At 35.8% G+C, this 1,110,472-nt stretch overlaps 7 protein-coding genes and 2 long non-coding RNA genes across 19 annotated transcripts; 5 read left to right on the forward strand and 4 right to left on the reverse strand.

Annotated features, from left to right (window-relative positions):
- Nucleotides 1–350,718: 350,718 nt before the first annotated feature.
- On the forward strand, nucleotides 350,719–870,562 carry LOC148675837 (interleukin-1 receptor accessory protein-like 1). Of its 2 annotated transcripts, XM_088648704.1 has the most exons (12): nucleotides 350,719–351,502; nucleotides 391,413–391,515; nucleotides 564,686–564,965; nucleotides 599,004–599,190; nucleotides 604,938–605,091; nucleotides 696,799–696,873; nucleotides 817,870–818,002; nucleotides 827,046–827,191; nucleotides 846,551–846,694; nucleotides 861,714–861,884; nucleotides 864,846–864,887; nucleotides 866,646–870,562. In XM_088648704.1, the coding sequence occupies exons 2-12, from the start codon at nucleotides 391,434–391,436 to the stop codon at nucleotides 867,368–867,370; spliced, it is 2,139 nt and encodes a 712-aa protein (XP_088504830.1). In that variant the 5' UTR covers nucleotides 350,719–351,502; nucleotides 391,413–391,433; the 3' UTR covers nucleotides 867,371–870,562. The 2 variants fall into 2 exon arrangements, with proteins under 2 accessions (XP_088504830.1, XP_088504841.1); XM_088648715.1 differs by lacking the exon at nucleotides 864,846–864,887.
- Nucleotides 870,563–907,130: 36,568 nt separating this feature from the next.
- On the reverse strand, nucleotides 907,131–909,019 carry nr0b1 (nuclear receptor subfamily 0, group B, member 1). The gene is made up of 2 exons (XM_088648726.1): nucleotides 908,027–909,019; nucleotides 907,131–907,493 (listed from the first exon to the last, which is right to left on the reverse strand). The coding sequence occupies exons 1-2, from the start codon at nucleotides 908,565–908,567 to the stop codon at nucleotides 907,252–907,254; spliced, it is 783 nt and encodes a 260-aa protein (XP_088504852.1). The 5' UTR covers nucleotides 908,568–909,019; the 3' UTR covers nucleotides 907,131–907,251.
- Nucleotides 909,020–955,024: 46,005 nt separating this feature from the next.
- Nucleotides 955,025–960,062, reverse strand: LOC148675839 (TLR adapter interacting with SLC15A4 on the lysosome). Of its 6 annotated transcripts, none has more exons than XM_088648763.1 (4): nucleotides 959,985–960,062; nucleotides 958,248–958,339; nucleotides 957,079–957,225; nucleotides 955,025–956,066 (listed from the first exon to the last, which is right to left on the reverse strand). In XM_088648763.1, the coding sequence occupies exon 4, from the start codon at nucleotides 956,062–956,064 to the stop codon at nucleotides 955,171–955,173; it is 894 nt and encodes a 297-aa protein (XP_088504889.1). In that variant the 5' UTR covers nucleotides 956,065–956,066; nucleotides 957,079–957,225; nucleotides 958,248–958,339; nucleotides 959,985–960,062; the 3' UTR covers nucleotides 955,025–955,170. The 6 variants fall into 6 exon arrangements, with proteins under 6 accessions (XP_088504889.1, XP_088504864.1, XP_088504880.1 ...); XM_088648738.1 differs by having other exon boundaries at nucleotides 957,079–957,273; XM_088648754.1 differs by having other exon boundaries at nucleotides 957,079–957,295.
- Nucleotides 960,063–961,364: 1,302 nt separating this feature from the next.
- c9h13orf42 (chromosome 9 C13orf42 homolog) lies at nucleotides 961,365–966,598 on the forward strand. Its single transcript, XM_088648792.1, has 3 exons — nucleotides 961,365–962,264; nucleotides 962,580–962,724; nucleotides 965,051–966,598. The coding sequence occupies exons 1-3, from the start codon at nucleotides 961,854–961,856 to the stop codon at nucleotides 965,290–965,292; spliced, it is 798 nt and encodes a 265-aa protein (XP_088504918.1). The 5' UTR covers nucleotides 961,365–961,853; the 3' UTR covers nucleotides 965,293–966,598.
- Nucleotides 966,599–968,219: 1,621 nt separating this feature from the next.
- On the forward strand, nucleotides 968,220–984,986 carry gucy1b2 (guanylate cyclase 1, soluble, beta 2). Its single transcript, XM_088648838.1, has 15 exons — nucleotides 968,220–968,712; nucleotides 969,019–969,092; nucleotides 969,649–969,743; nucleotides 972,561–972,721; nucleotides 973,458–973,557; nucleotides 974,275–974,468; nucleotides 977,413–977,524; nucleotides 978,068–978,171; nucleotides 979,152–979,368; nucleotides 979,679–979,999; nucleotides 981,006–981,154; nucleotides 981,535–981,681; nucleotides 982,482–982,636; nucleotides 983,531–983,718; nucleotides 984,286–984,986. Exons 1-15 carry the CDS (start codon nucleotides 968,710–968,712, stop codon nucleotides 984,414–984,416), a joined length of 2,151 nt encoding a protein of 716 aa, XP_088504964.1. The 5' UTR covers nucleotides 968,220–968,709; the 3' UTR covers nucleotides 984,417–984,986.
- A 2,489-nt stretch (nucleotides 984,987–987,475) lies between these two features.
- Nucleotides 987,476–1,001,078, reverse strand: rnaseh2b (ribonuclease H2, subunit B). Of its 2 annotated transcripts, XM_088648805.1 has the most exons (11): nucleotides 1,000,747–1,001,077; nucleotides 999,670–999,741; nucleotides 998,918–999,025; nucleotides 998,376–998,452; nucleotides 997,651–997,765; nucleotides 997,305–997,369; nucleotides 996,586–996,691; nucleotides 995,857–995,938; nucleotides 995,362–995,407; nucleotides 991,945–992,022; nucleotides 991,366–991,520 (listed from the first exon to the last, which is right to left on the reverse strand). In XM_088648805.1, the coding sequence occupies exons 1-11, from the start codon at nucleotides 1,000,808–1,000,810 to the stop codon at nucleotides 991,410–991,412; spliced, it is 924 nt and encodes a 307-aa protein (XP_088504931.1). In that variant the 5' UTR covers nucleotides 1,000,811–1,001,077; the 3' UTR covers nucleotides 991,366–991,409. The 2 variants fall into 2 exon arrangements, with proteins under 2 accessions (XP_088504939.1, XP_088504931.1); XM_088648813.1 differs by lacking the exons at nucleotides 991,366–991,520; nucleotides 991,945–992,022 and adding an exon at nucleotides 987,476–987,648 and having other exon boundaries at nucleotides 1,000,747–1,001,078.
- A 607-nt stretch (nucleotides 1,001,079–1,001,685) lies between these two features.
- Nucleotides 1,001,686–1,006,464, forward strand: dleu7 (deleted in lymphocytic leukemia 7). The gene is made up of 2 exons (XM_088648826.1): nucleotides 1,001,686–1,003,324; nucleotides 1,004,417–1,006,464. Exons 1-2 carry the CDS (start codon nucleotides 1,002,959–1,002,961, stop codon nucleotides 1,004,621–1,004,623), a joined length of 573 nt encoding a protein of 190 aa, XP_088504952.1. The 5' UTR covers nucleotides 1,001,686–1,002,958; the 3' UTR covers nucleotides 1,004,624–1,006,464.
- Nucleotides 1,006,465–1,039,506: 33,042 nt separating this feature from the next.
- LOC148675844 (uncharacterized) lies at nucleotides 1,039,507–1,055,777 on the reverse strand. Of its 2 annotated transcripts, XR_015941720.1 has the most exons (4): nucleotides 1,055,564–1,055,777; nucleotides 1,053,818–1,053,891; nucleotides 1,041,959–1,042,014; nucleotides 1,039,507–1,039,950 (listed from the first exon to the last, which is right to left on the reverse strand). It is a non-coding gene; the product is annotated as an uncharacterized LOC148675844 (long non-coding RNA). The 2 variants fall into 2 exon arrangements; XR_015941719.1 differs by lacking the exon at nucleotides 1,041,959–1,042,014 and having other exon boundaries at nucleotides 1,055,564–1,055,747.
- Nucleotides 1,055,778–1,055,829: 52 nt separating this feature from the next.
- On the forward strand, nucleotides 1,055,830–1,082,393 carry LOC148675845 (uncharacterized). 3 transcript variants are annotated; one of them, XR_015941723.1, is made up of 5 exons: nucleotides 1,055,830–1,055,953; nucleotides 1,068,053–1,070,584; nucleotides 1,071,279–1,071,328; nucleotides 1,071,438–1,071,514; nucleotides 1,079,263–1,082,393. It is a non-coding gene; the product is annotated as an uncharacterized LOC148675845 (long non-coding RNA). The 3 variants fall into 3 exon arrangements; XR_015941721.1 differs by having other exon boundaries at nucleotides 1,071,254–1,071,328; nucleotides 1,071,438–1,082,393; XR_015941722.1 differs by having other exon boundaries at nucleotides 1,071,438–1,082,393.
- The last annotated feature ends 28,079 nt before the right edge of the window (nucleotides 1,082,394–1,110,472 follow it).

Raw genomic sequence — 1,110,472 nt, forward strand, 5'->3', positions numbered from 1 at the left:
TGAATCTATGGTAGGAATTCATCAATCACTATTTGATCACTGCATACTAAATTGGACTTAATCATACTTTTAGATTAGCCTCATCGTTGCTGATAAGCATCATATTTTCCCCTACGAAATCAGTCTCATCAGATATCAAATAAAACAAGGCAGTTTAGTCATTTCTACAGTCTAAAGTATATAATCAAATAAGACAGAAGCCTATGTAAATCCACCTTGATTTACTTGTATATCTAAACAATCCTTTTGAGGAGCTAATAAATGTCACATCTAGAGAAACTATTAGAGCTAGTTTCTAGTAGTAGTTCCTCCTTACGCTTAACAAATCTTTGTACAATCAGATCTCAGGTCTCTGTAATCCTGTTCCCTCTGTTTCTTCCTCTGCCTTAATAATAATAATAATAATAATATTCTTACACTTTTCTGGACACTCAACTCAAAGCGCTTTACAGGTAGTGGGGACTTCCCTCCACCACCACCAATGTGCAGCATCCACCTGGATGATGTGACGGCAGCCATAGTGCGCCAGAACGCTCACCACACATCAGCGATCAGTGGGGAGGAGAGCAGAGTGATGAAGCCAATTCAGAGATGGGGATTATTAGAGGGTGATGATTGATAAAGGCCAGGGGGAAATTTAGCCAGGACGCTGGGGTAACCCCTACTCTTTTCAAGAAATGCCCTGGGATTCTTAATGACCATGGAAAGTCAGAACCTCTGTTTTACATTTAATCAGAAGGAGGGCATCCTTTTACAGTATAGTGTCCCCTTTCACTGCACTGGGCCATTAGGACTCACACAAACCGCACGGCGAGCGCCCCCTGCTGGCCCCAGTAACACCTCTTCCAGCAGGCCTGCTGGCCAGGCTCACACCTGCTGAGCTCCAGTGGGCTGCCAGTTGTAGGTTGCAGGGTGATATAGCTGCTGCCAATGGAAATAAGCTGCCCCCCCCGACCCCCCCCCCCCCCAACAGTACATCTACAGATCAAATTCATATTTATTAGATTTGGTTTGAAAAAGATGTTATTTCTCACATAAAACATTGGTGAAATAACAAATATAGAAACTTTCACATATGATTGCCTAGGAAACATTTGGAATGAAGGTTAAAGAAATATGATCTACATAATGTAACTGTATTCCTTATGGTGAGCATCTTCCTGAGCTTGAAAAGGACATTTGAGAGTTTAAATTAACCTTTGACTGAACTTGGCTATTACCAAGGGAAACTGACACAAATTTCCAAGGGATTCATCACCCTACCCCCGTCTCTCTCCTCTGACATGGTTAGCACTGCTGTGCCAGAGCCGGGTTCTGGCTCAGCTTCTGGGCTGCAGTACCTTCTGTGAGGAGTTTCCATGTTGTCACAGACACCTTTATCTGTGCTGCCTTCCTCCAGCTACTCCGGTCTCTTCCCACAGTCTAAAGCTGTGCTCTCCAGGTTTGTCTGTGTCTCCAAATTGGTTCCTGTAATTGTGTGTGCTGAGCGTGTTTGTGAAGGCACCGTGCAGTGCACCAGTGTCTAACTTAGGTGAGGTCTAACTTTACATTGTGTGCCTGCCAAGCTAGGCCATGGCTCACTGTGACCATCTTTGAGCAAAGTGGTTTTGGAAATTGGATGACTGAGTACTTATTGTGAGATGTTCTACTAATATTGATAAGTAAAAACTTTCAATAAAAGTTTTGTGAATGCCAAGCAGCTTCTAGTATCTCATTTAAAGTTAAAATTGTTCTCTCACAGCAACAGATGGCAATGAACATTTTTTTTCACTTATAAAAGCAATCAGGATGCACAATATGTAGGGTGTTTTATACAAAATTATATGCCAACACATACTCGGAAACCCAATTAGACCATATTGCTTGTGGTTAGATTGGTTCACACTTTGTGTTACCACTGTCAGCTAGATGTCCAGCAGAATGTTATACAGATTCCCTTTTTTATTGTCCTGAAAAATAACAAAAACATATTCAATCAGACATTTTTTCATTAAGACATTTGCACAATACTGATGATAACTTTCACTTCAGCTTTTCCAAGGATCCTTACCCATTTTTGAAAACGCACAAACTCTGACATGTCCATGTTCCAAATACATTTTTCCAAAGTATTTTCCATTACGTTTAGACTCTGGAAGGGGCGTAAAATCGTAATATGTGGTTCTGGCCATTGTAAGGCTGTGTTATTATGAGGGTTATAATATTAAGTGCATACCAAACTGAAGCCCACGTGGGAATCTGAAAGGTAAACAAATTTATTTCAATCCATTGCGTCGTTTCCAGTTAGTAAAATAAACACGACGTTTATGAAAGTCTAAACATTCAACATTTAATCTCAACTTCAATCACCAAATTCCAGAATTTAACTGACTTTGTCAAAGTTTCCATCTGCAGAAACTCAGATGTCAAATAAAAACTCATTCTGAATATTAAAATCATAATTCATTTCACTGAAAGAAAAACTGGTTTTTGGTCCAATACTAATGTCATACAGGCAGCTAAGCTAAGGGTCCTTGGTCCATAATAAACCAGCACAGATGTATTCCAGTGATAACGGGAGTTACTGGCTTGATTAGGAATTGAATTTTTACAAAAACTCTATAAAAAAGTGTTAGGTTTATTGTAAAAGTTTGTTTTACTACTATTACAACTGTGATTTAACTGTTTTAAGTGAGATAGATGTATATCTTACATTGACCTCCAAACTTTGAGATAGAGTAGACGTGTTTGAGACTGTTTTTTTTTCTTAGTTTTGTTTCTGGTCTAACAAATAAGTTCAATCTGCTACTCTCAAAACAAAACTAAAAGAAAAGTTCATGCACAGAGCCCATGTTAAATGGAATTTAAGATGTAAGAGTATATTATGAGGTTTTCCTCATGAAGAATGTATATGGAATATGTTCCAGCAAAAACAACAACAAAAAAAACCAGAGTGAACTGCAGGTTGAAGCTAAAAGTAACTGCCTTCTTGTGATTTTTTTGTGGCTACTTTGTCATTCAGATACTTTATCTAAAGACTGTAAAGTACAGCACTTTTTCACAATACACTAGGTTTCTTCATGAAAGCTTGCCCATTTTAAAAAACAAACAAACATGTTGCTCACTTCCTAATTTACTGAAAGCTTTTTGAAAGTAGAAAGGATTAAAATTCTTCTTTGACATGGGTTAAAGCAATATGCAGGTGGCTTACAAGCTTTAGAAAATAATTTAATCTCAAGTGACAACCCTTATAATTTGATAAAACCATTTTAGAGAATAGTTTGTGTATCCTTTTTACCATTTGTCACTTCACAAACATAGAACTGTATAATTGGACTTTTGTTTAATACATGTATACATATTTTATTGTTGCCATGGCTAATATTTCCTTCTCTTTTTCTATGATATTTATCACACATCAGAATTATCCAAGTGAACAGCCGGTCTTTGAAAACAACAGAAGTCTTTTTGGCTAAGACAGATCAGGACAATTTGAAGAAAAGACCGGCTTGTGTCAAGAGGTCTACTTATCTGTTGAAAGCTGTAATACCATGAGAAATGAGTTAGCAGCAGAAAAACTCCACTATCTATATCTGTGCTACTCAGTGGGAAACAAGAGCCAAGCGGTCTGTAGTGAATTTATTCCTCTCACATCTTCTCCCTCTGTTCTTTCTGTACAAAGGCCATGATGGTAAATGGTGCTACTAAATGGAAGCCCAAAGGTCAGTATGAAGTAGTTTAGCAAAGTACTTTAACACTGCAGTGAAGATTTTGTTTCCCCCTAATAGAGAGGACTTAAAATGAATTAAAGATAACAGTTTCCTCTCAAATATTATCAGATTGCAGGAGTCTTGTTTTTCTTAAACACTTGACACTGGGGGCTCAAGCTACTGGTTGTGTGATGGCTGAGCCCTACAAGATGTCACCAGTTTTTGTAACCCGGTGTTTCTAAGCGGCTGACTGTGACCAAGACTCCATGAGTAGCAATGAACAAGAAGCCAAACGTTAAAAAGAGATGCAGCGCTATTCTAATCCGAGTTAACTCTGTTGCAGGCAATATGGGGTTGTTAATGTAAAAATTGGAAAACAGCTCCAAGAGTGCACGAGCCAGGGGGTGAGACAGACCATCAGATCACAGCAATAAAACCCGCACTAATAAACAAATGCATTTGGTGGTGGCAGTATATGATGAGCAGCATCCTTGCAAGTGCAGATTTGCTTGGTGAGAGTGTATTTACATAGAGAATTAATAAGAGAAACCTGGGAGATTAAAATCTTCACTGGTGCAGTGTGCAATCTTTCAGTGATTCATTGAAAGTTGAAAGACTAATCAATGGATATGCTGATAAATAGGCAGTCTATGTTTTTATTAATTTGCACTGAAGATGTATAATTAAAAAATATCAGTGATTGTATATATTCATGATTTAGAACATTTTTGTTTTTTAATAGCTGGGGTTAGCTGTTTAAAAATGTAGGTTTAGGTTAACTTGTGAGAGTATACAACACTATTTGTATAACTGGGAGTGTATGAGTTCAAGGTTTTAATGCAGGTTTCAGTGCGGTTTAAAAATGCTTTAACGATTGGCAACAATCAAGGCTTGTTGGGAAAAAAATGATAAAAAGAAAACCCATAGAAAAACAATGGGTTTTGTGTTTGAGGCTTTTAAAAAATCCAGCCATTCATACAAAAATTATAATATGTCCCCTTTATTTCATCTCACTTTTCAGTCTCTCAATATCTTTGTTTATCTCTCAACATCTATTTTTTCTTCTATCATATTGTGTTAATTAATAATACTACCACCTATTCCACTAAACCTTTTCAGAATTGTGGATTTAGAATTTACAAGGGCTGACACTGCAATGAAAGATTATGCCTACCCCTTGGGATTCTGCTTTGTATGTGTTACATTCAAATACAAAATGGAGAAATTCACATTTAAAAATTGAGAAAACACAAAGTACCCAGGCGATGAGGCAAAACGGACTGTGAATAAAGTTTGTTTTTCACAGGACTGTGGCTATATTTAACTTATTAAATATCGGAATGATATTATGAGTTCAGCAGACTCCCGGTGTGCAAAATGAATGACTCATGACTGCAGTTCAGGCTGCTGAAGCAGCATGGTTAAGTTATATTTCATTTTCAAGCGCAGCAGAAAAGAATGCAAATGCATAGTGTATATATTGCTGAAATGAAAACAGGCATCAGATTTGTTTGATCTGAGATCTGATAAACAATCACATGAGAACACATTACCCCATACTTATAAATAATACACAAAATATTTTTTTTTCTATTTTTCCATAAGGAAAGACAATCTCCCACCAGAACGTTTGCAGGATGGCTTTGGTAGAGTTCAATTTTGCTATAGTGTTCTAGACCTTATCATTAGTTTGCATTAAAAATCTATTTGCGTTGTGATCCACCTAACTCATTGCCGGAAAAGCTAATGATGAACCAGTTCTTAGAACTGTAGATAATTGTATACATGTGTTCTCAAGATAATACATTTCATTTTTCTGAGAAACTAGTTATTTTAATTAAAGTTTCATAGAGAAGAAATACAAAGGACTCGTTATTGTAGTAATTATAAAGGAGTACCAAAGTGCTGCCGTTCAATTATAGCTCACATAGACTGCAGTCAACTTTGAAACAATGGTTTCCAAATTGTACAGAATGTAATGAAGCACTGTCATCTTCAAAAGGTATTTAGCTTGTACCTTTTTTCCCACACTTGTCTTTTAATACCTTGCCAAAACAAAATGTTATGCTTTCAGTTACACAAAAAGCATATTTGTCTTCTACATTTCAAAAGCTAATTTTCAGAACATCTATCCCATAATTATTGCTATATTGTGATGTGACTGAGACAATTAGTATTGATTACTTAGGGAATAAATATTATTTTTGGATGCCATATAAATGATCGAGAGGAGGCCACTTGGCCTATTGTGTATTTCCAAATTCGAATTCAAATTCTTTCCTCAAAGACCCTATGTTTAATTAATTTGCATTAGAAATCAAATCTCCTGTTTTTTTAAATCTTAAATGCACAGTGTGGCTTCTGGTGCTAAAAGCCAGGCGTTGCTCACCCATAGTTTAAGCCAATATACAGTAATTTACCATGGAGAGAAGGACATTGGGGGGGGGGGGGGTTGTGCACAAAAAGTCACAGACAATGATATTTTTTATTAAAATTAATTTTAGAAAATGAAACATGGCTGACATTAAAAATACCATTCTACCTGAATGCAGTGTTTTGTTATTTTGCATTTGGAAAAAAAAGATTAGTCTTACATTTGTATATGGTACCTTTAATATTTAAATAAGGTTATTATTGTACACCATGTCTTTGCAAAACTGTGCAATTTGTTTTCTCTCTGTAATTAAACTTTATATTTTGCCCTGGCTACGTCAGTACTGTGGCTTAACAGAAGGACAATTATGGCTAAATTTATCCTGACTGATGCTCTGTTTCTCTTCCAGATAGTAACTCATGTAAATTACTGCAGAAAGTAGTGTAATGGTGGTGAGTTTTACTGCCAGCTGTAGGTGAAAGACATGCGTGGGATGTATACAAAAATAAGAAAAAAGACAAGAAAGTGTTTAAAATTAAAACTGGTTTGACATACATCTCTGATTGCAGAGTATGCAGCTCTGTTAATTTGTTGACTTTGTTTGAAGCAGATGTTCTTAGCTTCCTCACTAATGATCTAGAGAGAAGTTTTATTTTTGGAAGACATTCAAACATACTGTATATTCACAGTAAAAAGAACTAATTATATATATGAATGCAAGCTGTACTAACTAATTAACAAAATGTTCACAGAATTTCCTATCCATTCACAGTGTTGTACTACTGTTAGTTGAGTATTCCTTTTTGACTATTCCTTTACAAAATAAATAAGTAAAAAAATGTAAGCCCAAGATAGCTCTTTGCACATTTTTTTAGTATGTTTATGCTCCGTTATCAGTTTTGCCCCTGAAAGCTGCCTCTTTGCTGTGGTATGCCGTTACCAAAAGAGCAGTGTAGCACTTTTAATATAAGATAAATATATAAGTAAATACATTATTGTGGTTTATTTGTCAATCTGTTATTTTCTTGTATATATCAATAAACAATTTAGGAATGGTGGAAGTATAATGTAGGATCTTTCAGGCTACACTAATAAATGCAATGCACAGAAAAAATCATAATGGTGTACATAAATGTATTTTTTGTCCTGCAAATGCAATGAAATCTTATTAGCTTGTATGTATTTGCTGAATAACTGATAGCATTGCTGTCAGTGACATTCAAGTCTGCTGTTTCTATGACCACTTTCAAAAACTACTGAATATTATTTTCCAATTACCTCACTCTTTGATAGTGTGCTAGTTAACAAGCACTTGTGTTTGAGTGATTATTTCCTGTTTAATTCAGCAGGACTCTCTTGGAGACAAATGAAAAGGAACAGAAGCACATGCCAACATACAAAGCCAACACTGAAGTACTCTGATAGACTGATTTAATTATGAATCCAGGGCACATTTATTATATATCATTAAGGTAAAGGACAATGACATAATTATCAAGTGATTGAAATGGTGAATTGCTATGAAATGGAAAAATGGAACATTAATGGTAAAAGACATATGGTTTGTCATACAGAAAACTGTCTCCTTGCCCTTTGAAGAAGCACAAAATCTCCTTTTGTTTACGGGTTTACTCAACTGACACATATTCTAATTATCTGGAACAGGTGTGCAAATATTTGTTCCAGAATATTATGTTTTACCTTAAAACATCAAATACAGCAGGTCTGTTGGAGGCTTGATCTAAAAAATATCTGTAGTTAACTGACATTCGTTAATCATTTTTTCCCCTCAAGCTTCATTGTAACTTGCTGAAACTACATTACTGAATGTGTTGTTCTTTGTATCACCAATGTGTGGTGCCCTTATTCTGTGGACAATTATGAAAACCTTCCTTGGAGAAGAAACTATCTTGGTGGCAGAACTGCCTCAAGGGCAGATCTGGCTTGAAGAGGAGACTGAATTACAGCAACAGCTTCATTTTGTGCCTTTTCAGCTACGAGACAAGAAGATAAATTAAATAGCATCCTTTGTTCTTCAAGAAAAAAGAGAATTCTGTATACTATTGCTGCTACAGTGTATTTCATACTGTACCTTTGTACACTGTTTCTATTTGTTGTCTTAGAAAACTAAAATGCAGAGCTTTCTAAGCAGATCTAGATTAAATCTAAATATTCTTACTGTTTTTGTTTCTAGTCATCACTTACTGCTTTATTAAGGAAAGTAGCTTGCATGCAATTGAAGCTGTAATAAATGAACTATTAATGATATCTTTCTACTTCAGGTTTTGTTCATTGGATATACATTAAAGAATGTGAAATTGAAGATCTTACTTGTAGTGCTAATTTGTTACTTTTTTGCAAAATCATATTCAGATAAATTCTAAGTTTTCAATTTTTTTCTAGATAATTTAATGTGACTTTATCCTTTTGTCTTAAACCAACCTGGAGATCTGGTAGCCTGCACAAACCTTATTCAAGAGTAGAACTGTTCAGTATTTTTCTGTATAATAAATCAGCTAGTAACTGAACCAGCAACAGCATGTCACATCAGCTGTTCTTGCCAGAGCTGCCCTACGTGAAATGTTATCACTCAGTTTTACATTTTGTTTTTCTCATGAATAAAATTGTTTCCAGCTGAGACATTTAATTCATCATTGGAATTGGTTTCTTAATTTTATTTAAAATCTACTCCTACAGGATACATTTTGTTTATTAAAAAAGATCTCAATTGTATCCTCTTTGCATAAAATGTATATAAGTTAGCCTGAAAAGAATATCTTTTGAATAACATGAATTATGTCTGCACCTTTATTTCTATTTCAGCTATCAGAATGTTTGCTTTTAATGTTGATCATTAAGTTGAATCCAAACATTATTTTTTGCAGATAGTATATGTAATATCTGCCCTCCATTTGAAGTATATATGCTGAACAGAGAAACTGTGTAAGATCTGTGATCTGCAATGTATCATAGGCAATACAAATTTAGTAATGCAACAATCCAAGAGGTTATTTACCACCACAATATCTCAGTAAAATAAAGTAACAATATAATAATCAGTTGGAGCCAAATCAATGAAATAATGTAAAGATAATCCAAAATAATTTTCCAGAAGATTCAATATTATATATTGGAATATACATGATCTAAAATATATATGTACTGTATATTATTCAAAGTTAGTTACTGCTAATGATTCACATGATTAAAAACTGCACTTAAATCTAGAGGAGAAGAATTGTATTTGACCCAGAGTCATAACCCATACGCAAATTATTAGCCATCTTAACATGTACCCCAGCTGGAAAGGTTAAAACAGCTCATTAGATAAAAGGTATAACTGCAGCTACCTATTCAAGACCTTCTGAAAAAAGGTTAAATTTGAAATAGGACTGCTGTTATTAAGCATTTTATGGTCCAGACCAGGCTTTTTTAACACAGGTGTGATTACAGCAGACTTTCAACAAGATGTACAGGTACAAGACTAGATTTCAAAGATTCATTAATGAGTTTAGCAAAAATGTACAAGGAGCAGACAAATTGAACTTGAGGTGGGGTATAGGAATAGTTTCTAAAGCACAGGTAGTAACTCTCATTTTAGCTACTACCTCAGAGATAATGCTGTGTTTGTAAGAAAACTGTAGAACCTTTCCTGACTGGAGAAACTAGTACTCAGGGTGGTGGAATTTTGGATACAATCCTTAAAACAAAAGAAATAGGATAATTGAGAAGGAAATATTGTCTTCATGGACCACTTGTGTAAAATAAGAAAGGGAATTATTTTTCGCACAAGAATTTCCTATTGTGAGTAGATGAAGTTATAAAGCTGTACAGACTCACAAGTCACACAATAATTGGCATGCTTGATACTTGTGTTGAGCTGCTTTCAGTGGACAGCAGACAGCAGGCAGGCATCTCCCAGATCTCATTTTCTAGAGTGCTGCTAGTGGTGGAAGATCCCAACTGGTAAAAGGCAAGTGTGTACACATCCTCCTTAGACCCAAGTACAACTCACGAGAGAAAAACTTGATTTCAGACTAGCACATACTGTATGGTTGTATTGAACTGTAGATTTAATTTCATGCATCCCTCCATCCAGCCACTTATTTTCCAACCACTTTATCCAATACAGGCTTGCAAGGGAGTCTGGGTCTATCCCACCAAAAGGCAATGGACAAAATGCAGCCTACAGCCTGCACAGGATGCCTGTTCACTGCAGGGCACACACAGACATGCACACACCAGGGCCAGTTTTCCCAGAAGCCAACCTTCACGTTTGTCTTTGGACTTTGGGAGAATCCCCGGCAAAATCCCACTCAAATGCAGGGCGAACATACAAAACCCACAGTTAGCTCCCCAGGAATGGAAGCCCAAGTGCTTCAAGGCAGCAATGCTGACCACTGCACCTCTGTGTTACCCCAATTTAGTTTAATCCTGAACAAAACCTTAGGTGAAAATATAATACTCATAGTATTTCAGTTGTATATAAAGTGTTTTCTCCCCATAGTTAAGAAAAACTCAAAAATTGAGATGGGAGCCGGTGTTATCTGGGAAACAATTGAAGAAAAAGTCAGTAATTGAACTTTGGACAATTGATTTTAGTAATCAATTGCATCGCATTACCTTTATTTGCTCTTTTAATGACCACTTGTTTTACATGACCTGTACCCTCAACATATTGGCATTTCATTTTCAACAGCTGCAATTCAACTTCTTTTGAAAAGTCGATAATGAGCCAATTGGAAAGTCAATAATGAGGGTGTCAGACATGGTGTACAACTGTTTTGTGCTTGAGAACAAGGATATAAGAACTTAGAAACATATGAAAGGTTACAAATGAAAAGAGGTTACTTGGTCATTCAGAACCTCATTTTGGGTGCTAGTAGCCAACTGTGGTGACTGTCCAGGTTTTTACTGAAGGATGTACTTCTTACATGTACTTCCATTTATCTTCCACATCTGCTCCCTAGTTCAGGCTTTTAGAGTCAATAACACGAGTAATACTTATATTTATAATACTTATAGTATTAGTTAAACTATTACAAGTAATAATTAGAAACTTTAAACAACTAAGAACAGTGAAACAATACTGTATATAGACTAACTGCACGCAAAATCAGTGCGGAGTTGCTTTTAGAAGTTTATTTTTGTGCGCCTATCAGTCTTTTTGCACTCTTGGGTTTCCCATAAGAAAATGTGAAATGAAGGCTTCATTTCATTGGTAATTGACCAGGCATCCGCCCCCCAACAAAAATAAAATAATTATCATTACTTACGGTATGTCTCCATTTTGTCGATTTTTAAGATATCTCATTATGCTTGGAGGTGTGTTTTGAAGCATACACTTTAATGATTTCTTTCACTGACTCTTGTAACCTGCCTTATGAAGAATGGCAAATGAGGGCTATTAAGCTTCGATTATAGTCTCTGTCAGTGTATTATCCAGATGCAGAATGAAGCAAAAGTGACAAATAAAACCACAATTCTCTATGTCTGTATTGTCATGTACTGTATATAGCAGCATTCCAATCCCCTCTGGGATCTTGGACTGTGCCATTGCCCCTTGATCTTCTCTCGGCTAGCCTCCCTTCCCCCACCACACCCATATAAGGGAGCACCCCTAGCTATCTCCCTCTTTTAACGGCATGACAAGTTACTGGAGATTTTCTCTACCTCCAGCCTCTCTCCCTTCTTATCTCTCCCTGGTGAACAGCACACTCCTGTAATTTAAAGGACAACAAACCCCCTGCCTTGTGAAACTACATACCTACCTCTTGGCTAGTCTGTGTCACCATCTTCTGCCAAAAGGGGCTTGGAGCTTATTCACCACAATATCATATTATACCGTTATTGCTTTTTTTCGAGGAGCTATAGTACACTGTCTAATGAGACCTAGTTTCAGTCTGTTTTTTAAGACCTGGTATAATTACTGAGAGAACAGGACCCATAGACATGATCTTCCAAACACACCTACAGTACCTGCATAATTAAACACTGAAGGCTTTCCAACACCTGACTGAACCTGGAGGAGCATAATGCCTCTCATCAATGCCACAGCTAGGTTTAAGAGACCTAGTAAGTCGAAGGAGTAACTGTTTACCAGAAAGTCAAAAAAGCTGTAGCTGACTAACCCCATCCCAGGACTTAACTTTTAATACTGTACTGATTTGTCTGACAACCACACGCAGCTGCCGTACTCTAAGAATTCACTGCACCATCTGGCAGTTTTAATTAATAATAATAATTCCTTGGGTAATTTGGCCAGTACACTGGGGTAACACCCCTAGTCATTTCAAAAAACACCCTGGGATTTTTCATGACCACAGAGAGTCAGGACCTTGATATTACATCTCATCTAAAGGATGGCGCCTTTTTACAGTGTAGTGTCAACGTCACTATACTGGGGCATTAGGATCCACATAGAACACAGGCTGGGCGGCCCTTTCTGGCCTCACTAACACCTCTTCCAGCAGCAGCTGCTTTGCTTCAGTGGGTTGTCAGTTGTGAGCTGCAGGGTGATATGGCTGCTGGTTTTACAGAGTTCTGCAGTCCTGCATCAGATTATTTGAAAATAGCACCATAATGCGCCTCTGTCTGTGATACCATAGTACCTACTGCGGTATACTGTCTGACACCTTGCACATTCTAGATGGCTGCATCTACGGTATATAGAATTACAGCTACAACCGGCAGTCGGCTAGTGATACCTGCCAGGCTCATACTCACAGCACCTGTTTTATAGAGCTCAATGTGCCTGTATTGGCTGAGCTACTTGGTAGTCGCTGCTCTTCTATTAAAATTAAATTGTGTTTCATTGATTGCAATATTTTAGTCTGTAAAATTTTAAAATTGCCTAGAAGCGTTACTTTTATTTTAACTTCATATTTCAGATTTGTATTTCACGTATTTGATGGGATAGTATGGACATAGCATGATGGACCCAAATAATCAGTCATTTTTTCTTTCATTTATTTTTCACTTTAGGGTGGTTTTGTTTCATAAATGCTCTGCTCAATTCTGTGGTTCTGCTGAAACCACAGAATTGAGATAAAAATACAAATGGTCATTCACCAGGGGCAGAGTAATTTCTTTAGACCTGAGTCTCAGGATATTTTGTCATTAGAAAGTCTCATTTTGTCTGTGACTCCAAGGCAGATTACCAGTGGGAACACTGATTCTGTTTTCACGCTTGACTGGGGAGGCGTTGTGGCTAAAATCTGTACTTTATTTGCTTCTTTGTAAGAGAATTCTAATTATGTAATAAAGACCATAGTGGATTTCACTTTAGTGTTTTGCAAAGCCTTTTACACTTTTTGTTGAACTATGACAAAAGTAAAAAAGCCATTAAATTGATTTTAAACCTTCTGCACATTACATGTTGTACAACTTTAACTTGAAAACCAAAACAATGAATATTTGTTTTCACTCTGATATACAGGACAATCGTTGTTTAGACCATTATTCTTAGATTCTTGCACATGATTTTATTATGTTGCCTACTTCTAATGGAATCCCTAGAAAGAAGGGGACAAACAGAAAACTGCTAGGATTTTTCATTTGGGTTGCCGTTACAATTATTAAAATATGTCCAATTTTTGTCCTGGAATATTATTAATTGCATAGAATGCTCTGACTAAAATAAGGGTTTCCAATTCATTATCTGATGAGAGCTGCTTCTCAGTAACAACAAAGATCCTGGAACATTATTCAGAAATGAAAAGCAAATAACTTATTATAATTTAATTATTTTAATTATTAGGCTTGGAGGTGCAGTGGTAAGCAGTGCTCACTTGCAGGACTGGGGTTTCGGGTTCAATGCTGGACCTGTGGCGCTATCTGTTTGCTATTTGTGCAAGTGCAAGTGTTCACATTACTCCTATCCTGGAGTCCTTGCACTGGCTTCCGGTCAAATTCCGCGTAGACTTTAAAATCCTCATGCTCACCTACAAGGCTTTACATGGCTTGGCACCTCAATACCTGTCTGAACTTTTATCGCCCTACTCCCCACCTCGCAACCTCCGCTCTTCAAATTCTGCCCTCCTTACTGTCCCCCAAGCCTGTCTACATTGTATGGGCGACAGGGCCTTCTCCTGCTTGCCCCCAAGCTCTGGAACTCTTTGCCCAAGGATATTAGAGAGTCACCTTCTCTAAACTCCTTTAAATCCAGACTCAAAACCTTCTTCTTCAGAAAAGCCTTTACTTAACTGGTTCCATTCTTCACCCCTCTGCTCTTCTTAATACCATCTTCCACGGTCTCCTCTATTGTTATTGTTGTATTGTTGTAATTATAATTGTGTCCTGTCTTGTGAAATTTTCTTATTTATTGTTGTATTCTTCTTATTTATTGTTATTGTCATCCTGTAAAGCTCTTTGAGAAGCCACCTTTAAAGGGGCTATATAAAATAAAGTTTATTATTATTATTATTATTTGCCACAGCATGCTCTGGCTCCCCTGTGAGTCTGTGAATAGGATGAAGTGGTCAGAAAATGGATAGATGGACACACATTTAAAATAAAGGGGAACTGATCTCATTATTATTTTGATGCTATGATTCACACAGCATGATGGGTTTTTTATTTAACTTGCAAGGTGTGTGGAACTTAACAAGGACGCCACATGCATCGCTGCTGTGTACATATCACTATATGTTTTCCTATAGACAAAATCAATAAAGGGAGCCTTGAATTCAATTGGGCATCATTTTGCAGATTGGTAATTACACAGGTGATTAATTGAACCAGGTTGAAAACTAAAAGAATGCGTTAAAAAATTACACAGCCAATCCCATAAAGGGATTTGGCGTAAACATCACATACAGGTCGTGCTCCCGAAAATCATTAAACCTGTCATTGAATTCTAGGTCAGGGCTAATCAAGAGGTCACTGTGCTTCCTAATATCCATGAGGCCAGCAGTGGGTTTATTTTCTACAAGCAGTTGAATTTTCCTCTTCTGCACTTGCTGTACCCAAAGGTTAAGTTTCAATTTCCAAGCTTTCACTGCACCAATCATGACTGTAATTGTCTTTTGTTTCCCTTGCAATTCACAGCTCAGGCTGTTCAATTGTTCTGTCACATCTGTTAGAAATGCCAAGTCAAGCAGCCACACAATGTCTGATATTTGGGTGATAATTTTGTTTCTTGACTCCATGAAAGCTTTGATTTGTGACGCAAGTGGGAGAAATCAATGCAATGGTTTCCCTTTGCTAAGTCACCAGACAGCTCATCCAGAAGTAAACCTGAAGTTATTGCCATATTTCTGCAGGAATATCTTTTTCGAAAATAATAATGGGTGTGATTACATTATTAATACCCATTAATTTACACACAAATTCCCAGTTGACGAATGATACAGTAGTAGTTTAAGAAACAAGGCTCTGCTTTGCAATTTACAATGAAACCAGAATTATGCCCAGTCAGTGCTGGCACATAATTGTTATTGAGAATACTGTAGCTTCCTGATCAGCACCTTCTTTATAAGAAACCAATTATTAACCTCATTAAATATATCAATTCCTCTGGTGGAGGCTTTCAAAGGCAACAAAGCCAATAATTCCTCTTTAATGATGAAGTCTTCAAGCATCATTCTAATGAAAATAGCAAACTACACAGTGTCACGTGCGTCAACAGATTCATCATGCTGAAAGGAAAACCACTTGCGTGTACTTAATATTTATTCTCCCCCTATAACCGTTCCATCACATCAGTGGATATTGAGGATACCCTTTATGCCATTGTGTTCACCCGTAAAGGATCTGAAATTGGCAGACATAATTTCCAATATTTTAGAAATCCTTTTACATAGTGATTCAGCTCTGTCATCATTAACGCATAAAATAAATGAAATGGTTCATAAATAAACTTAAAATGATGCCAACAACCTCTGTCTCTATAATGCAGCTTTCTGTTTTTTTCATTGATTTTTTGGAGTGCAGGCTGCACCCTGCAGGGAAGTCCTTCAGGATTTCTTTTTCCTTATGCAGTGTATTGTTCTTTCTATAAGTTATAAGATAAGATCAGATCACTTAATGGGCTATATACAATTTCTTGTAGTAGGAATTTGTCTTTTCACATACCCCAGCTTACTCTCCATGAGACACACAGGCAAGGAGAGAGAAGCTTGGGGTCAGAGCACAGGGTCAGCCATGTATACTGCACCCCTGGAGCAGCTAGGGTTAAGGGGCCTTGCTCAGGGGCCCAACGGAGTAGGATTCCTCTGCCGACCGCAGGATACAAACCAGCAATCTTCCAGCCACAGGCGCAGATCCTTAGCCACAGAGCCACTGCTCTGCTACTTATTTCTATTTATGGTATTTTGATCTCCCTATGCAGTTTCAGTCTATCTGTGCAGGGTTTTAGTTTCCATGTTCAGCATTTAGTTGTCTCTACACAGCTGTTTGGCCTCTCTATATGGTGTTTTAATCAAATATTTATGAAGAGGTCAAAACTTTGGCAGGTAAGTCTTTGAGTGGATTGTTCTGATTGGTCACTGTAGACCATAAAAGGTCATTTGTAAATAAACACACTGGGAGATAGTTAATGAGATTATTGGTGCTGGTTTAATCCACATTCTCACATGAGATGTATTTAGAAGAATGCTTGGGATGTGCAGCAACTATTAAAACCCCGGTATCATGCACAGCCCCTTTAAGAAGGCGTAAACCTTGGCTTAATACGCGAACCACTCGGCTTACTCGGTACGCCTGGCACTGTCCTATTTCAGGAAGCCCTTGCGTTTCTCTCATTGCTTAGTATTGGGTTGTATCTGCTCTGAGCTATTCCTTGCTTTTTTGGGGGGGTTCTTGTCTTTTGTACTATTTGGTTTCTGACTCAGTATTTCTTTGACTATGATTTGTGGATTTCGGCTCTTGGACTTGACGTTTGTGTTATTGACCTGTTTCGTTCCCCAAACTCTTTCCGAACTCTTTTGGCTAGTACTTTGACTACGGTTTTGAATTCCGGATTTCGGCTTTTGCTTTGATGATCACATTAAAAAGTCTTTTCCTGAACTCCGCCCGGGATCCTCTTATCCTCTAACAACACGCCCACGCAGCTGAGCGTAACACATCCATGGCCTTAGTCATTGGTTGTGTAGTGACATCGATCTGGGAAGACTGTCAAACGGTGTTATTGTAAAACCTACAAGATTTCTGTAATAAAGCCTTCTTCACTGCCCATTATCATCCTTTGGAAGATAGTTTTTAGAAGCGTTCTGCAGGCACCAAGCACTAGTCATCTCCTTCAAAACAGCCTCTCCAGCCTGACCTAGTTCCCTGCTCCGCCACTGTAGAGTATCTGGTGATCCTCTCACACTTGCATCTGTGGTCTACCCTCCACCTACCCTTACCTCTCAGTCCACCACCAGTCGGGCTTTCTTTCACACCAGAACAGCCCTCCTCTTTCCCCAAATACAGGACAGCTTATATCAGAGAGTGGATGGCGTAGCAAAAGATCCTGAAAGACCAGCCTTTTTTTCACTCCAGTTCAAAGGAGCAACAGTTTGCTCTCTATTCATCTATTCCATTCTACAATCCAATGAAAACAACGCTTTGTATGAGTTGTCCTGATGTCTGCCCTTCTCCGTTTATCATGACATCAATCCTCCACAGAGAATCCTCTGGGACCACCCACTTCCTCCTCCTCTATGCCCATCCGTTCTTTCCCTCCTTCACTCCCTTTTGCCCTTTTGCCCAAGCAATGCTATCCGTGTTTTCGGCTGTTTTCCTTCTCCTATCCACCTCTTGCTTTTTCCCCATTGGGAACCCACTCAGCTGATGTGTGCTCTGTCTGGCTCATCGTCTCCAGACTCACGTTTCACAGACATAATCCATCCCCAATTTTCTGGGTGTGCTAGTGGTGAGGACGGGTCCACCTCCCCTTTCCTTTCTTCCATGTAGGTGAACTACCAAGCACGCAAGACCTGAACTACACTATATGCTGTGCCTTCAATGGCTCACCTTCATTTATAATCTTTACAGCCTTGTTTCTCCTCCTCTCTGCACCAGTAATATCAGCCTGGATGCCAAATGGAGGGTGGAACTTTGACTGTTGCACTTGTTCCTGGAGCAATGGAATACCATCTCTTTGTACTACAATGACAGCCTTCTGCCTCCTGAAGACCTCGAGCTTTTCACTGATGTTGCACTATCCGTGACCTTTAGTGTTTATTCCCAAGACAAAGCATTTGTGGCCCTGTGGCCTCATGAATTTTCCCAGATTTCTCTTTCAGATCCCACTGTAGTGTTTGGTGAACTGCACTCTGCCTCTTTTCTGTGATGTTCCACACAGCCCAGAATCTGTACTCGTCCACTCAGGCTATATCATATACTATATCTACAAGGCGATGTGGGGATGCAATTAAGCAGGGGGGGCTGATTAATATATTCAAAATATTCATTTTTTTTCAAAAGGCATTGAAAACCATGGGGAAGTGTGTTAAAAAATACCACTATACAGCCCTGTTTTTAACCGTGATGCCTTTGCATCTTCTAACAAAAGCTGTGCTCCGGCTCAACTGTGATGGTTGGTTAGAAGTCCTCAGGTTCAGTGTTGCAGCATGTTCATTAAATAAATAAATCCTTAAGATACATTTATTGCACAAGGTATTCAGCTCCTCATACTTAAGCAGAAGGAAAAAAATGAAGGTAATAATTTAATTTAAAATGGATGATTTCAATGAATGCTTGGAATTCTCTGTTTTATGTTATTTTACTGTTCAGGCTTCAAATTTGAAGACCTGGTTATTAGTGATTTTTTCTCTCTTCTCTGAAATTAGCTGATAAGCTTGTGGGGTAGATTGAAAGAAGTGTGTGGAATGGGGCTGTGGATCACTAGCCAATTGCTCTTGACACCCATAATATGTGAACTTAGTCGGGCAGTAAATGCTTTTATTTTAACGAAAAAAGGTGACTAAGCTAGGGACAGGTTTTGAAGTGAGGACAGCAAGCAAAGAAGATTTATTGAATCCCATAATGAAATCAGAATAATGGAAATTAAGCAAATATTGCATTAGAAGCCTGACAAGACTTGACACCAGGTTATTTGTAGTGTTTGTTGTGGAAAAATAGAAACCAGCTGCTACAGAGGCCCCTCTAGCACTGAATTGTCAGTCACAATTCCAGCACATGCTTTCGTTTTCTGAGTCACTGGCATTTCGCTTTGAGACTAAATTTGATATCGTTAGTTAACCTGACCTTGCAGTTCTTAAGCACATGTCACATAGCCCACTTGTCAAGAGAAGCAGCTACTGAGGACATACTAATTCTCACTTCCTGAACATATTAATTATAACCAATGGAAGTGTTTCTGATCAAAAGGATCTCAGCATTCTTTTTTTCCCTCTTTGGTTATTCTGAGAGTTGTTTCTTCATTAATCTTCAGCACATCATTAAACCCATGAAGCACAATTTGTTGCAAGAAACCTCTGATGATAAGCTGTAGAAATAATGAAACATAATTTAAGCAACGTCTTTCTGTGTGCTGAAAGGTTGCACACTCACACAATCAGTAGAAAGGAATTTCAGCAATTCCTGTTAAACAACAAAACTTCTTAGATTGAAATACAAACATGAAGCTTCTATATTTGATTTTCAAGCTGTTATTAAAATAAAGGCGCTTGCACAGTTGAAAAATTGTCTCTGTGTTATACAACTGACAAAAATGTTTTAAACATTTTGTTTTACTTTATATGGTATTATTCACTTTTATACATCACTTCCTTTTGAATTCTCAGGCATTTCTCCCTTATTTAGACATACATTTTGCAAAACTAGGGTAGCTTCTTTAAAGACACTGACCTTGGCAATGTCCAAAGAGTTTAAAAATATATACACAGAAAAAGAAGGACTGCACTGTTTACTACTGTATCTTTATCTTTGATCTGAGAGTTATTAGATTTGTGTAAAATAGGCAATTTCCCTATGGGTCTTTAGATAAGATCAATGTGGAGATTATCTTGTGATGCAAAATAATATTTGGCATTCAGAAAGTCCCTTTAGTTTGAAAAGAGGGATAATGTAAATAATTTCTCTTTCTCTGAGGGAAAGAGAAATTTAATAGGCATAGTGAAAATGAAACAACTGAAATCTTAATTTATTATAAAATCTAGAGCATACGAATGTTTATGTACCATAAAGAAGTGTAGATATAAAAATAAGCTAGCTGGATCAAGATCCTGGGCTAGCTAGCAATCACATAAAACTGTTCTTTCACCCACATTGCTCATCTCATGGGGTCTCAAGGTATTTTCAGAGGAGATGCAAAATTGTCTCATAAGCCAAGTTTTCATTGCTTAACTGATATCCCTAAGGTGAATACATAATTAGTGTGTGATTGCAGTTTCATAATTGATCAGTACTTTTAAACTATGAAAAACATATTTGTAAGCTATCTAGTCTCTAGCCAATTCTTGCAATGGGAACAACATGAAGACGTTAGAAAAATAACTAATACATTGTGCCAACATCAACCCCCTTAGTTTTCTTCAAATGTACGTGTAGCGGAGCTAGTTCAGACACGGTGACGTCATCGCCCTCCCTGCGCGTAGCAGGGACCTCAGCCGCCTGGACTGGGGGGGGTCTCCTTTAGCTCATGCTGCTGGTGCCCTGTTGCGTTACGCCGGAGACCCGGGTTCATGAACCATGACTGTCACATACACACTTGAAAGTTACCACACAATCAAAATGGATTTCCCTGCAAACTTATGTTTTATAATATCAAACAATTGTGACACCTGTTCTTACATTATCACCTTAAATTACAAATAGTTTTTTTTAGCAAAGTGAACACCTCTACATACTACTGCTTCAGCTGAGAATGGGAGAATCTCAATTGTTATAACCAAGTGGTTTAATCATCATTTTAGTGGTTACCATATATATATCATGCTTATCAAGGTAATTTAAACCTTAGAACTGGCACACCAGGAATATAAAAAAAAAAGATGAAAGATTTAAATGTATCTGATTTAAAGTAGGCTGCTTTGTGTGTGGGAAATCCCTTAATCAGTGTGCAAGGTATAGATATTGCTGTCAAGACTGGTTAGAAGCATTGTGGGAATGGGAATACAGATAAAACAGCAAAGATATTTAATGATATCTGTAAAATGGTACCAGGAAATGCACATGATGTAAAGTGGATTAAAAAAGGGAATTGGTTTTACTGCCCTAGTTGAGAAGTTGCAAATTATATCACTGCTGTAGTTGCATTAAATAAATGTTAATCTCCCGATACATGAGATGTGTAGACCTAAACTGTTAGAATCCACAAAGCAGAAGGGAATATTGGATAATGAAACACTAGCAAAGTCCCTGTAAGGTTAAATCGTGTACTTAACAATGGCAAGGCAAAGCCCAAGGTAAACAAAATGAGGAAAACAGGCAATAAATGAACCATAACAAGACAAATGAATTTGACAATGATAAATGCACTGCATGTCACATCACATAATGGCCTCACAACTCTACTTTGCAGTGAAATAGAGATGCAAGCTGAGTCTACATGACCTGTGGCCTCTGAGCACACGAGTACTGAGGCTGTCAACAGTCTTGTAATCAGTATTGTAATTAATTACCTCAAGCAAAGGGTTTTTGATACTAAATCCCTTTTGGACACAAAAAAAAAACAAATATGTGTTAAGTGGCAAAATTATAATCATGGTACGGGGCACTTACTGCAAAGGAGTTAATAGAGTTAACATAAGACAGCTGGTTCTTAGATTTATAAGAGCCAAACATTACTGAGCTGCCAACAAATTCTCTTTGTCTGCTTTCCAATTAAGTTGTATTGGTAGCACCTTTGGTATAGGGGTTGCAGATGACACTTCATGAACACATGACACACAAGCTAATAACACTCAGACAATGCATTAATTAAGGCAGTTGCACAGGATATGAGGATAATCTGACTGATGTGAAGAAATGTGTACATACTGTACAGTAATACATGTTATGAGAATACTTTTCCATCATCTCATCAACAGATGTTTGTTGGAGCGTGGGAAGTAAAGTTTGTGAGGAGTGCGATCTCCCAATGCACTTTCTCCACTAAGCAGAAAACTAAGAAAATGCCACCCATGTCCACATTCCACCATGATTATTTCTTGGCTTCCTTCATCCTGTGTCCAATCATAAACTTGCTAGTGTGCTGGATGTTCTGAAGCGGCATCCATACTACAAGTTACAATTCATACACTGTGCTCAACCCTGCTCTGTTTTACAGGTAAACATAATAAGATAGTAGTTCAGGTGGGTAGCTGCGTCAGCATGCGTAGGCTGCAAAGGAACAAGTAATAGGTTTATTCCATGCTGAAAAAAAAGAACACAACGTTGAGGCTCCACGGCCGAAACATTGTGTTCTCTTTCTTCTTTTTTTCAGCGTGGAATAAACCTATTACTTGTTCCTTTGCATAATAAGATAGTAGTTGTGTTTATGAGAAATATTCATTGTAAAATAATAGAAGCGTATGAAAACAGCTAGCCTCCGAACCCCCTAAAGTAATCACATTAAGAGAGCAGAGGAGAGTAGCACTTTGGAGAGATGTAGTGGAGACTAGCTGCTGCGTTCCCATGTTGTTATGCTGTGGGAACAGGGAGTAAATGTATGAATGAGGAATCAAATCCAGTGGTGGAGATGTTCATAAATATTCACCATGTAGTCTTGCTGTTATGATGAAGGCATTGTGCACATAGTAATTTTAAGAGGATGTGGTGACATTGTTTGAGATATAGCTGTTTGGCTGCTCCACTGCTCAAATGGTATGGAGACCTTATTATGTCACTGTCAGTAATGCTGTACTGTAACTGTGGTGTTGACTTTGTATCTTTTTAAATAATTTAAGTGCTCACCCAGGTGTCATTCAAACCAGTCATATTCCCATTCGGTTTTAATGTTACTTCTAATGGGGTATGTTGGGAAATAATGGAACCCCCTCTATTTGATTCCGATCTTGCTTTTCTTAATTGATCCCTGCATCTAGCAAATTCCCAGTTTGGTACTTTCATTGTTTCATTGCTCCAAACTAACATATCATAGTCAACAGGCCTGAGTTGGCAGCTGCATCAGCATGCAGTGCACATAGGAACAAATAGGACTGAATGCCATGCTGAATAGTAGAAACTAGATTCACTGTAGAGCCTTTTTTAAATAAAGGTAAAACAATATGGAAGATTGAGGGCTGGGTTAGCACTCTTACCTCGGTTTATAGTTGAATCTATATTGTTAGCCCTCACCCTTTATAATCAATTGTATAGTCCAAATTAGTTTGGCTTAATGCATGAACTCATAACTGAGCTAATGAATAATGAAGGCTAGTTATTAATTTCAACAAAATCAGCTGAAAAAAATGTAAGATCAGGTGTTCCAGTCCCATAGTTAAAAAGGCATTTTTTTTAAGATTGAATAAAATTTTGCAAGCATTCAAATACATTTCTCATGTCCAAATCGTTCAGTAACTGCAAACCTTCATAGCACTATTAAATTAACTGACTTATTCATCAAATGAATCTCTGCTGCATAAGCATTTGTCACATGACACTCCTTCAAAATTTCTCTGCTCACAAAATAATGTGAGCTGCTTTTCACTTAACCTCTCAGCTGCAGAGTGTTTTGCTTCATCGATCCCCCAGGCAGAATTTCCCAAAGTCTTTTTAACCAGCATTTCTGTCTTGCAGTTTAACCACTGATACATATGTACTATATATTATTTTGCATTGTCACTGCAAAACACTAAGTTTTGGCATCTGTTTCAAGAAACAATATTCTTTTCAACAGATTGGAGAAGTACATAGTGTACAATATTTCCAACTACTTCCAATTATTTGGAACTACGACTAATTCTAATTACGAAATCTAAATATACCATGCTATACCAAAAGGGTAATGTATACATTTTGCTAAACTGATATCTACTGAAGACACATTTTAACCTTTTTAAGGAAGGTATGTTGTTGTAAAATAATAACTGAAATTATCATGTATTGCTCCTGAAGATAACATAATTATGGAAGTTAAAGTCACAGTGGAGCAGTATAGAGCTCCTGCACCTTTCAACAAACCAACATTTAAAAACCTGCAAGTATGTTTCAGCAGCTGTGAAAGTTAGCAACTAATTGTTAAAAATGGTAAACACACATACAATATGAGCAAGATCACTTGAGCCTACGTGTACACATCTATGACATGATGCACTTTGTCTATGAGCCAAGAAATCTTTCTTATTTTAAAGGAGCTTGGCTATAAAATTAACCAATAAAATAAAGTTAACCAATCTTGAAAAAATATTCTGAAGATAATATGTTTATAGTTCGTCAACTGTGATTATAAAAAACAACACCTGTTTACAACACCTGTTAATTTAAAAGTAGACAATAGTCCCAGATTTCCAACTCTTGTTAAGTCCTAAAACATTTCCTGGAATAATACTGTATAATATAATGTCAGAATAATAATATCAGAAGTGAATAATGTATTTAATTATCTCATTCTTTCTACATTATGAGAGATGTCATAAAAGCAGGTTTAGCTTTTTAAAGCATGTAGCATCTTGGCAGCTAGGAACACTGAGATCTGAGAAAAAGACGATGATTTTACCATTAACAAGTGCAGAGCTAGCAGGGGGCTTTTTTCTGCCCACACTCAGAGGCTTTTAAGACAAATTTGTGAAAGGATCTTGGCAAATTGTTTTTCTCAGGCACATTACAGGAGAAACCTGCTGGAATTACAACTATTTTTAACAGAGTACGAGGCTAAGACAATGTCAGAACTGCTTGAATGAAATTCAGACTGGAATACTCTAAAACAAGACAAAATGAAGGAATCTTTCCTCCTCTGCCTCAAGTGCTGTTTAGCCAGATGGTTACATTTAAACACTAGGAAGAACAAAGGTTGCTTGTATCAAAAACACAAGCATCGTTGTGAATAATATTGTATTATTATCTTAATAAGCTATGTATTAAATACACATTAAATAACAGGTTTTGTGTACCCAGCTCCTCATCACAAGAGCAATTCCATTTCATCGGTGCTCCACCTTGATAGTAATGATACTTGAGCGTCAGAGATTTGAGGAATCTCAGACCTGAAGCTCCTGTCACAGCAGCCCTGTGTAGCCATGGGCAGAAGCTACAATAATGAAGTCTGATAGGGGCAGAGGAGCTGAATGAAATGAGAATGAGCCCAGAGGTAACTCAGGTGCTGTGGGTGCTTTGGGATCTTATCTTCCTTATTTTCTAAGCAAATGTACTTAGGGACGGGACCAATATGCCTTAATGTGGTCAGCTGTCAGTCCCAGATGATGGGGATTACCCTTGTGGAAACAGTAACCAGTCAGCCAGACTGACCTGATGCTTTGATTCAGGATGTGTCAGATAATACGATGCCAAGTCATGTTAGGGAGAGACCAGCATATCAGAAAATCTTTCAGAACTGCATTTCAGAAGGTTGTGAAATACACATGTGAAAAGTGACAGGACTATTTTCAATTCTGAGGTATTGGCTGTAAGACCTTTAAATTTAGCAGAGGAGTACACTTTGTGCAGTGAACGAAATGCAACTGTTAGAAATTAAGATTACTGAGAAATCAAGAAACCTGTGAATAAAATGGTGTATTTTCAGCCCATGTAAAGTACAATACATTAACCCCAATTGTTCTGGGTTTTACATTAATACATTGGACACAATAGAAATATATCATAACAAAAGAAAAACAGTTCCCAGAGTGTTTATGTATTGGTTATATTAACCTGAATATGTTTTAATTAACATAATAGCCAAGCCAGTGAGTCTTAAATTTCAGATCATTACCAGCTTGTTTCTTAATGTCCATAGTAAAAATATTTTGGCTATATAGCCATGTTAAAATTACACTTTAATTGAATTAATCTTTTTAAGGAGGAGAATACTATTTTCTGAATGAAAAGTAAATATTTACATAAATGAACGAATCAAATTGACCTCATACTCTGTTTTTTATTGATGGGAATTTTGAGTGTGTAAAATCCAAATAACTGCTAGAAAGCTTGGGCCTTTGGAGTTTGTGATCTAAATCAATGGTGTTTATTGGACTTTAAATGACCATACCATTGCTATGTACACATGAAAAGAACCTCAATTTCCTTTTTACCACTTAATGAACAGATTGCTGCTGACTCACAATGGTTATGTGAGTCGTATACAGAGAAAACCTTGAGTGCCACTTTAAAATAATAGTATAATGTAACACCCTAACAGCTCTGGGTATTACATAATACATAATACCATATGGTACATATTGTACATACACAATAATTATAATTATATTGGTTGAAGAAGTTCGAGTAGGTAGCTGCGTCAACATGCGTAGGCTGCAAAGGAACAGCTGAAGGTTTAATCCATGTTGGAAGGAAAAGAATAGAGACACAAAGTTTGGGCTGTGGATCCTTCTTCAGGTGTGTGAACAACTAAGAAACAAGAAAGCCCCCACACACCTGAATACCTGGATACAATATAAAAATACAAGTTAACTGGTTCAGCAAGCAAATCGGTAAGTAAAAATGAACAGAAACGTATAAAAATAGTTTGTAACGCTTGATTAAAGAAGAAGAAAACTTCCATCCCTATAAAAACTGATTAATATCAACATTTCTCACTAATGTGAAATGTTGGCTTTTAAAGTAGTGGGTTTTGTAAATATAGTGTTTTGTTTCCAAAAGTGACTTCATAGTCACAGTGAGATCTTCCTGAGGACAGCGTGGATATGTTTCTTAACAGCTGCTTTTTTTTCTCAACCATTATTACAGCCACGTCAAGCATCAAATTGTGATCAAATGAGGATCAGTAGCACATAATTATTGAAAAATATATTCAGTAATGTGTTACTTTATTTTTCAGCTTAATTAAGAGGAGAGAGAAATGAGACTTCTATTGCATAACTTCTAAAAAAAGCAAGAAGCAGCCTCCAGATTGAACGTGTTTCTGTTCCCTTTTGGTGCAAATTGGTGACATTACATGTGGTGTGAAAAGATCTATTCTGAAGACATGAGCCAGAGACTCCACCATTTTAATCCATTTTGTCATTTCAAAGACAACGATTTTAGCTCCTTACATTTCCAGGATTTTTAACACTGCACATCTATTTCCAATAGTATAAAGAAGTGGCTTTATACAGATACAGTATGGTGACTGGTTGGGATGCCACATCACTATTCCAGCACAGAGCCTCAGAAATGTTTCTTCTTAATTAGTTACTATTTAAACTTCCAACATGGGATGTTTTTTTAGTTTCTACTGAGGTCAGCAGAAATGAAACCCAGATTCCCCCTTAGAGCCCCTAACTTGCTTAGTCTTGTTTTTGGTCTCTAGTTTTCCTTCAGCAGCAGTGACTCAGATCTTCCTAGATAAATACAAAAGGCTTTGCTTGCATCAACCTTTTGTACCTTGAGAGGTAAACTTATCCCCATTAGCTGAGTTTCAACACACAGGAAGCCAGCTAATCAGTGTTCACCTTTCCTGCTTGCAAATGCAGTTTCTTTATTGGAACAGGGCAGAGGAAACTAGAAATGTGAGGTGACAAGGTTGTAGTGGGTAGGGGCTTCTCAAAACTCCAGGCCCGAAATACTTCCCCTCTATAACCCTGTTCTACATCCCGTCACAACATATAGAACCAAGGAACATGTCAGTCTGTTATTCCCACTAAGGAAGAAAGGTTTAGGCTAAGTTCAAAGCAGCCTGGGTAGTGAAAGAGTGAATAGCATACACTCAAAATGTAAAATTAAATACTTTAAAAGGCTATGGTTTAATGTGTGGATATGACAACTAAAAAAATAAGAAAAACCCCACATCGTCTCACTTTACCACACAGCAAATATCACATATTCCAGTAGTTGATATTCCAAAATACCTGTAGCTGTTGACTGTTAGAAATGGCATTTCTGCATGGTTTCTCCTGGTTCCCTTTGTTTGTTTAGAAAGGATTTCAGAAGTATTAAGAACCTACAGTAGGAGCAAATGGATCATTTTACCAAGTTTCTTATCATTGTTGTAGAGCACTGAGCTAAGAATGAAAAAAGGTATTTTTGACATTCTCTATGTCAAATAGAAATCTTCTAATTGATTAAACAAACTATCGAATATAAAGATTTAATTGGATTGATTCCAGTTCAGAATTCTTCATTTTGTAAGACTGAAAATGTCCTAATATTACAGAGATACTCACAATGGTGTATGCTCAAGCTGAAGCATGTTTCATCCCAGATGAGCAAATCAATGACTTACAATTTTTCAGAGATAGTACTGGTGTGGCTTGGGACAGGGAGTACATTATTTCCCTGAAGGAGATTTTTTATTTTGTTGTTTATCCCCTAATGCCTCTTAAAATCTGTGGGAGAGCAGTGTAGTAAGTTTGTAACTGATGGACATTGAAGAAGAAGAATTCTGGCAGGGTCGGGTTTCTAAATCAGAATTGTGATAACAGGCTCCCCACTGTCACTGTCAGTTAACACTGCAGGTGGAGGCAAGAGCCCAGGAGAAGAAAATAAATGCACAGAGAAGAATTCTTGCGGTGGAGAATCTCCATCTTCTTGAAAAAAAAAAGGCAGTGAGTCACAAGGGACATTGCAGATGCTCCTCCATCTGTCTCAGATCCATTAGGATAACAGGATCAATAAAAGGCACTGACCATTTGTAATGGCCATCATTTGCCATTTGTTCATTTATCACTTTTATAAATCCAGGGGAAGAGCAAGGTGATTTCCAGATTGCACCAATTAAAAGGTCACACAGTGCCTTGTAAAAGTATTCACCCCCTTGCAATGATGTCCCATTTTGTTGGAATTGCAAGTGATGCATACACTTTTTCTCTCACAGACTTTTTCAGCATTTTCACAGCAAACTTTATTAGAGAGTTAAACATCCTCCCCTTTCTAAACCTTGCAGGCAAGCAGTGGTATTGTTTCTCTGCTTCATGTAACAAATGGCATATATATATTCAGGGGAGTGCTGGAAATAACATTAGAGTTTTTAGGGATTTCAGCTGATACCAAAAAGAAACTTTTTTTTGACAGACCTACAGACCTTTTTTTATTGCCTGCAGGCACTGTTTTTGGTTATTGCCATTTCAGAGACCCATTACATTTTCTAGACCATTACATGACTAATATTCAATCAAGTATTTTTAGTCTTATTTTAAGACTCAGACGTACTCAATGATACCTCCAGAAATTATTTATTCAGGCATTGCACTAAGGTTTTTTTTTATTCTGGTCTTTACAATATGACAATATGACACAATCGAGCCAGACAAGTGTATATATTAGTCATGTTATGAGTAATGTTCCATATTTCTGTATTAAACTTTTTCTAAGGAGACCTAAGAAATTCTGGGCTAATGCTGGTTTCAGCCAGGGTACCAGGGCTTTTGCTAAACAGCCATAATGAAAAATTAGGGCTTTTGGTTTTCTAATCTTTTCTTTCTAAAATACTAGGGGCAAGGCAAGATTTTAAGATTATTTCAAATCATGAGGACTTTGGGCTCAGCATGGTGACGCAGTGATTAGCATTGCTGCCTCGCAGTGCTGGGGCCTTGGGTTCAATTCTAGACTGGGGCGCTGTCTGTGTGGAGTTTGTATGTTCTCCCCATGTTCATGTGGGATTCCTTTGGGTGCTCCAGTTTCCTCCCACAATCCAAAGACATACTGATAGGTTAACTGGCTTCTGATAAGAATTGGTCCTAGTGTGAGCGTGTGAGTTTCTGTCTGTGTGAGCCCTGCAATGGGCTTGTGTTCCCTGCCTTGTGCCTGTTACTTGCCAGGATAGGCTCTGGCTCCCCAGTGACTCTGTCATGGATACAGTGGTTAGAAAATTTATGGGTGAATGAGGTTTTGGAACCCTGCATGAGCAACAGTAAGACTGTTTGATTCGTCCAGTATTAAAAGCAAAACATACTGAGCCTTTCAAATCAATAACAAACTGCTATAACTGAGTGTGGTTGTAAAGTCGTGGAATGCCATGAAATACTGTAGTTAATGTAGTGAATAGTGAGAGAGAAAGATTCCAGTATAATATACACTGAGCTCCTAAAGAAAGAAAAATGATATATAAAAATGTAATTTGTGGCCCCCCCAAAAAAACAACAATTATGTGGAAAATAAAAAAAATCTTTATGATGTATTAACTACTATTTTTCTGTTTGGTTTTCAGCTGCTTATATTTCAACATTGTCATCTTTCTGATTCATAACATAATGTCCTAGGAGGCATTCACTTTCTGATCAGCTGTTCCTGCAAAAGGATTCCAAAGCACTTTGCGGAAAGGAAAGGAAGCCCCTTCCTCAACGGCAGCATCTACTGTACCTTCACCAAGACCTCCTCTGGGATAGAGTGGTGTGGCACAGCGGAGCATCATCCCCCCACTAAAAGCTCCGCTGAAAGCCAGCCGCCTGAGAATGGGGCGCCTGCATTAGCGGCTGCAGCCGAGACCGGTTTGGGCTCAGCTATCAGAACTCCTCAAGCGGCTGTGCGCTGTTCATAGTCAGGACCTCGCCAGTGCCATTGAGCTAAGGCGCCTGCTCCTCCGGTCCAACTACTCTCCTTACCGGAGTATACTATTTTTTTTCCCTTTTCTTCGCGCTCAGAGCGCCTCTAAACATAAACTCTCTTTGCGCGCACTTTTTTTCCTACTCGCTCTGCGACCAGTTTTTTTTTAATTTTTCCCCCCGCTTCATAGAGCGCATTCCACCCCCCATTTTATCTTTTTTTTTTGCACATTCAAACAGAAGCCCTTTCGCCTCCCACGCTGACCTCACGCCAGTGTCTCCGTCCTCCTCCTCACAAGGAAACCACATTGTTACAGTGGGCATTGAGGGAGCCTGGACTGGGGCTGTGGACACCAAGGTAACACCCCGACACTTTCAAACAGTCGACCTTTAATGACCTCGGTTTAACACGGAGAAAGGAAGAGCCTTGCAGTTCCAGACTGATTTTCATTCAAGATCTCCCATCCCATTACTAACAACGTCTAACCTCGTTACATGTGTTTGTTCCCATAGTCTTTTTATTCCATATTCTTAGAGGTAGCTTCCGCACTCAACATAACAAATTCGCGACTGACAGCCAGACCCCGTTTTCGCTTATTCAAGTAACTATTATGACACTCGAATCGCCATCACATGATCAACCCGTTACCTTGCGCACCTTGTGCATGTCCTGTGTAGTGTGAAGACCATGCTCATCACGCTTGCAGCCTTACACTGACAGTGCCGCTGGCTAATAATAACTAATAATAAAATAGTATGTTCCAGGTAGGGAAAAAGGAACAGCCAATGAACATGCAAAAAATAAGAATAGTTCAGCCGCGCCTACAACAATAATATGATCCACTGTATGCATCATTATTATAGGAGCAAGAAGTGAGCATTTAAATTCAAGAATGCAAGCAAGGATGGTCTGGGACCTTAGCATTTAGTTGCAGTAGCAATGTCAGGTAGTGGTTTTGGCTCTAGACTTGTATACTGTAGTTTCAAATGCCATGCAAGGCACTGCTGTTGTGCCTTTTGAAGAATTTGCAGTACTGTATCTCACTTAGATTACTCAGTACAATACCCCACTGTGTAAATAAATACCAATATAAGCAACTTTGATTAAAATAACCTAATCAATATATCTTTGTGCCAAACAGCTCTTGCAGTGGTAGAGGAGGAGGAATATACATTGCAATTGAAAAAAAAAAACATTAGTTAGGAAAATAGGATTAAACTGTAAGCATGGATCTTAGATTTAAGACTATCTAGTTTATTTTTCTAAATAAGACTACTTGTCATATCTGTGACTGTCTCTGCCTGTGCCTGTTGCCAGAATCAATTGAAAAGTGAAATTTGACTTGCTATCAGTCCAAGCATTAGAGCCCTGGCCACACCATCCTTTGGAAAAGAACAAATATTTAAACAAAGTGAAATGGAACTCAAAGGTCATGTGTGTTCTCAATATTGATATATTGTTGTACTGGAGTTAAAATGTACAGAAAAAGATGAATACAAGGAGATTGCTAGAACTTTCCAATTTATATTCCATGCATTTAATTTTCAGAAATTGTTCTCATCCCGATTTCAACTAACATTTATCCCTGTGCTACATTATATCCACCTTGATGAAATTTCAGGTTCCTAAAATGAAAAGACAATATTTAACCAACTTAATCTTCCATGTGATTGTGAAGCAACCAATTGTGAAACCTGGAAGAGTGAACATTGTATGGTACAAGTTCTTTATTTGCCCCTATTTTTAAAAATGTAATAACAGCATTGGGGTTGTTTTCTATTAAAGGAATTATTATCACATTATTTCCACACTTATTATGATCAGTATGAAATAAATATCTATAAATTGTATAGTGAAACAATGACAAAACCAATAATAATTGTTCAGAGAAACGTTTCTTAATAGTCATTGTAAAAAATAAGTTTTTAAACAAAAAAAATGTTTAAAATTTTTTTGAATATTTTTTATATTCAGTGAATATTTTATATTCGGTGAATATTTATATTAATATTCATTCTTAATGAAAGACAGAATCATTAATTAATGTTAATAAAAACGGTTATAATCTTCTTCCTGTGTGCTTAGCTGGATTTTAAATCCTAAAAGATCTGACAACATCGTTACCTACTTGTAGATCTCAGTAGCTAAGCATGGGACTGGACAGTACTGGGATAGTGCAGTATTTTAATTCAAATGGTGAAGCAATTTCTCAGATTTCTATCTGATCTGCAGTAGAGCTGCTGTTGCATTATGGCTTCTGGGCATCACTCAGCTGGATACTGCTTCTCTGAAATACTGTAGATCCCCTCCTGTACGTAAAAGAGTTTGGAATGAAAAGTGTTATATAAATTCAAGGAATTATTTAAAAATTCTCTTGACCCCTTATAACACGTACAGTAATTCATAACATACTTCCCTGTTACCTTTTGCTTTCCTTTACAAAATTCCTTAAAGTAGGAAACATTCTGGAGATAGTAGCTTACATGTATTCCTCTCAGCACATTCTGTATTGTTTTAGCTTGCTCCTAAGGGAAGAGGATAGCCAGGAAAACAAAGGGAAACGGTGATAGATTTGTCAAATTAAAAATATCCGTGAGTCCTCAAATACTTTCAGGAGACCAAACTGAATTCCGCTCAAGCTCCCTAGAATTCTTCAGGCCAGCACTTGACAAATGAAACAGTCAGAGGCCTGTGCAGCTTAGCTTCAGTAAAAAGGAGGTAAATCATTTTGATTGCACATTAAAATGGTAAATATGCCAGAGATATGAACTCTCGTAGCTCACACCTCAGAACCTGCATCCATTTAAAAATGCCGTTTATTTTTCTCTCAATGTTGGTCATAAGGTTTGCTTAATATTACTTTCATGTAACCCTCATTATGCAGTCTTTTTAGAGCCAATCTGTCTGTGTCACGAACGCGGCAGTAAGCCTGCCTCTCAGTATGAGGAAAATTGTTTTCTAGTAACTGATGACCTCTGGTTAGCAGTTTGCCTTTTCCCAGCACATCAAAGCTCTCAGCCAGAGTTGCCACAGCCAGTGCTCTGCGCAGTGACTGCATGAGACATAAAATCCACTTGGCATTCACACTGGCTCGCTTTGTTGCGTACAAGCTGGGCACTGTTTTTCTTTTGGGTGAAGAGACCCTTTCTCTTGGCGCGCTCTCTCGTATGCTAATTTCAAACGATTAATTTTCAGGAGGGCATCATGGATGTTATGTATATGTTTGCCCAGGGGTCGTTTGTAATATCGGAGCTTAGAGGCTTTTGTTTTGAATCATAATCCAGTGAACATCTACATTTTACACATACAGCAGGTTTGTTTTTTGGGTTGATTTCAGTTTTAACTTCGTACATTTGAGAATACACTAGAATCAAGTGGACTGAAAATCTCTTCTGGAACAGAAACAGTTTATCAGATTATTCTAGATAAAATCACAAACTTTAAGGAAGTTTATAACACTACTTGATGACATTAGGGAGCTGTAGGTACAGTAGAAAATTATATATTTAGGCAGGTGAGTAAGTATGACAAAATAACTTTTATATTTTTTATCTATTGAGGATGCATCCAATAAACAAATAAAATTCTGAGATACTGTATAGCCCATGTATTAGCTGCTAGCATACAGAATCTTGTATGAGCAGTAAAAGAAAGACAATGATGAGTGGTTGATATTTTACAGATTTATTTGAAGGAAATACTTCCCCATGGAATTTATTTAATTGCTCGTGTTTTTGAAAGCAATTAGAGTGATGGGAATCCTATTTACAGTAAATGATGGATTTAAAGTGTTCATTTGGTATTGCAGCAACAGTGGCACCATTATTTAGAAAAGCGAAGTGGAGAACTAATTTTGTTTGTGCCAGTTTATTTCAAATTTTGTTTGGGTGAAGGTTGTATGAGCTAGTCCTGTTAATATAATATAATGTACTTGATTTATGTTTTTATGCAACAGATCTTTGTTTTAGAAATGAAAATGAAAGTTACCCATTAAATAACATATTCATTGTCAGCAGAAGAATGACAGAAAAAAAAACTAATGGTGTACTTTATTTTGGTTATTTTCAGGGAAATCAAAAACAGTTATATTTTAGGTCATGCCTGAGGCATTATATTTCAAGTACACAATATTCTCTTTTCTGTTATATTTTAAAATGTCAAAGTGTTGTCATGGTAATTCTAATTAAAGAAACAAATACAGAGAATGGCAAAATTACTGTATATTATTTATGTTTGTAAAGAGAAATCACCATGATGTCTGATCTGTACAGTGTGTGAGAAGGGAAAGCAAGAGACAGAAGCAGTGGGAATGCTTACTGTAACTTTTCATTTTTAAGCTAAAGCTTTATTTAGCAGATTTAATACAATATTAAGGAGGACTGCTATGAATTATGTGTGGGAAGGACATTCCTACAGAAAGACAATGTTGTTCATTAGCCTTAGATGAACAGTCACCCCTTTCTTCTTTCAGAAATGCGAGTGTGCTGTTACCCTCATAGAATAAAGTTTATTTCAGTCCCAAGGATAAAAAGGCAGAATAAATGACACGTCGTTGGAGGAGCTAGACTATTAATAACTCATTTTGGGGTGTGAGTATTAGGAGCAACAAAATCTTCAAATTAAACAGATTGAGATACGTTTATCTGTGGAGGAGTTGTGATACCGTTCACCAGACTATTTTAATTCACTACATTTAGTCTGTAAAAACATCTAACCTCTTGGTTACTAATAGGAGGGGATTGCCCTTAGTAAGACAGTCTTGTGGTATGAAATACTTACATTTCTGTTGGGAAATTAAAGTTGGCTAAACTCCGCACTATTTATACTTGATTAAGCAAAGGTTTAATCCATGAATGGCAATTTTGTGTTATAGCCTGGAATTAAAATGAATTACAATATGTTTATGATTTGTCTACACATCCTACCCCATAACGTCAGCATGAATCAATATTCTAGAAATGTCTAGAAAATGAATACAAAATAAAACCTGAAAAAACCTTGGTTGGATAAGTGTCCACCCCCACTTGTAATAGCAATCCTAATTTAACTCGGGTGTAACCAATCACCTTCAAAATCACACACCTAGCGATTTTTCCCAATAGCAACAGCTTTCTTCTTAAGAATATTTTGGAGTATGATGCAGAGATGAGAGGAAAAAATAATCCTGATTTAAATGCAAGAAACTCTGGAGCACTGACACAATAATAAAAAGTGGTACAGACTTTCTACTATATAAGATTCAGAACATCATAGGGACATAACATAGATCAGATTTTGTTAAACAAAAGAAATATGATTTTAAAAAAATGAATTAAGGATGACTAAAGAAGTTTTTGTAGGGTGATTCTTTCATGTCTTTTGTTATTCTTTTGTGTATTTCTAAAAAGTAAAACGTGCCTCAGAAACATGAGATCACGTACACATAAAAATATGTAACTGTATGACTATCAACAATAGCTTCATTTAAAACTGTTATGTGGGCTTTTTGATTAAATTACTTTTCAGCAGTACACAGAAAAGATGTGCATGTTGTCAAAGAAAATAAGGAACTTGAGAAACTGTATAATATTTACAATGAACAGCATCGTATATCTTATTTGCACAGGTCTCAGAAAATTGCTATCTCTCACAATCAGTAAGTGGAGTTTGAGTATGTAGCACCCGGCAGTATTCAACAGCCCATTGCCATCAGTCTTCATTCAGGTTGCAGTTCAGTTAAACCATGCACAGGTGTTCCTTTTTCTCACTGAGCCTGTGTTGCTCCCAGTGCAAAACGTTACTTGCATTCTTCCAACGTCATGCTCTTTATAAGTATCTACCTATTCCCGAAGGCTCTCAGTGAAAACCTTCTGAATTATTAACATTTTTGCTTGTTTTGCCTTTGATGAGTTTACAGCCCGTGCTCCATTGAAATGTTACATTCTTTAAATTATGCTATTTTTTTTTCTTCAAAACCAGATAGTTCATGTGTTCTATATTGCACTCCTTGGCACTAGCTTCAATAAAAGCCAGTGATTTAGAAATAACTGCCTGCCAGATGTCAATTGTTTTTTGGAGCAACGAGTGTTGTTATTTTGTCTCTTGGAAACCCGGCACAGCTTCCTTCTTTAGATTTAAACTGAGCTAAAAAAAATGTTTTTACGTTGCTTGCCTCATATTTATGAAAATCACTGTACTCAGAAATTGGTGATGGAACAGTCACAAGAATGAATCCAGGATGAGTTTTTTTTTTCATAAAAGCACAGGATCTTTCAATGGTTGTATCTAAATATACCATTTTGGAGTCAGTTTGGTGAAATTACTTTCGCCGACAACTCATTTTATTTATACAAATATAGATTTATCTCATCCAACTTTTTGTATTACAATAAACCATGTAGCATGATACTACTTGAAGAAGTAGTCACTATCTGCTTATGAACAAATATCCTGGTTTGAATAAGAACTTCGACCCAAACTGTTTCACTGCAGTGCAATCGCTTTCTTGATTTAAATCTTCCTAAACATGCAGCCAGCAAGATATTTTTGTTGGATAAGGAAAGATGCTTGCTGTAAGATCCTAGTGAAGGATTATACATGCAGTTTCATGAAACGTTTGTAAAAGTGGCCTTATTGATCTTTATAGGGACATCTTTTTCAAGTTATCATTTATACTACCGATTTAAAATAGTTTTTAGTTGTATTACATCTGTGCTGCACAAGTGATCAGTGGTGAAACCTTGATATTTGCAGTTCCTAAAAAAAACCCTCTCTGGTCCTCTAAGGTGTCACAGCCTCAGTTCTTCAAAAGTCTTCAAAATGGAAAACGAAATGGAAGTAGAAGCAGCCAGAGCTCGGAAGCAGGAGGATGCTGTGGTTCAGTGGGAAGAGAGTGAGGCTACTGCTGCCCCTCCATCCATATCTTCCACCTCCACCTAGTAACAGGCAACAGACAAGCTTTCTTTTATGTCCAGTCCTTGAATGCAAGATGTCTCCACCTTTATGGTAAATGCACAGTTGTACATTTAAATTTACTTTCTTACCTGTTATGACTGTGCTGTTATAAACCTAAGTACAATACAGTAGTACTGCATTTATTACAGTAGTAAAAGCAAGGTGTAAAAAGTAAGGTCAATGCTCTCTTCTAAGTATGAAAAACTGTAAAAACAAAAGCTTACAAAGTCTGTAATACCATGAAATCTAAGATGATCTAATTTATTTGCTCAGCAAGAACTTGAATTACTGTATATGTGGAAAACAAAGCTTTGTTTTAAATGTACCCTATTCATCCATCCATGTTCTAATTGCTTCATTCAATGTTTGGTTGCAGGGGAGCTGGAGCATGTCTTGGCAAGAGGGGGTGCAACAGTACAGACACAAACAGAAACACGCACACACTCACAACAGGGCCATTTTTCTCGGAAGCCAATTAACTTACAGTACTAGTATGTCTTTGGACTGTAGGAGGAAACCGGAGCACTTGGAGGAATTCCATGTGAACATGGGGAGAATATACTGTACAAATCCCACGCAGACAGCACCATTGTCCAGAGAAGAACTGTAACGAACAGTTCTTTCCGGACCCTATGCGGACGACACAATCCGACGAAGTGGGGAAACACTGGGGAAACGTCATGCAGGAAAACGGGGCTGAAGACAGGGGGGGCGTGTCCAAGGTGCGCTAGTGCACGGGGGAGGTGTGGCCGAGGCGAACAATCCAAAAGAGAAGTCCTTAGGGAATATCCAAAACACAAGGGTAAGTCCAAAACCAGGAGATCCATCAGAACAAAGAATTAAAAACCACGAAGGCCGGGTCGGAACCGGCGGATGGGGAACAGGAACGGGAACAGAGGTTAAAACCTTAACGGGACCAGGCGCTTCCAGGTCCCGGACTCGCACGATATGGAAATCAGATGCAGAGCCCGGATGAGCGTCAGAGCCTGGCTTTTAAGGTGGGCTGGGAATGGGAAACAGGTGCACAGAATAAAGTCTTGAGTGAAAGGGCTGGAGCACCCTTAAGGAGGGGGGACTATAATCGTGACAAGAACCTAGGGCCCCAGTAGTAATGTTAACCAGTGTGCCACCATGCTGCCTGTTACATTATTCATTTTCATTAAAAATACTGCCAAAAATACAAAGGAAGTCACCATTGCAACCAATTAATTTCCTATACTGCTGGTTAGTTCTCGGCCTCTAAAGTCCTCAGTATACCCAGTAATGTATATCAGCCCTTTTGCTCCAAGTTGCAGTGCAGTATCACATGCAGTCAGACCACAGTTTTGAACCACCACTACAGGTACTGTACATCTCTATGCCCCCAAGCAGCATAGTCTAGACCAGAGCTAAACTTGTTGTTCTTCCGTTCTGCTCCATTCCAGAATCTTGCTACAATCAGCTACTTAATGAATTAACAATCAGGAGGGTCAATCCATATTCTGCATTCTTGAATATAATGCACCGGATGCCCCATCATGAAAGATCATGGAGAGAGGTGAGTAATTACTTCACCAAAGGAATTAAGGTTACATTTTAAATAGGTCAGATTGTACAAGCCCAGTGTGTGATTTAGAGTAGTTATGGCACTGGGGCTAACAACCCTACTCTTATTATCCATGCAATCAAATATCTTTAATGTCTTTAATGAAGAAATGTCACGTATTTTATTTCTGCAAGGTTGGAGTCAATTTTTGTCAAACATATTCCTAGAGCTGTTGAATTCAATTTGTGCAGATTTATTATTTTCTCTAAATTTAGTTAAGTGGCTTACTGCTGTGGCACAACAGTGTAACATTTTAAATCTGAGAACAGAGGCAGCAATATTTTATTTTTAGGAGAAATGAGCTGTCAATCAATTTCTACGATTTTTAGGCTTGTAAAATCAAACTTTAATGAAGCTCATTGAAACTGTTTTTAGACTATATATATTTTTTAATAATGTTGTGTCCCATTTTTCCCATTTGACTTTCATAAATAATGAACTTTGACTAATGTATGTTGACTGAGGAAAAATAATGTTTCATGAGGAATAAAGATTTTCAAGAATCAGATGCTTTGTGAATGTTGAATATTAAGTAAAATAGGTTTGAATTTAACCTGCTTGGCTAAGGGGTAGTTTCCTGGTTGTAGGATGAGGAGGCTCAAACCCCATTCAGAGAGAGGAGTTAACCATGAGCGAAGGTGGAGATGTGGTGGGGGTGGGATGAATGCAACACAAATGTGAGAAATGATGTGTACATGTTATACAATATATATAGCAAAAGTCAGTAATGACTGTGATTTTAAACAGATGGATGAGATTGGCTTTGTCTGTCGTTATCCCTTTGGAACTTCAGTTAAAAACATCCATTGTACAAGGAATAATGGCATTGGAGAAAGAGATGCTTTATGAATGCCTATCCGTTATTTACATAACATATGCGTTGACTTCACCTGCTAATGGGTAGGATGTTATCTGGCTGAAAGTGAGGAGGCTTGGATTGCCAAAAAAGAAACAAGGAAACCCCAAAAGCCACCAATGCAGAAGCAGAGAGAATGAATATAAACATAAAGGCATAGTATAGAAATTCAGGTGGGTAGCTGCGTCAGCATGCGTGGACTGCAAAGGAACAAGTAATACGTTTATTCCTTGCTGAAAAGAGAAGAAAGAAAACACAACGTTTCGGCCGTGGAGCCTTCTTCAAGTTCACAGGGAACACTGATGTCACTGTGAAGAAATCCCAGCAGTGCTTATAGAGTATGTCTTGAGAAAACTGACATCCTTTGGAATCCAAAAAAATAATTCTATCAACATTTTAGAACTTTCATTGAAAGTATTTGAACATTTTCTTTTATCTGTTAATTCACTCAGCCAAAAAGACAAAAGCTGCTTTCAAAATGTTGTGATCCTCAACTCTAAAACCAACAGTAAGATCCCTGGCAGAACTTGATGTCCATCAGATCCTGAGGTAGGCTTAAACTGTACCATCATTGAAGACTCATCCCATATTCTTCGTTAGTTTTTTAAACTTTTGCCTTCAAGAAGAAATTTTCACTGTCCACAGTGTGAGATAAAACAGAAAAAAATGTAGCTTTATTCCAGAGGCCTTCAGGCTAACAAAAATGTGTAAAGTAGTTTCATCAATATGATTTCTTTCAGCTAAAGCCCCTCTGCAAATGTGCATGGACTGCTCTTTAATACTTTCTTAAATATCTAATGGATTGATTATTTTATTTTGTAGTATAGGTCAGAGTCCTTACAATGCAGATGCACTTTGTTACTTGCGTAATCATTTTAATGACCTTTTGCTGTTTTTTTTTTCTTAGAAATGTTGTAATACCACTTTTTTATCAGTTCAATTTAGAATATATATTATATGTTGCTCTGCTTGCTGCTTACATTGTCCCCCTTTGGGGTGAATAAAGTATTTTGAATAGAATTTATAAAAAGTAAAACTATTAGTCTAAAACTAAGGATGCTTTTGTTATCGTTACCTGTTCCCTGCAATTCACTGTTCTCTCTGGTTAATATGTTCTGGAACTGGTAATTTGCAAGTAAGGTTGTAATATGAACCATGTTACTTATTTTAATCATGATCCATCTGTTTCTCTCATCTCATACCCATTCATGATGCAAGCCTAAAGTCAAATGAAATGTTGCAAATAAAATATTAATGGCATGCTCATTAGAACTACAGTATACTACATTTGGTGTGAATTAACAAAGCAGTGTTTAAAAAAGTATAGCTAATTGTATATGCACAATGAAGAGAAAAAAATAACCTGTGTTTCACATACAGTATATTTATTCTAATGGTTCTTGAATTATACTTGTGTAACTCAGAAGTTATTAGGCAGCATTTGAGTAGGAGGGGGTTCTTTGATGGACCATATTAAACAAAACAGTTTCTTTTGTTACAGGGATAGAAAAATCATCACATTTTTACATAATTCTGCAGAATTAAAAAAGGTTTGATTAAATCAAATTTAAATTTAATGGATTCACTGGCTAACAAGAAGGTTTTGAAATGGTTTTCAAATGTGCAGACCAGACCAGCATCTTGTTTATAGCATGACCATACCTTTTGCCCCACAAATCTAAACATACCAGTTTAAAAAAAACTCTTTATGAGTCTTTGTGCATGAGGAGTGTTAAACCCAGGAAGAAAAAAGGTCTTTGGAATCACTGTAGGCTGACACTACTTGTAATCACCTTAGACCTACTTCACTAAACTCTCTTTCCACTACAAGGCTTCTCATTTTTCGTACCATCCTGTAAATCTAAAATGACACCACAAGTAGCTGATCTGCTGTCATTGCTGCAGGTTTTATTTGACATTTCTGTATAAATGTTTAGAAAATGTATTTGAGAAAGGCTGCCATGTGCCTGCAGATCACATATGAACCCATTGATACTGATCTAGTGAAATGTAAAATCATAAGGAGCTCATTCTTTAATAGTTGTAGAGACAATAGTTTTATTCACAACATTATCTATTCACAATCACACACACACCATTGTTTAAAATATTTTTTCCACACTTCAAGGTCACAGTGAAAGCTATAAGTATATTTTAATGTAACAAATTGGATTTACTATAATGGTAAATGAAACTAGTGCTGTAACCATTCTCCTAATTATGTTATTTAAAGAATATTACAGGAGAAACAAAAAGGTACTAGCTAGAATATTTGAATATGAGAAATGCAATACCAGAAGAAAACAACTTGACTAAATAATTATTCTTTAATTACTGTACAGTTTTTTACTATGAGAAGAAAAACACAGGTATATGAATTTGAATTATGATAAATAACAGCTTAAGACTGAGTTGTTTACAACTGTTTAATACATTTTCTGTGTTGCGTTGAAATTTGAGTAAGATCAATATTACTCTTTGTATATCTTTGGAATAAAGCATAAAAAGCAGCATATTCAGTGGAAAGCAAAGATGAGAGGAGGAGAGAGGGAAAGAAAGAAACTGTAAAAAACACGCTTTAATTCAGTAGAAATTGCATCAGGTGAGACACCTGAATGAAGGCTGTTCTGAAACTCAGAAATTGGTACAATTTGATACCAATTAGAAATCCTATTTGATTTTTTAAACAGAAAACTATACTCAAATGGAGCAAAAACCAGCAAACGCAGACTTCCTCAGGTCTAGGGTTGGGAACCACTGATATAATTCTTTAGTTTAGTCCTAATCATCATTTCCATAACATTACATACAGTATAACAGATGTACAGTAAGACAGGTAATGGTTTATTCGAATGTTGGCTTCATAATCCTATCATAACTCATACACAATATATTACAATGACATGCACAAATGACATAATGTGTGCGTTACAGGTCATGACATTGATCCACTGCATCATTTATAGCACTTTGTACGATGTGATAATAAAGCAAATGTCATTACCTCTCATGTACACATGATGTCATTTGTGCATGTCCCTATCTCTATGTGCATGTCTGCTCTAATAGCCTACATTAACCACTTCCTCTTTTCTTATGTAATGAAATCAGGAATGTATGTGTACTACATTATAATTAATATCTGAATTTGGTAGTCTGCAGGGCACCCTAACCCTTTTAAAACTGTTTTTATAAGGCTGACATATGTGGTGTCTGAGACACTTGATTCGTCTGGGCTAACTTCTTTAGCATGAATGTATAATGCTATCCCTCCACCCCAATTTTCTTTCCTGTCTCTTTTGGAATCCTGTATTTTCAGTAATGTTGCCTTCATTGCCAGTGCACACTGTAGCCAACGCCATGATTCAGTGATTCCAATTATATTGTAATCCCCTGCTAATGGAACTCTCCATTTTTTGCTTTGACATCATTCACCCTTTTGCTTTGTTGCCTGCAAAGTAAGTCAAAGGTCAACCTTAATTGAGCTGAGACAGATATTGCAAAGTGTTTCTGAAGTATGTTTGCTTACACTGGGACTGTACCTGAGCCCTAAATCACAGTTGTGTGCAGTGTTTGTGCCTCCCTTGTGTTAAAACAGTTACGGTATTATTCAAGTCAAAGTCAAAGGTTTAATGCTACATTAAGAAATAGAAACAATACCCATACTAATGGAGTATCCATCATGTAGAAATGAAAAAATACCTCCTGAAAATTAGACAAGTCATGCATCCTCAAATATCCAAAATATTCTAAAATATGTCTCATTTTTCTAAAAAAAAAATCTCTCATTTTCTGCAAGAAAGAGTGCATTCTCTAATCTGTCATTTATTTTTTGACTAAATTCATTCAGGTGACATACATTGCTCTTTGCCATTTCAGAGATGTTGAATTTAAAGTGGTAAAACAAATTGTCTAAAATGGTGGGAGGTGGAAGGTGTATGTGGATTTAAAAAAAGGCAAAAAGGCAGACACTGACAGTGGCAAAAGTCTATTTTTAATGCATTATGCTGATATATCCTATTTTAAATTCAATGGGGGGCGGTTAGCTCTGCTGGCTTTGAACTCAAGAGATGCAGCTGGTAATTCAAGGGTATGGATTTTCATCCCCATCTGCTCCAATGAGGTTGGCAGTTGGACACGCCATCCTTAACTGCCTTAAATTAAAGTATTACACGCTGATCGGTAACACACGTCTTCCAATCTCGACTCCCTGTAAAACAACACATTAGGGCAACGAATACTGCCTTATCTTAATTTCCATTCAGCTTTCACGTACAGTTCTTCAAAGGAGCATAAACTGCTTTTACAATGACTTTAACTGTTTGTAGTACGGTCTACTGGAGTTGGCATAGGTTCATTAACTCATTTTAATTCATGATCCACTCCAAATCTAAACCCAGATCAAAGTTATTAAAAGACTATTAAGCTAATATTGGAAACCCTAGGAATCTTAAGGTGGCTGTTTCTTATGTGAAGCTCTGGAACTGTTGCTCTCAACAAATAATGTTATTACATGCTGTACACACATACATAAATCACACATAACGGAATACGTTTTGTGGGTTAATAAAACATTTTGGAATAAATGTAGAACATGTTTAATGCACCTGAAAACAAGCAGCCTTGATACATTGACTCTCAGACATTTCTCAGCTAGTATAGAGGAGATAGCAGCAGCTGAACAACATTTGTAGCAGTTCATCTGATTGTGAGGCAGAATGACAAAGCCTGAAGCTCACCGTCATTCCAGTTTTTATTTCTGACGATACAATATGTTCACTATTTCTCCTGTTTGTTGTCATGTTTTTAAAAAAGAAGCAATTTAATTTTTCGCAGCTGTGTGTATAGATAGCAGAAGGTAAAGTGAACTCCTTTGCTAGAGCAGCATTTTCTCTTGGCATTATTATGTGTCAAAAGATAGCATGGCTACAATTCTGGCTCCAGGAAATGAATCCAACAACATTTCTTTGTGACTTTTCCAGATAATCCTTCTGCTTTAAAAACCATCCTGCTCTAAAAATAAAAAAAAATCATACTTTTGAAAAGAAAGAATGCCTCTAAAGTATTTGCTTCCATTGCCCTGTTTAATGTAGCCCATGTGTTCTCTACATGCCTTTGTGCAGTGAGAGGTTGGGCTACAGGGTATGTGATCAAAAATAGTAGCATTTTACACATCTTTTCCCTTTTAAATAATCCACAAAGTTCCTAGGAGAAGCATTGCTTTTGAAAGTAGAATATATTCCTTGTAAAGAAAAAACATAAGAAACATAAAGAGAAGAATATCAGACTTACCAGCTCTGGGTGTTGTATAAATTCCTTGATTTCCTTCATTTTTTATGTAATGTGGGAAACAAAATGCCTGAGCTAGTTTACATTAACTGGGAACTATTAGCTCTGTGATATTTGTGATCACAAAATCTCCCAGAATGTTTGTGACAGGTATGAAACAAATTAGACATTTAAGCATCATTTTATCAGAAATGTCAACGTATTCCCCAAAATGTTTTACTGGATGTATAATAATGGAGAACATTATGTATGATTCCTTAAAATGTTTTGCAAATAGACCAGAAAGGTGAAAAGTGACTTAAGTACTAAAACAACACAAGAAAATAACACTCCTCACAGTAACTAACGCTTCTTTCCTGCACATTCCACCCCATATTTTCAACATGGTGAAAGTTTAGAAAACAAGTCGCCACTAGATGGGGATAACCACCACCCGAATACAGAGAATTCCAAGTAGCCTATTAAAATCTGGAAAAAAGGAGAAAAGCCACAAATCAGGAGACCAAAATGTTCTGTTGTCAGTGCTTGGCGGACACAGAAGTTCCTCAGGCCCATAGCCCTTGAGAACAGCCATACATTCCATTTTCCATATGCTTTATGCCTTACAGCCTTAAGTTCTAATTTATTAATTGTAGCCTATTTGAATAAAGCACCAATTTCTTTATTATACAAAACCCCGATTGCTAAATACATTCTGCCTCCAATCACATGTACAGAAGCGTGTTACAGAGGATTTTTCTTTTTCAGTCTGTACTTGAGTTTCACATTTCATACATCCCCTGAGTTTATAATTGATTAATTCCCTTGTGGCTTGAAGCGTGGATGCACTATTCTTTAGTGGGTAATGCCTGGAGTACAGGATCTCACAGGGGGCTGGCATGAAGAGGGTTTGTCAGAATTTCAAATCTTTCGAATGCTGATGGGAGTTTTCCATATAGTGCTATATGCTCACTTTCAGGACACAGGCACTGCATTCCAAGACATTTTGCTCATGTTAAACCTCTGCACATTTGGGTTGTTAAGTCAGTGAATCCATTAATAAATCGTTAATTTAATTTTGTACAGCATCTTTCGTTTCAACAATGATTCTTTTACGACAAAGTAAAAAATAAAAGTTCAACAGCAGCTATTTGCATGTGTAAACACAAACTCAAGCTCTAAACACTTTCGTATTGCTTAATAAAAACAATTCGATTTGTGAATAGAAATGCAAAGAACAAGGGTAAAGGCGTTTCTTTTTCCAAAGGGCAGGAATGCTAAATAAAGGTGTTTTATTCTGACTTAATAGAGTGCAGTATTGTGGAGCTCAGTATTTTAAAATCCATTTTAGTCCATTTTATTTTTCGTTCTTGTAGGCGTTACCATATTTAGAGAAAATGCTGTCATTAGCAATATTATAGAAATGATTCTATACATACTGTACATAAAACACTCCAGCACGTCTTTTTTTTAGATATGGTCATTAGGACATACAGCACATCAAGCAGCAAAGTACTGTACTGTATGTGTTGCCCAAATAACCTGGTATCTTTCCAAAAATGGATGTATGAGATCTCTGAATCAATTACTCTAGTTACTAAAAAAAGTGGAATTCTCTTGTTTCTAACTGTTGTTCTGTTCTTACTTAAAGGGACCTTAGGACTCAGAGTACTATTTCCACATAGCAACACAGATAGTTAAACTATAAATGAAGACCAAAAAGTGGGACAACTTTTAACTGATTTTTTGGGCATAACTGGAGTAGTAGAATGTGTTTTCTTTTAAAAACTTCATTTTCTTTCAATTGAAATGAAAACAAACTTTAGTTTTATTTATTTATTAGTGGTATAAAACAGTATCCTGGTTAACTATTTCATTTTAATGAAAACTTGAAGAACAAAAATGTATTTTATACACCACTGACTACCATTTTACAATGTCAACACTGTTTCCAGTTTCAATAGAACAAATACAAAAAAAGGCACTCTGGGGCAGGGAAATCAGAAGTAAAGCCAGACGTACATTTTCAAGCATGGACTGTTGAACTAAGGAAAAATATTAAACACAATCTCTGTTATGATGTAAATGTCAGAAAAATCTAAAACATTTGCACAGAAACAGGCCAAAGGAATTAAACGTTAAGGCAGAAGCTGCCAGGTTGAGAGATTACTGTTTGTTGTACTGCTTCTTTTAAGTTTATTATTGATATAAAGAAAAAGTTGAATTTATAAAGAAATCCTTATAAAGAAAAGGGTGAATTGCCTTAGCCAAATAGATAAACTTGCATGCCATTCCAGCAAAGAAGTACCAAAACAAGAATAAAATTAAGATGAAAGAAAAAAGGCTGGTTTTTGTAAGCCAAAATAAAGTAGGACCTTTGATCAGTTGATTATAAATAACACCTAAATTCAGTAACCTCATCTAGAAAATGACCTGTGTTGTTATTCCAGATTAAAAATGTATTCCAGGGATAAACTTACATATAAACGTTTTGTTTAAATGCTGTTGTGCTCCTTTGACTCTGCCTTCTTTTTCAATTTTCTTCCTAATTCAACAAAGGATTTTAATTCACTTTTCACCAAGAACAGGATAGTTAATAGACTGATCTGGACACAGGAGACCATTATGGTCTGTAATGCAGCTTCTGGCAAGAGAAGAAAAGTATTCATTATAGGAGTCTTTCCTTATTTAGGAGCAACTTCATCAGCAGCTTCTGTCATTTAAGGACAACACAAACACATTTTGAATGCAGTCTTAAAGTGGCAATATACCCGGAGGAATGTTGTTAGAACCAAAATAAAGGATTTGTATCGAGGCATTAAACACCTCCTTTGATCTGCACTGCATGCGCACTACAGTATATATCTAAGTGAATTTTGTATTTCTGATGTATTCATAATGCAGTGCCTGGGTTTTAGTATAACTTGTTTTCAAATACCACAGGTTATGTTCCCATTAATTGATGTTGGAAACTGACATAATGATAATGCAAGGTAGTGCAGCACATATAATCACCCTGTATTTCTTTGAACTACTACTGTGGATATACAAGATACTCTATAAGGAACTTGTAAAACATTATTTTTAGTTTTGCTCAGTTGTAAGTTAAATTTTTAAGTTAAAATTTAAGTTAAAAGGAGTTGAGTGGAGCTGTTGAGTATAATAGTTTGTGAATGTGTTAGTGGTCTATAGAAAGTTATTCTTTTGCAGAAAAGAAAGAAAGTTTAGAATCACCAAAGGTTAAAACTCTTTTAGAGAATGGTGAAGACAGAAAGCTAAAACAGCAGGACTCAAAGAAGAATCTAAGCTGTTGTATCTATTTAATGGGTGCAAGGCACACCAATTTGCGTTAAAGCTAAGTATTTGTTACTAAACTTCTGAGCTATAACAGGACATGGTTTTCATGAGGAGAGTATTGAAAAGTGGAAGAATATCTTGATCCCTTACATATAATCTGTTATAGCCTTTTCTGAGTCTTTCATTTTGTGTAAAATCATATTTTTGTTGTTTACTTGAAAGAACACTACCGTGATCATGCCATGAACACTTGGAAAGTAATCTGACATTTGAATTACTTCAAAATTTGAAAGAGATCAAATCTTACAGCTAACAATGAAACATTTGTTAATGGCACAGTTAACAATGACACCTAAATGCAAAAGCCAAGCAAATAAAGCTTACAGCATAGACAGTAACAAAAATATTTAGCCTATAAGCTTGGAAGACACACTGTAGGATTACAGCAGTTTGTTAAAATACTGTGTATGTGACAGACACAATATGTTTGTCAGTTCTGGTCTCAGTCTAAAACAGTGCACCACATTATGTACCCTGAAGTCAACCGAAAAGCCTTAAAGGACATACAAAAACTCAAAGCTGCATAGTTTGTGCTTCAAGCTAACAAGCATGAACTCTGTCTTAAATAAATTGATTTCTGAAAAACTGAGTTATGACTAATGTTTTTAGCCAGAAGAACAGTAGAGTGACTGGGTGTCTGTCCACATGCTTCAGTACAGTCAGCTGGTGATAGAAAGAAGAAAATCAGAGAGATAGGAGTAATTGGCCTGAGACCATAACACTCAGTTTTATGTGATATAGTAAGTGTAATGTTGCAGCATCATCTTTACAAGATTTTCCACTTATATTAAACTTCTGTCTCCTTATTTTATCATTAATAATCTTTTGCATCAGAGGATTTCATCTAATATAATATGACATAAGCAATTAGGTATCACTAGAGATCAATTGTCACAAAGACATTATCTGATTCATGAAGGTGTTTCCCACTAGTAACTTACATCCACTGGCAACGTGACATATTCATGTAACTCAAACTATGTCACTATGTAACTCGAACTACATGGAAGATAAGACATGTTTATCAGTCTGTTTTACTAGACTGTTTTATATCCTTGTGAGCACATCTTTAAGCATATAATAATACTGATAGTACTTTTAAAACAAATTCAGTTTAAAAAATATTATAATTGTTTCTGAATTTACTCTCTATTACAAAATGTCATTATAGTTTTTATAAGCCTCTCCTTTCTGTGTTTATTTTTAGAATACACCAGGCCACGATTTGCTTGTGGAAGATCATCAGGAGGAAAACAAATTGATGAAACAGGATACTCCCAGAAGAGTAAGAAATCCTCACAAATTTGAGCTGCGAACGGGAATAATATAAACTACATTATGAATGTAAAATGTGAATTTATGCACTGCGCAATTGTGTATATCAGACATACATAAATTTAATAACACTGCCGTAACTACATATTTAACATGGAAAACATCTTTTACCAAACGTGGGAATAGCTAGTGTCCTCTCTAATGCTAAAAGAAATAATGTTTTTATGTTGAGTGTGGTAAAACAATTCATTCATAGCTGAGTAACAGATGACAGAGGGTTAATTCAAACTGGGCAGATGTGAAGACCAACTGTCTTATTAACACATTAGGTCACTGGATAGCTGGGAGACATAAATGTCAAATCAGATAATATCACTGAACTGCTCCAAATAGCCAAAAGACATAAGACAGAATGCTGACAGACTGATATGTTTGCTTTGTTGTATTCCTAACAGCAAAATTAGCTTCATATTTCTTATTAATTATCTGCAGGGACTTTTGATCCTATCTTCAAATTTCAAGGTTACAGAAATATTGTTCTTCGCCTTTTTTTTTTTGGTTGTCACCATAAAAAACGAAACTACTTTTCACTGCATTTTAATAATGAAATGATTTTATTTGGGATGTATGCCATTGAAATGTTATTGTGGGATATGTATAGAAGGATATCTGTCATAAAAGTTTACGACACTTCCAATATGTCAGCAAAAATCACTTAATGAGTAGTGAGTGTACACTCATGCTGTATGCTGTATGCATATGTACTGCAAATATGGCATAGTCTATGACTGAATGTCCTTTTATCAGAAAAAATTGCCATACAATTGATTTCCAGAATTATTGAAATTAAAGTTCAATACATTTTGTTGTGACATAATCTTTTAAATAATAAACTAAATATGGAAGGTAAGTAATGGAAATGCTAGAATGTGTTTTTGTTTCACACAGCAGCATTGTGGTACCTTCACAAAACCATGAATTTACTGACAAAATCACAATCATCCAGAAAAAAGGAAACTTAGATCTGAAAGCAGTTTTGACAGCTACCTCATGGAGCGCTTTTGTAAAGCTGCATGGTATGAAGGTTATTGCAGTGTAGCATGTAGGAAAGAAAGAACATGTACGAAATATTAATTTTGATTTGTATTTTTAGATTTGAAAAACCACAAGGCACAAACAAACATTGTGTTATAAAAATACTTTAGTATATCCAATATGACAAGACATTTGCTGCAGAATGGATGTTAGTTATAAAGAAAATGTGTGTATCAGCCACTTTTATATATGGAGGAGAGGCAGACTATAATGTATCTTGGCAGTATAATTTAATGTCCTTCAGCTCTTGCTTCTTCTGCACAAAAGAAATGACATTCCATGTCCAGATAAACAGTATTTATCCAGAATATGTTCCTCTTGTTACCTCTAGCCTAGCTCTGGGTTGAGTCCTGGTTTCCCTGTTCTGAGCAAGGATCTTGTGGTCATCCTCTGAGCCATAACCAAGGTCTTGGACTGGATTCTTTTTTTGTTTAGGAATTTACCTCGTGCCTGTCTCTCAAGGCAGATTCTAGCAGGACCACCAGAAGACATACCTATGGAATTCATCTAAATAATTCCCTCCCTACTGCAACTTAATGGTCCCTGGAAGGGTTTTTACTAAATGGTGAAATTTAGTTCCTTTCATTATAATTTTATTGACCGAGACTAATCAACGATCTTGTAGTTTATTTAATTTGTAGATAATCAATGAGGTGAAAATATGCTCATGCTTATAATACAGCATACCAAGAATGCAGGACAGTTGAGTGTTGATTACCTCTAATAGAATTACATTCAATATAATTCTTTGACTTTCTTTGACTTTTTATCAAGACAAGCCGGCTTTCAAAAACAAAAAGAAAATTTCTAAATGGAAATACTGAGACTGTAACAGTGCTTTTTCTTTAAATTTAAGGTAAGTGTATGAGGGCAGCATGGTGGCGCAGTGGTTAGTCTTGTGCTTGTGTGGATCTCCTCCAGGTGCTCCAGTTTTCTCTCACAGTCCATAGACATGCTAGTAAGTTAATTGGCTTTTGGGAAAATTGGCTCTGGTGTCAGTGTATAGATGTTGTTGTCTGTGTGCACCCTGCAATGGACTGGCCTTCTTTCCATGGTGTATCCTGTCTTGAGACCATTGCTTGCCAAGATAGGCTTTATTTATTATTTTATCACTTTGCTACATCTGTTTTATTACAAAGACAATTGTAATGTGTCTTTGTAATAAATGATCTGTGATCTGTGTCCAGATCAGTCTATTAACTATCCTGTTCTTGGTGAAAAGTGAATTAAAATCCTTTGTTGAATTAGGAAGAAAATTGTCTTTGTAATAAAGACAAAACATTTGAGATAGAAAGAAAAATAATATCTTGGTGTTTAAATATTTAAAACATCTGCAGCACGTTCTCTAGATGTTGAAGAAGTGGCATCAAAGGAATTATAAGGACATTTTTATGCTTCATGCTTATTTATGCTATTGTATTTTCTGTTAAGATTTGAAGAATTTCGTCTTTCTAATGTTTGTTTCTTTGATTCTCCATTGCCTAAAGCTCCAAGTTGGTTTAAAATTCTGAAAAGTAAAAGTAGAAGATATGAGTGGTTTCCATGGAACACAACTTAAGAAACGAAGGAATCTTGCCTTTAGGTTAGTCCCTGGGTGTTGCTGACTCAAGCAAGCAGAGGAATAACATCCTTCTTTTTTACCTAAACATCTGAAGGATGCCCCTTATACAAGTACCGAGAAACCGCAGGGACTGGTGGGCAGAGGCGTAACAAATATTTTCTTAAAAAATAATAGGAATGCACATGAATTTAAAAAAAGTTATAATCCTCCCCAGGTCACTTTGTGTAGCCAAGTTTAACTGGTTCAAAATAAATCCAATATAATCAAGCATGTTAATGATATGGTGAAGTACCGTTGGATAACTGTGTCCATCTCATCCAAAAATATTCAGTGTAAAAAATTCCTCTGTAAAAACAATCATACAGACTGAACTTTATTTTTGTAACATACTGTAAGTTGATTTTAAAAAAGTTTTAAACTTTTGTATGCATTTTAATAGTCATTTGTTAAGCAGTTCCCCTTATCCAGGGCAACTTACAGTATAGAAAGTTTACTTTAAGGATAAGTGCAAGTAACAGTGATGTAGGTACTGTACATAAAGGTTAAAGTTAACTGAATTACTAAAATGGCAGTGAGGCTGAGAAGGAGCACATAAATACCATACAAATGAATTGAAACAGTCTGAATTAAAACAGTAAGCAGACAGTGTGGGTACAGAGCAGTAGAGTAAATGTCATACAGTTATATATACTTATTCCATATTAACAGCGAATATGGCAATTACCGAACTTGCAAGAATGCAGAAGTAGCACCATTGAGAACATAAGAACATAAGAAAGCTTACAAAGAAAGGGTGATGACTAGTTCATCACACAGATGAATAACAGGACCAGTGGGGTGTAGAAGAATAACGATAAGAAGTCAAGAAGGGAGATTTACTTCAAAAGTGAGAAAATCCAAGCTAGCAGAGAGAGATGAAAGTGGGGATGACACAGAGAGCAGACAAGAAGTAGGGTTTCGTCTCCAGAGCAAGCCAATAATGGGCTAGAAAGAAAGTGGCTCAAAATGTGTAATCAATCACTTAAGGAAATAAAAATATATGTAAAAGAAAGAACCCTATAAAATGATTAAAAAGAATAGTATCCAGTTAAAAGAAACAAGTATAAAAGAAGCAGACACTAGAAGAACTAAATAAATCTCTAGGGCCTGATGGTATTCTACCAATTATCTTTAAAGAAACAACCAGTTATTCATAGGTCAGAAGTAAACCTCTTCTAACGGTCATTCAAAATAAGAGTAATACCCATCAGCTGGAAAATATCACTGACATACAGTAGAACTTTTCCATTAAAAGTTGACAACACAGAAGCAATTAATTATAGATCGAGAATACGTTGGTTATGGCAATGGATTTTAGAAGTAAACTGGAGGCCCTTCTGTCAGGCGACAAGATTCTGGGGGATAGTCACTGTGGTTTTAGAAAAGGTAGGTCTCTATACACTAACATGGCAATAAGCTGATTTACCTGAACAAGCAACATCAATAGTGGATTGTGACAGGGGGGAAGCAACAGTACCAAAAGGATCTGTGATGGGACCACTGCTCTTCATAGTTTATGGGAAACTTCTGATTTGGTATAGTTTCTAAATTAATTATGGTTGCAGTTGTTATTAAAATTGGAGGGCTGTTAAACTTATACTGTAAGACGTAAAGGAAATTAAAAATGACTTATACTGGGCAAACATTTGGTAGATGGCATTAAATACAAACAAGTCCGAAATGTTAAAGAAGGAATAAGCTTGAAGAAGATATTTGTGATAAAGACTTGGTCCTCAAAAAAATTGGGACAGTTCACTATGACCTCTAAATAATGTCTCATGACACAAACCCATGGTGATAGGTACAATTTCTAAGTATTCTTAAATAAAATCAATTTATCCTCTTGTGTCAATTATTATTATAGTAATATTTATTAATTTATAGTTTATATTATGATTTATATAATATAGTAATTATAGTAATTTATAGTGAGAAAATGTTTTGGGACAATTGGTTGACAGGTGTGTTTTGTTGGTCAGGTGATTGATGTTGAGTAATTAGGCTCATAGTGCAGTGAACATCTTCCCACCATGAAAGATGTCTAAGGAACCTGTTCAGAAAGCATTTCTCATTCAGTCAACTGAATTTGCATTACCCAACCAAAAATTTACAGATAAACAAACACCTTTATTACAAAGGATGACTTTGACGCCATGGGTAAAAAACACTGATAGTGACAGAGCAAATGTGGCTCTATATATTATATACTATAGAATATATATACACTGAAATTATTTTCATTTTTTTTATCAGAATTGCACCCTTGAATGCTCTTAATTAAAATGTGCTAAAAGTAATGTGTGAAATACATTTCATCTATGCATAAACAAAATAAAAATGCTCCAGAATTAAAAAAAATTGATGAGACAAAATATGCAGGGAAAACAACAGGACAGTGTCATGGGATCAGCTGTTAAAATCTTACTTTGCTATCAAAGGTAACAAAGGAAGTTATGTAGTAGAATGGAATCCTCAATAATACAAGGGTTGTGTTTGTCTGATTGAAATATTCTGAAAACGAATAGATACTTTCTGAAATACTGTATATGTTTTCCAGCAGTCACCAGATGGCACACAGGGAATACTGGGTGTTGATAAATGTTACAACTCACAGTTCCATATTAGTCATATGCTTTCTATAAAAACAGATCATTGTCAGGAATCCTTTTTCATTTGCTCTGTCTACTGTAGCTTATGTTGCTTGAAAACCATTGAAAACCAAGAAGATGACTATTTCCCATCAGGCTCTTTGTCACATTTTTCATTCTAAAATGAGAATAGGAGGAAAGGTAATCATACTTGTGTTTCTGTTTTTTATAGCACTGCATTGTATTATGATAATGTAGCAATAAAAGGGTATGATTCTATATGATTGTGCCAGACATTGCTGTATAACTACTTCTTTTTCATTCCAAACATTAACATACTTTATTAAACTGATAAAATATTTACTTAATTTAAGCAGTGTGTTTTATTTCAGCCTCTTTTTAAAATATGTTTTAAGAAGTGAATTGAGAGTCATGCAGTAGCCTCTTAAAAGGGAGATAGAACTGGTTACAGCACACTATATATTTAGGTGTTCTTATTCAAATCTTCAGAGTACAGACTGTTTTGACATAACGGTGATATAGAATGTAAGAAAAACATAATGAAAACCAACATTTAGGCAGTTTTTATTTGTGTGTTTGTGTTAAAGTACATTGACTATACAAATAATGATAATACTGATTCTTCATGATATTTTGTTAACCTAAATGCAAATTCTTAATGCCTTTGCACTAAATGGCAGCGGTATGTTAAATTAATGACTACTGTCTGATGCTCGTCTTGTGTTATTGGGTCTCAGAAATACTGGTTCTGAATTGGAAATAAATGGTTCTGACTGAGGGTCACATATGTTATTTCGTTTGGATGGTGCATCTTACTACACCAACTGACCGTGTGTATTAACTACCTTCTTCCAGGTTCCACTTCATTACACCCAATTATATTGATTATCTTAATCAATCAGTATACAGCTAAGAAATTTGGGATATGAGAACACCTGCTGATTCTTCAAGACGCTTAGATAAGGATGGAAGTTGCTTGGTGAAAAAATAGAATTGGTTATTCAATGTGTGTATGATCTGCAATTAAAAAGAACTAATTTAGACAGTCATTATATTAAACAAAATTCCAAAGTAACCATAATTTTATGGCTCTGATAAGTGTAAATGAATTTCTCAATAACTAATTTTAATCATGCCCTTGCATGTTAATTTCATATTTAATAGTTTTCCCCCACACATCTTCATTATCTCCCACTGTTCTTTCTGAAAACACTTCAGTAAAGATGTCTGCAAGTTTCTTTCTTTTACTTCTGTTCAACAATGTGCAAATAATTCACTTTGCAGTATTACAACTAAATAAAAAACACAATTCTTTTTATGCACAGTGGTGTATTTGAAGTTGTGGAATTTTTTATTTTTCTTTGCTGGTGGACAGGTTGTCTGAATCATTTAACTTATATATACACAAGGCCCCATGATTATTTTCTTACTCTTGCTTTACCAAAGGCACCAACAACAGCACTGCTAGTGTAACACGCAAAACTAAGCATGAAAGCTGGAAAATTACCACATTTACTTATTCAACGTATTTATTTAAGACATAAAGAAAGGTTGCAAATCAAATGCCATTCAGCTCAAGTATTATTCAGTTACCCAACCTACCCTTTCAGCATCATTGTGCCTCTTGTTGGCCACAGACCTTGTGTTGTATCCTGTGCAGTACAAATTACTCATTCAACATGAGGTGAGCATATAGTTTTCACAAACATTGCATTTTACACCAGCAATAGTACATGATGCGAAATACACACATTAAAATAATGGTACAGAACGTGTCAATTGTTGGTAGAGCATGTCAACAGGGTCCTTTCTGAAAAGGAAAATACAAAATTCCCCTTCCCCTGTACCTCCCAAATCTTTCCTTCACCAAATGAGTAAAACTAAAGGAAAGAGAGACAGACACAAGACACAAGAGGAGAGCACAGCAAATGACTAATTACTAACTTTACTAAACAGTCTGCAGAAAGCAAAAACGAGGCCAGTGGAAAGTCAGTCCTGTCAGGTTTTATCTGAATAGACAATTGGTAACAGGGTGAGGTCTTGGGTGTAGAAGGGAGGCTCAATGTCTCAAAGTGATGTTGTTCAGAAAGTTTTAATGAACCGCATGGTGGACCCACTCACTGTGTGTCTAATTTTCTCCAATTTAAGAAACTGCGTCAGATCTCTGACCCTTTGAACAAATGTGGGTGGAGCCGCTTCTGTCCAATTAAAGGGAAGAAGGTGCCTTGCAAGGAGAGAGCAAATGCCAGGCTGTCAGACTGTGTTTTTGCTAGTGGCGATTATAAGGTGGCACACCAAAAATAGCAGATAAAAGAATGAAGTAAATTGTTGATGGATTGAGGAGATACCATTTATTGTGTCTTCCCTTACCGAGCAACAATGACGGAATTTTGCCATCTCTTAGTGAACGTGGCTCTTTGGCTTGTGATTCAGCAATTCAGCAATAAAAATGCAGAAAGAAGCAGACATATTGGATTGAATATAGCATTTTTCACTGAAGCATATACACCAAGGAAAACGCTATGACATTTTTTTATAAAAAAAGCAAACAAAACAGGTTTGATTTCTGGATGAAAAATTCTACAGTCACCAGTGCCTATGATAACTTTTTTTTATTTGAGGCATATTGCCTGTATAATGTTTTTCTGTCACACAATACCTTTTGAGTTTCAAGGATTTTTTTCATTTATTTTTTAAGATGTCAGTTTTCTGCCATAGCAACAGTATTCTAGAATAGAATCTTGTGCTAGCAGTTCCTGTTTCCTGATCATGCTGCAGCACTGACACCTCCTCCACTCTGAGAGAGCAGCTGTAACCTCGAAACAAAGATTCTGAATATAGTTCCACAGGTCCTGGGGTTTCAAAAGGTTGTAATTGCAACAGGTCAATGGACAGATGAATGAAAATGATGTGCACGGAAGATTCATTAGCCAGAAATGCTATTTCCAAGTAAAAACATTTACAAGATTTTTTCAATACCGAGAAAAAAAAGTTATATTTTTTGAGTCTTACGTAATTTTATTATTACAAAATAAATTGATTTACAAATGTCAGTACATTTAAGAACATTTTTATTGTTTCATCTGAAATAAATTCATCTTCAATATTCCTTTTTAGTACAGATTGTGCCAGTGCATATAGAAAACTGATTTTCCCTTCAGACAGCCTAGCCAAATATGGGATAGTGAACTATCCATCCAGCTTCCTAAAGTGCTGAGGTTAGACTTTTACGTCATGACTAATGTTCTTTAATTATAAATGTAATTTATAATTAAATATAAATGTAAGACTCTCAGGAACTTCAAGTGTATGTACTCACCAGTAAAAGAGATTATACAGTTAAAAATACATACATATTTACACAATGTTCTAACATATTCTTTCTCATCTCCATTTTTATACCTAATGATAATGGCAGAACCATTAGCTTCACTATAATCAAATATATTTTAACATACTAGTTCCTGGGTACTCCCTGTATTAACCAAAGCATAGACTGGCTTCTAATTCACCTGGACAGCACACAGCTTTTCTTTGATCTTCAGCATAAATTATGCCATAGCAATTATCTAAATTAACAGTAACAGTACAGTGCAGAAGTGACAGACCATCTGAGTCTGTAATAAAATGTATTAATTTATGCACTTGACCAAGAACACTGCTTCTTAAAATGGGTCTGATGAGAAGTGGAGGATGAGTAGGGTAATAACTTTCTCAATATATAACACATTTCATTACCAATATTATCTTATCGTACTTTAACCTGAGTTGCCACACACTGACGTGTCTTATGTCTTATCCTACAAAGGTTTCAGTCCAGCGTTACACTTCCACAGCAGTAGATAGGTGGTGCCCTTCAGCCCAGGCACACACTTTGGTGTTGAAGATGCCCAGGAACCGCTCCATAATGAACCGTTCTAGAATCACGGAGACTGACTGCTCCTATAATTTTAACAATAGGTAAGTCAAGACTTTAAGACTGTTATACATTTCCTTTAATGTCTCTCTTTTCATGATGGTAGCCTCCTAAAACGTGTACCGGTAAACCTCAGCATCCATCTCATATGTTGTGAACATGGCAACTTTCAGAGAATACCAAATATGCCTAACTAGCCTCAGCAACAACAAGGCTGTGATGTAAACTGCCCACTCTGCAAGTCTGTTCTACTCTCTCAAAAATGGATTAATGAAGGTCTATATCCTAATCTTCCTTCAGACAACCTATTTCAGTTCTAGCCAATGATGTAGTGTACAACAAGGCTGTAAAGCCTCTGTGCAATATCCTTCTATGCTGGTGCTTGAGAATCCAATACAAATACAACCTTTACACCTCAATACATAATAATAATAATAATAATAATAATAATAATAATAATAATAATAATAATAATAATAATAATAATAATAATACAAATATATTAATAATGGCTTACACTTATATAGCGCTTTTCTGGACACTCCACTCAAAGCGCTTTACAGGTAATGGGGACTCCCCTCCACCACCACCAATGTGCAGCACCCACCTGGATGTATATATATTATAGACAATATATATTATAGACAATATATATTATAGAGCTGAGTTCTCCAGCAACCCATTTTTCCCCACACGCTCTATGAAATTGTTTCCAGGCCACAGATGCTAGCCTGTGGTCTTACTAGAAGTGTGTACACTGGGTCCTTCAACTGGTTCCAGTAGGTCCTTTGTGCTGTTTACTTACATCATGACTGGCGTGGAGGTTGCCTGCTTTGCCTGCTGCTCTACCCTGGCCGTACTGTGGGTTTTTGGCCTAGTGCCGATTTCTACAGCAAAACTCTCTGCCAGCCTCCAGGGGTCTACACCATAGTCAATTCCCATCCCACTTCTCACACCACCTGTCACTGGGCTGTTCTTGGGTCTAGTGCATAAATAACCTCAAAGGACATACTGTAGGCCTTCCATTGAAAATCGGAAGCACTTTCATTGCTGAGCCAGATGGTTTATCACTCTTGAATTGCACATTTCCAACAAACCTAGAGTATAAACTCAGTTTGGAGTGGCTTTACCGCTCTCGTTATTCTAAGACTCCATTCAAGAGGTACTGGTGGGAATGCCGTCCATATAGTAAATAAAAACTGTCATTAAAAATTGATTTTCAACAGGAGAACTGTGTCTTTTGGGGACATTAATGCACGAGGCCCAGAATGGGGCCCGGTGACAGCATCTATTTTAATGTCACGTGTTATTGAAAGACTGGGATGACAGCCACCAATTTGAAGTTGGTTGTTTATGTAGTGACAATAAACAGTTGAATGTTCAGAATGCTATTGCTGTGGTGCTGCCTCTAGAAGCAGCCCTGCAATAAGTTGACAGGTCGAGCCCCAAGCAGTGAGCTCTGGGGGAACCTGGAGAAACGAGCTAAAGGGGATGTAGAGAGAGATAACGTAACAGGCAGGGAAACTGGATAAATAAAGGATTCTGATCGCAGTCTGTGCACTGTCTGTGGAGAAGAGGGGAGAGAAGATTTGCCTGGATAAACAGACAGTAAATAACCAGTTCAAAAATGTATCTGGCGTAGAAGTGGGGTCACAAAGTACTTATAAAGGGTACCTATATGACAGCGATTCTCGGTTGGATTATGCTTGAGGAATTAATTCAATAATTGAAGCAGAGCGTGGCTTGTCAGTAGAAGCTAAATGCAGTAACTCTAACGTCGGAGAGCCGATCTAACCAAGAGTCCTGTCTTAAAGATCCCATCAAATGGGATGATGGGTAGGCAATTGGCCTAATGGATAAGAGTGCCAATCTAGATCGCATGGGGCTGGTGGATAGGCTGTATGAACATGCGAATGTACAGTACTGATCGCCACTAGTGATGGCAGGACACAAGCTGCTCCCTGCCCAGGCATAACAGATACAGCATAAGTGGTAGTCAGGTGAAGCAACGGTCCCCAGAATGGTTTTGAGAGAGTTTTTAAATATGCAAGCCAGTCTGCTGTCTTGATTGATGCAGAAATTCAGTTTTTGTCATCTGTCCATCGCTTTCTCTCTCCCACTATTCCTGGCAAATTTGTTCTTGATTACAAATACAGTTACAAGTCTTTGAGCAAAAAATATGAAAAAGAAAGTTTTCACATCACTATTGGCTTCTATGCTTGGAGCTTAATTATGTAAGACTTAATGGTTTGAGAAAGCTTTCAGCACAGTAGGTAACCATGGAGGATATTTTTATCAACACCATAAGATGTTCTATAATCCTTATATTAAATATACAGAATACAAAATAAGGTCACATTAAATACATTAATAATGAATATCCTGATTAGTCTTTGACTGGATGACCATCTCCCCATTAAATATATGTTCTAAAAATTAATGATGAAGACTTAGACTAAATATTACAGCATCTAAAGCCACAACTCTGTTCAAGCTTAACACCATTCTCTTTTCTATTATCCATTATCTTTGAAAGCTGTATAACTAGGAGTATGTTTCCTTGTTTTTAATATAGGAAAGATTTTTCTTTTCAAGTCATGCTAGTTCTAAGAAACATTAAGAAAAAGGCTTCTGAGAATCACAGTGGTTGCCAGTGCCCTAGATTTTTATGTTTGCAGTACCACTTTGTGAAATGAATTATACTGTACTACTGTATTGTTGGGATATTTTAAAACATATTTTCTGCATGTGGAGAGCTGGACTTTAAGTAAATTAAATGCACAAGGTTTTGAAGAGTAAGGTTTTCTCACCTTTCAGTTATCTAAACTGAAATGTCCTTTTCTACAGAGATGGTCAGGTCTATGTTACACTATAGTTGTGCAGTTTTTCTAATTCCTTTGGTTAGGAACTTGGATAGGAGAACCATTTCTGAGAGTGTCAGGGTGCACATGAGTGTAAAATTGGAACTATTCTTTCTATCCTGTATGTTTCTTTAAATAACTATAAATAAAAATATCCTTCATCAAAAGCATAGAACATGCTATTCAGTATACATTTCCAAGACAGGTTTTGTGCTCTAGGACAGATCCAAGCTTTTATAAGTCACTGCAAAGCCTAAGGAGGTAACTCCGCTCACAAATTCCATGTGTCTGCAGCAATTACACCTTCCAGATCTGGTGGAAAGCAAAAAGACAATTCCTGCCCTCAGTGAAGGCTGCCACAACTTATCAGGAGGCCTGAGAAAGTTTATCAGGGCTGATAGCAGCTTGGTCTCTGCTCCGCTTCCTTAAGTCAAAATGTGCTCTCTCAAATAATCATCAGGTTGGTCACTATTAAATTAACAAATTGTTACCTGCAAGGTTAGAAGTAAGGTAGTTGCATAGAGGTACCCAAAAGTCCAAAACAGAGAACTCTGAGAGATATGTCTGTACTAATTTACGTGCTAAGCTTAAGTGCGACCAATTGCACATCAGCACATACAGTATATGGCCAATAAATGCCAAAATTATAAATGTATAATCAAGATATTTGAAAATATCTTTATTGTCCCAATTTCTATGGCAAAGAATGAACTTTTCCTAGTATATTCTCAGCTAACCAATTAACAGTGTGATTACACTGCACAAATGTTACACTTCTACTGTACATACATTTGTAGGCTCCAGGGGATGTTGTTGAGAAATTGGAAAACCACGTTGTAAAATGGCATTCATGCAGTCACATGGTCTTATTATTATGCACTGCTGTGGCAAAATTGTAACAATGTGGTATATCTGTTCGGACAAAAGTAGAATATGACGTTTGAACAACGCTAATTTGTCAAAAACCCGGTTTTATTGTCACACAGGTGTTTATTATCACATTAGAGTAAACATTTTTCCGGTCTTGGTCCTGTTTTTTTATCAGTCAAGCTTTCAGTTACTCCATTAAAGCCTAACCCGACATAATGATAGGGTGGAATGGGTAGCTCCGTCAGCAGGTGTAGGATGCAAATTGAACAGGTAAATGTTTACCCCTTGCTGAAAGGAAATGAGACACAACATTTCAACTCTGAAGCCTTCTTCAGGTGTGTCTGAAATTCAAAATTCAAAAAATTTTCCTTTGATTGACCACAAAGAGCACACAGAAACTTACTGACCCCCTGTGGTTTGCATACAGAAAAGGGAATGTAGTAGATGATGCACTGCTCACATTCTTAAATTTGATCTATCAGCATTTTGATCTAGCACAGGCATTGTCTGTTGATTTTTCCTCTGCTTTTAACACAGTACAAAAGCTGTTGATTGCAAAGAAACTCTCAATGAACTTCAATTTGATAAGATGGGTCCTAGACTTCTTAACAACCATTTCCCCACTTTGACACATTTATCTGTCACTGCTCCACTGGATCACTACAGGGCTGCATCTTGTCCCCCTACTGTACATTCTGTACACTAACAATGTAAGAGCAAACACACAGATAGACATTTCATTAAGGTTGCTGAAAACACAGCCCTTGTCAGTTTATTAAAGAACCCAGAAAATCATCATGGGCCCATTCTAAATGATAGTACTATAAGGTTTAGCGAGAACTCTTGGAGGTTTAATGTTTTGAAAACAAAGGAACTGGTCTCTGATTTTAGGAAAAATGCAACCCGCAACCAACTATAATTAACGGTAAGACTGTAAAAATTATCAATGACCACAAATAGTTGGGACTATTAGTCATAGACAAAAACCTGAGATGGGACTAATTTGACACCACTTATAAGAAGGACAACAGAAACAAACTCAGCAATTTTAAGGAAGATGGAACTATATTTGCACTTTTCTACAAATCATTTATTGAAATAACTGGCACATACTGTCTCTCTTGTTGATTTGGCAACATCAGTATTATAAATTGTAATGGGCTGGAAATATTCATACCAAATAATCGGGGAAAATCCATTGAATGTAAATATCCTCTTCAAATAAAGGTGGTAAAAAGGCCAAGACTGTTATGGAGTGTGTGTCTCACTCCTTGCATTGTGAATTTACACAACCCGGTCGTCTCAGAGGTGTAAAAGTAATAGATGCAAGAAATCTTTCACTCTCTCTAAAATAATGTTAAGTAACGTATTTCCTGTAACCCTATTATATTGCCTTTTCTATTGGTAATGTATGCATTCCTTGTTTAATTTGACTATTCCCTAAAACAAATATCTCTTACAGACTAATAAAGCTTGAATTTATATAGAGATTCCACTGGGGGTGTGATCATCATATGGGTCCTTCAGTAGGCGGGCCTTGAGACAAATGTTCCCCCAAAACAGTGATATGTTTAACAGCACTTTTATTTAAATACACAACTAAGTCAAAAGAGCAACAAATAAAATACAAAAGCCCTGCTTATGGATGGAGCTTCTAAATCACTTGATTTAACTAAATATCAGTGTTCGCTACAGTGCCTCCAACACGCAAATCAAGATATCTTGCCTTATTGTTTTGGAAGAAGGAAAAAATAACCTGTCATCAACCGACTTTGCATTTTCGTCTGGTTTCCCTTTTTATTTTTTGGCGTCTGTTTTCTTTCTGTACATGATCATTCACTTCCGTTTCTCTCTGTGTTCTTTTCCATCTCTTCCTCCGTTTCGTTGTCTCGATATTCTTTTCTTCTCATTCCTTCTCGGTCTCCGAGCTGTCCTTTTCATATAGCACATAGTTTAATTTGTTTTAAAGGTTATTCTCTCCCTATAGTAACGCCAGACTCCAGACAGCAGGTAATAGGTAAGCAGTTAGGATATCCCTTTTTGTATCAGCACCTCTTTGGAAGTATATAAGCTTCCTGTGATATTTATTTGTTTCATAAGTGGGTTATAATAAAATATTTTTTTCTACTCACACACCGCATTGATTCAAGCGTGTATTGTATTCTTCATGTTCGCTCTTGTTAATCTGTTCTGCTGCTGGTTTATAATGTCTCAAACAAGACATACACCTGGATCAAGTTCTAGACATGATGTTACACCACCATGTCACGTCTCGGTTTCTGTCAACAGCCATCTTAGTGCGGTCAAAAACACTGAAAAATTCCATGACCCGCCCTAGAAAGTATCATCCTTCTACTATCACACCCCTATGGGCATCACAGGCACATATCACAGTTTTACTGCTACTATCAACAAATACACAGAATTTGTAAAACAGATAAAAACATGGCAGACAAATAACCAACCAACAGCCAACAGTATAGACCACTTTATTGTACAACACTTTGTATTGTCATTAAATTTTGTACTCTGAACGAATCACAAACCTTCGTCTGTGAAATTCATCAAGGTTTCTTCAGTAGACACTTGATCAGTATCCCCGGTATCCATGCGTCTTTTCATGATGCAGACATCTGAAAGCTGTCACTTCTCCACTGCTGTCAGAGGGGTTCTCAATCTCTCTAAATGAACATAAAAATTCAATTATTAATTCAACAAGCTTTGCACAGGATAGGGAGAGGGGACTCCAAATTCATTGAAAAGTACATAAAACAAATACAAAAATGATTAATAATAAATTTAGTAAAATAGTGAAAATGTGAATATTTGCCAGCTGGAGGCTCATATTATACCTTTTTTCAAAACATTGTGTCACCTTTTGCTCATCATTGGTTTTGAAGCAGCATTTGTCTTTATATGATTTGTGATCTGTCCATAATTTTTCTATTGTATAATTTATTAATGAAGGCAAATATATCATGCAGTTTATCTTCAGTTACTATCCACACATGGAATTAAAGTATCTAGCCTTTACAATACATACACACAAAAGTTAGATTTCAACATTTTCAAAAATGATTAACATAAAGGCTTCCTAACTTCACTCCTTGTAGTGCAATGCTTTCTAGCTTGGTTTCAGCAGAGCTCTCACTGAGTTAAGTGATAACTTTAACCAGCAAATACATTTCTGAGATTGATCTTTATACTAGATATTAAGATAATATTGAAATGTAATACACAAGCCAACATTTTCACTTTTTAAGTGACCTTCATATCAGTTTAATAAATTATTATCTAATTCCAATCAATTAATCGAGGGCTCAGCTGGAAAGAGAACCAGACGACAAAGTGATAATGAGCATCAGAATATAAAATTCTGCTTTATGCAAATCTATATAATATCCATGTACTGCATAAGTCAGTTTGACTATTACTTTTATGTCAACTGGCATAATTATTGCTGCTTAACTATTACTGCAGGTTTAGATTATTCTGGTAATACAGAAAAAGTGAAGTGCAATGTTTTCGTAATATTCAGTCATTAATGTCATTGTGTGATAGTATACCATTTTAAAACATGACATAGTGTTGCATATATAAATGTTCTATGAATGTTAGAACATTATAAACAATTTTACATCTGACCTAACCATGTCAATCAAACATCTAGCAACACTGAAAATAATTGTAAAAGGTTTTCGACTAGCTCAGAGGCTATATTACAAAGGTGATAACAAAAACTAAGTAATCATTATCAGTCCAGTATGGCTTACATTGAAATATTTTAATTAAAGATATTTTCTTTACTTTTAAACAAGCAAGAAAAAAATGGTTCAAAAGGAATATTCTCTACTTAACTCCCTTCAACATTCCCTGACCTTACAACATGCCAAGACTTTGATGTACATGCCTGAACTCCCCAGGGAAAAAGGCTGTCCCCAAGCTCTCACTATATGTGCTATATGTGACAAACTGACAAAGGGACACAAAAGTATTTAAAGCAAAGCGAAAAAAAAAACCCCACAAAACTACACAGAATGGGTGAGATGTCCTTTTTCACTGTCTTCAGCTGCTTGTGGAAAGTGTGTTGATTTATCCAGAGAACAGAGGTTCAGATGCAGATATGTCATTCCAATGCAGTTTTAATTTAAATATAATTTACAGAAATGAATGACATAAAATAAAAGAAATAAAGAAAATATATTGTAGATTATATTTAATTTACATAACGGATTGTCATGTTTGGCTATATGGATAAGGAAGTTGGAACACCATTATATTGAATCAAGAGCAAGCTTAGAGCTCAGGTCCCTCTTGCTCATTTCCATGATGAAATCCACTAAATGTTGAAAGGTTGAAAAATGTGACTAAATTAATAAAACATTGAATCCTGGCGTGCCCTCATAGATACAGATGTACTAACACACATTTATAATTAAACTGCAGTACAATTATTGTAGTGAGGAATGATAAAGGCTTTTATAATTGCACACCTGGAGTCTATAAAAGGCCAGAAGGTGAAGAGCACTGTTGTGTCCCAGATGTGAAACTGTACATACTGTAAAATGAAAACCTCCATGACTGTGGTTCTGAAGCTACTTGCTAACTCCTTGCATTCATAGAGCAATACTGATGCACTGTTAAAATAATTAAAGAAAATGACCGCAAATGGAAGATATCATACCCATCATACCCATTTCAACTAAACCATTCCCCAAATGATCTGGGGGTCCCTTAGCATCCTCTAAAATGCACATACCAAGCAAACCTTCTCATTTCAATCCACAGTCTTGACCAGGAAGAATGAAGGGCAGACACTGCACTTCATGAAGTGCAGAACAATTCGCATATAGTACCACAGGAGCCAGATAAGCATTAGAAATATGTTTTACTGTAATATGAGGATCTCATAATGAGTGTGAGTCTCACAATTAGCTCTCTGCCTTTTGCTCGATTATCCGAGTTAGTGGAAAGTGGCCACAGCTGGTGAGTGAACAGCAATATCTAGGTCGCAGGGGATCATTCCCTCATGTGGAACATCTTACTGGATGAACCTCATGGGAGCACCATACTTGGCTTTTGCATGTTTTTCTTGTGCGATCCTCAAAAAATGTCCTTTAATGTGTTTCTTAAAAGATTTCCCTGAACTGCTAGGCTTAATGGAACAAACTCACAGCTCTCTGACTTGCTGGGTAAAGCTTGTAATGATTCTGTATCAATTTATGATTCAGGACATAATATAACCCTTAAAAAGTATAAAGAACTAATATACTACATTCATAAAGTCTGCAAAGATCATATACCTATACTGTATACTGTACCGCAATGGTGATATATAATTATGATTACTATTTGAAGTAATATTCTGTGTTGGAGTTATTTTAGTATTATTACACTACAAATTGTAGTTTACCTGTAGATGGAAAGATCAGGGGTGCCCTCATAACTGCTGGTGTTCGTTTCAGTTGGACTCGTTACTTTGTTGAATCATTAATTGAACTAAGAAGTTATGTTTGCAAGTTGTGTTTAGGAGCTGTGAACAATTAAACAGTTGGAATTGTTCCTTTTATTGGGTCAGTTAAGGATTCAATTAAGTAAATGAGAACTCAGCTCTTTCTGCACTTCTGTTACTTCACTCTAAACATGCAAATGTGATAACTGAAGAGCAACGTCTGATGTGCACTGCACTGGAGTGTTCATGATTTCTCTCTCCTTTGATAGATTTCTTCAGCTACAAACCAGTATAAATTGCACCTTTATTCTGTTTCACACCTTGAAGTTTGTTACACAGCTTTCTGGTACCAGTAGGCAGTAAAGTGAGCATCATGATTTGTAATTTTAGTCACATACTCATTCTGACTTGTCTGTAAACACCTCTGTATTCCCTGCAGAGTGACCTTTTAGGAATAGGTGGACAATTCCAAACCTTCTGACATGTGATAGTTTGTGAGTTCAGATAAGGAAATAATTATTTTTGAACTTTTAAAAGGATTTTTTTCAGGTTGGATGCCTGGCATTCACTCAATTGAACAGCTTGCTATCTTTTTTATCTATGCTGGCTAATAGAACAGTGGTCCTCTTACTGTATGTTCTATATTTGAGTGGTATTTAGATGGTAGATTGTATCATTGTTAAAGCAGCAAAAATAAGTGAACTCCTAAGATAACAATATCCCATTAAGGAGAATATCTGTGTGCATCCTGTTGGTATCTACATCTGTCTTACATCAAGACAAAGAGAACTTGGCAAACTCTTGTTGATTTCTTTTACTGAGAATAAAAAGAATGGAAACAGACAAAGGATTAAATAACAATAGTACAGCTTTACAAAGTGACATAATAGCCTCAAAATGACAGCAGAGAGTTACAGTATATAGGAAAAAACAATCTTTACTAAGAAAAGTAACTGAAACATTAAAAATTCCCTCACAGTTTTGTTTTTGTCATGAACCAAAACTATTTTGGAATGCAATAATATTTAAAATTATTTGTCAGCTGAATGTATAAATGGACCTTCAACTCATTATATATTTTTATCAGCTACATCTACAAAGTGTTATTAATCAGGTCTTATATATATTTTCCAAAACATTGGTAACGTCATTTTATAACAAATATAAGAACTGTAGATGGGCCTTCTTACTTCATACCTGCTTTTAGCCATGTTAGCCATGTTTAAATGTTTTCAGTCCATAAGAGAATTCAAAAGGTTATGGGACAAGGTTACTGTAAATCCATAGATGTGTTACCTGGAATACACAATATTAAATCTGTTGTTGAACGTACAGGTAATTCATCCTTTTAAATGTTTAAAATGAACCACAGACCTAGTTTACCTGTTCTGTTTTTTTTGTTTGGAAATAAAATTAATGTTAAGCCAAGACATTAACAAAATTATTTCTTTGATTTGACTTGTGTCTTTTGAAAAAGATCATCTTAGTGTACAGATCCCTACATAACCTTTTCTTGTCTTACTTGACTATACATCTGGTGTTTTGACATTTGCTAAAAGAAAAGCAAGAATATAAAATGGATTCAATCAGGAAAAAACTCAAGTATTGATCTTTTTTGCTGTTTAAATTCTGCAGTTTATTTCGTGGTTAATGTTATTCTACATTGGTAAATGTTTCCTATAGCCTTAGGGTTAAATAGTGCATAAATTTTAGTGCACAGGGAAAAAAATTCATTCAGTTAAGTAAACGGTATCACTTGTAATATAAGTTGATTCCAAATATTAAATGTAATGCATGGGGGGCTGTACTATAAATGATCCCACTGTAACTGCTGATGATTAATAATGATTTAGAACTAGACTTGCATAAGTCAAGATAACTTTGCAGACATTTTATGAAGGGAAGTCAAATTATATATAAGGGAACAAATACATATTGTATATACTGTATATACAAAGCATCAGAAAAATTGTCCTCCTAATTATGAATGTATCTTTGTAGACCAATGAAGTGTACAGGTACATATTTTGGTTTATAACTAAATGTTTTGATATTATTATGATTCATTGATTATTCATGACAGCCTTACTGTACATGTGAGTGTTGCATAAACCTAATTTGCTTCATTAGTAGAGCACAGTAAAAAGGTGATGTAACCCGTTGAATGTCAAACCTGGTGAAACTCATGAAAGAGAAACACAGAAAGAGTCAGTATGCTTTTCTTGCCAAGAGAATACTGAGTTCCACTAACCAGAAATCCTTTTTAGTAATAAATCAACACTTTGTGTTACCGACCCTGAAGGTGGACATCAGCACATGTGGCACAGTCATGCAAAACGACATGCTAATTGCTGTGAACAACAGACCAATTAAAGGGGAGGTTCTAGTGTGAAGGCCTGGGCAGGAGTTTTTCTAGTCACTGAAAAACTACACTTATAGTGATTAATGACAAGCTGACATTATACCACAATATTAAGTCCTGGGACCTAATTTCCTATGGATTCATCCAGGCGTGACAACATTCAAGCAGGACAATGCACATCCTCATGGTGCTCTTGTAACAATATTTTTCTTTTGAGATGAGACCGTGACACTGCTACTATGAGGCTTACTGAATATTTGTGATATTAGCTGGGGCATCTAGGATATAAGCGTACCGTACGTTTATCCAGTAGTTATGAGAGGAAAGGGACTGAATCCCAAAAGGCAGCATGTAAAGTGTACATCACAGATGTTCAGCTTGCATTGCTTCCACTGGTGGGCAGACCTGCTACTAGCCTGTGACTTTCACACCCCCTTTGGATGAGCTCTGTTGATAACAAATGTTTTTCAGCAGTATAAACTTTCTAATGTCATGTCTCTTCAATAATATTCCTTATCCTGATAATATCTTTGGGAATATATTCATGTTAGCAACTAGTAATTATAAATGGTAACATGTTCAAAAGATTAGATGAAGGTTAAGGTGTGTAAATATTTACAGGTACAGTATAAGTGATTAGTTCACACATTGCAAGGCTATTTTACAACATGCTTCGGGTTACCATGCTTGTTAATGCAATCCAGGATTTGTTTTTATAAATACATTAACTGTAAGTATCAATATGTGCTCACATCACTGGTCCACAAGCTGAAGCTCAGCTTTCTGAAATATTTATCCATAAATGCTGTAGAATAACAGTGCATACAGTTTGACCAAATTAAAACACTATGACACTTGCGGAAAACAGAAATACTGCTGGTTTCTGTATCACACTTTCACTTTAGACAATACCAAGCTGTTTTCCCCTTCACCTAACAGAGCAGAACCACATTATTTTGATTTGCAGCTAAGTGGGAAAGCATTAAATAAAATTATCATTGTCAAACCACAGCTACATAATAGGAGGATCCAGCAGAGTCTTCTAAAAGCGTATGCAAAATTGGGGTAAATGGAGATTTATTTTTTGCTTCAGTTATTAGGTTTTTCCTTAACCATCACAAAGATCAATTCACATTGCTTATTGTTTGCAGCATTTATTTTGCACTTTACTTCTATAATTAAGCTTGTAGGAATGCTAACATGATTATTCACTAACCAAGTCATTTAAAATGATATATTTGAAGTAAAATAGTGAGTTAAGCAGTGCTTTGCTATATATTTGTTAAAGACATCCAGTCATTTATGCCAGGCCTACATTTCTATGCTTGTTCTTTATGAATCACCTAACCTCCTGACCCCAGCTAACCTTTATCATGTCCTTGCTGCAAAATTAATTATTATGTTTATATTGTAGAGCCAATAGAGCAGCCCACACTCCTGGTGATCAAGAGGGCACATTACAGCCTACGCCAGCAACCAGCTGTGATCAGCTGGGCACAATGTGCCAGGACTAGATGAGAGATCTGGATCAATCCCTGGATATTGTAAATATTGTAGATAGCTGGACGATGTACAGATTTTGTTGTAGTGGGAATGTGCAATCATTCTGAGGAATCATTCTTGGATTTTCTGCACCATAGTGTGTATCACATATCTGCTATGCATGTGTGTTAAGCAGGTAGGGTGTGTCATGGTGTTTTATTGTAAGCAGAGATTTATTACAATGGGTTTGACAAAAAAAGTATTAATTCCATTCTGGATTCTGTTACTGGTAGAACCCTGTTAATCATGTATAAGTGCTATAATATGTTTATAACTAATATTATGTTTTATGAACATACAGTATCACTTGAGGTAAATACTGGAATTCACATCAACAATAGTTGACATTTTTTATACAGTACCTAATAGTTTGTATTTCCACTTCTGCTTTCTATGGAGCAACAATTTATACTAATGCAGAGAGACCCCCAAATATTTCTTGTTTCTGGTTCTATAGTGCATGTTAAGTTATGCCAGTGCTTTGTGAAAATGTACACAGCACATTAAACTACAACAAATACTATTGGTTCATACTGTATACCCCCCTTTCAGTGTAGATTATTTTTACATTACATAGTGTTACATTATATTTGTATTCCTTCATATTACATGGCAACACAATTTATTTCCTTAAAGAGCACTTTTCTAGTTACTCTAGTTAAAATAAAAGCAATTCTGAATTCTATATTATATTATATTGTTTGCATCTTACAATTTAGACAAATCTACCAATACTATAAGCCAATAAGTCAGTGTTGCTATTATCAGGTCCAGGCTCCATGTTCTGTTTATAAACAAAGGCTTGCACGGCAGTAAAGGATCATAGTACAATAGTTGTGAAAAAGATATAGAGCAGAGGGCTTCAATTTGAATTATATCAATTTGATATCAAATATTGCATTAACACTCAAATTACGATCTTGATTTGGTTATTTAATATTATGAGAGCAGATGTCTGGGGGTCTGGGCTATAATTCCCCAAAAAGGATGAACAATGAATACTTCCTCAAACATAGCACAAAGCATATTCCAAATTGTACTTAAGCTGTTAAAGTACTGAAGGCAGGCATTTGGCATGGTCGGATTCTAATTTTATTTTTTTACCTGGGGGTTACAGACTTATGCAGCTGGATCAAGAGGTTGAAATTTCATTTTTTATTTAGGTTAGAAAACTATTTTTTGATTAATTACTCATTATATTTCCTAAATATTTTATTTATGTGTGTATACAATATTAACAGTATGAAACCACTGTGAAATCACTGTGTAGCAGCAAGGCATATTACACTAAGGATAAGTGGTATGAAAGGTTTCTGAAAACCTTTGTCCTTGAATAGACACTAACCCCAGTGCAGTTTAGCCCTGCTGACTTCAGCTTTTAGAACACCATTTGAGATGAGCCTCTGAGCAGCATGTCCCGACTCTAAAACAAACGAGGAAAAAAATCAAAACTTTGTACATTTGCAGTGATGAAGACCCCAACAGGCATCTCTTTCCCTGCCACATGAAGGAGAGGCCTGTCTGAAACTCTTGCTGGAGGTCACCTGTACATCATTCTGAAATGACCAACCAATGAGGACCTAGGGGAGGAGAAGCAATGACTTTTCACTTGATGGTGTCATAACCAATAACAATCTGTGAATACTGGGTTCAAAAGGTACTGCACAACTCACTTTTTCTACTCCACTCTCTGATTCAAAACCTGGCAAAAGACTCGACCATGTGCAAAAAACCTTGTCCGACTGAGTTATAATTACAGAATTCAGATTTTGTAAAACAATTCTCCTGCATCACAATGACTACCTGACATTCTTTCCCCCCTTTAATTTCCAATCAAATTTCTGAAAAGTAATGAATACTATGTAAACACGAAACCTTAAATCCCTCTGATAATATAATTCAAGTTTGCAAAAATGTAAACAGTCATGCATGCTCAATCTTCTTTTTCTTCTCTATTGTCTGTGCAGCTCTGTTCAAATGGTTTAGGTGATTTGATCCTTGGTATGACTTAACCCAGATGAAGCACTTTTTGTACCAGGCAGACATTATAGCCCTGATTTTTAAATCATGTTACTTGTAAGAACAAGTGTGGTTGAGTCTCATAACCAGACGTCCTTGATTTTCACACCAATCCCAGGAGATATACAGGATGTTTTGCACTTTCTAGGATGGAACAAGCTAAGACTTAACAAAGGCTAAAATGCGTTAGCGTAGCCTATGTCCTTCATCTACCAGTGTTTTCATAGCAACATACAATGGTTAACTTCTCCAAATGTTAGTTGTGCAATACCTCATTATTCACACAAACAATATCCATTTGCTGAATTGTTATAGATAAGTTGAACATACCACAAACGTGCATAGCTAAAGCAGTGGAGTGAATACATTTTTCATTGATTGTTTTTCAGTTGACATAATGGGAAAAAATAGTGTATGAGTACAATAGTTTATTCTTCTTATATTGATCTTCTTAGCTTGAGGCATTTTTATAATAGTAGGTTAAAATTACAGTTAATCGCCTTAACGGGATGCAACTGAGAAGCTTTGCTACCACTAATTGGGTTTTAATTTAGGCTGAATCAAAGAATTCTTTTACACTATACACTGTGCTATTATACATTCTATCTTTCTCATTTGAAAATGGGAAACTGTTTTGAACTGGCTGAATATTGTGACAAACTATTGATTTTGCACAAATTAGTACCGTACTAGTATTAGCTATGAATCATACATTCAATCAGCATATCCTGACTAACCTACCAGTCCCATAAACCCTCCAGACATTTAGCTCATGGATAAAAGGGAGGAGGTTTATTTATGGGTCACTGGAAATAGTCCAGCTCCTTGGAAAAGATCCATAGGATCTTTTCTGGCACAATAAACCTTCTTGTGACATTGCCAATATGGATAATAATGCTTCCTTTCTCCCCTTTCTTGAAGGAGTTGTACATGTCTTCCCTCAAGCCAAAAACATTGGTAAGCTCTAATGTGAATAAAGAAGGAAGCCCAGCACATCATCACAGCTGCTGCCAGAACTACAGCTTTGAACTGGTACTCTTTTTTGAGGTTGTAATTCTTCCAAAATAAAAATATACCCCTAACCCATTTTAGCTTTGTATTTTGCAGGATTGACAACTTTAGAAAGGGGGTTCCCAATTTTGAAGCACAATGTGCAATAAGGTTTCTCTAATGGTGCCTTTTTCCACCAGCATGAGATCTTTCAAATGCTATGAACAACATTGCCTGGGCTACATCTTTGTTGACTATCGTCATCAGTTTTCCATCTTGACAATAGGAATGTAGGACATACTGACAGAAATTAATTTAAATATATCATGTGCCATTCAGGCCTTTGGATGGCAACTCTTCCTGCATTACTGGCAGATACTCCTGGCCATCTGGGCAGACTGGGCAGAAGCAATAATGGGCTGGAACACTTATAGTCAGATGCAGAGATAGCTTGTCTGCTCTCCAAGGATTCCTGTCAACCCAGGAAGTTGAAGAGAAAGGCGTAGCACTCTCCATTACTTTTGATAAGCCCTAAAAAAAGCAAATTTATTATTCTCTATTTTTCCACCTAAACAAATAATAAAACACTAGGTACAAGGAAACCTTGAGCATGTGAAAACAAGCGTTTAAAAACAAGATATTTTGCATTCCTGTCTTGGACTGTTGATTACTATATATTCAATTTGTTTACTAACAGTAAGATACTGCATATGTCTTAAGAATGCTAAGAAAATTAGAAGCAAATATTTGGCCTCAGTCTTTATTTAATAGTTTTCAAACACCATAAAACTGTAATGTTGGAGTAAGAAATGAAATGAGGCAGCAAAAACTGTTGGAAATGTGGTTTAAAAAGAAGCTGATGCTGTTCTACATTTTGGGGAAATCTAATTTATTTTTATACCAAATGTTTATTTATATGTTAGTTTTATAAATATTGAAGGCATAGAAGGATCAGCAGGAAAATGAAAGAATGTAGAAAAGGGAGAACAGTAAATCCATGCTTGCATTAAAAAAATGGTGAGGGTATGGCAGCTGAGGTCAAAGAAATATTCCTAAGGATACTGTGGGCTAGACCACAGGCCTATATCACAGTCCAGCTATGCCAGATGATTACTTAAAGATGTAGAATCAAGCCTTCTGCAGTATAGTATTACAATGATTGTCAAACTCCTTATTTGCTGCGGTAACATTTTTTCCTGTTTAAAGTGAAAGAGAAAGAGGAGTCATCGTTTGGAAAAAGCAAAGTTAGCACGACCGGCATGTTCATATCTATATTTGTGAAGATAGACCTTTTTCTCGTTATTGTTTTAAAAAAAGATTTCAACAAAAACCCATGCAAAAGTTTTAAAAAATACTATGAACATACCAAACCCCTTCTATCATCCCCTTCCTGTCTCATCTCAGTGGTGCAGTGCTCCTCTCCAGGTTTCAATAGTGCCAGGTAAGAGCAGATCATTTCCTGTTTAAACTGGAAAAACAAGAAAAAAAATGATGCCAATCTCTGGAATCACCCAACACATACTGTATGTAAAAAAATACCCACAGCAACCCTTGTATGTAGCATACAAATGGACTAAGAACCAGTTCATGGTTCAGGCTTAAATACATATGATAAAGCACATTTAAATGACTCATTAGATGGTTACAATTTGTGTCGCCAGAATTTACATAATTTTTATAATCCTAAATATTTTCCATGTAATGGCTTAATCTGCCAAGGCCTTGTTCAACATATTGCATTATCTTTTTTTTAAGGATTGTATTATGCCTGTAAGAAAGAGACATAAACAGGCAAAATCAATCTTCTGAGCTTAAACAGATTGTAAATTGGGCTATGCATATAGTAGATGGCTTTGTCCTGCAGGGAACTCCTTAGACAGATTATAGAAAGAAAACATAAATATAATAAGAAAGATAAATTTAGAACCTAGGATTGTGATTGCAAATCTTAGAACATGTGAACACCATCATCATTAAAAATATATCTCAGAAATGAAATCCCTTTGTCTCTCTATTGTGATGACGAGAATCCAGAATTGTCTGTAAGGAGTTCATAATTATAGAGAATTAGAGAATGGGCTTGTCATGCTTTCTGCAACTTTGTGCATATTTCTATTGAACGCAGAATTTTAATTAAATGTGTAATTATGGGTCCAAAAATGCAATCTACAATGTCAGAAAGCTACCTCGGTTTTAATCATACTGTACCTTGAAGACTGCATGGTGTGAATGACTGGACTCAAGAGGATGCCAAAATCAGGAATGTCAGGGTCAAACCAAACATTGGGCATAATGCAAAGGTGCAGGAATACATTTGGCTGTTCAATATACGCTGGCATCCCTTTTCACAGTCCAATTTTGAATTTCTAGGATGCAATTTACTCCTAACCTGTGGAGACAGAGGAAGTAGGAGTGGGAATAGATGCTCACGTTTGAGGCAGTCAGGATGGTATCCCAGTTATATGATCTCTCATTTACTCAATTTGTGAGTATTTCCAGAATGTTTTTAGATTTGTACCAGGTTTCTCAAGATAAAGACATGATTTTAATTCTCATTATGTCAAATGCTTAGAAGCTGCAAATGTGTTTGATCCGGTCAGACATGAACTTTAGCTTTTCTATGTCAACATCCCCAAATATCTCATATCTCAAAATAAACGTGTTCTACTTTTCTTTATAAAATAAATGAGATGAGGTTAAAATACAAGATAAGCAGTCTGTCAAAAGGAAACAGCTGGATCTATCACATTCTATGGATATCAATAGTGGACTTGGTCTTTGGTGATCATAATAAATATAAATACTGAATATACAGCAGATCCGAGACTGGAGAGTCTGGGATGTAAGGTCACATGCTATAGATAGATACTTCAGTTGGATTTTTGAAATAGGTAATACCTCCATAACTTTACAATTTGCCACAGTGGGGCTGGAGAGTAGAATGGACACCAAGCATTTATGGAGCAGACTAGATGCAGAGGCAGACAACCAGAAAAGAGCAAAAATGGTGAATGCGCTGTTCATATTGGACACTATTTGAGACTTCCTTTAATGAGTGTATGTATGATACTTGAAAAATGCTGAACATATTGAAAATAAAGGTGCATTTTAAAGGACTCTAAGGTGAAATTTACACAATACCCTTATTCAGGGGAAGGCACTCTGGTTGGATGAGGTGTTGAAGAAGGAGTTTGAAGAGCCTAATACAGTGAAAGAGAAAGCCCTCTGGGCTACCTGTAGATGGTTTCACTGATTCCAGGCAAGGTTTAGTTTAAAAACACGACAGTGCAGGGACAGTAAGCCATTGCTGACACAGAGGCTACAAATGTTTCCAAATACACTCAAGCCATTGATCAAAGAAGACAGCTATAATTTTAAACAGGTATTAATACAGACGAAACTGAGATATGTCAGAAGCATAAACCATCGACACTGTACATACAGTACATTTCCTTAAACAACAAAGTGCTGCTGGCTTTAAGGCCACAAAGGAGCGGCTAAGTCTATTGGTAAGAGACAATATTAATGGTGATAAGCAGCTAAAGCAATTGCACATTTAAAGAAGAGAAAGCCCTTGGGCACTGAGAAAAGTTTTTAAATTCTCAGCTTCCTTTCATATGGAAATCCCATCACAATGCCTGGATAATGAGGCAGTGAGTGGTTGGGTTGGAGGAAAAGATTCTTCTCCTCTTAGACAATGTTAGAGCCCATAAAGTGGAATTTGAACAGCTGTCTTCAAACATAAAAGTGGTTGTTATGTCACCAAGGATAACATAATTTATTCAGCCAATAGACCAGGGCATTATTGCTAGTCAGAAGGCCTATGATTTGTGACACACATGTTGATGAGAACACTCAGTCTAGGATTTATTGAAATGAATTACCATGTTAGACTATATATTGATGATTGGCACTTTCTTGGACAAAGAATGAAAACGGAAAAGAAAAATATCTAGGTGTGGTGCATAACTCTTAGGGTTTGGAAGACATGGAAATACACAGCAAACTAGTCAAACTAGCAAAATTGGCTGGATTAAAAAACATATGAGACCATGATATGGAAAAGTTATCATCCTAAACATAGACTCATATAGTTAATCACATTCATATTTTCAAAGACACGTAAATATGCTTTTGCTATTGTGAACTAAACGTTTTCAAATACATGTTTTAAATGATAGTTTAACTTTCGATATTTATTATGTGAATATACTGTAGAAGTTTTACACTCAAAGATCCTTTCGCCAAACAATCCAAGTCTTCTGGATTGACCAAACGTCTTTAAGAGTTTAAAACTACATGCTGAAAATGGAGCTGGGCTAGGTTCATGGCAGTGGTCCAATCCTTCAGCTGGCTGGCTTTGCACAGGGATGTCCCAGTGAGACAGAGAGTGGGAGAAGACTTTTTAGGTATTGCTGAAGAGTGAAGTTAAGTGTCTCTCAAACTTTGGTTTTCAAAACAGTCTATGCACAGTCTATGCTTGTCTGGCAGCAAGGGAGAACTCTTTCATTGTTCTTTTAGCTTTACTGAATCTGCTGTGATATTCAGAAGGTCATCAAAAAGCTCAAATGTCCTACTTTTGTAAATCAGGCAAAAATAACAATAATAACAAAATTATAATAACAATTGGTTTGTGAAATACAAGATTTCTTCTGTTGCAAAAAATACTGCCAGAATTCTTTTACATATGGTCTCACACTCTTGGTTTGTAATGTCAAATGACCAGGTAAGATGGCGAGACAAGAGGAATGAGGAAGCAAGATGAGCTGTGCTCATGTGCTAAGAAGTAATAGCAGTTACTAGTCAAACCAAGAGTGTGCACCCTTAGGAACTTATCTAGCAACCTTTAAACAGAGAATGTATGAATTGTGTATTTCCTGTGCTAACCGTACCTTGTGAAAAATCATCAGGTGAAGTCATCAGGTGTAGTCTTGGTTTGTCATCCTTTGCATGATTGACAGTGACCTTAGGTACCAGACTGAGGGGAGCAATGATGTGCAATCCATCCTTAGGGAGTTGAGAATGGATGCAATTCTTTTTACAATGTCCTTATTTGTGTTACAGACATGAAATTTGTTCCGTATTGGACAGGCCCTTTCAGCTGTATTCTTAGCTTTTTTAAAGGCAAAAGAAAGGGATTTTAAATAACACTTAAATCTTAGTTTAAGAATATGCACTTCCACTACAGCATATTGATGGTCACAATTCCTTTAAAGTTCACTTTCATGTGTAATATTTTATATTTTAATATATCAAGACATCCATCCATCTAATTTCTAACCACTTTTTCTAATATAGGATAGAAAGGGAGCTGGAGCCTCTCCCAGCAAGCAATGGGCCCATGGCAGGATATACCCTGGATGGGAAGCCAGTCCATCACAGGGCACACACAGACATAAAGCCGTGGGCACTTGCACCAGAGCCAGTTTTCCCAGAGTTCAATTAACCTACCAGCATGTCTTTGGACTGTAAGAGGAAACTGGAGCACCAGGTGAAAACTCCCAGCCCCCAGCACTGCAAGACAGCAATGCTAACCAATGTGCCGCCCTAATTTTAATATATCCATCAATAAAAGTGTATTCTGGTGCCAGAGCAAAATTGCATTGTGAAAGAATTAAGACTGTAAAATATTGCACTACTTTATAACACATGCTTATGTTTTTGTGTCTAACAGGAAATTTTAATTTTGCTAGGAAATTAACACAGTTTAAAATTATGCTGTTTTTATACTCTTGGCTTTTTCATACTGTGATATCCACGGGGGAGTGTTTATATCTGGAACCTTTCAATATGCGAGGTCATGGGTTAACAACACCCCAGATGACGAATCCTGTTGGTACTGGCAGTGGGGTGCCGCCTTAGAGGGAGTCAGCTCACAAAAACACTCACAAATAAGTGGAAAGGGAAAATAAATCTGTTACCCAGTGGCCAAACACCTCATTCCAAAAAGGCAACTCAACAGCCTTTTTTCAAAAATATCTGTTTCAAAAACAAATAGAACAAGCCCAGTCTCCAGAATGCAGGATGCTAAAGAAACAACTTACTCTTTCTGTTTGAAACCCTTATTTGGCCTTTCCTTGTAGTCCAGTAGTTCAATCAATGACATCATCATTGAGTTTCTGGGAAATGTAATATTTTGACCTTGGTGTTCTCTGCCAAGCCTCTACAAAATACATTGCACTTGTGTTGATGTGCTGTCAATGACCCTGCCTCTTACAGTATGGTGTTACACACCCAAGTACATTCTTGAGAAGCTATAATCATTTCTCTGCTTTTCTCCAGATCTGTTTTCAATCTCAACCTGGAAAGGCCTGGAAAGGCTAAAAGCCAGCACATCGCCCTAACATTCTTTTTCTGAGTCTGATGCATCACATGAGTTGGGCATGTCCCGTGACTAAAGGTGAAACTACATCCCAGGAGGCAGAACCTGAGAGATGCAAGTACTGACTTAACTGCCGATTCCTTCTTCATAACATTGTAATTATTTTCGCAGGGGAGCTATTTTCTGCTCACTAAATCAGAAAAAAATGCTTCCAATCCTGTCTTGGATGCATATGAGGGCATGGACTGAGCATGGGGCAGAGCAGTGGCTCTGTGGTTAAGGATCTGCACCTGTGGCTGGAAGGTTGCCGGTTCAAATCCCGCAGCCGGCAGAGGAATCCTACTCCGTTGGGCTCCTGAGCCAGGCCCTTCACCCCAACTGCTCCAGGGGCGCTGTACAATGGCAGACCCTGCGCTCTGACCCCAGGCTCTCTCCCTATCTGTGTGTCTCATGGAGAGCAAGCTGGATAATTCCTAATGCAAGAAATTGTAAAGGGTTAATAAAGTGATGTTGAAACCACACTATGCATCTGGTTCAGGCGTGGACAGGATCGTTCTGGAAGGTGCATTGAGAGGTTTATTGATAGGTTATTCAATTATCCTTAATTGAAATTGTAAAGGGTTAATAAATTGATGTTGAAACCACACTATGCATCTGGTTCAGGCGTGGACAGGATCGTTCTGGAAGGTGCATTGAGAGGTTTATGCCATGTTCTGGGAGAAGGATCTTTCCAGGTTTCAATGAAAACACTTCTCAGCCATTTTCAATCAATGCAATTAGTGTCTTTGTCCACAGGAAGAGCATTCCTGTCTTTAGTTAGGTATATGTTCACGTCCAATCTTTACCAAGTCCATTCAATTTGCCACTTCATTTTTTCACTTCTTCAATTCATGTTTCTCAGTTAAACTTCTCCAAGGATATTGATTAGGCATATTTGATCTGACATCCTTCTTCCCAGTTGTCAGACGTTATAGTTGACTCCTCCTGCAGATGGGGAAAAAATGTTCTTAGCTGTGAGTATCGAAGCCAATACTTGTCAGGACATAAACAGCAGTTTTTCTTAAATCCCCCAAACAAGTACAAAACACGTTAATCTAAGACAACTGATACAAAAATGCACTCTTCCATTGTTCTTAAGACAAAATCAGCAAAGGCAGCAATGGTTAGCTCTTCATCTGTCTTGTTAATATACTGAAAGTTTGCAACCTCTCAGTTCAGTTCTTTTTAACAGATGTGGATATGGTTACATTACCTCTAGAATGCAAAAGAAAGCAGAGCACACATGAAACATGCAGCAGATGGTGTTTCTTACTTAATGCAAATGTAATTAATAAGACGTACTGTGGCCTTCTAAGGATAACAGTTACTGAAAATGGATGGACAAAGAAATTTATGAAGTTTTGCATAATGGTTAAAGGGTTAAAGAATGAAACCGTTGCTTTCAATTCTGTATACTGTAGTAACATTTGGAAAATAGCCTGCCATTCTTTTAATGTCAAATTTCTATAGCTTTCATTAAGTTCCATTTTTAGGACAGCATACTTATAGGACGTGCTAGTTATGCATTGTCATATTAAACCATTAATTGAAAGAAACATTTTCTTGTTTATTTTTATTTGCAATAGTATGCATTAGTTAATTGTCACATGTATGTTTACTGCATGTGGGAAACTTAAAAACAGGTTAATATAAGAAAATTATGTATATAAATAATCAGAAGAATCACTATATCAAAATTATTAGAAGCATTTTAATTTATACACTATAATTTTCTTTCTACATGTACCATTTAAAGACTTCCTTAATATTATTTGGATATACTGTTTTGTGTTAGGAATATGCTAGTTATACCAATATACTGTAGGTTACATATAGAAATTGAGCTTTACATTCATCATTCAGTTCATTAAGAAATCAGTTTGTAACCGGGCCTTCGAAAAGCATATTTAGTACAGGTTGGATACATAAACTGAATGTCTTCCCTTTGGGTAGGGGTATGAATAGGAGACCTGTGTGTACGATGTTCACAAATTCCAAACTAAGAGGTGTGTGGCCAATCCAGCAGACATACTAAGTATATCACAGGAAGTTCATCATATCTGGTCCTCCAGAATCGCAAGAGCACTAGGGAGGTCCACCATCCTACAGGCCAGTTCCAGCAGTTTGAATGCTGAAATATGAATTTTACTTATATTAATTTTTGGTGCAAGATGTCAAGTTATGTCCTAAATTGTGTCATACAATATTTCATCTGAGCTTTTCACATTTGAGCATGTGTGTGATATGAATGTAGTGCGTAATATTCTCTAGGCAATTCTCTTCCATAAGAAAGAGTACTGCTACACACATCTATTGTATCTCTGAATTTGCATCATGGATATGAATTTAATTTCTGCTTGGCAGGTAGAGCACAGTCTTAATGTATGTTGTCTGTCAAAACAATCATGGGCATATATTACATTTTACATGACCGCAGGATTAGAATGGTTGCAATGAATGTGTACAACATCACAATCTGTATTTTGGCAGAATTACATGCTCACTTTGCTGTGACTCTAAATGCATAAATATGCTACTTCAAAATATAGAGAATTTAAAAAATTGTTTTCAGGAAAATTAATACAAAATGATTAGATTGCGCTCTTTATTTTCTTCATGACTTCTTCGAGTAAGATCATGACTTGCAGTATTACACTCGCAGTCCTCCACTACTGCTTTGACAGATACAGAAGCTGAAGATGATACCTGATTGGACTTATCTGTACTTCTTGACACAAAGAGTCAGTATTACACCTACAGTACAACATGGCTCACTAGTCAATCAACCATGCTTTCCTATTCTTTTGAGTGATTGCTTGTTTATGTTCCATTTTTCTACTGAATTTTAAATAATTATTAATGAGTAATTAAAAATAATTCTAATGTATATCACATAGCAATTATGGTCTATAACTAGATGATAATGTAATTATAGGGATACATTTTTATCCATTTTGTTCTAAACAAAATTTGCTTTCTCAAGGACTTTCAAAAAACAAATTCCAAAATTACTGTTCACCAAAAAACTAATGCAAATGTGGCAAAATTGTTCTGTATTCATAAGAGGATAGTAAGGTAATTATTAAAAAGGCCTAGATCTGTGAGACCAAGTAAAAAACAGGATGGAGAATTTTCAAAGAGTGTCACAAAAATGTGAGATTAGTAACTATCTTAAGAAGATTTGGCAGAATCAAAAAAAGTCTTAAAGGACCACCTGAAAGTGTAGAATATATGGTTCACTGCCAGTGATATGATTATGGGATCACTCATCAACCTATCAGGATTCTGGAAAGACTTGATAACTGCTGTCCATCAAAGATCCCCAAACAATAATATTGAGAGAACTTAATCAAATCTGCCAGTAAGAATGGCAAAAATTCGCAAAGCAGGGAGACTTATCCAAAATGACTGTACTGCAATTTCTGCCATAATTGTTTACACCAAATATTCACAGTTCTGAATATTTATGTAATCAACATTAGTTTTTTCTCTTTAGCTTTTGCTGACATTTAATATAGCTTATCCTACTGTAAAAAGTCTTCAATTGGGGCATTCAGATTTTGTTATATTACTACAACTAAGGTAGAGGTGTCTTGACTGGCTTTCACCAAGCTTTTCTAACACATTGGAGCTACCACAGCTTGAAAGGTACAGAATACAGCTTTTCTGCAGCTTATATATATTATTTATTACCTGAGTTATTGCTGAAGCTATATTTCTTAAGGTAGATAAGAAGATGAACCATATTTGGGATTCTGCTTTGAAAACCTCCCAGTTTCTCATACCTGACCTCTGACCTTATCTGACCAATATTTTCGCATCCAGGCATGCCTGCTTCTGCTCCCATCTAGTTCTCACAAAAGCCCTCTATTCTTTCTCTGGCAAGTCATTGATTTGTACCACATACTGTAGTTCAATGTAGCCCATCACCTCCTAAACTAGCTAGAGATGGAAAAGTGGACCAATGTTGTTTAACAAAATTGTCAGGTATCAATCCTTTTGCATCATAATCTGTTGTCTTAAAAATATGACTTGACATGTGGTGATCACACGACTGCATAGCTTGTCAAAGGTCATCGCAGGTCATTGGTCAATAACCTGAAACACAACTTTCTCAGCCTTCCTAGGAAGAATGTGTTTGCCACATTCTTTGTTCTTCTGTGAAGGCCTTGTTTTCCAAGGCCATAATGACTCTGAAAGCATGGCCAGACTAAACATCAAGGTCAGAAATTGATTTGCTAGCCTCATCTTTCCAAAGAACTGGACTGATACAAAAAACACGTCTGTAAAATGATATTGTTGACCAGTGAATTGTATTTTTTTAGTGACCTTGGACATAGGCATTCCTGCCCACAGCATCATAATACACCCTTTCCTTCTGCCTTGCAGCAGTCATAGCACTTTGGTTCGGCTATGATTATTGCATAACCACAAACAGTACGCAAACCTTTTATAGCATTTACAGGTACAGGGTGTTACAAGTTTCAATAACCAAGATTAGTTTTTCATTGATTGTTCAGAAAGGATATGACTTAAATTATTTTTACTGATATTTTGTGACTATACGCTTAAGGGGAAATATTGGAACCAATTCAATTTTTATTTGAAGTGTCTTTTAATATATATTGTACTCTCTTATAAATTAATAGTTCTGGCTGTTCTTCCTGTTTAGTTGTATTTCACCCATGTTTCCCCAGATTTGTGATCACCAATATACGTATATTGTAGATATCAAACAGATATGCTTACATGTCTTTAATTGAGGTGCAAACCTAGCAACCTCCAAGAATAATAATAATTGTAATATTCAGTAGTGTTCTATTTCAGTTTCCATGGAAACAAAGAACTATTACTCAAACTCTATTTCATGCAGATTTAAGATTGTGCTTTCTGAAAAAAACAACCATGCAGGGGAGAATCAATGCACAAATATCCTTCAGATTCCCTTAGAAAAATGGATCCTACATAGTGTATTCCTCTGTTGCTCCAATCAATCAGATTTGCCTGAGGTGAATATTATGAAGAGAGAACTGCAAAGGTTATAGCACCTTTTTGGATTGAAAAAATTGAAAATTATGTATGTTTTTATTTATAAATGCTACCCCATTTTCTCTTAGTGATGCATGCAGAATACAGTGCATTTTTTCTCGACCTTGTTGTCCTGTGATGTGGAAGGTCAACTGACAAAATAAAGCTTGAAATAATTTATTTTTTCAGGCAGCAACATGTTTCATTTGTTTGTTTTCTAGGAAAATCATCCTGTATATTTTAAAACCCGAATATTCCGTTAATGTCACTATTCCTTTTCCCAGGGAAATAGCAATGGAAATTTAATATATATACCTATTTAATCTAAAAAATCTAGGTTCACACAGACATTAATCACATTTGAGGGAAATTACAGATCCACTATTAAAATATTTCTCTTCATTCAAAATATTATTTTCTTCATACCCCCAAAAATAAGATCAAAGTTCTGATAGATACCTTTGTGAAAATGGAAGTACACTGTGGTCATGGAAAATCAGACCCGAACATTTCACACAGATCCAGAACTTTCCTGATCCCTTGACTTTTTCAGTCAATATTTAGAAGATCAGGTGGGTAGCTGCGTCAGCATGCGTAGGCTGCAAAGGACCAAGTAATAGGTTTATTCCATGCTGAAAAAAAGAAGAAAGAAAACACAACGTTTCGGCCGTGGAGCCTTCTTCAGGTGTGCAGCCTTCAGCCTGAAGAAGGCTCCATGGCTGAACTGTTGTGTTTTCTTTCTTCTTTTTTTCAGCATGGAATATTTAAAGAGTCTCCTCAGGAATTCACATGAGTTGCCAGTTAAAACATAGATATATCAAGATATGGAATCACTACAATGATGTGTTTTGCAGTCTGGATATTATTAATAATGTATGCCTGCTAATGTGGTATTAAGCTGGATGACCTACATATGGTGGATATTCCTATAAAAGGTAATGACACAAAGATTGGTATGAACTGAACTTAAATATGTTGACCAAAAAAGGAATCCTAATTTTTCTGGGAAATGAGACATTAGCACATAGTTAAATTTGTAGCCTTTACATAACTCATAAATAAAACAAATGACAGAATTGCTTCTTTACATACAGTAGTACAGTACTGGAGTGTGGAAGGTCTGTGTGGAATTATTTCATTTCCTATATAAAGCTGTGACATTCAAGGATAAGGGTGATCGTTGCTGCCAAGCTCTTTAGACTAATAGTCTGCCCCTTGTCAAAGTGTAAACAGAAAGAACTAAATACAACGTTCATGGGAAAGGGGTCTATGAGAAGTCATGTATGCTCTGGAGAAAATTCAGGGGAATCATTTAATGTTTAGGATTTTAAGAAGCCTAATGTACATTTTTATAAATGCCATCTCAGGAAATGTTTTCATCCATATTGTACTAGCTGGTAAGAGTAAGTAAAAGGAAGTCAGTCAGTCAGTCATTTTTCCCTTGAAATCTACCAGATTACACATTGGTTACACACAAGCAATCTTACACTCCAATCTTTGGTGATTGCAGAATCAATCACAAGCAATCTTGGGTGATTGCAGAATAGTGGATAATGGTGGATTGCAGAATGAAGACAAAAGTAACAAAAATAAAATGGTACCAGGTAGCTCATACTGAGCTTGCAGGTTCTGGAACAAACACAGCCACCAACCTAAAAATAGAAAATAGCTAAACATTAATTATTCCTTTAGTTGGATCCTGTTCTTTTTTGATACTTTTACTGTCTTCCTCTTTATATATTGCTTTCCTGACCAATACTTGCTCACCCGAGGAAGAAACTGGTTTTAAGTTGAACAAGCTTTAAAATGCTGCCACCCCTTTCGACCAATGCCACATTTTTATTATATCATTCTACTTCTCACAAAGTTCTAATTTTCTGAAATTTTCTGTTTCTGAAATATCAAGCCTTCACTTCTCATACATTCTAATGGAAAGATTTTTGAATTTCTGTTGAGTAGCACAGTGGTTAACATTGCTGCCTCACAGTATTGGGGTCCTGGGTTCAAGTGTGGACCTCTGGTGCTATCTGCGTGGAGTTTGTATGTTTCCCCATGTTCAGATGGGTTTTTTTTCCGGGTTCTCTGTCTTTCTTTCACAGTCCAAAAAGAAACTAGCATGCCATCCAGGGTGTATCCTACCTTGTGTCCATTGCTTTCTGGGATAGGCTCTGGCACTCCTGTAACCTTGGATTGGGTGAAGCAGCTAACATACAGTATGGATGAACTTCTATCTGGATCCTTGTGTCAGACTGACTAGTGTCCACCTCATTTAAATGTAATACTTCCCATCTGTAGAGATAGGCTTGACCATAGCCTTTGAAGATGATGAGCACTTGAATCAGCTCCCCTTGTATTTTTCTCTCTTTGAGACTAAATCCTTTATAGTATAACCACTATAGTTAGTGTAGGACATTCCTTTAAGTCTGGCCATGTACAGTATCTGGTTTCTATGTTCTGGACTGATTCCAAAGTCAAATTATCTTTTTTTTAGTGTGGTAACCAAAATTGTGCACAATATTCAAATTGAGGTCTTACAATTGTACTGTACGATTTCACAACATAATATAATATTTAATCTAATATTCCTAAATAAGATTTTACTATATTTCCTGACATGCATTTTGCCCTTTTCACTGGTTGTCCATATTTCCTAGAATATGTAAATAATGCCAGCATAAATATTTAAGTAATTTTTATATAAACAGCTTCTTCATGATCAGAGGTTCCAGTTCTGTATCTACAGTGAACATTTTTGCCTGCATCAAATGTCATCTGCCAGTTGTTTTCTTGTTGTGAATTTCCTTTTCTTTTTCCACAACATTTGCAAATGTTTCTATTGTGGTGTCATTTGTAAGCTGAATACTTCACACTCCGATGTTTATTAAGGAAGAAATCAGCGTGCCTCAGGTTGAGGACAAATTTCTCTTTTACACATTATTAGCAGAGAAGAGGCAGACATGCTTCAGCATACCCTGTCCTCTGTCATGTGCTGTGTTCTCAGATTAACATTTATGGCTGTTAATGTGCAGAATGAGTGAGCAAATGCTAATGTATTTATGGTTATACCTCTAAATAGCAGTGTCTGTCCCTGATAGCAGTTTCCATTCTACAGTCAAGTCAGAGTTATGGTCCTCCTATCAAACAGACTTCCTTCATGTTTTATTCATTAGAAATATTATATGAGTAAGTGCAAGACAAGATTTTTTTTAAAAAAATTGTGTAAAAGCTCAGTTAGCACATCTTCCATAAGAAACAAATTTGGAGACCGCAGACACAGTTTGAAGAGAAGGACCAAATCAGTGCAGGTGTGGCCTCTCTTGGCAGAAGTGTACTGTAAGTACTAAATTCTCACATGGAAACACCCTTTAATCATTTTCAGTTCACTCCCTCCAATTTGATACTGTATATACTGTACAGGGTGAGCTTCTGTCCAGGTTTTGTTGTAGAAGTCTGGAGTTGATACAATGAAGATCTATTCTTGTTCTTTTCATCAATGAGTGTTTAATTAATTTTCTTCTCTGTCCATCCTTAACTTTCTTTCCCGCCTTAAACATCTCTAAACTCGCTGAACGTTGAGTTCACAGATACGGTATGTAACTGCATGTACCACAGTGTGCACTGAAAGTGTTTTGAAAAGGAAGGGATAATCTTCCAGCATTATAAGTTCAATTACACGTTAACTGGTTGAATGTTACATAAATTTATATAAAGAAATCACAGTTCCTGGGGATGGAAAATTCCAAAATGTATCTCACATTGTACTTTTAATACTGTATAATGATGGGCCTAGCAAATGCAAGGGAAAGAGATGAAGACACAACACTGCATTACTACCTAGATTTTCTCCTCTTCTCTCACTCAGGAACACACACTTTTCACAATGACTGTTATAATGATACAGTATAATAATAACACATTTTTGACTTGTTGAACAATTTGTAAGTCATCTAAGCAAATGTCTAATGATATATTCAGGCTCAGCTTTCACTTTCACCTTTATCTGTTGTGAATCCACATCAGTCCTGTTACCCTGAGGAATTATGATAATATGCATTTGTACACGTGGTAATAAGTTTAATAAAAGGCTGTTAGAGACTGGCCTCAACCTGAATAAATTATTTGTTTTTAAGGTGTTTTATTATGTCTAAATGATGGCTGTCTCAGGTTTATGTACAGTAGAGCAAGAGTTAATATTTAATCTCTGTCAAAACAAATTAAACAGTATTTTTACTCTGTTTAATTTCTTAATTGTTAGGTAATTGGCAGACAAAAAAAACACATGCGCTCGACAGGGAAAAGTGCTAAACTGACTCAGCACTCAAAAAGCTTAAAAGATCATTTAATTCTTAGTCCAAAACTCTAGTCTATGGAGTAAGCTTGTAGCAGATTTTCTGATTTTAGAGCAAACCGGACTGTTTACTTTCTGAAATGGAAATGATATACTAAACCCCACATGGATAAAGACTTGTGTTTTGGGTGAGAGACCATCTGTTGATTTGTGCTTCCCAGCCATATGTCTTTTGAAGATGTATCCTCTGACTTCCCAATATTGTATTAATGGGTTTCATAGCAGGTTTTAAAGACAGCTGGTGGTTTTGTTAGGCTAAGTCGGAACTAACATCTTCTCTCTGAAGAGCTGCGGTTTGAAAAGTAACTGAACAACATTAACTTTTTGTAGAGTTAATCTACCAGAAGTACTGTATGAGTGTGTAACACAGCCTGACATAAGGGAGGGTTGATTTCATTTCGAGGGTGTTATAGTTCAACTACACTTTTACATTTTAAAAAGTAAAAGTCACATAAGATAGCCCATAAAGATATAGTGTGTCTTCTGTCAAGAGGGGGACCAACACAGCAAGTCAATATTAGGGATCTTTGTCATCAGTTGTTGGTCTAAGATGACTCTGGGTATCTGGCTAATTTTACTGAAACTAAGCACACAGAGCCAATTATCTGATTTCATCAAATGTGAAATTCCCCTTTTACCCAAGGCCTGTGATAAACAGTATCAAAACAACCTTAACTGTGTAAGACATAATTCAGAAATACAGTGGGAAACTCTGATAGTGTACATTTTTTGACACACCCCCATGCATTGTTTTTATATAGAAAAAAGGCTGTTTACCTCCACTATTTCTCACTTTTATGCACACTGTAATGCATATTAATAATTTAATATGAAGATCAGATGTTACTGAACTATTTAACAGTGCCTCTGGTAATGTAAATAGTAAATAAGACTCATGCATGTGATATTTATATATAATGCATTTGCTCTATTTATTGTACATGGTATTCTTACAACGCACTAGGGAAAGGGCAGTTTGCTCATGCTGCCTAAAGTCCTATCTCTTCTGGAGAGAATGCATGTTTATGCTAACCTAAATTGTAATAATATAATACAGCCCCCCAACTAAAAAAAGTAGACATCAGTTGCCAAAATGTTACAGCTGCATGTTACCGAGGTTTATACAGAAGAAAATTGACATACAGTTCTTTTAATCAGGCTATCATGAAATTCAAGCATCCATATACCTCTTACTGTAATTGCCCTTTAGAAATTATCACTATCCTTGTACTGTCTGCGCTATTTATTTAATGTTATTAGCTGAAGCTCACCCAACAATATATAGATTGTCTAAGATATCTTATGTTTTACTTTTCAAGAGATCATTCCCCTTCAATAATGCCAAATTACATACAGTATCTCCTTGAGAAGCTATAATCAAGGTCATTTAGCATAGTTTCATTATTCCCTACACTGCACTATTTTCAAGGGAGTCCAGTTCAAAGTATTCTGTGACTCAATGGATAGATAACAATTTTCCCATAAATTGAAGACAGCTGATATTATGCCTGCTTCATAATATGTGTATACAATATAAACATGAAAGAAAATAAAAATGTAATTGAAAATGAGATTCTTCATGGGTATACACCTGTGTGTAATTGATAGGAGATATGGAACATTTTTTTAATGTGCTGTCTGAATTTACTGGAAGACTTCACTTTATTTATTGGGGATTGAAAATTAGGTACTGTTAGAATGCTTTCCTAAAAACAGTAATTATTCACACAAAGAGCATTTATTTCAAACACTGTATCAGGTAGCAAAAGTCAGTTTTCCTCTGAAGCCTGATGGATCTTCACAGTCATTTAATATTTTTTGTAAAAATATGTTATGTAGGAACACTGAACAGTTGTCTGTTAGTAACATCTTTTTATGTAATATATTTGATGTCCTCTTTTGTACTATGATGTTCTACAGTTTCAAATGAAAAGACGTATTGAAAAATATACCTTTGCACATGGAACAATTTGCTAACCTAGAATTCATTATACTGTATACTGTCCTTCATGGAAAATATAGAAGAAATATCTTAACAAATATGCACTGTGCTGCAGTCATGTTCCTTGAATCTCAGCTCCTAGCAACCAGATGAGCTATATGGGTCAACTTCCATTTGTTTTTAACCTTTTCTTATGTTCTTATTAATTTAAGTTGAGTACAACACTTTTTTATACAAAAATGTGTCTTACAAATAAGCTTCTGCAGTTATAAATCACATTGAAGCCTTACATAAAAAGATTTGTTTACAAATACAGTACCTGTATACTGTATTTCACGAAACTTCTGTTTTGTTCTAATTAAAAATTTGGAATAATTTCACTCCGCCCAGATCCATGTTCTGAATATAATATATAAAATTATACTAAAACAGTACATTATTTATTATTAATGAAATGTGAATAAATGTTTAATGCATTAAATATTGCATGCATATTATATTTTATATTAGATTCAGAATATTATATATGTGACGGTGTTACAAAACATTTTTCTAAAAATATACCTTTATCATATAAAAAATACAAATTAAACTTAGAACACCAACCTGTTATTTTAATTGCTAGTGATTAAAAAAAAATATATATATATTTTGACAGCAGAATTTCTACCTTGTCTTCTAGTCTTACCTTGTCTCAGAGGTTAAATAAGGTTGAGTCTGGTCAGCACAATGGGACATTGTGTTGTAGGAGGTTACACTTACAGTAGGTTCTGACTGCATGGTAATTAAATACTCTGTAGCACTGTTAAGTACAGAGTAGAGGTGTTCTCTCTAAATTACACTTTTGCACAAGGTTCCCCCCCATTTCACCATTATTGTAATTGTGAAGTAATTAGGAAGTAATTTTTCACTTCTCCATGTGCTGTGTAGTAGGTGTGTTAGCACATAATGAATGTTATATATTGACAAAGTGGATTCTGTGTTTTAGTGATGGATGAACTGAACCCTCTCCTATATGAATATGGAAAGAAATTTGAGATTCTTTGGTATTACATTAATTTAATTAATTACAGTACATCAGTCGTATCTACTACATACTGAGGATGAACGTACTGTATAAAAGCTTATAAAAGGTCATTTTAGCTGATTACTGTTCTAAATGATGAAAAGACTTTAATGATTTTTATTGTGCTTTGTATCTACAGTATATTGAAGTAGGTTTTCTATTGTCTGTCACTATAACTAATTTAGTTCTGCTAAAAATACCTTCTAGGTGAAGAGTTCTGATTTTTTTTAAATGATATACTGTACTTTCAGCTTTTAATAATAACTTTAAAATAATTAGAACTTATTTTTAATTAGCCAAGTCTTTCAAAAAGACTGAACATAGATTAAGCTTTGTAACGCATATTTCATGAGGTTAATAAAATCTGTAAAAAATTAAACAGAAATGTGAGTCAAAAAAAGATGGTTCCAAGGCAAAGTAATACATATTTTGTCAAGGACAGTTGATGGCATTGGGTTAAAAAAGACTATTTATCTCAATTATACAGTAATATGAAGAAAGATTCAGTATAATATGTAGTATTTCCTTGGCCTAATAACAAAGGATGAAGGAATTAGCAGCATATTTACTGTAAATACACTGTGTCATACTGCGTTAATTTTAGGAACCTTGATGTACTGCAGATACTGCATTATGTAACAAAAGCTAGCCAAAGCAATGAAATACTCCATTTGCAAGGGGAATTTACTCCATATAAATCACAGTAATTGCTTCCGGATTTTGTTAAACAACTGGTATCTTCAGTCTCTAATTAGTGTGACATCTGGCAAAGTGCTGGGTGTGAATATTGATTTCAATGCCACTCATTAGTTAATTTTAGTGTTTTTAAATTATTCAACTGCTTATTGATTATATTTGGACTTCAATAATATTTTGTTTTTCATTCCCAATTATTGGAATTGTAAAAAATACTATGATATTGCGTGCCCCATGATAAAATTATTTTGAACCATGTAAATACATTTAATTTAAAGTGAGATTTTTCCATTGAAATACGTTTTTTTTTTAAATCTGAGGCCTTTATTTGTGTTGACTGTCTTCTAGCTCCACAATAAAACAAAGCAGAAATATGAAATAAACAGAATTCATAAACTTATAAAGTCTGCATCTGTGTCTAGTCCTGTGTGAATTTCTTCAAATAATAATATAGTTTGTGGATATGTGCTTGGCTGAAATGAAAGTTACCTTTTAATTCAACCAGGTTAAAAATATATACTGTGCTGGAGCTGGACTGGAGAGAGTCCGAGACTGCGTGTCACGAGAAGAAACAAGCATCACAGGAGCAGTATGGAGAAATCCAGAGTACACGTATCCGGCTCATGAGTTTGGCGGTTTGAGTTTGAATTTAATGGACAGCCCGACCTGGGGGAGGGAGATTTCCGCTAATGGGAGGGATGGAAGACAGGGGAGCGTGACTGGAAAACGTCCAGAGAGGTGTGGTTTACACCATGTTAAGTGGTTCAAAATAATTTAAAAAAAGCTCTAGATCTGCGGAGCTCAGAGAAGAGGGCAGCAAGTTTGCTGGTCGCCTGAGGTTGTGATAATGTATATCTGAGAACAGTGGACTCGGGACATATATTATTGTCACCAGGGTCTCTTGTTGTTGTTCCTGGGACATAAGGACTCTATTTCACTGATCTATTTAACTGTATTACCGCTGATGAGCTTGTTTTTTTTTTTTTAAACTGACTACAAAAGTAAAGTCAGACTCCTCGTTGTACAAAACTCCTGGTATCTTGGATAAAAAACAGTTTGTGATATGGTGAAATTTTGGAAATTAATTTCTCCCCCAACAACTGCGGGAATGATTTTTTTTAATTTCAATTTAATTAAAAATTAATTTAATTTAAAGAGACTTGAGTGCACTTCGTTTTACAGTCATGTTTTTTTTCCCTCTAAAGGTTATTAATGGATTTTGTTGTATTTGGAAAAATTGTGTAAGGTGGTTTATTTGTGTTTTTAAAATTTTAATTATAGCTAGTACAGTAGGTTTATTGTCCATTGCAATACATTGCAAAGCAAAGGGTAAAAACCTGGGTACAGAAACCTGACTTTTTGTGATACCGGCAGAGTCGTTATTGATTATTATTCATTATAGTCATTATTGATAACAAATCAAATCATGGTTGTTTCAGGTGGAGGCGTCGTGTATTTTAAAGGGTTAATTTATACAAACAAAATGTATCTGTCTGTGAGGACGGGGTTGTCAGACAGCACCGATGCAGAATTCTATGAAGTGATGAAGACTAAAAAATGAGGATAAAGATTTCAGATAAGAAAAAAAGGACAGAAAAAAGAATCTTGGAGGTTAATGTGAGACAGATCATGGAGCCAAGGGATTGCATAATGTTTATTCCACGAGCAGGTACAGTATTTGGTGTCCACAGGTGGATAAGACAAGACTGGCAGTCCGGTGCTGATATACTGGACCTTCTGACAGCAGGGTGCTCTGGCAATAGGTGGGTTAAAAGGGCACCCAATGAGGAAATATAAGGTGAAAGGAAAGGAAAAGAAGGAGGGGTTGGGAGTTGAGAAAGAGAAAGAGAGGATGGGTATGGAGGGCTGGATGGAGGGTTCCATTGCCAAGGGTGGCTGTATGACATCCTCAGGATAGGCTGAGGAAGAAGAGAGGGCAGCTGGGCAACTCAATTTCATTGAGACAGGAGGTCAGACTTGTAAGGCTTGATTAGAAAAAGAGGTGCTTGGAGAAGAGACGCACCACTGAAAAGGAGGTTCAGCAGCTGGAAGAGTTGTGAGAGGACTCAAGACACTGGTGAGGACACTCGAAGATGAAGAAGAAGAAAGGAAGATGGGGTGTTGAGCAGCGAACGAGGGAAAGTGAGAAAGAGCGATAGAAAGATGTCGGCACTGAGACTTTTGATAAAGAAGTGCTGGTGATTTCTATTTCAAATTGGCGGAGATCTGTGTGAGTCTGTGGTGGACTTGGTGATTGGTTTTGGTTAAGCAAGTGGAAGAAGAAGAGAGCAAGTAAGAGCTCTACAGTAAAGTCTGTTTCTGGCAAGAGTGAAAGCAGAATGGTATGGAAAATGAAATGAACCAGAAACCATGACCAACTGGGTAAGGTATAATTGTTATATTTCAATGTAGTTGAATTTAATTATATTGGATTAAAAATAAAAATAAAAAAAAATCCTTCATCAATAAGTAGTTTCTATGTTATTCAGAAATCAGTAATAAACTTTGTCTACTGCTAGAACATGTGACTACTAAGGAATAATTATAATTATTAGGTCATCCTTTTAATAACTCCCAAATGTTAGATTGTAGTTTTTATTTTTATTATTGTTTCACTTGACAACAGCTGGACCTCCTAGAGTGAAGAGATGACATCTAATATTTGTATGAAATACTGCCTGCTGTTCAAATTGAAAGATAACAGTAATGGTATTTAAATAGCTATGTTACTTTAACACATTTAATAAAACTCATTATTCTGTCTTAACTAAATATTAATAGAAATAGTATTTTTTTGTCACATAATAGCACTTTACAGTACATATGACATCAATAGTATTCCAATATTGTTCTGACAATGTCATCACAATTTTTTCTCTTGGAATATGCGCTGATAAGTAGCTGCAATATTGTAGAGAGAATTTGCTTTGTGTCATACCACCGTGTAGAATAATGATTAAAGTATTTTGAATTAAATATATTGAATTAAATTTGATTAAATCAAATTGAATAAAATTGAATTAACTGGCATCCCATCCAGGGTGTATCATCCAAGAATGAATCAGACTGCGTGGTTTGACTATGGTTAAAAAAGATGTGATTAATTTTATAGGTAATTTTTCAGGTTGGTATAATTGGAGAATTAGTGGAGAATCTAGCTTTAAAGGTACAAGTTTGATCTTGTCTCTGTCAATCAATAACAGCACAATTCCAATACACATGCCTTTGGCCTTCCCATGCATTAGTTATACACACAAAGACAACATGTAATTTGCACATGTATTAATATTGGTTGTCTTTAAAGATAATCTAAATTCATAGAAAGATTTTTAACTGTATAGTCAAACGTTAGCAAAAGAAAGGATTAACTAAACAAAGGTACATCGACAGTAATTATTAATCCCTGTAGGAATCCAATGAAAGCTTTCTTTTCGTAAAAGACTGTTCCTAAGAAAATATATTTCACAAAAAGATGGAAGTCTCCTGCTGAGCTTCAGAATGAATTATTGAGAATCAAGCATCAGTGCTACTGTCCCTGTTTCTTTCTTGCTCGTTACTAATTCTTATCAAGAACCTAGTTCAGTACATTGCAATAGACAACTTCCCTTAATGGAAAGCCTTTCCATTAAGGGCAGTAACACATATTCAGGCAATCTAAAACTGTTGCACTTTTGCACTTTTGTTTTTGCATAGATGGTTCATGAAACAAAATATTTTTATATTGATGATAACACCTTCTTTTTCAAACAATATTTTCTATGAACAAAAGCCACAAAGGTAGTATTTTTTCAGTCTTGAAAGAATGTCTAATGTTTGGCAACAGGTATTTTCCAGACATGTTATTTAATCCCTGTGGATTTAAATGTTATTCAAATGTGACAACATAATCTTGGTACTGGAAGCCTTGTGGTCATTTTCGTCATTTTTCTAGAGCTCAAAGTGGCTGCAGCAGAGCATTTTAACCCAAAACGAAAAGGGTCTGGAGAGCTCAATGGGTGACAGAATTCATGAAGTTATTACCTTAAAGGAATGTGCAACCAAATATGGACCCAACACTGAAATTTGCTGAAAATGAATGTACATATGGTCATTTGTTATCACTATTACTATCACTTTTGGAGGGCACTGTATACTGTCGTAGCCCATTCCCTTCATACAGTACTTACAGTACATCGTTCCCTCAAGTTTTGCTTTACTGTACATGTTGTTCCTGTGAGCCAAACTCCCTGTTTAATCTCAGCCCTTTAGCTTTATTCACTACTCACACAGAAGGATACCTTCAGGAAGTTGGACCTCATTCCACAGCACACTGTGTGTCCTACTTCTTGCAGTTTTTCCTTGAAAATGAATTAATTCATTTCTTTTGAGAATGAATTACTTTAAGATTACTAACACACAATCATATTTTTGTTTTTTTTGGTGATATATAGTTTAATCATGTATTAGAAGGCTGACCCTACGTTCATTGACAGGAACTGTTGGAGAATATTAACTTTTGTGTCATTAAGTAATTTCTAAAATTAATAATAAAGGAATATTTTTTTAATTAAATGTTTTTTTTTCTAACTAGATAACCTTTTATAAGCCCATCTATTTATTTTGTACCTATCTATTTATTTTGGACCTCCATTATAAATACAAAAAGAAACCAAAAATATCAACAGGTGACTCTAGATTTCACTATAAATTATTTCTTAATCTTAATAATGATAACAAAATGTGGACACTTATTTATCCTTTGCCACTTATAGAAGATAATTGAAGCCAATTGTTTTGAAAACTGTTGTTCTAACATCTTGCTGAATAAAATATTTCAGGCCATGTATGGAGAAACATTGTATGGAGAAAGAACACATTCACAACTGATCAATAAAAATAAATTTCCATTCTTTTTCATAAAATACAGATGAGTGAAATATAACAAAAACTGTCTCATGCATCATTGTGAGTGTTTTACACAAAAATATTTTACATTTTCCAAAAATATATTTTTAACAAAACTGACAAGGCAAGAGCATGTCTCAAGTTGCTAGCAGTACAGGGACCAGAAGTTAGTTTCTTTCATTAAGAAGCCCTGAAAAGTCATCAGCTGCTATTCTGAAAAAGAACACAGAGATGAGCAATGTGTCTGTGCGGCTAACAGTAATACAAAGGCAACAATACTGAAAAAGAAAATAAAAACTCTCCAGCAGGCCATTCATGGTGTTTCTCAGTCTTGAGATGATTGAACAGAGAAACAAAGTTCAGTTAAAGCTCTGAAGGGATAAAATATTACTTGATAAAGCTGTCACAGCACCTTTACCTGTCCTAATTTCTGACACACATTTCCAGGACACAGCTGGAATGATGGTAACATGGGCTCAGAAAATGAAGATATATAAAGTGTGAAATGAAAAATGTAAATTTAATAAAAAATTCCTTAGCACTGAGAAAGTGAATGCATAACCATATTGCAGTAAATTCAAACTAAAAGGTAAGTATTTACATACAGTATAAAAAGAAAAATGGCAACATTTTTGTTAACTTGTACAGTAAATTCTACAATGTTTGTAGAAACATTACTCTAGGTTTAAAAATAACAGGTTTCATCTGTTGCTTTTTACATGCAAGTATAATGAAAATTTCGATAAGGACATAAACATCTGCAGCTTGTAAATGAAGAAAGTACAGCAAATTCTTTCAAATTTGTGAATAGGATATATTTACTGTATATATACATTTAGTGTCCAGACACTAATCCTGGTTATTTTTTAATTATTTTTTAATAATTAAAAGATTAATTTTATTTGGTCAACAAATTGCTATAAATGAGTGAATTTCTAAGATTTTCTATCTTTTAATTTTCTATATTTAAGTGATCTGGAATTGTCCTGATGGACCTTGAATGAGTGTGGTGTTAGATGTGTACTTGCAGGTGATACAGCGAGCTCTGTTGCAAGGGAAAGTGCCTGGTGTGGATGGTTGCTGAGGGTCGTGAACAAGAAGGTTATGATGGTCAACGATATGAGATGATGGGACTGTCAGGAAAGAGGGCCCCAATGGAGGGGTCATCCTGTGGAATGGGAAAGTTGTCGTTAACGGTCCTGGGGATAGCGAGTGTGTTAGGGTGGTAGGGAAGCACAAAAGGAATGCAGTTGTTAGTCTGGAAGTTCCTGATTGAGTTGATAGTCCAAGGGCTATCAGGTGAGGGCCCTGTCAGTAACATGGGTGGGGTATCCTCTGTTGATGAAAAAAGAGTGCATTTTGAGTGCTTGGCTCTGAAAATTGGCCTCATCATGTCGTCGTAGCTGATGGAACTGTGAAAAGGGGAGGGAGTTTTTTAGCGTTTGGGGTGAAATGTGCTGTACAGAAGATAACTGTGTGAATTTGTGGGTTTGTAATAGACTGAAGCAGAAAGTCAGGGATGGTTAATGGAAAGGTTTATGTCTAGAAAAGGAAGAGTAGCAGAGGATATGTTCATGTATATTTGAGGGATGGGTGGAAGTTGAAGTGATGCAAAAAGTGCTCTAGCTGGTCATTAGAGGATGTGGTGGCACTGACACAGTCATCAATATATCGCTTGTAGAGGCCTGGGACAAAGCCAGTGTAGGAAACGAAGAAGCGTTTTTCTACCCAGCCGACAAAAAGCGGTCTCATTAGGCTGTCGAGAAAGGCCAAGATGTGAGTAGTTGGACAGTTGCATGCTGAGATGATAGGGCATCCAGGGGTGTCGGGTTTGTGGATTTTGGGGAGGAGGTAAAATTGGGATACCTGGGGATGTTCAACGGTGAGTCGGTTTGCTTCCTGGGGGAGTTCCTTGCTGCTGATAAGAAGGGAGATGTTGGATACCACTTCATTTTGGTAGTCAGTGGTAGGATGCTGTTGGAGAGGTAGGTAGGCGGAAGTGTTGGTTAGTTGTCTAGAGGCTTCATTAATATATAGGTCCTTTTGCCACACCACAACAGCGCCTCCTTTGTCAGCTGGTTTGATGACAATATCATATCATATCATCTATTGCGGAGAGATTGGAGAGCCTGAGTTTCTCCTTGGGTGAGGTTAGATCTGTGTTTACTGATTACTTAATTGATTTTAGTTTTCTATCCCAGATGTTGACTCATTTGACATGTGATAAATCATGTGCACCAAGTCCTAAATTTGGAATAAGTCCTTTTACATTCCTTTGTAACCAACTTTGACTGGTTTAATAACTATACCAGATCAAGATCTTAGCTATAAATTAGAAAGAGAAGTAGCCCTAATACAGATACCTGAGGTATTTCACTCCGGTCATCCCAGTGAGAGCATTGCATGCTATTTCATGTTCATTTACTAAGTCTTAATCCAAATACAGTACATTGCCTTTAAACCCATTTGCCTACAATTTTAAACAGATTTCTGAAAATCTTAATATACAGTATCATTTGCTTTTTTGTATCTATTACTGCTATTGCATATTCACTAAACTAGCAGGTAGACGAGTTTAGTAGCAGCAAGTAGACTTTATGTCTTTTTGAAACATATTAAAATCATACTATTTTACAAAATCATGTAATTTAATATATGATTACAGTAAAGAAACACCTGATTGTAATGCATATGGACATTTGTGATGATTAAGAGCAAAAAGATTTCATGCATGATATGAATAATAAGAACAGACATCTATCACTTTATGTACAATTTGTGGATCTAAAAAATGAGAGAATAGTCTGTTACAAAGGATTATGCTTATGAACTGTCTGTCTGTATTTAAAAAACAAAGGAACACTTTACTAATTGCTCTCAGTTTTACATGTACCCTAAAACTAAATTTTGTAGACAAAACTTACTGATACATTGCTTCATAACAAGCATTTGTTTAATGTAAAATTAACATCTGTGGCCCCAAGAGTGCATAGCTTTTCCATAATTAAACAATGGCATTAATGAAAAAAATATTTTAATTGACTCTCAAATCAATGCATCCATTCATTTTCAGTTTGCAGAACCCTGTTGAAGGTCGCAGAAGACTATATAATCAGAAGTGTTAATAGCTGCTTAGGTAGAGCACCAGACTTTATATTGTACATGCTGGTATACGATACAATATGTTATTGTCTGACTTTTCAGAAATATGTGTTTAACATTCAAGCAGTTATATTTTACACAGAGAAACTTACAAAAACATAAAAGTTACATTAAAAATAAATGTAAGATTACAGAAAAGACATGAACCTATGCATAATTACATACTACTTCTATAAGAATCCACATAGCTTATTAGAATCTGTAAGTTTATTTCCCCCACAATCACCCTAAACTCCTATGATTGCACATCACCCCTTCATCATGCACACGACCACAAACCAATATTCCTGTTTTGTCAACTCATTTATTGATTGAGTAGTTTGATTAAGCATTGGATAAAGGAATTCCTCATTTTGTTTAGTCTGCATTGAGGGATTTAAAAAAGGCTTCAGTTGGTATTCTTCATACAGAACATGTGAAAGATCAGAGGAGATACCAACAACTAGTCTCAACATACTCTTAAGCTCTGCTCAGGTGCTGCTCCACTAACTTAGAACACATCCATAAGAACTCATACATCTTTGAGTTTTGTTGCACTGAAAGACTATTACACCAGGTGCTTGTTCCATATTGTATGATACTTTGTACTAAAGCAAAAACATGCAGGGAGCCTAACTGCTAGCACCAGAAACCTGTAACCTATGAAGGAATTGAATTCTTTGTGGTACTTGATTGTTGTGTCTTGTTTTATATGAAGCATTACTATTTTTTACGTTTATGGAACTATAGCATACTTGCAACACACATTACTAAGTACAGTATAAAAAAGAAAATATATTTTTAATTTCTTATGGATATTAGCTATTTCTTGGAACTGATTGAAGTACTCATGCATTTTTTAAACAATCTCTTATGGGAAAACTACTTTTTAAATAGATTCAGATTCTTTACTACTGCACGTATACAATCATCTTTATAGGTCAGAAAACGAATGGGTTGGCATAGGCAACAGAATGACAGGATTCACCTGTATAAGTTCTATATTGCTTGCTGCGATGTGGATTGTGTTGAAAAGAAAGCTTCAAGAGCTTCCAAATGGGCAAGTCAGTAAAGGAAGTCTTGGAGTGAAGTTTGGGCACTATTGCACTGTGATTGCTGTCATGGATTTGGGCTATATAATTAGCTGTGGCTAGGATTTCCCAGGAGGTAGAGTACAGATGGTTGATGACTGCCCGTGCAGGGAAGAGTTGTATTCAAAAAAGGCATTATTAACTTGGCTTCTTGCATCTTGTGCTAATATGAGGCAGTGACATTTACCAAAATGAGAACACATGAATGGGAAAAAAAGCCCATAAAAATCTAAAAAATGTATATCTTTTTCTTTCATTCTTTTTCTTGCAAGCTCTCTGCAGCATTTGTAAATCTTCCTTTTGGGGTTAGTTCTTTTCGTTTTATGAAAGGTTTGTGGGTTTACAAGGGATTTCAGTTCAGTTGGTCATATGCACAAGGGCAACTAAATGCTTATTTACATGCACTGTATGCTCCAATACAAAGAAAACTGGTAAGCACTGTTAAACACAAACTCAGTTATAAACAACTTCTAATTAATTTTATTTCTCGTAATAAAATTGTATCTTTAACTATGATACCTTAAAGATGATTGCTTTTGGCTTAAGTGAATCTTAGTTGAAAACGGGATTTGTTTTCAATTAATAATGTGGAAACTAAACTACTCCCGTGTTTGATTTTAAGTATTGGTGGTTATAAGGAGCTGTTGCTTTATAACTCCTGGGCCTAGTTTTCAGTTCTGGACTGTAGTGCCTCTTGTTTGGTATCTGCATATTCTCTCCATGTCTGTGTTCTCACAATCCAAATACCTGCTCTCCCTGCATGAGTGTGTGTGACCCTCTTAGGTAGTGTTTCCCTAACTGTTTCATTTACGGAACACTTTTAATCTCCCTGACTTTTCGTGGCACACCAAGGGACTTAAAAAACTAGAAGTAGGATTTATTTTTCATAATATACAATTTAAATACATGTGTAATTTCCTGGATTCTATGAATGTTAAAGTTACTGGACATTTTCATATCTGCAGAATATTTTTCTTAACATACCTCTGTCCATCTGAAACTGAACTATATTGAGGTTTAGTACTGAAACACAGCTACTCCAGACAAGACTGATTGATGAGTGAAGAGCCCCAATAGCCCGTCAAACTAACAGCATTTCTGTAAGGAAACCAGAGTAAACGCACAAAAAATAGTAAGGACATACAAACTCACAAATGATGCCCCACACCAGAATCAAATTCAAGACAAAGGACAAATTCATACACTTACAGAGGTAGCCATTCAAAATGCTACCGTAGTACATGATTCGCTGGCCAAAATTTATCGACAGGTGGCACTTGCTTCATTTAATGTCTGTCCTGTGCATGTTTAAATCCGCTTTTTGGAATTTTACAACTAAAAAGACATTTTGGTAGCTGAGCATAAAAATAACAGGAGCATAATGTCTCTGGACGTCATAAACAATATTAATTTGGGAATATAAATATATTATACAAACTCTATATGGATGGTAGTGGTAGTTTAAATAAATACACAGGACTATTCCACTTCCTTCATAAACATTTTATGCATCAAAGTATTTAGATTGGTCACTTAGTGTGGGTATTTTGGAAACGTTTTGATGTGCTCATTCTGACAATATTAAGTGTATATATTTCATAAAAAGCTATAATGTTTTAACTTTTTGATGGATACTTTTACTCATTATCGCAGTGTACTTTTTTGAATCCGCTTAATAGGGAATATAAAATGGAATCGTGTATCTAAAGAAATTAATAACGATATTAATCTAAGGATTTAAATATAATATATTTATATAGCTCAAAGTATTACATTAGTCCTCTTTTTTTGTAACCATCAGCATCAATTTTGACTCATTCACTTGTGATTACTTTGAAAACATTTTGCCTTTCCTTTTCAGCTGTACCTGTAGCTTACGTTTACGAGCAGCGTGTTGGTACAATGGCTTCAGTGCCTCCTCACACTGTGGCCGATGACACCAAAACATTTATTGGGGTATTTCTAAATATCACAATGTGTTAAAAGTTAAATTATATCAACAACATGAATGGGTAAACCTGAGTACTGTCAACAGTGGAAGTAAAAACCAGTTCAACCGGTTTAATTCAAGTTAATTCAAAATACCTTATTCATTCAAGAAGGCAATTAAAGACAACCCTTCACAACAAGCCTTAAAATGAAATTGTATATATTATAATTATAATCGAGAACAACAAAACAGTATTAAAACGACCGCTGAAACTGACATATAATAACATATCTGATCATTATTAACAATATGAATTTATTCAAAACTAATAATTTCATACCGCCTGTATTTTGTTCGGGGTGATTTGTCACTGTTTTTACAATCTTCGCTTTCTTATTAAAATGCCTATTTTCGAGACAGGGTGTTCCAGACCTCTCTTTAATTTCTGAAACGCCCTCTGTATTTCTTGTTTTCACACAGAAAAGAATAAACTACATATGCAAATCTTTTCACGGGCGGAAAGAAGTTCTGTGCTCAATAGATCTTTTACCATAGTACGCATGTTACATTTTTAAACATCAGTCGAATTCTGTCAAAATCGTAAAAAAAGTAAACAAATTTTGTAGGCGAAACTGCTACCTGTCCTTGATAAAGTGGTTAGATAATAGATAGACTGGTGGATTTATGCTCATAAAAATGTTTCAATTTGAATGCGATATGGAAGATATTATTAATAATATTAATAATGAATGACTATCTGTAAACTTAAGAGTCAAAGAGTAGACGTGTTTTTATTTTGAACTTGGAATTAACTTAAGCGTATTCCATTTTGCTTTTATAAAATATACCTGCTTTGTAATTAGTGTTTAATTAATGCTTAACATGCTGTAATACACAGTTTAAAATTAATAAAAGTCTAAACAGTATACAACATAAATTCTGTCATTGGAAAGAGATTTTCCCTCACTATTGACCGGGATTCAAAACCAGGCGTTTTCTGGCAACAGCCCAAATGCTCCCCATGCCATGCGAAGCTTTCACTGCTCCACCTGGTGGTTTTACAAAGTAGTGCAAGCCTATTAAAAAAACTGCAATACCCCACAGCCCCTGATCTGCAAATTACTGCAGTATCCCCTGCACATTTTGAATGGCTGGACCTGTAAATATCTTAAATATCTGTGATTCTAGTCGTTATCTTTAAGTATAAGTAAATATCATGCATACCTTCACAAAGTTAAAATAAACAGTCTTAAAATATTGCTGGTATAAGCATTTCATATCACTTGTGCATATGACAAAGAAACTGAACTGGTATCTTTCTTTCCATACAGAGGTCTTTTGAGCAATTTGAAATACAAAATCACAAACCTTGTAGAATTATTATGGTAAAGTCTGCTATGGAAATTATGTGCAGTACTGAATAAAATATATGAATGTGAATAAGGTGAAAAGGAAAATGTCCATATTCACACCTCAAAATTGGTGGGACATGGATCAAAACCTGGGATCCCAGCAGATCCAGTTGGTCTTTTAAAATGACCAGCAGCTTAAAACAAGGTAGAAGGTGCAAACTGATTATCTTAAATTAATTGTTTGATTGTATAATTAAGTGCTCACATTGAACAAAACCTGCAATCTCTGTGGCCCCTGAAAGGTGAAGTTGTTCCCCACAGCTTTAAATGTTTGCACTACCAAGCAACAAGCTCTGATGGATAGAATAATTAATGAGGAGGGAAGATTACTTGGCAGAGCATAGTGAAGGGACAGGAATTGCTGAAACAGTCTTGCTAAACAACGAAGTAAGATACAGAAATACCATAACAAAAGTGAAAGGTTTCATTTCAGTTCAGATATGTAGATATGAAGAATGAAGGAATTGAAACTCCAATAAATTAATTAATACAGCTACAGTACTTTAGCTTCATGTGAAGCCATTATTTCATGGTTTAATTCATGTGATCATATCAAATAATAGCTACGAAATAATAGATACATAGATAAATGTAACAGAAAAACAGTATTTACATTTTTGCTGTCTGTAATTGTCTGGTTGGTTATGTCAATTACATGAAAATGTGAAACAAATGAATGAGTGATAAACTCAGCTTAAGAAATAATGAACTTTAAAAGCTGTTTCTTTTTACCTTAATGCATTTCAGGGCAGAGTTTAATACCTCCCAAAATTTAAAAGGTTTTGTAAATAAATGCATAAGATTTACTGTTTGGTGATATGCCAAGTTTTTATGAACAAACTTCACAAAGCCATTAACAGAGTTCAAGAATTCATGTCTGACTTCTTTCTGTCTGTCTCATTCAAAATTTAAACTACATCTACCATACTGTTATCTAGAGAACTGAAGCAAAACAGTCAATGACTTGTGATTTCTTATCAGAACTCAACAAATTGATGAATAAAACAAATGAGTAAATAATAAATCATTAGTTAAAGGCTTCAGTAAGAGAGCCAAGAGATAATGCATGGTACAGTAAGCAAGAATTTGCTTTGAGTGCAAAACCAACTGGAAAGGAAAAAGAAGGATGGTGAAGCATTTGAAAGATGACTGACTTTAAATGCCAGCATATGTCCTAGATTTGTCTATCTTCTAGAAATTCACACTCCTTTAAATATGATCACACTCTCCAATGAAGACACACAATGCTAATGTATGCATATGCTCTCATTTGCATGTCTTTGATTGTAATTCTCTCATACCCTGCAGTAGGGTGGCAATTATTTCACACCCACATAACAGGGAGCAATAATAAGAGTTTTGGTAACTTTCTTGTAATTATGTGACCCTCACTGCAGCACTACAGGATCTAAGGATAAACCTCCAGCTGGAGTTGTAAATAGTCTCTCATTTGCATTTGACACATAGCTATTAGCCTTCTCTTGCTGACAAGAAAATATAGCTGAGCAACTCTTGTTTTGAGGCTTACCTTTTAGACACACCTAAATAAAATAACTATTCACATTTTTTAAAGACCTCACAAACATTATGGAGTACACTATGCATGTAATAAATTTGGAGCTTGGGTCTTTCCACAATCTTACACCTTAGTCCAAATCTTTGAGATTTTGACAAAAGCCATTCAGATAATGCTGACTGAAAGAATCATGGTACAATCAACAATGAGCTACTGGCTAATTAAACTGTATGTTACCCCTTAATAACGATGACCATTCTACAGCAAGATAGCATTTAAAGCTTAAGCAAAATAGACATATACTTACCCTCACAAAATCACCATATGAAAAGCTGCAATTGTACTCTCATTAAAAAATAAAAAAAATAATGGAGATTTGAAACACCCATGCTGATTTTGAAAGAGGTATTACTGTAGCTTTCATATCTCAACTGGCCGAGGTGAAACCTAAACTGCACATTTCAAGTGTGTAGGATTAAAATTAAAACCTGTAAAAAGACAAAGGACACATTAGACTAGGATGATAGCTACTGAGGTGCAATATCTTTTGACTTAATGTATGCATCTGACAGCATGGAAGATGTGCAGAAGAAGACAGGAAGCCGTTTTACATTTTTCCATGCTTCACAGGACACTGCTATTGAAGCAGAGCCGTTTCATATGTTTCAACGCTGATTAAACACACAGATAAAGAAGGGATGATGGTTTTTCATTTTTATATGTTAATAGCATATGATACCCCGTCCACACAAATGTATGGTGTGTAGTAGTACAGTATATACAGAAATGTATAAATATTGTATTACATATAACAGTGAATAATGAAAAAACCTTTAGTCACAGATATGTGCAAAGTAGAAAAAGGATGAGCAGCCTTTAAAATCAATAAGTAATATCTCTTGCATTCACTAGCAAATACAATGCCCTCATAATTCTGGCAATAACAGAGGAGAATTTTAATCTTCATCCCTTTGTGCTCCCAAACAGCTGGGCTCTCCCTTTCATAAAGACAAACATTCCATTATGTGCTCATGAATATCATAATCTAATTCATCATTACTTTAATATAGAGGTGTGCTAACTAAAGATCTAAGAATGAATGCCACACTGTGATTAATGAATCTGTTTTTTTTCCATGCCTGAACCCTGTATAGCATAGAGTGATACAAGTATCGGATTTAGAAAAACAACGACTCAAACTGGGATATGAAAGTAAAGACAGGGATGGTAGTGGGATCACTCTAATGGCGAGGAGATTCCCGAGGGGCTGTTTCACCGCTAAGACAATGACAAAAACACAGATGCATGAGAGATCCTGAGCAGTGGAACAAAATGATATCCAACCAGGACCACTTCCAATTAGATTCACTTGAGTCATGCAGGATGTTTAAGTCCTTCATGGGTTTCATGGATAACAGCAGGAGACTTAAGTTGGCACACCACTTACTGTCTGCAAATACACATTCCATTAAACGTCATGCACACAGGAACATTTATTTTAATGCTATTGTACTATTGCTGTACACCAGTACATCTCTGTGAAGGGATGAGGTAATAGTATTTGATGTACAGTAGGTGGCAAACAATTTACAAGAGAGTGCAAAAGTGAGCTTATTTTATAGAATCTGAAAAGGTATTTAATTAACAAAATAAAATGAGCCAACAAAAAATACTTATTTACTGTCCTTATCTAAATCTTTCTAAGACCAATAACAAAACTGCAACCAACCACAGAAATCTTGTGTATCTCAGTCTGTTCCAAAGGAACACCCTTAAGACACTTATACTGTACATTGTCTTTTTTCTACTGTCAGTTGTGGACCAATAAAACGATCAACAAACAGCCTATTGTCTGTTTTGTCCTATCCATTGCTTATAATAACAGCAAATACATGCTTGTATGGGCTCTTTATTGTGAACATCAGCTCTTTAAAGACTGTTGCTCTGTAAAAGCCAGCAGTTTTCACAAATGGACATACTGTACCCCTTTACCTTTCAGTAAAAGGCAAGTCGATACAAAGTGACAGATTTCGGCTTCAGCACATTTAGTTATAAAATGAACATTTTAAACAGTGACGATTTAAATGTAGTGCTCTTAAGAAGTATGTTTGATAAGGTTGTTGACAGCATAACCAGGTTTAGCATATGATTCCTCTTGATGCAGTATCTTGGAATGATAAATTATTGATTAATATGGTTTTTAAAACAGATGAAACAAGACACAATAGAAACTACTAGATCTTTTCCCTTCAGTTATATTAATAATTGATATCTGAGTTTATTATCTGCAGAGAATTTCAGTTAAAAAAATATTTTCACAAACATGTGCTTGAACATTATTTATAATGTAATTTGGCAAAGTCCGATATGGTGTTCATTAGGTCTAACTGAGTATTCCTAGGGTGCCGTTAATTAGCTGCAAGACTTTTCACATGCAAAGAAAAGGAATTTAATTCTAAAAATATACAAAATTGCTGACAATGTTCACCAAACAATAATAAAATCAGAGGATTCTAAAAGCAACTTTATTTTGAAATTGCGTTAATGAAGTTACGCTACATGTTATATGCAATCTGTGCTATCAGAATACAATAGTTCTATTGCAATTTCTGCCATTTAATGATTAAACAGACTAGATTAATCAACAACACCCAAAATAAATTAAAGAATCTCTAAGAAATTATAGACATGCTGAAAATTTTATACCCTATGCAGTAAAATATATCATATATATTATTTACCTAAGTAATTACCTAAAGAACATTGTAAAATAATTTAAGCTGCGTAATTATGCAGTATGCCATGTTAAATTTTAACTGCATCCAGACATTTTTGTTCTGTCTTTTGAAGTAGGAAAAATTACTTCTCATGTATTAATGTTTAATCTGCTCCAAAAAGCCACTCAGCATTTGAAAATGTATTTAAAGCCTGTTTAAAGTGTCTTAGGTTCTGACTGGAACAATGGTACTTCTTTATGGTTTCAAGAGCAAATAAAGAGTGATATGCTCAAACATGGCAGGACAGCCTTAGAAGGCAAATGACAGCATTACCTAAGATTATTATTTAACAGGGATTTTACCATAATGATTTCCCATGATTTTAAAGCCTTAAAATTAAAGGGGCAGGAGGCCAATACAGAACTGTTCCAAGGAGATATTTATTCAAGGTTTTGTAGTTCCTTAGCATGGCCATGCAATGCTATTAAATTCACACACTCATTTTCTAAGAGCTTCATCCAATTCAGCATCACAGGGGAGCATGAGTCTTTCTCAGCAAACAGCACAGTTACAGTTTGAGGTCAATCTTGCCTGAATACTGCAGTTACCATGGCTCATCCACTAACTGATACCTCAGTATTTATACTCCGTATTGCTTTGTAGAGAATTTCTCCAGTTTCTCCTCCCACGTCCATATTAGGAAGGTTTCTAACTATGGCCACCAAAGACTTGCATGCAGTTAATTATTTTTCCTTTCCTGTTATGGAGCTTTCATACGGTATGTGGGTGGTGTAGAAATTTGTTTTCAAAAGTATAAATATCACCAAAATTGAGAAAGTTTTAATAATAAGTGCCTCAGCTATACTACTGTATATCAAAACAAATACTACTGTATATGCCTAAAATGTAATATATTTTAATATATGAATATCTGGGATTCCCATATTTAGAATAATGTTTATCAAGTATTCTGATAGTTGGTTATATCTATATATATGATCATTCACTTCACTGAACATAAACAGAATTCTTAACACTACATACAATACAGTAGATAGTGAACTACTGGAGGTAGTAACATTCCAATCTGGAGTAGTTTTCTCATCTTTCAGCAATGATGTGGTGAAACTTAAGATTAAAAAAACTATTCAAGCTAATTGCATTTGTTCTAAAAAATACTCATCACAATTCATTCATTTTACATTAAGGTTTTTGGAAAGAAAATAAAAGCTAACCTGAGAGTTCATTTTTGAGCGTAAGAAAATGTGTGTCACCTTAATGTTACACAAGCAGAGAGAAGATGGTCTATCAGACTGCTTCAGAACTCCTGCACCTAAAATACAGGCACCCACGGATATACAAATACTAAGACAAAAACGTGAAAATCTCTGATTGTTTCTTACTGTTTTTTTTATTTTATTTTGTGCTATGTATCTGAAAAGTGACCATTTTTTTAACCATTTCCAAAATATTGACTTATTTTCTTAGCTTCCAGGTCATGCTGTGACAACATGTATAGTACTGTATGTGAAGTAGCTTATAATGATCGCAGCAGGATCAATAAAAAGGCCATAGGCAAGAGGCTTGCTTTGTCTGTGTTTCTCTAAATCAGCAATGTTAGTGATGTAAGGCATGTATTTATTATATAAAGGAATTCTTAGTTGCATATAAAAGCTTGGAACCGTGTGATTTAAGATGAACTGATTCATGACTTACAGTACATACCTCCCACAAGTATACACAAATAAAACAATAGTCACTGTACTTATAGGTTTTGGAATACTCATCCAGCTCAAAATAAATGAAGAACACTTCTGTAGTTTAGTTTTAAATCTATACTTTTAGTCCCCATAGAACTGTCTTATCTTAATTTTCTTTTGATGTGCCCAGCATTGTGCTTCGATATGCTTTTAAATGAAGAGTACCATATAAACATCAGATCAAAAAACATTTCAAACTAACATTCATTCTCAAAATTATAGGCCTTATTCTTTCAATTGTTTGGATTTAAATGGACTGTTATTTGTTATGCAGTATGCAAGAAACAGATCATGAACATTTCAAGGGTAAACAATTATGTCCTTAGAAAAAGACCATAGAAGCATTATAATGGAACTCTCAGTGTATTGAGTGGTGTGACACATCATCATTTTTTGTCTGCTTTATTTTGGGAACTTGAATTATCTTAAATGTATTTAACAAGAGTGTTGTTGAATAACCACTATTCATTATTAAAGCAGATCTGAATGTTGTTGGACTACTGAGACAACAGTAATTAATTATCCACAGCCATACACTATTATAAAAGATTAATTCAAAATGTATGTGTGTAGCCATTTCATTATATCCCGGATTTAACACAATGAATAAGGGTTCACATATTTAAATGGGCCGAAGGAAAAAAGACAAATATCCAAATCCAAAATATGTTTTGGAAAAATTGATCATTTTCTCTCATTTACCCAAAGATAAATACATCACTATGGTATCAATGGGCTTTATTTAAGCTTGAATTTCGAGAAGAATAACCACCGCTAGACAAATATACTCTAAGTAAGAAGCAGACAAGTACAGTACATACTGTACAAGAATATACAGTAGGTACAGATACTATTAAAGGGTAGGGATAGTAAAGCTACAGTATGAAGACACAGAATGACAACAATCTGTCAAACCCACTTGTGTAGTTTTCCCTCTGAAACACTTTCACTGAAACAGATCTTTACTGCTCTCACGTCCTGAAGCAAATTGCTGCTTCAACAGGGCAGTGACAAGTATACTTCCTGAACACTTAAAAGAAACATTATGACACACACAGTCACACAAGGTTTGAATGGGACAGCAGTTATAATCACTCTGTTTTGACACTTAAATATCAGACCTGGTTGTAACCAGCTGCACAGATGAACCAAGAGGCAAACACAACAAAAAACAGATGAACATACATGTACACAAACAATGAACAAAACGTACACAGATATATGAAGTCTCCTTTTTTTAATTGATTTAAAATGTATTTATTTATGGGATGTTCCTCAGCTCATTAAGGGACAGAGTCAAGCAAGTTTTATATACAGTAAACCATTTTCTTTAAAAACACATTTTAAATCTGGGGAAAAAAAGAGTCCCAGCTTTCTAGGTAAGTGAATACTATAAATATGAGGGAATACAGCCATGTGACCATAGAGGACGATGACTGAGGATCTCCTGGTTAGCATTTGCTATCATCAAAGCCTATTTTCTTTTCTTAAATTGCTCATTACGTAATTATACCTTACTGTGTTCTGATGCAAAACAAATTATAAAAATAACTTTGAGATAACTAAGTGAAATAATGAAGTGATCTGAAGAAGATTTTTACCAGGAAATGTTGAGAAACAAAATAAAAGTTGATGACAAAAAATATTTCCCATGAATATTTAATACTTTTTTATGTGGACAGCTCCCTATCTTCCCACACACTGAGACATGCACAGAGACATTGCCTTTTCCAAAGATACAGAAGGAAGCTGGGAATAAAATTATTTAGTTCTTTAGTGCGGAGAGCCAGTCAACTTTTTTTTTTTAGCTAATGCCAAATTCAACACACATAATAATATTCCAGATTAATTAATACATGTTGACACGACATTAAAAGAAATAAGCCCATACTGTATAATAATAAACACAACAAAGAAAAAACATTTCACCAAATATAACTTTTCTTTGATATATATGTTTACAATATTGAGATATGACATGAACTATTTAAAAATTTGGAAATGTTTCTCATCTGGACAACAATATAACCCCATACGGTATTTGTTTGATCAATGCTTTAGTTTTAGTCAATGCAATATATATGTCAGTTACATTTACTTTTGAAAAGTTTCACATTACATGTTCTCATTATCTTGTGTACTCAGTTCCCTCAGACCATTTGTTCTGGGAATAAAGAGAATGTTTTCCAATAAAATTGAAGTCATACAATTATAATAAATTTGCTGACTTGTTCAGTTTTTCTGTTATTGGAAGCAAAGAACACTCACTTTTTCGTTCATGAAGTATGTATGATTTGCAGTATCAAATAAGATAAAGTGCAATAAAGTAATTTACATTTTAATTACATTACTACTGTGACTAATAATATTGTAATGCTGTGTACATACAGTACATGCATCATTACTAAATATTTGTTATGTAACAAACTGTAAAAGTATGCTTAATATAAAGTGATATTGGGTAGATTGAGTGTTTTTAGAAATTCATTCTTGCTTCATATTACCATGATCTTTAAACAAAGTGTGTTCACCTCTGTTTTTATTTTCATATCTGTATTTTCTGCAAAGTAGAAATATAAAAATCAGGTACTTTCAGGTCATTCTATCTGAATGAATAATTTTGAAATTAAATAAATCTATAGTGAAACAGTGTTCTCTAACACATAATTCCACTGCTGTATTAGAAAAACTTTGCAGTGCTAATAAATTAATCTTGTGTTCTTACCTACGTGATCAAGATTAATAAATATACAAATGCAGGAAGTACATCAACACTCACTATTACCTATAAACAATTATTTACACTACATATTGACTCTTTCTTTGTGTTCCAAAGATATGTGATAGATTATGTGAAAATGTAAATTGTTATATGCTTAATTTCCAAAATATAAATCTAAGCATAATAGAGAGAAGGACATAATTTTCTAATTATCTTTTTTTTAAATTGTAAATATCTTTTGCCATTTCTAACCAAATCTGGTTTAAATTTAAGTTTGGTTTAAAATAAAAACTAGATGAACAAAATGTGAAAGTATGGACTACACATTGTGGTATTTCTATAAAAAGTTGAAAACTAAAGTTTAATGTCAGTCTACCAAGAAGCAGCCTTGAGCATTGTGGTGTTTTAAGAGCAAACCATCTCTATGACTTATCACAATAGACTGTATGTGAAGTACAACATACACGCCAGGAGAAAATTAATAATCATACCCATAACGCTAATTAATATTCATACCCATTATTCATATATGTCTAGCAAGAAACACCCCATGGTATTTTTAAGAGCAAGCAGAATTCATAATGAATTATGGGATATCTGAATACTAAGTAGCTGTGATGGTTTCAGTGTTAGAAAGCAGAAATGTTTAAGAAGAATTATGGCTGCTTTGCATATTTATATTTTTTGTCTATTTGTAGTTGCTTTATCTAAATACAGTATATGCTGCTTATGCAAGACTCACCTTTAAGGAGCTAAGCCTACCTAAAAATGGTCTTGACTCTAAATTAACACACTATTAAATAGTTCTAAACCAAGACTGCCATTTCAATTTTTTAAATGAATAACCACATCTGGGCACAGTATGTACATTCTTATCACCTTCATCTCTCTAATCCCGCATCAGCAGGGTCCGCTTGTTGGCACACCAGTCTCCATTTGGTGGTTTGAACCAAATCTTTGAGCTGACATTGCCATTAACTGCGACCGGTGCGTCGCTCCGCCTGCCGTCAGAGGGGGGGGAGGAGAACAAAGTAATGTAGCCAATTCATAGAGGGGGATTATTATGAGGCATGGGAAATTTGGCCAGGGTTACACCCCTACTCTTTTCGAGAAACACCCTGGGATTTTTAATGACCACAGAGAGTCAGGTCCTCAGTTTTACGTCTCATCCGAAGGACGGCGCTTATTTACAGTATAGTGTCCCCGTCACTATACTGGGGCATTAGGACCCACCTGGACCACAGGGTGAGCAACACCTCTTCCAGCAGCAACCTTTTCCCAGGAGGTCTCCCATCCAAGTACCGACCAGGCTCACACCTGCTTAGCTTCAGGGGGTTGCCAGTTGAGAGTTGCAGGGTGATATGGCTGCTGGCATTCTTATCACCTTCCATCATTATTATTATGTTTAATTAGACATAATACTCAATTAGACAAAACAAAAAGTTAATTGACTGTAGAAAAACATCCTCTGTTTCTAACCTGCTCCGTGCTGGTTAGTTCAAGCTTATCCTGACTTTGCGGTTAAGAGCTCAACTCACGGACCAATCACTCCCCTGCAAAAATGACGTCAGGTTTCTTCTGGGGTCCAGGTGACATTAGAGAACTGTCAGGAGAGCTACCTGCATACAGAAAGAAAGAAACTTTGGAAACACAATTACAAATCTGCACCAGTCACAAGGAATCTCAGCTCAACGCATAACATTTGAGTTTGTTACTGCTAGGTTACGATGACTAGTATTAACAATATGGGTTTCAAAAATTGTGAATATAGATAATACCCTGAAACAGTATCTTTCAAATAAAAAAAAGAACTGTAAAGGGTTTTAGCAATCTCTAAACTAAACCTCTCTGCAAAGCTCTTCTGACAGTTGCTCTAATGTTAATTGGATCCTTTAAGAAAAGTGATGTCAGGATCTTTTGACTGGATACAATTGTATAAAATTATCTCAGCTTTTAAGTGTGTCACAGAAAGCAAACAGTTAAAGAAAGGACAGGCTTATGGGATGTTAAGTTTGAAACGGAAAAAAAGATCTGAGCCTGACCAGCAATGAATGTTAAAATATGTATGTACTGTATTGACGATATTATTTCAGTAATATGCTGCTGCTACATTCTGAACCTTCCCATGCAGTCCCTTGTTCTAAATTACTTCGTCTGCAATAAGAATTGCTCTTGGTCCCGTACTTTAATGTCCTCTAGAAGGCAGCTGCTGTTACTTCGGGTTAGTTGGAATGAGAAGAGCTGGAGACTGATTTAAACAGTCAGGTTCATTATAATTTACTGTACCTATAGTACTAATTTAGTATGGAGCTGCTTTTCAGTTTCAATTGAGGCACCATGACTGGATTGTGCAGCACACAAGCTGATATTTTCCAAGACAACCTCTCCCCTATCCCAGCAGCGAGTGTGCTGATCCCATTCTGGTCTGATTAGTCACCTTTGGGAACATGGAAGCAAGCCATCCTCAAGGACATGGGATTGCAAATGAAGAAATGACCAGATATCAGGGGATTAGTTTTGGAAACAGTGGAGCTTAAGCAGTAAACATGCTGAGCTGTTTATTCACATCTCAATGAAAACTGCACCTGAGGGACTGTGCTGCCTTCCTGTAAAAGATCATGTTCCTGCTGTGGATTATAGTCAACTGATGCTCCAAATAACACACTTCTTTTTTTTCACAGCAAATCTTCCTTGACGCTGGTCACAACGAAGCCTAAATCCTACCTCTGCTCTTTGTGTTACACATAGAGCATTCAGCGTTTTGCCTTTGAAATATTTTAGCTAATTAACCTAATTTTTACATTCCAGTTATGTCTATGGATTCAGAGGGTTGGAGCTTCCATTAAACCTTGAATTCCAGTAGTGTTACTAATACATTTTGCTGTGATTAATAATATGATTTACTGTAAGTGTAATATTAGTAGGGTTAGTATTGCTAAAAGCTGAAGGTTTAGAATTGTATTAGCATTTCCTCTGGGATTTCACCTTTGAAAATTAGTGAAAATGTGGTAAACTAGATAAAAAGGTAAGGTTTAGAACATTTAATTGTTAAGATGAAACTCACCCTGCATACTTAAATATAGGTAAAACATAACCCTAATAATAAAGAAAATCTCTGACAGTTGAAAGTCTCTTACTGAATGTAGCCCTACCCTAAATAAATTAGGATGACCAAAATACAATATTAATAATCAAAAAGCTAAATATTACTTTGTGTCATCCTGCTTTTAATTGCATTCCTCATTAAACAGCCATACACCGAGCCCAGCATAATGTCTAGTTTAAACCATTGACCTATCTACTGTAAATTCCCTTACACATCGTTAAAGGGTTAAGTTTGAGTAATCAATAGAGTTTATTTCATTTTAAACTCAGTCTAATGAGTTAGAATTAGACTGGGCTTTTTACAGTACGTATGGGGTCTTGACATAGACGTTATGCATTATAACCTTTGTACACTGGTGGGGTTCCTTTGAGCACTTAGATTGGTTAACTGAAAGAATAGAATGAATAGCGACAAATGTACATTGTACATTTTATTGTACATTGTACATTGTACATTTATTTGGATTAAAGTATCTGTCAATAATACTTAAGGGAATAGGTCTATGGGAGAGGGATACCTTTACTGAGTTTGCTCATGAGGCCAGAGCACATGGGAATAGCCATAGAGAGTGAAGTTATTTGTGCTATGAGAACTTATTCCGCCAAAAACTCTCTGTTCCACGAAGACGTACTCCAAACTATTCAACACAAGCAACTACTGTGAATCCCTTTATATATCAAGTTAGTCTAAATTACTCCATATTAAAATATGGCCCTTTTACCCTTCACCAATTAAGTAAACAATTAATGCACCACATGGTGAACCTACCTGTATGTACATACAATCGTGGCCCTGACAATGTCTAGTGGCAGATCAGAAGAAACTACTGTCCTCATTACTGCCAATCTGCCAAACTGTTTTAGCTGTTAGTTGTATTATAGTTGTGCTATATATTTTTAAAAAGTAGATTGTGCTGAGACAGCTTTTTTTAAAGTCTAGTTCTGTTGCTAATTTTATATATGACAGATATTAGTGCTCTGTTTCTCTGTGAAAGTCTACTGATTTTCTTTTTCGTTTTCAGTAAATGGCCAAAAATTTTAAAATGAAACATACAGTAATATAGATTTGCAATTACGTTGTAGAACCTTTATAGGCTAACATATACAGTCAGATGTGGAGTGAGCTACAATACATGGAACGTTTAAATTTAGAAATGGTGGCATATGAGAAAAGAGTCCACTGTCTGGATGTATCTATGTTTTACAGATACAATGTTATTGAAATTTGGTCCTATATAAACTTTATGTAAAACTCAATCTGAATGCAATCACTGAAATTATTTTTCATACAATTACACCAAAACATCCTTCCTACAGGACAGATCAGGGTATTATATATCACGTTGTTAAGTTGTGCTTTAAATTATTTTTCCTGGTTTTATTTTGTGTTATATACACAAGACATAAGAAGAATAAACTTACTTCTAATAACATTGATTATAATAGTGATAAAATACCATAAAGTCCATGGACAGGTATATTAATCTGACTGAAACTTGAACTAAGTAATTCAGTTATTAAAATTATAATCACTGCACAATGCAACATTCATTATATTACTGTGCCTCTTGTAAAATTTTTATAGTTCATGTCCTTGTACAGTAGATGCAAAGTTTTGGGCACTCTGTATTGCAGGTCTAAAATGTAAGTAATGTGCTAATTCAGCCTTTTATCCAGGTACCCTACAGCAGTATGAGACGGGCCAAGGAGTGACATTGAAAGTAAAAAAGAATTATTGTTTTAGATAATAAAGATTTGGGTTTCTTCCTTTAGTGTAAATGAATAATTAATCAGCCTGCTCACACTCTGCATAGATTGGTACCCTCAACTTCAACTTTAATAGTTTTTCACAGGCCAGAGCTACTTCATCTATCAATGCCAATAAAGGCAAGTTGGCAAGTTATTGCCATCTTAAATTTTCAGTCAAATCATATTATCGCCCATTCAGATCAGACACAGAGGGGCATACCGCGCCCTGTAAATGGATATGAAGGAAGACAGCCATGTGTGAGCTGCAAGATTTTCAAACTGGTTTAAATGTAAATGTCTTAAGAATAGGAGAATGATTAGTACATGAAATTAATACATGTACAATGAACTTTAATAACTATCCAAAACAGAAAATTAAACTCTTTATAGAATTTCTTAATTTTTTAAGTGTTGTAATTGTAATTTATCTGGGAAAAGCTCTTTATGCAATCTTATATATGAAAAAGATAAAAGTACTAAAAGTGCCCAGGTGCAGTAGATGTTCATATCAATGCACTGGTAATGTTATCTCTTCGGTTCTAGGGAGTAACATTTGAATAAAAGCAGCCTTTTGTCTGATACACATCACTTCAATGGCACATGCCATATTACCTTTAGTTTGACGGTATCTGAAAGCCTTCAGATGAGACATTCCAGCAAAAGTTTGACTCATTGAATATTAAACATCGTGTAGCTCCTTTGGGAAGAATAGAAGTATAAACTCCTGCATCCTGGTTCAATTCCACTTTGGGCTTGTTCAGTCAAGTCCACCTAAATTTCCCTTTTAATTTAATTGGTGAAGTAATTTTATGATTCTTTCTCTTGGCGTGATCTGCTGTGTGGCAGAGCTGGACACTGTACAGTATGTTCATGGTAGATGAAGCAGGCCTTCTCCTATGGGTACAGTGTGTTATGATACTTAAGAAAAGTTTAAAAATGAGACGTTTCCATTTGGCTCACCTACAGAGCTTGGGAGAAAGTACTTAATTTATCAAAATTAATTTTAAATTAATTTATCACATCTAGGCATTTGTTGAAAGAAGCCTGGGTACTGGATTTAACAATGTGGCTGTGCAGCCTATTCCTTGTTTCCACTAGCGTACATTTCTGGTTTTAAATGCACTTGCACTTCCATAATAATACTTAGGGATGAAACATGCTATATAAATATAAAGAATTATTATAACATTCCACAGTGTTATAGCGCTGAATGATTATTGCCATTACACTGTACATTGATTTTTATGTAATGCAGTTTTAGTGCAGACTCTGTGATGCATTTTTATAGAGTTTTCTGTGAGGGGGAAAGCATTTTGTGTTTCCACATTCTGCACAAAACTGACATATGCAACTCCCCTAAGACTGCACTTTCTCAACTTTTTCTTATAATATATAGTGAAAAGACATCTTGGCATTTTGTCTGTTTATTGACGGGAATATGTATCACTGGCAGTAGACTACACGGTAGAAAGACCACACGATGATACACCTACACAGATTGTGGCATTATGTCCAAGCTCCACAGGGTGAAGTCCTAAAATTAGACTAGAGAGTCCATTCCTACTGTTAATGGTTTTTCACAGACTGAATGCACTACTTCTTCAGCAACTGAACATAAGACGTACTAGTGTTGCATGCAGAGTACCAAAGCACACATTTTCATGTTCATACACCTGTAGTGCTGTAGGGCACATGTAACATGACATGACAGCCCTTAAGGAGTTTTATTAAATATACTGTAAGTTTAGGAGAAAGTCAGGTCCTAATCTCACCCACTTCCAGTGTCCTACTGTACATATAAATATCTCACTTCATGAATTCTTTGTGGATCTCTTAACACATCTTAGTTTGCTTGTTCATTCTGTCTCTATCACCCATCCACTGTCGGTCTATCACATCCACCCTGCAGGCCCCCTTCAGTGACTGCACAAGGAAGTGCAACAACAGAATCAGGCTAAATGCCTTAAGAGATACTTTGAAAGCAGTTTGTCTTATTAAAAAGTAACGCAAGTTCAGAAATCAGGGAGCTTCAAGAGAACCAAGAGGACAGTTGATCTATTTTTGATTATTGGGCAATTTTTACTAACATTTCAAGACATCTGAATCATTTTTTAAATAAATTTTTGAAATCTCTTAAAAATTCATTATTCATGGTGCTGTTTGTGTAGAGCTTGTATATTTTCCCCAGGGTCATGTGGGTTTTCTCAGAGTGCTCTGGTTTCTACATACTTGTAGGTTAATTGGCTTCTGGGAAAATATGCCTTGGTGTGAGTGTGCGTGTTTGGTTTCTGTGTGCCTTGTGATGGACTGAAGTCCCATTCAGGGTGTATCTTGCCTTGTGCTGGTTGCTTGCAGGGATAGGCAACAGCTACGCTGTGACCCAATACTGAATAAAGCAATTAGAAAACGAATGGATTGATGGATTCGGATCTCACCCACAGCTTGTGCTAAAATGGTATTGGAATTGATGGAGTGTCTGTCAGAATTCAACTATACTACTAACATTGGAATCCTACTCATTAAGTTAAATACATTTTTTAAAGATTTACAAAGTTTTACAACCCCACCTGATGCTGTTTGAATAGCAATGATTGGGTCGCTAGCCTTCTGAAATGGTCATCTACTTCTGAACCATTGGACCTGTGGAACTACAGCCTGACTCATTTCTTCTTGGAGAAAAGATAAACAATGCATTCCAGAGCCCCATGTCTCAAATCTAAAAGAGAAACCCCTGAAATGGGTTCTATGTCTTGGAAAGTGTACATTTATAAAAAGTAACTTCTTCACACCGAAGAATCTGAATTCAAAGGAAAGAAACTGATAGGCAGATGAAACATTCTTTCATCTCCTGCAGGCTTCATCCACAGATGTGCAGTCTTTATTGTGCTAACAGCATCATCTGCAAGTTTCACACTGACTTAAGAGTAAAGGCAATAAGCGGATTTCAAAAAGTTTTTCTTCTTATTACTATTATTTAAATTAACCTCCTGTTCTACCACAAAAATATACGTTTTTCATTTAAATGTTGTATTTGAAGTATTTTATATTAGACATAAAATCTAAACAGAGTACTGGACTTGTGATAAACTCAAAATGTGCACATCCACAGGGGTTTAGTGATTTTTTGTCTTCTTGATATATTACAATTCCCTATCATTGTTCCAAAACAATTCTGTGATGAAATACCTCCAAAAAATAGATTGTTTCATTATATCCTCTTGAGCCAGAAAACATGACTTTCAAAAACATCCAAGAAGTAGTCGCTTGATATGTTCTGATGCTTCATGCCCATTTCAGCATCCATGAACACATTGAAAACCCATTGGGAGCCAACCAAAGCTCTTATTTGCACAATACAGTAGGCCAAGGATTTGAATCCTTTTTTACAAGTTTTAGATTTGTTCCATAATATCAGCTCAAGTACCCCTCTTATGTATTTTTCTGAGCCAATTCACTATTTAGTAAATTTTAATGCAGTTAAATTTCATCACAGAACATACAATCTTTGTTTTTTTTTTTAATAGAGCTATTTATCTTGTATGCTATTAGTGGCATTGCAGGGTTGTCCCCAAATACCAATCAATAATGTATCTTCAAAATTGTTCCTTAAATTGAATGTCAACTGTCACACACAGTATAGGTTCATCTTCTAATATCTTGGGGATAAACAGTTTGTTTTATTGTCGATTTTAAGGGTAACAAATGTTTAACAACTTGACATACTGTAAGGCAGGCAGACCTCATTTGCCCCAGTCTTTTTGTTTGCTACAATCCACAGTCTGACACGCACCAGGTACGGACTGCAGGAAAGCACTACTATACTTACATTCTGTTGCTTTATTTTTTCTCAGCTCTTTTGTTTTCCTCCCTTTTTTTTGCAACAATAATGAAATTGATGCTATTTTTAAAATATATAATTCCATGATATTACCTAAATCTATCATCTAGGATGAATAGAATCAGGTGGGTAGCTGCGTCAGCAAGCGTAGGCTGCAAAGGAACAAGTAAGAGGTTTATTCCATGCTGAAAAAAAGAAGAAAGAAAACACAACGTTTCGGCCGTGGAGCCTTCTTCAGGTGTGAGTAGAATCAGATTGGTTGAATTTAAAATCACTCTTTTTTAGAAGTAGGCCTACACAGGAAGAGCTTAAAGTGAGTGGAGATGTAGAGATAGTACAAAATACAATTACAATTATATTGGATTTCCTCCCCTGGTGAGATTGCTTTACTCACTGTTTTCCTCTAAATCCTTCTTTTGTGACTTATTTTTTTCTTTCCCCAACCTACAGTATTCTATGCAACTTTCATATATCATTACAAACAACACTGCCCTACTACTTTAGTTATGGTTTATGATCTAGTATAAAAAACAATAGTTCAGTTGCTCACCATATCTAGAAATATTAATACTGAGATACTTCAAATTCCAAACAAAACCACATTAAGTCTTTTCATGTTGGTGGATTTTTTCAGCAAACAGAGTTGGCATGTGAGGATAATTTGCTCATTATTTTGAGTCATTTCTGAATCAGTGTCTCTCAAGCTATCAGACATAATACTTTAGTACATTTCTGGATAGACTTTCTATAACTACAGCCACAGAAAACATCTCTGTCTAGCAGATACAATATGTTTAGTGTGGTTGGGGTTGGCTCTTAGATCTAATTTATATTTCACCTGATGGGATTTGTTTTGTTAAACAATTCCGACAAGAAAAAGAAAAGTGTCAGTGTGAAATAATGAAATTGTATTTTAAACTGTATTGCTGGAATTAAAAATGACAAAGAACAGCAAAGCTGCAGTTATTTCATGTCAGTCATACAGATAGAACAGCTGGAAGTGAAGACTGAAAAAGTGCTCTCACTGTAGCCAATGAGAACAGCATGGAGAAATGGGTCAGATTGTAAAGTCAGTTCTACTTGCCAAAACTGTCACCATATTTTTTCAGTATAACTAAATAAGCTCCCAAACCTTTTAAAACATTTACTGTTTTATACTCTCCTCTATGTTAAAAACTCACTAAATCTAGAAAAAATTCATTAAAAATGGTCAACACCAGGTCCCATCTAGCCTATATACATTCTGAATTCAGATACTATTTTGGTGAACCTGCAGATTAAATTGTTAAATGCTGTTTTTACTCTGTGTTTTTACAGCCAAAAGCTCTGTTTTCCCAGGTGTGCTTTTGTGTGAAGATGGATAATGAAATACAGTGACCTCTAAATTTATTCATAACAATGAAGACTTAGGAACACTAAAAATTAGACTGGATAATGTTTCTTGATTTACAAAAGTCTAAGGCTATTAGAAAGTAATCTTAATATCATCGCACAGTTATATCTGTCATGAATAATTAAAGTCCAGAAACCACTAGGGTCATCTTAATTCACAACCCTGTAGTTAGTATTTTGTAAACTCTCCTTTGGCATGGATTGCACTAACTAGAGTCTTCCTTATTTGTGCTATGAAGTTCTGGTATTTCAGAAGGGAAATTTAGGAATCTTACTCCATTTAGAATTGCTCTAAGATCCTTAAGACCCTATGGTTCCTATTAGTGAGCTGACATCTTGAATAACAAATGTCCAATTAGATTGAGGTCTGGAGATTGAGATCATCAGTCAAGAACATTTATTGTGTGTGCAGTTAACCATTCCTTTGTCGATTTTAATGTATGCTTTGGTCATGCTAGAATGTCCATTAGAAGTGAGATGTTAACATTGGATGACCTCAGCTCTTTTTCCAATAAATAAGTTGATATTCATTGACATTTTAAAATGTTTTAATGTTTAAATATTGTAGTAGTTAAGGTGGGTAGCTGTGTCAGTATGCATAGGCTGCAAAGGAACAAGTAATAGGTTTATTCCATGCTGAAAAAGACGAAAGAAAACACAATGTTTGGCCGTGGAGCCTTCTTCGGGTGTGAGAAAGACAGGGCAGTATGCAAAGGTAATGTAGAGGGAGAACAAAAGCTGGGAGAGAGGAGGAGTGAGGGGCGGGAGCAGGGGACAGAAAGAGAGCCCAATAAAGAGGTGTGAAGTCAGGATAGGTGTAGAGAGGTGTGAAATGAAATCTACAATGATTAGAGAGAAATTAGAAGAAAAGTAGTCTGTCGTTAAGAGAAGGGAGAAGGTGATATCCTAGCTGCCGGATAATTTTGGTTTCTGTAGTCTTTCTGATGTATGAGTTCGGAAAACAGTCTTTGAGAACACAGATGGAGAGATTAGAGTAGTCATGGGCGTCAGAGGTGAAATGAGAAACAATGGGCTTGGAGAGATCTTTAATCTTCAGAGCCCTAACATGTTCTCTGAATTGGTCTCCAAGTCTTCTTCCTGTTTCTCCAATGTAGATGGCTGGGCATTTTACTGCAAGAGATACAGTAAATAAGGTTGCTGGAGGGACAAGATGCCATCTGGGTGATCCGGAATTGTCCTGAAGGGCCTTGAATGAGTGTGGTGTTAGATGTGTACTTGCAGGTGATAGGGAAAGTGTCTGGTGTCCATGGCAACTCCACTCATCTGTTGGTAAAAAAGGTTATTGAATGAGAATATTGAATGAGAACCACAAATATTGTATATTTGTGGTTCAAACCATATAAAGTATGTGTATTGATACAAGATAATTTAATAGTGATTCTCTTGCGTGAATACCACTAAGAAGCTTTACTTTGGACTTGACTTCAGAGACTTGTGTCAGAGAAGATAAAAATTTAGCAAATGTATTTTCTTGTAGCATTGTCAAAGCATTGTTGTAGTATAGTGGGGCATTGTGAAATACAGGGACAGGATTAGTACTGACTTACCAGCCAGGCGACGTTTTCACCTTTGTTCAGACTGTTTTACTAAAAAGTAAGACGCCGTGTTACTGTATATTGGAATTTGCAACCACAATTTTTCTTATTTATTGTCTATGAAGAGTGGTAAATGCCTAATAACAGCAGGATGATCAGAAAATAGAAAAGATGACTGTCACACGGCAGGGTCTCTTGAGATGTACGGATGAAGAGATGACTGTCACAGTGGGAAATGGTATGAGACCAGGAAACAAACAGTGGTGCTGACAGCAGGAGAGCTTGTAAAAAAAGATGAAAAGGTGACACTTAGCAAAGACACTGCCAGCTCAGAGGTGCAAAGGTAGTGAATCACTAAAGGATAAGCTGGACAGAAATCTGTTATGCCTCAAACCACTTTTGTGGGCACATCCCATATTTATTAATCATCTACTTTTGCCCAAAATGTACAAACCATTTAGTAGTAATAAATGTAAGACACTTGTTTACATGTTCACCCTCTACTGTCACTTAAATATGTAATGGACATTGTTTTCCATTAAAAATTGGCTTGTCTTCCCTGAAAATCAATATGTCAGAGTGTCATAAATCACTCAGATTTTTACCCAAGGGAATTTTCTGCATGTAACATAGAGGGGTGTGATGTATGTCCTACAGTACGTGAATAGACTGTGATTAAATAATGCTTTCCACCATGAGAGTGCTAAACATTCAGATATTATACTTTCTGGCATTTAATATAACTTAATAACTTGGATAAAATACTTCAACCGTGTTACCAAGTAAGACTGCGTTATTTGCAACTGTCTTTAATTACTTACAGTATATACTGATGGAAAAAAGAAATGAAACATTTTCTGGAATGAGAATACTATAGTTATAGCTTATGTTCTTTTACAAAAAGTTGTCAATTTGTTTAAAGCCCTATGACCAGCAATACAGCTTGTGCAGTGGGGCATTGCAACTTGCCAATCACACGAAAGCTCGTTAGGTGCACTTTTACCCAACGAGGTCCAGGTGGAACAATGCCTGATCAGGTCACCTTTAAAAAGGCCTTAATTCAAAGTTTACTCTAGGTCACTGCAAGAAAAAGGCCACACTTAGTCAGTTTTCTGTGCATCCCATAATGTCTCGAATGTCACCAGAAGGAAGGGAGAGAGCCATTGGCATGCTGCAGGCATGTCATGTGCCAGTGTTGCCAGACACTATGGAGTAAGCCGCTCCACTGTGTCCCGACTGCAGAGAAGGTTTCAGCAGACCGGCAGGACAGATGACTGTCCAAATCCAGTTGCCTTTTAGTGACCACACCATAGCAGGACCGACACATCAGTTTGGCCCATCTGAGAGATCGCTTCAGATCTACCCCCGTACTACTGCTGAAACTGCTAGCATCAGTGTCAGGACCGTGAGGCTCCATGCTGTTGGCCTCAGAGCAAGTCAACCTGATAGAGGCCCTCTGCTCACACCTCCTAGACGCCACACCCGACTGGCTTGGGCCAGCAGTGGCACCAGGTCCTCTTCACGAATGAGTCACTCTTCAGCCTGTTCCACGCAGACGGGAGGGCCAGTGTGTGGAGGAGGGGGTGTTGCTTTTTTTCCATCAGTATATATAGATTGTTTCCAGTAGAATTAATATAGAACTTTCATGTTTGTTTAATCTGTCTACTGAGGTAGGCAGAGCAGTAAGATGCATATAGTATAGGTGGTAAAAGTAAATACACATACTAATTTCCTGTACTGTATTTTTTTAAGTCAGGTGGTAATCCACATAATAACTAGAACACTAGAATGGCTAGGTAAGTTCAGATCAAAGTCACAGCCAGATATCGAAATTTTAGGTCAAATAGAAACTATAAGAATGTGTAAATTAAATTATTTCACATATTAAAACAAGCAAACATCCATCCATTCTCTAAATGCTTCTTCTAGCTCATGTTACAGTCCCAGCATCCTGCCACCAGAGGGCACCTGTAAGCGTAGTTCAGGACCCTATGTAGACAGTATAATCCGGAAGTAAGTGGAGAAGGACATCGGGGGAAAGTACAGCAAGATTAGGGCGAGTGGACAGACAGGGGGCGATAATCTGGTGCTTGGGGAGCGTGGCGAAAGCAAACAAGTCCAGGGAAGTCCAAAACAGGAAATACGGGGTGCAGCCCAAAAAAAACCCTAAAAACAGGTGATCCATCCAAGACAAAGCAGGGTTAAAATTCAGAATGGGATCCGAAACTGGAACAGGAAACCAGGAAGATAAAAACAGGATAACGAGGCCAGGCGCTCTGAGCCCCAGACTCAGATGGTCAGGACGCCATGATGAAACCTATGCCATCGGGTCTCTCCTGGATCCGCTGGTAGGCAGGCTTCCGGGCGTCCATTTACCAAACCTTAGCCAGGAATAGCGAGAGCGCCAGGCTTAAATATTGAGAGACAGACAGAGGGCAGGTGCACATAATCAACTAGATTACGAAAGGGTCGGAGCACCCTTAAGAGGAGAGATGACAATCGTGACATCATCTAAACCCTTGGTGCCTACCTCATCCACTGAGAGGAGGCGTAGACATAATTAACCAATCCCACTCTGCCTAGTAGATTTACATCACTACGCCTCCCCTCCCCAAGCCTACTGTAACCCAGCTCTCAGTCCTAACTTTGCTCAGTATTGGTTACAACCTTGTGAGCTCCACATCTCATCCTCCGCTATATTCACCCTGGACGTCCTGTTGGAAATTTGGATATTGGCCTGTCTTTTGACCTCCATTTCTGGATCCTGTCTTTGGAGTTTTATGGTTAGTCTCTCTCTCATGGTTTTTGGACCTTTTGCTAGTTTATAGACCATGACCCCGGATTTCCCTAATTTTCGGCTTTCTGATTTATCTTGTTACCCGCATAGGGTCCATTACTTGCCAACTGAGCTGGACCCCAGCCTAACAGCTCAGGGCTCTGGGTGAGCAGGAGCCTATCCCAGGAAGCAACAGGTGCAGGGCAGGGTATACAGTTACACCCTGGTCAGGACTCCAATCGATCACAGGGCAGACAGACACAGACACACACACTAATACCAGGGCCATTTTTCATGGAAGCAAGTTAACCTACAAGTACTGTATATTTTTAGAGGAAACCCAAGTGAACAAGGGGAGAACATAGAACCTCCACGCAGACAACACCTCAAGTCCACAATCGAACCCTGAGCCGCAGAGCTGCAAGGCAGCAATTCTTACCACTGTACCACCACATGAAAACATTATTTCTTATTAAATATAATTTGCAGAACTTTAAAACTTTCAAAATTTAAATTATGTTGCAGTGGTGCTAAACTGGTCTTTCTGTATTTACAAAACAAATAGGACATGCATAGACTAATGAATTAAATAGTACTAGACCAGTATATCTCACTGTTTGGAAGTCATTATCATGGAAAAAATATCCTTTTAATCAATTAAAAAAATATATTCAATTTAAAAGGATCTTCTTTATACTGATTATATCCACAACTCCCTGTCCCAAAATTTGTAGGTAAGTACGAAAAGCTTATGACTTATCCGGTATACAGTAGTAATCATTCAGGTGGGTAGCTGCGTCAGCATGCTTAGGCTGCAAAGGAACAAGTAATAGGTTTATTCCATGCTGAAAAAAAGAAGAAAGAAAACACAACGTTTCAGCCATGGAGCCTTCTTCAGGTGAATCATGCTTAATCTATGTCCAGGAAAAGTTTGCTCTGCCAAAACAAGACTTAGTAGTGTTCACAGAAGGGTTGTCACTAGTTATGTAATAACACAATACATCATCACAGATCTCATTTTGAAAAACAAAACTAAACTGCACGTTTGTTTTGTTCAGTCAACAATGAATTACCAGTAATTGAAAATAAGTTCTCAAGACTCCCAATGATCACACATTTCTCATAAAATATTTTATTATATACCCCATCATACAACAATCATTTTTAAAATCATAATAATTTCATAATGTATTTTTTTGGCTCAGAGAACTCTTTTTTTTTACTTTGTGCTAACCGGGTCCTGTTTTATTTAAGTTTTAAGGTGGTGTGATGTACAGTAACAAAGCAGAAAAAAATTGTTCGACAAATGTTATAGCTGATAAAAGACACTACATTGCAAGACTTACAGCCAAGCCTAGGGTTATTTTACATGACCTCCAAAAATCTGAAAAAGGTGGCTAGAGAAAACCAGAGCAGATTCAAGAAAAGGATGAATTCCCAAAAATGTTAACATAAGGGCCGATAGTAGCCAAGGAAAAATAATGGGAAGGATTTAGGTCAGAAAGTGCCAGCAGCAGATGCTTAAGGGAAAGTAGTCATTTAAAAAAAATGGTCCTGGAAGAAAGTAACAGTATTCAAAACCCAAACTAAATTGGAGAAATGCACTTTTATAAACACTCAACAAATGCCTCATTTTATAGCACACATGACTGAAAGAGAAAAAACAGTTTTCTCTCAAAGATTAACACAAGGTGTGAAAAAGAAACATAAAACAGGTTTGACAGCAGGGACTGTTAAGGTGAGGTATAGCTGCACAGCAAGAAGAACAGCTTTAATGATCAACACAGTTGTGCCCAATGATTTAACTAGGATTGAGGTCTTTTATGCCATCTATAAGGTAGTTAGAAGGTGGATGTTTTGAGAAATCAATGAGACACACTTGTTTTGATTGAGTAATTAGCATTCCAAGAGAATGACATTCCATGTGAGGGAAAGGAGCTGTTATGATATCCTCTGCTGGGAATCATCCATTCCTCTGGGCTAATTAAGAGCCTTTTAAGAAAAGCTAAGTGGAAAAGGGTTTTAGTCTGTGTCTAGGCTCTAGTCTGAAAGGAAGGATTATGAGAGCTCTAGAAAGGATGTTCTCATTAGCAATGGATGGGATTGACTTACAGGCCCGTGGGACTTGGTGATCTATGGATGCTTGAGAAAAAAGCACTTATGTGGAAATGAGGAGCATCACAGGTGTTGACCAGGCAGGTGGCATGATCATTCCTTTGCCAAGCTCAAAGGAGTGGAAGAATGCTGCCAGAACAGGGTTTTCCAGCTGAACCAGAGGTAACTGGAGGTTATGTTAACCTGGAATAGGTTATGTACAGAGTACTCCCTCTGCATTACCATCAGATCTCAGTATGTGGGAAGTAAGAAAGACAACAACAGATTGGCAGCTGCCTTGTCAGAGAAGCAAGGGTTAGTAACAGGAGTCCCGGGCCAAACAGGATCAGTCAGGTTAGTTAGTGATGAGAAATGTATAATGAAGGATATTATGAAGAGCCAGGGGTCATGAATGAAAATGAAATTGCTGAAGATGAAGAGTGAGCATGAGAATGTCTCTTTTACACTAAACTCAAGAGATTGAAGAAAGAAGACCACGTAGTCTTCTCTTAGAGGAGAACTATGCGAGAAGGCTAGGCTTGTAGAGAAAGTCTGAAAGATAAATACTGACCACTTAAAACATGGAAAACTGAACTGGCAATATCAGTCTGCGGATGCCAAGTGTGCTGGCATTGTCAAGCCATCTTTTATACCTTCATGAACCATTGCCAATGCTGAATTGAAAAGGTTTCACTTCGGAGCTCTGAGCATTTGTTCATATGCTTACTCTTAAAGAAAAAGCAAATTATATGTATTAAGGAAATCTTTTATCTTATTTATTCCTTAGAGTTTAGTAGTATTTGTTAAAACCATAGAATTGTTAATGCAACATGTTGTTTTGGAAATAAACAGGGTACAGGATTCAGTGAATGTACAGTATAAAGAATATTTTTCATTGTTAATATTTTTAATATTTACATATTGATGAACACGTTTTTTCAACACTTTACAAAGAGCAACCGAAATACTAGCAAATTATATACTGCGTAGGACTGATACATCTCCTCAGAAGTAATGACCCAGCAGGTAGTGCTGTATGTTGCAAGATTCTTGAGGTCTGTAAAGTAGTAGCAGAATGGATCAATTCCTTAGTGTTCTATGGCAAAGAAAACTTATGTAAATGAGCCCACAATAGACATGATACAGTAGCAGCAACAGACCAACTTAATGTGTCAAAGGTTAACTTTACTCCCAACACCACTGGACACAGGTGGGATGTTATGGAGAATTTCACGTCATTGTTGCCCACATGTCATACCAAGTTGTGTCACCTTGCTAGTGTTTATGTGGTGCTTTATTCCTACACATGCTGGAAATACATACAATACTGGAATCAATGCCAGACCATGTTATACTGTAGCTATTACTGCCACTGAAAATGTACTGACTCATTATTGCACCCATATTATGTCATTCTGGCAAGGTAAGATGGTGTAGTGTTTACACCCATGGATCACTGATCTTTGGGTTGATGGGAATCATGTGTTCTGTACATGATAGTGCGCAAAGCACAAGTGGTACTTTTTTGAGGAACTAAAGGCTATCTGTCTGGTGGCAGGAAAATTGGTATCAAGAATCTGCCAGAAGACACTGCTCATGTCATCTTTTGTTGCTTCCTTAGAATAAAGCATTTTGAGAACTCACTGAAAAAATTTAATTACAGTAGAATACATGCATACATCTCCAGACTTTATGCAAAAGGATAGAGTACAGAAATGCTAATAATGCCATAGGGCACAAGCTTTGTAGTACCTAATTCATTTCAGTGAAAGGTTTCCTGGCTTTTGTACAGCAGACAGAAATATCATTGATCAAAGTTAGATCCTGAAACATTGTGAACTTTCAGATTTTTCTATAGCAGTGAGAGTGCACTGACTACTGGCCTGCTGTCAACTCTGTACTGATAGCACTAGAACTACTTAAGAGTATGATTCCAACTCTGTCATTTTCAGACACAAGGTTTAACTGCTGTTTTTTTGTTGATAATGATTAATTAATGAACACTCCCAAGCCGAAAACACACAAGAGAGACGTGTAGATTTAGCTTCACACATGCTTTCAGAAGTGAATGGTTTTCCTTGTTGGAAGGAGTTTTTTTTTAAGAGTGTTTAAATTCAATTAAAATATTCTTACACTAAAATGAATAGAAATGATTTGTTGGCAGCCTTGACAAATCCTAAAAGGGTTAGTTCAAGGAGATGCTAGAAATACCTGTGCAAAACATTAATTGATTGTCATAAACATACTGTACATATACCCTGTCACCAATATATAACCTTTTTTTCAAACAAACCTTTTCTTCCATAAATTAATATGTATTTGTTTGTTTTACTAATTATTGACTTCAAATCTTATCTGCAGAGTTTTTTTTTTAATTATAGTAACAAGAACTTCAAAGTAAAAAATAAATGAAAAGAAATGTTATGGAGAACTCCCTTTCAACATATGTGACATTCATCTTTCACATACCTAAGCATAAGAAATTCCCTCTTACCTCTATATGTAATTTACATAATTACGTTAGTCTATGTGTTATAACATATAGAGGTTATATGTAAATACATATACAGATAAGAGAAAATTACATAAACTACATGTAATTTATCTTGTATATTAGATATACCAGTAATAATTGCTCAGAGACAGCTTTTGGGTCAGGACCTGACAAATGAAGAAAAAGAAAAATCTCAGTAACAGAGATGCCTTTGGGACATCAGAGTATTTTTCTGGTCTTCTGTTCGTAAACCTAATTGAGTTCAAAACATACTGTACCAACATTCACATAATTTGAGTAGTATTTAATTCATTGAAAGAAGAGAAATAGGAATAGCTCCAAGTAACTTACAAATTGGAGGTTCTGCTGTAGGTAACTGGGGCCTTTAATACTTTGAAGCTGTAATATGATAGTCAAACTCTTGTTTATTTTAGAGGACAATTAAACTGTCAAATACACTCCTTTTGAGAAAAGGTGCTCTTAGGGCAAAGATATTATGAGAATGAACAGACAGGCCCTCTAAAAATGTTATCAACGTTTGCTAGTGATAAACTGGTAATATTGTTACCCACAGCAAGCCCAGTGAAAAAGAAAGAATGTGCTAATGACTGCTTAGAATGTGTTATTATGTAATTTCAGTTTACTAATTCTTTTTTACATCTGTAAGACTATTAGATTTAATAGCTCAAGCACTTAGCTTTAACCAGATAACAAGCACCACATAATATGCTGTAAAACAGTTTTTGATACTTTTTAAAACTTTGCAGTCCGACTTTCAGATTACGAAGTGAATGTACATCCACAATTTGTATTAAAAGGCAAAGTAAAACATAGTGATTGATTGTGAGAATTCAAAAAGCCTTGTGAATTTAAAATAATGTAACCGTATTCAACAAGATCTCTGAAGATGAATTCAACAAGATCTCTTGTTGAATATACAGTAGGTTTTTTACCCTATTTTCCTGTATAAATTGTATAGTACTACTCCAGGTACAGTTCTCCTGGTGCTGGGAATCAGTCACACTTTTGTCACTTAGGACACTGGAACACTACCTTCCGGGCATGATGGGCTCTAGTGTTACAACCTTAAGCCTTTATAATTCAAAGCTGCATTGATACTGTGTTGTTTTGTATTTGTACTTACTTTTTGTATGTTTCTATACCTGTGTATTTGTCACCTCTGTTGCTGTCTTGCTCTCTTTTTTTACCTAAATGTCTATGTACAGTATATTGTGTGAAAGCATATCAGCACCAGAAGTATGACACTGCAGGCATGTGACCTTTTTCAGATTTTATGGTTTCTGTCCTTGTCTTCTGGACTCCCTCCAGGATCCTAAATCTAATGTGTTAGTTTTCTCCTGGGGGAAGACTGCACACTCATCTTCTTTCCAAGTTGCTTTTTAACTCTGTTCCACTGACAGACTACCAACACTAGTATGTTGTCTATTGTATTTGTATACTGTATATGTGCTTGTGTTTTTATTTTTCTCTATTATACCCAGTTTCTTAAGCTGAAGAGTAACTAACTTTTTTCTTAACATGCAGGCACTGGATAATTGAACAAAAATAATATTTTTAGCTAAAAAAGATTAATGATTAATCAATTAACCCCTAAACCCCATTTTTTCTATCTTCAGATTAATAAACATTGTCACACAACTCACTTACTCTTCATTAAGCAATGCATTTTCTCTCACTAATGTTTCATGCTGATCCTGTTAGGCCAGGGATTCTTCTCTATAATTATAACTGACACAGCAGCATCCAGTTTGTTGTTTTCTCTCTTATCACACACTCTAAGACTCCTTGTCTAACTGTTGATGCTAAGATGTGGAGACCATTCAGGATTCAACCTGTTTCATCTAGACTCCAATCTCTCTCACCTATAAGGGGTGACTATTTTACTGCACTAACAAGCAATGCTAAACTTCATTAAGGGTTTTATGGCTCCACCACACACTACAGTATATCCTCTAAGAGCCTGGCAAACAATCTACCATATTTCCACCTGACCAGCACCTGTGACATACAGTGTATACAGTACCTAAGCTGCAATTTCTCAAGTGTCCCTAACTCACTGAGTCTCACAGACTTGTAAGCCAGGTCAACCTCTTATTAATGAAAACTTCCACGGTACAGCTCTAATTCACACTCCTCTTATGGCCTGGGGTCTAAACACAGACTGAAACCCTTTTCCTAATAGCAGGTCTTAAAAACCTCTTCATTAGCCCAGAGTGTAACTAATTCCTTTTAGAACCCGTTACACCAGCTCATTTTCCTCACATGGAATTTCACTTCCTCTGAATACTAATTACTTATCCAGAACAGCTGTGTCTCATTTTTCAGGTTCTCTCAATTTACAGCCAGCCATCCTGACATACTGCAAGTCAGATTGCCTGTTAGTCTGTAAATTCTGTATGTCACTGTTGCCTGCGGCCCATTCTGGAGTCTGCCACTCTCTACCTTATGCAAAGAGTGTACCCAATATTAAATAAAATCCATTCCCCAGTACCTGGCATGCGCTGTTCCATACCTTTCCAGCTTGCAACACACTTTTAATGTCCCAAACGTCTTGTAGCTCATACAATTATTTTAAAACAGTCACATATAATGCACTAACATTGCAAGAAAAGGAAACTTATTAAAATTAAATTATTTTTTTAATAGAATTTGAAAGTGAAATGTTAGTTTGTTGTAGTGATCTTACTGCCACTAGAGCTTTAGTACATGAAACTCCCAATCCACAATTTATTGAAAAGTATCTCTTCTGATTCCATGGCATACCGGATACTTTTCCAGGGCACATTGGGAAAGCAATGCCTTAACCCATGAATTTTAATAGTTCCATCTTTCAGCCAGAAAGACAGGTTCTGCCACACCCACAAATGCCCGATTAATTGAGTTAGCTTGCAACAGCAAGACAGATCTTTAGCATGTTCAGCACCTAGGTCATCTATATGTTTTAAGCAATACAAAATACATTATGTAGCAACATTTTCCCCAGCCTTTGAGTATCAAGCAAATAGCAGAGTACGGCCTTGTCAAAAAAGACAAGGTTAATCTTTTTGGACGATATGTCCTGGTTATGTGTGTGCCATTAGCAGAGAAGTGAAGTTGGAAATACATTTTGTTTGAATGCTAAAGACATATTTGCTGAATTCAGAGAATCCCAAGAGACAAACTAATTTGTATACACAGAGCAAGTTGCTTCAATGTCCTTATTATTTTGATGTAGTATACCAGTTAAATGCTTTTGTCTTAAAAATTGATGTCCTGAAAACTGCAGAGCCTGTCTCATTCTAAACTAATGCCCAAAGTAAATGACTTCATGGAATATATTATTAAGATAAAGATGTAGTTCATCCAGAGCAGGAACTGTAGAGTTCTTGCACTCATATACTGTATGCTCAGAATCTAGAAAACAAAAATGCTAAAACTGTGGCAGGACATGATAAGCACTGACTTCTTAGCATCAAGCTACTCCTTTTCCACTGTTACAGATAATGACTTAGTTTTTTAATTACATACAACTTTTTAGGTGTCATAAGGTGTAGTTTATTAACTAGAGTGCTCATGCTGAGCACTGATGAAAGATGAAAATGCATTCCAGACAATGTCTTTTTGTGATTGTGTTATATGTGGGACTGCTGGGGACATTGAACTCTTGGTTCTTTTTCACTTCAACATGTTTTACAGCAAATTGTTAATCTCTGACATGATTCTTATATTAAACTTATAACTGATAACAAAAAAGGATCCAACCTCACTGTTGGCCCATGGTATCAACCACTCACTTCAGAGGGGTTTGAATGACATCTTGAGATATAACTGGGTAACTAGTGGTATTTGGGCCAAACAGCACCACTGTAACAATCACATAATGTTCTGGGGGGGTTAGTAGGTCATTAGGAAACGATAATGGGATGGTGTGATAAAAAAGTAAAATATTTCCAGTGCTTTATATAGCTGATTTATTTGTTTTTTAGCTCCTCTAACCTTATGTTGAAACATTAAAATGGACTTGGAGCATAGAAAATGGCACAAGCTGACAGTGTAGACTGCATCATTGACTGCAATGGGAGGTGCATCAGATGCAGATGAAACATTGTCAAAGATATGGCTCGTGGAGAATAGCACTTAGTTTTACTTTGCATAATTCCTGAAATGCTTATTCAGCTACAGAGCCCCACGGTTTCACTCAGCCGCAAAATATAAACTGAAGTGTTATAATTTGAAGAATTCATTACTACTATGCCTGAAAAATATAGGGGCAAAATCCAGATTAGAGAATAAGCAAATGAGCTTCCTCCGAAACAGAATGTAGTCTGTTGCCACACTTGAAAAACAAAATAATTTTGTCTACCAGTGCTCACCCTGTACTGGTATACTTTTATGGTTAGAAAGAGTTGACAGAATAGAGCACAAGAAATGGGTCAGAGCTATTATGTGAATCATTTATCAACCTGACCATTTCATACCCTGCTCCATTTCACAGGCCTTGTCTGTATGTATTGAAAAGGGTTGACCCTTAAAGTATGAACAGTTCCCAGGATACTCATCAACATGTTCACATAAATTCAGGTTCGAAAAGGAAAGGCAATTTTACAAAGCAACAGATCAATAAAGCAGTTTTCTTAGACAAACAACAGCCACAGTGATACTAGTTGTTTTATACTTGAGTAGATGCAGTCAGGCAATTTCTTTTGTCAGTCTATTTCACAGAATTATGCAACTTTTTAGCAATATCCTTGATCTGAATTATTTCCTTGAAATAACTTGGTATTGTTTATTTAACTTGACGGAACTTGGTACCATTTATTTAATCCCGATGTCTTGTATTCACAATGTTCTGTTATTATCAAATTTCCTAAATATTCTAACACTCAGACATACTAACACATTTATAAAAAAAATACCTTTGTGTATTCAAATAAAACGTAGAATAAAATTTAGAAAAGGAATTCTTCATTACTGCTATGGTTTACAATATATTGATTAATTCATTTCCCCCACTACTTGTTAGTTTTTATGTATTGCGATAGCAAATGTCCAGCAATAATGGCAAAGAACAGTATCTGATTTCCACTGATGACAGCGTGGAAGGACTCAGCATTTCTTTTCAGTATGCTGTACATATGCAAGCCTTAACTTTCTTCCGCCCATAAGGTACAATAGCAACAAAACAAAAAAGTAATTATTTGTAATATACAGATGACATTGACGCCCACTCAGATATAAAAAATCTTTAATTCCTACAGTATATACACGTGACCTATTCCACATATGTTACATGTGAGTCATGTAACAGCATTATTATGTTATCAACAGATGCCAGAATTGAGTGTGAATATTTTGCCCTGAAGGGGTACTCCTACAATTGTGCTGTAGGAACAAGGTATGCTGGAGGGAAATCCTACTTTACATACCCTAACTGAAATTAAATCCATTGTAGTGGAAAAGTGGGTTGGACTGGATCAAAACTGTAACCAAAACCTCGAAAAGGTCCTGATTCAAAACCTTGAACTGAGGTTTCAAACCACCATGAGATTCCTTATTTATCACTGAAATCCACATGACTGCCATTTCATTTACATGTAGAATCACAAATTGCCTTCCATTTTTAAGCTTACGGGTTTGGAATAGACAACTATTAGACAGCTCAGCTCACTACCTCAGCCACTGCACCAGTCTAGAAGATATTGAATACTTAAGTTGGGTCCTTCCATGTGTTTCTGAGTGTGTGGGTTTTGCACAGAGACCCCAGCTACAGTCTAAGGACTTGACATGTACCCAGTCAACCAATAGGACAACCTCAGAATCAACAGTGCATCATAAAACAAAGAACTTACAGTATGTGGAATCTATATAGAATTACATTTAGACCTTAGATGAAGAGACTTTTTTTACACAATGAGTTGTGATAGTCTTGACCAAGCTACCCAGCCATGTTTTCAGGCAGACACCTTGGCTTCCTTTGGAAAAGGAAAAATGTCACTGCTTTGAAATACATTATGTTAAGGTGTCTGCGATTAAAAAAGAAATGAAAGTATAGTATACATTTTCACACAATATATGTTCTAAACATTTACAGTATAGCTAAAGTTGAGCAATGCACTTTGTTAAACTTAATGCACTTAATTCTTTGTTAAACATCAGCAAAACATTTATATTAATGCTTAATATGTTTCTTCATATACATTATTTTTACAACTTGTAATATACTGTTTTCTTTTTTTCCAGTATTTTCATAATAATGGAATGAATCAAAAATGTAATATTTTCAATTTCTAATTAGTTCACACTGTGAACCTAATTGCATTCTTTTTTCATGGCAGTGATGACAAAAGGCAAATGGAATTAGACTTTTCTGGAAAATGACAACAAAAAAGACAATTTTTAAACCAACATTTAAGAAGATAATTTATTTTGGAACTTACAGGCTCTCTCAGGCTGTGTTGTAAACATGGACGAAGGGGTGACTCTGGTCACATGGTACCAGAGCTCTTCTAATTTCTTCCGCCAGAACCGCAAGCAAGTAAAGATCTATGGTGTGAATACAGTACCAAAAAATAAGCACTGCAGTTTTGTAGCTCAGGGCCCCTGCTGATCAACTAGAATAGATTCTGGAATCGGATACCTGTGTGCAAAGAGCTAATTTGTGCATATACTAAAATATTTAAATATAACAATTAGTTTAATTTCCATTTTAATGGGCTTTTAAGGATGTTTTAGGCAAAAATAAGGTTAGCAGTAACTGACCAACTCTTAACACAATTAAGGAATTAGAGAGAAAACAAGGATTCAGAGCACTGACAGATGAGCATCAGTGTCGAGATCGCCCTGAAAAGAAGAGTCCATTTCAAAGAGTGATCGATGTGCCTACATCTACATCTACATCTTCCTGGGAGAAGTGATAAACAATGACAGTAGGTGTGTCTTCTGGACAGACCCAGAGGCAATGTCACCCAGTGCTAGAGGAGGTAGTGCCTTTATTTGTCTATAGAAGCATCCTTCAGACCATCTTGTACAGATAATGTACGAGTTTTCCCAGAAAAAAAACCTGTTACAATATGTACATGCTGAAAATCTAGTGGTCAGCCTTGAATGAAGTCGAGGAAGGATTAAGACACAAACATCTTGCACTGTCAGACCATCTATTTCTTTTCAGTGTGAACCTTGAATGCTAAAAACACAGTCACAGCATGATGTGTTAGGGGAGTTTAGTCACAACCCTTAATTCTGTAACTAAAACAAAAGCATCTAATCATTACTGGTGACAAATCAAGAACCCTCAAGTCTGCTCAACCATATTCACTGAAACCCAGCCACTTTCTGGTTGTACAACAGTCAATGGCAGCATTTTGACCACTCAGGGAAAATTCCAGGCTGCTAGGACTATTCTGAATGGTTAGCTTTTATGCACTAAACCTGTTCAAGATGTGAGTTTTTAAAGTTATCACAAAAGCCATGGTAAAAGACAATGATGCAAAATCTTTGAATAGTTTACATCAAAAAGATACACTCTGTTCATTTTATTTCAGCTACTGTTATACACACTGTGTACAGTATACAGTATGTTATCTGCATCTCCTAGTTTGAGAAAACTGGTTTATTTTAAATGTAGTTTTAATGTAATATATCCTAGTATGCATTATACTTCTTTCCTGCTGCACAGAAAACATTTGTTCTCTCTCACATAAATTGTGACTGTTGCTAAAACGTACAATATGTTGCCTTATAGTCTAAGAACACCCACAACTGTTTCTGTCTTTGCCCTTTGACCATAAAGACTCACACTTTTAGGTTGATCTTATATCTTTAAATTAATTCTGCTTTTCCTGTTCTGTGTTACAATCATTATACAGGACTTTCTGTCTCTGTACAACTGATGTCTCAATATTCCTGTATCAGTATGATGGATGTCTCCAGGTCGACATGTCTTTATGTACAGTACAAGCCATTCTTTCAAGCCTCTTTACCTATGCATTCTTCAGCCCTCCTTTTATGCCTGGGCTCTGCCTGGGACCACTGCTCTTGGCTATGTTGTCAAGGGCACCCCAGACTGCTGACCAGAGGTCAGGACCTGCTTCAGACCCGAACCTTCGCTCGATCTTTGGCCTGTCACTGTAACCTCCCCGATAGCGTGCACTGGCGTGGTATCTGAAGGAGACCCCTGAAAGAGTGCACTCAGTAATTTATCGGGCACGCCTTCTGGAAGACCGTCCCAATTAAGATTATCCTGTTCATCCCAAGGATCAGACCCTTCAGCCCTGCACGGCTCCCTGAAACTAAGCACAAATCGAGACCCTGGTGGATCCAGGTGGAAGTCCTGCACCTGCTTTCCCTGCACTCCTCTCTTGCACTCCAGTCCCAGCCCCAGCTCGCTTGCCGGCATCCTGGGCGGTCCAGGTGGCCTGTTCGATGTCTGTCCTGTTCCCTTGTTCCTGGAGCCGCCTCAGGCTGGCCCTGCTCTGAGCCGTAACACCTCCACATCTTGGGTTCCCTGGGGGCGTGTGGGTTGTAACACAACAATGTATACACAATGCCGTGGCCTGAAGCAAGAGACGAGAGAAAAAAAAAACAGCTGACAACGTCTAAACCGTTAACTTAGATTCCAATAAACCCTCCTCATTGCTTCAACAGAGACACTGTGGTAATAGAAGTCTCTTAGAACATACTCTCTAGAATGAACAGGAATTACATAAACTCAGTGGGTTTTGCCTCGGTTTGATTTTTCTTTTCTTTCTAAAGGCAACAGCATCTTCAAAGAACTTTGTGAATATTCTATTAATAAATGAAAGATACCAGAGATATATGACCTGCTTCATGTCTGGTGTATAGATTCTGATTCTAAGCTGCTTAAAGGCTTTCTGAAATACCCTAAAGTGAGCTCTTAGAAATAAAAGGTTAAAAAGATAACCTAATTTCTGCTTTAATTACTTTTGATGAAATTGTTTATCATACCATCTTAATAATTCTACACATACTGTATATTGATATTTTGAGAAATTTTTAATTTTGATTGCTTGGTCATTAAAGATTCTATGGCATCATTCATTGATGTTCAACCTAACTACTGTATGTCCTAGCTTAATTCCACCTTGGTGTGCAAAATCAGGCCTACCCAAATTCACATCCTAATTTACATCTAAATTACATGGTAATCTAAATTTCCATTGGTGAAGCAATGTCTCACTTCTCCATCTGATCTGAATAATGGTAACAGCTTAAAAAACATCCCTTCAACCACTAAGCCAAAGAAATATGGTGTATTTAATGGAGAAATTAAGAAAAAAGTCGAAAGTAGAAAATAGAAAAGTGCACTCTACATCCAACATAGAGGAATCTTTTAGTTCCAGAGGTAGACACTGATTATACTATGCTAAGGCACAGTTACAAAATATGTTTTAAATGAAATAGTAAATGGTCTAATTTAAGTGTCCCACAGGTTTTTACAGTACAAAGTGGCTATAACATGTTCAATAAGTCAATCGTTAATATTGATTAATTTTAGCTTAACTGGCACCAAGGTTCTACAGGGGCTTGATGGTGTTTTTCAGGCATCCTTATGGAAAGGGATGAGAGATGTGATTCATTGACCACAAGCAGGCACATTTTAATTTTCACCTAAAATGAGAACTGCAGCAATGGACTGGAGACTTCCTAAAAACAATTATAGACCAAACAGTTTAATTTCTGTTTATAGTTAGGTTATGAAAGCAATCTGTAGAGCTAAACTAGAATACTTTTATATAGTTCGAATAGTAAAGATAGTGAACATGGATTTAGAAAGGTACCATATTTTATAACCAACATACTGGAATTCTTCAAACAGCCAAACAGGATAGCATAAAAAGCAACATACAGTAGCTAGATTTACAGCTATCATTTCTCAGATTAGAAGGTATAGGAAGCTAGGATAATGTATGCACATGAATTAAAAACTACATATCGAATCGGAAATGCATATACTGTAATCTGAGGGTGAATAACACTTAATTGGGAAAATGCAAGCAGAGTAATACTGCAGAAATAAAAAAAAAGTTTTAGGCTTGTTCCTCCTCTTCATTTATATGAATGTTTTAGATTCTGGTTTAGCTAGAAAGCTAGTTAAATCTGTAGATTATATAAAAAGGGAGAGTGAAAGATGCAGCAAAGAATATTCAGGAAAGGAAAAAGAATGGATTAATCAGGTATTTGGCAAATTTTACATTAAATGTGCTTATAAAATGCTGGGATATATACCGTAGCAAGAAGCTTTGCAATGCTTTAGTGTGTGAATGTTGTGTTTTGTAGATTAGTTTTGGTCCCCATACCTCAAAATGATATTGTATTCTCAAAAGGATTTCAAAGAGTAACAAGAGTAATTCCTGGTTTTAGGGACATGACATATACAGGCAAGTTAAAGAAGTCAAAAACAGCTGAGATTACATCTAAGTGTATACAATCGAATGTAATAGAAAGTTCTACCAATGAGACTACTGGCAATTCAGATGTGAAAAAGAACATGAAATCTAATTGGAAAGAAAAAGGGAATTAATTTGGGATGGATAACAAGAACCACTTTTTACACAAATAGCTGTAGGTATTTGGAAAAAGCTTCTCAGTCAGGTGGCTGAAGCCCAAACTCTTGGTTCATTCAATAAATGGCTAGATGATAATTTGGATTCATTTAGCTATTAAACTGCTTAAAAGGCAAGATGGGCCTACTGGCCTCCTGTGTTTGCAGGCCTTTAATCAATCAACTTAAAGCCAAAGTTTGTTTTTCACCTAAAATGCCATCTTCTACTCAGTATGTTGAAACCTGTAGTTCCGTTCACCAGCTGGCTTCTTTTAATCAATCCAGTCAAAGTTGAAACCTTAGTTTACTTACATTTTTGCCAAAGTCTTAGACATGCCTTGAGCCCTGCAAGGTATACTTCCTCTCAGGAAAATGAAAACACTATCAGCTTTCTCTGTCCGTTTTATAAGTGACCATACATCTAGGACAGGACAATGTAACTGGGGAAACTGAATAAGAAAAGGGTGGAGGGTGGATTGTAAAAGAAAAATTGAATAGTAACTAAATAATTCAATAAAAAGAAAAAAAAATACAAACTGTTATCCAGCATGAAAATAATAAGTATTTGGGTTTTTTTGGGGGACATTTTTATTTTTGTAGAACAGAGAAATTTCTTGTAATCGTTTTAACATCTTTCATAACTATCTCCTTCTCAAACATATTTTAAGTATCTCTTAAGATCTTATATAAAAAACTATCTCCTTCTCAAACATATTTTAAGTATCTCTTATGATCTTATATAAAAAAAACTTATATAAATTTTTTTTATCAATGCTGGATTTTTTTTTTCTTTTTTGAGGTTTACCAGAATATCCATAAAGGGTAGCCAACAAATTTGGATTCCAGAGAGATTGACTTAATTACTTACAGTATTTGACTGCAGGTTTGTGTAACTTAAAGTTCAATTTTGCTAATGGAAAATACAGTACATGCTATATAATACTGTAGTAAGTGATAAGTTCATTACACTGTTTGTTTAAAGACTAGCAGCTCGAAACAAAGAATGACAAAAATGATGAACGCTCTTAAGCTCCAGTCGATCATCTTTTAATGCCACCTTAGAACTTTAGCCCAGGTATAAAGTAATTATACTATATTTCATCAGCTAATTACAATCATCCCAAACTCCCAGAACGACACTTGGGTATGTTCCAAATAGTATTAATTCATTAAGCTTATTACTTAAAGGAAAGGGAGTTTTTCTTAATGAAGAGCTGTGTCATGGTAAAAGAGCAACTGCCAGTACACCATGGTTTGAATCTGTAGGTTCCATTTCCTGAGATTAAAACATTTTTTATATATATTTAAAGTATTCACATTATCATTTTAAGTTCCATTGGTTTCTTATGTGTTTTTCTGTAGCAATTATACAATGGGTTTTAGTTTAAAGAACACACTTTTAAAGGTAAACACAAACATTTTTAACTTTTGGGATGTTGTGTGTAATGCTGTACATTGTAGCTTGACAATTGTTTTTGCTATTTAAATGTCATGATCAATGGTTTTCATAAGAGGTAAGTCACAATGCCTTTTATACAATGCCTGTCCTTCGGATGAGACGTAAAACTGAGGTCCTGGCTCTCTGTGATCATTAAAAATCATAGGGCGTTTCTTGAAAAGAGTAGGGGTGTAACCCCGGCGTCCTGGCCAAATTTCCCATTGGCCCTTACCAATCATGGCCTCCTAATAATCCCCCTCTATGAATTGGCTTCATTACTCTGCTCTCCTCCCCACTGAGAGCTGATGTGTGGTGAGCGTTCTGGCGCACTATGGCTGCCGTCGCATCATCCAGGTGGGGCTGCACATTGGTGGTGGTGGAGGGGAGTCCCCATGACCTGTAAAGCGCTTTGAGGGAAGTGTCCAGAAAAGCGTTATATAAGTGTAAGCAATTATTATTATTATTATTATTATTATTATTATTATTATTATTATTATTATACCTGGTTATCTTTTGAAACAGAATAATAAACCTCCCTATGGCCAACTGATATATTAGTTACGTACTTTAAAGAATTAGAAATCTGAATTGCTTGTGAATGTGAAAGGCAAAGTTAAGTCCAGAATTAAAAAAAAAAACAAATCTGCTAAACTGACAAGGGATATGAAGAACAGCTTGCTTGAAACATACAAAACTGCATTCAGTATTTTATTCTTGGTGACACTAAGATATTTGATGTTTAGGAAATGTATTTGTAGTGTCGCAGCTCTAAGACTATGCTTTTTGCAGATGCATGATGATTTTTCTTTTAAATTAGCTAAAATCTGCTTTCTTTAATCATAGTAATTTAGATCAACTTGTGTTAGGTAGACTGACAGCATGATTGCCCCCCTCACCGAGCGTCTCCTCCTTCAACAGTTTCGAACAAAGAAATTCAAACTTAGAAATGTACTGTCAATCAAGCAATTATATCACACCAATTATAAAATCACTGAATTATTTGTTCATCTTGTTATGCCTGAAAAATGAACTCACCAGCGCATGACAGTTTGGTTTATTGAGACAGGATTCCAAGTAAGGTCAGTTTAAAGCAATTTAATCCATCTTCATTTTATTTTACAGATTAAGTAATTTAATAATTTTGTCTTCACTTTTACACTGTGAAAGAAGCTAAAACACCTAGACCTTTAGTCCCCTCGGAATGATGCAGAATAATACTGTCCATTACACCAATTAAAAGAGAGAGAGAGAATGATAGGAGGACTCTTTCTTCAATTTGCAATGAAGAAATGATAGCAGTCCAGGTGCTTCAATTGAATGCTGCTTGTAAAACCCTCATTTATAAGTTGGCAAAAAAGAGGTGGTCACAAAGTAGAAGGCATCTTGTGCTTAGAGGTATACTGACAGCAGACACAAAAGCAAGTGCGTTCCTGCAGATGCTCTCAGCAGCCTGATATTCCAAAAACACAGGGAGATACACGTTGGTATAGAGATTTAAGTGTAAAGGGAATTTGGAGAAGTCCTCATCTGAAAATGCCAAATAAGAGTTTGCTTGTGCTCAACATATGCATTTAAAATATACTATACGAACTAATGTGTTCATTTGTTTTTAGAAAATGAAAAAAAAAATATTATATACCACATCAAATTCCAGTTACTATTACTATGGATTTTACTACAATTGTTGTCCTGTATACTAGTAACAGGAGAGAAAGAATAATTAAAGTTATGCAAATGTTTATGCAAAGAAGAGGCTAAATCCTGGTGGCTGTTGTGTACACAAAATAAACTGTACTAATTGTATACTATGATATACCATACAGGAAAGACTGAGCAGAATCTAAAATAGAAGAAAACCAGGAAGAAACATAATTTTCCTTCAAAGCTTTGAATGTACACAAGGCTTTTTTATTAGGAGGAGTCTGATAAGGTATGGGTATGTCTTGCAGACCATGGAATGTCAGACAATAAGAAACAGATATGACAAACAGGGCAGAGAGTGTGAAATTTAGAAGAGGTGGGAAGGAATTGACCAGACATCTTCCTTTCATCTATAGAACTTATAATTATCACATAATTATACATACTTGAGACTATTTGATTACTGTCTTCTCACAGTATGTACAGAAAATTACATGAGAGTGGTTTGTTTAAGAGCAGTAATAGAAAGTACTTCAACAGTTATCTTTAAATCTTTAATTGATTATTTTCAATAAAGTTGTTCCCCTTCGTCTATGAAAGCTTGAGATTGCAGTACAAGGAAATCTGTTTGTTACCATATACTCAATATTTTACGGCGTAGAAGGAGCCATATCCAAGAGAAAAAAGTGAATAAGTGATGGAATTATCTTTAAATTGTCTAAATTGCTTTTCTACCAGACGGCTTTGTCCTGTCTGCTAAAGTTTTGAAAAGAAGGAACGTGAATCCAGTGCCAGATTACTAAACTGGGCAATTAGTCACGCTTAATTTGAGTTTGTTACTGTGAATTGAATCTGTGGTGCTTGTTTTATATTCGCTGTCATCCTATGAGATTTGCGGTCTAAACTGGATCTCCTAGGTTTGGTACTGTTCAACAGAGGGGACGCTCCACCACCTACTGTAGATAAACTCACAACTACCTTGTCCCTACAGATACACTGCAGTGCATATTGTTAGCACTTGGTGGTTTAAGGGGTGGTGGTAGAGAGAGGTACAGTACCTACTTAAACATCAAGGTTAAGGACATGATATTTATTTCTAATATTCTATCTCCCTGCCTTGTACAGTAGATGTCTGTGGCATCCCTTGTCAGGGGATAAGGAGGATTTCTGTTTGGTTCTCTTTAACCTCAGGTGTACTGATCCATGATGTCAGGGTGGGATGATCTGGGAAAATGCTGCTTGTTGTAGTCGGATTCTTGTTTGGGGCGCTGTAGTTGGAAAAGCAGGGGGAATGGTGAAAAAATGGTGAGGGTGGGGTGGGTATGGGGGTACATTTGTATTATATGGTTTTGCTTTTCTTTTGTTCTTTTTTGGGGAATTTAAATCTGATTAAAAGCATTTCAGGAAAAAAAGGTGTAAGCAGGAAACAAAAGAAACATGTCTATCTTCAGGAGAGAGAGTTTTTTTTTACTATCCCAGAGGGGATAATAAAGTATCCTATATTCCCCATATAGTGTCATTTTGTTGTTTGTGGTTTAGTATAATTGCAACAATGATATTACTAAAACTGTAAGCGTAGAGTATAAAGCATAATTTAATCACTACTTTCAACTGAGATGATACCTGTATTACATTTTATTGGCTTCTGAGTCCTGTAATTACTGAGCAAATTCTTACACTATTTAAAATCTGACCTACATCTCAAATTATTAAACTGTTTCATCTTTCTTTTAGTTTCTAGAACAAAGAGCTTTTGCCTGCAGATATTTACTTTGATTCAGCAAATTAGCATATTTCCATGATTTTCTGTTCCTTTTGTACAGTGCTTTCTGAGCTAGTTTTTTTTATAGAACTCCCAGATATTGAGAAAAAATAATTTTCCCTTTTCAAAACTGTATTAATTACTGATATTAACTGTAGGTGATGATAGGTTAGATTCTATTAATATTTGGAGATGTGTCTTTATGAATTTTGTGTGCATTTTGATATATGGAAAATGTCCCACCAATGCTGTTTAACATTATTTTGATATTAATATGAGAAGCCTCTAATGGAGTCTTTGGATTCTTCATGCAAAAAGTACACAAGAAGAACATGTTTGTTAGCTTTCCTCGTGGGAGGTCATTTGAGACAGTAATGACAATGGTCAGGGCATGTTTTCTTCTATACTGTGAGCAAAATGTGATATATGAAATTAGGAAAGATTACAGTACATTTGTTTTGCCACATGATTTCTTGTAATCACCACACTAGAGACATTTGCATGGATTTTGTTCTTCCATGTTACTATGACATGTTTCAAAAGACCCTTTCTTTGTTGTTTTCTCATTTTCAGACCTAGAAAGGGAAGTGCATTCTCATTTTTTTAGCCTCCTGGCTTATACAACAGTGCTACAAAAGTTTAAGCTTTGCTGATCTGAAGAGAGAGGATAGTAGAATACTGCCCGCAATGAGTTTTAAGAGTGTTACAAACTGCATTGGTTGCTCCTTTATCTAAGGCTGTTGTGGGCCTTGAGGATAAAAAACATTATACTATAATTATTAAATAATAAGTATTAGGCCCTGGGAAATCTGAGGGTAAATATTCTCATCATTCTGCCAGTCCAACATATCACCAGTTATGTTAATATATTTCAATTAAAGTGATCTAAGGAACAAATTGATAATAACTACTAGCTAAGTAGGTAACATTCCCCAATATTGACGGATACAAGTTAGCAAACAGTAGCACTCTACAAGTAATCTGTTACATTTAATAGAAATACATTTTTAACTACAACTAAAGTAACAATTGTGAAAAACAGACTGGCTATTTTTTCTTTGCAAATACAATACTTTTAATCATTATTACAAAACAGTAGAGCACCACTCCACGAGTGGAGTCATTGGTCACCTCTCACTGGAGTGGCTGGATCACCTCATCCACATGACCAATTTAACATTATGCCAGCCAAGCTGGTTAAAGCCAAAGTTAATGCATCATTGAGAACTCCATGGAGCTTGCCTGTATCTCCTGAAAAATATGATTTCATTTGTAAAGTATTTCAAAACACTTTTGAGGTCAAAAGGAATCCCAAATAGTGATAGATGGGTTTCCATTAATACTGATTATATGTGAAGAAGAAAAATGCCAATTCACTGGAAAAAAGTAATGAATTAGAAGATAATTGTGTGTATCGAGCCAGGGAGAGTTTATCCAGTGTTCAGAAAAGCAGTGTAACCTTTTTGCATAGTTCTGAAACTAACCTTTTTTTCAAGTCACTGATTACGGCTGAATGCTAACTTCATCTCAATAGATTCTTCCTGTTATACCGTTAATTAAATCAGCCCAAACTCAATTAATTCATTAATTTGCTTTTTAATTATACAGTTCTGGAATATACTGGGTTAATTATTTAGTCACTGATTAATTTAGTAATTAAGGTAATAGCTTCATAATTTGTTTCATAATTGAGCAGATTTATGTCAGGGTTGTGGATTGTTAAACAGCATGGCTGGTCTGCTTTTCAGTAATTGTGACATCTACTATGGGCTGATGACATAGATGTTTTAACCATTCTCACTTTCACAGCACCTCACTGACTATTGACAAAGCTTCTGTGATCAACTTCAAATGGTACTAAGTTAATATGTCATTCCATAACCCATTATATTTCTTATGTTTGTTATATGAAAAATATTCTGAATTTAAGTTATTTCATGGTGCTAGATAGCTAGACCACACTACCACAGCACACTGCTGTTGAAAAAAAAAACGTTAAAACATTTTTCTTCTTCTCTCCATGGCTGAAAGTTATTACTTTACTCCCTATCTTGTCTTCAGAGACCCTCATAGATATATAAAAAAATATGGCAGTCTAGGTGGCATTTGTTCAAAATGAAAGTATCTGAAAACTACTGTCAAGGCTATGGGCCCAAATTCTAGCAAAATGTCTTAAATTTAACTTAAGCATGTTAATGTTTGCGGTGTTTCTAATCTTAAGTCACTTTTGAGATGTTTTAAAAAATAACCTGTTCATTGGTGGCAACAACATGAAATTGAAATTGAACCAATTTAAGTCTTTTATGGCATTGAAATAATTGAAATAAATTATCTTGTCTAGAAATTGTCTAGGAAGATATAAACACAACAAAGGTATTCTTTCAATCTTTGTCTTTGTATTTGTTAAACAATTTTCTTTTTTGATTTGACCTATTATTCCACAGTGATAGTAAAGATTACTTTGCTGCCATGCCTCAATGTAATTGTCAATGCTATTGTTGAAAATATTGTATATTTCCAAAATATCATTACAAACTTTGTAAAATCCAGGTATTTCTATAGTTACAGGTATTTCTATAGTTATATGGTGGATTATTGTCATTAAAATAATCTTGTTTATTTTAGTCCTGTAGTCTCTATTAGCACATTTACTTAATTGTGAACAAAGGCTTTATTAATGTCCATTAATTGTTTATTGCAATATGATTTTGAATTAATTAGCGTGAATAGGTTCACACTTTAGACTGGGTGTCACAAAGAATCTACAGTATAAAAAATTTATAAAGGCTTTACAAATGCATGTTACTAATCTATAAAAACAGTTTATTATTAGCAAACAAGAAGGTTCTTCAAAAGCCTTAATCTGAATTTGGTTGATAATTAGTGGCAAAATACTGTAGCTGCACATTCCAAAAAGAACATATTGCAACTGTCCATTGTCCTGGATGTAAGGAGTAAACAGCCCTGAACTGTAGACACACACTCTTCAAGACAGTGAAAATTAACACAAGTGCTTTTTATCCAATGTAGTTAAGGTTATTATTATCATGACTGTAGCTGTTGAGGACAAGGCTTTACCAAAAATATGAACTATGAAAACTAACATATGCATTAAAGCTCTATTTCTGTAGAGTATTTAATCTCCATAGTATGTGTGTACTTCTTTTGCATAAATTAGTTTTTAACCTTAAGACATGTGGTAGTCTTTGGTAAACCTAAATTAATATAACATTTTAAATGATGATCGAAGAAAAAATTCATGTTTCATTAATGTTTTTATTACTGCTTGAGAAATCCACTTCATATGGCATTTCATAATCAGATTGTGCCATAGCTGAACATTTCTTAAAGTTCATTTATCTGTTTGAGCTGAATCTGGCACTTATTGATTACATTGTTTGCCTGGCTGCGTTCCAGAAGATAATCTATTTTCTGTGACAACTTTATGCTGTTTATTTAACAAAGTTCGGAAGGAGGTCAAATTCTAATGTCACACTTGTACTACACTACATATAAATGCTCTCTGGTTGCACATAGTGGTGAACATCTTTACTTACTACTCTGCATTTCTTTTTTTTTCCGTAGATGGACGTGTTTTTCACTTGGTATTGCTGGGGCCTTAGTTTCATTGTATTTGTCTCCAACCCTGCATCAAATGTGCTTCATGCTGGAGCTGAATCGACCACTGATCTTCATCCACCCCTGTCTCCAGCCAGGCCAGTTAAAGCCAATGCATATTGCATTTTGTATGCTGTCTCTTTATATTAATTGGCCTATTTAATCATTATTAGAAAACTCTGATCAAACTCCTGACGAATTATTTAATGACTTTCAGATACTCTTGGTTACACAAGTACAAAAGAACGCCCAATATTGTAGCACTCTCAGGTTCACGTGGGTATGCACCCTTGCCACTGACGCCTCAGGTCAGCCTCCCACCACTGGGGACTCGAACCTGGGCCTCCGGCATCACTCAACAGGGACCCAGCCAGTTGAGCTAAAGGGAAATCTCCTGAGAGCCCAATGGCTGAGGTCCCTGCTATTCACAGGGAAGGGCGGTGACGTCACCGCGCTGGTAAGCCGTCTCGCACCACCTGTAATGTCGGCCGTTTGCATTACAATGTTAGCAAAGGGTGGCAGAGCAGGAACCTTGGGTTCAATTCCAGAGGTGGTATCTGCGCAGAGTTCATATGTTCTCCCTGTATTTGTATTTCCTATGGGTGCTCTGGTTTCCTCTCACTGTCCAAAAACATATTGGTAGGTTAAGTGGCTTCTGGGAAAACTGGCTCTAGGCACGGGTGTGTGCATGTCTGTGTGTCTGCACTCTGATGTACTTGCTGGGATTGTCTATGGCTCCCCTGCAACCCTGAATGGGAATAAGCAGGTAGAAAATGGATGAATCGATGGATGTTAGCAAAGGAAAAAGAAGCACATGCCATTAAAAACAAGAAATGTACTCTGTATTTACTGTATGATTGTTAATAGAATATATAATGTTAGATCCCAGGGTCCACATCAAAGAAAATGAAGAAGGAACAATTATAAATGAAAGGGAGAAGGATCTCTGCTAAGTAAATTGCAATGGCATCATTTCAACTTTCTACCAGATAATGTGGTTGGAGATTATCAAAAAAATAATTTTCAGTAATGTCACATCCAACCTCACTCAATAGGGGTGAGCCAGGGAGAAGATACTGCAGTGGTGATGTTGGGGTGGACCTCTGGCTGCTAGGAAATACATGCGCAGTGCGGAGCTCAGGCAAGATGAGTTCATGCACTGGGAAGAGGATGTGCAATATTAGAATTTGCCCAGGTGTTCATTATCACCATCTTTTCTCGACCCCAATAACATATTTTAAATCTTATTAGGTTCAAATTTCTGTCATTAGATACTGCCTGCAATGTGAATTAAAAATAGGCAGCAGTGCACAAAATGTGTGGAATTTGCATTCAGTTCTTTACACTTTGACTAGAAAATGTAGAGAATTATAATACCATATCGATAAAAGTGGGTTTAATGTTTAATTTTGATATTAGTTAATTGTGATTTAATGATATCTCATTTTATTACCATAACAGATTATATCAAAGCCATGTTTAATAATAATTCATCTACAGATAAAAGAGACAGGTGTTTGAGTTATTTGCTTCCAATGTGGTTGGATGTTTTCAGCCAATCGATTTATGGGTTAGATGAGTTCCTCACTCCTTTTCCATGCCATCTTTGATTTTTGTGTCATGTGCCAAGCTTTATTTCGTTTGTAATATACAGTAAAACCAAATGGCTTTGTCCCCTTATTAATCATTACATTACTAACCATTACTAGCTTACAACCATTTTAAATGTTAGTAACATGAAACCACAGCAACTCCAACTGTGTTTTAAAGGGTACTGCTTAAAAGTCCAGTCACTTTCCATAGTGGTCATTATTTTCTCATTGTGTTTTTATTACACTCAATAGTTTGTGGGTTTATACACTGCATTATCTCTTGTGCAACTAAGGTGCTAAACTTTAATGCATCTCTAGACAGTTGATTTCACAACACAAAATATTATGTGACATTATTAGCACTCTACTGTTCTGCTTCAGATATTATTAGGCTTGACATGTGGAATGGTGATGTTTCCTTGGAGACTTTATTTTCAGTATGCAACAATTAGTAGTAAATGATTCTCCCAGCTGTTGCCTGAGCACCCTGCCTTTTCTGTTTTTATTTTATTTATTTTTAATTATGTTATGCAATGAACATCTTTTTCACAGTCTTTAATTCATGCCTACCACTAAAAATCCAGTATTTGTATGATTTCCGTTAGTCTCGTTAAGAAACATATAGATATTAAAGTAAAAGACATACCACCTTTTCCAAAATAATAATGTGGATCCACAACCTCCCTTCCGAATGTGGTTCTCAATAAATTTAGCCCATTGTAATGTCTTTCATACACAGCACAGCACAGGTGGCCAAGCAGTTTACCAAAAAAAAAACATCTTGAAAGCTCAAAGAAAGATGTCTTAAGCTGGTGCTTAAAAACTAATATAATTGAAAAGGGAGCTCCCAAAACAGGATAGGAACTTGAACTAAAGATGCAAGATACATTTATACATTCCGTATGTTTTCCCCTTTACTTCAGGTGTTAGTGTTTGGACACGATCCAGCTTCATTGTGAAACAGCTGCAAATAGGTAACAAAAGTGGCAACTACAAACACAATATTTCCAGGAGTATGTGGGCTTTTTCTGATAAGGGACAAGTAAAGTAGTGATGATACTGTTACAAATAAGGACAGAAAATAACCAAGGATATCACAGCATGTGTTCTTTGTCTGGCACAGGTTGATAATAAAGTAATAAATAGGCTGCAAGCTTAAAGGGGACAAGAACATATTTATTTACAATAATGTACACACAGTACGCAACATTTCACAGCTATCTATCTGTACAGATACTTACTGTTCTTCAAGTGGCAAAGACTTCTTTCTATAGACATGAAACTCCTGAGTTCCCCCTACATGTATACCTGAGACTTGAAAACCACATATTTGTTTTCTTTCAATTAATTGTCATTTGTTTTCCATTAAAATTCTCTAGTGTAAGAGTCATGCTGTGCTGTTGTTCATGATAAGAGATCTAACACATTTAATCAGTCATAGACCAGAAGCTATAAGAAGTATCTATTAAATCTAGCCTAATTTGCTGACAAAAATGTGAATTAGACATTTTATGGCCATCCTGCCAACAAATTTCCCCATCTTAATGCTGGAAAGCAGTAACTTACTAACTGATTGACACTATCTGGGTCAAGCATCACAACAGAGTAGCACGTAAAATATCTAATATTTTTGTAAGTTTAAAGCTTCAGGTAATATTTTGTTTTTTTTCACATTGCAGATTCTGCTTCAGAATGGGCACCTGTGAGAAATCACAACAAAAGTGCAGAGATATTGAGAAGTAGAATGTTCATTTTGATTCATTTGGATTAACATACAAAGACATTGGATGCTTTTCAAGTGTCAACAAAGGAAACATATTTTCTATTTTTTAAGAAGTTATTGATTATTTTAAAAATTCTTCACATACAATGTATGATTTTTTTCTTTACAGATCTACACAGTTAATATTTTAAGTATGTGATGTATAAACAGTCTATTAGTAAGTTATACTGTACATGATGTTAACGGATTAAAACAAAACCTTAATTAATAGTAATTAAGGTTATGGTTCAGTCTATATTTGGGATTAGGATTTTGTTACTAATTTAATTCATCTACAAGAGAAACTTGTTAAAATGTTTATTTCACTGTTAAAACTTTATTGGTACATTCACTTTTTAAACCATTTGAATTAGAAATAGCAAAACATATAACCAATTTATGAAACTTGTTATTTACTATCTATGCTGAAATTGGTAAGACTCAGGTAATTAAAATGACTCAGAAAGTTACATTGTTATCGGTGACACTCAAAATAATTTACTGTAATAAATCTTTGAAGTATCTTAATAGTTCTTCAGCTTATGATATCTGTTTTTTAAAGAATAACCCAATTTCTGAAACCGTGCTGTTGCTGAATACATTAGTGTTGCAGGTCAGTAATGTGAAAAAAAGAAAAACAAATGAGCCTTTGAAAGTAGGACAAGAATGTTGTTTTAAACTATTAAATGCGTCTTAATGGGAAACTTGGTCCAATACGAATATGAAAATAAATCATACCTGCAGTTTGAAATGCATAAGGTTGTTGAATAATCATCATATGCTCTGAAACCTCTCAGTAATGCCACACTGAAAATCTCAAAAAAGTGTTCTTTCAGAGATTTTTACCAAGGATTGCATGTGCAAGACCATTATGTCTTGTGCTGATCACAGTCCAAAGCTTTTTTCTGTTTCACCATATGAGTGTGACGTGTTAGTATATGTCAGCATAAGAGTCTCTTCTTGTACCAGTAAATTGCATCCTCTAAAAAAAACTACAGAGAGGAACTAGAAGCTTTAATTTTTTTATGAGAGATCATATGTGTGTTTCCTGATTCCTGTTTGCTCAGTTGTCCACTCTGGTTACATGTAAAGTCTGCTTTGCTAAGTGGGAGAATGAATAAGTACATGCAGTTGCAGTTGTTTGTGAATCAAATGGAGTGCACAAAGAAACAAACTGGAGCTGGTGACAAACACATATACTCTGCAAGCTGAGAAGTTACACTTTTACCTGTGAGAGACTTTTGTGTGAACATACTGTAAATGCACAGTAGCTTGAGTTCAAACATATTCGAAGTACTTTGAAAAGTATTTACCCACCTCCAGAGATGTCCCATTTAAAAATTATGTGTTTACCCTTCATATTTATGTTTGGATGCTCAAATCAAACACTGAAGAGTGATAAGAGCCATCATTTCAAAGGTGTGAATACTTTTTCTGGGCATCGTACAGTAATGTATAATATGTAGTTGCAGTTGTAAGACCAATTATTCTGTTTGGATATACAGTACAGTAGTAATAGTAACCTATTTTTGTTAACACAGGAAATTGAAACACCCTATTTTTACCTAGAACAGTGATTCCTATTCTAAGGGTTTTATTTTTTCTATTCATTTATTTTATAAGCCTGGCTTGAGCCAAAAGCAGCTTCTTTCAGAGGATAAACAAAGTGAAGCAAAGAATAGTTTCATTTTCCCTTTTTTATGTGCACACTATTAAAATCAGCAGCTCTGCCACAAAAAGTAAAAGTAAACTGAAATAGAGAATTGCTTCTGAAGAATTTATTTCTCATTATGTATTTTGCCTTTTTTCATTAACTCATAGTACATTATTAATAAAAAAGCACTTCATCCAAATTCTTATATTGTCATTTCCTATATTAGCTAGCATAACTTTCTGAAAACAACAGAACAAATGCGGTAGTTGACCTCATGGAAGTGTGAAAAGGAAGTAAAATCATGAAGCTCTTTGTTCATACTGTACATCATTCTCTGACAATACAAGCAATGTACAGTACCTCTCCCTAACATTTCCTGTTATTTATCTTTGGTAGCAAAAGGCAAATGGTTTTAACTGTTTTATTTTTGCTTGTCAGCAATGGTCTTGATTTTCAGCCTGGTAATTCCAGAGCACAAACTGCAAAACAACATTCCCAGAGTGGACTTGCTTTTCCTCAGAACATACAGTACCTACAGCCTATATTGTATTTGTATTTGTGAGACAAACTTCTGTGAATGGTCAGTGGGGGTGCAGTACAGCAAATATCCATTGATCACCAACATTAATCACCGTTCAACAGCTTCAACAATGTGAGTCATTCCTTCTCTACAGTGGTCTGCAGCTGCCATGGCTACTAATGTAGGACACTACTGTTATGAATCCATAGTTTGATTCTGAAGTGGTGACAACACAGAAAAGTTCCAAATCTCAGAAGAACGAAAAATGCTTTGTTAGCTGCAGTTCCAAAGGGCTCTTCAAATATCAGCATTAATCCAGTTCTCGTCGATGAAGGTCTAAAGCAAACATTAAAAGGTACAGTATATGATTTGCAAGTCCTTTCTGTGAAGAAATCTAATTCAAGCAACCCACTTTTAAGATGTTATAAAATGAGTTATATAAAAATTAATTATATATGCACATCTAAGAATTTCAGTAGGCTTTGGGGAATACACTGTAAAAAAAGTAGATCAAAAGTCTGCCTGGAACTCAGTCTCAAATCTACAGTAAAACTGACCAAATCTAACATGTTTGTGCTTCTGGAAATGTAAAACAAACTCCCCAAGCACTTGTTTGACAAATGAGGTGCTCATGTGCTGGAAATTCTCCCATTACTGGCTTGGATTTATTCTGGGGAGAAATGCACTTTGTTATTATGCAGATAATTATATTTGAGCACATTTTACAGCATTGTATCCTGACATTTTGCTTCTTTGCTTTATCAAACACTCAGCGTATAGGTGTGGTGATGACACAGCTAGCCCAAGGATTGCACATTTACCGCCGTTTCTCATGGTCTTCAAAGGATTTCCTATGGCATTGCCCTTTTTGAAAAAACATTAACAATGACAGCAAAATATGGATAGCCCTTTATACAGTATGTCAGTGTTGTTGACATGTTATACTACAGAACTGCCAGATCACAAGATATACTGTATATATACAGTATACGTTCTGAACATAACATCAAAGAAGGCTTCAATCAATATGTTACATTCACAGTGCCATGATGCCTAGGCAATGGTGTGGAGCTGTCTTGTAAGCATAAAAGTGTTTGTTTATTCATGCTAATAGTGCTAAAAACATTACTACAAATGGGAAAAAACTATGAAATACACCTGCATTATCGATCTGTGACAATGTCAATAAAGGTGCCAAAAATAAAAGCTATATTTCAGGCTATATGAGCTAAACTGCTTTAAGTTTATTCCAGGCAACCCGTAAATAATGTCTATAGAGTGTAAAACAATTTACATATACACGTGTAGAGAAACTATTTGGCAATTTGCAGTTGTTAGTAATGAAGTCATACAGTACACTGCTTATTAAAACGTTTTATAGTAAGAGGTTACCCATGGATCTGATGTAATCAAAGAGGTGCTTCGCTTTTTTATTCAGAAATGCATTCATATAATTGACATGTTATTGTTTAAAGGCATTTTTCAGGAGCAATGGCATACAGAGCAGGAAAATATGGTTAACTTGAATGAGGCAAAACTTTGAAGTGTTTGGAGTTTGGGCATATGTACTTGTTCATAACAAGCCGGAAAGTGATTAGAAAAGTAAGCCTACATAGATTGGTTACTTTGAAACCAACACACAGAACATAATCACAAGGAAAAACAAAAATTAAATGCAGGCAGTACAGGCAGATTTAAAACTGAGAACAATCAGGTTTACTTGTATATGAATCCTTGTGAATTAACTGTATGCAGCAGGGTGCTAAACTAGATTATAAAAGTTTGGGATCTGCTGTCTTGTAAGAGGCCCTGAATGAGTTCCTCTTAAACTAGACAACAAGATAAGCTAGACTGGCTGACTGTATTATATTGTTGTAGGACTGAAGTATTTAAGGGAAAAACGTAATAGATTTGTGTAAATAAGTAATTATAAGTTTCAAGAGCAACAAAAGATGAAAAATTACATGTGGCAAATTTTCACAGAATAGTATTTAAACTTTATTGCCTTCAAATTAGAAAAAAGTAGATGGGTTCATAGCTGATAATGATGATTATTTTACTAAAGTTTGAAATCTTCTTTTTATAAAAATCCTGAATAAGAAATATGATTAAACCTAACATCACTATCAATTACTTACCAAAATGGTGTCAGATTGACTATAAGGTCACCCTGATAAACTTAGTTATTAGAATTATATTAATTCTGATAATATAAATGGAGAAACATTTCCTTTCTGGAATGGAAATAATATGGGATTCTTCATTTATAGTTTAACGTCTCCTTCTATTTCATTTCTCATCTCTGGTCTCCTTCCAGCGTTACGCTGGAGACCCGGGTTCGTGCCCCAGCTGCTGCGGGACGGAACGGGTGACGGAGGGCACGAGCCCGCGCGGAACCGCGACGGTCACATAATCATTGGGTTTAGAACTTCAGATCCTCTAACAAGAAAGTGGTACAAAGTTCTACGAGGCCTCCTTTCTGTAAGTGGGTGTTTTTTCAAAGAGCAATGCTCAAAATAAATATTCTCTTTGGATAATCAGGTGATTCTAATTATCGAGAGACACACAGCTTTTGAATATGAATGTTTTATGCTGGGAAGGCGATAAAACAGCAGCTGACCTGAGCACTTCTGGCTGCTCTATCACAGTGAAAGCCGCTGAATATTAGAAATAGATGTATTTCAAATTTAACAGCAAGCTCAACAAATGATTAAGAGGAGTTCAGTGAAAGCCAGCTAATAATGTAGTGTCCAAAACATCACAAACCTAAGAAAATTATTTTCAACCGTTTAAAAAAAAAAAACATTGTATTTATTAATGGTATGATGCCAAAACTATGCTTAAAATCTACCTCTGCCAATTGGAGGTAATGTGTCAGCAACATTGGTATAAACTGGCTGGTTTCTGTCCATATGCAAAGGCAGAAGGGGTTCCACCTGACCTTGGGTAACACCAATAGATATGGATCAATAAATATTAGGGTGCCAGTTTCAGATTCCAGGTGCCAGGCTTTACACTGAAAGTCACTGAAGCTACAGAGTGTGTCACATGGTCCTATCTCCTTCCTTACATGCAGGGCTCCTCATAAGAGACAAGACATGTGTTTGAAGATTTGCTGATCTGTTTAGAGCCAAGTTTCTCCAGAATTCCTTCTGGTCCTCTGCCTGCCAATGTACCAAACGTTTTGCTACATTTGGGGTTTATTGTAGGTGTGCCTCTACAATTTCCTGTATCTTGCTGAATACAAACTCGAAAGCTGGCAGAAATTGATCCCTTCAGCTCACTCCTGGTGCTCTTCTGTCTGCCTGATCTGCGAGCAGTGGATGTTCCTGAGATATTGCTGACAGTGGTTACTCATCTTCTGTCTACTTACAATACTTTTTCCTGTATGAGATAATCATTTGTGTTTTTCCACGTCCCCGACTCGAACACAACTGAATAACAACCAGTATAATGAATTTTACTCTTTTAGGAAAAGGCATCAACACAATCAGAGTACCCCAAATAATAACAAACAGCCAACTAGAGGAACCAGGGCAGTCAGAGAGCATTGAGGATTGTTAACACAACTTGGGGTACAACTCAAATGTTAGTATCAAACTCAATCCTGTAGTCTGGTACTAAACCCATGATTCTTTATGAGACGTTAAAGATTACCATACAAAATGAAGAGTATGGGATTGTCAAATCAGGGATCCCCAATTCTAGTTCTGGAGGGCTAATGTGTCTACAGGTTTTCCGTCCAGTAGGGTTCTTCAGAAAGTGAACCAGTTATTACAGTATCTTCATCAGATCAATTTAACAGCTTTCCCATCTCTTCAGGTACTGGTGCTTCAAAAAAACCTGGAAAACCTGCGGACACACTGACCCTCCAGGATCAGGATTGCAGACCCCTGCCCTGGGTTAAACAGTAAAATCCCATATATCCCAAAATATATTTTAATCTATTTTAATTTTTCAAAATACATAGTGTAAAAGCAAAAATCAGAGCTCCGTAAAATATTTAAAAGAGTTTGGAGGAAAACAAATGACAGACTGAACTGTCGAGTAATGTGCAAAGTACAACCAACAGTAAATATGTAAATGACATTAGAAACATACTGTACACATTGCTTATACTGTATATATAAGAGATTATATTGGAAAACAAAGTCAGGGAACTGAGCAATGTATTGATATGATTACACTCTCCCTTCGTTGGAGTGCATACAATTTTCTTCCCTTGGAATGTGGGAGTTATCGAATAAATTGCACAAAATGAATATCAGGGGATAGTGATGCTCTTCCTTAGATATTAGAATAGGTTCTCATAGTGTGGTTTTGTGCTGCCCCGAGGTGCATAAAATTTAATAAAATGAATATTTAATTTTTGTAATGTGTAAATCAGAAAAACAAATACTGATTATAACTGGAAATGTTAAACTTTCAGTGAAGTCAGCGTATCTGCCAACTAAAAAGGCAGTTACCTTAGAAGAAACATGATCCTGAGAAAGTAGCAGATTAAGATGAAGCTAAAGAAAGTAGGTCTCTTTAAGCTAGTCTTCTCTGCAGATTTCACACCTTGAAGTCAGAGAGGTTATAATATCGTGTATCTGAGGGAGACTTCTTGAGGTGTAATGCTCTTAGGTATATATAATAGACTTCCATTGATGCAAATGAGAAAGGTGATCAAAACTAATGCTATAGAGGAATAAGTAAAGGATTGGGGGAAAATGATTTGAACATAAGAAATCCTACAAACAAGGAGAAGCAGTTTGACCCATCTAGCTCATGCAGATTTTTATAGCTAAGCAATCCATGAATATCATCTAGCCCTTTCTTAAAAGATACAATGGTAATGGTTATTAAAATTCTCATTCTCATAATTTACAGCAGATGCTCAATCTTAAACACACCATAACGCTGAAATATGTTCCTAATAAGATTGTGTATGTTTATGAATATTAATTGCAAATACTCATATTCAAAATGAAAATAAAAGCCCCCATGAAGTCAGCTGTGTTGTTTCTTTATGGAGACTTTGCATTTCCTCAGAAAATATCAGAAATAAAAAATATTTAATTCTTTCTGTAAGCATTTTAAACTATTAAAATTAAGGAATAGTATTGGTCATGCCAGCACACATAAATCCTATAGCAGCAAGTTATAAAAGGACATCTACACCGAGCTGGAGCAGGTTGGAGACTACATACAGAATTCCTGCAGGGTTTATTAAAAGGGGAAGCCAACTGATCTTCCAGATCCTACTGTGTCTGAACTCCCCTGGATATCGGCATACACTTCACTTCAGAAGAGGTTAGAAAAACCTCAGTAGAGTAGACGTTTGATTGAAGGTTATTAAGTCGAGAAAGGAGCAATGTACAGTGAGAAATGTAACACATATGTAGCGGAGAAAAAAAATCTAAACTACAAAATGAGCAACAGTGTGATGTTGTATACAAAGCTTCACTGGAATGTTACTAGAACGGTTGGAAAGGTTGAAAGAACTGAAAAGATGTGAAAGGGCAGGACTGCTTCCTGCATTAATGTATGTTGTGCTTGCATTATAATTTATTTATTTTTAAGGGAAGTCTGTCACTATGGAGTCGTGGTTCATTCTGCAACACGTGTCACATAAAACCTTTTCAAGTTGTTCATCACTATCATGTTTTTATTAAGCTACTCGTAAGTATTATTAATTTTTAATGCATGTTCATGGATTTTCCTATTTTTTGCCGTGCCCTAGATTCATCCATGCCTAGATATTCCTGCATAGACAGAAATTCACACTTTTGTCTCCTCAGTTTTGATACTACTAACTAGGCAACCTAACATGTATTTTAATTACATTTCTATTGGAGCTAAACCATTCTTTGTAATAGATTCCAAGATTGGAACCCTAATTGTGCAAATATTATTATGTACTATTTTCTCTCGTTTTTATTTATTTCTGTAATATTTATTAAATTTGTCTCTCTAATTTGAATAAAGTCATGATTAGGGTTCTGGAATATTACGACTGCAAATCAAGTAAGACACTGTTGTACCCTTGAGCAAGGTGCTTAACTGGAATTGTTCTGGTAAATATCTTGCTATATAAATAGGTCTTGCATGCAGTTTACACATGCATACAGTATATGTATACAGTGTTTTCCAAGAATATGCAGACCCTTACACTTTTTCCACATTTTTTATTCTTTAAAGATTGCAGTCATGACACTTTGAAGGAGCAATTCATATTTGTTTTTTTATACAATCCCTTTCCACATATTCAAAACAGAAAAAAGGAAATACAAAAAAGAACGAAATAGATCATTTTAAGGAAAAAAATAAATTTCATGATTGCACAAGTATTCAAATTTTTACTAAAACGAAACAAAAATTAATGTACAAGTACATGCAAGAAAGAGCCATGCAATTAGTTGTGTGATCTCTGTTTTTGTGCAGTAGCCTTTCACATACTAAGAGAATATAAGGTACTGTATAAAAATAAGGTATAAAAAATCTGAAGACTGAATCTACCTGTATGACACAGAAATAGTTTATACAGATTCTATACTGTATGTAGCTGTGTCAGCATGCATAGGCTGCAAAGGAACAGTGAAAGGTTTTTTCCATACTGGCTTTGGAGCCATCTTCACCAGCTTTCTTTACACACCTGAAGAAGGCTCCACAGCCAAAACATTGTGTCTCTTTTCTCTTCCTTTCAGCATGGAACAAACCTTTGCCTGTAAAATTGGTGTACCATGGTTTATCTACTCGAGGGCAATTTAGAAAAAAAAGAGTGAATGAGAAGTTAGCAAATATCCACAAGTAAGAGCTGACATGGAAGAGGGGCAAATAGTGTAATGGCATTGCTCTTACTTGACAGAGAGCAAGTCCAAAATGGCGAAGTGGACCCAGGTTCAAGGTGAAGCAAGCAAAGGCAGAAATCAGTCACAGGAAAAGACTGAAAGCACAATCGAAACCGTAGTCAGGGACAGAGCCAGTAGAGACAAGAAAGCACATACAGTACTAAATTCCAGGAAAAGACAAACAGAGCAGACGGAAAAAAACAAAAGCAAAGTTGGAAACACAGGCAAGGTCTAAAGCTGGGAAGAGATGATTGGTACAGGAAAACAGGAATTAATGCTAAGACTAGACTAGCTAGACTAAGAAAAAATGAGTGGTGAAACCAGGTCTTAAATATCATGTGAGAATAAGCTGCTGTAAGTACTGGTTAATAGTGAACCCAACATGTATCTAGTACAGTATAAGCTACAATGAAGCAGCTTAAGACTAAGACATTGAATGTCCTTGAGTTATTCAGTCAAAGTCCTGACTTGAATCTTATTGAGAATCAGACGAAAGTTGCTATCCATAGGCCATTCCAAATTAAATTGTAAGAGCTCGAGCAAACCTTTAAGAAGCAATAAAAAGAAACTAAAAAACATGTAAAGAGGAATGGACAAAAATTGCACGAAGCCTATGTCCAAAATTGACATACCTGTACATTTGGCTATAATTGCTGCCAAAGGTGCTTCTACCAGATTTTGAGACTGCTGGACTGAATACTTACAGTATAATTAAAATCAATTGAATGTTTTTCTCTTTAGTTTTGCTGACATTTACTGTAAATTAAATTACAGGAAATCTAATGTATATTAAATATAAATTACATTATGTAATTTCACCAAATGGGACACTATATGAAAGGCCAGAATACTTGCAAAGTACTGTATTATTGTATACTTAAGGATGGCTTCAAGCAGAGAATAATTATAAACTAAAATGTGAATTAATCTCTGTAACAAATGTTCTTTTAAGGGACATTACTTGAAGCATACTATTAAAGCATTACAGCAAAAACTCAACCTGCTGTGTCATGCCTATGGACAGGAACTGTCACTCCACGCTCCTGTTAGTCTTTGAAGCACATAAAGGTTACAATCCAGAAGAGACTATTCGACCCATACTTGTTTCATTGCTAGCAGGTTTTTGATTCCAGAATCATATTCAGTCATTCTTTCAATGTTTCCAGGGAATCTGCTTTAGTTGCCTCCAGACATCTTAGATGATTATAAAGTTTGCAAATAAGATGAGGCCCAAATCAGTCCTTCTAACTGGTTTTCCTTAGCTAAGTTATACAAACATGTATTTATTTAAACAATCACCTCCTGTCTGATGTCCTTAATGTACTTCCTTGTTCATTATGTCTTTATTTCACTGTTGCTCCTGAAGTAGTTCATTGATTAAACCTTGTCAGTATTGTACCTTCAAATTGTAAAGCTTCAAATCCACTAATAACCCCCTCTGTGTTAGAATAAGTAATGTTCTTTTAATCTGTTTATACTGTATATGTCATGCCTTATATGCAGGGAAACATCTTGTTGCTCTCCTTTTAACATTTTTAAGGGATGAAATGCCCAATCTGTAACTTGGAATGCAAAAAAACACACACCATTTTCTTTGCATTTACCAGTTCTTAACCCACTGTCACGCCTGACATCCCTCCCTAGAGGGCGCTCCACTGCTCCCATTATTGTCCTTGTGATTAAGTTCCCCAGGTGTACCCTTTAAGTGTTATTATTTAAAGACCAGCTCCTCCAGTCCTCGGCGCTCATCACTAGGGTAAGATGTCGCGAGGCCCGCCTAGCACCAGGAAACCCTACGTCCGTCTGCTGAGGACATAGGCCTCATCCCCGACATCTCCCGCGTCCTGAGCCCGGGGTCTGGAGGATCTCGCCCCGTCACCCTTGGACCTCCATGTTTTGTTTGTCTGTGTGCTCCCCCATCCTGGGGATTTTAACTTTGTCGCGTCTCAGGATGGATTCCTTGTTGATGGACTATCGGACTGTGCTTTGACCTGCCCTTGGACCTGTTTGGATTTGGATGCCGTTTTGTCTTCCCCGTTCACTGTCTCACGGATTGTCACTATTATTTTGTGCACTATTAAACCCCTGTGTGTTCCCTTTTACCACGCCTCCTGTTTTCTCCAGCTCTTACCGCATCGCATAGGGTCTTCTACAAGATCTGACACGGATTTCAGTCCGTGTTCGTGACACCCACATGTATTCATTAACTCAGATATTTAGAGTTTTTAGTTTGAGAGTTATATTATATGTAGAACTGTATAAAAGGCTCATCAATCTGAATGTTCCTTTCCACATTCCCATTTTGTATTTAACGTATTAGTTAAATATCATGCATATTTTAAAAATCCGTGTTGATTGTTCTACTAAAACCATGTTACCATTTGAATTCTTTAGCTGTGATGAATTCCTTAAAATAAAAAAGGTTCTGAATGTTTATTTTCACTAGAAGCTAGTTCCCGAAAGGGAATTTGTTTGATGGTCTTAGCTTCACTCCAAACATATGTTAGCGTTCAGTACAGCCGAAAGACTGATAAAATGGCCAGCATAGAATCTGGACAAATCTTCTAATACCACCTTATAGACAGGTAATCCTTTCAAGGCAGATTTTAAGGAAAGGTGTCCTAGAGCTCCTATTGTATCTCTTGTGTAGATAAGGTTTCTTGTGCTGAATCTCCTCCTTAAGTAGCGCTAAAAATAGATCAGAATAGAAATATATATATACAGTATGTATTTAAGAAATACACTTGTAAGAATATGTTATGCTAAATCATTGCCTCTTCTGCTTTACAGTACTCAGCTCAAACAGAATTCACATTGACCTTCAAATGCTCATTAAATCATTGATATCAATTTTGAGAAAGCTTTTTCTGTACAGACCTTTGTATCCTATTTTCCCTTCATAGTGCTGTAATCACCTACCAGTACCTCAAGTTAACAAAGGCATTATATTTGGTATCGTGAGTGATGCAGTTGCCACAGATGCCTGATCTGTCACACTTCTTGACAGATGGAAAGTATGATGTGGTCATGATGTCAGTCTGAAGTGCTAGCAGTGTGAAGTATGGTTTATTTAACTCTGCATTGCAGCTCTTGTTTTTCGCTTCTTTTTACCTTGAAAGAGCATCCCAACAGGTTAGATGACAGATAAATTATAGATTACTTGCAACACGCTTGGCATGCCATCCCGCTTCAGATCAAAGAATAAATCTACTCCTCCCTTAGATTAGAGAGACAAATCAGTATCTTTCCTCAAGCATGTGTTCCAAAGTGAATCACAATGGAAATGTGAGAGCAGAGAAACAATGCGTCTGGCTCCTTGGCGAGGTGCACAAATCTGTATTTACACCCTACATTTGCTCTCATTACAAAATGAGCAAACTGATTCGATATCAAAAAAGAACATGCAGGCTTGGTTTCCATGGTTCTATGAGAGTGAAAGAAATTAAATGTTAAGAATCCTGTAACATTTTAAATCGGAGTTTGCAAATGCTATTTACAAAACACACTGTACAGTATACAATATAATGCCATAAATCAGTCATAAATGTTAATAACAAAAACACTTCCCTGACCGCAGCCCCAATGTGGACCATGAAGGTTATTTAACAAATACATTTTTTTTCCCCATTAATACAATTTAATAATGGGCACACACGCAACTTCTGACTTGTCTTTAGTCACAATGTGGCAGTTTTTAGAATCACAAAAACAAAAAGAAGAGGCACTTTTTAACTGTGTGATATATAATAATAATAATAATAATAATAATAATAATAATAATAATAATAATACTTAAGTAATACTAAGCAAGCAATTATTTGATGGAGAAAATAATTTGATGATTTACAAAACATTTTAATATCTAACAGTCATGTACAGTAAATTATCTAGGAAAGATAATGTTCATTCAAATTTTCATTACATATGGAAGCTACAGTATTTTGCTGAGCCTTTATCTGAATCATGTGTTTTTACTGAGGGAAGTTCCTGTAGCCTTTTTTGTGGACATTTTTAGGTTGCATTGTAGAAATCATTGCCAAAACATGTCCTTTGGGACAGCAGAAAGGCGTGAAGGTTTAATAGATCTGCCCTGCAGTGAAGACTCAAATTAGGCCCTGCACAGTCATTTTACTTTGTATGTGCTTATTGTAAGTGATTTGTCATTTTTGGGCTTTTTCAGCACAGATTCTTAACCATTCATGTTTTTCAAGATTTTCTGTCTTTGTCTTCAATGTCCAGTCTTTGTTTAGGACAAATTTATACTGTAGCTGTTGGCACAGTATTTTTATAGCACAATATTTTTGCTGTTTCCTAATAGATAGTGACAAGATTAATTAATTCGCCAGAATAAAAAAGGGTGGCGATATATACAGTATGTATGTTGAAATAAGGCGAATGTTTTAATTTTTATATCTTGAAGTTCATTCACATCATGTTAATCAACCATGCTTAATTTCAAATGCTGATTATATAATTTTTACTGATAAGTTTATTATTTAATAATTAATTTTATGTACAAATAAAATAATTTACAATTGCACAGAACAAAGCTGTCAGATAACTGAAATCTACCCCTGTCACTGGCTCACACTGATGTGTTCTTTTTTTCTTACACTGCTTGTCTGACGTTTCTTTAAGTTATATGTTAATTAACTTGTTTTTGTTGCTGGTGCTGTTCTGTGTTTATGTTTTTGGTGATGCCTTTAAAATCTTCGTATAGGAGTGCACATGCAAATAAGCATGTCATTGCACTTGTGCGTATGACAAACTGAACTGAACTAAGAAAAAGGCTTGGGTACAAATCGGTTATTCTAGGCTTAAAATTAAATTGAAAGAATGTTTAACAACATGTGCTTATCTAATCCACAAACACCTTCGTGCCATTGGGACTTCAGGGAAATAAGAACTGTTTCAATTGCCCTATGATGCAATTATCATTTATGCATAATTGCTATCATTACAATATGAAAATTCTGTGTCTACTCATTTCAAACAAGAATGCAGAAACACGATGGAAGTTATCTTGTTTTCATGGGCATATCTTTGAGGACATATTTCCTAATATTAGCTTATGTTGCCCAGAGGAGAAGCAATGGTATTTGTGGATCAACATGTTACATTATTTTGAAGTAGGTTAGATGTTCCTTTTTCCTATTCTTTGGGTTCAGACCATCAGTTAGCTGTCTCAGTTAGCTGTTGTATCTTTAGTGCAACAAGAAAGAAAGAAACATGCTGGGCTAGTTGTTGTACTGGTGTATGTATAGGCAGAGGTTTTATTGTCTTACTGTGTTAGGATGGGAGATAAAATGGAAAATAAATAAATACGTTCTTACTTGCTTCCTTACTGGAGAACAAGTGCATTACAGGCTCCACCACCATCAATGTGCAGCCCCACCTGGTGATGCTACAGCTGCCATAGGTCACCAGTACGCTCACCACACACCAGCTATTAGTAGGGAGGAGAACAGAGTGATGAAGCCAGTTCATATATATGGATTATTAGGAGGCCATGACTAGTAAAAGCCAATAGGAAATGTGGCCAGGAAGCCAGGGTAACACCTCCACTATTTTTGAGAAATGCCCCGGGATATTTAATGACCACAGACAGTCAGGACCTTGGTTTTACATCTCATCCGAACACTGGAGCCTTTTTTTATAGTATAGTGTCCCTGTCACTATACTGGGGCATTAGAAACCTCACAGACAGCAGGGTGAGCACCCCCTACTGGCCTCACTAACACCACTTCCAATAGTAACCTTTGTTTTTCCCGCATCCAGGTCCTGACCAGGCTCACACCTGCTGAGCTTCAGTGGGGTGCCAGTGGTGAATGGCAGGGTGATATGATTGCTGGCCAATAAAAAATATTAATGATAAGTGTGGGATGAGATATAAAACATAAAAAGCACCACTAGGTTTTGCCATCCAAGTGATAAAGTAATTAATTAGTAATTAGTAATTAATTTCCTAGAATGAATCAGTGTTCAAAAAGATGGGGAGCCTACTGTATGTCAGTCTGCACTGGTTAATTGCTAAAGGTTAATTTCACACTGAAAGTTGAAGAAGGCTCAACAACCAAAGCATTGTTTTTCATCCTTCTAATTTTCAGTGTTGAATTAACCTCTACCTGTTAATAAATTAATTTACATATAAAAACACCTTAATGAACCACATAATTAATTGAGTGGCATTTATCTTTGTGCAGTTATAGTAGATCTTGTGATTTCAGTATAAAACATATATCTCTGTGATGTTTCTTGGCCATGTAGATTAAACCATGAAGACTTAGGATAGAGACAAGGATAGAAGAAGAGAGAATGGAAGGGCCGTTCTATGAATGGAAGGTCCATCATACCACCCAACACTGTCTGGATCAGACTGAACAGCCAAGCAATGATGAAACTGGTGAGAGATGCCACTGTGAGGCCAAAGACAACTTGTCAGTGATAGACATGGGAGAAAATGTCCATGAGAAAGCAATATCCCAGTTACTCCACAAAGCTGTCCTCTACAAACACATCTAAAATCCCATATGTACAGTAGTTTGCAACAAAGCATTTAAGTACTGGAAACATGTGCCAATTTTGTGGTCATACAAGACTAAAGTTGATCTTTTTGGTTAAAATTTGATCTTTTTTTTAAAGTCAAGTTGCTAAGATTATCATACATTATGAACCCAAAATGGTTCAATGCTTAAAATCTCTATGTATTTATGAAGATACGTACATTTATTATAGTTAGACGTTATTAGGAGATCAGGTTTGTTATACATCAGTTTTTAATAGGTAATTACATATTTAAGAATTCAGTGAGAAGGAGCAACATTCTGATTAATTTTCCTTTTTGGTTAAGTATTTTTCTGCTCTAAAAAGGTCACCTTTAGTGCATAGATACAAAATACATACAGTAGTTACAGCATGCCCTGTTGGTTCCTTATGTTTTCCCTAGACACAAGCCCTTAACAAAAAACAGCAACAAAAAGCATTTGGAATAATTTAATTAATGTAATTTGCACAACACTTTTATAACATGCAGAGACACCGTATTGCCTGCCTAAAGCAAATATTAAAGTCATGTTCCTGTTTGAAAAAAACAAGGAAAATATTTTGAAAACAAATATGCCAAGACCACAAAGTAACTAGCAAAAAAAATCAGCAATGAAAACACAACAGATTTTTTTAATTTAAATTTAAAAGAAAATTTTAATAGGTTGACATATTGGAATCATTGAAAACATATTGGATCATTACATCAAACTCCTTCAGTTGGGGAAATTGTTAATAAACCTCTAATGAATTACAGCTGCACAGTAAAAATCCTTTTGTTTTCCAAAACAGTATGAACAGTATGTTTTCCAGTATGAACAGGCTCCACTTCAAGTTGTCATGAATGATTGCAGTTACAATATTTTTAATAACTTCTCTTAAATTTATTCAAATGTTGTTCTCTAGGTTAACACATTTTCTGTTTAGACCTCTTATTTACAACTACAGACACCTTATAACTAAAACAAGGTCATTCCTTTATTCCCTTTGCTTTTTGTAAAGTATTTGTGAATGATACCTACTTTGAATTTACGTTTACAATAACATTTACTTTGAATAAATACTTATTCGTCCTGGAAACTGGAAGTAAAGATCTAGTTAACAAATAGGTTTACAAACAGGGTACCACAGGGAAACCAAGAGACGAGAAGCTAAAAAGCAAGATGAGGCTAAAGGTACTTGGTGTTCCGAGTTTCCAGCAGTTGCCATATTAGTAACGGAAAGGAGTTCATTATATTTCTGAACCAGCAGCCATAGTGTCAGGTGAGATCTGCCAGAAATCAAGTCTATGGGCCAACATGCTTCCGATGATACAGGGTTAATTTATTAAATTGTTAAACAAAAGGTACATCACATTTTTTTCTGTATGTTAAACTATTTTGTCATTTATTTGTTATTCTGTTCAAGTTACGGAATGTTTAATTTAACTTGTTTTAGAATAAAGCCAAACCTCTAAACCCTAGAAAGGATGCAAACTCATTGCAGGACTTTATAAAATAATATTGTATATAATTTTACTTTGTATATGTAACCACAAAATGATGCTTACTGTATTTTAATTTCATACTTTGCAATAGTAATTTGTACAGTCAGGCAGAATATGATAAAATACTATAATCTATATTCTGTTTGGACTATGTCTTCTCATATTCTTATCCTCTAATATTTAATGTCAATAAGAATGTTTTGCCATACAGTACAATGCTAACTAATGTTCATTATGCTTCCAGACAAGAAACGGACCACTAAAGACTAAAGATTGAGAGGACGTTTATATATTGACATTGCAGCTGGAACTGCATAATTGGATTCTTAAAGTCCTATGTGGCTCTTTCTGTCAGGTAAATAGAACAGTGAATGCCACCTTCTCTTTTTTTCTAGGCAAATAATTTTGCTTATGGGTATAATAAGCCCCAGTAGTATTCATTTAGCTGGGATTTATGTTGTAGAGCTTTGTGTTTTTGGTGTCAATGAAAAGAAAGCAAAATGAGATTTTTTTCAGTATTGAGAATTATTTCCCACAAGAGAAAAGCTGTTTATAAAACATGAGCTTTTGGGGTGTGTGGAGGGGGGAGGGCTGTTGTTTGGAAAATCATCACCTTGAGGAAAACAAAGTGTTTGACTACCAATTTGGTAAAATTATAAGCCATGACTAATGCCACCAATTACAATCCTTTATTAATAGCTGTGAAGACCCTATTTGTTTCCATGTTAGTGATTTCTAAATTGATCCTGGTTATACTGAAAGTTGAAGTGTGGATTTATTAGCATCTGCTTCAATATTAAGACATAAGAGGGCTGAAACACTGTAGCCGGTAATGCCTGAAGGAAAGTTAAATTGAGCTTTCACATAACCATAAATTTATGACAGCAAACAGACACCCAGAAGTGGCTGCACTAAGGCCGTGAGGTGGAATGGTCTTAGCGATAAAAGGCTTGGTAACTTGCATGGTAATGTTCATCTCTTTTAATGTTTGCGTATTAGCTAAAAGATTAATCTGAGGAATATCATACCCACAGTGCAATGGAGAGCATCTTTTTGATGTTCTGAGTAGTGAGGGGAAAAAACATGCTGTCTTTGCTGAGAAGAGATCTGGATTAAAACACAGCTGAGAACACTGAGGGCCTGATCTTAATATAAATACATTAAGGATGTAGTTCAGGCATGTACTCTGTATCAGAGTAGTTCCATTAGATAAAACAAAAACAAAACAATTGACCTTCACTGATTAACTTACTTTAGAGGACAAATACCTTTCTGCAGCCAGACAAATCTACTTTTGATATTACTGTGAGTTGTGTGACTGCAGAGGTCAAATTCGGGGCAAATGTTCTATTACACACTGGTCTTGATCCTCACAGGCAGAAGTTTCGTCATGTTCCAAGATTACAATCAAAGGAGAGCTTGAAATAAAACTTTAAATTCTATGCATGTGTGATGATAGCCGCGGCTGCTTCTCTATGGGGCAAGCTTGCTACATCCTTCCCTGCCTCCCTACGCTGGTTGCCATAGAAATGGACCACCTGGGGGACTCACAGCACCTGGAATCAGTTTACAGCCACGCCTGCGCTTGGTGTCTGGGAACCATAAATACCTGGATCTGACACTTGAACTTTGTTTCGTGTTTCTCTGGCTTGTTCCCTTCAGTAGTTATGTTTGTTGGTCCTTTTAAAGACACTGAGGGGGAGTTACACACATAGGGACAGGGGAGCACTGCACCACATCTACACAGACACAAGAGGGAAAGAGGGTGTCTTCAGCCCTCCTCCCAGTGTATACGGGAGGGTATTCCCGCCCCTCGGCCACCGTTCCCAGCCTGCCTTGTGTGCACATGGCTACACCGCCCCACATGAGCGCTGCAATAACATTAAATCCTGTATTTGACTTTAGTAGCCTGCAAGTCTAACCACAACCACAGTCAGGTTTAAGTTTTGGGAAATGCGGTGGCCTTATCTATAACTGTATTCTTTCCTTTAGAAATCCTTTTACAGAATGCATAGGGCTGTTTTCCATTTGGCATGCAAACCTTTGTCAAATAGGCCTTCTAGCTCTGAAAGTGCTCAAGAATGTATAAAATGTCTTGAAATTTTATTGCGTTCTAAGGTCACCTATGTCTAACAAAGAAAAAATGGGTTTATAATAAAACCTCCACAATTAGAATGGGGAACCTTTCTTACAATATATTTCTATTCCCTCAAATGTATTGCTGCTAGTGAAGAAGGTTACAATTTTTAGTCGTCTATCCACAGAATTCAGTTAAAAACCAAGCTTTTCCCATCAATTTATTTTAACAAAATAAGTTTACAAAATACATTTAAAGAAAGATCTTACTTATACCGTGCATTCTTCATTTGCACAAATGGACATCCAGCTTTAGTTGAATTTTCTGCCTGTAAATGTTGTTACCATTATTTTAGTAAACATTGCTGTCTTTCCTGTTTTTTATTGTTGATGACAGATTCTGTTATTTCTCCGGTACGCTCTTTGTATATTTTATTTTTATCACTGAAATTCTAACATTATCACTGTGGTCTCTAATTTAAACAATTTTCAATGTTAAAATAAGGAAATTCCTTTATTTACAATATGTGATGAATGGATTTGCCAAGGTATAATGAAAGCATTTAGAAGTCCCTAACAAATTGTATTACAGCCAAGTAAAATCAGCTGAGATATAAAATCAAGATCTGCTTGATAGCATAATATAAACCATACTTTAAGGAGGAAATATCAATTTTTATGGCTCTTTTGGACTCAGAGAAACACTCACACAACTGGAGACAGTAAAATAAGACTGTCAAGCTCTCATTATAACCTAGTAAATAATACTGTTGGAAATTTCAGTAGTAGTATTATTTTAGTTAACATTTTAATTGTTCATATATATATATTATTGCATACTTTTTTAAAATCTGTAATGTTAGTTCAAACACACCCAATAAAAAAAACAGTGTGAACCTTATATAAATTAAAAGGCTCTAATATTTTCTAATTAAAATTCTGCAGAAAACATATCTAAGTACAGATCAATGTGTATTTAATTATTTGTTAAATTTTATATATACAATATGTATTTAAGGTAAGCAATTTCTTGGCTCATTCTCTCTTCTTTCATGTCTTTCAGGAAAAGGCTTAAATTCATTTTGCGCCAGCTTCTGCACCTGCTGTGCCACTGCAGTGGGTGTTCATGCCTCCAACTTCAAAATGTAATAAACTGGTATGGAAAAGAGCTCTCTAATCTTTTTTAGGTACCAAGATGCATTTTTACAAAATCAAGCCTGCACTAATGTCTGAATGCTACTTATGCAGACCTTTGCATGAGCCTTTTATAGCCAACAACAGGTATTAATGCATTAAGAGCCAATCAAACCATTTTAGAAACAAGAATAAATTGATTGTCTTTTATAACTATGGACAGGTTTGAATCCAAAGCATTATTATTTGTATCAAACAAAAGATGAGGAAAACCATTTAAGGCTATGTTTTTTCATCTTTAGGCACTAAAAGCACCTAAATGGGTCATTAATGAGAAAAATACATTTAGTGAAAGCTTTTTTCACAGGGTGGGGGAAGAGAGACAACCAGGGAACCAGGGAACAACAACATTTTTAGAAAGATCTGCTAATGATTGCATTGGTCATTGACATTCAGGGACAAAAAGGATAGAAAATCCGGAGGTCTTGCACACTTCTACTTGGAAATTAAACAAGCCTGTTTAAGTAGCAGCAAAGAAGTTTTCCATCACTGGCAATCTTCATACATTGTCAAATTTTAAGACGTGTGCTAGAAGTAACCAGTATACTTAACCATGGGATCATACATATACAGTATATAGATAAATATCTATCAGACAGAAATTTATTAGATTTAAGCTAGAGCACGGGTCTCCAGGTGAACCACTTCTATGCCCGCTTTGATGCTCTGAACACGGGCACTGCTGAGAAGACCCCAAGTGTGCAGGGCGAGTTTGTTCTGAAACTCTCAGAGCAGGACGTGCAGAAGACTCTGAGCAGGGTGAAAATCCGTAAGGCTGCAGGGCCTGATGGGATACCACCTCGCGTCCTGAGGACATGTGCAGCCCAGCTGACCACAGTGTTTACAGACATCTTTAACTCCTCCCTGTCACAGTCCATGGTCCCCACCTGCTTTAAAAAAAACACTATTGTTCCAACCCCTAAAAAGACAAAAGTGACATGCCTGAATGATTACCGCCCAGTAGCATTAACATCTGTGGTGATGAAATGCCTGGAGAAGCTGGTGTTGTCACACATCAACTCCTCCATCACAGAGTCCCTGGACCCCCTGCAGTTCGCCTACCAGAACAACAGATCAGTGGATGATGCTGTCTCCCTGGCTCTGCATACAGCCTTGGAACACCTGGACACTAAGAACTCGTATGTGAGAATGCTGTTTGTGGACTACAGTTCAGCATTCAATTCCATCATACCCTGTCTACTGGTGACAAAGCTCAGGGGATTAGGTCTGTGCAACTCTGTCTGCAACTGGCTGCTGGACTTTCTTATCGAGAGACCACAGGTGGTGCGGATAGGCAATAAAACATCAACACCACTCACCCTGAGCACTGGAACCCCACAAGGCTGCTGTCTGAGTCCAAGGTTGTACTCCCTATTTACTCACGACTGCACAGCAAGACACAGCAACAACCGCATCATCAAGTTTGCCGATGACACCACTATAATAGGACTGATCAGTGATGATGACGAGTCCACTTACAGGGATGAAGTTGTACAGCTGCTTAGGTGGTGTCATAGCAATAACCTGGACTTGAACATAAAGAAAACGAAAGAGCTAATAGTGGACTTTCGGAGACACAGGCCACACACTCACAGCCCACTCAGTATTGATGGAACGGAAGTGGAAACAGTCACCAGCTTTAGGTTTTTGGGAATTCACATCTCTAAAGATCTAACCTGGACTGTGAACACTGACTCTATCATGAAGAAGGCTCAGCAGCGCCTTTATTTCTTGAGGTGCCTCAAGCGATGGGGGATGCCAATACATGTGTTGGTAAACTTCTACCGCTGCACTATCGAGAGCGTCCTCACCAACGGGATCACCGTGTGGTATGGCAACACCTCTTCGCGAGAAAGAAAGGCACTGCAGAGAATGGTCAATATGGCCCAGAAGATCATCGGCTGCGGTCTCACCGAGATTAAACAGCTCTATGAGGACCGCTGCCGTGGTAGAATTCTGGCCATCACAGAGGACAGTCACCACCCCGGGCATGAGCTCTTCACCCCACTGCCCTCAGGCAAGAGATATAAGAGCATACGGACACTTACCACTAGATTCTTCAATAGCTTCTATCCACAAGCAGTGAGACTGGCGAACACATTTAGCCATCCCCCTCGGACCACACCTACACCATCACCATCTACCTCATTGTAATTTATTTATTGTACGTCTCCAGTCATTGTTTACACGTCTGTATTGTTAACATTCAAACTGTCTGCATGTTTACTTGACTATTGTTTGTTTGTACATTGTCTTGATGCACTGTTTGCACTTTGTTTTGTTTTTTACACTTGTTTTACAATCGAGAGACTTTCTGTAAGTAAGAATTCCATTGTACCAGTACCGGTTACATATGGCAATAAAGTTCAAGTTCAAGTTCAAGTTCAAGTTCCAACTCTGTTCTCGAATGGCCTTGTGTTTTCTTTTTTTCCCCAAAACCCAGGTAACCTACTTATTTTCTAAATCAGGCTTATACAGTATAATTTATTTCTGAATGTCTTTTACATTTGATTACATAAGCCAGTCGGTTCATCAAAGGTACAGTCACCTATCATATAAATCACCTTAGAGACTTGCTGGAAGTTATACAGTTAAGGACCAAATTAAATACTTAGGCCAACCTTGGAACGGAGAATGTCGGTGGAACAAAAGCCAAGAGACACTAGGATCTCCAGGACATGAGTTGGAAACCCCCACTGTGGACCATATCTAAAATGTATCTCACATCTACAGGACACCAGCTGTTCATATTAGCCTAACAAAGATCAGGTAATGATATTGCTACTGGACTGTGGTCTGCTGTAAACATGTATCATTCTGAGATGTGTGAAGATTCATACTACACTTCTGAGGTGGCCATACTGGGATGTTATGTAGAATGGAAGAAATTCATCAACTTACAATTAAAAAACAGATTGGCATGCAATCCCTCCCAGGGTGTATCCCTCCTTGCGCCCATTGTTTGCTGGGATAGGCTCTGGCTCCTCAACAGCACTGTACTGGATAAGTGATATACAGTAAAACAGCTACACAGCTCATCTCATTTGTACTGTATAGGTCGACATTTTTGAGCATAATGTAACTGCTTTTTCTTGCCTTTGTAGTGGAAAACTAGTATTGGAAGAGAGAAAGCCTTGGCTCACCGCACATACGCTATTCTTGACCTTTTCCAGAAGTGGGATATTGACACTATACTTTAGCCAGCAGTGTCTCCACAATCTGTCACCTTCAAACACTATCTGAGGACATTTTTGTAAGACATCTACAGTAGCAATGCCAACTCAAAAGAACTTAAAATAATGTAATTGCCAATCGCTTCATTACATTTGACAAATTATAGTTTTAAATGTGATATGTGATAAACATGTGATAAAGACTTTTGAAATAGCATTTCAGCCAAACACATACTTCGCAAATATTCATCAGAGTTTACAAAAGTCATACATTAAATAACAACTGTGGTTATTTGCTTTATACTTTTTTTGTTTGTATAGCCCTTTCTATCACTTATTTGTTAAATTTGTTACACTGCAGAACTAGATCCCAGTTGTTTAGCATGAAGTATCTATACTAAATAGATAACCACTAATTGGCTTGCTTAGCACTTTTACAGACACCTCTTAGACTGTGCTAAATAGCTAATCTTTCAATTACTTCATCATGAAACCCAATGTAATGACAGATTCAAAGAATGAAGAAAAATCACCAGTAATAAAAAACTCTGTTGCTTTAACCAAATTAGACTGTCTTCTTTCATTTTTAATTGGAGTGGTGTAAGACCTGAAGGTTTTCTTTCTGCTTCATTTCCTTCTAATTTTTCCATGCCTGCATATGAAAATTGAGCATGGTTCACAGCCTTTAAATGCTTTTGCACATTGTGAAAAAAAATAGAACAAAAACTCAGGGGCAGCTCCATTGCCAAACATAGCTGACCTTTGCTGAAATAAGGGGGCAATTTTGTCTCCTTATCTTTTGAGCTTTTATTTCAATAGCTCTACTTTTCCAATGCTAATTGATTTTGCAAAATGTTAATTCAGTAAAGAAATGAGGACCTTTTTTAGGATATATATTTTAATGCCCATGACTTGAAAACAAAAAGTCTGGTGTTAATGGCTGAAATTTAGAAAAATGAACTGACATTCTACAGTATGTCTTTGCATTTACTGTATGAGAGTGAATACATTTTGTATTCTCCTGTGAGTGTTGTACAGTATGTTGAATGCTTAACAGAGTCACTTCAGAAATACTTTGTATTAAAATATCAAAGAAAATATCAAATATTATGAATAAGCTCTTAGTTCAATTCTTAGTTCAGTCAGTGGATGCACAGCAGGTTCTCCTTTGGTGAAGTACTGTACCAGTCCATTACAGAGCTCAAACACATATGGAGACAGTACAAAGATGCCAGATATCATAGCAGCATGTCAACTACCCCAACACCTTGAGAAAACCCACAAGCTTATTGGGAGAATGTGCAAAGTTCACACAGAAGGTGTCCCCAGTCACGGCCAAACTCAGGCCCAAGTGGCAACAGTACTAACTTCCATGCTATGGTGGTGTTCTGTATCAAAATATCAATTCATTAAATATATAAAATGTTTTCCCTCTATCCAAACTTGTCTTAGTATATGTATTGTAAACACATACCATGAGAAAGTGATGGAAGTTATTACATGGAGTTTACACTGAAAAGATCAGGAGTGACAGCAGTCAAATTCACTTCCTCCTCAGCATCATGAGACACCATTTGGCCAAGAAACATAAGCCTTTTCTTCTTTGCATCTGTGTTTTGCATCCCTCTACCTCTGCCTGTGCAGCTACCCATTGGTCAACTCCTCACACTGCATGGGGGTCCCAGCTTCCTTGTCCTGTGGCCAGTGGATTGTGCCTCAGTCAAGAAGCCTAAGCCAAATCTTTCCATGACTAGGCACTCAATAGACCTTATCAGTACATTTAATTCTTGGATGTTGTTATTCCTCATGAACTCTTCCTTACACATGAAATTTGCACTAACTTTACTAAATGAGTAGTAACACTTTGGTGAATAACAGGTCCCCCTTAGATGGTAGCATAGTTAGAGGCACCTACCCATAAATTGTCCTTTTATATGGGAGTTTAAGTGGCGCATGGATCAACCCTAGCCAGCAGCCACATCACCCTGCATCTCACAACTGGCAAACCCACTGAAGCTCACCAGGTGTGAGCCTGGATGGGAGACCTCCTGGGAAAGTTCCTGCTGGAAGAAGTGTTAATGGGTCCAGTAGGAGGTGCTCACTCCGTGGTCTGCGTGGGTCCTAACGCCCCAGTATAGTGACAGGGACACTATACTGTAAAAAGGCACCGTCCTTTGGATGAGACGTAAAACCTAGGTCCTGACTCTCTGTGGTCATTAAAAATCCCAGGGTGCTTCTCCAAAAGAGTGGGGGTTTTACCCAGGCATCCTGGCCAAATTAGCCATTAGCCCATTACCAATCATGAGTGATGAATTGGCTTCATCACTCTGTTCTCTTCACAACTGATACCTGAGGTGTGGTGAGTGTACTGGTGCACTATGGTTGTTGTCGCATCATCCAGGTGGGTTCTGCACACCTTGGTGGTGGTGGTGGGTAAAGTTTCACTATATAAGTGTAAGGAATTAATTAATTAACCCTGCTTTTGTTAACCTACCCAACCCTGAACCCTGTTTTCTAGTCCGAATGAATCCTGACTCTCACTTAAGAAGGTAAGTAGCAGTGGAATGCAACCTCTACTCGGTCGAACCTGTTTAAGTCAGTCCGCTTTTCATCTTTATCTTACCAGTGGGCTGACATGGCAACAATTGAGGCAGCTACATAAAATAAGCCCAGTTCTTTCTCCTATACTGATCCTAAAGCTTTTATTTTTTTTAAACCAATCCAGATTTTCCAAACATTTGAAATTACCACAAATACTCTCACCTCGAGATCATGTGTCTCACTGTTTAAGTTCGTTTATAGGGAATCAGCTTCCTACAGGTTAGAGGCTTCCCGGTCCTCGTGAGATTGTGGACTTTTGCTGTTTTAGGAGTCTCAGTGACGCCCTCTTGTGGTTCAAATTCAGTTTTACCCTCTCATTCTGGCTGCCCTGTTACAGATGCTTACATTTTATTAGAAATTCCTTCATCAAGGTTGCATTGTGACATTTTATTCATGTATCTAAATATTCAGTACCTTCTTACTTGCACTAATATTTAATATGGCTGGATATGTTTAGTTTACAGCGTTAAGATAATTAATTGTTAATAGTCATTCATAGCACACTGCATATTGCTTTGTTTAAAAGTAATGTATAATGTTACCCATTACACTGTTCCACCTGGGGCACATAATAGGGTACGTTTGGATTACATCCAGTATCATGTCACTGTTTTGTGTTTAAGACATAAATTAACAAGTAGACACCTGATGAGGACTGCTTGTTCTTTGTTATGGTTCATTACAATTCACTATTAAGGAATGCAACTGCTACTGTGATGTTTGGTAACAGGAAAACATTGATTGTAAATAATCAACAATCATGCAGCGTATGCAGTATAGGAAAACAAAGTATATCTATTTTAATAGAATTTCCTCATACTAGTGAACGAACAACACTAATTTCTATCGGTCTATTTCAAGACCACATTTTAGAAGGAAAACGTTAAAAATGACTGCCTTGATATTGAAAATATTAAATATAAAATATGACTTTGAAACAGACACTATCCTCTCACAACCCCCCCCCACACACACACACACAGAAATGAAGTGCCACTGCCAACCCACCACAATGGTGACACAGACTGCTGACAGCTCGAAGCTAATAAATTGAGAACCCCGAAACACTGTATTAAACATTGTGTCTATCCACAAATACACACAGTGCAGGCAGAACAGAGCCATCAGTTACTTGTTACTTCACCTTACTGTACAACCCTCTTTGGTTCCCTGCTTCTTCTGCCTGCTCTAAGGAAACTAAACCTCCGTTCTCGCAAGTTTGAGAAAGCCACAGAACTCCAGCCAGAGTCAGAAGTCAAATTTCCCCTGGAACTTTTCTCTCAGCAGAATTACAACTACAGTCCATTGTTGCTCCTTCCAAATACATACCTTTCTCTTCCTCTTTCCATCCCCAAAACCAGGGAATTACATTTTAGTGCCATTGCTCAATCTCCATCCCCTGGATATTCCCAAACATTAGATTCCTGTTTCAGCTAGTCTAACCTTTCCTCATGCCATAGAAAACAACCTGCTCACTGCAGTTGCCACGTTACCTTTCTTTCTCCCTCACCCTGTTCTGATGGCATCATGCCTCCACATTATGTCCTTTGCTCTTTATGTCCATTCCTTCTCTCCCACTTTGTCTCTCTTGCCTCCTGCCTACCACCTGATTAACGTTTTCCCTTCACCTGCCCTCTAACTTTGTTCCCCTTTTCAATGTGGGGTATCCTACCCACTGCATCTTTGCCCCCAGCAATGACTTTCTTAATTTGTCTCTTTTTTCACCCCCACCCCCTCTTCTCCATCCATCTTGTATTGCTAGTGGGTCCTTGGTCCTTGCTTACTGCCATCCCTGATCCGGGTGCCAGCACTGCAGTCCTTTGTCCTTGGAGCGACTTAGTCACAGCTGAGGCTGTTAACTAGCAGGTCTCCCTCCCTACTGTCTGTCACAACTCGTACCTTCTCCCATCCTATGTGAAGCCCCTGACCATCACTTGCTTAGTGCTCTGGATTCCTTCTTACAGAACATGTGTTTCTCAGTCACTTGGCTTTCTAAAATGTCTCTGATTACCCTTTTGGCATTTTGCGATCCATATTGCCTCTTTTATGAGGGGGACTCTCCATGACGTTAAGCTTCCAAAGTGACACAATACTCTTCAGAGCATCACACCCCACACTCTTCACTCTCACTTATCAGCTTCGAAATAAGATAAGATAAGAGATAAAATTATTTTATTGGCCATATACAATTTCTTGTATTAGGAATTTGTCTTTTCGCATACCCCAACTTGCTCTCCATCAGATACACAGACAGGGAGATAAGCTTGGGGTCAGAGCGCAGGGTCAGCCATTTATATGGCGCATGTGGAGCAGTTGGGGTTAAGGGCTTTGTCCAAGGGCCCAACAGAGTAGGATTCCTCTACCGGCCGCTGGATACAAACCGCCAACCTTCCAGCCACAGGCGCAGACCCTTAGCCACAATGCCACCGCTCCACCCCCAAATGCTATGCTAGTGATGCTCTTCCTACCCTTCTTCCTTTGTTCTACTGTCCATATCCTCCTTCACATTTTATTTGCACTTTCCAACATAAGAATTATGCATCAACATTATGGGGCTCCACTCATTTTTGGAGGTTCCAACAGCCTCATCCTCATTGTCAAGTTGTCATTCTCTCAGCCAGCATTTATAGATCAAATTGCACACAAGTGTTTTTTTTTACTGTATAATGAATTGCACACTGATCAATAGATGCTGAAAATTTGTAGGAATGTACACAGATGTTGCCAACATAGAAAAATAAATTTAAAAGGAAGCCTATTCAAAAGCACAAGGCTAAGCATTTCCTCATCAATTATAGTTGCTGTTGGGTTCATTCCTGTATCAAAACTCTCTAAATGAGATTAAACAGTTAAATCATATCTTTGATAAACTAATGTAATGAAGAGAGTGCAGCCTTAAAACTTGATGAGAAAAAAGAAAGCACCAAGAATGGGAAATAAAACTACAAAGACTGATTTAAGATGTTTTTGAGATAATGTTCCTCAAACAATTTTTGAATTTTTGATCTTCACAAAATAGGCAAAGGCTTGTCTTTCAACAAAATAGTGACCCATAATTACAATGTAGTATTAAACAGAAGTTACTAACTGAAGTTCAGGAGGGTTAACAACAGGTTATGCACTTTGCATTTCTGTTCTGTGGGATAGTGGGAAGACACAAGAAATAGGCTTATGCTCAACATACTATACCATGTCTGTTTCTTGTCTTGAGTGTCACTGGATTTATTTGATAGACAGTGCTGGTAATCTGCAAAAAAGCTGGAACATCTGTTCAATACAACACAATTTCCCAGTTCTTTTCAACAAACTTAAAAGTGTTGTACATAAGCATGTATTAAATACACAACAGAAACAAATACTGATAATACAAAGCACAGATTTGTATTCACAAATTTAAAGATGAATCTGAAAGATGGGTTTTCAACTATAATTACAAATATAACTAATTATATTGCGTAAAGTATAAAGATACCAGCAATGTCTTTTTTTAAACTAATGTTTATTTACATTGATATTCACATTAATACAAATAATAAACTTGATCAGGTCTTTGTGAAATACAGCGCGCAAAGTTAAAAAAATTCAATACCACAACTAAAATTTAGTTGACCACATACTGTAGTAAGCAGGAAATTTCTGTTTAATTTTTCTCCATTCACAGAAATGTCAATTATCAGAAAGTCTCCTTTCACTGGTAAGGGTAACGTCAACATGTATCCAATCCTTCATGGATATAAGCATAGGGCACAAAATGGCACTACATCCTTGGACGGAATGCCAGTGCATTGTAGGGCACACAGAGAGACATTTTCAGGTTTTATTTGAACAAAAAAAAAATAGATAAATATAAAGTAGATATATAACTGAATTTTAAAATGGCAGGATCATCCATCCCTCCATCCATCCATTTATACATACAGATCTGAGGGGGTCACTTAAGCCTAGTGAACAATATTGTCAGATACTAATTACATTATTTCTGACTATAAAAATAATATTCTCATTATAAAGAATATTTTCCAGGTGGGAGGTTTTATTATTGCTTGGACACAACTGGAGTCTGTGAAGGACATAGTACGAAAGTGGATCCTGAGGATAGTGGGAAATGCGTGGCAGCCTCTCCACACGGTGATTTGGAATAAAAAAAGTCTCTTCAGTAGCAGCTTTTTAGTTCTGCAATGCAACACAGAGAATTTAAGGAGATACATTTTCCCCACGATCATCTGTGCACTGGATAGCTGCAACGAAATTGAAGATTTTTTATCTTGGACTTTCACTGTTTTTATTGTTCTTGTCTTAAGAATACTGTACTGTATATCTCAGTGTTACAGGGCGTTATATGTCTGTTTTTGGAGTAATTGTCATGTCTGTGTAGTGTTTTTATGATCTGTTATGTCTGTAAGCTGAGTTGGCAACTTAACTTCCCTCTTGGGGATTATTAAAGTGTATTGCATCGTATCGTATACTTGTCAACAAAATGTCTTGTAGTCTGGCAATGAAATTCTCAATTTGCTAATGTAAAGTTCCTTGTCTGTGCTTTCCTAGCAGAGAAATATATCAGCCCTGTTGCAGTGGCATAAATGACAGCACACTGAATATGATTTCAATATGAATATAAATACTAACAATGTAAGACAGTTTTTCCAAGTTTACACTGGGAAAATGAAAACAGTCATCTTCTATAGGAATTCTGCCTCTGAGGACAATGAACAACTGAATTTTCAGATTAGTGCATTTCCACTATAACTCGCGAGATCAGACAACATGTTTCAGTCAAGGTGTGATTGGGAACAATATTTAAAAAGCATTTTTTTTTAAATCATATTATGCTCTGTGTGAATTATATGCATGTGCCTTTATTAATTTGTCAGGTATTATGGAGAAAATAAAACTCCTACATGAGCTATTGCCTCTCCCAGCTTTGAGATGCAAGTCAAATTTCCATTCATCTCCTGTTTTTATATACAGTAGCTTTTTCATTAACAGTTAATGCCTGAGTGGAATTTTCACAGCACTCAAACATATATAGTGGTATTTTTTGCGTGAACTATCTGTGATAGTAAGATGCATCTTGTGGGTTTAAAATGTTTACAAATTACATAGCATTTGTTGTATGTTAGAAAAATAAAATGAAAGACAAACAAGAGACTTATAAAACTGGACAGACATTCATTTTATTGAACATAAGAGAAAATGAAGTGTGGCACAGCATGCAGCGAGCTTTACCTAATGCAACGTGGGAGCAGGTGTATAGCCTGGATGACATCACATTATGGAGCAGACAGGAAGCCAGAAGGGTCTCAACATTTGCAAGGTTTTGATGCAGAAAACAGTCAAAAATAGCCAAAATTGCATAGATGCAATTCAACCTCTATACAGTTACATAGTGCACTATAATATATAATATTTATGGTTAAAGGACATAAATAACCCTCCAGTATATGATAATTAAAGTATTAATGCATTGGCTTTAAGTTAATGAAAATAACATTGAGCAACTAAAACAAAGAACAGCAATCACAAGCTCACATAAACAACATGAATCTGTCCTGTGCATCCAGTGAATGCCTGCTCTCACTCTCTCTGCCTTACCAGTTATTCCCTGCTCTGTGATCAGCACTGTAATGGAAATGGAAAGAAAACTATCAGTGAGCCTGTAAAATCGTCTCCAGCCTCTCGTTCCCCACACTGCCAACATGGAACCTGGAGTTTGTTAGAATACAGAAAGAAGACCACACTGGGATATGAATGCTGGGTAGTGGGTACATGTACTGGGTGGAGGCAGACACTCACTCATTAGCTAAATTCGTCCCATGATCCTAACCTTTAGTGCATTTAATTTGAAAGCTGATCTTAACAACCTTCAGTTCAGTTTCATCCTGCTCTGGAGAAAACCTCAATAAACACAGAGACATGTAAAATCCATAGACAAGGTGTAAGAATCCAAAATCTGTGAGGCTGCAGTGCTAACCTCTAAGCCACCATACAGCAATTTTACATTCCATTATTGAACATTAAATTATGCTAAAACAATTCAATAATCTACTGAATTTCAATTATATTAGAATGTGCCTGTTATGTTATCAATTTTCAACTCTATACCCAACTAAATAATTTAATAGTGTAAAAATATATTGAAACCATGACAACAGCTTTGAGAAGCTCAACCAGATGTTCAGTCAGAGAGCAGGGTGAGTCCTACAATCCTGATGTCACTAGTAAGAGACTGGGCCAATTCACTAGCAGACTTTGACTATTATTCAACAAGCTGTGGTGTACAGAAGGTTGAGTGCTCCTGGGCTGGGGTTGGAATTATTCACCCAGGGGTCTCTCAGGATTCTGGCAACCAGCAACTCCTGTTTCTAGCCAGGCACTTGTAGGCTCGCAGTGCTATTCATGGGAAATGTTCCACTGCTTTATTGGTACTCTCTGTCCTGTAAGGTCATTTGTAGTTTGTAACATGTCAGATTATTAATGGCTATGCAGGTAGGTGTCAGAGAAGCATGTTTTTGTGTCTCAAAAATTGCAAATAGTTGTAATCACACTGGCTTATGATGATTTCAAAGTAAAGTCTTGTTAAATATTAGTTTTAATCAGCTTGAGTCTGGATGGCGTACTAATAATAAGGGACCTGGTTCAAACAGGTACTGTATTGCAGTATATTAAAAACTGTGAACCAATTATATGGTATATTACTTTACAGAAAGGATCCGTATTACTTGACTCTTTTCATAATGAGGAATCCTTCAAGAATCTGCTGGATGAGAGTCTCCTGGATGTGTTAGCTCAGAGAACCAAAAAAGTTAACTGGGCCAAATGACCTCCTCTACTTTGTTCTTTGACTTTTTGAATTAATCGGAATATTGTATGTATAGAGCAATAAACCAAGAGTTTTGTCGCCTTCTTTACTGTATTTCTCCATAAACATCTGAATATACAGTATGCTATCACACAAAACTCTAAATAATACAGTTGTTTTGGTTGGACTGTTGGGCTGCAGTGATTGCATGTATTTTGACACCTCAAGTGGTCATGAGTAGTAATTAAATTTTAGAGGAAAAAATAGATTAATTGACACTCAAAATAAATGAGATGTTGACCAAAAGTGGCACAGTGGATAATTAAGAGATATGTTTTACAATCATTGGTTTATCTACTTGTGATTTATTAAATTAACATTTTAGCATAAAATGTTCTTGAGACAACAGATGACCTCTGTAATCAATGGTATGCTATTTTAAATAAGTGTTCAACTGGTTTAATGACTCACTTAGCAATTGAAAGAAATGGTGGAAATCCAAGATTCTTTTAATAATATTTGTTAGATTTTATAAAGCTGAAGTTTTGTAAACCAGCCCTCGCCTGGGCTCATGTGACAGCCTGACATGCCAACTGCACCCAGTTAGTCCAATGTACTGTAAATTCTGGTAGCATTGGTTGGCATCTTTTTTTCCCCAGATTAAATCACTGGTGAGATGTTCTGCAACACTGATGAGCAACAAAAGGAAATGATCATTCACAGTTAGTGTAATCTCTGTCATTGGGTACACTTTCTCATGTAGATAGAGTAAACTGTAGTTAATATTCACCAATGTAGTTAATATTACAGTAGGTACTGTACTGTATATAATTGAATCCCAGGTCTGCATTAGGGACTTGAACCCACAACCTGGCAGTTATGTGCCCAACATCAAACCTGCTACTTCATGCTAACACAGTTACAGTTAGAGCTATTTCTCATACTGTATATTGTAAAGTTGTTGCTTCTAATGTTACAACTATGACTAATTTGAAAAATCAACCCTCTTGGGCAAAGAATCCTCTTAGGAAAAAAAGTACCCTTATCTTCACTGAATAGTTGTATGCCTCTTTGCAGAGCCATGTTATGCTTATTGAAAAACTGTTGAAAAATTAAAATCACAACATTTGTTCATTTGAAGAGAACATTAAGTATGATACATATTGAAGAGAGAATCTTCTGCTAGCATTAAACTAACAGGTAAAGCTGAATGTGTAAGCAGTACACAGTTCAAAATATATTTGGGGATGTATTGACTGCTCTATGATTTATTTTTTAAAATGGGATATGAAGCCACCAACCAATTTTCTAAGTGTCAGTTATTCTTAAAGCTTTTTGTATTCTGGTCAGGCAAATTTAAAAAAGCATACGACAGTCCATCATACAATTTCTAAATGTTGGCTTCTGAATACTGAAATCAATATCCAAATCTTTTCAAAACCTCACTTAATAAATATATCAGATATATCAGTTTTAGCAGGAAGTTCAGTTTGTATTGTTTCATGCATATTTTTTCTGGGCATAAATGTTTACTACTGTATGCAGCTCAGAGATTGTTCTTTATTGGATTTATGGATTGTTAAGGATGATCTTTTTTATATTGTGAAGATGGGTCTATGGAGGGTGGTGCCTTTTCCCTAAAGTGCTACACCTTTAACTTGTTTATGATCTTATTTGGAAGGCTGGCAGACCTGCATGTTGAAGCTTAATTATAACAGGTGTTCAAATGAGGTACAGGTGTTTCTACTTCTAACAGATATTAACTTGAGAGAAGAGCCAGAGAAAGAGACTGAAAGAAAGAGGGTAATACACATGGTGTTCAGGACTGTGCCAAAAAAATGGAAAATAGGTGGCATTTAGAAAAATTCCAGAAAGAGTGAAGCTGACAATGTAAAGAAGAACGTGCGAGAGAGAGTAAAACTGACAATGAGAAAAAGCCATACAGACCACGCCCAAGAGAGAGTACACAAAAGAGAGGAAGAGACCCGGACCAAGTAAAAGAGAGGGAGGGAGCTTTACAATGTATGGGGCAGATGGGTGTTGAGGTAAACCAGATTAAGAGAAAGGTAGGAGAAAGACAGACTAATCAGAAGTAAAGGAAAGTCATGATGTTGTGCAATAAAGAGGAGCTTTGGACTGAGTGGCTGGTGGAAATGACCTTAACTAGGCCTATACTTGTATGCTTTCCACGATTATTCAGGATATTAAAGGGGAAATACAGTACATTCCAGTAGGACATTGACCATGGCTTCTATATGGGGAAAGGATGCACAGTTTAAGAGATCTCCCTTTAGCTCAGCTGGCTGGGTCCCTGTTGAGTGACGCCAGAGGCCCGGGTTTGAGTCCCCAGTGGTGGGGGACTGACCTGAGCTGGCAGCGGCGAGGGCGCATACCCACGTGAACCCAAAAGGGCTACAATGCTTTTGTGAGGCTTTTCTTTCTCTGTCAGTATCCTATGTTCTCTGTAATAGTGGTATGGTGTCATTGGGGTACTTCATGGTCATGTGTGGTAAAGATGTAGAAATAAAAAAAAAACAGGATGAAAATCATATAGACTAGGACTGAGACAAGTCATATTATCTGAGGAATATATGGTTCATGTCTCAGAAGAATGAGATAAAAATTATAAGACCTGTCTTTGAGATGGGATTTATAAGTGATGTCGCTCTAGTACTGAGAAGTTTAACATGTGACATTTACAATGATATGAAGATTCCTTTAAAATTTATTTTGGTTAGCCAAATATATATCAAACATAAGGCAAACAAACATTATATTTTAAATATCCGGAGGTTGTTACTACTTTCCATGTAGAAGGTTTTGACTGTGTTTTCGGTTGTAGTCTTGGTATAACTATTGTCCAGTTAAGTAGAAAATCCAAAATCTCAGACACATCTGACTGTTGTTACAAACTCTTATATTTTTGAGAATGGAAAATCATATGCAGAAATAGCAGTGGTGTTTCAAAACCTGAATTGAAGGATTTCAGCTATCATAATGCTGTAATCTTAGGGACCGCATGAAGAATACTGTAACGCAACGGGGGCTCAGGCGGGCGCCCTTGCCGCATCTGGTCGGCCCCATCCCGACTGGAGGCTCAAACCCGGGACTTCCGCGTCTCTCTGCAGCGACCTAGCCCCGTGAGCTAAAGAGAGATCTCTCCACAGCCCAGTAGCTGTGGTCCTGCTATCACAGGGAAGGGCGGTGACGTCACCCGCTCTGGTACGCCGGCTCTTACACAGCGCCTGTCGGCCGTAAGCGTTACAATACTATGGTGCTGTTGACTGTGTTATACTGTAGTTCACATTTGATAACCTTTAACTTCAAGCACTTGCCCATTGCTGTAAAGCTGATTTGCTAATTGTATATGTGTATGTCATTAGCAGGTCTTAGGTGGGAGGCTTAGCAGGTCTGAGGGGAAGGAAATAACTTATACCAGATAATAATGTTCTCACCTACACTCTAGCATGCTGTTTTGGGAGGTAGCTACAGTATATTACAAATGAAGCACAGTGATTAAAACGATACATGAGCAGAGCAATTTAGGATTCTGTTTTGCATATATCAAAAGTGAGAGGGGATCATTAATAATGTAAAAATATGGGAGCAGGAATAATTTTCACTTTCAGCAAAATTCCTAAAAAATGTCTGAGGTATTTCTTTCACACCAGTCTCAGTCTGAAATCTGAAAAGGGAAACAATGCCACAATAAACTGAGTTTCACTCTATTTACTTGAAAGCATATATTTAATTAAGTTCATATTATTTACTACTGTAGAAATATTTCTAATATTATAAATATTAGTATAAAAGATGATGGGGATGTCATTACTATATTTGCAAAACCTGAAAAGGAAACAAAGAAGAAAAGCCTGAAAAGTATTTAAACACCATTTTCTTTATGGATCATATGATGGCTGTACTGAAACTACCTAATCTTCAGATCACATAAACATAATGTTAAGCCAAAATGTGCATGTATGCCTGAATGCATTTTCATAAAGTCATTTAAAAAATGTTATAAGCTCTTGATAAACACTTTTCAGTAAATATTTGCTTCTCCCCTCTCTTTAACCTGAAAAGTTAAAAAAAGGTAGCAATGAGATATCCATACCTTTTGGTAATTCCTGTCACATATTTAATAATAATAATAATAATAAATAATAATTCCTTATACTTATATAGAGCTTTTCTGGACACTCCATTCAAAGCTCTTTACAGGTAATGGGGATCCCCTCCACCACCACCAGTGTGCAGCCCCACCTGGATGATGTGACGCCAGCCATAGTGCATCAGTACACTCCCCACATACCAGCTCTCAGCAGGGAGGAGAACGGTGAAGCAAAATTTATAGATGGGGATTTTTAGCTGGCCATGATAAGTAAAGCCAATGGGAAATTTCGCCAGGATCCCAGGGTAACCCTTTTCGAGAAACACCTTGCAATTTTTAATGACCACAGACAGTCAGGACCTCGATTTGATGTTTCATCTGAAGCACGGCGCCTATTTACAGTATAGTGTCCCCGTCACTATACTAGGGCATTAGGATCTATAGTCCACGGGGTGAGAGTTCCCTACTGGCCCCTCTAGTACCTCTTCCAGCAGCAACCTTAATTTTTCCAGGAGGTCTCCCATCCAGCTACTGACCAGGCTCACACCTGCTGAGCTTCAGTGGGCTGCCAGTTGTGAGTTGCAGGGTGATATGGCTGCTGGTGAAAAAAAAATAGTAAATGGCTTCTTAATTAATCAAGGGGCAGAAAACTGAGGGGATTAGTAGAAATTTGTAATCATTCATTCAACACAGTGCCATGGCATACTACCAACTCTCTGCACTGCTTAACTCTTTGCAGGTGTGCCATCTATGTCTGTACATGGTTCTTAATTGCTAATTAATTGTCATGCTCGTGTAAAGGCTTGCAATTGAATTGATGCCAAATGCCAGCACTAGATCCTGAATCAAATCAATTCACTATTGCAACAGATAAACGGAGAAACAGCCGAACACCTACTGTATGGTATAGTACTTTTCCTTTGGCATGAAAATAAGAAGTGTTTTCTGGATTTAATTAGAGCTGGTACTGTAACTAAACGTTCCAAAAACCAAGAAGCAATTAGAAAATACAAATGAAGAAACACCACAATAAAATATATTTTGTGTTAAAATAAATATTTCTTTTCTCTGGGATCTCCATTTTCCCGTTGCCTTGTATGAATATAAATTGCTACCAGCTACCTGCGCTTTAAGTTACGTGCTTGTCCATCTGTCCTGTTGTGTATTTGTAGTGCAATAAACTTTTGTTCCAACCAGGATGCAGTCCTGTTTTACTCTCTCTCAGGTTAGGTACTGGCTCGATGCAGTGCTAAGCGGGGTGATAAAAATGATAAAGCATCCTACAAAAATTGTATTTCTGCTTTTTTGTAAAGGTGTTTTTTATGATTGAGAAATGAATCAGAGATTATTTTGATATTTTCCTGTAATCATCAAACAGCTCAAATTGGTAAAATTGTAAATGCTAAACAAGGCCATACAGAGTCGTGTTAAAATCAACAGGTGTGCTGTGATTACATGATGTGATATGATTATATCAACTGTGTGCAAGAACACAGACTGTATCAATTGTTGTTTAATCAAAGGAAAGACACAGGACTCTGGCCCTAATGTGCCCACCTTTCTCTTACATCATAAATGCTTTAAACATTGAACAAAGTATCGCTGTAGAACTTAGAATTGCATTTATTCCGAAAATACAAAACAAAATGAATTTATCAACCTAAAGTGTAACACAAGTGTACTTGATCTCTTTTGATAAAACAAGATTGGCTACATAGTCCATTTATATTCTCTATAAAGATAATTATAATTAAATATATATTGAAAAATATATAGCTTCATGTTTTAATTTAAAGTTAAGATTTATATCATACCTTATTAGGTCTATGTTATTTATAAAATTGTAATGTAATAGGTTTTGAATTTCTTTGATATGACACGCAGAATTACCACATCTGGCATCTAAATGGACTTTTCGAAAATCACTGACAACATGAAAAGATCACGGGTTTATCTTGCATTCCCAAAAGACAAAATAAAATAAACATAAAAAAGAAGATAAAATAAAAATGACCAGAAATTAAAGTTTTTAACCAATATTAACCAAATTTATATTTGGTTTCCGTGTTCTCTATCACAATACAAAAATCAATTTGCATATTTTGGATTCCATTAAAAATGTCAGTCTTTATTATTTTTGATTAAATGGAATGCAGTTTCCACACAACTAGAACTTAATACTTTTGCCAATTAAACAAAAATTCAAACGTATGTACTTGTCATCTATAGCAAACAGTTTTGAGTTTTCAGTACCATAATGGACAAAGCCATTATAAAAGCCTTGTTCCTTATAATGGTGCCTTCCAACCTCATGACAGACTCTATGCCGTGTATGATTACAATTAGCAACAGAATCAAGAGGTTAAGAATTAAATAATTGCAGAAATCATTAATAATTGCAAAAACAATCATGAGCAATTACAGTCAAAAATTGAATTGGTCTTTTATTGAGCAATTGTGTTCTGCACCAGGAAATCATCCTTACAACCCAGAGAGAAGGGGTGAACTATGAATTTCAGAAAGGTTACAAAAGAGAAGAAACCATTCTTCCCATCTAGCCTGTTCGATAGTTATTTAATCCAGTGATGCCATCCAGCCTTTCTTCCCTGAAAGAAACCAGGGTATTGGTTTCAACTACATGGCTAATAGTTTCTTCCGTTCTCTCATTTGAGTGAAGAAGTGTTCCCAGTGTAAAAAAAAAACTTGTGCATTTAATGCATTTGGAGTTAGGAATTCAAAATAGGAAGAACAGATAAAAAAGGGATATTCAGATTGGGATGATGTAATTAGTGGAATACCACACAGATCTCTGTCAATGAACTGGTTTGTGGTATAGTAAATTAGTCACATTAGCTGATCATGCTAAATTTGGGGGATTAACAAACCAGTAGAAGATTTAAATAAAATTCCAGACCAAGCAAACAATTAGCAGATTATATTTAATGTAGACTTAATGAAACATTTTTCATGCAGGTAGTAAAAACAAACGTATAAATACAAGACGGAAAATGCTGAGCTAAAAGCCGATATGTATGAAAAACATGTATATGTTTCTGTTGACACATTATTTGCATTTTCAATTCAAAAGTAAACAAAATGCTAGGTTATATAGTTAAAAACAATCACTTTAAAGAGATGTCAGGATAAAATCGTATGATTTCTCAGTAAGGCATCATTCGGAATATAGTGTTTATTTCTGGTTACTGTAGCAGAGAGTTCTAGAAAAGAAACTGCTACTCTGGAATAGGAGAATCAGAGAACAGCAGCCAAATACATTATGGGACTTAGAGGAATGTTCTGCACTGACAGCCTGAGGTAACATACTGTAACCTTGTGTTGAATAGAGGAGATTATGAAGAGACCTTGCACAAGTATTCATAATTTTAAAAAGGCATTTACAGAGTCAACCACGCAGATTTCTTCAGAATGTACAGTAAAATATGAACCAGAGGGCACAAGAGGACATTAGTATCTGAAACAGATAACAGGAGACATTTCTTTACCCTAAGGGATGTTGGAATATGGGTTAAACTACAGTAATAATAATAATAATAATAATAATAATAATAATTTCTTACACTTATATAGCGCTTTTCTGGACACTCCACTCAAAGCGCTTTACAGGTAATGGGGATCCCCTCCACCACCACCAGTGTGCAGCCCCACCTGGATGATGCGACGGCAGCCATAGTGCGCCAGAACGCTCACCACACATCAGCTCTCAGTGGGGAGGAGAGCAGAGTAATGTAGCCAATTCATAGAGGGGGATTATTAGGAGGCCATGATCAGTAAGGGCCATTGGGAAATTTGGCCAGGACGCCGGGGTTACACCCCTACTCTTTACGAGAAATGCCCTGGGATTTTTAATGACCACAGAAAGTCAGGACCTCGGTTTTACGTCTCATCCAAAGGACGACACCTGTTTTACAGTATAGTGTCCCCGTCACTATAAGGGGGCATTAGGACCCACATGGACTGCAGGGTGAGCGCCCCCTGCTGGCCCCACTAACACCTCTTTCAGCAGCAAGCTTAGTTTTTCCCAGGAGGTCTCCCATCCAGGTACTGACCAGGCTCACACCTGCTGAGCTCCAGCGGGTTGCCAGTTGTGAGTTGCAGTACCATGTCATGATGCTGATACTCCAGCTTCTTTCAAGAAACAGCTGAACGAGACTCTCAGATCAATTACTGTAACTACTAACTATCAAATGGGTCAATTGTGCAGACTAGTCTTGTTCTATTTCTAACCTGTCTTCAGCTCTCATATTCTATGTAGTGAAGGTAGTCACACAATAAGTATGAGTAGACTATAGCAAGTATGATTATATTTCAGTGGAAAAATGACAAATTTCTGTGGAACAGATCGAATTTGTGCAATGCTTGATCATTAAGGGTATAAATTTAAGCCATGAAGAGGCCAGAGATTGTTCCTTTAAAATGTAAACTGTCTGCAGAAGTCTTTAGAAGATGACATATTAAAATTAAGTTATTAAAATATGTCTAATCATTTAATCATCTAATCCACTAGCCATACAGTTATGCTCACTTTAAAGTTATATGACCCTGAATATTACAGTAATAGCAAGAAAAATATTCTGTTTACTGACGTGTGCTTGCAATTGCAATAGCTTTGTTTATCCCAGTGAAAAGTCAGACATTTATAATATTTTTTTTAATCATAGCTTCTCATTTATTAAAACAAAATATTTATAATATTGACCATTGAATAAAAGCATTACATTTTCCTTACATTGAACTGAGAAAAAATATGTTATATGAATTGTCTTTCCTTTTTTCATTCAATGGTGTACTGTACATCACTTTTCACTTGAGTTTACATTTGAGCTAACATTTAGGAACACTGTTCCTAATATATTGTACAGTAGCAGGGTCTAGTTTTGTGTTTTTGTCCATTTTATTTAAAAAAAATCATCTCCTTGAAACTTATTTTTGCTAACCTTTAGGAGTCAAGAAGGTGTTTTTCTAATCCACACCAACAGTGTCACATTTCAGGTAGGCAGTCAGAAGTAATCACATTTCTAATTAAACTTACTGTAGGAGGGCATTAAATACACTTGAGGTTTTCAGTTTAATTTTACATTTTAAAATGTAGCACAGTTTTTTTGGAAAATGTCAGAATGTATACATAGAATTTATATATAGACATATATACTGTAATTTAATTACACTAAACCTAAAGTTATACATTCAGGCAAGAGCACCTCCAAAAACAAAATATGTATTACACAACAAAACAATCTAAAGATCAAGGAGCATGTTTTAGCAATCAAGGTTTGGAAGTTTTGTAACTACAGTTTCCCAAAAGGGGGCAGGGTTGTGTAAAATATGTTTCTCTAAGCCCCCTGTGGTTCAAATATATCCTGCAAATAAATCAGGTATAAAGAAATGCCAAAATAACCCTGAGCTAGTTAAAGATACTTGGAGGCAGGTGTACAGTAGTTCCACAACATCCCCTGTGTACACCCTAGCTCTGTTAAATTTTATGCAGCCTGTCTCCCAAAGCACCAATGCATGCAAGTCCTCTTGCAATACAGCATCACAAGGGATTTCTGAAAGAGAAACTGAATTTTTAAGATATGCTACAGAGGCCGTAACTACAGACAGAGGTTTGATGTGAAATAACAGCCTGAAAGTGTGGTAAACAACTATGCTTGAAAGGAAGAGGGAGTTTGCTGTCCTTCTTGGTTGCATTATTTTCAGCTCAGTACATAATGGAAATCCAGTTATTACAGGAGTGGTGCTCTGAGTATGACTAATATACATTCATAAAACAGGAGCAAAATCTGAGCCAGGGAATCACAAAAGAATCAGCCTTCTCCCAGTCACGTCAAGTTCTGGGAAAAAAGTATGATAACTAAATTTGAAGAACATCTATCTTGGAAAAAAAATACAATTTTGTAAGCTAGCAGGTGCTTCATTGGATATTTCTAAGATATTTTATATGTTGTTAGCTTTTAATCAATGTTCTCATGAAAGCATAATAATAACCAAATATGTTTCATGAAAGAAACCAGAGTATCAGCTTCAACAACAAAACTAGATAGTATATGCTATATTCCCACAACCATTTGGGTAAAAAAGTACCGTCTATTCTCAGTTTTAAATGCACTACCACAAGTGTATTTCAGATGCAACACATAAATATTTCAAACACAAGACAAAAGACGGTATTGATAAGGAACCAAAAATGGTGAACCACAGCGATAAGTATTATGACTGCTGCTCTTCCTAATCTACTGTTTGTTAATGATGTAGTCTCTCCTTTAGTTAGTGAATGAGATTGTATAAAAGTAGGTACAGTTCTTATAAGAAGAGTGTTACAGGTCAAGGTTCATTTAAGTGTCTGCATTTTGTCCCCAAAGGCAAGGAGTGTAATTTCCATCCATCCATGTTTCTAATTGCCTTTTCCTGCTCAGGGTGAAAGGGGAGCCTAAGCCTATCCCAGCAAGCAATGGGGGTAAGGCAGAATACAACCTGGGAGGGACACAACTGTCACAGACGTCCAAAGGGACTAACCGTGGAGAGCAGGAGAGCGGAAAAAGACCCATATGCATAGCGGTGGAACAAACATGGGGAGCACACGTCAACTTCATGCAGAAGTCTGAAATTGAACCCCATGCTCCAGGACTGTAAGGCAGCAATACTAATCACTATGCTGCCCTGTGCATGTGCGTTATGAGTAAATCCAAATCTAGTACAGTAAAAATTGCTTGATAAGTTGCTTGAGAGAGTATTGAGTTTTGTAAAAAGAAAGCAAAAATCCTCTTCTAAGATGTGCATTAATGCACCCAGGACAATAATAGAACCTGTATTTTATTTTGATTTCCAAATTTTAGACCTTTGGAAAATGCTCACATTATAACTTACAGACCCTCTTCCATTAATGTTTCTACAACCTTAATTGCCTTTGAATATTGTTATGTTCCAGGATACAGTTTAAGTGGTATATAAAAATTCACATGCATCTGAGAAATAAAATCAAGGACATCATTACTGATTTACATCTGTGCACTCAAAAAGCATCACTCTCATGCTCCAGGTAAAAAGTGCAAGTAATTGCTCCAGGATTATAATTAATGTTTCATGTTTGGGTGAATTTTGTTTAATAACAGGTAATTAATGACAAAACTCAGTCATGTACATTAAGATTTTGTTGTCTTTTTTAATGCACTACATTTTTTTTGACCAAATAAATTTTGTGAAGTGTGACTTCTGTCTTATTACAGAAGAAAGCACCTATTAATATCACATAAACAAATGATTAGCAAATCATACTGACAATGTAGCATATGAAGCACACTAAAGCCAAGAAATTGTAAGCAATATTGGGCCTTCTTAAAAAATAACCTTTTTTCAATATACTACTACAGTATATATATAAAAAACTTTTCAACACAAAATCTTCAGATTTTCTTATCCTTATTATGGGATATTAAATGCACAATATCCTGTTTAAAATAATGTCTCTACCCAAATTAATGTCTTCATGTAATTAGTGAGATGATTGAAACAATCTTTATCATAAGGGATATTTTGTGACTGAATTCTTGAAAATTAAATGCTTTTTGTGTCTAAAATTAGCTTAATGGTTTGATAAATGAGTACTTCGATGTCTAGTTTAGTTAATGTGGATATTAATGGAGAAACACAGGGAGTTTTTGCACAGCACAGCACAATCACACTAAGAACTAAACATACCTATGCTTCTCAAAACAATACGCAGGAATTCATTATCATTGACACACAATTCTGATGCAATTCCTGACTTACTGTATATGGCAGGTTCTAAGTATGTGAGTCCCTGAAGGACAAACTTACAGTATATGACACTTTCATATGTTTTGCTTTATTCGTGATAGACAGTCTGATCTTTCTCAAGTATTGTGAAGTCACTAAACCATGGCTTTGGTTCATACCACATGAGAACAAAATGAAAGCAAGAAGACGAAATACCATATTTAAGCGGGGCTAGTATGAATTTGAAGCATGCGGTGGTGCCCAAAACAAAATGAGGAAGCAGGGAGAGAATAACCATCTACAATAACTTTAGCCGAATACATGTTTCCATGGCAGTTGGCCAAATCCTTGATAAAATGGCAGTTGTAGTCTTTGGCTCAGTCCCTTAGGATGGCATGGCTAATTAAAGCTGTTTATTACAGCTTGATCAAACACCCTGCATTCCATGTGTCCTATATCTAGCTACTATAATATTCTCTGTCATTGATGCTCACGAGGCCTTCCTGACTTTGACCTAGCAGTGCAGCAGAAAATTAAAGCAGACATTTGAATTCACCAATTTATGCTGATGCTCCGAACTGCACTGAGAAAGATCATTAAACTATTTCGTCTGTTTTCTTTTTTAGTTTACAACTATGCTGAGCTTTGTATCTACTTGAATCACGGACATTTTTTTTTTTTCTGAAATGAAAACTAAAATGGAGATTTTAAATGATTAAATTAAATTAATAAAATCTGAGTAAGACCCATTCAGAAGACCTGACCATCTCTGAGGGGTTTAGATATAGTTACTGTGGAAATAAGGCAAGCTTCAACACAAAGCATTAACATCTAACATTGAAATGTGTTTTATATTTAGTGGTGCAAATTTTCAAAATACCTTTATATAGTTTAGATGGACTTAATAACTCTCCCTGATTAAGTGCTGTTGTCTGATGATATAATTTTTATATGTATTAGTTTCTTGAAGATTCCTTATAAAAGAGTATGGACTCTAACACACAGACCTACACAGAGTACTGCTCTATTAGGAAAACCATAATAGATTAAATGAAGGGATTCACTTTAGTCTCATACAGTGATTATAAAAGGATTTGTTGCTGTTGCAAGTATAGAAGGGTCTTGACATTTTCAAGGATTCGGTAGTGAATATCCAAATTTGCATCTAACCAAATTCACTCCATACCGTTGCATAATGCATGGTTAATATAGCATGTTAGTAACCCTCCCTTACATTATAATTAAAGAACTAATGCATTTGTCTTAAGTTAATTAAAATAACATTGATAAACTAAAACACGCAAAAGTAACAACAAACTTAGACTGATCAGCTAAAATAAACAGCATGATTCCCTCCTCTCTATCCAGTGGATGCCTGCACATTCTCTCTCTCTGCCTTCCCAGTTATTTCCCTCCTCAGTGACTAGCAGGACCCACTATAATGAAAAGGGCAATAAAACTGTCAGTGAGCCTGTAAAGTCATCACCAACCAGTCATTCCCTACATCGCCAACACAGAACCAGCAGTCTTTGTTGCAATACAAAAAGAAGACTATGCTAAGATGCAGATACTGGGTAGTGCAGAGAGTACCATTCACTAGCATCCATCTCTTGGTCCTACTTTGTTGTGCGGCTAATTTGAAAGGCGCTGTTAACAACCTTCAGTTCAGTTTCATCCTGCTCTGCTCTTGTTCCATCTAAGACCCAGGCCGAGTTCCGAATGTTAAATGTGCTGATGTCAAGACCGTACACAAATCCTGAAAGGTACTGTCATTGTAGTTTTCTTCAGGTTTCACAGTTACATCACATTATTATTGTTATTGTCACGTCTGAGAACAGAAGGAACTTGATCATCAACCACTTGGGAAATGGCTGAATGAGATATTGGGTAAATTAGCTGCTAGTAACCAAATTACTTTAGTAAACTAATGCATGCTATCTCAAGGAGGTTACTTTACGAACAGTCAACAATATTGTCAGACACTAATCATGAAGCTTCCTTTTTATATGTTTAATCTTGGAGTCCATGTACTTCCATTAATCCATTAATTTTCCAGAAACCAGAGCACCCAAGGGAAGAGGCGTTAGTGGGGCCAGCAGGGGGCGCTAACCCTGCGGCTCATGTGGGTCCTAATGCCCCAGTGTAGTGACGGGGACACTATACTGTAAACAGGCGCCGTCCTTCGGATGAGACGTAAAAACCGAGGTCCTGACTCTCTGTGGTCATTAAAAATCCCAGGGTGTTTCTCGAAAAGAGTAAGGGTGTACCCCGGCGTCCTGGCCAAATTTCCCATCGGCCTTTGTCAATCATGGCCTCCTTACAATCCCCCTCTATAAATTGGCTTAATTACTCTGCTCTCCTCCCCACTGATAGCTGGTGTGTGGGGAGAGTTCTGGCGCACTATGGCTGCCGTCGCATCATCCAGGTGGATGCTGCACATTGGTGGTGGTGGAGGGGAGTCCCCATTGCCTGTAAAGCGCTTTGAGTGGAGTGTCCAGAAAAGCACTATATAAGTGTAAGGAACTATTATTATTATTATTATTATTATTATTATTATTATTATTATTATTATTATTATTATTATTATAATTATAACAATCCATGCAAGCACAGGGAGAATATGCTACATTTATGGAGACAGCACTCCAAATCCCCTTGAACTCAGAGCCCAAGCACTATAAGGTAGCAATTCTCACCACTGTGTCATCATGCGGCTCAATTTGAGTACTTTTGAAAGTAATTAATAACAAATTATTTGAAACTTTCTATTGGGTTCCATTAAATTAAGATTGTTTAAATTATTCTACAAGTATTTTTGTAAATGGATAATACTGTATCAATTATTTATTATTATTGTAATACTACTATAAATATACTGACTACAATATTATCTAGACAGTGTCTTGCAAAATTATTCACTCCTTTCCTACGATGTCACATGTTATTTATTTAACATGAATAAACTCAAAGTAGTTTGGACAGATTTTTCTCGCATTTTTCAAACTTTTTTCACAGACCCATACAAAAGTGGTGATTTTTCAGTAAAAATAAATAGGCAGTTTATTACAAAAAATCTTTGTAATGTGCACTATTACATTTACTATATATTCCAGCTCTACAGTACTGTATACAGTATATAATCTTAATTGGTAGTGGGTAAAATTCCTTAAAATAAATATCTTTCCAATATAATAAACATGTTCTTCCCTTTAAAGAATAGAGTTAATTTTTGGAAGTGCTGTGCTAGATGTCTCTTTCCTAGTTTCCACTTTATGCTTTTTAAAATGCTCATGCTTAAAACATTTTGGTGATTATCGATGCTAGCGGTAATATCTTTGAACAGCTCCATGCAAAACCACCTTAGTTCATATGGGTCTTCTGGGTTTTTCTTCAAGTTGCATTTCTCTATCTCTTGCCATGCCTGCTTGCATAATTCCCTTCTGATGTAATCTTTCCAGATTTATGCAATTCACCTTACATTCACATCCACTCTTTAATTTCCCAACTCCCTCACTCATTCAGGACACCATAGTTTCATTACCTCATTGCTCACTCCTGTGGACTTGAAAATTGCCATGTCACCAAAAGACAACAGTTGAATAATGCTGGAAGCTGTACTGCTTGGTTTTTTTTTAAATACCAAATCTAATTTTGGTAATACACGTGGAGAGCAAACCTTATTATTGAACTGTAAAATGAATTGTTTGAAAATTAGTTCATTTCACATTTGTGTTTTCACATTGTACCATAATTGGATTGGTTTCTAGGATGAAAGAATATATGACTCTTGTTTGCTGAAACAAAGTCAGTAACAAATGAAGTTTTGTTTTCTACAGAGTAAGGAATGTTGCTTTCAATAAACAAAAGTGTACTCTGTGCATCTCCAATCTTTTGTAATGACTTTACTTTTCCTAGCTCTCCCTTCTTCTCCAGTGTTGCCCCTTGTGGGGATCTGTTCTACTGGATGCTCTTTATAAAAAGGAGATCAAGAATGTACGCTTGGAAATCATGTACGTGATCTCTAGTAGGAAAGGAACGAAAATAGTTGACTCAGTCAGATGCACAATCTCTACTCCGAAAGAAATGCAATCTAGGAGCCCAGAGGGATTCTGACAGCAAACGATGAATGACTGACCACTGGCTTGGGATATGAGGTCCAGTACTTAACGCACAATGGAGTTTGGCATCACAGTATGCTTTCCCTGGTGGTCTATAAGACCTCAACAGGTCTTCTCTTTGATCTTGAGACTGAACTGTGCTGCTTTTTTTGTAATAAAGGGAAAGTATGATGTGTTTGAACAGTGGGGACTGTCCTGGAGGGTCTGCCCATCAGAGGAAGGAACCTGTGGCTGTAGGACTAGAAAGCAGGAAGAGGGACTTAAAGGAGCCCTGCTTGTGTACAGTAAGAGGAGCAAAGTTTGCTTGTTCCAATCCGGGCACTCCGACATTGCTCTTCCCCTTAAACTTAGTAATGCTCATAGTAATGCTACATTTAAAATCAATTGAAGAATATGATCATAATACCGTAGAAGTACAGTATATTGCACTATCACTTAATAGCTTTGTTGCAAACTCCATGCACAATTTGAGATTGATTTGCCAATCTGCCTGTGTGCTTTCTGGGTCATTTTTGACACATGGACATGATTTCTCATCTTAACCATAGAATCCTTTCATCCTGCAATCTCTAGGCACTGTCTGGGTGGTACAATCTTCCATTTCTTGATATTTGAGTAGACTGACCTCATAGGGATATTAAGAATTTTGTAGCCTTCTCCTGATCCGGTCTTTTTCCTGACTTACTTTGAAAGCTTCTTAGTGTCCTTAGTTGTGGCTTTCCTTAAAATTCAATACCTGACTACCTGACTTTCTTGAGAATGAAACAGAAGGTGAATTGAAACAGTGCAATCCTTAAGTCCACTTGTATTTGATTCCATTAGGGGGTTAATGTGGTAAAAAACACAGTATTCAGGAAGCTATGGAATTATGGAGGCTATGGTATAGACATCACCACTATAGGTGGTACAGAGTGGGTGGGAAAACTTTTAATGGCATACGAGGAGCTGTAAATAGAAAAGAGCAGTATAACAAAGTTAGCAGTTGGTGGGAACAGATCTTGAATGAAATCCCAGCAGAGACAGTGCAGTACGAAGTTTGATCAACATAGCAAGGTTAATAGAGAGTGAGATGAGCAGCAGAATTTTGGAATAGCTTTAGAGTACAGAACACAGCCAGGAGGTATCTTGTTTCTTAAATGGTTCAGTTTATTTCTGGCTATTTAAAATGAGAACCATAGTAATAATTATAGGCATGAAGACAATATTTGAAATACAGAAATAAGAATATTTAAGATAAGAAAAATAAGAAAATTTAGCCTTTATTTGCAGTATGCATTCTTTTATTTCTTCTTCTTCTTCTCAAAAATCTGCTGGAGAACCTTTGCAACTGTTGAGTTTAGGAGCTTGAGAAGCAGAATATTTACAGTGACATATTGTTTGGTTTTCAATTAAGCTGCAAAAAAGCAGCTGCAATACAGGGATTTGCAGCAAAGTTAAAATCCTGAACAGTTTCTGGGCAATGCATTTAAGTTGTGCATCTTAATTACAGATTTTCTATTTGCCAAGTGACAGAGTGCACCAGGTTATTTCCATGATGTCTGGTAATAAAGGTAATACTATCAGGGATAAGATGTGTTTGTAATATGTTTGAGATACTTTACTCTGGCATAGGTAGAGGATCACTGGGAGACATATTTATGGCAGATGTAGTTTCTTAATATTTATGCATGACAGCTCTCTAGAGCAGAACAGGAGACGAGTAAGTGTAAATAGAGATTATTTTCTTGTATAAAATTTGAACTCTTGGTTTATAAAATGCCCTTCAGTGCTCTCAATAAAGTCAGAGAAGGCAACCAACCACTGTTAAAAGTGATAGCATGTGAATAAACTAAAATTAACTCATGATCTGAAATAATTTTAGACTACTTTAAAATTATTTACTTTTTTGTATGAAGACTCTACCATATATAGCCTTATTAATGCCTTCTGCTCAATGCATCTTATGCAGGCTTAGTTTAAATGTGTTCCTTGTTTTTGTTTGAAAAAAAAATGGCAATGTTTCACAAAAATAAAGGGAACTAGTTTATATTTTCCTTTTTTACATTTTACTTAAATATACCAATTCACATACAGGAGGCTATTTAACTTTTATTGATCATTAAAGTATCAAATCTCTGCTACTAGTGCAAATACAAATTTTGCATTGATATGTCAATAAACATTATGCTCAGAAGGATGGATGGTATTTATTGGTATTTACTTTTTTGCCTAAGTCTAACAGTTTGGATTATCTCTTTCAGGAATAAAAGAAAACTGCCTAATTTTTTATTAACCCAGAAATTGGCCTCTGCATTATAATGTGTAACACAGAAGGTTCGGACAAGATGGCTGCCTGGTCTGAACTACAAGGAACCTTTGGTGGAACGAGTTGCTGCTCTCAGTCCAGTTGCTGACATGTTGCTGGATGACAAATGGTCAGGTGACTGTTTAAAAAGGAGGAAGTTGAGGCTTTCTGTTTAATTAGCAATATCTGCTATCTGGAGGACAGAAGGTAAATCCTTGGTGTGCATCTTTCAATAGAGGCAGAAGGACTGATCACAGACTGGAACTGTGGACTTAAGATTTAGATTTTTTTGAAGAATGTTTGGTTTTGTTGACAATCTCAGAAGGAGATTGCAACAAAAAAGTTATTTAGTTAAGGCGTTATTTAGTTCAGGTGCTCAAAAATGAGTTTAAGCTTTTGTTTTGGCATTTTGATTCTGGCCGGTGTTCATCTCTCTCACACTGTAAATAAAATTACACTAGTGTTTTAAAACTTACAGCTGTGTACATGTGTCTGTTCTCCTGGACCCACCTATTTTAAGGATCCTATTACAACACACCCAAGGGGCTGTCACACATACTAAAAAAGTAGAACAAAAATTAGTTTAGCATCACTCATTTGATAATGCATGTACAATAATAAAAAGTATGCAAACATTTAGAAACTATTTTGGTGGGCTATAGATTCATTTTAGGACACACAGAGAAACCTATTAGAGCTGCTACACTGGCAGAGTATTCCTAGATCATTAAGACATGATAAAACTTCTTAGCTGCTCCCTAAAAATTAGACAAAAATCTAATGAAAAAGTCTCATGAAATCATACTTAGTCTAAATACATTTTGGCATTCTTTATTAAAAATACATAAATCAATCAATAACCGGTTCTTATCCATTCAAACTTTGCATTAAAACAAGTGATCATGAAACAAAACACACTCCCAGTGTCTAGAAGAAAAATCTGGGCACTCACGAGGGGGATTAAAACAAATGCTTGAAGGGTTGGTGATGCTTTTCCCCCAGTAGCTCACAACTCAAGCTTTTTACAGGAACTCCTTTAGTCAATTCATGCTGAGGTTCTTGTAATGCATTTTGTAAGGAATAAAAAGTATTCAAGGAAAATGTGAAATTATTGCAGACTAATTCATATCTTGAAAGTAGAGTACAAAATACCTCTCTGTTTTCAGACATACCAGGTCTACAATACAGTATTGAGTTTTAAGTCCATCATTAAACAGACAGCACACTCAAAGGAGTGTGACACTAAGACAAACAGATTTACAGCCAGATGCATTGGAAGACATGATGTCACAAGTAGAGTGTGTTGTTTAAAATTCCAGAACCCAGAAGCTGTTTTCATAATCATAACATGTCACCCAATCTGAGCTTCAGCACATATTAATTCTACATATTTACACATTCTATGCTATTATACCGTCTTTAAATGCAGCAGACAGCAGACTCCAGGTTGGTCAGGAACTTAAGAAGTGCACAATCAATAAGTACATTATCAAAAGCAATTTGAAAAGCCAGAAGAACATGTTAAAAAAACAATCAAACTAATATATACTGTACATTGTGATATTACATAAGTTGAATGGATATTTGACTATGTGAGAACAGCTTTCATAAATGAACTGAAAATGAAGTGAAAAGAAAATATATAAAATATACAGTATATGCCTGTATTATATCAGCTGGACTTAAATATGTTTTCCAATTTAGAATTTATAGCAGACAGACATAAGAATGGACTCTACTTTCATTCAAAGACGTGTACAGAATAAGATTTCAGCTTAGAAGCATGAAAAATGTTCTTGGTAAAAATCGCTACAGTAGCTGTTCACAATATGTTAAGAAGATGAGGGTGTAGCCCCATCATTCGCGACCCCAAGAAAAGTCATGGCATACTGTATAAAGAGGAACCGGTTTGGTAGAAGATGGCAACTTTTACAGTGCTTGGCACAATCTAACTGGCACTAAAACAAGGCTGCAGATGGTGCAAGATGAATCTCATCAGTGGAAGGTACTGCAGGCCATGCACATTTTACTTACTGTTGGGTATAGTCTCTGTCCAAGGCCTTGTAGTGCCTGTGGGACAGATTTAATAGGTATTAAAGGGAGGAGTTATGTAGGGCACCTGTCAAAGATTTGGAAAATGCAAGGGTGGAATGACAATGTGAACGGTTATGAAATTCAACTGATGCAGAGAGATCAGTCCCTCTGACTTAACTGGGTTACAATAAAAATGTATTTACACTTGCGGTAGGAGCAGATGAAAGCGGAGATCTTTTTTACCATTTTTTTGCCTAGGTCACAGGAAGACCCCAGGCTATGCTACAACAACATTTCTGTTTAATCCTATATTTGTCTGAATAAGTTAATTGAGCGCAAATTCCCATGTGCAATGATGAGTACAAGAATACCCATTTACAGTATACAGGAGGGCAAAGTTAGTGTATAAAGGAAATTTGAGAAAAGCATCTTACTAGGGGTACAACAGCACCCTCTCACCATTTAAAGCAATGGGGATTTAAAACCACAAAATCATTCTGGTCTGGAGTCCAGTGTCTAACTGCTACTCCGCAATAATGACCCAAAGATGTGCATGATTCTCAGAAAAACAGAGGTTGCATAGACAAATACTATTCTGGGATAGCTAGGTTAGCTACAGGCATGCTGGTGATTTAATTTAATTTAACGTTTAATCAGATATGATATTTTTACACAAACAATAATATGCAACAATTAAAAAAAAGGTAGAGTTCACACACAAAAAGGAAAAGGGGGGTTATTAAATAGATTTTGACCATGTTGTCATAATGTTTGCATTAGTACATAATTTACCTATGCCTCTTTCCATAAGAACATTTTTTGCGAATGAATGAAACTGCTGTATGTGTGATTTAAAAGTATGTCAGTTGCCAGCAAAGCTTAGATTTTGTTGACCCACAAACAAAAGATGAGCCTGAAAATTGATAGAAACTTCAGAGTTTGAGTCTCAGTCACAGCAGTCACTTGCAAAAGCACATTAGCTACTGTACATAAACTCAGAAGCAATCTATTATAAAACACTCCTAAAACATGTGTAGGTACCGTAGTTTCCAGGTACACTCCGAGCAAACCTTTTTTTTGTTTTTTTGCCAGAACTCTTCTCCAGCACCTATCTGTAAAGAGCCACTGATGAAGGTAGTATAAGCAGGAGCACGCTTTTTCAAGAAATAAGCCCAAGAGCAGGCTGAGAAACACCGGCAAACAAGAAAGCAGCAGTGTGAGCAAGCAGCATGCTGTGAGCAGCAAGCAGGGAAAGCAGCCGAAACAGTCCAGGGTGTAATCTAGGACAGGCAAGGTTCAAAGCTGGGTAAACACAGAAGCACAGTGCCAAAAGAAATCCAAACTCTATGCCAAGAGAACGAAGCAGAGGCTCGGTACAAAGCACAAGGGGGGGATCTGATGAACATGGTCAGGGCAAAGCAGGGTCCAGAATCACGGAAAGAAACACAGAAAGAACTCAGAACAAAGCTAGTGATGTAACGAATTCTATGACAGAGTTTCTGAGCTGTGCCAGATCACTCCTACCATTTATTATAGTTTGAGCCACCTGAGGTGGGTGTGGTGGATTATTGCCTCCAGGTGGTACAAGACGTCTGTTGAATTTATTACCATGGTAACCAGCATTGAATGACAGGTGGCAGGCTACCATCTCTGGTGACGAGCGTGACACTCGGCACTATAATTACCCCACTGGCACTTCCTTGATAAGAAAAACTTAACATTTATTTACATTTATAGAAGTGGAAAAAAAGACAAGATCACTTTATTGGCCATATACAATTTCTTGAATTTGTCTTTGCTCTCCATGAGACACACAGACGCAGAGACAGGGATAGTAGGATTCCTCTGCGCGCTGCGGGATACAAACTGGCATCCTTCCAGCCACAGGCACAGATCGTTAGCCACAGTGCCACCGCTCTGCCCATTTTGGCTCCACAGGAGGTGTAACCTCACAATCTGTCATGATTATGTTACACACCTGCACATATCTTTTTTATTAAAACAAAAATATGTTTAAAACATGATTTTGTCACTGGCATACTGAATGGACACACTCCCACTCCATAGTTAGTGGCTAACTCCAGTGAGCCAGAAATCTGGCCTTCTGCTATTGAAGAATTCTATAGAACCTTGGTTTTAAGGTAATGACCTAATTTCTATAACATATTCCTGCTCTGTGCCCTCTTACATATCTGTGAGTGTTTCAGAAATAGAGTAGAACTAATAGCACATGATTATATTGTTTGAAATTAATAAATAAGAAATGTATTATATTGATGTCACATGCATGTCATGCTTATGCACTCCAGTAGCTCTGTTGCCCCCTCTTAAATCCACTCTCTCCCATTCATATCGACTTCAGGTGCCTTCTGAATGACAAATTTTAGTACTGGTCAGTAGCAATGCTCAGCTGGAACCACTGGGATGGTGTTTTGTATAGTCTGCATGCAAATATATAATGGATTAGCAAATATATCAGGATTCTAGAGGAAGAGAAGGTATTGTGAAAGACTGCTTCCCAATCAAGACTACTACCAAACGTCAATGAAATCTTGTAGACCAGGATGGGTAGGCAAAGGACTAAAAAATCAGTCACGAAGAGGATATTATTCCAGATCAGTGAAAGCTTATAAAATTTCAGGGGACTGCCAAGAAAATGGTTGACTTTACTCCAAATGTCAAATGAATTTGCAATGATTGGGCCTATTTGAAGGGAGGCAGTCCTGCGAGAAGAAAAGAAAAGATCCTGGAGGAACGCCATAATTAGTCAAATTAAAACATCCTCAGCTGGCAGCATGAGGCTTTTGCTCCAGAATTTAACCCTGTATTAAATACCCTTAACAGAGAAGCTCAACAGTAATATGTAAAAGTAAATACAGCCAGGTCTCTGAAACTTAGAGCACTGGAAGATCATTAATGAGACCCTTGGCATTTTTCTAAGGTAGAAGATGTCTGTTTCTGCATATATTGACCAGTTGTTTTTAACTCCTGCAAAGTTGTAGGGCAACCAAAACATGGCCCAAGAGTGAACTGAATCAATTTAGTTGGACTTAAGAATTATTTGATCTTGACCACCACTGGGGTGGCTTTAGATGTGAGTAAAAGTCTCACAGATTTTTACTAACCTGTTTTGGGTTAAGATATCCAGCACTATTACTCCATTCATTGACAGAATCTTGATATTTGTTTTCAACATTCACCATGCTTGTTGCAGAACTGCCTAATTTTGTATCTTAAGAAGTCCGTACTAACTCTGAAAAAGTTTTTAAATTTTCAATTTGTCAGATGTCTAATGTTGCTGTCTGGGATTTAACATATTTATTGTACGTCTAGCTGGAGATTTGCAGTTTCTATCTGAAAAAACCTCTTATTGCATTTTTTGTATGATTAGAAGTGATAGATGTTCAGCAGCCACAAATATAGTATCTAGTAACCTCCCATAAAGAATGAAGACTACTGTTAACCTCTGAAAAATGTTTTAAACTGTCAGAGAGACTTATTGATAAGGCCTCCCGTTCCAAAGTCAGAAATAATTGAAATGACAGTGTTCAATGCAAATAATTCCAGAAACTAAATCAAATGAGAACATAACCAGGTCATGATCAGATATAAGGATTGGAAATATTTCCTAAGAGGGTGATAGCTTCAGACATGATGGAATTTCTGGTCTGAACCACATTGCCCAAAAGGTAAGGGGAATAACGTGCCATATTCACTCACCTGACTACTTAAAAAAAAACACAACTGATTAGACCCTTCAAGTTGTTGTCAACCTCTGCTGTCCAGGAAAGAGAGTGTTTCAGAGAGAGTTGGGTTTTGAAGGTGGTTAGCACCTTAGCTGCCTAGCTGTGTTTATAAATAAGATGAAAGAGTTTTAGTTAAAGAGAGCTTTTGTTTATTTTGTGTTTTTGGACTTTTACACTGTTTTACACTGTAAATAAAGAGGACCTTGTGGTTGCCTGTGTATATTTTTACTGACACCATCTATTCAAAAATCCTGTCAATTTATCTTTCACGTCAACATAAAAATAATGTACAGTACTTTACACCATGATTTCCTAGTTGTTAAGCATCACATTTAAATCTTATTGTAAAATACAGATTCATGGATAGGAAGCTACCTTGCGAACAGGTGTAAAACCACTTATGGTAAACTTCTATCAATAGTTAGTAGAACTTCTATTTTATTCAGGCTGCAAAAACAATAACTTTATAGTGTTCATTTTGAAATGCACAGAACTAATGTTCAGTTGTCCTGTATTACAGTGATCTGGTGCAAAAATTAATTCTTTAGGATTAGTCTTAATGTTACAGTCAGGATTACTTTTGATACAAGTGTAGAATTTAGGGCTAAGACATAAATAAGGATCAAAAGTAAATATAGAGTTAGTGGTTGAGTTAAGGCTGAATTACAGTAGGTTTGTATTCAGCTTACAGTATATTTAGAGTTAAAACTATACTGTTTCATGGTAGTGAGTTAAAACAACAACTATGATCTCCTCTGTAGCAATTTTAATTTGTGTTTTGTCCTGAGGGACAATTGCTTCATTATTGTTCACCAGCATCACTTCCTACTTCACACTGTATTCCTTGGAGGTCTCCTTTTTAGTATTTCAGATTCCCGTAGGAATGTAGTCATTAGATTTAAGCATTCCCAGGTAAATAAGGCACATATGTTAGATGAGTTTCAGTAGGCTACATAATGCTGTGGTCGTTAGAAACGTTTCTATGACAGATGCATAACTGCATTACACATCCGCACTGTTCTAATCTACATGCTTTTAAGCATATGTACTGTATATTACATTGTATATTCTAAATAAACTGTTAACATTTCTGCAATGTTATTCTGCAATTGCAATGCACTACTGTAATTCAAAAGTATTTCTTTAGTTATTATACAGTACCTGTACATTATTATTTTACTGAATCCTATATTAAATATTGCAATTTCTTTATATGCAAGGAATGCATTACAAATAATAGAATCACTCAATGCGTACAACAAAATTAAGGTACATTTTTTGTAAAACATACACCTATCATGAATAATTACTTCTTGACAATGCTTAGATGCTCCGTATCTACAAAACATTCAATTGAAGATCCAAGGCAAAATACAGTGGCTTTCAAATTTATTCATATCCCTGATGAATAAAGAACAGTAAAACATCAAATACAAATTTACAGACTGCATTTTTTTTTATCTTGAAAAGGTCTAAAAATATTGCATATACTAAATTTGTCAAATTTATCCTAATTCATGTCCAGAAAGCATGACAGTCACATTTGTTCATACCATGGTATACCACTTGGTATTTTATAAATTCTCCTCTAGAAGGAATAACATATACAGTCCCTGTAGTGTGCTGTAAGGTTCTAGCACGTTGGAGAGCAGTAATGAATGATCCTCCATGTAGAATTGTCCTTCTGACTTTTTGCGTTCCGTTAGTGAACTGCAATTTTGAGTTAGAATAGCAAATGTTCAATTGGATGGGGATCTGGAAATTGAGATAGCCAGTCAAGAACATTTATTGTGTGTGTGCTTAACCCTTCCTTTTTCACTTTGGAAGTGTGATTTTGGGTGTAAATGCATATGTTAACCCCTAGAACGAGACTGATTAACCGAGACTGATTTTTATGTAAATGCATACAACACCTTCTCCAAATCATAGAGCAGGTGCAGACACTCTGTGAAGCAACGTCCTTACTACCAATTCAAAATGCGATTGGATGATTTTACTGTTACCTAATTATTGCAGTTACATTGCAAGACCCTTCTGGAAAGCCACAGAAGATGCCCAAAGCGTACGTACCGTATGCGTGCCGCAGTAGATCAGTGTATCAAATCAATCAAAATCAAAATCAATCAAAATTTCATCATTAAAATCCTGATCACTTAAGAGTGATCTAAACCCCAAAAGAGATGTAGAATGTGTTGTGCAGTCAGATTTAATAATTTTACAAAGTATGCCATAGATAGAAACATTTTGGAGTTGTTGCCTTAAAAGGAAAACTGCAGCTGTGTGTGGTCAAACAACAAATAGGTACTTTCGAAATTAAATGTTAATTAAAAAACTATTGGTTTTTATTATCAAAATAAGATAAGTATGACAGCCACATGCAGTTGCCGTACATTAAGAATTCACTGCGCCACCTGGCAGTTTTACAGAGTAGTGCAGTCCTGCATCAGATTATCTGAAAAGATAAAAACAGCAATATGCAGTGCATACCAGCTATACTTGTATACACTGTATCAGCACTTGTTGCAGTAATATAGCACTTCACCTTTCACGATTCCATCTATGCACTATGCATATATCCTGAGACATCCAGTCAGACATGCACAAGCAAACTAAGTAGAAAGTGAAATGTACAGTCCAGATACATTATTATGAGATGGCTCCGTTTAACATAATCACAAAACGCCTGTCTTAATGAGTTCTCAGAATGGGCAATAAGGACAGCATTAGCCTGAGACCCATACAGTATTTTTCTTTTTGTGTGTGTGTGTGTGTGTGTGTGTGTGTGTGTGTGTGTGTGTGTGTGTGTGTGTGTGCCTTATTGGATGCCAGGCAACTGAATAGATATTCTTTAACACATTTCTCTATCTGATGCTGATTTTCTTCAAGTGCCCCAGTTCACTCCCAGCTTCCACAGAATGGTTAGGTTAATTGGTGCCTCTGACTCATCTGTGTGCATATGCATGTGTGTGCTTGCCCCAGCAAGTTCAGGGTATAGCCCCATCTTACTTCCTAGGTCTGCTGGTTTAGGGTCCTGATTGGCATGACTTTCAATTGGATGTAACGGCTATAGGTAATAGATGAATAATAATGGTAATCTCCAGCTTCACCACAATTAACTTCTTCTAATATTTTATTCACCATCTCATTAGCTTTCTATCTTGATCTTTCTTTCAGTCACACTAATAATTCAGTTGGGATGATAGAGCTTTGAATGTTTAGCTACAGAAGTTTCTCCTGCTGTTTCTAATTAGTTGCACAATAGAGCAAGGACAAAGATTAAGGTCTTGAAACTGGGAACATGGACCAAGCAGAGCAGCCTGATTTTCATCTACATTTTTAATAAATTAAATTAAGTGTAATTTAAATATTTACTTCTATGTGAACCATCCTTCTTAGGGTCACATTAGTAAATTGTCGGTGGTCTTTCTTCTTAACACCATTTTGTTCTCTTTGTATGTGCATTTATGTACAGTATGCTCAATGTAGTTTTGAGTTATATCTCTATTTTTTGTGTGTACTTGTAACATCTCCCCCACTAAACGTTAGTGAATAACAAATAGTGAATAGCAATAGAATAAAACAAAGTAAATCTAACTAAAACTATAGAAACCCATTCATTTTCAGGCTTATGTTTAAGGGGCTTAGAAAACCTGTTTGCTACTGGATGTACTGTAGTCATTTGTAAATCATTTATTATGCATTTCTAAGTTACGACACACTACAAATGTAACCCTGCATGATTAAAGCTAAGTTTACCTACAGTACACACTACACTCTACAATTTATGAAAACATTTCCAGATCTCAAAAGACTTCTTATTGAAAAACATATATAATCTGAAAGACTGAAACTGGGACATTATAATCAGTGCTGCAGTCTTGGCATGTATTGTTTGTGTGTCAAGTAAACAGCACTCATTAGGATAACTTACACTGATGACACACCTGCTTTCTACAGTGAATTAATTTCGGTCTCAATAATAATAATAATAATAATAAACTTTATTTTATATAGCGCCTTTAAAGGTGGCTTCTCAAAGCGCTTTACAGGATGACAATAACAATAAATAAGAAGACTACAACAATAAATAAGAAAAATTTCACAAGACAGGACACAATTATAATTACAGCAATACAACAATAACAATAGAGGAGACCGTGGAAGATGGTATTAAGAAGAGCAGAGGGGTGAAGAATGGAACCAGTTAAGTAAAGGCTTTTCTGAAAAGGAGGGTTTTGAGTCTGGATTTGAAGGAGTTTAGAGAAGGTGACTCTCTAATATCCTTGGGCAAGGAGTTCCAGAGCTTGGGGGCATAGCAGGAGAAGGCCCTGTCGCCCATACAATGTAGACGGGCTTGGGGGACAGTAAGGAGGGCAGAATTTGAAGAGCGGAGGTTGCGAGGTGGGGAGTAGGGCGATAAAAGTTCAGACAGGTATTGAGGTGCCAAGCCATGTAAAGCCTTGTAGGTGAGCATGAGGATTTTAAAGTCTACGCGGAATTTGACCGGAAGCCAGTGCAAGGACTCCAGGATAGGAGTAATGTGAACACTTGCACTAGATCTGGTCAGGATTCTGGCTGCTGAATTTTGGACATACTGCAGCTTGTTCAGAGTAGATTTAGATACCCCAGGGAGCAGAGCATTGCAGTAGTCAATTCGAGAGAATACAAATATGTTGATCAGCTTTTCAGCCACAGTTAATGATAGCATAGGGCGTAGTCTTGCGATATTTCTAAGGTGAAAAAAAGATGTTTTGACAGTATGCTGTACATGTGGGTCGAATGTTAAGCCAGAATCGAATATAACCCCAAGGTTTTTCAATTTTGATTGGAGCTCAAGTACAGAGCCATCTACAGACAGGGTTACAGGACTGGCTTTGCGAAGTTGATGGGGGGTACCAATAAGCATGACTTCAGTCTTGTCACAGTTAAGATGAAGGAAGTTTTGAGTCATCCAAATTTTTATGTCAGAGATGCAATTAGATAGAATAGAGACAGCCACATCAGTGTCGGGTTTGGTATGGATGTATATTTGAGTATCGTCAGCGTAAAAATGAAAGCTGAGGCCATGTGATCTTAAAAGCTGACCAAGTGGGAACATGTAAATGCTGAAGAGCAAGGGGCCCAGTATTGAGCCCTGAGGGACACCAGACTTGACAAGACCAATTTCAGACCTGTACCCATTGAGAGAGACAAAGTGACAGCGATCAGTGAGGTAAGACTTAAACCATTTGAGGGCAGTGTCAGAGACTCCAAACACAGTCTCGAGACGAGAAAGCAAGATGTTATGGTCAACAGTGTCAAAGGCAGCACTGAGATCAAGAAGGATGAGTATGGAAAGAGAACCAGAATCAGAAGCTATTAGGAGATCGTTGGTGACTTTGACTAGGGCGGTTTCTGTGCTGTGAAGTTGACGGAAGCCAGATTGGAGGGGTTCGAAAAGGTTGTTTGTCCAGGTAATTCCAGATTGAAGAGAATGGCTAAGTGGTCAGAGAGGCCTAGATCAAGGGGGGAGCAGTGGGAGACAAAGGAGTCATTTGCAATAATTAGATCTAAGGTGTGTCCTTTGTTATGTGTAGGGGTACAAACAAACTGAGCAAGGTCAAAGCATCCCAAAAGAGAAAGGAAGTCTTTAGCCAGACTGGAGGAAGTTGAATCAATGTGTATATTAAAGTCCCCTAGAATAAGGATCCTTTTAAATGTAAGGGATAAGAATGAGAGAAAATCAGCAAACTCACCTAAGAAGACTCCACTGGGTTTGGGTGGTCTGTAAACTGTGGCAATAATAGTAGATTGGGGGATAGAAACATTTAAAACAAGACACTCAAAAGAAGAGGGAGGAGGTATAGCTATAGGACTTAGACTGTAAAAAAGGTTGTAAATAACAATGATGCCCCCGCCTCTGCCTGAAAGACGCGGAAGGTCAAAGAAACCATATCCAGGAGGAACTAGTTGGTTGAACAGGAGTCCATCGTTTTGTTTGTGCCATGTTTCGGTTAAGCACAGAAGGTCCAGTTGTTTTTCTTTGATAATGTCACATAAAAGAAGAGCCTTGCTGTTAACGGAGCGGGTGTTGAGTAGCGCTGATCTGGCCAGTCTCGGGGATGCGGGGGGAAGCGGAGTGCGGTCCAGGTGCGGTAGTGAGAGGAGATTTTTTAGATCGGCGCCGGTACGTGATGGACTTACAGACGTGCGGCGAAAGGCAGGGATAGAGACTCCGCAGGCAGACGAACGTAGAGAACGGTGTCCTGTGCTGCGATGGATGTAGCGAGTCGGTCGTAAAATCCCAGTAAAACGGCAGTAATCGAATGTGTCTTTGACCAGGAAGTAGCTTTGTTTTAGTTGAAGAAGTTGCAGTGCAGTGTACCTCAGAGACATGATTGATGAAACGAGACGGGAAGGAAATCCAGAGAAGGCGGTAGCAAGAGGTGAAAGTCTTCAGTTGAGTAAGTTCACAATGCAGTGGAAGTCGCACCCGTGAACTTGTAACGTGAAGCGGATGAAAATAGATAAACTAGAAATCAGTGCAATCGAGGAGAAAAAGGGAAAAAAAACATAAATAAGTAGATAGAAATGAAAAACTGGTGAGAGGAGCGGCAGCCAAATGCGCCAGCGTTCCCTCTCGACCGGAACCGGAAGATTTACAACTTACAATACATATTCAACGTGTACAGTATACTACAGTAAAGCAGACCTACTTATTTGAATGCAATTAATATTCTGCAGGTACTGCAAAACTGGCAAAGGCTATTTCAACTAAAAAGAAAAAAACATTTTTTTAAGATGTCCTAATTAAGCACAGTCTTATCAATAACTTCTATATATAGATCTTAATTCATTTATATTTTAAAGTACTTAACATGGCTAAAAGTCAAATATTGCAAAGGTATCTAGTAACACATACCTGTCTACAGTATACTGTAGCCCTTGAGAATGTTACTTGTTATAGTCAAAAAGTGAATGTCCCTTCCATTCATACTGTACACTACATTTTATGCGGAACTAGCTAATTTACAATTCCTATTTATTTATTACTTGAAATACGTGTTTAAACAATTTTAAATTTGACCCTCACCTATAATTCATAGGGCTCTTTAAAAGTAAATGATGTGTATAATGAACTCAATCTGAAAAATAAAATGTAAAAATGCGGAAGTTACTGTACATGAAATTGCATCGTATACAACTTTACAGAAAAAAGATAATGTAGGCTAATTATTTCAAAATTATCTTTGAGAAAAAAATTATCTCTGTTAAATGGGTTCTTGCTAATTGTTCTAAGTAAGAAAACAATCATAGGTCCATTATGCTATTAAAAGCCCTTGAAAGCAGTTTGCAGAATGAATTGACAGGAATTTAATATATCAGTAAAATTGTTGTCATTTAGATTACTGCTTCAACTGTAGTTAGCAACAGAAAATCCTTATTCTGCTTGCATGCTTCTTTCATCTTAATTATGAGTACAAGTGGCATTTCTGTGGGTATGGTAATGTCTGTCACTAATTTGCATATGTATATGCTTGCATGGACCCGCATACTTAGATATCTAAAATCAGAATGTTTAGTTAAAATGAACTAAATACTCTTTTCAATATTATTACTTCATTTAATTGCTTGAGAAATGTTGGTTCCTGGTAAGATGAGGTGCGTTAGCCCTTCCTTTCCAATATTCCCCATTTGTCTTGCTCGTACTGTATGTTAATGTCGAAATTCCATTTGGGCAACTTCTTCCAGACATTCCTGTCACAAAAGGTGGGAATGTGTAAAACATAACACATAGAGCAGTTTTACTAGGCCTTGTCTTCATCTCACCAAATCATTGTTAAGTTGTTAAATTCTTGTTAACAAATAGTTGTATGCTTACTTGCACAATCAGAACTTTAGCATATTGCTCAAGCTCCGACTCCCTGTAGAATCCTCGAACAATGAATTGCTTAATCTGAAAGGCCTATTGATGCATTTATGCATTAGAGACAGGTTTTTCTTTTAACTGTTATAGTTAAATTTGCATTTGGCTGACCTGGTTACCACAATGTGGTAGCTATTAAATCTCACTTAAAAGTGAATGATTATGGATTCCAACTTAATGAGGCACAATATCTATCTGTATTTTCAATAGTGAAGAACTGGGTTAGGAAACAGCAAGTTAATTTATTCCACTGCTCAAATCTCCATTAAGACCCTACCCACAACACATAAATAATGCACTATCAGCACATGTTTAAATAAAGCCCATCCACACACAATGCTGGAGAGTTGCAGATTTATTTTTTAAGAAGACCTCAGCAATGAGGGGATTTCCTGATTTCCTAAGCACTGAGTGAAAAAATATTTTTTCTCATCATTTATTTTCAATCCTAAACCTCTAACCAAATTCCTTTCAATTTTAACCTTGAAACAAAACACAATAAATAGTTTACTCAGTGTGTTTTTATTACAATACAGAGCCTAACTGTAACTGTTATCTACTGGCAATGACCAAAATACTACATCATGTCAAACAATATGCTCCTCATCATTACTTTCAGTAACTGCTTATTCAATTCAGTGGCACAGTGGTTAGCATTGCTGCCTTGCAGTGCTGGGGACATGGGTTCATTTCCTAGTGTCCTGTCTGCAGGGAGTTCCTGTGTTCTCCCTGTGATCATGTGGGTTTCTTCTGGGTGCTCTGGTTTCCTCCCACAGTCCATACTGGAAGGTTAAGTGGCTTTTGTGAAAATTGCCCCTTGGTGCACATCTACAGTATGTGTGAATGCCTGCCCTGTGATGGACTGGTGTCCAGTCCAGGGTGTATCATGAGCCATGAGCTCAATACTACTCAGGATAAACTCCAGGCCACCATGACGCTGAACTGGATAAATGGTTAAAGTGATGTGTCGTTAGTTCTGTTCATAAACCCCGCTAGGAGACTACAGCAGAACTTTCTGCCTTACTTTGAACATTTTGGTGGTTGCCAATAAATACCTCAAAAGAGCAACCCTCAATCTCCCTGACCAGTCCATTTGTCACCACTTCCTGTTCACAGTGTTTGTATCACAAAATACAGATGGTCAAGCTGACTGGTCCTAACTGAGTTTATTGTTTATTATATTAATGATTTTAATTCATTTTGTAAAATGGTCTTTATTTTTTAAGCATAAGCTTACTTCCACGTAACTGTAATATTTGAATACAGTAGCTGCACACTATGGTATATTGCCAGTGAGCATGAATTGTCATGAATACAGTATCTGTAATGCGAAAGAACATATATTATATACAACATGTTATATTGTTTAAGTGTGTACCTTCCTTTAGTATATCCTATTTAATACACCTTTTTAATAAAAAAGAGTTTCAGTTATAAAATCACGAATCTAATAGAACAGAACAAAACATACACATTTGTTTTAAATGTAATAAATCAGATTTCACTTAATCAGTTAGTGTTATATTAGCATAGATTGCAATTAGCTTTGTTACAGTTACAGTCAAATTAATGTACAGAAGATTATAGTTCTTTTTTAAAGAATATAATAATTTTCTGTATATATCTCAGATGTTAAATCAGATCTGTGAAAATAATTTGAATGATGTTTTTCAGTGATTACACAAGTATTAAACAATGAAAAGCCATCATTAAAACTCATTCTAATTGTACTTTTAATTCCAAGAAAAAAAAAGTAGTACAGTCTTCTTTGCCACAGTTACTGCTATTTCTTCACAAAAAATACAAATTTAAGTCAATGTTTTTCTTTCTTCCATTTTTGTTATCTAGGTTTAAGTTTTATAGCAATTGCTTTTTGAAAATTAATTGCATTTTCAGTGTTGACCAAAAATTCAGTCCCTCTTCAATTAAGTAGCGTGTGGTGCTAGGCAACTTCATCTAAGGTGTTCACAAATCAACTAGTCCATTTGTGTGTCTTACTGGAGTGGTCTATGAAAGATGAGAATTAGATAAGATCCTAAATATCTTTGATTGATTTTACTAACAATTATATTATAAGAAACAGGATGCATAATGGTATTCTCACACATTGTGGACTGTACATAAACTTTGCACATTACATGGAATTAGTAAGTCATTTTATGTGAGTGTTCCTCTAGATGACTTGATTTGTAACATATTTAAAATAATCCAATTTGAAAGAACCTGACTTAATCTTGTACTGTATCAAACTACAATAATCCACTTTGAGACAGTGTCTAAATGCTTCTAATTAGAATGAAAATATATTTACTCTTAATTACAGAATTATTAGTAACTACAAGGTCCTTAAATTCAAGCAGATTTCACTGTAAATTGGCTTTTAAAATGGTATTAATGTTTCTTATTTTTCCTAATGTTTGCAATTAGTAATCTTTTTATGGGCAGTTAAAAACTCAATCTCTTTCAGCATGTCCCAAAACCATTGAGTCATTTTGTAATCGACACACTACAGACTGCCTACTTTAATAAAATGTTAAAAGGCAGCATTAAATGCAGGGGGTCTTTATAAAAAGAATCAGTTACTCTATGCAGGTTTGCAAACTGGAATATGTGTAATATATTGTATATTGTAATATAATCTAATCCAGGACAATATTATGCTTTTAAATCGTGATTCTTCCATTTAATATTGGTAACATTTTCAGTGTGGCATTTCTTACTTACAGTATATACTTTTTTGCTTTTACTTGTGTTCAATTCACAATTAAAATACCACCACAAAAGTACAGTAGGTGTTTTCTGAATGACAAAATTTTGATAAAGAATAATTAAGAAAAAAATTGTAATGAGATGTAATGTAGTGTGTTTTTATGAAAGGCTACTCAGTTATTAGTCATTACTGAAACATTTCTGCAGCTGTAGTTGAAGTTTCCTAGTAAATTGTAGAGATCATCTTATTGGAATTCTTTTTCAGTCTCCCTGAATAAGCTGCAGAAAACAATACTGTATGTTATCATGTCATTCTTAAACAAACACCAAGGAGTGTGATGTAAAAATATTCAGACCCTTGCACAATTTTCAGTTTTATTGCTTCACAACTTGCTGTCATGGCACTTTAAAGTAGCAATTAATATTCTTTTATGCACAGCCTACTCCACACATTCAAAAATAAAAATAAAAAATAAGAGTAAATTTACAATTAATATTATAGAAAAATAGAAAGGTCACAATTGCATTAGTGAATTTTAGTTACAGTAAGTGAATACTGAATTTCATGTAATTGAGTACCACTGGTGCATAATTGGCTGTTCTTGCCTTGTTCCCAGCAGGATTTTTATTTTCTCTCCACCGGAATTACAGCGCTCGGTCTTAGCCCTGTGACTAGAATGCTTGTTTCTCTCTCTTGTTTCTCTGGTACTTTTTCCCCCTGGCTCGATTCCTCAGTTGCCCATTTGACCATGCCTCTGGACCTCTCTGTGCTTGTCATCAGTCAGTGTTTGATCACAGCCTTGTGACTGCTGTATGGCCACCTAGCTGCGTCTTGCCTGCGTGTCTGCATGCCTGCCTGCAGCTTGGTCCTACACCACCGCTGCCTGCCATCAGCTCACCTTATTTCTGCGCCTATCTTTTCCTGCATAAGGATCCTTCTTCCAATCCAGACGACTGGGCCACTTAATAAAGATCATACGTAATGGACCACTACAGGTTTGTTCAGTAGTCCACTACATATGATCTTTATTAAGAGATTTTATGGGACTCTACACTTTTCTTTTAGTTAGAGAAGCCTGCAAACGTATGCTGGAACCCTCCCTTGACAACAGATTCTTCCAAGCATGGAGAAGGTGGGGAATCCGGGAGTTTTGGGATGATGTGTTTAAATTAGGTGAGACAAAATTAATGTATGACAATCACTGACCTATTTTTTTCCAGTTATGTTCCATTTCAAATGCATCAGATTTTGATCTTTTTGGTATAACTTTACCTTAGCAGAAAGCATGATTGGATCACTCAGATTGATAATGATAATAAGGAGAGTAATCAACTTTAATTTAAATGACTTGTCATGCTGGTTGCTCCATAATGCTTTTAAATTCCCTAATCTACTTGGAAAACTGAGATCTGACTAAAATTAATATAACCAGACGATTTCAAAATAGCTCAATACGACAAGCAGAATCTTCAAATGAAATTTCAAATGCAAATAGAGATAAAGGATCTTACAGAAGCACTTAACCTAAGAGATGCTTCTTTAACCAATCCTTCTAGATATTTAAAGACTGATAATTCATAGTGTCAAGCAGGTGACTTCAAACTCATGCTGTGATTTAACTAAAGACAGTTAGTCTTTGGCAGTGACTCCTTCTGGAGTTGAAGATGTTATGCTAAGCTTTTTTAATTACTTCTCTAAGATAATTAACAATTAAATTAAGAGCTTGTTGCAACAAAGAACATCCACTTAATGACAAACCCTAGTATAAAATTGTCAACATTTTTGGAAGCCAACTACACAATACTGCATTGTTTCCAGATCATTTATATAATTTATATTTTTAATGTAGTTTTACAGAGTACTGTAAACTAATTGTCACATAAAGCCCTTGGCACATGACCTTTTTGCGTGCGGTGTTCAATTTCCAATTAAATTAATGACTAATGTTTTCAATCACGTCTTATGAAAATCAATCTGAAATAATAATTTGAAGATTTCAAGTGTGATCATTATTATATTTACTGGAAGGATTTAGGGTTTCTACTTAACTAATTGGAATGATGCTGTGCTTGAAAAAGACATGAAGCAATACACAAATCAGTACTGGTAAAAAGAAATATGGTCTTATATTCAGGTGGATTATTTGTAGTCCAAATGTACACAGTTCAGCCAGCATTCCATGAGGTGATAGGTCTTTAAAAGAATTAGAAAAAAACTAAAGTTCTTTTAGTGTAAGTCACCTTTCTTTTTACAATCTGACCACATATTGTGAGTAAAAACAACTATGCAGGTATTATGCATCAATTGAGAGTCTGAAACAAATCCTGTAACCTTTACTGTGCTACACCATTCAAAAACTACTGTATTCTAGGCAGAAAAGGCTGTGATAAAGAATCAAATTGTTCAAAGTCAGAATATTTTCCACTATAAAAACATTTTAGATGATAAGTTCTTTTTATGATCATTATACAGAATTACAGAATTTATTTTAGGGAGTTAAAGTCCAATGGTACTGTATGTAATTGAGGAAACCCACCCATGATTGCTTCTGAACTCCTCAGAATTTTATATTTTACTGGTATGATAAGTGCTTTGTAAATACATACAGTCTTTATTTCTTAAATGAAAGGCCTGAAATAATGTGTGCTGAAAAGCCTAGTCAGATGCACATAATGTGTAGCTCATTTTAATTCATGTGTATGAAAAGTGATATCGCCAGCACTCTTTCCATAAAATTTTATTCTCTTTTAATTATTAGCCCCTTCAAGGACATTTATGTTTTATGTGCCTAACAGTAAATAAAAAAGTTATTTTTTAAAGCTTAAACATTTCTATATGTGCATATACTTCATGTGGTTATTGTCTAGTAACACATAAAACAAAGCCTGATATTGTGAACATGTTAATACACCTTTACATTTTCATATAAATGTATCACACAAGATAAACTTCTATTGAAACTGAATAAAAGTACAGACTAGATTTACTTGAAAAAAAAACTCTAAGGAAGTCAGACTTATGATTATTACTGAACACCACTTTGTAACAATGGATAGCATAATGTCACATGAAAATACCATAGCATACTTAATCTTGAAATTGTTTCTCTAATAAAATGCATATTTTTATTAAACAAGTTTATGAAACTAAGACAAATAATCTTGAACACAATGCATACAATATAATGGAAACAATCAAAATACCAAAGTCTCTGGTACTTTAATTTTCTTTTTTTTTTCTTTTTATGTGGACCATATTGTCAACTATACAAAACTAGTTCAACTGGACTATGCAGGTGATTTATGCCCTTTCTGAACATTAACTGTAGTTATTTTAACAGCATTATGCACACTCTGTTACAGAGTGTAGGCATGTACTGTTCCTTAGGTGTGATATACATTGATTATTGTCTTTGAGTCACACTCTATTGTCCTGAATAGCTTTTACTGTAGGTCACTACAGGGAAGCAATATGTAAGTTGTAAGTGAAATAAAATACTTTAAAAATAAAAAAACACCGTGTTAAAAGACATAATAAATGTAGTGTACATTAATTTCCACAAATTATAGTATATAGACCTAGCTTTGAAATAGAGCACAAGAAGAAAAGTAGTAAGGTAGAAATTGTAATCCATGCTAATAAAGCCTTAGGCTTCAGAAAATGTTCATCATAATCTGTTTACATTCAGACTCAGCAACTGAAAAGTGTTAAAGAAATAAGTGCCAGTGAAAACGTATTTAATAAGACTGATGAGAAAGGAGAACCCAGAGGCAAACTGATAGGAAATTAACATGTATGAGTGGAAACAAATGATGCACATTTTCACTTAAACAAAAAGATTTTAATATTTAAATAAGGTATTGGAATTCCAGGGAGGCTGGCTGTGCAAGTGAATCACTAAGTTGAAATTCAAACAAGATTTTTAAATCCAGTAACCAAAAGTGCTTGTTATTATCCACATTCTATTCAATACAACCACAGTAAATACATATTTGAGTGCAGAAACCAAGAGAGAGATTAATTGTTTTGCGTAGCAGGTATCAAAGAAAGACTAATTTAATTGTTCTGTATTTTCCCTTGAGACTAATGGAACTGTCACACCATTTACAATATGAAACAGAACAACTAAGTCAGATCACTTTTTCACTTATCTTGCACAAGTTGTGGACTGGGCTACTCTCCATCAAACCAATGACCACTTAGTATTTTCCCTTTTACCTATCACCTCATGGAATGCTGGCTGAACTGTGTACATTTGGACTACAAATAATCCACCTGAATATAAGACCATATTTCTTTTTACCAGTACTGATTTGTGTATTGCTTGTTTCAAAATGTTACAAAATGTAACATTATATTTTTTTATGAAAGCTTTCATGAAAGATAATGTGACTTTAATAGTTATTTTTTCTTGGTTACATTTGTTGACTATTTTTAGAGTTGTGCTCTTAGCTTGTCGTAGAGCATGTCTTATTGTGATACTATACCATCGCTACTGCTTTTTTTAAGTTGTGTTAGTGTGGTGCAAACTACTGTACTTCAGATCTCATATTTCCCCTAATAGACTTAAAGATTAAACCTAGAACTCTTTATTAAGATTAATCCTAGTTTAATATTATTTATCTTTTTTCTTAATATATTTTTGTGGATTGTGTTGATGATTAAGGTTTAGTTGATGTTTTAGCATTCTATCAAATAAAGGACATAATTTGTTTTACAATGCTTTGCTCATACTGTACAGTATGTTTCTGGAGAAATCTGCCTCCTTTAGGAGCACAGGGGCATTTTTTTTGGTGAGTGTCCCTCCTGAACATTTTTGAAGGACAACTCCATCACACAATAAATTTTTAATTGATGAAAGCAAAATACAATGTAAAATGCCAATTACTATGAAGTGTTTTTAAATTATATTTCCATCAAAATGTACTGCACATGTGAACATTTATAGAATAGGTTTCTTATTTTTGTACTAGCTGTTACAATAAAACATGCTCTTTATCTTTAAGTTTTATTGCACATAATAACATAAAATGTACTTGTTACAAGGGCCATCATTAGGTTTACAGCTGTGATCGTGAATCTCTAAGACAGATATCCTGTTTCCCCAAATAACACTTTTCTTCATGTGAAGGAACCATTACATATATATTAGTTTATTGACTCTCATATTAGTTCAGGTGGGCAGCTGCGTCAGCATGCGTAGGCTGCAAAGGAACAAGTAATAGGTTTATTCCATGCTGAAAAAAAGAAGATAGAAAACACAACGTTTTGGCTGTGGAGCCTTCTTCAGGTGTGAGAAAGACAGGGCAGCAGGCAAAGGTATGTAGCGGGAGAACAAAAGCTGGGAGAGAGGAGGGGCGAGAGGCGGGAGCAGGGGACAGAAAGAGAGGCCAGTCAAGAGGTGTGAAGTTGGGATAGGTGTGGAGAGGTGTGAAATGAAACCCACAATGAATATGTAATGGCCGAAATGTTTCCACTGAACACTGAACACTGTGTTTTCCACAGCCGAAAGGTTGTGTTTCTTTCTTCTTTTTTTTCAGCATGGTATAAACCAATTACTCATATTAGCTGACTTGTATTATTCCAGAATATGCAAATAAACTCCAATAATGTGATTGTGGAAAGAGTATTTCCGCTTGGCTTGAGTGACAAGTGGCTGGCCATGCCCTGATGATACGTTGCAAAAATGCAGTATTGATGATGGAGTTGGCTGGTGCAAGGTTGTTAGCTCAACAGGGAAATAATGATTTAGAGACCTACAGTATATCTATATCCTATAGTGAGTGATTGGCAGGAACTGAAGCTTGTCCAGTGTCTGAACTTTGATGATCTCCATTTAAGAATCGCCCCACCTCAGTTTTCTATCTTTTTTTTTCCAAATATGTAATGGTCATGCTTTATAGTATAAAATCACATTATTTGAAGATTATTGTAATGTTATATAGCAGGAAGGCCTATGGTTTGTGTAGCAAATCCTTTTAAACCTTAAAAATGACGTTAGTTTAACAATCAAATTTGAAATACTCAAAGAAAATACAGTATTACATTCTCATGATATTTTTTTTTCCTTTATTGTTTATGATGTATACATTCTACACCATTCTACACATTCTTCTGGACCTGTAAGTAATTAGCATACACACTTCTACCCTTATGGCCCACAGATAAGTAACTGACATTTTATCCAAAAGATCCCATAACTCACAAATTAGACCAAGCAGATCTACATACTTTCTAATCTGAAAGCTGTGTTAATGCTGGCAACCACATCATATCTGTACAAATTTAAACTAATGTATGTGCAGAAAATACAAAACCAAAACGGCTGTTTTTTCAGTTGTTCTTGCAATTTCCTTTTCTCTTTTGCATGATACTGTTTCACAAGCACTAAGGGTGCTCTAACATGGGATAATTATATCCTAAGGGAAATGAAAGTCTGCCTTTGGAGTCGTGTCTCCTAATACCCTTTGGGCTGGGATTATCTCATGCTATGGTAAGGTTGCAGTAATTGATTGAATCTGATCTCATGATGGGATTCAATGCACAATGCCAAACAAGCATTCTCAAGAGGATAACACCTACAGCTGGAAGAAAATATCCTAGGAATCATTGAACATATACAAAGAAAATCAATGAATGAGTAATTCCATTTAAAAAACAGATTGTAAGAATCTTAATCTGTTCATTTTAATTTTTCATGATTTCTTTCATTGGAAGAAATCATACCGGTACAAGAATTTTAAAAAGGAAATTTGAGAACTAACATAACGAAGACCCCATAATTACGTACTTCAGTATGCTGCAGTGTAGAAGACATATATTATGGCCTCTTTAAATCTTTAGAAATGATTATTTCTATATAAAATTTCAGGATTAAGGGTCATAGGAACCTAAAGTTTTGATGCAGGACTAAAATCAGCTGACAGTTCGTATAAACTCACAGGGGCATCTTTATTGCAGGAAAAAGCATTACAAAGGATTTTCCCAGCAATTTTATGTATTAATGAAATGCAATATGTAAATTATAAATATGCAAGAAGTGACAGCTGGAAGTGGATATGTTCCCGAATGCAAAAAAGGACCTGTGTTCAACAAAAAAAGAGAATTAAACAAAAACAGCAGCCAAACTGTGATCTATCAGAATATTTTAAACATGTCATAGTTAATATACAAAGAAAAAAACAAGCACCACTTTAATTTATTATACCCTTCACTGTGTTGCTTCTATGCTAATTTATGATGATGTGTGGCCTTTGCATGTTTCGTAAAGGCCACACATATTTCAAGAAATATGTGCAATATAATGGGGATTTTGAAAATTTAATATATATATATTGTATTGTAATTAAACTGGTGATTTTTGCATGAGTTCTAAGTATGAATGATGAATACTGCTATTAATGGTGTAAGTAGTAGGAAGCATAATTTATTGCTAAGCACAAAACAGCAAGAGTATGTACTTTAGTTTAATAGCAGAACATCTGTAAATCATCACGCACCTGCATTCTCTTGGACTCCCCCAAACTCTGAGACGGCTCCATTATTTATAAACCCTTCCTGAGAACACCATCATAGGTGCCAAAGGACCTTTTGAATGTGGGAGAAGCCCTTATTCTTTCCCACCACTGAGTCTGGAAAGTTTCCTCCAATAGTGATTTACTGTATACTACAAATTACCACAAAGTATATTTAATGTTCCACAATGTTTCACAAATTACTGGTCTTATTAATTACTACTCAGTGCCACTAAATACCACAAAAGCTCCACAGTAAGGATTTCAGGTCTTTTGTTGACTGCTTCTTCTCCAAAGCACTAGAGTCCCAGAGAACTTTGCTCATCTGACAAAAGTTCTCATTCCCATTTTGCGGCAACTTTTATGGGACTTTGTGGGAGAAAGTGGCACTTTGTGTGAACTAGCAGGTGTTGCAGACAAACAGTACAAGGCCAGTACTAATGATTATTTACATCAGTGTGCACACAAAACATTTATAGAACTGAATGACTTGCCCGCCTTCATATTCATTACAAACTAATGGCCGTGGACCACAATATTCACAGTTCTAGTCCTTAACTGAACCTCAGGTGTCCAACTCCCAAAACAACTGCCTCCTGCTCCTGTTTGGGAGACCAGGGTCCATAATCTTAGGGAGACTTAGGAACCAAGACCACTGCCCGAGTGATGTGGACAAACCTGCCTATGCATACTTCAAGTGCAGAAAGGTCCATCCAGGTCCTGAACGTCAAATCACCACCCAGACAAGGACCTTGTGGATGAAGGAGTCGTGCTACAGCATGCTTCCATGTCTCTGCATAAAAAGCAGTGGAAGATGTTTATATCTTTATTGTTCGTGTTACTGTATATCCCGCACTTCCATTTCTGCCTCATACTACACCTTCATGTGGTTTTGATTTTAAAACTATACACATATTCTTCATAATCCTGCGTTACTGTCAGAGACACAGCATCATCTCTTAATTTTCTATTTGTTTTTTTTTTCATGACGGTACACTTCAAAGAGTCCATACACTTGCATTTTGTTCAGAAACATAACATGCATGCATACCTGCATTCCACATGTGAAACCTCTGACTGGAGTAAATGGGATATGGGTAATACAAGGGAGGGTCTGCATAATATCAATCAAATTTCCTTTCAACATAATATTAACCCCAAAAGACACATACAGTATAGCAATTGGCATGTACTGTTAGTAATACTCACATCTTTGAAAGACAATGTATTTCTTTACTTCTGTAGAAGTATTTGGAATTATTAGTATCAGCACAATTTTTCTTCCCAGATATGTTCTGCATCACTTACTCCACACTTTCACTCACAGTAATAATTTAACAAAACTATTATACTGCACTGCATTATAAACACATAAATATCATAATACCATGAATGATGGGAGAAAGAGGAATAATTAAAGGTGAGGAGCATTAAAATATTTTTCTACAATAATATAAGCAATTAAATTTTTTTATGAGATGGTTCAAGCAGATTATTACAAAACTATTTAACTAGATTACTTAATACTAATATTAAACAAAACCACAGCACATTCTTTTCATTAATGCGATTAAAATAAAATTATAGGAAAGGAGTGAAACATGCATCTGTTAAACAGTTAAAAATACAGTATATCTAACAATTTAGGGAAAATATGCAACTTTTAGCTATTTAGAAGTATATATTTGTTTTATTTTTGATTGTGTGCTCCATTCAGGATTAGGAATAACTTGTGTATTTTAAAAATATTCCAAATATTTTTAAAGGCTAGCAATAAACTACACAAAAGAATATCTGTAACCATCCTCTGTCTTTCTGGAAGTGGTACATACTGTACATTTTTTCTCCGCAAAAGACATGCACATGATTCCAAGTTTACCTTCTGAATCTCAAGTAAATTGAATGAAAAAAATAGAGAAATACTGTATTTGCCTCAGGGGTGATTTAGGGACTTTATAACTTGCCTGTATATTGTACATGTCCAGAAACCTTTTCAATAGTAAAGCCTTTGAGTATTTAACAATTTTGAAGTCTCTGAAGTTGTAAAAAAGACCTTTAAGAGAGAATATTCTTTCATTTGAAATTTACTTAATTGTCATAAAAAGAATGAACCATTGCAACTGGCGTTCAAATTGATACTTAGTACTGAAGCAGTTCTGGTTGGGCTTACTCTACTAATGATTTACTGCTGGCTTGCTCTTTTTCCTTTCTTGACTTGCTGGACTTCAATGTGGCTTTTTAAACTTTTCATCATACTATCTTGCTAAAATATATTACAGACCGTTAGAAGCATTACTAGAATTGCTTTTTTATGCTGAAATCATGTGGCCATCTTTCATCCAGGTCTTGCATTTGAAGCTTATATTCAGTTTATTGTCAATGAGCTTTCATAATATTGCTCATATCTGTTCATGCCTCTCCTTGTCTGATGCAAAGAACCTAATGCATGCATTTATTTTTTTCCAAGATCTGGATTATTTTTATTCACTCGTTACTGGTGTAACCAAATGGACATAAATTGTATTGGATACTTAATTCTTAGATGAAAACTAAAATGCATGAGCAGACTGTATATCTGGACAGATTCTGACAGTATATCTGTATATCTGGACAGTCTGATTCTGGACAGACTATAATTTAAAATACTGCCTTTACAATCTTGACTGTAAGATGTTATCTTTCTATTTATCTACAGTATATGTCATTTGCACTTTTTGGATCCTGGCCTACATTATGTTCCCAAAACTAGATTCCAAAGCAGGTTTGGGAGGATGTGCTACAGTATCCATTTCTCCAACACCTCAGCTAATCTCCCAGCTCATTCTCCCTGTGTCTGTGTGGGTTTCCCCTGGGTGCTCTGATTTCCTCCAAAGACATAATGGTAGGTTAATTGGCTTCTGAGAAAATTAACGCAGTGTTAGTGCATGCGTGTCTGTGTCTTGTGTGCCCTGTAGTTAACTGGTGTCCTGTCCAGGGTGTATCCTGCCTTGTGTCCATTGCTTTCTGGGATAGACTCTGGCTCCTCCACAACCCTGTATTGGATAAAGCAGTAAAACTTTTGAATGTTGTGCCAAAACATATTTTAAATGCTTTTTTATTCCGTTTTATATATTATATTAAGATGTATATCCGTGTATTTCAAAAATTTTTGCCTTGTTTGATTGTACAATAAAATGATATGTTGTTGCAATAATTGTGTAATATATATTAAAGATTATTCAAGATGTCATTTTTAAAATAAGATAGATGCCTAGTAAATATGAAACAGAAATTGAGATGTGACAGCTAATGATGAATTTTGATAAAAAATAATAAAAAGAGGGTGATAAACGGTCTTTTTCAAACCAAAGAAACAGGACTGTTTACCTAAGAGTGTAATTAAAACCAAGTCTGAATACATACAGTAATGTTATAAAATGCAGTTCTACAAAATATTTGTTTTCTGAGTTATATCCCATAAGGTTTATGTGAGCCCTTCCAACACAAATAAATGAGTTCTATTTTCCTGTGTAATTGAATTAATCTGTTTAAAATAATGCCTGTGTTCTTTAAAAACTCTCATTACATATTCACTTGAGCATCTCATGAGATACCCATAAAAAACAATTGACTCAAACACGTGAGGAATTAATAATTCATTACCTGAGTGCTGCTGGGTCAGCCTGTAGTTTTATAGTCATTTTGCTCTGTTTCTTTTCCTCCTGAGAAATTGGATCCAGTGCAAATCCTGTTTCCACATTATATTATATTTTGATTTTTCAAATTCTATATTTTGAAATATAAATAACAAGCAAGGAAATAACGGAGTTGCCAGTATCAGACCACAGATTTCTTTCAGACTGTTTGAAATTTCTGATTTTGTTTAGATGATAATCATTTCAGACACAACGACAGACAACATTTAGTGCTAACTGAAACCATTTTAAAAGCAACAACAACCAGGTCAAAAGGTCTACCCAGTAACCTCACAACATCTCCCTAATTAAGAGTTAACTTGACACTCTCTTCTCTTAAAGCTGTCCCTGGTTTTCTTGGGGTCAATCTTCTTTGAGCAGTGAAGCAGTAACTTTGGTATGCTGAAACAAAGCACAGTACTTAAGCTTTCTTACAGCTAATCTGAGTTTTGACACTCATTTGAAATTAATACATCTGTATAGATATACTATGATTAATCATAAGGTTTAAAAATAAAAATAGTTTAAAAAGTGGAAAGAAGCAATACGAATCACAGAAATTACAGTAATACAGACATTCCAGAAATAATTAATCAAGATCTAAAAATATAGTTTTAACAGTTAGGTTTCGAGAAGAACTAACAAAAGAAAATCTACACCATTGCCTCTATGGTGGTTCCTTTTAGTTAACACTTTTAGTTCAAATTCAAAGAGCTTTATTGACTCTGACAATAAAAAATCATCTGATGACAGATGAATTACAGTGTTGTTGAAGCAATAATAATTAGTGAACAGTTGCTTTTCTGACACATTACATTTAGACAGGAGATCACATACTTGGCTGTCAGCTCCATTGAGTTTCCTCCCCCTCCAATGTAGGGTTGATGGATGTTCTGATTCTGGCAGGTGTGGAAATTTGGAGATTTGATTTACTTTGTCTAACCCTTGAGTATTTCTTGCAGTGCAGCGGAAAGTGCAACCTACAGACTAGACTATTGCAATGACCTGTTTGTGTCACAGAGTGACAAAAGAGGGTGTAGAGCAACAGATGTTTACTTGAATTGTAAAAATAGCCAGTGTGTTTGTTGGGTATATGTTTTTTTTCTGTTTTATTTCAGCCTGGGACAGAGGAAAGACAAAATAGTAAGAAAAGAGGGACAGTGGTCCATAACACCCTACAATTAGTATACAAACATTGTATGCAAACCGCCCCCAGTTCTTTACATTTGCTTATCCCCTGTGATTACCTGAACATTCCAGCCTCCAAAAATGACTAGAATTTCAGTTCATGTGATGAGCACCTGGAGAGTGCATTAACTGGCCATCAAAAGAATACAAGAACTCTGGTCAGTGGAAGATCAAGAGCTGGCACCCTCTTCTTCTTTTGTCCTGTTTCTTGTTGCAAAGTGGTGCTGTTTATTTCATCTTTGAAAAGTGATGGAATGAGACAGGACTGTGCAGCCTACAAGGAGTGATCCTCTGGATTTTGTTTTTCCTTCTTCTAGTTGCTCGGAACTAAGTTGTTAATTTGGTTGGGATTTTTTTTTTTGCGTGTATACGGATATACTTTAGATGCACCTAACATTACTGTAAGTGCTGTAAATTGGAATGGGGGAACAAAAATGACAATTATGTACTGTAATTTACCTGTCATGTATTAGTCTGTTAGTGCACTGGAGGCTCTGAAGATCCAATAGTCTGTGTGATGAAACGAGTCCCTGCAAATTCTGACTATTGTGGCATTAGCTTGCCTGATTTGTGATTATACAAGTTAAAATAGTGTTAAAATAGTTAAAATAGACAAAAGTGTCTAGTGTCCATCGAGGGTTTGATTTATCATCAAACAACAGCACTGTAGCCAACAATTTTGTGTATCTGCTGTTGGACTACTATAAGCATAACCACAGTCTTGTTTCAGAGGTTAAGGAAGATCTGTTACATCGATATCTTAATGTCAGTGCCTTGCAAATGTATTCAGACCATACATATGGTTCCTCAATTTGTGAAACTGATGAATACATCTTGCATTCATATTTTTAAGCTTAATATTTTATTCAAAACCTGATCGTTCAAGCTGAAGGATAAGAAAAGTTCCACTAATCCACAGCAAAAACTGAAAAGAAAAAAACTGAAATATGTTGATTGGCTAAGTATACAGACCTGTGAACTCACTATTGTGAACTATTTGATGGTAGCATCTTTGGCAGAAAATACAGATCCAGGTCTTTTTGGGTAAATCTATCAACTTTACAAATTGCTTAGCACAACTTTTGCCCATTTTTCTTGGCAGACATGCTTAAGCCCTCTTAAGTTGCTTTGGGATTGTTTTTGAATTGCAATTTTTAAGTCTTTCTACCAAATTCCCAATAGGATTCAAGTCAGGACTTGAAAAGGCCACTCAAAGACATTCACTTTCTTATTTTAAAGTCACTCCAGTGTGCTGATGTGAAGGTTTTAATTTATTGAAACAATTAGAAATTGGAACAGTAAATTGCAGAATTGCTTTGACGACTGCTACAAATGAATCAAATATAATAATTTACAGTCTCACACAGATTCAAAATATACTGTACAATATACAAATTATTGATGCAACACCAACAAATGCTTAGCAACACAACAAAAGTAATAGAATATATTTGTGAACTGATCTGATGTGATACAAAAGGTTAATTTTTCACAGAAGGATCAACAAGACAAGAGTTAAACTCATTTGCTCACTCCTTAGTCTTCACAGTCTTTGTTTGAAATTTACTACCCGAAAAAGAAGACTCAGAGGTGTTTTTATTCCAAAATCATGAGAACCACTGTTATTGCACACAAAGACAAAGGCCACTCGACTAATTGTGTGGTGTGTTATGGATATTGAGTTTAAATACTTATGCAATTGTGAGTTTTCCATTTTTTTCCCACCTGGTCTATTTAATTTATTTGTTTTTTGGCTTTGAATAAATGGAGTAGGTTGAGCATATACAAAACTTTAATTTATACTTCAAAGTATCATGATGGCAAGCTTTAAGGCAACAAAATGTGCAAGTTTCTGAATAGTTTTTGTAAGGCACTGTACATGTACTGTATCTTATAGTACTATAATAATGTTGATCTCATGGGTTTAGTCTACCTTTGATCTTTTTTTTGCTCCCCTTTTTGAAGCTAATGAATGCTAGATTCCCATACGGATCATAAACTACAGAACTGAAAGGTCTTTTTATTGTTGTGGGAATGGGGACAGCAGTATATTTAATCTATACCACACTCCTCATACATCAATATTTGTTGTCAATCAGCTGAATTTTGATTTAGTCTACTTGTATATATGGGAACTCAGTGCTTATGTTTCTAGGGAGCTTGAATATATATTTTTTCCCATCGTTTTTGTACAGTATATGGTGTCTGTTTAATATTGTAATGTGTACTTCCTGTAGTGGTTTCTCTTTTTTCTACTGCTGCTGGTCTTTTACATACATCCTGTTCCAAGTGAGTGAATTACTTTTCATTGCTGCGTTTATAATTATTCAATTAAGGTTACCAATGTTATATATACAGTATATCCTAGGAAATCCAATTGAAAATCCAATTTGCCTTACTTCAAAAGACACATCTCCATTTTGGTGATGTTACAGACTTCAAAAACAAATATTGCATTATAGAGTCTGTTACTTATTCTTGTACAATGACTAAAATGAAAGGAGTTACTTTTGCAATCGACAGGAAAATATATATTGCTGTGAGTAGTTGTATTAATAACAGAGAGATTTTGTCTAGCCAAGGTAAAAGTTGACAGTCTTAAATTATGTTTGTCATCAGTCTCTCATCAGCCATGTATTTTTGATTTGCAGTTTCTAGACCAGAGAAGATGTAAAGTTGAACACACAATTCTTATAGTGTACAAGTGTATACTTTAACCTAATTTAAACTGAACACTGGGCACTAGAATGTTCTTCTGCACTTGCGTCTTCCTCAGTCTGCATGCAAAAGATTTAAAACATTTGCATAAGAAATATATTTATGTGATACACTGTGACATTAAACACACTGTTTTAAAAATTAAATAGTTTACTGCATTAATTGCGTTCCCAGTATTAACTATTTTTGTTTCCCCTAACTTTTCTGTAATCTATTACCCTAACTGGCATTTCCTCTCTTGCTCCAAAATATTGACTTTTCTAAATTACTTACTGAGGGTTGAAAAAACATTTAAAATGGTAACAATATTCCAGAATTTAACCTCATCCTCAAGGGTAAATTATTAAATGCTTTATTAGAACCTCTACTGAATTGTATCAAATTTGAATAAAAATTAAATGACCGGAGCTGAAACCGAAATTCAACAACTATAAAAAAAATTAAAATGTAACTTTCAAGAGAAAGTGGTTAAACATTAAAGAGGTCTAAAAACATCTCTGGCAATAGAGCTGACGTTCGACTATACAATATATGACACGGTTATTTAAGTGGTTGCCGAATGTCCTAGAAAATTACTTGATCTTAGATTAAAAAAAACTGTATCTAGATTTTAGTGGGTCATAGGCAATAGTAATGCTATAATTTCTAATTCTGTGCATGAAAACAAAGTCTTTGAGGACCTTTTTTCACATCCCTATACTTCTAAATCCTGTGCAGATGTAGAAAAGATCAAAGAATTTTAAAAAATCACAGCAATTACCCTGAATGACTGCTGAACAGCTGGAAATTTTAAATGGACTTGTAACTTTGCAGGACTAGAAGGCAGGTGCTCAATCTAAACAAAAGCAGAATTCTTCTGACTTTGATGGCATTCCATAGGCATTACCTTTTGGATTTTCAATTTATTAATTTGATTCCCACTATATACAATACTCATGTTTCCACAACATTGCAGCATTACTCCCACCGACATTCAAGAAACCCAAAACTTATTTCACACAGAACAATATCTGAATATTTATATAAATGAATATTAATATAATTGAAGACTTAGGTATAATAATCTGGCTTTACATGGTTGGTTAAGAGGTAGCCCCCAAGTCATAGGATAAGGAGGCTCAATTTGTCATTCAGAGAGAGGAGTTAACCAAGGCATAGCTGGGGTAGAGGTGAAGACAGGATGAAGGCAACAAAGATGTGAGAAGAGGTGTATGCAAGAGTTAAATCACACAAACAGTACAACAATAAGTGGGTAAGATTGACTTTGTTGTTATCCCTCCTGAAGTTCAATTAAGAACTTCCATTTCACAAGGAATAATGACATCCAAGAATCAGATGGATTATAAATATTTATTGTTTATTTAAGTATAATAAACTTTGGCTTAACCCGTTTGGTTAAGAGGTGGTGGAGGATAAGGAGACTCAACCCCCCAAAGAACCAAGTTAACCCCAAGTTCATCAATGCAGTAACAGATGGAAAGAACATACAGGCAGATATTATGATAAAAACAAAGGGCAGATGTGAAAAGCTGTAGGATGCCTGCTGACAGAACTGGAGTTAGGACACTGGATAGACCAGGATCAAGGAGATGACATCAGGGGCAGAAAGAGCTGAGAGGAACCAGCAGCTGAATTGAACACTGAGGATAATGGGGCTAGAAAGGCAGAATTTAAAAGCTGTAGGATGGCTGCTGGCTGAGCCGGAGGAGGGAAGAATCCGGGGCCAAGTTAGACACTGGGAAAAAGAAGCATTAGAGAGTACAGGAGAAGGAGTCGAGATTAAATTAAAAAATAATGAAGAAGAAAGAAGGTGCGCGTGATGAGGAAAACAAGAAGACACAGAAAAGGCAGAAAAACAGGGCTGGAAGACAAATGAAGAAAAACAAATATAGACGGAAGGAGGCCATGTTGAAAGAAGAAAGAGAAACATGGGAAAAAGGTAGAATAGATGGTCCCGCTTTGGTAGCCCAGGAGTTCTTACTGTAGGTAAGATGGCATCCTGTTGTGTGCTGAGCGTCGTCATTGGCAGATGAGGAAGTATGCAGGATTTGTCAGGTTTTCATTTTTTTTATTTCATCATATTCATATTTGATGTACATCCTACTCCTTTCATCCCTCTGCATCAATGCGGGTACCCTGGACATGACCCTGTCTTCTCATTCAGTGACCAACCTAATTCTTTTTCAATTTCTGTTACGGTACCATCACTAAGTAACTGTCTTTTTTTTTTCCTGGCCAATAAAACCAGTTCTCCCCCGTCACTCATATTGTCTGTAAATTAGAACTAGACAGCCTGGATGGTAATTTACTCACAGAATCTATATAACAATATACAGACAATGGTGAATGTATACTTCAGATGTGGACTGCTTCCAGTCCTCTTTCATACATACAAACAATTTGGCAATGTTCTATACAAAAGTGCTTTTTATTAAATTTAAAACAAACCTCCATATAGATTGTAATTAGTGACAATTTCTGGATTACTTTTAAATTCCACATACATAATGCTTTTATAGTATTATAATATTATAATATATATAATGCTTAATTACCCCCTTCTGTATCTTTATGTATTCTACTTTTTTTAGCACCACTCCGTTTTATACAGATTACAGATTACAAATTGCTGTAGCTAAAATGTGTACAGTTTTCATACTAGTTATTGTCAATATATTAGGTCAAACTCATATATTTGCACCGGTTGCTTGTGAAGCCTGGAATTGATTTTAAACTTCTATTAGTTTCTTATAAGGTCCTTCATGGTCTTGTAACTTCTTAACTCAAGCACGAGCTGAATCAATGTCCCTTTTTCTATGCCTATTAAAAAAAATGTTTAATCTCCATCTGAGCCAAAGAATTTTCATCGTTACGTTCCTTCTCTTCTGACCCCAATTTCAATTGATGTAGAGAATTACTCTGTTAATGATATATTGGTCCGAAATATCTCTAGGTTTATGTACTGAGGAATGACTTTCACTTCACTTTTTGTCAGGAGACATTTAACCACACAGACAGAATATCTACCATTCTGAATGTCTAATCCACATGATATAACAACCTGCTTCCTCCTTACAAATGACTGATAAACACCTTGTTGCAGATCATCGTTCTCTACTTGCTTTCTTTCCAATCCACCTGTCCAAACAATCATTAATGCTGAGGGCTCCTATTGATGGATTTTCTTAGATCAAGCAATCTTTGCAGAGTATCTCCTCTGGGAACGAAAACTCACAGTTTGTGAGGCAAAGAAATTATATAAACAGTTTTGAGCATATGCGATTTTACCTCAGTAAGCATAGAAAGAGATTGCGCAAAGAGTGGCAAAAGATAGGAAACGACAAATATTAATAGATAATTATAAAAAGGATTATAGAATTACTGGGGGAAATGGTTTAGTAAAGTGAGGCATGTGCCAGAAAATGATGTCAGCATTCCTCCCATCTAATTTCTTGAAGCTAAAACTACTCAGAATACAAGAAAACTATTTAATATAATGTTTATGTGCCATATAATGTAGTTATTATAAATGTTTTTAACAAGCGATATCCAATTATATTTTAACAATCGGGACTTCTTCAGGATTTTGAGTTTCACATCCAGTAGCAAAGTGTGTGCTCCTCAATAAGACAAAGCATAAGATGAGAAATACGAAATAGAAGCAGGTACTCTAAGAGCATTGTGGAATGTTAAAAGACACAAATCTCTTGACAACAGTAAACATGTGTTCCAAACCAAGTCACCCAATTCTCCACCCAAGGATATGTTTGCATGTTCAGGTAGACATTTCTAGCAGCGATCATCTGCTGAAACGCATGCATTGTAATAACAGAAGCATCAATCCAAGAGATAGGCTAGAGCAAACACACATATGTACAGTACGTAAAAAGGAATCATAAACTTCAATTTGAGCCTTTATAAAATTAAGTTTTCTTTTTCTTACCGATTTATATGTATAATTAGAGACACATGCGTTGGCATTGTTAACGTGAATGTTTTTCACTAACTTGTTTAGTGTAATGAATATTGGTAAGCTTGGTAAACCAATGTGTCTAGAATCTGTAATAAACTAAAAGACAAATCAAAGGTTAAATGGGTTCAATTAGTGAAATCCAGTATTGATAAATGCTGCATTGCACAAGATACTGCCAGTAACATGGATAAAATACTCCAGATACTCCACCGCAGTTTAGATCACTGTTCACCGATGGACAAAGATGTATTAAAGAAATAAATACTGTAGATTGTTTCTCCTTTTGCAGAGATACATGTACAGTATAATATTCAGCAAATCTGCAAGCTTTGTACACGTGTTTTCAGTTTTGTTTCCTCAACCTATAAAAGTATTGTTACGGCTAGATGAGGGGGTCGATATCTAGCTAGTATCAACATTTGCAATTCCAAAATCTTCTTAAACCTAAAAGGTTTTTACAATGAATGGAAGATGAGATGTTTGATAAACTGTACTGGGTCTGAAAAACATTGTTTCAAGGTAATCCTCTGGTTTACCTTAATTAGGTTGTTGGAAATCATTAAGAGTCTTCAAAAATCCAGGAACAGTAATATCTACAGTACTATGATTGTATTGTGATAGTCATGAAAATACAAGCCTGACTGTGGTATGGCAAATATGGTTCAAGTGTATTACATAAAATAGTGCAGATACAGTGGTACCAAATAAATGACTGTCAGACAAGAGGACCTTGTTTGATTCAACCTTAAAGATAAGATTCCAGCTAAGAATTTAAACTTTGTTTGAGAGAGCTTGCCGTTCTGTTGTTTCAGAAAACGTTTGCTTTCCATTATAAAAAAATCCCCAGGTTAAAAACATTCTCTCTCCTAGTTAGTAGATAGAATGGTTAGAATATGCTCACTTTGAAGCATTTGGATTTGTAGGAAGAGAGATTTTACTTGTATTCTGTTTTATTTAGGACACATGTTTATATCCCTTGCTGGCCTGTTAGTCACTATGTAGGATTTCTTAGTACTGGGCTAGCAGTCTGTTTTTTTCTGGTTGTTCAGGACATAGGTCTCTGAGATGCCTTATTTGCATGCTGTGTGTTGTTTAGTGTGTTATAACATTGTTTAATCATTTTTGTTTGTCCCTGTTTTTTTCCCTCTAATTTGGATATGTGATATGTGTTGTTTAGTAAATTGACAACTTGACAAAAATAGTTTAGTGTTTAAAATATTTCTATTTGTTTTCTACAATGGTATTTTGGAATTTATATTTTACCCCTGTACTACAAAAAATGTTTAGGAAGAAGTATATTCTAAATGTGAAAATCAAAGCTGCTGTATTATTCACAACAGAATGAATTCAAAATTGAAGATCTGAGATGTGGTCGTCTTTGTTAAAAATGACTTCACATGGTCTCATTATCCCATCCCAATGAGAATTCTCCTCTGTAAGCATTGTGCCTGAGAAATTATTGTACTTTTCCTACAAGCATTAATGCTGCCTTTTATTTGCCACTTTCAGTCTCTGAGTGCCACAACTTTTTGAATAGATCCAGTGGAAATGTAACAGGAGAACCAATTCAATTAGTTTCTTTCAGACTGTCAAAATCAGTATTTTTCCATTTTTTTTAAATATTTGAATTCTCTGGGGGTTTGAGCCCATCTTGTGAATCAGTGATTCTATAATAAAGTGGGGAGAACAAGAATGCATTTGGGGTTTAAAAATTAAATACTGTATATATATATGACTTTTGGTTAATTCTGTATACAGTATTCAGCTTAATTCACCCCATTGTAAATGCCCAAAGACAATAAAACAATCAAACGAATACATAGTAACATACACATAGTTATACACAGGTCATCACGGTGTGTTAAATAATTATGTTACATTACTTAATGTACACTACTAAGTTAATATTCAAGTTAAGACTTTTTGTAAACATGTTTATGACATATTCATGTCTATTAGTATCATGGTTTTGATTTCTTATATTTAATATTTCTTACAAAATCTAATAAAAATACTCTTATCTTTTGTAACACCAGATCTCACACTTGCTGATGCACCCCTGCAAGCACAATAAGCTTCAGATTAAAAAATACTCTTTTTTCCCTTATTTTTTTTCCTAAAGATATCCGAGTCCTAAATTATTTAGTTCTTACTGTATATACTTTCTTAAGGGATAGAGGCCAATTCACTAATCACTTAAAATGATCATTTTGTTACTCTATAATTTTCTTTTAACTGAAAAACTACAGTAAATGACTATTAGAGATATCACAATAGGACAATGTGTATCCTGTTAATTGGTTAGATCACTCAAAATTATTTTGTTTTGTTCTAAACAACAGTTACTGTATGTTCTTTTAACTGAACAAGTGAATGATTATTAGAGATATCACAAAAAAGAAAATGTGTATCCTGTTAATTGGTTAGAACCCAGAAATGATTTTGTTTTGTTTTAAACTGGAATTCTAAGTAAAAAGAAATAAAGATTAAATTTAAATACTGTTGCATTGGTTGTGCACATTTTGCTTTATTTTGTTCAGTTTTACGAAAGCTAAATGTTAGACAACAAGTGTAATAAATTACAAAATGTAAAATCTATTATGATTGTATTGTGATAGTCATGAAAATACCTAAAAAATACAAAAATACAAAAAAAGCCTGACTGTGGTATGGCAAATATGGTTTAAGTGTATTACATACAATATTGCAGATACAGTGGTACCAAATAAATGATATATAGTAATTGGACAAATGTGGCACTGAGCCAATGATCCAGAATTTTGTTCTGCACAAAAACAATAATGTTTTAATTTAAACACACAAGACAACCACTCATTTAAACAAGGAATAGTTTGTTTCAAAGCATTATATAGAAAAAAACAATATAATATTCATGATGGTCAATGCACCACTGCAATACTGTAGCTTAAAAATATTTACACATTTAAAAATATATTAAGTAAAATAACCTCAGATGACCCCAGCTAATGCAGTTCTATGTCGTGATTAGACAAGATATACTATTGCCAGCCAAGCGTCTCATTAAATTCCAGCTGAGCAAGATGCAATAATGCTTTTAAAGAACAAGACTAAATCTGAGGACACCTCTCTAATGTGAATGCTGAAAGGGTCAGTTGCAGGCATTTATCTTTATTGTCTCAGGTGGCCTTTAGGGGGACACAATAAAAAAAATACTGTGCTTACTCAAAGAAGCAAGGATTCCAAGTTCATAAGGACAAAAGCTGCTTTTCCTTAAATATATCAATTTCCACTCCATTAATATGATTAAGTTTTCAGATCTTAAATCTATTGGAGGTTTCCTCTTAACTACCATGAGTAATTTAAAAAACCTAACTTCTCAGTAGTGTGGATAGGATGGCAGGTCCTGTCTAAACTACTGTACAGACTCATGAGAGCTGTGAGGAATGAACTGCCACCCTAGTCACGTCAGTAATTGGTGAAAAATAGTTGGTTGGGTGGCAATTTAATGACCAAAAAGTGGAGGTACATGTTTATAACATATTCATGTCTATTGGCATCATGGCTTTGATTTCTTATATTTATTATTTCTTAGAAAACCTAATAAAAACACTATATTTTTGAACACCAGAGCTCACACTTGCTGATGCATCCCTGCAAGCACATTAAACTTTAGGTTCAAAGAAAGTCTTTACCCCCTTAATTTTTCTTTTTCCTAAAGATATAATCCTGAATAATTTACAGTAGTTCTTATATACTTTCGTAAGGGATAGAGGCAGATTTGCTAATCACTCCAAATTATCACTTGCATTTGTACATCTGAAAAATATTTTTTTTACTCTATTTTCTTATTTAAATTTCTGATGTGGAAAACTTGGTATTCCACATCAGAGGACAGATATACTGTTGTACTGTACATGACAGAAATGGGAAAAGAAGTTGAGAGAGAGATAGGTGGACAGACCTTATGGATATGTGAGAATTTTGTGGGAAAGTCGTAAGAGAGAGACTGACGTTTGGAGAAAAGATCATGGACAAGCATCTGTTTGTTCACTAGTCCCTAGCCGTAGATGTCACATATTGTTGTAACTCATCCCACAGATCTCCAGTGAGGCTCAAGCCTGGATAGTAAAGTATCTACAGTATGGTATAAATATGACTCTTATCTCATAAAAAAGCACTATTACAGAACTAGCAGAAGCTCATGCATACTCCTGCTGGAATGTTGGTACAGTACATCAAAGCAAATATGATACAATCAAGAAAATGAATTAGATATCAATTGCTATTTGTTATATCTAAATCCATTTTTTATTTTTCTTTCACAAGTTAATCAAAGACCTTGATTGTATAGAAAAAAAAAACAAAGAGAAAAAACAATGAGGGAAAAATCAGAAGAATCACAAGGGTTTCCCTGGACAGCAGATGGGTATGTGTGAAAACCATCAGATCTTTTAATTCTATCTTTATTTCTATTTATACCCTCTTCTTGAGATTTGTTTCTGAATTTCAGTATAATAAACTGTAATTTTGTTTGTCTTTGGGAGTTTTCAGCATTAATTAATGTCAAAGCATTTTCATATTAAATCAAAAATTGCTAATGGCAATTGGAACGTGTCTTCTTTGTTAATAATTTTCTGAGCATTTATTTAAGCCGGTCTGCTATGTAATGACCTTTGTAAAGTCATGTTCATTAGCATGAAGGAGAAGTAACTGTTAATGACAATTTTGTCAAGTACACCTACTTCATGTTTCTTTGTCTTTGAGAAACCTTGTCAGTAACCCAGTGCTTGACTGAATATGTCACTCCTTATTCATAACTAGGACTAGCAGCTAGATGTCAATCATGAATTCTGCTTCATTGCAATTGAACTACAAAACACTAAAATAGAAACTATTGAAGGTTTAGTTTAAATACAAGTAAGTCAATGAAACAGCACAATTTTAAATTTGTAAGTAAAGAACAGGAATAGATCCATAACACTCTGATGATGGAACATACAAAAAGGACTGTTTTATCCCCCTTGATGCTGCTGTAAGGTGATGCTCATGATTCAATGGACAACTTTGTGATAAAGTGCTTTAACTATTGTATACTCAAAGATGTAGTACATTTTCCCAACTATACAGTACACTGAGATACTGTATATAACATAAAACAGTGTAATAAAAGAAAGCCCTTAAATTATTTATTTTTTTATGTCAGCAACTTAATCTCGATAATCCTAAAGCTATCATAAGGCTGTTTGTCCTGGTAACAATTGTGACAAACTCATGAAGCGGGACAAAGAGCAGTTTGTGAAGACAGAAAAAATTTAACCTTATAATTTTTTTCCATTTAACCTAAAGAACATGCATCGCAGATTAAAAAAAAAAAAAACTTTTGGTGTGAATAGAATGGATTTTTAATCAAGGACCAGCAATATGGGCACAAATACAACAATATGCACATTTCTTAGCACATTAAGTACAGTGCCTTGCGAAAGTATTCGGCCCCCTTGAACTTTTCAACCTTTTGCCACATTTCAGGCTTCAAACATAAAGATATAAATTTTTTATTTTATGTGAAGAATCACCAACAAGTGGGACACAATTGTGAAGTGGAACGAAATCTATTGGATTTTTGAAACTTTTTTAACTAATAAAAAAATGAAAAGTGGGGCGTGCAAAATTATTCGGCCCCTTTACTTTCAGTGCAGCAAACTCACTCCAGAAGTTCAGCGAGGATTTCTGAATGATCCAATGTTGTCCTAAATGACTGATGGTGATAAATAGAATCCACCTGTGTGTAATCAAGTCTCTGTATAAATGCACCTGCTCTGTGATAGTCTCAAGGTTCTGTTGAAAGCGCAGAGAGCATCATGAAGACCAAGGAACACACCAGGCAGGTCCGTAATACTGTTGTGGAGAAGTTTAAAGCCGGATTTGGATACAAAAAGATTTCCCAAGCTTCAAACATCCCAAGGAGTACTGTGCAAGCGATCATCTTGAAATGGAAGGAGTATCAGACCACTGCAAATCTACCAAGACCTGGCCGTCCCTCTAAACTTTCAGCTCAGACAAGGAGAAGACTGATCAGAGATGCAGCCAAGAGGCCCATGATCACTCTGGATGAACTGCAGAGAACTACAGCTGAGGTGGGAGAGTCTGTCCATAGGACAACAATCAGTCTTACACTGCACAAATCTGGCCTTTATGGAAGAGTGGCAAGAAGAAAGCCATTTCTCAAAGATATCCCTAAAAAGTCTCGTCTAAAGTTTGCCACAAGCCACCTGGGAGACACCCCAAGAAGAAGGTGCTCTGGTCAGATGAAACCAAAATCGAACTTTTTGGCCACAATGCAAAACGATATGTTTGGCGTAAAAGCAACACAGCTCATCACCCTCAACACACCATCCCCACTGTCAAACATGGTGGTGGCAGCATCATGGTTTGGGACTGCTTTTCTTCAGCAGGGACAGGGAAGATGGTTAAAATTGAGGGGAAGATGGATGCAGCCAAATACAGGACCATTCTGGATGAAAACCTGTTGGAGTCTGCAAAAGACCTGAAACTGGGACGGAGATTTATCTTCCAACAAGACAATGATCCCAAACATACAGCAAAATCTACAAAGGAATGGTTCACAAATAAACGTATCCAGGTGTTTGAATGGCCAAGTCAAAGTCCAGACCTGAATCCAATCGAGAATCTGTGGAAAGAGCTGAAAACTGCTGTTCACAAACGCTCTCCATCCAACCTCACTGAGCTCGAGCTGTTTTGCAAGGAAGAATGGGCAAGAATTTCAGTCTCTCGATGTGCAAAACTGATAGAGACATACCCCAAGCGACTTGCAGCTGTAATCGCAGCAAAAGGTGGCTCTACAAAGTATTAACGCAAGGGGGACGAATAATTTTGCACGCCCCACTTTTCATTTTTTTATTAGTTAAAAAAGTTTCAAAAATCCAATCGATTTCGTTCCACTTCACAATTGTGTCCCACTTGTTGGTGATTCTTCACATAAAATAAAAAATTTATATCTTTATGTTTGAAGCCTGAAATGTGGCAAAAGGTTGAAAAGTTCAAGGGGGCCGAATACTTTCGCAAGGCACTGTATATGCAGGATAGGGGGTATGATATACTGTACAAAAGAAATGCATTTTGTATTTTTCTTTATATACATTTTCATTTAAATATGACCTTATGGTACTTTGTGCTCTCTTGCCCTCAGCCCTTCCCTTCTTTCCTTTGATTTCTGTTTAGAGTTATTCTATATAACCCTAACCTTTCAAAAGTAGTATATAAATAACATTAGGGCCTGCTTCCATTCCTCCCACTTTGTTAGGGCACAGAATTACCATTCAACAACAAGATTGTAATCATTAATCAAGTTAAAATCCAATTAAAATCCAATGAGTTAAGTGTCACAATCTCCTAATTATATACATAAATGAGATGAAACTGAACCACAGCTAACTATGTTAGCTCCCCACATAGGTCTGCATTCCCCAATGTGATTTTAACTCACTGCACTTGCTTTACTAAATCCTGAAAATAAACTGTAAAACCTGCTTCTTTTTCATAGCAGTGATTGAAATTAATATTCAAGTTTGTCTATTTAATACACCATTTCTCTAAAACAGGGCTTCCAAATACATCATCTGCCATCTTAGTGGCCCCAGCATCTGCTTGATTTTAGCTGAGTGCTTGATTTTATAATTGAACCAATAATTTAACTAATAATTTACTAATTAAGCATTTTTAAATTGTTTTCTGGAACTGTAGATTGTCCCTTTAAATATTCATAAGTAACTTAAAAAAGGCAATGTTTTAGGAGCAGAAAACAATTACAAAGGCCTAATCAATCACATTATTAGTTCAATGAAGGGTTCAATTAAGCAACTGAGAGTCCAGCTGGAATAAAAACCTGCCTACTCTGGGGTCACAAGGATTGGGACTGGGAAGCTTTGCTCTAAAATAACAAAAATATTTAAAATTAGTCTACATAAATGTTTCTTTTCATAGCAATAGCATGGAATGAAAGATTTGTTTTTAATGAAGAAATCAAAATAATGTGCATTCTTTCCTCTTACTGCAAAACCTTACCACATGGACTAGATCACATAGATCTGAATGAATATGTCCTTGGATTAAAGGAGCAGACATTCTATATCCACTTCTGCTTCGTGTTCCTAAATTATAAAACTAAAATGAGATGAGAAAGACATTTATGTACCTGAAATTCTAAAGTGGTAAGTACAGATATCTGGGTACATTGAACAAAAGTCAATGTACTGACACAAGATAAAAATGAAGAATCTGGTTAATAAATATTATATTTACATGTTTTTCTGTGTTGCTGTGCTTCATGGAATGGGCTTCAGTGTAAGTCATGCAATTAGTAAAACAGGCTTTGCAGCCAACATATTCTATGTTGAGGTGAGCACAAATGAGGTTGTAGTGTAATGTGTACATAAATCGTCCCCCAAAAGCCATAGGGTTTTACTCAAACAAGAAGAGAGGAGTAAATAATGCCTCATGTGTGTAACGAAGATCAACTGACTGCTGTCACCATGATTAAAGGTCGCCTGTCTGTGGAAAAAAAATTGCTTGGAAAGATATACTGCCTCGACACCAGCAGACTAGTGCAGCAAGACTGAAAAAAGTCTTCTATCTTCTGTTCAAGATCAAGGTCATGAATGGGAAAGCATAGGGCAACTGCCCAGAAACAGAACCATCACATTCATTCAACCATCATCGTCTGACCATGGTGGCAACAGTATGAGAAATTCCCAAAAAGAATTCATCTAGAAATCAGCAGAAGGACTGCAGCGCTGAAGTAACACAAAGATTGATTATATACTCAGTGACCACTCGGGAACTATTTTGGTGGCTGTGTGTCAAAATGATCATCTTTTCTGCGCAAGGGCATCATCAGAGTAGTTAAAAAAGACAGGTGGACTGTTTTGTTTCACTGGAGACAAGACAGATGAAGTGTTTGGAAATGTCAAAGTCAGAGTAACACTAACTGTTGTATTACAGTTGTTGTTGCAAACAATTATCAGGGTAAAAGAAGTGCCTGGATTGTACTGGTACGGTCTATGATTTTCACAATCATATTATGTAGATCTTTTCATGTTAATTAAAATTTACTTATTAATACAAACAGAACAACATGGTAGCACTGTAGTTAATATTGCTGTCTTGCAGCGCTGGGATCCTAGGGGTGCTACCTGGGTGGAGTTTGTACTGTATGTTCACTCCATGTAGGCTGCACCTCCCCCTCAAACCTGTATTGAATAAAATGGATAGATGGATATTGACACAAACTAATAGTTGCATGGGTATTCTTTTTTTATCTCCTACATTAATACCTTGGGCATCATCAAGGTGAAATAATCAAACCAAAAAAATAAGCTTCTATCCTTTCCAACTATTTTCATGTTCCCGAGATGAATTTTCATCTCTCCTCCGAGTATGGGGATCCGTTTTTTTGGATGAATGCAAATTCCTAAGTACATTTACAATGAAGTGAGACAAATTTCTACAGTTCATTGCCTTCTCTCTTCTATCGTTTTGACACCACGATAAACTAATAAACAGGCTTCTTCCCATTAAATACTTTACAAACATTAAGTTCAAAAGTTGTGAGAAGGGCGTTCCGGCATTTCTTATTTCATTCCACATACAGTAAAGCACTGAGGTTAAGAGTAATGTTGTACGGTGGTACCAGAGACACTTTTAAAGGTCAAAGTGGTCATAATGACAGCAGTACATCCATTCTTACAAGTCTATCTGTTACAAATTTTAACATATAATGCAAGGCAGATAATGCGTTCAGACTGCCACATTATTTCAGAGACAGTTTTACCATGACCAATGTTTTCTTCTGACCTGAACCCTCTACAAAACTTACAATGTTAAATCATCAATGAAATTATAGAAGATAGCCAAAACTGTGTAAATGCTTTGGTAATTAAACCTTGCAATGATGTTTTTCTTACAGAAATAGAATTGTAAGACAAATATAATTCAAACAAAGGTACTGTATGTTTTATCTTATTTTAGATTGAAAGAGTCTTGGATGAAATATTTACTGCAAAGCCACCGAACTGTAGGTTATAAGGACACTTATATTAATTCTTACTGTAGGATTAGGCTATATTGGTCTTCTTCAAATGGAAGATACAGTTCATACAGGAAGTCTCAGATGCTCCATATGACTCACCATCATAAACCAAAAAGAGATAGCTACTTCTTTATATCCTGTTTTATGCATTAAATTTAGACATCGACATTTTCTGTAGCTACTGTAATTGTTTAATATTTAATTTAATAACTTAATTGTTGCGTTTTCAATATATATCAATATTTATTACCCTTAATGGCAGTGTTACAGAGTATTTCCCTGTTCTACTTTGGTGGTGAATGAAAATCTTGCATTTCTGAAGAAACTCCAGTTGCAAGATCACTACCACCAAAGCACAAAGATTTTTAATTCTGAGATTTATACTTCATGTTCATTATATAGAATTGACATTGGCCTGTTTACATCGGCCTGTATGGTTATTTCATATCAGCAGCCATGTCACCCTGCAACTCACAACTGGCAACCCACTGAAGCTAAGCAGGTGTGAGCCTGGTCAGTACCTGGATGGGAGACCTCCTGGGAAAAACTAAGGTTGCTGCTGGAAGAGGTGTTAGTGGGGCCAGCAGGGGGCGCTCACCCTGTGGTCCATGTGGGTCCTAATGCCCCAGTATAGTGATGGGGACACTATACTGTAAACAGGTGCCGTCCTTCGGATGAGATGTAAAACCGAGGTCCTGACTCTCTGTGGTCATTTAAAATCCCAGGGCGTTTCTCGAAAAGAGTAGGGGTGCAACCCCGGTGTCCTGGCCAAATTTCCCATTGGCCTTAACCAATCATGGCCTCCTAATAATCCCCATCTATGAATTGGCTTCATTACTCTCTGCTCTCCTCCCCACTAATAGCTGATGTGTGGTGAGCGTTCTGGCGCACTATGGCTGCCGTCGCATCATCCAGGTGGATGCTGCACATTGGTGGTGGTGGTGGTGGTGGTGGAGGGGAGACCCCATTACCTGTAAAGCGCTTTGAGTGGAGTGTCCAGAAAAGCGCTATATAAGTGTAAGCAATTATTATTATTATAATTATTTGCATCTCAGCTGATTGTATTAATGAAGTATGTGATCCACACTAATGGGCCCAGGAGAGCACAGCTGGATTCCATTCCAATTTAAAAGAAAAACGTGAAGAACAAGATGTTTTACACTGAAGACCCAGCTGTTATACAGTACATTTACCTTTTGTTATTTACTAATTTAATACACTATAAAAGTCTTAATGATGTCAATCAGTGCACAAACTGCCCATTGGCAATGTACAGAAGAAGGCATCTAGAAAGTGTGAGGTGTTAGTTGCCGTGACATGATGCACAGAGGTGATGTGCGGCACCTCGTTCTTATATTCTCCCAGTTGTCAAATGCAGGGCTACAGTGCACTGTAACACCTCCAGGTGACATTTACAATGGAAATTTTCATAAATGTGAGCAAATTTGATAATATTCCTCTTTTTTCATGTCATACAAACCAAAGAAAATATACAGTATGTAATTAAAAGTTTTAAAGGTATTTTAGACATAAATTTGTAAGTAAAAAATTTTGACAACGTGCCATATCATTGAATTCTAAAATGTGCAAAACCATTTAAGTAAAAACTAATTTTCTTATTTAAGGGGATACTGTATGTAATTAAGACGTTAATCAATCACAGAAGGGAGCAGCAACATCAAATACAAAAACAACCTAGATATTATAAAGCAATCTAGTTATCTTGTGATCATCTTGTCAATATATTACCATTTTGAACTTAATGTAATTAATGTGAATTAATATCATAATATATAATATCATGATATACATATATGGATTTATATTGTAATTATGATAGGAAAATAAGGTATTAAAACCAAAATAAAACGTACTTCTAAATTCCAATATTTTCTTTATTTGCCTAAAATGAAAAAAAAAATGTTTACTCTGATGAAAAGAAAAGTAACTCTTGAACTTTCAGTCAACTATTTTAAACTACTGAATCATGTTTTAAATGACATTTCAAACAATAACTGATTCATACATATGGAGTATTTTCCCAAGAGATTTGTTCTGATATTAGAAATCAGATTTTAATACAATGATACTTGTTTACAGCGGCAGTTTAAAATGGTGAAAGCCCAGGAGCAGCTTTTCTTTTTGTGAGAATGAATGACAATAATAAGCAGACTTTTGTAATTGTAACCAAGAATGACAATCCTAAATGAAAATAAAGATTTAAGAAGTACTCATGTTCACTCAAATTCTGGGAATAATAAACCCTCCATTGTTTGCATGCTTTTCATAGTCGTCCATGTTTAATCACAAATTGTCATAGGTTAAGGGACTGCTGTTTATATTTTTGGATTGTTAATTAGAACATTAAATTTGCAGCGGAGAGCTGCTTAAGTACTTTCTCTAAAGAAACAACAAACCTAAGTAATCACAGCACGCCAGTTGGGCATTTTGTGGATGAAAGCTAAGCATTCGACTCCACAGAAATCATCCTCTGAGAGGCAGAAACAACAAATTACCTGCCAAGCCAGTGCCAACAGAGGATTTCTACTATTAATCCAGTTCTCCCTTAACAGCATGTGCTATTTACTTAACAAAATATGTAAGCATCAAAGACAAAAGGTCTAGCTTTTAAGACTTTGTTTATGCACTTTTTTTCCTGTGAACTATTCAGACTTTAATCCATCATTTGAATCATCCCATTCCAACCAGTGACTTATTTTATGATGTATATGTTTGTAAATTACTAACTAAAATAAAATTGTATAAACATATTGACTATGCAACCATATACATGTACTGTGTAGAATTTTCAGATGTCAAAAACAATTTGAAAGTGTCATAAAAGGTCTATGTATCAGTGTTGAAGTACGATGTCATTGTCTCTGAGCTAATGCAAAAATGGTAAGACTTTTTCTTATCTTCTAGAAATTATTTATATTAAGATATGTTTTAGTGATATTTTCAGCTCCCAGAATATCTAGAAGAAGGTTCTCGTACACAGCAAATTAATACCTCGCATGCATTTTCAACAATATTATTCTATAATTTATGTTGCATATTTCAGAATGTTAAATGTTATTATATTTGACAGTGTCCCATTTACGTTTATTGAGTATTCTTTTGTCATAGCAAGTTGTATTGAAATTGGCGAAATATTGGTTTAGATGTTTAAAAACATTAAAGTATTTCTACAGCTTTACAGAAATCTATGGGATTGTAAAATATTTACAGCCTGGTTTGTACATGAATGAGACATTTGAACTAGCTAATGTGTAGAATCTATCTAACATCAGTTTTATTCAAAGCTTTAGATCTCTTCATAACAAGCAAATGTAAAATCTTAATTAATTAAAAATATTTACTGAGCACTAGGTCATCCCACTGACAGGAAATACTCCAGATGAACTGGTTGGGTTTAGACATTGAATCAAATCTGACACAATAGTATATTTTAAAAGGGAAGCTGGAGCAATAGAAAATGTCAAACACTGGGTTTTCAATCCAGTGATAATTTTTAGCAAGACAACTACATTTCTGAACTACGGATTATTATCGGCTTTATATAAGTAATACTGTATTCAGTCTATATCATGCCAGTAATATTGTAGCATGTTAGTGGCAAACTATGGTAAAGAATATTTTTTAAGATCAGATTTTAATGACATCATATCAACATAATGAGGCAATAAAGATACAAAAAGTTTCTCATAATAAAACTATATGTTTTAATTAAATTAATAAATCATGACTAAAGTTTACAAGCTCCTAAACTTCAAGTGTTTAAATAGTCCTGGTGAAACCCCACTGCTGAAATGCCAGAAGCATTTATCTTATTAAAAAGATACATGATCTATAGAGTGTTCTCTTTTGCAGAGTGAGAAAGTAATAGGAAAGTAAGAAAAGGAAAATGTATGAGGCAAACTTTTGAATTAGCATTAGGAAAACATTTTGAAAGGAAGCGTAACCTCCATCTCCTGTACAACAAATCTTTTAACAAATAGTAACACAGTAGACATGTGCCTTGTAGCCTTGCAAAAGTATTCACTCACTTCCAAAGATGCCCTTTCTCTCATTGCAAATTATAAACATATATTTTACATTTTTATGAAAAAACCTGAATACTCAAACATAAAATGTGATTAAAATACGTTAAGTCATCAAAAACTGCAAAGAGAAATGAAAAATTAAAATGCCACTTGCCTAAGACTATGCTCCCTTTAGTCAATAGTTGGTGGAAGTACCTTTGGCAGTAATTACATTTGTGGGTCTTTTTGAAGTCATTACCAGGATTATTCCGCATTATTTGCAAATTTACTCAAGAAATATCAAGTTGGATTGTTGCTGCTTGTCTTCATGCTAACACTGAGGAGCTGAGAATAACTTACAAAATGCTTTTAAAATATACACCGTCATTATTTCGTTTTTCACCGCATTCCCTTATTTTAAGAGGTTCTCTCAAACATCATTATAATTGATATAGCTGGGCAGAATAGGTATGGATGATTTGCAAAGGAAGGTTATCTAAGCAAGAAAATTAATTTGAGTGGAGACCGGAAGCTCTCTGCTTCGTGTCACATGGTCTCATCAACTTGGTTGGACAGTTATAGGAAATTCCAGAATCATTCGTCTGAGGCCACTTATGTGTTTAGAACACAGCCCATGGTTAAAGTGTTATACAGTAAATGTCTTATAATCCTCTGTCTATGAATTCACATAATACTAGTGTCAAAAATTCTCAGAGGTCTCTAGGACGAGGGAAGTGCTAATCCAGACTATGGATAGTGCAATAATTGTGTATAGAAAGTATCCCATAAGTGAGAAGTTATTCTTTTCAAGGACTTAAAGCTACAAGCCTAAATATCAGGTGGTTCCACAGTGTGTTCAAGAGCTCCATAAAGTAAAACAGAAAGGATTGGCAGTACAAGCTGCAAATTAAATCATCTACCTGTAATTTAAACAATGGATTAAACTGATTAAAAACTTTTTTTAGGGATTTACCCTGTGATTTCATGTGTGTAGTCCGTACATTGTCTATTGATGGTACAGAAAAAATAATCCTCCGAGAGGATAAGGAGGACAGATTAACTGTTAATGTAATGTGTCTGTAATATGTGACACCCTACTTAGCAGAGTCATTATCTGCAACAGCCTACATAATTTATTCTGCATGTTCTTACTGCATTGCTATAGTGCCATATGGCCATGCTTGTTTTTTGCAAAATAATTTTTACATAAACAGCTGGTAGGCTATTTAAACTGTAACAGCATGCATATTTTTGAAACATTTAGAAAATAGCAAAGTGGCAAAATCATATTCCTCTTCTTATGACATGGCTGTACTGTGTGCCCAAGTATCAGCAATAAAACTGAGCTTATTTCCATGAGTCAGGGATTCCAATTATACTGTTTTACAGCAATTATCTTGGTATTAGCATTTTACGTAACATCACACTAAACATATTGGTCGCATGTTGAGCCTAATTATCACTAATGATCTGTTTACAGTCATGTTTCAATTGTAACCATGTGGTATGTATTTAAAAAAAAACACTGTTCGGCACAACAAATAATTTCTGCATATGCACTAAGGTGTTTCAGTGAAATGAAATGCAATAGTGTAATGTTTGCCCTAATGAAAAAAAAATCCATACACATTTTATGCTGATCATTAAAGACAATACATCCCTATTAAAACTGCAATCGTCTGGAATTGTTTGGACCTGGAAACTAGACAGAAAACAAAAAATGCTAGCCAGCCAAAATTACAGGGGCCTTCTGGATTCTCCCATCAGATAAGCATCCCATTTATTAGAACATAAGCTTTACACACTTCAGCACAGCATTGGTCCAACTTGATCTTTTCTAAAAAACATTTGCACGTACGATTCTTTATTACTTTCTCATTATAAATGAATTTGTAAGTGTGGCTTTTTACAAAGCTGTTACAGTATCATTAGTGACATTGATGTTAATTTACCTAACAGACATACAATGTAAAGTTCATTGTGGAAATAAACAATTCTCAGCAATCTCATGGCAAAAGAAGTCAAATTAGCTGCTTGCCTGGAGGACACAAAATGTAACTTCCCAAAAAAGTTTGTGATGCCAGCAAATCAGAGCACATTGGCAATGATAGCTCAGGATCATTCCTAAACAACTCCTAAAAACGTGCTGCCCTTGTAGCACTATGAATGCAGATTTCTGATGGCTCATAGGCCAAGCATTTCAAGATGTGTCCATATGTAGTATGTACATTATACTGTACAATAATGGTTAAGGCTCTGCTATAGACATTGGATCGTGTGCAAAAAATTAGATTTGACTGGCAAGACAACAGGACTGTTGCTAAAGAAGGGAGAAAATCACCAATTAGTGTATGACGTTGTCTAAATAGGTCACTAGTGGAAAGTAATAAGGTAACTATTCACAATCAAACATTAACCACTGCCTGGATATGACAAAGGTAGCTGGAAACAGTTTATGAATAAGTAAAATAGTGCCCCTTTGTGATCTCTTAGAGAATGTGTTAAATTTGCTAGAGAACATTGTAACCCGAACAGGTGACACTTCAAGCAAACCGTAGGCTCCCAGCAAATGTGAAAATGCTATGAACTCTGAAACTTATGACTATGGGTCTGTGACTGGAGACTCGGTTTCCAGATCACCTGGCACTCATGAGATATCCACATGTACACACACATACACATACGCAAATGCGAACATTTCACTAACACCCGTTTTCTTTGTTTTATAAGTGAAATGAAGTAAACTGGTGTTTAACTCGCATGTTTCAAATACCTTGTTTTGATTTCTCAATGGCAAAATGAATTCTCCGGCAACCTGTAGGACCCAAAACCTTGGCATGGCAACCGGGGCTGGCTTAGTAGTGCCTGTTCCAGGGTTGCGTATGCGTGAATCGATTTCTAAGTAAATACCATTAAGAGGGGGAAGTATTTTCTTAAAAATATTAATGTACATACAGTATATGGAGTAATGACATTTTATTTTTGTGAATAATATGTTTTCAGAATTCTGATAATGATTTTGTTTAATTTCTTTTTTGCTTTGTCATGGAATATTCTAGGGGGAGGGGTTTTACCTAGACAAGTAGCTCCTCAAGATGGGAGAAGAGAGATAGGAGGAGGTTGGTAGCAGTGTTGGGAAAGAGGTGCCTACAACAATCTATTTTCTAAATCAATTAATGTATATATTCTTGTTCTATAGTTTTGTGTTTTTCAGTGTTTTTCGTTGGGTGTGGATTTTTGGAACACAGTTCCTCACAATAAACACCATTGCGTTTCTTTGCAATTGTGGCTGTGCCATCATTATTGCTGCATCCCATCTGTCACACAATGGCCTGAGCAAGGCCAAAGTAGGTCCGTTTTATCTCAAACTGGCTCCGCCACAAAAGCACCCAAGCAAACAAGTGCAGTCTATTTACAGCGCTCCCAGTCCCCCACACCAGAAAAAAAACAACTAATTACTCAAATAAAGGTAAATCCTCTCTCTCTCTCTCTTTAACCACCAACAACCAACAAAACTCTTAGGCTGAGGAGCCAGCTTAAATAGCTTGTAAGCCCCTCCTCCTCTGGAACAAACCTGTGTTTACGTATTTGAATGTATGTGAAATTAAGTAATAGCAGTTACTAGTCAAGCCCTGACTGTGCAGCCTCAGGAACGTATCTAGCAACCGCCCAATGGAAGGTGTATGAATGTTGTATATTCTGTGCTATCTGTACCCCGTGACAGACTCCTCTGTCACACCATCTACACCTCTAATCTTCTGAAGGATGCAACGGTGACAGGGTCCTTTCAGATTTTTGTGGCAGCTAAAGGGGAATGTCACAGACTGTGTATTATAATTATGGAGTGTCCTTAACATTAATAATTGCACACATATGGCATTTACATTACCAACAGTTACAACACAATTGTTCTTCTTTGCCCCAATAGTGTTCCAATTTGGCACTATCCACAAAATGCGGTGCATTTAAATTAGATTACATTGACCTTGCTTCATACTTTTTCTGCTGGTGGATAGCTAAGGGCTTCAACATGGTAAAGCAGTGCTGTGCTTTTATTAGATTTAGTGCTGCTGTCCCGGCATCGTGATCCACCAGTTGTTTTTCATGTAGTTGAAATATTTCAGAATGTGACCAGTCTCTTTATGACATTGTGCTTTCCCTGTATCTCACAGTCTAAGAGAGATTTCAACATGTCACCTAATAAATTGGTTGTTAGAGGATCCTCATTTATCACATTTAGCAATATTCTCACATTAACAATTTATGGTAGAGAGAATGGCGAAATTCTTTACATTTTTTCTTATGTTTTCATTTATGAACCTGCATTTAACATGATGACATACTGTTGAAACAACTGCTGCAACTGAGTTCAATCATATTTATACCTTGCCGTAATCCGAAGACCTTAATTAAGATCCCTCTCATCTGTCGTCAGCTGAGCACAAATAGATGTACAGTAGTTCTTTCAATTTGTCATCATAAGTCAAACCCTTCAGCTCTGGATTAAGTCTAGTGACCCTTCACTGGACCTTCTCTAAGGATTCTCTAAATTATTTAGACATGTCATAAAAATGGGAGGTACAATAGATTTTGAGCAACAATCACATTACTTTACATTTTAGTACATGAATAAGACCTACTGTAGGTGGTTACTCAATTTTAATAGATTCAGTTGACGAGATTAAAAAGTGCTAAAACACTCATGTGATTATCAGCTTTTAATGTTTTAATTGAACAATTTTTGGATTAGCTACAGTTTCATTTATGAACCCAAGGTTGCTCTTACAAGCACATTTAAAACACAACGATTTTATTAAAGTGCAATACACAAACACTTTTTTGAAACTAGGACTGCACAAAGCAAGTACTTATCTTTTGTATTATCCTGTAAATTATTTGCTAAAAAGAAAATTAAATTAAATATTATATACACAATTTTTCCATGCCTTATTATTTCAAATTGTCCATGTTTTATTCTTCATTTATTTCATAGACATGCAGAAACAATATAAATTTATCCTTTATTATGCTGGGTATTCCTTATTTTGTATGGTTTCTACAAATATGATATTCTTGCTTTTATTGTCTCTTCAGTTGTATTTTGGGAGCTTAGTGGAATTTTCCCTTCAGAATTTTTTTGTTAAAATACATACTCTTATTATAATACAACAAAATTATAACTTTGGGGTGTGGTACAGTGCTCAGAATATAAATATTACAAACATAAAATTTAAGCATTGATTTTGATACAATAGCAATATTTCCCTGTTTTACAGTTTATTTTACAACCTTTACCAATTTATACAGGTATGTGTTATTATTTTAAACTATCCTCTAAAAACCTTTGAGCCTTCAAAGATGTAGGACTCGAAGTAATATTGTATCAAAAGCTGTGCTACACACTAAAATTACTCTATAATCTTTAGTGTCACAGTAAAATAGCATAGCTGTACACATTCCTGCAATTCCCTGTGGTTTCAGGTAGAACTGTGTAAAACGAAAATCTGTAGAGCTGCCCTTTATGCTACTGAAATTCTGGGAAAGAAGCCATGTAATCAATAAAGATTATCAGTGGGTTTATATGAGCCCATGCCACTGCTCAACAGGTCGACACCACAAAAAAAGTAATGCGTACATAATCTGTTTTGTGCTAATGTGCTTCTTTCTCTGATCTTTCTTTGATGGTAAAATGTTTAAGTGAAAAGACCTTTGAAGAACTGGAGAATGCCTGCTGCACCTGTTGAGGGGGGTGTTGTGCATTTCTCACAGCAAGATCAGTTTCTGTCTAATTCAGCAAACTGCAGCAAAATATTGAAGGCCTCCCCATTTCATTTAATAAGCATACTGTACCTTGTACAGTAAGTCAAACTTAACAGTATTTCAGATGAATCCAGTTGTTGTAGCAGCTTGCCTGGAAGTTAAAGGGCAGGGATAATGGTGGTGGATAATGGTGGTGGACTGGGTTTCAAGAGCTGAGCCCCATCATAAAACATGCAGATGGGAGAAACAATAATTAAAATAGTATAAGACAAAATCATTCTATAATGCCTATCCAATGTCATGAATGACTGCTTGCATCAAAAATGAGTCAAAAAGGATACTTGGTGGTGGTTAAAAGTCTAAAGCCTGGATGGCCTCCTCTCATCTATAGCCTTAATTTGAGGACCAGTAGGTAGTACTTTTCCCTCTTGATCCCAATTTCCAAACCAAGGCCTGCGTACGGCAACTGGGAAGACTGTGCTGAAGGGCATGCCATTCACTGAACTAACCCCAGGATCCTGGATAAACTCCAGTTCGTGCTTGCATAAATCTGGTCAACCTACATTTCTACCTAAATTCTACTAGTGAAACAATTTCAATGTCTTTTCTACCCTGTGTTGGAGATTTATGGCATGGTAAGATGCATAATAACTGCTACTGTACATGGTATATAGTGTAGGTGGCTGCAGAGCTTATATGGTGGGTGAGGTGGGCATATTTTAAATATATAATAGCACTCGGGCATCCGCTGTTATAGGATGAAAAGAGCTATACAGTATAAATACAAGGAGCTATTATTGCTTTTCACATTTTTATGGGAAATGCGTTGTGCTGAAGTGAAACATTCCTTTGTAAAATAACATTATTCTGAAAGAGAACTTAATTTCAATGAATTTCTGAAGCCATTCATTTTGGTTTGATTCCTTAATGACAGTGGAAGATAAGATTTCTGTTGTTACTTCATATTGTTAAATGTCTGTCAATAGTGTGATGCACTTGTTGAGGTTGCAATACTAAGGTCTACAATTTAGTGCAATTCTATTAAGGAGAAATTTTTTTCCATACTGTTACAGTAAGAAACAAATGAACAATTAACAGCTTTATTTTAGAAGAAATGACAGCACACAAAATTATTGTAATGAAAGTACTAACCAAGTAAACAAAACAGAAGTGAAAATATTTTCAGGTATATACAGTATATGCTATATTGCAATTAAAGCACTGACACCTACAGTATGTTAAAATGTGCCCTATATAAAAAATGAATTGTACAGTAAGTACGTATACTGTAGTATGTCTCTTTGGTTGCGGCACATCAGTGATTTTACAATACAAGCATGAAGTTGTAACATGCTTCACATAAAGTACACTTAAAATATCAGAAAGGAAAATATATGTTGAACTGAAAGTGCTGTCACGTTAATCAAACTTTCACCAGCACACATCAAATTTTGGAATTGTGTTTCTGTTCTAATGAAATCCTATTACAGTAGTTTCCATTTACATTTTAACAATTTATTAGAATTTTATTAAGTCATGTTGCTGTGTTCCTCCAAACACAAATTTGAAACTGTAAGCTTATAACTCACAAAAAGTGATGATAATATTCCCTCTAGTCTGCATGCAATGGGGTTTTAAAAGCAGGCAGCTTGCCAGATATGGAGGTAAAACAATATACATGCCAGTCTTTGATCACCAGTTCATTGATTAGCTGTTATATTTGTGCTGATTACACTTTATGTATTGTTACGGGTTTAAGAAAAAAAAGACAGGTTCTTTCATGGCATATTCAACTATAGACTTGGTTTCATGGATATTCATCATTGCAGAAACAAATATACACAAGTGCCATTGTTGGTCATGCTATTTAGAGATAGTGCAACAATCTAAAAACTGTTTCTTAGAAGAACCTAGACTGTTACCTATAAATCAATAGTTCTATCACATTGTATATGACCATGTTATCATTTTTGCCCTTTTCTTTCTGATATCATTCTGTTAAAACGTGTATAGAATAGTGTAGATTTAATTGGTTCTGTTTTCAATTCACAATTCAATAGCTATTGATCTACAGCAAATGCACCAGCACTGAATCTAATTATGTTATCAACAAACCTGAAAATTTTCATGATGCCAGTGTGAGTATCAATCCATTGAAAAGTGTTGTTCCAGCGAAGTGCTGTCATAAAAGAAGTGCTCTTTTAAAAAATGAAACTTGGAATTACTCATTTTAAATTGCATACAACCATGTTGGGAACAAGTTGTTTCAAAGCTTTCAGCTTCATCTTATTTTCTGTACACAGAATGTCCCCAGACATGCTTCTCTGACACACCTACCCATCAAAACTATTCATCTTTTGACACCCTGCAACCTCCCTGAAAGATTTTAACTTCAGGATAAGTAACAGGTGTTATCTTCTTGCAAGAGAAACCCATGTCAATTAATAACTACCCTACCCCAGTGGCACACTGAAAACTGAACTGTGTTGGAGAATCTTATTCATGTTTTCCCAGTGATATCCCATGCTTTAGTTAAGTGATGACAAAGGTTTTTGCTGTGCTAGGCCTATATAGAAATTTAAAATAACTAGTAAGCTACATTCTTCACGCAGTGTCTAAAATGCATGTACTGTACCGCTTTAAAACATGCATAGCCCTCATTTTACAGAATATGATTGTACTTCCGAGTTCCTCCTTTTGTTCTTTGAACTTGGAGGTTAGAACTGAGTAATTCCCTTCTGTACAGTATGTTAATTGGCTTAGCTCAATCTGCCTCTGTCATATTGCTGCTCTTACCTGAAATAGAGCAGTGGTCTAAGGCAATGACATAAATCAAAGTGTAAGCAAGGAAGACAGACAAGGCTGGTGTCAGCAGGCAAGCTGACGTGGTGAATATACAGTACAGTGAAACACAGTCCAAAGCCACAGTCAGAGAAGTGAGCAAAGTTCGGAGCTGGATAAAGACAAAGCACAGACGTAATCCAAAGGCAAAGTCAAAAACCACAAACACAGTTCGTAGCCGGATATAGACAAGAAAGGACAAGGGAAACCATAGAATACTGAAACTAGAGACAGAACTCTATGACTACGCAAGGAAGTGATGTGAAGACTCATCTTAAGTACCCTGTTCTTAATAAGGTAAGTGCAGGTGGAACTGATCTACTGCTGCAATACAGTGTCACAGCAACTGGCTGATTGGCAGGTTGAGTAGAGACTCTGTCTGTTGCTGTGGTGTTTCAAGCACAATGTGCAATGGGAGTGGATGTGACAGTCTCTGAATTAAATTTAAAAGTTTTCTGGGGATAGAGGTATTGAACCACAGGGAGACCATGTATACAAGATGGTTATGTTATAACATGGTTATGTGTTATGGGCTCTGCAGGCCGAGACAAACTGAATCTCGGCAGAGGCTCTGATCATACATGCCAAATGGGTAAAACAAGTAAGGCAGGCTGGACCTAGTCCACCGGCCATATATTTGACACCCCTGCTCTTGCCCGAGAAAATTGGATCACAGGGCTCAACTTGCATTCTGTTCGCATGCCTCTAATGGTACACAAACGCTCCCTCCATGCACCTTTTCTTGGTCCCTAAATTTTTGGGGCTTTTTAGTCATTTTCCTACTGTAACTATTGCATCACTTCCCCAACAGCAACCTTTAATATTGTGCTCTAGAACTGCAAATATTAACATGCAATTTCTCACTTGATTTATACATTAAACTCACAGAAACAACTCCTAGGCCCACAAAGAAGCAGAATCAATATGTAGTAGGACTGGACTTCATTAATGTTTTCCCCAGAACAGATCAGGTATATTTATCATTTATTAACAAGTTCATAAGAGGGAATATTTCCATTTTGCTCTCTAGGCATTAAGACATTTATTTGGAACAGGAATTACACTTGCCTAATTGCAAAATGAATGGTCTCAATGGATGTTTTCATTTCCTTGTAGTCAATGTATATTTGATGCACATTTCACCTTGATTGGGATGCAATGAACCCCTATATCATTGCCATGCCTCAATCAGTCAAGCCCCTGCTTTGTTCTGGAGCCTGGAAGAGAGCATTAGCAGTGATGGATCCTCAGAGAGAATTCAGTTTCAGTAGAATGCTTTCTACTTATTAAATCTCCCCATCGGCAGCACATGAACTCAAGACATATATAACTTTAAATTTTTGAAGAAATACTTACCTGTTATGCAGCCTAGCGGGAAAAGATAGAAGGCTAATTCCAAAACCAGGCCTTGAGCATCTGGGATACTGAGAATTGTCCTTATGGCAAGCACGACTCCAAGCAATCATACTGTAGGTGCCTTAAAACAACTGAGTAATACATTGAACATGTGTGTGTGTTTGTGTGTGTGTGTGTGTGTGTGTGGGGGGGGGGGGGAGGGGAGGGATGTGCATAGTAACAAAGATGGTCTTTGTTGGATGAAAGTAGGCTAATTGGATCTTACACCAACCCAAAGTTTCTCCACATTAACAATTATGTGATAGCAGGATATCTCAAATTAAAAACATTTAAGGGATGTTTCACAAATAGAGGAACAGGAAGAAGGTGTTAGCAAGTCGAAACCACATTAAATCCCTATCCTACAGTTCCCAGTAGGAGGCCCAGACATCTGTTCATTTATTCCAGATGAACTTTATTTAACAGAAGCCTTAAATTAAGTTCTCCATTTAAAACTGGGGGGGACGAATTAAGATATTTATTAAAATTAAAAAGTTAGCCTCAAAAGTTTAAGACAAAAAACTAAAACCCACACAAGATTACAATTCATCTTAGGTTCAGCTTTGCAATACAAAATCCATAAGGTACATGCAGGTCAGGCAACTACAAAAAGGTAAGGTAGCCACTTCAAACACTTAAGAAAACAAGAAACTGACAGATTAAAGCCCAAACAGATATGAATAGTCTATCAAAATATTCTGGCCAAGTTTTACAGCCTTCATAAACACTACATGTTTATCACTAAATGCCAAGGTCATGATACCAAAAACCTCGTCCACTGTTACAAAATATGTAAATATTGTATGTAAAAAAATATGTAAAACTCATAACAATAAGCCAACTACTAACTACTAACCACTTCACTCTGTAACCCCTCCATAGGCTTTCTTTAAACTTTACTCCAGAGTGTATGTTGTAGGCTCCACCATAAACCCAAGTGCAGGGAGAGCTCTAATCCAGCACTCCTGTTTGCAATCAGTGCAACATGACAGCAACAACATGTAAGGGATTAAGAGTTACCCTGTTTAAAATTCTCTCGTCAGATGGCCTTATTCGGATTAATTACAAGTACAAAAACTTAAATTAGCAAATTTAAAATTCTTCCTTGTTTTGAGCGGTCCATGTCTGTGGAAAATAACTCTTTTAAATGACAAATAAGATGTTGCTGCTAGCCCAGATCTTAAAGCCCATCTAAATTTAGCACTTTGTGGCTGTGTGACTTTGTATAGGACAGGTAGGAATTCTATATATTGTTACTGTAATTATGCCCTTGTGTCTAAAGATGATTAATAATTATTTCATTATTTCATAATAAGTCATTCTCTCATTTCCAAGTAATTTTGTTTCATGTCTTCTCAAAATACAGGCTGAAATAATTAGCATTTTGTGCAGTTATTGTTTACATTTTTAATTAACTATATGAGCAGTTAGCAATTAGTAATTAACGAGCTCCAGTACTTCCATATACTGTACTTAAAGCTGTTATAGCTAAAATATGTTATGTACAAGTAATTATTTTGCTGATAAACTTGCACTATAGGTTTTGCCCATTATGCTTTTCTTTTGATGTGCAGTATATTTAGAAGCTGAAAGAAGATCTTTGCAAAGACATCTATTGAATGTATTAAGCTGAAATCCAAAAAATATAAAATGCAGTTTTTGTGTGCTTCTTTCCCTTAATCTGAAGTCATCCCCTCTACCTGTCCAAAGCTGGAGTCCCTGAATATTTAAGAGTTATGTTATGGCCATCAAATTCGTATTTATTATACTTGTATATTCAAAATCTATATTCTAGCAATCTTTTTCCTATAAGCTAGAATTCATTAACAGCTAAGCTTCATAGCATCTGTTCCAATAGACTGTAGAAATTCAACCATTCCATTTTTTTTTAAATGATAAGATATTACAATGTAGAAATACATTTCAGTAGTGCTGAAATGGGGACAGAAACCTCCTGTGGAGCAGGAGGGCAAAAGCTTGCGTGATTTTGATTTTCAGTATGAATACAGACCGTGAAATCGGAGCCTCAAGATCCTTCTGGCTTTTGGTGTTTTAAGCAGGAGGTGTCAGAAAAGTTACCACAGGGATAACTGGCTAATAACAGGATCTCACAACATGCTAATACTCAATAAAAATGAAAAAAGAGTCAAATAATGCCAAAGAAATCAAATCTGAAATGACAACTGGACAACACAAATTATGTGAACTGCTGTGGAGATATTTTATTTCCCACAAGAAATAAGCAGCCACATAGCAGTCCATATTTTTGGACTAGTACTGACATTTCAATGCTAAAAATAGTTTTCACAGTTTACATTACTGCTACTGTATTGTTGAGGTTGATAAGGAAAAATTATGGTTGAAAAGGAAGAATATTTAAGATAGCCAGGGAGAATACAGTAACTCGGTCACAGATGTCGGAAAGGACGAACCGTGGAATGACAGGAGAGCGAAAAGACCCTATGTGTAGCGGTGAGATGGGGGTTAGCCCGGGCTCAGCTGTTCAGGAAATGCCGTATAGAAACCTATGCCCTCAGGTCGCGGACGTAGGGCGACCTGGTGCTAGGCGGGTCTCAGGTCATCCGAACCTCAATGCTGAGTGAAGGTGAATGAAACACCTAGAAATATATAGCCCAGGGAAAGAGAGAGACCGGAAGGACAGCAAAGCAGGAAACTAGGGACAGGACAGAGTATGAGCGTCCTCTGGCTGCAGAGGGCGCGACAAACTCAGCACTTTTAAAAATAAATAACGTAATTTTAGTACACCTACAGTAATACTGTGTTCGCAAGATTTCACCTTTATAGTATATTCATGTAAGAGTGAGTTTACTGTACGTATTAAAAGTTACAGAATGCATTCATCCTTAAACAAAATTCAGCAGAGGATAACAGAGATACAAATAAACCTTAAGATACAGTTTTCGTGACCTAAACAGTGTCAAATTTAGAAATACAGGCATAGAGTTAGGTTAACATTTTATCACCATTTTTTAAACCTGGAATCGTATGCAGTCTTTTTTTACACACAGCATAATACATTGTTTGATCTGTGTTGCCCTCTAGGATAATAAATTCTCTGTTTACTGACTGAACAGAAATTAAAATAAATTGGGAAAAAAACAGTAGACTGCATTATGACCAATTTTAATGCCATAATTCTATTATGTGCAAATTACAGTATTTGAAAATTTTATAACATAAACATCCACATAAGAAAGACATTTCTGCCATGGTAATCCAAATCATAGATCACTCAACCACTTTTTATATTTGATTAACCTGTGAAATTCGAAGAGCTTTGATGCACATTTTATAAGTTAGTTATGGAGTATGATGAATGGGTAATTTTAATATATTTTCTTCTTGGTCAAATTTTCTAAATAAATGATCACCAAGTGAGCATACTGTATACAGTAGCATAGAAAGGTTTGCTTTCATTACTGCTACTGTATAACACAAATGGTTAACTGCAGGGAAGGTGAGAACAGCAGTGTGTGAATTATTCTGAGCTCTGCTGCAGAAACCAATATTCAATGTTCAGGTTCTCATTATAAAAACCTCAACAGAATAAACTATTTTCAATTTTTATTAAATAAGCTTCAGTTAATTATAGGAGATCCTAGAAGTTGTTCTCCTATTTTTGCTCTTACCACATAATTTTATTAGAACCATAACTATGACTTAAAATTAAGACACATCTTTTACGTTTCATACAGTTCAACACAGCAGCATTACAGTATATACCAGTGGGTAAGAGACAGCAGACAAAGGAATACAATACTTAATTGCCTAGCTTTCTCAAATGTGCAAGCCCATGCATAGTGCCCTAGTTTTTGCTTCACAATGGATTATTATTAGTTTTATATTCTCAGATTGACAACCTTGTTCATTTTAGATGTGGAGAACAAGCTTCTCTTGAAAGCATGAGGTTCTCTGTTCTATTTCACAAATGGTCTGTGATAAAATGGATTTTTTTCATATGACAGAAAGTATTTTTTGAATTATTTATTTTTGTTGCCGATTTTCCTATCCTCTAAGAGAGTGGCCCATTTTTAAAAATTGTTGCTTGTTATTCAATGCACAAAATCAAAGGTATTTTGCAGCCACAGGAGCAGAGACTAATTGCTTTGTAATTTTGAAGCACTTCACACATTTAAGCCTCCTTTAATCGTAGAAAGCATTAAAGGTTTTGTTACTTCCTTTGACCAATGGATTGTTTATATTGTATTATATATAGTACTATATACAATATATTCCTAAACATTGCACATTTTGTTTTTGTCTTCGTGAATGGACTTTTGGTATTCGCTTACTATCAATGTCTAAAAGACTAGTAAACTAGCTGGCACAAATTGAACAAACCGACTTAATTATAGAAATATGTTTCTTTTGATATTTTATTTAAATTATCTGTTCTTTATAGTCCCACTCATTTATTTTCTCTACTAAGCTATTCTCTATCTTTTGTTTTTTTTATTCCCTTTAAAAAACAATACTGAACATTCTCTATTCCTTTTCATATGTCTGTGATTCATCTGATAACGATGGAAATCAGTAGAAATGCAGGGGGGGAGTGAGATTATAAAAATTTTAAACATCTTTTCATAAACTTGATTGTGTATCTGTTTCTGTATAAGAGTCCATGTAAAGAGCATGGCAAATATGAATAACTGCACATTGCAGTGTGCGTCACACAATGCAATCTACGCTAAAGCAAAGATAAATGAACCTGTTCCTTACAAAATAAGGGACATACAAATAATAAATGGTGTATTCATTAATATCAGAAGATATAATAGAAATTAGGGAGGAAGATTGGAGCCTGATCTCACACAAGTATGCTCACCAGTATATTTAAGTGTTGCTCTTGGGACTTTCAGGAGAGTATCTGTCTTGTACGCCTCTTCCCAACCCACCTATACTCCTGCTACAAGTCCTCTCTAGAGTAAAAGGAAGGGCCTGACCCTCAGCCAAGTGAGCTACACCAAATACACTCTGCATATCTCGTCTCTTTCTCACATTTATTAGGATCTAACCGATCTACTGAATATAATATTGATCACCAAAATATACTTTTCATTTTTAACTGCAATACATTTATTTTTACCAATAAGAAAAAATGGTAGCACTGACATTGCATTGAATAGACTGGACAGTTAAATTCATTTTGCTGTTTCGAATTTCTCAACTTTGAATGTCACATTTTGATAGCATGTGTGGCCAGTGTGATGCAGGATTTTCAGCAGATTGCAGATATTGATTTGTGTGATTCTGTTCCATTCCTCTCTTAAGAGTCTGGACAAGTACCTACCTGTTCACTAGTCTATGAGCACTCACTGGTGTCCAATCAGCTTTCTCACTGTCAACTCTATCTACTGACCATAAAAACATTCAGTCAATCCCCACAATCCATTTGCTGTAAACACCTCTGGCACTGTACATTACGTGATGTAGGGTTGCTGGAATTCACATTCTTCTGGATTCTCATGAGGTTCATGGGGTCTTTCAAGGGTTCAGTCCAGAGAACCGTTGTGAATGGCCAAGTTTGCATATGAACAATTCCACCCCTCTACCATTGCATAATGTACTACAGTATATAATTTGTATGATTAAAAGGCATACAGTAAGTAACCCTCCCTTATATGATTATTAAACTACTAATGCATTGGCTCTAATGTTATTAAATAACATTGATGTTCTAAAGCAACTAACATTAATTTTAGCAGAATAAAAAGGGTAATAAGACAGAGGACTGGGAGCTTTCCTTACAATGCGAAAACAAGACTACAAAACAAGCTGAATAGCTGTTACTTGGGCAGGGGGGCAGAGAGAGGCTCACTCACTAGCTTGATTTGTCTAACAATCCCAGTCTGTTGCACAGCTATTTTGAAAGTAACACCTAAGAATCTTTGGCTTGGTTTCAACCTGCTCTGCTCTCTGTCAGCCCGATTCTGTCAGCCAGACCCAATTGCGAATAAGCAAATTCCAAATTCGCGAATGTTAAATGGGCAAATATAGAGACCCAACTGTGATGTAATTTAAATTTTCTAAGCATGCATGATGCACACCACAGGTTTCAGACCATTGTTTGTGAATTGTAGAGAAGCAGGAGAGCAGTTAAAAGAGCAACCAAATATAGTACTGTAATACTACTGAGTTTTGAAAAGTAAATACACTTTTAGACATTTCAGAACTGCAGGCTTATCTCAGCAAACACAACTAAAAATAATCATTCAGTCTTTGCTCTAAAATTCAATTAACGCTTATATAATTATTCACTACTTTTGGTTTACGTGAACTACTGCATTTTTACAATGGATACAGATGTCTCTGAGTCTGCTGCAGACTTTAGGAACTCTTCTTTCTGTGCCTTTGTCATTGAATGTTGAGGAGCTACTGTTGTATTTCTGTTTGCTTGTTCCATCCTTCTCTTGTATGCATCCCATTTAATTCCAAACTTTTGAGCTAGAGCATGTGTAGTATGTTTTCTCTGTAGTCCTTTCTTAACAATTTATATTTTCCATAATTGCCATTATTGAAGGATAGTAAAGAAACTTAGTGCTAAAATAGAAAATAACAAGTAAAGCTAATACTTCAGCTACAGATAATGAGAACTGCTGACGTCTGGCAGTGCCAGTTGCAGATACCATTGAAATCAGAGATACAATATAGGGTATGTACCAGATTACTTTAATAAATTCATGATTTTTATGCCATATGTTAAGGTTTGTCAGAATTTAAAATGGTGGATTTTGCTGAGTTTACTGTACTTTATTTCTATTAAAACATACATGCATAAGTGTTTGTGATATTAGAATGTTGTTCTGTCTGATGAGCCTAAAACCAAAAATAGAAATTCCAAGTACTGTACTTCCTATTTTTTAAATGTACATGTAGTATGGGCACAGTTATTTACATTTCTTTGATGATACATTTACTCTGTGTGTTCATCCTTTATCATGCTCCTCCAGATATTGCTGTATTACTGTCTTATGAGAAATGGTGCACATGTTGCTAAATTATTGTGCAGGTCTTTTGATGTTAGACTAGAATTGTTACAGACCTCTCAGACAATTGTCTTTCTGTTTCAACAAATGTTTTATTGCCCTTATCACAATGTAAAGTTTGTGAAAGTGTTTCTTCATAAAATATGTTGGCGCAGCACTACTTATTTGTCTTTCTACAACAATTTCCTTGTTTTCCCTAACTTTATGAATGGCTTTTGAGTTTTGCATCACAGTCTCTAGGCCTACACCTTGCCATCATAGGTAACATGTCATTCACAAAATATCCATGGGTTAGAAACTGTTGTGGTAGTTTGTTACTCTTCAAGTGACATTTAATTGGACAATTAGTATAAATGTGCAGAAGACTTACCACTTTTTCTGCTCATTGTCCTGTGTTCTCTAACAAATCCAACTTCTAATTCAGGTTCAAATTACTTACAAATTACTTAATTCCCCTGCCAGTTCAACCTTTCTGCTGTATTTTCAAGCATGAAAGATTTTAATTTTCACTTTTACAAAGAATGTACATGCAGTTAGTTTAATTTGAAGCCTCTTCTTGTAGGCTTTAATCACTTCTTTTCTCATCTCCACTGATAGTCTTTTTCAGTATATCATGCATGACATCCATCTGCACTGAAGTAAATATAGTCTAATTTCCCTGTTGCCCATCTGTGTTACATCCAGGTGTATATTCCCAAAGGGGAGCACGGAAATGAAGTGCTTGTGGCAACAAACTGCTACTTGTAAAACAGTCAGAACCATTCTCCTATTATTTGATCAACATGAATGCCTTTGAAATCTTAATTCACCTCCCTTTTAAAAGTTTATTTAAGAGCTTAAATCTTTTTTAAAAATAAAAATCAAATTTATTTGGTTACTAGTGGCTAGGTTATCCAAAGACCTCATCTACAGGTAATTGTTTCATGAAAGCCACCATGGTATGAAATAGTTTCAGACTTCTTAGATTTACGCTATGGATTTACCCTTTTTTTCTACTTCTGCAGTCTGCTTCATTTGCATCCAATGTGATAACAACATTGTTCATCCATCAGGTGTTTTTAAAATATAGCTACAGTGTAATATATTTTTAGATTTTCAAAGGTGCAATTAGTTGATTTCTATAGCTGTTGTAGAGGGAATGAAAAAGGAATCTCCTTATCCTTTTTATATAAAACTGTTCTCACCTATATCTCATGATAAATCCCTTTCAAAACAATACAATAAGGTACTGTATATTGTTACAATAATATTCATTTACCATAAAGAAAACCTAGTATAAATAGCTGCTGTAGCTAAAAAGTAATTTCATAACACAAAACATTAAGCCATGTTTATTATTTTATTATTGATATACAGTATGTACCGAATTTATTGAAAGTTTGTCCAGAAAAGCAACTTGGGTGGTATGTACCAGTGTTTATTTAAACTTGGTTTTTCTCAAACTGATTTGACTGCTCCAGTCTCTAGTAATTCATATTGCCAACAAATCTATACTATTAAGTTTATCAAGATGTCAAGGTGAAGTGATTCAAAGAATAATTAAGTCATTATCACATTAAGTATAGTAATTTTAAAGCATTTCCTGCAAAAATGATAATTGTAAGCATAGCAAATGAGGTGATTATGCATAAAGAGACATTTACCATGTTCATTCCATTAATCATACTTTCTCTATTTATCATCTTCCTTCCCCCAGCCAATATGGAGTGTTTTCTTTTTTATTACATGGGTGAATAAAAACAGAATTGTTTTACAATCACTCCTTCCTCATTTTCTGAGTAACCTATCACAACTGGGACTATTCCTTTTTCTTAAGAAAAGGCTAGTTTTAAAAAGGCTATTACAGTGCTTAATATGTTAATGGGACTTTAAATCTACAGTAAGAGTTGTGGTTTTAGGATTATATTAGTTTATAATGATATTGGCAATAATAGAGATTCTTTCATACAGATGTGCTAGAACAGTTAAAAAGAGCATTCACTTTACAAACTGCATACAGCATCAGGGCACCTTCTACAGCGAGAGGTCATAAAGTACACACAGCACATGTACATACATGTACTGTACGTCTCACACCTGAAGAAGGCTTCACGGCTGAAACGTTGTGTTTTCTTTCCTCAGCATGGAATAAACCTATTACTTGTTCCTTTGCAGCCTATGTATGCCGACACAGCTACCTAACCGGAACTACTGTATGTACATATTGTACATGCATATTGTGTGCATATTGAATTCCATGTACATATTATACATTACTCTAGTCCAATAAGTCTAGTCTAGTCTAGTGCAACAAAAGCCCACTTGAAAACACTAATTGGAAACAATAAAATAAGAACTAAAAAACACCTTCTTTAACTTAATGGATAAGCAGTACAGGTAAGAGCAATTTGTTCAAGAAGAGGTAAGGCTAATTTCATTATTCCACTATCAATTCTTTTAGTTTCATTGACATTCCTTTAGGTTCTTTACCACTGATCTTTTTAATGCAAACAATAATATGCCCAGAGCTAAGTTACAAGGCCATATTTAACAATTATTATTTTTGGGCAAATTTAAGTTTATGATTTATACAAAATTCAGATATTTACTGCAGGTGTACACTCTATATACTGTATTATGTCTTATTAGTAATTGACAAATACAACCTGCTGAGGAATTGAATGTGATTTTTTTTCCCAGTCAAAATGTGTGCAGCGTCACCTTGCTTAATGGTGGTAAGACACACTACCACATCCTCTAACATTTTGGGGCTTTTATCAAGGTCATGTTGTCTCTCTTTTTCTTTTTTATACTGTAGTAAGGATATGTTTACTCTAAGTGAAATGACATCATGAAGCATTAGCAATTTTTAGTGTGAAAGAAACTGACTTTTCCTAGTATAAAGTATGGTAGCACAGTGTGTGTCTTAAACTACTGTATATAAAATTCTTTATGTAGTTATTTTTCTACCTTCTAATTCACTGTCAGAATTCACATTTTTTCTTTTAAAATATATGTTAGGATACATTTTCCGACTGTTCCACTAGCTTATGGTTCTCACATAACAGTTAAAATAAAATTTCATGACATTTTAAAAGCCAAGCCAAAGCGACTATAAAAATAACATCAGCAGCAGGGGTTTGAAATCACATAGCCTTCTTACAGTACCAATCCACCCATTTTATTTCTCTTTTATTTGTAACCTACAGACTTCAAGCATGAATTAAAAAAAAAAACATGGGCATCAGAAAAAGAGAAAACACAGAAAGAAAATCTGTCATTTATTCAGGCCTGGATTTTTGTTGCCAATTTTCAGTACTGTTCACAACAGTGAGAAGCCTTTTTTGAACTTCCTTGTCTTTAGTGTTAAGAAATCAAAGTTACTGAAAAAACACCAACTCTGGGCTCTCCTCTGCAAGTATTAGTGTTCAATTGGTTCTCATTCGGGCTAACAGCCAGAGATTCATAGGTTCATAAAGGCAGAAAATTATATTTTAATTAATTTGATTGATATCAAACAAAAACAAAACATAAAAATCAATGTTCTCAATGCTTATACTGTATAGGAATATTTACAAAGGAAATGGGTATTTAAGATCATTGGATATTGGAGTTTGGTGCTTTCTAATTAAATCACAACATTTTGTAAAGTTGCAGAACTATAACTTAGATATGCCAACACTCCATCATTTAGATTTTTTTCACAGTTAAGAAAGTATTTAATTACTTGAAAAAAATGTTTTTTTAAAACCCACACTTACCTGTACTAGGAAAAGAAGGTATATTGTTGTCATCACTAATACTGTACATAACCACACTTTTGGAGAAGGTGACCTGTCCCTGCAATAGCAATAAAAAATGTAAATTAACATGAGTTTGATGAGATCCTTAATCAACACATATTTCTTGACACCATAATAGTAGCAATATATTATCTTGTACCACTGGGAATCATTCAGAAAGTATTTGTCTTCACACATTTGGATTTTGATACTGGAATAAAATGTTAACCAATCTTGTTAGTGAAAATTTCCTTTTTAGCTAATGCAAAACTTTCCCTAATTGTACAGTACATACAGTACAATAGGAATTTTAGTTTTGGATTACATCGGTTGAGTTAGATTTACTATTAAGTTGACTGGGGTACATTCAAACAAGAGTCCAATTTATGTATATTTTAAATGTCCTGTTAGGCTACAGTGCCTCATAATATTATAGCATAATCTTCAGAAAAAGGGGTTGTATACAGTATAATCTGAAAGGAGAGAGGCAATACTGTTTGTCCACATACAGAACCAATATAACACAACATATTTTATAACAGTTTAAATGCGGTCCTGAAGAATTTACATACCGTACGTATGTGAATGAACATTTAAAGAACATGGCGTGATCGAAATTATTAAATAAAGTTAAAATATTTTAATGATTTATAACAGATTAACAAAAGTGTTAATAACATGACTGGGGCAGGCCATCAGTAATTAGAACTGTAGCTTCAGCTGTCCTGCCACTAGAAGTAATCAAGGCCTCTATTGTGTGAGTATACTGTAGGTTCACATATGGTGTATTAATCGATTAATTATTTAATTGGTGAAGGGCTGAGAGACACATTCTCACATGGGTTTAATTTAGACAAGTTTGGTATATAAACGGATTCATGGTGATGGTACTGTGTTCTTTAGAATAGTGTTGTGTTCTTTTGGTTTATATGTAGGCTAAGTGCTTGTTCACTTAAGTCTCTCCTTGCATAATCCCTTGATACAGTATCTTCATAGTCCCTTCATGGTATTTTTTGCGTGTGCTCAGGCCTTATGAGCAACCTGCTGAGAGATAGGCCAGTGGTTTTTCCATTTGTATACTGTTGGTCAATAGTACCAGTTCTATTTCTATAGATACACAAGTAGAATGGAATCAGAATGTTCAACGAATAGTATCGGAATGCTCAATGAGTTGAGGCTGCAACATGAGTTAATGGTATAATACTTTGCCCTACATGAATTTACTAGATGCACTTCTGAGAATCTGTGCAGAATTGTCTGCATACCATTTTACATTCTGTGACCCCCAGTTTTGAGTATATGCAAGTTAGAGAAGCAAATTTTCAAGTTTTCAGCCATACTGTATAATCCAAATAGTGGGCAAGGTATTAGAAGGTAGTCTTTGGCATGCATGTGATTCTGACATGGTGGACAGGAATATAAGCTAATAAAACAAATACAATAAGGTACTGTATATTGTTACAATAATACATTAATACATAATACATAATACATTATGTGTAAAGAAAAGCTGATGAGCAACGTGCTATAGACTGAAAGAGCCATTTCATGAGGTGGTTATGAGGCACATATGAGGCATTCATTCAGTCTGCAAAACAACTTCCAGGGATGTAGTATTACTTTGTCATGGTCAACATTCATGAATACACCTAAACAAAACTCTACGGGAGTGGCTATTATTGTGTTGGAAGGCTAAGGGGATACATTAACTAATATTTCTGAAGCACAGTGTTCAAATGATGGGAAAAATAGTGCTGTAATATGAGATTACCACTACAAAGAATAAGTCGATATTGAAAGTTGGCATTAATAATCACAAACACCATTTTTCTCAGCAACCTAAACAAACTTGATCCATTATTTAGACCATAGTAGCAAACCTTTGGTTTCTCCTGAATACAAGTCCGACATGGAAACATATCATTACTATTGTAGGACGTGCCTGATTATAGCTACAAAGGGTTATGAATCTTATACTGAGCCTTTGCTCAGTAAAGCAATACACCCTTGTTGTCTTGAATCTGACAGTCCTATTTGTGTGTTTTTACATATAAGTTCTGGGACAATGGTTCTTCCTGTTGAAGTTGAATGATAATGAATGAACTTTCAGAAGCACATTTGTGTTATAATACAGTTTGCATCATTTCATATTCATAAAGATTAACAGTAAATAAAAGAAACATTTATGGTGTTCAGGGGCTTTCTAGAAACTGCAACCAGTAGGGAATCAAATATTTGAACCATTTGTGGCTTTAACTACAGTACAGTATATGCCTTTTCTTACGCACCCCAAGGTTGCTTATAGCTTCACAAAAAATAAAAATAACACACTTTATGGTGGGAGTGTTTTGCTTTCCCTGCTTTTGTACCAAGCAGACATTTGAATTACAGTACCAGCAGTCGATCAGATGCTGGCAAGGTGAATACTAGCAGTAGGCAGAGTGAAATGACAGGAGAAAACCAGCTGAGAGCAGGCAAGTATTAAGTGCTGGAAATCAAGGGAAATAGTCAGCTTGATGGAATGCTTCAAGCTTATTACATTCCATATTTTGTTCTGAATGCCTGCAGGCATTGTATGTTAAACAAGAGATTTCTCTCTGCACATACTCAGATTTAATACCTTAACAGAACACGGCAAGTGTTTTTGGGATAAAATCAAAACCATACTGTATTAGATTTTACCACTATCTAAGCATGTAATTTAGTATACAGTATATACAGAAGAGCACATACTGTAACTCTTCCTTATAGCCCTAGTAAAATGCTCTGGAGAAGTAGTTTTGTACAGGAAGACATTCTTTATTCAATTTCCTTTGAAGTTAGAAGGTAAGAAATGTTACCTTACAGTAAAAGGGACAATTTATGCATTCTCAAGCTTTGTATTAAGGACTTCCAGCAATTACCAAACTCCACAGATTAGTGATGTTTGAGAAACATTCAATTCAACAGGTTGTGTATAGAGTATTAATGAGACAGTTTGGCTATGCCTACATTATTCTTTTTATCTTTAATATATAGGAAAAACATTTTGCAATGTGCTTTAGTTTTAATACCATCTGTTTTAAAAGTCAAACCTGGCTAGTAATCTAAATTGGTATATATAATCATTTCAAATACACCACTTATCATGTGCGGGCAACAGACCATGTGTTTGTAATGTTAGTTATAATTATCAGGAATTGATTTGTTATTTTTAAGATTTAATTTAATTTTAATACTACATACTGTATTCATTTTAGATTGCAGATACATAATATCTGTACTAAACTTGAGTTGACTTGTATACATACATTGTGGGGGCTTGTGCCATAAATTATTGGTTTCTTTGTATATACAGTAGTAATGGTTTCTCATGCAAGTTGTATTTATTCCAGCTTTAATAATGTTGTTTTATACATGTACCTGTATGATACATGCTAAATTACTTAATATAAATAACTTATCATTTGCAATATAATGTATAATGATTTGAACAGGCAAGTATGTGCCACAACTCTTTCTACTCCTTTTTTTCTACTACAATTTTTATATCAAAATATTGTTAAAATGCATGGTTCTGTAAAAATGCAAATTGAAGAACAAAATATGCCACATTAAAACTGACTCCTAGGAACTATCCCTAGACTGGGGCCATCACATGGGAGTTTTTACAGGCTGATGAAACCTGAGTTGGGTATACCGTATTTGCACTAATGAAATAAATTGGGTTTACAGATTTTCTTTCTGAAATGTCCTTATACTGTAATTGATAAACTGTTGTACCATTTCACAGATATTTTTTATCTGAAATGTTCTCAGAAAAAATCTTTTTACTTAGATAACCCCTTGAAGTAGAAATGTATACTTTAGTATAGTGTATAATAAAACATTATGTGTGCAGATTTGGAAAGTTACACAGAAGATTTCGCATAAAGTATGAATATCAAATAACACCAGGCTTGGAACGGCTCATAAAATAACTTTCTTCTCTGTACCGGTACTAGATAAATGAGTGGGTAATTAATTGATAATCCAAACTAATTTTCATGATCCTGGAAGAATAATGTATGCCTGATATTTTTACATTTGGATTATGAAGGGCTTGTGCCAAAATGCATCACCTACAAAGTTCAGTTCACATCAGTATATTTACTACAAAATAAGTAAGACTTGGTTGAAGAAGAAAAGAATGCTTTTTATAATGTTTTTAAATTATTAACTTCCTTAAAACTATTCACTTGATTATAATAATAATAATAATTGCTTACACTTATATAGCGCTTTTTCTGGACACTCCACTCAAAGCGCTTTACAGGTAATGGGGACTCCCCTCCGCCACCACCAATGTGCAGCATCCACCTGGATGATGCGACGGCAGCCATAGTGCGCCAGAACGCTCACCACACATCAGCTATCAGTGGGGAGGAGAGCAGAGTAATGAAGCCAATTCACAGAGGGGGATTGTTAGGAGGCCATGATTGATAACAGCCGATGGGGAAATTTGGCCAGGATGCCGGGGTTACACCCCTACTCTTTTCGAGAAACACCCTGGGATTTTTAATGACCACAGAGAGTCAGGACCTCGGTTTTACGTCTCATCCGAAGGACGGCGCCTGTTTACAGTATAGTGTCCCCGTCACTACACTGGGGCATTAGGACCCACATGAGCCGCAGGGTGAGCGCCCCCTGCTGGCCCCCCTAACACCTCTTCATAAGTCATCATAGCAAATGAATGGATATATAATAGAGAAAACATTAAGAAAAATAATCATAGTAGTCTTGAATAAAGATGCTGTAACTAAAATGCATACATTGTATTTACAAAAACATGTTATTTTGGTGAGTGCGTTTATAAATACTTGATCATGTACTGTACATCCTCAAACATTTCCTAACTTCAAAGGAAATCCAGCCTTCATACTTGAATAATCCTGGATATATGTTTTTATTTTAGTTCTTCATATTAGCCCTTTCTATTCATTTGAGTATTATTTTCTCAAATCTGCATTTTTTTTCAGGATGTGCCTTTTAAAATAGCCATAGTCGAAAAATGATTAAGTAATACTTTTCTGAATGTTTTTTTTTTATTTTAATTGGTCAGTGTTATTTGACCAAGAAATACAGTACAGTATGTAATTGTTTAGTAGTTACAAATCCACAGAACAGGACATAAAACCTAATACAACTGTTTTAATGATAGCAATACTGTAAACGTAGAACCAAAATAACATGTTTTTGTAAATACAATGTATGCATTTTAGTTACAGCATCTTTATTCAAGACTACTATGATTATTTTTCTTAATGTTTTCTCTATTATATATCCATTCATTTGCTATGATGACTTATGAAATAAATTGAATATGAATGATAACACTGAACCATCAACCATTAATTCGTCTTCTAGTTAAAATCGGAAAATACTTATGAGAGAAATGTGTTATCTAATGCTGTTTGTTCCTAAGGATTTGTTCTGCAATTTAATCCTGAACTATTGATCAACTGCTGCCCAAATAAGATATAAGGAGAGGTTTACTCCATGCTCAAAAGGGATAAAAGAAACACAACATTGTGGGCTGTGGAGCCTTCTTCAGGTGTCATAACCACCTGAAAGATGAGAGGACTACTTAAAGAGGGAACACCAGGGGATAGAGAGGGCTGGGAGCCCTCTTTCCATTGTATTTTATAGAGAGGAGAAGGGACGATTATCTGTTTAAAAACAGACAGTACGCACTCTAGGATGAAAGATGTGTTCAAGACAGCAGAAGAATCCTACTGCGTTGGGCCCTTGAACAAGGCCCTTAACCCCAACTGCTCCAGGGACGCCATATAAATGGCTGACCTTGCGCTGTGACCCCAAGCTTCTCTCTCCCTGTCTGTGTGTCTGTGTGTCTCATGGAGAGCAAGCTGGGGTATGCGAAAAGATAAATTCCTAATGCAAGAAATTGTATAGGGCTAATAAAGTGATCTTAAAAAAATCTTAAAAGACAGAAGTCAAAGGAGAATAAGTCCCAGTTGCAGGCATCAGCAGCACTGAGATTGTGTGATCTCATTTGTGTCTGGAAACCCTCGACCAAAGAACTTAGTTTAGATTTATGAGGCACAAATCATACAGTGTAACCTTTTTGGGGAGTTACACATTAGATTCTAATCTAAATTAGATTATGCCCTTTTTACTATCTGATCACCATGCCATTTTCTATAAATTTGTTCTAACTGGTAAATCTTCAGATGCCACCTACTGGATTTTAATATCACCCGATTACAAAACAAGATGTTTTGATCAATATTTCAAGACAGATTGAAAGAGTTTCTTGATTTTAGCCATTGTTCGGTTGTAAACCTCTGTGGGATGCAATTATATGCTTCATTAAAGAGTATGTTATTTATTAATTTCACAACTACTGTCCATAAGTATTATCTCATTAAAACTTCTGAATTAGAAACCAAGTTGGGTTTTCTAGAACATATTCAACAATTTTCTTTTCTTTTGCTGTTGCATTGCAGACCAACTGTGTTGTTAAAATTGCTGAGTAGATCTTGCGCTTTCTTCTACATACAGTAGATCTACTGTAGGTGGAATTGTTACTTTTACAGTATAATCAGTTCAATCATACAATATTTGAGAACCCTAAGCAATTAATGCTTTGCAGGTACTACATGGGCACAAGGGGTTTTACAGTCAGATCCATGCAAATAAACTCTATATCTCACTTTATATTTTAAATTATACAGTCGTTCCGTATATGTTATACGGTATACTGTATAGGATCAGGAAAAATGCATTAAAATTTGTCTCTATTTGTTGTGTGTCTTTCCTGCAAAGGCAGCTGTATTGGAGCTGGCTATGTTTCTGTCTGAAGTAAGGAAGATGTTATAGGACATACAAAAAGTAAATGACCTGGCATCAGTGGCATTCCTCAGGAATTTTATCTGACCCATTATTTGGCCTTAATTTGGTCACATTCAACTTGACATGACATACTGCTGTTGAGAAGGCTGACCTACCTTCTTTTGTCTCTTTTGGGCACAATTCAGATACAGTACATCTCATTTTTAAGCTAATGTATCTGTATAAAAAAATTAAATACTTTATTTGCCTGCCAAAACTTAATCTTTATATCGACTTCTTTGTCTTGTGATCACTGCTAGCTGTCACTGTAAGCTATCACTGATAGCTTAAATCCTGAGACTCCTGTCCTTTATTTTAAACAAGAATGTTGTTTAATTTTACCGAATATTTGTTAAATGATGACTATAATCTTTGTCCTTCAAGTAGCAGAAATGGATCTCATTAGCTGGCCTAACTGCAGCTAAAAATATGTTGACACTTTGTTAGGATCTTTCACATCCATTATACTATCCTCCACCGGACATCATTGGACAGTGGGTTATCTTGATATTATTTACATACATACTGATGAGAGAAAACTTTGGAGATGTGGAGTTTTGCTACTGACATACTGTAGAAGTAGAGTGTAATACAATTTCTGACAACAATGGCTATCTGATTTCATTTCAGGGTTCCTGTGCTAAGAAACTCAGAAGGGGCTACCACTGATGAAACATGAAAAATGACATTTCAAGTGGAGGGTGAAATTGTGTATAGTTGGATTTTTGAGTCATTCTATTTAAAAAAAATAGATGAAAATATGAGAAACTCTTTTGAAAAACTTCTATGATACTTCTTTTGTGAAGTAATTACAGAATAATATTCAAAAAACTCTTTTGTAAAGTCTTATATCAGCAGAACCCATAGCACATGTGGAAAATACTACAAAATGAGCGTGACAAGCTCAGTATTTAAAACTAAGTCCTTTGTTTGCTGGCTTCCATCAGACTATGTGGGTAACAGTTGACAGGCAATCAGTTAAAGAGCGGATGGTGAGCTAGAGAGACTATAGAATAAAGTAAAAGAGCTGGGAGGATTCATCATCTCATTTATACAATATCAACTGCTCTGAGTGTAGTTTCAAAGTATATGTCTGAAGCAATATATAGGGGTTTTAATGGGTTTTCAAGAAATTTGATTAACAAGTATTTCCATACAGCAGATTAACCATAGCTTAAATTTGATATTGCTTTGCTTTTCTACTAAGCTGATCATGCATCCTGTGGTAATAATGCTTGACTATTTCACAGACTTCTTTTGGATTCCAGACCTTACTACATCAGGAACAAGTAAAGTGTGAAGACAGTCGAAGAAGGTTCCACAGCCAAAAAAAAAGGTGTTTCTTTTTTACTCTTTTCAGCATGGAATAAACCTTTAGTTGTTTCTTTGCAGCCTATGCATGCTGACGCATCTACTGTACCTACTTCATCAGACCTTTTTAATCAGTGTTTTGTACAGAATAAAACATAGATCAAATGAACATCCCAAACAAAATATGTAGACCTATCACTATCCATGTATAATATTTGAATATCAGTAAGGAAGTATACATGGAATACTGGTTCAATGTAAAATATAAACAGCTGACTGTCGAGTAGATTCAGTGTTGGTTCATAATTAATTTCACCATATTGCAACATTCCTTGCTATTGTCTGAGAAATCTAATTTATTTTCAGTAACATGCTATGTAAAATGTGTTGTCCGTACACTTCTACATTCTGAATTGCTTGAACATGAGGGAAATTACAGCAGTAGTATAAGCTATTGGTAATGTGAGTAGTCACAACACAACATGCTGTTCAAGGTAGTTTCTGCTTTTTTGAAGAAGTGTACAGATGGGTGTTTTTAGTGCTTCCGATGCACACAAGTACTTGATTGACTGTGCTTTGTAATAAAACAATAATCTCTGTAAATCAGAATACAGTGGAAATCAGTCAACATGTAATTGATAAGAAATTATTTTACTGGACATATTGTACTTTAGCTCTCAATGACTTGTGGGACACTGCTGCTTTCCATCTCAAGGAGTTCAGAGAAGAATTTGCTTACTTTTTTCTGATATTACAGCATTGTAAAAAATGTCCCCCAAATGAATTAGACATACTGTAAAGTGAACTGTCTGAACACAAAAGAAGTGAAATTCCTGACTCGAATCCGTTAATTATATATGTTTATTAATTTGCTAGATTGTATCTTCTCATATTGTATGTATTATTATCAGTATGCAAGATAAATTATGCATACTGCTTTTCGCATTAAAATAATGATGGAAAAAACAATGGTTAATTGCACAAAAAGTAACAAGAAAAAAAAAAACAATGGTTTGACTGTTAAGCCTTCTTCAGGTGTAAGAAAGAGACAGAATGAGTGCAGAGATGTAAGGCAAAGGAGAATGAAAAAAAGAACATGTGAAAATGGGCACAGCAGGTGAGATGGGTGTCCAAATGATTGACAATCTGGGAGAAAAACTCCAGGTGAAAGTGCTGAAGGTGTGAAAGCTCAAATCTGTAAATGAATGGAGAGTTTTAGGAACAAAATTAGGCTATCAGATGGTGGAAGATATGACCATAATTTGAAGATGATCTTGTTTTATTATGTGTTTCTGGAATAAGAGTCTGTAAAAAGACACAAACTGAAAGATCACTGTAATCATGCCGTGGGAAAGATAAAATGGAGAAACTATCGGTTTGGAGAGAGCTTTAATTCTTACTGCTGTGATGTTTTTTTCTTGAAACAAATGACCATTCCTAAAAATATAATTACTGCTAATAAGTGTACAGATACAAAATGTACTCTTTCACATTTGAATAATGATGGCACACACAAATGTAAAGTTTAACAAAACCATGCATGCATTAAAGCATGAAACTAAAATCATTTAAAAGGGAAATGGGTTATTGTATAATTAAACTTTGCAACAAATTGAAAACCACATGGATGTGACAATTTACGTAGTGGAATTAACTATAAACATTATTCTCAGAATACTGAATCTTTTGCACATGCATTCATTGATTTATTTATTCTACTATGGATTAGGTTATACTCATATTGGGTTAAGAATTCCACAAGAAAACAGAATGTAATGTATTTATATACAAATGGTCTGTGCTGTAGTCCATTTTTTCAGCTAATTTCTTTGATCACTCAGCATAGACATGCATGGTCTACTGAAGAGGCTGGCAGATGTCCAGATATACCCCCTCAAAGATAAACATGAGCTGTCAAGTGGAGTAGGAAGGGTAAAACTTCACAAGAATGGATGGGTGAGGTGAACTTCAATGAGTTTTTGATGTAGCTTGTTTGACAGTGGATTTGCTGATAGGTTTTTTTTCTAGAAATGTCAATGTCATTTATATTTACAGCACCAGGCAATGAACTAGTATTATATTTTCAATAACATTCCCCAAATAATCAGAAATATTCCTTGATGACATCCAATTATCCTTGTCTAGTCAGCGCCTGCAACACATGATAAATAGATCTTGGTTTTGCAGGTGAAGGTTGGATTTCAATGACATTTTTTGAAAGACACATTAAGTCATTTCCCCCAAACCTGCTTAATAACCCTTGACCAGTTTCACTTTGAATATCTATGACTCTGAAAAGTGGCATCACTACACCAAGAGTATGAAATTTCTTTTCTAATGATGGTGTCTCGCCTATAGTTTTTTGTTTTATTTAATGGGGAAAGGAATAGGGAATGCAAGAGACTGTCAAAACAGATATCTAAAATAATATTTCATTTTACTAAGAATGATTATCCTCTTTCACACCTCTATAACTATTATTTTTTAATGAGGACATTTCTAATATTTAATTATAATTTTAAGGACTAAAGAGTATAACACTTTTTAATTTTTTATAACACTATTAAATTTTTTTTCAGTAATCAATTTAATTCAATTTACAATCACACTGTGTTCAGTTATACAGACAATTTGCATAAATATGCGCCAAACTTCAAAACAGCATTCTTTTATTATATAATCCTACATACAGATAGCACTGACAAAGTATATTCTTACAGTATATTACCATAAATACGCAGGTCTGGTCTGAGGGACCACATCCCATTCCTAACACATTTACACTTAAAACCTTAATGAAGTAAGGGGATTAGAATTCTTCACCAAAGGATATGTATTAGTGTATGAGGAAATATAGTGTTCATACTGTATGTGTATGTGCGTTTGCAGTACCATGAGAGATTTGTGATGACCTGAGTTTCCATCTTTATATTTAGTCAGTTGTGCTAATTCTTAACTCTACTACAAATTCCTACATACTTTGCCTGCTTTGGACAGAGCGTAACTGGCATAAAATACATCCCACAAGAGAACTTAACACTTTCTTTAAAAATCTCTGCTTATTTGTGATATTGCCTTCAGAGGCCTTCTTTGTTCTGTATCTAGACTTTTAGATAACACTTCTGCCCTTTTCCATATTTACTTTTGTCATTTTCAAAATATTTAGGATGGGTGACCTGTGCTTAATCCATGCCAGAGCTGAGCTCCAGCGCCTCTCATTTTTTCACTGTCTGCTGTCCAAGGCCAATATGCACAATACTGACACCCCCTCCTGACATGAACATTTTAACACGCAAGTTTACAATTAAAAAATACCTTGAAATCAGACTTAATGTGTAAAAAAGTACTAAATACTAAGGGGAACAGCAGACGCAAGTCAGACATACATAAATAAAAGAAGCTATAAAGATGCTTCTAGTGTATCCACTAAAACAAACCAAACACACATGGCTAATTTAATTAGAGAAAATAAATCATTGCTGTATAACACGTTGAAAGATAGGATCTGTAGATCCAGAGTAAATGTTAGGCTTAAAACTGGCTTAAGAGAAGGTAACATGCACAGTGGCCTCCTGTGCTCCATACAGTACATGGAGTGTTAGAATCCGAACCAGGAATCAGAAAACGTGAGAGAGGGTGTTCAGAGCTAGCTTTATCTGATCTGCAGAAAGGGAGATTGTACAGTGACAGAGTCTATCATCACACGAACAATTCTCAATAATTAAAAGCAGACTTAGCTGTGTACTATGTTTGTGTCACAAAGCTTGTTCATTTCACAAAAAGCAATTGGTTCAGACAGACGTTTTTACTATACATTATTTGTTGCCCATCAAGCTCATTCTGTCCTCTACCTCCCAGTTACAGTCCCCTTGTTTATCCTCTCCTTGTGTTCCTTGTTAGTTCATCCTGCACAGCCTGCTTGTAGATTGAATGATGGACCCTATGCGGAGTTGCAGAGCTGAGTCAGGAGTGATTTTAGGTGAATCCAAAATGTAAGGCGGAGGCGTAGTCAAGGATGAGTTCTGGGTTCAATACCAAAGATAATCCCTGAGGAGAAGACAGACAAATCCGAACGCTCGAGGGCAAAGGCGAGTTCTAGGTTCGAGTATCCAAAAGCAAGCAGTTATCAATGCGAGGCAAGGAGTTCCGAGGAAGCTAACATACTGATTGATATGCAGTGAAACGGAGAAGGCTTAAGTAAGTCTGGAAGTGGAGGGTGTGTTAGCAAGTGAGGCGCTCTGATTGGATGAAGGGATAGCTCGGTAGCGTTTGCGGGGATTGCCTCCAGCTGGCGCTTGATTGGGGGAAGACCGTTTGTGTGGAGGATTCTGATTAGCAGCGGGTGTGACACTGGAGTCTCCCAGGGAACAAAGAGGAAAAGGTATGCCAGAACCAAGGTGCATATAGCTGGATCTTGTATTTCTGATAAACCTAAAGGGGACACTTCAATGCAGACGATCATCAATGATCGACATGAACAAATATCCACCACAGCTAGATTTTCCACATAGCTTACAAAGATGCTAGATGCCCACTTATGGTTTTGAACACAAACTTGTCAGGAATTGAATAGGATTCATATGGCATTCTAATGTTGCACAAACATTCAACAAAACATTTCCTCAGAATTGAGGAGAGACTTGCTTGAGAAGATAGTACATTGTGCTCCTAAGATCAATGTGCCTTGATCATGTTACACACCAGCTCATAGCTTTTTAAACTAAAAAATATGTTTACATTATGCTTTAATGAAAATAATAAAAAGGTGTAAATGTTATCTTTATAATATATTTAAAATGAAGTGGACAAAGTGGCACTCCCTGGACAGTGGTTAACGCTACACCAAAAGACTTACAGTAATTGTCTTCTGCAGCAGAATTCGAGGTTTCAAGGAGGTGATGTCACTTTTGTGACATACTGTATACTGTACATTACATGTTCAGTCCTGTTACATAAACAGTTGTATACCTCCTATGACAGATCATTCAAAAAAGGAAATGTTTACAAAAATAGATTAGGATTAGTGTAAGAATGTATTGTAGTATTGGAAATTATTAATTAAAACAGCTGTGCTAAAGTTACCTTCTTAGCATGTTATCTTCAGCTGTGAATTAAAACGCACTGAAAGTGCATTACACTGATGTTATGTGCATATCACAGTTAAACACTTGGCACCTCCATTGCCACTTGTATATCCATTGAGCTCCCTTCTGTACACATTGAGCTCTGGCACCTTGTGATTTACAAATCAAGCACTGGGGATGCCCTTTTTGAACAGAGTTTGTTTCATCATTAAAAGACAAAACCCTTTCAACTGTTGGGAATGCCTCCTAGCAATCAGTTTTTTCAAATTAAGAAGAAACAAATGGCTGTCTTCCTTATGCTAATCCAGCATTAATCCCCTTTCTCAATCCTTAATGGAATGGATTCAAATGAGTAGATTTTTAAAGCGAGCTTGCCAAAAAGCTGGCTGGTTTATTCCTTGGTATTTCTTACTAAAAGAAGACTCTTTCAAACCACATCCATTTTCAATTCTTTGTAAAGTCACACCCAATGTATTTGTTTGAACAGACATTTCAAATGATAATTATATGGGAATGTACGTAGAGCTCTAAGATCTTTATCTTGAACATAAATCATAATATGGCATAAGATTTCAACAACATAATAGAACATGTTGTATTATACTGTACATTTATGTGAAAACCATTTGAACTTAATTCCAGTTTGATCCACAGCATGACAAAGAATGGCTAAGATATGGTTAATCTATTTAATCTATTTATTAATTTAGATTAAATAGATTAATAGATAATCTGTGTTTCTATTAAAATAGATAATCTATTTTTTCATCAACAGAGGATACCCCAGCAGTGTTATTGACAGGGCCCTTGCCCGAGCCAAAAACACCCCTCAGACCATCAACTCAATTAGGAACTCCCGCCGTAACAACTGCATTCCTTTGATGCTTCCCTACCACCCCAACACACTTCCTATCCCCAGGACTATAAATGACAACTTTTCCATCCTACAGACCCATCTATTGGGGCCCTCTTTTCTGACCGCCCCATCATCTCATATCGCTGATCACCTAATCTGCGCAACCTTCTTGTTCACAGCTCCCTTGACCGCCCTCAGCAACCATCCACACCAGGCACTTTCCCTTGCAACAGAGCTAGCTGTATCACCTGCAAGCACACATCTAACACCACACTCATTTAAGGCTCCTCCGGACAATTCCGGATCACCCAGATGGCGCCTTGTACCTCCAGCAACCTTATTTACTGTATCTCTTACAATAAATGCCCAGCCATCTACATTGGGGAAACAGGAAGGAGACTCGGAGACCGCTTCAGAGATAATGTCAGGGCTGTGAAGATTAAAGATCTCTCCAAGCCCATTTTTTCCCATTTCACCTCTGACGGCCATGACCACTCTAATCTCTCCTTCTGTGTTCTCAAGGGTGGTTTTTCGAACTCATACTGTACATCAGAAAGACTACAGAAACCAAAATTATCCTGCAGCTAGGATCACACCTTCCCCTCCTTAACGACAGACTACTTTTCTTCTACATTTTCTCCATTCATTGTAGGTTTCATTTCACACCTCTCTACACCTATTCTGAGTTCACACCTCTTGATTGGCCTCTCTTTCTGTCCCCTGCTCCCGCCTCTCACTCCTCCTCTCTCCCAGCCTTTGTTCTCCCGCTATATTACCTTTGCTTACTGCCTTGTCTTTCTCACACCTGAAGAAGGCTCCACGGCTGAAACGTTGTGTTTTCTCTCTCTTTTTTTCAGCATGGAATAAACCTATTACTTGTTTCTTTGCAGCCGACCCATGCTGACGCAGCTACCCACCTGAACTAATATAGTATACATATTATTTACTATGGAACAAGTAATAGGTTTATTCCATGCTGAAAAAAAGAAGAAAGAGAACACAACGTTTCGGCCGAGGAGCCTTCTTCAGGTGTGAGAGAGACAGGGCAGTAGGCAAAGGTAAAGTAGCGGGAGAACAAAGGTTGAGAGGGAGGAGGAGTGAGAGGCGGGAGCAGGGGACAGAAAGAGAGGCCAATCAAGAGGTGTGAAGTCAGAATGGGTGCAGAGAGGTGTGAAATGAAACTTCCAATGAATGGAGAAAATTTAAAAGAACAGTAATCTGTCGTTAAGGGAAGGGAGAATGTGTGATCCTAGCTGCAGAATAATTTTAGTTTCGGTGGTCTTTCTGATGTATGAGTTCGGAAAACCGTCTTTGAGAACACAGACGGAGAGATTAGTGTGGTCGTGGCCTTCAGAGGTGAAATGAGAAACAATGGGCTTGGAGAGATCTTAAATCTTCACAGCCCTGACGTGTTCTCTGAAGCGGTCTCCGAGTCTCCTTCCTGTTTCCCCAATGTAGATGGCTGGGCATTTACTGCAAGAGATACAGTAAATAAGGTTGCTGGAGGTACAAGATGCTGTCTGGGTGATCCAGAATTGTCCTGAGGGGCCTTGAGTTTACTATGCATATTATTTACTATGCATATTATTTACTATGTTTATTTCATTATTATTAAAGACGGAGTCCTTATTATTCCCAATCTCAAAGAAAGTACAGCTTGTGCACTGGACAGAAATCATGCCTAGGCCTCCTGAATTCTGAATTAAATGGGCGGGACAGTGGAAAAGTGTAGTTTCTGTATATCATGTATTTGGTTAAACACTATTAGCATAGCTTAGTGATGGGTTTATTTTATAAGAAGTTATATTTTCCACTAAAGTGTAAAGAAAAATTATATATAAAATACATAAAAATTATATATAAACAGCAAATAATTAAAATACTGATGTTATAATTGCTTGCAGAGGTAGTAAAGCCAAATGAACCAGAAGCATCTTAAAATAAAATGTTTTGAACAAAAACTCCTACCATAATTATACCAAAGAATGTCATATTAAAAATCGAAATCATTTTGTCCTAAGTGTGGCATTATGATGACATTTTTACTAGACTCCGTAAAACCCATAACCACAGAACTCAGAAAATAATTGAACAGTATTTTTTTACAATGTTCTATTTTTATACATTTCTGTACTGCATGACTGTACTGTTTACTCAACTAAATTAAATTAGAGGTTGTCATTAAATTACATTAAAATTAAAAATTAGAGGTCCTATGAGTGGACTGGACATCTCTTTATCAATGCTCCTCCTGTTTTCTTGTCTTTCAAACCAATTGTTTAAAAGACCACTATTTGGGATTTTTTCCACAAATAGTATTTAAAATAATAATAAAAAAATTCTTTAAATTGTATTTAACGTTTTATAAAACTTTTTGATCATATGCAATTATGCATAGGTTAGAATACAATGTAATCGACAGTGTACTTGAGTTCATACTGCAAGAATGACTGTTTGACAGGTAGTTATACAAAATATCTACATATGAAGATATGAAACACAATACCACAAACTCCATATACTTAACAATTATGCATCTTGTGTGAATTTTTATATTTAAACTTTCTTTGATTAAAGATAAAACCCTTATATAGTACAGACTTGTATCAGCTGCAATGCAACTTTCAGTACTCGGCCACAAAGTGATTAGAAAAACTACTCAAAACATACTTTAATCTGACCTTGTTTTTGTTTTTTACATGTTTGTTTGCTTTTAAATGTAAATATATTTTAAAACCACTATGCATAATATAATAATCAAAATTTTAAATAAAAATATTTCTAATTACTTTTTGTAGACAATTACTGTAAATTATGTATGTTTTATGTTATTAAAAAAATACATAATTCTGTTAGTGTTGTACAGTGTTGCAGCATGGTTACAACATCCTATCTCAGCAATATAATCATTGTATTTAATGAAATTGTTGCTAGTATGCATGCAATATGATTAGCACAGGAAAGCACTAACGGGTTAATAAACATAATTATACCATAATACCATACCGATGTGTCTGGAAACCACGCACCTGTGGTATTTTAAGGATTCACTTCACCATCGGGCAGTTTTACAGAGTAGTAGAGTACCAATTATTGGAAAAAATTAAAAACCCATGACATCCCTTTTCTGTCTGGGATACCATGGTGTCTTCAACAGTATACCATCTTACACCTCGTGCATTCAAGATGGTTACATCTGTGTATAATTGCATACCTTTTCTTGTAGGTAATTTCCTACAAATAAATTTAAAATATGAAATTTGATTAGTATTGATATACTGTAGTTGACTATGCATCTAATGAATTTCATTCTTAAGATGAATTTCTTTTGAGCATATAACTGTTAACAGGCAAGAGTTTTTTCTCAATCGTCATATCCAAAATCTTATGCCTCTAGCAAAACAAACCCCACCAAGTATAGTGTTCCGTGAAGCTTGGACAATCATCTAGTAGGATTGCAGTTTTGTAAACATTACCCAGTATTTTCAAAACTCATTAAGATATCAACCATAACTGTAAATATTGAAGATTATGCATTAAGGAAGAAAAACAAAATTTCCCCCCAAAATTGTAAATGCATGTAAAAAGGGCAGCACAATCATCCTATCAATTTTCAATATTTGCTTAACTCACTTGACAAAGGACAAGAATGATCGATCCTGGACGGTATGCCAATCGATCTCAGGCCACACATACTCTATGGAAATAATTTTAAAAAGGCTATTCTTGTAAATTAATTAATGTGAAAATCACAAAGAAAGTGCGATTTTCAACAGCATCAGCTTTATGATAATGTATGGGTGCCCTAGCAGCAGGGGATAGAACTGCAGGTTGGGCTCCTAGGGATTGCCATATGCTCATGATCATACATTGATCATTTTTGAACAGACGAGCAAACATTTGTGTCCCCATCCTTCTGAACCTGTACTAGTACTTAGAAGTGCCACATTATGAAATGTACTGTATGTCTACCATCTCTCTCTTACGGGGGTATCTTTATCTTCAGCACATACTTGCTGCCCAGAGAGTTGAAAAATAACAAAAACGCAATCAAGACATTGCTTGCTGCACTGGTGAGCCCCAGTTAGAGCAAAACCAGTCTGTAGCTAAATATTTGAACTGTTCATTTATGAGACAACTTGAAAGAAAAGGTAATAGAATCACTTTATGTTATCTCTATTTTCCTCAATATAAAACTGGCTCTCATGGGATTATTCATCAGTAATACGGCTATATTGATTTTGTTTCCACAGTGATCTTTAGTGATCTCACGGGGCTATTTCAGTCATTGCAATGACCTCGGAAAGAGCAATTACTGATCTTTCATTGCTGAAGCTACTTGGCAAAGATAAACAGCACTGGCTAGGGGAACAAGATCTGTTAAGAAATTATTCTTGTTTCTGGTTACTGTAAATTCATTATGGAGTGAAATAAAGAGGATGGTGTTTACACTCTCCCCAGGGGTAGTATAAAGGCTTCTTGGTTGCTAATAACCTGGTGGGGCAATGAAAATGGTAGATATAGGATATGAACCACACAATCAGGTGATATAAAGATTTTATTTTGCTTAACGTTGTAATAAGCAAGATATTTCACATAAGGGAGCTGTTCTTAGTTGTCTGATACTGTCTTCTCAGGTGGCACAACACAGCTATTACTCCCTGTACATATCGATCATACTGCACCATGACAATTTCAAGATAAGTGCTAAACCACTTGACAAATGACCATTACAGCACCTCAACATTTCTTATGTGTAAGGAATTCTATTACCACCTGTGCTGTGCTCATGGGATTGTTCTACTAAGTAATATTGTTTCTCAAACTACAATCTAGATTCCTCAGTGCTGTCATCTGATATCAAATTTAGGAAAAATAGTCAGAAAATGAGTGCTGGATTCAGAGTGAAATTTCAGAAATGACAATTTTTATTTGTGTATTTATACCTATGAACGGCTCTGGAAAATTGCTTCTTTGTAAAATATTTATTTGAAAGATAATCCTCAATTGGGCATTCTTTATTATTCATGCTTGTTTAGATTTAAATATAAACTTTATGATGGTTTTACATTATAACTGGTCATGTACACACTGCAGGGCATACTTTAACAAATTCTAAATTATAAAGGTATGATTCATTTTTAGGTAATATTATTTGCAATAACAAAATGTGGTGTGGATGTATTCACATAAGAAAACTTGGTACAACTCGTGCTAATACACAAAGAAAAAAAAAAAGAGAAAACTAAGGTATCGTGGATTTAGAGATGCATGCCTGGAAGAAAGTCTGAATTCTGTTATATTTATGCTTGTATGCACTGTGTACACATTTCTTCTGTCTGTGACATTTACAAAGTGGCACTTAACCTTACAGCATGCAACCAAAGTATTGATAGAGAAATTTTAGAATAAACTAACATTTGGATTTAAGCCGGATCAATCTTGAAAACAGACAGAATTTTAAATGTTTGCCTTGTGTAAATGTTTTCGATTAATGTACAGTATCTATAGACACCCAGCAAAATAGATATTTTAATATGTTAATCTCCTTAATAATAGAAACTCTATGCAGATTTGAGTTTACAAATATTAACAAATGTGGAATAATGTGTAAGCTTTAACCTATCAACAACAGAGGTGGTCTTTAGGAAAAGTAAGTCGCATATATCTATTAATTTACAAATTAAAAGACAATGTAAGCCACTCTCAAATATAATAAAGTTACTCTATATACAGTATAGAGTATGTACTGTATAGAGCAATCAAAGTCAAAAACATCTTTTTACATGAATAATAGACAAATCACATATGGTTGTGCAAAAATGGGTTGTGGGAACTTAGAACAAATGCCTGAAGCACAAGGAACAAAGTAGAACTTCATTCTGGACAGGATGCCAGTCCCATTGTGGGGCACAAACACGTGGAGAACCTGGTAACATTGGTTAGTCTTCAAAGTCCAGAAGTGAACATACTGTATGACCACAAGAGCTACTATATAAGGAAGCCATTGCAACAACCACATAGAGTTCAGACAGTTCCATGAATACATACAAACAAAAGCACAAATCTGTTTTATCCATTGAAGGTCTGAGTAACATACCTTCAACGGATAAAACCTTGCAATTTTGAAGGAAAGGAATTGGAAACCTAACTTTATGGTTGATTGTTCATACTGGCACTTGGACTTCATCTCTTTAAAATTAGTTCTGAAACTATGATGTTGCAAATCCAAAGGCCTCTAAAGCGGAAAATGGCTTATCTTTGAAGTTTTGGCCTGCTGTCCCTTGAGTTCAAGTAGCAGCAACAAAAGTATAACAGTGTTTATGCTGAAAGAGAGTCAACACCCTGTTAATCAACCCTTCACAAGCTGGCTCACTGCCAAGAAATTGTTCTTGCACTTGTTACTAGGGGACTTCTAAGAATTTGCTTGAAAAAGAATGCTTGCAAGAGAAGCATAGGGGACAACAGAGAGAGACATAAAGAGATGAAATCGCATCAGTATTGGTACAGCTTCAATGCAGATTTAGATATGATAAATACAAATTTAAAACTGGGCATTGTGGGTTGAATATGGCTTTGAATCTGATTTGGAAAGGTGATGATGGGTCTCAACAGGAGTGTGGTACTGAGGTGATTAAATTGTTGAAACATGTAATGTTATAATATCCCATATGTGTGTGAAAAGACAACTATCTGTCTTACTCTGCAAAGGAAATGCTTTACATTGCCTGTTGTTTTTCAACAATGTAAGTGGAAGGTATACACCAAAATGGCATATTTTTTGCCATAACTATTACAAAACAAATACAGTACCAGAACAGAATACACCTTCAGAAACCTTTAATGTCTCAAATGATAACTGCCAAAGATGATCACAAAGTTTGAACTACTGTGAGTCAGGTCATAGTATTGACCTGACTCACAGTAGTTCAAACTTTTTGAATTATTAAGTCTTTTTTAAAGGGCTGAAAAGTATCAAGCGACTTCTTTAGATCAGTGGGATCCTGTAAGTAAAAAGATGAGAAATATACAAGTAAAGTCAATCACAAAACAGAGCAGCATTTTGTGGAGAAGTACAACATTACAGTATGTACAAGAGGTGTAACAGATATAATAAGAATCAGATGAAAACTGGAAATTCATCATAGCAGTAGATGCCTTAGCAGAGAAATGCTGCTTCAATGCACTTTGTGAAATTCTGGAGCAGAATAGTTGTATAAGTTAATCAACTCTTAGTGTATCTTAAGCTAGACTCAGATGTGACTTTAGCAAAACAAAAGTATACAAACAAACAAAAGATATTCAAGAAATGTACTGAATATTTATCTGAATCAAGAATTCTACGTCATCGTCACATTATTCATTGCTGGCATACAGTACAAGATGTGTAGTTAAAGGTGGACAGACACAATTACAGAACCCCCCCCCCCCAAAAAAAAAATGTTGAATTCACTACAGTATGTCTTTTGAAAAGCTTGAGTTATTGTTTTTTTCTTACAGTATGTGTGGTATCTTTATCAGGACTGTGTATTTTATTTGTCTTTGTGCTGATGTTACAGTCCTTCTCTTTCATCGTGTTGAAATACTTCAGAGAAACCTGTTTTCTTAAGACTTGTGTTGATTTTTGAAGGTGACTGCTGTCAGATGTACTGTTTCTATTTAACTGCTTTATGTGTGTATCTCCTATTTTGTTCTAAAAGGTCTGCATTGTTTTTTGGGGGGAATTTCTGTCCTGTTCTTGGAACTCAAGGTGTTTCTTAATCAATGTCATGTGAACTTAATGTTATCATTTCTTTACTAAAAGAGTGGAGAGAGTTGTACAGTATACCCACTAACAGCCTAAGGTTTATACTGATTTTATACTTCCTGAGCAAAAGGTTTGAAAAACCAACTTTTAGTTAAAAAAAAACATTGAATGTTCATAATGTGAAACCAAACTACATTTGTTTAACACATGCCCTAAAAGCACAGATTATTGTAATCTCATTTGGGTAAAGCTTTAGTTATAGTGTTGCAGATTGACAATGGATATCATTTGTGTGGCATTTTTACAATTCTCTCTTTTCTGCCTTGCATTTAGAATGCAATTCCTATTCCTATGAGAGGGACTGACAAAGGAGCCTTTTTCCAATATACAAAATCATAATTTTAATCTTGTATCCCTTAATCACTTTACAAATATGATTACATAACTTAATAAAAATACTTAAATATATATTTTTTTGTCACAGTTTAGTTAGAGGCACAGGGAAAGCAGTAATCATCTGTAGATGAATTCAGTACAAAGATGACAGGCCTTTGAACTTGGGTGTCTTTATAGTAATTTGACAGATGTCCATCTGTATACCTTTACTGTTTTTCATGTCCTGTATTGGACATGTATGTTCGTTTTTTTTTCCCCAACGATGTATTTATTTTTTAAAATGCCTTTGTTGTTGTAAAGAATTTCATACTACTTACCAAACGTCTGTAACTACCATTTGGATACTATAGATTTTTCACAGTGATGTTTTTGTTGTTAACATTATTTTCTGAAAGTGGTGCAGTTGACCTTTCTTTATCCAGATGTCAGTTTAGATGAGGTTCAAATTTCTGTTAAAGATTAAACAACTGTTTTGGGGGAACTCAATAAATATATATATAATTTTATAACCTACACTGTTTCTTTATTTTTATTTCAAGTACATATCATTACTTTTATTTGGTCAGGTAAAAGCACTGATATTAAAGTGAATTTTAAAAATAGGTTTCTGTTCTGGGTCTTGTACTGTAATCGAACATATAAATATGGTTATGATGATACTTTATAAATGAATGCTATCTGACAGTAGTAAAGATCAATTTATGAATGAGCAGTTTAGAATAATGAACATTTTATTGGTTGATTGGTTGGAAGGAGGCCCTACGTTTGGATGAAAATAACGTCTGCAAAAACACCAATTCTGAAACCTGATTGGTAAGTGATAACCTTAAATTTTAATTATATTTGAAAACACTTTCATGAACACATTTCATCGTGTTTACTATGTTTATTTCAGTTGGCAACAATTTTTTTGTGGAATAGGATAATTAAATTTTATAGAGGGCATACAAAATACTTGTCTTATTGCATGAATAAATGAACTCTTAAGCAGCATTTTACAACCTACTCACCATTCATTTCAAAGGAAGTATACTGGCAAACTTGCAAAAAATGCACATACTGTACTGTAATACAAAAACAGTGTGAATGCCAAAAACAGTAATGACACATACATGGAATTACAAAAGGACAAATCAGGCAAAACAGATGATTGGGAAGACACTTGGCAAATTAAGTTAATGTCAATGGGAAACACATAGGAAGTAGAAACACTCATTCTGTATTTAACCTGGGTGATTCTGAGCTAAAGGAAGCTAAACACAAAATACATCTTTTTATGTAGAGTCTTCAGTGAACTTAATTCACTTAATTACTAAACTATCGAAGAAGGAAGATGGTAGATTCTCTCATTTGCAGCCTTCCTCCTGATCTTATAATTATTCAAGCTTTTCTTATGAGGTTATCGTTAGCCTGTGCTGTTTAATTTTTTAATGGTAATTTTTTTGACTAATAAAAATCTTTTCTGTTCATCAATTATAAGACACTCACTTGTCCCTTGTTTGTACCAGCACAGAATCACACACTAAATTTATGTTTTCTGACATTCTTCTTGAGTGAAAGTAAAAAAAAAAGAAAAAGTAAAATTAACTTGGAATCTAAATGAAGTAATGTCTGGAAAGTGACTTATTTTCTAAAGCTAAAGTCTGTGTATTTAGCTGCTATAATGCTGGAATTATCCATGCTTAACATAACACACCTGAGGCTTCCCCTACTGAGGAATGTTAATTTGGTTTGAAAATAATAGGGTATGCTTTTTCCTAGAATTATTACCCAAACCATAATTATTTTTAAATCATTTTCTCTATTCTGTAATCCATATTATACTGTATATTTTTTTCTTCAGTATGACCCTTTGTGCTCTAGAGTCCTATTACTTTTAATCTCTTCTTGTCTTAAATGTATGCTTATAGAGTATAGTTTTTTTTAGCAAATGTTCTGAATTATCATCCTGCATTCTTGAACAGCAGTAAGATTGTGCTGCATACTTGCAGTGTAGTTCTGGGTTATACAATGAGTGGATGCTTGTATTTGATGAGTTTTTGAAGTGATATTTCAACCTTTATTTTATTAATGTCTTTTTGGAAGAAGTGGCAAAAACATCTTAATTATTGTTGAATTAGTAAATTGTAGATTTTGACACAATGATTATACCTGGACTTTGCTTAATTGTACATCTTCTTGAACCTTTTCATGACTTTAATTTTAATGGTCATTCCAATGTTGTTGTAGTGCATGGGAGAGCCACCAGGATTCAATGAGTTTATAGGAGTTTATAGTTGTCAACAAAGATACCTTATTCTCATGGTGGAAACAATCCACCATATTGTTTTGCTGATTTACTTTTCTCAAGACACATCCAATTAAAGAAGTAGCGCTAATAATTTACTCAGGTTAATTAACTGCATTATGATCTAATTAAGACAGCATTCACAGGAATGGACCATAGCATAAATAAAAGCATACTGTAGATACACAAGTTTACAGAAGCTACATTTACAGGTAGGTGTTTTTGGTGACTTGGTCCCAGACCACCAATTGCAAACTCCTTCCTCAGGTTTTAGAGGCAGCTTCCATTGGATAGTAGCAAAGCACCTGTAGCAGACAGAATGCTGCCATCAAGTGACATATTTGTAATTTTAGGGTGGCTTGTGTTTGGAAGTTTTTTTGCAGCATCTAAATGTATGGTTTAAAAAAACATGTTTAGAAACAATTCTGTGATTCTATGATAATTTAAATAATAAAGCCTGTGCAGTCGGGACTGATTCAAGTATAATTGAAGGAATATGCGATGATGGCTTATGCGATAATGGTTCTCTCTAATTATAGGTTAATTGCACCAATAAACTATTTTTACTTGTTTGGCATGAACATAAAAACCTAAAATAATTAAATGGAGGAGATTTTGCTTCATAACCACTCTGCAATTGCTTTTTTTTTTCATTAAACCGGTCCTAATATGTGCTCTGTCAAACATACTGTATACAGTACATGGTAGATCGAATACAAGGATGAGAACACTTAACATTTATACAAATATATTTACATTTTAATACAGAAGAACACAGGACTGAGAGTACTTCTTCAATTTAAAGCTTTATAGACTCACTTACAGACAATAGTGACAACAGTTATCAGGTGGATTTTTATTTTTAATAAGCCTTCCTGAAACAAAGATCAGCAGGACTAGGTATTATACATGCATTGTAAAACGTAACACAACTCCTTAGCAAATGAGCCATTCACCCCCAGAATTTAATTACACTTCCCACGTTTCTCTAAAGGCCTTATTTTAACATAAATTAGCTACTTGAGATCCCTACTTGGATGACAACAATCTGTAACAATTAGTGCCTGAGGAGCCAGGTCAGATATAAAACCTGACCCTCTGTAGCTCATTCATCATGTTAGGCATGGCAGAGGAGGTACTCAAGGAACTCCATAAAAGGCAAACACACATGAGATCAGAGATGCAAGATCAGTCTGTGCCAAAGCTGAATACTGAATATATTATGCACTACCTGTTTCACTGGCTGTTTGTTGCATGCATTATTCTGTATCCTGGGTAACACTGGATTTTTGTGGTTGCTATTCACTGTTTCACATTCTAAGGGAACTGACACCATTGCTATTGATATGAATGTGTGTTCTAGAATAAAGTCTTTGAATGACAGCTTTGCACTTTACTTTTATACACATATCATCGAGGAAATGTGCACATTTCACTTTGAGGGGCTAATCAAATAATCTTATGTTGCCATCCATCAATTTTCAAAAAGCTGCTTATTCCTTATAGACGAGCAACACCTTGGAGTCTATCCTGGAAGTAAAGGACACAATGTGGTGGTACACCCTGGCGGGGACGCCAGTCCATTATAGGAGGCCGTTACTTAGGAACAATTTACAGACACATGCCTGTTAATCTAAACAGCATGTGTTTGAAAGATGTTAAGAAACCAATATACCAAAAATCCCATATGATCACAAGGAGAACACCCAAACAAATACCCAAAAGGAAATCAAACACAGAACATACAGTACGTGCTACAGTATAAACTACCCCAGCAGTGTGCTGCCTCTAATGGGAATCTTGTTTGGATATACAGTACAGGGAAAATGCATGTGTATGAATATGTTGTTTGCTTTTGAGTTAACAGAAGTTATATTTCAGAGTAGGTCAGGATTGTCAGGATTACTTTTGAGTTAATAGGAGTTATATTTCAGAGTACGTCGGGATTGTTCTCTTGAACAAAGCTCTACAATAACATCTTAATGCTTTATCAATGTTTTACATAGCATTCCTTAAGTTGTTTTTATGCTAAATATCACTAATACTCTGCTGTCCCTTTTCAGTGAGATGGCGATTTATTTTCATACAAATTATGTATACCTTTCTCCGCATATCAATATGTTAGTGCTGTCATCATAATCATTAAAAACACAAGCATAAAGCTCATTTAGATTGACTTCATATTCACTGTTTTGGTTGCTTTCACAAAATAAAATGAATTATTTATATTCTAAAAATATTAACACATTAGGGTGTTTCATATCTCGTTCTTGATGAGAAAAAAAAGAGAGAATGGCTGATGAGTTGAAAAGCAGACTAAAGCGATTAAATTCTGGACAGTGTGCATAGCTGCTATTTTTTTGTATTGATTCATGACATTACTCCATGATAAACCTGATTTACCTTTTTTTCCCTCACACAGAACAAAAGAATAATATGTAATCACCATACAGCTTTGTAGCTACCTCTATGGAGTAATCAAAATCTACTTACAGTATCACAAACCTTTAATAAGCCATGGGGGAGGTTCCAAGAAAGTGATTTTTTTTTTTGCTGATGCACAACAGAAGATAAAATAAAAAGTAGAAAGTGTATTGGAGAAAGGCATTATCATTCCAACCTGCAGAGACAGTACCATTAGGGATGTGGCTCTCGGCAGAGACAAATCCAAAAATAGTTTAAGTCAGAAAAAATATAAGGTCTTACAGTTGATGCACTACTGTTAGCACTTGACCTTTTCCCTATTGAAATAATATTGGCCATGTCTGTAACATGCACAAACTAACTTGGCTTTCAATTTCAAACACCCTGATATTGGATTGGATTGCTTGATTTAAACTGTTCCAAGTAATAATTATAGAAACAACAATCAACATACTGTATATCTTTATAATCATTATAATGATGTGTTTAAAACTAAAGCTTATAAGAGACAAGTACAGTACCACTCAAAACTCAAAAAAGCTGAAACAGTAGGAAAATGAAAATATACTGAGATAAATTAAAAATGCAACCAATGTTATTACTTCCAATACTTATTTACTTCATTTTTGAGGCCTCTAAGATTCTTCCACATATGTCTGTCTTTGTCTGTTCTTATCTTAAAACCTGCATCATACAGTACTGATTTCATCCTACAGATAGTCATCTGCTTGTTTACATTTTTATTTAGAGATCCATATCAACTATCTCCATATTACAGAGATTTTCTATTCTTTAAAAATATTCAAGTTCAAATGCTTTGTATTCATTTTGTGGCTCTATACTAAAGATGTCAGGATTCAAATATAATAATTAACAAACACCTGCTATGAATAAATGAACACTTGATCTTTCAGACACTTCTTTTTCTCTGACAAAGTACATTTTGTTGTTTTAAACCTAAGCAGTCACTTTCGTTTTATAGACCCAGCATGGTACAGTTAGATTTGTGAAGAGCAAGAGTTTATAATGAAGCACAGCATCAACAGCTATTAATCTGGCAACACAGCTATACAAACAACTGTCAATTATGAAGAAAAATAGCAATTTGAATTGTGGGTGTTTATTCTGTATCTGTAGGGTGACATTGCAGGAGCTTCAATTAAACGACTGAAATGTATCCTGCACAGTGTGAATTTAATATTTCAAGTTTCTTCTCTTTATGATCATATATTATGATACTGGAATGTAATGGAGATTATCTACCCACAGATCCCCATGCTGATAGTTTTTTTGCCAATGTATGGTTTTCATTTGAGCTTGATTCATGTGTTCTGTTTGATGTGGAGCATTTTAAAGCATTTGGTGGGGGCTAGTCTCAGAGAATCTCCTTAGAGCGTATTAGGATCTGACCGGTGGGAAATCCTGTTTTCATAGAGTGATCAACAATCATTAGCAAGACTACATTGGATTTTCCAATACTTTTGTCTAAACCTGAGTTTTTACAATATTTAACTAGAGGGTATTTTCATTAAAATAGCTGTTCAAGAAAGCCTAATTCAGCAAAGCCTTGCGTGGTTTTGAGTATCATTTGTGGTGCTATCATTTTGTTTGTATTAGTATTGATCCATTTGGATGATACTTTTATTCAAAGCAAACTGCAGAAGATACTATTTTTCTTTTTAGGCCTGGAGGAACTTTTCAAGTAAAATACATTGTTCAAGGCTCAGTCTCACTGATGATTCCCCAGTAGTTTTGGTTTGATTGGCCACTATTCCACATTATAAAGAGCGACACATTTTTTCTCATGTAATTAAAAGTTGAAACCACTTCATGTTCACTGGAATAGGGAACTTTAAATGTCCAAATTATGATTACCAAAAATGAAATATAAAAGTAAATACTTCCTCCTTGTTTTCGAACATTAATTTTTAATGGAAAAATCAATATGTTAAATTGGTTCAATATGTAAAAATTGAAATCTGATTTCAATGAAAAAGTTGAATGAAGTTATGCATCTAGTTGCATGTTAAATGACAAAATTGAGAGAGTTTACCCAGTAGCATAGGATTTTCAATAGCTTCTGATGTCACTGAATTTTGGAATACAATTACCGCTGCCATATACAACAAGTCTCAGAAAAAAAAAGTTGCAGATAGGATGGAATTCGAACTTGTCCTAAAGTTCCCTTGGTACCCGAATTTCAGCACTGAGTGTAAAAAATGTGAAAGAAGTTTGGGAATGCTCTAGCTTGGGTTCCAACAGAGCTTGGGTTTCAACAGAGCCGTCTTGCAAAATGTCTCTGAAGCCCTCCAATCATCAGATTTGAAAATGTTCCTCATGCCAAAACATCTAAAACAATCTAAAACAATCAAAACCATTAAAAATATCTTATCTGTGAAGATGGGAGAAAAGTGTCACTCTTCTGAAAGTATATTTGGTCCCCAAAATAAAGCCATGCAGTAAACAAATGTCAAAATACTGTTGGATTGGATGTTATAATAAACATATATGCTATGTATTATTGTCATGGATCACTTCTTTATACTCACTGTAGTTCTGTGTTTTGTGTATCAATAAATGTATTCTATGTGTTGTGAATCCTGTGAAGACTCCTTGTCCTCACACAGTTTACTATTACAACTAAACATTGTGCCAATAAATTCACAAAACCCCCTATATTTTTTTATTAATTCTATAATGGCCCAAACATCCATCATCAGGAAGTTACTTATTGTTGATAAAGATCCCAGCAATATGGAGTCAACCCAACCCAGGGTTGTTAGCCTTGTGCCCAACCTCCAACATGGAGGACCTGGCGCCCGACATGGGACACAAACCCATTACCTTGAGATTATGAGCCTCATTCTCTACCAACAAAGCTACTCAGGCACATGTGTTCCCTATTGTTGTCATGTATTCCCTGTTGTTGTCTAAAGCGTCTGTACAAGTGGAAGCTCATATTTAAATCTTGTCTCATATGGTGGAGATACAGTCCATATAATAACAACATTTTAGTATGGCTTATCACTGAAATTAACCTGGGCTTCCCTGAAGTAAGCAGGAACAGAGAACATCCTACTTTCATAACCAGTTGAATATAGGTTAAATGCTACTGACAATTTTAAAGCCTTTTCCTCTCTTTTCTTCATCTGTACTGAAATGTGCTCACTAGTTTTCACTTTGTCACTAATGCACACGGTACAGTATGGGATCACAACCAACAAGTTATTTCACCAATGGCACAGACATCATTTACAATTTATCTCTAGAGGGAACAGCATTCAATTGCACTCTAATCAAATTATTTTCTAGTGTTTTCTGTAATTGTTATGACTTTTGAAAACTGTTGTCACAACAGTTTTTCAATGCTATTACTGACATTTCCAGAATGCAATATTCCAGAAAGGAACAAGTAGAGGTTAATTCCATCTGGAAAAGTAGAAGGAATAGGATGGTTGAAGAAGGCTCCAAAGCAGAAGCATTTTCTTTATTTGACCCTACTATTCAGCATGAAACTATGTAAGAATTTTAATTTAAACCTCAAATTAATGTAACCATATGTATTATGTTAATGCTTGTTTTTATTTTATGCTTTATACTTTAGAAAATGTACAAGTACAGAAGGAGTGGCCCCTAAATTTAAAACATTTAGGTGCATAAATCCCCCATTGCTTCTTTTACGGATTAAAGCTCATCAAGGCCCAGGCACATATGTACAGGTGTCTGCGGCTATAACCTTTCATTCTGTTCATAATGAAGAGCCCATAACAGCCATTAGGCTGACATTCATACTACATACTGTATGTTTGGGGAAACCTAAAATGTTCTCTACCATGTTTTGAGATATTCATATATGGGCATTTTTGTCAATAGCTATACAAAGTACTCTGAACATGATAATAAATAAAATAATGTAAAATAAATCAAATGTTTTTTTTCTTTACTATGTGTGCATCATATTAGTATTGATCCCAGAAAAAAACCTTTCATGAAATGAAGTACTGTATGTGGGTCAAAAGCTATATCTCTGTGGTGAAATGTGAATATTGTGAACTTCTGTGGCAATTTTCTGACTAAACACACATATTTGAGTTTTATTTGTGGTTGAAATAGCTGTACATGACCTGTGGCTCCACAAAAACAACACTGCAGGGCCCAGATAATACTGCATTGGAGAGCAACTCTTCTATCAGTCAGGTACAGGGTAACAGAAATGGAATCCAAAAAAACAAACAGTGTGTACAGTAGACAACTGGATCTGGCACCACTGGAACATAGTGGTGTTGGTTGTCTATTATGAATTTTAATATCTGTATGTTTTGATAGAGAAGGTTAAATAAACCAACTGAAACAAAACATTATTTTTGGCAGTTTTGGTTTCATGGTATAAAATGGGAAACTGTGAAAGTCATTTTAGTGGATTTGAAATTCATTTGTAACAACAACAACAACAACTCAATATAAAACAATAATTCAATTAAAAAAAACTTTGGCTATAGGGTGTTGGCTCTGCATACATTAATCCTTCTCATAGTCATGAAAGATAGCTTTTCAGGATCTCAGAATGAGAATTTTGACTCTATTTATGGTGAATTTGACAATATCAAAGTCTCATTATATTAATCAAAACGGCACAGCAACTCACTAAGTGACAGTAGTACAATGCAACAACCAGTCATATTATTCAATGCTTTTCTTACCTACTGTAAACTTAATGTTAAGATCCACATAATCCACATAATTTAATTTGTCTTAAATACGCATTAATTAATCAAATAGCATTTCAACATCTTACTATAACACTATACCTAAATTGGAAATGTATACAGTAGATAACAATAGCATTAACAGTAATTTTTTCAGCAGCCTCAAAATTACTGTTAGTTAATGGGTTCTCTTTACCTGCCTTTGTCTTTTTTTTTCAAAAATAACTTTTTTTTTTCCATTTTAGTCCTTTCTTTACTTAATATCAAAAATTGTAACAGTCTTTAGTGTAATAATTTTTGTTCTGCTTAACCTAGGACTTTTCACCTACAGTATCCCTAGATTATGAAAGTGTAAACATACTGTACATTGCTAAAAATCTCAATCCCTGATCATTAATTTTTTAAATGTTTCCATTATGTACTTACTGTATAATAGACAGTATCTTCTATAGAATGCATTCAGATTCATTTACTTTATTTAGATTATATTGTCACGAACAATACTGTATATAAATTATTTTAGTACTTTTTTTATTGCTAGAACTATTATAAAGGTGCAATGTAAAAATGTGCAGAATTTCTATATGTACTGTAGATTCAGCTACAGCTTTTTTGACAGCCCCTGTTTTGTTAAGCATGTTAAGTTGTCTGCCTTTGTCCTTTTCCATCCAGTGATGTGTACAGTATAATGCTGAAGGTATGAATTAGATTTAAAAATTTGTCAAACCGCACTTTCTTTTCTGATCTTATGTGAAATTATGTAAAGTTGGACTCCTGTAGAGAATGAGAGAATAGGGAAAAAAATCTTAAATCTAATAATCTTAAAATATTAAAGCAAACATAGAAGCCCAGCAGAGTTCAGAAACAACAGAGATACAGTATGTATCCCACTGTTTTAACAGTGTGCCACATACAGTTTTGTAATAATTTTGATCTGTCACTCCGTCACAAAATCTAATTATTCATTACACAAAAACAATTCCAAATTAAATCCTAGACCTTTTCATTTATATAAATCTTAGCAGAGGTTTTAAAAACTGTTACTTTTCATTTCTAAACACTTGATTCTTATTTCTCATATTCGTTTTCTTATAAATAAACAATATTCCAGTCTCAATCCACTGGCACTTCATAACACTGTGTAATTAGAAAATTACCCATAAGGTGTAACAGCAATCCATCATTTAATTCGGTGTAAATGTCAGTTTTTATCAATCAACAGTGCTTAATTACCAAAATAATTTTCAAACTTTGATGTTGCATTATGCATGGTGTATTATTTAGTAAATACCTGAAGGCTTCACAGCCGCAACATTGTGTTTTCGGCAGGGAATAAACCTATTACTGTACTGTTCTTTTAGAAACTACAGTACGGATGCTGACCCAGCTACCCACCTGAACATATTTAGTAAACATTTAGTAAACATTTGTCATATATTTTTGATTCCATACAGAGCTTGACAAATGTTTTTGGAAAGCAGTGAAATTATGTAAAGTTGGACTCCTGTAGAGAATGAGAGAATAGGGGAAAAATTCTTAAATCTAATAATCTTAAAATATTAAAACAAAAATAGAAGCCCAGCAGAGTTCAGAAACAACAGAGATACAGTATGTATCCCACTGTTTTAACAGTGTGCCACATACAGTTTTGTAATAATTTTGTAATAATTTTGATATCTATCCAAAATGTTTTTGGATGCTTACAGAAGTTTCTGTACATAAATAGGCATGTTAAAGACAAAATGGGTAAATTACTTAAAAACATGAATGAATCAGTGTCGATTTGTATACATAAACAGAACAAGAATTTTTACCTGAATATTTGCACAAATGCCAGCATCCTTTCTCTAACTTTGTGTGATCAAGTCATTATTGTGGATTCAAGACTGAAATGAAGCAATTAAAATCAAATCAGGGAATGAAAAAAACAATTACAATGTGCACATTTCCCCTACCATATTACAGCTGGTAAGCTGCCCATGTACACTACTTACTGTAGAGTAACTGGTGTGTACTCAGCATGCAAGTAGAGTAAATATGGATCAATCAGTGTATAGCTACAAACTTTTGCAAGTGTAAGAAGACATTATACCTAGATACTAGCAACTGTTTTTGTTATAAATATGATTTTATGCAACCACACCTAGGTTTTAAAGAGAAGATCAAGCAAGATGGTTTACAACTTCAATATAACTATGTCCACTAGTGAAAAAGTAATTTTAATTACTTTTAAAAGTAATTCTAATTGTAAAAAGTAATTCTCTTTTTAGCTGACCATCCATGTGTTTTAGATTGTACACTGCAAGTACATAGACCTGTATGCTTGACAGTGTCCTAGAAATTGTGTATCTGCAATCTACTGATCTTATGATCATAAGATTTGAACTGTCTCTCCTGAGTGGAATCCATAAGCAATCTCAATATGATTATAAAAAATCCAGCAATTCAAGTACATTTTTCTCGAGTGTTTTTATGAACAGGTATTCAGGTTAAATTATTTCCAATGTATTTTGGCATTTCAGTAGATCTGTGATATTTGAGACACCATGGCAACTGACAGAGCCCCTTGTCAATCAGCCAAATCATCAGTGGCCATAACAATGAGATCAGGGTGGAAATCAGTACCACCAGTGTGTAGTCAAATTTTTTATTGACCTTTTATCATCACAGTATTTAAGACCAACCTCTGCAATACCTCTCTGCTTAGTTTAAGTGCTTGTTATGCATCTTGCTGTCCTGTTCCTTGTGTGCTTGTTCAGATCTCCTGGTTTTGTTTTGCTTGTTCCTCTGATTTCGTTCTCGGATTACCCGTGTTAGGATACGTTCCCCTGAGTTATTTGGTCTCAGGATTTTCCTTGATGCTCCAGCAGTGTGTCTTCTTGGCTTGAACAGTGCGACTATGGCATTGGACAGTGCTTAACTGATTGTTTCCCACAAAACCCTGCCTGTCTGCTTCCCCTATTTACTTACTTGTCTTTGCCTGTGCCTGGATTGACTCACTACATTAGAATGCTACACTCAGCCTGGTAAATCCAGCATGTTTACAAGATCAAAGTTTATTTACAGTACAAAACACACTTGTAGTAGTGTCATTAGCAAATGTACATTATACTGCACCGATTTACAGAAAGATTGTAGTAAGACCAGGTTATACTGTAATCAGTTATATGCAGTTTATATACTGTACAGTACAGTTACATAACGTACAGTATGGTTTTCTTCCTGAGTTTCCAATAAGGGAAACAGCTGTCTTATGAACAGAACATGTTCACTTTAGCAACACTCTAGACCAGACTAGACCAGAGGTGGACAGGACAGACAGAAAATAACAAATTAATCCTTTACATTCTTAAAAAAAACTCATCACATACAGTACAACATCAAGGATCTGTTATATTTGTAAATGTTAGACATGTTTTACTAGGAGTTCAGAATGAATTATTTTCAGGAGTTCATTTGTTTGTGAATAAAGTTTGTTTCAATAAAAGAGGTCTGTAACCACATTCTGTGCATTGGTTTAAAAAACATAATGTTTTTTTCATGGGGGCTACGGATATCATTTTTCAGCTTGAGAAGCCTTAGCCCAACAGATCCTGCTGGCAAGAACAGTGAGCAGTGTACACCCTGTACAGGATTGGGATTTTTTTAGGTTTGCTAGTTGACAGTTTCAAATCTGGATTGTACCTGGATTGTGTATCTATTGTCAACCTCATTGAAACATTTAAGGGAGATCTTAAATATCCTCAGATGGGGTCACAGCACATCCTTGTACTGAAAGCATTTTCATCATGTGTTTTTTGTGCTTGCTGTACAGTATGTGCTCTTATCTCCCATCATACACTATCAGAAAGTGACTGCATTGAAAAAGATGGTTAAATTTATATCAGTACCCCATTTAATCAGTAATTAATCAGTAATTAACAAGCTGAACTGAGTGTCACATCCATTCATAATGATCAGAATTTACCTAATTCTGTTTTCCAGTAAAATATTCCTTTAAATAATTTATTTACAAAGGGTGTGATTTGTTTTCTATACAATTTATTGTGGAGTTAAACGTCTTGGTATTAAGCATATTAAGCATCTAGCAACTGTAACTTTTTTCTTTAAATTCAAATTAATGTTTGAAGATCAACTTTATAAAAATGAATAATGCCCATTACAGTTAAGTATACTTCTGTAAATCCCTTATGATATTAGACATGAAATAGAATGAAAGGTTTTCAATTATATTATTTTGTAAGAAATATTTAAAGCATTAACTTATTTACCAAATACCTGTTTTCAGATGATTTCCAAGTAGAACACATTCATCTGCATTCAAGAGCATTTAAAAAAATAAAATTAAAATACAAAGAATGCACACATTAATTCTGAAAGAAAGAATAAATGTTATGAAATGTTATGATTCCAAAGTCAGATTGCATTACAATATATTGTATATATAAAATATTTAGCATGAGTTGTCACGTGAGGGGGTGGAGATTACAACACAAATAATAAAAGACAAGACGTGCTCACACCTGAAGAAGGCTCCACGGCCGAAACTTTGTGTTTTCTTTCTTCTCTTTTCAGCATGGAATAAACCTATTACTTGTTCCTTTGCAGCCTACGCATGCTGACGCAGCTACCCACCTGGACTACATATTCCACTTTGACTTCTTTTTCTTATTGTTTTAGAAATGTATTGTAGTTTTTAGACTTTCTGATACTTCAGTAAATCACTATCACACTGTCACTTCATTAGTCATTCAATAGCTGATGCAGTGTTGTACACTCAGTTTAGAAAATGTACATGCTTCAAATTTTACTGAGCTACCTACCGATTGTATCTGTAAACATCTGTTGAAACATCTGTTACCAGTATCTGGATTTATTTTGTTTTGCTATTATTGAAGATGCACGGCTGAGTGATTGCAATTAAGCATAAATGTAGCTGTATTTTTCAGACATACAGCAAGACATTCAGCAAGTACCACACTGAATTGCAACATACGGTATAATTCTAATATGTACCGAAGAAAAAACAGTTGGTGGATAATAAACATACCTTGTCTTCCTTGAGTTCAATGAGGCTTTGCAATCAGTAAGACTAATTTTTTCAGAAATCATTCACCATAATACCACTGTGTTCAGCCTTTCAGTACATACAGTAGCAGCTAACTTTACATGTATGTTAACTCCTGATTTATCAGAAAAACAGCACGTTGGGTGAGAACCACACATATAATGAGGTTGACAAAACCTTAAAGTTTTGTTTTTCATTTACTTAAGCTTTGTTTCTAATATTTTTCAAAATATAGCTAATCTTAACAATGTGTTATAGTGTGGGCATATATTGTATATAGAAAGTATCTATATATCAAGTAATTACATTTTATGATCACCCTTTAACCCTTCTCTAAATTAAAATAGAATTCAGTTTTAAATATTTAACAGAATGTTTAAAATACTGGCTTTATCCGAGAGAGAGAGAATACAGTACATATTTAACATTTTGCCATGCATTGTGGAATATCCTTATACCCAGCAAAAATGGCATGTAATTTTAATCTTGGAATCTTGTAAAGAAAACAGTAAAATTTACCTATGTTATGATTTGCTACAGTTAGTTGTTCAATACTAAGACATTAATATTATTTTATTGCAGCTTCAGGAAATAAATTCATGAAACATTGGTATACCTGTATGTGACTTATTTACTCTGAATTTACTACAGATTTGTATAAGCATCTGCAATACACTTCTAAAGTCATTTCAAAATATCCAACCATGTGAGTGAACAGAAAAGTCATTTATAGCTTCTAGGGAGGGCAAAAAAAATGGTGAATGCAAGATTTCTTTAAGTGATAAAGCACATGAATACGCTGGATTCATTACAGATTGAAAACAGTCTTAAGGCAAACAATTTACTTAAAAAAATATATAGATAAAAGTAGCGCATATATGATAGAGGTGACTGTGGAGCTTGAGTTGATCTAGATAATCAAAATGCAACATAGCCCTACACTGCTTTCCTCATGCACTGAAGTTTTCTTTTCATCCAAACAATAGATCACAGCATATTCTTTCAATTTATTCTATGTTATTAACATCCAAGCATACTGTATATACTTGAGTCCAATATCTGCAGTAACGAACTCTCAAACTTAATGTAAAACTGCATCTCTTTACACAATAATGTACACTGGGATTTGACCTTTGTAGCAAATGAGAAATGCAACAACATTTAAAACATCTGGGAAACACCCTTTGACTACTTGAGAAAGCAAAACTATATATACAGTAATAATTAGGTAGATTATTGAATCACCATCTATCTGATTCAATTGTTTCTTCAACAATTCATTTGCTATCTTGTCATTTATAAATCACAAAATACATAATTTAGATTTAGTCAGTTTCTATGGCCCTTTAAAATTCTGCATTCAGTGCACATACTCACTTTTAATTGACTAATGTGAAATCGCTGTAGTCTCCCTGTGTCTCTGATTAAACAGAAGAAAATCTAGTATAATTCATAGACATCATACATCTTAGCAATCAGTTCCCTGGTTGTAATGTTCATGTAATGAATATAGACATTGCATCAAGACAGCAAAGGACATCAAGACAAATGTTAACCTGGGCTATGATGATATTATGGGGTCAATGGGCGAAGACAAACAGAATGATATATTGGAATGGAGGAAGGGTTTTTGCTCATTAACTGACAAGAATCAGATGTTGTATTAGGAGAAAAATTCTGAGAATTCCATTAACAGTGTGAACTACCTCAACTTAATTTGTTTTCAGTCTGTGAAATGATAATCATAATGTAGTTAGTAGTGGTAAAAAAAAACGTACATTATCATCAACATATATAACATGAATTTTAGAAAATTACTAGAACTGACGGTTAGATGATACTAGATGGTTACTGCTTTAAACAACTCTGGTTCATAGTTTCAATATTACAATAGGTAATTAAGGACAGATAAAAACTAAAGCAATATCAAAAGATACTTGGTGGTTTTATCATTTTAAATTCCTAAACTATAGATTTGATGGACATTAGCTCTATTAGCGCTTGCCATTTCACAATGCTGACAGAGAGAAACTGTCTCAAGAGATTTCTAATTCAGTTTTTCGCATATATGAAATAAAATCTAGCAGTCATGGACAGCAGTTTCTCCCTTATTAAGGTTCATCAGAGTGACAAAGAAAGGTTTTCCTTGTAAAATACATACATATACTGTACAGTATATATCCATTTCACTGGTTTAAATTAGCCATGTCTAATAAAGACCGAGCATCAGAAAACATCATTATAAGACTAAGCATAAAGATGATCATCTTTATCAAGATTATTTTAGAACAATAAATTCATTTTGTCTAAAATAGTTTTATAGTTATGCATTTTTCGGTGTTATATCAATAAATTTTGTATTGTATATTCAGAATCTGTGTGCAAGACTGCAAATTGTTACGTGTTGTTGCTTCCTAACAGGCATGAAAATACTCTTGTAATTTGCTGTTTCAATATCTAATTGTTCCAATAAATTAAAACCCTCAGATCACTAGAGTGGGGTGGACTGGTGTCCCATCCAGGGATTATTCTGCCCTGTGCCCGTTACTTGCTGGGATAGGCTCTGGCTCCCCTGTGTCCTCGTATTGGATAAAGTGATTAGAAAATAGATGGATGGATTATTCATGACTAACTGTGATAAACTCGAATGACTTTGCTGCTAAGCACTAAATCACCTTATTAGTGAGACAAGTGATTGGCTACAACATAATCCTGACATGACAACATTCCAACAAAACACAATACAAACCCTCACACTGCTTGTGCTTTCTTGTGAGATGAGAATGTGACAGTTATGCCACGGATGTCTTGCTCTTCAGATCTGAGCCCTACTGAACAATTGTAAAGAGAGCATGTAGCATCTAGGGTTCAGAACCCTAGAACCAGTGAACCAGAACATGCTGGTCCTGCTCATATTAGAGTAATGGTAAAGAATCCCACAATTCATCATCTGAAACCTGGTGTAAGACATGCATCACAGATGTACAGTGTAGCTTGTATTGCTTCCAACAGTGGTCACACATGCTTATAGTATATTACTTTTATGACTTTCACTCTAGATTCCCTGTTGATCTACCTTGCCAACGGCCAATGGGTACTGTATCAACATAAGGAATTTATACGTATTATATCAGTTCAACAAAATGTCAGATCCTTTCCCAAAAAAGACTGCCTTTTTTAATAAAGACAAGGTCTGTAAAGGTGTTACCCTTATAAATGACATTAGTTCTACATTCAGGATGGATAGCTTGATCATTAAACACTGACAAAAGTCCACTGGATGCAGTGATTAGAGCTAAATAGTGTGTAGTCTATTCTTTTTATTAAGGTTTCTTCGTATGTCAGGATTTTTTAATATTCCAGAAATACAGAAAATGAAAACACAATATAACAGCTATTACAGATGGAATATGCCACAGTGTACCTTTTGCAAATAATTATAGGGTTAGAGGTATAGTTCAGATCTATGGACGTGGATTTTCTTACTAACATGCAAATAGTCTGCAGCAGAATTTGGTTATGTCATTTATGCCATTCTACTGTATTTTCTGTTCAAACATGGAACTTTTCACCTGGCATGCACTTCTTTCTTTCTGTCTCTCCTGTGTGTGTTCCTTGCTTCTGCCTACCTGTGTACCATGATTTACCAAGAATTTAATTAAGGTAAACCAGACAGTTCCTTTCAATCAATATGACTCACAGCTCAGCAATTCTTCTCCTGTCTTGAGGAGCTCCTTTTCTAGGTTAAACTCCTCCCCCTAGAATATTCCACTATAAAGCAAAAAATAATTCTACAAAATAATAATCAGAATTCTGATATACACCTTTCTCCAGTGAGTACACAATTAAACAATGAACATATTCTTAACAAAAATAAAATGTAATTACTCCTTTAATGTACATAAATATTTTACAGAAAATACGACCCCCTCTTCTTACAAGTGGATCCACGCGTGTGCAACCCTGGAAAAGGCACTACTGAGCTGACCCCTGTTACTATACCAAGGTTTGGTTTCAACCAAATTGTGGGAGAAACCATTTTGCTGGTGAGAAATTAAAACAGGGGATATATTTGAAACACGTGAATTAAACACCAATGTAGTCAATTTCACTTAAAAAACAAAGAAAAACAGGTGTTTGGTTTGAGTGCGCCCAAAGAGCATGCAAAGCTATCCCCAGAATTCCAGATTAGGTAAAGTTTGTTTACGTTTGAAATCAGATTTATCGCTATTGTTTGGATAGTGAAATGTTTGCCTACAGTATGTGTGTGTACATGTGGATACCTCATGAGTGCCAGGTGATGCTATGCTATGCTATTGTAGGTGTGTATTTGCTGTCTGCCATAACACAAGACTTTGTAACAGTTGCTTGCATGTTGTCTATACCAAAGCAATATTTTGGTAGTGTCCTGCATTAGAGATATAAATTTAGGTAACATTTAAGAAATAAAAAAGTCACACGCACAGGTACACCAAATGAAACCTAATTCTCTAAATTTACAGCAGGCATAAATTAGTTGAATCACTTTATTTATATTCATCTAAAAAATATCAAAATATTTTGTGTAATAGGACTGTGAAAAAAATGTTAAAACACTTGCATCTTTTCATTATGATTTTTAGATTATCAACCTAGATGGCAAAGTACCCTTTTTCTCCAGTGTGTGATATTAATACACTAGGGTCTTTTCAAGTTATTTCAGGACAATTAGTTTCTTCTTGGGAAAATAACCTTATGTTCTCCAAGCATGCTTTTGAACTGATCAAGTCAGCCTTGAAATGTTAAGAATGATTTTCCATTTAGTTATGATTGAAGTCTTTCGTCAAACTTTATGATTGCTTAATGCTGAATCACCCACTACAAAGGGGTGTCTTCATGTCAAAGAAATATGGCCTCTCTTTTCTTTAGTTAACAGCAAATATATTTTATAGAACTGTTATGAACTAACGCAAGACAAGACAAATGCAATGCCATTGTGCTAAATCAACAAGGTCAGGAAGGCAGGTTGGGAGGATTTGGTATTAATCTTAACCATCAAGTACTAAGGTGCTGTAAACTGCAAAATGATCTAACAGTAGCATGAAGGCAACTTGTGAGAATCCATGCAAAACATAAGAATTCAATTATATTTTTTAAAAATAAGTTTGTTTAGACAGAGAAAAAGAAAATAGATAAATATTTATGTGAACGGGAGTAAAATAAAACAAGATTTTGTACACAGGAGCTCTAGACAACAAATAATGTGTTTTTGTAAATGACTATAATGATTATGACCCTTTTGGCAATAAGTAACAAAAAACATAAAACAGGCAAAATGTGAAACATTTAAATAATACTTAAGAAAACACTTCAAATACGGTGTGTTTTGTATAAAAGCCTCTCATTCCACTCCAACATATAGCAATCACTGCCCTTTTTATACATAGTCCCCCCCATCTCATGGGACCAAAAATAATGGGACATTAACATAATATTAAATAAAAAAGACAATTGAGCCAGTTCCACTGGCGGCCATACATGCCCAAACCATGACACTACCTTCACCATGTTTCACAGATGAGGTGTTATGCTTTGGATCATGAGCAGTTCCATTTTTTCTCTATACTTTCTCTTTCCATCACTCTGGTACAGGTTAATCCTCGTCTCATCTGTTCAAAAGGCTTTGTCCTAGAACTCTAGAGGCTTTTTTATGTACTTTTTAGCAAACTGTAACCTGGCCTTTCTTACTAGTGGTTTGCGTCTTGTCGTGAACCCTCTGAGATTATACTGGTGTATTCTTTTACTGTAGTCTTTGACACTAAGGAGAGTATATGCCTACAGATCTATGGAGAGTGTTCCTGATCTGTTCAACAGCCGAAAAGGGGTTTTTCTTCACGGTTGAAAGTATTCTTTGGTCATCCACTACTGTGGTCTTCTGTGGCCTACCAGGTCACAGAAGTTTTCATCGAAAAGGTTAAACGATATAGCTTTTTATAAATTATATAAACTTAGTATAGGCAGAATAAGCACATCAAAACCTTTCCAAAATAAGCACAGTAAGTGACCAAGTGAAAGACTTTGATGCATAAAATGTTTATGAAGGAAGTGGGATACTGTTGTTTATTTTTTTTATTTAAACTACCAATACAGCAACATAGTTTGTATAATATATTTATGTATATTAAATTAATATCGTTTGACATTCAGAGACATTATGCTCCTCTTATTTCTAGGCTCAGCTACCAAATTTCCCTTTAGTTGTAAAATCCCACATTAATATTCCATATTAAGTGGATTTAAACGTGCATGGTAAAGAGATTAAATGAAGCAATCATTTCACTCACAACTAACGCACCACAAGTGCCACCTGTTGGTCATTTTTGCCAGCCAATCACGTACTGCGGTATTCTGTGCTATTCTGCAGATATTTTCCTGCGTTACTGGGTTTTACTGCACATTTTGAATAGCTGCATCTGTATATGGTTCACCCAATATAGACGTACTGTAAATACCCTCGAATTAAAGCTGACATTCTGCACTTTAACCTCATAGTCATTGTTTCATTTCAAATCCAATGTGCTGGAGTACAGAGCCAAAACAAAAAAAAATTGGCACTGTCCAAATACTTATGGACTGTTCTGTATTTTGATTCCATTCTGCATTTCCTTACTGGTATCATTTACATTAAGGTTACAGTACTAATTGTCATTCATCTACTTTTAATGGGGTATGTTTAAATAACGTTTTTCCTCATAACATGGTTACATAGCTTGTAACATAACATTGTATAAACTGAGATCATTATTGAAAATAAATAATTGCTCCCAGCTATAATCATATCACAGGTTATAGGGATGTTATACCAAGGGCAGTGACCAAGAATGCCATTGATCATTTTTAAAGTCTGACAGACAAGCTCCTTCTAAAAGCATTTTACAGCTGTTAGAAAACCCCTTGTGTTCATATTCTATTTATAAAGTTATTTATTATTAGGTAAATTAAACATCTTAATGATATCATGCTCATTGTGTTATTAAAAAATAAAAATAATAAGTTTGGGATTTTAATAAATAACTCTAAAATTAGGAATAAAATCCCAACTCACTGGAGACGAGGATAGAATGGAAAAATGACAAATCTGATAGATGAAATTTGAGTCTACAGGATCATTACTAAGGGTATGAAAATATCTTACTGGTATTAAAATTACGGAAAAGCGAGAGTGGTGGCCTGCCATGGGGCGTGTCAATTATAGGGCTTGATGAAGTGATATAAATCTCTTAAATTTGACTTTTTCATAAATGTTACACAAAGTGAACTTTTCAAGGTAAATTAGAGTGCAATATGTTTGAATTCTATAAAAATGTTTGCAAAGCTGTGCGGTAACCTATTGCCATCCCCGTTACTTCTTCAGCAAACCAGTAACAATAAATGCTCAGGTTGGGTTAGACCTGTATAAATGCATCTAAAATAACTGATAAATACCCTTTTATTATTGTTATATCAAACATTTTGTATTTGAATTAATATCTAGTTATTATTGACCCAGCTGGTTTTCAACATTCCCGAGAAATGTATTCGATTTCCAAAATATTACTTTTTTTTTTTAGCAGTGCACAGCTTGTGATTCCAATTCGTATTTTCCTGGCACATTGCATATGATAATAGTGTTTGGAGTTGGACTTGTGCCAGTCTGTTAGCCTAGAGATTTAAACCTCACTGCTCATCTCACCACTTAAAGATCAAATGTTTTAAATTATTACACAGTGGTTAGAGAAACCAAGGCACATTTTATTAGAAGTGAAAGCTCCTGAGGAAAAAAAGAATTGCTGGATTGCCTGTGCTTAAATTAATTAAATACATTCTCTGAGGATTGCCTACAGTCTATGCAGTGAGTTTTACTTACATGTTATGATCCACTGCAAACATATTCGGTGGTTTCAGTACTTCATTCCATAAATTAGGGGACCCCAGCTTTGTAATGTACAGTACTTACCACAGTTTAAATCTAAAGTATATGTTGTGAAACAAATTAGTGACTGTTATTTCCTCTAAGCATTCTTAATAAATACATTGTGCTGAGGGTTTTACTTCAGTCATTTCATGTTCAGTCCCTAATAACGCAATAATTTTACTTTTTTATTTTAACTTTATCTATCCCTTCTCTGTGAAGTTAATTATCACTTCCATTATGATAATTTGACCCTTACACTCGGGAACTGATAAAACCATGCTGTGAAGCATATACAGTGTAACAGTTTTAGCAGCAGTCACATGCCTGTTCCAAGGATGCATACGTATCAACATTTTGAAGTTCTAGAAAATTATGATAAGATGCACGGTGGATAGGTATCCTGCTATGCTCAATCCGATTTATATTGTATGTGCACACTCTTTTTAGCACATTTCATTAACAGAAAACACCTGGGTAAACTGTTAATATACTGTACTATAAAACTAAAAATTCTGGAATATGGAACAGTTCTTTGCCAATAATGTCAGCATTGTGTCTCCTATGTGTCCACAGACATTGGCACACAAAGTGATCAATTGAACATAGCTCAAACTTTCTATTACATACTGTACTCTTTATAATACATTGTGATATCATTCTCCTACAACAGTCTGAAGTTGTAGTAGTTCTAAAGTTGTGAAGATACTTTCACTAAGCAAACTCTGATAAAGGATACTTTCACAACTAAAGGCAAGGCAAGTCAAGTACTTAGTAGTCAATACTTGACCCACACATTCTCCTTCAATATTGAGAGAAGTACAACTGTATCACATACACAGTTACGATAAATATTGAATTGTTTTTTTTTTTCGGTGACGTAGATGGCTGGGCATTTACTACAAGAGATACAGTAAATAAGGTTGCTGGAGGGACAAGATGTCATCTGAGTGATCCGGAATTGTCCTGAAGGGCCTTGAATGAGTGTGGTGTTAGATATATACCTTCAGGTGATAAAGTGAGCTCTGTTGCAGGGGAAAGTGCCTGGTGTGGATGATTGCCGAGGGCGGTCAATGGAGCTGTGAACAAGAAGGTTACGCAGTTTGTTGTATATTGCAGCATTCAGTAATTGTATTCCAAAATGATGTCAGATAAAAAGTTGTAAGAATACCTATTCTGCTGGATAAACTCTCAATTATGTGATTTAATGTGCAACTAGATGCATAACTGGAGTAAACGTTTAATGGTCCTTGCAAACCAAACCCTTGCCAGGCATGAGGTGCATGGTCATTTCAAAGCCAATTTTGCACCATTTTTCAGCTGGTTGAAAATTCGCCTAAAGAAGAGATGTTACTGAAGAAGATGATTGTCTTAGACTCATGTATTCTGGTTTGAGGACGTTTTTTTTATATCTCATGACTGGAGAACTTCAGAGAATATTGCAGGATGGCACTGTTGAAACCCAAGCTAGGGTTAGGGTTACGATTTCCAAACTGTTTTCACATTTGTTATACTCACAATTGAGGCTGAAGGGATCAAAAGTTACAATCAAACATTATCGAATATAATAAATTTGGAACAGCTTTACTCAGTGGTTACCATTGTTTCTCACTCATACGGTTTTTTTTGGGGAACATGTCAAAATCCGATGACTGGAGGGCTTCATAAATAGCCTCCGAAACTGCTCAGTTGAAGCCCCAGCTAGGGTTAGGGTTAACTTCACAAACTACTTAGACAATTTTTATGCTCAGCTTCGTATTTTGGGGCCCAAGAAAGCTTTAAAACAAGTGATATTAACTGAATATTTTTTTCGGAAACTACTGGCAGCCAGAAGGCGCCGTGCACCATTTGTTACTTTTATCGCCAAACTGAATAGCTCGGATCAAAATTTGGAATCAAACATTTTCGATTGTAATACATTTGGAACAGGTTTACTCAATGGTTTCCATTGTTTCTCTCTCATATAATTTGGTTTGAGGAACATGTCAAATTCCGATGAGTGGAGGGATTCATAGGCAGATTGCGAAGCTGCTCATTTGAAGCCCCAGCTAGGGTTAGAGTTAGCTTCACAAACTACTTAGACTATTTTTATGCTCAGCCCCGGATAGATGGGCCTAAGACAGTTTTAGAACTAGTGATTTTTAGCTCTTATCTGATTTTTTTTTTTTCGGAAACTACTGGCTACAAGGAAGGTGCCTTGCGATGTTAGGTTCTTTTATCACCAAACTCAATAGCTCGGATCAAAAGTTGGAATCAAACATTAGACTGGATGTTGTAATAAATTTGAAACAGGTTTAATCAATGGTTTCCATTGTTTCTCACTCATAAAATTTGGTTTGTGGACCATGTCAAAATCCAATGACTGGAGGGCTTCATACATAGCCTCCGAAATGGCTCAGTTGGAGCCCCAGCTAGGGTTAGGGTTACTTTCTTAAACTACTTAGACAATTATTATGCTCAGCGCCGGATTTGGGGGCCCAAGACAGTTTCAGAACAAGTGATTTTTAGCTCTTACCTAAAAATTTTTTTTTCAGAAACTACTGGTTGCCAGGAAGGTGCCGTGCACCATTCCGTACTTTTATCTGCAAAATGATTTACTCAGATCAAAAGTTGGAATCAATCATTATTGAATGTAATTCATTTGGAGCAGCTTTACTCAATGGTTTCTATTGTTTCTCGCTCATTCAATTTAGTTTGGGGAACACGTCAAGATCCAATTACTGCAGGGCTTCAGAAATAGCCTCAGAAACTGCTCAGTTGAAGCCCCAGCTAGGGTTAGGGTTAACTTCACAAACTGCTTAGACAATTTTTATGCTCAGCGTTGGTTGTTGTAGCCCAAGGAAGCTTTAAAACAAGTGATATTTAGCTCTTCTCTGAATTTTTTTTTTAGGAAACTTCTGGCTGCCAGGAAGATGCCGTGCAACATTCGGTACTTTTATCACCAAACTGAGTACAGTAGCTCTGATCACAATTTGGAATAAGACATCGATTGTAATGAATTTAGAACATCTTTACTCAATGGTTTCTATTGTTTCTCACTCATACAGTTTGGTTTGGGGAATACAGTATGTCAAAATCCGATGACTGGAGGGCTTCATAAATAACCTCTGAAACTACTTAAACAATTTTTATGCTCAGACACGGATTGTTGGGCCCAAGACAGCTTTAAACTGAGTGATTTTTTGCTCTTATTTAAAAAATGTTTTTCGGAAACTATTGGCTGCCACTATGGCGCCGTGCACCATTCCGTACTTTTATCGCCAAACTGAGTCCTTCGGCTCAAAAGTTAGTCAAACATTATCGATAGTAATTAATTTGGAACAGGTTTACTCAATGGTTTCCATTGTTTCTCACTCAGTTTGGTTTGGGGAATATGTCAAAATCCGATGACTGGAGGGCTTTATAGGCAGATTGCAAAACTGCTCAGTTTAAGCCCCAGCTAGGGTTAGGGTTATCATTCACGCACTACTTAGACCATTTTTATGCTCAGCGCTGGATTTTGGGTCCCAAGACATCTTTTGAACAACTGATTTTTTAATCCTATTTGAAATTATTTTTTTCTGAAACTTTTTGCTGCCTTTGTTGAATATTGCACCATTCATTAATTGTATTCCAAAATGAATCTAGATTAAAAGTTGTAGGAAATCCTATTCTACTGGGTAAACTCTCTTTTTTTAATGTGCAACTAGATGCTTAACTGGAGTTAACATTTAATGATTCTTGTAAACTAAATCCTACCCTGGCCTGAAATGCACGTTCATTTCAAAGCCAATTTTGCATTATTTTTCAGCTGGTTGAAAATTCAACTAAAGGAGAGACATTACAGAAGAAGATACATTTTCAAGAGCATTTTTTCAATTTTTTCACATTGAAGGTCATTGCTGGATTTCCGGTCCCAAAGGATCTTTAAGACAAGTGCTGGCCTGATATATATGCTCAGTTAAGTACTGTATTAACAGTGTTTTTTGAAATTATTGAAAATCTGCCTTTGGAAGATACAGTATTGAAGAAGACAAATTTAAGGTAGTGTATATGAATTGATTTGATTGGTTTAGGCCCATATTTGTTTGGGATTTAAGAACATTTTCAAATCTGATAAACGCAGGGCTTCAGGGACAGATTGCAGAATTGCTCAGTATAAACCCCAATTAGGATTAGGGTTATCCCACAGACATTTTTTTAACCCCGTAGCCTTGGTTTGGGGCACAAGTGAACTTTAGGAAGAGTGATTCTTTTATCCCATCTTCACTTTATTTTCAGATTGATTTTGCCACTTAAATTAGATTGCACGGTATAGAATGTATATTTCATAACTGAGTCCCTTTACGATTGCCAAATGCCATTGGGTAAATATTTCCAATTTTGTTATTTCAAGTGAAACCAGAAGTAGAAATGGTGTCAAAATTGGAAAGTTCTTGTAATACTGACATATAGTCTGACCTAAAACATATGTTCATTTACAGTATATTATGTGGTATAGCTAGATGTCCAGAAGTGAGTTTATAAGATCCTGTAATATATGCTAACAGACCAAGAAATGTTTAACAAACAGAAAACAATGCATCATCTTGAGAATACTGACCTAAGATTGGACAGCAGTAAGCAGAATGCATTGTAGGGATCTGTTTAAGGCCTGTTATTCTTCCTGATCTATATAATTGGTTTGAATTTTATTGTAGTTTGCAGTTAAATATTTAAATTAAAAAAACTAATTCTAAATGATAAAATCTTGGATTCCACCATCACTTGGTGAATGAACTTGAACATCGATAAGTGCAAGTGATCCACAAAAGCTGGAACATATACTATATGGGTGATTTATACATATCGTACTGTTGATTAATACATATCATATAATTTAGGTGATTTTGAGCTGCAGGGAGCTACACATCTGTGAGATCTGGGTGTTATGAACATGAAAGAATCTGTGTAATCCAAATAATATGGGGAATTAAATAAAAACCTAACAAATCAAGGAAGGTTATGCTTACCCTTTATAACACACAAGTAAGAGTAAAACACTGGTAAGACCTAGAATATTTAACTTATTTAGATCTGGTAGTTCCTGATGCAATATTGAGAGATACTGTAGCAACCATTGTGTTTTCAGTAAAGTTTTATTTAATAGTTGGTTCAAAAGTAAAATTCTATTATTAATTATAAGAAATATATTTAATAAAATGTTTGGTCAGCTAAGGAATATACCAAAAATAGTATTTTTAATACAGTACAGTATGTAAACATTTATTACTGTACAATATTAGATAATAAGATAATCTATATTAGATTAATTGTATTATTGCAGCTCTGTGTGAAATATTAACCTAACCTGATATTGTGATTAAAAATAAAAAGCTGTGTTGTTTTTTTCTCTATAATCGCATATAATTTTTATACTAACTTGCCACCCCTTGCCCCAGGTCTTCCATGAATAAATTGATTTTCTATTTTCAGTGAGCAACTGGCAGTTAACACACTTAAGTAAATCCGCAATCGTTTAGGAGTTAAATTCTGTTTAATTACGAACACTTGGCTGACCTTGCTCTTTAAACTATGCTCGAAAGTATCAATTATATCTTGTCAATTTATATGCTAATAAGCATTTAGATGACAGTAATAATGTTGTGTTGTTCCGATGTAGTGTATACAAATGCATTTTTATGACTTAAAAATCTTGAACAACTTGTCAGCACTTTCATGGACCATGAACAATGTGAAACTATAACAGTGTAACTATATTCAGTTTAAATACCTAAAGAAAACACATAAATCTTTGCTACTGTAGGTATTATCTTACATTTTACAAAAATGTACTTTGTCCTGTTACATTGAAACAAACAAAACTGTATTATCTAACAACTGAGCAAGCAGTTATGCTCAAAATTATACTGTGTTGCATTTTCTTCTATATATGTAAAGAGCAATTGAATAGTATTTCAGCAAGACACTCAAGCACCTTAGAAACACCAGATTCAGACATTAGGTTCACTGCATCTATTATATTACATTATAGCTACAGTATAACATTTTTTAATTGAAAACATGTTTCTGATAGGAAATTTCAAAGGTCATTCTCTCTTTCCTAGTGTTAATCCCGCATCAGCAGGTCCGCTTGTCGGCACACCCGTCTCCATTTGGTGGTTTGAACCAAATCTTTGAGCTGACGTTGCCATTAAATGCTACCGAGAATATCCAACCGGCGCGTCGCTCCGCCTGCCATCGGGGTAGGGGGGAGGAGAACAAAGTAATGTAGCCAATTCATAGAGGGGGATTATTAGGAGGCATGGGAAATTTGGCCAGGACGCCGGGGTTACACCCTGGGATTTTTAATGACCACAAAAAGTCAGGACTTCGGTTTTACATCTTATCTGAAAGACGGCACTTGTTTACAGTATAGTGTCCCCGTCACTATACTGGGGCATTAGGATCCACATGGTCTGCAAGGTGAGAGCCCCCTGCTGGCCTCATTAACACCTCTTCCAGCAGCAACCTTAGTTTTTCCCAGGAGGTCTCCCATCCAGGTACTGACCAGGCTTACATCTGCTTAGCTTCAGTGGGTTGCCAATTGTAAGTTGCAGGGTGACATCGCTGCTGGCTTCAAAGGTCATTGTGATATGACTCAGAAGATGCATTCAAAAACCTCACTGATCCGTACCAGGTTTGTCAACTAGTAGCAGAAGCATAAGGAACCAGTGCAGAATATTCCAATAAATCCATTGTACTGTACATAGACCAGAAATATATTTGCCTATTCAGTCTGCATTAGAGTGAAACTAGAACACAAGGGCATAAAATGGAAGTTACAAGGGAGCGTATTTGGGACTAATATCAGGAGGCTTTTTTATACACAGAGAGGTGGATATTTGGAACAAGCTGTTGTTGAAGCCAATTCCCTTGTAACCTTCAAGAAACGGCTGGATGAGATTCTTAAAGCTGCTAACAGTCAAACAAGAAGATGGGGCGAATGGCCTCCTCTTGTTTGTAATTTTCTTATGTATTCTTATATACAATGTGGTGCACAGTAGGATTCCTTTTAGCCTGCTTGGTAAAATAAAGCAAAGGCCTTTCAATAGCTCTAGAAGGGCTTTATTCAATACATAGCTTTTAACCATAAAAAAATTCTGCCTTCAGGGAAATCATTGATTTGGACCCTGTAGAATGGCTTTTAGCTTTTAAGAGCTCAAGTGAAGAAATCAAAACAAAGGTGACAAAAATTAAAACAGTCAAAGTAAAGTTTTGACTACTTTCCTTCTGGTCATGGGTCTTGGAATAAAATCATTCATAAGCATGAATATTGAAAAATGTTTTAAAAAGTAAACTCAAAATACTTTTCAAACAATAGGAAATGACACATATCCTAGTGTGAAATGTCTCAATCTACTGCCCTTGTTCCTTGGTGTTCAAAGTAGTTTCTCAAATATAGAAAAATGTTTAGGTTATTTTTGTTGTTGTCATTTTAAATGTCATTATTATATATATATAACTCCTATTTCTTGGAAGTACTATAGTTTCACAGCTGTTTTGACTTCTTCTTCAGTCTAATTATACTGTAGTTCTTGGAATTTAGTCCTTTTTTGTTTGTTTTTCCAACTGTAAATAGACCAGCTTTCTACATCAAGATGACATAAATTTTTTCATGAAATTCACATGATACAAGGCTGCATAGTTGAGGCTGCATTTCAATTTAAAAGCTTGGTCTCACATTAATTCATGTTTTTGACCCCTTTCATCCTCTAACATGCTCTTAAAATCAAAGAAATTTACTGTGAAATACCAAACCTTATTTCTACAGTGTGTAATTTTTCCATCAAATCACTTTAAAAACTGAAATTTGAAGGGTGGGCTGCTTTACCATTTCTACAGTCTATAAAATAGAAAAACGATTATGTATTTATCCATTAACTATATTCTCTGGCCTCACAAATCCTTGTAACATTATTAAGCACTTCAGCACCCATGCAGTTAGTTAGCAGATGCATGTCACCATTGTCAGCTCACAAGTGATTTGAGGTCACCGAAAGCAGCAGACTCATCTTACTAGGAATTTACGGTCCATCCGTTCAGAAACTGACAACACACTAACAAACATCACTCAGCAAACTCAACAGCAGCTGCTCTATGTCTTGTACATATGGTATCCAATAGCTGTCACTCCTTCACTCAGGTGTTGTGCCAGAAATGCAAAGTGATAGAGTGAAAGAGAAAGCCCCAAAAGAGAGAATGATCCATCCCTTCTCTGCAAGGTAAGGTAACATTTGATCAGTTAGCCTGTCCCACTTATATAACTGTGATGGCAGTCCTTACACCTGGTTAAAGAAAATGTGTGGCACACACACAAAAAAAACATTTTTTTTTTCTATCTCTATTATTTTTATAATCCACAGATATTACTGACAAACTGTATAACTACTATGTTTAATCAAATTTTCCTTTTATAAAATTTCACTTGTGAAAACAAAATCCAAAAAGGTAAAGGAAAAAAACTTTGTATTTATTGTTGTTGCAATAAATAAATACGGACATTATATACAGTACTCTATGTAAATAAATTAGGAGTGGGCTACCCTACTGTTAATAATAAATCGAACCAAGAAAATTGTAATATATGATTATATTTAAAAGAAATAAACAAGAACCCTACACTAGCTGAATAAACAGCTGGTTCTAACATTGAAACAACCATGAATTCAGATAAGATAAACTGTAACATGAGATCATTTCCTGAAAGAATCTGAAATTCTAATGTTATTGTGTTAACTTAATGATGTATAGTCATGTTGATATTCTTAAACAGAATCAAAAAGCTGGATTCTTCTGTATTTTCATGATTACTGTTTGCATGCAAAATTAACTGCAATAAACAATAAGGTCAACATCCCCACTGAGATGCTGGGAACATTTTTTCAGTCAACTGTTTTTTCTGTAACAACACAGGTTTGTGTAGATATGCTAGTCACCCATTCCTTTAGGGTTGATTGCTGGGTAGACAAAGTTCAAAATGTACTTGGTCTTAAGGTGGGTGTACTCGCATGGTAATAGGACACTTACTGTAAAAATTGTATTATCTGCAAAAGTGATTGTAAAATAATAGACACCAGATAAACAACCACAACGTTCAGCTCACACAGTCGTCACCCTGCGCCACTGCATTAACTCAGTATAACATGAAATGTTCCCATTTACTCTGTAAACTAGTGAATTGCTAAAAAGACTAGTGAAAAACTGTAGAGAGATCCAGTGAACATACTGTACAAAACACACCATTTGATATCAACATACAATAAGCTGCCTGAAAGGTAATGGGACTTATTCAAAGTAATATACCCAAATTATTTTGTGAGCACTTTGATACAGTATATTTTTGTTTTACCTTCAATATGAAATAAAAAATCTCAATGAAATCTATACTGAACTCTTGAAATGAATATTTTTCCTTTGCAGAAAATGTTTCTGCTTAGCTAGTTAGTGGCACTAGTTGGTATCTAATTGTAAGCAAATGATTATATTATAGGCCACACAATCAAATTTCTGGAAACTGTTTGCAATAATTCTGTAAAATCTAGACTGGATTAAATCTATACACCATGCACAATTTCAAACCGCATATTTCAGATGCTGTAACAGTACATACAATACATTATATACTGTACTGTTATACTGTAGCTATACTATAGATGATGAATGCAGTGTTATTCATTGGGAGTCAGCCTTTACAGTGTTTGGCTAATTTTGCTGATCAAAAAGATTCTTTCTGACATCCCATCTGGGAATTGTAAGATTTCTTATGACAAGACTATGGAGTATGACTTGTTGCAAAGAAAAGTCTTGATCTATAATTCAGTTTTGATATGCAGGAACTTAATAAGATTTATTAATGATGTTGACAACAGCTTCAAAAACCTTATACTGATTAGTATTTCAAATGTAGTGCTTTTCTACATCTTTATTTTGTAAGGATGTTTCCAAAGTGTTCAATTTCAGCAAAGCTCAGGCACCTGTTTTTCTTCTCCAGTAGATTCGTGTCCATGTACTGTACAGTGCATTGGGTCAAACTCTGCAATTTCAGAACAAAATGGAAAGACCTTGTATTTGCCTAAAAATAATTTGCTCTTGAAACTTAATCCTTTTCACTTGTAGGGAAATTGATAAAAGAGAAACAAGTAATTGTAAGTACATTTATAAGTTCAGGTGGGTAACTGTGTCTGCATGCAAAGGCTGCAAAGGAAAAAGTAATGGGTTTATTCCATGCTGAAAAGAGAAGAAAGAAAACACAATGTTTAGGCTGTGGACCCTTCTTCAGGTGTAAGAAAGAAAGGGCAGTCAGCAAAGATAATATAGCCTGGGAAAACACAAGCCAGGAGATAGGAGGAAGTGGGAGCAGGGGAGAGACAGAGTGGCCAATCAAGTGGTGCGAGGTTGAGAGAGGTGAGGAGAGGTGTGAAACAAAACTTACAAATGAATACTGTAGGTTGCAAAGGAACAGGTAACGGGTTTATCCCATGTTGGAAAGAAAAGAAAGGAAACACAGTGTTTCAGCCTTAGAGCCTTCTTCAGGTATTACTGGATCCAAAAGAAAAAGTGTTACATTTTAGGTGAAATCCTTTGGGAATGATATTGTCTGTATATCTGTAAAGGAGAAGGTGGTTAGAGAGCCTGGGCTTGGAACAGATTGATGTGAAGAAATGGAATGAGGGTATGGTGAGAGAAAGGGGCAGGTGGCCCAGGGAGGAAGAGAAGAAATCTAGAAAAAGATTTAGCAGAAGGCACAGTGGGACGCAGCAGTAGCTCAAGTTGGGAGCAGCGTCAGCATGCGTAGACTGCAAAGGAACAGGTAACGGGTTTATTCTACGCTGAAAAGAAAAGAAAGGAAACAGAACATTTCGGCTGTGGAGCCTTCTTCAAGTGTGGCTGAAGAATGAATAGGTTGTTTTCTTCTAATTCTCTCTATTCATTTGTAGGTTTCGTTTCACACCTTACTTAATTAGCCAAATTACTTTAACTTTAAACTTTAAAGTGTTCACATGAACACAGCATTTGTGTTTAACAAGATGCTGTTCCTAAAAGAAGGTTTTTATCATTTAACTTTTCATACCGCAAATAAAAGGTATAAAGTATTGTAAATGTCCTTTCCATGTCAACTGGAATCTGGAGCAAAGATGTACTTTAAAATAATATTTTCAATGTGCTTTTCAAAATTAACATCCATGTGTACATTCTAATTCTCAATTGCTCTAGGTAAACATAAAGCATTAATCCTACTGTTTTAAAAAATAAAGTTTTATGTAGAACAAATAAACATTCCATAGAGCGCATCTTACCTTTTCTTTTCAAGGAATGTGAACTGAAAATCACCTTTTTGGAAACCACAAAAAGTACAGATTGCAAGCAATGGTATTACACAGGTAAGGCTCTCAAACTTGTATGTAATTTAAACGTTTGGTGAGTGTTTGAATGCTACTACGCAGTCTCTGACAGAATTGTTATTTTTAAAAACAAGTTCTCCAATGTGATATAAAATAATACATGTAATATTAGAGTCCTTGATTTACAATCCCTGGGATTTGATCTGCTGTATTTTTTTTCTTTTACCGATTTCAGCATGAGAGAAACATATGTTATGAAATAGGAAATATTTATTAATTCTGGCAGATGTGATCCTTTCCAACAATAAAAATCTTATCTCTGTAATGCTCTCTGTAAGATGGGGGAGAGATAAGATATAGGGGGCTTTAATATGATAAGCCTAAAAAAATTTCAACACAAACAGGTCCTAATAATACTGACATTTTTGAATTGTGGAATTCTTTCTTTGTTGGTCAACAGAAGCAATAGAAAATGTATCAGTGATGTGATCGCAATACATTATAAAGCCTTTTTTCAAACCGCCTCCTTTCATATTGCACAGTCCGGCTAGTGACAAACAGTTTAAGGTGGTCATGGTAAATTTAGGTTTTCTCCATGGTTTCTTTAGAGACCATGTATCTAAACCTTGTACAGTACCTTGTATCATAAACTGTAACATCAAATATACAATATACGTGGCACAAACACAAACGTAATCACTGAAGGAGACTCATCAGGCCAAAGGCCAAATCATTTTTTTTGTGTGTGTGTTATTCTTCGTGGAATTAACCTTTACTTGTACCTAAACATAGAAAATGTTGTTGTTTCTATTAGCAGAGGTAACTGGACATTGGTATACAGTATTCTCTGAAGTGTGGTAAAGCATGCCCCGCTGTATGGCTTTTCTGGATTGGGAATATACACCGCTCAAAATTTTACACTTAAGTCTTTTATTTGTCAGCTTTTAAAAGGGCATAGCAAGAAATGAAACAAAGATCACACGGATTTTAAGTAACTTTCTCTGTTCCTCATTTAAAAAAAAATAAGTGCCTTTTTTCATATTTCTGTAATTATTCTTCTTTAACACTAAATTCATGCAATATGTGAAGTTAATCATGATATATAATTTCATTTTATAATAGTTTAATGCTGACAACAATTTCTTCCAAATGGATAATGAAAGAAAGAGGCAGTAGTTTCTGTATTTTCATCAGAGGTCATATCCTAATGTGCTGATAACAGCTTTGCATCTCTGACCCATGGGTGAAATAAGCCTTTATTTAAGGGGTCCAGAGATACTAGTCCATTTTTTCCTGCTGTGTATGAAGCATTTGCTGTGGCATCTGTGTTAGTGTATATTAGTGCACAACTCTGTTCTGCACAGCAAAGACTGTTCTGTATGGCCAAATATGATATAGCTTTTAGTTTTTATGTTCACAAATTTATATTTTAAGCTTCTTCTGTTATGGTTATGTTCATTCATAGGACCTGTTTTTTTATCCACATTGAATTGAAACTTTAGAGATCTGGAGAAGTCAGGTGTATTTCTGAGATTAAACCATATAAATAAATCATATTTTGAGGTCTCTTTTACAATTAGGTATCTTTTACACTAGCCTCTAGTTGTACCTCCCACTCAAGACTAAACCGTAACCCATTCTCCAATTTTCTTTTTCAAGGCCCAAATAAAAACTGTTGTTTAGCTGAACCGAGTGGACAATGCCTAGATGTTATATATAAGTGTTTTCTGTGGTACATATGTAGTTTTCATACATGATATACTGTAAAAGCAACATACGTACATTAGTGTATAACACACTATACATTCTTATTAAAACTAAAAATAATATATGAAAATGAAACACAAGTGGTACATAGCCCCTACAAAACACTAGTTGAGGACTGAAGAAAAGAAAAAGGCTAGTGTAAAAGATACCTCAAAACATGCTACCACATGTTATGAGGTAAATGACCAGTCCAATCTAAAAGACCAACTCAATATAAAATAAATTTGGCCATTGTAATACTCACCCTTTAAGTCACAGCAAGGTCTTTGCAGAGGTGATCATTCTTTCTAGAACAATTTCATATATTTCTGGTCCCAATCTCGGCAAAGGTCCTGCAATAAACAACATTTATAATAAAGGAATACAAAGAATAAAAGACAAACCTATAATTATTTCCATTGGAAAATCTGAACTTATTTGAAGTTTAATTTTTAAGAATAATGTATAAGAATACCTTGGTTTATTGACCGACACACCATCTTTAGTCCCAAATGCAGCGTACAGAGCCAGAATCTGAAGGACAAGCACTATCCAGGGATGGACACTCCTGGTCCTGGAGGGCCTGTGTGTCTGCAGATTTTCATTCCAGCTCAGCTCTTAATGACCTAATTCACTTTATTATGGTCTTAATGGGACTAATTTAACAACTTCGACCAGTTCTTCTGGTGCCGATGCTTTGTAGATATCTAGAAGCCTTGCAAACACCAGTCCTCCAGGACCAGGACTGCTCATCCCTACACTCTATAATGTACAAAAACAATAACATTCCATTGATTGCAGGAACTGCAAGTTTTCTGTGATGCTTAGCGTTAACAAGATATGGCAGTCGGAGCTGAATTTGAAAAAAAACTATTGTTCAATTATATGGATTGTGTTTCCTGGAGGGGAGTCTGAATGACATTCAGATGATTAACATTAAAAACTGAAGAACAGCTGTGGGAATTTGTATTGTTAAATCAGCACTTTGTGGAACGCATTGATAGAAACTTCTTCACCTTGCAAGTGGAGAAAAGAATTACTCACATGCCTGTTTATTAGTATATTGTTATTTCTTATCTGTTTCATAATTGGTTTTAATATAAATAGTCATTATCATTTGGGTGCATATTTAGAATATGCTGATAACTCAATTCATAAACACTCTCCAGCTTAAACTTATCCTGATAGATTCAAAATAACTCATTTTAATCATAATACGTAATTGTATTCTCTAGCTCTACAGTAAATCATTAATAAACTCCGTAGAGTAAGTAACTGGTCTAGATCATAAATACAAGCTTGTGTCCTGAGGTCTGCATTGCTATGGGTTTCACAGGTATAATTAGATTTTTGATTAGTAACTGATTAACATTAAAAATACAGGTGATTTGGTAATATTATTTTCAGGTATTAAACATGTTGCATTTCATTTTTGATTTTCATACATAATTCAAAAGTGATTTAATGTCTCTAAAGTTTGAGAAGGAAAAAAGCTTTCAAAGTTCCATCTATACATTTTCTCTGGTTGTGGGGGAAAGCAATGGACACAAAGTGAGATACATGCTGGATGCGATGCCAGCCCATTGCAGCACACAGACAGACACAAGTATGTACACACTTATAGCCAGGCCAGTATCCCCAGAAGCCAATTAACCTACCAGTACGTGTTTGAACTGTGGGAGAAAATCAAAGCACCCAGAAGAAACCCATGCGAACATGGGGAGAACATACAAACGACAGATAACACCCCAGAAATTAAACCCAGGGCACTAGCACAATACTAACCACTGCTCCACTGTGCAATTCTTTCAAATGTTCCAAACAAGTAAATTATAAATCCAATTGAATGTTCAATAAAGCATAGAGTTTTTCTGGAATGAAAGGTGTTCTGATCTGCAAGACATGGGACGGAAACTCTGGTCAAGATATTACAGTCACTGGGCGATTTCACTTGATTTATCAAACACAATTATTTATTGTACTGTATGTCTATCATATTTATATACTATTGTGTAAAACCATAAGACAATTTTCATTATTCTACTCTTTTCACTCAGTCTTCCCTTTGTTACGCTGGAACACAATTGTATGGTAATTGACAACTGAATTTTTAGCAATTTTAAGACAAATATTTATTCTGATAGAGTTGTATTATATTTTGCAATGCGTGAAGTAGCCTTTTATCTGTAAGGCTGTGTACAGAGTAACAAATTATGTTGATGAGGAAGATACCTGACAATGAGTCAATTACATTGTACTGATAAATGTCATAGATTAGCTGCTGAAATTGACTTTGGCTAATCATGTATAATTGATCTAGGTTTTGTTGTGCTTACATTTGAAAAATCTGATCAATGTGAATTAAAGATTGGAAAATGACGATCTTGGTTTGTTCTTACCCAAAAGAATCGGCATTACTAATGTTATGAAAGTGGAAAATAGTTGTGAGGGTCTGTAGTCTGTACGTATAGTACTGTATATTGTAACTTCTGATGTGTCTAAGAAGTTTAAGATTTTTGTGCAGAAGTGTATATTTGTGAGTTTGTGGCTACTGTGTGAACCAATTATTTCTCTGTCGAAATATCTTTATTTTTAACATGGCACTTAAGGCTGGAACTATGAATAAGATGTGAAACATCTGGTCCAATGGTAGGCTTATAATCCATGCAACCGATAAAGCCATTTGGTTATCTTATGTTTATTAGCATAAATTGTTTTTGGCATGTCTTTCTCTGACAAATCCTGCTTTCAATTTGTAACTTTGATGACTTTGATGTTCGATTTTCAAGGAAAAATACATCACTTTTTAAAAATGTTCTGTCAGGTTCAGGCAGTGGATCTCAAACAGTGGACTTCCGATTGTTTTCCATTGTAGATCTTTAGTACAACCTGCATCTCAGTTCTTTATTTAGAATTAGCCAGCTATTGAGGTGCACTACTGTACTGCTATGGGAAGGATTGGAGGGGCTACAGTCTGAGACTCGTTCCTGTATAGAGTTGATTTTCTTGAAAGCAAATTACAGTATTATTTTGAATTTTTAACTTTACTTTCACTGCAGTAAAAAAAAAACGATTTACAAAATGGATTACAAGCTAGAAGCTGTGCTGTTTTTGCCTTTAAATCTTCCATATCTCAAGGTGTGTTTTCATCTGTGAAAATCTTTACTTCTATCGATGCCAATAAGATCTTATAAACCTTTTTTCAACATCGAAACAAATCCCAGAGACCAGGGACCATGGCAAATATAAAGTAGTATAAAATCACATACTGTAGATTCAGACTAACCAATTAATGTAAATAAACACACATTGAATAATTCTTCTTAAATTATTTTTATTATTAAATAATTATTATTATTTTAATGAGGGTTTGTAAGAGGTTAGAACCCTAATCCCTTGCTCACCTATATTCATGTAAGTATACATTTCACGTATCTAACACACCTTCCCAATGTTCTTTGCTGCTCATTGTGCAGACTATTGTGTTTTGCTTACAGTCCCTACTTCAACAACAATGGTTATTTAACTTACCTTCTGCATCAGGTTGCCTTCTATCATAGTTTCCAAACACCTAGTGTTTCAGGCATAATTCCCTGCTCAGCCTATTGGCAATGCTGCGCTCTAATTGGAGAACAATTGGAAACATTTGAGAACATCTGGGAACATTGGGGGAATATTGAGAACATCGGGGTATCGTTGGAGAACATTTGGAAACACTGGGAACCTTTGGAAACATTTGAGAAATTTTAGAACATACAGTATGTGAAGATTTGGGGAAACTGGAAACATTTCAGAACACTTGGAATATTTTCAGTACATTTGGAAACACAGAAACTTTAGCAACACTGAGAACATTTTTGATCAGTGGGAACATCTGAGAACAATTGAGAATATTTGGAAACATTTGGGATACCTGGGAAGATTTAGAACATTTTGGAAAATTTGAAAACTTTTGGGAATATTTCAGGGACATTTGGGGTCACTGGGAAGATTTGATAATATTTGGGAACACTGGGCACATTTGATTTTATTTGAGAACATTTAGGAACATTTCAGACCTTTTGAGAATGTTTGGGAATATTTGGAAACATGTGAGTACACTATAGAACATTTACGGAACATGTAAATGGGGGCATTTGGGAACAGTGGGAACATTTCAGAACTTTTGTGAAAATGTAGGAATATTTGGGAACAAGTGAATACTTTTGAGAACATTTGGGAACACTGGGGTCATTTGGGAACATTTCAGAAAATGTTTGAACATTTGGGGACATTTAAGAGCATTTGAGAATGTTTTGGAATAATTGAGACCACTGGGAACATTTTGGAACAGTTCTGAACATGTAAAGTATAAGATTTAAGAAATTTGAGAACATATGGGAACATGTTGGAACCATGAAAACATTTGAGAACATGTGGAATGAATTCAGAGCATTTGGAAACAACCTTTAGTAACGCTGAAATAAAATTATGAACACTGGGAACATTTGAGAACATTTTGGAACATTTGGAAACAAATACGTGCATACTGTATCTGAAAATTTTAGAACATGGGAGGATCTCTGGGATCATTTAAGGGACATTTTTAGAATATTTAAACACTTTGAAGAAAATCTGAAAATATTCAGGAACATTTGGGATCACAGGGAGCATTTGGAAACATGTAAAAATGTTTGGGAACACTGGGGATATTTGGAAACATTTGGGAACTTTTTTAGAACTTGTAACCACATTTGAGAACGTTTAGGAATATTTGACAACCTTCAGGGACACTGGAAACAGCTGGTATCACTGGGAACTTTTGGAAACATTTAGAAAAACTGGGTATATTTGAGAACTTTCATGGAATTACCATGAACATTTGGGATTCAGAACATTTGAGATGATGTGAAAACATTTGAGAATCTTAGGAAACAAGATTGGAATCACTTGGGTACGGTGGAGATATCTGGCAACAATTACCATTTAGGAAGAGTGGAGACATTTGGGAACATTTGAGAACATTTGGTAATTGTCAGAATGTCAGTTAAGTTTGAGGGAGATAAGCAATGAGTCAACCAATGAAACTGAGCTGTGTGCTAGCTTGGTAAATATGTTATCAGGCATAGTTCTGGTATCCACACTGCTGGTCCCATAGAGGTGTGTGGTGGATAGTGATCTTTTACAGGTGGTCTTAGCAGAAAGAGACTAGAAAACTCAATGGAACCCATCTTTATATCATTACAGTATATGGTTCAGCACGGATACAGATTTATTATGTCTCTTTTCGGAAGAGCCTTTTTATTGGCTTTACTTCTTTTACACATACTGTAGGAAGCTCCTTTCCCATGACAACAGAAAGATTATTAGAAACATTTCATAACACATACTTCTAAGTTTAATAATATCCCATGCCACTACAAAGTAGTGATATGTGAAGTGAAGATTAAGAACTGGGTAACAGACTTAGTTGGTTTGAATACTTCAGTGTCTTGTGACTAATGAATACTGACAGTGAACAGTTAGTGAGAAGATTTAGTTAGTTGTGTAAGTGAAGAGCAACCTAGAAGGAAGAAGACCACGCATTGTTCACTGAGAGGGGAAGAATGAGGAAGATCTAGGAGTACTCCAAAAGGACAGACCGCTTAAAATGCACTAAAGTGAAATGATTTTATTTCTGTAATAACAAGATGGTATTCTTCATTTGACTGGAATAGAAATACTACAGCCACAGAATACAATTGGAAAACATTTCATTTTTGAAATACACGGTATGTGCAAATTTATGTTTTCTGTAGATACTGGATAAAGAGTTACTGTATTCCCATCTTTCTGTACAATGAGCCTATAAATATTTCATTCTTCCATAATGATTACAAACAAATGAAGTATACAAATATTTAAGGTATTTTCATGAAATATAAGTCTTACTTACAGTATATATAGTATATACAGTAAGTATATTTTTGGAATCCCAGTACTCAAAAATGGGATGTTAAAAAACTAACAGAGAATCTCTCACTGCATAATCTTGAATAAGATCAATGGGAAATGTTTTAACATTGTGTAAAAGGCACTCTAGTGTCTTCTGTCTTCCAATGTAGGGATAATTAAGAGTCATAGACTTCACAGGGTGTATTATCACTTGTTAAATATTTAGACGTCTATTTTCCCCAACATTCAGATGTTACGTAGGGCATGTGTTTATTGTTTCAATCATGTATGGCTTTTATCACATTTTATGTGAAAGATGGTTTGATGTGAAAATGTCACTACAACTAATTAAACTCTCTGAAAACCACAGAGGCATCTGGTCACTTTACAATTATATTACATTTTAACATCATATAAAATAGCCAATGGTAGTTGCCTGAAACATTATAAAAAAGGAGCAAAAAGGATTAAAAGCAAATAATTGTCTGCTGATCTTGACATAAAGCTTCACAGAAACTGTTCTACAATGCTTTGTGAAGGGCAGGTGTCCAACTCAGGGTGTAATCTGTCTTGTGTCCATTATCTTGATGTCAAAAACAAATTTTATTTCTTTTTTAGTGGAGAAAATGAGAATGTGTGTGAATGTTTTTGGAACCATACTGTATGAATAGGATTGGTTTATTTACATTAACTAAATAATATTTTTCCTTTTGGGAGGGGTTATTATTGTTGCTGTTCATTTAGACACAAGCAATTTAGTGGAGACCTCACTGGAAATAAATATCACTGTACACATGCATAGATGGCATTCTAGTTAAAGCTGATTTCCTGGAACTGTTGGCAGTGAACAGATACTGTGTGAGTTATGGTATCAGTAATATACCTCAGGTGGATCTAGAGCAGCAGCAGTGGAAAATGACTATTCACAAGCCTTTTGCAGATGTCACAGCAAAAAATAACATTTCTGGAAAATCTTCACTCATGACATTGAGGCATGGAACCAAAATGTTAATTCTTAAAACTAATCTACACGTACAACAGCTCTGTTGGAGTTCTAGGTGCCTGCTTTTGTCCCTCTGCTTATGCACAGACTCATTTAGAATGGAAGACAGGAGTCACGCAAGACTTGTTGATAGTTAAGATTCTTCAAGAAAACAGTTGAGGAGATTTCCAGATTTATTTATAACCTAAAACCAAACAAACAAGACAGGCTAAATGATCACCTCTTTTTTAGACAAAGCTTATATCCTTAATATTATGAGATAATGTAATGTTTGCAGATGAGTGAACTTATCTCACGAATGAACTGTCTATTTGAGATTAATCTATTGGTGGGAATGCCACATTCTCATTGACCAATCGGTTAGTCCATTTACCACCTCAGACAGGCACCATGCCAAATAAAAGTGGTTGGACAGTACTGTTTATTTACAGTAGTTTTGCCTAGAAACATAGTAGGAAAAAGATTGTTGGTTGTATCTTATTCATTGCGTAGTCTTGTAACCTTATTTTAGTCTTCATTTACTTGAAATCTACTTTAGTGAACATTTTATTTCTACAGTATGTCATTGTCCATCTATTTGGCAGCCTCATGCTCAGAACATGTAATTTTCTACTGAATGGTCCTAAAAATCAGTGCATTTTTCACAATAAAATGTTGCTCATTAAATTCTAAACAATATATACTGTACATACAGTATACTGTATCATTCCAAAATGTCTATAGGAAAGCAAAAAGAACAGGAACAAAAACTGACATCCCTCTCAACTGTAATAGAATATTCATTATGTCACAGATTAATCTTTGGATTGCTGTCCTGGGATATCCCACTTTTGATGGCTTTTGATGCTTTTTCTACAGAAGTGAGACATTTCTGCTGTGCTGACCTGAAGGCTGCAGTGGCCAGGTAACAGCAGAATACAGTAGATCCAAACACCGGCTCAGTTGGAGGCAAGCAAAAAGGAAGGTGAAAGTGAAAGTAAATGTTTCATGCAGACACCCAAGCCAAGGTCTTACAGGCAGGGGTCGGGCTGAAGGAAGCCATAATTGACATGCAAATGTTTTAATCATTCCATATTTAAGCATCTCCACAACAGGAGAGGAAGTAACCAACAAGAGTAACCAATAAGTAACAAGAGTCAGGAGTGGCATCTTCACACAGGCTGACAGTTAGTTCACTGTTACCAGCTGCAATACTCCTGTCCTGTGCCATCTTGTGAATACCTCTGGAAACTCTACCAGGATATTTTCTATTTTGTTTTTAAATAAACCTTTTAATAACTGATCCCTATGTGAATTCATTCTCTCCTTATGGCGTTAACAACAAACAGTGAAGCTGCCAGTCCTGGGGAAGATGTACAGGATGTAACCTGTAGCCTGGCAGTATAGGGACTCATGACATGGATGCTGTCACTGAGTGGGTTGTACAGGAATTGTAATCCATAAACTAACACAGCATCTGTGGGCGATTATAGCCAATTTCAATACCTGGCTCCTAACAATTGTTGTTAACCCCTGCATACTGGTGGGCAAAGTAAACAATATAGCTACTGCCTGCTATGGAGAAGCATTAAGGCAGAGTTACATTTTTTTTTTACATTTTAGCCTATTCAAACACCAGCGAGAGTCCAAAGAAGAGTAATGGGACAGGCACGGTTCAAAACATGGGAATCAGCTCAGGTCATGATCAAACAGGCAGGGTCAAAGCACAGACCAAGAGAAGAAAATTCACTGGGGAAATTTCAACGCTGTGGTAAAAAAAAATGCAAAGCCAGGAAAATCTTTCAGGAAGCACGAAAAAGAACCTGGAGATTCAAGAGGAAAAACCCAATAACCGAGGGTATTGTCAAAACAGTGTTTAAATACTTGCTGGAAACAAGCTAAGTGCTGGCTTAATTGCACATCGGTAGCATGGATAATCACCCAAATCTCGTCATCAGAGCAACTGAATGAGTAGCAGCCCGAATGAAGACTTGGCTTGTTGCAGTGGAGATATTGGAGTGCTGGCCGGCGTTCTTATGGCTATCAGAGTATTCCCCCTCCCTCTAATGGGCAATGAGGTTTTTCAGGTTTCTGGGCATGTAAATAATTTACCAGGCACAGGTTATTAAGCTCTCTAGCAGGAACCCAAAATCATTCTCTCGGGCCTGCAACTTCGGGTCAGTGCACCAAATATTGGAAACCTCCATGGAATCTTCAGGAATTCAAGAAACATGTAAAGCAGATGAGAGGCAACTTGCAAGCATGTGGGGAAGAGTCAGCCAATGAGTAACCAGATTCATGCATTCACTGGGACCAATAAACTTCGGAGCCAGTTACCTACAGTATATGGAACCCACAGGCAGAGTTGCTTTGTGAACAGTCATACCCTCTGCCCTGGTTTCAAAGGAGGAGCATCTTGCCTGCGGCAATTCACGGACCACTGATACCTCTTCATAAGGTTGTAATGCACTTAATCCCTTAAAAGTCTCATACAGACGTGTTGGCACCAGTAACATCAACTCTGCATTTATTGTGAACATCTAACTCTTGAAATGAGTTCTGGGTAAATCAGTTTTTCTATTGAAAGTTCAACTACCTAAACAACAACTGCAAATGTTTTACAAGGCATGTTTTATTACATGATGAAACCTTTTTTTATTTTTTTTCATGTCCTCAATTTTTTTAAATATTCACTGAAGATTGCTGTAATAAGATGAACTGGTCTTGCTCAAACTAATGTGGATTTGCAGAAAAGTTCTTTTTTTTAGCATGATCAAGATTTTTAGCATGATTTAATTTTCCATTTAATAATAATAATTGCTTACACTTATATAGCGCTTTTCTGGACACTCCACTCAAAGCTCTTTACAGGTAATGGGGATCCCTTCCACCACCACCAGTGTGCAGCCCCACCTGGATGATGTGACAGCAGCAATAGTGCACCTGAACTCCTCACCTTGGCAATTAGGAGAGAGCAGAGTAATGATGCCAAATCGTAGATGGGGATTATGAGGAGGCCACGATTGGTAAGGGCCAATGGGAAATTAGGCCCTTTTTGGGGGGGTTACACCCCTTCTCTTTTCAAGAAGCCCTGGGATTTTTAATGACCACAAAGAGTCAGGACCTTGGTTTTACGTCTCATCCAATGGACAGCACCTGTTTACAGTTTAGTGTCCCCATCACTTTACTGGGGCATTAGGACCCTCATAGACCACATGGACCACATGGAGTGCAGGGTGAGAGCCCCCTGCTGGCTCCACTAACACCTCTTCCAGCAGCAGCCTTAGTTTTTCCCCATGATGGCTCTCATCCAAGTACTGACCAGGCTCACACCTGCTTAGCTTCAGTGGGCTGCCAGTTGTGAGTTGCAGAGTGATATGGCTGCTGGCACATATGAAGACTATCTTTTTTTTAATAAGAAGTCACTCTTTGCAGTTTGCAGAACCACAGCTCTTCTTTCTTTCAAACTTTGATCTAGTATTTTAAATAGTAAAAACTCACTTTACATGACATTATATTTCATTAATTAGTTTGTAATTTAGAGATTCTATCTTAAAGATATTTCTGGTTATGAAATCTACAGCATAGTCTTAAAATGAACAGATAATTGGTGTGATTTCTTTGTGTTAGCCTACATACTTGTTAATAATGGTGACTTTAATTTTAATGGGGTTTTCAAATATAGAATGTGGACAGGATCACATGACTATGACAATAAAAATATCAAGCAGAATCCTTTTTCTTTGCCTGATTAGGAAACATTGCAACCAATGCCAGCAATTATGTCAGTATCGTAGAATAAATTAATGTTAAGAAATGGCTAATTTATATTGTGGACAAAAACTGTAATGCTTTTCCTTCTCCAAAGTCAGTATTCTGACTCTATGCTATTATAAGATTTGATATTTAAAGGCATAAAATGGAATAAATTATTTTTAGCATTTGTCTATACCTCTCAGTATAGACAGAATGGCTTGTTAGCCTGTCAGGTAACACTAACCACAACAGAAAGTGATTCTCTGAAGAAAATAAGATTGCTTTTCAATTGACACCTACATTTCTGGTTATTGTCTGTAGTGCAAAGTGTGTAAAGATATGTTCCATACAATATTAATAAAACATTTTAATTGCTCTTCATTTTGCTTGTTTCCTTTGGTGAGAATATTTTTTTCTTTGTAAACTCTCTTTGTAAAACACATTGTGCTCAGTGACTCTTTAGTGACAAATATTGTTTCAATTTATGATAGTAAATGGCATTTAGTTTCTTCAATTTTTGCTTGATTTGACCACATTATTTTAAATTTATTTTCCAACTATTTTCTACACAACTAGAATGAAATATAGACTTTGAGTTTAAAATATACTGTATTTTAACACAAATTCAGATTGTCAGTTAGATTTCTTGTATAAGCAACTTTAAAAATTTACTAGTGAAGAGGTGGAGTGAGTATTTATAGTTGCTCCCTTTTTTTTATTTTGTGATATTTCTTATCTTACTTTATGCAGGAAGAAAAGGTCTCTTCAGTGGAAATATTTCTGCTCATTTGCTCTTTCATAGCCTAAAGGGATACTACTTGAGAGAAGTGGTTATGCAAGTTAGCTAGTTACATTTCTTTAAGTAAAGATGGCACATCTTTGGAACATTCTATTTTTTAACAAATAGCTATGTGTCCCTGATCCTTATGTAATTTATTTGCAGTGACTATCTTGGTATAAATTGATTGTTCAGCAGTTTTCTATCATGCTTTTAATATCATCTTAGAGGTGGAACAAGTAGGGCTGTCATTATTACTTTATATTTAGTGACTGAACTGCACTCCACATAGAGAAGCTATTGTATTTAACATTGCAATCCAAACAAGGCATTATCTTTAAACTTTCTCCAACAACATCGCATGAATGTGTCATTTTATTATAAGTTATTCATACTGTATTTGGAATATTTCAGTTATATTACAAAAAGCACTCAAGATTTACATACCAGAAATTTCCATAAAAGCATGAAAAAGTTATCAGTGAGAACAGACTATGCAGCTCATCTATCTTGTTTGGTTGCTAGGAGCTATTTGATCTTATAATCTCATGCAGCCATTTTTTAAGGTTTTTCCATGGAATCAGCTGGTACAACACGCCTGGGTAGCTTGTTGTACACTCCCACAGCCTTGTGCAGAAGGAAGGGATTCTTGTTTTCAGCACACGCATCTCCCCTTAATCTGAATGTGTACTTTCTGGTACTTGCAGCTGAGATTTTTCAGAAGGCTCTATCCCCTTCAAGTCTTTTCTTCTCAAAACAAAAGGTGTTTAGCTCTTTTCAATTGTTGGTTTATGATATGCCGATAGACCACTAATATACTGCAAAGAATGTTTCTCGCACAGCTTTAGCAGCAATTCAAAGATGCACCCTGACACGTCTTATCAGGCAATTCACAATATACTGTATCCAACTGTAAAACTTTCTTAGCTGATGGAGAACAGATTTGTCTGTCATCGCACTAATGAGGCAACTTCCTTATCAGGATCTGTAATATGTAATTGTAAAGAGTAGATAGTTGTTCTAGGTGCAAATCTATTATTCACCTGTTTTTTAGAGAAAAGAAGAGCCATCATTATTGTCCGCAATGCCTTTGTACAGTACAAATTATTTAGAAAATTGGATGAAGAGATAAGTGTTGAAAGGAACCAACACATTTAATAAGCAGCAACTCTAAGCTCATCAGGCATGACAAACTTGATATGGAGGTGTACAGCCTTCCCTATAAATGTAGAACATTTACTGGCCTGCAATGGGAGTTACATAATTTCTTCATATAAGACTGTAGTACTGTATATTACAAAAGATCACAAAACTATCTGTTCAGTATTACACTTATGAAAAAATCTAGAACAATATTTTCCTCTCCTAGTCTACTGTATATGTAGGAGGTAGTTCCAAACTGAATAATACTGTAGACTGTTCTAACTGTTGGAGGACAAAAGTTTATATTTGAAATATAGACTTTTTTTTCCTCAAAAGAGTTGTCGATCCTACATCCCAATGCACCAATATTATTTCTATTTATTCTGGTTTATCTGGTTTACGATGCATTCCCAGCTGTGATTTATAAACATAACAGTAGACTGCCATCGTTCGTAGCCCATTTATTTTTATATAATCATCCACTGTTTTAAACTCAGGCAGCAAATTAACCTATCAGTGTCTGCGTAGGAAATCAAAGCAGTGATTGTCAGTGATCCATTCATTAAAAAGTCACGTTTATTCCAGTATTGTGTGACAGAGTGTGTAAACAGGACGGATTTCCCTACTGAGAGTTCTTTTCTTCTCATCAATGCTTCTTCATCGAAATTCTAATCGCATTTACTTCGTTCCAGAAGCGGCCCCTTGACTCATCTGCAGAATCCTGGAAAAATCACACAGTACCATTGAGGCTTTCCTAATGCATTAAAACTCTGCTAGTGCGTGTAGGCTAGTACTGCATATACCGTATCTTTCTTCTACGGAAAATGCAAAAGGGTCATCTCTAAAAAACAGTCAACGAATAAATATAAATTAGTTTTTTCTCTAAAATGAATGGATTGAATATCAAGCACTGTAAATATCAAACATTAGTGTGTGTTATCGGTGAAATTGAGGTTTTAATACGGTGTGGATAACAGAGATTCAGTCACCAGCAACTAAAACTGTAGAAAAAGAATGCCCCCTTTTTTTCTGTGATTATTTCTTGCACTTTGCATTAAAACCCAGTTTAACACTTTCGCGTATTAACTACAGTACTTCATATGCAAGCGAATGTCTGTCGTGTCGTTGCCATTCTTAAATTCAAGCTCTTGTCTTGACACCGGTGGAGCCTGTTCCGTGGGATTCGGTTTTTCACTGTGGGAGCAAAACATACTGTATTTCCTTATACTGTATTTGTGAAATCAAATTTACACTGCTTTTAAAATGCGAGAACATGCAAAGCAGTATGTCTTTACGCAGTTCGTGCAGGTAAAAAAAAGGAGAAAGCTGTAACTAGGCAACTACTAAAAAGAAGTACAGGTACTGCAACACACTTTTAATGATACACGCAAACAATATTGTAAGGTCGCAATTCCTCGCTCAATATCACCGACATGCAACAACAATAATCATCGTCATCATGATATCTAGACCCAGTTTAGCAAGTGGGCTACTTTTAAAATTAGTGTCACAGAACACCCTTACAGCTAGATTTATCAGTTGTTTTATATATGTGGTATTTAACGGGAGTTACGAGACTAAGTATATAAAGAGCCTTCAGAAGGGCTTTTGGTTTCAGAGTTGCATAGCACTGTTTCTTGTATTTCCATTGGGCGGCAGTAAGTGTATCGTTTTAGTCTGAGCTGCCTTGCTGGTGGTTATTTGAGCATTGGTATATGTGACAGCAAGGATGGAACTGCTGTCTTGTGTGACGGCGACAACTTTTACTATTTGTAAATAGCAATGTGGACATGTGAAGTAATTTGGATTTAATTGCACGGTTACCGCGTAAGCTCTTTTTAAAAAATTCCAATATTCTGTTAGACCATCGTCGTAAAACAATGCAGATATTTAAGATGCTTAATTAAAACCCGCAAGAATCCAAACGGGCTTTAGGACCAGGGAGACGAATTTATAAAGCAGCGAGGTTTCTGAGCATTCACATAGCAGCACTGTGAAGGAAAACCCCATCGGATCTGGTATTGCAGGATACTTGTGAAATATACATAGATTTCTTTGCTTTCTGCGGGTGCAGCTTTCAGAAGATCGCACATGTGCACTGGGATGCTTAGTAACGCAATGCACGTTTGGAGGACCCATGATCAAGACTCCTTGTCATAGAGCAAGAGGACTTCTTTGGTGTTTAATCTTGCCCTTCAATTTCTCTCCACCTTTTTTTATATGTCATTCTTTTTTTCCCACACCTGGATCACGTCTACAGAAAGAAAACTGGGCACTTTCTCAACCAGTACGCTAAAACCAGAGGATATGCATGCTTATCTGGGATTAAACCATCTTTTGGACAACTTGGCAATTGCGTGAATGGGATATTTTGCTAAGATATTTACTACCTACAGAATATAGGAGGGGGGAAAAACGTGTTCTTTTTGCTGATTAGGCGTTGTGATGGTCATAGATTTTTGTAATAACTGACATCAGAAACAGAACATTTCGGAAGCTGGTTGTAGGTAAGCCAATTTCTGTACAGTATATTCTTGCTACCCTTCTGCTGCCATTTGATAAAGTTGGTGGTTCTTAATTAAATGGGTACTTTCGTGATTGCTGCATTGCATTGATCCGTTGGATTTAGCCATTATTGGCAGTTGTATGAAGTTGCAGCAGTTATGTTAAAAGCCTTATAATAAATCAAGGGGGTCAAGTTTTAATATTTACCCGTTAAAACGAACAGCGTGGGTGAATTATGTCAGACCGTTGTGCTTGCCTGCAATGGATTTTCAAGTTCACCCGTTAAAAAAAACAGTTTATGCTACAAAGCCGATGTACGAATGTATGTATAGTACGGATACCCATTAGGTTATATATGGTTGGATTAGTATTGAATTAATTAGTCATAACTGTCTTATATAGCATATAATGACTATTAAGGGAACTGTGTCACTTGTCAAATCCGTGAGGGACAGCGTGTTCTAATGTATAGTTAGGGTGCAAATTTGAATATGCCTTATCTTGCTTCTTTCGAATTGACTGACTGTTAAGAGTAAAAGACAAAATGCAGCAGTGTTTAGTCACATATTTCCACAGAGGCGGGATTAAAATGCACAAAAACTGATTGAATGATATAGGTGTTGTCTACGTGTGATTCATAATTAGAAAGGAAATAAGCTATTTCAGATTCTTTCTGAATTTATCGTTCGTCGAAAAAGTGCTTATGCTGCTTGCATCTCATGCTCTAAACCTGCAACTTAAGGCTGCAGACTGTTATAAAGAGATCGGTTGTTTTATTGGATCAAAATAAGGCTATTCACACATTGTTAGGAGTAACGGTAATACGATGCTAAAACTAGAATGTATATTTTATAGAATTCATGATGTTACTGAGCGAAATAATGATATATACAGGTACTGTATAACGATTTAGCCGATGAATACAATTGCAATTATTAGGTTGTGTATACAGTATATGGGATGGTACTCAGACAGGACTGAATATTAGACATTTTTAACAAAGTTACCAGTGTATGCTAATTGTGTGGATGACAATATCAGTTCAGATTGCGAAGTTCCCCACCGTGCTGAAAAGAGCAGCGCCTGCTGTACTATGCCTGCCTCAAGCTATAGGTGGTGGACTTAATCCAAAAATCGCTGGTAGTTTTCTGTGAAGCAGTGCACCATCGATCCAACTTGTGTTCATGCGGTTACGGTCTAACCTATTACAAGTGTACAGACGCTGTTACCATCATCATTGACATTAAAATGAGAAGTGCTCTAACGAAACGTCACATTATGTTTCCTCAAGGAAAATGCAAAACTATATTTCTATCGATAGTGTGTATTGCATTGGTAAATCGCTGGTACTGTATGTATGCAATACAAAAAAAAACCCTTATACTGCACTGCTGTTTTGCAGGTTATGAATGTAATACACCAAATAGCCTGCATTTTAAATACTACCATTTCATCTGGTACAAATCCACCTGTCTATATGAAATATTTTGATACCATATGTGGCTATTAAATATATATACTGTATATGTATATAATTCTTTTCCGAAATACATTTCCCACTCCTGTACATACATCTGGTATAAATGCACTACCCATACTTTATATACAGTATATATCTACAGTATTACAATGTATAGCAATTTAAACACTCGTGCCCTGTGCGTAATTAAATTACATGTTGGCTGTACAAAGCATTCGCCAGACCTGAAAACCCAAATGCAAATAAGTAACAGAACTGCAAATAGGGCAATTGTTGGACTGCTAGTTTTCAAGACTTGGATGGAATAGATACAGTACAAGATTATTTCACAAATGTAATGATGGTAACAAATGAGAAGCATAACAGGGTCATTAAAATTGACTGATCCTGTAAAGACAATTTATGGACGGTGCATGTTATCATTTTTATTTTAAGTGAATTACTAGCTAATGACTATTTCTAATGAAGTTTGTGAAAGCGGTGATGTTGATGAACGCGGCAGATTACAGAGCAATGTCTGCAGGTAATCAGAAACTAAACTGCAGTCTGCAAGTGTCTGTTCTTTCCTTCGTAATCCGTGGTGCTGAAAAAACAGCGTCTTTTTTTTTTACTTCTCACAACATCTGGGAGGCGAAATCCGGGTCACGATCTTCAGTGATATCAAAAAAAGAGTATGATGTTGATACAGAATTAGCTTATGAAACACCCATCAAATAGAAATTTACTATCATTGGACAGGACTTGATGAAATGGGATTTTTTTTCAGTGTTTGTAGTACTCGGTAGAGCATTCTGTATATTTTCTGTGGTAAAATTATGAGCTCTCTTTGTCCTTGAAAACACATTATTATAGTAGTAGTAGTAGTAGTAATAGACCATTTCTTGAGAGTGTGGGAAATCTGCTGGGGAAGAATACATGAGAGAAGGAAAGGCAGTTCTTTTAGATGTTCGTAGTCTGGACAAAAGCAGCTGGTAAAGAGGGATTACTGTAAGTAGAGAACAGAGCTGGCGTTCTTCGTATATTTTTGCAAAGGAGATTTAATAATTCTGCCTGAAGCGGCTCTGAACCCTGACTGACACTGTACTGTTTTGCGTGTACGCGAAATTACGTGTTAAAGTTAGTCTTGGTGTGGAAGGCAGTCTCAGAACCCCAGGAATTTAGAGTACATTCTGACATGTTTGAATATTGAGAGCTTAATACACTACATTACCTAAATATATGATGCTGCAGGTAAGCAATACAAATACCTTTGCGATTAAACTTTTGCTTTTAATTTTAAATTGTATGCTGTACAGTTTCTCAATACATTCAGGTCTTAAACTAAAGGGATACCTATTTAATTTTTATTACAATATTTTGATAAACAAAATCGTGTGTCTTTTTCCACTTTTTTGAAGAATGTCCGTAGTGTAATTTAACTTACAGCATAAATGCTTCTGAATGTTAAATGAGTTTGAAGTCATCAACTCACAATTATTTCATAGCAAAATTATCCAGATTACTTTATTTTGGCATATCCCTGGAGATATGCTGATGATTAATACTAGAAAAGATAATACTGTCATTATTATTTTAAGATTTGAGTATTTTTAAAATCCATTAACATATCTTATTTACTATTTTCAATTTTAAAAGGCCTCAATTTTTAAAGCATCCACTTGTATCTGGTTAAAAGGATTTGTTTACTGAAAAGCTTCATGCCGTGCCTAGTTTATCGTATTGTTTATTGTATTTACAGTACAAAAAATGTACTTTAAAACTTATTTAATTTGAAATAGTTCATGACTGAAATTCCTAAATTGTCCTATGACAGATAAGATCAGATTCATTATCAGTCAGTCATGTTCAATGGACTACAGGAAACACCACATTCCCAACCAGTTGCAATACATGTTAATGAGAGTTTTGAGAGCTTCAAACAAAGTCTTTGTACTGAGGATAAAAACTTCTCACTCATAAATGTAACAAATCCACAAAGTTATAATCATGAAAACATCAAAATCATAGTTTTAGTAGCAGGTGGCATAATATTTTATTGAACATGCAGTATACCTGTAGGTTAATTCATTATACTGGTTACAGTTTGTCATAAATTGGACATCTACTGTGAATGTACTAACCTAGTATTATGTGTGGCCACCGCTGGAAGCAATATGAGTTGTACATCCATAATGCGTGCTTTGTACCAGGTTGTAGGTACTTTGTTGTAGGATTCTGTGTCATTCTTCTTGTGGAGCCTAGGCAAACATGTGTCTTTTCAGTGTTTCCGAGCCCTACTTGCCAAATGTCCCAGCTCATCCCACAGATTTTCAGTGGGACTCCAGTGTGGTGAGAAGGGCATCCATGACATAACTATCATATTCATGTCTCAGAAGAAGGCCGTTGTTTCAGGTTGGCAACTACCAGTGGATTTCTGACTTTTTGCCAAGAGCACCACTATTGGACCTCCAAAAGTGTGATTTATATGTTATGCACAACTAATAATACATCGTACTGCGTCTCTTTACCACACATGGTAATGCCCATCTGGGTGGTCTACGCAAAACGTTGATTTATTGCCATAGAGGACATTGTTCCAGTGCTCGAAAATCCACCTAAGGTGTTGTTGCAATATACGGATGGTATGAAGGTATGAATCTCTAGTTAACCTGGGCTGATTGATTACTTTCTGTGATTCCTGAAGTGATAAAACTCAAATTTATTATTGCTGGTACAACTGTAAATGTACAGTTTGACAAAACAAAATTATTCTTCTGACTCAGCAGTCTGACTGTATGATGACTAGAGTGGAAGCTGATCAGGTGAGGATCACTCCACTGTAATACCAATGAATATTTGAAGTATTGCTAACATAAAAGGTTATAATATGCTTTTTTGCATTACAATTAATGTTGGTACAAAGAAAGATGACCCAATAAGAGCATAAGAAGGGTTACTAATGAGCACAAGAAGACTGGCCCATCATGTTTGTCCATTTTAATGGCCTAATAATCTGAGAACCTCTTAAAGCATTTTTTTTATTTCAGTATACTTGAAAGATACTATAAGATATAACAGTTATTCTACACTTGACTTGATATGTTAAATTCCATTAATGCACTGCTAGTATCTGTTGTTTAAACAATCGTGTATGAAGTCCCGTGACTTCAAATACAGTACCTACAGTACGTATAACTACTGTATAAAACCAGTGCTTTAAAGCTCAAACAGTGATTTTCAGTAACTCAGTCAATAAAAAATAATACAGATGCATATATTTATCATATATATTTGGCTAACACAAAGTTATATTTTTGCAAATTATTTTGGGGGCAGTATAATAAAAATATGTGATTGGTTGAGTTCTAACCTTAAATGCAAGATTTGGCTTTCCAAACTATAAATAAATGGTTTGCGGTGTTGACTGTTTTGTGATTTTCAGTTAATCCAAAGCATTATACTTTTATCAACAATATTATTCTTCTAAACACATGTGATTATGTTAAATATATTCCAAATGAAAACCTTTTTTATTTTTGTCAGAGGGCATCACTTCAGTCTTGCTATATAAGTTCTTCACAAGTGCAATGTGATCTTCAGAAGAAGCTATACTGTAGCTGCAGCTGTCTTTATGCAAAGTGACACAACTGATAGCTTTGCAAGCTTGTACACAAAGGAAAAGAAAATGTGGGAGGTGATATAATGTACTATAAGTGGCACTCCCAGTAGGCACAATATGAGAACATTGGTGATGTGTTCAGGATGACACGTGAATACCCACTTAACTCTGTTAACATACAGTATGTGCTTTATACTTTTTAGTGTAATAAGTAAAATTAAATAATCATACACTGTACAGGTGTGCTGCAAGTACATAAGAATACCTAGTGCATCCGTTAGCAAATTACATTTGCTCCATAATCTGAACTGCATTGTTTTTTATTCAACTAAATGGATAAAGTACCTTTATAGTCATCCTGTAAGTATTGTAGGCTGTTACAAATAACCAAAATTAAAATGTATCTAGATCTGTATAATCTTTTTAGCTTTACAGTGATTTTGAAGGAATTGGCTTTATGTTCAGTATGAGATGTTTCCGTTCTACTGTATTGAAGCATAAATTATATTGAAGGAGAAGCTGCAAGATATTGCTTTCAGCATAGGTGTGTCAAAGATGAACAGATTAAAGATAAGCAGCTATCTGTTGCTTGTTATCTGGTAACTCTAACACAGGTCTATAACCCAAACACAACTGTCAGTTTGACTACTGGTTTGACATTGTGCAAGGTTAACACTTGAGAAAGCTAAACGCCTTTACTGACAAGAGTGTTAAATGATTCTATAGTTGACTGGTATGCCAAATTTGAAAATCCTGACTACCCTTGGCAATGTTTTACAGTGGTCCTTAGAAGGCCAGCTTGCTTTTCTCAATTCTTTGATGTCAGTGTGCTGAGTGGAACGACAACCTAGATTAAAATTACAGTATTACATATCGTGCTTCCACTTGCAGAAATGCGTATCAGTCTTTATATATTACAAATGACCCCCCCCAAAAGGGGAGAACATACAAACTCCATGCAAATAGCACCCCAGGAACTGAACCCAGGGGTGCAATTAGCAATGCTAACCACTGTGCAACCATGCCACCAATATTGCAGTAAATGTCACAGCTATTAGTTTTACCTCCAAAACAGCACTATATACAGTACCATAAACTCATTGATGCATACTGTAGGTATCACAGCAGTGCATACTTTCTGCACTTGGACTTTTTATCGAAGAGATGGAACTATTAAAACAAGCCCTTTCAAAACTAAAATAAAACAAAAAAAGTGCTTGGTAACAGAAAGACTTTAAAACTGACAATTTAAGTTGTACTTCGACATATCTAAATATCCCAGTGAGGTCCAGAAAGATGAAATACTGGTCAAGTGTTACATAACTAGAAATGAAGTTCAAGGCAGTGAAATTGTTGTTTTGCTCTCTGGCTTGAATTTCATTCCAAGGTGTAATCTAATTTTTTGCTAGAAGCCAGCAAAGTCTAAGTTGATGTTGTTTACTGATAAAAATGTCCAGTGTTTAGAAAGCCATAAAATGTATTATAGAGGATGTCCAGCTATTAGGCCATGGCTGTACTGGTCTATTATAAAAAGTGAAGTTTATTTTCTATTTAATCAAGTAAAATTCCAAAGAAAATTAATTTGAGGTGCTGAAGTCCTTTTACTGTACCTCAAGCATACAACATACAACAAAATGCCTTGAGTGATACCTCAGGGTTTACTGATCTTTCATCTGGGTCCTGGGTTTGACTGCAACCTAGGAAACCTTTTGAGTGGTTAGCCTGCAGTCTCCTTCTGTCCATAGGGGTTTTCTCCAGGTGTTCCCATTCCTGTCCACCTAACAAAAGCTGGCTTGATGGGTGTATCAGAACTGTGCTTGTAGTAGTAGTGCAGTAGTACAGGAGTTCATTGCCATTGGAATTCTTGGAATTGGAATTTCTCAGGACATACACAGTGCAACAGATATCACCACACAATGTAGACAGTACATTACAAACATAACAAATAAAAAAACAGCAGGAACAATAAATACTGTATGTTGTGGGACAATGAGTTTGTAGTAGTGAGAAACAAAACATGGCACACCATGCAAAATGTGCATAGTGCAGATGTGTATTGAGTCTAGCTGAGGCACTGCAGTAGGACAGAAGTAGAATATAAGCTGTTCTTCAGTTTAGTGGTCCGTGCTTTAATAGTGAGGTATCACTTGCCGGAGCACAGGTTGTCAGAACAGTTTGTGTCCGGGATGATTGGGATCCTAACGTTTGTGGCCGGGGTCCTCTATGTTGCACCCTGTGACAGATGGGCATCCTATCGAGGGTTTAGCCCCAGTTTGTGCCCTGTGCTTCTGAGACAGAATTGGGGTTGCCACAGCACTTCACAGTAATTGTCACAACAAATTATTTTCTGATGATTGATAGAATTGTTTCAGAAAATTGTCAGGATGAAAGCTACTTCAGCCAAAATTTTGAGATTCCCTCCAAGAAATTTTGAAGTATTGCTACAATGAGGGAAATGTTAACTTCATGCATTCCTATGAAGACACTACTCCCTCTTTAAAATAATTAAGATTCTTCCTGTGGTTTTCAACTAGAGCCTTGGGGACGGAGATGGAATTAGTAGAACCACTGGGGCAGATCAGGTACAGAGTTGCTTATGATGAGCATAAATGAGCTGAATTCTATTACTTGATCAGTGGACCTTTCTTTGAATCAAATAAGCTGCACATTGTCTATCTTTTTGTCTCCTCTTTGGATGTTCATTTTTGCACATCAACTTGTTTTGCATGAATGGAAACTAGGTGACTGGAGTGTATCATATAAGAGTTTGCACAGTTAGTGTATCCCTCATATTCTTTGGAAAGCTAAAGCTTCCACTGCTAGATTGGTGAAAGTATTTGGAGATCCCACCATGTATAACATAGATAAATTGTAGATAAAACTAAATTAAGGAAATAATCTACATTGGTATAAAACAGCAATCTTAAATTAATCATATTGTTAACTAGAGCTCACAGTTATTTCAGGACATTTAATACTATGCTGTAACATGTTATAATACAAAGCAGAGCTATAACAAATTAACTAGTTGTTACTGACTGAATACTTTATCAGCTGGTGTTTCAATTTTCAATTAGCTGTGCAGCAGGGTACAACAGTGTTTAAGTTGTAGCAGTTTACTCCTGGGCTGAGACTCGGGAAAGTCACTTGACTCACTTTGTTGTTATAGAGTGATTTTGTTGATTAAATGTGAATGTTGGAGCAGCAGTTCAGAACTAGACTCTCTTGTATTGCTAATTTAAATTCGGACGGCCTTCATTATAAAAAAGAGCTTTTAGATTTGTAATAAAGTACACACGTGCAAGTGACAGGTCAGATTATTTGGCCTGCCAGGGAGTGAGTATAATGGGTTTTTTTTTTCACGTCACATCATAATAAACAATAATCACTTATCCATTTCAGGGTCACGGTGGAGCTTGTCCCAGAAAGCATTGGGTGCCAGGCGGGATACACCCTGGACAGGATGCAAGTCTATTGCAGGGCACACATAAACTCAAACACACACTCACTTAAGGGCCAATGTTACAGAAGACAATTTACCCATCAGCATGTCTTTGGACTGTGGTAGGAAATCCACACAAACACAAGGAAAATATATAAACTCCACGCAGTTAGCATCCCAAGGAATTGAATCCAGCACACCAGCTGTGAGAGTTAGCGGTACTAACCTTCGTGCCACCAAGCTACCCATCAAGCATTTTTGTTTCTTTTATGAAAAACTGACATTTGCTAATTAGGGTTTATTTCCATTTGTTCTTTGTTTGAACATTCTTTGCTACAAGCAATGTTGGGATTTATCTTCTGCAAACATACTGTAATAGTTTTAACTGTTGTGCTTATCTCAGATAATAAGCTATTGTAATAAAGAATCTTAAATTTAAATTATATTTTAAGTTATAAGTCATGACATAAATTAATCTTAACTTTAAACTTGAAGAATGTCAACCATAATACCAGCATATGCTATGATTTATTATAATAAAACTTCCAATGAAAGTTAGGGTCTTTATTTTAGCTTTGATAACTAGTCCATTGTGTTAATTCTAAAGAAACACTTGCATTTAGGCTATAAGTATTCAGAATAATGTTTTAAAATTAATGCTAGTGAAAAAAAAATTGTGTCACATGCCAAACAATAACTTTGATTTTAAATCTTAATTGTTTTAAAGCCATAAATCTGGTGCCATGTAAAAACTGTTAGCTCAAATTCACTTCATATCAGTTCATAAACAGACACGTTTCTAATCTATTGTTATCCTGCAATATAATAAAAAAAGCTATCAGAAGACCATCATTTAGATGGATTTTGCCCTTTTCTTTTAAGAATAAGAAGTAGAGTGAACTGTGAATGAAATCTACATTTTTTTACTTTTTTATATTCATTTTGAGCAATGACAGACATTATATCTTATTTTTTAAGTTTCTTTGATATTGGAGCTAGGTGATGCCCCTGAGATGGAATTCATGGAGTGATAGCATCAGACCTCTGAGCAATGCCACTTTGTGCACCGAGGAACGATACAGCTGGAATTTGGCAGGAGAGATTTTCTAAGGCTGGATCTTAATTGAAGGGATAATGTGGTTGAAAGATACTAACATTTTACCTAACATGTTGAAGTAAGGATATTGTTAAGGTAACAACTGGACCAGAGATATCTGTTTGTAATGTAAAATTTGACCATGACCATATATTAATGGAGATACTGTACGTTGTTAAATGGCAGTTTGTTAGAGTTTTTATTTTGGTAAGTTATCTATAAAGACTATAAAAAATGATATATTTTGTAGTATTTTACAGAAGATCCCTGAAAGCCATTTTTATGTTTTCTGTCGCTTGTGACTTAGACTCATAAATTGGAAAACTGCAAAAAATATTTCAACTGTCTGCATTTCTGCTAAAGATTAATGTAGAATTCAATAACAGCACATTTGGGTTGAATAACTTGTCCTTTTTAAGCACCCAAATAAATGCCTCTTAATGTAATTCATTTTCTTATTCTTCGGGCACAATATGTAATTTTATCCTTGACACAGCCAAAATCAGAAATTCATTAAGTAAATCAAAGTTTATTTGTTATGGATGTTAATGTGTTTCAGATCCCACTTTTTTTAGTACTGTACACAATCAGAGTTTTTCCTATGTTGAAATAGAATTATAATACTTCTGTTACACTGCCTTTGTTCAATTTTGAAAAAAATAAATTACAATTATTTGTATATTGATGTTTTCAATTGTGGTTAATTAATCAAATTCTGCTTGGTGTTATGTACTGTAGCATGTCAATTTGACATTATTTTAAAAAAGGATTAATAGCTCTTCAGAGCTTTTGGCCAAAATTACTTATTTAGGGTATTTCCTTTCCTTTTTAGTATTTGGTAACTTTTTTCATGCTAAATATGTAGTATTTCCATCTTGGATGCTTCCAATTTAGAGAATAGAGATGGAAGTTCTTCAGAAGCCACTTTTACGTTTCAATATTGACCACCATAGTTTTGTGGGAACTCTTGAAGATGACCCATATTTTCCAAACCTTTGGTTTGAAGGTAAGAAACTGACCGATACAGTCTATGCTTTATCTCTAAATTGTGATTTATTAATATTTCAGCTAGTCAATGTGTATTGCCTCAGTACCTGAGTGCATGGGAGACTGTGTATTGGATATTGAATTAGAGTCCATTATTAGTTTTGTCTTTATTTTACTACAGATGCAGGATCATGCAAGAATTCTTAACAGTATGCAATGCAGTATAGATGAGACCAAAATCTATTAACACTGGTTTGAATCTGTGTCAAGCCCATTTCAGAAGTTCTAATAAAACTATTACAAATTCTTAAAGTCCACTAATTATTTTAGCACAGTGGAAACCACAATTATAACTGAATATAACATTTATAAAGGTATAAAAAGGCTTAATATTGGGTTAACTTACTCAAAACTCACTAGCTAAATGAGCATAGAATCATGTAACTTCAATATTTGCTCACCAGTTCTGGAATGAAGTACAGTAACAAAAGTGCTAAGACCCTTGCACAGTTTTAAGACTTAGACGCTTTTAAAGTTCCAGTTTTGAGACTTTGAAGCAATCAATATTTGTTACAGAACCTACTCCATGCAATCAAAGCAAAAAAACCCAAAACAATATGAAAGACAAAAATAATTAATAAATATTCAAACTCTTTGCTGTTTAAATTAATTTAGGTACACAAATTGACCATTTGTCAAAACCATGCAAACAGTCAAGAATGGAGGTGGCAGCAACACGCTCTGGGGATATTCCTTTGCAGCAGGTACTGGAAAACTTGTCAGGATTGAAGGGAAAAAGTAAAAAAATACTACAGAAAAACCTGTTACAGTCTTCTAAAGGCTTAAAACTAGGGTGAAAATTCACTCTAAAGTACAAGGCCAAACATACACTACACTGGCTTTAGAATGAAAAAGTGAATGTCCTTGAGTGACCCAGTCAAAGTCCTGACTTGAATCCTACAGAGAATCTGTCTTAAAAATTACTTTCCATCAGCGATCCCCAAGTAACTTGAGAGGTCTTAAGCAAATCTGTCAAGAGGAATGTCCAGAAATTGAACCAAGCGGGTGTGCAAAGTATGTAAGGACTTGCACAATAAGACCTACAACTGCAATTTCTGCCAAAAGTGCTTCCATCAAAGAGTTCATGGATCTGAATAACTGTAACTGTGTAACCCCTTACAAGTCTTCAGTTGTTCATTGAACATTCAGGTTTTGAATAGAATATTATGTTTTTAAGAATGTGTGCTGTATGCATCATCCTAGGAAGGGTCTGAATACTTGTGCAAAGCATTGTAGTTGATACTTCTTGCATTCTAAAGTAGTATTTTGTTCTTACCCGTACCGTAGTACAGGTGTTTATACGGTTTAAGTATAAAATTATTTAATCTGAGAAAGACCATTCAGTGTAGATGTTCTGGTAATCTACTTTAGCTGTGAAGAGCAGCATTTTATTGCATACCACATATCTGACAAGTTAGATTAGATAGCTTAGCATTGACTTTGTTGGACATTCAAAATAAAAATAAAATAGGCACGTTCTCCAGTCAAGACACTACTCTACATCATAATGTGTTAAACATGTATGCAAATTAGACCGATTCTACCTGTAGGCAGTAAATGTCCCAAAGCAACTTTGAAACGTAATATACAGTACTATACTGTGGTATGTTATAATAATAGTCAGAGCTACAAAATGGCCTTCAACAGCTGAAAACAACACAAATACATTATGGTAGTGATAATGGATTAGAGGGGAATGAACAGAGTTTTTTTTATTAGTGTGATACACAGTATCAAGTTAGGATTTATGATTGAAGATTTAAATATACAATAAGCCATGGGCATTGTAGTTATTTATTGATCCATTCTTGTTTTGGTAGTTTTCTCAAAGTGTTTTTTTTTTGTGTTTCAGAATCATAAACCATGACAATAAATAGCACATAGTAGAGCACGCAGGTGAACCTAGCATAGCTGATAGAAATTCAATGCACTTTAAGACCAGTATGATCAGGTCAATCTGAAGTCAATGAAAACATTGCTTAACAGGTGCCATATATCAGAGAAAATGCACAAATTAATCCATGCTTATGAAAATGGGACTGACTTTATTCTTCAGCATGGGGAATATTCGGTCATGAAATGAATCTTACAACTTAATTGAATCCTCTTCCATTAGATTAGAATATGTGCATTTTATCAGGTTAAATGATTAGAAACCATAGGAAGTGAGATGAGCTTGACTCTGAAGGTGGTAGGCAAGGGAGCTCAATGTCAGATCTAAATTAGATTTTACACTGCTTACCTAATAATTACTTATTTTATGTCTTTTTGGTTTCACAAATAGGGCAGTTCAGAAGCAGCTATTAAAAAAGTTAATTTTGTAAGTTTTGCTCCTTAAAATTTGATTAAAAAGATTTGTTCTCTAAAATGAAAAAAGTTAGACTATGCCATTTTACTTTCCATGGTTTATAATAATTTAACCCAAAAAATGGCCACATTCTAACTTAATGTTAGAGGATGTGATTAATTTGTTGGATTTAAGTAATGAATGAATGTTGCCCATTCTAAAAATTCTAATATAATATTTTAATATAAGGTAATGTAGAAATAAATTTGTCTATGAAAAACTTGTGTATCATCCAAGTTCTGTTTATCTAACAGTGGATATTGATATGCTTAATACTTCTATTTCAGTATTGAAATTTAGCACCCTCTTTTCCCCCTCATTACATTCTTTTATACAGTATAACCAAAACATAGGCAGCCTTAGTTCTTCATTACCATTCCAATGTAAGTCTTTGTTGCTACTAATTTGTAGTTTCTCACATCATCTATAAAATCAAACTTTCTTTTTCCGGTTGCTTTGTTTATTGCAGTGTAGCCACAGATAGAAAAATGGTAGCTAATTTTTTTTTTCAATTCAAATATTCTTAAGAGAAATTTAAAAAGCAAGCAAGGAAATGTAGGTGAAAGGAAGTGACCCATGATTCTAGTGATCATGTTTAAAGAGAGCAAAACTTGCTGCTACTGCAACTAAGTCTTGCTTCTGAGCGTTTCTAGAGCATGGTGTTATTTAAGATTGTTGAATCCATTTCTAAGGTACTATGGAACATCTTCTTAAAACTATTTTTCTGTCAAAACTGTGCTTCTTATAATACTGTATAATTACAGTACACAATAATGATTTTTTTAATGAAAATGATTTGAAAATCATATTTCCAAAAAAGAGACAGGAAATGGACTACTAGCAATTGAAACTTCATTTAACCTTCTCAGCCAAGGCTCAATGTTGGGTAATTAGGCAACAGTTCCCCTGCTGTGAAGCAACCTCAGTGCTTAAGGAGGGCATTTTGTTATGAATTTCCAAGTTCAATGTCAGGAGGCTAGGAATACAGTGCACTCATGTAGAAGCCTAGAACGGGCTGCCTACAAATGATTGAAAAGACATATTTAAACCATTGTCTGACGTTTTGCATCTACCCAGTGGTGACCCACCCTCAGCGTTTGTTTTGGAATTCACAACTTTTGGTGGTGGGTCAACTTCTGATTTAGCAATGCGATGTTGTAATTAATAAGAAATGGTTTTGATGATGGTTATAATTTGTGTTCAACCCTTGACATCAGTACCAAAATCAAAGAATGAGTTTATGTGATGGGGCAATTGCGAGCTGCAATTATATATTGTATGTAAGACCATAAGATGCTTCCCCTTTTTCATTATCTTTACTTGGATCCTTTAACTTATTACTTATTATCTGGACATGACAGTACAACTGCAACAGAGAAACTGAACTCTGGTATTGGCTCATATTCAGTACTTGTTTCTTTATGTGAGTACAAAAAAAGAAGACAGCAGCAATATTGCTTTAGGTTTGCTCTTTGACGACATTTGACACATTTGACAATCCACTGCTTTCCTTTCAAAACTCTCCATTAGCTTGTCCTTAAGTGTTTCTTGAAAACAATAATCTGGTTGACCAGAACTCATGGTAAAGTCTTTTTATTTACAAAATTGATTGTCCGTTTGTTTGCTAGGTCTTATAGATATCATATAGCTCAAAAGTCAATGGCAGAAAACTGATACGCACCAAAACTATTCAGCCTGTTACACCAGTCTTGACCTCTTTCAGTCATGCAAAGAATTGATTTTATAAACCACTCCTGACATACTATGCTCTCAGGGACTTAACAATAGGCTACAATTGACTCTGTATATGCTTTTGGTTGAAACCCCAGGATATTTAGTGCTCTAATACAATTGGGTTCCTTTCTTGAAATTTGGCAATCTCTCCCTCTTCAAGATAATGAAACTCTGTATACAACCATCATACTGACAGGGCCATTTCTGACTATGTTGTGCAACCACTGTGTTATGTACTCATGCACATTACATTGCTGGCTGCACGCTGTGGATTGGCAGCACGTTTTTTGGCCATTTGTTCACCTCAATCAGGTTATTAATACTAGAAAGTAATTTTAATCTGAGAGCTGCTTGATGCTTTTTGCCATGAGGATGTGTGGACACAATCCAGGCCACAGTGGCAAGTATCCAAATCACAGATATCAGCAGTGAATTTGGTAACATTATTTTCATTTTCTTTTTAGTGCTTTGTATTTGGTATAGAAAGTCTTGCTTTGTTGTACTAAAAGAGGATGCATACTGTTTCTTAAAATTAGCTAAACACTATGTGGTCCCCTGTGCGTAAGATTGTTTGATTTAGAAAAATTGTGCACTAAAAGCATTATTTGCATAAAATGTAGAAAATGAAACGGCAGTAATGACTTTTGATGACAGTTAAAAATTATCACTGATGCAAATAATATTCGATTATTGTGTATTTGAAGATGAACATTTTTTGAAGTAATGAGTAATTTTTTTAATTCAGAATTTGTAATGACATACTTCTGATACGTTTTATATAGATGTTCCTTGGGAGATGCAGATATAACAGTGATATTTGAATTAATTAATGCTCAAATGTGCATATTATAAACTGCAGCAAAAGAGCCATACACATATACAGTACTGTATGTATCCTGATGTCTTAATTTAAAATGTATTATAATGTTACTAACCTCAATAATTTACAAGCAAATCCATGTGTAATTAAAAATAAATGACACATTTGTCATTTTATAATTTCTTGCAAAATAATACTTGAAATATGAAATATACCCAGAAGTCAGATGGACAAAACATGGACATTGCATTGCATGCTCTGAGGAGCACTGCTAGGATTTGCAATAGCCTTCAAAGAACATAAATCTGTTGATCACTGACACCTCAGGAATGCCTGACTGGACTTAAGTCTTGATTCATCATAGAGGAAGTACACTAGCTCATTAAATCTAGCGGATGTGCTTATTACCCAAGTGCAGATAAGATTAGTCAGGGTTTTTGAATACGTTCACTACAAGGAGTTCATGAAAAAAATACAGAGCAGTTCTGGAACTGAACCTATGATATCTAAGAAACATTTCTGCAATACATTGACAAAATATCCTTAGGTAAGTGTGGGAGATCTTGACCAACTACTTTGTGACAAGTCACCTAGATGCTTGTCAGTCCCATCTGAAATCATACACACTCTTTCTACATACACTGAAATGTCCTAAAACATGGAGCTGTCTTGCAAGTGTTCTAGATTTCTCTCAGTTTCCAACAACTGTAATATTGCAACAGCACAATTTGCTTAGACTGTACACCTTATAATACTGTAAAAAGATTAAAAGTGAAAGCAAAGTTGAAAGCAACCTCAACTGACCTTTTTTAAACATGATTTACTTTGTGATGCAAACAAAACGCCTTGAACAATGTGGCTGGGCAGTTTGTTGCAGAACCTGTGAAGCTGTTTGTAAAGAAGCGATTCCAGATTGTGGTGCTCTCCATGCACCTCTCTCTCCTCCAGTCTGTACTGAACCTTTTCCATGGGGTTGCAGTGCCTGGGATGGAATAAAACTAGGTCGGACCTCCCTGTGTGAGGACTTGAGGTTCATAGCTGCGAGCCGACACATGAAAAATAGAATTGGCTATTTCTAGAATTGGGTGGGTATAACAACAAAAATGAGATTCTACATTAAAACATTGCACCTACTCAATCCAATTTTATTTGCCAGAGTTCACAGTTTTGGGTGTCTAGGTTGTAGTAATGTTTTTATTTTCTTATTTGAAAGAGTTTTTCCTGATCTTGATTCATCTGCAATTTTGACAAGTTTTCTAACTGTACCGGCATCTGAAATATATATTATATACTGTACTGTATATGAGAGGAGTGGAACTGAAGTGATTCTCTCACGTTAATTGGAATTCTCACTCCTTATTGTAACATTCTCTTGTCTCTCCATTAACCATTTATCAATCCATGCAAAAACATGAGATTCCCTCAGCATTTAATCTGAGGATCCATGTGGTATTACCTGTGATGATATTACAATATTATTCATCTTCTAATTAAACTTCTATTTTTCCATAGCTTTACATAAGACTTATTGGTTGATGGCTCATTTGTGCCATATTTGTATGGAAGGGTCTAAAGTTTACTTTCCAATCAGTGTTGAACAGCCCTGTTTTAGGAGCCAGGTGGAAGTGATGCTGGAGGTTGTGAGAGGGAGGTTTAAGGTAGTCCAGCAGCAGACTTGTCTCAGAATATAATCAGGGTGTACATCTTCAAGGGGATTTCTGCAGGTGGCTGGAATCGAATCCAAGGGAGAAAGCACAACCACTATTTATTAACAGAAGCTTTTAAAAAGGGGACTGAAAGTAAAGCCTGTTGAGCAGTTCAAACTCCCTAAAGGTAATAGCTCAATCTTCCCTATTCATCATCCGGAAAGATCCTAGTTTCATCAATAGACTGATTGTTTGTTTACCTTGGTTAGAAACCCTTTCCAGTAGGGGGTTTAGTAGCTTTTGTCAGTAGAGGAACTGTTACTTATTGATGCACAGGTTGTTCTGCGCTGATGATGATGAGGCAAAATTGACAGAAGTCTATGTTTACCTATTAATTGCAAAGGTCTAAAATACCAAGGTATTTTATTTCAAAATACAAAGGTCTAAAATCCTGTCAGGCAGGATTGTGAGCTAACCAGATTATGTGCTGAACAGAATCTTACAAGGGAATCAGGACACGGTATCAGGGCAAAAAAAAATAGATACAAATCCTTTGAGGTTTATGTGCCAAGGCTCCTGGCTAACATTATAACACTGGCAAATCTTTCACAATTTATTATATCCTTAATTTATGAACTATTGGAAAATACTATCCTGTCTAGTAACTCTGACACTTGTACAGTACCTTTGTTAGGTTAAAATCATTCAAAACCACTCAACCTTTGAATACACTTATAAGGAATATCCCCTTCACTGTCGTATAATTGTTATGGTACTGGAAAAATAAAATTATTTGCCTTAGTTTTATCCCCAGAAGCAACATCATTTTCTCTCTTAACCTTTCAATCTATATCTGTAGATATTCATTCTATATCACCACATCTAAATACATTTATCGGTTCACAGGAGATATGACATGCAGAAATATAAACATCATAATTAAAAGGAAAACAGTAATTAAAAAACTGTTGTCATCAACATATTAGGTGTAATATAGTAACTGTATGTTACCATGCAAAGGTATGTTACCATCCATAATATACATACATTTATTAGATTTTATTATAGTACTGTTCAAGTGATGCTACTTGACTAAAACAGAAACATTTCTTCATGATGGTTTAGTTGTTGTAATAGGGAATCACTTATACCAGCAGTGGATTGTTAATTGAATCTGCATGTAGTACAAAACTCATTGTGTAAGAAATATTAATATGTGATGTGAAGTGTTGTGCTTCAAGAATGCCTTCTACCGTACTGTAGCTCTGAATTTCAAAGTAATGGCAAAAAATTACAGAAAAACCTCTACCCACTTAAAAACAAATCTTAACGATTGGCTAGTTATTGTATGGTTTATAATTGTGCAACAAGTGAACCAGTATGTACCAAACTGTTTTGCTATTTGTTTACATAAGGAAGACAGTTACAGTAGGTGGGTCATGGAATTCCAATACAGAATTGTGGACTTTGTGATAGAATCTGCAAAAAGAAAGTTTTCACCTGGCTTCTTAGTAGCTTTACGTTTTGACTCTTGAACATTGTTACACCTGGGCTAGGAGCAGCTCACAGTCCAATGTTGCCCCAGAAAACCAGTGTATTTACACGGCTTCTCGGCCTCCTTCTGACCCCCTGTGAACTCACTCAGGACACATCAGTGCAAAAGAAAATATCTCCCAAAGGCCATTCATTTTTCATTCAGCCGGACCCTTCCAGTCTCGATCAGGCAATTGAGGAGACTGTTTAAGCTTCGCAGTACTGAAACATTCATCCAACCAACTCCTAGGTTTTTTCCTGGATTCACGATCATTTAATCATTGGGGCCATTCAGCCCTCGCCGACTTTTCGCAGCTCGTAAGTTTCACCCCTTTTTCTTTTTTTTGCTCTCTTCATTCCACTCTGCCTCTTCATTTTTAACAGCTGTATTCAAGCCAGTCTTTCTGCTGCATCAAGGCAGCTTTTTTCCTGGCTTAATATTTCGCAGAGAGCCGCATTCAAGCTAGCCGCTCTGCTGCATCAAGGCAGCTTTTTACATTTAACATCTAAAATATATATTTTATATATTAAATAATTTAATATATCAGCTTAATTTATTTCCAGAGCAGCTGTATTCAAGCCAGTATCTCCATTGCATCAAGGCAAGTTTTCGTTCAGCTCACTTTTTCGATCATTCTGCATTATGAGCTCATCATCTCTCATGTAGCCGCTCTCCCCCCAAGCTTTCCTGAAGAGTCCTGAGGCTCCTCTGTGAACCTGTGCTTGGAGCTTGGCTTGTCGTTCGCCATGGCCCAGAGATCTCAGGGAGCGCAGCATAACGCAGCATCACAAATGTAGTGTAGTGCATGTTTGGATCTGCTGTGCACAAACTGCTGCTTCAAATCTGGACAGTGACATGAACCAGTTGTATCCCTGTGGCTGCTCTCAATTAGTTGAGCATTGCGGGGATCCAGTGGGTTTGAATCTAGAAGTGGGTTCTTCCACTTGCTTGCTACGCCACAACAGCCATGGTGGCTGTTCCCCTCTGAATTTGCACTGTCATCACAATGACGTACATTAGTCTGCCTGATCACTGCCTGATATTTTAATATTTCCACTGTGGGCTTTGAGAATGGCCGGACCAGACATGAATCAAGAGCTGTGTAATATTTTCATCTAACACAATACAGTGGGAGGGTTGTCACGTTTACCGTATCGGAGTTGACTAATATTAGGCAGCTCTAGATTTTGTTTTAAAAAGAAAACCATCTGTCAATTACAAATGTAGTAAATACTGTAATTAGTATGATTAATTTTTGTAAAAACAAACTGCTTTGTATTTTTTGCAGTATTATCCAGTTAATAATTTCATTAAATTCATTTGGAGTGATTTCAATTAAAAAAACGACAGTAGGAGTTGGCACATTTATATTTTCTTGATATAAACACCAAAAATATATAACTTTTAAAAAACATGACTGCGTGTTCAACTTTGGTCTCAATGACTACTTCAGTTCTATGATGCACCCTTTCCACTGTGTTTTGATGGATGGGTGGATTAGTAGTTGGGCATTCTTTCTGATTCATGGGTGCTAGTGTTTTTGTCTTGATGAATTATTTCAGTTAATCCCGCAGCTCTAAGATATGGCAGTCAGGACTTTGGGCTATAAAATGATTGCAGTGCTGTTCTCCCTAAACCGCTACATTACACTTCCAACATTATGGCATAGGGAGTTATTATTTTGGGAGATGTAGGGGTCATCACTATAAAATTCCACTACTTCTGGCAGTGTGCTGTTTTCCAAAATGCTACAATTCACTTCTTGTTGACAGCTACAATAAACAACACTTACAGCACACACGCCATTAGAAACACAACCTCACACTGCTATTACCACAGCTGGGATGGTGTATTTCAGATCAAAGGGTCTTCCAGGCTGCTACCATATTTATTTTCACATTGACAATTAAAACGACCAATTATTTTATGGGTATAACCTACAGTAAGTAAATTGCTAAAAAAAAAGCACCTTTACAGTAATACTTTTTTTGTTCTGCAATAACATATTAAGGGTAGTAGACCTTGCATTTTTTGTGTATTTCATGTATACACTTGATTTACAAAAACAATCTATAGTGTGGCCACAATTTGGTGCACCACTGCGTATCTGAATGTATACAGTACATGTACACATGCCCATATACATATTAATATTTAGGAATGTTAGAGAAATTTGCTCCATACTGCTCAAGCAGCCACAAATGGTCTGAGACAGAACGGATGCTTCTGGGCTGGTAATGGTAATCGCTGTTAATGACTTTCTTGCAGCCCTGCTGCTTCCTAGAAGATAAAAAAGCCTTTGTACATCAACATCAAATTGATTTTATAAATGGTCCTTCATGGAGAGGCTTATTTTAAGCTCCTAGATGCTAAAAATGGAATAGTAGAAATGCAGAGTCCTATTTTGAATCCACATTATTTTCTATTGGAATTTAAGCACCTTAGTGTTTTGAATGTACAGTAGAGCCCATAGTAGATGTCACAACACAAAGTGCACTTCATTAAAACGTAAAATAAAATATTATTTTGGAATGTCTCATTTTTGTATAAAATAGGAACCACCACACTTGGCTTTGTAATACACTAGAGATGTGTCATTAGAAGATACTCTTTTCTGTCATAACCAATAAAGTAAATTTAATATTGGCATTATACAGTAACTAAGGAATATATACTGTATGTTTATTTTCTATGCTTTATCTTTTATATAGTTTCAACATTTTACAGTCACATTTTTCAAAAACAGAATAACATAATTTGCCACTTACAGTACATAGATAAATAATTGGTAAAGTTCTTGAAATGTTATTAGTTTCCGCAGTACCAAAATAAAGTTTTTTTCAGGGCTTGAAATTGCAGCATAACAGACCCTTTTTAGTGTTTCTTTTTCTTTGTCAAGATTTTGCTTCTTTTCCCTGACCAAAGCTTTACATTTTAATTTTAATTAAATGGTTTTAGATACTGTTGCATTGCTGTGCAGTCATCTTTGTATTGATTTTGCCATAAGGGCGATCTTTTATTTTGGATAATGAAAGATTAGTTCATGTTGGTATTAAAGCGTACAAGTGAATTATTTCCCTTCCATAACAACTCTCTGTTACTCCATGGCAGCAACTGCAATTTTAGTCATTTTACAATGTACACATTCAAATTTGCAAACTGAGTTTAGAAAAATATCACACATTCATTCATTTCATTTTATAAAAGCGAAGTAGCTTTAAAATGAAGCAACAACAAGAGACTTCTAATGACTCCTGGCTCAGTCTTAAAACACCTATGTTTCCCTTTTACATTATTTACTGGGAATATTTATTTCTTGCACCCCTTTATTATGCAAGTCACGGAGAAGTGTTAACGTAGCCAAGCATCCCCTTCTTTTTTAAGCCAAGGTTAAAAAAAAATCAAGAAGTAGCTTCTTATCCTGTAGGCCACAGTACAGATGTCATGCATTCCTGTAATGACTCACCAAGGGAGGTGCCTTGGCCTTCTGATAAACAGTTTCTATTACTGAGGGACAATACTGTGGGCTTCCTCAAGGAGTCTCAAGATTCCTCTTCTCTGATGTTAGAGCTGCCTCCACCAATCTGGAATCCACCTTGTCATGCATTCAGCAGGTAGTGTAGAGAAATTTTAGTTGTGGACAAAGAGAATAAGTGGATGAATGTTCTCCAAGCCATACAGAACTAAAACAAAGACAGTATTAGTGTCAAAGAAGAAATTTACCCAGCTTAAGCTCAGTCTGGCTGAGAAACCTCTTATTCAGATTGTGCATTGCTGTAGTGCTATATTAGATACACAGTCCAGCTGGTGTATAGTCTTCCAGAGGGCACTGAAAAAGGTGATCTTTTTTCCGATCTGTTATTCTTCATGGATAATTTAACCACAAATTCACCTCAACAGCTGGAACAGTGCAGTTTCCTGCTTTCCCTGTCCAAGTTGAAAGTTATTTACACTGGTCAGTCAAAGCTGTTTGATGTGGCAGAGGAAGCCGAAACACTCAGATATAACGAGACCAGGGGAACCCAGTCTATTGCAGAAACTGAGTTCACCACCTTGAAGATAATTCTTCAATGGAAGGAGACCCCAACTTGCGGTGCTAGAATTTAAAAGTCAGAGGAGTGATGTATGGCTTTGAAGCTGGAGTTTCACAGGATTGTCTAGCTGCATAGCACTGGCCTTTTGTGGTTTGTGGTTTCTTTAAATACAGAAATGGCATTTAACCAGCCAGAATAGAACTACCTCTGGGCAAGAAGGTTCTGGTTTTGATTCACTCATTGTACATTAATAGCCACAGTTTGTGTTTAATCCAAGTTGTTGATGATCCTTCAATTAGGTGCACTTTGCACTTGGTGTACTGTAGGTGCTGTGCATGAATATTTGTTCTTTTGATCAAACTACCTTTCATCTGAAAACATACTATTATTGCTCCTGTCAATCCTATGAGCAACAATATACTTTTTTTTAAAAAAAGAGATAAGAACACTGTGGTACAGTATATTGAAAATATATACATTCATTTTGTTGATGTATTTAATATAACAAAAGCAACAGTGTGTGAAATAGATACTGATGAAAAGGAATTCTGATGACCTTAAGACCTATTCACAAAGATAAGTACTTCTATCTGTACTGTATCTATGATATATATGTCTTTACCAATCAGTGGCATAAAGATTCTCTGAAATATATTTTGAAAGAAAGCCTTGTGTGCAGATTAATTCAAAGGTTTAATACACCAGCTACTGGTAACTTAAAAGGTTCTTTTATGGCAAGTCTTTGTTTGTTGGAGGCTTCAGGAGGCAGAGTGTTAATTTTTCAATATGTGACTGGTGAGTGAAACTTTTATTCAAACCTAACCCTAGATGACCAAATACAAAACTGGAAGTATATTAAGAAGAGGAAATAACACAACCGTTGAGTTGAACAGGGGGTGTGAATCCTGTCTGTACAGACAGTTAACATTCTTGTCCATGGCAAAATCTGTCAGTGGTAGTGGATCCAAATGCTGAAGTAAAATTATTTCTCGCTCATATATCAGTGTCTGGTCAAAAAGATATTGATTGACAGCAGTAAATATTTATTTTTATTTTATTATTATTTAGAAGTACAAATCACATTACATAACCATCCTTTTACAATTCAAATTTGTATACATACATCATACATGAGAGTTTAGCCTATTCTTATTTGTTCCCTTAACCCATCTAGACCAATATCTGACAATTTTGTTCATCTGTAATTTAAGTGAAAATGTTTCCATTACACATATTTTGTTTATTGACTCAATCGTTATTCGTTTATTAACTCAATCCAATCATTCATTGTTGGTAAATCGGGGAGAAGCCATTTTCTCGTTACAGTTTTTTTACCTGCAGATAAAACAAATACAAATATTCATCAGTATCTCTCAAGTGAGGATCCATCAAATATAAAACCTGAAATGTAAAGGGAAAATTCCTTTCAAATGTGTTCTCCAGGGCCAAATGTAAATTATATGAAAATGATTACCTTCTGGGTTTCCACACTGCCTCCAACATTTAGAGTTTTCCCCAGTATGGTGTGCCTTCTGCCTCAGAATAATAAAGAATCAAACAATATTTTTCCATCATAATTCTCTCCATAAATATGAGTTAATACATCTGTATTGAAATTCAAACATTTTATACCACTCTTTCTTTTACCCATTTATCTTTTATATACCTTGTAGAATGTAATTTCTTTTCCATAAAGAACCTCCATTTTCGTAACCTAATAATTCTTGAATACATACAGAATGATTCAATGTCTTTCCACTTGATTTGATAATCTGGATTACAGGAATTATTCTGAGTTTAATTTGAGATGCATAAAAGTGATCTTTCACATTCGGTCAAAGCATTCCCCCTTTATCTTTTGAAAGTTGCATGGTTTTGAATCTTATTCTTAGTTTTCTCCTCTGCGTTATAAACCTAAAATTATTTTATACTATTACAAAAATTGTTTTGGAGAGACTACAACAGGGAGAGCTTGGAATAAGAAGAATTATCGTGGTAGCACATTCCTTTTTACTGATCCAACACCCAACCAAAGTCATTAGGGTTCCATGTCAATATATTTGCATAAATCTTAGAGGTACATAATTGGTCCTTAATTGTTGATAATTTAGAAATCTGTTTTGGTAAATAGACTCCTAGATAGATACCTCATTGAGTTCTGGTCGTACCTAAAATGGTATTTCCCTTTTAAAAACAATTCGGAGGTTTGTAGTTAAAATTTAGAACGTGGGTTTTTTGGACATTTAATTTATAGCCTGCCAACAAACCAAAGCTGTCCAAAAGCTTCATTTGTTCATAGAAATTAACTAGTGGCTTCCTCTAGGTATAAAAAAACACAATTTGCATATAACGAAATCATATGTTTCTCCCCTTAAATAATATAAGTAATACATTTTATGTTGCTATTTTGTCATGTCCAGTAGACAAGTGGCTCTATATATAGAGAACAAAGAATAGAGGAGATAAAGGGCAGCTTTGTCTAGTCCCACTTTCAAAAGTTATAGTGTCAGATAAATATCTATTTTGATTTGTGCTGTTATCGTATGATTGTCTATCACATGAAGTTTGAATACTTTTGACATTTTTCACTAAAGCCAAACCTACTCAAGACTCTATAAAGGTATTTCCAACTAACTGAGCCAAAACCTTCTCAGCATCTAGGCTTATCAGAGGAGCTCCTGTATTATATTGTTGAATATGGTTAATAATGTGCAATGTGCATCATTTATTATCATGGATTTGCCTATCTTGAATGAACCCTGTTTGGTCATAGTGTATCAATTGCTATATGTATTTTATAGTCTGCAGTAAAGACTGAGTGCAGTCTGAATTATTCCCAATCCAATCTTTTCTCTCCATGATGGGGACATTTTTCCATTAATTAACATTGAGTTATAAGTAAAAAGAAGATTTGGTATCAAGTGTTATACAATTCCAAATTAAAACCATCAGTACCAGGTGATTTATTAGCTCTGAGCCTTGTAAAGCTCAGTTCAATGTTCCAAGAGTTAGCAGCTGATATTTCTCAACACATGAAAATTCATTCAGACCCGACACCCAGGATGCATTGTCCCTGGCCGAACGGTAAAAAAATGTAGACTATTGCTTGAAATGACCTCTGTCACTGAATTAAATTAAAACTTTGCAAGCCATTATAAAATATTTACAAACCATAAATGCTTACTGTACAAAACTATCTAAACCAGTTCAGGAGTTATAGAAATGTTCTGTAAAGTTATGATACAAGAATGTCTAATGCTTCATGTTAACCTGCCTGCACAGAGGATTGACAATTCGGGTATACAAATGAATTACAGCCCCCCTGGAGTGAAGTAAGACAAACAGATATGAAGTTGAAGTTGGTGGAGAGCTGGTGAGAAGAGATGTCCAGGAAGAAAAGCTTGATGTCTCTTATTTATTTGAATGAGGGAACAGGTGATTCAGGGGCTTGTTCTCCTCCAGTTGCTTCAGTCCAAACCTTCAAAAACCTTCAAAATAAACTCCATTTATAAAAAGGGCACATTTATCCTTATAGTCTTAAGTGTAAGATTAGATTTCCCATTGCATGTGACTGATATGAATAGAGACTACAGTTTTTACTTCAGATTTTTTTAATGTTTCGTTAAATTTGAAAATAAAAAAAAACATAAGCACAGGAACATTTAAAAAAAGGGGAGTACAGAGGAAATGTAAAAAAGGGGTAACCTGGCTTATTAACAAACAAAAAATGTTTTTCATTCTGACAGTTCTTTTACTAAGAAAATTCAATTTGCTGGCACTTTTCTGAAAAGAAAACAAGAAGATGTCACCAGTCCAGAGTGAAATATTGTTTTGGATCCTTTTATACTGTACATGTGATACAGTTCCCCCAGACTATTAGATTAACTTTATCTCTTTTGTTGCAAAGTACTGTACCATCTGATGACTTGATGTACTACAATTGGTGCTATTAAAGTCAGTTTAAATAATAAAGTATAGGAGAGACAAATACGACTAACATGTAACCCTTACATCTAATATAAAACAGGTTCTTCAGCCATAGTTACGGTCAGAAGATCAGATATAATGGCCTTTGAGGAAGATGAACACCCCTGTGCTCAGCCTCTATGCTGTGACAGGCATAGACAGTGTTTTATTTGTCTAAGATTTATTTTTCTGGAACCATCACAGTTTCTTTATTTCTTTTGAAAGAACGCTCCCTGTAAACCGTAGGAGAATGGTAGTATCCTGTTGAGAAATTGTTTCAGAAATGGACATGTAATGAAGGTGGCACTGGACCTGCCAATGTGGTTTTATTGAATGCCAAAAGCATAAATCATCCTATGACAATTACGCATTTTGAAAGTTTCTATTTACAGCAAATGGAATCTGTTATACTGTATGTATATGAGAACCAGTGAACACAACAAGTGAACACAATGTTTCATACAGTATGTCAGTATTATTGCTGTGAATAATTCTGTCAATTTTACTGGCACAAATCAAAACAGGTTTGATTTTTTTTTTTTTACAAATAGTCAGTGTTCTAGCCTGTCCTGTTAAATCTAGATGCCCAAACAATGGACCAGGTTCTGCTTGGTTACTCCATCAGAGAAGAAATCTGAGAGGAAATAAAAACAATGTATTGGGTTCACTTTATAAACAAGCAATGGGTAACCCTGAGGGAGGACCACTGTCTCATTAGACACTTGAAATTGAATAGCAACATGCCTGGGAAATATTGGACTCTTTTAGTCGAATCTGTTAGAGGGCTGTTTGTGTCTAGGAAGGGGGTAGGGCATGTGTATGTGTGTATAGGATGTCCAACAAATTTTGTTGTAGTTCAAAATAAAGCAACTCTTCTTTTCACATTACAGTCGATTCTGTTATAACTCAATAGTCGAGTTTCCGAATAACCTTGCGTCATGGAAAACTAACATTATAATTGCTGTTGAATCATTCACAATGAATGGGTCTGGGGGATGCTATCTTGAAAACACCATCATGAATTTTTTCTATACAAGTTTGTGTACTGTTGTTAGCTCTTGTGTGTTATTTTGTCAAAGTAGTGTTTTATTGTTATCATATCATTCAGTAAGTGAATACAACTAATGAAAACACTAAAAAAGTGCGTGAGCCGGGTCGAGTATATGCCAACATTTGTCATGCAGCAATAGATGTGGGGGAGAAAGTGATAAAGATGGAGGAGGGTTTGCATTTTAACTTTCAAAGTGGAAAACGTTCAAACATGTTTAAGCTATAGAAATATTTAGAAAACATTGACTATACTTTAACACTGACTTACCTCGCTGCATGTAATCAGCCATGCAAGCATTTATTCTTCTCCTGTTTCTGTTTACTTGATTTACTTGATTGATCCTGACACCCGAAGAAGGCTCCACAGCCTTTACTTGTTCCTTTGTAGCCTATGCATGCTGATGCAGCTACCTACTTGAACTACTTACATCAGCTACAGTAGGTGTTGGTCCTGCCTTGAATTTTGCTAAATGTTATTCTAGATATCCTATGCAATTTTTATAATGGTTTTATTCTTCATATTTTTGTAACTAGGCAACTTTCCTGTTTATGTCAAAATCTAGGTAGTACTGTATATGTGTTAGAGCAGTGGTCTGAATGTAGATGCCTGTGATACGACACTACTCAAATGATCCCAATTGGACCATTCAACTTAATTGATCATTCATTCTGTACCTGCGGAGCTGGTACAGAGTTGTGTTATGTCAATATAATATCTATTTATACTGACATAAAAAAGTACAATACCAGTATAAGTATATAATATAAATAGACAAGGGAGTTCATTCTTTTGAGTCATGTCTTCATAGAGTTCTCACTTGCTTGGTTTGAAAGCAAAAAAATAATAAAACAATTAACCTCCTAACTGAGCAGCCGGGCATGAAGGAAACTGGTTAGGGATAAAATTATAACAGCTACAGAATTCAGCAGCTGAGATGGGAGAACATTTCCATGACTCAACAATATCCCGGTCACTCCACAAAGCTGCCCCGTATGACAGAGTAGAAAACCCATCTCAAATCCAGCATGTAGTTTTCAAGAAAGAATTTAAGTAATGCTGCAAATATAAAGCAAAGGATTTTGTAGTGAGACAAGATAAAATTGGAATGTTTTCCTTGAATGAAAGAAAAAGCGTTGCAAAATGCATCACACAGTCAGCACGATTACTATTTTCATGCATTGTGGTGGCAGTATTACTGTATTCTTCTCATCAGCTGGGACTGGGATGTTTGTCAAGGTTGATGGAACCTACATACAGTAGATGCAGCAAAGTCTTGGCAAATCTGTTTTAGAGCTAAAAAGGGGGCAAAGAGTCACTTTCAGGATGTTAGGATTGGAGGACAAGCTGGCAGAGCAAACTAGAGGAAAATACTATAGGAAAACCTATTTCCAACTGCTAAAGACTTAAAATTTGGGAGAAAATTCACCTTTAAGAAAGACAATGACCGTAAATACAAGAAAAGACTAAAATGGAATAGCTTAAGAATGAATGTCCTTGTGTGGTCTAGTCAGATTCTTGAGAAATTGTGAATAGACTAGAAAAGTGCATATAATCAAATCTCAAGAAAACTGGGAGACGTTAAGCACATCTGTTAAAAAGAATGAGCACAAATTGTACCAACTCAGTGAGCAAAGTTGTTGGAGACCTATCCAAAGAGACTTTGAGCTATAATTACTGCCAAGGCTGCTTCCACTAAAATATGCTCAGACATATTTCTCGTCTTAAAAAAGTCACAGAGAGGCAACTATTTGGATATAAAAATTGTCATTATAGAGTCATTTTAAAGGGAGAGAAAAAATGCATTAAAATAATCTAATAAAGAGTTAATGCCCAATTATTTAAATAGACATACTGTAACTATATTTCAGTATGGGAAGCAAGCTTGATAAGTTTGCAGGGAGAAAAGCTATAGAAGAATCCCCATAAATGGAATGTGCTCCTTTTATTGAAAGGATAAAAAGATTGGTTTGTCACATTCATAAAAGATGCAAAGGAATGGCCTCTATTTTGCTAACAGCTCTGAAATTCTTTTTTTACGGATTCTCAGAAATGTGTTTATATAATGTGACGTGTATGACAGATTTCCAGGGGTCATGCGAAAGCTGGGCTTACCACTGTAAATAATGCATGTCTGTTAAGGAGCTGGGGAACAAACTGATTGTATAGATTTGATATGTGCACTCTGCTGTGTTGGATCCACACAGCACCTTGCCATTTTGGGGGCCAAGCGCTCATTGTGCCTTCGATCACTTTATACTGAATGTGCTGAACAGGATTTTAAGGCATTATCTATGATTGTAGAAGGTAAAGTAGGTTAATTTAGCATTACTGTAGATGTGGTCTAGTTTGGACTCGTTGAAAAGGAAATTAGTTTATCTGCCAACAGAACAAACATACTGTACCAAGCCAGCAAATCTGTTATGAGATCTATTGTTGAGTAATTATGACATTTTACTATCTATACTGTATACTCTGTATTACTTTGCATTTGAGCAATATTAGGAATATTAGGAAACTACTTTCTCATGATCGTATACAGTAATGCACAAGTTTCACAAAGTATTAAAAAAACATCTCCTTCTGCCACAGTATATAAGATACAGGTAATGTAGTCATCAAAATACCAGAGGCTTGAACAAAATGTTCATCGCAGAAAAATATATTTGACATACTGTATATCTCAGTTTCTCTCTTTCACGTTGAAAGGTGAAGTGACGTAGTTCTACACATCGTGTGATGCATGAGTCACAAAAGGCAGTCTGGAATTGAATTTGTATTTTTCTTCTCAACATACTGGCATTCTGAAGCCTTTTGTAAAAGGGTTTGGTTTGTTATTGAGCCTTCACTGCATCAGAATCAAACAGAAGCAGGTAAATACCTGAAGGTGGCTTCCTGGACCTGTGCTTTGCTGTCCAACAGATCATTTATAATATGGAGTATATTTAAAATGTTATTTTTGTAACAAAGGGCTTTTGACCCTCAGTGATTGGAGATATAATATTTTCTTTTGGTTAATTCTTCATCTGATCTTGATTATTATCTTCTTTCCAGTAGTACACCAGAATCATTTTATTATTCAGCATTACTTAAAATAATATATTTACCTTTTATTTTATTATTAATATTAATATTATTATGCCTTAATGTACTTTTCACCAGGACCAAGGCTGCATAAAAAACATTTCCCTAAACCAACTCTGTAAGTGGACTTTATTGTTTTGAAATGCGATAATAAAATTATTGGAACACAGCAGAGTATTTTTTATTGAGAATGTTGTTTTTTATACTGGTATTTTCATATTCAGCTATGATATGAATGGCATATTCAAAATGTTGATCTCAAGATACAGTATATGTATACAGTATATAATGTAATTTTCATTAGTGTACAGTATATGGGACTTAGAATATAACAACATATCTAGAAGTATTTGTAAAACATTTTAAAGTTTCTGTGAGGATTTAAGACTCTGTACAAACATTAAATACATACATTTTGTTGTAAAAAGCCATTAGCTCTCTAAATAGTAGAAATTTCTAATCTTGATTTGGTTCCCCTTTTAACTAGACATCCAGAAATAGTTTTGCTGTACTGCCTGGTTTTGGCCTAAACCACTGTATTGACGTTATACAAGAGAACAGGAAAAGGCCACTCTAAACGGCATTAGCATAACTCTAAACAGGATCTCTGCATTATTTTCTCTTTGTTTTGTACATGCATCTGTACTGTATGTTGGCTGCTGTATGGATCTGATAAGCTGAAATAGAATAATTCAGTGTGAGCAGGAAATGACTTGTGTGGGTGTGCATGTGTGTGTCTAAGGTGTAGGAGTATGCATGCATGACTTAGAAATAGAAATTTTAATAACCAACAGGTGCAGCGGGCACATCAATCTTTTAGCCCACTCAGTCAAGGGGATGGTGTGTTTAAAGCAAATGCCTTTGGGCATTGAGTACTCAGATGCTGCTGGCAGAGCAAGTTCAGGCTTATTTTGAAAGTTGATCATGGAATTTGGTAGAATTGTGGAGAAAAAAGACCATGTTTTTTGTAGGCTTACTGTACCTTAGACAGAGGCAGGCTGAGGTGGGGATATAGCATGTGCTCCTAATTTCATAGTTTTTAACAGTCAGTGAATCACTTATTCATAGCTGACACTGGCTGATTAAACATTAAGATTGCTGTGCTGCTTTGTACCACTTCATGGCACCTGCTCAGAGTGTTAAAGCTGATGCTTTTTTTCTATTAATCAAAGACAAAAATGCCTTTTACATAAGCTTCTAGGTACCTGGTGCCTTCAGGTTTGTCTAGGGTTTGCAGCAAATTATATTTCCCACAAGTCCTGTAAAATACAATGGAAAAATACTGAAAAGCAAGGCACAGAAAAATCTTAGCAGGGTAGAGTTGAAATATTATATACCAAGTGTTCCTCGCTGTTACTTCATTGTGTCTGAATATCTCAATTTATTTACAGATTCTTTTTAATTCTTTAAAAAGTAAGCAATAAACTTTGATGAAAATCATAATTAGGACTAACTAAATACTTAAACTAACTAAAACATTCAAAGAATATAATTCATGCTTATAAAATAATTTACTCTTCATGTTAAATTTTCTAAATATCACGTCCTTAAACATTTCTCTTCTGAGGAAAATAAAATAAGAATAGTGAACTTGGAAGATTTACAAGGCACTGCTGTCTGTACACAGATTGCAGAGCCAAGAGCAGGTCTTTGGTCAGCACCGGCAGTGAAAACAGCTTATTGATTATTTCAGGAAGGCTGAATGATTTTCCTGTTAACTCTAACTTTACTTGTTATTCAATTTCTCTGGTAAATAAACAGCCTACAGGGAAGTTGTCCACTGTAAGATTGTTTAAGAATAAATCTTTTCATCATCCATTGTTTCCTATTAATTACTTCTGCCGTACTTCTTCCTACATTGCAATATTACAACGAAGAGATCTCAACAAAATGGCTATTTAATCATCATTATTGCTGTTTGAGAAATGAACCACATCTTGCTGGTAGTGTGATCTGTTGGCATTTGTTTAAATGTTTGTACCTCACAAGAAGGCAGCTAATTAAAATGATAAGAATTCTCCCAAGTTCCAGAACAGTGAGAAAATAAAATGTGTAATCGTTAGCAAGGACCTGACAATGCTTCTTTTTGTGTGGGGTAGAAGTGATGTCATTTTTGGCTGAAGACCAGTTGTGACTGCACTACAGAACTGCTGCTAGCCTTGTTATAGCATTACAGGGTTCCCTTTTCAGCAAATGTACACGTCTTTGTGGAGCTTAAATGTCAGAGTTAAGTTTTTAAACATTCCGTTGAATTCACCGAAGTGCACTGACAACCTTTTTTTTCAGCAAATTAGTTTTCGGCATATTGACAAACGTTTGTGCTACGCTGATGCTGGCAGCTTACTTCATAACTTGCCTTTCAAACAAGATACCATGTAACATCTCAATCTGCTGAGAAAACCCATTTTAAGTGGTTCTTGTTTCTTGAGATTCTAGCTGTAATTTTATTTTATCTAGGCATGAGGCTATGTGAACGTGAAATAAAGAAGTCTGACATTCTAATGAATGCCTATAGAGAGAGCATGGAGAGCAGACCTTGGAAAGAGCTACAGATTACTCTGTTGCGTGGGTGTATGGTATTAAGCATATCAAATGGAACCAAGACCAGTTGTATTTTCAGCAAATGATGAGTGTGTCACTGACTTGCTCTCAAGGCTTACTGTAGAACAAAGAATGCTAAATTCCAGGCCTGATCTTGCCAAGCGTTCTTGGCAGCTAACTAGCGTTCCTAGAAGAATGTCTGGGGAGGAAAAAAATAGTAATTTGGTGTTAACATGGAGAGGAATGAAAACTAAAGTATCGTTCAATATGTTCTTTTTTAAAATCTGTAGTTACCTTTGAAAATCTTTTGTTTTACTGCCTCCAAGATAGGATAAACAACTTTGCGAACACCTTAGTCCAGTTCAATAAAGAAAATTTAGGGTGTTTTTATTTTCTTGATAGTTTGGTCCCCACTGCAGGAACTTACTACACTGTTAACATTTCCCTTGCTTTTGTCACTAAGAAGGACATCTTTGAGAGCGGACCTACTGTACATGCTCTTTGACCTTTGTTGCCCCGGAAACTAGTGAACCTGGAAACTAGTCAAACATTGTATTATGGTCTTCCATTCCTTCCCCTTTAACAAATATGAAAAGTATTTTATTATGCAATATACCGTATTATGAAATAACAATCCTTCTCTTTATTTTGACATTTTTTCCTCTCAAAGCACTAAATCATTTTATCTTTGCCTGATCTTTTGGGGTACTCTATGGCTTATAATTGTTTTTTTTTGTGTCAGTTGTAATCATAAGAAATGTCTTCCTAGTTTATTGTAACTACCAGAATTTGGAGCTACCAAAATCGTCATACTTTTACATTTTTTGAAAAAAGGCACTCATACAGTCATGTCTTAACTAGTAATTAACTAGTTTATGGGATGTTTTCTTTTTTAGTGAAGGGAATAAACAATCATAAACAATCAACATGACTAGCATTGTGAAAGATGTTACTGTTTGTAATACAAGGTTCTGTTAGTGTGTTTTGGGATTAAACAAATTTAAAGTCTCTGAGTGAATGATTTTTTGTAATGAAAAGGGTTGTATTTATTATACAAATATGGGTGTTTGACATTTGTACTCTAGGGAATGTAATACATAAAGTATAGACATACAAAATGCTGAATTGTTTCTCTGGACAAATTCTTAATTTCCCCTTAGGAAATAATATCTTATAAAGTTTCTCGTTCAATCCCTTTTCTTGTTGTCGGCTCTTTCTGTTACAGTGCTAATCTCTTCTAATACATTCGAGTTGATCTCTATAATGATACTTTTTACTTCTAAGCAGTTTTTCAGAGACTTGGAGTGCTGATATTTATTGATATAAATGTGCTACATGGCAGGTTCTGCTATGTATGCATATATTACTTTACTACATATGAACAGTTTCTTTTCATTATAATTTTGAATTTTTATGTTGAGCACACATAAATGGGGAGAGATCTATGTAATAAATTGTATATTACTCACATGAATTAATTCAAGGTTTGATGTCTGCCTGCACCAATCATATACAGTATATGGCAGCTTATAATATAATAATAACAATAATAATAACAACAACAACAACAACAACAACAATAATAATAATAATAATAATAATAATAATAATTTAAAGACAAATAGGAAGTAATTTGTGAGATAAGAAACTATATTTGCTTAGCATAATTCCTCTGTTATTTGAATACAGATTGTTGGAAATACTATCACATGCTTCCGTGGCATACAAAGGCTCTGTAATCCTTATAATAACGATCTCCAGTCCTGTTCAGCCCACACTGAGCCTTACAAGTAGTACAGATCTGTTCACACACCTCTTTGCCAATCTAATAGAGTTGCCTTGTGTAACTGCACAAATATGGGAATTGTATCTTCCACATACAGTTTGTAAATCCATCTACACATATACTGTAACTTCTGTTAATTCTACTTATTAACTCATAATGCTTTACAGTAAAAAAGGGTTTTTTCTATTGTTGTGGAGAGTACTGTACTTTCCCAGTAATTTGCTTCAACAACTGTAAAACATAGGAGAAGAAAGTTTATAGATAAGGGGAGGACATTTTGCCTAATTTAGCCATGGCATCATCTTTCACTGCATGAACTAAACTATACAGTATTGTAGCTTGTTCCTCGCTCCCTCACACCTTGTGTAATGAAGAATTCGTGTTCTTGGTTGTACTTGTACTTCCACTTGTATTTGACTTGTGTCTTTTGGTTCTGTTATATTCCACTGTTGATTTTGAAGAAGTTTGTGAGGTCAGTTTTGCCAGTGCTTTTGAGAATTTTGAATGCTGGAATCTGGTCCCCTTCCAACTGTGATAGTCTACTCTGTGAAGCGCTAAATTATTAAATCCTTTTTTGCTGTAAGAACATCTCTTTCCTTTGAGCAAAGGAATGCAATATATCCTGTCACTCTTTTCTGGTATGTTACTGTATATGTTTATTCAAGTGGTAATCAAAATTGTACACATTATTGTAAATGAGATCTTACTAGTGATTTTACTGTTAGAAGTGTACAGTTCTAACACAACACTGCTTTAGAGTCTTCAATATGAACGATATATCATAACATTCAATTTGCCTTTTTAAAACACTTCCCCAGATCTAGAAAATTAAATACAGTATGTTAATTTTCATTAGCAATTTCTTCATGATATTTTTGTTTTTTTTATTACCTGCATATAAAAATCTTCACTTGTCTACATTACATGTCATCTACCACCTTTGCCCAGTCTTGGAATTTTTGTTTTTACACAAGCTTTATTTCGCAACTTCTAAAATGTTTGATCATCCAGCTACTTTAGTACCATCTGTGAACTTCACTAGTTTACTAAATATAGGATCTAGATCATTGATCATTGACATCATTGACAAGCACATTGGTCCTAATACAGATCCTTGTGGTACTCAGATCCACACCGTTTAAGAAATTGCCCCTCATCTGTATTCTCTTATTTCTTTTCAGTATCCTCTTTTCAAATCAAAATGTATTAAATGTATCACCTTAAATGCGTACTGCAAATGTGCAACGCATGCAGTTTGATAATCAGTCTTTTATGAACTTGATCAATTCCCTTTAGAAAATCTAAATTCACCATATGGTAAGATCTTGTGTATATCCTGTTACTATTGTTGCTTGTTTAAAGAACTACATTTTCTAAATCTATTTTGAGATGTTGAATCCAGTTAAGTTGTAGCTAACATTTCCAAAATACTACAAGTAATGGAAGTAAGACAAATTGATCTACAAATATTTTATTCAGTGTTTTTACCTCTTTTGAAACTGGGTGCTACATTTAACACATACTGTATATATTAACCCTGTCTCAGGTATCTGTTGGGAGAGTCTTGTTAATTGTAAAATCTCTTATTTCTTTGAGTGCAATAATAATAATAATAATAATAATAATAATTGCTTACACTTATATAGCGCTTTTCTGGACACTCCACTCAAAGCGCTTTACAGGTAATGGGGACTCCTCTCCACCACCACTAATGTGCAGCATCCACCTGGATGATGCGACGGCAGCCATAGTGCGCCAGAACGCTCACCACACATCAGCTATCAGTGGGGAGGAGAGCAGAGTAATGAAGCCAATTCATAGATGGGGATTATTAGGAGGCCATGATTGGTAAGGGCCAATGGGAAATTTGGCCAGGATGCCGGGGTTACACCCCTACTGTTCTCGAGAAACACCCTGGGATTTTTAATGACCACAGAGAGTCAGGACCTCGGTTTTACGTCTCATCCAAAGGACGGCGCCTGTTTACAGTACAGTGTCCCCATCACCATACTGGGGCATTAAGACCCACATGGACAGCAGGGTGAGCGCCCCCTGCTGGCCCCACTAACACCTCTTCCAGCAGCAACCTTAGTTTTTCCCAGGAGGTCTCCCATCCAGGTACTGACCAGGCTCACACCTGCTTAGCTTCAGTTGGTTGCCAGTTGTGAGTTGCAGGGTGTGAGTACCATCAGGTCCTATAGATTACAATAACACTTCTGCTCTTCCATACAAATAATATTTGGTGTAAAACTGTACCTTTCTTCAGCCTGAAGTATCATGTTGATTTCTTCTTTAAATTGAATTATAATAGATTATACCTCTCTGTTTTATTATCTATACGGTAGGTCCTTTACTGTTATTTTGCTGTTGCACTACTTAAAAAACAAACCTTTTTTTTAATTTAGCTTCCAATGTTATTTTCTATATGACCTTTTCTAACACATGTTTTTCCTAAAACAAGGGTGCTATTTGAATACCTGAAATGTTAACTGACTACTCTCCACTTTTTTTTATTGGATGTCTGAAATATAGCAGGACAGGACAGTGTTGAAAGAATGTAACCATGGATCCAAAAAATTGTTAAAATCTAAAAATCATGTACACATAATTACCCTGAATAAAAAGGGGCTTCTTGAATGTGTGACATTTCTTTGATATGGACAGAATGAATGTGGATTTGTAATGAGCAGCAGCCAGAGTGCTACTTAGTAAATGATTAGCCTTCATCTTCTGAATAATTACTTTGAATTCTTTCGCAGTGTTTCCTTTTAGTCACTTTTATTTGCCCAGCTACAATTATTTCTTTATATATTTTTGGATCAATTGTACAAAACTTTAATCTCTCTTGTAATTATTCCAATACAATATCCGTTTTTTGTTATGGAGATCATGGGTATACGATCACATTTTATTTTCTTTTTTGGCGACCTTGAAGCTCATAAACTCCTGTGCAGTGGTTACAATACATATGAGGTGTAGCATAAAGGTTCAGAGTTGTTTTGCCAGTCTGCATTTATAAAGCCACAATATCTATTCTTTCAAGTCATGTCAGTGACCTGCTAATGGCAAATGGCAGGAGAGGGAATTATTAGTCAATATGATAAAGATCCCGAATATGCAGACTAAATGAAAATGAGTTACATTTGAGTAACAGCAGGTTTTAAATTGACGCACTGTTTTTGGTACCACCCTAACTACAGTATAGCCTCTGTGCAATGCTATGGGATGTGAACTGTCACAAACAAGATGAAGCCACTTGGCCAATCAAGACCGTTTTGTAGTTAATATCTACAGTATTTGATCCAATGATCTCATCCAGACATTTCTTGAAAGCTGCCAAAGTATCGGCAACAATAACATGGCTGAGTAGATTGCTCTGTATACTCCCTCAAGCCTTTGAGCGCAGAAGTGCCTCGTGTTCTCGGCACTTCCATGTGAATCCCACTCGTGTCCTTTGTTTCAGTTATCAGTGCTGATTTTAAATTAGTTCTGTCTGGGAGGTTGATATCCTGATGAGAAAAGTGGGCAGTAAAATGCTTTAATAACTTGTTTTCTATTGCACTTTTAATGACACAATTAATGTCTTGTACTGGATCGCTTGTATATTTATATAGCTACTGTACATGCACCATGGCATATAGTATGTCTTTCTACACTACTGAAAATAGCTGTTTCAGATTTTATGAAAATGATGTTATTAGTAGAGAAATATTTTTTTAATTCAAAAAGTTAATTTAGATTCACCCTCCTATGTTCTAACTTTGTAGAAGAAGGGTGAATGGGATCACACTAGTGAGATTACCTTATTATTAATTTCTACAGGCTACTTATTAAAAGAAGTAATGTGGGCAATGAAGCCAGACTATTTAGTACTTCAGGAAAGGGAGTTGAAAAGGGAGTGAAAGGGGAGTAGTACACATTCAAATGTCTTACCTGTTTTATGAGTATATTTGTATGTAATACTAGAATCCTGTTTGAAAGCTACAGTATGTGACATGATAAAATCTAAGGTTTATATCAAAACAATTACAAAACTATTTCCATCACATACTGAATATACTAGGAGGCATTAAAATGCAACATATACAAGTGCTATTGGTTCCAATACTTGATTTGCAATATATAGAAAAGAACAGTAATAGTGGATCACAGATACTATTAAAATGTGAAATGGGGATCACCCATGTCCAGAACTCTATTTCCCTAGTCACTGTGTCTATGTTCATATGCATGTTAACCTCTGTATTGTGTAATTTTACATTTTACATTTTACATCTTGTATTTTAATTTGTTTTTAAGCTTTGTTCTCTTGAAGTAACTGAACGGCAAATAAACCATATCACAAAAGAGTCTGATGTTGGCATTATAGCTAGTTCAATAGGTGATTTTTTTTTAAATGGCAAAGCTGGTTAACATGATGCCCCTTTCATGATTCTTTGTTGGAGCTATTGATTTTAATTTTGCACAGCTTTGCAACTAGACATTATTAAGGAGAGGAGCTACATTAACATTCATGCGTGGCATTTAAGAGAATGAATTCATAAACAAGCAGTCAACAGACTCTGATGTCAACATTTGGTAATTGAGTAGTAATGTGTGACAGGACTGGATCAAAACTGGTTAACTTTGTCATAATGTACATGCTATAATATTCAACCTTGGAGATAGCTTCCTAATGATGAAACAATTCTTTTTTGATATCTCCACAGGGACTTTCTGACAACTGAAAGATGAAAGCTCCTATTCCTCTCTTGATTCTTTTGTACACTTCCATGACCAAGAGCCTGAAGGTTGTGTCCAAAAGAGGCTCAGGTAAGCTTGCCTGTGTTAGATTCTCTGTGATCTGCTGTTAAATGGGGTTTTTATTTTTTTCATTTATTGCAGCGTCATGTGCATACAGTATACTGTACTATGTGAACACCACTTGATAAATGCCATTACATTTCAGTTCATGAATGCAAGAAATCACAGAAATCATACTCCTGCCATATATTAAAATGCCAGATACTTAGAAATGTGAGTTTTAGACATTTAATTAGCTTTATTTAGCTTCAAATGGCTATATAAAATGCATAAATGGTACCATGGTGAGACATATGTACACTACAGTACATACTAGAGTGCACAAATGAAGTAAACATACAGTATATCTACAACACCACATATACATTACATGCATATACTGTATATTTCTTTTTCTTATCAGCATTATTTTTGTTTGTGTTATTAGCTTTCTATTCACTTTCATTAGCACAACACATTATAAGTTACACTTATTGTCTCAAATAATTATTCTTTTTGTTTTTGAATAATTAATCGGTATTAAATGGTACTAAATTCTATATATCATATATATATTAATATATTTCAATAAATTCAAAAAAAATGTAAATGTAGTTTTGTCTTTAATGTTTGTTTTGGCAAAATCTGAAAAATATTAGTTTTTGAGATTCTTAAAAAATAGGTTACAAACACAAATTCATAAACATACATAATGCATAATGGATATGAATTAAAATATTTATTATTTCTTAATAATGATATTTTAAAATTAACAGGTGATCAGGGAAAACTAAGCTTAACAGTGCATTTACAAGCAAAACGGAGATCTGATATCTCTGTCAAAATACATTTACTTTACCTGAGTTACAGTAGTCCTCAAGACAGACAGCAGTCAGGGGTCCAGGCAGGAGCAGTTCATCCTCTCTGGTATTTAGAAGAACGAACAGCTCCAACATGTACTGTAAGTGTTTCTCTGAATGCCAGGTCAGTGACAGCTGTTACAGCATGATTTGTAGTTTTGTGTTCATGAATCCATATAAAGGGAACAGATACCGAGAATGTGTGAGAGAGTTCAAACTTAAAAACTAGAAACACATAATAATGATAATGATAATATGTTTTCTTAAAGTCCAATATCTTACTACACATGAATGCCTTCAGTCATATACAGTAACTGAACAGAAGCTGAGGGGGTGGAACTTGTTCACATTAGGCTACGCACACTTTGATGGCTTCAGATGCATAACTAAAAGTGAGATTGGCCTCCAGTCATTGACAGGGTCAGATGGCAGCATGTATAGTTTATTTAACTATTTAACTATAATTTCTTGCTAAAATATGACTTTACTCTTTCACTCAGTGCCTATATACAATTATTCTATACGGTTAGAAGGAAATGTTAAGACATTGGCTTAAATATAATTAATTTAATAGTGTAAATAGTCAAGACTAGGATGGCAATATTGTTGCAAAATGTTCAAAAGTAAAGAGATTCAACATGCTTTGACTTTTATTGTTACATGTTGCCCTATATATTTTTCTAATTTTTATTTAGTTTTTATTTACTATTTGTGTCATTATGTAACTCAATGGAACGTTGTTGTTTTTTTCACTTTCTTGCACCTTGCTTAATACTAAAGACATCTGAAATAAAAAGCTCAGTGTATGTATGTGCTTTTACTTGCAGGATAAAATGTGTAGAACTATTTATTATTTAGAGTACAAGGTGGTGGTGGCATTTATTAAATAAACCATTGTCCGCATTTGACATTGACAGATTGCACAGGAGGACCTAGAAGCATAGCTTTGCTTTCAGTTGCATATTCACAGCTTTCTTCATTATTTGAGATGTGGCCTTACAACAGAGCAGAAAAATGTGTTGTAGAATCATTTTCTATACTGTGGTAGGGATGAAAGTGTATCCTGCCACACTGCTATGAACAGTGAAACAACTATTGATCTTTCAGCTCTGTGGACAGTAACTATTCCAGCTACTGTCGAATTCATTTCTAATTAGCAGGCTGGTTTATCCAGTCTTCTGTTTGAATTCAGAGACTGTGTTACTGAGAAGTGTTGTTTCTTTGAATTCACAGAAAGGGAGCAGCAGCAATAGCTGCATTTGATTAATGCAACATTTAAGAAGTACTCATTAGAAAAGCATTTGTTTTGAAAAGGGTTTCTACTGAAACTGTTTCCTGCCATGAGCACTATTCTGTGTGATAAGGGACATAAAAGGTTTGATACCGGTTAGCTTTTTTTCTATTTAGGTCTCAGGTTGCTAGGAACAAAAAGAAGCCGATTACTTGACCTACATTTGACATGCTAATTATGCTGATAAAGAGAAAATGTTACTTTCTCATAAATTTATTTTTTTTAAGTTTACGTTCAAGTTATTTTATACAATGTAAAGTGAATACATTATGGATTTTTTTCTTAGACAGAGAGATGCTTTGTAATAAACATGTTTGTAACCATGATAGATTTCTATCTAGATAGTGATAGATTACCAAATGGAAATCTGTTATCATCTTAATTATATGTTGTTTATGAAGAAAAATTAATGCTTCCATCATGTAGCTATAAATATTGTATATTTATTCAATTTCTTTTCATTTAACATGTTAAACCTGTACAAACCTATAACATTAATGGTAAAATGGACACAAAGAAATTGACCTATTTTAAAATCACACTGAAAATAAGATGACAGAGCAAAACATTTGTTTCAGATGTTTTCCAAAAATTATAATTAATTTCATAGTACTTTTCTGTAGCATAGAGTACTGTGGTATCACAGGCAATAGACCATATGGTCATTTTTCTTACCAGGGCAGATGAATTTACCTGGCTACCATTAGCAGCACTAATCTGAAACAGTGGGGTTTCACTGTAACATATTGGAAGTTGTGTATGTGTGCTGAAAATAACCATCAGTTCCTGTTGCTTCTGACTAAGAATCCTTACAAACTGTAATGGACATGCAGTGTAGCCAACAGGTTTGATCTCTAGAAGAGCAAGCTGTCTGAATCCACACAATGTTATCATTAGTTATAGCTGTGGGAATACCTTATTTGTGACTGTTCATGAGCAGCAGGGTTATTGCGAGTCTTTATTTAATCATTCATCTTTATATTGTTGGCACATTTAAATAAAGGAAAAATTGCTCTGTGCCCTGTTTAATTTTGTGTTGATATACAATAATTAATAACAATCAGCACAAAAAAGTAATTAATGACACTTCTATTTTCAGTTATTTTTCAAAGAATTAACTAAATCTTATCTGCTACTCCCCCATTTAAATCACACATCTTTGTTTAATGATCAGTGCTTTTATAATCCTTGAGTGCATAGACATTCAAAAATTGAAAATGGTCAGTAGAAACTTTATTTTCCTACAACAATCCTGTGGGCTTATGAACTATGCCTATGAACTTGACAGGCTTCTTTTTTTTTTTTTTCTGGGAGACATGCGGAAAGTAACCTGCAATATATGAAATCCCATTGGTGGATGGATGACATCCCATCTGTGTTCTTATCCTTTTAAACTTGTTTGCAGAAGTGACTACAGTATATCATTAGAACTGCTTAAAATGTTGGTGGGTCTGGAAACCACAATTTAACAATGCTTTTAATCAGGTGTATTCAACTGCAACAGGAATGGGATGCTCAGTGATCATTTCTTGAAAACTGTTCAATGAATCAAATTACCTCAAGAGCTTATTCCTGCGCTCTTTATTCTTCTAACAGTCAACAAAAGAAGAAACATGTACATTCCGCTACAGCTTGTTGCAGCCTATTTTGTACCTTCCTCCCAAAGGTTTTGCAGGTTTTCCATGCAGAGATACAGCAGAAGTAAGTGGTGGTTAGTCAGTGATAGAAAAATGTTACTTTGTATTCCTATAATACTGTCATGTGTAGTGTTTTTTTTCCTGTGCACTGGCTATCACTATTTTATGAATAAAATAAAACAAATCCACAAATGTGCCAGCTGAAGATGAATCACCTTTCTAGTGTTAGATCCATTTTAAATGTGATAACTGAAATTAAACTAGCAGAAAGGTTATCAATTACAGATGAACTCAATACCTTTGTAGATGTGATACTGTGACAGTGAAAATCATACAGACTTCCTTCGGGTTTTGTGGCTGTGTACAAGCACCATGTCTATTTTATATAGTGTGCTATTGAGGCAAGCGTCATCTCAAAACTCTTTACGGTATGATGATATTTATAACATCGCTAGAAAAATGTAATTTGGTTGATATCAGATTTCTGTATCAATTTTTCAATTTACCCACTGCATTATTTTTTTTTAAATGTTGTCTCCCCCAACAAAGTGACACATGATTTAGAGTCCTATTGCTGGTGTTAAAGTGTGTGAACTCAACTCCCTAGCTTACTGTATATTTTCTGTTCTGCAAAATAATGTAATCTACAGTATCTCCACTTTGCTACTCATCACACATATTTTCCCATATACTGTAAGTAGAATATTATCATTCAAGCCTTGTCATTGTAAGTTGCTCCTAGTGCCATGTCCCCATATTGACTCTTTGAGTATTACACAATACTTTCTCACTTTCTCTCCCACTAATGATGAACATTTGCATATATGGTCTGTGATTATTTCCCCCCTCATACAGTGTAATAAATATGCAAGATTATTCTGTGCTGTCTTCCTAGCACTAGACTGATTTGCATGATGCCATCCACTACTGTACTGTAAATGAGATTTAGTATACACAGATGTTCGTAAAACATAATTCTTAAACCACACTGCAACAAAATCTATCGAATAAATAAAGGAATTTATTCTCTAGTGTTTTGTATGTTTCTGGAAACTGCAGCATTTTGTAAAAGTTATAGGTAACCAACTTAATGAGTATTATGTTCTCTTGGACATGAACTTTTAGGATGAACAACTTTTTTGTTCATGCTTGTGCTTTACAGACTGTGAGTGCTGTATGACAAGGAACTAAGCATTTGACTTTTTCATGATCAATTTACACTGCAATCAGTTTGGTAGTCTAAGCAAAGGGTGAAATACGAAATGCACTGAATAGGAATGTAAGTACACAAAGAAGTCATTTAATATTTGCAAACAATACTGCGGGATACCTTTAACAGCTCATTGACTCACATATTTGTTGTGAAACAAACCACCAGTTCAGCTCAGCGTGCCAGTTCGCAGGTATATAAAATGTATGCCTTATTTCTTCAAGCAACTAAAGTGAGCCTCACACTGTGAAGAAAAGCAGCTGGTTTCTTAAGCAGTGAGGCCCCACCAAATAGAGGGACTCTTTGTAAAGTGTTTTTTTTTACTGCACTGCAGGCAAACAGTGAGAATCATGGATGGGTCACTCTGTATCCTGGTTGCAGATATGTTAAAACAGTTTTATGACCTTTTGAAACCACAAACACTGATAGTATTCTGTGGAGATCCTGGGGGCAAAGTACATGATGTTACTATGTGATTTAAAAACTGTTTTGTTGATGCAATTGTACTGCACTTTTCATGTTGTGGAGGCTAGCTGTTTCCTCCGAGCTCTACTCAGAGTCAGAGGCAGAAATAAAGGGCTTTAACTGAAGAGGTGATAATGTGTTTTTTTAATCTTGGCTGCCTATTTTTTAAGTTGGAATTTTATGTCCTATTTCTTAAAGTGGTGGCATGCTGACAAACAGTTTTTTTCTCTGAAGTCTAGTACAGTATTTGACAAATTTTAAGGAAAGAAAAGAATATTGACCTTGGATCATAAAATGATTTTGGAGAGACTAAAAGTCTACTGAATTTGTATTCATACTAAGTTATATATAAGAAATTGATAAGAAGAAATTCATATTTGTGTAACTGAATTGCATTGATTGAATTACTAGTGTTTAAGAAATATTGACACAAATCTCTTAAAATGTCACAAAGACATAATCTTTCAAGTTGAGTGGTTCACTCTTTTTATTAATTTAAAGGTGGCTGTTTTCTCTCATTTCTATGTATTCTAGCCTATGTTACACAATCTGATTTTAAAATTTATAAACATATTTTCAATTAAAGCCTTCTATGCTAATTTATTCCAGTCTCACAAAGCTGGTTCCCATTTATAAAAAAAATAGTGACTCATACTCTGCATTATAAATAACTTGGAATATTGTTAATGTAATTTGTGTATTAACTAATATTACCAAGTGCTGTTAATCCTTAAAAATATTACATACAAATTGAGAAAATTGAGAATCTTCTCATCTAAAAGTTTTTGTTCTTTGCTTTTTGAAAAGGTAAAATATTTCAGCAAATTATTGTATTCAATTAATTAAGGACTCATAAATTGTAAAGTGTGGGCAGATAAACGTTCTCAATTTGCATGCTGTTGCAAGGGAGCTTAGTAAGTTAATAATTAGAAATATATCTCTTCCATTAGTTTATTAAAAGACAGATATTATGAGTTGGTTTTAAGGTTTTTACATTTGTAGAATTTATAGACGTTTCCATATTTTGGAATTGTCTACCAAACACCGAATTTACATGAAACCACAAAAAAAAGTAAAAAATGATCAAACACAAAAAAAAAAGTGCAGATGATGAGCATTTCAGGACTAGTGTGTGCTGTTACAATTAATGTACTTTCAATCAGCAATGCATCACTATGGCAGACAAAAATTAAGTCTGGTTAATGAGTGGTGTTCAACTGAGTTTATGAGTTTTAGCTAACTTGTGAAATAAATACTTACCCATGCTTCAGGTGTAGTTATGTGTACTGATGCATGACAGAAATATGATGTCAGAAGAACTCAACAGATTCACTCCATTTTATAGTTTCTTCTGACAGCTGATCTTTATTGGAGGTTATTGGAACTGAATATAAATTAAGCAGGTTACAGCCTTTTCCATCATCTCCTTCAGGCAGGTAATTTCTGGGCTCCTTTTTCTCCAATTCTTATGAAGTAAGAGAACTAATGTTACCCCTAACTAGTCTTTGAATTTAATTAAACTGACAATTCTTAGAATGTAGTAGAATATCTTTTGTGATGTTTTGTTTAATTCAATATTTATTTCTCAGCTTTTCCTTGATAGTTTGTGAATCCTGCAATAAAGTGTGCAAATTAATTGAAAAGGAGCTCTGTTCAGAAGGCTGAAGCATCTGCCATTATTACTTAATGTGATTGCAACTGAAAGTAAAAGGGCTCTTAAGGAACCCATTGATTACAAAATCATAAGAGCCCAGAGCTGTAATGTAAAACGTTATCTGTGAAGTATATTATTGTTTGATATCTGCTTTTGTGAAAGATCAGATGCTTTGAGGCTTTACTCAAAAACTTACGTGTTAAGAGCTCAGTAATATTTAAATGACCTGCCAATACATGGACCTAAAAACACATAGTCAACAGAAGTCTCTTTCTTTAGATTCCTTGTTTTTGTGGATATCAAAATCTGAATAAAGGTTTAAACACATCCAGACATGCAGTTGTTGTAGTCTGCTGTAAATATTAAAAGGGTAAACTATGCCCATTATTTTCTTTATACTTAAAAATTGGTTTAATCTTGTTAACTAGGACCAAATGAGAATATCCTATATATTTACATAAAAAATGCTGATAAAAAAGCCTGGTCTACATTTTAATGAGTGTATATTCCTCATTCCCCTATTCATTACGGGGAAACATTCTTGATCAAAAAGACCTTTGTGTGTTCTATAAAGGTATTGGGAGAATGGCTTGATTAGTTCCCTTGAGAGAAAGGATCAAGCCAGCCAATAGATTAAGGTTTTCCAAGTCAAGATGGGCCTTTTATTGTTGAAAGTTGTCAAATACCTCTAATTATTGAATATAGCAATAAACTGTGGTTTCCATGTAAAACCTACGTTATCTGTCTCATTATATTGTTTTTGTTCCATTGACGCTATGTGCTATTGAATTACTCCTATGTTAAAACTAATACTAACATATATTGTGACGGGGTCAATAAATATAGTCAGAACTGTGGTTTTCTGTTTGTAACATTAAGATATAAAACAGCAGAACAAAATGTACATCTTGCTTAAAAAAACTTGCGAAAAAGTCATATTTGTATGTCATTTTAAAACATTTTATTCATCTGTAAATTTGCATTTATTTTTGTATTTTCCTGTATTTTAAGGGAAGCATCAAGGTCGTCTGGAAAGTACATTAAATTTGCTGCTCTTACATGAACAGCTTTACAGTGAGAAAATGTCAAGATCAATACATCACTTAAAAATGGATTCTGCTAAAACTGAAATGGTGATACTTGCAGTTTTACCAATAAAAAGGTGCTTTAATTGAAAAAGACAGTGATTTTTAACAAGGGACATCAGTACCACCCAAATTCAATTATAGCTGTTCACTTGACTTTGTAATTGATATTAAAGGATGTTAAATATGGTGGTGAACTGTCAGCAATGACATGCAGAGGTTGTTTCTATAGTAGGCTAGTAATGTCCCAGGTTGCAGGTCTGCAATATTAATGAATTTCAGTTTTTAAATCAAAAGATAAAGACTGAAATGGGGCATTTAAGCATTTTGCTGACAAGCAATATATTAATATGAATAATATACTGTAAAGTTTAATATGAAATTATGTTATGTAACCTTGAATATTTATTAGATGTAGAAAAGTACTGTTGAGTTTTATATAAGGCACTTTGACTAGATACCAACAAACAGCATAACTATGTACTGTAAAGTGTGGTGAAGATGTATGTAAACCCCTTTAGGATTTTATATTTAGGACATTCACCTAGTCCTCACCAAGTCCAAATAGATAAAACATTTTTTAACAAATAACACAAACAAATGATATATTGTCACTATTTAAAAGCAATATACTGTATTGTATTATACACCAATGTATACTGTGTATTGTAAATGTGTATGTTCTGTATGCATGGAATTATGTTTGATTGCAAACTCTTGATATTTGTTAGTAATCTTTTTCAATTATAAGAATGTAATCTGATTACATTAATTAGATTATATTATCCTTATCATAATGATTACATTGATCATTAATTACACTTTTTTTTTTTAAATGGGGATTACTTAAAGTAATACTTCTGGGATTAGTTACAGTAAAACAGCACAAATGAAATGCAAGGATTTGTGGGCCAAAGCATGTGGTGTTTCACAACAGTGCTTGATCTTTACCCATATGGCCTTCAAATACTCATTCCTCAGTTGGGAATGCAATGGAGATGGATTTTAATATAAGAAGCATGTACAGTTTGTACCAGTGTTGTTTATCTTAAAACATGAATATAAGCTATTCTTGTTACAAGAGAATTTTCTTCTCTCATCATAGAACTTCTCTTCATATTTAATAACTGGTTCAGGATAAGAGTTTATTTTAGTGCATTTTTTTCTGTCAAATTAGTTAACTGTAGATTGAGATATTGTACATACAGTAACATGTCAAATGAACTACAGTATTACAGATTGAAGTGAAGTGAAAAGAGCATATGAAGCCAGATTTGCACAGTTTGCATGCAAGGAAATCAATGCCACAATCAACATACCATTAAATCACAAGTAACCCATGAAGTTACAGCATATTATTACAAATTATGAATTATGTATATTGAAATATAAAGTAAGTCATTCTTAATTGATTTGGAAAATGAAGTAATGCTAAAAGCACTCTAATTTCTATGTGCATGCTCACATGTACATATATAGAAACTGAAGCTGAATCACCAGACAGGGAACTAATGAATATTTTCTTCTGACTACTAAATTTAGATCAAGTCTGGAAACACAGCCTCCCGTTATTAATATAATTACCTGTTAATCCATTTATTTGATAAATGACAGCCTACCCAAAACCTTGTGGCACCAGCATCTAAGTATGCAATTAAGCATTATTTGAAATAACTGTACAGCACGTTCAAGAATGAGGTTTACGTGATATTCTTTGACTTTGAAGATAATTTAGAAAATGTCCCCACAAAGATAGCAGTTCCTTACAAACACACAACATTTGGACATCCATACAATGTAGAAACCTTTTTATAGACCAGATTTCCCTTTGTTTTAAATCTAAACGTGAAAACAAAAATGTCCAAATTTCATTTGATTGGGGTGTCAATGGGATATCCTTAAAAATACAGAAATATAAGCTTGTGTGTGCATGTTTGTCAGTTTCTATTGATATGATTATGAATGTGAAATCCAACCACATGAGAACAGTGCCACACATAAGCAACTTTTCATTTTGATGGAGTGTAGAATAATGGAAAAAGAATGAGAGTCAATGAAAGGGTCTAAAAAATATTAAAATAAAAATGCTTGTAACTTTAGAAAATACACTAGTGTATTTAAACAGACTACTGTTTCCTTCCATTAATTCATCAGCTACAAAGACAAATTGTAAAAGTCAAGTTAGAGCTGCTTTTTAGTTAAAAAAGACAACTGTTATTGTTATGTCCCAGTGTCTGGTCTGTGTGTTTTTGTTGTTATGTTCCACACTGCTGACCTTTGATTGTTCCCCCTCCCCCATTGACCCACCATTACACCATTGTTTCAGTATGATGTCATTATCAATCAGCTTCTCAGCGAATCAGACTGCATCTTATTCAGTATATAACATGGAGGTTTTCAGAAAGGAGAGGCCTTTTGTTTGACTTCAGTCCTGCTTGGCTTGTTTATCGCCTCGCCTCGCCTCGCCTCGCCTCGCCTCGCCTCGCCTCGCCTCGCCTCGCCTCGCCTCGCCTCGCCTCGCCTCGCCTCGCCTCGCCTCGCCTCGCCTCGCCGGTTTGTTGTTTTGCTTTGTGTGTGTGTGTTTTCTTATAGCTTTTGTTTGTTTCTGTTCATCTTCTTTGTACTTTCGTTTGTGTGTTTATCCTTGTTTTGCCATTACCTTGCCCTAACGTGTTACATGTTCAACCTTTGTGTTCTTTAGTACCCTGTTCCTGTTGATTACTCTCGTTTTCCCTTATTTGTATTCTTGGTTCACTTGTGTTTTTGTGTGAACCCCTGTGTATAAGGTTAATTCAGGTTGTTGGGTACATTCTACACACTTAGTTGATTTTGTATTAGTAACACTAGTTTAGTACGGGTAAGTGCTGTTTGTCTTGTATGGTTTTGAGTAGTCAGTGGAGATTAACTAGGGTATTGAAGATGCCAAAGACCGTGTGTTTTGGGTTTTCTTTTGTAGTCAGGTTAGCTTTCCCTCACTTTCCTATCCAGCACCATTTTTGTTTTTTTTTCTTTTCTTTGCCACCACTCTAGTTCCTTAACCCTGTGTGTTATCGTGTCTTACCAGTCACTTATACAACTTAAAATCATCACTTTTGCACCCACCCTTGTTATCACGCTTCCTAGTCCCTCACCAGAACCCACCTGCTTCCAAAAACCATCCTAAATGTTACACGCCTTTACCCCTAGACACTTGTGGTCATAACAATGTTTTCATTAATTCCACCATGTGGAAGACGTACATCAACCCAATGGGGTGTTCCTTTCCAAGTAATGTGGGAGAACAGACTTATATATCATACTGAACTATGATTATTTTTATGGATTAAACTGGCACTTAATATCTGAATATGGTCATTTATTTTTAATTTAATATACATAAATTTATCAAGAGATAATAAGGATATTAATCTGTATATTGGTCAACTATATTGTTTACTCAAGCAGGTGTGTATTACGAACTCCATCCATGTTAAAACAATATAGAGCACCATTTTGCTTGTGTTGTTTATCAATGACATTCCATTTCATATCTTAGTATTTCATTAATATTGACTGGACTGTACAAAAATAAAACTAATTCTGAAAAAGCATCACTTTATTTTAAAAGGCTTAAGTATAGATTAAAATTGCATGTTCTAGATTTAATACTTTCATTGACCAGATGACTTTATTCCAGTTGCATTTGTTCTGCAATATACAGTACAGTAAACAGCATATGTAAGTATCTTTTTATTGAATAATATGCTTATTGAATTCAATGGGAACATCTCTGGATTTGTTTTTCAGAGTGAAACAGTCTATTCTAGATAGATCCATAGCTCGATTACAGCTGCACAAATGATTCCTTGACTTGTTTTTTTTCTACTCAAAACAAACCACTTTGCTTTCTCTTCTTTACTTTTTGAAGTATGTTTCCTTAGAGACATTGATTTTCATATAGAAATTGATGTCAGTTCTCTGTTGAAATTATATAAAGGAAGAGCAAACATAGTTTGTTATACTGGGTATTTTTGTGTGTGTGTATACAATGGCAGAAAGAAATGTAGAGTGACCTGTACAATCAAATAAAACAGAGGTAAAGATACAGTTTAAACTTAATTATAGTCTCAAATTTCACAGTATAAAATTAATTTTCTAAAATGAAATACAATGTTTGTTGTCTTTTACTGTAGATTTCCTACAAAACACTCTGTTGCCAGTTGCACAACTAGAACAATACCTTCCTATGGTATTAGCTGATGGGATACGATTATGCCACCAATACACAGTACTGTATTTCATGCAATACAATGCTAATCCTTCCCTTTACCTTTTTGTGTAGTCACTTTGACTGGAGACAATATTTTGACATATTAGTATTTCCATCCAATTTTATGGCTTGATGCTCATTTGAGATGTTTGTTGTTTTTTTTCTTAGCAAAACATCTATTCCATCTGAAGTCCTTTTTGAATTCTTTTTGAAGATGAAATACTGTGGTTTCATTTGTCACAACATAGAGAACATTTGAATGCAACTGAGAGAAGCATCTAGTGCTGGTTGGGGAAAACAGTTTTAAAAAAACAAGACACAATTTTAAAATTCTTTTACCTTTCTGCCTTGGCCACTTTTATTTGAATGAGTACAATTTGTTCAGTATTCATTTTGGTTTGTATTTTGTTATGCAATGCACTGAATTTCCTTCAATACAGATACTTTGGTCATTGTGTCTTTTCTCTTTGCTTGGAAGCAAAATAGGATATACTGTATTTCCTGTTATTTCCTTCTTGTTGTGATGCACTTGGGGAGGACATTTGGATGGGAAGTGCTTGTTTTCAAAATTCATAACTATAAAAAAAATAGAGACGGGAGCTAATGCTAAATGTTTTGTGAGTAACAGTCAAAGCAATATTATACTTTAGCAAAGGATGTGGTCTGAAGCCTTGTCTTTGTAGGTCAAGCATTTTTATTTGAATCCACAGTTTATGGTTATTCTTCCTATCTTTGCTTCAATTTAGTGAGCCTGTCCAGGTGACCCCACTATTTTACAGTAACTACCATTTAGAATACGCATACAAACCTCAAAGCCGTCTTTGCGTTTGGAGAACTATCAACATAATTTTTGACAGACAGTGTCTCCGGACTTTAATATTCAAAATATACATCAAATTGTGGAAGATTGCTATGCTGGCTTTATGTGTGTGCATAGAGAAGATTGATTACTCTGATAATATTGAAAATGTAATAGCTTGCGATTTTGACAATATTTTCTTCTTTCAGAATTCATTTCTAGGGCTTATTGCTGTATTGCAGCCCAATGTACTGCCAAATTTCTCAGACTGATTAGTTGGTTACATATGTCTCTGGTCAGTGTGAGAGATTCTGTCATAGCCTTTTAGTTTGGCAAAATGGCTATCAATCTGGATTTTTATTACAGAGTCAATTCTTCTGTAGTCTCTGTTTTCTACACTGTTATAGTATTACAGTGTTCAATTGATGGAAAGCTATCTTGGAAATGGGCTTAAGGAAAGGGTACAGAATTGATGTTTTTTTTCTCTGAATCAATTTAAAGACCCTATTTTCTTATGACACTTTTATGAGTCTAACACCTAAAACATACAATTTTAAAACACTGTTCTAAGATTACATTTATTAAAATCTCTTGTGCTAAGTCAACAACACAAACTGATATTGAACTAATTGAGTTGAAAACATCTAAAAAATAACTGGCTAATAATGTATAAACATCAAACATCTTTACATTAAAACATTTAAAACATACTGTACAGTAGCATGCATCGCTAATGTTTTTGATGTTATTATTCAACACATAAAAAATGTAAAAACAATATGACACTTGCAGAGAGCCATCTATTCCATGCATAAAGAAGCTTATTTTCACAGCTATAAACCATTTCTCATATTGTATGACTTGAATGGCACTGGTGATTTTGTGGTTGGAGAAGCACATCTGAAGATCAATATGTGGATCTCAGCCCTTTTTTGAACACATTTTTTCTTTCTCCTTATATTTTCATGCTCTTTAGAGATGAGAAGTCATTTTTAAATTGGAGACCTACTGCAGGTGTTCTCGTATCTAAAAAACAGCAAAGACGGCCTTACTTTTGCTTTCATCTACAGGGTGAATTTTCATTTGCAAAGTTTAAACCCCTCCACTATTTAAGAATTTCAATCTTAAAATAACGTTTTACAGGAATCACATTTAAGTGCATAATACTTGGAAAATAAAGCTTCTTAGAGAAAGGGACTTTAACAGGGATTTTGTTCACCTCTGCAGATCTTTATTCAATTCTAATTCCAGTCAGAAGTTAGATCTTTTCTTTCGAGCTCCTCTCAAGATTATTAAGGTCAGTTGCCAAACTGAGTGCTCAAGGGTTGGTTTTGAAAATGTTTTGTTTGACTTCATTGTGTGCCCTGCATGTGTCTGGGTAGACGTATTGCATTACAATGTCAAAAAGCAAAACAAAAATTGCAACAACCCTTGAATTCCCACATCAGCTTGTGAGAACTCATAAAACCCTCCTTTAGACTGAAGACTGCCCTGAACTTGACTCATATCTCGATGGTTTTCTGTGTGACTCACGAAGGAGAATACTGTATGTTTCATAGCATTTGTAGTAAGACACTTGCCATGGAAAAGAAGAACTAATGAAAAATAAATAATACAGGACCAAAAAAAGGTTAAAAATAAATATATATTTATATATTAAATAGCATAAAGAAATAGAAAAGTAGTTTTGTATAAGCATGTTGAAGGACCTAAATGACTCTGCAAACACAAATAATAAAAAGCTAATTTTGTACCTTAAATTCTCTTTAATCACATTTATTTGTCTGCCAAATAAACTGCTGATTATTTAAAAAACATTCTGTCTTCCTATATACAATCTTTGATGTTCTATGGAATTCTAAGATACAATCTGAACTCAGATTGTAAACTCAGATTTACAGTTTCTCTACTGTATATCAAAAGTCAGCATGATATCAATGAAATGATTAAATGAATAAACACTGTAAGAATATAAATATAAAATAATCTTAATAAAACTCAAATTACAAAACAAAATTTGATAACATTCATATAATTTAATATTAATAATTTAATAATAAACAGTACATTTTAGTTTAAACCCCAAACTACTACACAGTTTAAACTTATTTTTATTTTTTTAAATAACAAAATTCCACAACACATTAGCACAGTGTAAACGGTATCTAGGATGAACATTCGTCTTGTACTGTAAATACTCCGGAGAATAAAATTGTATTAATGTTCCCAGCAGAAATGAGACAAACCAAGGTTATTTTTTTCTTATTTTTGTAATGCTGTTCCTTTTCTTTGCAGGCACATCTCCCTTCAGTACACATTGGTTTCTTATGGCAACAACACATTGTCTACCAGTGTTGACCCTCCGCCTCCACACTGCAATTCACAGCAGAGTAACAGTCCTTCTTGACAAGTGCTTTATACATGATCAAACGGTCTAGTGTAGTCCATCATTCTAAAACGTAAAACACCACTCGCTCATTTAACCCTTTCCCTGAGAATGTGCTTGAAATGTCTGGGACGAACACAGTCCCCCTGAGAAGTAACAATTGGAATGCCAGACCATTAAACTGAAGAGGCCTCTGAAGTCTGAAGCAATTAGTTGTGGGGTTGAAGGATAGGCTTTTAATCCTCCTTTGGATTTAGGGCTGGAAGTGGGTAAAGATGGTATATCAGGCAAAATCATATAGTGGTTTTAATGGCTATTGTGTTATTAACAACATGGGTTTGTGGAATAACTACTACATGGTTTAAAAAATGAACCTGCTTAATCTTATATCACTTTGAATTTCATGCTAACATTTGTTTTGTCAAATGGATAGATTATTTAGTGCCTTACTATGAGTACATTTACACAATTTTAATGCTAACAGCAAATCCCATCCTGGTATACTGATATAATTTCTTGTTCAAAGTACTTCTTCTTTTCCATTTGCCTACTTGGAACATCCCTGTAACTTAACAAGTCCATTTCATTATTCAAACTATATACAGTACTGTAATATGTTTTCTGCATAGTATTTTCATATAAAAAATATAATTTTAATTTAAAATAGGATTAATCAAGGTGATATATCTCATTATCATTAGAATTAATTATAATGTGCATACGATTATTTAATTTAAATTAATATGATTATTTATACTGTGACCTTTTACAGAATATGAGTATATTGAAAATGCATGAATAGAAGATTATTTATTCCTAATGTGAATTTGCCTGAAATTCCAGTTGCAAAAGTTTCCAATTGTAGTCTTAAGAGATTAAATTGATTTTTTTTTTTTTTATGAAGTATCACCTATGATATAGGAGAAACAGAGTTCTGGGAACATGATGATCTTTAAAACTCTTTGAATGACACTTTAGAACATTTGCATTCACTTGAACTCAATACTTGTGTATTCAGTAAATTAAAACAAGGAGGAAAAAAGTGACATAAGAGAACATAAAGAATGTGAAATGGTTATGTTCATTGCAGCCCTTAGTGTCGATTTTAAAGTGGAGCTTTTTGTTTTTATGATATTATTTGGAACACGATAATGTTTATTTTTCAAATTAGATACTCCTGTAGATCTTTTCAGATTCTCTATCGAAACATCAATGTTTGGGGCCTTGAAATCACAAATGTTTAATAGCCTGGGTTGTTTGCTTTGATGTTTTATTTTGGGTCCACAGATTGATTTAAAGTATGATGGGAAGACTTTTTTGATGCTTGACACAGAAGGTTTGCATAACCTAATTAGCCTGCTCTTCCATTTGTTTAATCAAAGCATTCCCAGGTGTTTCCATTTCAGCTCACAATTTCCCTCAAGTCCTGAAACCATAATTTCACATCTCTATGCCATGTCTTTAAGGAGGATTTATATCCTTCTGTAGCAATATGTGCCTTTAATTAAATTTTGCTGCTGGCAGAACTGCGGAAACATATTTATGTACAACAGGATAAAATCATAAAAGCAATAACTGTACAGGTTAATTTGTCATTTTACGATAAATATTACTGTCTGGATTTGGACTGGCATTCTGTAAAGTAACAAAATCAAAGAATGGTGTCAATGCACAGTCAACTGGCTTTCCAGCCAGCCTTGCATGACCGTTTACTCTGATGAAACTTTGTATAAGGAAACAGATTAGCTCCTTTCAAAGTCCGTCTTAAGGCACTGGAACATAGACATATACAGTATAAATTTGATCATTTGTTACATTATTGCCAAGCCTTGAATTTTCAATCAGACCACCACATCATGTTTTATCTAATTTGCTCATCAAATTTAGAAGAAAATAATGGGTTTTTTGTTTCTGTATAATAATGGTCACAAAAAGGTCATTTAATATAGAAATTCAAAGACCATTTCAAGATAAGGTATTAAACGTTTCACAAAAATAAAACTGACAACTATCTCCCCAGTTATTTCTCCTGAGCAACATTTATTGAACATCTTAAATGTAATTAGATCTGATTTTCATTTTTAAATCTACATTCGTATCTAGTAATGCAATGGTGCAAAACAATATGCTCAGAAATAATGCCTTGTTTGTTTGTTTTTTTCAGTTATATACTGTGTGTGTAATAGCATTGATTTTTGTATTCGTCATTTCATGACTATTAAGGGCTACATCTGAAACAAAGGGCATTCATTTACATCCTACTGAATATCATAAAATTATGGATTGACACTGACTAGGTCCTGCTATGCATCTCTGGAGCATGTACCAAATACATAGTATCAGTGCAGAGTTGTGCAGCAATAAATAAAGGCCTGTTTTTATCAGTATTTACAGGCCTTTCTGTCTGACATACAGCAAAAGTGATGGAAATGGATTACATTGTAAATCGAGCACTGACTGACGTAAAATAACTATGGGACTGGTATTTTTACAGTCCAGTTTCATTAATTATTTTGACAACCAAATCCACTCTCCCTCCTTCAGTCAACCCTTTGTGGTGATACTCTTGTAAATCTGTGCAGCACAATAATTTTGACCATCTTCAATATTCTGCTTTGGACATGACTACAGTTATCTAATGATTGCAAACTGTGGCTGGCTTCGCATTTTAAAACACATTCTTAAGGGGTGTTCAACATCCATGTTGAAATGTGCATACATTATTAGAGTTGGAGTTGTCAGTAGAATCGTTTTGAGTGCAAAATTAACATCACTTTGGACCCTGTACAGTACATTACAGAAGAACATGCCAAGAAAATACCTCAAGAAAATAATTTTGCAGATGCTATTCAGCATCATGATTTGTACTGGCACACAACAGATTCTCTACTGCACCTCATTGGAGACAGTTATCCAGTTTTTCTTTGTTGTTTAATGTATTGTCATGTAGATCACCTTAAAATGTTTTAATTTTAACAAATAGTCATAAAAGCTGCTGAATGGTCAACCTGTCATGTAAGAATTTTCTGGAATTTGCACCTTGTATAGAAATTGAATGAGGCATGATTAGGTGCTCTGAGGTGCCATACAGGTTGTGGGCTCAGGTTGATACTGCTGTTTTACTCTTACTGCTGTACTTTACCCCTGGTGCTCCAGTCTAGGAAGCTATTGAGAGGGGACCAGCTTTGTTGGGGGGTAATTCTGTTACAGATGGTGTCATGTGTTTTGTAGTTCACTTATCACTACAGCAACCAAGATGAGGTCTTGCCCAATGTACAGTAGCTTTAGTATGGTCTTGTAACACTGTATATTGGTGTGTAACCCTGGTGACCCAGTCCTTTGTGTTTTTCATGTTTTAATTTCTAAATTAGGGGCCAAAGGTCAAGTTAACAAATTCACCACTTTGGTTGAAATAAATCTGGGAGGGTCATCCTGCTTTCCACAGCCTGGTTTGAAAGCATCTTATAGACAGATTTCGGTGAGACATTGCAAAATATCATCACATAAGTTAAAATTTGCACATCTGTGTTCTTACAAACAGTGAAAGGGTGGTGCCATATGATTACATACTGTATCTTAATGTGGCAAATTATTTAGAAAATACATTACAAGGTCTTTCACTCAGAAAATATAATACCCTGCTTCAATAAGAATAATCAATATCAAAATGTTTTATGGATTGCCTCTAAAGACATCTACTGTAGGTATTTTGTTGTATGCCAGGTGCATTATCACAGACTTTTAAATAACTACTTGCAGTGGTTGGCGTTTTCATTCAGTGCCACTAATGGATGAATAGCTCAACACCCATCTTTTTAACCTACCCATGTTATCAAATTCTTTATGCTATTAAAATTGACAACTACCTTAAACTCCAAAGAGCTCTTAGTGCAGTCATTGGCATACCCAGCTGATTAAAACAATGGATAAACACAATTGCATTACTCTTAAGATGATTTCCCAGTGGTGAGTCTCAAATATACAAAAATGAGTCAGCGATGTGTTCATTATGGGCATTCAGGAAGTATTTTGGTGAATAAAAAAGATACCTGTTATATTTGTGCAATATCTAAAAATGATCTTAAATTTTAAAATATGAAGATCTTAAAATTAATTGTTTGGATTGAAAATATTTGGTATGAATCCTACAGTATATAATTGTTCTTTAAACATATTTTTATACTTTGATAATATCATTTAAATTATACTTTTGTACTGATGTATTCTAATCCATCCATTTTCCAACCACTTCTTCCAATTCAGGGTTGCAGAGGAACTGGAGCATTTTCCAGCAGGGATCGGTCACAAGGCAGGGTATGCCCTGGACAGACACACAGGCACTCACACCTAGGGCCAGTTTTGACAGAAGCCAATTGATCTGCCAGAATGTTTTTGGACTGTGGGAGGAAAACCACACACAAGGGAAGAAAATACAAACTTCACACAGATAGCACCCCAATTGAATCTGGAAGGCAGTTATGCTAATCACTGCGCCACCATGACATCCATATTGGCCTATTAAGTTTCATTAATTAAAAGAAGAGTTTTATTTTGCAATTCTATACAAACATTGGTTACAATGTTTTTGGCTACCATTTAAAAATCACCATTGTTTTGTTTATCACTTCTTGGAAACCTACATGCAAAAAAACATACAAAATAATACATTTTATGTATATATATATATTAAGAACCACTAGCTCCTTTAAGTTTACTCAGCTGTGTGTCATTTATTAACATGTGGGTTCTATGCACTGTATAGCCAATGAAATAGAGTACAGTATATACATAAAAAAGTATATGTGGTTGATATCAAACATTCTTCATGGAATGCATAAAGGTGTACTGCATACTGTATCTGATTTTAAGAAAAGAACAATTAAGAATGCAGCAATTCTTATATTTTATCACAGTTGTGAGGGTCAATTATTTTTTAAGTGTATCAACAGGTTGGTTTCTATAAGCAGACTAAGAAGAGCAAAAAGTCAACTTCAGATTTTTACAATCCACTGGCTTTTTGTGGTGATGGTCTCAGGCACAAATCGTTTTCTTTGTTCTTTTTCCTAAATGTCAGGCTGTGACAGTTACAGCATCAGCATTGTCATTGTCATTGATTACAACAACATTGTCACAGTTTCCTTAGGGATTCCTAAAAGGCATATCAGGCACTAATCACAATTAATTATTGCTCAATCCACACTCATTGAACTTTAATACAGTTTTACTGATTTTAAGTAATATTTTAAGGAAACTCTCTCTGTATGTTACTTATAGTAAGTGATACATCAGCAGATTCAGATTTACAACTGAATAAATGTAAACTTTAAAAACAAAGTAAGCATAAGGGGACAAAACCATATCTGTTTTTTAAATTATGCAACTTTTACTATTGTATTTTGTAAGCTTTTGTAAAGGGGTAATGCATGTCCCTAATTTCCGAACACAAAAACATTTGTATATTTTTGTCATAGGCTGCCATTGAATGAGGGAGAAATAATTCTAAAATGGCATTGTGCTTTGAGTATGAGATGTTTGTACTGTACCACATTGTGCTATTGTCAAATGCAGCAATACCATGCAGCAGGAATTCAGAAAAAGCATCCAAATTGGTAGACAACAGAGGACATTCCTCTTTTCAAATTTCAGAGTGGAATCTGTGACATATTATGTGTGATTCTGTGCTTTTTCTACGTGCTCATTTACTGTATTTCTATTAGTTATTCATATGAGTAGCATTACAATTGGTAAATATAGTAGTAAACTGATTGTGAAATTGCAGATTTTATTATGAGTTGTTACAGAATACAGTCAGTGAGTTATTTACCAGCACACATTAATTTGATAAGCAATACTTCCCTTTGTGGGAACGAACTCAGAGTGGCACAGTGCTACATGAACTGGCACAGCACTGCAGAGGACTTTTATAAAAAACATAAAATAAACATAGCTGCCTGAAAGCTTGTTTGCCTCAACTACTGTATTTCTGTTCTCAAGATAATGTTATGTGTTTTAGATTGAATGAATATAAAATGTTGTCTAGAGACAGAAAGAAAAAAGTAAGAAAGCTAATCGTAATACTAATCGTAGGAGCCATTCGGCCCATCTAGTCTATTTGACACTGTAGTTAGTAGTAGTAGTAGTTAGTAGTTATCATCCAGCCTTTACTTGAAAGAAGCCAAGCTACTGTATCGCTTCCTGCAACATGGTTAGTTAGCTTGTTCCATATTTGCACAATCCTTTGTGTAAAGAAGTGCTTCCTTTTCTAAATTCTAAATGCACTTCGACATACAGTATGTTTTACTTGTGCCCTTTGGTTCATGTTACACTGCTCATTTGAAAGAAATCCCCTGGCTGACTTTAATTCTTTTGGAGGTTTTTAATAGTTTTAATGTGGCCCCTTGCAATCCTTTTTGTTCAAGATTAGAAAGGTTCCATTCCTTCAGTTGTTGACATTCCTTTAACCAGTGGAATGCATCTGCCTGCTCTTTTTTGGATTAACTCCAGAGCAGCAATATATTTTCTACAAGCTGGTGACCACATTTGTACACAATATTCTAAAAGAGGTCTAACTAGTGCATTAAACAACTTTAACACAGTTTCCATTGGTTTCAATTTCTTGCTTTTAGCTACATATCTGAGCATTTCATTTGCCCTTTTTAATTCCTTCAGGTTGTCATCAGGAGTGGTGTTTTGTGGCTAACATCTCGTAATCTACAGCAAAAGTCGACTATTGTTACATTTATGTCACCCTATTAATAGCTTAGAGTTGCAGTATATTTGATTTGTTAAAAAAAATTTCAAAATGACATTTGAAACGTCTAAACTAAAGTGTTACCAGAGAAAAATACATTGAAAGTTATAGGTACAGTAAATGGTATTTTTACTGTTAAATTATGTTCAGCTAATGAAACATAGATTTTGCTGCATTTATGTAATAATGTGGGCAGTTTTGCAGAGCAAGCCCCACATCAAACAACATAGTACTAAACCTACAGGTGGAGGGTTTAAAAATAGTTTTGTTTTGTGTTAGTTGTTATCAGTTTCTAACTTCTTAATCTCCAATGCAATGCAATACCAAATATTGTAAGAGAAAAATGAATACAAAAATAAGAATATATAAACGAAAGAAGGAATGAATGAAATGAATTTTATCTCATGTGTTTAAATAAATTATGCTTTCTTAATGTTACCCTGTTGTTGATGTTGTAGCATTTAAATTGAATTCAAAGCACAGATACCTCTGATAGATTCTGAAAGTGTCTGGTTGATGTACTGTTTTATGTCATTGCACTTCCTGTAGCATTAACAACCACAGCCTTTAATTTCCCAAGATATCAGACTATATTAAACAGAACATTTATGTGACAAGCTAGAACTGGATATGAATAGGTGATCCCACACCTTCACATAGAAACTCTGACATTAATGCAAAAGAGCCCTGTTTGTTGGCACAAAATTGGATGAGCTTTTTATTTCCTGCCATAGATCACTCCTATTGTTTCAGGAAAAAAAGAATGAATGTCCTTCATGCAAACTAGTGTTTATGAAAAAAACAATAGCCTGTAAAAAAAGATCCCACAGCACTGTTTTTTTAAATATATATAGTTGCAGAATAAACATCTTAAATTGCAGCCAAAAAGAAAATAAAAAATACAAGAATAAAAGATTTCATATGTGGATATAATCTTTTATACACATAGACTTTTCTCCATTAATGGCCATTGAGAATAATATGAGTTCATTACAGTAATCACTTAGATTTTTTTTTAATTCATCATTATTAGCCAGGAATATTCTCATCACCCTGACAACTAGCACATCTTTTTGTGCCTATCACCATAACAACGTATAGCAGATATTCAAGCATCCCTGCAAATTTTCTTTATTCTTTATTCAGTGCTGGTATTTCAGTCTTGTGGGAGTGATCCAAGATATTGTTCTTCATATGAGGCAATCAATAGAAAGATAAAATACCAAAAACTGAGATTAAGTGGTACATTCCAAAACATTGTGTATAAAAATCAGGATTATCTATGCAGTTCCTTTGAAATATGCTACGCACTGGACAATGCTGACATATTAGACAAAACAGAATGCCTTTAACTACTGACACCCAGGAAGTGGTCTATACCAATTAACAAATACCCTTTGTAGTTTAATTGTCATTTCTCAAGACAGTTACAGCACTTAGTGTTGTTTATAACACAAGTCTGGGAGGAAGGTAAAATCCTAATCTCTCACACTTCCACTTGCCCAGATATCTACAGTACTGTATGTCTCACACCTGGGTCTTACCTTTGCGTATCTCTCTCACATCCCCTCTCCTGTCCATCTACACCCTTGCAGTTCACTCCTCTCACATAGGCTGCTGTTCCCTCAGATAGGAGAGTCATGCCAAATACTTTACACAGTACATATTTTGTCTCCCTATTGCATTCATTAGGATCTCACCAAACTGCTGAAAAAAATGTTTAATTGTGAATGCATTCACAGCATAGAAATTTCAAACGAGTCAGATCTAATTTTTTGTGGTTGTGGTGATGTATGTTACAAGATAATGACACTTGTCGATTGAATTCTGAAATGCTGTGTGAATCAACTCAATGGCGTAGAAACCATTAAAGCAGCAGAGCAGTGAGCAAAGGATCTGCCATATCGGCAGTACAGCATGCTGGCAGACTTTGAAAATGCAACAGTATTTTTACCTTTCATGACTGATTGTGCAACACTAAGTGATTAACCTGTTAGAGTGTAGTATTATGAGAGGTTGTGATATGCGTGAAGAATATGTTCAAGCACATATCCTCTTGATATCTCCATGTTATGTTCTGATCATGAAATGACCAAATGTGTTCTCACTTTTTGTTTCCATGTGCTAGAAAAATTTGCATAACAGCCACACAGGTCTTCTGGTTTTAATCACACAACTCAGTAGAAGAGACAGCAAGCACGCTCTGGGAATACTCCTGGAGGTGACATTGCAACCTGAAGTCATTAGGGCATTTATTCACCCTCGTTTGGCTACAGGAGCTGACATAGAGCATTCAGTTCAAACCAGAGCTGACTCACCAAATGAAATGACAAAGTGACAGGATAGCCATATTCAGTGGGATCACTCCTTCACAGTTCTGTCTACATCTTCTAACACAATTGAGTGCTATGGAAAATCAATAAACCTGATTACAGTCATCAGATAAGTCATAGCTACTGTATTAAAGCAAGCTATCCTAATTCTGTGCACAACAGCAGTATGCCGATCAACAAGTATGACAAATTCTTATACATTTCTTCCCCATTTAAGAGTGTCATGGTTAAATTGTTAAGCATTTGCATGCAGGAGAACTGAAATAGATATCTTTAAGGGAATGTCATTTTGGAGGTTATAGAACAGTGATGTGCATTTGAACCCACCTAAACCAGATGTCTCAATGCACAGATACAACTATCCAGGAGAAGTGTCAAAAATCGGATTGGTAGGTGGCAGTTGTGGTTAGTTAGATGTTAATGAAATGGTAGCTTAATTTTGTTATATTACTTCTTTATATCCACTTAATATAAAATATTGACAAATCATGTAACTAAAGGGAAATTGTGGTAACTATATTAGCTAAATTAATACAAATTAAATATCAATTACATAGCTGAAACTAAAAAATAAGGTAGACAACAGTATTCTACATCTTCATAAACATTTTCTGTATCACCTTCTTTGACGCTTGTGGTTGTGGATATTTTGGGAAAGTTTTGATGTGCTTATTTTACTACATTTCCCATAAACACTTTCAAGGTTCAAATTAAAAACAATAAACAACATAAACCTGTAAAAAGTTATATAACTACTAATAAATCACCAAGGCTGGGTGGGACTTATAGAACCCAAGAAAGGAACCCAAGGAATTGCTGGAGTTGTCTTTTGGGCAGTTCCCAACTATTTTGTTTGTCCGAATAGTGTCTACTGGATTTCTCCAATGATTTTAGAATGATCTGTTCCTTCCCTCATTGATTAACTTCTTAATTACCCAAGGTATTCCCCCCAAAATGCTTTGGACAATAATTTCTTAGCAACATATCTTAATGTCTCAAAGCTTCAAACTGTTGATGTAGACATTTTGGCTCTAAAAAAAATAAAATATCCAATAATAAAAAAATAAAAAAATTGCTGTAATGGAACAGAAATGATCACATGACCCAGAGTGAATTGGGAAAAGTGTCTTCAACATTCTTCAATTATTCCTTTATAATCTAGTAGCAAGGCATTATAAACAATTCAAACAGAATGGATCTTTTTTATGCCATTTGAAATATAAGGGCTTTAATTCTGTCTAGCTGAAGTCACAATAAATGCAAAACCAATTTTCTTCCAATTGAATTCTATGTCAATATAATTTAAAGATCCATGGAGTGCCACCAGGTTAGTAACCAAAGACAAGACTAATTGATTTATCCCACAGGATGCATAAATATCCCTTTATGATGGAGACAGCATGATGCATTTCCCTTGTTCTCTCATTTATTGTAATATCTGGTTGTAAGAAAAAAATCATATTTAATGTCGTTGCTACCCTAATCACAAATGTAGAGTATCATGTGTACTGTATGTCTGTGAGGAAAATGAAAATGAAACTGTATATTTTAACATGAACAACACAATGCTTATATGCTGAAGCATCCTGCAGAAATGACTGCAGTACTTATCTATTTCACCAATCTATTGATCATAGATTTTCTTGTTATTTTCTGTTGCAGTGGACATTCTCTACTGCAAGGAATTGAGATGACAGGTCATCTGTGGCTTTCTTTCATTTAAAGCACCATTGTCCTCGATCATGGATAAAACGAAATCTGTCAATTACATAATAATAGAAAAAAAGTCTATTTCAGAATACTTATGTGAAGACATGACCCCATGTCCTGCACATCGGTTTCTCTAAATATCTTACTAGCTCAACAAATTACACTGCTGTATTACAGAAAACAGGTTTGAGCTTAATCTTTACCATTCAGTCCCTTCACTTACCTGATGAAGTGCCATCAATTGTTTTCATAATTTTTTAAATACCATGACATCTCTGTCTAAGGTACTGGTATGAGGAAAAAGGTTTTCTCAACAGCTATATTCTCAAGAAGTACAACCACAGTTAATGTGATCCTGAATTCTAATCCTTTATTTTTTTAAACTTTATTTAACATTTCATCATTAATCAGTTTAATATTGATTTAAATAGAAAACATTATGAGACTGGTGCCACTGGATCGATATTTCCCAAATACCGTACCCTCATCTGCCAAATGATTATTTTGGCTATGAAACATAAGGAGTTTAGAATAAGGTCTATGTGGAATTCATGTGAAATATCTTTCCCTTGTAGCTTCATTTCACCTGCATCGATTGTATTTCTCCTCATGTGTATGTCTGAGACGTTTGCATTTTTAATCTACTTTGAATTAAAGATTAGAATTAAATATAATCATTGTATTTATCATATTTTAGGTTTAAGGCTGTTGTACTAAAGTGAAACAGAAATTATTTTTTTTCAGTGACGTCCTGCACTCACAGGTGTCACCGTATTGATTTTTCATCTTATGTATTGATTTTGCTCTTTACTTGGAGAATATCCTGTTCTTACTGCCAACCCACCATGAATCTGGCAGTCCCACACTTTCACACTGCTCGCCATCATTATCAATGTAAGGTTCAAAATCTGAATGAGGTAAACTACCCCATCAAAAGCCATCAGATTTGAGTCCTGCAGCAAATTCTTTTGCTTGTGGACTTAAGCATTTTTTTCTGAAGCAGTGAGCAATAAAGTCTTCTATCTAATTTTGCTAATCATTTTAATCATCCAATTTTATCAGCTAGATTGTAAAAACAATCAAGGTAATAGTGGTTTGGTACTATATAATAGCCCGTTTTTTGTATTTCATGGTCTTCCTTTTTTAGAAAGGAACATATACTGTATCTACATGAAGCATGTCCTAATATGGAAACATATGATTAAATGATAAAATTCCAAATGAGTTCAGTTCCAAGTTCATGAGTTCTGTTTCAATTAATTGGATTAATGAAACCATTAAAAAACCCAAAGAATTTGATTTTTTTTCCAAAAGCAGTGCTGCTTTGTGTCAAGCTTTAAAAGCAATCAAATATTATTAACTGCAAAGCAGACAATCATTTTTCAGTGCAGCAGTTTTAACAAGCATTTCTGCCATTTTAGTGACAATGTGTCTGACACATCTTTCAACACTACGTCCAAATGGGACTAATATCTGCAGTCAATTAAAAAGAAAAGGAATTCAGAAAATGACATCCTTTTTGAAATGGTTTATGCAAAGCATCAGATCTTTAGGGAAGGAAATATGTAGCTGTATATGCTTATTTGTTTTTTCAAGCGAAGTAACACTATATCAAATATGGTTTGTCTTAAACAAAAACAACAATTGTGTAATTCACGACCCAAATATCTATTTGTTTCCATGCAAGCATACCTGTACTGTATATGAAAATGGTATTTTACAAAATCTCCGGCTACAATAACACATTTCCACAGGGAACAAATTAATCTGTTTCAGGGGGCATAAAATATACACTCTTGTATTTAAATTAACTTTTAATGTCCTTTTATACATTAGTGTCACATGCTAAGTCAGATTGATAAGGCGTTTATAAAATATTCACTATGAAAGTTTATGAACAGCTTCAGGAGAGCACTAAATCTGTCCATTCTGGGACCTGTGTAAAATTTTTTAAAATGGACTGTATAAAACCCTTCAGAAGAGAAACTTTTAAATAGATTTGCAGTCTTCCTGTGGTAAATGAACATAGCCTAGAATCACGCCTTCTTCATCTGCGATGATATAGTGGTTGTCCTTCACTACAAATAAAAATGAGACATTGTCACATTTTATTTACTTCTAGCTGCTGAGCCAACAACCAAGTCTTATTGATAGTAGCTTTTGAAAGACGATTCCCATAGGAATCTACAGCTGCACCAGAAACATAAAAACATAAAAAGTCTGCTATGCAAGTAGAAAATACAAGCATATATATTTGAAAATAAATAAATAAATATACAGTAATAAATAGAGCAGAAGAGAGTCTCATGAGAAAGTATGAAGCGGTTTTGAACTGTGCCAGTACACAATGAATGAGAACATGTAGCGAGGTTTGTAGTCCTGCTCAGGAATTGTGTACCTCCTTATAATATAAGCCCTTTTTTTGGCTTGACATTTGTCAATAAAACCCACATACAGGTACCTCACATTTCACTTAAAAATGCAGCTAATAAATTAGTAAATTTGTAGATGAAAAGTTAATATCTTACCCTGATGGATTTCAAGATTTTATAGACAGCCGCAGAATGAAATTTCAAGCACTGCCAGATCACAGCTTATGTACAGTACTGTAGTTTTGAACTACCTGAGGCAGGCATGGCAATTGCCTACAGGTGGCACAAGAATCCTGCATTGGACTTTCACATTGGCCATATATATCTCAGCTCAGCTATCTGGAGAAGATCAAATGAGAGATTTCATAATCTTCTCAGTAAAGTATGGACAGAGATAAAATGCTAACACTTTACAATTGGTAGCTGTTTAATCCATGGCAAATAGGAGATATTGTATAAATACTGTAACTCATTTATTGTGTTTTGAAATACATGTAATGTAAAGTACTTAGGAATTTTTTGTTTTAAAATTGCATTAAAATTGTTGATGTTGTAAAGTATAACTAAATGAAGTGTTCCATTAATCATGAAAAAATGGAACTACTCTAAAGTGAGGGAAAACAGATAGATGGTGAAAGATAATTCTAAGATTTGTTTTTCCAAACTGAATATTAATGTTTACTATGATGTTCACACTCATCGCATGGGCCAAGCTAGTATCTACACAGTAGACAACCACATCTTCTGTCATTCAGCACTGGCTACCGTGGTAGTTAATTTGACAGGAGTCTTGTGCCACCTGTAGGCAAGTCTTCACCATGCCCACCTCAGGTGATTCAAGCCTACATAAGCTGTGATCTGGAAGTGCTCGGAAAGTCTGTCATACAGTTATATGTTGCTGCAGAAGTTATTAAAGCAGTGACATGTTTTTGTGAAATAAACCCAAAGGGAGGCTGATTAACAATGGCAAACAGGCAAGGAACTGTATGAACAAACAGCACGCTGTTTGCAGCGAGCAACCGATGCAGGTGTGTCTGGCTTCTGTGTAGATACTAGCTCAGTCCGCCACTCATGCACGACGACAAGCATGACTATAGTACTTTGTTAACTTTAAAAAACCTAATTATTTTTTAATAATTTAAGCGATTACACTCTGATTACACATCTAAAATAACATAAATGTAATATTAAAATGTGTAGTGTGATATAATTTGATAGAATTTCATGCTGAGCAGGTCTTTGTCAGTTAGTGACCCTTTGTGAATAAGCTTGTTAAACCATTAAATTAGAAATTTAAAACAGCATCTTGTTATTCATCAGCTAATTGTTTTAAACAAGAATGCTTGGCTTAGAAAGAATTACTAGTCTGTAAGGACCATTTTTGGCAGTAATGATGGCAAGTGCTAGAGAGACTTAAATGCCCATACAATCTGGAACAGTTTGGTATTAGAGACTGAGAGTTAAAATCGTATTAGGTGATACATTTGATTGGGTTTCATGTAGAAAAAAAATCACCTTTACTCTTTCTGAGAAATGTCATAAATCTGAATAGCGTTGTCATGATATGGGCAGTGCATTATTAGGATAAATGAGACATTTAATCTGCCCCTTTAGTTCTTGCTTGTGGGGTAATGTACACATTTTATTTTTCTTGAAATAATAAATAGATTTGTCATTGTCATAGAAGATAATTTGTCTAGGTGTTGCTGATGTTCAAGGCAACATTTCTATATTTAACCTCCTCTTTTTGTGTTGCAAAGTAATTAGGTTTTCATGTACTATTCACATTTCAGTAAGGTTCTTATTCAGATTATACCCTTGTGCTTGAAGATCAGGTCCTCCAAAGTTATCTATTGTCTTGCTAATGAGCAAGTAGAGTTAGAGACATGTCAACTGTTTCCTTTCCAGCTAGTTATTAATGCAAATTGTGTCCTGAACTGCTGTTAAAGGAAAAGATAAAAAGGGAAATACAATGCAGATGTTAAGTTCACTGTGGGAAAAAATAACAATTTTAAAGTATTTTTTAATGAAGTGATTACAATTCAAACAGTCTGAAGCCAAACACTGGGAAAATAATTGGTAGTTACATGGTACAATCTTGTGTAGTATTTTATGCTGTATTAAAACCACTTGTTTTATTTTGTAGAAGATACATAAGGAAAATAGTAGATTACTTTTTTTTAAATTCAGATATTTTAGAAGTATAGTTTTTCCCCCCAAAAGTGCAATAATGGTACACCATTACAGAATAGTTTAATAATTCACTCAAATGTAAGAAACTATTAAACTTCTATGAAACTGAATGTACTGCATTTAAGCAACTCAATGTTTCAAATACACAATTAGGTAATAACAGTTATTGAAAATCAGAGTGAATAATCAATGATATTTCCATACATAAGAGGACTAAACTACTATGTTGGATTCTTATACAGTGTACATTAAATGATGTTACAATTAAAATAGATACTGTAGTTTATATTTAAAAACATTTTATATTGTTTTTAAGTTTGGTATTAGTTTCTTAAGTCTTTTATATTTCTCAAATAATGTTAATTTCAAGCATTTATTAATGTTCTCTTCTAATGATACATAACAGAATAAATTTGAAGTGCCAAAATATTTAGATTAGCCTTTTTCTGTATTCTTAGAAAGAATGTAATAGGATTTGCATAAGCATGTTGCTTCACATGTTCCTGCCAACAGAATCAGAAATCTATTTTCCCATATACCTTTCTAAAATGTCTATAGCTTTGTTCTAGTTGAAGCACATGAGGATTATGAGAGATTCACTAATTGTCATGGTTAAATGCACAACATATTAAAGGAAGAGCTTTGATTTGCTTATTTAAAATATAAGCACATTTCTACTTTGGTTAAGAGAATATTTGTATTGCCATTGCCTTATCCAGTTGTGTATTCTAAGTATCTGAAGGGGCCAAGCAATTAATTAAAACACATGCTTCCATACTTACCAGCTCAAAATGTTATGATGTTTTCATTGCAAAATTCTAGTGCATTACATTGAACATTCTGTGTTCCATGCCTGCAGCCCTTCTATGAATGATAGTAGTTTTCAGCATTGATCTGACTGTGCAACTTGTCTTGAAATTAGTTAATGAAAAGGGAAACATTATTGCTTTGTGGCTTGAAAGTGAGCTTGTGGCTACTCAGCAGTTCAGTTGAACATGTTTATGTGTGCTAAGGTTTGGTATCTGTCTTCATATATAGAGCCTTGCAAAGGTATTTTTCCTTCCAATGATCTCCAATTGTTGAATTATAATTTGTGTACACATTTTTAAAGTGAATATTTCCTCAAACTGAACTTTTTTGTGGTTGAATTAAGTCAAATGTCAGCAAAAACCCTTGATACAGTAGTTTTGCTGACAGAAAAAATCAAACACTAGAATATATTGATTGCATACGTATTCAGTCCCTGAATCAATATTCGGTGTAAACATTTTTGGCAGCAATTAAAGCTGTGAGTCCTTATGCATAAGTCTCTTCCAATTTTTCACAACAGTCTTCACCCATTCTTCATCCTACTTCTTTGTAATCTTGCTCAGGCTCTGTCAAGTTAGTTATGGATCATTGATGGACAGTAATTTTCAACCCTTCACAAGACAGTGACTTGGCAACTCAAGGATTTTCACTTTCTTCTCATTGAAAAAAACCTATTGTAACTTTGGCCTTGTGCTTTTGGTCACTGTCCTGATGAATGGTGAATTTCTGTCCCAGTTTTAGGTCTTTAACATGCTAAAGCAAGAGACTTGTCAAAGTAATTCTGTGCACTTGTATTAATTTAGGTTTGTTGTAGTACAGAGGGTAAATACTTATCAATCAACAAATTCAAGTTTTAGATTTTTCTCTCAAAATGTATTGCTGAAATGTAACTTCTTTCTCCTATAAGAGTGTTTCAGCATTCACGTTTTGATTGGAAAAGTCCACTTTAATAATATGTGAATATACAATATTCTTTCTGATTTAACAATATGGAATATCGTTGGAAGGGGGTGAAAACTTTTGCCAAACAGTGTATAAAGCCATCAGAGTATACAACTTGCTTTTCAGACATGCAGTACATATTATCATCTAAAATATATATTGTTTGGTACTGGATATTTAAAATAATTTTATGTAAATAAGAAACTATCCTAATATATTTTTAGATGGTATTTAGCTTTAAGAAGAAAATGTCTATTGCACCCTAGTCCACTCACTAGGGTAACGACAATTCAGCAGATTTTATAGCCTTCCTTAAATCATGAACAACAAATGTCCCATGAAGAGGGCTAAATTAGCTCAATTAAGACCAATTTAACCCTTCTGCATCTGAGTCTTTTGTTGATGTAAGGATACCCACAAGACCACAACATTTGGCTGTTGCCCTCAAGAGACAGGTTAGGTTAGACGACATTTCTATTCCTTCCATCTTGCAATAAATATACAATATAAGATCATTAAAATAAGCTCGAAAGCTATAGTGCAATATTTCACTGCTATTCTTCATGTACACAATGTATACTCATTGTAAACAGATATTGCTGAAGTGTGGTGTCAGTTTTTTAACTTTAATGAAGAGAGGTGGGTGGTGTCTCAAGTGAATCTGTAAACACGCTGAGCCAAAATAGAATAACATGCTATTTATGACATAAATTGGAATATGAAAAAAATAAACTATAGGTTAAAAACAAATGGAAAATTAGACTATATGGCTTTAAATTAAAATTAAAATGAACCCCCCCTCCTAACCTAAGGGTTAATTCACTATTAGTACAAGAGGGAAAATAGCAGACTTGCAGACACTTTTTTCAAAGCATTGTTTCAATGTCTTTTTTCAAAGCGTTGTTTCAATGTCATTCCCTTGAAAGATTCATTTCAGAATAGTATTTTTGTGCAGCCAGTTTAGAGAAAGAAAGTCTTGGCAATCATTTACAGATCTTCAGTAGCCAGCTTCATCACCATGCAGTCTCCTCATGTGAAAACACTGTTTGGAGGTTTGTCTGAGGTGACCCAAGGAATTAACAGTAGAAACGCAAAGGGGAGTGTTTATTTCCAGTTGGTAGACTGTTGCAAATTAGGTGGTTGAAGATTTCAGTTTTAAACTTTCTCTGTCTCAGTTTTTCCTTTTCCCACTTATCCTTATTAGTCTATTTAATTCTAATACTTCTAAAGTACAGTATGTTGATGGTATTGCCCATTAATTATTTTCAGTAAAAATAATTAAAGCTGTAAAATATCTTAAAAGAGTAAAGTTTTGAAAAGATAGTACAGCATTCAACTTGAACTTTTTCTGTGCCTAGGGAACAAATTTAACCTGATGGAGATTATAAGTTTAATTACCATGGAAACAAGATATGCTTGAGGATTTGTCAGATTTGTCTGATATTAATATATGTAAGCAATGAAGAATGAATTATTGGTCTGACATTTTCAGTATAAAAAAGAGGATAAGAGGAATGATTTCTTAATAGTTCCAGCTTTAATATGAATGTACAAAGCTGAATTCAGATGACTAAGCATTACTTACAGAACTTCACAATAGCTGTTTTTTTATTTTTGGCAAATAATCTACAGTAAGTCATTGGACATGAAAGGGTTTTTGAATCATTCTTCATTGATCAACAGTAACAGTAGCCAAAAGTAACCCTTTATTTTCTATTTAATTTTATTCATTAAGATGTTTTTCAATTGAGTTGTTTCTGATAAAATAACTGTCTACTTTTTCAACATGTTTTTCTTTCTGATTTTCTTTATCCTACTGGTCTCTTGTCAAATTGTACCTAGCCCTTTAGATCAGTATGTTATACAAGATGATATTAACATTAATTCTGTACAAGCAAATTGAAAATAATCTGATTGTTTTAGATTGTATTTTTTTGTATGAGCTAATGTAACATAATTTCATATTGAAGAATAAAATTATGTTATCTGGGTTATTTTTTATTCAAAATGACAAAGACCTTAAAGGCAGGACAAGACTAAATACAAACTGATTAAAACAAGAGAAAGAAAACAATATATTTAACTTCCTAAACAGCCATCTCCTGACATCAGCATTTAGGGTGACTTTGTAGAACACTGAAAAAGAGTTAGCCCATCTCTGGTAAGAGATTATGACTAAAAGGTTAAAAATCCATTAAAATAATAATTCTAATAAATCTTTGCATTCATAAAGTACTTTTCATCCCAAAGGATCCCAAAGTTCTTTACTTACAGGGGAGAATCCACTTCATCCACCACTGATTCACAGCAGCTATCTGGGTGACACATCATGACAGATCAGGTAGTGAAGTGAGAAATTGCCTAACCAATTTAATTAAGAGAGAACTTTAGGAAGGTCAGATTGTACATACTCAGAGTGGAATTCAACCAGGACAAAGGGGTTAACACTCCTACTCATTTGAAAAGTACCACAGGATTTTAATGATCCAGTAATTCGGATCTTAGTTTAACATCTCACCTGAAGGATGGTACCACCTTCAGTATAGTACAGCTCCCTCCTGTTACCATACCTGGCTTAGAAATTCTGGTTCTGAGTACGATCTGCACCTACAGTACTGTTTCACCAACACCAATTAAAGTAGTAATCCCGTTTTCCCAATCAATACTTTGCACTGATCTGTTTTTGTTTTCAGTAAGATTGTCCATTCGGATTGTCACCTCTGTTATGATTGTCTATTTGAGTTTTGATTTCAATTCTAGACTGTGGAATCCCTCCACAAGTTCTCCACATGTTCGGGAGGGTTTTTTCCGGGTGCTCCCAGTTTGTTCCACCTGCCAGAGACATGCTGGGTAGGATAATTGGGGTCTGTAAATGGTCTGTGTGCTTGTACTGTATGTGTGTGCAATATAATAGACTGTCCCATCTAGGATGTAGTCCTGTCTTGCATCCTGTGCTTGGTAATCTGCTTTCTGATAAAGGATGGAAGGATGCCTTGCAGATGCCTTTAACAAGGCAAACTTATGTTCACATAAAATCAATACAATAAGTGAATAAACAAAACAGACAACATAATAAAGCGAAGAAATACAATAAATCATAGATAATATATTAAATAAATATTATACCATGCAGAAACACATACTGTAAGTATGGGTGCCTCTTAGTTGGGTAAATATAACGCAAGTGTAGTGGGAGGGATAATGCATCATTATAATGTAGGTAAGAGTGTTTACAAGTATGTAGTGAAATAAAACATTTGTGTTGTGAAACAAGTGAAGCATGTTGTTGGGATACATTAACTGAAGATTATGGAGTCGCAATAGTGGATGAATAGAACTAGATGAAGTACAGCTGATGGAGGAGACATTCGCAGGTACAGTGCTGTCAGAGCAGGTAAGTCTTGAGCACTGTGCAATTGTCATCTCTGTAGGCAGGTTATCCCATCAGAGAGGGACAAGGAATGGGCTTCAGAAGAGGAAGGGCAAACGTTAGGAAGAGGGCAGGCAGTGGTGGAAGAACATCGGGATCGGGGGAGTGTTTACGGTGAAATAAGGGACTAAAGGTAGGAGGGAGTACAGCTGTTGAGAGACTGATAGACAAGGACAGCAAATGGATGAACAGCAGGGAAGCCAGCTAAGAGACAACTGCAGTTTTCTAGACGGGACGGAAGCGAGGCCTGGACCAGAAACTGTGTTTGGAAAGAGTGTATAGTTTGAAAGTTGCATACATGTTTAAATGAATTATTCTGTTGCTTAGCATAAAAAATCAAATCATGACCTACTGTACCATACCAGAAGACCAATGTACAGTATATTATGCTGTTGAGCAGAGTGCTGTTACCTCAATATTAAGACACTGAATTTCAGTGTTTTCCTTTGTAGCAGGGTAGCAAGGAAAATAAAAATAAAAATAAACAACTTGTTAGCAATAATAATAGTTGTTTTTTTTGTTATTGCAGAAGGAGCGAGATTTATTTACAGTAGGTTGCCAAACATGTGGTAGTTCAGGAACTCCAAGGTCACACATTAGTTAATTCACACTCTGTAGCCTATTTTTACTAGGACTTTTTAGTCTAAGAGTTACTTACCTGTTTTTGCCAGTCAGAGTGACTTAAGGCTTCAATCACTTCTTGTTAAACACATCTCGAAACAAAAGAACTCTGATTTTTTTAACCTTTCAATGGAAATAATGAGTAATAATGAGTAAATACGTGATGTTAACATCCTAAATAAAGGGAGTCAAAACCTAGTCTCCAGGAGCTGTAAGGTGTAAATTTGATAAAAATGAACATGCAGTATGTAGCATTTTTCACTCTCATTCACTTCTGACAGTTTAAATTACTTACTGTATAGAATGTAGTCTAAACTTTAGATCATTCTGAGGCCCAATAGAGAATGAAATGTGTATTTGTCACAGTCATTCAAATATTAAGATCCAAGTACTGAAAATAACTGAGAGTTTGAGTGGAATGCTATTCAAAAGACATTTTGGCCCTTCAGGAACTGGGAACAAGATATACAGTACCTCTTTTAAGTATTTGTAGCATATTGTGACGTATTGTGTAAGGAAAAGGAACATATTAATATTTGCTCCTATTCCTATACTGTAATCTGTTATGTTTTTTTAATAGTACACATATGGAAGTTAATTCCCTGAAGTTCTGTAAGAGGTGTGATTAGGTTCTTGATAAGCTCAGTAAGCTTCTAATCAACCAAGGAAGATGGCTAGAAAAGCTTCCTTTTCTTATTTATGTTTTAATACTGCGACACTATGCATTTTCCTATCATCTTTAATATTGCCTCACATTTTTAGAAATTATATTTTATTTTGAATAGTAATTACCTCATTACATTCTCAATATAAAACACCTGATAGCTCACTTAAAATAAAATCACCCTCCTTTCAAAGTTCATGAATTGCTGAGTGAAGAAAACTACAATGATACCACAGAGACATCTATTCTGCCTTTGATTTTTGAGATTGCAATGCTTATTCATTTGCCTTTAAATATAATACATATGAGGGTACCTTGTCACTTATGAGTTTCAGGAGATGGTGGCAGTTTGGGAATTTTTTTTTGTTCTAAAGTCTTTGGGGAGGAGAGTGTTCTGCTTAGACATTGTAAGGCCTGTGGTATTATTGGTGTTGTAACATAGGCAATAATCACACAGACACGTGGTAAAGAAAGGGCTCTTTCCTTGAAAGGACTGCTCTCACCAGCCAGCAATAATAAAGCCCCTATACCATGGAAGGTGTAGGGTCCTGACTAATACAGGCCAGGCAGATAAGGGTGGGGAAACATGGGATAGTCACACACGTAAGGTTGGGGAAACATGGGATAGTCACACATGTACACTAGCACTACATGTACATAAACCTATGTCCTCACCCCCAAGTCCCGGGAGTTAATTATGTCCCTGCTAGTTCCCAACCATTGGACAGGATCCCCTCTATCCCATCATGCACTTCCTGAGACTGGTTGCTTGGCCGCTCAGTGCCACATTACCACCTGATGAGGGTGCTACAGTATGGTCATTTAATACACACCACCAGTTTTTTTCTTCTTTGGGTGTGGTGATTTAACTGAATTAAACTATTGTGCTTTGAAATGGAAAAATAAATATATCCTCCAAAGCAAAGTAATGTCTAAAACGAGAAGAGCATTTGTGTCTCACGTTACTGTTGAAACTCTATAATAGTTTGGATGTGTTCATGAGACACTATACTGGAAGAAAAAAAGGTAAATGCTACAAAACAAATTTTCACTAGAAATTAAATCCACAATCACCATGTTTGCTTCTTTCATAGTTTCTTAATGAATAATTGTTTCTATTTTATGGTTCTGTGGAGAATGCAGTCATTGACTTGCAAGAGAGGAGTACATAAGAAAATTATATTTACGTGTATAGCAATTCATTATCATTAAAGCTCATGCAAATAAAACTTTCAGTACATAAAACTGAAACTGCCACTGCTTCATTTCAATCCTGCATTATGAATTCAGACACAAAGGTTTAATTTGGAAACTGCTGTTTAATGTATTGATAATAATTTGTATTAACATTTTAAATGCTATTATTTTACTTCTCAGTGTTTTCAGTAATTCTTTAAATAGTATTTTCAGTAATAATGTTTATTGACAAAGGAATATTGAAGTGTATACTGTGATGAATATCATCAGTTAAAACCAAGCTTAATAGCATGATTTTATCTTTTACCCTTATGCAGACCATATTCATTATTTTTTTTAACCTTATCTATTGCATATTTGTATTTTTCTTTACTTGATGAAAAAACAACAACAATATTGGTAAAATAGTACCCACTTTTTCAAAATGTTAATACCATAATTCTCTTTAGAATTGTAATAGTTCTTGCAATGTATTGATTTGGGATCAATGTAAGAAACGTATCAAATGTACAGTATTTGAAAAGATTATGTTTGTGGAACAGGACTTGTTCACTTTCATCAGTCACTGGTAATTCTTCACGATTAGCACAGATATTTTTTATTTTTCCTCCCTTATTCTGTAGCCTGTTTTAGATTTCACTGATAAAATAGTGGGAAACGAAATTAATAATACCTTATTAATCCTTATCTTACGTAATTCTATATTTACTGGAAATCAGGAGAAGGTTGTTATACATTACTTTCAACAATAAATTAAAAGATATTGGTACCTCTTTAGTTGATTTTTGTTAATTTAGGATCTAAGCACAAACTTTGGGTAAGGGATGAAAGAACATAAATTGTTTACTTTTTTTACATACTGTATATTTTTAAATGATCATATTTGACATACAGCATAACAGAGAATCTCAGCTGTAATAAAAGTATGATCAACAGTGGGTTTTAGTAGATTCCATGGAAAATTTCTGCATAGATTGTAGCATCTTTAACTCCTATTACTCAAAATAGATAAAGGGTTTTAAAACAGAAGCTTTAGCTTAGAACAGCTAAAGGTCTTAAATGCAAGGTAATTTGACTATTTTATGTACCAATAAATAGCATGAATTAACTGCATTGTAATGTCAGCTCCAAAGTCTTTTAGTAGATTTTATCAAGTGTTGTTGGTCAAAATAAAAAAAAAAATGTTAGACTATTCAAAAGATATTGTATAGGACAGTGCATGTACTCTGGTTGTAGACTATAAATAATTTACAAGGATGTCATTCATTTACTATATCAGCTTTTATTTGACACACAGTGATAGAAGATTATAGGACAGTAAAAGTGAATTACAGACATTCACACTGTACAGTATATGTACATCGATTGATAAAACTTATTGTAGTCTTTATTATATTGAAAGAATCAAGAAAGAGGTTTAAACACAAAAAAGTTGGTCTTAACAGCTTAATTTTTTTTTTATCAAACAAGGTTTCTTTTGAGGTCTTTGAATTGTAATCTACAAAGTGAAAATTTAGTCACACGAATAACACTTAACAGATATATTCTTTTGTATCACTTTCAGTCTTCAACCTGAGTAGAAAAATAATATAAAAACAAAATGACACCAGGTGTTTTGTGTATGATTATGTTCGTATATTATTACGATTCATACGTGTGATTCAAATATGTAATTTTTCATTTTTAGCCTATCATTTTGATTCACAATAGCTCAATTCTTTTACTCCTCTACTCAGACAGAGTGTACAATGGTACTATAGATGTACAGATGCATTTGGGCACTGTGAAGGTCGCGTTTTTGAAGTTGTATTAAAAAAATCCTCATGTTCATTGAAGCAAATAAACTATCACATACATTTTTGAAGTACAGTGTACTCCATTTACAGTGCCTGGAGGCAGGCTCCAGTCATGGAATTATTTTCAGCAAGAAAATGTAAAAAGACCTTGGGTTTTACAGTTACCCAATTTGGAGCATAAAAGCTAAAATAGAAAAAATGCAAATGTCCCTCTGAAAACTGATTGTGATAGACGTGTCATCATATGCATGATGTACTGTAGAAAGAATAGATATTGCATTTTACTTCAGTTTTGCTGATCTTACGAAATTCTGTTGTGAAAAACCAAAATAAATTATATATAAGGATTATACATAAAACATACTTTTATAGTTGTATTTTTTTATTGAAACATAATATATCAATGTGATCTCAATGAATTTTATACCATTTGCTTATACATACTTATTTTTATTTTTTTCATGCAGGAGAATGAATACTTTTGGTTGAGCCAAGTCTATTTTTTCTACTTCACGTTGACCCATTAAATACCTGGTTGATGTTGCTTGAAGATATTTCTTAGTTCAAAAAACAAAACTCACAATTCACTTTGGATGTTGACTGAAGGCCAACATTACTGTGAAGGGGGTATCTGAGGGCATTTTGTCAGTATTAGTAATCTGGAGGTACTGAAAGGTACACACAGATCTGTTCCTACAGGACTGCAGGTAGCATTGGACAAATTAAATATCATTAGTCTGTCAGCCAAAGAGATAGCTTTCATTTGCTGTGTCGAACTGAAACATTGCCTGTTTGCCTTTTCTATTTTTTTTGTGGTGTGAAGTGGCCTAGTATCTCTCATAGCTCTAGGCTCAGCTGTATGAGTTTCTATTCATGGGTATCTGTCAGTCTATCAGACCTACATACAGAAGCACTGCATCTGCTCAGTCTGTGTATACAGCCACTCTTGATTGCAGTGTTGGAAGATTTTTTTATGATGATGAAAAAGTCAGAAGACCGAAGAATGAAAAACAAACTTGAGCCGGGAAAAGAAACTGACATTATAGGAAAGCGACTACACAAAATGAAATAGTAATGAATGCACATATTTTTTTTATTGTTTTAATTAGGATGTCAGTAAGTCATTATATTTTTAACAATAGATAGTACAGTAGTAATGTTGTTGCTCTTACTCTAAAGGTTTCTCCTTGCACTCATACTTGTTTTTGCTACGCTACAATTAATTATTTTCAGAAAACTTTACTCAGGACCTTCACAGCCTATGCTATCACAATGCACGTTATGTACGTTTGGTGGCATACTGCTCTTTGTTACGTCTCCAACATGAAAAAATAAACTGTAGTGTACAGTATATCAGGACTTTCTGCTGCACCAATGGATTTTTAAGTTATACTTTACTAACTACTGTATATATTTTACACAACAGTGAGAAAAATAATTGTCAACTTCAGTACTTTTTCCTGTCATTGATTAACATAGTTTAATCCATTGATTAACATAGTTAATTACAGTAAATAAACCAGAATTTTGAAATGATGGGAGAATTGGAACTGGCAGAATTGACATTTTGCTTGTAACCTTAAAGGCGAGGGGGTTATTTAATGAGGTACTATATGTACAGTCTTTAATCTACTGTTTAAACAGCTGTTGTTGCATAAAATTCCTAAATTATAAATCTTCTGAGGTTATTTTTCCAGTGCTTCCTGGCGCTTATTACTGAATCAGCAGGCGTCACATTTCATACCTATAGTCCCAGGCCGTGTGGATGTGCATGTGACAGAAAGCCTTTCAATCCCTCTTCTGCATTCTCAGCAATTCCTTTTATTGTATCTATCTTTCTTAAATGGGATTAAGATTCCTTTTTTCTTGGTGCTCAACTGTGTGAAGATGAAGTAGAGTGCTGCAGAAAGGGAATTTAACCATTGGTGGCCCATTCCAACACAGTCTTCTTTGCAGTAGGGTAACAATGAAGCTCTTTTCTTACTCAATAAAGCAATAATCATTTTCCTACTGTACAGTGTATTTGTTATCAAAAACCTAATTGAACAGATTGATAAAAAATAAGTTGGTGGGAAAGGCCTCCATTTTAAATACATTCAAAAGAGAACTCCCCATTTAAGCTTGTATGTTTGTAAGATTCTGTATATACTAATGAGATGAAAATTAATTTTCACATGACCTGGAAAGAAGCATCATAAAGAGCAGTTGAGTTATGAAACTTTTTTTTTACTGTATAAGGAATTCATTGTACTGCTTAAAATTAATTTAATTTGCCCAAATACATTAAATAAATTAAGCATTGGATTGATATGGATTTTTAATTTAACCATTTAATTTTTATCCTCATACTTTAGACAAGTCTTTTGAGAGTTTTTGGTACTTTGCTTCAGAGTACTAATTCAATGCTTTTGTTTTCTTGCAACTAACAACCTTGCAAATTCTCAACCTTGAGAGCAGACTTCCCCGTAATACAATAGGAACAACCTGATTACCAATATGTGTAGTAAATCTAAATAAAAAAACATCTTACAGTGAGTTATAAGTCCTTTATAAGGTCAGTGGCTTTCATTTATTTTGTGCCAATGCAATTTATTAGAGTGCACAGAACAGTTTCTTTGGATTGAACTTATATGGCTGAATTTTACAATCTTTTGCACTCATTTGTACAATAAAATATAGGATGGTGTTGTGATAACGAATAATGCTGTAGAACCTCCTTGCAAATTGCAATCATCAGCTATCAGTTTATTTTTGGTTTTATTGAGATAGTGGGTCTAATTCTCTTTGCTTTGTCTAAATTGCTTCATTTGATTTTGCTTACGCTTTAACAGCACATTAAACATGGTGTGATTCGCCCATATCCCATTTTCAAAATCTTTTAGCAAACTGTATGCGCTCTAGAATAGACTTCAACTCAACACTTTGCTGTATTAGGTTCTTTAGTTTCATTATTTTTGTGTTTTAAGTGTCCCATCTAAAAAGCACAAATGCAGGAAACTGAGTGAAAGAGCAGTGGAAGCTTACAGTTCTTTATGAGGTTTGCATTTCTTTTAATATGCTAATTAAAGATTAGCTGAGCGAGTCTTTTGGCGTGAGTTATTTCTACTAGGAAAGGATACTAATCATCTTTTTATTTCATCCTAGTATTGTAATACTGTACAACTTTACATAAAATTGGCTATTTTTAACAACTGTAAGGATGAACTATTTAGATCAAATTCCATTAAAATTGTTTAGTTTAAAAAATAACTATTGTCAATGACTAAGAAAACCACCTGCATTTATTTGATCTACTCAACCTTCCACATAATGGCTTTGTTGAAACCAACAGAATTTTAGATTCTAAGTACTGAAAATGATGGGAAAGGATTAGGAACACAAAGTTTGGAGAAAGACATCAGTATAAATCTTACTGCCAGTTTTCAGTTTAGAGATTTACCTTGGGGCCAATTAAGCTAGTATTTGTTCTGTTTTTTTATAGGTAAAACTTTCAACAGGAAACTGATTTACATAGAAAACACATAAGTGTTTGATGTATTAACTATTGTTAATACATAAGTTTTATAATGTATTTTTAAATTAAGTCCTTCAAATAAACTGTTTTGAAATACTGTTAGAGATGAACTGGATGCAGGTTAAATTGTTATGCTGCAATTACAATTCAAACTATTGTTTCAGTTATATGACATTTGTTATACTGTATGTTGAGCCTTCCTTTTGGTAATTTTCCTATTGACTATGTCTAAACCAGTGAAGAAAAACATCTAAAACTTGATGCTACCAATATCTGTTGCAAATTAAGAAATGGCTTTCACTATTCTTTTGATAATTTGGAAGTTGGATATACGCATCTTAGTAGTCTGAATGTTTGTTTTCCCCTCAGTTTTAAATTTCATAAGCTTCTGTTTTCTGCCACAAAATTGAGGGTCGGCATTTACAGTACACCATCTGTCACACTGTTTTGCGTTCCTTGGAAAAACATAATTTCACCTGAACTTGTTCACCCCTTCATCTAATCCATTATTTGAGGTCTATATTATATGTGCTGTCCTGCACATGAAACCAGGTCACAGGTCTTTCAAAGATATAAGAATTATTTGCTGTTGTGATAGAAGCCAGCAGAGGACACCCTAAATACTATCATATAAAAAGCAAATACCTTTTTATATACATGTTGTTTTTTCCCCATGATTAATTTTGCCAAAATGATTAATTTTACAGTTATATTGCTGTACTTTTTACATTTAACATTTAGCTGTAATATTAAAAGCTGTAAAATTGATAAGATTCATCTGCTGAACTACTCAGTCCTTATTTTACATAGTTTATGCAAGAGGGACATTTTAACTTTAAGTCCTGATGAAAGAAAACAAATCTTCAACAGTTCACACAAGTAATTTACATTTTTATCACTAAAGAAGATGAAAAAAATATTCTAAGAACCTCCTCTTTTTGTTTTACTTTAAGCAGCCTACTGTATATTGCTTTTTATCACTAATTTCATACATGTTCCTTGGCTGACCCATAACAGTGAATAAACAATAAATCGTGTCATTTCCAGTAGTGAACATGTTTATATTATACGGTATCTGTAATTGATCCAAAATATTGCTGAGTCTGAATGTTCTTTTAGCCTTTTCTACCTATGTCTAATAAGAGTGAAGTAGTTTCTTAAAAAAACATCGAATTCACCCTTCAGCTATAAAAAGCCTACTGTAATTATGAGATCAGTTCCACAAGTTCCTTTGTAGTCCTCATTCACTGATGACTTTGTTGATAGATATGACCATGTTAGTACAAGTATTAATACTGTTGCTCCAGTTAAGACTAGATTAGTTCCACCTTAACAGCATTCTCCTTGGATTAACAATAACATCTGTCAAATGAAAAGAGATTGTTGAATAGAGACATAAGTGGAAGGCTACAAATTTACTTATTGACAATGACTCTATGAGAAGATCATTAGTGAGATACAATGACACTATTAAATCAGAAAGATTAGATTAATTTGCCAAATTGATGAAAATAACAATAAATCCAAGGTGTTTTAGTCTCTAGATCCTCCATTTTCACCCATCTGTAATGTAGAAGTGTCACCTTCTAAGTGTGAAAAAGTCCTTAATTACTTTTAAAATAAATTGAAAGCTATAAGGGAACAGTTTTCAATATATAGTATGGCTCAGAATTAAATACTCCAGAAAACACTGATGGAATAACGAAAAAAGGAAACAATGATATAATTGTTTTCTTTAATTAATGCACAAGATAATGGCTATTCAGATTAAATCTTCACATAGTATTATAGATCCTTTTCTAACAAGGTTGCTGAAGTCACCTGCACAATGCTATTTTTCCTGTCATACATAGCACAATGAGACTGGAATACTTCTATCCTCTTTCAATTTTGTCCTGGTTAGTTCCAAACTATCTTTTATACCAAAGGTTCTTATAAAGGTGCTGTTTATACAGGTAAATAATTTCCTGAATACAAAGAAAATTTTTGAAATTTCCAATCTGGGTTGCATCGCTCAGAACGTTACAGTGTCCTTCAGGGTTCTATTTTTAGTACAATTTATTCTGTTCATTCATTTTAAATTTATATTTATATGTTATATTAGCCTTAAACATTGTGTTAACGTTCTTCATACTAAAGATACACTTACAGTTCTCTGTGAAACCTGGTGATATTATCCTAACATCGGTCTAAATTGAGTGTAATTCTGATATCAAAACCTTGATGTCCCTGATTTTTATGCAACTAAACTTTGATAAGATAAAAGTTATGTTGAGAGGCACTAAGCAACAACTTGTTGTTGTCAAACATAGACTGTATGCTGTTTCTTGCTTGACTTCAGGATTCAGGATTTTACCTTAAATTATTGTATTGTCATTTAAGATAAAACCTTCCTTTCTTCATGCAATGCTGACAAAAATCCATCCAGGTTGGGCTACTGTAACACACTTTTTTCTGGATTTACAAACCAAGTGTCATTAAGGCTACAGTTTGTAAATAATTCATTGCCTGTATAGAAACCCAGCTGCAAGGATCCTTACTACAAGGATATCACCATTAAAGAAGCATACCGCTCCATTTTATGACCGCATTTCGGGAAATCTGACCATGGCTCCATGCTCCTTGTCTGTTTGTTAGATAGATAGATACTTTATTTATACAATACGTTATTGATCCCGTGAGGGAAATTGCAGTGCAACAGCAGCTTAACACAGACAACACAGCAACAGTGTAACGAATGATACAATAATAATACAATACATACAATACAATCAGTACAGTGAGAAGTGCACTAAGAAGAGTTACTCACAGTCCAGAACACACAAAGAGCACACAAAGAACAAACCAGAGCAGAACAGTACACAAAAAAGTAATATTGCACAATATAAATATAAATGTATTGCACAGGTCCCTGACATATATATATATACTGTATATGTTGTACTGTGTATGTCCTGAGAGATCAGCACGATTAAGAATTCCAATGTACGTGTACATATGGCACATATGTACATACTGTATAGCCCCTGTATTGGCATCTCTGCTTTGGGATACAGAGTTCATTTAAGAACTCAGTTATGTTTAAATCACTAAATGCAATGGCAGCAGAGTACTTGAGTTTTTGTATGTTGGCCTCTGCATGTACTAAAATCTACTGATCATAGCCTCAGTGTTTTAAGGTTGAGGTTTAGAATAAAATAAGAAGCTACATTTTGAGTAAAGGTCATGCCGTTGTAGAATTATCTGTCTGGTTCAGAAGTTTTTATTAAACAAGATTTTAATACCTTTTTTATAATATAATTTTTGATTTTTACTGATTGTACAAGTTCATTAAGTATTTTATTTAGTATGTATTTTATATTTTTATAAAATACATACTTTTATCTTTGTTATCTGTTATTATTGTTAATCACCTTCGTTTAAATTTCTCTCTAATTAAAATTTGTTTGAAATGCTCTATTGTGGCATGCATAGAGAAATAATTTATCACATTTTGTATTAACATAAAGGCTTTTAAGTGCTATTGACGTTTTAAAGTTTTTTATAGATTATAACTTTATTCTTGTAGTTTTCTCTTTTGTTTACTATGCACAATTAATAGTGAACAAGAACAAAATAAACTTCACAGACAACCTGTCTTATACCATGTGGTATGCATGCACAGTAGAATAAGGATAGGTTTTTGGTTAAATCGATATTTCTAATTCAAGCTATTAATGAATGGTTTCTTAGCTTTTTACTAGAATGCCATTATTGTAATAAGTGCATTATGAGATAATAAAGAATGCATAATAAATTATGGTATTCTGAAGTGTATTTCAATATTCTGAGTGGGGCCTTTCAGTAATTCAACTTTTCATTGAATAAATGAAATACATTTTCTGCCACTGTTTTCCTAAAGCATTTGTTTTTAATTTGTAACATTTCTTTTTGTTTTGTAATTTAATATACAGTATTAATCAGAACATTAATAATTAAAGCAGTCCAATGTTTTTTAAAGCCATCATATACAGTATACGGTACAGTATGTGCAGTATTCTGTATCCGTGTCCTGTAGCTGTATATCTAGAAAATCTTTTAACTGTTTTTTATTGTAGAGAAGAATAAATCATAATAATAATGAGAAGTCTTTAGGTACTGCTTCATTCAGCTCCCCTTTGGATTAGTAAGTTGGTTAATAGAGCCCGTCAACTTGTAATAGAACACAGCAGAAATGGATATGTGTGCATACTGTAACAGTGAATTAAAAGCCATTACTTTCGTAAATCTTTCCAAAAATATATGCTACTAATTAGGGCCTCAATTGAGCTTGAAATGATTATGTCATTTCCTCTGAGGTACGGGGGAGAATTTAGATATTGGGTTGACCAATAGACCCTTTGTTAGAATAATTTATTGCTGCAAGATGAAAGGCTTCAGTTACCAAGGAAACCAAGCAATGCAGCTGATGCTCAGTCATACAAATCAAATACTATGTTCTCTCACTAGATTCTTGGAGGGAATTATTTTAGTTTCTGGGTTATGAAAAGGTTTATGCACAGTGTTCCTGCATTTTTCAACTTAGTATATCATATACAGTAGTTATTTTCATGCAGGTATTGTACATATGACATACTGTACATCCATTTATTTGAATGTATGCACTTATATATACGTAGTCACAATTATGGGAATATCTCTACAGTCTTACTTTGATGATAATGTATGAAACCTCTCAAAATAAAATGCAACAAAATACAGGATAATTAGGATTAAATGGACAAGAACAGATGGCAATCCTACTGCATCAATTGTGAGAGAAACCCCCCTATGTTTAAAGATCAGTACTTTTTGTATTGATTTATTTTTTCTCCTTTTGAAAGCTGGATTTAATCTTCAAAAGTGACCCATTATTTTGATATTGATTTTCATATTTTCATTTGAATTGTAATTCCCAAATACAAGAAATAATATAGTTCAGGTGGGTAGCTGTGTCAGCATTTGTAGGCTGCAAGGGAACAAGTAATAGGTTTATTCCATGCTGAAAAGAGAAGAGAGAAAACACAATGTTTCAGCTGTGGAGCCTTCTTCGGGTGTGAAAGAAATGATATGTTGTGAAAGAAATATGTTCATATTGGTATAACACCAAGCAAAGCTCCTTAGGGATGACATTACCCAGATTCCTCGGGGTGAATGAGCTGCTGCGCTCAGTCATCTGACCAGTTGCAGGAAGTCAATTGATCAGGTGACTGATTAAAAAGCCTGTGTTAGTCTATGGGAGTGGATGATTGTTTTTTGAGGGTTTGAGGTTTTGAGGGCAAATAACATAAAATGCCACTTCAACACATGTATGATATTCACAACATGTATGGTCACTTGCATTGTTAAGCGCCTTGGGACACCCTTGATGTTAAAGTCTCTATAAAAAAATAAATTGAATTCAATCCTTAACCATGGAACTACAGATGCAGCCATTCTAAACGAGCGAGGTACGCTGCAGTACAATGCGGTGGGTGTACCGCATCAAAACGCGTCATACCGCATTTTACCGTACGCAACTTAGATTATGTTAATAGTATCCTGAATCACCTTGTAAAATCACCAGGTGGAGCTAATAAAGCTTAACCTCTCATGTACAGAATTTGAGCTGTCACCAGAAAACACCCGGTTTCAAATCCCGATCACTGCTGAGGGACAATCTTTATTCAATTAAGAATTTAAGTTGTATCTAAAGAAATTAATAATTATATAATTATATTCATGTACTGTCTGGCGGAATAAACTGAAGAGTTATTAATTTATCATTACTGTATTTGAATATAATTTAATCATTATTAATTTCTTTAGATACGTGATTCCATATTGTATTCCCCATTAATCAAATTCTAAAAGTATGCTTTAGTTTACTCCGATAACAAGCCTATTCGCAGAAAAGGCTAAAACTATCACTTTTCACAAAGTATACAGTATAAACTTAATATGGTCAGAAGGAGCACGTAAAAATGTTTCCGAAATAACCACATGTAAGACTTTGATGCTTAAAATGTTTAGGGAGAAAGTGGAATATTGGTGTGTATTTTTTCTTCAAAATACCAATACCAGCCATATACAGTTTACATAATATGTTTATGTTCCTAAATTAATATAGTTTATGACCATCAGATGAGTTATGCTCCTCTTCTTTTTTTGCTCAGCTACTAAAATTTCCCTTTAGTTGTAAAATTCCATTTTCAATACTAAGCGGATTAAAGTGTGCACAGTAAAAAGATTAAACAATCAAATCTTTTCACTACTGACCAATGCACCAGGAGTGCCCCTGTCGGTCATTTTGGCCAGCCAATCATGTACCGAGGTATGCCGCAGTGGCTTGTGGATAGTTGCGTGTGGTACGGGTTTGCACTGTACAATTTGAATGGCTGCATCTGTATATTTCAAAATATGTCCTGTTCCTTCATATTTTTTAAATCCATTATAAGGCATTACACCATTTCAGTGATATTTCTAATGGCTTGGAGTCATTTTAATATGTTAGCATTGCACTTTTATTGTGATTCCAATGAGCTAACACTTAGTGTATCTCAGGATGTGGCCAGTTCAAGGATATTTTCAGTCATGACTCTGCATGATAAACTGTTTATTAATGCAAAAAAGCATTACTGCATTAAAATTATATGTACTATTTTTAATAAATTTGGTCATTATATAATTGTACACACTAGCTCATACTTGAAGTACTGTATGTGTAGTTCTTTACCACATTTGAATGTGTTCTGAGACTGCTGTTCATTATTACCCGTTAAAAACATTTTCTAAAGAGGAAGAAGGGTAACCACTTGCATGGTTTCATAACTTTCTTTATAATGGGTCGATTGCAACAAATTGAAAGCAGAGTACTAACCATGGGTTGAACTCCAGTTAGTACACAGCTCAGGGCTAATTAGTGCGCAAAGACCAATTGCAATGAACTTACAGTAGCTGCTGAAATTTGTCCGCTGCACCAAACTAACCATGTCCATTGCAATGACCCCAAAGTAACAGCTGCTGCCCTCTAGAGTATACTTAAGTAGGGGACTAACTTAAATTCCTGAATACAATGGAGTAATATTGTCATTATGTCATGAATTTAACAATCACTTTGAAAAATTATTGTAATTTAAAATTGCTTTCCAGTCACACCACATTTATTAATGAACTTTAATCTGTCTTTATTAGTAGCTGTATTACAGATGATGCACGTAGAACCTTAGGTATACACTAGTGTATTTTCTGATATCCTGGTGAGCGAAGAGAAGTGCACTTAAGGAAATAACATTTGAATGGAGTGTCTTAAATGTGTTCTGTCACATCTGGGTGCCAATTGAATAGAAGTGTTGTAGAGTCCCATCACAATAAAAAAAATGCATTTGTGGTTCTCAGGGGAAGACAGGGAGTTTGAGGAATTGGGGTACAGAGAATTAATTGTGTAGGCAAATGTAAGGGCATGTTAAAGAAAAAGCTCTTAGATGAAGTACAACAGATGTAGCTCCTGAAAATGCACAAGACACCTTTCCAGTATTGCAGACACAAATGTAGCCTGTACATAAAACCAAAACAGCGATGTTTGCATCATTATCTAAATGATGTCCATATGGGTCAATATCATTTATCAATGGACTTAAAAGGTGCTACTGTATAATACAAAACATCGTAAAAATTAAAACCTGTTGCTGCTGTATCTGCTGACTAACTGCAATTGAGAATCACATTAGTAGGTACAGTACCTACTGTCATCTGGTTTATTTGAGCATGAATACAGTTTTTAAATTAACAACACTAAATTGTCAGCGACGATTAAGTGAAATGTTCTGATTCAGAGCCCCTGCAGTTGGAGCTTAGTAGGACAGCAACGATACTGAGCTCTTAGCACCATACTAAGGACATGTTCAGCTAGTCTTCAACTTTGTTCCGCATTTTTTTTTCATTGCAATTGAGATCAAAGCTGGAGATGATCTCCAGATACCTGTAGTACTGTATTAACTGGTATGCAACTTGTTAAGCTGCGTGCTAAATCCAAAGGCTTGTTGCAATTGACCAATAGGATTATTTTTGTAATTATTGCAATTTCCAGTTTAAATAGTATACATAATGTACTGTACACAAACACACCATGTTAGGACTAAGTAATCAAATTAAACACTGCTGTAGTATACAGAACATGTATCTGCCCATATAAATTGTTTTGATTATTTGGCATATTGTACATGCGGGACATCAGTACAACAAACTTTTACATTTTGAGTTTCTATCATGTTTTAGTCTAGTTTCATTTTAATTTCCACCAGTGTTTTTCTCCAATTTTTGGAGTAATTGAATCTTGATAAATGATCAGCATGAGCATACCAATTAAGCTTCATTTTTTTCCCATGTATGTATGTAAAGGTGGGGACTACTTGAAATTACCATACTCGGTTAAATTGCATGGAAAGTGTATTAAAAAACAATTTCAATAATTAAAAGTTGAACATAACATTCCTTTTCGGTAGCTTAATGGGTATTTCCAGAATTTGTTAATGTTACGTTTGCTTGTTCTGCCTTGAGCATGGGAATTTTGAGGACATCTTTGTTGTTTGATGGCAGTTTTTTCATAGCTAAGTAGTTTGTAACTTAATTGCATGACAAACTGATGTGAGCCAAACAATGTTAAAAATGTAGTTTTGTAACAAGGATATTATTAATCTTGGATTTTATGCAAGACATGATGATTGTTGTTTGGCAGAATGATTTTATTTTTTTCCAGCCATTGAACATCAATTCCAGGATTTTTAATTGCAATAGATAAAATGCAAATGGGTTGACTGGCTCTGTAAAGCAAAGTTTTTGTACTCATGTGTAGATCATCTTTACAATGATTCCTGTATTTTTATGCGATCAAATAATTCGTGTTACAAAAAGAAAGTTTGTCCTGTTGTGCTTTGGCATAATCTTCCCTAAGAGGCCAACTAAGCATGTTGCAAAATAATGGCCTGAAAAAGGTGATTTTCACTCAGAGACAGCAATAAGAAATAATGATAAATTAAGATACAATAGTGATCTAGGGAGTGTAGCCAAATTATTCACAAATCAAATTGACAACCAATTTAGTTATTATAATTTTAACACAACTGTCAACTGTTAGATGCATCAGTGCTGTGTGAACTTTATAAGTAAGTTACCATTAATTTGAGATATCAATTGCGAAAGTATTCAGTCCCTTGCACAGTTTTCAAATTACTCCGCTGTCTGTGGAGTCTGTGGTCATGAGACTTGGAAGTAGCCATTATTATTTGATCTGTGTCATGCCCAGGCTGGAATTGCCTTGCAGCCTGCAGTTGCCCTGGATGACTGCAGCATTCTCATGACACAGCAGCCAAATCTGTGAGTATGAGACCAGGCCACTTGTCTGTCCATCTAGCCACCTATCAATCAGGTAGCCAGTCAAGCTACCAATTAACCACTACATATTTGGTGCTCTGACATTGAGCTATTGCACGCTGTGGTGTTACAGTAAGCTCTGTGTCCAAATGTTCGGCTTGGATCCCTGCCAAAGCACCAATTAAGCATACAGTTTTTCCATCTGCTTGAACCCCAAGCAGCCCCGCTCGTCTTCTTGAAACCCCGAGCAGCCCTGTTCTTGGATCCTGGGCACCCCCAATTGCCTGCTTCATACCCTGGGCAGCCCTGTATCTGACAGCCTGTCTGCCTGAACATCCTGAACAGCCTGCTTATTCCTACACCTGTTTTCCTCAGCTCTCTGTAACTGCTGTGTAACATTATATACAAAGAGAAAAGAAAAAAGAAAGAAGTAAATGAATATGAAGGAAAACAGAAAAGGTATGAATGCATAAGTATTTAAACCCCTTGCAAAGGCAAACATAATTTAATATATGTGCACAAATTACCTTAATGAACCACACAATTAGCTGAATGGCCTGGGTGCAATGATTGAGATTCATATAATTTTTGAATAAATGCAACCATCTCTGTACCTCAGTCAGCTAATGCATTTTCAACCATGAAGACTACGGAGCTTTCAAAATATCACAACAACAGAGCTTTGTAAAGGCACAGATCAGGGGAAAAGTATATACTGTATATATCAATGACTCTTATCTCTTTGAGTTTGGTAAAACCAATCATTAGGCACAAACCAAAGTGCAAAAAAAGACCTAAGTGGTACTGCAAACAAAAGTTTTTCTGGTCACACAACTCAAAATGAAACTTTTTGTTCTGAATTCAAAATCTTACCTTTGATGCAAACCCATCAAAGTGCATCACTCTGTCAACACCGTCCCTACTGTCGAACATGATGGTGGAAGCATTATATTATCATTCTGTGCCATCAGCAGGGATTGGGAAGCTTGTCAGGACTGATGAGACCATACTGTAGATGGAGTAAAATCCAAAAGGAAAACCTACTTCAGACTTACTGTAAAAATGGTATTTTAAAACATTCACCTTTCAGCGGGACACTGGTCCAAAGCACAATGCTAAGGCTACAGGTACACTACTACATTAAAAAGTGATTTTAAAAAGGAGTCAGTGTAAGGTACTGTATAACAGTGTGGAGCTTATGGGAGATCTGATAAAACTATACATTACTGTTAATACTATTTACTATAAAGCTGCACTTTAAAGTATAAAAAGTACTGTAGATGTATCACAAAACAAGTACTGAAATACAGCATGTACCTAATGAGAAATGAAAAGTAAAACTGAAGTGACAATGAAAAGTGCTGTATATGTACAGTACCTAGTGTTGCTGTCCCTCTGACATGACAGAAGTCCATCCATCCATTTTCACTCCGCTTTTCCTGGTGAGGGTCGCGGTTGTAGCTGGTCGAGTTGATCAGCCCAGACTTCCCTGTCCCCAGCAACAGATTCCAGCTCCTCCTGGGGAATCCCCAGGCGCTCCCAGGCCAGCCGAGGGACATACTGTAAACCCTCCAGCGTGTCCTGGGTCTGCCACGGGGTCTCCGCCCAGTGGGACGTGCCCGGACCGGCTCCAGCGGAAGCCGACCGGGGGGCATCCTTATGAGATGCCCAAACCACCTCGAGTGGCTCCTCTCGATCCGGAGGAGCACCGGCTCTGCTCCGAGGCTCTCCCGGATTGCCGAGCTCCTCACCCTGTCACGGAGAGTCAGCCCAGCGGCCCTGCGGAGAAGTCGTCAGTACATATTATGTCTGAAAAAACAAAGATCAGCAAAATAAACAAGCCGCATGGATTGGTAATACCTTTTCTACACAGAACATACAAACAAGGCCGTAAACAGCTCTGTTTTTGGATTTAAACAAATTTGTAGGTCCTCAGTGTACTCTCTTCTCACCTAGGACTCCCAGAATTTTTAGCAAGTGTTTCTTAATCAGCCTTAACTATTACCTGGAGTTGAGTGTTTTCCTTTTGTTTGGAGAGAGGGGGGACTTTTACAATTTTATTTTTTTAACATTTCCCATTTTGCAGGAATGGTACTGACATTGTTATAATACACGATACATTCCACAATCATTTTAAATATTACTGCAGTGTATACAATTTCTGTAACGTTGAAGCATTGAAGGTATACAGTAATTATGATATGCACTGTTGTTAATGGAAATTTAAAAATAAGAAATTGACGGCTTGCATTTTTATAGAACCTTTCCAACTAAAGGACCTTAATTTCAGAAATAAGGTGGTAAGCATTAACAAAACTCAGTGCTTAAAAATGATATGTATTATAGAGGAAATATGGCATAAATAATGTTCACTTCTATAAGACTAGAACATTTGCTTGTGCATCCAGTTTCAATTTAATATGTTAGTAGCATGGCAAATTAATGGTGTTACATTACTGTACTTCTTTATATAACAAAAATATTTTTCCCAAAACATCTCATACTTGCCCCTAATAGGAAACGTTATTCAACTCTTGTACTCAAGCTGAACTATGATTACTGGAAGCTGACATTGTGGTCACTAAATGTCAGTACTGGCTAGAGTTACGAGACATACTGTATGACACAAGATCAGTACTGCTACCACTTCCTTTGAAACCCAGACCAACAACCTTGTTATATTGAGAAGAATAGTGTCACAAGCTATCAATGGTAACAGTCTGGTGTGCTTCAAACTGTATGTATTTCACTCTTTTGAAACCTGATGAGAGTAGAAAGGTGTAAGAGAATTTTGAAGAATGAGAGCCATGGATAAATTATGTGCTGGGTTCTACAGATAAGAATGGCATATTTTTGCTGTATCATTTTTGTTGCTACATGAATTAATAGAATTGCATATTTTAAGGGTAAGGGGGTTTGGTTTTGAATGACAAGAGACTAGTGGAGGGATAATTTAAATTCAACATGACATTTGTGGTGTAGAACACTGATATAGAAAATGTAATAGAAATGGTTTTAAAATAGTACCTGAAGCATACAATATACAGTATATATTTTTGTTGGGTATAGATTTTCTATAGTGTAGTTATATAATTGTTTATGTAAACTGTATTAAGTTTAAAATTATTAAAATAATTGATAAAACTAAACAATTCTGTTAATTATCTAATCTGCATTCATTTATTTAAAGCTACTAAGCTTCAAAAAGTGTTATATTTGCATATTATTTAAGATATAATCTAAATTTATGAGCTACTAGCACACAGAACTGAAATTAACTGTAGCTATGTTATTTCAGCAATATTCAATGTGTAGATTTGGGTTTAGAAATGATTACTAAAGAATTACACTTTCTAGACCAGTTTCCCAGACCCTAAATAGCACTAGTGCTTGACTTGCTCACTTAAATTAACATTGCATAGTCCAAGATTATTGTGAAACATGTTCTATGAAACTACTACAAATTGTTGTAAAGCAGTATAAGAGTAATATTAATCAGACTATTGTTAATTATGTTAAATATCTGGCATAGTCTCCACTGATAGCTTATTCATATATTTTATGTGAAAAAGTACAGTAGTTTAAAATAGCTCAAAATTTAATTTAACATTAATTTAACATTTCTATACAATATCAAGATGAAAAGTGGGTTAAAATTACAGTATCTTTGTGGAGGAAAGTAGGTAGAAGACAAATACAGGTACTTGTAGTTCTAAGAATCATACTGTATATTGTCTTCCAAGGGATGGGGGAATGTACAGTATAAGGCTAAATTTAATATGGAGTGCTGACCCTTTTGTCAGATTCTGAGGAAAAGAACAAACCAACATCTTATGAGTGACATAGGTACAATTTATACATTTACTTTAGACTTGGACAAGTACAGTAGATGATTACGTAGATGTCATTAATTTGATTGTCTAGCTGTTGTCAGGGAAACCAAACTAAGCTGAGTTTTGATATTTCTTACAACTATCTTAAGTGATGAAATTACAAAACCAGCTGCTACAGTACAACAAATAACTTAAAAAATGATAGATTTGATTACTGCTCTTCACTATGCTAAGGGGAAATTCATGCCATAAGAAGTATTTTACAGATCAAAGAGCAAGCAATGACATCAATACTGCCTATTAAAAAGGTGGAGTAAAATTGTATTTAAAAAGGTGTCTGTCACCAATATTTCCTCATTATAGCAAAGGTTTTGCTATGGATGTTTGTTATGTAAAACCAGTGATAATTTTGAGCATCTGTCCCTGTCCATCATGGGAAAAATAAAATAAGTGAACACATACTGTATTTCCATGTTTTCATTCTGCAACATATTATTTTCTGATGTAGGTAACAATATGGTCATAAGAAGACGTAATTTTTTGTCACTTTCCCAGGAAAATTTAAGGGTTTATTTAACTGTACATTTCTTAATTTGCAAAACATAATAAGTACATCTTAAGTAACTTACAGTAGGTTTGTATTGTTTATTATCATTATCATGTTAAAAACCAAACTTTTCACAGACAAAGTACCCTCCTGTGGATATTTTATTAACCTGGAGAAGGAAGGGTTTTTTGTCACTCTTGTATGGGCTCTGGCAGAACAAGGACTCAAATTGAGGAATCAGGATATATAGTTAAAATTGTAGAATTTTTTAGATAATGCTCTCTTTGCGCTATGCACCATGTTTGCCCTTTTCAATTGACCTAACCACCCTCCTAAATGATACTTAATTGAATATCAGTGGTTAATTCAGAGTAAAAAAATAGGAAGCATTATTCAAATCTAAATTTCAAAGAAAACAATTAGTGTAAAGTCTTACAGAAAGATCACATTAGGTTTTTGAATCATGCTATTTCTAAAAGAAAAGGTATAAATTAAGGAACCTGAAAAGGGATTTGTGTATCCAACCTAAGAGTGTCTAAGAGTCATCACCTGCCTCTCTGTAAAAGATTTAAATCAGTGTTTGATCCAACCTGATGAAACAACTCTTGGTGGAAGCGGAAAGCAATGAAGAATACTTAAATATTCATCTCAGTTATATTTGAATTTGATACTAGGGTACCATTTTATGCAGTTTATGGAATATCATCAAGTCATAAACGTAATAATATTGTTGAAGCATATACTGTAACAAGAGCAAGCTTTTAACCCCTGATGGCCTGCCAGGACTTGAAAGCACCACCAGTTTAAAGAGTCTATGAGCTCAATATGTCGGCTTTAAAGAGGAGGAAAGGAAAATTCAATGTGATCAATGAGATTAGACTGTAGAATCAAAGTGAACACTGTACAGAATTTGTCAACCAAAGAGCCAAATATGTATAGGGGCCTACAATATATGATCACTTAATGAACAAGGATTTCATAAAGGGTTAATTGAACTATAACATGTCACAACAAAAAATCATGTCATATAATAAGAAAATAAAAAATAACTTTGACAATTTGAAGAAACAGTCCTTAATTAACATATATTTTTATTTCTGTATTTTAATTCCAAACACTGATGAATAAAATTGTTGATGCTTTTTATTTCCAAGCGAAATTGCAGCACAAGGCTTGAACAAGTGAATACTTATTGCAGTATGAACAAGAAATCGCAGATGGTTTTTCTGTGTAATTCTGGGTAATTAATGTTCAATATAAGATAAGGAGTGCATGTAGAGCATGTTTAAAGATAAAGCAGATGAACTGCAAAGTTGATTGTCTGGGATCCGTGAGCGTGGCAGAGTAAGTAATTATCAGCTCTCAGAAGCTAATTAAAGCTGGGCCTGGTCAGTACAGGGATGGGACCCCTCAGAAAAGCAGGTTGCTGTTGTAAGTGATGTTGATGGCCCTTTTGGTTGCATTCGTCTTTCAGGAACACGGTGTTCAAACCACTGCCATAGTATGGTTATCAGGAACAGTGTGAAGTAACATGCTGTAGAAAAGATGTTAGACCAAGATCTTTGCTACTTGGACTTGGTACTGTTTGTAAAAGTAGTGGTGTATCTCTGGTTCTCAGGAAGAGGTTTGTGTTTCTGGGTGATCTTATTAGATTGCAGAGCTCTCTGATGAACTGGGTGGAAGTCTTTGTTGACCTTTCCTGCTAAACAAGGAAGGTGAGGCACAAGTTAAAGCTACTGTTTCTGTTGACCTTCTGCCTTTGCAGAAACTGAACCAATATTCAACAGATTTTGAGTTGCAGTGGATAGTTAACGATCTCTGTTGTATACGTGTAAGTTCACTTTTAAAATAATTTATTGGAAAGGAGAAATTTATGCTTCATTGAACAGCAGCCTTGGATTTGGAATGTTGGCAGCCATAAGAGTAAACCCATCAGAAAGCATAGAATAATGTGCTCTTTCAGAAAAAAACAAATTGCACAAACGTGCTGCTTATAGGTTAGTGATAAAGAGAGAAATCATCAGGGAACAGGACAGTTGGATTAAAAATTTGTCTCTAAATCTTATCCTAACCTTAAAACACATTATTTGTGCACATTTAGTTTTTAATCTTGACGATTAAGGTGCTGAGCAGCTACTTAGCTATATACTTATAAAATTAACTTATTTGTCTTTTCTTTTTCCCAAACTGAGTAGAAAATATCCTGTGGAATGGATACTCTAGTATGTGGTCACCTTGCCCATGATTTTGAAAACTAAACACAATTTGAGCTATAAGAGGATCTGAACTAAATGTATGTTTCTTAAAAGGTTTGTCAGTGACCATACTGTATTTGTATACTTTATTATGTTCAGGGCATTTAATCTCTTTATCCATTATCTACTGTCTGATGAAAGGCTTTTATATACATATTTGCATATATTGTATACTATACATGTAGTGTATAGTATGTCTACTTGTATGATTTAGTTCAATATTCCTGTGAAAAAGACATTAGATGAAAAATAAACGATCAACAAGGTCTACAGGTGGATGCTGTACATTGATGTTAGTGGGGTCCCCATTACCTGTAAAGTGCTTTGTGTGGAATGGCCAGAAAAGTGCTATATAAGTGTAAGGAATTATTATTATACCTTATTAGCATTAAAAGGACACTTGAACATGCATGTAAATGATCAAAGAGTTGCTGATGATCGAAGACAACACACTTTAATCAAGAACTGGAAGTGTGCAGTTAATTTTAAATGGTAGCTTTGCTTTATATGAAACCTGGTCGGCATGCCTTTGCTGATGAATTTGTTCCAAATGGTTTCTAAATGGAAGCGATAGTTTTCAAGTGCTTACAAATTCCCAGCAGCTTATCTTTCCCCAGCTGCATGGTAAATAAGATCCCCAGTGGCCATTATTTCCCCTCATGCTGCCAGAATGAGCTTGCAGGTAGCACTGCCATCTCAAGAGACCTCTCAAGTAAAGGGAAAATATTACTTATAAAGCTTTATTATTTCTTCTGTTCATTACAGTTCTTCACCGTCAAGGAAGCTAATAAAGCTGCGTACAAAAATAATGGATTATTATGTTATACAAGTAGCTCTACTGTACATTAAAAAAATATTGTGGCTAGAACATTGTATTGAAAGACGCTGAATTACATTTCAAAATATAACTATTTAAGATTTCTAATTTAAGGATTAGAAATCCTGCTGCAAAAGTAAATGTTTTGCAGCATAATTGCTGGAAATCCAGTCTGAATGTGAGGAGAAATGAATTGCTGTTGTACAGTACTGGCACTAGGTTATTACAGTATCATAATTCTACCTCACAAGGAGTTAATGATGGCAATCTAATTGGTATAAACTTCTGAAAACATCATGAATTTTTCAGATTGTCAGATTATTCAGAGACAAAGATGTGTTTCTTTAAATGCAGATCTGCACTTTTAAGATCATAAGGGCATAAGAAACGTTGGAAACATAAGGAGGTCATTTGGTAATTGGTAGTTAATAGATCCAAGAATTTCATCCAGCTATTTCTTGAATGACATTTCAATCACATACCTGGGTTGCTTGTTCCATACTCCCACAACTCTCTGGATAAAGAAGTGTCTTCAATTCTTGGTTTAAAATGCAGTTTCATATAGTTGGAAGAACTATTTTTTTTGTTCTTCTTCATTGTTTCATCTTGTGGTTTAATATTTATTGTCATCCAACAATTCAATAACTATAACTATAACTTTCATGAGCCTTCCATTTATTTTCACAAATACTTTCAACAGGGAATACAGGAATATAATTTACTTTAGTATAAAAGCAAGCTAGTCAGACAAATGTTTCATGGTGATTTATGAGATTTCACGGAATACACACTGTCTGTTAATTCCAGGTTTCCATAACAACTGTGGTCTGTGTGCTAAAATCACAGTCTTACTTCTGTGTACTGTAGTTTCCAGATGTAGGGCAGGACACTGAGGTCATTTTCTAGTGAAGAGCCCTGGGGCATTGTTACATCTTTATTCACAGGGGGTCCTGTTGTCATCGGCATTAACTTTCATTAGATACTTCGTCCATCACATCAATAATAAATGCAAGTTAAAGAAAGTGATTCAAAATCCAACAGGACAGGTCTTCAGTTTAAATAGCTAATCTGAAGGATAGCTTTTCTTAATGGTAGAATGCTCATAGCTCGCATAGTCAGGACGGCTGTGAGGGTCTGTCTGTAAATGATTTCTATTTGTCCTTTTGAATTACAATGCTAATATTTCAAAGATGTGTCACTACATTAGTCTTAACTTACTAAAATCTTCTTTGACACAGCTTTTAACAGTGGAGAAAATAATGTATCCCCCTTGCTTGTGTGTAACATTTTTTGAGCATGTACTGTATACGCATCTTATAAGGCTAAAGGTTAAAGAGTAAGACGGGAATGTTAAAAAAGATAACTGCCTAAGAAGGCTGTATTTTAGATTCTGAAATACCATGGCATAAAAATAATGATTTTATCCTCGGTGTGAGCTGAGCAATCTTTTTGCTTCTAAATGGATGTAAGCCTTTTTTCCTACACCTGGATTAAAAAAAAAATCAAATTATAATATATGATCAATTTTTGTAATATATGATTTTTTTGGAAGATCTATAATATGGTGCAAATAAACAGATGGTTTTAGTATTTTATTCATCCACTTTCAGTAACTGCTTTATTCTTAGAGGGTAACAGTAAGCCAGAACCTAACCAAGCAAGCACAGGTTGTTAGTTGGTACTATACTCTGGATGGTGTCTTAGCCCATGGTAGTACATGCACACACTTGCAATGGAGCACTTACTGTATACTTTGGACTGCGGGAGGAAACAGGAATACCTAGAAAAAGCCACCAAGACACATGGAAGGACATGCCGATTTAAAAAAAGAGCTGTATTTGAACCCAGGACCTCATAGCTAAAAAGCAATAGCACTATCACTGTGCCATAGAGCCCATTCATTTCTTATATCTGCAAATGTTCTTGCTACACTATAGCCTCTATGTCAACACTGCACTTGAAATAAATTGGGGATGTGTTTTTTAGATAGAAATGGGATGGCCATATTTATAGGCATTAGTGCTGATAAACTTTACATTCCTTTACTTTCCCCTGAAAGACATCTTTCCAGACAGTTTACTGGGTGTTGGCTGTGTTTAGTCTCTGTTAGCATTCTGAAATACTATACAGGATATGCGATATGAAAACTGCACTTCCTCTTTTATGAGAAATATATTTTGTAAATGAGAGAAGAGTTTTTAAAACCTAGAACAAGTATATATCTCCCATGACATTGAGTTAACCTACAGCATGCAACAGTTAGGGATGATGTGAGGATTTAAGATTAACTTCAGTGGAAAAACACTTTGGGGAAAACATGGATGTAAAAGCTTTGCCTTTCTGTCTTTTACCGTCTCTTCCACAGTGATCCAAATGCTGCATGCTGAGAAAAAAGCAGTAGAAATGATGGCTTAGATATGAATACGGAAAGTGAACACTATTAGAGAGGAGATGGCAGTAGGGAATTTGTTTAGTGTTGATACCAATTCAGTTGATACTACCTCTAAGAATAAAAATGAATCACAGGCAAGTCTTCTGACCCAGTTTTGAGACTAGACTAAGAACAGACTCCAAAACATTTCCATCCAAAGCAAACATTCTGTGCATAAAATTAGTCTATTCAATATCCCTGATCTACTGTATGCCTAAAACCCACAGAAACAGACTTAACATTAGATTTTTTTGTCTTAATAATGTTCACAAATTGCTTACCCAGTTGTCATGTGTGTCAACACTTGACTGTTTTTTTTTTGTCTTTTGAAAGGTGTCAGGTTTCTGAAATCCACATAAAAAAGACTGTGGCTCCCACTAAAGGATGGTTTATGTGGTAAAGTCCAATCAGAAAGCAGATGCAGATCATATGATCATACCAGATGAAGAGAGAGAAAATGGCCGCTTTTATATGTACAGTATTTTATAGTATGTACATATAATTTACACTACCTAATCAAATAACTAGATTTTTCATTTAGAGAAGACATCATATAAATTTTTCATAATTGAAAAAAAAAAACATAATTAGTGCCCAAAAAAAGCTACCAGAAGAGGCACGTCTAACTTAACTGTGTTTTATTAAGTGTTCAAATTAGATTAGTTATGCAATATATGCAACTACTGCACAAAACTGCATCTTTATTGATAATCTAAACATTGAATATGAACTTTATTATAGTCCATTTTTTTTAATATGATATTTTATGGTAGCATTGTGGCACAGTGGTTAGCACTGCTGTGGTGTACTATCTGTGCGGAGTTTGTATGTTCTCCTTGGTTTGTGTGGCTTTCTCACAGTCCAAAGTCATGCTGCTAGGTTAATTGGCTTCTGTATAAAATTAGTCCTGGTGTAAGTGTGTGCTTCTGCAATGGATGGGTGTCCTGTTCAGGATGTATCCCTGTATACCTTGAATCCATTGCTTGCCGGATTAGGCTCGGCCTCCCCCTGCGACACTATAACGGATAAGCGGATTAGAAAATGGATGGACAGTATTGAATTGGATATTATCATTAACCAATACTGTGGAATGATAAATTGTGCTTTTACACACAGTTTTTTTTCAGGCAATGAACACTTGACCCTCAAATTGTATGTTTTTTTTCTCCCTTACAGCAGTAGTCGCCCATTTTGCAATAGAATCACACAATCCATTTGTCATTTTGAGCATCTCAGGGTATTCCATAAAAACTCAAGTCAGGACACAAATTTCACATATGCTAATGTTATTTTTATTCCAATATATTTTCAACTCTTTACCCTGTCAGAAGTGCTGTTTGAAAACTGGAGTGTTTTTCATTTTTCATACCATTTACTCTGTTGTTACTCTCATCTTTTTATTTGTTGGAATTTTAAAAGAAATCTGTTTCCCAAGGAAAAGAAATGATCCACTATTGAAAATACCTAAGCATTACTGAATTATCACACAGCTTACAAAATTGTAAACATTGAAAATCTGATCAGATGATGAGGATTTTTGTGTTTGTATATCAATTTTCCTTTAGATAATGTTTTAAAAAGTTTATTTTATTTTTTGTAGCCTTTTAATGGCTTAACTTTTAGAACTTTCAATTTGTGTATACATTATATTTAACATTGCACTCGTTGTCAGCGGCTATGGTTATAATGTAAAACTTGAAATGTGTCTCAGTTACCAGAGTCTGCCACTTCATGTTACTAGCCTCTTTCTCACTGATCTGTTTTGAAAGAAGCTAACGGTGATGGATGACAACATACGTTTGCTGTCTCACATAATCTGCCTTGTCCATTTTCCTTGAAATCTGCTGTTCTGCATTACTAACTTCACATACTGTATCATTTTCAACTTCATCTTCAGAAACAGCTTCAATATTTCAAATAAACTTATATCTACAGCTGTCCCAGTCCCAGACTCTAAACATTTTGGTTTGCTTGCTTGCTGTTCTATGTAATGGGTTTTAGTTTTCCTTATTACTGTTCACTGGTAAAGAGCATAGTTATAGATACAGCTTCATATTACCTCATTTATGAACTAATTCATTTCTTAAGAAGCTGTGGAACACTATTCAGTGCAGTCGGTGTCAAACCAAACATTTCTCTTAGTTTGTACTTATTCTCAGCATTTCACCATGTATTATTGGATCGGAATTGAATATCCAATCATGCATTCACTGGAAAGTGATTTGTTTTCCTCCGAAAAAGACTCCTTTTAACTGGAAAGATGGTTTTCCTGGTGGCAATAGGATTATTCCCAGAGGAATTACTTTTCTGCTACAATAGGGAGGTGGTACACTCATAGAGAAAGGACCAATTGTCTAGAAAATGGCAGGCATATTTTGTACAAACTCAGAATCAACCCTTAGCTGCAAAACCAAGCTTACTGATAATATTTATGTAGATACATAAAAATAGTCCTTTTGTTCAGAAGCCACTGCGATTTGGAAATTATACGGTGCATGCTTGTACCAAAATGATCGTGTTGTAAACTTTTGCTGCTTCTAAAAAAGTAGAAACATCTCAGACAAAAATAAGACAGTTCTTTGATTCTTTACCAATGCAGAAGTAATAGTTTTAGCATGACTGCAAAAACCTAATTTGCTTTGTTCATTGTGACTGCAGGGGTTTATTCCAAACACATCCCTCTATGTTTGGAATTATGTTTTTCAGTGTTTTTAAATTTATTTTTGAATCTTACAGTACATTTTCAAAATGATTTTGAAAAAAAAACATTTGGGATGAGTGCTTCACAGTTTTATTTACTGGGATTTTTAAAAATAAACTCTAAAATGAGTGTCCCTCTCATCAAAAGCCAAGGGGAAATAATTTGCACACCCTTAGAAACATCAAGAAATTACATAGAAATGATTGAACTATGGTTATATGACTCCACTACTCCACCATTCAGGGTGGAAGACCCTTCACCTATAACAGTCAGAGATAATTGTTCCTCTGTTGAGCATCTAGAGAGATTACCAAACCCTAATGACAATGACCCTGTAATGATAGTTTCAGACACTGAACAATGTTTTTACATTCCCTTTAATCATCAAAGCTTCAAAATGTTGAAGAACAGCTGATCTCAAAACTACTTTTCATTTAAGAAAGTTCAAGACATTTTTACCTGCAGTCAGTGCAAATTTCCATTAATCAGCATAAACAAGTTTTACATTCCCATGTACTCTATTTTAATATATAATATAATCTGAAATATATCACTTCTTATCACAGTAGATACAAGCACGCCTTTGGTAACCAACTGCTAACCCACTCACACATCTTCTATTCTGAGTAAGATGGACTGAATAGTTTTCCTTTTACAGTGATAAACCACTTTTCCTCAGAGTACTCCCTTAAATAAAAACGAATAAATAGAGATGCTGCAACCATTGAATTTTCTTTCACACTTGGCACCATATTGGAAATCGTACAGAATGGGTAGAGTAGGTGTCAGAAGTTCCTTCTGCAGTGCAGACAACATGACGATTTATAAATTACACAGCGTTACACAGTCTACATGGTTTTGCTCTAAAGCTCAAGTATTAAAGTCCTATTTATTAGCTAAAAGCTTGTATATATATGTTACAAAGAACAATTTTCAGATTTATGGTGTCTTTTTATAGCACATAGTCACTATGAATTATGGGAATTATGGGAAAACATGTAATTAGCTCCTGCCATTTTACAGTTTGGCGACTCAGCTCTAGTTGGTTCAAAATGTGAGAGTTCAGAGCAAGATGCAGATGATTCTGACAACATATCAATTCTATCATTTGTTCATTGGCTTTTATTCATTTTAAAATCTTGCATTCTGTTTATTTGATCCTTCACAATTATGGATATTTATATTTTAGGATCTGTTGGAACTCTACAATCGGTGAATCAATCAGTGACTCCTGAACTGCCACTACTTCTTTGATAAAACTAAAAGGAAGAGCAATAGGATGTTTAGTTGTGAGAGTGCCATTCCTGCCTATCATGAATGCTTGCTTTTAAGTTTTATCTTAAAACTTTTATGGTCCTTAGATTTTTCCTTAACTTGATTAACTGGAGAGCAAATTGTTATTGTTAGTTATTTTATTGTAAAATGCTCTTGAGATATATTGCATGCTGAAGGCTGTATACATGCCTATTTTAAATTGTCTATACTGATATATCAACAGAGTTTGGTGTCTCATAGGAACTTTAGGACAGAGAATAACAAAATAAAAAGGAATTATAACCAAGTAGTTAAAAGGTGACACAACTGAAATAATTGAAAATTTGATAAATGAAATTAAGATGGTAATATTAGTGTCCCATGTTTTGATTTCCTTCTAATAAATGTTATTTAATCAATTAACAGCAATATACTATATAGGGAAACTGCAGTGCAAGACCAGCCAGGCACAATCTACACGGCACAGTGCAACATTATAATACACAATATACACAAATAAAACAGAATCTACAATGTACAATCTTAAAAAGGTTAATTAATCATATTCAATCCGTAGTATTAGCAGAGTATTTTGTATTCAATAGTATAGGAAATTACTTGGTATTTTGTAATGCCTCTATGACATTGATTTTCAATATTGGGATCATATTCTAAACACACACATACTGTATATTCGTATATATATATATCACATATACAGTATAAGTATAAAAAATCTTAAATGGAAATTAAAGTGGTGAAGTTTGTATAAAAAATCAAAATATACAACAGTATAAAAATCTGCATAGATGTAATTCATAGATGTGAAGTTTAGCTCAGTTTTTAACTTACTCTGAGCATCTCGGAAAGGAGAATTACCTTCCTGCATATATTTATTTTTCCTTTTAGTTGAATTAGCTTGTGAATAATTTATGAATCTACTGACAAAATGAGTCTAGGTTTAACTGTATTCTACCACATGTGTTTCACTTTGTGGGCCTTAGAATTAACTTGTTGTTGCTTAGTTTTGAAATAGTAAGACCGATCTCTATTTGCTTATGTGTAAATACTTTGCTCTCACTTAAAAATAATTTAAGCCATACAGTATTATCATGACTATCTGCCCTTTCATTTTCAAATTTATGTAATCCATAAAATTATTCATATTCCATGACAGTTTCTAAATGAACTATTTTGAAATGTTTGACAGACAAGGACTCTAGTCTCTAAAGCCACTTTGCTGAAATTGTTGTTAGTGAAATAATCACCTGTTAGTTTGCTTAACACTGTTTCCCCTGTGCTTTTCAGTTACATGTGGTGATGCTTGTTAAATACTCATTTGAAGTATTTAATTCTTTCAGCTGTGTCAGTGATTTTTAATAAGTACCTGAGTTATTTGTTTTTCCTGAGATCTCTGTGTGATATTATCTGTTGATGACAGGTAAGACTTTTTCAAATCAAAGCACCATACTGTAAGAACAAATCTTGTACAGATTTTCCTGTTTCTTGTTAGTTACTTCACTGCATTACTTTTGGAGTAATAAATATGTAAAGTTTGTCATATTTTGCAGCATACGCCTCATTATTCAACTGATATAGCACAGCATCATTCTCAGTATTTTTGGTCAGATCTCTGATGAGGTGAAATTGAGTTTGTGAGATTAAATTACATTAAAACAAAATCTATTACGAGTGCTTTACATTCAAAACTTAATATTAATAGCAAAGTATTTACACATAAGCAAATAGAGATCTGTCTTACTATTTCAAAACTAAGCAACAACAAGTTAATTCTAAGGCCCACAAAGTGAAACAGCAGCCATATCACCCTGCAACTCACAACTGGCAACCCACTGAAGCTAAGCAGGTGTGAGCCTGGTCAGTACCTGGATGTACCTCCTGGGAAAAACTAAGGTTGCTGCTGGAAGAGGTGTTAGTGGGGCCAGCGGGGGGCGCTCACCCTGCGGTCCATGTGGGTCCTAATGCCCCAGTATAGTGACGGGGACACTATACTGTAAACAGGCGCTGTCCTTCGGATGAGACGTAAAACCGAGGTCCTGACTCTCTGTGGTCATTAAAAATCCCAGGGCGCTTCTCGAAAAGAGTAGGGGTGTAACCCCGGTGTCCTGGCCAAATTTCCAATTGGCCCTTACTAATCATGGCCTCCTAATAATCCCCCTCTATGAATTGGCTACATTACTCTGCTCTCCTCCCCACTGATAGCTGATGTGTGGTGAGCGTTCTGGCGCACTATGGCTGCCGTCGCATCATCCAGGTGGATGCTGCACATTGGTGGTGGTGGAGTGGAGTCCCCATTTACCTGTAAAGCGCTTTGAGTGGAGTGTCCAGAAAAGCGCTATATAAGTGTAAGCAATTATTATTATTATTATTATTATTATTAATATTTGAACAAAATAATCTTTACCTCAGTCTGCAGTTATGCAGAAATGCTTTACAAACCCAAAGGTATATGTAGCACATAAAAATGTCAAGTAAAGCCCCAGAAAATATGGATTATGTCATGCTTAAGTCATATTATTATTAATATGGAGATATTATTATCTCTTTAATATGAATAATATTCAAAAGAAGATTACTGATAGCAACAAAATTACTGTATATTCTCTTATTTACTCAAAAATCAGCATATACTTATACTTATTTAATTTTGGCAAAAAGGTTTGACATTTTGCTAGTACTTTGTTTCATCTTCTTTCATAAATATAATTTATTGTGTATTCATTCCAAAAATTGATATCTGTCTTTTAAATTATTTCCACAGTTTTTAATAAGCCATAAGCAGGAAATTAGTTCCATATCTAACCATATGATTTATTTAATATTTTCTCAATAATGAAGTGCAATATACTTCTGGCTCGATGGACAAAAATGTTGCAAGTATTGCGATGAAAATGCAATTAGAACTTTTAGATGTTTTCTTGTAAAATCAGTAGATTTGGGACATAACTCATATGATGAGCATATGCAAACCCTTTCTTTCTGTTTTTATGTGTGCGATAACATACATAATTATTGCAAGCCATGCCAGATAAAATGGTGAAAAATTACAAAAGTAGTGTTATGGACCAGGGTTCATACAGTATCTGATACTTTTAGTTCATGGCAATATTCATGTGTGAGATTTGTTCATTGACCAGTAATTATTCCATAAACGTCTGTCTTGTAATAAGTTGGTCATACACATTTTTCATGATATTTTAACTTCATACGTTAAGCACTAATCTGTGAAAGGGTGAAACTTTGTAGACTGAAAGGGACATCTCAATCAACAATGAATGTGTATCAGACTGCTTCTTCGTCTATCATGTATATATCAATCTTACTTTGTCAGTGAAATCATCCATAATGTACCACGCTGTAGTCATTAGCATATTTAGACTCTTTAATTTGTATTCTTTTTTTATGTTGAGTAGACATTCATGGGTTGAAAGTGTCAATGTATTAATTCCACATTCATATACATCACTCAAGTTAAATGCCTATCTTCCACCAGACAACAGAATTATGTACTGGATTTTTATAATGGCCTTTGCATTATAATGATAATAAGAATGACTTTTATATACAGCATCTTATTAATATAATGTAATATGTAATGCAGAAGTCCTTGACATTTTATAAAGGTCCAATATTTGACTGTGTAGCTTTGTATAGCGTTCAGTTACTCCATCATTTTACTGATATAGTGTGCAGAAATCTCTGTATGAGCTAAATACAAACTATTTATTTATATCGTCTCATTACAGTTGAAAGAAATATACAGTAAAATCTTAAACTCATACAACCTAAAGTTGTATAATTTAATCAAATTAACTCAAGCTCCCTTTAGTAACCCTCTGTGATATATGGTATACTGTAGTAGTGATAAACTGTATACAGTATATTATACTGTATATACTGTATGAATAAATAAACAAGGGGGATAAATGCACCCTTAAAATGAGATTTACACCAGGATCTGGATTTTATTTCTTTTATAGTCCTCAAGATTCTTGAAAAGATCATATCTTGTAAAGTCCTACTAATAATAATCATTAATATGAGCTCCTTGATGTGTTGTTCATTCGAGTATTATTTTGTATGAAAGCAACTTCATTACTATTTAGCATTTTTAGGCTTTGACACCCAAAAGAGATGAGCCTTCTATTTTAACTTTGTAACATACCCTAATTGAATTTAGTATCGACCTGCTTGAATTGATGTTGCCTTGGTTACATGCTTAAGTCAAGTTATTTTCCAGCTTGTATTGCTTATGTTGATGAAAGCCTACTTATAATTCACAGATCAAATATTTCTGCCGGCTATTGTTCAGTGTTATTTCGAACTGATGTACTGATATTTGCCTGTTTCTTTGTGGCCTCAAATGTGGTCTTGAAGATAAGGCTTTGAGTAGTTTAATTATGGCAAAATTAATGTTATTTATTGATTTTCAGGTTATTTACTGCACCATGGGCGTCACAAAACAAAATGCAGAATAGCAACAGAAAAGTTTAAATAAAATCCACTTTTATTTAACGTCAATTACTAATAAAACTACATTCTTTAGCTGTTTGTGGTTTTGTGGTTCTTTGCTGTAGTTTTGTGTTGTGCATTTGAAGGTGCGTGTTTAAGACATGGTTTTATAACACCCCCATTCCTGATACAGTACCTCTCTAACTTCACAGTGGAAGTTAAGCGATAAATGACCATCCTGAACTAATGTTTGTATGTGAAGTCTTTCAAACCCAGTCAATTACATACTATTATCTGAGGCTGAAGAATGGAGCTTAGTGCTCACATCCTTAACCATGCGAACTGGAGTGTGAACATTCTGTTAGCTTTACTTACACTATGCTTAAGGAAAGATGTAACACAGATCAAATCCCATCTGCTGCTCAATGCAATATCAGTACTTTTTGGGAAAGATCCCATTCTTCTATAATATCTGAATTTGGTGTAATCAAAGACCCATTTCAGCATTAAACACTAATCCATTTTATATTAAAAAAATGCGTTCGGATAGTCACGATAGGAATAGTTAATAGTGTTTTTTTTTCTTTTGCACTCTTTTGCATTAGAGTTTTTCATTTGGAATTGGCAAGGCTGGTGTCCTTCATATGTCAGTGGTTGTATAATAGCATAATTTGTATTGAATACCAATACCATTGCATTATCCTCACAGAAGATCACAAGCAACACCTACTTGAAAGGCATATTGAAACTTGAAAATAAATATAAAAATGTATTTTAATAGTATACTGTAAATTATTAATTGCAATTATTATTTTATGTTTTATTTTTATTTTTGAAAATGCAAAGCTCTTCATTTTCATTATAATAGTGAATTCAAATGTACAAAATATCTTGATGCACATGGACAGTATTCGCTGATGATTTGTGTGAACCAGAATGATTGTTTCCTCCCATTGTATTTAACAGTATTCTCAAATGGAGTGTTTATCCCAGAATGAACATGAGCTTGTCAAAAGACTTGGCTATCCCTTTCTTGTCTTACTTGGGATCTTCTTTAAGAGGCAGGAAGATTCCACCCTTGTTAATTCTGTGCAGCTGCTTGTAACATCTGTTCAGTTTAGCTTCTTAACAGCACTAGAGCTGATATCTTCAGCCTCAGCAGTGTAGATTCTGTTCTTATGCTGCAGAACACCCCTGAGGTTGAAGATCTTTTGGTTCCCTCTGAGCTACTCATCTGAGTGCCCTTGTATCTACTCACAATGGCTTGTAAGTGTTTGATGACAGAGAGTGTGGTCGCTAATGCAAAGCTCTAAGTGTGAAAAGTGGGTTTGAAACAGCTGGTTGAAACCTTGCATTTGATATATATCTCCTACTTTAAGCTTTTAGCAAAGCTGACATGTTACTGTATGTATTTTATTATGCAGCCTACAGATCTTAATCATTTTGTGTTTTATTATTTGTTTATTATTTAATTTAATGAAGGGAGCGTCTTATTTTCAGTGGTTTGAGATAGAAAGTTTATGCATGAATTTGTTTAATCTTATGTTTTGTTTAATTCGAATATTATTTCTTCATTCCAAACCGTTGATAACTGTCTACAAAAGTATTTCTACAGTTTACAAAATTTACTGCCATATCAAGTCATGTGATTTAGTAGAGTTCCATGTGTTTTTTCTTAAATATTTTCTTAATAACTAAGTTTTGATATACTTCTGGCTTGATGGAAATGATGTTAGAAGTTAGAAGTAATGACACGGAGGAGGATTTGGATCTTTTAGAGGTTTTCTTGTAGAATCAGTAGACTTGGCACCTAAAAAATATATGAAGAGCATATGCAGACAGAAAGTCTTTCTTTCTGTTTCTATGTGTATGGTCATACACATTGCCTTCCCCAGGATCTTCGTCTGTGGCTGGAAGGTTGCCGGTTCAAATCCCACGTCCAGCAGAGGAATCCTACTCCATTGGGCCCCTGAGCAAGGCCCTTAACCCCAACTGCTCCAGGGGAGCTGTAGACATGGCTGACCCTGCACTCTGACCCCAAGCTTCTCTCCCTGTCTGTGTGTCTGTGTCCCATGGAAAGCAAGCTGGGGTATGCGAAAACACAAATTCCTAATGCAAGAAATTGGATATGGCTAATAAAGTGATCTTATCTTATCCTTATAAGAGTGATATTCAATCAAGTCTCTTGAATTCCCATTACATTGTGTGAAAATCTTTTATGACCAGATCCCTTTTGAAGAATTTTGGAATGTTTGAAGAACATAAAAGCATTGGAACATTTACAACTGAAAGGGGGCCATTCTGTCCATCTAGCCAGTTTTGCAGTTTTATAGTTTCATCTCATCCAGCTTTTCCTTGAAAGAGACCAGGGTATCAGCCTCAACAACGTGGCTGATAGCTCATTTCACATTCCCATAACTGTTTGGGTAAAGAAGTGCCTCCTGTTCCCCATCTTAAGCACTTCTACTTTCCGCTTGTGTCTGCTGGTTCATGTGTCCTTGTTGCTTTCACTGTGAGTTTTGATGTGTAAACGTTTCTACAGAAATCAATTTAACGTTCTTATGCTTTCTGTTTGAGAAGGGTTATAGTGGCAGGAGAGCAACCATCATGCTTAGGAAAGGCTCTGCTGCAGTCTGTTTGATTGGCTACATAATCCAAAGGAAATCTTACAAGCTACTCATACTCTAACTTCTTCCTGGTTCTCTGCACAGATGGACTGCTAAAAGAGAGATGTTTTAGACCAGTCACATCACTAGTGAAATTCAAGGGACTATGTACTGTGGACACTTCATTTATCATACCTGGTCTCCTTTTTAGAAGCCATAGAGGTTTGGAAACTCCTTCAACCAATTCTTTGTGAACCTGCGTATGTTGCATTTCTGCATAGTGTTTAAGGGGTTTTGTACCTTACTAAACAATACTGACCTAGCTCTAATATCTGTAAGATTGCAACAATGTTTTGAATCACTGTGCTAGTGTCATTTTTGGCCATGAAGTTACTGAAAGCATATGGAGATTCACCATGCCTATAAAATTTGTAAATCTACGCATATAATACCACCACAAAAAATAGAGACTTTTCCTTCCTTAACTGAACTTAATCTATGATATGTCCAAAAAATATTACCTGTAACAGTATCCAAACGCTTTCCCAAACCAGTAATGGGACTGTTATGTGTGAACATCAGGGATTGTCCCTACTACCTTGGATGTAGTAAAGTAAAATTAATTCTTAGGATATTATGGGCAATTATAATGCACCCTCCAGTGCAGCTAAAATAATGAATTCAAGACAGGTATCTGTGAAAACAGTAAACAGATTATGTACATTAATTATTAGTGATTAATTAATTATTAGACTCACTTTTGTGAACTTCTAGTTATAAATCTCATAAATTGCATTTAGGTTTTAGCAATTGTCAAGAGTAGCAGAATGATTTAATAACACAAGTAAAAAATAAAATAAGAAAGAGGCCCATTTATTCACATCCTAAGGAGGGTTATAAATTCTCTCTGGGAAAAAATGACCTACAATTTCGAAAAGAGCAGAGTTAATTCAAGGCTTTTCATCATTAGATTATCATATTTTATAATTGATTAGAAAGTGGTTAGCAGAATGAATATTTATCTAAGCCTCATTAAGATTGTGGAGACTAAAATTAATGTGGAATGAGGTTAGAGCAAGATGCTGTGTGTTTTTGTTTAAAATTACACTTGACAAATCTAGAACATTGACAAAGTAATTAAATTCATATTTAATGTTTCTCCAGGTATATTTATTTAAGAGATGATAAACAAGTACTGAGAAATGCATTTATTTCTGATTTCAAAAAGGCACAAGATCACACTAAACACTAAAAATATACAACATTCTTAATTTATTTTATGGTTCAGAGCTATTAATTGAATTAAAAAGCCCATAGCTTCACAATCTCTATTAGTACTAGAGTGGTCTTCATCCCTGGTTCTGGGGTGCCTCAGCCCTTGATAAGTACAGTTCTCCTCAACCTACAGTATGTCCAAATACAGTATCATATTACTATTAGATAATTAAGCCAATTAAGCAATTGAGAGCTCACTTGTAATGAAAACTTTATAAAGACATTGTATAAAATGAAGTTCATTGTAAAACCCTGAGGCTCTTCAGAACAAGTTTTTAAGACCTCTGCTCAATCTCAAAAGCATTTTATTACTTTTTCATGCTTCCACACAACCTCTAGAGTGCATTGCAGCTATGCAGAGCAGGCCCACTGAATCAAGATGGGAAATTATGCAGAACCGTGAAGTAGGCAAAGTCATTTTTCTCAGCCCATAGAACAAAATCCTTTACCTTAACACAGTTTGACTGCAATATATTGAACTGAAATATATCACTTCATATCACTGTAACAATTGCTTTTTCTTTGCATATTTAAGCATCAATGCAAAAACACAAGTACAGTAATAGCCTGCAAAAGACAAAACAAGAGATGCGGTTGTATTTATTTAGCATCTTAATTTGATATTATCTGATAGGTCTGATCTGTCAGATCTACTGGATGATTAAAAATTAAGCTGGCCTACAACAGGAACTGTTGAATCATATAGGGTTTTTTTGTAAATTTATTAAGAAATTAGTATACTGTACTTCATAAAGTAATATTTGAAAAAGAAAAAGCGAGAGTATATTTCTCTGTGAATTTGCCTCGGAACAGAAAATTATTAAGAAGGTCAAAAATGAGTATTTCATTGACTAAATCAGAGTCTCCAAGACTTGTTATTTTTAATCTTTCTGACTAATACATTAGTGTGTGGCAGGAATTGTGCAGTTTCAATTTACTTTGATTAAATCTCTCTGTAGATGGTTGAAATTTAAGTTATCCAGAAAACTTTCAGAACTGTGTTTCCCAGAATAGGGATTTTGAGAACATTACAGTTCTAATTCCTTATGGCTTTTAGAAGGCATCTGATAGATTCAGCACTTCAGTTATTAAACGGACATCTAAGTAAAAAATATTTTACTCTTGAGAGTACATTTCTTTTGTAGGCAATAAACTGGGAAAACAAGAAAAAAGAAACAACAAAATGTTAAATCAAAATGTTTTTTTTTAGAAATTTAAAGCTGAACATTGTGTTTCATATTACATTGCATGAGGAATGAGGGCAGTCAGATTGCGTGAAAGTAGAATTGTTTATTGAGTTTGTGGAAACTTTGCTTAACCCACTTGGCTGAGGGCCACCTTCCTGGCCATAGGACAGGGATGCCAGGATCCCCATGCCCAGTGAAATGAAGTACAGTAGCTGCAAAATGAGCGAGGGAGAGGAGAGGGTGATACAGTATGTGGTATACACTGTACAGTATATGGGAATCTGTGAAATTACGCCAGGATAAGCATAATTAAAACTACAAATATCCTATGAGAACATAAGGTAATATTTTCTGTCATTATATCTGTTAGAACATCAGCAAAAATGTATTTCTATTTAAATAATTTATTACTATTTTGTTGGGTTCTTGGGATTTCAATTATTGGCATGAGCTACAATTGCATTGCAGCAAACTGCAGATCACACTGCCATTTTAATTCTGTTGCAGTATGAAAATCCTTGTTAAATAGCATTATCTTTTTTTGCGAGACGGACAGAGCCGTACAGTGCAGTTAAAAACTGCAGAACTCTTATTGTTTCTGAAAACTCTTTATTAGTAATGATAACGTTTATTATCATTAATATTAAATATAATGCAAGACTCACAGATATTGAACATGTGAAAGTCACACACATTCGTTTTCTGTTTCACAGATATCTTGTTAAAACATTCGATTCTGGTATTGCCCCTGGTTTTTTAAGAAGTAAAGACGCAGAAAATGAAAAACAGCAACCCCTTTTTTGGAACACAAGAGAAATCTCCCAGCTGGTAGCTCCATTTGCCTGGCACACAGGGGAAGGACAGGGGGCAAAGAGCACATTTGTTGCTGTTTGAATCAATCATGTTGTTACAGGCATTTTTTTTGTTTCTTTTACCAGTTTCCCTGCCTTGACCTATTTTTAGTCTCCAGCAGGTGGAACTGCAGCAGAATATATCCAGATTCCACTCCCAATTGAAATAGATCCCTTGCCTCTTTTGCTTTGCTCTTGTTTAATCTGCAATGTGTGCCTCTTTATCAGCTCTAAGCACTTTTCTAGTCATCACACATCCTGATATAAGATCTTGCTGTAGTTATGACATTTGAGTTGTCTCATATGCAGTAAATATTTCCCTTTATTTTATGCCCTTTTCTATAGAAATATATCTTGTGCACTACTTTAGCATTTGTCCCCATTTCTTCTTAGTTGTTTGGATTGTGCTGTTACTAGGCAACTACTGCCTTACTGACAACTGATATTTAAGTCTTGATGTACTTGGAAAACTGTCGGATTATACTACAATGTCTTTGAAGTGCTTCTGGAAAGTTAAGAAAACACATTACATGTTAATCAACCTTTACTATTTAAGTACTTACTCATAACACCAGTTAAGATAACTGTAATTTAATTAAATATGTATGGATTTTTAAAAATTCTGTAAGTATTACTACCAAACACTGTTTGTTTGTTTCTGATTATTTAGTTGCAAACACACTGGATTCTGCACAGACTCTTGTTGCTTACTCTCAGATTGATTTGAAGATTTTGAAACATCTTTGCTTAGAGTTCTACTGTTGAACTCATCTAATAAATTAAATCTTAAAAGGGATGTAGGGATTACTTTACAGTAATAAAATAGTGATTTCATAATTGTGAATTAACTAAAAAAACTTTTTTTAAAAATGAAATAGCTTAACATACTAAAGTTTGGTTTAAAAAAAACTGTATTAACCTTAAACCTTGCTGGAGGAAAAATATTTTTTCATTTGATTTTAAATGTTTTGTTTTGAGCGTTACTTGGAATACTTAGAAAATTAATAAATTAGTAAAATGGAAACAGGAAGATTAAATGTACATGAAACTGTTAACATTTCATATGTTACGTAGTTTTGCCATAATAAATCAAATCTAAATTCATACTATTAGTGCAATTACTGTACTTGTTATTAATCTAAAATTATTCTATTTCTGCAGATACCTATTATTAATTAGGTGACAAAGCACATTAGTGAGTAGTGGCATATTGGTGTACTTGACTGTATGAAGCACTCAAATCAGGTCTCATGCTGAGAGTGACACTTACCTTTAGTGTGATTGTCTAAAGACAAAGCTTGACCCAGTTAAGAAATTCATGAGGTTTGCGGACTCCACACTATAAAATTTTGGGGAGAGGCATATGCATGTGATAGGCTTTAAAACTAGCCAAATAAACAAGAAAAGAGAAGTAATATTCAGCCCTCTCCCGTAAATGATGGTGCTCCTATTAACATTTAGTTTAATTTACATTGTGAATTTAAACAATGTATTATATTTGTAAATTGTTAAATATATTTGATATGAACTGCATATCATATATGAGTTTCTTGGCACATATCAAGGGTGTGTAAACGTTGAATGCAAAAATAGTGCTTAAATGTGCTTAAATGTGCTAGCTCTATTTAACATTAGTACATGCACATTCTAAACATACATGCTACTGCATGCACATACAGCAGAATCATATTTAATATCAAAGCATATTAGGATGGGACACTAAGTATGAACAAGCCACCTATAAATAACATTTTGTTTTATGGATATGTTTATTTACTCATCTAAAAAAATACAATTAAAAAGCAAACAGGTTGTTAAGATAAAAGGTTAAAATGCACCAGCAAAGCTACTTTGGCAATATAGTATACAATTTTGGTCACTGTGTTCCAAATAAATATTTTGCAGCTTAATCTGCCCAGAGAAGGGAGACCAGATACAGTACATTCCTGGCTTAAACACATGTGCAGTATTACATTGACATTCTAAAAGAACTGAATCTTTTTAAATTGACTTCAAAGTCACTGACAAAGGCAGCCCAATGGACTGCTTATGTTCTTGAAATGAAATAGTGAAAATACATGAACACCGCAATATTCTTAGTTTGGAAATGTGAACAAACGTTTTTTAAACAGTTTAATATCAGCCCAGTTACTGTCATTTTCAGCATTTGAAACACTAACCACTGTACTTTTGATTTGTCAGTTTCATTTAAAATATACTGTAAGTTTTTTGGGTACTGCATAAGTTTAATTTTTTATACCTTACAACCCAACACATTGGTCGTTATGGTTTTGTTCTGTAGCTATTATATGTTAGCTTATATTTTATACATATTTCATGAAACGTCTCTCAGCTACAGCAAAATTGGCTTTAAAAAAATCAGTGTATTTTCTTTTAATTTATGGACTTTTACACAATACAAATCAGTTGAATGAGTTATGATCCTCAAGAGTTTCCTCAGAAAATGTATTTTGAGCTCTATTTATGAGCCGTAATATTTTGTTTTTGGTGTAACAAATTAACCACAAAGAATCAATGAAGTTATATTCTTGTTGAATAACGGTGTCCTGGCTGAATGAAACCCACCCCAGCTGTGCTCAGTGAATTGTATGCCGTCACATGGGAAATCCTATTCATAGCTGGCTAATGACACAGTACAGGCTCGAAATGGGAATATCTAGACAGTAGGGCTGAACTTGAACTCTAGATGAAAGCTTCTCAGTTGAGCTGCTCAGGAGTCCCTATTTTTTACTAATTTTCAGTATTATTCCAATTGGTTAAAGGATTTCACCAAAGCCATTATTTTGTGTACATCTCTGTATACAAAATGAACATATCGTAAAGCAATTTTATAGATGGATTATAAGAAAGCTGTAGGCAATTTGATTTCTGCCCTGTAAAATACAGTAACTATTTGAAATGTGATAATATGATAATTTATTATGTTATTGATATTGATTGAGCAGAAATGTTAAATATTTTAATAAGGCATGCTGTAGATGGGCTTTGTAATGGATATCTTGCATCTAATCCAACCAAGAATATCATCATAATACAGTAATATAATTGTATCGGTTCCTGATAGACTTTCCTTAGGAATTTAATTTGAATTGAACACATTCATGTGTTTATGATCTCTTGATCAATAGTTAGTGATATAGGTAGTGAGATGACTGAGAATATTATAATTATAATTAACGATATATTGCAATAATAATTAACAATATTAAAAAATAGAAAAGTTTTACAGACGAAATTCTGCTCATGAGTTGTTGCTTTAAGTGCAGTACAGTATATAGAGTTATATATAGTTTCACCACATGTTGGGCATTCTTTATCTAAGCTGAGGTTGAGATCAGGAAGGTGGGCGAAGGAAGTAAAGCAGTCAGAAATAAGTTTGGAAGAACTGAAACATTACATACCAACATAAAAGATTTACGGTGCCTTGTGCATTAAAAATTAAATTCCAAACTCAAATCTGTAAATCATCTCAAATCATATAAGGTTCATTCTTAATTTTTTAAAAAGAATAGTCTATTTAAATTAAAACAATATTTGACACCTGGTTTAAAGAAATGAGGTGATTCTAGAAATAAAATTGTTCAGATGAAAGAAACGATCAAGAATGCTTATAAGGGCACGAACTTCTAAACCCTGATTTAAAGAGATAGCTCTCCCAGGCTGGTCAGCACTGCAAAGTACTTGATGAAACCTGTAATACAGAAATCAGGTTCTCAACTAATTATGTCATTGTCCAACCTTGACTGCCGTTCCTCCCTCTTTTGAGATCTAATGTTGGCAATGTGCAAGTGGTCAACTACACAAGAAATCTATACACTATACTGGACATATAATAATAATAGCTTACACTTATAAAGCGCTTTTCTGGACACTCCACTCAAAGCGCTTTACAGGTAATGGGGACTCCCCTCCACCACCACCAATGTGCAGCATCCACCTGACCAAACATATCACATTGGTTATTTAGAGCTTTAGGAAGCTTGTGGAAGCAACATGAGTGCCTATTGCTTTATCCAAATTCTTTCACAATGGAAAAAGAAAAAAGAATGGATTGGTACTGTCTGTCACAAGAAAGTGTCGAATCACCATTTACAACGTATTATTAAGATGTGAATTGTAATATCCAGTTTAGTGTTGGTCACCATACCAACCATCCTTCTGTTATCAGGAATTCATTTATTCCCTGTAAAATCATGGCAATTCAGATTTTACTGTGAGGGCATATACTGTACTAAAGTCAGGATTACATCATGCAGGGCAGAAGCAAGCCAGAGCAGCCAGGGAAAAAACACTTGGTCATGGGACATACGTATCAGTCCTAGACTCAAGCAATTATCATATACTGACAAATTAAAAAAAAAACAAAGGAGACTATGAGAATTGTTTAATATTTTTTTCAGCAGTCACTTCTTCTGAGTGGTGTTCAGAAAAGTATAAGTATAAGTATAAGGCCAATCAGTAAACATTATGAATATTTTGGTCTTGAACTAGTACAAAGAAAATAGGGACAAGTAATAGGTTTATTTCATGCTGAAAAAAAAGAAGAAAGAAAACACAAAGTTTTGGCTGTGGAGCCTTCTTCAGGTGCGACGAAGAAAATAGACAAGCTAAACTAAACTATTTTACTAAACTGCCTTCTGAAACGTTAACAAGTTGTACTAAAACCATATAACTTTAGACATTTACAAGAGACTTCACCATTATTTTCTCTTCACAGTTTTCTCTCCCCACGCAGCAGCAGTAATAGTGTATAATTGTGTTTTCTGTTGATAGAAATAATAAAGCCTTATTACTAATGAAAAGTGAACTCTTACTCAGGTCATTTCTATGTAAAGGAATGTGAATGTGAAGAAATAGATCTTGTATAGGACATTTTTAGGTGACAAGCACAACTTTGTTTCCCTGACTTTTTTACTCTACTCCATTACAATGGAAGATGGTGAAAGTAAATCTTTTTAATCCCTTGTTTATTAGCAATGCAAATATCTGCAGTTTGCATTTGAATGTCTGTGGTAAACTGATCTTTTTATAATGCTGTTCTCTCCGGGAGATAATTAGCACTATGAAAGTGCAGTTTGATCTTTAACTGGATTATTTTCTTTTATTGGTTTTATTTTGTGATTTTCAGCATGAAAGTAGTTTGTGCCATTTGTTTTTTACATGAAATGCTTAATTACCTTCTGATCACTTTAAACAAATAATATTTAAAATTAACAGGATTATTTCATTTACACAGTCATAATGTTCATGATATTTTATCTGCCAATACAGTATGTCTATGTCTATCACCTTTTAAAAAATAAAGCACCGGGAACTTTGTATTTGCCTACGAACTTGATCTCCTCACAAAGATCATAAGCATCTTCTTATACTTTTGAAACTGCAATGAATTAATAATAACTAGTATGTAAAACAAAGGCAAATCTTTAGTTAAAATGAAATTAATTAGTTTACTTATATCATTTAACATAACTTTATAATAAAACTTTACCCCTGAAAACTTTGCTCTATCTGTTAAAACAGAACAACATAACCCTTTTCTAACTGCTTCATCCAATTCAGCAATGGGTGCAAGGCAGAATATAGATCCTGGACAGGATGCCAGTCTATCACAGGGCAGACACAGACATGCACACATTCAGACCAGGGACAACTCAGAAGCCAGTTAATCTACTTGTATGTCTTTGGATTGTGGGAGGAAACCAGAGCACCCTGAGGAAATACATTTGAACACACGGAGAACGTAAAAACCTCAACACAGACATCTCCCTAGGTCTCGAATTGAACCCAGGGCTCAGCACCACCATGCTGGCCCAGAAGGTCTATGAGTTTCTTAAATATATTATCACTGAAGAGTGTTAAGCATATTATGCAGTATATGCATGTTAAAGTACATTGTTATTTCTGTAATGTCTATAAATACACAGTACACTATGCTCATTGGTTTCCAATGCCTTTTGAGGAACACCTGTGAACAAGTAAAAAGTTAATATAATTACAGTAGTTCTTAGCTGGAACAGGACAATGTGCTGATCACCTTTTGTGCAGTGCTTGCTGATACTGAAAATATCACCTGTCATTCTGATGGGACTTTTAGAAATAGTGATGACAAAAAAATGACTTTGTGACCTGTCAAAAGGTAAAACATTTCCAAGGCACCTAATGAGATTTTCTGATATATAAAATATCTGTTGTAGGCTTAATTGTCCTACTGGCATTTTATTTTTCTCTAAAAAAAACATGTATTGTGATTTGCATTGGAAGTGTGTGGAAATGTTTGCTTTTGCTTTGTGGGTAAAATCAAATAAAACCTGGAACTGGATCATCATCTAAAAATATAATGTAACTAAATAGGTTAATAAAAATGTTTATATGTGCAATAAATTAATTTAAAAAATACACTTGAAGTTAAGCACACCTAGCATAACAAGTGTAAGAATGTCTCCTATAAGCCATCTAGATAAATACTTTACGATACTTGCAGTTAAAGGCAAAGACTTGCTGGATATATAAATTATTTAAAACATGCTGAATACATTTATTTGTTCACCTAGAGAGAAATGCGGGCCAGTAAAAGGTTTCACTGCACAGCGTATGATCAATTTCAATGTGGCCTCACCGTATTGTATATTGTAGATCACTTTATTGTAGATCACTAGTAACGCATAATGTGTAAACACATCTTTCCACTCATTATCAGAAAGCTGCTTATTTCTGAAATATTTTACCTTTTGATGGGTCATAAGGTCTTTCTTTGTCAATTCTGGAAATCCAATCTGAATGACAGACAATATTTTCAGTAGGAGCAAACACTCCTGAGAAGTTGTCTGCAAGTAGAGATGCCAGTTCTGCAGCAGTGCTCATAATGGAGGGGTATAATTTATATGATGTCAATTAAAAAACCTGTATTAAAAATAACCACCTCTGGAATATTAAATTCAATGGAGTTTACTGAAACACAGTGTAGCTGCTGGATTACATTAGTACACGTTTGGACAAGATTAAAAACAGCATGAATCTGTGTGATTTAGGATATATCACTCGCTCTAGAGTATTACAGGTGCAAGAAGCAAGTCCATTTATTATGTTAAAAAATGTGATCGTCTAGGGTGCATCTTCTCCCTCAGTTGGACGTCTGGTAAATTTCAACTCAGTGCCCAGCATCAATCACTTTGATTGGGGTCTCACTGCACAAACCCAGCAGCTTTTCTTGCATAGCAGCTCCATATGCTTACTGCAGCTGTTCCACTTCATAAGCAGAATGTAACTACTCGCAGCTCGTAGTTTGCATCCCTGTCAAAAGAGAGTAGATCATTGCTTTCTGCTTTTGATTTGACCTCATATCAACTGACTTAAAATATGGCCCACAGCTAGTCCAGGACTAGGCTTTGGCAGAATGAATAAAATTGCATCCGTGTATCTTTTGATAGCTGAGAGATTGCAAGGTGCACATTATCCATGTTTATGCCAAGAAAATTGTTTGAAAAGCTGCAGAAGGTCACAGAGACAGTTTGCTGATGAAAATATCGCTCTGGGGAAATTTTCTTCTGTTAGTCCTGCTGGTAAAAGGTCCAGGATGTCAGTTGGCAAATTTAGTCTTTTAGTGATACCCCGATACGTGAACAGAAAGTAAAAAAAGGAACCTTCAGAATGACGCTTGAACTCTCCATGTTCACGAGGAATGTTGGATTACATATTCAGCCTTGAATTTTTCAGTTATAGAAAACTGCTTGGAGACCCTCTCTGGGTGTTTAACATTGTTTTAACCTCTAGTAAGCACTTCTTTTGGTCTTAGTGATATCTCAAAATACTTTGGAAAAAAACGTTCCGAATTTCAAACGTAAAATACGTTTTTGAAAAATTCGAGTGGTGTACTGTAAATACAGTATCTCCATGAAATGGTGTAAAATGCAATGTATCCCCATTTAATTCTATTAATTTGACTTTTTGTTTCCCAAGTGGTTAGCTCTAGTATACCCAGATACATTAATATGCCTAATCATGTTCATTCGTCAATATCCAACTTACTTTTTGTCTTCATGTATTTTTGATTATACAGTAAAAAGATTCCAGATATGATTACTTAGCCAATATGATCCCTGTCCACATGCAATTTTTATTTTTGCCTTGCAGACATTTCCTGTAGTTATGAACTTAAAGTAGTGTTTCACAAATTTTCAATGCAGATTTTTTTAACACACTGCTTGTAATAATTCAGTTAATGTATTCTCATTACTTAAAAATAATATTCATGTCTTCAGTGTGCATTGGTATTTCAAATACTTAGGAGCAGATTAGATGTGATTCACCTTTGAATGACCTAATTTTGTACAAAGTCTTTGATCACAATGGAATGTAGTATTCAGTCACGATTCTCACTTTGTATTTATATGTTTCATGAGAAACATAATATCAAAATCATACATTACGGTTGTGATGCTCATGGAGATGCAGACTCCTTAACCTGCTTTTCCAGGCACATCAGCCGCGTCACTCCACAGTCTGAAACAACTCGGGAGCTGTACACACGAGCCGTGTTAGGTTATCTAAGCCTGTTGCCAATTAATCCATCAATTACCTCTTTCCATTGGGGGTTTAATCCTGCTTCCCTGGCTGTTGAATGTTTAGTCATTGAGTTCTTTTCCTTCAAGTCTCACCTTTTTCTTTCTTTCCTGGCTCTGAATATTTCATTTGACCTTGATTTTCATTTTTTTCTCGTCCTACTTCTTTGTCCTGATTATTGCCTTACGTGCTCAGAACTCAGCTTGGACTTTTGACCACTCTTTGGAAAACCCACGGCACATTTGTTTGAAGACTCCACACTTTGTACAACTGTTGGCCCTATTTCTCCTATACCTCTTATGATAATAAGATGTTTATGATAATTGTCTCACTTTTGAATGACTTGTCTGCACTTGTACACCAATATTTTATGAGCTGATACATACAGTATACAGTAACACATAAAAATATAAGAAAGTTAAAACATGAGATTAATTCTATTGTCCCATCTGGGCCTTTTGGCCAGTTAGCAGTTCACTGATTCAAGGGTCTCATCCGGCTGTTTCTTGACAGAAGCAAATGTATCAGCTTTGACTACGTAGCAGGGTAGTTTGTTAAATACTCCTACTGTACAATCTTTTGGATAAAGAAATCCACAGGGTGGAGTTTGTCAATTTCTTTGAGGATTTTGAATACTTGTATAAGGACTCCTCATAGTTTTCTATGTTCAAGACTGAAGAGGTTTGTAAAATGGGTTGGATAGTTTACCAAATAACTTACCAAAGAAAAAGTTAAGACAGTGAATAGTGTAGAAACTATCAGAACAGAAAAAAATTCCTTTGTAACCTTAGGAAAATATCAGTAAACACTGTGAATAAGGATCAAAGGAAAAATAGGAGCGCAGATAAATACCAAAGTTCAGTCTATGAAGCAGTGGAATACAATGTTTTTGTATCTTTGCTTGATTGGGGTTGTGCTGGGTTAGAGATTGTTAGCAGGAGAACTTTCATGTTTTTGGAGGTGTTCAAACAAAACGGAAAAAGAGAGACCTTTCAGAATGGTAGTATACTGTATGGAAAGGAAAGGAAAATGGATGTTTCAGCACAAACAGAGAAATGTCAAATGAGAAGAAACACATTAACTACAAATAATCACTGAGGAATATTGAGCTTCCTGATTTAGTTTTGTAAATGTGCTACCTATTGAGTATTGCTATTGCTATTATCCTTTGTTATGATATATTCCTTATAACAATAATTACATGGCTATATTTTAATAATCTTTCAGATGCTTAGATAATATATAATCTGCAGGTTTGCTTGCTTTGGTTGGCTGCTATATGCTTGTGACGAGTGGGAAAAATAACAAAAACAATAGCCATTATTTATATTATAGTCTTTCTCTTGCATGCTTGAGGCCACAAAAACCAATTAAATCCAAACATAAAATGTTTCACTTCTGACCATTCAACATAAGGAATCTGAATTCTTTATGCAATAGCTTACAGTAGAAGTCATAGCATTAACCGCAAAACAAAGTTCATTTTTTAAAATAAAATGTGCATAGACTAATGTGCTAATGTGAGCCCTGCTGCACAATTTCTGTACTTCTTCTTAAGGGAAAAGCAACAAACAAAATAACACTACACAAACCTGATTGTAGTTATTGTGCTTGTTTACTATTAACAGTATGCACATTAACATTTCACAGTACATCTGCAGACATTAGCAAGCTTCAGTGCTGTAGACAAAAAAGTCTATTTTAGAGACTGCGAAGCTTCGTAAGATTGATCTACATACAAGAGTGATCAATGTACTGTTTGCTTTGCTACCTGACCTGAGAAGTTTATCATTCCAACAAACCTGTAGTTTAAACCAAATTATTTTCCTCTTTATTATTGTTAATTACAAACCAATCTGAATAAGATTAGATATTAATAAGGTAGATATTTATGCATAATCTAAGTTAATGATTTCTTCTAAAATTAAGATGCTTTCCTCAGCAATTGAAAGTATTCTTCAATATATTTTTGGAACAGATTGCACTTGGTCAGTATACTTGCCACAGTTTCAGAGAAAATAATTGAGGTAGTATACCAAAGTTCCAAAATATAAATGCTGGCCATCACTATAATTTTAATGTACTGTATCTGTGTATAGCACATCCAGATGGTGTGCTCATACATTTCCAGGTTCAATCATTAAAGTCAACAGAGTCTTGCTGTAAATAAGGTCTAACTTTTGCAATATAACTCAACTTGGTAAGTCACTTATGGCACCCATAAGATAAGTCCATCCTGAATTTGATCTTCTGACTTGCTGACATCATAACTTTTAACATGCCAAAGACTGCACTGCCTGCCCTATATAGATTTCTTGCCTTCAGAAAAGATAATCTGGGATTCAGTTTTACAGCTTGATAATGCCAAGAGTTGATATGCCAAAGGCACTGTTTATGTAGATGCTTTTCCTTTCTGAAGTTGAACATTTCACTGCTTCATTTAATATCTTCCCTTTGCAAAATTAGCCTATACAGTTTTATTATTTAGTTTCTGCATATAAAGTGCAAAAAATGGTCATGTCAGATGCAATTACAGTTATTAGTGCATTCAACACTGCACCATTTATCCCTTTATTAATGCAGTAGTGATATTTATTCTGAAAAATGCATTCTGTACATTTAAAGGGAGAGAGATTCCACTCTAGTTTCTTTTATTCATCATCATAATTTGATTTTATATAGCATGTTTCATATCAGGGTATTTCAAAGCACTTCTCAATTAATAGAGCAAAAAAAATAATACAGTATGTAAGTAAAATAATGCAGTAGCAGAGCCTAATGAACAGTATTCTATGGTTTAGGTACATAGTCTATGTAGAAAACATTTTTGATTATTTTATGTTGGTTTCATCAAGAGGCCACACAGGAAACCAGAATTCAATAAGCACAACTGTATGTTATAGCTCATTACGTCTTTGAGGTACTGTACCAAGCATCCAAATTATTTAGGATTTCCAGGGAAAGTCTTTAAAATCTATCCAAAACTTTACAGCAGTACAGTAATATATAGCATTAATAGCTAGTTAAAATTATAGCAGCTCAGACTTGCACATACTGAAGCTTTGCACCAGCAAGCATTTCAGGGAACTGGTCTTGAGAACAGCACCTAGAGTTTTCAACTAATCTTATCTTATCTAGTCTCTAAACTGTTGAAGAACACATTGAACTCATCCACATTCACATTTTTTTGCAATTAAAAATATAATATCTAGAAAGGAACAAGTAATAGGTTTATACCATGCTGAAAAGAGAAAAAAGTAAACACAACGTTTCGGCTGTGGAGCATTCTTCATAACCTTACACCCAAAGAAGGCTCCACTGCCGAATTGTTGTGTTTTCTTTTTGCTCTTTTCAGCATGGAATAAACCTATAACTTGTTCCTTTGCAGCCTACGCATGCTGACGCAGCTACCCACCTGAAGTACTATAATATCTAGAACTGACTAGATGGATCATGAGCTATACAAATAAATACCCACTTCCTGCACTATGTAAGACCAATCTAAAAAAATCATCACCCTCCTACTGTATATAATAGAGTTTAGATAAAGGTAAAGTTTAAATAAGAGCTTCGCATACCTCCTAAATTAGAACCTATTAAGAGTGATCCTATCTTAATCAATAAAGGAAATAAAAACTTCATCTGCCAACTGTCTACCATGGTAGCATTAGCTCCCTGTCTTCCATGATAAAGTACATACCTGTACCACTTCTCTGATCCACACGTCCTAGAACACGAACTTGAACTTGAACTTTATTGCCATATGTAACCGGTACTGGTACAATGGAATTCTTACTTACAGAAAGTCTCTCGATTGTAAAACAAGTGTAAAAAACAAGACAAAGTGCAAACAGTGCATCAAGACAATGTACAAACAAACAATAGACAATGTGCAAGTAAACATGTAGACAGTTTGAATGTAAACAATACAGACTTGTAAACAATGACTGGAGATGTGCAATAGATAAGAAATCATATAGAGGTAGATGGTGATGGTGTAGGTGTGGTCCGAGGGGGGTGGCTAAAAGTGTTCGCCAGTCTCACTGCTTGTGGATAGAAGCTGTTGAAGAATCTAGTGGTAACTGTCCGTATGCTCTTATATCTCTTGCCTGAGGGCAGTGGGGTGAAGAGCTCATGCCCGGGGTGGTGACTGTCCTCTGTGATGGCCAGAATTCTACCACGGCAGCGGTCCTCATAGAGCTGTTTAATCTCGGTGAGACTGCAGCCGATGATCTTCTGGGCCATATTGACCATTCTCTGCAGTGCCTTTCTTTCTCGCGAAGAGGTGTTGCCATACCACACGGTGATCCCGTTGGTGAGGACGCTCTCGATGGTGCAGCGGTAGAAGTTCACCAACACATGTATTGGCATCTCACCAACACCTCACCTCATCTGTCATAAGTAAACTCTAGTTTCAGTCTGGATACCATTAATACCTTAAACACAGTGATCACATCCCATGTTAAATCTTTAGTCAGTCTGTTCCTCCTTTTCTTAATGCTATCCAGTTTCAATATCCCCAATACAAATGTGGCCAGTTGATACATACTGTATACAGTACTTCCCATTTCTGGAGTTCCTATTCAACATTTCGGCAGAGAACTTTTGAAGAAATCCCTGACAAGCCCAAACATTTACTTCAATCTGGAGTACTACATGAAGCAATGGAACACTGTTTCACTCTGTAAACAGAAGGGACAATTATCATCAGCTCCTGGCTGAATGACTGCCAACAAGGAATTAGGGGCTGTGATGGTGTGTAGAATTATCCACAATAAATCTCCCGCTCATTTTGCAGTCTTGTTCATACAGACTATTCTGGTTAGGCTTTATTTTACCCCACACCTACAGTATGGTATAGGATGCTAGTGTGTATCAGGACAATCTCTGAGAGCATTATAACGACCTACTTTTAAACAGAACCTGTCCTTCTCCTCTACAAAATAAAACATAAAGTTTTACATGGACCCCAAACTCAGCATTATTCCTGACTGGTCAGTTTGCACTAATATGTGGTCATGCCTGTACCTCAAAAAGAGGAATCTCTGCTTACAGGGCTGCAGATAGATGTAAAGGATATGTAAAGGATAGCTTTTAGTCTAATTCATAATTAACATTAACAATAGAATAGTTCAAAGAGCATGCAACCATCAGATTAGTAAACTGCAAATTAGTAGAGAATATGATTAATTATTTTTACAACAGCAGATTACACACATATACAACCTATACAATATTTCTCTATTCCCCCCTCATTTCTATCTCACACTCACATACTGTACACAAGCATTTTCCACATCTTCTTTCCAGCTGAGAGCTATCGTTGAATCTGGAAATCTCCCACTTGGAGAGAATTAAATCATGGCAGCTCCACATTAATCATCGTCTGAAAGACTGGGATATTACTGCAGTTTCTTGGGGTTTGGCATCTATTAAAACCTCCTCACAGTTTCAATAGAACAGACTCATTTACACAATTCAATGCGCAATGCATACAACAGGTGTGGAACTCACACTGTTGACAAAGCAGTTAAATTGTTTCCTGCCCAGTCTTGCAGACACTGATTGCTTTGCAAACAATTGCTACACAATTAATAAAAGCTGTTACTGTGAGCATTGAGATTCTGCAGTTAGGTATTAGAGGTGTAAGAACACATCAATGTACAGTATATACAGTATAGTACTTTCTTCTCTCTATATAAGAAGGTCTTGCTTACCTGCAATTTCTGTCACGGAATCAATAAAGTATCTATCTATCTATTCTGCCATTATGAGAAAGCCATTGATAAAGGTTGCACCAATCCAGAACGTATTCCAGAAGCATAGTGGGTCAGGTAGGACTATGCTTTTGAAGGGGGATGATCAAATATACTACACACAAATACACACGCTCAATTTAGAGAATTACAGTACCTATTCAGTATGCCTTTGGAAAGTGAGAGGAAAAGGACGCACATGAAGCAAAAATCCACCTGAAAATAGGGAAAGGATGCAAACACCACACAAAAGGCTAGGTGCAGAATCAAACTCATTACCCAGTAACAATGCTGATCACCAGGTCGCTGTGCCACCCACTTCCTTTTCAATTGTTGAACTTCCACTGTGGAATTGTGTATGATTCCACCTATTTCTGGATGTACAAAGAGAATGCACCATAGAGATCTGAATTATATGGTATAAATGATTATTCAGTTTCCTCTTCACCACAGTGTAGTCATTTATTTTCTTCACTGCCACTCACATCTACTGTACATAGTTCTGTATTTCATTTTTTGTGTTGCCTTTTTCTTTTTAATTCAGAAATTCATAATTCATAAGGTGATCCCTTTCTTTAAAATGCTCTTAATGCTCGAGAGAAGCCTAGCTGTGAAACCGTAGTTTCAAATTATGTTGCTGTTCTTATTTGTTTTAATTGTAGGGGGCTTAATTCAGATAATACACTCTATCTTCACAACGTCACTTGCTCTGAGGAGATGTAAAAGGGAAGGTCAGGGGATGGTGCACATGACTCTTGGGCCTGAATGTAAATGAGATTACTCCTTACCATGAGAAATGATCTAGCATGCCGCTGTGGCTGAGTTAAGTGAGAAATCTTTAAAAACCTAGCAAGGCAGATAAAATTCTTATCAATACCTGGTGGATTATAATTGTCTTTTCAATGAAACTAAGATTAGTAATACTGACAGATGAGCTGCTTAATTAAGATATTATTAAGTTTCGTTGACAGCATGAAAAATTGAAAAGGAGACATCCCACTTATTCAGACTTACTGTACAGTTTCATGTCATTAACAAAACGTGCAAAAACTATTATTATTTCTTGCATGCTATTTTAATTATTTATATGTTTTTATTATATGTTCTCATAGATTCAGGATATGGTTTCAATAATTTTCAATACATACAGGTACATGTAAAGCTACTGTACCACACACAGTGAGCAGTTGGCATGGCTCAACATGTGTTGTCTGAGTACAGTACTCTACTGGCATGATGGTAATGTAAAGTAAATGTACACAGTCAGTTATCAATCTGTTTGTCAGACAGTAATGTATAATAACACTATAATTTCAAAACTAAATTTGCAATTTGTCCATTCATTTTATTGCAAATATGCACTGATGCACCGTAATGGGCAAATGGCTAGTTACGGTACCGCCAAACTAAATACATTTCAGTTCCAGATACTGTATATTATGGCATGTTCCTTTTTGGTTTATTTGCACTATTTGTTAATAAAAAGGTCTCACATTTTACTGTCTATGAGTCATTGCTATACCAGATTTAGGAAATGTTGTTTGAAGTATTTATAAAAGTATTTCCTACCTTCATAAAAATGACCTACAGTGTAGCAATACAGGGTCCCAGGTGAGCAGGCAGCAGCAAGTAATGGGTACAAGGTAGATCACACCCTGGACTCCAGTCCACCATCGGAGTGCAAACACACAAATACAAACACAGGCACACACACTCACACCAGGACCAATTTTAACAGAAGCCAGTTAATTGACTTATCCATTTTTGGACTGTGGGAGGAAACAGGAGCATCTGAAGGCAACCATTGTGAACATAGGGAGAACATATACACTTCCCGCAGGTATCACCATAGTAATTGAACCAAGGGTTCTTGTGCTATAAGGCACCAAAGCTAGGTACAGTACCATAATGCACTGCAATGTTTTCATCAAGCCACCTTAGCTCAGGCAGTCCTGTTGAACAGCCAAATACATTTCCATCAAGAACCCTTACTTGTAGAGCTCTCACTATCTATCTCTCCTTCTCACCTGTAGCCTAGACACAGGCTTGAATCTCTCCCACTCTGCTAGACTTATAAACCTCCTTATTACCTGGAGTAGAGTGGTTAATTCTGTGGAGAGTCTATTCTGACAACTCTTTTCCCTTCTGTGGAATTCCATTCCCTCCCAATGTTATATACTCAAATCTGAACAGCTGTGTCTCATTCTGCAGTAATTTCCAATTACCAGGTGGATATGTTGGCTCAAGGCCCGACAATTGTCTGTGATTTGAGTCAAAATGGTGGCTTCCTGACATAGCCATTATTTTTCTCTACATCAGGTGTGCATTTCCACGTGGGTGTATGCAGTTGATGTCTGATTGGGCAACAGTCAATTTGCATCTGTAAATTTTAATGTATGCCAAAAGGCATGTCTGAAGACTGCAATAATCCTTTTTAGACAAACGGGTTGTATACATTTGCATAGGTGTTTTGAAACAGATTTGTAGGCTACACAGAGTGCTGTGTTCAATGTAATTGCTATAGGGCTTTAAGTGAATGCCTCAAAAACAAGGTTTGGTAATACTGTTAAATACTATTTTTTTCTTCTCATGTTGTACCTACATTTAATACTGTTCATCATATAATTAATAGGAACAGGATTTTCTACTCAAAAGATTTCATGCAACAATAATAAGAATCACGTTTTTGAAAAAGCATATATTATGATGTCCAGTGAAGCCCTAGCTGACCCACTTTGTCATCAGAAATATGCACAACAGAGTTAACAACACATTCTCACTACATGCCCTTGACTGTAAGAACAAATTAAGTGATTTTACATCATACTGATGATAATGCACATACTGTATGAAGATCTGTCCAAGATTCTTCCACATATGTTTTGTGTGGTTATCTTCATGCATTTGGCTTCCTTGTTCATCTTAGGGAGGCAAACGTCTTAATTATTTTAAATTTTTTTGGATCCATTCCAGTATTTTCTTGATCCACCAGGGATTCTTTGTTCTTGCCACTGTATGTGACCAACCCAATGTCACATTTGTTTTCACTCTTACAATGTTTTTGGACCCAAGAGTAGAGTTTGCAACAATTCACTTTTGTTCTCTCCTTGTTACTCAATGCACATTTTTCCATGCTCTTCAGTGTTGTCTGTAGTTTCTGTATCAAATTTGTATTCATGGTCCAGATTTCACATCCATATGCTAATACAGGCAGCTCACATTGGTCAAAGACTTTCCTTTAACTATAAAGCACAAAGGCAATTTTCCATTTTAAATCACACTTAATCTTCCAAAAGCACTCTAACCCACTTTTGCTTTTTATTTCACACATCTGTTTTCCATAACTATTGAGCTTTTCAAGCCTTGAAGCAGTTTACTTCAATATCCTTGGGAAAAGTGTATTTGTGATATGTATATAGTTTCTAAGAAGCTTATCTTGGCCTTTTCAGGACTTATTTGGCCTTTAAAAATTCTTACTTAAATTCTTTCCACTAAAACTCTTTGCTTCTATAAAGATTTGTTGTTTTGTGAGGTTATGTATTTTCATTGTTTAGAAGTACAAATCCTAATGTCAAACAAATGTTATATCAAAATTACTCTGATATTCTAGACAGAAATGAGTAGAGCTCTCATTTAAAAATACAAAAATTTGCCATAACTCCCAAGTCCCAAATTGAGCCTGAGATTTAGAAAAACAGCTCATGAGTGGTCTTCTGGTAAGTTTCTTTGAGCCAACTGTTACAAAGTTTCTAATTTTTGGCATTCAAATAATGCACAAAAGATAGAAGATATGATCACATTTCAAAGAGCACGGCTCATGTCATTCTAGACTTCTGATAGAAGAGATTAAGATTTTGGGATAGAAACAGATTTACACTGATTTGTTCATACTGAAATTATATGGAAAAACTCACCCACCTGATGTAACTCAAACATGACTTACAGATATATCCATACATCCATTTTCTAACCAACTTTATCCAATATAGGGTCATGAGGGAGAAGAACCTATCCGCAGTAATCAATGGGCACCAGATAGAATACACCATGGACAGGATGCATGTTCAATGAAGGCCTCACACAGCACATGCTCACAGGCTCACAGAGGGCAATTACCACACATGTACTGTATGTCTTTGGGCTGTAGAAAGAAACATTTGGTGGAAACCCATGTAAACACAAGGAGAACTTACAAACTTCACACAGATAGCACGAATTGAACCCACTGCACTGTGAGGGACCAATGACAACAACTGCACCAGCATGCTGCCCACTTATAGATATACTGTAGGTCTAATTTCATTAAAGGGCTTCCTCAAGTAAGAAGAATATTATACCATAATGAGAAACGTGCATCACTACTCACCTAGAAACTTGACTCAAACAAAGAGTGACTGCATATCTAACCAAAATGTCAGGTGAATCGCTGCCAATTTTATTTCAAACTCAAGTTCAACATTCAGCTGAAAGAATTAATTGGGGTATACAGAAACTATAGGATATTGAAAGATAAAATTAAGGGTAATATTTCAGTTAAAGATCTATCTTCTTATTGATTTTTAGATTGGGTTTTAGATATGAAAATTAAATTATCTGAAGCTAGCCTATAGTGCATTTATTGTATGGTCAAGAAAACAGCAGCTTGAATTACACATTACAAAGCTGCAATGCAGCTCATTGCTTATGTGTTACATGGAGGTTGAATATTTGACATGGGAGATGTACAGCATCTGTACATGCCTAGGTGAAGCAATACTGTTTTGAAAAATAACAAAGAGCAGGTTGAAAAAGAACTCAAAACCATAGAATCCTAGATAAAATGAGATGCAAAAGTCAGTAAATTACAGTACGTTTATAAGCAAGACAATACGGATTTTTATATCTATCCTGAAAAAAACAATAATGAAAAAGGTTATTTTCTATTTGTTTTTTTTAAAAGCCAACTGATAAGTAATTTAAATAGATGAATTAATTCACTAAAATACCAAAACTGATCATCTGTGAGTTAGAGAGCCTTTCTTTATTCCTCTGTTTCCTTATAATTAGTCAGTTGTTGACACAATATTGTCCTTATTAGACGTTTGGCTGGGAGGAAGGAACATTTTCTTTTGTCTTTTGTTCATACATGCAATTTATGTTTGTGAATGATCACATTAATTCCATTAAAGGATTTGATCAGGTTAATATAAGCTGATGAGTCCCGATCTTGGTTTTAGAAAATGTACAGTAAGCATTGATAAGTGGAATACCTGACAGTGTAATTTAAATTAATTTAAACTAACTTCCATATTATTCTTACTTTTTGTCAATGACACAAATGGTATATTCATTACAAACATCAATCCAATGCTACACAATAGAGTAGGAGTTATTGCAAGGCCAACTCTTCAACGCATGGCAGGATGGTAAGCTGAACAAGGTCTGTGGCAACTAAGAGTTTCAGTACATCAGTCCCCAAAGATATTTCAGTATTGTATAACACATACAGTAGTCATGTAAAGTGTTTCATAATAGTCCATCAAAGAGAAGCAGAACATATCTACTTTGTGTGGTAAATTCCCATTCAATAAGAATTTACCTTATACTTATACTTCATGTCTATTTAGTTGTACATTATGAAAATGACAAATTGTTCTTAACTGACTTATTTTGTTAAATAAGCATTTTATATATGTATGATCGTTGAATTTGAACCATCACACATTTTAAGAGCAATGCCTACTTTCCATGTTTCACAAGGAGGAACAATTTAAAGTGTGAATAATTCTTAAAATCTCATTATATATGTAATTAGAATGTATAATTTAGCTAAACATTTTTTACCCATCACGTTTGGAATTACCAATTGCTTCTTTACTTACTGCTATAGTTCTTGTGCTGCATGGGCAGACAAACTCCTCTGACCAGTCAAGTCTCTCCCTAAAGTCATTCATCTTTTGACATGCTGTGAGTTTTAAATCAATTTACAGGAGAGTTAGAAACCACTGGAGGTGCAACATGTCCCTCACTAAAGCCCTGCCTGCAGGTGCGTGAAGGTCAGAGGAGTTTCTGTTTTACCAACACCAATGAAACCCCAAACCAGCTAATACTAACCCTACCTTTGCTGGTGCTTTGCCAGTTTTGCACTGTTGCTTAGACAATACCGGCTGTTTTGGGAACCGTTTTACATGTGGACATGCAGCCTATGGACTGTAGAATCAGCCTGTACTTGGCGGAGGTCATATCTGTTGTCAAATACCAATGCATTCTTGGTTTCCTTTCTCCACTGCATCAGTTTTTAAAATTTATTTTCCTCACTTATCCTCGGAATAGAGGAGTCTGTCTATTAGCAGTGCAGGTTAGTCTTACATTTTTTCTGCCAAGTCCAAAAGGTGTATGCCCAAGTAACAACTGGCCAAGAGTTTGGATACTAGTGGTTTAAAGGTGGTAGAGTACAGTAATTCACCACCCTTTCATTTTATGATGTCTGTGTGTGATTGACCGCACGAGGTACAGTACCATTACAAATACGGCTGTGCTTAATAAAAATAAACGAATGAAGTGAATTTGAAATAATATATTGTACCTGGAACAATAAAATAACCTCTCTTTGAAGGTAATCTGTGGCAAGATTTGAATCCATTAAAATTTCTTTATATGGCTTTGAAATACTGACTACTGTATAGATTTACATGACTTGAACATAATTTGGCATTATTTGAATATTTCCTAAATCAAGGTAATGTAAGAAAATCATGAGATTATTATATCTGCTACAATTCCAATATGCAAATACAGTACCTTCATACAGTATCTTAGAAATGAATGAGGTGCCAGTCACGTTTTCTGTTGTGTGGTACTCATGCAGCATGTTTGTCTTTTTCCTTTCCCCAAAAGATAAATCCATTTTAAATACTCCTTTTACATAAAGTACCAATGATGTTGGAGTCAAAGTGATTAAATGTCTTTATTTAAAATAAGAAAATGATTCTGAATTCCATACTCCAGTCAAATTATTTGAAAGTGTGATGATTGGTAGGTAATGTACTATACAGTATACAGTATACCAGTGACCTATCAATTTATGCTGTAAAATTATTATAAATAACAAATTTATATTTTAATTACATCTGTAATTTTTCTGGAGAATATTCTACAGAGTAAGGGTTACTGTACTTTACTGTATATGCAAATTTATTTATATTGATTTGAATATACAATAGTATATAAGGCTCTGTTTAAAATAGCCAGTATGATACCAAGAGTTAATGTAATGAATGTGTTTGCCCCCCTCCCATTTTATCTTTCTTGGAAACCAAGCAGAGCAGATATTTATCCTGAGCCACTGATGGAAGTAATACACCTCATTTAAGAAAGCAATGTACTTAAATTCAATTCATTTAAAAGCAAGAGTTGCCTGGTAGAGGGAGAATGACCCTAATGAAATTAGGGTTTGAGGCACAAACATTTCTATTTGATAATGAATACAGTAATTTCAGACATTGAACAAAATGAAGGGCACACCTGGGTAAGCATAACTTGGCTTGTCCATTACATTTGTTGTGTGTACTGGGTACATAATATTTGTTATTTTATTAAAGTAAAACATAGAATAAAAATAGTTAACTTGCAGAATATACAGAAATTAAGATCGGTAGAAAGCCAGAGAAGATGTTCATGCAAAAACTCTTTCATCATATCAAATTGAAAAGCAGAGATCTGGTGGAAGAGGACTAGTGAAGTACTTTATCTTCTCTTAAGTACAGTAGGTGTAGCTACTGCACTTAATTGAGCTGTATCAATCGGCAAGTGAACATTATTGGCCATTTGGTCTTATGTTTATTGAAGAAAATCAACCCTGTTGTTAGATGAAGCAACTGCTCCCTTTCACCTCATGCAATGTATAGTATAATGGTAAAAAAGAGACTTCCAACAGGTCAGGGTCTTTTGATCCTTTAGAAAATAAAACAAGCAAGAAAACATGCTTTAGAAAACCATGACTGGGCCAAAGCAATAAAAAAAACATTTTCCTATAAACCTATAAAAAATATTAAAAGATGGAAATAAAAATCTTGTAAATTTGCCACATCTCCTTTTAACCTTGCAACTCTTAAAATTGAACCTTAAGTACTGTTTACAGACATCAATAGAAAAGGCCATATTATGAAACCATATTTTAGATTCTAGAAATGCAAACAAATGTTCAAATGCATTTGAAAATAAGAATACATAAAAATCAACACATTAATAGTAAAAACGAATTTCATGTTGAAAAGTAAAAAGACAAAAATGTGGCATTTCTTCGGGTACTGTATATATCCCAATGTTATAATTTTCTGATGTCAAAAATGATTTAAATTCCACATAGTGTGAAGCCAGACAATAATACAAAAGATTTAAAGAGATCATTGTGACTTTTCTGCATTAATAAAACAAACAGGCAGAGAACATACTGTAGCTACATTATGCAAAAATCAAATGTACATACTTATTGGAAATTAAGATTATTCAGAACTGTAATGTATAGCTGTTCGTACAGTTTTTTTTTATTTGACTAATGTGCAGATAAAATGTGAAGCATTTATCGTAGTAATTAGATGTAAAGAATAACATTTGTTTCTTTTATTATGAGTATTCATGCTGTATACAATATGTACTTGGTCATTCACAACCCCTCCTCAATAATAATTGAGTTTTAATGTGGAGCTTTCATTAAGCTGCGGGAGGACATTAAAATGGAAACATTGAAATTTGATAATGATATTGATTTGTTATGCACTGAATATTGCCACTGACTTGTTTGAATAATGTTTTCTAAAGATTGTGTTGCCATCATCGACTCCTCTAAATTTATCAGACAAAATTGCTTCCTGGGCTGTTTATTGCTAGGTCAGATAATGCCTATAAAGAGAATAGGGTTTGGCAGGAACTTTTCTTAAACTGTAAAGAGACCTAATTCATCTCATAATATGAAAAAATATAATGCATGAGATTATATGAAAACTAATATGTGATGTCATAATTAAATAGAAAGCACTCATCTTGTGATTATATACTGTAAAACAAAACCTAGTTACAGTGACAGAGGTGCTTAAGAAGTATTTCTTTGTTAACTGGATTCATATTTAAGAATAAAACTGTAACTTGTCTATCACTCTTGCAGGATTAGCTGGGGACTCCTACAAGCTGAATAGCAGAACCAAAAAATTACAAAAACCAAAAAATCAGTTGTAACAATTCAAGAGTTCATAACGTTGAGTGTTGTGGGACATTTGGAACATTTGTTAAATGTTATGTCTTCTGGATTACCTGGATTACACATGATGGCATGTGTTTGGAAATTCATATGTTTTCATATGTAGGTTTTAAGACAGTTCTCTAACTTTCTGCCCCTGATCTAAGGGCAAATCGCTCTTTTAGATATTGTTTCCTCCATCTTTAAAATAAAGAACACAAGCTCTAAATGTAATGTGAAGACAGATTCAGTCTGCTAGGAATCTGAAAGGTTACCATAAAGGATTTCACTAAGTCTTTTCCAGCTGTGTGTAGTCAGTCTGCAATGAACCTAATGTCTCCCTCAGCTGAGAAAACTAATTTACATGCACCAGGTAAAATAGGTTTTTGAAATTACTGTAGGTACTACCAAAACAAAATCAAAATAACTAAAGGACATCCTTTAACACAAAGTTTGATTCATTGGTGATTGAGGTTAGTCAGTGTAATAATATTCTGTACATCTCTCTGCAAAATGGGGAACACATTTTTAAAAAGCCCAAAAAATAGTGTATTGCCGAACACTATTGCAGAACCTCAAAACCTAAGCCTGATAAACTTGAAAACCTAACTAGAATATGTTGAATCCCATATTCTACCCTGGATCTTGGCTCATAAAACACTAGTGGAAACTTGTTGTAGATATGTCTAATTTAGCTCCTGGTTGTTTCTTACATACTCATAGCCTACCACTACTTATTTAGCCACTGGGTGATGTTGTACAAGAGCCATAAACCCATTCATGATTGCCACATCCCTTTGCCCCACACTGTTGGTAATCTGAGGCTAGGCACTCTAAGATGTTGTCTAAAATGTGCTATATTAGTTGCTCACTTTAGAATCCCACCGTTTCGTTATAGGTCAAATGATGCCTTACCTGCATTCTTGTATTACCTGTATGTTGCTTCAGTGATCTCAAAATCATGCTGTGTTTTCTATGATTCCCACAATAATAGTGCCAATCTGCTTGTCATCGACATTGATACTGTATATTGACATGGTCATTGACATTGACATTTTGACCGTGTTTGCCAATATGCCATATTTTGCAACAATGGCATGATTGGATACTCTGCATCAGCACTTTCGAAGATGTTCCCATATTCCTTTTGAGTTTAAATTACTCTTAAAATCTCACTCTTTGGTTTCCCATATACTGTATTTTCCTCCATATACAAAATCTGTCAAAACATATGATGAGAAAGTATCAATCTGCAAGAACTCTGAAAGCTTATAAAATCAATTACCTTCCCATTTTCCAGCTGAATGCAATCATGATGAGCCTGATATACAGTATTCTAAAGGTGAGAGAAAAACTGTGTACAAATCAGAAGTAATTTGCAAATGTGCGCACCATACTACACTAAGCCATCGGCCTGTCGTATCTAGTTTGTGACCTGGAGTTACTGCAGCCTTTTTCACTTTTCCCCTCTAGGGGCGATTATCGAACTGAAAATTAGACATTTTTCCCCATCTTCGGAAGCTTGCAAAGGCACAGTATCACAAGTCTATTTTACTACGAAGTCAGGTACGTGTCTGGCAAGATGTGGAAATAAAGCACAGACAATAACATTGAGGTTTAATTAAAGTCAATCACGAATTTTATTTCCCTTTTAGTTGTTTTTTTGAAAAATTTAACACTGTGCATGTAATCTTTGGAGATACCCACTGTAGTTCCACTGACAATTTGAAAGGCTCTACAGTGCCTGTACAGGAGAATCTGCATTGATTGGAGCAGCAATTCATTTCTCACAGACTCACAGATACTACAAACTCACAGATGTCCAGAAAGTCCAAGTAATTTCTGAAGGCCTAACATGGATTTTCCCAACCCCAGAGGCACTGCTGCCAAGCTGGCTAATGACACTTAAACCTGCAATATCAGGAGTACAGGGCTGAAAATATAGTACAAGTCAATGTTTATACAGATTGAGTCACTTGAGAGCCCCACAAAAATGTTCAAACGTTTTCACCAGCTTCTTACTTCATTAGCTACTCGTGAGATTAAAATTTCATATAGAACTGTTGATGACATGATATCTGGGATCAAAGCTTTCTTATTTTATCCCAAAATTTAGATTTGCCAGTTCTTAATCATCTTTGTCTCCATTGTGACCCCCACAACAGCATGGGGATGGGATGTTTAAGGTGGGTGGGAAGAACCATGTACACATTTCCCTGGAAACCTACACTTGTCAGAGCTATGCTCCATTTTTCATATTGCAAGTTTCAAAGCTCATCTTTTGATCCTTCAAGATGAGCAAGATTGATGAATTTCTCACCAATCCCACAGACTCACTTACAGCCAACAATGTCAATATTTTTCATCATTCATGGCAAGCTGTACATATCCTTGCCATCTCAAGTACACCTCAGCACCCAAGGTACTCTGTAAATTGTACACATCCACTTGGGAAATTCAAATGACAGCTGGCTAATTATGTAGTGCAAACTGGAACTGGTAATATGTTTACAATAAGTTCAACTGGTGTTTCAAAGCGTCTTTGCTGGATATGGTAGACTTTTCTAAATACAGAACAGCTCTTTTCTCTTGATTCTCTTTTTCTGCTGTATTTTATTATTCAATGAGATTTTGCTCTTAATCTCATATCAAATCTAGGTCTTCTGCACAAAGTATTGTAAATCATGTTAATGCTCTCAATTTTGTGATGTTTCCCTTGAGATGACAGAACCTTTAGAACTGCAACAACTGAAAAATTATATACAAAAAATATATAGATAGATAGATCTGTGTCACTGTACAGGAAATAAGGCAATGGTGACAACAAATGACCCAAGAAATGATATGTACAGTAGTTTTCTGCATGATTGAATGTATACATGCACTTGCTAGAGATACAGTATGTTTCAAAGATTGAAGAACAAACCAGAAAGTAAGAAAGTCAAAAGTATTCTCTTTGCATTCTGAATTTGTTTTTATTGTCAATATTTGTGATGTGACACATTTATCGATTTAATACTGTATATAATCACATAAAAGATTAAAAAGTAGTTTACTTTTTCAAAGTTAAAAAAAAGAAATGTTGGACTTATTTATTTTAGCCACAGCAAAACAAATGAACATGGGTTTCTTGTTGTAAAAGACAATATTTTTGTCCCTTTTAAAATACCTTTGGATTGTAACGAAGAAAAACATTTCTTTGTGGTCTTTGTATGTTGGCTTATTTGGCATAATCAGATGTATTTTTTAACTGTAGGTTTATATACAGTGTACACATATAATGGGATAGTAAGACTAGCTATTTGATATTTCAGCTTTTCATTTTCAATGGACTTACTCAGCAGATTACATAGCTGTTTTAAACCAATATTATTCAACTTAATACAGATCCTAATTTTAAAATGTTCCATCTTAAATAAGTTACACATGAATAAAGACTGATCTGGTGATTTTTAATATAGAAAATGGAGTAACTAATGAAAGTCTAGAAGAAGGTCAAACTCCCCCTTTCCTTGAATCGCAAGTCAGGCTTTCCTGCCCCGCAGTCACTGCCCATCAGCTCCTCACTGTCCCCATTCCACTTGCATTATAGCAGCCTCTTGGATCACCTACACTGGGGGCCCTAGACCCCATTCATACAAGCAGGCATTCGAAACCAAAGACATTCTAAAAGCATTTGATACAGGGCTTGTCTCAATATACTGAAATCAATGATTATGCAATCTTAATGTACTCAGTGCAAAAAGTAAATTTTATTCATATTTCCAAAGATGGATTATCTACCTAACCAAAAGTAGAAGAGCTGACATTTTCCTGTGTGTGTGATTGGTGGGCAAATATCTGCATTTAAATGTTATTTTCACTGCAGTTTTCAAAATGCCAAAGGCGGAGATGTTTTCATAAGCCTCCATGACTGATCACATAGGAAAGGCACAGTATATATTATATATTATTTCTATCACAAAGCCATTTTTTTAAAGTAATTACAAAATTCACTGTTGAATTGCATCCTGTCCTTTTTTTTTTCCTGAGTGTGCATTTCTTCAGCTGAAACGCAGCTGCTTTGCTTTTCTAAAAGCATAAAACAGTGGAGTCACAACACCATAACAAGATAAATGGATTTTGTTTTCCATTTAGTGTAACTTTTCATGTGCAAAAGTATTCATTGAATGTTTATGGTGGATGGAAAGCATGATACTGATAAATTTGAATGACCTACATTTACATCATCCATTCCGCAAAACGAAAAAGTTTGAATCTTCAAAAACTTAAAGAGGATTTTTTTATCATTATCAAACCATTACCCTCATGAATGAAGAAATGGCGTGACACTATTTTCAATGTAAAAATCATTTCATTGCCTTTTGTATGTTTTGACTGTAGTTTCATATGACAACCCAAACAATAAAGTATACATTGCTGTTTGTTGAATAATTTATGTTCGATTCAACAAAGGAAAATAAATCTTTGTTCTCTGCTATTTTTTAAAATCTGCAATCTTGAAATTCCAATGATTTATTTGAATCACAATGTACAGTAGTAACTGATAACTGCTTCCAGATGTATTTTGATGTTGAATTTTAAACAATGACCACATTAACTAGTAATATTTTTGATTTTGAAAAGAAGGGTTTTGCATCATAAGTCAATTCTTCATTTTATTGCTGTCTGGAAAACTACGTTCATCTGATTGTGACAAATAGCTTTTTTTAATATAGTAAATAGCTTGAAGGCAGGCTTATCAGAGCATGGCTTAAAACAAAAAGGTGCTTTTACCTTAAAGTCGGTAAATTACAGTAAGTCAACTTTTGCTATGTAGCATGTAATATTAATCTCCAAATTGTTTTTTTTGAAGAAACTGATAGGAAATCACTACCTGGACACAAGGCAGATGATGCACCCAATTATTATTTTAATAAGATGCATTAAATAATCACTGTCTGTTATAAAAAACATAATTTGTTGAAAATGTTATTTTAGCCAGGGTTTTCAATTGCTCAATAAAAATGTGTGGCATATTTACAGAATAAATATTTTCACTAAACTACACAGAACAAAGTGCTGTATCTTGTAACCATCATCTCTTACAGAAATAAACATTTTTTGGCTGGACGTTTTTAGTAGCCCATATGATCTAAATAATAGGGTTATTCCATGCAAAAAAGAGAAATAAGAAAACACAACGTTTCGGCCGTGGAGCCTTCTTCAGGTGTGAGGGTGAGGTGCTCACACCTTCCATTTCTTGCAGGGCAAACGATTTTGTAACTGAACAAGCAAGCTCCAGTAAATGTTTAATTTGGCATTTCACTCATTATCATTATCTTAAAGTCTAATTTGTCCTTCTATTTTAATCAAGCAATGTAAGTAATTTGAATTAATAAGCAGGAGCTTCTCACAGGAGTTCAAAGACATTGATTAGTAATTAGTGGTGCAATGTGTGGGTAAGGCCTTCTTTAGTATTCAGTGTTGACATCTCTTTCTGTAGTATGTAGCCACAAATGTCTTTCACTTTTTCAGAAAAGCCCTGTATCTCATAAATAAAAAGGATGTTTCTTCTTCATACATCTGAGGTATCCTACCGCTTGTCCTAATAGTAATAATAATTCCTTACACTTATATAGCACTTTTCTAGACACTCATCTTAAAGAGCTTTACAGGTAATGGGAACTCCCCTCCACCACCATGTGCAGCCCCCACTTGGATGATGCAACGGCAGCCATAGTGTGCACAGTACGCTCACCGCACACCAGCTTTCTCTATAGAATAGTTTATACAGTATAAGAGCCTCTCTTGATGATTTCTTTTGGCTTCAGTATGTTTGTTCAATTCTGTTTTTTACATCGTGGTATCTATTTGTTGTTCACACCTCTTTTTTACACCTCTTTTGCACCTCTTTTTCTTTTTCTTTGTTTTTAAGTCAGAAACTAATCACATTTTGATCTACAAATGTATATTACAGAAAAGTTCAATAAAAATATTGCATTTAAATATTTTTTTTGCATGGCTCAAATCTCAAATTAAATTCTCATGTTCAGGTTTTGAAGCATGGAAGTTAATGACAGTTAATAAAAAATTAAAATATCAAAACATGTGTTTATTAACAACAGCTGTCAAGTCATTAATACTGTACTCAAAAAACTATGCACCGAAATGACATAGATAAGTGTCTCAGTTAATTTCTTTCTATTCCTTTCCAATCTATATTTACTAAATGACCTCAAATGACTGTCTGCTTGGAACATCCCTTTAGCTTTCACTCATTGAAAATTAATTTAGTTTGTCTAGCTGCTGCAGCAAACTTTTCCATCTGAGATAGCTCCTCTCCATTTGCTTCTTTTTTCAGTTACCACATGCAGGTGCTACAGTACTTTCACTTATACAGGGTAATGTTGTATTAATGAGCTCATCTAGTAGGTTGATTTACTCATTCGTGTCTCCCAAATCTGATATTAGGACAATTCAGAGTACCATACATGTTCATTTTTTAAATGACACTCTGGATAATAAAACTATTTCCTGAGTAAAGAGGGGTTACCAGGTTCAACTCCTTAATAAAGGGAATATTAACTACTTGCCACAAATTCCTTCCTGCAATAGATGCAGCAAAAGGAATATTTTATTCTGTAATGAACAACATTGCCTTCCTTATCCCTTTATTTCTTTGTCCATGGTTATTTATTGCATCTTATCGGCAGGCTTGATTAAACTGTTTATCCAGCTTGCCCTTGATAAATTAGTTGTAGAGATTTATAACGTTGTATTTTGCCATGGTTTATGTACATGCAATCGAAGGCAATAATTGCCTCATAATCCCCAAAATAAAGAGTGATGTCTTGCAAGTTGAAAATGGGATTTTTTTTCTTTTTACCACCTTTGAGAGAGAGGCCCATTGTGTCAAGCATAATCTTACCAACAAATATACATCCTGTATACCGTGTTCCATTCATTCCCATGCCAAATCATAAGGAAGCCCAGTGAAGTTTCAGAACTGCACACACAGTGTACACCAGATACACACAAAAATTGTTAACCTTGTTGCCATGAATCTGTGGTCACAAAATGTACATTGAAACAAAAACCTGCATGCAGGACATACTGTAGTAGGGAAATGTATGTGAATACATTTAAATGTGTTTTTTTTATTTAAGCCATTATTCTTCCAGATAAGTCAACTGAGAACAAACTCTCATTTGCATTGCTGATTAGAATAGGACCTAATAATATAGTAGGGTGTTCACCAAAGACATTTCATAAATGTATCTTTTTCCATTGTATAATAGCTGCATCATATCTGGGATTTGTACACAGAGCCCTCTAGTTAAGACCCCAGAACCGTAAACACTATGACCATAAAGACAGCAGATCATTAATTAATGGACAATGGGAAATAAAGTATTACACATCTTCTACAAACAAGAAAATATTTTCTCTTTTATTTTACTGTTCTATAATATCACCTTTCAAAGCATCACTAGTTTTTTTGTTTGTTTGTAGATTTGTGGATTTATTTACTATCAGGAGTAGTAGTCTGGTCAATTTCCATTGTGTTGTCATTGTGTGTGTTTCATTGTGCACTCATCAGCTAACCACTAGTGCAAGTCATATAAAATGTAACTTTTATTCAAAGTGTAATATGAGCATATAACCGCAACTGGAGTTTCCGGCCCTGCTTCTCAAGAGCCCCAATACAACAGGTATTACAGGTCACTATAAAATCAACAATTTCTGAAGTCATGGAACATTTGTCGTACGATCAATTAAGTGGTCAGTTAGAGTAAATTAGGTCTGAGACCAAACTCTTAGTACTCCTCAGCTCTGAAGAGCCAAAATTCTCTTAATGTACCAGAATTTTTGTTTAATTCAACATTACCTTTCAGCTAATCCCAATCATCAGAAACATGTGACCTATAAGACTAACTGGTCTTAGTGCTCTACATGATTAGGGCTGAGACCCCTGAAATGAAACAATAACTTGTCTATACTGTAGCTGTCCAAGAAAAAAAAAAGTACCATATTTTCTATTATGGCAGGATTTTAATTCCATATGTATTTAGACTAACTGTATTTTCATTCATAAAATAATGTAATATTTTTTTCAGTGTTGCAGGAAGCTTGAGTGGTGATTTATCCTGACAATTTGTACTGTGTATTCCCTCTTGAGTGTTTTAAATATTGTTCCTGAAATGGTCATGTTAAATGAAAGTTAGATTTTTCAACAAAAGTTTTATTGGAAGCCCACTCTGCATATTATGCCTGAAGGCTGAACGCAATGTTTTCAGTGCCACCAACACTGAAACCCACGGAAGGTTGTGTATGGAGGTGTCTTGTCTTCAGCCAGCAGCTTTGAAACTGAACTGGACAGCTGCCAGTTCTGAACATTTTAATAATTCTTTATTCTTTAATGAAGCCACCAAAAATATGGTTTCTGCAGGAAAGCTACAAACTGGGGATAATAATAATATGCTCTTGAGATAGTTACTTTGAGCAACTGCTTACTATGGGCAATTGAAGCCCGTCCATAATTATTAACAGGCAAAAGTTTGTTTTATGATGTCTTTAAGAATTTGTTTCAATAAAGTGGTTATAAAATGGCAATAATAAGCCAAGGTGGAGCATTGTAAAACAGTTGTCTTGGCTGCTTTGAAATGTTCATAAATAGTACCATGGCTACTATAAGAAAAGAAAATACTGGGTTTGTCAACATTAAAAGGAGACAATGAAAAGATATATGATTATACTGTATATGACAGGATTTTAATTCTAACCTTCGATAGCAAAGTAAGTAACATTATGGAAGCTCAAAATGTGGTTGGGCTGTTTAAGTGACGTAAATTTAATATATAATTCAATTTTTAAAAGTGCTATTAAGTAAAATACTTTTGCAATTGGCAGGCTGTCATTATCTACCTGTTGTGCAAGACCTAATGTGGACTTTATACAGTATGGCATAAACATTTTGCTTGAACTGGAACTGTTTTTTTTTCCTCACTTACTTTTTGTAAGATACTGGACAAAAAATAGTACTGTTTCATTAAAAAACTCTTTCCATAACTGAAATGTCAAGTTGTGGCTATTCATAATTGCATTCTCAGTTTGTAGATTAACAAAAGCTAAATCTTGAAAATGAGTGCAGAATTCATACTATACATTTGAATATTGTTAGTATGTGTTGAATTAAATGAAAATTACAAAGTGTATCTAAGGTTGTGGTATTAAATTTTATTTATACAGTCTCCGTTCCTTAGCAAGAGGTTGATAGCCATCTTGATACATACAGTGGGTTTAAAATATTTCATTTACATCATATGTACTGTAAACACTTTTACACTCTATTTATTCAAATCAAATCAAATTCATTTGAGAGTCATTAACATGAAATATAAAACTGTGCAAGATGGTCCCATTCTTGGTATTCTGCCTCTGAGTATTAGAGTATGAGAACTTTAAATGTGGTATGTCACACTTTAAATGATTCCATTTTAGCAACATTCCTGACTAAAACAAATCCTCATGAGGGAATGAGTTCCATCTGTGAAGTGCAAATGGAAGTGTGCAGCATTTCACCAAAAGCATTGTAAGTATCTTATGTGATTGAATACATGATGAAAGTTAGAAATAAAGCACAAACGTCACAACATTTCAGTTGTCAAGCCTTCTTCAGGTGTTCATTAGCTTTCTGATCCTCCTCGCATTCTTTCTACTTTCCATCATGGGATTGACCTCTATTTGTTCCTTTGCAGTTCACACACTGATGTGCAAACCCCACTTGAATATCTGATGTGATTCCCAAATGTACATCTTTTCAACCTCTAAAATTTCACAGTTACTCTTGCTTGAAACGTTGGTTGGCAAAGTAGTTAAGAATCTAAGGTTACTGAAACAGTGAATCACTCAGTGTACACCCAATCGGATGTGCAGCAGGAAATGGGGTAACGTTAACAGTATTTACATATATTAAAGGGAGATATTGACTGTAGACGCGGAATTAATGAAGTCTTGCCAGACCCAGAGAGATCCTAATGAGCAGTAGTGCCTGTGTTACTTGTTAAGTCAGCAGTGTGGGTCTCTTTTTCTGCAGGCAAAAGAACATCCATGTCTGGACATCACAGCTGGTAGGCCTATACCATCTAGAAGTTACAACAATATAGGCTGTCTCTGTATATACACTTATCAGAATTTGACTGAACCCTAGCATTTTACATTCCACTAGATACATTGCTGCAGCTTGTCATTATAAATAATAAATGAGCTAACCCTGCAAAAAAGTGCATTTCTAAGGCAGCCTGCAGATTTGGCTTGACAATAACATTTGGATAGAGCTGGCTGACTTCCAGGCATGTACTCATTTATCCATTTTTTATTTATGATATAGAATTGTGCAGTGTCAGAGTTTGACTGTTTTTTTGTGAGATGATTTTGTCTGCTCCTCCCAAGTTGAGAATGGCTCCTGGTTTTGCCTAAAAATTACCACTGGAGACCTTGAAAAAAGCCCTGCAATGGTTTTGTTTGAAGCTCAATGCGTAGCTGTTCAGTGCCCTTACAGAATTTGATGAGTAGTCAGTTTTGGCTTTCTTTGCTGAGTTACAAGCAATAAGGCAAAAAGTTTGAGCACAAAGAAAAGTTAGAAATGTACAGTAATAAACAGCCAAAGTATAACCATGAAAGATACAAAGGCATAAAACGAGACACAACAAGAAATGAAGGAATTAATACATTATAAAAATTAAACTACTGTATTAAAGATTAGCTGAAGTTTAAGCTATATGCCTTATAAAGATTTCTAGGAACTCCAGAAAGGACCTGTAGTAAACTATATGAACATATGCACCAAAAAGTCTATCAAAATCACTTTAAAGCCCCGATGTCACCTTAACTACTTATTCCTCCAGAATGAACTGACAGACAATTTCCGGTCATAAAATATAGTATGCATTTGCCCCGTATGACACAACATAATCCACTGTACTCTGAATCCTTATCATTTTTCATTTATCAGCTCGTATATTGTCAGGGTGGACATTTTCAATTGCTTCCTTTTTTGCAAGGCATCAGTGATTACCATGTGGTTAACTTTCAAAGCCATTAAAATCACACATTACACCAGGAGACAAATGTCTTCCTCTCAGAGAATCAATGGGAACCTTACTTATCTTTAGCAAGAAGCAAAACATTAGGATATCACAGGTTCTATTTTGACAGCAAAGCTACTAAGCAATATGTAATACTCTAATATAAAGTATGTATTGCAATAAAAATGGCATTGGACTTCATTAATCAAATTGAATGTTAGATATTACTTTTTGTTCCATTGCTTTCAAAAGATGGTTTTGTGGTATTTTATGCTTTACAGGATGTCCATTCGATATTAGATTATGTCCATGTTACGCTTTTGAATTTTCATAGGATGGATGTTATGTCTTCCGGCATGTAAGGGCAGCAACATCCTGTTGCTGTTTCCGTAACATTCTTTTTTTTACAAGACAGGGCTGTTAGCTTTGTGCCCAGTCTCCAACGTGGGGGACCTGGTGCCCGATGTGGGACAAGAAACCACTACCCTCAGATTATAAGTTTTATGCTCTACCAACAGAGCTAGTTGGTGCCCAATGTTCATAGAAGCTTACTGTATATTTAATCTTTGGAAAACTTTAAAACTTTTAAATACTTACAGTACTGTATGTGCTCGTTTGAACAATTTTCAAAAGTGTATTGTGAGGCCATGGGGGCATGGCCATCATGTTAGGGCATGAAAAACAGGTGTGCGCAACAACAGACACACCCCTCACAGCCTGTTGGAAAACCTTTGTTCTTTTCCCCCAATTTACACGTACTCTCCTCCGAGAGTGGTGCTGTACACGGCCCCCTTCTCGGGGCAACTAGGACCCAAGGCAAACATCTGCTAAGTTCTCAGAGCCCTTGGCTCATGAACTCTCAGGCTTACACTCCTGCTTTTACATACCTCTGTCCTTTCCTGATCTTTTCGAGAACATGTCGAGGTCCACCTGTATCGCTGAGGCGTTTGTTGGCTCAATGAACCTCACCCATGGTTCTCTCCTTTGTCAGCTTACCCCCTTCGGGAAGCAGCCGTGAAAGACCTTAGGTTGTTCTCATTTGGCCATGCCCACTCTACTGCCTTTTGTGCCTTTCCAGTGACCTGGCAATGACCAAGGCTGCTACTCTTCGGGAGCCTTCCCTGCACCTCCGTGACCTTACCTCACTCTAGGAGCTCCCTGCTCCAATACTCTCCGGAATTCACTGAAATTACCTGGTCCCTTTTGGAAAAATTCCAAGTGGTCCCAATTAAAACATTCCTTATCTGTCTTGAAATCAGATCTCACAAAACACAGTGATGGGATTGTCATCCATCACGTGCTGCCTCCTATTGTGGTCAGTGCTGGCCAGAAATACATTTTACTATTACCAGCCCTGGAGAACTGATGTATACTGTCCTTACTGTAAATAGTTAGTTACAGTATGTCCTGCTCCCGGCAAAGGGTGAACTATGTAGTACAGATTTGAGTGGAGTTTGTTCAGTCAGCTGCAATCAGGGCAAAATGGCAGCATACAACAGGTAGAGCACAGATGATGGGCTGGACTGTGCATTCTCAGCTTGCAAAGCAACAGCATCCTAAATGACCGTTGCCATGGGTAAAGTGAGAATGCAGCATTATCGGTGAGAGAGATGCCTTTCCTCCAGTCACTACTAACTCTCCTATAAGGGCACAGTGGAATCTGCAGTTTTACAAATGGCAACCACCCTAACAGTGGGCTTGTGGCTCGTCTCGGGTTGATGCTGCGTTTATATCTGTGAGTAAATATAAGTTGACCAACAACTTGATATATATGAAAAAAAGTAAATGATTTGTGATTCATCGTTTAAGAAAATGAGTATATGTAATGTATATAATGTATAAATGTACTGTATATGCAATTATTTTCTTTAAGAAATGCAGCATAATAACACACGTCACAAATATACACTACATATGACAGCAAGATTATTAATATTAATGAGACATTTTATGCACTGCAAATTATAACACAGAAAAATATAAATGAACAATTTTAGAAAATATTTGTATGAGATCCTATTTCTGCAGAGAATGGCACATATTTATAAAAAGCATGAAACATTACTGAGATATATTTATTCAAAAGAACCATCAAAATCCTTGTTAATAGAAGGAAACTGTTGACTTTGGGTAATACCTTTTCATTTGTACAGTACGTGTGTGTCCTCTTGTTTGATCCAGTCATATACAGTACCACATTCCCAGCCACCAGGAGGCCTCCAGCACTGTCAACAACAGGCAGCAGCAAAGCTGTATTACGAAACTGGCACATCTTCAGAGAAGGCCCAGTGTTTCTTCTCATCTGGCAATATAGATTCTGACGACTAATAAAAATACAATAAGAAAACCTTTTTTTATCAGAGTGCTTTTACACTGTACATGTACTTACATTTTAGAAAATGTAAAGAAACCATGTCCCTTATAATGAAATATCAAAAAATTATGTAACTATTGTGGAAAATGTGACAGTAAAATGGCTAAAGGGAATTTTTTTAAGTGTTTTTTATTGTTGATTAATTTTACATTTCCTGGGATATTCATGCCATCTATGCAGTTTTACAGTTTTGTTTACTTCCTATAAGGGGTTGCTTAAATCCACCATTATAGATTTGTTACGGTTCAGTATGTACAGTACCTTTCTTAAAAAACTAAACACTTATTTCCAGTAGCACTTGACAGTAAATGGCTTGGTGATTTCTTCCTTGGGCATGTTACTCAAGTTGCTTTCTTGTATCCTTTTGTCCGTCTTCTTCTCCTTACATATACAGAACAAATAAGCAGATTACTAAATGTATTGAACAATTTTGCTTAATATATTTGGACAATATGGTTTTATTTAGCCAGATTTCATGTTTTAGGAGGATTATTGGAGATTAACAATGCAAAAATAATAAATCTTTCACTATGGGAGCAGTTCTTAATCTTAATTAAAATTAATATAAGATAATTCCTTATTAACATAACCAACAAGAACTGTCTGTTGCCAGCATCCAGTGGCATGAATGGCATGAATGAGAGTTGTTTATCCTCATTTCTCAGTGCTCCTTCAAATACTTAAATTAAAAATTTTGAGAACCCAAGTGAATAGCTCAAAGAAGCCTTTACTAGGAAAAGAGGGCAACGAAAACCCATTGTTTTAAAAATATATAATATATAAATATAGTAAAAATAACATAAATACAAATTAATATGAATAAATCTAAGAATAGAAGCATAAACATATACTGGTAAGTAAAATAACACTTAGGAATCCATTAGGAGGATAAAAATATATACATGAAACATTATTATTATAGAACTTTTAAGCAACCTTCAAACTTATGAAGGGTTCTCTGTATTAAAAAGCTGACATATCTTTAAAAATACTTTAATAAGCTTGATACATTTGGATGTATTGTAATTTATTTATTTTAAATAAACTGTTATTGTCTCCCAGAAATGTATGAGTGTAAACAAAAAATGATTTATGTTTGGTTACTAGAATACAGTAATGGATAATGGGAATATTTCCAAAGATGTGTGAGAGCCATACTGCTGTCAAATTGACAGCTTTTTATGTTTTACTGTCCAATGTGTTCAACCAGCCCATATTGCTACAGTTAAAATATGCAATGCAAAGACAGTCTGTGATTAATAACTTATGTAACACTGCACCTTTGCAGCCCACAAAGAAAATCAGAGCAGATGTCTCTTCGAGCATTTAAACAAATTTAATTAACCCAAGCACATTGGCATCCATCTAAACCATAACCACTTCTCCTACATCTAGCTCATTGGTTACCATCTACAATTGTGTGTGCTGCTTTCCAACCAGAATCCATTTCAATTTCCAAGCATTTTGTAGACATCCACACAATATCAGCTCTTTTACACACTGTTATATATTGAAGTCTAATGCAATAACATATAAATTATCTGTACTCGGTAGGCAGTTGTAATGTACACACCTTAATTGAAATTCTCATTACTGCATATCAGTGTTTCAACACATAGATCAGGACCCTGTGCAGATGGTATACTCCGGAGGTGACTAGAAAAGGGTCTACGGGGGAAAACACGGATAGGAGAGGAATGGAAGGGATGGCGAACAGGGGGATGTGACGACAGGGAATCCAGGTGCAAGGGGGAACGCTGGCAAACAAGTCCAAGGAAGTCCAAAAAGAGAAACTGGGGCACAGTCCATAATCCAAAACCGGGAGGATCATCCAAGACATGGATGATTAAAATCCCCAGGAAGGGGGAACTCAAATACAAACACGGAGGTTAAAAATGGAGTGACGAGGCCAGGCGCTCCGAGCCCCGGACTCACCTTGGTCAGGATGCCGATCGGAAGCCTAAGCCCTTAAATTGCAGACAAAGGGCGACTTGAAGCTAGACGGGCCTCCGGGCCTCCAGGTCTCCAGGTGTCCGTCTTCCAATGCAGAGCTCTGAGCTTCCGGAGCACCAGGTTTAAATAAAGCACGGAACAGGGGGCAGGTGAACATGATAATGAAAAACACAAAAGGGTCGGAGCGTCCTCTAGAGAAGGGATGACGATCGTGACAATCAGTAAATTTATGCCCAGTATATCATGTAACTTAATGTGATGGCTGTTGCTGTTGTACTGACTCAAAAGAGGGGATGACAGGTTGGAGTAATCACAACTGTAGCCCTGACCAGAACAAGAAGTGATCATTAACAAAACCCTTGTAATCATTACTGATTAATGTGAATCAGATATCTTGTGAACATCCTAAATTGTAAACAAAGAAATTATTAAATAAAACTTCCAATTTAATTTTCCAAAATACAATTAATATTAATATTGTAAGTATTGTAGTATTACAGAATAAGCACGTTCAACACAGCTACAGAATGTGCTACTGTATCTCTCGATGGTGCTAACTTCAGTACTAACTAAACTTTTAATCAGAACGGTGGGATTGAAGACATTAAAGTTAAAGACACAAATGACATGGTGGCACAGTTGTTAACATTGCTTCCTCGCAGTGCTGGGGCTCTGGGTTCGAATCCTGGAGTGCTATTTGTATGGAGGTTGTATGGTCTCTCTGTATTCATGGAGCTCTGGCAGCTCTGGTTTCCTCCAACAGTCTAAAGACATACTTGTAGATTAATTGGCTTTTGGAAAAGATATTGTAATTTCAGAAACACACAATGTGAATGTGATTTTTACACACTGCATTTAGCAATGTCTTCTTACGAGAAGACCTCAGAATTTTGAATGGTCCTTAATGCCCTATGCAATGCTGAGGGTTGACCTTTTTGTGAATCATGACATGCACATTTAATTAAAAACAATGGAAAACAATGGAAAATGGATGGACAGTAATGTGGTAGCTCAACAATTCAAATTTGCAATGCCTCAATGGTCATGTACACCTTGTCCAACAACAATAGTTTTTCCCTTCTAAAGTTTTTTCTTACATGAAGCTGGGATAATTAGGGTACTGCAGGTGTTGAATGAGTGGTGAATAATCCTATCTTATTGTGCCATTTTAGAATGCTTTTGAAAATATATTCATGATTCAAACACATAAAAGCAGTAACTATATTGATTTGCTTTGAAGTACTTAGTGATTTTGGATAAAATTAACTTTTCCGGGTTTGTTTAGGTAAGATTATTTTATTAGGGAGAGTAGCAAACCAAAACTGCTATACAGTATCATGAATTGGCAGGTCTAACTACAGTACATGGAGCTCAGTTACATCCAAACTGTCTTCCACAGAATGAAAACATTTCAAGAGCAAACGGCAAAGCTTTGGACCCCCAGACATTCTCCAAGTTAGTGATTTCCGAAACAACCTTCTTGTTCTTCCTTTGTGAATAGGTTATTTTACAATGTAAGTTACAAAAGTGAAAAAAAATATTTAAGTGTTTACATTGCCTAAGCTGCATTGTCAGTGAGAACACCAGGGTGAAATTTCATCTCATTACCGAGACATTGCAAGTGCTCTTAATCATCTCTCAGTATTGATGTGCTTGAAAGTAGTTCTGTATTTGCATCTCTCTTAGTAGCTATCTGTCTTTAAGTGATACTAGTGTATGATTCTGAGTATTGCAGATATGCAGAGCCATAATAAGACTCATAATTCATATCATTGCAGTAGATGTCTAAACTCATGGGTAAATTTTGATTTACTGCTGTTGTATGTTCCTCAGGGATACTGCAGTTTTATCAAGGTTGGGGTGAAATCACTAGGTTGACCAAAGCTGTGATGAGGTTCCCATTGATGATGAAAAATGGATGCACCTTGTCTCCTGGAAAAGAAAAACGTGCCCTGACAGATACATCAATGTCATTCTTCCTTTCCTTCGTTCATCCTTCTCTGTATTCTACCCAGGTCCGCTCAGCCAATTTGACTCATAAATCATCAGTTACTTTATTGTTTCAGAAGCAAGGGGCAACTGAACATCAGCACATTTTAAAGCTGTTTGAGTAATTTATAATATATGCCATCGGCTTGTATAAGCCTGGTGAAGCCAGGTCCTTGCTGGCCCATAAATTAATGTCTAATTTATTGGCAATATCTAGAAATATTCCAGTTGTTTGGTGTATATATTGCATAAAATGAACATATAAAATTATCTCGCTCTTCCATGATTGTGAAATCATTACTCATTTAATCCACTTGTAATTAAGTTCTGAAAGTCAATCACTGAATTATAATGCAGTATTACTGCAATTTGAAATGGAATTTGATCTGTGTAATAGCTCATTATTACTATTCTGAAACATTCAATGATTAAAATGCAGTACAATTTGTGCCAGTTTGCACAATATTAAAACATTTTAGTTACTAGTGTGACTGGTACAATAGTGTTCGTGCACAGACGCTTTATAGCCATTGATTCACACTCACAGATGTAAGAAAGTGAATTTGTTTACATCATGTCTAAATACTATTTTTCCAGGGAAATGAAAGAGACAAGTTTAGTATTCAAGATGCATTGTTGGGATATACAATTTATTTATTGCATATGATTTAATGTGGTTTATTATTGTACGTTATTTTGCAATTTACTGTATAGCTGTGAGGTATACACATTTTTCACATTTCACATTTGTCTTACTGTATGTCACGGATTAAAGTAAAACAAACTCCACTGACAATTACAGTACCAATTTTGCAAAATCAATTGATGGCACCCTTTGTTTCCCAGATGCTTCACGCCTCTACCCTAAAGAAATTCCACAGCTGAATATTTATGGTGTATTATTTGTGGGTGGATCGAAAACTTCATTTAGTCCAGGCTTAAATGAGAAACAAAATGTTCCCTCAATAGACTTATGAGAACCCCTTCACACCCGCCTACTATGTGGTATAAATTAAACCTTCAATTCTGCAGGGATATTTTGTATTATCAGACTTTAAGTTGGTAATGGCTGCAAAAATATAAAACTTTTAAAACTCTAGCCTAAATATGTGGCAGATATCTGGTAACTGGTTATCCATTTTTATCATGTTTTTACAGGACTCTTATTGTGATAAAGAACTTGTTCTCATTCTGAAAGTTTCAATGTATGACATATGGCCACTAGAGGTTTTTCAAAGATGTTATTCAGTATTCCGCAATTGTTGTTTGCTTTTAAAAATCCTACCCAGGGGCTTAACTTTAAAATGTTGTTTATATCAGTGAACAAAAGTTTATTTCTTGCCATGAAGGTTAATTGTCAGAGTCTGGTGCTGAATTAAGTACAACAATAATTCAAAATTTCTTGGTATGCAATACATAAGCAGAAGTGACAAATTCAAAATGATGTTTTTTTATGCCGCAGTGTTCAAGGATTCTTAATGTTATGTAAATGAACACTGAAGACTGTGAGCACTTTACCTAGAATCTTTGATGATGATAGTGTGGGTTTCCACTTTAATTAAATGTGTTATGAAGTACAGTGTAAGGTAAAAGCGTGAATAAGAAATATAAAACTGAATATATAATTAAATATTATTTTATAAAATAAGCTCACACGGAATATTTAGGATTTATGATTAACAGCACTTAACTTTCATATTTCCTACCTAATGGAAAATTAATAATAACTCCATTGTCATGTTACCTATAATCTATCTGTTCTTCAGACAGTGAATAAGATATTAAAATGTATTATTTACAAGCTTTGCTGGTCTATACAGCATGTAAAGCTAATTTTCAAATTTTGAAGTGATATGTATGTGTACTGCACAGTAAATAATATAACTAAATGTTCGAAGGTTGGGATTCAAAAAGATACTGAGCAGCTAAAGGCAATCAGAGCTGTTTCTCTTTCTTCACTCTGACTCTTGAATTATTAATATATTTTCTAACCTGGAAGGTTTTCTTCTCACTAAAAGTACTCCATATAGCAAAAACAAGAAATGTGAATGTAGCCACATACTGTACAGTACAGTATGTCTATCTTTTACTGGGAAATGTATACATCTGTGGTGGCTCTGTGTGTTCCTTTTTAAATGGAAATGTTCAAAATGTAAATCATGAATAGGCCTACTTCCATATATAATATGATGGTTTGTGTGAGACAAAATTATTTTTTAAGTGCCAGAACATGTAAATAAGAGACAAATCAATAATGAACTTTTTAAACCGTGTACAGTGTGTGAATTCTGAACCATCACATACCATTACCATGTCATGCTCTGAAGACAATGACATACAGTATATAGGCGATACAGTTTAATTTAATTTAGTTTTGCAAGTCGGAGTGATTCATTTTTCTTATGTTTATTTGTAGCAGCTATCCTTCTTTAATAAGAGCATGTGATCTGTTAATTTTTTATAGTGTTATATAACATACAGAACCCTTGAGAACCATGGCCTCATTTTTATTAATTTACTTTAAAAAAGAGAGAAAAATAACCCCTGTGGGGAGAGATATGCCCATTAAGAAGACGCAGTCTCTCATCTCTGCATTGTGTTGTGATTCCAGACAAGAACACTCTGGGGCAATAAGATATTTCCACCAGAGAAAAATCTTACCAGCTAGTGATATGCAAATAAAAGAGTACAGAGAGAGGGAAAACTAAATCCACACTGCAGGAATCTGTCCACCTGCTGGAATTGTTAACAAATACTGTAAGACACAGACACCTGACACATACAGTACTGCACACAGAATTGTGTTTTATTGTACCAGTGAAAACAAAAGGCCTTACGGCAAAGATTAAAAAAGCAAAAAGTGCAAAAATGAAAAGTGCTGATAAAGATAATGAACAACATATTGAAGGGTAAAAAAACAACTAAAAATGAATACACTAATGATTTAAATAACATAGACAAAATAATGTAAAGGAATGGTAGTGGCTTTTATCAATCTGAAGTACTGTTTTGGAAGATATTTCATGTCTAGAAATGTATAATTGTTCATAAGACTTACTTCTTAAAATGGAGTCCCTTCTAGTTTGATAGTGATAGTGAATCCTGTGTAGAAGAAACCCTTGTTTCACAATGTTAATTTCTACGTGTGTGTACAGTACCTATACAGTACATATAAATTCACTTGCAGTATATGAAGAACAGCACAATATTCTGCTTTGGTTAATATGCCTTATTTTAAAAATAAACACAAACGTTTACTGAAGTTCATTCAAATATACGTTTGAAGCAGTTTATTACCAGCATGCTACCAGCATTTCAGACTACAGATTTTTTCTACAGTACAAAGTAGTTGACTGTGTAATTTAAGTAAAATGTCCAACAGTTAAACATCCCATAAGCCTTTAGGGTGAAAATTGCCACATAAATATGAGAAGTGGTTGAAAAATATAAAATTGGGGGTAATTCTTGAACTTTAATAGCTTGCCATAGAATACATGAATGGTTTTGATATCCTTTCCTTTATCTTTTGCTTGAAGCACTAACATTGGGTATAGCAGGTCAATAAGTATTAAGAATTAATACAACAAGGAGATTTTAATAATATTACCATTAAACAATTTGAGATAAAGATTAAATACTTTACATTGTTAGTTTCCTGAAAAAAAAAATGTCTTCTTGGTTGTTTTGCCCACATAACACAATTCAAAATAAACATTCTAATTTTCATAGTCATATTCCATAATCCTTGGAGTAATACAGGCAAAAACTCCATTGAATTTTAATGCGAAACCTGACTGAAAATAACTTGAGGGCAATATACAGTAGCTTGTGTTTAAAGCCTGTCAGAATTACAGAACATAGGGAAGAAGCCATTAAAGTGATGCATATAATGGAGAACATACCACAACAGCTATTTAAATCTCTAATTAATAATGAACAGATGGAAAAGTATACAATTTTATTAAAGTTAATGAATAACATAAAATTAACATCTCTAGAAAAATACAATAGTTTAATAGGAAAATATTATCATTTTCTATTTTACTTTGTGTACTATGCTTACATTAATACATATTTTGAGTATTTATGTACATTAAATTATACAGTATGCTCAGAGTGGTCCCAAAATTCTATATACAATGAACCATAGAACTTCAGCATTATGTGTGATTCATTATAATTTGTGTAGCCATAGAAACTGGGCAATGTATGCTTGCTATCAGTAGATAGCAGCCACTTCCTTGCTAGTGTCTATATATGTAAGTTATAGCTTCAATAAATATTACATCTGACACATGAGTAATGAAGAATTAGGATGATTGAATAATATATCTGCATATTATTGGGGAAGAGGGGCTCTGGTAGACAATCTACAGAGTCTTCTCTACTGTACATGCCTGTAGTGGACTTGTGTGTAGACTTGCTCTTTATGCTGTTTATTATCAATTTAAAACCTGTAGATAGCTTGAGGAAGTGACTACTGTAAATCAGATTCAAATACTTTTTCTGAGTTCTTTCTATCTGCCTCATTCCCAGCCTATACAACAAAACTCAAGGACCGTTGACTGATTTATTTGGCTAGCAAAGTGTCAGGTAGATTAACTTGTATATTTTTTTACAACATAAAGACCCATGCCTGAAAGCATCAATATGATGTGGGTGGATATGGATGACAGCCTGCTTACAATTTTGGCATTTCAAAAAACCTTTCAGGGGTCTAAAAAATGGTGGACACAAAAAGAGTTAATGCATGCTCTTTCATTAGTGTGCAACAATACCAGTCCAAGTAATTGCTATTAGTAAATGGGAAGAGCCCCAAAAACACTCAGATTTATGCACACAGAGAATGATGCAAAAAACAGAGCTTGTCTTCCACCCTTAGGTTTTGCAGGACCTAGACCCAGAAAAGCACTCAGAACAGGGCACAAGACACAGTCAAACAGAACACAAGCCGCTGTATTACACCACGAACAACAAACATACAGAATAACTGATAACAACAAAGTCCAAAGATCCACAAATGTCTGCATCAGGCTCAATTTGGTTAGTTTGCGGAGGACGTACAAATGCAATGGACGAACCCCAGGCAGCATGCTTAAATATAATTGTTTTTTTTTAATGACAAACAGATGCAACCATTCAGAATGCATGTCAAAACTCTTGTCCACAATACACTAGATGCGTTGTATCACGGTATTATTCAGCATGCCAAATATATCTTTTCATTGACCAAAGAATATCAATAGGGGGCATCTGTGGTGTGTTAGATATTAGTGAAACAGAAGCTTCATTTAATTCTGTTGTAGTGCTTCTTTAAATCCACTTAAAATGGAATATTAATGTGTAAGCATGTAACTAAACAGAAATGTGGGTAGTTGAAAATGAAAAATAAATTAAGTATAGTAGTGTTTCTGTGTGTCATTACTGTCATTAACAATATTAATCTATTAATATAATATAACTAGCAGTGGGAGCTAATAATAAAAAATATGGTACACAACAGTATTCCAGTATTTCTTCATAAACATTTTTCTGCATCAAATTCTTTATCTTGGTCACTTGCTGAAGTTATTTTTGTAAAAATGTAGATGTGCTCACTTTAACTATGTTAACACTTCCAATGAACACTCACTGTCATTATTGTTGTAATGAAAAATGTAATGCTTGTAGTTTTTAATTTAGCTCATCCAAGCAGAGCGACACATTGGTGGTTTCCGAATGATTTTTTTTGTGTACTGTACAATAAATTGCATTGCACCTAATACAAGTCTGTACTATATTTAGGTCAATATATATTTAAATTTCTGATATCACAATTTTCTGTTGAGGTACTGTATAGTATCCTTTGCTCAAAAAAACATTAATGCAGTATAATTTTACTGAGTGCTTGCTAGATGAACAATGCGATTCCATATCACAATCCAGGCACCAGGGAATATTTCTAAAGACATAAAGATGATGGATTTTAAGAATAACTGGTTTCTAGGTCGATTTACATAATAAAGACACCTTAATCTGAGAGAAGGGTGGGGTGGTCAGTGAAATGATTAAATTTACAAAAAAATGAGAAGTTTAATTGATGTTTATGACAAATCTAATACACTTTTTTCATATTTGTTGGACAATTTGTCTTATGTATTTTTAAGTAACATTGTCACCTAAATTAGCATTAAGACAAAATCTAAATTATTTTTATGCTTGCATAAACCTGAAAAAACACATTGTTTTCACAACAGACTATACTACAAACTATTATTTTGTATATCTGGTTGAGTAGTCTGTGTGAAACAGTTGTATTGTGTCATGTTTGCTACACTAGCTGTAAACTGCTCAGGTTTATCCATGTTATTGCTGCTCTTTTATTAATATTTATTTAATATTTGACATGAAGAGATATATAAAAATACATACATAATAGAAATGTCAATATGGTATACATATTATTATATTTATCATTATGGTAAGATATAAGGGGCAATTTATTATAAATACAAGTTGTGCATTGGCAGGAAATCGAAACCGATCCTCCCATGTGGCAGATGGGAATTCCAACACAGGACGACCAATGCTTCACTCCGATTGGGCAAGCCAAATTAGAAACTACAAGGATTTATTTTTCCATTACACTGCAAAGAAATGTTATATAATACACCATATTATATAATATAATATTTATATATATAATAGACAAGTAATTAAAATGACTGATGTTATAAATGCTTGCATAGGAAGTGAAACTGAACAAACCTGAAGTGTTTTGAAATGAAACAGTATGAAAAAAATACTGAACAAAAGCTTTAAATTTACTGAGAAACGCACTCTAAAACAGCATATTGAAATCAAAAACATTTTACCATAATAATTGTGGCATTGTCTTGGCAAATCCTGGTTTCCTCAAAGAATAACCCTTTACATAGGGCAGACTATTAGCTCCAATGCAACTTACGGTAATCTTTTGAACGTCGATCAAATCACTACTGGACTCTTTTTTTTTGTTTTCTTCATGCTTATTTACTTTAAAATGTGTTTTTAAAGACACTATATGCATAATGTATTTTCAGCAATCACAATCAAAAATAAAATAATCTGTTTTCTAGTTACAATTTATTCACAAAAACCTGTTAGCACTAATGGGCTACTAAACATTTAGTTTTATTTATTATTGAAATAAGATTTGTGTGACTGCCACACACATCTGCAGTACATTAAGGATTCACTGCACCACCTTGAATGTTTATAGAGTAGTGCAGTTCTGCATTAGGATATTATGTTTCCTCTTGGTACTCTGCTTTACTCCAAAGTCATACAGTTCAGTACAGTACTTTACAATTTAATTGTCCTCTTGAAAAATTTCCCTGCTGTGAAATTCTGCACAGTTGTTTGTATCTGTATGTGCCTTGCAGTAGACTGGTGTCCCATTTATGGCGTATCCCGCCTTGCGCCTGTTGCTTGCTGGGATAGGCTCAGGCTTCCCAGTGACCCTGAATTGGATGAAACAATTAAAACATGGATGAGTAAGAAGATAGATACATGCTTTGAAGTAGACAGCCAATACAAATAGTTTTCAAAGTGTGTGCCATACTTCAAGGAAGGAATTATCATTTAACAATCAGTTACAAAGTCAATAGCAAGGTTGTCTGTATACTATATACTTTTATTGCCTTTTTTACAAAAAAGAGATTTGTACGTTGTTCAGGATTATAAAATCATATTGAAAGGATGGTTGAATCTGACAAACTGAATAGAATACATAACCTAGCTCCTTATGGCTTTGTGGCTTTACTTTGAATAATTTTCAATCTTACCCAAATACAAATTCAATTTTCAATACAGTTGTTCCTCAACTTTGAATTAGCTTTATTTTCCATTTGTGTATGTTTAAAAATGTTTGAGAGGTGAAAGGTGCATTTGCAGCAGGATGTTTTACTGATATTATGCTATGAATAGCAAGCAGGGAATATTAATTTGTGTAAGGTATTTCAAAAGAGATGACTAACAAGATTAAAAGGAAAAGCAATATCAGACAAAGAAGATGTGAGAGGTAGTATGCAGTTGGAAAAATATGGAAATTCTTTTTAAAAGATATCTGGTTTCCTGACAGCAAGATTAAGCATCCTTGACAGCATGGCTGCATTACCTTATATTGGCTGTTGGACATGTGCACACCAAAAATAATTCATCCGGGTACTGTAGGTATTAAATTGAGTCGATTTGATTTTCCATTATTTATTACCTTACATTTCTCTTGGATTGGTCTGATTACTACTCTTACTCATGCAATATTTCGTGTTAATTTACTGTTTGCTCTTTCTTTACAACATGGACACTGGATTTTATTCCCCTAAACTATGCACTTTTTTCTACTTAAGTGACATACTAAAGTATAGGCCTCATTCTGTCTTCTCAGCCATATCCAACTGGTTCCTTTTGACCTGTTAGGCTTCCCCTTCAACTTTCAGACTTCTAGATTGTTTTATTTCTACTTTTGCCTGTGAACAGAAGGTCAGCTACTCTAGCAGCTGTAAAATGTTAACGTAATTATATATGGCAGCAGCGTGACTGAGATTGGACAATTGAAACAAAATGCTATGTTTATTAAAACCACCTAAATATAATCAGCTCATAAAATACCGAATTCATCAGCAATCATGACCTAGGGCAAGATAAAAAAGCTTGCATTATTTCTTTTTTTTGGGGGGGGGGGGCTTATTTGTACAGCTTCAAGTAAAGCATTTTGCAAACTCCAAAGCTCCTGTGAAATACCGTATGCATCCCTGTGCATTACTGTGCATGATGATGTAGATGGAAAGAACATGAAGTGGATCCTATTTTAAAAAGAATACTTTTGTACTGGTAAGTAAGAGAGAGATCAACAGTGGCAGAACGTATGAGCCCCATGTAAAGGAATGAATTTGTATATACAGTATAGTGAGGGTTTTACCAAATAATCAAAAAGTAATGTATAGTACTTAAAACAGATTTCTTTATACTGTGCAGGAAAAGGGGCAACTTTGTCCACTTCTATTTGAGAAGCTTCATCTTCAAAGGGTCACAGCTCCATTAGTGGGAATCTTACAAGTTAGCCTACCTGCCAATAAGTCAGACAAAATCAATCAATTTCAGTCACATTATCATTATTGGCAGAGGTTATATTCTCTTGAACATAATTAAATGGAAGACTTTTTAAAAAACAAACAATGACACTAATAATGTATCTGTTTGAGGCACCATTTAAGGATTGCATGAGTATACGGTATGATGTTTGGAGTATCTGGTCGTCTGAGGATAGTTCTGACAAGCCATTTTAATAGTTGTCAAAAATGAATGCCTTAACCATGTATACTTAAAATATTAAATTATTTTTCCTGAATATTAATAATAATATACTTTGTCTATGGTTAGAACTCAAACGTTTTGCATATATCATGCATGACTGGCATATCATGCAGTGTTTGGTCAGGTAATGGGAAGCAGGGAACCCTAGGGGGCAATATAATATCAGCCCATCAATCCTACCTTGCATGTCTCTTTGGGAGGTGAGAGAAAACTGGAGTTCCTGAAGTATATACAAGAGCAAAGAGACTGGAAACTCTACACAGATACTGTACCTAAGGCCAGATCTGAATCTAGGAGCTGTAAGGAAGCAGCATTAATCATCCTACTGTATCACCCAAACGTGCACATACTGTACAATTAGGAATACATTCTCAATATAATATATTGGCTGTATTTCTTACGCTTCTGTGCCACATTCATACTACTACCTAGTATTTATTTTTAAAGGCTGAAGTAGTTTAAGGATCTATTTGAACCACTTGTCCCAACATTAGGAATCTGGAGGTAGATAAGTCAAAATGTCTTGCAGTGGTATAAATGAGAGCTGCATCAATATGCATGGAATTGCATATTGCTTTGTGTTCGAAGACAGACTGTCTGATGCAGGAACAAAAGTTGCTGTCACAAGACAAGATGATTTCAAATTGACAATCTCAGATTAGGGGTAAGGAAAGGAAAAATAAATGGTGAACCCAAATTTAGGCAAAAACAATTCTGCACCAAGTTGCAGTCTAATTAAAACAATTGCCAGTAAACTCTATATGAATAGACATAGCTGAACAGTTTATAAATGGCTGTTGCTTTGACCTGCTGTTTCCTTCAGTAAATGAGTAAACACAATATAAGGTAAGAAAGTAGTTCCGGTGGGTGGCTGCGTCAGCATGCGTAGGCTGCAAAGGAACAAGTAATAGGTTTATTCCATGCTGAAAAGAGAAGATAGAAAACACAACATTTCGGCTGTGGAGCCTTCTTCGGATGACATAAACAAAACGTAGTGTTTTCTTTCTTCTCTTGTTATTTGTTCCTTATAAGGTAAGAAATGTCTCAGATTGACAGTGAAACTATCAAATTAGTTTTCATACCATCAAATAGTCTCAAATGAAACAAAGTATAACATTAGACACAACCTTTTATATACTTTAAATGTTTTTTGAAGTGACACATCATCATTTTGTCACAGCACAATTTTCCCCTTGTTTCTACATTGGTTTAACATCAGATTAAATTACCAATATACAGTACTGTATATGATCCTTTTTTTATACTACAGTATGTGAATGCAACATGTCTATAAATGAACTCTGATAGCTTATTCTTATTTTTAATCAGATTTTGTTTATCCATACAATAGGAAATAACTTTATTGTCTTATGTTTACTGTTCAGCCAGAGTAATTGTTAGTTCTCATAATTAAATTTGCTTCATAAACAAGATGACTAATTGTGAGAAAATTATTTAAATAGCATTGCTGAAGTCTTTTTCTGATTCTCAATCTCTACCAACACCTATGCTTAAGTATAACTTATATTCAACTTGTGGAGTATAACTGTATAATAGGCATTCAATTTACAGCTGATCACCATGCTCTTCTGCTGTAGGGCACAGTGTAGTTAGCCATATTAATTTGGTGCCCTAAGTGCTAGGAATAGCTGTCCTTTTTGTTCATGCCTTACTGGGTCACTGCCTTCTGAAACATTATGACTTACTTTCTCTTTGAATGATTCACTGCTGGGTCCCTCTGCTTCTGTCAGTTTAACTTAAGATTATGTGTTCCAGTGAACTGTGCCAAGGATTTTAGGAGGACTTTTTCTAAGCCTGAAAATGACATGGTTTCTGTACCAGTATTATATAAATGTGTATGTTTCTGTGAATATGTATAAACAATGCATTCTTTAAAAGTGTTCTCTTCCTGAAATATGTTAGAGCAAAAAATAAGTCTATATAAATTTCAAAATACATTTTTTTTTCTAAATGAGGTTACAGGTTATTTTTCACAGTATTGATTAATCCTTAGCAACACTAAAGAAAATAATAACTTTCTACATATTTCTGCGTATCATTTGTTGCTTTAAATTGCATGTGGGTGAAAGGATATTTAGTGGTTTGTTCCACCATTTATCCTTTGCTTTAGTTGTCTATAAATTAATTTATTTCATTATCTAATAACATAATTGATAGTACTGATGGAAAACAGTGAGTTCATTTATTCTCAGATAACATTTTAATTTCAGACCTCAAATTATTTAATGAGTATCTGAACAGAAGACGGAAAGCTGAAGCTAATAAACCGTTCAAGAGCCTCAAGGCAAATTAATTTTAATAAGAATGTATGTACAATAAATATGTTTGTCATTAAAAGAGACTTTCTTCTGGCAAGCTCTGCTCTGGCTTTGTCCAGAGGTTAGGTAAAAAACACAGCCTTTGCCAATGTGTTTCCCCTTCACTGAAGTGCATTTGTTTAATCTCCAAACAGCTTCATATTTACTTTTTTCAAACCACGTGTAGTGAATGTACACATTCTGATTCTGTGAGGCCTTGTATTATGAATAGAATGGTTTAAATAAAACTTGTTAGAAACACAAAAATAAATAAATAAGAATTTCTTTGCTGTACTTTTATTGATTTTTTGCTTCCATTTTTCCCATAAGACATCTAATCTACCAGTATGCCTTTGGACTGTGCAGGAAACCCATGTGAGACTGGGGAGAACATCTCCAAGCAGATAATAGGAATCAAGGGCCCCATCTTTACAAAGCAACAATTTTATCCACTGTGCCACCATGTAGCCCCATATACTGTACGTATATGTATTCATTAATTTAAAAAAGATCACCAGGAAACATGAAGTGCTTTAATGCATTTAAATCATAAAATGCACTAATTATGATGCATAATCAAATTTCAACTGTCTCTAATCTTATACTCACTGTATCTGTGATTTATTTTTTTTCTAATACACGTTAACACAAGTTAACACAAACAATTTAAGATGACAAACAAGAATCATATTCACTGTTTCTTGTGCACACTAACTTGTTTTTCTTTTATGAAAAGCAACTGTACTGACTTAGATAGAAGTAATAAATATGGGAAAGGTGCCTGACTCCATGAAAACTATGCAACTAAAGCAACAGTCAAAGGGTCATTCATCATTTAAGCAGTGCACCTTAGGGGGTAGGTTCTTCTGGTGAATATGGCTTTACTCAGCAATTATTCATAATTTGAGAGCCTCTTCATTCATTTCCTTGAAACAAGAAAAAGGAAAGAAATTTGAATGATTAAGACTGAGGTCAAAGACAGAAATGGTTATGGTGAATGAAAGTCAACAAGCCTTTTTTCACCCACTCTTGCAGGTAATTAAGAGGTTCCTTTCTCGTTAACATAACACTTTTGTTTTCTCGTAAAGAGAACGCTGTGTTTTTGTCTGTCTTTGTATTTTGTATTTAATGTCTAATGTGTGCTCTGACGTACATAGACGACAACCAAGATAACTCATCTCTGAAACCTTGAATTCATGTTGAACCCATAAATAAGTACCTCCTCTACTTCCTCAACAGTGTATTCTTTATAATCAATGTTTTTTCAAAAAAAAATTAGGAAAGGGGTTTAACACTTTTAACTCTTAAAATTAAGTGGCCTCGTCCATTAAAAACATACTTAAATTTTTTTTTCTTATACATAATAATTTAGTCTCTTACAGTAAAGGAATTCTTTGGATTCATGGTTTTCTTTTTTTAGGTTTTACTAAAAACTGACCAATTGATTGGTCAATGCAGTTCTGTAATACAAAACTCCACCTTGGTTCTGGAAGTTTTTAGAGGAGATTTTGATTTTATCCACTTTTTTTATGCTTATCACCAGACAACTGTTTTGTTTTGGTTTTTTTTTACAGTGGTTAGCAGATTTTTCTTTTTTGTTCCTGAAAATACTATTCAAGAGAACTTAAAGCATTCATACTACACGGCACAGAAGTGCTTGGATATTCTACCTTTCTTATACAGCGTAGTCAAAAGAAAAGCATTTGCCCCCTTCCCCCTCTATACAGCTAAATTAAAGGTTGCCACTCTGACAACCTGTGTTCTGTCATAAAGTGTACACATTCCCTAGCTTAGAAAAAGAAACTGACTGTATTCGGCAAGCTAGATATTATTCTGCTTCACTGGGGCATAAGAAAGAAGACAGAGCCAGCCTTGCACTTTTGTAGCTAGTTTAAACGGATCATTTATAAGGCATTATAAAATCTCCTCCTGCGTGGAGATGGGGGAGGGAGAGTAATAAACGTCTTTACCACAGCAGCACTACTGAGCTTACTTCAATTTAAAGTAAATCCTAATATGCAGCAATTTGCATTATTTTTATGTTTTTTTCATTCTTTTTACTGAGTATGACCTTTCATTTTTTTTAAATGTTAGCATTGCAATACTGAGCATTATGCTTCACAGTTATTTATCATAACCTAGCATACAAAATCAGATGCACGTGCACGAAATGCAGAGGGTACATAATAAATGTTGCAACGTAGTAAAGATTTAACATACTGCAGATAATATTAACCTTCAAATTCTACTGACATTTATTTCAGACCCTTTTCAAATACACTGTGTACAGTGGCATTAGATTGCTTTGTTATCATACAGTCACCAGACGTACACGCTGAAATCATCCACATGGGTATAAGGAAATACATTCTTTGCTTTGTTCACCACTTGAAGCATAGTGTTGAACTGGGGTAATAGCAGTTTAGAAAACCACCTTATATAAAATACATAGTGTTTTTCTTTACTTTTTATCTCTATTATTCCATTTTTTGTCTACTGTGCAAACTGTTCCTACCAGTTGGATGGAGAAATCTTTGCCACATTTTTATATTTGGTTAATATACAAGTTTTCAAATTGGCAAAAAAATTTAAACACACCTATCATATTTAAAATACGTGTATAGTGGTCAGTTTAGGGTCAGGCTCTGAGAAGCCTTCCACGCATCATATGCTAGAGGGAACTGTAACACAGCAGATGACATTAGACTAACAATTTTACACTGCTGCTTCTTTCTAGATAATGACACCAGAAGAAGGTTCCACAGCCAAGACATTGTGTTTCTTTTCTTCTCTTTTTAGCAGGGAATAAGCCTTTACTTGTATCTTTCTAGAAATCTTAACCTGAACAATCCAATAAATGGGCATTGTTTACTACAGTACATCAGGAAAATACCATTTTAGAATGACAAAGTATTTTAGAGATAACAGAAATCATTTAGATGAAGAAAGTGGCTAAAGTGTTAAATGAATATTTCACACTGGTGCTCATCAAGGAAAAAATAGATAACATGCCTCAGGCTGAGGAAAGACAAAGTTCTATATTAAGTAGGATTAGACAGAAGAGACCAAAAAGATACAAGTACCAAGAGCACTTAAGATAAATTTCTAGTGCCTGATGATGATGTACCAAGTGTTTTTTTCAGACTGTTCACCAGAGACTTTAAAAACCTAATAACACTGTATAACAGGATAAAATTCCTAATGTGTCACCCAACCAAAAAAGGGTGACCAAACAAAATAAAAAAATTACTGAATAGATCAAAGCTGTATTTCTATTCATTGATAATTAGAAGTGATTAGATCTAAATATAAAATGATCTACTGTATATACTGTAACAATAGGATTACATGGAATACTCAGCATGGTTTAGAATAACTATGTACACTATTGCTACAGTAAACTAAACAGATAGAGATCTTTGAATGAGTAACAGCAGTAATGGCTACAAACAGAGTATTGTATATGGTATTTAGATTGATTAAATTTTATCATTAAAGATTACTCCTTAAATTACAAGGGCAGGCATTCAAGGTAATGTGTGTTTTTGGATTACAAAACAGAAAGTGCAGATAAGAGGTGAACGCTCAGATTTGGGTTATTTAATACAGTAAGTCGGGTACCACAGAGAACTGCACTAATTAATACCAGTGATCTAGATTCTGGTATAGCTAGCAAACTAGTCCAGTTCACGGATAATACCAAAATAGTAACATTAGTAAGCACTATAGAAATTCCAACTTAGACAAAATTCACATGATTCACTTTACATGATTCAGGCATGGAAAACAACCAGGACACGATATTTAAGGTCAACAAGTGTAGATGGCATACAGTACAGGCATGGATGTATAAATACAATGGGGATAGTGAGCTTGGAGATGTTACCTGCGAATAAGACTTGGGTGTTTATGCTGATATATTTCAATGTCTAGACCATTGTTTCACAGTGGTAATCTTGTGTCTTCTTTTTTTTTGGTTCGGTTAATTAATTGCACCTTAATTTGATGTGTTTAAATACTTTCAGTTTTTAAATATTAAAACAGGGATAGGAAATGTGCATGAGCCTTGTGCTACAGTAGTTTCTAGGTTTTAGAACACTCATTAAATTGTTGTTGTATAAATGACCAGGTTGTGTCTGTACAATACTTTTTTTTGTTTTAAGTGTTTGGTACAGTGTACGGTCTCATTCTCATATTTTTACAGTTTCGGTCTCATAGCTGTTAAGAAAGCTAGAGGAGACCTACAGTTTTGTCATTCTGAAATACACTTGTTTTCTCCTTTTCTTGGAAATCATTCCCATAAAAAAGATTTTTTGGAAACTAAGATCTCAAGGCAGAAAACAGTTAAAATAACTTAAGAGATATTTAATATATATATAGTTAAATATGTAGAATTCAGGCATCAATTAACTGACAGCTCAAGCTCATGCAATTGCAAAGTGCAGGGTGGGATTCATTGGCCAGACCTCTCCAGGCTCTCAGCTGTGCACTCCCAGGAGCTTTCCTGCATGTAGTACTGTTGTTCATGGACATGCCTTGCCTCTGTACTGCACTGAACCTCCCAAATTAAGCTGCATTGCCAGGCTTAGGTGGCCGGGTATATTAGAAGAGTTTGCTTACACTTCTTCATTGGACTCTTTGTGAAGTTGCCAGTTTTCTATCTGTGAGCCAAGAAGTGACACACAATGGGTGGTTCCAAAATCAGATGGGTATAACACAAATAATTGCGATGCTTAATTAAAAATATATGTAGAATTTAAATCAAGGGATGTTATAATTGTAGAAAAAACTTCATTTACAATAGTGACACCATTTCCAAAAATGTGTAAAGTAGAGTCACACACTGATAGGCGAAAAGAAAACAAGAGAAAACAATACAAGATTTCAAGCCCTTAAAGTCAACTCAGTTCTTTGTAATCAAGACTTAAATACCAAGCATTGGCTATAAGTGAACACTGCTTTTTCCACTTAAATGATTAAAATGTATTCAAAACAGAAAGCAAGAGGTAGTTTTTATAAAAAAGAATTGTGTTGTCATGTTGTAGAAAGTGATGCCTTGGCTCCTTTTAAAGAAAATGTTCAATGAGATCCTCAGATCAATTAGCAACCAAACTGGTGAGATATCCTCTTCTCATTTTTAACCTTTCACATGCTGTAATGAAAGCTCAAGATAAAGTAAGTCACAAAAGAATGAGACCACCCCATCCAAGAACAGAGAGTAAAGAAAAACTAACCAAAGCACAATAGTTTAGTTGATCAGAAAGGGAAGGATAAAAAAGACACCAGGAGCAGTATGTTTGTGTATTAGTGTTTATTTTTTAATTATAATGTGAATAAATGGTGTGAAATAATCATAATTCCAGTAAATGTGGTACTGTACCTTTAAAACCCATAATCTTCCTTTACATCCAGTCATGTCAGAATACCTATAATGAGCTTGAGCAGAACTGAAGAAGCTCTTTCAATCACTTTACAATGATTTACAGAAATGCAGGACAAACTCACTAGTTCTGGTCTATTTTTTAGCTGGAATCTTCTGTTATTCTGGAACAACACAGAAAAACAAATTGTGTTCAATATAACAGATACAATATGAAAAAGGGATTTGTGCACTAAGAGAGAGACAGGCAGTAAAAGAAAACAGTAGAAACATCTACTTTAACTTTAGACTTTGAACATTTATTTTGAAAAAACCTTTCTACCTATATTTCTTTTCTACCTATCTCCTCATGTGTCAAATTTATCACGTGTTGTTTCGTAATTTGTCTTCAGTCTACTCTGTTCTCTCTGAGCTTTGCATTTATACTTCATTTGACCACCCACGCTGTTATTTTCTAAAGCACAAAAGGAAAAAAAACTAATTATACACTAGTGTCATATAATGTCTTAGTCTTCTGCATCTGATTAGAATTCATATATACAGCTTACTCCTACTCAGTCTATTATTTCATGCATGAAGAAGGTATAATTTATTAGAGTTCTCCTTTTTTTTTACTTAGAGGTTAGCTGGAATTGAGGGTTTCAGTTTGTATAATGGAGCCAATTCGATTTTATTCAAGGATCAAATGTTAATCAATACAGGCCTTGATCAGATGGTACTCTTACATTTGAAAAACTGATATTGTGATGTTTTTTTAAACAAATTATTTATAAAACTGAAATAGGTAATCATATGTGTCATTTAGACTAAAGTTATTGCAATTTATGTATTTTCAAATTTGACAATATTTACCACAAAACATCCCTCTTCCCGTTCAAACGGGGGGAAAGAGGACAATCTTATTTTAAACTATTTACAGTCTTATCTCACACTGGTGCATGGCATGACCTTTTTCAGTATTATTTAGTATATAATTAGAATCAATTGCCACAGTGAATGCACTGGCATAAATCATAGGTAATTCTTAATTTTTTACTTATTCAGAATAGCACAAAACATCATTTTTTAAAAGGTTGGATGGTACAGTACTGTAATTGAAAAGATAACAAATGCTTGCTAATTAGGAACAAAATTAATATGTGGAATAGACAGCAGTAAAATTTCAGTTGTTAGCTGTTTTTTGTTGTTTTTCCCTCAATTAATTACCTTCTGCATTTGAAGAATAGAGCCCATAATGTCTTGTCAAATTAAATCACATTAATCCTGCAGCAAGTGTAAACATGCTTAGAAATGTTAAGATGACATTTCAGTAGCTTTATTTTCCTTGGAAGAGATTAACAGCATGACAGCTCTGCCAGCTTCGAACTGGGAAAAAAAATATATACCTTATGCAAAAACAGTATTGCATGAAACATTGAAATCTTTGATTTCCACATTAAAATTAATGCCTTTGGGATACATATACTGTACCTCACAAGTTTATTTTGTTATGTTTTTTTACAGATCTACAGTATGTGTGTTCAAACGTACGCTACATTGCAATTTATTAAACTGAGTATACGGCCTTTGTTGTAGGCCTGTACCAAACTCTCAAGTGCTTTTGTGAGACCATCCTTTCTGAATTCTCAAGTCGCTGAAACAAAACGTGGAGACAAACCCCATCATGGTCTCTGTTTTTCAACAGAATGTGTGATGTGTATTGAATATCTGACAGAAAACAACATGGGATTTAGACTTTAGTATCAAAGCTTCTGAAGATGAGCTATCCCTTTCTGAGTGGTGAATTTCAGCCTGGACATGCTGTGGGGGCTTGTCTTGTGTCCCATGGGGTTTTAAAGGTTAAGCTTTGGGATTCAGCCAGTTTGCACAGATGTATGGGGAGCAGTTAACCTACAGAAACTAGGTTTTAGAGTAGAACTGAGAGGAATGAAGTCTGTATGATGAAGCCATATCCTTAACTGAAAACAGGAGTGCAGATATTTAATCCTGTCTTCACCTGTTGTTGCCAATGAAAAAGCTGTTGCTGTTCAAAGAAAGATGTTTGGTTGTTTTAATTAATTTCACATCTCTATTTATATAGTAATGTAACAGATAATTTGTTAAGATAACAAAACAATCATTACTAATAATTCATTGCATCTATTGCTGCATTTATTACATAAACAGAAAGAACTGAGACTCAAGTGACGTTTTTTTGCTGTTATTCACATAGACCTGTAAATCCCTTTCATTCATTCAGAGTACCCACTCATAACTGATCCTTGGTTTCTCAGTCATGTTTCCCACCACGTTTTGAGTTATGTAGGTAAATATTTTTGTGTTGACGCCAACAACCTATACTTAGCAATATATACAGTACATAGCTGCATTGTTCTGTCCAGATTTATTATTCACAGTATTGCAACTCCATACCTGTGCTGTGTGTAGTTTATTTCCTGCATATTTGAATAACTGCAGTGGAGATGAAGCAGTTCACAACGATCAATGCTTTTAAGTGTGAATATTTGCAACTGCACCTGTTGCAAGAAAAAGGAAATGCAGATTAAATAACAAAATTATTTGAATCAGAAATATTGAACAGTTCACAGATGTTTTGTATGACAAAATAACTCTTGATTTATTAATTTACTTTTACCAGGAACTTCAACTGCTGTGTAATCTGTACAGAATCTGTGGACTTTTTAAGTAAATCCATTAAAGGCAAGATTTACAAGTACTGTAGAATAATGCTGAGACGTCTGTTTCAGAAGCTGTGTAAATTATACATAGAGAGTGATCACTGTTTCAGGAATCTTGAAGCACCCAGCCACGATTCTCCTCAGGACAAGTGGGCTGAAATTTAATGGATGTGTAAAGCACCCACAGTTTTTTGTTCATAAGGAAATAAGCTTACATGAAAGACGAACCGTGTCCTATGAACTAAACTTTGGAAAATACAGATTTTATTCTCTGCCAGATTCAACTTTGAAATTACTTTATCCATTGAAGCAGAACCTGACATGTTTAGTTTCTTTTTCCCATTGAGCTAAAACTGTTCTTTTTTCAAGCGATTAAAAAATAAATCAAAAGTTTGTGTGAATGACAACCTTTTTCCACAACAAGGGAAATAAATATTTTATTACAGGTTTGTATTAATTTCATTTTAACGGCAGCACATCAAAGGACTCAGTCCCTGATGTACCAAATGATTGTGTCTGAGTTGTAAATCTGCTGCAAATGAGATGGAAGTTTTGGATGATGTACTAAAGTATTTACAAGATTAAAAAAAAACATTTGCAGATTGAAATTTGCTGTTAATTCCTCGATGAATAATTATGGTCTTTCCTGTAACAATTTCTAAAAATGGGGGTGAAAATTAGTTTCCGCAAATATTGCAATGAGATTTATTATTGTTGATGCTTAAACTGAGTCAGTTTGTTGTGAACATTTCATAATGTTTTTAAACTCTCACCATTAAATATCATCCCCTAACCATGGCCATTGTAATTGTGCCTTCACCATTTTCCTGAAACAATGAGTGAAAAGTAGAATGAGAAAAAAGAAAGGATGTTCATATTTGCATGACACTTTTGCCTTGTGAAGTCACCTACTGTACATTTTCCTTCTTTCCCATAATGCAGTGCTGTAAGGAAGATACATATTCTGTTATTATTTTGTAATCCCTAGGATTCATAAGACATGCTGAGCTATCCGTAATACCTTGGACAAGATGAGTCACTCCTGTGAATCAAACAATACTCCAACATTTTGGTAGACCAGTATGTGAATATCCAATAAATTCCTGTGTGTGCTGTAGATTAAAAATATCTATATACTGTAAATAAATCATTTCTGATATTGAAAAAATACATATAGATTCACCCCTCATTTTATACATTATTGTACAGATATATATAAGAAATCATTATTATTTTTCTTTCTATAAAAATGATCTTTATAAACCTGAAACAATAATTATTTTAATGGATTTTTCCAAATATATAGCCTAAATGGATCTATTGCCACATAAGCCATACCCATCTGCAAGGCAGCAGGTTTAGTTGATTTTTGGCTAGAAATGAAATTGAGAATGTGCTTTGGTTTCTTTGATCTTTCTACTTAAAATTTTAAATTAAAGATGTTTGACACTAACTTTGCTATACTGTAGGAATTAAGACTTAAATACAATAAAGAAGTATCTGAATTTATCTGATTCTCTGAGTATCTTAATCTGAAAGTATTGCAGAATTTCATATTTTGGAACAGAGATGCAAACAGAGATATACTGTACCTTTACAGTATTAGGACCACTTAGCGACGAAGAGAAGAAGGCCTGAATTTCTGGACACTGATGTTCCCTAATACTATAAATGTTTAAAAAATCATAAATGCACATATAAGACATTAGCTATATAATGGGATGTACAGTATGTTCTGTATGTTCTATTATGATGTTACATTTAATGTGTGTAATACATACTGTTTTCTTTGTGGACTTCACTACATGTACAGTAATGCATTAATTAAAACTGTGTAATCTAGTCTAAGACATTAGAGTAAAAGAAAGACATGAAAGGCAAGACAACATGAAAACCCCTTGCGTTCTTCACCAGGTAGAACATAATACATGAATTATTTTAGCAAACCAAACCATAGGTAGATCTGTATTAATGCAAATCCGATGTATTCAATTCTTAAAGTTAAGAGAAGTGACATCATGCTTGCATTTGTATAGCACGCTTAATCTGTTTGACTGCCAGACAGGCTGGAGGAGTAGGACAAAGCCTATATTTTTTCATGTTTTTCAAGCCAGATGTTGTGAGTACTCTTGTTTACATACTGCATAACATTGGAAATAAAGCAGAGTAGTTAATATATGAAAACATTAGTGCTGTTAAAATGCCTTAATTGAATAATTCATTCTGTGCTTTGTACAGCAAAATACAAGAAGAACTTTGAGCCACATCCAGATGGGAACCTCCTGGGAAGCAGAAGCAGTAGCCAGATGTAAAAGATGGATTTGTTTGTACAGTCTAGAAATGAAGCAGGTTCCTATTTAAAACTCATTTGGAAAGATGTTGTGGTTTTAGTCATTCTGGCATCTTTATTAACAAAGCATCTTTAATGACATCAGGCCCAGTGGTGACTATGGAGCACACTTACTGTATCAGCAGAGATCTTGGTTTTTGATCTACTGTTTTAATTTTCAAAACTTCAGTTAAAAAGGCTCGATATAGCTGACTCTTTGGGAAGGGTTTATTGCTAGTTTTATTACTATATTATGTTAGATTTTTGCCCTTTCACATTATACAATTTCTACTTCCTACTGGACTAGTAAAACAGCTGTGGGAATCTTAGTGTGAAAACTGAGTTTTTATGTTAAAGCTCTCTCAAATGGTGTCTGCTCAGCACTGGCGGTTTATGCCTTTTACAAGTCAGCCCTAACAGGGTCATATATCTTTCTCACATCTAAAGATGTGATAATGACTCCTTTAAAATAACATACTACAGAAAAGTAACTGCCAAAAAGCAGGGTGAAACGTGCCAGAAAAAGTGTTGCAATATTTCTTTTGTAAGATTAAAACATTGACAACATGCTACTGTACAATATGTCAGTGTGGCTTCTGTTACATAAGACATCTTACTCATAAGATAATACAAAGGATGGAAAATATCCACAACAACAATAAAGGGTAGTTAAGAAATGTTTTCAGCCAAGTAATGTAATTGTAACTCATTTCTAGGTACCACTGAGTGACATACTCTACTTCATTGTTCATACGTGTGGATGGGACCTCAGTCCTGATCAAATCATCAGTGAGGTCAATGATTGCAGAGCTTGACAAGATCATCTTCCGTGAACCCTCTCCTGGAGTCTGATGTCCTTATATTTCAGAAGAGCTCGGCTTTGCAGTGCAATACAGAAAACAAGCACTGGAAATGGACACTAATAACAAAATTGAGTGGCTGAATTTAATCATTAAAGCTTAATGGCATGGTGCTTAATAGCCTTTAAATGAAAATATGAAAAAGGGTCCAAAGATTCTACCATACGCATCCTTTCACACTGTCATATCCAATCATATCAATCAGTTTTTTGCTACGATGCCCCTTGCAACAGTTTGCCATAAGTTCTTTACAGATTTATATATTATATACTGCATATTACATAGAAGTTGACCATGTAGGCATACAGGAGAGGAAAAAAAATGTGAAAAAATATACCTCTGGGTGCCTCAGGTCTGACAATTGCTCCCCCTCCAGGCAATGGGTTGGTAGTACAATTGATAATCACACATTAAGTCATGGAGTCTCTGCCAGGGTTGGTATCCTGCTCTCCTGGGCCAATTGGCATGGTTATTTGAATGAAGTAGACAATGTTTCCAGGTTCTGATGTCACAGGCTGTCAACACAAGCATGCTTAGCATCAGTTCACAACACCAGGATCCAGGAAGTGGGACAGTAAAACGATGGGAAAGTATCACAGAATTTCATAGTTTGGAACTGAGATGCAAACAGAGATAGCAGTATTATAGATTGCAGTAATCGGGTGTAAGTTCACAATTTAAGGTGAATAAAATTACAGTATGTAATACTCTGAACTTTGACAGCCCTAGAAAATTATAGGCTATCATCGCTTACAGTCAAGTGTGGTAGGAGTGGTTAGCCACAGTAAAACGTGTAAAAATATCGTTACAGCAATTAGTGCTTTCCTTTCCAACATATACTGTACTGTATATTAAATGTATTCATCATAAGAATTGAACAAATTAAATGTCTTACTTTTTACTTATATACTAAAATGACTCGCAGTTCCTCCAGGTTTCCCCTCACAGTCCAAGGACATACTGGTAAGTTCATTGGCTTCTGGGAAAATAGGCCCTAAGGTGGGTGCCTGCGTTTTTTGCGTCTGTGTTTGCCCTGATTTTCCATTCAGAGGGTATGCTGCTTAGCTCCCCATTGCTTGCTAGGATAAGCTCCAGCTCCCTTGCAACCCTTTATTGGATATAGTAGTTATAAAATCAATGGGTATATATTGTATCAATTTATTTTTAAATAATTTTAATATATATCAGATGTCAGCCTCAATCCCAGGTGTGCTGTGTTAATTGTTCCAACCTCTTAATTAATTGCTGTTTGTAGTTTTTTTGGTGGGACAAATTCCAGTCAGGTTTGATATCTTTGGTTTGTTGCATACTGTATAAGGTCAGTTGTCAAGCCTGATAGCCTCATGTTTTTTTTCCTCCAAAAAAGCTTTCTTTTAGCATTTATGGTGGTAGTGGTACAACTGATTGATTATTTTTGCAAATGGCATTTTGATGCACCAGCAGTGCATCTATCAAATTGGGTCCTTTTGTTTTTTCAGGAAGAATCCTCCTGAGATATTTTACACTAAATGGAAAGTGTTTATTCAATTGCACATATTTCTATTCTCTTTCCTTTTATAAATAACATTTTAAATGTATCCCTGAGCTAGAATGACGTGTGATCCAAATTGTGTGCTAGGAACATGAGACCGATGTTGAATTCTTATTCAGACTAATATTATAGTTTCTTTGATTTCATGTCTGTCAACTTGCTCTTCATATTGCTATATTTAGCATACCTTATTTTTCTTTCAATAGACTTTCAACACTTCATTCTGTTTAAGTAGACAGGCTGGGAAATGAATAATGTCTATGCAAATGATAGGTACGTTGCCAGATTACAATTTTAATTTTCCCTTTTTCATCTGGTGGATTTATTGTAACCTCACTTTGCATTTAACTCTTTTATTTTGATTACTTTAACGATATATTCTTAAAGAAAGAGCGAATTTCAATTCTGAAGCGGGCCTTTTATTTTGTATTTCAGTTGTGTAGTTTTCAGTAGCTAAGAATGAAGTTATAGATATCACAGAAATTTTGAAGTTTATATTTATATTATTATATCACTGAATTTTGTAAGTTAATGCCTTGTTTGCAAGAAGACCCTGTACTTATAAGACTCATGATATGTTGCCAGTGTGGATCTATTGAAGGCAACCTTTCTATGTATTTGGGTGGAAAACAGTTTGAATGTATGTTTGTGTTATTTTGTTTTATTAATTTATAATGATAAATTAATTTATAAATAAATAAATGTTATTAAAAATACATTTGATTTATAATATATACTATAATATATATATTATAAATTATATACATATATACTATAATAAATTTATATTAATGTATAATTTATACAGGTAATATCCAGTTCATGTCCGCAGCTACAGTATCTAATACCCTAAGTTAGCAGTACATGGCTAAAGACATTGGTACAGAGAATATGGAAAGTTTGCTTTGAATGTGTAGAAAGCAGAATTACTGTGCCACAGTTATTGTAGTGATTAATAGGATGTTATTGTTTTAGAAATTATCAGTACTTAAGCAATATGTTGTGCAATAAACTGTACTGGCAATGATAAAATTAAACTCTTCTAGTGTGTTAAGAAAATCATGCATTTTCATGTTTCAGGATTTCTATTAAAGAATTAGGGATAATTCTCTCTCATTACTAACAATTACAGCTGTTTACCATTAGCATTCAAGCCATTCATTTTCTTTCCTCAGCTCTTTCTTTTCCTTGTCATTTTAATATTATTTGCTGTATTTTATATCCAACTAATTAAAACAAATGGCAGTGAGTTTCATTTGCCAAGCTTAACGACTTTCCATAGTGTATTCAGCAAACCATCAAATCTGGGATAATATAGTTTTAGAGATTCTTTGTACAGTGTATACTACAATTATTAATAATTAACTATGGTCGGTTTATAATTGATAAGATGATGTCTACAAACTTTTAAGCGTTATGGCAGAAAAGTTTGTGATTTTAATACTGTTCATTGAGTTTAAATTAGATAGACATAATCTATCAATCATTGAATCTCGTATTTTGTGTTTCATCTTTATAGTTATCTACTGGTCTACTATTGTCCCATAATAAAATACATGTATAAACTATAATCAAAATATGTTTCACCTAGTTTCATAGATAATGATTTGCAAGTTTTTTTTTATTCAAGACTTCAAAATAGTTTAAGATTTCTTCAATAAAAATGAAAAGTTAAGAGTAAATATGCTGAAGGATCTTGTTTTTAAGCAGATGTTGTAATACCTCTGTACTTACTACTCAGAGTGCAAAGGTCAGGGCCTGTAGGCTGGATTCAACAGCAGGCGAATAGCAAGGAAGCAGCAAGCTGAAGTGGTGAGGCAGGCAGGCAAAAACAAAATCAGAAGTCGTAATCCCAAAAAAACAGAATGAGGTACCAGGGAAAATCCAAACACAAAGTTGAGTTAGTCAAAGACTAGTTCAAAGGCTGAAGGCACAGGGGGAATCAACAAATGAAGTCAAGCAAAGCAGAGTCAGGACACAAAAGCACAAGGGGACCGCCAAGACTGGAAAGGAAGCTCTTAGACTAGTAAATGCAGAGGCATGTCTTAAATAGCTAGGTGCTTAACTGTGAACAAATGGCACTGATCTTCAACCAAAGATCATCACGCCAACCAGTTGATTGACAGGTGCACCATTATTAGTGAGGATACTGATGTGATTTCTAGTTATTCGTCAAGAGCATGTACAGTATCATCCTTGGTAGGTGACATCCGGGTGCAGGAAGGGGCTTGACCACAAATCTACAGTGGAAAGAAAGTAACAGGCGGTGGATAGTTAGATCCTTGGCAGGAACCCAGGTTCTGAGACCTCTCCAGTGAATAATTTGTTGGAGAATATCCAGAATCAAATGAGAATCCAAGATCCTTTGAGGAACAGGTTAGTCAAAACTGTCCACTAGAAGAGCAGGAGGATCAGAAGGATGTACTGTAGGTAATAAAAAACTTTCTATTGACATGTTTTAGTAAAGAAATATGGAAGACAGAGGAGATTCATTGCTCCAAGAAACCACATCCTCCTTCACGTTTGGCCACCAAAAATGTCTGCATAATAGTTCTGCAGTCTGTAACATACCAGGATGTCGAGCCAGTTGAAAGTCATGGCCCCACTGAAACAAAACATGTCTGACTTAAGGAGGAGCAAACAATCTGCTGGATGGGGAATTTGGAGTCAATGCTGCCCTCCCTGCCACTTCCACTGTCACTAGTGTAGCTTCAATAATATGGGTGGGAGGGACGATGGGTTCAGGGTCAGCTACAGACTCATCTGGAGCAGAAGTTCTGAGCAGTGCATTGGTCCTACCATTCTTAGAACCTGGTTAGCACAAGGTAGGGAATTCAAAGCAGGGAAATAACAGGGCTCATCTTGCCTGCTGTGGGTTCAGCTGTTTTGTTGCTTCAATGTAAGCAAGTTTTGTGGGGTCAGTGAAAAGCTCCCTCCAATAGGTGTCGCCACTCCTCCAAAGCCTATTTCACAGCTCATGGTTGCCTACATCATATTTTCTCTCAGCGGGAGAGAGTTTCTTTGAGACATAAGCACAGGGATGGAGAGACTGCTTCCATTCTTACATTGGATGCATCCACCTCAAGCACAAATGGAACAGATGTAGTGTCAACTGAGGCTCTTTTCTTGTTTGTCCCTCATCTTACCTGCTGTTTCAATGTCATCACAAACTGATTATTTAAAATCCTTTAAAATAACCAATTTACACAAATAAGTGGAATTATTTTATGGAGGAGCTCACAAAATGATTAATTGCATGCTGTGTCTACTCATGCCAGTTCACTAAAGCAGATAGTGTGGTGACACTACTGTAATGGATTCTTCTATGTATTGTGATCATAGGTCCCACTTGCCTCTAAACCTCTGCTCTTGTCAGCCTGCTGCTCTAGCCTATTGCAAACTCAATGTACTGAAAGTGTATTTTTACAGTCCCTATAAGCTGTGGGAAACCATTTCAGATCTAGCCATATGAAGACATGTAGAGCAGAGTTGGAGCTTAAAACTAAATAAAAAGCAAGCTTAGTGGTCACAAAGGTTAATAGATAATGAAAGCTCATGCCAATAAAGCACAATGCTGGAGTTAAACTCTATGACCACAAGGGCTCATTTTAACAACTGATAAGACATGTTTCAATTTCTTAGCTAAACCAGGGGGCTCCCTCACTGATTTGTCTGTTCAGTAGTTTAAAGCGTCCTAGTTATCCAAATTTTCTTCAATAGAATAGAAGCATTTAATTCCATCACTATACAGCAGCATGTATTTCTACAAACCCGAGAGGTGTCCTGTATGTCTATGTGTAATTTATTTATCTGACTAAAGCATTAGCCATCGTTCTTATGTTTTTATAAGCAAAGCTTGTAAGAGAATTCTTGTAAGGTTTCTCTCACAATCCATCCATCCCTGCTGCTTGGTTTAAACACTGAGGAGATGAAAGTCTTTTATTCTGTGAAAACCTCTTCAGCTACTGTACATAGATTTCAGCTAATACACTGACTGGACAAAACCTTTAGCTATTAGTACCATAAGCACTTACATTAAGTCGCTGCACCAGCATGTTGAATTGCCATTTATGATGACTGTGACATCCTGGAGTAAAAGCTGTTTAAGGAAAATTAAATTCCTTTAATTTTGAAGGTAGTGATTGAAATCATGAGTAAATCTGCTATAACTAAAAAGCAAAGGAATCACTCACACTATGGATTTTGAAGAGAAAATAATACTAATTGCAACACATTTGCATTTAAATGTAGGTTTGCCCGTACAGCAAAGAAAAAGGAAACAAAGACAGGATATTATGGGAATCTCTAACGAAAAACGCAGAAATGTCCGATTTAGATTCCTTTGACATATATAATCTGACTTCTGAGAAAGAAAAATGTAAATGATCGTGTTCTTTACATAGAGCAGAAGCATGCGCCACTTTTGAAAGACATCTTTATGAACCATCTGACCCAAATAAATGGAGATTTAATGTTTTTAAAAAAGCCCTACTTGCAATGTTCTTGCTGCCTATGTAGTTGTATTTGGTCTAGCATGGAACTGATGCAGGAGTTTCTTGTAAAGATTCTAATGATTGATTCTTTCAATTGCTTTTGTTGTTTCTATATAACTGCTGTCAAAACCTGTATGTAAGGAATGAGATGAAAAGGGGAAAAAAACATGTTGCTATTTAATGCAATGTACACTGTACTCTCTGGAGCTGGAAAACACATTGGAAAACTGTGTGATGCAATTTCTAGTGGAAGTGCCTAATATAAAAATGTTGTTTATAGAACCATATTGTCTTTAGTGTTTCATTAAAACTGAGGAAAAAACCAACAAGATTATATGAATTGAATTTTGTCAGTGTGTTTCTGGAACTTAGAGGAGGTGGTAAACAGTAAAATTATTTGATGAAGTCGCTTATTTCAATCTGTTTTAAAAAAGAAAAAAAATGTATATGAAATATATTGAGGCACATATACTGTAATATAATGTATGTTTATTTCCAAATGACAGTCAATATAAATATGTAAAAATTTGAGAATATCTCAGTATGGTCCTTTCTGCTAAAGAGCAGCTGAAATAAAATCATGAACAGCTGCTTTAGACATCATGTTAAGGTGAGGAACGTATGCTAGCTATCTGTAAGTCTTGATGTCTTAAACAGCAGCTCCATTCTAAATGACTAAGGAGGTTGTCTGTGGTGAGAACAGTGTAGCTAGTGCCTAATTGTCTGTTTTCTCCATTTAACATGGGCCAAAATGATAGAGAAATATTAAATCATTAGTGAGCACATGACACCCTTTTTGTTAAATGATTGAAATAATAAAGCATATTCATATAAGTTATCAAAATTACTTATCTATATGTTTAACTACACGTACATCAGTTACACAGCACAGTGTAATGTTTCCAATCTTGATTCTGGGGGTTTCCTGTGTGTTTTAGCTCTTTGTTACAGCTAAGGCCTTAATTGTATGTTAATTTATTTAATTTGTGTAGTTGTGGAAAATGCAGTAAATAATAAATCTACCTTCTGCTCTTTGTATCAGATTCTGAGTTTCAGAACTTCTCTTATTCAGGTGTGTTACTTGATATATAACCAATTGGACCTTGACAGAAGAAAATATGTTTATTATAGGAGTGTTTCTGATGCATTGCAACTCCCGCTTATAGTATATCTGTTCATCATAAATTGCTAACCTATAGTATTAAGAGCTGATCAAGGGACCCAATTCTTATCAATGAAACATTGAATTATCATCAGTAAAAGCTGAAATATCTTTAGGGTTCTCAGTGTGCATGTTTTAAATCAGAAATTGTGGATTTTGTGGATTTGTTCTGGAAGTGCATGGGTGATTGGTTAATAATTCTGACATGATTTGACATTGTTTTGGCCAGCTGGGATCCTCAAATCAAGCAAGTAATTTTTTGCTTGGCAACAGAGAGGCTACATTCTCTATAGATCTTTTTTTACTGTAAGCACATTCTGCTGCAAGCAACACTTTTACACAGAGGAAAATGGAAGATTAGGATTGTAGTGTGACCTCCTGTTCCAGAGCACTAAGTGAGAGATGGCAAAGTACTTCTTAAAATTTGGTAGCAATCTTGTTCGACACTTGGAGAAGGGGTTGTCTTGTACTGCGTCTGTCTCTTAAAAAGAACTCTAGTTTCTAAGCTTTCAGAGAGCTTATCTCATTACTGATGTAAAATGATGGGTTTCCAGGGTGACTGAATATAGCTACAGTAGCTTTTTTGGGTGTACTTTATGTGGTTCAAATATACTTGACCTTGTAATGTAAGGGCTGGTGAAATCTGATTAACTTTTGACTGGCGTAAAAATCTCTTATCATTTTTAACAGTTACAAACAGAATGATCCTTAAGTAGTCTTAAGTGGGATTCATGAGCCTGAACAATGCAAATCCATATGTGGATCTGAGTGGTTCATAAGGTAAAAAGATTCTGTGTGAATGTAGAATATTGTTTACAAGCAGGAGATTGTATACTGTACTCAGATGAAAACTTTTCTCTTTAGTGTTTATTCAGAGCTTTTCTTATGATTCTCAATTGTCGGAGAGCTGCCAGAAATAACTTAGTTAAAGCTAGGAAAGGGAACATTCACTAATTACTCAATGGCAGATTATAAGAGAAGAATTACTGTACATAAAGCAGATCAACAACAAAAAATCTAATTTATGTTTTCATCAGTGAGGAAAAGCAAAGTTGTTTTCTTTCTTAACTATGTACTAATTTAATATAAGAAGAAATGGCATTGTTTTTCATATATATTTATATTTTAGATTTATATAATGTTGTACATTTTGTATGTAGAATTTGTTACTTGTTTGTCACAAATTCAATCAGAAACGTACAGAAAAAGATTTTTATTGATCATGGTGTTTTTCCTTAAAGCAATAACTTTACCTTTTGGAATTAGACCAGTCTATTTGTGATTTTGTAATTATAGGTTTTCAAATGGAAGAATATATATTATTTGTTTCAAAGCACTATACATGAAAGACTCTTAAGCATAAATTCCATACCCACTGTTAAGCATACATTCCAAACCCACTGTTAAGCATGAATTCTAAACCCACTGTGGAAGTCCTGGCTGTGAAAATGTGGTAAACATGATAATATTTCAAAAAACACTTGAATTCTGTGCTATTAATCTGCTAATTGTGGTTATTTTTCTTTTACAGAACCCATAAGGGGTGGGGTTAAGCTCCCAATACATACTTAATTATTACAATATGCTCTTTAATGAAACTGTAATGAAATTCATTATCTCTTTGTATACCAAATGACATTAGGATATTGTTTATTAGAAAGTAAAGGTTACAATATAATGGAGTAAGTGAACCCCTTATTCCTGACTTAATAAAAATAAACCGCCCACCTGACATTATAATTATGCTTCATTAGGAATTCATGCACAGAGTCTTGCATGAATCTGGCTTTTATGAGGTTCAGCAAGTTACATATGTACTGTATGTGCATTGTAGGTTGCTAGGGAAAAATGGGCAAATGAAAATGTCTGTTTTTAAGCAATCCACAACCTAGTAACACTTAACTAAGAAGTTCACTGCAAATCTCCTGAGTAACAGTCTTTACTACCTGGCAAGGAAGAGTTGACTTCTGAACATACAAGGGTGAGCAGTGTTAACAGGGACTTATAATAAAAGGTAGTAGATACGGTATGGTAGCTTTTGTATTTTCCCCATTTCAGGCTTAGTTTGTCAGTTTTCCCAAACTATGTTGACATTAAAATTAGTCATCTACCTATACATGAAAAGCAATAGTTTGTACTGTATACTGTAAAGCAAATACTGTACAGTATGTACTGTAGCAAGGAATACTTTCAGCAGAGCATTTGTAAGTATTTTTAACAACAAAAACCTGTGTTACAGTGTTTCAAAGGTTCACAGTTTAACCATATGCAGTCCAACCACTTCACATGATAGGAAGAAATTAAAAACCTCTTATAAAGCTTGAAATTGTGTACAGATCCTCATTAAAATGATTGGGGGAGTGTTTGAGAAAATGAAAATAGTATTAAAGTGGCTTAAAGAATCTGAGGGAATGAGGCAGTTTTACCATTTGTTTTTATGCTGTTCATATCGAGCATTACACACAATGCACTTTCCCATGTCTTTGGTGTTTTATTTTAGGAGTAATCAGACTCGTGCATCTGCCATACTTTGCATCAGTTTTTTAACCCATTTCTATTTTTTTTTCTTATCTAGAATACAAAACGTGACATTCCCTTTTACCCACCATCAGTGGTGTTTCTCTGCAGGTTTCTAAAAAAACAGTCACACAGTTCTGATGGAAGTACCATGTAAATAGGATCTAATAATTTCAGCAGGAGCTCTACAAGCCTTCACCACAGGCCTCATAAGAACAAACAATCCTCAAAAATAATGCCACTACAGGACAAGGTCCAATGCTGCCATGACAGGGAATACAGGGTCTCCCAATGCAGCACCAATATCTACAGTCGTAGAAGGACCAGTCAACCGAATCCTGCTGCTTCAGGAGGCCAAGACTGGAGCCGTCATTTGGCAAGAGGGCAGATTGCACAGTGGTTAGCATTGTTACCTTGCAGCACTGGGTTCAATAGGTTCAATTCTGGACCTTTGGTGCTATCTGCATGGAGTTTGTGTGTTCCCCCTGTGCCCATGTGGGTTTTTTTCTCACAGTCTAAATACTTACTAATAGGTTAATTGGCTTCTGGGAAAACTGGCTCTACTGTGAGTGCGGGCATGCCTGTGTGTGGATGTGCCCTGTGATGGACTGGTGACCCATCCAGGGTGTACAGTACTGTATACAGTATATCCCACCACGCTTGTAGAGATAGGCTTTGACTTCCCTGTGATCCTGAATTGGATCAAGGGGTTCGAAAATAAATGGATGAACTAGGTGAGGGTAAGCAACATCCTTGTTTGGCAGAGTGGACAGATTAAAGGGAATCTGTTTCCAAAACATAACTTAACATGTAAGGACACTCTTAATTAAAACAGTGTATATGTAGTGTCCCTTGACCAGGCATACACAAGAAACAAGTCCAATACAATTGCACTTTCAAGGGATCAAGTAAACTTCATTAATTTAAATTTAATTTAAATTTGTAATTCCAAGCTTAGAATTTTTGGAAGTCAAAAGCTCCCACATATTGATCCAGGATTTTTTTTTTCATGTGCAACAATCAAAACTCTGTTTCATGTACGGTATTAACAGCAATTAAAGTTTTGTTTTGAAGTCTGCAACAGAAAAAAATAGATCTACCAGATTTCTGAATCTGCTTTTGATTTATAAAACACTTTATGTTCAAATGATTCAAATATTTCCAATATTTCATTGTCTTACATTATTGTAGAAGTAAAGTACAACAGAAGGCCAGTATAAGAGAAAACTACAGTAGTTCACAATGCAAGATTATCTATCCATCCTCCATAACAATTAGCTATCCCTCCTCAATAACTCTCAAAACAATTTTTGATCGTACTTTATTCACTGTGTGAATACTCATTGAATGGATTTGGTTCTGTTTTTTACCTAGCCTCTCTTTCCATTGAAATTTCCATTCTTTTGTTACAGATAACATTGAATATTTGGCCCCAAAAAGTGCAGAACTGCAGTATTATCATTGTCAGCAATTTTAGAAATACCCGCTTTTAGAATTATAAGGAATATACCACCCTCATTAAAGCATATACGGTATATCTGGCTGACTTTGTATGTGCGTGTGTCATAGGCTTTGATAAATTATTTAAATTTGTAAAGGTAATATCAATATTTTGTGCTACAAAAACATCTTAGTTTGCATTTTTCTTATTTTATGGAGCATTAAAGCATTAAAGAAGAGCTATTATGATATAAGACCATACCTTCTGCTTTCAGGCTTGCATTATATTATTGAGGCATAATACAAAGAAATGTCATTACCGAACATACTGTATCTTAGGGATCCTTTCTGTCTGTTTTGAAAAAAATGATTGGGTGACCTTAGGAGAAGAAAAGTTATGTTAGTATTTTACAATGCCTATAATTAGGGTGATATACAGTATAATGTGATAACCCTACAGTCTTTTCAAGGGTTTGGGTTGTTCATGTAGAGAACTGTATGTACTGTAGTGGATAAAGATTAAAGGAGTTTGAAAGTGTGTTACGGAAAGCATGTTAATGATAATAACATGCCAGGGGGCAAGATATGAAACATGTACACTGTCCTGCAAATGTGCATTTAAAGATATTATGGTGCATTTTAAAATGTTTTACATGAGCTAATTCCCTGAACAGAATTATGCGCAATCAAAATCAGTGCTTTCTCTGATTCAACCCATTTCTCTTCTGTTGCGACAATGACTGAATGTCAAACAAGTATCTAATGAATTATATAGTGTATTGTAAAACAAAATTGATTTTACTGTAGTGGACTATGTTGTAGAGTATTTTCATGAAACATTTGCCTTTTGGAATTCTGTATCTCATCCTTTCTGTTTGCATCCTAATTAGACCTGTTTGCAGTCTGGAGTGATTTTGTAACATATTTAGTGTGGGTGGAGGTGTTCCACTACTTGACTATTTTTTAATACCTGTTCTTATACGTGTATGCACTTCACAGTACGCATGATTTGAAATGCTTGGGTGATGAGCAATACAGCACTACTGTATGTCCTGTTCAGGACACTTTTTCATATAAGGCACCTGCTTAGCACCAGTGCTAAGCTGGTCCTCATTTCTTGTCTTTTTTATCTGTCTGCCTTGAAAATAACATGATAGTTATTGCAAAATCAAACTAGATTATACTGATTCTTCTGAGGCAAATCACATTTTTACAGGTCTAATTATGCTTATAACCTATTTGAAAGGCAAGACAAATAGGCTTCTTTCGTCCAAATGTTTGATTTATGTCACTTGCTTTGTGATGTATGATATAATTATGATCTGGGGTAGAAGAGCCGAAGAAATTACTCAAATGGAGAATTTTGTCCCATGTGGATGTTCAGAAACCTTGTAGGTTCCATGCATGAAAGCATTCTCGAGGTCAGGTCTCTATCTGCTTAATCATGCTGATATTTTATATTGTGAGGTGTTTAAGAATAAATCATGTACATGTTTCGATGTATTGGGGATGTATGTTGGATGCATGTTAGCTTTTCATGAGGATTAAAATGGTAATACTGTACCTTCTCCTGTTTGGGACTAATTTATTTGGAGTGTTTGTAGCCTTATTTTAATGATTTGGCCTGATTTCAAACTTGGCAGTCACTTGTAGGCTCTTTACAAAGAATTGGTAATGTCTTTTCACTAAGAATGACAACGCCCAAGAGCAAAACTATTATGGAGCGGATATTGGCTTAACCCGCTTGGCTGAGGGACGACCTCCTGGCCACAGGACAAAGAGGCCAGGACCCCCATGCAGGGTGACCAAGGGGTCGCTGCAGAGGTGGAGATGGGGTGGAGGTGGGATGCAAAAGTCGCACGCGAGGGATAGTAGGAAATCACGTTGGTATTTATAGTGTTTGGTAATGGGAGCGATTGCTAATTATTGACAGCTGTGTACGATGGAGCGTGGTTGTTGTCATCCCTCCCAAACATTCGTTATAAACTCCATTTTTGCAGGAATGTGTTGTACACTAGTGAGGATATGCAGGGAAGTAAATTGACTCTAAATCTTCAAAACAGAGATAAAGTACAAACTATAGAATTAGGCTGCTATTTTTGTAACTATTTTGTAAATTAATATGCAGGTAAATTAATATGCAGGTGGATGCTGCACATTGGTGGTGGTGGAGGAGAGTCCCCATTACCTGTAAAGCGGTTTGAGTGGAGTGTCTAGAAAAGCGCTATATAAGTGTAAGCAATTATTATTAATCATTATTATTATTATTATTAATATAAATTAAATATCTGTGTTAATTTCTATGGGACATAACTGTTTTGCTAATTCATTTTACCATATAGTACGTAGGATTCAGTTTAATAACCAAAATAAAAGAACTCTTTCATTAACTGCATCAGTCAGTCAGTATTAAGGCAAATGATGATGATCATCATTATTATTGTTATTATGTCAAAGCCTGGTCTATCAAAGCTCATATGCAGGAAAACACAGGTTCTTTTCCACCCACCCACAGAAACATGCACAGAGACTCCCAGACTGAATATTTTGAAGAAGTCCTTAGCAACCAAAGTCAATACCTTTTGCATGGAAGAAATGATTTTTCGTTTTTATGAAAAGTGGGTCTGACTTTTTCTGCCAGGAAACCACACTGAACTTACATGAATATTAACTTGAAAAATTCTGTTTGCCAACAATTTCAAAAAAGGTGTTCAAGCTTGTGTTTAATTATCTTCGGAGGAAGGAACAGCATTTTCCAAAAACATCAGTGCATGGCATGTAAAACCCTTATTTAAATCGCTTGTAAAAATATTAAATTATTAAGTATTTTATAGTTTTCTGATATTTACAGCATTCATGTCATTAAATGAAAAGTTAATTTATCTCCTGAAGAGTTTCAATTTCTGTTTCTTTTGCACCAACTATGCACTGCCACTGTTTTTTCTCAATAAGTGTTTCGGATTATCTCACCATAGTAGCTGTTCTTAATCTGCGGCTGAAACCAAGCCAAAGACTAGATAAAATGTCAGACAATAACTACTCTGTGAACACTGCAAAAACCTGCCCTGTGGATGGAACCCTCAGATGTCTGTATCTATAAAAGCATCTTCGATATAGCTGGAGGCTACGGCCAGATGTCTGCAAAGTTTTGTGCTTCTTTTAGCTGTAGTTTAGAAAGGGAAGCACACACAATAAAGGTGTTCTAAATAGGCTTCTAAATAGGGTTTGCAAAGTGTCTTCTCTAAAAATACTAAAAGAAAAACATTTTCTGTCTAGCTCAAGGAAATAGCTTTGTACCTTAGATGACAAATAGGGATGTTTACTGACTGGGCAAAAAACACATAAACATTATGAACTCAGTCATGTAACAGGCTCTCTCATCCCTCCGTTATTGTCTCAAGTTGTAAATCACCACCCTTTCTGACCAATTTAATGAAGAACAATGCTCTGGATTGTTCACCTGAATGCAACCACACCCTAGCCTGCTATTGAAAAGTGGTTGAAATAATTATTAAAATATTTTTTCTCAGGTTGCTGTTGAGGAGTATACAGTATATTTTCGACACCCCACTTACTGTACATGCATTATTCTTGGTCAATTCTTTTCACCCAGCAGAACTTCCAGCCCAGCCCAGGAGATATGTCCCTAACATGAATGGATGCTTTGCCCTACCACTTCTGGTCTAGTCGAGAGCAGGGCTGCCATATTGCATGAAGGCCAGTGTGAGGCTCTCACACAAAACAGAAGTTTCTAGGCACGTGACAAGTGAGAAGGAATACTGCTAGTGTATGTGGCAGGCTGAGTACTTCCCAGCAGACTTCAAACCACCCTGCCTTTGCAGCACATACTGTAGTTACTTGTGGCATAGAAACAGTAAGCTGATGGTATAATCCGGATTCCACCCAGGTATCTCCAGGGAATAAGATGCATTCTGTACAGGCACAGACAGGAACTTTTATCTGTCAAGTGCCTTATCCTCCCACTTTGAAAAGTAACTGGTAAAAAATGATCAAGCAAACCATGTTAACCACAGCAGCATTAATAATAATAAACTGTAGCATTTTTGTAAGAAGGTATTCAAAATAATTATTATTTTGGTAGTTTACATTTTAAAAACAAAACAGGAATTTACAGTATATGTATTTCACACCTTTCAGTTTACTATTTTAAGCAACATAAAAATATCTTAGATTATAAAATCCATGATGAATAAGATACATACATCATAAGAAATGTCTTTTTATGATCAAATACAATTCTAAAGTGGAACATTTAGATTGTACCTCAATTAATTCCCTGTTACTACAGTACATCTTCTTATATTCTGTATAGTATTTTGTGGAAGGACTAAAAATCAAATTTAGAATGCTCATTTATGAAAAGGCTTGCACTATTTTCAATCAAGGGTTATAATTCATAAATCATGCAGCATAGTAGTGTTGCAGTTAGTTGCTCTCTCACAGCTGCTGGGTCCTGGGACATAAACAGTATAATAAGATCTCTGTCAAGCCTGGAATTACTCAAATGTTTTCAAATGTTATATTCCAAAGAGATTATATACTTTATATATAAATTCAAAATTGTGTAGTCACCACCACATTTTTACTTCACAGCCGAATCATTGTGTTTCTGTACCGGGAGCCAGTCCTGAGTCCCTTGTCGTCCTTAGTTTAGGACCCTGTGCAGACGGTACAATCCGGAAGTGACTGGAAAGGGCTAAGGGGAAAACACGGTGAGGAATGGAAGGGATGGCGAACAGGGGGGCAGTGCCGACGGTGACCCAGGTGCAAGGGGGGAGTGCAGGCAAACAAGTCCAAAAAGGGAAGTCCAAAGAGGCCAGGCGCTCCAAGCCCCAGACTCAGCTGGTCAGGACACCGTGATGAAGCCGATGCCGTCGGGTCTCTCCTGGACCCGCTGGTAGGCGGGTTTCCAGACGTCCATCTTCCAATGCAGAGTCCTGAGCTCCCGGAGCACTGGATTTAAATAATAACCAGGAAACAATTAACAGGTGTACGTAATAAACTAGAAACAATGTGAAAAGGGCAGGAGCGCCCTCTAGAGGAGGGAGACAACCGTGACAACCGTCCTTTCTTCTCTTTTACTGATATACAACTCATACTGAATAAAAAAATGATCCATGTGAAAAATCATTTATTGCCAACTTCCTGTTTGGGTTTGCAAGGGCTTAGAGTTTTCCATTTATAATTTGTGTTTCACAAGGGTGCTCAGGAGTGCCCCCCAATGTTTTTAAACTTTTTTTTTACATTTTTAAAACTCATAATAGTTTATGTAAAAATACAATTTCATTAGGCTCTTTAGATTCATACTGTATGTATTCTAGGTACAAAGTGTTGACATAAAAGCTATTATTTTGTTACCCAATTTCAACTAATGAAGATTTGTTTAGTTATGGTATATAATTTCGGTGTTTAATAGTACTGCCAGGTTTTCTTTATTAGTTTACTTTGGTCAATACCCACTTTGTATAAATCTTGTATAACATAAATTAACATGTTATGTTCCTCATACTGCCACTTTTGTAGTGGGGTAGACAAGATGACATATATTAAATCTAAGTTTTCTTTATTTAGTTTATTTAGTCCCTTTTGAGTCAAGCCTACTTAACATAAATGAACACTTGTCACTACTTTTGAGCAGGGACAGACGAGATGACATTCAATTTCATCAAACTGCCACTGACAATCTACAGGTTAGTTACTGTAAAAACATTTTGGAACCCTATTGTAACACATGGAGATATTTTAAAGGGAACAACAGAATCATATTCCCTGGTACCATGTAGTATCTTCAGGAAATTGGCTACATTTATTTAACAACATGATAATGACTTTAAGCAAATAACCAGATAAATCTAAATTGCATAAATGAGATAAAACTTGAAATCGTGGTTGTGCAATCCAACAATTATAGACATTGATAAACTGACAAATTTGTATGACATAAAGTGAAGAGTATTTGAAGCTGTTTACATTAAAGCAAAGTATGTCTTGCTTTGTATTTTCTTTTGAGAAATTAAATATATTAAATATATGGTCAATAATGTTATTGATTTTCTAAGCTTATTTAACTATGAGCTTAATCATTGCTACTACATCTTCTATATCTTGCTTATGGACTATGTACACAAGCAATGCTAAGAATTATGATTAAATTTTGTTGCTTTTTTAATGAAAACCCAATTTGAATGCAGAAGAGGCAACACTGAATTTATAAACAACACACTGCCAAGCAAATACATGTGGGCTAACTAAATACTAAAGAATGAGCTGCAATATTTTGAATTGCAACACTTAACACCATTAACATTATTACAGTTTAATTATAGCACACTGAAAATAATTGCTCATAATTAATCTTAAATCTTAATGAGTTTAACAACATAAGTCTGAATTGCAAAATTCATGTCCAGCTGCCATTTTTATCATTAGTATGATGAAAAAGCAGAATAATAATGATACAGAGCTATTAGCAAAAATAAATTACCTTTTCCTTTTTGTTTCTAACTTCTTCTCATGATACATGCAATGAAACAATGTGTTATTATACATTAATTTAACATATAATTTAAAAAATCTACTTAATTCTTATCCTCCTTCAACCACCAGCCAATATAATTTTTAACTGCAAACATTAAAGTAGTAGTAGTATCTAGAAACAACATTGTACCACTTTGGAAACTGTTTACTGAGGCTGTTGTCATAGCGTGTACAAAATGTTCAATTTGTACTGTCTGCAGTCTTTTTCCATCAGAACTAACAAATAGTGTTTCCAGGCAAGCTGTGGTTTTTGTGGTTTGAATAAATAGTCTTTATGCATGCTTACTTTTCTTTCATAACATTGAAAACAAAACATTATGAAAGAAAGTTATAGGTTTTTATTTTATCTTAGATCAAGGCAACATTATTGTACCAGTCTGTCAATCTGTGAAATATTGGTCAGTAAATGGCTTGCAACTAGATGTTTTCAGTTATCATGGTTATTTGCCAGCAGCATTTTAATTGGAGAATTAAAAACAATGTGTTGCCTTTGCTCTGACACAACTATAGGGTTAATGAACAGCTAGAGGGAATGATCCCCTCATTGTTTTACATGTCAGGACTGAATTGTAGTGCATTATGAGTTTCCTTCTTGCTAGAAGTGCTGAACCTGTACTAATCTCAAGATAATCTCAAACTTTATCAGTGAATTTATGCTTATTTGCCTCCAGCTGCAATCACCGTCCTATTTCATTCTGATTATCAATTTAGTTTAAAGCATATTCATTACTTGATTATTCATTTTAGTCAATTACTTTATGCGCCGTATATTGATAACCTATTTCCATGAAGTAATCTGCATGTATATAAATTTTGTTAAAAAACCTTAACCACACAGAGAGATGTTTTGACAGTATATATGGAAATATGTGAGTTGCAGATTTGTGAAAAATGTGAATATAAGTGATAGTCTGAAATACATAGAAGACTACTGTGAATAGCTTTCAGCCTAGGGTGATATTTCACACCCTGTATTGCCAGAAGAATTTTTGTAATACAGTAACGTGCTGAAGTGGTGCCTTTAGGTTACATGTGTTTTATAAGATGAATGACACTTATTTGCCGGGAACAACTTATTACTTTCACAAATGGAAACAGTCTAACATGCACATTGCACACTTTTCTTAACCTCATAAATCTTATTTTATATACACATGTATTGTACCATATTTATACATCATATTACATTACATCGCTCTACCTCAATATTAGAGTATGGTATATACATAATTGTACTTCTAAAGTAGTGAGAATTGCCCAACGTATGATTAGCTCTGAGGACTGTAGATTACTGTAATAATAGACCCAATATCTCAGAATGTAGTACAGATATCAGTGAGGAATGAAGGTAGGGAAAGAAGGTTGATGTAAGTGACTTCGCAGGATGCATGATTCCTGGTGCATATGCCTAATCCCAAAGCTGACAGAAACAGTAAACGTGACTAATGTGTCAATTCTGATAGCCTTAAGGTTTTACAGGCAGAAGTTGGGTTTATGGGAAGTTCAATTTAGGCCAGAAGTCACTGAAGTGCTACCTATATCTCATGCAAAACTGCATTACTTTGTGTTGGCTGAATAGTCTTCTATCTCCACTGACATCTATAAACATCTGCTGTAGTAGAATCAATATCACAACATACAGTACTGTATTTGCAGATGCATTTGCCTCTGGAGATGGCCTGACGCACTATTTGGTTATGCTCTTATTTATTGGTGGGTCAGAGCATAAACGCATACTTGAAGATAGGCTTAAACAGTACTATGGAAATCTAAATATTTACAAACCACAGCAGTCCAGCACAAAAATAGCTTCTTCAGTGCAAAACAAATATCAATTTACTACAAGAGTTGATCATACAGTACATGAAACTAATTGGAAACTAAAAGCGTAACTACTGTATGTCTAACAGAGCTGTTATTGCAGACGTGCAGTTTACCCACCCTGAAAATAATAATACACTGTAGCTTGATATCTTCTTGGATTTGTTTTCTCAAAGCAAGTTTTTCTCAATGTTATCCCATTTGTTAATGTTGAGTCATACACTGCTACAATTAATTCTCCTGTGAAGCTAGGGTTCCAATATATTTTAAGTTTGTTCTTAGAGGTAAAGGTCTAGGCCCTGATGTGGTGAAATAATTGACGGGAAATCTTTCAGAATTTACTTCTATAGAATTTTCTTGAAAGCATGTTTCGGCTCAATATCCCCTTGGAATTTGAAGTTACGGCCAAAAGCCATTTTGAGGAAGAAAAAATGCATTGGTACTGTACATACTGTATGCTTGTCGATAATATCTCTTTTGTGATGGCAGGCTGGCCTTGTGCAGTCCCATCTCATGAAAGACCTTGGTCTGTGCTTGACTTCTGGCACACACTATTCTTCAACGTTTCAAGGTGTTTTTGGAAATTGTATTGTATGCACAGTATGGTGATCATGTTTCACATCAAACAGGTACATCTCTTTTGCAAAGTCACACACCTATATACTATGCGACATACTATTCCTCAGCAATTTTGTTTATTCTGCCACACTTCATCTGGCGATCCCTTTCCATACCACTTTTACGGCAATCGTTCTTGTAATTTTGTGTCTTATCCATTTTGTTCAACAAGATTCTTTACACTTAACTCCATCTTTTTTTAGTGAACAGATTTGGGGGGCTTCTGCATCAGCACTTTTTTTTTCCTTCTATTATCTAACTGATTGTCCCTAGTGCCGCACAAGATCTGGTGAACTCGAGTGTTTCAATTTAAACATCAGAGATTGGTATGTTACCTTTGAAATCAGATCAATCGCTTCTTTAGACTGGGTGTTTTCCTGTTAATTCAAATTTAAAATGCCTATCAACGTTTTTCTTAGTGCGTGGTCTAAGCATGAAAAAATAAGTTGTTCTATGTTTCAAATGATCAGTTGTAACACCAAAAGGTACCAGATTTGAGTATTCCAATGCTAATTAAAGCCTGAGTGTAACTAATTGTCAGGAGACAGAGAAGGAAACCTTAATTGTTAATTACGGGGGGAGGTTAGGAAAAACAACCAGGCCATGCAGCCTGACCCAGCAGCTGACAGTGAGTGCCATTCAATTCAACTTTATTGTCATTAAACTTACACAGGTGCATAGTATAATGAAAAGTGTTTCTCATTAGTCACTCAGGTGCAGTATATAAATAGGACAGAAGATAAGACAATAGACAGTAACACAATAGCAATAACAGTAACATGTAATAACATAACATAAATAACATGTAACATGTAACATGTAATCAGGTATGAAGGGAACATTATGTCCACAGATTGTGTAACATGCAGAGCAACCGCTTGGAGCAGTTTTCTGTTTTACAATCCCAATACACTGCTAGAAACAGGGCTAGAAGCACTGTATTATGGGATATACAATTTCTGTCATATCGTGAATGCAGTATTATTACTGTCTGTAATAATAGACACTAATTTACAAACATTATAAATGACTATTTGTTTTATTTATACATTCTTAAAAATAAGAAGATGTATTGTGGTATTTGTGACTATTTTTCTGTTACTCTTTTAATGAGTAACATAGTATTTATCAATAGCAATCAATATTTTTTATACCATTTTAGCCTTTTCTATTACAGTCGTTGGATTTACGTGGGAAGTAAATCACAAAAGCAATGGAGTGTGGTTATAATTTTCATTGACTGTATAGATTGATATAGTTTTTAAAACTTCTGGAATACATAATATTTTTTTCTTATTTTAATAAAGACTTAATCTACTTCATTAGCATCAATGTTTTAACAGTGATAGCAATTACTTGCTGTGGAGAAAATGTCAGAAGTAAACCAAACCCAATTTAGGGAGTTATTCAAATTAGCCTTATATACCACAGACATTAAAATCTGTGTTTGTTACACTTCATTGAACAATTTACTTTAAAAAGAAAAGATGGTATGTGATAGTTCCCATGAAAGATCAGTCTTTACAGATAATTAAGGGTGATAATTAAGCTGCAAGTGATCCTCGTGAGTGCTGAATTTAGTTACAGATTGCAACACAGCAGTATAGTTATTACTGTACACAAAATGGTGCTTAATTAGACAGAACTTAATTATCATGGTAAACCCCTTACTTGCTGCAAAAAAAGGAAATACCCAAGTTTGGAAATACTGTCTGATAATCCAGAAATGAATCTCACACACATGATATATGTATTCAGAACTAGTCAAGTTTATCACATGAAATACTTTATTACAAACTATACCCAGGTTAACTAAGAGTTTTTAAAGCATAGATAGAATAACACTGTAAAGTTGTTGTTGTTACATGTCTATCAATGCATACTACATCAATAATTATCTGGGCCACATTGCTATGACTAATTCTTAGTTGAACCTTTTGGTAGCAAATCATGTTCTAGACAAAAATGACTTTTTTAAAATTTTGCGCAGGACTATTTAAAATGGAGAATGCAAGAATCTAGAAATAAAAAATCTTTAAAATACAGATGAAGTTAAGTCTTTTACAATCTTTTGTAAAGCATATGTGATTCTATCTGTACATACTTTGGTTTTCATTATGTATGTTTCTCTGTATTTTTTAGATTGTGGAAAACTTGAATAACACCTAACATTTTTTTCACTATTTTTCTTGATAAATTGTTTTAAAATCCCTAACTTGCATACTGTAATAGAAACAACCTATCACTTTGCTTGTCTTAATAAAGACCTACTGTAATATACTAACTACTGTAGTTAACAGATAGATTGTGTGTACTAATTTTAAACACCAACTTGTTTATAGGACATTTCTATAAAAACTTGGTCTCTCTAATGATTAAAGAATATTTTGTATTAATTGAAGGTAAAAATGTAATGCAGATGTTTTAAATCAAAGGACTGCTGTTCATTTTAATTTTGAAAACCTAGTGATCATGAATTACTTACAGTATGTGCTTAATAGTCATTGCAGCTTCTCTGTAGGTAAATGATATCTGTACCACTTTAGTAAAGCAGTTTCTTTCAGTTTATTTTTATTTGCACATACAAGCACCTTAAAAAACAGATTAAAGTAAGTCTGGAAACATATCATATTCTAAAAGACTACAAACGTTGCCCTAACTTTGTATGCAGGCTCGACAGCTTTGTTTACTAATCAAACTATGATTTGCATGGAAAGCTGCAGGCCCTAATTAAGGAGTTGCTCAAAGTTCACACCTTTTTTTCTTCTTTGAAATAGCAAAGAAAGAAATGGAGAGATGAAACTGATAAGGCAACTTGGAAACAAATAAAAAAGCATAAGCAAATACATGAGTTTTAATGGTGTTAATTAGTTTGTGCAAAGTTACTTCATAAAATAAAATATTTATAAAGACATACTGAAGACTTGCCTCTGGAGCAGTAGTTGGCAGCAGCTGTCTTAGCAGATGTTTTGCATGGAAAGTACACGGCAAGTAATTTAAAGAAGATGGAAGGAGATAAACAGGATTTGAAACCAAAATACAATGCAGTAATTGGTACATAAACCTTAAACATGTTAGGTTAGTACACTACATTACCTAAGGAAGGAAGTTATTCTTAAAAAAACTAAAAGTTCACTCCAGTTTTCAAATAAGATAACTACGTTTTGTTTCCCAGAACAAGAATTGCTGGTGGTTAGGTGTATTAATTTATACAGCAATGTACTCAGCGTCTAATGACTAATAAAAAATTATATTAATTTTCCTGTGAAAGATACTCATTACAGTGTAGTTACTGCGAAAAACCAATTGATGTCACCCCCAAAATAAATTACTTTGAGTTCAATCAAGAAATCTCATCAATTCAATGTATTAAAAAATACTAATAAAAGCTTAAAGAAATAAATCTCCAGTATACTGTATACAGCATATCACTTATGAGAATTTGAGGAGAAATGGGACTGGACATTTAGCTAAAAAAAATGAAGTTTAAATTGGTGAGTAAGTGAGAGTGGTAGTGTATTACAGTAGCTCATTTTCAGGAATCAGTATCACAGTGACTACCTAGAAATTCCACTACAACAGACCGGAAGGAATACTGTATTTGTTGTGAACCCTAGCAATGTCCATTCTTAAAAAAAATTGAGTCAGGCAATCCAGGTAATTTTTTAAAGAAAATCAATAATCTCAATATTGCTCTAATGACCTGCCTCAAAGCTGCTATATGGTTAAGTGTACTAAAAAGTGTTGCTTTTCAGCTTACTTTGGGGTGCTTAGTTTGTCATGTTATGTCATTTACCAAACCGCTTTATACCATATGGTGTCGGGGGAGGGTTAGAAGGTTGTGTAATAGGTTGATTAAGACAGTGTTTCGCTCCATGTGTACAGAAATAAATATTTTGCACAGGGTGAAAGTAATAGCATTTTTACAGAGACATACTGTATACTGCATAGATACTGTACATGCATAGATGACAGATGTCAGTGCACAAATGTTTAACATTTGGAAACCAATGGCTGAATTTCCCAAAGGCCTTATTAAAGAAAACTATAAATTCTTCAAAACCTATTCTTCCTGGTTGGGGGATATTTTTATACAGCCATTGTTTCTTATGGTCACTGACAGCTAGGGTTTCTAACAGAATGTACTGTACACATACTGTACAGTATATTGTAACAAGGACAAAATATCTATACTAACTCCCTGTGATTTCCAGAAAAAAATAATTTCTGTTTGGTGCCTCATTTTTTTATTAATTCACAAAGGCTTACATTGTGGATTTCCAGTTGTCAATACACTATAGCAAAATCCTCAAATTCTTGGCACATTTATATTGTTGGCTCGAATCTGAAGTGGTTAGGAGAGGTAGAAAGCCTATTCTCCCTTTTTATACATCATAAAAATAAAACAATTAAAAATGTTCATGCTTTTGTAGTATTTATAGCAGTGTGACTATTAATATACAGTATGTATTTTTAAAAGACAAGGGATATAAAATTTTATTTTTAAATAAATATTATTTTTTATTTCTCAAAGCAAAGATTGGTTTGATTTCTTCTGTTTAGTCAACTTGTTGGTTCTTACTGTTCTATTAAATATGTGGGTCAATAAATCAGAACTAAAATAATTCCATATGGCATTTCCTTGACCCTTTATTGTCAGCCTTTTTCGAAAATGTTTGAGTGGGGAGCTGCAGCAGGATTCATCAGCATTCATCATACAGCACGTTGAACTGTACAGTAGAAAGGCAAAACACAATGTTTAGCATGTTGAGCCTTCTTCATGTGTAAAGATGTTTCTACTATTACTCAAGAGCGTGTTTGTTATATTCTATAGGTAATGTCACAGCAAGCTACTGTACATATTCAGAAAGGTGAAGAGGTAACAAAACCCTATGGTTTTCAAACTGTGATGTCTTGAGTCTTTATAAATGACATGGGTGCCGTTTATGATGATAGTTTTGTTTATGGGGATACAACCCACCCTGTTGAAGCACTCGATAATAATTTGCCTCTGTTTCCCTGCAATCAATACCATATCAAAATCTTTGCACTTATTTGGCATAGTGCTTGTATACTTCCATGACAATCTCTCAGTCAAGTACAAAGTAAATTCAACTTCTTTGTGCTATAATCCATGAACTTGTCTTTCACTGTCCTGCTGGAATCCACAGTCCAGATTGACTTCCAGAAGCAAAATCGTTGGCTTACTGACTTTGTCAGTATATCGTTGGATTACAAGTTTGTGTTCAGTGTGGGCCAAAAGCATTCTTGTTCAGAATTAGATTTCTTCCCACATGATTAACCCCTACACGTCTTGTACCCCACCTGTTGGCTTGAACAACGCAACAGTCAGCATAATGCTCACTGAGATACCTCTAGCCACATGGTCTTCCATCAGGTCTGTCAAGGGCCAAACCACATTCACCAGCGAATAGGGTGCTCAGCCTCTCTCCTTTTCTCCAATCTCAGATGTTCTCTTGTTCTCAGAATACAGTCATTCCATTTTTCAGCTGTCAACATGTTACCTCTTAATGGCCTCCAATCATGCCTATTATTTTACTCCAGACACTGAGCTGCTGTCATACTACTGACGCGCAGATAAGTTCTTTCTGGAATTTCTCGTGTCGCAGCCACTACAGTCTGAAAAAGATGAATCTGACAGTCATGGGCCAGTATGGTACTGTAACTCTGACATCCAGGAAATGGCCTGTACCTCATTGAGTAGGTTTCTTAGTTTCTCTTGACTTGTGTGCTGATTGTGGATGCAGAACATTTGATTCTCTGCATAACGTCTCTCACAGACAGGGCACCTTCAATCACATTGACTTCAAGCAGATTATCTTCATTATTCAACAGAACATGATCGTATCTTACATTGAAGTCATGCATTATTTAATGGATATTCAGAAAAACGAATTAGCTTGATTTGACAGTTATAAGCTACTGATGTGTTAGATGCCTTTTCACTGTTTATCAGTACACATTAGACAAATAACCAAATAATTTCCTGGAGTAATGTATTAAATAGTTATAGTGGTCAAATGATACATACTGCAGCTGGCAATATAGACAGTCAATAATATTTTCAATGGCAATCATCTATATATATATATCTTTGATAACTATTCTCTGTGTGTAGCTCTATTGGTGTCAACCCCTACCTAGAGTTCTATAAAACACTAAATGGCTAGGGCCATCGACCCCTCCCAACACCTTAGTGAGTTTCAGTGTAAAAACACTCTTTGAGTGGGTCTGGAGTGGGTGTTTCCAGAGTGGTATGAACTATCACAAGGTAGAGCTGCAAACCTAGTACCTGACACTTTGCAATAAAATTGTTTTGACCATAAATTTCTTCTCCTTCTTTCTTCTGGCATTTATCATTACTACCATAGGCAAAAAATGCAGTAAGCGATTTTTAGAGGTTTGTATGCCATTGTTTCTCTCCCCTTCAAACACATGCGCACCCAACACGCAGTTACACAAGCTTAAATTGCTTAGAGTTTTCATTTCCTCAGTTTGGAATTTCCTATTACCCCATTGGACTTCGAATTGAATTGAAGCTTTTGTTACTATCCCTTGCCGGCTCAGATGGGCCCTGGAGTCGGTAGCTCAATTTTCTACTTCTCTGCCTCAAATTTTCTCCTGAAAATGATGCATGGAATGAGAAAGAATGGCAGGGAGGACCCAGTCAGAAGTATTAAATGCTTGGTTCAGCAGGTCCTGTCAGCAGGTATGGCCTGGAGGGAACTTGTTTATCCAGCAGAACGATCTCATTATGAGGACAGTGATGTAGTGTGGTATACCTCATACCTCAAAGCTTCTGATGGAAACCACTGTGTGAATGATATTCATCCCTAGTCTGTGCATTCCATGATTATGAGTAGCAATAACTTGAGGCATATTAAAAAAAAATAGATATCGGCAACAGAAAACTATACAAAGGAAAAAAAAATCTAGCTTTTGAATAATTCAGATATTTTCCAATTTATAAAATAATAGGAATGTGAGTGACTGCTGGCTGATACAATAATGGATATGTAAAAGAGACACTGGAAATGCAAACCTATACTCCCTTCTATAACTGTTTTATTTCAGTAGAGCCTTCGTGATTTACTCTGTGGCTGTACATTTCCATACGGTGCATGGAGAGAACACAACAGGCATATAAATATACAATGATATATATTCTCTTGTCACCACAGTTCTTAGATAATGTATAAATATGAATGAGTATACTTAAAGCTATCATGAAGGAAATGAATGTAATTTTGACTTGATATATGGAATAAATGGAAAATATATATCCAGACCAAAATATACTTAAAGTCATGGCTTCTGTAATATCAGATTTGATAGCAACATTTGAAACCTCAGTGATACTGATACATTTTGCATGTGTAATAAGTACAGTTCTCTATGTATGCACCTCTCCAATTAGGGTAATGTTACCATAATGGCCCTTTGATCCAATGGAGGCACAGCACAAATAGGCTTAGACTGTTGCTGTTAATGAAATCCTTATTCTCTGCTGTTCTTATGAATTTGTCTGCGTGCTAGATTTATTCCTACAACAGATTATACAAGGTGCAGAAGAATTGAAACTTGTTTGTCTGAAGGCAATTTTCAGTGCTGATTTCTATAGAAATTGCAAGATTGACCGAATAATGTTACCCTTGTTGACCTGTTGAAAGATTTACGAATGGACTTCAACACGAATTCAGTCAAGCTTTTTCAAATACTGTAGATATTTTTATGGCTCAAGGTAAGTTCAAGCAGCCTTCAATTCTAGTGAATTCAATTATCACATATTTTGGTTCAGAACTCTGATTTGTTTGACCTTTTTCTGTTTGGAGATCTCTACAAACACAATTTAAATGTGTGGATTACTGAAAATTGCTTAATGTGAGAGACATAAAGAATAGTAATGTAAATAAAACTTATTTTTGTCTTCACTTATAAAGCCTTTACAGAGTAACGAAAAGCTATCAGTGTGAAAGACATAGAGCTGATGAAAATGAATCATGAACATATTAGTTGGCAGTAGCATGGATTATTAGTGAACCAAACTGTGGTGTGTTCAACAGTCAGGTGGGATGCAAGTGTTATAGCCCTGAGAGTAGTCAAGGAGTATTAGAGTATCTAAACATTCAAATGTCTCCAGTAAATGCCTTGCCGTTTAAATGGATATATTCTAGGTTGCTGTTGCAAATGAGAATTTGTTCCTACTGTAACTGAACAGAACTGTATTATTATGTAGTGCACTTTCCCTGAATTTTGTCACGCACTCTAGATGGTTGTATCTATATATACAGTGTATATAAGTGACAGGTAATGGGTTTATTCCATGTTGAAAAGAAAAGAAAGGAAACACAACGTTTCAGCTGTGTAGGGTTTTTGTATATAAGTGTTCGTGTATGTACATATGTGCTTTAATCTTGACATTTTATTCTTATTGATTAATTCTCTCTTAGAATAGTTTATTCATCACATATTTGGTAGGCATACATTTAATTGCTATTAAACTCATTTTTTGCGTTTACATAATACTGTAGGTGAATTTCGTGACACAATGATACCTTGCTGTCTATTATGTACAATATTTGTAGTGTTCTGCATTTGTGTGGATTGTTTTACAATAATGTACTTATCTTAAAATGAAATTGGCTGTCACTAGCTCTCACTAGGTTACACCAGATCCTACATTAGCAAAGGTAATTGATTGTGCTTTGAGTATAGGATGTTTTTGATTATTATTAATTATACAGTAACTATTTAAAACTGCCAGTGTTATTATTGTATAAAACATTTATCTTTTCTGTTTAAAAGAATGTTGTAAAGACATTTTATTTTTCAAATTACAAAAAGAAATGCTCATCCATATGTACGTTTATCAGTTAACTGGAAGACCAAAAGTGAATTAGATGTATCACATTGCCATCTTCCTTCATTGCATTGTTCACCACCTAGTTCTCTCTTGCAAAGCAATAGAATTGATCAAGGATTATTAAACCTTTTGAAACAACAGCAGCAATGAGTTGACAATATCAAGACTTTGAGTAAAGGATTCTATCTATAATGATTGTATCCTCCCCTTATAAAAACTGCATTATATTGATTCTATAAAAGAACGATTTTACTTTTCCACCAAGAGTACAGTAACGGGTTTCTCATTTTAATTTCAACATTGGTTGTGTTAAAATATTTTTTAAATGTTTCTAGATAAAGTATATATTTAGTAAAGATCCAGATTTAAAACGTTTTGTTTTCGTTTTAGATTTTCTTACTGGACCCACATTATGTAGCCTCAGCAAAAATTGAAAGTGATGAACACAAGACAACAAATTAATAACCTTTTAAATGTTATCAGTTTTTAAGTAGTGCATGCTCTCAAAATACATTCAGATAAGGTTTGAAAAGTGCATGGATTGACACTGCCATTCCAGACTGGACATTGCATGTTATCCCTGTGGCCTTTTTTAAAGAGAGAACTAACTAGTGTCTTTGCCAAGCTTGGCAATCCAATTTTCTCTAGTAGACCAAAGACATGCTGTCTAGGTTGATTTCCATATTCTGAATTTGGTTTATTTCCACACATTACTTTGCATGTGTGTGCCTTGAAATTGACTTTTAACCCACACAAAGTCTACTCTGGTTTGCACTCATTGTCTGCTAGGTTACCCTCCAGCTATCCACGGTATCACATTGGCCTAAACAGGAATTCAAAATGAGATCATAAAGCAATAAGGTTACAAACAAGAGTAGGTCATTCGGCCCATCTAACCCATTTGGGTTAAATCCATTTGTTTGACTCTCAATACTTCTGAAGATTTTGAATACTTGAATCAGGGTATTCAAAATCTGAAGACAAAAAAGGATCAGTTCCTTCAGCCTGTCCTAGGCTGGTATCAGAATAAAAGAATCAGAATGTACTGTATCTCGGTCCACCTGCTGGACTGATTCCAGAGCAGCAATAACTTTTTATTATAAGGTAACCAAACGTGTTCACAATATTCCATATAAAAGCTTAATGTTGGATTGTACAGTTATAAGGAAAATATCCTTGATTTAAATTCTACTCTTAATTCTACATCACTTACTTCATTCTACATTTAGTTGTATAATAATGTGCTTGCCTTTTTATTGCTTCTCCATATTGACTAGAAGCAAATGATATGTCAGCATAAACACCAAAGTTTTATTTTCTATTAGCAACCTCTTCATGCTCAGGGATGGAAAATATGCAATTGAAACACCTACACTTTTTATTTGAAAACAGCAAGTTTTGTTGAATACACTATTGAGAGAATAGCAGATTAATTTCAAGTTGAGAACACTGCAGTGAGTTTTTGCTCAGTTCATGTAGAGCTAAATACTGAATGTGTGGTATTTCCCTGAATATTGATAAATTCATTCAGCTACAAACTGGTGATGCTTTCCTGACCTTATTATTGTATTTCTTTAATTTTTAAACAGGATTCATTGGGTCTTCAGTATTATATTGACAGAAATTAAACAGAATTAAATCTGTGAACAGCAAGCAATTGTCTTGCAGTTACTATATACAGTACCTGTATACATGAATGATTTTAGTTTAAAAGTTATAAATCTTTTGTCAAACGTTAGCCTCTTGAATTTGATTTTATATTTTTACATATAAGTCCTGTTTACTATTACTGTTCAAATATCAAATGATACAGTATATGCACACACATTGAATGCAGAAAGTTGTTACAATTCCTTAATTTAGAATTCATTTTTATAGTATTTACAGTATAAAGCCGAAATTAAATGTGTATTTTCCCAGAGCATACCATAATATAACTGTAAAATATAGATAAAATAAGCATTTTCTTGCAAAAGTGAAAATACTTTATATTTGAATTATGGCTTAATATACCAATAATTTCCTATTTGTATTCACTTTATACTGTATCCAATAAAAAGATTTACCACAAGACATACATTAAGCATGATTTAATGAGCAACTGGAGCTTAGTTTTGTTATCATTTAGAATGGCAATGAAAAATACATTAAATTTGAATGACTGAGCTTTATTTCTTTTTAAATTATTGTGGGAAAAATAGTTTCTAAGGGATTTAGAACAAAACTTTTGTGGAATGGTACAAATATTCTAAAAATGCAAATGTCAAAATATACCTAGTATCTATCATAGAAATATACAGTAAATGTGCTCTTGTCATGTACAGTAAATGTCTAAGGGGTTTTCCTGATGAATGTTTGAATTTTATGCAGTATCAAAAACTGAATGTGTCTAAATGATTGTCACGAAAAGCAAAGAATAAAAAAAACTATTAAAAACATTCCCCCAATGTGACATAGCCAAAATATCATTATGATGAACGTTGCTCTTCACTGATTAACTCATCATTATAAGGTTACATAAGTAAGGTTAAGAAACATTAGTAAGGTTAAGAAAAAGGCCAAACTTTGTTGTGGTGGAATTAGATGCACTACAATACTAGATATTTTCTAAAGCTTGTAAGTAACTAAATTATAGAAGAATGTACAGTAAGGAACTGCAAAAATAGTGCAATTTATTTTCTTTCTTATTTTTTCTTTAGTAATGCAACAGTTCTGTGTATTGTTAATATTTAAAGGTTCATTCTTGTTTATTTTTTTCTTGATTTGCAGTTGACGGATGCACAGACTGGTCTGTGGACTACTTGAAGTACAAAGTGCTTTTGGGAGAACCAGTGCGAATTAAATGTGCATTATTTTATGGATATATTAGAGCAAACTACACTCATGCGCAGAGTGCAGGACTGAGCCTAATGTGGTACAAAAGTACTGGACATGGGGACTTTGAGGAGCCTATACCATTTGATGGTGTTAGGATGAGTAAAGAAGAGGATGCAATATGGTTTCGACCAGCAGAATTACAAGATGTTGGACTCTATGCCTGTGTTTTAAGGTAAGTCAATAACAGCTTACTTGTTACTGTAATAGCATGGGCAGTACAAAATTACATAAAAGACGACTGAACAATTTCTGTGGGGGAACTCTAGAAATGTCACAGGTTTTCTTTGAAACTGTTCCAAAAGATTTTCCTAGTATAATGGTTTGGGAAACTACAGTAGTAGCAGGAATGACACCCTATTAATCATGCTGCCTTCCAAAGGCCTACTTAGCTACTTTAAATCTCCAGACAAGATTTCAGTGGACAAATGTCCATGCAACAAAAGGAGACTGGCACACCTGATATGCAAAATTAAATTTTAATTTGTCTTTGGGGAGCAATAAGAAATTAAGTGGCACTGGCAGATACATAATTCACAGGTCTCCCCTTTCACATTTTCTATCACATCCCATATGGCTTGGGGAGTGGATATAACACGACAAAGTTTGCAAATGAGAGGAAACCTTGATAGTTTGGCTGCAGTTGATACAAGACAAGTTGATACCAGACACTGAAAGGGGTAGGAAAGTCCACTTCATATCAATAAGGATCTCCTCTTTGTCAGGGAAGCATGGCAATATCTGCGCTTTCCTTTTTTAAAAAAGTCAGTATTTTCTTCCATTTAATAACATACCCTATGCCATTAACATTCCATGTAATAAACTTAAGTGAACTCGTCATTGACAATTATAGTAAAGTCTAAAACACTCCGATACCTTACGCTATACATTAAATGAAGCTGCAAACCTGAGAGAAAAATAAATCGGAAAAAAAGAAACAAGGAAAAATTATCCCCCACCCCAAGCCCTATCCCCAAATGACTGGGCACCAACAATCAGAACAGGTCACTAAACCCGATCAGTAAGCAAACCAATAGAGATGTGAACAGCGAACATATCGGAATATCTGCAGCAAAAGCAGAACCCGCTCCCACCTAACATGAAAAAATAAAAGTGTAAAACAAGTGTAAAACTCGGCCTTAAATACAGTAACATACTGACATTAAAATACTTGTGTGATGCCAATACACCCTTATAATATATATTGTAGTACTCTCGGGTTGACGTGGGTATGTGCCCTCACCACTGCTGCCTCAGGCGTTACTCAACAGGGACCCAGCCAGTTGAGCTAAAGGGAAATCTCCTGTCAGCCCAGTGGCTGCTGTTCTTGCTATTCACAGGGAAGGGCAGTGACGTAACCGCCCTGGTAAGCCAGCTCTCACAACCTCTAATGTCGGCCATATGCATTGATACTATATGATACTATAACATTAGGACAATGACAGCTGCAAGTGACAATTTTTTTAAAAGTTGGAAAAGATGAATACAGCTAATTATGGTGTAGTTTTTAAGATATTTTCAAATCTATGCTATTACGATTTTCTCTGATTGAATGACTGTGAACATAAAGAGGCCTAGAGTCCAACTTCTCCTCTCCGTTTACCTTATTCCACCAATTCCAAAAAGTTATATGAAGTATCAGTCTTTGATATTGTCCATAAATTCCTTCACAGAAGCTGGCGAGGAAAATACGTGTAGCTTTCCATTATTAATACAGCGCAGTCTGGCCGGCTAAGCAAATCCTCGAAACATATTCCTGTCAGCCAGGGATTTCCTCACTGCGTCAAACTCCTGTTGTTTCTCCATGATGTCCGCCAAAAGGTCCTGCTAGAAAAAGAGCCAGCTACCAATTTGTGGGTGATATTGCGCTTCCTCAGCGCAGCCCGGAGAATCTTCTCTTTATCGGGGAAGCAAAGGAATTGAACCAACACAGATCTAGGCTGGTCATCGGAGCCGAGAACAGGACCAGGTGATCTATGAGCCCATTCAATGTAAATAATTTTTTCCTAGGGAAAATCTACCCATTTCGGTAGCATTGACAGGAGGAATTTCGACAAGCGGAGTAGAACCCTCCGAGTTCTCCGGCAGGCCCACAATTTTAATGTTTTTGCACCGACCCCTGTTTTCCAGATCATCAGTTTTATTTGTCATTTTCTCGATTTGCTGCTTCCAATAATCCAGTTGGCTTTTGTGCTTTTTTCCGACATCTTCCATAGCGGAGATCTGATTTACGGCTTCCGCCATCCGCACCTCAGTAGAGTAAACTCACTCTGTTAAATTAGTTGGGGAGTGAGATGATTGAAACAGCAATTGAGTCAATTCGGCCATTGGTAGCGTCTCGGCGAGCACTGGGTCCGTTTGAATGGCAGGTGGTGGCGGGTTTTCCTCAGAGTGTGAAGTTTTGTCCTTCTGTTCTCTTTTCTTTGAGGTACTCCTGTGCGCTCGTGCATTTGAATAAAACTGGAACGTCTTGCACCTCACGGTCCCTGGCATGTTAGGAAAATGAATCGGTGGTGCAATTAGCAATAGAAAAAAAATAAACGGATGAATTTTAATAATATAAAGAAAAGGTGGAGCAGATCTCAAACTCAAGTGGGTCACATGACACACCTCCTATATGATCTTCTTGAGGTAATATGCTTGGCAGGACACCGTGACAGGGATGAAACAAGATATACTGTGGTCTAGGTTTGGTCAGTTGTGATTTTTTTTAACAATTATAACCAGGAAGGTTTTGATTCAGAGGGGAATACAGTCATGAGGAGTAAATTGTACAGGCTTAAAGAAAATAGGAATTGTAGCCTAGTTAATTTTCTGCCTGTGGCAATGGAAACACTCCAGCCATAAAGCAGTACAGACTCAACTTGCATTATGAAACCAATGGAAATTTATAGTTGTTTTATATTTATTTATAGTACAGTTAGGCCTTAATTATTGTAGTACCTAATACTTATGTTAAGAGATTAACAGCTGGTGTTTACTTTAAACTATAGAATCGTGGTTTACAGAAAGATAATGGTAAAGCTCTTAATATTTTAATTCAAATATAAGACAGGTGTTTTTCTCTTTACATGTCTTTATACTCTGTTTAAGGTAAAAAGTTTACAAAAGCATTTCACGAATGCAATCCTACCCCACTGTGAAGATTTATACTTTATACTACATCCATCACATCTGTTTGTTTATACAGTATATCCTAGTTCAATGTACAGTGAAGCAGCCTATGCAATTGATGGGTTTGTACTAGAAGGCTCACTCCTATCTTGTCTTGTTTTGTCTTTGTTTTTGATCAAACTCTAGCAGCATAAACAAAGAAATGAGTGCATCACAATTTCTGTGATAGCATCATTTACACAAGTGCTGTTCCCACTGTTGACCTAAATAATTATATTCAGCTAAAGTTCTATGATTTGATTTGTTATGCATTCTGTCAATTGTTTAAGCGTTTTGATATTTAAAGAGATGCTCCAGATAATAAAATCCATAAATCATCAAGCAGTTTGCATTCATAGTACTTTATTTAAATAAAATGTTATAAATATATCACACAATGATTAATTTATACAGCTACTTCTGCATTTAGCAATTATAAATCCTGGAGTGTGACATGATCCAATAGATAATGATACAATGGCAGAAGAGAGAGCTATGTGGGCTAATATCACACACTGCATTATACTGTATATTAAATAGAAATCTTACATAGTATGGATTTCTACAATGTTCATCATTTACTATCATTCTGTTTTTACTTTAAAAAAACAGAATGACAATTGCTGACACTGTTATTTAAGTTATAAGCCATTGTCATGCTGCCGTGCATATGGACAACATGTACAGTACAGTAGTTGTTCTCGGAATAGAGAAAAAATCCCTTTTGCAATAGTTGAAATATCTAAAACAAGAGGAAATTATGACAATAACCACTGTATATCACCTAGTGAGCAAACACAAATAAAGGAACAAATAAAGGAATTTGTATCCAATTACTAAAAAAATACAGTAGGTTAAAAATAAATATATATTGTGCTCTGCTTAGTTTTCTTAAAATAAATTAGAAATTAGTTGTACTGTGTCTGATTTAGCCTTTTCTTTGCTTTCTCTACATTATGCAGATCATGTGGTATTCTCTTAGTTGGGTCTATACCCAGTTACCTCTCAGCTATCTCAGAGATATTAATGTCATTGGCCTTTCATTGTTGGAATATTGCTCTGAGAAATAACAGTGAAGGAACTGAACTATTAAAAGTTAAGATCGCGTATTGCAAATGGTTGTGGATCATCAAAAAGCACAAAATAAAGATGATGAAAGGAACTTAAAATAAGAAAGAAAGAGAACATAGACTCCTATCAATCTTAAATCAGAAGAAGACGCTAAAAAATTCCAGATAACAGGGGCGTTATTTCTGAAGGTCAAGAAAAAATGTAAAAAAATCAGTTCCATTTTTCTTTCCTGTTATTTGATGTAATACATTTCATATTTAATACTGTACTACGGACAACAAATTCACACTTTTGACACTGAAAGATAGTTTTTAATAATTGTATCCTGATGCCAGATGTTCTTTAAGATTCCAAACAATTGCACCCATGGCTGAGTTGATCACTGAAACCACATTTACATCCTCTTCCTGGTAGGACAATCCTGGTAGAATATCTCATTAGCTTTGAACTTCTTCATGACAGAGAGAAGTCTTCATGCGAGAGAGAGATGAGAGAAAGGAGGAGTATGTACATATTTGTTATATGTATATGTACATTGAGATTCTTATTTGTGTCATTCTCTTGGGATATAACACAGCACATCAACATACAACAGGTAGTACAAAACAGTAAACATATAGAGACTTAGATACTGTATGTGGTAGCTAAGTAGAAAGTACAGAGTGCAGAGGTGTGTTTAAACCAACATGGGCCCAGGGAGACCCCACATAAAATGCATCACTATTCAGACTTGAACCCAGGACCCAGAGGCTGTGAGGAAGCAGTGACTAATAGCCACAGTCAGTTCACTTTCTTTCACCTCTCCTATTAATAAATCAAATGCTCATATTCCCATTTTTTTGTCTCATTTGAATATACTGTAGGAGTCTAAAGTGACTCCCGCATTTTTTTTATTACATTTTTTTCAGGGGGATATATTTGGAGGTGTATTTGCATTGCAATTAATTTTGCCTAAACGAAATACATATATGAACCAAACAGAGGCATTTAATATGAACTGCTTTTCTGGTTTGCTTAATCAGTCACATGAATCCAACAAATCAATAGTACTCAGTAGTTACGTGAGTTTTAAAAAACACAGCAGATTTACTTCTAGGAATCACGCACAAGAACCGCGGCTCTAAACTACGTCCCCTGGCATCATTGACTCCTGTCCTGTCTTGACCTTATTTAAATGGGGCTCTCTAACTGCTCACATGCATGGTCGCCAGGTTCGGTAGGGTGGAGTCATGGAGGACTGCAGTGAACATGGTAAAATCCTTATTGCACCGTACTTAGTCACTAGGGTTCTTCTGTAGAAAACCAGAGGTCACTGATGGTTGTGGTGGGTGGTCACCACCACAGGTGAGGATTTTTGGGGCTTACTTATGTAAGATAATTTGTAAAGTATTAGTGAGTATTAGTACTGTACATGCCCATGGAGGCTTTAGGAAGTTAAAATTAAAATGTGGAATACTTTATTACTTGAGACACCCCACTCATTCAGATTTATGCTCAAACAGAGATCATGTGACATCCCACTTAACATTTTTATACTTTAAGTGGGTACTAAAAGAAAACAGTCTGTTAACTGTCTTTAGGTTTAATACCTTTTAATAGTGTTCCTGATGAAATTGCTTTTTCATCATCGGCTTTATTTAATATTGTATTTCATGTTTTGTTTTTGCTTTAGCTTATTTATTTATTGATTCTTTGCTTGTGTCTGCAGTCCAGTACATGAATTTTAGAAGCTTTTATATTTCTTTGGTAGCACTGGGGGTCAAACAGACTCTTTATTACATTAAAAAAACAATGATACATAAGCACACAGGTAAATTTGTTCTGTGTATGTTTTTTGTCATTGTATTTTTCACCATTTCACTAAATGGTACTTTGTTCAAGAGATGACTTCACATTTTTTCTGCAATATATTGTTCATAAAGCTATAAATATGTACATGAATTAAAGTTAATAACCTTATATCTAATCAGCTAAAATTCAACACTTTTTTGACACCTTCAGATTGAGAATTTCCAGTGATGTCTTTCCAGGCATGCTTACCAATTAAACCTTTTAAAAAAACTAAAAAAAATAATTCTTGTCTAATCACAAACATTCTCTATATTTTCCTTAAAATGCAATTAAGAAATAAATCCTACATTCGGAATCCATCGCTGGAGTAAGAAATTGAGAGTAAAAACTTTTGGACATCCCTGAAATTAATAATAATAATAATAATAATAATAATAATAATAATAATAATAATAATAATAATAATAATAATTGCTTACACTTATATAGCACTTTCCTGGACACCCCACTCAAAGCGCTTTCCCCTCCACCACCACCAATGTGCAGCCCCACCTGGATGATGCGACAAAAGCCATAGTGCGCCAGAACGCTCACCACACATCAGCTATCAGTGGGGAGGAGAGCAGAGTGATGAAGCCAGTTCATTGAGGGGGATTATTAGGAGGCCATGATAGGTAAGGGCCAATGGGAAATTTGGCCAGGACGCCGGGCTTACACCCTACTCTTTTCGAGAAACCGCCTGGGATTTTTAAAGACCACAGAGAGTCAGGACCTCGGTTTTATGTCTCATCCGAAGGACAGCGCCTGTTTACAGTATAGTGTCTCCGTCACTATACCGGGGCATTAGGACCCACATGGACAGCAGGGTGAGCGCCCCCTGCTGGCCCCACTAACACCTCTTCCAGCAGCAACCTTAGTTTTTCCCAGGAGGTCTCCCATCCAGGTACTGACCAGGCTCACACCTGCTTAGCTTCAGTGGGTTGCCAGTTGTGAGTTGCAGGGTGATATGGCTGCAAACCAAATTAAGTTGGGTCTTATCTTCTTGTAGCCATCTCTTGGCAAAGGCAGTTTGAACTTGTGACTATTTGAAGGGATTAAATTCAGTCTGGTACAAATCTTGTACTTCTATACTTTCGTTTTTACAACTATTGTCTGTAGGCTTTGTGTTTAGTCATCTTGGACCTAACAATGCCATATTTACAGTATTATCTGAACTCATGCCCTGAGGAAATCAGCTGTGCTTCATTATAGCTTTGTAATAGTAGGATGATGCAGCTTTCAGCACTTCACAATGTATCAATGTGTATCAATGGAATGCACAGTATTTATGAGGAAAACAGCCCTGATAGCAGATAATCATATGAATGATAGAATGGGTGTAAGGTTTAGTAGCATGGTTTTTCAGTAGAATGCATGCTATAAGTGCAGTTCCTAACCCTCATCTTTGGAGATCCCTGTGTTTTCTGTCTTTCATTCTGTTTTAGCTGTTAATTAGTGATATACTAATTGATGTCTTAAGTTATCTGCATGCATGCTGTGATTGTTGTATGTTTTTACCAGTGGTTTTAAAAATACTCCACTTCACTCCACTTCAAAGAACTTCAGCTTACTGAACATTATGTATCCTCCTCTCAACTAGGTTATTAAAAATGTGTCCTCTTATTCCTGTCTAAGTAGCTTTTAAAGGTGATCACTCTATGTCTAACTACAATACAGACATAGGCTAAATAGCCTTCTCTAGTTTGTAACATTCCTCATGTTCTCACTATGAACAGAAACAGATGGAAATGACAGTATATCAAACACAAATTTGTTTTTCTTTCAGCAGAGCTAATGGAATTTCTGGCTGACACACCTGTGAACCTCAGAGGTTCTGAAACTCAGAAATAGGTGCAGGGTTGATACCAATTACCTTCTGACCAGTCATGAACTGTGCACTCCTTTCCAAGGGGTAAGAGTACCATCAGAGCTGCTGAGACAAAACACACTCTCTCACTTTTATGTTTTCCTTTTAAATGGATTCAATGTAGTCTATTTTTCTAATAACAAATTCAGTAAGATGTTGAGGCAGCTGAATAGTTTTTACTGGAGATGACAAAAATAAAAATAAACAAAATGACCTACAATCTGAGACTTATGGGAGTGCAATTCATAATAGTTATTCATTTTATATATTTTTTAATAAAGTGTGTCAAGATTCATGTCAATTGCACAATGTTGTACAGTATCTTAATGCATGACTGGATGTTTTCTTTAATAGGAAACAACTGGTGGGGATAGTTACTAGTCCCAAAGCTACTACTGCTACAACAATAATAATAATACAGGCTTAAACAGTATAACACTCTTGACTGTAAAAATTGAATAGGTCATTCCTGTTAATATAATGTAAATGCATCAATCTCACTTTGGACACCAACAACACAAAATAAACAAGAACATGAACTTGCTTCATTAGTATTTTTTTATTGGAACTTTTTGTGTCAGATTGATTGAGAAGATTTCATGTCACAAAGGCATTGTAACATCTGTTTTCATTAGGCCCCACTATAGCATTGGCCAGCATGAGCTATCAAGTCATGCTTTCCAAGCCTCTGATCCTGTGATCCATTAGCTACTACTGAGGATGGGCGAAGTGCTCTCCTCCTTAGAGGTATACTGTACAGCTGGAGTTAAACACTGATATTAGTTTAGATTGTTAACCTGTTTTTTTTTCAGATAAAATAAAAAACAGACACAAAACTTCCAGTGAAAAGATAAACTGAATTATGAGGGTGTTTTAATTAGCATACCAAATGGAATGGAATAAAATTACATAACGGCTTGAGTTTCACAACTGCTGAAAGTGCCTTTATAGATAACAATGTTTATTTTCTTTAAATCACCACACTCTACTGTAATGTAGGTGGCACAGCAAGTAGCAAGTGTTTGCCTGTAGGCTGTAAGGGTCACAGGGTCAGGTATTGCTGTGGGTTAGCCTTATTCTATTCTCTGAAGTGCAGCCCAGCGTGCTGTAGAAGGATGTTGTACTATCTTACAAATGGAAGTGAAGTTGGCCAGGCCACCTTGAGAATGTGAAAGGTTGAAACGAGTGGGAGAAGCTTCATTTTCACTTTTTTCCCCCAAATGAAATTCTTCTTTCAAGGCTACAATTTAAGCTGAATATCATTCTTTTCCCAACCTTTAAAAAAAAATTGAAGAGTTAAAAAATGTATACAGTATGTCCAAAAAACAATCCAAGGCAATGCATGCATTTGTATGTTTTTTAGTTTCATAACTTGAGTAGTATCGTGATGTATTTAGATAAAAGTGAAGCAAACATTTTAAAGAAACAAACTGACGTTTTTGAAATAGTAAGTACAGTATCCTTGTACAGCATTCAGTATATATTACTATAATATTTGTATAAAGATGTTTTCATTTACCATTTTCGGAGATCGGTATGAGCAGTATGGTGAGGCGATCCAATACAGAAGTATAAATATACTGCAGTTGGTGTAAAAGTATACAGTATATATACAGTAGTCCAGGTGGGTAGCTGCGTCAGCATGCTTAGGCTGCAAAGGAACAAGTAATAGGTTTATTCCATGCTGAAAAAAAGAAGAAAGAAAACACAACGTTTTGGCCGTGGAGCCTTCTTCAGGTGTGAGCAGGTGTATAGTCTAGTAGAACAAGAATATTTGAACAAAAGAAAAACCTCTCATGGTCATAAAACATTAGCTTTAATATGATTTACGTGAAAATAAATTCATTCAGTTGGATGCCTCTCGCTCAGACTGCGGGAATCTGTAAACAGAAGACATTCTGTAAATGCAATGTAGGGTGCAATTCTTCAGGAACTCATAGAAAATCTGGAAAATCATAAATCTGTATGTACATCAGTCTGAGAATCACCAGTTTCAATGCAATGCATGAACTTATCCGTGAACCAGTAACTATGTTGACAGACAACTGCTGTGGGTACATTTGCAATATCAGCCCTCCCCCCTGCTCTCTGCTGCTATTAGTGAGTGAGAAGCGTGTAATGTACTAGACTAGAGGATGGTGCAGGCAACCCTTGCTATGAATTATGAAATCATGCTGCTACTTGAACACATTAGAAAATGTAATAGAAAACCAGCTTACGTTGGGGAATGACAGTAATGGATCTTAACTTTAAGCATAAATAAGCTTCCACTTTTGTAAAATACAGGTGAATGAGACCATTAAAAAGAGGTTGTAATGTACACTCTGAAAATTCATAACAGCACTGTATTATTTATTTATGTATTTTAACAGCTGATCTCCCATGGGAATTTTCTCTGGCTTCTGCTGTTAGTTTTAATAGTGGAGAACATAAAATCATAAACCTGTACCATGCATTGAAATTGAAACATTCTACCACTGAAATGGCCTTTGGGAAGGATTTATAACAGCGTTCTGCAGTATCGTTACGATTTTCAGTCTTGGATAAGATGCATGGAGACAAACATTCTGACACAAATCCTGCAGTAGTTAGGGGAATTAATGCATATGCGTGGTTTATGTACTGCATGCAGCTGTGTTCATTTATAGCACTTCAATTAGAAGTAATAACCACCTTCTTTTGGCTGTATGCACATGGCAAGCTATGATTTGGCCACACTATGTTCCGGTAATGAGCAATTTGGCAATAAGCTACCAAGTCATGCTGTCAAAGCCAAAACCTCAGCTCAATGAGATCCTCTGATTAATTACTTTCTAGCAACCAATTGATCTAGATGGGCTAAATGCTCTGCTCTTTTTTGCAACCTATTTTATATTCTGAGAGCTATGCTGTATAGCTAGAATTAAACACTGATATTAGTGTGGATACCTGTTTTGACCAGATAAAATCAGACAACAGACAAAAAATGTACAGCGAAAAGCTAAACTGATTTTATAGATTGTTAACTGAAAATACTGCGTACCTTGTTCATTTGGTAAAGTCTAATGTACATCATTTAAAAGAACTTATACATATAGTAGTTTTCAAAGTTTTTAATTATATTTGGAAAAATACAGTGTTGGTCAGTGTTGGTGTCCAATTCTGCACTCTCTTATAATCGTGGCTTAAATTAGCCACAACTGTAGCTTTTTCAGCAGCTTATTTTGGAGTATTAGAAGTCTGAGTTTTAGCTGAACTTAGTACTTTTATCTTGTTTTTAATTGAGATGGCTAAGGTTACTTACTATAGAGATTAAGGAAGGTTATAATAAAAATGCAGAAAAGTTATTTGCCTCAGCAGATGTCATGTTTTGTTCTTATTTGATTTTTGTTTTTCTAAGATGTTTCAACACATACCTTTGATTCTTTTTTTTTTCTTAAGGGACTCTAAAACAGATCTTCTTTTCTTTTGGGCCAGAAACAATCTGTTAATTTGCTGGGTTGCTAACACAAAACACTACACAGCAGAATGCATGCCTTATATAGTGCAACACGTCAGACATGATAGGAAAAAGGTTTAAATTCATGCAACCTTATAAAGTTTTGTTTATAGTCATTTTCGGTACTAAAAGATGTTATGCAATTCATAAAACTAAACAATATTATAAGTCATGCAAAGTACACCTTTTTGTAGAAATACAACTTCAAATATATTGTATTGTTTAATTGTATTAAAACTGAAATAATATGACCACTGTAGGTGTTTGGTAGCTTTCTGAAGACCACGACCCATAATGTCATAGAGTTACATACTTACACCACCACTTACTGTACACTGCCTGAGTGTCCATACTCCTTCTCTCCTGCTCCCACCTCCTCTCAACGCCAGTCTTTCGTTCTCCCACGCTTTATCAACTGCTGGTTTTCCTCTCACACCCGAAGAAGGCTCCACAGCCGAAACGTTGTGTCTCTTTTCTTTTGAGCATGGAATAAACCTTCACTTGTTCCTTTGCAGCTTGCGCATGCTGACGCAGCTACCTACTTGAATTTCGTTAAATCTAGATGATCTAGTTTAGATTCAATTATCACTTTAAACAGATTCTGAACTCATCTCAGGTAAAAAAACGCACACTGTATATACAACAACGTTTATTAATATGGTTGTCATGCCAAGCTATTTGTGCATAGAGTGCAAAGATTCACATTATTTAGTCTAGGTGGTCAATTGATGAACTGGGAGGCCAGTTAGATAACAGATATGTCATGCTGATCAGTTATCCAATTAATCCAGCTCAGATGGTTATCAGATCTGCAATCCATTTGGCATAGTTTATTACTATTATGGATTAATAAAATTAATACAATTCTCATCAGAAATGTTACTAAGTGTATTATGCATGCATGCATGACTTTTTGTTGTCAAAAAGCTGTGCTATTATCTCTAGGAAACTATGAATGTTGTAAATTGTATACTTTTCTTATCATACTGCTGTCTTGACAGAAATGTCAAAAGGTTATCGTAAAATAGGTGAATCTGAATATTTTGACTTCCCCTCTGTCATACTTGTCTACTTTTATTTCACTAATAATGAGTTGGGAGTTAAGTTAAGTAAGGCTGTTATTACTCATGCTTTACAAAAGTGGGATGCTAATTAAGAATTCAGATGCACTTTTCTTTCCGAATTGACAAGGCCCCAAAAAACTGCTTGCCATTAAGTGAACTTTAAGTTTGAATTTCAATACATATTGCCTTCCCATCCTTTCTGCCTTCTGTGGCATTTCAGAAAAGAGCACATTTGGCTTGAAATAGTGTGTGTCTGTGTGGAGTAATGGGCTAATGCCTTCCATGCCATGGGGTAATGTTGGCTGTAGGTGAATGATACAATCTGTATAGATAGTGTTTTTTTATAATTTTGAATGACTAATTTACTGAGATTTAGCTATAGTTTCCGTGTAGTTGGTTAAAAATAAAAATTACATACACATTTAAGATTTATGTTTTTTTTTCAGTCTGCAAATCATTATTTTATAAAGGTAAATTTCAAGAAATTAGAGCAATGCATTTAGCTATACAGTACATAGTTTTGCACTAAGATAATAAAATTGAATTATATGTGAGACTGGAATTGCAGACAACAAAGTACCAGCTTGCATCATTTTGAGCTTAACACCGATAAAGACTGATCATAATAGCTAACTTTATACCTCAAGACTTGTTTAGCATACAATATAACAATTGTAGGGTGTGCTGTAAGGAAAAAGCTGAATTTTCTTCAATATCAAAACCGTTACAGAATTGGCAGTTTACTTAATTTGTGTCTTTCAGACTACCTTCGGATGAGTAGTTTCTAAAGTCAAACCTGGGATAAATTAGTATGCTGAGGATATCTACACCAATCCATTGCATATTCTTCATGCTGAAATGATTGAGGGTTTCTCTAGCCCACATATGACTTAATTGCATCAATACTTATTTCTTGCTGCTTGGAGTCCATATTACATGAATGGCTAGCTATTTCAAGTTTTAAAGAAAACTGGTGGTATGGGTATGCACTAGCTGTGTGTTGAAAGTCTTCCTCAATTTTAATATGGCAATTCATTTGCCTGTGTTTACCAAAGCAGACACACAAATATGTTTTTCTTCTCTACTTGGCATTTCCGATCTTTCACCTTTATGAAAAAAATGTAGTTATATTTAACTTTCCATTACCATCCAAATCGAATTGTGTGGTTTACCTTTGATTCTCCAAAGATTTGCGCTAATTACTGATGTTCAATTATTTCAACAACTGCAAACATTAGGAAACCTGTGCATTATTCCAGAAACTACAAATATTAGGAGGCATATTTCAATTAACCAAAGACTAGCTTGTGTGCACACAGGTATGTATTTAAGAGCGCACAAGCAAGCATTCTCCAAGCCACATTACAGAGAGGGGTGAGTTTTATGCCTCAATAGATAAATTGAATCTTTTTCAGTCTTTTAAATCTCCAGATGTCTAAGGATTTTTTCTTTCTTCACCAACTACACACGTACAGTTGTTAATTTTTGCAAGTATTAAAATCTTTTGAGTGAGATTTGTATCCTTTTAAATCCCATCTATTTTCTTAATTTACACTGTTTTCCACAATTATTACTAGGAATAACACCATCTAGGAATTAAGTATGCTAAAAGGATTGTGAGGTGCTTATTCAAAAATTGGCTTAACCTGCTTGGCTGAGGGCTAACTATGTGACCGTTGGAAGAGGAGGCTAGGATCACCATAAAGAACCAAGTGGGACCCCAAACCACCGATGCAATGGCTTGAACCATGGATCATAGCAGCAGCTGGCTAGAAAGCTGTTGAAGTGCTTGTTTAAGGGTATATGTATTGGATTGCTGTATATAGGTGAGGCAGAACTCTAATGACCAGCAGCTGAGTTGCTTAATGAGATAGGAATGCGCTGATGAGCTGCTGAGAGGAGTGGAATGGCAAGAATTCCTCAGCAGTTTGTGAGGCTTTCTTGTGAATTATAGAGAAACAGGTTACAAGATAGTACGGGACTTTTCATTAGTGAAAAGAGGGAGATTTGATGGGAGATGACCTTGTAAGATGTGAAGCTGAAGATAATAGAGTAGGGGTTCTTAAGAGCTGATGGAGGTAGACTTAAATCGGTCATAACCAGATCTTAATTTACATTAATTTTACAATTGAGGGGAGGTTTCTAGGCAGTTCAGTAGGAACTGAGGGTGTGAAGTGCAACTCCAGATAGAGTAGTATTTTAAGTCAGCTGGAGGTGGTGATGGGAAAGGTGATTCAGGGGAATACAAGATCTGGAGGAAGTGGACAGGGATCCTGAACTTGGAAACAAAAAAGAGGAATCAGCAGAAATATTGAAATGACCCAAGATGTGAGCTGCAATAATTAAAAATGACTTAAGAGAAAGCCACTCAGATGACTGAGGAATTTTATGGTAAGTTGATGGGATCTTCCATTCTTGATTATAAATGGAAACATTATCTGAACGGATAACGACCCATTGTTTCCAATTGTGGCCCCCCCAAAAAAGCAGAAATGGAACATGAAAACTGTTCACTTTGTGAACTCTAGGAATGGCACAAAGAGTTAAGTGTAGGTGACTAACTGCTGGGTAATATGGTTTCCTACGGATTCTGAAATAGGACAGAACACATTATGAATGTATTGGGTGGTTAACAGTGTAGGAATATGACTATGTGAGCATTGTGGAGAGGAAAACAAAAACTCCCATTTGGAGACAAAAAACTCTTGGGGTCCTGCCCAATGGATACACCCTCTCCCAGCAGCTAGGCATTTTAGCAAGTATGGACATCGGCTCTGGACCCAAGCTGTAAAGTTGTAACTGAGAAGGTGCTGCACTGACCCAGAAGCAGCAGTGTCTTGGAGCTACTGTACCTGTAGGAAATTAGGTAAAGAGAAAGCAGAAAACAGGATCAGGAGCAGCAGGGGATGAGAGCAATGAACCTGGAGCCGAATTGGATGCCGGGGATAGAGACACAAACAAGGCAGGAGTAAGAGCCTCACGACAACTGCTGACTGAGCCAGAGGTAGGATGCCGGCCAGATCCGGGGCCGAGGAGATGGAACCAGAAGCAGCAGGGGGGAACGGGAATGAACCCAGGGCCAAATTGGATGCAGGGGATAGAGACACAAACAAGGCAAGACTGTAGGCCAGGATTTTGATATTGTCCATTGGATGAAAAGTGGAATCCAGGATCATTGTAATGACAGAAACCCACCTACTGTATTATCTCTTCTTTGGTGTTTTCATAATTTTCTGTCAATAGTCAAGTGACACCACTATTTATCTCACTGGCTTGCTATTTGTAGTTCTTTACTGGGTTTTGTTTCTGACTGAAAATTGATTGGATGGATCATTTTTGATATTTTTTTAAATCTAAACACAAGCTGGATTAAAGAAGACAGAACCAGTATGATATTATTAAAAAAAGTGGCCCTTCTATTTCACTTTAAAGAGACTAAAACGATTATGCACTTTGCTATTTTACCTGAAGTCCTTCTTTAGGATTTTAAAGTTTGGTGAACTGTGCATTATATTCCTTGTACTGTTGTACTCTTGTTTTATTAATGTGGGAAATAATAAATTGTACTCAATAAAGACCAGGTAATGAGAAAGAGTAAGAAAAAAAGTAACACTTAAATGCTAACATAGAAAATTAAATAGCCCTGAACATCTCAATTTGCTTTTCTTGTGATGCACAGCTGCCCCTTTATTATTCAGTACATGGCAGTGTAGATCTAAGTCGCTTTTGGAATTAACATCTCTACTTCTTTCAGGAAAATCTCTTATTATGCGCAAAAACTAAGAAATGCTGATTTTTATTTTTAGACTGTTCAAAACTAGTGATCTTCTACATGAACTTGAAAATTAAATGCTAAATCAGGCTTCTCTAATTTCCTTTTTTTCTTTGATTTTCTTATCACAGTTGGTCTGGGCATTCATTTGAAGCATTGAAATTGAAGTCTGAAGACAAACAGAATAGTGCAACAGTAGACAAGTGCCTACTCAATAAATCTATGAAAAACCAACATAAAACTGCTAAAACCAACAGGAAACCAGTGACATGCTTGAAATATGATGAGCAATAATCTGAATCTGAGTCGATCTGACAATTACTCTTTTTGAGCACTTCTTCTGTTAGGCACTGTTCTTTACCATTGCAGTATCCAACCTGCATAAGAGCCCACAGCTTCTATCAGAAACTGATTTCTATCTGGATTTAAATTATTAAATACCTCTGGTTCAGTTAAAGAACTACGAAAATAAAAGGAACTGCCCTAACTATTTCTTCTTACTTCCTTCATAGTTATCGTTCTTGCAGTCTACTATTTATCTCAACAACCATCATTATTAAAGTGCTCTATTGTAATTCCAGCTAATACAATAGTTCAGACCTTCTGTAGCCTAACCTCATTACATCTAACAGGGTGCCCTAAATCTAATGAGTTAACTTTTCTTTCCAATGGAAATCAAGCACTAATTCATTATTTTGTTCAATAAAAAACATGGATATCAGGGAAAATAATCCTTCTTCTTTAAATATTACACTGTATTTAAAAGAAATCCATATTTATGTGCCACAGTGCACATGCACGATGACTTTAAATGGAGAATGATAGCCTTAATGGAAAGCTAACATGAAAAGTGTGATCAGCTTTCACATTTTATTATGTGATGGGTAACATTTATCAAAAGTATGAGAAAGAGAAGGAAAGGAAATTGAAAATACAATTTCATTTTAATGTCCCATCAACTTTTACATGAATTGGACGTTCAGATATCACTCGTTTGTTAAAGTAAAGGTACTGTAACACTACAACATGGAGCTTTTGGTGTTCTTTGCAATATACAGATGATGGAAGTGTGTTGCTGCTGCAGCAAAACTATTGCAATCCCAATAGTGAAACTATTGGAAACCCAGACATTAGGCAATTGAGGACTAGCTGATAGTAACTCACATGAGCTTAAGGGGTTCAAAAGTAGGCACAGCTGTGATGCTGTGACTCTCACTCCAAGTTTAACATAGGGAATGTGACTTAACATCTTTAGTGGTAACCCTAAGCCCTAATTCTGTAATAGAACTGGTAATTCCAAGCACTTTTTTCCCTATATATTCCATTATGCAGACTTACATGAAAATGTAATGTAATTTTCATACAAATTATTTTTGTACATTTAGCGTGTTGTAATGTGCATGTTCGTATAACGATGAGACCATAGAACATAAAACGTAAGAAAGGTTGAGAATGAGAGGAGGCCATTTGGCCCATCTAGTTTATTTTGTAGCTTGTAGTTAATTGATATATTCATCTCATTCAGCCATTTCTTGAAAGACACCAGAGTATAAGCTTCAGCAATATGGCTGGGTGGCTTATTCCCTTTGGTTAAACACCTTTGGTTTTAAATGTACTATGACACAGTATCACATTATTTATAGTTTACTGTATGTGCCTGCTTTTTTCATGCAAAACCCTGCACTTGTCTGCAATAAATGTAATCTGCCAGGTGTTTTCCCATGCATTTTATTTTGATCTTTTTTAATTTAATTTGCTGTTTTTACAGTGTTTGCCAATCCTATTAATTTAATATTGTCTGCAAACTTGACTTAGTTATCTATACTATACACAGACATAAATTAGAAAGAACAGTGGTCCTAGTACAGATCCCTGTGGTACTCCACTAATTCACTCCAATGCTCCAGATGCTAAAGGCTATAATTTTTGTTTTAAAATAAAAATTGGATTATTTGTTTATTTCCTTCTTAAAACAATGTTTTATTTTCTTTATTTTCAGACTTTAATTCTCTGCCTCTAATTAAAGGAAAGTGTTTTAAGTCCTGTGCAAAAGATCTATAGAATGTAAAATGTAGAATGGGAAAAAATGTAAGATTCAGCTGAACTTAAAAAGTTTCTCCCTAGTGTGTTATTGATTTCTATAACCCCATGTATGCTCAAAATTGGAAGTGGTTTATTGCAAACGTTTTTGTCATAACAATGCTTCTTTGGAGGACTTTTCAAGGATCTGCACTGCAACATTTCTTTTTCCAAAAAGCCTTTTTTAATGACTTGCAAGCTTTGTTTCTGAGAGGGAAAAAAAACATTTGGACAATTTAGATACTAATGCTTTGTTTAAGAAAACATGAAAAGGTAATCTAAAGAAAATGCTTCAGCAATGTTTTAGGTTTTTAAATTAAAAAGCAGGTATGGTAAAATAAATAATGTTTGACCCAGGTTTCAGATAGATTTATTGGGTGAAATTATCATATTACACTAAATATTCAATCAGGCAGACATTTATGGATGCTCTCTGCTAGCTGTTATCATGTTTTCTCATTAGCACAGTAATTCATTTTTTAAAATTTCTAATTAGTTTCTCAGATGAAATAATATTTTACTTATTATATCCCTTCTAGTAACCCAAGTAAACTCTATCCACAGTGATTGAAATTTCAGTTTACAATAAATTTCTGTTCAAGAAACCTTTCCAGCGGCATGTTATTTTTGTCAAATTTGATTACTTCATTATCACTATCAGCGAAAAGAAAAAAAAATAGTCTCATTCATCAGAATCAAAATCAGGTTTTATAGGAACATCGGGGGAAAAAATATATGGCATGATAATGTTGAAACAACAGAATTCCTGGCAATCACAGCAGGCTAGTAACATAACTCAGACATGAACCGGTGACATCTGGACCATTGAAAATTGGGAGAGACTAAGAAGCCCTCCTTACATTTGTCTCCGAAATACTGTACATTTTCATATTTACAGTGCCAGTTCTATGTTTTTAGTGTCTACCACAGCCGTAACTCCAAGTACTCAAATAATAATGTAAAACTCTGTGTTTGGGTGGTTTGGTGGATACCACTGCTGCCTCATATATTTGCTACCAGACAGGGGGGCCTTTCTTGTGCAATTTGCATGCTCAGCCTGTGTTTGTGTTCTGTTTTATTCAGGTACTCTCGTTTCCTTCCACAAGACAAAGACATGCTCCTCAGGCAATATCTGTCATGCCCTCTGCAGCCAGAGGGCGCTCCTTCTCTGTCCTGTCCCTAGTTTCCGGTCTGCTGTCCTTCCTGTCCCTCTCTTTCCCTTGGGCTATATATTTCCGGGTCTTGCACTCTGTCCTCGCTCAGCATTGACATTTAAAGCATTTACTGAAGCTAGATGAACTTGTGAATAGCTTTACACATTTGTATTGTCTTCGTCTCAAAAAAGTACAATTTAGGAGACAACTGCATTTTTAAATCTCTTTTCAAAGAAGTGCAATAGAGTGTGCCTTTTTTAAAATGATTGCCAATGGTTTTATTAGTAGAGGCAGTATCCAATGGAATGCATTCACCATGAAGCAAGCACTACGGGATGACCAAAAATGTGGAATATGCGAGATTTTCTAGGCTGCACCCAGCTCCAATACCACCACAAAGCCATCATTTTGCTAAGGTGTCTTCAGGCGATTTCAAATGTTTATATAGGCAAACCTACATTGCTTATATATATATATTTTAGCATTTAGTTGTACTTGATCTATAAATTGTTGCTTTATAAACTGCAATTTCAATTAGTGTCACTAACATGCAACTACAGTGTATCAAATGGCATACTATATACAGAATAGGTATCTGTGTTAACACATTGAAGAGTAATTATATATTTGAAATATATAAATGTATATAATTTTACATACAGTACTCTTGTTTGCAATGTGTTTTGCAAAATGTGTGTATTGACCATCTCTAGATACTTGAAAGCTCTTTGTAACCCTTCTAGAATAGTAGAGGAAAGAGTAAGCCCATTAATACTCACCTCAGGATAAAAAATAGTCTTTTTCTGGTTCCTGATCTGTTAAAGAAAACCACTTGCTCAATTACACCTACTTTGTCCTGAATGGGCCACCATACATCAGTATTTTTTCCTGCAAAGGACAAGGCTTCAACTTTGTCATTATCCTGTGATGATTATGATTTTTCTCTTTTTATTTTTAATGATCTTAAGAGCATGATGTGGAATCCCAGAAGATCATATTGTTATCTAAACAGAACAGGTGGTTGGAGGGTTAAGAAGACATTCTACTTCATTGACTTCACAAGTATTTTTTTTCCTGACATTTTCATTTTTAAAAAGAAAAAAATCAGATGGAAGCTAAAATGAACTTAGGTCAGAGAGTACTGTATGCTTCAACACTGTGTTTTTATCGGAGTAATTTAGTGTGAAGATGAATACTGGGGTAAATTAGTTCCAGAATAAGGTTTAGGAATTTAGAAATTTTTCATGCATTGTATTTATCATTATCTCTGCATTCCCATTCAGCTCACATCACACTCCACAGCTTCATCTTACCTCCAGATGTTACCTTTTCTCTAACTGCAATTAAAAAAATGGTAAATATTAGATTAAGTAACTATTTGTCACTTGAATTTAAAATGATACCTCAAAAACTACATCTAAATAGTCCTTCTAAGAATGGACATTAACAATAATAATTTTCGGTCTGTAAGGATGTATATCTTGTAGTAAATGACTTGCACTCATGTGGTGACAGGTGAATTATGACTTAGGTTCAGGCAGGTCTTTACTCAGTCCAAGATAACTTTGTTGTGTAATATATCAGCCCTTCATTGTATGGGCTGATTTAGGTCTATCTTCAGTCTTCAACTCATATGATTTAGGGGGAGCTTTTGATATAGATGATTGTATATTTATTTTAAATCATCTGTAGATCTGTTGGTGTATGTACAGTATGTGTTACTGTATATGCAATAAATGCATTAAATAACTGCATTTTAATAAGGGAAATTGGCTGCTGTGTTCCTCTGGGCTCTATTCCTGGTTCTTTGGACACATTAACATTACATTTTTAAAATGAATATACAATTCTGACAGTATGGGAGTGTGGATACTTTTGATTGTGTTGCAGTACCTGAAAGAAAAAAAATACTGACATAAATTGTCAGTATTATAAAATACATAAATTATTTCCCAGATAAATTCAAGCAATGGAGATATTCAATGATTTTATACAGCCTTCCAATGTTTTCCTCATGTTGTTCCTTGCATAATGTGCATACATTTAGCATTTGAAATGTCAGAAGCAAATATTTGTTTTTGCAGAGCAAAAAAGAGGTTGCATAAAATATGTACAACATTGTAAATGGATATTTTTTTGTTTCTTTGCCAGTGATGAAGCTCTGATGCTAACATTACATCCATGAGCTGAAAAGGGGTTTTGAAAAAAGTTACTTTCAATTGCTTGTATGTTTTCAAATTATTAAACACATTTCATTAAAGTAATGTGGACATCTTCAATAATTAAACTTAACATAATTTAAGTCTTCTAGGAATAATACATTCAACTTAAAATACAGTATATTATCTTGTAAAATAGCATGTACTGTACTCTTAAACAAGAATTACAGAATATGCTTTCATAACCCACATTTGAGAAATCATCTTTAATGATTAAACTGAACTTATTGTAATTCTTACCTTGTTTATATTCTTTTTAATAAGAACAACACTAAAATAGTGTCTAAAGGAATATATTCAAAATTAGTCAATACATTTTATGCCTTTTATGACATGTTAGCTTCTATTTGCATTGTCATTTAATATTATTGATTTACCTTACCTACAAGTAAAACTTAATGAAAACAGTTGCCTGACATCAAAGAGAAGGAATTTGACATTCAAAAATTTGCTTCTCAGCACCAATAAAATCTGTTATCTTTTGTAAATCCAGTTGAGCAAATTTAAATACAGATATTAATATGTTCTTATTTGCATTCATTTTAAAATCTTACTTACAGTAACTGTCAACACAGATGTTTGACTCAGTTTCAATAACTTAATAACTGTTAATGTTTTCTTTCTCATTAATATCCTCTGTGTAAAGCAATCCTGACCAGTACCGTTTATTAATTTGTAAATTGGTCATTGACCTGCATAATCCAGGATCCAGAAAACTAGTCCTTGTCTGAAAGATTTTCTTGCAGCGCTATATAACAAATACTACAGCGAGAGTATTTTGATTTCAGTCACCTTCACTTCCCTTGAATAAAGAGGAACCTGACTGGTGTCCATGCAATTGGTTAAGAGGTTTTTTTCCTATTTATGCAGTATTATTTATAATTTATAATAGTTCATGTCAGTAGCTGAGTCAGTATGCATAGGCTGCAATGGAACAAGTATTAGGTTTATTCCATGCTGAAAAGAGAAGAACCAAAACACAACGTTTCGGCTGTAGAGCCTTCTGCGTTATTATTTATAATTTAACGTTTACTATTTCCTTCATTTATTCCCTTCCATGTCCTACAGTGTTTCTCATATGCAAGAATAATGTTTGAATGAGTAAGACTCTTTACAATTGCTATTAAGATCATCAGGACACATCGTTCACTTCAGTGTTTTAGCGAGTAGGTCCAAATATTAACTATTTTAAAATGATAAAATTGAGCATTTCAGGACAATGTAGCACCAAAGTAGCTTATTTGTATAACACTACAGTGAAGTACACACAATTGGCATATCTGATTATCTCCTGAGCTCTAAAGTTGAAATGTGCTTTAATTTTTTTATTGTTTTTTGACATACAGTATATTTTATATGTCCTCCTGCTAGAAGTCTTAATGCTTTCAGTCCAGCTGCAGTCTTGAACAGTCATGGTGCTTGAAGCTGTCCCTATGACAGGAGCAAAACTGATAAATGGCAGTGACACAGAGTATAACTAAAACCACAACAAAAATGCATAAAATAAAATCCACTTTTTCAAACTGCACTTTGATTTTCTATAGTTGCATGACCAAGTAATGGACATGCAGAATGAACAAAGTAATGACTGACAGACCTAGCTAGACATTATCATTAAAGGGGTGCTGCATAATTAAAAAGGCTATAAAATAATGTATGTTCAATAAGTGTAAACATACAGAATAAGGTATTACAGGGCAGACTCTTTAAACTGTGGCAGTTAAAGAAAGATATTGATTTTACTATTATTAATACTGTTTATTACTTACTGATTTAATGGTACATTCAAGTACTGAGCCCATCTCTGCATTGGGCTGAAAAAAGTGCACACAATTCCAGAAGGAGAAAACATGATACAGTGGGCATGTTACAACCAACTGGAACTAAACCTCATTACATTTTGAGGCTTTAAACTTCTTGTGAGTTGACTGCTATTAAATATGTGTTTAAGTCATGTAATTTGTCATCTAAGTATCTAAGATTAAAATGCCATTGTAAAAAGATCTAAAATATCCCTGCCCTAATGTCGGACCAATGCCAGTTTTTCATTACCTGTATAGATGTGCACTTGGTAGAATTCTGGTATTAAAAACTATTTATTTTTCTTTGCTGTAAAATGTTGATTTGAAGGAACATAGTGTTTTAACCTGCTTACTTTTATAGCGTTCTTGTTAAACATTAAAATGTCCCGATCGGTTTGTGCTTCCAATCAACCTTGGAATGTGTGAGTCGCAAAACTAGGATTTTAAGATTAAGTAGTGCTGATTGTATTTTTCTTATTAGAAAGAAAATTGTTTCCCTCACACCAAATATGACACATCATCCACTTTGATGAAGAGTCCCTGATAAATCAGACCCGTAATTGGCAAAAATATGAAGCCCTCATTTTGAAAAATCTCATGCTGTGAAGCAGGTTCATGCCTGTGTGCAATCATAAATAGCTTGTTATGCTGCTTTTGTTTCCTGTTATTTACTTGACTGCAAGCTCTGAAACAAAACAAAAAAAAACTAAATAAAAGGAGAACTGCTTGAGATGCGTCCTGTCATCCTTTGAACTATTTGTTTTGTGTATCTTGAGCTGCTGTTTTAATGTCCCCTGACATTAAAAAGTTGTGAGATTTGAATGTGAGATGAATTGACCTAGAAATTAAACATCTACTGTATGATTTGCCTTAGTAGTGAACAAAGACATTATATGAAAAATGAATCTGTTGTACTGCAGCTGTATTCTTTGGTAGTTGAGCAAACTGTCCTTTTGAAAGCTCTTTGCTCTTTCACCAGCAAATATCCCTTATCATATTGCAGTTTGATGTTGCAAAATAGCTATCCAATGTCCCATTCAAACAGTAATTTATGTTTTTTAGATATGGGTTTCAACTTAGAAAGCAAAAAGCCATATCTTACTGTTTCTTAACAGTAATAAAGAATTTAAGATGAACTGCTCTGTTGGAAAAATGGTACATATTTATTATCAACAAATGTGAAATCCATCAAAATAAATGTATTCTAATGTTAGAAAATACAGTGCTGAATATCTAAGTGGTTTATAGTGATTTATAATTCATCTATCAGTTGTCCTCATTTTAGATTTAATAAGCTCTCTTGGCTCTCTTATCTTTTTATATTCACACCAGTGCAATTAGGCAGAAATGCAAATGTCATTTCATTTTTAAGTGTAACTTAAAAGTTGTATGCAAGTTATTTTTCTCTTCTTTCTAGTACTCCATACTTCATATTGCTCTGAGAAAGTATGGGGAAATTTCTTAAGGTTGTAGCAGAAACAGGAGTAAAACTATATTTGTTAAAATTTCATCAGGAATCTAGGTTAGTTGCGGGTAAAGCTAAAAATTGAAAAAATGCTTTACAAAGTATGGAAATGTGGATATTCTAAATTATAATTGTTGTATTTTTTTCACCTGAGGCAGAAAAATGCCTTTTTCAATAAACAGCAAGATGTGTCATAAAAAACAACCTTACCAGAAGCTGTAAATACAAAAAACCCCACACAGATTTCTGTCATTATTCGTTTTTTTTAAAGAGGCCGACTGGAGATGTACTGTATGGATTTTGCTTTTTTTTATCAAAGTCGTTATTCTTATGCTTTCCACAAGTTAACATAAGATATTAGTTCTCAAAATATTTATTGAAAAGTAACAAAGGCCTCCTCATACTTCGCCTCCAAAAAAGGTTGATTATGTACAGTAAATAGTATGGCTTATAAAAGCAGAGACATAAATTACATGAGAAAGAAAAAGACATTTATAAGGTATGGTGTTCCCTAGCTCATATTTAGAGCTGTGCAGGAATTCTATATTAAATGCTTGACACATTTCTTTCTTCTTCTTTAAGGAATGTCCCACTTCCTTTAAAATGTCCTCCTCTTGTATTTTTTTTGTACTTCTCCATTTGTAGCTGCACAACCCCAGCCTTTGAGCGAATGTGGGTCAAGCACACTAAAGCTAGTGTGTGACAGAAAATAGATGTCCTTGGCTGTCTGTTGCTGACATGGGTTTGAAGAATAGGTGACAGTGTAGTCCTCCCTTGTTTGACTTAGTAGCCTTTAGAATTATTCTTTTTTTGGCATTGACTTCCATTCCTGGGTTCTTGTATTCTTGACTGACTACTCAGCAGTAGGGCAGTGTCATTGTGTGCTTGTCTAAAGCAATTAAAATGAGGCCTGCAAGTGATTTGTGTTTTAGGTCCCTCTTGAGGGGGACTTCCCACACACTGAATCTGTCTGTCTTCACTATATACTGTAATGCACTACTATGCCTTTAGTAATTTTAAGAATTGTCCATCACATTGTACATTGCCTTTAATGTATTTTTAATATGGACAATTTATGACTATTATTTAAAAAAAAGGATAATTTTGTCTTGAATGAAAAGTCATTATTCCAGCAGTATTGATAATAAAGTTTTGAATGGCACCTTATTTCCAAAGGCCAAAGACCTGAAAGGAAAAATCCCCTACATTAAACTGACAGATGTCTTGTCCCTTCACTGTTACACAGCAGTCTTTTTTCTGTTCTACTGAAGCATGGCATTAAGTCCTCCACTGCTGACCAGGGTTTATTGCCGCACAAATTAATTAATACAGCAGAATAATTCTGTGAATCTGCTGGGCCTCTTTTTTCTTATCTTATCTCTGTCATAAAAGCTAAAGATAAAGATTAATTTGTTTATATCATTTTTATTTGTATTCAATTATTTGTAAGGGGCGGTATGGTGGCTCTGTGGCTAAGGATCTGCGCCTATGGCTGGTAATTTGCCAGTTCGTATCCTACTCTGTTGGGCCCCTGAGCAAGGCCCTTAACCCCAACTGCTCAGGGGCGCAGTATAAATGGCTGACCCTGCGCTCTGACCCCAGGCTTCTCTCCCTGTCTGTGTGTCTCATGAAGAGGAAGTTGGGGTATGCAAAAATACTAATATGGCCAATCAAGTGATCTTATCTCTTATCTTAATGCAAGGTAGAAAAAAATAGATTTGCACACACGTACAAAAAGATTAAACAGTTCTCTCAAAAACTATTTGAACAGTTAAGCTGAAACTGGGCTTTTCATTTTGAATCTTGATAATTTCTCATGGAAAAGATAGGCCTGAAAATTGAAACATGGATTTTATTCTTAGTGAAGTCCGTAAAGTTCTGCTCCTTTCAATCAGTCAAATAAACACTGTTAAAAAGCTCTTTATCTAGAAGGAGTAAAAGTATTGGGATAATTGGCTGTCAGGTGTCACTTATTGGTTAGATGTTTGTTGTTGGGTAATCAGGCACTCTGAAAAGAGAATAATCATCAATACTGTTTGGACTAGTTCTACACTGTCTAGATTTCAAAGGGGGTGGCATGAAATCTGTTACTGATTCAGTGACCTGAGCCCTGTTACATATACATTCATACAAATTTAAATATGTGCGCAGAGATGGAATTATGTAAAACTAAAAGGTATAAGGAATTATGCTCAGCTCTCTGTCATAACAGGGAGAAACGTGGCATAGAATCCAGAAAATGTTCTCTTAGGAACAATGGGGAACCCATCTGGTAGAAAAAGTCAAGAATGACTTGCCATGCCGTGCAAAACATTTACAGTAAATAAACCTATTTACTATATATATTTAACCTTCAAAGTCATGTAGTCCTTTACATAAAAACAACTGTAAGGTCTACTTTTTTGTCTTTAATTGGTATCATTAATCACCTTATATGAAACCTGTACATTTTTTAAAAATAATGGAATCTTATGTAAAAGATTATCATCCTTATATCAACCCTTTTGTCATAGGTATCAAAACATGAATACATGTGATGCAGTTTCAGGAAAGCAGATCAAAATAAACATCATCAATGCAAATAAAGTCTAAGCTATTACTCAAGCCCTGAAGGCTATGAAGAAACTAGTATCAGATTAATTGCTACTGAACACCCATGTATTTATTGTCATTATTTGATGCATTTAGAAAAGAGAATGGTTAAAATTGAAATATTCCCTGAAGCAAGCACATCGAAAATACATTATTCTCAAAATATGCTTGGCAATGTTTTGTGGGTGGTGCATAAAAATGGACATTTGTGATTAAAACCAAATAGTTTTTTTGAATATTTGGTTTGGTCAGTAACCCCAATGGCTTTACACTATAAAGAATGGGTCTCAATAGATGTTTCTCTAGATAGATGTATTAGGAAAGGAGAAAATTATTTCCATAGGCATCATAGGAATTTAATGGATGCTTCATCATCTGAGTGTTTAACATACTGTACAGTATATACATTATGTAATTATAGTGTAAATGATTAGAATGCTGTGTGTAAATTGTGTCCTTTTTGTGTTAAAAATGTTAGTGCTTATACAGTGATGTGAAAAAGAACGTTTACCCTCTTAAGATTCTGTGGTTTTTACATATTAAGACATATCTGACCTTCATCTAGTCCCAACCAAGTCCTAACAGAAGATAAATCTAACCTCATGTGACATTTGTTTTTACTTTGTCATATTTATTAAACAAAAAATCAGCCAAACATTCAGAAGCCTTACTTGTGAAAATGTAAGTGGGCCCTTACTGCATAACAGTTATGATGGTTATTAGAATCAGGTGCTGCTAAACAAGTGCACATGATGAGTTGGTCATCCACCTGTATGTAAAATCAGAAACTTTGTCAGTTTGGTCTGGAGCATTCAGGTACGTGCTAACATACTGTATCACTGCTAGGTCAAAATAATTGTGACATATCTGTGACGGTCGTAGAGAAAGAATCATTGCTGCTTATTAATCTGGGAACTGTTATGAAGTCATTTTCAAACAGTATGAAATCTATCATTTTACAGTGAGAAAGATAATTTACAAATGGATGAAGGTCAAAATGGTTTCCAGTCTACCCAGGAGTGGGTGATCAAACTGTACGATGCACCTAGAAATTGCAAAGAACACCAAAGCTACATCCAGCGATCTACAGGTCTCTGTTAATACAGTAAACATTAAGAGTTCAGATTCTACTTGAAAAACAGCACCTAAAAACAACTACAGAAAACTACACACTATGAATCAAGAGTTAAATTAAAAAAAAACATGTAATTTACAGTATGTGTGGTGAAAGTAAATTAGTTTGCTGTCTCCACCGGGCCAGAAGTCCAGATTCAGAGTTTATAAACTTTTCTATTGGTGTTTTTTTCAAATCCTAACAGACTATAGAAGACTAGGTAACTCTCTTCAAGTTCAAACAAGCTGTGAGATATGATTTGCTTACTTTGACTGCTCTATGTAACCAGTGTTGGATGCTCTCTGGGGCCAATTGGACTGTTTGAATGTGAGCTATCCCTAGCCATCTAAACCTGTTTGAATGCCTTATCATTGCAAATAACACAATTCACAATTTCCATTAATGTAAGAATCCATCTGAATTCTTTCTGAATCAAAACAAGGAAGTAGACTTTCTCAGATGTTTCAAAGTTTGTATATCATCATTAACATTATTTTTTATCTTCCACGATGGAACCAATTGGAACACATGAAATTAATGTTTTAGTGTTACATTATATGTGGTTGTATGTCTAAGAGAATGTCTCTATAAATGACGAACAACAGAAAGGAATAGAACGAGATAGTTTATTGTTTACTGTTTTTCCATTGACTAGGCTAAAATAGTTATGGTTTACAAAACCTGAATTTACTCAGCACGGAGTGTTTATGCAGAAACATGCTTTTGAGAATCTGGTTTCCTCAGGTACCATATGGTATGGCTCTGCCCCTCTGGGGATGCAATCATGGGTGCTCCTGGGCATCTCCAGCTTCAGAACCACACCACTTCCCAGGCAGTGGAAACATCTGCCATGTGAAAGGCCAGGCCGTGGGGAATTTAATGTTTTCCATCTTCCCAGGCCTAACATTACCCTCTTTAACAAGATGTGTTACATTAGCGGTTGTATTAAACAGTCACCAGGACAACATAAACTGAAAAATAAACATAAAAGGCAGTTTTCAAGGACCACATAAATGTCACTTACAGTTCCGTGAACTTACAGTTCAATTATTGTCAGGTGGTTAACCCATTCTCTCTGGTTTCGTCCCACAGACCAAAGACAAACTGGTAGATTAATTGGCTTCTGTAAGAGCTGGCACTGTTGCGAGAGTGTGTGTGTTTGTGCCTGTCTTTGTCCTGTGATGGACTGTTATCCCACTCACGGTGTGTCCCTCCTTGCACTTGTTGCTTGACGGGTTAGGCTCTAGCTGTTATGAGTTCGGTAATAGGGACCGAACCAGTGAGTGAACCCACTTGCAGGAGCGAACAAAACCAAGTCGTAATCCGAAAGCAAACCGTAATCGTAGGAACGAGCCGAGAGTCCAGGGGAAGCCAGAAATCCGAAGGGGAACGATTACCGAAGCCGAAGCGAGATCCGAGGTCGTAGTCCGTAGAGCAATCCGAGAATCCAGGGGTAGCCAGTAATCCAAAACAGAGCGAAAGTAACCAATCCAAGCCGAGATCCGAAAAGCCGAAGTCCAAAGGGAAAAACCGCAAACCGAAAGCCAAGACGAACACAGAGTAGAAGAAGCGCAACCAGGAAGCTCGAAAGGGAAAACCAATACTGAGCAACGAGGTAGGGAAGGACAGGTGTTTAAGTAGGATGAGACGGGGGTGTGGTGGTGAATGGGAAAACTGATAGATGAACTGATAGATAGGGGCTACGCCTACTTCTGCCTCCTCCGTTGCCGGGAGGCAGGGTTCGTAACACTAGCTTCCCCATGATAGTACTGGAAAGTGGATAAGAAAATGGATGGATTGACATTGTTTACACTCAACTGCCCATGCAGAGAAGCACCTCTGTCAGAATCCACAAAATTGGAAACAACTGATAAATACCTTTTAGCCTTTCATGTTCATGAAAATAATTTTTCAACTGCAATTCAAACTTGGTCCACTGCTTTGTTCGTTTTAAATCTTGTTTGCATTTGTCCAAATTAGATATGTTTCATTATCAAAGCCTGGAATAGATCCTAACATGAAGGTTTCTACATCTAACTAAACACTTGTTTTGAATTTCCTGATTGCCTTGAAAAAGCCCAGTGAATGCAATGTGTTTTCCTTTTTCTTTTTTAATTGATCTAGATTGAAGCATGCAGTCGGTTTTTCAACAAAATCACTAAAGGTTTTGACGCAGAGTCTGTTTATTGTACTGCCTGTGCTGTACATCTGCTGTGATAGAGCTTTGTATGCAATTATTAATTCCTCAGTTTCATTGTTCTGTACGTCCCAAGGACTAACTTTCTGACTCTTAATTCACTGCATTAGATCAACCAGACTCCTACCATATGCCAAAGGTTCTGAGTTTACATAACCTTAAGAAATATATTTAGGTATTTTTCCAACACTGTGTTCCATGAAATCTCCATTTCTATTTCCACAAACCTTCAGTAAAACTAATAGAATTGGAATGGTATTCTGCAACAAAGCCCTGTGCCACTGAGGAATATTTCAAGGAGTTTGGATAAACTGTATCTGCTAGAATAACTGTCAGTTCACGAGTACTTGATAGTTCTTGTAGGACAAATGAAACTTGCAAGATAAAGTAATCTTCATTTCATCTTCACAGAAATGTATATTATGATGTTGTTTCCAACATAGTCGGTTACATATACACAGTCAGAGATCAGGGTTTTTTTAAATGTTGTTTTTGTACAAATCTGTCTTTTTAAATTACTGCCAAGTTGTGGTGAATTTTTCCATGTCACGGTGATGTTATTAGTGAAGTACCACAGGGATCTATACTAGGGCCACCAGTCTACCTAATTTACTGTATATTGCTGATCTATAGTCTAGTATAGTTAGTAAACTAGTCAAGTTTGTACATGGTGCCAAATTGGGAGTATTAGCAAACATTATAAAAGCAGCAAATTCAACTATATTCAAAACAGTTTTGAGTAAATTCAAGACTAGGCACACACCTGGAAAATGATATTTAAAGTAAGCAAATGTAGAGTTTTACATACAAGTAACTAAAACATAAACATACAGTAAATACAAACATTGTAATAGAAGTGTTGACATACAGTATTAAAAAGATATAGGCCTTTTTAAATTTACATTGTCATTTACTGTACATCTTCTAGACAATGTAGGGAAGTAATTAAAATAAACATTCTCAGGATATACAGGATATATTGTAAAACTTACAATGCATTATTGACCTCATTTAGAATATTGAATGTATTGTATTTGAATCTGTATAGAAAAGATATTGCTGCTCTTTAGTCAGTCAAGAGAAGAGCAATCATTCTCATTTCAGGTATTAAGAGACAGTCCTGCACTGACAGACTAAGGAACTGAACGTATTTAGACTTGAAAAGACAAGATTACAAGGCGAGCTGATACATGTGTTCAAAATCCTCAAAGGCAAATTAACTAAGTGAGCTCCTTGAAAATTAACACTGAAATATGAGCCAAAGGACACAAGTGGAAACTATGGAGAATAGTTGTTCTCATGATTTCAGAATAAAATCTCTGTCAAGAATCAAATCAATGAAAAGTTACAGATCAGGAGAAGGTGACAAAAATGTCAAAGACTTGGAATATCCCTGTGAGCAAAATCTACCCAATCACTAACAAGTGGAAGTTGCATTGTACCACCCAGACACTTACAGTACTGTAGATCAGGCCATCCCTCCAAACTGAGTAGCAGGCCAAGGAGGAAACTAACGATACCACTCTGAGGCCAACGGTGATTTTTAAGACGTTTCTGGGTTCAGTGGTTGAGATAGGTGAAAATGCCCATGATTTAACAGTACCCCTATCGCTCTAAAAAGGGTGCTTCTATGGAGCTCCGAAAAAAAAAAATTCAAAGGGTTTGCAAGAAAGCACCTAAAGGATGCTGCAAACATGTGGCCAAAAGTTCTGTGGCCAGGCAAGACATCTGGAGCTTTTGGTGTAATGTTTTGCATTAAGACCAAAATATTGAGTTCATGGGTCTGAAAACATATGCAATCCAGATATTTCAGTTATTATCTTTATGATAATTTTAGCATTTATTGTAAGTTATCTTGATTTTTAGAAGTGTTTTGTTTAAGCATTCAGGATTTGAACGACTTAATTTTTTAAAAAATGTGTACGCATCACTTTGTAATTTAACTGAACACCATACGAAACATCTGAATCCTGTTGTACAAGGTACTGTACTGTACATTCTTCTAAGCTTAATTTAATGAGCGTGAGCCATTTAGGTATCTGGGGGTATTTCTCCCTGCTATTACACAGGCTTCAGGAGGAGGGGGACTTAGGTACAATGTTATAGTTACAATGGCCAGCCTGAAAAGGCTCTGCCATCTGTCAGGGATCTTTTTTCTAACACTATCTGGCAGTGTTCAGTTAAACTTACGACAGCCAAAATATGCAAGTGGTACATCCCGGATTCAAAAGCCTGGATGGAGAGTTTCAAGGTCTTATCACTCCTGAAGCAAATTTAAATTATTTATAAGAGGAAACCCAAGAGCCCAAAAGAAACATTTATCAATATTATAAAAGCAGGCTTTGTGGGTATTGTAAAAACTGTTAGCATGTTCCACAAATTCTGTATCCTCATTATGTTTTCTTGTAGCTAAAAACACATACAGTACTGTATCACATACCATAACTCTATGACTTACTGCATTTGTATTTGCATTATACATTAAAAAAAAACAGAATTTGTGTTGACCTTTTTGTGAATATGGGCCATTGTTATTATTGTTTGTTTTGCATTACGTTGTTTCTTAAGGGCTATTTTTCGAACAACTGAATTGCTCTGGTTGCACTCATATTTACACAAATGTCACAGGTTTCCTCATACCAAAGGGAAAAAACAATGAAGTTGTATTTTAATGAAGTTCAAAACTTTGTTTTTAACATTCAGTATGGACATACTAGAAATGTGGAAGTTTATGTCAAACATTTCATGCATTATACCAAAGAGCTTAAATAGAATACTGGACCAGGACTGATCTGTAACATCTATCTGCAGGGTAGAGCTCGTCCTCATTATATCTGTAGGGAGATTGACTTAATTGACTGCAGGCATTAAAACTAATGCCTTTTACATCAGAGGCAGCATGAATGCATTTAATAGTCAGATAATCATTTCTCCTACTTTTTGATTTTAATAGTATTCTCTTTATTTCTCTCATATAATCTTTAAATTGTAACTGTTACGCAGACAGGTAGAAATAGAATAATTAAAAAACTGCTATCATTATCAAGAAGTTTTATTATTTCACAGAAAACTATTACTTTGATCACTATTATTATTATTACTTCTACTGTTAATTGGAATAGGAGAAAAATGGAAATTGAACCATACAAAAAACTGTATTAAGCATTCTGTTTAGGCAATGATTCAAAGCAATTGGAAAAAACGTTATCATTCTGAACATTATGCCATCTCTTTTCAGCTTATTCTCAGGCTCAATCTGTTAATACAGAGCAATTAAATACAGTACTTCTTAATTTTACATGTTGCTAATAATGTCCACCACATAACGTTGTATGTTATTTTTTTTTCTATTTCAGAAATTCAACATATTGTATGAAAGTCTCCATGTCACTAACTGTGGCTGAAAATGACACAGATCTCTGCTACAATTCCAAAATGAGGTATTTTGAAAAAGGCGAACTTAGCAAAAGCAAAGAGATTACATGCCCTGACATTGAGGACTACGTACTGCCTCAAAGGGAGCCTAACATTGTGTGGTATAAGGTAAGCACCATTTTGTTATTCTTTAAGGTATGTTTAAAATTAAAAGTTGAGTTGAAAAAAAAAAAGATAATATTACTGTTTTGTGAACATTTATACAATATACTATATACTGTATATACTATATCATTTCTTACAGGTTCTTTATTGGTTTTTCGTCAATGCTTGAGTCTATCATATTCTGTTACTCAAATTTCATTCAATTAGTATACAGTTATATATTTACTGTATGTGACACTACCACAATGAATAAGGCAGATTAGGCTCATTTGACCTACAGTGGAAATTGTGGTTGACACTTATTACACAAACAAAAAAAGATGAAAAAACTGACTGACCTCTCCATTAGGATATTACTTCTAAACATTCCCTTGTGTGTGTGTGTGTGTGTGTGTGTGTGTGTGTGTGTGTGTGTGTGTGTGTGTGTGTGTGTGTGTGTTAGTATACAGTATTTGCACATTGTCTACAAAGAGCATGATACACGAAAACAAATAAGGAAGCAGGCATCTTAAGCCACTTTGTATTTAGATTTTTTTCTTACATTAACTGTTATCATCGTTTACTGTATATGCAAACACTATAAATGAGACTGTCTGCACTCGTCAACAGTTATATTTTGCATGTACTATTAACTTCAGTAGTCTTTTTTCCTCCAGTGACATTGTAGATGGTATTCTTATAGAAAGCAGAATATCTGCTTTTAGCTCTGTATGATTTCCTACACATGTCCCGTACATGTGTTCAACACTTTTTTGTACATATATTTATTCTGGAGCAGCACAGTAGTGCTGTTCTTAGCATTGCAGCCTCGTAGACTCGGGGCCCTGGTTTGAATTCCTGGGGTGTCATCTGCATGGTGTAATGGAAGCCGGTCCAGGCTCCCATGAAGCGTAGTTCAGGACCCTGTGCAGACAGTATAATCCTGAAGTAAGTGGAGAAGGACGTCAGGGGAAGGTACAGCAGGATCAGGATGGGTTGACAAACAGGGGGCGTGATGGTGGTGATCTGATGCTCGGGGGGCATGGCAAAGGCAAACTGATCCAGACAGTCTCCTGGACCCGCTGGTAGGCGGGCTTCTGGGCGTCCATCTTCCAATGCACAGCCAGGAATAGCGAGAGTGCCAGGCTTAAATAGTGGGACAAAACAGGAGACAAAACAGGAGGCAGGTGCTCATAATCAACTAAAATACGAAAGGCCCAGGGCGCCCTTAAGTGGAGGGATTACGACCGTGACACATGGAGTATGTATGTGTTTGCATGGGTTTTCTCCAAGTGCTCAGGTTTCCTCCCACAGTCCAAAGATGTTCTGGTAGGTTAATTGCCTTCTGGGAAAACTGGCCCTGATGATAATAATAATTGCTCCACCACCACAAATGTGCAGCATCCACCTGGATGTTGCGATGGCAGCCATAGTGCCCCAGAACGCTCACCACACATCAGCTATCAGTGGGGAGGAGAACATGATGTGAGCGTGTGTGTGTTCATGTCTGTGTGTGCCCTGTAATGGACTGGCACTCAATCCAGGGTGTCCTGCCTTTCACCCGTTGCTAGCTGGGATAGACTCTGGCTCCCCCATGACTCTGTATTGGGCTAGAAAATGGAGGAATTATCAGTTTTGAATTCTGGTTCAGTTGAAAGTGTTTTATTTATTTTTGGGGACCTTAACATAAACAAACTGACACTGACTTTATAATAACAAAAGCCAGCAAAGAAAGGAAACAAAGCATTTACTATTAAGAAAAAGATAAAAGTTCTTTAAGGTAATATATTAAACTGACATCATTGATTGTCTACAGTACACAAAGAAAAGAGACTGTCACTTCTGCGTCCCACAAAAAAGAAAAAAATCAGAAACAGTTTACCTGACTGAAATTATTCTTGAATTATATAATATACTGTACTGTATATCTGCAATGCACCAACCTTGAGGCATTTAAATTGAGGGGGCGGAATAGTTTTTTTAGAAAGTTTTAAAAAAGTTTCTGAGGACAAGACAGCCATTTAAATAGTTTAGAAAAAAGGGTTTTGGCCAAGACAAAAATCCAAAGATAAGGAACATAATTTTCCCCTAGCTTTAATTACAGGGGGAAGCTGCCATGATAGTTTAACAATGCATGTTAAAAGATTTAATTAATTCTTTTAACTTTTTTGTATGAAAATGCCCCTTTCTTTAGAAATTAGTATCTAAACTACTGTACATTCATTCACACATGCTACTGCTAAAATAAAGAGCTCATATTAAGATAATTTCCATGTGTAGATTTCTTCATGTGAAGAGCTAGTGCACATACATATTTAGGAGAAAATCTCTAGAAAATTAGCTTTGTGCCTAAAACAAAACAGCCAAAGAGGCAGATAAAGTAAATTGAATTTACATGAGAATGATGAAAAATGTGGAAAATCCCCATACATTTTCACTTGGAGATCTGCATTGCATGCTATAATGTAAATGTGACAAATCTATGTATAGAGAGCTTTGGGACCATATGTGGAAAGTGTCTGGCACAAATTTCATTGTACTGTACATCTTCACTGGTTTTTAGCCAGGGGCTGGCTAATTACATGATATTACTGTATATACAGTATAGTAGTTTCAAAGAGAAATATTCTTGTTTTTGAAATAATAAATTAGCTCACTAGCGATTTCTTGCCTGACCAAAGATATTTAGAAAGCATCATGGGTAAGAACTTTAAGACATTCTTTTTGAAAAAAAAAAAGAGGAACCCAGCACAGGTTTATTTCATTAACGTACTGTAGCTCTGTGCTCTCAACAGTTTCATGAAAGGAAGATAATACCTGACAACTTTGTGCTTGAATAATTTTGACCCTCATCTTCCCCACTCGTTTACTTTACATGCTGATGGAAGAAAAATAATTTGTCTTGTTTTAAAACAAATTAAAAAGTGGAAATGTGAATAAAGAGATAGTATGTTTAGTATTTTCTTCGCATTTTGGCAGAGATCAGTGTCGTTCCCCCTGATTTAGGTGGTATGGGTGATGGAGAATTGCTGCAAATGTGATGTTGAGGGGAAGGAATAGTCTTCAGCCAGGCAGCTTTTATGCACAGGGAAGCAGAAGTGGGATATGAGCAGAATTGGGAATTTGACCTCCACACAAATCTCTGTTCAATAACAGCAATAAGAACACAACAATAACTCCACCTCTGATACCATTCCAAGATCACAGGTGCCAACCCAACTAGGATATTAAATGCAAAACACCAAGGATTGCCTGGTCCACCCAGTCACCCAGTCATGGGGAATTTCATTCAAACCAATTACACAGCCCAGTTCCAAATCAGAGGTGTATGAATTTCCAAGCTGCACTCTGATTGAAGGCCTTTACCAGTTGTCCGTACTGGGCAGCACTGTGGGAGGGGGGGCTTCTGCATGGAGTTTGGATGTTCTCCCTGTGTCCATGTGGGTGTTCACTTGGTGTTCTGGTTACCTACCAAAAAAGACATGTTGAGTGGGTCAACTGATGTGTCTAAATTGCCCCTGTATTTGTATGTGTGTGTGTTTTGCAATGAACCAGTGTTGTATTCAGCTGCCTAAGGTAAAATCCCACCTTGCTTCCTGTCCTTCTAGAAAGGGATCCTTGTTGCTGCAACCCTCAAAATGAATAAATGTCCTCCTATCACATGTCAATACTATCACACTGTAACACACACACAATCTCACACAGATTAATCCCTAAACATCTGGGTATATTTGGAAACACAATTGGCTCCTTAAATATCTCCTTAAAGACTCCAATAAATATGAGCAAAGTCTTATAACATTTGCACCAAAAATCCAAATTAGGGCAATATGTGATACTGTATATATACAGTATACTGAAAGGCATTTAAACACACTGTTGATATTCTTTTCATTTACATTAATTGACATTAATTATGCAGTCTATGCAGTCTTCCAAGGCACTTGTGTGTAACATGCTCTGTCTTTTAAGAAAATAAGAATACTGTATATCAGAAGTGACATTAAATATCTTAATGCAATCCAAGAGCCAAACATAGGCACTGATTGTATACAGACTGCTATAGGAATTTGGAACAAGAGGTGCACAGATATGTTATTGAAGCTAATACCCTGGTTTCTTTCAAGACATAGCTGGATGAGATCCTCAGATCAATTAGCTACAATTAACCAAATCAGCAAGGTGAGCCGTATGGCCTTCTCTGATTTGTAACACTTTTTATGACTATATAGTTCTGTTACATTTACAATGTTTGGTACAAGACCTGCCCCACCCCCTTTTTTAAGTGATCTTCTTATGAGGTTTACACAGAAAAAGTAAAAATATTGAGAGTTACTGGTGATTTAGTTAAATAATAGTATCTATTGGTACAAATATATTGCCTGCTTTTGCATTTGAATCAAGTGCTAAAGATTTTGTATGCTGTACTGATGAATTATTAGCAAACTACCCAAAATATACCAGATATGGAAACAAACTAGGGCAATGAAGAACCACCAATAACATAAATTACATGTTTTGTGACAAAAAGGGTTTTAAGCAGTTAAAACATTCATAATTAAAGTCAAATCAAGAAAGGACGGTGAATCTTACAATGACTGTGAGAGTTTAATGAAAAATATCTTTCAGATTTTGGGAACTGGTACATTTTGTTTGACAAATGTCTTGTAAAACATTTAACTGAAATATTGCGCATATACAGTATATACTGTACAACATAGTGGGTGTAGAATCCCTTGGACATCTACTGCATTTTGTTCTGTTACAACCTCGAATTTCAACACATTTTAACTGGATTTTTTGTATGATTAAAAAATATACCTAATACTTTGATGGGGCATAATCATTTGTACTGCAAATGAAAATTTAATGAGAAAAAGAAAACCGAAAAATACAGCTTGGACAAGTATTCAACCACCTCCGACACCTCAAACATTTAACATTTAGTTGCTCCATGTTTTGCAGCAATTACAGTCTCATGTCTTTTGCAGTATGTAGTAACCAGCTTTTCACATCTTACAGGTTTAATTTTCTCCCTCTCTTCCTTCGTTTCAGAGGCTTCGTCATGCCTTTTTGCATATTCAGTAAGAGACTTCATGTGAGCTTTTTTCAAATATGGCTTCCTCCTCACCACTCCACCACACAGATTTGTGGAACACCTGAGCTATTCTTAATTCACTCACAAATTCATTTATGAGACATTGTATGACTTTGAGGGCTGTTTTTGACCTCTTGACTGCTTCTCTGACCAATGTCTTTCCCAGCTGCTAAAATTTGGAGGTCGACTTGGTGGTTGAAGGTTCTGGATTGTTTTCCGCATCCTCTACTCGCGAGTGGATGAATACTTTTCCAATTAAGATTTTTAGGGTTTTTATGTTTAATTAATTTTTTTTTTAGCTCCACACTTTTAAATATTGTTGATATTGTAGAGGATCTTGTATGGATCAAAAGGACAAAAAATATAGTATGTAAGTCTACCAAAATACATAGGGAGTCAATACTTTCTACACCCACTACAGTATATATAATATTTATATATACATCCATAATTGTAAAGCTGACTGTTCCTGAAAATGGCAGTGGTGACATGGTTTGAAAGTTTTAGCTTTAATTAAAAACATATGAGGCAGTTGGTTAAGAACGTTAGTAACCTCCAGTATGTTTTATTTTTTACTTAAGCTAGATAACTTTTAAATAAAACGATTTTGTTTGCATTTTTTCAATGAAAGTTTAGTCTAAGGAATGTCACTTGTTTAATTCTTTGTTTAAAGGAATGCAAGCCAAAACATTGGAGACAAAGTATTGTACGAAGAAGGGATACCCTCATCATTCGGGAAGTTCGAGAAGATGACATAGGGAATTACACTTGTGAATTGCAATTTGGAAACTTTGTTGTGCGAAGGACAACAGAATTGACAGTTACAGGTAAGGAAAGCTACATTTCAAAGTTATATTTATGCTTTAAACAAACTTAGTTTTTTTACTGTGTAACACAGACCTTCTTTGCTTGTTATAATTGTGAATGAAAGATGATGAAGATTTGCATATGGTAATTGGATCTCAGAAATTTATAGTGGTTTCATTCTGTCATTCTCTTTTGATTGCAAGATTTTATGAACTTGGTTATTTCTTGCCTCCTAAGTTTAAACATATTATGCTGTAGTTGATGTTTCTCTTATCAGCTCTCATCAGGCTAATGAACTTGACCTCTGTTTCACTTTGCCATCTTAATAAAACATCTAGCATTTATAGGAAAATATTTTTACAGGGTTTTAGATTAGAATCTTCTCACTTAAGACTTTCAGATGAAAATACTTTTATAATTTCTTACCTAGTGCTTTATTTAATACCATATAAATGCAGGTATGTATTTAATATAAATAGTAAGTGGAAATATACAGTAGCACAATCTTAATTTACTTTGACACAAATCTTCAGTGCTAATGGGGAAAATACCCCAAGTACACCATTTCTAGAAGGACTATTGGTACCTTATAACAACATAAAGGCCATTCTGGGCCTAATAAATCATAATTTTACCAATAGTTTACTAATACTATTTTTTTTATTACAGAAGATGCCAGCATAATTTGCTGTAATGAAATATACTGTATGCTTTGTATTTGTGATAGTTAGCAAAAAAAAAAATTCCAGCATACACTATGCTTGTACAACTGCAAGAGAATCATAGTCAATATATTCTGAACTGCAGTGAACTTCAGACTAGAGTTTTTTTTAATTGCTGTATAAAGCTAAAAGTTTCATACTGGAATAAATTTGCCCGGATCTGCTTCAGCATTTTCTTTCACGTTTTCACATTTTATCAGCACATTTTCTTAACAAAGTGTCTTAAAATATTTAAGCATGAACTTTAAGCTTGTCTCTGCAAACTCGAATGTAACAAATTAAAGTCTATGTCCTTAATTTTGGAAGGCTTTCCTTCTGCAGTAGGTTTGCAAAGGTGCTTGTAGACTACGTGCAAGTAACGAGTGCCAAGTCAACAATAAATTAGCTTCTAAGATTTTTTTAGAAAAAAGTGAGTTCTACTTTATTTTCAACCTGGTCTGGAGTACCCCTGTGTCTTCAGTTTTTTTGTTCCATCAGCTCTTTGATTAATTATGCTAATTGATTTCTAGTTGGCTAAGACTTTTTGTTCTTTTGAAGTTCAGTATGCTTAGTAATGAACTTTAACTTTAATCTGAACCAACTTTAGATGTGTGGAGTATAAGTTATAAAGTGGGTTTGGCTAACGTTCATACAAAGAAGAAGAAGGTGTCATAAATGTCAAACTTCTATTGATTTTATTGCTTAAATTGTTGTTCCTTAGCCATGTGGATTTTCTCCAGGTGCTCCAATTTCCACACACAGTCGAGTGTCCACTGTTGAAGACAACTGGCATCACTACGCTGTCCCCATAAACATGTGTGAATGTGTGTGTACCCTAGAGTAGTAGTAGTAGTAGAGTAGAGTAGTGTCCCATTCAGGTTGTGTCCTGCCTTGCCCAAATTGTCGATTAGCCTGCAGCTCTTCATGGCCCTGTATTGGCCTAAGCAATTATTGAAAATAAATGGCAAATATTTATTTGTTTTAATGCTTCAAGAAATTTGGTTGAAATTTCAATATTTGGATTTACTTGAAACCATTTTCAAATACACTAATTTAATATTTTTAGAATATCTCATGATCTTTAAAATGCCACAAAAGCATTATAGAATGACTCACAGATGAGGAACATAAGACAGCTTTTAGTTTACGATTGGGGTGCAAATTATTTTACTGCTAGCTACTACGTAGCTCCAGATTCCAAATTGCAAGTGTCTTTGAAAATCCTTCACAGAAGTAGTAATTTTTATTGACATTCATAAAAAATTATTCATTTTTAGAGAGTATGCAAAAGCCGGCACAGCATAAAAAGTTAAGGGTAAAAAATGCAGTTTGTAATTTACACCTATCTGATTACAGTTTATAATTGCCAAAAAATATAGACCATGATTTCATTCAAGCACAATTTGAGCGATCAATCATGTTCTTCACAAGAGCAGATATGATCCTCCCTTATAATTTTTCTTGCTCTCAGAATTCATTTATATTGTGAAAAGGGACAGGCAATTACTGTATGGTGATTATGCTAAACAGTAACCATCAATATACTGCATTCATATTTTATGTTTCTTGATGTAGGCAGAGATGGAGTTTTAACTTTTTTGATTTGTTCTTAAATGGGAATGTCAATTATCTGTGCACAGCATGATCTTACAGACTATATTGAGTCCTTGCTTATTTCCTCTCTCTCCCTCTTATAATACTAAAATATCCTGTGTACTCAACCACTCAGAATGCACACCCGATAATACAGCACATTGCACTGCACACATCACATCACACATTTAGAGCTGCATGCTGCTCTGTTTTAAAAATGTTCTGTAGTTGGACTGCACTACTCTGTAAAACCGACAGGTGGAGCAGCTAATGCTTAACATGGTGTGTGGAAGCATTTGGGCTATCACTAGAAAATGCCTGGTTTCAACTCCCAGTCTATGCAGAGGGACAATCTTTTTCCAATGATAGAATGTTAGTTGTATACTGTTTAGACTTTTGTTAATTTTAAACTGTAAATATTAAATTAATTTAAAAAAGAAAGAAGTTCTATTTTACAATATAGTTCTATTTTACTCAGCGGGCTATATAAAAAATTGTCACTGTGATAAATCCTTGTTGAGATATTACAATATGAGTTTTTTTTTTTCTTCAATTACATGGTTCAGCATAAACATTCACATTTCCTGTTTGCTGAGAAGACAAAGATCAAAATATGATCCATCTTAGAGTAATATATTTCTGCAGGACTTCACTGAATGTGAGCAGAAATATGTGCCTTTTCATTTTGAAGAGCAGCCACCGGCCAATGGTATATCACTGCCCCTAGGGCAGAGGACTGAGCATTTAAATCAACGCTACTGACAGGCCAGTAAGGAGCATGACACCCTACCTCCTAACTAACTGAGGTGATGTAGGGCCAGCATGCCTCTTACACTTTTGTTCCCTCATGCAGGAAAGTGTCTCAACCCTGTCTTATCCCTTATCTCTCCATCTTATCAAGCATATTTGTATGTCCACATGGGAGCTGACTCTCACCTATGTCCTCAAATGATCCACACTCAGTGTCTATCTACAGAAAGAAAATAAATCTTTTCATAGAGCATCCTTTGCTCATTTTCACCAACCCTCTTGGGTTTGTATTTTTCCCTTTAAAGCTTTTATTTATTTTATTTTTTATTGTTACCTCTTTTACCAGGTGGGGGTAGTCTAAACACTTCCTTTTATACATTTCTTCATATCTTCAAGAGGTCTAAAGTGCTGCTTCGCCCTTTGCTTGCTTCAGAGTTCCTAAAAGAAGAACTTTTATTTCTGTAAATTTGGCTAGAAACTGAGTGTGTCTCATTTTTCCTCCTTATGCTTCTTCAGTGTGGCTTCTTCAACACCCCCATACACACACTTCTGTTCTTTTTCAGAGGAGCTTGCACCTCTTTTCACTCTTTATTAATTTTGATTCTCGTGGTGACATTTGTTTCTCTGTTCTTACCTGCTTTTTTTATTTGCAGGTTTAAAAGAATACACAGGTAATTAAGGAGAGAAATAATAGCAGGCTTGTGAATGCTGGGCTGCACTGCAGGCTTTTATTTTATTTTAATGCCTGCTTTTAAAAAAGTGCTGTATTTGGGTGTTCACGGTTTGCTTGAAAATATTCATTTAATTAATAGAGTATATATTATTTGTGAATAAACAAATGTAAACATCTTTGGTAGGTAGTGATCATTTTTACAAGGTTCTGTAACCATGCCTGGTTTTCCCAGTTGTACTAACTGTAAGAAGAGGCTTTCCGTGGACAAAGAAGATGGTCATGAGTCTTGAATCATCTACCTGAGGCTCAGAACATGTTGCTAGCGTACTTGTGGTCTATATTTTTGGTTTCCTCTGATGCTACTTTTCAACACTGGTTTGTGCTCATCAGGTGATGGATGAGACATTGCTGAAATTCTCCAAGGCAAAATCTGAAGATTCCTTCTTTCACACCCCATTTTTTACTGCTGTGTAAACCTTTATCTAGGAGCCCTCTGCCTGCTTTTGCTCATTGCCGGTTACTGGAGCTTTCCCAAATCTCACTTACCTGATACTATGCACAGTATGATTCTACAAATGATCAGTTTTGCTCAGCTATTTGAAGGTTAACAGCACGTTTTTCTACCTTTTTCACAGCAGTGCCCTAAGCAACAGATGTAGGCACTGGATGCTTTTGTTCCCACTAGGTCAGAGGAAGAGTTTGATTACCCAGATGCACTTTCCTTGGCAGATTCTAGGAGGAATTTGATTTCTCTGTGGTGCAGACACCTGTGATAATTGATTGTACTTAGAAAGCTATCTCTTGGGTTTTTATCTCTAACATGACTTTCATGACAGGCTCTAAGCCCCATGAATCTCTGCTGTCCATGTTTATCTGGTCACTTCTAGGCAGGATCATGATAATCTTACATGTAGAGTGGTCACTGCAGTACTCTTTGCTTCAGAGACCCCTCCCAATAGACTCGGGTGGAAGAAATGGCCACTCTTGAGCAGACTATAGCTCGACACTTTTTCTGATTAAGAAACTTGAGGCTAATACTTCCAAGCAATAGGTAGAAGTGGCGTGCTTCACCAGTTTCCCATTTGCAGACTCAGCAGTTTCATCCAATTTGTCACCTAGGCCTTCTATGTGGTGTTTTTTTCAGTGTTTATGAGGATTTGGGAAGTATTTAGTAAAAGACTCAAATGAAGAAGTTGAAGAAGATCACTGTTTATTTTGCTACGCTAAAAAGCGAAAACATGCATATGCACATTTAACTGCACGTTGAGACTAAGACGATTAGGAAAAAATAGAAACATAAGTAAAAATAAGTGACGTTGCTGTTAATGCCTTTATACAGTATACCTCAAATGTGTGTATGTGTAAAAATCATTAAGTATTACCAGGTACATTTTGCAGTAGAATCAATAATGTAAAGATAATGTGAGATGGTTCTTTTCAAACTGCATGCAGTAAAGTATAATTTGTATTAAGAATAAACCATAATGAGAGCTAAATGCAAAACAGGAAGAAAAAAAAAGAAAATTAATCAAAGGAGTCAATGGTCCATAATCCATTACAAAGATCTCCAGTGATAAATGCAAGAGATGGTGATAAATATAACCTCTGTTACCATTTAGCTGCCATTGTTATTCTATTAAAGTACTGATCACTGCTGATAAGAGCATAAAGCCATCAGGCAGTACAGCAGTGAAAAAATTCGCCATTTATCTGTTGCAAGTATACACAAACCAATGAAAGTATTTATTATATAATAGCACAGCGATGAACCACTTTTCTGCATCATTTTGCTTTCACCCTTAGTTGTTGTTGAAGACAGACTAACCATCGGTGATCCTTTTTTCTGTATTCCCATTGCAGTGATTTCAGGCTCTAAATCATTGGATTTCAAAGGCTTCATAATTTAAAAATGTTTAATCTTTAAGAAAGTTGCTTGCAAAAAGGGTATTTAATGGTTTCTCAAAAAATGTAAGGGGCTATTTCATTTACTGAAAGAAGATTTTAAAGCAATTTGTCTTCCACAAAACTGTCTTTCATGTGGTGAAATTGATAAAAGCAGGTTTTTGAGTCAAACGTTTAAACTAAATCACCTATTACTTTTATTAATTTAGTTCGCTCAGTGCTCAGACCTTTTCAAACACTCTAGTACAACATCTTGAATGTGTACGAGGGATAAAATCTTTAGAGTAGGTGACAAGTCTGTGGTTTCTTATATACCTTTACAATTATATATACACTGTATACAGTACATCCTGTCCACGCAACATCAAAGAATATATCAATGCAGTTCATATAAACAAATCTATGAAGTGTTCTAAATGCCATAAGTGTAATACAGTATCTCAAAAAACAGTTTTATATTGTTCTTTCGTTTACTTTTTAAAATAAGATTATGTTCTTGATCAGTAACAAGCATGGTGTGGCTCTGCAACTCCAAAAATATTGCTTTCTCCATTTTAAATGCACTTGACTATCCCAAGAAATTATATGAAAGCTGCTCATAATTAACTAAAAATTTGCAAGTGTACTTTGCTAATAATATACAGTGGGGGCGTGTCCAGTGTGGAGGCGGAGCCCTGATAGACGAGCGACGCCTCGCCTTTGTAGTCCCAGCTGTTTTGGCTTCCATCTGGTGAGCCCCAGCTGGGCGGGTCCTATAAAGGCACACTGGACACGCTCAGACAGGATGAAGAGGGCCACCCCGGAAGGGGGGAGGAGTTTTTCTTTCAGTTTCATCGGGGCAGGCATATACACGCTTTTGTTACGCTCTCAGTTCTAGTTTTGTTTTTAGTTTACATGCCCTGCTCACCAGACTGGACCCTGCTAAATAGGGTACTGCAAGTCCAGTCTGGGCACTGCTGTGCTAGAGGCTCTTTTTTCCCTTTTTTAAATAGGGTGAGCCTACCCTGGAGGTCTTTTTGTTAGTTTTACTCTCTTTTGGTATGAGTTTTGGTCCCTGCTAACCTCACACCGGTGATTCTGTCCCCTCACCTGGGGCGTTGACTTTTTACCAGTGCTCACCGCGTATAACAGATTTCAGTTATTTAATGTACTTATTAAATAAATACACCAATAACTGACCGTCACAAAAAACATTTTTATTTCTCATTTGAGCTCTTTCTGATGTGTCATAATTCTTAAAAGTTCTTATTTGCGGCAGGATGTTTAGAAATCTGTAATCCAAACATTTCCTTGTGACATTCATAAGTCTAAAATTGACAATAAGTCCTCAGTCGAATGTGTGGTGAAACTGATGAATGTGAGGCAGATTTCAGTCACTTGTTTCAGATGGAGAATAAGGTTATTGCATTATATATTTTTTGGATCTTTCCTATAATGTAAACTCTCATATGAAACATAATTTAAAACTGAATTAACTCTCACCGTTTGTGATAGTTCACAGGTTATCTAGACATGCAGAGCTTTTGCATTTAAAAGGCTCCTTAAGTAGAAGACCTAGAACTCTGTTATAGACTTCCTCAGACAGTTACATGCTATTAGAATACTAAACATAGTTGTAAGATGACCCCATACATATACCTGATTTTTAACGACCCCTGTTATTGCTGAAATAGAAAAAAGGTCATTTCGATTTCATTTTCTTTTAGACTTGTAAAATTTAATGGCTTTATGCTCCATTGTGACCTTCTAAAATAATGTAGAGAGCTTTGAGTTATGTGCTGAATTTAATGTGTAATATGTGGTTTATACCTTTAAAACTTCCAACAAAATGATTTAACTTTAAGTGACTTCCTAACATGTTAATGTAATGATCTTAAATATACAGTATAATATCATTATACTGTACATGTGGCATGCAGAGAGCTGTGAAGAATTCTTGCTGAGTTTCTGAGTTTCTTGCTGAGAAAAAAGGACATATGGGTGAATCTTTACAAGGGCACTATGCAGAAAGATGAGATGCTCAAATCAGATGAAGATTTTATTAACTTTAAATTAATGTCCTACTTACTCATGAAAGAACTCATGGCACTCTTAATTAGAGAGAGGATGTTAGCCCCAGTGAACTGGGGTTAAAGTCTATTCTGTGGTCAGACAATATGGTCTATATAAAGTTCCTTCTTAATTACCAAAGTAATTTCTTCCTTCTCAAACTGATGTGTTGTGTACTAGTGCTGCTAGTGTATAATGGATGCCACATGTCACCCATGTGAGTGCTGCACTTCAATTGTGGGTGCATTGGATTCACTTGTATATTTTATGCATTTTTTTATATGTTTCTGTATACAATAGGTGAAAATAAATTGAATATTTAATAGTAGTAGGAGGAGAAGTGATATGACTATGTTATTCCTAATCTCTAGGAGATATGCTTTCTGAATAGCTAAATGAGTTACAGTAAGAGTTTGGAACAAACTTACACAATATATTACTTGACTGCCAACAGATCAATGCAATGTTCATCTTTACTGAAACCAATAGAAACTTTTTACTACCGTCTCAAAATAAACTACAAGTTGTGTTGTAACTTAGAATATGTTCAAATTAAATTGGACTGTTTACAGAACTGTATTACCAACTTTCCCTCGGAAGTTAACAAAATCACTGTTTTTATCATGTATTAATTGGTGCTAGTATTTAAAAAAAAGTGGGTACCTTTCTCAAAAATAATATTTTTAATTTCCTTTGCCAATTTAATTTTTAAATGATCACAGTTAATTTTATAAGAGGTCTCCACACATTCACTGCTTATGCTGGAGTGGAAAGTGTAAGCAAGGGAAACAAAGGCGAACAGGCAAGCTGCAGGTGAGTGTAGCAAACAGGGGCAAAAGGCAAAGCGTAGTTCAGATTAATAATAAGCAGGGCTCAAAGCCAGGTGCAAAAGTAAGGCTGACGTAAGCAAGCAAGGTTCGTGGCCCAGGGAATTGCAGTTCAGACGTACAAGGGAATTGGTTTGTATCTGAAATACAAGGTCAAAACAAAGCAGGTCTGAGAATCCAAGCAAAACACACGACAGGGAACTAAGGATGTAGAGAACTGAAGACCTTGAGACGCTCTGAGTAAACACTATCAAACAGCACAGATCATTGGCAGATCAGACCTTAAGTAGCCTGCTCCATCTGAGGCGGGGAGGTCGTGATTGCCCTCAGGTGAAGCAGGCTTCCTGTCTATGGTACCAAGGCAACCAGTACTAACTGACAGGTGAGTAGAGCGCAACTGACTGGCATGGTAACTCTACCTTATTCCACAGTGCTTACAGTGTCGGTGAGCATGATATCTTGACTTTATAATTATACAACAAAATTGTAATTATAATGTTTACCACTTGCATTTTCCATGCATCTATAATTTTAAATCTTACATTTTACTATCCCCGGGCTTTTCTTGATAAGAGTAGGGAGTTATCCCGGTTTCCGAGACAAATTTCCCCCCTCCGCCTTTAATGTGGCCTCCAAAGTGCCCCCATGTATAATTGTCTTGCACTTGCCCTGTGATGGACTGGCGCCCCATCCAGGCTGTACCGTGCCTTGCGCTCGTTGCTTGCCGGGTAGGCTCCGGCTTCCCGCAACACCGTATGGTATAAAGCAGTTTGGCAACTGACATTACTTTTTACTTAGGAAAGCTCTTATCTTGCACTTTGAGCTTACTTCATTTTTCATTTTATGTTCTGAGAGAGATCGTATCTTGTATGATGGCTTGGTATCTCGATTAGCATTACTGCCGTGCAGAGCTGGGGCACTGAGTTCAGTTTATGGGCTGTTACCTGTACAGAGTTTCTGTGTTCTCCCGGTGTTTGCCTCGGTTTCCTCTGGCTTCCTCCATATAGTCCAAAGGCATACTGGTAGGTTAATTGGCTTGTGGGAAAATTGGCCCTGGTGTGAGTATGTGTGTGTTTGTGTCTGTCTGTCTTTGCCCTCCAATGAACTGGCACCCCTATCCAGGCTTTGTCCTGTCTTGCACCTGTTGCTTCCTGAAATAGGCTTTGGCTCTTCTGTAACATTGTACTGGATAAAGCAGTTAGAAAATTGATAGATTTTATCTTGTTACTGTATATGTACTTGATAATTACCTAATGTTGATGTATGTATCTTTACATTAATAATTGTGATTTCCTGTTAACATGTCAACATATGTGTTAACATTCTAAAATTAGATTTTTTTTGTGATTATAATTTGAGACTGAAAATTACTGATCTCAATCAATTTATTGTGCGCGTAAAAGGGGACATTAAGATGCTGTAAGATAATAATAATAAGGCATATACTGTATATTTCATATATATTTAATTTAAGATTATACACTTAACAAGATGGACCTCACCTTTCATTGTATTAATATGAGCCCTTTCATTTTTTGTATTTTATGTTCTTGATGTATGTTAATATTAATTATAACTACAGAATCTGTGAAAACGTATTGGAATGTTTGCTAGGGTATATTGTGATTTAACTATGGTTCTTTTAAATCAGACTTGATGAGATGGGGAAAAAATGCACTTGTACATATCAGTATTTCCTAATGAACTGCTCTCTACAGTCAAAATGACTGCGGTATGTCATTGAGTGGTGTCTAGATGTATACTCTGTTGTGCCTTGTGTGACAATAAAGCATAACTGAGACTGACACCATTTTCACACAGCACTTGTTATTTTAATGAAATGCTACCAGACTAAAATAATTGTTGACATTCTGTTATTAAGAACATGATGAGTCAGACAAATGCAGTTAAACTGTCATTTGTTACATGTGTTCTTGAAGTCTGACTTCCTAGGTTGTGCTTTTGTAAATCAAAGATTCCAGGAAGTATGGCCCTACACTATTACACTGTAATACTTTAGCTTTGACATTGTTAAGCTTATTACATACTTTTGTCATGTAGGTGCTACTGTTGATTTACTGTATTTGTAATGCAAAGAGAAGTAGAAGTATTTATAGTTGTGATTCTGTGTACTGATCAAGTTACAAAAGCATTTAACTACACATTATAGTAAACTTTGCCGTGCACACATCCCTACTGCTATACTATTGATAGATTAATATATTTAAAGAATGAAAAAATATATAGAGGCTAAAATTCATATCACGTTCCTAAAATAAACTGAAAGCAGTGGATGTGTGTGCAGTTTAAACCAGCTGTGTGTTTGATTTGATAATTGCTGCTCATACTTGTAGTCATTTGCTTGTTAAATGGATTGTGGTCAGAGTATCAGTAAGATGCAATCTATTCCAATTTATTTTCAAAGCAGCACTCCATTTGTTAAAGTCCTCTTATTCCCAACACACACATGCACACAAACCATTTCTTTTGCTGAAAGTACAAAGCCTTATTTCAGGGTGTTTTATATTGAAGACATAAGCTCAAATTTATGTGAGAAAAACAAAAATATAGAGTCAATTACTCTCCATTTAGGTGGGCCTACAATGCTGAATCATTTTAAGGCTTTAGCACCCTGGCTTACACTTGAGATGTGTTTCATGAAGCCTTTCATTTTTATATACAGCACTTAACTCAGTGTGTGAGAGCTTCCTGTAATCTCGATTCTGTTCCACAGGATCAATAAACTCTTAAATCTGGGTATAATTAATTACATTGCCACATACGGACATACAGCAGCATAATTGTATGCTGTGTCGGATATATTTCAGATATGCAAGCTATTTGTCAATTGTCTTGGGTGTCTGCTTTGGTTACTTTATTGCCCCACAGGTTCTCTGGCACCTCTTGTACTCCGAATTAGAAGTGAAAGAGGGAGAATATCTTAAAGAGTTTGTTTTAGATCTGAAGTAACAAGAACAGTAAAATATGAGAGGATGCATTTATCACATCTACTCCATTTGATCCTTAGTAGCTATTTGACCCAAAGAAAATCATCCTTTAATCACACCTACTGTATATAAAGACTGGTTATTAACAACGTGGCTCAGTAGTTGTTCCACTCCCACTAATCAACTTGGATACTCAGACCCCAATTGCGTGGAGTCCAGATGACTCAACATCTTGATTTGACAAATGTGAGGTTGGAATTTCCTGGCCCTGATGATTTAATCTGTCCAAGACTGTATTATAGATAGACAACAAGAGAGACTTTATATAGCAGACGATGTTTCAAGTGCAAAGACTGAAGGAAAGCAAAGTTAACATTGCAGAAAAATCTTCAAAACCTGTATTCTCCATTGAGAAACAGAAAGCTGTCAGGTATTGGGCACAAATTGGACTCAGGTTAACTGTGGGCAAAATATTTTTTATATATATTTTATATATATATTGAATTCCCCCTTTCGATCTGTCAGGTAACATTTGTCTCACTTGTTTATTTGGAGGCATTCATGTGCTGAAGACAAAAGCTTTTTTCTTTCCTCATTTTAGGTGTGCAGACCTACCTGTGTAGGATTGCTTATGACATGACAACCACCATTTTTCACAGACAGAGATGTGTATCCACTTCTGAATGGCAAAAAAAGTTTTTAAGCTGTACACAGTAGCCTGTAAATATTAGTTTATGAGTTTTATGCTTTGTAAGTTTACTTTCATAAATAATTGTCTTTTGGGTTCTAAACTAGCTTTGTCTCAATCACCAAATTGTTCAAAGAAAACTAAAGAAATCCTTTTAACTCACTTAGCTTTCCCAGATGACTGGGGGTGTTTTCTTTTTTTAATTGCTTGTAGTCAATCAGGTGTCAGGATGACTGGCACTTGACCATTATTTAGCATGCTGTCTACTAACAGTAGTCAACTTAACAACAACAAATATTTATAGTAAGTATATAGTACAGTATATAGTAAGTATATATGTATATTGGAAGTACTGTAGAAGGAAGGTAATTACATTCTTTATAATACATTTGTTATAAGGTAAAATTGTCATATAAATAATCAATATTTTCTTAAAGTATACACATGAAATACCTACAGTGTAGGCCTGCACAGTAAGTGTTAATAGAGAGGGGTTATTCATTGTACAGGAGCGATTAAGATTTGATGAAAGAGTTGGTGAAATCTGAATCAGTCATTTAGTCACACAGATAACAGATGCTGGTTAAGCACAGAGCCATTTTTTATTTTTAAATGTAATTGAGCAATTGAATAATTATATACAATAATCATATACAGTAAATCCATAAATAGAATGTGGACATAAATACAAAGAATGGATTTAAAATGTTATAATATTTTCTAACTCTTCTTCTTCTACATGTACAGAGACTGGACAGAAGTAAACAAATGAACACATTCCTAAGAGAAAAAGACTTATTTTGTCAATGTGTATAGCAAAGCACAAACAAAATCTGACAGGAGTTATACCCTTTTCCTCATGCAAGGCACCATCCATATCGATGTGGAAAGCTATAGAATTATTGCCGAGCAGCTACAGTACGTGCAAAGTCTCTTTGATCCAGCTGTTGAGTACAGAAAATAAAGTGTAACACCTGCACCAAATGAAACTGTTAGGTCTACCAAAGAACAGGCTTCTGCCATTCATTTGGATACAATACTATAAATATAAAAAAGCTTTTGCTTTACAAAAATAAAATGTACAAAATTACAAAGAAAGTACAAGACCAAAAAACTGATTTCCACATGGAAACCCAAACTATAATTTTTCACAAAATATTTTGAGAGTCTGGAACAAACTACCCAGCATTAATCTTGAAGCCGAAACCACTGCTTCTTTCCTGAAACTTCTGGATTAAATCCTCGGATCAATTAGCTACTAGCAACCAAATGAGCCAAAATGTACAAATGGCCTCCTCTAATTAGTAAATGTTTTTGGGTTCTATAATGTGGATTACTATGGCATGGGTATAGGAGTACTGTGTGCAAAGCTTCCTGCTCTCTCTGGATTTTTCAACCAGTAAAGTCTACTCTGGTACCTACTGTATGACCAAGCTACTAAGGCAGTGTACCTTACAGCAGCACTGATTTAGCCATCTGTACAGTAGAATTATTCTGACCTTGTCTGACAGCATTTTCTTGATGCGTTTCTAGTATTTGTAAAAATTTTAAAAGTTTATATATTGCTCAGTACTTCTGTTTCTAATTTCCTATATTTAAAGATATGGAGCAAGAACATTTTCTGATTTCAATCTAAAATACTTCTGGGGTCATAGATGATCCTGTGTACAAGGCTATGTTAGCACTATGAAATGAGAAGATAAGAGTATAATCAACAGTATTTTTGAGAAACGGGAAATTTCACATTCACACATGAAACTGTTGGAGCCAGATCTGATAAACAGCTGTCTATCTGGGACAGCCCTCCGCATATATTTTAACAGATATACAGTGGTCCTTAAAACATTCCATTATGCTAGTTCACAAATTCCTAATCTAGTCTTCGGAAGTGAATTTCTGTTGCAGTGCAATTTATGTGGCCAAATTTGTACATGAACCTGAGTACTTGAAAAACTGACCAAGTTATTTAGCACTGCAAAACTTTGTAGACCACTGAAGAGATCCATTATTATAGTAATTGTTAGAATTACTGTAGACCTAAATGAGGGTTCTGATGATGCATATTTTGGTTTCATTTTTTATAAATAAAAGTACAGTTACCAGTAGAAAACTCTAGCCATATGCAATTAAATTATTTGATCGATCTGACATTTCCTTACAACAAAAAACACAGCAACATACTGCTATCGAACAGCTAAAGTATATATATATATTTGATTTGTACTGTTATCGTTGGTGAAGCAGGAAAATCACAATACAAGTTGCAGCTCGGCAACACTTATTAAATGTGTTATTACCTAGAAATGTAAGATGTAAAGTCAATTACAGTAAAAGCAATTTTGTGATTGACATGGTTTCCTCAGACTTCAGCATATATTTACATAGTTTAATTGCTCTTAAAATATTTTTTTATCGTGCTTCATCCTTGAAAATTAAAACGTTGTGCAGAGCCACTATTCTTTTAGCGACAAGGAAATGATAATAAAACTATTGCCTCGTAGTGTTTATTTCAGGAATAACTTTAATCCGGGCTATCACTGTGCTTTTAAACTGAGACAAAGAGAAAAGTTCTTTGAAAAGTTGTTAATGATACTTTACTTAACCAGAGAAGTCAGCTGGGAAATTCCCATTTACAATGACGGCCAACCATGAAGCGTACACCATTGTAACGCAGAAGACAAAGCAGTGAAAGAAAGAAAAGAACAATCAATAAAAGTAAGTAACATAGCAGGATGTGGCACTGTTAACAAGTGCAGGTGTCAGACAGAAAAGATTTAATCATACAACTGAAAACACCCTCTGATACGAACATGGATAGTTTCAGCTTATCCTGCAGATTGTTCCAGTCATTGGCAATGGCAAACTGAAATGGCTTGAAAGTCAGTAGTTACTCTTGGGAGGTTCAGGTTGCTAAAAGTACTTCTTCATCTTGAATGGTGGGATGGTACAGAGAAGTGCAATAAATTAAAATAAGAAAGTGTTTTCTCAATTCATCTAGCATGCAGAGAAGGCCAATAAATCAAACAACATAGATCACAGTGATGAGTGTGATATACAGTAGGGTGCCAGTGATAAATCTTATATCAGAATTGTAAAAGACACAGAGTTTCCCAAGAACAGCTTGAAAGACCATTCTAAATAACACCATGGCATGTATATTTGACCTAGGACTATATGAAGAACTATATTTGCTAGAACTAAGTTTAGATTGGCATTTCATTCTTGGCATTTAGATTTATAGCTTCAAGATAGGCTTAGGAGTAATTTGTGAATTGGTTGATTTTGAAAGTAGAGATTCAGTAACACAATCTGATCTCGGCTAATGTTTATGATCTGACTAGTGTAGACCTAATTTGTAAATTGTGTCATCTTCAGAATTAATAAAAAGCACATGAAAAGGCCCCATTATGTTGAGTCACACATTGAAAACTGTGCTCCTTTGTTATAGGTTAAAGACAATCAGTTGCCATTTAGGACTAAGTTCTCAAGACACAGGACATTAGACTGACAGTGCTGTATCAATGTCTAAGCAAAGTGGAAGCACCATTGTTTAGTGTTCCAACCTTACATATTCCAGTAGTACAACACTAGTCCTAATAGGTTTTTGTTTGGTTTGCGCTAAACTATATTCAGTTTCACAATCTCCATTCCTAAGACAATTCTAACAAGTTGGAGAGACCAAACCAATGTGTGTGAGTGCCGAAATGTGATATCTCGTGCAGTGTATATCTCACTGCATGCTGATACATACTCTTGAACAGAAGGAGGCGGATGATATATTTGCAAAAGGTGGCAATTGCTCAGCTCCACTCTGTATCACACCACCATAGCTGTATAATTTATCTTCATTGTGATCAGGTTGAGATACAGGCAATAAATCTCAAGTGACCGGTTAAAGCCTTATTGGTAACCTGCTTATTGAAAATGCTGCTTTCTGTACGATGACAAACAATAACGGGTACATCTTCATGAGCCCTTTGTAAATCTTATTGACGGCAAATACTGTACGTCAAGAGCTTAGGAGTTTGTTGCTTTATATTCTAAAAAGAATGAAGAGCTTATTCGTGAAAAATCGTGAAAACGTTCAAACAAATAGGATGCATAAATGAACTAAATCATAAATAAAATTGTGTTCTTTTCACTTGCAGTTTATCAAGACAATATGTATGTCTAATATTTATTTTTAATATTTATGTATGTCGTAAAGCAAATATTAAAGGTAGCATAATATAAGTCAATGTTTACAACTTGTTTACAATATTACACTTGAGCTAGACAGCCATGAGCTAGATTTCCTGAATCTTTGGTTTATCAGTAGGTCTCTGTGATAGACTGTACACAGCCAGATCAGCTTGAAATTCTTCCGAGAACTCTCCTTTCAACGTCATGAAGAATGGACTAATGTAATTTCTTATTATTTTCATCATCACAATTTTGACCTACCACAATCCTTCATTCAGTATGTGTTGTGTCATTCTGACAGCTACAAAACTGGGATGAAGAATTTATTAATTTATATTATTGTGTTGGAGAAACATTATACCGGATATTTTGATAACATCTCCTTTCAAAATACTAATTATTTTTTATCATCTAACTCTTGAATTATGTCTTCAAGAGAAGATGGCTCTGTTTTTATTCCCTTGCAATCCAGAATGTTTGTCTTGTTACTTAAATGAGAAAGAAGTACTGTATGAAAAAGTACTGTACAGTATGTCTAGTGACTGTTCAGAATAATCTGCACATCATGTGTAATTATAGAGCCCAATTCAAACACATGGGAAACAGTTTCATAAGCTTCTTCTTCTCAGAAGCTATGCCCATTTATAAGATCATTATTGCCTGCTTTTTATCGATTTCCAGAACATGGGAAAAATGATCATTTGAACACCATTTTACTTTATCATCTTACCTGAGATGAATCTTAAAGCTTTATAAAGTAATATTTGTTTCTAAGAATTTTATCCACACACCTTCTCCCTACACAGCAACTAAAAACAAACATTCAAGATCAATATTTAATGTGTAATGTTTTATAGTAATCGTCTTGGAATCTATTTCAGCTGATATCTTGAGTCATACTTAAGGATAACTAGTATCTGGAGGAAAATTTCTCTCAGGATTTGCTGCAAGAGAAAAAGCTTATTTTTCTTTGGGAAAAATTAAAATTTAATCTTAATGTGGAAGTAAAAATAATAACTGTGGAAAACAGTAACTGTGAACAAGATTGTACCGAAATAACCTTAACACTTTTCATGTGTTAGAGAGAGAGAAATTTCTGGAACTAGTCCAGAGATGAGAAACAAGGTACTGTACAGTACATTCCTTGCTTTAAGGGATGTCCTACACCAACAGGCTAAAAAATGAACCTATTTACTCTTGAGAAGAATAAACTGCATGGGTATCCAATTCAAGTATTCAAAATTCTCAAAGGCATTGACAACTATCAACCCAGTGAACTTCCTCAGAGTAAAAAATGAAACATGAACCAGAAGACGTAAGTGAAAACTATGTGAAAATGTGTTAAAAACCAAGAACAGGGGTCACAGAGTTGCCCAGAGGGCTGTTGGAGTGGAACAGGTTAACAAGCCATACTGCTAAAGCTGATACCCTAGCTATTTTCAAAACAAAATTAATGGAGGAGATTTGCAGATCAATTAGCTATTAACTACCAGATGAACTAAATGGACTCAATGATTTCTACTTTATAGCCATTTTTATTTTCAATACATTTACACTACTTATGCAGCTTTAAAGCCTTTGGTAAAATATACAGTAAGACGCCAGTTCTCAGATCCTTTTAGCTCCCAGTACACATTGCATCCACACCATAGTACCACAACAAAAAGCTTTGACACAAAACAAAGTAATGCAATGAAACAAAGTTAAAGGATCAATGAGATTCATTTCTGGGAGATGACAGTAAAATCATTGGGACTGAGAATAGCTTGTAATATAGTTTCATAATTATAGAACTCCAAAACATGGGAGAGAGAAGACGTAGGCCGTCACATTCCTAACTGGCTTATCGAACAGCAGTGGTACTCTGTTCTCAGATTCTTAGGGCAGTGATATATGCTGTAGGTTGGTAGCTAGACTGAAATGAAAGGGAACATTTAGCTTCCATGGTAAAGCAGATTAGTGCATTGTCTAACATTATGGGTATGTGGAATTTGTTTTTCTAATAACCCAACATTTAGAGTCAGCACTTAAGACGGTCAACTTCAGGTCAAGGAAGACAAAACGTATCCCAAATATATTTTTCATACTTTTAAAAAATCATATGAAGCTCTTCTTGTTGTGGTCAAAATGGAATTTAACTAGGAAAATTTAATTTCCGTAGGAATTGTAACTTCGAAATTAGTCTTCTTGATGGCATAGGAGTCGTGGGGTAAACAATATTTGGCTACCTTAATAATGAATTAAAATAATTTTAATTAAAAAATCTCTGTGATTTACTGTTTATAGTAATACTAGAGTAATAACAGTCCTAAAAAATGTCATCTTATTGATAGGCAGGGGCACAAGTACTATTGCCAATAAGGAATTCAATATGTAATTTTGAGTAAATAAGGCAATAGTGTTATACCTTTGTCATTATGAAATAGTGATATTGAATTACTGTCGGCAAACATGAAAAGAATAAGAACAAACGTAGTGCAAGTTTGCAGGTCTGCCTTTTCTTGTAATTGTGTTAGTTTACAATGCATCTTTAACAGGTCTTACATTCTACAGATTTAATCAAAACGGTAACTACAGGTACAGTAATTACAGAGCAATAAGATAGGCCTTTATTTTAAAACTGAGAGGCAGTTTTCTTGATGGAATGTCTTTAATCGTAAAGTGGTTGGTGGAAATCTTGTGATCCAAGAGAAAAAAGGAAACTGTGAAGTTAAACATGTAAAGGTTTGTAGTTAGCATTAGCTGTTCCTATAGCTATTTTTGTTAGCATTCTCATCTTCATTCCTGCTGCAAAAACCAGAAATGCTTGCACTGCACAGATGACATTTTTATAGACTCACCAAATGTGAACTAGTGAAAAGCTGTCAAGAAAAAAAACCCATGTCAGAGCAGAGCAGAAAATTTTCATTTCATACGCTCTTGCCTGAGTGCAATGCACAACAAATCAAGGGCCCTTTAAGCATGATGGATGGGTATGTTATCAATTAAGAGTGATTTGTCATATGCTGAACTGCTCATTTTCATAAACCCATTACTGATCAAGGGCCCCGCAGGGTCTGCCAAACACATGGAGGATTCCAGGGCTTATAACATGATTGGAGTGGTGGGCCTCGTTTTAAGAGAGCTCTCAATTGTTCCATTTTTCCTAGCCTAGACCGAGGTGGCCACATCAAATTCCCATTGTAAAATCTCGCACTTTACAGCATGCTGACACCTCAGTCTTCCACAGTGGTAATCTTCTGATAATCTATATTAGCCCATATTCACTCTGTTTGCTCCAGGCCCTTGTCCTCAATCTGAGCCCTTTGACAGGGTAGTCTCCTGTCTGCCAAACCTTTTACACAATACCCCTAATGCTGCCACGACACTAGGGAAAAATCATTTCAGTGGAGAAACAATTAAAAATGCAAACAACACTGAGTGGCACAATGCAAAGCAGCTCACAAGCAGCAGGATTCTTCTAAATTATCCATGCACTGAATGCCAAACATAGTGCATTATGTTTATCCAATCCATTATGCCTAGCTGCCATGAATGTGCTTTTTTACACTAACAAACACAGCATCTCATGTCATTATATTGCTGTCTGTTTAATTGCATACTCTTTGGCAAAAAGCATTCACCACAGTTGTACATATGGTTTGCTCACAACATCCAATGGGAATTTTAAACACAGTCTGCAGTTATTTTTCCATACAGCAATGAAAACTTTACCAACTATTTAATTTCTAAGAGCTACAGTATCATAGAAATAAATAAAACTAGAAAAATAAAAAAGTAGAAATACACTTGGTTACATTTTAAGTATTACATTTAGTATTTTCTCTGTATGTTGAAAAATGTTTCTTTAATATAGAGTAAGGTAAATGACACTTAGCATCATACTGTCGAGCCCTGTGCCTGTTGCTTGCCAGGATAAGCTCCCCCACAACCCTGAAGAGGCAGAAGTGATTAGAAATAGATAGATGGATCATACTTGATCCATAATAAGACATATTTTATTAAACTGAAATTAAGACAGGCTTAAAGTAGTTCACATAACTTAAGAACTAGCTAAGCAATGACCATATGTACTGTTTAATGCAATTATACATATTGTAATTACTTTTTTCTATCAAAGGATATTGTTATAAATGTATGCCCACATTTAGAACATATCTTTGCTATTATTATAGTGTAACATCAGTGCAATTTATTGTGAAACACATCTACCAAAATATCTGAAGTATTATACAGTACTGGAACAAGTAATAGGTTTATTCCATGCTGAAAAGAGAAGAAGGAAAACAAAATGTTTCGGCCGTGGAGCCTTCTTCAGGTGTGAGAAAGACAGGGCAGTATGCAGAGGTAATGTGGCGGGAGAACAAAAGCTGGGAGAGAGGAGGAGCGAGGGGCGGGAGCAGGGGACAGAAAGAGAGGCAGGAGGTGCGAAGTCAGGATAGGTGAAAAGAAGTGTGAAATGAAACCTACAACGAATAGAGAGAATTTAGAAAAAAAGTAGTCTGTCGTTAAGAGAAGGGGGAAGGTGTGATCCTAGCTGCAGGATAATTTTGGTTACTGTAGTCTTTCTGATGTATAAACTCGGAAAACCATCTTTGAGAAAATAGACGGAGAGATTAGAGTGGTCATGGCCGTCAGAGGTGAAATGAGAAACAATGGGGTTGGAGAGATCTTTAATCTTCACAGCCCTGACGTGTTCTCTGGAGCGGTCTCCGAATCTCCTTGCTGTTTCTCCAATGTAGATGGCTGGGGCATTTACTGCAAGAGATACAGTAAATAAGGTTGCTGGAGGGACAAGATGCCATCTGGGTGATCCGGAATTGTCCTGAGGGGCCTTGAATGAGTGTGGTGTTAGATGTGTACTTGCAGTTGATACAGCGAGCTCTGTTGCAAGGGAAAGTGCCTGGTGTGGATTGTTATACAGTATTGTCCTTGAAAAAATTTGGTTCTTAAATGACATTTTCTTTTGATGATATATTAGAAAATGTTTAGTTCTAAAGCTATTTAGATGTAATTACCTTCATAACCTTATACACAATAATGATCATGCTCAGCGTGGCATCAATTGCTTTGAAATATATTGTTAAACAGTCAGTATAGTAGTTCTCTCTGTCCAGGTATAATGTATTTTCCGTATTGTTAAAGAGGTTTTAGTCTTGCACTAAGTTATGGAAGAACTTGTGTTTACTTACATTCATAATGTCAACAAATTAGGAAACTGTATCCTGAGTTGAGTTGTGTACTATTTGATTCACTCTGTTGCACCAGGCACAAAGGAGAAAGGCCAGAGGAAAGAGAGGCTGCTCACTGTACAGTGCATGGACATCATGGTAGATTTACAGCAAGTCATGAGACCAGACTAGTCCTAGAACAAGTTACTGCAAGTGTCTTTGTACCTGGGCCAGTGTTTACACATTTTAGGATAGTTTACATAACAAATGATTAGTTCACAGTGGATTGGTTGGACATAGAGTAGATGTCTCCAAAAATGTATAATTGTTCATTGTATTTGCTAAATACATATTGCGACATATGACAGAGGCTGGGATGCAGTAATGGGATCAGTAAATAGGTGGGTCAGGTAAACAGACACAAATACAGCTGTATGGTAGAAAATGAGTGCTCTTTATTTCACAGCACAGGGAACCAAAACAAAGCCACAACAAAACCAAAGCCTAAGCTCCTCTTTGAGCTCTAACTCAAATTCTTGCTGTTCTTTTTCTACAACAGCCGGGCAGCTAAGCTGCTTACAAGCTCTGAAACCGTTTCTTCCAAAACTCTTTGAACAAAAAGTCTCTTCCAAAAATAATATTCCCTCTAAAACTCCTTCCAAGCCTCTCTCCAGGACTTTTCCCGAATGTTTACTAATTCCATGCTTATCATTCAGACATTTCCTTCCCTTCTCCTCTGGTCCTACACAGCCAACAGTTTTCCCCAGACATCAGACATACAATGAGAACCTGGAGTTCCTAGTCTTCTAGTTTTAAATGTCACCCAACCAATTGTCTTCCTTCAACTGGTCAGGTGACTGAGGATGGCAGGTCGTCTGCAATAGCCTTCTCAGGAATGTGGTTTTAAACAGAAATGTCTTATTTGTCAACTTCTATTCTAATAACAAAATTTTATTTATCATCAATAATTCATAAATAAATGAGAATATTATTTTCATTTTGTATTTTATGTTCAGCAAATAGTAAATTATGATTATTGTAATGAACCTCTTGAATAGTCAATTATATAAACTGATACAGCAAATTCTCATCCCTGCATTGTCAGGGAAGGGAATACAGTATAAGAATGGTGTATACTGGTTGAGAGAAATTAGACCATAATAAGACTGTTAAGAAGTAAAGAGCAGCTAAGCCATGGCTCGAACCACACTGACTTTAAACAAACACAGCAATAGATTTTGTTAATAGGGACAATATGTTTGGAAGCTTTGGTAATGTACTGTAGGGTGACAGGCACCTACAGACCTACAGTCAGGACAGAATCAGGAAGTCTGGTTGGAAATAGTTCTAAGACTGAGGATGTTCTGATAACAAATTACAGTTCCTAAATTAATAGCTCATCCTCCCTTTCTCAATTTTTATACAGCAACTGCTTACAGATTTGTATTCTTTTTACCACATTTTACAGTATGCAGTTATACAGAACATAGTCAGTAGGCATATACTGTATAATGAGCATCAGCATAAGGTATCACTCTAATCATACCAGTACATTCTTAGAACAATATTTGGATTTTGGTTATTGATTAAATGGTTTTTATTAACTGATCACTCATGACAGACCACAATACACTTGAGTGACTTTAATAACTGTATAAGCACAAATCAACTACTGAGGGAGAGAGTTGATTGGGACCATGTATTGAGGTGATTTAATCTGTTGAATGTCAAGCCAGGTGTAAATGAAAAACACTGAAATGAACCGATATGTCCCATTTCTGAAGCGAGTCGCACCTTTGTGCCACCAGTATGTTGAAGTCCTGAGTCAGTTACGATGGAGAGGGCCAAGTGTGATGGTCTAGTCAGGAGTGACTAGACACTACAGAATTCTACTTGTGGTGGTACAGTAGATGACAACTTTGTGTGGCACTACACTGGTCCTATCTTGGGACCCCATTTGCTGCTCTGTCTGACATAACATTGCAGCAGGACAAAACATATCCTCATGTTGCTCGTGTAACAACTTTCATGCGAAATGAGAATTGCAATTGTGCTGTAGTGCCCCATTAACTAGATATGTACTCTATTGAACTCTTGTTGTGCATTGGAGGTATTATCTTGTATTGTATAACATCTAAGGCCCTGTGTTCAGACTTTCCATTGACAAAGCCAATCCTATTGATTTCAGCAGAATCAACAGAGAAACATGAACCAGAGGGCACAAGTGAACACTGTAGGCAGGTGTATTTAAAACAGTAGGCACGTCTTTGAACAAAAGGTTTGGGAATATGGAACAAGTGGCCTAGCCATTTTGTTGAAATCGATTCCCTGGTTTCTTTTAAGTAATGAAATCTTGGGATCCAAAGCTATAGGTAAATGAATGAATTTGATGGTTCCCTCTCATTTGTAACCTTTCTTGTGTTCTTAACCAAAGAAACGGAACTGAATTTCACAAGACGGCAGCTGCAACCAGGTGCAAAGCATGCATGTACTGTATAGCTTGTATTGCTTCCAACAGTGACCACACACATCATTCACTAGCTTTTGTCTTTTTTAGTAGGCTCCCTGTTGACCAACCCTCTTCAAGGTGAATGTTAATCAACATAATAAATTCACCTACAGTATGTCACGTCTGTTCAATAAAATGTTAGTGCATACTTCTCCCGATAACCTGTGAATTTCAGTACATACTGTATTAATATGGGTGTTAATGTGTACATATTTAATACTGAATCTTAGCAATTTTCACCACTTTCTGCAGCTAATAGCTTTTAAAATTATGCTTATTTCTTTAACCTATAACCTGTTTCCCGATGGCTATGTAATATTTAGGTTTTATACAAATGTCCCAATTCTCTTTATTAAGATGTGGGTTTCTATTCAGAATTGCAACATTTCTATGTAACTTTATTTTTAAAAAAGATTTTATGATACAATGTCATTAGTTGACGGGAATATGTAAATACAAAGCATGGATAAGGATCATAGATATCAACATCTTTATTATTGCCTGACTTTGTGTTGTCTTAAGGCTTAAGGTTTTGCATTATATTATACTGTTTTTCTGCATGTTTGCTGCTCAGTTATCCATTTTATCTTCATTTTCTGCTTTTTGAATTGCACAAGAACAATGCCTGAATATATTTTTGCACTGTTTGAAAAAAAAAACAGTCTGATCTTGTTCAACCTTGACGGTGCTACCGTTACTATATATAAAAAATGTTGCCCACTTTAAATAGTAAAGAAGGCTGTTTTGGGGTCAGTCTCTTTATTAATGGGATTGTTGGAACCAAGACTGTTTCTGGCTGAAGTTAGTACAATATGAAATATATGCTGCACATTGTGCTTTTTTTTGCTTTCCAAACCATTATTTTAATTGGCATGGTTTTTGCTGAATGAGTCCAGGTTTCATACCATTTTAATTAAATTAAAATTGACACTTCTCTGGCCCAAACTAATGGATGTTATTTTGTGTATGGTTTAATCTTTTCTCCTTTAGCCTCTGTTCACAGTAAGGGATACTTAAATCTAATTTAAATCCAAACCTTTGCTATAAAGGTGACACCAGCATTCTGTAGTTTGGTTGGATTTTCTCTCCCCGTTTTGCTTACTCTGCTCAACAGTACAGTTTACTACTTTACATTTCCCAGAGATCTTCTCTAAAGCAATCATTTTATTTCATTTAGTAATTTCCAAGGACTTGTTTGTTTGTTCAATTGGATTTTAAAAACACTAATTGCAGAAATTCCTATTAAAAATAAATATGTACATTGTACCTTTTCTATACAAAAAGTCTTAACGGAAAAAATGAACACGAACATTTAAACACTAAAATTAACCTTTTCCATTATTTTTTTTAAAGTTTTTATTTATCTGAAGAAGACACTGGTTTCTGAAAATGCCTTTCACGTCGTAGTTTACCATTGAAACTAAAGATCAGTTTAGTAATGTTATCAGTTTTATATAGTATATGATGCTTCCAACCTTTACTTTTTCTGTTTCTGTCATGTACAGAACTTAGTAAGCCTGCTAGCTTTCCATCTTTCTTAAAACCAGGCATACATTTTCAATTTCTCTGTCTCTCTGTGAACGTCTTGAAAGGTGACAGGAAGAGAGTCGTTCTTTTGTGCGATATACTGTATACACCCAGGCAGGCACAGTTAATTTATGTGATTTGGGTGTTCTCATTATCCTTACTGGAGATCCATCCATCCATCCATCCATTTTCCAAACATTTCATCCAATACAGGGTTGTGAGGGAGTCGGTGTCTATCCCAGCTAGCAGCAGGCGCAAGGTGGGATACACTTTGAGGTAGATGCCAATCCTTCTTATGAACACAGAAACAAACACACTCACATACTTTTTCCACATGCAATTAACCTACCAGTATGTCTTTTGACTATGGGAGGAAACAAAAGCAAAGAAAACATAAAAACATGCAACATACAAACTTCGGTTAGCACCCCAGGCATTGAACCCAGGGCCCTGGCACTGCAAGGCAGCAGATTGAAACTTTTAAGTTTCAGTGTATTTCTATGTCTGCAAGTGTTAAGGCAGCAATAATTGGTGTGTTTCATTTTCTCTGTGCCCTCCAGAATATGAACAGTTCTACAGCACATGAAACAAGCACAGTTCGCTGGCACAAGTTCGCTGGCAAATGAAATTTTGCTTTTTGAAATTTCTAGATAGTAATACAGCATATTTCAATACAAGACCTGATTTTTACATACTCCTTTCAAGAGTTTTATGATTTGATTCCTTGTGTAAGAGTGGGAGAGTGGGAGGAGCCACAGCAAACACCCGGTAAAAGTCGACAACCCCTTTTAAGGGGGTGGAAGCACCGGTGTGAGGTCAGCAAAAACCCAAAAAGGGGATAAAGAAAAAGCACACCGCTTTGCACAGTCACGTCCATCTGGACTTTTCCTATCTAACTCTATCTACCCTGGTGAATCCTCACAGCGCAACAGGAGGAAAGAAAAAGAAAGAAAAAAAAGGGCAAACATGCGGCCTCAATGGTCTTTACACAATCACCTCCAGGACTGTAGCTGGAATATTCTCCCCTTACGGGGGGTTCAGGACTAAAATCCTGTTTCACTCGTCCCTCCGGGAAAGTGACTAGCGGTCCTTAAAAGGCCTCCACAGCTGCGGCTCGACAGAAATTAGCCAGGTCATTTGTGGTTGCTAAGGCAATGTGAAGCCCTTAATCCAGGGCTCCGCCTCCACACTGAACGCCCCGCGTAATCCCAGACTTGGTTTTAGGTAAATCACCTTTCAGATGGAAAGAGAACCAGAAAAAATCTGGCCCTTCAGGACTTATAAATTGTGGACTCTTGGCATTAGAAAAATTGCTGCCAGTTGTAAAAAAGCTTGGGAATCTTTTAAGTATTTTGACTTAAGTTAAACTTCTCCTCCCACTATTATCTGTTGTTCATTTTAAAAGAGGATGCCTTGAAGACAATAACTTAATAGCAGCACAGATGCTGTGAAGTAACAGTTGCAATTTATTTTCTGGAAGTTAAAACTTGCTCTTAAACACTGTGTTTGATATGCTGAATTATGATTCTTTGCATGTTGTTTGCTAGTTCCTCTACTGGGCAGTGCTTGTTCTGGTGAGTTCCTGGAAGATGTCTAATCAAATAATTGCCCCTTTGTCCATATCTAGCCCCTACTCTTCCTGGTACCAGAGAGTGTGCTAAGCAACTACCTTACAGACATTTTGTGAAGGGTGTGTAAATGTCGGTCACATCAACACCTGGCTCATCTGTAAGCCTGTAATTGGTTACCTCTTCAAAGCTGTCGGTGCAGATGTTGGGGGAAATATATTTTAAAGGCTGTTAAGAAACAGAAAATATAAAGTATCCATTTGAAACATTATATAAACTCTTCAAACCTAATTGGTTATGAACCCCAGTTAAAACACAATGTTTATTATTTGGGTGCAACTGCTCAACATTCAAATCAGCACAGGCCAATTTAAATGAAAAGTTTAATTAAAATAACTGATTGTCATCACCTCCTTTATTACCCTTCTACTCTTGACTATAATTTATCCTTAATCCCAGGATTTATTCACCACTCAGAAATTAGGCTTAAGCAAACATGAACCAAGATACATCAATATTTTTGTTTGTGTTCTCTAAAAGCAGACTAGAAAAAGATGTCCTTTAGTGACGAACAAGGTATAGAGATCTGTCTGTTACTGCTCTGTCCTATAGGAGACTTACCAGTCACATGGTGATTTAATGCTGTACTCAATCCAACAGGATTTTCTCACTTGTTACTAAGGGTTTCTACACCCAACTAATAGTCTGGTGCACCTTTTACTTAAACTAAAGATCTTCCAACTGTATTACCCATCCTGCTCTAGAGTGATTGCTGTTTAAGACTTTCAAACTTTCCAATAATTCATTAAATATCATATGTTTAATTACCTCCCGCTCCCTTTTCCACTTTAGATCAAAATGTGTGTTGTCATCTGCCCCAGTGCTAAATGATTTAAAATGCTTCTTAGCATTTGTTTCAGATATTGGCAGATGAGGATATTGGTGTCTGGGACTCAAACTCAATAATACTGGTTACTTTGTTTAAAGTGAAACTGCTGAGATCAGTACTGATCGTTTAATTGTGCTTCATTTAGTGCACTATTATATTAGCTACTTATTTATTCACCTATCAAAAAACATACTTTTTAGTAGTTGTTTCCTATAATGTTAACAAATCAGGACATCATGTTTGTCTTTGCTATATTATCATGGTCATAGTAACAAAATGAAAATGCCAAGTCATTTCTTGAAATTAATTGTCAGGCTTCTGAACTGTTCTTGTTATTTACCTTATTTTATTGATATCAGATCATGTTCTCTCTTCCTTCATTTTCATGTAAATAAATATACTTTTCTTTATCAGCAATCTTACAGAATGATATTTGTTCTAAAGCCAGACAGATATACAGTAGGAGAATACAGGCAGTTAAATGGACTGTGACAACAAATCCTAGAAAACGTTTCAGGGACAGAATGATGCTAAAAATGCACCTGTGAGAATTAAAGTCCTTAAAAGCCGTAAGTAAAGTCATTCTGAAAGCAATTAAATTCTCACATTGCCTTTTTGTTTTTTCCTCTTTTATTTCCAATACTATTTATTTCCATGTCCCAAATGAAAAAAAAAAGAAAGATGGATTACTACCCAGTTTAAGCAATAACAGCCACTTAAAATAATTCATTTTAAACACTTACAGTACAGTGTATATGGGTGGCCAAACACCTCTTGTGCCGTCCTATTCACAACTTTAATTTTAATTTTTAACTGCTTTAATATTGGTTTTCAATACAGTATATGTTTTAGAATAACCAGTCTTACCCCTCCCCAGCCAACATGCAATTGCTGCTTCTTAATGGGTTCACCCCTGCATTAAACCCCTTGTACCTCATTCACCAGCATTTGAAATGTATTAATGGCCAGTTTAAATTTTCTTTCATTTTCTTATTGCCTTTATCTTTATGTTTATTATCTATGCACTTATCATCTTCTGCTAGTCTTCTTTCAGGCTAGAGAGTGTTTGATGCCAGTTGAAAAATAGGGTCATAATATTCCTTTTATTTAAAGTCTAGACCCAAGATGGTATGAAGAAAGCTACATGAAAATGCATTATCTCATTTCAATATTGTTTAAAGATGAATATTATCTCCAAGGCTACTGTCATAAAATTTAAGTGGCAGTGCAAGCCTCTGTGGAAATGTATAATGCATCCTCATTGCTAAGTAACATGCCTCTAATGCAGTAATATATGGATATCATTAGCAAAGAATAAGAAAATTGCATAGCTAAAAATGTCACTCTCATTAATTCCTCAAACGAGAAGTTTTATACATACAGTATACTATATATAGTCAAGCCAAAGCTATTTCATAGGATCAAAAAGAACGCTGTCAAGAGAGAACACGTGAGATCACTTTGAGCAAAGAAACATTCATGTGATTACTTATAACGGGGTGCTCCCTAGCATTCTGTTAATCGACCACTTAAAGAGGCAAAAGCACACATGGGAAGCAGAAAAGACAGAAAAAATAGCTTCGACATTCCCAATTCATCACTTGATTATTATAGCTTTGCTGTTTGTTCTTAAGGATGAGTAATTGTGTCTTTGGCTATAAAAGGATTGTGATTATGTACTGATGTTCAATCAACCTATAATGGCAGGGCTAATGTAAATTCTTTTACCATATTTGTTTTATTTTTTTGACAATACCATATCAACGGTACCAAAATACATTCCACTTAAACTTATTTTTGTTTTCTATTTTGCAAAAGACATGAAAGCTTCGATGAGGTTGCTAATATAACTGTGCACACCTCATGTTTTTTTTTCTGGAAACTTTAAACAAGGTATCTTAAAAGTTGCAGGGACACTTCTAGGAGATAGCTCCTTGTAGCTCATTTTCTTTTGGAGGTTTTTCTTCTGTTGAATCACACAATATGGGTTTTGTGTGCATAAGGCTGTCAGATTTTTATAGAAATCTACTGTATGAAAATGTTTTTTCAGCTTTGTCTTATGTTGTGCTCATTGGGCTCCCTATAACATTTTTATTTTAAACAATTTTGGACAAATGTTGTAGCATCATTAATTTACAGAACTAACCCGAAAGAGAAAACAAAAAATATGAACACTCATTCTAAAAGCCATATTAAATATTTAATACCTCACACTCTCAGTATATCCAAATCCTAAGAATATGGCTAGAAACAGTGTTTATTCGAAATAACTATTATGCAGACAAAAAAATATCAGACCTTCTGCATAAATATTATTAGGTTTCTTACTAGTGCAGGCTGTAGGAACTGCAAGCATATTGTTTTGTTCATGTTTGGAACTGCTAATGTTTGCTGACCAAGCAGTCTGACAACTTCATACTAGGCAGCAATATTGGTAGAGATAAGCCATTACATTTTTTTGACAAAATCTGGAATTAGCCAATTAACTCCAATCGTGATAAGTATTATTTTATTGAGCATTACCATTAACATCCAACATAATGCTGTTCCAGCATACACCAAGATGCAGAGCCACCATTTTGTTCAAACAGAAAACATTAGCTTCCTCTGTCTTGAGAACTGCTGCACAAATTGGATCAAAACTCTGTAATTTCATGAACAATGAAAACATGTCGCTGTCTTCATAGCTGCTTCTAGTCTTCTCCTCACAAATTGCTGTAAGAATTTTCCATCCTAGAGAGGGTTATTAACGGCTTGATGTAACATGGCCTCTCTCAAAAATTACTCCTGTTCAAGCACTATTTGAAAAGTTTAATATTTAAGGTTGTTAGGTTTCATTCAACCATCATTCTATGGGCAAAGCAGTTAAGTTAGTAAGCAGCAAACCAAGTTTCTTATATAAGCCATAATGACAACAAAAATGCCATTTTATTCAGAAAATTTAAATACCAATATAGCAGTGTGAAAATTTCACACTGCTATATTGTTTAATATGAATCTTTGCGGATTTTTTAAACACTGACAGACCTGCTTCACGATTACTGTACACCTCACAGTTTACAGCAATATGCCTAACTTGGGTCATCATCTACTTGGTGAAGCCATGTAATGCTTACTGCTCCTCTGCAAAAACTGGTTGACTCCAGACTTGTTTCGCCATGCTATTGTTTAGTTGTATTTTAATTGAGGTAATCAAAATGATTAATCAAATAAAGAGCTAATATGATGTATTTCTCCACAGTATGGATATTTCAAATAATACTGGAACATTTTCTGCTGAAATTTGTTGCATGTTTTAAATGGAAGTTGAACAAGTGGAGGATAATTTGATCTTAAACTGATGTATGTCCCCTTACACTCCTTATTTTATTACAACAGAGTTTCAGCATGATGAATCATTAACTATTCGGTACACAGAACTGTATCAGTGCTGGACGGTTTTTCCCCTGGGAGATGCCAAGATATCAAAGGAATAAGTCTCATCCATCAGTTTGTGCTCACACATGCAGTCCCAAGCACTTTCCATTCAAAATTATTGCACAAAGAGATTACACCTAACTAAAGTGGCATTCATGAAATAATTTTTTAAAAACATGTTTTAAGTGATTAATTTCCATTTACCTTTCTTTAAGCACATCTTGAAAACTAATAAATATAATGTTTTAGGTTTTGTATGAAGAGATTAAGGGATTAATATTTTAAGTGAGGTATTTATTTAAATCAATCATGGATTTGCATTGTCACATATTTCTTATCTCTATCTTACATTATAATAAGAGTGGGTTCATTAGATTACATTATTCCAGTTCTAAAACAATGAATGTCAGTCATGTGATGGTTTGATCTGTCACTTAAACTAAAGTATAAGTCCTATTCTAAAGTCTACCCTAGGATCAGTAGATTCTATACAATCTGGTTTAGACCTTAAGTTTAAATTTTTAATGTTTCATCATAGTTTATTGCTACGTAAAGTAATGGCATTGAACCTTAAGTAATATTGAACTTTCTGAAATCCCTACTTATTTAACCTATACCTATTTATTCAGCTGTGAAAGTTAGGTAAGGAATCAAAATGTGATGCTGTGTGTTGTTTATTGATTAAACAGGAAAAGCTAACTTAGATTTCTCTACTATGGCAAGATGTTGTCTTTACATCAAACTCATTGTTTTTCAGAAGTTCCAAAGTTTCTCTTCAAATCCAAGCAGTCTTGTCAGATGTTTCTTTTGTGCTGTTTGGCTGACAATTGTGAAATGTTTGTTTTGAGGAGAACACGTTCAAGAGAGCCATGAAAAATAAGTATTGCCTTCTTTTTCAAAAAGCCATTTTATCTGGTGGTTCAGAGTACTGAAGCAGTTTTGAGGTGTAGTCACAGCTTTTTCTATGCTAGGGGAATTATGCTGTGCTGCAGATTTATTTACATGCATGCACTTTTAAATGATTGGAAATTCTCCAATATTCTCTGTGCTTCTAATTTGTATAATAAAATATATACAGTAGTGTGTGACACTTAAACTCATTTGTGTAGGAGTAGTGGTGAACCATGTTGATTATACTGTATGTATTGTTTCTGGTGATTGTTAGTGACCCTTGTCCTTAACAGCAAGGGAGATTGCAAGCAAGCCACTGAAAACCCTTGCTTAATTGGGTTTCTATAGAAAAATCTATGTGCATGTTTATGTAGTGAGAACATCTAGAGGCTGTATAGCCTTTGTTGACAGCACCTTTATGAACATGTTAGACACTAGAGTACAGTACATAACCTGGTTGGCAGATAGACCAAAGGTAATACTGTAGATCAGATATTGCTTTTCAGGCACTGGTATAAGTTTAAACTGTTTGGCCCTGAGCAATCCATAGGTGAAGCATTATGAAGCATTTCCACTGTTAAATGCTCTCTGGCAAATGGTTTCAGAATATTTTTTACTAATCTTTTTCTGACAAAAGTACCGCACAGGCCAAAATATAAGTTTAAAAAATAAACTGCTGTTTAACAGTTCTGTTGGGGCCTCATACTGTGACTTTAGATTTTCTTATTACAAAATGAACATGTGTTAATGGTATTCATATTCACAACATAATCATTTAACTTTATCATATCCTATATTTATTACATCTTTTATCACTTTTGGTGCTGAGCTCATTCTTTTTGTGCATTTTATCAGCATCTCCAGAGCAATGCATAATTTTATTCCCTTCAGAAATCCAAAAAAAGGCTTTGAATGCTGTACATGCTGTTGTGTTATCAAAAAAAAATACCACCCGGCTTGCTTATGTGAATAAATTGCTCTCTGGCTTTACAGCTACACACATTGGTGAGACTGCTGGAGTCTTTATTTTTTAATGCAGCAACATTGCTGGTTATAAATGACACGCAAAGCTCCTTCAAATCTTTGAAGGAGGGAGTAATTAATTTTGCTTTGGGTTTTTTATAAAATGTACAAAAATTAAGACTGGCAGTGATATGACAGTGTATTTAAAGACACATACTGTAGCTGGAGTTAGAAGAGATTCTAATTAGTGGATATGATAAAGACAAATGCAATATTTCTTAAAGTGGTTAAAGTAAATAGATCTTAGTAATTCTTTGGCATAATGAAATACATTCATTTTAGAATATAAGAATGAATGTTCTTCCAGTTTAAGTACATCAGCTGTGTTGGATTATGGGTATGAATAATAATTTGCTATTCATCCAATCACAGTGCTACAGGTGATGGAACAGTCATTATATGGAACACTAATTTTATATGGGCAAAAGAGAGGAATGAAGTCAAGGCAGTTCCACCACCTCTAGCATTCTGATAATGTTTCTATCTGCCAATCTACTATTATTGCCACAGTTTATAGACCACCCAAACCCAGTGAAGCCTTCTTAGGTGAGTTTGCTGATTAACTCTCACTTTTATGCCTTATGTTTTAAAGGATCCTCATTCTAGGGGACTTTAATATACACATCGATTCAAGGTCTTCCAGTCTGGCTAAAGACGTCCTTTCTCTATTGGGATGTTTTCATCTTACTCAGTTTGTTTGTACTCCTACACATAACAAAAGAAACACCTTAGATTTAATTATTGCAAATGACTCTTTTGTCTTCCACTGCTCTCCCGTTGATCGAGGCCTCTTTGACCACTTAGCTACTCTTTTCAATCTGGAATTACCTGTTTCTAACACTTCCCCTCGCGCTCTGTAAATTTCCGCAACTGGCGATCAATTGATCACCCAAGGTTTGCAAATTCTGTTCTGTCCTCCTTATCTTGTTTCTCTTCCTCGACCCTCTAGAGGACAAAATACAGTTACTTGACAGTGCTATTTTATCTACCCTTGACACCTTTGCGCCTTTAAAAACTCGAACCATCTCTTTCTCTTGCCCTGCCCCCTGGTACAACGACCATCTACGATCTATGAAGGCAGCCTCTCGCAAACTTGAGCGTAGGTAGTGTCTTTCTGGCCTAAATGTACATTATCAGGCTTGGAGAGGTTGCTTGTCTGAATATAAGGTTACTATAGAGTCTGCTAGATCCACCTACAGTACTTCTCTCACATCATTGAAAATCACCAAAACAACCCCAGACATCTTTTCTCCACCATCAACAGACTACTCAAGCCAAACTGCCCCACCACATTACCTGCCTCATCGCAACTTTGAAACACTTTCTTAGATTTCTTTAGTTCTAAGATCGACAATATCCGGCATCACATTCTCTCCACTACGCATATCATTTCCATACCTCCTCCCTCCTCATCCAACTTTTCTGGTTCCCTTCTCTCCAGCTTCTCTCTTCTTGACTCAGCATTCCTCAATAAACTAGTTACACATATGAAACCCACCACATCTATTTTAGATCCCATTCCTACCACTTTATTTCAGTCCTGTTTCTCTTCTCTCTGTCCCATTATCCTCAATATTGTACATGAATCCTTGAGCACTGGCATTGTACCAACAGTCCTCAAAACTGCTGCCATTACCGCCCCATCTCCAAGTTGCCCTTTCTTGCAAAAATTCTAGAACCTGCTGTCACACTTCAGTTACATAACCACCTCATGACAAACAACCTTTTCAAGCCCTTCCAATCTGGCTTCCAACAACTTCACAGCACAGAAACTGCCCTGGTCAAGGTCACTAACGATCTTCTAATAGCTTCTGATTCTGGTTCTCTTTCTTTACCCATCCTTCTTAATTTCAATGCTGCTTTTGACACTGTTGACCATAACATCTTACTTTCTCGTCTTGAGACTGTGTTTGGAGTTTCTGACACTGCTCTCAAATAGTTCGAATCTTACCTCACTGATCGCTGTCACTTTGTCTCTGTTAATGGGTATAGGTCTGAAATTGGTTTTGTTAAGCCTGGTGCTCCTCAGGGCTCAATACTGGGCCCCTTGCTCTTCAGCATTTACATGTTTCCACTTGGTCAGCTTTTAAGATCACATGGCCTCAGCTATCATTTCTACGCTGACGATACTCAAATATACATCCATACCAAACCTGACACTGATGTGGCAGTCTCTATTCTATCTAATTGCATCTCTGACATAAAAATGTGGATAACTCAAAATTTAATTTAATTTAAAATTTAATCTGACATAAAAATTTGGATGACTCAAAATTTCCTTCATTTTAACTGCGACAAGACTGTCATGAATAATGAAGAAGTCATGCTTATTGGCACCCCCCATCAACTTCGTAAACCCCGTCCTGTAACTCTATCTGTAGATGGTTCTGTACTTGAGCTTCAGTCAAAATTGAAAAACCTATATTCGATTATATTCGATTCTGGCTTAACATTCGACCCACATGTGCAGCATATTGTCAAAACATCTTTTTTTCACCTCAGAAATATCACTAGACTATGCCCTATGCTATCACTAACTGTGGCTGAAAAGCTGATCAACACATTTGTGTTCTCTCGAATTGAGTACTGTAATGCTCTACTCGCTGGGGTACCTAAATCTACTTTGAACAAACTGCAGTATGTCCAAAATTCAGCAGCCAGAATCCTGACCAGGTCTAGTGCAAATGATCACATTACTCCTATCCTGGAGTCCTTGCACTGGCTTCCTGTCAAATTCCGTGTGGACTTTAAAATCCTCATGCTCACCTACTGTATAAGGCTCTGCATGGCTTGACAGTACCTGTCTGAACTATTATCACCCTACTCCCCACCTTGCAACCTTCTACATTGTATGGGTGACAGGGCCTTCTCCTGTTATGCCCCCAAGCTATGGAACTCTCTGCCCAAGGATATCAGAGAGTTACCTTCTCTAAACTCCTTTAAATCCAGACTCAAAACCTTCTTCTTAACTGGTTCCATTCTTCACCCCCTGCTTTTCTTAGTACCACCATCCATGGTTTCCTCTGTATATTATAATTGTGTTTTATCTTGTGTATTCTTTTTTATTTATTGTTGTTGTCATTCTATAAAGCGCTTTGAGAAGCCACCTTTTAAGGTGCTATATAAAATTAAGTTTATTATTATAAGACAAAGAGCTAATTAATATTCATAGGTATAATTAATTTAAATTAAAATTGTTTGTATATTTTTCCTATCACCTGTTAATTGCTACCAATGTGTTGCATTCTGCTTAGATTTTAGTGACCTGACATCTATGGGTCAAAATATAAGATGATTACATTCAAAGAGTGAATTTTGAACTACATGAGAAAATGAATAAGCTGTAAGCCACACAGAGTGTAGTCAAGTGTTATGGTAAGAGTTTCACATTTTTGAAAGATAATGTGCTATGCCAAAGTATAGAAATAATAACATAAATAATAAAGTGCTGAGAGATTTAATATTATATCTCCAAGCAGCTTGCTGCTTCAGCAAGAGACCAGTTGTAGTTGCCATCTTACCGCAGTGATTATTCTTCTGGATGATAATGTTTTCTTTTCCCTAGCTCTCTCACCTTGGGTCGGGTTTCTTAGGCTTCTTATCAAACATCAGTGTCTCTGAAAATCTTAACTTATATTTGAAATATTATTAGTTGCCAGATAGTCCATCTGTGCTTGACAGTATTGGTTCAATATAATAATCTACAGGCCTGTAATGCTGAGATAAAATGACTTTTCTTTTTGATTGTATTTATCAGTAGAGCAGATATAGCATGATAAAACAATATGTAACTAGTCAGTCTTAAATAGATATATTCCTGAAAATGTCAGGTTGCCTTAGGTGGAGATATGTTATTATTGTTAAAAACAAATAGGAAATTCTGAAGATAAGTGGTGCCTCTGATAGCAGAGTATAACTATTGAACTCAGTATTGAACCAATAGCCAAACCAGCTCACCTTGAACATTGGTCCAAAAGCCACTGATTTTTTTTTCCCAACAAACTTCCAAGCTTATTCACTATTGACCTGGCTTTAAAGACATATCTTTTAATTTAACATGCACATTTTTAAAACATTGTGAGCAGGTAGGCAGCCAAGCACATTTAAAATGAAAAGTATCAGGAACTCCTAAGTGGTTAGAATGCTTGTTCAACGCGCAGTCTTAGCCTTAAAGTCTAGGTTGCACGTTAAGATTCGGAAGTATTATTAGCCTTGACAAATTACGAACCCCAGGTATCTCAAATTAAGTTAGCACCATTAAAGTTGGGTAGGCTTGTTTTACCAGGGCATCATTGACTTGACACAGCTATCATCTTACCATTCTAACAGTGAGAAAACCATTAGTCCCTGCTTGATGCTAGCTCTGCTAAACATTATATGACCATCTTTAAAATGGGACTCACATTGTGAAAAGAATAAACATCTCAATGGTACACATGCTGGAGAATTTGTATGTCTGCCTAATACCTTTTATGCTGATAAAAGGAGTTTGATTCACAATCAGTGGCAGTGTTGTAAAAATGTACAAACAAAATCAAAACATTTTATCAGCCTTTGATGTCCTGCAATTATCCCAAGTACTTAAACATGTTTCTATTTAATGATGAATGGTTAATATCCAAAACATTAATGGGGTTGATGCCAAGTGTTTTGGATGGAACCTGTACCTGATGGATGGAAATGATTATTTGTATAATTGCAAAAAGGGAGGTTTAGAAAATAAAATGGTAGGAACAAGCACATACCCGAGTCTCTACAAATCTAAATAAAACTCCATCACAGCAACCAAATGATAGTTATAGCAATGAATGAATAACCTTACAATAAACATAACACATGCTGCATGACCATTTTGTGAGCTCATTCAGTATATTATACCACATAAGGGAAATTTGCCACTTTTCCTTCTTTTACAGCTTTTAAGAAATGTGAAGCATAAACGTTTTTAAAATAAAAGAACTTCTATTTGGAATGGTTTTGGACTCCTTAGTACCTGAACTTCAAAATACCCATTTGACTATTATAGTAGTAAATATAGTAGACTCATTAAATTACTTGTGTCTGGCTCATACAGCTATTTACAAATCTTTACTATTAAATTCAGAGGTTTCAGGAGGAACTTGGTGTCCTTATAGCCATACTTGTTTTATGAAGGTCTTAGTCATGAACCCCTGCTCAGAGGGTTAATTCTGAACATAATTAGGTCTGCCAGTGTCCTTTCCCTGGGAGAAAGCAGATAAGACACAGAAAGAATTATTTCATGTTCCTTAATCCTTCTGCTTAAAGATGATAGCAGAGTGCCATAGAATTTAATGTGATTAACATGTTCTCCAAGCTAGAACCCTTAAATCGCAAAGAACTATACACATGATGTATTTTTTTATCATTATTAAAATTTCTCATCTCACGGGATTCACTTTTATGTTTTATGTCTACCCACTAATATTTTTGAGTATCATTATTGTGCATAATCTATGTACTACTTCCCTTGCTACTCATAGTCTCAGTTTAAATGTCAGTCATGAAAAAAAAAATCTTTGCTAGTAAGAAATCATATAACAGTAACTCAGGTTTAATTTAGTTACTTCTCAAAGCATAGGCTAAATATACAGTATTTTAATCATTCTGATATTTATTATAAAATATGGCATGTTTATTTTAATACACTAACATTTAATTAAAATTTAAACAAATAGTCAAAATTAACCTGCTCCTGCCTCTTTGTGTTTTCTAAAAGCCACTTGATTAATTAACTATCATAAATCAAATGATTGTTGTTGTTGTTGTTGCTATGGAACATTTATGGAAACAAATAATGATGTATAACCTTTAATGTGTTTAATTTAATCATACCTACAGTACTTAACTCAAAACTAGTGGTTGAAAAACCTATGACGATACAGTTTGAATAATTTTGGTGCGGAAAACTAAGGTTAAAACATCCATTATATTTATTTATAGCATATTTCATACAGTACCTTTTTATCTAATGGTGATTTTACATGGACAGCAGTTATGAATATACAATAGTTAATTCTGAAAGAATAATGACACCCACCAACTTAACACATTTGAAGACGTTTACCGTGTATTGAGGTAAAGTGAAATTTGGCTTTACTTGCTTGACTGAAGACCAGCCTCCTGGCCATAGGAAAAACAGGCTAGGACCACAATAAAGAGTTAAAGGAGAGATGGACTGGAGAAGGGATGAATAGAAGGAGGGTGAAAAAATACAGATTTGTGTATGTTTTATACTGTAGTTTATCGAAGTGGAATTCTGAATGATTATGATTTAGAAAAGTTGGAACGAAAGTGGCTTAGTTGTCGTCACCACTCCTTTACCGTTTGTTGTGATTGGAGTATGGATATATTTGCTCTGTAGGCTATTGGTATTTACAATACAAAATTGATGGATATGACTTACATTGACACAGTGACGAGGTTGGTCATCGAGTGACCATTTCAGGAATTTCCCTTTAAACGAACATATCAAAGAGTATTTTTTTTACAAGAAAATTAACTTCTTTCAGTTATAGAATGACCAGTTCTTACAGAAATACTGGTTTACTCACAAGCCATATAACTTGCTTAATGAATTGAAAGACACCCAGCGAAATCCTTTTTTGCTGCGTGTGGTGAAATTGCTGTCCACGTTGTGTCTTGTGCTGGGCTCTATTCAGTGGACAGCAGGTAGGTATCTCCCGTTACTCACTTTCAAAAGCTCTGCCAGAGGCTACAATGCCGGTATGTGCAGATCCTCTTTAGGCCCAGGTACATTTCCAGCTGGCACAGACATTTGTCTGTCAGGGTAGGCTCTAGTGTTCAATGAAAATGGATGGATGGTAAACTGCACCTACTGTAACTGCAGTTTGTACTGTAATGTGCACTTTATTAGTAAGTGTATCTTTTAACTTATATTTGTCAGCCTGAAAAGTGTTTAAAGGTCTTTAACCTGAAAAAAATATTGAATGCAAATAATAATAATGTAGCTTTATTAGCCCTATACAATTTCTTGCATTAGGAATTCATCTTTTCACATTCCCCAGCTTGCTCTCCATGAGACACAGACAAGGAGAGAAGCTCAGGATCAGAGCACAGGGTCAGCCATTGTACAGTGCCCCTGGAGCAGTTGGGGTTAAGGGCCTGACTCAGGGGCCCAACAGAGTAGGATTCCTCTGCCAGCTGCAGGATTTGAACCAGCAACCTTCCAGTCACAGGCACAGATCCTTAGCCACAGAGCCACTGCTCCACTCACATCCCCTATCAATGGTCTTAGTAGATAGTGTAAACAAAGGAAATTTTGTGTGTAGCCTTCACAACAGATGGCTGTTTACTATTGCTTTGTATTGGACTGTATTTGTGTACAATCATGGATACATAGTGTATACAGTATATAGTATCATATAGTATCATATCGTGTATATATATAGATATATATATACAGTATATATACAGTATCATGTAGCAATTTTGACTATGGAGGTATCAGCAGTAATACTGTGTTCAGTCTGCTGAAGAATGTTTCAAAAGAATAAAGGTGAAAATTGAACACAATTTTAACCTAATTGGAGAGGGAAATAACAAAATCTCCACATCCCGTCTTACTTACATCATTTTCAACACAATGTTTTGCTAGTGTAGTAAGTCTTAGTACTAAGACAGGCTATTCTTTTGAACGAGGGCTTCAAGAAAACTGCATGTAAAGCAAAAGCAGATGACAGTGAATCTGAGGTAAGGCTCTCACAATCATTTTAAAGGGCTGAAAACCAAAAGCAAGACCTGGGTGAAAATGGTTGATTGATCCCAGTGGTGCGTATGTGTTAATGAATTCCACACACATACACACAATAGTGACTTAACGCATCTGGGGGCATTAATTAGGATGACGTGTCATATAATTAGTGCCTGAGCTTGCCAAATTAGCACATAATTAGCACCACTTTTTACAAGTATGGAAAATTGTCTTAAACTTCTGTTAATTAAATGTAAATTAAATAGGTAAATTAAGCAAGAGTTTTTAAAACACCTTACCCTTATAAGAAGATTTAGAAAACGTTAAAAAAAGACATTTCTTCAGTGAACCTAAGAATTAAAAGGTATAAGGTATTATAATAAAAAGGTATTGAATTATTGATTGTTTATATACAGTACTTAATCCTCATGGCTTATAACTTCACAGATAGTGAGATAATGGAATTCAAAATACATGTACTAAGGAAATTAGTACTTCTCTTAGTCTTGAGGTGCTGCAGTGCAAATTGTTAAATCAAACGAATAAGAATAAAAGAATATAAGCATTTATATTCTGTTTTCTGATTTGTAATTATGAGATGCTTGCTTGTACTACATTATCCATATTGCAAATATCATGACATACAAATGTCCATTTATACAAGCTGTACTACACATGCAGTACATATTGTTCCTCTGAATGTTTTTGTATCTCAAGAGAGAATTTGAAACCTTGGACTGAAATATTCTTTTACCCTTGCCTTCTCAACTGGTAAAAATCGCGTTTTCCAATCTTTTACTTTGAATCCGAAAATTGCCCTTGAATACATTTGATATTATGCACCATAAGATGCATTCACAAATTAAAATACTAATTTTGGACTATCAGTCATCTTGGACGTATTCTCTTTTGTTTTTGTTTATTAATGTCTTTCCCCTGCAATGCTTTGGAATATCTGTTGTTATATATATTTGGATAGGGTGGTGTGTTCCAAATATAAAAAACACTTTAATTAAATAAGAAAGCAGTTACCAGCTGTTCAATTTACATGTAGACTAACATTATCTCTGTTGCAGCTTTTAAAAATACAGGTCTGCATTAAAACATAAAGACCATAAGTGCAAGGCCAACCTAACAAGAGACTATCTGGAGATATACTGTATAATTAAGTTGTTGGTTTCTTTCATGAAATACATTTTCTAATTCCTGTATTGCTTTCAGCATGAAAGAACTACTGCAGCCTTTGCTCTATGCAATATTTTAAGATGCTACACATCTTTGCCCTTAAGTTTTGTTCATTATCCTATTAACAGTGGCTCATGCACAAACTCATTATGTTTTGTCTGTGTTGTATAAGCACCCAACCGTGCAAACTAACATGCATAACCATTTTTTTTTACTGTAGGTAAAAGCTATTGAGAAAGCACTTGAAGTGCATCTACCTTTGAGCCTTTTATTAGTACTAGAGTTTTTGAAATATAAAATTCAGTATCACAATATGATCTAAGTCATGTTTGCTAATAATTTTCGAGTGCAGCTGGTCCTTTAATTACAGATTATGTTTAAAACAAGCTTTTTTCTCTCAAATAGTTCTAATTGATTTAAAGAAGCTATCATTTCCACCATTATTTGTTTTCATACAGTATGCATTGCACTTCTTCAGGTGTGCATGCTAATTTGAAAAGTTATAAATGATAGAATTTGCTTTTTAATATGGAGTCACAGAAGTTCATGGCACATGATCCCAGTTAATATTAAAATCTTGAAATGCATAGAAGGTATTTTTTATACTAGTTAGTTAATTGCAACACGTTTGGGAAAGAGTACAGTATGGTCATTGTTATTGTTACTTTCCCCACGTTCATCACTCTGCATTCCTACACATCTCCTTCAAGAGCCCCTGTGTTTTAAGTAGTTACAGTAAGTCTTTGTCTGGTGTATTCAGCATCATTGTCAAGTAGGAAAAGCCAACCCTACAGGCACAAAAACCTTCCTAATAAATGTGCATGCACAGAATTGCTGCTATAGAAAACATTAAGTCTGTAGTTGAAAACTGCAAGATAACAAGTCTATATGTGTTAGACACATATAAATTCTACTGTTTTTACCAGAAATGGATAGACCTTTTGTGTCCAAATTTAAAGTAATGCCTAGGCTAAGGAAAAAAAATACTTCTCTGCCACTGCTCCAGTGTTGTGAAATGACCTTCCTCAGACTTTACAAGAGACAACTTCTTTAACTGTCTTCAAAACTAAGCCTAAAATGTACCTTTCTATTAAGATCTACATCTGATTCCCTACATGAGTAAAAAAAACTGTATGCTCTTGTTTTTTTCCCCCTTCTTTTACTTTTATTGTACTTTTATTGTGTTTTTCTTAATTCTTGATGTACAGCATCCTTGGGTTTGGAAAAGTATTTAAACAGTAGATAAAAGTCATTATTATAATATTAATAGTCCTGATAAAAACTCAATGTATTATGTATTGCAATGGTAAAAAAAAGTATAGACTTTTTGGCAATTAAGATGTGCTCTGCCACCTGCTGGTAACTTTCGAAAGGTAAATCATATTCTGAATAAAACGTTCAATCCTTGCATTAACCTGTACAAAACACTAAACTTAAATAATGTATCTTAATACAATATGAGCTTGATTAAATATTTCTAAAAAACAACTAGACATGTTTATAAGGCTGAAAATGTTGTAGCATGCACCATGCACCTATTGGTACAGATGGTCTATAGAGCAGGAACACAGCTCAACTGGTGGTTCATTTATTTTGTACAGTGATGGAAAAGTAATTCTTATTTTAAAAATGTCTTCACGTGGTTTGAAACATAGCACTCCTGGATAAGCATTGTTCTAAATGCTAAATTATGGATTAATGGATAGAAGCTGAAAACAATAGTATACAAAACCTATTTCTAGACTATTGTGCAAAACAGTGGAGAAAAATGTCTAAATCTGGATCTTATATTGTATTTGCTTGAGCATACATATTGTACTTTTATCATCTACAACATTACAAGCTGCACTGCTTTTACTTACACTACATTGCTTTACTTAAACCAAAACATGTTGTTTATCAAATAAATCAAATTTTAAGTGATGTATTTATTTTTACAGATTCATCAATTAATATGCTGAAATAATTACCCTATCTACGTAGCATAAGTAATCCCAAACTGAATTTGGGTTATCTATTTGAATTTGAGCTATTTCATTTGATTTGGAAAATACACTTCACGAAAAGGATTCTATCTACAAATACACTACATTTAAATGACAGCATTTGAAAGTACATCCATTTTTTAAAAATTAAATGGAAATATCATGGATCGCACAAGCCACTTATGCAGTTTGGTGATATGTGAGTAGACTTAAATACATTTTTTAAATTGAAATTAAAATACTGGGTTGTGAAAATGTTCAAGGAACAATATAGTTTCTCACGGCTCCATTTAAGAGTGGGCTTACATTAATTAAGAGGCAGAGGATAACGGGAAAAAAAATCTCTGCTGCTTTATTGAAAGCAAAATGCTGACAAAATAACACCAGTCTCTTTACATTTGAACAAAGATTCCGTTGATTAACCTGTATAATCTGGCCTGTAATACAACATCATCAGAAGCAGAGATGCCCAGCTCTGGTCCTGGAGATCTGCTGTGTTGGAAGATTTTCATTCCAGTTAAACTCTTAACAACGCAATTATACTAATTATTGGATTTCTTGGAGCATTTTAACGACATTTCCCAGCTCTTAAGGTGCTTTTTATTTAAAGATACCTTTAAAACATTTTGGATCTCCAGGATCTAGAATTCAGTCAGAAGAAAAAAGGGGAGTATAATATTTAGAATACTTTCAGTTTCCTCTTATTCTATTAATATACTATGGCATTATTGTTATTATGTGTGACAGTGGAACACACCTCCCACTGCACGTCCCACTCCGCAGCGCGTGGGAATGTGCAGCTTCCACACCTGACGGTAATCAGGGCTGCGCTTTAAGATCTCCACGCCCCAGGAGACGGCGTTCACGGCAGAATCGAATGTGTTTCTTTCACTGGTGACACAAACCAATCTCTCCGATCAGAGAACCGAAACTTCTGCAGACGACTGCACACCGCAGGGAAGACAACACGCGCTCTTCCGGTGTTCAGGCAGCCTCCTAACACTACTGACATTATCACATATGGTACTGTATTTACAGTGTGTCAAGCTAAAGTTCCTTATTGTTGGATTTCAGAACTTTATAGTGCACCGGATACAGTATGCAGTGGGACAGGAGTCCTAGATCCTTTAAATTAGATGTACGGTATAATACTGTAACGCAACAGGGGCTCAGGCGGGCGCCCTTGCCGCATTAGGTCGGCCCCCCACCGTCGGGGGCTCGAACCCGGAACTCCCGCGTCACTCAACAGGGACCCAGCCCGTTGAGCTAAAGAGAGATCTCTCTACAGCCCAGTAGCTGTAGTCCTGCTATCACAGGGAAGGGCGGTGACGTCACCTGCTCTGGTAAGCCGGCTCTTACACAGTGCCTGTCGGCCGTAAGCGTTACAATACAAACTACAAGGTATTAGTTTGTATTATCAACTGCTTAATGTGTATATTGCTTGAATATTTTGGCAACTTACTGATTGAGTTAATCAGAGAAAATAATATGGGATGCAGGTCTTGTTGAAGGTGTATTGGAGGAAGATGGGTGACATTATTCCTCTTTTAGGAGATCTAAAAGCAGCAGAGTCCAGACTACAGAGGTGAATCGATCATCAGTTCTTTACTGCAGAACTGAGATCAAGGCACGCCATAGCAGTGCAAGAGAATGTTTTCTCTGCCTGTTTCCCTAGCTGGGTTCCCTTTAGCATTTATAATAGCCACGTGCAAACAAGTCCAGCAAAAACAGCGTTTCAATAGTTACTTTCTCATCTCGATACATTCCCTCATCCTGCGATTGAAATGGCAGCTGGAGTGACTTCCACTCCCCGTTTCCTCCTTTTGGACACTTCAAGTTTCGTGAACAATCGGTAGCCATCAGCAGTCTGTCTATTATTTATATCAGAATTGCAAAGACAAGTTTTTAACAAAAATTAAGTGTAAGGAACTCATCAATGCTTCTAGTTACAGTTATGTTACGCAAGATATAGGCATAAAGTTACCAATGTTTACAGTTACTGTATGTTATAGAAAGCTTCTTCAGTGGGATTAAGTGAGAATTGTCTCATCCAAATATCACACTTGCCATTTATCAACCTAAACTTCAGTATTAGGAGAGTTAAAGGCAAATTTATTGGCACTGTCCATCTCCAATGGTGTTTCTTTATAGTTAGAAATGCTTTTGTAGAAAAAAAAATGTTTTCTTACTGTGAAGAATTGTTTTTGTGGCTGTCAGATGGAGCGCACATTAAAGGTGCAAAGCTCCTTGCACGGCACATTCTGTGTCTGTGAGAAACATTCCCTCAACACTTTGACTAATATACAGTAGATGTGCAGAAGAAGGAATTGCTGTATTGAAATAGAAGGATCTCTCTTTAGATTCCATTTGTATCTTACAAAGGTGGGTTCTAGCCTCTTTCATTATATTCTAATTTCTGTTCCTGATCTATCAGTGTATATCACCAATGAATTGCAGACTACATAAATCTTATTGTGGTGTTCTGCTGCATTGTTATTCATATTACGCAATGGTTGCCTAACCAGGACTGGGCAAATGCCTAGAACTGGGAGATGAAATGGTTGATTAGTATACCTGTCACGGAGTGTGTGAATGCGAGAAAGAGTGACACAAAAATTGCTTAAGCACAGGCTAACTCTTTCAATTATGAAACATCATTGCAAGATCCATTTCTGGACAACAACAGAACTACTTCAGAGATAAAATCTGATTTCATTTTTCCTCCAAAGGGTTCACAGTGAAATGATATTGACATTTTCTCAGTCAGCTTTTATTATTTTTTGTTTGCTATCGACTATGAGAAAAAAGGGTATTGCATGAAAACACCACTGTGCTAATCAATGCAGTGAAACATTGAATTTAAAAGCAATTACTGCTGTTTTTTTTCTCAGCCTGTTTTCAAACATGTAATGTCACATGCTGCTGAGATACGCATAAATGGTTCTGACCTCTATCACTCAAATACCTGACATTTAGGTCTGCATATGTTTTTAAACTAATGCTGGTGCAGAAGCTAACCTCATGTTAACAAGTTCAGGTGGGTAGCTGCGTCAGCATGCGTAGGCTGCAAAGGAACAAGTAAGAGGTTTTTTCCATGCTGGGGGAAAAAAAGAAAGAAAACGCAACGTTTCGGCCATGGAGCCTTCTTCAGGCCTGAAGAAGGCTCCATGGCCAAAACATAGGTTTATTCCATGCTGAAAAAAAGAAAGAAAACAATCTATTACTTGTTCCTCATGTTAACAACTCAGGCAGTACTAATAAGATGTATCTGAACAATTAACATTTAAATTTTCAAAGTTTTTAAGTTCTTCATTCCTTGTTCAGTAGATCTACTTTAAAACTGAGATAAATATTCCATTTTAATGCTCATAATATGAACTGTTTGGCTCAGTTCGTAACCAAACTTCTTCAAACAAAAGTTCTTAAAAAACATGAATCTGCTATTGATGATATAATCAGTTCCATTGGTTACTATTCAAATGAAATCTATCTGCAACAAAAGCCTTTTTCAGTGAGGTTATGTGAAGATAACATTTCAAGTCTGAAGCACAATTTGAACCCATGAACCTTACCACTTGCTGCTATATCAACAGTAGTGTGCTTTACAACATGCCCACAAAGTGTACAAATAGTGAAAAAATGTATTAGCCATGTATTTCTCCCTCTCATTTCCCTTGAGAATAATTAGCTTGTACATCAGAAATTTAAATACTAATGGGTGATTTAAGGTCTTTCTTATGATACAGTGTCTGTGCCCTAAGTTATTAATGCAATGCAACATTTGTTGCACATCCGTGCCAGCCCAAAAATGAAGTTTTCTAGCTTTTTTCAGGTCATTTTCACTTTAAAATAATTGCCTTTTATAGTCACGCAACAGAAATAAGCTGTCAAAAGGCATCTTTGTAGACTACACTGCAGGCTATTAAAAGCTATAATTGCAGGTTGATTTGTATACATCAAGGGTAATCTTTTTCCTGAGAATACGACAGCTTCTTAAAGCTACAATAAACCAAACAAGCAAAGGATGTTAAACAATTTTACTCTTCTGAAGTGATCGGTTGTTTTGTACCACAGTGTTAGGCTCTGGAAAGTTCAATACATTTTTAATCCTTTGTGTTTAATGATATGCTGAGGGATCTTCTATTTTAGTTACACCAAAAACAACCAAAATAAAAAAAAAAATATTTTATTTGATATTATATTTTACAAATAATAGCTTGTTGTCAAGCCTCACAACATTCAGCACTTGTATATTTGCACTTTAAATGTACATACTTAAGTTTAATAATCATTTGCATGGACTTCATATTTTTACCTGTTATAATAAATGGGATCAGTTTCATTAGGTCCAATTGTGATCATCTCTATTTTGGTACACTCTTTTTAACTCAGATTCAGGCACAACTGTAGTAGGGAGCACATGACCATAATGGGCATGACCAGACTATGATAGATCTTTTTCCTAAAAAAGTAGGGTTCTGTTTGAACAGAATCAAAAGTCAAGGGAAAAACCGTAAGAGTACTGTAAGAGCACACTGCAAATTTCACACAAGCACTTCAAGAAAAGAAGATTTTTTTAACAGCAGGCTCAACCTTTCTTAGATTGAAATCACTAATTTAGTTCAGGTTTGATGGGTCAAATACAATCAATAAACTTCTACGTCTATGGTTGGATCGTGAAGCAGTTGACAGTAGGCTAAAGTGATTAAAACTGAATAGTGTATTGTCACTACTACAAGATACATGGTCATTTGACATTTAAAATTGATGTGAAGTTTGACAATGAATGTATTTTTATTTACATAAGAAAAGTCTAGAAAGTGTTAAAACTATATTTCCTATTATAAGTGTACTGTCAGTACTTAAAACCTGGAACTATTTAAGCAACAGCATTTTGTAAAAAATATACACAAGGTCTTTTACCTCTTTGGCAGCCAAATCAGAAATTAATCTTCAGTAATGTATTACAGCGTTAACCTGCTGTGATTTAATTGTCAACGCAGTCAGAATATGCAAATCTTTAAAAGGTCACTGAGATGAAAAAAACTGTATAATAAATTGATTATTGAACTATCTGTTTTGTATTCTTTATCAAATGCTTTTAAATTGTCAGTTTACCAAAGTGTTTTGTTCAAGCAGGAACCTAAGATGGGAGCCACACTAATTAAGCATTACAGCTCAGCTTGGGGTAAATCATGATAATTGTAACCGTTAAAGGTGTTAAAAAGCACAACACATTAAAGGACTGTCCTAGATCCCTTAGGGCCGTGTTTATGACAATATTAATTTAAAGAGTTTTATTTTACAATACAAAAAACATCAGGTCCTGCATCTTTCTGCCACTTATTCAATTTCTAGTATAAATCTCATAACCCAAAATAACTAAGTAGGTTGACATTTTCATGAATGAAGATTATGGCACTGATTATTGTAGACAGGATTCAAAAAGATAGAGAAGTTTCACCTACATGATCAGCAGAATGTCTATGCATACCTGGGGGCATTCAGAAATTTAAAATTATATAGTTTTATTACTTTTCCTTTAAGCATCTGTGAATGCAAAATAACGTACACACGTTTATTTTATTCAAAACTTGAATGAGAATGCTTCTATGCCTGAGATACAGTGTAGGTTAAACTAATGTCAGTAAAGATTAAAGAGAAATACTGTAAAATGAAATATATTGATTTTAGAAGTACTCAGACCTGTGAACTCCACTGATATTTGTGGAAGAAACCTTTGGCAGCAGTTACAGTAACAAGTCTGTAAGTCTAAGTAAGTCTTTAGCAGTGTTTTCAATTTATGCCTATGAGACTTGGCAGATTTGTTCAGATTCTCTCAAGTTGTTTGGGGTTTGCTTATGGACAACAGTTTTCAAATCTTACCATAAATTCTCAATAGGACTCAGGTCTTTGAAGTCAGGTCTTTGACCGACCACACAAGGACATTCACTTTCTTATTCTTAAACCAATCTAGTGTATCTTAAGCTTTGTGCTTTGGATTATTCTCCTGCTGAAAGGTGATTTTTTCCTAGTTTTAGATCTAAAGCAGAATTTCCTTTAGGCTTTGTCAGTATTTTGCTCCATCTGTGTTCCCATCAGTCTCGACAAGAATTTTAGTTCCTACTGAGGAGAAACAGAACTATATCAAAATACAATATTTTGACCACTTGCTTTGGCATGAGGAGACAAAGACAAATATTTACAATACCTTTGAGTTTTGTGAGTGCAATTTATTAATTTCACATTTCTATTCTTTTATTTTTAAAGGGTCTATTTAAAACGGATCAGGAAATGTCTCTTTCATGTGTGTTTTGAATACATTGAGTAAAAAACTACATTTCCCAATGTGTCGCACACCTTAAATAATTCCAGTACTATCCAAAGATATCCATACTATACATCAACTATATTAATACCATAGTTCTTGCAGACTGCTTCTTCTATGTCATTATTTTTACCAGTTTTACAGGAAATCATTAAAATGATATTAAAAGATTTCAAGTGATGCATACTGTACCTCAGCAATTTAACGATAAATTGCAATATTAACAATTTCAGCTGTTTTGAGTACCTTATAGTCACTCCATGAAATTCATTGTTTTCTTTGAATTTCAGTGAAAACATGCACTTTAAAAAATTGAGGTTCAACCCAGACTCTAGTCATTTTAAAGCAGTACCTAGGCTATGTATTTTATATGTTTTACATATGACTTATATTTTAATTTTGACATAAAATTATATATTTAAAAATATATATTATTATTATTATTATTATTATTATTATTATTATTCAATTTCCCTATGGGATTAATAAAGTATTATCTATCTATATCTATTATGATTATTATTATTAGAATAAGAAAAAAAAACATTAAATTCAACTAATGTTTCAGTAATATGTAGCACAACACAAGGGCCACTATTGATAGTTGTACCAGTAATAATAAATAATAATAATTTCTTACACATACAGTATAGCGGTTTTCTGGATACTCCCCTCAAAGCTCTTTGCAGGTAATGGGGACTCCCCTCCACAACCAAAAATGTGCAGCCCACACCTGGATTAATTTTGACATGCATTCAATTTGGATGATTTGAATTATTAAATTATTTTTCAGAGTGTCATGACTCAAAGCCTTAACACCACATAATGTGACAATCAGGCAAATGTTTGTCTTGGCCTAAATTCGTATTTTTTTCCCCTTGCAGACTGTGGTTATTGACCTTACTACTTTACTCTAAACTTGTGGTCAGACCTCTAAATTCATAAATAATCATGAATTAGTACCCCTGACCTATCATACAGGATAATGAAACCATTGCAAAATACACATAATACTATCAATGACTTTCTTAGAGAATCTCTACAGCACTCAAGTGCTCTTGTGGGAAGCTGAGTCTAACTCTCCATGGACAAGTGGTTGGCATTGGAATCAGAATGTTATTGTTCTGTCACACTTTAGGATTTTTTAAATTCTGATGTGTCTTTCTATTATCTTCTCCTTGATGTTAAAATGTGTGTTTTTTCCCTCTTTCTGCCATAGGTTTCTTTCATTGTTTAGCCTTTGACACCTTCTTTTTCGTAATAAAAATACTGCAAAACTAACTTATTTAGACTCCTTTAAAGGGCTTTTACTGCAGGACTCAATCAGTACATACTGTAACAATATGCGAAAAAACTTTTGGTAAGTGCTGTCATTGGAAATGATAAATGCCACCAGAGTTACTACTCAAGAGTGCAAGGAATTTATGATAAGGAAAGCCTATAGTGACAGTAGTTTTGATATAAGTAATAAATTGCCTTGGAAATTCCCTGCCCTGATTGATTGACAGATTCAGTAGCCTTGAGGTTTAGCTGTATAGTTATAGAATTCATTTTCAAATATGAACTTAACAGAGTTCCATATATGTACTGTACACTGCCGTTATTATTCCAGAGCAATATAATGTTGTTGTTTACTCTTATATATATACAGTAATTATTAAAGTTTTTAAGTTTAATATAAGGCAAAGAATATATTTCACAAGCTCAATGATCTCACAGGGTGTACTGTACTTCAGGTATATATTATGACATCACAAGTTTTGGATACTCAGTTTTTTTGTACCCCTCCACCTAACAAAGGACACATCCTAGATTTAATCTTTGCAAACGACTTTTTTAGTCTCCCACTGCTCTTAGCTTAGTTTACCATTTAGCTATTCTCTTCAACCTGGAATTACCTGTTTCTAACACTTCCCCCTCACGCTCTGTAAATTTCCGCAACTGGCGATCAATTGATCAGCCAAGGTTTGCAAATTCTTTTCTATCCTCCTTATCTTGATTCTCTTCCTCTGACCTTCTAGAAGACAAAATACAGTTACTTGACAGTGCTCTTTTATCTACCCTTGACACCTTTGCGCCTTTAAAAACTCGAACCATCTCTTTCTCTTGCCCTGCCCCCTGGTACAACAACCATGTTAAGTCACAGATGTGAATATGGTCACTTGTCACCACAAATGCTGTATTATACAGTATGTATTATTTCATATAATAAACCAGTAAGTGTAACAGTCAAACAATGAAATGCATCATCTTATAAAATGATTATATTGTATGCATTATACATTTAATATTTTATTTTAAAGTTAAATGTACTATAATATTATAAATTAAACTATTTTCACATAAATAGTGGTATGTATCTTTTCTAAATTTACTGAACACTCTTTTATTCTAGTATGTTGCAGTACAGATTTCAGGTGAATTCATTCAAGTGATTCAAGACCAAGCTTATTTCGGCAGCTCTGTAGACTTTCAGAATATACCAAAAATTCCAGAAACAAGTATTCATATGCCCTGCATATTAAATGAGACATCATTCAATCTGATCTCACACTTGGAATGAAGAATCAGTATGCAGTAAAGTTATACTGATATTGTTCAATAAGTTTATCAGACAGAATTTTACTTACTTTTGAGAGCTGGGACAAAATAAGCTTTTCAGTTTAAGCAAAAAATACTCTTATACAAATTAAGCTTGCTGCAGAAAATGTGTTTTAATTAAATACTGAAGGATGCTGAATAAAGTACTAAGCAATGAAATATTTTATAAAGTTAAAAATATTGATTTTGTCTCTAAGTATGTATTATACGTGGGCAGCACCATAGCACAGTGTTTAGCATTGCTGAAAATGCTATTTTAGTACTTTAGTCAAATTATGCTAATACAGTATGAGTTTTGTTCCATCGAGTAAATTCTGTTATGCAATGTTTTGAAGGAATGCTGATGGAGAATGAAGTGAATGAGAAGCACACATGATATGGGTGATGGAATACAAGTCAGTGAACAGGTGGAATTACAGCCACTTAATCCTAGCTGTCCTGAAATGGGACAATTATTGGAAGTGGGACATGGGCATCAGGGATGGAGAGGACTGTGAATTAGGAGGCCTGGACTGAGTGCCTAGTAACACCAGAAGCCCATGACCACAGGACCGGTGGTTTGGTTGCTGCGCTCTCACACTCTCAGGGGCGGTGGGTTGGACATGCTACCAAAAATGGGGAGAAAAAGAAGATGTAGGAGAAGAGAGAAGGGGGGATCGGAGACGAAGAAAACGTGCTTGACCAGAGTTCCAGGGAGGGTTGATAACCTGAGAAAAACTGAAAGAAAAAATATTAGATTCGATTATTAGAAAATAATCTTAAATACAAAAATCGTGAATATTGATTTTTTTTCCAAATATTCATATACACCAATAATTACTGTACTGTATGTCTGCAACTGACAGTTTTTTTTTGTCAGTGTTCTACTTGATACTTGTGTGCTGTTTTCATTGCTTCAATAACTAACCTTTCATTTTCTTAACATTAAAAACAACCACAAATTGGAATCCTTCAGAGAGTGAGATGGATGTCAGCCTATGGCAGTTTTTTTCTCCAAAAGCACAACCCATATTCCAGAATAATCTATTTCTGAATGAACTGTTGTTTTTTTTCAATGAGAATGGAGTTTTTATACCACTGTTATTTTATATATTCAGCCAGCTATGTTATACTGTTTATAAATCAAAGGTCATCCCACGGTGCTTTTGAGCAGTGGACCCAGTAAATACAGTATATCTGACCTGCTAGTATCACAAGTTATCCAATTAATTTTGAAAAACATTCAGTAGCTATTTTGTGAAATTAAATGACTATGTTTTTACAAGCAATTAATATCTTTTCCCACATGGTGTTTAACTTTATTACATTTGTACTAGATGGTTATTTTTTATATCTCTGGAAATATTTTATTTATTAGAACAAAGAATGATCACCGTGCATCATGTACCTTTAAAAGAATACAGAATCTGTCAACTTCTATAATTAAAACCCCCTAGCGACATGCTTCCAAGAAATCTTGGCAGAACTAGGTATACTGTTTGAACACCTGGGCTGTACAATACAGACTATCCTATTGAAAAACATAGTTATGAAACTAAAAGTTGTTTTGTGGCCCCATTTACACGCCAATATGATTGGACATTGCAGGCCACCTAACCTTCAGTACCTTTGTACATATAAATTTTACATAAGTGTGCACTGTCTTTTATAGGTAAAGATCTGTGTAATGTTGAAAAGAAAAGCTGTTAAACATGAAGGAAACTCCTTACTCCTTCACCAGAGTGACTTAGTGAATTTGCATGTGTGTGGTATTGGAAAACCTTGTAGTGTATACTTACTTCCAATATTTTCAGTTCACCTGTTTATAAGAAAAAAAAAACATATTTTGACATTCAAAATGTCTAATGTGTTCAGTTATTGTTCCATTTTTAATGAAGGTTGTGACAATACAATACAACAAAAGGACTAATGGGTGATTTAGTAAAGGAATCTTCTGTCTTAAATAAGTACATCAGACCATGTCTTTTCACTGGAGACATTCTAGAGTGGCAGTGTACAGTGAATCTGGTCTTGTTGCCACACTAGTGTAGTTAACCCAGAATGAGGTGAAGTAGAAGTGGTTAAGAGGCTACATCCAGCTCCTTAAAGCCTGTGGCTTAAAAAATAAAAAATAAAAATTTGTTTTCTTGTTGCTTTCTACTCATGTTTCCCTCTATGATCTATAAAATCCAAAGACTAATATATAATTCAATTGTGCTTCTTTAATTGCCTGCAGGCACCAGGACATAGTGAATACATGCTAATGATTTGTTTGGAGAATTATCTTTTGTTGCAAGGGCCATTAAGTGAATAAATTATTCAACAGTTGTACAATCAAGATACAGTAGATACAGTAGGCTAAACTTTTGCTGAGTTATTTAGAAAAAAGTGTTAGTTTGTACTGTTTGAGTGTCATGCTTACTTTTTCTTTGCTTTGTCATCCTGATACGTGTATATGACAAAAACAGAACTTATTACCTTCAAGCACTGGATGTTTTTGGACATTTTACGTTTTGCATTCCTTTTATTTTTGTACTGTATATATCTGAGGAAACCAAAGACACAATTGGCTGTCACTGCTAGAAAACCTAATTTGTAGAGAGTTCTTATTAGTCACATATTAGTCACAAGAGACTGTGACATTGCTAGAATGCTGCGCTATTGCTTATAACAGTCATGGGTGCTGATACTTTTATTTCCTTTCCATTTCTGCAATGCATGTCAGTCACTTCCTCCTAAGGCAGTGTAGGAACAACTGAAAAGGACCAGATGTTGTTGCTGTTATTATTAGTCTCGTAACCAAATAAAATATCAAGCATCATTATAAATCCAAACAATCATGCTTTCCATATACTTTACCTGTTGGCTCACCCAGGACTGTGAATTACATTTTCTTGCATGAGAGACATGTGCTTGTCAGTGAGCCTCAGATTGTTATCCTGCTGCGAGCAGCTAGCCTCCCTGCTGATAGCAACAGGTGACTCTCCAATTTCCTTTGATACTTCTCAGCAGTCTCAGTACCTACCAGTCAGAGAGACGCAATTGCCTCTGTTCCCTGCTGTTTAACATTCCCACCGCCTTAGTTCAATGTGGCGGAAGCATGTAGGAATGCTCTTTGCTCTTCTCTTCAGCATATTTGCGGATGGAAATTATTTTAAAACTCACTTCGTGGCAGGCTGTATCAGGTGGTTGGGAAATCGAATAAATGTTACTTTGCTGGGCCAGCCATTTTCATCTTTTAAAGCTTCTGTTTATGTACACAATGTGTTATTGTGATGAAGTGGATTATACATTTCTTTGAGCTTCACTCTGAGCTTCATCTCTGATCCATAGCAATAAGCTTTTCCATCTGGTAGTTTTACTTGGACCTATTAGCTCAATTCCATTTGGCATTCTCTTTATCTAAACATATCGTCCCCACAAAACTGTACATTTGCTGGAGCGCTGCGTTTGCCAGCAGAACATTCTAAATGAATTTGCATTTTCAAAAACTTTATGTGCTGTAACCAATTAGAGATACTGTAGATCTCAGTGCAATGGGATGAAAAGAGATGGATTTCGTAAGGTATTTGGAGATGGATAACAAAAGGGGAAAAATGGGGGCCTTAAACAATTGATCAAGAAAATCTTTACTGGTTTGGGACAGTGTTTTGTTTCCCCGGTTACAGATCATTGTGCTCATTCATTTATCCTTTTATTCATTCAGCTGTACTCAACTTCATCATGAAAACTGGCAATGAACGTTTTTTTGGTTTTATAATTAATAATAATTGCTTACTCTTATATAGCACTTTTCTGGACACTCCACTCAAAGCGCTTTACAGGTAATGTGGACTCCCCTCCACCACAAATGTGCAGCATCCACCTGGATGATGCGACGGTAGCCATAGTGCGCCAGAACGCTCACCACACATCAGCTATTAGTGGGGAGGAGAGCAGAGTAATGTAGCCAACTCATAGAGGCTACATTACTTTTTCCAAAATCTTTTCACATAAAGAAAGCAAAGAAATTCAGAGGTTTCTAGAGTCAGGTTAGCAGTAAATTGAGCTATCACATTCACTCTAGAGCATAACAGATTCCTTCAAGCAGTATGCACAGTATATTAATCCTTCAGTTCTTCTTATCACCCTGTAAAATGGCAAGGAATATTATTTTTTCTTTTCTATATAACCTTTTGCTTACATGTTCAAACAATAAACACAATATTATCTCATAAATATACTGTAGGCTGATACACTTCACTGCTTAAATACCACTCCCCACTCTCTAGAAACAATATTTTGTTTTATAAAACAGAATTGTTTTATTACAATTATTATTGATATCGTAATGTAAACATAGGAACAAGTAATAGGTTTATTCCATGCTGAAAAAAAGAAGAAAGAGAACACAACGTTTCGGCCGTGGAGCCTTCTTCAGGTGCTTACTCTTATATAGCAATGTAATGCATTACTTATATAGTAATGTAATGTAAACATGTAATGTAAACATGTTTGAAACAAGTATTAAAAAATGTATTTACATTCTACATTTGGCTGTAATCTGATTTTCTCTTTGTCACCTTAGATAAAGCTTTCAGCAAAACGAATACATAATAAATGTACCTATAATAACATAAGCCATTGATCTTGTGAAAGCTTTGCTTTTAAACATTAGACAGTTTTCCTAACATAAGTGGTTAATAAATGCCCAATTATTTGCTTAAACGGGTTTCTGCTTTTTATGCATGTACCAATAAAACACAAAATATACAAAACCTGTTACTTAAGGGTTATTATTGGATAATTAGTAACAAATTAAAAATAATTATTCATCTTAAATTTCATATTTTATTATGATCCTTTTTATAAAAATGGGATTGACATTTGTAAATATGACATTAAATGTTCATTTAATTTTTTCAGGTGTGAAAATAATCATTTATTTAACTTGGTCAGTTAATTTCTTAATTAGTCTGTGATCTTATTTTCCCAAGAACATTAACTATACAGGTATATCAATGTGAGCTATTCCCTATTCTCCTACAGTACTCTGCCACACTAAAATGAACACTTCTGCTTGTGAGCGACATTCAAACATCTGATACAACCCCAGTTAAATGGATGGCATATATAATTCTACTAATAGTACATCATTTGGCAAAATACAGGGCATAAACAAATGAAAATAATGAATCAATGAGATTCTTCCTTGTAGCTTAATCCAGATTTTGCCAAATTTTGACAATTGGTCCCTGTAGCTGTTTTGTGTTACTTGGCAGAGGCTGATATTTCTGTAGCTCTTGATTCTTAATTCTATAATCCTGCAAGAAATGCTACTATCATTATTCCAGCAAAACATTTTGGAGTATGGTATGCATTTAGTGTCATACTGTAGCTGTCACATGCCAAATCTCCAATGGTAGTTTGATTCTGTTAGACTGAAAATGAGCAGCAGTCACTTTCCGGGGTATAATAGAGTCTTGCTATCAGTGCCAATGGACATCTCTGGAAATTTATAGCTCTAAATTTGCAGAATAACATAACCACTCAAATATGATGTGCGAAGAGATACTGTAAAAGGTTATCCACATTTCACACACATCTGGATCAGGCTGTTGTGCAGAACCTCAGTGACATGGTGCTTCTCTGGGTTTAAGGATTGTGATGCCAAAACACGTTACCAGATCTTGATTTGTGTAGTGCATTTCATTACAGTTATGATAAATCGCGTGTTATAGAGTATTCATAGTCAGGGAAGTCTGTTTTATTAATGAAGAAGTGAGCTGACAGCTGTCAATTGCAGGCTGCAGCTGGAGCAAGAGTTTTTCTTTAAATCAGTACATTCTAATTTAATGTACTTTGTACAACATGTGACAGTATTTAGTAAGGGATTGAAAAGGCTCATTCCTTCCTTTTAATTCTCATGAAGGAGTGCAAGAAAATGCAGCCATCTCGTCTGCAGTTTTCTGTTTGAGATACTAAGCTTTAGGTGCTTTTTAAGAAAAAAATGAGTGTTGAACTTATTACGTAAAACATACTGAACACAGAAGATTAATACCCTTTTTAATTATACTGAAGTTTATAAGTATTACCTGTCAAGTTCCCAGATTTAAGGTTCAGCCACATGTCTACTTCTACACCTGCTGAGAATGCACTATTCAAGAGGACTCGGGAAATCAATAAACACTTTTCCCTGCTTAATAAAATCATTTCTGGGTTTCAAACAGAAGTGGACAAAATATACGCAGAAGCAGGAACAGCAACCGAAACAGAACAAGCAGTGTGCTGTGACAAGTATGAAGACTGTATTCATCAGAAAGGTGTGTTCAGGACACAATTATGTCAGTGTGAGTTGATGAACTTTCTACAAGATTCTTCCTAGAAACAATTCTCAAAACAATAAAGGTGCAGGCATTTTCACTAAAAAAAGGATCATAGTTCCAAAAATATTACCGTAGGCTATCATGTAATACATGATGTTCAAAACGAATTTTGATTCCTTAATAAATACTAAGTAAAAAGTAAAAGCAAATATAGGATGTATAGTATTCAATTCAATATTGCATTTGTGGCCAACATCCTGTATTCCTCATTTGTAATCAGTTAATATTACAGTACCTGTTAAACCCACTCTAGACCTACTCTAGATTAAGTCTAGAGATATACTTTATACTGTACTTTCTCCCAATATAATTCATTTTTCCCAAGGTGATACAGAGGATACATTCTTCCTGTTGATACAGTCTTCCCAAGGCTTATCTCAAGGTATAAAGATGAGGGTAAGGAGTTTTTTCATTACTGTATCAGCACTTTTATAGAAGCTAAATGTGAGACATTACAGTCACAAAGTGCATTGTTTCATCAAGGCCTCACAATTTTATAATTGTGTTGCCAGATACATGATATGTGATTTGATGTAGCTTATTGTTTTAACTTACTTACAAGGAATAGTCTAAGTATATTGTGAGCAGATGCTCTTTTACAAAATGTAATTATGACACAACCACATGATAACATACTTCACTTGTCAAATTTTAAATTTTAGGTGAGATATTTCTTCATGTAATTTCAGATGATTGATTTAAACTTTTTAGTTATTATCTTATTTAATGTGTTTGTGGTTGGATAACTTTAATCTTGGTACAATCTGATTTTCCCTTAGATATTCTACAAAAGCTGCTGCATTTCAAGTTTAGTGACACAAATCCATGGCTTTTTGTGTAGAATGAATCCAGAGCTAGTCATTTGCCTCTAGTTAAATGAGCCAGTCCCCATTGAAGTGGCACTTTGCTTTAGAAAAATCCATAACCCAATATCCTTGCTTCATTGACTTTGCTGCATAATACATACAACAGAAATAAACACACAATGTAACACATTTTGACATGATAATCATTATTTGAAGTGGCAATAATAGTAAACCTTGTGTATTAGTACTAGTATTATAAAGAGCCAATGGCAAGCTAAAACAATGGCTTTATTCTATTAATTGATAAGAAAACATTAAATAACATATTTCAGTTCACAACCTTGGAAACTTGGTTTGGATAAATGGGACATTCCTGGTCTTTTTGAGTATTAAATCTTGATGGTTCAGCTGTTCACACTCATCAAGTACAAGATTTTGCAAATAACCTTTTCAAACTGTCACTATTGATCTTTATTTTGATGGGTTAAAAATCATTTGTTTGAACTGGAAGAGCAACTAAATGTGTCAGCATGAAAGTGGTCAGCTTTGGTGTTGATATAAAAAATAATTACGTTAGTCTGAGGTAACATTTTCTGAGAAAGAGCAGAAGTAGTAAATCAGAGAATGTCAGGAAAGCAGTTTCTGCACATTAAGCTTCAGAATTCCCAAAACAACATAATTGTTGCTATTCTACTAGGGGAAAGCCCCTTTGAGCATTGTTTAAAGTGAGTAATCATTCAAATGTATTCTTTCCAAGTCTGTGAGGTTAATCAGGCAAAAGCATGAAGAATTCACTGTTTAATACTGTAGTTATTTGTGATTTACCTTTTCCTGAAAGTAAAGTTAGTTCAGGAATTTAAGTATAAGAGGATAAGATGCAACTATTTGGTACTGTATGTATCCAACGTACTAACATTCTTAGGTTATTAATAGAATGAATACAGTAGTTTGACAAGGTTAACTGAACGAGAATGCTCATTAGATATTAAAAAACAATGCCTAGTTTGATTGATCTGAAAATCTAATCTCACCTGTATTGCACAATTCTGCAAACCTGTCTTCAGAATTGCTCTAGATCTCAATGGAAGCAGAGGTAGTTGAAGCAGCATTATTTGTTGTTTGGTTTAGTAACACTAGCATTTAACTTGCTGCTCCTCCAAAATGTATTTCAGAATTAACCAAGACAAAAGTAAAATCAGCAGCTTATATTAACAACAACAAAAAAAAACACATCAAACCCATTTGTTTTTACTAAAATAAAATTGATATCTGACTTCAAAGAAACTACATGGCTTTGAACATGAATATTTCTCAGAGGAATATTAGAGAACATTAGAATACTGTATGTTGGATGTATGTAACAGAACAGGGAAAGCAGAGTTCTCCCACCTACACAAAGACAGCTGACTGAGCAGATAGCATGCCTGGTTCTGATGTTAAATGAACAAAATGAATCACATATAGACTCTAAAACCCACATGGCACCAGAAGGTCTACTAGAATGCAAAGTGTTCTTTTATTTTTGCAGATGTGGATCCAGGATACCTCGGTCACTTACACTTATACTCTAGAAAGCAAAGGATATCTTACTTTGCTCTTGAACCTGAACCTCCATTGGAAAGTCGGCTAGGTAATTAGATTGAGGTTTTTAAAGCACCAACCAAAAATATAAATTAAATGGACTCCTCTGGAATTCCAAAGAATGGATAGTCAATTGAAGCATTTAACTAGTCAGAGTTCTTCTTTAAACCCGTGATGCACAGAAAACTCTTTATCATCAGCTCCTTCCTGGGGAAGCTGCATGCTCTGAAAGAGGCTTTGCTGTAGCAGGACATCTGATAGTATACTTTTCTGTGGCTTACGAAGACTTGTGTCTGGCATGCAGAGGCCTGCTCAGCTCCACTGCATGACCTGAACGGTATTAGACTGCAGGTGGTCTAAAAGCTGAAGATGAGCACTTTCAGCAGCCAGGCAATTGTGACCTGGCACACTGCCATGATCGGGTGGATGAAGGCCGCTGTGGAATTGCTCTCCAGCTGAATAAGCTGATGAAGATTGCACTTTCTTTCCAGTACTATTCTTCCAGCCAGCTTTAGCAGAAAACTAAGATTTTCATTCTTCATACAAGTGATATATGTATCTGGAAAAAATGTACAGTTACAATCCCTGTTTTAGCAATACTGTATTTAACACCTGCTTTACCTTTTGAGAGTGATATTATATCATGCAGGATTCAAAAGAGGCGTGTAGACTGCAGAAGGTTTTGAGAATCTGCTACTGTAGATGTTCTGTAAGTACAGTCACATCAAGGTGTGACTAGCTTACAGTGCTTTAGGCTTTTGGATTTGCAAGCTTCAGCAACTATAGTATAGTTTCGCTTGATCTCTGTCTGGCTGATTGATTGTATTTGGTGTAGTGGTTTGAAATGAGCCCTGAAGTTGAAGATGCCTGGGGAGACCATGTTTTTTTTGTTTTTCAATGGTTTAATGTGTACATCTAAATGTAGAGTCAGATTGTACTGCTATGATGTTAGCTATGATTTTTTGTTAAAATGCCAAATTGAAACAATATAATTACTGTACGTGTAACTCTACAAGTCTCATAGATAGATCAAATTTTTCTTCCTGTCTCTGCATCTTTGCAGTTCATGCAATCATTCTGACTCTCAGACCAAGATCTCTAATTCTTTATAGCTGGGATTCATACCTGAGACAATCTTTCAGTACAGTTCCAAATCTCCACATACAAAAAATGGAACAAAATGTTTTAAACAGTTTTGCACTCTTTTGTCTTCTCTTTTTTTTTTACAATGTTGTCAAGAGAAAATGTCACTACAAAAGTGTAGCAAACTGCTTTTGATTACTATGTTTATCCAGTGGTCTAAAACACAGAAGTAAGCATCAAAAGCAACACAAAAATCCTCAGTAATGAATTAAATGAGTAAAGGATTGTTAAATGTTTATACTTTTGCCACAGACACCCCTTAACAGCTATTATTAGAAGCAGGGTAGTTAGAATTTATTTTATCAGCAGTAAAATATATTTTGAACATAATTACATAGTGGTTTTGTGTTTTCTTACACTGTGTGTTTATTGTATTTATTACTTATCTTTTTTAAAACATTTGCTTTCAATCAGTGTATTAGACTTGAAAGTACAGTAAATATCTCTTGAGAGTTTTTCATGAAATGTATTGGTTCCATGTCTGACACTACAGTAATTTAATAGAGCAGTTTGGGCTCTGTGGAGATACTGATGTCAAATATGTTCTTCACTACTATCAGTAATAGAATTGTTTTGTTGTTGCTTTCTAAGGTTCTGACCTTTTTTAAATGCGTGAGCTTTGAGCAAACAGAGAATTCAAATTCATCATAATGATGTTTTTCCCTAAACAGAAATAGAAATCTCAAGCAGACCTAAACAGGCTTATTTTAAATTGCTTGCTTTTCCTTATATTCTTTTGTTTTTTGGGAGTATATCAAACTAAAAAGCAACAATAACAGCATCATCATTACCTTAACCCACTGTGGAGTTTAAAGAGAGGCTAGGGGCTTGTTTTTCAATTGAAAAAAATGTTGAAAAAGGCATAACATTTTAGATGATCCATTGATAAAAGTCATGACTGTTTCATGAACATCTCAGTCTTTTATTAACATGAACTTTTCACTGTCATTGTTCACTTATTATGAACAGAAGGTGGACAGAAGTAAAAAATCTCATACATTGATTCATTTTCACATATTATGTCACTTAAAAGTGAATTATTTGTCAAAAATAAAAAAAACAATCTTCCCCTCATCACCATTCACAGAATGCCCACAGTGCTTGAACTCCTTTCTTGTCACATAAAACTTAAGAAATGGGATGCCAAACATGGTTTTCTTCTTATAGAATGATTAGCATTTTACCAAGAACATTACATTGCTCTTTAAAATTGATGATTAAAATACAAAGATTAATCAAATCTACAAATAAGTTGAAACAAAGAACAGTACAACTTTCTTTATTCTTTCTTTTTCTGCTGAAGAGTATTATATCTAGAAACTTGAAGTGTATAACAGCCTGTCCCTGTGCAAATGCTTCAAAACCTATGGGACCCAATTATAGGCTGATAAAGGACATTGTTCACTTGCATTTTAGTGCCTAACTGGAACAAGACCAATGCTTTACCAGCAGCTTTGTAGAACTGTAACAGTTATTGAGAGATAAGAATTACCCTTGGCTTTTTTCCCGAGACTTACAGTAGCCTTTGGGAAAGCAATTTTATATCCTGCTTATACCTGACATTTGTTAAAGAATACCCTGGGGACTTCAAAGGCTACCTTCGTGGTGATTAGTTGTTCACTTCCTGAGGTTCTATAGTGAAAACTATAAGTTCTTGCAATACAAAAGAAAGCAGGGAAATATTTCATATTAATGATCCTAAAAGACAGAATTAGTGAAAAGGACTATGCAGGGCAGCACCTGTTCAAAACAGACTGCAGTTAAATTTGTTTAAACAATGTGAGTTTTTTAAAAGGGGGGAAGAGGAAAGTGGCAGAGGCGGTATTAGAGGTAATTCTAAAGTTGTAAGACTGGAAAAAATATTACAAGAAGAGAACAAAAATGTCTTCTCTTAAACATTATTATCTTTGCTTTGTGAAAAAAACAAAACAAAACAGAAAGCATATTTCATTTTTATTGAGCTGGGGAGTAAATAATCAGTGTTCACAAAAAAAAAACCCTTCCAAGAGAACACTGCACAGCATATATTCCTGGAGAAATGCTTAAATCTACTTTAGTTTTGTTTTAGTAAAACCAATCTAGGAGTTGTGCGAGTGTACTTTAAAATGATTTACTGCTAATATGTATAATGTTGCATTATAGAAATTTCAGAAAGCACTGGGTTGATTTTTAACACAGTATATTATTATTATCATTATGTTTCAGAAATTTATGAAAAATGTCGCTTTTATAAATGATAAAGAGTTTTGTGGTGAAGGAGTCATGTTTGTCTCATCTAAGGAGAGGAGCAAACACGAAAGGAGTTTTTTGAATGTGATCAAATGTGGAAAAGAGTAATCCGTTCCTGGAAGTGATTAGTTTTGATGAGACAATAGTAAATGCTACCAGCTATTTATTGCAGATTGAAGGCGTTTTGTTGCATAAACAGAGGATCAAAGGCAGAAAACCATTTCAACTAATTTATTTGATTGGAACCTTGAAGATGTGCCCTTGCCACAGAAAAGAATATGCTGCTTGGCCTATCCTGTTACATTAGGGCTAAAACTTGGATTTTCGCTCTCATGCAGTGGGCAATGAATTGTGGCGGCGTCTGCTTCACATTTTCTGTTTATTTCTTTGTTTTAGGGTACATTTTGAGAACTTCTGAAACTGAACATCAGTGGGGCAGCTACTAAGTCTCTTTAAGTAGGGCTGGAGAAGCGTACTGGATTGGATTCTAAAACAAAGCTAATGAGAAAAGACTACCAATTTTTATGAGAGCAACTATGCTCATTTATCATCTGATTTTGCCAGCTGAGGTTCATCAGTGGCTATTTTAATAGCTGTTCCCTGCCGATTTCTCTATGAAATGATTATTATTATGGGGGAAGCAACACACTGAGAATACCTCTTGAGAATGAGATCTTTTTTTAAACTAAGTACTGTAATCTCCCTCCTTTTACTTCAGAAGGATCCTTAAAAGATCCTTGGCAAGATAGTCTTCTGTTTAAATTCAGTTTTAAATTTTTAATAGATTTAATAGAATTGACAATTGACCATCTATTATTATTATTATTATTATTATTATTATTATTATTATTATTATTATTATTATTATTATTATCTTTGTTGGTAGAATACCTTAAACCATCTATAAAAGCCCTCTAAAAAAGGTTTCTTAATGTTCTTCTTTATATGGTACAAATGATTTCATATTATTGATTGCAACGTACTATGTCATCTACAGAGTGTTTCTTTCAAAATTGCTATCGTTCTCTTACCTTATGATCTTGATAATAATCAAAGTCTGCAACCGTTACAAGAATGAAAAACACATATTACAATGTTTTGTTTATCATACTGGACTAGTATGAGATTAAATAAACTGTTTCCTTATTTTGCAAAAATTGCTAAACTTCTCCTTTTACTTGCTTTATAGTTATGTACAAATGTTCTATATAACATGTAGCGCACAGACATTTATTCTTATTATATTTTTCAGAATGAGTATACAAATGCTGCTGTGAATATTATCTTTTCAAAACTTACTTTCTATATGTTGGACAGCTGCTTTGTACCTCAGTCTCAGCTTTCCCTTACAAATAACAACAAATAACCTATACATGTAATTTTTGAAAGCACAATAGTTGTATTATGTCCATTTGGGTTAAATGATTGTTATTACACTGCTCCTGGAGCTGATAAGGTGCAATAATAAATACACTTGGGAGAATTCATTTTTATGTTGTAAACCTAAATAACTCTACTAAATGACAATGGCCAAATTCAGTGGGGATTATTCAGACCAAATACTTTTTATACATTAACATAAGGGCCATTTCTGTATAACAGTGATAAAACGTCCTTTAAATTTTCCAGGCATTCATGTGAATAGAAGGTAGTGCCTACTTTCCATAGCTGCTTCATATGGTTAAGATTCATTTCATTACACTGGTTAACACAATTATAGAATCTCACTTATCTGGTCAGAGTTATTGTATCACTCTCAATTTGATGTTTCATAATGTTGGCATGCATTTCCAGCTGATGACTGATTTGTCTGCATTTCATCATGGGCACTGTAAACATTGAAGGAGGCCTTAAATTATAAAAGAGCAAGCTAAAGATGACAAGCCAAGATAATTTTAGGAGTGCTGATGACTGCATCTTCGTAGATGAGTGCTTAGCTAGAAATGCAACCCACACAATATATTGTGTATAAAATAGCTTTGCAATACTTTTCATGCAAACTATAGAGATGCAATAATTCTGCACATCATTGCATGTCTAATTACAAGTAGGTGTATTAAGTACCAGATACAGTAATTAAAAAAAAGGTTTATCTGTTTTAATTGATAACAGTCAGGTGAAGGTTTGGGGGACTCCTCCTCTTCCTCTATTATTCAATTATCTCTCCCCCTATTTAAACCCTAACCACACTCACATCTATAGTTTTAAGTTCAATTCTCTTGAGTTCTAAGCACACAAGAAAAGCTCTAATAGCCTTCCTGAATAACTCTCCATCATCCTTGCACAGCGCTCAAGTTCTTCAGGATGTGAGGACTCTCTTCTCGTTCCTTTTCTGCCATTTCATTGCAGAAACTCACAGGAATAAAACTTAATCCACCTCTCTTAACAATAATGGACATTTCTGCTTCTTCTATCCAGCCTACAGTACCATATTTCCACATTACCACATTACACTGCTCTAAATGCCATGCAAGATATGCCAACTCATCTTTTTTAATAAGGACTGGCCTGTCTCTAAGCTCCTCAAGCCACAAACCCTTTCACAAGTTTTCTTTCCACTCCGTTACTGTGAAAGATGCCATCCGATGCATCAAACTATCAGGCAGCTATGTCTAGATAGCCAAAGTGGATATTTCAGACGCTTTCAAGCTCCTACTCCTGCCCATCCACCCATCTTCTTGCCATCTCTTTGGTATGCAATGGGATGATAAATAGTATTTTGCTACTCAACTCATTTTTGCTTGCTGCAGCTAAGACCTGCGACTTTTTTTGCGACGTTTTGCCACCCACTGCGTACCTTTTCTTCTTCACTTCCTCGATTACTTTGTTGTTCTCTTTCCGCCATCAGAAGCCCCCGCACTCGCCTTAACCAATCTCACTGCTCTCCTTTGCATTCCATTGTCTCCTCAGAAAACCTTAGGTCCTCTCACCATTCTGCAATTCCGGGGCAATACCTTGGGTACAGTTCAATTTGGAGCTCGCCATCCTCCTGATAAGTTGTCCCATAGTTGTTCCCTCGTCTCTCACTTTCAGATTTCCAATTCCATTTTTTAAATGTGTTTTACTTTCCTTGCTGGGGCATTTCAGATACACTATCCATATCATATCTCAAGGTAACTCTTTCATGTCTTGGCTTCTGGCCCTCTCTACCACCTTCAGGTCTCCCAATGCCCATATTGTCAGCTGATGCTCAGTAGGCTATTAGGATGTGGTGTCTTTTGTGCATGGCTTGTCTATGTTCTACAAAGATTGGTGTTTTGCTCCCCATGATCTTTCTCTCTTCACTAATGCTACCGCCATCAGTGTTGCAGGGATTTTTGGTGTCCTGTGGTTTGTAGTTCCTGTCCTCCTCAAAAAAAATAGCTCTTGCCTTGCATGCAGTACCTTTCTGGAACTCTACCCTATTACTACTGCTGCTTGCCTATGGGGCACTGGTGGATTAGAAAGTCAGTACTATATCATTGTAATAAAACAAATACAGTTTTCATTGTCAATAAAGTAATCTTCCATCCTATAAAACATTTGTTTGACTTCCTAAAAGGATGCATTTATGGATGCAATTTGTCTGACTGCTTCTTTGGATTCTTAAAAGCAGCAGAATTCACCACTTCTTCTATTTCTTATTTTGCAGAAATTTGGCTCTGTTGCCTGTCTTGCATCCCAAATTCTCACTTCACCCTTTTTCTACACTATTCCCTGAGGGCTTAGCCCAGTGGTGAGGTATAACCTCCCAAGGAACTCTCAGCAAGTCAGGAGTGTTTATATTTTTATACCCCAGAGGCTATTTAGTCAGCCAACTCATAAGAATCACTCCTTTTCTGTGTACTTTACTAACTCCTGCTTCCCCTCATGAACTGTTAAAAGAGTATCAAGGATTAGAAAAACAGCAAATATGGCAACAAGAACAAATCTATGTTAATATACTACTTTATATCATCATACAAACCAATTATAACTTCAAACAATTTCACACTTCTAAGTTATTATCAGGGAAATGACAATCTTTTTGTAGCAGGTGCACTCACATTTTATTGAACAAACATGACATCATTTATTTATTATGCTAATTAACGTCCATCATCAATAAGGCTGATCAACAGTGTTCTAATGTGAAAATCACTGGCTAGTCACATGAGTGGCCACCAGTGGAAGCAGTAAAGGCTGTAAATTGTGATACATGATTTGCATCAAGTTGCAGCTGCTGTCTTATGGGACACTGTCCCATTATACTTGTAGAGCATGAACAAGCATGTGCCAGTTCACTGGTCTCTGCCCCCGAGATACCATACATCATCTCAGTTCATCCCACCAATGTTCAATGGAGCTCAAGTCAGGGCATCCTCTCTGTTACAGTTTCATTTTGCAAGACATTTTCTGTTACATAAGCAGCATGAGGATGCTAATTGTTGAATTGGAATGTTGTCACTTCGGCATGTGTCAGCAGAAACATCAGGAGGAGCACTTGGGGTCCCAAGACTTCATCAATGTAGCAGTGCAGTTGTTGGGTAGCCATTTATCACTACATTTGGAGTTCAGTAGTGATGAGATGCTCCTGCTCTCTTGTTTACAACAATTGGTGTATGACTCTGCAGATTTGTGCCACACTTGCAGACATCCATCAGCTTGGTCTACACAAAAACCCAGTTCTTCACTCAAGTGGTCAGGGATCTATGAACTTGTTCAGCTTCCACATATCAATGGCATGGAAGCATTTCTGAGACCTCCTTCGTCGATTTTTCTCAGGCTTTGACATTTACTAGGTTAAATCGCCTCATCACTTGTGTCCAATCAACTCTCTCACTAATGAGAAGATTTAGTTGCTCAAGTGTATCCTGGTCAATCCATGATTGATCAATGAATCAATTCACAAAAATATTAAATCAATGTACAAAATCCAAATAATTTATTTTTCTGAAAACACACGTATAAATAGTGATAATATTCTTTTGATGCTAAGTATGTTAAAATTCATAGTTTAATTATTGGGTAAATACTGCATAAGGCAGATGAAAATGACCAAGATACCAGCGCCTGGCTTCATGTGTCTATTGTATATGGTTTGGATGGAGTGAAGAATGTAGCCTGGAAAAATTTTCATTATTCATGTTGGTGCCTCTTTAATAAAAGAATAATGGGCTACAGGTGATACTTGTGAAAAAGAGCAGGACATGTACATTTATAAAGAGTAATGCGAGTAGTTCAAAATGTATACTGAAAATGGTGGGATATATGAATTTTCTGTTATGTAGATATTTTAAGTTATTTTTTTGTTATCCAACAGAGTAAGGCAAATTATGTACACTGTAGTAGTATGATATTCTTTTCATTAAAAATATAATAACTTACAAGGTACATATGTGTGTGCTTAAAAATTGTACTTAAATGTTGCTTTTGAGATACAATGACCTATCAGCACCATCACAATATATTTTTGGAAGCTGGGGTTTCTTCCCCAATTGTAGTAAAGTACAGTATTCTCTTCTTATAATAAGTCTGATTTACAATGATGTTGAAAACGGAAAGCATACATGTTTTTACTCAATGATATACATCTCAACCTGCAGAACAGATATATCAATTATTAGGGAGAATATCCATCTTCTGAAAGGGCAAAAAAATGTGGCAGTTAGTTCTGGCATCTCCTAGTTTTAAGGGATACATGGCTGTCCTCCTGTGTGGAGTTTGTAAGTTCACCTTGTGCTTGCTTAAGTTCTTTCAGGGTGCTCGAGTTTTCTCTCACATCCCAAACCAGGCAATAGGTTAATTGGTGTCTTTAAATTTTCATGTTCCTCTGTGTTTGTCTGTATATGTACTGTGGGCCAATGATGGACTGGTGTCCAGTAGAGTAGAGAGTGTAACCCAACTTTGTACATTATGTGTTCAAGACAGACTTCACACTCCTGGCACTCTTAGCAGTAAAAAGTAGCTTTCTGTTCATGTATGAAAGAGTGTGAAAGAGTGGATCTATCATCCTCCAATCGAGGTTAATGAAATATGTTTTAAAGAAGTAGTATGCATCAGCAACTATACTGGTAACAAAGCTGCTGTGCCCTGTAATATGTTTCTGATGTGTAAGAACCAAATTAAACCATAATTTAAACCAATGGTTTCCATTCCTGATCTAGGAGATCCCTGTGTCCTCTGTTTTGTGCTCCAGCCTAGTTTTTAATCATGATCTAATTGATTTCAATTTTCTATCTCAAGTCTATTTGTAAATTTGCTTTCAGCTCGTACAAAGTTGAATGGGATTTGTAATTGGTACCAACCCTGTACTATTTCGGGAGTCTAGGAGCCCCCCTCATTCAGGTGTATTATCTGGATTGAGACCAATTGGATTTAAGCAGAATAATAAGCAGTCACTGGCAGTGGCAGTGTCTAAAGCAACGGCATTCCCACCTACAGTACTGTACAGTATGTCTGTTCATTGTGAACTGTTAACTGTCACTGTGAACTGTCTCCTATTAAGAACTTGTTTTGAAACTGATGCCTGAATGAAATAAGTCTAAACAAGCAATATTATCAATTCCAGGCACCAATTAGCATCACTGATTAAGGACCAGGTTAGAATGAAAATCTGCAGACACAGTGGTCCCTCAGGACCAAGATTGAGAGCCACTGATTTAAACTAATGTGAATATGATGAACTAATGTGAAACCAAGCAATACGTTGTAAAAAAGAAATTGAATTTTGGATGAATAAGCACATAGCTTAATGCCCACACAAGTCATATTCACTTTGTGAAGAGACAGTGTACTTATGCAGAAAAGTAAAAGCACACTCTGGTCTAATGGTTATAATCAAATACTTTACAATAATAGAAATTACAAAACACAAATACAAGAAAATATGTTTCCCATATGAAATAATACTCAATGTCAACCTGAAAACATTAAAAATTTGGTCTCTGATTTAATCTCCCTGAGCATTAACACTGAGCAGTGTCCCGTTGAACCTGGTTTTGTGAACATTGTATCTATCCGCCAATCTGTCATTTTCCAATCTGTTTTTAGAGTTTTTTTGTGTTGTCGTGTTTGTTTCAGAATGTTCTATTACTTTTCCTGTATAATTACCATCACCTGCCAAAGATGAGTAATGATAGTGCCACAATAGGGGCAATTGTCTCCTGTTTATGGCTTTGGAGGTGTATTGCATTATTTAAAATTTTGTTTTTTCAAAAGGTTGTTCACTCAGTTTTTAATCAATAGGTTTAAGATTATACTTAATTAAAAAAACTGAGCACCTGTTTTATGTGAAATCACATGACCTGAGCTCAGCGTTTCATTACCTTAATGGAAAAAACTACTCAAGCAATGAACAAATCTCATTATTTAAAATGTAAATAACATTGTGTCCAATTACTTGTTACTTACATTCATTTCTTCAGCTTTTTTAAATGACTCATATTCACTTTCACCTTCATTTATTCAGTAATAAAGTAATATCATTTCTATTTATCAGCATCATACAGTATATCACATGGCTTTGCTGACACACTAAGACTTTAGAAACTTCTTATCCATTATCAATATTTATTGGAGATGCTATAATATTTACTGATATATCACATTTAAAAAGAGGTAAATTTGGAATCTTAGTTCTAAGGCTTTCTAAGAAAACTTGATGACATTTGAGAGAGTTGCAGCCTCAAAATCTACAGTAGCTAGAGCAGCACTGGTTAATGTATCTGGCCATGCCCAAGCAGCTTCTAATGTCGCACGTTGAGATGATCGCACTACAGCCAGTAACTCATCTCTCCTGTGTGATGAAAGCAATTAAAGCCATATACTGTATACAGTACATGTAATAGAAGACTATAATTCTGAGGGCCAAATGTCACAACAGACAATATGATTACTGTGTTACATTTGTTTAGGTTACAGCTGAAACAGATGGGAAAACAAAGACTGGAACAATTCCTGCAAGTCTTTTCCACTTGCCAGGAGATGGGTCTGCTTACATCCCAACTCTGACTCTACTAAAACAATAGAGCTTGTGCTGAATAGAGAGCTTTAGAACTAAAGTGAGCCTTTGGGAGGATTGAAAATCAAGTTGCAAAAGAAAAAAAAAGAACATTTGAAGGACAAATCAAAGAAGCATTCATATACTTTCAGAAATAAAACTCACAGAAAAAAAAAATTATACTCCTACACAAGATTGGCTTGCAGCTATCAGAAGATATGAAAACACACATACAAAGTTCAAAAGAACCCATTGTAACCTGCCTCCAGAAAACACCAACTCAAATTCAGCAGTACTCATTAACAGATAGACTGTGGATTTACCAAATTCCTGAAAAATCAGTCATGCCTTCAAATGAAATAAATGAAAAAAGTCAAACTCAGAAGGTGTCAATCAACCACATCATGGATTGACTAAAACAGCAATATCAATACATTTAACCCACAAACACATCTCCCGTGTGCAGCCTTATGGCTAGTAAGGGATCATGGGGTCAAGGTTAAACCTTATGGAACACAAATCTCTTAAAAGCAAACTTCTAAAATGATACAAAATGGAAAGTAACAACCTGTATTAAAGATGAAAGTATTCTTAGTTATCCAGGCTATTCTTCAGTATACATGTAACGGGAGCCGGTCCAGACTCCCGTGAAGTGTAGTTCAGGACCCTATGCAGACAGTATAATCAGGAAGTAAGTGGAGAAGGACATCAGGGGAAGGTATAGCAGGAACAGGACGGGTTGGCAGACAGGTGGCGGTGACGGCGGTGCTCTGGAGGCGTTGCGAAGGCAACTAGTCCAGGGAAGTCCAAAACAGGAAATACGGGGTGCAGCCCAAAAAAAAAAAAAAAAAACGGGTGATCCATCCAAGACAAAGAAGGGTTAAAATTCAGAATGGGATCCGGAACGGGAACAGGAAACCAGGAAGATAAAACCAGGATAACAAGGCCAGGCGCTCCGAGCCCCTGACTCAGATGGTCAGGATGCCATGATGAAGCCTATGCCATCGGGTCTGTCCTGGGCTTCCGGGTGTCCATCTCCCACTGCTGAGTCAGGAATAAGCGAGAGCACCAGGCTTAAATAATGAGAGACAGACAGAGGGCAGGTGCACTTAATCAACTAGATTATGAAAGGGATGGAGTGCCCTTAAGAGGAGGGATCCCAATCGTGAAAATATAATGTGGAATACTTTTCAAAGAGCATACATACATTAATAAGTTAATCTTTTAAGATGATACTTAGTGTTTGAAAACTTGCTTCACAAAAATATGGTTTTATTTATTATTTATATAAAGAATCATTGTCATAAATATGCAACAATATTTCATTTTCTTTAGTCATGTAATACTGAGCATTTAAGCTATTGAAGATTGTGAGGAAAATGCCTCCTGGTTTTGAATGTGACAGCTAGATAAACATTCCCTCTGTTGCCATGACTATGTCTTAGTGCTTTGCTTAGCAGCTGAACTAGATTCATCAAACTTAATTTCCGAAAGAATGGTGTCAGCAGGTTTCTCACAGGAACATGGCACTGTCACTGTTAAACAGAACAATTTAACGGCTGTTATTTAGCCAGATTGTTGAAGCCATAAATAATAAGACACGCTGGACTACAGCTTGATAAATTAGTACCCAGTGATATGAAATGCAAGATTATTGCATTGAGAAAAAGTCAGTAATTCATAAAAGGGAAATAAAAATCTTCTGAGACTCATGCTTCATCCTTACTGTGCGAAGCTAGAGACAGGATGTTTCCTGTGTAAACTGCAGTCCAGAATATCTCAAGGCACAAATGCTTTGTGAAGTATAGTATGAAGAAATTGCATTCATTTGTATTTTGAAAAGAATGGCATCAGACATTTGTTCACTTGTATAAAGTTTTTAATAAGTGCATTTATAATTTCAAAACTCAGGGAAAGTATTTAATTGATTAAAACATAAAAGCAAATGAATTGAGCAATTTCTGTTATTTAAATCACTGCATATAGTAATTTGGGCGATAAAAAAGATTAATTCTAAATAAACAAGTAAAAGTGTATCATTAGAAAAGAATGATCACTTGATGCAATTTTGAGCTAGTTCAGAAAATGGATAGAGGAGAATGTGTGGATAAGCAATGAAGGAACCCTACCTAGACAAAGAACACTTTTAATCCAAATGAGGTTTAAGAAACTGTTTTACATATATAGAATACTATGTTAAAGTTGGTGGTGATGTGAAGAGCATTCTGTAAATGTAAATTAAATTCTTTGAAGTTAGGAAACTGAGAAGTAAAGCTTAGGTGCAAGAAGAAGGGATTACATTGATATTTCTGTATGTGTGATATGTAGTGGCTCCGGAGCTTTATAATTGTGATAGCTATTCTGACAGTTTAGTTATAAATACTCTCTTCATTGTAGTGTAGATGAATGTTTAAATGGGGTTTAGCTGCCTGTTCTAACCTGAGTAGTATCCTAGAATTTACTAAAGTGTACCATAGAGAAAATTCAAAAATATATTTTTCTAGAATATAAGTGTTCTGATCATTTATTCTTTTTATTTAGCCTATATTATAACCCTCCTTATTAATATCTGTCAAACATCCATTAGACAGCAGATACTGTATGACCATGTAGAGTACATGTATATTTATTTAGTATGAGCTTGAAGTTTTAAACTTCAATAAAATACTAGATACCCCTTTGGTAGGCCTTAATACCAATCACAGGCATCAAGAAATTAAAATAGCTGTTTTAATATGCATGTTTAAAATAATTTATTTTGCTATTTTTAAATTGAGGCATCTCATGGAGTTGGATTGCAAGTCTAAATACTGTATAAACATTTTTTTTATTAATATGAGACCGAACGAAGTCTCCACAGCCCAAAAGTTAGTTTGTTTTCTCTTTTCAGCATAGAATAAACCTTTACTTGTTCCTAAATATAAACATTCAAACAAGAGTCGAAGTTTACACATTTTAGTTATATTTTTACATTTTAAATTGTTAATCACAACATTATTGATAAATCTGTTTTAAAAGTATATCTTTCAAATACTTCCATCCCCGACATTAAACAGTAATTCATAAAAATATAAAGTCTATACACTACAACAGATACAATTCACATTTCAGCAAAAAAAGAAAGATGACAACAAAACCTGAAAACCTTCACAAAACCTTCATAAGAACATTCAGCTATTTATAATAAAACTGTCCTCACAATTAGTCGGTTTTTCAAAATACAACATGCTGTAGCACTTTAAATTAGTCAATCCACAAATCAATCAGACCAAAATACTACCATCTAAGACTAAATATTCTAAAGGAATATCGACTTAGAATTTGAAAAAATCATGAGATGTTTCCAATAAAAATAGTAAATATTAAAAAAATTGTACATTATCACCCATAAATCACAGTCTTAATTTCACTCCTTAGGTTTGAAGGTTATAAATCCAACAAATTGCTCTGTTATCAACAATATATTAATATTACCACCATGAGATGGAACATTTTTCTTATAAAATATTAATGAAGACATATCATGATGTTGATAATTAAAATATGTCTACTGTCTAGTTGCTAATATCTATGTACAGTATCAAACTTTTAGATTTCAAATTCTTTGCTTAAGCAGACATGAGTAATAGTACCAATATACTGTATTCTGCCAAAAACATGTAGGCGTATGACACAAAATAAAATTTTAAAATGATAGAAATAAAAATTGGTTTGGCTTCGGCAACACTGATTTACTCATTAGTAATGCCAACGAAGCATCTTCAATTGAAGAAAATACACAAGGATTACTGTGTGCAGTGATCCTTTATAATCAATAGGCAATATTACAAAAGCATTTTTTGAAGTAAAATAAGTATTAGAGGTTCACAAACATTGTTTTAACAGTATACAGTATTGTTGATATTTTCATTACCCATGTATGTGTTTTAAAGCTTTCAATGACAGGGTTAAAGCATTTTCATACGTCAATAATCAGTCGGTCATGCTTAATATGTAGCATAAGGAATTTATGGTTAGAAAATGGCTTCTTAAAACTTTTGAAGTGAACTTTTTGCTTCGACTGGAGAAGTATAAGGCTGAGAGTCAAATGCTAGGACACTGAATGGGAAAAGAATAACTACAGTAATTATAGTCTCAGAAGGCACTGATTAGCAACCAGGACCAAAGGTCACCTGCCACAAAGTGAATGACAGAGTTTAGAACTGCTTAAAAATGCTTATAACTCCCTGTACCACACTGAGTCTTATCTATAGACTTTTTCCCAGTATCATGAGCCTACTGTAGCTTGAGTCATTACAACATTTCTCAGACAAACACAAACATCGATGTTATGATGCCATGGCTTGATATAAATCCCATGAAACATTTGTCTGAGATACTGTATCACTGAGATACTGAGATACTGTATCACTGATCATAATGAGGATAATGAGGAAATTGTGCAGGAGCTCATCAGCAGCAAGGAATACCACTCCCCATCATTCAATTTGAAATTAGGCCAAAATGGGGTTATTGCTGTAAAAAATGGATGTACCCACTTTTGAACTATTGCTCAGGCTTGTCTTGGCAAGAAGTAATCAAATAACCAGGGGTAATGCTTCCTTTGAAGTAAAATTTGAATGAAATGACCTGTGAGAGTCCCATGTAATTGCATTACAGCACTTTAGATTACCATTGAAAAATAAGAACTTGTGCATCTGGTTCCTTTTTCTTGAGAGTATGTGGGAATATTTTAACAGAGTAAAGCTAATGTTGTCTTGATTTAAAAATGTAGAAGAATGTTGTTGTGTTTGGGTGATACAGTACTGTTTTAGCTACAGTGAGGATGGGTGCCTCTCTGTAGCAAAATATACCATACCCCATCCTTGGCCGTGTCCATGTTTGTTTTCTTGTTTTTTTATTGCCATTTCTTTCGAATGTATGTACTACGTTTTGATTAGTTAATGATCATACACCTGCAGGATGTACTGATGCAGGATAATCAGCAGCAATACGATAAAACACATTAAGGGACATGCTTTGCTGCTGCTGTTTGCTGTGGACTACCTAGTTCTCACAGTTAAAAACTGGAATGTGCTGGATGATGCCAGTGTTGGTTTATATATTTTGAAATATGGCAGAGAACTTCTCTTAACATTAAGGAGCAGCCAAGACCAGCCCTCGAATGCACCACTTGTCAAAATTCCTCAAAATGTTCTGAGCTCTCCTTAGAAAGAAACTTGTTGTTTCTCAAGGGTACTCAGAGCTCAGAAGGGAAGTGCAGGAAAAAAAAGAAAAGGGAGATCAGGAACAATTAGGACAGGGGAGAACAGAGAACACGACTATGTGTGATACCAGGATGGCATAGCAGAGCAGTAAATCCATGGCAGGTATCTCCCTATCTGTGTCAAATGGCATGGATGGCCAACAGATGATTCAAATGTATTTTATACCTGATTTGCATAAAAACCCAGAACCACTTGTGCTGATTTCCCAGTATCCAAAAAAGTTTATTCATGTTGACATGGCAGGGGTGCGTAGGCAGTTTAGGAAGATTCATCTAAGGAAGAGCACAGGTCTAGATTATGTTTGCGGCTGAGAATAGTATGTGACATCTTTAGTCTGCTTTTTCAGACGTCCTTAAACTCACAAATCATTCCTTCTCTGTGGAAGAAATGTACTTTTATTCCCATCTCAAAATTTTCTAGGCCGTGTTCTTCATAGCTACAGGCCACGTCCTTGCATTTCTCCCAATGAAAAGTCTGGAGAAGATAGTGACAAAGAACATACACGACCTTCTTGATCCACTGCAGTTTGCATACAGAATATACAGTATAGGGGAGCAATACTCACATTGTTTAACATGGTCTATCAGCATCTTGAACATGCAAGGACATTTCAATGAATGGTATTTGTTAATTTTTCCTTTGCTTTCATCATAATACAACTACATCTTACTAGCACAGAAATTCTTAAAGAACTTTAAATTAAACAGTAACTAGATTAAATGGGACCTGGATGTTTTAACAAGCAGGTCTCAGCAGGTTGACAGTGGGTTAATGGTTATCTGATATATGTTACACTTCTATAGTAGATCACTATAAGGCTGTGCCTTTGTACATTTTGTACATTAACAATTGTAAGAGCAAATACACAGACAGACAGCTCATTATGTTTACTGATGCCACAGCTGTGGTTACCTTATTAAAGGATCCAGAAAATCATCATGGGTCCATTCTGGAGTGGTGGCACTGTGGCTAAGGATCTGTGCCTGTGGCTGGAAGGTTGCCAGTTCAAATCCTGCAGCTGGCAGAGGAATCCTACTCCATTGTGCCCCTGAGCAAAGCCCTTAACCCCAACTGCTCCAGGGGTGCTATTCAATAGCTGACCCTGCGTTCTGACCCCAAGCTTCTCTCCCTGTCTGTGTGTCTCATGGAGAGCAAGCTGGGGTATGCGAAAAGACAAATTCCTAATACAAGAAATTGTACAGGGCTAATAAAGTGATCTTATATGATTTCACTTAATGGTGTGATGAGTTCTCTTTGATGTTAAATGTTTTGAAAACAGAAGAGCTGATCATTGATTTCAGGAAAAATGCAACACCCCTCCAACTTACTTATTAATGGACAGACTCCTGAGGTTGTCTTTGACTACTTGAAGGACTGGTCATAGAAAAAAACCTATGACTGGACAAATGTTGTGACACCATTTGTAAAAATCAGATTTTTTTCTTAAGAAACTCAGCTTATTTAGTTAAACAAAAATATTTTAACACTTTTCTGCTAATTACCTATTGAAATTGTTTAAATGTACAGTTTCATTTGTTGGTTTATCAACATCAGTACTGTTCATTGTAATAGGTTGGGGAAATTAAAAAATGATAGAGTAAGCAGATAAATCACTGTGTCAAAACAAATAAACATAAATTCTCTCTACCAACAAAGGCCTATAAAAAAGGTCAAGACCAAGTGGCTCACCCCCTCCATTGTGAATTCACACTACTCCCATCTGGGAGACACCTCTGCCTACCCAGGTGTAACTGATAGATTCCGGAAATCTTTCATCCCTGCTGCAGTCTCACTCTCAGTGTTAAAGAACTTTCTTACCTCTTGTAGAAATGTTGTGCTCTATTCTTTGTTCGTGATATTTTCTGGTTTTGGTTGTATTGTTGTGTTGGACTATACCATAAAAACATATTTTTTCCAGGGGATATTAAAGCTTTAATTGAATTTATGATGCAAATAACATTTCAGGACGACAAGGAGACTTCTACTGTGTGAAATAGTGTAAGAATGTAAACCTATTCAGCGCAACCTACTGTAAATCCAAAATAAATAAAAAAAACATTTATTTCCACACAACCAATATACTGTAATTTTGCCTGGATGCTGAAAAGGAAAAAACAAATCATTTAAGAAAAACAAAACAGTATGATTAGCTAATTGGTGGGGTATTTTGCAAAGGTATATTTGAAGAAAGTAACATCAATTTCCTGCAAATTAGTTATTACCTCTTCCAATGGTGTTGTCACGGACGTCCAAAGGGACTAACCGTGGGGAGCAGGAGAGCAGAAAAAGACCCATATGCGTAGCGGCGAGACGGGAAAAAGGCCCGGGCTCATTAGTGCAAAGAGTTCAGGAATGCCGTATAGAAACCTATGCCCTCAGGGAGCGGACGTGGGGCAGCCTGGTGCTAGGCGGGTCTCAGGACATCCGAACGTCAATGCTGAGCGAGGACAGAGTGCAAGACCCGGAAATATATAGCCCAAGGGAAAGAGAGGGACCGGAAGGACAACAGACCGGAAACTAGGGACAGGACAGAGAAGGAGCTCCCTCTGGCTGCAGAGGGCGTGACAGGTGTCAGCAGCAGCATAAGATAAGAGCATCAGATGAGAGGCCCACTCCTAGCAAGATTGCTGTTTTTTGCAACAGGGAAGATAGATATCCAGTAGCTGGTAATGATCCCACCAATGAAGACAGAGCTGATACAGGCCATGATGGTAAAACATCTGAGCAAGATGGGCAGAAAGAAAAGGGGGAGTACAGCAAACAGAGAGAAAATAAGACCAGGAAGCCCAAGACAGATGTGACTGGTGACCTTTCCCCAGAAATACTCTGTTTCAAGGCTCCTGCCTGCAGGATTCCCCCTCATTCAAATTCTGCCAGTAGAATAGATCTCAAGTTCTGCTCTTGCGGTCACAACACAAACACCAGCCAAAGCTCTAAGTCTGCCAGATTTGCAAGCAGGTCTTACTGCTCAGACATCATCTGCCTGCAGACTTTGGGAAAAACAGCCCAATTTATCTGGCCACTGAGACAGCAGGAGACATGGACAGGGGTGACACAGGATAGTGAAGCAAACCAAATGAGAACTCTTGCTACTTCCAGCAGCTTTATGGACTGAACAAAAAGAGAAATATGGGAACCTGTGTGAGGTCAAAAATGTGATGAGCAAGCATGTTTTTAGAGCTCAGAAAATCATCCTCAGAGGCAGGTAGACATTTTTCTTTGTTCTTCCTCTGATCCTACATTTATTGCTTGCTAATAGTTCTTAGCTACTAGCAACCAATAAGGCTAGGTGAACTGCCCCTCTCTCATGTGTCACCTTTAAGTGTTAATCAAAGTGTGTTGATTCAGACATTCCCCATATTATGTAATGAAAATCCTCTTACAGTATCTTCATTCTTGATTTAGCCCCAACTTATTCCCTACATCTGATCTCTGTTCTTAAACCAAAGAAGAAACTGCTGTTAATTTATCATGCTTTTTATTTCTTGGTCAAAACAGGATAAATTCTTTTAACTTGTCTGATTTACTGTGGGGATATTTAGTTAATCTCTTCTGTACCTTTGCTACTATGACCACATTCCTTTTTGGAATGTGTCAACATTCATGTTGTACATTTCAGATTTGCTATTCAGTAGTATACAGTATGGAAAGATGATTGTGTTTTTGTTTATTTGTTTTTGTTGATGTTGTCAATACTTTATAGCATTCCTAGCAATAGACTGTATTCAATAGATCTCACTGAACAGTGCCACATATAAAGCTAATCTCTTCTGGAATAATTATGTTCCGTGCATTTTTTAAATTACATCTCTCTATGAACCAGGATAATTAATGTATTTTATATAAAGAAATGGTAATTAACATAATGAGATTTTCTGTGTGAAGTGTGGCATGCCTAGTAGAACAGGAACATTTGTTGAGCTTCTCATTTGCCTTTATAATTAATGATGATACCAGTGTAGTTGTTTTTACTCTCCTTTTCTACAGTAGCTCAGTTTTTCAGTCCACAGAGCAAAGTCTTGTGATGATTTTTGCTGTCTTACCATTATTCACTATATAATTCCATCATCAAAGAGGCCTTTTCCCCAACCTATTTCTTGAATGAATGTATTAAACCCTCATACTATTCCAACAGTAGAAAGAATGGTGGCTAGATCATGAGAGTCACAGATACTGATACTTGAAGATTAGCTTTAATGCCTTAATAATACTGAATTTGGTCCTTGCATTCATTTAATGAATTTGCAAGGATCAAATTTAATAATAAGGTGATATCATGTTCCATGTAGTCATTGCTTTAGACAATTGTCAAATTTGGAACAGGTATCAAATGAAAGCCTGAATTAGAATAAGTTGCTTACACTCAAGCATTTGAATATTGGTATTTGATTGTATTGTTATATTGTGATGATAAAAATGGTTCCTGTGAAAACCACATTCTATACATTGGAAAAGATGAGAAGTCAAACTTCCTTGTACGATATTTGTTCTGTGTTGTAAAAATATCCACAGTGTGATGTATGAGATCAGAGATTTGAGATAAAAAATAAATTATTACAGGTTATATATATTCAATGATTAACGTATTCATATATAATCCAGTCACACTTGTTTTTATAGCCAATGGAGAACTACTACAATATGTTCATGCAACCTGTATTGTACACAGTATCCAGTTGTAGGAAACAAAATATTGAACATCTAGGAAATGACTCTTAAAAAGAAGCTGAAACTTATGAAACATTGTCTTGTCGAGCAGACTTATTAATAAATGACTTGTTCAAGCTATAGACAAATAGTACAGCCAAAAGCTGAACAGTTCCAAGGAGTTCATCTCTAGCAGAGCCATTAAAGATAACCCACAAGAGCAGCTTAACACCACACTAAGATTAGGTAATAACTAAAGCTGACAATAAAGGAGAAAACAAAATAAATGTTGTAAAGAGTCTATATTTCTAGCAGTGAGACATAGCATAGAAGAATGGGTAGATACGATTAAATTTATTGTAGTCACATAACAAATTACTAAAAACATACAGTCTACTTGATTTTACTCTTGATAATGTTAATATTATATTAATTTTACCTGATAATATGTAAGTAAGTATACAGGATTTATCCAAGCTGCTTACCCACAAATTGTCCACTAATCAGACACCTAATTATATGCATTTATTTTTAAATCTGTCTGTGGATAACACAATTAAAATGATCTCAGTGGTCACTGAAAGCACTCTGGTTGCAAGGGCAGCTGTGACAGTCTCTCACTTTACTTCACTTCACAAACTGTGGCAGGAGGTTTTTGTTGAGGTACATGCATTCCCCCATTTCCACAGAAGACCTAAGCAATTAAAAAAAATACTGAAATAGTCTCCACAGGGGTGCTAGATGTAGGTAACAGAAAAGACAGATCTGTGAAAAAAAAAAAATAACACAAGGTGATTCCCCAGAAGGGAACAATTTCACACCAACAGAGGCACATTTCAGCATCTTTCAACATTGTGATAGCTGAGCAAAAACAAAGCAAACCATTAAGACAGATATTCAAGGGCATCTCATTAGAAAACTGTGCAGTATTTAAAACAAGGAAATTATCCTTAAAAAGCAGTTTTCACCCTTGTAACATTCAGATTCCATACGTGATTGTTTGTCTGGGAAATGTAAACCTATCTATGAGCTCTCACTAAGCTGTTGACGCATTTTAACTCTTTCAAGTTAAATAAAAATATGTATATTGTTAGGGGATAAAGTCATTCATACTGTAGGCTTCCTATTATGTACATTGTGGTAACTATGATCTGGTGATTAGTGATGAATACAGAGGTTTTTGATAATGTAATGAATGGATAGCGAAAATGCAAGTGAAATGACGTAACAAAAGTATTATCCTCTTATTTCTGAAGTGCTTTATACTGTATGTGTGCAAGTATCCTAAGATGAATTCATAAAAAATGATTTGCATGGCAACAGTTTTAGTAATTACATTAGGTAATGTGGACACACTGAATGTAGTGAATGTACTTAAAATGAATCATGTAGGTTTAGAAAAAATATTATAATTGATGAGTCTTTGGTTCCAAGCTTAACCAGAGGGAACTTTCTACTCGTAAGGCTCAGCTTAAGGAATATTATTCTCCAACAGGCTCTACTACAGACTAATTAAGTGTGTGATTGAGAATTGTTTCTGTGTTGCCTGAAGACGCAGAGTGACCCTTTGATGAACTTTAAAGAATACAATGTCACTACCTCTAGTGGCTTTTATATAGCATGCAGTTAAAGTCAAGATCAAATTATAGAGGATTCCCGCTGCTTCTGAAACAAGATAAATTTATAGCAATTATTCTTGATTATTGGTAAAGTAGCATAGCTTTGAGGAATGATTCTGTAACAGTGACCGTATTAGTACATCAGAGAGGAGCATTCTAATTACTGTGTATAATCAAATATACGGTAAAATGTATTTATTGAACTGTATAAATTGTACAGAATTAACTCTTGCACAGTTTAAACTACACTCTAATGGCAAAATAAAACTCAAAATTTGTATTTTAGATGCTTCTTTTGCTGATCTATTGGAATGTACAAAGCTATGTCCATTGAATCTCACTGTAACTACAGTATGCATCGTTTGAGTAAGTAGGATATCTAAGTATTCAATGCACTTTATGAAATCTTCAATTAAGCAAAGGTTTTCTTACCTTTATGTATTTTCCTGAGTTTTGTACCTGGCCCATATACATGGATGTAATGTTAGGTGAGTTCTCATTGCAATGTTCCTTTAATAGCTGTTTTACAATCATTCTTTTGGTCCTGGGCTATACTGTACGTCCATGGATTTTATAGACTCTCAAGAAAAACCTCCCATCTTTGCTAGCTTTGTGCCATGACCTTTTTGTTCACTGTGTCTTTTGTTATATGAAATACGTTCGTGATAGTTTCTTGATATCTTTAATTAATTTGATAAATGATCTGTGTCTTTTCTGATTTCCAGTCTATTTTATATTAGCATTGTTTGTAGTGTGAGCTTCAAACAACATCCATAAAGTACTGTACACTATGTAGGTACCTACTGTAAGAGACAAAGAACTGGGGATATAATCTCCAATGTTCTGGAAGGAAATTCTCTTCTTACAAGACCTTACAAGAGTACATTTAAAGAAACACAATAAACTATATTGTTAAAGTTTTTGGATTAATTATTAGAGCTTTCTTGCATTTTAAATTTCCTTTCTTTGTAGTTTGAACTATGTGTTTGGATTCCTGGTATTCCCACTCTAACAGAAGGGGGATATGTGTAGTCTGAAAAACAGTAGCACTTTGGAGAGTTTGGTGATGAGTTTCATGATGTGCTTATTCGAATGGCCCTGGACTAGTTAATAAAAGCTTTGGCTTGGAGATTGCAAATTTAAATTTTGGCTGTAGTGAGGAGTCTTGAATGATACTAGAAAACTAGTGAGGGATTGAGACAAATGACCAGGAGCCTTTAGGTTCCTATGCAGGTATCACTCTAGGAGGTTGTTAAGTCTTGCATTTCCGTTTCATAATGAGTGAAAAGCAGCAACTTCCGTGTATAAGGAGTGTACAGTACAGTGTGTCTATGGTAATACAGAGGTAATAGAGAGGTATAATGGCTGTGTACGAAGTTACTGACACTTCCAAATTGTTTTTAAATTTAAATTTAATAAATTTTTATGTTGTTCATATTTTGGCATAAACTGAAAAATTACAGTTTTATAAAATTCTCTAAACTAAATTCTAATATATATATATTAATTTAGGTTAAATGCAATACTTAATGGAATACTTGTTTAGTTTAAGTAACAAAGGTATTAATTCAAAGCTAGTTACAGGGCAGATAGTTCATAATTGTAGTCTTAAAAATGTGAAAGTGAGTCACTTCATTTAAAATACAATGTCACAACAGGGAGGAAAGTGAAACTGTCATCAAGCTGTTCCAACCAGAATGGAGTCCTCAGCAGGGTTAATTAGATTATATATGGTCAAATTTAAATAATGCACAGCAGTTCTAGTGAAGCTGATTTACGGAAATGCAGTAGGTGGAAAAGCCTACGTTTGTGTTTTATTAGACCTATTATACCGGGGTTAGAAAAAAGTATAGAAATCATTATTGCTTCTACTGTAAAAAGTGCTTAATAATGAAAAATTCTAATCTTGTTCACTAATTCCGTATGCTGGTTGTTTTCTGACTGTGAAAAATGATACCATGCATTTTCCCCACACCAAAACCAATATTAATAAGGAAAGTGATGTAGTTGCAAGATTCAAATTTTTTTATAGATTTCCTAGCTAAAAGTATCATTTTATTACTTCTGAAAACAGACATTAATATTGCCTAATAGTTAACCAGTTTAAACCTGTCAATTATAGTTACATATAGTTAAGCTGCTTGACATCAATTAATACAAAATTGAGATGTGAGAGAATACAGATGATTCTTGAAAGAAGGAAAAAACAGTATGGATTAATTAAAAAGTAATGATAATGAACCCCCTAAAGTACAAACCATGTGCAATAAGGATTTTACTTAATTAAATATGTCATATTTGGTATACTCAAGGAAGGAATACTGTGTGACTGAGTATAATGTCCCAAGCCTTTTTTTTTCAGATTTCAGATGTCCTTGATATACACTGCATGTGTAGTGTTTCATTTTTCAGGACTAACATTGGTTTCAGGGATCAGTCTGTTTGTGGGTTCTTTTACATCTGAGCACTCATTTTAACTATGGTTTTGGATCTAAAATAAACCAAGACATGGTCTTCATGGTGAATCACCACAACGCCCATCTGGGACAGTTATCAGATGAAAATCTCCATTCATTGCAGTTTCATCAACTAGCCCAGAACAGGCCAGAGATGCTTGACTAAGAAGAAATAGCATTATTTTCTTCTACCCCCCTACCCAGCTTAGCCTGGACCCAGTATGGTTCCGGGATGCATTAAATATGCACCTGAAAAGTTGTCCAAATAATTTTCACAATGGGTTATCAACTGCTTTGGGAACTACTGTACAGCCCTGAATAAAACGTCCTGCTCAATTAGATACACTAGGTATAATCATAGTACCAAATGAATGAAAAACGGGAGCTTCTGTTTGCACCAAAATGGCAACCTGACTACCTTAAGCTCCTTTTTTCAAGGTATCATCTGTGACATAGCAGGTGTAACTGTGCGTGGATAATTGAGCTGTGGTGTCACCGGCTTTCAAACTAACTCTCCTAGTAGGGGAGTAGAATGAAGGCGTGGAATCGCTGAGATGGGCTATTTTCTCTAGGATTTAATGGAGCTTTGAAGCCTGATAGAGAAATGAAGGAAACTTTCTGTCTTTAAGGTATTTTGATTAATAAGCGGTGCTGCATAGGCAAGGTCCTGTGCCGAATGCTGGGGCACTCACATGAGCATCCTTATAGGGCTCTTAATTGGTCGCGCAGGTGTTGCCTATGATGGGAAGCTCTGCATTCTCACACGGCTGTGTAGGAGGAAAGCTAGAGGGTAGTTTTTCGTTGCCTCTCAGGGCCCCCTAGTGGTGACCAACAGTAGCAAAACACACAAAGCTTTGTCTGCTGTGTCACACAGGATTCAAATTTTCAAAAAAACTGTCATTGATGTGTAATCATCAGGCTGCTGGATTAAATGATGAAATATCGTTTAACCAAACAACTCTGTATTTTCATCTTTTCCGATTAGCAACACTGAGACTGACCAAAAAGTTAGATTTTTTTTCTATAAGCAAAATTATTTGTATGCCTTTGATGTCGTCTTCTTTCTTATTATTAAATTGAATCATAAAAATAGAATAGATACAGTTTTTCCCTCTCGTTCAACATTTTTACAGCAGATACAGTATGTATCTGTTTTCAACTGTGAAAACATGTTGGAGAATCATTTTATTCTTATTTTATATTGGCAAATATCCGTGTAGTTAAGGTGGTCACAGTTATACAACACAGTACTGAAGTTTCTCTTCTCAAGTATACAGTATTCATGGCTATAAGCAGACACATTTTTGAGTTATAATACAAAACATCTTTTCAATTCTCAGGTTGAAGCCAATTTGATTCGAAGTAGAAGTGAATTATTTCCATCCATCCATTTTCTACATTTTCTTCATCTACATCGATTTATCCAACCCAGTGTCACCAGGCACTTAGAACCTTAACTGGCAAGCAAAGGGCGCAAGGTGGGATACAGTCCATTGCCGGGCACACCTAGACACAAACACACGTCACGTGATTCATATTTTAGTAACTATTTCACTGAAGATGTAAATAATTCTTAGAAATTGTTCTTTACTAAGAACTATTCAACTAGTTACTAATACTGTATTAGTATTAATTTCTAATACAGAAACATTAATATACAGTAATAACCACATTGCTTTACTGCAGTATTTGATGGCAGGGGGGTTCGTGAGTGCTTTATTGTTGTCAAATATTAGTGAAATTTTCTTCAGTTCTAATGCAATCTTCTTTGATGTAACTAAGAACTATAACAAGATTACTACCAAATTACTGCAGTACTCCATTAGAATGGAACTTAAAGCTGTATAGACTGTCCCTTACCTTTCTGAAATTTCCTGATTTCTCAATGTCATGTTAATTCCAGAAAATGACTTCTTAAGATATTAATAGCTATTACAAGTATACTGTATATATAGTATATTTGGCTAACATTCAATACTAAATAACTTTGATTACTGTGTTGGCTCATTAGTATTCCTTATCCTTCGTACCTAACAAGGAATCATGAAAGGGAGGTTGTCAGTGCCCATCAGAAGGAGCATTTGCAGATCTACTTTACACAAGCAAGAATACACAGTTAACAACAGACCATTCAATTCCATCACGTACAGTAACACCCAATTTGAGTTGATCTACGAGCGTGAAAGAGCATATGGAAGACTCTTAAAAAGACTGAAACCGTATCAGTTTCACCAGTGTAGAATGTGAAAGACTTTACATATCAAGTGGGAGGACGAACACAGAAGAATTAGTCTCCTGACCACAAGTTATTATCATCCAGAGTTATGAGCACACCAGGAAGATCTGGGACAGATATAACATAACAAGGTTTTATTTCATAATGTTTGCTTTCATTGGTATGTTTGAAATATTCCACTACAGTATATAACTCGTGGGCCTTAACCATAACAGATGGAGGAAGAAGTACAGATCCCACATCAATCGTGTCTAGAAACTTTGGGTTCATGAAAGGCAATCACCCTTACCTGCAAGGAGCAACCAATGATAATACTGATGAAAGAAATGAATAAAGTAATGTTTATCGATTGATAAATATGATGAATTCTCAGCTTGTTGATGTCATCTTATTTGGTCAAGAAAAGTCTTTGTGTTTTTAAGTAGTGCCAGATTTTTTTTTCTTACAGTTTCTGAATTCTTTCAAAACAAATGTTGGTGTAATAGAAAGTTCACAAATGTTCTGAAACTGCATTTTCTGTAGTGAGTGAAGTTAGAACAGAATATCTTTCAAAGAAGTAATAAAAAAAGAAATATGACTATTCCTTCAAAATGAACAGTGCTATCTCTAACACAGTGTCAACATCAATTTGCCCTAGAGGATATAATGTTGGCAATGTGCAAGGACAGGGCCAGTATATTTCCCATACTTATTGATTACAACACTGGAACTTCAAATGATAGATGAAGGAGTACTTATCTTCAAAAAAGATGGAGGGAACTTGTTGGAATCATATTTTTAAGCTTTGTGGATTTTGTTGAATGGTTTCCTATCTTCTTTGAATAAATATAGGGAAGTACTGTATATAAATGGTTTCCTAACGTTTATTGCAAAACGAGAGAAGATATTCTTTGACAAGCTTTCCATTCAAACAGTTTCTTTTGTTCAGCTTTTATGTTCTGCCAGTTCAAAGCTACAGGTAGCTTCTGTATATTTTATGTTGCATTATCAATGCTATTTAATGGTGCTGTTATTGCCCTTAGAAAAAAAAACGTGCAAAAAAACCATGCAATTAAATGGGAAACCATTATTTAAAATATTATGTTATCATACCAGTATCCCATTTAATATAATATGAAAGAACTATATTATAGTTATCATGCTTTTTGCATTGGTAAAATGGATTTCAAATTATGTCATGAGCAAAAATTTTACTTCAGCTGGAGTTTGTGTGCTAGCTTGTCTTCTTGGACATCCTGCAAAAAAGAACAAAAAATTTAAAGGCTCTTTCTTGTAAAGAGTTGGTCATATAAATAAATGCAATAAATACTATATGACCTTAATCCAAGTGGCACAGTAGTTCTTATAGCTACTCTCTAATCTGCACTAGTGATGGACCCAGACCCCTAGGTATATGATGCCATTAAATGTCTTGAAATGGTTGTTTTACAAAATTTTGAAATACTTTCGAGTCTTAATGGAGAATATTTGAGCTAGGGTTCCCTTAACCTAATTTCTAAGATTCTAAAATGCCTTAAAATGCTTGAATTTTTTAAAGACTCACATATTTATTTTGCCTCCTGTGAACCTGAGATTTCATTGTGTATTGTCACTGTGGGTGGAGGAAAACCTTGATATTCATCTGATAATCTCCTGATCAATTATCTTCTGACCCTTCCTGAATGCATTTTCTTACAGACTAAACTTAATTCAGGAGGGACAGCAGTGTTTACCTTTGTCAATAGCAGTAATCCTGTTATGGATATCTTAAATTATAATAACCCTTTGACTGTGTTTTATGTCCTGTGTCCTTCATGTTTTGGAATTTAAACAATTAAACAATATCCACATAATGCATGCTATTTAGTGCGTGCAGAATGAATGTCATCAATTTTGAAGACCCTCTTAACTGTGTGATAATAGACTTGTTACTGCACTTCAGACATGTACAGTATGCAGTTATGATGAATCCATTTCCATTACCTGTTATTCAGCTTCCTCCAGAAGGGGAGAGGGAAGTACTGTACACTGTCCCTTTGCTAATGCTTGCTGGTGGTCAGGGGCACAAGCTATTTTTAAGGGCAGGAGTACTGAGAAGGAAAGCATAAATGTTTAAGCATACTGTATATTGTAGCATTATAGCATGGATAAGGTGATGCTGTACAAAAGACCATAATGCACTGCACAAGACCAGAAAATATAACTGAGGATTTATAGGAGATGTTAATAATTTTGAAATTATCTGACAAAAAAAAAAAGATTTAAAACCAGATTTGCGAAATCCATCTCTCAATGAAAATGTCTGTGTCTCTTCTACACAGCTCCTTTGACAGACAAGCCACCAAAGGTCCTCTTTCCTTCGGAGAACAAAATGAACATCCTGGAAGTGCAGATAGGTAAGTCCCTGGGTGTTATTAAAACCTTATGTCTATGCAGTAAGGTAACATTTTTAGGCAGTGTATTTCTAGGCAATGCAGATGGCTACATTTTAATCATCCATTGTGAAGCACCAATTTAAAACTATAGACTTATCTTCTACTCTGGTTTTCAAACAATGTCCTGTGCTGATTACCCTTTTCACAGTAGTAATGCAAACTATTCTTTCAAATATAACGAATGTTTATTTTTTGCGCTTAGATGCTAATATGCCAAATATAATTGAACACATACTGTATTATACTGTATTTAGTGATTTATTGTTCATGGGTTTGTGTTGCACAGCTGTAACATTTGAGATATTTATTTGAAGTAAAATTATTTTCTGTTGAATATAGATTTTTTATACAATTTGTGTAGATCCCTTTATATGTTTTTATTCAATATTTTTTAAATATTTCCATGCTACTTATGTTTCATAGCACTTGTTTTGCAAAGGGAAGCGACTGTTTTGATCATGTTTGCTTTTTTGTAGAAAAGGATAATCTTGAAAGCTTAAAATATTTGAGCATACTTCGTTTTTTTGGCAATGCCTACTTGCACATGGTGGATATTATGCTATAAATGGCAAATAGGAGCAGATATGTCTGCTGTTAGGAGATGGATTGCTTGTTTGATCATCTGGAAAATCTATGAAATTGGCATCTTTTTGTTAATTATAACCTTTCGGGTTTGGTCTTTCATGTTAGCTTTTGCTCCAGATGTGTGCTCAGTAATGTGGTGCAAGTTGTGAAGCACACATCTATATTTTAGAGGTAGATTAATTTGTTTTTGGGAAAGCTTTCCTTTTTCAAGGTGTGATGCTATTTTATGTCCCTTAAGCAAGCTACTGTATACGTCCTGCCTGTATTCAGAAGCCTTTGAATGGTCAGGGAAACACTCAGTAGGTGATAGTGATGGTATATAGTTTATGACAGAAATCTCCAAATGGAATTCAAAAGAATTAATGCAAATAGAAGTGTATTGAGGCCTAAGTTACAGTAATTACATCATTATCCATTAGGACTTGTTTTCCAAGTTACTCCCTAAGCAATCTATTCAAGCCTAGCAATGCCTGACCACTACCCAGCGCAACAAGGATTCCATAAAAAGGAAAATCAGAGAGGATGTATGTTATTCAGTGAAAGCAGATTGTCTTGGTTGGAACATGGAAGGACTGAAACAGCGCATTGCTCCTTGGATCAGATGACTGCAGTATTGCTAAAAGCAGACCCTGACTGATCATCCAGAGTGCACTTCAGCTGACTAAGTTAGACAGGGCATCAGCCTGCAATACCGCCTGGCTAGGACTCAGCAGCAACAGTCATAGTCTCGGTCACCTTCTAAAACACCTAGAACTGCCACCTACTTTACATGATTGTTAGATTTGAACTAGGTCACAGCTTTCGTACTCTGTAGATGTAATAGGGAGTGGAAGGTATGTCTATAGGAAGAGTGTATTTGTAGCTGTCTGTCAATGGAGGACAATCTCTAAGAACTTGATGGTTTCTCAGGCAGCCTCAGAAAACCATTGCAGGTGGTGTTGAAACATGCCCTTCTGTCCTCCTAGAACATGGAAAAACCCTACATGCTAATCTTAACATTTTCTGACATACACAAGGCCACAAATCGCTACACAATATTTAAATCAAACTATAACTGTTGGCACAGATAAAAGAGAAACGAAACAGAATGAGTAGAATAAATCTCTTGGGTTCTACAGCCAACTTTGATGCTAGCTGGACATAAAGAGAATCTTGTGCAGACATTCATATCAAAACAGAGGCTGTAGTAGCATGTTGGTCCAGAATTTTAACTCAATCTTGAAAATAGTACTATTTTGGTACATTGTGATTACTATTCAACCCAGGGACAGGATATTGATTATGGCTGCCTACATTATCTTCCCAAACATTCAGCATGTACTGTTTCTAATAATCATTAAATAACAAAGCTGTGGTTCTCAATGAGTTTATTATTGATTAGAAAGGTTTCTTTCTAACTGAAACTTGGCACCTACCAAGTGATTTTTCACTGTTGAATGAAGTAACTCCTTCTGTAAATGACTGTGTTGAGAAATCATGCGAGTCTCATTGAGTGGTGGTGTGTAATCGTGAAGATTCTGCTTAAATATGTTTTCTGCACAGTGTTACATCCCTTGAATACATGGTTTTTCATATGACAAAATTGTTTCTGGCTAGTTCTGGTTTACTTGCCCCTAAAACTACTATGTTTCAGTCTGAGCCTTTCTGAACTATTGCCACTGCTATATACAGCCTCTGTTTTTTACTTCTTTGTGATTTCACTATACATGTGAATTTTCCTGACTACTCAGCTCTTTCCATTTTCTTTAGCCACCTTAGAATGCTTTAGTTTTACTTTATGCCTCAGAATTCTGGACTGTGACCTTTGGTATTGAGTATTTCACGTGTTGCCTCTCAATCAGATTATTTGCCATCATGAACTTGGGTTTACTGTCGACAACTCTCTGAACTCTTTTCAGACCAAATTAGGTAATATTGCAGTGGTAGCTGCTCTTTACAAGCATCTGCCAGAACCTGAAATATGGTTGTAACTGAATTTATGGTCAGCTGTGACAGCGTGGAAGTTATACTCATAGGTTTCAACATCATCTTCATAAAATAGATGACTTCAGTCTTGTTATAAATGGTTCTAAAATTAAAGCTTTGATGTAAATTAGACATCCTGGTATTTCTTTTAGAACTATTATCCATTAAAGTGCATGTTAGGAATGTCCCAAGTGTAAATTGCTTTGTGCAATATCACTCAATTAATATTTCTGATTATCTGATGCTGAAATATTGATATGCACATTTATTTAATCAAGATTAGATAATAATGTCATATCTACTGGGGTATCTAGAAAGGTGCTAAGAATGTTTCAGTTTGCCCATAATTTTGCAGTTCGTATTCTAATAAAAACTACTCTTCATTAGCATTCAACTCCTGTCTTTTTTTTTAATTGCACTGACTTCCAGTGAAAATTAAAATGAGCTTTAAACTTCTCCTGCTCACATGTAAGATACTGAATGGCGCTGCTAGAAAATCTTTATGGAATTTATTGCACTAGTATAGTCCATCTTTTAATCTGCTGAATCAGGCCTTTTTATTCCGCTGAAGAACAGGCTAGGCTCCACGCAAAACTGGCAATAGAGTTTTTTCAAGTGCTGCACCTCATTGCCAACAGAACAACAGAGCCCATTGCCAAAACTATGGGAGAAAGTTCAGAGGTTCGTAAATGTTGAAAGAGAAGTAATCACAAAGAATATAATTACATCAGGTCACATGATAACCCCTGGATGAAGGTGTGAGGGAATGCAACTAAAAATGATGAGCTAATGAATTATACATGCTGCATATATGCATGTGTAGTTTATTAGCTCATTATAGTTAGTACATAATGCACAGCTGCTATGGAAATAAGGGTATTATTTTTGTGTGAATTGTTTTTAAAGATTACAGTAATCTGAAATTCAGTGTGACTTCAGTGCGCAAAGTAACTGTAAACTGAATAAAAAAGGGGGCAAAGCTTTAATAGGTTCTTTTTCCACTCATTATGTCTTATTACGTTTTTTAAATTGTTAATTTAACTATTTATCAACATCACTATTTTAACTATTTGCTTAAGTTTGATGGTGTAGCAATTACAATTTGCAGAATGGGGAGAAATCACTGCCTCCAAACTTTCAGAAGTCCATCTATAAGCCAGAGAGTGTGTGCTATTGGTTTATTGACAATATGCAACTCCAAGACAATTTATTAGGATCAATTACAATTCACCCAAGGTCCCATTTATACTCACAAGTCACAGAATGGATTAGGAAGAACAGAGCTAAATAGCGTCCCCCTTGGGGGAACTCATGTATGTTTTAGAAGCTAAGGGAACATGGGAAATAAAATTATGCAGAACTGTATGGCCCAGATGTATATTTCTCTAAGCTTTAACTTGAATCATATTGTAGTAAGCATAGAGTAATAAGCATACCAAATTTGTTAATGCCAATGTTAAAGGAAATAAGCAATTATTCTGTGCACAATAATGCATCTGCATTTAGATGAAAACTTTATCTGACATGATGATTATCCAGTGAACTCTCAGATTGAAGGGCAGTTGAAGGACAGCATGGCAGATCTAGTAGATGGCACAGAAACCACAAAAATCGAAACCCATAGACCTGTGTAGTCTAGTCAGGACACAGGAGGTAAGAGAACTAATGAGCTGGTAGCGAAAGTGCAAGACTGTTGCCATAGAAGAGACTTAAATTGTAAAAAACTGCATTTTACTAGAAACATACACATTGCAAAAAGCTGATGATAAAGTAATATTGCCAGAATCAAAAGTGTCTCCACATCATGAAAGGAAGGTCTGAGAGATAAAGATAACTAAACATACACTGACAGAAAAGACTATAACTTATTGTAATTAGCTTTGAAATCCCTTCTTTATCATTTATTGAATGCATTGCTTAATGAATGAGTGAAGTGGCATGTGTTCAGTACTATGTTGGAAGCTAGTAATAAATTTGTTTTTTACCTGGATTATCTACCCCAAAAAAGTGATTTAAAAACTTCAAATCTAATCTAATAATCATTAAATAACAAAGCTGTGGTTCTCAATGAGTTTATTATTGATTAGAAAGGTTTCTTTCTTACTGATTAGATTTGAAAGAAAAGGCTTCCCAAATTCACATGATTTAAATTTTTTACTTTATCATAGACCATATAAGTAGAGAGAGAGGAACAAAAAACACATGGCTTCTTTTGAGCTTCCTGTTGATATTCTAAATTATATCATATTGCTTATATATTATGCTATTTATATCATAATTTGACAAACTTAATTTTCAATTAAAAAACAACTCTTTACTCAGCTTTCTACAATGACTTAAAATCTACAGTACATTGCTAATGCCATAATTATTCTCATTTGCTTTATATAGTGCTTTTTAGAGCACTTAACTCTTAGGAGGGGATGTACTTCATTCACCACTAAAGTACGGCATCTATCTGAATGACATGCAGCCACCATTATCTGCCAATAGTCCCACTACACAGTAATGAAATGGGAAATTGCTTCATCAATTGAAGTAAAAGAGACTTTAGTTAGGCCATATTGGACAGTCTCAGAGTGGAATATTTTCAGGATGATCATTAACCACGCAGTCAGGACCTTTGTTAAAACATCCAAAGCACAGCACCTCCCTATCATCATACTGGTGCATTGGTTTGCAAAGTCTGGCCTGTATTGAACAAATTAATTGACTCATCCGATTAAATAATGGGTTTAAGAAACATCTGCTTCATAACACTTGGATAGCACACTTGCCTGTAATACAGAATGTGAAGTTTGTTGTTTTTCTCTCATTTTTTCTTCTTGCGTTTTTAAATCTTTTTAAGATGATGAATACTGAAAGACAATGTGAGTGTATAGGTAAAAAAAAGAAACAGGAAGCAACTATTTATATTAAATATAAAATGTGTACATTTTAAAAACAATTGATTATACCACAGTGGTGGTACAGTATAGTGGTGTCTTTATTGTACACAATTACCTCTTAAATTGCCTTCTTAAATGTTGAGGACAACATGTCTTTGTCAAAGAACACTTACACTGTATTATGTGTTACTAAAAGATACAATATGTGCAATATAACACTTGTCATATGGAAGCTCATTTATTTTACAGCTAATGTAAAATAAAAACAAAAATACTTGCATGCTCTGTGTTGCGAGCAGGCTGCATTCTAATTGGTCTGTGCTCTAGTTGTGATAGGAGTTCAAGGTCATGGGGCTGAGCTGTAATGGGCCAGGTGGAGATGTCAGCACAGTCTTTGCCTTGCAGTAATGACAGGACAGTGGCAGTAGACTCTTTGCTTTTTTGTCTTCAGAAACCTTTTTGGGGGCTTTTTTCATAACAGAGGAACATTTCCAGTTCATAAATCCTTATGATCCTTGTGTTTCTAACCATGTCACTCTGCAAGGATTTCTTATTTGGGACACTTAAAACCTTCACATTTTCCAGGATGTTGGGGATACCTTTTCCCAAAATCACTTATACCACTGATATTTGTTATGGTAGAATCATCAAATCCAAACTGATCAACTTTTTTAATTTACCTTTGTTTTTTTTCTTGTTTCCTTCTGATTCCTATCTGTATATTTCTATTTTGTTTATGATAAAAACTCCATAAATAAGGCTTTAAGATTCAGAAGCATTCACGTACTAAATGGATAACCTAACTCTCTTTCAACGCTTTATAATAAAATGTCTCACATTATTAAGGAAATGTCACCAAAGCAGAATCTTTGAATAATGATTTCCATGCTATATAAATTAAAAGCACAAATAACATGAGTGGTTATTTATCTAAGACACAAACAATGGAGAATGATTTAAGACCATAATTAAGGTTATATCCCAAGGAAAGGGATGCCAAAGTTTCTGAGTAATTAGGGGGTTCCCAAAAAGAGAATGTACCTCCCATCATTTCATTTTAACAGTGACTGGAGAGTTTAATAGATCTTTTTTTTTTGTTGCACTTTATAATAAATGTCCGCAGTTCAGAGGCAATTACCTATGAAGTACTGTATCACATTTACCATTGAATGAATATTTGGTAAACCTGAATTTATTGTATGTATGGATGACAGTGTTTTCAATATGAGAGGTTACCCCTTGTAATATCATGGTCACGTACAGTAGTGTGTATTATTTTAATCCTGCATTAGGGATGCTAATGTCTAGTAAGGATTAGAACTAGAACTGCAGCATTTTTAACGATATTTTATATGAACATTCAATTGGCTTTATTCATGCCACCAAAAGCCTTGTGTGACATTACAATTTCTTGACTGAATAATGTATTAATGTATACTTGTGTATTTTTACTGTATCGAACTAGCAATACTGGCTATGTCCCGCAGCCAGGACAATTCATTCATTTTGTAGCACATTAATAACATTTTAGAGTAAGTTAATGTTTTTTTTTTTTGCAAAGCCAGGCTGGTGAATAAGGTATCTTTGTGTATACACAGTATATTGAAACAACAAGTTTTACTGATGAGGATTCCCCTTAATTGATTAAATTATTGCAATCAATAACCATTGTGTGATTTCAGAAGTATAGATAGTTTTTAAAGATTGATTTTATTTATATTTACAAGATTTTACATTTTGAAAGGAGGTTAAAAATGTTGACCTAACCTATATTAATTAAGCATATATTTTAGATCCTTTTAATAACAAAGGAGTACCTTACAAAACATTTAGCAGTTTTAATATATACTGTTTATATTTATTGTGTGTCATAATGGTGTTTTTTTTTCTTAAATTGCAGGCGTATTCAATGTTTTACTTGGGGAAAAGTGTTTCATAGGAAGAACTTTGTTTTATAAAATACACAGAGAGAACCAAACAAAAAAGGGACCTGCAAGGTCCTGACTAAATAATTCATGATGAAAACTTACTGGTGCCATCAATCAATTAAATATTTATTGATTCGAAACATGGTTTGAGCACTTGTCAGTGTTTCCTCATGCACTGCTTAGCTTTGTGTTTCACAGATATTATATATTCAACATGGGTAGAACTGCATTTCTCTGGTGTATTAGGACTCTGCTTTACTGATGAAGTACATTCCAAAGAATTTTCTCAGGATCATGTGAATAACAGTGATTAGTCAGCAATCCAGAGCTGATCAATGTTTGAGGTCTTTAGAGCCACATGATGTCATGCTGGGTTGTAGCTCTGATAAGGTTCTCATTGTTGTTTCATCAGGGAAAGCAACATCCAAGAACTGAATGCCTTATGAATGTTTGGAATACTTGGTGGGATAGGCCTGTCTTAACCAGAACGGCCATAGGACACGGAGGCTTGAACCCCATTCAGACAGATTACATCAAGGGTAGCTGCAAGGTGGAAAGGGGTAGAGGAGGGATGAATGTGAAGGCAGATATTTGAGTTCAGTATGTACAGTACTGTATAGGTAATTTCGTATTGATGGTGATTAGGTACAGCTGTTGATTAATGTGTTTTTATCCCTCCTGAACTTCAGTTAATAACTTCAATACAGTTGTAGCGGAGCTAGGGTGGTGACGTCAGCACCCTCACTGTGTGTAGCAGGGTCCTCAGCTGCCTGGGCTGAGGGAGGTCTCCTTTAGCTCACGCGGTTGTCCCCCTGTTGCGTTATGCTGGAGACCCGGGTTCGCGCCCCAGGTGTGCGGGACGGAACGGGTGGCAGGGGGCACAACACCCCGTGGAACCGTGATGATCACACAGTGAACATTTACGTTTTATGGAAGAAATGAAATTGAATGTAGGGCTGGATTAGATGATATGTAGTATCTTTTCCTCACATGAGAGGTCCTGTATCCATAAGTATTTCAAACTGAAGGGCTAAAGCAAAAGAGCTAGTACCTTCTCTCTGTACTAATGTCTTTTCTCAATCCACATTTGTCCTTTTTTTTCCCCTTGACTTTACTATTGAATTAGAAGCCCTCCAGGAACCAAGGGGTTCTAAAAGAAACAGATTTCAATCAGTTTTCTTAGAAAATTCATGAACCCAGAAGAATATAAAATAAGGATACTAAGGAAACAAATAAGTGCTAATGGTATTATAATGCGAATGTGTGGGAAATGGTGTGGCACATTGGAAGGAAATAAGACATGAGACTTGTAAAAAGTCTTTCTTTGCTAGTGTGGACTACTGCAATTTAACAAATCACAGCCTTAAGACATGTTTCAGCAGGAACTGTATGTAAAAGTATACTTTGACTAGGGTATGTTAAACTGGTATTGTTGATAACAGACTGCAGAAATCCTAAATTCCTGTTAAGTACCTCAGAGCATGTCTTGTATACAATTAATGATATATGTACTGTATATGATAAGGGACAAATTCCTCTCCATTGCTTTCCATTTTCTGTGAGTAATTGCAAACATTAAAAAGTCTTGCCTAAGTCCATCATGAAGGACTGTAGATATACTGTACTGTTTCCTGATAGAAATGTACTTTAATAAACATACCGTAATCTTAAGTACAGTTATAAAAATAGCAAATAGCTGGCGTTTATTTTAAGATGTAAAACTGTATATTCTATAAAGACCTGCATGTCTGTCTGATCTCTTTAAACAGCTGTTCTGTCTATTGACGGATGATAAATGATTTAAGAGTTTATCTTAATTTCAACTTGACTTCGCTTTTTAATCAGTGTGGAGGGTGTTTTCTAAAAGCTTTGACACTGCCAGGTCTTCAATTAAAATTGAATCTGTGTTTCACTAATTTTAGAAATTTTAACATAAATGTTATGATATTTTACCATACAGTGTCGGGGGAAGCCGGAGCCTACTCGGCAAACAACGAGTGCAAGGCAGGGTACACCCTGGATAGGATGCAAGTCCATCATAGGGCAAATGCAAGCCAATCAAGCATTTGGATAATTTAGAGCCCAAAGCTTGAGTGGCAGGCAAAGTCATGTAATAATAGGTCTTTCTATCCTAAACGTGAATTCATGGAATATTAAGAAATGTTGTCTTAAGTAAAAATACTGAAGCTTATCTGATAGAGCTTAGTTATCAAGGTTTTCTTCTACCTAATATAGTCAGAGATATACAGTAGCTAACATGTGTGATAATACAAGACATACTGAACAGTGCCTTTACAGTTTAATAGTTTTTAAAAAACTCACATTTCTAGATTTTAATGTCACATTGGATAAACATTAAAACCATAGAAGTAAAATTAAGCAAAAACCTGGTGTAATGTTGGAAATGCAGTGTAAACTTTTGAAGGTTAAAATGAGGTTAGCTCTAGCACTACTTTAAGTGTTACACTATGACTGAACATTGTGAATAAATTGAAGCAGACATTAAGCCAAAGAATGTGAGCTCAAGACCCAGGAAGAAAGTGACAGTTCCTCTAGAACTTTCTCTTGGGTCCTGCAAACTCAGGGAGACAGCAATCTTCAAATTACTGTCCCAGATTTTATTACTGCCGTGTACTCTAAAACATTCATATCTTTTTGGTTGCAATTACATTTGGTTGCAAATGGCTACTATTTATAATCTGCTTGCGGAGTTTATTCATAATTTAGTGAAGGGAAAATAGTCGCAGAATTTACACAAGAGTAAGACAGAAGCCATTTAAGCAGCTGATGGTTGTTATCAATGTTTTATGTCTAGGTTTATACGAAGCTGAATTTTTAAATCTTAATTAAAAAAAATAAACAATCATATGGTGTCCTAACATTATTTTTCAGCTATATAATTTCATAATATGAAGTATTTAATTTATCCAGACTAGCTGAGCACAACCCTGTATAATCTTGACAAGTGCATTAAAATCTCTGCCAGTCTGTCACACTGTACTGTACTGTATGTTTCAACATAGTATTCCCAGTGGTGTTCACAGATACGCAATCACAAAAATATGTCACTCAGGTACTGTAGTAATAAAAGTAATGGGTTAAGAGAAAGCCAAAGAGGACAGATCTGACTTCAACTAGAATCTTAACAAACATAAGATAAAGGCCTCACTAACACAAACTGGCAGAGTGTTCAGAATTGAGACTGCAGTACAGCTGCCAGAGCATTATACACTGTCACTCTTGTACTGTTACTGTAGGTAACTTCCCAAATCTCATTAGACAGGTAACTAACAGAATACATATACTAAACATACTTATTGTGCTCCCCTTATGGCGACTCTGTTAAACATTGAGAAGACAGAGTATATTTAAATTACAAATAAAGTTACATTAAGTTATTCATGCTTTATTTTTATTTAATTCTTAATGAACAGAGGTAATAATGCTGCATCAAACCCCCATTGTAACAAAAACAGCAAAAGCTGTAGCTTCACTGAGAACTAAATAAAAGAAAATATCAGTCTCTCATCTTAAAATTACAGCTTATATTTATGACTTTAGTTATCATTTCTTCCCATTATCGTCCGTGCTCTAACTGATCTAAAAGATAAGTGAGAAGCTATAAATAACAGCTTATCAGAGTATCAGGGTTGCCTTTTATAAAGTTAAGAAGAGAACCTTTTTGGTTGACTCTTATTTCAAGTGTGTTTGAATGTACTTTTCAACTGTACAAATTAAAAACAAGCAATACTGAGCAATTTGAACTTTCTTTTTCTTTTCTTTCCTCTGACATAATTTTCATCATGATTATTTTTGGATATTATTTAGATTGGGGGCATTGCCACCTCCAGTACACTAGGTCTCTGCTATTTTGACTCTCTTACTTTCCTTTTATTAGGCTGCTTTGTTTTTAATACTTGGATTCTCCAAATATGTCTCTGTCTTACTCTAGAATTTAAAACATCTCACTGTGACATTTGACATTTGACATTTATATACAGCAGTATGTTTTAGAAAACATTTTTAGAAATTTCACATCACACCAAATTGCAATGCAAAATCACCTCTACAGCCTTTTTTCTTTTAATGTGAATCCCAGATTTTCAAGGAAGTGGAAAGAAAACAAACAAATCAACAAAAATAATGTACTTGTCGGGGAAAAATAAACTCAGAATTTAGAGATGGGCTGTCAGTCACACAACATACCAGACACTTATTGTAGTTATTAAGATAAATTGTATGTTCCTTTTGTAAATTGAACGCTCTTAGCAAAACTGTGAGAGATGGAGGACTTCAAAAGGCATTTATAGAATGTGTCACCTTTTCTAAAGCATTGTAAAACAAATTTATACTGTATATTTACTTAGAACACTGCAATACAATGGCATAATCGTTTGTTAATACTGCCTCCTGAAAAATATAGTTTATGATTGTAACATACAAACATAACCATTAAGAAAACAGATCCATTTATTCTTATGAGAAAAAAAAACTAGACATAATAGGGTAAGTACAGTACATTTATTCTTGATCCCTTCTTCATTTATTTACGTTAGTTGTGGTTTATTTTGTATGATGTTACTGAAAAGATGAATTTTAAAAAGGTTTAATTCTAATAGAAGAGAAGTCATGCTGTACTCTGACATTTCAACACAGGAGATATAAAAACATGCTTGTTTTCCTTCAAAACATTCCCTGCAAAGGCACCTACAGTACCTTGTGGTACTACTTGGTGGAAGAGATAACATCAGTCAGAGATGCTGTTTTCACTGATAACACTACAAACTCGCAGACACCTGGTAAGCCTGAGGAGTCTCTGCTGTGTGGCGTGTCAAGCATACTTTTGTCTACAGAAGCCTATCCATATCCAGTATTGTTCAGTGAATTGTTCAATGATGATATTGGAATTTCAGTCTCACTCAGGTATTCACAGTTTTGAATTTTTGTTTGCACGACTATAATCTTGGGCTAAGACTGCAAAATGAGACCTGATATTACCAGTATTGTCATACAGTTTTATGTATGACATTACTGGTAAGATGTGGTCTCCTTTTGTAGGTAGATCTGCAGGTACAGGTTTGTAGTGAATTTCTTCTGACTGGAGGAAATGATCCTTTAATCTTGTACTGTACTGTAGGTCATTGAGTAAAAATACTGTACATAAGGCATTTATACAGTATGTGTGGAGAATTTTTTATTAAATCCTGTACCTTAAATTTACGGGATGAGCTGTTTTTTATGTTGCTTGAAGAAGTGAGATGCCACTTCAATAATAAAAAAATCCATGTTACTCAAATCCATTTAACCATGTACTGGATGATATCAACACTGAGGTGTTCATGTAGTTTTTTTAGAGTGCACGAAATGGCAGATACAGGTAGCTCTCCATTGAGACTTTCTTGAAAAATGAAAATGCTGTGTAAAACCACATACTGTACATTGAAAGCAAATTATCCATAGAAGTGCACGTACAGTACAGTAAATAGGAAGGAGTGTGCTCAAGTTCCACTTCCAACTAGAAGGTTGAACTCCTAAATTAAAACGTAAAATGTTCATATACTGTAATTTAAATAAAAGTATAAAAAATAAAAATAAAATAAAAGTACTGTCATATTTAAAGTTAATGTTTGTTGATTTTATGTAAGGTACAAAGGGAAGAATGTGCTGGGTGGTGAACAATGTGGAAAATTCCAGGATTTTGATCTGGAATACACAACTATATGTGGTCCTTTTACAGTCAGTGAACCTTAATAATGCTGTTTATATGAAAGTCATAAATAATGTTACAAATAACAGATTTGTATTGAATTTTATTTCTATACTTTTTTTCATGCAGTAGCTTACTTTAGTTCAGGGTTTTATTGATTGTATACAATATGAACATAAGGTACAGAGTAAGACAAAGACATTTTCTAGATTTGTTTAGTAAGCATGAGATGAATGGTGGCTGAAAAATCACAGAGAGATTACTCTGCTGCCTGTGTGTCAAATACAGTCTGTGATGCTGTTCACTGCAGCACGCAACCAGATACACACAGCGTATATTGTCCCTTAAACCTCTGTCACAGTATGTTTTACTGAAAGTTTTAATCGAGAGCTATGCATCTTATCTGCATTTTTACTTTATATTTTCATTTGGCCCAATTAAGGACTAACAGCAAAAAAGACAGGGCGAAATGGCCTCTCAGATGTACAATCTCTCTTATGTTCTCATGTTCTAAGAGATGTAATAACTCAGTAAATTAACATACACTGTAGAAGAAAACATGTCTCTTGAGTGTGGCAAAGTGGAACTGCACAACATTATTCTTCCATAGCCAGCTGCAGCTGGAATTCTCAGTTGACCAAACAGATTTGCAGTAATATTAGTTGTTTAACTTGTCACTAGGCAAAGGCTCTTGGTCTGGACATTCCTCAGCATCCGTTACTTGCATTTGAGTCTGAGCCCCAGAACACGGCAGTTACAAAAGGCCTCTGCTAGGGTTGCGAGGAAACAAAGCTAAATATTTAACAGCATGAAACTTTCCCATTAATCATCTTGTTGCAAGAGAGGCCTTCCGTAGTGATAAATGGCTTTACATCTGAGAAACACAGAGCTAATGCATCTCAGGAAGCCTAAAACATTCTAGTGTACAGAGACAAAAGCATCAGGTCACTAACGAAATAGTCCTGCTTAGCACCTGGTGGGAAAAAAAGGTTAACAAAATTGTACGGATGTACATCAACAAGACAAACACTTGCATACCCAGCATTTGAGAAAAAATGTTGGAAGAATTAACACTGAAATATAAATGCACTATAAGATTTCAAGTTTCTAAGTTTTGACTAACGTACCACAATGTCTTCCAATCAAGAATGAAATATCTTGCAACTGAGTGTCCATTTTTGGCATAAATACGCTGGTATTTACAGTGTGTTGCTGTATTTGAATGACCTTCAAGTTGCCTAGCAAACTACTCGGATTTTCACAATGAATTAGTCACCATGCCTTCCAGAAATGCAGGCAGTGACGGATCTGTGAAAAATATTCAAAAGGTCTGTTCGATGCAAATGAGTAACCAAAAAGGATGTGATTATTTTGAATCATGTTAAATCTCCTTGCAAGTAATTTGTTTACAGCAGCTGAACAACACAAAGCTACCATCTTTAGTCAATCAGTCTCTTCATAATTATACCCTGCCCTGTCACCGATTATCACCAACAATTATCATCTGCTGGCACAGGAACTCCTAAGGCATGAAGACCCTAACACAATACACATAGTAATCTGTGAGTCTCAATTTTAAACAATTGTCTTTTTCCTGCATGCCGTAACAAATTTGAAAGTATAGCTTTGATTTGCATATTAACACACTTTTGATTTCTTTTTATGAGAAATGGATCAAAGTCAAATGTATACATATCACAAGATACAGGTGTCTACATGTAACATCTTCAACTTTGATATTCCTCTTGTTTCTGTGGCAAAGACATTTCTGCATGCTTAAAGGACCTAGACAGTGAAAAGGCCTACTTTAACCTAATAAACACAATTTTCTGTCATAAGTCATAAGATAAGATCATTAAGGCTATGAAAGAGCAGCACGATTATCAAAATAAAGACAGATGTTCACCAGTTGGGTACAATACCCTCTGATTTTTTTACAGGTGTCTGCCAATGTGATACAACATCTCCAAACCTTTTTATAGCCACATCGAAGTAGCCAACACTGGAATTTAACAAAATGGGAGTGAATGGTAATAGGACATACCTGAATTACCAGTGGATTGCTGTTCATTATAATAATTATATGCGCGCCAAACTCAGAATAACTACATTTGAGCATTCAAGCACTATGTGAAGAATAGCATTAAATCAGGTCTAAAAATGAACTTAAACTTGCAAAAGCATTTACTGTAACAAATTTAATAAATTTTGAATTAAAAATGTGATCAACACATCTTTGAATCAACAAATAGTATCTGAAAATCTGGTTCCTGAAGTAAAAAACAAATGATGTGCTCTAATGCATTTGGAAGATTTATAAGACTTCATTGCACCTTCTTTAGGGTGTTAAAGTGTAGTTCTGGAAAATGTGGACATTTCATGTTAAGTTTTAGTTAAGTAATTATTACTGCATTTAATTAAAAGCAGTATTCAAGAAAGAATATTCATTTTTCTGCCATGTTTTGAAACATAATTAAATTTGCCTCAGACTCATAAAGGTAAGGTTTGCCATTTTCACAGTCTGGTGAATGTCTTTTCCCAGGGAAATAGTAAACAGTAACATGCACACAAGCTAATTATGGATTTTATTTTAAATGTCACACTACCAGAATCATACAGTGCATGCCAGGGTTTTAGATTAAAACTGGAAATCAATACCATATTATTTCTCTCAATTAGACAATGTTTATTCTCCTCAGGTCTTTTCTTTATTTCCTTTTACTTGCCCTGCAGAGAATCCAAAAATATGAATAAAAAAATATAATCCAGAGGCAGAATGCATTATTAATGTGTCTTACCTTCACTTATTACAGATGAAAGTGGATTTGAAAATGCACATACTGTACTGTAATAAACAATTCCTAATTCACGATACATTACAGTATGTCCTATAAATGCATTTACTATAGGTTACTAGATATCAACTAAGTGGAGACAATGTCAGAAAACACATTAGATTAAATGAATAGTTTCAAAGTTGGACAACTTGCTTTTGTAAAGTCTTAAATTTGAAAATGTACTGACATATTTTACAAATGTTTACCATTATCATTAATTTCACCCTCCTTTCTTTTGTAAGCCTTTAGGCATGCTTATGAACGTCTTGTCACTTCTTGTTGTAAAATTGACTATTTGGACAAACTTCAAAATGAAGTGGTGTCATTTTATTGTTCATTATATTGTTACTGTATGTGAAAAACGATACAGTATGTGTGATCAGCTTATTCTTAGTTCTCAGAATTGCTATCTGCTATCTGCCAATTGACCGTGAAAATCATCCTTAATTCAGCCTTTAAGAAAAACAAATGGACTATTCAGAACAATCCTTCAGTCTTTTTCAGAGGAAAGAAATGATAGATCTACAAACTAAGGATATTAATTTAAGTTAGCTTCCTGTCTCAATTTATTAATTTAGTAAATGCATCTACATACTTCTAAGTCTGTTTTATGCTACATTTTTTTCTTTTAGCTTTCTTAGTCAGGTCACCCACTGCTGTACATTGATTTTCAGACCTGGCTCTTGTTCTTTTATGCTGTACATTTATCTTCTTTGAAGCAATTACTCCCTTCACCTGCTCCCTTTGCAGTTTATTTTCTTATTATTAGTTTCCCAGTCTCTGTCTCTGATCTTCAGGGAACCCTTGTCATGACACCGTTTCCTGGGTTGGGGTGTCATCCCTCCTTTAATGTGCTGTATTGGGAGCCCTACAGCTGTGGCAGGTCAGCAAGGGTCACCCCTGACCCAGATTTTAAACATGGCAGCATACAGTATAGTGGAATAGTGTGATCTTTTACAGACATGATCAAAAGATAGCTCTATAGTATAGTTCTATAGTATAGTAACAAATAGTAACAAATTCTACAAAAAAAGGTTGTAGAAAGTAGTTAGTTGATAAAATCCACATTATACAATCTAAAAATTATTATGGATTAATTGAAGGCCAATTATTATGAATGCATTATTGTATGTGAAGACTCTTGTATGTGAAGATGTACTTTAATGGAGTCATACATTAATTAAAGGGACTACATTAATTACAAAGATTTGTATCCAGCGACACAATAAATTCTGGTTGACCACAAACATAATCCCCCCCAAATTAGCAACCCACAGTGACAATGGCTGCCACAGACTATAATGTTTACATGGTAATGAAGGGATGTCAAAATATATCTTTATAATATGTACTATACATGGTTTAGTTGCATCTTTCATTCATTACCAGAAGTTACAGCAACCACAGCTTTTCCACAGGGCGCAAGGCAGGACTACATCCAAATCGTACTGCAGTACTCAGCAACCTAGGGCACAGGCAGAGGGCGAATTGAGAGATGATAATGAACCAAATCAGTATATCTTGGGAAAATAAGAGGAAACTGAAGGACCCAAACATAAACCATTAAGCCAAAGGAAGAACATCCCAGTTCCACAGAAAGCGCTCAACAATGCAGCTGTTAAGTAGAATCACTAACATTATTCTGCTATTATTTGGCTTTATTCTGCCTTGTACTGTAGCTGCAAGTTATTGAAGATAGCTTCTACCTAGAGTTATGACCTTCATTATACAATAATAAAAAGTAGAAGAAAAATAAGAAAAAGATAGAAATGAAATTAGGCTATTCAGGCAATCTACTGTGGCCTGTTTGGTAATTAGTAGCTAATTGATCCAATGATCTCATCCAATGGTTTCCTATTAGAAACCAGGTTTTTCGGCTTTTCAAAAAGGTTGGGTAGCTTGTACCATATTCTTGCAATCCTTGGGTTCTCATATTTTAATGCATTTCCGAATGGCTTCCACTTGTGTTCCCTGGTTTGTGTTTTACTGTTTAAAGTAAAGAAGATGTCCACTGGGTTGACTTTCTTATTGCCTTAGAGTATTTTGAATACCTGCACCAGATGGCCTCATAGTCTTTGTTTCCCATGACTTCCTTCAGCCAGTCAGTGTAGCACATTACCTTCAGCCCTGGAATTTATCTGGTTGCTGTTCTCTGGATAGATTCCAAAGCAGAATTTTTTTATATTACATGATTATGCTATACATTTTAAAATAACATCCTTTGATTTTAATTCTGTGAATTTACCCTTGTATAAATTACAGAACTTTTTATTTGCTCTTAATATTGTTTCCTCACATTGAGGAATGTAAGAGACATAAAAATATCAACATAAACCCCTAGGCCTTTCTCATAATTAGCCCCTTCAAGCTTGGTGTTTCCTAGTTTGTACAGTCTTTGTTTTTGCTATCTGGATTTCACACTATACCCTTGTCAACATTAAATGTTATCTACCAAGTGTTCACCCAGTTGTGAATTGTAACTAAATCTTTGGAAATTTCTTTTGCTATTTCTATAGTGTTTGTTAATCTTCCTGTTCTGGTATTATCTGCAAACCTGACTGGTTTACTAACTATAACTGTTTCAAGATCATTGATGTAAATTAAGGACAGCTGTGGTCTTTGTATAGATCTCTGTGATACTTCACTAATTACAGCATTGTAATTTGAGCTTTCACCCTTTATCTATGCACACTGTTTTCTGTTAACCAATTCTCACTCCAGACACAGTCAGAATTTGTACCCACAAAATGGGTATATACATTTTAGAAAAACAAACTGTAGTAATCAGTGGATTAGAAACTGCCCTCTGATGGTTTGAAATGTATTATGGTAAATAAATTAAGTGGCAGACTTTCAGTTAATTACCTTTGCAAAACAAAGAAAGGCTGATGTGCCTACTTAAAAAATAAAACACTATAGATTATTCTAAAGATCAATAATGAGACTACTGAAACAGCTTACACTGCTGATCATTGCTGCCAAGAATGTATGTTAGACCATGGTAAGATGAGATAAACTATAATAATTAATTGTGTGAAGAGATTTTGCCATTTTAAGTGTTAGGCCCTCTAATGCCCATTACAAAACAAATAGATTTTTTTTCATATAGTATATGATTTTTTTTTTCAGCGTTCAACATAACATCAGTAACATCACTGTTTTCAGTTTTTTACATTCTTAAGTTAATAATAAATATCTAGATACTGCAAGAAAGACGCTGGTTGTTAATATATTATTATTAAGATGTTAATATATTATCTTCAGCTAAATAGAAGTAAATATTACATGCTACTGTGTTTCTTACTGTAAGTATTATACTTACATTGGATGTTCTTTTGTATTTCTAGATGTATGCAGCTACATAATTCAAAATATATTGTATTTAATTTAGAGTAGGCATACAAACTGTATCCCACAAGCGGTTTTATTTCTCCACAGTAATGTTTTGTGGGTAGCCAAATGAGTCATGAGACATAACTGGGCTGTTCACAGTAGATTGTCATAGTTTTTTTTTTCATTTCTTTACTGGAGGCATGACCTTCATCTATAAATCAAATCATAGCAAAGAGCAACTTCGATATTCTTCATCTCCTCTAACCAATTGTGACTAGAGGTTGATAGATGTAGTGAGTGCAAACCCCAAGCAGGATTTAAACCTAACTCCAGGGAGGTACACACTTTCCACCTGCAGTGCTACCATCTCCCATTCATCATGGCTCTTTATTAGATGTAAAGGACTTGACCGCTGGCTCCATTTCCGCCAGAATCTGCTAAGCTTTGTTTCTTTCTGAGCCATTCAGCAGTGTAAACCAAATCATTCAGATGGTCACTCTGCTGGCTATATAAATCACAACTTAAGACAGTCTTAAAAACCTTGCTGCTATCTCCTCTATAATTTCAGATGTGATTTGAAAATTGTTGCTCTTAATTACCAGTTGTCTAATAGCCTCTGGCTTGGTTTACTTTACCCACAATATATGTTTCTTGTCTTTGAATACATGACTGGCTGAATCTTAAAAGCAAAATCTAACCTCTCAGATTTGTCTAAAGCTTTTCCTTAAAGACCCATATACCTTTTCAGCCTTATTGATAGAACCACTCTGTAGTGCATTTATCCAAGAAGTATTTTGTAAGGATGTACCAAAAACAGTTGTTCCCAAATGGTTTATTGTATGTCATTCAATTAAATTGGTGCTGCTCTAGTATCAGTCCAGTAAAGAACAACTAGATGGAACAAGTAATAGGTTTATTCCATGCTGAAAAAAAGAAGAAAGAGAACACAACGTTTCGGCCGTGGAGCCTAGATACCTTTCCAGGCTTAAAGGAATGTCTTGCAATGACAGGCTATAAGAACTGAACCTTTTCAATCCAGGTCAACCCAGTGAATGTCTTTAGAATAAAAGTGAGACACGAACTACAGGGTACAAATGGTAACTATGGCACATGGAAGGGTATTTAAAGTAAAGAACAAGAGCACCTCACTGCTTCTTTACACACAGGACAGCAGTATGGAACAAGCTTCACACCCATATTATCCAATATTATCCAATGTTTCTTTTAAGAAAGTTAAATGAGATCATTGGACCTCTTACTGCATGTGCTTAATTGTCATAAAAAACCTGGATCAAACATTCTCATTTTGCTACCTTCCTTATGTTCTTACATGTACAGTATATCAGAACTTTAAATTTGCTAAATCATGAGCTGGCTTGTCTGTTATTTCCCAGTTCTTATTTTTCCCAGTTCAAAGTAAGTTTACTTCTTTTATTACTCGATGAGACCTGGTCTGTTTCTCCACATTCCAGTTTCAGGTAATGTTTGGAAATCCTAAACTGATTGATCAAAATAGCTGTGAATTGAAACCATGGAAGTGATGTGAGGGTGTGCATGTTTGTGTCTGTGTGTGCCCTGGGATGGACTTGCATCCAGTCCAAGATGTATCCCGCCTTGTACTTGATGCTTGCAGGGCTAGGATCTGACTTTCCCACAACCCTGTACTGGATAAAGATGATTCAAAAATGGACGGAGGGATTTTTTAACCTTTAAACAAGAGCAACATGATTACTTTTTTTTTAATAAGGGGTGTTATTTAAAAACCCAAAGATCAAAAGTATTCACACTCTACAATCAGAAGTTTATGCATCCTCCTTTTGTCTTGCTCACACTGAGAAGTTGCTTCATCTACAGCTTTATAATGTTGTGGCACAACACTTTGAGGAGGTGTTTGACCATTCCTCCAGGGATAATTTTTCCAGCTCCTCCAACTTTCTTGGTTATCTTTTGTCATCTGCTTTAGTTTAGGTGAAACCACAAATGTTTCAAAGGAATGAGATCTGAAAATCGTGATGGCCAAGAACATTGACTTCATTTCTTCATAGGTTGGAATCGTTATCATGCTGGAATTTAAATCTTCAACCCAGCTTATGCCTCCTAGAATATAATGTAAGATTCTTGGCCCGGTACATTCTTGATTTCATGTTTTACTCAATTCTAACAAGGGCACCAGAAGATGCAAAATGGATCTATATCCATATTTCAAAGTGAGCAGGCTGTTCTAACCTTTTTGGAGACAAGCATAATGCTGGTGAATGTCCATAAAGATCAATTTGTGTTTCATATCAATATAAGACACTGTGTCCACTGGTATTGAGATGCAGTTTGGTGAATCTGTGCCTCCTCTTTATGTGTTGAGTCTAGAGGAAAGACTTCTTTCTTCCAACTCTGCTGAAAGAAACCAGATGGAATCAATTGGTGGTAATATTCTTTAGCATCCTCTCTGTTCGTGCCAAGGTATGAACTGTTCCTTTCCTTCAACTTTTTAATGATGAAACACTACAATGGAACTGGTAGATTCAGCTCTTTGTCAATACTTTTATCATGATATACAGCAGTAAACAGGAATACAACAAAAGTTTCTAGAACATTTCAGGAACATTATATGAATGTCCAGACAAAATGTTGTCTCATGCTATTTTTGCTGTGATTTCTTTGTAGATACATAAGGGCAAGAATAAGTTTGACACTGTATAATATCAAAAGAATATTAACTATTTTCAAATCATCTGAGCAAAAAAAATCCATGTGTTTGAGTCAGTTTTCATATTACATTTAAGGGTATAAATAAAAGGGCAGAAAATCAAAGCCTAGTTCGCTAGTTAAAACTAATTACATAACAAATTTTAAAAATCCCAAAACTTAAAAAAAAAACCAATAAATTAATTCAATTACTGTAAATTACTGACTTATATTGTTAATTACACATGAAATTTGTGGTATTGGTATTTGTGGTGAAAATGTGGCATTGAGTGGTGTTGTATCAGTGATTTCATTAAATCAAGCTCCTCTCAGTTTTTGACTCATTCACAGACTCTGTACTGGATTAAGTTACACTGTTTTGTTCAAGTATATTGTTGAATAGAATAAATCTTTTTAATTGATACACTGAACGAATCAAATGAATGGATTCACTAAAAAGAATCTATCTGCCCAACTGAGACACAGAATTATATTTTTGATGAACACTACCATCTGGCCTGACACACTTTAGACATGCGTGCGTGACTGTCAGTGTTGATGTACTCTTATGATGCACAATTATTCAGTTACGTTTCAGTGTATACTGTAGCCATTTTGTATCTGGGTTGCAGGCTCTATCTTAATGGCATTTTACACATATGTGAAATAAAAGAAAATCAGGAAGCAATTCCTGTACCTTGTTATTAACAGTACAAATTGGTATCACCTGCTCAGTTTTCTCATTCTCTTTTGAATGAGAATTGAAAGATGATTTGAATTTAAAGCAAATCCAGAGCCTCATACTGTACATGAATTTAAAAAGAGAGAAATTTTGAATTGTCTCATGTTAGCAGTCTTTAAAGTTTTTCTTTTATACTTCTATGGGTTAATGTTTGGGTTAAGTTATAACTCCTAATAAAATATATTCACAGTAGATATACAGTGGTTATAGAGTCTATTTATTGTAAATGTTCTTTTGCACCAAAATACAGTAAATGAGTCCAGCATTGCAAAAGTATAAAGAAATTAAATTAATTAAAAAGAAAAATGTACTTATCAAAATCTTTTTAGAATGAGTATTGCAAGTGGCACATGGTAAATTAAACTGTAGAATTTGGGTCAATAGACTTTTTGCAGACATAAGCTCTTCCGTTCTTTCTGTAGGCAAAGCTTGGTTTTCCAGTTAATAAGTATTTTATTTATGTCTTCTCTACTAGTTGGAGGTGATGGGACATGATATTCTGTTCATTATACTCTTTTAATTATCTTCCACAATATCTTAGACTGGAACACAGGGTGTGTGAAGAAGTCAAAAAGGATTGCAAGGCCTCTAAGGAGAAAAGCTCTCACTGGATGGTTTTATGTCAGTGATCTCCATTTTAAGACTATGAATGTGAAAGTCAAGAAAAAAATGAAATATAGAGTATCAGCTTCATTTCCACCAGTACAGTTCAAGCGGGTGCTTTGTACAGTATGTACTATATTCGTTTGTACTGTATACTACCATTCAGTATCTTTGCATTCTGTGTCTGTTTTGTACACCTCTGTATAAGTTGGTTTTATAACATTTTCCATACAACACTGCAATTCCAAGTATTATTAGGAACTACTGCTGGAACCACTAGCCTAATCTACAGTTTGTTCTAAACACTGTAGTGTCTGTTTATTAATAGTATTCTAGCAAATCATCTGATTCATTTCAACTACAGTACTATACTTCTGGATGGGTTTTAAGTTTTCTGTTACTGGAATATTAGAGTATTCAGTTTGTAGTTCTTTTTACATCTATAGGGCTCCGTCTGTTTAATTAGAATGAAGAAAGTGAAAACCTTCTACAATTTCTACCTGGATCTGTTATTTATTACATCTTACACTAGTCCCTCCTGAAAATGTCATTTTGTTAATACCACAAGGAAATGTCACCCCAAAGAAAAACGCTAAGACTTAATCCTTCACTGCAGACAGCGACCTAGGATGGGGGTACAGCAGCTTATAAAAATCTGTTATTCCAAAAACATTAAAAAGGCTACATCTGATAAAAAAAGCACAAAAATCTCCACTGTCTTTCCAGTCCACCTTCCTCTGCCCCAGTATTATTTAACTTAAATAAAAAAATAAGTAAGACCCACTTCAAGGAAAGAAAAATAAATAAAAACACCAAAAAGAAGTAAAACACAATAATTCTTCAAACAAACTTCAAAAGCTTATATTCTGCAGGGATATAGAATACCTGAGCTTTAGATGTGCCTAAAATTCAAAATTAGTTTCCTTTTTCCACTTTCCACTTAAAAACAATTGTCCTGTTCTCACCAACTTTGATTCTTCTTCCCTTCAAAGAAAAAAAACATTTCTGTTCTCAGTTTGTGGACCATAGTCTGCATTTTCTATCTTCATACATACCACAGATGAGAAAAAATCTTCTCTTCTCAAAGCCATCAAAAGCCCTTGAAACAGAGTGAATCGTGTATTTATAACTGTGGGAAAGGGGCTACTTTATGCTAGTGATTATCATAAGGGTGACAAACAACACATTTCCACATTTGTTGTATACTAGGAGAATGTTCCACAAGAATAGCATTAGCAATCCTGTGAAATTTTGAAAATATTCCTGATGTAAACTGTCCAAAAAAACCACATGCTATTTCCTGATGCATCTGTCCTATGGTACTATTCCTATTGTAACATTCCAGAGCGTTTTCTTATGTGATAATTGAATCACATCATGTGTTACCAGCATAGTTCTGTATTTAATGTGGTAAAGATGTATGTTAAGATCCCATCATACTTCATGTATTAAGTAATTTCTTAAAATTATTTTGACGACTAACAATCATAGAGGAAAACATATTTTTTTGGTTTTCACCACATTCTAAAATGTCCTCTGGTATTTAGCTTATATGATAGAATACAGACACCCTCGAATGTTGAATTCATACTAAGTACTGTAGGTGCAGCAATTTACATAAGGAACTGTTGTGTCCCTGTAATACCAATAGTGATTTTCTATAAGTATCTCTTGGGAGATAAACAGCATGACTCAGAAAAGTCTAACCTGGCCGATTTGTTTGAATTTTGTGTATAAGAAACAACACTCAGACATTTAAAGAATACAGTATGGGATATTTAAATCTTTATACTACTTTTGATAATGTTCCTCATAAAAATATTAAATATGATCAAATTGCAGGTAGTAGGCATTGAAGAAATAGCATAAGATTGGGTTAAAAACTGGTTAATGGAGAGAAAACAGTATAAATAAGGGTTTAAAGTTTCAACTGGTGTGTTAGAATTAGTGGTGTGCCACATGGATCTGTATTAGAAACACTGCTTTTCCTCATTTATATCAATGCTCTACTTAGATTTGTTAGATTTTGGAATCAGTCAAAAAAATGCACACAGATACACTCCTGTACCTAAAGGAATCCCTTTCACAGACAGTCTAAAACATGACAAAAGAAACATTTGTGCTCTAAAATGAGAATGCTATAAGTAGACCTGATTAAAGAATTCATAATTTTCAAAGGAATGGACAAGGAAAACCCAATATCAAAACAGCAAACTATGTGAAAATGTGTTTAAAACTGAGAACAGGAGACATGGTTTTGTGGGTTTCTGTATCAAGATATTGAGACTATTGGATTAGATCCTTGGATCAATTAACATCCTGCAACCAAAACAGGGATTCTCTCATTTCTAACCTCTGTTATGTTTGTAATGTATTAGTATTCCTGTAATTTTTCTCTGTTAGCAATTTGGTTGTGAGTAATGGTTACTTGTATATCACAAGACTGCAACTTTTAACAAGACATACTGTAGATGCATTTCGGCTTTTTTGTAAAAAAACACATTGTAAATTGTGAAAAAATATCTGTCATACTATAGTAGTATCTCCTTTGCTTGCATACAAAGAAACGTATGAATAAAAACATCTCAAATATTAATAGTGAACATCACAGCATATTTTTCTTCTGGTATTTTTTTCTTGACAAACTCCTCTATAAACATGCTCAGGAAGTCTCAAGGTGGACTGTGACAGGTAGCCCTGGGCATTGGCTTCACACATTTCATTCTGCTATATGCACATGTGTCTTTGGCATATGCTTTTGTCTCCTCTCTACTGAAGACTCTGCATGTGGAATTTTCTCTGTGTGAATCTCTGTGCCCCTTGTGAAAGGAAGTCTGTACAGCACTCCAAGAAAAATCACTCACTTTCTCAGGCCTTCGAGGTGAATTTGTAAATATTTAGGGTAAACTCTATGACTTATGTAGACCAGGGATTCAGGTCAAAATGCCTGAAGACTTCCAATATGCAGGCAGTGCTAGTATGGAATCAAAATAATTTTCAGGCCTCTCAGATGAAGACAGCTCAGTGCATACATTTAATGTATTAATCATCAGCACTGTCAAGCTCCGTTTCTTACTCAGTGGGTATTGACAGATATGTCACAAGGAATACTTAGCATCTTTGTGGATGCCCAGGTCATTTGGGTAACTGTTTTAGGTACACCTGAATCTGTACTGTTACTGTCAGTCTGCTGTGTGCTGTGCTCTTGAGGTGTGGCATCATTTTCAGTTGAGCTCAATTTGCTATAGACAGAGTGAGTAACAACCTGCCATAGATCAAATTCATAGCAGAAATACATTACTTGAGTTTTACATATTCTATCTAAACAGTATATATACATTTGTTATACTTATGGGATTGAAAACAGCACTGTGGTCTGTTTTATAATATTAACTTCACTGTGAATGTTATAAATAATTAGTCTTATTGGCTAGTTTTGGGACATATAGGGACTGTACTGGAAATACCCTGTGGAATTAATAAATTCTTACTGTGGTGTTTGACTTGAAAAAAGTTCTGTTGCAATCCTTAGCCAGAATTTCTCCCAAATCCCAATCCTATTGAAAACATTTGTAATGGTGGAGAGTGAAGTTTAATCCCATACTACAAATGCAAGCATATCTTCTAGAAAAATTAAATATAAATGGATTCCAAATATTCTTAAAATGTATCAGATGCAGTACAGTACATGCCATTTTGAATTTAAATGTTCCTGCTGTTTCCAGAGACCCTATATAAAATTCATTGGGATTGTCTGATGTTTTGGCTAGTGGGAATAGACTGAAAAAGGGAAGCACTTGTACTGTATATATTCATTTAGCTTTGGTTCTGCTTTCCCATCTGATAAACAGTGTTGTGTCTTGTGCAGCCTTAGAAGATCCCAGAAGAAATATGCTGAGACAATATCATAAATGGTCATAGAACACAGTGCTGCATATGAAAAATTTGATAGAAAAAACAGACGGTAACTGTCAATACTAATGAAGTCCAGAGATCTTGAAGGTTTCTTTGGCAGCAGTGCCCCCTATGGGTAATATGCTCCTAAACCCAAATATTTGCTTTATAAAAGTGGGGAGACAAAAGAGTAATGAGGTTTTCAACTGTAAAAATACATGGACCATAAATGCCACTTAGTCACAAGAGTCACAAAGTGATAATGTTAAAGTAACTGAAATTGTAAGTTTGTAATTTTGTAAAAGAAAAACAAACAATAAGCATCCATAATATACCTGCACACATGGTAATAACATTTTGGATTGAAAGAATGTCAGTATTACTGTACTTTATATTTGTATTTTAAAGATAAATATCCAAATATATTTTCAGAACATTTGTCATAAATAAATAAAATAAAATGAAGACAAACTCTTTCAAATTGTCAGTTAAAAGATGATGTTGTATCTCTTATTACTTATCATGCCTTCTACTGTCATTATCTGTGGTTATTTACCCCCAAAAGCTGAGATGCATCCACACATGCTCCCTGATCCATTCCTCTGCTTCACATTAGCTTGTAGACATAGTGCATTGTTTTAATCAATTCTTCTCCATATAAATTAGCATCCTTAAGATCCAAAAAAATAAAACATTGAGCATAATAATCAGTTCAAACAAAACCATTAAGCTTGGTTTTGCACTTCCAGTGTCCAATTTGTGAATTATTTGATTTTTTTTTTAACTTTTGTGATTAATACCTGTAGCGACCTGACTTCTACCAGTGCTGAGTAAGACTTATTGATTCCCCCATTGGTTAGATTGTCTCTTCAGCTGACAGGTGCCCTCGTTTTGTTTTGTTGCCGTCTTACACATGGTTGTTGGTCTTACATTGATGGTGTTTTCCATGGCATTCTTGCTCTTTTTTGTCTTTGAATGATCCTGTTTCTTTAAAAAAATAATTGTGCATCTTTTTCTCTAATCCTTAGCTAATTTGTTTCCATGAAAATATTTCCTTCCAGTGTCTAGATTCTAACTTTTTAAAATGACATTTCAGTATTATTTCCTCAATTATATGCTTTCTTAATGATTAATTACACTTAATGCCAATCATAAATGTACAGTATCTGATGAAGCAGGTTTAGTCTGCCTCATTGACTATAGTTTTGAGATATGTTATTAAAACATTGATGATCCATCACAAATACAGTAGGTACATTAAATCTAATATTTTACATTTGAAATTGTTTAAGCTGTTTTATTTTATGTAGAGTTATGTTTACTGAGAAAATAGTTTTTTTCCCTTTTAATTAATTATTTATTGTCTCTCAAGTTTCTTATCTCCCTTCAAAGAAACAATACAGTAACGCTCTTCTTCAAACCCTCTAATCTTATTTTGAGCATATGTAAACAAAAATATATGTGTATAGGAAACCAACATACTATCTTGTCCTTCATAAAGTAAAGTTACTGTAAACATGATTGAGCTTTTAGTGTTGTCTACTCTTTTATGTGATATTATCTTTCTTGAACTAACAAAAAAATATAAGGAATGAGAATTCAATAGAGACCTGTGGATCGAGCATAATTCACTATTTAAAAAAATATGAGGAGGGAGTTCTATAAATTGTTAGTACAGTCTAAGATCATTAATGGATCAAGAATGGAATCTTAGAGGGTTTAAAGATCTCTTATGGTTTGAATAAAGGCCCCCAACACAGGATAATCTGCTTTGAAATCCCCCTTGGTCTCTAAAATCCTGCCCATTGAACTTCCAGTGTGGATTAAACTGGCTAGAAGAAACATTCCTATCTATAAAACTACCAAACCTATAGGTTATAATACATTGTGTTACGTGGGTATTTTGTTTACTTTAAGTCATACAAAAGAAGAAATTATCTTTTGATATTTGTGTGGGTTTAAAGAAATAAAAGCCTCTAGTTCCCCACCGTAATTAATTATCTTGCCTTCTTTTACCTAAACATAAAGAAACACCCCTGGTTAAGGATCTCTTGAAGGACGTACTCTACTTCCTTTAGTATTCTGTGCGGACTATTATATGATGATTATAGTAATTAAAAAAATCATTAATATAATGGGGAAGGATGATTATGTCAGACAATATTTACTCGGGTGAGTTCAGTATTATCAAAGGTACTGTTTGGAGTAGCAATTCGTCTTTGCAAGACATGTAATGCTAATAATGCTGGGATAATATATAAATCATTTGCAGCTACTAATAAGTGTCTTGAAATTCCACACGTATGAATGCTAATGCTCTCTTTTCCATATCATCTTACTGAGTGCAGTTCAGCATGGCTGAGGGATTGTCCCTCCTTTTTATTCCTCCTCTGTATAAGAGGACTTCTGATCAGCTTTTTAAAAATAAATATATTTTGTATTTCAGCTGCCAAAGATTTATTTTTAAAGATTAAGCATCCCTAAGTACTTCTCACATGTTAATTACCTGAAATACGTACAGTAGGTGATGGCTATGACCCTGAATGGAATTGGCACAAAAAGCAGGTGAAGGTTTTTCCTTCCAGACTGGCTGTGAGCAGATATGACATCTGTGAGTATGTGAAGAGACCCAGGAGGACTGGTATCAATAAGTGGAGTGGCCCCCTGTTGTATACATCTGTTCCAGTTCAGCACACCTGTTTAACCAGATTCAGTTTTAGCACATTCATCAGAGACACTTTGAAAAAGATTGATTGATAAAATAGTTTAACATCCTCATGACTTGGTAATTGGACACAATCGCGCCAAGAAATATTATAGGATGCCAGTAAGCCAAATTAAACATGTACAGACGCACCCCATTTCCAGCTGTGAGGCGGACCTCTCTTCAATCTCTGTGATGGTAAATTGCATTGATATACAATTTAATACATTTTAATAACATCAGAGCAGTGCATACAAAATGATATCCTGTAGGTTTCTACTTTGGAAAACAGTGATTGTGTTTTTATTCACGTTAATCCATAGTGCACACAAATGAAAGTGCTTCTTGCATTATTTCTCTGCAAAATTAATTAGCTTTAATTTATTGCATACAGATGGACCTGCTTTTGCTGGTTGAATGCCCTTTGCAATAGCTTTCTTTATTTTCCATAAAGCATTATTGCCCGTTTCACCTTCTAGAACCTCCCTTTTCAGTTCCTATGCATAAATAATAGCTGTGCTCATATCCTTGATCTCTCTTATACATTCTTCAGTAGCAATGTCAACTTGATGCATCAGCTGTCATTTTTTGGGAAAACTTTGAACTTGAGTTTGAAACCTTGTAGGAAATTGTTATGCATGATTCACATGTCAGTAGTACCAGGCATTGCCCAAGATGAATTTCTTTGATGATAGACATACCTTTGGAACTGTTACGAAATTAAATAATAACATTTCATTAGGTTTATAGAACATCTTTCATTCAAAAGGATCCCAAAGCACCTTACCTATAGAGGAAGGGCGTTGGGGATGTGCAGCACCCAACTGGACGCACGAACTACAAAGCACATTCGGTGGAAAAAAGAGGGGATTCTAGGCTGGCAAAATTAACTGGGAAAATGGAAAACATCCCTACTCTTGCAAACAGTGCTGTGGGATCTCTAGTGATAAAGTAGACAGGACTTCAGTTCTGACATTTCTTATGAAGCGCCTCCTACAGCATACTTCAAAGACATTGAAGTGACTAATTTTGAATAAAAAGAAGCAGTGTGTTTGAGAGCTATCATTCTTTTGTCTCCAGAGACTGGCTTCCGCTATACAATTAATGGTTAAATGTCTGGCATCTGGTCAAAGTGGTGAAATACAGCACAAATCCAACAGTGAGTAATTGGGATTAAAGAAATGAAACAGTCAGACCTTTTCTGACTCCTAGAATTTTAGTTCAACCATGTTTTTCGTAAATTACCTGACTTTTTTTGTTTTGTCTTATTCTCATATTCTCTCTAAAAGTACATTCTCTGCTTTGCTTTCTTTATGATACTCATGTCCCATTTCAGGGTACTAGAGATCAGAATTCCCCCAAAAGTAGACTCCAACACATTCACAGCTACATCATTAATTATCAATGAAAGTTTTTTGAAGAATGTTTTTGGAACTTAACCATAATTTCTACTGTTTTAAGAGTATTAAGCTACAGTTGTTTTTTAGCATACCAAGATAACATCCTAATCACCTCCCTCCTATACATGGTGTCATCATCATTAGCGATCATGAAAGGGTGATGTCATCCACAAACTTAATTATTTTGACCGAAGAGTTGCTGGAGGTGCAGTCGTTGGACTACAAGGAACAGACTAATGGGGAAAGCACACATCCTTCAGGTACGCCATTATTCACAGTCTGAGAAAGCTACACCCGTTGCCTTCTATCTGTGGAAAACTTTACAATCCAATGGTAAATGGAAAGTGGAACTGTCCGCATACAGTACAGTACGAAACAAACATTATCCCACTCAAATTACACGCATTCACACATCCATTTTGCGTCAGCTAGCTAGCTCGCGAGGGTGCAGGCTCGGGGCTCGGCTAGCAGTTTCTCATTTCATATACGCAAAAATGTAACCACATTTTACGTCGAAATCAGTTCCGGTTATTCATAGAGAATCAAACACACACACACACTCAAGGATAACGTTATGTTTTCTGTTTATTTGTAACTATCTGTGTGATCGAACGCTCCGTCTGTCTTCTTTTTTCCGTGTAGTGGTCACTATACGTCCTGGGCAGCCTGACTTCCGGGTATGGTGGCCTCATGGGTCCAAACCCGAGCCAACTTCTCAGCTTGGCTTTGTAGTGTCGACGCTGAGTGGTGCATACGCTCATCTTGCGGTATAGGAAGTACCATTTTGTACAGATACAATTAAACTGAGTAAAATGTTTTGTTCATGATTCTTTGTTTTATTTGTACATTCTATACAGTCTATTGTTAAAAGATTATGAATGGATTGTTCTGTGGGGGAAATTATTTTAATTATATGCTAATGAGATGATAAGTGAGAATGGCACGGTCCGAGGGGGCAGGGCTATTTGTGCCTATTTAGAAGGCTTCTCCCGCTAGTCCTGGGGAGAGTTAGCTCATAGGACTTAAGTATGGTGGGACTGCTAGTTTATAACTCTTGGAGGAAGGGTTTGTGTATTTTTGTATTGCATACAATTGTTTGTTGGTTTGTGGGGAGCACTGTCCAAATAAACCACCACTTTTGTGGCTGAGCCATCATTCTATTTTAAAATAACTCACTTGGGCACCCCTCCAGCCCTCCCTGTGACAGGAACATTCAACTGTAACAATTTATTGTAAAGGAGTTCTAGAATGATGGTATTAAATGCAGAACTAAAATCCACACAAAAAAAAACAACAGCTCTTGAATACGCACCTGAGGAGTCTAGACGTATAATGTAATGAAAGAAGTAAGAACAAAAGGTCTATAGTCATTAAGACAAGATACTTGATCCTTCTTTATTACAGTAACAATAACAGAAGATTTAAAGCAGGTGGGAATCTTACACTGATGAAGAGATTACAGTATATCAGTGAACATCGGGGCTCGCTGCTCTCCACAATTACTCACTCAGTGTAGCAGGGGAGAAGAGGTTGGGTCCAGCAGCTTTCCTGCAGTTCTGAGGTTTTGAACTTCCCATTGCTTGATAAGTAGAGATGGCTGGAGAGGAGAGGAGCAAATGGAGAACTCAATGTGATCTAGCTGTGGCTGAAGGGAAGAGAGCAGTAATGAGGTAGTAGAATTTGAAGAGGTCATCAGAATGCACGAACTGTAATCATCATAAAGGAGCCCCTGTTCTTCAAGCCTACAATAAAACTCATCCGGTGTATCTGGCAGAGACCAGTCAATTACAACATTGGAAGATTTTTCTTTATAATTTGTGATAATCTGAAAGTTCCCTCAAGAGTGTGGAGTCATTACTTGTCAACTGCCCTTCTAGTTTATTCGTGTATTAGACGTTTGCATGTCTAATTGCTTTGTTGAATTGATATTCAGCTCTTCTGTAGTTCTCATTGTCTCCATTCCTATAAGCCTCTACTTTTATCATATTCGGGTGTTGTGGCTATTTAGTAAGTCATGGCTTATCTTAATTGTAAGTGACGGGATGAACAAAATATTATTAGTCATTATTAATTAATATTTATATTCTCATAATTCACATCTAGGGTGGCGTAATGGGGCAGGGGTTTAATTCTTGATCTGGGGTGGGTTTTATATATTCTTCCTCCCTTAGTCCAAAGTCATACTAGTATGTTAATTGGCTTCTGGGAAAGTTGGCCCTGGTGTGGGTGCGTGTGTGTCTGTGTCTGTGTGTGCCCTGCGATGGACCGGTGTCCCATCCAGCGTATGTGATGCCTTGTGTCTGTTGCTTGGTGGAATAGGCTCCAGCTCCCCACACACCTAGATTTGATAAAGTGGTCAAACATGGATGGAATTTGTAGCAAAGCTGTGGTTTATATTGTCACAGAGCATATTTTGAATTGGATCCACTGAAACTAAGTTAGTTTTCTTATCTTGTGTGTGGCTGCAGATAAGTACCTTGATTGTCGTGTTTACATTCTTGTGTTTTTTTTCCTTAAAACCAAGGGATATTTTAACAGCATCTGAAGAGTATGTCCAATAGTGTGAAGATTCATTTTAAAGGGAAAAGAATAAATAATCTATCTGTTCCTATGAAAAAAGTTCCAGGATTGCTTAAATATCACTTTCCATCAATGTGTTAGGAGTTTTGTTTTTGTAACAATAGCATTCTGAATTTATTCTATGTAACCAAATTGCAGTTTTGTGTGCTTTAAAGTTATGAAATGTACTGTTTATTAAATATAAATATATTTTTATATGTTTTAGAAATGTGACAGTTGGATTTTCGATCAAATTTAATTGCTACTTTAGTTTTATGTTCTACAGTTTTGTCAATTTTTAATATGAATGAAAAGGTCTAATATATTGACAAAAGCAACCACATCATTCTGTTCACTTTTAAGTTTTCACTTCATGTTGTTTTGATTTTGTTTGGTTTAAGTTCACCTGTCCTACTTTCTGCATTCCCTACAGCAAGTCACACGAAAAAGTTCTAAGGCTGTTATAGATTAGCACATACTGTATGTTGTCTAAACTTCACCCAACATGAATAGTTTAGTGCTGCCATCTGCTCTTGTTTAAGGCAATTTATTTTTCAGCTAGGTGAATTCATTCACTATACAAGATTGAACCATAGTTCTGAAAATTGTTTGTACATTATTAATTCGCACCGTGTCACAGTGAAGTCAAAACTGAAAGTCTCAATAATTTATTTTAAAGTTTTTTTTTTCTGAAAAGCACAAATAATTGGCTAAATGTATTTAAGATTCAACACAGTTTCATTTCAAGAAATGCTTTTGCCCACAGACCAGTTTTTATTTTGATCAATTTCCAGTCTGTGTTATGTCTTTGCAGTGTATTGTTTACAAGAAGGTTTCATAAATTTTAAAGAACGTCTTGACTGCCTTCATCCTGCCTCTTCTTTCTGACTAATAAAGCAAATTGTAGTGCATATACAACAATCAATAACGATTAAATACATGTGAAGTAAGCCTATACATAATTCAATACAGTACCTGTATTCTATAGGTCACTTAATGTGGTTACTTACCTGGATAATTAAATGAAAGCAATGCAATTGAATTGAATTGTGCTGTGTAATATACTTCTTGGCTGGATCCTCCAGACATTTGTCTCACAGTTCTTCTCACTACAGTCCAAAACATCAGGCCCTACATATATTAATTATCTTTATGTGCGGTATTTAGGAGACTGAATGGCTCAGCTGCTTTGAGTGCTGTGCTTTTGTCTGAGAATGGATACTGAGCTCCCCAGCTCTCGTCTGACAAGAGCAGCTCTGGTGCCTGTCTGGCTTATGCTAGTATTCACATACTGTATGAGTTCTACGTATTTATTTACAGTAGCTCTTCTGTAGTTGCAATTGAATCCTTTAACTCAAAGGACAATTACATTTTAAGCATGATTACATTTAAACCATGAATGCTGTTATTCTGTTGTGTTGTCATATCATATAACTTGTTGTGCAGATTTAAAGGAAAACATATTTTACACATGCTTGCCACGAATAAGGTGCTTCCTGGTAATAGATGGGATTTTTACATATTGACCAGTTTAAATTTAAAAGCTGTGCCAGAATGCGTGGACTGCAGAGGAACAAGTAAAGGTATATTCCATGCTGAAAACAGAAAAAAAGTAACACAGTTTTGGGTGTGGAGCCTTCTTCAGGTATCTTCTTTGGGTGACACCCAAAGAAGGCTACAGAGCCGAAACATTGTATTTCTTTTCTTCTCTTTTCAACGTGAAATAAACCTTTACTCATGCCAATAAAACAACTTGTAGTTATCTTTTGAATGAAGGGTTGAATTGTACAGTAACAAACTACTGTACAAGCACCACATGTACTATCAATACTGATTATATCTTCAAAGCCACTACAAAAGAATATTTTTATTCTGAAGTCAGTAAAGTAAAAAAACAGTTATCCTTACAATGAAATTAGTAAACAAATTATAAAGTGCGGTAAAATAGCAAGCATCATTGTTCTGTTTTTTTTTTCCCAAATCATACTGTACAAACTAAGTACAGTAGGTGCTGAAATCTTACTGCCAGATTTCAGCCCAGTTTTCAGTTTTTGATGTCTCTTCTTGGAAATAAGCACCACCTGCTAAGTTTGTAGATATGTTGCTGCAGGCATTTACAGTTCATTCTGTCTGAAAGGCTATTCTAGTGCTGATGTCAACACATCACGACATTTCCACCTGCTGCACCAGCTGTTACTGAGATCAATAATGCTGCACAGGAATGCAGCACTTTCTAGGAAACTCCTGAGCCTCTTTTCTTTTCCTGCAATACCAACGCAAGAGTGTGTTCTGATTGTGCTGACGGCTGTATGTGAGCTGCATTTCTGATTTAGTCTATTCCAACTATTCAAAATGAGAAATATTGCAGTTTGTTAAGCAACATTACGCAAGGCAAAAATTGTTGTAATGTGCTGTGAGTAGAAACCATAAATTGAAGACCTGGCAAAAAAAAAAAACAGGACTCTAAATTATAGCTACTCATATCATGGTTCATAGACATTAGGGCCCACAAGGTGATTGCAATGATTATAACAGATGGGAGACCAACAACATTTTGAATATCATCTTTATGCACTGCCAAAATAACCCTACATTTCCATTTATTTATATTTGAATTATTACTATGTATATGGAATTTCAGAGGTGCCTAATCGTTCTAGCTCAGTGATACAGAACACTGCCATATTTAAACGAGCATCCCAAATAAACTGGATTTTTTTTTCCACTGAATGTCTGCACCTCCTATGTGAGTATCTGTATCGTGCTCAAGGTCTGCCACATATCACTGTAGGTGTAATTCATTCTTATGCTTGACACACATGACACCGTTTAATAATGGAAGTTTCTGTAGTGCCGTGAGAACTGTAGTGCTCTCAAAATTCCAAACCTTGAAAATTTGAGAGAACGTTTCAGCTAAAATGATATGTGTGTTGGGACAGATATTTTTATGTCCCCATTTCCTAAATGAGTACAAAGGTTGTTGCTGTGTGTTGAGATAGGAAAATATAGAGATATTTGCTAAACTGGGTGGCTGTGTGATAGAAATGGTGATTGTGAATTGATATTCTGATGCGTTGTTATAATATAAATAAAGTATCCTAACTCATTTCATACACCAGATTAGATAGCTATGCAACATAATATACCACCGAGCAAAAGGAGAAAAATTCTCAGCCCTGGTCTGATTTCACCTTTCAGATGACAATGGTTAGCGTACCTTGTCATGAGGAAATAAAATAATAAAAAAAACAGATCTATATAATTATCAGGAATGCATGCCTGCAGCGGGCACAGCGAAGTAACTCCCGATTTCCACTGAGACATCACTGTGCCTCGCCCAGATTTTGCAGCAAGACATCGCTGTTATGGGCTTAATAAATTCCCTGCAAGTGCAAGATTAGAAAGTAATTGCAAGCTCCAGCTGTGAAGCAGAATTAGAGTCACTGATTGCTTTGGAGTTCACAATTATTTGATCATAGGAGCTCTCTCTGACTGGGCTTTTATTGCCCAGCCGTTTTGGTCTGCATAATTGGGAGCATAACATTTAATTTACCACCAGCAAAGGAAGATGCAGTACATAGCTATTTAGTCTGGTACAAAAAAGCGTCATTAGGATTCCACACTTTCTTTTCTGAACAACCCCATTTTTTTTTCTCTTCATGGTTGGTACCGTTTTTGTTTTGTTTGCTTATTTATTTTCTTGTGGCTCCTCAGCTGTTTTTTTTTGTTTTTTTTTTTATGGGATTTAAGCATTATTCACCCTTGAGCACCGGCAGCAGCCCACAGCAACGGCTTGTGATATTTTGAACTTAAATTACAGTGAAGTGTCACAAATGTGAAACAATAATTGTGGACCTTGGCTGATTTAACACAGAGCTCCCACTGGGAGCAATGTCCAATCTGGTTCTTAATAGTCAGATTCCATCTCATTTTGTGACATTTGCACAGGAAATGTAGGCCTGGTAGTAATTGTTTCCCTTTTTTTCTGCCTGATTCGTCCGGCACATATAACATTTCTTTATTGCCATCTGCATCCTTTACAGAATTTGTCATTTCTACTAAACTGCAGGAGGCTATCATTAATTACAGAAATGAATTACATGACCATTAATGGACTTCACTTCCAGTAGATTTGAATTTGTTATTTTTAAACAGGCAAATGTAATTACTGATCCGTTTTGTATTTTAAATAAGGAGGTAATTGCTCCACTCATCTGCCACAAGTCCCAGTCCCATTATAACTTAATGTTAATCCATTTCTTGGAGCAAATGAGAAAGTCTCTGCACTGCCAGCTATGGTCCCTGGGGACTAATAATATTATTGCTAAAGTCAGAGCAAAAAGTTATGTCAAACTATATTTAACCACTTGGAGGACTGGAGTTGTTTTCGTTGCCAAAGATTGTCTTTGATAGAAAGGCAGAAATATTTGATTGCTTATTAATACAAAGTATCTCTACACATCTTGAACATTCTGCTAAACTAGCTGCTATATAGTTGAAATATTGTACTGTATATGCTGGCATTTCTGAGGAGGCTTTACGCATTAACAATGTTGAATATCGGTATATACACGTAACTGTATATTACTGATAAATCTATTATGATTTGGGTAATCAAAGCATTGAATTTTAAAATTAATATCTTACCCATTAAGCAACACGATACAAAGATAAATACTTTACATATTGAATTTATAGGAAAATAATCCAAACTGTAGTTAACACCCCGACACTTACAAAGAATGCGATAAGATCTTTAATAACTAAATAGGCAAGAGTTCAGTTTGCTAGCTCTTATGAAAAACAGCAGATTTTTCATCAACAAAAGACAACAACCTATATTTTATTCCAGCAGTTTTTGTTTCGATTATGTGTTAAACTATGTGATATAATAAGTAACAAAATATTTCCATTAAACAGAACATTCAGTACTAGAACTAGTATCAAATTGTACTAAATTTAGCCATGCATGTTTGATTAATTAATAATTTGTCATTTTGTGTTAAAATCAGTTGAAATTAGCCTGAAATTTGGTGCATACCTTTCTCCTGTGAAGGAAATACTTGCTGTAATGCTTTATCTTCATTTGCTGTTTTGGAGATACAGTTCTTTTAAAATGGTTATTTAAAATTATGGGTATACATAGAATACCTTAAAGACACTGTCTTTTCATTGATCTTATTTAACACTGACATTGATGTACATTGACATTTGCTAGAGACACTGTAGTGGTGTCATTTTAATGTACTTTGCATGTCCTAATAAATTATCTGTGAGGATTTTTAGGAATGTATATTGATTGAAAAATATTAATATAAATGTTCAAAAAGCATTGGGTTGTTCTTATTCTTCAGTTTGATGTTCTGATGACTTGTCTATAAGAAGTGGGGATGCAAGACATCAAAGTACAGTTTTGTATGCTTACAAAAGGCCTTCTGGAGAGAACCCTAACACAGAATACAAACTCCAGAATACAGATGTCCAGCTTCTTAACAAATTCACACAGTCAGCTAAATAAAGGCCCAAAGGTGCAGGTGGTTTGTCTTTTAAACATGAAGATATTAAGTCTAATTAAATAATGAGTAGGACCCTTGGTGGTAATTATGTGGGGGGTTGTCATTTACGAAAATGGAACAAATATAATGTGCTTGTGCATGCATTCAATTGTCCAAAGACATTTACGGTACATATGTTTCTGAGGCTTTACCCATGTCATCTCCTGGTATATGATACACTCTTTCTCTTGCTGTTAAAGGGCATACAAGTGTTAAAACATGGTCACAAGTGTATCAACAGTTCTAGTTTATTGTGAATATAGAGCAAATTTATCTGGATGAAGGAAACTCACTTTCACTTCACTCCAGAAAATATAGAATCTACATTTTACCATTAGACTACAGTATATTGTGATACTGCCCCCAGCATAATAAAGTTAGAATGCAAACTCTTTAAATATGCCTTCATTTGCATCTTGATTTTTAATACTGAGGCATACTGTATGCATATGCCTTTTGAATGCTTGAGTTAGTCTTTGCCTCAATGAATTTGTCCTTTAGTTTTTGCATTCATCTTCCCACTCTTTTATTGTAGCATACTGTATATGAATGGTAATATATGCTTTTTTCCAAAAGAAAGAGATATCTTGGTGTCATGACTAGTTCATTATAAGGCTGCTGAAGACATGTTTTTGGCTGTTTATGCTTGCCCCTAAACTATTTTGTGCATCTTTATTCATAAGATGTGGCAAAGAAATGCCATTCTGTCTACATTCCTAAACTGTCTTCCCGGTGACACAAATTGACACAAAAAGGTTTGGTAGTTCACTGTAAATAATGTTGGGTATGCACGTGGGTATGCAACATCACCGATGCCAACTCAGGTCAGGCCCCCACCACTGGGGACTCGAACCCGGGCCTCTGGCGTCACTCAAGAGGGACCCAGCCAGTTGAGCTAAAGGGAAATCTCCCGTCAGCCCGGCGGCTGTGGTCCCTGCTATTCACAGGGAAGGGCAATGAAGTTACCGTGCTGGTAAGCCAGCTCGCACAACCTGCAAATGTCAGCTGTATGTGTTACAATATGATGCTGCACTGTCTGAGAGAACTAGAATTTTTTTCTTGTGTGGATGTGATATCACTTCTCACGAAAGACAAGGGACCATCTTTTGAAAGAGGTATGCATTTTTGTTGCACACAGCCTGCATGCATGCAGAAGATTTCAATGGGAAGGATGCCATTGTCGTACTAGCATGAAAAAGCTGCAAAGTGGTTTGAACATTATTCCAGTGAGAACTTTGTGCATCCGTATTACGTCCCTGTGTGTGTCCGTATGTTTTGTTTTTTTCCACTTCCTGTATTCCCCCCATTGGTTCATCACTACACCATCATTGCCGTTGACATAATCATCAATCATGACATCAATTTTGTTTATAATTTATTTCGCCATTACTTTGCCCAGACGTGTTATATCAACCTCTTTGTTCTTTTGTACCCTGTTCCTTGTGTCTACTCTCGTTTTCCCTTATTTGTATTAGTAGTTCAGTTATGTATTTATGTGAACTTTTGTGTTAAGGGTTAGTTAAGGTTGTCGGGTACATTCTGCACACGTATATGGTTTTGGGTAGTTAGTGAAGGTTAAGCTAGGGTGTTAGAAGACGCTGAAGACCAAGTGTTTCAGGTTTTGTTTTGTAGTTAGGTCAGCTTCCCCTCACTTTATTAGCCAGCTCCATTTTGTTTATTTTCTTTTCTTTAGCACTGCTCTAGTTCCCTTTTCCTGTGTGTTATTATATCCTGTATACATACCGGTCACTTATTCTCTTTCAAATAAATCACTTTTGCACCAAAACTTGTCACACTTCCTAGTCCCTCACCAGAAACCCCTCTGCATCCAAACCCATCCTATATGTTACACCCCTTTACCCCTAGACACTTGGGGTCATAACAGTCCTGAAGAACAATGGAGAAATTTTCAGAAAAATCACCAAGTGCCATACAGTCACCTGGTAGGAAGGAATTATCTTATTCATTTAGATAGATACTTTATTGATCCCGTGAGGGAAATTGTAGTGCAACAGCAGCTTAGCACAGTCAAAACAGCACAGTGTAACTAAATAATAAAACAATATAATACATACAGTACAGTCAGTGAGAAGTGCACTAAAGAAAAGTTGCTCACAGTACAGAATATACAAAAAACAGAGCAGTACACAAAAAGTTGTATCACACATTATAAATATAAAAATATATTGCACAAAAAACAGTTGTAAACAGGAAAAAACTAGATGTAAGCAGAGTTTAATGTTTATTCCAAAAACAGGTAAATGTCAATGTTGCCCCTGCCCAGACACATAGTGGATGAGTTGTACAGTCTTATGGCAGAAGGCAAGAATGACCTTCTGTAGCGCTCCCTGTCACACCGTGGTTGAATCAGCCTATTGCTGAACATGCTATTCATTCTCACAAGCATGTCATAGAGGGGATGGGAGACATTCTCCATGACGGCCATTAATTTGGACACCATTCTCCTCTCAGCCTCCTCTCATTTAGGCAATGATGACTTACTTTGAGGTAAAATTCTACCTTCAGGTTCTTCACAAAATCCATTCAAACATTCAGCATTACTTTGACCACTGTCTGCGATATTTGTCTGTCAGCCAGTGTCATTCCTTGTTTTAGATCTCCTCAATTGTATACAGGTCCATGATCTGCAGCTTTTAGTGTAGAAGGCTTGTCTTTGCATATACTTCCCAGGGATGCATGTAGGAATGAATGATTGCAGAAAGTAGCAGACAAGACAACAAAAGCTGGTGAGAGGACAGTACCTCTTGCTGCTGAAATTGAATTTTTGCAGCAAGGATTGTGATCGTGATATGATGGCATGCAATACAAATGCAGAAAGCTTCTCCTGGGATAATATGTTTAATACTAATAGGTTTACAAACATATAATGATGCATACCCCTTTTATTTCGCACTTTATATGTTATATGTGCTCCTTTCCCTCTATCAAACATCATTCTACTCATTTCTACTCTTGCCTTTATATACTGTAAGTGAAGAATCCTACGGACATTTATTTTTGAATAAACAGATTCCCCTCTTTCTGAAGCAGCATTTTGGATTTTCTAACTATTAAATTTGAGGCTCCAAATTAAATAGTGCACTTTTGTCCAGAGTCGTAATTTTTTTAATCACATTCCTTTTCTTTGTACATGATAAGAATTTGGGGTGGCACAGTGGTGCAATGGTAAGCATTGCTGCCTCTCAGTACTGGGGCACAGGGTTTATATATTTTTTTTTATTTTCTACCCATGTTTGTGTGGATTTCCTCTGAGTGCTTCAGTTTCTTCTCACATTCAAAAGACATATTTGCAGATGAACTGGCTTCTGGGAAAACTGGCCCTAATGTTAATGTGTGTGTACTCTACTGTATAGTATGTGTTTGTCTGTGTGTGCTCTGCGATGGACTTGCCTCCTGTCCATTGTGTATCCTGAGTTACACATATTGTTCGCTGGGAGAGGCCCCAATGTCCTCTATTACCCTGTCCTGGATAAAACGGTTACAAAATGGAAGGATGGATAATTTGAAATGTCTTCTGTATAAGGTATTCCTCAATGAGAAAAAAGCATATGTTGAATTCTTTGTGCTCTTGGCCTGTCAAATTGCCATCTGGATCTTAGTAACCATTGCTCTAAGAAGTTAATGGACATTTTTTTTACAACCAACTGCACTGATATTCCTTCCAGAGTAAGGTGATGGGAATTTTAGAATCCTAGTAACATTCACGCTATGCCTGTTGAAGGGGTCACTAAACAGCCTTTCTGATTTAGCCTATAGAAATATTTTTCTTTACTAAAAAGATGTTAATAATCTAAAACTTCAGTTTTCAGTTTCAGTTCTGTATCTTTACATTTTCCATCTTTACATTCAGATTTCAAATCCCCATATAAGTTGTTCTAACAGGTATGCCATTTTATTCAAATCGAATGGCATGCGTGGAATAGTATGGATAATTGTGGATGGCTAATAATGGAGAACCAGTGTGTTTTGAACTTCTTGTATGCATTGAATGATGACTAAATTTGGTTGGTGATCTTCATATAACCCAGCATAACTCTTAAAGTACAGAGGGTCCCACTCTGTAAACTTCTTTCTTGTGGTAGTTTCTGTAAAATTTCATACCAAAAAACAAACAAGCCACAATGCTTTTTGCATGATCCATATGATTACAATTTGAGAAGAGTTCAATCCCTAACAAACCCCAAAGACAATTAACCCAACAGGCCATGAGGTTTTTTCTATATAAAATTGTGCTATGTCAGTATCTGTAGCATTTGTAGAGATGCAAAGTTTTAAAAAAAGGCTGGAATGACCACTTTAAAAAAGTATAAATTTTAACAACTGTTTCAGGCATTAAATTATTTTTTTTCCTAAACCCTTCTTCCATAAAATGTATGTGGCTACAGTTTGGAACAATTTCAGATGGTCATGCCAAAATCAGTTTGATTTCACATGGAAAGTCACTGTTCATGACTTACTGTAATACATTTGGGTGACTTTGCAGCAGATGAAGTTTCCGAACTTGATCAGTGTAGAATCTGATCTGATCTGTGGCACACAACTACTAGTATATCATTCAGTACATCTCACAATTTTAATTTTCTTAACACTTTTAGGGTCCATGATAATGTCTAAACCACAAATATTCTTCCGAAAAGAGAGAGCGCACACAATAGCAAACAACACACAAAGCAAGACGCGGTGAGCTGTATCACACACGTCTCTTGTGCCATCTGATGCTCTGTGCTAGCTGTATGATGCCTGACTCTTTACTCTCTACATTTGGTGGAGGTTTCTAAATGTTTCTTCATATCGCTTCTTCGTAGTTTTGAAGTTGGCTTTCATTATTCGAAACATGGTTAACAATTCACATGCTTAGTATTGTCGAAATTTCATAAAAAGAACATTCGTAAAAAGAGGTACAGGTATAATACCGCAAACGGTTGTTAAGATGTATTTTTTTTTAAGTGGTAATTTTTGGGCCTCCCAGCCTTTTTAAAAAAAATATTGTTGCTCTACAAAATGCTTCCTTGTGAAATCAAGCTGATTTCCTTACATGACGATATTCAAGTAGGAAACACATGCCCTTGTGCTGCTCAAGTAACCACGGTTTTCCTGCAAGTTGAGAATGTGAGAGTTGTCATGTATACCATACCTGCCATACGTGAGCCCTGTTGAACGTTTTTTGGATGAGTTGGGACAATGTAGAATAAAAGGCTCAGAGACAGTAAACAGGCACATGCTTTTCCAGGCCTCATGGGAAAGGTGGAATGGAATCCCATGAAAAACCACCTGTCTGGCGCAAAGCGTACATAGCATATGTGCAACTTACATTGTTTCCACTGTTCTCCACACATTCTACTAGACCATGACTCAATAGACTCCTTGTTGATCAACTGTTGATGACAAATGTTAATCAGCATAATGTATTTACATTATATATATGTTATATCTTTTCATTCCAATGGACTGGCGTCCTGTCTGAGGTGTTTCATGTTTCGCGTCCATAGCTTACCTTGATAGGATGGATGGATGCATGGATGTCTTTTCCATAAAATGTCAGTGTATCTATTACAAAACAGATTTGTTTCCTCATCAATCCATTTTATTTCAATTTCTATGTTAGATCTGCACCTTTATCCAAACTAAACTTATAGCTGACATACTGTATAGTTCATTTTAGAATAATTATGATACCAGTATTATTTTGTGTTAAAAAGTCCAATTATTTGTATTTGTGATCAAGGGATTAATAGCAATGAACAATATGATAGGCATTTTATTTTTTGGTAATTCCACGCATTTATTTTATCATATCAAAATAAAAACATAATTTGTATTTTTTTTATAATATGTGATAATCTGTGATAATTTTGTAATTTTAAGATTTGAGCACATTCCTTTTAGATGTTAAGATTTTAAAATGTTAGAATGATCAAGTCATTCTCCAGATTAGATCCAGATGCAATTGAACATCTATTTTACATACTGCAGAAAAGCCTGAAGTCAGAACACCACAACAATAGACAACTCAAATGTCTGACAAAGCATCTCAAATGTTTAAACAAAGAGTTTCTGAGCTGAAAGGCTCACAGGCTTCATGCAGTTATTGTCACAAAAATATGCAACCAAATTCTTACTTTGAAAATACTCGGAAATGTCCTTATATGACCTATTGTGTTATAATAGTAATTATACCAACTGGACTTCATTTCTGCTTATTCATATACTGGACAGTCTCCAGTATGAATAAAAATAGATGTTTAATTATAAAGGAATACAAGTGTTTTTTATTAAGTGAAATCCTATATATGACACGACTAATAGTGGAGAAGAAAAATAATAGTGATATGAATTTCAAACATACATTTTTGCTTAATTCAGTTCAGTGTGTAATTAACATTGAATGATCTGTAGTTAAAAATATAAATATACTGTTTTGGAGTACTTAAAATGTTATGTAAAAGAAATAATTATTAGAAAAATAGCGGTTGCTAAGCGACCATCATTCTGCTTTCAGCAACTAAATTTCAGACTAGCTTCTCTCTATATCACAATTTGCATCACATTTGAAACAAACTTAGGTCTCACATAATGTGAATGAATCAGAATAGACTGCAAAGTTTCAGTCATTTCAAATTCAATACATAGTTTATATTAAATGTTTTATTTACAGTACATTTCTGATCAATTGCTGGCACTTGGTTTTTATATCAAATGATGTGTTTTTTCAATCTTGGATTTTAAGTCCACGCCATTCTGCATTTTAGATGTTAGTAAAAAAAAAATATTCACCTGACTGTCTAAAAATATTTTTCTCATTTGCTTAATTGTTATCAGTAGAGTATCTGCTGGACACCCTATTAGCCACTATTACAAATGATACCAATATTTTTTTTTTTTACTGTTACATGATGAATGGATTTGTCTACTATCAAAAATAAATTGAAGATCAAATGTAAGAAAAAATAGAGCTATAGCTGTAGATCATTGTGTATGTACAAAAACAGTGAAAGAAACTGAATCATTTACAGTATATAATTAACAAGAGCAGTGACAGCTACAGCATACAGTATAGATCCCAATCGGGGTGTAGTACTCCACTAGTTGTCCTAATTCAATCACCTCATTTAACCACACTGAATTCACCCCAATTAACCACAAACAGTTGACACACACAGTACTGTGCACCTACAGTGCCTTTTAAAGTCTTTGCATGCTTTCTGGCATATTTATATTTACAGTGCCCTCCAGATCTATTAATATCCCTGATAAAATGGGAAAAATGATCTATTGTATTGTATAGTGCTAAAATAAGAGTTAGTTAAGATTGTATGTTGTGTCTTGCTTAAAACAGTTCCAAAATTATAGTCATGGTTGTCACAATGAATTTAATTTAAGAAAGCAGGAGAGGCACCGTTACTCAAATTTCTAAATATGTTTTAAATAAAAAATAATCAAAACACATCCACAATAACATCCTGTTCTTTGGAAATGCAGTGGGAGTCACCAGAATTACATAGAAGCTTCCAAAGGTTTCCTGTTTCCTTTGGCTATGAAAAGGGTGATATTCAGTCATCGCGCACATCATCATGGTTAAGGTCAGAGCTATAAGAAGACCGCAGGCACATGATCCTTGACCTCCACAAGCTGGGGGTTTTAAAAGAATAACAAAAAGCCAAATGTATCGATTTCCACTGTAGTGTCCATTATTAGAAAATTTAGAAGTACTGCTTTAGTGGCGTCAGGAAGATAACACAAGTGTATCTGTTTGTGAGATGGGTGGTTAAGGAGGCAGTTGTACATCCAAAGGCAAAAGTTGGTGGTCTCCTACACAAACTGTCATTTTCAAGATACAAAGTGTTGAAAGCTACTTGATGTTGCCAGTATTAAAGTGACATTCAGGACTGTGTTGCAAAGAACAAACCTTTTCTACTGGCAAACCACAAAAAGACTTGCATTTACCAAACTACAGTATATTTGAAGACAATTGGACAAAGTCTTTTATTCTCCAGCGCAGCTTGATAGTAGAGTAAATTATACAAACACGTATTTATTCAAAATAAATATCACCAGTACAAAACATTTACATTATAAATGGATATACAGTATGTAGATCACAGAGTTCCAGGGTCCTGACTTTTATAGATATAGAAAACCCAGAAATCTACTGTATCTTTATAATCTAAATACAACACAACACCGTAGAAGGCCAACGTGAAAAAACCTGCATCCTAATAAACAAAATGGCTTCTGCCCAGGATTAAATCTCCCTCTCTATACTGTTGCTCACAAATAAAATGGGAACAAATTTTCCTGCTCTAAGCAAGTTCATCACTAGAATAGGACAGATGTCTTAACATGAGGCTTCCAAAATAAAGGAAATGAGAATTTCCCAAAAAAGACAACATGCTCTCTACAATATATAATATAGTATCACCAATAAAGCTCATTCAGACTACATGGACAGTATCTGGTTTCAAGTCTGACTTGAAAAAAAAAACACTCTCTTATGGCTCAGCCTTCTAATTATAATGTTCTTTCTTCCTCCCTGTTCTTGCTTACTGTTCTTCCTGCATGCATGTTCGTATATTAATGCTATGGTCCATCCCTTTGGAGACTGCCATTATGACCTCTCTAGGAATGGCCAGACACTGTTGAATATTCATTCTTCATATGGCTGTCTTAATGATTTAATGGTGGAGTTAATTAAGCTGAATTCATTATTTGGACTCCTTTGATTATGTGTGCCTTTTGTCCTATTTACGTGTCTTAAGGCAGCCTGGAAAGCAATATCCAGACATTTGAAATATGGTCATCATGAAGAGAAGTGTCAACACTGTGTATGTACAGTATGTGACTGTATATATCCAGTCTTGGAACAGGTCTCTGTGAAGACACGGAATGATGGTTTGGTGAGAGAGGGTGGCAAGTAGCCCAGGGAGGAGGAGAAGGAATGACAAAGAGATCTAGAAAAATATTTAGCGGAAGGCATAGTGGGTCGCAGCAGAAGCAGGCTGAAGTAGTGCAGGTGGGTAGCTGCGTCAGCATCCGTAGGCAGCAAAGGAACAAGTAAAGGTTTATTCTATGCTGAAAAGAGAAGAAAAGAAACAAAACGTTTTGGCTGTGGAGATAGCTACATATTATTCAATGCCTTTATCTTAGGTGACTTAATTTAATTTCAGGACAATCATTGAACTGTACAATAATAAACTGCAAATTGTATTGCAAAAGCTCTAAACGGTTACATACAGTATACATAATTACACACATAACCAGATTTAGGTAAACACAGAATTGATATTCTGAGTTAAATAACAAGCTCTAAAAGTAAAGTTTACAGTTAATGAAAAGTAAAAAAAAAAGTAGATGAAGGCATTGTAGTCATGTGGGATTGATGGGCAGTGTCTCAACAGGTGTGGTTTGTGGATGCTCTAGAAGGGGGTCCGTGATGGTGCAGTGCTGTTAGCAATCTGGTTCCACCACAGGGGTTCCAGTGGGGAGATTGAGCAGCAGGACCAGCCATGTTACTTGCAGAACATGAGCAGTGAGCAAAAAGAGATTATACAGTATATATACACAGTACGTACGATTGTGTATGTCATTCCGTAGGCTACACTGGGACTGCAGAAGTAAACTGGCCTGAATAACAAATGTATAGTATATTCTAGATTGAAATGTAAAATAATAGAATATTGTATATTGTAATTTTATTGTTTTACTTCAGGGTTTCTCAATATTAAAACACTCATTTATTTTCCTATTACTTTAGCTGTTCTGTAGAACAATGCAAGATGCCAAAACATCTTAACAAAAATTGTTTTCTTGTTAAGATTAAAAAAGGTCTAAAAATATAAAAGACTGGACTCTCTGGTTTGTAAAGATGTAAATTCGAGTTTTCTTGGAATCTGCTTATGAGTGTACAGTATCTTGAAGATTGTCATAAAATACAAAATTTATTTGATTAATTTGGACAAAAATATTTAAAAATCCAGAATATTTGTAATAATTTTCAGTTTTCCTGCATATAAGCACTCAAGCTTTATGGAAATAAGTGTTTAGAGAAATCAACAAATCCTATTCATTTTTGCCAAAGGATTTTAAAACACGAACCATAAAATGTAAAATACTGAAATTATCCAGTACTTAATTTATAAAAACAGTCTTATAGTAACATTCTTTTTTTAAACAGATAAATTCCTAAGCAACTAGACAGATATTAAAATAAAAGGTAAATCATTGTGTGTATAAGAGGGTTTTATTGCTGCCTGTGCTTGACAGAAAAGCTGACTGATATCTTTTTGCTGCTCTAGATAAGTGCTTGTTCCAAGATACGGTACTCCCTGCCCCTGTGAAAACTGCAGCACAGCAGGGTCTGTCAAATCATTTGTTGAGAAAAGAGTCTAATTTATCCCAAATGGAAAACAGCAAGAAACTGAGGCACACTTTCTTAATCCTTAGGTGTTGAATGGAATCATCATGGAAGATGCTTTCATTGACATTCCAGAAATGATCTTGTCAGTTTTGCCCTGCTCTTTAGGGTCAGGATGCACTTCTCAGCACATGCGGCAAGCTTGAAAAACTGTGCATCCCGCTTCTCAGCTGGGGATTAGATATATGTAAATAGATGCCCAAAGGTGATACGTAAAGAGGTTTATTCTGGAACTAAGCTTAACATCAGAAGAATATTAAGTAGATTGGTGGTTTGTGGGGCTGTGAGTTACTATATACTGTATATATAGCAAAAAGATAGCGAACATGAAAAAATACTGATTTTCAAAATGATACCAACCTTTCACATGTATCATATCAGAAATGGAAACCAAGCTACAAGGAACAAGTGGGGTAAATGTAGTTCACCTTGCATTTAAAATTATGCTTTGTTGCTTAAGGAAAGGAAAGTAAGGAAAGTTTAATCCAACTTTATTTTTTGTAGGTTGACATCCAATATCTGCACCTTTATTATATGGGATGTTTTTTTAAATATGTTTTTTTTTATGTTCACAGTGTTTTTGTTATAGATATCACTACTTTTGTTAAATTACACTGATAATATTTCATACACTACCTACATTTCAAGCACACTGTACACTACACCCACTGGAGTAAATTAAAGACAAATTTTCTGGGTTTATAATATTATTTCATATGAATATGAATATTATTATTCATGCCAAGAAAGGACATAGTTCATCCACCACTGAAATACAGAATCCACATCTAGAGAGAGCTTTAATATTTTTATTTTTGTTGCTGACAAAAATTAACATTTTCATTTCAACAACACAAGTTTGCAAAAAGTTTGTATTTATTTGGGTTTTTAAACCTAAAAGTTATTAAAATCTATTTCTTGTGCATTATATAAAAAGTGGAATATTTTATGCTGTGTGGCATACAGCATATGGGGGTGAGGTTCATTAACAGATCTTTACGTAGGCAGAGTCTCAGAGAAAACAGACACATGAACACAGTCATAAAAAAATGTGCTCATTGTTTTACAATGCAATGAAACAAACAATAAAACGAAGGCTTAAGATCCTTTTTTGAGCTTCTAACAAGACATCTTCATTCTCTCTTTTAAGTACAGCTGTTCATCTCCTCTTAACAAGTTTCTCTCCAAAACTCTAAAAAAATGTCTCCCAGCAGTCAGTCTGTTGGTGAGACAAAAACCCACACTGTCCAGTCCCTTCTCCATCTGGAGCAACTCATAACAGAGGCCCTGCTAGATCCCAAACCAGCAGAGGTCTCCACTTCCTGGATCTAAATGTCACCTGACCAATAGTCTTCCACCAATTGGTCAGGTGACTGAGGATGACAGTGATTGCCTATTGCTCTCTGAGTAATGTGGCTCTGACAAAGATTTGTCTAAAACTACAGTCTTCTTACAACTGGTACATTGTTCTGTAGTCAAACTCATGAAATAACATGAAATTTGTAAGACTTTTAAGACTTTTCCAAAGGGACAGTATTGCATCTTAAAAACATGTGTGGTGGAGAGAACCAGATGTACAAAACTGTTTTCACTTTGGGTTCGGAAACGTTCTCACCTTGGGTAGTGTGAAAGGAAATGATTATTCTTCTAGGTTCAATCAGTCAACCAATTAATCAATCCTAGAGCTCACCTCCAGCAATATAACCTGCTTTGGTAGCCTGACACAATACGTGTGTTTGGTGGAGAAACACGCATGTTTCCTCTACTATGTATGAGCTAAATAAAACACTTATTTTGAGCACCATGACTGCCTCTGTCCTGTATCTCCAGATCCCAGTGGGTTCGACACTGTTACAGTGCACATACAGTATGTTAATACTAATTATGCATTGATAAGAGATTCATTAAAATACATACAGTAAATGTGAACTGTTTAGCTTATAAGTTTCTGCAAAGTGAAATCATTTACACAAGTCTGGAATCTCCTAGACTTAATTTTGTTCAGGCAATTGCTGTCTTTGATATAGGTCAGGAATCTTCACATCTTCATCACTTTTCTCTTAAAGTTTTCAAAAATCTATATATCTATTGGGTAGGTCAGTTTAAAATGTAATTCTAAATGCAGAAATGCATGGATGTAATTGAGAATAAGTAAATGTTATCTTCAAAAGAAAGCAGTGACGTTTTTAGCCTGAAGTTAACTTGTCTGTGGTGCTCTGCTTCAGTATAAATCCAGATTTACAGATAAAAACATGAACACAAAACCAATTTGTGCTATATCTTGGCGAGATGCTTAGTTGCTGAGTCCCGACCAGCACCAGCAAGGCTTAAAGGGCATGATGCCTTTTGTTTTACAGTACATCACACAGTTCAAGGAGTAAGAGTGGAAAAATCTGTCCTTTTCTGTGCAATGTATCATTTTTTTGTGAAACTTAGTAGAAAGTTATTAATGACACTTACCACGTTAGAAGACGTGCAGTATTTTATATATATATATAAAACCATTCATCGGGAATATGGCCTCTATGTCTGCATCTTTATCATTTTCTACAAAGAATGGTCAAAAATAAAATCTGGAATCCTTTTTTTAATTTGGAATTGTTGATTCATTTTTTTGGTTTATCTCTTCACTGGGTTAACCAACATGGTTCACCACCATGGATTTTATTATTGGTTGGAAAGGTGATGAGGACCTTTACTCACTTTACTTTAAAAGATGCTTTTCATACCCCTCAGTGCCTTTAACATAATGACCATCAAGTAGAGGAGTGATACAGGCCTTCCTGATGGTCCCCCAGCAAATCATAGTTGCCAACCTTGGCTACTGTGCTGGAGTTCCATTCATTGTTGGCTAGTTTAACTTAGGGATGAGTTAACGTGTGTTTGATCACCTCCATGTTTTACTTAAAGACTTAATGACTTCCTATAATTCTGAGGTCTCACAATGTAGGGAGTATTAATAAGTATGTTCACTCCCAGGGCGTACTGCCAGTGTGAATGAGTCTTCAACTGAATGGCTAACCCATTGAGAGTTTGAGGTTTCCTTGCTAATAAAAAATCCCTGGCCTTGTAAGAGTCTCCAGAGGAACCAGATTGTTCTGAGTTAGTTAACTAACCCACTGTGCTACTTAGTCCCCTTGCTATAGCCTTAATGAGCTCCCAAGGAGTTGACTTAAGTTAAATATATAGCACTGTCTCTGCTAATGGAGTCTGGCTCTTTGGCTCAGTGGTCAGAACTGTGCTTTATAACTGGAATATTGATTAATGGTCTTTTGGTACCATCCTACTGCAAAAGGTTAACCATAATGCACCATTTTCAATCACTGTCTCCAAGATCCTTCTCTAATAGCTATTTTGTGGGGAAAATATGTCTTAGATTTCTTTCTGAATGTTCTATTTTGTATAGATGACTTTTCCAAGTCATGTACTGTACAGGAACTTTATAGAGATATCTTCCAAAGCAACTACAGAGACTACATTGTAGTGCTCATTAATACACCTCTAATCTAATTTGCAACTAGTTATACTTGATCAGGATAACACATTTGATTTTTTTCTTTTTATTATGATGAACATTCAAATAATGGCTAAATTAAAGCAAGCAGTAATGCATATTCAGTATTTATTGCTATAAGCTAGCTGACATAATATTACACAATGGCAATGACAATGTGAGGTGGGGGGTAAATACTCTTTATAGTTCAATTTGTAATCTAGTCAAAAGTAACTCTTTGGTATGCAAGGCACGTGAGGCCTGGATAACATAAGTGAACATGGAACCAAAATTGCTGTTTTAATTAGTCAAATGTGATAACCTCTTTAGAATCTTTGTATCTTTTTCTGCGTCATTGAGCACCACTGCAGTCTTAAACACAGCCAAGGTTATTATTCTCTGCTCATGTTATTCCAGAGCATAGGTACTTTGTATCATTAATTCTTGAAGCTATAGGGAAATGGACATGGTATTAATGTACAATGGCAAGAATGGAGACAGTGACTTTGAGGAAAAAAGATAATGATAATCCATCCATCCATTTTCAATGCCTGCTTGTATTATAGACAATGGATTCAAAGGAGGATACACCCAGGACAGGATGCCAATCCACTGCAGAGCACACACACAATTTCCAGTCATGCCAATTAAATTAAACAGCATGTTTTTGGACTGTTGGAGGAAACTGGAGCATCTATCAAAACCCATGCTGCCATAGGGACAACATGAGAACTCTTCACAGAATGTCCCCCATTCTGAATTAACAACAAATGCCACCAGTACAAATACTGTACTAGGCAGTAATTAAAAGTTGCAAGGACGGTGGTGTACAATAGTTGTGTGTGCGCATTTCTTCATATACAGTAGCAGTGTGCAAATAAATGGTGATATTTCAGTGCTTTTCAAGATGTTTTCAGCATATTATAAAACCAACGTGACAGGCTATTTTCCACATTTTGAATGGCAAAGGTATACTGAATATGCAAACATTATTAGATCTTCACGGGGTAATGAAAATGGAATCATGGTGTTTCATATTAGACAAAACTGGATACGTTACTTTTTTTAAACTAAGATACCACATACAGTATACAGTATCTTTCTTAGAATTGCTTTCATGTAATACTTTTTTTGCAGACTTATACTTAAAAATGAGGTGTTGCAGTAATATATACACTTCAAAGAAAAAATCAAGAAAAAATGATTAAAAATCAGTTTTGATTAATAAATTCATCCGTGTGTTATGGGCTGTCTTTGTGGGCATTATCTCTAGTACTGTTAACCTTGTCTTTTATTGTGTTCCTTTGGCTTGAGCTTCAGATCATGGTCAATTATCCAACAGGGAATGCCCACTGAGCTGGATATTAATTTTCACTGTGTTACTAGGCAGCTTGAGCTAGCTAAGGGGTAGCTCAGTTTGTCACTGTACAAAAGGTGAATGAGTTGGGTTTTTGTTAAATGTAAGTGTATTTCTATATAGGTCAGCATGTTGCAGATACAGTACAATATATTATATAAACACATTTTATATCACATCAAATGAAGTGCTCCATTTTGGCATCAAGAACAATTTTAGGTCCAGTTGTTTGTCATTAAAGCAATCATAACACATCACACTCAAGAAACTGAGGTGCCTTTAAAAAAGTGGGCTGTGTATATTTAAAATATATTCCATTCAGAAAGACTGGAAGGAAAATTCTGAAGTCTAAAGACAGTAAAGGTGTGAAAAGCAAATATATGAATCAAGTAGAATATATGTGGATACTGTATATATTCTCATGTAAAAAAACCTCCACAAACTCCCAAGAATCAAAACTTTTGTGCAAGAGCAAATGGCTTTAAAAGTTGACATGTAAATCTCTAAATACTGTATGTTATTACTCCCTTCTCATATTTTGTTATTCTAGAAAATCTTTTATTTTTACTGTAAAATTCCATTTACTTTTGCTTCCCCGAAAATCTAAATTCAAGATCAAATGCCAGGAAAAGATAAAATCTCCCTCAAGACTGACTGCGTTGAATATGAAACAGGCCATTTTAATTTGATTATTTATTTAAAAACCTCTTGATACACTGTTATAAAACATGCAATGATTCTCTTTGTTGATGTTACGTAATATTTGTTTGAAAATACCAGCCAGAGCTCAGATTGGGAATTATGTAATTGTAATTTTTATTCCCCGTACAACATATAATTATAAGATCACCTATTAATTACTTAATCCTTTAAAATATCTTTATAAACAAGCATCCACAGATCTTGATTTATAATATCTGAAAACAAAGTACATCTACAGTACTTCATAAACTCCAACTTTTCATGTCAGTATCTCATTGGGTACATATACTGTTGTACAAAAGCGTTCAATATATTTGGCACAATCAAGAGTTATAATAGTTTTTTTGTTGTTGTTTTGAGTATCAAGTTAACCAGATCCTACATTGCAAATTTCTACCATTATATCATAATTGACAGTTACTATTAAAGCTTAATTTGAGTAAGTAGAAACTAAGTTAATCATTTAGCAATTTAAATCATATTGATCAGTCTTCAAAAACATGATTACAGAAGCTAAAAGTAAAATATACAGGAGCTGCCAAAATGAAACACAACAGTAACTAATCCATCAAGTCTAACTGACACATTCTCAGGTGTTCTTTGCAATTAACATTATTTGTTCTTCTCTGCAAAAAAAGATAAAAATACACTTTTGTGCTACTGGTAGTATACTAGTGTTTGTTATTAACTATCAGCTTAAGGCAAAATGGCTCAAATTTAAGAAGTTTGCCATTACACTGTGTCTATATAAAAAAGAAAAATAACCAAGTAAAAAGAACAATGAACAATGTCTGAGACCCCTACATACAGTAGCAATGTTCTTAATGTAATTTTAAAGAGCAAGCATTTATTTGTTGTTATATGGTAAAGAAAAATACTGAGCTTCATATTTGTATAAAGTTAAGATTACTATACCAAAATGTGTTGAATAAAATCTATAGGTAGCCACACAGACACTGCTTTAATTAACACAAGATCAGTGAAAGACAGGACCGTGCTCCACCTGAGTAATGAAGATTGTCTGATTGCTATTGGCATGAATGAGGTTGTCTGAAGAATGAGATGTTCTGCTTCAGCTACCCTGAGAAACTAGTGAATCTGTGAGGGACAGACCATGTAACAAAGACCCAGGACGATGACATTCATCTAATCCATCTGTGTAATTGTCTTTAGACTGTGGTGGCAACATCAAAAGAGACTCTGGAAAGACTCAACCCATGTATTGAGGAAATGAATATACTGTACATGTAGCTTGCTTTCTGTGTAAAAACAGGTCTGCACGTTTGGGGGACATTTAGAGCTGACATTAATTCTTGCCAGATGAAATTGCTGCCTTAAAAATGTTTGATTAAATCCATTTGATGTGAGTGTTTCATTTGTGCTTAAGTATATCCACATAAAATTATGAAACCAGTGATCTCTTTTCTTTGCCTGACACTTTCATCCAAAGCAACTTGCATTTACACACATTCGTGCATTTTATTGGAGTTAATTGGGTGTCTCACCAGGGATTTGAACCCACATCAATTCCAGTGCATAGTCCAGAACCCTAGTAACAATGTTACCTTACTTTCCCTGTAACAGACTTCTTATGCAGAGAATTTATTATATTCCTAAAGCTGAATTGGATTCTGGTAGCTACTAATTAAAGTGAATTATGAAATGTGGGGCAGCTGCTGCAATCAATTGTTCTTGTGTCCAGGATTATCAAGTTGTTTAAATGCAATTTCTGTAAACTCTTCAGTGTTATGTTGTAATTGTGTTTTTAAAAAATATAACTGTAGAGAATGCTATATAATCTCTAATATGGGTAAATTACAGCTTGTTTTTGAAGTAAAATATTTATTTCACAGTGGCTGATCTCTGCAGTAGTCTACTTCAAATCAAACTATGCAAAGGCACAGCCTGTTTTCTAATCATTGTAGTATTGTGACAAAATCGAGAAAATGCCATAGTGTAAATAAATCATCCAATCAATAATTATTTATTTCGGGTTTTTTTTAATTGCATTAAGTTAAAATAGCTTGATGAAATTTGATTTTTCCAGTATATACAGTACATAATACAAGTCAAATCAGTAAACCATATGTGAGATTAATTTCTAGAAGAATTGAATCAATACTGGAACAGATGTAAAAGCTACCTGATTGCATTGTTTTGGAATCCTTTGTCAGTACTTTGCAATTAGAAGGTCTTTAACATAGAATAAGCCCATACAGACAAAGCATTAATGCTCTGCAGCAAAGACTAGAGCAAGAATATCAGAAGTGGCAGCAGTAAAAATCTCTGCATTATTCAGCAATCATGCTTCAAGTCTGCCTACAGGGACCACCTCAGCAGATTATTGGAGAGCAGCCCATTAGCAATACCCTGCCAGTCTTTGGCCTTCTTAGTTTATTCTGAAAGAAAGAAAAATTATCATTTCAACATACAGTGATAAAGCCGTTGGTTACTTTTACTTCGTATGCATTCTGTGGTACAAGTTATACCACACAGGCTATTGTCTGCTGCTTTGAATTTTCCATTTCAGAATTTTCTAGTAATTTCTTTTCTTCCAGTTAGGCCTACAGATATCCAAAAACATTTAAAATTTCAGGGGTTTTAGTTAAGAAACTTTATCATTTAAAAGACACTGGAAACTGAATCTTCTAAAATGCTACTTTTGTCAACATTTCAGCCAATATGAAAACTCACCTGTATTTCTGCTTTATTGTTTTACTTCTTACTTCTTACATCTTACTCTTCTGTTACTTTAATCAAAAATCTAAAGTGAGTTTTGTTCATTACCTAGCACGATGCTTACTTACATTATCAATATTTTCGCCCTAGTTATGTCTTTGCTTGTGTTCTGGCCTATGGTGCCCTTCAGAGTGATTTAGAATTCACTGGTAATTTTTAGTCCTTGTCTGTGTTCCCAGGGCTGTTAGCAGTTCTTTTAGAAACGTAGAAAGAGTTCTAGAAAGAATCAATATCAGGATATGATTTCTGACATACAGTAATTGTACTTCACCTTATCATTTCTGACTGTTCTTACTAGCAGTATATCACTGATTAAATACAGGGAAGTCTGCCAGAAGTTTTCCCTTTTGCCTTGGTTTACTTGTAAAGACTGTTAGCTTTTCTAAAGTTTTCAATTTTTCTATGACCAGCATCAAACTGTGACTGTGTTGGTTTTATGGTACCAATTATATTGAGGTAGTAACACTTGAATTATTAGAAAGTCACAGAAAACAAGTATATTCTAGCTGCTTAAAATTTTCAAAAGCTAGATTCCCACAAGATATTGTACTAGTAAAACAATTTTAATTTAATTAGAATTACAGCATTCACTTATGCACAGTTTCCACAGTACAAACGCATATGTAACTTTGGAAAGGTGGACAAATCAAATCCGAAACTATATCTGAAGCAAAAGTCTAAGGAAAATTAATTTGTTTACAAAGACCTCATAGAACTTGCAAGCACAGCCTCAATATTTCTTGTAAAGCATTTTTGTTCTTGCAGGTTTTATAGTGTAGGTAGCCTTAAACGGCCCACACCGTTTAACAATTCTCCCTTACGCAACTGATTGATCCAGATAGGTCGTTTATGGCTCATCTGGACAGTCGGAAAGTCAGTGACTGTTGTATTAATGTTAATTTCATGTACAGATGTGTTGCTGTGGAAGACATAAAAGTGTGGTAATTTGCAATGCTTTTTCACAGCTCTTGGGTTCCTAATTCCAGCCTGGGGAGCCTTCTGTGTGGAGTTTAGGTTCATTGTCCAAGTTATTTAGCATTTCTGTATTGCTCCCTGTGTGTGTACGAGACATACACTGTGACTTAATCCTAATAGCCCAAAGCTGAATTTGTTTTAAAAATAGATTATACAAATGCAGAATTTATCATTACTCATACACTGGCTAAACCCACTTTGTAGATTATCCTTTAGCTTTCAGAACCTCCAAAAGACATTTTATGTAGCCAGTAACACAGTCGATCAACAGGTCATGTTGGCCACTCCAGCTGTAGGGCTTCTGCCCCTTCTGTGGGTTGAAAGATTGTAGTTTCTGTAGTTGTCTTCAGTTCATACCAACATCCTATACTGGGTAGAGGATAGGCAATTGTGGAGACTCTAATGCATGTTATTCTATTTCAACCAGTTTGCTGTAGAACCTTTGGACCATTCTTCTTCTTAAAGATATTTCTGCAACCAAGGTTGCATTTCCGAACAGAGATTTTCAGTACTGGATGAAGACAACAGATCCAAAGATTGTCATATTTGCCTCCACCTTTCAAACAAGGTGGAACAGTCTTCTGAACTTACGATTCGCTATATTACTATATTATTATATTTGGATCAGCTTGTAAGTTTTTCAATTAAAGCCATCTTTTTTTCAGTGTTTAAACTGTCTTATAATTAAGATATGGATATGCTTTTTAACTCTTACATAAACTAATTGTAACAAAATGCCTTTTGATTATATAAAATTAATAGTATTAGCACAGTTACTTAACAACAAAAAATCTCTAACAATATTTTTAAATATCTTTGAACTAAAGCTTTTGTTAACATTGAATTAAAACGTATTTTATTTTTAAAAAATCATTTGTGGATTGTGTATCATGTTTGCTATTTCCTGTTTTTGGCAGTATGTTTGCACTAATGTGTTGTAGTTGATAAGCAAATTCTAGGATATTCTTACAGTTTATGTAGTATTTAAGTGATTTAATTTATACCCGTGTTATATACATGTAGGTGTACAATCAATACCTTTGCTGATAAAGCATTACCATGTGTAATCAAATTTATTTCTTGCTATTTAAAGTTGGATGCATGGTTTATTTTTAAAATTAATTGTGCCTATTTGCTAATTTCCTGCATAAGTTCAGTCCTTCGCATAGCTAATAGAATTTATTTTGAAAAAAAGCTTTAATGACCTCAAATGTCTTGGTAATATGCATGTCGGTCCAGTGACTATAAAACCAGACAGGGTTTGCTTGCTTTTTAAAACAGGCCACCCCCATCTGGATTTCAGACACAATTCTGTGAAAAAGGTCTTGCTCACTGAACAGTTAAGGACAGTTGAGAGAGCATTTTGTGAATTCTTCCTTTCACGCTTTACTGACATGTTCTTTACAAATCACAGGCTACGTACTGTAACTAATTGCTTTTACACACCCAATGAAGATGTCTTTGGGACAATTAAGTTGTGGCTGGAACAAAGAAAACTTGTTTTTTTTTATATATATATACTTAATATATTATACTGAATGGGCTGTATGGTTTCTGGACCTCTTTTGTGTAGCTATTGTCAGTATCAACACAGGTCTGCAGAAGTAAGGCATCTTGAACTTGGCCATGTTTTAAAAATGGCTCTGAAAAATGTAACCTAGATTCATTTTTCTTCTCACATTTACCTCAAAGTAGGTCCTCTTGACAGAGATGCAGAAAAGGCATCATCTTTGCTTTAATAGCAATAATCTACCTTTACCAGAGATTACATTCTGTATACACCTTTTCTTCTGTGGATACTATTTCTGCTTTCAAAGAAATATTGAAAGATAGGAATGAAAGAGGAGTTCTTTCTAGATTATAGAGCTAAAGAGAGGAAAATCAAAATTGAAAATTTTCTCCATTTTCAACAATCCAGTATGCATAATCTAATGATTAAATACAACAGGAAAAGGGGAATTGTTGGGCTACTGTATGTGGTTTTCAATAAAAATGTCCTTTGTGGAATTTAAGTTTTTATAATATCCTGAGGCTTTGTGCAAATAGCTCTACAATATAGTTATATACACTGACAAGTATTTAATAGAGACCATTGTGCAGGGATACTTAGCACAGAAATTAAAGCAATCCATTTTAATCTACTGCAAGAGAATTGTTCTTGCTTGTATATGTTCACTTAAAGATCAGGTTACAAATCATTGAACAGCTGATGTCCTCTAAAACACATGCTGTGTATTGACTATAATAATGTATTGGCTATAATAATGTAGTTTGAAAGCCGTTTCTATTAATAAATAAATAATAAAGTAAAATAAGAAAACAATATGAAAGAATAGTCTTATTTGTGAGACACTCAGAGATATTTTACCTTAAACACAAATTGAACTAGCTCTCGTTCAGTGTATTTTTATGCAGTGTATAATTCTTTTTTCCATTTCGAAAAAATGGGATTTGTGTGATCTTTTTTTATTTCAAATGTTGACACCTTGTGACAGGATTAATTATAAACTACACACTCCTATTAGAGACAACATGACCTTTCTATATTGTCACTTAATAGAAGATGAACCCAGGGCCTGACCTTTAAGATTAAAAAAGCCATTTGGCTTACCGCATGGGAAGGAAATTCAGTTGATGTTTAATAAACCCATCGAGTGCGATAACACCAAGGCCATTATTCCACATGTTCTGTCTTTGCAATTTCATGTTCCTGTTGCTTTTCAACAGACAGCAGCTGCTTAACCGTGTTTCATTTAAAACACTTGTTTAACTGATGATCTTGCATGCATTAGAAATGCAGAATTTTTTACACCCTGTACTTGCCTGGCTGTAACTTAGTCTGGTTTGGATTTTATTCATAATCACAAGCTATATAAATGCTTGTTTTGATTCAATTGTTTAAGTGCCCTCTTTTGGCTCAGCCTGTGTTCTTCAAGGAGAGAATATTGGGGATGGGATACACTGACATATATATTTTCTCCTTACCATAGCCATGAAAGCCGGACAGGTGCCAGGAGTAGCCAGATGGAGATTCCTCATGCTGAGCTCAATCCTCCAGGGTTCATTAGTTATATTTGTTATATTTGACAGGTTCATCAGCCTAAGAAAATGAGCACCAGAAATGGAAAAGATATAGAGTACCAAGATTTTTAATATTTTACATCAGTTTTTTTTTCAGCAACATTCTAGGCAAACTGCATGAGCTGTTAATATACCGTACAATCAACTGTGTAAATCATGTACTGTACAGGTATGTGGAATCTGAAACATGCATGACAGTTTTTTCTGTAGCGGCCCTCCACCATTCCAGCTCCTACAGTATATCAATAACATATTTTTTATTCTAGTTTATGCCTCCCCATTGGAATAAGCAATTTTTAATTACCTTGGTTAACGCCGAGAATCTGCATTGAGCACGTGGAGAGAGAGGACTAATGTGCATACTCCTCTGCCAGACCAAGCTGTTAGAGCCACTCGTCATTTAATACACTGTGAGGTCCATAGTTCCCAAAAAAGACCTACTGTAACACCAATTATAGGTGCAAAATATTGTTCACTAATGGCATCAATACAGAGTAGGTACCACTGAGGTACCTGAGGATACTCCAGCATCTCAGGTACACCCTGCACTAACAACAGTCAAACAACTGTGTGCCAAAGATGGGGGAATCCTAGTGCAATTGGCTAAAGATATTAATGAATGACTGAAGCAGTGATGCCTAGATTACATCCATCTGCACCACAACAACCAACTTCATTGGTTGAACTATTCAGGATCACCTTCTTTTGCCTTTTCTTACTACATACTCCAGATTCATTCCTTCCTGCAAAAAACCTTTATCTTATATCTAATATGATCTCTTCGTGAAACTGCTGTTTTAGGTACATACACAAGCCTTGTCTGCAACTCTGTTCTACTTGAAGAGGAAAGAAGAAAAGAAAACATTAATTATTTATCATCCATAATAGGAGCAGATACGGTCATACAGTTGCATAGCAGCATTTGCTGTGTCAGAGTACAAGCTCCGCCAAGCATTAAATTCCTTAATTTAATTAAAATATTAAAACAAATGATGATTGTATGCATGATCTCCCCCAGTCCAAGATGGCACCTAGGGGCATATGAAAATCTGAAATTAGTTCAAAATATCCAAGAATATAGGCTTATAACAAATTTAGAATAAAAGAATAGAATTCTCAAAGTAAATAACCAAAATTATAAGGTCTAACTCACACGACAACCAATAAACACATAAAAACAAGACATGTAATTGTAGTATTTACGAAATGAAGTCAATCTCACCATCTCTGGACCAGCCACTAGACCATACCAGCCATACTGTCACTGTCACTGGCAATCTGCTACAATTTCAATACCCATATGAATGAAAGCCATTCAAGCGACTATACAAACATTGGTAGAAATATTAGGTTGCCTATGGCTACCAATTAATCTGGGCATACACATTCGTTAAAGGCTATTAGATTATGTGGGCTGATAACTTTGAGCTCAAGGACTGAACAAGAAGGTTTTTTTTTACATGTGCCTGTGTGTGATAAGGACAAGAATGCAAGCTTTGCCATTTTTGTGGAACCCTTTGAGCAGTTTCTAGAAAAGAAAATCAGGGTGTGAAACATGTGGACCGTGCAGTAAAAAAACCCCGCTGCATAACACTGAAAAAAAACATTCGCTAAACTGTGAACGTCTGTGTACAGTATGTTTGAAAATATAAAATGATCATATAAAAAATACCATAGAATGAGAGAAACAGAAGAAAAAAAAGATTTGTATTCCTGTATGCAAAATTAAGCCTCAACCCGAAAGACTGTCTTTCCCAGTGCTTTATTCTGGACCCGATTCTCTCCATTTGGCAGTCCTGGAGACCTACTGCAGCCCTCCTTTGATGCTCAGCTCCAGGCCTTCCCAGCTTCTAGCTTTCAAACTTAAGCACAGTGACAGGCAGCTTACCCTGAAGCACCGCTTCCTCTGAGCTTCATCTGCATGCCACTAACCTCCTCTTGCACAGAGCTTTTTCTGGTACCTGTAATTGCTGCTTGCTGCTTTTGCTCATACTCCTGTGTTGATGATGTCAGTTGTGTTCTTATAAAAAAAAACCTACAGCAAACTCAACCACGCAGTTGAAAGGAATGAGTAGAATTTTAGGAGTAATGGTTAGATTTTATTGCTCCGAAAACAGAACCTAAAAAACAATGTGTTAAACATACAGTACATACACAATGTTTTGCAGAGAAAGAGAAGCTGCTGTTTAAGCACTTTTTTCTTCTTTTTATTGTGCTAAAATAGTATCCTGGTTGGTGCTAGCTGCTTTAAGATTACATGGTTATCTGGTACTCGTATGCCACGTTGTTTTACACATTGCATATAATTTGCTTTCAAATATCAAGAGCTATGTTAATAATCCTGTCTTATATCTTTAATATGGGTCCTTCTGCAGTGCCTGGAAGATTAAGATGGAGCAGTAAGTGTAGCTTCTGTGTTTAAAGCAGGCCTCTGGGTCTTTAGAGCATCTTGCATTTTGATAGCAGTGTTTTATTTCAACTTTCAGCAGTGACATGTGCCCATATCTTTCTTTTCTTATCTATTGAAGCAGTGTTCATACAAGTGAACACTAGACCTGTCAGCAGCTGTTATATTTGCAGTTCTTGCTCAGAAGTTTTTTTTTATTAGGTAACAGGCTCAACCATTAGAATTCAATATATATGGATGCGATGCTTTTGCACAGGGTATACCAGTCCTAAGTTGAATTGTTGTCCCATTCTCAGAACTGTCTTTTGTGAATATTCACAAAGCGATTTTCATCCTTCTTCAGCATAAAACAACTGCAGAATTCTTTAGTCTTTAGGAAAGACACATATTTCAATCAGACATGTTTTTGAGCATTGTATGAAATATTACCGATATAGTGAATTTATTTGCAAATGTTACCTCAAGTTTGTTCTTTATTTCCCACAGTATATTTAAAGTAGGTCTTGATGTAACATATAGCTCAGTAGTCAGTTGTGTTCCAAGGTGTAAAACTAATAGCAGCAATTAAACTAGCTTTCCCCCCACAGTTAATTGTCACCCACAGTTGTTTACATGTGAAAGCTGAAATGGCTTTTTAGCAACAATCATGAATCTAGCAGCTGCATTGTGCCATTAACATCATTTGTAACTTGTAATTAAAACAAACTACTTGGCTTCTTCTGCATTTGGTTGTTTTCTGCTTACTTATAGAATAGTTTTGGTTTTCACAAGCCTAAGGAATGAGAAGAAGATATGTGGCTGGGTACTCTTTTGAATTGCAGTGTGCTTGTGTCGATTTATTGAATAATAAAAGCAAATTGACAGAATATTAGCTATATGTAATGAGACATAGACACTAAGTTAAGATCCATAGTCATCATTTTGACAAGGTCAAAAAAGATGTACTGTGAGTAGAGAAGGTGTTTCCCTCTTCATTGGGAAAGTTGGGGAGAAGACTGTATCTTCCTCTTCTCATGCACTTGTCCACAGGTTGTTTTTATTCCCCTTCACAAGCAAAAATCACATGGCTTGTAAGTGTTGCAATCATAGGTCTGATTGATCAATCCTCACTGGCTACAAAATAGTGGTATTGTTCAAATAAACTGACCTACAGTGTTTAACGTGGATACCAAGCAGCCTGAAGTTTTTTTTTCCTATATCACATCTTAAAATCTTTTTTGATTTTGCTTTGCATATAAATTTGTAATATCAATATCTTAATAAAATCAGGAAAATGGTTTCAGTAACAACAGCCCACTCAAACTTCTAACAATCCATACAATATTGTAACCTCCTGATCTTTGGGTGTACTAACATCATAATCCCTCCTCTTTAAGTGTCCATAGCCACCTGTGTCCAGGAGGACACACCCTTCTTCATTCTTATTCTTCCACATTTTTGTCCTCCTTAAGACACGTAGTTACAATGACTAAACCCCAATAATCCACAAAGCTAATACAAGCAACAGGTAATGCTTTGCACTAATTTCATCTCCGCCCTAAGTGTTTTTTCTCTTAACAGTCTGAGTACAATGCAGAACATTTTCACAAAGTTGCAAATGCTTGCCTGGAGATTGCTAGGTGCTGTGTTTGGTGTGCCATCAGTCTCAGCCAGTTACACATATCAGCACACCTGTTCCTTCATCCTACCCCCCCCAAGCGTTTTCTCAGAGTTGGACCAATGTTCCATACCAGTCTAATGTGAATCCGTGAGCCATCGACTGCTATCCAGATGGCATGGCCTGCTACTGCAGAATGCCATGATAATCCTCATTGTGGGAGGCACCCTAGTAAATACAACATCAATCTTTTTAATCTGTATTTGAATTCCTCGTTTTTATTCAGGGCTTCTTACACATTGTATATGTAACTCATCTTAAATCTAGGGAATGGAATGTGGATTAATATTGCTGGCCTCTGTCTATACAATATTTCAATAATTTATCTGTAATAGATTTTCTATCAGTCAATAACCAAGAAAGCTACTGTATCAATGACAACCTCTAAGTTTAATATCTTATAAAAAGTTTTGTATTTTGTTCATTAATTGGATTTTATTTTTATTTATGTAACAGCTATCCAGTAAACCTTGTTCTATGATTTACTAATTGTTGTTTATTGTCTCTGAACCTAAATAAATTTAGCTCAAAAAGATTTAGCAAAAATATATGTTTTGCTAACACGTGTAATTGCAAATAGAACTTTTTACTTCTTTGGACAAGTTTAAAAATATATATCTTAAATGCAGTACTAAACATGAATTTATCCCAGAACTTTTCATTACATGCTGTGACAATTTGAGTAATCTTGTTTTGTATTGGGTCTTGCTTTGTATTGGCCCAGTGAAATGCTTTCATTTTATGTACAATATATAGAGCTCATCAGTAGTTTTTTTTTCTCCAGCAGCAAATATTATTGACTTGGGACCTTGTGATTACTACCTAAATTGAACTTCAAATCATACTGATACTAACCCTCACAGTTTCTTCCTTTAACAAGACTTTTTAAGCAGCACTGTGTGCATGAACTGTATATTGCAGTCTTAGGAATCAAGCAATGGTACTGGGGAAAAATTAAGCTGGCTGAGTGGCATTATTGCCCCTGTTCCCTCTGCTCCATATAAAAAAAACCTTAGCTGAACAATGAAAAGTGACAACAAATATAATCCCAGGCTGAATCCTTGAGATTTAGGAACACAGCAACCAGGTATGGTATCATTTGCTAAACCCCCCAGCCATTTAGATCTTATTCTCTCCAATCTGTTACTAATTGGGCATCCCAGCTCAGGCTTAGACTTCAAATTGCCTTTCCTGCATTCTTGGCTGCCTTACAAGTTGAGCTGCCAGTCACATCTGGGAGAGTGTGTGCTGAAACGGCTGCAGAACACTCACCCTTTGCATCCAAGTCATTATTTCTTCCAGGATTGATCCCTTGAGAGAACCGCAATAGACACTGCAAAACCTACAAATAAGAATCCAAAGAGGGTTATGTAGTAAAACTGCAAAAATATTGCTCAGCAAATGCAACTTTGCAAGATGGTACACATCTGTTATTAAAACATTATTTCAGGGGCTCTAATTAAACTTTTAGTGTTATTGCTACTCTGAGAATCGAGCCATCTTGTACAACTGTTTTTTTTCTTCTCCCCTTCACTTTATAAATCTGACTGTATGATGCTGATAGGCATTAACGCTACCGCATTTTGCTTTTAATCAGTTTCAGCATGATTAAACAGGTTCAGCATGATTAATCAGGTTCATATAACCCTGTCCAGGTTATGTGTTTAAATTATTACCAGCATGTTTTAGCTGATGCTTTAACATTGGTCTGTAAATGAATATGTTTCTGAATGATATTACTTAACACAATTACAGCCCTGCCAAGTGGCATAGATCTTTCAGTATTTTGATCGAATGTACTGTATGTGCTGTTCCTTTGCATTTTGAAGAGTAGGCACAAACCAATAGGATAATTCCACACCAATGTGTGTGTTGAATTCATACCAATGCTGCCAATATGCCAATCAGGACCATACTGCCCTATTTCCAACCCTTCCCCCTAATTAGATATAGGGCTGGAATGCCTTCTACTGTATATTTAATCTTTCACAGAGTTTTATCTGTGTGCTTTTACATTGAGTGTACATCCAAATGAGCTTAGTCTAGGCCTGGTTTTATTTTCTCCACATACCCAACAACCAACCCCCCTCCTCCCTCCCCAGGCTGCTTTTATTCTTTCTTTTCTGATAGCTTATATTGTAACCACCTTAAATATTCATTTAAGGGTACAAAAGACCCCTTTCCCTTTGGTTGGCTTTGGAGTCTCCTCTTTTGCCTTTCTTGTTTTGCTTGCAGGTCTGGCTGCTAACCCCCAACCCGTCACTCTCTGTTTATTAAAAAAGGAAGAGACTTTTTTCTTTTCCTTTCTGTTTTCCATCCAAGTAGCTTGCTTCTCTTTTCACTGTCGTCTTTCTGCTCGTGACACACTTTTTTCTTTCTTACTTGTTTTTCTTTCAGGCTTAAGGAAGAAGTAGCAAGCGGCTGTGAACTGAGCTTTATTCACTTCTACTGTCTGCTTCTGTTCTTCTTTGAGACTCTAGACTTGTTGTTCTTGGAGCTCTGTATAGCCTCCCCGCCCCCCTCCCCACCGAAACACTTCATGCCTCTGTGCACATTGGTGCTTCTCAAGGAGCAGCTCTGAGCACTTCATGTCTCCAAGCACACAGATGTCTCTATGAACCGTCTCTTCTAGTACTCCATATTTCCTTACATTCCCCTTTCATGCACCTCTGCACCTCTCTGCAACCCATTCTATATGCATTCCCATGCTCCAGCGCACATCTGTGGCTCCATACACTTTTGAGCTCCGGATCTGCTTGTTACAAGCTTATCAGGTTGTGGACCAGTGATGAGTAAAGTCTCACTGGCATCCTGAAGTGCAGGATCTGTGCTCTCTCCAGTGTCTCCTCTTTTCTTGCCCATGTCTCAGTGCTTTGGGGCTTGCTCTTGCTGAGCCTAAGCCATCGACTGCAGCTTTTCCCCGTTCCCCAGCTCCTTTGTCATGACATTGCCTTCACCCAGAGTCCTTTTCCCGGTCCCACTCTTTTTTTGGACACAAGAAAGAGCATTGGGATTACTCACATGATCCTATCCCAAGTGACCAGGCTGGCTGAGCTACTGAAAGGTCACTAGTCCTTTTGATAGCATCAGACCCAACAGAACACATGAGCATTTTGGAGGCTCCTCTTCCCTGTGTGTCAGAGGAAGAATTTGAATTTGATTACACTTTCCTTGGAGGCATTTGAGGGGGAGTCTGATTTCTCTTTATAGGAGCCACCCATGACAACCGATTATGATGAACTGGTCCCCTCTCCGATGTCACCAAGGTTTTGATGAGTCTAGGAATTTACAGTATAATGTATTACCCTATTTAGCTTTTCTGTTAGGAAAGTGGCTTTCACTACTGTATTGTGATCGTGGGAACCTGCAGCCATAGGAAGGTTTCATGCTTGAAATCACCTGTTCATCACCTGGGATAAAATCCCTTTATCTTACAATTTGACGTAACTTAAATGATGTATTCTATGTAGTGCAGGGGATATTTACATCATAATAATCACCAAATCTAAAGGGTACTGAAATCTAATTTGTACCACTTGTACTGTAGTTCTCAGTCCCTGACTGAGGTTCCCTCCAGTGCAGATACTGTATGAAGAATCCTTGTGGCTATATCAGAAATGTTAGTAAATACAGTAAGGCTCTCCATTCCCAGTCATCTACTGTATTTCCAGTATTTTTCTCTTAATAATAATAATTCCTTAATAGTAATAATTCCTTACCCTTACTGTACTGTATATATCGCTTCTCTGGACATTCCACTCAAAGCACTCCACAGCACTCTTATCATACTAGAGGAATCAGTGAAGGATGCAAGGATCTATGCCATTTTACTTCATTCTGAGATAAAACTCTGAACTTTAAAGGTAAACAAACATGACGCAATTTAAAAATGGTGAATCCATAAATACAATGAATAGCTTTGAAACATAACCTGTTTTATTCATGCTGAATTCATCATCTCTCCCAGCTGAATGTTTTTTTTTTCCTTTGAATACCGTTTCATCTGGACAGAACTTTAAAAAATCTTTCTTTTAATGTACACCATCTGAATGTTAATGGCTTTTTCTAATGTAGGTCAGCCTCCAAATCCTTTAAAAATTATTATCATTCCAAAAGGATGTACTGTTGGAATTCTGTAATTACATTTGCAAAACCCAGTCACCACCAGACACAAAATAATCATTTTATCTGAATTCTTCAGTAGAGAATTAACAAACTCTTCAAAGGCTTAACAGATCTTTCCCCCTACCTAATGAATCATTGCCACTACAATGTATGGTGATTTATTTATTTATTGTTTTTAGTGTCTGCACTTAAATTAGTGTCACTTTCAAACTCCATAAGACTTAATTTACAGTACAGTAAGGCAATTGTTTTTTTAATACTTCATAATTCATTAGGAAATATTACTGTAATTCTTAATATCAATATTAACTTTTTTGTTATGTTTATAAATAATTACATTCAACACATTGTAGTACTGAACATTCCCCTGCCTAAGGAAGTGTTATGTTTTCTGTTTCAATACTAATATTATTGAGCAAAAAAATCAGGTGAGCAACATGGTATGGTAACTTTATGGTATTTTATCCATATTGTTTTCCTTGCTTGCGGTATCATAAAAGCATTACAATATGGGGAGCAAAAAATTATACAACGCGAGATGAAATATGTGGATGTGTAGATTAAAATAAAATGTGGCTCAGTCTTGGACAAGGCTTTAAGTATTACATACTGTAATTAAGCCTATAACCATTTTGTCTCAGTTACCAAATACAGTAAGTATAATTGTCAGAAAATGTAGTTCAGTGCGCTTTGGAGGAAATCAAAACTGTTGTAGGAAAACAAATATGAAGCACTACTGCACATAAAAAATATCACCAAATAACAATATTGCAAATTCCCTCAGATATCTCAAGAAACTCCAAAATGTGGTGTTGTAATTTTAAAATGCGGTGCTGTAATTCCAAAGTGAATTAAAGCGTATTTTCTGTTATACCAAATGAAGTCTAATGGAAACAGATTAGTGCCGTTCTTATCAGTAGTTGTAATTTACTTGTCTTCAATCAATTTAATAATGATTATATTTAATAACTCATTTTTAAATCAATAGGTATTGTAATGTTTTGCAAAAGCTTAAACTAGCTCTCATTTTAAATAGGCAAACCAGAAATTATTATATATTATTTGGAGTTGTAACATACAGTGTACAGAAAAGTGTAATATTGTAAATAACAAGAATAAGAATGCTAAAATTTTAAAGAATTTCTTAAGGTTTTAGCTGAAGCAATTCTTTTAGTATTTACCTTGTCCACTTGACAGATGGAGAGACTTCAGCAAATAATTTTCAAATTTATAACACTACATGATGGAAACCTAATGTCATCCTAATTAAAATTAGCCACATGATAAGCAGTAATGACAAACGGTTGTGTAAGAATTAGAACCCACAAGTATGATTTAAGAGTGGCAACAAAAAGCAGGTGAAGTCCATACCAGAGCCACAGCTGCAAATCAGAGCTTGTCCTGGTTGCTACCACATTGAGTGGAATGTATACAGTAAGTTGAAATATCTGTAAGTTCACCACAGATGTTTGATGTTAGTCCACCACAGTCCAGTTATCACCCTTCTCAGTGCTGGTCCTCACTTACAGTAGACAGCTGTGTGGGCTGGAGCAACTGGGTGAAGTACAGTATCTCATTGTCTACAGCAGGGCCCTAAACCCACAGCCTATCACATATCAGTCCAAAGTCTTGCTATACTGCTCCCATTAGGAACAAGAACGGCGCAACACCTTTTATTGTTTTTGTATGTAAACCAAACTATTGCTAACAAATTGGACATGATGTTCTAAAACCAACAGGAGCAAATCTTGCCAGTACAGCACATCATACTCTATCTCAATTATATCTTCATTAACTACGTACAGTCTCCTGAGGAATTATAATTAACATGTAACATGCTCATGCAATTAAGACAACTTTTAATTAAAATCCTGTGCCAGAAATGATATTATACTATACATTTTACTAGTTTAGAACAAACAAAAACACTTTTATGATAATCAAAATTATTTTCTTGACTGATTTTGAACTGGGTCATAACATACTATAGCTTTTTTATTGTATTCTAGTTATAATCTTCTTTTCAAAATGGGATATACATATTTTAGTAACTGGATTTAAAAGTATGTATTCAAAGGTTTACTTTTCATTAAGGATAAACTGAAGAAAATTGCATGTCAGTTGTTTGAGTGATTTTCCATAAATGTAAACATAGTTAACATTCTTTTCTGATCTTACCAAACTAACTTAGGTAAGGGAAACGTTATCTTACTGTAGGTATTGTCAGTAGCAGCTTGCTGTTGATGAAGACCCTAGAATTGTCTTTTCCTCTCTGACTGGTTTTTGTAAACATTAAACATTGACATTGATTGTAAGCTATTTTGATGATCTGTGAATTGACAGTTATTCCAGTAGATACAATTTATTCGCACCATTCAGTAATTAGCACAGGGCATCGTGACATGTTTTAACACATTCGAGGTGGATAAAGTAATCCACTAAATGTAATCCACTTTGTAGATAAGTTTTGATTCAGATGAGGAAGAGAAAAAGGTTTATTCTGTGCTGAAAAGAAAAGAGACACCTTAACGTGCTTTTTCTTTTCAGTGTGGAATAAATCTTTACCTGTTGCTTTGCAGCCTTCGCATGGGGACACACCTAATTTAATTTTTTGGTTTCAAATAGTAGTTATACTGATCAAGGAATACAATGACATCTGGCATGTAATACCCACATAGTAACCCTTGCAATTAGTACATGGACTAATCATTTCCAAGCAGCAGACAAGCTTGTTGTAGGTACGAAAAATAAAGTTTTTAAACATTGGCCAAGCAGGAAAATGCATTTAAAGAACATCTGAGGGCTACGATTGAGCAGAAAGGCTGTACTTTGCCCATAATTTTCCCTCTTGAAGCATGACAGAGAACTTGATATCCTGCTGCAGAATACCATTTCAATCACATTAGTTTTAACCCATGCATTTTGAAAATGCAAATGCACACTTTACTGAACACAGAGGTGTTAAAGAAGCTCAAGGTTTTACAAAGAACAAAGAGACTTAGAACTCTCTGAAACTCATGGCAGGAGCCCTAAGTTTAAGAGTCCTACATTTTCAGTCCACAAAACATTCAATAAATAATAAAATAAAATAAAACTGGGGAATAAATGAGAGCGTATTTAGTATGGGCATATCTGATGTACAGGACATGCAACAATAATAAACAGACTGTGTAAAATCCTTATTTGAAGTTGCATAGTAAAACAAAAAATGACTCTTGTTGCATAAAACTGACTTCATACTTTGAACTAACCAATAAATTAAAAAAAGAAAATAAACACTTCTTTTATACATCTCACAAATTACTGAGAGCACTTCAGAATACTTGATCCATAACAGGTTTGCATTTTAGATTTGGAAGCCCTCACACTGGATTCTATTCCAGGCCAATTCACAGTGTACAAATACAAATACTATGGAAAAAAAGAAATAGCAGAGCAATATATCTGGATACATTTTGAAATGAAACTGAAAAATATTTCCCAGCTTAAAATAAAGGTCTAAATTATATTGTATTTAGCAGTTGTTTCCACTTTTATGGATGCTGAAAGTTTATTGTTGTTATATGGGCAGGTTTTAACACAGCAACCTCAATTCATGAAAAATCCATGAAAATATAAAACACTGGTTATATCTTTCCACTGGACTGTGATTTACTTTTATGTCCTCTTTTCAAACTACCCTTTCTCATGTTTTTTTCATTGTTATACTTTACATGGGCTACATGGGCTACGTTTATGATGTTACCGCACTCATTTTCATGTTTCAAAATAATTTAGTATTTTTCAGATAAATCATGTGTTTTCTATTGTCACATTATACTGTATGTTCCTGATCATTTGAATGTTTTGCTTCATTGTCTGTAATACTATTGAATAAAGCAGCATCATTAAGTGTCATTGGCCTATTATATCACTGTTAATGTGCTTATGTGTGTAAATTGTAGCAATTCAATGACTTACTGAGATGATTAAGGTCCCGCAATGATTGCTCAATAAGTGGCTTTGGAAAACTCTGTATCATTCTATTGCTGCTGAAGGACTGAATTACCAGTTAGACAAAAGAGAAAGGCTTGGTATATCATGGCCCTATGACTTTTGGCTGCTCCCAAATAGTGTGGATAGTCACACTAAGGGCAAATCGATTTCAGCATAAAATTAAAAAATTGGGTAAACACTCAATGTGTAATTTTACCTTGGGCTGGATCACATGTGTACTGCACCAGGGGGTCATTCTGAGTGTACTGCCTGCACTTAGTTGAACTGACACTGCTTATCAGACCAAATGAATCAAGTATTGGAAAGTAAGTCTCAGCACGCCATTCTCCTGCCTACTAACGTGATTATGCCGCTCCTCATTATGTCCCCGTGGTGAATCAGAATTGAAAGCTGGCAGGAAATGTTCTTCAATTGATTTAGACTCCTTCTACTCCTCATCTAGGTATGCCACCATGAATATAGTCAAGAGGGGTGTCTCTATTAAAGTTTTACAAAGTTAGGCACAAGGACATGTGTGTTGTCATGAGTATAGGACAAAGTTTCATAGACAGGCAAGGCTAGCATCTCTCTATAATGTTTCTCTTGTCTCTCAAAACGCATACAGTAGGTGTTTGCTATGGAACTGTTTCTTGGGTCAGTGGGCCTTCAAAATATAACTAAAACAATGGGTCTTCATTGCTGTATGCTTAAAATTCCTATTTGCATTCACAAATTAAAGTAGCACACCTTCTTTCTGCAGCTGGACAATAGGATAGTATCACCAGAAGAGAGATGGTCGCCATAGGCCCTCGAAGTGGTCAGTGCATGCTTATTAGTTCTTGGAAGAGAATCAATTTCAATTAACTGGATCTGGAAGCCATGTTACTGACTCCCTACTGACCTCCTTCCGGAAGAGATATCCCCTAATTACGATGTGCTTGAGGAAGATGAACCAAGACCAGGCCAGAATCTTCTGGATTCCAGCCCCCCACTGATGGCTATGTACTGTACTTGTTTTGCCCAGCAGATTGATTTCCTGTACCTTGAAGCCGTCAGATCCCAGATATCTGCTCAGTCAGGTGCAGGGAACCACACAAGCTTTGAAATGTAGGTCAGTCCCCCAGAATAGTGGCATCTGAATCATGTGGGCATGTCTGACATATTGCTCTTTACCCTCCAGAGTGCCAGGGCCAATTTATCTCCAGACATATGCTGACCATCCTGTAGTTCTGGCAAGATCTGTTTGTTGAGTTGTCTTCTGCACTGAAGGTTTACGTGGCAGCTACTGGATCTTGACCTATCATACCACATTTGGTGACATGTATCCAGAGGCTGAGTAAACATTTGTCCCTGCTGACAGCTGAACACTGCTGAATGAACAGCTACAGCCCCCTTTGGAGCCACTTTACTGAGCGTAGCTCAGACTGTGACCTTGAAGACTTCTTTCTTTGTGCCATTACATCAGTTAGAAGAATAAGTAATTTACATACTCTGTCAGTGCCCCCTGTGTGTTGTACAGTTTGTGGACTAACTCAGATTTTTTTTGATTGTCTCAGCAGCCCTTATGTCAGGTGGATAAACCAATGGAATCTTTCTTTCCTACTCTATTAACATCAAGTCTGGACTAATTGCTTTGCTTGCATGTGCTCTGCCTTGTCTTGGTCTACTATGTACAGTGTGCATTTTCCTGGGGGAAACCGTACCGTTTGTCTGATATGGTGTGAAAGGCCAGCAATAAGTAATCTCCCAGAGTGTCCCAGTGTCCCAGAGTTACAATAGCAGGTTTCTGTGTGCAGGTTCCTGGCCTAACTGCTGTGGACATGCTATTCCTGCATACAGGGCTCCCTAACAGCTTAAGTACAGAGTTGTTAGGGTGGTTAATCAGTAGACTACTCAATAAATGATGGCTGTGCTGCTATTTCAGAGCAGAAATGTTGTGATAACCTAACATTTGCTTAAATGTGATACACTGCTTAATCCAGGCACATTTATATATGTAGTTATTTATATGTCTTTGATATATGGACAGAATTAGCCAGTCAGCAGCCGCAGTAAATATTATAAACTAATAGTGTAACTTACATTGCAACCTACAATGAAATGTAAAAGTAACAAGGTAAGTCACTTTTTTTCTCCCATGAAGACAAATATTTCTTTATGTGTTGTGTATTTAAAGGTGCTGTAGCTTTACTCAAGGTAGTAGCTTGATTATTTTCCCATTTTATTATTTGCAGAAGTAATGTGTTCTTCATATCTGCTCCTACAAATCATGTGGTTGCAGTGGTATTTATACAGGAAAATAAATGCATTGTCTCTGACTTTCATTATTCCCATTTGACATGTTCATGTTCATGAAAAAACTGTCAGCAAGATTTACATTTACAATTACAGTTATGATGTAATCATCTCTAGTCATAACTTAGAGTGATTCAAGTGTCAAACCTGTGATAGAGCTAAATCTCCTGTATACAATCTATTATTAGCTTGTTCTTTGTCTCATTGAAAATACAGCCCATTATTTTAGAATCAATAAGCTAGTGTAGCCTTTCTCCTAATTCAGGAGAGTTTACAGTGCAAGGAAAACAAATAAAGGGGGATTCAAACTGCTGGTATACTACTGATCCCACAATTTTCCACAATTTGAACAATTGAAAATATTCCTTTAGTTTCAATAATTTAATTTACATTGTGATCCCAACATTTGGTGTCTTTCAAATATCCTCCATTTTCTGTTAAATAAAAATATGACAGGGATGAAGGGTTCCACAGCTGCTAAGCATGGAGTTTTCATTAAACAGTACCATATTTTAGATGCTATTTGAATTTTTATTGCTCAAGAATTCTTTACTTCACTCTTCGTCTTCAAAGTCTCAAGGATAGACAAGGTTACCAAAGTCAAGCAATACTAATCTCTAAGGGGCAGGAGATTTATTTTTTTAAAACTGTTTTATGTTTAATCCGTCAAAAGACCATCAGTAGCACAGTATGTGTAATAGCTATTCCTCCAAATGTGTCCATAAAAACCTTTCATGTTGGAGCATTTCACTTCCTCCTCACTGAAGCACATTGTACGTACTATCGCACTTCAGTAAAATCCTCATACACTAGTTGGCTGCAAGGATTGTGAGTCAAATCCAACAAGTTTCAAAATGTAAATAGCAAGCTTGGTTGATACCGAACTTATGTTATACACTGCTGTAATGAATTGTCCAGGTTTTAAGACAATACATTCTCTTTATAGATTCAATTATCTCCATCATAAAAAATGTTTTTTGAAGACACTCGGTAACCATTGTCAAACACTTTATTACTATAAAGCTGCTAAATGTACAGTTTAAAGTGTGATTGATTACTGGTAAAACTATTTTAATTCTTTTTCTGATTAGATTCTACAATATTCATAGACATAACCTTAGCTGTCCTAAAGAAAATTAAATTGGAAAGAAAATATGATTTTAACCTTGAAAGTTGAGTCGAGGAATTTTAAAAAGTGTTTTATGCAACAACCAGCTTGTGCCTAGTGCTACAATACATTAGTTTTATGTCATCACAAGGAGAACTACCAGCATACTTTGAAAACAGAAATTATATTAAAAATTGTAATCTTTGAATTTCCAGTATAATTTCCAGTATAAAAAGTGACTACAAGTGATTACTATGACTACAGGGGTGATTTTTAAAATAGCTCAATGGTAACATACAGTATTTCACTAGCTGCAGTTTTATTCTCTGGTATCTGCATGAGAACCCTGATTGATAACTGCTGATATATCAGTGTGTCCGCAGCTGTCACTTCTTTCAAATTTTCTCTAAGTTTAAAATACAATAAATCTTTGGAGCAACCATTTCTCTTCAGAATAAGAGCTATTTTTTATTTGCCAGTGTTTGTTGAGATTGTTTGGAACAGAAAAAAAAAAACATTGTCCAGCAATTACAACACCATAGTTTTAATGCCACACTCAAAGTGTGCTTACTGTACTCTCACACCGTTTAGAATACATCTTACCTTCAAAGCAACAAGAAAGGGCAAAAGGTGAGTGGTAAAATATTTCACTAGCTGCAGTTCTCTTCTCTGGGGGTCTGCATGAAAATCCTTATTGATAACGTCTTTTCCTAGTACTGATATACAGCAACTGGTATTGTTAGCAAAAATGTTTTTGTTTTGTTTAGGTAACAGGACCCTAGACATATGAGGTTACATGACGATTTCAAGGGCTGCTGAAACAGTGCTGAAAAAGTTTATGAGCATTATCAAGAGACAAAAAGCATAGACCATCCCGTATTTCTCTTGCAACCACGAGAAAAGACCATTGCTTTCTATTAAGGTCTAAAGGTAAAATTGCTTACTTCTAAAAGCAAGTACAAGTCTCACAGACTTTGCAAAATGTGTTAATAGCACAGAACTACCTCACTTTTATTGTTACCAGTATTCTGGGACATTTTCTTTCCTGAAAGCATCGGGTTTTGTTCCATATCTGGTACCTGCGGTGTACGAACGTCTCAGTGCTTCCCTAGACAACCTTTTCAGAGCCTTGAATGTCAACAGCAGTGATGTGTGCCACCTGTAGGCATCTAGGGATTCTTCTTGTGCAGACATGGAACACAATACACCTGCCATCATTAGGCCAATGAAGCAGTGCTGCATGGCTTTTAATGAGTATACAGTATGTGCCACACATAACATACAGAAATAATTTCTGTATTCTGTGCTCTGCTTTTGAGATGAGTCTTGATATAAAACATTACTGGCAATCAACATTACTTAAATGAGTTACAGTAAGTGATTACAAGAACATATTGTTATGTTTGTATCTGACTCTCTGAAATACACATTATGAAATCTGTTTTAGTTGATAAATATAGTATTAATGTTTCTCAAAGCTACTGTATTTTGACTCAGTTGGACTTACAAGTAGCCCTACTTGTACGGTAATTTCATTTAAAAGCGTGATGTACAAAACAGATATACAGTATAAAATAGAGGTTTATCATGATAAATACAACATTATGTCTGAACAGTTTTCACGAACTGTTGCATTATTGTATCACTGCTGTATTACAATTATCCTTTAAAAGACCACAAAAAGACTATCAGCTTAAAACTCAGGGAACAGAGAAAAGAAAGTCTGACAACTGTATATGTTTCTACGTGACCTACGGTACGTGTTTTTGATGAGAGGGTCAGAATTTGTGCCATCTCCTAGTGTTCTTCATTCCTTAAGAAAAATCCTGCCATAATGGTGTCTCAGGGGAGTCAATCTATTTAGAGATGATATCTCAGCTGCTGAAAATGACGCACTGAAGATCCACAGTCCTGAGCAGTGAAAAAAACTCCACTGTAAATGTGGCAAGTGCTCTGTATGCTGGTATGAAGAGCTGTATACATTGACATAGATGTGAAAAAAAGCATGAATGTGAATGAAAGGAGAGCTTAAAATAATGGGGAAAAGATTTCTTGGGAGAAGTTCTAAAACACTTTTCCCTTATTATAATTAGAACTAATATTCTTAACACTGTATAGGCAGCAAAGTACTGTCAGTAAGACTGAATGAACTTTTGGTTTCTATAGAAACATGAACAAAATCCAATTATGTCTAATCCATTCAACATGATATATGTGCATGATATTTTTGTAGTTGGAAAAGATAGCATTGTCAACATGTCAGTGATTGTAATAGTCATAATTTATCGAAGTAGTGTTAAAAATACATGACAAAACTATGACTAAATGCATACATCTTTTAACACAGTGCTATTCTATTTTCTTCACTTAAAGCAAAAACAGTCTTTTCATTTTTATGGGCAAATACAGACAACAAAGAATACATGTTAATGAATACCCTCATTCATTCAGTTCTACAAGGCATTTATAAGATGCTGTTTGGCAGAAAAATGATTAAAAAAAATATTGCATTTATCCAGCTCCTTCTGTCATATTTCCAACTGCCACATATCCTTTTAATTAAAATGCCATAATTAAATCTAAAAAGATCTATAGGACTATAGACTTGTTATTTTACATTGTATATCATGATGCATAGCAATAAGATAAATATAATGCCAGAATGGATGAAAAAAAGAAAACAAAAGGTCGCTTTTAAAAGAATGTTCCTTAAAAACCAAACAAAATTACATATACAGTAAGCAGGGATGCTGCAATGTATGCATTTCCAGTTTCCTGCTGTGTTGTTGGTGACACATAATAAGCATTGAGAATAATTACTGGGAAAAGAAAGAGGTTGAGCTGAAAATGTGCAGTCTTTTCTGTCACAGGGAGTGAGATTGGCAGTAACAGTGAGACTGACTCAGTGGTTTCGGATAGAATCGAGACACATCTGGGCAGTAGTAAAGCCAGGCTTGCAGCAATTCCACTTTGATAGCGTTTGGTCTGACCAAAGCAAGTTTCTGCTGTACTTGAGATATAAAATGTTTACCAACCAGGCATTTCAGTGCAATGAAGAAGCTTCAACGATTGTTTGCATTTCACATTTTTTAACACAATTCAACTTTACATTTGGTTTCCTGGGAAAGATCATCTATAATTCACGTGGCGAGAGCAGCATGTTTGGATGTCATGTTTGAAGGCCAAATACTAGAAAATGAAGGCAAATGTCACAATGGCCTCGTAACAACAAAAGAGCACTACTTGCACATACTGTACAGTATAGTATCTGCCTAGATGTGATTCCAAAAAGGAAAGAGAAGCACCAGAACAACCTATGACAAGAAAAGAGCAATGAGCAAGGGTGCCCAGCTCTCTTACTCATGGGGATCAGGAATCAAACTCTGTAAGGTCAATTTAACATTTCCATTCAAATCTACAGTTTTCAACAAATCCTTTGGGAGAATGGAAGAAACAGAAGTACCCAAACAACATACAGTAGGAAGATTCCTGCATAGTGCTGACAGTTAAGGATGTGCCTTGATACCTGCATGATTTCACTGAAATACAACATATAGTCACTGGTATGACCTTTTGTCATGACTATGTCTTGCCAGTGTTTTACTGCAAATTTGTTTAATAGAAATCTCTACTTGTTACCAAACACAGCTGTTTACTGTACATGTACATGCTGTAGATACAGTATTCTGTCATACAATGTTACAAGTACATTAGAGACTACATGTTGATGGTGGTTACAGTCTTCTTGATGTAATGAAACCTTATGGAGCATATCACTTCCAGATCTCTCTTCTTTCTGTTTTAAAGAAATTGATTAGTTTGGTTTTCAAACAGGGTATGTACTGTGCTAAAAAAAAAAAAAACTTTTTACTGGTAAGTCAACTTATTGAGTACACTTTTTCCTGATGTATATTTGTGTCTGTTTTTGTCTTTTCTTTCCTGACCTACCATTTTGTATTATTGTTTTTTCATCTTTTTATTTTAGATTTTCTGTGGATTCTAAGGTTTTCACTATGTTTCACTACACAGAACCTTTGGAAAGTTAATGATAAATGTGTCAACAGAATGTTTACTGTGGCGCACTACCATGTTCCCACATTCCAGTGTAATACTACATAGTATAGCAACAGGGTGTAAAAATCCCATGATAAATGTATCTAATCAAACGATCTTTGTCTTATTATAAGGTGAAGCACTGCACACTAAGAGGGAAATTATTTTATTCTAAATAATCAGATAAAATGTTTGTGTAAACGTCAGTGTTTATTCTGCTGCTCCCATCAATAAAGACAATTGAGCCTGTTGCAGACATGGCCATGCATGTCCATGTCCAGGCTAGAGGGCTTGTTCATCTAAGAAATGGGAACATCTTCAACCTTTCCCCAACACTAACCCTAACCCTAAGTATTACTGTCAAAAACATTGTTAGTTTGCCTTCGCAACATTACAGACTAATTGTTTTAGTTCTGTAACAATTAAATCCATACTAAATTATTATAGTATAATTATTTAGCAACAATATGTTTTATCATTCTGTTAAGTTTAACAAGGTGCTCATTATTTTATATTCCTTATCCATGTACAGTACCACTGGGCAGCACACATGTTTCAAGAAAACATATGCAGTTAGGTAAAGTGTTCAAGATTAGCCATGCAGTTTACAATTTTCTCTGTAGTAGGAATTTGTCTTTTCACATACCCCAAATTGCTCTCCATGAGACACACAGACAGGAAGAGAAGCTTGGGGTCAGAGCACAGGGTCAGCCATTTATACAGCGCCCCTGAAGCAGTTGGGGTTAAGGGCCTTGCTCAGTGGCCCAATGGAGTAGGATCCCTCTTCCAGCCACAGGATACGAACCAGCAACCTTCCAGCCACAGGCGCGGATCCTGAGCCACAGAGCCACCACACCGCCTCATAAGAGTCAGGACTTCAGCTGAGTGAACTATACTTCCGTCAACATGCTACCAAGATAAACCAAGATAAAAGATCTTAGACAAATAAATATTTTTGCCATTACATCTTGTTCTTGTTTCTGCTTGTGGTAGGGTAATGCTAGAAAATATAACTTTCTCCTGCTATCTCCTTTGAAAGTAACCTCCTGTTTTCTTTGACACGGCTGTACTTTGCTTCCAGTAGTGCTAAATATAAGAGATTATAAGAAGAAAATCTTTTGCTTTCATTTCATTTCTGCTGAGTTTAGCATTTCTAAAGAAAAGGGAACTAAAATGACAGGTTCACATCAGAATACATTGTCTTATAATATGGTCTTCTGGGAATGAGCTCTAATGGAAAACACGTTCCATCTTGCAAGCTGGTCCATCTCTAATGTGACAAAAATTCTCTTTAAGTCTACTTTGATTTTATTTTACTTCATGTTAATTGATATTTAGTGAGGATGATATAAATTTTACTTCAGGGAAATGCCTTCCTTTAGAATATTAATCGATGTTGATCATGTTTCACTGTACATCCATAGCTGTCATTTAAATGGAAGGAAGTATGTATTGTACAATGGAATGTAAAAGTATTAAATGAATGCAAAGTTTGAGATTTGCTGCATTTGTCCTGTACAAAAAATGAAGAACGAGTCCCTTACATTTTGGTAGAAAAATATTTAAAAAAAAAGAATTTTAAGTAAATATTCTACTGCATTTTTCTAAGTATTAATTTATACAATGTCTTGATTATATATCTGGATCTGTCACAACTGTTCCTAGTATGATTTAGGAAGTAAAAGGATCATTCTAAACATACTGAACGTACAGAAAAGTATGTAAATAATCAGAATAATTTAATTAAAACCAGTAATGAAACTTCTGCCCTTGGTTAGTAATGTATTTTTAAGTGTGTAGGCGACCCAAAATATTAACCTCATACTTGAAATCTGTTTTCATTGATAAATTGATTTTTTTCAGCTCAAAAGTAGAAGTCAAAGTAATGCTACTGAAGCATGACATGCACAAAACTGTAAGGTTAAAATGGGCATTGTAATGAGCCAGTTATTATGAGACTTTTTATGTTATTGTATGGTATGTGTGTTATAAAATTGAACAGTACACAATCCTTTTTTGTCTGCAGTCCTTTGCAGTGTATTTCCTCGATCTTCACCCCTGAAGAGAAAAAACATACGAAATATGACCATACATTTAAACTGACTTTTTATCACTTTTGTTTCTGTAATCATTTTGAATCATTCACGTTAGAAATAAACATCCCTAAGAGCAGAAGATTGCAGCAAGAGACTGGATTAAAATGTGATTTTAAAACTGCATTTACCAAAGTCGTCTTGAACCATGTACCGCAGTACTGTACAATGAAGGGTTTTAATTACACTGTTTCATTAATATCCAGGAAATTCATCAAGCCCAGTCACTATGTAAACAACGAAAGCATTATTCCTTTCTTGTGTGTTTTACTCAGCTGATTATTAAGCCTAATTAAACGGTTTGCATAGAGCTAATTTATCAGACATTTCTATCTGTTGGGTTGGATCTCTAATATATTCTTTATGACGGTCTTATCTACGCTGCGTGCAGAGATGCTGTTTTAATGCTCAGGGCATACTTGTAGAAAACGCTTCTAGCCTGCAGCTGTCCTGAGCAGATATAGCAACGTCAAGTCATCAGAGGCCTCAATCAGAGGACAGCAGCTAGAGTTACTCACTTGCCAATTAGGAGCACTCTGGAGCAACATTAATTCCCGGCGATAAGGCCGACCACTTTCACATAGGCAGTCTAATCAGGTCTTAAAGCATTAGCTAATAGATTAATGCTGTATCACCCAGTTAGAAGGATGCCTAGGCCCTTGTCACTTCTTTTATGATCAGCAGGGTTTGCGCGTGGGTGGGGAAGCATGGACCAGTGTAGATAAGAAGGTTTATTGAAGAAGGAAAGACCCCATGTGTGCAAGAGCAATGCTGTAGTGGAAACAGCAAGGCAGCCGCCTCCACAAAAGGCTGCTTTTGAAGTGCTAGGGCTTGCAGGAGATGGGAGAGCAAGATTAGGATAGGTAGCGCTCATTGTAATTCTCATCACTCAAAAGAATGGCACATTCAGTGCAGGAACATCTACCTATTTAAACAGATATAATAAATTCAGTTTTATTAGCCAATTGACGATGATTCTTAATTTGTACTCCCTGGTTTCACCTAAGGAACTCTAACGTTCATTTAAAAAAGATAACCAAATTCACGCACGTACTGTGGAGTTTCTTCTAATCCTCCTACAGCTCAATATTAATATCTTGTCGGGCTTTCAAGAGTTTAAAGATGAAATATAGATATCTCTTGGTTAAGTTATCCAAATCAAGACCCTAACTTAATTTTAATTTTTGGTTACAATCTGAACAAATACTTTATTGTGCATACTTTCAGGCTCAATGAATCTTTGATTATCTTTTGTTGTTATAAACAGTGGGATTATTGCGCATTTCCTTGTAAAACGCACTATAGGGCTATTTCATTCTCTACTTACCCAGATTTACATCTGTAATCCTTATCTGTTATATATAACAGATGACTATCTTAAAGTCTTTCTCTGTTCTTTTTCACACTTTTTAAAATATTTTTTCATGTTCTTACATTAACATTATGTTACTGAATGTGCTATTAGTTTCTTATCTTAATTAGTGTGTGCAGTTACCCACGCAGGTAAGCAGATTGCATTTTCTTCATTCAAGATGTAAGTATACATCAAGATGCAGTATACTCAAATCTTATTCGTTAGCAAGGAGTTGCTGGAGTGTTATCTGGGGTATAAATGTGGAAAGATGTTTTTTTTAATCCATCACTGGAAGGAAATTGTACTTGCAGGTTAGTGGGTCAGCCCAATTGGCACAACAGTATGCTGTCATTAAATTGATGCTCTTAGTCAAACTTTGAAATTTTAACATTAATTGGCTGTTCGCCTCCAGATCTGCAAAGTGTGCCCGCTGTTTTAGTTTTTAAATCAATTAGTTTTCCTTCTTGTACAGAATATTTGTTTACTGGATTCGACGACTACTGTATGGATATTTCAGAAGGCAGTTTTGGGGTGGAAAATATGATAGGGTTTGTTTTTAGGTCTGCTTGAAAACACATCTACATTTAGAATGATACTGTATATTGTTTATTTTACTTACTGTAAAACCTCATTTTATGTTCGGAGTGGAAACTGATAAACTTCCATAAAGTACTGAGGGATTCAAAATCTTGAAAGGAATAAATGTTTTTGTTTAATTTTGATCTAACAAAAACACATGGACATGCAATAGAAGCTAAACAAAATAGCTAAGTCATTTGAAGCACACACAGTACCTGGACCACTTAATTTCCAGCCATTGAGGATTGCCAATAGAATAGTTCCGATCTGTAATCAGACACTCTGCACACTGGGTAGGGATTTGTTCGAGATTCCCTCAGAAACATTTACAAAGAAACTTGTCTCTCCTTAACCAAAGGTAGCAGTACGGAGTCATGGTCAGGGCTTTGAACGTACAACTAGTACTGTAGCTTGTGGGTTCGATAGTCAGTTGGTGTGATACTGTAAAATATTGCAATAAGTATCATGGTTAGATATGGTATTTCCATAGTTAGGTTTCCTTAGTCACGTTGTTAAAGGTGATCAAGGACTTTTACATCAGAAACCCTGTTCTCTTCATTGAGTACTGAAGAAACAGGGCAAAACAGGACTATGGAACACAAACAAAATTAAGCTTAAAAGTGCAAAACAGTACTTCAGTGAAGATGTAGTTTATTTAGCAATAAGACATGAACGTCTTAATGAAGTTAATTGTGTGATTGAAACTCTGATAGGACCTTCTGTCCATCTATTAACAGTGTTAACCATACGTATGATTGCTTTGTTGAGCTCAGCTGTTCCCTGTGTGTTATCACAGAGTTCATGGCAGGTGAGGAGGCAGGATCAGGGTGCTTAGAGGCTAGCTGCTGTGCTTACAGTAATTACTTAAAAAGAAACCCACTCAGTGATCTTCATATAATCATCTTTGATTCTTTTCATCTTCTAAATAGCTAGCCATTGTTATCGTTTGGAGATATATCACACAGAACTACGTATTATATTATCAAAAGAGACAATTATAAAACAGAACGATAGGAGATGAAGTACCTGCTCACAAAAGCTGTAATTTTTACTGGTAATTAAATTTAAGTGTTTCATTTTCCCAGTCAGCTCATCAGTGACACCAGAAAATAAATGATCTCGTACTGAAAGCCTTTAGGCAAATAATGATAATTAATTACATTTCTCTAGAGAGGAGGTTTTCTCCCTGCTTCTGTTTCTCAGGAACTGTGTGGGGGACAGACAGCATGATGTGCTGGGCAGTGCAAGCGCTTGTGGTTTTCATTATCCGGAGATACAGTATCCAGCCAAACCATGTGTCTAGTAAATGGTCATTTTTACAACTATACCACACCTTCTGTTTCTGCTCTTTGTTTCTGTGAATACAGTCGATCTTAAAGAAAAGCATTTACATTATTTCCATCAGGCCTCCATTAAAATAAATCTGACACTTATTTTGATCTTATTGCAAGTATACCGTTTACCAGTAAAAACATCAAAAGTATTGGATTTATTTTCTTTCATGTCCAAACATACACTGTTCTTTTTGGAGTTGATGAGCCATTGCATTAAATATGAGAGAAATCTAATTATTTTCAATATTTGCTTGTATTCTTTGTACTCTAAATGCGCCAGTGCAAGACTGCCTTATAGAACAGAAGCTAACACAATAAGAAAAGGGCTTCCACTGTGACTTCATGGAGAGCTTCATTAAAAATAAGGCATTTGTGCACACAAAAGTCACTTAAGATGATAGTGCTGAATTTAGCTGGGTCTTATAACTAACAACCTTTACAATAAACTGCAAAATATGAATTGAGTCATACTGTATGTTCCCAGTAGTTTGCTGCCTGTTATTACTATAAAGTCATTGAAACTATGGTCTATATTGTATTTCCTATAGACCGGAAATTTTATGTTAAGACTTACAGTATTGTACTTGCTGTTCAGCCTCTTATGTATGGTATTAGCAAAGTCTAGTAATTAAAAAAGAGCTATAAGAAGTAAATGACACTTAAACTGAGGGGTAGATATCAATCTCACTACAGACTGTGCTGCAAGTTACCGACAAAAAATAACATTAATCTGTTGATTATATCTTAATGATGTGCAATTGTACATGGTGTATGTGTTAGTTTTGGTTTTTTTTATTTGTATAATTTAGGCTGACTGAGCATATACAGATCAGCAAAGGTCCCTGTTAATCTCCAGGCCCTGATTTGCTGGTAAATTTATAGAATAATTTATATCCATGGATTAACAAGGTGGTGAATTTTTTTTTATGACCTCCTTTGAAATCAGGTGATGTGAATGAGAAGATAGTTCCTTCTCACTAGGAAACTGATTCATACATGCTATAACTTGATTTAAACCCACTATATTGTATACTGTACATTTCTCTCTTGGTCTTTGACCCCTGGCTTAAAGTGACATTCAGGAAGAAAGAAACTGCTTTCTGTCACAATTCCCCGATACATGAAGTGCTTTCTGTCCTGTGGTCTGGTGGTCTTCCAATAAGCTGGTTATGTCAAAACTAAGTAGCTCCTCCATAAACATTTCTAAAGACATTTTATCATTCTACATTTAGTTAAATATGTCCGGGTCCCGGAGATTTGTTTATCATGTCTTTTCTTTGCTAATATTATTCAATAAGGAATTTGGCATAAGGCAGGGTGACAATTCTTCCTTCATGAACACCTAAGATATTTTTAATACATCAGTCATTTCTCTTTAATCAATTAAATATTTTTTTTTAATTTCTAAAACAGCTGCTTCATCCTATACTGTTTGCTGTGCTGTTGCAATACTAAAGAAAGCTAATTATCTTGGCTTGATGTTCATTATACCTATTTTTTTCTCTCTATTCATATATTATTTAATTAAACCATTTGAGCTACAGTACAGCCTTTTAGCTTTTGACTTGCTTTCTCTTGAAATGCATTTTTTCTGTGCTTCAAGTAGAACCCCTTTGATTTTTGCAATCCATTCATTACTGATTCTAAATATATACTACACCATATATAATTCTTTCCTGGTTCATTCCTGTAAAGTCTGCTTTCCTGGGATTGAAAGTTTTTATTCTCTTTGGACTGTAGAGTTTTAAAGTATACTTCAAAGCATACCGTATCGATATGAAAGTTCCCTCATGGCTCGTTTACCTCTGTTTTAATCATTCTGTCTTGTCTGGAAACACTAGATTAATACAGGCATTCCCTCTAGTACAGTAGGCATTCTGACAAACTAAGTAAGGAAGCAATCGCTGGCCATATCTACCATTTCAGTTTCAGGTACTGACATCCCTGATGGTTTTTCCCAATTTATATGAAGAAAATCTCCAACTGCTACAATTTATTTGTTATACTGTACATGCAATGCCCTTCGAAAGTATTGGGAGAGCAAAGTCAAAATCTATTTTGGTTTCACAGTCAAGCACTTTTGTATTTGTTGTCATGAGATTAATGCATTGTAAGTGAAAATACTATGTCATGTATAGTTGATCAAGTTCCAGTAGGAGCAGAGCAGAGCATACAGTACCACCAACCTATGGGAACAAAATCCTTTTCCCTTTTCCCTAATCCCTCCTTCATCCCACCATCCCATTTCCTCAACCCTCCCACCCAAAGAAAAACCTTGTGCTGCATTCTTAAAGACCTCCATTCCAGATGTCAGTTCCTACTACACGATGGTTCTATGTTCTCTATAGTTGTCTCTGAGAGAGTTTTTCCCCTGATGAGTTCCTTGGCTGTCTTTTGGCTGAGACGTTAAACCAAGGTCCTGACTCTTTGTCAGAATTCTGGACATAACATACACTAATGTTGTTTTTACTTTCTGTTAGCCATGTTCAATGATTCCAATTAAGAACATAAGAAATGTTACAAAAGAAAAGGAGACAATTTGATCTAGTCCATTGGGTATTGAATACATACAGTATATAGCCTGTTTGGTAGGGTACTTACTTGCTTGTGAATGCAGTACTTTCTATTTCTTTTTTTCCCTAATACTCCTGGCATTCAGTTGTTGGTATTTTCATCTTTTGCTTTGACTTTACTTCATGTGTTTCTCTTGCAGAGATGTTCGATTCTTTGGATTCTTCATCGTTCCATCCTGTACTGCGTCTGTAAACATATTTTAGAGTACTTACACATCATACTATATTATCATTATTAACATAATTGTTGTTGTTGGAACAAAGAAAGTTAGAGTTGTTTTGATTCTTACTTGCAAGAGTACAACCCCTTTGCTATTTCAAAATTGCAACCACTGAACACTGTTAAACTGTGAAACATTTGTCATTATTTGAACAAACAAGCAAAGTACCTTTGAAAGCCTTGTGGATCAATTTTCTATTACTCACACATTCTAGACAAAAAAACCCTGACAGTTTTCTGGTAGCACACAAAAAGCAATTGGACTCACTGGACCTAATGTTATTTGTACAGTTTTGAGCAATGATTAACATCTGTCAATGTGATTACTATTCTTTTATTATTAATAAAGTCAATATATCAGAACATTTATGTTATTAAAAGGTAACACTGGTGATGGATTGTTATACAGGAAAGTAGTGGTTGGAGAAGCCAAATTCAATTTACAGTTCCAATGGTTCTACATTAAACTGCACCCTGTAGCAATTGAGACTTTGTCCCACTTTTTTGCCAACTGGCCTCAGGTCATCCATATGTTCTTAGACAGGATGGATATTTTACCTTGCCTCTAAGGAAATATCAACATGTAATTTGAGCATGAATATGTTTGCTAAATGGAAGATATTGCATAATTATCATTACATTAAGGAATTTTAATTAGGGTATCAAAATAATGTATATAGTTATTATTATGATACGAATATTATGTATGCTATATTCTATATGCTGTATTTACCCTGTTAATTTTATTCATTTTTTTATTCATTCAGCTAATTCATTACAGTTTCTCTGTAAGAAGTCAGTAATGCATATGCAGACCAATTAGATCAGAGGAAGCCTTTTTTGTTAAAAAAAAGAAGAATCCTGCTTATTTTATACAGTGTTGCATCATAAAACCTTAAAGCACCCATTTCTTGATTTGTTGTGTTGAAACTACTGTATGTAAGGCCTATTGCATCTCAAAGTGCTTTCTTGCTTAATAGAAGTTTGTCAACTCTACCTGTTAGCAAAGTGGTGTTTGTTGTATTTTTAAAGCTAAGCTTTTTTTAGAATAAATGCATCACATTACTATAACTAGGTTTGTATTCATCATTGTTGTGTAAACTATTGATCCACTTCCATAAAGAAAATGTTGCCAAAGTGTCTGTCAGAAATATTTTGTAACCTTTGTTTAGGGATTTCATCTTAATCTAGCAAATGTATCTCTACTTATACCAATTGCAGGTCAATTTGTTAGTCTGTTTTTGAATCCAGGTACAAATTATTACAGCACATTGTGAAGATAGCAGAATACTCTGAGTTATGAAATAAATGCTAGTGTTTTTCTGCACTTCTAATGCTAAATTGCTCAATATGTGTTACTAGAATAAACAGAGCATAGATCTATTATCATGCCTTCTTCCTGCTCAATTAATACCTCTATCACAGTATACATTTTTCTTAAAATAAAATCTTAAGGAAAACTGTAAAATAAAATGTGAATATCATCCATCCATTTTCTAACCACTTATTCCAATTCAGGGGAAACGAAAAAAATATATATTTCTGTTTTTTTTTTAGGATTAGTGGTTAGGGCTCTGGCCTTGTAAATTGAAGTTTGTGCTTCAAATCTAAGGTGAGACACTGCTGTTCACCAAATCTGTTTCAGTAAAATGCCCACCTGAACTGAACCTAAATTGGTGCAAATGCATTTTGGTTTGGATAAAAACCAGTGTGTCAGCCAAGTAAACCTTGTAAAGAAACTTGTACTGCTTGTTGAACATTATTTAGTTAAAGAGAAAAACTGAATGAGATTAAGGATATGAAAGTGTGAATGTATTTCTTTTTCTTTTTCTTGGTGTTCTTTATTTATGCTTTGTTGTGGAAACCTGCCTATAAGAATTTATACAGGCAATTAAAGTACAAGTTCAAACATAAAATTAAGACGTAGAAAACAGAAAATAACTATACTGAAAGAAATATCATTATGTAATGATAATGTAACATGAACACAAAATTATGTATTATTTTCCAAACTTTGTTAAAGGAGTGATTCTAATTATATGGTATTATCCAAAATTTCATTCTTATACAGTAACTGTCAACAGCCTGTTTCAAGTGGAGGATTTTTGTTTTGTTAGAATTATATCTGCAGTTGTAGAATCAGAAAATTAATTTATCTAATTTTAAACATTTTGGATTTTTATTTTCTGCAATGCAATTGGGAAAAAAACTAAATATCCATACTCAGGCCAGGCTGAATATAATGCCCAAAATAAATAAATCTATCAATAAATTCGACATTTCCACTCAGCTTTGTGTCATATCTTGTATTTGTAATTGGAAAAAAGGTTATGTTCTACAGTTCATGTCTGGAAAATAACCATTTACTGCAGCTCAACACATCATTTTTTTTATAATTTGGATGTTTAGATTATTATTCATGCTGTAATGCCACAAGACACACTACATAAAGATAATTTATTTGTGATTGCTAAGCAAAGAAATTGCTAAAGTTTTAAATCAGTCTTAATTACTCTCCAAACACAATTAAATCTAAATTTGTATGAAAAAATTGCGCACTAAATTCCTTTGTTGCCACAGTTGGACATACTGGGTGAGTAACATTGCATATTAATGTAATCACTAAATTGGGTTTGCAGGATTTAAAATCACTGGACCTTATTCAGGGTTAAAGTTCCCGTTGAGGTACAGTAACTCTACAAAATAGTTGTATTATAACATATTGCTATATTCAACAAAGCCAGCAAAATAGCATTTCATTGTATGACTCATCAAAAGCAGGATGTCTTGAGCTTTCAAGATTCCCCAAACCTGATACAGAAATGAAGAATTACCTTTTATTAACTATTAAGAATTAACTTTTTGCTAGCAAATAGTTGTAAAGTAAATTGTATCTACCTTCAGCCTTTCTTTTCCACAAAGGTTTGGTTTGCTGAAAATTATTGTGTCTTACAATTGTGGCACACCATATTGGTTGAATTGAGGTATTGAACAGAGGTAAACAAAAACATGTCCTGATTTCCTTCTATAGTCTTCTGCCAGTTTAAATACTTTTCACAGAGTTATGAATGTTGTTTTTTCTGGTGCTTCCGCTTGTCTCTGCCTCATATCGTTTTGTTCATGCCCAACGAATCTTGTCTTTTTCACCCAAAATATTTTCATTTCAACAACACAGTCTTTACGCAGACAAATAAGAGAAACACAGTAAAATGCAAAAAAGGCAAAGTGGATATACTGTACAGCAAATATAGGTTGAAAGACACCTGCACCTGAAATGGTGGAGAGGCCAAAATTATGCTTACACTTGGATCAAACCTTCCTCCAGATCTCAGGGATGAAATGATTTCTTTCTACTTTCTAAATTTCTCCACCCGTTTACAGATTTCTGCCTTCGACACTTCCCACTTCATCTCCCAGGTTTCTATGGAATCCCTTTCTTGCCTCCCCCTATCTATTCTCAAACCGTCTTTTGCTCCCCTCAATCCTCCACATACCTGACAAAGGATCCAAAGCTGAAGCTATTGTTTCTTTTCTTCTTGATTTTTTTGGTTTAAAATTCATCTACTGTATAATTGTCCCTTTGCTGACAAAGCTCCACCCTGTATGTCATACATCCCTATTCGTATAATACTAAGTGTCCATTAATTTACTCATTAAGAATAATCCTTTTAAAATACAGAAAGGTAAAAACCTATACCCTAGGTGTCCGGTTCATTTATGCAGACTATGGTGCTTATATTTTTCCACTTAGTCCACTAAACCACTTAATATTTTCAGGTAATAGCCACTAAGGCAGCTTTCAATAACCTACAAATATGCTATTGTTGGTACAATTGTGGACGGATTTTATAGAGCAACCTTCATATCTGAACCTCTGATAAGACTTTTTTATAAGACAAAATCTGCAGCCCATTGAGGTCATAGACCTCTTTCTGTAATTACTGTATTTGAGATACTTTGCAAAGCCATCGCTGCAGCAATTTTGAATTCTAGCCTCTTTGAAGGGTGTTTTGACTTCTTTGTTTTCAAAAATACATGCTCACTTTAATTGAAATCTGGAGACTGACACGGTCAGTTTATTTCCAGAATTTCCAGTTTTTCTCCTGATTAAATACTTGGTTTATTCAGTCTTGGTTGCACTAGTGTTATAGTTCATTGTCATACTGCATGGTGAAGCATCACCCAACAAGTGTGGAAGCGCTTTGTGTACAAAATGATTCTATAAACCTTATACAGTAATTCATTCTGCTACTGCCATCATTAGTAATATCATAAATAAGGATGAATGAGTCAGTTCCAGGGGCTGCCATGTTTCCCCTGGCCAGTATATTATTTCCACCATGCTTCACATATAAGAACATCTACAGTACCTTTCTTTCTCCCTACTTGAACTTTTCTTTCAATTTATTGGATATTGATTTTCAGCTCATCTATCCATATAAGTTCCAGAGCTCCAATACGTTCTTGGCTCATCTTTGTGCTTTTGAGTAAAACATAGTCTGACTTTTCTGTAGTTGGTGCTGGTTCTATAGTTGAGAGGTTCATATGCTGCCCTATAGCCTCTGATGCCTCAGTCCTCTGTGAACTATAGGGTATTTCACACCTGTACCCTCGAATTTGCTGATAATTTCACTAACCATGTTTTAGGATCAAACACTGCAATCAAAGCAAAACAGATGACAAGATGTTTACAGCTTTTTTTGAGTGCCTACAGTAATGACACAATATACATACCTGATCAACAATAAACACCTGACAGCCAATAATCCTGATACTTTTTGCCTTGTAGTGAAAATCCAGGTTTAGACTTGACTGTCCCAAAACTTTTGGAGGGAGCAGTACTATACACACATACTGTACCAGATTTCAAATACTGTATTCTAATTATTATTTTCTTTTCCAGAAAACTGTTAATTTAAAAAATAATTTCATTTTTTTAAAATCAAATATGAAAAATAAAAGCTATAGAATAATGCAGGAAATGAATGCATGGCCATGTCTTAAGCTGATTAATTATTCTGTATTCTCTGACTGCCAGTTACAGTTACCTGATTCCTCTTGATACTGTTTTAAGTTTGACTAAGCTATTGAAGAAAATATTAACAATGAACCTATGCTTGAATTAGATTATCCAAAAATTGGATTTAAGAAGAAATGTAGTGGCATTTGGCCATAATGGCCTTATTTCTCATCTTACTCCTACAGTATTATTATCTTATTATTTATGGTCTTGGCAGTGAATTGGTAGGTTACTGAAATGCCTTCAGAATTTCATTTTTCTGAGAAATATGCATGCCTCCTGCCTTCTGGCATTCCTCTTCTGTTTTTTTTTTCTATTAAATAAACAAGTTAATAGATAAATAAATCACAAACAATCCGTATTACAGTTTGCTTTACTGGCTTCTGAATTAAAATTCTCAGCAGATTTTTAATTTACTATATCTGACATTTTAAAGTTTGTGATGGATTTTGTTTATACTGTAAGAAGCTTAGCTAGAAACCTCATGCCCTCCATGATAGGTATTCAGTATTATAAAAGTGTTAAGATTTTATCAGTGACATTTAGTGAGTAATTACACAATATTATCTTTACATGCAAGGCTTGAAAAATACCGTATACTGTGTGTGGCTTTATATTTATGTAGAATTGATGCCAGACCTTACTTAATGAAATCAAAAGCAACCTATTTTATTAGACAATATTAAATCACATTTCCAACATCTGTTACAGTAAAAGGTCCACTTTTTAAATAACATTAATAGTAGTAGCAGGATTAAATTAGCAATAGAGTCCTAGGAATCATTTTTGAATTTCACATCTAATTCAATATCAGGTATTTTGAAATGATTTGATTTTGTTTAACAACCACATAACCTCAACCTATGAAGTGCTGAGGATTTTGAGTTCTTTGATAAGTGAACTATACGACAGATCATATTCATATTTGGTCAATTTTGGTCTTATGAAGTGTTTCAGATTCACATAATGTCCTATTTCTGTTTTTGTAAGATAGGTTTTGTGTACCACCTGTCAAACAAATCAATCAAAACATGTTTTTTTGTGTGTGCTTTAAATTCTATCTTAGTTTTGTCACATTTGATGATGTTTGTGGAACTTGAACAAGAAAAGACAGACAACTGGGAGCTTGCCCTTTTCACAGGGCAAGGGTACCTTGAGTATGAGAGGAGACTAAGAAAAACAATAACAGTGAACAAGGAAACACCTGAAACACCTTTTTGAGCCAAGTGGTAAAAACTACACAGTCACCATGACAGGTCCTAGCAGCTGAATATGGGAAGTGTCATACTGTTCTTGGAATTAAATTTATATTAAAGGAAGGCTTTGGATTGACTGCAACTGAGATTAAATAAAGATGTCAAGATTAACAAATTCCCATTTCAACAAAATGTCAATTGAAGCCTTGTGCTTAGAGTTTAGGATTTGGATCCCATAGGACCCAGGGCTGTGATCTGAAGCTTAACCACTGTTGAAGAGTGTGACCTTTAAATTAGTCCCCTTGTCTCCTTGCACCGTGTCTTGCCTGAGAAACAAACGTCAGGCTGCAAGTCCACTAGAACAAGAAAAAAGCTCGGCTTTCAATAGCAGGTGGTGATAAGAAACATGAGTAAGAAATACATCAATGAGGCATAACTGGCAGAGGAGAAAGAGGATTTTTTTTTAAATATGAAACTAACAATTAATTTCTTTAATGCCATCCCAATGAAGCATTGGCCAACTGTCTGTTTTTATGATTGAAATAGATAATAATGGTCAAAATGGCATACAGATACAGAAAATGATCTACCTTATCTTAGAATAGCAGATAAAATACTGTAGTTTACCAACAATATTTTCAAAATGTGTGCCAAGAACATGCCAAATATGTTAGGAAAAAAACATTAAATATGTCATTATATTGTTAAAAGGAAGCAATCATGTATTAGATTACCAATATACAATGTACTGTACCAGACATTTCAGATCATTTAACAGGTACTTTGTTTTCATATTAATCCTTTTAAATAATTTTGCTCAGGAGAGCTGGTAGATACACATTGTTTTTATTAAGTCAACCTGTGTGAGGTTGCCTGGCAACCTTTATTGCAACAGGAACTGGAATAGAACTGGAACAGCTATTGGAGTCAGACAGCATAAAAGAAAACAGGTTCCCAGCCTGTGACTCTGCCTAGAGAGTCATAAAGAGATTATCTATGCCAGTCTTCAGAGCAGCAGATTAAAAGCCTCATTCATTATAATGACCTTTACGTCTTTTTTTTACTTTGTTTTTGAATATACATTACTATCTCACCTTAAAAATACATTTTTCCTTTTGGTATACAGTATATACTGTACTGTTAATGTTGCACTTTCCCTGGTACGGACTTCAGTCTAAACCTCAGTCAGGAGATCTTCTTTTAAGATTGTGTGTATTTTGTTCAGTATGTTACATTTTCTTGTCATTGTTTTTTTATTGAATCATTCTTCTAAACTACAGTACATATAGTAATATACTGTACAGTATAGACTTGGCATCAAAAGAAACACCACTCTATTCATGTTTTTAGAACTTGAAAGAATATTCATGGTTTTAGACGTTTTTATGAATTGATCTTTCATGACGTATCTTGATGCACCTGCATGATTTTGACAGTTGCATAAGCACTCATCAAAATAATCAATATCATTAGTAGACTATAAGAGAGAGTTGTTGAGGCAGTTTAACCTGTTGAATATCATATAATGGAAAAGTAAAAAAAAAGGAAGAAAATCAATATACTGTATCCTGCTTATCGTTTGCCTTTGTGTCTTTGGTATGTTAGAGGCCAGACTGATGAACATCAATGAGTGCAGCAGACAGGCAGAGCAAAGCAGTAACCTTTGTATACAACAGACCAATTAATTGCAACTAGTGAGCAAAGGAGTGCAGAATTCCATTAGTAGTTACTGATGGCCACCTGACTACATGGTGCTATAGAGATCACTTTCAGGGACCTTACCTTAAGATTACCCTGATGAGACAACATTAAAAGTGCATGTTCTTCATGCTGCTTGTGTAGCAGTGGTTTTCTTGCGAGATTAGTTATGCCATGGATGCCATATTCCCCAGACCTGATCCCCATCTATCACAGATGAACAGCTTGTATTGCTTCCAACAGTGAAACACATGCTATTAGCTATTGACTTTCCCTCTGGAACCCCTGTGGATCAGACCAGGCAAGGACAAATGTTAATCAGCATGATCAGTTTACCTTTGTGCTTTCTGTTCAATAAAATGTGAACACTCCTGTTACAAAACAGATTTTGTCTTTTGTCGAAACAGATTTTGTTTCTTTTGATGCGTGGTAAGTTTAAGTGATTCCCAACAGTTCCTAATCTGAACCTCCTTCTGCATTTAACATGATTAAATATGTTAATTACTACTCATTAATGTTGTCCCACTGAAAATGATGAATCTTTGTGAATGACGCATCGAAGCATCAGAGTATATACCGATTTATTCCCACCAGCGGACTCCATCATAAAAACCTTTCAGTGAACCCAGACTTAATCTCATCCATTTGAAAAGATCATCTTTCAGATAGACCCTGGTAGATATGCTTTCATATATGCAAAGAGTCATTCATTTATTTCTAATTGGAACCCATTTACTGTAAAATGATAGAGGTTAAAAGTTTTCAACACAATTTGCTTCAGTTATAAAATTATAGTGATTTATGTATCATGGTATAATAATTATCAACATGAGAGCTTCATGTTCATTTCACATTACATTTTTAAGACCTTTGCTTTGGGAGTACATAAATGCATTTATATTTGCATTATTTATTTTCAATTCAAGCTCTTCAAAAAACATATCTAAATGTACCTTATACACACGGCATGTAATAATGTTTCTATTTTTTCAATAAATGGGAGTAGAATCTCACAGAGTGCAATCAGTGTATTCACCCATCCTGTCTTTTTTTTTCTTTCCAGTGTATGAAATGGAAAGCTGAGTTATAAAAATGTGATGGATGATTTAGGTAGCTGTATTCAGCTGTAAGCAATAAACGCTGAGCTCGGCAGAAAGTACTAAAGGCAAAAACGCAAGTGATTTACTAGCAATTTAAAGCACATGAGATTTGTAATGCATGAGACCCTCAGGCCCATCACTTCTCTTCTGTAATGGGAAACAATATTTGGGTGAAAAATGGCACATTTAATTTCAAACTCATGTAGGAGAATCTAAGGCAGCCGTTTTATTATTATTTTTTCTCAGTACTCAGGCTATGTATCTATATTGAAATGCAGTAGGCTGTTTAACATACAAGAGTAATTCTTATGAGGAAGTGCTGTAGATGGGTATTCAATGGAACGATTTTCCTTAAGAACCCTATGGCTTAAGACTACATGGTGTTATATGGGCTTGTGACATAAATTAGTAAATACTTAATAGCATTTTGATGTTGCTAATACTGTATATTCTGAACACTCTTTAGGAAGGGACTTAAAGTAAACAAGGGGAAATGCAATTGTATAAGCAAGTGTCATTCTCCAGAAAAAAAAAAATACAGTATTTTGTATTTCTATTGCCTTACTAAGCTAATTGCACTTACAAAAACTAATTGATTTTGACTGAAACTGAGAAACTCTTCCATGAGAGAAATTGAATATGACATCAGCAATGCCTCAAGCTTTTTGCAGCTGTTTTAAAGCTGCCTCACATCACCAGCAAAGCAAACCTGGAGGTCTCAATCAACTCCCAGAGGTAATTTGTCCACATCACAAAATCACCCCATAATTGGGAACATTTGGAGACAAATGAGATTTTGAGACAAAAATTAATAATCATGGCAAAAACACTATCCTCTAATCTCTTAATTGAATATTCCTTCAGGACATGACCAAATATGTTTGACAGAGTAATGTTGGTGAAAGAAATGACCGTAAAGTATTGGTCCAAATGAAAACTAAGACAACACTTTAACTTCTATATTGAACCCTTCAGTGGTACTAGAAATGTTGATTTACTGTGATGGCCTTTTCATTTTCCTAATAAACTTCCTCACAGATACATGAATTGAATTAGGCACAAGGTGTTGTATCTCAGTGGTGTGTAACAGTAAGATCGAAAAGCTTTATAATAAGAGCTGCAGAATATGACAAGGTATCTATGGGGGATATGCCTATGAAAGACAAAGCTATCAGTGCATTGGGAAATTTTGTTTTCTGCACAGTTGGATGACAGATTAAGAAAAAAGAGTAGTCTTTACTAACACAGCAAATGACAGCTTTTGAGACAGAGTGACATACCAGATTTGTCTGATAACAAGGGCTGTGGGACTTTTCATCACTGCAAGAGGGCACAGAAACAAAAAAGGATTAAAGTGTCTGAATGCATTTTCTTACAATGTGTCTTCCATGCATGTCAAATGAGCTCACACAGCTTGGTACCAGTGGATAGTGGTTCTTGCAAGGAAAAAAGAACCAAAATTCCACTTCTAATCCCTCTTCCTTGTTCATAATCACCTTTAGTTATTGCAGAAGGAAGTGGTGCAAATTGACTGTTTCAGTTGTTGATTTGGCACAAAAAGATAAAAGAATGCATTTATCTTTATTTCCACTGGACCTTAGAGAGCATATTTAGGTCACTGAATAAAGTGTGACCAGAACTTTATTCAGAACTAAGACTGAAAGGTAGAGTATCTTCACTGAAAATGGGAGCAAGTCTCACATTTTGCATAAGGAAAGTTCTTTACATGCTTATGGACGGTCAGTTTGACAGAAGTTGCAGTTGAACACTTCATTGCTAAAAAAGACTGGAATTTTTAAAATATACTTTTAAGTTTCTTCTTAATGATAATAATAATGCTTATAAAGTTATTTACCTGATTAATTGCTGGTAACAGCGAATAAATTACTAAGGTTTAAGTTCAGCATGCATTGGGTGCAAAGGAACAAGAACAAGGTTAATTCTATGCTGAAAAGTAAACAGAACCACAAACCTGATGAAGATTCAAAAGCCTAAACACTATTTCTTCTTTCTACTTTTAAGTGTGACTTTCACCTTTTAATTGTTCCAATATTTTACCGATACTCAGAGCAAAGCCAAAGAGATTTCAGTTCAGAGAACTTGTGGATCTTATCTAGTCTCTTGTCATTTTATTTGTCATGAATGCAGTCTAGGAGGGGAAACCAATGCTTTATTGACTTTTACAGATACAATCAGCATAACTGACTAGACTGAACTGAGATGCAATTTTTTTTTTCATCAGTACCTCTGAAACAGTTCTTCATTATTTCTGGTTGGTAGATATTTTTCAACAAGTGCTGCACATGAGAACTGCAGTAAGTAAACAAACTGAAGAGTAAAGTGAGAAAGTTGTGCATTTAGGCAGGTAATTGAGGCAGTTGGACTTTTAACACAAAAACTCTCAGCATTTTGGCAACCATCTGGTGTACATTGGAATCCTAATTTGTCCTATTATAATTGTATTGTCACTACAATGATTCCAACAGAGTTTGCAGTTCATTGGCCAAAAGCTTTTTTGAAAAGAAACAGTAGTGCAGGGGTGTTCCACCAACCAGGTGACGGCCCACTGTGAATTTAAAATGTATTGCTACATCCTGTGAGATGCACGTCTGAAGCCAATTTCAATTCTGAAATTTCATTTCAGTTTCAATACTAGCAGTGGAACTTTTTTCGTTTTCAAAACAGAATGATTCACAGGCAGTTATCTTCATTTTCTCTGGAGACATACAGTACATCACCATATTTTAAATGGACTTGTCACTTGAGCGTTATTGATCACATTTGGAGATAATTGGCAAAGCAGCTGCTTACTCAGTAGCAGTCTGGGGTATTGAGCTACCAAATTGGAAACCATCAACAAATATGTTGTTTTGGTTGTCCATGAGTCAGGGCATTCCAGCCAGTGAGTGATCTGGCTGGAATGTTCTGGAGCTGCACCAGATACTGTACAAATGAACGGCTGATATTCTCACCAGGGGCATGCTCATTCTCTTCAGACCTGGAGTTTTTGGACCACCAGACACCTTGATTATTATTTTGAATATTTGACTATTCCAATAAAGGGAAGGGGAGGGAATTGGTTTGGATTTGGAAATCCTATAATATAATATAGGATATAATATATTGCAATGTTCATGGCAAACTTAAGAAACATGACATAGAAACATGAGTGCTCATTGTTGATTGAAAAGGATCTCATCTAATGTCCCACATTCTAGCTGCCGAAGGACTTTTATATTTACAGGAAGAATTAAAGTGATTTGAATAACGTATATGATATTAACAGTTTTAGACCAAATTAATTTTACACCAGTCAGCAAAGGTAGCTAAAAATAATTTTATTCGACCAACAGTTAAGGCATTATCAGGGGGCTGGATTGAAATCAACGCTCTTTACATCTGGCACATTTGTTATCGGTAATAAATATTGGTAAACATTTTGTAATTTTATAATCTTTTCATTGCCATTTTACTCTAATTAAAAATGAAACCATTTATCACACCTTTTTTGTGTCACCTCAGAGATTTGCACCTACCTATTCAGCTTAACAGCATGTGTTGACCCTGAACAGCATATTTGGCATGATAAAAGTAAATGACATTGTCAAGAGGCTTGAAAATGGCAGGTTTAGCTTTGGGCCAGCTTGGCAGGTCTTCATCTGTTTTGGCAGAATATGTCTTGTAAGATCTGAACATGAGATAGAGCCAATACCCATCAGTCAAAAAGGGTCAGTAATCACTTAAATAATATTCAAAATAATGTTCTTTTTAAGTACTAGTGAGGAACTTATCAAATAACTCATCTGAAAAGGGGCCCAAGACTGTAAAATATACACGGGAGAGCCACAAAGCAAAGAAGTATTATTGTCTGGATGTTTGTGATAATATCTTTCAAAAACCACTTTTTGTGCAATATCAAATCTTTATAGAAAATAAATGCTTAGCATGACATCTGGGTAACTGCTTCCAATAATTGTATTATTAATTGGTTAAAATTTTTTTTCTGGATTGATAAGACTCAAGGCTTTATTGATAATTCTAAACTTCATATATCTCCCTTAACTCCAATTTAAGAAGTCTCCTTCCAGTGGACAGACTACAGTATGTTATGGCATCTCAAGGGCAATTCCTTTTTTGCACTGTGAGGATTTACATCTAAAGTAAGAAGCTAAAGATATCGGATTCCTTCATTTCTGCTTGTGTTATATTTCTTACTGAAATGGGAAGAGGAAATACATTTAAGTGTCTGCCGCACTTTTATCAGCATATATCAGCTGGCAAGGAAAAGAGCACTCAGTGCAGAGGCTCAGCTCAGCAGTGCTTTCAGTCGGATGATAGGTAAAGACATTACTCATGAATTAAATTGTTATTTTGAGGTGTCACTCCAAGCAAGCTCTACTGATAAAGTTTAGTTACCCAAGGCCAACATATTCCCATCTGGTTTAAAAAGATGGCTGTAGGGGAGTGACCTTAACCTGCATGTGTTCTGCTTGAGCAAGTCGTGTCTAGAGGGCCTACTTTACGAACTGAACCAGACCTCTTAATATGAGTTAACTGAACTCAAACAGCAACCCTTTGGAAACAGAGGCACACCAAATGGCTGTGGTAAAGGCAGTAGCAATGATAAATTGTCCCTTTGTTATTTATTAGCCTTTCCTTGCAGCACTAAGATTCAGCACTGGTTGTGTTGAATGCACAGGCTTACTTGTTTATATATATATATCCTAAAGCTTGCTGAAAGAACCACAGGAACGTACCAGTACAAAGTGAGCAGCTCAGGTAAAGTGAGAGACTCCTTTCCCAATTTAATCAAGTAGGAATTTTAGATTGTACAATCCCAGAACAGAATGTATACAGGATACCAATGTTAACACCCTTTCTTCCTTATTAATGACACTAAGTATCCCGGTCCTTAGTTAGCACCTCTTGCTGGTCTGACGAGATCAGGCTACATCATCCCATTTGCTGTTTGAGCCTGGCCACAGACAGTGTTTGCTCTAAGATACAAAATGTATTTCCATATCTGTATGTAAGATGGCCTGCAATGACCAGGAAAAACTTGCATGTTTTCTACTTTTCTGAGGATCCTAGAAAAGTTTTGGGGAAAAAAACACAGACGTAATCCTCTTGAAAAAGCATCTATAAAAGTGGGAAAACTGTAAAAAGCCCTCAAAAAGACAAATGGTATTGCTTATTTTTAAGATCACAGCAATAGCCAAACAAGTGAAGAAAGCTGATGTACTGTACTGATGATAGACCAGAATTTCGTAGTAAATTGAAAGTGTCGTCCAGAGCCTATGCATTTTCATGTGCGACAGTATATGTGATTCCCTGTTTATAAATGTACCTACTGTACCATTTGATTTTGTATTTGGATTTTTCATTTCCTGGATAAAAGTTGTTGTCCACTCTGGTTTCAGCTCTCAAGTTGAGCACGTTACAAAAAGGATTTCCAGCATGGCCCTGTTGCTGTGAGGACTCGGTGTTGCATTGTGAAGGACAGGCCCTTGGGCCTGGGCCAAGACTGGGGCTGTTCAATAGCATTTATCAAAGTCTTGGCGGCAGCACTCTCTAATTCAGCCCCTGGCTCCAGCCTCAGACCAGGAATAGATTAACCATTAAGAGAACGAATTTGTGTAAAAGCCTTTGCATAGTTTGTTTGCTTATCCTTCTATGCATATGTAAATGAAGGCATTATTGTATAGTGGCTTATGTTTGCAATGACATGTACAGTTTCTTACTAACTTGGAAGAGTGACTTTTGTTGTTTTTTTATCTCTTAGGGTCTAATGAGAGAACAGAGCTCTTGAATAAAAGCCTGTTCTGTGATAAAGTATACACATTAGGGGTAATTATTACATAACAGAAAACCTGCTGGAATGCAAAACCAACATCAAGGACAATTTCTCTGTGGCTTCTCTTTAAGGTAACTAAAATGAATATACAGTATGTTGGCTTTGATCGCTGTTATACACTTTTCTTTTCCTGTTTGTAGATTATTCCAATAGTGCAGACGAGGGACCAATTATCTTTAATGGAATAATCTACTGTGAAAAGAATGAAATCATAAAGTGTCAAGTGAGGTCATCCTCAAAGCCTGTTTTGATGACAAGGAAATCAAGACTTGCAAAATGACCCCAGAAAACACACACATGGCAAATGAAATATTGGTTTTGGTAACCATGGTTATTGGGAATACAGTCACAATCCCTTTTAACATTAAGACCACCTTCTATTGCTGCTGAAATTGTGTTTTCCTCATGTTGCCTGGCATTTCCCAAAATAAATTGTTCATGGGATAATAATTTGCAATCAGAGTATTACCTATGCTGTGCATCTCAGAGGAATGCAACATGCTTAGATTAACTGCTAAAAAAGTCATCATCACAATAACCTCAATGGAGAACACCAGAGGAAGGCTGTTCATTCTTTCTCAATCTGAAACTATAGCTTTATACCATTCCTAATCATGTTTTTGACCACAGCTTTATTTGTTTCATCTATGAAATTGATGAAAGCCTTATATTTAACTCTGGCTGAGCTTCAAGGTCTAAGAAAAACAAAGAGCATGGTTAAAGTATTTTTTTTGCTTACTTCACCTTTGTTGCTTAAGACATCTGTGCATGTACTATACAAATCCATGTGTCTTTGCTTTTCCTCTTTCTGTTTTTTATGTGAAAAACAGAAAGAGGAAAACAGTATTAGAATAGCTGTGAATCCTGCCAATCTGTCATACAGTAAATCCTTCTGGCCTCCTTGAGACCAGGCAGTGTGAGTAAACCTGTCCAATAAGTGGAAAATCCTGTTGTATCAACAATTACTACAAATTATATATTTTGACAAATTCTTGATCTCCATAGGTTTTATCACTTCACTATCATATTTTAAGTTAACATCATGAAGACGAGGTCCTTACCAGTATCCTCACGGAAAAAGAAAATATGACCTGACATTTCATGGAAGCAGAAGTGGCAACATGTTGATCTTTTCTCTTCTAAGAGCCATTTCTGATGTTTTAAGTCTTTATTTACAGTATTTAGCATAATGTATTTTATAATTAATCAACCCATTGACCAATCAACTGTGCTTCATCTTCATCTTCTCATTCTAATACCTAGTAATCAAATTTACTTAATCATACTTATTTTGGCAGGAAGCTTAAAACCAGAAGAAGACATATATATACAGTATATAAATGTTGCATTCATACACATTTATATCTTTATTTAAATATGTATAGTGTAACTTATATACATGATTAAGACACTAAATATTAAAGTTGCCAAAGGTACTTTTGGCATTAGCATGGTTTGAATTGCTTATTTAGAAACTTAAACACAATTGTGCTGCCTTTTTGATGCAGAGTAACTGCAGTTTATTACCAGATCTTTGTCATCCCATCAGTTTAAACATCGTGCAAGATCAAAGAAAACATAAGCTATTCTGTGTTTCAGAGTTAATTTCTTTAAAAATAATTTATTTCGCAGACCTCAGGCTAAAAAAAAAGAAATAAAGATATCTAAGACATTTTGTTTTACATCTCTAAAACAAATGGTTTTATGAAGACCAGGATTCTTATTCCACTGAAAAAGGAAACCCTTCTATTTCAAGAAGTAAAAAAAACTGTAATTATTGTTATTCTGAAAAATTCTAACTAAAGGTACATTTCATCTTTAGAATGTCAGATATCTTACTCATAAGCTGCTTTGTCTGTGTATGCATGGATTAAGTGCTACATGACAGTATAGACCTCTGCTCCCTGCCACATAAATTTTACCTCAGTATCTGAAAACAATAATGAATTGCAAGGCAAATGCACAGACAGCAGAAAAGAACTACTCATAGAGAAAAATGTCTTGGATACTGCTCTCCTTCAACCTAGTGCTTAATTGACATCAAAAGCATACTAAGTAATAGGATTCCCATTCTTAGTCCTGAGCCAGGGAAATGACACAATATAATCCTTATCTTGTCCTGTGCATTTAACTGCCTTGTAAAGCTATTCTAAAAATCTGTTTTGAGTTTAAATTTGGTAAAGCCTGAACAGTGTCAGCTCCAGCAGCACCTGGGATATTTGATTGTGCTTGAAAGCTGAGACATTGCTGTCTTTGGACAAAAAAAAAGTAAGAAACATAGGAGTGATAAATTAGCTATTCACAGAAGCAAGTTAACTCAGGATATCCAGGGGATTTAAAACAAAGGATTAAATGAAGTTCCTGGTTTCGCACTGCAGGCAGAAATTACTTCTTTTTTTTTTCCTTCATGGATTTCTGTTCTCATATCTTAGTAATATTAATAAATGATACGTTTTTATTTCCTTATTTACGTGACTTTGAAAAACCTGAAGCTTTACAGTATTTGAAGAACAAAATGAAATTTGTGTGGGTGATTCAAAGACACTCTCAAGATGCTGGTGTGTACAATATCTGTAACATTCAATGTTGTGGGGTGTCTGACAGCTCTTGGCAGCCTTTTGGGTCAGGAACTACAGTCCTAACTAAATCATAATGAATATTCTATAAAACTGTACTCGGGTTCAAAAGGTCCTTAATACAGATTATATTTTCTTTTAAACATTATATGCATATTACATTTGCTTTTAATAAATTGATAAATTGCAGGCTTCTCCTTCATTATTGTCAGTTTATGGTATATCTGCTCTGTCTAATGTACATCACCATTTGCTGCATAGACAATAAAAGCTGAGTTATGAAACTTTAATATAATTGAGAATGCTATGTCCAAGAGAATACTGTCTACTGTATAATCGTTGTGACTTTTTTAAACATCTTTCCTGTATTTCCTGTAACATTTAATTGTAAACAATAGCTTAATGATGATACAACATATAATATTATACTTCTTACTTGTTTCACAAGCAAAGCCCTTTAGATATCCTAAAACATTTTGAGAATCTAGAATATCAAGATTTAGGGTACAGAATGATTTTCAAAGCCTTTTGCACCTCTAAAAATATATAATTTTATTTAAAATAACTCAAAAGATTTATTGATCTAGCAATATAATATACTGTATGTCTGAAAATAGAAAATGGTTTTCATAGTTTTTAAGAGCAAGATGTTGCCATGCATTATAGATCTGCTCATTTCAGAAAGCTTAAAAGGAGAATCATCTAATTCCAATTTTGCTCTTGTGTACATGGAGTGAACGTTAGCAGCCACAGAGAGCTGTTTTACCTTATTAAGGCTTATTAATATACAGTATAACCTTAACATGCACATCCATTTTCAGTTTATAAGGAATTTGACATTGTTGTTCTATCTGTTGAACTGAAGAGTATCACCTAATGTAATCTAATCTAATGTAAAAATGCCTCCTGATGTCTGACTCAACAGCCCACCCTTTTTTTTAATTCTCTGAACTCCGCATTTTATTCCATTTCTGCAGTATAAGATGTTGCTAAGCAACTTTAAACAGCGTTAGTTAATTTGAAGAGTTACATTTCACAGCATAAAGGATTTTAATTATTCATAAAATAAAGATAATCCTGTTGTTTTTATTTAAGATACACAAAAAGGGGAGAGTAAGGTTATAATAATAAATGCATATAATAATAACAGTAATGATAGATTTTATTTTGAATTATTAATTATAAATGAGTTTTTTTTGAATATTGATATTCCCACATTATAACTTTGTATAAGACATGGTGAGATGGAAGCTAAATGTATTTCCCTGATCTACCTATGTAGAGCACTTGCTAGGAAAAGCACTGGCTATTCAAGATTGAGATACCCTGCAGATTAAATCAATATGCCAGTAAGATAGACAGAAAGAACCACTGACTGACCAGGCCTATCCATTCATCCATCCATACAAGTTGTGTTGCTCAGAATCATGTATTATTTAAGCATTTGTAAACCATGCGTGTCAGATATTTTAAGTGTGCAATGATTTATCACGAAAGGCTTGCCCATGCAACAAAAAGCTGAAAGCTATTAGTGTGGAGTAACAGTATTTCAAACAGCAGTAGTGCTATAGTCAGGCTAATCAGAATTGCATGTGCAGCTGGGGAGAGATGATTAACTGGTTTCCATTCAAAATATTCACAAATGACTGGCGTGCCTCCATCAGCCAGACAGGCACACACACTGGGTTGCAGCTGCCAAATCATGTCTGGCTTCACTGCACGGAGTATGCAGAACAAATTCAGCTGCGATTCAAAATTAACACCTTCTGTTCAAAATGTGAGGTTGAGGTCAGGGGTAATTCTCCTGAAGGGCTTTGAAGAAGTGTAGAATTTAAAGGTAGAGGGAAGGTGATGCTGTATCTAATCTATAGAGTTCTAAGATCAATTTGTTTGTGATACCATGCTTCTGCAATTAATCTCTTTTTTTTTACTCCATCATTAACTTAGATTTAAATAAAACCATGTTGATCTGTTTAAGTTTTGGAAAAAGCAACCAATGTCATTAAAAGGTATTGCATATACAGTAGGCACATTGCTTATGATAGGCACATTACTAAAGTGATATAGTCTCTTCTTGGCTTCTGAAGTTACCAAATACCCATAGGTAACTCACACTGCTCTGACATCACTCCTGCCAACAATATCTTGCTACAGTCATTAAGAATGCAAATGCTGTGCTGATGATTGAAGAAGGTGTCACTTTGTAAAACAGAGGCACAGTACCTGTGGAGAACATTAAGACTAATAAGATAAAAGCTGTGCAAATGCCCATCAGCATGCACACAATGCAGCTACATCCACCCGTTTGAAGTTTCATTCTGAATCTATTTTTCTCTTCCAGGGATGCATAAAAAACGATTAGCGCATGTTTTGTCTTTGTTTAAAAAAGCGTGTACTGATAGTCAGTCCACACTCAATCTGCTATATGATCCTCAACGGATTTGAAAAAAAAAAGACATTTTGAGCCCTTGAAAGTTCTTTGCTGTTCAGTTGTTTGGTTAACTAGCTTGCGGGGAAGTTTTGTCAGGCACATTAGTTTTAAATGGGCCTGTCTAGAAAATATAGGTGACTTGACACAGATGATATGTTAAATGGTTGTGGGAGGGTGGAGAGAGCTCCACAGGCATGTTGTTAAAGCAGCTAACCTGGCTTCTTTCAAGAAAAAGCTAGACAAGATCTTCAAATCACTTAGCAATAAAATAGGTTTGATGCACTGAATGGCCTCCTCTAATTGGTAACTGTTCTGATTTTCTCATGCCCTAAACTTCTTAATTCTTAGTAAAAAGCTGTACTTTTTCTTAGCAGTTTCTATATCACAATTCTTAATGTAGTTCTTGGTTTTACTTAGTTTCAAAGCATTTTGTTATCTTCTTCTTGTTTTTTTAATTCAAAGAATAACATAAAATACTCTGCATGTTGGTCTTATTCAATATTTCACTTTCCTTCACTTCCTTTTAAAAATGTATACACTTGTAGATTCTAAAGTAGTAGAAGAAAAAGTAGCAAGTAAAAATGTCTGAATATTAACAAAACTGGCCCTTATTCTCCTAAATTGCTTTATTTTTAGAAAGCATACTTTTAAAATCTTATATTTTAAAAACATTGTCGTATTTTAAATGAATTTTGTGTGCTAATGACTTACACTTCACTTTTTCCTTTGTTAGCATTAATTACTGTATAATGTCCTGTACAGCTTTACTTAAATTGATAGAATGAAGCAAGTTTTCAGGTTTAAAAAAGTGTACTGAAGCTTCTACTGTTTTATATCTAAACCATGGACCGTCTGTCCAAAAACATTTACACACATACCCCACTCACCTGGGAATTTTACTGAAGTTGTCTGAGTGAAGTACCTTGATCAAGGGTACATTAGTGCCCCCAAAACATGATTCCACAATCTTCCAGTACCTAGTTCAGAGTCCTCTTAAATTTAATTTGCAAAACAAATATTGCTTACTGGAAAAAGTTCAGCAAGCAAATTAATTACTGCAATCAGAGGAATGTTATACACTGAATGGAAAAAGAAAAGCAAAATATTCTCTTTTGTCTTGAAAAAATGGGTTTCAAGGGGTTTCAGAGTACTCGAGGGTACTTCAAGCTCAACAATGAAAACCACATATGAGGAGTCAAGTGTAAATGCATTTACGACTGAAAATGATCTCTTGAAATACATTTACCATAAAGCAACTTTGCATGTAATCTGCAGTAACTGTTTTTTTTACAGTCTGATGTCTTTCTACCTTTAAGGCAATACATGTGAAGAAGTAGCAGAACATGGTGCAGGAGAAGTGCTTACAGAAGTGGAAAAATCCATTCTATTTCTCCAATTACTATTGCTCAAACTGCAAAATTGCTAAATAAATGCTTTCAGAAATAAAGAACAATGCTTGTACAGTCTTTAAGCCATTCAAATCTAAAAGGAGGGGACACTTTTTCGTGACACACTGTATTTGTTGTGCTGTGGCTGGCTGCTTCTCACTGCCAAGGGCGGGTGTTCGGCTGAGATCTGTATGCCAGGCTCGGGCTTCTCTGTGAGTCTTCGGATGACTGGAGGGGGATTAAAGTGAAGACAGTAGGAGGTGGTTCACAGGCAGGAGAGCCAGCAGGAAGAGTCTGATACTGTGATGCTGACAGGGAGGCCCAGAGAGAAACAGGCTGACAGAAGAGCCTAGTGAAAAAAGGCTGACAGGGGAGTCCAGGGAAAAGTGGGCTGAATAGGTGAGGTACAGTACATCGCTGGATCAGTGCTGTGGGTGCTGATCAAAAAGCCAAAGCAGCAGTGGTGATTCTGCATGACACAAAGGCAGGAATCCTAAAGCAGGCAAGAGGCTGCACTACCTTAGGAAGCTCAATGTCAGAGCACTGATCCAGCGGCGTTTGGGGATTCAAATGTTGTGCTAAGTAGGCTTGAGAATAGGCTCCATGACTGAAAGGGTGCCAGACGAACAGAAAGGTGACCCAGCCTGGTCCTCATGGGTTCAGTGGGAATGCTAGTGCTCATGGGAATGCTGCTGTTTCCTTTGGCAATAGTATGCAGCAAACCATTCCCTACCCAAGTGTGACAATATTCACTTTATAGTTGCTTTTTATTTTGATGGCTATGTCCTGTTTGCTATGACATATGAAACATACAGTATGTCATTCCAGACATATGAAAAATTCATTTTTTTTCAAAATGTTACACATTTCTTGTTGAAAAATGTGATCTCATTAATTTATTCATGTGAACATGTGAGCCTACCAGTATCAGTTAAACACTTACTGTACACTTAACCAAAGGTAGTGAAATGGAAAGAAGGTATAGTACAGTATATTTGTGTTGTTTTAAACCCAGGCATCCACTTGGGTAGATATAAGACATTAAGAGAAACAGTCATTTCTGCAATGAATTTGGCATTATTGTAAGAAGTATCTAAATTCTAACATAGTATTGAATTCAGTTTAAAGGTTATCATGAAACATAATCCATCATTCAATTTCAGATATCTTTTCCTGGTGAGAGCATCAAGGAAATTTGTCAAACTGAACATGGATGGTCCTGTTTACGCAGAGGACTTGTCAGCATCTGCTTTTCTCATTTAACTGTGTGTAAGTCCCACTGTGTTTTGTAAAGACAAGCTCCTGAAGAAAAATAGGAGTCATGTGTTTTTGTGCATCAAGGCGTGTCTATGAAAACAAAGATTCTTTTACTCTGTTTTTGCTTCTGAGTTCCAAAGCAGTAGTTTCCAGGATCTGATGATTGGATTGGATGAAGTTGGAGATTTGTTCAAGACAGAAAAGTAATTTAGTTCTGGCTGTGTCATACTTTAGCTTATCAAAGAGGAACTCCAAGCAAGCTTTACTCAAAGGTATTCCAGTCACGTCTCCTATTGATCCAATAGAAAGAAAATCTCTTAAGAAACACCCACTGCTTTTTTTTAATAGACTTACAAATATATTAAAGAATCTGTGGTCCTGCTCATGGTCTTTAGTTGGGCTCTCACGTGCACTTGCATATGCAAACCAATGTAACATGTTTTTGGATTCATAGAGAGAAACACGCTGGCATATCCTCTGGGACTTGTGGGTTACAACTGCTCGGTCAAAGCTGGGTTTGTATAGAAATATCAGTTCAAGAGTTCTGCCTGAGTAAGTCTGAAAGGGTCATGCAAAGACCTTTTCTTGATTTCCCCCCACAGGCGTACAAAACACCAACAGTTACCCTAGTTACAAACAGATATTCAGAATGGGGAGTTTCAAGGTGAACCATGACATTTTTTTTCCAGTGTTTAAAACAGCACACCATGTAGGCTAAAAAAAGAAAACGTTACTGTTTACTATGGTATAAAGAGCATTAATTCTAAATAGCACAGCTGCCTAACATTAGCACACTTAGAGAAAAACAATCAAGCAGATAATGTACATTAATTAAGTTTTTGGACATTGATTTTCCAGAACATTCAATTAGTTCAAAACATGACTAAAGAGAACTTTTTGTATCACTGCACATTCTGTAGACTGTCTATTTTCTTGCTTTCTTTTCATTGAATGCCTTAGGAAGGTCTTAGGTTTCTCCTGATGTGGCTTCTGATTTGGTAACGTTTGCATAAACAGTCTCTAAAAGGACTTCAGAAGGTTTAAAGGGGGAAATGCACTATGCAGTATATCATTGTGATTTCATGTTTTCCCAATACCAGCTACTTTCCATGTAATCTTCTTTTCCATTTCTGTGGGGCTACTTACTGTAGTTAAGATGGGCAGTAATGCTCCACACAGTAACACAGACAATGAGGTGGATGTCTTCAAAGAGAACTGAATGTGAAAAAAGCCAACACTGGCTCATTTCTTAAGTTTTATATTGAGCTTGGCACAAACAAGCATCATTAATCATTGCCACTTTCATTCATTTCATTATTTTATGTTTGTATAAGTAACAGCGTCAGTAAATTTAATCAATCTTTAATGTGAGAGGTTTCTTGAAACCAGATGATGCACTTAAGGTAATCTAAATCATAAAGTAGCTGGACATTTATAAAGATAATATAAAAAATAAATAAATAAAATGGTCTCTAGGAACTAAAGCTTTGAACACATGTACGTGCCAGTAATGAGTACTACCTTAAAATGCATATATTTTTTCTGTTCTTGCAATTGTTTGAGCTGTTCAGTTCTTTAAATGGATATTTTACATCAGTTTCGTTAACATCCAAAACACCCATTTTATATGTACAGTAAACATCCATTTTATATGTATAGTACTTACAGACTGTTACAGTCTCTATCCTTAGATTTAAAATGTACCTTTCTTAGCAAATTAAACCCATGGGTGAATTGGAGTGAAAAAATGCCATTATCCCATTCAGTATTACTTAAGGTACTGTATATGATAAGATATTGATTTTATCAAATGTCTCCATATACAGTATACAGTATAGGTTAACTAACATACACTGTAAATTGAATTTTCCAAATGTTCTCTACAACTTAATTAAATCTGTTCAATTTTGCAGAAAGAAAATTAGAACATGGCTGGATATCATAAGAGATTTCCTTTTAAACAATGTTTTATGTGTACTTAGCTCTCAAATGGAAAAAAAGCTGTATGGGTACATTAAAAGCTACAGTATACTTCTGTTGCAACAGCTAAATATCCACGGTACCCCTACCCTACCTACCGTTCTACCCTACTGCAGATTCAACCCCACTGCAATATGCATCCTCAACAGCTAACTGCAATACCTCAGACTCAATGCACGTCTGCGCTCTGCACTTTTTGCATGGTTAGCCGTGCTTGGTTGTTATTATTTATTATGTTTGTAATGTAGTGTCTACATTACGTGGTGTTGTCTTGTACTGTCGTCTGCTGTACTGTGTACTGTATGTCCCGAGAGATCAGCGAAAAGTAGAATTCCAGTGTACCTGTACATATGGCAATAAACTCCTCTACGCTATACATATACTGTACATCAGGATGGTGCATCATATTATAGTGGTGAATTCTTCAGGTGACTCATTCACTTACCTCTGTATAGGCATGTTGATTGCTTTGGCCTGGGAGTTCTGTAATGATGTCAAGACAGCTGCACACGCAATAGTATTAATCAGATAATGGAAGGACAGTGTTGTAGGCAGTAGTAGGCGTTTTTAGATATTGGGTTTACCTTACAAAATCAAAAATGTGACCAGAGTCCATAAAGCAATAAAGAATACTGCAGGTGCCATTTAATTTAATATTTATAGTAAGTGTGCAGCCAGTCACCTATAATACAAATTAGTTACTGTATGTACAGGCAGAGGGCAGAATGCATATTAAAGTCAAAGTGTTTTAAATATTAACAAAGGATTTAGCTAAAGTTCTTCTCTGCTCCCAAGCAAGTAACCTGTTTGAAAGGGTGATGTTTCAGCCCTCTTTCATATGCTACACAGTGTGGTTCACTACTGTGTAAGATGTGTGTAAGCAATAAACGTTTTAGCCTATATGCATTTAATATGATTTATTTTTTTCTTAATGCATTCAAAGTAAAGTAAATATTATAAAAGATGGCATAATTATCAAGTACTTTTTGTTTCATACCTTAGGAATTAAATAAAAAAAGGTGTTAAGATTTCATATTGAGGGCTGATTGTGCAGAATCAAATTGATTGGAAATTGATAGTTTCTTGTGGAATTTTAGTACTTTTATGTTGCACATATTACTGGTAAAACTGACTCTATACAAACATTTTCATTCATTAATCAGTATGAGAAGAAGGTGACTTCCTGGACATTTCGATTGAACCAATTGTTTAAAACAATCATGAGTTTATCTCTTACTGTTATCGGGAGAGCTCTATTTCTGTGTTCTGTACTTTGTTTCTCCATTCATCCTGCAATGGCTATAAAAAGGAACTGATGCTCCTGAGGGTTTTAGCAAGTTGGAACTTATACAGGAGGCACAGGGTGTTAGAAAAGGCTGAGGGCTCATGGCAGCTCTACCTCGGCATGGGACATCAGCTCATTGTATGGACCCAGAAAGAGAAATGGATCATTTAGAATCCCCAGTGAAACATAGCCAATTTATCTTTGGGAGGTAAGAGGAAACTGGAACACCTAGAAAAATCCTGCATGAGCACAAATGATACCCAAAGCCAGGAGCGAGCCCAGGATCTGTATGGGAGCAGTTAGGCAGCAGTAATAAACATCCCTTCACGCTAATTTGAATCCTGCTTTTCAAAAATTAAATTCCATGTTTCTTCAGGTATTATTTTATGATTACTTCTTAACTACTGTTTGAGGTTTTTTTCCAAAACAGAGAAGAGTTTCTGTTTGCCATGTTTCTACCTGGAAACATGTTGTTTGCTTTTTCCCCCCTCCTTTTAACAGACCTTAATTAATAGTGCCTACAGCCACAGATAACAGGACATAGTGTGTGGGGAATTGATTTAATTTTAATCTTTCTATTCAGTAGTCACACCATTTTATCATTCATTCTGTTCTCCCTTTAGCGAGTTAACAAGCACCTATCTACTGCTCTTCTCTGAGGGCAAAATTGCCAAGGCTCCAGCCTTTTTCTGCTGCTGAAATATCAGCTGTGATGGGAAAAGGTTTGAGGGAGTGGTTAAAAAGTGTGAAGAACCAAAGGGGACAACACATAATCAATATGACCCAACACATAGAACGATGGTATCCAATGGTTTGTTCTGCTTTTGAATTGCTTGATTCACAACATGATCTGTGTCAGAGAAAATAAAGTTTGTAGTGGATTATGGTCCAAATCTAATGCAATTTTGTCACAGAAGACCAGAAGTCTGCATTATAATGGGTAAAGATTTTACAGACAGCAAGCCGTACGTCTGACCTTGGCTTATATTGCTTTAATCCCATTTTTAAAAAAGACACCAGATGATAACTTTTAAGTTGAGTGGAATGACATTATAGACCATGTCCTACTGAGACAAACTTTTCTGCACGGCACAGAGATTATGGCATTATGACATTTCTATCAACCCCAAAAGAACCTGTTAGGGCACAAAATCTGTTGAAAACAAATTTACATCTGGGATTTTCTTCATTTTTCAAAGGGCTTCTTGAAGCCCATTAGTGGCCCCTTGTGGAGTTCCACAGTATTGGTTTGTATGGATAGCATCTCCATCTGTGACATTTCACCTGTTTTGATCAATACTTTACAAAATGACTAAAAACTGATAATAAAAATCTTGCTTCACAGGCATTTATTTTTATCAGTACTTTCATAGTTCAGTATCACTGATAATAATCTGAAATTAATTTTTAAGTGTTCATAAAGAACGGGGTCAATTTGATTCACCCACTGTACGTGTTTTTTTTATAATATTGTGCTTCCTTTCAGATGAGTTGACATATTAAAGTTCCAATAGAATGGCATGTGTCCATTTCACTGGATAAATCAATGTGCTGTGTTTTTCTGACTAAACTGTGTAATTTATTTCCAGAAATATACTGAATTACTAGAGTATACCAGAATTTTATTTTAACAATAGTATTATATAGAGTGATCCTCATATTTCCATCTTAAACTAGTCTCTTTTTTTCAGTGAAAACTGCATCCGACCCTGTCACAACATGATTTATTGCGTACTCTCATAAACTATTCCAGTGTGACGGCTGTGTATCTGTGATTGCCCGGCTTTCAGATCGTAATCCACTTGTTTAGTACGGTAATCTTGACAGACACACAATCATGAACATTGTCCTACTGTATACCTTGTTAATGTAACAGTGTTCAAAATGTTAGTGTACTTACAAAACACTTAGAGAGGTTGGTCTGGTGGGCATGATGGTCTAAAAATTTAGTTCAACTAAAAAGTACTACTCCCAAAATAGCATGCTTTTAGGATTTTAAGATGTAAATGGTTTGTAGGTAGCATTTAAAATCTTCAACATATCAAATATGGACTTATTTACTGACTGTTCAATCTGCACCCACAAAGCATACACAACCTCTGTCATCAGGCACTTAAAATCTATACATCAATATGGAAATAAAATGTGATAGTTATCAAGAATATTACCAAGTCCTGATAAAGACCATGTAGCTGGTACTGCACAGATAATCTCCTTATTCACTATAACCCCAAGTGTGACTTCCATTACACAGCTCTGCCATACTTGGTTGTTTGTACCGTAGGAAGTTATTGGAACTCGTACCTCGACAAGCTGAAGTCACTGTGCAATGAAATCTTCCACACTGGAGCTCAGCCACTGCTCCATGGGGAGCACAGTGCTGGGCAAAGAGAAAAATAAAAATAAAGGAAAAAGTGCCATATTAGAACAAGATCTAATCTACATCGAAAGGCTGAAGAAAAAAGACAAACGTGTTTTGTTTCACAGCCTGTATCAGATTAGTCAGTCCCAACTGCAGTATACTTGTCATCCCATTCACCGTATTAATCACACTACAACATATTACTCTTATCATGTTAGCTCCTCAAACAGCACAGAGGGCAGCTCCTCTTCTAAAATAATCTACTGCGTTATCTGTGTATCACTGACTGTTTGTCTGAAGCACTGTGGAGGGAATTTTGTTTTCTGGTGCCAGCCAAAGCAATTCTCATTATCTATCTACCTTGAGGTTTTGGAGGAGCACTCAGAGTTGGTCTGAATAAAACTGGACGGTGATAGAGTAGGAGTATGGATTTGGGGGTTGATATCAATATTGCATTTTACATTTTTGCATTTGTGAGAGTAACTTTCTTTTTCCAAACACCTGCAAAGCGCATTGATCCATTATTTACATCACTGCTAATGTCATGCTTGTCATGGAGAGATTCCTGTGCAAAGACTGCCAGTGCTTTCGTTCACTTTCTCACATCTGCAGAACCCAAGAGGACTTTTTAAGATGACTGGATTTCAAAGCATGTCCTGTAGTGATAAGAATGAATAAAGAAGAACTTATGTGTAAATGTTCATGTCTGCAGGACTAAAGGAAATCCTGTATTTTCCTAAATTCATAACATTTACAAAATATATGCACTGTATTGTATTATTGTATATTTTACCATGTAATATTCTTTCTTTTCCCTGAAAAACCAATAAACTAATTGAACATAAAAAGATATGCACTGTTACAACAAGCTGATGACACAATCTATTTCATAAACACTAGTTTAGGGGTGCATCTTTCATTACTTAAAATGTAGCTTAAGTACTCTGAGGTCTTACTGCACATACTATACAAACTATCTTACTCTCTAGATTATTTGTCCATTAATTGATATTTTAATTTATTTTTTCCAATTTGTTTCTCATTTGAAAGATTAATTAATTGTATTATAATTAATTAAAAATAAAAAGTATTTATTCTTTTAAAAAGTAAAAAAGTGTATACTAGGAAATGTTTAGGATCTGTGAAATGTAATTAAGTGTAAACTCTAATCTTAATTCATGTCGATGTACAGAGATACCTATACAGTTTGTTAAAAATATATAAGTATTTGATAAGCAATACTTTTTTGAAAGAAAGGTTCTTCAGTGATTGCAGAACATCATGTACCTTCCTAATAGTATACTATAGATTAGTTTATGGTTGAGTAGTCCAGTGTCATTGCAATAATCTTCATATAATTCCCCATTTGACAGAATAGACAGAGGTTGGATTAAGGAATTATGTCCTGTTCAGGAAGTGATTTAATATGTATTGTAATAAATAAACATCCAGCCTACAAAGTCATTTATTCAGTAAAATTGTTTAGAATGGAGTGTTTGTACAGTATCTGTTTGTGCCCTGTGATGGAATGGCATCCCACCCTGTATCCTTCCTTACTCCTGCTGCTTGCTGGGATAGGCTTAGGCTCCACTGTAACCCTCAATTCCATTAGAAAATGGAATAGATGGTTTAGAATGTTTATGAAAAGAAATATCTTTAGAAATGTTAGTTTCTGACAAATTATTAACAGTCAAAATGTGATGGATACAAAATGTTGGTCAAACCAGTAATGAATCAAATTTGCTCTGAACTTAATAAAGTTGTTTCTTTGTTTCCAAGTAATCATGTGACTATTTCCTAATTTAAGGTTAAGCTTAATTGTATTGCAGTTATACAATGTATTTCATAAAAGCCTTTAAAGATAAATGCATATGAAAATAAATAATGTCTTGGGTTATTCCATACTGATTTTACAAATGAAACTGACAAGAACTGTTTAAAATACACTTAAATGTCACTTTTATCTCAGCATTCATAAAAAGATAGTGAAGGATTTTTTTTTCTTCTGTCAGAGAGAATCAGTAAAGCCATTAGCATTGTTAGTTTGGATACAAGCTGGAGTCGCACAATTGTGCCAAGGTATTGGAGACATTCTTGCAACACTAAGAACTTTCAGATATACCTACATGTAAATGTGAGTTTTTTCATTGGCTGCCAGTGGGATTTGCCTACTCACAACTAAATGACCTGATGGTTGGAGATTATAGGCTTGCAACACTCTGTATTTAGAGCCGTCCACGGGGCTGGTTTCTTTACAAATTACAATCTAGGACTGTGAGTAGTCAAGTCATAAAATATCACAAAAGACTTGAAAAAAGTGCCGTACTCTTGCCACATATACTGTACTAGTGTCAATAAAAGAGTTAGATTATAACTGTTATACTGCAGTATTGAATATTTATTGTTATGCTGTTTGACAGTTTATTTCTTTGTACAACCCAGAATTTGCATGCATGTCTATACTGAATGGAAAACACACTCCAGGCGTATCTATCTTCTGCCTCTGATCTTAATAGTGGCGCAAACTGCTGCTTTGTAAATCAGATTGTTTTCAAAAACTATATTTCTACCCATGGTTACGGAGAGTAATGACACATAGATGGGCTGCAAAGAGGCTGCAACCTTTTGAAAAGATGGATGCTTTGTGCTAAAATCATTTTACTGCTTGGATTTGAGAGGAATTAACTTTGAGTGTGATTGTACAAGGCTGATTTATTCTCCAGGCTTTGTAGGAATTACAGGTTCGCCTCTCCCTACAGCGGATGTTAATGTTATATTTCACTTCTTAGCAATTCTTTTCTATTTCCTAGAGAACATTAAAAATAAAAAATATTTTTTAAAATGAATCAGTAAATTGTTTTCATTTTCTTTTTCAGGTAGCCCCGCTAATCTCACCTGTCGGGCCTTTTTTGGCTACAGTGGAGATGTAAGCCCTTTAATATACTGGATGAAAGGTGAGAAGTTCATTGAGGACCTGGATGAAAGCAGAGTCAGAGAGAGTGATATCAGGTAGGTTAAATATAAAATTGATTCTTTCATATATTATAGCCTTACCTGATATGTAGTATAGAGTCCGCTTACTTCGAGACTTTATTTTGTTTCTTTAGTGATTGAGATTTATTAGTCTTGTTGCTTTTCTTTTAAATGTTTGGATATGTACAGTAATTGTCGGTAATTTTGTGATGTGCAGAAAAATATATGGCAAAAAACAAAAGTCTCTTACACATTTTTGGTTCATTTGGATAATAGATATTTATATAGACAGGAAACAAGGAAGCAACTTCTGATCTTGAAGTTTACAATGTTCCAGCTTTTCTTCGGATTATTACAAGTCAAGTCTTTAAACGGTATTTCATTTGTGACTGATGGCAGGGTGCCATAAACTGTTTGAAAGCCATGAAATATGATACTGTAAAACCTAACCCTATAAATATCGGATTGAGGAGTGACACTCAATAAATAAAAAAAGATATTTAATAAGTAAAACATACAGTATACAACCACACATTATGTGTGTGTGTGCATGTCTGGGTTTAAGGGTCTCAGGAAGAATGCTTATTTTGAACAATGAAAGGAAAAAGAAGAATGATTGTCATTTTTTATGTTGCTTAATAAAATCTTGATATTAAAATTATTCATGATTAAGAGAAAGGAAAAGAAGAACACAGCTGAATAAGAACTTACTCTCTGAATTTGTATTACTTGATGGTGAATCTTACTTTCATTGTTTATGCAATATGAAGTGTTTATTTAGACAGTGTTGCGATGACTAAATTACAAACAATATTTGCAGTTTTATTAACACTTTTTAATGCCTATTTTAAATAATCTGAGGCAGCTCAGGGTTCATTTTCAGATACAGTACAATGTACAATATAACATTTCCTCCCAAATATACTAATATTTAATGGAGCTGCTAAAGCAAAATAAAGTTTGACTGTTTCATTCAAAGAAAGATACCCACCCAAAGTTTGTAGCTCATTTTCTCTCCGTCTCCACCTCTTCATATGTATATCTGCATGGCATAAGACAAGTGTTAGAAAATTCCCCTGGAAATCAACAGCTTTTGAGCGCATCAAGAATAAACCTTGAGCAATGGCTGCTCTTATTCTGAGCAAAGACATGAGTAATTCCAACAGCCTACACGTGCAAGGTCCACAAGATTAATTTTGTTAGACACCTACAGCGCACACAGCTGCAGATGCCGTTCATGGTGTTAATTTTATACAGAGGAGAAAGGCAAATTCCCGCTTCCTCGCTATGATCTTGGTGATTGCAATTGTAATCATTAATGCAGCTTACATTGGACTAGCAAATGCCCCTGGAATCTGCACAGCTGTTTCTTTGCTGAGCTTTTTTTCCCCATGCTGTAATCTGTATAAAGCTTACTTGAATGTCATATTGTCTTCCATTTCACTTCCTTTAGTGACGCTGTTGGGGGTGTTTATCCTGTATTTTTGCTCTGAAAGCTCAAAAAACTATAGTGTTCATTGCCAGCATTGCTGTAACCTACCTTCTATCTCAGTCAACATTCATCAAGAAATGAATGTTGGTTTGCAAAAGCTACAGTATGTAAATGTTCAGAAGTGGCACTTTCAGTTTACACCAAATTTAATCGACCATTAGAAACAAACAACATTCAGCAAATAATGTTAAAAGAATAACACCCTAAAATCTACAAAGTAGTGGGGCATCATGCACCTAGAGTATGCTTTCTTGTTAAACCCCTTTGGTTATACTTGTGTAACACTTTGAAGTTTCAAACTTTATTATTGTTTTGTGTTGAGTGACTTTGAATCAAAACATTTTTAACATACGAAAGTCAAATTGGTTAAAACATATGTTACACAGAGTTCATATGAAGACATCGTTAAACATTTTCCTATGGATGACATTTATTTAGGAAACATTTTCTAGAGTACAGTATTAGCAAGGTAACTGAAATTTCGTGGTATCCTTCTATTCAGCTTTTGTCCCTGGATGTCTTTCTCATTGCACTCTGCTTTACACAGTACAAACTATTACCATCATAAAAGATGGAGTTTTCTACCTGTTTTCTTAACGAATGATGAAGTCTGTTTTGCAGCAGAAGGTGAAATTTGGGTTTATATCTAGTGTCTGCTAGATTTATATTGCTTCTGATGTTATTGCTGCATTGATGCTGCATCTCAGATCAACAGATTTGAATGGAGGTTTTTTTTTATTGCTTTTTAAAAAGTCTGATTAAAAAATACTGGAGCGTGTTATGACACATTTCAAGATGTACTGCTTCAGAATGATGTCAATCCTGATCAAGAAGACGACATCATCTCCTTCTGTAGACTGCAATGAGGGGTGTACAGTACATGCAAAGCACCATATGTCATGCTGCTAGACACTGGATTTCACTCATACTTAGCTCAGATTACTTTGTACTTAGTTTTCTCTGTTATATTTCCTATCAAGAAATAACTGCACATACATGCACTGTACTATAGATGTTAATATAGAAACGTTATTTGTATCACATATGGATTATTATCAGATGGTTCCATTTTAGTTTCAATTGCAATGTGTATGTATCATGCAGTACAAGAAAACATTGATAAATAACATCACGTTAAACTAACATCTAAATTGTATACAGTTAATCTATTATAAATTGAAATTAAAATGTATAGTTGAATTGCTCAGTTCTTGCTCCACAATTCAAAATCTTCAAAATCACCCTCCATATCAATTTCTTTGTCATAGCTCACGGCTGAGCTGTCAAAATTCGGCTGAGTGTTTGTCTGCTCCATTTTGAGTTTTGTGTTGTGCTTCTTTGTGTCAGGGTTGCTAATTGTAATGTATCATCAGAGTAACAGAAAGTGTCCGCCTACTTTAGAACGGTGTAAAATACTTGTTGGTATCACAACACTCATCTTTTCTTCAAAGTAGACTAAGATGTACTTGGAAAAAAGTTAGATGCACCAAATGGAATTGTCTGTTTCAAATTCTGCAGAGGCGACATTTCGAATGTCGTCACTTTGAAATCTTATCTAGAAGTAAGTCTTTTGCCAGTGAAAAAAGTATGCGTATGGATTTTGAGAGCTTAAATAGGATTCAAGATTTGCAATCCATTACTATGATATTACAATAATATACAGTAATTTGGTAGGAAAAAGACTGATTATTTTATTTGCTCCAGAGTGCTAGAGTAGCCTCTGGCTTCCCTGTGACCCTGAAATGGATGAAACAATTAGAAAATGGATGGATGGATAAGGCTCCAAATTGCTCAACCAGCAGATGATTTAATTTAGATTGCGGATTAAGCTGTGACCCAAACATCATAGTTTGAGCTGTGTCACATCAATGACTGACTATGACCAGAATTTCCCAAGCAGCAGCAGAGTGCTGCCTCAGCAAAAGGTGTCATCAGCTCTCAACTGTGTTAGTAAGAGAGTACTACTCTTCCAATCCATGCTAACTCTCCTCAGGCGCTTTTGTACTTGCAAACATATGAAATGATGAATGACTATGCAGATCAGTACTGTATGTTAGAGGGGCATGTCTGTCTAACTACCTGTAGGAGTCATTTCCAAAATAAGCCTGTTCTTACAAAAAAAGTAAGCAGCAACTAAAAAATGGGTCTGTATATAATAAAGATAATTAAGCAATTACAATTATTTAATGGAACATTTACAAGTAATTTTAATACCAGCCCCATCCCTTTATCTTTTTTCCTCTTCATAAATACTTTGTTGATTTGATAGTATTCGATTTCAGAGGGTTCATATAGGTCGAGTGCTGGGAGGCATCCAGGTTATTTAATGGAGTATGCCGGATAAGGCAGTAAACTACTGTCATTGTTTTCTGGTTGTACTGAAATTATTAGCTTGAGTGAGAGAGTATGCAAGACAGAAGTTCATTGGGTATTTTTTATATGGCTTTAGACAAACACCTGGACAGTTGAATTTGGGCATTAGTTAAACAGGTTGCCTATAAAAGGGCTATACAGACTGTAAGAAGTTTAGGCTGCATATTAAATAGATAAAAATACAGTATTTGATATTTAAGCATACAGGCACATTGAAACTGAACCTCGTACTCTCTGTTTTAGTCAACATGAAAATGTACTCATTAGTGAGAAAAGCACAATAAAAGAAAACAACCCTTTAGTCAGCAATCCTCAGAAGCACTGAATGTCATTTAAAAGAACAGCTCACTAAGAGAATGCACATTAACAAATCTCATAAACTTACAAAGGGAGATAGCACTTAACTGGATTGAATACTTAAAGGTCTCTATATTGATAGTTTTCTGTAGTTTATTTTCTGAGGTTTTTATAACATTACATTATTTTTGGTTAATGCAAGTTTTGCCAAACTGAATCGGCTCATCTACTGTACCTTTCTTATTCAATGGGCTATACTGCATTCTTGCAGTTAACATAAGATGCCCATAGTCCTTGAAGGCTTCTTAAAGTCATCTTGAAAGCCTGAACCCAGTAAATTTCAAGAAGTGGACATTCAAAACCATTCCTGGGTAATCAACTCTATTTGATGTAGATTGGAACATCAAAGGGAAAACTGGCCCCAGGAGAAACAATGTTTTTAACAAAACTCTCAATCATGATTCCTACAGCTCCAAAGGCTGATGGAAGCTTAGATTTCAACCAACAATCGAAGAACTTTCAATTTAAATGCTGCCTGCTTTCAGGGTGGTACTGTATATGGTATTTTTATAATGGCTCAGCTGGTAATGATTATAACGTAATATCTGATTTTTTATTTTACACAAATCACATTTTTTGTGTTTACAAATTATTTTCTTTGCCATTTTAGCAGTCTGTTGAATCATTATCTTTAAAGCGCATGCACACACATGCACACGTAATTGTTCTGTGTATTTTGTAAATATTTAAGTATAATACATTACTAAGACATATCAAGGCAAAGAGAAGTGAATAATAGAAGTATTGTTATACCAATTCTCATACTTTTTGATTAATAAATTGTAACAACTTTGCAGATATGCAAATTAAGATATTTATATAATTTATTCAAGAAATGAATTGAAGTCAAAATAACTCAATTTTTAGTGCCATGGCAAATGAACAACTTTTAAATTAATGGATATGGGAGAAGCATTATGAGGGCTTCAGTTCCTTGGCTCTTCAGAATTAAGGTACTCTGTCTAGATCTGCAACATCACATCTGGAATTTTTTAGAAAGACAAAATCTTATTCTTGTCAAATTGTCCTGAAAGATTTTCATTTTTATCCAAATGAGATTTGATGTGATGCATTTTTTATACATTGGAAATATACAGTATGCATGATGTCGACAGAAAAATATAAACTTATGTAATAGTTAATAGATTCAAAAATATGATAGAAATATAATTTAACCTATGATATTCAATTGCCCCGCTTTCACCTTCACATTTTACACCAGTCGTAAAATACATGTTAAGACACACATGGCTAGGCCTAGTCTTTAAAAAGCTATCAGATGAGATTTATCCTTTTTCTTTAAGGTCTTTGTATCTGCCTGACTACCCAGAAGATGGAGAAGTATGGCACTAAGATAATGCTAAGAAAGTAAAAAAGGGGGTAAAAATGTGCACTGTTTTTTTTTTCCTTAAGAGAATAAAGATTAGATTATATCTGACTACTTTTTAAACCTGTCTAATCAAGAAAAAATGTTACAGAATTTAAATCAAATGTGTGACAGACAGAAAGTGACATATTTAACACAAAGTACTTAGTGGCACTTCAGTTTTTTTTTATTAGAATGAAACACACATGAATTCTAATTATCTAGTATGACATCCCCTTCACAGTCTTTTTCCCCTGCAATGACATTCAACTTGTCGAATGTGGATGACCTTAGTACTTGTGCAAGACTGTAGCCCTTAAGGGCCACTATCCAACTTATTTTATTGACATCTTTAAACAGCAAGCTGCTTGTTGTTTAAAAGGAAGGGAAGGGTGTTTCAATGGTTCAATTACGTAATTGATTAGTTCAGAGCAATAATGTATGGAATAGAGATAGAATGAACACAAGGAAGCTCTTCAGTCCCTTGAGAGAGAGACATAGATGTGCACCACTGGTATTTGGCGTTGAGAAAAAGATACCTTAAGGGAAAAAATGATAGAAGGGTTTTTTTTTGTGGAGAGGTTTTGTTATTGCTTTGTTATTGATGACATTTAAATTGTGGCACTTCAGAGTCTGAGATGTGCAGTGTTGTCTTTCAAAAGATCACTTGTCTTTTGAAGGATCCATTCCAATTCTTCTGAATGCATGTCTTCCACTTTGCCTGTCATTGACTAAATAAAGTGAACGAAGACAGTTGTTTTTGGCAAAGCATTTTACTGACTTCCCCCCAGGGCCTTTTCCAGTATGATTGTTCTTTCATTAGAGAGCAATGCATCTGCACAGCAAACCAGCCACATACAGTACAGGTCACATTTTTGGTTTTCTGTACATGGAAATATCAGAATGTTTACCAACTACTGTATAAGTAATACTTTGTGCTAAAACAACCCAAAAAGTCAAAGTGATGACTGTTTTGATGTAAAAAAAAATTCTGCTCTTTCATGTTCCATATTTTTAGTAAATAAGCATTAAAATATCTACTTCTCTAAGCTTTAATTTCCTTTTTACAGTTGATCCCCTTGCATTATTAAAAACTGATACAAAATAATGTTCAGTCAGGCTTTAGAGTGAGCTGTAGTATGTGTCTTTCCAAATTTATCAATGGTGAAATAATCTAAAATAATACATACAGGTTAGTCCTGGTGAGTAGGAGTTGCAAAAAGCACTTCAGCTGGCTTTCTGAATACCTTCTCTGATATTTTACATCTATTAAGCTCGAGCAGTCAGTTAAGCCTTGTGCTTTGTCTACTTTATGTAAGTGTGTGTGATTCCCCTAATTACGGTGAAAACACTAATTGCTCCTTGAGCAGAGAATGCAAGGATGGATTCTCTTACTGAGTCTCAAAAATGCATGTATTTGTTTCTGCCTTCACCTCTGAAGAGTCTGAAAATTGGTTTTCTCAATTATCACCTAAGGAATTCTCTGATAATGTTTCTAATTTTCTAAATCTATTCTGCCACCTTTATAGCTTATGGACGTTTAATCACTGAAACAGCAATTATTAGACATACATCCAGTTTCTTATGTGGGGTGGTGTGGTGGCTCTGTGGCTGAGGATTTACACCTGTGGCTGGAACGTTGCCGGTTCGTATCCCGCGGCCGGCAGAGGAATCCTACTTCGTTGGGCCCCTGAGAAAGGCCCTTAACCCCAACTACCCCAGGGGTGCCGTATACATGGCTGACTCTGCGCTCTGACCCCAAGCTTCTCTCCCTGTCTGTGTGTCTCATGGCGAGCAAGTTAGGGTATGTGAAAAGACAAAATCCTAATACAAGAAATTATATATGGCCAATAAAGTTATCTTATCTCTTATCTTATATACACATAATTTTGACTATTTGTTCATTTTGTAATGTGTCAGTTACAGTACTAGCTATGATCAACCATTATTAATCACGTTCTGATCCTTAAGGAACATGATTATCTTTACAAAAAAGCAAACTATTCACTTTATTAGTGACTCTTCCATTATATCGGCATTTGTGATTTACAACACTGAAAATATTGCTAAATGTAAAGAAAGGGAGAGATAATCATGCAATGTATTTTTATTTCTTTGCTGCATTTTTTGATGGAGACATTGTTTACTTTATTGAGAATAATCTTTCCACTGCTACTTTGTTACCATGGCAGCAACTATAAAGAGAGTGAGTACTGTTGCTATGAAGTGTGTACTTTTTGTTTCAGAAGATGCAGGAAAAACATTCTTATAAATAATTAAGTTTGAATACCTATACTGCCTAATGTCTATTATCTATTAACAAGTCATCAAATAACAATTTTGGTTTGCTTTATAAATGCTGTAATGATATTCAGTTTGTTTCTCTGCCTGCTTCACTCTGTAGGTTGACTTTTTATTGAGTTACATATTACAGGCTGTTGATATAAAATATGTAAGCGTACATTTTTATTATCTTTTTCATTTAAAAAAATAATTTGTGTGAGTGTTCCTGTTTAGAAATATTAAAAATACCAGTGAATATTAGGGATGGTACTATACTAAACTTAGGGATTACAGTGAAGAAAATTGAGCTGTATGATTCTCTCCCGGTCTCTCTGTACATATAAATTATACAGAGAGATGTAATCAAATTATTGGTTTGATGAATGATGAAATGTTTATTTTTAGAATTTCACAAACTGCATGTGATCCCTGATCTAACAGACATCTGTGGGTGTAATGTTCTCCATAGCGGTTTTACTGTTTTATTTCATTCAGATCAGTCACCTGCTCTCTCTCTCCCCCAGATTTAAGGTCAGATGTGGATCCTTTGACCTGATTATATTTTATCTGTTGCCTGAGCTTTTTTTGTTTGGTTTTATCTTTATATATTTCCATCTCTGTTTACTGCATTTACATAAACCGACATATATCATATTCAATATCTTAACATTCTTGTAGGATCATGTACAGTATGCACATTTACTATAAGAAAAAAAACAAAATAGTTGGTTAATTCTTCCCTGCACTATGCTGTATATCTAGATTCAGTGAATTAGCTGAACTATCATGATCTGTGAGGCTCTGATAGTGGGATAGGATGAATAAAGAAAATTATATAGAATACTTTCTTTAAAAAAATTACTTTCTGGCAATATTTCAAATACATTGGGCATTTTAGCAGATACAGTAAGTAATTGTTGTATAGTATCTTTATAGTGAATGATCCACAATGTGTTGCTACATTGAAAGACCTACCACAGAGTACAATCTTTTTCATGGCAATGATGAACCTGAATCTAACATTGTTTTCCTTGTTGTTGTTTTCTGTTCTCTTCATAGTACAATTTCCTTAAAAGAGCAAAATCATCTTTGAAGAATCCCTCAGATTTTTTTCTAAAACTCCGGCTAATTTCCAGTATGCATTTTGTAAATATTTACACAATTGTACAGCACATGTAAAACTTCTGTTTTTCTCCTGTCTTTTACAGGATTATTAGGGAACATCTTGGAGAGCAAGAAGTGTCAATTTCACTCACAATCGACTCTGTAGAAGAAAGCGATCTAGGAAACTATTCTTGTTATGTGGAAAATGGGAATGGAAGACGTCAAGCCAGCATTCTCTTACACAAAAGGGGTAAAGAAAAATCTGCTGCTTTTCTTCGCTGCCAAGCTGTTGTTACATTTTTACATTTTTTCATGTGTTCTTTGACTTTTCACTTTTCTTGTGTTTGTCAGACGTTTTTTTTTAAGGTTATGGGATAGATCTCAATGTGTTACAACACTTTAGCTAAGGTGCTTCACGATTTGAAGTAGATGGTAGTGATGCAAGAGGTTTTTCTGGACATTGTGAAACACAAACATCTTTTACTTATATGTGTTCTAACAAACAGTCTAGTTTTACAAAAGTAGGAATATTACAGTACTAGAAGCACACTAATTAACAGCTTAAGTTCTCACATTTGTATTTTAATATATGCAAAAATATGCATGCAGGATATTAAAACTCTATGATCTTACAGTTAATTTTTAGTGTATGTTACTTTTAGGAGCAGTTGTATTATATAACTGTAGGTTTATTTGTTAGAAATAAAAAATAACATTCTTTTTGGCATCCTCTTTACCTCTTCATCTAATATTTCAGACATTTCGTCTTGATGACAATATATTTTCTACCTAAATAAGGAGGAGCTGTGTTTAGCACACAATAATAACAGTTTTAGTAGTATTTTCACACTACTTGTTAATAAAATAAATCAGATGCATTTTTGCAATGACGTCAGAGGAGAATAAATCAAATTCCCTGCTTTTGTAACTATAAAAGGGTTATTTGTTAATCAAAAGATTTGATAACTATCAAGATATGATAAAAGTTACAATTGTTACAATTGTAATGAGTTTTTCTTACTACCCCTCATGGAGGTCACCAAACAGACAGCAGCTGCCAAATGTAAACCTTAATTCAGAAGAAATAAAATGGCTTCTAATTTTGATTACAGCTTCAAAGAAAATGGCAGTAACACCTTTCCTAATCATTTTTATTAATTAGCATTGATATGTTCATGAATTCTCTTGCAGAAGATTTAATACCCCAAAACAGGTACATATTACTGTTATTTTATGCACAGTTGCTGATTGTTTTCATAATTATTTAATATTGTAATGTATTTGCCTACTACCTTTAACCAGAGAATCTTACTGTATGTTTGACTTACTGAATTCCTGATGTTTTCAGATACTTCAAAAAACAAAGTATCCGTAAAATTATTTTGACATTTTCCTAATTAAAGATGCCAAATGTGATGCCACATTTATAATGTTGCTTTTAAAGGAAAGGTCCTATAGTATATAAAATAATAATAAGATGAATTAGTAGTTGATAGTATTTCGTTGCCCAGGCCAAGAAAAAAATATATGTTTAAAATGGTGTAATACTGTTGGATATTGAATATGTTAGAAATAAAAATTGAATTGAATTGTCAGACTTGTTGTGAAAAAACAAGCTATTTCTATAAAGGAAAAAAGGGATAGATTTATAGCAGTAAATAGAATAAATAACAAAAAAGTAACAGCTTATTACTGTACGTCACCAGAGTTCAGATCGTAAATTTAACCAAGTTCCCTGAAAAGCACCTATTAGACCAATTAACTATACGAATGACCACTCTAATCTCTCCGTCTGTGTTCTCAAAGACGGTTTTCCGAACTCATACATCAGAAAGACTACAGAAACCAAAATTATCCTGCAACTAGGATCACACTTTCCCCTTCTCTTAACGACAGACTACTTTTCTTCTAAATTCTCTCTATTGATTGTAGGTTTCATTTCACGCTTCTCTTCGCCTATCTTGACTTCACACCTCCTGATTGGCCTCTCTTTCTGTCCCCTGCTCCCGTCCTCGCTCCTCCTCTCTCCCAGCTTCTGTTCTCCCGCTACATTACCTTTGCATACTGCCCTGTCTTTCTCACACCTGAAGAAGGCTCCACAGCCAAAACGTTGTGTTTTCTATCTTCTCTTTTCTGCATGGAATAAACCTATTACTTGTTCCTTTGCAGCCTATGCATGCTGATGCAGCTACACACCTGAACAATTAACTCTCTGTCATTTTTTCATGATCCACAGCTTCAAATTAATAATATTCATGGATCACACATCTGCATCTCTGTTCATCCAGAATACTTTATACTGTAACTCCTCAAATGATTCTTGAACTACAATCTGTGGTTTATAAACCAAAAGGGTTGGTCCAGTGAGGTTCCCTCACATAGCTGTGGACATATCTTCTACTGGACGAAAGATTAGAGCTACAGCTGCTCAGGGCATCATTATCCTACGTGAGGCATCCTCATGTTTCCACCTTGGCAAAACTCTGAATATTTCACAAGACATACAGATTTTACAAAGGTCATTTAGCATAGTGAAATGTGGCGTAAATGGACATGTTCGCAGGAATGATATTACAAAGTTCCCTCCCTCCAGTGCTTTATTTTTAATTTTAATGCCAAGGATAACCACTAATGAATTTAGAAATGCATAGGAAACATCTAGTTTGCTTTACTCTGGATTTAAAAAAGCCTGGTGTTTATTATTTATATGAAAATGGTTATATGGTAAGGCCCTTGTATTTCCATAAATATTATCTGTCCATATCACATATATATTGTGTTTTTTTTATTTTAAGGGGAAATGTCATTTTATTTAGTCAGGACTGGTTAATAACTTCTCCTTCCTTTGTAGTTGGGTGCATGGACTCACCTTGAAACATGACGTGAAGAAACTGTTGTGTTAAATTCAAAGTCAAAGAAAAAGGGAGCCATTAAAAGGTGGCGTTCTCCATTTAGAGTATTCTAGGAATGTGGTAACTGCTTTAGTGAAATGAAAATGCATTAGCGTGGGTGATTGACTTCAGATCCAGAAGTTCATTTCAATCAGATATACAAGAACACAAGACATAAGAACACAAGAAGGGGCCAATCGGACCATCTTGTCCTCTTTGGTGATTAGTACCTTAGTGATCCAAGGATATTATTCTGTCATTTCTTGAAGGAAGCCAAGGTATCAGCTTCAACCACATAACTTGGTAGCTTATTCTACACTTCTATGGTCCTTTCGGTGAAAAGGTGCCTCCCGTTCTTGGTTTCATATTTCTTCTGGTTCATGTTTCACTTCTTATTCTGATGACTTTGTCAATGCCTTTGAGGATTTTGAATACTTGTATCAGGTATACTCGTAATCATTTCTGCTAAAGAGTAAAAAAGCTCAGTGCTTTAAGCCTGTAGGTGTGGGACTTACCTCTTCTCTAGATTCCAGAGCAGCAATATATTTTTTTGTCATACAGTGACCAGAATTGTACAAAATATTCTTTGAGACCTTTCTAGCATCTATAAATTTTGTATTTCTGCATAACAAAATTGTTAATTTAGAATGTTATAAATTTTAACATAACATCCTTTTATTTAAATTTTCACTTATGTATGTATTATAACATTTTATTTGCCTTAATTACTCCCTATAATGTCTATAAAATGTAAATGATGAGTCAGCGTAAACATCCAGCTCTTAAACATACTAATTTGGTTTAAATTCTAATTTGGTATCACCAGTAAAAACACCTTACTAGTTTTTGTAACTTTACCACAATCTACAGTAGATTAATCATTTTCTATTAACCAATTCTCAATCCAAATGCATACAGTGCAATTCCCTGAAAGATAACTGCCTTATAATCTCAATTCAAATATATTCATACACCATTTCATATTCTCTGTGTGTATTCATTATTATTTTGTTGTAAATTCAAAGACCTCTATCAAATTGGTAAAAGAAGACCTACTTTGTTACGTATTACCTAGGAAGTAAGACCTAGATGCCACCCTATAGGTGAACCTCTACTTTTGTGTTAATAGATGTTTCCTGTCACGACCCTCTCCTTACCCTTATAGGGCGCTCCAACTTTCTGTTCTATTCCTAGCTTCCCTTCGCCTTTTCATGTTTTTCCGGTGCATCTGGTGGTGGTATGCTATTTATTTCTGGTCTGTCCAGTCTTCCTCACTCGTCATTGGGATCGGATGTCGTGAGACTCATCTCTCCAGGTCACCCCACGTCCGCTGCCTGAGGGCCCTTGTCTTTTCCCCGACTCAGCCCGATACCTTGAGCCCAGAGCAAACCCCCATGTTTGCTCTGTTCCTGCTGCTATGCATAGGGTCTTCCCATCCCGCCGGTCTCTCTATGGCTAGCCACCAGGTTCCATGACAGAATGCCGAGCCTGCACTGGATCACACGAGCTGTTCTGGCCTCCCTGGCTTCTGGTTTCCTGCCTTTCCTAGTCTCTGTTTCCCTTTCTCCCTGGTCTTTGTTTCTGGTTTCCTGGCCTCTCTGGCTTCTGGTTCCCTGGCCTACCCGGCTTCTGGTTTCCTGTCTCCCTGGTCTTTTTATGTGTCAATTTGTCCCCATGGATTCCAAGGTTTTATCGGTTGTGCACTATTTTTTACATGTTGTTTGTTCCCCTGTTCCGTCAGGGTTGATTTATGTTGTGGGTAATTTTTTTCATTTGTCTGTTGCTACGGATTCCCGGGTTATTTCTGTTGTACGTTATTTTTTACGTGTTTTGTCTCTGGCCTCAGGAGCCCTGCCCGGCTCCCCCTTCCTTTACTTAATAAAGGTTTTCCCCGGAGGAGGGGGTTAGCGCTCAGCCAGGGACTCCTGGAGGTTTCCTTTCAGTTAAATGAGGTTTTTCCTCCACCCAGTCTTGTGAAGCTTATTATTTTCGAGGTGTCCGGAGCCACCCTTGAAGGTTGGGGGGGGGGGGGGGGGGGGGGGTACTGTCACGACACTCTTCCTACCTCTAGAGGGCGCTCCACCTTTCTGTCCTATTCCTAGCTTTCCTTTGCCTTTTCATGTTCTTCCGTTGTGTCTCTTGGTGGTACGCTATTTATTTCCGGTCTGTCCAGTCTTCCTCGCTCACCGTTGGGATCAGGATTGGGATGTTGTGAGACTCGTCTCTCCAGGTCGCCCAACGTCCACTGCCTGAGAGCCCTTGTCTTTTCCCCGACTCCGCCTGATACCGTCAGCCCAGAGTGAACCCCCGTGTTTGCTCTGTTCCTGCTGCTACGCATAGGGTCTTCCCATCCCGCCGGTCTCTCCATGGCTAGCCACCGGCTTCCATGACAGTTTCCATGTAATAGACGTCTGAGTTATTTCTCTAAAATTACTCAGGTTATTTTTCTCATACACTACATCATATGGATCCATATTGCATTACCAAATGACTTATCCTTGAGTACTACCTCTGTCTTATGTGACTGTTGGAAGAGTTGCATCAATGCTTTTTGAATAACTTTTGTTTGTCCTTGAGTATAATTGGTAAGGTGCCATCACGCACAAGAGATATATTTATCCTGATAGTACCTGAAATACTTCTGCGTCTTCTATGCTAATACTGTTTATAAAGAACTTTCACCTTCTGCTGCCTGAGGCATGTTGTTGACTTCTTCCTGTATGAATATCTGAGTGAAACATTTGTTCTGTTCATCTGCCATTTCCATTTCATCATCTGCAAGCTTACTATCATTGTCTCTGATACATTTTACTTCATCCTTAAAAGAACATAAGAACATGAAATTCTCCCTAAAGCCACTTCATATGTTCAGATTTCATTGGATTTATGTCATATTTGTCACAAAGCACAGGGCAGATGTAGTGAGATTAATATACAGGCACATCATGGAGATCACTATTTTGTTCCCCAAAACTCATGTTAATTACAGGGAAGCTCCAAAACACTGTACAAGGAGAATAACAAATAAATTAGGACATGTCATGATCTTTCCTCTTACTCTAATAGTTTATAGTTAATAGGGGAGATGACTGCATTACATTCTCATTAAATAAGAGAAAGGTTTCAGGCTGCTCTGCAACATACTGTATCCTGCACAATGTCAAGATTCCCAAATGTATCATGGAGTTTGTTGGTCTTCTCCCTAAAGATACTTCATATGTTCAGAATTCATTGGATTAATGTCATATTTGTCACAAATACAATATTTGTCATTGAATGTCACATGGCACAAAAGACTATTGCCCCTAGTGTCCTGATGAAAATCTGTCGATCGTAAAATCTTCACTTCTTTTAATTGGTGAATAATTTTCCACCTCCCCCATCTGATCTGCTGTGTAACATACTGTAGAAGCAGCTTGTCACCCAGGTGGGTGAGGCACATCAGTGGTGGGTGAAGTGAATTCCCTCTAATTGCTAAGGACTCTGAGATCCTTGAAAAACTCTGGCATTAAAAACTCTATATAAATTCAAGGAATTATATCTACAAATTATTATTCTGTCAAAATAATTACAGTGTTTCAATTTACTGGCTTAGCTGTATATGATTTTATAGCTTGTTTTAACATCTCTAGACGGCAAGTACATTTTCTGTTTGACATTAGGTGTAGGTTTCAGCATTAAAATGTTTCTCATAAAATTGAGTATGTACCCATTTGTTGCATGAAATCTCTGAACCTAATGCTTCCTTTGCTGTTAAAAAACATATTCCTCCTTTACGAGTGAGGTATTGTACTTGTTTGAAGTTGTTTCTTACAGTTATGATGAGCATTGTTAATTGTTATTGTGGTATTTTCCTGTGCAATATTTCCTAGGCTTGTGTTTTTGTTGGTTACTGGTTATCTAAGGCAGGAGGCTTTTTGGCAGAAAAAGAGCTGGCAGTTGTGCATACATTTGCATAGTAAGTTATTTCTCTTTTTAAACTTCAGCTTTTGAGAAAGCTTTGAAGACAGCCCATTTCCATTTAATTTAGTATATGAAAGGATTTATTCTGAGCAGCGTATCTTGGACTAAATTTTGGGAGATTATTCCAGCCTCTAGAATCGAATCAGTTTTTCCTGGGCTTAGCCTCAGAGACCACCATATTTGTGATGTGATGTTTATTTTATGGGGTTATAATTCAATATGCATGACTCCAACAGACGTGGAGCACAGTTGCTTCATAATGTGAGCTGCTTTGTTTTTTGTTCTTGGTTTAGGAACATATAAACCAGTATGAAATTATGCATTAGAGCTTTTCTTTGCCTGTATTTTGACATCTCTCTACACAGCAGTGCGGTCCATTATGTTTTTAACTAAGGACATCTAATATTCCATCAAATGTCTACAACTGAACCCTCATGCAACAAGGCTTTGACTGTGTCCCCAGCAGCTGTCTGAGCCTGTACCAGTCCTTCATCTGCGCATGGATCCCAGCAGTTGAAAAGCTCATACAGTAGAAATAATAACAGTCAAGAGAGGCCAGTATCCAGTGATGCCAAGAGAGGGGATGTGGAGGCTCCCAGCACAGTGCCAGCAACTTTTTAACTGCAGTCCAGTCAGCTATCCATTGCTGCTACAACAAGAGGTCCAGATTAGTGGGATCATCTCACAAGAGTATCAAGCGCAAACAATAATATTTCTTAATTAGTATAATATACAAACAATGAGAGGTCATAACTGTACAAATAAAACTTATTTTTATTTTCTAGATCTATACATATACACAATATATATAATAGAGAGAGATTTTCTATTGTGTTTATTGAAGTTTATGTTAAAAATATGTATTAGTTGAAGTGGGAGCACAGCTTGAAATAGTACAAACTCGAATTCAGATAACAAATGCCAGAAAATATGCATCAGTATTTTTTTATGCTTGATGTGACTTCTAACACTTTTGTATACTTCATTGCATTTAAATTGAATTGTTAATGATCTCCAGCTGCTGTAGGTTAAAAATATTTAGATTCCATTCTAACTGTATTTTGAATTTAAAGCCACAAATATGTATTAGATGTTAAACGATGGAATATTAGGTTTTTATTGAAAAGAAATAACAAAATAATGTATACAATTAGATACTAATTAGAAACAGATGCTTCTGATAGCTCAAAACTGCAAACAAATTCAGTACTCTTTACTTATCTTTTCTTAGGTTTGTTCATTACCTGATAAAAGTACTATTTACCATACTGCTTTCACTAATTCTATTATATAGGCACTTTTAAGAAGTTACCATGTTTTTGTCTATTATGCTTATCAGTTACTATAAAACGTAGTATTTTTCTAGTTAGAAGGTGAGCCTTCCAAAAAACATTTTAGCTTTATTCTTTAAACAGAACAGATTTCTACTGCAGACAAAAAGACAGTTATTTTTACAGATAAAATAAAAAAGTGAAGAAAATAAAATTATATAGAAACATACCTGTACTACAATACTGGAATTGCTCTTTCAAACACAAAGTGTCACAAATTGCTCTTCCTCCCCTGAGTTAGCCAATAATGCACTCAGCACCAGTCTTTTATCAAGTACCAGTTTAATTTTCCTATAGTAAACAACCAAATTAAAGTGGAATTTTTAAAAATGCAAAATTACTTGTTAATTTACAATACTGTTATATCTGGCAAGGTCTATTTCAAAGATTCAAAGACTCTTCTTGACAACATAAGAGAATAATAATTGTACTAGACGCAGCCAATTGATGATTTTTTTTTCAGAAGGCACATTTTCCTAAAATCTCACAAAGATCTTTTTGTTTCTTTAAATATAATTATCATGATACAAGGGGTATTAGTGAAAGAGGTTCATACAAACAGTTTGTCTCTGAAGCTTTTTAGTTTGCCTAAAAAAATGTGATACTTCTTGTAAATCTTACTGAGGAAAATGTGGATGTCAATTAACATTCTTCAATTGTAATATGCATATGCAGTGGCTATTGAAATCATGATGCACCTGTTAAAAGAAGTATTTTTTTACATTTTGAGTTAAATTTATTCAGGGTGTTAGACCTACAGTACCAGGATAACAAAATGGAAATAAAGATATTGATACAATTTTTTAATCTCTGAGATTATGGTGCATTCTGGTTATATGGAAATGTCTTACAATATTGGAAAGTGTATTTTGGGGATATTTAAATTTAACCTTCACAATAAGTTGTTTCTCAGCAGTCTTTTCTCATCAGAGAATCTTTTCTCGTTTACTATCAGAGCTGCACATGTTCTGAACTTTCTCTCAAACGACCTTCACCCTTCATGACTACCAATTTTTGTCCATTCACATCACAAAGCATATTTGTAGTGGCCAGGTTTGTCTTGCCATGCATTCAGATTTCTTAAGGGAATCGCATGATGCTGAAGAATGGGTTTTTTAAGCCACAATGCTTGTGCAGTAGCAAAACATGGGGAAGTTGCATGTTAGATAAATTGCATAAATGCTGAGTAATGAGTATCTTCTTCTGTTGCTGTATCAAGCCACACTAAGGCAAACAGGTGTGGGAACCATTAAAAAACAGTGACTGTAATATAGTATCATTTTGAGTTTAAAAATGAACAGAAATGAACAGAAAAATAGATATGAAATCAATAGAGGATGGCAATATTTTAAAGATATTCTGGCGGAAGAACAGAATTTTTTAAATATTCTTAAGCAAGATAATGAATGCTCTTTCCAGCCTTCAGGTTGTTTTCATTTTCTGCAAAGTGCTTCTCTAAGTTCCAGTGAGGTGAACCAGATAACATGTTTTCGTAACATGTAAATCAAATTCTAAAATGTAGTGTCCTAAATAATTTTAAAAAATCAAAGAGAATATAAGGAGAAAGAAAGCACTTTGTAGAATGATTAAAAAATAACAGCTTCCAATTAAAGAAAATAAGTGTGGTGAATCGCTAGCACAGGTTAAGAAAGTCTATCAGAAAGTAAAAGAGAGAGAAAAAGATATTGCAATAGGATCCATATATTTTCTATCCACTTTATCCAGTACGGGTGACAGGAGAGCCGGGGCATAACGGCACAAGGCAGGATAAACCCTGAATGGGACAGCAGTCCATCTCAAGACACTCGCGGAAACAAACACAATTAACCTACACATATGTCTTTGGACTGTGAGAGGAAACCAGAGCACCCAGAGGAAACCCACATAATTACAGGGAGAACATACAATCTCTAGGCAGATAGCACTCTGGGAATTTAACCCAAGGCCCCAGTCCTGTGAGGCAACAAAGCTGACCTCTGCACCACTGTGCCACTGCACAATAGAACCAACATAATAGTTTTTTTCAGTTCTACAACAGCATGAAAACAAAAGGATAAAGTGTAATGGAGCTAATAATTAGACTACTCATAACTAATAATCTTTTAGATATTTTTAGATATTAAAATCGACTTAACTAATGTATTAAATGAATATTTTGACTCAGGTGTTTACCATTGAATAAACTGACAAGATACCTCAGGCTTACTGATGGCACTTTTCTGCAGTAAGTAAAATTACAATGATAAAGGGAGAAGTGTTATATATGCTACAAGCACTCAAGACAAACAAATCTCCAGGGCCTGATTCTATTATTTGCATTCTACCAGTTTTACTCCAGGAAATTAGATTATCTTTATAGATGAGTAAAAAACAACTTTTCAACGGTCCTTCAAGGCAGGGGTAATACCTGTTCCTAGAAAAATTGCTAATGTAGCATCCATCATTAAAAATGGTGACAAAACTGAACCAAGTTCATTACAAATAATTAAGTTTTATATTACCTGTCAGGTAGAGGTAACAGTTATAACTTAATTAAAAGATTGTCTCTATGGCTAAAGAATATAGGGACATTGAAAATCGATTTAGAAAAGGTTGGTCTTGATAAACAAATGGACTTCATTAAACAAGCAACTGTCACGCCCTCTGCAGCCAGAGGGCGCTCCTTCTCTGTCCTGTCCCTAGTTTCCAGTCTGCTGTCCTTCCTGTCCCTCTCTTTCCCTTGGGCTATATATTTCCGGGTCTTGCACTCTGTCCTCGCTCAGCATTGACGTTCGGATGTCCTGAGACCCGCCTAGCACCAGGGCGCCCCACGTCCGCTCCCTGAGGGCATAGGTTTCTATACGGCATTCCTGAACTCTTTGCACTAATGAGCCCGGGCCTTTTTCCCGTCTCGCCGCTACGCATATGGGTCTTTTTCCGCTCTCCTGCTCCCCACGGTTAGTCCCTTTGGACGTCCGTGACAGCAACATCAGTGATGGATACAAATAGAGCATATACATTTTCAAAAGGCTTTCGATAAATGTTATTTTTGGATAACGTTATTACCTGTTAATGCAGGCGTTCACAGTCCTAGTGGTAGAGGCCCACGCAAATGCTGTTTTTTGTTCCACCTGAGCTCTTTACCGATTGAACTTTTGTTTTTCCTATTTGAAAGCTGGGAAATTTCCCAACAATGTCTCAACAATTACTGCTGATCAAAGGCAACAATCACAATGTTTAAGAGCTAAAAACAATTAAACAAGTCAAGCTACTTTTCTTATCAAATAAATTAACATTTCAATTTTGCAACAGATAGAACAAAAAACAACTGATGTCTGGGCCTTCAGGCTCAGACTTGGGAACATTGATGGATAGAAAACTGAATACCAATAAGGGGTGAATGCTCAAACTGGGGTGATGTCATTAATGGAGTGCCACAAGGATCTATATTAGGAATGCTGTGCTTCTTCATTTATATTAATCAAAGACTCTGTTATTGTTAGCAAAGCAGTGACATTGACAGATCATGCCTAAACAGGAGGATTAGCAAACACTGTAGAAACTACAAAGGAAATTGAACTGTAGAAGAGAGATGTTTAGTTAAAATTGTGCAAAGCATTGATATGACCACATTTTGAATATTGTGTACAATTATGCCATGTTCCAAAAATAGATATTGTTGCTGACACACCAGTTCAGAGTGTGACCAGTTACTTTTGGGGATTTAAAGTCCTACACTGAAAAGCTAAATGCTATTTTTTTTTAGAATGGAGAATTTGTTTCAAATAAAGTGTCAAGGGATTTTGGAACAACATATCCTACATATCCTGCAATGTTGTTGAAGCAGGAAACCCTGTTTTCTTTCAAAAAACCTCTGAATGCGATTCTTGGATCAATTAGCTACCAAGAAGATTAATGAACAAATGTTCTCCTCTCATTTGGAATTTATGCTCCATGTCCTTATATTATTTCAACAAAGTTACAAAATATGCCACATAAGAATAATTAATGTAGTCAATATTTTTATGGCAAGGCCTAGAGGCATTTTAAGTGCTTCCCCATCTGCTCTAATGAGCCTTTGTCAAAATTACTTAAAAGGCATGTTATCCGAAAAATGTATGCATATACTGTACAGTACAGTACCTTTATATTATTATACAGATAGAAATAATTCTGATGCAATACTTAATCAGTAGTTTGTTGTTAATATGGAAGCATACATTTGTTCTATTGGTGAGATGTCCTATTAATTTAGGAACTAGCCTTCTTTTACAGCAGTAATCAATGTGTTTCCCTCATGGAATGATTGACAGTGGCTGCAGGGTTCTCTTTCATAGGTAACCATTTGGTGCCTGATCCTTAGGTTTCTACAACAGGCTTCACAGTTTCTCCTGTTATTGTTCTTTTATTAAAACTTGCTGCCACATTTACTATATTTACTTATCAGCTTTCAATGACAACTAAGCATGAAGCAAATTTTGGTTCAATGCCTGAAAGGAAACTTCATCAGTTTTTTTTTGGTATTGGAGCACACTGGCAGACAAATCTGTTTGGCGGCACATGCTGTTTAAAATGTAACAAAATTAATCAGTTGTATAATACACTGTACAATTTTAAACTCTAAACTTTGAGTGTAATATGTTTTTGAAGGGTTTGGATTTAGACTTCTCAGGGTTATGTAATGAAAATAAACTTATCTTCATTATTTTTAATCCTTGAGGTTATTGTGCATCACTTTAACATGGGGATTTTAAGACGCATTTGCTCAAAGCCCATGTTATTTACTTCTTTTAAAGGCAGTACAGAAAAGTATATTTCAGTGGATGTTTAATAGCTAAAGTGGAATTCTATGCATTTGTTTTTCTTCCCATGGTCATTATGCATTATTGAAAGTTAATTCAGTTGATTAAGTTCCAGTTTAGAAAAAATATGTAGACCTTGGATGAGCTTGAAAAAATATTATAACACAGGAATAAAAACCAAGTGAAAAAGTACCTCATTTGTGAAACATCTACAGTATGTAGCTGTATCAATTCTCACTCTGATACTTTAGGTTCAAGTGAAAAATATGGATATGTGTATTGAAAGATATCATTCAACTAATTGTATCAAGGAGTTTATTAACTAAAGAATACAGTATAGCTAAATGAAACATAGGTTTTGTGCAATGATTCAGGCCAGGAAGCATGCTCACTGAAATACATTAGAAACAAAAAATCAATATCACATTAACATGTATCTATTTGTAAGGTAGTGGATTATGGATTAAAAAATTACAGAGCTAACAATGTAGCTCCTGTATTCTTCTTCTGGAGAGAAAAGCCTTTCGGGCTGATTGGAGTGAATGTGCTGCATGAGTAGACCTAGAAATGGATATAAAGAAATCTATAAAGTGTAGAGGATTTGAAGTATAGCATTTTGTCATTATAGGATTGCTCCCCACTAGACAGCTCTGACTTGGACAATTTACTCGTCTCAGTGCACTGCTGCATAGCTCATCCACTGTTGTACAGTATTTACTTTACATGGGTATTAGGTACATAAGCAATTCCCAACTTAACGTCTTAGAGAAATGTATCACAGTAATAACTTATAATGATTTTTGCATGACTTTTTAAAATGAATCAGTGGCTTAAATATTTCCTTGCAACCAAGGAAAAATGTGCCATTTGACATATACAGTAGATAAACAATAAGATAAAGCCATTCGCAGGAGGTATGAAAGAAAAAATAGGGAACAATAAGTGTTGTGTGTATAGAGCATTTAAGGTTATGGCTATTAAAATACTGGTGTATTTTTAATAGGTTTTTAGTAGACAAGAATGCAAGGATACACCCCCTGTCCCCGTGTAAGGAGTTGGTTCTTATTTTGTTTTAAATGCTCTTCCACTGATTTTGTACTTTTGATTTGTGTGTGTTTCTATGTTGATTCAGGGTACGGTATATACAGCAAGCTACACAGTCGTGTGGTTGAACCTCTTACCTTGCCTGCTTTCAAGAAAAGCATGAATGAGATCTTTAGGTCAATCTGATGTGAACTACCAAATTAACTATAGTAATTGGGCCTAAAGGCCTCCTATAATTTGTAACCTTACTTGTGTTCTTATGTTCCTAAAACATCTGTTAGATATTATGTCTGACTTTATTTATGCCTTCGTGGAATACTTGTATCGGTATTAGGTATCAAGTCCCTTTGTTTAAAAGTTATTTTAGACTGTCAATGTAAGACACTGCTTTGAACAACATCTTTTTGGTAAACACACTGACCAAAAATGTACATGATATACTCTGGAAGGTCCTACTAATGCATTGTACTATTTTAACATAACCTCAGTTCAATTTCTATAGTATTAACTATATATCTCAACATCATTTATTTGTTTTATGAATAAAATGAAATATATAGTCTGTGTCCTAAGTAATCTTTATTTAAATTTGGTATTTATCATTTTGTAATTATAGTTTATGGTTCTGTTACCTTGCAAGCAACATCCTACTCTTTTCTACATTATCTATCAGGTATTTGACCAATTCTGAACTTTGATCTTTTTTTAGGACGTCACAGTTTCTGGGTGACTAGATCAGAATCCAGTTCATTAAGTGTATCAGGAGTGTTTTTCAATGTAGAAAAACTGTGGCTCTTCACGAGGCCTTTATCAAAAAATATATAAAACATCTAGCATAACCTATATCATTTGTTGATATTACAGATATCCATAAAAAATGCTTAAGAAGTTATTCAGGCAAGGTCTAAATCCATGTTGCTACTGCTTAGAATCCTATTACCACAGTCTTGTAAAAGTATGCAGACCCTTTCTAAGGTGTCTCATTTTGTGAATTCCAAAATAATGCATACATTTTCAAACTTAACATTCGATTCAAAACCACAATGCTCTAACTAAAGAAGGTAATATAAGTTCCAATAAATCAGCAAAAACTAAAAAGAAAAAATGAAATACACTGATTGCAGAAGAATTCTGACCTTGTGATCAGTATTTGGTGGAAGCACCTTTGGCAGAAATTATAGCCACAAGTCTATAATTTTTTCTTTTAGGATAAGTCTCCACTAATTCTGTGCATTTTCTTGGTGAAAGTTTTGCATATCATCTAGGCAGATTCAGAAAAACTCTCAAATTGCTTAGAATAGAATCCTAGTCTGACCTGACTAGCTTGTTTAAAAAAATAAAAGATTCAGGATCAGCTAAATCTTTGAATAAGATTCAAATTTGTCTGGGCCATTCAAAGACATTTACTTCTTAATTCTTAGGTCACTGCAGTGAAGCTTTGGCCTTGTGCTTCCCATCATTATCCTGCTGAAAGATTATTTTTTGTCCCAGTTTTAGGTTTGAAGCGTTTTTCCTCTAAGGGTTACCAGTACTTTACTTAATAATATAATGCTGCCACCACCATGCTTGACAGTAGGGATTGTGTTGACTGAGTGATGCACTATGGTGTGTTTATGTCAGATGTAATGATTTAAATTTTGACATCAGAAACATTCCAATTTCATTTCGTCTGACCACAAAATCGTTTTTCCATAGGGCTTCTGTATCACTTAGATCCTAAGTGCAAACCCCATGTGGGAGCTGATGTGTTTTTCTTTCAGTTCTAAACATGCCTCCTTTGTGGAGTAACCAGGATATTGTTGACCCATGGACATTTTCTCCCATCTCAGCCATTGATCTCTTTCAAAATCACCTTTGACTTCACAGTTGCATCCCTAATCAGTTTCTTCTTTGCCTGGCTGCTCATTTTGTAGAGACAGCCTGATATAAGCAGTGTCTGGGTTGCTTTCCAGCTCCTAATGATCAAGTTTAACATGCTCAAAGGTCTTTGATATGTTTTTATACACTTCTCTTCATCTGTACTTTCCTCCAGCTTTATCCTCTAGTTGTTTTTAAACCTCCTTGGTCTTCATGGTTGAATCTTTCCTTGAAATTCACTGCCTGACTGAGGAACATTACAATACAGTGTATGTGTATTCTGCAGTCACGAGAACACTATTATTGCTCACAGAGGCACCTCAGATAATTGTGTGGCTTGTTGAGGTAATTTTGTGCACCTAAATTAATTTAGGTTTGCCACAGCAAAGGATTTGAATACTTATGCAATCATGACTTTTACATTTTGCTTTTAAACTTTGACTTTTAAAATCCTGCTACTCAAGGATGTCAAGATTGCAAGCTTTAAAGCAGTAAAAACTGAAAGTTAGTAAAGGATGTGAATACTTTTACAAAGTTCTGTGCCACGATAAGCCGTAGGTTAAAATTCTTAGTTTTCACCTTCTATCAAAACCAAGAAGATGAATAAAAGTATCAAATCATTAGAGTGAAAAGGGGGCAGATTTAAAGAAATAGATTTTTGCAGAGAACTGCACTACTTCAGCACAGTAATGATAATACTTGAAAGAGGCGTGCAGATTCTTTTGATGGAGGGAGCACAGAGTCAGGGAAGATGGAGATGCCTTATCTTCTACAATAAGATAAAATGACAACACGTAGGGTACGTTGGATGTCAGGCAGATAGATTTGGCTACATTTGTTTGGATTACCTATGCTCTGGCATTGAGCTCCAAGGGAATGAATCCAATCCATCATTTCCTTCTCCCCTGTGGTGCATGGTGGCAGATGAGACTTGTAAGACGCCTGAATCAAAATGTCATGGCTGACAAATGGTGATGATCTGGCACATCTAAACTGAAATTTGCACTAGTTAAAAAAAAAAATGATGAATCGCAAATCGGCAAGGAGCTTTGTCAAAAATATTGGCATATAAGTGAGGCACACTTTCTAGTGTTCATAGATAATTTGTCTTAATCTCCCATAAGCCCTTGTATTTAGATGGTAAAGGAAGAAAAATAGTGCTCTTTAGTCTAATCTTATAAGACTGACAGAAACTCATCAGGAAACAAGTCTTTATCTGATCTTTTTTGGAGTGTGGCATGTTGTGAGGCTCCTAAAGAAACAAAGCTCTGAAATTCAGAGTGGTAACTGCGATAATACTCCTTTGCATTGTAATGATAACAAATCGGGTTTTTAAAGCTCAGTTTATCATTTGTTTTTAACAATTCACAATTCAGCCAAAAATGTTCATCCTTTGTTTTCGTGCTGCACCAGTGAAAAATAATTAACATCATAAATAATTTTTTTGTTCATTTGTTGTAATATACAACAAATTACTTTATACATTTAAACCAATTTTAACTAATCATTTAAGCTTTAAAGAAATCCTTCCCTTTCTTTTTCAGTTATGTATTTTTATGCTACAATTCAACCTGCACTAGACAGAAAATAATATATCACATATACAGTACTGTATTTATATAATTTATTATATGTAATATATTATTGAAGAAATATAACATATAATACTGGTGTATGTATAAATAGGTTAAACTGCAGTAGATCTACAGTAAAGTAAGTTTACTAAAGTCAATTTGCAACAGTTAAGGACAAAGAGTCAAATTATTTGTTACCCAACATCATTCAGCCTGTGTACCTAAACAATCTTGCCTTGGAGGGACTCATTTCTCAATTGATTTTTTCTGTATTTACATCTGTCCGATTTTGGCTTCTTAGTTGATCTCATGGCTGAATCAAAAGGTGTACTATTGTCAGAGGCACATTTGTAATGAACTGATGTGCTTAGCTATATGGTATAAAGCGGTATGTTAAATGACATGACATGATGTGCTTAGTAAGCTAGACGACATCCACTGCCTTTGTCTCGCCTATGGATAAGTGGGGATGGGAAACTACAGTAGATCACAAGTAACAAAGAGTAAGGAATCATACACTTAACCCCTGTCCCCACCAAAGATGACCTGATTATAACGCAGGGACAGGCAAGTCAAACATCAATCCTGAGGATTTTCTGCAATGTACTGTACCTTTCAGTTAAGACAGAACTGATTTCAAATCTTTTAGTTACTGTGCATGATCACATTTGTAGATGATGCCAAAAGTCACGGCACAATTCAGCGAAGGTTTGAAATGAGTTTTTATTTGCTGTGAAAAGGGCCATTTTCAAGAGAACACCCAAGAAGACACATAGATAGTGTGTACCCCATGGTGCTCCCCAAAATATGAAATAGTGACCATTTAGGCACAATTTAGAGCCCTTTTAGTAACAAATTAAAACCCATTTTAAACCTTAGCTGAACTGTGCTGTGACTTCTTGCATTTTAGCATCGCAAACAGGATGAGGAGATCAGATGAGGCGAGAGAAATTCTCTGTTGGTCTGATACTTGGAGAATAAACTTCTTTTCAGACCTTCACTGAACCGCACTGTGACTCCTTGTACCCCTACCAGTCCATTTAATTAGTTAAATTAAGTCACTACAGTTTGGAATGAAAACCAAAAACACACAGGGCACTTCAGGCCTGAAGTTACCTAAACCAGCAATAAGGTATGTGATGCACACAACATTTGTGATGTTGGCATTAATTAGTTTAGAAATTTAGGTCTTGGTAAAAGGATCGGCAGTTAGTTTTGGAAGTTCTTTTGTACTAGACAATGTCTATTCCTATAGAAACTTACCACAATTATAAGATGACACATCAAAAGCAAGGGCATGCTTTCAACATTTTGGTTGAAGAAAGCAACAAATACTGAGTTGTATCAGCATCAATCATTCATAGGCTTTGACTTCAGGTGTTCAGTACTTTTGAGTACATCAGTGCGTTTTGATGTACTGTCTAGAACAGAAACTGCAGTCTCTCATTGATCCAGCCATAGACCAGAAGACCAATGTGCCAGAATTAGACACTACTGAAATTGTTTTCCCTTTTCCCTCTTAAATTAATTAAAGAACTCGTTGACATATTTTACTAAAACTTTAAAATTCATTTTCATCCCAGCTAGCACAGCAAGCACAAGATTTTATGTTTTTGTGTACTGCTCCGCATTTGAAAATATATAAATCTGGATGGTTATAAATGTTTTGTCAAAGTACATCATTGCCATAAACCTCAAGCCCCCTTCTCAGAGAATCCACCTCCTCTATCAACCACAAACAGAAGACAGAGAGCATCTGATGCAACATGGTCTGTGTGCAATCTATTTTGCAGTGGTCCTGCAATGTATACTTTGTGTTGACATATGCCTTTTGTATCATTTGTTCATTTATTATTTGTAAATAAAACCGGAGTTTAGGTGACATATCAATTTGAACACGAGATTTTGGAAAGTTTTGAATAAATGCTTGTCATCAGGCTTAATGAAGCTTCACTGTCACAGCGGTAGGAAAGGCATTCAGAATTAGCTACGTTTATACAGTACAGCAGCAGTCATTATCTTACCTGTTTAAGCTCTTTCCAGCCTTCAGGTTGTTTCCATTCTCTGCAAGGTGCTTCTCTAAGTTCCAGTGAGGTGAACCAGATAACATGTTTTCAAACACATGTTCAGAAAAGGATTAATGCATCTGTTTTTCCCCTCTTTTTCAGAGCTGATGTACACGGTTGAACTGGCCGGCGGTCTTGGAGCTATTCTGCTGCTGCTTGTGTGTTTAGTGACACTCTATAAGTGCTATAAAATAGAGCTTATGCTGTTTTACCGGAATCACTTTGGAGCTGATGAAGTTGATGGAGGTAAGATCGTAGTAACACTTAATCAGCACACCCTGACCCTTATCACAACTTAGCTTTGTATACCATAATATACTGTGAAACATGAGTAGGTGAAGTGAAAATGTGATGATAAAGGTTCTGCTATTGTTTTAAATAGTTTTTTTATTATTTTTTGTTTATGTTTTGTGTCCGTGTTCATATTATCATGGTTAATAAACTCAGGACTTGCCAGTACCCTGTAGAACTAATGTTTACCATAAGACTAAAGCTCATATATCCATGTGAAATACTGTATGTGAATAATAGTTTCAGGGAATGAGATTGAAATAATGTTTGGTTTTTTTTCTGCAGTAAATTAAATAGTTCTCAAAGTTCATCAATCGACTTTTCCCTCATGAAATGAGAGGTTATTTGGCCCCATTCTACTCATTTGATACCTAGTAGCTAAGTGATTCAAGGATTCTATCCATCTCTTGTCTTCTTCAAGATGTTATCTTCAACAATATGGCTGGGTGGCTTATTCCTATTATATTTATAATACAGTATTTTAATAGGTGTCTCCTGATCTTTTGTGTTTTAAACGCACTTCAGTTTTCATGTGCAATTTCCATGTTTCCAATTTGTTTTAAGTTGATGAATGTGGCTCTTAAAACCTTGCAGTAGAAATACTGTACAATTAGGTTACATTGGGGTTTTCTTCAAACTCACAAAATCCTTAAACATACTGTACACTTAGACTAAATTCAAAATGTTTGTAATGGTTTTATTAAAGCAGAAGTAATAGAATATATATTGAATAACATTAAATAAATAATATTTAACAAAAAGTCATTCTTACCAAGTGCAATTGTAACATTAGAGCAGCGTTTTGAATATTCACTCTGTCACTGTTTACCAGTCAACAGTCTGTCTTTAAAAGTACTTGTATGTTTTTATTGGGTGATTCAGCAATATTGTTCAAAATGTACTGAAGAACATTCCAGTTCATCCTTTTATCTAGGCTTGCTCTAATTCCACGTAGTCTCAAGCTGCTTTGATTAGATTGGCATGTGACCTCCACAGAACCCATAACATTAAATCCAAAATCTCCAGCTTGATTTTTGTTTAGCTACAGTAAGTAGTTCTTTGCTATTATGACAGCACGCTCAATATCTTTGTCATGCTAACAAGTGAAGCATCAACAAATGCTAATCTCTCTCTACTTGATATAGAAGATATAATGCAGTGCTGGATAATCAACTTGAATTTTTCCTTTGCTGTGGATCTTTCAGCTTTAATATTTTTTTCCACGCCATGGAAGATATACAGCCTAGAATATTTACACAAGGTTTCACTGCAGAGTGTAAATATCTATCTTCTAATATCCATCTTCTTTTCTTCATCATATGTTTTAGCATACAGTATGTTTCTTTGCAGCAGCTCAATGATATTATAAAAGTTAATCACCCATGGCAGTTGCAGATATGCATTGCTTTACTTTCTTGATTACACTTCAGAATATTCAAATCACCTGGACAGCTATAAATCGTAGGTTATTCTTATGGAGTGGTTATCAAGGTTTGGTAGACTCCATTGATTTCCTGGCTTTCTTGCTATTCTGCCTCAGTATCCAGTATTTTTTAGATCCCCTTGATCACCCAAGACAAAGTTCATTTGATACCAGTTTCTGAATATTCCTCAGCTGAACAAGCTTTCTAATATTGCAGCTATTCCTGAGCAGTTCCTGTGGCTGCTGCTCCATTAAGGGGTAAACTGCATTACCAATTTCTCAAACCGGTTAATCCATTTAATCAAATAAATTCATTGATGATACAGAAAAAAAAATACAAATTTCAAATTAAGCACCGTGGCAGCGGGGAAAATTTACTTTTGTTCTTTTAATACCACTAGAGGTCACCACTAGAGGAATCTTTGCATTTCTGACAGACGCCTGTCCTTCCACAGTGAATGCACTGTCGTTTTAACACCATGGGGGTCTTTAACTGAGAGCCCTATATCAAATGCTCATGCGGCTGGTTTGGTGGTCCGTTGTTTAACCTCGCTGAAAGCTGTATACAGTAGCTTAGGTGCTAAAACCCTCTTATCTTTTCTCCTCTTTCATTGAGCTGACCTCACCCCTCAATCAACCCTTGAATACTTTCCACGGCTCGATTCCACATGGGCACTCTAGTTCCTGAAGAGGAAAAAAACTGTAAGCCGGTGGAAAAACGCACGGTCGCATCCTACGCAGCACGAAATCGTGAACTTTGTGGAAGTACTTCAGAGTCACCATGTTGTTGAAAACCCCTGGTCTCGCCACGAGAGAAATCGAGAGTTGGCACAAATTGCAAAGGGTAGCAGCCCTTAATGCTCCTGAAGTCGAGAGCAATATTTCTATTTGATTTAAAGAGATGTGCTCACAAACCTGCTTGTTTACAACGTCACAGGGCGTTTCATCACACCAGAAGGTTTGCTGGCTCGATCTGAATCGCAGAATATGGTACAGCACATACCCGAACTTTATTTTCTTTTCACGACAAGGAAATTGCAACCATGTTGACTCCACCCAACAAAACGTTGAGTACACGCGGGCAGCAATAGGGACAAGTACACAGGGTCAGGGTGGACACAACTGTAGGGAGAAAACAGAGCTAACAACAACACACCATTTGCATGCCCTCGGCCCTTCCCCTGGCGGCGACTTCATTATCCGGGTGTGCTTCCGCTACTGCCCCCGCCTGTGGTTGAAATTGTGGTTTGAATTGCACGCATCAATGCTGATTCTTTCTAAGCTCGAAATATAAAACTGGCATTGCAGTTCCCTTTAAATGCTCTAGAAAAGCAGTTGACTTATCCAGTTATGGAGAATCAATGTGTCTCTTAGCTGGTGAAGAATTGAGAGCAGAGATTTACTCCTCCTGCATCCCCACCATTTTAGAGAAGTCACAAGCACAAATTAAATAAATAGCATAAGACAAGTTACAGAACACACGGCCATTTAGACCATCTATCCCTTTTCAATAGAAAATTGAACAAAGGAGCCATTCCATCTGTTTCTTGAATCCGGAGTAGCAGCTTCTGTAATGTGGCTGGGTACAGTAGCTTGTTTCACACTCCCACAGCTGTTTATATACTGTAAAGAGTGTATCCTCTTCTTGGCTTTAAATACACTTCCATGTAGTTCCCATTTGTGTATCTGGTTTGAGTTTCACAGTTTAATTAATCATAGATGAGGAGAATAATGAAAATAAGAAAAGAGACAAGTGGGCAACATGATCTTTAAGATATCAACCTTGTATATGGGTCACATAATCTCTATCCATTTCAACTTTTTTTTTTTTACCATGGAAATTTGGAGTGGTTAATGTATGTATTTGTTATTCGGAGTATATCAAACCAGCCTTTTCCAATTATATTTGTTCTGTCTTTTCCAATAACTCTACATTTATAGTGTTCCGCACAACAGAAGATATACAAATGTTTTAGATGTTTCTGCATCTTTTGTTAAGATGTAAAAATAAAAGGAATTCTGTGTCATGCAAACCCTTTGAACAGCCTGACATTTTAAACAGATTTAGATTTTTTTTTTAATTCCCAGTGCAACCAAATGTTTGCAAATTTAGTTGAAGCAATGTTTTTTTCCCATTATTTTTTCAATATAGTCCTCCATGAACAAGGGTAAAGTTTACTCAAAGACTAAATTACTTTTAAGAGTCTTGAGGCAACTGCTCAGCAGATGTCACTGATTGTGAAATCTCTTTCATTTTTTTGTGTTACTTTACCCTGCAATGTAGATAAAAAATAATAAACCCTAATCCAACGTGATGGTTTGAGAAAATATGCATTAAACATTTCTGTGAAAGTCATTACCAGATGTCTTGCAGTAGACCAAAGCTGGGAGAATTCAACCTGAAAATAATAGATTGGGCGAAGTCTGATAAAAAGGCAATGTTAAGGCCAATGTTAGAGGCTCATGCCTAATGATAAGCAGCAATTGTCTCCTTTAATTGTGCTACCTGGATAGATGGTGTTAGAAGGAAACAGATTTTCAATTTGCTCCCTGTTTAAGGAGATCGGTTTCAATAAGATAGAGAGCGTTACTGAATCATCCCAGTAGGCTATTTACTTTTCTCTGTATTTAGAGTATTATTCTTTACGGTTTCCATCCATTACCCGTGTTGTGCACTGAGCTGGTTACGGATTCAAGGGAAGGTCTATCAATTTATCATGATTATGCTTTCTTACATTTGAAGACATTTTTAATAAAGGTACATTCTCCTGTCAGTTTTAGTTAAAGCAAAAATTAGTTCATAAATTACCTGCCTCCACTTTGGGTTTATGTATGCAGGCTATAGATACCACTCAATGGTTTTTAAATGACAGTGAAGTGATAAGACAAGGACAATCATTGTATTATGAAAGGACTGAACAATTTTACAAGTTACTAGAAAGAACAGAAAACTGGATTTTGAACTTACATCAGTTTACATCATATAATTATTACGAATTTCATACATTGTTTTTTTTGCTTATACGTACCACGTTAGTGTGTACTTACAGTAATATAGCATTGCTAATATCTATCAAATCAGAGCCAACATCACAAAGAACTGGACTTCAGCCAAAGGGGGGAGATGGAGCACAGGCATTAACTGGGGCAGTCAGTTAATGGCACTATAACTGTAATACATTTTAACAGACAGATGACTTAGGGTGCTGTAGAGAAAAAGAAAATAAATTACTGAGCTCTTTTGCTGAATCAGTTACTTTTTTTTTATCAAGTTCACGTCTGGTCTCTCATTTTGTCCCACTAAGGAAGTTTATCAAGCCTAAAAATAGTTGAATTAAAGGTAAAATTGAACATACATATTAATTATATTATTAATATAATAATTATATTATTATTAAATAATAAGTGCAATGAGAGGTCAGCTCTCCTAAAAAGCTCAGATGGTAGTTATTCCATTTTTTTTAATTTAAATATTCTGAACTCGCAAAAAGTTAGTTAACAGAGGCCTATACTTGCTACAGTACATGGCTTTTGATATGTACAGTAGGTTCCTATGCTTCTTTTTTTAGGCAGATAGTCCATTTCAGTCAAAATAAAATAAATCCACTGTATAGAGCAGAAAAATGAAAAGACATACTGTACAGTTTGAAATGTAGTATGAATTCCATCAACACAGAATAGCGATATTCCCCTCAAGGAGTTATTTGGCAATTTCATTAAAATCGGGAAACTGAGATTATCCTAATCTTAGCTGAAATTCTTGGTAATGGCAGTGGCTCCAAGTAAGTGCTGACTCAGCAGAATCCATAGTGTGTTTGTATTCACACACTCCTCAGAAATGTACATTCATATAGACATATATTGTGCTTTTTTGTGCATTGCAACTCCGGGACATAAATAAATCATGGGGCGCATGATCCTCCTAAGTGTTCGCTGCCTCAGGTATCTGATATGCAACTACAAAAAGGAAATCCCCTACCTTATTCAACTGTTTGCTCCTGCAATATTCTGACATTATCTATTACTAGATTAACTATTGGGTAGCCAATCAATTTAATTAGTCATAGTACAGGTAAGTGCCCTTAATTACAAAGTATATAAATAATCAAAGAAAACTGCATAAAAGAAAACATAAGAATGTAGAATAAACCACACATATATTGTATAAGAGTGCTAAAGGAATGATACCCTCCCATACAAAAATTGATTTTTCTTTACTTACTCTGTAGCATCATTTTAAGTCCCATGCTTTTATTACGACCCCTTGTTTTTTCCTGTTCTAATCAAGCAAGGGAAAAAAACATTCATACCATGTACATTACTCACATGTTACATAAACAACAATTTAAAGTAATTCAATAAAGTGAATTTCTAAAATTGCAAAGAACTGTCACTCAGCAGGTTTTGTTAATGGCTTCCACGGCAACAAATTTCTTGAAATCTTTTCAAGAAGACCATTGTCTACATCTTGAATCGTATATTATAGGTTACGTCCCTAGATTTTTAGATGAAAGCAAGCCATCCTTTTCTGCAAGTAATAAGTTATGATACTTAGCTTATCTTTATTATTTAACTCCCAGTAGAATAGAACAGATGTCATTAAGATAAGATTTAATTATATCATAACAGTAACAGAATTCAATTCAGGTGCTAGTTTACACAATACTTAAATTCAAAATGCAATTTAACAAACTCCTTAAAATCTGTAACAGACAAAGAGCACAAGCAAATCTTTTGATTAACTGTAATACAGCACAATGTTGGCTGTCAATCAACATACATGGATAGAAATAGGGAACAATTTACTTCATGTCAAATATTTGTGCTGTTATAGAAAGTATAGTAGAAATGACATACAGTACATGCAGTTGCATAATCTAGAAGACATTTGAGCCAAATGCAGTTACTACCCTATTGAAACTTGCATTCAATTGGTGTTGTAAATTTGCTGTCAGTTTATTCACGTACAGGTAATAGAAATGTTGTCAAAAAAAGCCTTAGGATTGCCTTGAAATAAAATAATATTGTGATTAAAGTGATTACTACAGTACGTAAAGCAGTGCAGTAGTTCTCAGTCCTGGTCCTAGAGTTCTTCCGTGTCTGCTAGTTTTTGTTCCAACTGAGCATTTAATCACTTTTGCTGATTACTGCCTTTAAGTGATCTGTCTGTTGGACTGGACATTTTTTCTGTGCTCATTCCATGGTTTAAAAAAAACATAATTTGGGCACAATATTTCCAATTACTTCAGCACAAGAATTTACTTAACTATTTCTGACTAAAGAGCTTTTAATAGGTGTTGAGCAGTCAGCTGGTGATGAGCAGACACAGGTGGGAATGGCACTGTATCCCACAGTGAGTCTGCATTTGTTCAGTCTGATTAGGAAAAAGTGGTTATATTTCACCTGGCACACCTGAATGAGGACAGTCCTTAAAATCACTGATTAACACAGGGGTCATCAACTCAGATATTAGCATGGGGTTCACAATTTCAAGTCTCATTTCAAGAGCAAATTTTAAACAAAGGCTGCAAATTCAAAACGGAAACAAATTAGTTTGCGATTAAGACCTTAACAGGAGCAAAACCCCGCAGGGCTACTCCAGGACCACTGACACAAAGAATTGGAAGAAAACTGCTTTATATCTCTCAGAATGCATCTGTGGGCCAGCAGCCATAGTTGCTTCTATGCAATACCCGACTGTTTTCAGTGCTTACATGTCCTGAGTGTAATCTCTAATTTTTCCATGCCGTTCACAATCACCTTTCTTACAGTATATGTGCATATTTTATTGCTCTGCAGACAGGTGTACTTGTGCATCTATCCTGCTTTGTTCAAGTATCTCTAACATTGTTCTTCTGTTCTTCGGTGATTTTACCCACAATACACAGTAAATAGCTTCAAATAGCCCCCTCTCTGGAGATTTTGCTAAAAAAATATGTAGTCCGTTTGTGCTGGTGTCATGTAAAAAAATACTGTACTGATGGATTCCTAAATCATCCATTTGCATGGTGCACCCATTTCCTTTTCCTGTTATTTTCCAATATGCCAGTGTTAGATCAATGTAGGTGTTGGTTCTGTACTTACTTTTGTTTGAAATCTCGATTCGGGTGTTAGATCAATGTAGGTGTTGGTTCTGTACTTACTTTTGGTTTGAAATCTCGATTCGGGTGCTATTGTTTTCTTTAATTGTTCTTTTCTGACTTAGTATTACTTGGACGACTTCTGATCATTTGAAACGTTATAAAATATTCACATGATGAGTTCTCAAGTGTGTTTTGGTGCAACTATGAAAAACTTATGAAAGACTGAACATAAACCATGCTTTATGTTTTTGTGCTTATTTCCAGTGCTGATTGTTGCATTTTTAACAAACAATGAAGAATTTGTCAGTGATCATAGTTTAGCAATACATTCATGCATGTGTCTTACTTTATATTAAGAGCAGCAAGGTAATAGAAGTAATTATTGTGACTTTTTTTCTTACTGCTGACTGAAAGTAATCTTTTTTAATTAACCTCTTTATACCATACAGTACTGTATCTATGGATATCTATGAATATTTTGCTGATCATGTCTAACGATGTACTGTCTGAGAGATTCTTTGCAGGCTAATGTGCAAGTTGATGCTTTTATTCTCTTTTGTTTAGATAGTAGAAGGAGGAAGCAACTGCATGTTGTGAGACATTACTCGCTATCGTTTTATAAGATTCAGTTCACTTCAGAAAGAGTAGGCAGAACTTCTGGAATTGATTATTCCACCTCCAAATTTCACCCTTCACCTGCTTTCCGTCTGTTACCTAATAACTTTGTGATTCATTTCAATTGGATTGTTTTCATTTTGCATACATTTCTTCTTAAAGAAACTAGCTTGGAACACATTATTAAACCATAAATCAATGCTGGGGCCAATGTTGTACAGTATATTTATATAGCATTGTAATTTAGATTGAACCTGTGTAACCTTAATGATGGATCACAGTTCTATTATTCTCTTTTAGTCGCTATAAGTGGTAGATATGGGCTCTATTTTTTAATTTACTCTTACTGCTATTAGTCTCTCCTTCGTATAGGGTGATGGAAGAACCATTATGCCATGAAATATTGTGGTTTTACCCTTTGCAATTGTAGTGATAGACCCCATTTAATAAGGTTGCTCTGGGAAACCGAGCACATAAAAACTCATGTGGACTGTAGAAGTGAAGTGAGGTTCAGGAGACTTTATTACTGCATTTCTTTTCATGTCTAACAAACGAAAGACTCTACAAAAGAATCCTCTCCTTCTATTACTAAGATCAGCATCATATCCTTAACTGCATCCATCACAAGCACTACTAACACCATGCAAGGCAAGTCCTTTATACACAATAACACACCTACAGTAATTACCCCCTTAGACCTTAATGTTACAGCCACAGAGTCTTTTTATAAGAAATAATAAAAATCATCCAGCTCTTTTATGGATATTCCTGGTGTGACCTTGACCGGGGAGTTCATTTCAGATAGGTACTAATGTTTGTGAATTGCCAGGTATTTGCAGACCCATATTTATCACATCTGAATTTTTAAATGTAATCTCAAATAGTTTTTGTTGTTGAGCTTGAAGTAGTCCCTAAGGTCCATATAATCAATACCTTGGAGGAGTCAGAATGCTTGAATTAATTCTGCTCACAATCTTCGTTGTTCGTTACTAAAGATTCCTTTCAAGTCAGGAGTTATTCTGGTCCCTCTTTTATAAAGTCTTTCCTGAACTGCAACAACCTTTTTCTAACATGACAAGAAACCAACACACTGTTCTAAAGGAGGTCTAATGGGTGTATTGTATTTAATCATTGCTTCCTTCTAATTATAGTCTGCTATTCACTAAAAAGTCTGATTTTTAGGAGCACCTAAATGTATTCCCTGCATTTGGTTCTGGTCAGTGTCGAAGAACCAGGAGCACTACTGGTGCTATCTAACAGTGATTGAATCATTGCTCTCCTGTTTATTCTCACATGCAGAGACAGCATTTGTTTATCTCTGTCCTGTCATAGTCCCTTCTACCACAAAAATTCTCTATCGGCAGACATCTTCTGTGTTTGGAGCTACGGTATATCCTATACATCTCAGAGGCAGTGGCCTTTGCTCTTCCTGACAGTTCTAATGTCTTTCCTAATGATGTTTCTGCTAGTCAGGCACACAGAATGATAACTATCTCAAAGTCACTTAGCTCATTAGTCTTTAACATCCTGAAATCATTCAGTAACTGTTTACTGTGTGCTACATATTTATATCATAGGTCACTTACTATAGCCGTATATCTCATTTTATTTGCATTGCCTCTAGACACAGGTGAAAGAATCAATTCTGTTTGAAAGGGGTGCCTAATACTATGGCCAGACAGTGTATTCTGTTGGCCTTTTGTAAACCTGGCCTCATTGTCTAATTAAGGACATTGACATTGATCTTAAAGTCCTGAAAAAGAACAGGTTAGAATAGACCATATTAAAAGTGCAATTATTTGAAGAGCCTCAATTTAAGCTCTCACATTACCAATTAATGAACAAGCTCTATTTAGTACATAAAGTCTTGTGCAACAACAGCAGGTCAATAGCAAAGATCCATTTATTAATTTATGTGAAAACCCAAGAACAGGATATTGTTTCTACATTTAATGTGTGCTACATTTTCCAAATATGAATAGTACTAAGGCATCACCAAAAAAGTTCTTAAGGAATGGTTGAAAAATCTTGTAATATTCATGTTCTTAGTAAAAAGCATATTATGAATGCAAGACAGCTAATTAAACCCATGATAAAGCACAGTACATTTCACACTGCTGGAAGTCAGAAATATGTTTACAATATTATTGTTCTTCAGCTTTATTCAGCAGGGTGCATACCTATCAATTTGTGGTGCATTGGACTGTTTGGTTGAAAGCAGCTTCTAAACTGTTTATAAACATCTTGAAAATAGGTTTTCTTCATTTTAAGGTTGATTAGACTGTGTTCCCCCTCTTATTCTCTGTGTTCCTATGTTCAATGTGTGCATCAGAGTGTTACCTGCTTGTCATAATCAATAAACTAAAAAACAGAAACAAAAGTCAGGGAAATGTCCTTATTACAAAACTGCAGGCTGTGCTCACCCTCAAGAGTGTTCATCACAATCACAATCATGTTTTTTCATTAGAAAAACACAATTGGAGAGTATTTTGACAAGGTTTTCTTGTTGTAATCACATGAAAGAATGACAGTATCATCTTAATTCTTTAAGATATGTCCCACAAACTAAAGATATTAAATACATTAATATTAGTAGGTTTTATTTTTAGGGTGCAATTGAGTAGAGTTTTTAGTATGTGCTGAAAACTATAAATCAATCTATAAAAGTCCATGTAGAGTGGTTTCATATCCTCCTAGGATCTAGAGTAAATCAGGAAGCTTTAAAATAACCTTGTGACTGTTATTTTCTTATTAAAAGTTTTTGCACAATATTTTTGATATCCACAATATAGGATAAAAAGCCTCCTCTTTTATCTGCAGAAATCTGCAGAGATACTGTATATACAGTAAATGTAGTTAAAACGTCTTTTTCCCCACTTCAAAAATGGATCTTGCTTCCTTGAGTTTGCACCAGTGGCTTACATAACTCTTGACAAAACTATTTTTGATATTTTAGTAGATCTTTGCTGTAATATTAATGCAGACATATAATATTTGTATCTTATTTTTAATACTGTTATTTAAATGCAATGTCAGTAGCACATTGTAAGAGTACACAAAGGGGCTTCTTTTCCACATCTTGGGATGTTTTCCATGTTTTCCACAACACTTTCCCCTTCTTCCGCTCCTTTTTCTGTATCTCCACTGCTGTTCTGTTGTACCGTATATAACATCACTTTATCAGGCTCACTGATCTCGATGTGTACTGTAGCTAAACCCAAGCCTGTCAGTGGTGATGCCTTCAAAACTGTACTGCTCTGAGCTATTCTCTGCTTTTTCAAAAATTCCTATAATCATCTCTGTATCCCTTTGGGGCCATATATGGAAGCAAAATGACTAAATCCCCTCTCGACTCTTTTGAGCAGTTCTTTTTGCCTTCATAATGACATAGACACCTCTACAGCTTGTGGAACAAGTCTTGTTGTGGAGGATAAAGGACATTTCAGGATTATACATTCGTTAGAATAATGAGAACACAAGCACTGCTCAAAACCTTTGTGTTCTTAATTAGTTTTCCTAGGGGAAGGGGACTGTAAGCTTCAGGTATCTGGAGGTTTCTTCTCTTTAGTCATCTTTTTTGTTATTTTATTTCCTTTGCACCTCACGTTTTTGAATATATTTTTAAATTTTGTGGGTTGCTGTTTTTATATCTCTTTCCGGAGGTCGATAAACATGTCTGTGCTTTGCCTACAATATTACTTTTTTCTTTGTATCTCAGGATTAATCCTATTAAGTGCTGCTTTAGCCATTTTGTTTTGTGTTTTAGACAGAAAAATACATAATTGCTATTACTTGTATGTACAACGTGTTTCTAATTTTATTTAGTCTGTTTCAGGTGGTATAGGTTGGAAACTTATGTACAGTATGAATAGTAATAAAATTTAACCAGTAGCACATACTGTACAGTCAGGTCAGGGCTTTGCTTTTAGTAATACTAATTGATATACTCCTCAATAGGAAACCAGTTATGAAGGCTTTGCTTGACATTAACAGGAAATAAGTACAGGGATGGAACAAGTCACAATGGAGTTTGGTGTACTTTTTGAATAAGTTTATTATGGAACACCCCCCCAGAGAATAAAACAAAGACATAAACGCATTCTGCCTAATTCTGAAGAACATATTGTCAGGTATCCTTTTATACATAAAGTTGTCCGAACTTATAGGGCTGGGCAGGGAACGATGCATCAGGAAGAATTAGTTGTTTCGGACACCAGAATGATAAGTTGTGTTGTTACTTTTGTGGGTTAATCTTCTTATATTCCATTCGGTGGTTACCAATTTACCAATTATGCAACTGGAGTATAACAGACACAATTAGCCATGGAGTACATACAGTAGATACTTATACAGTATATAATATATATGATTGTGTATAATTGAATAAGCCTTTAATAGATCAAATGTAACCCAAAATAAAGATAAAGAATGCCACACATGCCGACCACACAAATTTGAAATACAGTACATTGCAGACTAACCTTTAATATACTTTTCCATATGTTTACAAATTTCGCATTAATTTACTTTAATAAATGATAGAGAACAAAAAATCCTGATGAACTTCCTTGCCTTTGGTATCAGTGGTTATCATCTATCTATGATTTTGGCTGCCATAATTTTAAAGTTGAGTTAAAGTTTAAGCCGTTATATTATGAATGATGTATTCTGCTTTGTATTTTTGGTGTGTACTCTGTGTTGAATGTCACATTTGAGAGAAAGAATTAGAAAAGTATATTAATTAAAAAGTGGAATTAAGCAGTTTAATTAAAGATTTTTCGAGTGTTTACACAAACATTTACATTGGCAGAAGGAAACAATCTCCTACATCATTCACACAGTTGAGGTTCTAAAGAACATCTTTTTAAAAAAAGATAAATCTTGTTGCTTGACCCTTGTAAAAATCTAATATACCAAATCTCAGTACAAGTAGAATACTTATTTTTATTAAAAGCATCACATAACTACAGATTTCCCTCAGCAGCTGAAGACTGTAAGCTAATACTTCATTAAATACTTCATTTATACTTCATACAGGTATTATAAGCACTTAACAAAGCAAGTCTTCAGGGCTTCATGGTATTCTAACTTTTGCAGTTAAGGAAACAAAAGATATTATTCATACACTAAAAAAGCAATTGTATCGCAAAACTCACTCAAGGCAAGGCTAATACCTGCTGTCTGAGAAATTTCCAACATCCATCCATAAACTGTGGTGGCAGTACTGAATGAAATGATTATAGACCAATAACTCTTAATTCCATTACATGCAAGGTCATGGAAAAGATAATTAGAACTTCAACAGAGGATCATCTTTTATGGTAGTAAGATTCTACAGGATAAGGAAAAGACAGGTCTTGCTTAACTAAGGCATTAGTGTACTTTGAGCAATCCACAGCAGTGGCAAACACGCTGGATATCAAAATGTCCCGAAACTAAAACGTTTAGAAAATAATGCACCAAACATGCCGAAAGACATTAACATTTTTTTCAAAAATGACAATTACACTTTAGTAGTAGTTTGGTTTCCTATATACAAGCATCATTGTTGGAGACAATTTCGAAAACAATCTTTGATGAAATACAATTAAATACATTAAACACTGGCACTGCTCTTTTATCAGAGCAGTGTTAGTTCAAAATGCAAAATCCAGCCAACCCCCTCCCCAGATCCCAGATGGCTAAGTGTTCTCGAAACAAAAGTGCCCAAGTAAAGGAAGACATTTTAACAAAAAGCTGTCGTTTTGATACTGCTATGTTTCAGATAACCATAAAAAATGGAGACCGTTTTCTAAATCAAGAAATAAAGCTACTTTGACCGCATTTCCAGAGATCGTGTTATTTCATTATTCCATGGTACACCATTAGGAAGACTGTGTAAGCCTTAAATCAATACCAGGGAGCTGAGGTAGACTGGGATGCTTCGGTGGCCAAAAGGAGATGATCTTACTGTTTACCTATCTGCTGTAAAAAATGTTGCAACCAGAGCCCCTGTGCAGGTACTGTGTGTGGGCCCGTCTACTTTAAACCTACAAAAACCATTATTTTTTTCAGCAGATACAGTCCATTGAAAATGCTACAGTTGACGATGAGTATCTCAAAGACACTGCAAAGTCAGAATATATGATCATAATGTATCTCAGATGTACAGGAATAAATCACCAGTAAACCAACAAGCAACCGCATGATACAGTTGTTGAAGTTACAATAATTACCATAATCACAACAGCCATCTGAATAAATATTCGTTTTCATTCAGTATTAAAAGGAAAGGCCCTTTGGCCTTTCAAAATTGTGCTTTCACCCTGCATAATCTTGTGAAGATTTCCAGTGCTTATTCTGAAAAACTAACATGAATATTTACTTGCCCAAGTAAGAAATAAAACGGATATGCACCAAAGACACAATTTAATTCCAGCTTTTTGCAGCTCTCCCTTGGTGGGAGTCTAAACCTTTTGAAAATGCCAAAGATCAATGCCACACTCTGACTCAATAGCACCACTGGGAGCATCAGCAACCTTTTGAAAACTCCCACCCCATCAAAGTGTTAATGTGCTTCATGGGGTAAAACCATTGAAACAAGCCATTTGCGTTATATTCCATTTGGGCATATATTCCATTGAAAAACATTATCAGTGTTCAGTCTCAACCAATTCCTCCTCCTTATTTCATTTTTTTTTTGCTTTGATCTATCAGCATGAGCTGTATACCCCAGTGCTCCAAGCACTGGTTTTTCACAAGCATCATTCATAAAAATAAACCAGACAATCAATGCAAAGGTGATTGCCTGTTCTCTTTCAATTTATTCAAATAAATGGAATTGTTTTTTTTGTTATTGTTTTGATATCACCAGAAAACAAAGACTATGATGCATACCTGTCTTACACCAAAGTGGACCCTGAACAATGGGGTCAAGAAACTAGAGAAGAGGAACGCTTTGCTCTTGAAATCCTGCCTGATGTCCTGGAAAAGCACTATGGGTATAAACTCTTCATTCCTGAAAGGGATTTGATTCCAACTGGAAGTAAGTACACTATGTGTTTGTGTGGGTATGATGGGTTGAGATTCATTCCTCTTTAATGTTTCTCCAGTATGTGCCACCAACTCATGCAGCATATTTAAAAGCTAAACAGAACTTTGTTTTATTTTTGGAGAAAAGTGTAACTCAAAGAGCCTTGAAATTAAATAAACAATTTTTTGTAGAACACCAAAGCAGCTGGCTTTTTATGCCTTATACAGTATACTATGCTAAAAACGCTCATTTGTAGCCAAGTAATGTTCCAGATAAATGGGAAATGTCCAACCCTTTGCATTCCTACAGAAATATCAATTATTTTTAATACTGAAACAGTATACATATTATTTTGTGTAATTTCTACTTAAAGTTGCTCAAAAGCTATTCTTTACATGTTTGTTGATATTGATTTTCTCAAAGAGCCTTTGAGTATAAGAATCATTCTAGTTTTTTCAAAAATAAAATTTAAGCTTACTTGTTCAGAATTCACTTTGTAAATTGCCATCACTACATCGTTATATTGTCTCTGTCCTTAGATGTGGTTTATATTGTGTAAAAGATGCCTTTATTCCACAGTATTGGCATTTTGAATATTGGTATCCATGAATTTTACAAATAAAGCATGTATAATTCATTGCAAGTCAAGCTGTCCATGTCTTCACCTGACAACATCAGATCCTTTTTTAAGTTTACCTACAAAGTCCCTTCATGCAGTTCAGATTCTTTTTATTACCATAATGGGCTTAAAACAGGTAAGAGCATGCACTCTTAAGAAAACCATGTAACGTGTTACAATATAGGTACAATTGTTATTTTTAAAAGAAAACTGAGATATATATTTCAAAAACAAATGCATAGCATACATCTTACATGTGGAAGAATGTGTTATCCTACAGTATGTGCTTCAGATGATGAGTAAACCATTATCATCACCTATTGTACATATAGTAGTCAGACCAGCAGTTTTATGTTGAGTAGCAGTTAATATAAAGAGCTTCTTCTCTTGTGTTTATATACTGTACCTTAGTACTTGCTTAGCCTAAAATATATGTTTTTATGTATTATGAAGTTTATGAGCTGTAAACAAATCTCATATGTGAGTATACTGGTTTATGTTGCCATCTTCAGCAAAATTCTCTTTGTAACACCCACCATGGAAAACTATGAGACTTGATGAAACACTAATTCCATTCACAACTGGATTCTGTTGCATTTTATCCAATAATAATAAACCCCTGTGTGAATTTTAGTTATTTCAGAATTCACATTAGAGAATGTCATGAGCCAATTAGACTTGATCCCAAATCTTCTGTGAAGAGATCAAGCACTGCATCATCTTTTCTGTAACAACTATGCTTTAACTGCAGCTGAAGCTTCGCTATCTTGTCTGCATTGTCTTATATTATGTTAACAAGGATGTCCATTGCAGTGTAGCTGCTTAACTCTCCTTTCTCATAGTTATCTCGTGATTGTTTTTGTTATCATCCTTGCCTGTGTGTAACCTTGCCTTGTCTCTGCTTTGTCATGTTCTTCACTGCTTTGCCTTTTTGCAAGTGAGTCACAGTACTTGCTATGTGACTTATTTGTGTGGTTTTCTGGGGACAGTTATTCTTAATGCGGGATGTGTGGCTGCAACACCCCAAGTGGGAATAGTGTGTGAAGTCTTTATTCTAATAATGGGAAGAATGATTGGTTTACTTTTACAAACATTATAATTAGAATCCTTCAAAGAAATTTGTCAGAAATTTGATTTTTACTTTGAATGATATTGTTAGGATTCAGTTTACTTATATTCATTAAGTCTTCTGTGTATTCATGTCTCACTTCCAGAGACAGCTGAATGTACAAAGTGGTGCTTACACTAAAACAGTAATCAGATATTGATTATATTATGCAATGATCTCAGTCTTCCAATAATCGATCACATGAACTTGAGGTAAGCTACACACAATTAGCCAGTATGAAGAGTCATAAGAGCTACTGTAGTCCGTCACATTTACCCATCAAATCTAATTGACTCATTGTCATCATTGACTTTTCTCTTTCCTCTCTACACATCACTAAGGCTACTTTTTGTAGTACAAAGTTCAGATTTATCAAAATAAAATATCAGAACTGGCAAGAGCGAAATACAACAAATGACCTTCTCTCATCTGAATACTTTAACCATTATAACCATTAGCTTCAAACAAAATGAGTAAGGCTGCCTTAGAACTGTGTTTCTGCATAAAGAAGACAAAAACACAGAGTGAAGAGTAGGAGAATGCAAAATGTCTAAAACATTTGCAATGGGGTGAGTATTGAACCATAAAATATATTACTCATTATTTAGAACTATATTGTCTCCTGTGTAAAAGATCCCAGTCAGTTCTTAACTTACTGTATAATGTGTTAAATAAATTGTTTTATCAGAATCACTTGCACAACCATCCTAAGCATAATGGAGCTGAGTTTTTCACGTCACTGAGACATACTGTATTGAGGGTGTTAGTTCAGCAGGTAAACAAATTTACTAGCATACATGATAGAAGACACATGAAATAAGTATGAACCTGACATTTCGATGTTTAATAAATGAATAGCTTCAACATTGTCCTTTTCAGAGTTTCAGAAAATAATGTGAAATAGATATGCTCAGACAAAGGAAAGAATGAAGGTAGATTTTATTTAATATATTTTATACACTACATTTATACAGATTCTAATTTCATTCATTTTGAATTCCAAAAATACAGCACGGTAGTTTAGAATACAATTGGATATTAAAACCGTATATTTATCTTTAGAACAGTTGTTGCAAATCATCCCACATTAAGCAATAAATTGGCAGGGCTGTGTGCTTGAGAGAGAGAAAAAGGAACAAGAAAAAGCATAGTTTATTTCAGTGTTATGTAAGTCCCCTTGCTATTTCTCTGATGCACTTCTGCAATCTTCTGATCATAGTTTGAATGTTAAAATATTTATGTTTAGGTTTCACCAATGATCATTACGAGGATCCAAGACTGCTTAGAGGTATTTTTTACCCAGCCTTTCTGACTGCCTGTGATAAAATTTTCACTTGTGTCAGCAACCGTAATGTGCTTTCCCAATAAACAGATAATTTGGGACCAATGTTCCCCACTGAGTTTAAAGCTGAACAGGGTCCTGAATTACGTGTTTGTAAACATAAGGTTCAATTACACGAACCAGGGGTATTTGACTTATTGTTTCAAAGTGATTCCTTTGTTGTTGGCATTCATATTCATCAGTTTTCTTTGTACAAAACCAAACAGCTCAGTAGTCTGCAGGGATGAAAAATAAGAAATAAAAAATTTGCTGCTTGAGAGTGCCCCCAAACTATGTAGTACAAGCTGCTGAAAAAGCTATGATTTCCGAGAACAAGGCATCTCATTTGAAGTATTCTTTGATTGAACAAAACAAAACAGAAGTGCTTTTAACCTGTTAAGGAACAGGCATTTGCCTCTGTTCTCTATATTTCCGAAATGAAACAATCTCCAGAAGCCAATTTCTCAGGGCAGACAGCTGGAAATAAAGCTGTGTTTGATGGTTGAACTCTCTTTTACCATCTCCACTAACATTGCTGTGATTAGTCTAGAAGCAAAACCAATTATAGCAATTTCAAGCAGAGGGCTTTAATAACTATATGTTCAGCATTTTTGTATTGCTGGAGAAATAAAAAAAGATATATTTATCATTTTAATGTACCTTATAAATACTTAAAGTATTAAGTTTTGTAAAACTGACAAGGCAGCAATTAAACAATAAAGAATGATTTCATCTGAAGGCATATATATATATGGAATTCAGTGCAAAAAATGTTTTTACATTGGAGCTCTGATCAACTAGCTTAAAGTAGCTTTTTATTCTATTTAAACTTTATTTCAGTTAGAATATTTGGGTTGGAATCTATCATTTCTTTGGCTACGTAAACATACTGTATATGTCTGTTTTTTTTTTTGAATTATCTGTACCTCAGAATGAGCTTGTGACATTAAAGACAGAGCTGCAGAAAACCATTGGTCACTAGAAACCACTACTAATTTAACTAGTTAGACTGTATTTCCTATGAAGTATAACTATTGAGAATATGTTGTTTTTTATTAGTATTTTACCAGACTAGTATCTAATTAGCATGTGTAGTTGCTCTTACTGTTGCTGTTATACAGTATATTTTAAGAATCAATGCATCATCTCTGATTTCAAACACCACAATAATATATTTTCTTGAAACACATTACTATTATATGGTATTGAATAGGGTGTTACAGAATGCAACTGACAGAAGTAACATTTCATTTTTATCACATATTGTAGTTCCTTCACTCTGCTTATCAGGGGCACACATTAGGTAGCTGTCTTACTCAGGTAAGCTCGGCTGTCTTTAGAAGTCTTTATAAGGTTTGTGACAAGGTATTAAAATATTAAAATATAAATTGTTCACAGCCTTGAGACATGTTCCAGGTACTAAGAAAAAAAAACAGAAATTCCCAGTATATCCAAGCTATTGTGGGTATGTTTACGATAGTTTAAAAAATTGAAACAGACTGTATTCTGTACCACTTTATTCTGCTAAGTACTGCATTTGTGAGTGCATGTCCACCTTGTCTTGTGTGACTTTAACCTTCAAGCCTTACCGTTAAGTTATCTGCTTGAAAAATTATAAAGAAAAGCTTCAAGCTTTTCGTTCTTCCACCTTCTCCAAGACAATTTGAGCCAGCTTGAAGAGGTCAGGCGTTACTTCATCTTTTTTTATTTATCATTTCTTCGCAGCGTACATCGAAGACGTGGCCAGGTGCGTGGACCAGAGCAAGAGATTAATAATAGTGATGACCCCCAGCTATGTGGTGAGGAGAGGCTGGAGCATCTTCGAGCTGGAGACACGACTCCGCAACATGCTGGTCACGGGGGAAATCAAGGTCATTCTGATCGAATGCACTGAGCTCCGAGGGATAATGAACTACCAGGAGGTGGAGGCCCTCAAGCATACCATCAAGCTGCTGACTGTTATCAAGTGGCACGGACCGAAGTGCAACAAGCTCAATTCCAAGTTCTGGAAACACTTACAGTATGAAATGCCCTTTAAGAGAATAGAGCCCATCCTTGCACACGAGCAAGTGCTGGACGTGAGCGAGCAAGGGCCTTTCGGCGAACTCCAGACGGTGTCCGCCATCTCCATGGCGGCTGCCACCTCCACCGCTCTTGCCACAGCCCATCCAGACCTGCGCTCCACCTTCCACAACACCTACCACACCCAAATGCGGCAGAAACATTACTACCGCAGCTACGAATATGACGTACCTCCCACTGGCACCTTGCCCCCCCTTACCACATTGGGAAACCAGCATACCTACTGCAACATCCCTATGACACTCATTAACGGGCAGAGACCACAGTCCAAATCGCCCAGGGAACAGAATCTGGAGGAGGCTCATACAAACAGTGCAGTGCTGCCCCTGCTGCCGCGAGAGACCAGTATATCCAGCGTCATTTGGTGACAGCAAAGATAGGCGATCACTTGGTTTTCCCTGACGTTCATGGAAACTTGCAGCCTGGTGCTCAGAACTGGGACCTTGACTGCTGCTGTTGTACTTGCACCACAATCCACAGGAAAAAAAAATAAAAATACTAAAATAAAAAAAAAACACACACATGCACAGATCCACACACAGATAAAACACACACAAGGAAAACAGGGTCTTGTACATATATTTGCAATTTCTTTGTAGCATCGGTGTCTTCCTGTTTTTTTTCACATTTGTTGCCTCTATTATGCATTATTACTTTGTTTTACATATCATCCAAATCTAAATATTCCTAGTTTTCGTTTGTTTTGTTTTATAATATGGAGATTGAACAGCAGGTTTGTGAGGTAGTAGAATGGACTGTTGTATTTTTATTTCCTGACTTACTGTAGTTTAGAGCCAGTTTGATTTTTTTTTTGTTAACATCTTTTTGATTGCCTGGACGAAGCTGTGTTTTACTCGAAGGAGCAACATCCTTTTTTGTTGGCGTATGTAGAGTGTGTATATCTAGTTTTAAGTGACTACTTTAAAAAATAGATTATGCAAAAGGTAAAGAAGCTTGAAAGTAATATTTCTTCCCGTATGAAAGAGCTTGAAAATGTGCTGGGGAGTGGTGCTAGAATTCATCTCCCTCCAGCTTGTTTTAACTGACGGTATATTTGAGCAACAACTGTCTCGAAATCTTAATATTTTGTATTAAAAACAGCATTGCTGTTTAGGTTGATAGTAAAACTTCTCACCTAAAACTTCTGTAGATTATTTTAAAAAAAGTATATTTTTATAACAAATGCATTTGCTTGGAGAGTCATAATTATTCACACTTCATACAACACAAGTGGAATGAAAGATGATACATGCATTATACCAGTTTTGTGCATTTACTGCTTTGCAACATGATTGCGAGATCGTTAAGCCAACAAAGTGGATTTTGAGTCCTTCACTAAATGTCCTCGTTCTAATTTAAGATAAAAAGTAAATATGTTTTGATGTTTTGGTCAAGTCCTTGAAATATCATTTCCTAAGAATGATTTTCACATGTTAAATCATGGTAGGGAAAAAGTAAATTTGTGTTTGAAAGACTTTTTTTAATCACCTATTGAGGTGTAATTTATGAGTATGCATAGCAACTAGATATGTGTTCTATATATAAAAAACACAATTCACACTCTGGAAAAAAATGATTATCTCTATAGAAACAGTCATTATTAGTTTCCTTAACCACTTTCACTGCACATTAAAATCCTTGACCTCAATTTAGTGCCTCCCTTTTAATCCACTTACAACTGCTCCTATCTTTACATTTTCAAACTGCCATGACTTTGTGATGTTCTTAGGCAGAGGTTTGCATTATCCAATCTCCCAGCTATGCACACCTGTCTGTTCTCTTTCACGGCTGAGTGTTCTTCATTCAACATTTTCAGGCAAGACTGGAGTGAACGTACATAATTTATCTCTAACTTGAAAAAGATGAGGGTGAATACAGCCCTCTGTTGATTTGGTTAATGCGTCTGTATTGTCAAGGCATGCTAAATGCTGAGTCATGTGTAGGAAACCAATCCCAAGTGAGATTTTGGGTGCTAAAATGCTTTTATCCCACGTAATGTAAGAAAAAAATAATCATAATGCAAAACTGGTACACCACCTTTAGATATTACATTGGGCTGCAGAAGACACCAGAGGAGCTTCTGAGCTCATCAGGCTCATCAGTGTTTGTCGGTTCTATGCTGTGGTGGTAAGTAACAAAGAGCACTGAAGAGAGTACTGATGCCCATTGCACCTGTGAGACCAAGTCATGGACACATTACAATCAGCATACTCGGAGTGCTGCAAGTCCTTAAAATTCTTGAAATGCTCATAATAGTTCATATACAGTACCCCTTCTGAAGGTGGTGAACCCTTTCTGAACATTTTCCTCTTTTTATAGACCACAGTTCAACAAATTTCAACTGGTGTTTTATCCTAGTAATTGATCCAAAAAGTTATTCAAAATTCTCAACCCAATGAATACACCAGTTAAGAGGTTCCTGGAATTAAAACAGGCTTGTTACTCCCAGCTGGGGGTTCTAGGTAGCATAAAGAGGTTATGATTGATGACATTGGGGAAACATAAAACATTTATTATTATTTCTTCTGTTTTTTTCCCAAAATTGCTTTCATGTGTGTTCAGGCTGCTGGGTAAAGTTGATTGTATTTTTCACAGTGGTTGCTAAGATGCACTAAAATATACTAAATTTAATTTTGTATGTACAGGCAGAAAACACTCCTACTGTAGGTGTACTGTACCTGCGTAATACAGAGACACCAATTTTATTTTAACCAATTGTGTAAATATGAGAATGGAAATGATAAGAAGACAATCTAGCCACATTCATAAACCAATGTTTGCATTCTCTAGTTCAGTGGCAAATAGTTTTTTTTGTTATAATATACAGCACAGAATTATCCTAGGCACTTTGACTTTCACAATTCTGCAACTAAAGGATAAGGTTCTGTTTGTCTATCTTGTTTTTGTTTCTTTTTCTGTTCCTGCAATGTTAATTGAAAACAGAACTTAATAATAAAATCAAAAAAATTAATTCTTTTTTACTGGAATATTCATCCCATGTCACACTACTTGGAGCACCCACAGAACATTACATTTTGTTAATTCATCTTTTAAAACAAGAGATTCATGGTTCTAGACAATGCTGCTTAAACCTTATTTAAATTTTGAACAATGTAGCTGAAGGCAATACTTTGAATCTGTTAGTCTGTATATAAAGCAAATGAAAGGTGAAAGGCCATCTCTAGATATAAAGAACACTTTATTAAGAAACTTTATTATCAACCACTTCATATAAGTTATCATTAATCCATACCTTGAAAATTGAGTCACACTTCATTTGGTAAAGGATGTAAACTACTACAAATAGTAAATATACCAAACATTGCTTTTTGAGGTCTAATGGTTTTTGATAAATCTACACTTCTGGAATGGGTCCTGCATGTTCTGATTCTTCCAGTAAGTAGTCTGAAGTGCAGTTCAGGATGCTCTGCCTATGTCATATGGCATCAGACAGATGTCATTTTCAACTGGGGTATTTATGCCTTCTATTGCAATACTTTTATTCTTTGATGTCAAAATGTGAAAAAGGGTATACAACAATTATAAAAAGACTAAAGTGATTTTAATTTATTGCTTGTTTTTTTCACTGTACATGACAAGAGTCTCTTCCACTTTTTCCAGAAATTAAACAAAAGGTTTCTTCCCTTTCAGCTTTCCAACTTTTGGGGGGAAAAGAAAGAGGCTTAAGCTACTACAAAAGAAACACACTCACAGGGTAAGCAGTTAATTTATTGGGAGAAACATGACATCACTGGTATGTGACAAGAAATGTGTATTGTACCTTCAGTAGTACACCCTCATGCCCTGAATAATAAAATTGCCTTTCCACCTTTTCTGAACTGAGAAAGTACTGTACATTCCCTTTCAAAATCAGCTGCCATAATGAAGCTCAGAGATGTGGACCTGTGCAGAGAGCAGTGTAGTCAGGATCTCCGGAGACAGTGGCATTTCCCTGCAAAGTTGTAGCCCTTGGCAGTACCTTACAGAAACTGTCTTCATAGTCCCAGCTGCATTGCATAATTTTAGGGTAAAAGTACAAGGAGATCTATATAAAAATGAACTGGGTTTCTTTCTCATTGACTACAAAAAAACATTTGTCATTAACTACTACTACAGCATACCCTTATAATTCTTAAAAAGCCAGGTATGAATGTTATTTTCAGTGTGGTCTCGTTTGTTCAAGATTTGTTTTTCTTCTTAGATTCAGAATTATGTGCAAATTTTCACCTCACAAAAAAGGTAGCAGAGTGGGACATAAACTAATTCCTCTGTGCTCAGTTCAGACCACATGTGTCGAATTTAATTCTACTACATTGCAAAGGAAAAGGCTAATTTGCTTTCCTTGAATAAACTGTTTGTTAAAAAGAGGTTGATTAAATGAAAAGACAATCCCTTTCCACTTACATTTATGAGCATGCGATGGATGTCATGCATATTTGATGCACGTCTCAGACGAAAACAAGCTGCTTCAAGTGCGTTGTTCTGCTCCCGTTTCCCAAATGAAAAAAACCTTTGCTTTGCCCATCTTCTATCCCCACAGAGCAAACACAGTTGGCCTGAATGGAATATGTCTTACCATAAGACAAATGATCATTTTTTGATATTTTAAAAATATTAATTATCCCAGACAATGCACTGCATTCTCGGAACTTCCACAGATTTGTTTTGTCTTACTCAGAATTTTGTTTGCAGAGAAAAAAAGAGAACTTTGTTATAAAGGACTTGTAACTTAATTTTAAACTATTTTTTTTGCCCTAGGGAACAGTAATAAATCCCTAAATTAAGACTACCACTAGGCCTCCAAGGATTGTGGTGACATTCCAGAAACCCTAATGCAGGCACATTGAATTTTGAGTTGTTTGATCCTGAACATAAAGGCTCAACATACTGCTAAGCAATACTGACAGATTACCTCACTAGCATGTTTAATATTTTGGCAGAGAATGACCTATTGCTGATGATCAAGTATTAGCAGCACTAGAAGAATTCTAGACCTACGTATGAGGCAGAAGAAACATTTTCTGTCCCTCAGTACAGAAAAGAAAGGGGTACACATAAAAGGTGCTAAATATATGTATTGTTATTTTTAAACATATAAAAACTTAACACAACATTGGTTTATTCATACCATGTGGTTTGGATTTGTTACTTCACACCTTTGTAATCGACTGAATGTTCAATTTTAACAAATATTTTGATGAGGGTATCAGACTTGAAAAAACATTGCTTATTTCTTTGAAATGGCTGTGCCTTGTGTATTCTATCAGAGCATTGACATCAGTTAATGTATAATGAGGTGTTTTATTAAGGTTTTTGTGCCAAAGAAAATCATGCAAATTCCTGTCACAAATGTAGTACCATTGGATTTGCATTGGATACCCCCCTTACAATCTATTAAATAGGTATATCTGTATATCTAATTAAATAACTGTTAAACTACATCAAGTATGGTAAAATCTCACTTCTAAGACCACTTTGCTTCAGTGTTTAAGAACAGAAGTAGGTAATTAAGTTAAATAACAATGGTTTGCCATTAAATTCAACGATATTGAGTCACTTTTGACAAGCTTGTCTCCATTCTGATCAATAACTAAACCAATCTACAGTATAATGCAAGACGTAATTGTTTCAGATAATATAGATCTTTCGTCTCTAAGGCACCATTCAAATTTTTTAATCCAGTTGATTACAGACTGCCAATTTGCACTGTGTACCTTTCTGAAAACTTTTCAACTAGGCGATTCAGTGATTCTCCAACCTCCATCCCCATAATAATAATTCGTTAATTACTTGAACCTAACATTTTCTGCAAGTGCACTGAAACACCTCTGAGACCAGCGTGGGCAGTTTCAGGGTCCCAACTCCAGTGAGTATATAATTGGTATTTCTTGTATAGGAGAGGACCACCTGCTGCCTGGTAAATATCCGCCTCAAACTCAGAACAAAGAAATTCATATTATTTGTTTTTCTGACGCATCTTCATATGATGTGCCGAACTGTTTTTGACCTTTCATGCTCTGAAAGAAATGAAATATGTAATTGCAGCTTTGCAAGTTGCTTCTTTGTTCTAAAAAACCAGGAGAGTTCCATCTTTACTTATAGAAGAACATATATCGACAATATTGCCCATTTCCCTATACATTTCTCCCAGCTGTTTCCTTTAGGTTGTGGCCTTATTTTGTGTTTTATTTTGACGAAGACAGAAACACTGTAGATACAGTACCGTACCTCTGAAATGAAGCTACTATAAAAATGACTTCCAGAAGTTGATATATACTGTACAGTACAGTAGTTCTGGTGGTGGTGTTGGATACTGAGAATAATTTATTTTGATCATTCATGTAAATTATATGAATTTTCTTTTCTTGACAGTTCACATCACGCTCACTGGAATATAAAGGCTGTTTTGAAGCCAACATAAAAATACTTTTGCAAAGCTGTCAGAATTCAATATACTATATACTGTCATATTAAAGCATAGTACAGGGATGTCCAATGGTGGCTCTGGGAAGCCAGTGAGTTGGAGTGTTTTCATTGCACCTCAGCTTGTAACGCTGCTCTGTAGAGGTGAAAAGGATCCGATGCAGATGCAGGAGTCGTAGGGAGGTAAGTAAGCGTACAGAGCAAAACCAGGAGCTGAGTCGTAGTCCGAAGGCGTAAGGTAGGTCGAGATCCAGTAAAGGCACTGGAACAATCCAAAATGTGAGACAGAATCGTGGTCGAAAAGAGAGCTGCAGGGTCAAATCCGAAATATGCACAGATAGCAAACAATCCAAGGGGCGAGACGAGATCCGAAGTCCGAAGGCAAAAGGTGTAGACAGAATTCCAGGAAGGCAAAAGGGTAAGAAACGCTAGGCAGAGCAACAAGAAGTGAACTCAATACCGAGCAACGGGAAGTAGGTTAGAATAGTATAAATAATGAGCAATTGCAGGTGTGTTAACTCGTGCAGCGGCACTTGTTAATAGTAACCCGCTGCTGGTACTGATTAGCTCGCTTATGCATTGATCTCTGCTGGCTGGTGGTCGTGACACAGCTGTTAACAAAGTAGTCATGTGCTTACTAACTTAAACTGGTATAATTTAACAGCTTCCCCAAGTTCTTCAGGTCCTGCTGCTTTACAGAGACCTTGCAAACCTTCAGCCACACCAGCAATCCAGGACCAGGATTGGACACACCAGTGTTGAGAGTGTAAAAGGTGAACACGTGGTTCAACAATACAGATGGCCTCTGTTGCTACAGTACATAACTTGACAAGTATGCTAAACAGTGTATAAAATCATTTTCTACACTTTTTAGCTACTTCAAATATATGTTACATGCAGGATTGAAAATGCCTTTTGAAATAATTATCTTTTTTTAGAAAAACAGAAAGAAATGCAGAAAAAATATTTCACCACCATGCAATTGCAGTTTTACGAAAGCAACAAGGAGATGTCAGCAAGCATTAATCTGAATGACCAGAGGCCAGAAGCCATTGGAGAGAGATGATGAAGGGGGAAGAGCTTTTGTGTGTCTTGTGAGGCTGATGAATATGTAGTGGGAGTGGTCTGATGGTACAGGCCGGGTGTCCCAACAGGAGCTGCAGTTGTCCAGCCACGAGATGAGAAATACCTAGATGAGGGGCTGAGTTCAGTACTGTAGGTCAGGTATGAGTGGATCCTCTGGACAGAAGAAATCTGGAGTCACAGATGAGATGTGGTCTGAACATGTGTCAGAAGATTGGAAAGACATATTTGGGTATCATCAGCCTTTTGAAATAATTCTCTTTTTTATAAAAGAGAGAAATGCAGAAAAAACACAATACAATTGCAGCTTTGTGAAAGCAACAAGAGATGTCAGATGACAGATGTAATCAATCTGAATTCATATATCACATAATATCACATAACTAGCACATAACCAATCTGAATCATCACAAAACAATGTGAGGATATGATGGGACCAAGCTGATATACAGAGAAAAGAGGCATCTCAGGGACCCCAGCTGATCATTCCTGTGATACAAAAACACTATAGTACCTCTCTGTGACACTTAGCAGGACCTTGCTGAATGGTAAAATGTGCACCAACTGAGGGCAGTGCCATTAATGCCAAGTTTGTTAAGAGTACTGATGAGGATCTGGTAACTCAGGCACCAAAGAGAGCTCGACGAGGACCTGATCAGTGGAGAGAGAGGTAGCTCTAATACAGTATAAAAGCCTCTGTAACTGACATGAAAGTAGTCTCTGTTGAGTGTCCAGGCTTGAAGCCTGACTGCTTCAGAGCAAGGGCACCATTCTGTGAGAGACGTTTGGACGGTATTGTGGACTGGAAGGATTTGAGAGCAACAGGCCTGTTTTTCTGACAGACAAGGAGAATTGATTAGGGTTCCTTAACTAGTGGTGTGACATGTCTGCTTGAAAGATAGGCTGATATGTATTGTAGATAGGGAGATATTGAGAATGGAGAAAATGAATGGGAGTAGGATGCTCCTCACTTTGTATTCTGGCTAATGATATGGACAGAGTGGAAAGACTATCAGGGATATTTTAGTTACATGTAAAACAAAATGCAATACTCTCAAGAACTTGTGTCTGGTTGCTGCTCAGACCCTTTGGAAAGTAGTATCCCTAAGGTTTGGGGTAAATGGTTATATTTTTAAGCGCTGTTTTTTGTTTAAGGCATGCAAATCTTGTTTGTAAATATGTACAGCTTGCATGGAATGTCTTCCAGACATAAAAGTCAGGCAGGTGGTACAGTGCTCTGGAGGTGTTTGTCACTAGAAAGAGTTGACCAATAGTTTAAGAAATGTTTTTTTTGAAGCCAACCACCAATTTGATTTTTTAATTCCTCATTCAAATTAAAAACAGTAAGTTCTGTTTGCCATATAGCAGATGCAAGGAATGATGTCCAAGATACCAAGTTACCTTGTCAATGTCCTTTCTGTCAATTATTTTAATTCAAACCTATTTGAAGTCCTACAGGGTTATTGTATTAAAAATATTTGAAAGTCTAAGCGTTCTTAAAAGGCTAAATAAAATCGGAAGTATCAGCACCATGCAACGTGTCAACAGGCTTAGCCCAAAATCAGTCATTAAGGAAAAATGGAAGACCATCATGAAACAAATAAATCTCATTTTTATGTTTTATAATATCCCTAAAAATTGTATTCATTTCTGCCTGTACTGTACTTTAAACTAATTTGCCAGCTGGCGGATATTTCTATCCAAGAGAGTACGTATTCTGAATGGTTCTCTGAAATTCCTCTCCAGACAGATATTTGTCATGCCAACTAACTATACTTAAATTTCAATAGCTCTTTCAAATTTCCAAAGTGCTATGAAAAGGACGGATAGAGATTTTGTTGCAGCCTAATGCTTCATGGACTTTATGATGCCTCTTCTGTAAGCACCCCCCAAAAAAAGCAATGAGTCGTTTTTTTCTTTAAAGTTTAGTTAACCATACTAATAATAATATGTGTTGACCCCAAATCAATACCAAATAACATTTTCAGAAGAAAACAGTGAAAACTAGGACAAAGTTAATTTGATATTAATTTTTCCAATCTTCAGTACTGATGATTTAGAGCTCTGTAAGCCATGTTCAAAAGAGGGCAACAGGCTCTCTATTCACAGATATAAAGGCCTTTGGTGATCACCTATACACCCAACAGATTCACCATACAGAATCTATACATTAACTTGACTACCTGTACTGTTAAAAGAATTTGCTGCATATTAGTGACATAAGAAAACTGAAGTTTAGGAAAAACAAATTACATTTAGGGAAATGTCTTTGCTCAGTAAAGCTGGGCTCTACAAGATTTTCAAGACATTATCTAATGTGTTTTTTCCTTCTCACCCCACTTAAATAAGAGAAATCCAATACATACAGCGAAACTAACCAGAGTTATGTTGTGCTATGGTGTAATAAAGTTAACACCTCATTTCGTGAGGCACGCAAATTTCTCAAAATGTAAGCTAGTGTTTATGAACCCCACTAAAAATAATTTTTGATGTATCCAATGGGTCCTTGAAGTTTTATGTTTTGATGAACTTAATAGAAGCAATGAAAAATAAAAATAAAAATGAACAAATTCAACTTTTATATGCTACAGTCACATGTAGAGCAAGAAATAAAATATTTTTATAGGATAAGAAAAGGTTACATCCTCTGTAACTAAATTATCGCCATTGGCTTTTCGTCTGCTCCTAAAATTTTAGAGAATAATTAAATGTTTGTAGCACTTCAAAGGAAAATGCCTATTTTTAAAAATCATTAAAATGAACATGCTCGTAGAAGGGTTAAAAAATTTAGAATAAGGTTTAATTTAAGTTGATACCAAACTTCAATCACCAGGTTATTATCTGCACTTTCGTTTATTTATTTTTTTATTTGACTTTATTCACAAGGGGAAAATACCAATATCTGAATAAAAATGCTGCATGGTAGCAATATACATTAGATATGTAGTGTTTTGTATTTACAATGCTTACTGTAAACCCTAACTAAAAACGGAAAAGAAGGCCTTATTCCTAAAAAGATTAAAGGGATATAAAAGGCAAGTTATACTAGAAAGGTTGGTTCAAGTTTTTTAAAAAAACAACAATTCTCTCTCCACTAACAATGGAATTTCTTTAGAATTTATAAGAGTTCATGATCCAATGAATACAGTAGGTCAAAGCAGAATGTGTACCTTGTATAGAACTTAAAATAATTGCAAAAATTATAATATTTGGTGTGAGTTTTCTTTAGATTGGATGTTTGAATAAACAAAAGATGATCCTTTAATACATTTGAATATTTAAATAAACTCTTACTCTAAATGCAAAATAGTTAAATATTTTAACAAAATATTTTTTTCTGTGAAATGCATAAAATAGAACACTATAATAAAACTAAATACATAAAGGTGTATGCACATCAGTTGCGTTTTATATAGTATGGTGATATTTTGCTTAGGTAACAAGTTTACTAATTTAACTTTTTTTTGTGGCTTTGTTAAGTCTTTGCATAATGATTGCTGAAAAAGTCACTAAGGTTGATCCATTTTCACGGAACAGACAAAACAAAGGTAAAAGGACGAGAAATATATTGCACAGTTGCACAGACAGGTCTTTTTAACTTGTGCTTTTTCTGGACCACTCCACTGGCAGAACTGATCCACAGCCAGGTCTTTGATTATTTTATTTGATCAGTTTAACAAATAAATTGTTAGTTGGATTAAACTGCACTGTTTGCTTTAATTTCATTTTTTTTTATAATGTGTTCCAAATATTGTCAGGACAAACTCCCTCTGACACGCTGTAACCCTTTATGTGGATGATAGACAAATGGATGATTTTACAGCTTACATTTTAACATAGCCAAAACTTTAAATCTCTACAGGACACCAGTTTATTAGATGAAATATATGCAGCCTCTTGAATAAGTTTCTACAACTCAGTTTGATGGTGGCATTGTTGGTTAAAATAAATACACATTATGTCCCACAGTAACTCAAAACAGTTGTGATCAGAACCTTGGAGTTTGTTTTGCAAGTAATTTTGTTATTCTAGCTGTGGTTTAAATCAAGAAATAATGTCATGTCATGAGTACCACTAGTGTTATTACTGCGTGAGTGTACTGTGGAATATTAAAGGAGCTCATAACATCATTATTAACTGTTAAACTAAACAGGCATGAGTCTTATTCCTTCAGGTTTTGCTCATGTACAGTACGGAGGCTTTGGATTATTGAGACAATTACACAGAGGATAAAACTGATTTCATTAGGTTCATCAAACTCCAACACAATAACAAGCAATAGAAATAACCTGCTATTTATTGAGCTTCCATTCTACCCTGCAGTCACTACCTCTCAAAATGAGACTGAAACAGCAAGAGAAAGAGAACTATGCCATTCTCAGAGAATGATGAGTCTGTATTGAATTATTATGCTTATTACAGACTGATTTTGCAATTTCAGAGCAGCCCAAATTGCTCAGTGAAAAAGCCTCCTGCTTCATTTACATTTTGCATAATTACAATATTATGTGAGATTTGTTTATGATTTTGTAATGAGAAATTGCTAAGAATGTTTGCCTTAATATGGCAATCCACTTGCCTCAAATATCTGACATGGATGTTTCATTCTCGTACATATTTTGCAAGTCATAAACAAATAATATGATGACTAAACATTGGCAATTAAACAAGCATCAGCTTTTTTCTACTACATCTGTTTGTGTACATCAATTTGTCACAGCTCACTAACATTAAAAATGGCTAGCCTTTTTATATAGAACAATAACATGACTGCTTTTTCAAATACAATAGGCAGGACAATTCAATATGCATCATCCTGATAAACGAGATTGTGTTGCAACTTGCAGCTGTCCTATATATTCATTTAGTAATGTGTGTAGTAACTACATGTCTGTTGACCATTTTAGATCAGTTTGGTTTGAAGGCAGATCTAATTAAACAACAATTATTATTGGAAAAAATATTTTTTATAACTGTCGATTTTTTTTAGAAAAGTACAATTGCTCAAGTAAGTTTTCTGTTGGACTTTGCATTGGGCTGTGCAAATGTCAGTTATTGCTTTGAAATAACTGCCTCCCTTGCAGATCCACACAAAAACAATAACATAGCGTGCCTGTGTAGGGAGAAAGCAATCAGTTATGTCCCAATCATAACGGAATCAAAAAATATCAGGGGCTGCCAGTGAAAAGATTGGAACAATTTAATTTTTCTTTCCTGTACTACAATAATGAGTAAAAAATTATAGTAGCCTTCAGTGTGTTGTCATTTAATTGATTAAAACAAGCAATCGTTGTGTTCAAAACGTTATTTTTGATTATTTTTATTTGTTGTTTTGTTTAATGTATTATATGTAACATATAATAAGAAATATTATAAAAAATATATTGGGTACACTATTCGGGTCCTGCACAAGAACCTCTCCTGTCAACCCGATAAAGTCAACTCACAGGACTTCTACAGGATCAACAGTGAGATGTGAACTAGACACACACACAAAAGATAATGAGAATACCAAATAAGATAACCAGTTATGTTGCTGAAACTGACTTCTTTCTTTCAAGTAACAGCTTAACAACGTCCGCAGATCAGCTAGTAGCAACCATATGAGTTCTAGACCATCGGACAAATGGCCTCCTCTCATTTTTAACCTGTCTTTATGTTCTTAGGTCTAAAAGTTTCTAGTTAATCTGGGGCTAAGTGGTAACCATGGGGACAAATACAGTTACACTGGCAGCAAACTAAAGAAGCCCAGCATGGGCTGAAGTAAAAAGGAAATGTTAATTCCAAGGAAATAATTTAGCAAAGTTAAAAACACACGTTTCCAAAAAACACCCGTTGGAGTGTTTTGGTCTTACTTAATTAGCTACCACCCTGGAAGCTTGCAGGAAAGTTTGGCCGGCCTCTTTCTTCCTTTGTTCATATGAATTAAATATTTTAAGTTATTTTCACCCCTGTGGGGCTGAAAAGCACCACCACAGCTGGACAGGTTAGAAGTCAACAAGAATTTCTTCAGCTTTCCACACTACAGTAAATCCTGTGGTTTACAACGCCATCAGCATGCACAGTGCCTCTTTACATTTGCTCTGTCAGTGTCACGCCCTCTGCAGCCAGAGGGCGCTCCTTCTCTGTCCTGTCCCTAGTTTCCGGTCTGCTGTCCTTCCTGTCCCTCTCTTTCCCTTGGGCTATATATTTCCGGGTCTTGCACTCTGTCCGGGCTCAGCATTGACGTTCGGATGTCCTGAGACCCGCCTAGCACCAGGGCGCCCCACGTCCGCTCCCTGAGGGCATAGGTTTCTATACGGCATTCCTGAACTCTTTGCACTAATGAGCCCGGGCCTTTTTCCCGTCTCGCCGCTACGCATATGGGTCTTTTTCCGCTCTCCTGCTCCCCACGGTTTGTCCCTTTGGACGTCCGTGACAGTCAGCTTGCACTCTAAATCTCTCCTGTGCTGGTACTGTATGTGGGTCGAGGCAGTGACCTTACTTGATATGTGATCCAAGCGGTGATTCCAAAAACACAAGAGAGGATTGTCAGGTACATTTCATCGGTATACAGTATACCCTGTCTTCAGAATCATGGACATTTTATACAGATGTACAGTATGCTGAGCATGATTATTTTTGATTGATTTTTATTAGATTGGACTTCAATTAATCATTTAATAAGATGCAATAATGGTGTAACAGTGGATCACTTAATAAGAATGTCCTTTCCAATTTTGATATAAACTCAGTCTTATACCACTGACAGTTTAACTGAATCTTTTGTATTATCAATAACTTCTTCATTTATTTATTTTTGCCAAAGCCCTGTGTGCATCACCTCTTTAGTAAAAGCATCAAGTACTATAAGAAATTGTCCATTTGTAGACTTTTTCTTACTTCACTTCCCATACTTTAAATGCATCCTCTAAATGTGTACATTAAAACAACACTTTGCTAGTCGTGCCAGTTCACATTCATTTCATTAGAGTTCATAAATCATTGGTGCTATACAAAATCCTCATTTACTGTATAATGTGAAATCACTGCACAATTATCTTCTATTTCTCTTACTCCATTGGTGGATTTTGTGCAGTGAGTCCCATTCTAAATCTTTGTCTCAAGCACTTGAATGGTAACAATGAGGATTGCTCTGTGTTCCCTGGTAAACTGTTCTGCAGAAATAAAAGATACATGAAACCCTAATTACTCGCATCACTTCTGTCCTATTTTAGCAATGATAACTGTTGAAGAGTTGCGTGTCAAATGCTATACCCTGTGGTTTAAAAGTGACCCTATCTGTTGCAAAAAAACAATGATTGTCTGTGAAATCCTGCCATCTGTTGGCCATGGATGACGCATCTCATGCAGAAAGTTACTGTTCAAACTGGACAGCTGCAGTCACTGCCAGAAACCTGCTTGACTGGCCGCAAAAGCAGTATGTGAGCTAAATTTCAGGTTTCTAAAAGTAAAACAGAAAGGTCTGTCCCTCTAACAGTGAAAAGATGAAGTGTTTTTGGCATTTTAAATTAAAAAAAATAAATCTTTCCTAATCCTCACATTTCTAATAGGACATAAGGAGTTATGAAAAAAGAAAATCTATGAAAAAGATAGATAGAAGCTCACACTTCCTCAGTAGGGCTCTTCCAATGAGTCTGTAGAATGACTTGGGATTTTGCAGGCCGTGTAGCGCAGCTAATTTGAATTGGTTTGTTAGAGCAGGCACCCTCCTTCTCTGTAAGGCATCTCTCTTTTTTTAATCCTATAAAGTGTGCCATCTTATAGAACTAAGCTGTTAATCAGAGAACACTTAAAAGGAAGGAAAAAACAAACACTGATTTAAGGATGACAGCTCTGTGGGACAGTTCTCCTGCACATTAGGATTTGGGCCAGACTGTCATTAAAACTGCCGAGCTCAATAGGCGGGATTCAGTGTGGTGAACGACCACATTTAAAACTTGTGCTGGTGATATGAAGTTTATGACGTCACCTACAGAGTTAGTCCTCTGTCAAGACAGGCTTCTGCTGCACTGCTTTCCTGACACAAACCTTCTTCATGGAGTCTTGAATTACTTGACCAGAAGGAGTTTAGGACTTCCACATTTTTTCCCATACACGATAATTATTTATATAATACTGAAGGTTTTTCACCCCCCCCAACTGGATGTGTGAATCTAGAACATTATACATCAGCATGGTTATCCTCAAGACCTTTTTTTTTAAAATATCAAGATTGTTTTGTGATTCTGGCAAGAGAGAGTAGGTTTACAAGCTGTTTAATTGTGTTAACTTGTGAGCTAAAACCTCTCAATTGACAGTTCTATCTAATGAGCAGTAGTCATTAATAATTGAAGATGACCAGTGATTAAAATGTTATCCTCTCTGCATTGATGTGTCTGTGTAGAAATAGTAGTCCCTGTGAACTGATGTAACAGAATATCTAGTGAAAATACTAGGTGAGTAACATGACAAAATCCCCTGAATTCTTTTACATCCAGTATTTTTTATTTCATATATATTTTATATATATGTATGTATATTTTATTTCAATATTACACTGCTGCACAGCTCTTGTATAAGAGAATGTTTTGTTTCAGAAAACTGTGTTATAATATAGTTCAGGAACAATATAGAAATAAATAATTGATGCTCTGTGGTAATGCTAATAATTTCTTATGGAGTCTGAGCTTAAGATTCTCTTATTATAAAATGAGCAAGAATCACTCCCCTTTATAGAGGTTTTACTAGTGCTTTTTTATGCTTGGCATAAACAGCTGGTGTCAGAGTGCTACATTTTGCTTTCTTACTTTGTTCTAAACCTTTACCACATTACAACGTGGGTGTGCAGTCTGTATCATAATTTCCACCATGATACTGATATGCTAAAGAGGCAGAAATTTACAGCTTCAAAAGCTAATTTTATTGCACCATGACATCTGCACCTTTATTAGCAGGACAGAATTAAGTGATGTTGTTTTCATAAGTAGGTAAGGGCTTAATTTGAAAGACAATTCAGCCCAATAAGGCAACATAAATGTATCTTAAAGCTATGGTATCTTTTTTATATACTGTTTGATTAATGTAAAGATGGTAAAGCAATAAAGAAACATTTCTTTACAGTAGGACACAGAACACTTCTAAGAACAGTACCTGGATTATTCCACTTGACTTAATTCCCAGAAATGCAAATTCACCAGAAAAAGAGGCTGAGATGGAGACCATCTTGAGATTATTAAGGAAGTTAGGCGTAACACATACCTTATACAAGTAATGGACCACTTAACCGTCAGAATACAACAGAGGCATGTTTAAAATATATTAGGCTCTGTTACAGTTTTTAATTGACACAGAAGGAATACCGCATTTCACAAGAGAAAGGCTATTGATGTCTAACTGTGAATAACAATGGAAGGCTCTTTATCATTGCATCACTTTATTTTTCTAAAAGAAAAAATAGCTAAAATGCTCCTTGAAGATGATGTATTATCTTACCTACAGGGGACCACTTAGTCTTAATGCTGGAATAGTTATAATTAGACATGGCAGAGCATATCGGCATGGTTTGATATTCTACTTTTTTCTACAGAAGAACACATCCTTGCCTATACCTTTTAGTGCTTATCTGTTATTCCTGTTCTTACTAAAAAGAACAGATCCTGAGCTGATTGCATTTTGTCTTACAATATGGCCAGCCAGTTAGCATTATTGTAGGTGCATTGAATGATACTGTAGTTTAACTGATGCTATGTACTGTAAATGACTGTACCCTTGAACATTGTGCAATTGTTTCAGCGGTGGTGAGTTTCTGTGGATATCCTCTCTATAATGTTGCCCTTAGTATACAAGGCTTAATTAGCTGGCTGATAAAACAGTATTGATTTCAGAGAAGGAGAAGCAACCAAAATGAGTTCCATAAATTGATCACTTGTTATTGTGGATAACCGTAACTTGCCAGATCTTTTTACTATCACTTTAAAGGTACAGAGGCCACATTTATTGAAAGATGTAACACTTAGCTGCTTCTTAGTTAAGGAATTGAAATTCTAACTTAACAATTGTCAAAATAATACAAAAGGAATGAACTTGAACTTGAACTTTGTTGCCATATGTAACCGGTACTGGTACAATGGAATTCTTACTTACAGAAAGTCTCTCGATTGTAAAACAAGTGTAAAAAACAAAACAAAGTGCAAACAGTGCATCAAGACAATGTGCAAACAATAGACAATGTGCAAGTAAACATGTAGACAGTTTGAATGTAAACAAAACAGACGTGTAAACAATGACTGGAGATGTGCAATAGATAAGAAAACATAAAGAGGTAGATAGTAATGGTGTAGGTGTGGTCCGAGGGGGATGGCTAAATGTGTTCGCCAGTCTCACTGCTTGTGGATAGAAGCTATTGAAGAATCTAGTGGTAAGTGTCCGTATGCTCTTATATCTCTTGCCTGAGGGCAGTGGGTTGAAGAGCTCATGCCCGGGGTGGTGACTGTCCTCTGTGATGGCCAGAATTCTACCATGGCAGCGGTCCTCATAGAGCTGTTTAATCTCGGTGAGACCGCAGCCGATGATCTTCTGGGCCATATTGACCATTCTCTGCAGTGCCTTTCTTTCTCGCGAAGAGGTGGTGCCATACCACACGGTGATCCCGTTGGTGAGGACGCTCTCGATGGTGCAGCGGTAGAAGTTCACCAACACAGGTACTGGCATCCCCCATCGCTTGAGGCACCTCAAGAAATAAAGGCGCTGCTGAGCCTTCTTCATGATAGAGTCAGTGTTCACAGTCCAGGTTAGATCTTTAGAGATGTGAATTCCCAAAAACCTAAAGCTGGTGACTGTTTCCACTTCCGTTCCATCAATACTGAGTGGGCTGTGAGTGTATGGCCTGTGTCTCCAAAAGTCCACTATTAGCTCTTTCGTTTTCTTTATGTTCAAGTCCAGGTTATTGCTATGACACCACCTAAGCAGCTGTACAACTTCATCCCTGTAAGTGGACTCATCATCATCACTGATCAGTCCTATTATAGTGGTGTCATCTGCAAACTTAATGATGCAGTTGTTGCTGTGTCTTGCTGTGCAGTCGTGAGTGAACAGGGAGTACAACCTTGGACTCAGACAGCAGCCTTGTGGGGTTCCAGTTCAGGGTGAGTGGTGTTGATGTTTTATTGCCTATCCGCACCACCTGTGGTCTCTCGATAAGAAAGTCCAGCAGCCAGTTGCAGACAGAGTTGCCCAGACCTAATCCCCTGGGCTTTGTCACTAGTTGACTGGGTATGATGGAATTGAATGCTGAACTGTAGTCCACAAACAGTATTCTCACATACGAGTTCTTAGTGTCCAGGTGTTCCAAGGCTGTATGCAGAGCCAGGGAGACAGCATCATCCACTGATCTGTTGTTCTGGTAGGCGAACTGCAAGGGGTCCAGGGACTCTGTGATGGAGGAGTTGATGTGTGACAACACCAGCTTCTCCAGGCATTTCATCACCACAGATGTTAATGCTACTGGGCAGTAATCATTCAGGCATGTCACTTTTGTCTTTTTGGGGGTTGGAACAATAGTGTTTTTTTTAAAGCAGGTGGGGACCATGGACTGTGACAGGGAGGAGTTAAAGATGTCCGTAAACACTGTGGTCAGCTGGGCTGCACATGTCCTCAGGACGCGAGGTGGTATCCCATCAGGCCCTGCAGCCTTACGGATTTTCACCCTGCTCAGAGTCTTCTGCACGTCCTGCTCTGAGAGTTTCAGAACAAACTCGCCCTGCACACTTGGGGTCTTCTCAGCATTGCCCGTGTTCAGAGCATCAAAGCGGGCATAGAAGTGGTTCAGCTTGTCAGGCAGGGATGTGTTGTTCGTGTCAATCTCCTGGCTGCAGCCCCTGTAGCCTGTGATTGACTGTAATCCCTGCCACAGCCTCCGGGTGTCAGCGCACTGCGTTTCAAGCCGCACTCTGTAGCTCCGTTTGGCGCGTTTTATGGCTTCTTCTAATGCATGATTTCTTGTACAGCTCTTTGTCCCCCGATTTGAACGCGGTGGATCTATCTTTTATTTTATTGCGAATGTCGTTGTTGAACCACGGTTTCTGATTGGGAAATGACCTAATTTTCATTTCTGGTACACAAATGTCGGTGCAGTATTTAATATAGCTGGTGACCGCGTCCGTATACTCATTTAAATCTGTGTCGGGAGCTCTGAATGCGTCCCAGTCTGTACTATCAAAGCAGTCTATTAACTTGCTTTCCGCCTCCTCAGACCAACAACGCACTGGCCTGTTTGCAATGGGGGAGGTCTTCAGCTTCTGTTTGTACTCAAGAAGCAACAGGAGAGCGATGTGGTCCGACTTACCGAAACTCGGTTTGGGAAGCGCTTTGTATGCTCCTTTTATTGTTGTGTAGCAGTGATAATTGATTTTTCCAATCAATACCAAAGATATCAGCAATAAAATCTTTTTAACTTGACTACAGTATTTTCAACTACAAGCCTGGAATCATTTTCCCATATACAGTACATATATTAGATGTTTTAGTATTCAAAAGCTGTCAGTTCTGGAGTAGCACACAATTATTTCACAACTTCTGAAATTAGAAATTACACACCGATTAGAGCTCATTTAAAAAAAAAAAACTATATTAATACTGTTTCCAAGCTTAGCATCATTCTGTCAGGCAGGCAGTATTTCAGAAAGAGTCAGCTCCCAGCTGGTACCACATCATTGAGTCCTTAAATAAACCATTAGTTTTCCAGTGGTTTTTCACTAGTTGTCTGCTGTTGTATAATTTAGTTTTACAAGCATCCTTCAGCAAAGGCAAACTGTGTATGGGCATCACATGTAAAACTGAGGTCCTGACTCTCTGTGGTCATTAAAAATCCCAGGGCGTTTTTCGAAAAGAGTAGGGGTGTAACCCCGGCATCCTGGCCAAAATTTACCATTGGCCCTTACCAATCATGGCCTCCTAATAATCACTTTCTATGAATTGGCTTCATTACTCTGCTGTCCTCCCCACTGATAGCTGATGTGTGGTGAGCGTTCTGGCGCACTATGGCTGCCGTCGCATCATCCAGGTGGGGCTGCACTTTGGTGGTGGTGGAGGGGAGTCCCCATTACCTGTAAAGCGCTTTGAGTGGAGTGTCCAGAAAAGCGCTATATAAGTGTAAGCAATTATTATCATTATAATGCTTGGATTTCTCCGGCAGCGGATTCCTTTGTTCCTGTATATTCAGCATACATTTCTCAAACACATTCACAGCACCATTAACTTTCACTTACAGCCGACATCATCACACCACAGGAAATGATGGGCACTCGTTTATTAATTATTGATTTAAACAGGCATCTGATGAACAAAAAGGAAGAGATTTTTGTTAGTACCCCCAGACAATCTTGCTGTGTTTTGGGAGTTAGCTTCCTCCTCCCTCGTCTCCACCTTCTTCTTTGACTCCATCCGATAATGTCAGGAGCAGCAGACCACTGGCACCATGCCCAGGTTTGCCCCTGGTTAGTCAGGTCAAGTGATGGGTTACACAGAAGGCACGGTTACTTCAAAGGGCTTCACCAGTAGCTAATGGAGCCAGTGCTAAAAATTTTCAATATCTAAGAGGTTGTTTCATGTGTTATTCTGAATGAATGAATATGGCATCACTCGCAGTACCATTTTCATTTTTCTGAAATTCAGTTGTAGATGAGCCTGACCTTTCAACACATTTGTGTTAAATTGCCATTGCTGTTCATCAATATGTGAAATATTAGAGAATTAGCAAGGGGTTTATGTGCTGATGGTTTCGCTGATCTTTAAATCTACCTCATTGTGGTGGCTTTGAACTGAGCTGTCAATTCTTCAAAACGTTTTAATTCAACAGTGAACTTTGCAAGGTCCTTATCCTTACACATCTAACCTCTGCAAAAGGCACCTTGTAGCATATCAACATAACGTTGGTGGTCCCCTTTCGCAGAAACCTGCATAGTCCACTATTTCAACATTAGTCTCTCTTCCACATTTTGGAGCAACTCTTTTTTCTTTAGTTAAGCTGGCGGTAACTGGTGAAGTCTCCATTACATGAAAAACAAACTTGTCCCTTTTCCACCCAGAAATAAAATAAAAATTAAAACTTTAGCTATCCAATCAAACGTCAGCACATTTTCAGCTATTCTCAATCTCCTTACCGGCCTAATAGGCTGGCATTTCTGGTTCTTTGTTATATTCGGGTTCTGCTGCCAGTTTTAGTTTTCCCCTTTGGGAACACAGATCTATACAGCTAGCCATCCCACTTCTAACACCATAAACCATCACTGACACAGGGCTTACAAGCCTCGCTGCTGATGGTAAAGCACAGGAGCTAAAAGACTACACCTGTGCTATCTAGACTTTACATTGATTTCTGTGTTTTCACTTTCTCTTTCTCCAGGAGCCTACTTACATAAATTAGATTTTTAATCAACAGGAATGGCCAATTACCCAGAGAGCCAATCATATATGCCTTTGTACTGTATACCTTTGGAATTTTCTTCGCACTGAATGCCAGTTAATCAATTAAGCCAAGTGTGTCTACTTATCACTACAACAGGTAGCTTTAAACAAAGCCCCTACATTCAACATTACACTCCTACTGATGAAGACTTTTTTCTAAACATCTTTAGGTATTCTAGTAAAAAAGAGACTGGAGATGTTTTGTAATTTTATCGCTATTTCAAATGCTTGTGAATTTTTACCTTTTATGAGTACTGAACACTGTAATACCAGCTGTGCTGTTAAATTAAGGTTGCATATAAAGATGTCTGTACACAAAATTGTTTAGACTTTAATACATTAAACAAATATCTCAGATTTTCTCAATGCTTGCAAAATAGTTCTGGATGAAAATATTTTTTAAGGACTATAATATTGTTTTAAACAGCTAGGGGAGTTATATACCTCTAATACATTCATCCCACTATTGCATTAACTAGGATATAACCAAACTTCTGAATTTATTGTCCCTGAAGACAGAGAGTGACAAGTCCTTGAATAATTATTTAAAGTCCTTCTGGATTTGGAGGTAAATGATGATGAATATTATCAACAGCAGTGTAGTTATAGTTGAAAAAATAATATTTTCTCACATCAATTAAGAAACTCAGTAATAATACATTAAGATCCCTTCAGACACATGCCAAAGACACATGGTCTACAGTTATAAGTGCAAATGGGTTGGCATACTCAGAGTAATAAAACATAACCATATGATGTTTACACAGGAAGTGGTTAGCTGAAGGAGAAATTGTTACATTCTTCTAATATAAATGAATCATTAAAATGATATTGTTGAACACAGATTTTATCAATCGGCCACTAAACAGCTTACAAACTAGCAATCAGTACGATTTTTATTAAGAAGAGATGTGGTAAATATGTTGATTAATCATTTTCACTCTAAGACTAAGATACGATTGATTATGGTACCATTTGGCTAATATTTAATTAAAGGATGATAGACTGTATCAGTTTTTAAAGATTTATCACACTGCTATTTGGGCAATGGAAGGCTAAGTCACTTGAATAGCCACTTGCTCAGTCTCCCCACCCCCTACTTATTACACTTGAGAATTTACCATCTGCTCCAATGAGACAATCATTAGGATTTTAATATGCTAGGTTTCAAACGGCCACAAGCAGAGAGCTGTGTAATCACATCCCCACATTTGCTGATCACTGGGAGCTGAACAGGCTGATATATGACAAACGTCACTAATTTGGATCTCCGAGGAAAGAAAGCATAATGTGAGGGTCAATTAAGTACCTTTGATGGAGCAACGGTATGGTCAATTTGATCTTTTACAATGAACTAGATCTTCTGGTATAAAAACAGGCATATGAATCTGGAATCTTAATATCTTTCACATGTCTTTTGTTACCAAGGAGAGCATCTTAAAAGGACGGGGCACTAATTTACTTTTTTCAGTTCATTTATTATTACCGTTACTTACGTATTTACTATTCGTGAGTGAAATATTTTTTTTAATTTCAATGAATTGTCTTTCATTGGCAGACTTATGTAATCTGTCATTGTTGTGTAATGTCAGGTTAATCCGTATCCTATTCTACATTGCCACAAAATACATCTACTGGCTAACTGCTGGATTCAATTGTGCCACCTGCAATATTGTACATTCCTAGTATAAGCATAAAGATAAAGTAACAAAGTTACTAATATATATCGTATGTTCATTTACAACTGTGTCTAATTTGACATGGTACACATCTTTTTTTCTTGTGCCTCATTTCTGTTTCTCTCTGCGAGTGAGGAATTTTGTTCATCAGTAGTTTGGAATTTTTATATGCTCTAGGCATGAACAAAACATTAAAATGTTTTTAAAAATGCTCTACCCTTGGATTAACAGTGACGTTGATTTCAATGAATTTTGCTTCTGTCTGTGGCAAATGCTTCAAAAAAGCCCTGACTGACTAGTACTAAAGCAGATCATTTGATTGCAGTTGAGTTTGCATGCCAATTCAACAGAAACATGCAGCATTTTTTGTGGAGAGGTGAAACATCAACATGGAAAAAATTCCAAATCACGCCCAAAAAATCCCTAATACTTTGTCAAGAATACTTTGTTTTCATAAGCTTGTGACTCTGAGCATTATTAATAGATAATGTGTTCCAAAATACTCTATGGCATTAGTTGTTGGCAAATCAATAATTAAAATGTGATTAAATTTTAATATTAAGGTGTTAGCTTTGTTGGCTTTCAAAAGAAAACCTACTACCTAAATGTAAATCCAGCTTTGAGCTTCATACATATTTATACAGCTTCCTTCTGCAATTACCACACTATCATGCTTCTCCACAGCTGCCATACACAGGGCAAATCATAAAGGTGCTGATTTTTCTCTCCTCTTCAAATGGTAATTGACTGCTTTAGAGACAGTCTCTTGGTAAAGTGTTTCTTCATAGCAAGCCCAGATTGTGGTCAGTAACTTCTAAGTATTGTTTAAAGGAGGCTAAAAAAATTCTCAAATAATTTCAGGAAAAATGCAAATGTAAAATGATCCACAGGAGAAAGAGAGTGAAAGAGAATCCCTAGGCTTATAATGTGGGATAGAGGGTCTTAACCTTTTGCTATGTCCTAGCAACACTGAATATTTTGTTCAATTGCAAGTTTTTATGGTGAGCTAATGCTCAGTATATTGTTTCAAATCAGTAATATTGGGTCAATAATAAAGTGTATATGACGCTTCCCCCACCATTAGAATAAAAGTGATTTTTACTGCATTGGGGTTTGTGGTGCATTGGTAATGATGCTGAAAAGCCACCTAGGCTAGCCTAAAGTTGCAATTAAAGTCCAATTATTTTCCTGCAGTGGTTTTTGACTGGTATTTGAGAGGTTTGACAGAAAATGCAATGCGACTCTCTGAAATCTTTCAAGAAAAAGCTTCATTAGGTTTTCAGATCAATAACTTACTTATAAATCAGACAAGCATGATGTGCAACCTGGGTTTTTCAGGATCATCATTTCTTTTATATTCTTATGGACTGTAAATGGACTCGCTGAATTAATAGAAGAGCTTAAGAATTAGTATAAAGTTCAGTCAGTGTATAATCTATACTTTCTTTCAAAGGGAGTTATTATTGTAATAAGACAATACTGAGACACTACAGACTACAAGATACAAGATACAAGTCACATTGTCTTGCTATTTCCATATGTTACAGTAATGAAGTGCTCCAGAGTCTAAATACCAAATGACTCTACCTTAGGGAAAACATAAATCCTGTCATGATCGGGTTGTTTAATAACATTCCAGCATTTGGGCTATTCATAAGGAGAGAGTTAATTAGTGCATGATATTTGAAGAAAAGACTTTCAAATAAAAATAAACACTGCTAGATACTGTAAGTGCTACAATATGGAATTTTTAGACAATAAAGAAACTTTTGTCTGTCAACTACATTCAAAAAATGCTGAGAGGTAAGGTAGATGTTGAAGTACAGCAACAACATAATTCATAAATCAGTAGTAATCAAGACATGCACGGATACATACTTAATCTTTCTTATAGATTTAATTTATTTCACGTTTAGTAGGTGCTTGATATTAATTTCAACATAAATCCTGATTAGTAATTAGTCAAGTGTGTTAGGTAATATGAAATACAATTTTAGTGAAAGCTTTCAGACCAATCTGATAATGAAAATGTTACCTGAAATTATCTGGAAACCAGTTTTCATTGGCAGTGAGGATAACCTCATTACCACCCAATCACTATATTATATGAAAAATAAAGGAGTACCACGGACAACAAATGGAGTTTTAACTAGAGACAAAAATGTTATGAATCTTTTACTGTTGGAATGGCACTGAAGGCTCTGGCTATCTGGCTCTTTAACTATCCATCCCTTTTCAAACCATGTCTTCCAATCCGGGGTCCCAGGGGAGCCAGAGCCTATAATGGAAAGCAATGGGTGTAAGGCAAGCCACACCCTGGGAGGGACGCCAGTCCATCTCAGGGCAGACACACAGACACAAACACTGACACGCACTTCTAGTGCCAATGTTCTCAGAAGATAAATAATCTACAGTACCAGCATGTCTTTGGACTTTGGGAGGAAACCAGAGCATTGGAGAAAACCCACGTTTCCAGAGCTGTGAGGCAGCAATACAAACCAGAGCACCACCATGCCGCCCCAACTGTAAGTACGTTTTCCAAAATAAGAACCATGTTTTATGGGGAATTGCTCTGACACATTAATGGCAGATGCTTTTCATTCCACACATTAATCTAACCTTGTAGTGTACTTTTATACAGTAGGTCAAATCTCTTATATTAAGATACTGTGTGCATTTAAAACAGCATTTGTTTTTCTTCATTCTTCATTCTTTTAGGCATAACAGCTATCCACCCACGTACTATTGTAAAGGCTTTGTATATAATTACTAAAATTAAAAAATGGTTGAAAAGGGTAAAGTACACCAGAATGATTACAACCAAAATAAGCCCATTCTTGCTCATTTGGCTGGTAACTAACAGATCTGAAGATCTGATCCAGCTGTTTCCACAAGGAAGCCAGGATATCAGCTTTAACAGCGTGGCTGGATAGCTTTTGTACCTGTTGTCATCTTTATTTCTTCATTTGGGTTTGTCGTCCTGTTTATGGATGAGTGCTATATTAGCAATTTTCCAGTCAATGGATATTACCCCTCTTGAGTGACTGCTTGTTTTGTTAAAACACTCATGAATAACATCTCTTGTGTCCATGAGTACAATTGGTACAGTACTTGAAAAGACCTAGAGATTTGGTTATCTTAAATACTATAAATAACTATTATGTGTATTCAAGATACTGTATACTGTACATAACTATCTTACTGTACTTTAACCTAAGAAATGTCTTATTAACATTTACATTGATGAAAGCACAAATGAAAAAAATATTCAATATATTAGCCATAATCTTCAACCTCAAATATATTCTATTATTATCTCTGAAAGATCTCTATAACCTAATTTTTGTATTGTTTTTTTTTTGTTGTTGTTGTATTGTTCTTTTGTTGTTGTACTAAGAGAAAAAAATGTTATTTTATCCTTAATTGTATTTAATTGCTCTTGCCCATTCTAATATTATTTTCTACTGGTGTGTACAATTGGTTTAACACCTTGTTTAATACGATACTGTACACATTAAGGTGCTTTCTATCCCCTTATTTATACTTCAAACAAAATATCCTAAAACTGTTCCTGTCCATTGTCTACTGATTCCAAATCAGTTTTACCCTATTCTGTTTTTTTAACTATCTCATTTTTTAGTAGTCTTCTTCCATGGAATGATAAATCTTTTGGGGATTTTTTGTATAGTTTCGAAATATGCTTCAAGTGTACCATATTATGATTTTCAGCAGAAAAGCAGGAGGTAGTCATTTCTAACATTTCTGATGTGTTTTCTCAATCTATGTGAGGAAAATGAAAATCTACAATAATAACCACTTCTGCCTAACACATTATTCCCGATTTTGTCCTTTACCATTGCTTCGTCATTTATATCTGAATTTGGTGGTGTGTATCCTACGCCTGGCACTATGTCTTGAACATTTTCATACAGTACCTTGCAAAAATTTCCATATCCTTATAAAAATATTTCCTCTGGTTAACTTACCCCTAGCACTCTGTTTCTGTCTACGAACTTGGCTTGTTTATAGACCTCAGCTTTGGATTCCCCTGGTGCTTTGCCATAGCGTCTACTCGGTTTCGAAGTTTGTTTCGTCCTTGTCTATGGCTCTGGTCTGTGTTTGCCTGCACCACGCATGCCTCTGCTTAATTTCTCCTGTCAGCCTGCTCTTTCATCTGCATACAGCTTCACTTTTCAACTCACAGACCATTGCTTTACTCTGGTAAAGCAGCGATATCACAGTAAGCGAGAGCCACATCATGACCCCAGCAGGTCAGGATGAAGTTCTTTTTAAGCTTGCCTGTCACACCTCCGCTATCAGATTGAATCAGACATGTTTGAAGAAACTGATAAGTTCTATCTGAAACTCGTCGGACACGTCTGACATTTTGTTCCTAATAGTTCTTGCATTTAGATATACTGTGGGAACATGTTTATTTTGTCCTTTGACATTTTGTTTTACCCTAAAGTTTCCTTTCTATATCCACTTTTTTAATTCCCCCCCCCATACACATTCAAAATATTTTTATATTTCTCCATAGATCCATATCATCTCAGCACGTTCTCAGCCACATATTGTGTCTACAGCTTAATATTTGCTGTTGTTCACGTTTTCATGAAGCTGGTCCAACAACATGTAAAATCATTGATTTGGTCCTACACTTCAATTAGTTACCAAGGCGTTTGAATATTTCTTCGGTTGGAAAGTACGTTGTTTATGCCAGTGTCATAACAATAATCCAATACAATAAACAAAAGTAATAACAAAAACTGGAAGTAAGGAAGTCTTCTTGTACCTGAGCCAGGAACTATTCTTTTGGAACAATGTTTGCTACCATGGCTACAGAGAGAGAAAATATTTTTGTTGCCTCAGCAACCCCGGCTGCATATCTCACTTGCAGTGCTGCTGAAAATACAGTCTCCAACAACCACAACTTCACTTTTTCTTGTGTTGTTGGTGTTAATGGCATTCATCAGAATTGCTGTGGCTGGTTACCTAAGCTTCAATAGCTGTGATAGTGATGTCCTGGGAGACGTTATCTTGGGTTTCCAAGCTTGACAGCCTGCTTCCCCGCCCTGGAGTGAAGCAGACTTGTTTTATAGCTCGTGATATTAGGTGACACTGTCAGGAAAGACTGCTACAGTATAGCTTCCTCTGACAACCTGATACCAGGTCCTCTCTGTGCTGATGCTCTGATGAATTGGGATGTATATCCACATGACTATGGGATTTGCCAGTTCTATTATTTCATGGTGCTCTCTTAGTTGCTGTGAGGTCTGGTCAATAATCTATGCACTTCACTGGGAGCATAAGCTTTCATTTATCATTCAGCCATACGCAGTATGTTATTCTGAATGAGTCTCGAGAGAAATCATTTTCAAATACAGCAGTTTTGAAGTGACTCTTTAGAGACCTTACAGTATGTCTTCACATGGGTCCCAAAAGAACATAGTTTTAGTTTTTACTATCAATAAGATAGAATAATATTGTGAATGCATAGTCAAGTTATGTTTAGCAAATTACAGTAATCAAAGTACTAGTATAAATTATTATTTTAAATAATTATTTAATAATAATCTATGACTAAAAGTTTGTTTTAATTGTACTTATTAAATTAAGCCTATTAATGAAATTTCTGGAAATGCTTATTTGTGTTTGTCTTGTATTGTAAAAAGTAACACATTAATTGAATCTGACAGTTTGAGCTACATATTGAGTTGCAATGCTTGCTGACCATGCATGCTGACTGCCAGGCTAAATTTTGTCTGTAATTAACACACACTGTGCCCAGAAAAACCTAGCAATTAGTCTATGATTAACCCTCACCATCTCATCATATTGATGATTTTGTCAGTAATTCCTTAAGAATATAACCTAGAGATCTCTTGATACACTCAGTAACATGTTGAGAGCAGTCTGCGTTTGGATGCTGCAGTGATTTAAGAAAACAGTAGATGCTGATGTAAATGATGTCACCTCCCCTGTCATTTTCACTTTACAGTCTATGCCTAATAAGCTACATGAAAATCACATTAGTCAGTAAGACTTATCGCTTTAGACTGGCGATGTTTTGACAAGCCCACAAGAGACAACATCAACCAATAAAGGCAAAGAAAATGTTAATAGTGATGTTTGTATGAGTTCAGATCAATAGGGGTTTTCTGTGATGTTGTTGGGCATACCTAGAACATTAAAAATCCTGCAGTCTTATTTTCTGATTACTTCTGATCTATTTTCTGACAGTAATTGCACTGGGCAGCACTATGCAAAACACTGTGTTCATCTTAGGACTGATGAGGTGCTAACGAGCGCGCAATACTGATTCCCCATCATAGTACAGTATTAGTGAATGTAAAAGTACTTTCAAATCTTTCAAAAGAATGATTTTTCAAGTTATTTTAAGGTGAAATTTTCTCTTTCTATGAAAGATTCTATGATTATTTTTGTTGTTTTTTTTTTAACAGAAAAAGATATGTAAGCCTGAATCCATGACACTAAACATTATCAGAACAGAAAATAACCAAAAGGCTTCTTTTTTTTTTCTAGAATTTTTTGTGTAAGGCACAAGCAGGTAACTGACCTGTTAAAGAACATGCTCTTATAACATCACAGCACAAAATATACAGGAATGTCAGAAAAGATCCCTGCTGTGAACACACATTAGCGGTCTGCATCAATCAGGTAAAAGGGTCTCTCTCTGAAGGTCACTCTATAAGAAGGAAGGAGGAGATAAAAGCAGATGAGGATCAAAGCTGAAGTGTGTCTATATTGTTTCCTTTTCAGCATGAACCATTTATTTTAGATATGCTTATTATAGGCTTCTATTTAGTTTTATAAATGATTGGGCATTTCTTAATAATTTGAAATGAATGATATGAAATAAGAAATATAAAGAAATAAAAATTAAATGAATCCATTGAAGGAGTAACAAATTACTATTTTATTTTTATTGTATAATTATGCGGTATGGAATATGAATAATTTACAGTCTTAAATAATTTGAAGAATATGCAATACATTTGAAAAATATTTTTTCTTAGACCATACCATGGAGAAAAAATAGGCTACAGACTGATAGAAGTGATTAACTACTTTGCATAATACTGATAATACTAATACTGATAATGATAATGAGGTATTACCATATTAGAGGAACAAATATCATTAGAACATCATCCTTCAACAGTCAAACTTCCTGTTCCTATAAATGTATTCTTCCAAATAAACATTAAAAAAATCTTCCCCCCTGTTTTAGAATCGCCTTGATTAGTCTAGTACTATATCAACCACAAATTAGTCCATTAAAAATATATTCATTCCAAAGCCAAGCTTATGTTAGGCAGTACATAAATCTGTGTATCTGGTGACCTATTTCACGGGACCTTTTGTTTTAAGGTCACTTCATTAATTTCAGTGCCAACTCTTCAGCTCTAAATACTGTGCAAGGCTGTTATTTGGATGGGTCTCTGAGGACTGATTTTTAAAAGATGTCTAATGCAAACCCTTCATAAACCATGCTCCGTTACTCTTTATAGTTTATTGCTTTCCCTAAAAAATAATCTGTTTATTTTCTGCATGTTGTATCTGGAGTGCATAAGCACTTTTGAAGTTAACAAAGTGAACATCTGTGTCCAGACACTCAGAGAAGTACCTAGATCGATGGCTTATCAAAGAGATCTGCAGGCATTGTATAAAGCCTCCAACATCACTTTCTGGGTCATGCTCCCACAAATGTGTCTATTTTTTTTTCTAATTACTGAAAGTGTAATAAAGACAGAATTGTTCTCATTTCACTTTCTTTTGCGGCTCTATCCTCAATGACAAAGCAGCACGTCTCATTGATTTGCATGCTTTGTTTGATTAGAAAACTGTGAAGTAAGTAAGTGTTATTATGATTATGCATTTCCTCATTTACAGTAGACTCTGTTTCAGAATTTGCTTATTGAAAAGTACTTGAAAAAAAATAGTTCTGTTTAACAGGATTTGCACCAGCTACGGAAGCGACATTCCCCTCTGAAACCTAGCTAGTATAAAACTCTGCTGTTGTGTGCCGGAATTATCTGCTCCCTAGGGTGTGGTGCTGTGCATGCTCAGAGCCCATGAGTAACCAGGATCAAATCCTGACAGTGGCAGGGAGAGCTGCACTCATCACACTGCTGCTGAGACCCAGACTTGTCAGGCTGATGTCCATCAGTCCCTGAGATTGTTGGAGAGGAAAGTAGGAGGAATTTAGCATGGGAGAAATGTAACAGATTTAATGCACTGAATTAGTTACAAACGTGATGTCAGCCCCTCTGAAATCTAGGCAGTAGAGGGCTGGTCTTGTGGACCAAGTAAATCTGTTTAAAGAAAAGAGGTACAGTATAAAGTCTATTCACTTGTGAAGAAATGCCTTTTATCCTAGATTACTGGATTATTGTGAACCATCTGCAATATTGTATTAAAGTGTCATGTTGATGGCGACCCTGCTGTGGATACATGTCCCTCTGTGGCATCCATCCACCTCTCTCGTAATCCTCCTGGCCATAAAGTGAAGTATTCCTAGAGGAGAAGAAAATCAATACTGGGAAACATCGATTTGGATTTAACCACAACCTTGCCTGAAGTTGGAAACGGCAGTGAGAAAGTTCAAAGACAATCAAAAGACACAGAATACATTTCTGATCTTTTTAATGATCTTAACTTCATTCAGAATCCAAACACATATGCTTTTATAAATGTATTTCTCCCCAAAATTTGAAAGAACAAAAGCAATATAGCAAATAAGATAACAAGACCTCTCACAGCTGAAAATGGATTACCCCAGAGCGTTTGGAGAGCTCTGCTGTACTACTATCATGTGCCTTGTCGTGAGGCAATGGAGCATGCAATTGCATTAAAGATAGGTACAATTACCATTAGGAAACTGCAATGCTAATACTGAATGCTTTGAAGTATATTTTGAAAGGGTATCAGCAAAGTCCAGATAAAAGGTTTACATTTTCAGAATGGCTGAGTATGAATGAATGACAAAACTTAGTAGAAGTGGAATGGGACAGAATAGAGATGGAATCAACAGAGAATGGATAGCAACTGCTTAAAGAGACTCTGTTTGAAGCACAGAACAGAACGGAGTTACTGTATCCAACATGTAAGTAAGTATAATTCAGGCAGTCACCCAAATTGTTAAATAACGTCATTTAAGAAGAATATAAAGAGAGAAAGCACTATAAAGCAATCAAACAGAACAAGACACAGCTTAAAGAAATGAGCATGATGAGCTGCAAAATATTGCAAAATAAGTACAACCCCAAAAATAGAGTAGGGTTAAAGCATGTCAAAGATAAAGAATGTATTTTTTTAATGATGACAGTTAAATAGATGATATATTAAATTAAATATCAACTTCATTCAAATGTACAAAGGAAGGAACAGACAATATACTTCATGCAGAAGAAAAACAAAGGTTAATATTAATTAATAAATGCACAGAAGTGCCAGCGGTGTTACAGATACTCAACACACTTAAGATAGACAAGTCTCCACTAGCTGACAGTATTCTACCAAATGTATTTAAAGAACCAAGAGATGTTATTCATTAACGAAACTCTTCTGGCAGTGTCTCGAGATGGGGACCCATCCGTTAACATGCTGACAAAACTGATCCAAGCAGTTAAAGACTAGGTCTAACTTCTGTTAAAAGCAATGGTGTGGAAATAATAATCAGAACTAAACAGATCATCTCTATGACAATGAGATTCTAAGGGATGGTCAACATGGATTTAGAAAAAGTCCAGTAGTGGGGGAGAATCTGGCTCCATTGTTGACTAATATGACTAATATACAGACCTTAAGAGTTATACTGGGACACATTCCCATTGAGGTTCAGAAATTTCAGGAAACTGTAAGTTCCAGAGTCTGAAGTTCTTCAGATAAAAATATATGTCAACCTGTAACTGAGGCAGAAATGTCATAAAGGGAAAGAGGGGACATGTATCTTATCAAATAAAAAGTACACAGGACTGAATCACTTTAGAAGAGATATTAAATGAATGGGAATAAAAAAATAAACAGATCATACAGTACATAGCCTGTTGGATACCACAAATAAATATTAATAATATTATACATAAATATTTCCTTAATTATAACAGTAACATTATAAGGTCCCTTATAGTACATAAAACTTAAAAAAAAAAACATTACCTAGACATGGTCTATCTGTCTGACCAGTACAGAAAGAGCTCTCTTGAAGGTACTGATGCTTCTCCTGTCTACGTCATTCATTCTCTGAACTTCCTGTTTCTGTTTCTTCTAGTCTTCTCTCTTGATCTTCTAAGAATGCTGACTTTTAATGATTTAACAGCAATTGGTTTAGTCTTGGTTAAAAATTAGTACAATTAGCTGGTTGTGTTTGATTTCTTCAAGGACGTGATAAGAGTAATGACAGCTTTGCAAATATTCCAAAGAATGCTTGTTTTCTTATTTTAGAGAATGGGGTGCTGTGATGTGAAATTTATACATTTTAATATGCCCCAGCATTCAACTCTATGTATAATATACAATGCATATATGCATTAGATTCTTGGTTGAAACAATCACAATTTCATATTTCTGTAGAATCTGCACATCTAAGACTTTGTATGGTTATCATTAGAATTAAAAGACGAAATAAATATCATTGAATTAAATCAATACGTCTTCTAATGAAGGCAGTGTGTTGATAAATGATAGGAAAGACTCATCAGAAGGCGTTTGTGTAGGATGTCTTATAAAGGAGGCAGTCATTGTTATTGAACTAACTGATCGAAGGCTCTCAAAATTAGATTGCTGAGTTGTCATGATTCATAAGTCACACTCTTTACCAATTTCACGCTTTGGGCGTCATTGAATGTGTCTGATTCTAAGAAACTTTTTATTTATTGTTTTGTAGTGAGTTGATTGAAAAAATATAGGTGTCTATATAATGAAATTTCCGGGATGATGAAAATAGGCCTTATTTTCCTAATTGTAATTTTGAAATCAATGTGTGGCTTTAAATGAAATGCAAGGAAAAACTAATTATTAGCAAAAAATATGGCATCTTAGTGCTATTGACAAAATGCAATTTGTTTTATCTGTAGAAAAATTTATCTGAGAGGGATGCACCAATTACAATTAATAGCAAATGCCAGTAGAAACTGGAAACTATCCATATCTAACCTCATTATAGCATATCTGAATATGAAAATGGTTGTCAAATCTGTATTAAAAGTCAATTTTCATTTCAGACCTTGGCTTAGCATTTAATTTTCAGCTTAATGCTGAATATAAAAAAAGAACATCCGATTTAATAATTTAGAAATATTAATTGGACTCATTAATTGCCCTCAAACAAATGCCCTGTTGATGTGACTATTACAAGTCTATATCTTACTCTTTTTTCCCTCCCTTTGCACTGAGACTTCATGAAATTACTGTAAAGTGATATCTGTTGGCAGTTATTTTACTTTCACACTTATTTTTTACAGAAAACACAATATTTCAATGTATCTGTGTGAAACACAGATACATTGAAACTGCAACAGATTCGATTAGATCTCATTGTTATTTATGATTTTAAAGTTTCTTAGTGTATTTCCTCTTTTCTAAGGTGTTTGACTTTCAATGTAACAATGTATAAGTGGTGATGATGGCCCATGATCTTTAGGCAGGGGTTTAACGCCATTTGTAACTCATATTAATCTCTTTCCTTTTTCCAAGGCACACACCTTTGGATGACTGGTCTTCAAGCTTAGTGAAACACAGGGCTGGAACTGAAGGTAGTTGATGCCATGTCAATGTCCAAACGAGACAGTGGGCCTACAGCAGTTCCAGAGCAGTCCACAATAAAAAGGATGTCTATTTATTTACGATGCAGCTTGCAACAACACAAAAGGAACTATAAACAGATAAACGTTTATCTCATGTGCAAGAGGCCCTCCTTCTCCTGAGTCTTGACAGAGAACTCCCCAGCAGAGGTATGTATATGCCTTTATTTGGAAGCTCTGCCCTGGTTATTGTACCTCCCATAAGACTCTTAAAATTCTGCTGCTCCTTTACATACATCCACACAACAATAACCATACTGTGTACAAAAATAACCCTCCTCCACACTAATGCCCCTAACATTTTTTATAGTTAATATTTTATTAAAAGTAATTATTTTTTGGAGACTTTGTAATTAAAGATGATTTTAAGTGGATGGGGAGACCAGCTCCCCTCCAGTTCACAAGAGGGCGCTGTGGAAACTGTGGAAGTGGTTGGCCTTGACTCTGAATCTGGTTTGGCCTCTGAATGCAAGTGACTGAGATATGGCTGCAGCTAATAAACACTATCAGACCTATTTATAACTATTTACAAATCCCTTTGTTTTCCTTTATCGGCCTAATGCTGTTATGGACAACACAAGTCTTCTATCAGGTAAGAGCACAGTTTCTTTATTTTTATAGGCTGCAACAAACACTATAGGCCTTGGGTGGCCATCACTGGGAGCCTGGAAAAAAAAATTGAGGCAGAGAGTGAAACAGGGAAAGTTTCAGGGAAAACTTTAGCGGGTGTCTTAACTCCCTAAGGGTATAAATATACCTCACCGGTACTGTCTTATAATGTCCGTGTTGAAACCTTACAAAACAAGTGCAATTTCAAAGAGTTTCATTGATTTTGATGGTCTTCTGTAAAAACACAGGCAGCTCAAAGCGTTTCCGACACTCATCCAGTGCCACGCCGCCTTTGCGTTAAACTGGGTTAAAGTTACCCCTTGAGAAAGATTTCTTCTTGCACAAATCAAGACCCTGGAATGAGCCCCAGCTGCTACATTCTGCCCCTTTCAACAAAGACTTTAGAGAAAGAACAGCACCTCCACAGAACTTCAACTACTTCTCATTTGGTTTTTCTTTAGTATATTTGTTTTTAAATGTCAGAAACCACAGTTCTATAAGGACTGTTCTTACCACAAATATATTCACTCGTTTCCATCATTGTTGTCAAGCCATGTCATGAAGGAGGTTTTTCTTAGCATCATTTTACTGACATACCTATTGTTTCATTTCCTGGTCTTTGTTGTTTGTTGTCCTTTCCTTTTCCACAGATGGATGGTTTCCATTATGCGCACCACATTAATCACAACAGTGCTGTGCTGTTTTGCTGTTCATTACTGCCCACTATGTTTAATAGCCTCTACTGCTTGAGCTACATTTCACAGACCACTGGTGCCTCTCTGGCTCATTTGTAGCCATGTTCCATGGATGCACACATGGCACTTCCTGTTTGTAGGATTCAACATGGCCACCTTTTGTTTGTATCAGGACTAAGACTAATGGTTACAACATAGGTTGACACATTTCACACTTCGGAGGATTGTAGGCTGAGATGTATCATAAACACATACAGTACACAAAATCTCTGTGACAGAAGTAGAAAATAAGGATCTCGTTCAAGCTCTAAAACAGGGCAAGTTTGTTCATGTGAAATATTCCACACCAAACTGGGAGAAACAATAACACAATGCTGTTAGTCTTTCAAATCCAATTGCCTTTTCAGTCTATGATTCCTTCTCTCTATTTACATTCAGATTTACTTTACTATTTGCTTTTTCTTAATTGGCAGCATTGACAGTAGCAAGAGAACTACCACTCAGAAAGGGCATAGTTGCAGACAATTGTATTATTCCCACTTCTGTATACAAAAGCATAAGCAAAAGTGGAAACTGTCAGCCCTTAATCCCCGTTGCAAATTACTTCAACAAGAAATCTAAATTTAGTTAATATACAATTGTGCTGTTATTCCCTTAATGAATACTGTGCATTAAAGCATGAGTTAAAGCAATGAAATCATTGTGTAGGACTGCACTGTGAATCAGTCTCCTTGTATATTTCAGGGTAAGTCATAAAACATTATAATGTAATGTGAAAGACTTTGCTTCTAGGTCACAGACTTCCAGACACTTACTACCCGGACTCTCTCCTGCTTAAAACGGCAACTTACTGAGGAACTCACCTAACCCCCTGTCAGCACTCTGTCTGCTCCACAATACAATTCCTAGATTGGATGTAAATGTTAACAGCTCTGGGTTGCTGGATTGCTATTTGAGCTCATACTGGGCATTCCTGTAATTACTGTACCTTCACCTCGTCCATCAAAAGTAAACTCATTGTTGTAGGAGAAACCCCAGCCGTAATTGATAGATTTGGAAGAAAAGTAACATAGTTCCCTAAAGCTATAGGAGTTTGTGTGTAATTTCCTCCGGTTCCACAGAGTATAAATTTGAACAGAGCCCTCACACATTTCAGATGGTCACGTCTGTAAGTGAATACTGCCCTCTCTAGGCTGTTTTTCTTTCTCAAGTAAATTGAATTGGGTTAAGAATAGAATTTCTAATAGTTAAAATGCATACATTTAAACTATGGCAAAAAAGGTATGGGTCTAAGGACATAAATGACATAATTTTAAAACTAAGTTCTAATTATTAACGAAATCTGTTACAAGCCAGTCTGTAATATTTTGTGTTTTAAGAAGTAAAAAAAGAATTCTAAACCAACAACAATGAATCAGGAAAATATCATAAATGAAATGTGATTTCCCTTTGTTTTCTATTAGTATGCACAAACCAGAAGCATTACTGCTCAGCATTTTAGCTGTCTAGAGAGATTGTGGGTAACTTAAATTAAGTGTATGGCAGTGATGAAAATGGTGGTTACTTTAGTGTGTCTAATGGCACTGTATATCCTGAACTTCATACACATCAAAAAGCAAGAATGAGTGATTAACTTTATGGCTCTGCACATTCTACGATTGGCACTCCAGTAGGTAGCAATGTTACTGAAGCACCTGGGTCTTATATATCTCTTATGTGTGCTTTGAAAATTTAAAACAGACTTCTAAACCATTTTCCCCAATTGGATTTCAAATTTGTCTGTGCAGAACCTAAAGAAAATGTTATAGTTTGAACTCACTAATACATCATATTAGTGATGTAGGTTTTATATAATTGCATTGAAATTATTGATAACTGATGAATATACCCTAAATTAATGTATTTTTGAGGTAGTTATGCACTATTTAAACACAACTATTATTAGAATACATTATGCAGTCTTTCTCTTGTATTAAATGTTTTGTATTTTTACTCAGTTTAATTTATATAATGTAGCTCCTACATCTAAATCCTTGGTGTTCTACACATAATGAGAAACATTGACTTTTATTGCAGCTTCTGTCACTGAATACTATTTTCTTATGATTCCCAAGTATACTTTGATCAGCATATTTTATCTTTTTCCTTGAGACCACAATACATATTACAAAATTCTGTTTTACACCAAAGTAAACAAATACGCCTTCAATATGGGCTCCATATTTATTTAGTCTTCTAAAGGAATTCTGGTACGTGGTACTGTAAGTACAAAATGCTTAGATTTACACTCTATACGTGTTAAGCCTTGGTCTCAATATCAATTTGAGATCGCAGGTTGTATAATGATTTTCACAGGCTCTAAAGGGAGTGGAGAACATTTTGTTATGCCAAAAGCTTCAGCAAGAACTTGTCAGAATTATCATCATAAAGTGTTAATTGCAGGTAACATTATTATTGCCTTTATTTGCATATAAATTATAATCTGTCTAATAAACAAAATGGGTTACCTTATTTTTCTTATGGTTTTGTCTTTGGACAGCAGGGAATTAATATAATGTTTAAATTACATCTTTGGAGAGTTAATCCATTAAAATAATAATAAAAAAAACATTTAACAAATTTAATCTGTTGCAAAACTGCTCAAACTGCCTGAGTGGCAGGAACTATGGTTAAAGCATGTTTTAATTCACTTTTGAATGAAAGGTCTAGCTGAGATTTTTCTTCCTTAAAAGAAGATTGCTAAGTGTTCTTTCAGAAAAGCTACAAGGACAAAACAAAATAAACCAACGGATTCCAAAATCATATTGTTAGATCGCGAACTAGACAACCCATCCAACAATGGGCCTGAGATTAAACTTTTGATATCATTGTTTTCCGTTAAAACCGTTGCTGTGACATCCTTTCTTGAAACATTTTTGTTAAACTTGTATTGCATATTCACAAATGTCATACTGTTTTTTTTCCTCTTAGCTGAGAATAACAAACTCACATTTCACTCAAGCTGTTTTGAAGTTTTTTTTACATTGGTTTTACAAATTAAAAATTTTCAGCACCTACAAGTGGGAGAATAAGAAAAAAGTTAACACTGTGATCTGCATTCGTTAGGCTGTATAAACTAAAAAGCTCAATCTGAACAGGGACATTTTGTCTACACATTTTATGACAGACATTGTACACTTTCTGCGATTGGTTTTGAATATTTCCTATTTTATTTGAATCCAAGTTGTCAATGGATGTCTAACAGAGTGCAACGGTGATATTTTCGACATCTGAATGATGATGTTAAAACATCTGTTATATTTGTACCAGAAAAGAGACTTGAGTGGTAAGTTTTTCATGAGTGATGAAAACATTTCACACCACAAATTGTTTAAGAATATTTTTATTATACAAAAATAGTCTATGTAAAAAGAGCTACAGTATGTTTTTTTGTAAGCAGCTTATTGTCATTTCAGTACCATTGTTCAGTAACAACAAGATGATGGTATTATTTGCCATAAAACATCTCCAACAGAAGATCTTCCATGTTTACAGTACCAATGAGGGGTCTGAAGAACAGTTCAGTGATGACATTCGCATTGATGTTTCTGAGCGTAGAAAGTGTAATAAACAGTTTGGCGAAACGAGCAGGATCTTCCCTATGAACCATTTTGACATATTCATTAAGTGCTTGTTGTGCTTCTCTTTGTAGACCATGGATATAGTGTTGACAGTGAAGCCCTGGCAGATCTGCAAAAAAACAAGATTCACCAACGTTACATTAGAAACCCTTGGGATACTGCCTGTTTTCTCCTTAAGAGGCAAGAGATTTCAATAAGCTGCTCCAATACACTCCACGTTCTTTACGCACATACAGGGGAGTTCTTCTCACATAAGCAAGAAAAAAAAGGTATTTTGAATCCTGAATCTGGACTTTTTAGGCATTCCAGACAACCAAAATCATGTTTAAGTTACCTTAACAGTCTTTAGTTTCTTTTTTATACTGTAAACACTGTATTATTAAGTAAAATATTCTATCGGTAAAAAAAAAATCATCTCAATTAAGTGGTTGCATAGATCTGATGTTGAACCTTTTGGACTAAGCAATGTACAGTAAATAGAAGGACGGGCTTTGGCTATCATTGTCTTATTAAAATAATAATTACATAATTCTTTCGAGATAATATTGTTAGGAAAACAATTACTTTTTGATATTTTGTATTTTGTCGTGTACATGGGCTAGACCTTCATCTTCACTGACATCTGTAAACCTTTAAACCAACCTGGATTAAACAGAGCCGCTCCTTTCAGGTATGCGTACTCCTTGGTACTTATGTCCAACCCCCAACACTTGCCCAGGAACGCTTTAATGCCTTGGATTTCAGATATGGAAAGCAGGTCATTTTGCTGATGGGGATCCTCTTGAATTCCCTGGCCGTTAGTTAAGATCCTTTCTAAGATGCTGGGCTCGGGCGTCTCGGTGGTCTCAAAATCAATTCGGTCCTGTGCCATGCCAAGCGCTAACAGCGGTGCCCAGCAGTGCCTCACCAGCAGGAGCTGATCATCCCCCGGCAGTTCACGAAAGCAAGGCACGTTCTTGATAAACTTAAGCGTCTTCACCAAGACCGCGGACGCTGCCTTGCAAGTGATCTGCTGACACCTCAGCGTTACTTTTTTCTTGGATCCACAAGAGCAAGCCTGCTGGGCGATGCCTTGGTGTACGCGGGCGTGGAGCTCCGTCTGTTTGTCGTTTTTTAAAATGCTGTAGAGGATACTGTTTTGCCTCCTGTCAGCGAGGCAGTGACAGCCGTTGAAGCAAGCCATCCTTCTTCACATTCGCACTGTCCCTGTTTTCCACGCTGCTTTGAAGCTGCTGTGGTGTGTTTAGTTAGACCTGTGACTCACTCACGCAGCAGATGTATATTTCCTTCCTCCCATCCGTTAGAACTTGGGCAGACTTTTTTTTTTCATATGCTCAAACACACCTCCCACAAGTCTTGCACAGCGACGCGCCTAGAGGGAGCCAACGGCTGCCAAACTAACACACGTATTTGGAGACAAGAGGGTAGGACGGTACCTATTACTTTTTAATGCCGTAACAGATTTTACTAAACTGACAATTGCTGTTCTACAGGCGTATTTATTAGCTATAAATCCTATAAACGCTGTCATGAATGCACTTCACAATTCTGGAATTGGATCACAGAGGATAGCAAACGTAAAGGTTTTCTTAGATCTGCTTCGTTCGCCTTTGTTTCCTCAAGTTTTAAGCATTGAATCACAATCTGTCCAACGTCCAGCTGAAGGGGATTTGAATATGATATCAGTTTCTTTCCATGACCTTATTAACGTGAGAAAGATTTGAGTCTGCGGAAGACAGAATGAATCATCACAGAATAATTTTCTTCGTCATTGACGACTAGTGGCATATTTTCTCATGTGCCATTTTTCTCTGAGTGCCCCAGTTTGCCCCCAGCGTCCAGCTTGTTAAAGACACGTTATTAATCTAACCCCCAGATGTTAATTGTGCACTTATAGATTAAGTGGTGTCTCTAAACTGTCCCTGTGTATGTACGCCCTGAGACAGAGTCTGGGTTACCATGACCCTCACTTGGAATAAATGTCGTTCTGATAATAGATGGATTGATGGATGGAGAGATTTCAGTACATGGAAAATCAATCACAATTTCTTTTTTTATTAATACAAATTTAGATTTATATGTAAATAATTTTCACCTAAGCACCAATGTGTAACTCTCATTAAATGAATGGTTTATCATTTTAAAAATGAGATTTTGTTTTAATATTCCAGGTGATTTTTTTTCACATTTTCATGGCGGTCCCAAATTAATTGCTTATCATTATGTTTACATATACCACCAGATATGGGGACATGTGTAAAAAATATTGCATACATATTGAATATTTTTCTGTTTTGTCTGTTTTTAAGTGAGGCAATTCAAATGAGGAATCGGAGTTGTTCTGCTTACATTTAAACTTTGTTTAACTTAGAACCTCTTGTTTAACTGAGAACAAAGGTTGCTTTTCATTAACTCAGCTGAAGGGATTAGCTCTCCTTACCAATGTCTTTGAAGCATCATAAAATGAAATTGATTACATATTCAGAATCCTCTCATATTCAACTAAGCATCCCACATATAATGTAATTCTTCCAATTTCCCGAAACAGTGTCACATTATAAAGATAATTAGCGTGTGTGTGCTAAACTCAGCATTACATATAATATAACACTGTTGTGCATGTCTGCTACATTTTGTGCTTGGTTTCAATTATTTGATAGTAAAGTTTTAGAATTATCTTAATCTCCTATATCTAAGCCATAGAAGTCCAGTTTGTCTTTAGTTGGGCATCATCGTGAGCTTTCATCCCACTTTGTAAGGAAAATGTATATGAGGCCATTGAATCTGTCTTTTGTACAAAATAATAATTGTTTAAAACCTAGTCCTATGCATGTGTCATTTTAGGTTCATCCTGGCTGCCTGACACTATTTTCAAAGCCTGACAATCTCTTGAGTAGTTCAGGTGGGGAGCTGCGTCAGCATACATAGTTTTCAAAGGAATAAGTAATAGGTTTATTCCATGCTGAAAAGAGAAGAGAGAAAACACTACATCTCGGCTGTGAAGCCTCCTTCAGGTGTAGGTTATTACAGTGCCCACCTCAACAATTTAAATAGAGGGCATCGTCTTTCTATAGGGCAATTTAAGAGTTGTGAGAGCAAATGCCCAGTAGGGATAGGGACCAAATTCCCCAGAATCCTCTGGGGGAATGAGCTGCAGCTCTGTCACCTGACCAGTTACAGGAAGCCAATTGGTCAGGTGACTTGGTCATTGGCTGCTCGGCCATGATAGTTATGGACTTCAAGAAGAAGTGTAGTCATGAGCTCAAGAATGTAGGCTTTTGTTTTGGTTTATTTGGATGTGGTGTTGTGAGTTCTTCGCACTGTGTGTTTGTTGGCCTTGACCCACCTATTTTTAAAGATCCCATTACAACATGCCCAAAGGTATGTCACACAGAGCTATGTACACAACATTGCCCTTTCGTTTGTATCTTGCTCTCCAGGAAAACCTTTCTCTTATGGCAATTACTTTATAGACTGGAAATTATTTATTGGTTTCATTAAAATGACTCACTTATAGATTAATCAAAAGTCTTGTTGCGCTAGGCTGCATGGAGCTTCATTTTCTTTAATTAAAAACATTTTGCTGTTTTGCCCCTTTTTTATTTTTCATACAGTACATGCAGGAGTCTTGTCAGTCTTTGTTATCATCAATGTATTGTAAAATACCACGCATAAACTGCATTGCACACATATGATGTTGGTCCTTTGGTCTCTGCGTCTAATGAGCAGGCAAAGTCGATCAGCTTGCACTTCTAAGATGAGTGCAAAAACCATAATGCGGTTGGTCTCACCCATAATATTTGGCCTGTACAGGTTCTTGTTCTGTTACATAAAACATGCCCTGAAATATTTCCCCATGATTCATGTTTTATCTCTGATCAAGTTCTCAGCCATTATCAACATCTTGAAATGGCGAGATACGATAGATCTTGTGAAATTAAAACATGGTTTTATTTAACAGAGGTTACAGGATAAAAAAAACTAAAAACAACAAGCAAACGTACACGTATTTCAGGATAAATGATGTTAGCTGCCATCTGCGCTCTGTGTACTGTTTGGAGAAAACTCTGTTTGAGTTCTTGAAGATAAAACCATTACAACTACTTGAAATTGATAAAGAATTGCCTTGAGGCAAAATCTCTACATTAAAGATATCTATTATATTTTATATAATAAGAATCTAAGAGTGCCACCAAGGCCATTTTAGAGATCAGCACAACTTGGGTATCAAGTACTGTAACTATTCTGATTATGTTATAAAATGTGTGAAATGTATGCCGTATGCCAAATGTAAGTGCAAAACATCTTCTGAATACCAAATATTGATCTGTATAACCTGAGATAAATTATTTTGTTGTTTATCTGTGACAAATTATTTATGCAGAACTTTCCTATTTTATTATGAGTCATAACATTGGACTCTGTTTTCAAAACAGAGTCAGATAATTTTCTGCTACCATCTGTTGCCTTAGGTATCGTGGTGTGCTTCATGCTATCATGAAGTAATAGCCATCAGAACCGTAAGCTTAGGTCAATCAAGGAAACTTTCATTATATGAAACAACATACACTGTAACATTATATACTTGAGTCATAAAAAATAAAAAGGCAATGGTGAATTAATTAATCTGTCTCTTATTGTTGATTCAGCGGCATATGATTTTCCATTTTAACATCACAGAACTGTGCCTTCTGTCGAATGAATCAATTATTGTGTATTGTACATAATTTGTAATATTTTGTACAAAAGGGAAAAACCTTGTTGCAAGGTCAGCCTTTAACCCTGACATTTATACAGTATTATTGATGTAACTGAAAACTGGAGTTAATGAATACTGAGGTTATAACTCAATAGCTTCATCATATTTTTCAAAGGCATCGTTACCAGGTGCAAAGTAAAATTCACAGAGACATCAGTTTAATGTCTCATAATAAAATATCTTTGGGCTCAACTAGAAAATAAACCACAAAGGCTGCCAAAAAATTTATATAGTCATCAGAGGAAAAATAGAGAAAGCAACTTTTTTATGATCCATGTTGAAAACATTCCAAAATTGAAACCAAACTTGTACATTTCCATTCCTTCTTTACTCTTTTTTAGGAAGAACTGAACGTTTTTTAACACAAACACTTAACTTTTAAAATACGGGTTTTAATTTTACAATAGCTTTCAATGTGATTCTTTGATTACAGTTAAATCAAGAACTTTTACAAGCTCTGCTAAAAATACAGTAACAACAGTACATCCAGGTCCTACAAAATAAAACCAAGTTCACCAGTGGCTGTCTTTGATAAATACCTAGGTAATTGCTTTGTATAATACATTGAAAGTATTATTGATAGAGCTTCTACTGTAAAACTGAAAGATTTCATTTAAGTCTCATTTTCTGAGGAAACATTTTGAAACAAGATATTTTGCCAATGTCTGTTGCATAAAACACAGGAATGATTCCAAATGCAAATAATTTAAATTTCCTTACAAACAGATCCCTTGGAGTTGTTTGAATAGTATGAGATTGACAGTTGCAGTGCATTTGAAATGGTGTACCATCTTAAAATTTGGGATTGAAATGCCCTTACTTTTTAAGAAAAACTAAGTTCTCATCATCCCACAAATCAGGGATGTCAGAAATGGAGATCAAGGCATTTGATCATTTGATCAACAGAACACCAATCTGTTTGAAGGCCCACAAAGAAAGGGACAATCTAGAATATCCCATCAAACCTAGTCAGCATGTCTTTGGATGATGTGAGAAAACTGCAGCACCCAGACAAAACCCAAGGAACACAGGGAGGTCATGCAGATTCTACACAGACAGCTTTTAACTTCTTAAGAATTTTTGTTCACTCTGAAACATTCTTTTTGAATGAGTAGGAATAGACAGTACAACTAATTCAAGTGGATTAAAAAAGTGGCATTAGCCATTGTATGTTGCTGTTGTTTCCTAAATTCAACATCCGGGATTGGAAATGTATTGAAAAGGTTTATTTGTTGAAACCTACCAAGTCTGGTTAAATGGCAGTTCAATGTCAAGAGTGCTGCTGCAATCAACATGCAATCAATATGATCACGTACGCATTAATAATTGTTACTGCTACTATACTACAATTATAAAAATGTTACTTAAGACTCGAACACCAAAGGCAAGATTAAAATGCAGATTAAAGTGAAAAAAGTCCATGAGTGTGGAGCCCCTTTTGTGAGTGTCTCACAAGATTGTTATCTTAGAGGTTTAACAACAAGTGCATGAACCACCTTCTAACCTCAGCTCATCAGACCTCAGAAGACAAATAAGGCCGGACCAGGTCAGTAGTGGGCAGGTTGCTGTTGTAAGAGGTGTAGGTGAACCAGTAGGTGCTGCTCATTCCTCTGGGCCAGAATTTTCAAAATCTTGTGCACCAGAATGATACCCAGGGACACTCTGCTGTAGGAAGTGTCCTCTTTGGACTGAGATATTAAACTGAGGTCCTGACTGCCTGGTCATTCTATATATAAATGTATTGTTCATAAGGAAAGAAGTGTTAACTCCACTGCCCTCATTATATTAAAATAGTAAATCAAAGTGCTGTACTTCAGTGGTGGATGCAGTAGGTCCTCTTCCTCAAAGTTCTTTGTGATCCTTTGTGCTGAAACACACTATATAAATTCTATTTACATAATTATAAGCAAGATGGCATCTATATGAACCAGCAAGAAATTTACATGTGATTTGAAGAACTGGATGGCTACTTTAGTATAATATACCAAATATTTTCCCCAATAAAGACTGCCAGCTGTGTTTAACACAGTATCTTTGTCTATTCCTAAAAAATCTCAAATATGGGCAGTATTGATCCCACAGAAAGCGTACAATGTCCTGTAATATTGCTCATTCTGTGTTGTCCCAATACATTACTTTGCACGTGTGGTTGTGTGCACATTTGTCTCCAAGATGGAGTTGGAGGTTTTTTTTCCCCAGCTCTTAATTTTGTGAAAAACGTTCAATTAACCTACATGACTCCAATGCGCTTGCATTTGTGTTTGATGTGCTTCACAGCAGGTTAAGCAATTGTACACACTTTAAAAAGCAAGACCAAAAAAAAAATTGCAGTCTTGAAAACAGTGGATTCCAAGTACCTGCTGTGGAACACAAAGAAACTAAAGAAACTATACAAATTACTGGAGGCCGTGCTTTTAAAATCACTCATTTAATGATAAGCGTCAGTTCAGCAATGGAGAGGATGCTAGATGCAGCAATAACAGAGGCAAATACACCCACCACTTAAATGGAAGTTCTCAACTGAAGTTAGGGACAGATCATGACAGCCAATCCACTTTTATCCCAGCCATTCTAATTTTAACCATTAACAATGTCATTTCTCAAAGTTCATTTGGAAAAGTCTCTTTTTTTGTCTCAGACTTCTCCTCTTCACCCAATCTCCTCCTTTGGAACTGCAGTTTGGTTCATGTTTTACACTTCATGGGGGTCCAGGTTTCCTTGTCCTGAGGTCAGGGGGCTGGCCTTCAGTCAAGTATCTTAAGCCAAATCTCACTATAATTAAATACTCAAACTCAATTTCTGGAACTCCAAGTCTCTTTGTTTTTTGGATTCTGCTTACATCCTCAGCTACATAGTTGGTCTCATTTGCTGAAAATTGTACTACTTTTCACCAGGGTGTGAGGTGATTTCTGGGGAACTGTATTTGTAAGAGAATATTTTTTGTGATCAACTGAAAGAGCTAAAAAAAATTTTTTTGGGGTTACTAAGAAATTAAATAGGTTAATTTATTTCCTTCTCAGGTTGGATTAAAAACTGGAGGAGACAAAGACCTTTGTGTTGTAGACAAGGTGGGAAATAAAACAAAATGTTAGGATATACAGTATTTCTAAAAGCATAGAATTTCAATTGAGGTTTGTTATGTTAAAAATTGATCACTGTAATAGTAGGACCTTCTTTAGAATAAGGTATATAAATTTGGCTAGCACATGATTTCTGTCCATGAAGGAGACTTCTTATAACACTTGAAGAAGGTTCCTAAGTCAACACATAATGGTATTTCCTTCTGTCTAGTTTTCAGTTAGCAATTAATCTCTACAGGTATGTATTCCTTTGCAGCATGCAGACTGACACAGCTTCCCACTCAAACCACTCAAGTCTACAGTATTCAGTGACAGTGTTCAGCACTTCCACTTTGGTGATGACTGTATTCCATCCTGGACAGGGAAATTACCTTTTTGGTAAAATGTTGCCGTAAAAACTGGTTTCCTTTCATTGACAACAGTAATTATTACTTTTTTCACGAATTGATTTAAATTAAGTCTCTAAAGAGCTAGAGCAGGTCTGCACCATGAGAGATATCTGTTTTAACATGTAGCCTGATGAATAAGTTCATCATGAATAGCCATTCATTCTATGAATAGCAATATTCTTTCACACTGTCAGAAAACATATGGGGCATCTCTGTGGATATTGCATCGCACATGATTAGTTTTATCTTTTTTCTTGATAAAGGCAGGAAATGTTTGTTTTTTTGGCATAACTCAACTATCTGAGGGAACAGCGGTCTAACCATGTGAAAGAGGCTGACAGAACCTGCCTCACATTAAGGAGGAATGAGCTCAGGAGCCATTGCAAGGGTAAAGATGGGATGGCAGAAGGAATGTGAGAACCAAGGGAAGTTCAGGTTCAGTATATACTGCACATAGGAGAGTGAAATTGTCGAGATTAGGATCTGACCTAATAATGATCCAATTTCTGTTTAAAAAAAATCATTTATTATCACTCTGATTCCACATAATATTAGGGAATACAGAAATTCATTAATAAGCTGAGAATAAGAAATGGAAGACATTCCAACATCCTCTACCTATCACTGAAATGAAAGATGAAGTGAAGAGGTTGGACAAAACAATCATGTATCAGCTTCACAGTTAGAACACATGCTGGTGTCACTTGTGGGTTTACAGTACAGTATATATTGACTTTCTCTCCCTGGGTAAATAATGATGTTTTGTGTTTTTTGTCATTATTCTAATAACAATTGATAGTTGAACTGTTGATGGTTGAGGTTTTCACTGATGCTGTACTTTAACAAGTGCGATTACCTTCTTTACTGTATATGGGGAACAGATGAACACTAATCATCAGTGATAGAGGCAGTTTCAGGATTTTTTTATCTGTTTTTGATGAACTGAGATTTCCTACTGAGATCTCCTAACAAGGCTAAACAACTTGCTGTTCAATGAAACAATGTTGTTCGTTATTTATCTTTTTATTTTGCTTTCTATTTTATGTCACTATTTAACTTTCGTAGTGTACTGTTTTTTTTGTGTTCTTTTTGTTTTTGTGTACTATTCAATTTCAAGGCTTGTTGGCCCGAAAAGGAATACTCTGGAAATCAATTAGGCTGCGTCTTCATAAGCAAAAAATAATAATAATTGCCTGGGCTGAAAGTTGACTGTTATTTATGTTTCCTTCTGCTGAAGTGAATGGAAGAGAACTTGATTGCTTTTCACGGCAATTGATTTTGCTAGTTTGCTTAGTCATGTGAAAATGAATTGCCTGTTTTGTCTGTAAATTCATCTTGAATCAAAACAGTGACAATTTGCATGGTGGGATTTTTATTTCATGCAAGATTTAAAGGGGCAGACTAGGAAAACAGAAGATTGAACCCTGATTTTTAAGCTTATGTTTGTTGTGGTGGCTTAACACAACACAATAGCACAGAAAACTAATCTTAATCACATTAATGAGCTGGACAGAATTGGATGAAAGTTGGATGAAAGTGGAAAGAATTGCTGAATTAATATAATACTGCAGACATTTCTGAGGTGAATATAAAAAGCAAGACTAATTTGGTTACAAATCTCACAATGTCAATGAGGCTACCCCCACTTAAGCTAATCCGAAGAGCAATTACATATTGTTAACAAATCTTTAGCTACAGCATGCAAGTTGAAAATGTTTCTTAACAGTGATCAGGTTTGGGAGGGTTAATGCCAGGTTACAACTGATATGTCCCAAGAGAAAGCTTTACTACTACAGTATTATCACAAACCCTCAAAAATGAAGCATTTTTACTAGAAAAAAACAGAATAACAGAAGCACTGAATATTTTTTTGTCACGGAGGCATTTGTCTGTGAAAATCACCAACCAATTACCCAAACAAAAGGAGTTTCCCAAAATAACATTGTAAATATAGTGCCCATTACTTTAGAAAATGAAAAGAAGAGAAATTCCTAAGATATTTAAATGCATATGAGATGGATTTTACTAGGTCACCTCTTTCTTTTCTACCAATACCAGGTTTATTAACAAAGCTTTCCTTACAATTCTTCAAGGCCTGTCACCTCTTTCTTTTCTACCATTACCAGTTTTATCAACAAAGCTTTCATTACAATTCTTCAAGGTCTGTTGCCAAATCCAGAGCACTTGACTTGCAATGATGATACATCATTCTTTTAATATTTGGCATAAGAAAAATGTCACACGTGTTAAAAGTCAAATGGCTGATTTCAATGCACGGTACGAAACCTGCAGATGATACAAATTGAAAACCATAATGTTACAGATCATCAAAAATGATATTATTACTACAAGAGTGAATATACTGAATTTCAAAAGAGATGTTTTGATTCTACTTATACATTCATATTTTTAGAAAAATAAAGTATATAGATTAAATGTTGTTGTTGTTCTCATTTTGATAAATTCAGCTTTCATGACCATCAGTACGATACACTACACTTGTGATTTGGTACTTGTCTACTGTAGAATAAGTGCTAACTCACCTTATTAGTGAGAGTTGACTTAGAACTGGTGATGAGGTGATTTAACTATTGAATGTCATATCTGGTGAAAATCAACAACAAATATTTAGAAAGGAACCAATATGCCCCGCTTACTAAGCGTGCAGTGCATTTGTGCCATTGGTATTTTGGAAGCCGGAGTAATTCCCCTTACGTAGTTGTGCTTACAATGAAATATCTTAAATATTTCCGTCACCTATGTAATGTGAGCATGTGCACTTTTACACTTTTTTTTCTTTTATTCTTATTTGCTCATTTCAATTGCTATTAGGTACTGTGTACATTCATGAATTTATTGTTGATCATTTTGCATGGACATGTCTAAAAATGTCTGATTTTAGAAAACAGAACGGCCATCCTGTGGGACTGACTATTTGTGTTTCTGTATGAAGGAGACAAAAATGGAAAGAAGTAGGAGTTACTGTATATAAGGAGCCTGTGGTGATTATTATTTTTATCGATTTATAAAACCAATGAAGTAATTGAGTTTCTTTTGTTCTCTCCACGTTTAACTGAAAGTGAGTTACTGAAACCTGCTAGACATTGAAAGCTTTTTTTACAGTTAAGTGTTCATTTCTGAAGTTCTTGACCCTTGACACTATGTGTGGTTTTGAGTTTTATGCTCATTTTCAGTACTTCTTCATCGTCTCTTTCATTGCACTTTCAGGTTGATGTTACATACATTTTATCATAATAATTAATACTCAATATTATACTAAAGAAACTTTATTTATATATTAAAATGATTCTTGATTGTTTGATTATGGTGTGAAGTGATGTGAAACGTAATTAAATACTGTACCTTATTGTACCTTGTATTGATTGTTTTGTCCTGGCTGCCCTGATACCACTACAATGATCGACTGTCCTAACAATAGTCTGAAGATTGCCAGTTATTATGCATTTGTTCAGTCTATAATTACATTGAATTGGTAAAGTCAGACTATAAATAAATATGCATAACTATGTTCATCTTATAAATCCTGGTAAAATGTATAGTAGGTGAAACTTTAGTAGGAAGATGTAAATATGGAGGAACACACAAGACATTCTGTGGAGAAATGCGAGTTTAAAATTTCCCATGTGTCCCATCTGTAACAATATCACTTTATATTTAATAATTTGTCAACTTTTTGTTTTTTACTTTTTCATTATTCTGTTAAAATTTAAGTTCTGAAGCAAAACTGAACGCCAAGCAAGATGACATTTAGCATTGCCATTGCAAATTCCAGCTGAAGTTTTGGAAATAATTTATCTAATCACACTCTTCATAATCATATCTGTTCATGCTGTTCTTTCAAAAGGGCTGAGGAAGGCTTATTTAGGGCCTACAACTTAGTGATTAACTGCTATAGACAGCTCGGGTCATTCTCTTCCCATGGTCCTGAGACATTGCGCAGTGTTGTAAACAAACATCAGGGCACTTTGCCAATGAAGAGCTGTTTTTTCAGGCCAGGGAGCCCTTCAGAGGTTCAGCAATGTAGGGCAAGTGCACAGCAGCAACATTCAAGTTGACTCGGCATTACGTTGCTTCTCAAATGAAGCTGATCGCGGGGGAAAAAACATCTCAAGAGCTTCTATATGCTTCTGCTGTGGAGATATTGCAAAATTCACATAAATCAGCAGCTTTGAGAATTGGTAAAGCCATTGGGGATATTCCATCTGTTCAATGACTAGAATAGAGTACTTCAGGCATTATCAGCCGGATAACAAAATTAAATCAAATCTAACCTGCATATCTTTTGGAAGATGGGAGGAAACCAGAATAACTAGAGGAAACCCAAGCAGAAACAGGGACAAGATGCAAACCCTCACACAGAGGGTGTCCCAGTCCTTGATCGATCCCAGGGCTATGGAGATGTGAGTAAGTAGCGCTAACTGCCATTCTACCAAACCCTAAAATTAATAAGGCAGTCGGCAAGCTGGGACTGGATGTGCTGTAGGTGTTAACTTTAGAAGTGGTAACGCATGATGTATTTTTTCAAATATAGTACAAAAATGTCATATAAAGAAGTGTTCAAAATAACCTCTCATAAACTGTCTGTAACAATGTGAAATGTTATATATATACACAATACACAACAAAACATCGTAGAAATCACCAACTTAATAAAAGTTTTAGTCACCGGGATTTAACTAGAAGGATCACTACCTTTAATCACAACTGGAAGTTAATAACTGCTTTCAGCTCCTGGCATAGTTTTTCAGATTCCAGCAGAATCTCATTAATAACAGACTTGATCAGTTGAAGAGTTTATTAATTAGTGCTCAATAATTCCATTGCCGAAGGGTAACTTCTTATGTTATTGATGGATGTTCTTGCACAAGAAGAATGCAATCAATACACACTTGCCTCGTGGGAAGGGATTATTGACTGCCATAGGTACTAGGTTGTGTTGCTTACTTTGAAACTGAAGTCATATCAGTAATTAAACACAAAACTCCTTATAGTCTGCTGGAGGGAGATTTTTCAAAAACAAACTAAAAGACAAAATAATGTAATACAATAAAATAACATTCTCCTTGGGTTTTTTTCTTCACATGTTCCCTGGTCTGCCTCCTATTTCAAATGCTCTCTACATTTTTTTGCCTTTATTAGGTGTATTTAAATATCTGGTAACTGCTGTTGTCAAGTTCATGATAGTTGGATATTTGTAAGTTAAAAAAATGGTCTGGATGGTGGTATGTAGAATTTTTACGGAAGGAAAACAGAAGAGAATCCAGTTACAATCACCCTGCAACTCACAACTGGCAGCCCACTGAAGCCCAGCAGGTGTGAGCCTAGTCAGTAGCTGGATGGGAGACTCCTGGGAAAAACGAAGGTTGCTGCTGGAAGAGGTGTTAGTGGGGCCAGTATGAGGCGCTCACCCTGTGGTCTGTGTCAATCCTAATGCCCCAGTATACAGTATATACTGTAAGAATGCGCCGTCCTTCGGATGAGACCTAAAACCAAGGTTCTAAAATCCCAGTGTGTCTCTTGAGAAGAGTAAGGGTGTTACCCCGGCATCCTGACCCTATTTCCTATTGGCCTTTACCACTCATGACCTCCTAATAATCCCCATCCATGAAATATATTTATCACTCTGTTCTCCTCCCCACTGAGCTGATGTGTGGGGAGAGTACTGGAGCATCATCCAGGTGGGGCTACACACTGGTGCTGGTGGAGGGGATCCCAATTACCTGTAAAGCGCTTTGAGTGGAGTGTCCAGAAAAGAGCTATTATATAAGTGTTATATTATTATTACAGTACAACAAGACAAGTGGTTAAAATCACTGTCCACCTCCCTCTGTGAGCCTTCTCCACAGCTGAAATATATAGTCTCGTTTCTTTTCCTTTCAGCATGGAATAAACCTTTACCTGTTCCTTTGCAGATACGGATATATAAATTAGTAAGTAAATCAAACAGAATTAAATAACATTGTATAAAAGTGATAGTCAAGACTAACATGATAGTCAAGTTTATTCTACAGCCTTGGAGCTACAAGGCTCTTTTCATTTTGTTTGGAAATCTGTCGGAAGCCAGTGCACAGAAGCTAACACAGGAGTCATATTCTCGTATATTTAGTTGCTGCTGCTTGCTAAGATCATGTTTGGATACACCAGCATCCACTGCATTGAGCTAATCAAGCAAAAGCTGCTTTTCTGCATTATTCTGTCATATACAGTGCCTTGCGAAAGTATTCGGCCCCCTTGAACTTTTCAACCTTTTGCCACATTTCAGGCTTCAAACATAAAGATATAAATTTTTTATTTTATGTGAAGAATCACCAACAAGTGGGACACAATTGTGAAGTGGAACGAAATCTATTGGATTTTTGAAACTTTTTTAACTAATGAAAAAATGAAAAGTGGGGCGTGCAAAATTATTCAGCCCCCTTGCGTTAATACTTTGTAGAGCCACCTTTTGCTGCGATTACAGCTGCAAGTCGCTTGGGGTATGTCTCTATCAGTTTTGCACATCGAGAGACTGAAATTCTTGCCCATTCTTCCTTGCAAAACAGCTCGAGCTCAGTGAGGTTGGATGGAGAGCGTTTGTGAACAGCAGTTTTCAGCTCTTTCCACAGATTCTCGATTGGATTCAGGTCTGGACTTTGACTTGGCCATTCAAACACCTGGATACGTTTATTTGTGAACCATTCCTTTGTAGATTTTGTTGTATGTTTGGGATCATTGTCTTGTTGGGAGATAAATCTCCGTCCCAGTTTCAGGTCTTTTGCAGACTCCAACAGGTTTTCATCCAGAATGGTCCTGTATTTGGCTGCATCCATCTTCCCCTCAATTTTAACCATCTTCCCTGTCCCTGCTGAAGAAAAGCAGGCCCAAACCATGATGCTGCCACCACCATGTTTGACAGTGGGGATGGTGTGTTGAGGGTGATGAGCTGTGTTGCTTTTACGCCAAACATATCGTTTTGCATTGTGGCCAAAAAGTTCGATTTTGGTTTCATCTGACCAGAGCACCTTCTTCCACATGTTTGGGGTGTCTCCCAGGTGGCTTGTGGCAAACTTTAGACGAGACTTTTTATGGATATCTTTGAGAAATGGCTTTCTTCTTGCCACTCTTCCATAAAGGCCAGATTTGTGCAGTGTAAGACTGATTGTTGTCCTATGGACAGACTCTCCCACCTCAGCTGTAGTTCTCTGCAGTTCATCCAGAGTGATCATGGGCCTCTTGGCTGCATCTCTGATCAGTCTTCTCCTTGTCTGAGCTGAAAGTTTAGAGGGACGGCCAGGTCTTGGTAGATTTGCAGTGGTCTGATACTCCTTCCATTTCAAGATGATCGCTTGCACAGTGCTCCTTGGGATGTTTGAAGCTTGGGAAATCTTTTTGTATCCAAATCCGGCTTTAAACTTCTCCACAACAGTATTACGGACCTGCCTGGTGTGTTCCTTGGTCTTCATGATGCTCTCTGCGCTTTCAACAGAACCTTGAGACTATCACAGAGCAGGTGCATTTATACAGAGACTTGATTACACACAGGTGGATTCTATTTATCACCATCAGTCATTTAGGACAACATTGGATCATTCAGAGATCCTCGCTGAACTTCTGGAGTGAGTTTGCTGCACTGAAAGTAAAGGGGCCGAATAATTTTGCACGCCCCACTTTTCATTTTTTTATTAGTTAAAAAAGTTTCAAAAATCCAATAGATTTCGTTCCACTTCACAATTGTGTCCCACTTGTTGGTGATTCTTCACATAAAATAAAAAATTTATATCTTTATGTTTGAAGCCTGAAATGTGGCAAAAGGTTGAAAAGTTCAAGGGGGCCGAATACTTTCGCAAGGCACTGTAGATGAACAGATATGAACAATGTTATGATCAATTACTCTTAATTTGACACGTGTAGACTTATCTAGCCAGAATCACGTCTTCCTAGAGGCTACACCTGACACTTTATGTATATTATAATCTATTACTTTTTGGTGCCAGTAAGGTCCTGTCGAGGGACGTTTCTAAAGCTGTTACTGTATGATTTAAAAACAATAAGGTTCGTGCGTTTTGTCCTGGCTTATTGGTTTGCTCAGTGACAAAATTGTATGCTAAGGTGGAGAAATATTTCCAATTCTGTCACTTTTATCATGCACTTCACATACCTTAATGATGAGATTTAATCTTCTTTACCAGCCATCTTTTTAAAAAGCAGACCTAAATAGACTGACTGATCTTCCCCATTCTCTTAAGGCTCACATACCTTTAATAAAAAGGAATGCACTTCTGTACTTGAGTTTGTTACCCTTGTTATTCTTATTATATTATTTTGTAACTATAATTTATTATTCTTATTCTCCCCTTTGGCTATGCAGATATATATTGGGATATACTGTATTTCAACATTCCAGTCTCCTGTGTGCACTCTCTGAGATTGATATTGCAGTGCTACAGACACCTTTTCATTTTTTCAAAGTGTCAGAAGGAGGGTTTACATTCTTCTTGTTTGTCAATCATCCTAAGTAAGGAAAAGTTATTGTGAATATCTACAAGATGTACTTTCTACATTATAACTCTAATCTGGAGTTATGCTTCTGACATAGTCAAAGTCTTGTTGCAGGGTGAGACCATTGTAGCTCTCTGAATATATTTTAGGGGTCTTAATTAAAAAGTGGAGGGTCTACCAGTTAGAGGGTTGGGGAATGAATAAGAGCATTTAGTGTGTATGTGTAGTGAGTAAAATATTATTTTCTTCTAGTACATTGTTTGAAAATTGATCAAGTAAAAAATAATCAACAGAGACTTGTTAGAGCATTAGCTAACTAATCCCAACCCTTAGCTTAGCAGCCAATTTGTAAACTGTGGCCATAGCCTCAATCTCACGACACATAGGCCACCTAGCCCAATCATGACAGTGAAGCATAACAGTGAAAGGAGCATCTCTTGAGCCAGGTGCAAGTACAGTCACTGAATCCTACTTTCTTTGCTGTCAATTCTGATGGAGTGCTGGAAATATTCAAAGCTTGTTCTTAAAATATGAAGCATTGAGACTGAACTGAAACTCAGTGCCATTCAATTCATTCTGATTAGCTTACGCAGAGGCAAATGAAAGTGGAAGTAGTCTTCAGGCAGGCAAAGAATATTGGCCATATTGCAACTGTGTATGAAAACTGACAGTGAACTGATTCTGTAGAGAGTGCCTATATCTTGTTAGAAAATCATTATGTATGTAACAGAAATTCATTAATAGGAATGTTGAGAGCTTCTAGGTCCATAAAACATTTATGGTTAAGCAATGGCTTAATTGCCTATGACTTAGTTATTTTATGACTAATGTGATCAGATTAATTTATGGATTATTTATGTCACCTTGCACACAGGTCTTGCCAGAAGATTCAACTCCCTTGCCACCCCTACACAGAACCTGTTCAACACCCTGTGGGGTGACACCTCTGCAACATCTGCTCTTTGGAATTGTTTTCAGTCTTTGAAATCAACGACTCCCAGCAGACATTAGGGTTGCAAGTCAGGAATTTGCAAAGTATAGAAAATAAAAGGAAAGGTTGATAGCAGTCACTTTAGAATACAAAATAGATAAGCAATGTTTTTGAATGATCACAGCCTATGAAGTTCTTAGACATTGTAGAAAGCCAAGATTAAATGCTATTGATCTTAAACATATTTGAATTTCTCTTTTTCTTTAAGCTTTTCAATGTTGACAGGTTCTAAGGACCTAGAGGAGATAGATGGTGTGATACAGCAGTGGCTTTATATGTAAGCTTGAAAGCAGAGCTGTGGCTCCTTTTTTGCATTTCATTTATCCTCCTTAAAATCATGTGTCTAAAGTTTGTTATCAGGCTTTCTGTTTTTGTTTTTTGTTTCAACTTTTTTTTTAAATCCCTCCTGCATGTAATCCTTTCACTCTTAAATTTATGGATTTCCTCATCCAGGCATGTGCTGGGATGAAGAGGGAAGGATGGGGCTCCATCATCTCAAAGGAGCAATATACTGTACAGTCATTTCAAAAGAACAGAAACTGCTGAGCTGTCACCCTACAGAGGGGTGTGTGTAGAAAAGTTACTGTGAGGAAATGACTGAGAAGGCACACTCCTGCCAAAGCTTGTGTATAATAACAAATGTATGTGCACCACACATAAACAATCCAGGAATGAATTTGGTAATACCATAAAGTCAGAAAATTTAGAAAAAACATCAATTTTAACAGTGAACTATTATGGATCCAAAGTCTCCTTAACATTACTAGTATTCTGATCTCTGAAATTTGAGCATGGATGTTCACTTGCATCTGTTCATTTTCAATATTAACTGTGATTTTTCAGTACATTGTATATTCCCAAAATGTTATTTGAATCTTGTCTTGCATCACATGAAGCAATACTAGGGCCACTGGCCCACTGTATACCCCCACCTGCAAGATGAAGACACAAAATCCTAATCAGGCATTAAACGTTCCCTAGTTTGATTGTTTTTTTTTAATTAGGGGAGGCTCAAAAATACTATTTAGAAGAAACTCCCCAACTGCCCTAACCACTGACTTATTCAATGGTTGGTTCATCAAACAGCAGATTTTATTTTCACTGATGTGCTTCTGCACGTGTTTTAAACAGCATCACTGGAAGTGACTTTTTGATGGGACAAAAAAGAGATGCGCAAACTCTATCAGAAACAAGGCTGAGAAACCTTTGCTAGCCTGTGTTTTGAAAAGCACGGAAAAAAAACTAATTGTTATTTAAAGCACAAGGACTTCTTGTGAAAAAAAGCCATGCTTTGAGGGAGATCTGACGTTGGCTAAAGGAACTGGGAAGAATAGCTGCAATTAGTTTGTTCTTACGCCTCTGTTTTATAATCACAGATTCAAAGTGCTGACAATGGCTTCTTCCCAGTCAATCTGCAATTAATACCGTAATTACAAGCAGTCATGGCATAACAGTTGATAAAGATCAAAGTCATTACTTATTTCAACCATAAATTCATATCAAGGTCATCCTCTTGTTCAAAGGGGACTGATACCGGCCTATGGGAAGTTAGAAATGATTTGTTCAAAGTGCCTTTCATAGTTTAGGAATTAATGGTCCTTGAAAAGGATAAGCCTGGAGTTAATTTTACAGCATGTCCCATAAACAAGCATTGTCAATGTAATTTTTCTTATAGTTTGAAAGATAACCTTACCCCAGATTTTAACATCAGTGTTTCAGTGATTCAATGAAAACTGCATTGTCTGCACTGGCAATAAAGTGAGTCTATTGATTTTGCATTTTCAAGCCAATGACGACTTTTCTGAAGTGTATCTTGCTGTATATTATATTAGTTCTTTGAGAATTACAATTTTAAAAATAAATATAAGTATATACAGTACAGGGCCTTCTAAAAGTATGTACTGTAAGACACTTTTTTCACATTTTGTTGCTTTAAACCTTGCAGTCGTGACACATTAAGGTAGAAATTAATATTTGTTAGTAGTTTAAGTAGGTACAGTAGCTGTGTCAGAGTTACAAGTGAAGGTGTATTCCATGCTGAAAACAGAAGAAAAGAAACACAATGTTTTGGCTGTGGAGCCTTCTTTGGAGTCCTCTTTTCTTCTCTTCAGCACGCAATAAGTCTTTACTTTCCTTATTAATATTTGTTAAACACACAACCTATTCCAAAAATTCAAGGCAAAAAAAAAACAAATAGAAAGAAATATATAGATAGATAATTACATTGAAAGGAAAATGATTAACTTACAATTACATAAGTATTTGTTGCCTTTATTGTGGTTAAACATAAATTAATCTAGATGAACAAAATTATCTTAACAAGCCACACAATAAGTTGAGTACCTCTATGTGCAATAATAGTGGTTTGCATCGTTCTAGAAAAAATATACCTGTCTCTGTAATGTCCCTCATTCAGATAGTGAATTTCAAGCAAGATTTGACCATGTGAAGACAAAGCTTTCAAAAGAAGTTCTATAAAGGCATAGAGTGGTATAAAACCATTTCAAAGACCCTCATCTCTTTGAGCTTGAAGAAAGCGATCATTAAGGTCACAGACACTGCATAGATCAGGATGTCCCTCCAAACTAGGCAGCCAGCAAGGGGGAAACTGGTTAGGGATGCAGCTGTGCCTTTAAAAAACAGACTTAAAAGAGCCAAACAGATTTCTTTGGCTGAGATGGGAGAAAATGCCCATGGGTTAAACAATGTCCCTGTTACTCTACAAAGGGGGAAACTGAACAAAAACTGACATGGGAGAGTTTACAGGTTTGAATAATTTCACAAATGGGATAGTTCTGTTTTTTTTTCTCCTTAGTTTTCTTACCCTTAGTCTACAGATTGAGCATTCTGATTTTGAATACAAAATGAAGTTTATAAATGTGTTTACATCACTTTGTTATTTGGGAACATACTGTATAGGAGTGCTCAGCTTTTGTGAGGCGCTGTATGATGCTTTTAACTAAAGAAAGAAAGATTTCTGCAGGGAGGAATAATAAACCTGATCTGTGGACAGACAAGCTCTGTGTGTTATTCTTATTAATACAGAGATGTATGGATTTCATGTCCTTTTTACTGTGTAAAAAGGCTGTCAATAGGTATGCTGACAAAATAAGGCTTCCATGGATCAATCTAACCCTTAAAAGGTGTGGGATTCTTTTTTTCTGATTCCTGTCTGGAATGAAAGAACATAATAACTAGTATTACAAACAATATTAATGTTTCCAAGCCAATAACATGGTCATGAAACACATATAATACTTGTGTTATGGTTGTTAATGTCGGGCTTGCAGTATGAAATATGGAATATGAATCTCACAGTTCACAATTCAGAGGAAAGCATGCACAGTCCTCAGCTCTCCCATTCTGCTGCAAATAATTTTTGTGTCCTACTACAGTTTGTGGTTTGTGACATTGACCTTATCTGAGCAGACCTTTGTAATGCCTTTCTCAAGCATCTCAGCTGTATGGAAATTGACATGAAGTTTCCAGCCTCCGGAAGACATTAGTCTCCAAGAAAATGCTTATCTTGTGCCTCTTAAATTATTTAGTGTTGGTGAATATTGGAGAGTTAATAATGGCATGGATTTGGTGTCAGTATCAGAGCAATAGCATTTTTGTAAAATAGTATCCTCAAGTTGTTAAGGAGGCAACAACTTAATCCCGTATGTCAAGAGCAAAATGACATACAAAATTATCCCTTTTCCCAGCCATGCTGTAGATATCTATTTTCTTTTTGTGATTCCTGATGGACTAACTATGTTGTAAACCATTCAGTGAAAAGTCAACAGCACTGTTCTTTTCTCAAATAAGAGATCGTTTCCAGAGTGAGCCAGTGGGTTAAAATCTATGTTAGTGCAGAATGCTGCCTGCCAAAGACTGGTATACAGTACAAATATCCTATCCACTCTATAGTTGTGCTAATTAGATTATCTCCCCTATTCTCTGTTGAGATGTGCTATCTTTTTTCTTGGAAGATATTGGAAGACAAGTTATTGACACATGAGAATGATAAATGCAGCTTTCTGTCATTGATGCCTTGACCTTATGGTCAAGAATATCCTGAGACATCTCTGGATAGGAGAATTCAATGACTTCAAATGTGTACGTGAACGCAGGGATGACCTGGCAGCCTGGAGCTTCAGTCAGTTCTCAAAACTCACCTACAGAACTTTTAATGAACAATTTCAAAGATACTTAGCATATCCAAAAACTCACTTTTTTAAAAAATGTTTCAAAATGTTGGTCATAAAACACTACTTTACCACATGAATTGAAATTTGTCAGTTTTCATCAGCAATAAAAGCTTTCTCAGTCTTCCGCTGACATGTTACTACAAATATCTTTACACCCACAACAGGTCATAAACATTGTTTTCAAAATGTAAGACCACTAAAGTACAAGATTTATAGAGGTATAATTCTATTAAAGGCAGTCCTAATTGTACTGTAAGTATACTGTATAATATGTGTTTCCCTGCACTTAAAACATCAAGATATTAAGGATGCAATGTAAAAATTTCCTACACTTGGGTTATTTTGTCATTTTGGGGACATTATATAAAATTCCCTTCACGAGAGTATGCTGTTTACAACTTGGTAACTTTCTTTTAGAAAAAGGATTGTGTCTTGTATATAAAAAGCACAAATGTTGCATGACCACCATCTTGCTTGCGATTTTTTTCGTGTTTTCAGAAGAATTGCACTAATTACTTTGGAACCTGGTAAGACTCAGTGTACACAGACTTGATTCAGACCTGCAACATGCAGTTATGAAAGGTAGATCACAGTTATATAAAAAAATAAGAATTTTTATACTTCCAAATGATCCTTCTTCGCCTGCCTTTGTGTTCTTCCTCTGTTCTTTTCAGTGGAAATTTGATTTTTTTCCAATACCTTGGATGAATCCGTGATACTAAGCTATAACAGAATGTTCCTAACTTTCAAAATTATGTTTTTGAACTTTTTGAGGTGTTTCAAGTAATAAATGTAGAAGCATTTCCAGGAAACTGACACATCCATACAAAAAACAAAACAGGCACCGAGGTTGTTATGACCCAAGAATAAAATGTATTTGGCATCACTAAACATAAGTGACCTTGAAGAACACACAAAAAGCCTGTGCTGAAATCATTCATTAATGTTTACTAAATGCATGTGTAACACAGAAAACATGATATAATTTAGGAAAAGGTTTTGTAAAAAAAAACTAACTTTAAAATTCTGTATCCATTTTGAACCCATGCTTAATTTACTTTCTGTGAGCAACTTTTTCATGCTTTTTGTTGTGAACAGCTCCGAGTGTTGCCTTGGTTACTGCCTCGATTTTCTCTCTCATCATTCTGTGACTTTCCCCATAAAGGGATGTGGCCTTGTCTCGTATGAGAATTACAAATTGAATAGCACTCTTTTCAAGGGCCACTGTCATTCTATCTGTGACTTAAAGAGGCACAGAGAGGAAACAGTGAGGATGCCCAGTCTGCCATTTTGTTGTTTTTTAAGGAAACTTTTGACAACCCAGTATGTTAATAAAATGACAAAAGTCTGCCTGGGAAAGAGACAAGGGTCAGATTACTCTTTTTTATCAAAAGTTCAGCTTTGCTGCTGCTGTTTTACAGTTGTGTACAAGGTGAGTCTAGGGTAAATGAGCTAAGATTTGGCACTATGCAGTATCCCATAACTAGTGCCTTGTATTTTCAAAGAAATATAGCATTTGCATTCAGACCTATCTTTCTAGCATGTTTTACAAATAATTTGATCATGTCTGAAAACTGGAACTGTGAAATCTATGCCTTAGTATATCCAAGTACATTTTGGGGAAATAATGCAATGATTCAATAACAATCTGACAGAATTTTATATTTCATTTTAAGTTAAGTTATTCTAAATAATAATAATTTTACAATTATATAACACTGATTTAAAATTAGATTTTAAAGTTTAAACACTCACACCAGGGCCAATTTTTCTAGAAACCATTTAACCTACCAGGATGTATTTGGACTGTGGGAGGAGACCCACATGTGCATGGGGCAGGTCACATACAAACTCTACCCAGATTGACCCCAGGAACTGAATGTGCCGCCCATATTTCTGTGAGATGCTAAATCTAATTGACTTCAGTTAGTTAAAGATCCATAAGCAAGTGCACACTGCACAATGTACAATGCTTGCTTTAATATATTCAGACAGCCATGCCTCTTGACATGTGTTTGAAAAGTGATTGAAGAATTACGACTCTCGAGAGTCTGTAAAATGCCACTGCTTAATTTAGTCTGCTGCAACCAGAAAAGCTGTACTTTCATTAAGATTAACTTGGCACGCTGCCCTAGACATGAGTGCCTAGTAAATTCATACCATTTTCTTGCAAGTTTACAGCTTACAAAGAAAAATACAAATACAACAGCTGCACAAGACTACTTAATTGTTACAAAGCTGCAACATGCTTTTGTTTTAATCATGCCACCCTTACAACTTTTCAACGCCTTGTGGCATTGAAAAACACAGCATCATAAAATCTTTCAGACAATCTTACAGAAGGGCTCTGGTGGAGTGGTGGAAGGTACAGTAACTTAGCGATGTGAACGTCAAGGAGAGACAGAGCTGGGTTTCATTTCAATACCCTCAGGTCACCTGTGGCCTTGAGTATTTTCGCAATATACGACTGACTCCACTGCGATCAGGGTGGCTCAAGGCGTGGTCAGCGACCACTGCAACCCCGACACGCCTGGCGGAACGCTGTGTCCTTGTTTTTGGAGTTGTGGGATTGAATGTTTCATTCACCGATGGAAAGAAAACGTGGCAAAAGTAAATCCCCTAATTTCAATATCAATATATGCACATACCATACATTTCAGTAACTCTCTGTCTTTGATATTCCAAAACCCTTTTTTTTAAACTTCCTTCGTTGTGAAAACCCAAATTAAAATTGGAAATAAATACAAGGAAGACTGAACAAGACTGAGTGCCTCCTTAAGTGGCCTTAGAGAGAGGCTTTCCTGATGCTGTAGGTGTTCAGTGTCACGGTATTTCACTGGGATTTGTTCCTGTGAATAAAGACGGTAAAGAGGCTTAGAGCAACTATACCGTAAAGGCTCTGCCTTTGTGTTCTGAGGGAGGCTACAAGAGATTAAGCAACATTTTTTACTTAATCAGATCACACCTTTCACTGGTGTTGACATGTAATGATTTTGAATGACGGACGGCCTCTTTTATGGATGACCCTGAGCAGAAGGTGAGATTCTGCTTGACATATTTGCTCTATATTTCTGGATGTAGTCCCACTTGCCCTGAGGTAGTAAATTCTGAGAGAAGCAGGAGGGCATGTGTTTAAGTTGCTATATTCTGCCGGGTTGAAAACCGTGGCACTAGTTTCTTCCAGTTTTTTTACAGTACATAACAGTACATACTGTTTGTGTGAGGTTGTCACTCCACAACAACATCAGCACACAGGAGTGTATATATTTGCATCATTTGGAAGAATGTATGGTTGTTTGTGCAATAATAATAATAAGACAATAATAATTTTAATAGGTAGAAATCAGTATCTGCTTATGCTGCAGTTTTTTTCCAAATGTGGTCATGTGCGAGAAATAACTCAAACTCCAAAATAAAATGAATAAAAATCAAGTGCAATATTGCCTAACCTGTGCAGAGAATTAAACAGATTTCCAAATTATATATTAATTATAAGGGAACCTTAACAGTTTGACTAATGGCTTGTCACTGGCTGTTGCCCAGAAGACCACTTTCATGTTTTCTGCACTGCCTAAAAGAAATAGCCCCCTATTGTAAAGAGTGACATCAGATGTACTGTACTGCATGACATCCTTTTCCTAAATTGTGTTTGGTGACCTCTGTTTCAGTAACTATCATTACAGACCAGTCTGTTGGCTGAGTGGAGCTGTGAAATGCTACAGAAAAGAGGCCAGTCAAGCTAGCACTTGATGCTCGGACTGTAACACATTCTGAAAAGCACTCCCATACAGACAAAAACAGCTAGTGTAAACTTCCCACTTGAAATACTAGATCACCTTACGATGGCTTGAGAGCCTTTTTATGTTCTTTCTCAACAACCATTACCATAATTTTTTTGGGGGGAAAAGAACTGAATTTCAAATCTATTTTATATATCTTGTGCTTTTCCAGGCCCCTTAGTTAAGTTGTTCATATAGTTATGCAGTGATGAACAACTTTTCATGTCAGTGAAATGACATTGCAGAGTCCAGGTCAAATAAGACAAAATCTAAAGTGTTTAAAAAGTTTTACAAACATATTGGAATCTTAAAGTTTGTTAAGATTTCTATACTATACTTTTTTTTACTATACTTTTTAAGGAAGGCAGTCTATCCCCATGATTGATTAATAATCTTCAGATTTAAAGCTGTGAAGATACCTAATGGTCTTCTTTAGCAGGCATTTTTTTCTTTTCCTTTAGTATTTATTTTGTCACTCTCTTTCTACAGCCAGAGAAAATTACACTGTCATTTTAATGGCTGGTTAAACCTTGACAGTACAGTTTTTCTTCTTGATGGAATTGCTTTGCGTAATTCAGTTAGCTGTGCTGCCAAGAAGCTCATAAACCGGTCAATGACTTGGTTTTGTCCCTCGTTTCCCTTGGAAAAAAAAAAGTCAGTTAATGTTTGCCTTGGATTTAGACTTTACACTCTCCAATATATATCATATGCAACATATGGTTCCCCCAGCCTCATTCAGCCAGTCTGGAAGTGCTTCTACAGTTAACCTCATGGTGTCTGTCCCTGTTAGACACTGCAATGATAAGAAAGCTAGGGAGTATTGACAACGAAAAGCAGTAGCACAGCTTGTAGTAGCCTTGACAGTACCTTGACCTTTCATTTCTGCTTAAGCGAAAAAAACATCAAATCAGCATTGCTTGCCACAGCAGCCCAGCAAAGCAAGTTCTAAGCATTAGCAGACAAAAGTGGAGCGAAGAATACAGTAGATAACTGGGTTTGCAAGTCTGGATAAGAGCTAATTGAAATTAAAAAAAGTTTTAGTCAAGTTTTGAAAAAAACTAAACTTTCCCATTTCTTTAAATGTGCCCTAAACGTGTGCTGATCATGTACTGCCTGCATTTTCAACTTTCTAAACAACAGCTCTCCAATGCCTGCCTCCTTTTATATCCGATTAAAGCAAAATTCAAGGCCATTAAACAGGCACACAAAACGCAAGGTCAAGCTGTACAAAACATACAAAAGAACAGATGCTGAACAGCCTTGGTGCAGACTTTTCTTTTGTAGCATGGTTACTGTTTTGTTGACTTAAAGACCTGAATAAAGGGTGGTACAGTAGCTTCCATTTATTAATGGCTATTTCAGAAGGGAATTTGATAATACATAGGGCTTCAGTGTTTTACATGCGTAATTTTCCATCTTAAATACATTTTCATTTCTTAAGACACAAAACCTTCCTGATCCCACCTCCTTTTCCTTTTGTCTTGCTTCATAATGTTTGCTGCAACACTAATTTTCCGCAAAGAAATGCAAAGAACAAGCCTAATTAATTATTTTTCAGAATCTACAAATTACGAGTCAAGTTTGTTTCTTTTAAACTAACTCATTTTCTTAAGTGAATGAATGTGGGACATTGTTTTCATCATTTACCATTTATAATAAACTACTGCATGTTATACATTCATTACCAAGAGGTTAGAAAGGTGCATACGAGCAAATGAAACATTGTCTCATTCACTACAGCTTTTTAGAACTTAGAACTGAAAGTATGACCCCTTAGACCTGAGTAAAACCCATTCACCACAATCAATTGAACAAACATCAGATCTCAAAGCTAACCAAGGCTGGGCCTTGTCAGAACTAAGATGGTAGGTTTCTAAGAAAAAACATTTTGTTGTTTGTGGACCTGTATGTTGCTTTGTTCTTGACTGGAATTTCTGAAACCAATGTCTTAATGTGGTGAATGGGGATATTGCTATTGGAGGTGCTGTCATTCAGGTGAAACTTTACCTTTAATCATTAGAACCCACACAGACAGCAGGGTGAGCACTCCCACTAAGACCTCTTTCAGCAGAAACCTTAGCTTTCCCAGGAGATCTACCATCCAGGTACTGGCCAGGCTCAGACCTGCTGAGCTTCAGGGGGCTGCCACTTGTGAGCTGCAGGATGATATAGCTGCTTGCAGATTTAAATTGATTTTATAGGGCCAGAAAACGTATATGGTATTAAAGGAGGGATTTTAACTAAAATTGTATTAATGGTTCTAATGTTTCAAACAAGAAGAGATTTTAAAGCTAGCAAAGTAGTAACTGTAATAAATCTTCAATAAGCATAATTTCATTGTGAGGTCAAGCCTAATTGTCCGAGATTGCTAGAGTTACAGCAGTCCAATCTGTCAAGGACACATGTATTTCACTCAACTGTCTGACACTACACATGCAGTGTAGGTTTACCACCCTTATAAAAACACTCTTTACATTAAGCCAATGATTTTGTTTCCTGATGATTAATCTTTCATTTTATTCTCATAAAATGTGGGTGCCACTAAGCGAAAAAGGCACAAGTCTGTTAAATCAAACTTTTTGCTGCTTTTCTTTCTTTTGTAAACTTTGCTCACAATCCAGACCTCTGCTCTCTCATAAAAATGATGGAAGCACCCTTGTTACTGAAAGAAAAGCACCACATAGATTATATATTAATTTATGTTGAAGTCAGCCCCTGCTTACAGCAGAAAAGGAAATGAATTTCAACCTAATTTATGTCCTTTTTTATCACGTTCCATAGTCCTCCCCTGAACGCTGGATGAATAAGCTGCCTTCAACAGTGAGGAGGAAGGGGTCATGTTTGCATAGGAATCTAAATTATGAGCCTAATTGTGTTTCTGCAGCAGGCACAGCCAAGCAGGCCATCGATGTACCTCCCTAAATAGCTATAATTCAGAGCAGGCACACCAAGAAGATGATTCATAGAACTGTAGCCCCGATTTCTCAGACTGGTCATTAAATCTCGGTAACAACATAAATCAATTAACGGTATAGCACAATTTTAGAAATTGCGAGCTAAGCGCACAATTGTGAACTTTGTGAAAGTCCCGTATGGTCTCCATGTTGTCACAAACCCCTGATCTCGCCACAGGTAAGAGCATGGGTTTGTGAGAATTATGACTTAAACCGGCCCTCCCTGACACACTACACTGTATGTATATGATGACTAATGTACAGTAATATGATGTACAAGCAAATAAGTTAAGGGTGTGCAAGCAGACATTTCACCACAGAAATGTTCCAACATGATCCGCGTGCAGAGTTAACAAGTATTCTTTGTCAGCAGAACCATCTCAAAGTAGAGAGCAATATTTCTATTGGATTGAAGAAGATGTATTCACAAGCCTGCTTGTTTACAGTGTAATAGGGGTGGTTCACCTCACTGGAAGTTTTGTTGCCTCGTTCTGAAACGCAGACAATGACAGCAATATGGTGCTATGCGTACCTGGAAAGTTCATCTATTTTGTGATGCAAATTGAAGGTTGTACGTGTTACTACAGTATGTACATTTTACCTTCACTGTGGTTTGAAAAGCACTCCTCAATACTGATTCTTTCTAACCCCAAAAGTATAAACATAGTTCCCCTGTAAGCTCTATAAAACGTATATATTTTTTCTAGCTCTTTTCCCAATGTTCTTACATTTTAGGCTTTAGTGAAAAGTATCTCTTATTTTATTACAAATCGCAGACAATTTCGACATCTACATAATGATAAGGAAAATGGCCCTACGGGGGAGTTACTCTTTCTTTGCAATTGATATGTTTTTATTTTAAAAAAACATTATCAAGGGTATTATGAATATAGATGATAGACTGTAGGCAAAACATTATAATGCAAATCCTGATACTGTTGTTTTCTTTTGGAAGAAAATAACACAGTTGAAATGTGCTTCATAACTTTTATCCATTTCAGAGAGAGATCACTTTATTGGCCATATCCAATTTCTTGTAGTAGGAATTTGTCTTTTCACATACCCCAACTTGCTCTCCATGAGACACACAGACAGGGAGAGAAGGTTGGGGTCAGAGCGCAGAGTCAGCCATTTATATGGCACCCCTAAAGCAGTTGGGGTTAAGGGCCTTGTTCAGGGGCCCAATGGAGGAGGATTCCTCTGCCGGCAGCGGGATACAAACTTGCAACCTTCCAGCCACAGACCCACCTCACCGCCCTTCAATTACTGTATGTCATAGAGACGAGCCTCAGAGATAACGAACTGCCCAGGACATGCATCGTAATGTTCTACTGATATAAAATAGAGACCTTTCTTCCTTAAATTATATATTCAATAAGGAACAGGTAGAGATTATTTCCAGGTTGAAATGTAAAAAAATACATTTTGACTGGGGAGCCTTCTTCAGCTGTGTGAGGGACAGAGGGAGAGAGCAAGAATAAGAGGCGAAGGTGTGTGGTGAGGTTAGAAGAAAGGGTGAGAACACATAGTGGGTTGTAAAAGGGAAGCTAAAGAAAATGTTGTGTATCTCAGTTTGCACATACTGTACATCGCAACTCTGACAAACCAAAAAAGTAATCTCACAGACATTCTCAGAGATGGCTTGATTGAGATTCTGTGGCACAGGCTTGTATTTACGACTGCAATTTCAAAAAAAGTCTTTCTAATGTAACAACTAACATAGTTTTAATAGAAAACCTTGTTAGGAGAAGGTCTGCTGCCCTTTTTGAAAGCTGTACATGTGTCAAGTTTAATAGTTATAAATTTGTAAGAACATTTTGCCTTTGTATAAAGCTTTAAGTTTGGTTTCATTTTTGGAGTGTTGACTATAATGTTTTTTTTAGTAATCGTTCAGCACTGACATTGATAATGGAATTACCCATGTAAGAATTACATCACTATTTTTATTAAACTTTTTTACAGCTAGGTTAGAATTTTATAATTTCCAGCAGTTAATAGGTATTCACAATGAGTAGCCTTAAATAAGAATAAAAACTTTCATGTTTATCAAACTTGAGTGCATTAAAAGTACCAATCTTAAGGACTTTTAATTATTTTCATTAAGCATTTAAATTCTTAATGTCAGTAAACTTAAAGTTGCAATGAAATATAGCTAAAATAGGTACTATTAAAATGGTTTTATTTTCTATTATTTAACTGCCAAAGAAGACTTTTCATGTCTTGAAAAATGCTTGCACTTTGGCTTCAGAGAAATGTGAATATATATTATTTACTCTTTTTTACAGAACCTGTTTTATGTCAGAATGAAATCTCGTTGATTCCAGTTTCAAGGTTTCCATCTGTAAGCTTTCTGAACGAAGGTCATTCAGTAGGCAGCACAGAGACCTTGAGGGTCTCATTGACTAGGGAAGTATACGCTTTATCCCTGCAGCTCTCAATGTCAATCACTGAGATACTGTACAGCACAAAATTCACTCTGCAGAATGCTGTGTCTTTTACTAATGTAATTACAAACAACTGTCTTGCTCAAGGCCAAAACAAACTGCAAATCTCAGATGCGAATTGCCGTTTAATTAAATATTGTGTCCTTGCAGCTCATACATTTACCTGAGTCCAGACACATCTTTTCTTATACAGGGAAAAAGGAGCATTATAAAATGAGACCTTCACATGTACAGAAAGTAAACGGAAATGCAGCTTTATGTTACCTTTCTGAGGTTATTTAGTCCCATCCTCTATGCTGGAGCCCTCTGCCAAGGCATCCTTGTAGAGTTTGTTAAATACCACTGTCCTCACTTAATTGATATCCATAGTGACTGAGATGTAATGTAATTGCTTTTTACAAAGTAGTATACTGTATATGCCACATTCCTTTTCTCTGCTATTTAGAGCTGGAAATATAGTACCTCTCACACTCCTGCTGCCCCTGTTTCTGCCAGTCTATCACCTGCAGTACATTTTTTTTTAAAGTCACAGCCGGCCTGTCTGCCTGCAATTGTTAAAGTTAAAAACATATAACTCAATAACTGCTGCAACTGCATTCAAAATAACTGTATGCATGCTACAGTCATATCATCAAAAAAGGACCCAGTAATGACACATAATTGCGGCTATATTACACAACTGTCATATTAGTGACTAGTGACTGTAAGCACTGGCACGTTCTCCACTCTATTATCCAAATTAACTTTCAAAACAGGTCAAAATTTCATAATAAAAGGAGGAAAATGTTCTCACGGATTCAATGTACAGTAAAACCTAGATGGGAAAAAAAGTACTACTTTTTCAGACAGATCTTTTCAGCTTAAGAATAGTAAATGAATGGCTTCTGCACACTGCCAACCAAGATTTCTAAGAAAAATGCCCAGTACAAGAATGGAACTGACTAAAACAGAATAACAGCAGAGCAATAAGCTTAATAAAGTAATATCCACATTGTTCTCTGTACTACTGTGTAAAATGCATATTCTTCTGATTTATACAGCTATTAGCAAAAAGTTTTATAGTTACAAAGCAAAACCAATGCAATCAGTTCAATGCATACACTTTTTTTTTAATAGAAATGCTGAGGATGGCCAAAATGTGGTCAAAAACATGTTGTCATTTTCTCTGATATTTTACTTGAAATGCTGATTAAGAACATGAATAAAACAATTGTATTTTTTGATCAATGATAATTGTGATGTGGGTAATATTTGATTCTTATTTTATAAAGCAAATCACTCAGCTACAAGGGGTATGTACCAAAAAAAATACTATATGTAATTAAGGTGATGTATAGCCCCAGCTCCACAGAAAGATAAAGCTTATTTGGCTGTAAATCGGTCTATTGTCATCTATAATAAAACAACCTCTGGAGTGTGTGACGCACCTACAAAATTGACAAGGTCAAGGCTTAGGGATTCCACAGAAGATACATTTCCCTTCTTTTCCTCTCATTCAGTAGCCCTCATTAAAATCTAAAGACTTCTCAGTTTGCTTTTTTCTATATTTTTTTATCTGACCAATCCCAGCTATCTATACTTGTTATCAGTATGTCCTAGTACTGGTGAACCAAGATATCACTTGGTTTTAATTACATCCAAAATATTTTTTAATTATTCTTATTCAGGAGTTCATTAAACTATTTTTAATGATTTCCACTCAAACAGTATGAACAAATTTACCCACTGAGTCTATTAATAACAGAGAAATCATATTATGGGAGGGTTAGCTCTGTGTCATTCACACTTGTTTCTGAAATTTCTTCATGGGTAAGTAATTATTCATCTTTAATACATTATGGGAGAGAACAATTTCAAACTTAAAACAAGTTATTACATTTATGTTAAAAAAGATTATAAACTAATGAAATGAAGACCTTATTGCAGAAAAAAATCAATAATACTAGTAATACATTCAAACAATGCTTAAATTAAGGATTCAATTATTTAAAATAATTAAGATTTAGATTTGAACAAACAACCAGAAGGCACAGGGTACAAAAGTGTAAATGCAAAAGGAAATTATCTATTTTATTTTTATAGCATTGATTTGACATCTACACTGACAAAACATTACAACACGTCGATATTGTTGCTAAATGTGAACATGTCAAGCAAATAATAGTAAAGAATTCAATACTGAGCTTTAGTGGCTGTTGTCAAAAAACTTTTGATTAACTTCTTCTATATTTTGATAAAATGCTGCTTTTACTCTTTAATCTATAAATCCCAACATGAAATGTGGATTATTCTCTGGACTTTAAACTTATTTAGGTAAAAATTGACAGCTGCATTTGGTAAATATGATCATCACATGTCTAGGTCACAGAAATTCTCAAATGATCTTAGAAACAAGATGGTAAACCTGTACGATATTGCTGGATATGATATATATGGTATGATATACATATGATGGATACATGAACATATCTCATGAGTGTTCCAGTTTCCTTTGTGTGCAACATCTTTCAATATCCCAACAGTTAGAGCTACATAAAACGTCACATAAAACAGCAAGAAATGTAACCTCTGAAGTCATAAACATATTATAAATATTATTAATTCCACCAATATCTGGCTTAAGAAAAGTAGTTTTAGTGACTTTTAAATTCCAGTAGCATTTTTAAATTCCAGATTTGAACCCAATACATTTGAGGTTTAACCTACAAAGAGGTATAGAGAAGGATGGTCTAAAACAACAACAAAAAAACATTCTATGCACTAAGCAAATATTAATAAAAACACACTGTTTGCACAAGTCATTTTTATCTTCTAATACAATTAACTTAAAAACCTGAAACATTTCTCAGAGGTAATCATTCCCAAAATATACTTAATTCTTCCTATTTTAGTAAACATTATTCAGAATCCTATCTTCAACAACACAGCAACTTTCTTTGGTGGGAAAATAGGTTTTCTATCAAAAAGTAAAGTTATTCAATACCTTCAGGGGGATAGATGAAGACAGTTAAATTTAAGTTTAACATACTTTCTAAAAACACTGTACACAGATTAACATACAAATGAACAAGAAATCATTTCAGAAGAAGTATAACCTTAATTAGAAGACATCAATTGATAACTGACACTCCATTAATTACAAAAACACCCTAGGTTAGAGCAGGCTTTGTTTCTAATAAAGCCTTCTCTCCTTGTACATGTTGACCTTCTTGGATTTAACGGTATTCAGTAACTCAGAGTTACTTTCAGCACCAATGAAAGACACTTACAAGTTCTATTGATGTCTGCCTCTGATGGATGCATTCAAGAGCTGAAGTTTGCTTTCTATAGCCTTGTATGACTTGGGCTTTGTGTGTGTCCTTCACTCTTTCTCTTTAAATTTCTGCTTTATAAACCCAGACAGTCTGGTCTGTCTGATCTCAGCAAGAAAAAAATGCAATAAAAAATATTTTTTACATTCACCTCTGTCTATACATTTTATGCCTTTTGACAAATGTTTTTGACAAATGTTTTTTCAAGTGAATCAGAAAGATAATTTTCCAAATGAGCTATATGGCATGAAAGGTCTCCTTTTGTCATCTGTTTTATTTCCTTGTGTTATTAAAAGATAACCACAGATACAAAGCTATTGCAAAACCTAAAGTTTGGTGGGCGCTGGTAAAGGTCCACTTGTGGGGCCTTCCAAGTGGCTGAACTGGTACAAACATGTGTGAGTACTGGTTCAAGCCTGGATCTGGATTCCCCAGGTGGGTGAGCCATGCATGGGAAAGATGTGAAAAATGCACAATCGGCATTTCCAAATTAGGGGGGGGCTGTAAAAAGATAATTGGCCATTCTTAATTTAGAACAAAAATATTGATACCATATCAAGAAGGTGCAACTTAGGGGACTATAGTAACTCTCTGCTTACTTTCCTCCTCTCTGGTAAGTGGCTGAGCTCTATCAAGACAAGGATTACTAGGCTGCATAACAGCACCTAAGATCACTTTATTGGCCATATACAATTTCTTGCATTAGGAATTTGTCTTTTCACATGCCCAAGCTTGCTCTCCATGAAACACACACAGACGGGGAGAGAGAAGCTTGGGATCAGAGCACAGGGTCAGCCATTTATACACACCCCTGGAGTAGTTGGGGTGAAGGGTCTTGCTCAGGATTCCTCTACCAGCCACAGGATTCGAACCAGCAACCTTCCAGCCACAGGCACAGATCCTTAGCCACCACACCACTCCTACCCAGACACTGCACTCATTTTGTGCTCTAGTTATGCACTAGTTAGCTCTAGTTTTGAACTTTTTGTACGGTTCAGTCTTATTCCATCAGGTGTCACTGTTATTTTTGATTACTGCTGTGTATTTAGGATAGTATGGGAAGATATGTTGGCTAGATACTGTCTAGGATTGGCTAAATGTTGTAATTTGTATGGTATGACTTTTAAATGTACGAGCTCACCAAACCAAATTCCTTTAAACTAGTTGTTATGGCAAATTGTTCCAGACAATGGAATGGCAAGGAGTTTTCAGATTAAGGCAGCGATACTCTACAAGGCATTGACTACCACCTTTTTAATTTTTGTTTTAACCTATGTTGATTTAACTTGACTCCAGTGCCCTTAACATTGTATCAGAGATGTTCAATAAGTGTTTATGAAGGAAACTTAGAAAAGCTAAACAGTATTTTTTTCCCCCAAACACCGGAAAACATTTATTACCAAAGCTTCTCAGATTTCTGGAAGAAGCCGTAATGCCCACGAAGCCACCCTCCCGTGGTATCAAGGGAAATAGCAGGGTCATGGCTGTCCACTGCAGTTCACACTGGATCCATGGTAATGATTCTGGAGTTCCCAAGGCTGCGGTGAGTGTGCACCATGTAGATACTGGCCAGCAGCTTTTTTATTAGTCCTCAGGCAAGGTGATCTATACTCATAAAATTAAATGACCCCTAGACAAGGTCACCAGAAACGGTAAAATATATCTGCGAAAAGATCAACTAAGCACATAAAATAAATTATGCCTCCCCAAGGTAATCTAAAACTGATAAACAGCCTAAGAATTGTGTCTATTGACAGCACAGGAGCAACAAACTTTACATCAGCTATGACTTTTTTGTGTCATAGCTTTGTGCTATGTACTGGGGAGAAGAACATCTGGTTTTGAATAAACATCTAAAATATGGGAGTTGGATGTTTGACTATCCCTTTTTAATGCGGTTCTCAATCTTGCAAGGCTGTAAGAAATAGATATTTTTAATTAAAAACAACAAAGGCTAGTGATATCGAAGGTTTACCTTTCATAAAACTCTTCCTTTTAGTGTACAGTATATTGAGTATAGTAAATCTATATATATATGAATTTGTAAACTAAAGTTTGGAGCCTCTGCTTTTCAAATTTTGTTTCACCCATTGTTGTTGGAGAATCTTGAAAAATCTAATATTTATACCAAAATAATATTTTTCTCATTTGCTGTTTAAAAATCAAATCTATCAGGACTACATAAATGTGATGGTGACCAACATCTAATGTAAATTCATTGCGTATTTGTAACAAAACCCTAAACCCTGACCATAGCCTTAAACTACATCCCTAACCATAGCTCTTCATAAGTAAATAATAAATAAATACCTAGAAAGTAGCTTGTTCCATCTTTAATACTTTGCAATTGTATTAATATCAGGTGTATTACTACTTTCTAAACGTTCTTAGCTCATTCTAAATGTTTCTAATGAGTTTAATGTAACTCAGGATTGCTGCTGACTCATAATAAGCAAGAAGGTTGCACCACACCTTCAGTCAACAAAGCAGAACATACTAAGATACTTTTATGCTGTGACAAAATAGAAAACCCTTACAATTGTCTCATTTATTAAAATTTAGAACATCCCTGTTTTGGAATTTTTTTTGGTTATTTTGTAGGAAACATATCAATCTCGAACTAGTTAACTAGTTAGCCCTCATAAACGTGAATCCAAAACAGGTGTGGATTGTTAGATATCCGGGTGTGAGACAGAGCAGACGTGCCCTGTGGATTCTTGAATGAGCTAAGCCCTGTCACCTAAACCCATATAATCTAGAACTGACCATCGATATAGCCTTGCAGGCCTGTCAAAGGCCTTTCTGTCGTACAATGACAGAACATCTCGAGGGACGATGTGGAGTGTCTGTGGTCACAAACGTAATGTGTATACACAATGAGGCCAGACACCCTTTAAAGATTCCCCCTCTGATCATAGAGCTATAGTTGGGATGAGCAAAACCCAGTTTAAAGACTAACATCTGAGCAAATTAGTAACACAGGATGATAACTCACAATTTGTGAGATCCGTATGTTTTTTTAGGGATTCATGATATAACAACAGTATTGACTAAATACCTGAATAAAATGGTCAAATGTATTATTTTATGCAAACCTGGGCCTCATTTTAGAACAATGGCCAAAAATGTATTAATGTCCTTGGCCCACTTCTTTTAGCTTGGACAGGGATATTGGAACCTACAGTTTAACTGTATCTGCAGCAGAAAGACTACAGAAATGTAAAGCCTGGACAAACTTCTGTACACTTTTCCTAATCAAGCTACTTCTGAACTGTACAATTTAGAGTTGTGTTTCTCTAATCTATAAATAGACAATAATGGCCCCTTTGCTGATCTAATGGCAGCAGTAACTGCCACTGTTCATTGCTGCAGAGTCTCAGAGCAAGTAAGGGTCTGGATCAGCTGGCATTAAAATGATAATACTTCTGGCCTTACTGTCTGTATGAGGAATATAGCGCAATGTCTAACCAATGAATCCAGTGATATAAGTCATATATCTACCACACCCAGATCAGGCATACAATTTCTCAGTGCTGTAGGTGCCTGCAACAGGGCATTCATCAACTTCGATATGTCTAGGATATGATTCATGGCAGCATTTAAGTACATGTTAAGTTAAGTTCATGACACTGTGCAAAATAATATAAAAGTCAGCATGTTCCAACCGTAATTTGGAAAAGAGATTAAAAACCTTGTTTAAATTCCATAAGAACGTAATCCAAAACAAATGCCAATTAAACATGAAATATTGATTTTAAAACATACTGTATGCCAATCTCACAGTTTGGCATCCCCTGACCCCAGTGTAGATATTTGAGAATTCCTCCACAATGCAATTAAAGCCTCCTTTGTTTTGTTTTTTGCTGAAGAAGAGGCTGCAACATAGCAGTGCTTACTAGGAAATCTTCAAATATAATTTCCATCTTCTGGACAATGCAGAGCATAGAAAAGCAATAAAAAGACCAACACAATGTTGGAATATTTATGAAACTCTAGACTCTAAAATCAAGTGATGTTGTTATGAATTGTAAATTTCAGTTCCAAGAACTCAAATAGATTGTTATATACAATTTTGGTCATCATGCTATAAAAAAGATATTGCTGCTCTGAAACCAGCTACATTCCCGAGCTTAAAAGAATGCCCAGACAGGCTAAAGAACTGAACCAGTAAGCCTTGAACAAAGAAAATTACAGGGGAACCTGATTCAAGTTTTCCCCTTGAAAGATTTAAAATCCTCAAAAGTATTGACAGAGTTCACCAAATGAAACATGAACCATAGCATACAAATCAAAATAATATGAAAGTGCATTTGAAAACTGATAATAGGAGGCTCTTTTTTCACAAAGAGTTATATAGGTCTGCACCAAAATTTCCAGCCATTGGGTTGAAGGTGATTCTCTGACTTTTTTCAAGAAACAACTACACTAGAGATGCTAAACTAAGAATGTCTTCTTTTTGTTTCTAGCTTTACCTGTGTTCTTATGCTGGTGCTTTAAATGTGACACCAATCCATGGCAACATGTCTCCTTCAAAGCAAATCTACACAGCTACAGTAGTTTGTTTTGCAGGAGAGTTTATCCCTTGTAAGTTCCAGGTCAAAACAGAAATATTAGTTACGTGTCTCATGAACCAAATCCAATGTCAATTAGATAGAGTAGATATCAGCTGCTAAAGAAATGTAAAGAGATATTTCAACAAAGATGAAGAACTTAATCTTCCTTTTTAATAAAGTACCACCAGGTCTGACTGCCATGTTTCATGCAGTCATGAATGTCTCGTAATGGTCTCAAAACGGGTGATTTCTTAATATCCTGTCCACCCCTCTTTAGCCAGATTAGAACAATTTTCAGTTTTGTTTGTCTAGACAAATCGGTAGAATAAAGGCAGACTATGTAGACTATATACGTGCTTTAAAGTATTGATGATCAGTTAAGGACAGCAGTTTTTCAGATCAAATCCAAAGATTCTTAAAAGGATTCTAGTCAGGTCTTTAACTGAGCCACTCAAGAACATTCACTTTATTCTTAAGCCACAGAAATGTAATTTTAGCCTTGTGCTTGCGATCATTGTCCTGCTGTCAGGTGAATTTTCACCCCATTTTTAAGTGATTAGAAGACTGAAACAGGTTTCCCTCTAGTATTGCCTTTAGCCTGCAGTTTCCCCCGTTTATTTTTCCTTCAGTACTATCCATTTTTACAGTTCATGTTTAGAAGAAACGTCCCCATACTATGATGCTGCCATCAACATGCTTGATTGTAATGATGGTGTTGACTGGGGGGTGTACTGTACTGGATTTTCGCCAAAAGCAACTCTTGCCATTTAGACCAAAAGGTTCCAATTTGGTCTCATCTGACCACAGCATCAGCCACATTTTGCACGATCACTCAGGTTCTTTGTTGCAAATGCCATGCACGATATGAGATGGGATTTCGGCCATACAAGCTAGCTTTGTTGAGTAACTGGGATATTGTTGACTCAGGCAATCTGGTTCAATCTCTGCCATTGAACTCTGTTGCTCTTTTTTGTGGGCCTCAAGTGACCTGCAGTAGCCCTCTGCAGGCCTGTGTAGCTCAAGCTCCCCTGTGTGGCCCCATCTGATCCTCCATCCCCTTGGATTCATTCAATGTATCCCAGTGTGTGATATACCCAGTTTCCTCCTTACCAGCCTGCTCAGTTTGGAGGGGTGGCCTTGTCCAAGCAGTGTCTAAGCGGTACAATGTACATTTCTTGGTGATTGAAAAGATTGTTTTCACATCGATATTCAGAGACTTCAATATTTTTCTGCTCCCTTCTCCACAATTGTGCTTTTCAATGACTTTATCCCTGACTTGCTTTGACAGCTCCTTAGTCTTCATGGTTGAGCCCTTGCTTGAAATTCTTCAGGAGGAACCTCACAGAAGACAGGAGTTTTTATTTTGAAGCCATAAAAACCATAATTATCACACACAGACAGAGGCCACACAACTAATTGTGTGACTCATTAAAGTAATTCTGAGCACCTAAATTAGTTTTGCCACAGCAAGCAGTTTTAATACTTATGCAGCCATGACCTTTCCATTCTCTTTCATATTAATCATCTACTTCCTGTACTTCTTTTTGTTATTTGCTTTGAATATATGGAACAGGTTGTATATATAACACGTTGTCTTTAGCTACACTAAACTGTTTCTTCAAGGGTAAAGTCAGTAAAGCATCAAAATGTGAAAAATGTGCAGAGGTCTGAATATTTTTGTATGGCCCTGTATACATGGGTGAGGTTAGGTTTTGACCTGCTCTTGATTTTACATTCAGTTACTAACAAGTCTTTTTACTGTTATTTATAAATATTTTGTTATTTATTTTTAGATGCCCAGATGTGTGGCATATGCTTTATATTGGTTTGATTTACAACTGACTATATTGGGATATATATAGTTATTACAGTAATATATTACTGTAGTATATTAGATATTTCATATAAATGTGTATTTACATTGTGACTTTTGTAGGAGGCATGATTTCATTAGGGTTTGTATTGTCATGTCTTTGGCAGGGGTGTACCTTATCGTCCCTAGGTGATAAAACACTACCATGTTGAAAGTATTTACATCCTAAAGAAGGCTAGCTTGGTGCTGAAACACTGATTCAATAAAATGATAACATATGGAGTAAAGAATGTGTTACGTACTCTGTTTTTAACCTATGGATGGGGTCAACCTAGTGATCCTTTTCCAACTTAGGAGGGAAACAGAGTTTATGGGATCACAATTGCAAATGGAGAATGGAGAACAGGAATAACTTCTTTACACAAAGTGTTGTGAGTTTCATGAAAGGGCTGAAACCCATGGATTCTTCAAGCAGTAGCTTGACCACATTTTCAATTCACTTAAACCACTAAACTACCAAAAAAGCATCCATTTTTGTCTTTTCTGATGTTCTGAGTCTCCAGAGACCAGTTCTTTAGAAAGCTGTTCAGGAAAATAAGTGGTGTGTTTCTCCATTTCAGGAACTCATTAACTCCATTTATTGGAATGTACAAAAGAATCTGACTTCCATAAAATTGACTTTCCCTTTTACTGTACATGCGGATAAGTGCAGTAATACAGAGACAACACCAAAGCTGTTTGTATGAGCAGACAGTTCATGGACAAGTAATCCAACTTGCAGCTTTGTCAGCTGCTAAAGGTATGTGAAAATACATAAAAGATTAATTTTAAACTATATGGATATATAAATATTCATAGGCCCCTGCAAGGTGACCCTAGGAAGCTAGAACAATACTTGAAGTTTTGCTCCACTGAAATTCAACACGAAACCAGGGTTGAGGTGATTTTACTTGACATAAATCCTTCAGCAGTTTAAGCACTGGCTCAAAGTTGCTACTGTGGTGTTCAAAAAGGACCAATTACTGTGACTGTCAAAAAACTCCATTTAATTAGGTTCGGTAGCATTCACAAAATCCAAGGTTACTTTGCTTCTCAAGGTTTCAATGCAAATTAAATGTGAAAAAGCTTACTTGTTTTGTGGTCCAAGGCCTTAAAACTACCTGACAAACACAATCAAATCTCTGACTCAGGTCTTTGTGAAGGCAACCTTTAATCATTTTGTTATATACAATTCTTTTTCCACATCGGCTCTCACGTATTTAAAGGCTTATTACAGCTTATTGTCTTTAAAGCTTTGTCTTTTATTTGATTGCTTTTGTTAATGTTTCACTAATAACTCAGTCACAAAAGAGCAGATGAATCTTGTCTTTGTTTTGCATTCTAATGGCCATTTGTGAGATTTCTTCGATAGGAATTTGGAGATGTTAATAAGAACTTCAGGAAGCAGGAACATTCACTATACAGTACATATCACATGGATGATTCTGAGCTACAGGACTCTCTACATTACAGGGATCTGGTTGTAATGTATGTAAATTCTTTTGTCCTCATCAAGACAATGTGGAGAAGCAATAAAAGGGAAACAGAATACTTGAGTATATAGCGAAAGATGTGGAATTTAAACCAAGTTTTTAATTAAATGGATTTTTTTATTGCTGTTGTATGCATACTCCCCCGGAAGATTAATTTTAATTAAAAGCTGTTCTCTACTTGAATTACACGATACTCTTGCCTCGAAGTGAAAACGTACCTGCCATTGTTGGCTGCTGTGTTGCTTTGTGGTGCCCTCTACTGGACGTTTAACTGAACCGCGGCTATGGCAAGGCAAATCTGGTCACTGGCTCATGCTTTGAATGGCGTAAAAAAAAATTGAAATTATATTGATGATACCAAGATGTCTCGGGGTTTTTCTTTTTGGTTGAACTTCAAATAGTTTAAAAACAAAAAAAACGTTGAATTCATAACTGGTTCAATGTGGGTTTTACTAATGCAACAGAATGGCCAATTAATGAAAAAACTACTACGGAAAAGATCCAAGACCACAAGAAGCTACTCTGTAAGCGAAGTAGTTTTTCCATTAAAAAACGTTTATTGTCACATAGAATGATAGAGAGCGCTAACCCTACGTTTTATTTGTTTCAAACCTCACTTTGTCTTCATAATATTTTCTTCTTGAGAGCTCCATTAGGATTTCACAACTCAAGGGCCCTCATAGGATAATGAGCGGGTAGATATGGTGAGGAGCAGGCACCCTGCTAGATCTGCGATTGCTCTAAGTAGACTTTACTATGAGATGGTTCAGGCGCAGTCCGAATCTTATATTTCTTTTTTTTTTTTCAATTTCAACTTCTACCACTAAATGACCCCTGTGATCGCCGGAGTCGCCTGTTCCCTGGAACCGCAGATCGATGCGTCTCTGGTACATTCAAACTCTTAAATCTGACCGAACAGCTCTTTTTACAGCTACCCTTCTATCGGGCTCAAGTTTTACAGTAGTCCCTCCCTCAACTTAATTTTATTTCTGTGTTTAGCTTACTAGCTTCAGGCTTTATGGTGTGCGGTTGAATTTTGCCCACCGCCGTGTGTTTCATGAAGTCGAAACGGGGTTTTCTCCTAGTTCACGTCGGCGTTTCCTTTTTTTCTGTTGCATTCTTGTGTTTATTTTGGGATGAGCAGTTACTTCGCATAACTTTCCTTTTTTAAAAAAAAGTTATTTTTCAAAACTTTCCTTTCGATTAGAACAGGCGACTTTTTCTGTTCCTTATTCCTTAAGACTCGGTGCTCTTTAAACTCATTTTCTCTCCCGCCTGTATTTTTCTTCTACCGGGGTTTTAAAAGAAAATTAAGAGAATCAAGAAGCGAGGATGCCACAGTCTTCTGTCTGTTGACCAGGGCTGTATTGCATTCCTCATCATGTACAGTAGGTCCATGCTGTGGTTCTGTGCATATTTGTAACCCAATGCCATTCTAAGCCTCTGTGTAACTTAAGTGTTCCTTGTACACCTCAGTGTACCCCTGTGTACTGTGTGCCAAGCATTTCTGAGAATACTGTGTGCCTCTGTGCACCTCTCTATGAATTGGGTGTCTTGATACAACTCACTTAAGTGCCTCCTTGCACATCAATACTATTGTCCACTATTAGACAGCCCTGAGAGATCAGACTAAAAGGCAACTCATTGGGCACTTAAAAATATTACGAAGTGGTTACACTAAGAAAACTAACTGGTCTGCCTGAAGCTTGTAATACGATTACAATGCCTGGGTTTCACCATTGTAATTCAAAGATGCTCTTTTTCTGTCATTTGTTATAATAACAAAGCCATAAAGATCATATGAAGAAGCACAACGTCAAGTGTACAGGTTCATTAAAAGACTGCAGCTGCTTTGTTGTCAATTTATTCTGTGCTGCAGGAATCAACATTATGCCAGATGATTAGGGTAATTTCTTCTCTAGTTTAAGACAATGCAAAGTCCCCTAGAGTACAGATTTCCTAATTGTTACTGCATCCAACCCAATTACATTTAATAGAAATTAGTCTGTAAAGACCCTCAAATGAGTTTACAATGTTAACCTTAAATTTGTCTTATTAGTGGTACCACATATGTTCAATTCAATTTCAAAATGCTGTTAGCAAATAGCATCCCTTTCCTTTTGAAATACAGAAATCTATGTTAAAAGCCTGTCCTTTGGTAATTTCCCCTTTTCTAAAAAAAATTCAAATAGAGGAACTGAGATAAGGGATAGAAAAGTACAGACCCAACAGATCTGCAGCTGTGCATAAATTAGTGTGTGTTGACTAGCATTACTGACTTTCAAATCATGTTATATATGTTAGAAACTCGTTGTATACAGTATTATGAAAATATCACATCCTTTGAGAAAATAAAATATGGCTAATGTTTCTTTATAATTTGCTTGTTTCCTCTCTTTGGTAAAACTGAAAGTCTCTCTAAGAAGAACCTTCTTTATAGGTTGAAGCATCTTTTCTTTTATTAAACACAAAACATCTAGAGCTTTAAAGACCTTTGTTGCTAATTTTGTTAGTCCAACATCTTATACTGGCATCCAAAGAAGGTTGTAAGTCACAATTTTAAAAACCTTAATTCACTCAATTGTATTCTGTTTATAAAATTGTTTATTATCTGTGAAGTGGACATATTTATTAATCAAATAGGAGTAAATGTATGCAGCTTTTCAATGCATAAATGAATTTAATAGTACAAAGAAACCTTGTCACATGAACAGTGTGTTCTCCGTGTTACTTCAGCATTGTGAAGAAAGGGCAGAACAGTTTCTAAAATAAATACATAAAAGTGATTTCCTGTGCAACCTAGCATAAACATTGGTTGTAATTGTGGTTCCCACTCATCATAAATCTCCTATTTTGCTTGATACAGCTTTCTGTATAATTTTGCACCTATTCTGCTCTGATATGTAGAGAGAGCTGCAGGATCTACATATTACAGTCGGTATAGTTTCCATCTTTACATCAGCTATTTCAACAAAACACAGGTCTCAGTGAACAGTTCTCGGGTCTGCATGGTCTGCACAGACAGAATTGTTTTTTCTGATTTAAGCACATAGTCTCAGCACTACTGAAATTCCCAAAGGGAAAAGAGCGCTGGCACTGAAAATCATTAGCGATGTTTTTTTTTTTTTAATCCCTATTGCCTTTGTATTGCACAGGCCTTGACACACAAGAATGAGCACTCCAGAGATTTGTGGAAATTAATGCAAAACACGAGAAGAGGTTTTCATTGCAGAAAATGTCATGTAATTGAGACATATGCTTAGATTCATAAAACATGCTCTGGATTTTAACAGCTCTATAAGTGGCCATTAATGATCAGGATGTTACCAGCCTCCTCATAAAAAGTGAGTCACTGCTTGGTAACCTTTGATTAACCTGTGGATTGTCTTATTAGTATGGATATCACACATCATCGAGCCATTACAAGCTGTTAACAAATCCCAACATTTAGAGGAGGCCAGCACAGTAATTTGACTTTCTCTTTTTATTTAATGGAAATTTAACAATGATTATGTTGACTCCTCTGTGTTTGTCTTTGGCACACATTCCAGCACAAACATCTAATAGGTATAAGAATTGGTCACATTTATAACACTTCTCATCCCAAATAATCTCAAAGTGCTTTTTTATTCTTACATTTCACACTCAGGGATATTATAGGTTGTTTTTTTTTTTTGTTTGAGGTGCTTCGCTGAACGCAATGTAATTCCACTAAGAATTTCTTGAGTTTCTTGTTTTTTTTTTACTTTTTTGTTTTTTTTTATATTTATTTTGTAAACTGTCAAAAATAATTTGTCTTAGATTTAAAAAAAACCCAAACATTTTTGTTATTATCAAACTTTCATTTTGTTAACATTGACTAGAGTGAAAAAATAACACCTACACTCCTCTCTATGTGCAGCGTCTAGATTGTCCTTTGGGTACATCCAAACTCAACATATCATGATGGGTCATAGCCTGCTTTCAAATGGAGCCTATGGAAACTGATAGATGAAAGTTTAGTATTGTTTAAGGTCTTCAAATCAGCGTATTGTTAAGTGGAAACGAGGCCGTGGGTGGTTAGAGTTGAGAGAAGGAGATTGAGTTTTTGAAAACTCATTTTGAACTGTCTTCCTTCTGTTGTGTTGTCTATGAAATTGGGCCAGAAACCTCCATATCAGTTGGAAAGTGGTTTATGAGTTGCTAGTGTTTTGAAAACATGTGTAGGGAGTTCGGGCAGAATCTTTTTTCATCCCATGGAACAATTAGCTATCTGGGGACTCATTCATGCTGTCTGCCCAAGTATAAAGGTATAGAGCATTTGAGGTTGAATCTCCTGAAGGTACAGTATAACTGGTGTCCAGGGTCCAATTACAATTATGTCTCTAATTTACCCAGATGTTAAGGGGAAGAAGAGCTGTTCCAACACCTTGGGATTGCAAAGTAATTATTTCTGAGCCTCTGCAGCCATTATGTCACAATCTTGTTTTTTTTTTTTTAGAAACGTCAGACTTTGTTTTTTCCAACTAGGAGAACCACGTTTTCAAGTTTGTTAAAAATTTTTAAAAATGGAAAAGTAAAACAGACTCCTGTGTCTTTCCAAATTGTTTCCTCTGTTGGTAGATTGTGTGTGCTGTGTGTTTGGTGCTTTTGTTTAACCCAGAACTTAAACATTGCCTAAAACGTTTCGTGGTCTTTCATGATTTCTGTGAATATCCCACTTATTGCAGACTCCTAAAGTACTCTATCTCCTGGGTACCAGAATATTTGTCAGCACCAGATGCTAGCATATTTGTTTGGTTTCAACTCACAGTGATCCCTCTAACCCACTGAGCCCTCCACAGCACTGTTTAATTATCTGATTGCTGATTCACTATTTCTGAGTAGCAAGAAATCCTCTGATTTTTGTTATGCTTTGCCTAAGAGTGTCAGACTTGAGAGTCTCTTTCAGTGTCACACCTTGAGAAGCCCCTTAAAAAATTAACCTATAAATCAATTTTTACTCCTGTTTTCCTTCTAGTGCCATTACATCACTACCTCTTTCTGATCAGTGCTTATTTCACAACTTAGTAGTTTTGTTTTTGTTTTACTTATTATAGATTTACAAGCATGCCATACACCATCTAACTCCTGCGGTCTTTACATTCAATTCTTTAACAGTCGTTAGTTAACCTAAGGGACTATTTCTTTTACAAATTCAGATTTATTTGTACAAACTTTAACTTCTAAATTCTACTGTATTATTACACATTCAAATATTGCAAACTTAGAGTTTGCTGACAAATGTTCCAACAAATTCAACCAAATTCATATGCTTTTTTGAACTGAAAAATATGTTTTACAGTGCAATCTGACACTTGACAATTTGGAATGTACAAGATAATGGATTAAATGAGATGAAACAAAGCAGAATTACAAGTTAAAGTACACATTTGTAGGAGAATTCTTCAAGAAAGCTCCGTGATCAGACAGCTTGTGTTGAAAACAACCAAAATGGCAGAAATCATTTTCTAACGGTTGATGCTACGTTCACTTGATATCTGTAACTGAGGAGTGCTGAGTTCACTTGACTGTATGCCACTGGCCACCCTCAGCAGGCAGCTGATGACCATGTCCTTGGCCTTCGCAGCCTCCATGTTTTGTTCCCGGGAGATCTGCTGGGTTATCTGGTCTACGTTGGTGAGAATGAGCTCTGAGGCAAGGATGGTAGTGGGAGAATTGCTGGTGAGCATGCTGTCCACCATGTACTGTTTATAGAGGTCCATGATCTTCTGCTCTAGGTATTCATTGAGCATGGCGTTGGAGAGAGGACGGGAGTGGTGGAGAAAACTCTTCTCCTTCACACTTTCAACTCTCCAGCAGGAGGAGTCAGCCTTGATGGGCTTTCGAACGTACTCCAGCGAGGGTCTGGGGGTCTCCATAGCAGGAGGAATCTCACAAGACTGAAGAAAGGGGCCTTCTGCAAACTCCACACTACTGTCCAGTGTGAAGCTGACAGTGCTGGAACTGAGGGGCATTACCTGGTCGCCTGCGATTTGCAGGTCATTGTAATCTTTGCAGATGCTCTTGCAGGATGAAGGAACCAGGTAGGCTTCTTTGCTGGACATCACTTGTCGTGGGATATGAACCACAGGTGATATCTGCCTACTGCACTGCTGGACCTCACTCTTCTTGGACTGGCTTTTGTTCCGAGATGACTCCTTTTTAATGAAGCGTCCCATGCTCTTGCTCTTACTGGGCTTGTTTGGAAGCTCAGTCTCTGGGGAATTTGATGTAAGGTTGATGACTGATGTAACACTAGAAAGCGCATAATTTTCCACTTCCTCGAATTTACTAGGCATCTGGTTATCCCTGTCACCATCATTGCCATAGGGAATGGCCCAGAGAAAACTCTCACATAACATCCCTGCAAGATGGAAAAACAAGCAAGAGTAAGACTATGCACAGTGTTAGTGTAACATTTGCAATGGGAGCACTATGTACAAGCTGCAGAGAAAAGTGGAAAATAAATACAAATAAAAACAAGATGTGCTTCAGCCAGAAATAAGCAACAATTATAATATTACATTCAACAATTACTCATTTTTCACTTTTAAATCCAAAGCTTATTCTTTGCTACACCTGTATGTTGTGAATCCTCTATTCTCACTTTGTATCAGAAGATTACATACAAGACAAAATCGCAAATGCTAAAACATATCAACAAGATACCTCATAAGCCCAAATGCAATTAATGTTGTTACTAACTGAACTAAAACTAAATGTGTTCTTTGTCAAAAAAAATTGATTAATATGTGTTTTACATTTAAAGAAACATTTGAGTCTAATGAGTAGTATTAGTCAACTTGCAAAAGCAATGAGCTGTGTGGATATGATTTAACCTCAAGTGCAATACACATTTAATACAAGTTATGTAATTCTTAAAAGCTTTGGAAGTGTTTTTCCCAGTTTACAAATGTAAATTCTAGTATATTCTTGCAGGGAGAAAATGTTATGGTATACAAAGAAGAAACTGAAGATTTAAACTTTTATATTTTTGTCTTCTAACCAGAGCTAGCTTTTATAGCCCAATGATTTAGAAAATGGGAATTTTACAGAAGAAAATGCTTTGAACATGTTCCTATATTTCTTTGGTACCATTCCACAGATATAAGGTCTTGAGTATCTGACATAAAAGAGGCTTTCAAGTCACCTGCATATTGACACTACTTAATTAAAATATTAAGCCATTTCAGATTTTTTATTAAGATCACAAATTACTTAAGCAAACCTAGGGATATCTAGTCTTTTCCATTTTTTTCCTACCCTTATTTACTCTATCATCTTCTTTTCTTTCAAAGTGAGTTTCTTTCAGATGTAATAATGATTTCTATAAGCGCATATTAAAAATAAAAGCTACTTATTACTAGATTTCTCACCTGAAATGTCAAGCTCAGTAATGATCCAAGATGCAATATCTTCAGGTTCGCGTTATTGAAAAAGGAGCTTCTGAATCTCTGGCTGGTTGGAATTGAGCAATGTACTATTTCAGGTGTGAGTTCTGTCCTCAAACATCTGTGCCAGTGCTCAAAGGAAGAGAAGAAGTCTGTTGTTGAGAAATACCAGTGGTCTAACTGTTTTCAGAGTGAAACAAAACTGAAAAAACCACAAAACAATCCTTCCTCATCTTTTAGCTAAAGCAGCAGTTGAACATTCAATTAATCATTTATAATTGAGAAGTAGGAAACGTCTTAGGGTTGTGCACAATGTTACAGTTTCAGTGCTGTTTTAAACAGCTTTATGGGTTTTATGGGTTTCTGAGAGAAATAAATTCTTCATAATAAGACAAGCAAGGTACAGCCTGTTTTATTAACTCACAAAACATTAAAGAAAATGATGTAATCTAACTCTGAACTCTTATTATATTATATTTAGTATATAATAGTAAATAATATTTATATAGGTCTATGGTATTTTGATCACAACCCATAATAAATTCTTAAGAGTAATGTTAATTTAAAGTTAGTTACTCCTTTATATTGTACAGATCCACGATGCTGTTTCACTTCTGTTTGTCGAGTCAGGGAAGTGTTTAAGGTTTTATTTCTGTGTAGTTTCTCTTAGTTTGCCACACTCAAATGACACAAATGAAACGAATGTTTGTTCAAGATAATCTAAGCTATATCTGGCATTACTGTATATTTGCAGTGAAGACACTTTGGTTATTTTTGGTGCTCTAAGAGCAAAGAAAATGAAATGACAACAGATTAAATTCTTTTGGAATTATTGATATGCAAGCCCATGATTAATGCTCATCAAAGAATGGAATTGGAAAAAAACAGAACAGAAAGGCAGATGTCTTGGATTTTCTTGTAAATATAGAATTGTGTATGCACACCTTTACCACTATCTTTACATTTTCACACACTAAACAACATATTTAAAATAAAAGAAACACTGACAATGTCCATGTCATAAAAAACAATGTAGGTTGTGATCCCAAGGAAAGTGTGCATTTATTTTTTGCTAACATCAACAACGCATATAATAAATAATACAGCCAAGCTCTGCCACAGGATGGACATCTGAATGAAATTAGTTTTCTTACTTTGCGTAGTGTGCCCACTCCAAATACTTCAAGTATTGATTTTAAAAATCCTTGAGAGAAAATCCCCTCTGAAGTGAATTTACTTTTGTTTTCTGAAATAGAAAACAGTCAGTCAATAGTAGTTCAAGTAGGCAGCTGCATCAGCATGTGTAGGCTGCAAAGGAACAAGTAAAGGTTTATTCCATGCTGAAAAGAGAAAAAAAAGAAACAACATTTCAGCTGTGAAGCCTTCTTCAGGGGTGGAGTCCGTCGGTCAATATACTGTAAATAAAACAACAAAACAGTCTATAACGTCACTCACTCGGTGTTGGCTACCTCTGAAATTATAAAAAGTTTTACTATAGGTTAAATCTATGCAGGACTATCGTTTGGATTACAAATATCATGTTTTCTATGATACGAAAGGAGTATGTGTACAGTTTTCCTGATCATCCTTTCATTTTAGTGCCTGGTTGTCTTTTGGTTTATAGTATCATTTAAAATAGAGTGAGATTTATGTCTGGTAAGAGCCTGTGTTAATCCTATGCAGTCTAAATTTTAACATGCACCTTTTATTTATGTAGTTTGAGTTCCATTTTAGACATTATATGACATTTCAGTGTGGGCCATGGTAAGGGTTAAAATGGGACTGGTTTACATAAAAGTTTATGGCAGAAAAAAAGCTTTGAGCTAGATGATCAATATGTAATGTGGACAGTCAATAAAATTAAAAGTATATTTTAATAGCTTTCCCAAATGTAGAATTACCTTAAGCTTCTGTGTTTTGTGTTAGCTGTGGTTTAGAGTGAAGTAGAATGTGGTATGGACTGACATTTCTGCTAGGTAAAAGTTTGCTAAAATTACAATATTAGTTTTACATTTTAATAGTTTAACATACTTTACACTAGTTGTAGTAGTTGTGTAGGCATGGGCTAAACATTAGCAAAAACATTGTGAACAGTAACATTCATTTTCAGAAGTAGAAAGAAGCAAAAAATAGCACTACAAGAGATACAATTATGAACTCAACTAATCTGGAAATATACAGCAAGTCCTCATATTTGAGCACTGGGCTCCAGGAACCACATGGAACAGCTGAAAGGTAGAAAGTTTGTATGTAGTTTAATTTCAAGTGAATGCTCTTTACATAAGAGAATTTAGAACAATCTTCAGTTTTGTTTGTGTAGACAAATCCGGCAGAATAAAGGCCGACTATATACATGGTATAAAGTATTGATGAGCAACAGAAACCTCTTTAGCTTGATTTTGACTTCAGCCCTCTTGTGACCCTAGATTGGATAAAGCGGTTTGAAAATGGATGAATGATTGGAAAGCCATTTGTCAGCAAACAATTCCTTTGCTAGGAATGAAAAGCAGTGAATAAAATGGGATCTCACAAAAAATTACCTGTGGTCTGAGAAGTGTATCCATTAAAGAATGCCTTTCAGGCCAAACCATACTGCAAATCAGCACCCAATTGTTTATGTAATTAAAAACTAAATGGCAAATAAATCAGATTTTAAAACTGGGAAACATATACCTGAAAATCTATAGATACTGGAACAAACGCTTCCCGATTCAGCAATGGTAGTTTATAGCAAAAGCAAAGGTTTACAAATTCAGAAGTACAGAAATAACACAGAACAGACTGAAAGTAACATGAAGATTCCCATGAAAAATTATCGCACTAAGAAAGTGTCCCTGCAGTTGGACCCACTCTTAGTTACAAGAAAAGGTTAAATACACATTAAAACTCACAATTGACATCAAAGTGCATGCAAGAGATTTAACTGCAGCAGCCCTCCCAATTTTCCAACCAAACTCCTCTAGACTGCTACTTTAAACTGTGGAAGCACTTTATTATCTCAAAACATTACTAATTACTCCACATGTGAGAATCTGGACTTAATTGAGAATTAATGAGAATTGAACCACCACCAATAATCTCATTAATTAACTAATTATCACCTGCTGTGTCTATTTACAAATAATAGAGGCATTAAAGGCCTCAAGCGGCCGGTCTGCTTGTTAAGACCAGCCTGCCACGGTTTCATTTGAATTCATCTTTAATTTCCTAAGTTGTAGCTTTCATTTCCTCTTCAAATGTGTTTTTTTCCACTCTTCTTCTATTCATTTTAAGTAAGCCTATTTTTTAAGTCTCAGTCTCTTAAAGTATCACTGCACTATTTTTATAGTACCAGGCATCGTGTTTTTAACAGGCATTACCTCAAGCTTTTCCATATAGGAAAGTATCAGTATGCATCTGAACCATCTGAGTTGTTTTCACACTAGTGGAAAATGCTACAAATACACTATAGACATGGACACTATAGGTTTATAACAACCTTTTTGGTTATTTTGGAAAATATTTAAAAGACAACTAAAGTCAAATGCATATCACTGAGAAACTCTAATCTTCTTGACTGATACAGCTTTCATAACTCTAATCAAATCCACTATGAAGGAAAAAGCTGACATTTACACTTCTCGCTGTAAAGTTTTTCAATTATTTATTTGCTTAGAAAACTTTAACTTGCACTACTCGTATTTATCACTTAAACAATTTGGAACAAAGTAGAATCATGGAATATGTTAGGGCACTTTGATTATGTTATAAACACAGTTTCTTATAAAAAAACAGTTTGTAATCAGCTACTGTACACATTATTTATGTATTTTTATAGCATTTTATTATATGAGTGATTTCTAAGGTTTCTCACAGCTCCTTAACAGATGTATATAAAAAAGTACATGTTTATCTAATGGGGTAGTCCCAGAGATGACCAGGATTAGCTGTAAGATACCAAGAGCTTTATAAAATTCAGGATACATCTGAACCATCTGAGTTGTCTTCACACTAGTGGGAAATTATAACAATAAAGGCTGGGAACATCCACACTAGATGAACAGCATTACCAAAGAAGAACGCCCTGGCAGTAAGAGAAATTTTAATTTGTTGTTCATTTATTTTTTTACTAATTATAGACACAAGCAGATTTAGTGATACAGACACTAACGGATGGTGTTTTGTGCTCTTAATAATTTTACAGGGAGTTTGTATCTGTTAGACTTTGACAAGGACACCCGAGCCTCGTTCTTCTTCAATAATAATGACGCTGTGCCAGATAGTATTTCGGGGACTGTTGCCATGGCACACTACAACATGTAGGAGAACACTTCCAGGAGCTCCTGTGGCGATCATTATGCTTAAACTTGGAAAACTGCTGCTGAGGACGTCGGATAAACCGACGTTGTTTGTCGTTGTAAATTAGCTATTTATTTAAAGTGCGTTTTATTTCCCGCGCTAACAGTATTTCAGGACCATGGACAAGGACCTGCGAAATTCCACAAGGCCAAAGAAGTAGTACTACAGCCTGGGCTAAATTTTGAAAACCACTGTTGTTGTTACTACTCCTGTTGTTGCATTTGATTGTCTTAAGTATTTCTATACTTTAAAGGAACAGACCCAATAGAATACAAGCATGTAAAAATACTGCTTTTGGAAATCCGCGTAATTTTTGTTTGTTAATTTCGCTGGGCGAAATTAGAAAATATCGAGATATCGCCGTGAATGTGTTTTTCCAAACATAACGAGTTGGCTGTGAGCTCGCCTGACGGTAAGGCTCTATGTTTAAGAAAATAAACGCCGTTTTCCGTCCCAACCACGGACAAAGAAGCAAGGATGGCTGCCAGTCGGACCTCTATCATAAAGCGTGTACGGTGAAGTTGGTGCGGAGCACCTCGATGCTCATCGTGGGAGACAGTCGTCAGAAGACGACCGACTCTTCTTTAAAAAGGAGTAAAAGCTCCATAAGTATTGAGTCGACCGCACTTTACTACTATAAACAAGAGGACCGGGTCTGGTTATACTCTAGGACTCAGGACTGCCTTCAGTATCTGGAGGATTTAATGGCTTTGAGGAGACAGTACCTCAAAAGCGTCAACAATTTGAAAAGCAACGTCAACAAAGCAAACCATTCCTCGGCGTCTACAGAGGCAAAGTCGGCTTCTTCGCCATCCCCTAAGAAAGAAAAGAAGGTAATCTGCTGAAATATCCACGTGGTACTGTAATTGTTATTTCATTGCATTAGTTTTTGACTCTTAATGTTTTTAATGCCGCCGGTACTGCCCCAGCAGTTTGGGTTATACTGTATATCAGTTACCGAAACAGACCACAGGAGAAGTTCGCATATACTGCACATTAACATAGCCAGATGAGAATCTCAGTTGTGGTCTCAGCTGAAACCTGGATGTCTTTTCCTAAAGAAATTTTGAGTCGACAAAATTAAGCATTCGTTGATTTTTTTTTAACAATCTCCTATCTCACTCTTTTCACTGTATTGTGATTCTCAGACAACGAAAACAAAAGCTAAGGCGCCCCCTGTTCCTGACGAAGTCAACACTCTTGAGTATTTTGATGCGGTCATTGCCAGTTATGACTCAGAAAAGAAGAGTAGACCATATACAGATGATGGACATGCAGATGTTGACTTCATTGGTAGGTGTCTAAATATGACCACTCTGATATAAACTCTTTTTTGTGATTATCTAGGTTTGTGGTGTTGTTGTTGTTATTGCTGTTGTTTTGTGCCTTTTCCTTCTCAAATGGTAGGACAGAAATATCCCAATATACCCTTCCCTTAATTTGATATTCACCACCAAAACACTGTGAAGTAAAACTAGTTTACCCTTCTATTATATCCATCTTGATAAAACTTTGACTTTGATTGCCTCTTCACTGTTCCTTACGTGGAATAATTTCACAAGCAAATGCATTTATTCATCTGGTATTATTCTGAAGAATCCCCAGGAAAATTAAAATATTGTTTTCTTTGTTGTTACCAAACTTTTGACTCCTGAAATTGTAATGTTTTCTTAAAAGGACCCAATCTGTGATGATTGCATTGTGTGCAAACAGACAGACGATTTGTGTGTGTGTGTGTGTGTGTGTGTGTGTGTGTGTGTGTGTGTGTGTGTGTGAATGTGATGAGTATCTGTGTAAAGTGCTCTTACTATTGGAAAGTGTTTCCAGAGGAATACATAACATAAACACAGTAATTTAAAGTAACAAAATAAATATCTTCTATGAAAAAAGTAATGTTGCCCAATTTGAAATGCCTGGAAGATGTATCACATATAAGGACAAAATACATGTATAGTCTTCGGTGATTTTCAATCTGATTGAAAACAGCCTTGACCCCCTTTTCTGTCATTTAAATTTGAAATGATTTGTATCTCATCTGAACTCTCACTGACCTGTCTCCAGCCAGCTGTGAAGTAGTCAGCAAGTGTGTGCACGGCCCCAGTGAGCCTTTTCTCCAGATGTGAACTTTAACTAGCATTCCTTAAAGGCTGTTGTGTGTTCTCTCATGTTGTATTTTAAGGCTAGAATAATATTTCAGAAATTCAGTTACATCCTAATGAAGGCAAGAGAGAGATCAATATGTAAAAAATATTTGGCGAGGCTCAGCTAGCCAAGGGAATAGCAGCCTATACAAGGCTGGATACATTGCCCAAAGCCCTCACTACTGTGTGGATTGGGCCAGGGAATTTGCTGCAGGGGTGCAGATGGGGAGGCAGAGGGATATGAGAGAGATAGACCAAAGGAAATCCTGGGTGCGAGATTTATATATGTAGGCAAACAGAAGTGAGATTAGGATGTCATCTAATCTGTTATAACTGGATATTGTTGATTAGACTGTATTATGTTCCTAATTAGGGGGATGTCAAATTGTAAAGTGTTCCTAATTGTCTGTAATGTTTGTTGAAATTACTTTCAGAACTTTATGACATTTTGTAAGGAATATTTATGTTTAATCACAGTCCTAAACGTCCTTTATCATTGTTAATTTTGAAACAATATTATAATATAATACAATCAGATAATGAAACACCTATCTTGGAGTGAGGTTTAATATATGTTTCAATATCATCTGCATAGAAATTTTAATTCAGACCCTTTAATTTTAGTATCTCACCAAGAGAAAAAATATGTAAATATTGAATTCCATGGGGGTCAAGTATTGAGCCCTGTGTAACCAATCCAACCTAAGAATTAAATGTACCAAACAAATAAAATATTGAAACTCACTGAGGCAACATTTAAAGTGGTTACAGGCACTTACAGTTACAGTAATGGAGACACAAAACAAACTCTACAGCTGAGTAAGTAAAATGTTATGGTATGCAATATTTAAAGCAGCGCTGAGTTCTAAGAAAAGTCAGATTGTGCTACCGAAGCATGCCATTAGGAGAGCATCCGTGACGTTAACAAGTGCAGTTTCAGTGCTGTGTCCTTGTCTAAATTCATATTGAAAGGGTTTGCAACGTTAATTGAGAGTGAAATGACTAGCTGCACCTTAACATGTTCTTATATAAAGTCAGAGATGGGCCTAAAACTATCTGAGTTGTTCCAAACCAGTTTTAAAGACTAGAATGACCACAGCAGTTCTAAAATTTGCTGGAAGTAGGCCAGAGCCTAGGAGGTCATTTATAATGTTAAGCTCCACAGGACAAAAGCCGGGGAGCTAAACTAGACAAAGGGAATGGAGTCGAACAAACAGGAAGTGGGTTTCATGTGTGATACCAGTTCAGTAAGGCATGCAGGAGTAAGTGGTGTAAAGTGACAAAGAGGAGAACTAGCTAACCAGCAAAGTCAGGCAGACAAAGAGGCAGTGCTCTAGAGGCATGTGAAGAGTAAGAATGAGTAATGTAAGTCAACTCTTTAATCAGTTAAGTGTAAAAGTAATTTATATGTTCTGTTTAAAAGCTGAATGCTAGTCATTTCATGCAGTATTTCCTTCTGCACCATGTTCTCCTCCTAGTTGCCACCAGTACCAGTGACCACGACTTGCACTCTAACTGGATGCTAAGGGATCCCAGGCGGTTCTCCATGGACGAGGCAAAGCTGAAGAAGTCCAGCAGGAAATCTCAAAGGAGTAATGAGAATGGAACAGTCAGTAGCCAAAAAAAGCTGCAGAGAAACCCGATACATTTACCCAAAGTTGTAGAAAGTGCCTTTCAAACACTACGATTCAAACCAAAACTGAAGAATAAAAATGAGTGACCTCACATTTAATCCAAAATTCATCTTTCCTTTTAAATTAGTTTTTTAATCTATTAAAATCTAGGATTTGTTGTTGTTTGTTTGTTGGCAGGATAAGACAGCTTGGCCATGTCAAACAGAAAGCTCAAAATTTACAGCCATTGATCTGTCACTACACAACACTGAAAAAGCAGTTTAAGAGAAAAGTAATCAATTTTGATATCCTTTAAAACCAATAAATGTTCATCTACAAAAATGCAAAAATCAGGTTTGTGCTTCAAAGGTGGATTATACTGTATGTTCCCATATGAATGGACTCCCATAGTTATGTCACTGAAATTCAGGTTTATTCAGAAGAAATGTTCACATTTTTCAATGTTATGTTATAATATTGCATATACTGTACATAACAGAAATAATAGTCCCTCAAGAAAAGTATTTATGTGGAATTAACAAGACCATTAAAAATGGTAATAAATACCTCTAGATCAAATAGTTGTAATTGATAAAGGAATCTGTGGAAGCTCACAGTGTTAATTATCTCTGAATGTGATCATTACTATTGACCTATTTTATTGACTTCCAGTCGACTAACCCCTCAGAATTCTAACCAAAAATAAAGGAATATACAGAACAGTTCTGTTTCCTGGCCAACTAATGGGAGATACACTGTTCCTTAGTTTCTCATGAATAATGCACAACATAGTTACGTTCAGAGATATCTATTTCAGGGGCATATAAAGCTTCCTTACAAGTACGTGCACTTTCTGGAAACATTTTTTCAGTTGTCAGCTTCAGACATTAGTCAGACTCGCAGCCATTCCCAATAACAGTTTTCCCATCACAAATTGTTTGAACTATGAGTTAACTTGGAGCCATAAAATAAAATGAATGTTCTTTGATGTTGTTTATTCATTTGTCAGGAACATTGTCACACGTCCTACATCTTTGTTATGGCTAACAGGAAAAAGTGCTAAGCCAAAAAATATTCAAACATAGTAAGTGAGCTCCGTTTGGCAGGATGAAGCTCACTGGTTTATGTTCCAGGATAACTATGTCTCAAATCAATTACATGAAAATATATATTTTTAAAAAATAGTTTCATATAACTGTAATTCATGTGGAAATCATAAGCAGTAAACAAAATCTCATTGAATACATTTTTTTTCAAAGTGATTTAAGTGGAACACAAATTCTTTTTACTATATATTGGATGCATGATTAAGACCACTAGATGGTATCTCATTTTATGTGAATTAAGACAACGACAGAACATAGAACGTCTTTGTATGTTATAAAGTGATATGATATAAAGTTGTTTGTCAAATATTAGTACGTGCTGTTTTATTTTTTAATTATTAACACTTTGTGACCACTTTAGTTCCCTTAGAATATGCAGAATATTGTAAATGTGCTGTCGTTTAAAGTATTAAAGTTTTCATTATCTTTGGGGTATTTGGTTATGTATAAACAAAGCAATTTCTGTTCCACTGGGACACAAATAACATGTGCCACTAATTGGAACAAGTAAAAGGTCTATTCCATGCTGAAAAGAAAAGAGAGGAAACACAACGTTTCGGCAGTGAAGCCTTCTTCAGGCCTTCTTCCCACCCAAAGAAGGCTTCACAGCCGAAACGTTGTGTTTTCTCTCTTCTCTTTTCAGCATGGAATAAACCTATAACTTGTTCCTTTGCAGACTATGCATGCTGACGCAGCTACCCACCTGTGCCAGTAATTGTTGGGTAACAGATAATTCCACTGCTGTGCATACTGTAGGTGTTAGGACGTGATAAGGAGTTATAATATATGTAATGAGCATCAGTGATTTATTCAAAGCTTCCATTGTTGCTTTGTACTATTATAACAGCTTTGACTGTTATTCATACGGCTGACCCTGGGCAAGAAGAAACCAAGTGTTTGTATTTGATCAATTCATAATTTTTATTGATCCTAATCTGCAAAGATTTGAACACAACAACATTCACTGTAAACGAGTTAGGAATGTGAAATTGTGGCAGCTATTGTAACTCACATTCACTAATTACATCTAACAGACACATTGTCATTTTCATTGTCAGGCAGTCTTCATCACTAAAATCCTTTTTACCTCTACTTTGTACTCATACAGCTAAATGGGTACTTTGGTACTGCAAAATACAAACAGTATATAACAGGATTAACTGTTAACTACAATGGCTACACTTTCAGAAGATGCTATACAATTGTGTTTCTGCAGGAAGATTGAGTGAAGACAGTGAAACGTTTCAATTGACTTTTGTACAGTAATGTAGGTATGTTGAAAATGACTTAATTTGGTACTTAGAGTTTCATGTTTGCTGCCTTTTCTATATTCCTTTCTTACATTTTTTCTTGGATTTTGCTCTTAGTTTTGTATGATACACCGATCATTGATTAGCTGGGGGACAGTTAAAATTTGGTCTTTGCAGTTCTATATTAAATGAATTGAAAGACACTCTGTGCAGTGGTCTGTTCTTGAAGTTTGACCTTTGTGTGTTTTGCTCGTCAAGTATACTAGAGAGTGCTGCCGTTTTAGTTTTCTCTTTGGAATTCTTTGTTAGAGGTAATGTCCCATATTGAACACAAGATGGCAGTATATCCCAGTCTTTTACGGAGTTTTACAAATTGTGGCTTTAGAAAATGTTTGAGATCATCATTTCTTAATTAATTTACAGAATGAATCCCTCTTTAGAATAATAACATGACATTGAGCCGGGAATAGTTGTACAATAAGTTATGTATTCCACATTACATGAAACACCACTTTATCAGCTTATGGTCTCAACCTTTGTGTTGCTTAAGTCTTCAATGCAAACGCAGGGCAGAAACAAATCCAAAAAAGAGAAAACTAGAGAGGATCAATGACTGGGGAAGTGCTTGTAATATAATTCTCTTTTTAAAAGTCTCTTAATTGAACTTTGGGTGTATTAATTATCTCACTGCACAGATAAAGTAACGATATGTGTAGATTGTTTTTACCAGTTATTTTCTTTGCTTTTGTATTTCTTAGCACTGATTTGGAAAGCCACTGACAAGAAGCGCTATCTATTTACACAGTGACCACCGAACTATTTATTAAATGTCATATTGTTCAGAATGGATTTTGTTGGCCAGGACACCATCTGCCATCTGAAGTGGAAAAAAAAAAGGTGTAAAATCAATTTACTGGTGTGCTCAACCTGTGTGTTGGCCAATCCCTTTACCAGAGGGCCAGGTTTAACTTGCTAAGGGCTGAAACGACACAGCTGTCTGGACACTAGAATAGCTCATTCCCCATTGGGGGTGTTTATGTGGTCTGTGGGGGGACGCTTTGCTTCTGAGATGCAGAGCTGACTGATATAAGTCAAAAGAACAGCAACAAATGAAAAGAGCAACAGAAGGAAGAGGAAAGCTGCACAACTGGACACAAGGACCATAAGGATGGTGAGTACACGCATTCAACTCACATACCCAGGAGCTTAAATACTTAGCCCTCATTTTTTCTCTGGGATGCACATGTTTTGATTTTTTAAGAAATGTATTTCCTTTGGAAATGTTTATCCAGACATGAGCTCTCAACCTTTTTCGACTGCAGAATTTTATATCGTAGGTATATTATGAGGTTACGGCTTCAGACCTAATATACGAATAATGTCAAATATTAACTTTGTTTTTCAAAACCTTGTTGTATTTCAGTCCTACAAAACAAATATTATTAATGACTCACTTGTGGATTGTTATTGTTTACAGTATGGATTCATCAATACCTGCCTTAAATCTCTGGTTGTTGAGAAATTTGGTGAAGAAACATGGGAGAAACTAAGGTGTGTACTGTAGGAATAGTTTCGTAAATATTAAGGTATGTAGAGAAATAAATATTCTTGTGAACAGTGCCTAAGGGCTTTTGGTCAATTACAAGTAATAAAACATTTTAAGGACAGACAAAAACTGTAATGTTTCTATGACTCATACAGTACATTTATTAAAATAATTCAAACAAAAGTAAGGAATTTACTTTTGGTTGAATTATTTACTAGAGAATTTGAGATTTTTACTATTTAAAATGGGAATTTACTTCTTTTCTTTTTATTATAAAATAAAATGTAAAAAATATTACAATTTTAATCTCTGTTAACTTTTTTCTGTTGTAAACCATTGCTGTAATTCAGAAACCTGTGAGCGCCTCAGTTCATTAAGATGAAGTATGGCAACAAATTCTTCATTCAACAGATTCTAACTATGCTATACACTACATATACTGTAATTATTAGCTCCTACTGTTGTATTAACTGTTGTAATAATCAACAGCCCCGTAGTTCCCTTTTTCTGTCCTGTGAAATGGGAATAAAATACTTCATTTAGTTTATTTCATTTTTTCAGGATCCAAGCTGAAGTTGAGGACACCTTCATGACCTACGAAGTCTATGATGACGTCATCACCCTCAGACTGGTGAAAGAAGCCTGTAAAATGCTCAGTAAGTCCAACCTTCAACTTGGCTCATTTCTAAGCTTTTTTTCTTATGTTCTAAAATAACACAAACTCCACCCTCAGGTTACGTTTAGAATTGGACTTCAGGAGTTCAGGAGTACGTTTAGATTCAGAGATAGGATCAGATCACATAGGGTTGGAATTAGGTTTAAATACAGGTTTACTGCTGGTTATGGAGTAAAGTTCCTTTTCTTTGCATTGTCAAATACTGAATGAGTCCCTTTGCAATCTTATTCTCTTAATTTTGTGTTTTGGAGCATAGCTCTGTTATTTGGATGAATATCCAACCCTTAATTCTGCTTTCTAAGTGTTTTTGTCTCTTATTTTGCTAGGAGTCACTCTAAGTGCAAGGAAGTGTTTAACATTAGGTTTAAAGTTAGGGTACTGGTTACAGTTGTCCGCAAGATGAGTTGGCTATCGAATGTTTCAGCTGCAGTGTCCATCATCAAGACTTTCAAGGCCATCGGGATGCTTGCCACCCAAATCGAAAAGTGTGGCTTGGTGATGAAGGTTTTGCAGGGTGCCTCCTGAGTGGCTCAGTCAGTAAAGGTGTGAAGTAAATAAAGGCCCAGGTGAATCCTGTGCTCCAGAAACGCAGGTTAGAGCCAGGCTTGATATCACAGAGGGTAGGGTGGGGTTGGTTGGCCAGGGCCCTCTTAGCAACACAGCAGCCCTTCTGGGCCTCTTGGCACCTCTTATCCAATCAGCACCCAGTTTGCAATATGGGGCTGTGCAGCCTGTGCAGCCTGTGTTAGACGTGTTGGAAGATGAGTGGCTCAGAGGTAGGTGGGTTGGAGGAGTCTATCCAAACGTTGTTACTCTTCTCTGTGCGTTATCATGAAGTTCATAGCTTCAAACCAAGACGTGAAATACACATACCTGGAATTGCCTATTCCAAATTGGATGGGAATAACAATAAAAATGTTAGTCCCAAATAGCAATTCTGACTTTTCAAAAAAATAAAATCAGAAACTTTTATCCACACCAACAATTGGGAATTGTCATTTCATCCTCCGCAACCTACCATTTTACAGTATGTATGACCTCGTGAATCTGGGGTCTGTATTTCTGTATGTACATAAAAAGAAAAGACAGAAAAAAGCAATTAGCAAGTAACTCCCTGGGGCTGCATAAGAAACACAGATCGAGTTTTTGGACAGCCATGCCAGCAGTATGATTAGTACAGAAATGTCAAGGTCTTGTTGAAAAAGAAACAAGGAGGTAAGTCGTTGGGGATGTTTTGCATCGTCTGATCTTGGTGCCCTTGTTAAAATTCATGGATAGAGGGATTCCAAAGTGTGTCAGAGTATTTTAACCAAAACCTTGTCTCCTTCTGCTAGGAAATGCAAACTTAGTGACACATGAAATTTCTAGCACAGTAAAGACCCTAAAGTACACCGCCAAATCATTAAGGAAACATAAAATCAATGTTCTTGATCAATCAACACAATCTCTAGGACTCAATCCAATTGAAACTATGTGATATGAATGAAAGACGGCCTCTTACAATCATAGGCTGAGCAGTCTGAGGGATCTGGAGCCGTTCTGGATGGACGAATGGTTTACAATCCCTACTGAAAGGGGCTTAAACCTATTAAAAGCCTCCAGGAAGAACCTTGTCTGTTTTCAAAGAATAGAGGATCTGTGCCGTGCCACTTGCTGTGCTGTAAATAATTTTGAACATTGTATATTTAAGAAAAATGTACAGTTATTTGGGGTCATGTTTGTTTTTCATATACTGTATCAAACGCTGATCATCTTCACATTCTTCTTGTTTTCGTTTAATCATGCAACAGTGTAATAAGTTGCACGAACTGAAATGTAGGCATGAATTTGTTTGGCTAAACCCAGATTTCAGTGAACTTCTCCAAGGGGGCGTGAATTAATTTTGCGGCGCCTGTACGCAAAGGGCGAACATGGCACGAACCACAACAGGGAGCAAGTTAATCAGTGGTGGGGTTTCTTTTGGCTGGAGAATGGAAACAGGATGGAGTGGAAGCCCTCTCTGTGGGGCTGACCAGAGAGAAAGCACAGCACTGCAGGGCCTCTGAGGCTGCAGGTGTTAACAATGTCCCCACTGAACTGGGTTACTTTTCTTCTTCTTCACCATGGATCCGTCTCTGTGGGTTTTGTTGCATTGCCCTTCTGGGTTCTGTGAGATTTTGTATTTCATATCTTCTCTACCATTTATGCCAATTTTTGGGGATATTCCTTTGCTAATTGCAGTAACCTATGACCAGTAGAGCACATACTGAAACTCAGATATGAATCTTTTTTGTGTGAAATTAGCATATTATCTTACCAAGCTGTGCTGAGCTTCCAATTTTTCAGCTTCTTTATCTTTAGTTAGTGACAATTTCCAACAAATATCAGGAAATTGTTTATAATGTGACAGGATGTCACTGACAGCATTAAAGCACCACTGTCCCAGTAAAACATCTGTATTAAACAATCTGACTTGGACAGCTGATATCCCCAGCTAGTCTTTTAAGGACATTTGTGCTTTCTCAAACCTTCAAAATCCAAGTATTGTCCACAACTAAAAAATGGTATAACAAGAACTTTCATCTTTCGGCAAACTCACTAAAAAGAACTAGTTGACACAGCTTAACTATGATAAAAAAATTACAATACATCACTCATACCAGCTGTTTTCATAATGCTCGACACAATTCTTATATGGAAGCACATTGCACAAGAGTAACTAACGTTTTCCTGAATACAGGTACTCTATATATGTTGATGTGACCACGTCTTATCCCAAGCAGTTCTCTAAAAGACTTTTAACTCCACCTCGCACCAGATGTGTCTTCTGAAGTTGTGCTGAAACTCTTCGGAGAATATTTCTTCAGCTTCTGCAAGATGTCTGGCTATGACCGAATGCTGCGCACACTAGGGGGGAACCTGATGGAATTCATTGAGAACCTTGATGCTCTCCACAGCTACCTGGCACTTTCCTATCAGGTACTCTTGCTTCAAACATGGATGAAAAACTGTGAAAACGTTTCCGTAACTTAACAATTGTTTTCAGTGTCTAGTATGGGAAAACTTATACTTATTTAAGGGGGAAGTAAAGAAAGTTGTTGTTCACTTCCTAAGTCAGAAGTAACTAACACACTCTGCCCTCAGTCTGACCAGATGTTTGATTACTGTTTTTTTAATTAATTTCTTTGATCTTTTTATAAACACTGGAGGATAAATGCTGTCAGCAGCCCTAACTTATTTTTATAAAACAGTACTGCTGTCAAAGATGTTGGTGATTTTTGGCATAAAAGCATCTTACCAGAGGTATAGTGATAAGAAAAAATCTGGTGTCCAAGATATTTGACACAGTTTGACCAGCCCAAAGTATAAGAATTAGGGAAAATTGAAGAATTATCATAACATGTTAAAGAACAGTGGAAGTACAGTAACATATATTTTGTGACTTACCAGTAATATGTTAAAGGGGTTGATAGAAATATAAAAAGGAAGCTATGTTCTCTGCATACAGCAGATTTTTTTTAGAGATTTCTATACTATACTGTTACTTTTGGAACTTTAGAAAACAATTTCCTCTTTGGAGTTAGAGATGGTCCTGACCTGGCTGAAAGATGAAAGTTGAAATCTGAAATTTGAATTTTTCCCTTTGGCACTGGCTGATATATTTACTGTACCTATTTTGTCTGAGATCAGCAAGCAACCTTTTTGTCTGGTCCAGGAAATGAATGCCCCCTCCTTCCGGGTGGAGAGGAGAGAAGATGGAAAAATGCTGCTTCACTACTATTCTGACAGGAGAGGCCTGTGTCATATAGTACCAGGTAAGAAGCAGAACGCAGTGGTGGGAGATGGAGGATGAAAGGCATACAGTACAATTCTTAAAGTAAGTGGAAGTTGAAAGGAGTTTTCTTTTTTTTCTGATAACATCTCAACAAGTGCATCATAGTTCTTTTGTGTAACCTAGTTGTATTTCTGTGTTCCAAGGCTTTGTCGATGGCACAATTTTTTACAAAGCAATATTATTTTTCAAGATCACAGAAACACATGTAAAACATGGTCATATAGTTTTAAAAATGAGTGTAAAAATCAGGTGTCATGGATTTTAATTCTTGGCCAAACACCTTTTACTGAATGAAGGGGTTGCTTGTCGTCTGTTTTTCTTGTTCCATGTCATTTTGTCTGCTCTGTGATTCTAATTTCTGTAAATCAGAAAAGCTTAAAGAAGCTTTTATACTGAATTACAGCAAAAAGGTTCTCTTCAAAATTGAATAAGGTCTAGGCAGGTGTACCACAGTGGTATATTTTAGTGGAGTTTTTATGCCTGATAATTTTCTCCCCATGCTCAGTAAGTGGTAATAATGCCTCTAGATGAGCACATGAAAATATACAGAGGAAGTGAAAGTAAAATGTGACACCTAAGACCTTGTAACATCGCATGTGATAAAGAAGTAAGAAACCCGAAATCGGTAGTGGAAAAAATTCAAATAACCTCCACTCTCTGGTTTAATACCACTCTCTGTTCACTCCATTTCCTACAGGAATAATTGAAGCGGTAGCAAAAGACTTTTTTAACAGCCAAGTCAGCATGACCATCCTCAACCAATCCGAAGAGGAAGAGCGCACTGGGAAAAAGGAGCACGTGGTCTTCTTGGTTATTCAGAAGACACACCTGGCGAAGAGAAAAGCCAGACCAGCAGGCGGCACAAGCACCGACAAAACACACGATAAAGAGGTTCTTCTTATATGTACAAAATTAAAGCAGCGTGTACTTTACTAGCCACAGATCTACACATATCCTTGTTGGCTTGGTAACAAACACCCCCCAAATGAATGGCCCCAAGTCATTTTTTAATTGACAAAAAGTATCATTTGCTAAAACCAAATTGTTTCACATACAGTATGTTATTTTGCTGCTCCATCAAAATCAATAAACCCATGATCATCACATACTAGTAAGCCTAACTGCACAGGCCATTTGTTTGCATATCTGAACTTGTTTGCATAACTGAACCAAGGACAAAATGTAAATGCAGAAAAGAAGTGATGATTAAAGCTACAACAGACAATCGAAAAACACCATTTATACTGCAGTTTTGCCGCTTGCAGTTCAGGGTTTTGCCAGAAAATAATTTAAGAATGACCATCTCACCAGTGTAGAATAATAAGGGCAAGAAATGTGGACAGTGTGTAGTGTTTTAAGAACAAGGGGTAATGTTGGTAAACACTGCATTCAGTTTAGGGCTGTCAAGACATTGTGTAAAATGAATTAACTCCAACATACTTCTATTGCTTATTATGCATTTACTCTAAGGAGCCTTCAGCAATCATTAAAAAGACAGCAGGGTCCTCTAACCTCAATGTGTCATATAGATTATTATGCTTTGTTTCTGCAACAAGGGCATGATTTACACAGGGCTTCCTGAATTACACTGAACCCACTGACAATGTCAGACAGGAATGAAAATTAAACTTAAGATGCCAGTGCTAACCTGACTATGTCACCTGCAATTTCACAGACACCAGATCCCAAGTCACTTTGAAGTATATTCCTCAAATCTATCCTGATAATACAGTTTTGCAGCTCAGAACCAAGAATTGTGGTTCTTTGCTTTAAAAAATGTCACGTTGTTGCCATAACTTACCCGAACAAAAGAAAATATTTTAAGGAATGCATGATGGCATTCTCTTTCTTTTCCATGGCTCATACACTCTAAAGACTAATGCCTTGGATAAGCCAGTTATCACAGTGGACTTTAAGGTGCATCCACACCAAAATTAATTTTAATCAAATCCCACGTTTCACCAGATATGTCCTTTGAGAATACATTTTCATCTAGACTGACAACCTAGCCAAAAGGCTTGCAGTGCAACAGCTTAGAAGACACACAAAGGAAGTGAAAATTGTAATTGAAATGAACACGAGAGAGGGTTAAGAAGTGCAAGTATCCAGCAGAACTGTAACCATATGACAGAGGGATGAAGGCCATGCAATTGAAGCAGACAAGTGCCAATCCAGCCAGACAGGACAAGGAAACAAGCCACATCAGTGTAGGCACATAGCCCAGTCCATTATTACTATTTAAGAACACAACAAAGCTGCAAAGGAAAGAAAGAAGGCTGTTCGGTTTAGCTGGCTCATTTGGTAGCTTGGTAGCTCAGTGAGACGAATTTGTCCAGCCATTCCTAAAAGTATAGTATAAAGCTATAATGTACTTTTGTGGTATAATACATGATTATTCTAAACACAATATTATAAGTAAGGTTTTTTAAAGTACTAGAGCACTAGATTTAAAATAAATATTTTTTCATTAAATCTCACATATTTTGTTATATACAGTACCTAGGCACTCAGTTTGTTTCTATTGCTTACGCATTTCGTCTTCATGAGGACATAGAAGAATCTACGTAAACACCTAGAATCCCTTTCGCGCAGAGCTTAGAAACATCCATGTGATGTGCACAGTGAATGCCCATTGCCTGCAATTAGAGAATTAATTATTTATGTGGAACTATCAGAAAGTGAAAAGCTATCAGAAAATCTTAATCTAACAGGCTTACATCCTATGATGCTTGTTGAAAGAACTCTAACAGATAAGTTAAGCAAGACCTAACTCATCTAAGTATATGGTGACTGTCCCCTACAATGCTATTGCCATACATATTGTGCTCAAGTTCTACTCCGATTATCTTTCCCATTGCCTTCTATGTAATAGAAGTAAGACCTATTGAATGACTTGACTAGGCTTTGTTGATGGATATTTCCAGATAATACCCTAACGACTCCACAGAGGTAGAGCACACTGGGGAAGAAGGAGCATGAGGTCTTCTTGGTTATTCAGAAGACATACTCTACCTGGCGGAAAGAAAACCCAGACCAGCAGGGGGGTTATGCAAACAATAGTTATGCAAACAGTCTATTAATAGATCTTGTTATATTAAGTGTAACAGGTAAAAATACCATCAGGCCATAGAGTTTTTTATCGGAAGTGTTTCCAATACCTATAACAACTCAGCCTTGTCTATGCTAATATTATAGAACTTCTATTATAGATTATATTATAATATTATAGAACTATTTGTTCAATTTGAGGTGTGTTGTCAGTTTTTAGTAGGTCAACATCTGCAAAAAATATTAATTTAACACATTAGCCTTTTCCCTTCATTGTTTAGGTATTTCCCGCAATAATTAGCTTGGTTACAAAGCACCTTAAATGACAAAAGCTGCTACAGAGCTCTGTATAACATTGAGGTATTAATTATTTTTATGGTGTTTTGATATTCTACAAGTGCAGAATACTGTATCAAAACACTACAGTCCATAATAACAATTTTGTAGTTTCATCTTCTAAATCTAAGAAATAAAATCCTTTTCTAATTGAGTGTTAGGACCTCCACTGCCTGCCTGCACATCTGATAGCTGTGATTGGCACGGGTTCTGATTTAAAGCAACATCTTTTGTATTGCATCCTGCTGCAGTGGATACACCAACTGGAACTATGACTTTGAAGTGACTCTCTGGTGTCTCTCACATCCTGTGTGTGAACCTTTAGACATTCTGTCTCTCTTTGGGTTCAAACTTGAGTTCAAAACGTATTGATAACTTAATACTTTGACTAAAATGACTACAGGCTGGTAGTTTTTCTTCCAGTGACTTGTTTGTTCTGGGCCACAATTAGGAGATGGAAGAAGCTTTAAGAAAAATGAAGGCAAAGTATTCTGCACTGCCTCATTGCTCTGGAAGAAGAACACACTGGGAAATCCTGAGAAGTATTGTCATGTTTGGACAAGGTTGGTGTTTTCTAACATTTAATTTAACATAGACAAGAGAAAGGCTGGAGAATTTCTCAAATATTTTCAGCATGATTTTCAAAGAGACAAAATAAAAGGTGTCCTGACCTCTACATTTGGTTTAGGTCACCAAATATGTGATTTGTAGAAAGCGTATATTAAAATGTTGTAATGTCAAAAATAATCTCACTCAAAATATTCGGGAGTTTCTTATAACATCCGTAGGTTACTGTGTCCCATTATATGAAGTCAAATGAAGGGAGCATAGTATTTAATTCTCAGAAATTAGGACTCGACCTGATTGTGTAAGGAAAAAATGTTTTCTCATTCCAAGCTGTTTACTTTTCAGATTATCAAGAAAAGACGTTTTTATTGTAACTGTACTCATAAGAAACATATTTTACCTATGAATATAAAGTATGCAATTTATTTTTATTTTGTGGCTATTTTTTTGCTCAAAAGATAATTCTCTCTCAATGTCTGCTTGATAGTTGTGGACTTCTCATACACAGAGTCATCATTCTGGGTCTCATTTTCCTTCAGGCAACTTGGTGAGTTCATTCACACCATTCTACCCCAGCAAGCTGTGGATCGAGGAGAAAGCTTTCTGCAACGCATTCCCCTTCCACATCGTCTTTGACGGGGCAGTAAGTTCAGTTGTGATCCCACAGATGCCAGCTTCATACCATTGGCATACAACACATAATCAGCAGGGTGAAACAAACCTGCCCTAGGAGGGTCAAGTCCACAGCTCACAATCCCTATTAGTGTGAACAATTCGACGCTTTCCGCTTCACAAGGATAGGAGGGCAACACTGATCATCTGTTCAAGTCAATTTAGTCTTGACAATGCCAGTTAAGAGTTTGTGACATCATGATATCCAAAGAGCTTGCCTTCGAGCCCACTCCACGTTTTCTGATTAGCAAATATGTTTAGTCCCTAAGTGGAGTTTCACTTGAACACAGCATCTCTCTAATTCAATGTATTTTATAAAATAATTAAAAGTGTGGTTTGATAGAATTATAATACAGGCTTTTTAAATTATGTCTGGTTACTACCTTTAATTTACATACCAATTTATAAACCTATTAAAAGACTAATCTCTGTCTGGTGACTTATTGCAGTGATTTATGGAAAATGCTGTGTTTTTCTACTATGGCTATATATTTCATGTAATTGCCAGAACCAGTATCATGATATACTCCATTGCAAAACAATATATCGTCTGGCATCTGGTGATGGGATCATAAAAATCCAAATGATGGGGCTTACTAGTGTTGCATGAAAAGTGAAATGTGAAAAGTGAATAATTTCTTTGCACGCATGCCATATCTACAGTATGTTGTATCGTTTCCATCCTTGCTTATCTTGATAATGCTTTCATTTTCTTTCCTCTTAACTTAGTGTCTTCTTAAGAAAGATGGTGCCTGTTCATTCTCTTTTTTTTGTCTAACAGGGGGCCTGCAGTGAATTAGTCACTTGGGCAATGGTTGATCAGTTTATATAATAGTTTTTTTTTTTGTTTTAGCAAAAATAAAATTTATGAACTATGTAAATAAATGAAAACATAATAATACTGCTTCAACTGAGTTTTTTGATTCTCTGAAATTAACTGATGTTTCACAGCTGAGGGTGAAGCAGTCAGGAGTCAACATCCAGAAGTTTGTGCCTGGGCTGCAGACCATGGACATCCAACTCAACGAATACTTCAGCATCATTCACCCCCAGGTCACCTTCACTATTGACAGCATCAAGAAATTCATCAACAGCCAGTTTGTCCTGAAGACCCGCAGGGAAATGATGCCAGAATCTTCAAAGAATCAGCCTATGCTCAAGCTCAGAGGTACTGCCCCAACAAGATCTCCCCAGTTTCGCCAAAGGTATCACTTGTGCTTTGTTACTGCCGGGCACAAAGTCATAATGACTGGTAATGACCACTTTGATGCACTATCTGCACTGCACAGTAGAGTAATTCTCTTTATTGCTTCTGTTCGTTTTCTTAATGTTGATAGGTAGCTCTGTCAGATCTCCAAACAGCCAAAGCATGGATGGGAGTCATTTAATAAAAATTATTGGTTCCTGGCAAGAGTTGTACTGCCAGTCCAATGATGACAGAAGCCTGTGTACTGTACAGTATGTCCTTGTCCTCACAGGGCAGATGGTGTGGATGGACGCCTTGGGCTGCATGGTGTACCTGTGCTCTCCCAAGCTGCGCAGCCTTCAGGAGCTGGAGGAGAGGGGCATGCACATCGCGGACATCGCCCAGCACGACACCACGCGCGACCTCATCCTGCTCAACCAGCAGCGCCTGGCCGAGATCGAGCTCTCCAACCAGCTGGAGCGCAAGAAGGAGGAGCTGCGCATCCTCTCCAGGACCCTGGAGGTGGAGAAGAAGAAGACGGAGACGCTGCTGTATGCCATGCTTCCCAGGCACGTCGCCAACCAGCTCAAGGAAGGAAAGAAGGTGGAAGCAGGTACCGGCTTCACACAGTCTGTGTTTCAGCATTTCAGAACCGGATTTCGGCAGGATGGCTCAGCCCATGTAAAGAATTTACTGTACTTTATACGTATTTGAAAAAAACATTGATCAGCTGTTATGCTGAACAAAATATCGTGCAATCAACTAGGCAAAAACTTCCGCAAACCCCCAAAGCCACCAAGATTTTCAGGTGCACAATGGAGATGGTTTCAGAGTTTACCTAGAATATAATTCTGTGTGCCGGCAAAGGAAACCTTTCTTCTGCATCTGAAACAATGAAATATAAAAAGTGTTTATTTAGAATGCCATTCATGGTATTCCAATTATGTTTTAGGTACAAATCTGCAATGAAAATGAAAATATTGGGGGTTTTGTATTTATTTGTATTTATTATCTTCAGCCAGGTCTATTGTTCTATCTTCTTTGATTTTTGGAAACTGTAAGTGCCTCCCTTTTGATTCTGCGTGAAGCCCTCAGTAGGATTAATATGGCTGACATGGAACATTGTGTTGAACAGGACAAGTACTGTAAGTGCAGTCAAATAACAAACAAGTAATCGGGATAAAAAGAAGACTTAACAAAAAGGAGAAACAGTATTTTCAAGTCCCTGTCCAATTTTTTTTCTTGTTTAATGGTGCGAATATTTTTATTTAGCTAGTTTTGTGTTGAAAGGTCAGAAAAAGAAGCTATGAAATTGTTGTTGTTGTTGTTTTTTGTTAATTGGAGACGTGACATTCAATATCTCACAGCGTTTAGTTTTTGTTCTTTCTACATGTCCTGAGTCTTTTTGTGACTTTAAACAAAAAACATACAGTATGTCTTTTGCACGAAGTAACTATATATATATATTTGTTAGTAATATATTACATTATAAATACAATACAAAATTACAAATATAATATTACATTGTCTGAATGTGCCAGGTTAGAGAGCAGTTCCTTTAAAGAAGCCTGCTTGCAATCTGTGGTATTTTTTTAACGTGTGGTTTTGTCTTCTACCAGGAGAGTTCAAGGAGTGCACCATACTCTTCAGTGATGTAGTAACATTTACTAACATATGTGCAGCATGTGAGCCGATCCAGATTGTCAACATGCTGAATTCCATGTACTCCAAATTCGACCGACTGACCAGCATCCATGACGTGTACAAGGTAAGGCTACTGGGCAATGTATGCTGCTCTTCTAACGTTTCTGATGTCTCCTTACATATTCCAAACACTTTGTCTGATGCACATCCAGGTCTGTTTAAACGGTTAATGCCTGGTTAGCTATTTCATCTACTTTGTAAGCCTGATAATGAAGCAAGACATTCTGTTTGCTAAGTATCAGATGTTTGTACAGTACAGTATATGTGAAAAGAAAACTCATTTTGTCACTCTTATATTACAGATATTTCTGCTCACATGCACTTTTGTTTGTCCATTGATCTCTATCCAGCTTCTGACTTGGTTAGCCAGAGCACAAATAATATGGGAAAATCTAGAGCAGACCGAAGACTGAAGTAATCTGTCTGAAAGTATATCTTCTCCAGGTTGAAACTATTGGGGACGCCTACATGGTGGTTGGTGGTGTCCCCATCCCAGCCGACAGTCATGCAGAGCGAGTGGCAAACTTTGCCCTGGGAATGAGAATTGCTGCAAGGGAGGTGACAAATCCTATCACAGGTGATCCCATCCAGGTAACAGTCTGAGTCTGTGATGCTTTCTCTCAATTCACAGTCTTTTAAGACTTCTTAGGCCTGCACGGCATTGTGAACAACAACATAATAATGATTAGCTCCTTACACTTATTAGCGCTTTTCTGGACACTCCACTCAAAGCACTTTATAGGTAATGGGGTCTCCCTTCCACCACCACCAGTGTGCAGCCCCACCTGGATGATGTGACAGCAGCCATAGAGCACCAGTACTCTCCCCACACATCAGCTCTCAGTGGGGAGAACAGAGCGATGAAGCCAGTTAGATGGGGATTATTAGGAAACCATTATTGGTAAAGGCCAATGGGACATGAAAAAGGCCTCATGCACTCACACCATGGCAATTTAGCCAATTAACCTACCAGTATGTCTTTTGAGTGTGGAAGGAAACCCACACAAACACGGGGAGAACTAACAAACTCCACACAGACAGCACCCCAGGTCTGGAATTGAACCCAGAGTCCCAGCTCCACAAGGCAGGAATGCTGATCACTACACCCACCCGCTGCCCTTACAATAAATATCTGAAATCTATTTCGGTATAGAATGAAACAAGGACTTTCCAGGAAACGTACAGTTTTTTTGAAAAAGGAAAACACCAAGACTTAAATTAAACTATAGTTCTAGTTTTGATATATGCAAGGTACAAAATGAGAGAATGGAAGAATTCTGTCATATGTTATGGATTCCTCTTTTTAGTTTATCCCTAATTCCTTAGGCCCATGTGCAGGTGGTTTTTATGTGTTCACAATGTTAAGCAGGAAGTTATTGTGAATCTCCCAGATCAGAGTAGGTATTCACACTGGACCAGTGCTGGCAGGGGTAGTAGGAGAGAAGATGCCCAGGTACTGCCTGTTTGGAGACACGGTCAACACTGCTTCCAGGATGGAGAGTCATGGAGTGCCCAACCACATCCATCTCAGCCCCACTTCGTACAGGTGCACAACGCTTAAAATCTTACCTTGGTACTGTCAGATTAATGTTCATATACAGTATAAAAGCAACAGGATCATTCAAGGAAACTTGCTCATCCATACAGTTATTTATTAGTGTTCACATACCTCTATTGGCCACCCCACTCCCCCAACCCCATGTAACACACATGCAATAAGGTCAAAACTATCATTTTGCACTTAGTGTTAATTAGTGTTAATACCACCCGCTCCTTAATTTAATTGAAAATTAGCAGGATCAATCCCTGCCTTAACATAACAATTAACACAGAACTTAACTTGAAACCACCAACTCCTTAATTTAACTGATTAATGGCAGGATCAGTCAGTGTCTTAATATAACCATTAACACACAGTGTTACAGTCTGGATCTGAACCTGCAGACTACAGGATGCTGTACTCTGCATTTTTGTCTTTCAACTGATGGAGACCCATTATAATTAACCGCCAAATCACTTGAATTACTGGGCTATCCTGCGTCTTAGTCTGGACCAAGTATAGTATCATTTCAAGAACTGTCATAGTCAACTGCCTTTTTGTAGAGATACATTACATTTAGATATCTGCATTTGATCATTTTACTATTTTCATTACAGTACCTTGATGGACAATTTAAGGTTTTGGACCAAAATGCAGTCACACCATTTTAATGTCGATGAGTTACCCTGAGGTGTTTTAACAAACCTCTGTAATCTCACCGACAACTGGGACTTGAAATCGGTGGTTTATCGCTCTTTAATTTAATCTCAGTTTCAGTGTCTGCACCAAAAAGAAAAAGGGAGGAAATCAAACTGACGAACAGTAGCATTATAATTATGACCTATTTCGTCCACAGTGTAAATAAAATATTGCATTTTATATTACCCAATCTTTCTACAGAGCCCTGGAAAACAAAGGCTTTGAGATCAGTGAACGGGGTGAAATTGAGGTGAAAGGCAAGGGAAGGATGTCTACCTTCTTTCTTCTCAAGAACTTACAAGCCTCTGAGGACGAGATAATGGGCAGAGAGTTGAAAGAGCCACTGCTGTCTGTGGAAGATAAAGAAGAGACAGTAGACGGTGGAGATGGTAGGCACAAGTGGGAAAACTCAGTGGTTAAATCTTGACTTGTAAAATAAAAAAAGTGAATTTGACAGAACTAAAATTAATTCAGGTATATTAAAATGAATTATGCTATTTATGCTACTTAACTACTTATGTCTGGGAATACATTTGGATAATGTTTTTCTGAAATATGTAAGCTACCAATGTCCTTAAACACATTTGTCACATTTGTATGATCGTTCAGGAAGATAACATTGAGCTAAACAAATGACAGAGCTAACACAGCTCTTTTAAGTATAGAGCTTAGTTTTTTTGTAACCATATTCAAATATTCAGATATAATTGAAGAGTAACTGCCAAGTCTTTAGTTAGTCAAAAGGACGAGAGATAGCTATTGCCTCAATGTAAAATATGGGGGCAAATCAGAGGAAAAAGAAGCAAAGTTAAGTAAAAGTTACGAATTATTTATACCTACAAAGAAAACAAAAAGCTCTTATCGTTTAGTAAAAAAATAGTGTCGGCTCTGATGAGCCCCAGCACAATGAATTGGGAAATATGAATGTTTTTTCAACGTTTTATTTTCTCCCCAAGATGACACCATGGAGGCTGAAAGCAGGAGACTAGGGGCTGCTGTGCAGGAAAAGAGCCAGGGGACAACACTGCCACCTGGTGGTGACCTTTCTAATGAAGCCATAAACTCCAAATTCTGTCACCTGCTTTAGTCCACTAATGACAAGTGCACAAGGGGTTAAAAGTGGCTTTTACAGACATAGTACCAGTTACTGTACAAACTATGACATTTATTCATTAGTGTTATTACTACAATTTCATTGCTTTACTTTTGTGCAGGGACTGCTATCTTGTGTAACAGTAGATCATTTTGGACTGAAATCCTGAAATTATTGGATACTTCCCAGGATTAATAACAAAGTGGAAAGCTATAATGTGTTTAACTGGGACATAACTTCATATTTTCTCATTGTGTAAGGCTGGTAGACACAACTATGGTGTGTTTTTATAGCCTAATACATTTTAATTAAATTTAATAATTAAATTAATTTTAAGACCATTATCTTAAGATTTGAAGGTAGCTTCACACTCCTTTTAAGTAAAAGTCAAAAACTAAAATCACCTGAAGCAAGTGTCTCCTATTTTCTGCCCTAAATAAATGTGCACACTTACTATGTGTGTCCTTTGCTTCTTCTTTCATTGTTGAGTTATGCTTTCATTCTCTTTGGCCTAGAATAAATCAGAATTTTGATCCACATACAAATCACCATTTGTAAAACCAATTGAATACATTTTTTTTTCATTAGACCGCTTCAGTCAATAAAAACCCAATCTGAAGTACAGAGTGTTCGTTGAAGTTTGCATTAAATAAATCATTTATGATAAATGACATTTAAGAACTTATTTTTTCAGGACATTTAAATATTTTAACCTGAATATGGCTCTTATACTGTAGCATTATTGCTGCTCTTTCCTGAGCCCTTCCCTGTACTGTGTAGTCTCATTTCAAAATGTGTTTGTCTCTTTGATGTAAGGAATATCCAACATGGAAGCATAATGGATTCATCTACTGTTCTAAAAGAAGGACATTCTGAACAGTTAGTGACTGCTCCAGCTAGTCTTGCAAGTGCTAAATAAATGTGAAATTTGCAAATGAAGTCCTCCAACCTGCAGTTCCGACCCCTTCAGGGTACAAAATAAACTAGATTGGCCCCTATTCATCTCGCAGCCTCATCACCAGATTTACTGCTGCAGCAAACCATCTGCCACAGACGAAACCCATGCTGACACAGAGCGTAGTCTTTAAAGAGACGTTTCATTTGCACCTGCTGGCTACACATTTGTGTTGTACGAGGACAGCTGGCTTACAGGCCTTTTCCTGCTTGAGCTATAGAGTATGTCATTCTGCATGTCCATCTCGGACATTATCACAGCACCCAGGTGATTCACGGATGCAGTGAATCAGCATTTAAATGGTAATCGAGTTAACTAGAAGCAGTGAAAAGAGGGCTACAGAGATGAAGTATGAGATCAACAGGACTTCAGCAAATTTAAAAAGAAATCCGTTAATGAGGCTATTGTCTTTTGTACCGATTCCCGACTTAAAAATAAAAAGCAAAGCCTGTGGATGATAAGTCAATTTCAAAGCACTCAGAGGCAGACTACAGAGTTTTAAAAAAAAAAGAATTAGAATACTGCCGAATGAAAAATCAACATGGATCAAGCTACACAGTCATATTGTCCAAGCTTCTTGCCTTGCCTCTTTAAAGAAACGGCTGAATGAGATTCTCTGATCAATTAGCTACTAATTATTAAAAAGGTTAGACAGGCCAAAAGGCATCACTTTTTTAACCATTTTTTATGTTTCAGCTGTTTAAAGTAGCAGGTAGATTAGACTAATATTTTTAATATCGGGGCCATATTGTCATACAAACCTGGATAGCTAAATTACACTAATACAGCTTTGGAGATAATAATAATTCCTTACATATATATATATCTGGACACTCCACTTAAAGTGCTTTACAGGTAATGGGGACTCCCCCCCACCACCACCTGAATGATAAGACAGTATGCTCACCACACACCAGCTCTCAGTGGGGAGGAGAGCAGAGTGATGAAGCCAGTTCATAGATGGGGATTATTAGGAGGCCATGATGGGTAAAGGCCAATGGGAAATTTGGCCAGGACAACAGCCCTACTTTTGAGAAACACCCTGGGACCTCAGTTTACATATCATCAGAAGGACAGCTTCTTTTCACAGTATAGTGTCCCCATCACTATACTGGGGCATAAGGACCCCCACAGACAGGGGGTAAGCACCCCCTACTGGCCCCACTAACACCTCTTCCAGCAGCAACCTTAGCTTTCCCAGGAGTCTCCCATCCAGGTACTGACCAGGCTCACACCTGCTGAGCTTCATTTGGCTGCCAGTTGTGAGATGCAGGGTGATACAGCTCCAGTCAATGATAAGATGAGATGAGCCTCATCTGTTGTACAAACATGGATGGTTTGCAATACTGCAATGTTGTATATTATAACCGTATTTAAAAGTTTATACTTTTTGTAAATACTTTTTTTCAGCCGATTTTTCATGGCAAATCTTTGTTGATATTTCATGTGTACAAGAATGTACAAAGGCTACTTGTTTTCTGAGGCATACTTGGAGTATACCTGTAGAACAGTAAAATTGAAAAAAAATCCTTTCTACCAGATATCCTAATGGATACAGACTAACCCATCCTCTCCAATGGTGATATTCATTGGAGTTTGAAAACGTGAGAAAACATAAATGCATCATAAACTCATAACCAGGTTCAATCTAAACACACAAACTACAAGCAAAAATGCTTTCATATATTTCTTTGCGTGTTCATCTATGTTTATTTAAGCTCCAAACTTTATGAATGGTAGTTCTTTGAAATAAGCTTTTTAAAATTCTGAAGATGCTCTCAAGTTGTGTGATAGCATCTATGTACAGTACACTAAAGGCTCAATCTAAGAGTTTTTTAGGATGCGCATGTCATTTAAAACAGGTTAACATCCATAGCCATCCTTAAATCTTTACTTTAAAACCTAACTCTACACACATTAGAGTTTGGCACTTTAGGTCAATAAGCAAATAGTATGATTTGGCTCATAAGACACTGTGATAAAACAGGACCATTACAATGAAGATCCAGATTAAGTTTCTCAAAAATATCACCACCTCAAACCAAAACCAGACAGGTTTTAACCAAATTATTTAAATGAGGCAAATATCAGAACAATATTAAAAAATATATAAAAGGTTTATTGTTAAAAGGTTAATAACGTACATTTCTTCAATGATCAATATAAAATGTCCAGTGTTAAAATGGTAGAAATAAGTTTTTTTTTTATCAAGGATCCTGTCAGTTGCACTTCAATCCAGTCTTATTTCTTTCTTCCTTTACGTTTGTCCATCTGAGAAAAAAGACATAATTATTTCAATACACAACTCTTCAAAAGTGGGCACTTTAGAAAATCTCATGATTTGAAACATTTGTCATTTTTTGACAAATCTTAATTCTATTCCTGCCACTATTAGCAGATGACTTGCCACCTTTGCAGGTTTTATGCCACCTTATCTGGATTATATCTCTCTGATGTAAATTGATAAGATCAATCATTCATCATAAAGCATATTTTTGTTGAGGTCAGAGCATCAACTTTCTCATTGTTTGTTTACACATATTTCTACATTTACTGCTAGTGTCACATTCATGTTAATCAATAAGACATTGGATACATACAATTTGCAGTGTTAACGCTGTTACAATATCAGATAAAGGAATGCATATTGTTTTTCTTTTAAATCTTTTTAAATAAATTAAAAAACTCCATTTATGTTTAAAGTATTTATCTTAATATTAACATGTATTTTTATATCATTTTTCTTGACTTCAACTCATGATGCTTTCCATAAAATAAAATAAAAACTTTAGAAACTGATCATTTATAAGATTTAACTCAAATTTAAATAATTAAAACCTAGTGTATAAAACTGAATTTTATAACATTTTTTTCAGGCATGCAAGGTCCAAAGAAACAGGTAGATGTTAATTCCATGCTGAAAAGTAAAAGGAACCAAGAAAAATACAAAGTTGGGGAAAAAGAAAAATAGTATTTGTTGATGTTTTTTGTGGAGTCAAAATTCTGCTTTTTAACACCAGGTATTTTTTGTAATACCTGCATAAGGAACAATTTTAGAAGTTAATGATTCATTGAAGATATGTGTGAAAATAAGACAGAAATGCAAAATTTAAACAAAGCAAAACACAGGAAATAGAACCCAAGGAGCATCTGCTAGATTTTATCGTAGTGACCATTTCAGATGTTGAAACTCTGCAAAGTGAGAAGCACTAAAATTGAAAAATCAAATCACCAGCTGAAATCTTACTTCAGATATTACCAGAGTAAAATAAATCTAAAAATGTATTGCATTAGTCTATAGTCTTTTCCAGAAATTTAAAGGCTAATTAATTATGATCCCTACTTAAGTAAACACTTTTACTTTTCCTTACTTCTATTAGCTTCCCAAAAAATGGTTCATTGATACAAGACTGCTGGTTCAAATTACAGGCAAGCAAGTGAGCGGTCAGGTATCCCCTAATCTACTGTCAGGTTTACGCCCATGTGATTTCATGGAAGGAAGCTGGTTCATTAGGGAATGTGGCACAAAGGACGTCTGTCTAGTTTTTAGTCCAGAGGTGAACAACATACATTGCCACCCAGGATGGAGATGTAAAGTATGAAGTGCCCAGTTCTAACTGGCTGAGGACCACTGACGGGAGAAGCCGATGTATTGCAGAAACAAATGTGAACTAACACTTTGAGGTCTCTGAACAACATTCAGCTGGCTGATCAATGACACGGGGGCAGTGAAAGTCCCCTCACACTGAATGAATGAAATCAGGAAATAAAAAGCAGTGGGTGGCACAGCGGTGCTGGGGTCCCGAGTTCTCTTCCAGCCCTGGTGTGCTATCTGCATGGAGTTTATGTTTGCATGGGTCTCCTCCCCAGTCCAAAGACACAGTATTTGGGGAAACTGGCCCTGGTGTGAGTGTGTGCTTGTCCGTGTCTGTGTGTGTGATGGACTGCCATCCCATCCAGCATGTGCTTTGTGCCCACTGCTTTGCCAGCATAGGCTCTGACTCTCCCACAGCCCTGGATGTAACGGTCAGAAATTGGACGGATGGATAAAACGCAGTCCACACCATACATCACAAGGAGCACAGGCCTCGACATCTTGTACGGAGGTTCTACTTACTGCAGATCGGTTTTATACACCTTCCTTCCTAATAATGGTGGTCATGTACACTAAAACCATACTCACTGCTTATTCAGACCCTGAGGCACTGATACTGATGGGAAAAATACAGTCTGCATCATCAAAGTGACCTAAAACTGAACACACACCTTCTTGGATTAATTGAATGATTGATATACACATTTTGTTGGTAAGTGTAATATTATAACAAACCAGCAAAGTATAGTTTTATGTGAACTAACTCACCATTTTATTGTATAGGAACAAATAAAGTTTAAATCCACACTGAAAAACAGAAAGGAGAAACACATCTCAGCTGTAGAGCCTTCTTCAGGCATGTCAAAAATGTCCAAGAAAGTATAATTGCTTCATTGTGAATCATTGTTCTCATGGATACACGAAGGAAAGGTTACTGGTCTATGGAGGAATTTTAATCTTTTCTAAAACAGAAGGCATATGCAGTATCCTAGCCATTTACAAGCACAGATATCAGTATCGGCTCATTTTAAGGGTTAACTGTCTCTCTCAGCCATCTGGGCTGGTTTGAGCTTTGGGTGTGCAGCTCAGAGGGTTCAGAGAAAATCAACTCAGGAGTGAAATCAGCTGTGGATGATTTTGGTGACACTTTTGTTTATTGTCTTACTGTACATATTAACACTATTTATAATGTACCATTTTGTCTACATCGTCTGGTGTCCAGTGTATATCCTGAGAGAATGGCACAAATAATTCCAATGTACATATAGATAAGGCACTAAACTCTTGTACTCTACTAGTCTAATCATCTAGTCCGGCTAGTTTAAGGGTAATCAATGAGAGGGAAAAGAGGGTTATATCTACATTAGATTGCAGATGGATTAAGAGATTGGTTTCCTCCTCCATAGGTTAAAATGTCAATTCATTTTTGCTTTCCTTCTGGAGGTTAGAAGGGACAAGCTTGTCTCATCACATAATGCTGCGACTACAGAGGACTCCCATGAGGCAGAACAGGTTACAGACCACATCAGGGTGGGATGGGTATTTAAAACAGGACTGGTCCAACCTCAACCCCACTTTAATCAGGGTACAGCAGGCCAGGTACCCTTCTAAGAGGGGGGTCTATGTGTAGGTTCCCAAACACCACACTGCCAGTTAAGGGGAACCTGCCCCAGTTACAGTACAAAATATGAAACAATAAGGTGTCCTTATCAATGTCAGAACACTAAATTGCAAGAATTATATTCTGATGGGACTTCAACTGCTGCAAACAAATAACGCATGTTTCCATATCTCACAGGTTCCAGTTTGTGATGTTTTGTTTACCTGCAATTTACACTGCAATATATTGCAGCTACTGTCTTAAAAGCTTGTGAAATTTTAATTTCTGACATGATTTAATATATAATTGCTTGCACTTTTATAGTGCTCTTAAAAAGTCTGCTAGGATGCAATGGAACCTCTAACGAGTTTGTTTTTTTATTGCGATATTTGTTCATGTTAAAACAATAATTTCTGCTACAACCACCAATTGTGGTTTATATTTCTAATATATGACATATACACCTACAAAACTACTTAAAAGAGATGTAAAGACACATGTGGTAAATACCTAGGATAAGGAGAACTTATAAGTAAGACTTGTAGCAGTGTTGTAAGAACATACTGCTCACTTCCTTAGGCCTGGGAACAGTTTGCTAAGGAACAAGAAAGTATACCTGCTTTAATCATTTCCTTTTAAATTATAATATGAAATTATATTAATTACAATGATTTGGGGCTAAGTAAGTTTGGAGCTGTATGGTTTCTGAAAAATCTGATGATAACAAAATGCACTTTGCATGTATCTGTTTGTGCTTTTGGATTGATTTTATAAACAACAAACTGGACACAGCTTAACAAATTAAACACTTTATTGTACCACAAATACACAAAAAGCTCATTTCTTCTCGGTTTTGGCTTTGGGACTGAAAAATGCAGAAAGGCTTTTCATGCCTGTTTTGTCCACTTTGGCCAGAGTTTTCTGTGCAGCAGTTAACTTTTTCGCCGGCTATTGACAATAGAAAAGGGAAAACCAAAGATGTAACTTCCTTACATAAAGGAAAACTGGGCCATCTGTATTTATCACATTCCAGAACGAGCATGTTTTTCACCTCAGAACTAGCTAAATTTAAAAAAAAATCAATGTAGACATAGGCACAAAATACTATAGCTGGCACTATAGCCTTTTATTTTCCTCTTATTTTTTGTAGTCCACCAAGCATGCAATACTATACATTTGCAACACTATAATTTAACTTCTATGACTGCTGTTGTGTGAACTATTATCAATCTAAAATGTGGAGTTCTAGTAACCTAGTAACAACTTGCTCAAATCACTTTTAACAGTATTTAAACAGGACAGAAGGGTGTATATATATATACCGTAATTCCATTTTACAGTGATTTTTTGCTGTGAACTGATAGTCACTCACTTTTTTGCCAAGATCCCCACTGTTGAACTTGGTGTAATCCTCTTCTGCCTCCACAGGCTTATCTGACAATTTCCTTTTCTGTAACGTGAGAATCAGGAAGTGTCTCCATCAGTACTTAACTATAATTAACACAGAAGTACTGTCATGCCGGAGGCTGCCAGCAGTTAGCTCTAATAACCTCATGCTAAACATACTGTGAAGGAGGATGCAAAATATACGCTCGGTGGGATTAGTTAAAAATTTACAGTGTGTTCAAAATAACACAGCAGCCAATGGGTCTTAAAATGCCGTCCCCAGCAATACAGCGATTAAACACAATCTAGTTTCAAATTCAAAATGATGTATATGTGAATGGTGTCCATGTGAATTTTTTTTTTTAATGCTTTATTTGTTATATATGCAGGGATATATTTGTTTTAGCTAATAACTGTGGTGTGAACAGTATCTTATCCCTCTAGGCAGACTTTTAAGTTATTGAAGTTGAAGTCTAAACTGGGATTTTTGCTATTAAGTTTTTCCCCAATGGAAAGGAATATGACGGATAAATACAGCTCTTATTTTATTTTTTAATAGCCAAGTAATTTCTACCCCATTGGGTCAATTAAATAGATTGATCATGTTGAAACTTTAAATTAAAGGAGAAAAAGCATTAAACGTTGGTTAACAGGTGTCTCTTGTTTGTTGCTGAGTAAAGATGTATTCATGAAAGAGCTGTGAACTGTATCAACCTGTCCCTAGTCAAAAGACAAAATGAAAACCAGAACTTTGAACGCTCTAAAGAGAGTAATTCTGAAGCTGAAAATAGAAAAAAAACAGAACCATAGCAGAGAAATTGGGCATACCTAAATCAACAATGTAAAATATACTATAGGAGAAATAAACCACAGGTATACCTTAAAATACTTTTAAAAATATTTGCGATTGACGACTGAAAAACAAACCGGAGCTGTCAACGAAAATCCTAAAACAACTGTCAGTGAAATCACCAACAGCCTTCAGAGTGCAGGCGTGAAAGTGTCAAAACCACAGTTTGCACAAAACTAATAAGGCTACACCGCAAGATGTAATCCTCTCATCAGCACCAAGCACGGAAAAACACAGAACAATTTGCTTTGAAGTACCAAGTTGAACCAGGCCAGCTCTAGAACAAAGTTTTATGGACAGATGAAACCAAGGTAAACTTTTTTTACCAAGGTGGTGTGTGGAGATCCCCTGACTGATGATGGCAGAAACAGAATGAATTCAATGCAAGTTGACATAAACATTTTGTCTACTTGTAATTGAAATTGCTTCCAAAGTTATTTGCTGGCACCTCACCATTAGGCAGGACAGGAACAGAAACACATAACCAATATAACCAGAGAGTTCATTAGGAGAAAAAGTGGGAAATCTTATACTGGCCAAGTTAAGCTACAGATTTAAATACAAATGAGCGTGTATTTCTTACATTTTATTTTTATTCTCAGTGAGTCTTTTAAATAGCGTTTATTTTATTTTTTTCTAACATTACAACTCATTTATTTATTCTTTTGAGCTTGTATTGGTTTATAAATTGTAGATTGTAGATTTTATGAAGGTTGACTGTTTTATTTTCCATTTGAAAAAATGACTAAATTCTTTGTATCGAATTTCATTAAGAGTTTTTTTTCCCACATAGCAGCTTATTCGATTTTAGATTTCATAAACACAAAGTAGTGACTAACACCATTAATTCATTAAGTAATCATGAGATGATGGGAGGCGAACAGTGCCTGGAAAAACAAGCGATACTATTCATTACTTAGCATAACGGATGCCTGCCGCATACACTGTCTCAAAAACAATTTGGTTGTTGCTTGTTGTGCCGAAGTGCATTATACTGAGAAATAATTTGTCTTAAATTATGAAGTAATGTATATATATATATTCTTGAGGCACGTTCAACCACATTAAGAGCACAGAAATACAATCTTACTTGCAAACTGCTCTTATCATTCATGTGAATATCACAACAATTAATACAAAATTGCTTGACTGTAAGGCAAAAAATAAGTTTTGACTTTTGTCTGGGTCAAACAAAATATTCCCAATATAGATACTGCAAATTAAAAGACAAAATTAGGACAAAAAGAAGACTGAAGAAATGTACGTCTCGACACTTTTATCAACAAAAAGCTTTCCAGCATTAGAATACTAGAAAATTCAAATGTAACTCAGCCTCTAAATATATTCCAGCCTAGAGTATTACGTAATAAGAGTAAGATATGCATGAAAACGTTTTATGTGTGCTTCCTGAGTCACCTACAAAATACCACAAAACAGGAGAGAGGGCACACAAAATGTTACGGTATATACTAACATACAGGTATACAGAATTTATACTAAATGAAGTTGTGTTAGAACTGTACAAGTAAGAAAGACTTAAGTCTTTAAGAATGCCATGTAAAATTGTGGTCACAACATTCTGAGAAAAGCTGCTGCAGCTTTTCTGGAGTAGATTTCAAAGAACAGCCAAGTACAGAGTACAGACTCGTTCCATTTTCGCGATCTTGAAAACGAACGTAATCAACAATTTCATGGACTTCAACAGATGGCAAATCAACAGAAAAACCTGCGTCAGAGAACGCAAGTGAGAATTAAGAGGCTGCGTGATTAAGCCCGAGAACAGAAGAGGATGAGTGCCTGCATCCAAGCTGGCCTGCTACGTTGCCAAGGCCAATACATTGGGATCATTAGAGAAACATTTCGAGAAACGGTTTGATGACCGAACAATTCGCCGTTAGCACCCAAGTCAGCTTGATAGGCACACGTTAAAAAAAAAACATGGGAATGTAAAACAAAATGTAATCTCAGGAGTAAATACTAATAATTTCACATTTTATAATAATATATTTTATTGCTAAAGAGGAGAAACATGTAACTACACACTTTTTCTTGTATTCCCAAATGGCACATGGAAATATACGAAAATCATTTACGTTATTCTCTTACTTAATAGTAAATTCGCCCAGTATTTATGTAAAAAGGGACCGCACAATGGCGCAGTGGTCATCGTTCCTGCCTCTCAGCTCTGCGGCCCTGGGTTCAATTCTCCCTGTGTTCACGTGGCTTTCCCCCTGCTGCTCCAGTTTCCTCCCACGAGCCAAAAACATACTGGTAGGAAAACTGGCCGCGGTTTGAGCGTGTGCCCCGTGATGGACTGGTGTCCCTCCCTGGGTGGACCCTGCCTTGCGCGTGTTGCTTGCCAGGCTGGGCTCCAGCTACCCGCCAATGCTAAATTAGCTGAAGCAGTTCGAAAATGGATGGCTGGAGTTTTAAAAAAAGTATGTTTTCAATTTCAAAATGTCAATTAATTGATGCACAGGCTTTTTTTGAATGTCACTGCTTCAGCCTTATGTCTTACCAACAGAAAGGCAAGAGATCCTGCAGTTATCTTACCTTTATTGGTGGCTCCACACTGACTGGGCTTGAAGTCTCTGGTAGCCTGAAACAAAATAATTCGATTCCGTGAAGTGACATTTTCAGCTATGTTACAATAGCCTAAGGCACCATGCCCACTGCCATTTTCCAGCTCTGCCATGTAGGTTTCCTTAAATACGTCTACTTATACAGAGAGGTATGAAAATCATCAAAAATGTTCCTTGTTACAATACTTTTTACATTACATTGGAATGTTTTTCATCACTGTAACAGAGTCGGTTTTCCAGCACTGCATACAGTTACTTGAAAACATATTTATTGACAATAATACACTGAAAAAAGACTGAAAGTTAGATATTTAATCTCCAACGTAACCAAAAAAGTCCAGTTCAAAGAAAAAACAAGTTCATCTTGCAAGGTATTGATAAATATGGTGCTAAGATATTGACATGCTAGAAAAGTTATAAGAAATGCCTTTTCTCCCAATCCTGATTAACTACGAGTTGCACTTACTGTAGATAGGTGAGGAGTTCTTTGCAGAGCTCTTCAGGAATATACTCTGATATCAAACCATGAGCATAACGGATATAGTCTTCTAGAGAACAAAAAACAAGGCTGTGTTAAACATATAACTTTGTTTTATACAGATTTATATTACTCTACTTGGATGGTTTTATTTTCATATATTATCAGTGATTTTCATAACTAGAAAAAACAAATCTGCCATGGCATCTTTATCCTTTATACTGGGGAAAAAAAAAAGCTTTTCAGTATAAATTAAACAATAAACAAATTGATAGTTGCTGAATTTTAGAGTTCTAGTGCCCTCTGCTGGCCACAGTCAGAACAGCAGGAAGGCACAGCCAGATGATTTACATGCAGGAAACTGTATACTTAACATAAGCCATAATTGTAAAGGACAAGAGGCACGAAAGAACATTATACCTCTGAAAGGTCTTAAAGACAGGATAGAGAGGAAGGCACACTATTAATCCATAAACACCAAACCGATTCCACAAATGCCTGAGGTTTGTAAAAATGCAAAGCTGTGAGAAGATATAAGCATTTGGGGCTTTTCGAGTTAACAGACTGCATTGCTGGCCAAGTGAATAGATTCAGTGAATTAGGAGACCATATCAATTTCAACTTTTTAATATAAGTTTAGGTGTTCCTAAGAGGCAACGAGACTTCATCACTGTATTTTTAGTACCACACAGTTAGATAAGCCTTACAAAACTGTACCTTCTTGCACATCTGATTGCTGTGTAGTTCTGATAAATGTTGAAGACTTCACTCCTCCACCCACACAAATTTTGCTGTTTTTCAGGGCTTTCACAGTCCTGTCCACCTACAAAGAGGAAGACAGAAGTTTTCATCTCTCTGGTTTAGAATGATCGATTCCACATTCATTTATGAACCCTTTCAGGAATGTTTCAGAAAAGCTGAGTATGCACATGGATGTCTAAGACACTTTCAAAGCCAATTTTCTGATTTCTGGAGATTTTTGTAAAAAAAGAGTAGGACTGCTGATAACACCCACATCTGCCTTTTAGCCAAGTCATTTAGAAGCAAATGTAACAGGTAGTTTTCATTTAAAAAAAACACTTGCTGTGATAAAAGGCACGACTAATGTGCCAGAAGCTTACCTTTAAATTGAAATCTTTCCAGGGATGTACTCCTCATGAATAAGCAAGACTACTTGGGATTCAAAATTTGTAGCTCAAATAATTTTGCTTTTACTAGCAACTTTCTTTAACATTAGTAGCACTTGTCCTTTTTTACAGCTGTCAGCCCTCTGAAGAGAGAATGGAACAAGCTACTCAGCACTGTTGTTTAAGCCGGCTGGACTAGATCTGCAGATCAACAAGCTACTAAACCTTACAAACACGCTCGGTGGGCAGAACGGCCTCCTCTTATTTGTAACTGTTCTTACGTATGGTCTTAAAAACTGGACTTTTTACCTTCTTCTTCAACCACACCATTGTCTTCTCCTGGCTGTATCTATGAAACTTTTGACTTCCGACTTCTAAGAACAGAAATGAACATGGACATCCGTTTGAAATATTACCCCTTGCAAATCGTGTTAAATCACTGAATGTTTATCCTGGGATATATCCCCCGACTCATAATCCCTCTCAAACTTTTAAATACCATAGGTATTATGATATAGTAAACAATGTATTGCTCTTAAGGACAGGCATGCTTGGGAACGATTCTGCTCAGACAGGAATATCTGACGTATGGCAAAGATCTTAAGTTTCTCGTGTCTGAGTATCGCTGCCCAGGGGTGTAGCTCCAGCAACTCACCTCTCTCTTCCGCGACATGACAAAGAGACTTCAGTGCCCTTGCACAGCTGAGCACCCTCCTGCATCCGGGGAACTCTTCATCCACCACTATCTGATCCACAGGCTGAAACTTGCCCTGCAGAACACAGTATTAACAAGCCTACCCCACAAAACACAAGCCGTCTCTGTTTAACTCCATTGACTGAACACATGAAACACACGCTGTGAAGAACCTACACAGCTGGGAACTGTTCTGTAGCCATTTCCGATTCCTCAAATGCAATTTTGGATCACACCAGGACAATCTAGCAAAACATTGCTACTGTAGCAAACAATTGATACAGTCAGAAACAAGCTTGCCGGAGAAGTTGTCAAAACAGATATTCTGGCCTCTTCCAAGAAATGGTTGGATATGCTCCTTGAATTAATTAGCAGTTTACAACCATATAACACAAGTGGACCAAAAGGCCTTGTCTGTTCCGTAATGTTTCTTATTAAACAGATTCTACAGCATGCCTCTAAAAACTATTTTCATTTCTTTGTATTTGGGAATTTGACAATTTTCACTTTTACTTTGCCAGCACCTTAAAGTACTCCTACACAGCATTAACATATAAGCATGTGTAATGTGCAGCAATGCCAAACTCAATACAGTCATCAGAATACCAGGAGTCATGGTGGTGTGTTTTATAAAGATATAGTCAGGCTAAAATAGGAGAACTTATTCTTACTTATACTGTACATACCTCTTTCCCAGCTTTTAACAGGTAAGGCAACAAAAGGTACAGAGGGTCCATTGGTGTTACATACAGCAGTCTTCCATCTACAAGTATTTTTTAATTAAACAGAAAAGTATGTTGTCTACAGATTAAAATAATACACAGGTATTGTTAAACAAAATTGTCTATATTGTCCACTATATTGGCAACAAGAGAGTAAGCACACATAAATGTTCAATTTTTAAAAATTGTAGAAGCAGCTCTGACATAAATCTTTATAACAGTAACTTCAGTTGCCAAAAAAGACTAGATGCAGTGACATATGCTATTACAGCAGGCAGAATTTAATAAGTTTAAATATGTTTTGGTTAGTTATTCTAAGTTTGAGTTCCTGACCTAATTCTGAGCACAGTGTGGTCTAGTGTGTGAGAAACCATGATTCTCTACTCGCCACACAAGATCGAACTCCACACATTTTATAATGTATGAAAAAATACTTTGTTTATTGAGTCTTAATCTATGAGGAGTTTAAAATTAAAAACTATTACTTCTTATTTCATAACACTCACCTCGCTGCACTGTTTGTCCAATAAACCAGGAGTGATAATCTTCATTAAAAGCTTTCACCTCATACAGCTGCAGGTCGCCACCCCCAAAGAGGTACAGAGAACCAACATCTAGTAGAGAAGCAAAGGTACTGTAACTCTCAAAATTGGCTGACCTGATATAACTTCCTCTGTCCCCTATCTTGCATGACATAACTTGTACTGTACAGAGTGTTGAGCTGTCAAAGAAGGGTTAACATCTTTCTCTACATGTAAGTGACTGAAAAACTGTGACTACAGGACCTGATGCAGCATATTTCTCACCTAAATATCAACATACGTGGAGGTTGCAAAGGAACAAGTAATAGGTTTATTCCATGCTGAAAAGAGAAGAAAGAAAACACAACGTTTTGGCCGTGGAGCCTTCTTCAGGTGTGACTGGTTTCTGGGAAAACTGGTCCTTGGTGTGAGTGTGTGCGTGTCCGTGTCTGTCGGATAGGCTCCACCACCACACTAAACTAAACTGGAAGAACTGGTTAAAAATGGATGGATGGATATTAACCTGCACAATTTTGCAAGTTCTCTCCAAATTTATTTGACTGACAACGTTAGAAACAGACTGCAGATTTCTCTTTAGCAATAGAAAAAGACATCTCCCACCTCCTTTTCTGTCTCAGGATTTCTCCAAATACAACAGCTTTATGTTGTAAACCCTTGTTCACAGAAAGGAAAAATGCCACCTACCAGCCGTTAAGAAAGAATGGCGGATTGCTTACTTGTTGCAGGATTTCGAAGATGAACAAAAACAGGATCACCGTTTGGCTTCTTTTTTCCATCAATGACTGAGTCTGTAAACAGGAGGGAACAAGGATATTCACAGATCCGTGGGTCTTTTAAAACACACGTTAAACTCTACTGAGTATTTAACTATTGTGTACCACTAAAATGATCAAATGTTTCAGAAAATGTCCCTTAGGCCTTATAATTAAATATGACACAAAACATAAAACTATAACTGTACAGAAGAATTAGGCAGGTTTTTCGGAAAATGTTTAAATTGATTGGACAATGTACTGGTCAAAAACGGGTATGTAATGTCCAAACAGTAATTGGTCAGGCATTAAACAAAACAAACCAAGCAGATATGAAACTGGCACTACAGTATCAGTTATTTATTGGGCCTTGTATTTCGTGTTGCTACAATGTCAAGCTGGTCCTTTTTATACTATGAACAGGCACCAAAGAAAAGTAGCCCATGTTTCGGCGTTTACAATTCAAAGTTACGGAACACCATTAAGACATGTTTCAACAGATCCCTTTATCGTATAAAGCAAAACTATAAAACCAGTAACACAGCTGTATTTTCTACGTGAACATTAAAATATGAGGGCTGTTCATCTTGTTCAAAGCAGTCCCGACAGTGTTTGAGAGCCTCGGTCGGCGTACATTTCAGAATAGACTAACGCAAGAACGGAGCCAACGGGATTAAACGAGGAGGAGGGAGGTGGTCGTGGTATCTCAATGCTGCGTTAACGTTTATAATAATTTCGTTTACTTCTCTTATTTGCTCACTGCAAAAATGGAAATGAGAGGAGCACATACTACTCTGTCATATATCATTTCCAAGGCCGAGAACTATATCCACCACAGTATTTTTCGTGTGAACCCGTGCAGAATATCCTTGCTCTGTCTCTCTGTGAAAACTGTCAATACCTTTAAGGAGAAGTAATTGTTTTAAAAAAAACACTTAAAGCAGCGATTAAGTTTGCAGGACAGACGTCTTCACACACCTCAGAGATGGGCATGGCGGCTGTAACCTGCATTAAAGCCGCCTAGAGTTGACCCCGTCTTACCTGCAGCTATAACAACCCACTGGTCTGCCTGCGTGTTTGACTGACGCTTTCTTCTTGTAGTCATGTTTGGAAATTTCTTTTTAAAAAAGGCTGTAAAACATAAATTGTTATGCGAGAGTACTAACAAGACTAAGAAGCTAAAAATGGCGGTAAAATTCTTAATAACTTCGACGGGGGAAGCATATCTTTAAGACTTTTTACACTGATGTATAAAAAGAAAGATATATTTTTCAGAAAATAACGAAATCATACAATGTTATTAATGTACAGTCTGTTGATGTAGACCACTTTTATGACAAGAGATCACACAGGTTTGTTACGCTTCTCTGTTCAGTGAATTCCCTTAAAATTGGTCTGTCCCATTGTCGTCATTTTAAAGAGACAGTGACCCACTCCTTCCTTTTTTGTGTCACGAGTTTACTTAAATCGCACATCTTTTTTCTAAAACAAAAAATTGCCTTATTTTTCTTAGTACAATGCAGATATCCTGCTTTATTCTAAATTTAAAAATACCGTGGGATGTCGGAAACGTTAAAGTGGCAGCATGTTTTTCGTTTCTGCTTTATGAAATGAACTGCAGAAAATAGTTGCTCCGCTTTTATTTATTTTTGCTAAAAATTATATAGTCTTAGAAATTCAGTTTTCGAGCTAAGAGGCTCGCCACAATGCATTTTATTTCTGTAGCGTAAAGGGACAAAGGGGTACGTGACTCACCCTGTATTTATTCTATCCTATCACATTAATAATTAATGTTATTTACACCAGTGCTGGTACAGTACACAGTTCTTATATACAGCTGGATGAACACAACACGTGTACAACATGTTGAGATTTCAGCACTGAAATTAAGACTGGTCCGAGCGAGGAAAACTAATGGTGAAATGCAGTGCTCAACTTACACACACTTTCAGAGTGAGTAATGAGCTTTTGCATAGACAAGCTTTGTATCTCTTCGAAGAAAAATGAGATTAGCATTATCAATGCAAAGCTGCAAAAAGTACGTTGTGTAAAATAAGAAAAGCGTGTCTGTGAGGATAGGTAGCGTCACATAATGTACCCTATCTGTAAAAATGTGCAGTGTGTTAGCCTGTATAAGTCTATAATGTGTAATTAATATTAAAAATTACTTTTACTTTTATAGAGACTAAGGATGCATTAAATCCGAGAGTCCGTATAGTCCCTTCATGATTTTGGAACAGTTTGTCAATTAAAATCCTAATAACACTGGGCTGTGAAATTCAACATAGTGTTTTAACTCACGCCTGTACTCCAGCAAAGATTGCATTGTCGTTCGCTCACATTTATGTTTGTATTTACAGTGTTAGTGTTAATTTGGGCTTGTTGTTGTGTTCGGTATTTTCCACTTAATCCAAACGCAAATACATGTTATTTAGGGTGGTAGGAGTGGGGCGTGGATTTACACACCGGTTCTTTTCTGTGTGTAAATTCGAAAACAATTCCTTTGTTTCATCACAGACTGTGTGTCGACCGAGATGTGTAGGGTATTTACTAGGGCGTTATAAGGGAGAGCCCTTCGTCCGTGATGTGAACCCCCACTCCTAACTGCTCCCAGCTGCAGTTTGCATATATGCGCCATTTATACAACAATGTGAAATATATCATCGGAGCTTTACTACACTTAGGATGATGTTTTAAACCATGCTCATGTTGCACAACATCCTCCCATTTTCAATGCGCTTACCCGATCGCAAAACGTGGTGCAAAAAGTTGCTTTGTATTTATACTCTGAAAGGTGAGCGATTTGTCATATGAAAAACGGTCGCGTTCTCTGCCCCTTCTCTACGCGGACCTACTGAAAATGAAATTCCCATCTGCACCAGCCATTGTGAATATTTAAAAAAAAAATAGAATAATACACCCTGTCGTAAAGGATAGGAATTTGGTTATCTTAAACGCCCCTGTCTCCCTCATGGCGAAAACCAGTTCTGCCGTATTTTTACATTTCAAAAGACGGAGAAGCGCATCCTGGTTGGGTAGGATCAGCAGCGCCCCTCAGTAACGGAAATCTGGTGGTGCGCAAAGAGCGCTTGAACTGTGCCGGGCAGCCCGTCGGAGCCGCTTTGTGAGACTGTTTCGCACCTGCTCTCGAAGTTAAGAGCGCAGGGAGGTGGCTCCTGCTTGCGGGGTCGCTTTTTGGTTCCGAGCCGTATATATATATTTATTTTTCTTGTTGCGGCTTGGAGGTAGTAAAATGCAGGCGGAGGTCTTATTGAACGCGTCCATCGCGCATCAGGCAGAAGCGCTGAAGCTGCTGCAGCAGCAGGTGGACCTGAAACAAAGAGGCGGCGTGACGCGCGACAGATGCGGCGGGCAAGCGCCCGTCTCCGGCAGGAGCTCACTGCGGGAGCGCGTTAACCCCAACGACGGGGCTGTTTTGAAGAGGGGCTCAGGCTGGCCGGCTCGATCCGACAGAGGATGCGAAGTCCGTACTCTAGCCGTGAGAGCCCGAGAAAGTGCCTTTTGCAAGTTAACCGAGATAGCTTCCCAAGTTATTTCCACGGAGCAAGACATTTGCCGCTTTCTCTCCCCGAACCGGGGAATCGTAATGCACCCCAAGGTAGGAGACTGTCTGCTGGTGTTTCTTGTTGAAATATAAAATGTAGGGGGCAGTTACAAGACTTTTAGGTTTGATTAAATTAAAATCGACTTTTCAAAGTGTTTATAAACTGATTTTAGATGGTAGCTAAAGATTGTGTTACAGTCTTGTGCTCCAGCGTTTCGTTTCATTCAGTAATTTTCAGACAGCCTTTTTTTAGTTGGGTTGAGGATCGGGGCGACCACCTTTGTACAAAAAATATCCGCTGAATGACAGAGACAGTTCTGGAGCTGGACGGCCAGAAATTCTTGCAGCATATACCGAATTATTTATAAGCAAGAATGTGATGTTCTAGGCCTGAAAAAAAAACACATTTCACGTTATATTCGTTGTAATGGCAGTCCTCACTGGCGACAAAGTGATGGGCGCTTACTTCAGACCTTAGCTCACAGCGCTAAACTGAGTTTGATAAAGAAGTACAGATAACCAAAAATACTTAAACTTTGGGTCTATGTCTTTATGCAATGGCAACCAACCCTTGTCCAGGAGAGCTGGATATAAGAAAATCTTCTGTCACTCTTAATTTCCCCGTTTATGGAGACTGGGAACACGCGAGATTTGATTCATTTAGCAAGCGACTCGGTTCAATACGTCAGGCGGGGGTGACATGGTGATGGTATTTTCGTTTCAAGTGATCTCTACCAACTTCTGAGTCGAGCAGTTGACTCATAAAACCTGCTGGGCGAGTTTCCAAACCCAGGGTTACCCTGGTAAAATGTAAAAATTAAATTGGCTCGTGAGTAAAAAAATGTAGGAATGCAAGAAAACCTGCTCTCACTATTCAGCCCTTCACTAATGGGAAATGGTTTTAAATATTTCTAATAAACAGAGGTAAGAGGTGTTTTATCTGGGTGGAGTACTGGAGTGTTGACTGTGGTAATACCCCAGTGCAACAGATAAGTGAACCATAAAATAAGGCCTGGAGGTTTAGTGTGGTTAATACGACAGTTTAGGTTTGTGTCAAATATTCGCCTGTTTTGTCGCTATGTGTTTTAATTCTAGAGAATGTTCTGTGGTTCTAATTGCTCTTTTTCTGCCTTTTGTCTCCTAAAGGACAGTATTGATCTCCAAAACATCTGTATACGCATGGCGGCACGGGCCGATGGGCACCAGTCAGACAAGGACTTGAAAGAGCTAAGGGACTGCTTGAAAACCATTGTCGACAGCCTGCTTTTGTCCCTGAGTCACTACAGCTCTCCTTCACACACACAGGCAAGAGGACAGCTCCTGCAAATCTGTGAAACGTTTCCTGACGTTTGAAAAGTCCTTATCCTCAAAAGGGGGCTTCAGCATAGGAAATCACTCTTTCATACTTCATGGATTGAATTACTGTACGGAGGTTGACCTTTTGCAGAAACCCAGAAAGAGAAGTGTGATACCATGTATTTTTTTAATGTGTGACTTCCGTCGAACAGCTCAAAAAAGCTGTGTTTGCTTAGTGTTCAACTGAAGGAGTAGGAGGATGGAACATGTAAGAATCAAGTGGCCCAGGAATGCTCCATCCAATCTGATAACATATTTTCACTTTCTAAAAGTAGAGCAAAAACATGGCAGATAACTAGATTGCTGGTAACAGATAGCAGCTGTAACATAGCTCCTTTCATGCCCGCTGTATCATGATTGATCTTAGTTTAATAAAGGAAAGACTGTGTTTATTCTCACATTCGTTTATCTGGGAGAGTGAAGATCAGAAACCGTTATAACAAAATTTCCAGAAATATTTTTGTTATGAGTACTTCTATTTGAATAGCTACAATGGTCTTAGAAAAAAAAAACTCCTCTACCAAGTGAAATATTTATAGCTATCAAAGCGAAAAGAGACTGAGAATCCAAATTATTTTGACCATTTTGTAAATTCAGAATTACTCTTGTTTGGGTTGGATTCAGCACTGAGTTTTGTTTCGCCAAGTGTCTTTTTTTGGACTAGATGGGAGCCTCGGTAGATTTTGTCATCAAGAATGTAACATTTCAGCACTAATTATGTTAGCTAACTGTGAACTATCTGCTTACAGCTTGACTGTTAAATAATTCACTTTTGTGAATGCTCAGTTTGTGACTGTTGGTTGTACATATATTGTAACTTGAGTTGTTTTTTTATCATTAGCACAATTAATGAGACATATCCAGATCTCTCAGAATGGATGGGTCCCAGGTGTTCTGTCTCCTCTCATTGTCTCTTCACTAGAAGCTTTGAAAGCAAAGATAAGTATGTTGTGCAAGGTAATGGTTTAGCCAATTCATATTGTACAGTTCCCTGCAATTCAAATTAAACTGTAGTGGGAATTAATTTGCTTGCCAGTAAAGCTTTCCTAATTTAAAACATACAGACTACTGTGGTTCTTACTAGGGTCCTGGGGGACGTCTTCCAGGGTCTTTTGATTGAATTGCCTCTGAGGTCTCCATTTCCCAATGGATCAGATGATTACCAAGTTAAGGCTGGACAATGAGGAATGACGTGGAGGATAAACTAACGAATGGAGAAACAGTCCTGACTGAATACGAAAACAAAGATTTGTTGGAATACAATATGACATGTGTGGGGTCATATCAATATGTCAGCCCATCCAGTATTATCAAAAAGGTTTGGATGGGTCCTCTTTTGTTTTCCCAATGGAACCTCAGGCCATGTGCAGATGGGTCAATTTGCAAATGGTGGGCAGGATACTACTACTACTAATAACTACTACTTCTACTACTAATAACAAGAAGAATAGTTGGATCATTGAGAAAACTACTACATTAAATTAACTAAATGGGGTTTGTGCTGACAGGCTCTCTGAAAAAGTATTTGAAATGTGAATCAAAATGTGATTTTAGGTGCTTTATTGGCTTGGACATAATGACTGCGTTATGTTGTACTGTGGTATTTCATTATAAAGATAAATCAATATGTGTTTCATGATTTCTTTGTAACTTTGCTTTCAACAAATCCATGTTGCATGGAGCGTTTGTGTAATTTCTGCAGTAATGTGGGCATTACATTTTCTGATTCAATGAGCATTGCTAACAAAGTGATACTTATTTAGTTTTCTGATTATCACTCATCTGCGAAATTCATGCTGTGTGACAATGCCGCCTAAAATAAAGGGAGTTTAAATCCAGATTGTTTGGTGAAAAAATCACTAGAGGGCATCCAAGAGTAAAATATTGTTTTTGATATCTTTATCGAAAGTGAATAGGAGAATATAAGGAGAGAGTTTGTTTTGGTATTAGTGGACACATTACTGTGAGAATGTAACCACTTACATAGTACTTACAAGGCATAAAGACGATGGGGGAAATTTCCCAATAAGGAAATTACTTTTTTATCAGTCAAATGGCATCTTTTACATTTAAAAGTAACTATAAACCCCCTGTGTAGTTTTATTTCATTGAAGATGGGATGAATAAAAATAGAACAAGAGTCAATGGAAAGTCACATGACGACAGAGTGCAGAGGGGTATGTGTTGCTGTCATGGGATACAATGTCCCATTACAGCACGGCATCTCCTCTGTAATTTGAGTATCTTTCTTTTTGTTAGTTATTCAAGGTGTTTTTTGGGGGGTAAACAGAATGAAATAACAGAACTGTTTGACCGGGAAATTCATCATGTCACTTATCAACAAAACCAGGAGGAAGGGGCTGATTGCGCAACCATTTTTTGTGTTTTAATGCTATATTTTATGTACCTTCAACACGGCTAAAATTAAGTCACATAAAATTGAAGCCTGAAAAATGAACTGGTTGCAGTTGGGCCTGTATCAAATTTTTAGGTGTGTCACTATTTGCCCTAATCATAGTCATAACAGTGGTGGATTATAGTGTATTCTTCACTAATTACTGGATGGTGTCAAAAAGAATGCCCATCCACTCAACAAACCAACATAATCATTAGTCATTAGTCAATCAGTCATTAGTAATTCATTTGAACTGTTCAGGAGTCTCTGACAGGGAAGTGTGAGTTTCTATTACTGGCTGTTTTAAGAATTGTAGTGAAAGAAAACAAGGTGATTTGCCATTATTCATCAAATGGTTTTGTTTAACTTTTTCACCAATCTGGGATTAATGCATTTTTTCATAAGAAGGAAGATGATTTAAAAGTAGAGCTTTTCTCAAGAGGATTCACGTTAGTTCCCAAAATGTCCAGTAGGGGTCACGTCGGTCTTGGAAATATACATTTGTCAATGGGCAACATGGAAATATGGGTATACAACAAGTTGTTGGATGATGTTTGTTGTATAACAAGCTGTTAAAACATTTCTATGATGTTTCTGAGTGTTTTATACAGATTTTAATTTAGAAAGTGAATATGTAATGTGATATCTAATTTTGCACCAATGATATTGAAGCATATCTATAATTGAAAGGGCCTGTCAAAGGTAAATAGAACTAATTTTAACTTAAAAAAAATTTCAAGCATTCCTTTTCACGTGTCAGCAGGAAAAGCACATTTTATATTGCACCCCATGTGCTTATCTGAGGTATAGCACTTTAAATTTTGATAGATGGTACAGTATTTTTATATGTTTGGGAAAATAAATTGTTCACAAAACCTTTTGAAAGCAAGTCAGTGCACCCACAAAAGACACACAATTGCTTGGCTAAAACTGTTAGTTTCCTGCGTAAAGGCCAAAATATAATCCTGTTTCCAATAAGGAGAAAAGGAAGAGGGAGATCTGGATGCTTGAAAATGGAACGACTCACTGTCACTGACTATGAAGTCAGGCATTTATCGAACGTCTAAACGTGTGGTCTCCTGTGTGTGAGCTCAGTGCAAAAGCAGAGGTAACACTACTGTCTGAAGATAACGTGGAGCTTCCTGTCATACGGAGTGGTAGAATATGAGCTGGAATCAAAATATACAGATGAGTTACATGAGCATGGTGTGTAAATGGCATTTGACCTCAATGAAACTATTGTCTGTTACCATTATTCTGAGAAAATACTCAGAAGTTAAAATTCTGCTAACTTTTGGCTAAAATGCCACTTTTATTTTTTAACAATTAGGAGAACAGCCATACGATTTGATAATGAGAGTATAATGCGCTTTAGAAATTACTGCAATTTTTAAATGCTTCAGAATGGACTGCAATTGAGTAAACACGCACACAGGTGTTCCTGATACAAGTATTCAGGAGAACACTTGATTTAATTTTGCTGCATAAAAATATTTGAGGGGACATCTGTGCCTTTATGATCTTTCAGTTTATTTACTTTTGCATTCCACTGTGCACTTATTTAAATGTTTGGACAGCAACTTGATGTTTTTGCAAACACTGTAATGTGGTGCTTTGTATGGTTTCTGAAAAAAACATTAATCAAATATCTCAGTTTTGGATTGTATTAAATGAATAGTATTACATATCTTAGAATAAGATATAACAATCTGATCCAAAGTATCTGTCGTCCTTAGCAGCTCTGTATGTGTAAACACAATCAGTGATGTAATTATTGTGGTATAACCAACATCTTTATTAGAACCAGTGCTCTTCCGAATTTACATCAACTATACTGATGTCAGCATATGACACAAAAGCAAAAACTGCAAACACTGTAGGAGCAGCGGAGAAAATTAAAAAAAACACAGCTCAGGGGTGTATGTAAAAAAGTGTAAGGTATTGCAATATGGATTGGATTGATCTTGAAGAGGCTGCCTATGAAAGGTATTATTATTATTATTATTATTATTATTATTATTATTAGTAGTAGTAGTAGTAGTAGTAGTAGTAGTAGTAGTAGTAGTATTATTATTATTATTATTATTATTATTATTATTATTATTATTATTATTATTATAGGTACTGAAGGAGAGTGATAAAAAGACAGACAAACTACAAGGATATATAGTGAAAAGGAGTAGACTTTGCACAGAGTGACGTTATATTAAAATGTGATAAACTTTCTTTACAATATTATGTACAATTTTGGAAATCACATTACACAAAATTTTATTGCTTCCCTAAATCTTTTTCAAAGTAGAGCCACCAAGTTAATCCTTTGTTAAAAAAACCAGGATACACAAAGAGGGGTGGAAAGAACATAGTCTTTTCAGTCTTGAAAAGCAAGATTTTAATATTTATAAACAAACAAAGAACTTAATATTTTTTAGAAAAAGGGATAGTAACAAACTCGGCCCAAGGAGCCACTCCAATATTTACAGTGAGACTAGGACTTAAAGAAACAAATCTAAATTCAGAGGACGTTTACTTGGGACTGAGAATAGCAGGTAGGCTTTACACAAAGAGTGGCAAATGTCTTCTGCATGTTCCTGGACATGTTGCTGAAGCTGGTTTTAGAGGTTCTTTCAGGAAATGGCTGTTTGACATTTGACAGCTGGTTCAATAATCTGCGAGCAAGCAAACTAGCAAGACGGGAATAGACTCTCTGCTGCACAGTGGTTTGAAATTGGCTATGACTGCGATCAATTAATAAAATACACACCAAAGGACTTCCCATCTCATCTTGGGGTATCTTCACAAAGGTAATGCTAAGGAATAAAAAACATAGAATAAATCCTCTGGCTAGGGAATCTTACACGTATGCATATATGTGGATATTTATACTGTACTATAGACATGGTTGTGTGTATATGAATGATTTATTTTACCTTCATATTATGTACAGTTATGGAATTTTTCTGGTACAATTTTCTGGTCAGGATACCACAATTATCATTATGTAGTCATATTGCAGTTATTTTAATCTGTATTTTTAAATTATTTGTTCAAAGTGTGTAAAAGAGTTCCACTAAAAATGACTTTTGTCTCTATGACCCCGGAAATTAGTGGAGTATCAGCATCTGTCAGGATCTTGTATCCAGAATAACTCTAAATATCAGATGACGTTATCTTATGACATTCACTGCTATTCAACTGTACTTGTGTCCTTTAACGGTTAAAAGGAACCAAGACTTATTTGAAACAGCGGACGTCATATATCCTTCTGTCTGGGCCTGTACGAACATGCCTTCCCTCAGAAGGGTACAGACAGATGACTAAGACCCAGGGCTGTTCCATAGCAATGGAGTCACTCATCACTGCAACAATGCACAGAGGTGTCAGCCTTTGTTGTATTTTATTTAAGCAAAAGCATGCATCACGTCAATGAGTGTGTCTTTGATTTATTGGCGTTTTTATGTCATGAATATGAAGCACTTTGATAAACCCTTTCCAATAATTCTGGAAGCCCTCCCATTGTGGGGAACATTCATTTCAAGCACAAGAGAAATTCCAAAACCATTTCCTTTCAGCTAGATCTTCAGAGCATAGATGCTACACTCCTATGGGGAGCACGTTCTGTGCAGATAGAGATCAGCCTTGACACAGATCCGTAAGCGAAAAGTCAGGGTCACTTTCATTGAACATTGAACATTAAACAAATAGTCAAACAGCAATATGAGTCAGTGCCCATGAGTCTATTTCTTCCTTGTTCTCCAGACAAAATTTCTTTCCAGGGAAAAAAGCACATAGTGAGTGTCCGAATCTCCTGTCACTACACGTACATTCTATTCTATCAGTGCTGTGCCTGTCTCCCTACATGCACAGGAAGTCTCTCTTTGCCCAGCCACTTCAGTGGATACTGAAATCGCTCCCCACAAACTAATGATGCACTAGCAAGATATAGTAATGTCTCTTCAGATCCATTAAGTCTGTCCCCGTCTCAAACACTATACGCTCTCTCCTGCTTTACTTCTCTCCAGAGAAAAAATGCCCTGATTGAACCTCTGGTTTTCCTTTTTTGCTCAAAAATCTAGCAAACAAGTTTTTAAATTGTTGCATAACATGATCAGACAACAGAGGCTTATTATTGTTGTTGTTGTTGTTGTTGTTGTTGTTGTTGTTGTTGTTGTTGTTGTTGTTGACAAAAGACATGTTTTACACTAATGACTCATGTACTTCATGAGGAATTATGGGGGAAATAAGTACCTCATGGATTTACAAACTTCAGTGAACATTCCTGAATAACAGCAGTTCTTTATCTACTGTATAATTTAATAAACTAAGCTTTAAACATCCTTGCAAACATTTGTTAACATCCATCAGAAAGCCTTGATGCAACAGTGAAACGTGAAAAAACTAGGTAAATGCAACAGGGTACCAAAAAGCAAGGAAAATATAAAAAAAACACACATAAGGAGAAAGTACATTCATTAATCTTATTTTACAGGGAAAGATTCCTGTCGGTATTTATAAGGCTTTGAATCAGTTTTGAGGATTATTACTGAGGATAATAAGCACCTCAACAATTTTCTTATAGCTAGATCTTCAGATCTTTTTCCTAATCTAGCGCAGCCAGTGGTACACACACAGGAAAATGTGGAGGGGTTGCTGTAGTGAAAGAAAAAAGAGGAAAGTACGTCCTTATATCTAGTAGTGAATTGCTTCCCAGTGTTACGTGTTTAAGTCTTCACGGTGTTACTTAAATGGGTTCCTGCAATTGTAGCAATGAGTCTTCACTTTCAATTTATGAAGAACATATTTATAGATGTGGCTTACACCATACATCCTAATGCACTTATGACTTTTTTTCTACGAGACTCCTTTGCGGTTGTTTGTCCATGTAGGGGATCAGACTTTTACGTAAAAAGTGGACTCGGTCTTGTTCCGCACTGCCTCGCGTGAATATCTTCCTTTTACGCGTGCGTTGTCAGGGATCATTTCCCATGCGTGTCTGCAGTGTCCCTCTTAGTCTTGACCGGAAAGTGTTATAGTGATGTGTAAGGTGGACGTACTGGTGAAAAAGTTCCATTTTTTTATTGCAGTACTGAAAGAATAATAATCATCATAACAAAACTTATTGTAACAACAGCAGTAAATGCGAATGTACTGCGTAAGAGTCTGTTCTGATTTGTGTAGATTTCATATTATGTAAAATTATGCGGAATGTAACCATTAATAAGTATATATAAGTATCTTTGCAGTTAGTTAATTTTTTACGAGAAAAAGCAAAAGGGGCTCATTGAGAGCACCTACAAAGGAGTACTCGGAGAAGGATTACAGTGGTGTGCTTAATCTTGCTTAATCTTTCACAATGCTAATTCATGTATATTAATGTATCATTTCTCAAAGTGGGTGTGTCGTGTGTGAGGGGACATACTGTATTTGGCGATGATTTAGCAATGAAAGAGCAACATTTGAAAAGATGTCCCAGCGAAGACATTAACTCCTGACAATGTCAGGACATTCCCACAATGTATATGACTTTGTTTATAAACCTACTGGCGTTCTCTTTTAAAACTAGAAGTGCCACTGTTTGTTTTGGCACCCTGTGTCCAGCTGTATGTCTGTGGAATTAACGAAGTTGAAGACTAGAGCAGAGCAGAGCTCATTGCTGGTTTCTGTATTGTTAAGCAGGCCAAAGAGTAAACTGACTCCCCCCTCCATCGCAGGGATACCTCCCAGCAATGCTGGTCTCCACTTACACAGCCTTGACTTGAGGTCAAGTACATCATTCAAGTAATAATAATAATAATGTAACGAATTCGGGTTTCGGTACAGAATGGAGCAGGCATGGGACTCAGGGAATAGGGTTGAACACATTTATTAACTTGAACTTGAACTGGGAAAGGTACACCCACAAGGACAGGGGTTACAGCACAGCACCTTCATTGACACACAGACACGAAGGGAAGGGCTGTCTCCCAGCCTCCGCCCTACTATATACAGTCCCGTAGTCCCGCCCCCAGGCGCCGTGCTCAGCTCGCGTGGCGCTACAATAATAATAATTGCTTACACTTATTAGTGTTTTTCTGGACACTCCACTAAAAGTGGAAAGTCCACCACCACCAGTGTGCAGCATCCACCTGGATGAGGTGTACAAGTGTACAACAGCAGTGTCTGCACTCACGGGAACAGAAACCCAAAACCTAACAGTTAAAAGTCCAGCAATTTTTGTAGTTCAGTGAAGTGGATAATAATAAAATAATAAATAAAAGCAAAATGGGTGTCAAGGGGATGTCCTCACACAAATAGGAAATGTCTGTGTTACTTCTGACATGAAAGTTCAACAGATTTTTTGACAATGTGTTATAATAGCAGCCAACCAAATATACCCTCCATGCCCACTTAAAGCTTCAGCCTTGTTGTCAGGGGTGTTTAACAACAACAGAAACTGGAGCTCCACAAAGATATATAGCGTGTTGTGAAATTTAAAAATGCCAAAATAAGTGGACCAATAAGAAAACTATTCCATAAAATACTTTCCAAACAATCTACAATTACAAAAAGGCCCAAATCTGTAATGGCACATTGTGGTTTTGAAAAGCAAATTGCATCTGGTGATGACTCTACACTTTAACATCTCACTCTTGCTGCCCCTCACTGTTTATGAGTTGCCACTGATGTGCTTATGATTGTGAAAACCCGCTTTGGTAATATAATCACACCACTACTTGGCCATAAGTCATAAAGTCTTTGGTTTTGTGTTGCATAAAAAGCCACAAACCCATTGAAAACAAACAGTTCCTGGCATGCAAATGGCTTACATCTTGTTTGGTGTCAGTTGCAATGTTTGGTGCTTGATACTCACCGGTTTTAATATTTCCACAGGCTGTCATGTTTGAGAACTCAGAGGTCACATAGTGGTCATTCTGGTCAGACTGGAAAAGGCGAGAGTGTTTTGAGCAACTGTCATCACTCACTGACTAAGCAAACCAGATCTTCGTGTCTTCTAATTCTACGTAGCAACGGACTGCAACCAACCACTCCTTCACTTCTGGAACTGCAAAGGTATGATAAGAAACAGCACTGTTCCATATTGTGTGCCCTGACATATATATATTCTTGATGGCTCTCTAGAGAAAGGATTAATACATTTTTATAAATGGTTACTTTCATAATGACTGATTTTAATTTCTCATCCAGAGACAAACGTCATGTCAATAGCAAGCGCTTACAGCTTTCATCTTACATTTTGTTACTCATTGGAAGTACGTAGGCTGAATTAATTTGCGACAACACCATACTGCCAACTGTCATCAATATGCTTTACACAATACGTCTTACCTAAACATAATATTGGACAATCATGTGAAGTTTATTTAGAATGGAAAGCTGGAGAGAGGGGGAATACATTTGCAAATGAATAAAGAACATGGAAATGGTGCCATATATTATTGTAACCCAAACCTGTGAAACATGAATTAGTTACAGCGGATGATACTGGTTTACAAGACCCTCTGGTGAACATCAAATGTTGTTTATTCCTTTTCTGGACAAATAAAGCTTCTGCATCAATATCTGTATCTTTCTTGTGATGAGCTGTCATATTTCTAGTTTTACTGGGAAGGTCGTACCTATGAAACAGCAAGGAAACAGCAATGAAAATCCAAATCCCCATTGACATCACCTCTTCTTTAACCTCTCGGCCCTTCATACTGAACATGGGATGTGCATTAATATACAGGAGAACAAGGCTCCACAGCAGAAACGTTGTTTCTTTTCTTCTCTTTCCAGCAAGGAATAAACCTTTACTTGTTCCTACACTATCCCCTACCCTTTACCCCTTTTGCTGTTTTTTTAAATAAAAACATTATTTCACATGTATTCATGTTTTTGAATAACATTTAGAGAGGTTTTGCTCATTCATTGTATTCCTTTATCAGTAGACTTACACTGTAATTTGTAACCTATTCATCCCAATATTGCTAAAAAAAATTCCAGTTATCCACCGTAAAAACTGCAATAATTATCACAGCAAACACATTTCGATGACTGATAAAAGACTAAGTCAAAGTTAATCGTTAATGAAATGATTTTGCTCATTACATAAAAACAGAGATTAAATCATCCTTTTACGACATTTTGTTCGAGTAGAACTATCCCTGTCGCTTTTCGTACTATATAACCGGCCAGAATCAATATGGTTTGAGTGAATAATTACTTTAGTAAAGATCAATACACTGACAGTTTGCAGGGCGCAAGGGTGACGCAACTGTTTGTTTTAGTTGAAAAGGAGCATGTTTGAGCGAACGTGAACACAAGTAGTCTTCAGCTTTGTAGAGATTTGTGATAAAAGTGTTTAATCAAAAGTTACACACATCTCTCTTTGACATAAATGTGCTATTTCAGACCATCTCGGGGGAGAAATTACAACACGAAAAAGAAAATACACAGTTTTAAAGCACTATGTTTCCAATTTGCTGCCACATGGTTTAAATTAGCTACGTATTTATTGAGGTCGGTAAGTGGGCAAGTTACCCGAGGGAAAGAGGTGATCTGTTCAGAAAGCTCTGCCCCAAATGGCTTGAAATACAGGTTCATTAAACATACATTTTTAACCTTTTTAAAACCTGACGAATTCACATATGAAGGTTTTGAAACTTGAAGATATAACCACTTGTAATCAGAAACTTTTAAGGAGGTATGATTCGGTTTTTCGCATATTTTTTTGTTTGTTTGTTGTTTCTATACCAGGCGTTGGATAGGCAATTAAGCAAATGCGCCAGAACAATTCAGTTGGTATGAAAACGATTATATGATAATTACCACGGTACATTTCTTTGTTGCAAACTCTTTATGTTCCTAGGATCTTCGAAATACTGGGGTAAAGTCAATCGTACTTTATAGTTTGGACTCGGAGTTACTGAGTTATGATGAAGTACTAAAACGAGGAATTTGGTTTTTAAGTGCAGCATTGTTGCATTTCACAGAATATTGCTTTGGAAACAGAAAGTCATATATCATCCAGAACTTTTCAGAGTCACAGAATTAGACTGTATATATTCAGGAGATCTTCAACTACATCTCATAAATAATGATGAACATAACCAATAGATGGCCTGTTGCTTTGTATATAAAAATGTACTCATTTGATATAGAAGTCTTGTTTTCTACATAGAATGGGAACAAAATCTTTAGTTTATTTTAAGGAATTTACCAATTCCAGCTGGCAAAGAGAATTTGATTTTCTGTAACTCCACTCCAGTCAATTTTCCACTGGGAGACCAAATGTTAGGGCCTTAAGTCAAACCAGAATGCCTGGGATTACCTCTGTAATTTTTTTGACAGCCTCACCCTTCCCCTTGTCATCCTTGTTACACGCCTTCTCTCTCATCCCATCTTTCACAAAGGTGTCATAAAAAGAAAAATTAGATGTTAAAAAATGCAAGTGTTTGCACACAATCATTCAGTTATGATCCACTGATAAAAAAGTGCTGTGGAAATGGTTTACAGCCAAGTGTAACCAATGCACAAAAAGGAACTAGGCAGGTCACTTGAAGCAGCAATGTTGAGAAAAGGAGCACATTTGTAAAAACACAACTTAAATGTAGTTGTAGAAATACAGTATGTTACATAAAGTACACAAGAGACCTTAAGCTTGTCAAGTCTGGTGTCCCCAGGGCTCAATACTGGGCCCCTTGCTCTTCAGCATTTACATGTTTCCACTTGGTCAGCTTTTAAGATCACATGGCCTCAGCTTTCATTTTTACGCTGACATACATCCATACCAAACCCGACACTGATGTGGCTGTCTCTATTCTATCTAATTGTATCTCTGACATAAAAATTTGGATGACTCAAAACTTCCTTCATCTTAACTGTGACAAGACTGAAGTCATGCTTATTGGTACCCCCCATCAACTTCGTAAAGCCAGTCCTGTAACCCTGTCTGTAGATGGCTCTGTACTTGAGCTTCAATCAAAATTGAAAAACCTTGGGGTTATATTCGATTCTGGCTTAACATTTGACCCACATGTACAGCATACTGTCAAAACATCTTTTTTTCACCTTAGAAATATAGCAAGACTACGCCCTATGCTATCATTAACTGTGGCTGAAAAGCTGATCAACATATTTGTATTCTCTCGAATTGACTACTGCAATGCTCTACTCCCTGGGGTATCTAAATCTACTCTGAACAAGCTGCAGTATGTCCAAAATTCAGCAGCCAGAATCCTGACCAGGTCTAGTGCAAGTGTTCACATTACTCCTATTCTGGAGTCCTTGCACTGGCTTCCGGTCAAATTCCGCGTAGACTTTAAAATCCTCATGCTCACCTATAAGGCTCTACATGGCTTGGCACCTCAATACCTGTCTGAACTTTTATCACCCTACTCCCCACCTCGCAACCTCCACTCTTCAAATTCTGCCCTCCTTACTGTCCCCCAAGCCAGTCTACATTGTATGGGCCTTCTCCTGCTATGCCCCCAAGCTCTGGAACTCTTTGCCCAAGGATATTAGAGAGTCACCTTCTCTAAACTCCTTCAAATCTAGACTCAAAACCTTCTTCTTCAGAAAAGCCTTTACTTAACTGGTTCCATTCTTCACCCCTCTGCTCTTCTTAGTACCACCTCCCACAGTCTCCTCTATTGTTATTGTTGTATTGTTGTAATTATAATTGTGTCCTATCTTGAGAAATCTTCTTATTTATTGTTGTAGTCTTCTTATTTATTGTTATTGTCATCCTGTAAAGCGCTTTGAGAAGCCACCTTTAAAGGCACTATATAAAATAAAGTTTATTATTATTATTATTATTATTATAATTAATAAGCTTCCTGAAAAGCAAAGGAATTGACTGCAGTTCGCATTCAGCATTTTAGATGCACTATGACCATCTATTGTACAGTATATAAGGCTATATTTGTACTGTACTGAAAATATTATTTTCACTTCTCCATCCAGTTAACACTGTTGTATTATCCCTGTTTAAATGTTGCCTGTTTTGATTGGCAAGTCTTTGTATATTCGTTTGCATGTGTACATCTAATATGTTTTATACAGAATACAACAGTCATTCTGATCCGATGATAGAATTCAACAGTCTTCATGAACATATTGCTCATCCTTCAGAAAAAGCAAGCAAACAGATGTTGCCCTCAACATTTCCTTTCTTGGTCTGTCAAAATATAAATAAAGTTTGACAGCTACCAGAAAAAAAAAATCTTTTCTTTAGGTTTGCATTACATATTTCCAAGATTTTAAAACATGTACGGTCTAATTTGTAGAGTGCTTTCCTTGCGGTAAGGAGGTATGCTCAGCAAATGTGATGGCATGATTGTTACCATCAATTTGTACAGTAATCGTGGAAATAATACAGATGATTAAGGTCAGCTGGAACCAATGAAGATAATTAAAATCTATTCCAAGAAGCAGAGTCCAAGCTGGAACAAGTAACAATAGTAACTCGCCTTTCAAAAATCATTTCGGAGATGGATTTAAATAGCTGGAAGAATTTGTATTGCAGTTATAGAAAATCTATGTTATCATCAAAGCACATAAGTCTTTGTCTCATTCTAATATGTGTCTCAAACTGAAAAGATAATTGCTATAAGTATAGTGTAACAAGTGTGGATCATCAGTAATCTTCCCTGCATCAACATTAGGCAGTCCAAGATTCATGTTATTAAGGCGCAGTAACCAGCCCCTAATGAATCTGTAGGAACAATGTACAGAAAACAAACTTCAGTGTTATTTGTGCTCAATTTTATTTATTTTCTATTTTAACTGCTGATTCTTACTAACTCATATTTATTAATTTAAAGCACCATTCAGCATTAATGATAGAATATGAATCAAGTTTTGAAGGGAATTAGGTTTCAGTCCTAATTTTTCTATTCAGTAGTCCAGTTCAACCCTAATTAAGGCAGAGAAGAGGTGAAATTCAAATAGCGCGCTTTATTGGGGTAACTCAATTGTCTGAGGAGAGTTGCAACAGGGCTGTGGGGGACCCCCCCATCCTTTAATAACGGATGAGCCAGGGAGCTACTGCAAGGGTTAAAATGGGGGAATGATCCTAACAAAAATAAGTAAGCAAGAAGCTTGGCATTTATACATAGGAAGGTGGAAGTGGACAAGATTAGGGTATGACCTTCTCCTGAACCTCTGTTTTTTAAACTCCATTTTAGTAGTTCAGTCAAACCTTAATTAAGATGGAGAGGAGACATGATTCAAAGAGCACATTTTATTGGGGTAAGAGATTTGTCTCTGCAATTCGACTCTAAGTGGAACTCTAAAGAATAGTGGCAATAACGATAATGTACAGTTCTGTGAACATCACAGACGAATCCAAAACAAATTCATAATGCCAGGGACCTGCAAACTGTTTTCCCCACGTGCAGCTGGCATCTGGGTTGACACAGAGTGGGAGAGATGTTACGGAGGAAGAGAGGTCAAGAACACAGGACACAGTTAACCCCAAGGGACAAGGTGCATAGCGCGGTAACTGAGTAACTGAGGAGGTTGAAAAGCTCACAGTTGCAGACAGGCCAGGGGACACAGAGTTGGAGTGAAAACGTTGTGTGGTGAGTCCCCACGATGCAGGAGAGCGGTTGTCTCGGCCAAAGAGGTGTAGAGCAGGAGGCATGTGGGAAAGTTGCGGACATGAGGCAGACATCCGACAGAAAGCACTAATCCGCCGCCCTGAAGCAGACGTTCTAAGTCCTGGGTGTCTGGAGTCCATCACTGTTCCTGACGGAAGGATTTGGGGAAGAGAGGTGGGGTCCAGCACTGGTAGGATGTCGATGAAGGTAGAAGATAACCATTATCCAGAAGGCTTCAGCCAGCCTGTCCCTTCCCACTATTATCCGCAGAATGGTAAAAAGAGAATGTGGCTATGATCAGAGGAGAGTCATCTTCTGAATAAAACAGAGAGGATCAAAGCTGGACACAGTATACTCAAGGAAGGAACAATGCAGGAGTCTCTGAATACATAATGGAGTTTTACAGTAAGCATTTGTTTCCGCACATATCCAGTTAAATAAGGTATTTGGGACCCACAAGGAGCATAACTATGGCATTTTGGGATAACTATGGCATTTACATATGGGAAAACACATTGAAGAGTCTGAATGTATATCTCTTGTTTTGAATGTATATCTCTTGTGACACCTGAAGAAGGCTCCACGGCCGAAACGTTGTGTTCTCTTTCTTCTTTTTTTCAGCATGGAATAAACCTATTACTTGTATCTCTTGTTTTGCCTTTTAAAAAAACCTACAAGCTGAGATGTGGTACATCTCAAGTATTACATTTTATTTTACCTTTTAGTTACAGAGAATAGCTTCAAAAGCATAACAGGTTTACTTAAAAATGAATAAAGAGGATCACTCTCTAACTTTGTTTTGTTTATGTGAGATCACTACGCTAGCAAATCTCAAGACACTTCAAAAGGAAAACTTTGCTGAGTCTCATAATAGCAGGAACACTTCTGGAATCCTTGCATTAGATCATTCCCAATGATGTCATCCTATGGGGTGACATTGGCACATGTGACTGATGAAGTGAAGTCACACTCAGCTTTTACTTTTAACTCAGAGCAGATAATTAATAATGGAACTCAAACGCACCATTTCATCTAACTAACGAATCTTATTTTTTTCCAAGAGGAAAAAGATTCAGGAAAACAATCCAAAAAAATGACGTTTTCATTTTAGATGGAGGAAATACATAGATGCTTTATTTGTTTTCTCTGGGGGAACATATTGACCATCTGATTTATACAAATCTTGATCATTATATTACGCCTTCAACTCCTCGGTATATTGAAACATTTGGCAGGAATGACAAGTTGAAAGAAAGTGCATAGTGCAGGCTTTTAAGAGAGAAAAAGCATTATTTTTCATTACCTTCTGATAATGTCAGGCTGAGGAAGGGAATGGGAGAGCCAGACCGATGCAAACTGAAAAACCTCCAGCCATTACCTCATACAGATGACATACATTGTCAGTTTTTAGCAACATTGTGTGAAGGACTTCATTTGTTTTCAGCCATAGCCAGCAGTTCTTGAAGCCTTCTCCAAGGTGAATCACAATTCCACAAAAAAGTTCATATAACAACATAAAGAAATCTTTTCTAGCCACAAGCTCCCTATAGAACTTTTCCATTCAGTTTCCCTTGATCTTATTGCACTTGGCCCACCTCTCCTTGAAACTGAATGGTCCTGCAAAACGGAACACTTCAGGTCACCTCTCAAACCATCTGGAAAACTCTGCATCTCAAAGGTGGACTAACATGCAAATTTAAAGCACACAAAACTGTAACCAACAGGGGTCTAGATCCAGACTGCAAGTACAGTAGGTGTTTCAGCTGCTTAAAGCAGTAGCTTGAGCAACACAGGAGAAACTTCCCCACCTCTTCTGCATGATGTCTTCGTAACTTGATACACTTGTTTAGCAGTATTGTGTATGTGCTTTTTAGCTAATCATTAGAATTACTTTCAAATATCAGCAAGTGGTTGTTTTTTTGCCTACTAATAGAGCTTTAAACAGCTTGGTATATTATTAGAGCCCTTGCTCTCTCCTTTGGTCACAGAGTACAGGTGATGAATTAATGTCTCATCACCTGTAACTGCCCTGGGAAAGTGTTCTGAATACTTATTGAATATTTCTAGGAGCTTAAATTTTGACTCTTTTTTGGGGGTGGGATTTTGGGATGCCAATCATGCAGAGAAATTAGACATGTCAAAATGCTTACACTGTAAATGTAAATATATCTCATGTGTCTTGATGCAGTGATCCACCATCATCACAGCCTTGGGCCCGGGCGGAGCGGTGGCTCTGTGGCTAAGGATCTGCGCCTGTGGCTGGTAGGTTGCCGGTTCATATCGCTCTGGCAGAGGAATCCTACTGCGTTGGGCCCCTGAGCAAGGCCCTTAACCCCAACCCCTCCAGGGTTGCTGTACAACGGCTGACCCTGTGCTCTGACCCCAAGCTTCTCTCCCTGTCTGTGTGCCTATGTGTCTCATGGAGAGCAAGCTGGGGTATGCGAAAAGACAAATTCCTAATGCAAGAAATTGTATATGGCCAATAGTGATCTCATCATGTCATGCATGATGATGTTGGTAGAGCATCTGAACCTGGTAGGGCATCTAAACTGTCAAAAGACTCACACCAAACTACTACCAAGAATCACATCTGACTACTTGACTGCTGTTGAGAAGTTTGGGGCTTCATCAACATACTGTACGCACAAGCACCTTAGGTTGACGAATTCCTGACCAGGATTACGATGACTTGATGGGGTACCCAGTTCAGCCTCGAGGTCAGAGAAGACCAGACAGGTGATAATACCCTCTCCTTCACCTCATAAGGCCTGTCTAGTTAGAGGCAGAGTGGGAGCATCTGCCATTTAATTCATATGAATATTCTTATAGCCATCCAAAATGTTGTATAGTTAAATATTGTATATGTTGTTGTGTTATACATTTCAATCAGTACTATGTACTGTAGTTTAGTTAGCAGAAAACATTACAAAGAATATTACCTTAAAAGCCTGATGTAGCATGCATTATTCCACGTATAGACTCTTATAGCTTAAAATATATTAACTTTAAGCCAAACATTATTGGACATCACGCTGCTGCCTTAGGTTTCATATTCAGAGCACTCAGCATAATAAGCACTGAGTTATTACGTAATACACAAAAATATCACAGTGACTTGTTAGGTTGTACAGATTCCTGCTCTGACTTGTCTGAAGCTGACATATGGAATCCAGTGATCATCTCTTTAACCCTTACAGTACATCACTGGTGTCTCCTTGAACTGTGTGAATGCCGTATTCACACTGTAGGACAGCCACAAGTATTCATAAGCAAGGGAGACCAAAGATGATTAATGTAGCGTTGATATTTTCAGTTGATTTTTAAAATATTTTAATTATTATTTTGTTTAATGTAAACGGGGGAATAAAAAGAGTATGAAAGCTGTAGTTCTACTGTATATTATGCTACAACACGTGCATAATACAGCTTACCCTACCTCTCCTGCAAAGGAGCTGTGCCAAATCAAGAAAAGGATGTATCATTAAATGTACCCATCAATTATTAGCTGTGAAGATCAATTTCCAGTTGTGAGAAGCTCTTGGGTTGTTTTTTTTTTTAGGCTGGTGTCTAACAGAGGAGAAGAGGAAATATGTGTGTCCCATCTGTGTAGGATTTTAATCTGGGTTTACTAGCAGATCCACCAGACTCAAAGATTTTGAATCTTTTTGAAGTTTTTTTTATTCCTTTCCTACTCTTTGCGAAAAATCCTTAGGCTCAAAAAGCGGTGCATTATGTTGAAACGGCATTCAAGTGCTAACCCACATGCTTTCTTCTAGTGATATTATTTTGCAATCAGATTTTGGGTTTTCTCAAACTTAAAAACAATTCAAAAGTTTCTTGGATGTTAAGCACAATTAGCCATGCTTTAATGGCCACAGATTCACACAGCCTTCTGTCTGGATATAACAGCAAAAATATCTTGTGCATTTCCGTGTGTGAGACTATCACAGGCTCGTCTTCTCCATGTGATAAACATTAGACATCAGAACTCCGAGACATGCATAAGACATTAAAGTGTACTCCCTGTGGTATTCAGTCGGATTGTTTTAAGAATGTATGGCCCTCATTTAAGTGAAACTGGAAGAATAAACAAGATGTACAGTACAAGAAGTACAGTGAAGACACTGATATTTGGAAAAAAGTCAAGGCCAACTTTAATATTGTTTTAACTGGAGCCTTGTTAATAGCAGAAAGACGGTGGTTTTGGCTTGGAATGCTCTGGAAGGACAGAACCGTCAAGGTCCACAGAATCCCCTGTTGAGGGGGGGAATCTCGGTGTAGACCCCATCGTCCTGAATCTCTGCAGCTCAGCATTGTGAATAATTAGGTATTAAGGGTACCGATAGTATGAGGCCAGGCAACAGGCCTGGAGAGCACTCATCTGCTTTATATTTACTTTTGATTTGGAACAGTAATATGACTGAAAAAAAAATGACTGAAAACACAAATACCCAAAAAAAAACTGAAAGAAAAAAACATGGAAAGAAAACTTTTGACATGCTGTGATAAACAAATCACGGTGCAACGTTTTATTGGCCTGTAAAAAATGAAATGTTAATAGAACTGTCCTATAAGTAGTCCACAGGAGACTCTGAGCAAAACAGGAGTATGACGTGCCAAATTAAAAAAAGAAATGTACTTGATTTCCTATTGAGTGGTCTTTAATAGCGTCATTGACAGAAAAACTCCGCTGGGAGGCAAGCACTGTGTCTTTGCCCTGTCAAAGCAAACGAGAATTGTCACTTGAGTACTGACTAGCTTCTCCTGTCAAATGCTGTGCCAGATGTTAAAATGGCCAAATTAATGCACAGCGGGGGAATGAAATCTGTTTAAGTTAATCAATAAAAACAACTAAATTGTGAACAATTCTCTTCTGACACAAAAGTTATATCTGAAAGCATGCAAAAGCTTATGACTTCTCATCACAATGAAAGAAACAGTGTTCAGCACTTAGACTTTCACAAGAGCCATAAGTAATCAGCTGAAGACTTAGAACTCAATGATCTCTCCAACTATAGACTCCAGCTGTTTTTTAAATCTTTCTACTCTTTTTGCTGGGATTAGTGAAGAGATTGTTTATATAAAGCAGGACAGTCTTTTCTTTTTTATTCCATTTTCCATTTCTTACCCATTGTACCCGTATACCCGTATATTGTTGTAAGGTGTGATGGAATCGAATACATTTTTTTACCTTTTAACCCTTGAGCTTTTGGAACTGAACATGGTTCCAATTCATCAGGCAGCATGTCAAGTTAAAATTGTGAACATCATGAAGGTGTGTGTATCAAGGACTCAAGGTGTCTCGTGTTTTGTTCTCTCCCTCTTGTCTGTCTTGTTTTTTATTTCCTCTCTCCATCAAATTAATTTTCTTTTGTTGTTCTTCTCCTGTGAGGTATTGAAACAAGACTGGAATTTCCACACCTTTTGATTGCTTGATTATTGTATTTTAAGTCATATTACTGAATCATTTAACATTAATACCCACATTGATTTTTTTGTTTTGTTGTATCTGTCAGGCTAAGGTAAAAAGGACAGTGTGAGTGATTTAAACAGCTTATTATATTGGGAGGAGTGACAATAAAATGCATGTAAGGAATAACTTTCTATAATTTGTCCCCATTTTTATCTTACCTTCACCCCTCCTGAATGATATTTTTTTCTCTTACTACCTCCAATAAGCTCCATTAACCTTACTTTTGAAAAATGTATTGGACCGAGTGTGTAAGTAACTTAGTCTTGTAAAGATTCAAGGCCTGACATCCATTTATACTTTTCTAAAATAACAAATTCTAGAATTTAGAATTACAGTTGTATAGCAGTGTATGGGTACTTGTACAGTACATGAGCCTCTACCTTATACTTTATTATTTGACACAAGTACACTGTTACTTTATTCACCACATTAAGGTAAGACCTAAAGAGCACTCAAAACTCTGCTGCTCTATTTCTTAATAGGAAAGGAGAGCACTGTGAAGACCTACCATGGTTTGACATTTAGAAGTGCTGTGCAGGATATTGTTCTGAATTTATGCCATTAATTCTAATGATCAATTGGTTTCCCAACAGTTGGAAGGATTGCATTTCTTCTCATTCAATGTAAACATTGAATTGCTGGAGAAAACCTTGTTTTAATAATCAGCACCATTCTGTTTTCATCTTACATTTTTTATTTCTAAGCACGTTCAATGATATCATTACAGCAGCACACTGTCTAGGTGAGTCATTATGATAATTCATGCTGATGTAAGAGCCTTACATCGATACCTAGTGGATAATCTGTTTAAGCTTCCAGTTTTTTGTGTAATTTTGCATGCCAGAAAAAAAACTTCTGGCAAAAACTTATATGTAATCTATTTAATTAAAATGTACATGTATTGTCATCAGAAAGCTAGATCATTCCTGTCCACTTAAACATTGCAGTAATGTTTTCAGTGAGCTTTAAGAAAGACAGATTTCTAATGCACTCTTCCTTCTTGCATTATCTATTGTATTTGGCTTAAGTGTAACAAAATATACATCCTTCACATAAAACTCTTAGTAGTAGATATGGAAATAAAACTAGACTTGTATACAAGGTTTCAGCATTAATTGTTAAAGGAAGTGATTGTGACAAGATCATGCCAGAAAGTTGCTTATTCATACATTACATCTAAACATCATGGATGTCTGTAGTTTTGATTCTCTGAATTTTAAGGAATTAAGTAAGTAGCCTCTCAAGTTGCAGCACAGTGTTTGCCCTTGCAGTGCCAGGGCTCTGGGTTCAATTCCTGACTCTGGGTGCTATCGGTGTTGAGTGTATTCTCCCTCTTTTTACAATTACTGTATTTGTAGCCCAACTGAAAAAAACGAACCCATAAAAGCACATCACTTCTTCAAAATGTTGGGAGACAGTGAGGCAGATTATCCTTCCAATGAATGTGCTAAAAATATGATCTTCGCATTGAATTACATTCAGAATTTCATCAGCTTGTAGATTACAGGCTGCAAGAAATCAGGCACCAAATCAGTTTAGTCATTTCAGCAGGGCTAAAGGGTTAAAGTGTTCTGTTGTAGGAGCCTTTCCTGCAGTAAAGCCAACAGTTTCATTTTGACTTGTTTATTAAATGTTTGCACAAAGGTTTAGCAGTGGACGCAAAGGACTTACCGTTGCAGTGTAGTGCAGTGTGGGGTGATGTAGAAAGTGTGGTTCAAGATCATACCTTTCAGCCTCCCCAGTGCTTTTCTCAGTGAAGCGTGACTTCTCACTTTGTCTAGAGGTTTCGGAGATGAAGTGAGGAACAGTGAACTCTTGGATCAAACAGGATGCACAGTAACTATAAAAAGTATAAAAAGTAGATGTGCTTGTTTTGAAAGGCAAAACCCTTCTGCTTTGTAACTCTATAGGTTAACATTTAGGTTTAGTTGATCTGGAGATCAAGATGATATACTTTAGAGGAATTAACTGTTGGGTAAATTGCATAAAATACAAGAGTTTAAAAAGTCCAGTAAAACGAGCAAGGCAGCGGAAGATAAAAAATAGCGTAATAAAAGGAAGTCCGTTATAGCAAATCATAACAATATCTTAACAATTTTAAAATACTGTTGCAATTTAACTCTAACAACGTGATAGTTAAAATTAATATTTTAAAAAGAACTGTTTCAAACAAGAGAGGGTCTTTCACCCCATTTAGCTAGTACCTGTAGCAACTAATAGGTAACTAGTATCTAATTGTCTCAAACAGAGCTATCTCTGTTTCGTGTTAATTAATATGAAAATAATAAAATGGGATAAAATGTTATCAGCCTAAATTACATTTTATATCCAATAATATTAAAACACTAACAACTGGAGCTCTATCAAAACCTTAGATCATTTGAATGAATACCTAAATCCCTGTGAGTTTTAGCTGTGAAGGCAAAGGCTTACACAGCAGTAATAGCATAGAGCAGTGCAGTATGATCTCTAAAGTGCAGACCAGGAGTGCTTTTCTCAGTGAAGTGTGACTTTTTACTGTAAAAGAGTACAGAAGCTCAATGACAACCAGGAGAGCATTTTGCTCTGTGTGCTTTCCTTAATGAAGCTGCTTAGAATAAGTGCTTCTTTCACTGTTTTCTTAATGCACATGAAAGACATGCAGCATAAACAAGTACAAAGCTCCTCTGAGATTTGAAAAAGATGTTTGTTTAGTCTACTGAGTTTTGGAAAAAAAACACTAGAAGTAGAAAAAAAACATAGGTCAAGTAGCTTTCTTGCTTGACTCAATGCATTGTGATTGCAAATCTTAAAAGTGCCATTTTCACAATATTTACTGTAGGAGGGTTGTTCCTTCTTGCATTACCAGTGTGACTCTTTTAATAGCAATAAGATAAAAAGTGGAAATTTTCCATCTTATCCTTGCATCAAAAAATAAATAAAAACCAGTAAGCATGTTAGGCTTATCTAGAATGGCAATTACAGTCAATGGAAAATACAGCCCTGTCAGCTTCCATGACCTACAAGAAGTGGTTTTGTCCATGCAGTTTAATTTTTTGTGTTGATATAATTATGTTCAGCAGAGGAAAAATGAAACAAAACAAAAATAAGAACAATGTTTTTTTTCACTGCTGTCTCTAATGGATCAAGTAAAAAAGCATACCATTAAGTATGCTTAATGTGAGTGAGTTAACGTATTTCTTATTCAATCAAGCATTTACATGTTGGTCAACTGGCCAGCAAGGAAAGTGTTTAACATTTTTGTTTCTGGGTCATTAATGGACCTACTGTCCCAGGGCAGATCTGTCTGTTCTAATATCGTGTGACCTAAAACAAGACATAAGCAAACTATCATGACAGCTTGGTGAACTACAGTATCTTTCCAAAGTAATTCTCTTTAATTGTACAGTTACATTCTACAATGTCAGTCACCTCTGTGTAAGTATAGGTGATTTTTCTAATGCTTTTAATAAAATGAGGAAATAAAAACCACCAATTAAAGTTATAGAAACAACAGTTTTTGTAGTGACAAGAGACAAAAAAGAAATAGTAAATATCAACAAAAAGACACAGATACAAATCACAGATATTTTTGTTGCAGATGATTCTGCAGTGACAGTGCTTGTCCGAATACTTCTTGAGCAATTTAAATTATATAGATAAAGAGAAGTGTTTTGACAGCAGTAGGTAAAGATTCCTGGACAGCTTTTGAGCAACTCAAAAATACTTATGACGTGTCACATTTAATTTATGTGATTTGTGCGGAAACGTAAAACAGAAATGGTGGATATGAATTTTCATGTAACACTCGTTCTTGAAGGTATTAAAATTGAAAATACAGAAACATATGTACAGTTCTCATGAGACTGAATCAGATCTGGAACATGAGGACTTTCCGTAACCTGGTCAGCCTATCAGTTATCAGCTGCATCTGAACTATTTCCAGATTGTCTCTTCAGCTCACTAAAATACTGCATGCAGCTGATTCAGAGCAACTGTTGAACCGCCTGGGAAAAGGAATCATTTTAATCAAGAAAAAGGCCAATTGTAGTATTGGTGTCAACCAATAAGGAAAAAAATGCTGGCTTTGTGTATCGTTATGTCTGCTGACAGTTAGTTGTGTAATTTTCAAGTCAAATCCCTGCCATTATGCTCAGCCATGTTTAGCAAGCTAAGCCATGACAACATGCCGTATGAGTCTTATACTCTGTAACTGCAGATCTTGAAGACATACACCCTTGAAGAGTTCTTAGGAAACCCCCAGAAGGCAGCCCACACTGGAAATCTTGGACCATATGTAAAAACAGATTTCATGAGAAATTGTTAGGCACAAAATGGTTTGCAATTAATGTCCCTTCCTGTCACAAAGTCAAGTGTATGTCTCACAGTTCCCTTAGGGTTGTGCAAAAACTCCTCATGCCTTCAGATCAAGGCATTCTTGTCTCTGCTGTTTTCATTTCCTCAGCCAACAAAGTTTCACAACTGGGCAAGTACAGAGAGTAAATTACAGATAGGAAAAGAAGATTTGCTGCAAATATTACAGGAGGGTGAGATTCTAACATTTTGAACAGACCTGGGTGTTTCTTAATAATGGGGCTTTTCAGCTTAAATCATCTTTCAAGTAGCTTTTCCAGGTTTGTGATACAGTGAAAGACTGTGTGGATTCCCTATATTATATTGAAAAGCCTAAATAATTTTGCCAGTAGTATAGAGAGTGAAAATTTAAAGGCTGAAGATCTACACAAAAATTGAAAGAAACGTTTTTTTTTCTATTTCTGTTTTACACATTGTTCTATGGGCCTCTATTAGAAATTTTAGTCATGGGTTCCCACAATACACTAGAAACAGACGAGGCAATGACTGCACTGCCTAAAGACCAGTGAGAGGAAATATTGCTCACTCACATTGTCTGTTATCTGCTCCTCTGGTTAGTTTAGTCTACCTCAAAATTAATGTCTGAGTCATAGCAAATACGATTCTTTTGGACAAAAAACTACAAATGAAATACTTTATGCTGTGATGTCATTTTCAAGAAAGGAATTACTACTGTATAAGCAAAAAAAAAGTGAAGTGTGCAAAAAAGTAATCTAATTCAGAGTAACATTATTTCTACAGTAATAATGAACACAAAGCTCCGTTTTAACAAATGTAAATTGTTGTGAGTAAAAGACCACACTATTGTATCCAAGTGATGGGTTTTTTTCAGCTAGAAAGCAGAAATCAATCAGTGGTTACAATTATCTGATTGCTGTAATAGGCAACAACTGGCTACAACAATAACCTGAAAAAGTAGTCTTAGTATTAAGGGCTTAAGAAGCCTTATTAACCATAATATCTTCCAACTCTATAACATACAAGGATATTGTTGAAATTATACTTTAATGAGGGTATATCAAAAGGGCATTTTTGCTGTGATTTTGTGAGATCTAGGCCTGCCTCTGTTACATCATACGAAGTTTACATTTGTTAACAAATTTCAAAGAACACTTTGACTTAAAATACCAAGTTCTGAATATGGAGCATGCAATTAACTTCAGGTATAACTCAGATATAATTGCAGCGAATGTATTCATCTTAAAAAAAAGCTCAGTATAAGAGAACTTCCTAACATTTTTGTTGTTCATTTAGTTGCTGACAGGTTTCAGGTAGATTAGTTGTAAAGGGTTTCTAATGCATTCAGTAATAATTCTTTTAACAACGTGTGATTTTTTAAAAGGATGATACACATGTTGTTTTCCAGTTAATAAAAAAATAGTTTAAGTACACAGGCAACACAGTGACAGTGATTGCTGCATCACAGTGGAGAGGCCCTGGGTTCAATGCCTGGGGTGTGTCCTATGCTGGGCTGGCGTTCTGTCCAGGATGTACCCTGCTTTGTACCTGTTGCTTGCTGGGATAGGTTCCGGCATCCCCATGGATGGGTGTGTAAGTAAAGAGTGAGAGATTATTGATTAACTCAAAAGGACTCAAAGCTATATTATAAATGGAACGATTGCATTCCAGAAGCCTGACTAACCAAGACAGTACAGGCCTTCACTCCAAGTACAAGTTTAGTCTCATGGCCCATCCTGTACATCACGAATTCAAGCCTGGGTCTCATCACAAGCCAACTGTGAAGGGGCTTCCCCACGCGGCAGCACACAATTGGCATTGTCATCAGGGCTATGGTATCAGTCAGCCAGGGTTTCTTCACCTCTCAGAGGGACTGAGAACTAGTCTAGTGAAGTCACTGCCATTCCTTAAGAAGGGTGTCGTCAGTGTATTTTACTGTGTAACTGTATCTTTGGAGTTTCAAGAAGGATCATGTCTCTTGGCCAATAAAATGATGGCATTCTCCCTTTTAAAAATTGATCTGAATTAGGGTAGAAAGCAAGAGGACAGTTAGTACAAGGAACACCTTCAGTGAAAAGCCCTTTTATGGATTCTGATTCACTTGGGATGTTTTAATGAAACAACCTGATGATATTCAGGTCATTAAGCAACTTGAGGCTAACCAGTAATCCTCGCTCTTTATATTGGGCTACCGCAGTCCTACATGTTATGAATACTTACCTCAATGAGATAGAAATTAGACACAGCGGTAGTCTAGTAAATTGATAATTGGTTGAATTAAGTAATTAAGAGCTTGGGTAGACAAGAGGAACATATAGCTTTGCAGAACTACAAACGAGTATCATTGGGTTGGATGAGTATATTGGAATACATGTCCACGATGATTTAAGAAAAAGGAATGCAAAATTAATTGTGCATTGAGTGAGACCATCCCTTTTATATCTGACACATGTTCTAGCCTTTTCTTCTCAATTTAGGGCAGAAAAATGGTCAGTTGGGATGGAAGAAGGGTTTCAAGTCCGTTGTCCTTGGAGCCATTCTAGTACAATTAGATTTGCTGCAGGGAAGTACAGTCTGCATGTGACTCGTTGTCCAAACTGGAATACCTCAAAGAGAAACTGGGTGCATAGGCCAGGGATGCCAAGAAAAGGTTTGGGACGGTGGGGGTTGGCAGTGCTGCAGTTTTGCAATCTCTAGAATGAATGTACATGTCTTCATTGTGAATTCATTGAAATAACAGGAACGTTTGGCTTTGGTGCCTTTAATTCAGAACCATACCAGAGGCAGCTTAGCCAAGACCACACATGCAGAGGGCAATAAATCAGCTGGGTCTGTCTTTGTTTCAAGAGGGATTCTCCTCATGACTGAATCATTTTCTGCCCAAGAGCATCTTTCTTTCCTTGACACCTCATCACCACAGGGTCCTGCATCCTTTAATCTATGTTAATAAAGTGATTTTAAAAAGCTTAGATAAAGAGCGGGGTTGCTGTGATCTCACCAGAAAGAAAAATGAATAGTTATGACTTATAGTTCTGAGTGCAGCTTCGTTTAAACTGCTTTGCCCTCCAACAGCATCACAGGAATTGTACCAAGTTAGCACAGATAGAACAGTTATTAAATATCAGACTGAGAGATGACACTGAGTCTTTGGCAGCTCAATTCGTTCTGGGTGTTTTGTAGCAGTTTCTATTGTTTAACTGAGTGTATGCTAATAAAATCCAAAAGGACCGAAACAGTAAGCCAAATATAAAGGAATCGTCACTGGAAAGGAATATGAAAGACACGTCATCATGAAATTCTGGGAAAATCCACTTCCTGTGCTATATGACAAACTCTGGGAATAAAATCAGGTATACTTTTCCTGTTAAAAGTCAATTGGTTTTGTTTAACTATTGCTTTTGTTAGTCCATATACTTAAATTAAAATAAAAAAGGTTTAGGGGTTTAGGTTGAAGAATCAATTTTAAACTTCCTTCTCTTTCACATTATATGCGATTACTCATCTGATTTATCATTTCCTTGTTCTAAGGCAATCTCCCAGCATGGGTTTGAATTCTGCTGACAGTATGTTCTCCATTTCCTTTACTTTTTAGAGCAGGAAGCTGAAATCCAAGTTCTCTAAGTTACATTGACTAAAACATCTACAGACATCTTGCTTTTGTCTTTATCACAATGCAATCAAACAGTCATTGCTTGTGGAAAAATACACTTGTCTGGTTTCACTATGGATAACTATGTCTTGCAAACCAAAGTTGCATGAAATGTCTGGAATTAATTTTCATACCACATAAAATGAGAATCCATTGAATGTTTTTGTAATCTCTTAATGGCTTTGGCTGTCAACAGTGTAGTAAAACAGCCCATAAATAGATTGACAGATTGCACTCCCACGTCAACATAAGCTGTTTTGTGCCCCTTTAGTAATGCAGAAATAGTCCACGAAGAAAATGTCACACTTGTTTAGTTGCGTAATTCATAGCCGAAATGCAGGTGGAAAAAACTTTTCTCTGGCATTGCCTATGAGCCTCCAAGTCATAGTCACTTTTGAATTGAATTTCCTTATCACCCTGTAAAAGTATTCAACAGACATTCAAAGTCTGACGAGAAATCAAAGCCATATTGAGTAATATTAGGTTAAAAAATCCAACTGATAGATGTCTATATAGATTTTAGAAGAGGGTTTGTTCTGTATATTATAGTTTTCTTCTTTGCATGGTGTCAAGGTATGGAAATTCATTAGCATGAAGGAAAAATAGTATTTTCTGTTCTTCTTCCTTGTCAGACGTGTACAGAATGTGATATTCTGAGTAACATCCAAGAAAGTATTCAATTCCAGTCCCTTTTCGCCAAAAAAAAAAACATCCTGGATGCCGACAGAATATATCTCATGTAAGAATATATCTCAGGGTACTTGTTAGAAATAATAAGTGTACTTGCATAAATACGTTTTTTATTTAGTTGTGTTCTTCTTTAATCTTAATTTAGGTCTTTTATTTTATCTCAAAAGGCAGCTTTTTACAGTTAAATGAATCTCTTGCACATGGTTTTGCTGTTGTTGTATCAGATTGTGTATTTCTACAAAACTCTGCGTAACTGAAGATGACAATCCTTTTACAAACAATAATTAGCGCACAAAAAACACTTGTTCTTAAACGAAAGACTGTTCTCTGGTGAATAAACTTTGAAGGTCTGCTTTACTGAAGACTGTCATTTAACAAAAAAAGAAAAGACAGGAAACACTCCATATTTCAGACACTCTTTTGAACTCTTACCAAGGCCAATGCAGTCATTATAAATTTCCACACCAAAGCAGCTCATCCAGCCTCCTTACTAATGAAGTAGACAGCACCAGATGAAAGGGGAGGGCGAGTTATATAGAAGATGTTGGTGAGGAGACAGACTTTAGAGTTTGTTAATCTAGGCCACCCACTTATCTGTGCTGCACAAGGAGAATAATATGCAGGAATCCCTAACGCATCTCTTTTGTCAGGTTCAGTTGTACCCTGGGGAATACCAAAAATTAAACAAAAAACATGGATAGTGTCAGGACAGTGTAAATGAAAATAGACTGTCACAATTCAACAAGCCATGAATTGTTTTTAACAGGCTTTGCTTTTAAGGTCACCATTCCATCTCCATATGCTCTGTAAATCCAGGGTTTTGGGCACTGGCAGAATATAGGTACTGTATATTCAGGTAGAAATACATTCTAATTCCTATTTATCCAGAAAGGAAAGCCATTTTTCCATTGAATTATGCTGCTTTTTATAAGATTACTTGCACTTCATTCGTTAAATGTGGCAGTTTGTTAGTTAAGTATTAATGTTAATGTAGAGTTTACAAGGATGAAATGTAACATATTTAAAGTGATTATAATTAATGTGGGCACATGTGACATCCATGAATAGGTACACAAAACGTTTTGTAAATACTTTTAAGATTTCCTTGTTCTTGCTGGGCCTTCAGCCCATTCCATAATGTTGCTTTATACTTAGTTCTGCACATATTCACACATATGTTTACATTAAAGTTGGTATTTGTAGTATATACTAATGTATTGATCATATCAGAAGAAAGAAATGAAATCCTGAAATCCTGTCAATTGGATTGAAGTCAATTTTGATTTGTCTAAGAGTTATCTTGGTTACTTGTAGAAATTAGTCTCATGATACATTAATTGAAAAAGGAGAGGCATAAAGGCAAAAAAATCATAACTGATCTACTACAAGGAGGCTGTGTTTCTTTGCCACATTTAGAACTGTATGGTACATTTTAGTTTCTTTGAAACAGAAGAGAAACAAGTTAAAATGCTCAATCCTCCATTAGGGATAGAGTTATGTAGCAATTTTCATACAGCCAAAACATAATTGCAGGTCATATTAATAGAATATACATTTATCTCTTACAGTGTAATTCCATTGACTAAAGCAAATAAAAGTTTTAATATATATTATTAAAGAGTAAGGAGTGACAAATATATAAGGAAGAGTTCTGATGTCTTTTTTTTTTTCACTGTTAACAAACACTTTTTCATCCATCCATTTGCAAAACATTAGTCAAGGCTAAAATTGGCATGAGTGAACAGTTTCCTGGCCTAAAAGTAAAAAAATAAAATAAAATGAAAATAAAATGATTATGATTAAAAAAATTAAAATTATTTTTAATTTCAAATCTTTTACCTGTTGATGTGGTTTAATCTTTTGAGACACTCAAGATCAGTAAACATTTCGCACCTATTATACAGAAAATGTCCTTATCTAATGAAATTATAGGCTCAAAAACAATGGTGACGAAAGGCCAGAAGACACTAAGCCCATCAGGAATGACTTCTGACATCCCTGATCTGAAGAAAACGAGGTTCCTGCCTGTCATTCTGGCAGCTTTTGTCACTTCTGAAATAGTATTGGCTACAAAACACAGCTCCACACAGTCAGGGAGTTGGAGGATATGTGGTGGTTCCGAAATCATAGTCTCTTTGTATACGTGAAGACACAAGGAGTTTAATGTCCTAGCAGACTGTGCACCAGTAGTGAAGTCCTCTTTGTGAAGGTCTCAGTCACCCAACACTCCTTCTTAGGACATGCACAGTCCTTAAAAAGGCCTGGCAGGGACAGCAACACCACAAGAGCTGCAGGGCTGATGGGGGAAATCGGGAAATACAGCATATCCCACTGCTTTTGCCCTTTAGATAGGAGTGAGGACATTAAACCCCTTCACTGGACTCAGATCAGAAGATAAGTGTGTCAACGAAGAGCGTAGCCCTGAACACAGCAGTGACCTTGTCCAGCCGGCCCCTGAGGAGGCCTCATACAGAGTGGGCTGATGAGAGAGAGTGTCCGACCCTTTCGACAACTTGCTCCATGGGCCAGTCAAAGCGCTCCTGACAGAACACATCGGTGCTGTCAAAGATCTCCAAAATCAGGACCTAAGCATGAGCTACAAGAGTAGTTGGCCTCACTGAACAAGCAATTTCTTGCCTCCATCAATATAGCTGTGAAACCTGGGAATGGTATTGTGTATCACAGGCTATTCCCACTTAAATTATTCCACCTATTTTTCTGCACCCCTAAAGACATCTAAAAGCATCTAAATGGTCTGTCCATACTGGGATATATTAGAAATATGGAATGTCACATTTTACTTCCCCTGCTTTCTTCTAGTTTATTTGCCTTCAGCTTCTATTTCCTGGAGGCGCAGGTGTACATGGTGTACATGGTATGTATTGGGCCCACAGCAGTAGGAGCTCACAGAGTGCAAAGCATATATAAAAAGTGCAAGGCATGTGGCACTAGTAGCATGATTGGTGCACAGAAGGCACTGATGGTGCAGAAGGTTGGAATACAAAACAAATCCAAGCGCAGGAAGCATGAAATGCACAGCAATACAAGTGCACAGAGAGTGTGGGTGTGGGCATCCAAACATTGTTGCGACTGCAAGGCAGCAGACAGGCAGAACAGGTGATGGGGGGGCTGCAGGAAAACGAACCCAGCACACTGAAAGCCTCCTTCTCCATTTTGCTCTTCTCTGCCTTGTTCTCTGCTGTCGTTTCCGAACCACAAAGAACCCCAAAAAGGAAACCACCAGGAAGGAAATAAAGATGGCACCACCGGTTAGGCAGACAGCACCGAAGAGCTCGCCTTCAGAGAACAGACAACGAACAGTGCCGTGCACTTCGTTTTCGCTGGCTGAGAGACCAGCAGCAATAAAATACAACGAAACAGAGCCATAGCAACGGAAACTGGTAACAACGCTAGTTAAGTTACTGAAGCAAGAGAAGGCAAGAGAAAACAACAGAGGGGACAGAGAGCGGCTCACTTGCACCCTAACCACAGGTCTTGGTTTTAAAAGAAACACCAAAGCAAATATGCAGAAGAAAGAATCCTTTTTCGTATCTCCTGAATAACAGATGGGGGGGTGGAGGGTGCACTGTGAGACCGAACCCCTGCCAGGCTGTTAGAAAACGTAGATCTAAAAAGAGTTGTTTTATTTCTTTTTAACGCCCTCTTGAAGAGGGAGAGTGGGGTGCAATCAGTCCAGGGGAGGGGCAGAAGCCAGCTTTCGGGGGGATACACACACATTCAAACAACACAGAGCTCAGCAGTGTACTACCATGGGATATTTCCATTGCCCGAGCAAGAAAGAAGAAATAGAGTCTTGTTAAGTCTCCGTGAAGCAGAGGTGGAGATGGGGCACCACACTACCACCTTACCAACTCCTTGTCAACATTCCTTGCCCGCTCGCAGATGGCAGTTGTTTAAAAGCTCTGTCCTTTCTGCCTTGTAACCAGTCACTCCCACTGGTAAGTGACTCCATTTTGAAATGGAAGGGGGACAACTGTACTAGTGTATTCACTGCGCCTGCCTGGTCGAGACCACTAAACTGATTTTAGGGGCAACTGAGTCACATCTGTCCCCAGACCTAACAGAGTTAAAGACAAGCCACCAGGCTATCCTGATACTTATTTTGCAGCTCCTTTGTTACCCTGGTGAACTGATGCTGGAATTCGTGACAGCAACAGGCAGTAAAGTTTGGAATTCTGTTTATTTAATTGTTTGTATTCGTTAATATTGCCCCACCAAAATTCTTGGGGGGCATCTTTATTGACCAGTATTTCCTTGTGAAAATTCCTTGGGACATTTGAAGAGAGAGCAATGAGCAATGGGCAAAAGTTCCTGTGCCCTGCTTGGAGGCCAGCTTTCATTCAGAACTTGAAAAACACACTCCTGAAGGAACTACATTATGAAGTCTCCCCTTGAAATAGCCCATGCTAAAAAAAAATGAATATTGCCCACTAAGTAAATGCAGAGATAGATCTTAGAACCATTGGCAAGTTTATTAAACATTTGGACAGCCACTGCAAAAACATTAGGATACTTCTCTTGGCCTGACTTCACTATCGTCCTGTTTTACAAGGCTCAGGTTTCCCACAGATTTCTCTGCCACTGTCTACAGTGTGCAGTTTTCTTCCTGGTCTGCAGAGGAGAACGTGTTGCTGGTAATGCTTTTTTCTGAGCTTTTTTTTTTGTTTGAGGCCTTCTGATAAAGAGTCCTACCATGGGATATAGCATTATACTAATTTGTTGCCCCCCATAACACTAAATTACTGGCTTGGTGCCATCTGTCTAATAAAGTAGTCATATTATTATTAAAGCCACATGTTCATTAAGAAGCCCGGCTGAAACTCAGCCCCGGTCAAAGTTTTTTTAATACAATTCAGAAGGGAAGACGGAGACAGAGCAGGCTTAACAAACAAATATGGCTGTTTTTTTAAACCACATTTTTATTAATGTAATGTGGCTTGTATCTGCAAAATGTATCATTGTTCTTTTATAGTCAGATTTCATAAAATCAACTTGTTTCTGGAAGACTTTTGGAACTTATGTGATTCTTGTACAGAAAGTATACTAATGCCTTAACACTGAATTGTTATTTGTGAAAGTGTAATGTTCATTGAACATTAGAATTAGAATCAAAAGCCTTGAGGTGTCGTTGGGCTTCTGAATATAAATCTTCTTAAATACTAAAAAGGTATAGTCAGGGTATCTTCCATTGATCGTTTACTTTACATAAAATATTCCAGTCTCATCAGAGGCAAAAATATCTTGTAAACCATGTTATCATTCATACCATTCACTTTTGCCTTTCAGACTGAAAAGGTTACTGATCTTAAAAGTTCTCTTGTGCAATACTTTCCAAATAAACAATGGAGATAAATATTACAGCTGAAATGGAGAAATACCATTTTAGAGTCTTTAGTGTGTTGCATGTACATGTCTTCTTTGGACTTAGCACCAGTCCTACACAGAAACAAAAATCTGGCTTGTTCATTACTACACTGAAGCTCATTAAGAGCATGAGATCCTGAAATCTAGCTATTCACAAATCCTGAGAGGAAAATCTCTTAGTGGATACCCTGACACTACTGTGGTGAAAATAATTAAAATTAATTTTACTGTTAGGAATGGAAAGGAATACTTTAATTACTAAATTCAAAGAATATGGTCATGCGATACTGGATATCACAGGATTCAAATTGTGCAAAACAATAGTATGGAATATGTTTCTCACTCACTGAAAGAAGAAATTAGATCTGTATCTAGAATGACAGAGGAATAAAGACATCCAAATGAAGACTTGATTTTAGTGAATAATGCGTATAAACCACATTCTCCTTTTAACCAGAGAACAAGTTCAATCCTCATTTTATCAGACATTCAGTCTCCTCCTCACTCTTCCTTCCCCACGGACCTCCAGCCACTACTTAAAACAAACACAAGTTACCAATTTGCATGAGGTCACTGGCCTTCCCCTCCCAAGCTTCTATTAATGCACAGACACTCTATTATTACAATCATCATTGTTAAATTTCAGAAGGGGCACAAAGCGTACATTGTTTCAGTTTCTACAGAGCAATTTGTAGACCACAGTCTCGCTGGTTCCTTGCCTAAATGAAATATCAAAAGTTGCAGGGAGTGTTTTCATCAGTCATTGATTCCTTTCTTCCAACTGCTTGACTGGTTGGTCACTTGGCTGCTTCTCAGCTTTCCACCACACGAGGTCAGCTCCTGCAATGAATATTCAATGTATTATAAACGTATTGCATTTTGGACCAAAAAACGTCAGATAAAAATAAACAACAGGCTGAGGAAATGTAATGGCAGGTGTGGCTGACGAATTCGATGAAATGACAAATCTCCAGTTTACAAAGTCTCCATCAAACTCTATTTTAATTTATCAGGCTTCTACAAAAAGGAAAAGCAAAAGAGAACAGCCGTATTGTCCCATAGAAACATAAATACTATTCGTTTCGAAGTGGCTAGTTTGCCCCGGAAGCCATTCTTCTGTTTTACTGGAGAGGCCAGAGTACATAAGGCCTGATGACAGAAGAATATCATGACCTAGAGGAAGGCAGGCCCTCATGGCAGGAAGAGGCGGAAGCAAAAATATTAAAGTTCTCAGAAGAAAGGAGGTTGTTTCGTTACATTTGCAACCTGCAAACACTGTCAATAAGGGAGCAACATCCCTGTAGAATTGCAGGAGTCTACAAAATGCATCAGCATTAGTACAGCCATAGCAATGAGGCTTAAGGGTTCAAATTCCAGTCTGAAAAGGCAGTTGGAAGATTCTTTTTTTTTTACCTGAGCAGTGTCAAATAATTGGTATGTTGCTCTTTTAGATAAAATCACCAGATAGTATGTTTAGTTTGTGAACTTCAAGTACTTCTTGTAGTTTCTGTACTTTTTTTCCAGCTAATCCATGGAAGACTATTCAAACAGTGTAATCTATGCCCAAGACACCCATCTATTAGCCGAAAATCTCGTCATGATTAGGGTCACAGCTAGCCAGAGACTATTGCAGAAGCATAGAGTTCGGGTGAGATTAAGAGAAAAGACCTGCTTTCTTTAAGGATAGGATGGCAGTCCAGTTAGTTTTTCTAAATCCATTGTTAACACAGCTCATAGTGTTTAGATTTAACAATGGGAGAACAGGGTCCAAAAACAACTAGAAGAGACTGGGAAAGGTAAACTCTACACAGACGTTCTGAATAACAAGAAAGTTTCAGTTTGTGAATTTGATCTTTATTTGATGCTTGTTTATTGTGATAGGAAATTGATTCAGATTCCTAGCTAGTTTAACCTGGATTGTGGCAGAACAGATTTTAATTATATGTCAAGAAAGCAAATTGTTGCGACTGTTATTATATCATGTACTGTATGCAAGCAAGATGTGAAAACACTTCTTGGGAATTTCAATACAGTGGTTGTGTTACATAAATAATACTACAGAACTGTGCAAAGGTATCAGCGTATATACAGTATGATTGTGGCATTATTCACTTTTAGTCAATGTCCAGCACAATTATTACAGCTGGGAGGTCTACTTTGGATCCGTAACATGTTGTTCTCGGTACTTTCTTTACCAATTCACAATGGAAACACAACAATTTATGTTTTACATTAGTACCTCATTTGGTACATCCATAATGCTATTTACATTTATATTAGTGAACAAATGTGTTTATTGATTGTTTCAGTACCATTGTTCCATATGATGGTAAACTGAACTAAAAGTCATGCAATTTCAACCAATCACCCGGTGCCTCTAAATAGCCAATCAAAAAGACATATTTTTTATTTGTACAAGAACAGGGAAGGATATGATTATGCTCCAATTGAATAATGGAGATCACCTGATTGCTGTTGGTGTGATTGAAGGCAGCCTTTGGGTGAGAGACGTTGCCCAGAAAGTTAGAGGTTCTGGTTTAACAGTTAGTGGACTATGGAAAAGCACTAGCTGCCTGTAAACTATGTCTTGGCAGTCTAAGGGTTAACACTGCATTAATGGCACACTGCACATCAGACTGTAGAGGCAACCAAACATTCCAGGATTCAGTGACCCACAGATGGCTTGAACATATCAACAGAATCTGCTTGAAAATGATCTGCATAGCATTTGGGGTAACATGCTGGCTTTTCAAATACAAAATTATCTTCTGTGGGACAGCAGACAGCTGAGGTGGAAATAAAAAGGATGTTGTGGTGTGTTTTGTTCACCAATAAATTCCAGTCTGACCTGGCAGAAGTCGGAGATGTTGCAGTCCCCTTGACTGTTGTATTGTTCATGACGACCTGTAGGAAAGTGGAAGTGTGATGATGTTGGACAAAATCTTCTTTAACACAAAAATGGTTTAAAAAGTGGTGTAAATTGAGGGTCAATAGGGTTAGCATTCCCACACTACTCAGACTTTTTTTACACTCAGTGCTGGATTTTGCGTCCCAAGGGAACTTTAGGATGAGTGATAATTTGCTCCTATCTGCAACTTTTTTTTTTCTGAGACTTTTGGCCGCCTATGTTGTATATTGGAGAGCTGAGTAATTACATGCCAAAACTGAGTCAGATCAAAAGCTGTAAGAAAACCTGTTCAACTGGGTTAACTCTCTTAATTTTGTCAGTTTTGTTAACGTGCAGCTAGATGTATAACTGGAGACAAAATGTAACGTTTCTTGTAACCCCTACACCACATTGATCCGCAGTACATTAACAAAGTCTTTGAGCAAGATTACTTTTCCTTCCTGCAAGTTGATCCATAAAGGTTGCTTTTTCAGTGCTGGGGTGACAGTGATATCACTTCTGTGAAACTAACGCCTCCTCCAGGAGACATCAGCAGCAAGCTGACCCTGGCTGGAATTACAAAGAAAGGGTAGCAGAACTTCCCACAGTAGTTTATCCAGTGGTCTTTCAGGCCACATCCTCATTGCTCCTTTCAGGATTGTGCGAATGCTCAGGGAGCTCATCACGGACAACATCTTTCCAATGTTATTTATTTTCTTTGTGTCACGCTTTATATGAAAATCTGTCACGATTCTCTGATTTGTAATTTGTACGTTGGGAGGTATATGATTGTACCAAAATGGATTGTGAAACTGCCATTTAACGTTTTGTACCACTTAGCCAGTATGGACCAGTCAACAATGGGAGTCACAGAGATGGATCACTCAGGTCCCTTGCTTAGCTTTTCAGTGTGCAGGTCTCCAGGTCTGTTTGGGGCTGTTGGGGGTCCTGTGAAACTATCCATCAATAGGAAGACTGTTTCCAAAACAGACCGGGGTCATTGTGTTGGGCTCCAAATAGGAACATTGATTTTGACCATCCCTGACCAACACATCACACGCTGACCATCTTGCGTTGAAGGGAGAGGCATAGCTAGACAAAGTCCTCTGCCTCTGTTTTTCTTAGTATTGTTATTTCTCGTCATAAGTAATAGTCGATCTTTTGCGGTTTTTACTGTTATATTTATAAATAAAACCCACCTGTTAGACACAATATCTTTGTTATGAATAAAGTCAAAAATACTTGATGAAAACACTTAGACATGAGCCTTGCATTTCTTTTCTGCATCATTTTATCTGCTAACTTAATACCTTTGCGATACAAATTAGGCCAATAGATGCAAAAAAATTGCTTTGCTCCAGCCTATAATTCTTAAGTAATGGTAATTATTTTATTGTTTCCTGGCCATCCTGCCTGTGGTCAACCTTCAGAATTAAGGATTTTTGTTTCTCTCTACTTGCACTTAGAATTATTATTACAATAAGTTAACTGTATAGAAATAACTTTAGGACATCAATACAATAAACATAACTAGTTAGCATAACAAAGCATATAGTGTCTATAAAAGCACGTTTTCACGTAATGTCATTTATTTCAAGCTGAAACAAGCGAGGATGACTCAACAGATGACTGTTATGAGACTAAGGTATGAGCAAAACTGTATAATAAAGACCTTAAGAGAATTTCCATTTACGGTTGGGTTAGACCACCTTTCCCACGATTCCAGTCTTGACTCAATGAGACCAAGACTTCTTCACAATGTATAGAATTTCTCAAGGATTGCTGTTGACTGTGGTCATGAATAATTCATACCATCAGAGGGGAGTGTTGGGCAAGATGGTATTGTACTCAGTGATGGTTGACTACAGTATATCAGTAAATGCCTCAGGTGCTAAATCCAACTTAGAGTACCATTTCTGTTTAAGTATGAAACAAAAATCATCCTTTTTTTTCAAATAATCTTTCAATTTGTTTGTAGTTTATAGAATTTAGGAATCCATCTAGCATTGTAATCACCTAGCATCTATAAACATATTGTAGAACTTTATGGCATATGAAGCTAAAAAGAGATATTTCCACAAAGCTAAAATTAGGATGAGGAATAACAGCTTTGCACATTTGCCTCTCTTGTCTGAACCCAACTCAACATCTGGTATTTGAAAATGGTGTCATATGATATGATAAGAGTAAAGAGGTGATCATTTGGAAAAAAAAAACAGTATGATGGCAGGAATTGTGTGTGTGAAATGCTGTCCACACAGTTTGGTGGTCTTTGTCCAGTGCAGGCATTTTTGGCCCATCAGTTGATTCCACAGTTAATACTGATGTTTATGTTGGGCTTTTAAGGGTTGGATCTGTTCCATCTCTCACAGGATATGATGCCGACATGAGCAACTCGCGGTTTCAACAAGCTGGTGACCGACCACACATGGCCAACATTGTGCTAAATGTTCTGAGCAGAAAATCTGAAGCTAGTATTCTTGGAAACCTATTCCTTGACATCATATTCCTTGATGGTCATGGCCTGGTCTGGTCACCCATGTCATCTGATTGTAACCATTGTGGGGATAGGGAAAGGATCCAGCATTTTTAAAGAATCCTTTTGCTTTTGGCAGTGATTGAACAAGATGATTCTGTGTTGCTTGTCACCCCAATTTGAAAATACTCCTTCAGACTGTGACATAAAGTAGAGTAGATCCACTGAAGATGTTTAAGGAATTTCCACTTTACAGTGTCTGCTGAAATGTTCATTTTTGTTCAGCATATTTTATTAAACCGCGTACAATCTGACGACCTGTAAAAAAGGAAAACTAAATGTTTTTTACTTTTAGTTCCTTTTGAAGCACCAAGATTCTGTGTTTCTGGGCTATGCCTTACATCCTAACATCAACAACCGAAGAAAGCACAGCCCTCCCCATATTTCTAGAATTCTTAGCAATTTAGAACTCTTTTTTTTTAATTGGATTGCTAATCTCCAGACCACGTCAGTCTTGCAGTCTGAAGTTCATGAAAAAGTTTGTCCAGTGATTTTCTCAAAGCCGGAGTCTCTGTTACTGCTTAACTCTTGTTATTTGACCACATTACAATACCTCCAACCCCCACACCCATGAGAAAGTACTTAGTAATCCTCTGGAGAGAGTGGAGAACCAGCACCATGACCACAGCTGTAAGGAGACAATGGCTGTGAATGAGAACTACATCTATTTAAACTTCCTTCAGGACTCAGCAGATTATTTTAACTGGAATGAATTAATAGATCCAAGTCTGGTGTTACCAAGCAGATGCCACAAAACCATGTCAAGATACCAAAACCTACCCTTTCCCGTTTTGTTAAGTATATGTGCACATTGAAAAAAAAGTTAAAAGTTACACTGTGATGTAATCTGAATTGCACATCAGAGAAAACCCAGCATGCCATGCAGGGTGAGTCCACGTGTGGACAGTGGGAACTGTAGTTCAGGCTGGGAACTGTAGTTCAGGTGCTCATCACCTGAGGGCCTGAATTGTATCCTGAAGTAGCACTGACGAAATTTCTCAGGGAAAACCCACTTCTCCCCAGTCAGCAACAGCTCCTGTGACCCTCCTGCAGGATTCACCAGTATGAGAGTAAACCATGCTTATCCTCTGCAAAGTGCTCAGGCCTGACTGATTATTTACCAGCTGGAGGTTTTCCTTTGGCTCCTCTAGATCGTTAAGGGAGTGTGGTAGTCAGACGGGCTGAATAATTACTGGCTGTGTGAAAAATAGAAAACCTGGGAAATTGCTCTGTGGCTTTGTGGGAAAATAAAAGAATCCAGATGAAAGAGAGGAAAAAATTATTCCAGTTTAGGTATACAGTATGTCTGTCTTGCTCAGTGCTAGAACTATATTATCACTGTGTCAGTTCCTGCAATGGGTACAAAATAGATGCATTTTATGAGAACCGTTGGAGTACCAAAAAAAAGAACTGATTTATTCTCCATGATGTCATCGCTCTTGTGATTATAACTCATCTACATTGTAATAATAGTGGGCGTTCATCCACCTCAGGCCAAAATGAAATTGCCCAGAAAAAACATCTGGTCAGGGTCTTTCTTCTTTTTTAGCCTGAAGGCTCTCTTGACGATTCTGTAACTAAATCAAGTAAACTTGTGTTGTGTCGTAAATTTGTCCCTTTGATGAATGTAAAGCAGCCAGTCCTCCAGATTTATCTGGTGACTGTTCTCAATACTAAGTCTGATAGAAGAACTTCCCAGTGCCTCTCTTTGTTAATCAAACACCAGTCGCTTCTCAGAAATTTAATTCAAAGCGATAAGCAAATAGTGCGTGCATATACTACATGTATCTTGCATTTGAATCTCCCAAATATTCTTTTCATTTAAGGTAAATTATAATTTTAGAGGTTTAGCCAGGCCAGTTTTTACTTTTCAATTTAACCATATACTTTTAAAATGGAGAATAAAAGCCCCATGTGGTAATGAAACATATGCTGTCCACAACCCCAACACCTATTTCCAGAAGTGCTAATAAAGTGATGCACAATGTACCTTTGCCTTCATGTCTTCATAACTAAATACTAAATGGGGAACTCTCAAAATGTGATCTAGGTCATCAGCAACAAAAGTAATGTACACTAACAAGCAGACACTTGGGACAGACACATAAAAGTATCTGCCCTGACTTGTGCCCTACCCCAAGAAGAACTCTAAGATGACGAGCATACTTACATGTTACATACTGCTCAAAAAAAGCAGAGGGTTATTGAGGTAAAACTGAAAACCAGAAAAATGTATGAAGTTAATTTGCTGAAGTCCAAAGGTAAAGGTAAAGCTGAGGTAAAGCTTTAACTTTGAAATTTTCTAATGAGTCTGTGAATCAGCTGTACCTGAGTTAAATCACTGTAGCAAGACAGATGAGACACCAATAGAGGAGACACAGAAAACAGAACTATGACTACAGGAAAGTATTGAAAGAACAGAGCCAAACTACCAGAAGAGGAGTGGACAAGTTCATCAAGCTGCCATTCACAAGAGGGAGCTAGTCTAGATGAATCATTCAGACTTCAGTCAACATCAGATCCAAAGAGACCACTGTTTTCACATATGAAACTTGACCACACTGGAATGGGTTTTGTAAACCAACAGATTTTGTAAAGCCAAAAGGTGTCTGTCAAGACCTCACTAGAAAATTGATATAGTGGTCCTTTGTCTAGATCTGTCATGATATGAAATGTTGTGCTTTAGGTTTTGAGTTCCAACTGATATGTTATAAATATATAACAGACAAGCTCTAAGCATATAATTATGAATTAATAAAGCATTTATACTGCTTTGCAAAAGTATTCACCACCTCCAACTGATATTCTATGTTGTTAATTTTTAAGTGAATATTCTTAATCAATATTTGTATGTTCAAACTGAATACTTTCATAGGTCAAAGAACTTACATGTCACAAAAAACTATTGCTGTAAGGCACTTTATATATGCAAACAATCCAAATTGTATTAATACACATGTAATCGTTAGAAGAGGCCAGTTATCGATATTCTGTTAATACTCTGTTAATATTTTGAAAGAAATAAAGAATTTATAAATGGAACATGCAGTTATATATACTATACATGTAAAGTTTTACCATGAAAGTCACCCAAGAGCCCCAGATGTATTTTATATATTTTATTATTATTGATCCTATTTTCTTTAATTGTTGTAAATAAACAGTTTTACATTAGTAGGATTGTAAACCAACATTGTGTTATGAGAGAATGTTAAACATTCTTTTTCTCATACAAAACCTGCGTTTTACTGCAAGTACACCTTCAACCTTCCTTGTGAGACCCAGAATCATCAACTTTAAATCGTCCACATTGTGCACGTCTAATAGTCATATGTAGTTTTACAAATTACATATTAATATTGTCTGTATTCCAATGTAACTGCTTGTTTTCAGTCTCTTACTTTTGAACAGAGGTTTTTTTTATATAAAATAGATCCATATTTTCTACTAATAACCAAACTGAAATAGAAATGAAAAAGTAATTAATGTGTATACTTTATAGATCTGTTCTACAAATATTCATAAATAAATGACAAATTTGTCAGTATTACAAAACCAATTTAGCTAAAACAATAAATACAAAGAGATGATACCAGAATACTGTATTCCAGCTCCCTAAGCACCATTAAAGAGGCAGCATTGACTGCAAGAGCCTCACTGTGAATTGGGGTTAAATTCTGTCCTAAATTTAGAGTTATTTAGCATTTGTCTCCATGTTGACTTGAATCTCTTCTGCCAGAGAGTCTGTACTTATGACCTTTCATAGCTCCAAGGAGAAGGAAGTTCTTTGTTTTCTTGTTTTCAATGTAATGAAAAATGAAGATAAAAACTAAAAACTAAAAAGCTTTTCAAACTAACGCCATGAAAGTATCTTCAAAGCAACTCTCTCTGCTTTAATTTTTATGCTTATGCAGATCTAATTGAATTCCAAGGTTATGTTAATGACAGGGTTAATGTCTTGGTATGTGTACAATTCATGGAAAATTAAGTACAAGTTTCTTTTTAGACCTTTTTTCAACATGATGTTTGAACTGTGGCATAAACATCACAGTCCCTGACTGAATGTGGTGTCAGGAAATATCAAACTCTTGAGGTAAGCTTTAATTCAAGCTTGAAGAAAAGCTTCATAGACATAGAATCTAGTTACCATATTATAGAAGAATTAATGCATCTTCTTCTGCTAATGTGCTGTTGACTCTAATAAATAACCACAGGGTATAAAGGGAAACAGTACATTTTACACAATTAAGAAACTTGACAATGAAAACGTCCTATCATCATATCTGATGGTTTGTACTTGTGTATAAATAATGCAGAAATGTCAAATTCATAGAAGACAGTGATTTCATTTAGGCAGTATACAGTAAAGTATTGTCGCAGTGTAATTTACAGTGATTTTATACCACTATTATGAAATGCTTTGCAGAAAGGGTGTCTAAAGGCTTACTCCACATCTGCATGTATTCAGATATAGGCCTCTCTTTTTCGATGTGCAAGCAGACCACATCCACTAAAAATTGGGTTTTGAAGAAAACTGTAGGAATGTTTCAACACCACATTGTACATCAAACCCTTAACATCAAGTGAACGGGCTTTAGACATCCTCAAAACTGCCTCTGTACAAATAGCTTTGGCCGTATATTTAATGCATTTAGCTGTTTGGAGAATTAAGTTTTCAATTAAGATATCCTTATTAGGTCTTCAATAGAAATCCACACTTCTTTCCTTACAATTTCTATAACATTCTAAACCTCAACATTAACAGACTTTGCCTCCTCCTTCATAGAACAGGCTAGTTTTTAGAAGTGTAAGATCAGTGTCAGATAACAGTTTTAGTGGTTGTGATTCAAGTAAAATTAGAAAACGAATCTGTTTCGGTCTATTTTTGCCCATTGTTTCCCATTGGATGAGAGACTAGTAATAAAATGAATAAAGATTTGCTAGCTGTGACAAACCTTGTTGTAAAGCGAAACAAGGGTGGCAAGATGAACTAGTGAAACCATGAGAAAAGTACATGCAGAAGATGGGAAAAACCCTTTGATGAAAACCAACAGGAAACGTACCAATAAAAAATACAGTCTCTGCCTTCATGAAAGTATGATCTGCTTTGTAGTACAGAATGCAATTAACAGTGGAATTCACCTAAATTGTAATTAGCTGTAGAAATTAATGTGTATGGCTCACAACACTGTTTTTATGAATGTGAAAGTGGTAACATACAATATTTCTAATTTATACATGAAGTAGGTTCTGTCGTAACATGGCTGAAAGACCATAATAATTTATGTTAATGAACAGATTTTTTGTATAGCATTACCATACAAATATAGGGATTTAAAAATAACCAAAAGAAGTGAATGCATTGTTTGGATTTGCAGTCTTAACAACATCACATGTAGCCATGTTGTAGACACAATTTCACAATAAAAAATGCAACACAACACTTCATAGAACTGATTCAGGATTGAAGTTTAAAGTGTTGCAAATGTATTTTGAGCATGAAAGATTAACAAAAAATAAAGATGGACCCAAAAAGTTGTCACAAAGGTGACAAATGAGATCTGTATGCCCAGGCTTATTTCATTATGTTTTAAGTAATGGTAATGGTGTTAATTCACTGCAATCTACAACAACCTTAAAAGTAATAAAAACTTTCGTATCCCCAGCAAAGGGTTAAATAAGATACGATTCTGCGTGAGCATATTTTCTTCTTCATCTTCTTGATGGAAAATACTACCTTTCATTACAGCGGCTCTCACACAGATAAATCTCTCTCTCTCTGCATTTAACCACAGAGCAGGCATAAAAATGAACTAAATGAACAGAACTGTCAGCCACCAATGAAAGGCTACTGTCAAGGGCAAGCCTAATATCTAAAAATAGACAGTCCTTGTTGATTTACTGTTTTTATTAAGGGGAAGCTGTTTCTGACAATAAAGTAATAGAGTTTAGGTCCTCCTATGCTACGACAGAGTGTTCTGTGATAGATGTCTTTTGTTGACTCTAGGGAGAACACCAGCTGGATCGTCTGGTCTGTTTTCTGTTCACTCAACGAAGACTTGAGGATCATTTACCATAAACTGGAGACCTAGGATGTGGTGGAAAGTGTGAGCCATGTTGCAGAGTGCCTTTACTCCACTATCTTTCTCCGATAAAATGTGAAACCACTAAGACGTGTTAGGGCATGCAAAGCTGTTTTCGTAAACAGTGTTAAAAGATTGAACTACAGTACACCAAGGCCCAGTCACAGATCAAAAGAGTAAGAGTTAGTCAAATTCATTCCAGTGATATAGGTTATAGGATATATTCCTGTTTTGTTTCTGCTTTCACAGTACAATTAATACATTGACTAATGCAGCTGTTAAAATGATAAGGTAATGTATTAAAAAGAGAATTCAAGCATAACACAATAACAGATTTCTGCAGGACTTGCAAAAAAAAAAGTTTCGATTGCCTTGTGGAAATAGTACAAAAGGGAGCTGGGTAAAAGACAGAAATCTACAAGAAATAATAGGTTTGCATTCATAAGGTGTAGAATGTGTTGAAACCAGGCTTGTTCACAGATTGCCATATCTGTAATGTGTGCAGAAAAGGAAGAAAACTGCTATCAGGGAGTGGAGTTTTTCTAAAGATATCCACATGTCCAGTTCCTGCTCCACAGTGTAAATTTTTCCAGTCTACCAACCCTCTTTAAGCAATGTTGTTAGGAGACCACAAGTGGCATGACATCAAAGTAAATTGCCTGCCTGTGTATCTCTCTCTCCCCTGTATATTTGGAAAACAAGCTAATTATTGGCTTGTTAATGGGCCATGTTATAAGTGCCTTTAGGACAGTGAGATCAACACACAAATAGTGTTTAACAAACATGTAGGAATAGCAAATCATAGATCCCCTCAGTGTAGCTGGGCTGAGCCAAGCTCCTCGGATTAGCTGCACGTCAGATTTGTAAACTCCTCACTAGAGCGTAGGGCTCCTCAGAGGCCAGAACTGTTGGAAATTGTTGGAGCTGTGACTCCTCCTCTGTAGTTGTTGCTTTTTTTTCATTGAAAGTTTTTTGCTGTTTTTCTGCTCAGTGGTTTTCATTTCCCAGTGTTTTGAGATTCCTCCAGAACGTTTAAAGGCTCTGTATTATCCCAGTGAACCTATTGTAAAACTAGTACAGCACTGGAGAGAGGACACTGAGGAATATTGTCCATGGCTTTTTATTCACGATCAATGAAATTACATTTATTTGTTTCATTTCTCCATCTTAAACCTTTTTGGTAATAATAATAATAATTGCTTACACTTATATAGCGCTTTTGTGGACACTCCACTCAAAGTGCTTTACAGGTAATGGGGACTCCCCTCCACCACCACCAATGTGCAGCATCCACCTGGATGATGCGACGGCAGCCATAGTGCGCCAGAACGCTCACCACACATCAGCTATCAGTGGGGAGGAGAGCAGAGTAATGTAGCCAATTCATAGAGGGGGATTATTAGGAGGCCATGATTGGTAAGGGCCAATGGGAAATTTGGACAGGACACCGGGGTTACACCCCTACTCTTTTCGAGAAGTGCCCTGGGATTTTTAATGACCACAGACTGAGTCAGGACCTCAGTTTTACGTCTCATCCGAAGGACGGCGCCTGTTTACAGTACAGTGTCCCCGTCACTATACTGGGGCATTAGGACCCACATAGACTGCAGGGTGAGCGCCCCCTGCTGGCCCCACTAACACCTCTTCCAGCAGCAACCTTAGTTTTTCCTAGGAGGTTTCCCATCCAGGTACTGACCAGGCTCACACCTACTTAGCTGCACAAAGTTATGAAACGCAGATTTGGACATTCTCTTGAAAAGACTAAGTATATGAACATATGAACGTCTGAATTATGTACTGGAATACATTAATACGTAAGATTATTCATTCAAAATTAATTATTGATTCCATTTGTATTGAAGTCCCCAGTGGCTATACATCTTTCGGTTTGAATAAGTAATGGCACAAGTAGAAAACAAGCAGGGCACACTTCATCCTTTTCAGTAACAGAATTTTGTAATGTGATTTATTGGTTGTCTGATAGGATATTCTTTTGTTTACCTTTTCAATATTTTGACAGAACTGTGCATTGATTATACTAGTTGCATTAGTATGTGTTTGCTCTTGCTGCTCTCAAAGTACTGTACGTGGAAAATTCTGAATCAATTTTGTAACCACCGCTGTGGCACAAAAGCTTTCTCAATTTCCTTTTAGACTTGTCCAAGTGTGATATGGGAGAACGCTGAGTGGTATGATTAGGACAGAGGGATGGCCTTGATGACAGGCGTGCTTCTTCCGATGGGGTGATATAGCACGGTCCACTTTCTCAGCTCTAAGTCATAAAAGCCCAAGGCATGAAATAAAGGACAGCAGATGTGTCAGCAAGGGGTGTCCTGGCAGTCTTCCCCTTGCTGTAGAGCTTGGTTCACCATGGTGAGTCACAAACCAAATAAATACGAGATCATGTCACAATCTGCTGGTTTATTTAGACAATTACTGCTGCTTCAGCTGCCAGGGCAACTTTTTTCGTGCACACCATGAATTGCCTTTTGTGTTCTAATTTTAGGAACTCTTCTTAAAGAAAGGAATCTGGGTGACGAGAGCAGGGACAGCAGCATGTTTGCATTAATTCTGCTTCATGTGATTTCCAGGTGCAAAACGCGGATCTAGAGATGACTGTCAAAGAGGATGAGCAACAGTTAATCCCCATCACATAGAAAATGGCAGACCATTGGGGTGCAGGGCTGCTTGCCCCCATTTCAATGTATACTAAGGGAACAATGCGGACGGACTTAGTAAGACGGCAAAACTCTTGATCAAGTACTGTTTTTTGTATGAGGGAATTATCTGTTATCTATCATCGTTGTGTAAGTCAGCTTAAAACATAGGAAACACAGTTACTGTGCTATGTTTTTCGCCTGTTTGATTCCTGTGATAGATTGTGTATTTAAAAAATATAAGAAAAAATGGCCAGATCTTCAGAAACCAAATAACAAAGTTCTCTGTCGACGAAATATCAAGAAATTTTTGATTCCTTTATTTTTCCAGGCAGGACAACTGAGCACAACATATTCTCGTTTACAATGACTACCTGCAGTTTCATTTGTCCAAGAGGGCATTTACTTTTGATGGCATGTAACCCTTCAAGAATGCAGCTTTTAAGATGTGCATTTTGTCCATGGCCAGGGATGAAAGTATACTATGTTTCTGTGTGCGGTGAAGACTTATAGGGAAAACTGGCAAAGGGAAAGTAGCTCTTACCTAACCACTGAGGAACCTTGGAAGATGCTGGAAACAGTGTCATCAGCAGAGATCATGAGATTGGGTCCAGTTTTCTGTGAGTGGAAGCAGTAACACATCATAATAATGTGATAATATTAAGCAAGGAATTCAGCAAGAAATGACAATTAATAGTATGAAAAATTGCTTTCATGCTAATAAGCAAGAAATAACAAATCAAGAGATTGTATCACTCACTCCCTGTTTTTAGTGTAATGGTCATGTCTCCCTGAATTTTTGAGTTGAGTCATTGAATGTAGATGCTAAGTTTTAGTTTTAGTGTCCTGTTTTGTGGAATTTTAGTTCTTGGAGTTATCCTGCACTGTGCCCCCCTTGTCCTTGTCCTGCTGTTGAGATGTGACGCTCTTTAAGGTGACTTGTGTTGGGTTAAGGATGACCGATGCATGCCCTTTGACCCCTGGCAGTCTGGGTTCCCTGAAAAGGGCGTGCTGGGAAAGAAAGGTTAAAAAAGATTAAAGGCCGCTAGTTTGGGGGAGAAGCTCAACATTGTTAGATATTCTTTACAGAATACACCACACACAGAAATGGATTCACTTTTTGCAGTGACTGCCAAAATTATAAATGACTTTCAGAGTAATTTTTAAACGTATTAGGCTCATGAGGAATGAGGTGAATGTTTTCTGTTAGTGTCCCTTCACACAGCCTAACATCCATCCATCCATCTTCTAACTGCTTCTTCCAATTCAGGGTCGTGGTGGAGCCGGAGTCTGTCCTGGCAGACAACAGGTGCAAGGCAGGAGACACCCTGGACAGGACGCCAGTCCCTCGCAGGGCACACACAGACACAAAGACAGGCACACTCACACTCACATCAGGGCCAGTTTTCCCAGAAGCCAGTTAACCTACCAGTATGTCTTTGGATCGCGGGAGGAAACTGGAGCAGCCAGAGGAAACCCACGTGAACACGGAGAGGATATACAAACTCCACAGCATAAGCTTTCTTTAAAAAATACTGAAAGTGCCAAGCTTTCTCATTCTGCTGCATTACAAATATTTAAACTGTTGCAGAAAGCTAGGTAGGTGACTATGCTGTTTGTTAGTAAATCCAAACAGTCTGGATTGTTACTTAATCCAAACCGGCATTATAAAGAAATGTATTGACATCAGGGGATTAGCGTAGCCATTGAATATTCTGAATTCCTACGTGTGTTCCAGACCATTTATAAATTATTTTTGTAATTATAGGAGCTACATTACCACCTAGATGAAAGCCAGCATTTTCAGGGTGTAGCTGCAGAACTGATGTTTACATAAGTTGCACCATTTGTTTGCCAACCCTGAAAAACAGGATTTTGACACAGAATGACACCAAATTTTTGCATCAAGTGTCAGGAATTCCTGAGGTTAAATTACTTGCATATTGTTGTTTATTTTAGTTTTAATTGTTACATCAAAAGGATGCTAAGCCACTTCAAGAATATTGAGGTGGTAAACATGTCATTTCTGTTTAAGGAAATGAATAACAAAATTATGATAACTAAATATTTTGTTTTCCATCTGCCCTCAGTGTTTAACAACAAAGAGGAACATTTCACTCAAAATTCATTTCTGAAGAGGAAATGTATCAAGCTGTTTGTTTTGTGGTTTTTTTTTACAAGGTCTCTTTTATTTAAACTAGTCAAAGTCTGTTTAACACAACCCTTATCTCTATGTATATATGAAGCAGAAAGTTTCACACAAAAATGAGATCTAGCATATCTCTCTCACCTTGAATGAATCAAACATTCCTTGCCTTCGTTGAGCAAGGATTCTGTTTTCGCCCATCAAGACGTGGGAGCTGTTAAAATGTCCATAAATTCCATGTTTAGGCGCAAGTCCCTGAAGGAAAAGGACCAATGTAAAATCTCTTCGATCTGAATGAATGCACTGTAGTTCCCATAATAGCTATCTTGTTGATAATGTCTACATGCTGACTCAGACATCTGTGTTTGACCAGGCCCGTTTCTTCACAGACACATGAACTGCAGTTAATCATGGGAGACCTGGAGGAGTGAGTTTTGTGATCTGCTTTTTATTATTTTTCTGTGTGAAGGTTAAGTAAAATATATAGCTTGTTCTCTTCACAATGCTGATGAGAGTGCCCTTCTGGAAAGTAAAGTAAGTTGTCATGGCAGCTATAAAATATATAGTTTTGTTTGGTTGTTGGTTTTGATATGATTTCTGTTACTTTGGTCTCTGTAAGAGAATGTTAACCTCAGGATCTGATTTCATTTCATGCTACTAGCATATTCATTTGTAAGAGTAATAATATTTTGGGGGGATAGGGAGTCATTTCTCATTGTGGTAGATTAAAATTCTTTCTTTATGTTTACATGTAACTTTAAAGGTTCAAGAAACATTTTGGTTTGATTTCTCACTCCAGCAATATGGAAAACAGGCCTAAAAAGTAAATTGCAACATGTAGATTTTTTGCCTAATTGTACTTACTGCTCAAATTCATACACAGATCAATTACAGATAAGGCTATAAGATACAATGTATAACTCTTTTCAAAACTTTTTCTATGACACTCCTTGCCGAATTTTAATTCAGAAATTTCATTTTGAACAAAATTAACATTTTATGTTTATTTATTTTATTTTTGTTAATAAATGTAATAGGATTATTAGCTTGTTTTCATATTATGAAACAGAATGTTAATTGTTATAATCTTTGTGTGCATTTCAAAAACCTCAAAGCAATGTAAATTAGCACTCATCATACAAAACAGACATACAGTAATAAGAAACTACAATAAGATAACAACAAACTTTCTTTGTGTAACCTACTTTGAAATAAATCATATGTAATGAATTTTAGAAAAAGACAGGTATTTACGCATGTTTTTAAAATGTTGAGTTGACCAGTTTCTAATGGATTTGAGCTGTAGGTTTCGAAGTTGTGGAGCTGCCTGATCTTTGGCACAGTAAGGACCCCTGAATCAACAGATCTCAGATTAAGAGCTGGACAATACTCATGCACTAAATCCTTAAAATAATCTGGAACTGAATCATTCAGAGCCTTGTACTGCAACTGGAGGAACTGGGGGCCAGTGCAATTTACAGAGAGTGGGAATTACATGCTGATTTAGAGCACTTTTTGTAAGCACATGAGCCGCATCATTCTTGACGTGCTGAAGCCTGTTTACTGACTTAAAAGGTACCCCAGGTAGTAAGGTGTTACAAGTCTCGTCTTGATGAAATGAGGACATCACTGTTTCCGCATCAGGTAGGCAGAGTACGGGTCTTGACCCAGCTGTGACTCAAGTGGGAGAAAGATGCACGTGAAATTTGAATTTATGAAAGCAGGGGAGGACAAGGTTGTTACAACTACAGGAAGTGAAGTCAGCAGCTGGTTATTAATATTAGGTATTTCCTCCTGGTGCTCTGGTTTACTCCCACAGTCGAAAGACATGGTTCATTGGCTTCTGAAAAACTGAGTTTGTGTCTGTGTGTGCCCTGTAATGGACTGGCATCCAGTCCAGTATTGCAACCTGACTTGCTCCCCTACAACAGAGTATTGGTTTGAAAATGGATGGAAAATAGATCTGCTGCTGTAACAGAGACAGAGGCATAACAAGGTGATATCAGAATACAGTCTGTGTGAAATTTTCAGGCCTTGGTTCTCTGGCCTTCTTTTGAAGGACAAAAAGTATTGGGACAATTGCTGCTGACAGGTGTCCCTGTTCGGTTAGGTGCTTGTTTTGGGGCGCTTAAAAAAGAGCCGAACATCCAGTCAACCTCTCTAGCTCAAGACAGTCAAGAAACAAAATGGAAACCAACTTTCTTTTGAAGAATTTTTTTTTATTATTTGAATTTGAAGGAAAATAAAGAAATCAACCGAAACAATGTCACAGAAAGTGGGCATACGGGAATTGGCAATTTGGATATACTGAAATAAAAAAGGAAACCACAGGTATAATCGCCAATCAGCCAAGAAAAACATCTGCAGTCAATGACAGAAAAATGATCAGAGCTGTCAAGGAAAAACTTAAAATAGCTGTCACAAAAATTGCCAGCATCTCCATAGTGCAGGGATGAAGGTATCAAAATCCATGGTTTGCAGAAACTACACCACAAGAAGTAAACCTCTCATCAGAGCCAAGAATAGAAAAGCCAAAATGGAATAATATTTTATGGATAGATGAGACCAAAATAAACATTTACCAAAGTGATGGAAAAGTTCAATTGGGAAGAAAGATAAGAACAGCAGACGCTCCAATGAGCACCACCTCAGCTGTGACGCACACAGTGGACATCCTGTATAAGTGTCAGGGCCTGGGAATGCACAGCCTCCTCATTTATCCTTATGGACGATTTAATTAATGGTGGCAGCTTGAGAATAAATTCTGAAGTTGACAGGAACAATTTGTCTGCTTACGGAAAAGAAAACCCTTCCATACATATTGGGTGGCGCTTCATCATTTAGCATGAGAATGACCCAAAATATACACAGAGGGGCTCATCAAGAGACTCAGTGGAAAATCTTAAACTGGCCACGTCTATCTGGACAGAGGTATTCTGAGTTAGAATTCAAGTCTGTACACCTCAAGGACAGGCAAAAAAAAACTCAAACTGGCTACAGCAAATATTTAACAAAGCATCTCAAATAATTACACAAAGTACAGTGAGCTAAATGGGTCACAGACTTCAAGCATTTATTGCCTCAACAGAATATACGTGGTTGAACAGAAAGCATGTTTTTGTTCTTATATGATCAAATGTATTCATGCAATTACCAAAAATAAAATGTGCTTTATTTTTACATGTTATTACAATTTTCTTAACTGTTAAGCAAAAACACTTTTGACTTTGCGGTCCCAATACATTTGGCAGGCAGTGTACATGGGATTTTACAGGGAGCTAGGCAAAATGCACATTTTAGTTGCTTGCTTCCAATCCCATTGTGCAAACAGGATCAACATCCATTTTTCTCCAAGTGTTGCCAAGAATCATAAAAAAAATAGATTAGTAAAGGATTGGTCACCCCTTAAAATCTCCACAGATTGTATTTTTCTTTGTTCACAGGGAATAGGACCACCTGTGTCTCTGCAGGATTTCTACCTGCACTGTGGTATCTGATTTTCCTTAGACTTATTCTTTCAAAATACTAATGAGGCCCAGCCTTGCTTAGCTTTGTGAAATCTACAGAAATCAAGTACCAAGGTGGAATGCCTATAGGCTTAATGAGGCATAACCTTCTTTTTTTAATTTTCACATGGGAATTGTGGGAATGCAATTTCAAAAGAGGCTTTTCTTCGGGGCACTTGCATGACATCACACCCTTTCCAAACCCCTGCGGAACTGAAGGACAGCAGGATGATATTCAATTTTTAGATCCGCACAAAAGACACATTCATTTTCAAACTTAACTTCCCTGACTTGGAAAACAGCAATCCCTGCCTAGCGATCGACTTCACCCCCTTTGTAGAAAAAAAATTGCCGCAGGGAGGACTGCTTTATCAGAGTAAAGCCACAAAATGAAATAACTGTTTATTGTTAGGCTGTGTGGTTACATGGTGGTAGCAAAGCACTGCAATTAAACTTGCCCCCTCCTTCTTTCCTTAAAATAGTAACCACACAGAATCCACTATAGTGGCAAGACTGTTGGCAAAACCCTGTTTTCTGTTGCATGTTTGTCAGACGGCACCTTCTCTGGGGGGGGGGGGGGGTGATGACACCATGAGGGTGAAGTCATCCCTATGACATCATCTTTTGGGATAATGCCAAGAGGACTCAGTAGGCAGCCACTGCTCTTAGCCTTGTTAAGAACCAGGCATAAATTCGAGTTGCCTTGCCACAGCACAGAAAACGTTTGAAGACTTTTGTCTTCAAGGCAATCATTGTTGACTGCGTTTGTTTAAAAAAAAGTCCTCTTACGTTCTTTTTTTGATCCACAAAACAGTTGGAAATGTATCATTTTGATGCCCAATGTATAGGAACTAGCCTAATGAAGCTCATTGCTGTTAAAACCTTCACTGCCCCATTCGGATTCCATTGTGTGCAGCTCAACAGTGAAGTGCCATGTCTGATTAACGGGTTCATTCTACAAGAAACCAAAGCCCACCTTTCCTGTATTGAAATCTTTGCTTGTTTGTTTGTGTGTGTGTGGTGTGGGGAGAGAATTCAATTTGCCATCCATCTGTCTTGTGATGTGTCTTTTGGGCTGTAGCACCAAGTAATGTGATGCTTTAAAGGGCACTGTACACGGTGAACACATGTAACACATTCACACTTATTCACAATTCCTTGTCTACAATATAGTCATATTAAAAAGAGAGCTGATACATACATTACTGAGGTGACCTAATTAACACAATGAGTAGTTTATATGTTAAGAATTTGATGATGATAACAGTGGATTTTAGGACGTTGTATAAGCTGTGTACGTGTATAGGTGATTTATGAGTCTTATATACTGTATATATGTATGTAGAGAAATGCTCATGTATACAAGTACTAAACACATGATAAGCAACTTCTTTACAAAGGCTAGCTAGGAACAGTACATAGTACCTATTACCTCTGGTTGTCATCATTGTGTAATTAACAGTCTTATTTTAACACTTGCTATGGTTTCTATAATTGAGCTTCTTGTTTTGCCTTTTGAAGCAGTGTTTGATGATTCTAAATCTGATCTCTTATGTGTTTTTAATACCAAAGGTGTGATTAAAAAAAAGGGAACTTAGCTCTTCCTTCATTCCCTCCCTGACCTACCCATAGTCTGACCTACGGAGCTCACTCAGAGGGCTGGTTGAGTCCTATATCCCAGACATCAGTCATTCAGACCTGGCTGTCTCCAGAGCCTGCTGTGACCAACATCATTGTGTTTTAGTATGTCCATACTCACCAAGAGCTTTTCAACCAAGCATGTTTACAACAGATGTTACAGATGAACATTTCTCCAGGTTTTCTTTAACATAAACAAGATCTAGTGTACCTTGTGTACAAAGAATGAGAATGAATGTCTATTCTACTGGAGCTTTTTCAATATTCAGATTAGCCAGGAGTTGTGTACTGTATGTACGATCCAAACATCAAAACCTGTTTTAAAGCACTTCCAACAAAGAATATCATTGACCTTAAATTAATAAGAGTAAACTGTACTTGGTATTTCAAGGATAGCATAATATAGTATAATAATATAGTATAGTAAAACTGCCCAAGGCCCAATGTTCCACAAGCAGACACGTTTGCTCCTATATCTTCATAGGACTTCCCACTAATTCCCATCCTATTTTTAAACACTACTTAAAATAGTAACACTGTAAAACAAGGCTCAACTCCGGGTAAAAACAGGAGCAATACAACCAGTCTGGGCACATTTAGTTTTTTAAAGAAGATGCCATTTGGTTTATGAAAAACCTTAAAATCATGGACACAACCCCACCTCTTCTGTTTGCCAGGAGCTGCTGCGTGTGTGGGGATTTTTTCTCAGCTTTTGTTCGCACATTGATAGGTAAACATACACGCACGCACGGTTTCCCAAGATGACTTGACTGTAGTCCTAGGAAATTCTGCTGGCAGACAAACAGAAAATGTCAAAATATTGGCTTGCCAAAGCAGGAGTTTTTTATTCAGCTAGAGCTAGCTGATATCTCAATGATGTCACACAGCCTGCTTCAAGAAGGTGTTCAATAAGAACATGGGCCGCAAAGGTAAAAACATGCGATTAAGCAGCGGAGACTATTTGGTCATTTAAAACGTCTATATGAGAGATAAGCTTACATTCGTGAGCAGTTGGGGCTGAAGGAGCTGGGTGTCATGTTGACTGCCAGCGTTATGGGTAAGTTTAAGATTTAGGCTACATGTAACATTTAGTCTTGCAGTTTAGACAGGGACCTCAGTTATAAATAAAAACATGGTTAGTACTAACTGGGGTTGGGTGTAGGGTTAAGGTTACATTATCTTAAAGACAAATTGCCACAGTTAAAAAATAACTATATTATTTTTGCATAAAAAGAGTTTTGACTTGTTCTAATAATCAACAGCAGGCCATTTGCCCGTCTATCATATTTAGTACTTAGTTTTTAATTGATCTAAAACATATTACATACCATTTCATGTATTTGTGTTTGTATTTGTGCTTTATCATTTCCCATAAATATAAGTAAAATATATTGTGTACAGTTTTTGTTAAATGTAGCTAAAATTGTTACAACAAATATTTACTTGGAATTATAACTGTAATTGCAATTTAACGGAACATCACAGCAATTGCTATTTCAATAGCAATAGCTGGAATATAGACTGAAATTTACACTTGAAGTTTGAGTTCTATGTAAAGTTTGAGTTTCCTTCCACAATAGACTTGGGGAGTTAAGAAGTAATCAGTGTGAATAAGGAAACAAAAAGGTTTCTATGTGTGTTTTAAGTTCCTTAGATTAAATATCCCTCTTCTCAGATGGTCTTCCACTTTCTGGTTTGCACATGTAGTGTGTGTGTCTTTATTCATATGCACTTCTGTCACTGACCTTACGAAGTTCTCCCATAATTCACCGATTTTTTGTGAAGTTACAGCGTAATATAAAGAGTAAACAATGTATAAAAACCTAGCATTTGTTTTTCAACACATATAATCATTGAAAAGCAAGGATATTCAGTAAAAGCATATAATTTAAAGGGGTGTTATGTTGGCATGAAATGGCATGAAGAGATCACGTTAGCTCTCAACTTCCAAACAGGCTAGATAGGCCGATCAGCTTGCTCTCCTTTGTAACTTTTCTTATGTTCTCATTTTGGATCTTATTGTAGCACGAGTTCATCAGTTATATCACATAATTAAATGACACATCTCATATTACTACCTTTCAGAAATCAATAAGATTCTACCAGCTGTTTCACCGTATAGTAGAGAACACCATATTCCTGAGTTTCAGTTTTGTCTTGCACACAATGGGTAATCTGTGAATTATGCACATTATCCTGAAGAAATGTAACTTTTATCTCTGGTCTATTACTTCTATTTTTATGTGTCTATTCTTTAGGCTCATACTCTGCTGCTCCAGCACTTGTGCTCATCGCTCCCTCCCGAATGGGTTGTGGTGCGTGTTGGTTTCTATAGAGATGAAGCTAAATGAAAGCAACCAGGCTGCAGCCCTGTGTTTGGAACTGTGAGCTGAGGTTGTTAACTCTGTAGTCAGGAGAGGGTGTTGTAATCTCACTGTGCTGATTTAACCGAGGCCTAGTGCGAGCAGACAAAGTGACTTTTAAAAATTCCTTCAGCCTGCAGTGCTCTCTTACATGATTGTCAATGTTTGGCTTCCACATCAAATAGCTTTTAAAAGTCAGATTCATCGTAAATGACTTCTGCTTTTTGAATTGTGTGAGGTTTTGATTTTCTTCTTTTTAAAAAACCTTTTGGAAAAACAAATTTGACTTGTGTGAACACAAAATTGTTGGAAGAGTTGGAAAATCGCACCGGAAAATAAGATCCACTGATCGCAATGTATTTTTAATTTTTAGGCTTATAAATCCCTGTCCCCTTTTTTTCAGTTCGTTACCCAAAAGATTTTTATACAATGCTGCCCCTGCAGATGTGATTTTTAAATTTACTTTCTGTTCTGTTGATTTAAACACAAGTGATTTTGTACATTTATTATTGACTAAATATAAAGAAAGCTGCAGTTATAAAACAATTTATTTACCTTGGCAATGTCAAAATCTCTGTGCATAAAAAACCCAGGTCAGAACAGTAGAAACAGGTTGTGTTCAAAAAGCAGCAGTAAGATATCATGAGAACTAATCATGAGAAACTGAGGAAAATCGCCCAATTCACTGCAAAATGTTAAATCAATAGCTTGTGTAATTAGGTCTAATTAACTGAACTTTGTATTAAACGTATTTTCAGATTTGAATTTCAAAGTATAGTTTTCCCTTTTTAAAAAAGCAGACGTTTGGAAAGACTTTTCAACGTCATTTAACATTTCATTTTCTGAGTCTTTGCTCTCTGTGAAGCACAAGAGTTACAATGAAGCATGATAATTTCAAAATCCTATATGCCTGCTTCTCATTTGCGCTGAAAACCCGCTTGCTACAGTGGCATATTTGGTTTTTTTTTACAATCGTATTATTAGGACAAGTTTTTTTCTTCACATGTTCTTAAAAGCATTTTGTCAGGAAACGAATACAGAAATCCTGTGTTGTTTTTTAATAGGGTCTTGTTAAATATAGAACATAAATCCAAAATGAGTTAAGCCTAACTATGTTAAGTATAAAAGACGGTCATTCATCCATCAAGGCTGGATGTGGTTCAAGGATTTTCTGCAATATTCCCACATATCACAATATCGCCATCATTTGTCTTTCTTTTCCAGAATCCATTGGCAGACACAAAGGCCTCCTATTTTACTGTTTTTCCTATTCTACTTACTTTTTTATCCTGATATGTTAAGGGATAACAGTGAGGGCTGTTTGTACACAGAAGCCTATCATGAATAGACAGAAAGTCTCTCTCTCGTGCAACTGTACGAAACGGATTCTCTTGTGACAAAAACACATCCTCTTCCATTCACGTTTGCTTCCCGGTTAATCGTTTTGCAAGTGGCAGTTTTACTTTATTTTTTGTTTGGGGTAATATTTGTTTCTTTGGAGTCTCTAACACTGTACTGTAGTCTCTTTGTTGCCCCTTACACAAGATACTGTATGTACAGAGGGGAGCATCTATGCAGTATATGCCTCAGACTTGAACTGTAGTAAAATAAGGAAGATGACGCTTGATGCTCTAACACGTTCAAGTCCAGTTAAGTCTTTGTAAGAATGTTTTTTGCCAAGGACGCATGGCTGTTCTGTGGACTGTGGTAAATTGATAGCATTGCTGTGTAATTGCACTTACTGAGAGTGATATCAATATTTATTTATTCTCATATAAATTCTATAAATATAAATTACCTTGTATCATATCACCAAAAGCGGTATACTGTAGTAATGCAGTCATATTCAATTTTATTAGAGGGCAGCACATTGGCACAGCGTTTAGCATTGCTGCTTTGCAGTGCTGGGGTCCTGGGTTTAACTCCAGGCCTAGGGTGCTGTCTGTGTGGAGTTTGCATGTTTTCCTCATGTTCACTTGGGTTTTCTCTGTGTGTTCAGGTTTCTGTGAAAATAGACCCAGGTATGAGTGTGTGTTTGTGTCTATGTTTGTGTCTGTCTGCCCTGCCTAGTGATGGACTGGTATTCCATCCAGGGTGTAACCCTGCCTTGTGCCTGCTGCCTGCCAGGATAGGCTCCTACTCCCACGCGGCCCTGAATTGGAGAAAGCAGTTAGGAAATGAAAGGATGGAAGGATTTGCAGAGTTTACTCAACTTCAGCTTATCAGGTATTTAGAATCAAGTCATAGGATACGTTTAAGTGGCCAAACGGTTTTTGATTCTTTTCTTGTGCTGTATTGGAACTCAGAGTCTGAGACACTACAGAAACTAGAGAGTGGAAAAGGTCAAAATCAAACTCTCTGCCATCTTCAAAATTATGGGGAGATTTAGTTCTATTTTAAGTCTACACTTGTTCTTTAGTTTTGATTGTATCCTGTTATGTTAAAAAAATAACCTGAAAAATACAAATGGTTTAACTAGTAGATTATAATTGTACCTTAGACAGTGCTTATATTCTAATAACAGGCACATGATTGTTTCTTATGCAATAATGCTGTGAACAGGAGATATTTTGCATTATATAGATAATATATCTACAGTATATCCCTGGGTTGGTCATGGTGTTATTTTATTAATTATGTACAAGATGTGCAGCTGTTTTTCTGTCTCAGAGTAATTGGTATGTCTGAATATCCCCACCTATTCAAAGTTTGTACTTTTAAACTTGCAAATGAAAAAATAAACAATTAACTCTGTGCAGATGAGCACAAACAGTGGAAGGGGTTAGAGCAAGATTAAGAGATAAGCAGTTCTAAAAAAGTCCGACATGCTTTTATTAAAGCAAGTGCACAGCCTTCAGAGAAATGGCACGCCCTCACATTTGAAGCATGACAAAAAAGATGACATTTCAGTTTATCAGACCACTACTAGTGGAATTATACTATTAAAACTATCGCAGTGATCTTTGAGGTTTTTGTGTCCCATGCCTGTTCTGTGTAATTATGGAACATGTTATGGATGGATGAAGTCATTAGGAGTACAGTAATTAGTAGTGATCTGCCCACTTTAAACTGCTGCAAAGGAGCCAATTCCCAGAGTTCTTATCGCTGTTCTCTACGCTGCCTAGCCTGTCTGCAGTTTTACCACCGCCATACCACAGACACTGAACACAACCCTAGGCTCATGTTGCCACAGTGCCTATTGAAACAGACTGGACTGGCTAGGAAAAAAAAGTCTGTTTCTATTGTTGTCCCTGTTCACATAATGTGTTTCTGGAACAAACACAGGCAAGGCCACCGTCCAGGAACGTCACACCCTCTGAGATGTGAGATTGCCTCAGTGGACCTTATGAAAGTCAGCGTCCGTGTGCATTTTTAATAGGACATAAATGACATCAGTCAGCAGGCTGAGGTCTGCTGCTGAGGTCAGAAAATGGCTTTTCTTGTTTACAGAATTTGTCATTCATCGCTCGGCAATAATATCAATACCACACAACACGCTTTTCACCATATCTGAATATAAGATCTGCCTGCTGTTGACACCTACACAAACTATTATGTTCACAAAGAGTGCCCCGAAAATTCCCCATCACCCCTAACGCAGCTTCTCAGGATTCTTGGTTTAAGTCAGCAAAAACCCATATCCTTCCTCAGGCTCAGGGCTCTTGTTTCGTGTCTGTTCACTTTGTGTACAAAAATATACCATTTACCATAGACTCTGACCCCATTCTGCTGCCAGCATAGTGTATGTAATAGTCCGTTTTCACAGTTTTGTTTTAAAGGTTACTGTCTTGCTGAAAGTTACTGTATAAATGCATTTAGTTTAGGTAAATAAACTAGTTTAAATGAGTCCTAATATGCAGACAGGACTCATTTCCAAACTGCTGTGACATTTTAGTGATTCCTCATAAATTTAAAAATAGAAGAAAGTGACAAAGTGAAAATCATGTTATTGTTCTGTATATAAGAGTCAATTTTATGGTAAGAATCCTCTAGCAAAAAAAAGTGGATAAGCATCAGGTATGATCAAAATGAGGCAGATAAGAACAAATATCATCATATTTAGCTGATAGTGAAGGTCAGAGATCTGAGATCGGAGGCTAGAAAAATGTTGTGATACAGACAGAACATATGTGTCTTCAGTTCAGATTCAATTTAGGGCTCTTATCACCACTAGCTATCACTGGACAGTTATAATACTGAGTGCCAAGTGCTAATAATGCTAAGTGCTTCTGGACACACCTTTTCTACAGCTATTTCCTCATTTGTGAGAAATAATATAGTATTATTTGGTTGCAAATAACATCCTTTTAAAATTTGATTTATATGTATAAACTTTTGTATGTGTATATGTGCAGTTTTAGTGTAATTTACCTTTTTCTTCTTAGATCTAAAGTTGTTGTTTTCACATTCCGCCTTTAAATTAAGGTTTATAACATTCACAACAAGAGGAGTTCGGTTGCCTTTCTTTAAACTATTTCCTTTTGCAAATTCTAAAATTAAAATAGACCATTCTCTTAATTAAGACTTGCTTAATGAAGAAAACCTGCATTGTAACTAGACAGCTTACTCCCCTACTAAGAAAAATTGAAATCGTGCAGTTCGGTTATTCACTTTGTTTCCCACAGTGCTAAAAAACGTACTTTTTAATTTTAAATCCATACCTGGAGCTGAAAATGCTTCATTTGGACAAAGTATAAATCTTTCAAAAATACAGTGCTGGGCACTAGCTATCTCTTTGGGCTTTAACAAAGCAAAGGAAGGAGACATATTTTAAATATGTACAATAACCTGTAAAGAAACATGTTTCAGGTCTAAAAGGAAGATTGTGCATCTTACCCTTCATCCGTCTTTGTAACTACAGTGCGACTGCTTCATATTTAACTCTCATTGGCACCGAAGAGAGGGAATAAGAAAACCAGAACAGCTCACTGAAGCAATGGCAGCTCCTGGTTTTAAAGACACATAGAAAGCACAGAACGCAGATTGTGTATGATCAGGTATGCTGTCCAGGTTCAGTGGAGGTTAAAGGTCTTCTGCAGGCCTGACTGAACACTCGTCTCTCTCTCTCTCTCCCCACCTCTTTCCTGTTTTGAAATCGGCAAATATTAATCAGCTGTGTTTCACAGGTCCGACCCTTGTACCAGCACGGAAAGGCTGAGCCCCTCTAGAATACGCTGGTAGCGTCGTCCATTTCTTCTTCTCAGAGCGCCTGGAGACCAGCTGGCATCGAAGGAAAAGGAAAAGCAACCTGACTTGCATGGACAGCAGTGAAAGAATATTGGGGACTAGCAGGTCACCTGGGGATACCCTGAAAGTAGTGTTCAGTTCATTTACAGATCAATACCACTGGGACCGCCCCAGCAAGCCTCACGTGTGGCTCATGACAGTCCAGTCCAAACCTGCAATGTTTTGATAGATACTTTCTCAATCCCATGAGGGACATTGCAGAAATTCTACACTCTGCAGTAATACAGTATTGCACACTCAACACATGCTCAATAATGAACACTTATTTTTAGAGGCTGAGCCAAGCTGGAGCCTACTGTAAGTAGCCTTGAGGTCTCCTGCAGCACACACAAAACACAAACTCAAGTCACCAAACCTAGAGGCTAAGACCTTTTGTTGCTTGTGTTTTGTTATATTTGTGGATTGAAAGAAAGCTGTATCATAATGGGATTATTTTACTCAACCAGTTAAACAACCGGTTCTTTGGTCCTTCTTTCCACATTGTGTTTTTTTCCCCTCTTTTGTATAGTTTCCGAGAGGCATCAAGCCTAAAAGTTGGAGAATGATGACCTCCACCCAATGAAATCTATATTCGGTGCATCTTTAAATACACCCTGCGAGGAGTAGGCTGCACTTAAGGGCACTCACTGGTGCTGCCCAGCTGCTGCAGCTTGGTTATAAAGATTTCCACATTTCTGCTCTTTAAAAAGATGAGGTTCATAGTGATTGACACAAAGAAATGTCTTTCGTAATGTGCATTAGTGAATCACTGCCACCCAGAAACTAATATTATTACAAATACTATGCAATTCACAGGAGATTGTTCAACCTTGCTCACAGATAGCTCACTATATGTATATGTTGTCAAAAAAAAACTTTTTCTGTCTTTAATGCTCTTTTTTGTTGTCAGCCTATACAAAATATTTTATCTGAACTTTTGGCCTCTCTCTCTTTTTTCTGGAGCTTCATTCTTTTTGTTCTGAAGTCTGTTCAGAAGAGACTGGGAATCTGCATAATGTAATGGCTGTAAATACCTAAGCCCACACTGCTTTTCTAAACATACTCTAGGAGAAAAAATAATGTACAACACAGTACATTTGAGATGGACTCAGACTCACATCGTGAAGAAGCGGAATAGAGGTGCTGTCTTTGTACATCGCTATGTCACTGACTCATAATCCATGTAATTGTACGTGCAGTTGTATAAATTACACTCTCTTGTTTGGGAGCATGGCTTGGTGAGTTATTTTAATTGAACATTTTAACTTTTCTGTTGTGTCTCAGACATGAGCCTTGATGATGGCGAGTTTCGCATGAGAGTCTTGATTATACACCGGTCAGGTTTAGAATCTGAGCACTGTTGTTTTTGGGTGGCCCAGATGACTACTAGTAATGGCCAGCACCTTTCAAGTGCCTAGAAAACAAGGGCAATGCATTTCACCTATACCTACAGCTGCCGACTACGCCTTTGGTGGTAAGGATATATGGATTTTGCTATAAAGAATGTTGGCATTTATTCATTTAGCACGTGCTTCATCTAAATCCTCTTGAAATCTCAGAGGGTGCATATTTGTGTTTGAAGTCCTTTGCGCCTAAAAGGAGTCATGTTTGCTACCTATGTCAGTGGTCTCCAGTCTGGAGAGTCTCCAGTCTGATCTTTCTCTATAGCTTACCATTCACTATTTTAGATTCAATAAGATCTGAAAAAGCTTTTCCAGAGCTGAATGAGGAAAATGACTCAGGGAAATACGTCATGGAGAAAATGAGAGCCAGTTTCATTCAGGCATGCAAAGATTTAGGCCTGGAACATCAAAATTATGAATATATAAATTCCTTTATGGGTTCGAAAAAAATGTATTATATATTCACAGAAAGGAAAGGGTCAATGCTGAATGCATTGAATAAAACAAAATGACATAAACCATTGATTTCCAGGGACAACCAGATAATTTATTTTTACTTCAACTTTAAAAGGATAACTCATACATAATTTTCTTGATAACAGGTCATTTTAACACCTATCCCCTGCCTGTTTCACTATATCATGGGCTGTCACTAGCTATTTGAATAAAAATGTTCAAATATTGGAGAAGGACACAGATTGCACTTCATTACTGGTGGAATAAAGATGTTCATATCACAATGGCATAATAGTTGTTTAATTGATGTCAAAGTGTGTGTTTTCTAACATACATACAAGCTATTTTTGGATGTAAACTTCTGGGGTGACTTTGGACATTACACATAGTTTTGTTATTGCACAGCAACTCCTACACGAGCTGGATATTAGTCAGCAGCCCCTTTCTTAAGGCCTACTCTTCATTCTCACACACAGTTTCAGCTCCAGTCACTCGCTGAAGGTTGTGTATCTTCTTTACAGCTGGAGTAAGAAAAGAACACAGTGAAGGATTTCAACAATTCAAAAACAAGGGGTGAGTGTATCTGTGATAATAACAATGCAGGAAGATAACCCTTAGACTACTACATACAAACGCCTTCCCTACACCACAGGAGTCCTGCAAATGTCATTACAATGTCATTTGTATTTGAGTTTTGGAACAGGTAGCTTTTACTTCAATTGCGTGTAGAAAGAAATATGCCAGGTTAAAGCAGCAGGACTCTACACAATACCAATTCAGAATTGTCTAGTTGTCTGTCTTTTTGTATTTTTCTCATCAACCTTGTAATAGGTAATTGGTTGCAAACCAGGATTTCAAAAGTCTTTTAGTTTCCAAAAACTGGCCATTAAAAGTTTCTTGGAAGCAACTTTTTCTTGTTAGTTTTTCTCATCCAAATCTATTCTAAAATGTACTTTTGATAGGCAGTATTTGAAAACATGGACCCCTAACTCACATCCTAAAACAGCGATAACAGAATGCAGCCAGGGCCTTTTTCTATGGATGAATTATTCACACCCACACAATCGTAAACACATCCAGTTCTCCGCTGATTCTGGTATTGTGTTCACACTGGAGGTGGCTCAAGACTGTTTCACAAGAGTATAATTTCCACCATTTGTTGCGATCTTGAAATCCCTTTCTTTTCCATGTTAAAAAATAGAAACGTCATCTTTTGAGTCCTGAAATGGTTGCTTTTGGTAGGTTGATACTCCTTTTTGGATTTCAGAAGTTTGTTTCTCTCCGTGGCCACGCCCTGGATGAATTATGTCCACAAAGGTAAGTTCCCCTGACACTTTCATGACACACTTTCTTGTTCATTTACAAAGTTTCGATAAAAAAGTTCTTTATCTTTCTCAAATGCTTGAATTTTCTCTTTCGGAAACAGGGAGCAGCTCTGGTCTGGGAGAGAGGGAGCAGGACTGGTCCTGCAAATCCTTAAGGTCTTCTGCTTTTTCTTTCCACGTAAGCACTTAATTATATGCAATATGTGTTTAATTAGATCATCTTAACTTTTTTCCCAGCTGTTTGGATTTTAAGTGACCTACAGTATACATCTGCTGCACTGTGGCCTTTCAAGACTGGAACTGTGTGCATGCTTGCTATGCAATGTATTCTGTTAGAGGCACTTATACAAGTAAGTCTTTTACATCCCAGTATTTTTAACATTTACTTAGAGAACTTAGATTATACAGTAAATACATCATAAATAATATAAGTAACGGTGTGATAAGACAACAAATGCCCACTAAAAAGAACTAAAGAGATGTGTTAATATACTACAACTCCATGGCAATTACTATAGCATTAATGTAAATAATTAATTCATTGAGCTAGGAATAATTGTCTATATCTACAAGAAATAAAAACGGCAGATGTTGGTTTTAGACATTGTTTAATGTAACAAAAAATTGGAAATTTTAAAAAGAATGTTGGCAACTTGTTGCAATTGCAAAGCAGCAAACTGCTGGCAACTGTTGGCAATTTTCCATTTTCCAATTTCCATTGGGAGGAGAAGGGATACCGTATCAACTTCACTGCAATTTCTGAAGACATTATTTGCTTACTTGGACCAAATTAGCTCATTTTTAGTGTTCTGGTGATTTAATAACATAAAAATGTTGGTGAAGTGTTGCCCCTTGAGACCATATTTTGTGTATCCTTGCACTACAGTGAAAACATTAACAGGCCAGTATGTCATTTACAATTTCAAGACTGAGTTGAGCTAAATTCTTGATTTAATCAAAGACAAAGTTACTGAAACCCATATTAAATATTTTATATAATGGTGTACTACAGAATCTGAAAATGAAGTACTCTATGTTTTTAGAATTGTAGATCTACAATTCCTGGATTGACCAAAAACACACTGGTTTTTAACTAACGTGTGGTTAGACCCTGAAGACTTTATGTGATCGCAGCTTTGCTTTGCTAAAGGGAAATAATACTGTGGTTGGGCTCTACTCAGCTTCTTAATATTTTCAGCTTTTCAGCTCAAAGGCAACACGGTAAAACATGAAGGAGAAAAAGGGCATCCAGTTTAATGGAGCCCATTTAAAAAGCCATAAAAACAAAGGGGTATCATATCAATAACTGGCAGAAAGTGCCAGAATGAAGGGGGATTTCGGTAAAAAGCTGGATAAGAGGAGTCATCAGAACCAGAGTTATCTAGGGTGTAGGAGCCTAAAGAAATTAATCTTGAAGCCCGATGTGAGTACATCGGCTGAGTTAGGAAGCGAAACTTTCATACTACTTTGTATCGGTTAATCCTACGCAAGCTCGTTTATAAACTAGCTGTAGAGTAAATACATTCTGTTTTGATGAATTCTCGCTATTGTCAAATGTATTTAAAAGCATTTCCCTAGGGCTCGTTTTATTTGAAAGTACGCTATCTGTATCCACCACAAACAACACTATCGGTCTTTGAATAAATAAGTCGTCGAATTGTTCTTTTTTCGGCTTGCTTTAAGTATAGAACAAAAACAAGGCAAACCGATACACATTGACATTAATCATGTGATCTTTTTTAGAAAACCCATAAAGCCTGTAAGTGTCTTAATTTGTATCCTGATTTCAGTTTAATGGGTGAAATGTATAACTGCATAAAACGAATCAAGGCTGTAAAGGGAATCATTCATTCATCTACACGAAGTTCGTTCGCAGTTCAGACGTGGGCTTCCCTGACTGCATTATTTATGAATTGATTGTATGATTTAGAATATTAGTCACAGAATCTTAAAAAGTGTGTTCTATGAGAAATCGGAACATAAATTTGAATTTTCAGACCCTCGAGAATGACTCTCTTACTTTTTTAGGTAACCTTGAATATAACTGAACTGATGAAACAACAAGAGATACGAAACTGAACCTATTCTACTTTCTGTTCTCTGTTGCTGTGTTATACCGTGTTCCACAACACTAGACCACAAAATACGTCAAGTTTTTCAAGTGCCAAAAGAGCATGCATTAACCACCGTTGAGTCACGCTTGAATCGAGGCGGGGGGGGAGAGGAGACGAAGAAAATGAGATTCTGGAAGTTTGTATTTTAAGCATTCGCACTCCTCTGTTCCAGCACCTTTGTTAGGCAGCCAGGCAGCAGCTGGGACTGTTGCAGACACCGTGGGTGTGTGTCTGTCTGCGAGTTTCGCGGCAGCTGTCCCTGCCAATGGACAGAGTAGCTGTCCTCCACCGCCGGCCACTCGTGCTCTCCCAGACCTAACCCTCAGCTGCGATTTTATTATGATAATGACAAGCAGGGTTGAATTAATTAATAGTTTTCTGCGAAGGAATGTGCCGAGCTGGTCTGTTATTTAACTCTCGTTTTGGTTTTTATATGTGTAATAAAAAAGGGTTTTAAAAAAAACGTCCTTTTCAAAGCTGTGCAATTCCTATCATTTAGTACCAGTTAATGGACAGCTGGTAAATGAGTCTTTTAAGCTACATTTACTCTGCAGTTGGATAGTAATTAATGGATTACATTCAGATCTTTTTTTTTCCAATTAGAAAGTTTGAACACAGACTGAATATTCATTCTGTTCTCTACAAAAGTGTGCCCGTTTTCGACAAGATAGAATCCAAGTCTTTGTTCTCTGTTCTTTCCTACAAATCCCGTTTTTTTTCTTAAACACGCGCTTCCAAATCATGACATCCATTTGAATGATATTAATGGAAACATTATTACACTTCAATGTTATGAAACTGTTAGCAACGTTTCATTAATTCTACTATGAAAATGCATTTCGACTCGGAAATAGCAGTTACTATCTACCATTTTCTTCGCATTTCGCATTAAGACACGGCTCAATATTCGAACCTCTACAAATTACATTTCAAAGAATACTGTATATGAAAAGTATCATATTTTACATGTTTTAGATTTTCGAAGTTATTTCACAGGAATTTCCACATAACCTTGTGTGATTGTTTTACCTGTAGAGCACTTTGAAAAGTCTTTGTAATCTGTGGGACGTTGTTCCAATTTTAGGTCACTCCACAGCTTTTTTCCGGTCCCATCTGATACGCAACGAAAGAAAAAGTCAACAACTGAGGTTCTCTGTGGTAGACTATCAGACACATCAAGCACAGCAGCTTCATTTTAACAAACTAGGAAAATTGTCGGGTTTTTTTTAAGTTGATGTGAAATAACAAATGGATTTAATGGGTGTTCATCAGCCCAGGTGTGTTATGATATACATCTCCACTTTTCCTGGAAATACGTCTAAGGTTTTGCTTGTAACACTCTAGGTTTTGCTTCAGATGCTTCAGAAATGACATTGCTAGTGCACGAACCTACTGTATAAGCCCTGTTCTGTACAAGAACATGACTAACCAAGAAATTAGAAAGGTTTTTCCATGCTGATGGAAAGAACTATTACACATCATACTGAAGAATAAAACATCATAAATCTTTAAACGATTATTCATTAGCAGAAACAGTCATGGAATGAAAAACAAATGTAATGGGATAGAAATTGGGCCTAACGTGCACTATGCATGTGAACATCCATCCCACCTTTGCTCAAACATATCTTTTGAAGCTGCACTAACAAAAACCGACATCCAAAGATTTTTTTTTATATTTGAATTGATCCCTTTTGAATTGTTTTTAATTTTGAATTGCAGAGCCCCGTGTGCGTGTACATTTTGCGTGTACATTTACCGCGAACGTGTACTGTGGTCAATTTAATATTAAGCACCATCTTCCCATTTTACAACACACAGCTAATTTCTTAATCATTGAGCAGCACCAGGCGACCTTATAACCTTCCCAAACCCCACCTGTAATCTGACCCTGTATCATCTTTTATACCGCCGCCACCCACAGAATTCCCACAAGAAGCTGAGCAGCTTATGACTGAATTTATAGGCTTCATAGTGTACTGTACTCATTGTGGTGTGGTGTGGGTGTGGTAGTTGGAATTATAATATACATGCAGTTCAAAACAAAATAAAAAAAATGTTAAGCTCACGTAATAACATTTAAATAAGAAAGGGGAGCGTGTTTACGTATCTCTTCTATTGGATCCTATACTTCAGCAATGTGTTTGTATGTGTAAAATACATCACAGAGCTAGCAAAACCGAATACCTCTTCTGAGTGGACACCGGACCAATACTACATAATGCCAGGACTCAATACAAAATCTAAAATAAAAATATGGTCATGACAGCATCATTTTCACTGTTTAATTAAATAATTACATAGGTGATTAATACCTCGAATGTACCGATATCTCCCTCTTTCGTGCTTTACAAACCCCATACTTTCAGTACTGCAGCCGCTTCGTGTGTACCACAGATATCACCTCTGATTTCAGTCTTTCTGCTTGGTTTCTTGGTTAAAACGAAAAGGGCAAATAATTATTCAAAAGACAAGTAGGTCAAATTGTATGTCTAATAAACGTCACGCCGAGAGTCCGCGGTGAGGATTTGAATTTAAACATCGTTCCAACTCACCGACCACATTTATTCACTTAAGCATTTTTTCATCACAATTTCTGACCTACATCTGGGCTTGTAAGAAACAGTACATTTAAATAGGAAACTTCAAAATAACAAAAAATGTTACAGCAAAAGCTATGCCCTTTACTGTAAACTGAGATAGACGTCATTTCTACTTATATTTTAAATATAAATGGGGAAAAAGATGTACATTATTTTTTTGAATAATCCCGATATCAATTATGATTTAGACAGTGGAAGATACTGCTCAGTGTCAACTGCTGTGGGTGTACATATCAAACCCCGGTGGCAATGCAGTCACAGTTCCTGTCTTTTTACGTTATAGCTGTTTTGTGTTGCCTAGAATTATCATTTAGACGTGAAAACAACTTGTTCTCGTTATGTTTTTACTCATAATTGTCGCATTTTTTAACTGCAGTTAAAGGGAAGGCAGGTCTCTCATTTCAGTTTGCTGTTAAAGGCTGAGCGGTCTGAAATTGCGAATATGAGACGGGAAAGGGACTTTGTAATTGTAGAGGGTAGCAACTCTTTATAAATAGGAAGGAAGCGGGCCCGGGATGGTTTCTCAGAAATGCCGGCAACCATTTCACTTGACAGGACATGAAGGAAGATATAGATAGAACCTAGTTTAAACGTGAATCTTGAGATACATTGTGGTCTTTTCGCAAAACTGTTTTTACCCCTCTGTGATGATGTCGTTTGATATGGGATTTCAGCCTGATTTGCTACGGGCAGAGAATGATTTCAGGAGTGTATTTGGTCATTGATGAAAAACAGTTTAGTGAACACAACAACTTTGAAACAGTAAGTTTTTCAGTGTGAATTGTTTACAGCAAGACACCACCGTTGTAAAACATTATAAAAAAGGGCATACAAGCAAAACTATAGGAGACAAACAGTAGCGCAAAATTACCACCAAGTCACCTGAATCACCTAAAAAAATATTTGCAGAAGCTGACCATGTTATTTTTCCCTATTAATTTTTTGTGTATTTCTTAGTGATTTTGGACATGTAAAAATTACAGGACTGGTAATTACCACCACACTGTCACAATTTTCTGATACTAGTTACAGTAATTTATTTGAAACTTTAACAAATATCAGAATATCAGCGAAATATCACAGGAAACTGATTCCAGGTTTGTCACCTCTTCTGTATACACAGTATTGCTCATCTTCCTTGATGCTGTTTGCAGAGGCTAAATTTAACATTAACCTTTTAATTACACATAGAACAGAAACTTAGTTTACAGAATTGAAAAAGCCACTGATATTTAAACAGTTAAACCTGCTATGAGTTGGAGATGAATGTGAGTCATACACAAATTCCACCTACACAATATGACCTTTCATTTGTCTATGATATTTTGATAGCTGATAATCTAGGGTTAAATATAAACAGTGATACTGTATGTATTTAGGTCAATTTCTTTATGCTTTTTTCAGCTGCTTATGCAAGAGAAAATAAAATAGTGTCTTGCCAATATTCTGAATCCTAAAACAGTAGTTAAAGTTAATGCTCAGACAACAGAAACTAAATAATGTCTAAACAAACAAAAATACAAAATATAACTCAGAGACACCAATAAAACACTATTGTCTGCCTATTGCCACTATTGCCTTATTAGAGCTGTTTTGTCTTTTGAAGTCTAGAACATTCCACTGGAGACTGAGTCTTCTGCCTTCGCGTATTCAGTTTAGCTCAAAACAAACGATTGCACAAGAAGGAATAACAGCTTTTGCAAATATATTTACTCCACTGTAACTATACCTCAGTAGTTACTCATTCAGTACATGAAATGTTATTAAATTGTTTTAGAAAGCTCTTGTCACAAAAAGGCCTTACCAGTAGTCTGGATATTGACAGAGCTTTTCAATGGCCAGGATAGGCTTCCATTCAAGTTATTGTAAGCAACAGCAATTTACACTGCATCATCCTGAAGTTTATTCCTGACTAAATGGCTCCTAATGAGACAAATCCTTTGATTTTTGTTGATGTCTGTTTTTTTTTACCTTTGCATTTCCAGTACTTTTGTCATACACTGTCATGCTACAGTATATCAGTATGAGGAACTGTACACTTAAATGTCCAAATTGCAATTTTCAATTGCTTCTTTTTTATATTTTATTTTCTTAAACTGCTTCCATAACAGGGGTGATTATATATATGTAACTGTTACTCTTAAGATTTAGTTTAATTTTCTGTATTCATAAAACTGAAACACTGAAAGTAGTGAAAGTAGAATTATTTAAGAATGCAAGTTAATGTTTCAAAACTCAGCTATTTGAAGTGATTGGATGGTTGAAAATATCCACTGCAAATCAAGTTACATATGTTTGCAGAGCATCAACGCTGCTACAGTGTTTTGTCAAACAAAAATACGGAATTACTACTTCTTGTTTTTTTTCCGAGAACCCGGGTTTTAAGCATTTCAACTTGCATGTAATTCATTATATAGATAAGTCATTAAAACGTTTTTAGGACAAGGTTTTTTTAAGTCATGTAGACAATGATGGTCTGCATTAACATATTAAATTACTGTTGAAAATATCTGAAACCATATTTTGTGCCCCAGCAGCATGGGTCTGAATTTCACATCCTCCTACACACAGATGGTGAGCCTGATACTGCAATACAAAGGTTAAACATTAAAAGATTATTAACTGAAATACCAACCAGGCCTGCTTTTGGCACAGTATTAGAAAAACTCACCCTGGCATAAGGCCTTATAGGATATGACCTTTAAAGAAAACTGCAAGATTTGACTGATAATTTTAATGCTTTGCATGCAGCTGCTCTGCTGCCTACACTAATGCAAATCAGCAGATGCAGTTATGAAAAATACAACCACAGGAAAATAGCCAAAACAAACTGCACATCAGCATGCCTTGGTGCAACAGAACAGCCAGTAAGTATGTGCACTCATAAAACTCAGACCATGTGCCTGTTACTGTTACCATAACACCATACAGCATTTGGCGATGCAGTTTGCATTGCAGCTCCATGTTGTTTTACTTCTTGCATATTCTGGTTTGTGAAAATCTGATCGGTGTGATTTTGTCATTGCAACTAACCTATCAAAAAAGCCTCTCATATCAGAATTTCTTGGGTTCTGAGGTTCTGCAGCCACACTCTGCTTCCATTCTACTGTGTATTTTTTTAGTTCAGAGGTTTCTGAAACCCTCTTTTTATGAGCAGGCTACGTTGCACAAACAAATAGTCCAATTAACTTCTGCACCTTGTCACTCAGTGAACCACAAATGCAAGTTAAAGCCCAGAGAGTTTTGATGGCAATAAGCAAGGTCTGAAGTAAAAGCCAGGGGATTAGAGAATGAGTAAGTATTCTTTACCTTGCTGCTCCTACATTGAATTATTTCTAGGATTTCTCATAGATTTCATTGGGATTTTCTGATTTTCCTGTACACATTATTGCAATGTTACTGAGAATCATTGCATATTATGTACTTTGAAAATGAGTGGTTTGGGAGTTTTGAAAAAAGGTCTACTGTTGCACTTTTGTTTATTATTCAAGTTCAATATAGTGAAGTGAAGTTCTATTTCATTTACCCAGCACAAACCAATGTTGGTTTTAGCAAAAGGAACATGAAAATGTAAGTTCAGTATTTATTATGTTTGTCACAAAAATTTTAAGACTTTCCATCCAAAATAAATCTGTCCAAAATAAATGCATATTTTCTCATTAAAATATGATGTTCCTCCGCAGTGTGAATAATAAATAAGGCACTTCCTGAGCCTTTTAATAGGTTCTGGCATTTTAGACAATGCAGAATTTCTCCAGTTCCTTCAAATGACACAGCTGGTGCTTGTCAACTGTTTTCCTAAACTCTTACCACAAATATGTTATTGGACTGAATTCACAATTGGAGATTGTGATTCCTTAACCATTTGGCAGCAGATTCAGGTCATCATACAGCTGAAAATGTGTTCCTATCAGAGAGAACCAGGTTTTTGGATACAATATCATGATACACTTCAGTATCTATCCATCGCTGAAATGCAACAGAAGCATTAGAACCAGAGGATGCAAAACAGCCCCAAAGTAAGATTGACTCACTTGCCTACTTTGCAGAAGGCCTGACTCTCGTTTTCAACATGAGCTTCACATTTCTGTGATAACCACACTCCTGGCGAGAGTGTCCAAAACCTTCATTTCAGTCTCATCCAGTCACATCACGGGATGCAGCTTGACTTAGGTCACTCGGCTGATGTAAACAAAATGCTCGTTTTCTCGTGTCATGTGGCCACAAAGCTCACAGACCCCAGATTCATGAGGCCAGTCTCACGTTGTAGTTTTGTAGAAAAGTCACCCTTGTGGTGCCAAAGGTTTTGGAAGCCGATTGTCACCCTTAGGTTTGAGTTATCCAGCCCAACCACATTTCTGACTGCACATTTGTGGAAAACTTTCTTGTGTCCTCTTCCTGGTGGAGTTGCAGCCACTATATTAACCTCAAATGTCTCAATATGGAGTCCACAGTCGAAACGAGAATAATTTATAACTTTCGACAGCTGTCACTTGAGATGTCGATGACGATAATCTCTTATATTTTTCTGATGTCCCTCCAGATGAAAAGGATCTATATATGAATGTGGCCTTTGGATCAATAAGCGGCTAGCTCTCAAACAGGCCAGGCTGGCTGAATGGTCTCCTCTCGTTTGTAAACCGTACTATTTTCTTAAGTGGTCCTGGGGGTTTTGCTACTGACTTCCAGAGGCTTCTGTAAACTTTCCAAGCGTTTGCAGACCTACCAGATGACATAAAAACAATGGAGGATTAAATGTACAACATTTCTTTTCCCCAAAAGAATATTAGAAAGGAAACAAAGGAAACCTGTTGGCCTTTCAAACCCATTTGGTTGTTAGCAAATAATTGATCTGCCATATTTACAGGCTAGTGATGAATTTGAACAGTCTATTTAGAAATACAGTGTGTAAAAGTATGGTTATGTTTTTGATACATTCAGTACTTATTTTCACACAAAAAGGGTGAAATCTCTTTATATACACTGGTGGAAGCAAAGCTCATTATTTCATCATGAACTCAGTTTTATCAGTGTACGCTCAGGCATGGCATGTTCCTGATAGACATTGCTATTATAACAATTTCAAACATTAATGATGCCCTGGTCTTACGTCAGCTTTTGGACTGTGAAACTGGCATCCATTCGGCAAAATATACAGTAATACGCATAATTGCAGGCTTGTACTCCAGAAACCACTTCCTTGAAAACATGTTACTTGTTACTTTTTTTTCTTCTGTTTTCCTTACAACACAATTGGAAGCTCTCTTAAGGTCAACTAACATGTAGAGATTTCCTCAGCTCAAAACCAGGTATTGTATCTAATACATTTCAAAGAATATTTCTTGCCCACTATCCTACCAGGAGAATATTATCAGAATGTTTTTACATACAAAGACTAAAGCAGATAAAGATACTGTATGTACAATTCAAATTACATTACAATGTTAAAATTCTATAAGCCTTCAACATGACATTTTCCTTTAAATAGCTCAAGTACTTTTTTTCAGCTTCTAAATTTGGTCCATAAACTATTTTTTCAATTTTCTTTATCTTGTTTTTAATGATTAAAAAACTGAATGTAAACTGAAACATTTTTTGTCGAGAACAAATATATTTTCTCTTTTTCCTCACTTTATTTGGGAAATGGTTTGTGCCACCTTCACAATTATGGAAAAAATAGTTGGGTTTTTTACCTGTATTATTATTTAAATTGTATTATAATATGATTTAAAGAGACTATAATTATGAAGGCTTATGGGGTATGAAGGCCTTTCATTTGTATTTCCACTAAAGCAGAGGCCTGTGCTTGGACATGTTTCATTAATTTCTTTATACTTTTTCCAGGTTTTGTGGAAAACAAATTTGTGTGAAATAACAAAACACCTTTAAAAGCCAAGCTGAAAACATAATAAATTCCACTTAAATATTCTTAATTTAAAAAGATATTTATCTCTGTTCATAATACTTTCTCTGCTTTCGTGATCTGTCACCTTTTCTTCACAGACCAGCATGGCTCCAGTTTCCCCTGAAACTGTAACTCATACCAATACTTCAACAATCATCTGTTTTATTTCATGGTTTTTAATTTGTTTTCATGTTTCTTTTTATTTACATTTTTGATTTGTGGCTTTTTAATTTTCTTCCACACTCTGTAAAAAATGTCTGCATTTATTTTATTTTTTGCAAATGTATTAAGCACAACAAATCTGGTGTGTTTTGGTTGTGGTGTTTTTTCTTTATTTTGTATACTGTATACACACACAAGTATACACACAGAAGGATGTGTGTATGGAGATTCATGTTAACAAGCCTGTGTATTAAGAACTGGTTTATGAAACACTGGTGACATCTGTGTGGTTGGTTGCTTGTAGTGTCATCCTTTACCTATTGGGAAAAAATAGTCACTTTATTGACCAAATACAGTTTCTTGCATTAGTAATTTGTCTTTTCCCAGAGCCCAGCTTGTTCTCCATGAGACACACAGGCACACAGACAGGGAGAGAGAAGCCTGGGGTCAGAGTGCAGCGTCAGCCATTTATACAGCACCCCTGGAGCAGTTGGGGTTAAGGGCCTTGTTGAGGGGTAGGATTCCTCTGCCGGCCGCGGGATTTGAACCGGCAACCTTCCAGCCCCAGGCGCAGATCCTTAGCGACAGTGCCAAAATAGTGCACTTCCACATTGAAATAGCTTGTAATATTTCAGATCATTTGCTCTGTCTGTCTTTTTGACACATGTAAGATGGAAACAGGTCAGTAGAACAAAACCAATCCTACAAATCTATAATATTAGTGATCATATTAAAGACTTGATATGAATGAAGTGTGTGTAAATATGAAGATATTACACATATGTTTTTAAAATGTTAGTCATCAAATGTGACTTTCACCAAAATAACCATTTTATTCTCAAATGATTAAGGCATCTGAGCTAAACCTTAAAGACCTCATGAGGCACTTAACTGATTAAAGTGAGTGACCAATACCGCACCCTAAAAACATGCTTTAACAAGCCGTTCATAGTGGACATTTTGATATCAGGATGTCCAAAGCAAATCAATCAAGAAACACTTGCTGCCTTTCATGATTTACAAATGAAAGCTGGACTGAGGGACAACAGTTCAAAGGCCCTAGAGTATTCCTCTTCCTGTGGAGATCATTACTTGTTGCAAAGAAGGCAGTGAAGCTGGAATAACATTATCAGGGTGTATGAAAATGACGTCTGCAGCAGAGGACCAATATATTCAGTTATCTGGCAAGAAGAGCAGGTGACATACAGCCCCTGAAAGAAAAGCACAGCTGAGAGCCACCGGGAGAAAATTGCTTCTACTGTGAAGAGGCGCTAGAGGACTCTGGTCTAAACTTCACACCAATTACAACAGGGAACAAACGGCACAATAAAACAAAAAACATGGCTTAGATGTGAAAATACAATTTAAAGATACTAATGGGCAAAACTGTATGAATACTGGACCGCTGGAATCTGAAAAAAAAGGTAAATGCTTTGTGTTTCTTTACCACTAATTGTGATTGCTTTCACAAATTCAGCCCGTGTCTCTGCATGCAAATATCCTTGTAATGAAAAAACGAAAGTTTATTTCGGGGGACATGGGTTAGGTACTTCCTGGTGCCGATGGTACATACGAGTACAAATTCTTTAAATCTTTAAAAGAACGTATTCACTAACATCTATTAATATTATTATTAATGCTAAAATACTTGATAGGAGTAAAGGTAACGCAATTGTTGCTCTAACAAAGTGCATTTAAATTCCTATCCACAAAAACAGTTGAATTGTTCAATTTCCCTGCGCTTCTTTCACACCAACGGCCTAATCGCTGTCACCATTAGCGTCAGGTCCTGTGTCCCGGTACGAATATGTTTGTGTCTGATCCCTTTCGTGCATGGTGCTGTGCTGCAGCTTTTAGCTCTTTGTATACATTGAAATACTCCGTTCTTAGAAAATATCAATTTAGAAGTGCAATTTTTTTTATTTAGAGCACTTCGATGTTCCTACTGTTTCACTATCTTTAAAGACATTTTCGTTATCGCGGCTTTTTTCACTCAGCAAGTTACAGTAAATGACTTCTATTCTGCTGAGTTAATAACTTCAAAATGATCGATAGTCATCAGTATACTACCGTTATTACTTATATGTCTGGCGCTTTGATACAAATGTGACTTGAGGAGATTGCAAATTCCCAATTTTCTTCGTACGAGTCACTTTTATTGGGTTATTCGAAATATAATTGTTCTTGAAACCTGTTTTTGAGTTTGTTTTAAAGTTCCGAGGCACTACAACAAAAATGGACTGGCGTCCAATCCAGGGCGCAGTTCTTTATGCCATTTGCTTGTGGGATAGGCTTTGGGGTTTGCCACGATCCTTATCAGGATTAAACTGCTTTCCGATGATGGATGGATTAAACAAAAGTTGTGTCCTACCTAAACACTGAGGTAACGTGATACTTTATGTATGTGGTTTCTGTGATGATTGGTTACTAATTTTCTCACAACGGACTGATTTATTCCCGCTTTAAACAGGCAGTAATTTAACGCTTACATAATCGGCTCCATCACACTCTTATACGTAAGGCAAGAATAATCGAGAACACGCTCGTCTTCACGAAAGAAATCAATCCAATCAATACATACACGATTATGTACTACCACGGGATAGTTTCATTTTCAAAACTTAAAAATAACCATAATGTCCGTCAGGATGGGCATACATTTCTGTGCTTCTCACTTCATCTTCTAAGATGAAGATGCTTTGGAGGTTCGTCAAGTCCTTTTACGAGAGTTGTCCTCCACCTCTTTTTGGCCCAGCCAACTCCACAGCTCCATTCCCCATTCGGACGGTTTAGAAATGTTTGAATGTACTGTCTTTCCATTAAGATTGTGTCAATTTGTCCTTTCTTGACGCTCCTCTTTAAACAAAAAGGTATCTTCATTTCATTTTTTTCTAATTAGCCTAAAGCACAGTTCTGATTGGAGTGTGGGAGACATAGAATAACATCAATATGTTATTATCTGAACGAATTATAACTCTTGCTTTTGTACTTCAAAATATTTAAAAGTAACTTCCACTCTCAAGACTGAAAACGATTATCTATGTTTAGCTGTGGATCACTTTTAATTGCACATCTAGGTGTACTGCATATATACGGTCACCCGAACAGGACAATAACAATAGGAACTCAATACATTTATCTAAAGTAAACGCACAAAAATCGATACATTTTCTTTGGATTTTTTTCAGACGTCATTGTTCTGCTGGGATTTGTCCAGACCACTGAAGTGAAGGTTCTCTTTAGAATCGGAGTGCGAAGTAAAAAAACGCTTTACTTCAGTCACTGAAACAAAAACATAGGTATTCAAAGTAAATAAGAGTTCACATACAATAAAATAATAAGTAGGTGTTTTTTGGAAGCTTTCTAATTCAGTGGGGTGTGGCAAATATATTAACATTTTTCCTAATATAGTGGCCGTACCCCTCAAATAATCCAGTTGATTCTCATACGCTAAAATCCGACCATCCGTTCATTTCCTATCCAATAGATGGCGATAAATTGGCTGATGTCCTTAAGAAGACCGGAGAAATGCACACAATTCAGTTTTCTGTTGATTTTCCTCTCTTTAATCGCAATATTTTACGAAGGCGTCTTATTTAACTTGACATTAACGTCACGTTATGGGAGTAGAAGTGACATCCAGGTGTTTGTTAACTCGAGTCAAAATCGTCTTCCACGATTCTATTCGATAATACTTAAACGTACATTTTGCGCCTCTCGAAATATCATTTAGTGTAAATGAAAATAGATTTGGTGATAACGTAACCGTTGTTTTTTAAAATAAAGTGTTATTTATTTCCCAGGTAAAGAGTGCGCATTTCTTAACGCGCCAACCATCACGATAAAATGCGCGCTCATTTCAAATGTGTGGAATCTTTTTTTAAAAAATCTCAATTCATCAGATTTACAGAACAAAAGCAGAACTTAGAAATGAGTTCGGAAAGGTTTCGAATGATTGATGACAAATGCAATTTAATCAAAGGTAGTTCGCTGTGTAGTCAAGAAATTTAAACTGAAAAGTATTTTTCTGTCTAATCTTGAACACATTTTGTCCGGATATTCAGTACTTGAGATTAACATTACCATCGATAAGTTTATATAGGCTATATACTTTCTTCTCGATAGTTTTTTTTTTCAAAATGAGAGGCTATTTCTCGATTAAATAGGAATGAGTGATGCAATCTTCATTTAGCCTATATTACAAATGCTGAATCGGATGCTTCCTTCTGTAGTTCTAGATGACGTGTCGCACAGTTCTTTGACGTGAAACTTTATCAGACCATAGTTGTACAGAATATTCCCACCGCTTGAACCCACGGATCGGTCCCGTGGTATGTCATTAGAACAAGGACTCAGATTATTCCGTTCTGTTTCTTGCACTACAACTCGTGTCTGTTGCTGCGCTCAATTCGTACCAGGAAATGTTTTCGATTTACAAGTAGTCTGTGTTCCCATGGAATTCGGTTACAAACTGGAGCGACTCCAGTTTGCCAACACAATTCAATGCAACTAATTGAAATGCGCTGAATTAATACATGTGGTCTTTTCTTGAAAGGCTACATATTCAGTATTTGGCGATTGTTTCCTAAAATTAGAAATAGAAAGTAGCTCGTTCGAGTAAAAATGAATGCATACAACAGCAAATAAAAAAAAAACTCTATGTTTTTAATCCTTGCAACATTGCTTGCTATGTTGTTTCATTGCGTAGGACTGAAAAATATTTACGGATCGCTAACTGTAGCACAACTGCGACCCAAAAGCAGTTTCGTATTTCGCTTTTAATATCAGCACATCTTGCTGACATGAATTACGCTATACTGAGACCTTAATCCATCCCAAGGGTGATTAATTTCATCGGTGACTAGAAAATTACGGTAAGGGTAAAATATTAGTGAGCAATAAAAATATACTGAGTAATAAAAAATGCATAACGGCTTATCATCTTGGTATTTTTAATGTTTTTATATATTACCCGAAGTAAAAAAATACATGTGTTGGAGATCCTAAATCCTGCAGGACACTTTCAGAATGTACCGGCAGGTAAAAGATTTAAATCGGGTGTTATTAATATGTTATATGGTAAAACCAAAAATGGAGATTCCATTTTTTAAAATAATAGTAATAAAGACCGACTAGTTGTAATACTACACAAACCCGAAGTACAATCACTGCCTTCTGAGTAATTATATGATTTATCTAAATGTTATTGCAATAATGATTAACAACCGAATTGATTCTATGTAAATAATTTAAAGAGATTCCTTTAAATGATAAATTTAGACGTCGCTGTTTTAGAACATATTTTTATATTACAATAGCCCAAAACTTTTTTTCAGTACTTCGCATATGCAACGCTCTAAAGACTTTTTTTAAAGTGGATTAATTGTGGTTTTTAGGCCATCAGGGGTCTCTTGACCTTGACTTCACCAAGGCTTTCATTAGTAAATTTTGTCATTTTAGGAACTAGAGGCGTGTCTTGTTTTTCTTTCCTTAAATGTTTCATGAACATGACTTTTTGTGATTTATTGAACGTGTTTTTTATAGGCGTCAAGCTGGAGCAAAATGTTCGTCCTTCGCCCACTCAAATGTATTTAAAGAAGTAAAAGTAGGTGTTGAAGTGCCTCATTAAGCGTATTCAACCTGAAATAAATGGAAGAATTGTGTGTGTTTTAACTGTTTGCACAGTATTGGCTCGATGACAACTTTCTGAAAATAAAAAAACGCACACGACAACTGTAAAGATACAATTATTTGCCGCCACAATGCTATCACACTAAAAAGGAAACGAAAATAGCAAGCGATCATTTGTGATAAGGAGTCTTAATGGCTTTTAGATGTGTGCTGTAGTGTGATTCTCGCTGTGTTAACACACCTCGCCTTGTTGTGTAGTCTTTGACTAATAACGTAACGAAGGTCTCACAATTTTCACGGGGTGATCGCGAAAGGATCGGCATCCCTTACTTTTTTAGGAACTCGGGAGAAAACTCTTTAAAAACGTCTCTCTAGGATTGCTGCACTGAAACTTGCCTCAAGACCCTTTTCCGTTATCCTTTGATTATTGATTCTTTCAACACCAAAAATAGGACAAAAGGCAAGCGCGTTAAAACGAGGATAGCAGAAATGGATAATTATACAGGACTGCGTGAACACTGTTTTATGATTTCCGCCAGTTCAAAATGTTCATTTTCCCGGTTGTTGTCCTTGTTCGACACCGTGCAAGCCTGTGCTGTATACAGTTCTGCACTGTGTACACAGTCTTTATAACCACCTGATTGACAAAAAACATTTTTTATAAAAATCGTTGAAACTAAGATACATAAGACAGGTGTATTTTGTTGGCGCCTGTTAATAAACCATTTATATTTTGAAAAACATTGTTTTTACCCAATATCGTTTGTGACTCTGACTGATTGAACCCACGGGCCTAGGTTCAAATGACACACAGGTCTACAAGGTAAATAACTACATTAGGATAGGATTGTTCTCAGGCTGTATAGCCTTAACCCTCACGCACATTTCACGTTATGAAACTTCAGTGTATTACGTTTAATTACATTTAATTTTCAATCGCAAAATACCATATTTTAAATACAATACTGACAGCATGAGAGTTGGAATTTTTATTTACTTTGACATTAGAGTTGTGATAACACCAGCACGTTGGTAGTAGCGTATGCTTCACTAAAGTCGTCACCGATTGAAGATACTCAAGAAAATAATTTGCGTAAACCCCAGCGACAGCGGCCTGTCTAAAAAGGCCTGTCGCACTGAAACAACCGTGAGACGCAAAGGATACCCGACAGGCAGCTGACCATAAAGGTGAGGTCGATAAGACTCCCGCTTAACAGCCTAGGCCTGCATACTTTTTAATGCAGGAAACTCGACCTCGGCACCTTCTAATTTCGCCATGAAATATTGTATCGTCAAAATGCAAGCTATCTCCTTACTGTATATTGTACCAGACATTTTAGATCTCTCATTTCATGTTGTTGTTGAAGTTTTAAGTCTAATGTTTTCCTAGATAGTGTATCAGTTGTAAACTGCGTGTTTGTCAATGCTTCTTTATGGCTAAGAAACATAATATTATTAAATCTATTTGACAGGTGTGGGTACCATTCCTGCCTTGATGACTGTCGCTTGAAATTGAAGATTACCTTGGATTGAACACAAAATGCAAAATCACATTCCACAAACCTACAACCATCGCGATAAATTCAAAGATTTTCACCTCACCAGGCTAGGCTAATTTGCAGCTTGCCAATTTAGTCATAGGCTATATATGGGCCTACTCTAGAACAACCACCCACGCCACTTGGGGACTCAAAATGCTCATTAGTCATAAAACAAAGCTGTTTCCTTTCATCTTGTCATCTTGTGTATTTCCTGTTTTTCATCCCAGAATCAAACCGGGGTAAATGATATTATATTAAATCAATGATAATGTAATAGCTGGAAAGAAATTAATACAAACACGCCAGGAGTTTAATTATTACTAAAACGACTAATGCTGTTATAGAAACAGCTAACTAGTTTAATACTTTAAACATTTTACCCATTAAAACATGAGGTAGTTTCACCTACATCGTACCAATTATTGTGCTCTAACTACGAGGTGGGGGGGGGTGTGAGTTATTGATTAATTTTATTGAATATAACTAAGCAAAATGCATTCGTATATTAATATATTCAACTAATTATACTACCTATATGGATTGTCTTGCAAACTGCAAAGTGTTCTTAAACAGTTACTTTAATATCAGTATTGTTTCCTTTCATGTGCAGAATGCTTTGCCGGCAGGACGAAGGGACATACAGACTGACAGACGGAATACTTTCCTGAGGAGGGATACCATGTTAACTGCGTCAATAAGGTCTACCCTTTAACACCTTTTGAGTCCATTTCGATGTGTTTTGTAAGAATGTATTGGGTTATCCCCTGAAACAGTCCAGTCAGTGGGCGTCCCTACGTGTGTAATCGCACCAATTCATGCATAATGAAGTTCACCTGTTATCCATCAAATGGGGTTGCTGTGCGTTTAGAAGCATTTAAACCAATGTGTTGTCTTACGTAGGTCAATTTGCACCAGTTGGTAAACTGTAAATCTTTCAACTGAACTTTCAGTAAAGGGTGTGTCTTTCTGAGAGGGTAACCGCTAACTGAAATGTCGATGTGGGATTACTGAACAAAACTGTATAATGCGAGTGTGTTTTACTTGAAATACCTTAACAAAACACAATTATAATTGTGAAAAGATTCGGTGAATATCACCCGGCATTTCTGTTAAACATATAAAGATTTGTGTTTAATAATGTCATCTATTTTATTAGGAAAATAGATAAAATCCGTGACAGTGTCTGTTTTGGCTGCAGGGTGTTTTGTTTCATTTTAAAATTAAAACGAAAGTCTTCGGCAAACATCGGTACTTTGAGAACAAACAGTAAACAGCTCGTCATAAAGCAAATTACAAGTTTCTTACGCGCGATTTAGTGCCTTAAGCGACGAAACAGCAAGTATCAGAGTGATTCAGCAAGCGGTTACATATCACGCCTACTTCCACACTGTTTTAACTGATAAAATAAGAAAGCGGAGTAATATAAACCTTTTTCATTAAATGCGATAGCAATTTACTCTTTTACATTTTTTAAACTGTCATGCAAATGTGAAATAAGACGATTAGGGGCTGCAGATAAAATGTTGCAATTAGAATGTGCCCTACTGTGTCGTTAATTTAATAGAAACGTGTAAATGTAACAAGGCAATGAAATCAAAAACATTTTACAACATACCGTCCTACATTGCTTGGGTATGACCATTCCTATTCACTGTAGCCAATTAAGTATTATTACGATTATTAGTTTATCTGACGTCTTTTTCCGAGGCGACTTCCACTAAAAATAATCATCTGTGGAAAAGAACAGGACAAAAACACCATTGGTGGTGAAGCAATAAGTTTGATTTTTTTTAAAAAAAGTTGCGGCTCAGGAAGATAACTGAGAAGCAATCGCGCGATGAATCAGTCGCCAAACCCAAGGCGATGAAGAGGGGCAGGGATGCCAGCGGTACAGGGATGGACCGCAGGAATCTGCTGCCGGCTGAGCAGGCAGGTGGGTAGGTACCGGGGTGGCGCCGGAGTGTGGCGACGATGGCGAGCGGTCTCCAGTCCGGGGGTCTCAGATTGAGCGCAGCCTGACTGGCACAAATGTGAAGAGGGGCTGGAGACAGGAGGAGGGGGGTGCTGAAACCGTGCGGTGGGGTAAAAGGGTAGGATCGTAAACTAGACGCCAGCGGCCAGGCGCGCAGTTCGGCAGGCTGGATGAGCGAGGTCCAAAAAGAGCCACGGAGTGCGAACCCGATAGAACGGGACTGCTTTGGTTTTATTTTAAAAATGACTAAAAAAAAAACTCTTCACTTCTCATCTCAGAAGAGTATTATTGTTGTTGTTGTTGTTGTTGTTAGTACGATGTCAGATCATATGAAACTCTATGGGTTTCACAATTCAGGCTTAAACTTTTAATACTGAAATATTATAGATTAGGATTTTTTTTTTGTCCACCACATGGACTTAGATATCTAAATATCAAAATCAATATTAAAATCATTTTTCACAGGAGTTCTTTTTCTCATTGCCATTATTAGCACTTAAAGATGCACAATGTCAGACATAAAAGTTCTGAATTATCAAAGAATAGCAGTAGCCCTAAACACATTCCACCTGTATATAGGTTTCCCAGTTCTGTAGATCTAAAATATTGTAATATGATTTTCTTAGTATAATAAATAAACCGTACAATCATGCCATTGCCATTAGGATCTTGAACAGCTGATAACAGTTTATTTGGGACGACATTGTGCTTTCATTTACCGGCACAACTGATGCACAACTTGAGCGAGTAGCGAGTGTTCCTGTTGACTTGTAAGGAAAATAAACCCTGTGGCTATTCTGTTCTGTAGTTGCTCCTTTTTTTCCCCAAAAAAAACCGTGCCCCTGTTTTTTCAGATTGAATTCAAATTTATCTCAGTGGTGCGCTGTGTCAGATTAGATTTGTATCTCGGTAAATGATCGTCGCAACGTATTAAAACTATCGGCAAGCGGGAAGAAAAAAAAATGAACTGTTTACTCTCTCCACACGATCTGATAAGCAAAACTTCCTGATGCAACTATGCTGTAATGACAGGAAAGGAGTCCAGATAAAACGCCTTCGACGAAACGCTACGACGAGCCTACGTCTTTCCAATGGATTAACTCTTCGGTGTGGAATGGTTGCTGGCGAGTGGAAACGACAAGCCCTCAGACGCCAAAGCCCAGCACGATCAAGCCAGGCGGGCTGTCGTGCCCGAGGTCGTGCGGCATAATCCGGTTCGTTTGCGAAAGGGGTTCCCCAACCTGCCTAACCCTTCCTGCGCGGAAAATGAAATTCTGCCCGCGGGAGGCTTTCTCCTCGGAGTTGGGTAGCACCTTGCAGCTCCTGCCCGATCCACCTAGCCCGTCTTGCGCATCTCGTCCCCGGTTGCGTGTGTGCGCCCGGGGTTGAGAATCGCTGTGTGGAGAGATGCTGGCTATTCCCGGGCACGTGATTTAATCTGATCCGGCGATTCTGGCTGGGTGGAGGTTTTAGCGTTGTGTACATAAGGTCGTGTGCTTGGCGGTTTTTCTACCCCCCACCCCCCCTCTCTGCTCCGCCTCCTCTTTTCGCAATATTGACGCAATGTATAAATACTGGAACAAAAGAACAACTTCCTTGAAGCTTGCTGAAACTGCACAAAAAAAAAAAGAGAGGAGCAAGCTTTATTGTTAGGTAGATGGGAATCTCGACCTGGAGTATGTTTGGGCGATTTCTTTTTTTTAAAAAAACGGCAGGTCACCGTGCGCATTCCGAGAGCTGCTCTTTCTACACGTCTTTGGCGTGCGAGTAAGTGTCATTAGCCGTTTTTCCTTTTCCTCTCCTTTTAAATACTCTGGCTCCATTTATCTCCATCTGTCTAAATGGGCTCTAAAGAAGCGGCAGCAGTTCGGTCTCCGCGCTGTAACAGAAACCGTGGAAATTGCAAGCGCTTGTCAAGTGTGTATAAAGATAGACTGTATCAAACTTATTAAGCAGCATTTCGCATGCAATGGGGAGTACGGGTGCTGTAAACTATCTGTTGGATGGTAAAATTCCTGTATCTTTAAAAGATGTAAACAACCCGCCGCTGTAGTATAGTTGCAGTGGGTGGAAAAAAAAAGGCGATGACGTAATTGAATTGGTTTATTTGAACTTGATAATGGATTTGATGTGCATTTTTAGAACGAGTTGTTTTGCTCATTGGCTCGTTTACTTGTGTCGCTTTGGCCGCTCTTGTATAAGCCGTTCTAGAAATAATGGCATCGGTTGTATTGACTTAAAACGCCCGGGTTTCTCCGAATATACAGAATATATCTCTAGCACCTAGCAGGGTTAATGGTGCTTATACAATTCAACGTTAAACGTTTTTTTTTAAATAAACTGTATCGAGGCTGTAGCGCCTGGTTGCCGGCTTTCTTACCAACGCTCCGAAGGCATAATTAAAAAAAATACAGAAATTAAAAATCCACTAATAAACATGATACGATCGAGAGAGTAGCTAATTTCACAGTCACGTCTGGGGCGAAATTGTCCCCCCCTCATTTTTTCATAGGCTCGGCCGCGTTGATCTTTTCGTTGTGTTAACAAAGGACCGCGGATACTTTGGCTCAGTGGAAAACCGACAGTGGAAAGCAGGCACTGTTTACAATAATAACAGGCTCGTTATGACGTCGCTTAACAGACAGCAGCGCCCGCCAGAGAAAAACTTCTAAAGCATCAGCAACATGCTAAATTTGGAAAGGGGTGACATCATCGCAACAAAGCCACCAGGGGCGGGACTTCCGCCCGAGTTGGAGTGTAGTCTGATTACCGCCAAAGAGGTGCTTCTGCTGCTGTTGCTTGGCTGACTATAGGAACAAAGCAGCAAAGTGCTCGCCGTATCTAAATCCCAGCCAGAGTTTTCAGGGGTTTATACAGTATTCCCAGCGACACCAAACTGGTTGTTTACTGGCCTCGGAGAAGGGCGCTTCACAAATATACTCTTAGCGGCTTTTATTAAGAAAAATAATCTTGCTATGCTGTTACGGTTGGCAATGATTGTTTTGTTTAAAAAAAGAAAGCACGATTCCCCCCCCATACATTAAAAGTGTACAAAGTTACAAATGTGCAATCCAGGAACAGGCAGCGTCAACTATTAGAGAGCAAGCGGTCTGCGTTGCTGTTGAACTTTCTTGCAAAAGTATCTTTTGACACAGGAGTGGTTTATTTTTTTCCACCGTGTGACCCGCAGGGATGTGACTCGGTGCCCTTGACAGGGCTGTTTACGGTTTGGATGTGAACAGAACAACATTGTGAAAACATTTGAGGTTCAGGTGCTTAAAATGGATAAAACTGCTAACCAACGGGCGTTCCGCTGTTAAAAAGTGTATCGCGAAATACCGTGAGTTCGTGGATATTTCTTGTGGAACATCAAATCCATCGGACAGTTGTTTCCTAAAACATTTTGTGCAATGCGACTCCTCTTGTGTAGCTAGATATGCCGTTACAGAAAGCTCCAAGTAGGCCCATTATCTTTTATGAAGAGTCAGAGTTGTTTGTCCAGCTGTACTTCGTGATCTGAAGGATGCCGACATTGAAACATTTATTAATTCGCTTACTTTGTGTGGGTTGTCACGAAGGATAAAGAGGTAATCATGGCGTTAGCGCTAGCGTGAAAGATGACAGACTAGTTGCTGTAAACTGCTCAGATTCGCGTAGCGCACTATGGAATGAGTTATGGTCATTTTATGTAAATCGCAGTACAACTGATGTGGCATAAAATCAGTTACAATTGACGCATACAAACCTAATTGTACATCCTTTCTTAACATTCTGAACACTAATTAACAGAAATGTTTCAGTATTGGCTCGGCAACGTCTATTGTATGTATGAAACAGGCTACTGTGTCTTAGCCTATATTTATTTCCTTTGCACGTTTAAAGATTCGTAAAAAGGCTGCAACATTAGTTTTGGACCTTAAGGAATCATTTTCGCTGGTACGCGACCCTTCAGCAGCATTGTAAAAGTTGTCACTGTTAAACGTTTCTGCAGTGTGTTTAAAACCGTGGATTAAAATAGTTTAAAGAAATTTACATCAGATCTGTGCAGCTTGCAGGAGAGCCCAGCTCTTCAGCGATCGCTGAATTTATCGGTTTGCCATTATTCAGATTTGTTCATTACATATACACTTAAAGCCATGACATCAAATTATGTTATGTTTATCCTGCTTCATACTGTATAGTCAAACATACATTTTCACTAGGTATATATGTTGGTTATGATAGCAAGTATTACAGAATTTCTGGACAAGGCATATGTCTAAAAACCATCAGGTTGTGCTTGTTCTTTACTGTTGCAAAACCGGGAAACTTAACATGTTAGTCGTGTAACGTTTGTGTCGGTATTTTATTCTCAATTCAGTTAAGTGTAATTTTGCGACGAGTTTCAATTACAGATTTGTCTTCTGAAGCAGTTGACATTCACGAAAGTCTAGCTAAATGAAGCTATGCAAATTTGAAAGTAATATTGTAGCATAAACAATGTTTCCACTGTAGACGTGACACTGTTCAGAAAATTAAATGACAAGAATGTACTTTGTACAAGACATGGTGTGTGAACACATGGACACCAGAGAGCGGTTACTGGTTGTTGATTAATATTTTTAAAAGCAGTTAGTTTATAGGCCGCTCATTTCAAATCACTTCGCGTCTTTACTAGAATGCATATTTATGATAATCTTTAAATAAAACCTGCGCATAAAATCAGTGTTTTTCATTGTCATTGCAGAACACTATTCAATTTTAAGTGTAGTTAAAAGGAAAAAACGGTGTTAAAAGCTGTATGAAGTGTGATTCTTTTATTTGGCCAGCTTCATATAATTCGTGGAGGTAACGTTATTAGTGCTTTGCATTTTGCACTCTGTATCTGTGGATTATTTTATTATTTATTTAATTAATTTGCTTCCATGTGATGTATGGTACAGCTGTGTATTGGGCTCATTGCAAAACAAAAGGCCTCATAAGCTTTTAACACAAAAAGAAACGTTTTCCAGTGTTTACTTGGAGCGCCGGTTGTCTGAACAAAAGACTTGATTTTGGCGTAATATTGCCATTCCAGAAAATACATTTTTGTACATCTTGCCACTGAGTTTAGAGAGAAAATTACTCAAGCGAGTTAAGTGTGTTACAAAAAGTAGATAATGTGTGGTCTTTCGAGGGTAAATTATGAAAGTTTTCCGTGTTAGTCGTAACTGGGAAAGTACAATAACACTCAGGTGAAAGGAACCTAGGAAAGTGTTATTCTTTCATAAATTAACAAATACTGTAGTTTTTTACTGTTTCCTTGTCCATGCTTAAACCAGTCTTTTTGAAGTACAATTACTAGAGAAGTGAAGGTAGTTGAAACTGACCAGACATCCTGGTTGAATCATAAAAATTCTGAGGAAAGTTGTGGAGCCGACGGCACATGCTAAGTTAAATTGTTAACTTTTACCTTTTACTGGAAAACCATGAATATCGCGAAATAAAGAGAGCGGGGAAAAAAATGGCAGGGTTTTTTTTGCACTCGTGACACGGACGATGACTTTTTGGTTTTACAACCAAGCAGCTGTGATCCAATACGGCCCCGTCTATCTCTTTGATGGTCTTGTGCCGACGACTGAGAGAGGAGAGCCTCTGTAGCGTGTAGCCCAAAGTACATACAACCGTTTCAAGTTCTACAGGAATAAAGTTTTTCTTTGTCACACTCTCTGCGAGTTCAGTTCAGAATAAACCAGTCTGATAGGCGTGCACATCCATCTAGTCCACAGTATTAATTGACAAAAATAGGTTGAGTAGGTTCGCATGTAAATCAGCAGGGAGAACTTTGCATTTCGCTGTCTTTTCCTTCTCACACTGCAAACAAGGAGCAAATTACACATTTAGTGATAAATGATTGGTTTGTCTGGAAAAGCAGTATGTTTTCGAAGTCCTAGGACGCCTGGCAAATTATAGTGTACAACTGAGAGTTTAACAATAAGGTACAGTATTTACTTACTTTGTTATTTTAGGCCCGTTTTAATGCTGAGCCGAGGGACTCTGGAGAAAAGGTGGAAAAGAGGCCTGTTTTGCTGGGAAAAAAAAGGAAATAGCAACGGATAGATTTTAAGAAAAACAAAATGTTTCCCTTTTATACACAAATAGGCCAGTATTCTGTAGTTTAGCAGTTCTGGTGAGAAATGGCAATTTAAGAGATACAGATACCGATACCTTGTGTAACTTAATTTGAGTTATGAATACTTTATTACGTCCTGTATGTGATACAAGGTATAGATTATATACATTATCTATTATTCAGTTATGAAAGTTATTGATTTGTTAAACCTTTCGAAACATTGCTCCGATTTGTATGCGAGTTTTGTGTTAACTCCCAAGATGTACTACGTCTCGAGTTTTTTTTATTTAAATCAAATATTATTGGACACAAATCCTTAAATGTTTTGGAAGAACAATAATAGCATTTTAACAATGGGGATTTTAGGAGCGAAGCGCTTAGAGAACAGCTTCTGGGTAACATAACTGAAACCGAGTTGCCGAAATATTTTTTTAAAGTAGTTTGCAGACAGTGTTGTATAAAAATGCAATCTGAGATTATAAACATAATATAATAAAGCGACATAGCTTCAATTTACTAAATAATTGTGTCTGTTGCCGCAATACCATTCACGTTTGTTTTTTCTTATTATAGTCTAGCCTTGGATAATTGCTCAATTTTGTACAATTACCCACTGAATTCTCCTTAAAATACCTGTAATAAAAATATTTCACGAACAAGACAGTACCAGCCATTAACAATGTGGAAGTAAAGTATTTTTGCGACTAGTTTCGAAACATTCAAGACAAGATTCGGTAACATTTCTAATATTTACGATATCATGAGCGAGTTAAAATGTTAAAATGCGGAAAGCATGGTCAAAATAGTTAAATCGGAAAGAATACCAAATATATATTTTAAAATGTGTAATACAGAATCACCGTTTAAAAACTGAGGCCTTACCTAACCGATTCTTTCTTGCCAAATATATCTTAGTTTTGGAAATTATTGTTGTTTCCCATATTCAATATAAAAAAATAAGGATACAGAGCATTTGTGGTTAAAAATTGTTGTGAATGACCGAGTTTGTGGCCTGTGTTTTATCTTATATAATATATATATATAAAAAGCATGTATGCTGATGTTATTAGACGGGATCTACCTAGAGTGGTGAAGGGGATGTTTGTTTCATAAAATATCCTTTATAATATTACAAAAATGTCAGAAGTCCCATTGATGTGTGTTCGTAATAATAGTGTTAAAGTGGCTGGCAGGCTTTTGGGATTTAATGTCTCAAGGCTATCTGAAAAACAGATTAGCTGAATATTGAAGTTAGTCCTCAACACTGTCAACAAAGCTAAAAGACATTTGCTCATCATGAGGGACTACAGGGTGTCTCATCAACACAAGGGAGAGTGAATGCAGCAGTTTTGTCTCACTGGATTTCTGTAGGTTTTTCCAGTGTAACAACCTCCTCGTACCAGTGCTACTTTGATCAGACCTTGTACAACCTTTATTTTTCCCCCCACTGTCCCAAGACATCAGCTTCACAAGCTAAAAATGTGTATGTCTTTAGTATCTCACAGTTCCTACTTTCTCAATGAATTAGTTGTCGATTTTCATCATGGCATCCCAAGCAAAATAAATTTACCCTTGGCCTACGAAGGTACTCAAGGAAGGAACTCTGCTGCTAAATAGTAAAAAAAAAAAACAACAGATTTTTTTATTTAATGCGAATGAGTATTATATACTTATAATGAGAGAACAACTCATTTCTGAAATGTTATTGCTATATTTTGCATTGGTTTGGCATAAAAATTCGGTGATGTTGAGATTTAATTTACACTATGTAGAAAGATGGCCAGCTTTTTTTAAATATAATGTACCTGTCACCTTTTATGGGTCTTAAAGCTTTTGCAACCATAACACTCACAACCAGGTAAGAGTAGGTTCACATTTAATGGGAATTCTTAGACATGACCTTCTCTTGGTAAAATTGAGGTATTTATGCCGCATATTCCTACCATAGTTTTAACACTGGTGTTAGTGCTTTAATGTTGTTGTTGTTGTTGTTTATGGGTCATAAATATACCCACGATGCAATATGTTTTAGTACAGTTAGAGTTCTTCATTTCAGTAACAGTGACAGTACCGTCCCCTCCAGATAATACCACAATAAACTCGGGAAGTATGGACGTGTCTGAGGAAGTCAATCTGTAGTAGTACACCACTGAGCAGATGCATTAAGGGAACAGCCACAAATCGTGCACAGAGAAAGCCGTTTCATCCACAAAAGTCCAACAGTCACATATGCAAAAAACAGTCGTACCAAGATTTACTAGCAGTACATAAATGCGCTTATGTATTTAATTAATACATTATCCTACAAAGAGTAAAGGGTGTTAGAAACATCGAAAAGGGCTTAACTTGTGGGTCAGGCTTAGATTTTTTTTTACATGCTGAAGGAGGCCCAAACTTTTTCTAGCTCTGTCTCTTGAAGATTAATCGACATATTGATCAGTCTGATAATAACATAATTATTGACATTTAATGCTAAACAATTAGCGAAAGAAAACCAAAGAACTCCTTGTGCTGCAGCTATGACATTTCTTCAAGTGTTCAGTAGGAGTCTGGCTTGTCTCAGTAGCCCTTTTTTAATGAGATTTGTTTCTTGGCATTGTGTGTTCCTAATGCAATAATTCTGCATGTTGATTTGCAGAGTAACAACTGAATCATATGGCCCTATTCACAAGACATGAGCTAGTATTTTGGTTCCAATTCTGTTTTCTTTTATCTAAATTTTAAATGAACTGTCTTGGTGTCTCTAATTGTTACCTGTTAATTGTTATCAAAAGTCTTGCCAGCTGTATAGATACATATAAATAATGAAAACAGAACTGAAGGTGCCTCAACAAACTAGAAACAAGGGGCTATCCTGTAGGCCTGGAAAATAAATATTAGAGAAAACAAGATTTTAACATTTCATACCTGATTAAATGTGATAGGGTTTTTTTTTTGCATGTGTATGCACTATGGAATAGAAAAGGTATGTCCCATTTTATTTTCCATTGATGATTGTATAGTGAAAGGGCTATTCTACTAAACTGTTTTATGAACTGTATTTTTTTCCTTTAAAAGAATGAATGGTGAACCTTATTTCACAGTGAAAGGCATGAAATGACAAGAAAGTGGGAAAATAAACCCTAACATTTCATTGAGCATTTTATGTTTAAAGGTGATCTGTATTTGATTATTATTTTGCACAGAATTCGGGTTTGTAAGTCACTCTATACAATCTGTATGTGATCTGAGTCATACAGATTCCCTGTATAGAAAACACCAGGTCAGTTCTGAGAACTGAATCCTGTCTGACACTTAATTACATGCCTTGTTTCTCCTGGAGAATTTCTGAGGAACTGTTTTTGTTGGCGTACTAAAATACCAAATCAAAACAGAAAAAGATAGGTTAATCAAAATTAGATGTCACGGGAAATTAAAGAAGAAACACACTAAGATGCAAATAATGTTTATTTCAGCTGAGCTTTTAACCCTTTCCTAAGCGCTGAGACATTTTGAGATAAAAACATTTCTCTTTAGTATGCGCTTGTATGAAATAGGAGAATTCTAACTTAAGTACTAGAGTAGAAAAGAAACTGAAAGTGTCTGGATTCTTCCAAAAAGTAAGTGATGTATAGAAGGGTCAAAGTGCAGCCTTACTGATTAATTGTGAGCTGCAATGACTACTGGTTATTGATAAAAGTAATGTCACTGGAGTGTGCTGTAGACACCTACTGTATTAAGGTCCCTACCCAGAACTTCTCCTTCAGATACAGGAAAGAGCTCCAACAGGCTCTTTTTGATAGCAATGGGAAAGACACGTAGAGCCCCAGCACACTTTTAGGAGCAAGGTATTAATCAGTCTGTTTTTTGGGAATGCTGGAATAAGCGGCATGGATTTCATCCTGTGCACCAGGCAGACGACCGTGTTGCAGGAGTTTGGCATAACGTCAGCAGCTGACACTTGTATAGCAGCTTTTGTTTCAAGCCAGGATCCTGAAACCCTTCAAAGCAAAGCCCCAGCTGAACCAGCAGTCGCCTGCCAAGCCCACCCTTCTCTCTTGCAGTTCATTTGTGAATTGGTCTATCTCCGGAGCTCCTAGCTGACCCTCACCTGGGTCTGACGGAGCCAATGTCTGTGTTTAAAGTGTCTCAATGTCAATCTCGTAGTGGGGAAGGAGCTATAACAATTAACCTAGTATCAAAGTGTGCAGGAGAAACACAAAAGTGGACGAGGAAAGAAGAGGTCGCTCCTGATTGCTTAAATGGCCAAATAGTCTGAAGATAATCTCGCAGGGTCAGAGTGCTCTCGTTCAGGAAGCCGCCCAGATGCCACACACAACCATTGTAGGGGTGCGGGGGGGTCACCGAGGGAACAATCTCTTGAATCTGCCTAGGAAAAGGGGGAAATCCATCCTTACATCCATCTGCACTGCGCTTCCCTTGGCGAGAGCTGCAACAAGGGGAAAAATCAATTTTGCATGTTTTCTGATTTGCTGTGGAAAGTCCTGTCAGGGGAAGGCAGTCTTTCCTAGGATTTGAATTGAACATTTAGCAGAGTTGGACAGGCCTGTATACCGCATGTGATGACCAGTTTATACTGACATGCGACCCGCAATGTTTTTATGTGCTTCTTTTTCAGTACATTTCACATGTTTGCAGGGTGCTGTGCTGATACGCATGGGCTCCAGCTGTGTGCAGTATGTGGAAATCCATATCATTTTGTACTTATTTTTCAGAAATCCCCAGGTCTTATGTTTCTCACGTGAAAAGAGTCCATTTTTTACACTTCTTACAGCCAGTACATTTCTGAAAACTCGCACTCTCTGTTTCAGGAGAGCAATGTACACAAAACACTGTGCACTTACTGAGCTGAGCGTGGTTAATGTATGGGTTGCTTCTTCTGGCATTTTGGGAGAATACAATAAATGTTTAGTTTAGGCATTTGTGCTTTAAAGTTCACTTGTATTTTCTGAATTCATTACACATCATGGTAATTAACTCGTCTGTGTAAACACAGAGCCATTCACTACGAAGGCTGTCTGCTCCAGGCTGTAAATATAATTAAATTTTACCTGTGTCTTCTAGAACTTTCTTTCTGCTTACTGGTATTTTCTCTTGTTTTCTGTATGTGGCATTAAAAGTTGCAAAAGGCTTTTCAGTGCAGCATTTTTCTGTATTGATGACTGCCAGTGAGTACAAGGTATCTTATGTTCTTTTTTTTTTTAAAGAAGTGAGTGAAAGCTGGTAAAATGTGAGCTCCTTCTGGAAGTGTAGATGCCTCGTTGTATGCAGAATAATATTGCATGAGTTGTGTTAAAAAAGGTGGTTTAATTAAGATGCAGTCTTTAAATATTGGCATTAAACGTTTTTTGGTCATTGCAGATGGAGACACCTAAGCAGGCAGAAGATCTTAGATGGGGAAAACTGATGTATTTATGTGTTTTGAATAAATATATTTAGATTGGAGAGGGCTTTGGGGTTCACTTATGGCTGTCCACAGATATGAAGGGCTGTAGAAGTTAGTATTGGAGGTCCAGGTTTAACTTTAATGGTTTATAGCCAACGTTTCCAATGGCAACAAATTTCCAAAGAAGGTTCCGCAACAGGATTCTTCTGAAATACCACTTTTTTTATTTTGTGGAGACCTACACTGCCCATCTGCTTAAGTGATGTGTTATTAATGGAGTACCTCCCACGTTAAATGTGAGAGAGGTCAGTATATAAAAATATAAATCTGGGGGACGAAAAAAAACAAGAAAAACACATCATTGTTAGGATTGCTCAGCTGTTTATTTTCCCCATTTTAATGAATCTGCCATCACAGTGTCTACCTTAATTAACATGGTACTGCTGACCAGGAAGGGTGTACTGCTGTTTCTGTTTAGGAAGAAAACCTTTTAGGTGTGGGTGTGTTTGATGAAGTGGGACACAATGACTACTGAACAGAAAGACAATTAACGTTGTGAATTTATGGAATTACATACCTTTTTACTCCGGGTTGAGTGTATCAACTCTATTTGCCTTATAGCGTTTGCAGATTGTTGAAATGTCAGTAGGCCTCTTATCAACACAGTAACCTTAACAATAAGCCTGCACTTTTCAGTTTTTATAAGCATGTATAAATTTGTAATGTGGTGTGTGTATTTCAAGTAAGAATGTTTATTTATGTAGATTCGATGCCAAAAATACTATTGCACTTACATGTGGATGATAAATAAAAGAAGTGTCTGCAGAGCGTAATTTAAGGCTGGGTAAAGAAATATTCTTGTGTTCTATGAGTAAATATCTCACTGAGATCTCTATGCAGGGCACATGTCTTGTAAACAGACGACATACAGTATGTAGTACTTACTCCATCTGAAAACTGTCATTTTAAGTTCTCTTCTTCTCAGGCATTGCTTAGTTTGCTTTGTTTACATTTACGTCTACAAAGGGGTCCCTCTGACCCCATTATGTGTTGTGGCGTGAGGGGACTGAAATATTGCACTGGTCTTAGAATTTAGTTACATTCCAAGCTGTTTACTGCATCTGAGTGTGACTTGGCTAACGTTTCTTTCATATCCTAGTTTTTAAATACATCTAGAGACGAAAGACTCTAATTGCCCAGGCGTCATCAGAATTGTACGTGGAATGTTTTGGTGCTTCAAGAGTATTTAAACTGAGTAAAACTAGTAGTTTACAAATGTCAAGCTGTGGAAAGACAAAGTAAACTTTTATTTAAGACATGGTTTGGTTACCGAGTTAATAAATAGCATTAATGCTTTTACTTAACAAAAATGTTTGGATTTTGTTAATTTTCATTCTAATTTCAACATTTTTTGACGTGGCTGTACAGAAAATTCTGAAAGTAGTTATTTCTCATTACTTAATAGCAGAGGGAGGTACCTTCTTTGATGCAGATATTACTGCTTTAGTTGGTTGAAGCTCTTATGCAAGGCCCCTCATATTTGCACCTGTTTACACATTTTACTGGAACAACCGGGGTGAAATCTTCCTCAAGGATACAACAAACCTCTAGTTATACAGTAGCTCCAGGACCCTAACTGTCTTCGTCATTTCTTTTAGGTTTGTAATACAAGTTGCCTTCCTGAGATTTTAGGGCCCTTTACGGAGTGATGGAGGAAATTTAGGAAAGTGACTTTAGAGGTTTGTTAGGATAGCCACTGGGAATTAAACCTTTTCGTCGGGCCTTGTTTTGTATTGAACTGTATTACTGCAAAGAGGTCTTAGGCCGAAATGTCATTTTCCAGTTGGTCATCTTTTGCTTACCTAATAACAGTAAAACAACAATCTCCCTGCCATGTTTCCTGTACAATCACGTAGATCTGTAAACACAGTGCTGTTTTTCTTTTTAGCTATTGTAGATATTGTCATCACAGGCCCAGCAAACAATGCAGTGTTCTGTGCCTTTTCTGTCTTTTATTCAAGTCCGCAGAACTTTTTACTGAAATATAATTTTGTGCGAGGCTCCTAATTGCTTTTTTCTAGAAGGTTTCTAAAGAAGCCATCGGCAGGCCGAACTGGTTTTGTGATTCAAAAATTAAATTAAAGGATAAACAAGACCTATCAAAAAACAAAAGTCTTAATGGTTTCAGAACTTCTTTTTTACTTTTCCTGTTTTTTTTTGTGTGTGTGTGGATGTGTGATTGACCTTTCTAGAAACTGAGAAAAAACTGAAAAGGCTTTCTTGTAAAAAATGTGTGCTATCGGTAAGCTAAATTCTATAAATTGATTATTTTGGATGGTTTTGTTTTGCTTGTTTTCCTTTACCAACCTAGGTAAATTATTAATTGGGCCATATTACTGTATTAAAGTGGATCTTTTTTTCTAGTGTGTGGCAGTTAAGGTGGACCGTTATTTTCTTGGGGAATAGAAATCATGCAAGCCTTGCACTGATGTAGCAGCTTTCTTAACCAAGCATACAATACGGTAATTAATTGTGAACAATGATATGAAAAAAACTTTATTTTTGAAACTCAGAATTAAGTAGACTTTCCAGAGGAGTTGCAGATGCCTTTATTACACTTCATGAGTTTTCTACAAGTTGACGTAACTCATTTTGTTTTTTTACTCCTCTTGTCTTGAAGTGTATTGTGCAGTGTATAATACAGTGAGAGCATTGTAGCGCCTCTGTTCTTGTGCGAGACACAAATGACTGTTTTTGTCTGCAGGCTCGTTCTAGTGTTATTTGCCTGCAGCAGAGTGAAACGCCACGCTGTGTTTGCAAGTGTAACTAGTGCACATTGTTTTGTCACTGCCCTAGCTGTTCTGTAAGGCCACGAATCGGGAGGAATTTTTCAGATAAATGGTACCGTGCATTCTGTGAAGAGCTATGGCTCTGCAGTAGGACAGTGGTAAGTATTTTTTACAAGACATACCCCAGCCCTCTGCCAAGTTGTCTTTATCTAATTGAGCAACTTCACTTCACAATGTCACACACATGACATGACATTTTTATTGTCAGGCCTATGTCAGACCCAAAACACCCGAGCATTATTTGAGGACGATTACAATTATACTGCAGCTCACAAACCATTATTTTAATATTAGTGTTTTGAAGCTGTGATTTTCTGTGGCTGTATTAACCGAATACTTTAAGATCGTCTGGGAGGTGATGCTGCCGTTTTCTCATTTTCTCCCTTTTTTGAATTCTTTGTCAGTTTTGCTGAAGGCGTTTGGTCTACAGTTCTGTTGTAAAGAAATCATCCACTTTGAGCACATTTGTCCAGCATGGAAATTCACACCTCACTCTGCATAGTTCACTGCTCTTATGGATGTTCATTGCTGAAGATAGAATGTTTGATGTTAAGATAGAACCGGTTTTAACTCAATGAAGCTGTCTTGCAAGTATGTCTTTCTGAATGAGTTAATAGAGTATTCCTCTTCCTTTAGTGGCAATTGTAGCTGAACAAAATCTCATATTGTATATCATTGCAAACTTTAGCCACTGTATCCTAAAGTTCCATTTTCCGATAATGAGAACTCATAAACCAGCTGTGTCTCGGCCTTCTCATTAATATTACAGGCTGGAACACACTCATGCTGCCGACAAGTACATCTTTATGAAAAATAAGCTTTCGACTTTCCCTTTCATATTCTAGTCTGTTATCTCCATTTCCTTTTGAACCTGTTTTTTGATCACAAGTACTGGCTGACCAAGGAGAACTGTAGCGAAACACGTGTCCTCCAAGAGGTGTGTTGTGGAGCCAATTGTTTCTTTGAGCGTTCTGTGTTCTCGGCAGCAACGGCAGCAATGTCAACACAAGGACATACACAATAACCGTCCAGTTCTGCAGACACCTGGTCAGTGCCTTGTTAACTGATGTAGGGTGAGGCTCAACCAGTCTTCAGAGGACCATTCTGAAACCAAACCGCCTACTGTCAGAGTGTGGAGTTTAAAGGCAATTTTTGCTTTGACCATTCTTCTTCTAGGTCCCTTTGCAGGCCCTCAAGGCCCATGGGGGAACGGGGGGGCAAGGGCCACCACTTTTCTTGCCCATCCGACACGGCAGGTGGAGGTGATGTGGTCAGCATCACGCTCCGGCCGGCCTATTACCCCCGGATGGGTTAACCCCCAGTACTCATTTGGAAAGCAGGCTGATCGGACCTGGGAGCCATCTAGAAGGACTTGGGTAGGGACAAGCGATGTAGCTTGCGCTGGGGTTGAACCCAGGACCTTCCAGACAGGAGCTAGACGCCCTTGCTGTCTGGGCTGCCACGGCTCCGCTTTGACCATTACCTCCCAAATAGAAATGTTGCTATTTCTGTAGAAGTTTGAATGCTGTTGTTCATTAAGAAGATGCAGGGATTGCATTTATCAAATGGGACTTTCAGGGCAAGTGAGTGTTAACAGCTAGTTGTTCAGTGCCACATCATTGCACTCTCTTCCCCCTGCATACTGTAAAACAGCTCTCCAGGCCACTGGGTGTTGGTGTTCAGGGCTGGGCAGGCCTGGTCCCAGAAGGTCTGTGTGCACAGACCAAATGAACAGCTTCTAACTCTTCATGTGCTGGGACTCCTAAGCACACGGGCCCACCAGAGCCTCCATTGCCCACCCGTGTTCTGGGTGAAGGAAATGCCGATAAAGACGGGTGTCATTATAGGTGGGTAGCCTTTTCCGGGTGCATTGGGTGAATCTTCAGTCAAGGTCATTTTGGGGAGAAAAAAGAGAACAGCTCAAGTGTCTTGGGAAAAGATGTATGTATTTTGTTACACGTGGTTGGTGGTAAAGATTAATTTGTAGCTTCCAATATTTCACCCTCTGATGGGGGGGGAGAGCTTACTTTTGTTGTCAACACTTTCACCGTTCCTTTTAAAAGTGTATTTAAAAACAATGTGAAAAAAGGCATAAATATGAAAAAAGGAAGTTATCAATAGGAAGATAATGCATGAAGTTCTGTACAAAGAAGGACAAATGAGACAGTTTGCTCACGTTCTATAGAAATGCTGTTGTACACAATGGGTTTCATCAGGGCCACTTTGACCCTTTCATTTCTTCAGGTGTGGATCCCACAAAAGAGAACACGGAAGAGCATAAAAATGGACAAAGGTGCTGTTCGGAAGCAGTGTTTCAATGCAGAGCTTATGTGGGACATTTGGCAAGTACTGGTACAGTAATGTTTGGAATCATTTTGGTGTAGACCAGCTTTACAAGGTTCACTTACTGGGCAGCTTTCGAACAAAATCGCCAGTCAGTTCTGGAATTGGCCACAAATTAGAGTATTGCTGATATGCACAATCTGTACACAATCTGAGACAAATAACTTCAGCAACCAAGAAACAATATTAGATGTTCATTATTCTTCATTATTCTTTGCTGTTTGCACTATATTAGTAATAAATTATTTGCCTGGACTCTGCAAGTGTCTTTTTTTTTAAAGCAAACGGCAGCCTTGCATTACAGAAAAGCTTCAGTTTGCCTTTTGTTAACTGTTTTCTTATCACAGACTTTTTCCATATGCAGATGTCTGATTTAAATGTGCATGCAGGGGTGTCTTCATGTACTGTACACTCAATACAGTATGTGGGAATTTTGAATACTGCTCAGAACAAAGTCCTGCATGTTCATGATCTGTAATTGTAAAGTATATCTGCATTTTTTTTTTGAGTGTGCTTTTCATGTATTCACAAGTTGTAGATTAGGTCAAATATATTACAAATACACCGAAACTAGAGTAACACATAAAAGGTATGTTATTCACACCTCGTTTTTACATGTGCACATCAGAGATTTTATTTGAAGACTGTAATAAAATAAATCCCTTTTACTTCTAATCTCTGGAGTAATATTTATTGTCATAAATAATTCTAAAAATATATTTGTATTAACTATTGAGAAATAGACATTTCCATTAGTGCTCAGGTGCTACATGGTCTCTGACACCTATGAGCACAATATGACGGAATATTCTTAAATGCTTCTGAGATGGAGCTGTGTATATTTGTGGGGACCTCTCTGAGTCATGATCGGTGCGTCAGAGACCGAAGATGCCTGCTTGCAGATGCCTAATCAATTCTGCAAACCGAAACCTGCCGGCAGGTTTCAGGGAAATAGTTTGGAAGTGTTTCTTAATGCCATATTAAATTCTGTAGGAGAAGGATGAGATGGGCGACCTGAAAGATCTAGTGAGTGGTCTGATTAGACACAAAATGATGTACCCTGAAAATGAACCATGCAGGGGCTTGTTCTGAGTTTGAGCATTTCTCCAAGTTTTGTATCAGAACCGGCTGTTTTTCATGCTGTAGATCAGAGGTGACTTATACAGTAACTGAGGTAACTCTGAAAGAGTCACAGAACAATTTGAGAAATGGAAAGATCTGCCTTTCATGACAATATACTGCCTCTAGTTTCCCGATTTCTGATTGATTTGCCAAGCTGAGTAAAACAAATTGAATATTGTAATATTTCTTCGAGAGGAATCCTCCTCTTATTATAGGCATTGTTTAGTTATCAAATCCACTTTACGTAATGAGGTCGTCCGGGGTAAAAATTGGTGTTGATCAGATACTGTTTTTTCTTTGCGACATCTCCCACTTCGTTTTAAGCGGCTTTGGGATGCTAATGTGGTTGTACGAAGACGCTCCCGACTCAATGAGGTCGCTCAGCGCGCCGAGATACTACAGTCTAAGCACCTTGCACGACAGTATATTCAACTATTGCTTCTGCCAAAAAAAACAAACAAAAAAAAAACTTGGATCTATTCGGGCGACAGAATCTCAAAGTCTTATCACTGTGTCCCGAAAGCCGGTCCGAAAGTCTGCGCACCACTGCCGACTTGACCCTGTCTGTGTCACTGGACGCCGCAGAGGAATTTCAGAGGGGACCATTCTTTATTTATTTTTTTTACAAACCGAATTTAAACTCTCTGCCAGTGTGGCCTTTTAATGCCTCCTTAATTTGCTTGAGATCAAGCCGTGTCGTACTCGTTGGGTTTGCTAAGGTCAGTTTTCAGGTCACTTTTTTTTGTGTGTGTGTGAAGGTTAGAAATAGCCTAAAAATGAATTATTGTATTACGAATATTGACCGTGTGTGAGCACCTGAGTCTCCGTCGTACCCACAATTTATATTTTCTGGTCACTTTTTTAAAAAAAGGGGGGGGCCAAGGACCGACATTTTAAATGAATGCCATAGTCGGTCACACCTCTCCGGCCTTAATCTGGGCCGGGTGAAGAAGGCAACCTGTCCCTGCTGTCTGTATGTTGGTGTGTGGGGAGGGGAGGCTGCATTCAGCATCCTAGTGCCTTTAGTTTGAGAAAAAGCTCCAGGCATGTGCTGTGGTCGCTAGACTGACACAAGCGCTGTCAGTGAGCCAGCTGTCTTACGGGCAGCCTTTTCAGCCCCCTCCATCATACCCCAGTGAAGTAACTGTGGGGTGTGCTGTGTCCGTTCAAGTTCATCTTCATGTCGAGAGCCGTCAGCCTCCTCTCTCGCAGTAAAGGGGCTTTCGACGGTTGTGTCTGGTCCGTATCAGCCCGTCCGTATCACACCGAGGGTGATCACGGCAAATCACCCCGAGTTTCGGGGGGAGAGGAGTGGTTTCGATAGTTTTTTAAGACGCACACGCCGGAGAGTCGCACATCTGTGTCAATATTTTTTGTTCGCCAAAAAGGCTAAGAGATCTGTGTACTAGTGGGCAAA

The sequence above is a fragment of the Lepisosteus platostomus genome, chromosome 2, assembly GCF_059453375.1.
Source record: "Lepisosteus platostomus isolate fLepPlt1 chromosome 2, fLepPlt1.hap1, whole genome shotgun sequence".
Lineage (NCBI taxonomy): Eukaryota > Metazoa > Chordata > Actinopteri > Semionotiformes > Lepisosteidae > Lepisosteus > Lepisosteus platostomus.

Coding starts and splice junctions, on each gene's coding strand:
- LOC148675837 (XM_088648704.1), top strand. CDS start 391,434: ATGAAAGCTCCTATTCCTCTCTTGATTCTTTTGTACACTTCCATGACC. Junction 564,966..599,003: donor CTCTATGCCTGTGTTTTAAG/GTAAGTCAATAA, acceptor TTTCTATTTCAG/AAATTCAACATATTGTATGA. Junction 846,695..861,713: donor AGCTGATGAAGTTGATGGAG/GTAAGATCGTAG, acceptor TGATATCACCAG/AAAACAAAGACTATGATGCA.
- nr0b1 (XM_088648726.1), bottom strand. CDS start 908,567: ATGGCTTGCTTCAACGGCTGTCACTGCCTCGCTGACAGGAGGCAAAAC. Junction 907,494..908,026: donor AGCGGCTCTGTTTAATCCAG/GTTGGTTTAAAG, acceptor GTTTTTTTGCAG/ATCTGCCAGGGCTTCACTGT.
- LOC148675839 (XM_088648763.1), bottom strand. CDS start 956,064: ATGTTATGTGAGAGTTTTCTCTGGGCCATTCCCTATGGCAATGATGGT.
- c9h13orf42 (XM_088648792.1), top strand. CDS start 961,854: ATGTTTAAGAAAATAAACGCCGTTTTCCGTCCCAACCACGGACAAAGA. Junction 962,265..962,579: donor CCCCTAAGAAAGAAAAGAAG/GTAATCTGCTGA, acceptor TGTGATTCTCAG/ACAACGAAAACAAAAGCTAA. Junction 962,725..965,050: donor TGCAGATGTTGACTTCATTG/GTAGGTGTCTAA, acceptor TTCTCCTCCTAG/TTGCCACCAGTACCAGTGAC.
- gucy1b2 (XM_088648838.1), top strand. Junction 972,722..973,457: donor ACCTGGCACTTTCCTATCAG/GTACTCTTGCTT, acceptor TGTCTGGTCCAG/GAAATGAATGCCCCCTCCTT. Junction 977,525..978,067: donor TATTGTCATGTTTGGACAAG/GTTGGTGTTTTC, acceptor ATTTTCCTTCAG/GCAACTTGGTGAGTTCATTC.
- rnaseh2b (XM_088648805.1), bottom strand. CDS start 1,000,810: ATGACTACAAGAAGAAAGCGTCAGTCAAACACGCAGGCAGACCAGTGG. Junction 997,370..997,650: donor TCATGTCGCGGAAGAGAGAG/GTGAGTTGCTGG, acceptor TTCTGTTCTTAG/AAGTCGGAAGTCAAAAGTTT. Junction 991,521..991,944: donor GTGGGGATCTTGGCAAAAAA/GTGAGTGACTAT, acceptor TATTGTCAATAG/CCGGCGAAAAAGTTAACTGC.
- dleu7 (XM_088648826.1), top strand. CDS start 1,002,959: ATGCAGGCGGAGGTCTTATTGAACGCGTCCATCGCGCATCAGGCAGAA. Junction 1,003,325..1,004,416: donor GAATCGTAATGCACCCCAAG/GTAGGAGACTGT, acceptor TGTCTCCTAAAG/GACAGTATTGATCTCCAAAA.